The sequence below is a fragment of the Balaenoptera ricei genome, chromosome 17 (assembly GCF_028023285.1).
Source record: "Balaenoptera ricei isolate mBalRic1 chromosome 17, mBalRic1.hap2, whole genome shotgun sequence".
Lineage (NCBI taxonomy): Eukaryota > Metazoa > Chordata > Mammalia > Artiodactyla > Balaenopteridae > Balaenoptera > Balaenoptera ricei.
In genome coordinates, this window is record NC_082655.1 from 17,958,124 (window position 1) to 18,901,980 (window position 943,857).

The 943,857-nt window shown below is 38.6% G+C and overlaps 4 protein-coding genes and 2 non-coding genes across 7 annotated transcripts; 3 read left to right on the forward strand and 3 right to left on the reverse strand.

Moving 5' to 3' along the window:
• Window positions 1–36,042: 36,042 nt before the first annotated feature.
• On the reverse strand, window positions 36,043–572,518 carry LOC132352102 (uncharacterized). Its single transcript, XM_059902414.1, has 13 exons — window positions 572,512–572,518; window positions 571,982–572,234; window positions 570,103–570,182; window positions 569,741–569,783; window positions 525,804–525,882; window positions 437,091–437,197; window positions 382,605–382,678; window positions 134,070–134,201; window positions 64,510–64,597; window positions 58,129–58,234; window positions 46,336–46,446; window positions 43,036–43,100; window positions 36,043–36,232 (listed from the first exon to the last, which is right to left on the reverse strand). The coding sequence occupies exons 1-8, from the start codon at window positions 572,516–572,518 to the stop codon at window positions 134,191–134,193; spliced, it is 654 nt and encodes a 217-aa protein (XP_059758397.1). The 3' UTR covers window positions 36,043–36,232; window positions 43,036–43,100; window positions 46,336–46,446; window positions 58,129–58,234; window positions 64,510–64,597; window positions 134,070–134,190.
• TRNAM-CAU (transfer RNA methionine (anticodon CAU)) lies at window positions 141,750–141,822 on the reverse strand. Its single transcript has one exon. It is a non-coding gene; the product is annotated as a tRNA-Met (tRNA).
• On the forward strand, window positions 463,293–463,395 carry LOC132352139 (U6 spliceosomal RNA). Its single transcript, XR_009498606.1, has one exon. It is a non-coding gene; the product is annotated as a U6 spliceosomal RNA (small nuclear RNA).
• Window positions 572,087–821,241, forward strand: SNTB1 (syntrophin beta 1). The gene is made up of 8 exons (XM_059901564.1): window positions 572,087–572,163; window positions 572,331–573,110; window positions 669,080–669,296; window positions 711,521–711,728; window positions 777,803–777,942; window positions 808,361–808,557; window positions 815,400–815,590; window positions 818,492–821,241. The coding sequence occupies exons 2-8, from the start codon at window positions 572,537–572,539 to the stop codon at window positions 818,582–818,584; spliced, it is 1,620 nt and encodes a 539-aa protein (XP_059757547.1). The 5' UTR covers window positions 572,087–572,163; window positions 572,331–572,536; the 3' UTR covers window positions 818,585–821,241.
• A 3,608-nt stretch (window positions 821,242–824,849) lies between these two features.
• MTBP (MDM2 binding protein) lies at window positions 824,850–892,166 on the reverse strand. Of its 2 annotated transcripts, none has more exons than XM_059901511.1 (22): window positions 892,021–892,166; window positions 891,141–891,221; window positions 888,187–888,260; window positions 887,940–888,091; window positions 886,240–886,298; window positions 884,474–884,618; window positions 883,130–883,169; window positions 881,047–881,142; window positions 879,120–879,214; window positions 878,221–878,293; window positions 873,729–873,846; window positions 860,418–860,591; window positions 859,112–859,219; window positions 852,301–852,456; window positions 847,850–847,967; window positions 841,354–841,509; window positions 838,443–838,538; window positions 832,238–832,504; window positions 830,048–830,297; window positions 829,203–829,316; window positions 826,086–826,151; window positions 824,850–824,974 (listed from the first exon to the last, which is right to left on the reverse strand). In XM_059901511.1, the coding sequence occupies exons 1-22, from the start codon at window positions 892,136–892,138 to the stop codon at window positions 824,936–824,938; spliced, it is 2,595 nt and encodes an 864-aa protein (XP_059757494.1). In that variant the 5' UTR covers window positions 892,139–892,166; the 3' UTR covers window positions 824,850–824,935. The 2 variants fall into 2 exon arrangements, with proteins under 2 accessions (XP_059757494.1, XP_059757493.1); XM_059901510.1 differs by having other exon boundaries at window positions 881,047–881,181; window positions 883,052–883,169.
• Window positions 892,167–892,412: 246 nt separating this feature from the next.
• MRPL13 (mitochondrial ribosomal protein L13) lies at window positions 892,413–929,933 on the forward strand. Its single transcript, XM_059901684.1, has 7 exons — window positions 892,413–892,537; window positions 896,265–896,388; window positions 902,718–902,811; window positions 905,511–905,571; window positions 911,789–911,875; window positions 918,336–918,457; window positions 929,642–929,933. Exons 1-7 carry the CDS (start codon window positions 892,454–892,456, stop codon window positions 929,661–929,663), a joined length of 594 nt encoding a protein of 197 aa, XP_059757667.1. The 5' UTR covers window positions 892,413–892,453; the 3' UTR covers window positions 929,664–929,933.
• The last annotated feature ends 13,924 nt before the right edge of the window (window positions 929,934–943,857 follow it).

Here is a 943,857-nt window from a genome sequence, read left to right on the forward strand (position 1 = left end):
GTCATTACAAAGTCTTATGGGTAAGAAAAAGTGGAGTGGGGACTTGGAGGGGGGAAATGTCTCTGTGAGTTTAGTCCCCAGAGTTGAAGGTCCATAACCACAGGAATATCTCAGTTACAAACAGAAGACGGTTGTCATTTTATTTAGCTAACATGAAACCCAAAAATAACTGTAAACAGCTCTTTAATAGTTAAAAAAAAAATGTTTCCAGTACTTCATCCAAAGACATGTTTCCCATCCTGTTCTCTCCCCACACTCATAAGGAAAAAAAATCTATCTCTTATGATCTAGGAATTCCATGTAATTTAAATCCTGATTAAAGCCATCCATCCAATTTTCAGTCATAAACTTAGTGTAAGTCACTTAGCTGCTTCAATGGGTAAAGTGGATTACTTCAATTTGAAATTCAGATGAATAGTTGTTTGCGACCAGGCAAGCTCATCTATATTCATCTATATAATGTAACCCAAACCATTAATTTAAAAGAAAAAATATCTTATAATATAGTTTTTATCACTTTAGATACTCCCTTTATTATCACACTTTAGTTAGTGAGGTGGAGGTGAAGGGAGAAATAATCACTAAACAAAATGACACATTTCTTTATGAACAAGGAATTAGCAAACGTATTTTCAATATTGCTCTTTGCTTTTCTACAGAGCAATGGTGGGAAAGTTATAGTTCCTTTTTATTTTTTGGAATGGAATTTATATGTGATGAATCAGCCTATTACCAAGGTTTCATAGAAGTTTTGGATGGAATGCAGGGAAATTCTGATAGGATATGATTTTTTCACTTACCAGTAGTGTTATTTTATTTTTCTGGCAAACCTAACCTCACTTATATAGAGACCTGCCAAATGCTACTCTTTTATGGGACTTAAGACAGTTACATCAATGCTTCAATGACTCTAACACCCTTGCACCTGTTTCACTGCATTTTTTATTTCTTCCAGTTGTGTTTAAACCACTAACACATATAGCTTGCTTCTTGGGCACTGCTCTGCAAAGAGCCAAATGCATAATCTTTTGAATATCTTCAGTATAATTTTTTAATAATGGGAGATGATTATAACTGGGATATTTTATAGCATTTTTATGATTGATAACACCTCAAGTTCATGAGTTTATCATACCTTATTTTTGATGACTTCTTTATGGAAAATATTTTGCTGAGCTGAGAATATTCAAAGCAAAGCAGAAAAAATAAACCCATCAAATACCCTGTTACTGAAAGGATGATAACAGATGTTTCTCATCCCCAGATAACTCTGGGGAGGCAAACTGAAGGGTTTCCCATGTTTCCCAGATGCTGCGTGATGTGTCTGGGTTCCCAGGATTCATCCAAATGAAGACGCACTGAGATTTGCAAATAGGAATTCCCCAGCGGAGAGACTCAGGGTAGGGAAACAGGGCTAACCAGGGAAAAAGGGTTTGCATCTGGATTCTAAGACATCCATGGGTTGTCCTGTGTTTGAATTTAGGTCACTCTTTCTACATTTCAGAGAGTGCAGTAAAGAAGTCAGAAGAGTTCCATCAGCTGCTTGTAATTTTCTCTTTTCTGTTAAAACTTTAAAAAATTCTTAGAAATAATAGGAAAGGAAGAAAAAATAGCTGAAAGAACAAGGGGTGATATCCAAAGCCAAGGGGCTGAATTACTCAGGCCTCTTTAGTCTTTCTCACCAATATTACATCCCTACCCAATTCCAATAATATCATATTTGTGTACAAGCAGGTTGCAAACAAATACAAAAATGTTGGCTCTTCAACTCTCCATTGTGCTCATATTGTATGATTCTTCCTTGGGTGCATGCCCATATATATATGAAGAGGTAACATTATTGAGTCTTATTCTGTAGCCCTGTGATCTAAATCCTTTATATGGATTAAATTGTTTAACCCTCACAAGAGCTCTGTGAGGTAGACCCTATTAATTTTTCCATTATACAAATGAGGAATTTAGGCTATAGAGGTTAAGTTACTTAACCATTCATGCTGCTAATGAGAGAAGGCAACAAATTTTGAAACCAAGCAGTTGAATCTCAGAAGCCAGGCTCTGAAGGTCTATGGTGTCCTGCCTGATTTGGGACACCTTCATAGATTATGTTTTCTGTGGAATTGAATCAAAAGAGGAATATATCACTTGTGAATACAAGAAGCCCAAGAACGGCTTTCCCGAGACCTACGCTCTGCCACGAGCAAATTCAGTCGTCTTAGCCAAATAACAATACTTTTCTGAACCTTGGATTCATCATCTGTAGACTGGCATCAGGAGAGAGGACTAGAAAAATCTTTATGTCTCTTTTCGCTCGCTGATTTCTAAGATTCTTGGATCATGTATTGTGCAACGTGTAGATAACTCCAAATGTTGGAGTTTATGGTTATTCATAAACACCTTTTAATTACCCGTGGAGACCACAGCTGTAATTTACCAATGCAGCAGAGGAATGGCCTATGTAAGACTGGTTTTTATTTTTGGTTCAACCTTTTACATCATCTACACAAAATAAAGTAATAGAAAATGAGCATTAAAACCCATTACATCATTTCTCAAGGAAATTTGTCATTGATGTGATCTGAAAAGAACTCTCTCCGAGCATAAGGTTGTCATAGAGATTACATCCTCCAAACATCCACTTCTCAGCCACTGCTGTCAAGAGCCGCAATTCTGGATTTATCTCATTTGAGCGTCTTGGTTGAAATCCAAAGAACCACTGAGAATGATATATCCTCTTGTGAAAGCACTTAGAATTATCTTCTTTGGAATACCTGAGGATCAGGTCTGATCCTCCGTTAATCACAGTACGTCTGATAGATTCAAATTTTTCTATTAAGCTGGCCCCCAAGACCCAGTTGAAGTGGAAAGTGGTTAGAAGAAAAGCACAACACAATAGCACAATGAAATTATGGATAAGGTTATACTGACTCACAGGTAAAATAATTCACAAAACCCATGTATGCAAAAAGAAAAGTTTCTAAACTTAATTCACGAGCCCGCATTTCTGACCCTTAACAGAAAAACTAAAAGTCCTTTTGGGAGAAATTTCTTAGTTCAATCCAGGACTTTTTGTGTAAATTCCGGATTGTTATCTCAGGTTCAATCCAGTTCAAAGCTCTCTCTTGGTCATTCCTTTTCTTCACCTGATCCCAATCCTAAATTCTCAAGAATGGAACAGAAGTGGGAGAGAAGGAAGCCTCTTATGCAAGCAGGGGGCCATCGCTTCATGACTGGCCACACACTGGTATACTGATGGTGGGATTCAGTTTCCACTCTTGTCTGCTTCGTGTTATGGATGATGGTACCCAGTGGTTACTCTGCTTGGCTGCGCTGAGGGACTATTTCAGTTTCCAAGCAGCATTCTCAACATTGTTGATTCTCCTCAGACTTTTTATCTGTGAAACCAGCCAGTAATACTCTCCATGCCTGCTTTGGGAGACCTCGCTTCTCTTGACCATGTGACTTCCAGGGCCTGTGACCCAAGACTTTCTGTCAACTAATTTACACTCATCTCTTTGGCAAGCAGGCACTTCTGAATCTCCTCTGTTCCACTTGTGTGTTGTAGGTTCTGAAGGTGTTCCTGGGTAGACCTTGATACCTTCTTCTCTTTACCCTCTCTCATGTTCCAGAGCCCCAGGACACATCTGCTGGGCTCTCTCTCATCAGACTCCATCAGTCAAGAAAAATCTCCTCCTGTTCTACCCTGTGGTTTTTTCCAACTTGAAGGGGATATCATTTAGGTGCTCCTCAATTGCCTTTCCTTATTGGTAAGTCTAGGAAAAATAAAATAGGCATACTCAGCTTACCTCACCCTTTTTCTTTTCCCTGGCGGTAGCCTGCCTACAACAAACAGAGGTTATTGTTTGTTCCCTGTCTGTTCCCAGAGGGGAGGCTGTGGTTTTCCAGAACGTTCTGTATCTGGATGAGGATGCCTGCTGTAATTCTGGACACAGTATTGATGAGTCAATTTTCCCACAGATATTAGTACTTCCTCCCATATCAGCTTTGTCAGTAATAAAGGCAATCTTTTGCTGTCTCATCTGGTTTACTCTTATTTGTTAATTGGTTCAGAACTTGGTCAAAAAAGAGAGTTATTACTGGTTCTAATATCAACAAACATTTTACATATCCTCTTTTCACATGGTTAATGTGTTTCTCTCCAGTTGTGTCCCCTGTCTTCAAATCTGACCAAGAGCGTGAAGACTTGAAGTAAAATTCTGGCCATACCACATGCAAATAGGATAACCCCAGACAGCTGATTAATCTCTGGGCTTTAGTTTCATCATCTCTAAAATGAACATGTTAAGAATTCCTTCACAATGCCCAGAATAGCTAAATCCATGGAGGCAGGAAGTAGATTAGTGGTCCCTGGAACCAGGAGGAAGGGGGGATGCAGAGTGACTTCTAATGGGGATAGGGCTTCTTCATGGGGTGTTGAAAGATTCTGGATTAGATAGTGGTGACTGTTGCACAACTTTGAGAATAGCCTAAAAAACACTCATTTTTTAAATTGTACACTTTCAACGGCTGGGTTTTGCAGTGAGCAAATTATATCTCAATTTTTTTAAGAGAAAAAAATAATTCCTTCACAAAATTATTAAAGGGATTCATCGCGACCACTGATATGAATGGATCTCACTAGCTACTTCCACCCATAATTGTCAGTTTGGGGCTATGGTAAGAAACCAGATAGCTTTTACATCTCATTGTGAGGACTTAATGAACAAAATGTACCTTGACACTGAACCATTTCTGTTTTTCTAAACCATTTTCAGAAACATGAAAAAGCAGATACCCATGTACCAGTCCTTTTGGCACTCAGACTGCTTCTTTCAAAGATTATTCAGAGCTGGATAGGTTTCTAAGGGCATTCCACTCAGGGGCTTTTGTTTCTTTATTGAGGTATTTCTTCATTTTTAAAAGACTGAGATGTGGATTTATAATGTTCCAGGATTACATGTCTCAGCCAGAAACCAGGGAGAAATAAATTAATAATTTGTCTGAGGAGTCTATCCAAATTCTCGCTGCATTTTGGGAGCCTGAATATTCTTCCTTCTTCTCAGTCTGAAGCAGAGACTGTGAGGATGGAAGAGGCTTTATATGAAAATACAGCTACAGAATTTGGGTCACTGGGGACTAAAATACTATGTGTATGTTCTGAGCAATGCTATGCCCTGATTTACGCTGAGGGGGGTCCATGTCTCTTTCCTAATAGACAAGCACAAATGAATCACTAGGACAGAAAAAAAAAAGTGGTTAAAGTTTTCTGGATAAAAGGAAGCTTGGAAGAAACAAGGAAAATATGTTGTTGAGAGATTCTGTATAAGAATAACTTCAGATAACTTATCTGATACTGTATTAGCTACCTAACTTCCTAAGGTAAGTTATTCAAATAGTTTCAAGAGTTCTTCAGCAGCCACGCTAGGCTGGGCAATGAATTATATCCAGGCAGCAGCTTAGTTTCTGCTTTAAGGACATATACTCAACTGAATTAGCCTACTCTACATTCATGTTTTATTTTTATACAGTAATCCAAGTTAAGAAATTTAAACAGAAAATTCAAAAATAGAAATAAAAAGCAGTGATCATCTTTATGGCCATCATCCTACTATTGCTCTATGACTACTGTTGATACTTTGTTCCCTTTGCTACTGACTTGATGTACATACACATGCAAATCCACATGAATATTTAGGTATATGTAAATGAACCCCCACACATGCACATAAAGTTACTTCTATAGTTATCAGAGTGGAATTATAAATGCCCTGTCCTGTAACCTGCTTTTTCACTTAACAATATTTCAGACCATTTTAAACATCATTTCATTCAGGCTGATATCATTTTGAATGTGCCGTGATTTATTTGACCAATCTCTAATTAATGGGCATTTAGATTGTTTCTAATTTAAGAGGAAGTAACAGAATTGAACATCCTTTTATACATATATTTGCATAAATACTTGTCTAATTCATTATTTGAGTTAAATTCTTAGAAGTAGAATTAACGGATGGAAGTGAGTGCATATTTTTATAGCAATGTTGCCAAACTGCCCTCCAGAGAGATGTACTAATTAATACTTTTAACAGCAGGATTTGAGAGAAGCCATTTCCCCCAAGTCTTTGCCAAAACTGGATTTTCCCCTTATTTTTAATGCCTCACAGTCTGATATATCTTCTTTAAATATTCTTTAAACAAAATCCAGCAAGTAGCCACTACAATCTAAACTCCTCAATCACAGGGAACCAGCAAAGTGTCCTATAAGAATGGTTTTGGAAGAATTTAAAACTGGGTGAATAAGCAACAAATTTGTCTCCAAATCTCTTGTAGTAGTTATATCTTGTAAGAAATTCTCTTGAGCAAACTTCTCAGCAGGAAATTCTGTTTTAGACTGCAGGGAAATTCTGAATTTTGGTCATCGATCAAAATATTAGTTCTACTTGCTGAAAGAAAGCAAAGCCAATGAGTCTAAATATTTCACATGCTACATGACTACTTCTAGTAAAAGATTTATGTTTTTTTTTTTCAGAATTTCTTTATTGAATTATAGTTGATTTACAATGTTGTGTTAGCTTCTGGTGTACAGCAAAGTGATTCAGATAGATATATATGTACACACACACATATGTATATTCTTTTTCATATTCTTTTCCATTATGACTTATTACAAGATATTGAATATAATTCTCTCTGCTATATAGTTCGTCCTCATTGGTTATCTATTTTATATGTAGTAGTTTGTATCTGCTAATCCCAAACTCTTAATTTATCCCTCCCTCACACGTCTTTCCCCTTTGGTAACAATAAGTTTGTTTTCTTTTTTGATTACCACGTGTAAAATTTGTGATGGGAATTAAATTAGTCATGAATTCATTATATCAGTATTGTGGAAAGGATTTGGAATTAGGAGAACTACATCTGTATATCACTGATTCAAATGATGAAACTGCATTTGACATTCAAGAAATATAAGTAGATTTAAAGTACCATTAAGGAGCTGTAATTGTTAATCCGGGGCCAAGATACTGGCCACATAATTTGGACTCTGATCCACCCATGTATGTAACTGACTCATAGTTATGTGATATGGTTAAAGGAGGAGTGAGACATTTGAAACCTACTTTTCCTGGAAGATGAGTAGGAAAAAAAAAAGTGCAAAAACACCTGGAGATGTCTGTCTCCATTGTCTTAATCTTATGAAAACATGCATCTTGATAGTAAACATTTTAAACATCTGCAACTGTAAATTCTATGCCACAATATTCCAATATCATAAAAGAAGCCTTTTACACATTTTAATCTTTTACCAAACCACTTCATTGAAATAATATGTTTTTGCTTTCAAATCTGATGCAGCATGCTATAGACTCTTAGGAAGACAGCCATAATAAACTGTCACAGTTAATTATTTTCTACCTCTTTCCATGATGTAAATGATCTAAAAGCACCATAGCAGAAACGTACACAGGAGAGGCTGGAGGCAGACACATGCTATGCTGGGAACGCCTGCTGGACCACTTGAGCGGGCAGCTTACAATATGGAAAATAGGGACGTAGTCCCTGCTTGCAAGTCCGTGTGTGAGAACATAAATCATTAGTTTCCATTTGCAAACAGCATAAGGAACCTCCTCTCTGGCTCTCATGGTTTAAAGCAAAACACACCATGGTGATGTAGTGACCTGTCAGCTAAAGTACATTTTTTCATTTATCAAATCATTACTCATAGCAATGGAGAGAGCTTGGACTGTTCGGCCACTTAGGTCATACAGTTCCCCCTCCTGGCTCCTCCCGACTCTTACAAAGCCACCTGCTCCCTCTTCTAACTTGACTGCCCTGTTTTCTGATTGCCAGCTTGGTGGGAACCGGCTAAAGCCTATGAGTTCCCCTGCCCGGTGCATCCTTGTTCATTTGATCTCTGATGACCCTGTCCAACTTGAATGTTAGAAGAATTCTCATGTTCAGAACCATAGTTTCAGTGTAGACAGAATGATCAGAAATAGATCCACTAAGGAAAAAATAAATCACCGAAAATCACTGTTGACTTTACTTTGGGGCATTATTTTACCGTGGCTATGAAGGGAGATTCTTCATTTCTGCCCCTTTCTTCAGTAAGATTGATTACAAAAGTGGCCTCAATTGTCCACATTTCCCAGTTGTATCCAAATCCTTTGCAGTGAGATTATGGATCTCCTCCCTTCAATAGGTGGAAGTGGGATGGAATAATGGATACAAGTAAGAGTTTGTAAGTCAAACATTTACTGTAAAAAAAAATTTCAAGTGAGATGAATAAAGCTATAAAAGAGAACAAAATAATGCTAATTGCAGCAACATAGATGGACCTAGAGATTGTCATACTGAGTGAAGTAAATCAGACAGAGAAGGACAAATATCGTACAACATCCCTTATATGTGGAATCTAAAAAAATGGCACAGATGAACTTATTTGCAAAACAGAAATAGAGCCACAGATGTAGGGAATGGTCTTGTGGTTACCGGGGAGAAAGAAGGGGAGGAATGAATTGGGAGGTTGGGATTGACATATACACACTGCTGTATATAAAGTGGATAACTAATAATCACCTACGGTACAGCACAGGGAACTCTGCTCAATACTATTTACAGCACTGAAAATCAACTATACTCCAATAAAAAATAAAAAGAAATAAAGTTATAAAGGAACTGTGATAGGAAGAGAACGGGTGAATTTAAAAGCAGTTTTGACCTTGTCACTCCACTGCTTACAACTTTTCCATAGCTCTCCATTATTTCTGATGGGTTTGGAGGTCGGGGGTGGTGGTTGCTGTGGATTACAGGAGTGACAGAGGAAGAGTTTAGAACAGAAGTCTAGTGAGGAATTGAAATTTAGATTCAACTAAAATTAAATGTTTCCTTCTCTGCAGCAGAAACGTTCCCCCGCAGTAATTCTGTGACATGGTTATGACTTACTGTACAGAACGAACTAATGGGCCAAGTGATTGACTCCTTGTCATCTTGCTAGTTAGTGACTGTGCAGTTACTCGAATTTGGAAACCGGATTCCAAGGGCTTCTTTATTTTTATGACACTAGAGTTGTGTTTGTGTTGTAGTTTGGGTTTTTTTTTAATGGACTTAAAAAAAATTTATTCCAATCAGAATTGTGTTGTAGTTTTAATCAGCTACTCTGTTCTTGTTGAAAGGGTCATTGAGTCATTGAGACAGACCACACGCTGCGAAGCTCGGACAGTAGCAACTAAGAGTCTCAGGCCTGTGCTCTGCCCTCATCCGCTAAGGCCACTCTTTTTAGTGGAGAGAGACAGGGACTAGGATTGAAAACAAAAGCAAACGAAAAACACCGGAGTTTGAGTCCTGCTTCTGTCGCTTACCTCCTACTCGATCTTCTCCCCAAATAATTTCACTGGTAAAATGGAGATAATCCCTTTGTTAGAAAACTCTTGGTGTTGGGCTTCCCTGGTAGCGCAGTGGTTGAGAATCTGCCTGCCAATGCGGGGGACACGGGTTCGAGCCCTGGTCCGGGAAGATCCCACATGCCGCGGAGCAACTGGGCCCGTGAGGCACAACTACTGAACCTGCGCGTCTGGAGCCTGTGCTCCACAACAAGAGAGGCCACGATAGTGAGAGGCCCGCGCACCGCGATGAAGAGTGGCCCCTGCTTGCCGCAACTGGAGAAAGCCCTCGCACAGAAACGAAGACCCAACACAGCCATAAATAAATAAATAAATAAATAAATAAATAAATAAATAAATAAAAATATTGTAACAAATTCAAATAAAGACTTTAAAAACGGTCCACATCAAAAAAAAAAAATCTTAAAAAAAAAAAAAAAAAACAACTCTTGGTGTAGTACAAAAGCCAAATAAGATCACGTAAATTAAACAAGGTAGTAGCTAATAAAGCACTGCATGTAAATTAATTGAATTCCGCCTACTGATTTTCTTTGTCTGCTCTGTACTTTCCCATCCTATGAAGCTTTCTTGAACTCTGTCTCTCTCAGTCCCAGATTTGCCAAGCTCAGGTGGCACCAACCACTCTTTCTTTTCTGCCCTTGCTGTACCCAGTACCTGCTTCAGTCATAACACCGACAATCTTGAAATCAGTTACTTATGGGGGAGTGAACGGAGCCAGTTCATGCCTGTATCCCCAGCACTTAGTGCAAAGCTTGGAAAATAACGGGTATTCAATAAATACTGTAGAACAAATACATGAATGCGTACAATGCAAGGCATACCATTATTATTTTGTATTGCTCTATTGAAGCTTTCAAGGACAGAGCAGATATGGGTTCCTGGAAATTTGATAGTAATTTTAAAATCAGAAAACTATCTTTCACATCCATCGAGTATTTCTAATGCATACAGGTATTATATTTTAAATAGTGTTTAAGTTGCAACATAACCATTTCAAATTTTAGCATGAGAACCTCACTCTTTGTGTGTCTGGGAAGGAAACTTTCAGTGCTGATTAAGCTGAGAGACTTATCCAAAAATAATAAAGCCACCCAAAATGAGTACTTACTTAATCAAACACAGAGGTCAAGCATAATTGCTCTGTAAAATAGTTTAAAATTTGGCTAATGATATTTCCAAACCTTAGCTGATTTCTTTTTTTAAACAGGTGATATTTGAAGATTGAGATTAGAGGCTGTGAAAGAAAGTATTTCAATCATTTGAGGAATAAAAAGAGCAATCTTGATAAAACAGATGACAAATGTAAACTTCCCCGGTTCTTTAGTGCAGTAAACAAACTCAGTGTGCAGAATTCAGTGGTTCAGGACATCAACTGTAGCAAATTCCGTAAGTGTTATGATTGATAAAAATAAGAAGCTGCAACAGAGTTGCCACTCATGGGTAAAATCTGTCAACTTTCCAAGCGTGGCTGCTGGAAAACAGCCCAGGGCAGCAGCAGCCTCTGGCAACTCTTACACTCCAGCTGGGGCTGCAGCTTCAGAAGCTCGCACAGTAATTACAAATTATGATTGTGTTTTCCCCTAGAACATACTCCTGAGATACACACCTTAGGCAACTCTATCTGAGGTCCCATTGATAGTCATCTCCTTCCCACCCTTGGGAGTCCAGGAGATGCTGGACCACAGGCAGCCTCCTGCAGTGAGTGAATCTTGTTACCTCATTGGAGAGAGAACGAGAGGTTCCTTTGGTGCCTCAAATCTCTCCTGGCTGCTGGCTGAAAGGGGTTAGGGGGCGCTAGGAAACACAGGACTGACTCGTCCTGATTTTGCCTCCTTTCAGAAAGGGAGACAGCTTGCCTAGAGATAAGTGCTCAGGACTATGCAGGCAGCCAGATTTGTGTTCAAATCTCAGCTCTGCTATCCCTAGCCGGGCAAACTTCACTTAACCATTTTAAGGGTTCATGTCCTCATGTATAAAATAAGGAGCACAGATTCTGACCACTTAGAGATACCATGAGACTTAAGTGTGGTATTATTCTATGTAAACCTCTCAGCTCAGTGTCTAACATACAGAAATTGCACAGTGAAAGGGCAGAAGATGTGAGGGAGAAAAGGAAATTTAGGTGAACGAGAAGGATTTATGTCCCGGGCATGGGACATTCCCATGGTAAGCTTTGTCAGCCACAACCAACATGCTGATGACGGATGCCATCTTGCGCTTCCTTAAACATAATTAAGGCAGGTTTGTTCCTCCCAAAACTGCAAGAATATATCTTAGGGGAGACAGTAAAGGGATGATATGAGAGAAAAAAATTACAGGACTGGAAATCAAGAAATCTGATTCTAGGGCTTCCCTGGTGGCGCAGTGGTTGAGAATCTGCCTGCCAATGCAGGGGACACGGGTTCGAGCCCTGGTCTGGGAAGATCCCACATGCCACGGAGCAACTAGGCCCGTGAGCCACAACTACTGAGCCTGCGCGTCTGGAGCCTGTGCTCCGCAACAAGAGAGGCCGCGACAGTGAGAGGCCCGCGCACCGCGATGAAGAGTGGCCCCCGCTTGCCACAACTAGAGAAAGCCCTCGCACAGAAACGAAGACCCAACACAGCCAAAAATAAATAAATAAATAAATAAATATTTTTTTTTAAAAAAAAGAAGAAATCTGATTCTAATCAGGATTGGACCATGAAACCTTCTGTGAACATGGATAAGTTTCTTCACTTCTGGGCTTAGATTTCCACTTCTGTCAAATGAAGAGTTTGGCGTAGTCGATGGGGTTTTCAGCTTCTATTCCTCAGAGCCCTAGGATTGCTGATGCCCTGTGAGAGGACGGGGAGCAAGGCAACACAACCGGTGGAACCTTGCACTTTCATACACAGATCAGGAAAAAGTAGCTTTGCTTTGATTTCTTATAAGCATTGGTGATTCCCATAATGTTTCTTTTCTTTTCTTTTTTCGGCCACACCATGTGGCTTGCAGGATCTTAGTTTCCCCAACCAGGGGTTGAACCCTCAGCAGTGAAAGCGTCAAGTCCTAATGACTGGACAGCCAGGGAGTTCCCCATAATGTTTCTTTAAATATTGAGTCCTATTCCTTAAACAGTGTTTGAATAGCACTGAACTAGATAATCACTGTAAGAGGAATCTTTAATTTGAACCAATTATGTAATTTGTGCGGCCCGGTTCAAAAGTAAAATGTGGAACCCCTTGTTCCAAAGGCAGTACAAAAGTTTTTTTCATTCCTTAGGCTTGCTCTCTCTTTCTGTCATGGTGGCTTTAATTTTTTATTTAATCTTATGCTCCCTTGGGCACAGGGATATTCAAGGGTGAGTCAGACCCTCACAGGCACTCAGGGCCCCATCCCACTACTCAACACGCAGAGTATGTGCACATCACCCCAACCCTCCCTGTATCCACGCCAAGCCCCCATGGCAGGGGATGGGGGAAGGTTGTGAAGGGTGACAGTGGTTGCTGGGTGGAGGAGAGGGGCAGGTGGTTAAGAGGAGGCAGGGAGGCAGGATGGAGGGTTTGCTGAGGCCACAAGCCCCTGGTTCATGCTCACTGTCCCATCAAACTTTACCTACAAAAACCGCATCCAAAGATAAAATTGTCACGCATTTCAAGATGGTGTCCACAAAGCATTAAGCCTCAAGGACGAGCTTCCTTCTAAGTGTGGGTTCCTGTGCAAATGCACTGGTCACATGCCTATGAAAGTGACTCTGGCTTTAATAATAGTTGAATATGAAAATTAAATCTCAAAACAATTATTCTAATCTAGTGATTTGAGTCCATTTTTGCAAGAGACTAGACTACAGACACAGATATAGAGAGTATCAGTTGAATATTATCAGTTGTGAAGAGGGAAAAACGAAATGAAACTTGTTTTCAATTCAAAACAAGTAACTATTAACATAAGAACAACTACTATTGTTTGGGAAACTACTTAAGGTATTCATTAAGATTAATATGACCCCAAACATTCACACTTTGAATTCTGTAATTCTTCCTGGTTATCTCTACAAAAAATGTTATCTTTTTTCAAAATTTTCTCAGCTAACCACCTACATAATGTTTTCCTGTTCTCTCTAGGTTTTTGCTAGCTGGCTGCCTTACTACCATTCTGTTCTCTTTCTTCATTCTTCTCCCTGGACTAAACAATCTGAAACTTGGGTTCTCTCACTGTGCCCTGACCCATCCTTCCCCAGGAACACACATCAATATAACTTTCCTTTGATCTATTGTTCAGTGCCCCCTCATTAATCTCCTGGTTGATAGGCCTACCATTAGAGTCCCATTTGCCAATGTATACATTTACCTTGAACACTCAAGGAAGAAGGAAACCCCATATGCCCAAAATACAAATACAGATACAATTGCAAAGAAGGTTATTTCTCCAAACAGGTCTTGGTCCAACCAATGCACATGCAACAGCTCATAGGTAAGTACTAGTTATCTGCAAATAGGCTTATCAACCCTGTCCAAATGGGAATAGACATTTAAAGCTATTCAAAACTAGGAGACTTATTGGCTCTGACTTTAGATACATGGGATAAACAAACATTGCTCAAACCAGTTCCAACTCAATCCCAGCCTCAAGATTAAAGCCTAAATTGCTCACGTGTCCCTCTGTCTGAATCACTAACAGGCTTCTGTCAAAGTACACGCATATTTGAGTTGTTTTTGAAGGGTACTTTATATACTTTCATAATGGACCAGCATCATTTAGCCCAATTGCAGACAGATCTATTTGTTGGTAAATCGGCTGGTTTCTACATATAGACTCATGTACATGCACATAGTGTTGAAAAATTGAATGCAGTTCTTCTTTTGTCTTTTGTTTGCATATATTACATGAATTTCATTTTAAAATTTTAAATAAGGCAATGTAGATATTAATAGAGCTTCATTCTATGGGCATAATTTGAAAAAAGTGTGACCATTTATGTAATTTAAAATTGGTGGACCAAGTGATTAAGGTAAATATGCAGGGAAAATGACCATCCTTTATCAGGATTTGTTTTGTATTACTCTGAATTTTGGATATCACAATGTTTTCAGAAATACATCCCATTCATAATATGTGATGGCTCTGTGTGTGTGTGTGTATGTTTTAAAAAGAGCCTTTATTTACTATTGAAAAGCAAAATGAGAATTCCAATAAATATTTTTCACAGCACTTACTAAGCTCTTCACTGGATAGGAAAGAAAATAAAAATGAATGAGATTATGTACATGTAGCCAAAGATTCTAATAGGAATTTTCTTTTATTCCATAATAGTAATCAGGATATATTTTCATGAGAAAATACATGCTTAGTTTCCAAAACCTGAAGGTTAGCAATACCTGAACACTTGCCAAATTATGAAAAGTTAGAGGCTCTTCTCTGGTATTAAGCATCAACACTTAACAATGCCATCGGGATGTCTTCATGTGTGGGAAACATGAAGATGAGTGAAAGACTAAAGACCTTGTGAAACTCAAGCACTTTTTGCCTCCACCTAGATCAATTAGTCTGCAAAGCATTTAAGAAGATGCAAGTCTTGTGAGAAGACAGATGTAATTTTACTCTTCACCTTGAGTTTTTTACCTGTGTATGGATGGCTGAATATGTCATACTTTATATACTGCTACATCTCACACACAATTAAACAAGGAAATTGGTTTCTGCTGTGTTTAAAAAGAGATCTGTGGCTGACTAGCCCTGATTCATCAGTAGAATCTCCAAGCTGTCTATACTCTGTTTTTCCTACACGGGATGAGCATAGATTCCTCTATATTAGAATCTTAGTTTTGTTTTGTTTTGTTTTTTTAACATCTTTATTGGAGTATAATTGCTTTACAATGGTGTGTTAGTTTCTGCTTTATAACAAAGTGAATCAGCTATACATATACATATATCCCCATATATACAATGGAATATTAGCTATAGAATCTTAGATTTAAAGATTAAAAACTGGCAAGACTACTTTGATACCTACAAGGCAAAATGATGCAGTGATTCTGTGCGTGGACTTTGGTATTGCATGTTTTGTGTTCAGCCCTGATTCTGTCACTTATAGCTGTGTGGCAATGAGAATCACTTACTTCTCTGTGCTTCAGTCTCGTCATCTATGCAACGGGGATAATAATAGTACTACCTCACAGGGATCTTCTTTGTGTTAAGAGGACAGGGCTTGGCAAATAGTAAGCCTATAGCCAGTAGTAACTGTCATAATTAATGTTGGTTAACTTTTTATTTTCCTTTTTATTTGATGTTAACTGACTGAGCACACGGCAACTCTCAAAAGGAATAAAGCCACTACAGTTGCTTGTCTATTGTTTATATACTAGTTCTTAATTCTGAGAATAATCTTGAGGTGCAAATTTGTACAAGCTCCCTTCTTTTGCTTCTAAACAATTTCTCCAATTGGCAGCATGTGTGAAGAAGAATTTAATAAATATTTTATAAAGGATAGGGGTGTGGCCCTTCAGAATTGTGTTTCTAATTGCAGGTGCAGAAGTACAAACCATAACTTTTGTGTGGATTTCATGAAAATTGAGAGTTGATATTTAAAACAACGAATATATTATATTAGAAAAAAATATTTTCCCCTTATTATCCTATAGAGTACTGCATTTACTGTTTTATTGTCACCTCTTATTTCCTTAATATTTTCTGTATATTATAGGGGTTGGAGAAATATATTTTGCAAGTGTTTGAATCTAGTTAGTTGGCCATCAAAATTAGGTTCATCTTTGAGACTACGAACCTTGAACTAAAAGAAATAACTCACCCAGAGTTGCACAACTGATGATAAACTTGAATGCACTTTGTATCAGTCAGGATTTAGTTGCAAGAGACAGGAAATACTATTTTAAGCAGAAAAAAACTTTAATGATAGCAACTAAAATTTTTATTGAGTACTCCCTGTGTATTAGACTCTGCTCTATGTTATGTATACGTGGGATTTAGTCCTCACAACAGTCCTAGCAGTAAGTGATTTCCTTACTTTACAGATGAAAAGCCTGAGGTTCAGAGAATTGCTGAAAGTAACACGCTACTGATTAGCTGAGCCAGGATTTCAACCCAAATAACCTGGTCTCAGTGCGTATGTACCTAATTACTACGCTCTCCTGCCTTTAAGTACAGAGAACAAGGTACTTAAGGGCACTTTCCAAATTCCTGACAGGACTGGAAAAGCTGTGACTCCAGGATTGACTTCCAGGACAACACTGCAGAACTGACCTATGAAGGAGATGGTTAGCTCTAGCACGGACACGAGCTGGAGCATTGGAAATAATGCCTGCCTTCAGAATAATAATGTTCCATGTCAAGAGACAAGTGACCACCTCTCAAATTATTGTCTCCAGAGCTTTGCTCTGTCTACTATGTTGCACAAGCAAAACGGGTGTCTCAGATCCTGCTGCCTTTCTCCATACTTCCATTTGGAATTCAGTTTCACTGCCAACAACTGCACCCAATTGGCAGAACTGAAATCACATCTGGAGCATCTCACAGTTTTGCAGCCTGTGAGCCTGGAAAAAAACACCCGAAGAAGGGTGGAAAAGATGTCAAGAAAGCCAATTTAAAGTATCATGCAAACACTTTAATAGAATTTCTCCTTTGCTTCAGCATTTTCTCACTGTTCATATGAAGTATTATTTCTAGTAAAATAATGTGGATGCTTATAAAATAGAAAGAGGAAAACTTTATTAGAGATTAAAATAAAATGTTTTGTTTCCTGTTTCCTTTCCCTTCACATTTCAGTGGCAGATAACAGATAAAGGTTCTTCAGTCTTGCAGAAGGACATAGAAGCTGTGATAGTCGCAAAATAACAACTTGGTTTTCTGCCTTTTTGAAGCTGTTTTGACATATCAATATCAACAATTTCTAGATGTAGGAATTCTGCAAATAAGCTAAACAAAGAGGAAGGTGAGAGAGTGTTGGATGATTTAAAAATCAGACATTACCAAAGCCCTTCAAATGTATTCTTGTCAAATGAAAAGCAATGTGTTTCTGCTCTAAATCTATAGCTCTCAAAATGTGGTGTGCATTACTCCATTCTAGAAAGCTTTTAAAAATGCAGATCACTTGGCCTTACTGAAGATTTAATGAATTAGAATCTCCAAAACTTAGGGCCCAAGAATCTGCATTTAAATCACCTCAAATCTTTAATATAATACTTTCTCTGCCTGGGCACCAGTTCATCAGCTACTCCTCTGCTAAAAGCAATAGTTCATATTTTCAGGGAAGGAAATATCTGGTGGTGGTAGTGGGGAGAAGAATATCACACAAATATACTTATTTTTTCTCTTAAAATGGATGTAAGAGTAAATATGGTAAATAAAAATAGAATGTGGAAAAGTGGGAAGTAAGCTTATCTAGTAATTAAACGTTATTTAGGTTTTGTAACTTTAATCAAAAAGAGCATTTTCAAACAATGTGTTTTTTTTTTTTAACATCCTTATTGGAGTATAATTGCTTTACAATGGTGTGTTAGCTTCTGCTTTATAACAAAGTGAATCAGTTATACATATACATATGTTCCCATATCTCTTCCCTCTTGCATCTCCCTCAAACAATGCATTTAAGCTTGCCTTTTCTCCTAACCTCAGGATAAAGGCATCTCCTATATAGGGAAGAAAAAAAGACCCTTTTCTAGATTCCCTCTTCTGCACATGTTCCTTTCAACATGCTATTTTTACTTGACTTTATTCTCACCCTCAAGGAGCCATGTGTTGGATTCTGAGTTCTGAATGGCAAAAAGAAAAAGAAAACCATTTTAAATCAGAGGCATCCTTTCTGGAGCCAAGTGGAACCTTCTTCCTGGCTCTCATTGCAAACCTCCCTCTCCAGATGCCCCCAAAGACCTACAGTTCCAGGGAAAAGGTAGCTAAAATTGTGAATCTAATACTTAAGCAGAATAAGGAATAACTTAAGAAAGACATAGGATTAATGAAAAGGGGACCCAACACAGGAGAGCCATGAAGGGACATCCAAGGATATCAGTAAAGGGAACTCCTAGGACCACTACAGTGCAGCAGGGCCAAAGAGCAAGCAGTGCAAATTGAAGCAGGCATTTGAGGGGCTCTGGAAGGAAAACTACAGGAGAAAAAAAAGCAGACTGATGCATGAGATTATACATATACAGAGAGAGATAGATATACGTATAGATAGATATAGATATCACTCACAGCTTTGTATAGTAGTCATCAGACATGATAATGTAAACACTAACTTTTATTACATGTATGTGAGCATATATGTGTTAAAATATTAAATTATACATTAAATTAAAAAAATAGAATTTTGAATCTAGGAAAAAAGCAGGAGAGATGACACAAAGAGATGGAAGTGGTTGTCCCAGAAAATACCCAAATCATCCAAGTCTCTTCGTGAGGCTCAGCACTTGGCTCCTCACTGAGCCCTGGAGGTAAGGCCGGCCGGCTGGACACCGGTACCCATCTCTCATCTACCCCCCCGACACCTACCATGCTTCACCTTCTCCAATGTACTACACTTTCTCTGGTGTAGTGATCCTGGAAAAACCTTCAATTTGGCTTGGACTCTTCTCTAGGATCCTTATGAATATCTCTTCTTCAATGTCCGAAAGTCTCACTAAAGTTATATCCCAAACTTAATTTATGGTTTTCTAATACTCTTGACCCTTGCTTATCTCATGTCCTGATACCAACAAAGGACCCATGTTAGAGATAGCTGCATAAATAGGAAGCCTAAAAATCACCACTGACATCCCCCTCTCACTTATCCAATGCCCACAGTCAGTCCACACCAAGTCCAGTGGATTTTACATCCCATATGTCTCTTCCATAGTTGTGTTTTTCTTCTCTAACTCTTAAACAAAACACTCTTCTGAGCTATGATTATCCTTCACAGAAACTTCAGTAGCAGAATCTTAACTGGTTTCATTGCATCCTCTACTTGCTTCCCCCCAAAATCTATTCTTCACCTACTAGCCAGAGTGACCTTTCCAAGCATAAATCTGACCAATCATCTCCTTTGCCTTAAAGCTCTCATCAGTGTCTTCCCATTTCTCTTAGGATAATGGGAAAGATTTGGCTATTGCTAAACCTGAAACAGTCATATGTGATTTGGCCAGCCATCTCTACTTCTTGAAACTCACTGTCATCTCTCTTTCTCTCACTGAGCCTCCCTAGACACGAAGACTTTCTTTAATTCTATATACTTTCTATACTCATGGCACTGGGTCTTGACACCTCCTGTTCCATCTGCCTTGAATCCTTTTCCTTCCCATTGATTCAGTTTTCTTTTATTTTCCCCCAGATATCAATTCCATTTCCTTAGAAAAACCATTGAAAAGTCAAATCAATGTGCACTCATAGGACCATGGTTCTCTCAAGACCTTATCGTAGTTGCACTTTTATATTTGTTTATGTGATGAATTAATTAATATCTCTCTATCTACTAGACAGTTGTCCTTATAAGGTCAAGGACTATACTGGTACTATCTTTGGCATATAGCAGGAATTCAATAAATTATTTTGAATGAATGAAAGCAAAAATGGAGTTCTGGAAATGTGCAAGGTTAAATTTTATATTTCTCTTATCTCTTCAACTGTGCTAGATTCAAAACTCTGCCACAGAAAATAGAGTAGACTCAGGGTTCTTTGTCATCATTATCCTACTTGTCCCAGAGAATTTGACTGATCTCAAAGGATATGTTATGATAAAAAGCAAATATTCCAGCTGTTCTTTGATTATATCTATACAATGCCAAACATCTGCATAAAAACATTAAAATTATCTCTCCATATAATTCTAAGTTTAGCAAGTATTTGGCATTATAGAGACACAGTGCCTGGATTTTGCAAATTACATGAACCCAATATTCTCCAACATTCTTGAAAGTTTCTTCTGTCTAAAATGGTGAGTGACCTGTTAGCTATTGACTTTTCATTTGTCCAGTGATTCTGAGAATATAGATATATTACAAATTTTATGTGCTGGGTATTTGTATTAAATCTAATTTTCACAACATCCCCAGCAAAATATTGTTCCTATTTTGCAAATAGAAAACTGAGGTTCAAGATCATACAGATAGCAAGAGTCATGGCTAGTATTGCATTTAAGTATATCTGATTCCAAGACTTATGTCAGTTTCTTCTCTTTAATACCACAAATCACTTCTGACTTTTCAGGGAAGAGGAGAAAAAAATAAAGAAAAATAATCATAATTTAAGAAAATTAGATTATCTCTCTCTAAATGCATTTTCTAGCTCAGAGGATTCATGGAAATTGTAAGTTTTTGTCCACTATTTTCTTAATCCCCAGGCCATCGGTTCTATGAGGGGAGGGAATCATCACTATCTTGAGCAAAAGGAACCCTCCTCAGTGCCAAGAGTATCATCGAAGTATTGGGTTGGCGAAAAAGTTCGGCCAGATTTTTCCATAAGGTGTTATGGAAAAACCCGAACGAACTTTTTGGCCAACCCAATATTTGCTCTGAAGTTCTCTGGAGTGAGTCATGGAAATATCTTAGTTACAAGTAGGGAGTCATCTCACTTGTTTTTGGAAGCCCTCCTTTAAATTACTGATGTACAAGAACAAATCTGTGAGACACTTAGAACTGTGGACTTAATTTCTTTTCTGAGGATGATTTACTGAGGACTCCATTATCTGCCAAGAGAAGGCACCAAATGGCCAGTGGTTAGGAAGCCCAGCTTCCAGCCATGCTATTTTCAAACACTTTTGTTGAGAGGGACACCAGATATTATCTAGTTAGACTCCTTCAAATTACAAGTGAGGAAAGTGAGATTCAGAGAGGGAAGAGCCATTCCCAAGCTCACACAGCAAGTCCTATCATTTCACCATCTAAGTCCTTTTTAACACGAAAACCTTTTCTCAGCAAATAATGAGCAAGGAACATATGCTTAGCTTCGCATTTACACTGACCACCATCCCCAAGAAGCAGACCTCTGCAGTCCACAAAATGCACTCCCTTCCTTTTCAGTTCCAAAGTTCTTTCACAAAGGACCAAATTTATGATGGAGTGTGAGGAGCTAATATCAGATTTTTTTTAAAAAGTGTCCTACAGGATGTGTATATGCAACAGATTTAATTTAAAAAGGGCCAAATTGATCCATTGGCAATTTTTATGACAAATATCTCATTTTTCACCTTCCTCTAGACCCCAGAAAATATGTCTCAATAACATTTGCAAGTTCTGCTGCAAAAGAGCCAAGATAAGCTTCAATTTTGGCTCCTTTGGTGGAGAGCTCCCACTGAGATATAGAGACCTACTTCCAGCTCCTTGGAGGGCTCTTTCCCTAACTTGAATGTATTGGCCTCCTGTACACAACAGCTTGAAAATATTATGAAGGCACCCAGCCAGAAGTTTCCAGCTTTGGATGACAATGACAGAAGACCCTGAACACACCCTGGAGACAACCACCTGCAAAACACTACTTCTTAAGTGGGAGTCGAAGTTCAGGCCCTCCTGCATTATACTGGCAATTCAGATTGCAAAATTACAACTTCACAAGTTTCAAGCACAGAAATTGGAGACTGTATGAACTGTTCGGTGTGATAGAGTGCTGTGCGCTCCTATACATGAAGGCCAAAATTCTATCTACATCTAGGTGCTGACTCTCTATAGCAGTGGTTCTCAACAGGGGTGATTTTATCCCCCTGGGGACATTTGACAATGCCCAGAGGTATTTTTGGTTATACAACTGTGAGTGAGTGTGCTTCTGGCATCTAGTGGATAGAGGCCCGGGATGCTGTTAAACATTGTACAGTGCACAGGACAGCCCTCTACAACAATGAATTATCCAGCTCGATAATATCGAGAAGGACGACAGTAGTGAGTTTCAAAATGTGCTCTGAGGATCACTGAATCCGAATCCCTGGAGTGAAGGACGATAACCTGCACTTTGCAATTAGCATCCTGTGTGATTTTCTGTGCCTACTGAAGATGGAAAACTACTGTCCTAGAAGTTAGCAAGATCCATGCCAGCAAGAACATGGCTAAGGAATGAAGCTGTTCATGCCAATCATGAATGTTTAAGCCACCGTAATTTCTTCCCACCCCAAATGGTAGTCGGTAAAGGCGAGTGTAGTACATCTGTCTCTGTTTGGAAGCGCTGCCAGAACTCTACTTCAGTGCCCAGGGTAGGATGAGATAAGAAATGTGGCTAGAGCTGAAAATTTAAGGAGCTCTCTCTTAAGTTCATGCGAGCGCGGAATCAGCATATATTACAAGAACACTGCAGAAACCTAGAGTGAGTGTCTTCTTAAATGCTGTGCCCTGGGTAATACGTGCCTGTCTTTATAACCACTCTAGTTCACCTGACTCTGATTCTGATCCTTATCTTCAGTTTATGGATTCATTCATGTATTCATGTATTATGTATTTATTCAGTAAATATTTATCTATCTATCTATCCAGATAAGTAGATCTGGAATTATACACAAATTTAAAGTTGCATCATGTGTATCTTCTTTCTAGGTTCCTGTGGCTATATTTTTAATATCATTTGAAGGTAATGAGCAAACATCTTTGGAGAATCTTCTAGGTGCCATAAAGTGTCTACAGTGTGGGCGAAGGATTCAGACAAAAATACAAGTGTATAGATTAATCAAACAATTGTGAGAAGTGAGAAGTGATTGATGCTGAGATAGAAAATCAGGGATGGGATCTAGTTTAGGTAGTGTGGTTGTGAAAGACTTTTCTGAAAAGAAGTTTAAGAAGAGACACTGAAGTGGAGACCTGAAGCATGAGTAGGTAAAAACTGTATAAAGAGTATAGACAAGAATGTTCAGAAAGTCAGATGTGTATATTAGAGGCACAGAGGTGGCGAAGATCTAGACAAGTTTGATGGGCTGAAAGTGGGCCACAGTGCCTTGAAATGGCAACAGATGTGGCTGGAAAGTTTGGAGAGAGAGGCAGATCATGAGGGACTTTGAAGACCATTGCCAGGTCTTTCCATTTTATTTCAGATGTAAAGGAAAGTTGCAGACAGGCTTTAAGCCGGAGAGTGGTATGATATAATTTATTTTTCAAAGAAGAGCATTTCTCTTGCCCATGGTCTAGTTAATGACTCAGTTCCCTTAAACTTATTCCTAGGAATTTTCTAAAAACTTTGGTTCCCACACCCACATGGCTCTTTCCCCTCTTGGTTACCTCAGTTAGAGTATCTTCTGGAGCTGGGGTCCTGCATGAGCCGGTCCTGAGATTCAGACCTGTCTCTGTAAGGAGTCAGGGTCCCCCAGGTATCTATGGGTTGACTACCTGGGCAGAGAAAGCCTGAAAGGCTGTGGTGGTGAGAGTGGGTGGCTTTTTAGATAACGTTTATAGTGTTTGTCAGCTTCACTGAGTCAGTGATTCAGATGAGAGACAGACAGTGAGGTCGCACTAGGTCTGGGAGAGGTCACAATGATTCCCGTTTCCTGGCCCAATCCCAGGCACCATGTTGGAAGCTGCGCAGTGGCAGAGCGGGTGGGGCGGGAGCTGAATGAACTGTTTAACAGGAGCTCATTGTGCGACACAGAGGCACCACTGACACACAACCATTCCAGGACTGGGTGACAAAATGTGCAGAGGGGAGAGGCAGAAGCAGGTAGAGGTTTTGTGATGCTGGAAGTTTACACAATTGGGATATACTATTTGGAGAAAATGAATATAAATTATCAGGACAAAATAAGAAAAGGAATATTTATTCATGAAAAAAGGATCCACAGTAAGTTATAGCATGTAAAAAGCTGACAAACACTACAAACGTTATCTAAAAAGCCACAAAAAATGGTATTTTAATTAACTGTCACACCTTTGTGATTCTTTATTTGTTTTTCCTTCATATATATACAATTTTTAAAGCTTAAGCTCTGTTTACAGTTATTACAAAATATTGGCTATATTCCCTGTGTTGTACAATACATCCTTGTAGCCTACTTTATACCCAATAGTTTCTATAATTCTTTTTTTTTTAACGTTTATTGGCTACATACTCTTTGATCACCGCCTATTCATAGAGCAACATTTCTTGTGATATTTTTTATAGAAAGAATAGAAAGGTAGTTCAGTCTTCGCTCTGTTGTATCTGATCAATAAAACATGCAACTTCTCTTACAAACATTAATTAGCTTTTTATCGTATTTTTCAGGACTGTGCCCTTACAAACAAAGAATTTTGATAAAATTCATTTTTGTGATTTACATCAAGACAAAAGCATAGGGTAAATTTAAAATTATCTATGCTACATCATCAAGTATGTTTTTGACAGACGAGAGCTTCCATTTTCTCTAGACTTCGATGAAAACTAAATCTCCTACTTGTACTTTTATACATTTAAAAAATGGTAGAATTTTCCAAAATTAGCTCCTGGCTCATGCATTTCAAGTTTGTTTCTTCCTCCCCTCTAGCCATATAATTCTAGTTCTGGATGCCAGAGGACCCATTAATATCACATTAAGTCATCTGGCTTTGAACTTTATATCGAATGCTGTATCAGGCACCACATGGGGTAGAAATATTTCTAGAAGCCATTCCTATACTGGGTGCTTAAAATGTATTAATTATAATATAGAAGTAACTACAAACTACATACATGTATTCTACTAAATCCAAACTAAAGAGTCTTCCAATTCAACTCTCCCTTAGCTGGATCCCCAAAATACCCTTAGTCATTCCAGCACTACTAGACACAAGGATATATATGACAGAGGGGTGGAAAAAATGAGACAGCAGCCTTAACTGATTGCAGTTTAAATTTATGCTGCCAATATTATAAAACGTAGAATCACATGAACACATTGCTAGGGTCCCTTATAGTGTCCTAGAGTACGTCTGCCTCTGGGTGGGAGAGAAAGGCATTTGCCCCTTTTCTGCAGAAAACAGATCATTTTTCCAGTCCTAGGAAGACTTAAGGGAGCAGAACATCATTTTGGAATTTCCAGGATGTCGAAACTTTGGGCAAGTTGGGAAATAGTATTCTTGATACAGCTAATAGCATTTCTCAGTAGTCATAAGCAACAAACAGTATGAGGTACTACCCTAAAGCTGTAGCTTCGGTGGCAGGACCCCTCAGCATGGAAGACTGGTAGGGGTGAGGGGAAGGCGGGTGCTACCATGGAAGAGCATGAGACATGAGAAGATTATAAACAGGGATGAGACTCCCCACCAGGGCTTTCCCAGAAAGTATTGGGGAGTGAGCCTTTGTCCTGATCTATGAAATATATGTTATTTCTATTAATATCACTAAATTTACACAAGAATTTGGTTAATGCCTACTTTATTTCCAAATCCCAGAACCAATCTACACCAGGTACCAAATGGATTTAGACAATGATGAGTGCCAGGATATCTCATCCACAACATCACATTAATGATGTACTGTGAACCACATGCTGTGCTTTGGATCCAATCACCTCCTAAGAGGCAATCAGGCATCTGACCAATGTTGACCTTGGCCAAATATCAAACTAAGACCCAAACAAAGGGCATGCAGTTGTAGTCTTATATATGACCCAGTCCTCATTCCCTGACATCAAAACTACAAGAACTGCTGCTTAACCTTTTTTTTCTTTCTTTTTTTTGGGGGGGGGGGTGTAGTACCAAAAAGCAATTGCATGGTCAAATGTGTCCCATCTGAATCTCCTGGGAACATATCAGGTACAGCTCTCACCCAGAGAGACTCTTATTACCCATCTCTTACCGCCATCTTCTTATCACCCACCAATAAAACACAGTTTTGGAACACCCTCTATCCCTAAAAATTCAACTATTTCATGCGTTGAAAAGGATTCTTCAAAAATTATATTCTGCCAACCAAATTTGCATTGCCTTGTCATTATTTACCAATGCCTCTACTTCAACACTAGACATTCTGTCATAGACTAACCCCGTTGTGTTTAGCCGCTTGCCATTTCATTGGGCTAAGAATCAAGTACATGCTTGTTTATACACAGAAGGTACCCCCTAGAGGATAAGGAGGCAAATAAGAGTGGAAAAAAAAAGAAAAAGCATAGCAAGGAATTTTTTCCTTTGTACAGAATTTTGGTCTCATATTTTTCTTTCCCACCAGTCGTAGTTTAGTATACAGCATGGGTCAGTCAGTTTACCTACATGACATCTTTTGATTGTCAGGACGCCACTGCTAAATAAGCATTATTATTATACCCATTTCAAAGATGCAAAAACTAATGCTCAGTGATATTAAGAAGAAAAAAAAATTACATAGCAGATTAGTAGTTACGGAGCTGGGCTTCTAACCCAGATCTGTTGTCTCCAGGGCTTCAAACGTGCTGCAGCCTCTGGATTTTTCTTCTGAGAGAACTCAGTCATGTTCAGTGTTAGGACTGTTTGCTTTTTATGTTGCCCAAGGGCAGGAAAAACATTTTAAAAAATTTCAGCTGTAAAGCAAATATATAAATAAATAACTTTCCTGCCTCCTTCTGAGCCATATACTGCCAGAAGTTTCCCATTTCTTTAAAGAGGCCTTTCAAAAGCAGAAGAGGTATATGAAATAATAAAAGTTCTACAAAAAATATACAATTTTAAACTACCATTTATTTCTTAAGGACTTACTGAGTACTCGAGGCCCTTTAAAAATATTTCTTATAACAACCCTCTGAAATAAATATGATCCATTATACAGAAGAAAGAATTGAGGTTTAGAAAGGTTAAGTGGCTTGTGCAAGATAGCTAGAAAGAGGCTGAGAAAGTGAACTAATACCTGTCTGACCCCAAAATTCATGCTCTGCATGATTACACTAAACTTTCTCACATTTGTTAAGAGTCCTGTATGTCATGCATAGTTCCTCTTTTTATGCCAACTTAGAAATTAAAACATTTCTCCTCGTTATTCACCTCCCAAGCACTGCCTAGTGCAGTGTAGTTCAAGCATGGTCTTTGGAGCCAGATTACCTGAGTTTAACTCCCCGCTGTATCACTTAGTAAATGTGTGAACTTAGGTAACTTAACCTCTCTGTCTCAATTTTATCATCTGCAAGATGCACACAGTTCTAGTGCCTACATGATAAGTTATTGGGAGTTTTAAATGACTTAACATGTGGAAAACACTCAGAAGAATGTATGATGCATAGTAAGTACTATGTTAGTGTTTGTATGATGCACAGTTAGTATTATATTAGTGTTTATAAAAAGAATACATGATCCTAGTAAGTACTTTAGTAATGTTTGCATAGAAGAATATATGATAGATACAGAGTAAGGGCCGGCCTGTTATGTTTGTCCTCACCTCTTTCTGGTACTCCCTACTCCAGCCATGGCTTCAGCAACAAAGCTTATATTTTTTTTATAATGTATAAAAGGTATATTACCTTTAATTTATCATAAGATTTATTTCTTGTTGTTTTATATTTTTTTCAGCTTTTTATTTTATATTGGAGTATAGTTGATTAACAGTGTTGTGATAGTTTCAGGTGGACAGAAAAGTGATTCAGTTATACATATACATGTATCTATTCTTTTTCAAATTCTTTTCCCATTTAGGTTATTAGAGAATATTGAGCAGCATTTCCTGTGCTGTCCAGTAGGTCCTTGTTGGTTTTCCATTTTAAATAGAGCGGAGTGTACATGTCGATCCCAAACTCCCTAACTATCCCTCCCCACACCCGTCCCCCTGTAACCATAAGTTCGTTCTCTGCATCAGCAGCAGCTTAGTTTAGGTGTAGCCTGAGGACATTTACTACAGCTGCACCTCACGTGTCTCAATTTCTGCCCTGCCACTGTGGTGTGTCTGCTCTCTCTGCAACCACCGGGCATCATATCTGGAGCTGTGAGTGAATTATCTCCCTGAGCAGTAACCCTTGAACAATGTGGAATGGGAACCAGTAAATAAATGCCTACCTCTTCCGTCTCTCAGGAGACCATTCAGAGGATCGTTTCAAATAGGTCTTTAGGGTGTGTGTGTGTATGGGGGGGCAGTGGGACTTGGAGATGGCAGTGAATTAAGTCCTAGGAATAAGTGATCCAAGCTTCTGGGACCTCATAATGGGATATAAGTCTCCATGCCTGCCCTATAAGAGTCCCTTATTCTTGGTGTCAACATGTTTCCCACTCCACCTCGTGTATAACACGGTGCTAAGTAAAGCAGAACAGCAGAGGAATAAAACCCTTTGGATCACATATCACACAGATGGGATCTTGTTTGCCTTGGCCTAATATAACCTAGGTAATTTGCCTCCAGCAAGAAATTAACCCAATTTGACAAATAATGTGTGGTGCATGAGAAATCAGCAGAGGTGGGCTCTAATTCCACATCTATGTTTAATTAGTTCTGTGACCCTAGGAAATACACTAAACCACTTTAAGTCCCAACTATTTTATTGCAACAATGGGAGATATTACTTGATGATTTCTAGAATCTTTCTTATAAAATTAAAATTCTGATTCTCAAGGCCTTTTGACAGTTACTAACATTGTACATATTATTTGGAGCATACGATGAAAATAGATTCAAGATTATTAAACATTTTATAATCTATCTTATTTGAAACAGATCTAATAACCTCTTTATTCATGGATTTGCAAATAAAATTCAGATTTAAGATAAATTTATCATACTTAAATGTAAAAATTATCTAGCCGTTATTCACATGGTGGGCAGGCTACACTTCAAAAATACTTTTTATAATAGCATCCCTGTAATTTAATTATCACAACACTCCTACTGTATCAATACTATTAATAATTCCCGTACGAGGAACAAAGCAGTAAATTCAAATTTCCTTTCAGCTACATGGTAAATAATTGATAGATACATAGTTTTCCATTAAGAAAACTATCTTTCTAAAAACTGGGTTTCCACTAGAACCATACAAAATAAAAACAAACATTGAAGGTGAGCAATAAAAATTGTTTAACCAGATAGATAAAGACAAATATCAATATGATGGGGAAACCTCCTGGTTTTGTAGAAAGTTCCATCCTTCTTGCCTATACAGTAAAATCTTTGAGGTCACAGGTAAGTGTCTTACGTAACAGCTTGTATTCACATTCTAGACTTACACACAGTAACTGCTAAACTATTAATCACCAGATATATGAATGATTGTGTGATAAATTGGGACTGAAAATTAAAGCAAATTTATTTCCTGTAGGATTCCTTCCATAACTCCCCAGCCCCAGGCAGGGCAAGATGCTTCTCTGCTCTACGAATGCCAAAATCATTATGACATTAGGGCACAGAATACTGGAATCTCTCTATGTGGCCATGTGTTGTTAGCTTGTGAACTACATGAAAGGCAGCACTAAGTTTTAATCATCTCTTTTTCCTGTGCCTTTAGCATGTGGTAGATACAAGAAATATGTGTTGACTCAGCAAATGAATGAAAGACAGAGTTTGGAAGAGAGAGAATAATTTGGTAATTTTGGATTTATTATTACTGTGCTGTTATTTGAAGTTGGAGAGAGAGTAGTAGCATAAAAAAGGAACTAGACCCTTAGAGATGCTCACAGTTGGCAGTACAATGGAGAAAGGAGGCATAAGAGAAGAATCACTGAAGATCAACTGGGAGAACCACAAAAACGTGAGATCGGGTAAATAAAAAAGAAAGTGGCAAACCACTCTTACGGTGTTTCCATTACGATGTATTTATTGCACATCATACAAGATTTATATTTAGCTTGGATACTCAGAGTACCACCTTAAGTTGTTATTCAACTTCGGTTTGGACTTGTGTCATCAGAGCTGCAACCTCAGAGAACTTGAAACAAGCGAGGCTCTGAAAACAGTAACCTTGGGTATGGCATTTCTAATCCTTGCTGTGTGGGCTGGAGCAAATTAGCCTGAAGATGCCTCAATTTTGTTTGCATGGTGAAAATATCTCCATCTCCCTCACTGGGTTGCTATAGGCAATCACTAATAAAACATTATGATAAAGCCCTATGCAAATATGAAGTGCTATTGAAATGTACAGTAATACACTGGACATCTTTGTTTTCCATCAGACACAGCCCGAGAGACATTTCCTTCCTTCCAGAACGTGTACACTCAACGGTTAAGTGTCCATCTGGCAAGTCAGACTCCACCAAGAGTGGAAAGACAAATTATTATAAGGTAAACGGCTGAGTGTTAGTGTGCGAAGGTGGGAAAAGCCTTGTAGCCCTGCCTGAATAAGGGTTAAGAATAGGGATTAAGATGCCCCAGAACGTGCAAGGTACTTGATATTTTCCCCGGAGAGAATGAAGGCAGGGAAAATTTCTGGCTACCTGGGCCCCTTTGCCTTCCCTCCAAAAACATTACACTTGGCTAATGGAGCTGTAACTTTGTTTTGATTTCCTGAGTGGTCTTGAGTTACCTAATATCTGGCTTGCTTCCCTAGATGGCTGCTTCTTAGATCTCTCCAGTAAAATCATACTTAAACCATTTTCATTAGCAACTGAGTACTACATGATTATAAAGTACCTCATGAAATGCCTTGATTAGTAGAGATCAAAGGCAGACCTTCATTAGTTTGGCTTTCTTTCCCCTCCTACTTTGCCTTTGCATTAAACTGCATTAACCTGACTAAGCTCAGCTCTCCAAAGTTTGTACAATCTGGAAAAGATAACTTCTCCTGAGGAGTCTGACTTTTCTTTGGAGCACATGGCTGGCAGGTTTTCTGTGGCCCAAGTCATAGTCAACATGCTGTCTATTTTGTGGAGAGAAACAGTCCCTACTCCGAAAGTAGCACCACTGTGGTCACTTCTGCAACACCCCCTAGGGTTAAAATAGACTCGGATCAACTCCATAGCCAAAGGTCATGAGCCTATGAGCCTGGCTTTCCTCACCAAACTGCGTCATTTTAACCTCACTCAAGTGTCATAGTCGATAATAAAGCTGTCCGGGGTGACGTGGTGGTAAGGGCTGCTTTTCATTCAGGCAGACCCGAGTTTAAATTCTGCCTTCTTCACCTCTCTGCGCTTCAAGTTTCTCAGATGTAAATTTGGGATATTAGTGCCAACTTCACAGAACTGTTGCTAAGAATAAATGAGATAATGTTTAGGGACCATCTGACACAGTGCCTACCACATAGAAAGCATCCAATACATTTATAAAAATATATATATTTATATGAAAATATATATATATGAATATATATATATATATATATATATATATATATATATATATATATATATATAAATTCAGTGCACCCTTACAATTCTAGAAAGGAGAGGCGCTAATGCAGAACTATGACATGTTAACTGGAAAGTGTTTCCAATTGCTCAGCCACAGCAGCCTCCAATTTTCTTTTGGAGAAATATTCCAGTGAGGAATGGAAGATGTTTCCTTGGATTAGCTATTTGGAGCCAGGCAAACCTCAAACCTTCCCCCAAGCACATAGAAGAGGATGTCAACTCCTGGTCTAAGAGCAAGAGACACAGTGGAAAATCTGGCTTTCTGCATCCTGAGGTTGAAGTTGAGTGATATGGAGTAGAGACAAGGTAAACTTGAGAGAGAGAGAGAGATTAATTATAAGGAATTGGCTCATGTGATTATGAAGGCCGAGACAGCCAATGTATAGTTCAAGTCTGTTTGAAGGCCTGAAAACCAGGAGAGCCAATGGTGTAAATTCCAGTCTGAGTCTGAGTCCAAAGGTAGGAGAAAACCTATGTCCCAAGCTTGAAGATGTTCAGGCAGAGAGAGAGAATTCTTTCTTACTCAACCTTTTATTCTACTCAGGCCTTCAGTGAATTGGATAAGACCCACCCACCTTTGGGAGGGTAATCTACTTTACTCCATCTACTGATTCCAATGGTAATCTCATCCAGAAACACCCTCAAAGACACACCAGGAATAATATTTAACAAACTATCTGGGTACTCCATGGACTAAGTTGACGCCTAAGATTAACCATCACAGTAATCCCTTAGATGGCTGAGTTATACATTGCTGACATTCATTCATATATTCATTCAGTCAGTGAATCGACAAATATTTGACTGTCTCTCATGTGCTAGCCACCATACCAAGCTGAACATTCAAAGATAAATAAATACCATTGTGTCCTCACAGGTAATGTGACCTATGTGAGGATCACAAGGTCTATCGGTCACTCTGATAAACAATTATTACCTATAATATAATGTAAAAATTATCCTCAGAAAGCATTCTATGAGCCTTAATAACTGGAACCTTTAGTGTTTTAAAGGTATGTCTAAAATATACAGGTTTTATACTTTATAAACGGAAGCCAAGCTCAAGCTATATTTTTATAGGTGAAGTCTTGAAATCCAGGGATAAAAACATGAATTATCTTCCGTGAGCTTTGGTTCTCTCTGGTGGGAGTCTCCTCGAGGGGATGTCCCACAGGTGCATCTCTTCAATTATGTCCTACTGAATATGTCTCTAGATACTTTCTGGGGAAGTGGAAATTGGAGGTGTAAGGCTAAGATTTTGCTTTACTTTCTCCACAAGCATGTTTGATACAATGGGAATGAGAGGTGTCAGTAGTAGAGAAAAGTTGAGTTCTTCCTGCCAAACAGGAAAATAAAAATGCCACCTTACATACAGGGCATTAAGCCCTAGAGGAATTAAACAAATTGTATATGGGAGTGATTTAGGAATTAAAATCTAATGAAGGTGGCAGGGGGAACAGAGGCAAAGAGTGGGGTATACAACTTAATATATCTTTTTTAGAAAATCAACTTTTTTTTTAAAGAGGAGAGCTTAGACTAATAATTTGTTCTATGTGCCCATCATCCCATTCCAGCCCTCAGCATAGTGATTTTTGAAAAAAAAAAAAAAAAAAAAAAGTGAGATAATGAACAAAAACAAAAACAAACCAGAATTGCCGGGTAATAGCATGTAGCAGCTAAGAATTTGGGCTCTGGGTTCACAGAGATACGAGTTGGAACCCACTTTTGTTGTTTAATAGCTGTGACACCTTGGGGAAAATAATAACCTGAAGTTTATTTTACCTGTAATGTGGGAATGATGATCATACCTAATTCTTAGGGATGATGCAAACATACATGTGGTAATACCTGGAGGGTGACTGAACCAGAGGGAGAACTTGAGCGTTAGCCCAAATAGGTTATTTCATATAATCTTTGCAGTACTGTGAGTAGCTATTATTAGCTCCATTCTATGGATGAGGGAAATGGGCCTTGCAGATTTTAAGAATTTTCTAAGTCTACACACAAATCTTAAATTCCCTCCCAGCACTGCTTTAGTTGTAGAAGATCTGGGGTTGAAACACATATTTTCCACCTTCCTAATCTCAAGCTTTTGTACTATTCCATGTCACTTCCATTCTCTTGTAGAAGCTCTCTTATTCATGCTTGTTTTACTTCCTGATTTACATTCTAAACTCTCAGAAAATAGTCCAAGGCTGGACTTTGTTTGTATCACCCACATTGGCTAACTTAGTGGAGGGGATTCGTTCATCAGTATTTGTTTGACTGCTTTGTTCAATAAAAAAAAATCTCTTGCTATTTTCAGGATATTGATACATACTTTGTTAGATTTGTACCTAAGTATTTCATTTTCTTTAAAGAAATTTGTAAATGGTATTTTGTTTTTAATTTCAGCTTCACGTGTTCATTTTATTATATAAAAATATGATTAATTTTAGGTATTGATCTTTACCCTATGACCTTACTGAACTCAATTAGTTCTAGCTGAGATCTTATCACTTTCTCATTTGTTTAAGAGAATTCGTAATGGCTTGTTGAATCATTTTATGGTGGTTGCTTTAAAATCATTGTCAGATCATTTTAACATCTGATTTATCTCAGTGTTGGTATTACTTGATTGTGTTTTCTTATTCAAGATGTGAATTTTCTGGTATAAAGGATGATTTCCTAGACGTTTAGGCTATTATGTTAGGAGACTCTGAGTCTTGCTTAAAATTTTAATTTTAAGCATCAGTCACCCTATTTAGGTTTAGCACATAGGTCCTGCCTCCTTCTGTGAGCTGTGATTCCAATGACAATCTAATTTTCAGAGACTTTCTGGTACTGTTTTGGTCTGCTTAGCAAATTTCAAGTATACAGAACAGTCTTGTTAACTATCGTCACCATGCTGTGCATTACATCTCCAGAATTTATTTATCATGCATAACTGAAATTTTGCACCCTTTGGCCAACATCTCCACATTTCTTCTTCCTCCCAGCCTCTGTCAACCATCATTCTACTCTCTATTTTTATGAGATTGACTACTTTAGGCTGTTCTTATAAATGGTATCATGTAGTATATGTCCTTCTGTATTTGGCTTATTTCACTTAGCATTATGTCCTCCAAGTTCATCTATGTTGTGACAGATGGCAGGATCTCCATATAATCCAGCAATCCCACTTCGGGATACGTATTCAAAGGAACTGAAATCAGGATCTTGAAGAGATATCTGTACCCCCATGTTTACTGCAGCGCAATTCACAATAGCCGGGAAATGGAAACAAGCTCAGGGTCCATCTACAGGTCAATGGATAAGAAAATGTGGCATATACATACACTGGAATGTTATTTAGACTTAGAAAAGTTTCCTTTTTAAATGAAACGGTTTTTAGCAGCGTCGTTTAATGCTCGCGTAAGATAATCATGTAAATTGCTAAGCACAGTGCCCAGTGGTTAGTAAACATTCGGTAAGAATTAGACTTCATGCTGACACCAGTAGCGATTTTCTCTGGAACTGTTCCCAGCTTTTCCCCAAATGTGCTTCTGTCAGTTTGGACAGAGGCAATCATGGAACTTGTGTCAGGGCAGAGTTCAGAAACTAATCCTGGAAAGCTGCATAGGAATATATATAATGTAAATGTATTTAAGGAACCATAGTGGATGTTTGAAAGGCAGTGCAACTAAGTACACTCTAGTGTCAGATTATCTAGATCTATGTTCTAATAGCTGTTGATTTTGTACAAATTGCTTAGTATTTCTATGCCTCAGTTTCTTCACCTGTAAATACAAATAAATGTAAATAACCTTCTTATGAGGTTATTTTAAAAATTAACTTAGAAAATATACATAGGACTGTTTTAACAGTAAGAGTTAATTAGGTTCAGTACTTTAAACATTTCTTGCACATAGGACAAATTGATTATGTGTTTGTGATTATTGTAATGAATACCTTCTAGAAAAGAAGTTAAGGTTTGGAAAATTCAAGCAATTCACCCAAGACGACACAGCCAGGGAATAGAACTGGGTCTTGAACTCAGTTCTATCTGATTCCAAAGCCTGTGTTCTTTTCCATTATTTTACTTTTCTCAAAGTTGAGTAATGGACAGACTTAGAAGAAACAAAAGTTCAGTTTAATATTGATGTTGATTTAAATGATTTTTATTATAATGTTGCTAAAATGTGTGCAAATCTAAACCTAGATATAATTCTTATGCCTATAAATCATTTAATTTATAAAATTCAAACACATTTACTAATTATATGCAGACAAAAGATACAACCCAGTAAAATTTAATTTAGTAACATTTATCTAATGTGACGGATGTGTTTTTTACTTGAAACTAAAAACCACTCACAAAGGAACATGGTACTCACCGCTAAGGTTCGAGATCTTTTGCAGCCATCATGCCCATACATCTGTGTGCTGTGAGATTGGTCATTTTTTCCACCTCTCTTCTCTGTTCCAACTACTGCAAAAGCATAACATGATGTCATTTGGCCCTCACTTGGCAGAAATTCACCATTTACATAGTAATTCTGCCTCCTTTTTTTTTTTTTTTTTTTTCACTTTAGCCCACGGTAAAGTAGAACTACCGGGGTATAACAAACTCAAAACAAAAACACTATTAAGGTCTTTGAGGGACTTCCCTGGTGGTCCAGTGGTTAAGACTCCATGCTTCCAATGCAGGGGGCGCAGGTTCGATCCCTGGTTGGGGAACTAGGATCCTACATTCCGCACGGCCAAAAACTGAGAAAAAAAAAAAAAAAGTCTTTGAATATGGCTACAATGATTAGTTGTGAGGTTGCCATCAGATGGTCAAAAAATATGCTTATGTACATATTTTAGATTGCCATTGATATGAAATTGCCAAATGAAAAATTCTCATGGACTCTTGGAAATATGCTCAAGAATCTTCTAAGGAACCAAAGATCTTATTTTAGGAAATTTGGAGCTGCTCTCTGATGGTCTAACTGCTGTCTCCTCCTGTCTTGAAGGAGCTTTAATTTATACCATAAATGATTTAGAATAATGTTTGAGTCATACTAAAGTCGTGCTGGCTGGAAGGAGGTAAGATGCAACACAATTACCTTTTCAAATTTTTGTACAATGCAAAGTGATGGAAGACATTCTTTCTGAACATGTAGAATCAACGATGTTGGAGAGGGATGGTTTTCGTTTATGGCTTACTTTGGTGGTTGAGAAAAAGGGAGTCATGATGATGATTAACTATTATTTCACTCATTTTAAGGGGACAATAATGACTAAGGTTTATCTGGCATGTTATCATTGACAAAGAGCTTTGTCCAACTTGATTATCTTCCAGCTTCAACCACACCCAGATGAAGACATTTCTCCAAGTAATAATCATAAATTGAGGAGCTGATATTTAAATCAGGTGCCCTAAATTTTAACTTCTCTATGTTCTATGTTCTGCAAGGCATCTCCATGAAGAGTGGTGCTACACGCAGTCTGTCCTCGACACAAGTAGGATAATACACACTACACTGTTCCCAAGTTCCTCCCTATTAGAGACAAGGAAGCCTGAACTTTCACCAAAGTCAAAACAAAATGTTAAGAGCATGGGGCTCTAGGCTTATACTCTATCTTTATTACTTACTAACTCTGTGACTATGGAAAAGTTATGCAAACTCTCCAAGTGACAGTATTGTCATCTGAAAAATAAGGATGTCAGTGCCCTTCTTATGAGGTTATTTTAAAGGTTAACTTAGAAAATATACATGAAGAACTTGGCACAATACTTGTATGTAGCACTAATAATACAATGCTTACTCTTTGCCAGACACTCTTTTAAGAGCTTTATATATTGACTTAGTTAATCTTCATATAACAACCCTATGAGTAAGATATATTTCATCCCCATTTGACAGATGGGGAAACTAAATGAGTTATCTAAGGTCACACAGCTGGTAAGCGATGATGGTGGAATTTAAACCCACACTTCTAATCCAAACCCTGTGTTCCAGAGTCTGTGCTTATGGGAAAGTTCTATACTACTTCTCCATGCTCTAAGTAATGTAACTTGAGAAAGGGATTGTCTTTATTTAATCTCCGCATCTTGTCATCCCATCTCAGCTCTTTCCTAGAATACTACATCACTCAAATCTTTTACAGTCTTTTACCCTGATTATAGTTTTAGCTCCATCGAATCCATTTTCCTCTTTGCAGCCAACATGTTGTTTAATAGAATCACTCCTCTTCCTCATTACAATCTTTCTAAGGTTAATCATCACCTTCAGTACATGACCATGATCATAGCCTTGCTTTCCTTTCCAATCTCATCACCTTCTCTCTCCTCTCAAATTTGACATTCTAGGAATCTAGACTATTTGTAGTTTCCTGAATATACAATCCAGTTTTATTGTACTTTGAAGCATTTTTTTTACCTTATTGAAATGACCATATTTCTATGAATGGCTAAATCCTTCATATCTTTTAAAACTCATTTTAAATATCCCTTATATAGGAAGCCTTTTCTGAAATCCTTACTTGTACTTCCTGAAATCTAGATGTGATTATATTCACGTTTCCTAAGCTAAAAAGTGTTTTAATTCTGAAAAAAAAAAAAAAGGCTCTCAATGATACTTGTAGTATCAATTACTGTGCAGAACTGTGACATGGGGGGTTGTATATTAGTCACTTTGGACAAATACCACAAATAATAAATAGCAACTGAGCCAAATATTATCACTAGATTTCGTTCTGGAACAATAGCAGTGTTGAGCGAATGCAGCTCTGGTTGTGTTTATGTATCAAGAAATCTTTGTATGGTGCAAAAAAAAAAAAAAAAAACCAGAAATCTTTATATAATACTCTGTGATCAGTGAAACTCAGCACATGTTTCCCAAGACCCCGCCCTCCCACCTCTTCTTTCTTCCACCCAACCCCCATCCCCTTGTTACTAAGCTCATGTTTGTCAAGAAAAATTTGGCCTCTATGAATCTGATTTGCTTACACTTGACTCATCAAAAATGTTTTGTAAGAGAGGTTTGATGTCCAAGAAACCTCTAGAGCCTCCTCTGTGGATCTTTAAGATATTTTTTTTTCTGAGAACTGAGAGACGGTTTCTGGCCATGACATCCAAGTAAACGGGAACTTCAAATTATTTAAGACTGTTAAGGGGATCAAAATATATGCATGAACATGCTGGCATGTGCTCTCTTGTACTTCAGTTATATATCCATGTACAAGGAAGGTTTTCAATTTCTCCCTGAAGGTAAATTTCAGGAAGTGGGTAGTTGAACAACATGACCCAAGGAATCCTTAAAATATTACATAGTTCCCTGGGCCCTACTGAAATGACTTTGTCCTTGATGTCACTAACATTTCCATATCAGAAGGCACCCTCTCCCAGACAGTAGCTAATCTGAATTAAGTATTCCTTTCAGAACGGCCTTTGGCTTACTGCCAGCCAAGGTAGAGCAGGGTCCTTCCTGCCCAGCCACCTGGCTCCTTGCTTCCTCGCTATACCAGGTAGTCAGGCCCAGTCAGTGGAAGAGCAAGCAAGCCCCAGAAAAGATAATGCAATCCATGTGTTCCGGCATAAATGTCTCTGTTTTTATTGCATGGCTGTAAGTCATTTATTCAAAGATTCCAAATTATATTTTAAAAGTTCAACAAATAGTTCATTGTACAACAGACTTGAGCACTTAATTAGAAACCGCAGTACTTTGCTCGTTGCATGTAATATTATAATGGCCTTTTTCTTCCATTATCCAAATATTGTAGCTAATTTATCTTGTAAGATGTCTTGTGCAGTACACGACAAAAGTAGTGTGACTATATACAAGTTAGACAATTAGGCCTGATTTGAGAAAAGGGTTTTCAAGAACACTTCCTTAATATTTCTTCCTGGTCACTTTCTCTAATCCCTAGCAAACCACAGGATGTCCTAACCTTAAAACCTACCACAACAGCAACAAAGCCCCCTTCTGGTTACTAAACACTCTTGGAAGCTTCTTTTTGGAAACCCACTTTCAGTTTTCTGCCACTGCAAGTCACTAGAGGAAAATCATCTTATTGTTTCAAAGGCAGAGAACAGAAATTGAATCCAATCACCTCTTTGGATGTGTTGATACCCTGACATCCTGATTTATCATTTCTAAACCCTATTGTCCTCTTGCACCACTCAGTAACCTTTAGAGACAGAAGGAGATGGTCACATATTCTCTGCCTCTGAATATATGGATGAGAACTAGAAACACAGTTACTTAATGCCAAACAGCTGGATATGTGAATACATCCTGATGTTTCCTTTCTTTATTCCATTTTCAGCCAGCTGTTTGGCATTACACAGACAACACCTAATCTTTCTAAAAAGAGTTTCAAAAATATTATGACTCTTTAAATTGTGAAGACGGGAAAACAAAGACTTAGAAAGATATAATTGAAGTCTATGCAATCATGAAGGATTTAAATAAACTGAATATAAACTCATTCATAGATCAGAATGCTAGAAACATTCTTTGAAATCTGAGAAAGACTTTAAGCCACAAACAAAAGGACAACCGAGTTAAGAATAAACATATGGAACTTGTTACCCTAGAGGTAGGGAATGAAGATATACATACTAATTCAAAAATATTTTTATATGTTCACAGATGATCGACAGAGTTATTAAACGCAACGAAAATATTTTGGATACATTGTTAACTTTTTGACACTGGTGTCATGGAGGACAATTCTGACTTTTAGCACAGGAGTAAACTGTCTGTATCCATACACTGTGTTGGTTGAAATAAAGTCTGGCAATTGTTACTTGCATGGTAGCTGCTTATCATTATTTGTTGAATGAATATTAATATGTATAGTGCTTTCAAGTACATAAACTCTTGCATATGCATTCTCATTTTTTTTATCCGTATTATAATCTTTTGATATTGAAACGGTAGAAAATTCCCCAGAGAACTGAAATGGAGGTAGGTGGAGAGAGAATAATTATGGGAGAGTAATCACACTTTTGGGCTCTGCAGTCAGAACCGCCTAGAATCCTGGCTCTACAAATCACAGGCTTTATCATTTTAGACAAGATACTTAAACTCTCCAAACCTAATTTCCTTTTAGGTAAAATGAAAATAATGAAAAGTCTACTTTATAGTGTTTCTGTGAGAATTAATGAGATATCCCATATAAAGCATATTGTCCAGTATCTGGCACATAGAAAATATTCAATAAATATTAGCTATTTTAAAGATAAGAAAATTTATTTGCAAAGCTATTAAGTAGTCTATCCTCCACAACATGGCTTGTAAATTATAGTACTGAGAATCAAGCAGAATTCTTTATATTCTGGTGTGTTTGTTCCACGTGCATGGCATATGCTATTTGGCCAAAGACAAAAGACTAGACCGAGTTGCCCAAGGAGAAAGAAGCCTGGCATTTGGTATTTGAATGAGTTCTCCCATACAATGACAAATATAAACTCTTATAACTCGTTAAGTATTGTATATTTTAAGTGGACTTCTGTTGGTTTTATGATAAAAATATCCAATTTATCTCTGATCGATGATAGTCAACTGTATGTTTGGATTTGTGAGCTCACTACCATCATCTTGGCAATGTTTACCATTTACTAAATAAATTCTATCTACAGTTTTAAGTAACAACAAAGATTTGCATTTATATGAGAGGCCTTCTGTTTAAAAGAGGATTAGACAAAATGATACGGAGGAAACATTGCAGAAGTGTTTCTTAACATCTATTCCTCAAATGAGACCAACATTGCAGAACAAATTTAGCATGAAAATTAATTCATGTCCTTTCCAAGATGTCTTGAAAAATGAGCCAGCTAATGTGTTTGGATAATAGAAAAAAAAAAAAAAAAAGATCAGCTCGGTGCTTTGTGACCACCTAGAGGAGTGGGATAGGGAGGGTGGGAGGGAGACTCAAGAGGGAGGGGATATGGGGATATATGTATACAATAGCTGATTCACTTTGTTATACAGCAGAAACTAACACAACATGGTAAAGCAATTTTAGTCCTATAAAGATGTTAAAAAAAAATAGAAAAAAAGATCCTCTGTAATATTCTTTTCAATAAAATATAATCACCCCAAGTATTTCATCTACAGCATGATTATTTGCAATTAAGCCTAGCATGTGTTTAGCCGCTGTAGATTTCATATTTCCCTCTCTCTAAATACAAATAAATTACATAGTATGATTATTACGTAGTATGGGGCACCTTGATCCCAACTGCTTACTTTATCTTCACTACAACATCTCTTCCTTCACCACAACTACCACGTGGAACATTTATCTGGTGGTGCAAACAAAAGAGGGTATTATAGGTGGGAATTGTGTCAGTTGATCCTTGCTATGTAACAATCACCCCAAAACACTTTGTCTTAAACAACAAAATTTATTGTTTCTGATAATTCTGTGAGTTGGCTGGGCAGTTCTAGTCTGGGCTCATGTAGCAGCTCATCTGGGACCAGGTGGTCGGGATGGCATTACTCACAGGTCTGGTGCTTGGATCAGTGACAGCAGGGTGACAGGCCACATGTCTCCCATTATCACACAGCCTCGGCCAGACTTATTCACATGGCGATGGTTGTAGTATTCCCAAAAGCACCAGGCAGAAAAGTCCCAATAAATAAGTGATTTTCCAGCCTTTGGTGGTGTCACATTGTTTATTGTCACATTGGCCAAGCAAGTCATAAAGGCAAGAGCAAAATAGAGGGGTGGTTACATAGACTTCCACTCTTAGTGGGAGGAGTTGCAAGCTCTCATTTCAAAGAATGTGATATTAAGAGATGGGAAGAGTTTAGGTGACGTTTCCTCCCTACCATAGACTGTCCATGACTCTATTCTATTCGAATTCTCTCCCAGAAGTTGTTCTGCACTTTACAAAGAGGCTTCACAATCCTCCTTTATTTTATCCTCTCAAAAATTGTAGAAGGAAGATTAATGGAGAAGATATGCACTTAAGTTTTAACTTTTAAATAATTAGTTGTGTGACTTATGTCCAGTCACTTGATCCCTAATTATCAGATAGTATTACAACAGCTTCTGTGCCATAACATTGTTGAGAGAATTAAACTGGATGATTCTGTGTAAATTATTTAGCACAAAACTCAAATGGTTAGCTTTTAAGCTTCCATTTAAAAATACTCTCTGAGCACTTACCTCGTTCCTATGAATCAATATAGACTATTTCTTTTTTTTTTAACATCTTTATTGGAGTATAATTGCTTTACAATGGTGTGTTAGTTTCTGCTGTATAACAAACTGAATCAGCTGTACATACACATATATCCCCATATCCCCTCCCTCTTGCGTCTCCCTTCCACCCTCCCTATCCCACCTCTAGGTGGTCACAAAGCACCGAGCTGATCTCCCTGTGCTATGCGGCTGCTTCCCACTAGCTATCTATTTTACATTTGGTAGTGTATATATGTCAGTGTTACTCTCTCACTTCGTCCCAGCTTACCCTTCCCCCGCCCGTGTTCTCGAGTCCATTCTCTACGTTTGCGAGTATAGACTATTTCTAAGGATTAGTTAAGGAAATAGTATTGAGCCAAATTCTGTACCTTATTCTAGCTTTTATCCTGAGGAAAGTTACTGAACATTTTGGATCTTACATTGTTTTCCTCACCTGTAAAATAAGCATAAAAATAATTACATCTGCCTCATAGGGTTGCTGTGAAAATTACATAGAAATAATTAGAGAAATGTCTGGCACATAGAAATACACAACAAATGATAACAATTATTATAATGTCAGAGTATTGGAGTAGAGACTAGATATTTGTAGATGAAAATATTAATTAAAGATGTCCTCATGTATATTACAGCCTATTGGAAGAGTAAGACATTGAAAAAGTTCAACACATCAATAAATAAAAATTACAAATTGTGATTAGTGCCATGATAGAAAATATTATGAAAAAGGAACATAGGCAAACTTCTGATCATGTGATAGTGATAGGTCTCACTGGTGAAGGAATTTTTAAGCTAAGAATTCAAGAATCCAAAAAAGTTGAGATTCTTTACAGAAAATAAAAATTATAGTTAGAGAAGTAAAGCAACTTGTTCAAGGTTGTACAAGGCAGATATAAATAACCCAGGAAGTTTCTATGCGATAATACAACTGCTCCAAACATTATTGGCTCTGGGAGCAAATGTTGCTGAGCTCTGAGTGAGCTGGACAGCATCTCAAAATGTAAACTTCACCCCTCTGTGGGTTGCCCTCCTATTCACCTTATCCAGCTTATGAAATCTCTAACCTGAAGACTGAAAAAACCTAGAAAATGGATTTTGACATTAAAAGCTAATAATTCTGTCCTTTGTTGTGGTCCACAATCCTGCCATGTAAAAATTCAAAATATTCCTCAAACTAAAAGGCCAGGATTGTCACAACGTACAAAACTGTCAGGCCCAACTATATACTGTCTACTCCATCAGAGACACATTTAACATAAAAAGACACAGATATGAATAAAGAAAGTAAATGGAAATAAATATATTATGCAAGCAGGAAGCATAAGAAGGCAGGAGTGGCTATATTAATATTAGATAAAATAAATTTTAAGGCAAAGAGTGTTACCAGATTAAAATAGAGATATCACCTAACAATAATGATCCCAGTTCATCAGAGACCATAAATGTGTGTATTTAATACCAAAGCTGCAAACACTGACAGAAAGAAAGGGAGAATAGGCAATCTTACAATCATAGCTGGAGATTTTATTACCTTTTTTGCAACAACTGATAGAACTGGACAAAAAAAAAATCAGAAAAGACAGAGATAACATGAACAACATTAATGTGGCCCAAACTGATACTTATGCCACAAAAGAACTCAATAACTGCGTAATACACATTCTTTTGACTTGCTCGTGGTATATTCACCAAGCTCTAAAAAAAAGGTGCTTCAAAAATAGTACCATGTATATATATACAATAGAATATTACTCAGCCATAAAAAGGAATGAAATAATGCCATTTGCAGCAACATGGATGGACCTAGAGATTATCACACTAAGTGAAGTAAATCAAAGACAAATATCATATGATATTATTCATATGTGGAATCTTAAAAAACGATAGAAATAAACTTATTTACAAAACAGAAGTAGACTCACAGACATAGAAAACAAACTTACAGTTAACAAAGGAGAAAGTGGGGGGAGGGATAAATCAGGAGTTTGGGATTAAAAATACACACTACTATATATAAAATAGATAAACAACAGGGACCTACTGTATAGCACAGGGAACTATATTCAATATCTTGTAATAACATGTAAAAGAATCTGAAAAAGAATAGATTATATATAGGCATATGTATAATTGAATCACTTTGTTATACACCTGAAACTAACACAACACTGTAAGTTGACTGTACTTCAGTAAAAATATTTTTTAAAATGCTATCATGAAAGGCCATAGTTTGAAGCGCAAACTTAAAAAAAAGAACAATTAATAGCATTCTTCCTTTACACATGAAATTAAATTAGAAATTAATAATAATAACATAATCCCAAACATTTGGGTAATATACAGCACACTTGTAAAGAATCCACTACTAAAAAAAAAAAATTACATATAACTCAAGTCTAATCAAGAGAAAAACATCAGACAAATCCCAGTTGACAGACATTCTATAAAATACCTAACGAATACTCCTCCAAGCCGTCAAGGCCTTCAAAAACAAGGAAAGTCTAAGAAACTGCTACCAAAAGAGATGATGACAATATAGTTGAAATAAGGACTAGCTTAGAAATCAGGCAGACATGGTTCAAATCTCAGTTGTGAACTTTCTAGCCATATGAACCTGAGCAATGCAGTTCCTCTCTGTAACTGTTTCCTCAACTGTAAAATGAGAATGTAAATGCATATCTTGATGACCTGTTGCCCGCTATGCCTGGGCAGCCATTGGCAGAACTTTTCCCTAACCCAGAACTTTTCCCAAAATAACCCCCACTTGCTGCCAGGAAGACTCCCGTACAGGCTGTCTCCCTTTGCTTTAAGTTGCAAGGGCTGGGGGAGACTAGAAGAGTTCTGGGTTTTTTTAATACTGTGTATGAAACTAGGGAGGCTTGTTGAAAGCAGTGAGATATACTATAAACTTAGCAAGTATCATCTCAATTTGTAAACTCTAATCTTTAGGAGCTAAAAAAACTTAATTTTAAAATAAAAGGAATAAGAAATGGTAAACTGGATGTTCCTCTACTGTTTCAAAATCAAATAGAGAATTTAGTTCATAGGTGGGTTCAAGAAAAGACTCCTTCTTTGAACTATTTAAACGATTTGGCTCATATCTCCTCCTCTCCTATGCAATTTTTTGTTCTCCTATTATAGTGCTTATCTCCGTGGAAGTCCTATGGCACATCCCTCCTTGTCCCCTTCCCTCCTTGTCTCTCCTTCCTTTCTTCCCACCCTCTCTCCCTCCCTTCCTCTCCCTCACCCTCCCTCTCTTCCCTTCCCTCTCCCTCTCTCTCTCCCTCCCTCTCCTTCTCTTGCTCTCTCTCTCCCTTTCCATCTTCTTTCCTCTCTCTTCCACTGCAGCTTGAGCTTTTGAAAGGCAGACCCAGTATTTGGTTCCTTGTTTTGTGTCCTGCCACTTAGCACAGATTCTGTTGTATGATAGGTGTTCAATCACTGTTTCTCATTTGAATTGATCATTATAAACAAATTTCTTGCAGCTGGTATGGACCAGAGCCTTTTCCATTGGAAGTTCTTCCTGAAAAACACATGGATCATGGGGGAGGACAGAGTAAGTAATCTAACCTAAAAGGTTGTGAAGCTCCATGACACACCCAGAATGCAACAGTCCAAATATGAATTCAGTCCTTGGCTTACTTTTCTTTGTTGGCTTCAGAACTGACCTTGAGTCATGGAGCAGACCGTGATACAAATAGAACAATTTTTTGTTGTTGTTCTTGTGTTTTCTTTTTGTATTCTGCAATAAAATCCTGAAATGCCTTTTCAATGGATCACTGAAAAAATCATAGTAGAATATTATGGTAAAAAATTAAATATATACATACATAAATTAACAATAGTGCTTAAAAATAAAATGCCCCAGGGGCTTAGCAAACCCTTCTAAGAGCTTCAGTAAAACTCACATTCTGACATCCATACTCCTACCCTTAGATATATATAGCATAAGAGGAACATGGACATGATGGAGGTTAGACAGAAGATTTCAGCATGAATGGCCTAAGAAAGAATCAAGAAACTTAAACATTTTTAAATAGAATAAATTTTGCAAAAAATAGTTTTTTATACACATATATATGTATATATATATGATATATCCTTAACTATTCAGTAGAAGTAGTCATAGATATATGAGTAATAATTATAACAAAACTAACATATTGGACACACATTATCTGTCAGTTATTGTACTCAGGCTTGTGTATTATCTTATTTAATCATCAAATAAATTTGGGTCATATAAAATTGAATCTTAAGGACATGAAATAAATTTTCAAAGCTGTGTACATATTAAGTAGCAGGGCCAGTATTCAAACCCAGAAAATCTAACTTCATAGCCCTCAGTCTTAATCACTCTGTTTAGTATATTTAGTAGATATAATAACACTGAACCCAAAATATTGTAAAATCCAGATGCAAATTTAGGAAATTCACTGTATACAAGAATAACAGTTAATTTTTATTTTTTAACATCAAATTGGATGAATATTAAAACACAGGACCTCACCTGTTTCCTACATAAATTTGCCAGTGAATGGTAGTCAAAAACTAAATACAATCCTTTGTCAGGCAAAGAGTTGTAAGGTCCATAAAACACAAAAATACCTTTTTCAAGTTCTCTTCTCCCGTTCAAATTTACATAACTTTACAAAGTAACTTTTTCAGCAATCACAGCCCTTATAGCCAGTTTTGAAATAAATTAACTTTAGAAGCAGGTCTTTGAATTTCTGTAATATAGTGTGTTAAATCAATATTTTATAAAATATTAAGCTTATAATTTGTCTTGCCCTCTTTAATCAAATGCATTAATAATAGCAAAAATAAAGATTATGACAGAAACAATGGTAGGCTTTTACTCCATCATTTTCTTTTCCTGGACATGTATAAAGACTTCATTTCCCAGCCTCATTAGCTGTAAGATCAGGGTGATTTGACTGAATTCTGGATAATGAAATGGAAGTTGAAAAGTTGTGCACTAACTTCTGTGCCTGGACCTTAAAATATTTTGTGCAATCAGATTTTACATCCCTTTTATTAAGTGATTGTGGAGACCACATGTTGCAGCCTTACAAGATGGACTCAGCCTGGAGTTACATGAGAGAAAATCACCAACAAAAGCGTACCCACACTGTATTCTAATGTGCATAAGAAATAAACTTATTATGATAAGCCAATGAAGACTCATTGTTACTACAAGGGAGAAAGGACTACTCAGGCTAACGCAATTGCTAATAATATTTTAATGAGACAAACTGTTTTTGGAATATTATTAAATGTAATAAAATTATTAATGTAATTTTATTTTATCTTTATGTAATGATTTTTAAATTTATTTTTTTTGCATAGGTCTGATAATATACATATTTTCTCAGTAGTACAAATATACGTATGTTTGGGTTGCATGATGAAGATACTTTTTCTTGATGAAGAAGCAATCAAAAACATTTGGAATTAACTTAAAATATATGCTTCATTAACACATTTTCATCACCAGGTATTTCACTATCAATAGGACACTCTTAGACGTATTATTTTCACAAATCTGATCCATATATCTAGGTCTTAAAAGACAAGAAAATGAATGTCAGCTGTATCCTACTTCCACACACCACTCCTAATCTTCACCCACTCTTAATTGACATAGGTCACCATACCCAAACCAATGATTTAGTAAAGTAGAGAATGTCAGTGCCAAGGAATTAAACCATGGCTGAAGACAATGTCCTCTAAACACTCATATCCTTTAAGTTCTGTAATGTATAAGCATTATATTTGAGAAATAAGGACAGAAACAATAATTAAGTTTCCAAAGGAAAAAAATTAAAAACAAGTAGATGCAAATTTTCATCTTAGATATATAGGTATATCTACATACACATACGTACCTAAACACATGCACACAGACACAAATGTATGATTGTATACTTACACATATATTGGGTATTCATTTTATAGAATCAGAAAAAAAAATTTTTTTATCCTAGAGATTTTCCTACTCAAACTGAAAATAACTAGAGGTAAAATTGAAATGAATCTTAGCTGCAAGGAAAAATTGAGGGTCTTGGGTCTCATTTTCTTGAGTTAAGTCAAGAGCAATATTTGTTTCAAGAGTCTGATAGAAAATTTTTGTCCTATTCAAGTTCAAAAGCCAAAGACAGTCAATATTCTAGCTCTTAACAGCCATACATCTTTCAAGAATAACTGGTAAGCTCAAAGAGAGTGTCTGCTCAAGGGTTAGCTCCAGAATGTATTCATTTTGACAACTTTGTGGCTCTTTAAAGTCTAGGATTAAAAGCAGTAGGAAGAGTGGCCTTTGAAATCTTTGAAACCGTTGACAGCTGTGAGCTCTCTGAGACCTCTTGGTCACAATAACATCTACTGAGTACACTCTTGGACATATCTCACTAGAAGCTCTCACCCTATCATCTGATCAAAAGCTTGACCTTTTAGGTCACTTTGTGAGAGTTTCAGATGTTCTTTTAAAAAGGCAAGACCAACATTTCAACACAACTAAAGCTATTTGAAAGTGTTCAGGGTATATGATGGCTCTCTCTCAACTTCAAGGAAACATCTCCTACAGTAGTGCTTTTACCTCATTAGTTCTCAAAGCAGTGGTGCTAGGGACTGAGTAAATGTGTTCCTTCAAAATTCATATGTTAAAGCCCTAATCACCAATATGATGGTATTTGAAAGGAGAGCCTTTGGGAGGTAATTAGGTCATTAGGGTAGAGGTCTCAAGAATGGGATTAGTGCCCTTATAAGAAGAGACATGAGAGAAATGATGTCTCTTTCTGCCATGCAAGGATACAGCAAGAAGGTGGCCATCTGCAAACCAGGAAGAGGACTTTCACCAGACCCTGAATCTGTTGGCACTTTGATCTTGGACTTCCTAGCCTCCAAAAATTAATGCTTATTGTTTAAGCCATCCAGTCTATAGCATTTTGTTATAGCAGCTAACTAAGACAAATGGTGATCAAACAACCAAGCACTCTTAACATAGCAAGCTACTTTTGGATGCAAAATATATGTTATAAATGTCCTAAGTTGATTGCACAGTGTTGGGAAACCAATTTTGCAATTTTCTGCCATCTTTATTTGGTAGAAATGACTCAGTTCATATCAATAATTGTGGTGAGAGAAACTATAAATCTCTTATCTCTCTTGGTCAGTGGAGTTGCCTCTTCATTAGAGAGATGGCATTTTGGTGGGATGTCATGTATTATTAGTCAATGTAGAAATTTTTATAATTCAAAATGTAACTAAAGGCAGGGAAGGGACAAATGTCCTCTTGGCATAATAAGGTCATAGTTACTCATTCATAAGTAATAAAGTTTTCACAGTAAAGTGTGTATGAATTTTTTTGTTCTTTGGATTGTTTGGGAGGATTTATACTGTTTCAGAAGGAAGTGGTGAGATGTGTTTGATTTTAGGTACTCTATAAAATGCCAGATGTCACCCCAAGTGCATGTTCTTCTCATATCATCTTGTTTCTGTAAGAGAGCAGCAGCCTGAAAGCGCTAAAATCAGAGTCCGTCCCTGGCACTTATGGAACAGCTATCATTAGGCCAGGGAGGGATAGCGGAGAAAGCCACTGAAACCTAAGACTAGAGCATTTACAAGACACAAAAATGGGTTAGCATGAACTGAGATTTTATTATTTGAATTAAAAAGCACAGTTCCTTAGAATCTGCCCTTTTCTGGACACACACAAAAGATAAAAGAGGATGATGTGGTTAAAGGGAGAGAGAACTTCCAAATATTAGATAGAATGGTACAGGTAAATGTCCCAGAAGTATGTCATACCCACATTAATCTCTCTCTGTGAGGATAGAGAATAGACCAATATCGCTAAGGTCACAAGAAGGGATGGACACATGGCTTACATAGTGCAATTTTTCTTTCCTACCTTGAATGTTTGACTGCTAAAAAAACCAAACCAAAACAAACAAACAAAAAGATTATGGTAGGTGTATTAGTTTGTTTGAACTGCCATGACAGAATACCACAGACTGGGTGGATTGAACAACAGAAATGTATCTTCTCACAATTCTGGAGGCTGGAAGTCCAAGATCAAAGTGCTGGCAGAGTTGGTTTCTGGTGAGACATTTCTTCCTGGTTTGCAGAGGCCCACCTTCTCATTGTGTCCTCACCTGGTCTTTGTGCACAAAGAGAGAGGTCTCTGGTGTCTCTTTCTCTTTTTATAAGGACACCAGTCCTATGGGATTAGGGACCCTTACGACCTCATTTAAACTTAATTACTTCTTTAAAGGCCCCATCTCCAAATAGAATCACATTGGTGGTTGGACTTCAACATATGAATTTTGAGGAGACATAATTAAGTCCATAACAGTAGGAGATGTCATGTTTAAAAAAAAACTAAAACTTTTTCAGGATAAAAGGGTAGAATAGCAAATGAAGCCAGGGGTTAAATTATTGCAAATAAATATATTTTGTTAGGTCCTGACTAAATATATTCATTCAACTTATTCTGAATTTTCCAATGACCAAGGCAAAGATGTGAACAACATCAGTTATGGAGCCCACAATCTCAATAAACTCTTATTTGCTTTCAGGAGAAACAAAGCTTTCCGTAGAATCAAGGCCTGAAAGATACCATTTTGATAACACCTTAAGAGTTCAAGCAAAAGCCAGTTAAATAACATTGTGTCTTATTGTCTCTTTCACTGGTAACTGCTAGAATAAAGACAAATCAAACATTCAGTAAAAGTGTTTCTATGAAAGGTCCACACAATGTGGGCCAAATGCATAGCTTTTGGTGATACTTTTTATAAGCTGGGTCCAACAATTTTTATTTATATATCTAAAATAAGTAACAATGAGTAGTATAAAATTAATTTCCATATTCTGACCTTTGCTCATCAGAAAAGTATACTATTGTGCATATTTTTAACAAAAAAGAAAGATAAAAAATTCTAAATAATATGGATACAAAGAGGCTTCTTCTTCTTATGTCTGTTCTCCATCCAAATGTTCAATGTTATTTTTATTTTACAAATTTGGGAGGGCAGTTTGAGGACGTCAGAGCAATTTGTGGCTTACTTAATCTGTATCTGAAATTCTTGAGGTTGTATAAAAAAGTGAAGAAATAAACACATGGATAAAATAATTACAAAAGGACTTCAGCATGACCAGGGATGACTACATGACCCAGCAGCCCTGTTTATAAACTAAAAGTTCCTGAACTTAAGGATTGGCTTCTAAAAAGGAAATGACCATTTCTGTGTTAGTTTAATAAACCTCAAAGTAAAATGTTATATTAATTGTTGTGTGTATTTGGAACTTCAGTACCAAATAGTTACTTACTCTAGATGGTGACATTATGCACAAGGTTGGCTTCTGGATATAACCCAGGGACCCAAGGATCTCTCTTTAACCTAAATATTAAGCCACCTAAATTGCAAAATTGGTCACTTTTTCTATCTATGAATCACCAGTTGGGGGAAAAAGTAAGTGTTGGGGCCACTAGCTCCCAGAAGCATGATTAAAATATATGTTTTTATCAGTGAGTATATGCTTTCCTAGCCTTTGAAAAATTCAACATCTATTTATTCAATTAGTAACCATCCCTCTAAAATGCAGGGAAAACCTTGACCAAACACAGACAATGAAAAATACACAGTGTGTGTTCAAAGGAGAGTCTGTGTTTCCCCAGGCAGCAGAATGACCTGATCAGAAAATATTGAGCCCAGATGATGTATCAAGGCTCTCTTTGGTCCAATCCCAAATTTCTTTTCTCTTTTTTGCTCTCCCTAAGTGAAATAGCATTTAGGAGTTAACCTGCTCAACTGATCATCTCCAGAACACACATTGAGTATTTTCTACAGTTGGAAATTTCAGGGAAATTTTGATGTTAAAGACACTTCTGTGTGCAGTGTGACCTTTGGGACTATTTTAATGTTTTATTATTATTTAATCAATATGTGTTTTCATCGTGTTTCCTGAATGAGAATGAAGCTCATTCAGGGTAGTTATTTGTCTCACACTTCTTTAAATTTGCTGTAAAGACTAGAAATGATGTACTGCACACAGGGAAGAGCACGGCCAGGAGGCACAGGCTTGGGTTCTGGGATCGATTCTAATTCTCACTCTGCTAGTCCTGTCACTAGCTATGTGATTTCCGGTCACTTATTTAACCCTCCGGAGATATAATTATTATTCTCAGAACATGCTGGGGTGTGTGGGAGAGTGGAGTTAGCTGACTGGCTACTAGTGAACAAGAGGTTTAGTGCAAACGGCTGATCCCATTTACATGGGTTTGAGGTTTGAGTGCTCTTGGCTTTGTTTGCAGAAACCTTTCTTCAGAGACGTTCAGCTTTCAATACCTTTAAGAAAATGCATTGAGAAGATCAAGGGAAGGATCACTTTTAAGCTGAGTGCAAAACCCAAAGCTCACTTAGATATCCTTGGCTTATTCCACTACTGGATAGACTTATGTTCTTGGGCAAAGACAACTGTTTTTCCTGGCTCTCTTCCTCAAATATGCAGACAAATCCTCGATGGCAGCAACAGCTAGAGAAGAGTTTATAGCCAACTCTGTTAAAGGAAGTCGGTAATACAAGTCCTGTTTACTGGTGCCAAATTGCATAGTTGGTCCAATATTAGAAAAAAAGTTCAGCATCCAAGGGTTTCTATTGACCACTGTGAGTGATTTTACTTTTTCGAATCAAAGTTGTTTACTGCAGTGCTTCAGGTAAGGCTTGTCCAGAGTAATTTTGAAAAAAATAATGAATAGAGGTCTTGTTTGTTTTTGTTTGTTTGTTTAAGGCCTACTTTTACATACCTGGCATTACAGTGACCAACACACAGAAAGAGGAATTCTACTAAATGTACTGAAGGGGCTGCTGGAAAAGATGCAGGGATGTTAAAGATGAAAAAAATAGAACAGTGGAGGAAAGGGTAAAATGGTATACTTTATATTTGAACTCGTATAACTAACTGATTATTGATGGTCATTCAGTGAAAAACCTTGATTTGTGTTTTTGGGGGCCAGTCTTGCTCTTCCAGTCTTCATCTTGAAAATCCTCCCCTCCCCCACTACCATTTCAGCTGCTGTTGTCCATTGTAGCTGTCAGTGTTCTGCAACACTAGGTTAAATATTTGTATAGTAGCTTGAGATTGGATTTGTTTCTTTCTGTGACCATTATGTTGTCATGGCAAAAGTCTTGTGTAATATGAGAACCATAATTTCCGTTTCACAAAGAAAATAATGATTCTTCAAGCTGACTTAAAGGACTCAACAATTTAAATGAACAGCAAGAAACCCATACTTATGTATCTCTCGAATACACTTGATTTGTATACATCTAAGGAAGTATGGCTAACTGGTATCTTACGTTATAACATAGTCCCATCTCCCCAGCATTTGTCATGGAAGCATTTGTTCATTATTTCATAACACTAGTTCTTTTAACAACCTGGAGATAGTTCCATTAAGATATTCAGAAATTTCACCAGGATTCATGGAGAAACACATTCCTTTATGCCCTGGTTTTTAAATTACTTACCAAATCAGAGTCTTTGGAATTTCCATAGCTTAAGCAATTGTTGTAAAAGAAACTTAGTATACTCCTGATATTCAATCCACTTTGCTTTCTGGATGAATGCAAAATTAATATTTTTTGGTGACAAATTATCTTATTTGGAATTTATAGATGTTTTCGTCAAAAGTACTGACTACAGATTCAAAACAATAGTAATTTTTTAAAAAGCAGTGTTCTTCTTATGCATGGGATAACACGGTTCAAATCAAAAATTTTGCCTCTCCCTTGTTTAGGGTGTACAGGCTTCAAAAAGGTGGATCTATTTTTTGAACAACAATTTTTTTCCCCCACAATTCTGTGGTTTGCAAGGTGGTTCTACTGGGTTTGCCTGGACTCTCTCAGGCAGTTGCAACCAAATCGCAGCTGGATTGATTGGGCTGGGAGACCCAAGATGACTTCATTCACATCTCTGGTAGTTGGTGATGCCTATCAGCTGGGGTGCCTCAGTTCTCCTCATCTGGACTTCATCCGCAGGACCGCACAGATCAGTTGCTGCCCTTCTGTTTGTTCTCCCCATTTCCTTTCCTTCTCCATTATTTTGCAACTCCTTATTCCTCAGGGTGCTTGAAATATTTTTTAAGTTCTCTAATCCAATTCTCATGTGAAGGATGTGGCTATCTCTTGCCTTTTTACTCTTCTCATACTACGCTAGATCCACGTTGTTTTCTTAGCTTCCCCCCCCCCCCGCCCCCACTTATTTTGACAGCTTCTATCACCTTTGGGACCAGCTTGTATTTCTGTTCTGTGTCTATTCATGCTTTGGAGTGAAACTGCAAAATAGAAAAACATGGCAAATTTTACATGACTAAGTGTTTAATTTGCACAGTCCTGAGTTTTGTACTATGATTCTCTGCAGAGGACTACCTTACTTCTATGTCCTTTAAAGGATTTTCTTTTATTTTTTTATTTTTAAAAACTAGATGCATTTCTCTATTTTATTTTGGAATATGTACTTCTTGATGTCAACTAAAAACATCCTACAGTTTATCTGCCTTCTTTCTAGATTTTTCCTCTCTCAATAGGGAAATAAGAGCCAATGGTCCACTCCAAGAAAAGCACAACCAGATCCAAGTGAACACAGCTTCTTTAAAGGTCCTGCCAATGAACCACACTCTCTGCTGCTGTCATTTAAGCACTTTGACACCCACCTGGGGCTATTGTCACAGGTGCCTATTCTCTAATCCATTCAACTTTTAAGGGTCTACAAATGGTGTCCAGGATTCAATGTAATCAACATACTGAAAAATAAGAGAAGTGCCCAACAGAAACAAACTGAGAGTGTATTATATCTGTCATCATGAAAGCCACATTTCTAATTATTTTACTGAGGAAGAGTGAGAGCTGCAAACTTTTTTTTAAAAGACCATGTCCCTGAACAGCAAATATCATGAAAACCTCAAATCATCAAATAATAAACAGAATTGTTAAGCACTGTATGAAAGTCCTCTTATTTTAAGTAATATTGCCCCTAATCACAAGTAAAGACAATATGAATTAGATTTGCCTCTTTGAATTAACTGTGGTGAGTTGTAACTTACATGATTATCTTACCTTGAACATTTTTGCTACTATTTATTTTTAAATTGTTATTGCCTGAGCTCTGTCCATTATCTCGAGTAAAATTCATTTCTCAACTCTCAATGCAAAATTTTGTGTTAATTTAAGATTAAAATGGCATGGAGATTTAAATATAATGCCTTTTTCCTCCAAGGTCAGAATAGGTTGAGGTGTAAAAGGGAGTAATTCTCCCTCTCAGTAAAAGGGAGAAATTAAGAAACCTGACTTTATTTCAGTCTATTGCTTGGAAATAGCAAAAGGACCTCATCTGTCCTGGGAACTTTCCAAGTATTTATTGTTATTTATGTTTATTATTTCCAAGAGACTTTTCCCCGAAGAGCTCTGGGATCTTATAACAATTTTCATATTTTCTAAGCAAAAATAAATAAATAAATAAATAAATTGAAACGTGTTGAGAAAAGAATATGGATAGAAGGAGATATTAAGAGTATAGAAGAAAAAATAATTAAACCAAAATAAACAAGACAAATAAGAGAGTTTGAAACTCGGTTGGGTAGTGATTGAGGATGGACACTGTCCAGTGGGGAGAGTTGAGGTTTTAGAAGTCCAGATATTTTCTAGAAAAAGTGATTTTTATTTATTTTGAAGAGGAAAAATAAATTTTTGAGGGTAAATAGATGTAAAAGAGCTACGTTCTACATTTACAAGGGATTACAAAACAGAGCAATGATGACCTTGCAAATAATTTCTAATTTAAAATGCGTGGGGATTTCATATTTAAAAAGGTCATTATTAATATATTTTTCTTCTCAAGTATTTTAAAGTTCTTGAGGCATGATACAGTTATGTGGGGGAAATTTACCTATAACAAGCATCATTCTGTGACCTCTGCTCTGGCTTACAGAGTGTTGAGTTAAGGAGAAGACACACTACTTATCCTACAAGAAAATTGGAAGATCTGAGCTTTGAGCTGTAATATTTCCAGATGGTTGAAATCGAAAGCAGACTTCCTCTCCTTGCCTATTCAGCCAAAGTTTTATGCAGCAGTAAATAAACTCTTATTTGCTTCTGCCACATTTTATAGCAGAATACAGATGGATTGAGGTGAACAATTTCTTGGGGAATGATTCTCTTCTCATTGTACTTTGAAGGTTGGATACTACTTCTGTCTTAAACCAGGAATACATTGCTCACAATTATAACTTCAAGAATAATATAGAATTCTGTTGGTTCATTGGCTTTTACCAATAAGACTTTTCTAAAACTTGCAGAAAATGTTCTCAATTTCTCTTTCCACAGATTGAGGCAGAAAAGCATAATGATGGTTCTTCTCCTTAAACTTTAAATATTAAACTTGTTTTCATGGAAGTTAAAAACTCAGTACATTAATTTTCATTGTGCATACAACAATGAACACTTTTAGGAAATATAATATCCTTGGAAATCTAAATTAGACTTTAAAAAAAATGTGGATTTTCTCATTAATGTGAGTGTGACCATAAAGGACACAATTGACAAATGGGTTGTGGGGGGGTAGTTACTTAGTTTACAAATGTAATTTCAATTTATTTTCTGACCCATAATCTCTATCCCATTTTTGGTAGAAACTGTATTTCAGCCATGACCTTTGCTGGGTAACGCTTCTGGGCCTTCCCATTATATCGAACAAAGAGAATATGTCTTGATAACTTAGAGGAATTAATAGAATCAGCTTGTCAAACATCCACAGTGTATGTGAAATCTGGTTCTAGAATATGATAAAATATAATTGCTGTGTACTATATTATGTGTTCAACCCTTCCCAACCAATTTTCAAGATAAAAAATAGAATGTCACATTGTTACAGAATCATCTCAATGCTTTGTTTTTCCTCTATGCTTGCTAAAAGTGAATAAATTGTTTTCTGATCTTCAAATGTACAGATGATGGGTATTATCAGGACTGTGAATTTTCCCAGATCTGTAGAATTGAGGTGCCTAACCTGGGGTGAAGCTAGAACTCAGTATGTGCCTGAGAATGGTGGTTGGAAAGGATATTGATTATACTCACTAGGATGTAGCTATAAATATCCTCCTCTGGCAGGCAAGTGGGAGGAAGTACAGACTTGGGAGAGAGGACTGAACATGTTAACTTCTCTGGTTCATTTCTATAAATAAATGCTAAATGTCAGTGCTGTATTTGATACTGCCCTGGGCACTTGCTATGGGCCGAATGTCTGTGTTCCCCCTAAAATTCATACGTTGAAATCTGAACCCCAAAGGTGATGGTATTAAGAGGTGGGGCCTTTAGGAGCTGATGGGGTCATAAGGGTGGAGCCGTCATGAAGGGGATTAGGATACTTATAAAAGAAGCCCCAGAGAGATTCCTCTCCTCTTCTACCTTGTGAGAACGCAGTGAAAAGATGCCATCTGTGAACGAGGAGATGGGTCCTCATCAGATACTGGATCTGCTGGTGTCTTGATCTTGTAATTTCCAGCCTCCAGAACTGTGAGAAATAAATTTCTGTTGTTTATAATCCATCTAGTCTAAGTTATTTTCTTATAGCAGCCTGAACAGACTAAGACAGCATCTTTATTCGATAATGAAGAAGGCACAGTACTTGATCAAGGAATGAACACACACTAGTGTGGTTTGCTTTTAGACCATCTTAACTAGTGTCTGGGTACGGGTCCTAGGGGAAGTGACTCTTGAAAGTATGAGCCAGGAGATAAAGGAAGAAAAAGGGTTCGAGTGGAGAAGGCAGTCCAAACAAAGGCACAGAATTATGAAAAAGTATACGCATAGGAGACTAGAGACTAGAGGCACTTTTAATTACTGCAGCATAGAATCTAGAGGCAAAGAGTATAAGAAGTAACTGAAGAGGAAAGGAGGTCACTGTCAATAATAATCTCTTTTTCTATACACATGTGTTCGATGTTATCTTCTTGTGAGATAATAAGCACCATTATGGCAGGGAATGTGCCTTATTCACCATGATAGCCCCAGCCTTTAGCAAATGCCTGATAAAGCCTTATTAGTGAACAGTTATTCTTTGATCGATGAGTGAATTACCTGGATGAAAACAGTGGGAATAAGTTTAGAGCAAGGGATAGATTTTTTAAATATTTAACAGGTAAAATTACCAGGATTTATCAACTAAAGTTAAAAATGGCACTGGGGTGCCTGTATTAATCAGATCATGTGCAGCGCCAGGACAAGACATAGCACAGTGTTAAGAATGTAAACTCTGGATTGTTCGTAACTCAAACCCCAGCACCATGACTTCCTAGCTATGTGCCCCTGGGTAAGTGGTTTAATCCATCTGTGCTTTGGTTTGCTCAAATGCAAAATGGGAATGAATATAGCACATGCCTCATCATGTGGTTCTGAGACTTACAGGAGTTAATTCTTATAAGGCACTTAGAACAAAGCCTAGCAAGAAGCAGTCAATGAAAAGCTCAGAGTAAATTCTTATCAAGTCATTATTCAGTAGTGACTGTTTTACTGAAGGGAGGTGACTTGGCTTTTAAATCTTAGCCATACCTCTTCTTTTTTTTTCTTAATTTTTAAATTTAATTTTATTTATTTTTTTATACAGCAGGTTCTTATTAGTCATCAATTGTAAACACATCAGTGTATACATGTCAATCCCAATTGCCCAATTCAGCACACCACCATCCCCACCCCACCGCGGTTTTCCCCCCTTGGTGTCCATACGTTTGTTCTCTACATCTGTGTCTCAACTTCTGCCCTGCAAACCGGTTCATCTGTACCATTTTTCTAGGTTCCACATACATGCGTTAATATACGATATTTGTTCTTCTCTCTCTGACTTACTTCACTCTGTATGACAGTCTCTAGATCCATCCACGTCTCAACAAATGACTCAATTTTGTTCCCTTTTATGGCTGAGTAATATTCCATTGTATATATACACCACATCTTCTTTATCTATTCGTCTGTCAATGGGCATTTAGGTTGCTTCCATGACCTGGCTACTGTAAATAGTGCTGCAATGAACATTGGGGTGCATGTGTCTTTTTGAATTATGGTTTTCTCTGGGTATATGCCCAGTGGTGGGGTTGCTGGATCATATGGTAATTCTATTTTTAGTTTTTTAAGGAACCTCCATACTGTTCTCCATAGTGGCTGTATCAATTTACATTCCCACCAACAGTGCAAGAGGGTTCCCTTTTCTCCACACCCTCTACAGCATTTGTTGTTTGTAGATTTTCTGATGATGCCCATTCTAACTGGTGTGAGGTGATACCTCATTGTAGTTTTGATTTGCATTTCTCTAATAATTAGTGATGTTGAGCAGCTTTTCATGTGCTTCTTGGCCATCTGTATGTCTTCTTTGGAGAAATGTCTATTTAGGTCTTTTGCCCATTTTTGGATTGGGTTGTTTGTTTCTTTAATATTGAGCTGCATGAGCTGTTTATATATTTTGGGGATTAATCCTTTGTCCGTTGATTCGTTTGCAAATATTTTCTCCCATTCTGAGAGTTGTCTTTTCGTCTTGTTTATGGTTTCCTTTGCTGTGCCAAAGCTTTTAAGTTTCATTAGGTCCCATTTGTTTTTATTTCCATTATTCTAGGAGGTGGATCAAAAAAGATCTTGCTGTGATTTATGTCAGAGTGTTCTTCCTATGTTTTCCTCTAAGAGTTTTATAGAGTCCAGTCTTACATTTACATACCTCTTCTTTTGGTCTTCACTCTTTCTCTGAAAGATTTCACTGTCTTTATTGGACAAATAGCAAGTCGGAAGCCCTAAGTGATGTGTTAAAATTCACACAAATTGTCAACACCAGAACTGGGCTCAGAGCAGGGCTGCTTTGATCTCATACAGCTCTTCCTACTGAATCTCTTCAAGGAAGAACTCACTGCTGGCTGTAGATAGTTAAAAGTCAAAGTCAACTTTTAACTATTAATAAGAACACATATTTTGGCAAATAGTGTCACTTCAAAGTCTTACCCGATCCCAACATCAAAAGCTTTAGGAAAATTCTTCAAATACGTGATTTTTGTTTTATCCATTAAAGATCGATAATCCATAAATTTAGCTAAAATATTTTTTGTGTCTAAAATGAATTTTTTTAACCATGAGTTCCTCCTTTACTAGAGATTCTAGTATAAGCAGATTTTTCATCTGCTTCTATCTTCCTCAATTAGGAGAGTTTTGTGTTCATTGTGTACTAATTTTTACATTTCTCCTCTTGTGGAGCATTAGCAAAAGCAGAAATAAAACATTGGGGAAATAAAAATGAAAGTCAAGAGAACGGAGAGTAAGGATTTTGCAATTCAGCTTTGGGAGAAGTAAAGGAAATTGACTAAAAATAACCCTGAGACTTAGAAATGCTTTGAGGGCCTCTCTGAGGTGATGAGTAGGCATATGAGTAGACAGAGCCTTGCAGGGCTGGGGTATTGGGCTCTGTTGCCTTCTGAAATGTGCTGCTTAGCAAAGGAGCTATAACTGGTAAAAGGAATTTACCAACTCAGTTCTGCCTACTGAATTAAATTGAGGTCATCCAAAGCTTTTTCCATCAAAAGGTACGTTGAATTTCTAAGAGGAATACAGGAAGAATTTAAATAGTATGCCATGATGGGAGTCAAAACTTCATAAAATGTTTGAAATGAATTGAATATATGGACAAGAAATCAAACCCTAGAAAATAAACATGTCCCTTGGGAAAGTCTTCTACTGTGGTCTGTGGACCAGAGCTGATCCTTGAAGGTTTATTATCTGTCTGCTAGGGAAGATTAGACATTGAGAATAAGCTGAAGAAACGTGTATAGCAGTTTGGATGTAATTTTATGTCTGTTCCATTTGATGATAAAAATATGGCCATAATGTATGTCTTCTGTTTGTATGTTTTATATATTCCTTTGTTTTTTATTTTATGTTTCTAGTAATTTATTCTTTATCATATTTTATAAAAATATCAGTCAAGGATGGATTGGGATGAAAAAAATTGACCCTTTTCCATAGACAGTTTGAGAAGTACTGTCTTCAAATGAATGGTTTTTCCTACAAAGTATAGCAAATTTACAACCATTACATTAAAACAGTGGGGGAAGGAAATATAAAATTTCTACCAAGCAAGAGAAGGTAAATGGAGATTAATTTTACATTTTCCAGTATTCCTATTTTAAGATATGCAAAATGTCCTTGACAATCTTATTAGGTATCATAATAAGATCATAATGATATCATTATCATCATTATCATAATGATCAGATCATTATCAATGATCAAAATCATTGAATTTATCCTTTTTATTTTGATATATATGTAATACATATTTATAAGGGCATTGACAGCTGCATTTATATTTCTGTCTTCTAGTATTAGCTTTACCTTCATATCATGTTATTTTTTAAAACTTTTTTTTTTTTCAAAAAACTTTTTTGGGAATATGGCCTCTCAGTTAAGAGCAATATACAGTATTTTATATTTTCAATCTGTACATCTTCTCAAGGTTAGAGGTCCCATACATTAATTACCTATAATGCAGCACATTAATCCTTTTATTTTTCCTGAATATACTTGCTTCAAATAATATAGTAATGTTTACATTAAAGAACAAATTTCCTTCATCTTTTCCAATGCTCTTAATTCCTGTGGACATTCCTATTTTGCTTTTTGTTAGAAACTTTGAGGAAAGGAGACTTGCTAAATTCTTAAAAAGAAAGACAAATATATGAAAAATGCTCAACCCCACTCTTATAAGAATGCCTAAAGCACCTGTATTTTCCAATATTGGCAGTATTGAAATTAGACTTGAGAAAACAAAACCCTTGCTCCGGCATACCCAGGGTGATGTGCCTACCCAGAACACACATACACACACACACACACACACACACACACACACACATATTCATCTTTTTAGATCATGATCTGAGCAGGGGACTCTGGGGTTCCCTCTCCCAAAGGCCGATACCTGCTTCCAAGCCCATGTGGCCATCTTCCCTGTATTTGTAGTTTTGATGGTGACTGTCACTAGTGTGAGTGAGCAAGTGACACAGAGGCTAAGGGGCATCTGTGGGGGAAGTCATGAACAGTGATTTAAAGTGCAGTCTGGGGTGTCCGCACGCCTACAGGGTAAAAGATTCAGGTGTGGGGAGAGAAAAAGGGCCCTGACCTTACGATATAGGTATAGAACTGTTTATAGGATTGGAGAATATGAAAGAAAAGCCTTTTCAAATTTCTTGGTGAACTAAACATTGGTACCACTGCTCTTAAAAGACCTAGTAAATCCCTAGTAAAAGTCTTAAATTCACACCTCCACTTGAGGATTTTATTCCACAGGTATACCCCAGATACTGTGTAAGAAGAATGTCTTTCCCCACTGTTTCAAAAACTTATTGAGTATCACCTGTGTTCCAGACACTGTTTTAAGTGCCAGGGATACAGAAGTGAATAACAACAAAAAAGTCCCTTTTCTTAAGGAGATTACAGTTTAGTGGGGGAAAGCAGAGTATGAATAAGTTACAAAATAAATGTAATTAGATAATTTTATAATAATATAAAGGAGATAAAGGGGGAATTGGAAGACTATTTAAATAGGGACATTATATGTACATATACAAACATCTATATATATAAATAATCATTAAAATAATGCTATAGTAGCAAAAAATACAGGAAACAAATAAATGTCTATTGATAAGGGATTGGTTGAAAAAAGTAGGGTCTAGCTAGGTTAATAATGTTTATCATATAGCTGTTAAAAAATGAGGTAGAGTTTTCTGCATATGCTGATAAGGCAATATCTCCAACACAGAAAAAAAAATCCACAAAATACTGTACATTGTATATTTTGTATAATACACTTCATTTATTTAAAATAAATGCTTGTGTACTTATGATTGTATGAAAAATTTCTAGACAGCCAGAGCAACAGCAGTTCACAGTGGTGTCTTTGGCCAAATGTAGTTGAAAGTACATTGTTCATTAAAAACCTTTTGTCCTGTTTTAGCTTTTTACTATATGAATTTATGACTTTTTAAACAAATGTCTGTTTTAAAGTCCCAGGTTGGGTTAAGATGGAAGTGCTATAGTGTAGACTGAGTGCAATGGAATTCCAACTGGAGTATGCACCATGGTTGCAGAAAATAAAATGCTTCCTCTGGGTGAGAAAAGTGTGAACAAGGGAGAGAAACCCAGGCGGTTGATGTCGATGAAACTTCAGTGAATACATTTCCAGAGACACACTTAAAGTGGGGAGAAGCAGCTGAGCTGTTTTTAAAATATGAATATTTGCTGTAGGATCCAACTTGGAATAAATTAAAATCATCCCAGGTTTCAGGTTGGGAAGCAGGACTCCTGCAGTGAGAGGTGGAGTACGCTGGTGAGAATGTTTGGCAGCTTCAAGGGGTGTTCACACTGTCTTCTCAACAGGCTGAATGTATGAGCCTGGAACATAAGACATAACAGAAGCCTTGGTTTCAAGGTGCTGGGCTAGGCCTTCTGAGGCAGCAGCAGGGAAATGTCTTTGGAATTAAGAGGCAAGAGTCTTGCCACAGCAGCATCCAAAGACAAGGCTGCGGAGGAAGCCAAGACGCTCCCTCTGAAGAGACAAGGAGAAGGAAGTTAAGCAGAGAAAATGAGAGAAATCAGGATGGAGCACCAAGTTCAGAATGGAGGATAGAAGACAGATCTGGAGAGGATCCCTGGGGCTCTGGGAACTTGGACATTTGCTCCTGGGCCTCTGCTGATACCGACAAGAACACATTTTAGAAAGTTGTGATTTAGCACCAGCACAGGAGCTTAAGGTACCTTTTACTTCCTGCAACTCAAGGTTGTTCCACTTTCTCTGTTTGGTTCAGAATAGCCCTTGGATGCCTCTTTAGAGGATTTGGAGCACCTGTACAAGGAGAAAAGAATAAGAACTCTGAAGTCAGACTTTTAGGGGTCAACTATCATTTTCTAGTTTGAGTCCTTGAGCAAGCTATTTGACCTCTCTAAACCTCAGTTTCTTCATCTGTAACATGGGATAATAGTACTACTTACCTCATAGGGTGTTATGGTGAGCATGGAATGAGATAATGTACAAAGTGCCTGGGATGTCGAAAATGCTTAATAAATGTGATGATTGATGATGATGATGATGATGATGATGATATAACAGCATCACACAGACCAGGCAATGTGTGCATGACATTACTGCATTTGACATCAACTTCAAGGTAAAGTCTACTGATCTTTTTCCCTCAGTGATCTGGCAGGAGCAGAACATTCTGAAAGGGGGTGGGGGGCAAGAAGAGGAAGCCAGCTACAGCTCTTGCAACCTAGCCATCTAGCCAGTGGAAACGAGCCATAGAATTATTATTCTTAGCCCTTCGTACCCCACCCTACCCTCCATGGTCTTGTATCCTCAGGCTGGGCAACACCTGTTATACAGTAATTCTCATGAATGTGAGGATTTATCTGTAGTTTCATGCATTGTATCCTTATCATCCACAGTTAGAGCAGAAAACTAGCTTTGGGTTTTATCATGATTAGTCTTACTAATTAGGTTTTCTACTTCCCTGTTTCCTGTTTCCCATTTCTTCAGAACTGACACTGGGAATTCTATACCAGGAAGTTGCAGATGTGTTCATATGTCATGAAGTTACAGGAGGGGTTTCCATAGCCCCATGAGCTCAGTAATCCGACTTCCATGTATATTGATCCTTACTTTGGACTGGAGGTAATTTAAACGATTCTGCCTGTCTGAGTGTTTCATGAGTGCTCTCTTGCTTGGTGTAGTATGAAGGTACTTGGGTAGAGTATTTTCTCATGGTACTTAGTGGTTGGGATAAATTTTTTAGAGATTTTCACTTAATAGTATAATAGTTTTTATAGTATATTAATAGTATATTAGTTTTCTATCGATGCTGTAGCAAATTCCCATGCACTTAGAGGCTTAAAACAATGCAAATTTTATCTCAATTTCTGAAGGTCAAATTCTGGGCATAGCAGGGGCCAGCTGGTTCTTTCCTTGGAGTCTCACAAGACTGATAGCAAGGTATCAGCAGGTATCTGCCTTTTGGGAAGATCTGTAGATAAATCCACTTTCAAACACATTCAGGTTGTTGGAAGCATTCAGTTTCATGTGATTATAGGACTGAGGTCCCTATTTCCTTGCCGATTGTTGGCTCAGGGTCATTTCCATTTTTAGAAGCTAACTACATTCTTTGACTCATGGCCCCTTATCACTATGTTCAAAGCCAGCAGTGGTGAATCAAGTCAAGCTGCAAATCTCTCTATCTCCTCTTCTGCCACATCCCTCTGCTTGGCCTTCAGTTTCACAGCTCAAAAATTTTAATTTTGCCAGTTCTCAGTATATTCAAGGTTCAACAAACTAGCAAGAGACTAAAAAAGGGACAGAACTAGGTTTCAACTCCAACCAAAGGCTAGTAGCTGTCTTACAGGCTGTGTAGAGAAGGACAGCGAGTCTATCATGAAGTTCAGCAAGACCTAACCTGGATGGGATACTTAGTGGTGCCGTCTATGTGGACTTGGTTTGATCTAGAGGTGGTGGACGCAGGAAGAGGTCTCAGCGTGTGTGTCATGCATGTGCATTACAGCATCTAATATGCAACCTATAATACCCATAAATTTCTCTCAATGTTTGACTCAAATGTTTGTCCTCTGAATTCTCTTCTATATTGGAAATTTTTAGAAAATTAAGTCACCATAAGAAGGTTACTCCAGTGACACTGACCAGATTCTCTTGTATGTGACAAGATTCTCTTGTATCTTATTGTTAGACTATTTAGTTTGACACATTCTTCCTTTAGCATTGTTTATGCTATGGTTCTAGGATGCTAATACAAGCAGCTGACCAATACTATATTTTGACATCTTGATTGGAACTTTGGTATTCTCAGAACCCATACTCAGAGTCACACCTCCATTTTATGCTCTTATCTCCATTTCTGCCATGACTCTTCTCCAAAAGACCACTCCCTGGTTCCCATGCTTTGAGTTCTCTGGGTCTTCAAACATGTTGCTCAGTCATTTATAATGCCCACATTTCCATTTGTTATAATTCCTTTAAGAATCCGTCTCAAATGTCACCCTTTCTGGAAAACTTGATGCAAACAAGAATAACAGTTAATGTTTCTTAGGTAAAAACTAGGTGGGGCTTCCTTGGTGGTGCAGTGGTTGAGAATCTGCCTGCCAATGCAGGGGACACGGGTTCGAGCCCTGCTCTGGGAAGATCCCACATGCCACGGAGCAACTAGGCCCGTGAGCCACAACTACTGAGCCTGCGCATCTGGAGCTTGTGCTCCGCAACAAACAACAAGAGAGGCCGCGATAGTGAGAGGCCCGCGCACCGCGATGAAGAGTGGCCCCCGCTTGCTGCAACTGGAGAAAGCCCTTGCACAGAAACGAAGACCCAACAGACAAAAATAAATGAATAAATAAATAATTTAAAAAAAAATAATAATAATAAAGGAATTCCTTAAAAAAAAAAAAAACTAGGTCAGACATTAATGCTTATAATGGGCCATAGAACTTAATTCTTCTAAGTCTATAAGGTGAATGTTATTATATCCATTTTAAAGATGAAGAAACAGACTCAAAGTGACTTATTTCCTAAAGTAAGTCTAGTTACTAAGAGCAAAGCCAGGTGGCAAACCTATGCTGGTTCAAACATGAATCCCTTGTTCTTCATTGTGTTGTGATACTAAAATGCTCTGTGCCTGTGACTCCTTAAGTTTAAACTCAGTCATTCCTTCATGAACCATCTCAAGGTCACTTCCTGCACACACCTTTCTTAAGTCCCCCATATAGATCACCCCTAGATTTGAAATGTGCTCTTCTCTTATTTGCTCTACTGCTGAAAACCTTTGTCATTTCTATTCTTGTATTATATTCTCTGCATTCCCTGGTGGGCTGTTTGCGACCTCCCTGATGATTGGGGCCAGGTCTCATCGGCTCTGTCTTGTTCAAAGGACCCCACATTCTGCCCAATAAATGTCTGATAAATAAATAAGAATGATCAACACTTCTCTGAATGGATTTTTAAAGAGCCTGACATAAGAATGATTCTGCTTATATTAGGGGAGTGTAAGGAAAGATGACTTAAGTCATGCTTTAGTTACCTTTAATCCCTTATTTGAGTTCCTATCTTTGACGTTAAATTCCAAAATGATTAAGAGTGCATTACTGACCTCAGACACCATTCAGGCTCTACGTCAATGCTCACCCACTGGGAGTATCAACCTTCCGAAGGTTAAAGCTAATGTTTGAGGGAGGAGCGTCAGCAGTTGGTGATGTCAGAAGTGTTAGGCCTTGGGGACCCGCAGAAAACAACCCACCCCTTTCTTCACAGAGTGATGTTACCACTTGCTAATCATCAACAACTGGCCTCTGTGGTAGAATTTCTTCTCTGTATTTACACAGTCCATAAAGGCAGAACCATCAATGGACTTTTCCTTTACTAAGCACCATCAATTTCCATGAAAATCTTTAGCTTTGGGGACAAAATTACTGCAGCCTGAAAAATGGGGAGATGGGGTTATGCTGCAATTTCTTTTTATTTTTTTTTATTTGAGGCAAGATAGAGAAAACAACATACCTCCATACGTTATTTCAAAAACCATTTGATACTCCATTTGATATATAATATGTATATGCAATAAATCAATCATTTCTATAATTCTTTTTATGTATGCACAGTAATTTACGAGATGTTCTCAAACTGTGTCCAAATAAGAGAAGACCCAGATGAAAGTGACTCAAACATTGAAGCAATTGTGATCTCGCATAGTAACACGGTCAATATACAGGATCAGTTAATTCAGTGATTCAACAAAATCATGAAAGACCCAGGTTCCTAACATCTCTTTGCTCTGCCATTCTCAGCATGGTAGATTTGGTTCTCAGGCTTGCCCACCCCAGATCACAAAGTAAATGCTGCAACTCCCGGTTTCATCTCATCGTACAACCAAGTCAGAAAGGAAGAAGGGAAGAAGAGTGTGGTGTTGCACAGCTGATCTTAGTGGAGCAATCTGTCTAGTTAATTCCAATAACAAATAAGACTCTAGCATGCTAACTGTTACATAACCGCTGAGCAGTTGGCGTCCTCCAACTTCTTAGAGGGACAAGTGGCCTTCAGCCACCCGAGATTGAGCAATAACAGGTCTGTGATTACCTTAGATGTCTATGGCTACACGCACGCTACACTGACTGGTCCAGCATAGGCTTACCCAAGGCAGCAGGCACAGGGAAACTCCTTGAAGCTCATTTGTGTTTTTACAACATATCAGTTTAATATGACTGCTAGGGTTGGTCAAATGGGGTTACCCCCATTTCTTTCTGATGTGGCGAGCCACAAAAATTACGTAACTTAGTTTTACCCTCTAGTCCATCCCCACTTCAATTTAGACATTATTACCTTTCCTTTTAATAACTATAGTAAAAGTAATCTTATTTAAGGGGATAGTGCCAGCTAAATAGTGTGCTCTGAAGACATCAGATTCCATAAACACTTATTAAACACCTATTATGGTCCTAGGATGTCTCCATATATGTTGTTACACTTTAACTACAAAAATATCCGTGCAGAGGAAGATATTGATACTACCAGTATCACCAATATTGATATTGATTTTACCGAAGACTATAATTCATAGGTAGTTACATTAATTCTTCAAGACCACCCAGCTAGCAAATGGTAGAAATGAAACACAAATACAGGTTGTTTGGCTCTAAATCCAGTATACATTTCACAATGCTACTCTACGGGCTTAGAAAATCAATTAAATTAAATGAAAACAGATCCAAGTGATAATACTACTTTAAAAGATGTGATGAGTGAGAATAAATAATACTAAAGAGTTTAGGCAAATATGTTCAGAGCTGGAAGGTACTTACTAGTGGTACTTGAAATAAGTTTGGGTGGAATCTTGAATTGTACTTCTGCTTCTGGGAAGATGGAGTCGATGTACCTTTTCCTATTCATCTCACTAAGTACAACTACAAACCCTGTACATTATATGACAAGAAACATAAGGATATTCTGAAGTGTGGAGAGAAGATGACAACCTGAATAGGCATTTGGCACTCAAGGAATGACATGATGATGAGCTCCCTGGGTTTTCTTCTTACCTCATGTATCCCACACTTGGAGCCAAAGAAGCTGGTACTACTGACTGAATGTTCTAAAGAGAAAGAAAATAAAGAATAAACCTTGGGGGCTTCCCTGGTGGCGCAGTGGTTGAGAATCTGCCTGCCAATGCAGGGGACACGGGTTCGAGCCCTGGTCTGGGAAGATCCCACATGCCACGGAGCAACTAGGCCCGTGAGCCACAACTACTGAGCCTGCGCGTCTGGAGCCTGTGCTCCACAACAAGAGAGGCCGCGATAATGAGAGGCCCGCGCACCGCGATGAAGAGTGGCCCCCACTTGCCACAACTAGAGAAAGCCCTCGCACAGAAACGAAGACCCAACACAGCCATAAATAAATAAATAAATAAATAAAATTTAAAGAAGAAGGAAAAAAAAAAGAATAAACCTTGGAAGGAAGAAAAGACGCAGTAAGCAAAAATATGTGTAAATACAACAGACTTTGCTTTTCCTCTTGAATTCTCTAATTTGTGTTTTCTAAATTATGCCAGTTGAAGCAAACATAACACCATCTAATACGCTTCTAAATGTTATGTAGAGGAAATATTTAAGAAAATTATTTTACAAATGGGGGAGAATAAAGGGAAGTAAAGGGAGGTAAGCTATCTACACTGCACAAGAACTGGTAAAATGATGACACAAGTAGACTGTGGTTAGAAATCCATGACAATCACTAAAAAGTTACACTATTTTGAGTGTGAAATATACACCCAAAAGCACTACAGATAAATACTTTAAAAAGCACTACAGATAAATAAAAATGAAAGTTTAGAAAATGTTCAAATAACCTACAGGAAGACAGGAAAAAGAAAACAGAGACAAAAATCAGAACAAACTGAAAATAAAAATAATATTGAATTACAAAGTGAGAACATTATTCCCTTTTCAATTCCTTTCTAACTTCCTATCAAGTCAGGCAGAAATCCCAGTCTGGTGACAGAAATCTTTAGCCTTCCTGTAACATTGCTAATCTCTCCTTTTTAACCTAGGGAGAGCAGTTGCAGACTCAGAATCTTGGTTTGGTGAAACTATTTAGCCAGAACTCACTGTTTTAATTGACTTTATTTTTAAGATTACTTTTCTTTGTGGCAAATGATATAGGTTTTTATACACAGGTGTTATAAAATGTTCCTTTTTCAATAATTAGGGGAAAACGATGGATCAATCTCTGGGAAGATATTAAATACACCATAGTTCATATATCCAAAAAGAGCAAATATCAGGAGAGAGTGACTGAAGTTTGTGGATTTATTTAACTAAAGTGGCAAAGCCATTTCCTATCACATACACGTTAATAAAACATTTCTGTACCAAGTACTTATTATTTGTTTATGTACTTTTAAGCCCATTATAATGTGAGCTCCTTAAAATGAGGGAATACGTCAATTTGTTTCTTTAGCACTTAGTATTATACTTGTCCCATAATTTTCTAAATAAATGTCTAGTGAATGACTGATTGAACAGCTCTAAAGGGAAGTATAGAAAAATACGATCAAACTCAGCCTCTTTGTTACACTTTGCCTATGATGGGCCAAGAAAATAAAAGTTGTAAATAACTTATATACTTGAATTTTCTCTAGGTATGTACACTACCAAATGTAAAATAGATAGCTAGTGGGAAGCAGCCGCATAGCACAGGGAGATCAACTCAGTGCTTTGTGACCACGTAGAGGGGTGGGATAGGGAGGGTGAGAGGGAGGGAGACGCAAGAGGGAAGAGATATGGGGATATATGTATATGTATAGCTGATTCACTTTGTTATAAAGCAGAAACTAACACACCATTGTAAAGCAATTATACTCCAATAAAGATGTTTTAAAAAAAAAAAGAAAAGAAAAAAAACTAAGGGAGATCGAAACGCGTGCTACGATATCACTTCAACAACCTCAACAAGAACAAAAATATGAGTGCTCCCTGATATTTCAAATCCATATTTTAGTAAACAATGTTTAGCTTTCAGAAAGATCAAATTCTTAGCATAAGCATATGTCCATTTATATTACAATTTTAATCAGGTACTACACACCAGGTTATGAATCAGTTTTTAAATTGCTTTGGTTGTAGATATGGGATCTGTTTTTGAGAAACATGGTCATAAATTTAATGAAAATTATTAGCGAGTTTCATAAAAAGAAATCCTTCAGGTATGTGAGCGTTTTTGTACATATTTGTGTGAATGTATTGTGTCTGTGTACTTTTAAAACATTAAAGCTCTTCTTTCAATCATGTCCTTTCTAATTAACTTTAAAAAGCTAAGAGAAAATCCCTCAAAAGCTGAGCTCTCATTATTTCTGGAAATAACACCTTTTCTTTTGTAATATAAATTTATTAAAGGAGATTAACAGGCATTTTTCAAAAGAAAAAAAAAAAACCCACTTCGTGTGTATATGTGTGTGTAAATAGCAAAGTTGAATTTATGGCTTAGATTGTATGACAGGACTTTCTTACTTAAGCAATTTTGTTATTACTCTCAGACACAAGCAATAACAGAGACTAATGACTAAATTTTCCAGATGTTGGCTGAACAGATTTGTACTACAAATAGATAAGGATCATGGAAGTTACTGTATTATCTTGTGGTACAAATCGCTATTAAGTGTGTGAAATCAGTTGTTTTTCAAAACCTCCTGTTTGAAATTATCTTGACAGTATTAGATGCTTAGAAAACTCCTTCTCCATAGACAAATTCAAAGGCAAATTTTGACCTGTTCTTGTTCAAATGATCACATGTTTGGAATCTCTGGTCTCACTGACTGAAAGTTATTGTATTGTTCTAAGAATTGTGTGATGCCTTAGGGGAACAAAATCAATATTTCACTTTTGAAGACCAAGAGTTTTATTTTTGAAAAATAAAGGAAAAAGTTAACAACTTTTACATTTTACTCATTTAAACTTATAAAGAACAGTTTCAATTATTTTTAATGAGTGAAATTTTGTGACATAATATATAATAGGAAGAAAAATGTTGCACGAATGCCCTCCATAGCATATTCTGACAATTTCATATCCCCTTACTTTTAGGAACAATGGTTTGTTTTATAGTTCACTCTGATATCCATTTCAGAATGAAAGGCCATATTTATAAGAAATGGCGTTTCAAAACTGGGAAAAGGGAAGAGCATATTCACGAGGAAAGAATGATTTATTTTACAGGAGTAGTTCTGTCTAATGCTCAGTAAATCAGAGTTAAACATATAGCTTATTTCTTCATTCAATAAAAAATTATTGAGAGCTTACTATGTGCTAAGCTCCGTTTTATCATCAAAGTTACCATAGTCAGCAACGCAGAAAAAATTCCTTCTGCCACAGGACATTTTTTTAGAAAGGAGTCAGATTATAAACAGGGGAAACTGTAAGGTAATTTCAGATTATGAGAGGTCCTATACAGAAGATAAAGAGGGTGATATAATAGAAAGTTACTAGTAGAGAGAGAGGACGTTACCGTTATATTGTAAGTCAAGGAAGGTGCTGTGGTCTGAGTGTCGTCATTTAGGTCCATGCTCTGTGCTTTAAAGGTCCTGCATATCACAACACACACACACACACACACACACACATACACATATTTTACAAAAACACATACACAAATACATGGGTGCATTTGTCACTTCACTTTAAACTGAAACACCTACCTTCATGACTAATAGCATTCAGGTCCCAGGAAAAGGCTTTTTCACCTCTCTGCCTTATATCCTCAAAAAAAGATAGTGGAAGTTTGGCATTGTCCACTGTATATTTCAAAAACGGACACTGTTTTGAGTCTGTGGAGAATTTGAGTAGCTGACTTGCTTAGGTAAGAAAAAGGACAAATTTTTCTCAATTAAAACAAATGCATAGATTCTTGCACAGATACTCTAGAACATCAATGCAGAAGCAAGTAAATACTATTCAGGGTGGAAGCAACTGTCATTTTAAAACACTTAAAATATGCCAGTCGACAAATTGGATGATTAATAATGTTTGGTACACTTTTGTGTACTTATGGGGCATCCATATATCCTCTTTTAAGAAGTCCTTCTTTCAGTCTTTGCCCAGTTTGTTTTTTATTGAGGTATGATTCCTTTTACTAAAGATTGTAGGAGTTCTTTACATATTCTGAATACAATCCTTTTTTAGACATTTATCTTACATTTGCATTTTTTGCAAGTTAATAGTATGTCTTCTCACTTTGTTAAGAGTTCTTTTTATAAGCAGAAGTTTTTAATTTGGGGGAAGTCGAATTTATCATTTTCTTGGCTTGTGTGCCTTCTGTGTCCTATCTAAGGAATATTTCCCTACCCCAATTCTGCAAATATTTTCTCCCTTTTTTGTTAGAAATTTTATAGTTTTTGTTTTCACATTTAGGTCTAGGATCTATTTCAAGTTAACTTTTATATATTTTGCATAGTTGAGATAGCTTATTGTTCCATACAGATATACCTTCAATCTTTCATAAAGATAAATTAACAATATATGTTCAGGTCTATTTCTAAACTCTGCTTAGTTCCATTAAGCTAAAATTCCACATAGTCTTGATAAGTGTAGCTTTATGTGAGTTTTTAAAAATTAAGTAATGTAAGAGCTCCAATTTTGTTCTTTCTTTCCTTTCTTTCCTTTTTTTTTTTTGTCATTCTAGAACCTATCTTTTCCATATAAGTTTTGTGATTAACTTGTCAATTTCTACAAAAATTTTGTGGGATTGATTGGTACTGAATTGAATCTGAGAAGATCAATTTGAGAAAAAAAAACGGCATCTTAAAAGTATTTAGTAACTTAATCCACAATTATGGTCTACTTCTGTATTTATTTAGTCTTCTTAAATTTCTCTCGACTTCGCTCTCATCAGCACTTCACTGACATCCACTCATGTGCCTTTCTAGTCTACTGTCCACAATGCAACTGGAGTTATCTTTTCAAAATGTAAATCTGATGATGCTTAAAATGTTTCAATGGTTTCCCATTATTTGGGGGATAAAGAACACAATTCTTAAGATGGCCAACATAGCTCTGGATAATTTGGATATGATATTTGGATAATAACTTAGTTATTACCTTCCTTGGAAATCTTGTAGATCACAGTGAATAAATCAAATTACCCAATTATAAGTTTACATAGCACTCTGTACCTATTCTGATTAATGCTGTCATTTTATATTTATGTCTGCTACTTTTAGTAATATCTATCTCCCAATTAGGTTGTAGACTTTGTAAGGGCAGAAACAGTGTGATTTTGCTCCTTATTTTCAACGCTTGTCCCAGTGTCTAGAACACATGAGGCATTCAATGGATATTTCATGAATGATTACACAAATTAATCAATTAGCTTAGCAGTATATTTATTGGCAAGAAAGGTAAAATAGTTAAAGGGATATCAGCCTTGAAAAATGCCTATTTCTGAAAGAAATTTAAGAATTGCCTAGAAAAAGAATATTATAAAATACCTTAAAACTATATTTAAGTTATTTTTTCATAGGAAATCACAGCTAAGTCGTAATAATAGAACAAGAATTGTAAAATATAAAATATTTGTGCTAACAACATTTAGCATTAAAATATAATCTCATTAAAAAAATATCTACAAGGTGCTAAAGCTCTCTCCAAGAGTAAAATTCTTATTATTTCCTAGAAAATATCATGGTGACTCAGGAGACTTACACAGAAACCAAACAAAATCAACTTTTTGTGATTCAGTATTGGATGGGTTTTTAGAATCTGTGACCAAAATATATCTGTGGATACAAACACAAGCTCAGCCTTATTCTTTTCCTTGAGCCAGCCAAGCACTGCTTATAACTCACACAGAAGCAGCAATAATGGGGTATGTCTTTTCTGAGGACCCACTGTTCATAATGAATTTTCCTCGTTAGCCCTTAAAATATCTGCGAAGCAGATTGCTGTATTTTTCTACTTTAAAAATGAGGTAACTGCCATTTTAGTTATTCTGAAACAGACACACAGCCCAAACGAGGTATGTAAAGCATCACTGACCAAAATATCTTCTGCAGAACATGAGTAACAGGTAAGATGTTAACTAGTGTTCTTTATAAAAAAATACAATTAAGCTTGGATCCCTGATAAAATAAGTTAAAAAAAAAAAGCCTGAGTAAATACGTTAAGTCAGTTTATTGTGGGACTTCTCAGAGATCAGTTTAATATTTTAATATGCATTGTGCTCCATTCAAAAAGAGTTAAGCACACAAAAGTTCCTATATTTTTTTGGCCTCTTGAAATATTAATATATTTCAAGAAACTCTCATGGTTTGTGGAACAAGTTTGGGAAATTGTGATATTATAATGTATGTGGTTTTAAACCACATAAACAAATTGTCAGTATTTTCTTTCACCTCAAGTGTCACCTCCCTTTAGCATGTTTGGACAAGGCGTTGAGAGAGAGGGGCTTGTTTAAATCCTGAGTTTTAAAATTGACTCTGGATACACTGAGTTCTATAATTTTCTAAATAATTTCCCATGTCTGAAGCTCAGAGAGGTTAAAAGACTCTGAGCTCATTGATTAGTAACCAATGAGCATAAAGTTTCAGGTAAGCAAGAAGAATAAATTCTAGAGATCTACTATACAACATTTTTCCTATAGCCAACAATACTCTATTGTACACTTAGAATTTTGTCAAGATTGTAGACGTCATGTGAACTGTTCTTGCCAAAATAAAATAAAATAAAATAAAATATTTGGAGCTCAAGGTACACACAATTTGGAATCAAAACAAGGTTTATCTGACATCAAATACTGTGTTCTTTCTACTAATGTTTAGTTTTATTCATGTAACTGTCTTTCACTGGGAGGTAATTCCACCTAATTGTTAAGACCATGGATTCTGGATTGAGATTGCTCAGAAATAGAGCTTCATTCCAGCAATGATGAGGTGTGTGAACTTGATTTACATAACCTACCTAAAATTCACTATCTTCATCTATATGAAGAGAAAAATATTAGGATCACCATGAGAATTAAACAAGAGAATGAAAGTAAAAAGACACAGTGAGTGCCCCCAAATAGTTACTACCATCATGCATACTGGCTGTAGTTGGAGGAATTGTCTTATAGAGACAGTTTTTTTTTTTTAACTTTAATTAATTAATTAATTTATTTTTGGCCACGCCACATGTGGGATATTAGTTTCCCGACCAGGGCTCGAAGCTGTGCCCCCTGCAGTGGAAACATGGAGTCTTAACCAACTGGACCACCAGGGAAGTCCCTAAAGACAGTTTTTATACATAAATAAAATATGGAGAATTGAGATATTTATTCCAAAAGGTCAAGCAACACATTTTTATCTGAAATATTTAGAAAAAAAGTGTTAAAAGTATTTTATTTGCAGTTTATTTTGGTCATTGGTTTTCATTATCAGTTAGCAGGGTTTATTAACTTGGGTTAAAGAAGTTCATGACTGGATAGATTTTAGAAAATTCATGACCCCTAGATCATAAGCAAATTTTTACCTGTACATAGCTATAGGCACTTTCTCACTGAGAGAAGATTCACAACTTTTTCCATACTTTTTACCCCTGAAATTTAGTAATCTCTTATTTATCTGTCCACATTATTTGTCATGACATAGGTTATATGGCAAGATGTGTTTGTACTATATAAATGAAATTATTTCATGGTTATTTTTCATAGTGTCAAAATTCCCAGGTTTCTTTGTCTAGCCATATAAACTTCCAGGTACTACCTTTCAGTAATTATTGACGTTACAGAAAAAGTCAGGCAGCATTTTGCAACTTCTTAATTCTCAGGATAATTATCAAATAGTCTGTACACACACTCACACATGCTTGTGTACAAAAATGATAATGTCACCATCTACTTGATCTTTTGGTGAAAGAACACTGAAACCACAATCTTAAAAGGCTAAATAAAGGGAATTCCCTGGTGCTCCAGTGGTTTGGAGTCCACGCTTCCACTGCAGGGAGCACGGGTCCGATCCCTGGTCTGTGATCCTGCAAGTCGCAAGGCACAGGCAAAAAAATTTTCAAATATTAAACAAACAAACAAAAGGCTAAATAGAAGAAGGAAAAAATAATTTTTATTAAATAGTTAACAATATAATAAGGCTATTTAGTCTTATTGTCCATATTCAAGTGCATTAGTAAAGTACATTAAGAAAAAATGGGTGAAATATTAATTTCAAACTGCCATTATGCCAGCTACTGATTGTAACAGAAATATCACCACTCTCTTAAGATTTTTCTTATTCGTCCCGGGTATGAATGTAGGAAACACTATTTACCAATTCCTTGGCCAGCAGTGTCCTGTTTGGTTAGCCAAATGGGAGGCATGCATGTAAGATCTGGATGGCAAAAGAGAAGTAAGCCATTATTTCATGGCAGCAGCTCTCCGTAGCTAACTGGGCCATGGCAGATAGTGAATGTGGGGTTTGTTTCAAGGCTCCATGATTCCTTCTGCTGCTCCAGTGCTACAGGATATTGAGGGGTCCCAGAAGAAGAAGAGAAAAAGAAAGGGACTGAGAAAATATTTGAAGAGATTATAGTTAAAAACTTCCCTAATATGGGAAAGGAAATAGTCAATCAAGTCCAGGAGGTGCAGAGAGTCCCATACAGAATGAATCCAAAGAGAAACACACCAAGACACATATTAATCAAACTTTCAGAAGTTAAATACAAAGAAAAAATATTAAAAGCAGCAAGGGAAAAACAACAAATAACATACAAGGAATCCCCATAAGGTTAACAGCTGATCTTCCAGCAGAAACTCTGCAAGCCAGAAGGGAGTGGCAGGACATAGTTAAAGTGATGAAAGGGAAAAACCTACAACCAAGATTACCCTACCAAGCAAAGATCTCATTCAGATTCAACAGAGAAATTAAAACCTTTGCAGACAAGCAAAAGCTAAGAGAATTCAACACCACCAAACCAGCTTTACAACAAATGGTAAAGAAACTTCTCTACACAGGAAACACAAGAGAAGGAAAAGACTTACAATAACAAACCCAGAACAATTAAGAAAATGGTAATAGGAAGATACATATCGATAACTACCTTAAATGTAAATGGATTAAATGCTCTGACCAAAAGACAGACTGGCTGAATGGATACAAAAACAAGACCCATATATATGCTGTCTACAAGAGACCCCCTTCAGACCTAGGGACACATACAGACTGAAAGTGAGGGGATGGAAAAAGATATTCTATGCAAATGGAAATCAAAAGAAGGTTGGAATAGCGATTCTCATATCAGACAAAATAGACTTTAAACTAAAGACTATTACAAGAGACAAAGAAGGACACTACATAATGATCAAGGGATCAATCCAAGAAGAAGACAACACAATTGTAAATATTTATGCACCCAACATAGGAACACCTCAAAACATAAGGCAAATGTTAACAGCCATAAAAGGGGAAATGGACAGTAACACAATCATAGGAGGGGACTTTAACATCCCACTTTCACCAATGGACAGATCATCCGAAATGAAAATAAATAAGAAAACACAAGCTTTAAATGATACATTAAACAAGATGGACTTAATTGATATTTATAGGACATTCCATCCAAAAACAACAGAGTACACTTTCTTCTCAAGTGCTCATGGAACATTCTCCAGGATAGACCATATCTTGGGTCACAAATCAAGCCTTGGTAATTTTAAGAAAATTGAAATCATATCAAGTATCTTTTCTGACCACAATGTTATGAGACTAGATATCAATTACAGGAGAACAATCTGTAAAAAACACAAACACATGGAGGCTAAACAGTACACTACTAAATAACCAAGCGATCACTGAAGAAATCAAAGAGGAAATCAAAAAATACCTAGAAACAAATGACAATGAAAACATGACGACCCAAAACCTATGGGATGCAGCAAAAGCAGTTCTAAGAGGGAAGTTTTTAGCAATACAATCCTACTTCAAGAAACAAGAAACATCTCAAATAAACAACCTAACCTTACACCTAAAGCAATTACAGAAAGAAGAACAAAAAACCCCAACGTTAGCAGAAGGAAAGAAATCATAAAGATCAGATCAGGAATAAATGAAAAAGAAATGAAGGAAACAATAGCAAAGATCAATAAAACTAAAAGCTGGTTCTTTGAGAAGATAAACAAAATTGATGAACTATTAGTCAGACTTATCAAGAAAAAAAGGGAAAAGACTCAAATCAATAGAATTAGAAATGAAAAGGGAGATGTAACAACTGACACTGCAGAAATACAAAGGATCATGAGAAATTATTAAAGCAACTATATACCAATACAATGGAAAACCTGGAAGAAATGGACAAATTCTTAGAAAAGCACAACCTTCTGAGACTGAACCAGGAAGAAATAGAAAATATAAACAGACCAATCACAAGCACTAAAATTGCAACTGTGATTAAAAATCTTCCAACAAAATAAAGCCCAGGACCAGATGGCTTCACAGGGGAATTCTATCAAACATTTAGAGAAGAGCTAACACCTATCCTTCTCAAACTCTTCCAAAATATAGCAGAGGGAGGAACACTCCCAAACTCATTCTACGAGGCCACCATCACCCTGATACCAAAACCAGACAAAGATGTCACAAAGAAAGAAAACTGCAGGCCAGTTTCACTGATGAACATATATGCAAAAATCCTCAACAAAATACTAGCAAACAGAATCCAACAGCACATTAAAAGGATCATACACCATGATCAAGTGAGGTTTACCCCAGGAATGCAAGGATTCTTCAACATACGCAAATCAATCAATGTGATACATCATATTAACAAATTGAAGGAGAAAAACCATATGGTCATCTCAATAGATGCAGAAAAAGCTTTCAACAAAATTCAACACCCATTTATGATAAAAAGTCTCCAGAAAGTAGGCATAGAGGAAACTTACTTTCTTGAATTGGAAGAATCAATATTGTGAAAATGACTATACTACCAAAAGCAATCTACAGATTCAACGCAATCCCTATCAAACTACCAATGGCATTTTTCACAGAACTAGAACAAAAAATTTCACAATTTGTATGCAAACACAAAAGACCCTGAATAGCAAAGCAATCTTGAGAAAGAAAAACGGAGCTGGAGGAATCAGTCTCCCTGACTTCAGACTATGCTACAAAGCTACAGTAATCAGGACAGTATGGTACTGGCACAAAAACATAAATATAGATCAGTGGAACAGGATAAAAAGCCGAGAGATAAACCCACGCACATATGGTCACCTTATCTTTGATAAAGGAGGCAAGAATACACAATGGAGAAAAGACAGCCTCTTCAATAACTGGTGCTGGGAAAAGTGGACAGCTACATGTAAAAGAATGAACTTAGAACACTCCTTAGCATCGTATAGAAAAATAAACTCAAAGTGGATTAAAGACCTAAATGTAAGGCCAGACTGTAAAACTCTTAGAGGAAAACATAGACAGGACACTCTATGACATAAATCACAGCAAGATCCTTTTGACCCACCTCCTAGAGAAATGGAAATAAAAATAAAAATAAACAAATGGGACCTAATGAAACTTAAAAGCTTCTGCACAAAGGAAACCTTAAACAAGATGAAAAGACAACCCTCAGAATGGGAGAAAATATTTGCAAACAAAGCAACTGACAAAGGATTAATCTCCAAAATATACAAGCAGCTCACACAGCTCAATATCAAAAAAACAAACAACCCAATCCAAAAATGGGCAGAAGACCTAAACAGACATTTCTCCAAAGAAGATATACAGATTGCCAACAAACATATGAAAGGATGCTCAACATCACTAATCACTAGAGAAATGCAAATCGAAACTACAATGAGGTATTACCTCACACTGCTCAGAATGGCCATCATCAAAAATGCTACAAACAATAAATGCTGGAGAGGGTGTGGAGAAAAGGGAACCCTCTTGCATTGTTGGTGGGAATGTCAACTGATACAGCCACTATGGAGAACAGTATGGAGGTTCCTTAAAAAACTAAAAATAGAACTACCATACGACCCAACAATCCCACTACTGGGCATATACCCTGAGAAAACCATAATTCAAAAAGAGTCATGTACCACAATGTTCATTGCAGATCTATTTACAATAGCCAGGACATGGAAGCAACCTAAGTGTCCATCAACAGGTGAATGGATAAAGAAGATGTGGCACATATATACAATGGAATATTACTCAGCCATAAAAAAACCCGAAATTGAGTTATTTGTAGTGAGGTGGACGGACATAGAATCTGTCATACAGACTGAATTAAGTCAGGAAGAGAAAAACAAATACCGTATGCTAACACATATATATGGAATCTAAAAAAAAAAAAAAAATAGTTCTGAAGAACCTAGGGGCAGGACAGGAATAAAGACGCAGATGTAGAGAATGGACTTGAGGACACGGGAAGGGGGGAGGGTAAGCTGGGACGAAGTGAGAGAGCAGCATGGACATATCTACACTACCAAATGTAAAATAGATAGCTAGTGGGAAGCAGCTGCATAGCACAGGGAGATCAGCTCGGTGCTTTGTGACCACCTAGAGGGGTGGGATAGGGAGGATGGGAGGGAGATGCAAGAGGGAGGGGATATGGGGATATATATATACGTATAGCTGGCTCACTTTGTTATACAGCAGAAACTAACACAACATTGTAAAGCAATTATACTCCAATAAAGATGTTAAAAAAATAATAATAATATCATAAAGAAAAATAAAAAGGAGGAAACATTTCCCAGTGAATCTTAAAAGAGCATTACAAGAGATGAAAATTGCAGGCCAATCTCACTCTCACTCTCATGAACATAGGCACAAAAACACTAAACAAAATATTAGAAAATCAAATCCAGTGATATGCAAAATGGATAGTAATTTGGCTCATTGCATAAAGGCAATAGTGGTTTAACATTTGAAAATAAATCAAGGTAGTTTATTATATTACAGAATAAAGGAGAAAAATACCACCATCTCGATGAATGCAAAAAAAAAGACAAAAATTGTAACCCACTTATGATAAAAACTCTTAGAAACTCAGGATAGAAGACAACGTTCTTAGTCTGTTAAATGCTAGTCAGGAAAAAAACAGAAAACATTACATTTTATAGCAAAATTTAATGATTTCTCACTGAGCCTGTGAGCCAGAGAATTGTTAACACTATTTGCATGCAACATTGTACTGGTGTGCATAGCCAATGGAACGGCACTTAGCACAAACCCTTAGAAGTAGTCAGTGCTCAACAAGTACTGAGAAAATGCTGAGTACTGCTATTCCATATCACAAATGAGATAAATAACTGATTTAATTTAGCTGTTGGAATAAAGTATATTAAGGTTGTTAGATTGGAAAACTGCTTTTGTTGATCCCTTTTACAATTAAAAATGTAATATATTATCTTTATAGTATAAATTTAAAGTCAAAATACTCTCAATTTTACAATTTTAAATAAAAACTCTAACTTAAAAAAAAATTTTAATGATAGATATAAATCACATGAGTAAAGGCAAAAATGAAGCCCTGTGCAATAATATATAGACCATAGTCTGGAGGAAAAGCCATCTGTAAAACATTATCACTTAGATCACACTATCATTCAATTGATACTATTACTCCAGAGGAGGAGCTCAAGATGCCTTGGGAGTGGGAATTTTAGGCTGGATTGGAGATTTGATTAAGCAGAATAGGTCAAAATTCAGAAAAGAGGTAGGTAAAGGAAGCCTCAACATTTGGAAATCTATATCTAATACCTTTGCTTTAAAGAAGTGTGAATTTCAAATGACATGAATCGACCCAAGAATAATATGGTAAAAGCCTTGATAATGACACTGTTCATAAACACTGAAAATTTTTACGATGAAAATATATAAACTTTTAGTTAAAAACAAAGAATATATATTTGAAAAATATAGGAACAAACTTTTTAGTTTTAGGGAAACTTCACCTATAATTCTATTCTCACCTACAACTGTTGTTACCACTATTTCCTTCTGATATTTTTAAAAACATAGTCAGGATTACTGTGGCTTATTGTAAGTGGACAACAAAAGGAGCTGAATTTGGTTGTAATTTCCTCCTTTTACTGTAAGTTCACAGACTGAAGGAAGAGGTACTAACTGGTATAAACCAAGAAAAATCTATAGGATAGACAGCAAAGGTAAGACAAAATTAAGTATAGTAAAGGAGAGTGCATCTGTTGAACGGAAATCAATATTTTTTTGGATGAGATTAAATTTGCTTTTATTTCAGGTACTTTTAATGTTTCAATATTTCAATCTCAAATATAACCTCCTCTAGAAAGTTCCATACCTCTCTTCTTCTCCCCTGTAGAATTTATTCACCTTCCTTTGCATTCTTACAGCATCCTAAACAGACTTCTATCATGAATTCTGTGATACTTCACCGTATTTTCTTGCTCTTCATGTATCAGCTTAAATGCTATTCCTCAGGGAAACTTCTCAGACACTTACGATGAGATTAAGTCTTCAGCTCCTAGAGCTCCCTAGACCTTGCTTTCATAGCAGTTACACTGGTGTATTTATGTACTTAATTATCTATTTTATATCCCTTCCCAATCAGCCTGTAAACTAGGGACAAGACTGTGTCATTACTTTTGATGGTTTTGTTCCTTTGAACTGAGCCCAGTGCCTGTCACATAGCACACATTTTAAAAATGTTTGAAGAGTAGAAGAAGGAAGAGTAGAAGGGAAGGAGGGAGGAAGGGAAAGAGGGAGGGAGGCTCTGAATGGAGTTTTCCACCAAAAGGATAGTTTGAGTGCTCTGGGGGTTGGGGGAAGCAAAGGGGACAAAAGTCTTACAAACTATTATATCTCTAAGTGGAAAAAAACAAGCCAAATGAGTAACAAAGACAAGTACTTAGCTCATCAACAGTATAAAATAATCCTGTGCTCCTTCCCCATTCAAAAAAAACAAAGAAAGGACGAAAGAAAGAAATGCATCACAGCTGCTTCTCGAAGTCAACGACAGTACATGCATACATCCCCTGCTGACTTGAGCTGTTTTGCCCCCCACACATCTCAGTCTATCTTTGTGTAAGATGTCTGTTCTTTTCTTAGAATAGGTCATTTATGTTTACAAAAGTTGGCCATGCTTTTTATTTTATTTTATTTTTTTAATTTAAATGTCTGGGAGCTAATCTGCTTACTTGCATGTCCCCGAGGATTGGGCTGTGGGCAGACTAGACTGAACAACAGCTGCTGGGATTTCTAAGCTCCAGAGGCAAAAAGGTAAGGCAGTCTGGGGAAGGAAGAAGTGTGGATTTCATTCACCTAGAGGAGACAACAGCAATATTAGTATTTCTTCTTGCTTGTAAAATGAAGGATACGAAGGTGGTGAAAAAATGGTTTTGCCAGTCTATCTTCAAATGGGTAATTGGGAGGCTGGTAGGAATTTTCAAACGTAATATAACAAAATCAAGGAACAAAAAAGTTCCTTTTCATCTGCACAGAGGCTCTGTTGATGCTGAAATACTTGTGGGATATTAGGAATGAAAAATGTCAGCATGCACACTGCCCAGGCTTGCCTGGTTTATGGCTCCCACCTCGTGGCCGTCATGATTGCCCAGTCAAAGAGCTTCTTTGTCCCTGGAGCATTGCTTTGCAAAGACAAGAAACATCCCCAAGCATCCTCTCACTTTGACATATAGGTCATGGCATTCAGAGAATAATGCAAGGGATTGCCCAAGTGCCAGTTCCTTGAATCGTCGGGACATGAAGCTATTTAGTACGGGTTCAGCTAAGCCTTTTTGCTCCTACGAATCTCCTTCCTGAATGGAAAAGTCCCTTTTCAAGTGAAAAAGACCTGAGTTATTGAGTGGCTTGAAATGCAAGGCTTGTAAACAAATAAAAGGCCAAGAAGTGAGTGTGTGTGTTGGAGGGGGGACAGGAGAGAGATACAGGAGACAGAAAGAGAGGGAAGTGTCATTTGAAAGTCTTAACCAAAAATTTGTAATAGTGTTGTGTGTGTGTGTGTGTGTGTGTGTGTGTGTTTTGAAATCCACAAGAGGAAGGCCAATCCTTTAATTCAGAGCTGAAATGATCCAGACCTTGAAATGAGCACATTTCCTGATGTCTTGGTAGACTGAGAAACTTGGTTTAGAGAGAAAGACAAGATTGACATGGGTATTCTGCCCTCTGCCAGAAATCCCCCTGCACCTCCAGCCTCAAGTCAGATCCTAGAGAGGAAAGGTGAGTTTCTGGCACAGCTCTGGAATGCAGAGGTCTAGTTCTTAGAGGTAAGGGTACTGTAAACACAGCTTTTTCAAAGCAAATCATTTTTAAGCCCAACTCAGTGGTTTACGTTTGTTAAAATCGTGGCACTATACGAGGACAGTTGCTTCTTCCTGGCTATCTGGTATGAACTCCAGCCGAGTCATTTTGCTGAAGTCAGACCTAACCAGTCTTCCTGTGCATATTGTGCCTAAAAGCCACTGAAAATAAGAAGAGTTGATGATTTTGAATGAGATCAAGTCACGATTGAATAGCATGGCAGACCCTTAGGTACCTGGAACATGTGACATGTGAAAGAGGATATGGTCATTGTCAAACCTGAAAGCTTCAAAATAAACTAAAAGGCTAATAAAGAGACAGTTGAAGCCCAAGCAGTGAACAGCACTGGGCTTCATCTTCATCTGAGTACCTTTGAACAGAGATCTAATTTCTCTGTGACTGAGTTTTATATGCCTTCTCTGTCCAGATATCTTCTTTTCTGCTAGAAAACAGAGGCTAAGTCTTATAGTCTATCTCTCACAATATGCCAGATACTGCTTTAAAATATTTAATCCTCTCCCAGACCTTATAAGGTGTAGTACTCTTGTTATCCCTATTTAATAAGTTCACATAACTTGTCAGTGGCAGAGCAAGTAGTCCAATCTAAGCACTCTGTCTTCACAGCTTGCTCTAACAAAAAATCATCATAAAGCTTGCCTTTTTTTCTACTTTATTTTCTCTTACTTATGTCATTATAATCACTCTTGAAATTACAATGCATCTTTATATGTACAGGCAAAGGGTATAGATGTTGAAATAACGTCACCTTTTCGCCTCTTGCCCTAACTTTGAAAAGAACTCATTCATTCATTCATGCATGTGTGCATGGATTGATTGATAGATTCATTCATTCATTCATTCATTCATATACCAGATGTCTTTTTGTGAAGGAAGTATGACATATGTTTTTCAAGTTGAGGTGTTATCGACTTGGGAAGTGGGGAAAAGAATAGGAGTAAGTTTAAATAAAAGCAGTATTAAATGTATTCCGTCCTCTGAATAGAGGAGAGAACTAGGCTGGCAGGTCTAAGATGGTATAAGACATTCCGGGCTTAAATAAATACGCTGCTATCTCTAATACTGATAAGTCTTCCAGCAGTAGTTTCCATAGACCCACTGAAGTTAGGGAAAGGTAATTTCGTTGGAGAAATGATATCCTTATTTTCCTTAGTTCCGCAGGCAGGGAGAGTGTGGTATCTGGCCCTCAGAAATTCTCTTCCATCAAAGAAATCACTAAACAGAGTTACTGGTGGTGTCTGGTGTGATTCTGTGTGACTGGGAGTTCTTTCATTCCTTGGAAAATGCAGACGCTTCCATGTAAAAGGAACAGCACACTGCATGGTCAATATGCATAGATTTATATCTTGCCCACTGCTCAATTAATTTTCCCTAACCCATTACTTCACAGGTCTCATAGGTTATTTCTTTCCTGATGTCATTTCACTTCTCCATTTTCGCTTGGCTCTCTTCCTCCTAAATTCAGCAATCTTCTTAGGGCTTTCTACTTTCTTTCTCAGCTGTGTGTTTTTACCCGTGACTCCCTAGGCAGAACCTCTCCTGCTTCAGTCTGATACAGGATCTCTCCTTCTTGATTCTGTAATAACTCCATCCATACCCCTGTTTACAGGTGGCATTCAGGCAGTAAAAAACCCGGATAAGTATTTATAAATATTGAAATCTATAATTTTCTAAATTTATAATTTTCAGTATTTATAAATCTCTACATTTCTTAAAAAAATAATAAAGACAATATTCTTTTACATACTTATTCATTGAAAATATTTAACAAATATTATGCAACTCCTATGTCCCAAGTACTGTTCAAGACCTCAGGAATAAAATACAGAGAATTTAAATGTAGATCCAACAAATGGGAAGCTTAGAGACTAATGTATTTGATCACTAGCATTATCTGGTTACTAGAAATAGAATATTTTAAATGGTTTTACCAAGGATTGCTGCTGTATAAATGACAGCAAATTTAATAGACAAAACTTATGGCAGTTTTGATTTCTTCTAGTCATTGTAGAAAAATATCATGAAGCTCTTGCAAGTCTTTGGAATCTCAAACCAACACATGGCTTTCTCCTTCACCCAATGCATCAATACCTTACATTAAAATGTTTTCAAAATGCCTAATAATTTTTTTTCTATTTGCAGTTGTTTTAGTAAAGTTTAATTTTAACCAAATCTAATTCTGTAAACCAAATGGAACACTAAGTGGTTATTTTTGGCTTATAACTGTACTCCCAACATAACAACATAGCCCTGTTGTTTGCTAAGCTAACATAAAAAATAGAAACCTGCCTAGATTTGCCCTGTAAACTAATTGCCTACCTTGCATAATTTCTTGAAAAGAAACAAAATAGTCAAAATGTAGGCCATGAGATATGAAATGTTTAATTCCTTAATATTAGATGTAGTTTCCAATTTTGGAAGAATTTGTAGGTGTCATATAGGTTTAATGGGAATAGTCGAAGATTTCTTAGACATTCTCAGTGAATCCAGTTTTTCTGTTAGGGAGCAGTATGGGACACCCTTGGTTTTACTTGACTTTTTCATTACTTTATCTCCAGCATGGAACAGGGTGCCATGCATGTGGTTGGTGTGCAGTACATGCTAACTCTCTTCTTCATCTTCTGGTTAAAGCAGAAATTGGTGATGTTATATCTGCATGTATCACAATACCATATCAAACACACTGCACTAATACTGATAGTTTTTAATTTTTTATTTCTTTGATTTCCTTTATTCTGCTTCTACTGTTTCTGCTTTTGATAGCACCAAAGTGACAAAGGCATTGGTGAATATCACCAATTGGCCTGGAATAGAAAATTAGAATGAGGGCATCGTCAAGGAAGAAGAGGTCAAATAAAAGTTATGAAAGTGGGACTTCCCTGGCAGTCCAGTGGTTAAGACTCTGAGCTTCCAATGCAGGGGGTGCAGGTTCAATCCCTGGTCTGGGAAATAAGATCCCATATGCCATGTGGCGTGGCCAAAAAAAAAAAAAAAAATTATGAAAGTGATAGATCTTCAGTCACCTTCCCATACATCTCTTCCGGGTCCTGGAGGAGAAAATGGCAGACTTATTTTGACGTGAGTGAAAGAATCAATCTCCCCTTGGGATCTTCGGAGCTTTAATTATAGACTGTATTATCTATTCCTTGACCTTTCCCGATCTCTTCTTCCATATTCCAACTTTGGTCCTTCTGCTGCTTCCTGAATTTCATCCTGGAATCTGTTTCCCATTAAACTGGAAGATCTACTCATCCAATGTGATTTTATAGCTGTGCTAAAAGACCTACCATGTTCTTTGCAGAACTTGACACTCAGTAGCTATAAAACCCAACTTATCTCTCAAGAATTATGGTTCCTAGGGAAAAAATCATATTTTATGCCTCTGTATTTTCCCATTTCCACATTTTTTTGGAAAGACTATGTCCCATCAGAGAGATAAAAGAGGAACACTGAATTCAAATTTGGTTCTATCCTGAGTTAACTGAGCAAAGGTTAGGCAAGTTACCTAACAGCTTCTTCTCAGTAATGCTGGTTTCTTTGTGTCCCAAGATAAGATTATAAGAATTTATGGTAGTATATGACAGTGATATTCAAAGTGTGGTCTGGGCACACATGTATACACACTATGTATCCTTGGCACATTTTCATGGGATTTACAAGGACAAAACTATTTTTATAACATTACTAAGTCATGATTTTCCTGTTCTATTCTCATTATCCCATGAGTATATCAAGTACAAAAAATTCATTAGTCCAGTTCCACTTTGCACACTGCAACTGATCTTTAAGAAAATAACACATGTAGAGTTTTGATGTAGTATCAAAGAAGAACATACACCATTATCTGAATAGGCTATTAAAATATGTTTTCCTTTTCCAACTATATATCTGTGTAGGACCAGATTTTTTTCATATACTTTAGCCAAAACAACACATTGCAACAGATTGAAAGCAGATAGAATCCAACTGTCTTCTATTAGGCTAGGAATTAAAGAGATTTGCAAAATGTAAAAATAATGCCACTCTTTTTACTAAAACTTTAAAAATTTGTTTTGGAAAATATATTGATTATCGATAAAAATAGGGTTTTTTTGTCCACATATAATGGATTTATTATTTTAAAAAATAAATTAATAAAGAGTAGTTTAGAAATTTTTTGAATATAGTAAATATCCATAACTACAATACATGTAAATGAAAGACCTTTGGTGTCTTTAACTTTTTCTTAAGAATGTAAAAGAGCTCTGAGCAAAAACTTTGAGAACCAGTGATATATGGAATGATGACACATAATGTATATCATACTCACATACTTGTTAAACAAATATGAAAATCCTGAGCTTATATTTTGCCTTAGAGAACAAAAGGAAAGTTAATTTCTTTCTTTCTTTATCCCTTTCTTTCTTTCTTTTCCTTTCATCTTTGTCCTTTTATTACTTACCATTATCTAATATCTTTCTATTCTTTCTAATGTCTTCTTCATTGTCACTAGCATTAATTTAATTAAGAAAGTGTATTAATGCAAACAAACACATAGGATTTTGCCTTATTTATATCTTTATATGTAAAAAAAATAAATCTAGTACAGAGCATCCAAATTTAATGACAAGAATAGTTCACTCAGTTGTATTTAAAAAGAAATTTGGGACAATTCAGAATACTATATATTTATCGGTCTGATATAATGGTATATATATAATATCACTGAGACATTAATGAGATGAAATTGCAAAACATCTGGAGGAGTAGGAAGAATAACTCACCAACATTTTTAAAGGGAAACCCTCATATGGACAATTCGCTGGGAGAAATAAGACAGAAGGGATAAAATTAAGATACATTTTACTTGTTTCTCTGCTTTAAGTTCTAAGCAAGTTGGAAATAGTACCATACATTTTCAGAAGTAGAGTTCAGAAAAGAGGACCTCGGAAGAGGGAGATTTAAATGTACTGGAATTGCAATAGAGGAAACATAAAGAACTGTAAAACCAACAAATAAAATTTGCTGAAAAATCCTGTTTGTCATATAAACTCAGTGATATGTAGAGAGGACATTTCTGACATTCAGAAATTATGAGTATATTCTGGCTTCACATGCACACAAACACATCCAAAAATTCCTCCATCTTCATTTACTTACTTATTTGTATAGGATTTATATGCACTCTCTCACCTCTAAATAGATATAATGAAATCGATAATATAGTGCAAAATAAAAAACTAAAATAAAGCAGGAACCCTTCTGTGTCAAAGGACACAGAAGCTATCTGGATCCTACGATTTAGGTTATTCATCTATATTATTATAATATTGACAGCAATTGACATTGAGCAATCAGTGTGTTTCAGGTACTTTACATATCTTGTCATATTTCATTCTTATGGCTGACTTAAGCATAAGGTTCAATTATTCCCATTTCACAGATGAAGAAACTGAAGAACAGAGAGCTTTTGCAGCATGCTCAAGGTTACATAGCTAGTGAGTGGTGGTCTTGAGCTCTCAGAAACTATACAATACTGCTCTGAATGATCAAGCATCTTTAGCAGAACCAGGGGTACAGTACCAGGGCCCTGACCTCAGAAATCTTACAGTCTCATGTACTAGCCAATTAACCAAATAATTATTTCAGTTCAGACTCTGATTAGTCTTAGAATCAAATTATAAATAATGAGCTTTAGGAAGACAGAGAGTAAATCTGTAAAGCAAACACTGTTTTTATCTGTGTTGCTCTATCACTCAGCAACAATTCTGACTAGATAACAAGGATATCAGGGAATATTCACAGAAGTAGACATTCAATTTGGCTTTTAGGAATCGGTGCCAATTCCCCCGAGAGGGAACTGGAGACACCATTTCATCTGGACACTACGTGACATTGATAAAAAATGAGCATCACTACAGTTAATAACCAAAAGGTAGTATTCACTGAGTCCTTGCTCTCTGTTTAGTGGTGCACTGAGCACTCTATTTGTATTTTCTCATCTAATACTCACAGTGAAATAGATAAGTATCATCATCACCCTTCATTAATAGACATGAAAACTGAGACTGGCAACTTGGGGAATTTATCACAGCTGATAATTATTCACATCCCAGGCTGTCTAAATCTGGCATCCATGTCCTTAGCCATATTGGTATGCATTTTTTTAAGAATGGCAAATTTTTCTGTGGTTCTCTTCTTCCCTTGTCTACCTCCAAACCTCAACTCCCAGGTCTCACCACCAGGTAACTGGACTCTCCAGGCATGCAGCACCCCAAGAGGCACAAGTTCCCTCCTCTTGCTCACTGTACTTGATTTTTACATATCAGTTACATCTCCTCATGGCTCCCGTAGCCCTCCAGCTGCAGAGCTAGAATGGAAGTGAGGAGAAGGGCGGCACCCCGGTGGTGGCAGGAGCAGAACTGTCTTGTAACTGGAAGCCAAACAAGTCACTTAGCTTTGAAGGCACAAGAAAGGCTTCATTTAGATACCAGGCGACAAAGATCAAAGCTGAGGAGGACAAACATGCCTGTTGTCTGCGGCAGGCGGCAAGTCACCAGAAGGGAGCCCCACATCCTTTACTGCAAAGCAGATGCAGTACATCTGAGAGGTTACCATAAACCAAATAAATACCGCCGCAGAGTCTTCCCTTGAAGTCTCATGGAGACAAAAGAGTGGGGCTTTCACCTGAAACAGAGAGTGGCTTGCTCTCCCTGCAGCTGGCACGTGGCCTTCTGCCCCATACTAGTCATCATGTCTTAAATGAACACCGAACATCTACTAATAAGATCACCAAAAAGACACAAAACTTCTTTATATAGGTCCAAAATAATACAAAAATTGATTTAAAAAAAAAATTCTCTGGGAAGTGACATGTAATGACTTTGCAAATCACAAAGCTTTCAGGTTGCTAGCGGACAGTTAAGAGAGATACTCTGCTCTATTTAAACAAAGCCAGGGCTCGTGCAAATGAACACAGGGAACTTCCCAATTCAAGAGGGAAACATGAATGCATTGGGCAAATACTATTTAACTCAATGGCAAATACTATTTTAGTTATTTTATACACACAAAGTTGTATCTGATTGCTATCATAATCCTGTGAACTTGGAAGTATTAGATCTACAGATGGGAAAACAGATTGAGTTTTTTTCCTCAAGGTCATATAGTAAGTGGCAGAACTGGGGTATGTACTCCTTCCTTCGACAAAATACTTGATTTTAAAAGCGACTTTTTAATGAATTCTACCAGCTAGGAAACTGAAACCCCAGTTAGGGAAATTTATGAAATTGACACAAAAGCAATTAACTTTAGAAGTAAAATATTTCATCTGTTAAATTTGAAGGAAAAAAAAACCATTTAAGGTCTTAATAAGTTAAAGGTTGGTAACAAACAGCGAATTGAACAAAAGGGCTTTAATCCTTAAACTTCAGTTTTCAGTGCACTTGAGAGTGACCAACTCACCCTGACTTGCCTGCCTCTGTCCCGATCAGACCCTTTGTTTCATCCTGGAGATACACGGTAAGTAGGAATAGTCTGGTTCCTACTAATTGCTAGCCCATAATTGCTAGAGGCAAGGGAAATTAATGGAACGAAATTCAGCAGTGATTAGAGTTATTAAGTTAGTTATGTGAGTGCATTAACAAGGGGATTTGAATTGTCTTGTGTGTTTAGGGACAACTCTCTGTGGAAGTGACACATGAGTGGGAATGTAAAGGATAAATAGATATTAGCCAGATATAAAGGGAGTTGGGTGGGGATATTCCAGGCAGAGGGAGAAGAATGTGCCAAGACCGGAGAGCAGAAGGGGAGGGACCTTGGTACGTAGGAGCAATTGGAGAAAATAAGGGTTGCATGAGGACAGAGTGAGGAAAGCAAAGTGCAGGTGACACTCAAGTAGATGAGCAGACAATTCAAAGGTTTGTAAATTGAGTTAAAGGTTTTGATTTTTATCCTAAGAAGAGAGACAAGCTTCTAAAGGGCTCGAGAGGTTGCAGTTCACATAATTCCATTTCTGTTATGAAAAGATCACTTGCACTAAGGAGAACAGAGCAGATGAGAGGACACATAGAGCAGATGACTGCTGCAGACCAGACGAGAGGCGATGACGGCCAGGAGTAGGATGTCATAGCAGAGACTGAAAGAGGATGGAGCGTGGCCCTTTCCAGACAGAAAAATTGACTGCTCTTGGCAATACGTTCAACACTGAAGTGAAAGTAGAGAAAAGTGTCAAAGATGAGGTCTATTTTTCAGGCTCTTGTAAATGGATGGATGGAAGAAACTTATATAAGATTTAGTTTTACTCACTAACAATTTCTGTTAGCTATATTAATAAAGATGTTCTTGTTTTTGTAATAACATTGGGAAATGCATGGGTCTGTAGTACCCTGCTACCATTTGTCGACATTGTGCCTTGCTGGTGGAGAGACAACTTGGGAGGTGGAGAGAACTTAAACGCTCAAACATCAAGTCTATAAATTATAGCACACATCACACATGAATGATGATAAAGTATAAGAGGATAATTAACTCAAACTTCCCTCAAGTTGAGTCAAGAGGCAGATCAATATGAATGAAAAATTTTAGAACTAATTCATTTAACCCATCTTCATGACTTAATGAGGTATAAGGATTACTTAAGGGCAGGGTTTTTATAACATTATTCTTTGGAACAGTTTTCAGAAGAACGAACAAAATGATTCTGCAAATCTCTCTGCTCACTAGATTCTGCCACTGTGAGTAAAATTATTATCCTCATTCAGCTTCCAAAAGTATTTGATTATGATAACCCTCTAGGTTTTTCTCTCATCAACAGTGTGATTATCAAAAAAGTAACAGCTACTGTAAAATTATTTTTGTATGGAGACCTTCAAGATGGAGGAGGAGTAAGACGTGGAGATCACCTTCCTCCCCACAAATACAGCAGAAATACATCTACACGTGGAACCGCTCCTATAGAACACCCACTGAACGCTGGCAGAAGACCTCAGACTTCCCAAAAGGCAAGAAACTCCTACCTGGGTAGGGCAAAAGAAAAAAGAAAAAACAGAGACAAAAGAATAGGGACAGGCCCTGCACCTGCAGGAGGGAGCTGTGAAGGAGGAAAGGTTTCCACACACTAGGAAGCCCCTTCGCAGGTGGAGACTGCGGGTGGCGGAGGGGGGAAGCTTCGGAGCCGTGGAGGAGAGCGCAGCCACAGGGGTGCGGAGGGCAAAGCGGAGAGATTCCCGCACAGAGGATCGGTGCCGAGCAGCACTCACCAGTCCGAGAGAGGCTTGTCTGCTCACCCGCCGGGGCGGGTGGGGCTGGGAGCTGAGGCTCGGGCTTCAGAGGTCAGATCCCAGGGAGAGGACTGGGGTCGGCGGCGTGAACACAGCCTGAAGGGACTAGTGCGCCATGGCTAGCCGGGAGGGAGTCCGGGAAAAAGTCTGGAACCACCTAAGAGGCAAGAGACCATTGTTTCCTGGTGCGCAAGGAGAGGAGATTCAGAGCACCACCTAAAGGACCTCCAGAGACGGGCACGAGCCGCGGCTATCACCGGACCCCAGAGACGGGTGTGAAATGCTAAGGCTGCTGCTGCCGCCACCAAGAAACCTGGGTGCAAGCACAAGTCACTATCCACACCTCCCCACCTGGGAGCCTGTGCAGCCCGCCACTGCCAGGGTCCTGTGATCCAGGGACAACTTACCCAGGAGAACGCATGGCGCGCCTCAGGCTGCTGCAATGTCACGCCGGCCTCTGACGCCGCAGGCTCGCCCCGCATCCGTACCCCTCCCTCCCCCCGGCCTGAGTGAGCCAGAGCCCCCGAATCAGCTGCTCCTTTAACCCCGTCCTGTCTGAGCGAACAACAGACGCCCTCAGGGGACCTACACACAGAGGCGGGGCCAAATCCAAAGCTGAACCCCAGGAGTTGTGCGAACAAAGAAGAGAAAGGGAAATCTCTCCCAGCAGCCTCAGAAGCAGCAGATTAAATCTCCTCAATCAACTTGATGTACCCTGCATCTCTGAATAGACAATGAATCATCCCAAAATTGAGGCGGTGGACTTTGGGAGCAACTGTAGATCTGGGGTTTGCTTTCTGCATCTAATAAGTTTCTGGTTTATGCTTACACTAATTTAGTATTTAGAGTTTATTATCATTGGTAGATTGTTTATTCATTTGGTTGCTCTCTTCCTTTTTTTTTTATATATAGATATATATTTTTTTTCCTTTTTCTCTTTTTGTGAGTGTGTATGTGTATGCTTCTTTGTGTGATTTTGTCTGTATAGCTCTGCTTTTACCATTTGTCCTAGGGTTCTGTCTGTCCATTGTTTTTTGTTTGTTTGGGTTTTTTTAGTATAGTTATTAGCGCTTGTTATCATTGGTGGATTAGTTTTTTGGTTTGGTTGCTCTCTTCTTTCTTTTTTTAAATTACTTTCTAATTTATTTTATTTTTAATAAGTTTTTTATTTTTTATTTTAATAACTTTTTAATTTAATTTAATTTTATTTTATTTTTTCTTTCTTTCTTTCTTTCATTTTTTCTCCCTTTTTTTCTGAGCCATGTGGCTGACAAGGTCTTGGTGCTCCAGCCAGGTGTCAGGCCTGAGCCTCTGAGGTGGGAGAGCCGAGTTCAGGACATTGGTCCACCAGAGACCTCCCAGGTCCATGCAATATCAAACGGCAATAACTCTCCCAGAGATCTCCATCTCAAGGCTAAGACCCAGCTCCACTCAACGACCAGCAAGCTACAGTGCTGGACACCCCATGCCAAACAACTAGCAAGACAGGAACACAGCCCCACCCATTAGCACAGAGGATGCGTAAAATCATAATAAGGTCACAGACACCCCAAAACACACCACCGGACATGGTCCTGCCCACCAGAAAAACAAGATCCAGCTTCATCCACCAGAACACAGGCACCAGTCCCCTCCACCAGGAAGCCTACACAACCCACTGAACCAGCCTTAGCCACTGGGGCCAGACACCAAAAACAACGGGAACTACGAACCTGCAGGCTGCGAAAAGGAGACCCCAAACACAGTAAGTTAGGCAAAATGAGAAGACAGAGAAACACACAGCAGATGAAGGAGCAAGGTAAAAACCCACCAGACCTAACAAATGAAGAGGAAATAGGGAGTCTACCTGAAAAAGAATTCAGAGTAATGATAGTAAAGATGATCCAAAATCTTGGAAATAGAATTTAGAAAATACAAGAAACGTTAAACAAGGAACTAGAAGAATTAAAGAGCAAACAAACAATGATGAACAACACAATAAATGAAATCAAAAATTCTCTAGAAGGAATCAATAGCAGAATAACTGAGGCAGAAGAACGGATAAGTGACCTGGAAGATAAAATAGTGGAAATAACTACTGCAGAGCAGAATAAAGAAAAAAGAACGAAAAGAATTGAGGACAGTCTCAGAGACCTCTGGGACAACATTAAACGCACCAACATTCAAATTATAGGGGTCCCAGAAGAAGAAGAGAAAAAGAAAGGGACTGAGAAAATATTTGAAGAGATTATAGTTAAAAACTTCCCTAATATGGGAAAGGAAATAGTCAATCAAGTCCAGGAAGCTCAGAGAGTTCCATACAGGATAAATCCAAAAGGAAACATGCCAAGACACATATTAATCAAACTATCAGAAGTTAAATACAAAGAAAAAATATTAAAAGCAGCGAGGGAAAAACAACAAATAACATACAAGGGAATCCCCATAAGGTTAACAGCTGATCTTTCAGCAGAAGGGAGTGGCAGGACATAGTTAAAGTGATGAAAGGGAAAAACCTACAACCAAGATTACTCTATCAAGCAAGGATCTCATTCAGATTTGATGGAGAAATTAAAACCTTTACAGACAAGCAAAAGCTAAGAGAGCGCAGCACCACCAAACCAGCTTTACAACAAATGGTAAAGGAACTTCTCTAGACAGGAAACACAAGAGAAGGAAAAAACCCACAATAACAAACCCAAAACAATTAAGAAAATGGGAATAGGAACATACATATCGATAACTACCTTAAATGTAAATGGATTAAATGCTCCCACCAAATGACATAGACTGGCTGAATGGATACAAAAACAAGACCCATATATATGCGGTCTACAAGAGACCCGCTTCAGATCTACAGACACATACAGACTGAAAGTGAGGGGATGGGAAAAGATATTCTATGCAAATGGAAATCAAAAGAAAGCTGGAATAGTGATTCTCATATCAGACCAAATAGACTTTAAAGTAAAGACTATTACAAGAGACAAAGAAGGACACTACATAATGATCAAGGGATCAATCCAAGAAGAAGACATAACAATTGTAAATATTTAGGCACCCAACATAGGAGCACCTCAATACATAAGGCAAATGCTAACAGCCATAAAAGGGGAAATGGACAGTAACACAATCACAGTAGGGGACTTTAACTCCCCACTTTCACCAGTGGACAGATCAACCAAAATGAAATAAATAAGGAAACACAAGCTTTAAATGACACGTTAAACAAGATGGACTTAATTGATATTTATAGGACATTCCATCCAAAAACAACAGAATACACTTTCTTCTCAAGTGCTCATTGAACATTCTCCAGGATAGATCATATCTTGGGTCACAAATCAAGCCTTGGTAAATTTAAGAAAATTGAAATCATATCAAGTATGTTTTCTGACCACAACGTTATGAGACTAGATATCAATTACAGGAAAAAATCTGTAAAAAATACAAACACATGGAGGCCAAACAGTACACTACTAAATAACCAAGAGATCACTGAAGAAATCAAAGATACAATCAAAAAATACCTAGAAACAAATGACAGTGGAGAAAAGACAGCCTCTTCAATAAGTGGTGCTTGGAAAACGGAACAGCTACATGTAAAAGAATGAAATTAGAACACTCCCTAACACCATACACAAAAATAAACTCAAAATGGATTAACAACCTAAATGTAAGGCCAGACACTATCAAACTCTTAGGGAAAACATAGGCAGAACACTATATGACATAAATCACAGCAAGATCCTTTTTGACCCACCTCCTAGAGAAATGGAAATAAAAACAGAAATAAACAAATGGGAACTAATGAAACTTAAAAGCTTTTGCACAACAAAGGAAAACATAAACAAGACGAACAGACAGCCCTCAGAATGGGAGAAAATATTTGCAAACGAAGCAACTGACAGAGGATTAACCCGCAAAATTTACAAGCAGCTCATGCAGCTCAATATCAATAAAACAAACAACCCAATCCAAAAATGGGCAGAAGACCTAAATAGACATTTCTCCAAAGAAGATATACAGATTGCCAACAAACACATGAAAGGATGCTCAACATCACTAATCATTAGAGAAATGCAAATCAAGACTACAATAAGGGGGCTTCCCTGGTGGCACAGTGGTTACAAATCCGCCTGCCAATGCAGGGGACATGGGTTCGAGCCCTGGTCCGGGAAGATCCTACATACTGCGGAGCAACTAAGCCCATGAGCCACAACTACTGAGCCTGTGCTCTAGAGCCCGTGAGCCACAACTATCGAGCCCACATGCCCCAACTAATGAAGCCCATGCACCTAGAGCCCATGCTCCACAACAAGAGAAGCCACTGCAATGAGAAGCCCAATTACCACAATGAAGAGTAGCCCCTGCTTGCCGCAACTATAGAAAGCCCACATGCAGCAATGAAGACCCAACACAGCCAAAAAAATAACAAATAAATAAATAATAAAATTTTTAAAAAAGAAAACAATGAGGTATCACCTCACACCAGTCAGAATGGCCATCATCAAAAACTCTACAAATAATAAATGCTGGGGCTTCCCTGGTGGCGCAGTGGTTGAGAATCTGCCTGCTAATGCAGGGGACATGGGTTCGAGCCCTGGTCTGGGAAGATCCCACATGCTGCCGGGCACCTGGGCCCGTGAGCCACAACTACTGAGCCTGCGCGTCTGGAGCCTGTGCTCCGCAACAAGAGAGGCCGTGATAGTGAGAGGCCCACACACCGCGATGAAGAGTGGCCCCCCGCTCGCCGCAGCTAGAGGAAGCCCTCGCACAGAAATGAAGACCCAACACAGCCAAAAAAATAAATAAATAAACAATAATTAAAGGTGCTAATAATTTAAAAATAATAATAATAATAATAAATGCTGGAGAGGGTGTGGAGAAAAGGGAACCCTCTTGCACTGCTGGTGGGAATGTAAATTGATACAGCCACTATGGAGAACAGTATGGAGTTTCCTTAAAAAACTAAAAATAGAACTACCATAAGACCCAGCAATCCCACTACTGGGCATATACCCTGAGAAAACCATAATTCAAAAAGAGTCATGTACCACAATGTTCATTGGAGCTCTATTTACAATAGCCAGGACATTGAAGCAACCTAAGTGTCCATCAACAGATGAATGGATAAAGAAGATGTGGCACATATATACAATGGAATATTGCTCAGCCATAAAAAAAAACGAAATTGAGTTGTTTGTAGTGAGGTGGATGGACCAAGAGTCTGTCATACAGAGTGAAGTAAGTCAGAAAGAGAAAAACAAATACTGTATGCTAACACATATATATGGAATCTAAAAAAAAAAAAAAAAGTTTCTGAAGAACCTAGGGGCAGGACAGGAATAAAGATGCAGACGTAGAGATTGGACTTGAGGACATGGGGATGGGGAAGGGTAAGCTGGGACGAAGTGAGAGAGTGGCATGGACATATGTACACTACCAAATGTAAAATAGATAGCTAGTGGGAAGCAGCCACATAGCACAGGGAGATCAGCTCAGTGCTTTGTGACCACCTAGAGGGGTGGGATAGGGAGGGTGGGAGGGCGATGCAAGAGGGAGGAGATATGGGGATATATGTATATGTATAGCTGATTCACTTTGTTATAAAGCAGAAACTAACACACCATTGTAAAGCAATTAAACTCCAATAAAGATATTTTTTAAAAAAGCCCTAAATATAAGGCTAGACACTATAAAACTCTGAGAGGAAAACATAGGCAGAACACTCTATGACATAAATCACAGCAAGATCCTTTTGACCCACCTCCTAGAGAAATGGAAATAAAAACAAAAATAAACAAATGGGACCTAATGAAACTTCAAAGCTTTTGCACAGCAAAAGAAAACATAAACAAGACAAAAAGACAACCCTCAGAATGGGAGAAAATATTTGCAAATGAAGCAACTGACAAAGGATTAATCTCTGAAATTTACAAGCAGCTCATGCAGCTCAATATCAAAAAAACAAACAACCCAATCCAAAAATGGGCAGAAGATCTAGATAGTCATCTCTCCAAAGAAGACGTACAAATTGCCAACAAACACATGAAAGGATGCTCAACATGATTAATCATTAGAGAAATGAAAATCAAAACTACAATGAGGTATCACCTCACACCAGTCAGAATGGCCATCATCAAAAAATCTACAAACAATAAATGCTGGAGAGGGTGTGGAGAAAAGGGAACCCTCTTGCAGTGTTGGTGGGAATGTAACTTGATACAGCCACTATGGAGAACAGTATGGAGGTTCCTTAAAAAAGTAAAAATAGAACTACCATACGACCCAGTAATCCCACTATTGGGCATATACTCTGAGAAAACCATAATTCAAAAAGAGTCATGTACCACAACGTTCATTGCAGCTCTACTTACAATAGCCAGGACATGGAAACAACCTAAGTGTCCATCGACAGATGAATGGATAAAGAAGGTGTGGCACATATATACAATGGAATATTACTCAGCCATGAAAAGAAATGAAATTGAGCTATTTGTAGTGAGGAGGATGGACCTAGAGTCTGTCATACAGGGTGAAGTAAGTCAGGAAGAGAAAAACAAACACCGTATGCTAACACATATATATGGAATCAAAAAAAAAAAATGGTTCTGAAGAACCTAGGGTCAGGAGAATAATAAAGATGCAGACATAGAGAATGGACTTGAGGACACAGGGAGGGGGAAGGGTAAGCTGGGACGAAGTGAGAGAGTGGCATGGACATATATACACTAAAGAATGTAAAATAGTTAGCTAGTTGGAAGCAGCCACATAGCACAGGGAGATCAGTTCGGTGCTTTGTGGCCCCCTAGAGGGGTGGGATAGGGAGGGTGGGAGGGAAACGCAAGAGGTAAGGGATATGGGGATATATATATATATATATATATATATATATATATAGCTGATTCACTTTGTTATAAAGCAGAAACTAACACACCATTGTAAAGCAATTATACTCCAATAAAGATGTTAAAAAAAATTATTTTTGTATTATCCAATGATCAGATTATCTGAAATAGTTACAATAATAATAGTAATAAGTAATCAAGCATAAATAATACAACCTAGTATATAATATATAACATAGTATATGCATATTATATATTAATGTAATATAATATACAATTAAATACATTATGGGAATTCCCTTGCTGTCCAGTGGTTAGGACTCTGCAGTTCCACTGCCAGGGGCGAGGGTTTCATTTCTGGTTGGGGAGCTAAGATCCTGAAAGCTGCACAGCATGGCCAAAAAAAAAAAAAAAAAAATACATTATATGTGTTCAGAATAAATAATATTCTGGGACACATAACAAGTCTCAATACATTTAAGAGGGTTAAAATAGGATAAACATGATTTCAATCACAATGGAATTCAATTTTAAAGTAGGTTTTAAGAATTTTTAAAAGGGTAATTATAAATATATTTTGGGGATGGGTGGGAGTATCCAGAAATAAATTTGCTTCTAGTCAGAAAAAACCCCCATTATATGTGTTAATATATATTATATATAATTATAACACAGTACATAATAATATATTGTATATATTAAATAACATGAATGTATAATATATTACTATACATATTATGCTTTAATATATTAAAATGATACATAATATTCATAATATATGCCATATTTTATAGTTTACAAAGTTGTTTCACACATATTCTCTCATTGAGTCTTCACTGTGATATAAGTATTACCATGCTTCTAACAAAAGAGAGGAAATAGTGGCTGGGATTAGGTGGTCATTAGGTGAGTTTAAGAGTAGAGGATGGATGATGTAATATCTCTATAATGTACAACACACAGTCTATAATACATGATACATCACACATGACATATTACAAAATATACATTCCCATGTATACTCTCACTGTCCTGGGATGAAAGCATTACTAGGTCTTTCTAACAGAGGAGGAAACGAAGTGATTCAATAACTTGCTTAAGTTCACTCAACTGTTATTGAGAAGATTTAGGACTCACAACCAGCTTTCAAAAAATGCAATTCCAGTATTCTTTCTACCACATCACAGCTGCCCTAGATAACTGACTGACTTTTCATTTATAGTTTCTAACCAGCTCCTAATTGGCAGAATTACATATAGGAATATGCATGATACTATCTGTATAAAAATGACTCAACTAATGACATCCAGAAGCAATCAAGGAAATACTGAATGTGGCTCACATGTCAAGTTTGAACGGGGATATTAAAACGTCCAGTAAACATTTGTGTGCAGTGTTTCCTTGGCAAGAATCAGACTCTCAGGCCTGAACTGCCTCGTGTGCAAGTGGTTTTCGTCATTCTTTCCCTTTCGAGTAATGCAAGGAGCAGCCTTGCACTCCAGGCTCACAGGACCAGTACTATCTTCGCAGATGAGAAGTGAGGGGGCAAGTGTCCCGGCCTGATGGCCAGACAACGTATACTCTCTGCTGCAAGCAAAGGTCATTAGGCTCAATGACCTCCAAGAAGCCCACCCACTCAGCAGAACAAAGACTCCTCTGGGTTCCCGGGACAGATGAGAGCAGCGGGACGGTGGACGTGTGTGTGAGGGGGTTCCTGGCTGGGGCTGGGGTTGACATCATTCTCTGACTTCGTGGTTTAAGCACAGTGAACCCCAAGAAAGCTAAGAGGTAAGTCAAAACATGTAGGGAATTCATGGACCGTGTAGGAAAAAAATTAACATTTTAACCCGGTCCTTGCTTTCCCCTAGCTGGTACTCCCTCCTAATAGTAGCAAAAAAGAGAAAAACTTGCACACACACGTACATATATATATATACTTACACAGATTATATATATATATACACATATGTTTATATATATGTTTTTCCTTATGTTTCCTTTTTCCTGACCTCTAAGAATGAAGGTAATGCATTTCTTTGGGAAAAGGACTATAATCTAAAGAACTTTCACTGATGGTAAAGATTAACTTGTTTTTAAGGCTACTGAGAAGATGGAGTAAAAATTATCCATAAAAAAGAGAAATCCCACCGAATCACAGTCCTGCCTCTAGGTCGGCTGACTGCAATCTATCTTCTACTCCAGTATATGTGTACACACACACACACACACACACACACACTTTTATTTAGGTCAAGAAAAGGAAAAGAACCAATGTAGGGACTTCCCTGGTGGCGCAGTGGTTAAGAATCCGCCTGCCAATGCAAGGGACACAGGTTCGAGCCCTGGTCTGGGAAGATCCCACATGCCGCGGAGCAACTAAGCCCGCGAGCCACAACTACTGAGCCCACGTGCCACAACTACTGAAGCCCGCGCGCCTAGAGCCCGTGCTCCGCAACAAGAGAAGCCACCACAATGAGAAGCCCATGCACCGCAATGAAGAGTAGCCCCAGCTCACCGCAACTAGAGAAAGCCCGCGCGCAGCCAAAAATAAATAAGTAAGTAAGTAAATTTATAAAAAAAAAAAAAGAATCAATATAATCTGCCTGCCTAATTCACATCTGCATTTTATGTATATAATCTCACTTATTATTCGACTAAGTTTGAGAGAAAAGGGTTACTAGTCACATTTTACAGATGAGGAAACTGATGCTTAAGGATGGTAAGTGACCTGCATAGGGTTTCGTGTGGAACGGATGTTTTCATCTGGCTCCAAAACTATTGCACCACACTTCGGTCTCTCATGAAAGAGTTCAGACCTGACATTTCTCCATGACTACGAAACAGAGAGCAGAAGATGCCTCACTTGAAAAAAAAAAAACAAGTGTTTTGATCCAGCAATATGTTTTTCCTTATTTTTCCCAATTCCTAAGAATGCAGATAATGCATTTCTTTGGAAAATGGTCTACAACCTGAAAAACATTCACTGATGGGAAATAGCAAAGGTTAGCTTTTTTAAAAAGGTTACTGAGAAGTCTGAGTAAAAATTTTCTAAAAAAAAGTGACATTTTTATAGACTATTCTATCTTACCTCCCTATTCAAAATTTGTGTTTGGCTCTTCATTACTTACAAAAAAATTCTGAACTCTTTATATGGCTCATTTTCTTTCTCAACACAAAACTGTCACCATAACCCCTTTGCAGTTTCAGGACGACTTACAGGTCCCTACGTCTGTGGAAAGGCTAATCCTGTTTGGAATGCCTTTCACTCCTGGATTTGTCAGCTAGAAAACTGCTTTGAGCTCACACTGGAACATAAGCATCCCCACCTCTATGAAGACTGCTCTGAATTCACTAAGCAAACAGGGCTACTAAGTGACCTTGTTCCATACCTCTGTTATGTTTTTCATTATTTTTGTAATGTTTACAGGTCCTCCTCCTCACTACCTGAGCTCTTTTGAGGGCAGAGAGCATGGCTTTATACATGGTTATGTCACCAGAGCCTTTCATATCCTTAGCATGTATTAGGTAATCCACAAAGAGTTGTTGCATAACAGGGAGATCAGCTCAGTGCTTTGTGACCACCTAGATGGGATAGGGAGGGTGGGAGGGAGAGAGACGCAAGAGGGAAGAGATATGGGGATATATGTACATGTATAGTTGATTCACTTTGTTATAAAGCGGAAACTAACACACCATTGTAAAGCAATTATACTCCAATAAAGATGTTAAAAAAAAAAGAGCTTTTGCATATATCAGCGGATAATTGAATCAAAGCCAAGTACAACACACTAAAAATTCTACCAGGTCATTTATGGTTTTGGTGAAATTGAGTGGTATCTCATACAATTACTGAAGGCTTTATTCCCATCTAGGATTATACATTCTCTATGTTTTCTCTGACATTCTCGATCCCTTTGGATTCCTACTTTTTTTTTTTTTAATAAGTCCCCTTTTTAACCATACCTTGGCTTTGCCATTTGCATACAAACGATTTGATGGCACCCATATAAGAGAGGTTATTTCTTTAAAACAATCATATATTTTTTCAAATATCAAATCTCTATTTTTTTATGCCCCCGGGCCCTGCCCTGCTTCATTGCTTTGTTTTCTTGTAATCTTCTACCACCAAAGTGGAACAATGAGGACGATAACACTAGAGGAGAGGAGGGCAGATACTGCCTGGTTCCTTCATCAACTCTGAGTTTTAAATTCTCTAGACTCTAAGCTACATGAGAAGAATGACTTCATTTCTGTTTCCTGCTCTTTTCTCAGCAAGTAGAAAAGTACCTAACACGTAGTACGCACTTAATAAATACTTATAGAATGAACGAACGAATAAATGAGAGCTGATACTCTTGATCTCTTTAATGCAACAAAAGTAATAATTACTGGACTTGGTTGAGCAAGAAAGGATTTCCTAACATTTCTTCAAATTTCTTTTGAACTTAGCAAAAGCCAGGCTCATTCACCACGGTGCCAGTAAACAGATCGTGACAAACAGGAAATGGAGACCCCAAAGCCCACCCTTTCTGATCTCAATAAATGGTATCTAGTACAAGAGGGGAGACCAAAGGGCAGCAGGTGATTAGAAGTGTATCTCAACAGGGAAGGACAAATATCATATGATACCGCTTATATGTGGAACCTAAAAAAAATGGTATACATGAACCTATTTATAAAACAGAAACAGTTACAGATGTAGCAAACAATCTTGTGGTTACCGGGGGTGGGGGGGGAGGGATAAATTAGGAGATGGGGGTTGACATATACACACTACTATGTATAAAATAGATAACTAATAAGGACCTACTGTATAGCACAGGGAACTCTACTTAATACTCTGTAATGACCTATATGGGAAAAGACTCTAAAAAAAAAATGGATATATGTATATGTATAACTGATTAACTTTGCCGTACAGCAGAAAGTAACACAACACTGTAAATCAACTATATGCCAATAAAAATTAAAAACAAAAAAAGAAAAGAAGAAGTGTGTCTTAAGCTCCCGTGTGCAGGCCAAAATCTGGGAGAGAAGACATAAGCTGGATAGGTTGGTGGTCATGCCAGTAGTGGAAGAGCTTTTGCTGTATGTATTTTTGGACATTGGAAGACTATCTCCTGGCAAGCTATCCTCTCAGCAACCCAGAGGCAGTTTCACCAAATAGGTTGCTTTTACTGTAACTAGATAAAGAGAGAATCTGAACCTAGTTATACAGAGCTCCTCTCCAGGGTTGCCAGATTTAGCAAATAAAAATATAGGGCACCCAGTTGAATTTGAGTTTTGCATCAATAAGTGAATTTGCTTTTTGTTTGTTAGTTTGAGTTTGTTTCTTATTTTCCCATGGGTGTTTTTGTATGGGTGTGTGTGTTTTGTATAAATGTCTCATGCAATATTCGGGACAGGCTTGCACTAAAAAAATGTTCAAATTCAAATGTGACACAGCATTCTGTATTTTAAATGGCAATTCTGCTGCTGTCATTTTTTGTGTGTAATGTATTCAGAGATTCTTGTGGACCCCACAAAGCATGTGAAAGTTATTTAAGAGCTCTCCGGGGATCTTGCCAGAGGGTGTCGCAGCATACTGAAAGCCAAGGTGTGGCCAAGTTTCCAGGGAAGATCAGTAAAAGCCCTGACCAAAAGAGAGGAGAAAAGATCTCAAGCTATGCCAGCCTCATTAAGGGAAAGTGACAGACTCCCTAAGAATGGCACCAGTTGCCCCTCGGCAGTGTCATCTGTCAAGAGAAAAGACAGTTGAGACAGAGACCAATAAAAACCTAAAAATCCGAAGAACCTGTGGTAGCAGTGGAAGTATACCGCTCAGATCTCTGTTCAAGATAGAATTCTCTATTTAGGTATACATAGTGCAGTTAGCTAACAGCTTCCTTACTGCCTTCAGTGTAACTCACTTTGAGACAAGAGTACCCTCTTTCTGGGTAGCCCTTTGCAATGATTGAACAGAGCAGGGTACTAGGGTCTGGTTATTTCTGCTGAACATAGGACACCTCTAATAGTCTCTCCTCGGGAGCTTGCTTTTGGATTGGCAAAGCTTCTGTCATATCTGCGTTGTAGTCTACCTGCACAGTTCTGCTTTCTTCCATCTTTCCTTTCCCAGATACCACACCTGTGGGCTGAAGGCTTTCCCCGTTCAATCCTGCTTCCTCCCCCTTTTAGTTTGCACAGGTCTTGCACTGCAATAAATCCCTTGAACTCCTACTCTGTTTCGGCATCTGCTTCCCAAAGGTTCCAACTACCACAACTGTGTTAGTTGCTGTGATGCCATCTAAATTTACCTCCTCCCATAATCTCAACTGCCTTCTTGGAGAGGAAGAGAAGATGCTACAGAACTCTGATAGAGTGAGTAGAAGCTAAGTCACCCTAGCAGAAAAATAGTTTATGCTTTTAAATCAGAGTAAGAATACCTGGCTGGGATAAATCTACCTAGAATAAATTTATTTCTTCAAGTCACCTACTTGGGAGCTCATGAAGGAGATCAAAGTAATTTCAGAGGAAAAAAAGAAGTCACGTTTTCTTCGCAGGTTTGATTGCAATATTGAGAAATTTACAACTCTGCTCTATCTACTTAGGGTAGAATCAGACTTTTCTGATTAATGAGATAGGAAAATAGGGATTAGTGAGAGGTGGAAGAAGGAGATAGATTACAGGGAGGAGAGATAGATGAGCTTCCCAAACATTTGAAATTTCAAAGTCTTTTGGGGAGGGTGTTTTTGCATGCTACCCTCTGACCCTTCATTAACTTCGATGTTAGTTTCCTATCTTGGGAAAACACTGGCCAGGTTAATTTCAAAATCTCACCCTGTACTTTTTTTCTGGGAAAATGACCAAAAGTTATCTCTTAGCAGGTACCTAAAAAGTGGGAGAGGAGGGCTAACTTCCTGCCAGCTCTTGTAGATGTGAAGGCTCATGTTCCCATGTAGTAAATCTTATAGAAGCATAATGTCTTCTGGTAACACCTTACTGGAGCTAGGTTGTTACCCGTTCAACAAGTTTTAGGTTGCATCGCATTTAGAATGAAAGGGATCTGGTGGAGAGAAAACCCCCCTCCAAATACTTTAAAATCTGAGACCTTTAGCCTGCATTTCAATGTATTTCATTAACACAGCCTAAACCATCTTTGTTCCCAAAGGCTGGTTAGAGTGATTTCCTGCCCGTATGAAGCCCTATCTAAATCTCAAGCCTATCATGCATCTGCTTCAACATACATATCTTCTTTAGTTACCATAGTTGTTTCATTCATTTTATGCCTCCTCATATTTTATAATTTTTCTGCATAAATATCTTATCTCACCAATAAACTAATAAAGGTATTAAGGAAAGAGATCACTTTTTTTTTCTAGAGTAAATTCTTCAAAAAGTAGATTTCGTAGAAAGTTCTCCTTTACATGTGGAATCTAAAAAACATAATAAAACAAACTCATAGGAAAAAGAGATCAGACTTGTAGGTTCCAGAGGTGGAGGGTAGGGGAAAGGGGAAACTTGGAGGAAGGTGGTCAAAAGGTACAAACTTCCACTGAGCACTGCTGTGTGACGCATAGGGAAGTTAAGAGGGTAAATCCTAAAGATTCTCATCACAAGGAGAAACAGGTTTTTTTTGTTTGTTGGTTTGTTTTTTTAATTAATTTATTTATTTTTGGCTGCGTTGGGTCTTCGTTGCTGCTCTCTGGCTCTTTCTAGTTGTGGCAAGTGGGGGGCTACTCTTCGTTGTGGTGTGCGGGCATCTCATTGCGGTGGCTTCTCTTGTTGCAGAGAAGGGGCTCTAGATGCACGGGCTCAGTAGTTGTGGCGCACAGGCTTCAGTAGTTGTGGCACGTGGGCTCAGTAGTTGCAGCATGTGGGCTCAGTAGCTGTGGCTCATGGGCTCTAGAGAGCAGGCTCGGTAGTTGTGGCGCACGGGCTTAGTTGCTCCGTGGCATGTGGGATCTTCCCAGACCAGGGCTTGAACCCGTGTCCTCTGCATTGGCAGGTGGATTCTTAACCAATGCGCCACCAGGGAAACCCAGAAACAGTTTTTTTTTTTTTCTTTTCTTCTTCCTTTCTTTTTACAGTATCCATATGAGATGATAGATGTTAGCTGAACCTACTGCGGTAATCATTTCAGGATACATGTAAAACAAACCATTACGCTGTACGCCTTAAAATTATACAGTGATATATGTCAATTATTTCATAATAAAACTGGAAAAAACTCTTTAAAAAGTAGCTGTCAGCTGATTCTGGAAGTTCTCTTGACACCAAAACAAGTTATTTCAGGAAAATCATAGATGTGAATGACTAAGTTAGGGTCAAAGTTAAATACTGTCATTTTGGAGGTATATAGATATTGTGCCGACTGTCTGTCATTCTTCAAATGAAAGAAATTTCTCGTAGTAAGAGACAATGGAAAATGGATGTCAGCCAACTTGGTTATGAATAACTATTTGGTCTTTACCAGTGACCAACAATGAAATTTCAGGTGAGTCAGAATGAGCTACTCCATCTATAGCCTTGTTACCAGTTCAAATGAAGTGAGGTCTCAGTCTAAATTCTGCCATACATGCAACCAAAACACATACCAAGCAACGCTTAGAAAGCAAAAACAAAAATTGTTCATACAACCTGTTGCATTGGCTCAAGGAAGTCTTAGCTCACTGTACTTTTAGATACTATTTTCATGAATTTCAAGAAAAGTTCACTTAAGGCAGACAGCAATGTTCTAGAAGCAGACACAACATTCCAGAGCCAGGATTCTGTCACCATTACAGCTGAATCAAATAACCAGAATCCTCCAGAATCTAAGGCTGGACACAAGAATCTTTGGGGATTTAGATTAGGACATTGTTTGCAAGGGTGTAGGCGATAAACTAAAAACTCTCCCTGAATTCTTATTGTTCATGCATGTGTGGGAAGTATCTTCTAAATATTTTAGCCAATACACATACATTGAACATTTTAAATTTCCCAAACAAGGGCCTACTTTTAACATTAATCATACTTGCCAATCATTCACTGCTTTCACCAATAAATGCCCCATTTCTGACATCCAGTATATTAATTGTCAAAGTAACACTGATTGATCCAGATGCAAGTAACAAAGCAGTTGAAGTTGCAGCTTCTGGAAGATAGGCTTCCTGAGGGCCAAAATCCAGTTCTGAATTGTGCATTTCTGATTAGCACATTCATAGCTCACTCATTCATCGTGCATTCTTTATTAAGTATTAGAAGCATCTGGGTTTACAGGGTAAACTAAATAATATGCATATTGTCCCACATAGTATCAGATGAAATATTTAAAAATAATTTACAGATATCATAATCAAAACCTTAGAGAATGCCTCGGCTAGTGTTTTTTCTAGCTGGGTTCCCCTGAGCCCTACTTTCACTCCCCACTCCTACCAACTAGGGAGCTACTGTACCCTTAAAAAAAGCTACTTAAAATATTTATTTAATTCTTCTTATTGGACCTCCAGGTAAGATTTCATCTGAAGGATAGAAAGGGTTGCTGAAAAAAAGGTTGGAATGAATTACTCTGCTACTCTTGATCTGTTTTTTCTCTGTCACCCAAGTGGTGCATAGATAAACTTTGAGGTGTATTATTTAGTGGCAGAGATAGACCCAGAAGAGCATTTATAGTTGGAAAAATGGTACATAAAGACACTGTGACAAAAGCAAGATGTTTATGTGAAAGACCAGCACAATAGATGGTTTGCTGGATCCAAGTCTGTTAGCAAAGTGCCTCTAAAGAGCCAACTGTGAGGGGTCCTTGCTGTTTTGACACATCTTAAGTTATGTACAGATACAGCATCAGTCCAGTAATTGGAGCCGACCCGGATGATCATCTAAACCAAATGATATATTTACAAGGCTCGATTCTCTGTCAGAATTCTTGGTGCATACAGAAAACTATCCTGCAGAAAAACAAGGTGAAAGTTACTTGGAAAGAGTGAGATTATCTCAAGGATGTCATTGTAGTTCCAGCTGGACTGATGAGGTCGGGACCCCTAGACATTTTGATAGCCTAGGGAAGCATGACCTGCTCTGACACTGCCTTTCTCCCTTGGTCAGGGGCTCTTAAAATTCTGCTCTGGTGGCCATGTGTGAAAGAGAGCGAGTTCTCTTATAGAAACTGCTGACTCTTTCTCTACTTCTTCTGTGTCCTGGGGAGTTGCCTACAAGAAAGAGATGGGAAAACCCACAGACATGGGCAGAGAGCAGTGTAGGTGTCCTCACTACATGCTGATCTTTGCCTTCTCACTCACATTTCTCAATCAGCAGATACTTCTACCAGATATACGCTAAAGAACTTGTGGGATGAGGAGCAAAGAAGTAACTCAACATATAAAATATGGGAACCCTGAACTAGGTGGTTAAATGTCCACCTAAGTAGTTCTTAACTTTTTCTAAGTTATGTTTTTGAGGATTGGAAAAGCCCTGGGCAGTTGCCCTGGAACACGCTCACGTGTTTCAAATTTTACAAACTATTCAGGGCGATTACAACCTCTCCAAAGGTCACCTACAGATAGTTCCCCCTTCCTCAGGTGACCTCAACCTAGAAAGAAGGCAGCCTGAGGTTACATGTCCCTGAGGAGTTCACATGTTGTAGGTGTTAAATTAGTTCATTATATGGATTAAAATTAAAAGGTAATACATGAACAAAAAATTAAATAAATATGATGGTTAACCTATGAAAGAGTCTCTATTAGGAGATTCTCTCTCCCACTTTCCACAGTGTTCCTCCATAAAACCGCAGAGACTAAGAACACACCGTACTCCATTTTAGGTACTATTTCTTGAACTTAGCCCTTGGACATATTTTGGTGTAAGCAAAGCTATTCTGATCATATAAAATCAAACAAATGCAAGCAAAGTTATAGAGCTCTTTGAATCACTCCAATAACATTTGTTTCTAGATTTCATTTTGAGTTTACCTCAAATTATTTAAAAATACGTTCCTAAAAAATGATTGTAATTTTCTCCTTTACAAGGATTCTGGTACTTGTGTAGAATTGTGTGACGCTGGTAAGTCCGAGCGTCCCTTCAGCCAGCACGTTTTCATGTTGCCAATTTAAATTTACAAGAGTCTTAGATAGGTTTCTTTGAGGTCTTTAACACATAACTGACTGTATTGTTTTCCATTTCCACCTCTGTGACGAAATGAATGTACAAGAAAGGAGGTAGAAGTAGCAAAGGTCATGGGAATAATGTTGAATCCATCTCACCACCAAATTACATCTATGTCTTAAAAAGCCTTGTTCCAGCATGGATTGGGTTTCCTCTGAGCCACAGAGAAAGAAGAAACAAACAGAAATGTCTTTCAAAGAGAAGGGAAATAATTGCCAAGCTGTACACATTTAATTGTAGCACAATAACACAAGTTAATTTGCATCAAGTCAAAAAACATATTTTAGTGATTAAAAAAAAATCAAACCTGGGAAACCACCCAAAGTCTTCCTCTGAAGAAAGTATTCTACCAAAGTCTAAATTGTGCAAACAGACCCTGTGGTTATCACCAATTGGGAACCGTGGAAGATCCTTAATGCCAAAGCATGAGAAGGCATTTTAGCTTTACACACCACCTACTTGTTCCAAGCTATTTGACAAATTCAAAAAGGCCAATTTACAAAAAGCATAGTACATACAGTGCTTGTCTTAACTGCCATTTACTCCTTTAGATATTTGAACTCAAACTCACTATGCCTGTTGGAAGTAGCAAAAAACAGTTAAGGAGCAGACAAGTTACTACCCACCTTTGTCAGGGACAGATGAATCTTTTGCTTCTCAAAGCCATCATACAGTTGGTTTTACCAAACCATTGTCTCTTATAAATACAATTAACTTGAATGGCTTTACCAATTTTAAAAAATTTAATATAATTCCAGGACCACAAAAATGTGCCCTAACTTATACTCTATTTCAGTGAGAGAACGTCCTATGTATGACTTTGCCCTGTTCTGTTAAATGTTATCTCATCATTATGATGTCATATTTACCTATGGCTCAATTCCCATAGGTAAATATAGGAGCCACACACCAATGAAGACGGTCTATTGTTATAAATAATAAAAGACAACAATCTACAAAGCCCCAAACTCATCTGATTTTACCAAACTGTCCTCATAATTAAGTTCAGGTATTATTATTATTATTGTTATTGTTGTTATTATTATTATATACTAAGTTATAAAAACTATCCTACCCTTGGCTTTATTTCGTCATCCTTGGCCTGACATGAATGGAAAAAAGAAATTGTTCTGGGGATTTATATAAAACTCTGATTTGTTAAAGTTTTTAATTTGTCTAATTTTGAATTTTTTTTGACTATGTCCTTTATTTTCATTTTGTGATGAAATAAAATAATACATTTTTAGGACTTGAGAGACTTTATCTTTTGTAGAAGACTCTGAAGACCAGAAAGGTTAAATGAATTATCTGAGGTAACACTCTTAATTAGTGGAACAATCAAGGTCAGGATTTAGGTCTCCTGATTCCCAGTCTAGGATTCTTTCTACAGGTCCTGATATTAAACTACACTTCATATTCCTAATGACTTCAGTTTTCCATTACATAAAAACCTTCAAAGACTGACCACATTCAACAACAGTATTATCATATAGAGAAAAACTGTTTTCTTATATACTGAAATCCTTTTATCCCTACCAATGAAATAATTGTCAAGCTAAAAACATGATTATGGCAGAAGTAAACATCACACAAGATGGTCTAAAAGCCTGCTGCATTTGATTAGGGCTGCAAAAGTGAGGAATGAGGTATATGTACATTTACTAAAGAAGAAAAATAATTTTCTTACACACAAGTTCCAAGTTAGCATATTCTAGAGACTAGAATGTGGAAACTTGGGGTTATCTGGGAGGGAATGGAACAGTGGAGAGAAAGGGCAGCTCATTTCTTAATCATATCCTCATCTTACATGCAAATGGTGACTGCAGTCAATGAAGAATTTCTATCTAATAAGCTTCTCCCACACCCTAATGGAAATTATAGCTCTCCTCTCTCCTTTTGGCTAAACTCTCCCTCCTATGTTTACATGATTAATGAATGGAAGGCAAGGTCTCTTCCAAAGAAACATTCACAACCAGAGACATTCTAAGAGATCCTGCTGTCGACATCTTATGCTTCTGCTTTTTTTCTTTTTTTTTTTTTGCCTAACAAAAGAAAGAAGAATAAGCAGGGCCCAACTTGCTCTTTCCAGTGTGGTTTCATAAAATTGGCCTTTCTATAACAATATGAGCTGCTCATTCAACCTATAAAAATGTCTCATGTTAGACAGCTGTTTTGCTTTTGCTGAGCTTTAGAATTAGGGGCATGGTATTTACACTGTGTCCTATTATAAGCTAAATAGGCTCACACCCTGGAAACAGTTATTGCTTAATGAAAATAATATGCTATAACCAAGATAATATGAACATATGACAAGAAGACCTCCCTTGTACTAAAATGTGTCTGTTTTAATAAAAGCATATGCAGATTTAAACCTATTGCTCTGGTTTTACTCATGGGCAGTATATATAACTTTTCTTTATAAGTTTTATCTGAATTTGAGAGCAAAGCATCTGATGATCTTTGAAAACATTCCCTAGTTTGGTAAGATGCATGGTCCTGGGACTTTAGTGGCAGACAGACCTGGGTGAGGATTTGAGCTATGCCACTAAGTTGCTGTATCATCTTGTAAAAATTCCTTAATTTCTGTAAAGCTCAACGTTCTCATTTTATAAATGGAATAAATATACATACGGCATGGTGTCCTTATGAGATTTCAAGACAATTTCAAGTATCTAGTTCAATACCAGAAAAAGAGTAGATATTCAGTGTGGTATCATAGTTAACAGCATAGATTTGAGAGTCAGTCTGCCTGAGTTCAAAGCTTTGCTCCACCACTTTTGTGTCTAAGACTTTGCTCTTGTAAATTGGGCAAATAGTAATAGTCACTGGGTAAGATTTTTTAAAAGGATTAGATAACATACATATGACATGTAGAATAAAATCTGGTACATAATAAGTACTCAATTCATTCATTAATTAAACAAATACTTATTGAGTACCTACTATAAACCAAACACTGTTTGAAGAGTTGATGATTCACCAATAGAATAAATTGTCAAAAATATTCATCATCATGAGCTTAATAAATTCCCAGAAAGAAATATGATAAACAATCAAACAAGTAAAGTAACTATTATGAAAATCAGTGAAAAATGCTAGGGAAATTTTCAAAGAGCAGGGAAATGGGAGCAGGGTTGAAATTTTAGCCAAAGTACTTAGAAAGGGCTCACGAAAAAGATGTCATTTGGGTAAAGATCTAAATGTTAACAGTTATTATTATTACTATTATTTTATTTCCTTCCTTTCTTACTCAGTAATCTGTGATAGAATTCAATAAGCAGGAGGAGAAGAAAGAAAATATATAAGCCAGGGACTAGTCAAGAAAACAGAAACCACTCAAGTTGGAAGGCCTTTAATTCAGGGAGTTAGGTGCTTACAAAACTGTTGAAAATATGAAGAAGTAAAATTTAAGTGAAACTACTGTTTTCTTTTTAAAAAATTAGGGTATTACAAACATGGCTGGAAACCACTGCCAATGATCTCAGTTACCTATGACACCAAGATGGTAATTCTCAAGGGAACTCATTAAAGCCACTAGCAAAACCTCGTATTTGTCTACTACCAATGCTCATGCATCTGTCTGTCCCTGGGGAAGGAGTTATATTAATTTCTATTTCTTTTCTGCCTCCAAAATCCCATGCAAATATATCTCATTTAAGGAATCTAAATGAGAAGACTGATGGCATTGGATTCTGGCAAGCATAGTTCTTAGGTTTCCAATCTGTGATACAAAGGATGGCATAGAATGCAGTCTGGGTAGGTATCCATCAGAGAGAAAGAGAAGAAAAAAAAAAAGAGGAGGAGGAGCAAGGATATTTATTATGTCCAAAGTCACACACTGAATAAATCCCAGAGCTGTGTTTCATTCCTAGTTAGTATGATTCTAGAACCTGCCTTCTTAACCACTCTGCTTTTATTTGCCTATGCTCTTTATTCCTGGAGAAAAGATAAAGAGTGAAGTTAATTATATAGTGATATAGAGAATAACATAACTGACTTTATTTGTAACTGACTTCATTGGAAAGGAGTTAGGGAAATAGCAATTTAAAAAGAATAAGAACTAGTTTTGAGGGCTACAGGAAAAGAAGCGGAATTCAGTAAATATTGCTAAGGAGAAGAATGAAGAGACCCACAGGACCATCCTGCCTCGCTATTTCCATAAATATTTTGAACCATTCTTATTTTCAGGCAAGGCCCCCTTTCCAGAGTAAGGTCCACAGAGAATTATAATAGCAGACTGAGAAGGAATCTTAACAATCAATTCACCTCAGATGGGGAAATGAGACCACTGAGACCATCAAGGAGATTTTTTCAAGTTCACAGACAGGCAGACTTGGAGTCAAAAACTTTCTTCTAGACCATGTTTTAGTCTGTAGTTTTAATTATTTAATATCTATGAATTTTTGTGTGGGTCTGGTGGTTAAAACAGTCAAGTAGAAATGGTGTTTGCTATTTTTGGCTCATCTGCAAACTTGCTGGCAGCTATGTCATGTCTCATTCACTTCATCCAAGATTTCCAGAAACTCCATGTTACCATATGTGGAATAGAAGTCTCATTAATCCTCATTCAAAATATTAAAGGGACTGAACTGTGAGTTAATTTGTACAAAGTACTTTGAGATTTTTGGATAAAATCCACCATATAAGCAAAGAGAAGGGAACTATCTTCCTTTTCTGGATCATCAAACAATATCCTGAAGAACGACAAACTCTAAATTCAATAAGGAATGCAAATGTTCCGTTTTGAGATCTTCCAGTCAAATTGGGAACAACTTCAAGATCCATGAAATTCCAAAAGTAATCATAAAGTGAGCTTGCCTCCAGAATCTTCCTGTGTAAAAGTAGGAGCATTTTAAAATTACTTTTGGGATATTTCTATCCTGATGAAACAGCTGGCCATACTCTCCACTTAACTATGTACTCCCACGCCATCTCTGGAAAACTAAATACTGTGATTTACTTCAGCCATATTGTATTAATATTTATTTGAAGAAGAAGAACAAATAACCACTGAATTTTTTCTTCTTTGAGAAGCACTGCATTCCTCAAGATTTATGGGAATCTATTTGTTTGTATTGTCTTGTTTACTAATCTTTATCAATCTCCAGTGACTGAATATACTTATTCTGTTTAACTCCACATTGTTCATTGCACTTGATTATTAAATATTTCATTTTGTGTTAGAGAACACCACTTATCCTCAGTAGAAAGTAATAACCATTTATTTTTCTTTCTTTCCTATTCAGAGGCCAATTAAAACAAATTATTTTATACAACATGAAATTTAGCAAATGCCCACACTGAGAAGCATAGCAAAATTCTTAATTAACTAGTCTGTTACCCTCACCAGGTTGTATTATCAGAAATATTTAAAGAACTAAAATGATGTAATTTTAACAAACTGTAATTGAAAAATCAAAAAGAGAATCATTTTGCTGTCAAGTACAAATGGCATGTGCTAACCTCTTCCAAAACACTTAGAGAATTCAGTTTATTAGAATTAAATCTGTCCAAAAAATATATATGAATCAACTGATGAAGACATCTACAGTTTATTGGGCTCCTTGGTTCTCGACATCCTGCCATCTGGGTTCTACTTCTACTGTACTACTGAAACTGATTTTGACGAAGTCATTAACAGCCCCTTGGACACTAATGTCTTCTTTTTTTTTTTTTTTTTTAATTTATTTATTTATTTATTTTTGGCTGTGTTGGGTCTTCGTTTCTGTGCGAGGGCTTTCTCTAGTTGTGGCAAGTGGGGGCTACTCTTCATCGCGGTGCGCGGGCCTCTCACTATCGTGGCCTCTCTTATTGCGGAGCACAGGCTCCAGACGCACAGGCTCAGTAGTTGTGGTGCACGGGCCTAGTTGCTCCGCGGCATGTGGGATCTTCCCAGACCAGGGCTCGAACCTGTGTCCCCTGCATTGGCAGGCAGATTCTCAACCACTGCGCCACCAGGGAAGCCCCACTAATGTCTTCTTGAAATGAACTTTTTTTCCTTTGTGTTTCTTAGGATTCTCTCCCAGGCCTTCTTCTCAATTTCTATATTCTCCTTGAGTGATTTCAGATGTTCTTTTGACTTCAATCACATCTAGGTTTCTAAACATCTTTTTATAGTCCAGATCTAGTCCTGAGCATCAAACCTTTATATTCAATTTTATATTACATATCTCCACTTAGATATCTGATCAAAATCTTGTGCTCAATATTTCCAAAACTGAACTCATATTCTTATCCTCCACAAACTGCATTTTCATCTGTGCTCTGAATTTCAATGAATGCAATCCATCAATCTTTCAGTTGCTTAAGCCATAACCCTCATAGTCTTCATTACTGCCTTTTTCTCCTTTCCTCAGCACCTACAACATTGCCAAGTCCTCATGATTCTGTCTTTTAAATACTTTTAAAATCTATTCATGATTCATACTACCTCTATTGTTTAGACCACAATTATCTTTTGCTTGGATTAGTATAAAGGAATCCCAACTGGATTTTCTGTATTCAATCTTATCTTTCTCCAACTCTTTCTTTACATTGAACTAAAATTATAATATGGGCATGTCATTTCCTTCTCTCTCTTTATTCTCTGAATGGTAGGAGGCATCCTTAATGCCTCATTTCTCTTTCTCCTCCAAACCCAGGTCCCATCGATTCAACAATTTGAATGATAACAAATATGACCGCTTCTCTCCACTCCCAGGTCTGAGTTAAGTGTCCACACTAGATGCTTCCAGAGCCACTGTACTTACCTCTACTAAAGGTGGCAATGATCACAGTCTTTCGTAAATGTTTCTTTACTTTTCTGTGACCTCTAACTCACGGTAAACTCTTGCAGGCTTAGGACCTTGTCTTGTTCACTCATATTTCCAGCACGTGGCTCTTTGGTAAGGCATATAAAAGGAGCTTGTTAATAGTGATTGAAAAAAGAAAGAAAAGGAGGAAGAAAGAGAAGGAAAATGACCATTAGAAAAGTCACATTGTTTATTTTTTCAGAAAGACAAGCTATGTTCTTTCATCTTGAAAGTCCCAAGGAAATAATTATTTCTGAAATGAGTAGTTACAAAGTTGAGCAAAGATGCACTGTATGTATGAAAGAAACCCCGTAGTAGGGAGGGGGAAAAGAAGAAGGATTGTTAAGAAAAAGAAAAATCCATCCTTCATGGCTTCCATCCCACCGGACTTGCCCTTTCCCTGTGCCAACAGATACTGAGTGGTACTGGACATTTCCAGCCCAGACAGAAAATCATTTTAAATGTTGCCTAAGCCATAAGAAAAAAAAAGAGCCTATCACTCCAAAAAAAATCATGAAAATTAAAAATAAATCTAAGCCTTAACTAAGCCAATAATAACTTTTGATATAAAACTGCTGCTCTGAGCCTTCACTTTACTTCTTTATTTGTAAAGCTTAGCTGGTCTAAATTGTGGCATTTGAACTGTAAAGAAGGTACCCTACTCTTGATTTTAGCACTCAAAAAAGCAGGGGGGGAAGCTTCAAAGAAACTAAGATGAAACTGGTTAATTGAGTGAGTTCACTTTACCATGTTCATAATACCACCTCAAACTTAACGCTACCTCCTTGGCGGACTGGCTGAACAAGAATTGCAGAGTAATATGATGCCAGGCTGCATGTTAAGTTCCCATGAAAGGAGAAACATGATTTATGTGGGGTTTTTTTCTTTCAAATACAGTAAGCATAGAAAAGAAAAAGACATCTGAGATTTGATTGCAAAGCTATGTTCATTATTATTATTATTATTTTTAACATCTTCATTGGAGTATAATTGCTTTGCAATGGTGTGTTGGTTTCTGCTGTATAACAAAGTGAGTCAGCTATACGTATACATATATCCCCATATCCTCTCCCTCTTGTGTCTCCCTCCCACCCTCCCTATCCCACCCCTCTAGGTGGTCACAAAGCACCGAACTGATCTCCCTGTGCTATGCAGCTGCTTCCCACTAGCTATCTATTTTACGTTTGGTAGTGTATATATGTCCATGCCACTCTCAGGTCATCCCAGCTTACCCTTCCCCATCCCTGTGTCCTCAAGTCCATTCTCTACGTCTGCATCATTATTCCTGTCCTGCCCCTAGGTTCTTCAGAAACATTTTCCTTTTTTTTAGATTCTATATATATGTGTTAGCATATGGTATTTGTTTTTCTCTTTCTGACTTCACTCTGTATGACAGACTCTAGGTTCATCCACCTCACTACAAATAACTCAAATTCGTTTCTTTTTATGGCTGAGTAATGTTCCATTGTACATATGTGTCACATCTTCTCTACCCATTCATCTGTCGATGGACACTTAGGTTGCTTCCATGTCCTGGCTATTGTAAATAGAGCTGCAATGAACATTGTGGTACATGACTCTTTTTGAATCATGGTCTTCTCAGGGTATATGCCCAGTAGTGGGATTGCTGGGTCATATGGTAGTTCTATTTTTAGTTTTTTAAGGAACCTCAATACTGTTCTCCAGAGTGGCTGTATCAATTGACATTTCCACCAACAATACAAGAGGGTTCCCTTTTCTCCACACCCTCTCCAGTATTTATTGTTTGTAGATTTTTTGATGATAGCCATTCTGAACGGTGTGAAGTGATACTTCATTGTAGCTTTGATTTGCATTACTCTAATGCTTAGTGATGTTGAGCATCCTTTAATGTGTTTGTTGGCAATCTGTATATCTTCTTTGGAGAAATGTCTATTTAGGTCTTTGGCCCATTTTTGGATTAGGTGGTTTGTTTTTTGATATTGAGCTGCATGAGCTGCTTGTAAATTTTGGAGATTAATCCTTTGTCAGCTGCTTTGTTTGCAAATATTTTCTCCCATCCTGAGGGTTCTCTTTTCCTCTTGTTTATGGGTTCCTTTGCTGTGCAAAAGCTCTTAAGCTTCATTAGGTCCCATTTGTTTATTTTTGCTTTTATTTCCATTTCTCTAGGAGGCGGGTCAAAAAGGATCTCACTGTGATTTATGTCATAGACTGTTCTGCCTATGTTTTCCTCTAAGAGTTTTATAGTGTCTGGCCTTACATTTAGGTCTTTAATCCATTTTGAGTTTATTTTTGTATATGGTGTTAGGGAGTGTTCTAATTTCATTGTTTTGCATGTAGCTGTCCACTTTTCCCAGCACCACTTATTGAAGAGGCTGTCTTTTCTCCACTGTATATTCTTGCCTCCTTTTTCAAAGATAAGGTGACCGTATGTGTGTGGGCTTATCTTTGGGCTTTCTATCCTGTTCCATTGATCAATATTTCTGTTTTTGTGCCAGTACCATACTGTCCAGATTACTGTAGCTTTGTAGTATAGGCTGAAGGCCGGGAGCATGATTCCTCCAGCTCTGTTTTTCTTTCTCAAGATTGCATTGGTTATTCGGGGTCTTTTGTGTTTCCATACAAATTGTGAAATTTTTTGTTCTACTTCTGTGAAAAATGCCATTGGTAGTTTGATAGGGAGTACATTGAATCTGTAGATTGCTTTGGGGAGTAAAATCATTTTCACAACGTTGATTCTTCCAATCCAAGAACATGGTATATCTCTCCATCTATTTGTATCATCTTTAATTTCATCAGTGTCTTATAGTTTTCTGCATACAGGTCTTTTGTCACCTTAGGTAGGTTTATCCCTAGGTATTTTATTCTTTTTGTTGCAGTGGTAAATGGGAGTGTTTCCTTAATTTCCCTTTCAGATTTTTCATCATTAGTGTATAGGAATGCAAGAGATTTCTGTGCATTAATTTGTATCCTGCTACTTTACCAAATTCATTGATTAGCTCTAACAGTTTTCTGGTATCATCTTTAGGATTCTCTATGTATAGTACCATGTCATCTGCAAACAGTGACAGTTTTACTTCTTCTTTTCCAATTTGGATTCCTTTTGTTTCTTTTTATTCTGTTATTGCTATGGCTGAAACTTCCAAAACTATGTTGATAATAGTGGTGAGAGTGGGCAACCTTGTCTTGTTCCTGATCTTAGTGGAAATGGTTTCAGTTTTTCACCATTGAGGACAATGTTGGCTGTGGGTTTGTCATATATGGCCTTTATTATGTTGAGGTAAGTTCCCTCTATGCCTACTTTGGAGGCTTTTTATCATAACTAGGTGTTGAATTTGGCTGAAAGCTTTTTCTGCATTTATTGAGATCATCATATGGTTTTTCTCCTTCAATTTGTTACTATGGCTTATCACATTGATTGATTTGCGTATATTGAAGAATCCTTGCATTCCTGGGATAAATCCCACTTGATCATAGTGTATGATCCTTTTAATGTGCTGTTGGATTCTGTTTGCTAGTATTTTGTTGAGGATTTTTGCATATATGTTCATCAGTGAAACTGGCCTGCAGTTTTCTTTCTTTGTGACATCTTTGTCTGGTTTTGGTATCAGGGTGATGGTGGCCTCGTAGAATGAGTTTGGGAGTGTTCCTCCCTCTGTTATATTTTGGAAGAGTTTGAGAAGGATAGGTGTTAGCTCTTCTCTAAATGTTTGATAGAATTTCCCTGTGAAGCCATCTGGTCCTGGACTTTTGTTTGTTGGAAGATGTTTAATCACAGTTTCAATTTCAGTGCTTGTGATTGGTCTGTTCATATTTTCTATTTCTTCCTGGTTCAGTCTTGGAAGGTTGTGCTTTTCTAAGAATTTGTCCATTTCTTCCAGGTTTTCCATTTTATAGGCATATAGTTGCTTGTAGTAATCTCTCATGATCCTTTGTATTTCTGCAGTGTCAGTTGTTACTTCTCCCTTTTCATTTCTAATTCTATTGATTTGAGTCTTTTCCTTTTTTTTCTTGATGAGTCTGGCTAATGGTTTATCAATTTTGTTTACCTTCTCAAAGAACCAGCTTTTAGTTTTACTGATCTTTGCTATCATTTTCTTCATTTCTTTTTCATTTATTTCTGATCTGATCTTTAAAATTTCTTTCCTTCTGCTAACGTTGGGATTTTTGTTCTTTCTCTAATTGCTTTAGGTGTAAGGTTAGGTTGTTTATTTGAGATGTTTCTTATTTCTTGAGGTAGGACTGTATTTTTATAAACTTCCCTCTTAGAACTGCTTTTGCTGCATCCATAGGTTTTGGGTGGTCGTGTTTTCGTTGTCATTTGTGTCTAGGTATTTTCTTATTTCCTCTTTGATTTCTTCAGTGATCTGTTGGTTATGTAGTAGCATATTGTTTAGCCTCCATGTGTTTGTATTTTTTACTGATTTTTTCCCGTAATTGATATCTAGTCTCATAGCATTGTGGTCGGAAAAGATACTTGATACTATTTCAATTTTCTTAAATTTATCAAGGCTTGATTCGTGACCCAAGATATGATCTATCCTGGAGAATGTTCCATAAGGACTTGAGAAGTGTATTCTGTTGTTTTTGGATGGAATGTCCTATAAATATCAATTAAGTCCATCATGTTTAATGTATAATTTAAAGCTTGTATTTCCTTATTTATTTTCATTTTGGATGATCTGTCTATTGGTCAAAGTGGGAAGTTAAAGTCCCCTACTATGATTGTGTTACTGGCGATTTCCCCTTTTATGGCTGTTAGCATTTGCCTTATGTATTGAGGTGCTGCTATGTTGGGTGCATAAATATTTACAATTGTTATATCTTCTTCTTGGATTGATCCCTTGATCATTATGTAGGGTCCTTCTTTGTCTCTTGTAATAGTCTTTATTTTAAAGTCTATTTTGCCTGATATGAGAATTGCTACTCCAGCCTTCTTTTGATTTCCATTTATATGGAATATCTTTTTCCATCCCCTCACTTTCAGTCTGTATGTGTCCCTCAGTCTGAAGTGGGTCTCTTGTAGAGAGCATATATACAGGTCTTGTTTTTGTATCCATTCAGCCAGTCTATGTCATTTGGTGGGAGCATTTAATCCATTTACATTTAGGGTAAATATCGATATGTATGATCCTATTACCATTTTCTTAATTGTTTTGGGTTTGTTATTGTGGGTTTTTTCCTTCTCTTGTGTTTCCTGTCTAGAGAAGTTCCTTTACCATTTGTTGTAAAGCTGGTTTGGTGGTGCTGCGCTCTCTTAGCTTTTGCTTGTCTGTAAACGTTTTAATTTCTCCGTTGAATCTGAATAAGACCCTTGCTGGGCAGAGTAATCTTGGTTGTAGGTTTTTCCTTTTCATCACTTTAAATATGTCCTGCCACTCCCTTCTGGCTTGCAGTGTTTCTGCTGAAAAATCAGCTGTTAACCTTATGGGGATTCTCTTGTAAGTTATTTGTTGTTTTTCCTTTGTTGCTTTTAATATTTTTTCTTTGTATTTAACTTCTGATAGTTTGATTAATATGTATCTTGGTTTGTTTCTCCTTGGATTTATCCTGTATGGGACTCTCTGCACTTCCTGGACTTGATTGACTATTTCCTTTCCCATATAAGGGAAGTTTTTAACTATAATCACTTTAAATATTTTCTCAGTCCCTTTCTTTTTCTCTTCTTCTTCTGGGACCCTTATAATTCGAATGTTGGTATGTTTAATGTTGTCCCAGAGGTCTCTGAGACTGTCCTCAATTCTTTTCATTCTTTTTTCTTTATTCTGCTCTGCAGTAGTTATTTCCACCATTTTATCTTCCAGGTCACTTATCCGTTCTTCTGCCTCAGTTATTCTGCTATTGATTTCTTCTAGAGTATTTTTAATTTCATTTATTGTGTGGTTCATCATTGTTTGTTTGCTCTTTAATTCTTCTAGGTCCTTGTTAATTGTTTCTTGTATTTTCTCCATTCGATTTCCAAAATTTTGGATCATCTTTACCATCATTACTCTGAATTCTTTTGCAGGTAGACTGCCTGCCTAGTTCCTCTTCATTTTTTTGGTCTGGAGGGTTTTTACCTTGCTCCTTCATCTGCTATGTGTTTCTCTGTCTTCTCATTTTGCTTAACTTATGGTGTTTGGGGTCTCCATTTTCCAGGCTGCAGGTTCGTAGTTCCTGTTGTTTTTGGTGTCTCCCCCCAGTGGCTCCGGTTGCTTCAGTGGGTTGTGTAGGCTTCCTGGTGGAGGGAACTGGTGCCTGTGTTCTGGTGGATGAGGCTAGATCTTGTCTTTCTGGTGGGCAGAACCATGTCCTGTGGTGTGTTTTGGGGTGTCTGTGAACTTATTATGATTTTAGGCAGACTCTCTGCTAATGGGTGAGGTTGTGTTCCTGTCTTGCTAGTTGTTTGGCATGGCTTGTCCAGCACTGTAACTTGCTGGTCGTTGAGTGGAGATGGGTCTTAGTGTTGGGATGGAGATCTCTGGGAGAGCTTTGGCCGTTTGATATTACATAGGCCAGGAGATCTCTGGTGGACCAATGTCCTGAACTCGGCTGTCCCACCTCAGAGGCTCAGGCCTGGAAGCTGGCTGGAGTACCAAGACCCTGTCAGCTACACAGCTCAGAAGGAAAGGGAAAAAAAAAAAAAAAGAAAGAAAGAAAGAAAATAAATAAATAAATAAAAATAAAATGAAGTTATTAAATAAAAAATAAAAAAATATTATTAAAGGTAAAAAAATAATAAAGTAATAAAAAGAAAGAAAGAAAGAAAGAAGAGAGCAACCAAACCAAAAAACAAATCCACCAATGATAACAATCGCTAAAATCTATACTAAAAAAAAAACAAAATGGACAAACAGAACCCTAGGACAAATGGTAAAGTCAAACCTATACAGACAAAGTCACACAAAGAAGCATACACATACACACTCAGAAAAAGAGAAAAAGGAAAAAAAAATATATATATATAAATATAAAAAAAAGAAGAGAGCAACCCAATCAATAAACAAATCTACCAATGATAATAAACTCTAAATACTAAACTAAGATAAACATAAAACTAGAAACAAATTATATGCCGAAAGCAAACCCCAAGTCTATAATTGCTCCCAAAGTCCACCGCCTCAGTTTCGGGATGATTCGTTGTCTATTCAGGTATTCCACAGATGCAGGGTACATCAAGTTGATTGTGGAGATTTAATCCACTGCTCCTGAGGCTCACGGAGAAATTTCCCTTTCTCTTCTTTGTTCGCACAGCTCCTTGGGTTCAGCATTGGATTCGGCCCTGCCTCTGCACGTAGGTCGCACTCTGGTGTCTGTTCTTCACCCAGACAGGGTGGGGTTAAAAGAGCGGCTGATTCGGTGGCTCTGGCTCCCTCAGCCCAGGGGGAGGGAGGGGTACAGAATGCGGGGTGAGCCTGCGGTAGCAGAGGCCGGAGTGATGTAGCAACAACCTGAGGCGTGCCATTTGTTCTCCTGGGGAAGTTGTCCCTGGATCATGGGACCGTGGCAGTGGTGGGCTGCACAGGCTCCCGGGAGGGGAGGTGTGGATAGTGTCCTGTGCTTGCACACAGGCTTCTTGGTGGCTGCAGCAGCCTTAGCATTTCATGCCCGTCTCTGGTGTCTGCACTGATAGCCGTGGCTTGCACCCATCTCTGGAGCTCATTTATGCGGTGCTCTGAATCCCCTCTCCTCGCACACCCCGAAACAGTGGTCTCTTGACTCTTAGGCAGGTCCAGACTTTTTCCCAGACTCCCTCCTGTGGTGCACTACCCCCTTCAGGCTGTGTTCATGCAGCCAACCCCAGTCCTCTCCCTGGGATCTGACCTCTGAAGCCCGAGTGTCAGCTCCCAGCCCCCACCCGCCCGGCAGGTGAGCAGACAAGCCTCTCGGGCTGGTGAGTGCTGGTCAGCAGCGATCCTCTGTGCAGGAATCTCTCCGCTTTGCCCTCTGCACCCCTGTGGCTGTGCTCTCCTCCGTGGCCCCGAAGCTCCCCCCCTCCACCACCTGCAGTCTCCGCCTGCAAAGGGGCTTCCTAGTGTGTGGAAACTTTTCCTCCTTCACAGCTCCCTCCCAGAGGTGTAGGTCCCATCCCTGTTCTTTTGTCTCTGTTTTTTCTTTTTTCTTTTGCCCTACCCAGGTATGTGGGGATATTCTTGCCTCTTGGGAAGTCTGAGGTCTTCTTTCAGCGTTCAGTAGGTGTTCTGTATGAGTTGTTCAACATGTAGATGTATTTTTGATGTATCTGTGGAGAGGAAGGTGATCTCCACGTCTTACTCCTCTGCCAGCATGAAAGTCCTCCCATTATTTTTTAATGTCTTCCTTTCCCTGCTACAGTCTTATCCCAGGGCAGAGGGACAGATGTGCAGTGATTCACAAGCAACATGAGGCGACAGTTCTACCTTGTCTTGAAATTCTAAACACATTTCAAAGACACATTTTCAATTGTGTCACACCCATTTGAAACTACCCTCCTTAAAAATGACATCTTTTCTTATTATTTATTTTTCCAGTTTGACTCCATGAACCTCAAACTGAGCTCTCTGGATATTTGAAAGTGAAATTATGTTTTTTTAAAAAAGGAATTTTGCAATTAATGAGAGAAAAGAGTTACTTCAATTCTGGAAAAAGTCAACTCAATTTACTCCAATATTTTATATCCCTTGATGTCCTTAGTTTTACCTATTGTGTCTCTCTTCACACATTTCATGATGGTGTTCCAAATGAGCACTCAGTACACTTTTTAAAAAATTACTTTCAGAACTTCCCTGGTGGCGCAGTGGTTGGGAGTCCGCCTGCCAATGCAGGGGACACAGGTTCAAGCCCTGGTCCAGGAAGATTCCACATGCTGAGGAGCAACTAAGCCTGTGCACCACAGCTACTGAGCCTGTGCTCTAGAGCCCACGAGCCACAACTACTGAGCCCGTGCGGCACAACTACTAAGCCGACGTGCCTAGAGCCCATGGTCCATGACAAGAGAAGCCACCACAATGAGAAGCCCACGCACGGCCACAAAGAGTAGCCCCCGCTCGCTGCAACTAAAGGAAGCCCGCCCACAGCAATGTAGACCCAATGCAGCCATAAATAAATAAATAAATAATTTTTAAAAAATTACTTTCATTTTTCTAACTATATAGTTTATGGAGAACATTAAAGAAATACTCAAAAATGACTCATAATGCCATTGGCAAGAAGTAACTTCATTCTTGGATATTTTCTTCATGTTTTAATGCAGCTAAGGTCATGAAGTTCTCTGTACAATTTTCACTTTTATTTTTTTACCCAGAGTAATTCACATATCAAAAATGTCATCACAAACATTATTTTTATTGCTAACTAATGTTGGATTTTTAGGTAGTTTTCATTTTTTTAATACTATAAATTTTGCAGTCACAATTATCTTTGTATTTTCCAAGCTCGATGTCAAAGATAAATGACTATATCAGAGAATATATATTATCTATATTTTGAGGCCTATTTTATTCTTGTTTGATTTCCATTTCTAAATAGCATTTAAAAAGATGGTACAAGTTGACTTTCTCATATGCACTATTTAAGAACAATCCTTTCACTACAATTTTAAGAATATCGGCATTATTTACTTTACCTTTCAAATTTGATGAGCAAAATGGAATGTCCTTATTATTCTAATTGGCATTTTTGATTACCAGGATTGCTGAAATTTGATCTGTGTGTTCTGCACACCCACACACAGACACACACATATTCATATTCCTCAGTGTCCACCTACTTGCATATGCACACAGGTGTGTCCCTTATATGGTAATTTTATTTATCTTTCAGGGCCTTCCTCTAGCAGTTATATTTCTATGAATGTAATCACAGTGTCTGACTTGGTTGAGAACTCCACCCTGTGTTTGAACTCAGGCTCAGATAGTCCAGAAAAATGTTTCACCAAAAATCAGTTTTCTGGACACCATTCAATAGAACCACATCAATTAATCTTCTCTGTTCTCAGGTATGAGCAGCATGAATGCTGAATTTGTTCTGAAAAGCTAGCCCTGTGTTTTCTGGAGCCATTGAAGGGGGAAGCCTGAGTTTATCAGGTAATTATTCCCCAAGGAGGGGGCAGCCGATGCCAAGAGAGAGAATGAGATCACTTTTATTTCCTATCTGGCCTTGGATCAGCTCACTCCGTTCCTTTGAGGGGCAGTAGAATAAGGGACTGGAGCATCCTGAAATACTTTATTTTTTAACCACATGTCTCCATGTTTATTACTGCGTATGAGATCAGAAGGCCATATGGACTGACTTGAGGATGATATTTTGAGAAATTATTAAAATGATTCATTGTAAATGCAATGGATAAACACAAAGACACGAAAAATGGGATCATTAATAATTTAATAATGTTTTGGACACAGCTACAGTTAACAGTATACATTGATGTCTCGCAGAAGAAGCAAAATGTGCTTTAAGATAGCAAGAGACATGGTATCGGCAAATAAACAAATGACAACAACAAAACCCCACAGCTTTCAGCAGATTCCCCTGAAGACCCAGTTGTCCCAATGCAATTCCATTAGACTAGACAGAATAATTATTAGCATTGCCATCTCACGCCAGTGCTAGTCTAACACCTCTTTCTTATAATAGTAACACCTCATAACCTAGTGTTTGCGATGTCTAACCCATTCCAGCTGCAGGAACCCTGCCAGATCTCCGCCTCAAGAAAAGATTTTCGCCTTCCACCTCCTCTCCCACAAGGAGCTAGAGATGAAAACACAATAGCAGTTCTTTCCAAAAAACACTTTTGAGCTCTGTATTCTCAATTGTTCTCTGATCTCCACCCTGACCTACCAAACCATTCTCAACGGTAAATTGATAGTAAATATTAATGGTAAATGCCTATCACCTATTTTTATTATATAACAATAATATATAGCATATATAGCTTAATTAGCTTAATTAGCATATGTAATGCACTAAGCAATATGGTAAGACGTTTCAAAAAGTATATATTCTCACAACCTATAGACTACATTCTATTATTATTACAATTATTATTACTAGCTACCATTTATCGCATGCCTACTTTGTTACAGGCACCATGTTGAATGTGTTATAATATTTATAATCTTCTCAACAACTTTATGTGATAGGTATTAAAGTCACTTTATAAATAATAAAACTGAGATTCAAAGAGGTTCATTAAATTATATGTGAACCACTTACTACAACGGTTGACACCTAGAAAATGCCCAAATATTACCTATCTTATTATTAACAGTATATATTTTATTATTAATATTAATTTTGAGAAGTCATAGAACATGTCCCTTGGATGAAGATTTGGTTTGGGAGGGCATAACATATACAAAAAAAATTAGCATTTGTACATTTGTACTCTATTTTCTTAATAATATTAACGTTAATAATATTAAAAAATATTACTAAGTAATAATAATAATACCAATACTACTACAATATATATGCAATATATAAAATATATAGTACAGTAATATTATACATTATAATAATGCTACATGGTATACTAAAAGTACTACTACTATTATTATTTTATATGCTATAACAATACTAATATCATTAATTAAAAAGCTTAGCTTTATAAATTACCTACTGTGTGCCGAACACTGGGTTAAGACCTTGTTTTAACTTAAAAAAATTCTGTGCAACAAATTCTTGCGTTACTTTCTGACTTCCAGATGAATAAGGCAAGGATAGGAGAAATGAATTAATTTGTCCAAAGCTTCACAACTTGTATGAAGAGATCCAGGATCTGCATCTAGGCCATCTGACTTAAAAGCTCTAGGTCTTAATCACTGTGCGTTTGAGAACTAGGAGGAAGATTATACATCATTTTGTATTTAACCCCTTATCTACCATGAAGAAATACTAAGGGAAATAAATTGTACATAATTACATAGCATTTATGGCCTAGATGAAATTTGGTAATAATAATCTTGTTTGCTTACTATACAGAGTCACTGTGCAAAGATTATCTTATTTAAAGTCCCAATATTCTTGTAGGTTACGTTCTTGTATAATTCCCTTTTTACCTTAAAGGAAACTAAAATTCAGAGTGGTTAAGCAACATGTCCAAGGTCACCAGAGAAACTGGGCTTTGGACTCAGGCAGTCTGGCTCCTGAACCTTTGCCCTTAACTGCTATTCACTTCCTAGGTCAACCACCATCCAACCCAATGCCCTTTCCACGTCCATTTCTTCATCTCACACCAATTTACAAAAGCCAACTGTTAAATTTTCAGGAAATTTTTAAGTTGGTGGTCAAACATAGTCATTATTAAGAATTAAATTTTAAGAGGCGGATGGACCTAAAGTCTGTCATACAGAGTGAAGTAAGTCAGAAAGAGAAAAACAAATACCGTATGCTAACACATACGGAATCTAAAAAAAAAACAAACCAGTTCTGATGAACCTAGGGGCAGGACAGGAATAAAGACGGAGATGTAGAGAATGGACTTGAGGACACGGGGAGGGGGAAAGGTAAGCTGGGACAAAGTGAGAGAGTAGCATTGACATATATACACTACCAAATGTAAAATAGATAGTTAGTGGGAAGCAGCTGCATAGCACAGGGAGATCAACTCTGCACTTTGTGGCCACCTAGAGGGGTGGGAGATGGAGAGTGGGAGGGAGATGCAAGAGGGAGGGGATATGGGGATATATGTATACATACAGCTGATTCACTTTGCTATACAGCAGAAACTAACACAACATTGTAAAGCAGTTACACTCCAATAAAGATGTTTAAAAAAAAAGAATTAAATTTTATAAACCTATAATCAAATAAATATATTAAAAATAAAGGTAAATCCTTTTGTTCCTTTGTGACTCATTTTATTTTTAATACTAATACTATTAGTATTATTAATATTAATACTAATAATATTAATGATAGGAACATTAATAATAAATTAATAAATTACACTAATAATACAAATACCATTACCACTGTTAATACTATATACTTTACTACACATATATTATTTTACTACACTTCCAAATCCTAATTATTTTACTACATTTTACTGTTATCAAGGCTCTTGAGACTATGTGTCCATTGTATCTGTATGGTGGGAATACTACATAATGTTTCTCTACTGCACACCTTTTCCCAACTCTGATTTTAGTGATGTCATATTGATAGCCTGAAATTGGCCACCTTAGGACTATTTGAACCACAGAAATAGGTGAATGCTACAAATCAGTGCATTTATTGCCCCACATAGTTGGTTGCTAAACACTTACCCGTAGCACTGCCAAGGGTCATGAGTATTCGAACAGAAGTCACTGGAAAATTGTTCCTAAATAATTTAGGTTATATGAGGAAACCCCTAGTTTATGTTACACTCATTCAAATGATATAATATGGATTCACTGAATACAAAAAATTAACTGTCCTGGTGATACTAGTGACATTTTGTGAGTATAAACACTTCAAAGTAAGTTCCTAGAGAATTTTAGCTGATATTCAAACTAAAAGGCTTTTAAACATCTCCACGAAATCTGTCTCTCCCTCTCTTTCTTATGTAAGCAACTTAGTATAAGACAAAGGGTGGAAAAAAGATAATAGATTCTAAATTCATATAATATAATACAGTGTGGACCATCTAATGAACCATTATAGTTTCTAGTGGCAGATCCCACTTAAGAAGGACAAAACAGTGAAAGGTGATACTAAGCCCACAGGCCAGAGGAAAAATCCAGTCCAGTGTGAGAGGTGTCATTAGTGGGGCACAGCCTGAGAGATGTAAACCATTCCATGTGATCCCAGACTGCCTGGCTTGGTAATGTGATGCTTGGTAATTCTGCCTTGTGGGTCACTGGTTCAACCTGGCTTAAGTTGAGAGTAGATGAAAGCTGCTGGCAGCAGCAGGTGATTTAACGCTTTCAGTGAAACGAAGCAGTTATCTCAGCTCAATTCTGCATGGACTCCTGTTTTTTCCCATAACAGTTGGCAGTCGTTAGCACCCTTGTTGACAGTTCACGCAGAAAGGCCAAGATCACAGTGGGCCCAGAGATTAAAATCACATCTCACCTTGGTGGTCCTTCCAGGACAGACTGGAAAGGTAAGAAATCCTGTTCTACCACTTGGTCCCATTAGAGAACTTTAATTTCCACCATTATGCTTCTTTCTCAAAGAGCCTGGAGTCAGGAGTTCAAAGGAGCACTAGAAGGAAACAAAAAATATTTGTAAAGCCTCTTTGCCCATCATTTCCCTTTCGATTTTAGATAGGAAAATGCAACATTTGTAAGGTCACCGTCTTAAATCAAATTCTTCGGGGGACATTTTCAGTAGAGGAAAATTCTGAACAGCTGAATTCTGTTTGAATTTGTAGGACTTATTTTGAAATCGTTAAAGTTGGAAAGATAATAAATTATAGTGTGGAATTTTAAAAGACCTCATAATGGTACAAAAGCGTAGTTGAGCAAAGTGACCTCTCCCAGCTATTTTAAATATTTAGATCTCTGGAAAAAAGACCAGGTGGTGTCATAGCATCAGAGACTGGGGATTTAAAAGGACAATAGTGCAAGGGGTTAACAGGCATGCACCTTAGTCCTAACTCTACCATTTGAGAGCATTATGAGCTTCAGAAAAATAGGCATGTTGAACTAGATAGACTTCCATCTTTGACATCCAGCAGTACAGGTTTTTTTTTTTTTTTTTTAGGCAGATAAAATATTTCTAAATATCTAAATGTGTTAATATATGTAAAGCACTTGGCACAAAGTCTGGAATATAAGCACTATATAATATTTTGTTCTCATGTTATTGTTATTACTATTACTGTAATTATTATTTAAAATGCTAAATTACCCAAAGCAAATTATAAATGAGTTTTAGGAAACTAACACTACAGCCCGGGCCTGGACATTTTTTTTTCATCAAAATATAGAAGACTGAAATGTCATATCTAATAGATGATCCTTTCCCAAACTTCTGTTCCTAGGAACGATAATTCTTCAAAACGCTCCTTTGTAAAATTATTCCTTGGATGAAAAGAAAATTGAGGAGGTGCTACCTACTACCCACCTTCTTAGAAAGTAACAGTGCGTATTAGCTTATTAATACTCAGAGCAGTTTTGAGGAAAGGAGTGTATTTAATTTGGCATAATTTAGTATTCCCAAAGTTATTTGGTGATAAAACCTCGTTAGTGCATATCTACATGGGTCTCCAGTTCAACTACATAGACCTCCTTTCCCAGTTGTATAGGAATTAAGTCTTGGTCTCAGCATTTGACTATTCCTGCCCCTCTGGATAAGCACTTACTATGTGCCAGATCCTGTGCTAAGCTGTTTACAGTAATTATCCCACTTAATCCTGGCGATCAGTAGCTTCATGATATCCTTGCGGATGAGCAAGGGGAAGCTTATAGTTGTTTAGTAACTTGTATAAAATTACAGAACCAGGATTGAATTGTAGGGTTGTCAGTTTCCAGGACCCAGGCTTTTAACCTCTAGGCTACTCTGAATAACTATGAATAAATGAATGAATGGGCAAATGTTTCTTTTCTTTTTTTTTTATTTGCAGTTTATTTAGAAATTATGGAGGAAAGCATCACATATAAAAATTATTTCTGTTTTAATGCTTCTTAGTTCTTTTTTTTTTTTGAATTTTAGAATTTTAGTTTTTATACAGCAAGTTCTTATTAGTTATCCACTTTATACATATTAGTGTATATATGTTTCTTGAGTTGGGCTGGAGCGAGGGCGGAGCTTGGACACAGTGCCCCTGCCCCACCCCCAGGAACCTTGAGCAGATGCCTCCTAAGAGACCCCAGCGGGGGAACTAAGAAATTGAGACGGGATGGGGAGCCAGGATTCCAAGTTCCTGTGTCACAGTCAAAACCAGTTAGGGAGGGAAAGGGCTGCCCTGAGAGGTAGTGAGCTCTCCACTGGGGGAGTTTGTATTGAATATAAACAGGAGCTCCACTTTCCTACATGCTTCCCTAGCTCTCCACATATGTGTTCTATGTATGTTTGCCCAAAGTAAAAGAATAGATTCCCCTAGTTCTTAACCAAAAGGCACTATACTATTTTAGCTAAGGGGACACTTGCTATAACAGGGATACTCCTCATTTCAGTAAAGTCTCAGTCCCACCCTTGTGTGGTCTCCAAGGTCAGGTCTTGCTGATATGGCTTGCTTCCTGATAAATCAGCACATGACTCCTGGTTTGCATCCAAGAACAGAAACTTCTGAGAGGATCATGTTAGGCAATGTGGGGGACTTCAGCACTTAAGTCACCGACAACTTAACTTTCAATTTCTTAGCTTGGGGTCAGGTTTATATTTTGTATAGAATTGGAGGCTGTTGTTTATAATGACCAAAGGCCGCTTATTTATGGTGAATCCAATCACAGGATATAATTGATTTTCCAGCTGTTAACAACCAAGGAGGAAGTGGTAAGTTTAATTGCTAGATTTCATTAGCAGATAACGCTTGAGATTTCCAAATAATCCTCCCACAAGACCATTAGTTACTGTACCAAAAAGTAAATCCAGTTTCCTCAGATATTCTGATTTTTCAAGAGTAATAAGAAAAATATCATGATTTCCAAATATATTTTCAATTACTTTAAATTTTATAAAAATTTCTTTCAGGGGAACAAAGCCACCTGTGGGCTTCATCCAGCTTATTGGTTACTTGATAGCAAATTTGACTGTATGTGGTTTTCTTTATTTCTACGTGGAGTTCAGTCATCCATAAAGAATTCTTTGTGGTCATTATAAGATCTTAAGTAAAAGAACTCCATAGGTATTTAAATGTTGAAATTGCGAATCCTAGAAACTTGTAATATCAAGAGGTGAGCAGAACCAGTCAAGGTATACCACCTGAAGTTTTATTCATAAAGCTGATTTATTTCTGTCTGGGCACATTACATGTTACACTTGGCCAAAGTATTTAACATTTTACATACTTCATCTATGCATTGGGAAACTTGGTCTATAAGATATCTGAAGATACTTTGATCTGGATTTATATGCTATTTGAGATTTGTACATAAATTGAGAGAAAAACATTGTGTCTTGCATGCTACAGGAGACAGCTGGATAAATTACCTCATGATGAGAGGCTTACTACCGAATACAGATTCTGCAGTGTATAACAATATAAAAGGGTCAATGGAGGTTTAACTCTTTTTTTCTTGCTGTTGTTTGCTTTCTTGCATATAGCAAGAATACTAATTTTAATTTCAGACATTTGAATGTTTTAATTATATAAGTAATACATGAATGAGGGAATCTAAAGCATCTAAAGTAAGATTATTAGTTCACACAGAAATAAGCCCACATCCCTGAAAGTCATTACCAAAAATATTGTATCACTCCATATTTTTTTAATTTGCTTATTCAAATATACATGCACGTGTAGGAGGAGGGATTGTTGTTTTTCTTACAAATATGGAATTGCATTAAATATTTTATCTTATAATTTCCTATATTTATTATACTTGACACCTTTGCTGCACATATATGTGTTGACTTCTGTTAACACTTGGTCTACCTCATTCTCTTTGATAGCTATATAGTATTCCATAATTTGGATGATCTAAATTTATTCCATAATTTGGAAGCAGTGAATTATTCAACTATTTTCCTACTTATAGACACTTATATTGTTTCCAGCCTCTTAAAATAACAAAAAAAAGTGCTGCAATTATTTTTAGAATTTGATAAACTGATTGTGAAGTCCATGTGGAAGAAAAATATACAAGAATTGTTTAAAAGTCTTAAAACAATAATGGTAATATGGTGAAATGATTTACTGTTTATTGAAACAACGTAAAGCTACTATATTCAAAATAATAAAGCACTTGCTTAGGCATAGACACTTAAATCAAGGAACTGAATTCAAAAGCCAGAAAAAAATTCCCATGTGTAGGAGAACTCAATAAATGAAACAACTAGTCTACAAGTCAGTGGGGAAATTATGAATTTACTAGCAATTGGTATTGAGGTAATCATTATTTATTGGAAGAAAATAAATGTAACTCAAACTGTGTGCCCATAGGTGAATATAAATTTAAGACAAAAGTTCCCACCATAAAAATAAAAGAATTAAAAGAAAAAAAAATTAAGTTAGGGGTGTATATATCCTTAGGGGTAAAGGGAAGCTTAGTAAGGAAGATGGAAACAAAAAGCTATAATGGAAAAATAAAATACCAGATGAAATTAGAAAACAATGAAACAAAAAAACCTTTGAATGGAAAAAGGCAACTTAATCAAATTAAAAGAACAATCACCAACTGGGAAAAACATTTGCTACACGTACACAAAAAAGTGACTAATACTCTTAAGATATAAGTAGTTTCTTCAAGTTAGTATGAACAATGTACAGCACAAGGAAAATTGATATTCAGGAAAATGAAAATAAAAGCAACAATAAAATACAACTTTTATCCCTTCAGATTGATAAAAATGTAAGATTTTGTTAACACCCAATGCCCATGAGATTAGGGCAGCGAGGAAAGCAACATTCACACACTCTCAAGAGTAGTGATGAGTAAAAATTTCTGTAAATTTTGGAAAATAAATCTGGCTATATTCTCTTAAACTACAAGTGTGCATATCATTTGATCTAGCACCCACTTCTAGTAAATTCTGTTTCAGAAAATACCGACAAGTGTATAATGGTACTCTTTTCAAGGAACTTGGGGTTTATTGTTTCCTGAATACAATAGTCAAGCATCCAGAAAACTAGAGGGTCAATTTGGGCCAATTTGGGTTCCTGCACATAAATATGCTTTCCTTTTGATGCTTCTTTTTCTCTGTACCAGAAAACCATAGGAGGAGAAATGTCAATAAAGTTGAGTCTTTGTTCTCCTTACTCAATAGAAATGCTGGTAAGAATGGGGAATGGGGGACTAAGCTAAGAGAAACGGAAGTGTGAAGGACTCAGGCAGGAAGCTAAGGTTTTGCAGTTCAATAAGGATCTTTGACTGAGTTGGTACTGAACAAATGTGTAAAATAACCCTACCTTCTGTCATTTTGCAACTGTGTGGGGAAAGAAAGACAAGTGCACACATTAGGCAAGATGCTAACGAAACATTATAATGGGTTAGTGGAAGAGCAGTCACAGTGCAAATATAAGCAAATTTCAGGGTCAAATCATAAGCAATTTAATTTCTCAGTTAACTCTTTGAGATATACAACAAAAGTCAATCTAACTTTTGGTCCTACTATGTATATCCAGAAAAATAAAATCACAATGGTCGATCACACAGCCTATTAGGGATCCCGTGTATTAATTCAATCTATACTGAGTTAAAGGGAAAAAAGATAATTAAATACACACACATACATACACACTTCGAAAAGCCAAAATTCCTAATGATCATTGAACAAGAAGTAGCACTAGATGTATTGTAGTGTCTGTCTGAATGAAGCTGATCAAATATGAGTAACTTCTATTTTTCATGCATTTTGTTAGACATTAAGATAGAAAGATGAAGAGAGGAGGGCACCTTTTATCAGGAGAGAATCGATATCTTTTATCTTTTATGAGAGAATCACATCAAAACAGATTCGTAGGTCTCCGTTTGCCGATGTCTTACAAAGGAGCAACGGGAAGCTGGGACTCAGAGTGGTAAAGACAAGGTCTGAATATAAATCTGCCCCTTTATTCCTGTAGTATGTCTGATTCAGCACTTTTGCCCCCTAGATTTTCCTTAGAGGTGCAGACAGTGTTCCTTTCTTTGACAAAAGCCCATTTTCTTCATCTTTCCTAAGTCTTTTGTTTCTTTTACTGGTCACAAGTAATGAGAGCAAAACATCTGCTCTTTATTGAGTGTTTATTGAGTGCCAAGCATTTTATATAAGTGGCCTTCTCTAGTTTTCACAACAGCCCTGCGAGATTTGTATTTTCTGTATTTTATAGATTAAGGAAACTTAGAGACTCAAAGTTATTAATACCTTGAGATGGATCTTACCACTATGACATGGCAGAGATGGTCTTCAGACCCATGTGTATTGAACTCCAGAGCCTATGATGTGCTTAAGCAAATTGTTAACCTACTGCCTCAAGACAGAACATTTTGAAATGCAGGTCACTGTGATGTTTACTACAGTGTCACTTCTCGGCTTCATATCTTGACTGTTTTTTTTTGGTTTGTTTGCTTTTTTTTGGTCTTGTGACTAGGCAAATAGATTAGGGCTAATTTGCATGACTATTTAACTCAGGAGTTAATAAATATTAACTCTCTACTGCTCTTTGCTTTTAGAGGGTCTAACATTCAAAAATGCTATTATAGATGCAGGAAGTAAAAGTAACATGAAAATATTTAGAAGTTGTTGAATTACGGGTCCTTTGTGAAGGACAGGTTTGATTTGCCTTTGTCTCTGTTTCTGCCAAAGGAAGACTAAGGACACACAATGCCTAGACTGGTTTTGATGTCTATTAGATGGATTTCTCCTGAGAAGTTTAGATAATCTCTGATATTTATATAGTGGCAATCATATCCCTGGCACTTAGCAATAGCCAGAAAGAGATTAGATAAAAGACCCTTAAGAGATTAGTGTAATGTAACCCAGACTTTGATGCATCTGTTCTCTGCTGGCTTTCGAAGTCAGGCCCCACATGCTATTTTTCCCAGGAAATACAAGGGGCAATTTCAGGGTCCTCTACTATGATTGTTTTTTCTGTTGCATTGTTTTTTAATGTTATTGTCTTGGTGCCTCGATCTTCCTTGACATAAAATGTTTAAACACTCAATTTCCTTTTATTTTGTAAATTCACTGTCATCATATGAGGGCTCTTTAAATATACCTCAAACTATGACCACTATTGAGATGGACCTCTACCTTAATCACTTTTTTAAGAAAAAAAAATATGATTAATTAATTTCACCTCCTCATCCTCAGACTCCATTCACATTTTTTCCAGAACACTCCATTTCTCTTCAACCCATTCTGTTTCTCTTCAAACCAGAATAATTGGGGCAAAAAGGATGCTTGGTGATTGGCTGAAAGTGTTGGGATATAAAGGAAGCCTTTCCACATTTCTTTGATTATTTTTACAGATTGCCCAATGTTCCATTTTAAAGACGGCTCCATTTCTTAAAAGCCTGAGAGTGATTGCTTATACTAATCCTAATGTATATCTAAGCATACTGGCCTCTTGGCCCAGTTTCTGTGTTTGAAACTGAATGCACATTGAACCCTACCAGGTCCCTGCCTGCTCTCCCACTCCCTCAAACACCCATGAACACACATACACACAGATTTTTTTTTTTTTTTTTTTGGGGGTCAGTATATGTTCCCTAAGGTTCAAAGCATTCTGTTAAAATACCCACACACATTTCTTAACCACTAGCACCCTTTCTGGTGTCAAAAGGAGTGCACTCCGTCCATAGGCTTTTCCTACAAAGACAATTAAAAAAAAAAAAGTATGTTTATCTTAGTTTACAACCAGTTTTTCCTATACAATATATTTAGTTTTATGTCCAGTTCATATTTTATAATCTCAATCCTTGGAGCACTTCCTATCTGAAACAATGTCTTTGATGAAATATGACATGAATTTTGAAATCTAGTAATATTATAATTGTAACTTTCCATTGGCTTATTCTTTGATATTGGCCACCTCTTCATTTTCATTTTAAATGTTATTAACTAATATTAGTCAAAGAAAGTAAAGTTACTAAGAGGAATGTAAAATCACTGAAAGAAAATTATTCTGAAAATTCTCTTAGGAAGAAGAGGGAGGCAAAATAGAACTGCCTCCTCTGAGGTTCGAACTCAGGACCTTCAGATTATGAGACTGACACGCTGCCTACTGCGCTAAGGAGGCAGGTTAGAGGTGCTGTCCCCTGTGAACACTCCTCTCCTGACACAAACAGACAACGTTTTCCTTTGAAGATGGAAAACCGGTAGAATACTAGAATCAAACGTCTTTTATTGTTTTCAAAGTATATTCCATTGATTGGCTCGAATTGTCTTTCAGAATTGAAGTTGCTTTAACTGTATAGATGGAATTTTCTAGTGTAGAGATGCAATACACTAAGATAAAGTTAACTAGTGTTTTTATATGACCTTTCCCTTATATTAAGCTTCTTGCCCTTAAAGATCCAGGAAAGGACTAAGGAAATGGCAGGAACATTTTTTGGAGGAGGGTGGGTTGCAAAATGTTGCTTACTGTCCTGATATTTAATATAACTTAATTGAGAAGAATATAGCTCAATTATGTCCTTTATTTGGAAACAAACGATAGCATTTTCTTGAAGACCTGGTTGAACAGCCATGCCATTCCAGGCAGGTCACATAAGGTAATTTCTGTAACCTTCTAAAGCTCCTAATAGTTTTGGATGATTTTTCCCTGCAGATCTTCTCTGCTTTCCCTGATGACTAGTTAAGATGAAAAGAGAAACTGTTTCCAGTCCGAGTAGGTAAAAGAATGACTAGGTACAAATCTAGGAAGCCAGAACAAAGAAAAACAGGCTGGTAGATCTGGGTGGAATGAGGAAGGGAGTTTATTTATTTTTAACTTCTCTGTAGGGCCATCTGTGTGTTAGATGTAAGCACAATGTGAAGTTAACTTCATGGAAGAAGGACATTGATTTAGAGGAAACCATATATTAGTTATTTAATTTGCATATCCACACATCTTCAACATTACTGTTTCACTTTAGAAAATAGAGCATCGATTGTTTGCCTTTTAATCAGCAGCTACCCCAGCTGTCATTTTTATCAGTTCCATATTGTCAGTGATATTTACTCATAATCATCCTTTCAAGAGCTCTGAATTTAAGGTTGCCAAAGCCTATGCTGTCTAGAGGGCAGGTAAGACAATTATTTTGTTAGCTGAAAGAAAAAAAAAAAAAAAAAAAAAAATATATATATATATATATATATATACACACACATAACATTGTATAAAACTCACACCCACTTTGAATACAAAATATGAAACACCAGAAATGGATCACAGGGAAGGAGAAGAGGGTCAATAAAGGAACATGACGGAGGATGGATACCCTACCAGAAAAAATGATGACAGTGGTGCTTTTTTATTCCTGAGAATAACAGATTTAGTAAACTGTCGTGTTAAGGATAAAAATCACAACAATGACACATCAAATGTTTCTGTTGTTTGTGGAGGAAACTGGAAAAGTTGATTGGTCAAGACGCTCAAGGTTGTATCTACTGAACCAGAGTGTAAGCTCCTGTAGGTCAGGAATCATAGCAACTTTTTCTGCACGTACGTCCTTTTTAGAAGGTACTGGCAAGATGCTATCTGCCTCACCGACCTATAAAATGGCCCTGCCCGAATCCACTTCTCACTCAGGTCCCTAGACATGCTTCTGACTGGGGGCAGAGGGTACACTGGACATCAAAGGGTTGCCAAAGGCTTTTCTGCTGTGGAAGGCTGAGGAGCTCTGGATGATTCTTTGATCTCTGTCTCCCTCCCTATCCCCCACTGCCGCCACACATATGTCACAGTCAGTCTTCCCCAGGTCCCACCCCATGCCTCTGCTCTCCTCAGCTGCTCTCACAGAAGACCCCTGACATCCTGGTCCACATTAAGGAAGGAAACTAAACAAGAGTACAAACAATCAACCTTCTAATCCAGACAAGCTGCTATCATAGCCTTTGGCTCCCTTATCTGAATAGAGAAAACATTGGTGAAATCTTTCAAATCTCAGTTAAAAAAAAATCAAGAGCAGTTTTTTTTTTTCCTCTTCATTTTATATAGAACCCAGATTCTATTGCTGTCTTTGGCTCGCCTGCAAAAGAATCAAGAGGGAAAATTTCTAAGAAACCAAATCTGAAGTATATACATCTAGCTATAGAATTCTTGAAAATCAAATTTTAAAAATTAAAGTTTAAGTCTATTGTAAATGAATATGTCCTGAAAGTGCAGCATTTCATTAACTGCAGTGTAAAAGCAGAGGCTGGTTTCTTCGGAGAACAAATTGATAGGTTTGTAGTCAAAAAGTATGTAAATGTTAGAATCTCTTACATACTCGAACACACAATAAGAGTAGTTGAAAGTAAACTTCAATTTCATCAAGAGAGGCTTGCTTGGTTCAATATAAAATATTGTCTTGAGTGTATAAGGAGTTTTAGCATCCACTCTAATGAAAGAGAATAATCGCTAGCTTTGATGTTTCAGATTTCAAATGCCTAGAGGAAGAACTGAACCCCATGACCTTCCGGGGACTCTGCTCTGTGTGGGAAGGTCATTCCAGTCCTTGTATCAGCAGATGGTGTCCACACTGGATTGAGTCCCTAAGTCAAAGCCAGTATCGCATCACTCAAGTCTGTTCTGCTAAATAGTAGTAACATAGGCTTACCATCAACACTTCCCCCCTAAATCAGACATTGACTAGCTTAATTTTACTTCAACTGACATGCACTGAGAATCTTCTATGTGCCAAGTTCCATGATGGATGTATTGGTAGGTGTAAGAAATTATAGAGCAAAATTGAAAGATTCATTTCCAAATTATATTTACAACTGGTGTTTCATCCTCTGGCTTTTTCTGTTATATGAGAATTGAAAGGTTCATAGAAGGCTCATCATGTAAGACAACCAGGTGTTCCTCTTAGGCTTAAGGAGAAACTGGATTATTCTGAACAGAGCTGTAAATACTTGGGCTTAATTTCTAGGCAGGGAGATGTTTTAAATCAGATAAAATAGTATAGTATATTCATCTCTAAATGAGTATAAAGGTTTTTTTTCCTTTTGTTCCTTCATAATTATGCTGGCATTTTTCAGCCATTAAATGTAGATGTTCCCCAAAGTGCTACCCTCAGTCTTCAGATAGAAGAGAGAGATGTTCTTTTTTCTTATCCTCTCACAATCCATCTATTGTCATCTTAAAGCAAATGACTTCTAATGTCTCTCTTTCCCAGATCTCAGACATCTAGCTCATTTACCTCCCCAATTCTTTCCTCAAATATCCCCTTAACTTAATGCCTACCCTTACTACTTTGATTAAAATGACTATTCCCCGCCACGGCACCCCAAATCCCATTATCATGCTCTATTTTTTTCATAACACCTAATATACTAAATAATTCAATTACTGTTTATTTTTTATATTCTACTGTCTTCCCACCTGTTATAGAATGTAAACACAAGGAGAGCAGGGATTTCATCTGTTTTGTATCCGATGTATATCAAATGCCTTAGAAAAGTTCCTGGCACACAACAGTCCCTCAAAAATATTCTTTCAGTATACGAACAAATCAACTCCAACTCCTGAATCAACTATTTCTGTTAAGTATCTTATTTTCTCATTAGGTTCAAAGTTTGAGTTCCATGTCTAACCCCTTTTTCAGTTTTCTCCATATATCCTGTGAGTCAACACATGTTGACCATGCTTCATTAATGGTGATGCTCATGTCTTTCCTCTGAATTCTATTTCCACTGCCAGAAGCCTAGTTGAAATTCCCACATTTTCTTTCCTGATTGAAACACAACAGTTTCCCTTTCTCTAGTCTTTCCCTTTTATAACTCATTTTATACATTGCTGCCTTCCTAAAACATAGCCTTGACTATGTGATGGCAGTGCATTGATTCTTTCATCAAATATTTATTAAGAGCAAATATATGCCAGGCAAGGATTGAAAAGACAGAAAACTCTCTTCATTTGCAGACTTTATATTTCCAGCTCATTTAGTCTTCAATGACTCCCCATTGTTTACAAAGCAAAGTCTGAACTATTATGTTAACATCAAGACTCCACAATCCGATCTCATCAACTTTCCCATCTTCATTCCCATTACCACCCTGTACGTATTTGTGCACTAGTCAAATTGTTCCCTGTTTCTGAGTTCACACTGGATTACCTCCGTGTAATCCATGCCGATTGCCAATTCTCTCTATCCTGTAAGAATCCTAAGCATATCTGATTCCACCACCTCCATGAAGTCTCTGATTTGCTTCCATTACTTGGGAAAGATCTCTTCTTATTTTTCTTTTGTCTATTTTTACCTCTTCAAAGATATATATCATGTAATACTTTGTATGCTAGTTATCAGTCTCTAGGTCTCACCTACAACAAGAGATTACAACCTCTTTGAGGTCATAGACCCTGCCTCAATTTTCCTGGACTTTCACCTACTGCCCTGCCTTGTACTTAGGCACTCAATAATGTTTGCTAATTAGAAGAAACAAAGGATATCTTTTCTCTCTTCTTCTCTATATTATACTCACTTTAAACTCAATCTTAGAGATAACTCTTCATCTCTGAGTAAATATCACAACATCCCAGACCATATATCCTGACAGACAATAACATAGAGTAGTTAAGAATCCAAGTTTGTAAGTCAAAAGACTTCAGCTTCATTCTGGCTTTATCACCTACAGTGTACCTTGAACAGGTTACTTTTACCTCCGTGCCTCACTTTCTCATAGTAAAGATAGGCAAATAATACTTATTTAATACTTAAATGTTATATTGAATATATGACAACTAGTACATCATCTGACACATATTTAATGATAGCCATTATTATTACTGCACAAATGGAGTGTCAGGGTTATCTCTTTACTCACCATCCTCCTTTCTCCATTATTCTTACTCTTGATTTCATGATTGTGTCATGCTCTGTCCTATCCCTGCTTCCTGACCCCTGCCACAAACAAACAAACAACCTTCCTTTTGTTCCTGTTCAAGGCATATGCATCCAACAGAAGCCAGTTTAAACCTTACTTTCTTCGTGAAGTCATCTTCGTTTCTTCAGCCTACATTGAGTTTACTCTTCTGTGAGCTGTCATAATACTTGGGAGGATATATCATACATTCCATTCTTTCTAGATATACGCTGTTATTAGTCACTTATTTTGGCATATCCATTACATGATATTTGAGAGTAAGGAAGTATATGTAATAAATTATTACATAAATTATATTTATATTTTTTTATATACACACATATATTCTCAATGATATCTAGTACAGCACTTTATAGTCATATTAGGAAGTATACATGAGACTTAGGAGCATGAGATGTTAGTTACAAAGAGCTGGGTTTAAATCCTATCTGTCAATTTTTTTTTAACTTTTTTTTTGTTTGGCCACACCCCCGAGGCATGTGGGGACCTTAGTTCCATGGCCAGAGATCCAACTCCGGGCCCCCTGCAGTGGAAGCATGGAGTCTTAACCACTGGAACACCAGGGAAGTCTCTATCTGTCATTTTTTTTGCTGTTATTTTTTAAATAAGTGATCTTGGACAAGCTACTTAATCTTTTTGAGCCTCACATTTCTTCATATGGACAATGGAATGGCAATGCTTACATTACTGGATAGATGCTATGATTAAGGTAAATAATACATGTATATAACACAATGTCTGAAACCCAGTAGACACTTCATAGATAGAAATTGTGATCATCACTGTTATTACTATTACCAGTTAATTTATTCCTGGAAAAACTGGCATGAAGCAGAGATTAATCCATGAAACCAGGGATCTCCTTTTTACTGAAAACAACTGAATTTGTCGTATGCTATATATAAAATTTCCTTAGCCGTATATTTACATATTTCCTTTTCTTACTTTTTTCAGTAAGTCCATGAGATTTTCAATTTTCTTTGTAATGAGAATGAAAGCAAGAATTGAAGAAGAAATGAAGAAAGAAAGAAACTTGTTATCTTGTGTCTGACCTTAATTTAAAAATCATTTTGTCAAGCTGGAAATGTTTAGAAGGACAAAGCCATTTTTTCCCATCAATAGGGTGCAGTAAATCTGTCCTGAAAAATGGAACCTTTTAAATGAGTATTTCCAAAAGCTCCCTAAAGTTCTTTACTTGTTCAAAATCTTTTTTGCTATGTTGACAAGAGCCTTTGAGACAGGACTTAGAGACTTTTTAATGCCCAGATCTTATGTGGAACAATAATAACAACTTAGCCTCTAAAATGCCACACTGTTGGTTTTCCACTGTTGAACTGAATGACTGTTAAGATGATGTCTACTTGTCTTGTATATATCTGAAGCAGACCAAATAGGATATGGAAGAAAGAAACTGGTGTCTTCAATTTTCAAGGCTCATTAGAAATGCAGTAATGAATTTGCTCTTTTCAAAAATTCTGAAGCTTACACTTACATTCATGGCTGCTTCTTCACAGAAGGTACAAGAAATGCTTTGCAGGCCTGGAAAACTGGAGAGAGACCAGTTCAAATGTCCCCTAATAAGGACCGCATGATTCTCAACTTTTAGAAAAAAAGACCTAGAAAGTGTCAGCCAAACAGAGACAGAGCTTCAGGTATCTCTTGATTGGAAAGTGTGAAGTATCCGGGTTTGAGATACATTCTAAATTATGTCATATTTCCTTTCATGTTACTCCACTGGTCACAAACTTTCAAAGTCTCCCAGTGAGTGCTAATTTCCTAACTCTTCTATAACTTTCATTCAAAAAATGACTTGGATCTTTTACATATCAGATGACTAGGTAAAATGTTAACAGAATAACTCTGCAATTACAATTACGTCATGAAAAAACTTCTGATCGTGCAATTAAGAAGACCTTGGTTTGAAATCCATCTCTACTGCCTACTAGACATGTTATCATTATCCATTTCTTTGCCCTATCTGGGTTCTATTTGTCTTATCTGTTGGTGAGCCATCAGTTCAACAGCATTACAAGGCAGCATTAGGGTGAGTGCTAAATGAGAAATCTAAGGAGTTCAGGATTTGGGGGGAAAGCTGGTGCACTCTGGGAAGGTTTCAAAAAGAGGGAATAATCCGAGTTGGGCTTGGAGAGATGGATATGAATGTATTTGATCACTGGAAAGAAGGCAGGGCTTTCCAATCAGGAGAGATAGTGGAACTCAGGCAACACTGACTCAGGCTGGCTTAAGAAGCGAATTCAAGTAAGAGATTGGGAAAGGCACTTGAATCCCTGAATATAAGGCCAAAAATATTAGGGTTTTATTTATTAACAACTTTGATTTTTGAATTAGATATACCTCAGTTTGGATCCTGACTTTGCCAATTTCCAGAGACCAGAATCTATACAAATTATTTGGCCAATATGAGTCTTAGTTTCTCAAACTGTAGTCTAAAGATGATAATAACTTTCAAGAATGCTGATGGAATTAGAAAAGATAAAAATGTAATATTTTTAGCACATTACATGCTACATATTCTGGTTGTTTGACATCGACTTTCCACTAGCCTACTCTCCAGGTCCTTTAACTGCCCTTCTCTGCCTTGCTCTGTTCCCATGGAGGCTGGCTTCTGTGGTCTGCATCACCTTGGTTTCCACACTCTCTGGCTTTGGGTTGGGCTTGGTCAATGGAAGGCCCTGGCAGGAGATCTGAAAGTGGGAAAAGGTACAAGCCATGGAATATTTTTCTGCTCCTTCCTTATTTAGGAAGTGATTCTGCCCTTCCATGACAATAGCCTCTGTAGGTCAGGAGCTTCTCCATGGCTCCAGATATCATCAAGATAACATAATTTCTTGCCTTGCTCAGGCAGCTTCCCTTGATGCTAGTCTCCAGTTGCCTCAACATTCCTCATTTGTCTCCTAATCTTGTCCATATTTTAAAAGAAGTCATTTCATTAAAGTCCCTTATTCTGTTTCTTGCTGAGACCTTGAAAATGTACTGGATATGCCTTATTATTCTAATTATTGTTATTGTTTTTATTCTAATAGCATTGGAAGCCACCACAGTGTAGACACAACATAATAGGAGTCATGCTTTAGAATGTTTAAGGCTGGTATGATATATAGGATGCACTCTAAGGAAGAGAGAAGAAGGAGGTCAAAAGTAATTTTAATATAAAAACTAAAACCATGGAACCTGATGCCATCTCCAGGTAGACAGTGTCAAAATTGAGTTGAATTCTTGAACACTGCTGGTGTCTGAGAGTTGCTTGTCAGTGTATGAAAGCCTACACACACACACACACACACACACACACACACACACACGTTGGAATTGGATCCAGGAACCCAAAACAGTTGGTAACCACAAAAATGCAGACTAAGTGATGAATGACCTTACTTCTTCAAGAGAGATCATCATTACCAAATAGGGTGAGGGAAGAACAAACAATGAAGGTTGAAGAGGACCTATAGGTATATTCGCTCTTTTATCAATTGTTTGATTTTTACTCAGATATTTACCAGTTAAATCCAACCTAAAGAGCTCTTAACTACTCATCAGAATTCCAATTTGTGCTAGGAGAATGAGAAGATCATAGTTTTCATTGACTTTTATTACTTGAGTAGCTCCAAGAGAGAAAAAAAAAAAAGGAAACTAAAAAAGTACGGACAGTCTGGTAAGCTTGGAAAATATCTAGTTTTTACAAGGCTGATTAATAACCTGAGGTACAATCACAAATCATGGTATCCAAATACCTAGTAAATTCTCATTGTCATATTAGCAATTTTATGAAGCATGTTATACATTGGGTTGGCCAAAAAGTGCCTTCAGTTTTTAAGGAAAAATAAAAGAAACATTTTTCATTTTCACCAAGAACTTTATTGAACAACATATTCACCCTTTTATTCCACTACCTTCTGCCATTTTTCAGGCAACTTCATAATTTCATCTTCCCAAAACTTTTTATCTTTTTGAGCAAAGAACTGTTCCAGGTGCCTTTTACAGTCTTCCAGGGAATTGAAATTTTTTCCGTTAAAAGAGTTTTGTAAAGACCTAAATAAATGGAAATCCAAAGGTGCAATGTCTGGTGAGTACAGCAGATGAATCAGAACTTCCCAGCCAAGCTGTAAGAGTTTTTACCTGGTCATCAAAGAAACATGTGGTCTTGCGTTATCCTGATGGAAGATTATGCATTTTCTGTTGACTAATTCCGGACACTTTTCATTGAGTGCTGCTTTCATTTGGCCTAATTGGGAGCAGTACTTGTTGGAATTAATCGTTTGGTTTTCCGAAAGGAGCTCATAATAGAGGACTCCTTTCCAATCTCACCTTCACAACATCACCTTCTTCGGATGAAGACCGGCCTTTGCTGTGGTTGGTGGTGGTTCATTTTGCTTGCCCCACGATCTCTTCCATTCCACATTATTGTACAGCATCCACTTTTCATTGCCCGTCACAATTTGTTTTAAAAATGGAACGTTTTCATTACGTTTAAGTAGAGAATCGCATGCAGAAATACAGTCAAGAAGGTTTTTTTCACTTAACTTATATGGAACCCAAACATCAAAGCAATGAACATAATCAAGCTGGTGCAAATGATTTTCAACATTTGATTTGGATATTTTGAGTATGTCGGCTATCTCCCGCGTGGTATAACGTTGATTGTTCTCAATTCATCTCTCGATTTGATCGCTATCAACTTCAACTGGTCTACCCGACCGTGGAGCATCGTCTAGCGAGAAATTTCCAGCACGAAACTTCACAAACCACTTTTGACTTGTTCGATCAGTCACAGCACCTTCTCCATACACTGCACAAATGTTTTTTTGCATTTTGGTTGCATTTTTACCTTTTTTGAAATAATAAAGCATAATATGCCGAAAATATTGCTTTTTTCTTCCATCTTTGATATTAAAATGGCTACACAAAAATTCACCAATTTTGATGTCTTTTTTTAAATGCACACTGATATGACATCTGTCACATACAATCTCACAAAATTGTTTCTAATGAAGTTTAAGACAACTAAGTGCTACTAGAGCCATCTTATGGAAAAAAACGAAAGAACCTTTTGGCCAGCCCAATAAGTCATATGGAAACATCCTGGTCAACCGGCCCACAGTTCAACATACTGGAATTAAGTAAGTCTGTACCATTTTGAGGAGTGGGGATGGGGAGAATCAGACTGAAAGTTGTTGTAGCATATGAAAAAAAAATAGGATTTATGATCACAAGTATATTTCTAGTTCTTAGATCTGCCATTTGTAGACTGTGTGATTAGAGTCAAGTCAGTGACTAAATCAATGCATGGCATAGAATAAGTTGTATAGATTTTTAAAATGCTGTGGGCTATAATAAATAATAATAAAAAAGGACTACAAAATTTTTATTACACGCTTTGAGTAGAGCTTTTATAATCAGAAGAACAAAGAGAAGTGTGTGTGTGTGTGTGTGTGTGTGTGTGTGTGTGTGTATACTCTTTCATTATCCTTAGTTTCTTCACTTTAACTATGGTGGAAAAAAATTATAAATCCTAGGATCATTTTGAAGGTTTAGATACATGTACAAATATAATATAATTTGGTAATGGTTATCACCCCCCCCCAACACACACACACACACACACACACACACACACAGAGGTAACACTAAATATCTGATTATCACTAATTACAATCCTTGGAGGATTTCTATTGCCTTCCTTAGCAGCTTGCTACTATTTAGCCCTCACTTGGAGGCCCCTGCCTATGTTTATGAAACAGTTCCAAGGGCATCTGTGGTCTTTCCTCTTCTAACCATTCGCCTAGGATGGAAACTTCCAGATTTCAAATCCTAGGGCCAAGTAATCAGAGATGGCAGGGGACACTGAATATGAGATCTAGGACCAGCTTAAGCCTGCTGCCTCAAATTCAACTAATAATGTTTCTCTTCTGTGGCTTTCAGACTCTGGTTCCTCAGAGGCATTATTATAGGAATATATATGTAGTCACACAGTCAGGCTTCTTTGTGTAATTACAATTATATATTTCTAATATGCAAAGAGAGAAGTACCTTCACTGTTGGTTAAGTCTGGGTAGGAATGGGAGAACAGGGGAGAGGAGGCTTTAAGTAAATAAAGATAAGAGAACAGAAGATAAAACACTGGGAAGCTGTGTCATGTCAACACCATTCTTTCAGATGAGATAAGACATTTAAAGCACAGCACCTGGAAAGAGCCACCTATAAATTCTCTCCAACTGATAGCTATTTCTACAAATGTGAATTTGTCTTTGTTAGTATCAACTTAGCACATTAGATAAAATATAAAACATTGAAAAATAAATATTCATAGTCACACCATCTGAAATTTTAAATGATTACCATTTGTTCATATCTCTTTTTATATTATTTATTTTAAAAAATATGCATTCAGTTTTTCATAAACTAAAAAATGTCCACGTGTAATGTTCCCATTCTCTTAATACCTATTTAAGTTACAAATACTGACTATGAGGGGACAGGTGACTGGATCAGTTAATGACATATCTTAGGGTCCAAAATAAACCCTAAAGGACCACCGAGTGTGACACATCGGGCAGAGAACTGGACAGATCTGTTTTTATTTAACTTCCCCATAAGAACATCAGGTTATAGATGTGTCTCTAAGACTAAGAATATCTCCCCACATTCTAAAGCTATTCCTGCCCATTTGCCCTCCACCCCTTCTCAGAGTCAAAATAGGAGTAAAGAATCCTTTCTCCTGGGTTGCATCTTGGTCTTAGGTAAAATTATAAAGAACTATCAAGGAATGAATAAGCTCTGAAATGTAGTCCCCTAGACTTGGTGTTCAACCTTATTTTAGACAAAATCTTTACATATCTTTCTTTTTTCAGCAAATCTGCTTGGCAAACTTTGTAAGAGTATGTAAATGGAATTTGACTAAAAATAGAATGAATTTAGCTTTATTTATTAAATGACTGGAGTCTTTGGCTCTTTATATATTGTTTAAAAATAGGCAGTGGGGGAATTCCCAGGTGGTCCAGTGGTTGGGACTCCCCGTTTCCACTGCAGGGGGCACAGATTCCACCCCTGGTTGGGGAACTAAGATCCCACATGCCACACAGCATGGCCAAAAAAGAAAAATAAAATAAAACCTGGATATTATTTTTTTTTAATTAAAAAAATAAAAATAGGCATTGGCATGATTCTCAGTGGTATCATGTAGCATAATGGCCAACTGTTCTAATATAGGTGCTACTTCTTGCATGCAGTGTGACTTTGGGCCAGTTTAATCTCATTGTGCTTAGGTCTGCTGATCTGTAGAGTGGGATAATAATATTACCCAGCTCATAGGAATGGCATGGATTAACTAAAGTAACACATATATTATAAATACTACACACACACACAGAATGTATATGTGTGTATACATGTATTTTTTTGTTTGTTTTTTTCGATTTTTGGCTGCACCGTGCAGCATGTGGCATCTTAGTTCCCTGACCAGGGATCGAACCCACACTCCCTGCATTGGAAGAGTGGAGACTTAACCACTGGACTACCAGGGAAGTCCTGTGTGACCTATATAAAGCTTTAAGTGTGGCACAAGATCAGCACTATATAAATATTAGCGTATATATTTTATTGTCATTTTTATAATTATTGCCCCCTTCACTTAGCAATTCCCTTTCATTCATCCTTTTATCCTGTGAACTATATAGTAAATAAAACTCTCAAAACCGTGCAGGAGTTTCCCAGTGATTTTCAGCATCAGTACCCATTTTTACAATAGGTCATACACCTCTTTACAAGACTGTTTTACCCATATCAGAGTTTCAGTGTGACAGAACCATTGGTTACCAAATAGATTTACACCCTGTCTTCTTCCCTGCTGGCAGATAGCCAATACTGATCACATAGCTATTCTCCCTGGCACTCAGAGAGGTGAGTTGTATCACTTTCTCAGGAGTTGAATTGAATCATGATCATTCTAATTCAATCATGGGTAATCTAATTGATTAAATCAGTGATCAGTTTGGTGACTGCCATGTGGACAACCCTGGTTGATAAAAACTAAGGGGAAAGCGTGGGGCAGGGGCGAGGGGTGGGGACATGGAGGGTGGAAAGCAGATGGGGAGGAGCGGGGGCTTAAAGATTTTCCTCCATAATTAAAGGAGGTCCTGGGAGGAAATGTCTTCCTACAGTGTCTTCTGTTCTGAGGCCTTGAACACACATAATATAGTTTTCTTTTTTTGAAGTTTGTCTCCCTCACTCTATTATAAGTTTTTTAAACTCAAGAAGGGTAACTTATTAATCTTTGTGACACCATCCTGTATTTCCCCACCACAACCTCAATGCTCAGATGATCTGAACCTACTCTTTGAAGCCTTCACTGACCCCCGCAGCATGAATAACTTCCTCCTCAGTGTTCCCTCTATATTCTGTTTATATTTGATCAGTAGGACACCAAAATGGATCAAATACTGGCTCTAGAATCAAACTGTCTGGGTTTCAATATGTACTCAATTTTCTTTCCCTGTTATACTTCCGTTTCTTATTCTGCAAAATAGAGGTATCCATAGTGATGAACTTTTAGGACGACATGAGCATTAAATAAGTCAATTCTTGTAAAACATTGTAAATAATGCTTGACCCATAGTAAATACTTCTTAAATTTGAGCTATAACAATTCTATTATTATATTTAAATGATTTTAAAGCAATTAATTGTTTAAACATCTGTTTCACCTACTAGATTGTGAGGGTAACTTGGGCTGGGAGTCTACATTTCCACTTTCCCATGGCCAGCAGAACACCTAGCACATAGTAGGTGTTCTAGTCTTAAGGAAAGTTTCCTAAAGTGAAGCCTAAAAAGAAGGAAGGAAAGAATGAAGAAAAGAAAATAATGTATTTGCTTTTTTTTGTATTTTTTTTTTTCTTGGCATGGGGAAGAACTGAATGACCTGTAATCGGGTTACCTGTTTCTCCCCCATGTCTAAATTCAAAATCTGCCCTGAACCTACTGAGGAGGCTTATCTATGAAGGCCCATCATTTCTCTGCTGTACAAATGATGCTTTCAGCCGGATGGTACTATCATGATACAATGAACTCTATATTAGGGGTGAGCAGAGCCCACATGCATAGTGAGCCAACTGAGGCCTCTGACAACATCTCCACTGTGTGGTCACACAGCCCGGCTGGAGCCTCAGAGGAACTGATTATATTGTAGAGATGGGTCTTCCACAGAGCGTAGAACTCCCCCTGCCACGCCAGGCTGCACAAAATGATCATATTCATGAGGTCCACACAATCTTACTTGTTTGAGAGTCTAAGAGCTCACCCCACACCTGGGTGCTTAAGCATTTGGCTTATGGCCTCTTAGATGCTTTATAATAGAAACTTGAGATCAGCCAGACTCCCCTCTCAGGAAGTAGTTATCAGGAACGTTCCCCAACATATCAAAAGAATCAGAATGGACTGAGTTTGGTGGGTTACAGTGAGTGATCTTGCCTTTTGATATCATTCAAAATTTTCTGGAAAACCTGAAGTAAGATTCTAGAGCTGTGGCCTCATTCAAGGATGTAAGCAAGCACATACCTAGTCTATGGTGTATGTTGGACAACTTAATCCTTTGTTATTCTGATACTGGTGGAAATGGCAGCTTCCTCACTGTGCAAAGCTTAATTTCTTTGCGTATATCAGAGAGAGCAGTTATATCTTCAGAGAAGCAACCCAGATTTTTGTAGAGTATCTGCAATAATCTTATCACCCTTGGCTGTTCTGCTTACATTCTTTCCCTGATTTTGACCCCACCTGGCTAATTCCAACCCTCTCTGATGACAATCAGTTCCCTGCTCTGATCCCTGGTCTAAGTTCAATGTCTATTTTCTTCTCTTTCATATTATCTTGTTCTGTTCCTCCAATGTACTTAACACAATTTGTAATTACACATTGTAATCTGGGTTTTATTTAAAGTTTATCTCTCCCAGGATTGCTCTGAGGACCCCTCTCTGCATAAAGATCACCTGGAAGACTTATTAAAATGCACACTCCTGGACATCATGCAGACTTTCAGAATCATGATTATGCGAGGTTAGTCTCTGATATTTTTTATTGACACTAAAGTTTGAGAAGTGTTTTACTAAAATTTATGTTTGCTGAGGGCACAGGTCACATCAGTTGCACTAAGCTCTGATATTCCAGCGTTGGACTTAGTGCCTGGCACCTAACAGGCCTATAACTAATTCTTTTTAAATAAATGAAATAAAAATTTGAGTATCAAAGACACAGTTATTAGTAAGTCTAATTCTTCTTATGAAGAAACTGAAAGACAAAGTTTAAGCTTACTTCAATTCCACAATTATTGAAAGTTGAAAAGAGAGAAGTTGTGTTTGATACCCTTTATCCCATGTAAAAGGCCTTAGAACCTTCTAAGTGGGAACTCCTGAATTTCAGCCAAGAAGTTGATATATTGGGAAATAGATTTTGCAACGCTCTAGACCTGACTGGCACTCATTAGCTCTGTGACTTTTGCCAATTTACTGAACTTTCTGAATTCCAGTTTCTTCATTTATAAAGCAACAGCTGTGCTAAAATGTAATCGTGAACACACAATTAAATAAGAAGATACAAACATAGAACTTGCACTATTCTTGGCTTTAAAGGACAGTCAATGAATGATAGCCCTTGTCTGCCCGATTCCCTGGTTCAGGCAAACTGTTTTAAAAACAACCCGGGAACTTTTCGGCAAGCAGTCAGCACCCCCTGCTTTTTTTTCATCATTCTTAGTAATGTTCAGGGAGCATGGCAGTTCTTAATTGGAATTTTAAAGGATAATGAATATAGCCTTGAACTTGGCATGGCAGAGTGTGTTTTCTTGATCATCACCATTTTAGGACTATGAGTGGCTTAGGATGAATCAATGTGCAAGAGATTTGATTTGGAAACTGAGACTGGGGCTGGGAAGATTCAATCACAGAGAAAGCTTTTGAGTGGGGATTATGACCTCTGGCTAAATTGCGATGATGTATTCTCGAACACCATAAGATAATTCATTAAAAAAATAAGCAACTGACAGGTATATTTAGGACTGCTTGAAACTACAATTGTATCTGTACTTTAATAGTGCCACAGATATGGATAATATTCAGGCATGGCAAAGGAACACAGAAAAATAATACTTTTTTTTCTCCTTTACTTAGTTCCTTAGAGAAGGCATTCGAATTGTTTAGCTCTTTTACTGGAAAAAAAAAAAAGATGAGACTTGAAAGGCTTAAGAAAGCTTTGGCAACTCCATCTTTTCCAGCTGTGTTAACAAACTTCTGTGAAGCAGATGGGTGGCTGGCTAAAACACTCAGAACTGCAAGCTCTCTTAATCAATTGACACTTCCCAGTGCTATGAAATCCATAATAAAATTAACCCTCCCATTGCTGCTCTGGGAACATCTGGGGTTTGTTATGTCTTTTTCACTTTCACTTCAACTATTAAAAGGAAACTCACTTCAATAACCCTTATGTTTTTTCTTTCTGCAAAATTTTCTCTTTTCTTTGTAGATACTGATAGCAAAGTCAGTTGTACAACTTTCCTTAAACAATTGATCCCTGTCACATTGGAAACAGATGATTTTGGCATCAACATATACTTCGAATGTTAAATAACAACTGTAGTGCTATTTAGAACCAGGACAATCAGTGAACCTATAGTTCTCTATAGATACTTCCTAAATAACATAAAACTATAATGTTCACAGTGTACAAGTTCCTTTATTATTCAGTGATATTCATGATAATACAGAATGTTTATATGGGCTTGATAGTTTTCAAGGTTCTTCCACACACAGTAGTGTTTTTGAACATGTGGGCATTGTATAACAATTTTTATGAATATTCAAGAACAAATGATTGTGATAACATATAGGCTTCCTACTTTTTTTTTTTTTTTTCATTTGGTTGCATTCTCTGTCTTTCTATCTTAGTTTCGGCACCCGATGGGGGTGAGGATAGAGTGTGGACAGCAGCTCCAGACATTGTTATTAGTTCTTAATTATGGGTCTATCTGTTCTATTACATTCTATGGGAGAAGCTGTGTGCATGAACTTAAAATAAAAGCTGGGTGACAAATAGGGTGACCAACCAAGTAGGGTGTCATGATTTGTCCAAGATTGTCCTTAATTTTAAGTCTGATAAATCTAGCATCCCACGAACCTCCTTAGTCCTGAGCAACTGGGACAGCTGGTCACCAAAATCCATGGTAGGTAGCACCTTTTTTGTATAAAACACAAAAGTAAAAAGGTCAATTTAATGTGGTTATGAGTAAATATTTGTCCCCAAATAGGGCAGCACAAAGTTAAACATAGAATAAATATCCACATGAGTATCAGATTCATTTTGCTTTGAGCTCGTGACTAGAAGGTAAGTTTTCTTTGACAATTCTATTGGAAAATGCTTCTGAGTCTTCATAAACATGACTGTTTTGTTTCCCTGTTGATATTTTATTATATGCAATGAAAAACTGAGATATAAATGTCAGGGCATTAAAAAGTGACATCTCCAATATGTGTAGAGTTTCTGACCAAGTTAAAAAAAAACTCACTGAGGCTAATAGTTGTCAAAATGAATGTTGCTTTGCCCTCCTTAAGAAAGATTCTACCAGGACTTCCCTGGTGGTCCAGTGGTAAAGAATCCGTCTTCCAAAGCAGGGGACGCGGGTTCGATCCCTGGTCCGGGAACCAAGAGCACACATGCCCCCGGGGCAACTAAGCCCGAGTGCCACAAACTACAGAGCCCACGCGCCCTGGAGCCCGCACGCCACAACTAGAGAGGAGAAAAAAACCCACACTCCACAACTAGAGAGAAGCCCACGCACCACAGTGAAAGATCCTGCATGCCACTACGAAGATCCCACGTACCACAACTCAGACCCCACGCAGCCAAAAAAAAAAAAACATTCTACCACGGAAGAGGATTTCATGGGGCAGGTTTAGGTGGCTTCCTAGAACCTTACCTTCCAGACTTTTTTACCTAGTACAATGCCAACACCTAGTACCTTTTCCTAGTTCCTGGCTCTCTATGCTTGGTATTTTTACCTAGTATTAATGATAATAGGAGTAGTTATCCCCTATTGGAAACAAAACAAACTATATTCAGGACTCCTAGATGGTATTAGAGTTCTGTATTAATAGATGTTCAACAGACTTTATCTCTTATCCCTGAAGCATACCTAAAAAGTAACTATTATTAATCCTTACAGGTGAGAAAACTCAGAAATGGTATTTGAACTCTCGTCCAATTATTACATTCCTACTAAAAACTGCCTACAGCCGATTCTGAGATTGCTTATGATGAACAAAGATACTTTGAGTCACCAAAAAATCCTTTTACTATAGAACTGTCTCTCTTTTCCCAGCCATACCTTTCGCTATCAGACTTGACGAGGAGAATAGCCAGGTAATGAGGGGCCAGGAGGTCATTTTGGCTCTGTAATTTTAAATGGTTTTAAAATGGTCACACTATTTGCAGGACAGGAGTAAATGTTTTAGTGAAACCCTTCAAAAGGGACTCCGATTTTCTTATGAGTTCTTGGAAGACGATCCATACTGATGTATATCAGCTTACTCACCTCTAAGTTTTGTTTTATAATAGTGTAGGCTAACTTGTGGGGTAATTAGCCTCCCTCTGTTAGCATCTCCCCCAAGCTTCCGCATCATTCACTAAGTTCTCAGTCCTAGCTCTGCACCAGAATGATCTGTGGAGATTTAAAAATAAAACACAAACAAATTCTAAGGCCCCATCCCAAACCTACCAGACCTATTGATTTTAGAGGTGGCAGTTATATTTTTCAAAAGAATCACAGGTAGTCCTGATGCACAATTAAAGTTGAGGGCTGATGTATTCTTCATGCAACACATGGTTTCTTGTTGGTATAAGAATCTTGAAGTCCATGCTAGGTTTTAGTTGATTGTGTTGAGATGTTGATTAAAGGCCATTTGTCCCACTTTAGCAGCTGTTAACCTCAATGGATGATCCCATTCACTTAGTTTTTATCACTCTTTTATTTCCATTCCTCATCATCATCTTAGAATACTCTGATGCTCTGTCCTAATCAAAAGGTGTTGGCTCATTCTTGAAGTAGGACTCAATAGCTCTCTCTTTAGCAAAGAGAGCAGGGGGTTGGTCTTGAGTGAATGGAAGGGCAGTGGGAGGGAAGAACATGCAGGAAGCAGCGATTCTGAGTCCTTGCTCAGCTGTGCCTGGAGTTCGACCAAGAAGGCAAGTTTACCAACATTCCAGAATCAACCTAGAGGCCCTGAGTGGGCAGGCAGGGATACCCCCATTTAAATACTATGGCTTTCTGTAGATGCTGCCTTAAAACACAGTAACCAGAATCTCAGCAGAGAAAGTCCACATTAGGATTTAAATTAAGAACAGGAGGTTTAACTTAACTCTTGAGCAAAAGCAGAAATTCAGTTAAATTGTCATCATGCCCTAACCCTGGGCTAGAGAAAGTTCTTTTGATGCTATGTAGGTATCAGGCATTAAATCAGTCGAAGGGGTTCACAGATCACTAACCCAAAGGCATCACTCTGATAAGATGTTAAAGAGAAATAATGACAATAATAATGATGCTAACACCCCATATTCTGCAAGTCCTTACTGTGGTAGGCTTTCTTCCAAACAACTTACATGCATTATATCAGTTTTTCTGATTACCTTATGTAGTGACTATTACTGTCCCTATCATGTAGATGAGGCTTTTGAGCCTCAAAGAGTTCAAAGCACTTATCTAACGTTGCACAGCAAGGAAGAGTCAGAGACAGGATCAAAATACAAATCTGACTCACTTAAGAAGTTTATAGTTCTATTTCTTTTGCTTGCTTCCAGAAGACCATATTTTAATAAGCAGGGATATCAGGGAAACTTAGTTCAAAAACTTACTGCAATGCTAAGAAAGAATTTTCTGTATAAAGGGCCTCCAAGAACCCAACCAAGAAAGAATTATTGCTGAATTATCAGAAAGACCTTTCACTGATCATTCTGAAACATGTACCCAAGACTGAATATTACTCCTAGGGTCTTATATGTTATTAAACTCTCAGTTATGTAGCTATTCGTTCATTTTCTAAATGGGTTCCTATAATAAGCAACCTTCTCCCTCCTCGCCTGTATTTCTCTCCAAGTGATAGCTTCTCAATTTAAAGGAAAGTATGTTTTTTCAAGTCAGATATTTATGTCTGTGTGAGATTACTTAAATTGTCTCAGTTCTCTAATAAACAGAATTAATAGTATTGGGATGAGCTTCTAACAAATTCCAAACAGTATGCTTCTCCGCACTATAACTCTTCTCTGACAGCTCACCAAGATGGTGCATTTAACAGTTCCATCAATTTGTGTAATGGTAAACAAGTGACTAATAAATGTCTGGATGTTCAATGAAAACATTCAAATGAACATATTGCAGAAATAAATAAATGGCCATTAAAAGCTTAACAGTGACTGTCATACATGTTAACCCATAGCCTGGGAAAACATGGTGGTTTGAGAAAATAAATGTACAAATGGACAAATTATTAATGGCTGTGCTTTTAAAAATGGATGTTTATTCAGCAACATAAATAGGACCTAAGTCCAAAGAGGAAGTCTCTCAGCTTCTGGCAATAGCTATCATAATCTTATCATAATCAAATAATAGAACGACAAAGCTCCAGTAAATTTCAACAAGTGGTCTATTCTGCCCCTTTAAGTCCTCTAGACTGTAGTTTTAAAAACTGTTCTTTTTACCTCTAGGGGAGCCAATTCAAGACCTACCCTGATGATAAGTTGTACCACCCTACAAGTTTAGAGAACACTGTATATTAAATAATAAAATGTCCCTCCCGCTTGCCATCATTTAATCAGCTATCTCATCTTAATTCACTTTTTGTAGTCTCTCTTGTAACCATGCTATGTCCAATATCCCAGACTAATGTCCCATCCCTCGTTGATACTCTCCCTTCTTATATATACCCTCTTCTCGTTAACCCTTCCTCATGTTAGCCTTCCTAGGTCAAGTCTCTAATCCCATTTCTCCCTTGCTCAGAAATATTCAATGACTGAGGACAGACTAAAATCCTAAAGCCTTCATCTGAAATGAAATACCTTCAATAACCCAAATCTAAACTATTTTTATGTGGAAGTTAGGAGTCTTTAGGTTGCAAGTGATAACCTAATTTAAGTGGCTTAGGAAAAAAAAAAAAAAGGAAGGAAGGAAGGAAGGAAGGGAGGGAGGAAGGGAGGAAGGGAGGGAGGGAGAAAAAAAGGAAGAAAGGGAGGAAGGGGTTAATTTATTAACTTCAATGTTGGCCTCAGCCACTTGAGCTCCAAGTGTTTCAGTGATGTCACTGGATTCTCTCCTGCTCCTTCCTTTGGCTCAGCTTCTCCTCTGCTGGCTTTTTGGCAGGAAGACTCTCCAAAAGAGAAAAAAAGGAATGGCTGCCAGCACCTCTGGCCTCAGATCCCATCCTATCGTAACCCCAGGGGAAGTGGCGCCTCTTTTAAACTAATGCCTACCGAAGTCCAAGGCTGGTAGTCTTTTCCTTAATCCATCACTGTTGCCAAGAGGAAGAAATACATTGGCTGGTCAGGCTTAAATCACTTGCCCAATTTATGAGACTAGGATTAGATCAGCCACACTCCTTTCAGAAGGGCTGAGAGGGAGAGAGGGATGGTTCCCCAAAGAAATACTGTGGATATTATGACATAAAAGAGGTACAGATCTTGGTCAGTTAAAAACAACAGATATCCACTACCTACTCTTCTTTCCCTCAACTTTACCTCATATTTATTGTGGGGTCACGCCAAACAGAAGTGTCCATTGTTTCTCTGTCCGTGTTTCTTTCTTTATTATGTTTTCTCAGAAATCTTACCAATTCCTCAATAGTAAATTGGGTTTAAAACAAAAAAAGCAATTAAAATGCTAACTTGTGACTTTTTAATAGAGTTGCCAGACAAAACTACAAAACGCCCAGTTAAATTTGAATTTCAGTTAAAAACTAACTTTTTAGTATAAGCATGTCCCAAATATTGCACGGGCTATACTTTTACTAAAAAGTATTTGTTGTTTATCTGAAATTTAAACTTAACCAGCTGTTCTGTATTTTTATTTGCTAAATCTTAGCACCCTATTCTCTAAGAAAATACACAGATTTTTCCAAATTTATTTGACCAGAGACTTATTTTTCCTCAAACTCTTCCTACATGGGTGTTGCACACTTTGCTTCAAGAGAAGCTATGGTAACTCATATTTCAATAATTTAATGAAAATTCAGCATTCTACACCATATACAGTCATTTCATGCCATGTGTAGTTTTCTTAGTCACTGCCCTGTGGAGTGAAATTATTTTCATTGAAGAAAGAGCTGGAAGAAGAAGGAAGGAAATACTTGACATGCAAAATATATTGTCCCAAAATAGAAATTTATGTCTTATGAGCAATACAAACAGAAGTTGGGGATTATTTCATATATTTGCCCCTGACTTGTTGAGCATGACTAAGGCTGATGAAAAAATACTTCCAAGACTCAGGGACAAGTATATTCTTAAAAAAATGATACCTACTGAGTGATGAAAACATTTATATCTCTTCCTTTTACATAACACTGAAAGCAGAGATCCACCAGCCACTTCTTAGCCCATGATGTGTTATGTCAAAAAGATTCACTAGAGGCTATCTGCACTTGTAATTTAAACCATCCTATAAATTAAAAGTGTGTGTGTATGTGTGTGTGTGTGTGTGTGTGTACATATGAAAAAGACCGTGGGAGCTGTTTTTCCAAAATTATCACTAAGAAAGGTATTTGTTTAAAAGAACACTCTTACGTAAGGTTTTCCTTTCTTTATTTTTCTCTATGTTATGAAGCTACCTAATATCACATCTGGAAATGGAAATGTCTGAAAGAAATGTCATTCATTGCAGAGGGCAAGAAGCAGAAACCTGAGATAAATATGCCTCTGTCAAACGGAAGCAGACGAAATTACTGAAGGAAAGAAACCAGACATCCCCCGGTGCTCTTTCAGATAATAATTTACAAATGCCAAAATCTTCATCAAATAAAAAATAGACACTTAATCCATTATATACATAGAGTTTAAATGCAAAAGAGAAATATGAAATATTAAGATTTATAAGAAAAAACTATGTCCTTTGTCTTCACTTCCTATTTTGGTCAGTAAACTGTCCTTGATAGACAGACACTGGGGAGACCTCTATGATTCCTGCATGCTCTAGAAGTCTTTTGATTCTAAGAGAAGAATCATGTAGATGGTTGGATGCATCCACGGGATGAAGGCTTAGAAAGTGATACTGGGTAGAAATGCCTGTGATTAAAACTATAAATTACAGAAGACCCTGCTCCTTCAACTTCTCTCTTTGCCTTTCTAAGCTCTGCATTCTACTCATCACCTGCTCCTGAACTTGTCCTTCAGTTTACTGCTTTGCTTCCTCTTGACTTGATTGTTATTGTTGGAGTTCTTTCTATGTCATTACAAAAGAAGATACCTAGTAAGCAAGGGTTCCACAAGCCTTTCCTTTGGAAAGGTGTATTCTAATACTTTCATATTTTAATGTTCCACTATTATTACAGAATACTTTACTAGGTGATTCATGCTTTCATTAATTATCACACAGAAGAAGAAATAAAGTTCTTCGAAAAAACAAAATCTTGTGTAGAGGGACAACTAAATTTTTGCAAAGAGCTTTCAAAACTGGAGATATAAGGGACTACTCTTTCAGAAGTCATAGAGAAGGACGAAGTCTTCTGCCCTCCATTAATTTTGCAATTTGAGTAAATTTCTCTAACAGACACCAAGGTCCCAGAGGGCAAGGATTATGCCTGCATTAATCAACATTAGCATAGTTCTTGTTACAAAGTAGGCACCTATCAATAAAAATTTGTTACATGAATGAATGAATGAATTAATGACATGGAACTCAGAATGGTTTCTTATAACAAAATAAATTTAAATAAATTGTTTCTGTAATGGAACAGTTTTAACATATTCAAGTAGTCATTGTTGGATAGGTTATCTAGGTTACGAATCAGCAATGACTTATTTTTTACTTCATCTCTCTCATTGTTCCCAACTCTCAGTCTATCTACTTCTAACTGGCATTTCTAAGAGAGAAAACACAAAATCACACATTTTCTCAACGTGATTTTAGTATTGTCCACCAATCTTGTTGACGTGTAAACTTTTTCCTGGACTACATAAAGCAAACAATTGCTGAAAGTACCAATCCATTTTTCAAATATAACTCTGTAAGGTACCATAATCATTATCTTTATTCTTTTATGTTGTTTAAAAAGTTTTTGCTAATATGATTATTTATGGATTGATGTAAGTGCACATTTTTGTTATTTGTAGGACTATTCCAATGAATGTTACTGAGTGATGAAATCAAATTTAATGTGTATTGTTAATTAATTGTTACTTTGGCTGATCCAAGTCAAGGTTTTTCCTAGTCATTAGGCATCAGTTTTAACATTATCACTTTCCTTTCAAAAAAATCATTAAAGTAGTACTTTATTTGAGGGGTTCCACTGCATAAATACAAGTTTTAATACTGAGGTCATTATCGGAGAAAATAATGTTTTATGCCCTGTGGAAATCAGTAATCTTTATCAATGTAAGCAGACTTTATGGCTATTTCTAAGCCATTAAAAATAGCTTTTACTGTTTCAGTATACCATCTATTTTCATTTGTGGGAAAAGAACTTTAATAAACATTAATATTTATTTTGGAGAATTTGAGTGAATATCAAAGTAAAACACCGAGTTGCAGAGAAAGCAGCTTTCTAAAGTACAAATTGCATTCTGGTACATTTAGTAACAAGGTTTATGTTTTAAAAACCAGTTGGCATACATTATTTATTATATATTTGCATATATTATTAATTAGCAATTGACATATATTATTTGTCAGTTTTTTTTGACTTTTGAGAAATGTTTGCTATCTGGCATAGATGCCCAATTACATAAAGCATGGAAATGATGGACTGCCTAGACCATGACTTCACATTTCTTTTTAGTAAAAGAAACATTCCTTGAAAGTTCCAAATTCCAAAAACTCAAAATTCATCTAACGGAGGCAAATAAAAATGAGGCAGCAAAAAAAGCAAAAGTAAAACCAAAAAAAGGTTATGCAGGCAACATAATAATAGGAATATTTGGTGTCCCACAGACTTGGATTAAATTGCTGCTCTCCCATTTACAGCTGTGTGGCAATGGACAAATCATTTATCTCTCTAAGATTAAGTTTCCTCATCTGTAAAACAGAAATATGAATGTCTATCTCATAACAACTGTGAAAATGGAATTGGATAATAAATATAAAGTGTATGGCTTTGAAACACCCCACACCCTGCCACTCAAATTACTTACTGGATTTAATTTTTAGAATGCCCATTTTACCAAAATGAAAAATACTGTTAAACATAGAGTTACTATGTGACCCATGAATTCCAGTCCTAGGTATGTACTCAGGATAATAGAAAATATATTTCCACACAAAAACTTGTATGTAAATGTTCATAGATTGTTCATAGCAGGCAAAAAGTGGAAAAAAACAAATGTTCATTAACTGATGAATGGATAAATAAAATTTAATATAGCCATACAATGAAATATTATACAGTAATAAAAAAGAATGAAGTCTTAACATATGCCACAACATGGATGAACCTTAAAAATGCTATGCTAAGTGAAAGAAGCCAGGCACAAAAGACTACAATATTGCATAATTCCCTTTTTATCAAATCTCCAGAACACACAAATCAATAGATACAGAAAGTAGATTAGCACTTTCCAGTGGTGGGGGCATGGCATAGAGAATGGAGAGTGACTGATTGCTAATGGGATCAGGGTTTCCTTTCAGAGTCATGAAAATATTCTGAAATTAGACAGTGGTGATGGTTGCACAACTATATAAATATTCTAAAAACTAATGAATTATATGCTTCAAAAGAGTGAATTTTGTGGTATGTAAATTATATATCAATTTAAAAAAATAGTATGTTCAGTGTCAATCAATAATTTTTAGATCCTCATTCAAAAAAGCAAGTCAGGGGATTCAAAATTCATGCAACAACAGATATTTCTAAAAATGTACTTAAAAAAATCTTTCATTAGTAAACAAATTATTAGTTTTCTTTTTATAGATACTTTCAGCAAAGCCATAAGTCACCTCTCAAATTACACAGATGTCTAAATACAATCATGCACAGCAAAAGTAGATAAACAGAAATAGCTTATTTGGGGACCAAAAGGCTACTTCTTTCACCTCCGCATGAAAATGTTCCTAAATATGGAGATGAATAAACTTGTGTCTCCCAAAACACCTGTCCCATTCCCAAATTTCATGTATCCTTTCTTTTGCCCAAGGACCTGCCATGGGCAAACGATGGAGTGACCCTGAAAGCACTGACATGTATCCCCATCCACCTGCATCACTGGAGGTAACTTATGCTGTTTCATATAATAGCTAAAAGCTCAGAATGGGATGTTATCTGCCGCAAAACACCCAGTTAGGAACGGTCAGAGGCAGTGTTCTGACCCACAGCTACCTGTGAGGAAGAGCTTCTCCCCTCATAGTGCTGCTTTTAGGGAATTGCTTTTTAATAGCGTAACTGATGAGAGAGAATCATTAGAAAGTAATGGTCAAATGAATGGGATTGAGAGTCAGACTGCCTAGGTTTGAAGTCATCTTTGCCACTGATTGGGTGCTTCCCAGTTAGACACTTCCAGTGTCTCAGTTTCATCATGCATAAAATGGGCCTAATGATGTACTCCTCTCACAGGGTTGTTATGAGGATGAAATGGTTAATCATTTATTCAACAAATATTTACTGAGCACCTACTATATGCAGGTTGTATTTTAGATACTGGGGATAAAGTAGTAACCAAAAAATAAAAAACTGTAAGATTAGTACTCTCGTTTTTTTTGCAGTCTAAGGGTATTAAATGAAATAAATACAGTATGTAGTATATTCAATGTCAATAGTGATATTACAGAAAATTAAATCAGGAGAGGGTAAGGCATGCTGAATATGGCAGCATACATAAAAAGATGAATAGGGTGCCTGTCAGAGTAAGACTAAAATTAGCAAATATTATTGTAATTAGGAACAGAAATGTTCATTCCAAATTTGTCATAAAATGCTTTACCTATAACCTCATGAGGCCCCTGATTCCAGGAAAATAAGCAATGAACATGTAAAAACAAAAAATCCCTGTGCAGAGAGACAACTATAAAGGATGAACTTAATTTGCCTCTGCCTTTTGACTGAATTTGGAGAAAAGTCCTTTCCAGGAGTGGACACAGGGCCGTTCCTCATAAAGCTGGCCCCAGTGTGTTCTCAAATTACATGCTCTTCATCTGCAGAATTGTCCTTGGGTATCACTAGAGTAGAAGAGGAGAAGGACTGAACATTCCCAGGCAACAAAGCTGGAACCCTCCTGTAGGGAGTCTCCATTGATTCTGTCAATGTTGGGAAACTGAACAGGGAAATCTTTTTTTTTTTTAATAGATTTATTTATTTATTTATTTATTTATTTATTTATTTATTTATTTATTTATTTTTAGCCGCGTTGGGTCTTCGTTGCTGTGCATGGGCTTTCTCTAGTTGCTGCGAGCAGGGGCTACTCTTCATTGCGGTGAGCAGGACTCTCATTGCGGTGGCTTCTCTTGTTGCGGAGCACAGGCTCTAGGCATGCGGGCTCAGTAGTTGTGGCTCGTGGGCTCAGTGGTTGTGGCTCGCAGGCTCTAGAGCGCAGGCTCAGTAGTTGTGGCGCACGGGCTTAGTTGCTCCACGGCATGTTGGATCTTCCCGGACCAGGGCTCAAACCCGTGTCCCCTGCATTGGCAGGCAGATTCTTAACCACTGCGCCACCAGGGAAGTCCCTGAATAGGGAAATCTTGTTGGCATTTCTTAACTTCTTACAGCCTTGTGGGGCATGAGGGTGTTGCTAGGTTAACTCCTGACTCTGAACTTGTGATGCTGCTTTTTTGGATATTACCTGGCTGGAAAAGGATCACCACAGGATGGTTCTGCAAAGCAGGGTGTGATGCAGCTTTCTTCTTTCTTTCAGGCATTGGGAGGTAGGAAATAAGAGGAGGGCTGACGCTTGAAAGAGCAAACAGGACCTCTTGAGCAGTAGTTCTCAAACTTGGATGCACATTGACAGAATCTGAAAAGCTTTAAAAATACAATGATGCCTGGGTTTCCTCCCCAGAGATTCTGATTTGATTGGTCATGGATGTGGCCTGGACGCTGGGGTTTTTCAGAGGTCCCTAGGTGATTTTTGTGTGTAGCCAAGAACAAAACTCACTCATCTAGAATAAAGAGTAAAGTGAATGAACACCTGTGGTAAAAGACAAGTTGAACTCTGTTAAAGTGTCAAAGATTTAAGCAGCAAATAATGCCCGGTAAAGAAAGTGACTGGGGATAGGGTGAGAAGTTCCTGCAAAATGATGCAAGAAAAACGAAGATTGGTAATAAGTAACCTGAGCTGCATGGAAGTGGAGTGGTTACACTACTGTAAGTCTTGTAGTATGTATTTTTAAAAGCTGCAATGACTGTTTACGTATGTATTACTGTTTTAATAAATTAGTCCATTTTTTTTAAGAAAAAGCAATACTGAGTGCAACATTCCTTTGACACATTTAATCATGTGTAGTAGATTGAAAAGCGTGCCCCCCTCCCCCCAAGATATCCATGTCCTAATCCCTGGAACCTATGAATATGTTATTTTACATGGCAAAAGGAACTTTGCCCATGGGATTCAGTTGTGGATCTTAAAATAGGAAGATTATCCAGGATTATCTGGGTGGGTCAAATGTAATCACAAGGGTCTTTGTAAGACGAAGGCAAGAGGGTCACAGTCAGAAAAAGGAGATGTGACAGTGGAAGCAGAGGTTGGGGGGATGCTTTTTGAAGATGGAGGAAGGACCATGAACCAAAGGAATGCTGGCAGCCTCTAAATGCTGAAAAAGACAAGGAAATGGGTTCTTTGCTGGAGCCTTCAGAAGGAACACGGCGCTGACAACACCCTGAGTTGAGCCTTGTAAGTCTCATTTCAGACTCCCGACTTCCAAAAACGGTTAACGAGTTCATGCTGTTTTAAGCCGCTGAACTGGTGGTGATTTCTTACAACAGTAACAGGGAACGAATACCCCATGTTCTAAGAAAGACTAGTTCTTTTTTTTTAAATATTTTTTTTTTATTAATTTATTTATTTATTCATTTATCTTTAGCTGTGTTGGGTCTTCGTTTCTGTGCGAGGGCTTTCTCTAGTTGCGGCGAGCAGGGGCCACTCTTCATCGCGGTGCGCGGGCCTCTCACTATCGCGGCCTCTCCTCTTGCGGAGCACAGGCTCCAGACGCGCAGGCTCAGTCGTTGTGGCTCACGGGCCCAGTTGCTCCGCGGCATGTGGGATCTTCCCAGACCAGGGCTCGAACCCGTGTCCCCTGCATTGGCAGGCAGACCCTCAACCACTGCGCCACCAGGGAAGCCCCGAAAGACTAGTTCTTTAGACCACAAAGCTATGTCCCCACCCCCAAAAAGCATCCATTTACTTTGAAGTTATAACCAAACTGCAACCGTAGTGCTCAGGAGGAAATAGACAATGGAGTGCTAGCTTAGCCAGGCAACCCTAGAGAATGCTGGCTAAAGTCCAAACACCCCAGTCATTGTAGAGGAGCCCAGGACTTAGATTCAGGGCAGCTAGTAAGGATAAAATGCACCTGGAGACAAAGGGAAACAAATTCCATTACAGTTAACTCACCAGCCATGCCAAATCTCCTGCAGGTATTCAGACCTTACTAGAAGAGCTCTACTAGAGGCTTGCCAACTTGGCTGCACAGTGGAATAATCCCTAAGGAGCTTTTAAATATCCTGATGCCTAGGCCACACCCTAAACACATTAAATCTGAAACTCTGGGTGTGGACCAGCAATCTCGGTTTTAACAAATCCTCCCTAGTAGTGGTTCTCAATATTAATGGACATACGAATCACCTCAGGATCCTGATAAAAAACCCAATGTTCTGTGCTTCTAACAAGCACCCAGGTGATGCCAGTGACAATATCTCTGACTAGCAAGGTGACATAATGTCCTTTTTTTCTCTATAAGACCTTCCTCAGTTAACTGGCAATCCAGGAAGAATTTAAATGGCAGGCTTAGAGATGGCTGTATGAGAGTTGCTGGTGAAAAGGCACGTATTACTGTACTTAGCTCTGCACTTTTTTTGGTCTGTTCTGCTTACTGCCTAATGGTACAAACATTAGCTTGTAGCTACCAGCTAACCATTGCTGCTAAAAGGCAAGAAACTACCAAGAATTTTTCTTAAATCTTATAATATGTAGGAGCATATGGCATTGAAGAATCTCCAAATTAATTCTTCTGTTGGTTCTCTATCCCTCAGCATATCAGTTTTATAAGTAAAACAAAACTCCTTAATTGTATGCCAAGTGGCAATACATACTACAGGAAATTAAAAGCTTATGCAAATATTGAAAGAATTGGGGAAGCTGCTGCCTGAGTTCCTGACATCAAGAATGATCAGATCTAAGGGAAAATGATGATGATCTTGGTTGCCTATGGAACCCATGTCTGTGATTCCCAGGAGTCTGCTGAAAATCTGCTGTGAATTTCAGGAACCTCAGTAGAGCCTGCCGCTCAATATCAGCGCCTGCAGGAGCAAAGCACTGCTGTGCCACTGTGGTCTGCTCTCTGCCCACGCATCTCTTTGCAGCCAGGAACAACGGCTTCTCCTTCTCATTCACCTTCTAGATCCCATAAGCACACCTCTCAATTGGCAAAATCTATCAGAAGAAAGAGATCTGGGACACACAGCCCCAGGTTTTTCCCTTGGGATATAGAGCAGAGGAGGCAGGTGTGACAGTGCCACGTCAACAACAGCCTGCCTGCCACATTCTGCTCTGCAGTTCAATTCAGTGAAACGATTTACTTAGATCCTACTTGGGACTAGACTCTGATACTGGAGTCAGACACACACAGGCAACCATGCCAGACAGATGCAAAGTTCACTCCTGCTGCACTCAAGTTTAATTGCTTAAGAAGCTATCTATGTCAAAAGAATGCACCCGGCATTATTTAAGACGCCTGATCTCATTCAGATTTAGATCATCTGAGATCTCATGGAAGACCTTGTATTTTGTCAGTCCCTTTACTGCCATCCTCCTGTTTCTTCAGGAGTACAGGAAGGTGACTTCATCAAAAATATTGAAGCAGAAAACAAATAAAAAACATTTAGCCTTAGGCAAAGCCTTAGGTCCACAGCTTTTATCCAGAAGTTTGTCTTCTTAGTCATCATTAAACTCAGAGCACCTGCAGGTACAGCAGGGCTCATACAACTGCAGGCTAGCCTGTATGAGTTATTCTTTTACTCAATATGCATTTATTGAACACTGATGAAAATGACGGCTCTCACTGTTTAGGGTATTGCCTGTTACCTCAATAACTTACTTCGTAACTCACAAAACCTCTGAGAATTGTCTTTAGACCCATTTTACTTTATCTTCTTAAACACTGAGCTATGACACTGCCACTTTATGACAGGCCCTGGGGTACACGGTACAATTTCTGGGTGCTGGTGTACAAAGGAAACACATGATGTTCTCAGCCCTGAGTTTACAGACTAATTTCTTTAAAGTATCTGAATATTTTATTAGTATAATTTTTTCACGCATTCTCTTCAGACATGGTCGTGAGAAATGCTTTATTATCAGTCAATTGGGAAAGCCTGTAAGAGCTCCTTTGGTTTCAATAATTTGAAAAAATGCATTTGTATGCTATAAATCATAGGCAGCAACTACATTTTAAAATTATGCAGACTGCTGATAGCTCTTTAAGAACTCCTAAGTAACTCTGTAGGCAAGCCTATGACCTACATTTGGGAAGTCACAGCGAGTGAATTGGTCATGAAGTTAGCATTAACACATGGAATTTGACTGCACAGAGTGACCAGTCTTGTCAAATATCCTTGAATGCTCTAGAAGTGTTCATAGGGTGCCTGTTACCCACTTATACATATTTAATGTATCAATCCTCTAGGAAGCAACCACTGTGTCTGATCCTATAACACTCTATTATAGCTAAATCCTTGGATTATAAATTGAATTTCTCTGGATTCATCTGTAGTCATTTGGATTTGTCACCGTTTGACTTGACTGAATCTTTTGGGGAAAGGTATATGGGACAGCTATTCCCATAGCACCTATTTTCACAGCTCCCACTATGAACCTGTACTAACCTAAGAGGTGGAGATTCTTGTGTTAATACAAGAGGTCGAGGGATTGTATTTTCATAAACAGTGACAGAACTTAGGTTCATTGACATTTTCCTAGGTTTTTAAATTTTTAGTCTTTGTTTCTTTTTGCTTTATTTTAAAAGCTTTGTCTTTGGAAAGCCAAAACTGTAAATTCAGAAGCAAGAAAAAAAATCACACAAATCTGATTTGTTCTCTCAATGTGTCTTCAAAAGTTTTTGCATATAGAGATCTTTGGATTGTGTGAATGCTGCCAGTTTAATGGGTATGCTGAAGTCTTACTATGCTTCAGTCCTCTGCTACCTGCCAAGGAGGCATATACACTCTCCAGCACATAACAATATCCTACATTTGTTTTCATTTTTCACTCACATATACTATTTCATATGCTTGACATACGCTCATCCAGGTAATGTAATCTAGGCTAGACTGTGATAACTCCAAAATCTATCATTTTAATAAAACAAAAGCTTATTTCTTGTTCACCTTAAGTCTGATGCCCAATTACTAGAAGCTCTCTTACAACCAGTGACTCTGGGATCCAGTTTTGCTCAATCTGTGATGCCACTAAGAACCAAACCATCTACCCATGCACTTAGCCCAGACACTGAGAACTGAATCACACCTCACTGTTAAATTACCATGACACTGATATTTCATTCTTATCACTAGTCTTTCTTTATTCTTCCACTTCTGTCCTGGGAAAGCAAATGATTTGATTGTTCATTACAGGAACTTCCCCAAATCCCATCAACTATTCAATGGAAAGTATCAACAGACCATGACCTAAGATTTTTTGACTCCTTTGCCTCAAAATCCTTACCTTGCTGTTTTCATGAATTCTGGACTATTGAATCATGATTGTGAGGTGGTCTCTTTTATGGGAGTAAGCAATGAATTCAGCTTTACCTTATCAACAGTTATGTTGGTGATGGGTTTTTCAACAGAATCATCATAATACATTACTTCCATACTGGGAAAAGGGAAGAATCAAGAAGGCAAACTGACTGTATACATGCTTCAGACTGGAAATGGTATATCATTTCCACTCACATTGTGTTTTACAGAATTCAGTCATATGGTAATAACTTTCCTGCAGAGGAAGCTAGAAAATATCACATTCCTGGTGTCGTAGTGGTGTAGAAAGGACATAGCATTGCTTCTGCCACAATGTGATAATAATATAATAATAAAAGCTAACATTTATATAGCACTCACAATGTGCCAGGCACTAGTCCAACTCCTTTACATATTCTAATACACTGAATTCCCACAATAACTCAATGAGGTAGGTATTTTGTTATCCTCCATTTTTCAGAAGACTAAACAATACTACAGAGAGATTAAGTAACTTTCTAAATGTCAAACAGCCAGTAAGTGGTGTAGCCTCACAATTACATACAAGAAGGGACACAGATGAGTCTGGGCTTATAACCTCGAAGCTATGCTCCTAATGATCACAGAACAACAACAAACAAAAAACTCTTCATAGATTATACTAATAAGGGTATTTAATGTATCTTTCTACTCAAATTTTTATGTAAGCTGTATTGAATTCACCTCTAAACAATTTTTGAGGGCACCAAGTTAAATTAGCATACATCTCTTAACTCTGTAACTTAGACCACTTTCATTTCATAAAGAAACTAATGGGGAGAGGGCAGACAGCAGAAGAAAAAAGAACTACAATCCTGCAGCCTGTGGAACAAAAACCACATTCACAGAAAGATAGACAAGATGAAAAGGCAGAGGGCTATGTACCAGATGAAGGAACAATATAAAACCCCAGAAAAACAACTAAATGAAGTGGAGATAAGCAACCTTCCAGAAAAAGAACTTGGAATAATGATAGTGAAGATGATCCAGGACCTCGGAAAAACAATGGAGGCAAAGATCGAGAAGATGCAAGAAATGTTTAACAAAGACCTATAACAATTAAAGAACAAACAAACAGAGATGAACAATACAATAACTGAAATGAAAACTACACTAGAAGGGATCAATAGCAGAATAACTGAGGCAGAAGAACGGATAAGTGACTTGGAAGACAGAATGGTGGAATTCATTGCTGCGGAACAGAAGAAAAAAGAATGAAAAGAAATAAAGACAGCCTAAGAGACCTCTGGGACAACATTAAATGCAACAACATTCGCATTATAGGGGTCCCAGAAGGAAAAGAGAGAGAGAAAGGACCCAAGAAAATATTTGAAGAGATTATACTCGAACACTTCCCTAACATGGGAAAGGAAATAGCCACCCAAGTCCAGGAAGCGCAGAGAGTCCCATACAGGATAAACGCAAGGAGAAACACGCCGAGACACACAGTAATCAAAGTGGCAAAAATTAAAGACAAAGAAAAATTATTGAAAGCAGCAAGGGAAAAACGACAAATAATATACAAGGGAACTCCCATAAGGTTAACAGCTGATTCCTCAGGAGAAACTCTACAAGCCAGAAGGGAGTGGAATGATATACTTAAAGTGATGAAAGGGAAGAACCTACAACCAAGATTACTCTACCTGGCAAGGATCTCATTCAGATTCGATGGAGAAGTCAAAAGCTTTACAGACAAGCAAAAGCTAAGAGAATTCAGCACCACCAAACCAGCTCTACAACAAAGGCGAGAGGAACTTCTCTAAGTGGGAAACACAAGAGGAGAAAAGGACCTACAAAAACAAACCCAAAACACTTAAGAAAATGGTCATAGGATCATACATATCGATAATTACCTTAAACGTGAATGGATGAAATGCTCCAACCAACCAAAAGACACAGGCTCGCTGAATGGATACAAAAACAAGACCCATATATATGCTGTGTACAGGAGACTCACTTCAGACCTAGGGACACATACAGGCTGAAAGTGAGGGGATGGAAAAAGATATTCCAAGCAAATGGAAATCAAAAGAAAGTTGGAGTAGCAATACTCATATCAGGTAAGATAGACTTTAAAATAAAGAATGTTACAAGAGACAAGGAAGGACACTACATAATGATCAAGGGATCAATGCAAGAAGAAGATATAACAATTATAAATATATATGCACCCAACATAGGAGAACCTCAATACATAAGGCAACTGCTAACAGCTATAAAAGAGGAAATCGACAGTAACACAATAAGAGTGGGGGACTTTAACACCGCACTTACACCAATGGACAGATCATCCAAAATGAAAATAAATAAGGAAACACAAGCTTTAAATGACACAATAGACCAGATAGATTTAATTGATATTTATAGGACATTCTATCCAGAAATAGCAGATTACACTTTCTTCTCAAGTGCACACGGAACATTCTCCAGGATAGATCATATCTTGGGTCACAAATCAAGCCTCAGTAAATTTAAGAAAATTGAAATCATATCAAACATCTTTTCTGACCACAACGCTATGAGATTAGAAATGAATTACAGGGAAAAAAACGTAAAAACCACAAACACATAGAGGCTAAATAGTACATTACTAAATAACCAAGAGATCATTGAAGAAATCAAAGAGGAAATCAAAAAATACCTAGTGACAAATGACAGTGAAAACACAATGATCCAAAACCTACGGGATGTAGCAAAAGCAGTTCTAAGAGGGAAGTTTATAGCTATACAAGCCTACCTCAAGAAACAAGAAAAATCTCAAATAAACAATCTAAACTTACACCTAAAGGAACTAGAGAAAGAAGAACAAACAAAACCCAAAGTTAGCAGAAGGAAAGAAATCATAAAGATCAGAGCAGAAATAAATGAAATAGAAACAAAGAAAACAATAGCAAAGGTCAATAAAATGAAAAGCTGGTTCTTTGAGAAGATAAACAAAATTGATAAACCATTCGCCAGACTCATCAAGAAAAAAAGGGAGAGGACTCAAATCAATAAAATTAGCAATGAAAAAGGAGAAGTTACAACAGACACTGCAGAAATACAAAGCATCCTAAGAGACTACTACAAGCAACTCTATGCCAATAAAATGGACAACCTGGAAGAAATGGACAAATTCTTAGAAAGGTATAACCTTCCAAGCCTGAACCAGGAAGAAATAGAAAATATGAACAGACAAATCACAAGTAATGAAATTGAAACTGTGATTAAAAATCTTCCAACAAACAAATGTCCAGGACCAGATGGCTTCACAGGTGAATTCTATCAAACATTTAGAGAAGAGTTAACACCCATCCTTCTCAAACTCTTCCAAAAAGTTGCGGAGGAAGGAACACTCCCAAACTCATTCTATGAGGCCACCATCACCCTGATACCAAAACCAGACAAAGATACTACAAAAAAAGAAAATTACAGACCAATATCACTGATGAATATAGATGCAAAAATCCTCAACAAAATACTAGCAAACAGAATCCAACAACACATTAAAAGGATCATATACCATGATCAAGTGGGATTTACCCCAGGGATGCAAGAATTCTTCAATATACGTAAATCAATCAATGTGATACACCATATTAACAAATTGAAGAATAAAAACCATATGATCCTCTCAATAGATTCAGAAAAAACTTTTGACAAAATTCAACACCCATTTATGATAAAAACTCTCCAGAAAGTAGGCATAGAGGGAACCTACCTCAACATAATAAAGGCCATATACGACCAACCCACAGCAAACATCATTCTCAATGGTGAAAAACTGAAAGCATTTCCTCTAAGATCAGGAACAAGACAAGGATGATAATAGTCCACTCTCACCACTAGTATTCAACATAGTTTTCAAAGTCCTAGCCATGGCAATCAGAGAAGAGAAAGATATAAAAGGAATACAAATTGGAAAAGAAGAAGTAACACTGTCACTGTTTGCAGATGACATGATACTATACATAGAGAATCCTAAAGATGCCACCAGAAAACTACTAGAGCTAATCAATGAATTTGGTAAAGTAGCAGGATACAAAATTAATGCACAGAAGTCTCTTGCATTCCTATACACTAATGATGAAAAATCTGAAAGAGAAATTAAGGAAACACTCCCATTTCCCATTGCAACAAAAAGAGTAAAATACCTAGGAATAAACCTACCTAGGGAGACAAAAGACCTGTATGCAGAAAACTATAAGACACTGATGAAAGAAATTTAAGATGATACCAACAGATGGAGAGATATACTATGTTCTTGGATTGGAAGAATCAATATTGTGAAAATGACTCTACTACCCAAAGCAATCTACAAATTCAATGCAATCCCTATCAAATTACCAATGGCATTTTTTACGGAACTAGAACAAATCATCTTAAAATTTGTATGGAGACACAAAAGACCCCAAATAGCCAAAGCAATCTTGAGGGAAAAAAAAGGAGCTGGAGGAATCAGACTCCCTGACTTCAGACTATACTACAAAGCTACAGTAATCAAGACAATATGGTACTGGCACAAAAACAGAAACATAGATCAATGGAACAAGATAGAAAGCCCAGAGATAAACCCACACACCTATGGTCAACTACTCTATGACAAAGGAGGCAAGGATATACAATGGAGAAAAGACAGTCTCTTCAATAAGTGGTGATGGGAAAACTGGACAGCTACATGTACAAGAATGAAATTAGAGCACTCCCTAACACCATACACAAAAATAAACTCAAAATGGATTAGAGACCTAAATGTAAGACCGGACACTATAAAACTCTTAGAGGAAAACATAGGAAGAACACTCTTTGACATAAATCACAGCAAGATCTTTTTTGATCCACCTCCCTGAGTAATGGAAATAAAAACAAAAATAAACAAATGGGACCTAATGAGACTTCAAAGCTTTGGCACAGCAAAGGAAACCATAAACAAGACGAAAAGGCAACCCTCAGAATGGGAGAAAATATTTGCAAATGAATCAACGGACAAAGGATTAACCTCCAAAATATATAAACAGCTCATGCAGCTCAATACTAAAAAAACAAACAACCCAATCCAAAAATGGGCAGAAGACCTAAATAGACATTTCTCCAAAGAAGACATACAGATGGCCAAGAAGCACATGAAAAGCTGCTCAACATCACTAATCATTAGAGAAATGCAAATCAAAACTACAATGAGGTATTACCTCACACCAGTTAGAATGGGCATCATCAGAAAATCTAAAAACAGCAAATGCTGGAGAGGGTGTGGAGAAAAGGGAACCCTCTTGCACTGTTGGTGGGAATGTAAATTGATACAGCCACTATGGAGAACAGTATGGAGGTTCCTTAAAAAACTACAAATAGAATTACCATATGACCCAGCAATCCCACTCCTGGGCATATACCCAGAGAAAACCATAATTCAAAAAGACACATGCACCCCAATGTTCATTGCAGCACTATTTACAATAGCCAGGTCATGGAAGCAGCCTAAATGCCCATCAACAGACGAATGGATAAAGAAGATGTGGTACATATATACAATGGAATATTACTCAGCCATAAAAAGGAACGAAATTGGGTCATTTGATGAGACGTGGATGGATCTAGAGACTGTCATACAGAGTGAAGTAGGTCAGAAAGAGAAAAACAAATATCGTATATTAACACATATATGTGGAAGCTAGAAAAATGGTACAGATGAACTGGTTTGCAGGGCAGAAATAGAGACACAGAGGTAGAGAACAAAGGTATGGACACCAAGGGGGAAACTGGCAGGGGGTCGGGGCAGGGTGTGATGAATTGGGAGATTGGGATTGACATGTATACATTGATGTGTATAAAATTGATGACTAATAAGAACCTGCTTTATAAAAATAAATAAATAAATAAATAATAAATATTTAAAAAAAGAAACTAATGGGGCTATCCTTTAGTGTTTCTTAGAATATCCAGTTTGTTGCTGACACTGGGCAAATGTTAACTAACAATAACTCTGAAATAATTAACTATCATTATTCTGTTTATACATGCAATAATGAAAGCGTAGTTTCCTTTCAGCCAGTAGAACTTGAGCCACCATATCAAAGATACTTAAACAGCTTCTCCTTGAGATAAATGTGAATATCCTATCTTTTAGGAAGTCCTTCAAATGTATTAGAAGTTTAATTATTTTATTTAAAAGTCTCAAGAAAAAAAAAATACCAGCCATGGGACTGTTGTTAATTTTCTCCCTAGTAGAGGATTCCAGAATTTAGTATTTCAAGGGGATTTCCGTGACATCAACTGAGAAGCTCTTAAGATTGAAGTTATAACACAGCCTCCGTGCGGTGAGAACATTTTAATTTTCCCCAAGTGACTGGGAACCCAAGGGGAAAAATACAATCAGATATGTAGAGCTACTCGAGAGCATCTTTGGACTTAGCAGAGTTAATGCGTCTCTGTGATGAGTCTGCCTGTTGGTCCATTCAAGACCAGTTGTCCTAGAGTTAAAGCTGAAGATGTATTAAAAATGAACGCACCATAGAGGATTCATTGGAAAAATATATTGCATTTAATTAAGCATTCCTGGTTATCTAAGCCTCCCACTCACAAAATAAAAGTGGTTTTTTGAAGCTACAACAGCCCAGTCAATAACTGAGCTGTAGTTGGAAAAGTAAATGAAGTCCAAATGGTATTTGAAAAGAAGAGAGGATTAAGCCTTTGGTTGTTAAGTATGTATGCTTGAGACATTTGCTATTCCAAAGAAGGGAAGTTAGGTGAACAACACAGGTGGCATCAATACAAATGGCAAACTGGTGATCAAGATGGGATGGGAGAAGCTGAAGAGAGCTTTTGTCCCTTGGGTCTATTTTTTTCTAATAGTTCTTAGAGGCAGATACAGAAACCCAGGTTGGATAAACTAAAACAGTGTCTAAGGTTTACTCACAGCAAATCTCAGAGCTTTCTAAAACATGGGCATTCTGCATCATATTTGGAGGCAAGGATACCAGCTTTGCAATGAAGTTTGTAACTGAACTCAGAAATGAGATTTAATGAATAAGCACTTTCATCTTTAGTTTCCTCTTTTGTTCATTTTAAAAATATGTTCTGATTTTCATGGTCTATAGACAATCCACCATATCATTCACCATTTGGCAGTATTTTTTTTCCTTGGTTATTGGTGTTATCTTCATGGCCAATCAATGTTTGTATAAATTTTCTATAAGAACAGGAAAACTGTATTTGTTTTCTTCTCAAAAGCAAAATGGCAGACATTTGGTACCTATCTAAATTCATCCCAGGGCAAGTCAGAGGTTTTCACAATGCTGAACTTTCACAGTCTCATACAAGAAAGAACACAGATGATGTCTGCACCTCTGTTTGTCTTTTTCATTCACTCCTTAGCTATTTCCTTTGGTTGAGCTCCCACAGCATGACAGAGACTAGTATCCCACATTTCCCTGACATTGGGATATTGTGACAATGGGCCATCATAACCAAACTGATTGAAGCCTTAAATCAGGTCTGATTTTTCAGTCTGTAAAGTAACACAAAAAACCAGATGCAGAAATCACACCACTTTTATCAGAAAGAAAGGTCGAAACACAAAAAGAATTTATTCTGATAATGAAATTTTTTTTTTGATGCACTCTTGTTGGGTGGTTATAATAGATGTGTCACTTCTCAAACTTTAATGTACATCAGAATCACCAGGAGGGCTAGTTAAGTCATAGATTGCTCTGTTCCAGCCCCACAATATCTGATTCAGTAGATCTGGGATAGGTCTTGAGAATTTGCATTTCTAACATGTTTCTAGGTGATGCTAATGTTGCTTGCTGGGTACCTAACTCTAAGAACCACTACTCTAGTATCAATATTCGAGTGCTCCAAATCCCTTCTTCAAGGCCAATGCACCCATCCCCCACCCTCCAAGTCGTACTATTGGCTACTGACCATGCACAGTTGCTATGTTTGTTGGAAACTGCTCTCAGCCTCTTCCAATTTTTTGACCCCTCCGAGAACTTGGCATGCCAGTAACTTGGCATGAAGAAAACTACTTGCTGAAGGAGGGAAACAAAGGCTTTCCCAACTTGCCTCAATTTGAGATCATCTAAAGGGTCATCCCAGCTACAGAGCTCATCATGGGATCAGCTGAAGTCTCAGTTTCAATTGCACTGTGGGCCAGTTTTCCCCCCTGCTTATTCCCACATTATTCATTTCCTTACAGGTATGTCTCCCAAGACTACTCCTCCATAAACTTTTGCACAAAATTCCCCATCTCAGAATCTGTTTCAGTGGAATCCATTATAAGACAGCATCAAGTAATATTTTGCACCAAAATTATTTGAATTGTTGCTCTAAACATAGTCCAATTACCCCGACAGTCACACTGACCCCTATGCTTTCCTCTATTATTAACAATGAGGTCTTCCACCGTCTGGTCTGAGAAACATGTTACTCAACCCTGTTTACTCTGTTTTGTCTTATCAGTTTCTGTTCTATACCCCAGAACTCTTCTTATGCATCAAGAAAAAGACTTGTTCCATATAAAAATAAAACATGCAGAAGAATGTATACTATTTAAAGGCATAGCTTTGTCTGCTCAAACTAGTCTTCCTGTTTATGATAATTTGATGGTTAGGAAGTATTATAGCCTGACATTTTCTACTTGGCTAACATGGTTCAAGACTACTTGTTGACAAAAATGTTGAAAATACTATTCGAAGTCACAAAACCCCTATTAGTCCTCTGCTGATCTTCCTGTTTATCCTTACGTCATAAAATGTATTTTACAATAACTAAGTATTTTATGTGTGGGAATAAATATGATGATGAGAAGAGCAAGATACGGTTATACGAGAAAGATGATACAATTTTATTTCAATAAAACACTATATAAAAATACAGATAATCTATTAGGCATCACAAGTTTTCCTGGTTTACTTCGTTTAAAGCTATTTTAGTTTTGCCTCACGTATAACTCAGATTAACTGTAAACATACTGTTCCTAGATGAAATGGAAAATGAAAAAATACCCAAGTCTCTTTGAATCTGGTTAGAATAGGCAATAATTTAACCACTGATTCCCTTACTGAGTAAGTGGCAGCATGAAACTCCCCCTCTCCACAACTTGACTTTAGAGTTATGATCCAAGTTCTCTTTGGCATAGTGGGAACTTCCTGGTTGGCCAAGAGAATACATAAAGTGCTAGAAACTGCCTTCATATGCTTGTGAAACTTCCAAAAGAGACATTTTCCTATCCAAAGACATAGCAAGAAGCAGAGAATTTATTCTGAGAAGAAAAGAAATTGATAGAAGCAGTATCTGAGAAAGAAAAGTCAAAAAGCAGAGATGTAGAAAACAAGAGCATCAGCAAGCAGGGACATGAGGTCAAGTTCCTTTGGCTTATCCCGTTTTCTTTCGTGAGACCTTGTATTAACTAACTTCTGTGCAACAGGGACATGAGGTCAAGTTCCTTTGGCTTATGCCATTTTCTTTTGTGAGACCTTGTATTAACTAACTTCTGCGCAACTGGTGTCCGTTTTGAACTAAATGTAAGCAATTCACAAGATTCTGCTGTGTTGGGATGTAGAACTCTCTCCACTCATCACATCTCTGAGTGAATGTGCTTTGTCAAATGGACACACCAGGAGGGAGAAAGGTCAAGAACATGGTAGGGTTTCAGATGTGATTCTGGATGTCATTTCAGCCAAGTGAAGTGCTTTCTTTCTTACCTTCTGGCAGGCCTACATCACTGCATGCTCTTTGCCCTGACCGTATATTTTACAATAGCTGGCACTCCACGGCAAGGCTCCATCAATGTAAATGGAAACAAGGAAGATGCTCTTTATGATTCAGATGGTACCATTCACAGGAGGCAAATACTGGGCAAGGTACTGCCTGATAAGCCATGAAGACTGTCCCACTGCTGGCACCGGCAGAGTATGGGGAGGCAGCCGAGGCTAGTGTGATTCAGAACAAATGACTACTGTGATCAGAAGTTTGAGACGCATGACTCTGAGAATTGAGCCTCTCTCACTCTCCATGCCAGTCCAAGAGGTAAAGCACTTGTGACTAACAGAGAGCCATTGAAACTGAGAGCAGGCATCATGTCTCAAATAAAGAGATGATATGGTCTTAGTGGATATACCTATCGAAGGTCAAGTCATCTTAAAACTGAATACAATATTTCATAGGTTACTTCAACATGCAGCAGACATTTGTTGAGAATCAATTGTCCATTAGAACTTTTAGAATAGAGAAAGTAAGACACAGGATCTGATTTCAGAGGCTTATAACTCAGTAAGGCATATAAGACAAGAACAAAATAATCATATCACAAGGCAGAAATGGATGAGAAAATTACCAGAGTAAAGACATTAAAATGAGGGTGAAACCATGCCAAGAAAAGAACAGTTAACATCTTCTAAGCAGTGCGTGAAATCCAGTACTGATCAGTTACAGGCTACCCATGCATTCACGCATTCAACACACATTCGCTGAGCATTCAGTATGTACAGGACACTGTGCTAGGTCTGGGGATACAACGACAGAGTAAAGTGAAATGTACTGGAATTAGCGTTTGCTCCCATCTGAGCAAAGTTTAACCTCAACAGTTTGCTGAAATTGTGATATATCACCCCTGAATAATATAGCATACTAAGATGGAATGGGCTATCCTGGAAATATTTCTTAGAAATTTTTAAAAACTTCTTGGGCAGCAGGTAAATTTTCATAGATATCCATGATCTGTACTTCTTGCCTAAATAGGTCATAAATATATAAAGTGATATCTTCCCAGTTCTGCTGGTCGGAAACCAATAACAATAACAGATATCATTTTTATTCACTCTTTATGCCACATTCCATACTAGATAATGATCTCTTTTAATTTTCCCAGCAACTCTTTGTTGTCAGAATCATTGCTGGCATTCTCCATCTAAACCGAGACCCAAGGAAGTTAAATCATTTGCAAAAATTCGTATGGTTAGAAAGATAAAGTGAGATGCAAACTTAGGTCTGTCTGGTTCTTTGGTGAGCTGATGCCCACACCCCATAGTATTACATAGTTGCTACCCCAGTCCTTCTTTCATATGCTTCATCTGGGATTTGTTGAATTTTATTCCTCTGAACTCAATTCCCACACAACTACTACTGACTGAGCCCACTGTTTTTGCCTACCAATTATTCTCTTTCCTACCTGTGAGTTTTAGGTATAGAGTGGGAACCTTAGTTGCAAGGATGATATTCAAAATACTTAATATGTACTATGGCTCAACTCTTCGTTAACCAGAATGCCTGACCTCTGAAAAGACACTAGTAATACATAACCAGTGTTGTCATACTGTGTGGACACCAGCGGAATATCAGCTGCACCTGGCACACACCTGGCATTTCCATTTAGGCAAAATCTTACATAGACAGCCCATTTCGTTTAATTCATGGAACTATTATGAGCTATTATGGACCTCCTACCCTCCTACTGCACACCTCTGACTACATCTTTATCTTTTACCTTATCTTTAATGAATGGAGATGTTTTATTGATATTTTGGGGGAGAGGATATAGTACATTTATCTTTACGTGGGCTACCCTACCTATGGGTATGCACTCATTGCTCCAGAATTACAAAAATAGCCAAACTGCAAAAAACGAAAAACATAAAACAAAAAAAAACCCAGCCTGGACAAAGAGTTCACTAAACTGCAAGTAACAATGGATGCCCAACCTTTAAAACAAAGTCTCAGGTTTGAGACTATACACTGTATTACAAAGCAGCTGGGTGACAGCTTTTTCCATGCTTTAGTTTGTTCATCATGACAAAGGGAACTTATTCATAATATTGTTAGGAACTGAAATCAGCAAGAGGAAATTTGGATTAAAAAAAATTATATATTTTAAGTACTGTGTGTCAGCCTCTGTACTAAGAACTTCTTCAAACCTTACAACAGCCCCATAGCATCCATTTCTCAGACGTGGAAACTGAGGCACTGGGAGATAGCAGAACCAGGATTTAAGACCAAGGAGTTCTACTCTACAGTCCATATTCTTTACCATGACGTTTTACTGCTTTCCATCATACAGAGGCCAAGAACTCATAAGATATGTGGTTTCAAAATGGAAACTCTGGTCAAAATTCTTTTTGGCCTCCATTACAACAAGAAAACAAAACAAAACAAAACCTCGTACCTTAAATGAAAGACTCTTTAACGTTTAACCCTGGCCAGACTCATCTATGGCCAATCCCCTTCCTTGCTTTTTATTTTCCACCTATTTCAAATAAGCCATGTCTTCTTGTGCCTCAACTTTGTTGTACGTGTGTTTCCCTCTTCCTGGATTGCCCTCACCTGTCTTATTTCCAGATCTTACTCTAATAGTTATCTCCTATGCCATCTCCTCGCCAAAGCTCCCCTGACTGCCTCCGAAGGCAAATTTGGGGGGGTTCCTTCCTCCTTGTTTCTACCATACCTTGTACACATTTGCCTGAATTCAGTATTTGCCATGCTATACATTTATTTTCCATTTATATGACTGCCTTTCCGGTACACTCTGTCCTCCTGGAGGAAAAGGACTACCTCTGTCTTAATGCCTTGAACATAGCAGATAACCAGTAAGTATTTATAGAAAAAGTGACTGAATGAGCAATTAATTAATTACATCAGTAGGCAGTCTTTCTGTCAGTAGTAATAGAAAACCCAACTCAAAGTAGTTTAAGTAATTAAAGAAATATTTCCGCTTATATCAAAAAAATGCAGCAGAAGAATGGTCTTTGGTTTCATCCAGGAGCTTGTTGCTATTACCAGTTCTTTCCAGCTCCCTTTTCTTCCTGTGAGCTCATCCTAAGGCTCAGCTTCCCAGAGAGTCACAGCACAGAGCTACACACATGCTTTCCCGTATCCAGAAAATAAAAAATAGGACCTTTCCTCAACTCATGGAATACCTGCCAGCTTCACCCTGATGGGAATGACCTCGATTCCCTAGGACAAAGAAAATGCCTTGACTTGGTCAATTTAAGACTGGTTAAGCATCCATTCCTAACCTGAGCATTGCAGCAAGAGGCGTAAGATGAGCTGATGCACTTAAGGCCCACCACCAGAACTGGAGGTGGGTCCATTCTAACCGCAACTCTATAGTTACTACATAATAAAGATGGTGTGGAGCGGATGTGAGGGGCTAAGTCCCTGACATGTATGATGTACGAATGGATTTTTCCATGCTGAACAATCGCATATGCCCATTTTTAGTAGATAATAGCACAACATTCTTCTGCAATCATTTCAAAATTGTCTATGAGACAAGCCGCCTTCTGATGCCAAGGTCTGATTTCTTACCATAAGGCCACCAGCTCCTCTGCAGTTCAGTAAGCTACAGCAAGCCTCCGTTGTCTCCACTTCATTGATGAGTAACCTCAAACCAGCAGCCTTAGCAGCTGACCCAAGGATTCATCCCCAAATCAGAAGAGATCAGTTTCCCAGGGGATGTCTGGGACAGAAAGGAAGTTGTTATTAGCTGAATGACTCACATGCTGAATCACAAAACAAGAACCATTTGGGGAAAGGTCTGTAACTGCAGAGTGTGTTTCCAGTTAAACAGACACCCTCAGGCCCTTTTGGGAAGAAGCCAGCACTGGCCAACATGATCACAGCAGCATCCCCAATGTCTGGATGATAGCGGCTCACAATCTAGGGACCCCTTCAGTCATCTTAGTTTTATGTCCTTGAAGCTCCCAGGGATATGCCCTCTGGGAAATCTCAGATGGAGATGGGAATTTCCCACGTGCCAGGAACCCAAATTGTCAATGAAAGTTTCAAGGAAAGTCCAACAATTCTCTACAAGAATGGCCTTTGGAGCGCCGCTCCCAGAAATGGGACAGCTGATTATTTCCTTACCTTTCTCCTTGTTAATAATTTACACATGAATTTTTACCACCCTAAAAATGGATATTTATTTGCTATTATTTAAATATTCTGATGTTGAAAGTGATAAAAGAAATTTTAGCTCAGTGAAAGATAAAACTTGGGAGATGAAGCTAAAATGAAAGACTGAATGTTGAACGTTTTTTTATTTTTTATTCAGGTTTGGTATTCTATGATGCAGTGAGTGTTCATCATTTTTCCATTTTAAACATATCCATTTAAAACATATCCACCATGAATCCTCAAAGTGCCCCACCCATCTTATTATTCCACCCATCAATCCCTCCATCTATGTTTTCATTTGCTGAGCACAAATTTATTGAAGGGCTTTCATGTGCCACACACAGGCATATCCACAGTGGGTACTTCTGTGAACCAGCTGACTTGATTCCTGACCTCAAGGAACCAGGTCCAAAGCCCTGTTTCTCCTCCCAGTCATTCTGTGAGGGAGCTCTTCCTTTATTTAACATGAGAAGGGGGACCGGTGGAAAGGAGGGCTCTAATTGTGAGCTAGGAACCTGCGTTACTGCCATAGCAACCTTAGTTTCCCCTTGGATCCAGTCCAGTTCTCAGGGGGTAAAAGATCCCTTGACTGTAAGCATCTCAAGTGCAGGGTCATCTCTACTAATACTTACACCCGGGAGAGTGCCTAACACCTAGTAGGTACATAGTAAATGATGAGCACAGCTGTGGGAAGACAGAGATAATAACTTGCTAGGTAACTTGCTTCTGGTAATACAGCCCCGTTCTCTGCCTAGTTTACATCCCTGGCTAGCGGTCTTCCGAATGGCCTAGAGCTACTATTTCCTACAAACGGGGCTTTCCTGACACGTGCTCAGATATGGCACAGGCATCGCTATTGTTAGCCTTAATTCTACCACAGACTCCATTTAAAGGAATATCTTTTAGGAAGTCAATTTATTTGAAATATAATCTAGTCACCTCAAACATCTACCTTTGAGAACCAAAGAATAAATCGGATGCCTTTCTTCCAGTTCTTCTTTGCCCCAGATTAAATTGGCTTTCTCCATGCTTAATCACTCTGAGCATCTACTAGCCTGATACAGACAGACTCGGGAGTTGTCCACATTTGAAGATTCAGCTGCACTTGGAAGGGGGAGCAAGCTAGGGAAAAGAGGGAGGGAAAAAAGAGGTATTTTTTTTTCTCTCCATAGAGCAGGGACCTTTACAATGCACCACAGTGTGTGAACAGAGCTACGTGCTGTGATACCATTTAGCAATAATGGATGGCTTGTGCTGCCACAAGCCAAGACTTAACAGCGCAGTGAGCAACATCAGGCTGCAGAAGGAGTGCTCTAAGACGGCCATGCACTGAAAAAAGGATGAAAAATAAAATTGTCTATGGCGTTGTCGACATATTTACCCCTTGTTTAGGGATTCCCATGGCAACGAAAACCTCTGACCCTCTCTAGGAGGTGGGAAATCTGCACTGTTGAGATGAGCAGCTTGCCTAAGGAACTGAAGCCTATCTGTGTGCTACCTCCCCCTCTAGTGACCATTTGGTGAATAGCAGGGCTTTTCATAGTTTTCTTTGGCATCAAGTCTCACCACCATATGTCATGGCTCTTAACTCTAAAAGCATAATATTGTTATATTAAATTAGCATGACATATTTTTGAGGAGACTTTTAAAACTTCATTGTTTTGAGTCGTTTAATTCTTGTTTTCCAAGGTTTTGTTTTGTTTCCATATTTTAAACTAAATCTAGGAAATAGCCCAGTTGCTGGCTTTAGCCAAACTTTTCCTCATGACCTTACTTATACACCCCATGTTTGGGAAACCAGATAAAAAAGAGAAACAACTGACATGGAAGGAGTGGTTAGGGTCTCTGAGGCCACTGTACTTTCTTTTTTGGTAGAGGGGCTGGCGTATAGTTACAATCTTAGAGGTGCCTTGGGCATACTATTATTTCTCTGCCCTGTCCTTCACAACCTCCCTCTCTCCTGTCACCTATGACAGTGTTCATGCTAAGAACTCATATCTAGATCACCCAGAAGCTCACTATGCTTCAGGGGCAGAAATCTCCACCCAAAATGTGCACACTGAAAAAGCACAGTAGAGTTAAAACGATCTCAATAGATACCCTCAAACTCAATAGCCTTGCAGATTCCATGGGAAGACCCTACCCTTTCAAGAATTCACAACTCAAGTCTCACGCCCTCATGTTCTCCCTCCTCTGAAATTTTATAGCCCTTCCTTTTTATTCTTTCTCCTTCTTTGAGTATCATGAACTGCATTTTACTATTAATATTCTTTCTACGTGAATTTGTCAAGTGTTTTCAACTCTATATGAGTTCCTTGGGAAAAAAGACCTTGTTTTGAATGTCCGAATTCTTCATTTAGTTTTCATTGTCCAGTTGATTGGATTTTTTTCACACACAACTTGATAAGGTAATATTTGCAAAGATATTATCCAATGAGAAGTCCATGTTCCAGTATTGATTCAGATTCCTGTAGGATCAATCCAGCAAGACATAATGCCCTGAGACACTCAGGAGATTAAGCAAAAAAAGAGGAGAAGACAACTGCATCTTTATTGTACTGGCTGTGTCTAGATATATTAAGAAAGAATCCACTACGTCATAGATTCCTACTATACCCCTGTGTCGTAGATGTAATTTTTGCTTTACAGTTGGGAAAGCTGAGTCTCAAAAAGTAAAGTAACAAGTTGGATGTCACAATGTTACCAACCAGTGCTAACAGATTTCAAATAAAAGTCTTTCTATTGTATCTCCTTGACTTCAAAAGAGGAGTTCTCAAACTTCCACTGAAGAGAAGCTACTTTTAATATTTCTGGTCTTTTGGATCCTTGGGGAAGAAACAGGGGTTCTCAGAGAGCAAGTTGCTTATGTTTGAGAAGGGATAATGGTTGCCATGCTTCCCTCTCTAGCGGAAATCAACCCTAAAACGAGGCATAGGCGAGAGGAAGTAGCAGCTATCTAGGCAAGGTTTGAAGATCAACTGATATTTCCAGGTCCATGTATTGTGGACTTTCAATCAAGAACAGAGTTTCCATTATGTTTCCCAAAACACTGGTATCATGAGCTTTCCCTTTAAAAAAAAGAAACCAGGATCAAAAATATTTAAGTCCTGCATGTGAAAATTCAGAATGGGCTCTGAGAAGTTCCATAATTCAATAATCAAGAGGAAAAAAACTATTTCACTTTGCTAAACCTTGTATTTTCCAAGCACAAATAATCATAGCTCCTGTGTATTTGTTATAACCTACCAAACTATATTTATGAAACTAAATTTGGTAACACTTATCTTGAGGCATGTACATGAAAGTTCAAGGCAAGAAAGGAATAGCTTAAGAATCTAGACTTGGAAGCTGTGGACCAGACAATAAGGAAATGATATGAAGGAAATTAGATGTAATAACCACCATAGAATTGGATATATTTAAATCAGTCGTATAAGAATCCTGTTTTGCTTTATAAAGTGTAATGAGGAAAAGGTAGGCATTAAAGAATCAGTTGGTTTTGTTGACTACATTTTGTCATTCAATTTTAAGTGAGAGAAGCATTTTTGTTCTATTTGTTCTCAAAGTACTTTCAAAAAATTCAGCTTTGGTAATCGCCTCCATACCCGGATTCAGAAAAGTTTCCATCATGGGGCCATTCTTGTTTCTCCATCTTTCTCCTTCCTCTTCCTCTTCTTCATGTTCTCCCCACTCCCACCCCCAATCACACAACTTCGGTCTGTTTTATATCTAGAATGGGCTTAATTTTTCTTAATACTCATTTTTTTTTATTTCACTACTATTTTCCATTCTATGTTTTTCAGTGTCTTTTTTATTTCCTTCAAGAAACCCTATTTTGACAGTGGTGGCAATTTTGACATAAGTTTTGTGAGATGAAAAAAAGACTTGAATTCTCTCTCCTATAATTTCTAGATAGAAGACCTTGAGCAAGTGGCTTAACATCTTTTAGTTTCAGTTCCCTTATCTGTTAAATGGGCTTCAAAAATGCCTGCTTTATCAGTGAACTTTTTGGAATACATTATATACATTTTAACATTCTTCTTATATGTTATAAAATGTAAAGTTCCAAGCATAGTGCCTGGCACACAGTAAGTGTCTAGTACGTATTAACTGTCTCCTAAGAACGTAGGAAGATTGTTTGGCATACTACATTCTTTTGCTATTTGTTTATAACCCCTCACTCAAGGAAGTTTAAAAAAACGGAAGCTCCATCTGATGATGCAGAGGACTTCATGGAACCCAACAAGAAGTACGGCTAGACTAAATGTAAATAAAAAGTTAGTCATCAGGCAGCTACTCTTTCTGTTTCTGCATCTCACAGTTTTAGCTCAGATGACCAGCAGAAAAGGTTACATAAAGTACTCAGGCCTGTAGTTTAGTTCTCTTATTTGAAATCTACCAAGATTCACCAAGACATAAGCCTGGGTCATTATCTATATAAAATGCCATCACTTTCCCCCAGTCTACCATATAAACCAATAAACTAGGGAAATGATTTTGGTGGCTTTTTTGGGAGATTTCAGTCCAAAAATGGAGGGAAAATTTGTGGGCTATACTAAACATCTCTTTTGGCAGTGGCAAAAGGTTAATTCCAAAGAAGAATACGCTATTTCATATCATCTTTTATTCTTCAAGAAAATTTAAATCTCTCTCCACTCTTTTCAAACACTCTGGGGATTTTTTAATTTACATGGGGATTGCCAGTATTTAGAGATCTGACAGGGCATCTATGTAACAGAAATAAGCATCACAAAATCTGGGGACATGGGACTCTTGTCTATCACTAATGAAGGTTATCGGGTTGAAGAATATAAGCAGGGTAATCAGAAGAAGAGAAGCACAGTATAAGATGACTTGATTACTATCAATCAATAAATCTTCTTTCCTCCTTAACCTCTTCAACCCATGACCCCCCATGATGCTTTCTTGTCATGGTCCAGAAAGCATATTTAACAAGGACATGGAAGCAGTGATCCAGTTAACTTAACCAAAGTCCCCCTATTCTTACATTTTAATCCTTGCTCAGCCATTCAATTTCCAGGTGACCTCTGGCATTTTGGGAAAGGGGATTATAGTGCTGATGTCTTAAAGAACTGCTAATGCCTCTTTTAAAAGAACTTTGAAACTATAGAGGAAGATAAGTACTTGGCTGTAATAGGCTTGATCCTTATTTTTCTTCCACAAATTGACATTTACTAACAACCTGGATTAAGTCTATAATTAGAGAAATGTAAAAATATGTCAGCTTTTGTTTCACCTGTTCATCTACTAATTCAGCATTTATTGAACATCTACTATATGTAAAGGTGGTATCTTAAGCTTTGGTGATAAAAAAGATTTACAGTAACCAGCTGTCAAGTTACTCAGGGTCTGTGAAAAGCTTCAGGCAATAAACAAATGATTGCAATTTAATATGATAGGAGAGCATATAGGTAAAACTGCCAAGGTCAGAATATATAGAAAGGATATGAGACAAAGGAGGACAAAGACAGTATCTGGAAGAAAAACCAAGAGTTGGAGAACAAATAAGAATTTGCCAGAAAAAGGTATTGGGATCAAAGCAGTGGGTGGAGCATGGGATAACTTTGAGTCTTCTAGAGGAGAGAAGAATGCATTTGAAAAAACTGCCATGGAAGAAGGTAGGGAACAAATCCCGGGTGTACTTGGGAAGAGTGGCAGATTGTGAATGAATAGAAAGGCAGGCAGGGGAGAGATCACAAAGGGCCTTGTAAATTATGTTTTGGAGAGTGAACAAAGGCTCAGAGGCCAGTTGGAAAAAAGGAGTCAGTGTGGAGAGGATGTGTAATGGAAAAACCTCAGTCTTCCACTTTCTATATGCGGATAAATCCAGCTCTCCTCTACTATGTCATCCTTTCCTGTGAGTCTCCTTTGCTACTTCCCCCTGGTCACCAAATGCATGGAGGTTCCCCCCCCCCTCCGCACCGCCAAGCAATTCTCAGATACCAGCAGGGTGCCCAAGAATTCAACTCAATTCTGGCACCACCTACCAGGAAAATAGGCATCAGATTCCATAGGTTGAGGGTTCAGTCCCCCAAGACTGCCCCACAGCCACTTCGATCCCGGTCGCAAGCCTAGGTTGTCACCTGTGCTTCTGACCAACTAGCTATAGATTGGGGGTTCCAGCTCATTGGGTTCAATTAATTTGCTAGAGCAGCTCACAGAACTCAAAGAAATATTTTACTTACTAGATCACTGGTTTATTACAAAAGGATATAACTCAAGAACAGCCAGATGGAAGAGATGCATGAGGCAAGGTATGGGGAAAGGGTGCAGAGCTCCCGTGCCCTCTCCAGGCACCTCCGTGTGTTCACCAACCTGGGAGCTCTTGGAACCCTGTCCTCCTGGGCTTTTGTGGAGATGTCCTACACTGTCATGATTGATTAAATCACTGGCCATTGGCGACTGATTCAACCTTCAGGTCTTCTCTTCTCCCTGAAGTAAAGGGGAGGGAGACTGAAAGTTCCAACCCTTTAATCACATTGTTGGTTCTCCTGGCAACCAGTCTCCTTCCTTGGGTGGGGTCCAAAGTTACCTCATTAAAACATTAACAATAACAAGAGACACCTTCCTCATTCTCCACACTTAGGAAATGCCAAAGGTTTTGGGAGTTGTGACTGAGGAACCTTGGACAAAGGCCAAATATACATGAGAAATATATTTTGGTCATCTGAATGACCAAATTTATCTTTTTCTTATAAATCACAATACCTCAGGATGTTAACACTAAAGTTTCCCAAAGCAGTATGAGAAGAGGGGAGAGGAGCATGAGACAGAAAGAGAGCATCAATTTTTAAGGCTGGGAGATATTTTGGGAGTGAGCAGGAATTGAAGAATTTCTTGCATTCAAACCTCTAGTTTATCTGTAAAAAGCTCCTCTAGTGGGAAGATTCTCAGATGAAAGTATCCCTATACTTTTATTTCTTTCAAATGACACTTTTTTTAAATTTATACTTTGTTGCACTGATAAATAATAATTTTCCAACCCATTGTTTCCAGGGAGTCTGTCCCTTCAACAGAAATAATTATGGGTTTATTGTTGGTTGTCCTGCTCTGGAATAGTGAAGTGGATAATTATTCTACTAAATAAGATCAGTAGGTTAAAAAGTTCGGCAGTAAATCAAAGATGCTTTCTTCTGTCTCCATCACGTTCCTACTTTGACAAAAGTGAAGTTCAAATCTAAGAGTAAAGGATTTTAAATGACTATACCCAATGACCTAGTGTTGCTAAAGTAAAATGACACAGGAAGAAAAGCTTATACTGTTTAGAGTTAGTCAGCTCTTTCTTTGGGGGTTAGGAGGAGAAAAGAGATTCCCTAAAGCTCACTATTTTACCAATAAAGCTTTCTGTCTGATCTCGGATGCATTCATGATAAGGGATGCTGTTTTAAGGTGGTACAGTAGGTACATCCATTGCTGGTCAAGATCTCCTGCTGTAGAAATACCTCAGATATGTGTCAGATTCCTCATCCCCATTTCCTGTTAAAAAGAGGAAAGACTATATCTCCAGGATCATTTCAACTGATTCTATTTTTATTGCAACTATAAGTTAATTAATTATCACATTTTCTCAAAAAAAAATAGACTTTGTTATTCTGACATTGCTCCAATATGTCATACCTAGAAAAATGGATTATTAAGGACAGTGTTTAGTATGAGAGAGAAGAATTGTATAAAGATAGGATATCCATAATTAAAGCAGCACAGGAAGTCACTTAAGTTAAATAACACAATTTAGACTAAGTCCTCAGTGGTAGGTTTCTATGACTGCCCTAAAAATTTACCATGTACTTGGCAAAACAACATAAACTTATTATTATAGGGTTCTGTAGATTAGAAGTCAGACACAAGTCTCACTAGGCTAATTATCAAGGTACTGGCAGGGGCACCTTTCTTTCTGGAAGAAGTAAATCCATTTCCTTGCCTTTTCCAGCTTCTAGAGGCTACCCACATTCTTTCCGTCAGAGCCCCTTCCTCCATCTTCAAGGCCATGAACATTGTATTTTTCTGACCATTCTTCTGTATTCACATCTTCTGCCTCTCCTCTGTCTCCTTCTTCTACCTTTTAGGATCCCTCTGACTATACTGGGCCCACTGCATTACTGGGGTGATCTTCCTATCCGCTGATTAGCAACTTTACTTCAATAAGCAACCTTATTTCCCTTCTGACATGGATTCACTGGCTCCAGGGATTAAGATGCAGACATATTTGGGAGGTCATTATTCTGCCTGCCACTCCCCCACTTCTTCCAGAGTGTATAAAACCACACACAAGATTCTATAATTACCTGAAAAGTATTGGTTTTTAACTTCCTGTGTATGTAATTTTTTTTTAATATGAAGGATATTTCATACATGCTTATTCCAGTATTCAAGCTCTATATGATTCTGGTGGATTTATCAGGCGTCCCATACATTCTAGGATTTCAAGAAAAACCAAGAAAATAATGTGCTTAATAAGACCATCCCTTTCCCCAGAACAAAACGTCTTCCCAATAAGTCTATTCAGATTGTGCTGGCAGTTCAAGAATCCCTATGCCAATATTGGTATCCTGAGTTTCTGTTCCTTCCCTTCTATTTTTTTTTTTTTTAACACATGAGACTATGACAGGAACGATACAGAAAAGTGGAAGTTGTAATTTTGACTCATCTGTCTTCTAAAGAATTATTCACTTGCTTTGCTCAGCCCATTGAGATGCTGATCTTGGTCAGTGGTGGAGACATGTATTCGGAAAATCTGAGAGATACTATTTAAATTGACTTGCATCGTACAAAAACCATGGAGCTTCTAGAGAAGAAAAAATCAGTGAGAGAGAAGGTGAAGGGAACGGAATGAGACAAGCTAGAGTCTGGAGCGAAGAGAGGCAAAGAAAGAAGCAGTGGTCATGAGGCGGGGAGTTTTGGGGAGATAAATAAGCCAAAGATGTGTGAGGGGGAATCTCACTGTATACCCCCAGTTGTTGTTTTGCTTCGTTTTGTTTTAATCTGCCTTGTCCTTCAATGCTTTTGCAATTGAATCTGTTTCTATTGAGTACAATAGGTAGAGACTGTCCCCGAGGACAATCCAGATTTATTTGCATTAAATCAATATGATCCACAAACATTGCTTAGATGTTTACCAAGTAGACTAAATAGTAGGGTGTAATGAGTAGAGCCACAGTTCTACAAATGATCAGAGGAATGGGAAGTTACAAAAAACTGTCATCTTCCTTCATATCAGATGATGACAATTATAGCAGCCATTTATTAAGCATCTACTATATGCTAAGTATACTCCGAGGTACTTTATTGTATCACATTTAGTGTACCACAGTCTTGAAATGTACATATTATTAGCTCTATTTTACAGATAGGAAAATAGCTAAATATCTGCACAGAATAGGTGACTGAGCCAGTGTTTCAACTCATCCTATGGTGTTCTCTTTCTGTAACAAGCCATGTGACAGTATACCTGTCATATAACATTTTTGGTCACTGTTTTCTTACTCTGTAAAATGAGCAGGGTCTTCATTTTCTACTGCTGCTGTGGTAAGCTGGGGAAAAAAACCCCAAAACTGCCGCACAAAGATATCTATTCACTTCCTAATACCCAGAACCTATAAATATTACCTTAAATGGCAAACAATATGATTAAGTGAGGGATCTTGAGAAGAAGAGTTTATCCTGGATTATCTCAGTGGAGTCCACATACAATCCTAAATGCAATGTGAACTTCTGTTGTTTTAAGCCACCAAGGTGGTAGTCACTTCTTACTGCAGCCTTAGGAAACACATAGTGTCATAACAGATGACCACACATTTAATAGCTTAAAACAAGACACGTGTATACTCTCTCAGTTCTGCAGGTCAGAAATCTGCAATGAGTCCAGGTAGGCTCAGCCGGTTCCTCTGCTCTAAGTCTTACAAGTCTGAAATTGAGGTGCTGGCAGGCCTGGGCTTTTACCTGGAGGTTCCAGAGGAGAATTCACTTCTAAGTACGTTCAAGTTCTCGGCAGAGTTCAGTTCCTTGTGACTGCAGGACTGAGGCTCCTGTTCTAGCCTGGAGCCTCTCGCTCGCAGGTCCTGCAAGCTTGTGCTCCTTGTCACTTTGCCTCCTCTATCTTCAAACTAGCAATGGCACATTGAGTCCTTCCCACTTTGGAATCTCTCTGACTTTTTCTTTTGCTGACTTTCCTCTGCTTCCAGACAGAGTACATTCTTGGCTGGAAAGGGCTTGTGAGATTAGACTGTGCATACCCAAATAATCAAAAATCTCCCTATTTTAAGGTCCATAATTTTAATTACATCTGCAAAGTCCCTTTTTTCGTGAAACATAGCATATTCACAGATTCTAATGATTAGGGCATGGGCATCTTTGGGAGGGGAGAAGTATTTTGCCTATCACAGGGGGATTAGAATTGATCATTTCCGGTTCAGAATTCTAGGAAAACATATGTATATTTTAGGGCACAGATTTAGCTGAGAACAAAGGGACCCCAAAATATAGCACCTTAAATAAGATGGAACTTTCTCTCTATCTCACCAGAGAGTCTGAGGACAAGGCTAGAGGATAACCAAGTGCTACTTTATCTTGTTTCTCTGTTCCGTCTTGGAGACTTGTTTTTGCCTGCATGGCTGAAGATGGGTTTCCACCATAATTGTTCACATTCCTGGTCAAGGTAAGAGGCAAACAGATTTGAAGTAGACAGCAAACAATTTCCTTTTTAAGTATATGATACGGAAGTTGTAGCCACCAAGTCACTCACTGGAGAGGATGGGACATGACCACACCCAACCACGACAGGCTAAGAAATGCAGGGAGGATGTTGTGTACTCTGTTAAGATCTGTAACTATTTTGAAGAATTTGTTTGAGGGGCTCCTAGAAACCTTCCAAAACATGGACTTCAATCTACACTTCAGGAAAATAGGAAGGAAAAAAAGGAAATATCTGGAAGGATGAGATTTTGATCAAAGGTATTGCAGTGGGCTTAGATGGAAATGTTCAAGAAACAATAAGCAAAATATGTGATTAGAGCAGAGAGAGGGTGGGCAAATATTGGCAGGTAAGTTTGGAGAGGACAGGGATCATGAGTTTTGTTCATTATGTTATCCCAGGATTTAGTGATATGTCTGACACAAAAAAAGTGGATAGTCAGTACAGATTTTATTGAATCCGCCCACTGCAGGGAGATGCAGCTTCCAAAACTTCTAGGATAACTGTGCTACTAGCCACTAGGAACATATAACGGAGGTAGGACAAAGCATGCCATGCTCTTTTGAGCCTATGGTCTAGCCAAGGATGAGTGACAGTAATCAAATGACAATATAAACCAATCCATAATTACAAACTCTCAACAGTGCTATGAAGTTAAAGAAGAAGGGAATACAAGGAGTGCCAAAGACACCTCATTTAGTCTGGAGAATAGGAAAGCTTTCCTTAGAGAGGAGACTTTGAGTTGAAATATAAAACATGGGAAGGTATTGAGTGAATGATGGCTAGGTAGCTGCAGGATAAGAAAGGTGTGACCAGATTCCAAAAAAGAAGCCCAACATTTTCCACAGCTTGTGAAGTCACTGTCTGGAGATTTTTGGTTTATTTACTTATATGTTTATATTCTGCTTTTCCTACTAGAAAGTAAGTATCATGATGATGCATGGTAGACACTTTAAAATGTTAGTTTTATTGTGTTAATGAAAGATTCTAAGGACACTGTCAATTATATCACACAGTGTCTTCTTTAGGTATACTTCTAGGTGAAATTTCTTTGAGTTTTCAGTTCTCAGTGTCAATGTTAGATGTGTTTCTCTTTAGCAACTAAGGTGCTTTGTTATGTTTTATTTTTAACCTACAGACCCTATACATGGGCTTGCCTTCAGGTGACTGGTTCAGTTCCACAGGGCCCCATCCTCAAAAAGGTCTCTTGCTTGGGTTTAATGTTCTTTGTCCACTGTTTTGAAATGCTTGATACTTTTATTTTTAAATTTGTATTTTGTATGTGAAGTACCTTGGGACAATGGAGGACGCACCAGGTCTGGAGCTTCAGTTCACGTGCATCCCCACCTCCTGCCGTCTGCCCACCTCGCTGGGATGGATTCTTGGCTTCCCATGGTGTTGCCTTCACTGGCCCTAGCCCACCTGACCTCCCCTTCCCCAGCCCCACCCAGTCATTCCTGATACTCCCTGCCCCTTTGCACCCCAGGCACTGCCTATTCTCTCTCTCCAAGCCCAGTGCCTGCTTTATTCCAGGGGAGAATTTGTCCATGATCACGGGCCGTGGGGAGGGTCATAGTCTGTGGGTACAGACCCTGTGGCATCTCAGGGTGGCGCACAGCAACAGTGGTCTCTGCCCTGGGCTGCAATACCACGTGTTCAGTAGGGCAAGCCTCTAGCTCATCCCCAATCCAGGGACTGATCACATCTAGGCACAGGATTTTGAATTCTTGGGGGGGGTGCCTATTTTTAACAGGTTGGGGCAGCTAGGAAGTAGGAAGGGCAGACTGGCTTCTTGCCCCGAGAAAGGGCACAGTATGTAGGTCTGGAGGCTGCAGGAAGGAGAGCCCGGCAGCAGGCAGGCCAGTGAGCCAAGTCAGGGGCGAGGCTCCCTGTGTCTGCTGAGATCTGCTTTACCGGCCAGTATCCCCAGCCTCCGGGAGCGAGCATTAAATAACAAAAACACCACGACAGGTCTAGAGTGAGAGTGTAGAAGAAAGGAAAAAGTTTCATGTTTTATTACATTTAATGGCATTTTTCCTGCCTTTTGAATAAGGGACCCCACATTTTCATTTTGCACTGAGGCCAGCAAATTATGTAGCTGGCCCTGCCTATAAATCACATACTAAATCATATTTTACTCATTATGTTGGCTGCTAGGAAAATCAGAACAAAACTTACAACCGACTTTAGCAAAATATCAAAGAATTTATGGCATATGTTTTGAGTAGTGAAATAACCTTCCACCCATATTTTTTCTTATTTTTCTTGATTTTGTTTCCCTTTCTCTCTTTATGTACCCAAAGAGGAAAAATATTATTTTCCATTTATCCTTGAAATATTTCATCCTTTTTATCTACTCACCTAGAAATAGTCACTAACTGAACAACAAGCTAATTATATTTACTGAACACACTCTTATAGAACTCAATGAAAGATTGTTTGATAAGATCTGTGATCATTTACTTCCTATAGGAATTTACCATCATTGCAGTTGGTATTGTTTTAATACTTCCTGTCTTGTCACACTCATCAGACTTGTGAGCTATCTACCTTATTCACTGGCTAGAACATTCAATGATGACACCATAAATGGAATCTGTCATGTCCCATGCTTTATCTCAGCGTCGCAAAGTGTACATGGTTAAAGAGTGGTCACTTTATAAATAGTACCTTATTAGAATTGGATGGCTGCTCACTTGATATGAGTAAAGATGACTGCTAAAGTACTGTGTCTTTATAAAATTCACTGCTCACTATGGTGATTGGTTTCTGGCCCCATAGTCCTCCAAAGAGATACTACTCTCAACATTTGGACTGCTCACTAGAATAATCCATATATCAGTCATTTTTGTTGATTAGCTTCTATATGCCAGGTATTTCTAGGCATTGGGAAACAGTGATGTACAAGTCAGAAGATATCCTTAGCCACAAGAAATTTCAGTCCTAGCAGGAGAGAAAGACAGTTAACAAATAAATAAACAAGGTCATTGCAGAGCGTGATCTGCAATAAATGAAATAACAGGATTATATATCACAGGCAAAAGTTTGGGGGAGTATGGGGCCTTCATTTTATTGCTCTAGAAAGAGTTCTGAGAAGGTAACACTTAAACCAGAACTTTAAGGATTCTAGAAGTCAGTCATCCAACGTGCTGGGAGCAGTGACTCTAGGTAGAAGAGAGAAAAAAAAAGGCAGGAAAAGAAGGGAATGAGTGACAGCTGATGCACAGCAAGAAAAGCTGAGCCTGGCCCATGATACCCTTGGAGAGTTAGTCAGCAGTCACCCAGAATGTCTTCCTGCTCTGCCCTCAGTTATTAAATGGTCACGCATTCTCATAGGACAAAATCACAACCAATGGAATAACCCTTATGAAGACACCAAGAAAACAAGGTTAGGCAGGTGGGTAGACAGAAAGTGAGCCAGGAAGGAGTGCATGCCTAAATAGGTTGTAGTCTCCAACTGGCCGAAAAAGGAGGAGGAAAAGGACAGGGCAAAACTGATTAATGCTGACAAAGGACCAAAAGTACGGATGCTTTATCCGGCTTCTTCTTAATTACATGAATAATTACTGCAGTCAATATTAGTCTCTGACAAACAGCAGCCCGATCCTTGTCTGTGATGGGACTCAGATGACAAGTTGAATTTTCCCTTCTCTACCCTATCAGAAATTCCTAAGAAAGAAGGGAACCAGAATAGTTGGGTCTAAAGCACGCTTAGTCAAACTTATGAGACTCAAAAGGCTTCTACTGTCCAGGCTGTAGCTCCCCTACTAAGGGATCTCTCTGCCTGGCCATCCTAAATAGGTTTTAAACAATTCCATCTTTAATACTCCATGCAAGGGTCAGTTATGGCTATTAAATGTGATAATTATTTTCAAAGGTGTTCTGAAACTTCTAAAACACTGGACAAATGTTCGCTGTATGAGGATAACGATGGTGGTGATGACGACAATGACGATGATGATGGTAGTTGTATAATTCTACTTCTTTATCTAAGTGGTGGCTTCCTAGATAAAGCCAACCTGACTTTTCCTGGCAGAAGTGATTTGCAGGGCCACGTCCTATGAATAAAAATGTTCACTGCAGGAAGCAAAGGCTTCCATGGATTGTATTAGGTGGTTAGTTCTGTGACTGAACTAACATCATCACATCTTTGCCTTAATTTAAACCCATTAAATAGAAGAAAACCATGCGAGATCCTTTAGTTGGGGTCGGGGAGTGGAATAAGGCTCCCTGAATGCCCTTCTTATCTCAGTGGGGCATTTCAGGAACTCAAACCTCTCCAGGTTTCAAGGGTCTCAAGAACCCAGCCATGGTTTGACATTAACCAAAGTTTTGAATGATTCTGAGGGGAGGACAGGAGAGGGGAGGACTGTATTTTGGGGTCAGATAAATCAAAGCACATTTGGCCAGACACTGCCCCCCTTCATTTCCCAGCACATGTGATTTTTCCAGGGAAATTGAATCCATGTGTTCCTGATTCATTTACATTTAACTCTTCAAAACGCTTTGTACGCCCTCCAAGAAGCCTTCAGTGTACTGAGCCAGGAGGTCGGGCTTTGTTAGCCATGCGGGGACCTAACATGCTGAATGCATGGGACTAGGTTTTAAAGACAGAACTAAGAAAGGTCAAGTGTTTTGAAATTTTGACTCCACATATTCCCCTTAACTTCTGGGTCCCCACCACGCAACTTCTGCAAAACGTACACAGAAATAAACATTCCTCCCCACGACACCCATCGAGCCAAGAGCTGTTAGCCTCGATGTCCACTTCCACACAAACCTAAGCCTCTTTGATGGTCAGAGACAGAATAACTGACATTTGATAGGAGCCCTGTGCTTCTCAGCGTTAGTTTTCTTTTCCCGTGCTTCATCTGCTTCCTTTGCTGAAGAGGAAAGGTTGCTGCCGCCACCCCTGAATCCCTGATAAGAATTGACGAGACCCGGGGGAGTGTGGGAAGAGTCTGTGACTTCAGCCGCTTGGCAGAAGTTCTGCAGAGACTTTCTGATCTTCCTCCACATGCTGAAAATCCCTACAAGTCCTTTGACAGAGAGAAGGTTCAGAAGGGCAGTCTTCCTGTCCTCATTTCTTTTGGGGAAAAAAAAATCATAAAAAGAAAAGAAAAAAAAATGAGGAGAGCCACCACATTACATCCTCAGAGAGAGCAGACATAATAAAAAGGTTCTTTTCTTTGCAAGGGCCAGGGAACAGTTAGAAATCGCTCACTTCCCCCTTCCCACACGTCTGAAATGCAGTCATAAGTAGACACACCCCATCTTTAAACTGCACAAATGTTTTGGCAAAAACCTATGCTTTCTTTATTATGTGATAATAGCTCAGATGCCTAACTCACAAACAAGGGAAGTTTCTACAAAAGAAATTGTCAGAGCTCACGTGTGAATGCTGTGTTCAAGGTAACTCCTTCTGCCTTTCACCTGTGCTGCTTCTACATCTTCAGTATATTCTGTAGTATATGCAATACTTGAGATTATTTAAAATATTTAGCTTAATTCTAACAAGTCTTGGTTAACAGGTCAACTCCTGTAATCAGCTCTCAGAACAATTTTATATTTGCTTGTATGATTATGTCAATAATGCCGAAGGTCTCTGTGAGTATTTTGTCTTATTATTGTAAGTGCTAGGATCTGCCACCATGTAGGTGCTCAAAAATATTTAGGGAATGAATTTAATGAGGTCTTACTATATGCCATCCAGGGTGCATTAAATTCCATTTAATGCTCACAATAAACCTAGGAGTTTAGGATTCCCACTGTTACAGATGATAAAATGGAAGCTTAAAACATGAAGCAGCCTACTAAGGCCATGAATTTTATAAGAGGCAGAACTAAGGTTCAAGGGTAAGTTTGTCTCGTTCTATTAATCTCTGGTCCTATAAGGCTCACTCAGGATAGGCTTGGTGAACACAAACTTCACTTTCAATAAGAAGCATTATACTATATAAGAAGGTACTTAAATACTATCTATAAGAAGTTGCCTTACTAATTGGCAAAAAAAATTCCTCTGGGCCCTCTCTGTCCAGTACATATTCTCTGAATGCCCCTCTGGAGATAGCCTAAAACATTTACTTCTTTGAGTGTGCTAATATTTATATGTTACTTAGTGCATATACTCGTTCAGTGCATGCCCTATAGTTGTCTAAATTTTGATCTAAGATTCTAAACTCTGAAAGCTGGAAATATACAATGGCTATAAACTTTGAGACCCCTAGCTGACAGATACAACTTTCTTTTCTTTGATTTTAGCCTGCTTTCCTTTGCCTTCTGAAATAGTTCCTTGAAGTCCAGAGCCACATAAATTCCCTTCAACAGCTCATTGCCAGCAGTTTATGTAAGGGCAGTGAAGTGATTGATAAGAAAACGTTAAGACTTTGCAGATACCTGAGAGACTGTAATCCTCAGTAAATACTCCAATTTGAAGCATTTCAACCTCAAGTTAATCAAATATGTATTTTTCTCTGTGTGTGTAAAATTGTTATTGTAAACTGTAAAGCACTGTGCAAATATTTGCTATAGTTTTTTGAAGAGGAAAGGATCAAAGTGAAGCTTGCCACATGACTTCTGCTTTTGGGTCTATTGCTTTGGGACTCTGACAGTACCAGAGTGTACCAGGGTGGTTCTTGTCTTAAAACCCATTTAGGAGTACAGACAGGACCACCTTCAGGCAACACTTTAAAAATTGAGAGAAGAATGATGATTCCTAAAGGGATTTAAGAACATTGTGGCATGATGACTCTGACAAGATAAGTTTGGAAGAAGAGAATTAGACTTGAAAAGAATTTAGAGTTTTTCCAACAAAGATTGTTATCTTTCAGTAGAGACATTTTACAATTAGTACAAAATTAGTAGTGTTCTGAACTGCTCTGTAGCAGTGCTTCTCAAACTTTAATGTGACCACGAGATTGTGGTAAAGTGCAGATTCTAGTACACTAGGTCCAAGTTGGGGCCTGAGGCTCTGCATTTTATCAAGCTCTCAATTGATGGTGATGATACTGACATGGGCCACACTTTGAATAGCAAGACGCCAGAGAATGAGGTAATACAGCTTTTAGACTTAAGAACTAGGACTCAGACTCTGGATTTAGACTGTGTGGCTTGGAATTCCACCTCAGTTTCGTTCCCTTACTGTGTGATCTTGGTCAAAGTATTTTAGTTCTCTTTGTCCATTTCACATCTGAGAATGAAGAAAATGTTAGTACTAACTTCATAGGCTTGTGGACCAATTATATAACATATTTATGAAAATATGTGGTTGGCAATGTACCTTACACATAGTAAACATGTAATAAATATTAGCTATTATTATTAATTCCAAAGGTCCACAGAGAATGTTGCTTCTCCAAATGATCCCATCTTCCACATTTAAAAGAAAGATACAGTTTCTCATCTAAAATACAGAACTCATGACAATTTTTTTCCAAATAAAAATAGAATATACCAAAGTATTTTTAAAATTCCTTTTGGGCAAATATAGTCAACTGACATAAATGTGTTTAGTAGGCACATTTATGATGGGTTTTGATGCTTTAGCATTCTCCAAATTCTATTTTTACATTTGTAGCTACTTCTTTATGACTGATTTTCCTTATTTAATTCCATATTAATATTTAACTCATTGTGTTCAAAGTCTCACTGGAAATTCTCACCAAAGTTACCCACAGTTTGTAATTTTGATAGCATCACAATCTGTTAGTAGAAATAAATAACAGAGCCATGTTTGTACTTTATTGCATTCACTCCTTTTCTTAAAAAAAAATATTTATTTATTTATTTATTTGGTTGTGCCGGGTCTTAGTTGCAGCAGGTGGGCTCCTTAGTTGCGGCACTTGGGCTCCTTAGTTGTGGCATGCAAACTCTTAGTTGCGGCATGCATGTGGGATCTAGTTCCCTGACCAGGGATCGAACCCAGGCCCCCTGCATTGGGAGCATGGAGTCTTATCCACTGCACCACCAGGGAAGTCCCTGTGTTCACTCTTGACTGTGTGTTTTCTTCTGTTACTCAAACAGTGGGAGAAGCTTATCATCCTTTTTTACTGTTTATTGGTTTATCTCCAAATGGAAACAGTCCTTTGCCTGTTTCTCAGTATTTATTTCAGAGAGTTTTGCCCAGGCTCAGAAAAATCTTAATGTTGTCTGACTTCCCACAAGGGTCTACATTAAGAGGTTCTGGAATATCAGAACCATCTTACTTGTAGCATTTAACATACTTCCTCACTGGTACTCATTATCCTGTATTTCCCCTCCCTCAGTGAGATCATACAGTGGGGCTCATTCATCTTTGCATTCTCAAGGTGTAGTACAAATCCTGTTTCATTGTAGGTGCTTAATAAATGCTTGAGGACTGAAGGGAAAAAGAGAAAAAACAGTAGAAAGGGAGTGAGAAGGAGGGAGGGAGGGACCGAGGAAGGGAGGATAGTATATGTGGAGAAGATAGAGAAAAGCAACATTGAATGTGCACCTACTGTATACCACATCCTTACCCCAATATTTCTTCTTATTATCATAGAGGAAAGAGGTTCAGACTCTTTAAGCTCAAGTTCACCCAGTCAGCAAAAGGTAGAACTTGGAAAGGAGCTTCCGTCTGCCTGAGCCCCACACTTGTACCCTGTGGGATAACATGCAGCCCCTAAGGCAGTGAGTCTCAAATTAACCTGGAAGCTGACAATAAAATACTGATGCTTAGGGCTCTCCCACAAAGAGTCAAGTTAATTTCTGGGGTGCAGCCTGGGCATCAGGATTTTAAAAATCTTTCTAGATGTCTCTAATGTTCAGCCAATTTAGAAACACTGTTTTAAAGGTTCACATGGAAGTTACAAATCACAAAATCAGAAATGAAACAATGTCTTTCATAGACGTATTTGGAAGTAAGAGGAACATATGTGAGAAGAAGGTATTTGACATTTACTGATACTGAGGTACCAGGCAGACCAATACCTGATACTGAAGTACTAGGCACACTAGTACCTGATGCTGAAGTACTAGACAGAGCAGTACCTGATGCTGAGGTACTAAGCAGATCATTACCTAATACAGAGGTACTCTGCACATCTGCCTTAGGTTGGCATCAGAACAGACATAGTCTTAATCCTCAGCACTAACACTTTTTAAGTACACGCTATGTCCCAGGGACGGTTCTATTCATTCTGCATATATTCATGCATTAACCCATTCAATCCTTACAATCCCCGAAGGGACTACTAGTTTTTACTCCCATTTTATAGAGGGGAAAATTGAGAATCCAGGATTAAGTAATTTGTCCAAAGCTTGACAGCATGAATAAATAGAGCAACAACACCGAGAAGTGAGATTTAATGCAGGAAGTCTGGATCTAAAACCCTCCTGCTTACTCACTACCAGATCAGGTTACTTCCTCGCCCACATCCTGGGCTGAGCCTAGGATGAGATGAGTGAGTTACTTACCTCCTAAGCAAAATTTAAAAGGGCACAAAAAACTCAGTAATCAAGAAAAATCATATTTTAATGTAATGTTTTTTAATAAAAATTAATGCAAAAATCATGACAAACAAATATTAAATGTTTAAATAAAATGTTTCCATGCTGAGCCATATTAAAAACCTGAGACAAAAGGAAAAATGAGTACTCCTGACCCTTTCTTTATTTAAAATTTTATATTGTATTCATCATGGATTTTTTTGCATGAATTTCAATATTTTAAAACCCATCATTATAGTATTATTTATCTCAACTACTGAGACGTTATTGTGCCCCCTTAAATTTCATAACTAAGGTGGATGCCACATTCTTCCCCTAGACCTACCAGTTCCCAGATGACCTAGAGATTGACTTTGGACACACAGGTGAGCCCAGCCAAGTCCAGCAACATAGCCCAAATGCCTGACTCAAATCATGAACCAAATAAACAGTTGTCATTTTAAGTCATGAACTTTTGAGGTGGTTTTTTACCACACAGCATTAGCTAACTAATACAGAAACTGATTCACGGAAAGGTTAGCAATAACCTATTCTGCTAGAGGAAATTGAAGTGTTTTCCCAGATGTGGGAAAACCACTGGCCCCTGGCTAATCAGGAGCTGTCTCTATTGTACCCCTTCTGCTGGAAAGAGTGACAGCTTTTTCTGATACACTTCTGGGATCCACTCTAATCACTGATGACCTCCTTTCTGGAGTCTTTTCCATGTGTGTGACTTCCCTGAAATTGCTTAGTTTGATCATCAGATTTTCCTTCCAAGTTGCAAGATGTCCTGTGGGTAGTAGATATTACTTTGAGGGCTTTAGGCCCCTCCTTTTTTACAGACATCCGTAAGTAAAGTATCAACCACAATCTTTGGAAAACCACAATTTTAGAAGCTTTGATCAGTAGACTGGCAATATAGAACTCCTCCCAGTTTATCGGATTGGTGAATTGAATCCTACATTTCTACTTCTTGCTGCTCTTTCAACCTGGTTCTACCTCAACACATACCCCCTTCCCTAATCTTCTTCAAAAACACGGTGAGAGGTGAAAGACTTAATTCCAGGAAAAGAAAAGGAGAAAGAAAAACAGCACACACTGAGTTGGTTATACACTATACTCTTCCAATCTTACTTAAGTCCAAAAATGTATGGAAAGCACATGCTAAATAGGCAAGTTTTCTGAATCCTGAAGATGCTTGTGTATATTTAACTGAAACTATCTGGTGAGATCCTATGAGGTAAGTAATTTTTTCTCCATTTTACAGATGAGCACACTGAGGCAGAGATAAAGTAATTTACCCATTGCAACAAGGCAACTTATGAGGAGGAGAAAATCAGCTCTGACAGGAAATTTGAACTTTAAATTGAAAGAATATTAATGTACAATGAAAGTATTACAAAGTGGAAGAGACTGTTACCTTGAATTGGTATGTTAAAGTTATTTTTTCTAAATAAGGTTTTAAAGGGAGATCTCGAGGAGATTTATTTTGAATATAGAGAAGTGTAAGGTTACTCTTCTCCTTTTTCGTCTTTTCTTCTTCTTCATTTTGCAAATCTGTGTTGTATTAAGTGTGTACATTTCAAACTTCTACCCCACATCCCCATATCTCGCTCATGATAGAGCCAATGGGTCCTGGGTTCACTTAACAATTATGTGTGCTTTCTAAAAAGCTATTAACTTGAAACTTGGCTTTTTCTTCTTTTGTCAGACCCTTTGTTAGAGGAAGGGCAAAGAAAGTAGGTAACAACAACAACAGAAAAATGAAGCACAACAGAGATTTGGATAATCCACAAAAGACACCACTGGTTCCAGCCTAATCAAGAGCTGCTCTGCTGTTCCCTCCTGCTGGAAAAAGTGAAGACTTTTTCTCATACACCTTGGAATCAGCTCTAATCATTGTCATCCTCCTGTCTGCAGCTGGGTCCATGTGTGTGCCTCCCTGAAACTACTAACTCTCCCACTCATGCACATCCTAGCTCACGGTTCTTTAGCATCCTTTCTATTGTATAACTATGTGTTTTTGGTAAATGCTCTATCCTGTTATTTATAAGACGTGGCCAGTTTCTCAATGTTGCTAAATCCTAGTTCCTCTATTAAATCATTCTCCTTAATCCCACATTGCCTTTGTTCTCATAACTGTACTTCATCCTTGTCATAGAAACATTTCACTTTGAACTGGGTCCTGTTCTGAAGAAAAATCAAAAGGTTGCTGTTATAGGTTTCTATCTTCTCTCACTCTCTCAATGTCCTAGCTTTCATACTTTTTCTTTTTCCTTTTGAATTCGGTGTCAGGGTCATAAAGTGCTTTAGCATTTGAATCCCAGCAACACCATCTTTGTGACTGTGATCAATTTATTGAGTCTTAATTTACCTGTTCACAAAGTAGGGATATATATAATGACGAGTATGCCTTCCTTCCAGGATCACTGCGGATATCAGATACATTTCAGTTGTGTGGCCCAGTATCTGGTGTATACTAAATGCACAATAAATATTGTCACTCTTATTACCTTCATTCTAGGTTCACGAACAGGTCATTGTAGTTAATAATTCACAAGCTTGTATCGGGACCCAGAAATCCTGACTATTCAGCATCTGTTTTCCGTATGCTTCTTCTTTACCTTCAAAATTTCCCTCTGCCCACATCTATAAAATGATTCATAATAAATGAGGCTCGTAATTACTGACATATTCATATATACATCCACAACTCAAATACAGAACTTTCTGAGGTTTTGTTCATGCATCATGAGTTCAATTTTTCTTTCAAGTATTTGCATCCTAAGAGAAAGATGCTACTCCCAAGAGGTAGAGAAGATGTAAGATCTGGGATGTGAAAGAATGTGTGTGGCAGGCCAAGTGAAATTACAGCATAGTTTGTCCCAAATGGTGATCCCTAAAAGTATCCAGTCTGGCTCTTTATGGAAGGCCAGTCTCACAGATGAGGGGGATTTAATAACAGCTGGCAATGAAAACATCAATGTTATAGATGATGAGCTAACTAAGGGCTGGTTCTCTGTATTACGGTCTTTATATACCTTTTTTGTATGAGATCAGTGTAGGAGGGAGAGGAAGAAGGAAACTGTCAATGTACACACAGCCATGAGTAAAGCTTAGCTGAAAATGGCAAAGCAATTGTACAGTCCTTATCTGGTCATATTTCAGACATGACTCAATGACCTGTTTGCACAAGAGAGGGCTAAGAGCAACTTTGACAAACTCAGAGACATTTCCTCCATGCTTCTTATAATTGCTGGGAGTTTAGACTGTCTAATATAAGCAGGGCTAACATTCCTGAGTTACTTAAGTGGAAACTGAGGTTTCGTGAGGCTGAATAAATGGCTGATGAGCATCCAATGAGTGTCAGAAGCAGGATTAAGTCCACATATGTCTGAAACCAGAATCCCAGCCTTAGCAATTACAACACAAAGAAAGATGATAGAGGGTGAGTTGTTTGGTGTACGTACAATAAGAATCATTTGGAAGGACGGGCCCGTAAGGAGATGTGTTTGTCTGATCAGCTGAGCACCTTGGTATTTCACAAAGATACACCTGATTTTTGGGCTGAGAATCAATAAGTTTTCAGCAACCAAGATCACACAATAAGATATATTTTGAATAGATCCATTCTACCCTATGGTTCAAGGTGGAACATTCTATTTTCTGAGATCCTTTTCAAAGTTGAACTATTGGAGGCAGACACTTGATTCAGAATAAATACACTTAGCTTTCATCATATATATTGGCCTTATTCTACTTTTTACTATGTAGTGCTTATTACATTTATTCTGTAGAGGTTGCAGTTTTGCAGGTATTTCCAAGGTAACATATAACAAACAAATTCACCATACAATACAATAGATCATTAAAACTCAGGCTTATATGGCTAATGCCAAAGTGGAAGAAAAAAGTAGGGGCTATATATATATGCTTCTCCATTTGATTCTTACCAGCAGGAAAATGTAGTTGGTAACAACAATGAAGATCTGCTAATAATAAAGAGAGAAACAGAGAGGGAGGGAGGCAAGAAGGAGAAAGAAAAGAGGGAGAAAGGAGGGAGGAATGAGCAAAAGAAAAGGGAATTGTAGGGAATTATAGGTCAATGGGAGCTAGATATAAGCAATCACAAAATTGCCATGAAAGGCTCAGAAATATGAATGTACACACACACACACTCCCGACATCAAATGTCTACCTGACTCCAACATCTAGGTTCTTCAGCATTTTGTTCTATCGGAAGAAAGTACCTATTCATCACTTGATGGATAAGCCCAACTCTGAACCGGTCTGGAACCGCTGAAGAAAGGCCCAAAGAGGATAGAATATGGTGTCATTCAAACCTGGGTTTAGCTCACAACTGCACAACTTCACCAGCTGTGTATTCTCCTCTTTACAACATCCTCATCTTTAAAAGCCTTAGTTTTATTGTAAGTACATGAAAAATTATATATATATATATATATATATAAATAAACTTTATTCAATTAAATTAAGATTTTATAGACACACATATACATATAGATGTATGAAGTATCTAACACATCATATTGTCAATGGTTTGATCAAATAGTCCATGCATATCATATCTTGAGATAACCAACTTTACCCTCTGCATTTTGTCCAGCCATCTCTCTCATGTGATCACCCTAGTTATCAAGCTGTATTTTTTTCTGACTATTCCTTGTGTTTTCCAGCAAGTAGAAGGAAAAATTAATGTAAACTAGCCAGGTATGAACATTCCAAAACCAATTAAATGTTTAATAAATATTGTCATTTTGCTCTTCTAAACATCTAAACGGTTTTTCCTTGATTATCGTTCCACGAATTCTCAATGACATAGAATGTTCATTGAAGAACTCTGTTAATCATTTGAACAACTGCAAGCAATCTAAATGATCATCAACAGGAAAACTGTTTAGTAAAGTTATGTTGTATCCATATTACAGAGGAATATGCAGTTCTTAAGAGGAATGAGATAACGCAATATGTTACTGAAATAGAAAAAAAAATGTCCACAATAGAGTCTGAAGTTTAAAAAAAAGAAATTATGAAGCAGTGTGAAGGATTTGGTATCATCTGTGTAAGAGAATATATATGAATTTTACAACATGTGTATATGAGTGGGCCTTTCTTCAGTGTATGTATTTTCTGCATTAGTTATGCTTTCTGGGGAGTGGTAATAATGAGTCAAAATGAGAAAGGAGATTTTTTTTTTCACAAATCAGAAACCTAAACGTAAACATTACATGTATTTTAGTTTCCTATTGCTCCTGTACTACAAACTTAGTGACCTAAGACAATACATACATATTTTCTTACAGTTCTAGAGAACAGAAGTCTGAAATGCATCTTTAGGCTAGAATGAAGATGTCAGTTGAGCTGCATTCCTTCTCTAGGGAAGAATTCATTTCTTGCCTTTTCCAACTTCCAGAGGCTGCCTGCTTTCCTTGGTTCATGACCCCACATTACTCCAGTCTCTGCTTCTGTCATCACATGTCCTTTTCTCACTCAGACTCTTCTGTCTCCCTCATAAAAGTCCATGTGATTATATTGCGCTCACACAGATAACCCATGATAGTCTCTCCAGCTTAAGATCCTTAATTTAATCATGCAAAGTCTCTTTTGCCATGTAAGGTAGCATATTCATAGGTTAGGATGTCTTTGAGGAACCACTGTTCTGCTTACCATGCATATCTCTCTATTTTGATAAGATCTATCTTCTTAATATTATTAGTTGGTGACTCATTTGTTACTGCTTCTCTTCCCAAGCTCTATGTGGAAAGAAACACATGCTCTTCCATTAGCATAAGACATTAGCACAATGTGGAAGGAGAAAAGGAAGTTAGGAAGTTGGAGGGAGGGAAGGAAGGAAGGGATGGAGGAAGGGAGGAGGGAGGAGAGAGGGAGGGAGAGAGGGAGGAAGGAAAGAAGGAAGGAAGGAAGGAAGGAAGGGACTATATTTATTCACCTGAAATAATGGGTACTCAAAAATATGATACATTCATTTACTTCCAAAATAATAAGTTCTTATGATGAGTAGAACAATCTTCAAGGAATTGCTCACATCACAAAAAAAAGGAGAAAAAAAAGATAATTTTTGTGCCACTTAAGAATTTATCATTCCTTAGGGGAGACAACATTAAGCACATAAAAAGACTTACAAATAGTACAATATAACATCCCCATCAGTGAATCAAAATAGTTTAACTGAGTATTTGGAGATGGATGACAAGAGCTTGGTAGTACAGTAGCAGTCATAGAATTTGATTCAGTGATGGTTTCATGAATGGAAGATTGAATCAGGTTATATGAGGCTAATGGGCATGAAATGATGTTATATAGGTCATCTAAAACAGAAGAAATCAGAGTAAAATCACATAATCAAGGAAGAATTGATGGAAAACATAGGTAAACATTGCAACTTGTTTGGGAAAGAACAAGCAATGAACTCAGAGGGACACAGAACTTGTGTCCAGTTGTGGGGATTGATGAGTTGAATAGGCAAAGAATGAGACCAAAGAAGGCAAACTTGTGTGTGAGGGACCACTGTGCATTTTCGACAGACAAGTGAAATAATTTGATTTTTGCTCCTAATCATCTGTCTAGAGTCCTCTTCTAACATCTGAAAAAGGGTTAGAAGTACTAGGTATTCTATGATCAGTGAAGTAAATTGGCTAGTTTTTAAAATTATTTTAAAGGATATTTTACTCAAAGTTAGAGTTACACAATATTGCTTCTCTTGAGACCGATAATAATAATCAAGGGGAAATAAAAATGTTAGTGAAGAAGAGCCAGTGGGGATTAACTGATATATAGATCACTTGCACCTCCTGGTGGCTAAAATGAAAATCCATTCTCAATAGAAACAAGTGGACCATCTCTACTAAAAGTCATTAAGAAGCAATGTGAAAAACAGATTTGTACTGTGTAGGAATACTTTGTAGGTGGGGGATAAGTAAATACAGCAAGGTCTATCGTTTTAGAAAATTAGTAAAAGAGTTGACAATTGCTTACCTAAGGTGGCAGGGCTAGAGTCTCAGAAAAAGAATGGGATTCAAGATGCTTTTAAGAGTAAAACCAACAGGAATATCTCAGCTTTACAAATGAGGAAATTGAGGTTTATAGAGAAAAAAGAAAAAACCCAAAGTCACAGAGCTAGTAAAGTGAAGATACAGGATTTAATCTCTAGCCCATCTGTTTCCAAGACCCTGGTCTTACCCAGTACACAACTACAGCTCCAGCAAAAAGGACAGAAAAATCCACATCCACTCACATGCTCTGTCCAGGTCATGAATTAAGAAAGAAATAAGAAGTCTTCATTTATCACTACCTAAAGAATAAAACACAATTTTTATAAAAATATCATTTCCCTGAAGCCGTACACGGTGCCCATTTCTTTAAGATCTTTCTGTGTGAAGAGATAGATGTTTATTTTTAGTTGTTTTTGAATACAGAAAACCCCATTTATTCCTGTATGGGCGCATGCAGCCAGTTATCAGTCAAGTAACACTCACTGAGAGCCCATTCTGAACAGAAAATTATATGCGATGCCATCTGAATATACATACATATTGTGGCTAAGGTCCATGTTCCTATTTTGGAAGTTTAACATCAAAAAGAATGAGGGACCATAGGGAAGCTGCTGAAAAAATGTATGACAGAAACACAAACACATACACACACAGGAAATATCAGCCGTAGAAATCAGTCTAGAAATCTAGACTGATTATATCTATCCAAATGGTAGCCACTAGCTACATGTGGCTACTGAGTTCTTACAATGTGTAGTCCAAATTGAAATGCACCAAAAGTATAAAATATTCACCAGATTTTGAAGACTGAGTGTGATAAAAATGTAAAATATCTCATTAATAATTTTCATATTTATTGCAAGCAGAAATAATATTTTAGATATATCGGGTTAAAGTATATTATTAAAATTAATTTCACGTTTCTTTTTACTTGTGGCTACTAGAAAAATTGAAATCACCCATGTGAATTACATTTTTAGAACCACTTTATATTTCATTTGGAAAGTGCTGTCTAGACATATTTGCTAGAGGCATTTTGGAGACTGTTACATTGAGTGGAGTGACAACAGGTGGATAGGATGGGTCTGGATATGGCCAAGGTTGTATGTCTTTTACTAAACATGGTCCCCTCTAGCCACTTCCAAATTTCTGAAGTCAAACCTCACTCCCCAAAAAACTATTACAAAAGATTATTTGTCTACAAGTTTATACTTTTGCATTGTTATTAGCTATTTTTTTAGTCAAAATTTTTTTACTGAAGTATAGTTGCTGTACAATATTATATGTTACAGGTGTACAATATAGTGATGGAAAATCATAAGATCATAATTCTTGATCTCAAGAGGATCATTTGAAGAGAAAAGACAAAGATAAATATAAAAGGTGAAAATGTAGAGTATCATAACTCTGTGACAAATGAAAAATTCACAGTGTGGTACAGGAGTTAAAGATTGATGAGATGGCTGGGAGTTTATAAGGCTTAACTGGAAGGATTATGAATCAAAGAACAAGAAGGGATGCAGGAAAACATCATTGAGTTCACTTCCTTTCCACTTACTGTGAGTTCTTCAGCTGAAGATTTAACCTTCCAGGGGATGGATTTCCTTACCATCTTCTATAACCCGGAACAGTGTTTGACATTCCGTAAGCTTTCTTAAACTAACACATGAATATGCCTATAAAACGAAGGCATATTCATTTATTACCGTATGTAATAACGGTTTTATGGGCATTAAATTCAATGACTTTACACATTTTAGATCACAAAAAATGCTAGCTGTTTATTCAGTTAATAGTACTAAACACCTACTCTGTGCCAGGCACTATTCTAGGCTATGCCTATTACTTGGGTTTTGAAAAAAAAGGTAGAGATTAGGTAAACAATGAGGGGAAAGTGTTTCAGGGAGAGAGAAAAGGTTGAAAAGACACAAAGGGGTGCGTCCTTTATTACTTTCATATTCTAACTGGTCTCCTTGCTTCCAACCCTAAACACCTTAGAACATCCTTTGTACTTCTAGCAGGTGCCCTTGGTGTCTTCATGCCATAGCCCTTCAGCCACCACTGGTTTCAGTTGCAGCTCCAGTGGATACTTCCATGGGAGCTCATACTCACCTTGTGATGACACTGCTCCTTAAGCACCCTCCTCCTTTCCCCCTGCTTTCTGCTGATGTGCCTTCTCGGATGCCTTAAGAACCCAGTAGTGGGCTTCCCTGGTGGCGCAGTGGTTAAGAATCCGCCTGCCAATGCAGGGGACATGGGTTCGAGCCCTGGTCCGGGAAGATCCCACATGCTGCAGAGCAACTAAGCCCATGCACCACAAGTACTGAGCCTGCGCTCTAGAGCCCGCAAGACACAACTACTGAGCCCACGCTCTAGAGCCCACAAGCCACAACTACTGAGCCCATGTGCCACAACTACTGAAGCCCACGTGCCTAGAGCCCATGCTCCACAACAAGAGAAGCCACCACAATGAGAAGCCCGTGCACCACAGCAAAGAGTAGCCCCTGCTTGCCGCAACCAGAGAAAGCCCGTGACCAGCAACAAAGACCCAAAGCAGCCAAAAATAAATAAAAATAAAAATAAATTAAAAAAAAAAGATCCCAGTAGTTACTCCCACAAGCGCATCCAGAAATACAAAAGAGTTAAAAAAATAAAAACCCGGGGACATCTCTCAACCTGTGGGGAACTAGAACCAGTGAATAAGTTCTCCAGCTTCCCACCCTTCGAGCAGATAATTCAAGGTCAATTATGTACAATTCTCAGAAGTTTGAGTAAAATTCAGACCTTGTTACCTATAGCATCAACCTTAATAATACTCTCTCATTTTACTTTTTCTCCTTTCTTGTTGCACTTTCGCTACTGCCTTACTCCTGCTTCCTGGTATCACTCCCAAAATAAAATAGTTTTACCAAGCCTATGTCTCAGGCACTGATTTAGAAGAACCCTAAGAGAGCGCTGCTAAGGCGTCACTGTTAAGATATGAAGGGCTGCCATCTTATAGCACAGTTCTGATCTCCCTTCAAGTCCCAGCTGAAATATCACTCCTTCAATGAGGCTTTCATGATCGGCAGCCTTCTAGACTTAACAGTTCGCTATCCCTGCTCCCTCATACTTCTATCTTAACACTGCTCATAATGTGCTTTGGAGTAGAACTGCTTCATTTTAATTGTGTGCCTCTCCCAGTAGATGGTAAGCTCATGGGCAAGGACTGTGCTATATTCATATTTACAACCCCATCAACGACTAGTACAGAGCTTTGAACATTGTAGATAGATGCTCAATACCTAATGACTTTTTTGTAAATACACTCTCTCATGATACCAGCGTACACTTCATGAGATGGGCAAGTCTCAGAAATGCAGGGCGGTAGGACCCCAGAATGAATGGGTTGTAGTCATGAAAAAAAACAGCTTTAAGTATTATAATAAATTACACAAATTTAATGAGGCAGAAAAGAAATGATTTCTTTCAAGAAGAGATCGCTATATTTGGACGGAAAGAAATTGCTCGTATGGCCCCCTAGGTAATCAGAAATCCTGAGACTCTGAACAGGATCAAATGCTTCAGAAAGATCCCAGGTTCCAGAAAAAAGAGGACTTATTTAACTTCTCTGAAATAAGAGGGATGGAATAGAGGAAGATGTAGAGAAGATGAGGAGAGTTGTAGAGGAGATAAGGAGGGTTGGTGGAAGGCTGTGTGGTGCAAATGCTGTGTATCTCTATGACCGCCTAGATATTTCGGCAAACCTATTTAATATACCTAAAATCTTACAGCGATTAGATTTCTTGTGGAAATTGGTCAGAGTAAGTGTCTTTTTCTGGCATGTCTGGGGTGGAACATAGATAGCCTTTATGTTTATTAACCTCTTGCTTTATGTTCTAGGTTTTAACATATATATATCATATATACACATTGATCCTCATTATTCACGAATTCTATATTTGCTAATTCACCTACTCCCTAAAATTTGCTTAAAAGCCCAAATCAATACTTGCTGAGCTCTCATGGTCATTCACAGGCATGTGCAATCACCCAAAGTGCACATTTCCGGCTGAGGTAGAACAAGGTGATTCTGCCTTCTTGTGTCAGCTCTCATACTGTAAACAAGTATCCATTTCATGGTCTATTTAATATCACCTTTTTATTCTTTTTTGCATTTTTGTGCTTTCTGTTGGTGATTTTGCTGTTTAGAATGACCCCCAAACATAGTGCTGAAATGCTGTCTAATGTTCCTAAGTGTGAGAAGGCCTTACAAAGAAAATACAGTGTGTTAGATAAGCTTCATTCAGGCGTGAGTTAGAGTGATACTGGCCACGATTTCAGTGTTAACAAAGCAACAAACAATTAAATTGGGTGTCCTTAAACAGAAACACACATGAAACAAGGTATGTATTGATCAGTTGATGAAAGTGTTGTGATTAGAGGCTCACAGAAACCTAACTCTGTATTTTGCCTAGGAGAAATGGTTCAGTATTCACTAATCCAGGATGGATATATATATATGAATATAAATTTATATTGTGTTATATTATATTGTATTATACCTTGGTACAAGTATGAGGAGCTGAGGAGTTTCTTTCTCTTGGATTTGTACTCTAGGGTAGAATTGCCAGCTCATAAAGTGTGTGAAAATTTGACTTTATAACATAATGCCAAATTGATTTTCAAAGTGGTTGTATCAATTCATTTGCCCATAGCAATTTATCTAGCTTTAATTTTAAAATGCATTCTTCAAAATGTTGATTTTATTTTACTTTCAAGCAAACATACTTCCCCATTTACTCAAAATTTCTGGCTATGTCACCAAGAAATGTGAAGTTTATAATACTGCCTTTGTAAATTCAGAATGTTAAAGCATTTTCCTACACAATACAAAAAATAAAATTATAAGAGAGAAAGATCAGAGAACATATAGAACCTAGGGTTCCACAGAAGACTGTCAGAAATTCCTGAATTAAATGCAAAATTTGTGTTCATGTGTATATGATTCTGGGAGTATATAGCTTTGTTTATATTCTCAAACATTTCTGTGATACATAAAATGTTACGAATCATGGCTAAAGAATAAATTGAATAATTATTGTACCAGAATTCTGGAATGAGGTATTTGAAAAGAAAAAATAGCCCTAAACTTCCTAAAAATTACAGCAAAGGAAGATGCGTGATTTGTTATATAGTTCTCACAGGACAAAAGGAAACATATGAGTCTTTATCTTAAAAATTATGCTTTGCTCTGGCTATCATTTAGAAATCATAGGAGTTTTTATGACTCATACTGAAATTGAGCCTTGAGCGATAGTGTAAATTTTAAAAATTAGTTATTGGTAATGTATCAAGTAAAACTCCTGCATCAGTAAAGTGGAAAATTACCTATAAAAAGAAGAGAGAAGCTGGAGTGAGCAAGACACAGAAATTATAAAGTATTCTACCTAAGGAGTGTGAAGAAGAAAAGAATTAATATACAGCATATTTGAGAGTTTTCTCTCCCAGTGTTAGCAATAAGCAACTGGTGAATGAGGGCCTCATTCAGTAGGAACTGAATGCTTTGCTAGGAAAAACAGTTACATTTGACCACCCTGGGAGAAGCTTATAAAACTCTTCCAAGCTAGTAAAGGAAAAGACCCAGACAATTAAAACAGGAAGCACCAGCTGGGGAAGATCTCCACTGGTGTTCCTGAGTACACGGGCCACATAATGAACAACAGAAGAGTGGATGTGCGGAGCCTCCTAGGAACCCTTCTTGGGAAGGAGAAAGCAGGTGGCCCTCATCAGGAAGTGTTTGCTGGTTTGTGTTCATGAAAACCCATCAAACCACTGAGAGGCTATTTTTTCTTAAAATAAAAATAAAATTAAAACAAAAATTGGTTTTATGCCTTTACCAACAGGATAGTGGGCATTTCCTCCAAAACTCCGATAAGTTTTGACTAGGGTCTCAGATGTTTGGGATATACGGCTGTTAAAATTTTATACAGGAGCTTTTTCATCCCTTTACAGTTATGATTTCTTATCTTAAAGATATGATTCAAAAGAATCTCTCCAGTTGTGGGGGGTGTGTGTGTGTTTTAGGAGCAAACAAAGAGGGTTCATCCATGTCATGTCCATCCAAGTCAAGCTTGGTGGACATAACATGATCATTTCTTCACTGGGGAAGATAGGGGTGGAGAATTTGATTGTACCCTTTTTATATTCATAGTGATTGATGATATGATATCCAATCACAATTTTTCCTAACAGAGGCTGGTTTCTTTTATGCTCAAACACAGATATTTCAAAGAAACAAGCATGCCAGAATACTCATGACATAAAAAGACTTCAGAAAATTGCATCCTTTTTGTTCCCTTTCTTTTTTTAATAATTTATATAAATACAGTAGGAAACAAATGTTCCAAACGTTTGATGAACGATGCTCTCTAGTGATGATTTTTAAAAGATTGTCATGTGACAAATGACCAAAAGGCTGTGTTACCAGATGGGATATTCCAAGGGTCCCTGGCCCAATGAAACATATTTATTAGATAATCTTTAAGGACCCTCTGGTTCCATGAATCCAAGATTTAAAAATGGAAAAGAAGAGAAGAATATATAATTTTTAGGAGATTTATTTCATACATAAATTATGGTACAATGATTTACCACCTGTCATCAATCAACTTGATAATAATGCTACAACAGTCTCTAATATGAGTTAATATGTCAATTTACCAACTATTATTTGCTTAAACCCAAGAGTGTGGTGAAAAAGAGGTTCTGTAATATGTATCAGATCATGAGCTCATGGTAGGAAAGATTTCCAAAAATCATAGAGAAAATTTGATAAAGTAGGATAAACTAACATTAAAATCTTTTATTAATCAGGACACCATGGAAAGGACATCAGCAGGAATGCCAGAGGAAGGAAATCCAAAAATTTGCTCCTCCATAAAAGCAATGAGAACACAGGTAAAAATTGCCAAAAACAACTTTTTCAGAACTCTGGAAATAAACCAGAGACTTGCAATAATCTAGGGAGCCATTTATTAAAGAAAAATGGTTGAGTCTTGGTAAGAATAGCAAGCCCTGTGGCATTTTAACTTGCCCTATTCCAATACCCTACTCCCCAATTCCACAGAAGCCTTAAAAAAGAGTAGCCTCACAGTCATGGGGAAAACCAGTAGCTTAGCAACCACTAGAATGGGCAGAACAGACTTGAACCTTCCCAACAGCACCATTCTCAGAGAACTGTCATTACTTGATCTGTCTGGCAGTTCTCTGGGAAGCCCCACTCACAGAACCTGTCTTTATATTGATATTTCTTCATCCAGAGCTCATTGTGCAAGCAGCCTTTTCCCTGGAGGTCTTTGTCAAATTAACACTGAAGCTGTGTGCATGCCCTGTGCTCATGCCCAGAATAGGTCTAAGGAGCCTATGGCTCTCACTTCCAAAAGGCTTTACAAACGCAGGAAATAAAGACTAAGCCTGAGCACTGAAGGCATGCCCCAACATGCACATAAAGCCTCTTGGCAAAGGCTGGGCGATTTATTGTTTCTGGGCATTCAAGGAAATCTCTGCCTAGTCATTAGACCACTAAGTTAACCAAGCAGAGATTTTATTGCCCATGTGTGACAAAGTATAAAGACTTCACAATATTAGTTCAGGAAAGTTACTAAACAAATACAGCAACAACAACAACAATGATAAATAGCAATGACAGCAGGCCCCAGGGAGGAGTGGACTTATTTCCAGAACTGCAACATTATATTATATAAAATGCCCAGTTTTTAACAAAAAATCACGAGACATACAAAGAAAAAGTATGGCCTGTACACAGTAGCAACTGTCGCTGAGGAAGCCCAGACATTGAACTTACTAGACAAAGATTTTTAAATCAGCTATTTTAAATATATTCAAAGAAATAAAGGAAACCATGTCCAAAGAGATAAAGGAATACATGGGACTTGTGTCTCTCCAAATAGAGAATATCAATAAAGGAGACAGAAGTTATAAAAAAGAACCAAGCAGAAATTATGAAGTTGAAAAATACAAGTGCAATAAAAAATTCGCTACAGGATTCAACAGCAGATTTGAGCTGGCAGAATAAAGATTAGTTCATTGAGACCACCCATCCAGTCTGAGGTACAGAAAGAAAAAAGAATGAAGAAAAGTTCACAGAATCTCAGACCTATGGAACATCACCAAGCATGCCAACATATGTGTAATGTGAATCCCAGGAGGACAGAGCAAGAAAAGGGCAGAAATAATTTTTGGAGAAATAATGGTCAAGAACTTCCCAAACTTGAGAAAAAACGTGAATCTATACATCCAAGAAGCTCAACAAACTTCAAATAGGACAAACTGAAAGAAATTCAAACCTAGACACATAAGTATCAAACAGTCAAAAGACAAAGCCAAGTAGAGAATACGGAAAGCGGCTCATCACATTTACCCGGTCCTCAGTAGGATGGATGCCTCTGTCCCACAACTGCGAGGAGTTGGATTCTGCCTGCAATCACATAAGCCTGAAATGGAACCTGTACCTTTTTGGTGGATGAAAGTAATGCAGTTCAGCTGACACCTTAATTTCAGTCTCGTGAGACCCTGAGCAGAGGACACAGCTAACCCATGCTTAGATTCCTGACTCATGGAAACTGTAAGATTATGAATTTATATTGTTTTGAGCTGCTGTGTTTATGGTAATTTGCTACTAGCATTAGAAAATGAACACAGTGTGGAAGTTTGAGATGAAAGAAGAGAGCAATGTTGGAAAGAAATACCTAGGGAGGGTGTGTTGGCTTCTAGGGTATTGACACTATACTATTTCCTAACTTTGGTGATTACTGTATTGGTGTTCATTTTATAACTATGTGTTACATACATGTGTTAAGTATATTTTGTGTACTTAGTATAAGTATGTCATATCTCAATTTAAAAAAAAACAGATTTAAAACTACTTTTGAAATGCATTTAATCAAAGCTATGAAAATGGGTCAACAATTTCAGGTCAACTAACCAGAAAGCCTTTGTTTGCTAAATTAAGTAGAAATATGTAACAGGTTAAAATTGACACTTCATACAGCAGACATTTAAGGATATATACACTTTACTGCCACCAACCAAAACAAAAACAAAAAAAAAGAAAAGAAAAGAAAAAAAGACATAAAAATGGAGTTCTAAAAAAGGAGAAGGAAAAAAACATGTGACAATGTGAATGTCCAAGTAAAGCAAATCCCCTCTCAGCAACTGGCAGAGATTTTCAAACAATGATCATTTTTTTGTTGTTGTTACTGATATTTTATCACACAGTAGCGTTCATTCAAAAGAACAGAACTTTTTGAAATGCATGTTGGAGCAGAAGGTTTTTATCTCAGTAACAATAAAAGATTCTAGCCTAACATCCATGTTATGACAATGTGTTAAATCTAGAGTAGTTGAGCCACCAAAATAAAATTGAATGGCAGGTGTGAACTTCCTCCCTATTTCTGTGTTTCTACCTATGCATAGGTTCATCCCCCAGCTTCCCCCTCATCTCATTTGTGGGATAGTGATCCTTCTCCCACTCCACACTACCACTTTAAAATCGCACTTCGGTGGTTGGGTACCCAAGTTTGGGTTAACTGAACAAACATTTACTGAGCACTTACTATGTGCCAGGCACCATGCTCGGTAGGAAGTTCAATGATGAAACAGGTATAGCCCATTCTCTGAGGTATTGCTATTCCAGAAGAGAAGTGAAGCACACGGACAGATAATTTCATTATTTCTGTGAGAGACTGGAGATACTTACCGACTTCCTAACTGAATCTTTGCTTCCATTACTGACCTGACATGTGAACAGGGAGGATTTTAGAAATAAAATGAATTAACATTTACTGACACCTACTCATGCACCAGAGTGTTTTAATGATATTATATCATTCAATTCCAAGGAATAAAATAGGAAAAGTGTATCCTTATCACCTGTACTCATCTTAGTAATCTTTTGTTTTCCTTAGACAGTGCCCCTGGTCATGAATCCCCCAACTTCAACAAAGAGTCTTGTTAAAGTGTTGTTGGAAATTAAGGACTTAAGAAGTCACCTCTAAGCTAAAGATTTGTGCATATTAACAGAAAATGATTAAAGAGTAAAAGACACTTTGAGGAAATAAAATATTATTATAACAATGGTTTGACACAGAGAGAGTTAATGTTTTTGAACTCTACAATTCAACAAATTATTACATAGGAAACTATGCTGGTGACTTACATGCATTTGGAGCATTTGTTTTGCTCAATGATAAAATCAGCTAATTCTATATTTATGAACTGATACATTCCTTTCAGTCCTGACTTCTGTTTCCACCCCCCCAACATTTCCAAGAGACAGTTAACAGACACTTGGAGGCCACTTAAGGGTTACATGGGAATTGGCAGAGCATCACTGTAGTCACAGGACTGACACAGTCACTTTGCTGAAGAGCAAATGAGGGAAGAAATATTATTGCAGCCATTGTAGGAAAATCCAGTCAGCCACATAGGCATCCATACCTGAAAATCTGCCAGTCACTCTACAAAAAAGAAATGGACTCACCGGTCAGAATGGCCACCACCAAAAAGTCTACAAATAATAAATGCTGGAGAGGGTGTGGAGAAAAAGGAACCCTCCTACACTGTTGGTGGGAATGTAAATTGGTACAGCCTCTATGGAGAAAAGTATGGAGGTTCTTTAAAAAAAAACTAAAAATAGAGCTACCATATGATCCTGCAATCCCACTCCTGGGCATATATCCACAGAAAACCATAATTTGAAAAGACACATGCACCCTAAAGTTCACTGCAGCACTATTTACAATAGCCAAGACATGGAAGCAACCTAAATGTCCATCGACAGATGAATGGATAAAGAAGATGTGGTATATTTATACAATGGAATATTACTCAGCCATTAAAAAGAATGAAATAATGCCACTTGCTGCAACATGGATGGCTCTAGAGATTATCATACTAAGTGAAGTAAGCAAGACAAAGACAAATATCATATGCTATCACTTATCTGTGGAATCTAAAAAAAAATGATACTAATGAACTTATATGCAAAACAGAAATAGACGGATAGACATTAAAAACAAACTTAACGATTACCAAAGGGGAAAGGGGTGGTGATAAATTAGGAGTTTGGGATTAACACATACACATTTCTATATATAAAATAGATAACCAACAAGGACCTACTGTATTGCACAGGGACCTATACTCAATTGTTTGTAATAACCTATAAGGGAAAAGGATCTGAAAGAAAAAGATATATTTGCATGTATAATATGAATTGCTTTGCTGAATCGCTTTGCTATATATCTGAAACTAACACAACATTGTAAATCAACTCTACTTCAATAAAAAAATTTTTAATTTAAAAAATAATAAAAAAAGAAATGGACTCACAGATATAGAGAGCAAAACCAGTGGTTACCGGTGGGGGTGGGGCAATATAGGGATGGGGAGAGGGAAGTACAAACTATTGGGTGTAAGATAGGCTACAAGGATGTATTGTACAACACAGGGAATATAGCCAATATTTTGTAATAACCGTAAATGGATTGTAACCTTTAACATTGTATAAATATATATATATATATAATGGAGGAAAAGCAATTAAAAACCACATTGCATAAAATAAAAAATTAAAATAAAATAAAAAATTAAAATTAAAAAAATATTGCCAGTCACACTGATTGACATTTCAAAAGTCTGGTAGCTTTCTTGGACAGGTTTGTTTTATTGATTGATTAATGGATTTATAACTTTATCTCCATTGTTGAACCATTTCTGCCACTCCCAGAAGACCTTACCTTTATAAACATTTCTATTAAACTGTGTTTTTAATGAAAGACAATAGTCTTTCAGGAAAAATTTCTCTGGTACGTATTAAAATACTAATTTTTATCCTCGCTGTATTTGAATTTCTTACAGTACCCACAAAGGCAAAATGCAAATTTTGCATTTTTTTGTTTTTTATAATTTGTTTTTGATTAAAATGTAATATTTATGTAATATTATCTACTTTATTCTTAAAGTATAAAGAACACTGGGCTTGATTCCTGAGACTTTAAATCCAGTTCTAAATTCTTTGTTCCTTTTTCTCTTAGTCCCCAAGCCTAATTTTACTCAAAATTTCTTCATGTATAGGTAAAAACTAGATTCTGCAAGAACAGGCAGACATGAAGTTTGTGTATTTGGGGCAAAGCTGTTTGTTATCAGCTTCTGCTGCTTTCAATCTATAACACAGTTAAGAACAGGGCAATTATGCATAGTAAGTTTTCCTTTCAAAGCTAAAACACAAAAGAAGTCCTTGTCAAGAATTATTAATGTCTTAAGTAAAGTTCATCATAGCCAAAGCCATTCAAAGGAATAAATCTACCCAAAATAGGAAAGTGTATGTGTACTTGTGCAGAAATAGTGAGGGAGGTGAGGGAGAGAAGGTGAAGGATTTGTTTTTTTTTTTACAAGGTAGAGAAAAAAATGGGTATTTCATAGGATGAAAGAAAACACAATCCCAATAATAAAAAAAATCCTCTTTTAAGGAAATAAGCTTACGGAAAAAGGAAAACTGGAGGTCAAAAATGAAAACCCAAGTTTAATTCAGAGAAGAATGTCATAGAATGTTACAGAAAGAGCCCTGCGTTTGGATCAGAGCTGGGAATTTAATGGAGCGGTAGCAGGAGGGCAGAGCATAGGAAAGCTATTTGACCAGAACCGCTATTTGTAAAAGGTGTTGCAAACATCTAATTATTTGTATGTTATATGCATAAAAGGTTACACAATGACAATATCTACAAATTAATTTGTATATTATTTGATGTTAATTTTTTCTTTTTGTTTTGACATGGAAAATACCTTATGTGTTAAATGTAAACATTGAAAATGTAGCACAGTTGTCTCATGTTGACTTGGCTTTTCCCTTCTTAATGAGGCAGTGTCTAAAAATATCAAAGGGGGGCCAGATCATTTCAGGATTCTGAGATGCCAGGGTGCCACTTATTAGCTGTGTACACTTAGGAAACATACTTAGTTTCTCTGCAGCACAATTTTAGCATAAAGAAAGGAGAATAATAATACCTGCCTTATCTAAGTCCTTGGGTTGCTGTGAGATCTTATGTGTAAGTCACAAAGCACATCAAAGGGGTAAGGGACTCCTCTTACTCTTCACTGCTGTAAAATGTGATTGTTGCAGAGAACAACAGTCAACTCTGAAGGGTGATTTTCCAGTAATCCAAGTTGTTTGTTCAGGAAATTTTGAAGCTAAAGGGTCAGATCTGTGCTTTCTATCATTGTGAGAGAGACACATCTCACAGACCCTTACCCACAAATTTACCACCAGATTCAATGCTGATCATGGCTCTCCAGGTGTCTCTTTCCAACAAGCCTTTCAAGAAAGTTTTCATGGAAATTTAATTTCTACCTAATTAATCTTGTTTCCCAAGTGACATTGAAATAAAGTTAAAGATACATTCTACTAAGGGGGAGAAGTGCCCTTAGACTTAAAAAACCACACATGCATGTGTGTAAGCATAAACACATATATACAGAAATTACATAAGCATAAAACATTAATAGAAATAATAAGATTAACTGATATATCATATTAGACTTTTAAAAAAGGATATTTGAGGTTGGGTTCCCCAGGATGTAGAATTCCAGGGGCAGATTAGCTTGCAAGAGTACTTTGGGCATTAACAGCTATAGAGAAGTGAAGGAATCAGGACCGAGCAGAGGAAGGAATTGAACTGTGAGGCACTTGTAGTAGAAACTTCAGCAGATCCTATGGGGAGCTCTGCAGCTGGCTTAGCCCTTCAATGTTTTCTCCAATTAAGGCAAGGAGGCAGGCCTTTTACACCCCTGTATTGACTTGTCCCAAGCTATCCCAGTGAAGGAGGGTAACCCCGAGCAAGGTGGCTTTCTTTAGCTGAGGATAAGTCCCAGAGAGGGACTCAGCTTAGAGCTAACAGTCACAAACACTCCCAGGACCTGAAGAGTTTAGTTCTTCAGTCCCGGAATGTGATCTGGGCGAACACCACTGAGTCCACTCCAGTCCACACCTTGTGCCTTTCAATTCCACATACATCATATAATCTGTTCTGCGAGCAGTCCCATTGATCCTGGAGGAAGCTTACAAGGAGCTGGTTAATGAGATGAACTACAGGCAGCAACAGGGAAGCCAGTACTGAAGCCTGATATTCATTGTACTCCTGCTTCACCAGCCATTCAAGATTCCCTTCACCCTCAACCTACACTGCTGTTAGCCTCACCTGGTAGAGGAACCCAGACCCTCATTCCTGAATGGTTACCATGCCCTGCTCAAGCTTTAGCCATTGAACTTGTCCATTTATTATCAGAGTTGGGCAAGGGTACCAAGAGGCACCCAAGTGGATCATCTGAGTGCCAAACATATTATTTACTGCCCATATAAAAGCAGTCTTACCCGCTCTAGATGATCAGAATCATTTGCCAGGTTGATGACTCCTTTCCTTGCATGCTATTCTCACAACGCAAGAAGAGTAAAGTGACTGAACAATTGTCAAAGCTTGAGCTTTAATGGGATTCTTTCTGAGTTCCCTGGCAGAAGCTTTCTCCCTCTGGTAACCAAGGCTAAGAGTTGTCAGAATAAGAAACACAAATTCTCTAAGTGGGTCACTGGGAGTGATAATTAAATAGGCTACTTTTATCTTCACTGCTTAGTTCTAGGATCAATGTGTTCTCTCTTTGGAAGACACAGCACCGTATTTGGCTCTTAACTTAAGGTATATACAGTATTTCCCAAGGTGTCCTCTCCAAGCCTCAGATGTTTGTTCAGCAGGCGGTACCACTGCTAAAATAACTGACAGCTCCTGGGAAATGTGGTTTGTAATAGTGCCAAGAGATTCCAAGAGGATAGGCTAATACCAGATCTACTCTGCCATGAGGCCAGGTCAGTTATTCTGATGTTACCTTATATGGACTCACATGTCAATGGATCGAATACTCTGCAAGTTCTTCAGTTGTGGAGCTGGCTGAGCCCTATTGGCAGAAAAGGCAAACTCATATCCCAAAGGGTATGCATATCAGTTAATATGAATGGCAGTCTTTCCCAGGGTGGAAAGGGCGCTATTATAATCAATTTGCTATCAAGGAGCTGGTTGGTCTCCTCAAGGGATGATGCAATATTGAGGGCTCAGATTTGGACTCTGTTGTTAGCAGATTGAAATTTGGCAAAGGCAATCACTAGATTAGCCCTGGTAAATGGAATCCATAAAGTCTGGCTGATGCACAGCCTTCACACCTGCTACCTAAAAGCCTACTCTGTTCATGTGCCCAGTGTGCCAGTATTAGAATGGCTGATATCAACTGACTGAGTCACTCAGACTACTTGGTTGTTTAGTTGTCTCTTCTATGTTGGATGTTCTCTAACTGGCATTGATAAGCAGTAGAAAGTCCATCACACTTCACAACCACTCCCCATCAGCTGTCCAAATGCCTGTTCCCCAGAACTTTTCATCCCCAATCTTCTACTCTTTCTTCTTCCGGGCTTCTGATTAACTAACCAGGCTATTTTCTACTGCCCATGTGTCAGTATTATTATTATTACCTCGGGCTACTTCTCTTTCCACACAAAGTATCAATAGGTAGCTAGGTGTACTGCCCAAAGTTCTGGTCTTTGGGATGAATTTCCCTTAAAATGTCTTTCAGTGTCAGTCCTGAATGGACTATAGTATACCTCTGTCCAATTTCAGTTTGTATCTATATACTGAGCTGACCCATTCATGACCTAAGCTTGGTTTATTCCCTCCTCTGTCAGCTGGTCATAAGGAAGCTCCCCATATGTTCATAGGTGTCAGCTGAGGGAGAGGGCTTGTACAAGAGTGGTGGGTACCATGAGGGTCTAGGTGTGGGCCACCCGCTAGTGAATCCCACTTATGACTTCTAGCCCTATTCTTGTCTGATCCCAGCTATACCACTTTCTTCTCACAGTGGATTACTGCTGGCCAGGCCAACATTATGATGTGGTGAGTCTGTCTGAACTCTACTCACGATAAACATTTCTAGTTGCATAGCCGCTGGCTGTCCCATGGTCAAGCATTATCTCTTTACCAGGGCCCAGTAGCATAATGGGAGGTGTTTTTCATAAAGTTAGTAATAATTCTTTGATCTAGATGGCATGGTCTTACCATACTAGCACTTTACTGTAGGATGAAGGGTATTCTGGCACCTGGGGTATATTTTTCAGCCTTTAGGGCTTCTGTTAAGCACTCCTAAACAAAATGAAATGACAAATTTGACATCTTGTTACATGTATATTCTTGACCTCATTAAGGTGGAAGGATAGATCTTGGGGTCACTCTTCAGCATAGCTTACACTTATCAAGGCTTATAGGAGTAGAGCTGAAAGGAACAGAGGGAACTTTTATACGTTTCAATGGCCCTTTTCTTCTAATCATTCTGATAATCTAAAAGGAAACATGTACAAAGTATTATCGAGTGTCCTCTAAGATGCTCTCATATGCTGAAATTAAAGGCAATGTCTACTTCAACTAAGCCGTTAAACAAAGCTGGTACAAACACAAGAATCAATCAAGTGATTCTATTCAACATGAGGAAAGGTGAAAGGCAATGAAAATCAGGTCAAAATCAGAACTGGATCAGACTGTCCATGACTTTTCTTTCTTCTTTCTAAGGGTATAAAAGCATACAGTTTCTTCATTGTCTGTGTGAAAGGACTGTTTACTTTGCATCTAACGCAGAATAAGGAGAGCCTTTCTATTCTGTTTACTTTTAAATGAAGCATTCCTAACCCATCTGAGTGATGGCATTGTCTTCTAATAGGAGAGGTATTTTGTGTTTACCAAAGTACAGCCTATCTAGAAAAATCGTAAAATGGCAGAAGCCTAAATGAAGACTTGGAGGAAAATTAGGGCATTATTTAAACAGGAATTACACATGATATTGTACTACAGAACCTAAGACGGAGCAGGAAAACGTTTAAGGGGAAGGGATTTTCCTGTTCTTAAAGAAACATGTATGTTATTAGAGAATTCTGAGCCCTGCAGATTTGAGTTCACTGTAGCAAAAAGGTTCCGCAAAAGATGAAATCATCTGTATTATATTATGAGCAGTCAGGCCAGTTGAAAACGGACATTGAGTTTGCAATGTGGTAGATATTAGCAAACACTTAAGAGAAACCACAAAAAACCTCATGCATTGGCCTGGAGTAAGCCTTCAACATCTGCTCAGGCCCTTCAGAGTCTACACTGCTGAGAACATGTCAGTTGGTTGGTCATTCCTCTGAACTTGAAGCCAGATGAGCAAATCCAAGCCATTTTATGGTACAATCATTCAAATCATTCCAGTATGTCACAGGACTTTTTGCCTTTGCCTTGAGCTTCAAAAAGAATTAGGCAGCATTTGCAACACTTCACACATTCCAAGGAAACGATTGGATCCAATTGCAAAAGTTTTCAAGTTCAGATGAATTTTTAATGTATAATTTATGCTGAATATCAAACTTAAAATGATACTTTGCTATAGAGTCATGGTGCTGCAGTACAGCAAGGCAGTTACTGCTCTGCTTATTATTTTATCACATATGTTATTTATACTTATTATTTTTATTTAATAAATACTGATTTTGAAGTGATGCTAATCCTTTGACAGTCTCATCATAGGCTTCATCCAAATGGAGTAGATTCACCAATCAAGTTTAAGGTTTACAGAAGGGCATGTAAAGATGACCATACAATGAGAGGAATTCAATTACATCAAAATTTTTAACAAATGCTTTCAAAAAATATATTTTTTACATTTATGAGGCTGAAAACAATGGAGCAGATATTTGGGTTATTTCACTGCAGTGACATGTATTGTCTTGCTATCCATGAAATATCTCAAAATACGTCATCTTTTGTTTGAGAATCTTTATAAGTACACTGATATACGCAGGGCTGGAAGTGAATAGCATCCTTTCACTGCAGAATTAATCTCATTCTCAGAAGCAAATTATTTTATGGAAGCCCTAAAATATTTAATGTGTGCCTAACAGCCTCAGTGTTTCACAGTTAGGTTAGAGTTTCTCCAGTGTTTTTCCTGTTAAATTACTGCTGCCTGGAAGGAAGTGGGAGTAGGGGAGAGAGAGAGGATGGGGGGAAAGGACTTTGCAGAAATTTTAAGTTGATTCACAAAATGCTCTTTTATGTTTTTCCTGAAATTCTGAGATGCTGAGTCTAATTTTTCCCCTTTCAGAGTTAGGATAAAAACAACAACGTTTGGACCTGTTCCTACGTGCCAAGAGGTATGCTTAATCCCCTATTTGCATTATTTTTTAATGTTTACCCACAACAACCCCATGGAATCTGGGCTGCTATTATTATTCCTATTTCCCCTGTTAAGGAAAGTGAGAATTACAGAAATCAAATAACAATCTTGAGCTTGTACTCCAAGGTATCTGGAGGATCCAAAGCTTAAAGTCTAGTTAACACCAAATATGCTTGAATGAACAGCTAAAAGGAATCAAGTCTATATTATGATTTTGAGCATATTGAAATCCACATCCTAGGAGTCAGGACACTAGACCACAACTATATAAATCCCCTAAATGGTTAACTGGGTTAACTCTCAGATAATTGATTTTCTTTTTCTGGACAAGATTTTTTAAAAGAAAAAAAAAAAGAAAAGAAAAGGTAAAGGTAGGTCTTGCTCATTTGGAGTTTTGGAGCTGACAAACCAAAGATCCTTGAATCCTTTTCAAGCAGCTGTAACCATTAGATGATAGCTGGCTCTGTAGAAATCACAAGGGAATTGGCGTTTCCTGCTCCTGAAAAGGAGTACAGAAATTAATGCTCTGCTTCTCCACTCACATGTGAGCATCTTAGGATGCCTGAATTCTCTTCTGGGTTTTGCTAAGAAAATGTCTAACTCATATTTGCAAACTTAAGAGTATTTTGTGAAAACACACTGATATCTTGAACCTCAGCACTTGATCCACATCTGCAACACCCCAGAGATTTAGGAGCCTAGGAAGAGTCTTCCATCCCTTTTTTACCCTGCACTTTATTTTCAAGTCACTTCCTGGGACCAAATAATGCCATAGCTCTGAGGCACCTTAGAGAGCATCCAGCTCAGTGTCTCCTTACTGGAGCTACTTTGGGAATTCAAAGACTTCCTGAGGAAGACTACAGAAAGGCTAGTTTTAATGGAATCACATTCTAAGAGGTCAATTACTCTGTACTCTTTCCTAATGTTTACCTGACTTGCCCAAGGAGATACTGGAGGTCTCAGAGTTTACCTTCTCTAATTATCTTTCACAATCAGCCTTTGCTTAGCTTACACAATGAAAGCTATCTCACCTTCTTATGAAATTTTTCTTGGGTGCACTACCCAGGAATGTAAAATCCTCTGGAATGCTAAACAAAAGGGCAATTTAAGAATGGAGAGCTCCTGAAGGCAGAGCTCCAGGAGAACAAAGTATAAGAGAATTTTCTCAAGTGCCACTTATTCTCATATAAAGATGAAACAAATGAACGCCAAAGAAGTTAAATGACCTACTGATGATCAATGCACCTACAAAGTAGAGGATTTTAGGTTTGAAATAGCATATGTCTGCTGGCTGCAAAGCCTGCCACCTCCCCTCCTTACCGTATTGCCTTAAAACATGTCGAGACTGGTAAGTCTGGTACTAAATGTCTAAGTTCATTATTTTTTTCCCTTATCTTACCTTTCAGTATTCAAGTCTAAAATGGAGACGGTCACAAAAAAGTCAAAGATTCCAGTGGAATTAAAACTATAGCCACACTGCCTCAGTATAGCCAATATATGGCATTACCCTCTAGACTAATACTTCTTTTCTCCTTAGAAGTATAAAAGATAGAATTACAAAGGGTCGTATTATACACGCTCTAAACATTAACTGCAAGTGGGAGTTTAATAGCTAGTTTTTTAGCCAATTTTTGTAATGGCAATTTTCCTCCCTTTCTGTGCTCTCTGACCATTTCTCCAACCTAATTTGGTTAACAAGCAAATTGTGCCTTCAATTGCCTTCACTTAGCCTGGGCAGGTAAGTAGTTGAGAGTCATTTTACATTTATTTCCTGTTGTTTCCCTTTTGAGAGGACTTCCCAGAGCTGTGTCACACACCCTCCATCTCCCCAAATTGCATTCCTTCAGAAAAACCCTGCCAAAACTTGGTAGTGAGAGATTTCCCTTAAAAACCTGGGCATGAAGCTGAAAAAGTTTTCTGACCCAAGAGAAACTCCACCAACTCCACGTTCAGTGACATATCCCATATGTGATATGATTTAGAAATGGAAGAAAATACAAATTAACTTATTTACAAAACAGAAATAGACTCACAGAGACAGAAAATAAACTGATTGTTACCAAAGGGGAAAGGGCGGGGAGGGAGGAATAAATTAGGAGTTTGGGATTAACAGATATACACTACTATACATAAAATAGATAAACAACAAGGACCCACTGTATAGCACAGGGAACTATATTCAATATCTTATAATAACCTATAATGGGAAAGAATCAGAAAAAGGATATATATTCATATATATGTATATATAATATATATACAGCTGAATCACTTTGCTGTACACCTGAAACTAACACATTGTAAATCAACTATGCTTCAATAATTTTTTTTAATTTAAAAAAAAGAAATGGAAGACAATAAGAAGGAAGGAGGAAGGAAGGAAAGAAGGAGGGAAGGAAGGAAACTGGGAACCAAAGGTGTGAGTTCTGATTTAAGTTTTACCACTGCCTCACTCTGCATACTTGGGCATTCTCTTTACTTCTCTTGTTTTCTGTTTATATAATCTGTAAAACTGGATTAATAATTCTACCTTTATAAATTGTTTAGAGGGTGATATGGGATAAATAAGTTAGTTGCCTAGTTCAGTTCAGTTTCTTGTGCAGAATAAACTCTCAATACATTACATGTAGCATTATTATGGACTTAGAAATGAGATGTGACTGTGCAATGAAATTCTCATTTACTCAGCAGAACTTACTTAGGGAACACATTTGGCTCCTATCTGGATAGACCAGGTGAAGGGGTAGTTCTTCATCCAAAAAACAGACCAATCTTCCCTTCTCTCCAACTCATACATTATTATTTTTGGAAGAAATATTATTTAGTAGAACAAGTTCAAGCTTCCATTTCCCAACGGAGAGACACTGAGAGAATGGTGAGAACAAGAGAAACAAGGAGTGGACACGTGGATAAGTTATCATCGATTTTGTGGATGAATATTCAAATAAAAGACTACTGAACAAAATCAACCCAATCAAATGCAAAGTATATACTTTCAGATATGTTTGAGTTGTGTTTCAAGGAATTTATCAAGCCACGAAGCTTTTATTTCAAATAGATGATAATAAGTGACATCAAAAACTGTTCTTTTCTATGTTTGTTAGGTATTTTTTATAATTTTATTTAATTATTTTTTAATTTTTTAATTTAGTTTTATTTATTTTTTTTATACAGCAGGTTCTTATTAGTTATCTATTTTATACATATTAGTGTATATATGTCAATCCCAATCTCCCAATTCGTCCCACCACCACCTATTTTATTTGTATTAATTCATTTAATCTGTACAACAGAATGAGATTGATAATAATATTATTACCTGAGATTGGCCATAATATTTGAGATTGGTAACAATATTATTACCTATTTACAGAGGAGACTTTATGGTCCAGGAAGGTTATGTGGTTGGTCTATTTCACACATCTCATAAGTGGTGGAGCCAACATTTGGATTAGGCATTCTGGTTCCAGAGTAGCTGCCTTAAACAGTAGCATATACTGCCTATAATTTTCAAGATAATTAGAGGTAAGGGAAGAGGAGAGAAAAGAATGGCACATCTCTGAGTGAGCTTACTTACCTAAACAGCAATTTTCATTAAGATCTCCTTTCTCAATGAATATTATAGTGAATGTAAAATATTTCATGAAAATAAGAATTTACTGCTGTAGGAATTTTTAAAAATTAATTAACTTATTTATTTATTTATTTATTTTTGGCTGCATTGGGTCTTTGTTGCTGCGCACAGGCTTTCTCTAGTTGCGGCGAGCGGGGGCTACTCTTCATTGCCGTGCGCAGGTTTCTCATTGCGGTGGCTTCTCTTGTTGCGGAGCATGGGCTCTAGGTGCGCAGGCTTCAGTAGTTGTGGCTCGCAGGCTCAGTAGTTGTGGCGCACGGGCTTAGTTGCTCCGCGGCATGTGGGACCTTCCCGGACCAGGGCTTTAACCCGTGTCCCCTGCACTGGCAGTCAGATTCTAAACCACTGCGCCACCAGGGAAGTCCCCTGCTGTAGGAAATTTTATGATCATTCCACTGAAACAGGTCATGTTAAGGACAAAGAAGAGTCAGCCTTTAAACTTAGTACCCTACCCAGTCTGGTACAATTTCAAAGGAATTAACATACTTCAAAAGCAAATGCAGGATTCACTTGTGTGCAAATAGCAATAAGAATAACAAGGACAATAATTTACTCTGGCTGCACAGAAGTCACAGTGTTCCTATTTCATTTGCAGAGTCTCCAATATATTACTAAGTATCAAACATATGAGAAAGAGACCAGTTTGGTTAGGTCACCTTGTACTTGGCCTAGGTGGAATTGCTCTCCATAGAATATTGTTGGAAAGCATAGAAGAAAAGTTATCACAGCAGAATCTGCTACGGAAATGTACCCAGAGCCAGAGATTGGATCAGGGCCACTGTTATACAGACTGAGTCTGAGTCGATTAAAATGATAATGTCCTATCTGTGGAAGGACACAATTATAGCATCAAGCCATGTCCATAACTTGGGAAATAAACTGAACATGCACTGCAGCTGTTTTCATGGAACGGGTGCAGAGTATTATATAATTGAGCTTTCACCAAAAAATACAAGAGGAAACTGATTCAATAGTTATGAAATTAAGCCCTTACAGATCATTTTTCCGATTGTTTGAATACGTTTGCCCACCATTTTATTTATTTTTAAGAGTTTTCCAACAATGTACCCTCAGTTTGGGATGATAAATTGTTGAATTTAATTGAATGGAAAGAGAAATTCCTGTGGCTTGGAATCATTGCTTCCTTGTTTCAGAATTTCCTAATACCTTCAGGGCAAATTTGGTGATGAATTTCTAAAATAAAGCAATTTCCAGAAAGTTCCATCCAACAAGGTCCAAGTATTTCCTACCCACGGATAGAACATGAATCCCTAGGTTCAGCTGAGTTATCTGGAAAAAGATATCTAACTTCTCAGTTTCCTTGGCTGCAAAAGAGGGATAAATTAATACCTAATTCCAGGGTTCCTGAAGATTAGGTGCAGTAATGATGTAAGCCCTCAGTCAATGCCTGGCACAAACACTCAATATATATTATATTAAATCAGCTGAGTGGCTGTTCTAGTTGAGAATGCTTTTCCTCTCTGACATACAAACTATTGTGTTCTATGGACAAGATAATCCTAAATCCCTTATACTACTATTTTGCAACTTTTTTGATTTTTAGGAGGTGGTATGTTGGTGTGAAATTATTTCTGGATCAAAGTAAAATACCTGGGCTCTAGTCATAAAGCTGTCACAGGACAGGGGATTTGAATGAGCCATTTTGCTTCCCTGTGTCTCTATTTTCTCATATCTAGAATGAAAATCATGTCCTTGCAAATATCTTTTGAAAAGAAACCATTTAAATAAGAAAATCAAACCAGTGGTAAAATCTCTAACCTGTCTAATGTCCTACAAAGACTAATGGTCCTGACCCACCAATGAAAGATAATTCAGTAATCAATTTCTACAGTTTCTAAACCACTCTCTCCAGTGGTTAAGGACTCATGCTTAGGTGGGGTTAAGCATGCAATAAGTGGACATGGAACTTAGTAACACTAACTGGACCAAAAGTTAACTTAACCATGGCCCCTGAAAATGTCCTTAGAAGTTTCCTAAACCAATGGAAACATGGTTAGATGTACAGAAATGGGCATTGCAGGCAATCTTCTGGCTCTTTCATCACTCTGAAAAGGAAGCAGCATATGTGTCACCCCAACCTAATTGTTATTAAAGCTATTTCAGCATATTAGCTGCACAATATAATGAGATAAGCATGAAATATGGAATTCTAGGTTTAGAATTCAAGTACTAGCCCTGCCACTTTCAAATGAATTAAGTGCTCACTTTCCACATTCTAGAATGGGAAAGTAATACATTTCCCATGGGTAAATAATACTCTTTTAGTGTTGCTTTGAAGATTAATTGGCAAAGCACATGTAAAGGCCCTAATCTAATTACAACTCCTAAAAGATAGTCAGTTAATGCTAGTGTTTTTCCTTCTCCTCCAAGATCAGCTGACTCTCGCTGTCCAAATTTATGGAAGAGGAAAAAGAAACAAACTTTGGGATGAAAAATAATTTTCTAAATCAACTTCATCTTGTGTCAAATTTTTAGGCCTGAGAATTATACATCTTTGACCTCCACCTGGTGATTTATAATCAGGGAGAAATGCCTGGTTAGTTGTAGAAACTGTTAAATTTCTAAGGGATGTTATATATATGAGATCTAAATGTCAAATATCTATTTATTCAGAGGCTCTGTTATCTCATTTTTCTATCCTTGACTCCCACTAATAAGGAACTCCTTTTCCAACCCTGATATCCATCTCGTGTTCTAGCAACTCAAGACAAGTCAAGGTTTTACAACACCACCACAGCTAACCCACAGGTGTGTGAGTGAGAAAAAATGATTGTTGTCAAAGCTGCTGAGCTTTGGAGTGGTTTGTTACACAGCAATACTTAACTGATGATACGCTCTGCATAAAGTGTGTCTTCACCTTTACAGTCTCCAATACGTATTTCCTTTCTCAGTTGCCTACTGCCATTAAGGCAACGCCACAGACTTTTGATATGGTACACATTTAAGATACATACTCAAATTTAGTAGTACTACTAAGTGAGGGCTAGCTGCTTTAACAAGGAGACCTCAACATGTAGGATAGTTCAAACCTCTTCAACAGGACTGGGCAGGCAAGCACGTTGAAGTTGCTTGGTTTTTAAAAGTTTTGAGAGTCATCATTTCATCAAGCCCAGAAGTTGAAAAGCGCATGGAGGATGTATCAGGAGATTTTGTGATCCAAGCCTAGAAGTGGCATACTTCATTTCTGCTCATATTTTATTAGCTAGAACTTATTTGTACAGCCACACTAACTACGGAGAAGAACAGGAAATGCATTTTAGTTGAGTGCCAGGAAAAAGAGTATAACGTGCAGTTTTGGTGATCAGCTGGCAATTTCTGCCACACCCCACACAGCCCTTTTCGGAGGTGAGGAAAAGAGCTGATGAGGGCATCCTTTGCTGCTTCACTTAGGGATCTTTTAACTACTAAGATCACTATTGCTGCTGCTGCCGTACCTACTACTGCTCCATTTCCTATTTCATACGACCTTTTGTTGAGTTCTCACTGCCTTCCAGGCACTTAATATGCTTATTTTAGTTATTCCTAATATTACAGATGAAGAAAATTAGATTAAAAAAATAAGTAGAAGAGTCAGAGAAAAAACTGTTACATCACATTCCAACTCATTATATTGTATGTCTGAACATAATCAAATTTGTCTTAGATGGTCTCAAGTATTTAAGTGAATGAACTATAGTTCTTCACATACACACACACACACACACACACACACAAATGTTAAAATCCCTGACAGTGGCAATGACAAGCTTGCTTGAGCTAAGGAGACAGGTGATTTTTCATGTTTCTCCTCAAAAAATGTACTGTATGTCTAAAAATTCCTTGGAAACTGGAGGCCATATTACTTATTTCCAAGAGATCAAATTTCAGTAATTTAATCAAAGTTGGTCAATGCAGTAAGAAAAAGAATTCAGTTGAAAAGTGTCTATTGATCCCTCAAAAAGAAACAATTAATGGCTAATATTTGCATTTCTTGTATGTATATAACTATAATTTGAGATATATATTTAATGAGTAAGGCAAAATCACCCAGCTAGTTAGTGTAATCTCATTCAGAATTACATAGTGCTTTGCCTATTTCTAATGATTGGGGAAAACTACTATTCTAAAAATGATTAAAAATATCTTTTTATGGCAGTCATAAAATAGGAAGAAAACAATAACATGATGCAGTTACATGATTATAAAGCTAGAAGAGACCTAAAAACTGTCCGATTCATTCATTTTCAAATTTTAATTTTGTTCTGCTTGGAAGGAATGAGTCCAGATTTTAATCCACTCTATCCTCCTGTTCCTATCATCTCCCACTGTTACATCTAGAGAAGCATAATAGAACATCTAGAACTCACTTGAGAACTATTTGAAACCCCACTGATTTTATTTTACATGTAAGGAAATAAAAAAGTAGACAAAATAGGAGAATGATTGAAAGTCATTCAGACAATCAAAAACTCAAGTGGTATTTTGTTTCCTTTTTCCTCACCTTAAATATTTCATTGAGCTCATCAGTTACTAAGAAAGAACTAATCTTGCAATTCCAATTTCTTTCATTAATTCACTAATTTATGCAAACAGTTATTGGGCAGATATTTATTGAGCATCTACCATGTTATAGGAACTGTGCTAGTTACTGAAAATTCAAAGGTTATCAAAACAGTGCTACAGTCATGAAGGTGTCAGTCTATCGTGGGAAGAGAAATAAGAACTCACTTTAAAACATGGATTAGTTAGATAGAAGAAACTGGAGATTTATGGGGAAGAAAAACCCTTCGGAAACCCAATAAAGCACAGAAAAGACTCTCTGTGGAGAAAGGGAAAGAGACAAAGGAGAAAAATGAGAGGACAAGATGGCAGAGTAGAAGGACCTTGAGCTCACCTCCTCTCATAAGCAGACCAAAATCACAACTAACTGCTGAACAACCATGGATGAAAAAGACTGGAGCCTACCAAAAAATATATTCCACATCCAAAAACATATAGAAGAAAGCACAATGAAAAACAATGAAATGACAAATTCATTGCAAGTCCACGTAAAGAATCAGGAAGGCATCACTGACCAAGTACCATGTTTTAAAAAAAACAGATGACAACCTGGCTTTTCACCATTGACCAATGCATCTGTGGGATAGCAATTTTTCAGAATTTTATGTGTGAAGGCCTCCAAGAAGCACAATCAATTCATGATCCTACATCTGGTCCCAAGAACTGCACAGAACTCCAGCCTGGCTCTGGTTTCTCTTTTTTAGCTTGCAGTATCTTACTGCTATTTCCAAAACAGACAAAGGATCTATTTGGCCTAAGATATTCCTCCTATTTGCAAGCATAAGTTGTGGCTTTGGATTTTCAGTGTCTCCTTTCTCCAGAATTAACCGAAGTGTTATTCATAGAACCTACTTTGTACAGGATGTCTGGAAGTGGCTGGATTTCAGAACATGCTTGGGTCTCTTACTTCCCACATCAATTTGAATTTATAGAGCAGAGCTTCTTTGAAAAGGTAATTCCCTAACCCATTAGACCTACTGTAAGAGGGCAGGAAATGGAGGAGAATAGGGCGGTATGCTTGAGGAGTGGAAGATAGGAAAAAAAGAGAGAGTATACTATTACACTTCACTGTGATGATCCAGCTTCTGGAACAAGGGGTCCAATATACGCCAGACCCTCCATAATCTCACTAAATATGATAAGTCAATTTTTTTTTTAGTGTGGAAGGTTGACAAAGATGGGACGGACAGTGACCTAGAGAGGCACCAGGAGCATCAATGCTGCAGTACATCCCCATCCATGGAAACATAAGAAGCGTGGAAACAAGCACGCATGCACACGCACACACACACACACACACACATTTACCTGCCTAAACCAAGACAAAGGGTAAATAAGCAGTGTAGGATTATGCTGTGAGGGTTTCAAAACTCACATAGAATAGATATTTTTACTGTATGACGAAATTGAGTCATTTAGGCTCTTTGTCAAGGAAGTGTTTTTAAGAATATTAGTGTAAAGAATGAATTGGAATTAGAGCAAGCAGAAGGGTATGGGAATTAGTAATACGTAAATATGCAGAAGACTTCGAAGGGTGTTACATAGCTTGTCGTGTAAGTACATGGCTTGTCACTTATTCCTGCTGGCTCACTCTGGCTTCCAAATTAATCAAAATGAAATAATTTAATTTAAGAATGACATGATGGCCCTTAGCTATTGTTTGAAAATATCTTTCATTGTATTTGGATGACACTAAAGGTCAAATATGTAAGTATGTCATTTTACTTCAGCTTGAAGATTTACCCAAGAGAATGGAAGAGTGGCCTTTCTTCTCTGGCCTTCACCTCTTAAATTCAGGAATTCACAACAGCTTCCTCTATCATATGCCCTGACCGCCTCTGAGTTTCTCGTTACTCCTCTGGATCTAGTTCAAGACAATATAATTTGGAGATTTTTTGAATAAAGAAGTGGAGACACCTAAACAAAACTATCATGTAATGTCCAATAATCAATTTTATGTCCAAGACCAATTACGGAATGAAGGCAATAGTTTTATATCATTTATTTTGGGGAAATGTTTTATATACTAACTAGGAAATGAACCCAATAATGTAATCATGTTTTCATATGTAAAATTACTAGGATAATCAAAAAAGTAAGCCAAGAAAACAAAGCTTTGCTTGGAATACTATAATTTGGGGTATTTATATTTATGAGATTTGGTGTTGCTGGCCTCACTTTAAAGGTGAAGACTATTAAATAACTATTGGAGATGTAACAAAAGGACATTGAGGCAAATTCCAATCCATAGCGCAGTAAAGATAGAAGAAGGAGGGAGGCTGTAAAACAGAAGGATTAGGCCATAGCCCTTCCTCTACCGCTGCTTATCCTAATACCTTAGGGATCCACCTGCCTGGGCATCAGACAGCGTACCTTTAAGACAATGATAGTCACACCTTACCAGTCCGAAGACAGAGGGCTGAACCAGAATTTCTCTGAGGTCCCTTCCAGTTATAAAACCCAAATCTAAATGCTGGTAAAAACTTAAAGGAGGCAGGTGACTAATAACCTGGGCCTCCATGACAAGTAGAAGTTAGAGTTCTGAAGATTTTCCCATGTTTCTCCCACACTCCCTCTAGGTTGGATCATGAGATGTACTAATTACCAGTCATAGTGGATTGTACTACCCTTGGCCAAATGGTCCAGTTTTGCTGCTCCCAGTAGAATGGTTATGTTATCTCCACCTTATTGAACCCAAGAGTGTCCATGTGATATCCTTTGGCCAAGGAAATATAAGCAGAAGTGGCTATGATTCCTTCATGAAAGCAATGTTCTCCAAATAGTGAATAACGTAGGACTTAACTGTAGGTGACCAACCTTCCTTGTTTACCCACGTTCTAGAGGTTTCCTGGGATGTGGGACTTTCAGTCCCAAACTGGGATGAGTTTCCACCTTTGTTTTTAAATGATAAAAGCTCCCCAAAGTGCCTGGGTATAATGTTGTCCCATGGCTGCTTAGGATCTCCTGCCCAATACCTTTTTTATCTGCTTCCATACAAACTTAACATTTCTGTGTTCCATTTCCTCCTATTAAAGGTTACTAGAAAATAAATCTGATAAACCTATAATAATCCATATAAGGTCTCTCCTCTCTGACAGCATTGCCAATTTAATAGGCATCTTCAAGACCTTATCTCAAAGACATATGTAAGTGGAAACATGAAGGTAAGAGATTTTGGAGACTGCAAGAAGATGCTCAATGATCCTCAGTTCATACCATGCACACTGATATGGTGTAGTAAACACAATTCTGGATTTGCATATATTAGATATAGCTTCAAGTCCCCACTCTTCTACATAATAGTTCTGTGACCTTGAGATGGCCACTTAACCTCTTTGAGTTTGGGTCCTCATGTTTTAGAAATGGAGCGAAAATAACATGGAAAGAATTTTGCAAACTCTTAAAAACCTGTAACATAGTATTACTTTGGAGTGCATTTATAAAGACTGACCACATTGCTAAATCATATTCTATTCATTTCCCAAAGTATTTTTTTTAATTTAATGATCATTTCCCTTACCCAAACTCACACCCATGTATAGCAAAAGAAGAATGGGCAGGTAGTATCTACCCTACACCCACAAATACGGACATGATGTCAACTTATACCAGGGTACGGTTCCAACTTGGTCAATAAAACATGGGTAATAATGATTAGAAATGCATATTTGACAGTGTAGAGGGCAGTATGGGTGATAGGGAGGAGTTAGGGTAGTAGAAGGAAAAGCAACTTGTCATTATTCTGAATCTCTGTACTAGAAGGCAAAGAACAAAATACACCAGAACTCCTGGTAAGTGCATTTTCACTTTAAATGGGAGCTGTTAACTCCCCTGTCTGTTAACTCTGCTATCACAAAATACCACAGAATGGGTGCCTTGTAAACTACAAACATTTATTTCTCACAGTTCTAGAGGCTGGAAGTCCAAGATCAAGGTGCCAGCAGATTCAGTATCTTGTGAGAACCCACATCCTGGTTCATAGAGAGTTGTCTTCTCACTGCAACCTCACATGGTGGAAGGAGCAGGAGAACTCTCCGGGACCTCTTTTATAAGACAATTAATCCCATTCATGGGGGATCTACCCTTATTACCCAATCACCTCCCAAAGGCCCTACTTTCAAATACCATCACATTGGGCATTAGGTTTCAAAGATGATCCATCTAATTTGCCCCTCCAAACCTATACCCTATTTTCTCCTCCCTACTCTGTGCCCTTGTATGAATTACATCAATGGGTGTCTTTGCCCTCTGGCTCCAAATGGAAACATTGGCAGAGACTGGAGGAAGGGAAGTAAGATTAGAGTATTTCCCCCCTGAATGAACCATTTTCTTGAATGGTTGCTGGGGAGTTGACTGTATCCCTCACCTGAAAGTCACAATTCAGGTCAAAGTAGCCTTCTCCACATGACTCATTCCAGGTTCCCATCATCTCTAATTTAAGGCAATGACAGCACTGTGATGTTACTGTCCCAGGGACATTTTGCTATCAACTTGTGGTTTCCCTACACCCTGTTAAACCTTCTTCAAATAAGCCATTTTGAGAACACAATTTATTTCCTACCAACCCTTGAAAGGATTCAAGTACCTCCTCTGTGTCAGATCTGTCTTAACTACACTTGTTTAGATATATATGTTCTGTTTATTTTTTAGTATGTAAGAATCATTATTTTAATTTATTTATAGTAACACTTTGTATTAATTATTATGTCATTGAAAGAGAGTCTCTCTCTTGATTCTGCCTTCTTTAATCCTGAAAAGAAATAAATTAGACTTACAAGATCCAGTTGTTCTACAGAACAGAGTCTTGACCAGCCTCTCTGGACACTGGTTTCAATGAAGGCTACCGAAAAGCTTACAAACAGAGTCTCCTGTCCTGTGCTTTCCTGCAAGATAAGTGAAACTGATTGCTGGATAGCTTCCAAAGTGCTGTTTTAAAGGCCTGGATTCTCTCTCATCTTTTAGGCCATTTCCAACTAACACATGTGAACAATCTGAGCCCTGCCAGTGTATTTCCTGGCAGACACAGCATGTGTCACTTTTATTGCTCATTCAGACTTGGGAATTGAATTGAATGCAACAAATGCTTACTAAGCCACAATTTCGTGCAGAAGCACTTTGTTAGGTGCTGTTAAGAGTACAGAACTAAATTATTGTTATCAGGAATTTAGGAAACATTTTTTAAATTGAAACAGTGACTATTAGTTGTTACACAGCTTTATGTTCCAAACTTTTACCAGCTATTTATTCATTGTTTCATTTAATTTTTTCATTTAATTCATTTAAATTTCAGAAAAATCCTGCAAGGGAAGCAATTATTTTTATTTTTATGAATGAAAAACACAGAGGCTCAGAGATGTTAAGTATGTTACCCATGATTACACAGCTAGTAAGTGGAAAAATTAGGATTTGGATCCAGAATTTGGATCCACTGATCCAGGTGAGCCTGGTGCCAAAGCCCATGTTCATCACCATAAACCTAGAAAATGGCACTAGTCTTATTCTGGATTCAAAACAGCTGAGGAAAATGATCTTCCAAAATGTCAGCTGCCCATCGAATCTTACTGCCTTCTCCCTTTGAGCAGCTGACAGAACACAGGCAAATTATACCATAAATGTGTACAATCATGGTTTCTGAGGGGATGGGTTTCCAGGACCCCTGCCGGGATACCAAACTTTGCTGATGCTCAAGTCCCTTATATAAAATGTGTGCAGTACAGGAAGCTGTCTGCTTCTGCGGATTCCGCTTCTGCGGGTTGGGTTCAACTAACTGTAGATGCAAATTCAAACCTCACCTATGCGGAGGGCTGACTGTACTGACTCCTGCAAGGTGAGTCAGGAAAAAAAGGTTGGGAAAGTAGGGGAGCACGTCTCCTCCTAGGTTAAGTCTGCCCAACAATCAAAGGGTTTTTACAGACAGGCTCTCAGACATGGTGAAGTGAAGTGAAGCCTGGAGAAAATACAGGATGCTTTCATCCAAATGGAAAAGCATAGAAATCTCCCAATTATTCAGTCTTATTGTACGCATAGTTGGCTGGTAGACAGAGAATATTAGAGTCTCTTTTCAATGTACTAGGAGGACTGATGAATTAAGGGAAAGTGTAGTGATTTCTTCAGTTAGACAAAGAATCCCTTTTTTAATATGATTAATCATTCACTTCATTAATCTTATTTCAAGATGTTACAAAGAAATGTTTCTTTCTTATTACCACACATTACTAGTGTGCCTTTTCCTGGTTACATACTATACTGGTATGCAACTATGCCCCAGAAATTTCCTGTTTAAAAAATAGGAGCCTAAAATAGAAGAATTAAATAACTGACACTGTGATAAAGCTAGTGCTCTCTTTCTCTCTCTGCTCTAGTACAAAAAATTGCTCCTGGGAAAAACCAATTGCTGGTCCCTTCCTACCACAGAAGTCTTGTTGGGTCTGCATTATAATTCAAGCAATAAGTGATCTAAGTTCTTTAGAAGAAAAAACTCTCAAAGGGCCCTCTCTTCTGTTCCACTTTTAAAACAGGAAACATATTTTGCTTTTTAGCCAAAATGACCACATCATTTGCATCTTGAGAAGCAAATGAAGTTTTTTCCTAAAGCTGAATATGATTTCTTAAAGGAGCTCTCCATAATTAATGAGTAGAAACAAATGTCTTTGTACAGGCCATCCTTTTTCAAGATGAAATTTGGTTTGAATGGCAGCAGGTGGATGGTGGAGATGGTCAACTGTGCACGTGATTCAGAAACAGAAGAGAAGAGAAGTTAGCCTTTAACTTCTGTCTGCTCTTCTTTTCATTCACTTCTTTTGGAGCCGGGAACTTGTCCCAGGGCTTCAAAGTATCAAGCATGGAATAAGTACAGTGGTTGTGTATGTACTATGGAGTGCAGAATCCAGTGAGCAAGGACAGGCTGGTGACGAATGTTCCGTACAAGTCTTACCATAACACACATTCTAATCCTGCTTCCTAGATTCTGTTAGTGCTCTTTTGCCTGACATGGTGTGAAACAGAGGGTTGATTCAGGACACGAGCTAGTTATATGACTTTGGGTAAGTCCTTTCCCTATGTCATTTCCCCGAATCTCAGGTGTTTCCTTTGTAAATTGGATGAGGTGAGAGTAGACAAACCTTGCTTTTCTCAAACTCTAATATTCCATACACTAAAAAGCAATAGTTTTCATCAGATTCTTCCTCATGGCAAAACAATGTCTTCAGAGGAAGTTTTGAGCTGCCAGTGTAAACATCAGAATTTCTTAGTATGGAACGTATTTGCCATCAGTATGATGTCTGGATCACTGCTGTTCTGGCCCCTGATTTCATATCTTGTTCCATGTGTAGCAATGGCCAAAGTTCATACTTTGGAAGAACTGAGATGTTGACTACCACCCGTGGTGAAGTTTGGCCATTGCATCTGAAACAAAATAAGGTGAAGCAATGTACTTGGAAAGCAAGGGTTTACTATAAATTCATTTTGCCAAGTGTGGGGTGCCAACTAAAAATTGTCACTTGCCATTTGCTTCTACAAGGATTAGGTCACAAGCCACTGCAGTCGCTGACCTTCAACACAGCCCGAAAGGAGTTCAGGGTGGAGATCAGGAATAAGGCTCTCTGTGCTCTGGGGGAAACTGGCAGAAGAGGCCTTCAGATAGGTAGATATTTTCAGAAGATTTTATGAGCCCAAAATCTTGCATCTTCTCATATATAGAAAAGCACTAAAATCATAAACGGGGACATCTGCTCCTCTTGACTAGCAGCAACCTTCTCGGGACCAGCAGCAACCTTCTCGGGACCAGCAGCAAGCCTTGCCAAAATGTGTGCTTGATTGCACGTAACCCCCTTTACCAAAATCACATATATACTGACCTCCCTGTCACACACACCTTTTCAGAGCAGTTCCTCAGAGCTATCCTAGATGCTGTCTCCCAGGTTATGGTCCTCATTTTGCCCCAAATAAAACTTAACTCACAACTCTCACATTGTGTACTTTTTTTCAGTCAACAGGGGATAACACTGTTTGGAAAAGACTGTAACAGAATTTGGCCAGAATAAACTGTCTTCAATATTTGGACTGGCCTGGTGAGATATATTCTCCAAGACTTTGGTTACTACAGTTGGACACTACAGCTGTGATGTGTCATCACTGACAAGACAGTTAAGTCAGTTTCATGTTTCCCAAATATCAGTCATTCATATACCACCTGCAGAAATTTTGTGAATCCATATTTTTACTTAAATTGATCCATTATTTTAATATCATTAATTTATTTAAAACAACTTTTTCACTATTATAAACAGAAAGCCATAAGTAGAAGTAAATCATACAACAAAGAGTAAACAAAACATTGTTACTCAATTTTTAAAATTATAATTAACCAAAAGTTAATTTTTAAAATGAGCACTAAAAAACTCTTTAACAGAGTCTTTAAAACCTGTGTGGGCATACTCTACCAATCGACCTCTTTGGCCTTCCCAACACAGTCTCCTGGTTGTGGACACCAGCCACAGTGAACATCTTTTAATTTTTCATTATCCTGGCTCTTCTTCATCTGGGTTATCACAGGCTGTTTTCTCTACATGTAAGGCTCTTCCAGATCCCCTTCCTACATTTCTGTTCAATCCTCAGGTTTCAGACTCAGCTAAAGGTCACTTTCTCAAGAAAGATTTTCCTGTCTTTGTGACTAAGACAAATTTTCCTGTATCTGAAATCACGGCGTACCTTTCCTTTGTATGCCTTACTCTGTGGCAATTTTACATTTCTTTTGCATTTCTTTGTTTAATGCATGTCTTGCCCAATAGACTAGCAGTTCCAGGAAGGCAAGTCGGGTTTTGTTCACCCCAGCATCTAGCTTGACACCTGATAAACTGTAGAAATTGGGATTCTTATCCCAGGTCAAGCAACAGTAAAGGGTGGAACATGAGGGACAATCTTATATTTTTCTGGAAAGAGAGAGGCAATTTTCCCCCACGAGAAAGAAACTATTTCCTCAGGCAAGGGGACACAAATGGGAGTGATTCTGGGGTGGGGAGGTTGAATTTCAGTGTCCTCCACATTTCCAAAACCTCTTTGATCTAGTAATTCCAATTGTTGGGATCCCATTCTTTCTCAATTCTTTTCTTTTAATATTTAATTTAATTAATTAATTAATTAATTTTTATTTTTGGCTGCGTCGGGTCTTAGTTGTGGCACGCGTGCTCTTCGTTGCAGCACGCAGGCTTCTCTCTAGTTGAGTTGCGTGGACTCAGCAGTTGTAGCGAACGGGCTTAGTTGCCCCGCAGCATGTGGGATATTAGTCCCCCAACCAGGGATCGAACCCGCATCCCCTGCATTGGAAGGTGGGTTCTTAACCACTGGACCACCAGGGAAGTTCCTCTTTCTCAATTCTTATTTTTACATATAAATACCCTTGTAACTCTGTAAGTTTAACAATTAAAATAGATATGGATCCATTAAGGAAATCTTTATACGTGAACCACCTGATATTATCATGCATTCCACCAATGACACTTACACCACACTTTGGGAAACCCTGTTAGAGTTAGTATGGGGTTAATATTCCCGAAGTCATATCACGTTTCAATCATATCACCCTCACCTTCTCATAATATCTAAATCTATGTATCTTTCAAAGCTTATTTTCAATATATCTTCTTATTTAAAGTTTTTCCTAATTCTCTTAAATAGATTTAATCTTTCTCTCCACTGAAAGGCACAGGTCCAGAACTTTATCCAGTTTCCATTTTAAAATGTATCACTTATTATTTTCGATTGTACTACTTTATTCCCATATCATAACATCACCAATAAACAATCAAATAATTAACCTCTCCTTGTGAGGCAGGGTTTTTGTCTTATTTATATTTTAATTTCTCACAGTGCCTGGCACAATACAGACATTCAAAGTAATATATAATTGTATAAATGAATCTGGTATGTTCCATTTTTAAAAAGATGCTTAAATTTTCTGGGCCTGACCTTAAAATCTCAACCCATTCCCTGTGTGTGGGATACTTTGTTGTGGATGACATTTTTCTTCTTTCTTATATCTCAGTTTTTTATAGAGAGTTCTAAGTAGAGAGAACGGACCTCTCCCTTAGTGGTTTTCACAGTCTGGCTGGGGTAACAAGACATGGTTTGAGAGTAGAGTCTAACTGTGAAGGTACATTAAGCCAAGGGAACATGAGGAGGCAGGGATGCATCATGGGACCTTGGAGATCAAGGACATCCATGTTCTTTGATAAGCTCTTGTTTGATTAAGTTTAGGAAGGATCCCACAAAGTGGGACACCCCTGTTCTTAGTTTTTTTCTTTGCTAACGTATTCCGAAAAGTAGAATTGAATATTTGATAATAGTGATAGGTAGCTGTTGTTAGTACAAATCACAGTTATTTATGTTTCCATTCCATTCAGCTACTCTAATGAATGTAATTGCTGCCAACTTGGCCATCTTGCCTCTTCTTTCTCTCATCCACAAACCAAATTAATCCTTCTCCGGCACAGCACCCTCTATACTACTCTCCTGCTGAAAAGCCTTTAATTGCTGCTTCTCTTTGCCTAACAATTTAAAAATAGTACTTAGCTTGGCATTGGGTGACTTCTACAGTCTAGACCCAACTCACTTTTCAGTTTCTCATACTCAAGTTCAGAAAAGCAAACAGACAATCTCTAGACTGGGTTGTTTCTAAAATATTTTGACTCAGTTAGTACTATTGAAAATGACATATGAGTTGTCAACATTTAAAAATCAGAATAGAGCACACGAAAATCTGGATTTCTGTCCTTCTTGAAAAATTCAGAATCTCTAGCAATGCTGGGTCTTCATTCATGTGTGACAATATTCACAAGTACCATCAAGAAGCAGCCGTTCCCTTTTGATAGTCAGATCCTCTCCAGTTCTCCACAGACTCCATAATCCCCTATGACTCTTGCAAACAGCAGCCTTGTTCATTTTCATTGCCTGTTAAACCTCTGCAGACATCTGCATTCAAGGCCCCTACTCGAGCCATAAAGAACAGTTTGCTGTTAGTCTGATTATCCTGTCCCCACTCAGTTGTTGGAATTGTCCCCTTTACATAGGTGGACACATCTACCTTGCCACATCCCATCTCCCATCAACAGTCAATGTCTTTATCAATACTTTTTATTTTGGCTGGGGAGGAGAAGAAAACATGGAATATTTAATGGCCATGGGATAGGTAGGCAAAGAATTCTTAAACAGGACACAAAACATCACTAATCATAAAGAGCAACAATGATAAATTAGACTTCATTAAATTGAGAAATTGTCTTCATCAGAGGACATCAAAGAAAATGAAATGGCGGTTCACAGAGAAGGAAAAGAGTTTTTCAATACATATATCCAACATAGGACTTCTATCCAAAATATATAAAGAACTACTACAGTTAAATAAGGACAAGGCAAACAATCTAATTTTTAAATGAGGAAAATCTTAAACAGGCATTTCATGAAAGAAGATACCTAATAATGGAAAATAATCTGAAAAATAAGTGTATATATAGATATATACACACACACATATGAATCATTTTGCTATACACACATTTAAATTAACTAGAGTTCAATTTAAAAAATGGTTAATAAAAAAATAAAACAATGCAAAGCAAAAAAGAGCTTACCTAAATACCCAATAAGAACTTGAAAAAAAGTGCCCAATATCAATAGCCAGAAGGAGAGCGCAAGTTAAAGTCACAATGAAATATCATGATACATCTGCCAGAAAGGCTAAAAATTTTTTTAGCAATACGATAGGTCAGAGAGGGTGGGAAACAACTGGAACTCTCATACACTGCTGTTTGGAACAACTGTTTTGGAAAATTGATTGGCAATATCTACTAAAATGAAACATGCAAAATCCCTATGACTCAGCCATTCTACATATCTATCCCAGAGAAATGAGTACACATGTCTACTCTAAGACACAGATCAGAAATGTCATAGCACTATTACGTATAGTACCCCCCAACTAGAAACAACCCAAATGTCTATCAACAGATAATGGATGAATAACTTATGACATGTTTATACTATGGAATGTTTTACACCAATAATAAAGGATGAGCTACCGGTATGCAATGACAAGGATAATTTCACAGAAATAGTGCTGAACTTAAAAAGCTGGCACAAAAGAATACATTCTATATTTTTCCATTTCACAAAGTTCAAAGAAAGGCATAACTAATCTATGGTGATTGAATTTTCTTCTTAAAAAGTTCCTAAATGATTCTAAAGTATCTAGGTTCGAGAACTACTTATATACTGAAGAGGTAATTGAGGTCCCAGGAAGTTCATCAACACATTTTAACACACCCTATCAGACATGCCCTATCTATTTTTCCATGTTCATAATATCTTATAATTTATTTTATGGAATTCTCATTGTCTTTCCTGAAATAAGGTTAATTAGAAAATGGCTTTTTGATCCTTCTTGAGTTAGACATTGGACAGATGACTAAGAGCAGAGACTTCGTTTTCAAACCAACTTGGATTCAGTTCTCCACTCAGCCACCCACTGGCTTTGTACTACCAAGTTTGAGTCCTTTATGCTTTATGTCAGTTTCTACATCTGCAATGTAAAGCTAAGACTGTGACTCATTTCATAGGTTTTTGTGAGTATTAGAAGAGACAATACACGAATAGGGCTTAGTACAGCTCCTGGTACCTAATAAGTACTCTCTAAATGTTAACTATACTAACTCTTATTATTAATATGACAGCATTCCTGGCAGTTATTTTCACTGTGATTTTTTTAAAGCAAAGAAGCTTTGCAGCTGAATAATCAAAAGGACAATGATCCAGTCTTATTTGCAGCCTATGAAACAAGCAGCAACAAAAATCTTATTTCATCTCTTTTACTAGATAGTAAAACATTAATATTTGACATTTACATAGCACCTGCAGAATATAAAACAGCTGGGGTTGGTGTTTCATAAAGGAGCCCTCAAAGAGTTCTACCTTTAGGAAAGATCTCATTAAAATCAAAGCAACATAACATTATCACCCTCCTTAAAGGAATGGCTGAATTATGCATTTTAACAGAGAAACTGACCATAATAGAGCATTAGAAATTACTTCTTGTATAAAATTCTTTCACCCTATTACTCCTTCCTGAATACCATGTGTAGACCAGATCAGCTTCTCTCAAGAAAGAAATAATCAGAAATTAAATGATGAGAAACATAACGAACCTATTGTATGGGTCAAAATAAATAACTGAGGTACTTGCCATACTGGCAAGATGAATGAAGAGGAAGAAAGAGGAGAAGGAGTAGAAGATGGACTAACTATTCTCAAGCACTTCTTAGTACGTGATTTCACATAATACTAACAACACTAAGAAGTAGGCACTACTACACTCTCCAATGAACAGACACAAGAATTAAAGCTTGGAAAGGCTACATAATTGGCTTGTTGATCTAGTGAGTAGTAGAGGTGGGATGCCAACTCAATTCTTTTTGTTCCAAGAGTTCCATTCATATTCACTATGTTCTAATAGTGTGGAAGTATCTAAACAAATGAACTTAATTCAGTCTATAACCCTTTATGATCTCAAGAACTTTTGTTAAATTCCACGTAACTAGAAATAGAGAAAACTTCTGGATACTGAGAGAGGCAAGTAAACAGTATACAAATGGAATTTCTACTGAATACTCCAGTTAATGATCATTACCTGCAATATGGGACATTTCTCCTAAACTTTACTGAGGTCAAAGAATAGCAAAGTACCTATAAAGAGGTTTAAAGAGCATGAGAGGTGCACACCTTCAAGATGGCGGAGGAGTAAGATGTGGAGATCATCTTCCTCCCCACAAATACATCAAAAATACATCTACATGTGAAACAACTCCTACAGAACACCTACTGAATGCTGGCAGAAGACTGCAGACTTCCCAAAAGGCAATAAACTCCCCACGTACCTGGCCATGTGGCTGACAGGGTCTTGGTGCTCTGGCCGGGTGTCAGGCCTGAGCTTCTGAGGTGGGAAAGCCAAGTTTAGGACATTAGACCACCAGAAACCTCCCAGCCCAACATAATATCAATCAGCAAGAGCTCTCCCAGAGTTCTCGGTCTCAATGTTAAGACCCAGCTCCACTCAACGAACAGCAAACTCCGTTGCTGGACACCCCATGACAAACAACTAGCAAGACAGGAACACAAACCCATCCATTAGCAGAGAGGCTGCCTAAAATAATACTAACTTCACAGACACCCCAAAACACCCCACTGGACGCGGACCTGCCCACCAGAAAGACATGATCCAGCCTCATCCACCAGAACACAGGCACCAGTCCCCTCCACCAGGAAGCCTACACAAGCCACTGAACCAAGCTTACACACTGGGGGCAGATACCAAAAACAACACAAATGACGAGCCTGCAGCCTGTGAAAAGGAGACTCCAAACACAGTAAGTTAAGCAAAATGAGAAGACAGAGAAACACACAGCAGATGAAGGAGCAAGGTAAAAACCCACCAGACCAAACAAATGAAGAGGAAATAGGCAGTCTGCCTGAAAAAGAATTCAGAGTAATGATAGTAAAGATGATACAAAAACTTGGAAATAGAATGGAGAAAATACAAGAAACATTTAACAAGGACCTAGAAGAACTAAAGAGCAAAAAAAAAATGATGAACAACACAGTAAATGAAATTTAAAATTCTCTAGAAGGAATCAATAGCAGAATAATTGAAACAGAAGAACGGATAAGTGGCCTGGAAGATAAAACAGTGGAAATAACTACCGCAGAGCAGAATAAAGAAAAAAGAATGAAAAGAATTGAGGACAGTCTCAGAGACCTCTGGGACAACATTAAACACACCAACATTCGAATTATAGGGGCTCCAGAACAAGAAGAGAAAAAGAAAGGGTCTGAGAAAATATTTGAAGAGATTATAGTTGAAAACTTCCCTAATATGGGAAAGGAAATAGTCAATCAAGTCTAGGAAGCACAGAGAGTCCCATACAGGATAAATCCAAGGAGAAACAGGCCAAGACACATATTAATCAAACTATCAAAAATTAAATACAAAAAAAAAAAAACTATTAAAGGCAGCAAGGGAAAAGCAACAAATAACATACAAGGGAATCCCCATAAGGTTAACAGCTGATCTTTCAGCAGAAACTCTGCAAGCCAGAAGGGAGTGGCAGGACATATTTAAAGTGATGAAAGGGAAAAACCTACAACCAAGATTACTCTACTCAGCAAGGATCTCATTCAGATTCGACAGAGAAATTAAAAGCTTTACAGACAAGCAAAAGCTAAGAGAATTCAGCACCACCAAACCAGCTTTACAACAAATGCTAAAGGAACTTCTCTAGGCAGGAAACACAAGAGAAGGAAAAGACTTACAACAACAAACCCAAAACAATTAAGAAAATGGTAATAGCAACATACATATCAATAATTACCTTAAATGTAAATGGATTAAATGCTCAAACCAAAAGACATAGACTGGCTGAATGGATACAGAAACAAGACCCATATATATGCTGTCTAGAAGAGACCCACTTCAGACCTAGGGACACATACAGACTGAAAATGAGGGGATGGAAAAAGATATTCCATGCAAATGGAAATCAAAAGAAAGCTGGAGTAGCAATTCTCATATCAGATAAAATAGACTTTAAAACAAAGACTATTACAAGAGACAAAGAAGGACACTACATAATGATCAAGGGATCAATCCAAGAAGAAGCTATAACAATTGTAAATATTTATGCACCCAACATAGGAGCACCTCAATACATAAGGCAAATGCTAACAGCCATAGAAGGGGAAATCGACAGTAACACAGTAATATTAGGGGACTTTAACATCCCACTTTCACCAATGGACAGACCAACCTAAATGAAAATAAATAAGGAAAGATAAGCTTTAAATGACACATTAAACAAGATGGCCTTAATTGATATTTATAGGACATCCCATCCAAAAACAAAATAATACACTTTCTTGTCAAGTGCTCATGGAACATTCTCCAAGATAGATCATATCTTGGGTCACAGTCAAGCCTCGGTAAATTTAAGAAAATTGAAATCATCTCAAGTATCTTTTCCAACCACAATGCTATGAGACTAGATACCAATTACAGGAAAAAAAACTATAAAAAATACAAACACTTGGAAGCTAAACAATATGCTACTAAATAACAAAGAGGTCCCTGAAGAAATCAAAGAGGAAATCAAAAAATACCTAGAAACAAATGACAATGAAGACACAACGACCCAAAACCAATGGGATGCAGCAAAAGCAGTTGTAAGAGGGAAGTTTATAGCAGTACAATCCTACCTCAAGAAACAAGAAACATCTCAAATAAACAACCTAACCTTACACCTAGAGCAATTGGAGATAGAAGAACAAAAAACCCCCCAAAGTTAGCAGAAGGAAAGAAATCATAAAGATTAGATCAGAAATAAATGAAAAGGAAATGAAGAAAATGATAGCAAAGATCAATAAAACTAAAAGCTGGTTCTTTGAGAAGATAAACAAAATTGATAAACCATTAGCCAGACTCATCAAGAAAAAAAGGGACAGACTCAAATCAACAGAATTAGAAATGAAAAAGGAGAAGTAACAACTGACACTGCAGAAATACAAAGGATCATGAGAGATTACTACAAGCAACTATATGCCAATAAAATGGACAACCTGGAAGAAATGGACAAATTCTTAGAAAACCACAACCTTCTGAGACTGAACCAGGAAGAAATAGAAAATATAAACAGACCAATCACAAGCACTGAAATTGAAACTGTGATTAGAAATCTTCCAACAAACAAAAACCCAGGACCAGATGGCTTCACAGGCGAATTCTATCAAACATTTAGAAAAGAGCTAACACCTATCCTTCTCAAACTCTTCCAAAATATAGCAGAGGGAGGAACACTCCCAAACTCATTCTACGTGGCCACCATCACACTGATACCAAAACCAGAAAAAGACGTCACAAAAAAAGAAAACGACAGGCCAATATCACTGATGAACGTAGATGCAAAAATTCTCCACAAAATACTAGCAAACAGAATCCAGCAGCACATTAAAAGGATCATACACCATGATCAAGTAGGGCTTATCCCAGGAATGCAAGGATTCTTCAATATATGCAAATCAATCAATGTGATACACCATATTAACAAACTGAAGGATAAAAACCACATGATCATCTCAATAGATGCAGAAAAAGCTTTCGACAAAATTCAACACCATTTATGATAAAAACTCTCCAGAAAGCAAGCACAGAGGGAACTTACCTCAACATAATAAGGGCCATATATGATAAACCCAAAGCCAACATTGTTCTCAATGGTGAAAAACTGAAACCATTTCCACTAAGATCAGGAACAAGACAAGGTTGCCCACTCTCACCACTATTATTCAATGTAGTTTTGGAAGAATTAGCCACAGCAATCAGAGAAGAAAAAGAAATAAAAGGAATCCAAATCAGAAATGAAGAAGTAAAACTGTCACTGTTTGCAGATGACATGATACTATGCATAGAGAATCCTAAAGATCCTACCAGAAAACTACTAGAGCTGATCAATGAATTTGGTGAAGTTGCAGGATACAAAAGTAATGAACAGAAATCTCTTGCATTCCTATACACTAATGATGAAAAATTTGAAAGAGAAATTAAGGAAAACTCCCATTTACCACTGCAACAAAAACAATAAAATAACTAGGAACAAACCTACCTAAGGAGGTAAAAGAACTGTATTCAGAAAACTATAAGGCACTGATGAAAGAAATTAAAGATGATACAAACAGACAGAGAGATATACCATGTTCTTGGATTGGAAGAATCAACATTGTGAAAATGACTATACTACCCAAAGCAATCTACAGATTCAATGCAAACCTTATCAATCTACCAATGGCATTTTTCACAGAACTAGAACAAAAAATTTCACAATTTGTATGGAAACACAAAAGACCCCGAATAGCCAAAGCAATCTTGTGAAAGAAAAACGGAGCTGGAGGAATCAGGCTGCCAGACTTCAGATTATACTACAAAGCTACAGTAATCAAGACAGTATAGTACTGCCACAGAAACAGAAATATAGATCAATGAACAGGATAGAAAGCCCAGAGATAAACCCACGTGCCTATGGTCAGCTAATCTATGACAAAGGAGGCAAGGATATACAATGGAGAAAAGACAGCCTCTTCAATAAGTGGTGCTGGGAAAACTGGACAGCTACATGTAAAAGAATGAAATTAGGACACTTCCTAACACCATACACAAAACTAAACTCAAAATAGATTAAAGACCTAAATGTAGGGCCAGACAGTATAAAACTCTTAGAGGAAAACAGAGGCAGAACACTCTATGGCATAAATCACAGCAAGACCCTTTTTGACCCACCTCCTAGAGAAATGGAAATAAAAACAAAAAATAAACAAATGGGACCTAATGAAACTTAAAAGCTCTTGCACAGCAAAGGAAACCATAAACAAGACAAAAAGACAACCTTTAGAATGGGAGAAAGTATTTGCAAACGAAGTAACTGACAAAAGATTAATCTGCAAAATATACAAGCAGCTCATGCAGCTCAATATCAAAAAACAAACAACCCAATCCAAAACTGGGCAGAAGATCTGAACAGACATTTCTCCAAAGAAGATATACAGATGGCCAACAAACACATGAAAGGATACTCAACTTCACTAATCAATCATTAGAGAAATGCAAATCAAAAGTACAATGAAGTATCACCTCACACCAGTCAGAACGGCCATCATCAAAAAATCTACAAACAATAAATGCTGGAGAGGGTGTGGAGAAAAGGGAACCCTCTTGCACTGTTGGTGCGAATGTAAATTGATACAGCCACTACGGAGAACAGTATGGAGGTTCCTTAAAAAACTAAAAATAGAACTACCATATGACCGAGCAATCCCACTACTGGGCATATACCCTGAGAAAACCATAATTCAAAAGAGACATGTATCACAATGTTCATTGCAGCACTATTTACAATAGCCAGGACATGGAAGCAACCTAAGTGTCCATGGACAGATGAATGGATAAAGAATATGTGACACATATATACAATGGAATATTACTCAGCCATAAAAAGAAACGAAATTGAGCTATCTGTAGTGAGGTGGATGGACCTGGAGTCTGTCATACATAGTGAAGTAAGTCAGAAAGAGAAAAGCAAATACCATATTCTAACACATATATATGGAATCTAAAAAAAATGGTTCAGATGAAACTAGGGGCAGGACAGGAATAAGGACACAAACATAGAGAATGGACTTGAGGACATGGGGAGGGGGAAGGGTAAGCTGGGACGAAGTGAGAGTGTAGCACTGACGTATATACACTACTAAATGTAAAATAGATAGCTAGTGGGAAGCAGCTGTATAGCACAGGGAGATCAGCTCAGTGCTTTGTGACCACTTGGGGGGTGGGATACGGAGGGTGGGAGGGAGATGCAAGAGGGAGGGGATATGGGGATATACGTATGCATATAGCTGATTCACTTTGTTATATAGCAGAAACTAACACAACACTGTAAAGCAATTATACTCCAGTAAAGTTGTTAAAAAATAAAACTATTCTACCATTTCTCTCATTTATTTTTCAAGGCAACTTGTCTGACCTTGCCCAGAGAATCTCAGACCATCTGTAGCTGGTTGGGACACAAGGCAGTGCTTTCTGCCCGCAGAGGTCATCTCCCTACATTCCAAGGGAGACCAAATGAATCAGGGATATGGAAAGAAGAACACAATTACTAGAGATAACTCTGGAAAAATTAGAATGCCTGCCATCTTTGGTGTTAGTATTTGCCAACCTCTTATTCCAATCTCTTTAAGTTCTTTCTACTTCTGGCTTTTTCTTTCATTCTTATCCTCCCTATCCATATAGATAGAACCCTGAATCCCACTCTTAGTCCTGGAGTTCTGCAATCCAAGTATTGTAATGAGTTTTACAAAATCATAAGATATGTTTATCTTGCTATTAATACTCTCTTGTAAATATATATATACATACAATTGCTTCAAAGTCATATTTATAATAGTACCCTTTCTACTCACTAGCTGTGGCAGTTTTAAAACATGGCTGCAAATCTCTGACAGTTCTCCTATTGATAAGTTTACTGTCCTTGCATCTGGATGGGCTTGTGACTACATCCACCAATGGTATATGGCAGAAATATCTTTATGTGACTTCGGAAGCTAGGTCTTAAAAGGTCAAGCAACTTCCTTCTTACTTCCTGGAACACTTTCTCTGAGATCCCTGAACTGTCATGTAAGAGGTCTGACTACCCCGAAACCACCATGATGGAGAAGTCTTGCGTTCTGGCTAACAAGTCCAGCTGAGTTTATTCTTTCTGCCATACCTGCTAAGGCATGAGGGCAGAAGCCACCAAATGATTCCATGCTCCAGCCATTCAAGTCACTCCCGGACATCCGAGTCCTTATAGCTGAGGTCCCAGACATTATGGAACAGAGAAGTTATCCAGGTGCACACTAATAAAACGTTCGTTGTGTTATGATACTTGGTTTTCGGGTGGTTAGTTATGTATCAGATAACCAGAACACCAGAACTTTAATATGCTTTTAAGAATGGTAGATAAAGGGATGAAATGACAGCTACTATTATTAACCTGGAACCTACACATAGGAGTACGTATCACCAAAGGATGTAATTCATCACTTGTATCTCAACAGAGAAGAGACTGAAAACTCCTGCTTTGCAATCTATTGAAGGAGAGTTTTACCATTTCCCTCTCCTACTAACACATTTCTTAAAGTTATCTCATCTCATGATGGGAAAAATGTTCAATTTCAAGTGCCAGATACCCAATTCAAACAAGTTTAAATTTAACATGGGGGCTTATTGGCCCATATGCCTGAGAAGAATACTAGATTTGCACAGAGAATCAAAGAGATACAGGGAACAGGGCTTGGTTTCAACAGACTCAGCCCATCAGGACTTTCTCATTCTGATTGCATTTATTGTTAATCTCTGATTGTCTCTGCTTGGCTTTATATGAATATTACTGAAAATGGTAACAGTACCCAACTTCATAACCTCTAATGTAGCAATATCAGCAGAAGCAAAGTTTTTCCCAAAAGTTAATCAGCAATCCTACAAAAGAATCCTGAGTTGATTTGCTTGGGTCCCAGGGCCAATTATTGCAAACATTTTCTGTGAGTTTTATTTTGTTTTCATGAAAAGTGATTTTTGCATGTTGTGGCCAGTAGAACTGCAGAAGAGAGATTGTTCCACATATCTGAGAGGTGGCTCAAGACTGTGGACACCCCTGTAAGGTAAATAGAGACCCTTTATGGCATGAGCCTTTCAGAACTGTTTACACCTGATTCCCCCACAGCTGGATTTATGAACTGTTTAACCTATTATTACAGCAGGATTCTTCTCACATACTTCTCCTTAATCTGTTATGTTCACAGCACCTAGTTAGTCCCAGCTGATCCCAATACTTGGCCACTTCATACCCCATAAGCCTGTCCCCCTTATGTTTGAAACAGGTAGCAACTTTGGAAACACTGACTTATAAAAACTAGAATTGGCTATTTAGGAACATTCTGGGTAGGCTGAAAAAAACACATCCTTTGCCATGTATCTAACACCATCTGGAAGCATTTTATCAAGCAGGTTACTTGATTATTCTATGGTTCATTGCTCTAGAAAATGTTTCCTAAATAAAAATAACTAACAAAAAACCGCATAAATACAAGAACAGAACACTTAAATACAGTGCTTTATTAGCATGACTTCACTGACCAAGAATTTAGAGAGATCAGTTCCCAAATAAATCAACATAGAAATGATGTATTTGTGCCAGAGGGTATTTAAATACTAATTGACAATATGGCAAAGATTAAGAAGAATATGTCTAAAGAGTACATCTAAAAACATCATTGAAATAGGTTTAATTCCCCCAAGCTACTACCATACTCAAACTGATCATGTAAAAATACTTTAAAGAAAAATGCAGTAGTCATTCTTTGTCTCCTTATTTATAGCTAAATTTTCCAAAAAATGCCAAAAGGCTTTTTGCTCTTGGATTTTGGTTTATTCTACTAAAGAAAGTAGAAACCACTTCTTAGTTTTTCAATGCTTGAAAAGGATAAACACAGAGCTAGAAGAAATTTTAAAAATTGATAACCAAAGCTGCTAAAATATTGAATTAGTTACCTGAGAGGGAGGAGATGAAGTATGGAATTTCATTCTAGAACAGATCTCCAAAACTCAAAAGCCTTTGGGAGCTAGGCTTAAACATGTAAAATAGCAAGATGAACCAATGTGGAGAGGTGGAAACTGAAAGATGAAGAGTGTAATCTCCATCCGATGAAATTCAAAATCACACCGTTTAAAACACCATGGTGGAATAAGGTCAAGGTCCACTGTCTCTTGAATATCAGCAATATTTGATGAATATCAGCAATATTTGATGAATATCAGCAATATGTGATGAACATCAAGGACCTGCCATGTTTCATTGTGCTGCAGTAGATAATCATTACCAGGCACAATGTAAAGATTTCAAATACTTTACACCATTTAATCGTTTTTTTTCCCCCCAGTTTATTTATTTATTTATTTATTTATTTATGTATTTTATTTTTAGGCCAATTCTGGGTGACTTTTTTTTTTTTTCACACATACACACTGTATTTTACTTTTACAAGAGATAAATAGACTGACACCAAGCACTGTAAATGGATGACCACAACAAAAGCAACAATGATTTCAATTACCAAACACGAAACACACTCATACTATGTCATAATATTGACATTCAGTACGGTAATCCTCCACTGTAACAGCTCCTTTACTTTGCAGTGAAAATTGATTTGTATATTTTTTGCCTCTGAGTCATTGTGGGTTTTTTTTTTTTTTCCAAACAGAAAGTCACATAAATTATAATCATCCACATCAGTTCACTCAGTCCCATGTAATTAATTTTTTTTTTCATCTTGATCTTTTGTTAGCACTTTTATGAGTTCATCAGTTTTCCATTAGAGTTCTGAAAATGCTTATTCATTCAGTTCAGCAGTATAGTCAGTTACCAGAAACCTGTACTTGTCAGAGTCTTTTCTATGAATTCCTTGAAGATGAAACCCTTTTATAGGAACATATTTGCAAAAGCATCAGAGTACACCCAGAACTGTCTGTAAATGACAAAAGGCTTAAAATTGACCACAGTTAAAGATCTGATGAAAGTTCACAATAATGCAATTGACAAGGAAATTTAGTTATTTCTGAGATATACATTTTAAAGTACTAACTAGAATTATGACTTATAACATTATACCAGAACATATAAGATTTTTAGAAATTTCATGTAATGTCTGAAACATTTATATTAACATATTTCCATACAAATAACCCAAAGAAAGTTTAGTATTATTGTTTTGTTTGTTTGTTTGTTTATACTGCAGGTTCTTATTAGTCATCAATTTTATACACATCAGTGTATAAATGTCAATCCCAATCGCCCAATTCAGCACACCACCATCCCCACCCCATCACAGTTTTCCCCACTTGGTGTGCACACGTCTGTTCTCTACATCTGTGTCTCAACTTCTGCCCTGCAAACCGGCTCATCCGTACCACTTTTCTAGGTTCCACATACATGCATTAATATACGATATTTGTTCTTCTCTTTCTGACTTACTTCACTCTGTATGGTCTCTAGATCTGTCCACGTCTCAACAAATGACTCCATTTCGTTCCTTATTATGGGTGAGCAATATTCCATTGCATATATGTACCACATCTTCTTTATCCATTTGTCTGTCTATGGACATTTAGGTTGCTTCCATGACCTGGCTACTGTAAATAGTGCTGCAATTAACATTTGGGTGCATGTGTCTTTTTGAATTATGGTTTTCTCTGGGTATATGCCCAGTACTGGGATTGCTGGGTCATATGGTAATTCTATTTGTAGTTTTTTAAGGAACCTCCATACTGTTCTCCATAGTGGCTGTATCAATTTACATTCCCACCAACAGTGCAAGAGGGTTCCCTTTTCTCCACACCCTCTCCAGCATTTGTTGTTTGTAGATTTTCTGATGATGCCCATTCTAACTGCTGTGAGGTGATACCTCATTGCAGTTTTGACTTTGCATTTCTCTGATAATTAGTGATGTTGAGCAGCTTTTCATGTGCCTCTTGGCCATCTGTATGTCTTCTTTGGAGAAAAGTCTATTTAGGTCTTCTGCCCATTTTTGGATTGTGTTGTTTGTTTTTTTAATATTGAGCTGCATGAGCTGTTTATATATTTTAGAGACTAATCCTTTGTCCATTAATTCGTTTGCAAATATTTTCTCCCATTCTGAGGGTTGCCTTTTCGTCTTGTTTATGATTTCCTTTGCTGTGCAAAAGCTTTGAAGTTTCATTAGGTCCCATTTGTTTATTTTTGTTTTTATTTCCATTACTCTAGGAGGTGGATCAAAAAAGATCTTGCTGTGATTTATGTCAAAGTGTGTTCTTCCTATGTTTTCCTCTAAGAGTTTTATAGTGTCTGGTCTTACATTTAGGTCTCTAATCCATTTTGAGTTTATTTTTGTGTATGGTGTTAGGGAGTGTTCTAATTTCATTCTTTTACATGTAGCTGTCCAGTTTTCCCAGCACCACTTATTGAAGAGACTGTCTTTTCTCCGCTGTATATCTTTGCCTCCTTTGTCATAGATTAGTTGACCATAGGTGCGTGGGTTTATCTCTGGGCTTTCTATCTTGTTCCATTGATCTATGTTTCTGTTTTTGTGCCAGTACCATATTGTCTTGATTACTGTAGCTCTGTAGTATAGTCTGAAGTCAAGGAGTCTGATTTCTCCAGCTCCGTTTTTTTCCCTCAAGACTGCTTTGGCTATTTGGGGTCTTTTGTGTCTCCATACAAATTTTAAGATGATTTGTTCTAGTTCCGTAAAAAATGCCATTGTAATTTGATAGGGATTGCATTGAATTTGTAGATTGCTTTGGGTAGTATAGTCATTTTCACAATATTGATTCTTCCAATCCAAGAACATGGTATATCTCTCCATCTGTCGGTATCATCTTTAATTTCTTTCATCAGTGTCTTATAGTTTTCTGCATACAGGTCTTTTGTCTCCCTAGATAGGTTTATTTCCAGGTATTTTATTCTTTTTGTTGTGATGGTAAATGGGAGTGTTTCCATAATTTCTCTTTCAGATTTTTCATCATTAGTGTATAGGAATGCAAGAGATTTCTGTGCATTAATTTTGTATCCTGCAACTTTACCAAATTCATTGATCAGCTCTAGTAGTTTTCTGGTGGCATTTTTAGGATTCTCTATGTATAGTATCATGTCATCTGCAAACAGTGACAGTTTTACTTCTTTTCCAATTTATATTCCTTTTATTTCTTTTTCTTCTCTGATTGCCATGGCTAGGACTTCCAAAACTATGTTGAATAATAGTGGTGAGAGTGGACATCCTTGTCTCATTCCTGGTCTTAGAGGAAATGCTTTCAGTTTTTCACCATTGAGAATGATGTTTGCTGTGGGTTTGTCGTATATGGCCTTTATTATGTTGAGGTAGGTTCCCTCTAGGCCCACTTTCTGGAGAGTTTTTATCATAAATGTACACCATTTAATCTTTATCTCTCTGAGGGAGGCACAAATATCCCATTTCACAGAAGAAGAAACTGAGGTTTCAGACCTCAGAACTCAGACCTACGGTAATTCCTGGCACATAGTATGTACCCAACAAACATTTATTGAAAGTTAAGTGAATGACAAAATCTTTCCCTTCTATATTTTACACTGTGATGTGAGGCTGAGACTGAAAACTTCATTTTCCTTTGTTTGTTGGGTTTCTATTATGTTTTGTCAGTAGGGACCACTAGAGGGAACCGGAAGAGGGGAAGAGAGAAGAGGGATTTCCTCCTTGAGCTTGCCATTCCATTCAGCATCAGACCAGCCACACCCTTCTCCCAACAGCAGCAGTTGGTTCTGGTCTTCAGTTTCTTTGGTACTCCCGGAACCAGTTTACTGCATCTTCCCAGAGCTATCAGCAGCAGCCAACAGCACCCCTGCTCAGAGGTCTGAGCCTTAGCTCTACAAAGTCTCTCCTCCAAACTCTTGAGGAATCAGCATCAGCCAGCTGGCACTCCCTCCCCAAAAGCTTGAGTCCTTAGCTCGCACAGGGACGTCTTCCAGTTCCTGAGTAGGAATAGTACCCACTTCTTCTCCTCAGAGGTCTGGATTCTGGTTCTGCAAGCCCTTCATTTGCATTTCTAGATTCTGAAAACCCCAATCCCTTCCCTTTATTACTCCAGCCTAGCAATGAATGCTGCTTTTTGTGTTATCTCAGTGTTTCCTTTTTTGCTGTTTCAGACTTCAAATTTCAGATAAACCAATTCTCAATATTCTTCTCAACAAAATACCTAGTGTGATTCTGGTTTCCTGACTGGGGCATGACTGATACGGAATAGCTACCTTGTAGGACAGTTATGAAGATTAATTTATACCTGGTTCATAGTAGATTCTCATTAGCCATTATTTATTTAAAGCAAACCACAGCATTGCCTCTCTCCCAGGTTAATATCTTCTACATATTTGACAAGCATATGTTTTATCCCTTCATCCAAGACAGTGTCAATAATCTTGAACAGAACAAGGCTAAGGATAAAACCCTGTTTTGCATCATCAGAACCTATCTTCAAAATTGGCTTCACTCTTTTTGGTCAACATTCATTAAGTATATTATTATCTCTCTATGATGGAAATGTATTATTTTTGTCATCAGATAATGGTATTTTCATTTTGAGAAAACAAGAAAACATTGAGTGCTTTAGACAACTTTTGGCTATAACACAATGAACTGAAAAGAAAGCTGGTTGGAAACTTAATCCTAGTTCTTCTGCTACTTGATTAATGTGTGATTGTGGGCAGGTCACTGAACCATTCTGCTTTCCAGCTCCCTTAAAAATAAAATGAGGAGGGCTTCCCTGGTGGCGCAGTGGTTGAGAATCTGCCTGCCAATGCAGGGGACACGGGTTCGAGCCCTGGTCTGGGAAGATCCCACATGCCGCGGAGCGACTAGGCCCGTGAGCCACAATTGCTGAGCCTGCGCGTCTGGAGCCTGTGCTCCGCAACAAGAGAGGCCGCGATAGTGAGAGGCCCGCGCACCACGATGAAGAGTGGCCCCCACTTGCCACAACTGGAGAAAGCCCTCGCACAGAAACGAAGACCCAACACAGCCATAAATAAATAAATGAAACTAAAAAACAAACCAATAAACACTAGTATGTTAGCATTACTCTTAAAAAAAATAAATTAAATAAAATAAAATGAGGAACTTGAAGTAGGCAATGTTCAAGATTCCTACCAGCTTTCTTACTCTAAGTAAAAAAAGTAGTGTTATCTCTGCATATTTCAGATCACTAAGATATTTCTGACACTGAAATGATGATAAACCGACCATATTCCTAACAGCAAGAAGCTGAAATTGGGGCATGAATGCTTCTGTCTTTACGCAGATATGAAGCCAGTTATGTCAAACCTGGAAAAAAAATCCAAGTGAAATAAATTTCTCAAACATGTTAGTACTTCTATGGCTAATTCACTTTGAGCCTAAGAGGAAGGGAAGCTAGTCTAGCCAAAATTATAATTGTGAGGAAGCTACCCATTCCTTCTTACCATGAAAAAGCTCATCTATAATAACGACAGGGCTGGTGGTATGATGTGATCATAACGCTACCCAATTATCTGGGAGTAGAGTATGTGTTAAACTTGCCAACTAGAACACCAAGTTCAGCTAACAATTCTCTGTGGCTCCTAATTGCCACTGTGGCATCGAGCTGTCTCCTCACCAGGGACTTCAAACAGTGTAGCTGACACCACAGGCAGCAGCTAGCTGAAGTTTCTCCCCTATGTATTTAGAAAGAAATAACCACAACCACAGAAGCCAAAGAAGTTTTGCAGCTTCCCTACTGTCCAGATAAATATTCTCATTCCAGAGTGGTAAAGTGATGGGAGCCTAAAATATCTGCAGAAAGAAAAGCCCAGATCAGAAAAGACAGAGATGTCATTCCCATGATTAACTCTATAATAAAACATTTTTCTGATCCTTTTCTTCCCCCCTTCCTTCCTTCCTTGCTTCCTCCCTCCCTCCCTCATTCCTTTCTTCTTTTCTTTCTTTTTTCCTTCCTTCCTTCCTTCCTTTATTCTTTTCCTGTCTTCCTATCTTTCCCACTTAGAAAATATATATGGCCTCTGTATTTATTAAGCTATTACAGGAGAGAGGAGGAAGAAAGGGTCATCCAGACAAAATGAGTAGAATGTGAATAGTGAATCACATGAGAAGAAGCCCAGCAGCTCCACAGATCTATGAAGCACAGCACTGGGGCTGAAGTCGAGGGCGTGTGAAGGAACAATGACAGAGAAGATGAGAGAAACAGCAGAGGCAAAATCATGGAGCAAATTTATGTGGCACCAGTGTTTGGATCTACATTATGAAAAACCACTGAAAGGAGCTTAGCATTTTAGAAAAATTATTTGGTGGTCAGTGTAGAGAATAGATTAGAGCAGATGACACTGGAAAAAGAGGGAAAAGATGTGAGAGACCGTTGCTGTGTTTCAGGGAAGATCTAGGAGTGTTTGGGTTATGATTATAGCAACTGGAGTAGATAGGAGAGGACAGATGTGAAACTCCAAAAAAATGGAGTTGAATGACTACACATTAGAGGGTGTGAAGGCAAGGGAAAGAGAGGTCTAGGATTACTCCTAAAACTTAAATTTTTTGCTATTTATCTTTGCCAGGTCTCAATTATACATGTTCAGAGGAGGGACTGAGTCCTATGAATCCTATGTTTTGCGAGAAAAACTGACTAAAGTTTTCTCTCCTATCTGTAACTATGGTGCCTGAAATTCTTTCATCATGGAGATTTAGTCCTATTGCTTCAAAGTTGTGCTGTTCCATAGGAATCCCAAATTACCATGCACCTTACTTCAGATAGGACTAATAGCATAAGCTTATCATTCTTAATTCTTCAGAGAAGTACTCCTAAGAAAAAGAAATTAAATAAATATTTTTTCTCAGATGATTGTTGAGCCTAATATTTGCTTCCTATGTTAGTTTTAGTATAGAAACAATATTTTAATAACAACATTTTTTCACTAGTACCTGAGAATAATTTATGCTCTGTCAATATGTGTCAAAGTTATGGTATTTTTTTTGTAGCCTCCGTACTACCACAGATCCACAAGGATAAGGATTTACCATTTGATATGCACAGGCTTAAGTGCTCCTCAGGAGAGGCACTCATATTAAGGAGGATGATATTAGCTAGATAAGCTAGATATAAATTGACTGGAAGAAGGAATATTGGCTATTAGTGGTCCAGAAAATAGAAATGAAAGGGAGGGAGGTGTAGAAGGATATTTAATGCAAACCTCTCCTTAAAGATCTTTCTGTATGTTCAGCACATAAACACTGGAAAGAAGTTAAGGCTAGAGATACGTATCTGGGAGTCATTAGAAATTGCATGAAGAGAGGAAAAAGAAATAGAGCAAGAATGAAATCTCGGGAAATTCCAACACTTAAGGGGCAAATAAGAAGCCTATAAAAATAAGAAATGTCAAGAAAGTACAGACTCTTTTTAACAGTACAGTCATATCAGACCACATTGTGGAGATTACCTTTGAACAAAAACTCGAAGAATTTTGAGAGTTAGCTATGTGGGTATTTGATAGAAGATTATTCCGGGCTTAAGAAACAGCCAGTAGTTTCTTAGTAAAGCCCCTAGAAAGTGCCTGGAAAGCTTGAGCGGCAACAAAAAGGTCAGTGGTCAAAGATGTGATGATAGAGGGTCATGGAGATACTTAAAGGCCATTGTCTTGTCTCTGGCTCTTACTCTGAGTGAAAAGGAGTGCCACTGCAGGGTTTAAGCAGAGGAATGAAGCACTCTGGCCACCATGTTTGGAATAAGCTATAGGACAGGCAAAAACAGATACAGAGTTACTAAAAAGAACACTATTAGGGCAAGAGATAATGATGGCTCAGACTAAGGTAGTAAGAGTGGAGGAAGTAAGAATTGGTTGAACTGTGAATGTATTTTAAAGGTAGAACCGATAGGATCTCCTTGTAAATTCTATGTAGGAGTAACAACAGAAAGACATCAGGGATTACTCTGTTTTTGCCAGAAAAACTTTAAGGATGGAATGACCATCATCTGAGATGGGAAAGGCTATAAGTGGAGTAGAGTTTAGGTGGAAGTACAGAATTCAGTTATGGACATGTTAAGATTGAGATAAATCTTAAATATCCAAGAGGAGATTTCAAAAAGGTAGTTGTTATGTGAGTCTGGTGTTTGAGAGACAGATATAAGCTGAAGCTATAAACTTAAGTCATTGGCATATAGAGGGAACTTAAAGCTCTATAACTAGCTGAGACTAACAAGACAGCAAGAGTAGATCGGAAGAGGACCATTGACTATGGGTGTGGGGAGAAGAGGAACCAGATGAAGACAGGGAAAGAAGGGGGAAAACCAAGAAAATTTGGAAGCCTACAGGCTGAGTATATAAAGTATGTGTAGAAGGAGGGAGAGAATAGTCCAGTACATCAGATGCTACCAATAGGTCAGGATATGGGCTGAAAATTGGCAATTGGACTTAGCATAATGGAAGTGATTAGAGGACCTGACAAAAGAAGTTTCAGTGGAATGGTGATGGTAAAAACTTTATTGGAAACAATAAGAAATGTTTTTATAAATGGGTATAAAAAAATTGAGGAGACTTGCAGGAGTAGGGTAAAGAAAAGTTTGTTTGTATTTTAAGATGGGAAAAATACCATGTTTATATGCTGATGGAGATATGTGGAGGAATGAGTGGGAAGTGAAACAGAGATAGTAATGGTAGAAGACCCTCATAAGAAGCTTAAACTGGAGGAAATAGAGAGTACCAAGAGGGTTTGTAAAGAGGATGTCAGAGTCAAGGGAAGGTTTATGAACATTTTTAGGATAAGATAAGCTAGATTGTGGGAGGGAAAAGAGACAGCAGAATTAAAATGGTTCAATAAACAGAAGAAAATGAAATCATATATAGAGCTAGTCCCAAAAAAGATGAGTGGAGATACGAGTATAGATGGAGACTTGATCCATGCAAATTATCCCAATACAGGGAAAACTCCTCTTCTGATTCCCGGAAGGATGATACAGATAAGATGAAAGATTAAGTAAGAGGATAAAAGTGATGATGTGTGCATTTTCGAGGTGATGTAGAAGGTGAAGACATCTGAGGAAGGGAATATGTGTTCTGAGTTCAGGAAAGGGGTGAACTTTGGAATATTTGCTGACAGAAGGAAAAGGATCATGACCAAGGATAAGTGAAAAGATGGGGTAAGTGGCCAAGGTTAATGTCCGCACGAAGTTGAAAAAAATCATACATTTATAGTGGTGCCAATTCATATATTATAGTCATTATTTTCCTGAAATTTTCTTTATAGTCCAATTTTAGGAGGTGAGAAGGCAAATGGTCAGTTGATCTGGGGTCTTAGTTTGCGAGGCAGATGCTTTGGAAATAAAAAAGAGCAAGAGTTGATAGTGTTGGTATTCAAGTTGTGTCAATGATTAACCATGAAGTCTAGGCTAAGTAGTGAAGTAAAATGAAGCCAGGAGGGTCCACATAGAGAAACAAATAGAAAGACAAGGAATAGATGGTTCTTTGAGGTGGAAGAGCAAGTATCTGTGAAAGTTAGATGAGACTGATTTGGACTGATTCCGGATAAGTTAAGAGTGTGGATACCCAGAACGGAATGCCGTGATAGTAAAGATGCCTTGGAGTGGAGCTGGATGGGTCATTTACATTAATTCTTGAGTCACTGAGGATAGTGGCAGGATATGTGGTAGAGAGGAAAATAGTGACTCAGACGTTAAAGTTTTGCTTTTTCCTTGACTGCTCCCAAATTAACTACCAATCCATTGTAGCATTCGTGGAGTTTGCTAAATTCCAACTGAAGATCTACCACTAAAAGTTTGCTGATCACTGATATAAATGTTCCCTTGATGTGTTGTAATAAGTCAGTTACCTCCCTAAACACCTAACCTATTACTAACACAAGAGTTAGGAGCAGAAGAGAAGAGAGTTTGATAACTGTTTCCATTAGTATTGCTCCATAGCAAACTACCTCAAAACTTTTCAACATGAAACAACAATTTTATTAAATTCAACATTCTGAAGTTCAGCAATTCAGAGAGAGCTCCACAATGTTTGGGGCCTCAAGTGAAAAAAAACTCAATGGCTGGGTGTGACAGGACAGTTGGAGCTGGAATTATCAGGAGGTATCTTAATTCACCTACCCAGTGGTTGATGCTGACTATTAGCTGGGACCTCAGCTGGGGCTATCAGTTGGAGAACTTACAAGTGGCCTTTCTTGCTTGAGCTTCCTCACAGCATGGTAGCCACAGAGTGGTAGACTTCTTCCACACTGTTTCAGGACTCCAAAGGTGAGTGTTCCGACAGAACCAAGTAGAAACTGTATTCTGACTTAGCTTTGGGAGTTACATAGTGTAATTCCTACTACATTCTGCTAGTGAAAAATGAGTCTACACCACCCCAAATAAAAAGGAAGGGGACACAGACCTCACCTCTCAATTGGAGGTGTCAAAAAATTTGCAATCATATTTTAGAACTTATAAGTGGCATTAATGGGGATTGCTTAACCCTACTCCCAAGTCAAATGCTAAGTGTTTGCTGAGCCCGGTTATAAATGTTCCTTCATTCCAACTAAATGACATTCTGGAAAAGGAAAAACTATGGAAACAGTAGAACTATCAGGGGTTTCCAGGGTTTACGGAGGGAGGGATGAATAGGTGGAGCACAGAGGATTTTTAGGACAATGAAAAATGTCTGTATGATGCTGTAATAATAGATATATGTCATTATACATTTGTTCAAACCTATATAATGTACAACACCAAAAGTGAGCTGAAATGTAAACTATGAACTTTGGGTAATATGATGTGTCAAGGTAGGTTCATCAGTTGTAACAAATATACTATTCTTGGGGGAGTTGATAATGGGGAAGGTTATGCATTTGTCCAGAGCAGGAGGGAAATCCCTGTACCTTCCTCTTAATTTTGCTGTGAACCTAAAACTGTTTTTAAAAAGCCTTAAAAATTAACCTATGATAGAAACTGTATACAAATCAAATTTTAAAAGACAAATTCTTCCTCTCTTTAGTGTCTTTATTATATTTGAAAATTCCCAATTTTCTAGTCAGTGCTTTAATGTTCTCACCCTCATAAAGTGTGTTTGGGTACATATTAGTAATTCTCTTCATAACTGAAAAACCATCAATTATATGCTGCATGGATTCATAAAAAACCACCAGCAAAACCACAGTTCCTCACAGGAAAAATTGCCTATCCAGAGTTTATTTCAACAAAAGTGGCAGTAAACAATACAGACAGACTCATTTTTCCCATTCTTTTTCAATGCATGTGACCTCTTGGCATGTTGCAAGCTTATATTATTTCAGTTGCCCTAGTAATTCCTTGTGTTTGTTTAAGAATTACCTAATGTTTATCACTAAGTATAGGTTACTGTGTTGAATGAATATGCTTTATTTTTATGCTGATGTAATTTAAAAATAGAACAAGTAAGTAAAAAGATAATGGTTTAAGGCAAAAGTCTTTTAACATAGGGTACTATTTTGCAGTGGTATTTGTGTTTTATGGGAGAATTGAATCAACTACTAATTCCTTTATTTAATAAAAATATCCAATTAAAATGTAAAGTGTACACTATATTCTGAAGCTTGCAAGTGTCCAGTGAGTTCAGTGAAAACAATGGGCTAAAAGTATACTTACTGGAATTAGAGTTCTGGGTTGTAATGTTAGCTTTGTTGCTTACTAGCTGCCTCACCATAGGTAATTACTCCGAGCCTCAGTTCCCTTTTCTGCAAAATGGAGTTGTTTATCTCAAGTGCACTTTTCTACCAGAAAACAACTATAAAATATTGATAAAATACAAAATATTAACTGTAGACATCAGAGAAAAGCCAAGACAGTTAGGACCTGAAGGGTAAATATCCTGAAGCAAAGGGAAATATATTGACGTGAGCCCCACATTCTCTACTGCTTTTTTTCTTGAGGTATTTGCTCATTGGTTGGCCGTGTGGGGCTTGGAGTCTACACAGAAAATGCCAGCAAATCATCCCCATCCTCAATGACTGATGCAAAGACTGTAAAGACAATGTATGTAAACATTTAGTGCAGAGTCTAGAATGTGGTAAGTACTCGATACACGTGTAAAAGCACTAAAACAAACATGACAGAGGATCTCCTGTTTTCCCATTGCCTTCTCTTCCTGCCTCCCCACACTTTCTTCCATGTTTGCTATCTAACTCCCTCACCCTATGAACTTTGACTATCTGTTAAGCCACAAGGTTCCAACAAAACCAGTTCTTGGAAAACACTGTTCTGATAGGTATTATGGTTGTACCAAGGACATTAAGAGCATATGATGTGGAGCATCTTTTCATATGCTTACTTTACATCTGTATATCTTCTTTGGTAAGGTGTTATGGTTTAGTTTTAACAATGACTATTTGTTAAGGGACTCATACACCAGACGGTATCCCTTTTAATACCTTTAGCAATCTTCTAGTTAGGTATTGTTATAACCTAACATTAAGACAGTTATAATTCATAAATATGAGTTTGATGCCACTTACCAGCTTCTGACTCTAGACATGTTACTTAACCTCTCTAATGCTTCAGCCTCCTCCTCATTAAGATGATGACATTGATAATATCTGCTTCAATGAATTTCTTTTAAGATTAAATATGGGTGTAATGAATGCACAGTTATTGGTGCATTATAAACACTCAAAAACATTCTTATGATGATTATTACATATGAGATACTGAGGCTTTGGGAGGTCAATAACAACCCAATTTACACAGCTTGTATGTGTCAGAATTGCAAATCAAACACTCACTCCCTGATTCCAGAATTTATGAACTTAATTACTATATTGTATCTTTCTCTAAGTCTGTGGGTTGTATCTCCCCAAGGAACAAAAACAGAATTATAGGACAGAGCCAAAAAGCAAATCAAATTTTGTGTAGTGGGTTAATTGGCGGCTCCCAAAATATGTCCATTTTACAATTCCCAGAACCTATGAATGTTAACTTATTTGGAAAAGGGGTCTTTGCAGATATAATTAAATTAAGGATTTTGAGATGAGGAGATCATCCTGGATTATCTGGGTAACCCCAAAATCCAATGACGAGAGTGATTATAAGAGTGAGGCAGAGAGAGATCTGACACATACACACAAAAGGAGAAAGCCATGTAATAACAGGGGCAGAGATTTGAGTGATGGGGCCACAAGCTAAGGAATGCTGACAGATACCAGAATCTGGAAGATGCAAGGAACAGAATCTTCCCTAGAGCCTCTGGTGGAGTGTGCCCTAACATCTTGATTTCAGATTTCTGGACTCCAGAATTGTGAGAATAAATTTCTGGTCATTTGTTATGACAGCCCTCAGAAACTAATATACCTTGTTTCAAGGTTGATGTAAATTTAAATTTAAAAGTCATTTATTAATTACCTCAAGTCCTACTTCCTTTATAATATTGCCTAATAAAACTAATTTATGTCAGCCTTGTTTTCCTCCAGCTCCTTCTTTTGAAGTAATTAGTAGCTTAATATATATGTTCCTTGATTTTTACCCATATGCATCACATAATTTGGCATTCAATTTTATTTTCTCAATTCTTCATGGTTAACTTTGTCTCTCCAACTAGGACTCAGGTTCTCCTGAGCTAGAACTATCTAGTAATTTGTTTATAGTATATTCACTTTATACCATGAAGCTGGATCTCATTAGCCCTCAATAAACACCAATTTATTTGTCAGTGTGATTAATCAGATAGATGGGTGACTAAGAACTTCTGTAAATATAAAAACAATGGGACATGCAGGAAGGACTAGAGACTTCAAAGTCAAGCAGATCTGAATTTCAATCTTGTTTCAACCATTTACTAATTTTGTGACCTGGTGTGAATTACTTACACACTGAATTGAAATGTCCTCATCTGTAAATAATGATAATACTTACTATCCAACCTTGTTGAAGGGAATAGCAACAGTGTCATTGTTCTTCCCAGAATACATTCATTCTGGGGGTGATAGTACCTAATTTTGCCCCATTAGGTAAGGTCTTCAAGTCATGACAGTCAAGGGGCCATCTGCTCCTGGTCAATGGATGGTCATGTGACCCAGGCTAGGATGTCAGGCTTTCTTCTTGGAATTTGAATCTCAAAACCAGTGACAATTAAGACTGAAAATAATGTTCAAGATGACTTCCTAATGCATGAACCCTGAGATAATTCATCATGTCCTGTCACCTAGAAGACATAAACTTCCCAAAGGACAGGAGCTTCATTGGTCCCTGTCCTTTCTGACATCTGGTTCTTTAGCTTTGTCTTCAATCCTATGATTGATTTCATAGGACTGAATTTCCTATGTTTTCATTTTGCTTATGTTTGCCATAGGATTCAATTTTGTGCTTTTAACCAAATACTCCTGGACAATACATGTTTGTCCAGTGACTGGGGCATTGTAGGAACCCAATAAATTATTATCAGTTGTGTTCTTCATTTAAGACACACAGTCACACATAAAATAGACTGGCTGGTATAATTTATAATTTGTATTTTCTTCCTCTGTATCTCTACTGGGGGTGAATTTATGTTCAACGGGATATCTGGCAGCGTCTTGAGACATTTTTGGTTGTCACAGCTAGGGAGCTATTACATAGGCATCTAGTGGGTAGAAGCCAGGGATGCCGCTAAACTTTCTACAATGCAGAGGACCGGCCCCACAACAAAGAATTATCTAGTTTAAAATGTCAATAGGGCCAAGATTGAGAAACCCTGTTTTAGAGGAAGCAGGACAACACACGGTGATTTCCAAGGAGTAAGTGGCATTATTTACAGGAATTAATCCTTGTGTTTAGAATCAGTTCATTTACTCCTGGAGAGAAAAAAAAAAAAAATGAATCAAGACAGTAATTGCCACAAATGTTATGAAGATTTTAAATTCTTTCTTAGCAATGTGCCCACCAATATCTGATCAATGTGCTTAAGGGATATGTGGTCCTGGGTCTCCGATGATTTCTTTGAAACACTGTATTAATCAGCAGTGTCCTTCCTCCTTTCCTTAGTTCTCACTATGTCCTCAATTTCTTTGACTGAAGGATTGAAGAAACCCCTCATCCTTGAATGTGCTACCACATCTTTAACGAGTCTCTGGCACCAATTGTTCTCCCTTAGAGAAATGACCTAATCAACAAAATCAGTATATATAAAACCAAAAGGTGGAGGGAGAGTTCAGCAAAAATCAATTAGCGTCCTAGGCAACCAAATGTTCTGTTACATTCTGAGTAATCTGTTCCCTATTTCCCTTTCTTTGTAACTATACTACCCATCGGCAATACATGGTTTTGATAATGATGAGGATAATGAGATGAACTTCAAGATGGGTTACAAAGTGAAGAAATAATCAGAGAAAAAATAAGCCCTTCATTTTGGAAGGGATTGATTTGGTTTGTATTATAAAAAAGTGTAATTCATTCAGCTGGTGATTGGTAACAAAGGGACCTTTGATTCACTTTGTTATAAAGCAGAAACTAACACACCATTGTAAAGCAATTATACTCCAATAAAGATGTTTAAAAAAAAAGATGAGCCTCAGGCAAAAATTCCAGTTCTTGCAGTGGAGAGAAAAAGATTTTATATTTTGGGTGCTCTTGCCTGAGGAATTTTTTTTCTAAATAAGTACTGTGTTATTTGGCAAGCTATAGTGATCTCAGTTTACATAATTAAGAGGTCTTTAAAGGCTGTCCCTAGTGGGTTTCACAGAACTCTGACAGTTTCAAATGATCCATTCAATAGAGATACACCAAATGAAATGAGAGGATGAAAATAGCTTTAAATAATTTCCCAGTGCCAGGGACATCTCCCATTAAATATTTTCAATACTTGGATGTTTACTACCTGGACTCTCTCTATAAAGTACATTTTAATCCCCTCCAAAAAAGTCCAGACTTGTGAAATGTTTGGTTATTTTTTGAGATAACTATATCCAAATAAACATTAAACTAAAAAGACTTTTCCCTTCATAATGCTCTGCCAAAAATTCAAGAATCTAAGAAAAGAGTCCTACATTTCCTGTCACTGCTAATGACAACAGACAATGAGAAAAGAATATTTCTTGGGGACTGGAGTTCATCAGAGCTAATTAAGCAGCAGTAATGTGGGGATTATCGATACTATATATAGTTCTCCATCCCTGTGAAGAAGAAACAGCTAGACCAATAAAACAGTGCAAGAAAACGAGGTATGCCTGTACTCAGAATTACCTCTCATTCTATTTTCTTCAACTTCCCAGTATAGAGTTGGCCCAACTGCCATAATGCTATGAATGGACAATACTCAACAATGAATAATATTAATCACAGTCTTGTGGCTACTAAAAAGAAAGTATTAATCAATGTATAAACTTGCTTACTGAACTCTAATATTTGTCCTGATTGACTGCTTTCCATTTAAAATTCCTATCCTACATTCTGATTCTACTACCAGAACCCACAGTTAATTAAGCTTGTAATAATAGTAAGCAAGTACCCCAAGGTTATTTCTTTAGCAAGGAAAAAATGCCACAAATGCCCACCACAGCTGAATATATCCAAGCATTGTTCCTTGATATCTTGCAGAATCAGACTAAACATAACAGCTGAGGCTCAAAAAACCCACTTTCTCCATGGAAAGATCTATTTTGGTTGGGCTTGGGTTTCTACTACACAATATTCGGCTTTGTTTTACTAACCACATGCTATCTGTTGCCATCTTCTCTCTTGAGTCCACCCACAGACATCTGAATACTTCCATTAATGGTAAACCACTAGCATCGATGCAAGCACAGCAATAATTCCACAGCCAGCACTGGATCGTAAGACTACAAAGGGAAGAAATCAATGCCTTCAAAATATAACTTTTTCACACATAGTGTTTTAAGCAACAATGTTATATCTGTATAGGCCACCGAAGCAAGCTGATTGAGCAAAACTTTTTTTGCACCTTTACGTGATTGTGACCAAATTCATGTTAAAGGTAAAAAAATGTTTGTGATTTTTTATTTTGGTTACAAGATAGCAAGATGACATTGACATTTTGGGCTTAACAACAGTGGTAAGATTTGGGTGGTTTAAATTTTTCAGATGATTGCAGAACAGTCAATTCCCATAATGTAGAGCAACCTGGTCATGTTTATTCCACCTGACACTCAGACACTTGCCAAATAAGAGTGTAGATCAAAGCAAAAACTGATACTGTTATCTTTATGTGTTCCTAATAAAAACATTTTATGCTTTTAAGGGATTTTTAGGAAAATTTTAAGGTAAGAAAATGTTATATTTAGTGCCTTCTATCTGTTTTCATTCTTTCCCCAAGTGGGCATGGTTATTTAATCACCATAATGTTTCTCTCATGATTGCAAGATAAGTCACACACACACACAGACAGACACACACACTTCTCTTTCTTCTCAAAACCCAACACAAGCCTGCATTTACTCAAAGTCAATATCTCTAACATTTAGATATGGTTTACATAAAGTGAAATAAATCGGTCTTAAATGTACAGTTCCATCAGTTTTGGTAAATGCAGACATCCATATATCCCAAACCTCTATCAAGATAGGAAATGTTTCCATCATCCCAGAAGGTTTCCTCATGCCACTTCCCAATCAATTCCACTGTTCCTTCCACTCACACACAAAAGCAGCCACTGTTCTGGTTTCTATCACCATGGATTAGTTTTACCTCTTCTAAGATATCATCAAAATGTAATCATACAGTAGGTACATAAGTAAGTAAGAACTCTTTTTGCATCTTGCTTCTTTCACTCAGCCTAATGTTGTGGAGATTCATATTGTTAGGCTGAATCTTTTTTTTATTGCTAAGTAGTTTTCCATTATATGAATATTCTACAGTTTGTTTAACCATTTTTCTGATGATGAACTGATTAGGTATTATGAATAAAGCTGCTATGAACAGTCTTGTACCAAACTTAGTGGATGTATGGTTGTATTTTTCTTGGATAAATACTTAGAAGTTGTAATCCTACATCACAGAGTAACTGTGGATTTAACTGCTAAAGTTAACTGCTTCTTTTAGGAAACTGCTAAACAGTTTTCCAAAGTGGTTGTACTATTTTTCCTTTCCCTATACATGAGAGCTCCTGACAGCATTAGTGTGGGTTTTAACTTTTCTGGTGGGTATGCATCTTGTTGTAATTTTAGTTTGTCTTTCCCTGTTAAATATTGATACTGGGTATTTTTCAAGTGTTTCTTAGCCATACACACACACACACACACACACACACATGATATCTGTGACGTATCTGTTCAAGTCTTCTGCCAAGCCATACATCAATCACGGTAACAGGTGCATATAGAGGTGCAAGGTTAAAGAATCTTCCTTTTAACAAGTACAGCTGGTGTGTGCTCCCACTTTGAGAACAGTCACAAGGGGAAGCTCAAAGCATCAGAGATGCCATTTCATTCAGCAATTTATCCCCACCGAAAACTCCTCTCAATCCATCTTAAAGCAAAACCTTCTCTGATCTCTGTCAAATACAAATTAGAGTCTGCGTGGATATATAATAGGATCACCATTGGAGTAGCAAAGATTTCAAAGACAGGATTTATGCTAAGTATGAATATCATTAGTTAAACATTTGCTATTAGTTGGCACCATGCTAATCACTTCTAATGTGTAATTATTGCTATTATATTTAAGATTTACAACAATGCAATCAAGTGGCTATCATTATTCCCCAAGAAAGCTTCAAATTTTCAAATTATAACACCTTTCATTTCTGTATTGATTATCTATCACTGCATAATAAATTACTCTAAAACATAGTCGCTTAAAACAACACACATTTATTATCTCACTATTTTTATGGATCAGGAAAATGGGAGTAAACTTTGTGGAGCCTTTGCTTTAAGTCTCTCCCCAAACTATCAAGTTGGTGACTGTGGCTGTAGACATCTCAAGACTCAACTGGCTAAAGATGCTACCAGAAAACTACTAGAGCTAATCAATGAATTTGGTAAAGTAGCAGGATACAAAATTAATGCACAGAAATCTCTTGCATTCCTATTCACTGATGATGAAAAATCTGAAAGAGCAATTAAGGAAAAACTCCCATTTACCACTGCAACAAAAAGAATAAAATACCTAGGAATAAACCTACCTAAGGAGACAAAAGACCTGTATGCAGAAAACTATAAGACACTGATGAAAGAAATTAAAGATGATACAAACAGATGGAGAGATATACTATGTTCTTGAATTGGAAGAATCAACATTGTGAAAATGACTATACTACCCAAAGCAATCTACAGATTCAGTGCAATCCCTATCAAACTACCAATGGCATTTTTCACAGAACTAGAACAAAAAATTTCACAATTTGTGTGGAAACACAAAAGACCCTGAATAGCCAAAGCAATCTTGAGAAAGAAAAATGGAGCTGGAGGAATCAGGCTGCCAGACTTCAGACTATACTACAAAGCTACAGTAATCAAGACAGTATGGCACTGCCACAAAACCAGAAATATAGATCAATGGAACAGGATAGAAAGCCCAGAGATAAACCCACACATATATGGTCACCTTATTTTTGATAAAGTAGGCAAGAATATACAGTGGAGAAAAGACAGCCTCTTCAATAAGTGGTGCTGGGAAAATTGGACAGCTACATGTAAAAGAATGAAATTAGAACACTCCCTAACACCATACACAAAAATAAACTCAAAATGGATTAAAGACCTAAATGTAAGGCCAGACACTATAAAACTCTTAGAGGAAAACACAGGCAGAACACTCTATGACATAAATCACAGCAAGATCCTTTTTGACCCACCTCCTAGAGAAATGGAAATAAAAACAAAAATAAACAAATGGGACCTAATGAAACGTAAAACCTTTTGCACAGCAAAGGAAACCATAAACAAGATGAAAAGAGAACCCTTAGAATAAGAGAAAATATTTGCAAATGAAGCAACTGACAAAGGATTAATCTCCAAAATTTACAAGCAGCTCATGCAGCTCAATATCAAAAAAACAAACAACCCAATCCAAAAATGGGCAGAACAACTAAATAGACATTTCTCCAAAGAAGATATACAGCATGCCAACAAACACATGAAAGAATGCTCAACATTACTAATCATTAGAGAAGCACAAATCAAAACTACAATGAGGTATCACCTCACACCAGTCAGAATGGCCATCATCAAAAAATCTACAAACAATAAATGCTGGAGAGGGTGCGGAGAAAAGGGAACCCTCTTGCACTGTTGGTGGGAATGTAAATTGATACAGCCACTATGGAGAACAGTATGGAGTCTCCTTAGAAAACTAAAAATAGAACTACCATACGACCCAGCAATCCCACTACTGGGCATATACCCTGAGAAAACCATAATTCAAAAAGAGTCACGTACCACAATGTTCATTGCAGCTCTATTTACAATAGCTAGGACATGGAAGCAACCTAAGTGTCCATTGACAGATGAATGGATAAAGAAGATGTGGCACATATACACAATGGAATATTATTCAGCCATAAAAAGAAATGAAATTGAGTTATTTGTAGTGAAGTGGATGGACTTAGAGTCTGTCATACAGAGTGAAGTAAGTCAGAAAGAGAAAAACAAATATCGTATGCTAAGACATATATATGGAATCAAAAAAAAAAAATGGTTCTGAAGAACCTAGGGGCAGGACAGGAATAAAGACGCACACGTAGAGAATGGACTTGAGGACACGGGGAGGGGGAAGGGTAAGCTGGGACAAAGTGAGAGAGTGGCATGGACATATACATACCACCAAATGTAAAATAGATAGCTAGTGGGAGGTGGCCGCATGGCACAGGGAGATCAACCTGGTGCTTTGTGACTGCCTGGCGGGGTGGGATAGGGAGGGTGGTGGGGAGATGCAGGAGGGAGGAGATATGGGTATGTGTGTGTATGTAAAGCTGATTCACTTTGTTGTAAGGCAGAAACTAGCACACCATTGTAAAGCAATTATACTCCAATAAAGATGTTAAAAAAATTTTTTTAATTAAAAAAAAAAATAAGGTTCAACTGGGGAAAGGTCAGCCTTGAAGCTCCCTCATGTGGTTATTGGGAGGATTCAATATCTCATGGGTTGTTTGACAGATGGCCTCAGTACCTTGCTGGCTGGTGGCTGGAGGAAGCCTTCCAGTTCTTGCCACATGGGGTTCTTCATAGGGTAACTCACAACATGGCAACTTGCTTCATCAGAGCAAGTAAACAAGAAAAAGAGAGAAAAGCAGAAAAAGAGAGAGAGAGGTCACAGTCTTTTATAACTTAATTCAAATGTGATATCCTATCACTTCTGTTATATTCTATTTATTAGAAACAAGTCACTATGTCTAGATAACACACAAGAGAAGACAATTAGACAAGGGCATAAATACCAGTAGGTGAGATTTCTGGGAGCCATTTCAGAAACATCTACCACAATTTCCACAGTGTTTTACACTTTACAAAGGGTTATCAATAGCAATACTTTCTGACATTCATAATACTGTCATAAATGATATTAAATCCAAAGCCAGAAAAGATGATTCAACAATATATCCAAGGCCGTGGCAGGAGGCCTTGACCCTGGGAAGGTATACTAGTCCAGTCCCAAGGATGCTATTCATAGCTCCGTGTTGCCCCTACACCAGCACTTCTCACTTATTTTTGTTTATTTGTTTTAATAATGAGTCAAATCCAGGTAATTTTTTTCTTTAAAGCTTGAAACTTTAGTTCAGTGTTTCTGAGTATTAGCAACTCTGAATTCTGTTGCCCAAAATTATATATGAAGAAGATGTAAGAGCTTGAGTTTAGTGTGAACTGGCCCGAAGGTCCATATTTTTATTTTTTTAAATAAATCTCTGAAATTTGTTTGTTTGTTCAGATTGACCTTCTTTAGATGCTGTGGGAAAAAAAAATCTGGGCAATTAATGGCTCAGTTTGGTGGGTTTCATATGATTAATCAAGGCTTTACTATACTGAACAGATAGAGGTCAAAGGGTAACTTTTCAAGAAATGGTTCATTGACATTGCATGTGTTATAACTTGGAGGATCCTGTTTTGAATTTTAGCATGTTCAGATTCCCAGCCTTGAATTAAGTTGTTTCGAAAGCTCAGGGTAAATTTGCTCTCAACAGCAAAAACCCTCCTAAAGGCTATGCAGTAACTTTGGCTTTGAAAATCAAGCTAATTGATCTTGGATCTAAAACCTCAAGAGTTTCACTTGGACCCATCATTTATCTGAGTTCTAGGAACCTTCTGTTGATGGGTCTAAAGGCCAGGAATGAATGATACTGGTTCCTCTGTACCTGGCTGGACAGAAGGAAAATGTTCTGTGGGGATTTAATGGAAGGAATGGAGGAAGGGAGAAAGAGAGAGAGGGAAAGGAAAAGAAAAAAAAAATCATAAAGAAAAGAGAAGAAAAACTAGAAAGGAAAGAAAAAAAATGTTTAAAAGTTTTCTCTGTATAACCTTTATTACCTGAGATAACAATGGTTTCTAACATTTTCCAAGGGACTTCATAAACTAGAGCAGTTATCCTTAGTGTAATGCCAAAACCAGCAGCGTCAACTTCACCTGGAAAAGTATTAGAGATGCAGATTTTCACTTCCCATCCCAGGTCCACTGAATTAGAAACTTTAGGGTTGGAGCCCAAGAATATGTGTTTTTCCATATACATTGTAATGTATCCTAAAGTTTGAGAACCACAGGAACTAGAGAAATTTCAAATATAGTTATAAGATCATAAGGAGTGTTCTATCCTAGGTGTTAATTAGAACCACTGAAAAATCCTGGGTCTTGTGTTGAAATAACATTTTTCAGCAGAATATCTCCGTTTATTGGGGCACAAGCAAAATAAAGTGCAGTTACTTAGGTAACTATAGAAGATGCCAAGTCTGAATGGGGTTAATGTTAGAAGCACAGTGTCAGTAAGCAAAGTCTAGTTAAAATAAAACAAAAACTAGGAATCAAAGGAACAATCACTACCCTAACAAAAACAAATAACTGACAAGAAGACAAGATCAGAAGCAGAGATTTGTGCAGGGCCATCACAGGTGAATTCACCCGGGCACAGTCTCATCTCCAATGGACTTCCTATGAGGGCTTGAGTCCCACTCCACATTCTTTTCTTTGCAATGGTAGACAAGCCCCAACTGGTCTTGGGAAATAAAGCCCTGCAATCCAAGATTTGACATTGTCACAAACCTTCCTAGAAGTAGCAGTTCCAGCTGGAAAATCAGCAACCCTCCTCATAGGAGTTTATGAGCTGTCCACTGTGGTTGCAGCCAAGATGCTTTTGAGCTGCCCTGACACTGAAATCCTCCAAGAGCACTCGATTTACATATCTATAAAAATAGCAATGTGACCTGATTCTACCTAAGCTTTACCAAACTGTAGGTCCATATGAAATCATATTGTAAACAATATCCTAAATTTCTTGCCCCATTCTTCAAAGCACATACAGCCACCTAGAAATTCCCTGCTATCCCTACCCACCTCTCATCGGGTATGTCTAGAAATTCACAGGTACATCTGAAAAGTGCATACCTTTCTCCATTTTGCCACTCCCCTAACACAACCCAAATCTATTGTCACTGTGGCAGGTTATGTCTATGAAAATTCTGTTTCCCAAAGTCCCCAGACTCGTAAACCCTCCAGGTGCCTTTGGTGCAGATTTGTACTTAGGGAACATGAATCTAGATGATAACTGAAGGTCTGGAAGCACTTGAAACAAACCAGTGGGAGGAGAGAGGAGAGGAGAGGAGAAGCAATCAAGGATGGCATCATCAGAAATAAAGCTTAGGCAGCCGCATAGCATAGGGAGATCAGCTCGGTGCTTTGTGACCACCTAGAGGAGTGGGGTAGGGAGGGTGGGAGGGAGACGCAAGAGGGAGGGGATATGGAGATATATGTATAGGTGTAGCTGATTCACTTTGTTATACTGCAGAAACTAACACAGCATTGTAAAGCAATTATACTCCAGTAAAGATGTTTAAAAAAAAAAAAAAAGAAAGGTGAGGGAATGGAACAAATTAAATGAAGTGCTATAGGAACCTGAGGAGGAATTATAAAGTACACAGATTTCAAAGAACCAGGAGAAAGTCTGTTGTACAAGCTAAGAGATGAAATACCTTTAAGAAAGTTGGCATGATTGGTCAATAAAAGCATTAAACTGCAGAAAATTCAAGTGGTATTACTTTGAGAGGAAAAAAGACTACCAGATTTATTGACAGCAAGTACTTGATTACCCTTGAAAAAGCAATTTTTGAAGAGTGATGAGTTTTGAAGAAGGGGTAGCAGAAATTAGTATTTAGCATATCAAGGTAAAAGAGAAGTGAGAAAGAGAGGACAGACAGTCAAGTCTACTAATTCAAGAATTATGGTAGTGAAGGAAAGGAAAGGTAGGGAGAGATTTTTAAGGTAAGAGGTATTTAGAACGTTTCTAGGCAGAGAAGGAAAAAAAAAAACTTTATAGAGGCGGTAACTGAGGAAGCAAGAAAGAGATGAACATCTCTGAAATACCAGCGAGGAAAGAAAGGATGGGTGTGGATTATCCAAAAGTCCAGAGGAGTTGGGAGGGAAGTTGAGAGGGTTTGTGCCTGAAAGTCACAATTAATTTTCTCAGCAGAGTAAACACTCTGGATGTTCTTGGCACCAATGCACACTGGAAGCTAGTGAGTTGGCGGAAATTATTTTTCAAGACATTAGACCAAAAAAACTAACTGCCTGGCTTAATAAGGCCACAGGGATCTGACAAATATCAAAATGATTAAGAAAGGCTGGAGAGAGAGGGGAGAGAGATAAAGAGAGATAGTAGTGGCAGGGATGAGAGGAAGAGGCAGAAGAGAGAAAAAGAAGGATGAGGAAAGAGAAAGGAAGCAAGAGGAGGAGGAGAGGGAAGCAGCGTAGGGGGAGATGAGCTAAAAGGAGTGGAGGAGAGAGAAGCTGCAGAAAGAAACAGACGCCATCTCAGAACATTGAAATGTCTCATTTGTGTTCAAATTCCTAGAAAGGGGAAACAAAACAAGGACAAACTCTTAAATGTTCTTGTTGACCAGCTGGCTTTTGACCAATGATAAATTCTAGGCCAGAGGTTTGGTAAAAGCTCATGCAAACCAGGGAGAGAATTTAGATCACAGAAGTAAATATATTCCCAGGGCAGATAGTTGCAGAGTATTTCACAGGGGAAATCATGAAAAGGTTTGCTTGCAGTTGCAGTGCACATTATTTATACAGGTCAGGGAAAAAACCATGATATGGTATATATTTTTTTTGTCTTCTTACTACAAATAAACCCATACACAGTGAATACGTCATTCTGAGCAGATACGAGCCAGTTGCTGTGCTGTGATGATTTGTGTTTCCTTTTGAGCGCGTTCTAGCCTAAAGCAGATCCCGAGGTGGTCCTAGCTCATTTGACAATTGCCTTCAGTTTTACACTCTGTCCAAGGTGAAGATCGTCTTTGCAGTGGTTCCTCAGACTTGCCTGAATTTTCCTCCTCTCTCCCAGATCCCTAGTGAGAACTTCCCTGTACAGTGATCTCAGGCCTAGAGAACCCTCGGATTGGGTCTCTCCCATCTTCGTGACCTTTGGACTTTTGTCCAGTGACTTGTAAAAGTGCTATGAGGGGTTACAAGTGTTGGTTGTATTTGCAAAGTGGCACAGTTCCATGGTTTTAAATACATGGTTATTAAAATAAGAACTTTCCTAACCATCAAATATATTCTGAACATATTATTGTGGTAAGGACTGGAGTCAACATAGTATAGTCAAAGGATCAAACTAGATGGGTTGTGGAGTCAGATATATTTAGATCTGAATCCATTTTCTAGCTATATGGCCTTAGGCAATTTACCGAAGTTCTCTGGGTCTTAGTTTCTGTGTCTGTAAAATGTTGTCCATAATAGGATCTATCTCAAGGTCACCAAAAATTTAATCAATAGTCAATCTAAGAAAGAAATGGAAAATTTTATTTGAGCCAAGCTGAGGATTATAACCCAGGAGGCGGTCTCTCAGAAAGCTCTACAGGTAAGGGGGGAAGCCAGTATATATACAATATATGACTTTGGAGAAGGGGTACATGCAATCAACACACATCTTGGTAGAGGGCAACTTTCTCTATTCGAGAGGAATAGATATCTTAGTGGTTTTAGAGCTTTTCAAAGTATGGGAAGATGGAGGAAACTGGGTTCACAAAATTTTCTCCTGAAAATATCTGAGGGCCAGTTTTGCCAGTTTTCCTAGAGTACAAAGTGCCTCAACCCGATCTTTGCTCTGAATTTCTTTCAGGGTGTATTGTAGCTCAGCGACTGCAGTGACTAATGACTTGATTCTTGTAGAACTGGATCGTGGGCAATATTCTTTATTTTATAATTCCCTCCCTTTCGGTCTTAACGTTGACCAAGTTCTGGGAGGTGTTTCATGACCAGTTTGTCCCATGGCATTAGAATGAATACTCATTCCCAGGTCAGGCGAGGATTTCATTGATAGGCCACTCGATGTGCTATTACTGGACTAGGTCCTGTTAACAGTAGTCAAAACCTCTGGACCGCCTGTCTTACTATTCTGTTACGGTCCAGGACATGGATCCCTCTTGTTGCTTCTTCCCATATCTAGAGTTACACTATTACAATCACTGATCTTATAAAATTATGTATTTGGTCAATCATTTCAAGTTGCTTGATTATCATTATTTTTATCATAGTCTCAGTCACACATTTGGTAATGCAAAAAACAATAATCTTGTAAAATAGGCAGAATACAAGTAATATAGTAACATTAATAAGGTCATAAGTAAGTATTTAAGCTAAGAACTTTCATCAGGCGCAGCCAGTATCTCCCCAGGTCAGCTAACTCAGTCTGTCTTGCACCGTTCGCTATCTTTAAGGAAAATGATATATTGGAATTTTACATAAAGTTCACCAAAGATGTCTGCACATACAAGGCAAGTGGTGGGTCATTGTGATCCCTTATAGGGCTGGGAAACGAGTTACGTGGCTGGTGTCAGAAGAAGAAAAATTGATCTTTGTAGTTGAGCAGGTATTTCTGCCACTGGGGAGTTCTGGTTAATGCATAATACAGATGTACGATGCACACTAGAGGGGAGGGAGGAAGCCTAAATGGGCCGAGAAAAATTTTATGTTTCAATCTTTCTTGTCTTGCCTTAAAATATGAATTTTATTTCATCATCAAAGAGCTGTTGTGAGGATATAAACCATATAAAGGGTTTGAACATTAGAGTGACTTGAATAGTGTTCCCCCCAATGCTCACATCCATCTACAACCTCAGAATGTGACCTTATTTGGAAACAGGGTCTGTGCAGATATAATTAAGTCAAAATGAGGTCATACTAGAATAGAATGGGCTCTAAATCCAATGACTGGTGTCCTTATAAGAAGAGGAGAAAACACATGGAGACCAAGGGAAGAAGGCCATGCAAAGACAAAGATGGAAATTGGAATTCCGCTGCTATAGGTGAAGTCACACCTATAGAAGCTGGAAAAGGTAAAGGATTCTTCCCTGGAGCCTTCACAGGGAGCACTGCTCTATCAATACTATGATTTTAGACTTCTATCCTCCAGAAATGAAAGAATACATTTTTTATTGTTGTTTTAAACCACCAAGCTTGTGGTAATTTGCTATGGCAGACCTAAGAAACTAATACACGTTTATAGTAACTGTTCAGTGAAAATCAACTCAGCATCAGGCCAATTTTACGCTATACTTTTTCTGGCTACTATCTTATGGTCCTTAGATTGGTAACTTAATTTGGTCCTACTTTACCAGCTTTGACCCCTCCAGGTCTAAATTTCAGCCCTTTAGACACCTTCCTTATTCTCCAGACCTGGGCTAAGAAGCATCCTGCATATTCTCCTGGCAGCTCTGCCATTGGCTCTGTGAGTCTCCCTCCCCCAACCCAGCCAATCCAACTCATTCATCCGTTCCATACATATTAACTCACCACTTACTATGAACCTGTCAGTGTATGAAAAACTGGGTGTAAAGCAGTGAATGAAAGAGTCCCTCTTCTCATAAAAGATGTTTTCTGGTGAGAGCATAAAAAAGATTAACAAGTAGACAAGTGAATATATAATCTGACAGATGGTCTTATATGCTATGGGGAAAAAAAGGCAGGCTGGGGGAATGGAGAGCTGGGGCACGGTGTACATCAGTGTGTCACAGAAGGTCTCTCTGACGAGGTGGTATTTTAATAGTGACCTAAATTTAGTCAAAGAGGAAGGCAGTCATTCTGACACCTGGGAGGTGAGGTGAAAGAAGAAATGGGGACTCAGTAACCTACAGGATTGGAAGCCATAACTTGGATTGGGTTTTTGCACTGAATGACATAAAAAAGTCACTGGAGGATTGTGAATAGAGAAGAGCATGATCTGCCTTCTCTTTTAAAAAGATTCCTCTAGCTACTGTTTGAAGAGTAGGTTTTGAGGGTGACTTGGAAGCAAGATCAGTTAGGATGCTGACTGCAAAAAGTCCACACTAAATGTGATGCCTCATTTCTTTTTCATTCTTTCTCCAGAGCTGTTATAAAAGGCAGACAGAAGTGAAAGCATTGATAAGAAGTTACTGGAGTCTGTTTATATTTTGCAGATAAAGCCAACTGGATTTTTTTTTAAATGAATGTAGTTTCTAAGAGAAAGAGAAATTAAGGAACACTCCGAGTGTTTTACTGGGCTAGGAGAGACTAGAGAAGATGTTGGAGAGTGGAGAAAAGAGGTGGATTAAATGTGCGAAATCCAACAAGCTGTGAATATAGAACTGATGAGTTTCCTTCCCTTCCCCAGCAGTCATTAAATAGCTCTAAGCTGGTGGAATCCAAATGTCTCAAGTAATGTTAAGACATCACCTAGTTTATAAAACCTGGGAGGCCCAGTTGTGCCTTCCTAAGCACACCGTCTTAAATATATTTTTAATTTGCTAAAATTATATTACCATGTAGCCATTTATAACATCAAATACATGATTTTCCCCCCAAACTAAAGCAAAGCAGGAACTGGAGCATCTGTTCTTTCATGGTGTTTGATTCCCACCTGAGGTGCGGAGAAGGTATGTCAAGTAACACTGGCAGACCATTTTCAATGAAGGTGGACCTCCCAAAACCCACCACGCTAGACCCAGGTCTATATAGACAGCACTTGTGGAAGTGGCAGCCAAGGTGCTGAAGATGAACCAGTGTCTTGGATTGCCACCGAAGTCTTTTATCTGCTACTTTGAAATAATGAGGCTAAGAAACTCACTCTTGTCCAAAGTTGCCAATTCCTTTTTCCTGACAAAGCAGTCAATCAGAAGAGCATAAGCAACTAAAAAGGAAAACATTACCAACTTTTTTGTGCACAAGCTGGGGAGGGAAGGTGAAGGAGGGAGATTACAGAGCATGCTTTTTCACACTCAGTCTTTTGGGGATGATTTTTGAACCATAAGAATTCTTCCGGGAAGCAGGGCTACCAGTACAAGGTCCTAGGGAGTAACCTTTTATGACTCCCTCTGCCAAAAAAAGGATAGAGAACTAGGGGACTGCTTAGAAACATATGTTCTTCAGGGAGTCTTGTAAGCGTTACTCTAAACTCTGAGCCAACACAGCTGTGAGGGAGCATAGGTCAAGACTTCACAGAAAGCCAGATGCTGCAGTGAGCACATATTGTTTTAGAGACATATGTGTGTATGGATATGTGTGGTGTATAAATATATACATCGGCATGTGTATGTATACACTGGCAAACCCCCCTCCCCACTTCTCATCCTTTTAGGTAAACTGAAGGAGGAAGGGAGGATTTCCTGTGAAAACAATGTATAACCCTGCTCATCTGGTTAATGTGTTTGGCTAGATCCAATGTAACCAAATGAAAAGGAGGAGTAGGAGGAAAATTTCCTGATAAGACAAACTTTACAAAGGGTATTCAGTCTAACTTAATTCAATTCCTAATTATGATTTTTTTACACTATTCAATCTAATTCAACTCCATTCCTAAGTACTATTTATTTGCACTGTTAGGTACTATGCGGGATGTAGAAATAATTCCAACACCAGTCACTCTTATCCATTTATAAGCAGTGTGACTTTAGGAAAGGTACCTCTCTGGTGAGATAACTTTGACTGGGAGCATCCCGTATTCTACCCGCTAATACATCAGAGTCCTAATGGAGATACCCATAGTATGCTATGCTATGGTAGAGAGAGAAATGGGCTGGGACTCCAGCCCCAAATCTGCACTGTGTTACTGCGGCCAGTTCATCTCACTCCACTTCTCCTTCCCCAAAACTATCCCCAGAAAGAGATGGGTTTTTTTTTTTCATTGTGAAATGAGATGCTTGGATTAGAAAACGGGTCACAAAATAATTGCCTATAGAAGAACTGGGTGGGTTCCATGTATTGCAACAGGGACTGAGGCCCCTGCATGTGGGAGGCAGCTACTCTCCACCACTGTCCCACTGCTGCCTGTGACAACGTGGCCTCATCTAATTTTCCAAGAAAGAGTAGCCCTCTGTGTTCTTCTATATGAGACTGAAAAATTCTTAAAATACTGTACAAGATGAACAAAATACATCTGGAAGCCCAATCCTTGCCCATATGCTGCCAGTTTGCAATTTTAGGATTGGATGACATAATATTTCTTTTAATTCAGAAATGGGTGAGTGTAGGGCACAGCTGTCCCAAGGGTGTCCCAACAGATTTCCTGCTACTGGCAGAAATCATGCCTGTGAATCCTTGGTCCCTGAACTGGGGCCATCCAAAGGTCACTCACTCCCTGGTCTCAAGCTCTTCTGAAGCAGGATTGCCTAATTCCAAGTCCAGAGGAATCTCTAGGCTATCTCGTGGCATTCACAGCTCTACAGAAGGCAGCAATACAGCCTAGAATTTACAAAAGGACATCTCCTGACCCGGCCAGTGAGTCTCCTCTCAAAGTCTCAGATTCTATACCCACTTATAAGTATTGAAGGCTTTCGTTCCGGAGACTACATTTGCTTCTACAGCAAAGTCCAGGAAACTAGAAAGGATTCAGCATCACTCAGATCCCAGAAGATCTAAACTTTTTGTGTATCAGTATTGAAAAAATGAAGAAATAGAATCTGTCATTATAGACCATCCACCACTCCTTGTGATTCGAAGAGCTTTCATATAACCCAATGCAGGGAAACTACACCTAACATAAGTAAAAGTAAGCAGAACATTGTCACACAGAGAATGATTGGATATGAGTATAATTATATATATGACAGTGGAAGATACCTCCAAAAAATAGTGCTCAAATTCTTCTTTTGATTTTAATCAATGTATATTGCACTTGATTCCTTCCTATTAAATTCCATGCATTCCTGCATTTATACACTTAAAGTCTAGAGAGAGAAACAGAAATTGCAAAATGAATTATTAAAAATATTTAAGAAATAGAATACCGAACTGCTGAGGAAAGGTATAGTTTCACAGGACCACGTCATCTAGCTTGGGTGTAGGGATTTACTTTAGTACATTATTTCCCCTTCTTTTTGTTGACTATCTCCTACTCATTTTTAAACAGAGAAACTAGCTATCCAGAGAGAGGAGAAAGGAAGGCAGATTCCATTTACTGAGACATGGAGAGACAGACAGTGGATTAAGGAAGAGAGAAAGTGGATGAACTAAGAACAGAGAGGCAAGTATGGACAAGATGGAGTGCAGTCTTCTAGGGCATGTGAAGACTTCATTTGAAAGTCCATGGGAAGCCACTAAAGGTTTTCAGCAGTTTTAAGTTTATGATTTGTTCCTTTTACTCTGAGGAGGCTTTCTTCATAGTCCCAGTAGGAGAAGATAGTGGTTTGTTCTAGGATAATTACAATGAAAATGGAAAGAAGTGAATGAATTTGAGAAATATGTAAATTTGCAATTTTCATATTAGCATAGACCAACCTAAACCATAGCATGTGTTTTACAATTTGGGTTGCTTGATTTTGCATACTATCATATTCCACATTCTTCCACATTTTCAACATACAATTTCCCCCCTATGGAATATTAGACAACTTAGTGGATTCTCTCGTTATGGATATTAGCATCTGATGGCCTATTCAAACTATTCTCCTATATTTAATGACATTTTCTTCCCTTTATTTTTTTTACCTCCCCAGCTACCAATTTACCAGAACCCTGATGTGAAAAATTGAAGTGGGGAGAGTGTCCAGGAGATAAATTAGAGAAACAGACACTTCCCCCGTAATCAGAATCACCTCTCCTCTTCAGTGCCTACCTCTCTGTTACAAAGTTGTGCTTAGCTTCGTCTTTCCTTAGGATGAGTTAATTCCCAAGAAAGCTCTCACTTGTTCACAAATATAAGATTTTTGGTAAGACTGCCTCTTACCTATTCACCTCTGATCCTTAGTAGGGTTCACAAGGCAGGCTCAAGCTAAGTCCCCACTACTCAAGTGTGTGACAGTCAGAAGCTTTATCTACTTTTAACATATATACCTGAAGAAAGACATCGCATTTATGTAATCAGGCTGAGTGTTGCATTTTATATTCAGTTTTATGTTAAAGGGGAAAAACTGTGAAAAACTTTGAAATGAATCGAAAAGGTTACTAAGTATACTGTCTGAATCAGCTTTCAGATTATCTCAATCTTTCATTACTTTCAAACTATTTCGTAATCCTATAAATTTTAGAGAAATGATAATAAGGCAAAAGATTCTTATCCATCAAAATGGAAATTATGTCCAGTGGAATGCAACTGATTATCGCCCATGTATAGTGAACAATTTTACCAGTTTTTCATCTATTTGTAATTTTTTTTCAGTATTCCTGATGTTTATATATTTGTCCTTTGCATTCATCTTTGAACTGGTTGTAAAATCTTGTTAATTAATGAGTTAACTAAAATCTGTGACCATCTTCATTTTATGAGTCATTATTTTACCATTAAAAAAATTACCTTTAGCAGTGGATTCCATTTGCATCTCTCATTACTACTATATAAGATTGACTTTGATTTGAACTCTAAATATTTTATAATATCTGGCTGAAACCTAACAAAACAAAAGAGAGGGGAAGTATCATATATAGCAAAGAAGAATTCAAGGTCACTCTGTTCCAATATATTATTGAATTTAATTTGTAATAAATCTACAATATTTACCACCTCCTCTGTGCCCAAATCTCTAGAACAGGGGTTGGAAAAGCCCTTTCTGTAAAGGGCAAGTGGTAAATATTTTTGGTTTTGTTTTCCATGCAATCTATTTTATAGCTACTAACCTCTGCCATTATAGCACAAAATAAGCCATGGACAATATGTAAACAAATAAGCAGGCACTGACCCAATAAAACTTTATTTACAAAAACAAACAGTGAGCCAGGTTTGGGCTACAAATGGTCTAGGATATTTACCTCTTGAATCTCACACTTGAAAAACAAGTTACTACTTCCCTTGCAGTTGGGAAGTCTTAAATGCACTTTGGAGGAAGAGAGTGAAACATGCCCAGTTTTACAAACTCCATGAAAGAGTGGGTGTTGTAGGAAATGATTGTGAGATTTTCTTCTTTTTTTTTTTTAAACATGCTACTCATTAGTGTAACACAATGACACTCTTTTCTTTCAACCTAAAATGCCCTGTTTCGTTATGACCATGGATTAATGAGATAAAATGTAATAAGTGTTTTCTCTCTCACTTATCATAAATATAGCCATTGACCTGCACCTGGCAATTTGTGTAACTCGTGCTAGAGATAGACGATTCATTAGAGAAACGAGGAGCAAAGTGAAAGGGGTAAGAAGAAACGTATCACAACATTATACATTTCTGAATAAAGGCATCTCTGCTTTTATGCCTCAAAAAAAACATTAAATATACTGTTATATATCTCTGTAGTCCTTTTTCTGGGTATATCTTACCTTAATATGGTTGTTATGATACTGTATATATAATTTTGTGTATTTTTTTCACCAACAAGTATTTCCTATATTATAAGCTTTTCACTGTGTAATTTTAAATATTATAATGTTCTCATTAGGTGGGTTTATAGTTATTTACCATTCTGCTATTCCCAGACATTAAAGTTTTTATCCATTTTTATTTGTCATAATTTGTAATGAACATATTAGTATGCATTTTCATAGTCTTTAACAGTTAAGAGTAGTCTTAGTTATAGATTTATTTAAACTGAGAATACGAATTTTTTTTTTTTTATAGTTATCTTTTTATTTATTTATTTATTTTTGGCTGTGTTGGGTCTTCGTTTCTGTGCGAGGGCTTTCTCTAGTTGCGGCAAGTGGGGGCCACTCTTCATCGCGGTGCGCGGGCATCTCACTATCGCGGCCTCTCTTGTTGTGGAGCACAGGCTCCAGACGCGCAAGCTCAGTAGTTGTGGCTCATGGGCCTAGTTGCTCCATGGCATGTGGGATCTTCCCAGACCAGGGCTCGAACCCGTGTCCCCTGCATTAGCAGGCAGATTCTCAACCACTGCGCCACCAGGGAAGCCCCAGAATACGAATATTTTAAGGTCATATGAACCAGTAGAGATAAGTTTGTGGTATGGAAATCTGCCATAAGGAAATTTATCTTTTTTTTTTTTTTTTACATTGTAAATGATACATGGACATAGGAGAGAAAGTAAAAAAAATATATAAAATGAAAAGTAAAAGTATTCCTTACTCCTGATCACCAGTCAAAACCCAAAGATAATAAGTATTAACCATTTATTGGACAGCTTTACAATAATTTTAATGTTCATAGAAATATATACACATATCCTTTTTAACCCCCCCAAAAGATGTAATACATACACTGTCTTAACGTCTTGATTAAAGCAGTAAGAAATGTTTTAAGTAATCTTTTTTTGGAAGAAATGAAGGTGATCTCCAACTTTGTGCTATTACAACAATAGTGCAATGAAAACCTTTGTTCGCTTTTCTTAGAAGGATCAACAGAATACAGCTGGACCACAAATTCCTAGAAGTCAATTGCTTGTTCCAATTTTAAGAGCAATTGCGAAACTGCCCGCCCAGAGATGCTGTACCAAACTACAGGTATATTCTAGAGGAGAGATCTTAAATAATTTAAACAAAATAACATTTATTGAGTCTCAATGTGTGCACATTATTTTTTGCTCAAGGAACACAAGGATGACTATGACATGGTCACCAGTTTATCAGTATATCAGATTAGCAAACTATGGCCCACAGGCCAAATCCAGACTGCTTTTGTAAATAGGACTGAGACCCATTTAGGACTTCTGACCTTCAGAATGTAAAATAATAAATTTATGTGTTTTAAGCCGCTAAGTTAGTGTCAATAAGCTATAATGACCATAGGAAACTAATAGACGGAATGAAGAAAAATAGTGGAGCTGGTTACTGCTACCCCGTATTATATAGTGGAGCTGGTTACTGCTACTCCGTATTATATCTATCTAAGTTACATATGTGTTAAGGGACTATATTGTCTATGCCAATTATGCATAAGGGAAAATTCTCCTAGCAAGGGATATCACACACTGTATTTTAGCATTCAGTGAACTTGCTTTATCTTCCAAGGAAACCTCTCCAAATTCTTACAAAATGGATTGGGCTATTTGCTTTAAAATTCAAACTTCTACTAGACAAGAGGACCTCTCTGACACAGTTAACCTCATTCTGTTTTGAAGGGTCCAAAAGAGTTTCCAAAGCCAAAGGCATGACCGGGAGAAATGAGAATGCCCTCCATTACATTGTTTTTAGAATGATGTCATCCCTCTCTATGAAGTTGGCTGATTTCTTATTCGTAAAGCAAAATGATAAAACCACCCGAGTCCTGGGAACTCAGGACAAGCAAACCTCGGGGTCAGCTTTAGTGGGGAAACATTTCATTAATTTACAAATTGTCTGGTTTTCTTCTACAGAGAAAGAGCATACAAGTAATGGTTAACATCAGAATGCCTGGAATAGCTGTTTATTTGGCTGAAAACAGAAGATAATCCCCAGCTCTCTCTCTGGCAGTCTCAGCTTGAAGTTGCTACCAACAGAATAAACAGATACTTCTTACATTGTGTTCTTGGAAAAATATTTATATGAAGTAACACACTGAGTACTCTCCTGTTTGCATCCAAAGTCTCAGCCTGAGAGAGACCTTCCCTGATCCTGCCCATGTATACATCATATATATATATATGTATGTGTGTATATATATATATATATATATATATATATATATATATACACACACACACACACACACACACACACACACACACACACCCATCATTCATGTATTTGTAGGGTCCATCCACTTCACTTAGTGCTTGCCTTTTGACTTTGTCTATTTTGGGTAAGAAAAATAAGAAAAGATTACTCATTTTCTTTTTGCATTCCTCCTATAAAAATGCAAATTCTCCTTGAAGCGTACTTTTGGACAAGTCAGGAAAGTGTGGGAAAGAAAGATAAGCACAAAAAGAATACTTTAGCTCTTATCTTGCTATACATGTAGTTTTAGCACAGTTCCTTCCTAGCATATCTGACTATCAACACCAACACTTATATACCAGTTTTTTACACTACCACTCCTCTTTTGCAAATATCTGCTCCACTCCTAACATTTTTCCTCAACAGCCCAATAACCCACAACCTTCCCCCTTCAATATGGTCACACCTATCTGTTGTCTAGAGTTGAGGTATCTCAAATAAGTGTGAGTTTCCTAAGACAATGTCGCAGGATTCTGGTGGCCCAACCCTCCTAACTACTTAACTTTTATAATATTGATATATGTTACATTTGAACTGCCCCTGAGATAACTGGACACCTTCTTTGTTTAAATTCATTCACACATTCTAGTCTATTGTATTCTATTCTGTTGTAAAGGGTCCTAAACTTATTCTGTTACTGACTTGTATAACATGGCTCTATAGGTTTCATGTATGTCTCACCATGTCAAAATAGAAGATTTTTACTACTCCTCATTCATCTACCATTTGCACAGCTCAGTGTAGCAGATGACGGAAGAATCAGCTTCTCTTTCTACTACACTCTTGTAACTCATTAGACCATACCACAGGTCTGAAACATTTAACTGCTTAATATATTAGCTGTGAGCCATGCACATGGTAGATGCACAGTAAATGTTTTCTTTGATTATTTTATTCTTCTCTATAAATTCTTTACAGTGAGAATAGGCTCTTCCACATCTTCTCCATATGACTTTTTTAGTTGGTGTAAGAAATTCTTGCCCCAATTTAGTGGTATAACACAAACACAAGTGGAGGCTCTTTTTTTCATCTTGTTAATGGTATGTCAGTGTTCCTGGTGGGCAGGTAGTCTTCCACAAGATTCAAAGACCTACAGTTGTTTCATCTGGAGACAAAGGTGTCAGATAGGGGCTCAGAATCTTCTGCATTCACTGGGAAGGTGGGGAAAAGGGACCTCCACTTCTCAATTAACCTGGCCTGAGCAAATGTACTTGTGCTTTTGATTATCCCTCTTCTATTCCCTTTCATTGACAAGAACTAGTCACTTGGCACCACCTAGAAGTAAAGAAGGCTAGAAAAAATCTAGTTCCTGGGTGTGCATCCACCTCTTAGCAACAATTCTAAATTAAAGGAAAAGCATGGGGCTTTCCTGGTGGTCCTGTGGTTAAGAATCCACCTGCCAATGCAGGGGACACGGGTTCGAGCCCTGGTCCAGGAAGATCCCACATGTGGCAGAGCACCTAAGCCCATGCGGCACAACTACTGAAGCCCGTGCGCCTAGAGTCCGTGCTCTGCAACAAGAGAATCCACCGCAATGAGAAGCCCGCGCACCACAACGAAGAGCAGCCCCCGCTCGCCACAACTAGAGAAAGCCCACACAGCAACGAAGACCCAACGCAGCCAAAAATAAAGAAATAAATAAATTTATTAAAAAAAAAAAAAGGAAAAGCATGAATCTTTGATGATCAGTTAGAGTATCTGCCATAGAATTCAACTTACAATTGATATAAGCATGCGTGTGTGTATATGCACATAAGCGCACATCTCACATAGGATCTTTTATACATTTGTCAACCTCATATCACTATAGCAAAAAGCAATGTGTTTTATTTTATAAGCAACATATAAATCCTTGAAGCTCATCCAAATCTTTAATTATCTGATAAACCCTTTTCCTCAATTCAGGATACAAAATATGTTCACATCTGTTGTAGATTCAATTATTGGCCTTGATTCTTCATGCCTTTGCCATATAACTTTTAGTTCCTCTATTGGAAAGATATACTTTCATGCCCCTTCACTTTGAGCTCAGCCATGTAACTTCTTTGGCTAATGGGATGTTAGAAAGCATGACACAAGCAAGGGCTTAAAATGTACTTGTGCATTTGAATATTCTCTCTGGCACCTCTACCACACCACTGGAAGAACATGCCTCAGCTAGCCTGACAGTCCAAGAAGGATGAGAGGCATGTAGAAGAAAGCTGCTGCAGCTGACCCAGAAATTTTTTTTCATTGAATATTTTATTTATTTATTTATTTATTTATTTATTTATTTATTTATTAACATCTTTATTGGAGTATAATTGCTTTACAATGTTGTGTTAGTTTCTGCTGTATAACAAAGTGAATCAGCTATACATATACATATATCCCTACATCTCCTCCCTCTTGCGTCTCCCTCCCACCCTCCCTATCCCACTCCTCTAGTTGGACACAAAGCACCAAGCTGATCTCCCTGTGCTATGCGGTTGCTTCCCACTAGCTATCTATTTTACATTTGGTAGTGTATATATGTCCATGCCACTCTCTCACTTCGTCCCAGCTTACCCTTGCCCCTCCCCGTGTCCTCAAGTCCATTCTGTATGTCTGCGACTTTATTCCTGTCCTGCGCCTAGGTTCTTCAGAACCTTCTTTTTCCTTTTTTTTTAGATTCCACATATATTTGTTAACATACAGTATTTGTTTTTCTCTTTCTGACTTACTTCACTCTGTATGACAGACTGTAGGTCCAACCACCTCACTACAAATAACTCAATTTTGTTTCTTTATATGTATGTATGTATATATATATATATACACACACACACACACACACACACACACACACATATACATATATGTGCCACATCTTCTTTATCCATTCAGCTGTTGATGGACACTTAGGTTGCTTCCATGTCCTGGCTATTGTAAATAGTGCTGCAATGAACATTGTGGTACATGACTCTTTTTGAATTATGGTTTTCTCTGGGTATATGCCCAGTAGTGGGATTGCTGGGTCATATGGTAGTTCTATTTTTAGTTTTTTAAGGAACCTCCATACTGTTCTCCATAGTGGCTGTATCAAGTTACATTCCCACCAACAGTGCAAGAGGGTTCCCTTTTCTCCACACCCTCTCCAGCATTTATTGTTTGTAGATTTTTTGATGATGGCCATTCTGACTGGTGTGAGGTGATACCTCATTGTAGTTTTGATTTGCATTTCTCTAATGATTAGTGATGTTGAGCATCCTTTCACGTGTTTATTGGCAATCTGTATATATTCTTTGGAGAAATGTCTATGTAGGTCTTCTGCCCATTTTTGGATTGGGTTGTTTGTTTTTTTGATATTGAGCTGCATGAGCTGCTTGTATATTTTGGAGATTAATCCTTTGTCAGTTGCTTCATTTGCAAATATTTTCTCCCATTCTGAGGGTTGTCTTTTCGTCTTGTTTATGGTTTCCTTTGCCATGCAAAAGCTTTTAAGTTTCATTAGGTCCCATTTGTTTATTCTGGTTTTTTTTTTTTTTTTTAAAGGAGTTAATATTCTTTTTTTTTTTTTTTTTAATTTTATAGCTACTTTATTTATTTATTTATTATTTATTTTCGGCTGTGTTGGGTCCTCGGTCCGTGCGAGGGCTTTCTCCAGTTGCGGCAAGCGGGGGCCACTCCTCATCGCGGTGCAGAGACCGCTCTTCATCGCGGTGCGCGGGCCCCCCACCATCGCGGCCCCCCCCCCCCACCGCGGGGCACAGGCTCCAGACGCGCAGGCCCAGCAGCTGTGGCTCACGGGCCTAGTTGCTCCGCGGCATGTGGGATCCTCCCAGACCAGGGCTCGAACCCGCGTCCCCTGCATTAGCAGGCAGACTCTCAACCACTGCGCCACCAGGGAAGCCCTATTTTGGTTTTTATTTCCATTTCTCTAGGAGGTGTGACCCAGAAATTTTCAGTGAGAAGCAGGGTGGCATAGCTGAGTTCAGCCTAGATCAGTGGAACTCTAGTGAGTTCATAAATTTGTGAGAATGCTTACTACTGAATGCTACTGAAATGCCATGACTATTTGTTACACAATAATATTGTGGCAATAGCTAATTGGCACATATTTCAGTTTTAAAATTTTTGCTTATGAACCAACACTCCCAAACTATCACAAAATCTTTTTCCCCTCGCTGGAGACATTCTCCACTCTGAATTTTCCAAGAATATCTGGACTTATGTGTTTTAAATGGTGAGTGAATAGCTGTCCTTCCAAATGCAAGGTAGTGAGAGAACTGGAGAGTGAGACCAGTCTACTACTGCTACCGCTGCTTGCTGCCATTATGTGTTGCTATTGAAGACTGTCCAGCACAATCCTACAAATATTTGTGCTAATATCATTGGTGTAGATCCCTGTACTAACCATATAATTCTTGAGGTTTGGCTTTTGCGAGTACTAATCTTTATTCATACGTACCTCCTTAGCCACTGTCCACCAAGCATACCTCCATGTCAATATGGCTACAATCTCAGCATACTGTTTTATATGGTCCTCCTCCAAAACCTTTGGGCCCATGTATGGGACAAAGTGTACAGATAAGACTTCTTATGCTTCTTTTGGCCTTTTTAGCCAGGCCAGCTAAGTCCATTCCAAACCATTAGGGAGCTTCTAATAATGGGGAAGATTAAGGTATAGGAGATGCTGATATTCGTCTTCCTTGAAGTCACTGTCATCGCTGCACATTTTATCCAGCCTTCTCCAAATTCCACTCTGTATAAGCAAACAGTGTTTTGAGAATGTGTCTTTTCTCAGGCCACAAAAGTTTTGTTATACCCTTTCTGCAATGTGTTTATATATCTGGTCCTATTCTAGTGATTGCTCCATACTAATAAATCAGCTCCATGCTAAGGTGTTATCTCCATCAGTGAGCAAAGGGCTGGCTAGTATGATTTATAAAATTATATCCCATCTCCCATCACATTATATCAAATATTCTATTTTAAATATTATTTAAGGGAAAATCATTCAGGAGAAAGCACTTATAACATGGGAGTCTTAGGGTTTACAGAATGCTGGGACTCAAGGTATCATATTCACAAATTGTCAGCCAAAGTTAGTCTTCAGCCAAGGAGCTTTCAGATAGATTTAGCTAAGCCAGCAAATGTCTTTAGGCAGGGCATGTCTTCTCAGTTTTAAACTGCTGTCATGTCCAGCTGCCTTAGAGCAGACAGTTTCTCTGCTTAGCGGTTTCTGCTTTCCTTTACCTGTGTATATCTAAAGACATTTGAATTCAGGATCTCTGTTACAGATCAGTTCTCTCATTTTACAGATGGGGAAAGTGAGGTCCAACTTGATGTAGTCTATATGATGACTAGTGGAGTCAAAGGTAGAATCCCAGCCTCTGGACTCTGAGCCTTGGGCCATGTACTGGGATTCAGAACTGTTATACATTGAGAAATGAATTGACAAGAGTTGAACTCAGAAGCTCTTATTCTCATTCCAAGGTATAAATCAGTGCATCCAGGTGTCAGGCAAGCTAGAATGGAAGCACGATGGAATAGCTATGGCCAGAATAAGGGAGAACAGGCCAATAGGAAGAGAAACAAGACTCTCCTCTTCCTCCTCGAGGACTGAACAGCTGCTGAGGGATGGTAAATATTTCCCTTCTGGGGTTAAAGCTGAATGAACTAAAGGTGCCAAAACTACAGATGAAAGATAAAACATGTAGACATTAAACTGACTCTCTTTGCCCAAGTAAAACAGATGGCTGGAAAAAAGTCAAAGAATCTGGGTCGAAGACTAAATGTGTGGTCCCAGGGGAGGCTGAGATGTTGTCTTATTGATTCGTCTAAGCTTTGGATAATAATCCACAATTAAACTAAATTAATTCAGACTGCCCTTCCTGAGGAATGCTATCAGACTGGCTGAATGAGGATCCAGGGAAAGAGACTGTCGGTGGAGCCAGTGACTTGAAAGAAAGCAAGAAGAATAAAGAATGTGCCAAGAGAAATGGGAACAAGGAACCTAGAATACCTTCTATCAGTGATTCCTGTTTGATAAAAGAAAGAGGAAAAAAAATTCCTATCAGTGGCCACATACCAAGTAGGAAAGAGAGAGAAAACAACAAATAGAATTTACCCAAATTTTATAGGGTACCTATTAATACCATGCATTTTGGGATCTCAATAAGAGGTAGACTGGGAGAGAGGAGTAATCTGGGAATGGAGAGGAATATGGGTTAACTGGACTTTCCCCTCCAACAGGAAAGGAGTGGTGATGGCAAATTATATAAATCTTTATGATTAAGGGTTCATAATATATGGTCATTGATCCAAGAGGTCAGATCGGGTAGATGAGGCAAGACTATAGACATCTCCAAGGAGAAATAATTCCGGAGGCTGCTGGGTGCTATGGCTGAATTGAAGAAGAGCTAGAGTTTGTAGCTGGGAAGAGAAGGAGGATGAGGAGAATAAGGTCTGGCCTCCAGGAGAAGGTGCTAGAGAGGGATGGCTGGAGGTTCACATATCTAAACTCCACACTCCACACTCCACATGAGAACTGGATTTATCAGAAGGGACCAGGACAGAAACCTAGATACTTGTACTGACCCCAAACCACAGGGTTTAGAGTATAAATGCAAGCTGGCGGCATCTGGTGAAAATTGACCCTTAGATATACTATTTCATTGACACCCAAAATTTTAAAAAGATATGAGTTCTTTGCCAACATTTCAGAATCAGGAGTTTTTCATACCAAAAAAAAAAAAATCTGAACTTTTGAATTCTCTTTAAAAATTATACAGTCAAACAACAACAGCCTTGTGATTTGTGGGGACCCAATAAATTTCACCTCTTGTCCCTCTCACTTGAGTTTATGAATAAATTGAAAAATGAGAGAACAAAAGATTAAGGCAGGCAAGGCAAAGGTCAAAATATCTCATTAATGCTCACAAAGTCTAAGATGAAAGATGTGAGTTAGGTGAGCAGAAACAATGAGCTTCTTAATACCAAACCCCAGAAAAAGTCAGGCTTACTCACCTAGTCACAGGTAGCACTCGACTACTGCAGGCCTTCCCATGTGGACCTGACTCTTTAACACTTACCACATGTAGGAGCAGACTAAAGCCTGCACCTTCTCACACAGGCAAATGTCAGAGAGAAAAAGCGAGAAAGAGGCTGAGCTTTGAAGTCCAGGTCCTCCTCCAGATTTAACTAGCTTGATCAGTCACTCATCTCTAGGCAGCAGTGCATGAGAGCAGGGAGAGAGGCCAGAAGGTCCCTCCGTTTAGAGGAGGGAGAAATGAGGTTTTCTCTTCACCCCTGGACCTATCTATATTGCTCATGTGGCAACAATAACTCCTGGATCTGTGGTCATTGAGCAGAGGTTCTCCAGGTCACTGCAGTCCCTATTACATACTTCTTACTCTTATCATAGCCAGCTTGCTTCACTCACTTACATTACCTGCCTTACCCTTCTAGTATTTGTTTGCAACCATAAGTATTGTTGTCAATGTGGTCATCATACTACACAGTTGGTTAGTGAAGCAAAATGGTTCCAGCTTCACCTTTAAGAATCAGAGAATAGAACTTATAGCTTTTCAGTCTTCAGTAGGGCAGCTGAAATGGACCGAGTCAAGTAGGGATGTATGGTGTGGTTACATTTAAAACTCAAAATCTATCCACATAATAATTGACTTTACTGATAATGGGGGCTTGCAAGTACATTGGGGAAACACAGAACTTTAAGTAGAAAGTAGAATGCAGATGAGAAAGAGGGGAGAAATAAAATAGAAGACTCAAAGATGCATAGCCCTCTTTACTTGCCTCCTCATGGCCCTTACCTTACTACATTCTAACAGCCTCCATATATATCTCATGAATGATTGCATTCTTCATGGCCTTGATACAGTGGGCCCTCAATATATTTTTATGAAATACATGAACAACAAACTAAGAAAGATGTTTTAAGGAAGAAGCTAGTTAGGGTAAGGGATGACAAAATATTTTATCAAATAGGAGGTTACTGTTGATCTTGTACAGAGTGGGTAGACGTAGAAGTCAGATGATGACGTGTTAAACAAGCTTCAATTCCTTTGCAAAACCTTCCCTGATCTTCCCACCATATGAACCCAAGGCAAACTGACCAAACCGTCATCTGTGACACCACTGTTGCTTACACTGTATAAATATTTATCATGCTATCTAATTTACTGTAGAGAATAAATGAAATGGTGATTTGCATATTAAAAACAGACTCACTCCTCTTAAAATTCAAGAGGAGGGAGACAGACAATACACAAATAAACAGATGAGCATATAAAACATAGCAGGTTGTTATAAACGCTTTGAGGCAGACCGAAGGAAGATTTGGAACAGAGAAATAATATCCTATGACCACTCTGGATACTCTATTTAGAACAGATGCTAAGGGGAAAATATTGGAAGCTGATAGACCAGTTAGGAAATTACTACAAAAGATAATGAAGGTTTAGACCATGTTGATAGTATTGGACATAGTGAGAAGTGGTCGACTTTTTTAAAAATATATTTTGACCGAAGGACAATGGGATCTGCTGATGGTTTGGATGTGGGTTATAAGACAAAGAAAGTGGTCAAGGATCCCAAGCTAGTTAGTTTGGGCAGATGGTTGAATGGAGTACCAGATTACTGAGTAGAAGAAAAATGTGGCTGGAATAGGTTTAGGTAAGAGGAAACACCCTTTGGTAATTAACTGTTTTCTTGTCTGCTTCCTGCACTATTTTGTGGATTCCTCCATGACAGGAGTTTTGTCTTTTTTTCTCTTCATGTCCACAATACCTAGTACAGCGTTTGAGACAAAAGAGGTGCTCATTCATTTTCTTAATGTTTGATGAATAAACAAATTACTTGGAAACATACAATATTTATTTCTTAAATTCAATACTGTAAGCTCCACTGGAGGTATAGTCTTATGTTGTTACCACTGAATCCCCAGCATCTAAAATAAAAGCCAGCACAAATGTTGAATAAACAGATTCTTGTCCTGTTCTTCCTACTGATATTTCTGTTCTCTGTATCTGGTTCTGGTTAGTCTGAAGGAAATACACAAGTAAATTAATACATGTTTTTGGCATATTTTTAATCACTTAATTGGTGAAAGGTTGCTTTGGAAAACGAAATTCATATTTCTTATTACCAACTGATAGTCATTAATGCTGGCAAATCTAACAGTTTCAAATATCAAACTCTCTCCCTGAACTTTTGATCATTACATGTCCTTTTCCCATTTTACTACAATTTCATTTAGAAAGTCACTAGAATGTCAGGGAATACTTCCAAGCACTCAAACGTGTTCTTGTGGTTTAAAGGAACAGATATCTGGCTCTGTATTTAAATCTTATTAAGATGCTAAACAAATTATTGAACTGATTCTAATTTTCTATAGTTTAAAAATCACTTTTAAACATACATCTTTGTCCTGGACAGTGGCCAAAGCTAGCAAATGCATCTCAGCTGGGAAACAAACTGCCACTTCTTCCTTTAGATCCTCTTTCTACACTAGAGATTGGCTCACACATGGCGAGGAGCTAAAAGTCAGACCTGTCCTTGAATCTTCCTTTTGTTGTAGAGCAGATTTTCTAAATTGCCTTTTTCAGAACACCACAGTCTATGAAAATAAGTTTTGGAAATTGTAGTCTACTCCCTCTGAGAGATTAATAATGCATCTAAATACCCTGTGGTTAAAAGAAATCAACTTTAAATCCATTGCTTCTCAAACCCACATGACTGCAGAATGCTTTTTATAAAGAAGCGTTAATGAGTTATGAGAAACAGTGGGTTACAAAGTTCAGTTCTGTGAATGCTCATCTAAAAACTTAGGCTGACATATATATATTATATATATATATGTATATAATATATATATATAAAATATATATATATATATAAAATATATATATATATATATATATACACACACACACATATATATATATAAGACCCTCCTTTCTCATCAGCTCAAGTTTTCTGGACTCGTTCCTTCAAGTAACTCTCCCATGGAGAAAATGAGAACTCTAGATTAGGCACTGGAATCTCCACCACCTACAGAATGGGATAGGAGGAAAAAAGTGTTGGTTTGAAAGATGTTTCACGATTTTGTCTTAGCTCTGTCACTTGCTACTTATGTGATTTTGGGGGGTAGGTCTTTTACATTACTTGACCTTCAGTTTTCACATTTTAAAAACCAGGAATGATAAGCTGTACCTTACTCATCACACATGACAGTTATGAGAATTAAGTGTTTACTGGAGAAATTTATAAAGTGCAACAGATTATACAAATTTAAAGTATAATTGTAAAATTTCCAGAAGGGTTTTCTCCTTATCAATATTGTTCAACAGAGATATAATGTGAGCCACAAATGTAATTTTAATTTTCAGGTAACTACATTTTAAAAGCAAAAAAAGAAAGAGGTAAAATAATTCTAACAGTATATTTTACTTAACCCAACATATTTAAAATATTAATATAAACTAAGCAATGTAATCAATTTTAAAATAGATACTTCGCATTCTGATTTTTTGTACCAAGTCTTTGAAATCCAGTGTGTGTTTTATACTTATAGCACATCTCATTTCAGATTAGCCACATTTCACGTGCTCAATAGTAAATACATTTTGCTAGTATGGCTATTAGCACAGCTCTATATAAAAGTTTTGTCTGCAGAAAACCAGTGCATTTGTTCTAGTAGATTCCAGAGTAGTCATTTTTACATCACTATAATTCATTCTGGAGGCTTTATGGGAGAATCCATTTTCTTCCTCTTCACAACTTTTAGTTAGAAGTTGCCCGTATTCCTTGGCCCATGTTTCTCTCCATCTTCAAAGCCAGCAACGGTCTGTTGAGTCTTTCTCACATCACATCACTCCAGCACTGACTCTTCTGCCGCCCTCTTCCACATTTAAGGAGCCTTGTGATTACACAGGGTCCACTGGATAATCCAGGATAATCTCTCTATTTTAAGGTCAGTTGATTAGCAACCTTAATTCTATCTGCTACTTTAATTCACCTTTACTGTGTAATGCAACATATTTATAGGTGCCAGGATTAGAACATGGGCATTTGGGGGAGGCCGTTGTTCTGTCTACCACACTCCCCTTGTGAAATATTATGCAAATTGTTTTTCTCTGGCTCTGGTTGAAATCTCAGGCAGGTCACATGAATGTTTTCAGTTCCTTCATAATTAAAAACAAATATCCCCAATGAATATTTTCAACAGTTTTAACTGATATTCAACTTTAACTTCTCCTATCCCTCCAATTAGTCTTACCACAGGCCTGGAGTGGGTAGGGACACAGGTATATGGTTAATTTCTACATACTTCTTTACTACCACTTCCCCATGTCAATAGCTGCTATTTCCCACCTAGCCAGGCTCATGGAGGAGGAGCACTGTTTTATGGGTTGAACCTCTGGCATTGGTGCCCTTTAATGCCAGTTGCAATTACTGGCTCTTTGTTTCATTGGGTGTTTGTGTGGGCTCTTTAAGATCCTCTATGTGCAGTCCCCATGATATGGTCAGTGCTTCCCCTCAGTTGGATGCTACAACTTGTCTCACAGTCCTGGGGTTCCAGCATTCCTCCCCTCTGCTGGGGTCACCAGGGTCCTCCAGGCAGTCAAATTGGACAGTGACCCCAGGCTAGCTCCCCTCCATGGTGGAAATAGAGCTTGCTCCCCATGCTGCCCTTAGGGCAATCTAGTCATAACTCAGGACGTTTAGACTATCCAAGCCTGATTCATAACACTTAAGTTCATCAAACTCCAAGAAGTTGTGTGAATCACTCCAAGAAATCTCCTTAGATTTTTTTTCATTGGCTTAACTCAAGGCAAAGGAACACTCTCTCCTCTGAGAGATATGGAGCGACAAGAAATAAAGGATAGAAATAACACTTTTAAAAGTAACCCTTTTTGCTTGCTTCTTCATAGTCAGCCTAGAACTGGATAGTGAGTGGGTAAGACCGAGCAGAACTTGTTTCCCAATACCTTATTATGTCATGAACAGGCAGTCAAGCCCTCAGTTTTATGGGATGGCTCTTGGTACCTACTGAATTGCTCTTGGCCTTTGGTGTCTCAATGGAAATTGAGATATATCTATATCTTATAATAAAATTCTTTATATTTATGCAAGTATAATAGGGTATTTAAATAAATTGCTTGGACATAGACACTTCTAGGGTAGAGAGGCCCACCCCAAGGATCTTTTTTGAGCCCACTGAAATATACAAACCTTTTGTTTTAAAGCCAAGGAAAGAGGAAGAATTTGAGTATGGGTCAATAGAACACTGAGAGAAAAGTAGGAGAAATAAGGATAATAAAGAGGAAAAATATGGAATATTTTCTCTGCCATTCCTAACCCCTTGTTCTACTATCCTTCTTCCCTACTATTTAGAAGGGTGTTGACCAACAAATGGAGGAGATATTTTGTTGGAGACCCTGGTCACAAATAATGTTCATCTGGGGCCAAGTTGACAAAGTTGGTACAGTGTGGAAAAAAAAGGATACATTTCTCATCTCTGCTTAGAACCTAGGACCACCCTGGCATTCCAAGAACTTGTGGCCTCATAAATGGGAGATAGCACTTCGGACATGGGCATTGTTATCCCCACGTGGGCACCAGAAATAGCGGCAATGACACAAGCAGCCCATATCAAATGAGAATAAAAGAGGAAGATTAAGTAGATCCTGCCTGTTGACTACATGCTAAAGAATAAGTAAATGTCTATAGGCAAAAGTAGGAAGCTTAGAGGTACAAGCTAAGTTAAGAAACTTTGGACGATTGATGTCAATATGACTTTATGTTCAAAAACTGGAAAGGGTAGGGACATTTGGGGTACAGAGTATATTACATTATAATGGACTTATTATATAATTTGAAGTAACTAAAAAAAACAGGCAGATTTTTAAGCCAGTTGAATAAAAGACAAATTATTAAACTATCAGCCCCAGGCATAAAACTGTACCAGTCCTTTAAGACACTGAACTGACCATGCGAGATTTGTTTCTTTTGCCCAACTGGAGCTTATCCTGAGGGTTACATTTATATGACTCCAATCTTCAAATAGAAAAAATTAATTGATTCAAGTATTTTAAAACATGGAAAAACATTTCTAGACACAGGGCTGCATTTTTCAGTTTTTGTCCAAATATGCAATGCAGAACAGCAGAGATCTGTTCTGAATCATTGTGGGCAGGGATCACTACACCCAGATACACATATATCACCCACATCTTATTTTAGTCTTCCCTTTGATAATATTTAGATCATCTGCCTACCATCCAAGAACTGCAGGGCTTAGAAGAGAACTGAGGAAGCAAAGGGAGTTTATAAAGTCTTTGTGGTGTTTGAGGAATACAGAGAAAGAACATTAAAAAATGAAAGGGGAGAGACATTTTTAGCATTAAATAAACATTTTAAATAGACTACCTTTTTCTTAATGATGATTAAATGTTCCTAAAACTCTAAATGTTCACCTTTTGTTTCTTGTGAAATGCACATCTCTCTGGATTTCCATGCTGCTACACTCTCCTGCCCACTTCCTACTCTGCTTCCTCAGTGCTTGTTCCTTGACATCTCCTATTTTCTGTCCTCTCATTAAATGTAAGCACTCTTCAAATTTCCACGCTCTACATTTTTCTCTTCCTTCCTGAGCAAGATTTCTAGGCAGTGTTTCACACCAATGGTTCCAATCATTGGATGATCCATAAAGACAAACTCATCATGTCCCAACATGTGCTCACATTGTCCATCTTGGTTTCATCATCTAACCATTTTCACAAATTAGAAACCTCCAAACAGCTTTAGCTATTTCCTTTCCTTTAACCCCCACATGCAATTAGCCGTCAAATCCAATTGCTTTTACCCCTGCATTTTTTCCTGCAGCTATTTCCTCTTTTTTGTTACTGCTGTCTTGTTTATAGTACCCCACCTTCTGCAGTAACTTCCCGTATTCCCTGCTTCTCATCACCCTCCCTTTATTTAGCACCCTGTTCTAGTCATCGTTCAAAACTAGAGATACGGTCCTATGACCTGCTGATGTCACATTTTCTGGCTTTCCATCTTCTCAAATAAAAAAGCCCAAGTACTTGATAAGTCTTCGCCATCCTTCACAGTTGAAACCTAAATTTCTTTATTAGTACTTCTCATTAGTACTTCTGTTGGTGCTCTTTATTAATCTTGCACTATTTTGCAGCTCCTACATCAGCTTCATTCCTCTGTTTACCCACCACCCTCTGAACAAAATATGTGCATAATACCTTAAATCCTTCTGAGCTCATGTCATTCTCTTTATGTGAAATATCTTATTAGCACACAGACACTGAATAATAATGAGAGCAACAACAACTACATTTATTGAGCACTTACTATTAGCAGGTGCTTTTCTAAGAGCTTGTCATTTATTAAGTCATTTAATCCTAACTCAACCCTCTGAGGTAAAAAGCATGATATCCATTTTATAGATGAGAACGCTAAGGCATAGAGTGTTTCAGTAACTCAGCCAAAGTCACAGGGCTGACAAACTTCTACTGAATTCTGATATCAGCAAGGTGTTTCATTTCATTTCATTTGATTACTAAAGCAATGTCATGAGGTAGGAATTATTACATAAAGGTCACAGGAAATTGGGCTTTACAGAGGTCTGCCTCTAAAATTTTTGCTATTTCCGTAATAAAATGCTTCCTCTCTTCTGAGGGAAAAACATAAGCTTTATTGTTAGACTGAAATTTGAGGATCTCCCACTTAATGTAGTCTTGTTTTCTCCACGATGTTAGTGGGCTGGCCAGAGGACGGTGCTAAGCAGGCTTGGACTGCACACTTTGTGACGGGCCAGCTGGAGCACGATGAGCCGAGGGAAATGGGTTTGTAAGAACAACTAAGTTATGAATCTGTCTGTGACATCCAATTAGTATAGTTCTGGTAGCATCAATGGTTGAGATAAATGCTATTTAACATCCAGTCTATGGACTATACAGTTTCTAATCTTTAGGTAGTGTTTCCAGATATGCTTTGGAAATCAATACCTGAGATGTTGTTTAGAGCACCTGATTTCAGATTTTAGGTTTTCCTTTTTTTAAAATTTTCTCCTGAGTAAAACAGTATATTAAGGTACGAATAAGGTCATCTTGGCCACCATGCTAATGAGGGGCATTTTCTCCCCTAGTTGTGCGGGAGGTTGCTCTTGCCTCTTCTAATGCATCAGCAGAAGAAATCAAAGCACTCAGACATTGCAAAACCACACTCTTTTCCCAAGCTGGCTGCTTTTCTGGGTAACTAAAGATGACATTTTGCAGCTCAGTGTCAAAGACAGAAACACAAAAGTGAACTCACTGCTCAGATGTTGCTTTATGTAAAATCGAAGAGCTACAAATTCAGCAACAGTGTCCTGCCTTTTGGTCAGTGGTCAAAAATGAAATAACATATTTAGCCAAAAAAAGAGAAAAAAAGTTAATTATGAAAGTAGTCTGGGAGACTGCAGATCACTTGAAACTTTTGCTTCTTTCTAACATTATCGTTTGAGAATAATGTTACTGAGGACCAGTGGGCTGTGTGCACTTCAGTAACACCCATAGTAATTGCTGGCAGATGTATCATACGATTTCTAGTCAAAATTTCAAAGCAGAGACATTTAGTTCTGTCCTGTGGATAATGAGGAGTTGGGCAGCAGTCGTACCTCTAGTTACTTGCTTATATGGTGAAAAGTGAAAAGTCCCATCAAAACACAACATAGACTGCAACTACCTCTATACCAAGACTTGTCTTAAGAAATCCTGTTTCTGGTAAATGACATCTCTATTCTCCAGTCATTCATGCTCAAATCTTCAATCACCTTTGAACGCTTCTATTTCTCCACACACATTTACCACAATAAGCCTTATTCAATCTTCTTTTGTTGGTCTTGTTCCCTCTTCCTGCTCCAGAATTAAGACTTCATTATATTTTTCAACAGACTTTTTTTTTGCAGTTTTTTTTTTTAAGAAGATTGGATTAGAGATCCTAATGTTCACCACTGAACAAACGTCTCTAGTTATTTTCTTACTATTTTTCCAGCTTTGTAACAGCATTATAACAAGTATAAAGGAAATATCTTAAGGAGGAAAGCCCTTACTATCCAAACATCTCAGCAATTTTCCTTTTTCAAGTCCTCTACCAATTCAGTCTATATACATAACTGATTGTGTTTTCATATAATCAGTTCACACACATAAATTTATTTTCTACCTTTTAACAAAAGATTTTTAGATAAAATGATATGTAATATAAAAATTATATTAAGCATTGCCATATATGGATATAGAGTGTTTATAATTTTTTATTTTTAATGGTTGCATGATAACCATGAGGTCAATATATCCTTTCTCATTTAATCACCTTCTTATTATTGGATAATTACGTTGTTTTCAATTTTTATTTCTTAAAATGATAATTCACCATTCTTTATGTCTCTTTTCAGTACTACGTCAAAGGGCAGGATTCATTATATTGTGTGTTAGACTTGTTGCATAACATGCATTTCAAGTAATGTGAGAGTACATGAACTAAAAATTAATAAGATAAAATATTTTCAATGCCATTTTTAAGTTGCATATACTTTTTGTAAATTGTTCATAAATTTTTTTTTTAATTTAACCATCGAGGTCCTATTTTTTATTGTAATCAATTTGCATGACTGTTATGTAATGTAGAATCAAAACCTTTATCATTTTATATAAATTTTATATAGTATTATTTTAATCTTATTCTTTCCAAGTTTAAAAGTTTTCTGACTGAATCAATTGATTTTTTAAAAAATTTTACTTCATCATTTAAAATGTTGCCCCACTAGGGATCTGGTAACTACTCCAATCTACTTTCTGCTAGTTATTCCATGATTTCATTTTACTTTATACTTAACTCTTTAATCCATTTGGAGCTTTCTTGGGCTATGTTCTGTGGTCATACTTGTGGTTCACAAGTTCAGAGAATCATATGTGGAGTTTTTATTTTTTTTTGAACAAACATGGGCAGAACCAGAGATCTACATTTAGTAGGTCTGAGTTCAAAAAATATATATATATATATAATTAACATTATTTTTTGTGATTATAATATACAAATATATAAATATAATAAATACAATTATTATTTATTATAATGCATTACCCAATTTAGAAAAGTTGCAAGTTGCAAAACAGTAAATAAATAATAAATAGAGCATAAAATAAGGATTGGCTCATTTTTCCCCCAGATTTGTGGTTTGTAATTTCTTACTTCATCAATATATTACATTACTCCCCTATTCCCCATTGTTTTTGGTTACTGTTCTTTCATATACAAATATTTCCTATGTAAAAGGGAGTCATAATTCTTGCTGTCACTACCTAGAGTACGTCAACTTAGTTCCATTCATCTCCAGCCTATGTTTACCCCCCACCAAGTTCCTCAAACGCATAGACCTTGAATGTGCAATGGGCATCTATGTCTTGCTGAGGTGTGTAATGTTGCAACAACTAACCACTGGAATGTTAGCAAGCAATGTCTCCAAACACAGAAAGAGCAAGGATGAAACTGCAGAAAGCAGCTAACCAGAGAAAGCTGGGTGTTGAAACACAGTGCTGGCTTGTTCTTTATCCCTTTCCTCATTCCACACTCTAGCACAGCACCTGTTCACAGCTGTACTCTCCTTAATCCATAGGTCCTGGCTCTCTCAAACAGCATTGAACCTGGAACATGGTGTCAAGAGAGCCTCTCACTTCAAGAACCCAAAGCGCTGACCACCTTCCCTACAGTGTCAGAGAATGAGATTTCTAAATGTACATGTCTCCCAGCCAGACAGCCTATTTCCTTGTCTTTTTTTACAGTTTTGTATGACCATATGACTTCGTTCTCACCAATGGAATGTGAGCACAAGTGATACGGGCAACTTGTGCATCACTGCCTGAAAAGGAAATATTTTGTTTACTTATTTCTCTCCTTCCTGCTTCACTTCAGTTAGACAATACAAATAATGTTTGGCCAGTTTCAATCATGCGAAAGAGGACAGCATCATAGGAGATGGTATAGTAGCATGTGTGAAGAAATCTGGGCTCCTGAGTGATCCCATGGAGCAGAGATGCTTACCTGACTCAGAGAGATACCTGCTGACATCCAGATAATCATATTTTGGGGTCTCTTCATTAGAATAATTTATATATAGGCTCAAACTATTATATCTCTACTCTCTACCCTCAGTTGCCCTTAATCCTCCCTTGTATTTCTGGAATATGGCCACTTTTCCATTTAGATACTCACAGGCGTGCACGTGCATGCGGCACACACACACACACACACACACACACACACACACACACACAAAGAAATATAATCCAATACATACTAGCGAGTGATGTTACTCTGTGCCTTAGTTATGCTCCCATCAATCTTTCTGATGATGCTATTCTTGGTAGTTCCAAGGTGATTTACCACTTACCAAGGTTGATGACCCAAAGAATTGTAAGTTCACCAACTAGTTCTCTAGAATGACTACTTTCAATGATTTTCAAGGTAATTTTCTATACTCTGTCTCTCAACAAAGTTTAATATTTATCAGTATTTTCCTACATAAATAATTAAATATTTCTGGAAAATCCTTTCTGTTCTATTTATCTATACTTTGACCATGCTATAGCAACAGCCTACCTGGTAATTTCTTTCCCCTACTATTAGTTTTACTGCTAAAATCTTTCTTGCACATCTAGGTGAATTTGTTTTTCTAAAATCAATCTCTAATCATGTTAGAAACTTCAATAGCACCAACTTTACCTATAACTTAAGTTCATCCATGAGTGCAGCCTCTGTTTTTCACTTTATTGTTAACTCTATCCATTCCCTTTCAAGTATCCTATGTATCCTCTTTGCCACACTGTTCTCCATACTCAGAATGTCTGGCCACAATCCAGACCTTTAAAATGTCTGCTCATTTTCAAGGTATAGTTCCAACGTTCCTGCCTTGTCCATGATACTTTCCCTGAGGCCCTCTACTAAAAGCAATCTGTCTCCCTTTTTCACAGAATTTTGATTTTATGCATTTATCTCATACTTTTTTTCCCTCTCATGTTTGTGAGCATATGTCTGCTAGGAAAAACAAGATTCTTGAACATGGGGACTTTTTCATCTCTGTTATCTCCTATCGAGCTTACAATAATGCCTTTACAAAAGCAGAGGTATAACAATTACATAATATAAAAATGACACATTGCCTTTAGGTAAATAACAACTACAATTCTATAGCAAATCATGCTGTGATTTTTGCAATTATTTTCTTAATACAATCTCACAACAAACCTGGAGCATGGCCAACTGGTAGATGAAGAAACTGAAGCTCAGAGAGGCTAGTTGGTGTGAAACTTGGGTTTTCAACCAGAGCCAGCCTCCTAAGGTGAAGATGTTAGATTGCTTGTCCTACCCTCCACACTTCCCCTCACCCTTCTACTCCCTCCCCGACACACACACACACACACACACACACACACACACTAATTCTATTCTACTCTCTGACAGCTACACTTATACTTGATTGACATTTACTCTTTATCCTGCAACTACAACCAAGTTTTCAGCTTTATTCAGAAATTTACCCTAAATATTAAAATATCAATAAAGAGAGTATGTGAGTACTACTTATGGCTAAAGGGAATTATATGCTAGGATATTATTTCCTTCCTTGCATATTCAATGTTATAATTCTTGAACCAATTAAAAGACAATTTATCATCAATATCATTTTTTCTCCTTATACCCAACTGTTGCTTAAAATTCATGTTTGTATTTGGACAGTGACTTTTTTGAATGCCTTTTTCTTCATCCTGGAGCTTCCCATTGTTTTTTAAAACCATTGTTTGTCTTTACCATATCTTCAGCTTTTCCAAAACTTTAAATGCACTTTCTAATTTGTTGAATCACATCTTTTCTTAAAATATTTTTCTCCTTTTCCCAGAAAACCATCATCCTGCTCCTATCCAAACTATTTGATCTGACAAAAATCATCCTGATACCTATGTCCCTTCAATGTTCCCCTAAACTAGACTTGTTGTAGCTTAGATCTGCTATATATTAATAATTGTTTTTAATAACCTTGATTTTTTTAGTCCATACTCAAGTAACTTCCAAGACAAGGATGCATGAAAAGCAAATTATGTAAAACACAAATGCCTTTATTACACTCTCACACTTAATTAATAGTTTATGGACATAGAATTCCAAGACTGAAAATATTTTTTCTCATAAATTTTAATAAATTGCTCCATTGACTTCCACAGCCAGTATTGTTGATAAGGACCATAATATTAGTCTAATTAATGCTCTTTTGGAAGTGATTCATTATTTTAGTCTGGAAAATATTAGGAGCTTCTCTTAATTTTTGGTGTCCTGATAAATAATCAGAATATGCCTAGGCGTGTGTGTCTTTTTTTAATTTATTTTGTCAGGCACTGTTGCTGTCTCTTAGAAAGCCAATTAATAACACATCTCCTTACGCAGATTCTCAGTTAACAGAAACTTTTTAAAGTCTGGGTAGAGGCCACAATATTATGGCTTCATTAGAGAATACACTTGAATATCAGAATCAAATGGCTTTCTAATACGGTAGCAGAAATAAGGAGGACCTCGTCACTAGTACTGTCTGGGGACTGCCTACCCCACCACCACAATGTCAGCATCTCTTCCCGGAGGAGCCAGAAGAAAGGCTGCTTTATCTAGAGATTTTGTTCCTAAGTAAAACAACAGAGCTGAGCAGTGCAAGTTTTATCATTACAAAGTTACCAATGGTATGAATCGCTCCATGTCCTCTGCGGCAGAGGAAGAGGTGGAAAGAGGCTTGAACATTAAGAATTTTTCTTTGCCTAGAAATAAGTATCATAAATGGGGATTAAGTGTTCCCTCCTAATAGACCTGAGGTAGGTGCTTGGAAATGGAAGTGTGTCCTAGTACCCTATATTAACTTTGGGAAATTCTTCCATAATTTAATAATTTTTCCATGTTTCCATTTTTTCCATTCTTTCTTTGTGTACCTCCTATTTATAGGATATTGACTCATAGAATTATTCTTATTCATTCTAATATTTTGTATATATTTCTTATCTACTTTTTTTGCTCCATATGCTTGAAATTTTCATTGATTTTATTTTACATTCCCCTGATTAAGTTTTTTCAACCATCACAGTCTAATTCATTAAGATTTTTTTTTATTGTTCTAGTGGTTTCTTTGTCATAGCGTCATATTCATTTTTTTTTTTTTTAAGATTTTCTGTTGTGGACCATTTCTAAAGTCTTTATTGAATTTGTTACAATATTGCTTCTGTTTAATGTTTTGGTTTTTTGGCCCCGAGGCATGTGGGATCTTAGCTCCCCGACCAGGGATGGAACCAGCACCCCCCGCATTGGAAGGTGAAGCCTTAACCACTGGACTGCCAGGGAAGTCCCCCATCATGTTCTTTTTTATGATATATTTATATTTTTAAATACATCTGAGTGTTAATTTCCACCCCACACTAGTGTAGTGCAGAACCTGCCTCACATGTCTAAATTATACCAAACTTATGATTATTCCACATAGGTTGGTCTTCTAGCACTTGCTATCCTAATGAACGGCTGTCAGATTGGTTTCAATTTGTCATCTCTGGCTCATCTCTTGGATTATCACTCTTTTAGGGATGCTTTTCCTAACTTCTGCATCACTGCCTACTTCATCATTGCACCATTAAGAACATTAATTTCTTGTTTATCTGTGTGATGATTTGATTGGTTGTCTATCGGATTAGACTTAAGGGCAGAAACTACACCTATTTTTGTTCAGCAAGTACAGTGCCTGCGACATGATAGTCATTCATTATATATCTATGGAATGAATGAAAGAATGTACACATAAATATGATACCTCATTTTGGTAAAATCTAGGCGCCAGGATTATTAGTATGCCAAGGAAAGCTGTGTTGCAATCAAGAGTACTTACTATTTCTTTAGAATTTAAGTTTATTGTGCTAAGAGTCTGTATTTAAGTGCTAAATGACTTAGAAGTAATTAGTTGTAATTTTTTTTTATCTGTAACTAGATTCTGTGTTGGAAATTAGCTGTCTCTAACTTTTATTGTTACCCCAAATGCTATACTTATGTAATTACTGCCTACAGGCAGCCTCTGCCCTCACTACAGATTGCAGGAGCTGGCATTCCCAATGACACAGTACAAGGTTACTTTCCCACTGCCAATCAGGAGACCATGAGTCCACACACATATAAATGCTGCTACCAGTGTTAGAAATCAATCTACCTTCCTCAGGTCTTCTAATCCCATGTGAGTGTTTGCCACTAAGCTAACAGAAATATAGCCGTCAAATAAAGTGATGATTCATCCTTGTTTGCCAACAACTTTCCAGGTTTTAGCAGTGAAAGTCCCATGTCCCTGGAAACCTTCAGTCCCAGGCAAACTGGACCTGTTGATACTCAATTGGCATGGGAGTCTGAGAAATGTAGTTTTCAGGCATCTAGCTCATGCAGTACTAAAAGAGAAAAGTTGCTATGAGGCTGAGTACCAGTAGAAAGTTGTCTGACATAGTCCCTTAAAGAAAATTACAGATGACTCAGAACCAAAATGTCACTTCTACTTAAATGTGAGCATAACCCACTATTTGGAACTCCTGTTGCTATGCTACAATTGAACATGCTGATAGCAAAGACTTATTGATTCAGACTGAGTTATTATGATGATGAAAATCTGACCATTAATAAACCTGACTCTGAGTATAGGATTTTTGTGAGATTAGGCTAGATTATTATTATATAATGTCCATAGCACACTGCCTACACTGAATACCTGTCCAACAGAATAAATGACTAGTACTACCAGTACCACTAACAACGATAGTAACTGAGGCCATGTCTTTTTCTGATGAGCAAAAGCAAGCTGTAAAAAAATAATGAAATTGAGGCCAAGTGGAAAAGGAATAATAAAAACTAATTCACAAGTTGACTTCTCCAGTTTCATAGGATAGAGAATACATTTTGTGACTATTTCCATTCATCCTCCCAGAATGCAGATCTAGAAGACATTTTTAGCCCCTCTCAGAGAGGAAAGCAAACACATCTTCCTGGTATAATTGTGGCTATGGGCTTGGCTTATTCTAAAAGCAAAGAACTGCCCACTCTTGTTCCTGTCCCAAAGCTTGTGCTATGCAAAAAAGACAAGGAACACTCTACTGTCAAAACACTCAATAGAGCAAAGGTTGAGTATCATTTTAAACATTAAAGAATTTCATACCAGTCCTTGGTACCAATAGGAATTCACTGCATGTCCACTGGCTGTATAACCCTTGCTTGATTTTGATGGCATGGCTTTTAAAATGTCTCATAAATGTATTTAGCATCCATGCTTTCGTTTTGTGTTCTTGAGTAAACACAGGACAACTAGACTGACTGGTAATAAAGCACTCTTTATATGGCAGGATGGTGGAAGAGAAATGGGTGCCCTGACCCTGGAGAGCAGACAGCTATTCCAGGCCTCTTAGGTTGTCCACACAAAGCTGTGCAGAGAAGGGCTTTCAGAGCCCAATATCACTGACTTTCAGGATGGAGCTCAGGGCTCATCCCTTAACTAGAGCTTTCATCATGTGTTCTTGGTTTACAATCCCTTATTCTGGCTTCCAGACAGGGCACTCACAGCTTTTTAACCTGAACAGGCAGAGACCGCATGTTTATCCATCCTGGGGCTCTGACATCTGATGCCCAGCTGTGATGACGCCAGAAGAATGGACTCCAGAGGCATCGCTCCAGTGACTTCTCCCAGGGAACAGTCCCCAGGGAGGGACACAAATCCCTCCCAGATCACAGGGGAGGGAGGCTCCAGGGAAAGGCAGTCAAGGCTGCTAGGGAGCTCAGGAGGAAAAGTTTTGCTGGGTGTGCACGTATGATTTGGGGTTGTAGAAAGAACTAACGTGTTGCTAATGGACCACTTACTTCTCAGAGAAGACAATAACAGGGTTGTATATTTTAAGACTTGTTACAACTGCTCTCCATACCTTATGTGGAATGCGTATCTCCATGTGCTAGCTCTTTCACATTAACGCTCTGATTAATTCTCCTCATTCATCCATTCATTCATTCCCTCATTGATACTAAGTGCCTGGACTGTGTCAGGGAACACAAAAAGGAATGGAAACTATTTCTTCAAAAGGTTCTCTTTTATCCGTCCAGTGGAGGCAGGAAACAGCAAGCATATCACTAGAATGTATTGTCAAAAGATTGTATAGAGGTTCAATACACAAAAAGTCATTATGGGGACTTCCCTGGCGGTCCAGTGGTTAAGTCTCCGTGCTTCCACTGCAGGGGGCGGGGGTTGATCCCTGGTCGGGGAACTAAGATCCCACATGCCGAGGCGCGGCCAAAAAAAAAAAAAAAAAAACATCATGGGAAAATTTCATTCTTCCTGACACCCAGTCCAAGGGTAACATGTGTTGGTCCTTAGACTATCAGAGACTTACAGATTTGCCTTTTGATAAAGTGGTGGAGTAGAGGGTGGGAAAAGGCATAGTTAAAAGAAGGCTGTTAGACAAGAGAAGGCGTTACTTCCAGGGGCCATTTTGTTCCTATACATAAACCCAAAAACACAGCTCTTTAGTACACTGTTGGCACAGACTTAACTTGTGGTCAACTAAATCATGCCCACATCAACCACCATAAGTTTTAGGGGATATTTTAATTTATTTATTTATTTATTTATTTATTTTTGGCTGTGTTGGGTCTTCATTTCTGTGCGAGGGCTTTCTCTAGTTGCGGCAAGCAGGGGCCACTCTTCATCACGGTGCGTAGGCCTCTCACTATCGCAGCCTCTCGTGTTGTGGAGCACAGGCTCCAGACGCGCAGGCTCAGTAGTTGTGGCTCATGGGCCTAGTTGCTCCGCGGCATGTGGGATCTTCCCAGAGCAGGGCTTGAACCCGTGTCCCCTGCACTGGCAGGCAGATTCTCAACCACTGCGCCACCAGGGAAGCCCAGTTTTAGGGAATATTTTTACAAACTGTCAGAACCATTTGCCTCTCTCTTATACTTGCTCAACTGTTTGTTTTCTGTTTGTTTGTTTGTTTGTTTTAAAGCACAAATGCTGAACTTTGTCATTTTTTCCTATTTAATTTCATCCTGTTGGTTGGATTCAATCTCCAAATCTGGTGAAGTCATTGTGAATTTTGCTTTTGTCATCCATTATTGTAACTATTGCACCCAGCTTTATGTCATCTGAAAATTTCACAAATATCTCCTCTTTCTCTTTGCTTCAATTCAATCCATCTACCACATGGCAACCAAAGTGATCTTAAAGAAAATCTGATCTTGTTATTCTCTATCCATCCACAACTTAAATATGGCTCCCCATCATGACAAACAGGCTAGCAAGGAACTCAAGGACTTTAACAGTTTGCCCCTTATTTGTTTCTTCTCCAACTCCTGACACCTACACTCCCTTATCTCCAAATGTATTAAACTATTCAGAAGTTCTCAGAACTCAATATACAACCGCTGCCTGTCTGCCGAGCTCTGCTCTCCCTTCTAGGATAGTACTTTTCTACTAGATCCCCCTTGATAATTACTATTCATCCTTCAAGCCTCAGCCACACTGTAGCTCCTCTGGAAAAACCCATACCCACACTCCCCCACCCCAGGCTGCTGTTCCAATTTCTATGCTTTTATGATAATTTATATACATGCTAATATGCCACTTCCGACACCAATTAAAACTCAGAGTTTGTCAAACTCTAATGTTTATACAGATCACCTAGGAGTCTGGGTAAAATGCAGATTCTGATTCACTTGGGCTGGGATGGTGAGATCTGAAAATATGCATTTTCTCCAAGTTCCCAAGACATGTTGATTCTGCCAGTCGTGGACCACACTTTGACTAAAAAGAAAACATAATTCCCTGTATATTTCCTTTCTCAACTGTGATCTCCTTGACACTAGAGCCTGTGATTTGCTCATCTTTGAATCTCTAGAATCCAACACACATGTGAACATGCAAAACATTTTAAATGAATTCACCCTGTGTTGTTACCTAGTATTAATTTTTTTAAATGTTGAACAGAGCTACCAGAAACTAGCTTCTGTGTTGACATCAACGCAATTGCAAAACTTCATTCAAAGTAAACCTTGGCTTTTTCATTTTTGATTCAGAACCTCTGGAAAAGAATTGCTCTAGACAGCACCTTTTCTCTGATTTTAACTGAGGTACAACAAAGGAGGCAAAAACAAGTTGGCTACAAATAATATTTATTTTATGGTACTTGCATTCCCTTTTATGCAAACCACTTTCACATACTATTTCTTTTATGTTCAGTCACTCCCACCCTGTGAGACAATGTGTGTATATGTTAAAGGCACACATAAACTTCAAAACCCAACTCACTAGTTTTGATCCCTGATTCTGCCACTTACCTGCTGTGTGATCTTGGGAAAGTTTCATAACATCTTTGAGCTTCTATTTCCCATTAATAAAATTAGAGTAATAATAGTTTCTGCCTCACAGGGGTGTTTTGAGAATAAATGTGTTCATGAGGTAAATAAATGTGAGATGCTTAGACCAGTGCCTGCTCGTGTTAAGTATAAGTATGGACCATTTTAAAAAATTGAGGTATACTTGATTACAATATTATATCAGTTTCAGGTGTACAACATAGTGATTCAATATTTTTATAGATTATACTCCATTTAAAGTTATTATAAAATATGGCTATTGTTATTTATTTACACACTCAAAATTCTTGAGTGCCTGAGGTATGGCACACACTGTAGTCTGAGCTGAGATTACAGTGATACACAAGATAAAATACACATTTATTCTCAAGGAGCATAGAGCCTTGGAAAAACAGACAATATGCAAAGAAACAACAAATAAATAAATAGTTACAAATTGAAATACATGCTGAAAAGGAGCCAAACAGGGCTATCAGAGTTGGGGACGGGGAGCTGGTTTAAATACCTCGGTCAGAATCAGAAAAGGATGAAGTTGACATCCTGAAGGGTGAGAAGCCAGCTGGGGATGCACAGAAATAAGAGCATTCCAGGCAACTGAAAAAGCCTCTGCGAAGATCTGAGGTAGGAAATGTATGATTATAGCCTCACAGGGAATGAAATCGAGGCTAAGCGAGGTTAAGCGATTTGCCCATTGTTAAATGTTAAGCCTCAGCAAAGTCAAGATCACCACCTAAATTCCTAATTTATATGACTGTCATCATTATACCACACCATGATATGGATCCCTCATGGAAGGGAAGGTGAGGCAAATGACCAGCCATTTGCTCATGAGATTAGCTCAGTAGCTGCCCAGTCTCAAAGGGCCATAATATAAATCAGTCTTGTCATCTATGTGTCAGGCTGGATAGGGGATGATATGAAAGCCCAGGTCTCCTTTAAAAAGCTGTCCAGGAAAATTTGAGATATTTCTAATTTTTATTTTATTTTATGTTTCCATAGTTATTAGCCAGAGTTCACTAGGTTATGATGAAATAACAAATTACTCTAAAGTTACAGTGTTTATCAAAACAAAATTTGATTTCTTGCTTGCCCTACATTTTGGTGATGATTTGGTTGCAACTCTGTTTATCCCATGGTCTAGGCTGAGTGAGAGCAGAACTATGCAATGGTTACTAAATGTTCTGCAAAAAAGAGTGTCATATCACTTCCAGTCATACAAGAAAAAGTAGCTTGGCCAAAACAAATTTTATGGCCAAGTTCAACATCAATGAGGTAGAAATTGGTGGGATGTGTAATCTTCTCCCAGGGAGGTACAGCAAATACACAGATCAATAGTATGATCTGTCAAATGCACCAAACAAAGACATTCTCATCTGAATTTAGGATAATTTAATGGTTATTGAAATAGAGAAATTTATGAAGTGTTTATTATCAGAATTTTGAGAGGAGTTTCTTTAAATTTGATCCATATATTTATTCAACAAACAATTATTGATGTTGCTGTATCCAGGGTTCTATATCTATTTCCTCTTTTCTCTGAAACCTATATTCTTCTACCCTTAACCTCAAAATCTCCTATGTGAAAGACTTATATATGTGTTTATTCCAACCCTCCAAACAGTTAATTCATTCTGATACTATCTACCTGGAGATAGCATCAGATCTCACAAGTCAGGAGCTCAGTGCAATAAAACTGCCCCCACTTCAGTTGCCAATTACATATCCAGGTGTTACCTATGCTTCTGACCCACTGGCTATAAACTAGAGGTTCCCATGACCTCCTCCTCGGGTTGGACTAGTTTGCTAAAGCAGCTCACATATCTCAGAGAAACATTTACTTACGTTTACCAGTTTATTATAAAGAGTATTATAAAGGATACAGATGAACATCGAGAGGAAGAGGTCAAGGTATGTGGGTAGGGGCTCAGAGTTTCCATGCTCTCTCTATTCCCCCCATCTCCATGTGTTCACCCACCCAGAAGCTCACCCAACCTCATTCTTTTGGGTTTTTATGGAGGTTTCATTCTGTAGGCATGATTGATTAAATCTTTGGCCATTGCCAATTAATTCAACTCCAGCCCCTCTCTCCTCCCCGGAGGACAAGGGGATGGGACTGAAAGTTCCAACCCACTAATCACATGGCTGGTTCCCCTGGCAACCAACCCCCTTCCTAATATGCTGTCCAAAAGTCACCTCATTTACATAAACTCAGGTGTAGTGGAAAGGGGTTTGTTATGACCATCAAGACACCTTTATCACTCTTATTGTTTAGGAACTTCTAAGTGTTATAGGAGTGCTGTGCCTGGAATGGGGTCAAAGACCAAATATATATTTTTTTATTATAAGTCACAATATCACCAAAAGAAGGGACTGACAGGGGACTAAGACAAAGAAGGTCTGCTTGCAGTACATACACAGAGGAAAGAAAAGGAATCCTATCCTTTGTCTTGGGGATTACATAGAACGTATGGTTAAATTTGAACCACTTTAACACCAACATGGGTAGCCTTCTCCATTTCTCTCCTTCTGCTTCCTTCCAGAATCCCTACCCAGTACCCCCATTAATAGCAGAGCCCTATTTTGACCATAAGGTGTTCATTAGCCATCTCACATGAGCTAAGGGCTAAATGTTATAAAATTTACTATAAAACTGGAAATGATGAAAGCAGCAAATACACAAACACACATAATTCGGAGAAGTTTAAAGGCTGTTAATAACCCTCCACAAATATATTTTGCATTGAGATGTAGAGATGAGTGGATACCTACTTATAGGTTGGTGCCTTAGAGCCCCACAGGATAATAGTATTGGATGTGAATCTTATACTATGAGACAAACTTGATGCGAAAAAATAGAATCTTCTGGTTTTGTCTTATTTTCCACTTTCCAACTGAAGATGACTTTCTTGAGATTAACCCTTTGCTAGACAGAACCAGAGACTCAGAGACTGACAATGTAACTAATCTAAAATCCCTGAAGTTCTACATCACAGGAAATGGTACAAGTATTGATAGAAGTGGTATTAAGATGGCTACACTGATATTTTAACTACAGTGAAAATATTCACTGTAGTTAAATTCACTACTACTGTGAAATAACTTTCATATCTGTTAGTGAAAAGCCATACCCTGAACCTCTTCCCTGCTGATAAACCTTTTGAAATTTATACCTCGGATTGAAGCCTTGGCGTTCTCAGTCAAGTTGGAGCAGTGGCGTAGAGAGATCATCTAAGTTTAAGCCTTAGCTCTGCCACTAAGTTGGGATGCAATACTTGGCAAGCCCCTAGCTTCTACTTCTTTTTCTTTACTTAAAAAAATCAAAAGTGGCAACAATTCCTCTGCCTGTCTCATAGGACTGAAATGACAATGAAGTAAGGCTGTATGAGAGCCTTTTATGTCAAACATAATAATAAATACCATGTACGAGGTTTTTTATGCACCAGAAATTCTACAAAGCATTTTACATTCTTGCTTGATTTTTTCCTCCCACAGTGCTATTTGGGAGAAACTATTAACATTCCTACTTTACAGGTAAAGAAACTGAGATGATGAAAGAGCACTTTACCCAAGGTCATATAAATGGGGTTTGGTAGAGCTAGCGCTAAATCCAAGATCCCTCTGACTCTAGGATTCAGCTAGTTAGTAGAACATTAGAAGAGATATTAAGAAGAGCAAGATGTTCCTACAATTTTACTTTCAAGAACTAACACAAGCATTTGGGCAAAGGTAATCATGGTTATGACTTTAATTCCCAGGTAGCAATATCTTTTTAAAAATCTGATCTATATATAAAATAGATAACTATTTAATAAGAACCTGCTGTATAGCATGGGGAACTCTACTCAATACCCTGCAATGGCCTATATGGGAAAAGAATCTAAAAAAAAAAAAGAGTGGACATATATAGATGCATAACTGATTCACATTGCTGTACACCTGAAGTTAACACAACATTGTAAATCACCTATACTCCAACAAATTTTAAAATTAAAAGAAAATTTTTTAAATAAAAATCTGATCCTGACCCCCCCGAAAAGTTTCAAAATTAAAAAAAAAAAAAAAAAGTTTCATGGTCCGTGGACTATGTGCCTTATGTCAGCCTCCTAAAACACATGTGATACCAGGACAAGACCAGGACACACAGATGTTTTTGATCAAATTTTCCAATTTCTGTATTCCTCTGATGACAAAACACATTACAGCCATTTTCCAGGACTTGGTAAGAGTCTCTCTGGTCAAGGTGTACTGAAAGAAGTATACCTCATCTGGCAACATCTATGGACTTAATGGGAAGCAAAGCAGCTTTAAGCATTGAGCCCATATGTTTACTCCACTAGCTTGGCTCCCCATCTGGAAAAAGATTGAGGGCATGGAAAATCTCGGACACTGAAAAGGATGGGAGGCAATAAACCCACGGTGACCACAGATTTCAGACAACCATGTTGAAACAAACCAGGAACAATGGCAAAGAGAATTTTGGCCAAGTCTAGCTTAGTCAGTAATTTATCTTTGGGAAGAAGTTTCACCATGATGACCACTTTAAGAATGTAATGGAATCTGCCCTTAAGTTCTGTACTTGTCCCCACTCCATGATTCATTCTACCCCAGTCTTCTTCCCCTACAGATGGGCACCCAGGATCCTCAGAGTCTTTCTTCCACTTCTATCTAGACCTATTCTAAAGAAAGGATTTCAAAAACTGATTCCCTGGGAGGAAAATTATTTAAATAAGTTTCATGGTACTCTCTCTCCCTCGTAGAGAGATTTACATGTTAATGAGAAAAACAGCTGCTACTATAGAATCATCAGCTAAAGAAGTAAGTAATGTGAATAGTAGGGTTATGAATTTCTGACGAATGGATCTGAAATCACACTGATGTTACGGAGCCCTGAACTATTTTACTCCCTGCCACCTCACTGCGGGTTTCTGAAAGTAAATATCAAGCTGACACAATAAAGAATAAAGGAAGACCTGAACACATAAAACACTTCAAAATATCTGCATTGTACTCAGTGCTTGAAATTCCCTTATTCTTTTTCCCTTCTGCTTCCCCCACAGATGAACCTCACATATTGACTCATATATGAATCCTTCCCTGACCCCCACTGAAGCCTGTTTACTTTCTCCGCTCCTGTAGTGCTTTGTACACATTTACCACCTTGTAATTATTGGTTTAAGTACCTGTCCATTCATTTGTGAGGTTCTGAAGGACAGGAATCAGACTTTTTTTTTGAATCTCTGAATGCCTGTTTACTTGCTGAAGCCTCACTTGTTAACACTTAACAAACATTAGGAGGATGATAAAAGGATGTGCGTGGGAAGTAAGCACAAAGTTTTGTCTGTCTTAGTTTTGAAAATGGATTTGAATTAGTTGTCAGTATTGAACAATTGGGTACTTCATGTGAAAGTCTATATTCTCAATTTTTCTTTAAAAAGAAATCTGAAAACATTGTGCTCAATAAGCTAGAATAAACTCAGTAAGTTTATCTTGGAGTAGAGAAGTTATTCTCAGCATGACACAAAAACATAAGACATGAGAAAATATTGATAAAGTTGGCCAAAAAACCGAAACTCCTATATATAAAAATTAGCAAAAAAAAAAAAAGTCAAAAGCAAATATCACAAATTCCGAGAGGAGAAAAAGAAGCATATGCATTTGCAAGAGGTTAATTTCCCCAAAACACAGGTTTTCCAACAAGAAAAACATCAATCACTGAGCCCCGCCCTCCAAAAAGGGTCTGCTTCCTTTAGATGGAGCATGTGTTTTCTTTCCTAAATCCAGTCTGTTTTATTCATTAGTTTTAATGACTTGACCCTTGTAGGCATTTGATTTTTCTACCTTTGCTGTAAGTCTATTGTGGGAGCTTTGTATTATGTCAGTTTAGCTAAATTGGAACTACAATTCCCAGAATTCCTTTTTCTGCATGTTTCAGAGTCAGGGTTTGCCAATAGAGAAATTTGCCTGAGATTTAGAAGGCTGAAATACCCAGCATCTACGTTTACATTTGAAAGGTGTTGGATCAAGCACTGTTGCAGCTCACTAGCTGGTCTGTTGGCTCACTTTGTTGGACAGGACAGCAGCCAGAACCGCAGCTCTCCCAGATCCTACTACATCTCCTCCTGCAGCTTCTCCAAATCCTGTACGAGGTTCATGTACGGCTCTGTGGTGACTCATACTACCTCTTGAAATTGTTAGTGAGTGACCAATGTAGGTTCCAGTCTGTCCTCATGGGTTGCATCTCATCTTCTCGGGTTTCAGTTAGCTCTCCCAGACTCTCCCTGACCACCAACCCCAGTGACTTCTGGCTGCAGCCCCTGAAACTGGGCTAAGAGACATACTTATACATAAGCTATTTTTTTTCTTTAAGACAGTTTTTTTTAATGTTTTTTTTCCTTCTCTCCACCCCATCTCATTTTACTTTTTTCCTTGCACAACAATGGATTTCAGCTTTTCTTTCTTCTTTTGGCCTTGTGGTATGTGGGATCTTAGTTCCCTGACCAGGGATTGAACCCACGCCCCCTACAGTGGAAGCTCAGAGTCTTAACCACTGGACCACCAGGGAAGACCCTACATAACCTATTTAACAAGGTCCCATGATTGCATAAGGTCAGACCCCTATAATAAATCACAAGGGTTCTGCTTCTCTAATAGAGGCCTGGCTGATATGTCTCTCATGATTGTAAATCAGCATCATTGATCATGATAATCAGAGGCCTTCTCTGACTACAAATTTATCAAAAAGGTTTCCCTCTTCCTAATTCAACCATAGAATAATCATGGTAATAGTGGGAACAATAAACATTTATATATCATATTATTATTTACAAAGCAGTTTCACATTTACTATCTCATTTAATGTTCAAAACAATCCCCCATGTAATTTTTTAAAAACTTTTACTGGAGTATAGTTGCTTTACAATGTTGTGTTAGTTTCTACTGCACAGCAAAGTGAATCAGCTATACCTATACATATATCCCCTCTTTTTTGGATTTCCTTCCCATTTAGGTCACCACAGAGCACTGAGTTCCCTGTGCTATACAGTAGGTTCTCATTAGTTATCTATTTTATACATAGTATCAATAGTGTATATATGTCAATCCCAATCTCCCAATCCCCATGTAATTTTGAACTATCTTTGTTTGACAGATGAGAAAACTGCAATTTTGAAAGTCAGAATGACTTGCCAAGGTTACACAGCTAGACCAAGGCCAAACACTGAAGGCAGTTGACAAAGTTTCACAGTCTCACATTCAGATTGAGAATTTTACGTAGCCCCCTTTCCAGCCATGTAACCATGGTCATACATATTTCATACGATTGTTATAAAAAGTAACTGAAATAACACATGTAAAGGATTAAGAAAGGCATTTTTAATATAGCAAAGACTCAACAAATATTAACTATTATTATTATCGGTTGTAGTAATATTAATAATAAAAGAAGAAATTGATAATGCAAATCAATCAGTAAATATTGGATACATACAGTCAGCCCTTATCCCTGAGTTTTGCATCCATAGATTCAACCAACCAGATATCAAAAATATTTGAAAAAAAATTCCAGAATGTTCCAAAAATCAAAACTTGAATTTGCAGAACACTGGCAACTAATTTCATAACATTTACACTATATTTATAACTATTTACATAGCACTTACATTGTATTAGGTATTATAAGTAATCTAGAGATGGTTTAAAGTACTCAGGAGGATTTGGGGTTACATGCAAATACTACACCATTTTATATAAGGGACTTGAGCATCCGTGGATTTTAGTATTTGTGGGTGTCCTAGAACAAATCCCCTGCAGATACTGACGGATGACTGAATTTTAAATCGATAAAGACTAAAAGAAAGCAGAGAGAGGTCTTGTATGAGCAGGACCCACAAGATAGCTGCTCTCTTGCTCTTCGAACATCCCCTGCCCAACCAGGCTGTTTCACCTTCACCTTACTGGCATACCCTCCTAACCTTAGCATTCAATCAGTAACTACTGGTGTGATCAGCCCAACCCCCAATTAATGATAGTTCTATCTCTTGGACCGGAAGGACTCCATTATGTTCGGTTATCAATGAGAAATGTCAGCCCTCAGGACGGTCGCTAACCCAGAAAGTTGTAGGGGACACATTCCTTCAACCTCATGGTAACCAGGGAGCCCTTCTGATGTCATTCCCCCTACAACTGGTAGCCTCCTCCTCCCCTAATAATGAAGACTGCTGCCGTGTCCTGCCTGCGATCAGCCACACCATGGGGTGTCACTCCAGGAGCTTTGCCTCCCACTTGTAAGATTCCCTGTCCAATAAACCATCGATGTCTCTGTCATTGACTGCAGGTTCTTTCTTCGGTCTCGCTGCTGGCCAGTTGCAAGGATTGCAGGACTGTGGGGCACAGCCCAACAAATCTACTTACATGCTATGTCATCACGGGCAAGTTGTTAAATTTCTATAATCCTAGTTTTCATGACTTATAAATGGGAACGATGTTATCAACGAATTGCCATTTCTACCCTGGTTCTCAATGACCCATTCCCATACTTCCCGTCCTTTTCCTTAATCTTACTTTAATACCCTTTCTCATACAGTAATTCCTGGCATTCTTTTCATTTCCTTCTAGGACCCCAAGCCCTTGTTGTCAGAGTCATCTTCTAGTATCTGCCCTAGGACCTCAGTTTATCCTTCTTCCCTCTCACAAGACTGCCAGAGAATTTCTTTTCCTTTCCTTTTCTTTTTTGTAAACATATATTTAATGTATCTTCCTCCAATCATCCCAGTAACCTAAAATTTCTAGGCACCTCCACCCTGTATTGTGTTCACCGAAGTGACAATAACTCTTACTGATCCATCACACAAGACCCCAAAGATAAAGCTCAGCTTGGAGAAATAGGATGAGCATTTGGCAGCTTGCTTTGACAAATGCCTGTGGTTCTGCCCTTGGCACCATTTGCTCTTAATTTCCCCACTGATATTCAGTACTTTTGCCTTTTACTAAATTATCTCCACTTACAATTGCTGTGATTGTTAATTCTCACAACGATGCTAATAATGGGTAACATGACAAAAAGTACACCTTATCTACCTCAGAGCGTTTTAGCCCAGCCAACTTCATCCCAGCTCAGCCCATCTTCCAGAACACACCAAACCCAGCTGGAGCTAGGGCGCTCCCCAGAACTCACATCAGAGCCCCATCCAGCTCACATATCCCCCTGCTTCTAAATGCCGCACCTGTTGCATTGCACCATCTTTTATTTTGACATTTAGGGTCTTTTTTCTTTTTAAATGAATTCCATTTTTGCTTTGTGTAGTGTAAGGCCTTCTGTTTTCAATAGGTTTCCTTTTGTCAATCATTGACTTCAAAATATTCTCTTCAGCTTACACTTTATTTCCTTTCATCTTCTCATTCATAAATCTCAAAAGCTGTTTTACATTAGTTGTTTTTAAAGTATAATCCAGTTCACTTCCTTTGTCAATGTATTTGCAGTGTAGCCAGCACTGGCTCCACCCTTCCTCATGATGAAGGCTTTTCTCCTAATGCAAATATATGCATGTAGATTTCTAAGACTCTATAGTGATTTCTAAGACTCTATATAACTGAAATCTACTTAACATATTTGGGGAAATTTGGGGTAGTGTGTGAGTTGGTTTAGCAGAAACAGGTAATGTGCTTAAATTAGGTTAGATTACAGTTATTTTTATCCTTCTGTCTCCTATTAGATTTATTTCATCAACAAACATTTATTGAAAATCTGCTACATTCATGCACCACGCTGGGCACAAGTTGTTGCATGCGGAGCAAAAAAGACATAGTCCTTCTCCTGATAGTACTTATAATCCAATGTCAGAGAATGATGATAACCAAATAAGCAAATAAATGAAATATATTAGTCCCTTATAGGATAGGCTAGATTCTGTTGCAGGAAGAAGAAACAAGAACAAGAACAACAACAATATATTAGGGGTTAAAGCAACAAAGACTTGTTTGTCACTCCCATTATGGGTCTGGAGTGGATTGGCTAGAGATCTGCTCTTCAACATTCTCTCTTTGGGGACTTAGGCTAGTAGAGCAGCCATCATGATGGATGTTTCTTGTCTCTGCAGCAGAGGAAAAAGAAAATAGTGAATGGTATTCTGGTTCTAAAATGTTTCCCCTAAAATTGACTCACATCTCTTCTGCTCATATTTCACTGGTCAAGGAAAGTCATGAGGCCATGCCAAACTACAAGGTGAGATGCTGCGGGGTTAGTAAAGGAAATGCAATCCTATCACAGGCCGCAAGGAGAAGAAATGGAAAGCTTATGAAGATCTCTAACAAATACCACAAGAAGGGACTGTATCTCAAACTGTCTGTTGGAATGCTTTGACGATAAGTAACAGAAAACCAAACTAAAGCTGTCGAAATAATAAGGACATCCATTTTCCCATATAAGAAGTTTAATATCAGTGCAGACTCCAACGTGGATTGATTTAGTGGTTCAACAAACGTCATCCGGGACCCAGATTATTTTCATCCCTCTGATCTATTATCTTCTGCAAATTGGCTTTGCCCTCAAGCTGACTCCTCTCTTAGTCTCAATATAGGTTCAGTTCTTCCCAGATTACACTTTGAGGCAAGAACATGTGTAAATGAAGAAAATAACATGATCTCTTCCTATATCTCCTTCAAAGTGAGGAAATCTGTGAAGCCCCAGATTTTCCCTAAAGTGAGGAAATCTGTGAAGCCCCAGATTTTCCCTCAAGTTCCATTGGGTCTTACAGTTGTTCCTGATCTAATCCTTGTCAAGCAGAATGAGATTGCTCTGATTGGCTTAGACCAATCATCTGATGATAAACGGATGTTGGGGAATATATCACCCTTTGAATTCTCAATGCCTGTCATAACCTTTGGAACATACCAGGCCTTCATAAATGCTTGTTAAAATCATGTATAAATAAGTGACTAGATGACAATCAAACACATTTCATTTTGGACTGCTTTCTGTAATACTCTTTATAATTTCTGCTTTTTGATGTTATGTTATTAGTGTATAATTAAGGGGGTTCTGTATTAGTTTGCTATGGCTGTCATAACAAAGTACTACAAACTGGGCAGCTTGAACAACAAAAATTGTCTGAAAGCAAGGTGCCAGCAGGCTTGGTTCCTTCTGAAGACTGTGAATGAATGATCTGTTCCAGGCCTCTCTCTCTGGTTGTCTTCATGTCAAATGGCATTCCCCCATGTGTGTGCCTACATCCAGATTTTCCCCTTTAATAAGGACACTAATCATATTGGATTAAGGGCCCACCCCTATAACCTCACCTTAATTACGTCTGCAACTACCCTGTTTCCATATAAGGTCACATTCTGGGGTGCTGGGGGTTAGGACTTCAATATATAAATTTTGGAGGAGACATAATTCAATCCATAGTAAGTGCTATAACAAGCAGTCATAGGAAATTGGCGTTTAATTCCTGGGTGTATATTTTTAGCATTTTCTCTTATGATCTCTCTCAAGAAAAAACTATTTTATTCTTTAATGCCAGTATAAACTTATGTTTCCTCAGCAACTTATCTTGCTGACATTATGAACGTTATAACTGATCCCATGTCTCTTTTGCTACAAAATCTTGTTTATATATTTCTGTACATAGCACTATCCTTGCTTCAACTTTTTAATCTTTATCTTGATGTCCTTATCTATTTTTACCCTATTATCATCGTTTAAAGAACTCAAATCATTTCAATATGAGTAGAGAGGAAAGGAAGGAAGGAAGGAAGGAAGGAAGGGAGGAAGGAAGGAAGGGAGGATGGGAGGGAGGAAAGGAGGGAGGGAGGGAGGGGAAAAAAAAGGAGGGAGGGAAAAAAGGAAGGCGGCAGTAAAGAACACCAATGATCAGAATTTAGAACCTCTAGAATTATATGTATAATAGCATTTTAGAAAACATCAGCATTAATTTTTCAGGTTTAGCAATATTCTACATAACTCTACAGCTTTTCCATTTATTTGTAATAGACATATTGGGTTAAAATATAAAAATTTAAGAAAGATTTAGTAAAAATACAATAAACTATTGATTCAGATTAATGGATAAAAATGAGATGAAATGGTGACATTCTAATTGTGGTATATTCACAAAAGAAGATAGCTCTTTTCCTTTCAAGTCCCTGTAGTATCTTGAAATAGAACAGCAAAGTTTAGCAAATAGAGATTGCTTGAAGACATGTTTTAATGAATACCTAGGAATAGTTTTCAGTTAAAATATCAAATTAATTTATAAGTGAAGGTTAAAGTGTTTGGAAAGTAGATTATTTTAAATTGCAATAACAAGAACCACTAAAATTTACTGAACGCTTTCTGCATGCCAGCAAATACATACTAAGCACTGCATAGAAGCCTTAAAACAAGCCTATGATATATGTTTTACTATTATTATCATTTTACAGATAAGGATATAAGGCTCAACTAGTTAAGTTTCTTCCCAAAGTCACTGAGCTAGAAACCAGCAAAGTTGGGGATAGAACCAGGGTCTGTGTAACCCCAAAGCCCATGCTCTTAAAATCATACTTCTCTCCCAAATGAAAGGTCACTCTATGGTTTTTACTATTCTCAGTCTCCTTTCTAAATTACCATACATTTTGATTAAGTGCATATTTTAAAATATCTTTGGAAGCTCATAATTAAGTGAACTAGAGATGATTTAGGAACATCAAACTTGGTGAAAAAAATTCATATTTTCTTCATATTTTATTATTATAAGAAAAATAATACACAAAATATTAAGGAAAATATTATATATTGAAGTCATACAAAATCTTCAAATAAAATATTTTTAAATTATGAAATACAAAATGAGTTCACTTCATTAACATATTTTTATAGTAGGTTTATGTCTGATATGGCACTCTGTTTTTTGTTTGGTTTTTTTTAACCTATTGCAGCATAGCAAATTACCCCAAAATGTAACTACTTAAAACAACAAACATTTACTATCTCACAATTTCTATGGTCAGAAATCCAGGATGGGCAAAGTTGCACACTTCTGGATTAATGCCTCTCATGAGGTTGCAGTCAAGCCGTCAACCAGGGCTGCAGTCTCATCTAAAGCATCAGCTGGGGAAGGTCCATTTATAAGCTCACCTATGTGGTTGTGGTAGGATATAGTCCCTCTCAGGTTGTTGGACTGAGAGCCTCAGTTCTTCTATGGCTACTGGTGAGAAGCTTCCCTAAGCTATTTCCCAGGTGGGCCTCTCCATTGAGCAGCTCACAGTAAGGCAGCCAACTTCCCTCTGAGCAAGCAAACAAGAAAGCAAGAGAGGATGGCAAAGATGCAAACCAGTCTTTTTGCAATATAATCTCAAAAATGACATCTCATCCTGTTTGCCACATTCTATTTTTTAGTAGTGAATCAATGAGTCCAGCTCACACTCTACAAAAGGGGAGTAGACAAAGGTGTGAACACCAGGAAGTGAGGCTCACCGGGGGCCACCTTAGAGGCTGCCTAGCACAATGACTCTACCCCAGTCATAGTCCAAGGCTCGCTGATTACAATCTTCTCGGGTCACCACCGACAAAAGACCCTCATTCACCCAAGTAGTAAATAAAACATTTTAAACCAATTTTATAACTGTTCAAAAGTGTATAACAGTTGAAATTACATTTCAAGATTCTAATAGTTGTTTTGATAAATGCCATGTTGAAAAATTGGGGGATACTTCAAAGGAACTTTGGCTCCAAACTTTTCCCTCACATTTTTTTAAACAGTGAAATATCTTGAACTTGCAAAATGTGCATGAATTTTGCAAATGAGAATGGATGCTCCTAGATGGACACACCAGCTGCAAATACACAACAGGGGCCAATATATGAGAAGGCAAATATTTGTGGCTGCCTCATGGAGTGTCACCCACCTGGAGCTCCTGCCTGAATTCACGTTGCACTTCAGCCAGTCACGCAGCACATATTATCTGTGCACCATATTCCCTGGGCACCTGGGACATGAAATTCTCCAGCAGCTCCAGGATCTCTCATTTATGGTGGCAACTCTGAAGCTTGCTGCTGGAATATGGCCAAGAGGCAAAGCACTTATTTGAGCATGTTCTACACTAGTGTTTCTCTAACTTTATTGTTGATACAAATCACCCAGGCATCTTGTTGAAACCCAGATTCTGATTAAGTAAATACAGCCTGAGGCCTGAGATGCTACATTTCCGTCCAGGTTCCCAGGTGATCTGATGCTGGTGGGTAGCATGTCTCTATACAACAAAGTTGAATACTAGAGACCACATATTGCTCATCATATTTTTGGCTGCCACTGGGAACAGTGAGGGAGTACCGCCAGACCCCACTCCTCAAGACTACAACCAGAGGATATAATAGAGACTTTAGTTGTCCTACCTTGAAACCCTTAGATCTCTTTTATAGTTCTGTTCCCATCTTCCTACGTCTATGGGCTTTGCTTCTTAGGGCTCACACCCTGCACATTTATTCAGAGGATTACCCCTGAGCTACTGTGCTGTTTTACCCATACTGCCCTCACTTACCAAGAGCCAGTGGTGCTTGGTAAATTGTGTCCCTCGGGGGCAGCCTACAGCCAATGACTGACTTTTGCAGGAGTAGGAAAGCTCAGCTTTCTTACTTTAAGGTGGGACAAAATCTGAGCTGTATTTTATGCTCCAGAGTTCCCAGAAAAATCAAACTGAGTCTGGCACTTCACTAAGAAATTTCCACCTGCTTAGCTTCTGTCCCTTCTATAGCCTGCTTCCCCCACTGTTCTGCAGGTTTCTCCTTACACACAAAAAATCACTTATACACAAATTCTTGTCACAGGTATACACATTGGAGGAGGATGCTTGCTGTTTGAAACAAGCCACCCTGATTAGGCCACCTTAGGCCCTGCCTTCTTCCCCAGGGCCCAAGGACATCAATATCTACCTATAGCACATATATAACTGATACACTTTATGGAAAGCTCTGGGTTAGAGAACCAATTTTGTACATATACACTGTGTGGCAAGAATCATGGAACACATAAGATATTCACCTGTTTCTAAATTTGTAGACCTCATGTTTTTGACACGAATGTCACAGAACCACCGCATCCTCATTTGTAAATTTAGAAAAGAAAAAATGTATGACAGATGTAATACTATTTGTAGACTCTTTCAAGTCACTTTTGCCAATGATTCCTAATTTTTTTCAGGAAACAATTTTAGTTGGCATGTGTCCTCCAGCCTTTGCAGTTTGGACTGCAGTGTGTGAACAAGGATGATGAAGACATTAACAATTTTATTTAAAGTAGTTGTATTTTACTTTAAAGACAAAACAGGAAGTCCTTGATTTTGCTGGCAGACTTTTGGTGTTTGAATTCTATTTAAAGTGAATTATGAAAAAAATCTCATGTTGGGAAAGAAGCTACAAATAGCTTATGAGCCTTGTGTAATAGACCAACATCTCATTATTCTGATATGAGTTTGTTCCAACTAGTGGATAATTCAAAGCAACTGCTAGTTCCCTTAAATGCCTTGTTATTCTTTAATAAAAATAGCTAAACCTTAGTTCACTGAGACTCACTTATTTTTAATTTTTATTCCCTGCTCACCTTATTCATTATTTTTCATCATAAAGTTAAAATAGAGCTAAGGATTATGAAAACCAAAAACCAGTAATAATCTGAGAACTACAGCTTAAATGTAACTATACTTCCCCCTCTTTGAGTAAGCAGCTTTGGACCCACTCTGTTCCCTGCTGCAGGTTTTAATAATAGTAGTTAAGTTGGGTGTTTCTTTCTGCAGTTAATCAAAACTACTTCCCAACGAGACTGAACTTAGCTTTTCCATATTTAAACTGCAGCTGTTTTTCATATGTTGGTGTTCCAGGAAGGATCTGCAGTCTCCCACCCCCAGGAGAAGGTGGGCAGAGTATGAGAAAGTTCTGTCTTCCACTGTTTCCTGCCTTTTCTGTTCCTGGAACAGGCAAAACAAAATAAGTAGCTTTGTCCTTAAGAAAGTTCTTTCCTCCATCTTTTTTCTCTGTCTAAGCAGTTTAAACACTCAGCAACCAATTTTTTGGCTACTCATATCTCCTGAGGGGAATAAGTGCTAAGGAATATTTTCTGTTATATTCAAGCTTTTACTATAATAATGTGACATAGGCAGTGACAGAAAACAATCACTTCTTTCATTCAAAAGATGCTTGTCCAATGCCTATCATGCGTCTATAGGCTAGCACAGAGGGAATAGAGATGAGCAAGGCTACTTCCTTCACTTGACAAGTTCATGATTTTGTTGCAGTAACAGACAAATAAGCAAGTATTTTCAAAACAATGAGATTAACTGCTTAAAAGAAATATATGGGACTTGAGTATAGAGGTTAAGTAATTTGCCCAAGTCCCATATTTTTAAAAGTGACAAACCAAGAACTTGAACCCAGTAACACTCCCAAGCTCATGCTTTACTTTGTTCATCTCTGTATCCTCTGTGTGTCTCGGTTTCCAAATCTGGGAAATAAGGATAAGGCTAGAGTACCTTGATTTTAAAGCATCGTTGGTTTTAAAACACGTTGTTTAATAATTCGTTATGAGGAAAGGAAAAAACTACTATATTAAATGTACACATGATTGTAAAACTCCATAATTACTACAATACTAAAATGTAAAAAGTATTAATATAAATACAAAAGAAATATAAGCAGTGCCTCAGGAGATGTTGTCAAGAGCATTTATAAAGTACCTTACTTATTGTCCAGCCCATAATAGGTATCTTATAAATGGTAGATCTTACTGCCATTAGTGTTACCGAATTAAGAATAGGATAGTACTTAAATGTGAAGAAAGGACTTCACTATCTGACCCTTAACATAAAGTTTTACACTAGAGGTTAATACTTAAGCTGACTCTTGATTTACTATTCAAGAAGATAAGGAATGGAACTGAATTTGAAGCAAAGGGAACAACAGACACAAAGACACACTAGTATGTTGTTTTCTAGGAATCTAAAATAGTTTGCCAAGCTAGACTGCAAGTCATGCACGCAAAAGTGATGGCACACACGGCTGGAGCTGTAAAGCAGAGCCAGATCACGAAGGGCCTGTGATGGACCTTGGATGGCAATGACATAGAATTTGGTCTCCCAAATGAAAAATGAGCATAGGGTGAAGAATACTTGAAATGAAACTTCGCTACAAATTTCATTTGTTGCCATTGAGAAAGAAAATTCATTCTTCATTTCATTTCCCAGATGGAGACATCGTAAAAGTTCTATAGTTTCAACACCTTTAACAGTATGGTATTCCCACAGCAAACTGATGCCTTCCCCATCTAGTGGGCTTGAGAAATCACAGAGCTCTTTCTTGCCAGAAGCTCATTTGATTCTGTGGGATGGGAAGAACAGAATATATTATAACTTGTTTCTGAAGACTCCGATACTGAGCAGATGACTAAATGACTCGCTCAATATCTCATAGCTCGTGAGTGGCAAAGACTCACATCTGTGTCTTTGGACTTGAGATCAGAAGCCTATCAGGCCTCTTTGGAAAAACTCTCCTGGATCTTTTGTCAGATTAGAATTGGGCTGGCCTCTTCCCAGACACAGTTCACCCCTGGACCTTTTCTCATACAGATCCTCCTGCCTAGAACGCCCCTTAGCCCCCTCCTCATGACTTTCTATCTATCCAAAACCTTACCACCAGAAAAGAGCGAACTGAAGTCCTTCCTCATCTGAGAAGACTGCTCTGCTCCCTCCAGCCCATAGAGGACTTTCTCTGGGGCACCTTCCTGTACTTTTATATCGCAAAACCAAATTCTTATCATATTAAACTTTGAACTTTCTTTTCTTTCATTTTTGTCCCAATAATTTTATCCTGGTCATTCAGAGGCCTCAATTTTACCTTGAGTGAAAGTAGGATTCTAGAGAAAGAGTGAAGAATTTAAGAAAGACTTAATGTTTGTTCACATTTGTATACTTCAAAATAGGCTTTTGAATCTAAAGAAAGTACCAAATAAAATATAGGCTATAAAAAATAAAATTGAAAATAGAATGAAAAAGAATCAGATAATCCACTTCTTAATTCCTGCATCTGTACTCAAGGGAAACTATGGGTGGACCACATGGAGATATCAGCAGAGCCAGCATCTTGGGATTGCTACCCAGCCTGAGTGGCCAGGACCAAGGTGATATGTGAATATTTTGGGTCATTCAAGGAAGTACCATATGTCATCCTAAAGAAGAAGCTAAATTAGAGTGGCTTCATGGTAGTAGGGTATGGACCATCTGTCAACTGCCATCTTAGCTGCCAATGAATCATCGAGAAGAAGGAAATCCACCAGGCCCTGGGGTTTTCCTGCACACCACTAGAACTCATCATCGCCCTTCGTCAAGGGTCGAAGACAATATGAGGACTGTAGCCTGGAGTTGCATGATGCTATGAAATTGGCCCAGAAGGAAGGATTTCCTCCCTTCATTCAACTAAATGGAAAAAAAAAAAAAAAAAAAAAGGATTTTTTAACCTTAACTCCCAGGAGATGATGTGGAGGGTTGTGCAATGTAAAGTTCAGTTCTAGAAACTGGGTGGGATGGGAGAATGGTGAAACCCAATCGCCTTATAGTTTTTAAATGCCATATGGTTATTAAATATTTGTATATTTATGTCTTCACTCTACAACTGGAGTATGGTTAATACTAGTCATAGTTTTGTGTATCTCTAAAGCACATAGAAACTAGATGTGTAAAAGTATTGATTAATAACAAGATAACTTTTCCAAAGTCACTTATATAGTAATAGATTACAGTATCAAACTTTAAATTTGGGGACTTCTGGCCTTTTTAAAATAGTTTCTCCTAAAGCCCATATTAACTCATGAAGTAAGTTAAGCACTGGTAGCTATTACACACATTTTACACCACCAGAATTATTATAACTTTTAAAAACATCCACATGCATTTTTGTCCTTAGCATTTACTCCCTCAGGGTTAGAAGTAAATGGGAAAAACACTGGGCAATGAATTTTTGGGATAACACTTTTATGAAGTATTTCTTGACCAACTACACTCACAGGGAGAAAAAGTCTTTCTTAATGCCCCCATTTTACCCTATTGGTATTTCGACCATAGCCCCTATTATAACATAACCCTTCCCTATCTATACATTTCACTTTCTCTCTCTAGAATAGTGGTTCTCAACCAAGACACATTTAGCTATGACTGGAGAATTTTGGTTGTCACAACTGGTGTGTGTGAGTGGCAGGGTCGGGGGGAGGCAGGCGTGGGGGTGATACTGGCATCTAGTAGGTAGATACCAAGGATGCTGCTAAACTTCATACAATGCATAGGATAGGCCCCACGACAAGAAATCATCTGGCCCAAAATGTTAGTAAGTCTGAGATGAGACCTTGCTCTAGGGTATAAACCTCTTGAAGGCAGGGATCATGGCTTATTCACCTTTAATCTTAAATGCTTGTAATATCAATAGTGTATTAATAAACTAATGCAATAAACATTGTCATAAAGAGAACTTCCTTCAGGTCTCAAGAACTGTTTCTTCACTTGGGCCAGGTACCTGTTACTCTTGTCTCTCTTTTGCAGACCCCTGAGTTTTATTTATCTTCTAAAGAAGAGCAGCAATATGTGTTAAGTGCTTACTTATGTGCAAGCAGTGTTCTCAGACCAGGGATAAGGCAGGAACAGAAAAAAAAAAAAAAAAATCCCTGTGCAACTCCTCTGCTTTTTAAAACTTATCAATTTAAGGTGGTTTTCCTTCCTTCTAATGATTACAGAGAAGAGCAAGCATAGCAAGCATACTGTTTAGGATAACTTATGGTGAAAGAACTCAGACCTGCTTTCATGTAGATACCTTCCCCAACTTCCTGGGAATTTACTTGTAACTTCTTATGTTACCTATTTCTGTTTGTGGGAGAGAAGGTTATCATTTTCATGTAGGTGAGAAGGCTTCCACCAAAGAATATACTAGAGTGGACATCATGGGGCACAAAGAGACAAAGTAGACCTTGAGGATAAAAGCATAATTGGGCCCATGCTGTAAGGGACATGCTAAGGAATCTAGATGTCACTCTGCGGTCAATGGATAGTTGCTCAAGAGCTATAGCTCACTCTGGAGCTGGCAGTCTGGTCCTTGTTGGTATATTAGTACAATTCTGAAATGAATTTTCACAGTAAGAGGAGTTTCATTGACTTGAGCAGCACTCTCCAATAGAACTTTCTGCAATAATAGAAATATTCTATAATCTACTTTTTATTAAGAAAACTGAAAAATTACCTGGCAGAGGGCATGATTCAGGAAGAGGTTAAGAATAAGGGCCAACAATTCAATCTACCTTCAAGTCCTAGATTGTAGTATCCAGTAGGGCAGCCACTAGCCACATATGGCTATTGAGCACTTGAAATAGTTAGTGCTAAGGAAATGAACTTTTAGTTTTATTTTAGTTCAATTAATGTAAATGTAAACACACTTATGGCTAGTAGCTCTGGTATTAGACAATGCAAGTTTGGAAAAATCTATGTTCTAGAATAGAATTGTCCAATAGAAATATAATGAGTGCCACTTGTTTTTAAGTTTTCTAGTGGCCATATTAAAAAAATTTTTTAAGTAAAATGATTTTAATAACATTTTATTTAACCCAATTATGCAAAATATCATTTTAATATTTAATCAATATAAACAGTTATTAATGAGATAATTTACATTATTTTAATTGAATCAAGTCTTCAAAATCTGGTATATATTTTACACTTAACAGCAAATCTCAATTTGGATGTTAAATTTCCAGTGGTTAACATGGAACATAGTCCTACAAAAACAATGAAGTTGTGTTTAAGAGATAACTCTTTTATACTACTTTCATTTTTAAATTTTAAAATATATTAGTTATAATTAAATAACATTAAGTTTTTTTTCTTCCTGGGTCACACTAACCCCATTTCAAGCACTCAGTAACCACACATGGCTTGTGACTCCCATAGCGGACAATGCAGCTCCAGATAAATAAAAAACTAACAAAATTGAGATGAAATAGAAAATGAGTTGATCTTGCAGTGAGACCAAGATAATGTGTGATGAAAGGTCGGCACTAATACAGATTTTGATGCTAGGACTTCCTACCAGAACAAAAGTGGAAAATGAAACAACTTGCAGAAATGAATTTCCCCATTTCCTGTTCACTTTTCATTCTCTACCCTGTTCTTTCCGAGGCTGCAGTATTTCCAGCGTGTGAATTTGGCCCGTACCGCTTCCACATGTTCTCCCTGCCCTGGCTAAGGAAAATCTCTCTATAAGTGCAGAGCTTCAGGGATTCAGCCCAGCTTTTGTTAGATCCTCACACTTCATTCTGCTGCACCACTTTAACCTCAGGACAGCACTCCACTGCCTCCATGGAGCTATAACTATTCTGGCTCACATCACTAGCATCTCCTTCCCTCCGGGTTCAACTGGATAAGCAGCTGTTAAGAAGTACAAAAGAGTACTATACACTCCAGAGCCATCTTCCTCTTCTCTCCGTTCCCTGGCTCAGACAGATCATACGTGAGAAACGCTGCTTGTTCAAGGAGAAATAGGCTTGAAAGTGATTTCCAGGCTCCTATATCCAATTTTCTTCCCATCTTATGCTCCTGAGTATTACTGTAATGAAGAACTCCGAAATGTCAGAGAGGAAGACAGGATGTTACCTCTAAAAGGGTACCCTATCCCTCAGAGTTTGAAGAAATCCAAGAGTCTCTTAATACATGCAGTCCACATCTTGTGAAGGTCATCCACATCCAGGTGCAAAGAAGGCCCCAAAAGGATGGGGAACTTCTATTAAAGAACCATTGCCAGCTGTTCCTTGGAATAGCTTCCCTTGGAAATGACCGGCCCCCAGACACTCACTGTTAGTCAGCCAACTGGCACATTCCAAATTTCCAGTTCCATTTTTGGACAGTCTAAACTTGTCATATGTTTCAAGAGTTTTCTGTAGGGCATTCTTTTTCTTAATGGACCTCAGGTGCAGAAGGTTGAGTTAATCATTTTCCCCAGTTCATAATACTTTATTATCTTTGGTTCAGGAGAACCAAAGATAATAAAATATTACTTATTCATACATTCATTTCCTATGTATGTACTTTTTTATTGAAGTAAAGCAGCAGATAAGTTGTACATATAGCAACATGGAATACTAATATATTAAATAAATATTATTTATTCATACATTCATTCATTTGCCACATATTATGTATTTTTTTATTGAAGTAAAGTTGATTTACAATATTATATTTGTTCAGGGGTACAGCACAGTGATCCAGTATTTTTATAGATTATACTCCATTAAAAGTTATTACAAAATAATGGCTATAGTACTTTTATCTCCTTTTCTCACTTGGAAGTCTCCCTACAGAGGCAACCATTATATGCTGTTTAATATCTTCTCTCTTTTTAAAAATTTTTTATATAAGATGTGTAATTTTTGTGTGCATGTATTTTTAAACTATATAATTTATGTTGCTTATTTTATTCTATATTATTTATTTCATTTCCTAATTTTTCACTAAGGTCTATATGTTGAAGGTCCCTCCATGTTGCTATATGTACAACTTATCTGCTGCTTCCAATTGTTGTACAACATCCAGTGTGCATTCAATGAGTAGGGGATCACTCTGCCATCCCAAAAGAATCAAGAGAATCTGGGAGTTCAAATACGCTTAAGTGGCTAAAGAAAGCTATAAACAAAGAGCTAATGTAAACCAGGAGAATGATGTATGAACAAATAGAGACTATCAGTTAATGGAAATTATAAAAAGGAACCAAAGAGAAACTCAGGAGCTGAAAAGTAAAATAACTGAAATGAGAAATTAGAAGAGTTTAACACCAGCTTTGAGCAGGCAGAAGAAAAGAACTAGCAAAGCTAAAAGAAGACATTATCTAGTCTAAGGAGAAGAAATTAAAAAATGATAAAGAAAACAGAATCTAAGAAACATTGGGAAAACATCAAGCATACCAACATAAGCACAATAGGAATCCCATAAGAAGAGGAGAAAGAGAAAAGGGCAGAAAGAATATATGAAGAAATAATAGCTGAAAATCTCCAAATTTCACAAGACCCTATTCTACATATTTAAGAAAAACTACTCTACATATTTTACATATATATTCCAAGAAGTATAAATTCAAAATAGATCCACACTGAGACACGTTATAATCAAAGTGCCAAAAAGCCAAGGACAAAGAGAGAATATTGAAAACAGCCTGGAATAGGGCCTTTGTACTATGAATAGGATCTGGGTGGAGGAAAGTAATGCCGAATCTTTTAGCTTCACTCACCAGGAATTTAGTCTCTTCAATTTGGGGGTAGAGGGGATTAGAAATGTTGGCAGTTTGCGTCTCCGGTTCAGATACTATAGGCCTTGATTGGGAGCTGAGGGGAGTGGGAGGCTTCTTCTGCCAGTAGTGGAGCTTCCCTCAAGCTGAACTCAGAAGGGGGGATGGGGGGGTGGAGAGGAAGCAGGTTGTGGCTCTAATGCCACAGACTCTCATGGTTCTTACTAGGAGTTAGTAGATTTTCTTGAATAAGTCTACTACCTTAGGATAATGTACAAATACTTTAAATCGTTGTTGGGTGTTTTTTTTAAAATACTTTTTGCAAGCTTTTCTTGTTTCTCACGGAAGTGGGTCCACAGAGCTCCTCATGGTGTCATGTGGAAATGCAACTCGCCAATGTGTTACTTCTTAACCATTCCAAGATATCTAAAGAAACAGTGATCTGCCTGGAATTCTTGTGTAGTAACATCGCATCAAAAGACATAGACATAGAGAATGGACTTGAGGACATGGGGGGGAGGGGGAAGCTGGGGCGAAGTGAGAGTAGCATCGACATACATACACTACCGAATGTAAAATAGCTAGTGGGAAGCAGCAGCATAGCACAGGGAGATCAGCTCGGTGCATTGCGATGACCTAGAGGGGTGGGATAGGGAGGATGGGAGGGAGGCTCAAAAGAGAGGGGATACGGGGACATGTGTATGCATATGGCTGATTCACTTTGTTGTACAACAGAAACTAACACGGTATTGTGAAGCAATTACACTCCAGTAAAGATCTATTAAAAAAAAAAAAACATTCCCAGTTGACTCTGTAGAATGCAATAATGTAGTATATTTGTGACTTTTAAACTGTTAATTATCCTACAGCTACTTGAAGATGAGGTCTCACTTTGCCAACACAGCTGGTGCCCTCTGCAGAAACACAGATATCTGTGTAAAGACCACTGTCTCTCACTGCCCCCAAACTTGTATTTTCTGCATCCTTACTCTTCCTGACCACCCAGTGTTTATGGAAAACTGTGGAAAATCCCTCGTCCCTCACTCTAGGCCACAATTTGTCCCTAAGGTTGGCACTGATGGAAAGATACTTGTACTTCCTGTGTAACACAAAGTCCCTCGACAATATGCCTCTATAATCTGATGATGCCCCACTTTCCACATGCATAGACCTAACTCCATGGAGCTGGAGCTGGAAACCAATCACTGAGGCAAGTATCACTGGATCCTCAAAATATAAATTCCTCCCTCTTTGCCTTTGCACACACAAAACCCTAATAAAACTCTTTACAGCAATCTGCTCATGATGCCTTCCTGCTTATTAAATATACATATTTTTGCTTGTCTCCCAGTAGAAGCTCAAGCTTTTCCTAAAGTAACCGTTGGAAAACTATGGCCTGTGAAGCCAAATCTGGCCTACTACCTGTTTTGGTACAGCCCGTGTGTTAAGAATGGCTTTTACAGATGAATATTTGTAATCAATTAGATAATAGAGAATACTAATTTTGAGCCCTAAAGTGAAATGTTATCCCCCAAAATAATTCCATTTTTTCACTAATAGAGTTATATTACCAATAAATTTGTACTTAATTATTTGTATTATATTTTGAGTTTCACCGTTAAAAATTTTGTATATATGTGCTTTCTTTCTTGGCATATAGTATCAATATAATTTATACTATCTTCCACTTGTCTTACTTGTCCACAAATTCTAACATATTTACTATCTGTCTCTTTAAAGAAAAAGATCTTCCAACTGCTACCATAATAGATGCCCAAGAGAATCTAAGATTGAAGAATGTTAAAGAGTAAAAAAGTTGTGAAAATTGGCAAACTTCTATATGGGATATAGTATCCTGGATCTGCAGGAAAAGACGGTGAGAGCCAGTGACAAAGTTGCAAGGCCCACTAACACAGACACAGATTTGCAGCAGATGTGGTCAATTTATTCCTTTCCTGACCAGATGGAGACTATAAAGTCAGAAGCAAGGCAACCTTCTTTGTACCAGTTCTTTACACTGTCAACACATAAACTCCAAAAAATGCCAGGCACCTTGCTTTCTTCAGGGCAAAACACTTTCAGTGAATTTTTATTAGCCTAATTCTCACCCATATGCTTGGCTAACCCACCAGGCGATGTTTTCTGTGCTCCAGCCACCTGCACAGTAGCATGATATATTTATGTCAGAGGCAACAGGACATGGTAGAAGCTTTGCAAGATAAGAAATAGGAACTTAAGGATTTATTCTGCCAGGTAACAACTAAGTGGCCTAATCTATTATATTAAGTGACAATCTACCAAGTCCTCGGTTTCTTCTCTATGAAATGGAAATTATAATACATAGATACTCCCAAGGCTGATATTCAAAACTTTTAATGACCAATATAGTGCAGGCATTGATCAATCAGGAAGTATACTGGTCACGAAGAGCAGGCAAGCCACACAAGCCAGACTTATTCGTAAGTTGTGTGGGGACTAAATGACAAATTGCATGTCATATGCTCAGCACAGAGTGTAAAACAGTAACTGCTTCATAATTTTTGCTATCATTACAGTGACACAATTCCTTCTCTTCTTCCTAAAATAATGATTTCCTACCTTATTTGTTAAAATGCAGTGTGTTTTCCATATAGTGATGTATTCATAGTGTCAGAGCTTCCATTTCTTTATTTTTGGGTAATTTTACACAATGAAGAAATGTACTCTCTTGAAATAAATATCCGGAAAGGGATCCTTAAGGTTGGCATGATTGAGAAACACTATTCTTTTGCCCACAACACTAAGAATAATACTAAGCAGTGAGATTCTTGCTATAAGTAAATTAAGTTAAAGATTCATAGGTCTTAAAAAATAGTTAACTTATAAGAAAAGGTTGCAGTAAATTTAACAGGCATTACCCAAGCTCTGACCACATGGAGAAAACCCTCAGGCAGGAAGGCTTTCATTATTTTTCCTCAGTTTTGATCTGTATACCTTAAGTGTTTTCTTGATTGAAAACAAATATAGAACATTAGCACCAGTGATTAGGAGAAAGATCAAACAAGATAGCCAAGTTCTACATCTTCATTAGGTCCACCATGATGATATAGAGCAGAACTGATAGAAGAGAACAGATTTATTGGCTATGCATGCAACATGCTGAGCAATCTTCTGTTTTACATATATTAACTCATATAATCCTCACAACTTTATCAGATAGTACACTGGACATCTTTCAATTACCACATCACACTCCCTTGGTCTCTCCTGCCCAGTACTCCACCACAACTATAGCAACCAGCTCTGCCAAGATTCCTACTAGCTTCATGTGGTCCAACTGATAGCCTCTAGCTTCAGGCCACCTATCTTAGTCACTTCAGGCTCTATAACAAAGTACAATAGGCTGGGTGGCTTATAAACAACTGAGATTTTATTTCTTACAGTTCTAGATGCTGGTAAGTCCAATCAAGGTAATCTAGTGAGAACCTGCTTCCTGGCTCATAGGCAGCCATCTTCTAGCTGGGTCCTCACATGACAAAAAGAGCTAGGGAACTCTCTGTTGTCTCTTTTCTAAGGGCACTAATTCCATTCATGAGGGTTCCGCTCTCATGACCTAATCATCTCCCAAAGGCCCTACCTCCTAATACCATCACATTGGGGGATTAGATTTCAACATATAAATTTGAGAGGAACACAAGCATTCAGTCCATTGCACCACCCATTCCATTTGTTTTTTTTATCTCCAATCCCAAGACTTCTCTTTTGATGCCCCAGAGTAGGACACAAAGGTAACTAACTCAAAGCCTGCATATGCAATCCAGAAATAAAAAGGAGTTAACCTCTAGGCAAGTCTTTATTCAATGACAATTGGGAGCTGATGGATTAATTTTTTCCCCAAATGGACAGTTGAAAGGTTTTTCATATGGTTTCTTAGACAGTACTGCAGAATTAAGTAACCAGTAGCTTGTAGCACTGGTCAACTCAGTAATGTATCTTTGCATTGGCTCTCTCTTCTCTGCTTCACTGCTCTTTCCTTATTCCTCCTCCCTGGGACTATACTCTCCAAAAATATACTCACACCCCTCACTAATAAAACTGTGTCTCAGACTCATATTTCTGGGGAACTTGTTAATAATCCAATTAGTACCAAGAGTGGCCTAGATAATAGACTCTCAAAACGGAATTTTGAAGCCTGACCACTCACCAGTCAGATGGCAATACAATCCCTATTTCCTACTGGTAGTTGGGGTGAGGATTACCATTGGAATTCAGTAGAATTAGAATTACTAAGAATTTTACCTGTTGTTTTGGATAAAGTGCCAGTAGAAGGTACAACATCGGATTATACAGTGGCTGTGGCAGATAAATGGTATATGGAGCCAATTATAATTATAATAATCATAGAACAGACTGGTTTTATTTGTTGGAAGTCTTGAAAAAAAAGCAAATAAGAACACAATAGCCAATTTCAACTCAGGGCCAGCTATGAAAGCTATAGGTCCTCTATAAAGGAAAAAGACTCTACTCTCTTGCAACTGCAGGGCAGATTGTGCTGAAAATCAGGCCCCTGATCTAACTGTAAGGGTGGCAGACCTTGAACAGAGATTAAATGCAAACCTTAACAGATTTCTTATGTCAAAGTTGGTACCTGGTAGAAAAAAAAAGGTGTAACTGTGTGACCTGGAAGGGGGACATTTAATGAATAAGCTGAGACTTTTTTTTTTTTGTAAAATCAGATTTATTGAAGGATAACTTAAATACAATAAATTTGCCTCTTTTAAGCGTACAATGCAATAAGTTTTGACAAATTCACACACTCATGCAACCCCAAACATACTCAAGATACAAAATCATCCTTAAAAAGTTCCCTCATGTTCCTTTGCAGTCAACCCCCTCCCGAAATCCCCAGCCTCTGGCAACTACTGATATGTTTTCTATCCCTAGAGTCTCACCTTTTCTAGAATGCCACATAAGTGGAATTATATAGTATGAGGGTTTTTATGTCTATGTTCTTTCACTTAACATAATACTTTTAAGATTCATCCTTTTTGTTAGTTTCTTTTAATTGCTAAATAGCATTCCATTGTGTAGACCATAGTTTGTTTATACATTCATCTAAGCCTGAGAATCCTGAACCCCCAGATTTCCCTGGACCTTCCAGGCCAGCTAGAACATTCCCCTCCCTCTTGCCAGAGAATAGTTTTCCCTTAGTTGGAGACCCTGTACTGTTAAAGGCCACACAGATCAAGCAGGGAATTATAGCCCCTGCTTTAGGAGGAAACAGCACACATACCAAGGGAATAAAAGAATCTGTGTGTGTTAGAATAATGGCGCCCCAAAATGTTCATGCCCTAATCCCTGAGACCTATGACTATTACATGCCAAAAGAGACTTGGCAAATGTGATTAAGATTAAAACCTTAAAATGCGGAAATTTTTCTGGATTGGTCTGATTTAATCATATGAGGAAGAGAAAGGCAGAAGAGAAGGTCAGAGCACTGTGACCAGAGGAGGACTTGACTCGCTTTTGCTGGCCGTGAAGAGGGAGAAACAGGGCCACCAGCCAAGGTATGTGGCAGCCTTTAGAAGCTGGGAACAGTCCTCATCTTATAGTCAGTAAGAAAATGGGGACCTCAGTCCTATAGCTACAAGGTACTGAATTCCACCAACAACCCAAATGAGCAGAAAACATATTCTCCCCTACAGCTTCTAGAAAGGAACTTAACCTGCTGACAACTTGATTTCAGTTCAATGAGACCCACACTGACTTTTGACTTACAAAACTGTGAAAATGTTGTGGTATTTTAAGTGACTAAATTTGTGGTTATTTGTTACAGCAGCAATAAAAAACTAATATCCTGTATACTAGCAGGAATGGTATATTAGTAGGAATTGTGGGAATAGGGTGTAAAAGTGTGTCTTGGGGGTGTTAGAATAGAAGATGGGTCAGAAAATAGGCTTCTTTAGGGATATATTCAAATTGGAGCACTCCCACTTGACTTGGCATCCCTATTCTGGCAGAGATATCCTAAAACACTTCTGGGATCACTCCTTGAAATCTGACATACTGATGGCCTAGTAGATGCCAGGACCTCCTTGGCACAGTCTTGAGAAAGAGTTAGAAAGCTAAGAGGTAAGAATATCAGAAAGGATTTATTTTGTGAAACCAGAAGGGCTCAGAGGGTATTACTTCCACTATAACAATAAGAAACTCACCAATAAGGGGTACATCTTTGACAAGATTGATAGTGGTTGTCCTCTGTGGGGCAGCGTAGATGGTGAGAGATCTTGACACTGGGAATAAATGGATCCTGAAACAGCAGGGTCCAGTTAGCACACTTAAACTTCTGCAAAGGTTAACTGGATATAGTTTAACAATGTACAGTACACCAGATTGGTTTGCAGGACCTGTAGAAATCCGGCAATAGCTAATGTCTCTTGCCTAAGGGCAAGATAAAAGGACAACTGACTACTATGTTACTCAATTTTTACAATTCAGAAAAATAATCAAGTTCAAATAAATAAAGGTCTATGGCAGCGACCATAATGAAAAATTATAATTCTTTCAGATTCTTTGGACATAGAACTTTTCAGGTTTGACACAGGATTTTAACACAATGAAAAATTATGATCCTTCACCCAGTTTCCAGATTCAAGTCAATTCACAGACTGAGCCAATTACTGAAGGGGCAAAAGGACCCTGAAATGCCACAGAATAACACATGGCAAAATCCCCTTAATCCTCCTCCCAAAGTGACATATGCCTGTTAGCCTAGGTAACTGTGTGTTGGAGAAGGGCAGTACTCAGACATTTCAATAACTGTTAAGATGTAGTGTCTGAGCTGACACTGATTCCAGGTGCACCAAAACACCACCATGCTTCCCACTGCTAGAAAAGGAATGTATGGAGGCCAGGTGATAAGTGGAGTCTTGCCCAAATCTCTCTTACATTGTTCTAATGGATCTATGCAACCATCCTGTGGTTATTCCCCTGGTCAAGTGTATAGTTAGGTTAAGATATATTCAATAGGTAGAAGAACCTTCACTTCAATTCTCTGCTCTATAAATTAAAGTCGTTATCATAGGAAGGACCAAGTGGAAGCTTCCGAAAAAAAACAAAACAAAACAACTCTTTCATCCCTAATCCTGATAGACAATCAGAAAGAATACTTCATCCTGAGAGGAACTGCCCTTAATGTTACCATCAAAGACTTACACAGGGAATTACACAGGATGAAGGGGTGATAGTCTCCATTGCATCTCCATTCAGTTCACCTGTCCGGTCTCTGCAAAAGCCATATGGATCGTCATAGATGATGGCCAACTATCATAATCTTAACCAGGTGGTAGTCCCAGGCTCTGCTACAGTGCTAGATGTGGTATTTGCTATGCACCTAACGATCTGGTGAATGCATTCTTCTTGAAACCCACGAATTAGGAGGATAAAAGCAGTTTGCTTTTACATATAGAGAAAAGCTAATATTCACTGTTTGCTATGGACTGTGCTAACTCTGCCGTGCTCTACCCCAGAACAGTTCACAGTAACCTTAACTGTCTTCACGGTTCACAGAATACCACACCAGTGCACTAAGTCCTGGCTAAAATACAGCTCAGACCGTAGGTGAGGCCGGCAGCGTGGATCTTCACTCCGTGCAAATCCTCGGGTTAGGCAGCTGTTTCTGGGAAATGGCGGCAGATAGGAGTTTGGGAAAGACCCAGCTACGATTCTCTCAAAGGTCACCCTCCTCCTGGACTTTGAAATGCTTTACATGATCGGTTTGGGCCTGGGAGATGCCAAGGACATCACAGTCAAGGGCCTGGAAGTTCTAAGATGCGACAGTCGAGTGTATCTGGAAGCCTATACCTCAGTCCTGACTGTAGGGAAGGAAGTTCTGGAAGAGTTTTATGGAAGAAAATTGATTCTCGCTGATGGAGAAGAAGTGGAACAGGAAGCAGATAATATTTTAAAGGATGCTGATATTAGTGATGTTGCATTCCTTGTAGCTGGTGATCCATTTGGCTGTGTGGCTGACAGGGTCTTGGTGCTCTGGCCGGGTGTCAGGCCTGAGCCTCTGAGGTGGGAGAGCCGAGCTCAGGACATTGGACCACCAGAGACCTCCCGGCCCCATGTAATATCAAACGGCAAAGCTCTCCCAGAGATCTCCATCTCAACGCTAAGGCCCAGCTCCACTCAACGACCAGCAAGCTACAGTGCTGGACAACCCATGGCAAACAACTAGCAAGACAGGAACACAACCCCACCCATTAGCAGAGAGGCTGCCTAAAATCATAATAAGGTCACAGACACCCCAAAACACACCACCAGACGTGGACGTGCCCACCAGAAAGACAAGATCCAGCCTCATCCACCAGAACACAGGCACCAGTTCCCTCCACCAGGAAGCCTACACAACCCACTGAACCAACTGTAGCCACTGGGGGCAGACACCAGAAACAACGGGAACTACAAACCTGCAGCCTGTGAAAAGGAGACCCCAAACACAGTAAGTTAAGCAAAATGAGAAGACAGAAATACACAGCAGATGAAGGAGAAGGGCAAAGACCCATCAGACCAAATAAATGAAGAGGAAATAGGGAGTCTACCTGAAAAAGAATTCAGAGTAATGATAGTAAAGATGATTCAAAATCTTGGAAATAGAATGGAGAAAATACAAGAAATTTAACAAGGACCTAGAAGAACTAAAGAGCAAACAAACAATGATGAACAACACAATAAATGAAATTAAAAATTCTCTATAAGGAATCAATAGCAGAATAACTGAGGCAGAAGAACAGATAAGTGACCTGGAAGATAAAATAGTGGAAATAACTACCACAGAGCAGAATAAAGAAAAAAGAATGAAAAGAATTGAGGACAATCTCAGAGACCTCTGGGACAACATTAAACACACCAACATTCAAATATAGGGGTCCCAGAAGAAGAAGAGAAAAAGAAAGGGACTGAGAAAATATTTGAAGAGATTATAGTTGAAAACTTCCCTAATATGGGAAAGGAAATAGTCAGTCAAGTCCAGGAAGTGCAGAGAGTCCCATACAGGATAAATCTAAGGAGAAACACGCCAAGACACATATAATCAAACTATCAAAAATTAAATACAAAGAAAAAATATTAAAATATAGCTCAAATTGTTACATGTTACAATTTGTACCACCAAGAAAGATGGACCACTTACTATTAAGCTTAGACCCATTTATTGGGCTACCTAGAAGGCTGCCTGTTTCAACTGGGATCTGAAGCACCAAAGAGTCCTCTTCTTTTAAAAAATCTTCGCCATAAATGTACTTATGCTTCTTCTTCTATCTTCAGTACATCTGTCCTTTGTCTCTGTCTCATTCTTTCTTTCTCTCTGTTTCTCCCACACAGGCCAAATTTTTATTGTTTTACTTTATTTTTCAAAGAATGATTGTGTTTTCAAATTATTAATTTATGCTGTTATACTTAAAAATTCTTTCCATATATTTCATTTGCTTTTACTTATTATTTTATTTGCTTCTAAGATTAAAGCTTACCTCATTTAATTTGTCTTCATTAATACTAATTTTCCTGAAAATCACTTTGATTGCATCCTGTTAGTTTGCATTGTTATTCATTTCTTAATAGTCTGTGATTTCAGTTTTAACTTCCTCTTAAACTCAAAAGTTTAGAAGAGGTCGGTATGTTTTTGTTGTTAATCTCTATGTAACTGAATTTTATTTATTGACTTATTTGTTTGCTATCTTTTGTTGCTAATGCAACTTCATGTTTTTAAAATATCCTTTAATATTCTTTGTAGCCTTAGAATGGATAACTTTAAAACTATTCCATTGGTATTTAAAAACCAAGTATATTCTCTCCTTATTGAGTAGAATAAAATTAAATCAACTTTCTAGCATGATTCATCCATCTTCTCTATATCTTTACATTTTTAAAAATATGTAATTCATTGGTTTCTGAGACAGGGGTGGTATGAATTCTTTTCTATTGCTTACGTTTCTAATAGCTTTTTCTCTATGTATTTCTTATAAACTAGCATAAGTACTTAGAATGCATTATAATTTTTATCTATAAAAATCATTACTTTTTTTCTATGTGATATTTTTCACCTTGAATTCTCTTTTGCCACATATGTCTCCATTCTTTTTGTTAACATTTTCACAAAGTATCAATCACTTTTTTACTTTTTATTGTTTTATTTTTCTTTTGCATATGTGTCTCATAAGGAGAATATAACTGAATTTGATGGATTTGTTTACCTAACACAAAAATCTTGAATTCATCAGTTTTATCTTCTCTTTTGTCTTGCATGCTACTCAACTAACCTATTAAGTTTTTATTTCATCATTTATGTTTTTAATTATAAAGACTGACTATTCCTTTTGCAGGGATCCATTTTTGTTCACTTTTAAGAATGGGTTACTCTCTCAAATATTTATACAAGTATTATTTATACCTATCTTTATATTTCCTTCCATTTTCTACGCTAAATCTGTTTCATGAGGAGCTAGGGATTCTGTTAAGTTTATTGTTTCACTCTTATGCCTTAGTGCTCTGCAAAAGTCTGGTAATATTTATACATCAGAAAGTGACTGTTCACTTAGCATAATATTGTAATTTGAGTGTATTTCCATGGCATAAGTCAAAATCCCTCTTTCTTAGGCGGACAGTCCGGATTCTGACTGCAGGAGTCCTACCTCTGAGGAAAGTGCAGGGGATGAGAAAATGGCTTGTGGCAACCTGGCATGTAAAATGCAGTTTCTAGTCTCATGTTTCTGTGTGAGCTATATGTTTCCTCGTGGTACCACCCCCACTTTTGAGGTCAACAAGCCTAACTGGCAATCTCATACACTAGAACTACTACTTTCAACTCTATCCCCTCCTCTATACCTATTTCATTCTTCTCACTAAACAACTTTTTCTGCTACACACCAGACATAGCCAACAATTCCTGAATTTTCATTTATTCTACTGTAAAGAGCGGACTAAACAAGAACCTCTCATTTCCAACGTCATAAAGACTTTTAAGTCCCAATCTTGGGAAAGGTAGCTACCCATGCACCCATGTTTTGTAGGCAGGGAGCCAGGCTGTACTGATAGGATGGCTCTCAGAGTAACCATAGAGATGGAATAGTATAGGGAGAGAGTGGGAAGAGACTGTTACCAGAGGAACTCCTTAGAAACAGAGCAGGTGATAGACAAAGGGAAAAAAATACCAAGTACTTTGAGCAGGATAGACATTTAGTGATTCAGTGAAAGAGGAAAAGGAGATTAAAATTAGCTAAATAACAAAAATGTTACATAAACTAGAAGGAACAATGCCAAATGGGCTTTTGCATGGTTCAACAGCTGTATGATGTGAACCTTAGAATGCATTACCATCTAACATGTATATAATTTTTGCAGCTCCAAAATCATCATATGATGCCTGCTTTCCATCTAGGCTATGTAGTATTTATGTGTATATTTATATATATAGTTTATCCTCAACCTACTTCAAAAAGATTTTGTGTTAGCTTACCATGAAAGACAAGCACATAATCAGATTACTTAACAGTAGAAACAGAAAACAGCATAGGTTCTAAGGGAAAATAATCTGAACAGAAATATGGGTTATAGTTATCATGACTGAGCATTAAACATGGCTCTGGGCTTCTTGACACCCAAGGCAAAAGGTACTCAAAGTCTAAATAACAGAAGATGCTAGTTCATCAAGAGAAACAAAAAATTTTCCTGGGAAGGAATTTATCATATATTTACTCAAAAGATAATAAAACATATAAAAAGGCAACCTTGAAACAGATGCAGAAGTATTCTTTATATAAATACTTTCCTGTAAAAACCATAAGTTTAAAAATCAGAGTCTAACATTGAGGCCTTATTTAGATAAGGCATCTCTTTAGAAGGCTACGATATGCAGTCTTGGCCTGTATATCCTCTTGGACTTCAGTGTTATACCTACCTCCTGCACATAGTTAATTTCCACTCGTCTGTTTATATTTGTTGTGGGTGTTGTCTCCTTATCAAAGCTTGCCTTAATTAACTTTTTGTCCCTCAGGCTGAGTTAGGCATTTTTCAACATACTACATAGAACCACTGTTTACCTCCATCACAAGTATATGCCTTTATCGTTGTATCACAATTTTCCTGCTGCTAGAGTCATTGCTTGTTGAAGGCAAGGACGGTGCTTTATTCATTTTTATGTCCCAAGTCCTATGTCAGCGTAAAGATTTTTAATATTTGTTAAATAAATGAACTATAAAAAGAATTAATGTTTATCTAGCTTGATACAATTTTATTGTTTAAATTTCCCATAGCCATAGACAGAGAGCCTATCTCTATGTTTATCTTTTTCTAATTCCAATGCTCTCAATCATGATTCTGATAGAATCTTAAGATCAGACTAAATTTTTGACTTGTTACTTTGAGAAAAGCTGTACGACTTGGATGTTAAATGTGTTTCACAAGGACAGTGGGACGTGTCACCCTCTGGGGAATCATCAAACAGGGTCAACATTTTCCTCAAGAAGTAAATTTGTATTTGTCCATAACAGCTATCATTTTTTGACTGCTTACTATCATCAGTTATTCCCTAGTTGATATCACTGAACCCCGTGGTTTTAAAGGTCACCTGTATACTGATGACTCCCAAATTTATATCTCCAGGCCCAATCCTCTCCCCATAAGCATCTTTTATTCATCAAGTTGCTCACACTAATCATCTTAGTCATTCTTGACTCCTGTCTTTCTCTTATACACATACTTATTCTGTTACCAAGTACCAAGGAGTGTGATTGCTGGACTGTACGGTAAGAGTAAGTTCAGTTTTGTAAGAAACTGCCAAACCATCTTCCAAAGGGGCTGTACTATTTTGCATTACCACCAGCAGTGAAAGAGAGTTCCTTTTGGTCTACTTCATCAGTATTTGGTGTTGTCATTATTCTGGAATTCAACTATTCTGATAGGGGTTTAGTAATAGCTCACTGTTTTGTTTTGCATTTTCCTGAGGACATATAATGTGGAGCATCTTTCATATGTTTGTCACCTGTATATCTTTTTTTTAATTTTTTTATTGAAGTATAGTTGATTTACAATGTTGTGTCAATCTTTGCTGTAGAGCAAAGTGACTCAGTTACACACAAATATACATTCTTTTTTAATATTCTTTTTCATTATGGTTTATCACAGGATATTGTATATAGTTCCCTGTGCTATATATTAGGACCTTGCTGTTTATCCATTCTAAATGTAATAATTTGCATCTACCAACCCCAAATTCCCAGTCCATCCCTCTCCCCCACCCCTTCCCCCTTGGCAACCACAAGTCTGTTCTCTATGTCTATGAATATGTTTCTGTTTTGTAGATAGGTTCATTTGTGCCATATTTTAGGTTCCACATATAAGTGATATCATATAATATCTGTCTTTCTCTTTTTGACTTGCTTCACTTAGTATGATAATCTCTAGTTGCATCCATGTTGCTGCAAATGGCATTATTTCATTCTTTTTTATGGCTGAGTAGTATTCCATTGTATATATGTACCACATCTTCTTTATCCATTCATCTGTCGATGAACATTTAGGTTGTTTCCATGTTTTGTCTATTGTAAACAGTGCCACTATGAACATAGGGGTGCATGTATCTTTTTGAATTATAGTTTTGTTCAGGTATATTCTGGGAGTGGGATTGCTGGGTCATATGGTAGTTCTATTTTTAGTTTTCTGAGGAACATCCATACTGTTTTCGATAGTGGCTGTACCAACTTACATTCCCACCAACAGTGTAGGAGTGTCCCCTTTTCTCCACATCCTCTCCAGCATTTGTTATTTGTAGACTTTTAGAGATGGCCATTCTGACCAGTGTCACCTGTATATCTTCTTGACGAGGTGTCTGCTCAGGTCTTTGGCCCATTTTTAAAAATTGGGTTGTTTTATTTTTTTATGGTAGAGTTTGAGTTCTTCGTATATTTTGGATAACAGTCCTTTATCAGGTATTTCTCTTGCAAATATTTTCTTATTAATAAATATCTTTTCACTAAAAAAATGAGAATACTAAATTTATTAGTTAGGGCATTTTGTGGGGAAGAGGAAGGAAAAAACAGAACACAAATAGTTTCCTTTTAAGCTGATACTGTGAAGTTTACACATATCACTTCTGCTCACATCTCACTGGCCATAACTTACATGGCAACATCTAACTGCAATAAAGACTAGGAAATGTAGTTTATGGTCAACTAGCCTATGTGTCCAGTTAAAATTTGGTGACATGGGGAAGAACCCAATACTGAAAATAGGAAGAGAATGGATTTTAGAGGACAGTTATGAGAAAACACCACACCACACAATGTGTAGAAATAAAGAAGCAATTTTCACAAATTAAAGAACAAAAGAATTCTGGGTTCTGTAAATTTCAGTCAGTTTTAATGAGGTATGGAAATATTAAAAGTTATCAGGAGAGACATTTTATGACAACACAGTATTTCCCATATTTTTAACCCCAAAATTTGTTAAAGTATGGTTCACTCTAGGTAAAGTGAACAAGTGACAATTGTATGATGTCTTTAGATACATCTATATTTCATTTTAATAGTTATTCCTTTATTAATTGGTTACCTTATTTTTGTGGCAAGCTATTCCAGCTTTTCATCTACAGGAATGATGTAAAGTTTCTTTTAAAAATATATTTAACCAAAAGCAGGGAATCACATTTAAAGAAAAATATCAAGTAAATTATAATATAGATATGAGATTTACATGACAAAAATTACTAAGGTGGTATACAAATGACTTAATCTATACACCTTTAATAAACTTAAAAATTTTCATTCTCTCTTTGTTGATATTTCCAAATAAATTAAATACGGTTAAAAGCAAATGAATTACAGTTTTGTAAAGTATTTTCATAATTTCCAACTGTTCATATACCTCCGCATTCTGAGGTTCTAATGCACTCCCATAATGAGGTACAGCACCTTATTGAGAATCATTAAGTAGTGGAATAAACAGTGACATTTCTTAGTGTTGAGCTCCTTGCCTGAAATTAACATTTACTGGTTCATGACACTCTGAGCCTCAGTTCTGTCATCTATAAGATGGGATAGTAATACCTCGCCTAACCTCCCAGATTTAAGTAGGAAACTGTTCAGCCAAAATGAAGTATAAGTGGATCTGCAAATATAAGGGATCCATTCAGCAATAGCAATAATCCTAGACTCAGTAATGCCATTTTAGTCAAAGTTTCCAACTGTGAATTAGAGCGCTGTTAACTAGTGAAAAGCCAATCAATGAAGGGCAAGAAAGGAACAGCCATGGGAACCCATGGTCAAAGCCATTGGAATCCAGTTCACAAGAAGACCTTTCTTCTACACTAGCACCAATGGAAAATTTCACTGACTTCAAGTACAAAATCAACCCAAACAATACAAAGACATATTATTGAGTATTATCCTAATAAATGTCTCTTTAGGAAAGTAGTTTGGGAGATACAGTGTTTTCATTTCCTTTAAGATAGTTATGCTACTAGTGTGTACTTTGTAACACAGCATTTTATAAATTATTATTCTAAATAGTAACTCAATTTATTACTATACAAACACACATACACATACACACAATCTTTTAGGTATTTTCTCCATTATAGAGAAGAGAAAATTAAGTCTCAGAATTCAAATGTCTTGTCTAGGATCATATATTTACAAGGCAACACTTGAAATGTCTACCACATTTATAGACACTCAATATATGTTTATTAGATAAATGAATGAATTAACAAATAAGTTAAATATTGAGAAAACTGAGAAATTTCAGCTCCTAAAATGAAGATATCATTTACTCTACCATATTGTTCTTCTATTTTCATTGAGTCCCAATTCCATAAAATAGTAAAAATTAACAAAAAAATAGGAGCTTATATTATAAGGGCATTTGCCAATGGCCTAGGCTCTAGCTATGTCGAATTTATAGTTTCAAAATTATTTTATAGTTTCTGCTTTGTGCTCCAGAATGACTACTTTCACCACTCCAAGTTGCCCTCCAGTAGAACACTGCTTACTACAACTGCCAATATTCACATCCCATTTAACCCACAGACCCCTTATAGGATCAGAAACAGGATGTTCAAATTAAGCAACATGTATGATGTAAAGGCTGTTTTATGGATTACTTAAAAGTATTCATGACTATAAATGTTTCTACCCTTTGATCTGGGACTTTTTATTCATAGTTCTCCACTCTTAAGATCTCCAAAGTTTTCTTCCAACAAGGAGGCCCGAATCTATAGTGATGAATAATGTGGGGGAGCTCTGTTTTTATTTCAGGCTCCTCCCTGCCATGGAGCTTTCAGATCATGTACACAGAACTCGGCAGCCAATGAGATTTACTTTTCTAAGCAGAGGCAATATGTGGAAATAGCTCAGCACCAGCTCTGTTTACTCTGTCTCAACTCACCTAGGGTCATACAATTTCGGAGCTTGCTGGTATGGCCACTTGGCAAGTTGAAATTGTCAGAATGACATGGAAGATTAGATGGAGATGGCAGTGAATTTATCCTAAATTTGAGTGACTTTTGGTGTTCTTCAAATTTTATTTCTAGATCTTACGTGTGTAGATCCTTTTAGATACCTATTACCCTACTCAATTGACTCTCAAAGTAGTCAGAAGATTTTAATGCAAATATTCCTATTACTTGCTCTATGGTACCTACTATTTGGTCTCTGCTCACCTCTAGGTGCCATGGAGATGTAAATGTACTTCAACGACTTTCTGGAAGCCCCTGATTTTGGAGCTGATTGGATGATGAAATTACTTTTCATATTAGGCAACCCTATCAATAATCAACTCCACTACCACCTTTCCATTAAGACTACATCTGACTAAGAATTAGACATTTTTTTCTGAATGTCAAATATCTAGGTAAAACCACCCTTGATAGAAAACTCTATCATTAAAAGAATGTCAAGAGAATGAAGTACCAAGAGAAAGAGGTACAATGAAGTCCTGTGGCAAGGAGGGTGCTGCCTCATTTACTGCTCCCTGTAGCAGGAGTGCAGCTTTGATGGTGGATTGGGTTTCTTGAACACAGTTGGGTAAAAAAAGATGATCATGGGCAATTGGACAACAGCACCTTAGACAACTGCACTTAGTGCACCAACTATGAGCACTAAGAGTGCAGATACTTTGCCTTTTTTTTTTTAAATCACAGACAAAAAAAATCAGTCACCAAGTCAACAGTCACCCCATTCCATTTGCATCGCAAAAATCTGAGATGCTTCAGCAATTTTACCCTAACATGGAAAGTCAGCAATAGGGTTGGGGACTAAGAATACCTCCTGCCACATCAGCAAACAAAGGATGTTGCGGTCATCAAGCCATCAACCACTGCAGCCACCTCCAGTAGTGTCCCCTGAGGGGACTCAGGATGGGAAAGAACAGGATACTGGCCCTAGATAGTTTAGGTGCATATCAGAGGAATGATCTCACTGAGCCCAAACTCTTGCATCTTCCCATACATAGAAAAGCACTACATCCACTAACTTCAGATGTCTGATTTTCTTTAATAAACAGTAATATTTTGATGTTCTGACTACCTGGTTTTTGTTGCAAAAACCCTTGTATACACTGGCTCCTCCCTTACCTCTTCAAAGCAGTCCCTCAGAGCAATCTGAGAGGCTGTCTTCCAGGCTTAAGTTCTCAGAAAATCCACCAAATAAAACATAATTCTTAACCTTTAGGTTGTGCATTTTTTTCAGTCGGCAGAGTGTTTGCAAATTGCCACATACTTTCTTGGGAGAAAGCAATAAGTAGTGATTAAAAACAGTGCTCTTGACTTCACTACTGAGATTTGATCCACTTTTACCTAATTATATGTGACTATTACTCTCAGTTGACTCCTGTTTGAAATGGGGCTGGTGAAAGTTTCCATCTCAGATGGTTGTTGTGAAGATTAAGTGGAATAAGGAATGTAAAATGCATAGTATACAGAAGGCACTCACTAAATGCTGGCTATTAGTTGAGGTTCTTGGAAATATTGGAGGCTGTCCTTGCAATCAGAAGTCTTGCTTTCATGTCATAGGAAAACACTGTAGTTTGTTTACCTACAGTGCTACAGCTAAAACCATGTTTCCTAGCCAAATCTCATTTATTTGACCTCATCATTCAAAAATGCACAAACTTTTCTTACATTTCCATTCCATTGAATGCATTATTCCCATTTTACTCCTTATCAATCATTCTCAAAATGATATATCTAAATGAAATCAATCTCTGACAGTTCCAGCCTTTTTCTACATGGTACAAATGACTGGATGAAAGACTCATGTCACTATGGACAATGTTCCAACCTTTTCTAAATATTTGGTGCTCATATGAAACCCCTGCAGGTGATATCACCTCATCCTCACACCTCGCTTTTAACTTGTTAAATACTCTGCTTGCAGATTCAACCTCACACAAGGATTTTATATTTGTATTTTTTTTTCTTGGAGCTGATCTTAATTTAATGCATACTGCCATGAAGCAGTATGCACTAGATCCACAGAGGACAGTCCAAGCCTGACTGGCTGGCCTTGAAAGCACAACTCTCGTAAGTTAAACAGAGTTCATAGACCCTGCTGTGATTAGCCTCATTCCTCTTGCCCCAGACAGACAGAAAAATCTGCTCATTTTTCATGGTCCTTCCACACATACAAACATAGCCACACAGCCAGCGTTAAATCTCATTAATCAAATGGTAATTTGTTGCAAGCTATGTCTAATGCAATGCAAAAAATTGTTACTCGCCAGATGACCAGATCCACTCATTCTCTTTCTATTCAGAGTGCCTTAATATTCTGGTGCTTGGTATTTGAAGTTAATGAAGTTTTATTGTATGCGAGGCATCTACATAAAGGGTGGTCAATTTATATCAGGGCTCATTCTATGCAATGTGGTTTGCAATGAGGCTGTTTTCAATAAGTTGACTTTTATATTCCCAACCATATGTGTTCAGATGATCATGAGTATAGGATATTTGAGGAGAGCTGGAAATGTGTTTGACTTGTGAGGCCAAACTTCTAACACATCATGGTGGTCTACTCTCGAAAGCATATATATATATATATATATATATATATATATATATATATATATATATATATATATATATGAAATGCATGTATGAACTCAAATCTAGACCACATTTCCTTTTTTAAATTTTTAAATGCAAAACAGAATTTGCCAAATATTAGGAATAACAGAAAAATTACAGCACTAAACAGGAAACAGTGAAATATTGATATCAGACTTCACTATTCCTAAAGTCCACTGGGCATTTCCCACCCAGGCCCCTCTTACAGCTCATCTCCCATATGCCTGAGTCCTCTGCCATGTGCAGAAGTCAGTGTTCACGCCATCTCCAGAAACCTCTTCTTCCTTCTCGAGTCCTCAGATTCTTATAGCCAGGGCTTCCAGAGCTAATATTAATGTTCCCTTATTATTTGAAGCAATTTAACTTAGCATCTTCTCAAATTCCACCTTCAAAATTAAGCCTGAGATTTTCTGAGCATATTTCTAGAGTAAATTATTTTGTACATGATGAAGCTTGTTTTTTTTTTTCTTACCTGAATTAGGAATAAAAAGTTCTCTAGGGCTTCCCTGGTGGCGCAGTGGTTGAGAATCTGCCTGCCAATGCAGGGGACACGGGTTCAAGCCCTGGTCTGGGAAGATCCCACATGCCGCGGAGCAACTAGGCCCGTGAGCCACAATTACTGAGCCTGCGCATCTGGAGCCTGTGCTCCGCAACAAGAGAAGCCACGATAATGAGAGGCCCGTGCACCGCGATGAAGAGTGGCCCCCACTTGCCGCAACTAGAAAAAGCCCTCGCACAGAAACGAAGACCCAACACAGCCATAAATAAATAAATAATCAAAAAAAAAAAAAAGTTCTCTAGTAGCAATAATCAAAAATTGTCCTTATCAAGCATTTAGCACAGTGTTTTAATTTTCTATTGCTGTATGACCAGTTAACACAAACAAATAAAAACATCATACATTTACTATCTTGCAGTTTCAATAGGTCAGAAGCCTGGGCACAGTGTAACTGGATTCTCTGCTTAGTCTCACAAGGCTGAAATCAAGGTGTTGGCTAGGTTGAGTTTTCATTTGGGGCTCATAGTCTTCTTCCAAGCTCATTCAGGTTATTAGCAGAATCCAGTTCCTTGTGGCTGTACATTTGAGATCCCCTTTTTCTTGCTGGCTGTCAGCTGAGGGAGTCACTCTCTGCTCCTAGAGGCTGTCTTCAGTTGCTAGTTATGTGATACTATCACAACAGGGCAATTTACTTCTTCAAGGCCAGCAAGAGAATCTTTTTCACTTGGAATCTTTCTGACCTATTTTAAGAGTTCATCTGATTGAGTCAGGCCCATCTAAGATAATCTCTTTCTTAATTAACTCAAAGTCAACTGTTTAGGGATCTTAATTACATCTGCAACTCCCTTTACCTTTGCCACACAGTGTAGCACAAGAATGATATCCCATCTTATTCATAGGTCCTGCCAACAATCAAGGAAAGAGGATAGTACAGCAGAAGGTGGAATCTTTGAGGTCATCTCAGAATTCTTTCTACCACACATGGCATTCATGACAAGGTAACCTTCAGAAAGACATAGTTTATTTTTGCTATACCTATAAACGTACTTTAAGGTGCAAGCACAAAATGTTCCTTGTAATTGCAAAAATGCACTGTGCTCTCCTTTTCATTCTTCCTTTCAATATGCTGTTTTTTCTTTCTAAAACAACCTTTTTCTCAAGACCCTACTCCCTACTTAGCTGACTATTACATATGTCTCAAGATCTAAGTCACTCAGCTTAGAAAACATGAATAAAATCTACTATGGGTCAATCTCTGGAGACACAAACTCCCTCACAGAGTCACATGCTAGCAGGAGCTACAGAGAGAAATGGAGAGAGGCTTATAAGACTTCTGGTCTAAAGGTAGCAGAATAAAGACATTTCTAAACATTATATCCTTCCACCCATCAATGCAAAATAAAGAGAACAAGAAAGAAAAACACAAGCTATCTCTTTGATGAACTATTGATGGATGAGGTGATGGCGATATGGCAAACAACTTGGAAGATCAGAAAAAGGTCAAATGTAAGGGCCTAGATGGGGACACAGATGAGAAGTCAACTGCTTGCCCACATAATCCTGGAGAAATTCTGAGATGTAAGGCACCAGATATACATAACAGAAAAAAACAACTTTGAAAATCTGCAAAAATAGAAATTATATACCAAAATCCTCCAACCTCACCCCAAGGAGTTGAGTCCAACTGGAAGGATATGGGGGTTATAATATGTGGAATAATTGAACCAGATAGACCCTAAACTTGGGAACACAAGACAGAGAGGAGAGTAAAGGTGAGGACCCAGATTTTAAAAAGGAAAATAATGAAAGACTACATATTGAACAGTGAGACAACCAGCTCCCACCTAGGTATCAAACTTATCATCACTCAACCCCCATAGCTCACTGGCAAAAGATTGGAGGAAGTGTCTTTAGAAAAGCTGAACCATTCCTTAGGGATGGCCTAGAGATACTGATGTTTGCTGGAGGAGACGGGGCAGTTCCACAGAGAAATAGTCAAATTCACCACTGATACCCCTACCATTCAATCAGCCTCATTGTCACTCACATTTTAATGCCTCACTCTTGTAAGAATAGACAACTATTCTTATACCACAATACAGTGGTATTTCCAACACTTCGAACTATTCATAGTATATAGAGAACATATAATAGCTATTTGGTGAACAAATGAATGGATTTCATAACACTGTAAAATTATATCATAAAATAAAATTTACTTTAAAAAAAGAATGAATAGCCACGGGTTACCAAACTGTTGAGAAAAGCCTTTGACATGAGAAAGGCTGAAAATGAAATGTCAAAAGGAAGTTGAAGAAAACAAAGACGATGCTAGGGCAAAACATCTAAAAATGAGATAAGAAAAAGTGGATCCAAAAGTAAGAATATGATATCAAAAAATTAATAATCAGAGAATAAGAATTAGCCTGGAAAACTAAAAAACAAATGATCAAAACTTAAATTCAGAAAAAAAGATAGAAGACAATGACAAGTAAACATTCCAGAGAGTAGAATAAAATGATGAAAATATCAAAAATAGGAAAGAAAGGACAATTCAAGGATCAATCCAGAAAATCCAATATCCAACTAACAAGACCCCAAAAATGAAACATCAAATAAATTATGCAAGAACATTTCCCAAAATATAGAGTCCACCAAATTTTTAGGAAAAAAGGAATCCATACTAAAGTATATCATCTTGAAACTTCAGAACATCAGAAATTTAGAAAAAAATTATAAACATAAAGGTCACATACAAAGGTATCAGAATGGCATAAAACTTCTCAAAGAAATATTGGCTAGAAGACATTTTTCTTTAAACTTTAATATTCTAAAGCCAATGTGATTTTGAGAATTCTAAAATCAAAGTATCGTTCAATGGAGAAATCTGAATAAAGACCTTTTTAGATATGCTCCAAAAAATTGCCTCCCACAGAACTTTTCTCAGGAAGTTATTCAAAAAGTTGTTTAATAATACAAGGCAGATAAAAAGAAATGAAATTGAGTTATTTGTAGTGAGGTGGATGGACCTAGAGTCTGTCATACAGAGTGAAGTAAGTCAGAAAGAGAAAAACAAATATCGTATGCTAACACATATATATGGAATCTAAAAAAAAAAGTTTCTGATGAACCTAGGGGCAGGACAGGAATAAAGACACAGACGTAGAGAATGGACTTAAGGACACGGGGGGGTGGGTGGGGGGAAGGGTAAGCTGGGACAAAGTGAGAGAGTGGCATGGACATATATACACTACCAAACGTAAAATAGATAGCTAGTGGGAAGCAGCCGCATAGCACAGGGAGATCAGCTCGGTGCTTTGTGACCACCTAGAGGGGTGGGATAGGGAGGGTGGGAGGGAGACGCAAGAGGGAGGGGATATGGGGATATACGTACACATATAGCTGATTCACTTTGTTATACAGCAGAAACTAACACAACATTGTAAAGCAATTATACTCCAATAAAGATGTTAAAAATAATAATAATAGTAATACAAGGCAGTAAAATCAAGAAAGAGACCTACATGGGATGCCTGATTTCCAACATGGAATCCCACCAAGTTTCCTCAAAACAAAATGCTTATTTTTTCTGCCGAAGTAGTATGACAGCAAGGCATATGCCTACTGGACCTGCTTTATACCTCCTTACTCAAAAGCAGTTGCCTAACAGAACAATGGAATGGCCAATAAACTCAACCAAGACGTGGGCTCAGGTGCAGCAGCATCCAGGATGCAGGATGTACACTAAACCAAAGGCAGATATAGCCTACTGTTTCTTAGTCATTAGAATACGTGAGTCTGGAAGCCCAAGAGTGGAGGTAGGATTGGCCTCTCTCCCTATCAGCCCCAGTCACCCACCTGCAGAATTTTTGCTTCCCAGCCCCACAAACTTGGACTCCACTGGGTTAGAGGTCCTAACTCTTGTATCAAAGATGTAGGATTGGAAAACCTTACGGCTGAGACTATCACCTGGTCACTTAGGAGTAGGTATAAGGTAGCTTGTTCCTCTAACCTCCTCTGTTAAGTCTTACGGAGATTACAGCCAGATGCTACCTTGAAGTCCTGTGACAGATTGAACTTAATGAATGTACAAGGGGTGGCCTGTATTGTACGCCTCTTGTGTGCCCAGCCTTTGATTCCAGCCAATGCTGAAGTAACTAGTTTTGAACAATGTAACATGTACATACATGTACCTTGACCACACCTTACCTCAGCTGCACCACATATTTCAATTTTCTTCCCAGAGCTTGTCTGATACTCTGGTGTGAGGAATCTACCCAGCACTCACATACATATATTGAGGAAATGTGAGGAGATTAACAAGCCATGAGACAAATCCTGACCATTGAAGATCACTGAGGAATCAGTGGATACATTTTTCCTTCTCTATCCCTTTTGCAGACAATTCTGGGGCATCATGTACATGGCTCCTCAATAGCTTTGTGCAGGACTGAGTGCCATTCTCCACCATTGTGCAGCAGTCACAGGTAACAAACGGCCCAGCCTAGAGCGGAAGGACTGAGGACTGCAAGATGGATAATCGAGAGGAAAGCGGGGGACTTAGATGACAGACAGGAAAGAAAGAAGGAAGGAAGGAAAGAAAGAATGAAGGGAGGGAGGAAGAAAGGAGAGAGGGAAGGAAGGGACAGATGGACGGAAGGAGGGAGGGAGGAAGGGAGGGAGGGAAGAAAACAGAGGCAATCCCAGAAAAACAAACTTGTTCAGGAATGTAAATTTATTTATATACACTACATAATTTAGTAGTGTTTGATTTTTATTTACTCAATCATAATAATGAAAACTAAATATGAATTTAAGAAAAATTATAAAATAAGTATCATGATAGAATGGAGAGGGGCAGTGGGGTGTAAGAGCTAAAATCTTTATCCAACATTATTAGAAGTCTATAGGTGACATCTAAATTAATAAATCAAGTATGAAGAAAATGGCTCTTTAGAGATATGGAGGGGTACAGGTTTTTTAAGACTTTCAGCTTGTTAATTTTTTAAGTTGTGGTAAAACACATATAACATAAAACCTACTATCTTAACCATTTCTAAGTATACAGCTCAGTAGTGTTAAGTATATTCACATTGTTGGGTCACCAATCCGCAGAACTTCATCTTGCATAACTAAAACGAAAACTCGATACCTATTAAACATCAACTCCTCATTTCCCCTTCCTCCCAGCCCCTGGCAACCATCATTCTACTTTGTATTTCTATGAATTTGACTATTCCAGGTACCTCGTGTAAGTGGAATCATACAGTATTTGTCTTTTTGCGACTAGCTTATTTCACTTAGCATAATATCCTCAGGTTCATTCACACTGTAGCATATTTCAGAATTTCCTTGTTTTCTAAGGCTGAATACTATTCCATTGTATGTTTATATAGCAACATTTCAATGTGCATATTCTGAGACACATCAAGTCAATTTCTAAAAATTATCTTAAGACAGTCAAGTTAAACAAAATGAACATGAGATATTCATTATAGCATTGTTTAAAATATAGAAAAATTAGAGTCAGTAGAGTACATTAATAGAGCACTAGTTATATAAATTACAGTATAGTTTATAGTTCATTCAATGAAATATGCAGCTATCACAAATATTTATATGCTCCTATATTTTTTGACATTTATGATATACTAAGATATTCCTGGTATATTATGGTTTATTCTCAACATATTAACAGAAATAGTTTCAAATTGTATGCAGAGTTTAAATTTGGCAAATATAATACAGCATGATAGACAAGATGTTAACCATGGTAAGAATAATAGTTGATATTATTAAATTATTTTTTGATAAATCTGTATTATTTTTATTATAATAAAGAATTACTTTTATTTTGAAGGGGTCATTTTTTTCCTACCTCTGCTGTTTACCCAAGTGAAATAAATAAACATTTTATCTTTATGGTAAATTGTCTTTTCCATTCCTGCTCTTATCCTTTCTCTGGCTGCCTGTTGCATTCATTGTTCAGTAATACTATGACTCAATTTTGTCACAATTAGTCTTCATCACAAAGTCAGGACTATCCTGAGTTGAGGCCATAGTGACCCTAAAATAAAAATCCCTATATATAGAATCCTTTTCCTTAATCCTTTTCCTTCCTTAGTTTGTGGAAGAAAAAGAAGGTAGAGGGAAAGAAGAGAAAATTAAAATGAAAAAATACGAAGCCATTTGTATAAAAACTGATGATATGCCCTCTTATTTCATTAATCAAAATGGCCAGTAGTGTGAGAGAACAAGGTCAGTGCATGCATGTGTCCCCATGTATTATGTATTTGTATCTTAAAGAAAAGCACGTTTAGAAAATAAGACAATTTTCCAGAAATGGGACCACCCTAACAGTCACCAGTTTGGGGCCCACTTGTAGAAAGTCCTTGCTTTAGGAACATAGACAAGATTAATACATAACAACTAGCTTAAGTGGTCCATTGAGATAGACAAAAGAAAGGTGAATATTTGTCCATACACTAAACGGAGAGAGAACAAATAGTGAAAGGGGAGCGTGTGAGCTAATTCTAAATGCTTTCATTTGTGTGTTCTAGAAATCCATTTTCAGCTTTCTTCTTTTCTCCATCCACACATTCTCCCTTGAGTATTTTGCATATCCTTATTGCTTCAATTCTTAAGTAAAAAACAGGCTTATACACAATTACCAATAACAAAATGAACCCGCTTCAATACATGTAGTAAGAATAAAGGAGTTCAAAGGAGAAAGAGGCTATGTCCAATGGTGGAATCCAAGAAGGGGCACTGTTGCTGAGTACTTAGAAATAGGAAGGATTTCCTAGACTTGGTCAGAAAGAAGGAGTGTATTATATTAAATGCAGAAAGGGCAGAGCATATGGAAAGATAAGGAGAAGAAAACATTGAAAAAGTTAAAAGAGACTCAACAAATTAGTTTAAAGTAAAAAAATATGTGTTATGAAACAGCAGGGGATGACATCAGAAAAATAAATTAGGGCTGGATTTATGTGAGTCTTGAATGCCAAATTAAGAATATGAGACAATAAAAACACAAACCATTATAATCATAATATCATATTGATATTTTTCCGCCTGTTCTCTTGCATTTCTGCTTGATTTAATCATACAATTGTTTCTGATACTGTTCTTGCATAAGAAGGTGGTTATTATATTTTTTTAAAGTGAACAAATTAAAACCCATCATTAATTCAACAAGAAAAGTGCTGTCAGTTTTAATCTCCTTAATTGCACAGGGGAAAGGCATTACTAGAAGATTTGGCAACATTTGGAAAAACAACAATTCAGAGTTAGAGAAATAAGTGCAAACGATACACAATTCTCAGGGAAGTTTCCCAAATCTTTCCAATAAGAATGGACATGGCCCATTCTTCATCCAGGCATGTTGACTATTAACGTCACAATCCATTTGCAATGGGGCTAAACTTTCAGGGCTAGAACAGATTGCTAGTGAAGGCTTAATGACCAGAGGTCTCAGAAAATTTGGCAACAAAATGCTGAGTACTCTTACTGAGTCTGGAAAAGAAAAGCTTTAATTAGTGGTCATCAAAGCACAAAGCAAAGGGTCAGCACACCTACTCAGCACATGTCTCTTTGAAGTAAAACTGTTACTGGGCTGCTGATTCCCCACACATCCCTGCAAACAGGTGGCCATGCTTCCCATGCTGATCTGCACTGCTTTTTCTCCTCTGGGTGTGGGTGAATAGTCTGCCACGTGGAAGGAGACCTGCCAAGATGCTAAACTTGAACATGGACACACTCCTCAAAACTGACATGACTTAAAAGTGCCCACTACAACAGTACGTTTATTCTAAACTAACTTGACTCTGTGTTGAAATTGCCTTACGTTCTACTTTAAAATTGTTACCATTCTTTCGAGGTTCAAAGAATTTTATTTCACTTAACCTGTCTTCTGGCCCAATAAGATTTGTCTGTTCTCCCTCAGATAAATTATTCCTTGCCAGGGAGGCAACTCTGTAGGATTACTGAAATGGGTGTAGGAGCAAAAGTTTTCATATTTTTAGGAGGAATGGATCGGCTACACACTAGGCTAGTAGGGTTGGGTTGGGTAATTCTCCTAGTTCCGAATCTTCTTCTCCATTAGCTTGAAATTCCCTCCTTAGAAATTAATTTACTTGAGTCTTAAAGTTTTCCATTCTTTAGGATACCCCTACTGAAATGCAAATACCCCCGAAAGCACTCAGCTGGCCCCTCCAGGGGAATGGAATACAGGCTGCATAACTGGTTTGGAGCAGGGACATAACAGCAGAAAAGAAAGAGATAAGAAAAGGAATAGTAGAACGACAAAGGCACAATTTTCCTCCTCATCATTTTGTGTGAGAATGGGAGGAACATACCATTGTTTCTAATTTCATCTTCTCTCCCTCAATAATTCAGACTCCTAATCATTCCTTGTTTTCTAATAACCCAGCCTCACCTGAAGAGAACCCTATTCAAAGCAACAAGAACACCATAACTGTGGGAAGAAAATCATGACATATTTGAAGCACATTTAGGTTAGAGTCAAATCATTGGAAATTTGCATGTAACTTTCTTGGAGTTAAGTTGGGGCTGGGAGTACTGAGAGGCAAGAGATGCCATGTGTGATCACTATGTGCATTAGTTTTTCTGGAAACATAGGTTTTCATTTTTCTGGAATAAATGCCTAGGAGTTCAATTGCTGAGTCCTATGGTAAGTATAGGTTTAGATTTTATGAAATGGCCTTACTATTTTCCAGAATGCTTGTAGCATTTTACAATCTCACTAGCAACATATAAGAAATCCAGTTTCTCTGCATCCTAGGCAAAATTTGGTATCGTCACTATTTTTTTTTTCCTCTGTTCTAACAGGTACGTAATGATATCTCATCATCATGGTGTTAACTCCCATTTCCCTAATGGCTAATGATGATGAATGTCTTTTCAACTGCTTATTCACCATCTCTATATCCACTCTGGTGAAATATCTCTTCATATCTTTTGTTCATTTTCTACTGAGATTGTGTTGGGGATGTTTTAATGTTGAGTTTAAAGTTCTTTATATATCCTAACGATAAATCCTTTGTTGGCCATGTGGTTTGCAAATATTTTCTAGATCTATAGTTTATCTTTTTATCCTCTTAACAAGGTCTTTCTCAGAGCAAAAAATGTTTCAATTTTGATGAAGCCAGTTTATTGATTATTTTCCTTTTATGGATCATGCTTTACATGCTTCTGTCTAAAAACTCTTCACCAAATCTTAGATCCCAACGATTTTTCCTGTTATCTTCTAAAAGTTTTATAATTTAAATTTTATATTTAAATTTTATATTTAAATTTCATCCATTTTAAGTAAACTTTTGTATCAGGTGTGAGGTATAGGTTGAGGTTCATTTTTTTCCCTATGGACATCCATTTACTCCAGTGAAACCATCTGGGCCTTGAAATTTCTATCCTAGGAGGTTTTTAATTATGAATTCAATTTCCTTAATAGTTATAGTGCTATTTAAATCATCTATTTCATATTGAATTATTTGTGACAGTTTTTCATCTTGTTAGGTTATCCCTTTCTTGGTCTTTTGGCTAAAGAGAACAGGTTTCTATTAGAGTTGGGTTGTGTGTGTGTGTGTCTGTGTCCATTGGCATTTCTAGGTTGCTGGCTTCTCCGGTATCCAGAATCTGAATGTACGAAGCAAAAAGAAAACCCAGGAAACGCACCACCATGTTGTTCCTTGGATTCTGAGGTACCAAGCTAGTCAGACTTCTCTTCAACTTTCAGCCTTCTTGTGTACAGTTTATATATAATGCGCAGGAAAAGTATGTGTATTCCATCCTCACAAAATTAGAAGTCTAACTGTTATCTTTAAATGTATGAATAAATATTTTAAGTTTCTCTGTTTTAATTTCTAATATGGTAAATATCAATAGGTATAACCCACATAAATAATAGTTTTTTGAGGTTGTCAAAAAAATTTTGAAGTGTAAAGAGATCCTGATGCCAAAAAACTAAGGAAACACTATTATAAATCATTTTTTAAAGATTACTGCTGAAAAATGTCCAGTGTTTTAACCACAAATAACACATTGCAGTGCATTAAGGGAGTGGTCTCCATGGAGATGTGGAAGAAGAAGCCAAATCTAGGATTTATTTTCCCAGTACTCTGAGAACAATCTGTGATACATAGGGTGACCACATGTCCAGCTATGTCCAGAAAAGTTTAGGTTTCCACCTGTTTTCCAGGCATAATTATTAATGATAATCCCTTTCATTCTCAGAAGTATCCTGCTTTGTGTGATAAATTATATTGTCACCCAGTTTATACAGAACCATCAAGACTGTGCCACCATCCCTTTTTACTCTTTACTCTCTGTCTCAGAAAAACCCCTTAAACCTCATACTTTCAAATATCTTAGGATACAAAATATAAATACAGTATTTAATTTTACACCACATGTTGATGCCAGGCAAGCTGAGTCTGGAAATGTCCATTTGTCTCACGGTGGCGCCAAAACAGGACCAGTAATCACCCTCCCTGAGTCTCTCTCTAAGCCTTGACTGTGTGATGAGTATGCCTTCTACAAGGTTTCCACCTTGCCTTAAGATTCGAGCTAAGCATGTCCCCTTAGGCTTATCATCTAGGATCAGCCAGGAGAAACTCTTGAAGACCTTCTCAGATCCCTGGCAATGCTTTAGCCATATTTTCTCACTCCTACTGCTAGCTCATCTTCTCCACGATGGGAATCAAGAAAGAAAAAAGAAAAAATGGTACAGATGAACTAGTCTGCAAGGGAGAAATAGAGATACAGATGTAGACAACAAATGTATTGACACCAAGGGGTGAAAGGGGGGAGGGACGAATTGGGAGATTGGGATTGATATATATACACTAATTATGTATAAATTAGATAACTAATGAGAAGTTGCTGTATAGCACAGGGAACTCCACTTTGCTGTACAGTAGAAACTAACACAACATTGTAAAACAACTATACCCCAATAAAAAATAAAATAAAATAAATAAGTAAAATAAAAATAAATAAAAACTTAGTTTTTAACACTAAAAAACAAAACAAAAAACTCAGCTATGATGGAAATACTAGAAAATGTTCCAACATTTGGATGGCTAATACTAGTAAAAAGGCAATTCATTCTTTATCCATTGATTTATAAAAACATTTACTGGGAACCTACCATACACTCTTCTTTTGAATTATATAATCACAGAGACTGGCATACAAAACAAACTGAAAAATACTCATTTCCTTCAAAATATTCTTTTCAAATACAATTTTTAGAAGAAGAAACCAAACATAATTTTCCGTCTTAACATATCCTGGAAATATCTTCTATACACTAATTTTACCATGAACAAACTATATTTTAAAAGCACAAAACAAACAAAAATCTCATACATAACATTAAGAATTTTTGTGGGAATCATTTTGAAAAGTTACGTGAGAGAAAAATATTTTCCCATGGAAAATACGAATTTGAAAATTATCTCATTACTGCATAGATTCTTATCAAAAACCCAGAGCTTGAGTTATCAAATCAATTCCTAGAATTCTCAGACATAAGATTTTCTTCTCAGTCAGCAAATTTCAACTCTAAAGAGAAAATGAAAGTCTGACTTTCAGAATTTAAGGAAAGAACAATGTCACCAAGTTTATGTGGAAGAGAAATCTCCCATTTCAGAGATCTAAACTTGGGGCAAGCCCTGAAGAACAAGTTAATTTAAAATGGCTCTAAGTCTCCACCCCATAACATATGCAGAACATGCCACTGCCAGGCAGTGCTCTGCTACACAACAGGCCTGACAGACACAGAGGAGGAGGAAAATATACTCTTACCAATAGAATATTAGCCATAAGAGAAGAGCAGGGTCTGAGTGGCAAAACTGATCATACTACCAACAAATACCACCAATATTAGAAATGTATTTGCCAGTTTAGGCAAAATAGTACCATAGGGAAATTTTTTTCCCTGATATGTGGTTGACTTGTTTCCTCTTTATGAACCACCTTTTTCTTCCTCTGGACTCCGATAATTTAGTTTATCCCCAGGGAACTTGCTTACAGGTTTCAATCAATTCCTAGAAATTACTGAGAGTAATATGTGGCAAATAAGCCAAAACTCATTCCTCTAGAGCCCAAGTTTGACATCTTTTTCATAGAGCTCAGACTTCACCCCAGAATCCTTCACAACACAGTACACAAGATACTCTCTATCAGTTGTCCTGGGTTGACACAAGAACCCTATTTTCCATCTTTTCCCTAAGGCATGAGTTTAACCACATAAAATATTTAAACTTCTAGCCTATCCCTTCTTAACATAATCGTTAAATATTCTTCATTAAAGTCTATCAGTTTCTTCTGACACACTTCAAAGCTTACCACCTCCACAGAGCCTTCCCAGTATCCAATCAGAGAAATCCAGTTTCCTGGATTTATTAAACCAAAGCCCAACTTTGCAAAAATTTGCCTTTCAATGTCATATTCAAACATGTACATACTAATCAGCCAAATAAAGAGAGCAGCATGTGACCTGGTGGATAAGTACACATAAATGTACAAAAAAATATGAGTATATAACACACGCTTTTAAAAAGAAATGAAGCATTCCATACAAGTACAGTGAAACACTTGAATCATTTAACTCCTTACCTGTACAGTTCCAGAGCAGAAGAAATGGTAGACTACCGAAGTAACATACACAAAAATAGTAAAGATGACAAAACCTAAAGAAAATGAAGCAAAGATAGGACTTTTAATATGAATCAAAGCATAAAATACAAAAATATTAAGAAAATATACAGAGCCTATAATAAAGATATCTCTAAAATTTTATTGAGGTCATAAAAGAACAAAAGAATTAGAAACATTTCTTATTATTTCAAGACATGCCATGTTTCTTGATAAGAAAACTGCTATGGCTTCCCTGGTGGCGCAGTGTTTGAGAGTCTGCCCGCCAATGCAGGGGACACGGGTTCGAGCCCTGGTCTGGGAAGATCCCACATGCCGCGGAGCAGCTAGGCCCATGAGCCACAACTACTGAGCCTGCGCGTCTGGAGCCTGTGCTCCGCAACAAGAGAGGCCGCGATAGTGAGAGGCCTGCGCACCGCGATGAAGAGTGGCCCCCACTCGCCACAACTAGAGAAAGCCCTCGCACAGAAACGAAGACCCAACACAGCCAAAAATAAAAATAAATAAATAAATAAATAAATAAATAAATAATTTTTTAAAATAGTAAAAAAAAAAAAAAAAAACTACATTAAAAAAAAAAAAGAAAACTGCTATGAAGAAGTCACCTCGTCTAAAACTAGTTTGTGGTCTAAACCTAATTCTGGGCAAACAACCAATGAAAAATTTTAGAGGGGACATGTTGCTTGTTGAAATAATTTTAAAATTAAGCTAGAATAATAACTTGATGTGATTAAGAAAAATTTGAAAAAGAAGACTAATTAATATAATGTTTAATATTACAGATAGTTTACTTCTCTCTATTACTGAAAACACTGAAGTAACAATAGTAATAGTGTATAATAATAGTAACAATAGTTATTGAGGAACTATTATTTGACAGGTTTTGGAATAAACATTTTATTTAACTTCCACACAATCCTCTGTTGAAGACAATATTATGGCCGTTTTACCAATGGATAGGTTAAGTGATTGACCAAAGCTTACATGTAGAGGTAGAGCAACCTGTTAGGTAGGTGCACAGGCTCTGGAGTCAAGGAGATCTGTATTCCAATCGTAATGTATCCCTTGCCAGCTTTGGGACTTTGAGCTTGTGACTTAACTTTCTGAAGCATCAATTCCTAATCTGAAATTTGACGATAATAATAGCCATATGACTAATATATACTACCAAGTGTAAAATAGATAGTGGGAAGCAGCCGCATAGCACAGGGAAATCAGCTTGGTGCTTTGTGACCGCCTAGGGGTGGGATAGGGAGGGTGGGAGGGAGACGCAAGAGGGAGGAGATATGGGGATATATGTTATGTATAGCTGATTCATTTTGTTATAAAGCAGAAACTAACACACCATTGTAAAACAATTATACTCCAATAAAGATGTTTTAAAAAATAATAATAATAAAAAATAGAAACATTTAAAAAAAGGGCAATACATGAATGAAACAATATACATATGCTTAACAGAGTCCCTGTCACATAGTTGATGCTCATTAAATAAATTCAAGGTTAAAAATGCTGGGAAAAAAAAAAACATGGTGGGACAGGTATTGAAAAGCAATAATAACAGCTAACATACAATGAGCATTTATGACATCCTGGGTACTGTATGTATGAAGTCATGTTAATTATCCTAACAATATTGGAGGCATTCACTATTATTACCTCCATTTTAGAGATTATGAAACAGAGGCACAGAGAGATTAAATAATTTGCCAGGAGAATACAGCTGAACTGAGGCTCAAGTGATGCTCTTAGCCACTGTGATCTACAGCACTTCCTCACACACAATCACAGTGTTATGAGACATGGAGATGATGCAGTAGAAAAGCCTAAATACAGGCTGTGATTAAGATACTATCAAATAGCCTAGGATTGAGTAGATGAGGATTTAAACAAGAACAGAAACAAAGGAGTTAAAAGGGAGGGAATTAATAAGGCCCCTTTATTTAGGAAAAAAATAACAAGATTTCAAAAGCAACCAGATGTAGATGAAAGAAAAGTTCAATTTCCAACTTCGAGAAATGGGAAAAAAATGATGTTCTTGGTCAAGATATGGAAAGCAGCAAGAAAAAACAGCCTTAAAAGAAACTTTACGCAAATTGGTCAAACTGGATACTCTACAAAAAGTCAAGAGCAATATTTTATTTAACATTTACTATGGGTCATGGACAATTTAACAGCAATAAAATCCTCTCAATTAACACTTGATAAATAAAGGGAACGTTCACACAAAGACGACACAGTAAATACAAACAATGAAATAATGTATCATGGGGATTTCCTGGTTTAGCTTATCGAAGCCAAAGTCTTATTTTGCCATAACTTGATGCAGACAAGTTTTGCAAGTCTTTGGGAAACTTAGGGGAAGCCCAAATATAATTGCTTAAAATTTTGAAGCTCCAATTCTTAACAAATAACATTCAGAGTTTTATCAAATTTAGGCTATTTAAGAGACTTTAAAGTTCTCAAAAATCTGGGGTTCTTTTATTGATTAACACACCCTATAAAATGTCTGGGAAAGTTATGGGATAACAACATTCCCAGGTACATTATATTAACTATAAAATCTCCTATATAGACATCATTATCAAAGTCATTCTTAAAAGCCCAAATCACCTTTTTCTCAATCCTTCTCACCTCTTCTCCTACTCCTATGTGAATTCATGGGTACACACTGACTTAGTCTTCAAAAGACAGGGAAAGAAGTTATCTAAAATATATCGTTGCCAGGTACTGATTTATTCTGTGAAAGAAAAGGATTTCCCCTTCCTCTTCACAGAATCTCCCCTCAAAATTAGAACAGTCATTGGCCTGAAAGTCCCAACTCTTAACTTCTCCAAGAAGAAGAGGGCATGATTTATAAAGGCATTCCAGGGCTCCAGGCAGAAGAGCAACTGCCAGCTGTTGCTTAAAAGTAATCACATCACAACAGAACACAAAGTAAACTCTCATAAGCTTTAGTCCCATCACTACCACCATCATCAACAAGTCAGTGTTTCACAGAGCCCTCAGACTATCTTGAGAAGTCTTTAATTCTTCTTTCCTGCAAAATTGTCTTTAAAAGACAATGGAGACAAAACTAGAAAAATTTCATGATACGGGAACAAATGACCTATTGTACTCAACTTCTGAGCCCTGGTTTATCTGACCAAGTCACTTAAATTCTTTGAGCTTCAATTATCTTATCTATAAAATAGAGGGCTAGGTGAAAAGGCTCTAAAATCTAAGCACAGTGGTAATGTTGGGATTAGACTGCTATTCCATCTCAACATCTCAATATGGACTAAAACATTTTAGGTGGGAGAAGGCGAACCCAGGAAGAAAGCCCTCACTGGACTTGCTAAAGTTGATGTTGGACCTCATGACCTTCTCTCTTGGAATGACCCTACCTTCAGTCAAAATTATAATAAAACACTACAGCTCACCACTACTGTTGTCACTGCTGCTATTTTTCTGGTATGCTTTAGCATTCTGAGCTCTTCTCTTTAATTCCTTTCCCCTCCCCTCCCCTCCTCTCCCCCTCTTCTCTCTCTCTTTCTTTCTTTGGTTTCTTCTTTCTTTAAATATTTCTTGAGCATCCATATGTGCAATCACAAATGTTAGCCACTAGGGACAGAGTGGTACATAAAATGGACACAGAACTGGCTCACATGGAACCAAGTATCTAAGACTAGCTGTTTCCTCCAACCATAGCATAAGGTCATCACACCATAACGAAGCCAATGTTTAAGGATGCAAATTTAAGAGAAATTCTCACCAAAAGTCAGAGTCTCACATGCATAGATGCTGGAAGGGATTTTAGACTTTTGTTATTCTAATCTCATATAAAAACACTGGAGTGGACTTCCCTGGCAGTCCAGCGGTAAGACTGCGCACTTCCACTGCAAGGGGTGTAGGTTCGATCCCTGGTTGGAAAACTAAGATCCCACATGCTGCGCAGCCAAAAAATTAAAAACAAAAGCAAACAAACAAAAAATTGGAGTATCTGATACATGTTACTCAGCCTCTCTTTGAGTACTTCCAGTGTTATGGCACTCACTTCCCCACAGAAAAATCCATCCCACATCTTCAGCACCATATAATATATGACACATGACATTCCCTTTTCTCCAAGGAATACAGGAAAATCTCTTTTAAAATGGCTAGTATGCCTCTGGCAGAATATTTTGTAACACCTCCCCAAGTGATTATTTTCAGAGGTCATTTAACAATCTTGATTATTAAGAACATGTAGTTTGAGATGATTAACATCTTGTACTGACACAAGAAATATTTCAAGTCTAACAAATATCTTAAGAAAGGACTTCCTTTGTGGTTCTGCAGCAGTTCAGGTTTGAAGTTGGTTGTTTGATGAGAGATAAGGCAGACAGATTTTAATGTTTTGTTTTAGTTGTTTTGATTGAAAAAGAATACATTTAAAATATGTAAATATGATGGGTCTCTAGCAAAAAAAAAAAAAGGAAAATGAATATACTTATCTACTTTTGCTCTCTTCCATAACCCCAAGAAAGTGCCAGTAAAGGATTTTTTTAATGCATAAATACACAAGGACGAGGAGAAATAACAGAGGAGAAAATGATAATAAAATATTAGAAGATGGAAAGTAGATGTATTAGCAGTAAATGCCTTAGTGAACTCAAGAAAACTAAACGTTAGTAGACAACTGGGGAAAGTTCCACTTGACTCGCCCAGAATTCCCTAAAGGCTAGGAACTACTAACAGTTCCCAAAGGGAGAAAAAAGGGGGTGGCATAATAAAGACGGTTGATAGAAAGTCAATTTGAGGAACAGATATCCAGATCTTGTCCCTAATTTCACAAATCTGGGGACTAGCCAAACTTTGGAGGTTTATTTTCAAGAAGGGATAAAGAGTCTTTATGTGAAGAACATCAGGTACATTTTTGAACATAGGTATCTTCCTAAAAAGAGGAGGATGAAGTAAAGTATATGTTAACCCAATCAAAAAGGTCTTAGGGAGATCCAGAGATCTACCCAATAAACAAATAGGCTTTTCTAATCTTGCAGTCAGCCCTGTGAGCCTGAGAATGGGTCAGAGACACATCTGGGAGTGATCAACTTAGGGATAAAGAATCAGTTAAGATGACCACTACAGGTAAAAGATCCAACACAGGGAGGAAATGAAGGAAACCACTGAGGGACAATGAAAAATGAAGAGAGCTGTGAATCAGGCTGAGGGACAGACAACCAGTCCAGAATAGGACAGAAAGAATGCTCTGGAAGAAATTCCATTAACAGTGCAAACTGGTAGAACACCAGTGTTTAATTTGGGGTTGCACTGTGTTGGGTAGATAAAAAACTGTCAAATGCATAAACAAACAAAAAACCTTCAGAAAAAACATAAAGCTGCTCAGAGGGGGGAAAAAAGTTACCATAGACTATAATGCAGAAAATTATGCCTTGATCCCTCACTTTAGATGGTTCCTAAAATTATGTACGTATTATGGAACACACAGAGGATATCAAATCCAAGTTCAGTCTGAGTATTAATTTCACATCATAAAATGCAAATATTAACTACTGAATTGACTAAAATAAAACAAATATATTAAGAGGTAGGTAGGGGCTTCCCTGGTGGCGCAGTGGTTGAGAATCTGCCTGCCAATGCAGGGAACACGGGTTCGAGCCCTGGTCTGGGAGGATCCCACATGCCACGGAGCAACTAGGCCCGTAAGCCACAATTACTGAGCCTGCGCGTCTGGAGAGGCCACGATAATGAGAGGCCCTGCGCACCGCGATGAAGAGTGGCCCCCACTTGCCACAACTAGAGAAAGCCCTCGCACAGAAACGAAGACCCAACACAGCCATAAATAAATAAAATAGTGTTTAAAATAAAATAAAAATAAAAATAAAAAGCCAGCTTGTAAAAAAAAAAAAAAAAAAAGAGGTAGGTAGATAGGAAGGCAGAGAAAGTACATGTATAAAGAACGCAGGGGGAGGAAATAAAGCTAAATCCTTATCTTCCATGGTGGGAAAATCAGCCACTAATTCTTAAAACTAAAACTTCAAGAAGTAATATAAGCAAATTATATAGAGATACAAAGGAAAATACTAAAGAATCAGTTAAAATACTTGAAAGATGTTGTGTCTGGAGAGGACAAAATTGGGAGAGAGGCAGAAAGGAAACACTGATTTTCATACCAATGAGAACCCTTTCTCAGGACCAATCTGATTTTTTAAACTATAAGTATAATTGAGATATTAAAACAGGAAAAATGAATGGGTTCCCTACAAAGCTCCAGGGCATCTGTTAACAGTCTAAAGAACCAAAAAGGAAAGTGTTTCCCCCCAGACGGAAACTCAGAATCAGTGCAACAAAGCCTTGCATTCTAGCCCAGCTGGCAGAGCCCATACTTACCCAGCTGGAAACAGACAACCCAACATCTGGGTCCCAAACACTGAATCCATGTTTCACCTTCTTCCTACCTGCTATGTCAGATATCTAGGGGCTGTATATGCACTGTGCTGAGGGTTGAACTTGATTGCCTGTTCTTATTTCTAACACATGTAGGCAGAAATTAGAATTTAATGCAAAGAAGAAATGTGTCTCAATGTTTTGCTTTGGAAATCCCTAAAATACTACAGAGTCTATGGCTATGTCAGATTCAAGTTAAATGGCTGACAGAAGGAGTTAAGGCTACTGATGTCCAACCAAATAATCTAAGTAATCTAAGACCACCTGTCAATCTTACTATGTCTTCAAAATGTCATAGAATACTCTCTGTGTCTCAAAGACACACACACACACACACACACACACACACACACACAAAGGTAGCTGAGATGGACTACATATTTTTTTAATACAATTTAGTTGGCTTTTTGCCTGATCCCACTGACCATATGGCAGCTAATCAAAGGGAATCCCCACCTTACGAAAATAGTATGGAGGTTCCTCAAAAAATTAAAAATAGAACTACCATATGATCCAGCAATCCTACTTCTGCACATTTATCCAAAGGACACAAAATCCCTATCTTGAAGATATACTTGCTCTCCCACCGTCATTTCAGCATTATTCACAATAGCCGAGATACAGAAACAACCTAAATGTCCATTGATGGATGAATGCATTATTTTTTCAATGTAAACATACAGATAGGAAAGATAGATAGATAGATAGATAGATAGATAGATAGATAGATAGATAGATAATGGAATATTATTCAGCCTTAAAAAATAAGGAAATTCTGCTATTTGTGACAACATGGATGAAACTTGAGGGCATTATTCTAAGTGAAAAAAGACAGACATAGGCAAATACTGTATGGTATCACTTACATGTAGAATCAAAAAAGAAGTCAAACTCATAGAAGTAGAGAGTAAAACGGTGGTTACCAGGGGCTGTGGGGTAGCAAAAGTGGGGAGAGGATGGTCAAAGGGCACAAACTTTTAGTTATAAGGTGAATAAGTTATGAGAATCTAATATATAACATGCTGACTGTATTGATAATACTGTATTTTATAACTGAAATTTGCTAAGAGAGTAGATCTTAAATGTTCCCACCAAAAACAAAAACAAAAAAAAAGTAACTGTGTGAGGTGATGGATGTGTTAATTAGCTTGATCATGGGAATCATTTTATAATGTGTGTGTGTGTGTGTGTGTGTGTGTGTGTGTATATATGTATCAAATCATCACATTGTATACTTTAAATATATTACAATTCTATTTTTCAATTATATATCAATAAAGCTGGGGGTGGGGGAAGGAATCCCTACCAATTCATTCCCTCCCAGGCTCACAGGTCTGGATTAACAGGCAAATGATAAACTGTAACTGGCCTTATAAGGAAATTTCAACTTACTCGAGCAAAGCAGCCAGCTAAGACATAATAAAGAGTGCCAACAAAGCTTGTTCACAAGACCCCTTTAATGTTGTTTCCTGCCTCTTGAGTTCCTATTTTGGGTCTCAGGATCAGTTAAGGCTCAGAGGAAGCTAAGACTTTCCTGGAGGCATTTCTACCTGGCTGAGAACAGATATTATACAGAATCCCTAGGATTCCATTTTCTATTAAATCATCATAAGCCAGAGTGTCACAGATGCAAATGATTGTGCAATAGCATCTGTATGCAAAAATGACTCACTCATCTTCTGTTAACAGAAGGTTCAATTTGAACAAAGCATGAGTCCCAGACTTGAGACCATTGCCAAATGCTCCATGTGTATTTCTCTAGAGCAGCATTAGATGTGACCATGAGAATGTAGCTTTGGTTTTGAGACCATCGTATTTTCATCCTGTAGTACCTCCCAGGAGTAGGCAGAATTTTCATATTCAGTTCTTTGGATGATAATTTTTTAGGTAAGGTCTGAACACTTATTTTAATGTTTGCCTCTATTTTTAGTTCCTTCCTTACCCAGAGTATAGGAATTTCAGCTATTAGCATGGGTTCAAAAGTTTCCCACCAGATGAATTACACCCTAACCAAGCAGAATCTACTACTGATCACTTCATTTAATATCACTTTTAAATTTAGATTTGAAATGTATTATGAAATAAGGGTACATATATACAACTTGTATATCCAAACCTAATGATTAGGAACTGGTCTCTTAAGTCAGATAGGATTGACATCATATTCTTGTTCTTTGCCTTCTAGCTGTGTGACTGGGTCACACTTTAGTTTTCTCATTTAAATAAAGTTGAAATGAAATGAAAGACAGCATCTGGAGCAGTATACACTCAAGAGATACTAGCTATTATAATTACATCATTTTATTATTAATACTTCTATGTAGTTACACTTGGAGATAATTCATTTTTCAAATAACACCATATTTCTCAAAAAGTTTGACATTGCTTGTTGATTAATCCTTTCTGAATAATTTTATAAGGCTTGTGAGAATCAGATTCATATTTTTTTTATAGTATACACTGTTATCAAGTATAGGCACTTTTTTTCAGAGAGATCCTGATACATATTTACTTAAATTAACCCTTCTATCTCAATTGATTTTTTTGCAAGAAAAATTAATATGCCCAAGCAAAGAAATAAAAAGTCAGTATTAGAAAGTTGATATATGTGGTGGATTACATTATTTTTATGTATTCACTGTCTTCTCTATGAAAGGATTATCTACTTCTGCCTTATGACCATTAGACTTGATCATTTCACTTACTTTGGCAAAAGAAATGTGAAAGTAACATAAGCCGCTTCCAAGCAGAAACTTTAAGAGCCATCAGGTAATCTCATCATTGTTCTTTTTTCCACCTCCTTAAGATTAATTTAGAATTTCTCCTTCAATTCTGGAACTCTGAAGGAAACACTTGCAAAGCATCTATAATTGAGACAGACAACTATAGATGCATCTATACCCGAGATACAGACAACCCAAAGCACTTTTGGTATATGTGGGAAATAAATATTTATTGTGGTAAGCCACTGATATTTGGGGATTGTTTGTTATAGCAGCACAACCTAGAAAAAGCTGACCAATACAAAAAACTCTGAAGTAAGGTATTTCCATGACAAGAAAGTTAAAATAGAGAGTATTGGTTGCTTAAGGAATGAATGAAAAAGAAATTTACTGAAGGCTGGAAAAATGATGACCCATATTATGTAGTGATAAACTGTTTGCAATAATGGAAAATAATGTATCAAATGATCTGTGGCTTTAAGAAAAGAGATTAAGAAACAGAATGCTACTAGATTTACTTAATTGCTGTAAGTTGCATTTGACAGAGAACTACCAGAAAAAAGAAAAAAGAAAGAAGTCGATAACAACTGGCCAGTTAGAAGAGTTGTAATATGAAACTGTTTCTCATCTACTAGCATAAGAGCAATTTGAGAAATACTTTGAGAAACAAAGACTAATGAATGTCATTAGTCATGGCAATGTCCAATACAAGAGTGAGAAAAATATGCCCATATATGTAAACCCTCAATTCATTAAAATAGTTCCTGTTAAGACGTTTCAGGCAGATAAAATGACTCAGAGAAAAGAGATGAAAGTTGTGGTTCTCCCAAGGAAATGTCATAAGCTTGAGTTACCTACAAGTATGTCTAAAGAGGTATAGAGATATGTTTCAAAAAGAATTTTGTGTGTGGGTTCTTGGAATAAAATAGATAAGAAGAGTTGTAATTCTAAGAGACCAACAACTTAGATTAAAAGAGACTACCATTTGAGGCTTAAACTGACATTTGCCACTTCCACCTTCTATAAACAAATATAGAATGAGAAACCTATTAAGCCCCCAGGTAAGGCATTTTCCCCAATTCCTTCCTCAAATATGGGCAAGAAAAAGAGTGTAAAAAGAGGAATCTTCTAGTAAGTGGAGCCAGAGTCAAGCAGAACAATGGACTGATGAACTAATTTCAAGAAGCAGAATCTGGATTTTAAAAAAATGGTTTTTAAAAAATCCATTTCACAGGAAGCCTCTGATTATCTGCCCTGTACGATTTCAGAATTGTTATGGAACAGTGATTCCTGTATACTTCCCATTTGTTCCTTTCCCACATATGCCTTTATACATAGCTCACAAAGGTGGGGTCAGAAAAATACTTTTTTCTATTCATGGGTCTCAAGGAGATTCACATCAAAATCTGAGGCACAGATTATTGCAATATCCTAGATTAGGCCAGTTGCTGTGATTGGGTGCAAATTTGGTGGATATACCTGACAGACAGGGTCAATGTTTTTTAAGTAAGTCTGGGAAACAACTGTTTGAGAAGATGAAGGAGAACTGAAATAGTTTACTATTATGGCCAAGTATTCACTATCCTTTCCATAAAAATATTATATTTTCCTACCCAGATGGTATGAGGCTTAACAATTTCACTTTTTTTTTTTTTTAACCAATGAAATTAGCAGTGATGTGTGCCACATCCAAGCAGAAGCTTTTAGAGCGATTATATGGTTCTTTTTTTTTTCTCTTTTCCCCCTTCCATGGAAACATCATGTCCAAGATACTGTCATCTCCTTAGCCTGGATCAAACAATGGAGAAACACGTGGACCAGAATCACAACCATCTCCAAGTGAGCAGTAATAGAATTACAGATGACACATAAAGGTTATGTAACACGAGTGATAAAGAAAACCTGGTTGTTGTAAGACAATGAGATTTTGGAGTCATTTTTATCACAGTCTAACCTAACAAAAACGGATCAGTAACACATAGGAAAGGTATGACATTTAATATGATATGCATACAAATGCCACTTCCATTTTTTCAAAAGTGAAAAAGCGCATTGCCTAATAATGAGTAATCCTGGTGTATGTAGTAGATATATTTCACTTGTGAATTACTAATATATAATAATATTTCATTTGTGCATTATTCATATGTAATAGTATTATATATTTTGAACAGCCTCCCTATATTTTAATCATTTCCCACATTATGAATCCTGCTCTGCTGGGGAAGAATTCAGAACATATCTTTTCAGTGCAAATGCAAACAGGTGACTTATGTCCTGATAAAACTGTATGAGACTTGAATTTAGAATGAAGCAACAATCTACAGAAGCTTCATTCAGGGAAGCTGATTTTTAGCAAACTTGGAAAAGAAACATTTAGTTCTTCAGAAATGGCAGTTGATGGGATGTCCTGCATTCTGTCCGGAGTGAAAGGAGATGGACAGCAGTGACCCTGAGAAGATCCTGCCACGTTGTTCTACATCATGCCTTGTTTCACAGCTTCGGAGTCCATGTCTCTATAACTTCTAAATGGCCTTTAATGAATTCCTGTCTTTTTAATTAAACTAGCCAGAGATAACCCTGTTGTTTGCAAGTAGATATCCAATATATATCAGATATATATTTATATATGTGAACAGAAAAATACTCATTTTGTTATAATTTGTACATGACGGGAGAATGCTTCATATTCCCAGTGTAAACCAAGGTCTCCTGGAACATGACACCCTCCACCACTCTCATAGGTAGAGATTCAAGGAGAGGAACTTCATTACAGGATTGGATAATCTCAATTTCTTGACTATTTCTGGAAAACTACTTTATACACATACTTACACTCCATTGGCTCACGCATCTCTCTTGCTTTCATTCACTCTCCCCTAATTAAAGCCCTCATCACCTCTTCCAAGGACTAATACCATGGTTTTCCTGCCTCTAGTTCCTCAACAATCTAATCCAATTTTTAGGCTGCTGCCAGGGCAGATACCTTTCTTCCATATTTAAGAACTATCCACTGACTCCAGAAAAATCCATCACCATGTGGTCCCAATCTACCTTTCTAGACTCATTCCCAACTAAATCTTCTCATGCTTCCTGCCTTTCTGACACATTCGACTTCTGAAAAGGGTCATCAGTGGCACCTTACTCCTGAACACTTTTGTTCAGCCTACCACCAGAAATGCCTTTCACCTGGTCAATGCCTTCCACCTGGTCAATGCCTTCCACACCTGCACACACAGGAAATTGGAGGGAATAAAAAAGAAACTCTATCATCCTTCAAAAAAAACTCAAATACTACCTGTGTAGGGAGCTTTTCTCATTCCTGTGGGGGAATTCATCACTCTCAAAGCACTGTGTACCTCTCTTAGAGTGTCTATTTCTATTTGCTTGTATTGTTTTATTTGTTTGCAGATCTCCACATACGTATTACATTATGAACTCTAATAGAGCAGGGGTCAGATTGAATCATCTCTGTAAATCCAGAGTAGCACTATTATCTTTTGTCTCTAATAAGTACTCCAAGAGTGTCTACAGATAAAAGAAAACAGTTCTGTACGGAGTAGAACAGATGTTACGGAACAGGATATGCATTTCCTCAAAGGTTAAATGGCTCTGCCTCGGCCACAACAGTAGCCACACATTTTGTTCCAATGCGGCAGGGGAGCCTATAGAAAGTGATGAATGAGAAATTTTCTCAGGAAAGATCAGATTACCGTGATGCCTTTAGGGGAGAAAAGACGCATTTGGATGTGCATCTTTAGACTGTAGACTATTAAATGACCTTGAATGTTTGGAACCAGGAAAGGAGCAAAATCCAGCTTCCTCCTTAAGTGTAGGTCCATCAATGTTTAATTATGGATTTAACTATTGGCATCATCCTAAAATAATAAACTCTCCTACACAATGTCACCTCATATGGGCTGTCCAGCGAGAACACACTCAGGCCAGCATTTCTCTCAACAGGGAGAGAAAGGTGACATAATGGATTCTAGTTGCTCAGTGAATCTGAATTATGTGAGAACAGCCGTATGAGTCTGGATGGAGTAGAGTGGGTCACAGGGTGATTTCGTACCTAATATCTCTGTCCCAGGCGACAGAATTCCTTTGCTCTTTTCAAACAAAATCAATTTGTTTGAAACTATAAAATTCAGTCATAAATTATTTGATTTAAACATTGCTCAATTTCAGTGATTAGCAAAAGGTGTAGAATACAATAGGTATTCAATAAAAAATTGTCACATTGTATTGAATTGCAAATGAGTTAATGCCTCTTCATCTTCCTCCCCCATCCCCCACAACAAAAGAAAAAAAATTAACCAGCTGCTCTGGTTATTCCATGAATATTATCATACTGAACTGTCTTTTTATAACCTAAGTTAAACTTTATGTTTTTATGATGCAAAAAATATTTTATTTATTTTAGTCAATCAGTCAAACATCTGGCTTGACTCAAAGTATTGACTAAATTGACTATATTTTACCAACATATAGACACGTTTCATGTTCCCTTTGTTGATCTTCTCTCTATTTAAATTTCGTCAACTTTGGGTTTTCTAGTCAAGTGAGGATATGTATCCTCAACATATTTTGAAATCTATCCTTTTCAAATCAGTCAGCTTACAAGTTCTTGATTCTGCAGTACTGAAGTAGAAGGATTAAACCACCCTTAAATTAACCTGAAAAACTAACTGTCTAGAACCAAGAACAGGTTGGAGAAGCCTTCAGTCTTAGAATGCAAGCCATTATTCTTTATACTAAAATTAAATGCAACAGAGAAGAAGCAATGAATTCTTAAACAACCACAAAGGGGGAAAAGTAGGTATTTATTGATGTGTCTCAATTCTCAATCCGAAATAAATACTCTTTGGGGGCAATAAATTTTGTGTGTGTGTGAACTTCATTTGTAATTCATCAGCTTGACCACATCAAAATGCAACATAAGGAAACAGGCAAATAAGAAGGTTATATGCTTTTGGAAAATAAAAGGAGATACTGAAAAAGCCAGGATTTATACAGTAAATGATTGAGAAAAAACAATGAAACAGCTGTTCCGTCTCTCTTTTTTTTTTTTTTGCCTATTCTGGATATAAATACAAAAGTGTACACTCCTCCAAAACAGAATAATTCTTGCCTTCCTTAGAGTATAACAAAATCTATGTTTATAGTTATACAAAAAGAAAAAACAAGTAGCAATTCATGTGCTATTATTCAGTTTTAGATCATGAAAGAGATTGTCATGAAAATATTCATCCCTAGTAGTACTAGGAAAAACAGACTCAGATATAACAGAAATGGAAAAAAAGCTCCTACTATTCTTCATAAATATTTATGAATATCAATTTTTCCAGTCTGCATAAAATAGAATTCTACTTTCTACCATCAACTGAGTAGTGTTGTGACTATTCATGTGATTAAAAATAAATTTGTGATTAGGTGGAAACAACAAAATAGGTTGAAAAAAATTAGGTTTATTGTGCTCAGATTCTCACTTCTGTGCTGAAATCTTCATTGCATTCTGTTGATAATTACTAACCAACATTGCTTTTAGAAAAGACACCCATCACTATACCTGACACTATATAGCCACACACTAAATATTTTTTAAAAGACAAATCTGTTGGAAAGGTATCACTGAATCATGAGTCAGATGCCAATTCTGACTATTTTTGTAAAATAACTTTGGCCCCAAACTTCTCTTCAGTATAACAAGATACAATGCCTTTTTATTTAAGTGGGGAAGGGTGGAAGAGTGCGATGAAGGGAACTTTTATTAAATTCCTACCGTGTGCTAGATACTGTGGTTCGTGCTTCCCATATATTATTTATCGATTCCTCACAAAGCTGATATTATTATACCAAAATTATAAATGAGAAACTGAGAAGAAGAGATTGCTAGCACATCAAATGCTTTATAGATGGCATAACAGAATAACATCATGGGTATTTCAATGGAAACACCAAGATAAACAAATACAGCATTCCAAAGTGCCAGACTAAAATAGAAACTGCCAACGTTAATGTTCTAGACTGGTTTCTCTAACCTTGGTCCCTGTATGCATAATGATACCTGTCCCAAATTGAGTATGTAAAAGTTCGAGAGAGTAAAGAGAAAGGCTTGCCACCATCTCTGAATCACATGGGGGCCACCATTTCACCTTTGGACTAGCAAGAGAAGCCTCACCAGGTCTCCTTGTAGAGCTTCAGATGAGTTTGGTAGGCATAGTAGGCTGAAATCTGACTCCTGCCCAGAAGGCTAGAGGGCAGGATAGGTGGGTGGGCAAGCTACATTACCAGCTAAGCTTTGGTCAGGTGCATCTGGAAAGAAACTGCACTTCCCTTTGAGAGGTGGTCTGAAAGTACTGCATGCTTTCCGTGGACCATGGCTTTGAGGAAGAGAAAATGAGCCTACAGCCTTTTTTAAAGTTCCACCCAAGACAGTCTTCTAGAAAGAATATTTGTTTTCCAAAAGTGAAAGTACCTGTCACGAGGTCCTCTGAAGAACCAAGGACTGTAAGGATGCAACCGAAGAATGGGTATTGCCCTCAGAATGGAGGAGCTGCAGCTGGAAGATTTTAGGAAGATGAGAGAGAGACAGACAGACAGACAGAGACACAGAGAGAAAGTGAGCTTCACAGATCTGCAAGGCCAGAGAGGGCAAAGTTATATTCTGACAGCACAATTCAAGAATTAATTCAGTTTCTTTGTCTCCTCCTCCCTCCCTATATTCCTTATTTAGATGGGCAAGAGTAGTAGCTAGTTAGTGGAGTAAAGGTGAAAAAGAGAGTGACCACACCCTCACTCCCAATGCAAGCTGCCAGACACAACTGGGCTCCAGCCGGGAAGAGGGAAAACAATGAACATTAAATGAAACTCCATATTTTGAATATTTTCTGGGCTAAAAATTCATATTTAGAAGTTGAAATGCATTTAGAATTTGAAGTGATATTAGGACATGCTAGGTAACTTACAAGATGTGAAGTTTCTTTCTGCCCCGGCTGGATTCAAGAACAGAGTCATGACATCTTTCTTCTCTGTTTCCCACAATGCTGGCACCGTGTGGATTGATTGATGCCATGGTTGTAAATATCAGGATGTCCCAGAGATCTCCCCCCAACATGGGACCACCCACAAACCTTAATACAGCCCGGCTCCCATCAGCTGCCAATTATTTGGTATAATGTGGAAAGATGTGGAAGGGCTGAAAACAAAGCCAGTGCCTAAGAAGGGACGTAAAGTGATACAAGGAAGGAAACTGTTCCCTGGAAAACAAGGAAAGGAAATAAAATTGCAGGTCATCACCAGCCAAGGAAGTGCCCAGCACAAAAATGGCCCACTGAAGTCAGGACACCTCTCACCTGAGAGGAAAGAAAAAACTGTCTATATTCATGGAGGATGTTTTGGTAGCAAAATTGTTTAGGTATTGACATATTTGAAAAAGAAATACTACAGCCTTATTCTTTTAACTTGGTAAAGTCTATTACTTCGGTATTTCTCCAAACCAACAGGCTAGAGGTACTCCAAGGGGTAACTTGAGAGTCCTCACGTGTGTTCTACATGCCTGGTACATAGTAAGTATTCAATATTTGTTAAATAAATGAATATGAGTCTAAATCTGTCAATGATGATAATATTACTTTTCATCACAATATAAATAAAACCCTTGGATCTCTGAATGTTTATTATTGTTTAATTGTTCTTTTTTGTTCCTGTTATAGCTTTTCATAGCTTAAAGAACAAAAGAACATAATTACCATGGACTTAAAGTTCTAAAGCTTGAAACAAAAGAAGCAAATACAATGCCAACAATGGCTTGGGAAATAAGGAAACAGTTGGACATGGGAAAATTAAACTGCCAGGATGGTATAGGGGCTATGAGAATACCCATTTCAAATCCCTGCCAGGGTGGGCAGCTAATGAACTTCCCGCAGTTCTCTCTCCCTTTCCCCTCACGGGCTCTTGCAAGTCTGACCTGAATTAGCAACTGCAGCTCTGAGGAGCCAGATTACTTATGAAAGTGTGCCTAATGCCCAAATATTTCTGAAGAAACCGAAAATCCACTTTTTTATGTCTAATTCAGGATTTTTAAATATGGGTTCAAATTTTTCTTAAAAATCATATGCAAACCAAACAATACATCCACCATCTTGATTCACCCACAGCCAGCCAGTTTGTAGCTTCCACTCCGTGGTATAAATCCTTATCAGTGTAATTTTTTAACCACCTCTACTAGGATTTGCTTTATTTTCCTTTTCACTGTTCTCATTCCCCTACTGAGGACAGAGGATTCTAGGAGTTCAAACAAAGTCACAAGTTCTTATAAAAGCTTGAACTGAGGATGGGAGAGGAGACTTCTCGATACCAAGAGAACACTTGAGACGTGGAGATGCTTGGAGGGACCAGTTGCCTTTAAAGCAACAGAAACAGAGTGAACACCCAGTTTTTCCCCTGAGTTCAAAGACAAGGAATAAACGTTAGACAGCCCTTCCTCCATCAGGGGCTCTGTCTGACCTAGCATCTAAATGTGCTTTCAAATTGCCTTTGAAATTTGAGAAGGCTGTATAGCACCCTGCTATAAAGTCAGCTTAGCCTGGAAAGCATGTCTTTAATGGCAGCCTAATATCCTTGGGACAGCTACTGTAAGCCTTCTCAGTAAATCACTCCTACTTATGGGTTTAAATTCTATTATGGTCCAGTTAGTCTTCATCAGTATGAGAAAGTCTGATTTATTTGCTTTTCACATTCAAAGTATCTGTCTTGTTAGAAAACAAAACCAATATTTTGTTTGCCCTCTGCACAATGTTAGTAATTGGAGGTCCCTAAATATACATTTATTTTAGTTGTGCAGAGACAGTTACAGACGATAATTAAAAGGGATTTCTAGACCACATTTGTGGTGAGACTGCAATGACAGACCTGTGTGAATGAACTTCCCTCTCACTCTCCAAGATTGCAAACATCCTCTGGTTTCCCTTGTGTATGATTCAGAGAGAATTCAGCCTTAGGGAATATGAATACAGTCCATGTCACTTTAATCAGTAACAAATGAGTCTCACATTATCCAGTTCTTTCATGCTTTATTCAACAATACTATTGCACGTCATTTGGATTTGCATCTCTAAATTTCAGTTTCCTGGCCAAGATTTCTGGGACTTTCTGGTAAGAACTGGCAGACCCCAAAGTGGTTCCCTCCTCATTTCTAGCCACTTTGACAAATGCCTTTTTCTCTAAGAAATTCACACACAAGTGCTTACATGTTTTTTTCTGCACAATCTCTGTATTTATAGCAGACTTTGAGTCCTAGAGTTTAGTTCTACAATACGTTTTCTCAGCTAAAATTCTAGGTATAGATTCATATATACAAAAAACTTAAATTATTCTATCTATAAATGAATAGTGAGAGATTTGACTCACTGCCCAGGGATCTGGGTTGTTGTTAAATCCTGTCCTTAACAGGTGATTCCAAAAAGTAAGAAATTATCTCTAGGCCTGTTTTGTTGTCTATATAATAAGAGCCTTGCACCAAATAATACCTAAGTCCAGGGACAAATCTAGGTTTTATGAGGTCTGAAGTGTATACAATTTAAGGACTCTTTACAAGAAAATAAATTCAAAATTATGAACACAAAGTTAGATATAAAAAAAACATTTATTTATAGTAAGGAATAACAACAAATTACTAATTTTAAAAGGATGACAAATACCATAGACATCACAAAAAAAGAGAAAACTGAAATAGTATTTTAAATAATAATTGCCTGGTACATCCCTGTATTACTTATTTCCTTACATATTTTAGCTGCATAGTCTTGACTGACTCTTCATTTGCCTATAATTTTGTAATACTATTCTCTATAGATAGAAGAGAAAGGCAATTCAGTCTTTCCTCTAGCAGGGCTGATCAAAATTTGTGTTGTTCATAGTTTATTATTTAGAAAAGTTTCTTTCGGTTTCAGAACCCATTGTTAATAACCTTATGTAAACATTTAATATGTTGTCAAATTTGGAGGAACATCTAACCAGTGCCTTTTTTATACAAGCTATAAGATTCAGACTAATCTTCCACAGACCAGCTTCTGACTCCATATATTTGAGACTTTGCATCTTCTTTACTATCCACATACACCAAAGCCAGATGCTATAGATACATATCTAATGCAACATTATTTCTGGCACCTTTCAGTGAATCAGAAAAATGGCTGGTAGGAATATTCCTGAAAACCATTCCTATTATGAGATGGCTAGCAATAATTTAACAATAGCTGGAAGAGACTGCCAATCACATAAATATAGCTCATTAAACTCAAAACTCCAGTTAAATGTATCTTACTTTTTTCAAATTATATATATGTGTGTATATTAAATATATATTATATATATTATACAACATATATATTAAATATAGATAACCATGTGAAGATATTGCCAGGGATCCTCCCAGGAGCTTGAAAACATCCCATTAAATGAGGGGCCTAAAGTGTAAGTTTCAGTATCTTCATAGTAAATCCATTTCTGTTCTAAACCTTCCTAATTCCAAAAAAGGTTCTGAAAACTAAAGTAGCTAAAATTCAACCCTTTTCTTTGGCTTAGAAAAGAAAAAGTGGAAGAGTAAAAAGAAGTGAAGGATAAGGAATCGTAAATACACAGGCATATGGTTTAAATTATTTTGAGGTTATGAACTGATTTCAATCACTTCTAGCCCATTTCCACTTACTACAAACAAACAAGAGTTGGTTGCAAAGTTCTCTTGTCAATTAGGTATAATCTATCTTGTATTATTTAAGGACTGAGTTGACCCTGTGCTGAATATAGGGTGGACATAGCTCACATTTAGTAATTTAGATTATTCACTAAAGTTACTACCTTTAATTCTGATATAAGATTGGGTTTAAAAATAGGCACCAGTCTGGAAGAAAGGTGTCAGGGATTTTTTGTTGTTGTTATTTGTTTGTTTGGGTTCTTTTTTGTCATTATTGAAACTTAATACAAGTTTTGTAGTAATCCTTGAGTTGATCCGAGACCTAAAAACACAATCATAAACTGAAACCCTTGTCTTTAAGGAAATTTTATTAATTAATGGAAAAAGCCCTAGACTCTATACTTATCCATTCATTCAACAAACTTTTACTAATACTTAGTCATATGCGGCAAGCACTGTGCTAGGCAGAAGCATGCATGTATAATCTGTGACTCTGACAGTCTTTCCCCAGATCTCTGGGCATGTTGATTCCACTCTTGCCTGTCTTCAAGTTCTGAGTTTGTTGGTGAAAAAAAAAATAACTAAAACAAAGCTGCTTCCTACGCCATATGATCCTCCTTTCATTGAATTATAACAGATACAAAATACTGCAACCTGGAGTCAAAAATCTGACTTTAAATGCCCTTTCTGCTCCCTGCCACCTGTGTGAATTAGCCTGGTGGTCTTCAAAATGTGTTACTTACATTCTTCCCCAAAGGCACGAAATTTAAGTTAATGTCTCAATTCTTTGAAATCAAAAGTTTAAATAGGTACAATGTCTGTGATTTTTGGTATATTGTAAATATTGCTATTTAAAAATAATATGGTTATATTACCTTTTAAAATGTGTCCAGTAAATCTAATATCATAATGATAGATACTTGCTATTATATGTTTAAAACGTATATGAAAAAATCTTCCTTAACAGTTAGGAATTTTATCTCATTTCTTTTCTCTTTGATCTCCTTGAACCTATTTCCCATTCCACTTCTCACATACACACACACACACAGTACCCTAGGATAATATACTTTTATGCTTAAGAAGTTACTTTATCATACTTGTCATACTTTTCATACTCTACAACAAAATCTTTCATATAAATTTAAAACAAAGATTTTAAGCTTGAATACTAACAAATTTTGTTTGAATCCTGTCATAATTATAATTATCACTAGTCCACGATTAAACAGAAAAAATTAAAATTTTGACACTCATTAAACCAAAAGATTAATTTTTGGAAGTTTATCTCTTAAAAAGATTGTTTTTTGCAATTAGCTCATGTCTCCATGGATGTCTCCAGAGTAAGACAGTTTTCAGTACTGTGACTATTCTTATTTTTCATTTTTATAGATGTAAATTCTGAGAAAATTTGTTCTTACAATAAACTGAATGGTATGCAAGAGCTTTTCTATTACATATCACCCATTTCTTTGGATTTCCTCCAAGTTATATGCCAAAATTCATGTAGTGATCTATCATCTAAAATTATTTTTAATAGTCTCTCAACTGACAACTTAGTTATTTCCTCCTTCAGTTTTGTTGAAAGCCAAGAACTGGAAAGTACCTGACCTGTGAAATGATTTGTTATCCAGTCATGAAAGCCATTCACTTTCTCAGTTTCTGGGAAATATACCAAAAAGGCTTTACCAAGTCTTATTGAATGACTCTTGGTCTTTCACACAGCGGCACCTTGTTTAACCCAATATCCTCAGAAACGTTTGAGAAAATCAAAATATTGCCATTTTCAATACACTTTTGGCAATACTAATTTTTAATAAAATAATTTTGTCTTATCATGTGGCTTAAATATATTTTCCTCAAAACCTTGCCACTACAAATTGAACCCATTCAGTTTATGGAAACTATCCACTACATAACCTAACTGGTAAAGTCAGTCCTCATTGTCTAACCAATTTATTGATTCCATATTTACTTTCTGTAAGAAAATGTCTCACTTTAGTTATCAACTCAAAATAAATTTATTAATTTATTATTAATTTATGACCATCAGCTAACTTATAAATTGTATGTTTAAGATAAATACTTAGACAAACCATGGCACTTTGCCATGCTTTTCCTTTTTAATGACTTTCTTTTTGCTTTATGCTCATGAAACTCTCCCTTAAAAACAATGGATTTTTGACAGTAACCAAACACATAGTAGACTCACAAATATTAGAAAGCTGACTAATGGCAAGGGATGGTGGGACACAGGAGTGCCTGAACCCTGCTAGCGTAAAAGAAAGGCTAGTGCAGCTATTCTGGCTGAAAGCTGGTGCAACTTAGTCAATTGCATAGACATTTCCCCTGTGACTCAGAATTTCCATTCTCAGATCTATATCCCAAAGACACTGTCACCTAAATGGGACTGCATATGAGGATGCTCACTGTGGAACTGTGGTGGAGGCAGGGAGTTGGAGATGATCAGTTTGTCTGTCACTGGGAGAATAGATATATATAATGTGGAAAAGGTCACCATCCCATGGATGGATGTTAACATTGCTGTGCTGGTTAATGAAGGAGGAGGAGGAGGGGAAGAAGAAGAAGGAGAAGGAGGAGGAGGAGAAGAAGAGGAAGAGGAAGGTGGTGAAGGAGAAGGAGAGGAAGAGGGAGGGGAGGGGGAGAGGGAAAAAGAGAAGGAGAACAGGAAGGAGGAGGAGGAGGAAGAGGAGGGGGAAGTGGAGGGAGAAGGGCAAAGTGGAAGAGGAAGGGGAAGTTGGAGGAGAGGAAGAGGATGAAGAAGAGGAAGAAGAATAGATATATTTTATAATATTTGTGGAAATTAAAAAGACACAATTACATGACTAAAATTAGATGATACATATATTGCAGAAACACGCATGAAGTGATAAACATTAAACACATTAGAACTGTTGTTACATTGCAATTTATTGATATTTTATATATGTTATAAATATATAAGATATAGTTAACATTCACACTCTGCTTTCAGATACCACTCCACCTGAAATAGGACCAGCATCTACAGTTAAGGGTACTCTTTTGTTCCTCCTTAAGTCTTCCCAGGCAGGATGGTTGAGGAAAAAGTTCCAGGGAAAAATAAATTATCCAAGGGGAAGGAAAAGTCAGCTCTTAAAAGAATTAATTTGGTCTTAGAATAAAAAAAAAAAACAAACAGGTGAGTTGAATAGAGGAAATCTAGCCCTTGATAACTGGAAGTGATCAGACTCTAGGCGAAAGACTAAGAATTGAGCCAAGGCATCTCCCTCCCTCCTCCTCTCTCATCCTCTAACCCCCCATCACATCTTAAGATAAGCGGGGAGGGATCTAGAGCAAATATGATACAGTGTTTAGTCTGGATAGTAGGCACCAGATGGTGTCTTGTGTTACTTTTTATATGCTTATATTTTTCTGATGCTTGAATTATTTTGTAATTACTAACAATTTGCATGAAACTTGTGTTACTAATGCGGTATACAGAAAATATTTGTTTAAATATGAAGTTAAAGACCCTTTGCAACAAATCTACAGACCCATCCTGGAAAATCCCAAGGTGATCTTGGAAATTACAATAATCCTCAGAGGATTACATTTCCAACCATTATCATGTGACTTGCTCTGACCAATGGCATTTGAGCAGATGTGACCTATGCCAAGTCCGAGGGGAAACTATAAGAATGTCATAGGCTGAATTCCATCCCCTGAAAATTCATATGTTGAAGCCCTAACCCCTAGTACTTAAGAATGTAACTGTATTTGGAGATGAAGCCTTTAAAGACGTGATTAAGTTAAAATGAGGCTGTTTGGGTGGGCCCTAAACCAATCTGACTGATGTCCTTACAAGAAGAGGATATTTGGACATACAAAGAGACATTCTTTGTGGACATACTCTCACACAGAAGAAACCCCGTGAGGATACAGTGAGAAGGTGGCCGTCCACAAACAAAGGAGAATGGCCTCAGAAGAAACCAAACCTGCCAACACCTTGATGTTGAACTGTAGTCTTCAGAACTATGAGGACAAGGACAAGCACCTACACGTCCCACATCAGAACTACTCCTTTAACCTGGGGTAACATTAGACAGACCGGGAAGCTAAGTGAAGTCACATCAGTTAACTTGTTGTTGCCAACATGTACCAAGAGAAAAAATGCTTGTTGTTGCAAAACACATGCACACACATGCACACATAGAGTAGAGCTGTGTGGAATATACTTTTTGCCTGAGTGTCAAAGGGCAAAGAGTTAAAATCAATATTGCACCACAGCCTAACTAGAGCTGAATCACCATCATGGAAGGAACCTCTGGAATACAGAAATAAATCTGAAATTTGATATAAATTTTTCATTGTCATTATTACCATTTGATTATTACACATTGTAGTGGTGGCCAAGGTTATGGATTTGACATTACAGTACAGGAAAAATGATTTCTCAGCCCTGTCAGCTGCCTGACTGCACCCACGGTTACTGAAGTGCACTTTAGAAAAACAAAATAGAAGTGCAGTTTCAGTTGCCTTGGGGAGGGGAGCGATTTGGCTGGCTCTGAGGTACAGAGTGCTGCTAATGGTAAGTTGCCACAAAGTGATTAAGCTTTTCTTCCTCTCCATCATAACCGAAATAAATCCTCCATGGACTCAAAACAATAAGAAATTTTCTAAAAGCATTCTTGTGAAGCCTGTTGTTTTGAAGTTTGAGTTGAGTGAACAAAACGTGTTTTCATATGTGTTTTGTTATAACCCTTTTCCTCTAACACTTGCAGGTTTTACTTTTACAATAATGAATCTACATTTATACGTTTTACTTTTACAATAATGAATCTACATTTATATATCAATGGACTGTTAGAATTTCAAGAAATAAAGAAGGTTTTCTTCCTGCCTTTGAAATTTTTATTATTTCTGGATCAAAGATGTATATCCTAGATGTTTTACAAATGAGTTTGAGGTCTTTCCAACTCTTAAAAATTTTAGATAGCTAGGTTGATAGTCTATTTTTTTTAACATCTTTATTGGAGTATAATTGCTTTACAATGTTGTGTTAGTTTCTGCATATAACAAAGTGAATCAGCTATACGTATACATGTATCCCCATATACCCTCCCTCTTGTGTCTCCCTCCCACCCTCCCTATCCCACCCCTCTAGGTGGTCACAAAGCACCAAGCTGACCTCCCTGTGCTATGCAGCTGCTTCCCACTAGCTATCTATTTTACATTTGGTAGAGTATAAATGTCAATGCCACTCTCTCACTACATCCCAGCTTACCCTTACCCTTACCCGTGTCCTCAAGTCTATTCTCTACGTCTCTGTATTTCTGTCCTGCCCCTAGGTTCTTCAGAACCATTATTATTTTAGATTCGATATATATGTGTTAGCATACGGTATTTGTTTTTCTCTTTCTGACTTACTACACTCTGTATGACAGACTCTAGGTCCATCCACCCCTCTACAAATAACTCAATCTCATTTCTTTTTATGGCTGAGTAATATTCCATTGAATATATGTGCCACATCTTCTTTACCCATTCATCTGTCGATGGACACGTAGGTTGCTTCCATGTCCTGGCTATTGTAAATAGAGCTGCAATGAACATTGTGGTACAGGACTCTTTTTGAATTATGGTTTTCTCAGGGTATGTGCCCAGTAGTGGGATTGCTAAGTCGTATGGTAGTTCTCTTTTTAGACTTTTAAGGAACCTCCATACTGGTCTCCATAGTGGCTGTATCAATTTACATTCCCACCAACAGTGCAAGAGGGTTCCCTTTTCTCCACACCCTCTCCAGCATTTGTTGTTTGTAGATTTTTTGATGATGGCCATTTTGATTGGTGTGAGGTGATACCTCATTGCAGTTTTGATTTGCATTTCTCTAATGATTAGTGATGTTGAGCATCCTATCATGTGTTTGTTGGGCATCTGTATATCTTCTTTGGAGAAATGTCTATTTAGGTCTTCTTCCCATTTCTGGATTGGGTGGTTTGTTTTTTTTTTGATATTGAGCTGTATGTTTTGGAGATTAATCCTTTGATAGTTGCTTCACTTGCAAATATTTTCTCCCATTCTGAGGGCTGTCTTTTCATCTTGTTTATGGTTTCCTTTGCTGTGCAAAAGTCTTTACGTTTCATTAGGTCCCATTTGTTTATTTTTGTTTTTATTTCCATTACTCTAGGAGGTGGGTCAAAAAGGATCTTGCTGTGATTTATGTCCAAGAGTGTTCTTGCTATGTTTTCCTCTAAGGGTTTTATACTGTCTGGTCTTACATTTAGGTCTTTTAAATCCATTTTGAGTTTATTTTTGTGTATGGTGTTAGGAAGTGTTCTAATTTCATTCTTTTACATGTAGCTATCCAGTTTTGCCAGCACCACTTATTGAAGAGCCTGTCTTTTCTCCATTGTATATTCTTACCTCCTTTATCAAAGATAAGGTGACCATATGTGCGTGAGTTTATCTTTGGGCTTTCTATCCTGCTCCATTGATCTATATTTATGTTTTTGTGCCAGTACCATACTGTCTTGATTATTGTAGCTTTGTAGTATTGTCTGAAGTCAGGAAGGCTGATTCCTCCAGCTCCATTTTTCTTTCTCAAGATTGCTTTGGCTATTCGGGGTCTTTTGTGTGTCCATAAAAATTGTAAAATTTTTTGTTCTACTCCTGTGAAAAATGCCATTGGTAGTTTGACAGGGATTGCATTGAATCTGTAGATTGCTTTGGGTAGTATAGTCATTTTCACAATGTTGATTCTTCCAATCCAAGAACATGGTATATCTCTCCATCTGTTGGTATCATCTTTAATTTCTTTCAGCAGTGTCTTATAGTTTTCTGCATACAGGTCTTTTGTCACCTTAGGTAGGTTTATCCCTAGGTATTTTACTCTTTTTGTTGCAGTGGTAAATGGGAGTGTTTCCTTAATTTCTCTTTCAGATTTTTCATCATTAGTGTATAGGAATGCAAGAGATTTCTGTGCATTAATTTTGTATCCTGCTACTTTACCAAATTCGTTGATTAGCTCTAGGAGTTTTCTGTTAGCATCTTTAGGATTCTCTATGTTTAGTATCATGTCATCTGCAAACAGTGACAGTTTTACTTCTTCTTTTCCGATTTGGATTCTTTTCTTTCTTTTCCTTCTCTGATTGCCATGGCTAAAACTTCCAAAACTATGTTGAATAACAGTGGTGAGAGTGGGCAACCTTGTCTTGCTCCTGATCTTAGTGGAAATGGTTTCAGTTTTTCACCATTGAGAACAATGTTGGCCATGAGTTTGTCATATATGGCCTTTATTATGTTGAGGTAAGTTCCTTCTGCGTCTACTTTCTGGAGGGTTTTTATCATAAATGGGTGTTGGATTTTGTCAAAAGCTTTTTCTGCATCTATTGAGATGATCATATGGTTTTTATCCTTCAATTTGTTAATATGGTGTATCACATTGATTGATTTGCATACATTGAAGAATGCTTGCATTCCTGGGATAAACCTCACTTGATCATGGTTTATGTTTACGATATCTAGTGTCATAGCATTGTGGTCGGAAAAGATACTTGATACGATTTCAATTTTCTTAAATTTACCAAGGCTTGATTTGTGACCCAAGATATGATCTATCCTGGAGAATGTTCCATGAGCACTTGAGAAGAAATTGTATTCTGTTGTTTTTGGATGGAATGCCCTATAAATATCAATTAAGTCCATCTTATTTAATGTGTCATTTAAAGCTTGTTTTTCCTTATTTATTTTCATTTTGGATGATATGTCCATTGGTGGAAGTGGGGTGTTAAAGTCCCCTACTACTATTGTGTTACTGTTGATTTCCCCTTTTATGGCTGTTAGCATTTGCCTTATGTACTGAGATGCTCCTATGTTGGGTGCATAAATATTTACAATTGTTATATCTTCTTCTTGGACTGATCCCTTCATCATTAAGTAGGGTCCTTCTTTGTCTTTTGTAATAGTCTTTATTTTAAAGAATATTTTGTCTGATATGAGAATTGCTACTACAGCTTTTTTTGATTTCTATTTGCATGGAATATCTTTTTCCATCCCCTCACTTTCAGTCTGTATGTGTCCCTAGTTCTGAAGGGGGTCTCTTGTAGACAACATATATACGGGTCTTGTTTTTGTATCCATTCATCCAGTCTATGTCTTTTGGTGGGAGCATTTAATCCATTTACATTTGAGGTAATTATTGATATGTATGTTCCTATTACCATTTTCTTAATTGTTTTGGGTTTGTTATTGTAGGTCTTTTCCTTCTCTTGTGTTTCCTGCCTAGAGAAGTTCCTTTAGCATTTGTTGTAAAGGTGGTTTGGTGGTGCTGAGCTCTCTTAGCTTTTGCTTGTCTGTAAACATTTTAATTTCTCCATCGAATCTGAATGAGATCCTTGCTGGGTAGAGTAATCTTGGTTGTAGGTTTTTCCCTTTCATCACTTTAAATATGTCCGGCCACTCCCTTCTGGCTTGCAGAGTTTCTGCTAAAAGATCAGCTGTTAACCTTATGGGCATTCCCTTGTATGTTATTTGTTGCTTTTCCCTTGCTGCTTTCAATATTTTTTCTTTGTTATTTAATTTCTGATAGTTTGATTAATATGTGTCTTGATGTGTTTCCCCTGGGATTTATCCTGTATGGGACTCTCTGTGCTTCCTGGACTTGACTGACTATTTCCTTTTTTATATTCGGGAAGTTTTCAACTATAATCTCTTCAAATATTTTCTCGGACCCTTTCTTTTCTCTTCTTCTTCTGGGACCCCTATAATTTGAATGCTGGTGCATTTAATGTCCCAGAGGTCTCTGAGACTGTCCTCAATTCTTTTCATTCTTTTTTCTTTATTCTGCTCTGCGGTAGTTATTTCCACTATTTTATTTTTCAGGTCACTTATCCGTTCTTCTGCCTCAGTTATTCCACTATTCATTCCTTCTAGAGAATTTTAAATTTCATTTATTGTGCTGTTCATCATTGTTTGTTTGCTCTTTAGTTCTTCTAGGTCCTTGTTAAACGTTTCTTGTATTTTCTCCATTCTATTTCCAAGATTTTGAATCATCTTTACTCTCATTACTCTGAATTCTTTTTCAGGTAGACTGCCTATTTCCTCTTCATTTGTTTGGTCTGGTGGTTTTTACCTTACTCCTTCATCTGCTGTGTGTTTCTCTGTCTTCTCATTTTGCTTAATTTACTGTGTTTAGGGTCTCCTTTTTGCAGCCTGCAGGTTCGTAGTTCCCATTATTTTTGGTGTCTGCCCCCAGTGGCTAAGGTTGGTTCAGTGCGTTGTGTAGGCTTCCTGGTGGAGGGGACTAGTGCCTTTGTTCTGGTGGATGAGGTGGTATCTTGTCTTTCTGTTGGGCAGGACCACCTGCAGTGGTGTGTTTTGGGGTGTCTGTGAACTTATTATGATTTTAGGCAGCCTCTCTGCTAATGGGTGGGGTTGTGTTCCTGTCTTGCTAGTTGTTTGGCATGGGGTGCCCAGCACTGAAGCTTGCTGGTCATTGAGTGGAGCTGGGTCTTAGCATTGAGATGGAGATCTCTGGGGGAGCTCTCACCAGTTGATATTACGTGGGGCTGGGAGGTCTCTGGTGGTCCAATGTCTTGAATTCGGCTCTCCCACCTCAGAGGCTCAGGTCTGACACCCAGCCAGAGCACCAAGATCCTGTTAGCCAATGCCTGCTAGTGTTGGAGGGTCTCCTGCAGAGGCGGGGGGCAGCTGTGGCTCACCACAGGGGCAAGGACACTCGATAGTCTATTTTTATTTGTGAATTATTCCAAGATATTTTTTCATAAAATCCATACATGAAAGTAACTAAAAATTAAATGAAGTTCTCAGCAGTTCATTGTTTAACATTAAGGACACTAATACACTTGATAATTTCAGATAGTTTCAGAATATGATATCATATAATCTATTATTTGGTTTTGTATTATTTAAATATTACATACATTTTTGATTCAAAAATAGTATCCTTTCCAAGTTATCCAGCCAAAACACTCTCAATGTTCATATTAAATTCCAATATTTTACTTTTTAACTCTTTTAAAGTTCTTAATCATTTTTTTTCATAAAATTAACACACTTCAAAATCATCACAATTTACTTGCAGCATTTTAGTTTTCCAATAATGAATATGCATTTATATTTCACTGGACTTTTAAAATTTTAACAAGAAGAACACTTAAGGAGATTTTTCACTGCAAGTTATATCTAGCTTGACAATTTACTACTTGAAATAAAAACAATATATTTAGATATTAATATTTATAATATTCAGATATTGACAATAAATTCAAATGTTACTGTTGGTACCCCACCCAAATGCCATAAGCATTCATACTTCAAAAAAGGGCAACTGGAATTTTTCTAAACAGGAGCCCTGTAACTCTTCCCGTGAAGGCCTTCTCTAATCACAGGAGCCCACTCAGCCAGTGCACAAGGCAGAGCAGACCAGAAGTACTGAGGAGTTAAGGCACTCTCCTCACCCCCTAAAAGCCCTCTATCAAAAATTGATGGGATTTGGTGGATAGATACCTCAGCTACTCACCTCTCTGTTGGGCTAACTCTGAGGTAAGATCTACTCTATCCACCAGAGTTCTGCTGCAGAATTGAGACCTAATTGTCTAGTGATAACAAGTTCAATAATATGCCTGCATTGGCTTCCTTCTTTTCCTTGTACCACTTCCCACTCACCCACTAGTGCTCCCAAATAAACAACTCACACCCACATCCTTTCCTCAGGGTCGGCTTCTGGGGGAACCCAACGTAAGACATATACAATCATGAGATCACACACACATTAGAAATGCCAGAAATGACATTAAAGTGGGATCTGTTATAAGCCATTAGCTTGAGGTTTACAAAGGTGGAAAATTTTAATCTGAAAAAATTTAAACCTGTATCAGTTGTCTAATGTTACAATAAGAAATCATCCCCAACTCAGTGACTTGAAACGATGATTTATTGTTTATCACAATTCTGTTCATTGGCTATGCAGTTTTTCCTCTCCTTTTACCTGGATGACTCATGCAGTTGCCTTCAGGAAGAGTCAGCTGGGCTTGAAGGTCCAAGTTGGCCTCACTCATGTATGACAATTGATGCTCGTTGTTGGCTGGAGTGACTTGATTTTCCTGCCTGTGGTCTCTCGTTATCCAGTAGACTACATCCTTACATGGAAGTCCCAAGACAGCATTCCAAGAGAACAAAGACAGAGGCGACAAGGCCTCTGGAAAGCTAGATTCTGGAACTAGCAAACACCACTTCAACTACATTCTACTGGTAAAAGCAAGACACCAAGGTTAGCCTGGGTTGAGAGAGTAGAGTTATAGCCTTCATCTCTTAATGAAAAGAGCTGGAAAATGTTATGCCTATGCTTCCAATCTACCATAAATCCAACAGTCTTTGCAGCAGAAACCAGCTAGATATTCACTAATCCTACTTTCACATTCCGGACATGAAACAGAACTATATCGCCCAGCCTCCCTGTAGGTAGGTGGAATCTAAGGGCTTGGATTCACGGCGCTTCCAAGTGCAGCATATTACTCTGTAGTTTGTCGTCCCCTGCCCCAGCAACAGCACGTGCTGAAGATGTCAACATCACAAAACAGAAGGAGCATGGACCCCTCGGAGCTTTTTGAAGGGAAACTATTTGATTTTCATTGAACTTTGATTTGAACGAAAAATAAACCTGTAACCCATTAAGTCACTGAGATTTAAACACACTATGATATAAAATATCCTGACTAATAAAGACTTTTGAGGACCAAAAGAATGAATCTCAAATAATGAAATGTAGGACAGGTTATAGAGATTTTTTTGTTGCTGTTTTTGTTGGAGATTGAGGAGAAAATTCCCCCTCATTTCATACCATGTTAGCAGTCGTCTCCCTACTTAGGACATCTTCCTGATGATGTCTATTAGTCCCTTGGGCTCCGTTAGTCCCAAGGAAAATACAGATGACCAGACTTCCTATTGTGGCAGAGATTCAATTGCACAATATATATTTCTGACAGTTCAATTTCACAATTAAACTACTACTATTCATAGGGAAGACATGGCTGGTAGGAGCACATGCAAACATCTGGGGAGGTGAGCTTATGACTAGTTAGAAAAACACTACCTTTGATGATAATGTCCAAAATTTACTTTCATGCACTCTCACACTCTCCTTATCTCTCACCTCACCCCTTAGCTATATTCCTCTCTATTAGAACAACATTCATAGAGTTTCGCTCTGAAAGACCTTGCCAACTCCTTTAGATGTTAGTTTTTCCTTTGGTTCATAGCTGAAGTGACTTGGTCATATGATAAAAGATATCAAGTGGGTCACTAAGAAATTTTTATCCACTTTCTAGAGCAAAAACTCCTCCAAGTGTTTTAAAGATGCAAACCTGTGCCTTTTCATGTCTGGCAATGATGCTGATGATGAGAAAAACCTTCCCAGACCAGGATGATCTATCCAAGATCTATTTATTTTTCCATAATTCCTCTGTTTATGTGTTCTCAGATGACTAATGAGGCCAATCTGGAGCTGGCAGATTTTGCCACAATTTAGACAGATGGTTTCAGTATATGTGTGTAAAGAAAGTTGGAAATGTGAAAATAAAGATATGTTTTGTACCATTCTGAGTTTTTCTAAGAGAACAAAGATAAAATGACAGCGGCATGGAAAGGTTTCAGTGTTACTAAACCATACAGTGGGGTCCTCTTACCTTAGGAGCCTCTGGAATAACTACTGAGAATCACTACACTAACATATATATGGTTTCTTTAGTCCAAACACTTGGGAAAATCTAAACATATGCTCTAGTCATTGCTTTAGAAAGCCTGTATAAGCAATATTAGGCGAACTGTTGCTGATAAAAATGTGACCTCACTCCAAACCTGAGCCCTTCCTAGAACTGAAGCAAAACCAAATATTTCTGGGCAATTTGAAGTATAAACAGGGCTGCCCATTTTTCAGGTCTTCGCATGGATGACACATTTCTAAACTTTCTACTTTAATCTAGTTATCCAAATTTTAGTGTAATCTCTCTTAGATGCGAAACCCTAGAAGCCTTCATAAGTTTCCAATTTATTGCATAGAGCCAGCAATATGAAGACACATTCATTCATTCATGCATTCATTCATTCTTTCATGTATTATCAAGTAGTACTCACTGAATACTTTGTGTAAGAATAGATAGTTGATCCTGCAAAATTCTGGCATGAATACACTCATATCAGCCCTGTATTCAAGAAACTCACAGATTTCAGAGATGCGGGAATAAATTTTTGTGATGCAAAAGACGTGTAAACAAAATTTGTATGATAAATGTGCATAGCTCCTTGGAGAACAAATGCATGTTTTGCTGCTGATGGCTGTAATGGTAATAACAACAAGGAAGAAGTAGAATGGAGGAGAGAAAGAAGAAACCAAGTATAATAAGTAGCCCTGAGACATTACTCAGAAATGTGTGCCACATGAGTACCATTAATGGTAATTTGCTAAGCATTTAAGCTACCTGTGGTGGTGGAAGAGACAAGGGTTGTGTATGGATCTTGGATGCAGGCATAAGGAATAGAACATCTACATGTGCTTACAAGGCCCTCTGATGCAGGATAGAAATAAGACTGGGAAGAGTGGGGAATGTGCTGTAGTCCATGGGGTGGCTATCCATGCACTGTTGCAGTGAAGCTCCAAAGTTTCAGATTCTAAATTCTGACTTGGATATCCAGGTCATTATGAAGATATGTTTTTCAAGGTAGGAGAATAGAAAAAGCACTATTTAATATTTTTGTTAGTTAGATTTATAAATTTTAAATGGCATGCATTATAAGAACTTCTATTTCTACACTAGCCCCAATCCCACCCACAGATTACGTGTGTTTGGGAGCCTCTTCATCAAAGAATCACAGGCTTTTTCAGACCAGGCTCTGGTTTCTTTGGTAGTAATTTCCCTCATAATCTTTGTAGGCATTTGACCTATTTGTTTCCAGTTAGTTCCTGTATAAGTAACCACAGCCAGAAGCTTCCCTCCCATCCCTCTTTCCCTCAATATAATTGTTTCTACCTTGAGATGATTTGAAACAGTGGGTTTAGGTGGGTAGTCGATACTGTTTATCTAATCTTTGGCACTGGGTTGTCTGCCAGTTTCTGAATAACATGTAATGATAGGGAAGTGTTAAAGGCTTGAGGCCCACCCCTGTAAAAATGGTTTCATCAGCACAACCCCTAATAACTAGCCCAACTTCAACTCTCTCTTATAGAACTTTGCTAAATGTAGCAAAAAGGGGCTTCCCTGGTGGCGCAGTGGTTGAGAGTCTGCCTGCCAATGCAGGGGACACGGGTTCGAGCCCTGGTCTGGGAGGATCCCACATGCCGCGGAGCGGCTGGGCCCGTGAGCCACAATTGCTGAGCCTGCGCGTCTGGAGCCTGTGCTCCGCAACGGGAGAGGCCGTGATGGTGAGAGGCCCGCGCACCGCGATGAAGAGTGGCCCCCGCTTGCCACAACTGGAGAAAGCCCTCGCACAGAAACGAAGACCCAGCACAGCCATAAATAAATAAATAAATAAATAAATAAATGTAGCAAAAAGAAGCCAGCACACATCAACAGTGTAATTTTTCCGACAAATTTAGCTAGATAAAGACTCTGTTGGCATATGGTCTGCCTTCCAAGGTATTGCAGATGAGAATTTTATCAAACGTTTTACTATAGCATAACACAGATCGCCAGCTTTCTAGCTTACCATGTGTGCCCCACTCCTTAAGACCAAATGCTAAGCTAAATGTCAGGACAGTGGGCCAATTTTAAGTATCGATTTCTATATTCATTGTAGAAAACAAACTCAATTACATGAGACCCAAAATACAGTGCTTGAGCAAGAGTCAAGTTCATTTCTCTCTTACATAGCAGTCCAGTCCTTCAATCAGGCAGCTTTGACATTTTCAACATGCAACTTTCAACTCTAGGTCTAAAAGTGACCATTCCACTTCTCATCACCTCCCAAGTGACAGAAAGAAGGAAATGGGTAAAGGCAGCATAGACACATTCATATTAATGATAAGCACAGAAATATATACTTTCTATGTTCATCAGATTGTACTGGACTTACTCACATGGCCACACGGGGTTGCAAGGATAGTGGGAATATGTAGATGCTACTTGTGTAGCCATGTGTCTAGCTAAAACTGCGGTGTTCTATTACTAAAGAAGAAGAGGGATGTATAGTGATGGAGAATCAGCAGTCTCTATTACCATTACTCATTAGGTCAGAATAGGAGCCAAGAGAGGAAAAAGGAATAAAAAACTCACAGAGAGAAGCAGTGCAAATGAGGAGGTAGGAACCTTCTCCTGAGCTGATTTTTAGTTTGACACCCTGAAGCTGTCAGCTCGTTAGGAAGAGTTCCCTCTACACCAAGGCCTCCCTTTCGTCTTCCAAGAGGACACTTTCCCAAATTACAGAAAAGCCCATCTGCCACTTGGAAGTTGCAATGATTAGACTCAGTCTCCATTGTTGTTAGACACACGTACCACAAATAAAGAGGCTCTTCTGCATCTGTGCAGTAGTAGCTCAGAAGAGCTCAGAGAAGGGGGAAAAACTCACGTAATCTGGAATAGTTTTACAAAAGAAGTAGGACTTGAGGTGCATGCAAAGGAATAAAGAAGGACAGAAGGGAGTCAGGCTTCTGTGAGGATGGAGGAGAGGAGCTATCCCTGATACTCAGACTTTGCAGGTCTGCACAACCTTAGAGAGCATGACTCAGAGGCAGGTAAATCAGAAGGACTGGTTTCCACAATAAAGTTCCCAGGTTGAACTTCACCAGGTTACTTAATCTCTCTGTTCCTCAGTTTTTTCACCTGTAAAATGTGGACAACATCTACCTCATAGGGTTGTTTTGAAGATTTCAATGAAAGGATGCATTTAAAGTGCTAAGATAATGTGCCTTACACATGGTGTATGTTTAATAAATGTTACCTAAAAACATGTATCTTGGTGCTTTTATTTGAAGCATAATAGATGGACAGAAAATATATTTTTATTCATAGTAATATTTTTCACTGCCTCTAACATTGTGCCTGGAATGACACAGAAGTCATTCAATAAATAAGTGAATGAATGAGTAAATGAAAACATTTTGAAACCCATTAAAGTAAGCAACCTACACAAGGTTTCCCTGGCTTCTCAAGTTTCTTAGTGGTTCTTAAATAGTGGCTCAAAAATGAAGAATTTATGTTGAATATGTGAGCCAATATACATAATTCTATCTGAACAAAGAAAGTCAAAACTGCTTATTAATTTACAGTGAAGCCATAATATCAGTCTGGGAAAACCAAACATGCAGCAGCACTGAAATTTTCTAGAACACACACACAAAGAATCCTGAAGTTTCTTTAGGAAAATGGAGCCATCTACAGGCCATATCAATTTACCATCAAACAAAACTCATTCTTTGAATTAGTCATCACAGAACAGGAAGGCTTTTTTCTTTAATGTCTTACTATTCTTATTTTTATTTTTTTGTTATTCTCATTCTTCTTCTTCCAAATATATAGCTCCAGTTCCAAAGCATATCCAGAACACAACCAGTTTTTTCTACCTCCACCACCAGCTTGTGCCAACATCACTTCTCCTTGGATCTGTGCAGTAATCTAACTTGTCTCCTGCTTCTGCCCTTGACCCACACAAGTCCATGCACAACAGAGTCACAGCCATCCTTTCAAAGTAAATTAAGTGTCCATTACATTTAAAACTTAATGAATGTCTACCATAAGTTATACACAATTTCAAGTATTGGTGTTAAAGTGATAACAAAAACATTGTGTCTGTTTTGTGAAGAAAACAGAAAAATTTATGGAAAAATCATTATATCCACTGTAATAAAGGTAAGACCAGAATGAATGATGAAGAATTATACAACTAACTTCCTTAAAAATGACAGAGCATTTAAGCTGGTTCTTGAAGGACAAGCAGACTATACCTTCCTAGTCAAATAATAAGAATGGCAGGAACAAGGCAATAGCTGTCATTTAGCTGGGATTGACTACTACCAGACACAGTGCAAAGTGCTTAGATGCATTACCTCACTTAATCCTTACAGCTACCCAAATAAGTAGACATGTTATCTCATTCTGCAAAGGCAAAAGCTGAGAGTTACCAGGGTTAGGTAAATTTGCCTAGGTATACACAGTAGTGGATCTGAGAGCTGAATCCAGCCTGTTATGGGAGCCTGCATTCTTAAGAACTAGGCAATACTCCCTCTATGAAAGGCAGAGAGAGATCCTGCTGACAAAGCTACTGCAACAACAAGAAGACTCTCAGTATCTATTCTGCAGCCCTTTCACTGACCAGAGTCCTGGAGCTTTAAGATGACTGTGATTATTTAAATGAATGTCAATGCCAATGACATTGTCCTGCCAATTGCCAATGTCCTGCCAATCCCTGCCAAAAATATAAATTTTGACATTGCAACACACATACACACAGAGAGATACACCTGCTGCATGAGACTCTGAAAGCAAGAGGCTATAACCAGAACATTAGCCCCATATGGGCAAGCACTCTGTGTTATCACTATGTGTCCCCAGTGTACCAACTTGGCATTTAGTGAATGTTGAACAAATGAACAGATGAACTGAGACTCTGACTGCATTTTAAATATCCAGTTACAAAGTGAAAGGTAAGAAGTGCCATCACAGGACAACAGATTGCACAACAGATTGTACATGGTGCCCAACAGTTGACAGCTTTTATTTTCAAGGATTTGAGCATTAAGTAGGCAATTGAGCAAGGATTTGAAATTGGCTAAATCAAGTTATAGATTGGGTAAGTCTTGTTCATTTTAAGTCTAATTTTATAAACATGTCTCTCACCAACTTTAGTCAAGGACATGCATAATAAATACATGTTCTGCTGATAATCATTCAGGTAGAGTTTTTCCACCAATAGAGCCAGTAGTAACCATAACAGGGGGCACAGCACAGTGACATCAGTGGACAATGAGTTCCTAAATGTTATCGTAAAGAAAACAAAGACCTTGAAATGAGAAGAAATGGGACATCTCAGTGTTCACGAAGACAAGCCCACCGGTTTTAACTCATTCAGTTTCAAGTAACAGAAAGCTTTCTCAAACTGTCTGAAACAATGATTGCCTCTTGTAAGTGATATATTTAAGAGGTGTGCCCAACTTTAAGAATCACTGGACCCAATGCCTCAAAAAATATCATTAAGTTATTGCTTGTCTCTCCAGCCTTGCTTCAGCATTCCTCTGTATTTGGCTGCATTCTCAGATAGGTTCCCATTTGGAGCTAGCAAAATGGGTTTCAAGCAGCTTCAAACTTATATTCTATTAACTTAGTGAGCCTGGTGAGTAAAGAAACCTCTTTTCCAATAATTCTAGCTAATAAGTCTGTGGATTTCCTCTTATTGTCCCCGCTTGTGTCATTTGCCCATCCCTGAACCAATCACTGTGGCCAAGATCATGCAGCCATTGCTCTGACTGGTCAGGATTGAGCCATGTGCTTATGGCTGGAGTCCAAGGATAGGGTCAACTCTGCCCACATGATATAGACTGAGAGTTAAAGAGGACTAATTCTCTAAATAAAACTTATCTAAATAAAACAGAACAAGGGATGCTGGGTTTAAAAAAATACACAATAGAAAAAAGGATATGAATGGCAGAAGCTGAAAATATGGAAAAGCATGTTGAATGTGACCTGACTAGGACTGACTCCTGACTGAATCGGGGTGGGGTGGGGAGAGGTGGGAATGGAAGAGAAAAGGTGACCCTAAACCTGTTAGACCACAAACAGTCATTAAGCATTACATTAAGGAGGAGTTTGACCAAGTTGTAACTTGATGGCAATGCTGTGAAAGGACATCATTCATCCTTTCATTGTGGGTGACTGAATGAATGCATATGTGCATGAAAAAAGAAATATGAAAGAATAAACAAATGTAGAACAACTTTTTTGTTTGTTTTTACTGTACTTTAAGTAGCTTCTTCTTGAACATAGACAATTACCATCTTGATACAATTTTTTTTTTAATCAGTAGCTTTTTTTTTTTTTTAACATCTTTACTGGAGTGTAATTGCTTTACAATGGTGTGTTCGTTTCTGCTGTATAACAAAGTGAATCAGCTATATGTATACATATATCCCCATATCCACTTCCTCGTGCGTCTCCCTCCCACCCTCCCTATCCCACCCCTCTTGGTGGTCACAAAGCACCGGGCTGATCTCCCTGTGCTATGCGGCTCCTTCCCACTAGCTATGTATTTTACATTTGGTAGTATATACAAGTCCATGCCAATCTCTCACTTCGTCCCAGCTAACCATTCCCCCTCCCCATGTCCTCAAGTCCATTCTCTACATCTGCATCTTTATTCCTGTCCTGCCCCTAGGTTCTTCAGAACCTTTTTTTTTTTTTTTTTTTAGATTCCATATATATGTGTTAGGATACGGTATTTTTCTCTTCCTGACTTACTTCACTCTGTATGACAGTCTCTAGGTCGATCCACCTCATTACAAATAACTCAATTTCGTTTCTTTTTATGGCTGAGTAATATTCCATTGTATATATGTGCCACATCTTCTTTATCCATTCATCTGTCGATGGACACTTAGGTTGCTTCCATATCCTGGCTCTTGGAAACAGAGCTGCAATGAACATTGTGGTACAGGACTCTTTTTGAATTATGGTTTTCTCAGGGTATGTGCCCAGTAGTGGGATTGCTAAGTCGTATGGTAGTTCTATTCTTAGACTTTTAAGGAACCTCCATACTGTTCTCCATAGTGGCTGTATCAATTTACATTCCCACCAACAGTGCAAGAGGGTTCCCTTTTCTCCACACCCTCTCCAGCGTTTACTGTTTGTAGATTTTTTGATGACGGCCATTTTGACTGGTATGAGGTGATACCTCATTGTAGTTTTGATTTGCATTTCTCTAATGAATAGTGATGTTGAGCATCCTATCATGTGTTTGTTGGCCATCTGTATATCTTCTTTGGAGAAACGTCTATTTAGGTCTGCCCATTTTGGGATTGGGTTGTTTGTTTTTTTGATACTGAGTTGCATGAGCTGCTTGAAAATTTTGGAGATTAATCCTTTGTCAGCTGCTTCATTTGCAAATATTTTCTCCCATTCTGAGGGCTGTCTTTTCATCTTCTTTATGGTTTCCTTTGCTGTGCAAAAGCCTTTAAGTTTCATTAGGTCCCATTTGTTTATTTTTCTTTTTATTTCCCTTTCTCCAGGAGGTGGGTCAAAAAGGATCTTGCTGTGATTTATGTCCAAGAGTGTTCTTGCTATGTTTTCCTCTAAGAGTTTTATACTGTCTGGACTTACATTTAGGTCTTTTTAATCCATTTTGAGTTTATTTTTGTGTATGGTGTTAGGTACTGTTCTAATTTCGCTCTTTTACACATAGCTGTACAGTTTTCCCAGCACCACTTATTGAAGAGGCTGTCTTTTCTCCATTGTATATTCTTGCCCCCTTTATCAAAAATAAGGTGACAATATGTGTGTGAGTTTATCTTTGGGCTTTCTATCCTGCTCCACTGATCTATATTTCTGTTTTTGTGCCAGTACCATACTGACTTGATTACTGTAGCTTTGTAGTATTTTCTGATGTTACGGAGCCTGATTCCTCCAGCTCCATTTTTCTTTATCAAGATAGCTTTGGCTATTTGGGGTCTTTTGTGTTTCCATACAAATTGTGAAATTTTTGATCTAGTTCTGTGAAAAATGCCATTGGTAGTTTGATAGAGATTGCACTGAATCTGTAGATTGCTTTGGGTAGTATAGTCATTTTCACAATGTTGATTCTTCCAAACCAAGAACATGGTATATATCTCCATCTGTTTGTATCATCTTTAATTTCTTTCATAAGTGTCTTATAGTTTTCTGCATACAGGTCTTTTGTCTCCTTAGGTAGGTTTATTCCTAGGTATTTTATTCTTTTTGTTGCAATGGTAATGGGAGTGTTTCCTTAATTTCTCTTTCAGATTTTTCATCATTAGTGTATAGGAATGCAAGAGATTTCTGTGCATTAATTTTGTATCCTGCTACTTTACCAAATTCATTGATTAGCTCTAGGAGATTTCTGGTAGCATCTTTAGGATTCCCTATGTATAGTATCATGTCATCTGCAAACAGTGACAGTTTTACTTCTTCTTTCCCGATTTGGATTCCTTTTATTTCTTTTTCTTCTCTGATTGCTGTGGCTAAAATTTCCAAAACTATGTTGAATAATAGTGGTAAGAGTGGACAACCTTGTCTTGTTCCTGATCTTACAGGAAATGGTTTCAGTTTTTCACCATTGAGAACGATGTTGGCTGTGGGTTTGTCATATATGTCCTGTATTATGTTGAGGTAGGTTCCCTCTATGCCTACTTTCTGGAGGGTTTTTATCATAAATGGGTGTTGAATTTTGTCAAAAGCTTTTTCTGCATCTATTGAGATGATCATATGGTTTTTCTCCTTCAATTTGTCAATATGGTTTATCACATTGATTGATTTGCGTATATTGAAGAATCCTTGCATTCCTGGGATAAACCCCACTTGAACATGGTGTATGATCCTTTTAATGTGCTGTTGGATTCTGTTTGCTAGTATTTTGTTGAGGATTTTTGCATCTATGTTCATCAGTGATATTGGCCAGTAGTTTTCTTTCTTTGTGACATCTTTGTCTGGTTTTGGTATCAGGGTGATGGTGGCCACGTAGAATGAGTTTGGGAGTATTCCTCCCTCTGCTATTTTTTGGAAGAGTTTGAGAAGGATAGGCCTTAGCTCTTCTCTAAATGTTTGATAGAATTCACCTGTAAAGCCACCTGGTCCTGGGCTTTTGTTTGTTGGAAGATTTTTAATCACAGTCTCAATTTCAGTGCTTCTGATTGGTCTCTTAATATTTTCTATTTCTTCCTGGTTCACTCTCGGAAGGTTGTGCTTTTCTAAGAATTTGTCCATTTCCTCCAGGTTGTCCATTTTATTGGCATATAGTTGCTTGTAGTAACCTCTCACGATCCTTTGTATTTCAGCAGTGTCAGTTGTTACTTCTCCTTTTTCATTTCTAATTCTATCGATTTGAGTCTTCTCCCTTGTTTTGAGTCTGGCTAATGGTTTATCAATTGTGTTTGTCTTCTCAAAGAACCAGCTTTTAGTTTTATTGATCTTTGCTATCGTTTCCTTCATTTCTTTTTCACTTATTTCTGATCTGATCTTTATGATTCCTTTCCTTCTGCTAACGTTGGGGGGTTTTTTGTTCTTGTATCTCTAATTGCCTTAGGTACAAGGTTAGGTTGTTTATTTGAGATGTTTCTTGTTTCTTGAGGTAGGATTGTACTGCTATAAACTTCCCTCTTAGAACTGCTTTTGCTGCATCCCATAGGTTTTGGGTCTTCGTGTTTTCATTGTCATTTGTTTCTGGGTATTTTTTTGATTTCCTCTTTGATTTCTTCAGTGATCTCTTGGTTATTTAGTAGTGTGTTGTTTAGCTTCCAAGTGTTTGTATTTTTTACAGTTTTTTTCCTGTAATTGGTATCTAGTCTCATTGCGTTGTCGGAAAAGATACTTGATATAATATCAATTTTCTTGAATTTACCAAGGTTTGATTTGTGACCCAAGATATGATCTATCCTGGAGAATGTTCCATAAGCACTTGAGAAGAAAATGTATTCTGTTGCTTTTGGATGGGATGTCCTATAAATATCAATTAAGTCCATCTTGTTTAATGTGTCATTTAAAGCTTGTGTTTCCTTATTTACTTTCATTTAGGTTGATCTGCCCATTGGTGAAAGTGGGATGCTAAAGAGTCCCCTAATATTATTGTGTTACTGCGATTTCCCCTTTTATGGCTGTTAGCATTTGCCTTATGTATTGAGGTGCTCCTATGTTGGGTGCATAAATATTTACAATTGTTATATCTTCTTCTTGGATTGATCCCTTGATCACTATGTAGTGTCCTTCTTTGTCTCTTGTAATAGTCTTTGTTTTAAAGTCTATTTTGTTTGATATAAGAATTGCTACTCCAGCTTTTTTTGATTTCCATATGCATGGAATATCTTTTTTCATCCCCTCACTTTCAGTCTGTATGTGTCCCTAGGTCTGAAGTGGGTTTCCTGTAGGCAGCATATATATGGGTCTTGTTTCTGTATCCATTCATCCAGTCTATGTCTTTTGGTGGGAGCATTTAATCCATTTATATTTGAGGTAATTATCAATATGTATGTTCCTATTACCATTTTCTTAATTGTTTTGGGTTTGTTATTGTAGGTCTTTTCCTTCTCTTGTGTTTCCTGCCTAGAGAAGTTCCTTTAGCATTTGTTGTAAAGGTGGTTTGGTGGTGCTGAGCTCTCTTATCTTTTGCTTGTCTGTAAACGTTTTAATTTCTCCATCAAATCTGAATGAGATCCTTGCTGGGTAGAGTAATCTTGGTTGTAGGTTTTTCCCTTTCATCACTTTAAATATGTCCTGCCACTCCCTCTGGCTTGCAGAGTTTCTGCTGAAAGATCAGCTGTTAACCTTATGGGCATTCCCTTGTATGTTATTTGTTGTTTTTCCCTTGCTGCTTTTAATATTTTTTTCTTTGTATTTAATTTTTGATAGTTTGATTAATATGTGCCTTGGCGTGTTTCTCCTTGGATTTATCCTGTATGAGACTCTCTGCGCTTCCTGGACTTGATTGACTATTTCCTTTCCCATATTAGGGAAGTTTTCAACTATAATCTCTTCAAATATTTTCTGAGTCCCTTTCTTTTTGTCTTCTTCTGGGACCCCTGTAATTCAAATGTTAGTGCATTTAATGTTGTCCCAGAGGTCTCTGAGACTGTCCTCAATTCTTTTCATTCTTTTTTCTTTTTTCTGCTCTGTGGTAGTTATTTCCACTATTTTATCTTCCAGATCACTTATCCGTTCTTTTACCTCAGTTATTCCACTATTCATGCCTTCTAGAGAATTTTAAATTTCATTTATTGTGCTGTTCATCATTGTTTGTTTGCTCTTTAGTTCTTCTAGGTCCTTGTTAAACGTTTCTTGTATTTTCTCCATTCTATTTCCAAGATATTGTATCATCTTTACTATCATTACTCTGAATTCTTTTTCAGGTAGACTGCTCATTTCCTCTTCATTTTTTTGGTTTGGTGGGTTTTTACCTTGCTCCTTCATCTGCTGTGTGTTTCTCTGTCTTCTCATTTTGCTTAATTTACTGTGTTTGGGGTCTCCTTTTTGCAGCCTGCAGGTTCATAGTTCCTGTTGTTTTTGGTGTCTGCCCCCAGTGGCTAAGGTTGGTTCTGTGGGTTGTGTAGGCTTCCTGGTGGAGGGGACTAGTTCCTGTGTTCTGGTGGATGAGGCTGGATCTTGTCTTTCTGTTGGGCAGGACCACGCCCAGTAGTGTGTTTTGGGGTGTCTGTGACCTTATTATGATTTTAGGTAGCCTCTCTGCTGATGGGTGGAGTTGTGTTCCTGTCGCTAGTTGTTTGGCATGGGGTGTCCAGCACTGTAGCTTGCTGGTTGTTGATTGGAGCTGGGTCTTAGCATTGAGATGGAGATCTCTGCGAGAGCTTTTGTCATTTGATATTACGTGGAACTGGGAGGTCTCTTGTGGACCAATGTCCTGAACTCAGCTCTCCCACCTCAGAGGCACAGGCCTGACACCCGGCCGGAGCACCAAGACCCATCAGCCACACGGCTCAGAAGAAAAGGGAGAAAAAAAGAAAGAAAGAAATAAGAGAAAAAGAAATAAAGTTATTAAAATAAAAATTATTAAAAATTAAAAAGTAAGAGAAAAGAAAGAAGAGAGCAACCAAACCAAAAAACAAATCCACCAATGATAACAAGTGCTAAAAAACTATACTAAAAAAAAAAAAATGGACAGACAGAACCCTAGGACAAATGGTAAAAGCAAAGCTATACAGACAAAATCACACAAAGAAGCATACACATACACACTCACAAAAAGAGAAAAAGGAAAAAAAATATATATATATATCTTTTGGGAAGTCTGAGGTCTTCTGCCAGCGTTCAGTAGGTGTTCTGTAGGAGTTGTTCCACATGTAGATGTATTTTTGATGTGTTTGTGGGGAGGAAGGTGATCTCCACATTTACTCATCTGCCATCTTGAAGGTCTCCCTGTAGGACTACTTTTTAAGGTAGGCGTTATTGAATCCCATTTAACAATTAAGGAAAATGAGGTACAGAGGCTGAATAGCTTAGTTAAATCAGCATAAGTCAGCAACTGAGAATTTTAGCTGAGGACTCATCCTCTTAGTTGAGTGCTTTGAAATGCGGTGCGTTAAAATAGAGGCTTGTTCAAAATAGTGGAGATAGAGTTACTAATGCACAAGCACAAGTAGAGATGCTAGGGCCCAGGGAAATCAGAAAGCTATTGTGTTTGCCTGCAGTGTCCTTGAAGTGGAAGCTCATGGGAAAATCAGAGATGCCTCCACATCTGGCCACCAAAGAGTAAAATGGTAGCTTGCAGAGAAGTCTGAAAAGCTACCATTTCTGGTCATCCAAGCCACAAAAAAGGAGCTGAAAGAGATGTCTGAGACACCATGATGAGTACGAAGTTTCAATAATCTCCTGAGAATAACAGCCTTTCTTTCTCTGTACCTTCCAAGTATTGTTCCAATACCTATCACTGGAAAATCCTAACTCATAACTATCTTGTAAAGAAATCCTGCTCAAATATGCTCCTTGAATGCAGAGAAAACCTTAGAAGTGAGTGACAGCAGTGCAAAGTTGACAACCAAAATCCAGCACAACTACTTTTTTTAGGGAAAAGTCAGCCCTGGGACCATTGGGACTATATGTGTCCCTGTAATTATAGAACCACACTTGACCTTAATCACACTAGCGTATTACATTTCTCCCTATTGAGTTGATGTTCCACGCAAGGTATAAGAACCCTTCCAGAATTTCCCCTATTATCATGATACGTCTTCCTAAAAAGTTACCTATCCATGGATATATGGTTACCATTGAGTTCAGCATATGAAAGTTAAAAGTTTAAAAGTTAAAAGTTTAAAAGTTATTCTTGCTATATTTTATAAAGTGAAGCTCTATTTCACATTCATGCTTGTATTCTGGAGCCTATGAGATACAAAAATAATTTATTAATGGTACTAGAATATTCAAATAATTGAAAATATAAGTTGTTATTCATAAATAAAAATAAAAATAAAATAGAGGCCTATTTTAGTGAACAATTCTTTTTTTAACATCTTTATTGGAGTATAATTGCTTTACAATGTTGTGTTAGTTTCCGGTGTATAACAAAGTGAATCAGCTATATGTATACATATATCCCCATATCCTCTCCCTCTTGCGTCTCTCTCCGACCCTCCCTTAAAGTGAATAATTCTTAATCCTAAAATTCAAAACTGTGACAGGGACTTTCATTACAAAAATATAGCTTAAATCTGAATTCTTAAATATCTTACTAGCCAAGCGTTCTTGGGCAAATCATTTCATCTCTCTTAGCCTCTACTTCCCCATTTGTAAAATAGTGACAATAACACACGCTTTATTGTGGAGATTAAATGAGATAACCTTTGTGAAAGCACCTAGGTGACACATGTAAAATTAGTAATACTAATTAGTAATACTAATTAAATAAATGTGAGATTCTTTTTTAAAATAAAAGGGAAACTATGGTCCATGCTTTAAATAAAACAAATAAAAAGAACACACACACACGCACAAAACCAAAACACAAAAACCTTATTTTGGCTTTCGCCCAATCACAATACTAAATCACCCCCATGCTATTACTTAAGTTAACATAATTATGTACAAGGAAAGGAAGAGGCATTTACTAAGCATATAATGCATAAAAACATGACCTCCGCTAATTCATTGGATCCTGAAAGCAATTTAGGTTTGGTTTTACACCATCTGCAACTTCTCAGACTTCAGAAGCTTTGGATCAGCACTGTATCACCTTGCCATAGATTGGGCACAAGTATAAAAATAAAGAGAAAAATCAAACCATAACTCTGGACTCTATCCAGGGTCTTGTCTTGAAGTTAAAGTCTTACAAAATGTCTCTCTTTGGCAAAATAAAGGAGTAATCATATCCTTGCCCATGTGGAACCTCTACAGTCTCTTCAAGGTTGTCCTGCTCTACTGTATCTCCCTGACCCCAAATTGTGACCCCTCTGGTCTCTGTGATGTTCTTCCCCTCTGGCTTCAAAAGTATCTCCTCACTCCCTTCAGTTTAATCAAACATTTTCATCTCTTCCCTTTTATTCCAATCACCCATCAGCAGCCATAGCTGTTTCACAAGTGTCTAATATCCAGCATACAAAACGGGACAACTGAACACTATCACAAAGGGAAATATTGAAAATTGAACTTTAGTAAAATTAAGAACTTCTGTTCATCAAAAGATATCACTAAGACAGTGAAAAAGCTACAAAAATATATTTGCATTACATAAATCTGACAAAGAACTTAAATTCAGATTTTTTTTGAAATCTACTTTATATTAATAGGAAAGGACAACCCAAGTTTTTTAAATAGGTAAAAAACTTTGATAGTTCACAAACGAGGAAATCTAAATTCCAATAAGCACATGAAAAGATGCTCAACATCACAAGGCATTAGAGAACTGCTGATTCAAATCACAGTCAGAAAGTTCTACATACCCATTAAAATGGCTAAAATTTAACAGTGACAATGGAATGGATCAGTGTTAGAGAGTATAGGGAACTGGAACTCTCCTATCTCGCTGGTGGGAGTGAAAATTGTCACTACTTTAGAAACTATTCGATGTTATCTACTAAACCTGAATAGACACACATATTCTATGACCCAGCAATTCCTCTCCGGGGTATATTCCTAATAGAAAGAAATGTGTCCACATAAGAGAAAAGGGTATATTTAAGAATATTCAAAGCAGTCATTGTAGTAGCCAAAAATGAGAAAACAATGCAAAAGCTCATAAACATTGGAAAATAAAATCATGGTGGTAGATTCATATGATAGAATATCAAATAACAATAAAAAAGGAATAAACTACTGCTATACACAATGGCATGGATGAACTTCACAAGCATAATAGTGATCAAAAATACATGTTCCATGATTTCTTTTTTATAAAGTTCAAAGAGGGGAAAAACTAACCTAGGGCAATAGAAGCCAACAGAGTGGTTACCTTTGGTGGAGGAAGGGGCTGACCAGGAGATGCATGGGGATATTCTGTGGTACGGGCAACATTCTCTGTTTTTATCTGGAGTACCACTTGAGTATTACAAAAATACGTTCACTTTGGGTAAAAGCTAATCAAGTTGTAACTTAAGATTTGTTCAGTTTATGAAACGTAGTTTATACCTCCATAAAAAATACACACACAAAAATCCACATCCTTCTTCATACCTCTAATTAAGACTCATGAATTCCATATAACCAACTCTGTGACTTTAGAATAAACTTATAAGTATGACTGGAATTCACCCATCCACACAGAACATTTTCATACTCCATACCCACAAGACCACCTTTTTCCAAAAAAACACTTATAAATATAAGCTGAATTGTCTGCAATTCAGCTTTCTCTGGTCAATGGTTTGTGGAAATCATCATGTACAGAAATGGAAAGCAAGAGGTCAAGAGTTTCTAAAACAGTCATCATAATAGTGGCAAATATGAACAGATTATTTACTATACATTAAGCAATGTGCTAAGGCCTCTAGGTGTATTATTTCATTTAATCCTCACAATAAACATTTGAAATAAATACCATTAGTACTCCCATTACAGAGGCCAAGGAAAGTGAGATACAGAGATGTTAAGTATCTTATCTAGGTCCACACAGCTGACAAGCAGCTAGAATCAGGATTTAAACCCAAATATGTCAACTTACTCTGTCAACTCTGTGGACACTGGCCTACCCTGCCCTCCTCCTTGGGAAGCAATGAGACAGAGGATGTGGGAGATAAATTTTCTCCTCCCTCTCTGCCCAGGGAAGAACTTCACAGTTAGGAAACACAAAGAAAATAGTGTAGATATTTCAGCTTCAGAGCTCCATTCTGGCCAGGAGCACACAGTCTGGGACTGGGGGTGTCCTCCTTGTGAGAGGCATTTCTGCACAATGGAAAGAGAATACCCAGCCTTTGGAGTATGAGAGATCTCAGTGCTCTCCCTCTTGTATGCTCTTGAACAAGTCTGTTTCTTTACCCACAAAATGAAGATAATCTATCTCTTTCATAAAGTTATTAAGTGAAAGAAAACATTGGTTATCTTAAACCACTGCAAGTTGGGGAGTTCTGTTTGTCTGTTTACCACAATGGAGCAGAGCCTATGTTGTCTAGGACACTTTCCTTTCTGATGTCTCTACCAATCCTCACCACAGTCCTGGAATGTATTGCAGAGAGGTGATGAACTTAAAGACCATGCAGTTTTTAAGCTAAGGTCCTTTCCTATGCTTATCCACTGTACAAACTGCCCTAAATTCCTTTTCCCCTTCCTTGTTATGTGACCTAACCTGGGAAATTTGGAAGAACACTCAAGTATCTTTATTTCTCTCCTTTTAAATTTAGAACCAAAACTAAAATGTTAATTTCTGCTTCCTTCAATCCAGATATTATTTTGATCCTTATTCAGCAAATGAGAATCAAATAATTTTAACTACCACCTCAGCATCACCTTCTTTAGGACAGATCCAAACCTCCGATCATTTTTGCCCCAAACTCTATTGCTCTTTCCACTCCTTTTTTTTCACAGTGTGCTGCCATCATCCACACAGGTTCCCAAAATTCATATCCTCAGTTATCTTTCATCCTCTTCTCCCCTTCAACCCATAATACATTGTTTCAAGATTGACTGAGTTTAGCCCCCTGCCTCAAACCTTACCTACCACTGGTAGTTTGGGAGAGCTGGAACTTTTTACCTTTTAATTGTATGTACCATCTTCCCAACTGGTCCCTCTGTTTCTACCTCTCCTTTCTCCTTGTTTAGGGATCTCTCATCTACATTTCCTGTAGAATAAACTCCAAACTCCTTAAATGATAGGTCAGGCCTGACACTCTCTTGACCTTCTTTTCCAAGTGCATCTAGCTCACTTCTCTTATCACAGTCTATACTTCTGCCAACCTGACATTATCACCATTCCTTTCATGATCCTTTGTACAAACTGCTCTTCCGTCCTCTTCCCAATCCTACCCCATCTGTCAATCTCTTACACATTCTTCAAAATACTGCTAAATGTAACTTCCTCTACAAAAGCTCTTTTTTCCCACCCCCAGCAGCCCAGGTGGTTGATTTCTACTCTGAGTTCCCACAGCACTTGATACATTGAATTGTGATATCTATTTTTCAACTCCTGCCATTCCTCAGGAGTAAAAGTTGTGTTATCTTTATCTTTGCAACCCCAGTGCTTGGCACTCTACCTGGCATATATAGCTGTTATGAGGATTAGAAATGGTATCTGAAGGAAAGTATATATAGCATGAATGAATGAATTATACAAATGTAAAAGTTGCAAAGGAGAATAAGAATCTGATTTGGAGAAAGAGCACTGCATTAATAATCCATACAACTGAGCGTTAATCCATCTATGCCGTTCACTAGCCATGTGGCTATAAAGGTGCAATTTTACTCCTCAGGACTCTTAAACCCAAGGATCTCTGACATCACTTCCTATTCTAACATACTATAGGGCTTGAAAGAGATCAACAAGCTAACCAATGACCCAAGTCTCTGTGTGTTGCAAGAGTTAATTCCCATGCTAATGAAGTTCTAGGGTACGAATCCCTTTCCTAACTGAGGCCAGGAGGAAAGAGCCACAGCATTTCTAAGCAACAGCTTTAAAGACATAAGAAAAAGAAATATTGGCTCAGAAGCAATATAAAAGGATACTCTCTGGATGTGGGACAAACCACATGAAGTAAGAGGAAATACTTTTTTTATGAGGAGATTTGAGCCAACCCCTCAAAACAAAACAAAACAAAATTCGGACAAAGTAAAAGTCCATTCCAATGCAAAGCAGTTTCATTTAGGGGAAGGCAAATGGTGCAAGTTTCTTGCCGAGTTGGACCCAGAAGCTCCACTCTCAAAATAGACAGGAATTTTAACTTTGCATTTGTGGTTTTGCTATTGTCAATGACGATATTTGTAATTAGCCTTTGTTGTCCTTTCTGGCCTGTGTTAGAACATTTTGTGGTTTCAAGAACAGGGACATACTGGTTCATATTTTGGAAAGGGGAAGGGATGGCACTGAAAGGACGCATAGAAGGAAGACTGATGAGGATCTTATCTGTGCTGTCAGCATTAGGGGGAGCAAGGAAGAGGGGAAGTCAAGTTTCATGGGAACCCAGGAAGAACCACCATGATGGCCTCACCAAGATCAGGATATACATAGATTTCACTTAGCAACATCTCTAGTAGTCAAGTAAATTGCTTGTATTTTCAGCAGCCCAAGTTTGCTAAACCATGCTCTATTAACCACTGTTAGCATGGCTCAATTATATCTTTTGCCCCTTTTTCTGTGTGACTTTCAACTTCTGCAAACTCATTACATTATGTCCTCATGCATCTAGGTCAGATATTTTCCAGGGAGGATCTGAACACTCCAGTGGTAACATCTTCTCTGATTAGCAAAGCATTTACACAATGCCACTAAGTAGGCTGCTGGCCAGCCTGCAGATTGCTCACACTTGAGTCTCTACCTTGATTCTATCAGCTTTGGCCAGAGTAAAATGGTCAAATGAATCAACATCAGTGTTTACAAAAGAAATCCCTGGGAATGATATTTTGGGTGATGCAGGTACTCTCAAATTTGGTCTGTCCAGGACACAATAACAAGGCCCACTTAGACAGTAGGGGATAGCTTTCCTTGTTTTAAATTGGAAGAAGCTGCCAGCAGCTCCAGATACCTCTGAACATATCTTCAGTGTTCAGCAGTCACTTGAATGACCCAGTTACTCAGGCCAACAGAAGGCCACTTTTCAATGAGTTTTCTGCATCAATCAGCTGTATTGATTAAACTTCTGTTACCAGTTGGCTGAGCTGTGCTGTAATAACAATGGACCCCAAAATCTTCGTGACTTATAAAGGGCGATTTCTCTCTCATGTGCGTCCATCATGGGCTGGCTCTGGTCCTGCTCCCTGTCATTGTCACTTTCTCTCCAGAAACCAAGTTGACAAAGCAGCCTCTATCTGGACTCCACATTCCAGTTTATCCAACACAGTCCTAGCTTATGTCTATGTCCCAGAGTAATTATTAATAGCATATCTTTTCACTCTCAAGAGTTCATCTTCTCACTTTCAAAAATGCCTGGTTTGGACAATAAATTATATGTCACTTTTCCTATCTGGGTTATTGATGATTTCCTGGCAAAGGAAAAAAGAGATGTTACAAAAACACAAGCTGGCTCTTAAAAGTTTCTGTTCAGAAATGAGGCAAGTCATTTCTGCCCACCTTTCATTGGCTAAAGCAAGGTCTCATATCCACTCCTGAATTCAGTAGGGTGAGAAAGTATAATTGCCCCCAAGGAGGGGCGGCAAGTATTTTGAATAAAATACAATCTTCCACAGTGAACAATGGCAAACATAAAAGAAAAAATAAAATGATATAAATGGTTTGCCTAAGGCATGTGTGTGGAAGAGATAAAAGGGTACAGTTAGAGTTACTACGATTGGGGGCTTCTATAATTTTATCAATTCCCTAGTCTTGCTCAATGCCCTCATTTTTTGAGAGGAAAAGAACTGAAGCCTGGGGAGGAGAAGTAACTTGCTCAAGGTCCTGGAAGTCTGTGGACCAGTACATAACCTGCTAATGTGTCAGTTAAGGAGTATGGTGAAAAGAAAGGAAGTTCTGGTGATAATATAAATCGTATATGTCTAAATATAAAGCAATCCCAAGCCACTGAATTTGCATAGCGTTAAGACAGATGTAAAATCAACATCGCACAAAACACAGCAAATGAGAGAGTGCCCAATAACATGAGAAACTTTGTAAGGACTGGAACATAATCCTTCCTCTTTTATGAGGGATGATTTTGGAGAAAGTTCTCCCCTTCTATTCAGACATTTATGGCATATGAGTCTCACTTCCTTCTTGTCACTAGCTGACAAGTCACTGACTACCTCCTTCTACTCCAGAGCCCAGCTGCCCAGAGATCAGTGGTTCTCAACCTCGGCTGTAACCCTCAACCCTGGTCCCCAACCCTCTTCCAAGATTCTGATTCAGTTATTGGGAGAAGAGGTGTTGAGGATTAGTACTATATAAAAGCTCCCAGGTTATTCTAATTTACATCCAAGATTGAGAATCACTAACATAGGATTTTTTATAATATTCCATGGACCAGGATAATAGACATAATTTTTGGTCTAGCAAACCACTCTGAAAATAAGGAGATTTACATACTATTTGTTATGGACTGAATGTTTGTGCCCCCCCAAAACTCATATATTGAAGCCCAAACTCCCAACATAATGGTATTTGCAGATGGGGCCTTTGGGTGGTAATTAGGGTTGCATGAGGTCATGAGGTGGGGCCTGCAAGATGGAATTAGTACCTAATTAGATAAGGTCATTAGGGTGAGGCATCCACGATGGGATTACTACCCTTATAAGAGACATCAGAAAGCTTGCTTTCTCTCCCTCTCCACACTCCCACAAAAAAAGAGGTCATATGAGCACAGAGACGGACGATGACCATCTACAAGCCAAGAGAAGAGGCCTCAGAATGAAACTACCTTGTTTGTACCTTGATCTTGGACTTCCCAGCCTCCAGAACTGTGAGAAATAAATATCTGTTATTTAAGCTACACAATCTATGGTACTTTGTTATGGCAGCCCAAGCTGACTAATATACACCAGTTCTCTTCAAAACTTCTCAAGTCCTATTTCTCACTGCTAGTACTTCCCAAATACACACACACACACATATGCACAAACACAAGCACTTAGTATGTTTTACTTGTTTGCCTATAATGTATTTTTTAACATAAAAGTAACATATAATTTATCACCCAAACCAGACATTTTTGAAAGTGAGAAGGTATACTATTTCATTGGTGTTTTTAGCTTGAAGATTCAGTGTCTCTCTAATGAGTATAAGGCTACAGGTTAGGAGACCTTTGGTCTAGAGTTGGTTCTGCTACTTAACTGGCTTGGACTGGCTGAGTCACTTCACCTCTCTGGATGTCACTCTCCCATCATAAAGGAGAGAAACAACACAGACGCTTTTGTAAGGTCCTCTCTTCCAGGGCAGGAGTCACACAGCCATCCATAAGGCAGAAGTTCTGATCCACTTTATAAAATTTATTGAGCTTTCCAAAAATGCCAACACCCAGGACTCTCCTCTTCTCCCCAAACTGATCATTGGTCCAGGGCAGATGAAACCATTCATTGTATTGGTGGTTTTTAAAAAAACTTCTAACGAGCAGCCAGGATTAAAACTATGAGCTATTTTACAAATTTTTACCACTGAGAATACAGACTCAGGTGAAGTCATTTGCTCAAGAGCACGTATCTTTCAAGTGGCAAAACCAGAACACAAACTCTGGTTGTCTAGCTGCAAAATTCCGCTCACTGCACGTGGTACAAGAACTCCTGACACATTATCAAGTGCCTGATGCTATTTCCAGAGCTTTGGCTGCTCACATTTGAAAACTTGCTTAGCTGACTGATCAGCCACACTCACCTATCAGCTGCTGCAGGTGTCAAGCACCAAAACTTTGGTTTCATTGTGAAGTTGGGATAGGGATATTTTTCCATCTGTGCCCAGTTGGATATACTGGTCTTCCATATCTGCGGTTCAAAGGAGAATAAGATGCACAGAGATTAATTGTGAATTATAAATAGGAATGTTTATAGATATAGAAACGCTCTGGCTTGCATTTCCACGTAGAAACTTTCTGGTACACTATATGGACATTTTGATTAATGTTACATTCTTGGCTAGTTCTTCAGTTACTGCAACACACAGATTTCCGTCTACATGTACTATTAACTGTCATCTGAGCTTCCCACTCAATAGAGCTGATAATTACACATTCTGGAAGCTGAGTGTCACAACCAATTAACTTGACAGGCTTCACTGATTCGGGTAGAAATGGAGGCTGTACAGATCTGTTTTGTAGTATCTCGGTAGATATAAAGAAGTGATTAAGTGCCAGGACTACAATAAAATAATACTGGCTTAAACCCAGGCACATGAGGAGTGAGTAGAACGATTTTGAGCTTTGGAGCCAAAGAGACCAAAGTTCAAATCCCAGTTCTGCCACTTCCTAGTTAAAAAGCCTCCAAAAAGTTACAGTCAGCCCTCCGTATCCGGGGCTGCAGAACCAGCAGATAAAGAGCGCCTTCCGTACTGTGTCGTTGCATATAAGGGACTTGAGCATCCTCGGATTTTGGTACCTGTGGAGGGTCCTGAAACCAATCCCCCGCCGGCCAAGGGATGAGTGTACTTAGCCCTACTTTATCTTAAACTATATACCTACCCAAAAATGCATTTTTAAAGGTGTGTGCTTCTTCCCCACCCCCAGCGACAGGGTGGGGCAGGTGGGCGGCCAGGCCTGCTGTCAGCACTCCACTGTCCCCGTCGCCGCCACCGCTATGGCGGCCGCCGCCGCCGCCGCAACCTCCGCGGGAGAAAGGGTCGCCTCGTGGGACAAAATACAGCAGCGCTCAGCCCTTCGCGCGCCATAGCCGGGGAGGTAGAAGGGGAGGAGGAAGAGCCCTGCTTCTTAAAGGAAATAAATATATTTCTGTTCAAACCACCAGCTTAAGAAATGGAACTGACCAGTACTCTTCTTTTGGGGGGGGGGGGGTGGTCAGTAGGCGTGGCTCGCAGGCTCTAGAGCGCAGGCTCAGTAGCTGTGGCGCACGGGCTTAGCTGCCCCGCGACACGTGGGATCTTCCCGGACCAGGGCACGTCCTGCCTTGGCCCATGGATTCAAACCCGTGTTCCCTGCATTGGCAGGCGGATTCTTAACCACTGTGCCACCACGGAAGCCTGTATGATCTAAAGGTTTAAATCATTGATTTAGGAGATAGATTGAGTGATGAAGGAATGATAACACTTCAGTCTCTGATTCTGAATTCAGACTTTATGTATTAACTATTCTGTACCATGCGACTGCACTTGAACTACCTGTGTGTAAAAGGACAGTTTATCATCCTCTATCAGAAGAGTCTGAAACATGAGATTTGAAAAGGTTTGACTCTAAGACTAGAAGAAAGTCCTCTTCTTTTTTTTTTTTATTTTTTAATTTAATTTTATTTATTTTTTTACACAGCAGGTTCTTATTAGTCATCAATTTTATACACATCAGTGTATACATCTGACCAGTACTCTTGAAGCTCCTAGAACTTGACCCATTCTCATATTCCCTTCCTCCTCGGTGGTAATTCAAAGCCTCTCAATCATTCCCTTCCTTTCCTCTATAGTTTCCCCACCCCTATATGTATCCCTAAATACACTTACAGTCGGCTTACCTGCTCTGAACTGTAGAATCATGTTATGTGTGCCTTACTGAACTTGTTCCACACTGTGTCTAGAATTAGTTCACATTGATGTATGTGGCTAGAGATCACTTCTTTTCACTGCTATCTAGCATTCCACCGATTGAATATAAAACAACATATGTAACCATTCTACTGGTGATGGCCATTTGAGATCCTTGTTCTTATGAACAATATTAAAAGAAGCACTTCTGTACAGCTTCTCCCAGTGTATCACTGTCAGTTGTTCTAGAGCAGGAGTTAGCAAACTACAGCCCAAGGGCCAAATCCAGGCTGCCATCAGTTTTTGTAAATAAAGCTTTATTAGAAAATAGTCACGTTCATTCATTTACATATTGTCTATGGTTGCTTCCCACCACTGTATCACAGGATCCCATTTGCTCTCCTGAACGGTGCCTCCTTCCCCCAGACCGCAACACAAAATCTCCGTATCCCTCCAAACAATCTAGTTTTTTTCCCTTTTTTGAAAAAAATCACCATCTTTATAGTCTCTTAAAGAACCAGCCTGAATTATTAGCAATTGCTTTTAAAAGATAATTCCCTTTTCTTGAAAGCAAGAACATTAAATTTCAAACACTCTGAAAGGTAAAGGGAAATCCTTGTGTTCATCTTGGGGGTAGTAATTTAGACATGACTGAGAGGAATGTTTATGCTGTTTAGAAATAAAACGGTTGTTCTTTTTACAGATTTCTACCTCCTGCTTCCTATACTTCATACTCATTCTCACTCAGAGGCAATCCTTTCTAGGAATAATTCCATTCTATCTCCCTGAAGCAACTTGGTCTAGAAACAATCAAGAGATGATTCCTTAGGAAACCAAATGTGTGGGCTAGTTTGGCCAAATGTGGGGCTAGCTACTACAAGAAGAATGCCAAGAATCTCTCACATCATGTGAGCTTCTGGAAGGAAATTCATTGCCTCCCATCTTTACAAGTGATTCCAATCCCATGCCTCAGCGCTTCACTGGGCAGTCCCAGAGGTAGCTTCATCTTGAAGCCTGTTATTTGCTTCTGGTAGAAATATGTTGCTCCGTAATAAGTAGTAAATGTGGTTTTTGGAAAATCCTTGGAACTTAATGCCATAGAGACTAGACCTTGGGAAATCTTATTTCCCTTGATAGCCAGCCTTCTCGGATAGGTTCAAAGCCTATTTTCTGCTTTGACATGTTTTAATTAAGCAAGTTACTTGACTACTCATTTCCATGGTTTTTCCAACAAGCATTTTAGAATAGGCAGCAACTAGGAGAAAGGCATAGTGCTGGTACAGATAAAGATGAATCTGAAATAGCCCTTCTCCGTAAGGACAGCACCACTTAACAATATTTGCAGAACTCGGTGCAAAATGAAAATGCAGGACCACTTGTTGGAAAATTCTTAAGATTTTCAAGATGGTGATAACATAGCATTCAACTAAGTGTGAGGTCCTTCTAAACACGGGGCACCGTGCAACTCATGTCCATGAAAGCCAGCCCTCATAATCTAGTGGATGACATAGACACAAGTTAGCTACCTGATAAAGCAACAAAGAACTCATGTTAAACATCTGCACAAGTAACAACTTATCGTACAGACATGTAATTCTAAAGGATAATCAGGGTAAGCAACTGACAATAGGAAGTAGTTAAACTGGACTTTAAATGAGTGAAGACATTTTTATAGGGAGAGAGGGTGACCAAATGCATTCTTGGCTAGGAAACAACACAAGAAAAAATTTGTGATATGAGAATGTTGGCTTTGATAGAGGAGAGGCAGGAAAGCTACAGTGGTTAGAATGCAGAGTGCTGTAGGTGATGTGGTGGTGATGAACCCAGAAAGGTCATTTAAGGTCAATTACTGGGGTGTCCTGGGAGCCTGAATTCCTTAAATTTGGACTTTATCTTGATTTGGATATACTAAACCCTCCAAGGTTTTTAAGTAGGAGAATTATATAATCAGTTCTAGGATTCCAGAGAGAAAAATAACTCCAGTTGTAATGTGGCAAATGGATCAGAGAAGAAAGGGACCAGAGACAGGGAAAACTATCAGGAAATAGTTAATAACGTCCAAGGGTGAGAAGTGGAGGCTCCAGGCTACAGATAGAAAGGAGACAGGTGGAAGACACTGCAGCGGCCTTCCTTCTTTGAAAATGAAAAAGAATTGCCAAGAGTGCACGTATTTCTTTTTTTTTAATTTTTTAAAACCACTTTATTGAGAGGTACGATTGACATGTAAAGATCTGTACGTATTTAACTTACACAACATGATGAGTTTGGGGATAAATATATACCCGTGAAAGCATTAAGGCCATAAACATGTCCATCACTTCCTAAAGTTCCCTCCTGCCCCTCTTTAGTAGCGCATGTGTCTTGTGTGTGTGTGTGTGTGCGCGCGCACCCGTGCGCTAAGAAAACTTAACATAATATTTACCCTCTTAGGAAATTGGGTGGATGGGTTATAAATATTCATGCAGCTCTCCTGGAGAACTCAATGCCAAGATTAGAAAGATTGTTCTTGTGCCTTGCCAAGCAATGAACAAGCACAGACCCCCACTAACAAGATCCACAGGGGAGCTGTCAGCAAGGTACAATCATGGCTGTCATGGTGGAGAACAGAAGGACCTACCCTGAGCTGCCCATGTTTGTTTCAGTCAAACTGCTGGGCTGCTGAGGTGTAGACGGGTCTGAAACACCTAATCCTTGCCAAGAGCTGGGCAAACTGGGTGAACTCACCCAGAAAATCTTTTTACATAATTTCCATAAAAGACTAAGGAAAGCATCAATTTTTAAATTGATAGATGGGTAGGAAGCAGAAAAAAAAAATTTTTAATGCCCTTGCAGGATCTGTTTAAATACCCAAAGCATCATTTGTCTAGGAGGAATTTTTTTTTTAATCGTAAAATTTTTGATACAAAAATATATGACAATTATTAAAACACTGGTTTCTGGCCATAATTCAAATCAATATAACTGCAGCATTGGAACAAAGTTGTATAGAAAGATTTTGGTTCAAATCATGATTCTGCAACTTACTATTAGTCTGATCTGAGACAAGTAATTTAGCTTCTCTGAGATTTTGTTTCCTTGAAAATGAACATAATTTTATTTGTTTTGCAAACTTCCCAAAATCATTATATGGGGCAGGAGATGAACAAGTACACAGCAAGCCTTGAGGGGCTCCAAAGTGCTCTAGAAATCAAAGGTCTTATTAGCAGTGCTACAGACCTTAGTGGTCTGTAATTTTTAATCCTACAGAATTAATTTACTTCCTCATAGCAAATATACTCCCAGAAAAATGTGGGTTAGAAACCACTTGAATTGTCATCCTTGTGTGTATGTGTTTTGTTGTTGTCAGTTTTTGCACAAACGTATAACAAATATTAGCAGACATCATAACAAGGAATAAATAGGGAAACCTGCCAGAGCCTTCAGTATGTAACCAAGAAAATATATTCCATGTATGCTGTCTTCTGAGCATATGGGAAATGTTAAAATAAGTGAACCCAACAAATACTTGTAAATCACATTTGTTTTTCTTGCTTCCCTGCCCCCAACAACAAAAGAAAACACTCATAAATCATCCATTTTATGTATAAGCACAGTGGTTACCTCCTACTAGGCTGCTTCTGATGGTGCAAACTGGCCACATTAAGTCCACCTGTTCTGGCATAAGGAATTCAGCTGGCTCTGGCTCAGATACGCCTTAGGTTCACTATGTGTATATGTGTCCCTCTCCCACTAGAAAGAAAAGACCTTCAGGGCAGGGACTGACTTCTTCTTTGTTGTATCTTCAGCATCTAGTTCAGCGCCTGACACACAGTAGGTGCTCATTCAATGATGAAGGAATGAATGAGAATTTAAGAGTTCTCGTAACAGGATGCACAGCCAGTTTTCTTCTCCATATGATTATCCAATTTTCAAGGGTAGATTTTTTCCTCTGATGTGGGTATTTTTCCAAAGACCACACACACTAAGGCATCCTTTTGCATTTTTTAATAACCCAATTTCACCTAATGTACAGTTTTTGCAATGAGTATGAAATGAGTTTACACATGTAGGGAGTTTAGCATTTACATGATACATACTCAATGAGCTAAATATTACATTATTTATCTACAAGAGGCAGAAGAGTGACTCTGAAGCCAGATTACCTAGAATCATATCCCAATTCTTCCATCATTGCTATGTGACCCACATGTAACTTAACTGCTCAATGCCTTATTACTTTAGCTCTGTAATAGGAAAACAATACAGCTCACTTTACAGCATTGCTGTGAGGCTCACATGAGATGCTATGTTTGAAGATAGTGCAAGAAAATGGAACACATGCATGGTGGTGGGAACACAGTAAATACTCAATAAATACTAGAAGATAAAGAAAGCCAAAGAAACATTTGTTAATCACCTGCTTTATACCAGAAACTCAGCTAGCTGCTGTGGAGGAGAGACAAGACCCAATCCCAACCCTCATAGAATTTAGATTCTAGGCAGAAAGGATCTCAATCTGGGTAACAATGATAACAGGGATAGTTACACTTTCCCTCCATTGTTCCTTCAGAGCTCTGGACCAGCACACAATTGAGAGAAAAAGAATTTTTACAGCAGCCATGTAAATGGACAGTTAAATGGCTTCTAACACTTCAGCTCTTGGATGTAATTTGGATATAAATAATAATAGTAATAATAATAACCTGACCATGCTGAAAATTCTATATTTGATCTCATTTAATCCTTACAACAAAATTGCAAAATAAGTATAGTTACCTTCTATTTACAGATTGAAGTTCAGAAAAGATAAATAATTGCCCAAGGTCACATATCAAGTGTATCCCATAACTGCACTAACCATGCCTGGATACTTTCCCTGGCCTTTTGCTGGAACTTGGCAGCTAAGCCAATAAGCTCAGCAGGAGTATATGCTCTCATCATGAACACTTCCTGAATTAGGGACTGCCCTGCTGGCTGGCATGGTTGTTGGCGTGCTTTTGCTTTCCTTTGTGTTAGAAATCAGATGGCATGGGGCCAGCACAGCATCTTCCTCTTTGTTCTCCTCACTTTCCCAGGAATTCCACCTCCTGGCATCCCAATCAGGCTGTGTCACAAGGGCTCAGACCTTAATCCGAGCAGCTTTCGTCCTCCTAGCTTTGCAAAATGGCACGCTGAGGTCTCTGACTTATCAGCCTGTTCTCCCACCTTGTCTGCCAGCCCAAAGCTAGCAGAGCACTGGACACTGCAGGCCCTTCTCCTACCTCAGCTTTTCTTCCAACTTTCTCACAAGATCTTCAGCCTCTAGTTGGGCATCAGTGGCCACAGAACTGCCCACAGTGGAGGTCAGCCCACCGCCCAGCCAGGCCTTTCCCTTCTTTGCCTTCCTGCAAAGAACTTCTTGAAGTTCCTCAAACAAGCACATCAAACCAGCCAACATTTTTGGGACATCCCAATACCTGCTCAGTGGTCCACAAACATCTAACATACTGGCCACCCCTCCCCACATAGAGGTTGATGGCCAACTCGGGATTTCCCCTGTGGGTGCATCTATCCCAAGACCCATTTCTTGCCTCCTGGCTGAAGGAATTCAATTGCTGGTTCACAACCTCGGGAGCTTCCTGGGTAAAATCTGAAAGTGACCCCATATACGGAGGGCAAAGGGAGACCAAAGAAAGAGACAGAGCCCTCCAGATTGGTAGGTGGCAGGTGTAATAATCAAGGGAACCTACATACAAGGCTCGTCTTGGGTGGCTACAATATGTGTAGATCTCAGCACCTGCCTTCCAAAACCTTAAAAGTTTATATAGAGGCCTTAACCAGTTTCAGTCACATATACCAGGCAGATAGTCCCGATACCTAAACTCTCTCAAGGCTCAGTCCTTGAAATGGCTCCAGTTATGGGAACTATGGGTGGAATGTATATTCCAAGGACAGAGAAGGTGGTGAGGAGCTTCTGATTGCCCGGGTCCAGCTCTCTGGTCAACCAGCAGTCACATCCTCTTGATAACCTCCTCCAACTTTAAGTGTAACCAAGTTACATATCAAGTGTAACTGCTCTAACAAATAAACTCGAAATTGTGTAATGTCACAAACACAAGAGAAGTTTCATGCTTGCTTACATAATAATACTGAGTAGACGAACAGGAAGGCAGAGACACAGGTTGCCAGAAGCTCTGTCAACATGTATATTCTAATAAAACAGGGAGGAGAAAGAGGATTTAGAAGGGTACATGGGAGATTTAGTGAGCCAGACCTGAAAGTGGTGCACATCCCTTCTGCTAATTGTCCATAGTCTAGAATTTAGACACGTGGTCACTCTTAAGTCCAGGGAGAAATGGGGAACGTAGACCCGGGCTGGGAAGCCACCTCCTGCACATAATCCTGTCCTATGGAACGGAAGCACAAATGTTTGTGTCTTCAGTCTTCTCTAGACAAAAAGTAAGTACCAAAGGCATGATTCCAATCCAGGTCTGTCCGTCTCCAGAGTCCATGCTTCTAAACACTGGTAATCACAAAGCCAGCCAAGAGCTCAGTATTGCCCCTATGCTGTCCATGTTTCAAATCACTTCATCCTCAAAACAACTCTGTGAAGTGAGTCCTATTATTTTTTTTTAACATCTTTATTGGAGTATAATTGCTTTACAATGGTGTGTTAGTCTCTGCTTTATAACAAAGTGAATCAGTTTTACATATACATATGTTCCCATATCTCTTCCCTCTTGCGTCTCCCTCCCTCCCACCCTCCCTATCCCACCCCTCTGGGTGGTCATAAAGCACCGAGCTGATCTCCCTGTGCTATGCGGCTGCTTCCCACTAGCTATCTATTTTACATTTGGTAGTGTATATATGTCCGTGCCACTCTCTCACCCTGTCACATCTTACCCCTCCCCCTCCCCATATCCTCAAGTCCATTCTCTAGTAGAGTCCTATTATTTGATAGACAAAACATGACCCAGAAGGATCAAACAGCTTGTTCTGTGTGACCTTGGGCAAGTCACTGAACTTCTCCACTGCTCAACATTCTTATCTTTAAATGGGCTTTATAATAATCCCACTTTAGAGTGTGTGTTTGATCAGAACCTGCTCACCTCATTCCCTGATCCTGACGACTTCCCAGGACCCTTCCAACTCTGCGTGCAACCCTAAAGCCAAGTTCTGAGATCAGCCTCAAAGGATGTCTTCTACCAGTTATCCCAGGAGCAGAATTGAGCTGTCCCCCAGGATGCCAGCCTTTGCTGGCAAGACAACCTATGGGCTGTTATTTTGGCCTGTATGATGCTGTCTCTAGATTATCTCACTTTCTAGATAATCCTTGCTGTGGGTTATCCAGGAATTCCACAATAAAACACCCTACGGAGAGAAAAAGGTTTTGGCTTTTGACCCAAAGATTTAATGTCCTTGCAGCTTTTGGAACACAACATTTCTCCCTAAAAGTTTACCATCAAATGGTGACATCTGTCAAGAATAAAAAGCTATAATTCTATTCATATACTACTTTGAAGTTGAAAACTAAAATTACATTTACTGGACATAGATTTAAAAACCCCTATTTTCAAAGTAACCACAGACCAATTTTTTACAGTGGAGCCTCATATCAGAGTAAATTTCACAGTGGTTGCTACTTCTGAAAGGATTTCATGGCATTGTGCTTACAAGCCCAGGCATTGGAGCCAAGTTGCATATGCTTAAATTCCAGTTCTGTCACTCCTGCTAGCTGTGCAACAAGGACAAAGGGATTTACTTTCTCTAAGCCAGTATTTCCCCATCTGTAGAATGGGGACAAATCCAGTGCCTGTTTTAGAGTGTTGCTGTGGAGATTAAAGGACTGAGGGTAACTGATGTGATCACTCAGCATAATGCTTGGTAAGCACTCACTGGATTGTGTAAGGTAAGAAGGCATTTTATTTTCCCATTTATTTTCTTAGATTTAGGGCCTGCATAATGGATCAGACAGAAACTTCCTCTTTCTAATATCTTGAGCCCATCAATCACTACAGTATGATGATCAATCTGTGGGTAGAATCTGCCTCTCATCCTAGCACGAGGGTGGCCCATGGCTCCAGAAAGTATATCCCCCCAAATAGGTCTATCCTGTTCACCCAGCATGTGATTAGTGCGATGCTAATTTGTACCTCCAAAACTAAAAGAGGGAAAAAGGCTTTATAGTACAGTTGTTAAAAGCTTAGTTTCGGAGCCAGATAGACAAATATTAAGAATCCCACATTCTGTGTGGCCTTGGGCAAGTCGCTGAACTTCTCCACTGCTCAGCATTCTTATCTTTAAATGAGCTTTATAACAATACCACTTTTATAGGCTTACTATGAGGATTAAATCTGATGTGACAGACACTGTGCTAAACATTTTATAAACATAATAAGTCTTCGGTGAGTACAGAAATCCTTTAAGCCTTGTAACGGATTCTCATTTTTTCTTCAAATAAAGACATGGTCAATGTAAACGTAAAATGATGCAATCACTGTGGAAAACAGCTTGGCAGTTCCTCAAAAAGTTAACTATAGGATTGCTACGTGATCCAGAAACTCTACTGCTAGGTAAATACTCCCCCCAAAATGAAAACATATGTCCACACCAAAACATGTACACAAATGTTTGTAGGACCTTGAGTCATAATATCCAAAATGTGAAAACAACCCAAATGTCCATCAACTGATGAATGAATAAACACTATCAACTACTATTCAGCAATAAAAAGAAATGAAGTACTAATACATTCTATAACATGGATGGACCTCAAAAACTATATGCTAAGTGAAAGAAACCAGACACAAAAGACCACATATTGTATGATTCCATTTTCTTTTAACTGAAGAATAGTTGATTTACAATGTCATGTTAGTTTCAGGTGTACAGCACAGTGATTCAGTTATATATATAAAGGTTTTATATATATTCTTTTTCATATTATTTTCCCTTATAGCTTATTACAAAATATAGAATATAGTTCCCTGTGCTATACAGTAGGTCCTTGTTGGTTATCTATTTTATATGTGGCAGTATGTATATGTATCATTCCATTTGTATGGAATACCCAGAATAGGCAAGTCTACAGAGATTGGAAGTATCTATAGATTAGTGGTTGCCAAGAACTAGTGGCGGGGAGATGAGGAGTAAACTGGTGCGAGGTTTCTTTTGGACGTAATGAAAATATTCTAAAATTCTATTGTGATGATGGCTGCGTAACTCTGTAAGCACACTAAAAACCATTGAATTATACACTTAAAACAGGTGAATTGTATGGTATGTAAATTACATCTCAATAAAGCTGTCTACAAAGAATATATAGGCACACTACGGAGATATTTCAAGTTTGGTTCCAGACCACCACAATAAAGCGAATATTACAATAAAGCAAGTCACATGAATTTTTTGGTTTCCCAGTGCATATAAAAGTTACGTTTCCACTATAGTAGTCTGTTAAGTGTGCAATAGCATTGTGTCTAAAAAAAAATGTATGCACCTTAATTAAAAACAATTTATTGCTAAAGAATGTTAACCATCATCTGACAACTCAGGGTTGCCACAAACACTTAATTTGTAAAAAAACGCAATATCTGTGAAACACAATAAAACGAGGTATGTGTGTATTGAATGGTAACTACATCTACTGTAGGTTCCTGGCTGGGATGTCCAATATATCGGTTTGTGTGTTATAAACATTCAAAATGTAGCTATTGAATGAAGAGCAAAATAGAGAAGCCTAACTTTTCCCGTGAAATGTCCTGCCATTGCCAAAGAGTCTTCCTTCCCCTCCTAGTCAGAAATCAAGTTGAATCAAGTGCCAAAGCCAACCTAAAGAAGTTGAAAGTGGGGACATTTTTCTTGCAGTAGGTATTGGTGTAGGAACTAGACCCCTTGCTGGCTGGCTCTTTGGTCTAAATAAGCAATAATCTCTCACCTACAAATACACACACTCTCTTCCATACACAACCAAACAGTCTGAAGATCAGAACGTTGTTTTAACAAAGTGACCAGACTAAAAGATTTTAATGACTTATTCAGTCACACCGTTGTTTGAATGAACTTTTCCTCTGTGTTTATGGGTTGTTTGAGAAAAGAAACATAACATAACGTATTCATTCATTTAGTTAATATTTTTAGATCACCTACTCAGTGCCAAGAACTAGTCCAAGTGTTGCATATACTCAAATTATTGATCTACTTGGCCAACATCAAACAGAAGCATTTTATCTCCTCAAGATGACTCTCGTGTGCTCCTGGAGATCAAATAGGAATGCAAATTTAATTAAATTAAGGTCTGGTCAGCTATCCAGAAAAAGTAAAAAGCATACTCTAGTTGCTTAAGATTTTTAAGCAAAGAATGATGACACTTGACCGTCCACTGAGAAACCATTTCTTATTACTCTGGTCCTAAGTCTTCTGTACACACTAAAGTATTTATCCAAAGAGAATGTTGAAAGGAATTTATTCTCCAATGAATAACCTGATTCTCCAAACACGAATTTCACTACAGTTTCCAACACAAGAAAGAGGGAGAAATGGCACAGAAGGCGAGAGCAAGACACACTGAGGCCCCAAACTTGAGTCCTCCAGTCTCCCCTGTGCTCGAAGCTTTACCTTGGCTGTTCCCCTCAGCTTTCAACTGGCTTCAATTACCTCTAGATTTAGCTTCAACAAACAACCAAGTATTGAAAACTCAATTTTCCATTCTTCAAAGTGCATTACCAGAAAAAGTGAAATGCAAGGCAACAAAGAGCATTTAATCATTAGGATCTTGCCCCTTGCTGTGGTGAAACCACACGGCTTGGCCCACTTCCAAGGCTAGAATTAATGAATGAGCAGGATTCTCAGGGAAAGCCTTTAACTACAGTCTGCTTAGCCCACAGAGCCTGCCCCTTTATTGCTCTTGGCATGTCTGCCTCTGTTTCTAATGGATCACCTTCCCGGGGGAATACGCACAAGGGGAAAGGTGCAGCCTTATGAATTCCTGTTTCCATTTCTTTTCTTCTCTTTAGAAACAGACTTAAGGAGATTTAACTATGCTGAAGCAGAAAAGTCTTGAGTCTTAAGACTAAGACAGCAATCAACTGTGTTCCCTCTCTGCCATTTCTCAGATGTAGGGAATTTGACACTTGCTTGCAGCCATGGTCCTAGGCTACAGTATCCCAGTACCCAACCTTCCTTCAGCTTGGACCTCATGGGCCTCACAGCACCAGCATCACAGATCCCTCTACCTATATTCTACCTTCTTGAAGAGGCAGTGTGTTGTTGAGTCAGGGTCAAGGGCAATGCTGGCTACATCCTAGGGCTGGAACTTCCTTAGATAAGCTAGGTTAAGAGCTTTTTGGCTTCTATTCTAGGTCTCCTCTCCTGATTGCTTCTCTCTGTTGGGCCAGCCTAAAGCTAGAGCAGGAAAACAGGCCTGAGGCTGCTTTGTGACATTTATTGTATGTAGGCTACCCAATAATTATATCCTTCTTCTTATACGAATGTCACCCCAGTAGCCTTTTAAGGAGTTCCCTCTACCCTCTCTAGACACAGACTGGCAACTGGCAACGAATCACCCTGCCCATCTCTAACCAATGGGTGAGCACATGACATAAGCTGGGGCCACATACCTTCCCTCCCCCAAATTTTACTCTTCAGCAGGATGATTTAAAAAACTGAACACAGATTTCTTTCTTGAGGAAGAGGACTGTTTAGGGGAAGACACATTATCAGTTCCTGTTCTAAAGAGTCCACTTATCCACCTTCTACTGGCCCCAGCACACACAGACGCATGCTGTTGTCCTGTTCATCAGCCTCCCTTCTGTTCCATGAGTAACTCCACATCCTTCCAATAAATTCCGTCTTTGCATCAGTTAACCAGAGTCAGTTTCTGATACTTGAAACCAAGCAGCTGCATAATAGGTTTAATAAAGCCAGCTCAAGGATATAACTGGTCTCTAAAGATGGTCTATGCTTCCAATCTTCAAGGAAATCTTTGTATATGTACATTATACTTGTGTGGCACTTCCCAGCCTTTAAAGTACTCTCTCTCTCTCCACACACACACACACACACACACACACACACACACACACAATCATGTGCATATATATAAGTACACATTCATATATACACGTGCGTGTGCGTGTGTGTGTGTGTGTGTGTGTGTGGAGAGGGATAGAGAAAGAGAGAATCGTTCTCAACTGAGACTAAAATAAAACAAACAGCTCTCCAACTCTGTGACATAAATAGCTATTGAACACAGAAAAAAGTGAAATGAGGTGCTTAGAAAAAGAATGGCATTGTAAAAGTCCTCAGATTTTCTGGCTCCAGCCCAGAATGCTTTTAAGTAAACAACACAAAAAAGCATAAAACCAAATGCTTTAACACTTACTAATGAAGTATTATAGACCCCTTATCTCATTGAATCCTCTTCATAGCCATCTGGGATACTATTAGGCTTATTTAACACTATGAAGTAAATGAGAATTTCAAGTAAATTGTCTTGTGTCTCAGCTAACAAATTAGAAAAGCAAGATGATGCAAGACCAGATCGTTTGGAATGCCAAGTCTATGTTCTTTACCCCACATCATATCCATCCTCTACAATGGGGGAAGAAACATACCCTTAATGGACTTAAATCAGAAAACACTTTTAATAAATGTTACTTGATAATAAACGGTTTAACTATGGGAGGGAGGGGTAAATTTCTGCCACTGAACATATATCAACATAAATTCAAGGTAGATTAAAGAGTTCAATGTTTAAAAATGAAGCAATAAACCAAGTAGAATAAAATATAGGCAAGATTTTTCTGATCTCAGGGTGGGGAAAGCCTTTCTAAGCTAAACAAAGGAAGCATCTTAAAGGACATTATTGATATATTTGACTGCATACCAATTAAAAACATCTGTAGCACAAAAAGTACTATGAATTGAATCTAAAGACAAACAGGAAAAATATTTCCAAAATACATTATGCAAGATAAATAGTCTTAGTATATACATATTTCTTCTAAAATAAAAATTAATTAATCAACACTTCAATATAAAAATATACTCAACAGTCGTACAGTCAAATCACAGAAGTAATAGATAGGGGAAGAATACATCTAATTTAAACATACAGGTTCTCTAATAATAAAAGAAATACAAATTAAATAAACTATGAGTTTCTATTTTCACACACCACATTGACAAAAGTTTTTTAGTTGTATCAATACTATTACAACACTGAATGCACTGAGTAATTCTGTAGCAAACACTTTAATAATATGTAACAAACACCTTAAACAATGTCATTATAACTTGTCTCAGTGGGGAAGTGTTTTAAAAATACATTACATTTGTATGATAAAACACAAGGCAGTTATTAGGTGATAGGATGATTTTCATCTTCTTTGTTTATACATGTCTATATTTTCCAGATTTTTACAGTGAGTATCTACAGGACAATGTGTGTGTATGTACATGCATATAAACACATATATTGCTATACATACACACATGTATATATATATATATATATATACCTACACATAAATGATTTTTTTAATTTTGCACATTTAAGTTTGTATGTATTCGTGTGTGTGTTTATTGAGAATTTTAAACTCAATGGGGCATAAATAAGAAATCATTTCATTCTTATCTTATTTTGTCAAATCTCCCTTTTCCCTCCCATGCTGATACCCTAGGCAGAGTCCATAATTTCTGGATTCTTTCAGTGATTTGGAAACTCAGTCTTTTCATTTTAAAACAGAATTTGTTCTCTGCTTTGCGGCTCTCTCCTGCTCCAACTCCAGGCACTACCCCAGCTTAGAGGCCCTCAGATGGAGAGGGGGCCATGGTCTGCACTTGCTCTTTCTAGGCTGAGGTGGGGAAGGACATGGTGCTCCTGAGATACCCCCTGCTCTCCTTCTTATGGACCCAGCTTTTCCTCTCTGAGGGGCAAGGAGCCCAGGAGGCTCCCCTGGTGGACCCCTCAGAGCCCTCTTCACATGGCTCCCTGGTTTGCAAGATCCGCCTGTACACCCACTTCTTCTGCACCCTTTCTCCTCTCTGCCACTCTGATGTTCCCAGAGCCTTTTGTTTCTGAGGCTTCTATCCGAGCAACTAAGCCATTCAGGATTGAGGTCTCTGGGGCTTACCCGTCATGGGGAGCGGAGAAAGACTTAGAATACAGAGAAGGCAACTAAATGCCTCTGGACACATCAATTTCTCTTCATTCCTGTCCCCATGAGCTCTCACCCTCCAGCTCCCTGCCTCCCACTCCCCTCCAACTCATTCTCCACCCTGCAGCCCAAGGACTCCTTCTAAAACCCACACCCAATTGCTTAAAAACCTTTCAGTGATTTCCCGCACCCTGAGGGTAAGCTCCAAAGCTACTCACGGGGCTGTGAAATGGCATCTGGTCTCTCCTTAGTGTCTACCTTCATTTGCTCCTCCACTTCCTCTCCCATCTTAGCTGCACTGAATGTTCACCCATCTCCAACGAGCCGCACTCTCCCCATTAGGTCTCCACACACGTGTTCCCTTTTTCCAACGTACTCTTGCCATGCCCAGTCCTATCACATCTGCCTCCCCCTTCACCTAATCAGTGTCTGCCCATTCTTCAGATTGCAGTCTAATCTATTACAATCCCTCAGGGAGATCCCCCTCCTGAGACAAGGCAAGGTCCCCATGGACCCTTTCAATCACCTGTCATACACTCATTATACTATTTTGCGATCACTGATTTAATTTCTGTGCCCCCTCATAGGCCATGGTTCCGCTGAGAGTTAGAATTGCATCTGCCATTTTTACAGGGGTTTATATCCTCAAGACCTAGCACCTAGTCACTTAACCCAGAATAATAAATACATAATGAGGATTTAACTATAAACGAATTCCTGAACTTGGATTGAAGGCTGCTTAAGGGTATCTGGCATGGTTCTCTGCAGGACACAAGCTGAATAATCAAGAAGAATTGAATAAAAGGTGTATTTTTTTCCAAACTGTGGGCACAGCCTAAGGAAAGCAGCAAGGGTGGAAGAGCATCCTAAGACATGTACCTAAGGAAGTACTTACCACCCCAAGGCACAAAGGGGAACAGGAGGGAGCCTCGGTCAGGATCTACTCAGAGATAGCGCTGCACAGAGAAGGACCTGAGCAGAAGCAAAGCTGATATGAAGCTGCAATTCAGCAGGGAGTCAGGGAAGGAATACCCGAACTTCTCCCTCCTCTCCACCCCCATCTCCTCTTGGTGTTTTCCATTGCCTGAACAAATCCAAAGCCACAGGACAAGGAAGTACAGTGATGTGGTCCATCTAAACCAGGTTTCCAGGGTGCAGAGCAGGGTGGAGAAGAAGGGAGGGTAGATTTGGAGTGGTACCAGCACCAGCAGAGGTTTGCCTAGCTCTACATTTCTTTGCATCCCCCTCAGTGCCCGGCACAGAAACGGTGGGCCATAAACACCCATGAAAATGGATCCACTAAATTGAATTGAATGAAACAGAATGGAATTGAACTGCTTTGAACTGAATGGAGCGAACCAGACTGCTAAGTAGTTTCCAAGTCAAGAGTTGTCTTATCTTTAAGGTATAATCATGGATCTTGCACCCCTGAATTCCAGTACGGTCTCTCTAAGCCTCCTGGTTTAGCAGAGTTTGGAATGCACAACATCCCGTGTTCCGAGCAATTCCAGTGAATCCTGCAGTTCACTGTTACGTGACATTTTATGTAACTTCATATGTTATCTTTAATTCCTGGGTCTCCCTCCCCACTAAGTTTATAAGGCATGGTAAATTGGGCAAAGAAATATTGTTTGTCTTTGGGGTTTCAAACCCTAAGAGGTAGTAAGCTGTTAGAGGTTTATATACATGCATTTAAAAAAAAAAAAAAAAGGAAAGTGCTACTTTTACGTGGGATTTCCAACATTTTGCAGCAGCGTCTGTACGAGCCTCCAGGTGCTGGTATTGGCTTGCACAGAGCAGCACCTTGTGAACAGGAAGCTGGTAATTTACCTGGTGCAGCGTCTGGGAGCACAGAGCCATCTGAACAGCAGCTGATGCTGGGGCAGGTGGTGTGCCCAAGGCATTACTGGCATCCCATTAGGAGAGCAGTTAGAGTCCTGGAGTTAGAAGGGTCACACGGGCTGAGTCAGGCTGACTCTAAAATAACCTGTCCAAAAATCAGTCATTTTAGTGGAAAAAATTGCCAAACTCTTAAAGTAACAATCAGATGATTAGATAGTCCCCTGTTTACCCAATCATGTTATTGATATTTTACCATAGGCCCAATCTTTTAAAAAGACAATTTAAACCCAGTAATTAAACTTGAACACAATGAGGTACTTCCCTGGTGGCACAGTGACTAAGAATCTGCCTGCCAATGCAGGGGACACGGGTTCGATCCCTCGTCCGGGAAGATCCCACGTGCCGTGGAGCAACTCAGCCCGTGAGCCACAACTACTGAGCCTGCACTCCTAGAGCCTGTGCTCCACAACAAGAGAAGCCACCGCAATGAGAAGCCCACGCACCCCAACGAAGAGTAGCCCCCACTCACCACAACTTGAGAAAACCTGTGCACAGCAACGAAGACCCAACGCAGCCATAAATTAATTAATTAATTAATTAAAAAAAAAAAAAGAAAACTTGAACACAATGCAAGTCCGAAGTGTCTAGTTGGCCTAGAGGGTCTTTTATGACTCCAGTAGGGGAACAGAACCCAACCTAGCTGCTATAGGAAAATTACTCCTTGCCAGATTTTTGGTATAATAATGAAAATCATAATAATTTCACCCACAGTTAAAACAGTCGGTGTAATTAAATCATGGTATAATGGGATTATACGGCTATACAGAGGCTGAAAAATCACTGATCTTGATGTCAAGATCTGACAGAACACAAGAAAGAAACCCACAAAAACCTCACAAAAGTAGTGTTTATACAGTCAACTATAAAATAGCACAGTGATGTGATCAGATGTGTAATATGGAAACTCAAAAAAAAAGTTACATCATTCATTAAAACCTACCTAGTCTGTTCATTCCAACAGAGAAGTCATTTTGAATTAGGTTCAAATAGCATAAAGGGAGGTGGAGATTTGAAAATGATAAGGACACACTTTAAGCCAAAAGATTTTATGTCACTTTGCTGTGCAGCAGTGATTGGCACAACGTTGTAAATCAACTCTACTTAAATAAAAAAAATTTTTCTAAATAGCTATCCACTAATGATGAAAAATCTGAAAGACAAATTAAGGAAACACTCCAATTTACCGTGGCAACAAAAAGAATAAAATACCTAGGAATATACCTACCTAGGGAGACAAAAGACCTGTATGCAGAAAACTATAAGACACTGATGAAAGAAATTAAAGATGATACCAACAGATGGAGAGATATACCATGTTCTTGGATTGGAAGAATCAACATTGTGAAAATGACTATACTACCCAAAGCAATCTACAGATTCAATGCAATCCCTATCAAATTACCAGTGGCATTTTTTACAGAACTAGAACAAAAAATCTTAACATTTGTATGGAGACACAAAAGACCCTGAATAGCCAAAGCAGTCTTGAGGGAAAATAACAGAGCGGGAGGAATCAGACTCCCTGACTTCAAACTATACTACAAAGCTACAGTAATCAAGACAATATGGTACTGGCACAAAAACAGAAACATAGATCAATGGAACAAGATAGAAAGCCCAGAGATAAACCCACGCACCTATGGTCAACTAATCTATGACAAAGGAGGCAAGGATATACAGTGGAGAAAAGACAGTCTCTTCAATAAGTGGTGCTGGGAAAACTGGACAGCTACATGTAAAAGAATGAAATTAGAACACTCCCTAACACCATACACAAAAATAAACTCAAAATGGATTAGAGACCTAAATGTAAGACCGGACACTATAAAACTCTTAGAGGAAAACATAGGAAGAACACTCTTTGACATAAATCACAGCAAGATCTTTTTTGATCCACCTCCCTGAGTAATGGAAATAAAACCAAAAATAAACAAATGGGACCTAATGAAACTTCAAAGCTTTTGCATGGCAAAGGAAACCATAAAGAAGACGAAAAGACAACCCTCAGAATGGGAGAAAAGATTTGCAAATGAATCAACGGACAAAGGATTAATCTCCAAAATATATAAACAGCTCATGCAGCTCAATATTAAAGAAACAAACAACCCAATCCAAAAATGGGCAGAAGACCTAAATAGACATTTCTCCAAAGAAGACATACAGATGGCCACGAAGCACATGAAAAGATGCTCAACATCACTAATCATGAGAGAAATGCAAATCAAAACTACAATGAGGTATCACCTCACGCCAGTTAGCATGGGCATCATCAGAAAATCTACAAACAACAAATGCTGGAGAGGGTGTGGAGAAAAGAGAACCCTCTTGCATTGTTGGTGGGAATGTGGATTGATACAGCCACTACGGAGAACAGTATGGAGATTACTTAAAAACTAAAAATAGAATTACCATATGATCCAGCAACCCACTACTGGGCATATACCCAGAGAAAACCATAATTCAAAAAGACATATGCAGGGCTTCCCCGGTGGCGCAGTGGTTGAGAGTTCACCTGCCAATGCAGGGGACACGGGTCCAGGAGGATCCCACATGCCACGGAGCAGCTGGGCTCGTGTGCCACAACTGCTGAGCCTGTGCTCTAGAGCCCGTGAGCCACAACTACTGAGCCCACGTGCCGCAACTACTGAAGCACGCATGCCTGGAGCCCGTGCTCCACAATGAGAGAAGCCACTGCAATGAGAGGCCCGCACACCGCAATGAGGAGTGGCCCCCGCTCGCTGCAACTGGAGGAAGCCCGCGCACAGCAACGAAGACCCAACGCAGCCAAAAATAAATAAATAAAATAAATAAATTTAAAAAAAAATAAAATAAAATAAGACACATGCACCCCAATGTTCATTGCAGCACTATTTACAATAGCCAGGTCATGGAAGCAACCTAAATGCCCATTGACAGACGAATGGATAAAGAAGTTGTGGTACATATATACGATGGAATATTACTCAGCCATAAAAAGGAACAAAATTGGGTCATTTGTTGAGACATGGATGGATCTAGAGACTGTCATACAGAGTGAAGTTAAGTCAGAAAGAGAAAAACAAATATCGTATATTAACGCATGTATGTGGAACCTAGAAAAATGGTACAGATGAACCGGTTTGCAGGGCAGAAGTTGAGACACAGATGTAGAGAACAAACGTATGGACACCAAGGGGGGAAAGCCTCGGGGGGGTGGGGATGGTGGTGTGATGAATTGGGCGATTGGGATTGACATGTATACACTGATGTGTATAAAATTGATGACTAGTAAGAACCTGCTGTATAAAAAAACAAATAAAATTTTAAAAGAAAAAAAAATAGCTATCAAAAATCACTGACCACCCTGGGAAGTCCTGAAACATCTTGAAACCGAGAGAACAAAGGGAAGATGGAAGAAGCAATTATTAACCTGCTGAAAAGTCCAGAGACAGGGACTGGACCCCAGAGAACAAAGAACAAGATGGATGAACCCACTTCAGAGACAATCGGATCATGCGTTGCTCATGTCAAGGATCTGAAAACCCACGGGGTGTCTCTGATAAAGCCATCTTAGGAAGGTCAGGTTAAAATAGCACCAAGCATGTGACACTCTCCTGCTCTTCCCCATCTGCTCCTCCTGGACCCAACAACTGGAGAAGAAAGAAGAGAACCTGATAGGCAGCAGAGTCGAGGGTGGGGTGCATCTACCAGTCATATGACCGTGGACCACGGAGCAAGTCTGAGCTTGATGGAGGGAAAAGGGAAACAACTCTGATTAGGATATAAGATTGAAGTCTTGACTTGGACCAGACTATATTTTTCAATACCTGAAATAAGACTGTTTCTTTCTGTTAAAGTGACTTGGCAGCTACGGGATTTCTTCCAAGCTGTTATCAAGGGACAGGGAAGAGAGAGCTGACACATCAAAGAAGGCAGCAGTAAGCAGAAAAGAATGTTATTTCCTCTTTGTATTCAATTAATTCAATCAAGAAAACAGTTACTTGTGGAACTAAGTGTTTACAAACCCCAATCACACTAATATTAATGCCCTCCACCTACACACAAAGTATTTTAAGAGGCATAGAGCCCACACAGAAAAGTTTGTCTGATTAGTCAGTCTGAGTCACTTACACATTCTCAAATTGAAGGAGACCAAGCCCCAGGATTGAGGGTCCTGACGGTCCTACCATAATTATGTAAAAGTGGTAAAGAACATTTCCCCAAAGGAAGGGATGCTGGAAAAGAGAAACAAACAAAAAACAAACAGTGGATGGACATTACAGTACCAAAGTGGAGCATATCACAGCAGCTGACCTACATGTTTTGGTTTTGTCTCAGTTGTCAGTAATCATCTCCTTCTGTCTTTTTCATTAATCTACTTTTTAAACTTCTCCCTTGAATATTAGGATTGATTAAAGGAATCAGAGAGCAGGACATCTGTGAGGCAGAGGGAGTGTGGGGTAGACTTCAGGTCAGCGGGTTCTTCCTGTAGGAACTTGGGACAAACGACCTCATAACTTTAAGCCTTAACACTCCTTTAAAAACTTACAAAATTGACCTAACAAAGGAAAAAAACAAAACAAAACAGTCAACGGTCACATGAGTGACTTCAGAAGCAACTTAATTAGGTATTGGTTTTCCTTAGAGGAATAAATATATAATCTATATTATGGTGCATCCAGTGAGTGGGTTTTAAAGATAAGATCAAGAAACATAAAAGTCACCTTTTATGTTAAACAATTAAGAGATTTATACAATAAACTGCCCAGGTAATAAATAAAGGTCTAAGTAGAAGGGAAATAAAGGGGATAGAAGAGAAATAGAAACGGAGAACAAACATTTCAAGGAAAAGGCAGAGGCAGAGACAAACACAAACAAATTACAAAGAAAGAAAACCCAGGCAGGGTCCGCGAAACAAGCTGGGGGGTTGGGGAGCGGGAAATACAAGCTAATATCTGTAGGATAGGAGCGCCATCTTGTGGCTTAAAAGGATAGTGCAGCTGATGGCTTCTGACGCCTTCTTCCTCTCTCTCAACTGTACAGTAACTGCAAACAGTAACTTCACTTTCTTGGTACATTTGCAACGAACCAAGTGAAATTAAATAGCGGGAAAAGCCCAATGTATGGACTGAGGTTTCCCAATTCTTCCGAGGGGAAACAATGGCTCATAGAACATTCCAAACATTACAAAGATGAGATACACCTGAAAACATTCAGAGCAAATCTAAAAATAATGACATTTGTAAGTAAAGTTTTCTTAATATTAAGTTTCCTGTGACTTACTTCTGTTTCATTTACCTCAATTAATTCATTTATTCATTCAACAATGACTATTTATTGAACATACATGATGTGCCCCAAATAGCACTCTGGGGGTGGGAGATACAGCAGCTCCTGACTAATGAAGCTTCTGTTTCAGTGGAAGATGAACAATCCAGAAATAAACAAGTAAATATAAAGTGCCAATTGGGATTGGGTGCTACAGTGCTAACCAAAGCAGGATGTGGCAGATAGGAAGCATGGGGGTGAGAGAGGGCATTATTGTTTTATCCGGGACGGATAGAGTGAAAATGAGCAGAGACATGAAGTGAGGGGGTGAGTCATGTGGCTTTAGGGGGAAAACAGACCCAAAGGGGACTAAGGGACAGAGGTGCTCAGGCTCTGGAGTCAGACACACTTGAGCTAGAACCCCAGCGTATCATTTACCAACTCTGTTACTTGATCTCTCCAAGCTTGCATTTCTTCAACTACAAAATGAGAATTAAAATGCTTTCTTTGTTATACTCAAGAAAGATCAAAGGAAGATCAAATGGGGATTAAATGTTGCAAAGGTTATATGCATATAAAGTGCTTTGCACAGTGCCAGGCAGTGGCTTGTATACAAAAGGGGGGGGGGGAGGGATAAATTAGGAGTTTGGGATTAGCATGTACACACTACTATATATAAAATAGATAACCAACGAGGACCTACTGTGCAACACAGGGAACTCTACTCAATATTTTGTAATAACCTATAAGGGAAAAGAATCTGAAAAAGTATATATATATATTTTTTATATATATGTATATATATATATGAATCACTTTGCTGTATACCTGAAGTTGACACATCGTAAATCAACTATCTTTCAATAAAAAAAAACAATAAACATTAGTTATTACCTATGTCAGTTTTGATCGATGTGACATTATAGACAGAGATTTGAAAACATCTTGATTCTTACGTTTTTATGCGATTGTTCAATAATAATAGCTACTATCAATTGAGTTTTTACTCTATTCACCTTATGTTAAATCGTCACAATATGTCAAAAAGGGGTAATATTATTTCCATTTTACAGATGAGGAAACTGAGGCCCAAAGAAGTTAGGTAGCTCGCCCATGTTCATTCATGCAGTCTGTGTGAGCCAGAATTCAGACCCAGGCAGTGTGACTGCAGAATCTGTGTTCTTAGTCACAACAGGAAACTAGCCCTCAATTAGCTGTGCACAGAAGACAAGTGTTGGAAGCCAGAATCCGAACCCAGACTTCTCATTTCTTCCCCTCCACGTACCTCTCATTCAGAATTACTTGATTTAATCTCTGTGATTCACATTTGACCATTACACCCAAACTGCACCAATATGATGCCAAAACAATTGATCAGTGAAAAATAAGATTTCAAATCACCTACCCAGTTGTTTTTCACATTAGGGGAGATAGCAACCCATTAGGGAGTTGTGAAACCAATTTGGTCAGTGGTAACCAGCTTCTTTTAAAAAAATGAAATAGATAAAATGTAAAACACCATATAGGTACACATAGTAAGGATAAGTATTTTCAAGTAAACCTCTGTTTCAGGCGTGTGTGTGTGTGCACGCGTGTCTATATAAGTCCTCAGCACTCTCTGTATTGTGATGTAAAATGCATTTCTTACAGTGCGCCTCAATCTAAATATCTCAGAAAACACTGATTTAGGTGATACTCTTTAATCTTCTCAAAAAAATACAATGAGGTTCCTAAATCTTGTTATCAGCCCACCAGCCTTCATGTAATAATCATTTGCTTCGGGCTTCCCTGGTGGCGCAGTGGTTGAGAATCTGCCTGCCAATGCAGGGGACACGGGTTCGAGCCCTGGTCTGGGAGGATCCCACATGCCGCAGAGCAACTAAGCCCGTGAGCCACAACTACTGAGCCTGCGTGTCTGGAGCTTGTGCTCCGCAACAAGAGAGGTCGCGACAGTGAGAGGCCCGCGCACCGCGATGAAGCGTGGCCCCCACTTCCCTCGCACAGAAACGAAGACCCAACACAGCCAAAATAATTAATTAATTAATTAATTAATTAATTAATTAATTAATTTAAAAAAAATAATCATTTGCTTCCCTGTCTCTCTGTATCTCCACAATTCTATTCACCAACCACAGAACAATTGATTTCCAAGAAAAGACTTAACACTTCTATGGCCCTGATTTTCCTGATCATTTCTGGTTTCGAATACTTTGCCCTCCAATCCTCAGAAACAGGGCTGAAATTGTGCCACACCTCCACGGGTGCAGCCTCTGTGACAGGTATCATTTAGCGCTCTTTCCTGCTGAGCCCAGACACAGCTTCAGAATCCTCCTCAACCCTGCAACTGGGGCAACCACTAGCAGCTAAACAGAGTTGACATGAGGTTGAATGTATTTGACCTTCGTGTTACACACCATCATAATGTCTAAAACCAACCCTTTGACGTTCAAACTCTATATCTCAGACCGTCCCTGGCACCTGAGAGGGGAACAAAAACCAAGTCAGACAACATGTTTGATTTTAAGGTTTGGAGGAAAGGGTTGCAGAATTTTGCATAATAAGGAAACGAATAGCTTCCAGGGAACAAAATGGCCATGATTAATATGACCAAATAATGGGAAATCTAGTTCATCCCCATGTCTAGCATTTTGCCCCATTGATCAACCCAAAATCAAACCTTTTGTCAAAGAGCTGTTAGTTTTTAGATTTAAACAAAATTGACACTACAGCTATGACAATGTATTTATTCCCTTTCTCGAGGACATTTGCAGTAGAAGTCACATCTCAAAGGGGAACCAAAGGATTTCACTTTAAAAGGATTTGACTTTAAAGAATTTCAGCCAGGAGAAAACAGGAAATCTTTGGTTATGGCAAGATAATATATGTAATATATTAATTTATGTCTTCTACTAGTCTAAACTAAGGTACTTATCCCACTCTGGACTCAAAAAGGAGCCAAGCTTTCACATTTTTCCCCATGGAAAGCGGACAAGATCCCCACAAAAGACACAGAGTATCATCTGAAGAAAATATCTGATCTACCCAGACATCAGCATTAAGCTGAGAGGAAATAGTATTTGAGTTTCCTTTAGAAGGGATAGGTTTAATTGAAAGAACATATGTTGGAGGCTCGCTTTGGCAGCACATATACTGAAATTGGAACAATACAGAGAAGATTAGCATGGCCCCTGAGCAAAGATGACATGCACGTTCATGAAGTGTTCCATATTTTTAGAATCTGAAAAATAATAGATATATATACATATGTATAACTGAATCACTTTGCTGTACACCTTAAGCTGACACAACATTGTAAATGAACTAGACTTCAATAAAAGAAAAAAATTGGGTAAGTTCGGTGGGGGGAGCAATTGGATCCCCTTCCCCCAATTAATGACATTAAATGCAGGAAACTGACAGGCTCCTTTAGTAAAATAAACATAACTAAGTTAAATAACAGCTATGCAACGTAACACACTGTGTTTGTAGTCAATGCATTTAATCGGAGTTTTTGGAGTCTTCATACTAAAGTGGAATAAAAATTGTTTTGAGGATTAGAGATGGTATACACAAAGTCCTTAGCACATAGTAGGTGCCCAGGCAGCTGCAGGGGCTGATGTCTTCATGGTCACGACATCCTTTGTTTACTGATATAGCAGGCGACATTATTTGTCCAAAGTAGAGAGAGAGGAAAAATATATTGGTGACATGCGGGACTGTTGAGGTTGTTTCCTCAGGAATTGGTGGGTACTGATCCTACTCTAGCACCTGCCATGAAGGAAACTTACTGTCTTCAGCTGATAGGAGCCCCTAGGGGATATGTTGGCATCCCATTGACACAGGGTTATTCTTCCCAAAGATAATGGGCTCGAAATGCAGAGCTAGAAAATCAAAGCCCAATGTTGATCTACCTGGCACCAATCAGTAGGTACAAATGGTGTTTAGGGAGTTTGCAACTTTCCTATCACCCTTTAAATCACATCATATAATCAGTAAGTCTAAGTCTACCTGTATTCCAGGGAACAGAAAATCACCCCAGGTCTTTACTTCATCCTGCATTACTACATATCACCATTAGATGACAGCAGTTGGCAAATAACTGCGTAGTCCAGGCTGGGATTTTTTTTTTTTTTTTTTTTTTTTTTTTAAGGCAGAGCGGACCCACACTTGGGAAAGTGAAACGTGGAAGGTGAGTCACACGAAATAGTCTTTGAATAGGTTTCAATTTTCATTTTTCTCCATTGTTCCCCATCTGATAGCCCATTTGGAAAAAAATGCCCCTGGGTATTCAGTATGTGAGGATTCCAAAGTACAATAGAGCAATATCCCCTGAAGTACAGAATGCTGTCAAAGTGTTCTTCCATTGCTGTATCACAGGCCTTTGACTATTCAAGTGATACTGGAGGTATAAAGGAAGTACTGTAGCAAATATGGCCTTGCAGTAGATCATGCATCATGCATCTGATTTAAGATTAGGTTAGTAATGATTTTAGGTAACTCAAGGATACATTTGGTGAAATGTTACCTAAGTAACATTTTGACATGTATAGACTTAACAAGACTTAAGTTTGCTCCCCTTGAGTGGAGCCAAGGACGATGTTACAAGAGGAGAAGGGAGACATTTTCAAAAGTAAAGCTGGAACGAAATAAAATAAGGCCCTCTTGAAGAAGAAAAACAGCCAGTGTAAAAAGAGAAAAAGTGATTTATCCAAAAGATCAAAATTGGTAACTGCTGTTTCACTGAGTTGGGCTGAGTTTTCTTAGCCAACGTTCTGCTCTAATTGACCAATCACAATCTTCCCTCTGAGAGAGAAATGAGTATGCAAATAAAGCCTATGTAGAAGCAAGGACACAACCCCTGGCTCCTATTCTCTCTGAATGAAGAGATCCACAAGTTGTCTCTGGCCTTGGGAAAGCTCTCCAGGCATTGGATGTGCTAAACACTTGAATTCCATCAACTCACCTGATACTCCCGAGGACAGCATGTTATAAGCAGGGGTTATGGGTTGGATCCCTGGTCGCGGAGCTAAGATCCCACATGCCTCCTGGCCAAAAATCCGAAACATAAAACAGAAGCAATATTGTAACAAATTCAATAAAGACTTTAAAAAACAAGAAAAAAGAAATGCAGTGTCCAAGACCAAGACTCTTTCCTCCTCCAGGGCAAGACGTGGCAAAGTGAGAGGAGATAACACCACCGGCTGAGGGCTGTGAATTCAGCGCAGGCACCTGCCCCTCTCCTCCGATAGGTGGCTCTCCATCCAGTTCCGCTGACGGAAGGAATCAGAAGAGTGGGAGGTGGAGAAACGTGGGTGCTACCCGCTGCCAAACTCAGACCACAAGTCTGCAACTGCTCCCTACCACCACCCACGATGATTGGGCAGCTCGCGTCTGTGTTTACAGTAGAGACAGCCATTTCTGTGCTACAACCTTGTCTGTTGTAGTATTAAAACTGCCTGCTATTTGTTTTGTTTTGAGCATCACATGGCCACTTCCATCGTAAAGTTTCTCATAGGTCTTCACTTAATGGTTTTGGCAGACATTGATGACTGGAATGGAGTCATCAGAATGGAGGGGTTTTTTTTATTTCCAGCTTTATAGAGATTTAATTGACATATAACATTCTGTAAGTTTAAGGTGGATGCCTGTTGAGTTGATACATTTATACGTTGCAGAATGATTTCCACCAAGAACGGAGATTTTTTAATCCTATCATTCCTCCTGCATTTATTAGCTAGAATTATCCAATAAAGAATGTTCTCTCAACAATTGTTGGATTGCCTGAAACAAAAGAGGCGGGGTAGATGCTTCTTTCTTACCATCTATTTGTCTATTTTCAGAATAGTGAGCTGGTGCCCACGCAACCTCCAAACTAACTTGTTGATTTTACATACTTGATGTGTTTCAAAGTGTTGTAATCATTATTTGTTTTCACATTCTTCCCAAATTTGGCCAGTGGGAAATCCTTCAAGTTGGCTCATATAATCTTGCTTTGGGGCATAATAATATGCCCCTAACTCATCTCAAACACTTTCTTCCCCAGAAGTAAAATTAGGCATTTTTCTAAGGAGCCCTGTTCCCTTTAAGATGGGAGTGGTACTTAGATTTTACATTCTGGGTACCCAGAGTGATCATTTAAACTGAGTTGGTCATGCTTCTAGGCCTTTTCAGTGGACAGGACTAGGAAATTTGTAGTTTTTAGAAAGAGAAAAATAAATCATAAATACTGATATTTCTAATTCAAATCAAAGATTACAGAATTTTTACTTCAATTCTTTTATTTTAAGTTTATCTTTTTTTACTCTGAAAACCTTATCTCCTAAGGATATTAACTTAATTTTTTAGTTGCTTTATCTTGCTCTCTATATAATGGTATTTAAAATAATAATGTGAATATTACCACTAACAACTAGCTGAAAGAATTCAATCTAAAAGACCTTTTTTTTAGTTTATTTTATTGAAGTATAGTTGCTTTACAATGTTGTGTTAATTTCTACTGTACAGCAAAGTGATCAGTTATATATACATATACATTCTTCCATATTCTTTTCCATTATGGTTTATCACAAGATATTGAATATAGTTCCCTGTGCTATACAGTAGGACCTTGTTGTTTATCCATTATATATATAATAGTTTTCATCTACTAAGCCCAAACTCCCAATCCATCCCTCCCTCACCTCACCTCCCCCTTGGCAACCACAAGTCTGTTCTCTATGTCTGTGAGTCTGTATCTGTTTCGTAGAAAAGTTCATTTATGTAAGAGATCTTTATACTTTTTTTTTGTCCTTAGGATACATCTCCCTAGGAATGTAAAATCGAAATATGTCTTTTAAAATCAGTTGAAATAATTCTTGAGATGGTTATGCCACAGAATTGATATAAAGTTAAGTTCACTTTTTTCCAGTTTATTTTAAAGTTTTAGGGCTTGTTGTGTTTTGGTTGCTTTTCTCTTTGATTTAACTTTGTTTTTAATTATGTAAAATATTTACATGATTCCGAAATCAAAAAAACAAAATAAATTACACAGAGAAGTCTATGTCCCCTCCATATCCTCTAATTCCTTGTTCCCTCCATCCCATTTTTAAATTAATTTTTGGTTTATCCAGCTACTGAAATTATAAATCAGTATGTATTTACTATGTCTCCTCCTTTCTTATCTAAACTATAGCATTGTGCAAACACTGTGATGCATTTTGTTTTTGTTACTTAACAATATGTCTTGGCCGTCACTCTGTATTAGGACGTAGAGGTCTTCCTGATTCCTTTTCACAGCTACATAACATGGCATTGTGTGGATGCTCCAAAGTTTATTTAACTAGCCTCCCTTCGACAGACATTTGGGTTGTTTCTAGCCTTTTGCTAATTGGTTCTCTACATTTGTCTTATTTTGCCCTCCCAAGAGTCCAGTTGGTTTGGCTTAGCCTTATTTTATAGAAAAAGAAACTACTGCATAAGTAGTTAAGGACTTGACCAAAAGTCACAGAGTTAAGTGGGGAGGAGGGAACCAAGGATTCTCCCGCTTCCATAATTTCCGTTCTTTGCACAAATCTATATAATTCATACTTCGGTGTAAATAGCTGTTAACACCTTTGTTTTAGAGTGAGAAGGAAGGGGAGGAAGTGAAAAGCACAAGCCTTAGGGTAGATTGTGGAGGAAAATTTAGCCTTAAGTTCAAGGCTGGAATTTCAGGTCTCAGCCAGCCTGTGGGAGGAGTATCTGAGGGAACAGCTGGCCTTTCTGGCATTGTCCCCAGTCAAAGGAATGCCAGACATCCACAAGCAGGTGGGTCTATTTTTGGCAGAAGGACCTTCTCAGTGCCTGCTAGAATCACATCATGTCCCCTTCTATCGCAGGGCACTTTGCTCTCCTGGTAAATCCACTCAAGACTCCCTTTAAAGGATATAAAACAGTCCCTTCTCGACTCTTCCCTCATCAGTGACTACGCCCTTTGTCTTCTTTTGTACTCTGCAGACCAGGGGGAAAATGTTACATATACTAAGCCACACAGAGCAAGCCCAGTTCTGATAAGTAAACATCATTTTACAGTCTTCTTCCGGGAGAAATTAAGCTGATATTTACAGGAAGACTTAAAGACTTGGAACAGAATCTTTCATTAATTTTCCCTTTTTCCATCACTATTTTTTTAAGGGACAGTGTCAATTCTGAAGGAACATAAGCCCATATCATTATGCTATTTTAAAATGAGCATCTCAAGGTAGTGCCTCATCTAAAAATATGTTTAGCCCAATCTCCTCCCACCTTCTCCTCTCCAAAATGATCATATTTAGAATAAAGCACAGAGACCACTGTAAGACAGGAGGCTCAGCAGCTTTTCAACTTCAAGACACAAATCATATTCACTGCACAGTCCTTACCAAGGCGAAACAGCGGCCACTACATCTTATAGAGATTTTCCAAAAGGGTTTAAACAAAGGAGCTTTCATCTCTGCCTGAGTAGTCGGGATACGCCATTTCCTCAGTAGTCTTGTTAATAAAGGTTGTATTGTGCCATTGCTACACTTCTGAAACCAAACAGCACAAGTAAATTAGCCACATTATCATCGTACTGCAGACGAGGCAGCAGGGGTTGACCACGTGGGGATCTGATCTCATCATGGATCTGACCAGCTTTCCAAGCTAGTCTGGCTCAGGACTCTCCCCAGCTCAGCTGGGTGGACCCACTCAAGTAAAGCCAGTACCCCATAACTCTGACCTCTGTCTTGTCAACTTTGACATGTGAGTCAATGCCTGAAAGTTCACTCACTCAGCATACATGAAGTTACTTTCTGCCACGTGTCAGGGATGAGGAAGAGAGTTGTGAGCAAGACACACACACTCCCTGTTATCTGAGAGAAATGGGGAGAAATAGGGATATAGAAAGGCAAATCTATACAAGTTAAGTGTTAACAGTAGGACCTTGGGTACATTTTTAAGCTCTTCGTGCCTGTTTGTAAAGGAGGATGACAAAAGTAGCTAAATCACAAGGTTGTAATGAAGAGTAAGACACTTAGTATCAGGCACAGGGTAGGTGGTCCATAAATGTTAGATAGAGTTCATTATTAAGTGAACTTAAAGTTAATGTAAAGCTAGGTCTTCTCCCTATCCTTTCTGAAGTAGATCTTTCCCCTCCAGGGTTTCATTTAATGAACCCAACAAGCCTGTAACATAGATGCTACCCACATTTGGAGAAGTTGAGGCCACAGAGATGAATGGGCTTCTCCAGGTCTTACACCTCACATACAGTAGTGGTGGAACCCGGATCAACTCGCATCAATTCAGCCCCCAAAATTCCTTATGCTTTTAACCCATATCTTATGCTACATTCCCTGTGAGAATCAAAACTATGAATAAATACCCAGAAGAGAGAGAGATTAATTCTATCAGGAGGCGTCTAGAGAGGCTTCTTGAAGAAAGAAAGTGGGGCACACACTGCCCTGCTAATCCTCCCACGGCTCCTCACTGCTTTACAGTAAAGTACAAACCCTTTACCAAAGCCGGAGATCCTCTTTTCCTTTCAGCTGTTGTATCTGAGTCCCCAACAAGTCCTATAAGTTACATCCACGAATTTTATCCCAATACATCATTTTTCTCTATCCATCTACTGCTACCACCCTAACCCAAAGTACCACCATCTCATGTTCAGTTTGGTTTCCCTACTGATCTCCCTGCACCCCTTCCTGCCAACCTAAAATCCATTCTCTGCACAACAGCAAGGGTAAGCTTAAAATGCAAATCCGACTGTGGCACTCCCCCACTTTAAAGTCCTCCAGTAAATATCATTTGTATTTAGAATTAAATCTAAATTCCTTTCCGTGACTCTACGTATACATGATCTGGTGTCTGCTTATTTTTCCCACTTCATCTAGTCAATGTCTTCTCTCCACTCATTATCCTGCAGCCGTAAATGCCTCCTTTATTTTATCCAACAGAAAACATTTTTGATCCCATCTCATGGCTTTGCACTTGCTGTTTTCTCTGCCCATGCCATGGTCTTTTCTTCCAGACTTGTTCCTCCTTATTGTTCAGATCTCAAATATCACCTCCTTAAAGAGATATTCCCGAGACACTTCATCTGAAATAGAACCCCATTCCTCCTGCCCCTCCCACCCGCTCCATTTTTTTCTATTACTGCACACTGTTTAATTCCTTTAAGGTGCTAATCACACTCTATAATTTTTAATGACATATTTATTTGTTGACTGGATCCCCATTGAAATGTAAAACTTCAAGAGGATGGAGATTTTGCCTATATTGCTCCATATGATATCCTGGGCTTATAGTAGACATTCATGACATAGTCATTAAAAGGATGCAAGGAAGGGAGGAAAGGAAGTTTCAACAGTATTTTTTCAGAAGCATAAGACTTGAGCAGGTAAATGTATAAGGAAAGTAGGGAGGCAATTCATAGCAGAAGGAACAGCTTGAACATAAACCTTGAGTCAGATGAGTTCAAGATTTGTTTAAAGAAGGACACGTGTACTAATGTGCCCAGAAAGTAGCTGTATAAGGAAACTAGGATCTTTGATCAGTTTACAAATGCTTGTCAAACGCCTGTGATGTCACAGATACTGTGCTGGGTGTTCCCGTTACATACTGTTGCATAGCAGATTATCCTAAAACTTAGTGGCTTAAAACAATCACAGTCATTTATCTTCCTCACAAAGCTGCGATTTGAGCAGAGCTCGGCAAGGGCAGCTCTTCTCTGATCCACGTGGCATTGGCTTGGTAGACTCAACTAGGGGCTGGAAGATCGATTTCCAGGATGGTTCACTCACATGGCTAGTTAGCACTGGCTGTCACCTGGGAGCTCGGCTCCCACTGTGAGCTGGGGCCCATGCTTCCTCTCCCTGTGGGCATTTCTACAGATTGCTTGAGTCTCCCCACAGCACAGTGGTTGGATTCCAACAGCAAGGGTCTAAAGGAGAGAAGCAAATGTGCGTGGCATTTTTATGACCTACCTTTGGAAATAACATATCATCCCTTCAGCTCTACTGTTTGAGACAGTCACAGAGCTCCATCCAGGTTCAAAGGGAGAAGACAGGGAATTCACCTCTGGATGGGGAAGTGACAAGGTTCTAGAAGAATACTTGAAATAGGAGATATTGTTGCAGCCATCTTTGTGAAATAGCAATACAATCTACTACTCAGGGATACAGCAGTGAGCTCGGAATTACAGTACCTGCCCTCAGGAAGCTCAGACTATAATGAGGAAGACAAACCCATGTGGTTTTGTAAAGTGTAAGTTCAATGATGGAGGAAAAACAAAGTGTTAAGCTGAGACCGAATGATCTGTTGCTGCGCTCAAAATTTAACAGCTTAAGATAATAATCAGTTGCTTTCTCACAGTTCCAGTGGGTTAGGAATTCAGGAGTGACCTAGGCGGTTCTGGTTCAGAATCTCTCATGAGGCTGCAGTCACCACATCAGACTGGACTGCAGTCATTTAAACTCTTCCGCTTCCAAGATAGTTGTTGGCAGGAGGCCTCAGTTTTTTGGTACATGGACCCCTCCATAGTGCTGCTTGAGTGTTCTCACAAAATGATAGCTGGCTTCCCCTAGAGTGGGTCATCCAAGAGAGAGGGCAAGGAAGAAACTGCAACTCCTTTTATGACCTAGTCGTGGAAGCCACACACCATCACTTCTGTTATATTCTATTCACTGAGCCCATACTCAAAGCCAGAGAATTAAGCTCCACCTCTTAAAGGGAGAAGAATTTGTGAACATGTTGAAAACCATCACAGACCTTATCTATTATGCAATGGAAAGAAATTTAGGAAGAAGTAATAATTGGGTCAGACATACTTTAGATAGGTCACCCTGCTGGTGATACGCTGGATAGATCTGAGAAAGGTAAGACTGAAGGTCTGCAGACAAATTAGAAGAATCCTGAAATATCCCAAAGAGAGATCAAACAAGTCTAAGTGACTTGTAGCAATAGAGGATGAGATGGGTTTAAAAAATGCTAAGGAGGCAAAATTGTGTTATGAAAGAAGTAAAAGCATTCAAAAATTAAATGTCATATTTTAGACTTGAGTGTCTGATTGGAGTGATGGTTACCAATCAAGATGGAAAATCCATGAGACAAAGCAGATTGAGGAGTAAGAGAAAATTCAGCATGGTATATTTTGAGTTTGAGTTTCCAGTTTTAGTGAATGAATAGTGGTAGGTTTTTGTTTTTGTTTTTTTCTTGCCACTGCAGCGTTTATTTTTGCCTTATTTTGATAACAGCCTCATTTTTACAAGGTGATCTTATCCTCACCCCCTCTGCTTGGACAGGGCTGTACCCAGTGATGTGCTGGTAAATGATCTCTCCAAAATAAGTAAACAAATAAAGCCCTAGTTTGTAGTGTGAATACTCCCACCTTTTCCAATTTAATGTTCCCAACAGTTTAACAACCAACTCAGAAAATTACTGGAATGTTATAATCAACTGGCCCTAGCACAATGGGACTGTATCTCTGGTTTAGCAATGAATCACATGACCCAGATCTAAGCCAGTCAGCACACTGAATTTCTTCTTAACGTGGTAACTGGTTCAGAGATGGACATTTTAGCCAATCAGAGCCAATGAGATGCGAAGAGATTCTTGTTATGTATCTGGGAAAATACTTTTATTTTTCCTTGATGCTTGTAATTAAGAGATAATGCAACAGCACTATTACACCATGTGAAGTTGCAGAATGGAGCCAGCCCTGTGCAAAACAGAACTGAGAGATGGAAAGAAAGTAAATCTAAATGACATTATTTAAGCCATAAATCTAGCTGTAGCTAAAACTAACTCTATTCATAGACTTTCCAATTAAGTGAGCCAATAAGTTCTATTTTCCTTTTTCTTCTTTCTTTCTTTTTTTTCTTGTGTAAGTAAATTTTGTTTTTCCTTTCCTTTACATTCAGAGTTTCTCAGATGATATTATGTGTGACATCCAGATCCTTGGTTGTATAAATCTGAAGCTCAGCAGACAAGTTCAGGATTGACAGAATTTAGTGAAAATTTAATCCATGAGAAGAAACAAATTCACCAAGGGAGAGAACCATCCTGCTAATCATAATTTTCTTAAAATTCTATAGAATGAGAGATATGGGAGCAACGTTAGAGATCATCCAGTCAAACTCCTTCACTTGACAATTATGAAAACTGTGTCTCTAAAAGGTTCAACACTTTGTCCAAGATTACTTGGCTCTTTAGTCTTTAGAGCCAAGACGAAAACCCTGATTTCCTGACTCCTATGTATCGCTTTTCCAAATCATGGCAAATTCTGAGTTAGTAGGATCTAATTTAGCTGAGCAAGTACATATTGTATTTATATTATGAATAAGTAAATGTATCATATACTACTTTTCAGTTTAATGGATAGCACTTTACTATTTCAGAGCATCTTGTATAATTTAACCTTCTTGCCAACACTGTAAAGTATTTTAGAGATTAGAAAATCTAGGCTTGGACTATTTGAATGACTTTTCAAAGGTCAAATAGCCAGTGAATAGTAAAGCCAGTAATAGAATCCAGGACACTTGATTCCTTCCTCCAATGCTCTTCCTTCTGCCTCTCATTCAACTTAACGATGTTTCATTGCAAGTGCTTAAGGTGTAATTTAGATAGCACAACTTCCCCGGATTTGAGATGGCTTCTCATAATCGTCAGAAAAATATATTCTAAGATGTTCATTCTCTGCACTATTTCTGTAATTCTCCAGGCTGCCAAGACTCAATCTGCTTAGTAATCAAGGTGTCAGCACAGATGGTTTCACAAGAAATGTATTTGTTTCCAGGGCCACTGTAACAAATACCACAAACTTGTTGGCTTGCAAAAATGGAAATTTATTCTGTCACAATGCTGGAGGCCAGAAGTCCACAACCAGGGGTCATACTCCCTCCAAAGGTTCTAAGGAAGAATCCATTCCATGTCTCTTCGAGCTTCCAGTGATTGCTGGCTTTCTCAACTTGTGGCCATATCACACAAATCTCTTCCTCCATCTTTACATAGACTTCTCATTGTGCCTGCCCTCTGCCTATCTCTTATAAGGATACTCGGCATTGGATGTAGGGCCCACCCAGATAATCCAGAATGATCTTCTCATCTCAGTATCTTTTACCTTAATTACATTTACAAAGACCCTTTTTCCAAATAAGGTAACATGCCCGGGTTCTGAGGATTAAGACATGGATATATCTTTTGGGGGGGCCACCATTGAGCACACTATGAGAGGTAAAGGAGAAGGATTATTTATTTATTTATTTATGTGTTTACAGGAGAAGAGTTATTTACCCAAAGGTCAGAAGGCTTACAATTGGAGTGAATCAAAGATCTGCTGCACCACCAGTGATGACAAAGCACTCTTTTCCAAAGGTGACCTTCAACTCATTTACACATTTTGAGAAGATCTAAGTGGTCCATAACACATTCTCTGAAAAGATGCCTTGCCATCAGCTTTGTCAGCTAACTGTGGGTCATGGGCTAGAGGGTGAAAAAGTATCCAACAAGTAGTGACTGGCTTACATGCTTGGGCATGTGCCCTGTTTATACGATACCCTCTGCCAGAGTTAGCTTCATGACAAGAGGCAAACTTGAAAAGCCACTATTGAAACAAGAGCTCCTGTTTTTGTCTGACCAGAATAACAAATTCTTTGCATCATTCACTCTCTTGGAGAATCAACCACTAGACCATCTGTGCTTCTCCCATTGTCCTTGCAATAAAGATAACTATGTGTTTGTTTCCAACTCCAGAGCTATGTCTGTGATGTGTCATAATCTATAGAACTCACATATAAGGCACGGTCTCTCAGAGACTAGTGGCAGCTCTACTGTACGCCTATTCTTCCAAGGGAAAGATACCCTCGTGTTTACAGCCTCGGAAAGAGACAAAGAAAGGAAATACGCTACTGAGCATGCTGGGCGTGATCCACTTGCCCCCAGATCCACTCTCCATCCTTCTCTACTCTGCTCCCCAGATCACTTCCTGTGACCTTAATGGACTCTCTTACCAAATGGCTTCAAGTTGGGTTTGGCCAATAGAGAATTCTGAAGGAATTGGAGGGAGCGAAAGCAAGAGGGAGGGAGGGAAGCTACTCTGTTCATTTCCCAGTCCCCCAGTTGTTGCCAAGGTCTGGCAATATCTCTCACGGAGGTCTCAGCACCTCTCTGGCAGCTCCCTCGGCACAGCCGTCTCTGTCTCCAAGTCCCAGGAAACACTGCTTTTACCCAGACTTTCAGGCCCAGAGCTGGTATCCCTAGAGTATTGCACTATCTTTTTCTTTTATTGAAGTATAGTTGATTTATAATGTTGTGTTTGTTTCAGGTGTACAGCAAAGTGACTCAGTTACACATATACATATATATATTCTTTCTCAAATTATTTTCCATTATAGGTTATTACAAGATATTGAACATGGCTCCCCGTGCTATACAGTAGGTCCTTGTTGTTTGTCTATTTTATATACAGTAGTGTGTATCTGTTCTTCCCAAACTCCTAATTTATCCCGCCCATCCCACCCCATCCCACCTCCCGCTTTTCCCCTTTGGTAACAATAAGTTTGTTTTCTGTCTGTGTGTCTGTTTCGGTTTTGTAAAGAAGCTGATTTGTATCATTTTTTAGATTCCACATATAAGTGATATCATATGATATTTGTTTTTCTTAGTACGATAATCTCTAGGTCCATCCATGTTGCTGCAAATGGCATTATTACATTCTTTTTAAGGCTGAGTAATAGTCCATTGCGTGTATGTGTGTGTGTGTGTGTATATATACACACACACTACATCTTCAGCCATTCATCTGTAGTATATATATATATATATATATATATATATATATATATATATATATATATATATATATACTACATCTTTATCCATTCATCTGTTGATGGAAACCTGGGTTGCTTCCATGTCTTGGCTATTGTAAATGGAGTATTGCACTATCTTTTGTGGCTTTCCTACACTTTGCCTATACATTTTTAAAATAGTCCTGCTACTACACTTTCCTCAAATTTTCCTACTTTGAATGGACCACCTGTTTCCTAAAGGGACTCAGGCTGATGAAGCCCAATCCTTTCAAGGTTTTCTTCTAGATGTCCCTTTATTTCAGTGACTACAACAGTCCTACAGGGTAGGTACTCTTAACCCCGTGTTACGATGAGGAAATTGAAGCTTACTGAGGCGACATAACTTGTCCTAGGAGACAAGCTAGCAAGTGAGGAGTTAGGATTCAAACCCAGATTTGTCTAACTTCAAAGCCCTTGGATTTTAAGCTATTTCTCCTCAACACTGAAGAAATGTCTTTTTTATTATTGAGTTATAATTGACATATGATATTATATTAGTTCCAGGTGTACAACATAGTGATTTGATATTTTTACACATTGCAAAATGATCGCCATGGAAAATCTAGTTACCACCTGTCACCATATAGGGATATTACGATATCATTGAGTACATGCTCTGTGCTGTACAATACGTCTCGTTACTTATTTATTTTATAGCTGGAAGAAATGTCTTAAAGGATGCCTGGAGAAACAAAGCGTTTTAAGGCACAAAAATGCCAGAATGGCTTAAATGCTTTATCAAAGTTAAACTTTATAAAGCCATTCTGAGGGCCCATCTCTCCTTAGTATCGCATAAGGGAAAAAAAACAGACAACCCTACTCAGCAGCCACAATAATTGGAATGTAACTGACATCTTTACTGTGTTCTCCTAAAGGGCCAGGAGTAAATCACATTTTCAATGCAGAGCCAGACTTCTTAAAAGCCTCTTTCTTTCCTTCTTCAGTCTTTCTATGTATTTCATATATGGCAGCTACTCACAAAATCTTTTCCAACCCATCCCAAGCTTTCAAGATCTCTCCCAACAGGCTCTCTGCCTCCATCTTTTCTGGATTCCTTTATCCTTTCTGGATATTTTCCCTCCTACCAACAACTCTGCCTTTTCCAATGAAAATCCCTGTTGTCTCTTCCAGGCTTTTCCAGATTTCCCTTTGACACCGTGTCCAATTAACACAGTTAAAGAGCTAGATTGATTTATCAATCAGAGCAGCACAAGCATCTTCTGGGGAGAGTGGGAGTTATGTTAATATCTCAAATAATTTTTTCTCTACATAATATAGATGTACTCAGTTTTCAAGGAGAAAAGATTTTGGTATCACATATGAAATCTATACTATGGATGAAGGATAAACTATAAGTACCTGGAGCATGGGAAGGGTAATGAGAGGGGTAAAGGGAATATTCAATTCACATCTTATTCATTCCCTCAACTTCCCAATGGGCTGCCAATGTAGTACAAATATTTGTTTCAGTTCAGTTGTGTGAAACTCCAGACATATTTTATTTGAGAAACAGCATTATGACTACATATTTTATCCATCATAAATTGTGTTTGCACTTAAAATTATAATTATTAATTAATAATGATATTATTTCCCTATCAATCGATTTACCATTTGTTCTTCTGTGTCCCAATTTCTAACCAGGTTAACTACGCAGTCATCCCAACAATACCCTCAAAGCAACCTCTACCTCCTGGAGAGTGATTATAAAATCCACTACCTTTCACATCTTTCCTTAAACACCTTAACCGATGGAAATTCAGGAAAAGATAGAATGAGTCTACAGTCAAGACAAGCTATTTGCAGTAGGCGCTTTAAAAAAAAAAATCATTTATGGGTTGAAAGTAGTTCATCTGGAAGTATTCTCTTTGGCAAGGCAAAAAAAAAAAAAAAAAAGTTGATTAGCTCTGGGACTTAAAAGACAGACAGACCCTCACAGGAACATTAGACAATAACCCAATTCATCCTGAATCCACAGTTCATAAGATGACAAGGATCTTCATTTTTCTGGCCTCAAGAAAGTCATCAACCAAACTGAAAAGGAGACAGTTTGTTCTTTTTCTAGAGCCCGGTAGGGTAGGGAGTAGAGGAGGTGAGAAAGCTGTCATTTGCTGAGCCCTGCTGTGTGTGAGACACTATTGCATAAGTTAATAACTTACCCTAGGGCACAAAATAAGAAAAGAAAGCAAATACAGAGGCCAAGAGTTGAGCAGTATTTGTATGTTCATTATCTGGTCTCTCCACCTCCACTGTTCTAGAAGTTGTAACATCTAGGGGAGCAAGCAGCTTGTCAGTCTGTTGCTGAATCCCCAGAGCCTCACATGGCACTTGGCACATTAAAAGGAGCTCAATGAACATATGCTAAGTAAATGAGCAAATGAATGAGTTCTTTCTTACTTCATAGCCCAGGGTTACCCTACTCCACCTTACTTGTGGCTAGAAAAACAAAACTCAAACGGCACTTGCTCTGAGATTTTAAGATGTCTCCTCTGTGGTGTATTGATATCAGGATAGAGTTTCTTCCTTTACAAACCAAACCTCCCCGTCCAGATAAATTATCATGGAAAATGGCACAGTACCAACAAACTGAAAATGAAAACCACAATTCCTGTTTGCAAACAAACACAATACACTTAATGGTCATGGGACCACCTAACTTCGACTCCCACAGTTAACTTGAGAGCAAATTGGAAAGTTCAGCAGAAAAATTACATTATAATGAAAATTCCCATGAACTAATGTTGCTTTAGGTTTGCTTTGGCTGTATTTGCAGCCAAAACCCAGTCAATCAACCAATTGTTCACCCTACACTACACCAAAAGAGTGGTTTGTCTGATTTTTTTTTTTTTTTTTTTTTGTCATTGAATTGATGAATTGCTTTGGCATCAGGTAGCCAGCTTTTATCTTGGGAAATAATCATTTTCCACTGGGAGAGCTATTCAACTGTGTGGTAGTACTTTATCACCAGCTGTGCATAAGTGGTGCTGTTTGCAATTTGATAAACGTGCACAGAGGCTCAGAGGTCCCCAAACACAAGTCTGATATGTAAACATAATCAAATTGTACTATTAACCAGGGGATCGAGTTGTGATTGCTCATCCTTCTCTGTCTTTTTCAACTTCTCGGTAAAAAATCCTCATACCTCATTCGGCACAGGCGAAGGGAGGAATATTTTTCAGTCTTAGATGGCACTAGAATGAGAGTTAAGCATTTTCCACCTGTTCTAAACTGAATTTGTGATTGGAGAAAACCACATCAAAACAATTTCATAAGAAACTAGAGCACTTCCAAAGGCTTTTAAGCTCATTTCAAAATACTGAGCAGTACCTAAGGAATGCAGAAGAATAGCTTATCCTTTCAACTTTTCTCTACCAAAGACTTTGGAATCATAGAATTTCAGGTTAAGAGGAACTAGAAATGCCAAACACACACACACACACACACCCCTCCTTTCTAGACAACTAAGAACTAAAGTTAATTATTTAATTTAAGCCTTGCCAACAATTATGCCTTTTCTTCATTATAAAGATTATGAAACTGAAGCAGAAAAATGAAGCAACTTACTATGTGTCCTATACTTGGTAAGTGCCAAAACTGGAACTCAATTCCATCCCTAAGTCCCAACTAATACACTGCACCACTTTGTTTCTATGATATTGCTGCCAACCTATGCTTGACTTCCTTTTTTGGCCATGAACTCAGCCCATCCAATCCTCAGACATCTTTGTTTGAGTTGTCTGCTCTGTGTTAAAAGTTGCCTTTCTATAACTCCTACCTACTGAACATAGATGTGGCCTGGGGCCACATTGAATAAGTGTAATCTCTCTTCCATGTGACAGGCTTTTGAATATTTGAAGCTGACAATCGTGTCACATGGAGCTCTCTTTCTTGTGGGTTAATATTCCCAGATCCTTCAGCCATCCTTCATATAACATGGTTCACTCTCTTAATTGCTTTCTACTTTATACATGTTCCTCTTCAACTGTCATCTGGCCTCACCAAGAAGACCGGAAATCTCACCATCCTCAATCTATTAATGCAGCAAAACTCGAATTAAGATTTCTCCATTCTGCACCAATCCTATGTTTTGAAACCTCCACTTTATGGGCACCCAACCTTGCCTCAAAGTCTCGCAACCCTCACACAGAGTGCGAAATCTCTAACAATACTCGCCTGAAAACACTAAGCAAAACCTCTATGAAATTAATCAGATATCCCAATGGGACTCTGTATTATGAATCCTAATCCACTTGAATGTCCTGTCTCTCTCCTCAAAGCCTCATGGCCCAAGGACACCCTATCTCTAAGGAGTTCATAAATTCTTAAGTGCCTGCCACAAATCCAGTCACTCTTCTAGGAAAGTGGTCCCAGGTGGTCTTCCTTGCCAGAGTTGTCATTAATGTTAATAAGGTATAGTCACCTGTCACCCTTGCCATTGCTGACAAGACTGTCCCAAGAGGCTGTACAAGGTCTGGTTACCTTTGGAGCAACTATCATGAACTACAGGAAAAATGATGAGATCCTTATCAAATGGTGCCAAAACAACCTCATTATATACTCTCCTTAGAAAATATGCCAGAAAGGTCGTCTCCAAGCTCAAATGTGTGAGAAATATGTTTGTTTTAATTTCTGGACTTTATTTCTATTGCAAGTTCCCAGATTACTAGAGGTTTAATCTTAAGAAATTGAGGAGCCCCTCTCCTTTGGAAGGGGTTACCTCTAATTTGAGGGGATTTTATGGAGAGCTACTGCATCCTGCATCACTGGGATGAGGGCATCTGATTTGGTTTGTTATTTAACCTCACAGGCATCAACTGAGCTGTCTCCCTTTTTAGGTCCCCTTCCTTGTCTTCAATCATTGATTCAATCATGTTTGGAATATATGGTCTCCATTCTTTATTTTTTAATTTATTTTGGCTGCGCCGGGTCTTAGTTGCGGCACATGGGATCTCCGTTGCGGCATGCGGGATCTTTTAGTTGCTGATTGTACACTCTTAGTTGCGGCATGCAGACTTCTTAGTTGCAGCATGCACGTGGGATCTAGTTCCCCAGCCAGGGATCGAACCCAGGCCCCCTGCATTGGGATCGCAGAGTCTTACCCACTGGACCAAACAGGGAAGTCCCCATGGTCTCCATTCTTGACTCTAGGCTTTCTCCTGGCTAACTTCCTAAACACTCAGGGTCATTCTTCGTACTTATGCCAGACAGAACTACAGGAAACTCAGTAGGGCTGTTTATGACTCTTTCCTCCTTTGCATTTTCCCAAATCTCTGGGATAGTCTGTTCATACGCATCCTTTCAGATTCCCTCTGAATGCTTAGACTTTTGAAATACAAATATCAAGGAAAAACTCTTTCTTTCGCCTTCTGATGTGCCATCATATTCCTGAGACAATGAGCTCAGAACCTCTTTTCTGTTACATAATAGCAGAAAGAAACTCTAGGAATAAAAACGTTTAAAATGACATTCCAAAAAGCATTAGTCTTTTGCAAGTATAAGATGATGAGGGCACACAAAAAGATGGAAAAATCACTCAAACTCAGCAGCTGCCCCAAATGAGAATACAGGAAGTTTTCTGGTTACCATTACTATCCTTATTTCATAGGTGACCAAACTAAGATTATGAGAGGTTAAGAAACATGGGCAAAGTCACCTACCTAGTAAATAGTAGAACCAGGATTTGAGCCCAAAAATCTGACCCCAGAGTAATGCTCTTAACTACTTCTGTGACAAGGAAAAGAAGCAGGAAGGAAAACCATAATGAAGGACAATAGTGAACTAATGTTATGAAGAAACAGAAAATGTATAGTGCCACAGAAGTGTGTAATGAGGGTCAAAGGAAGAATGGGGGGATCTGATCTAATCTGAAGCTTAAGAATAGATCTCTCTGAAGAAGTGACCTTTGGGCTGAGATCTGAAAGGTTGCCTAAGAGCTAACTGGTCACCAGGAAGAAAGAATAGCACGTGCAAAGGCCCTGAGGCAGGATGACCACAGCTTTGTGTAGACCTGAAAGGAGGCCAGGACGCCTGGAGCAGAGAGAGTGTCAGGGAGACTGGTGAGTGATGAGGTTAGAAAAGAAAACAGAAGTTCCTTCTGGCTGGGCCTTTTAAACTATGTTAATGAATTTTACTAGAAATGGCCATCCCATCAGAAGAACCTCAAGTCCTGCGTTTATATTATCTCTTCAAGCATTCATCATGGATGAACTAACAAGACTTCGAACTCACAAGGTGTAAAATCTGATTGGTTCAACTTGGCTGACGTAGTCCCCACTTATCCAATCAGCAGCAGGGGCAGGATCACATGGTCTTCAGAGCTAATCATCATGAGGAAGAACGGGTGTTCTAATACAAACAAATATATGTATCAGGGCACAGGTTGCTGCATTGACCAACATCTCTGAAATTACAAGAGCCCCAGACATACTCAGGTTTACCCTGGGCAGCGGGTTTTATTGTAAAGATAAAACGGGACATTAAGTAAAACCTGATGTTCGTTCAGAAAACATTAGCTCTAGCAGTCCACTGCACACAGCAAAAGCACTAGCCACTCCATCACGTGATCAGCCCCTCAGCAGCAGGCCTCCAGTCTGAACGCCCTGCCATTAAGATTTCTTGGCATTAAGTCTCAGGGTCTGCTTCTTCTCCTCCTGTTATTGTGACGTAACTCTCTCTGTCTTCTGGTTCAGATCCACAAAAGCGAGGGTCTGACTGAGCTAAGCAGTCACCTTCCAGTATTAGGCTTCCCTGTTAAGGAGCATGCTTCCCACGGGTCATTTCTGGGAAGACCCGCCATCACCCCAGTGCCATTTCCTCCCCGGAGAGCAGAACGCGGCACAGTGGTGCTGTGGGTGGAGCCGGAAAGCTTTCCGCAGGGTGAGGATTGCAACAGGGAGGCTGGAACCAGCCACAGATAGGTTTGGTTTGATTTGCACAATTCTGGCTCACACAGTGTTGTTTTTAATTTCATGTGCAACCAACATTTTTAAATAGAAAGCTTTCATATAAAACTCCAGATTTCCAGCTGCCCTTGAAAACTTGGAATATCAGACAACACTAGCCACAGTCAACAGATACTGAGTAGTGAGTGACCCGTGGCCCCTTTAAAGGCCCATAAGCTCTCAGTTCAACATAGTCTCCAATATCCCTACTGTCAACCAGCTTCACTGATTTACTTACATGCCTGACCCTTGGAGGCATCTGAGTTGGCAAACACTAAAGTAAGTAATTACGTGCACTTTTCTCAAAAGGGAGTTCATGGTGAGGCAGGCACTTAAAGAGTCACTGACTACAGGACTGTCACAATATCAAGTTCAGAAACTCTACCCTAGTACAATTTCACTGCTGCTGGCAACCCCTCAAACAATTTTGAGATAGTCTCTGAACACAGTTAACTGGGGTCCCTGCCAATTGCTGCCTATAAGGCAAGTGAACCTTCACTCTACTATGATAGCCTAACCAGACTCGACCTGATGATTTTGAGAAAGGATAAGGATAGAGGAATGGCTCCTAGACATCGGACCAATTCCATTCCACATCTTAGGTCATCCCGCTCTGCCCTAATAATACCTGTTACAAAACACAGCAATAGGATCTCCTCGCCAATCTATGTGCTCCTTCTGGTTGTCAGATGGCCCAGAGGAATGGATATTCATGCTGGTAAAATTGGGCACTTACACCCTAAACTAGCACGTTCAGGCTAGCAAGTAGCATGTCTCAGTCTTGAGATGCTACGGCTTGTGGTAAAAACGCATCTTACAGGCCAAACTGGTGTTCACCTACCTGCCAACCACGTGAACTTGGCCAAGCCCCTTCACCTTTTTCAGCTTCAGTTTCTTCATCCACAAAATGTAGATAATAACACGGACCTCAGTGAATATTTTGAGGATTAAAGGCAGTGATGGGTGTCTTCCTTCTTTACCCAGGTAGTGTATAAAATAACTTCAAACCCAGCTATTTGAATTAAATTAAACCTCTCCAGCCTCTCCCCCACCCCCCCCGCCCCCGCCACCTTATCATCTTAAGAAGTTTCTTCTGGCCTCTTTCAGGTTACCACTCCTCCCAGGGCTTTCCCCAGTTCAAATATTTAGCCCTCGTTTTACAGAGAGAAAAGCCGCTCAGTCCCACAGGTGGCTGCGTACTTTCAATGAGGCTGCAGCTGCCACTGTTTCAGAGTAAAAGCCGCCTGGCCCCCTTGGCTAATTCACTACCAAAGCATCCCACTGTGCTGCCACATGCCCCTGACCACCAAACCCACAAGGCCAAGAAGGGGCCCAGGTCAGTGCAGCTGCTGTGGTCAGCAGGCACGCAGCATGGGTGCAGAAAGAACCTCTGTGGATGATACAGGAGGGACCTGTCTCCCCCGGAGGCATATATTGCTATGGAAGCTTCATTTGCCTATCCCATCTCTTGGGTCAGTTTTCATACCACTAACGTTTAGGCTACCTGGCTGATGTTTAGGTTATAACTGATGTCTTCTCTCCCCTATCCTTGCCTTAACCAAGAATTGGTTCAGTCAGCACTGATTCTCCTTTGCTTTACTCTAGCATAGAGACAAGAAAACTAAGTATTCAATTTTTCTAGCTGCAATCTAGCTAGCAGTGGTGATGTGACACAGTTCTGACCGATGATATGTAAGTTTAGTGACACGTACTCTCAGACACTTTCCCAAAACAGACCTCCCATCCAGCATGGCTGAGTTGGAAAGCATTTCTGACACAGCAGCACCCTGTGACAGAACCTTTCTCACGACTTCCTTAGTCTCCCAGGGCCCTGGAGGTAGAGAGAGAGACCCTCCATCTCACACTCTCAAGCCCGTCTCCTACACCGGGATGATTGTTTCATCCATGAGAAAACAACACAAACGGGTAAAAGTCCTGGTCCAGCACCAGGCACAGAGCGGATGCTCCTCTTCACCTTTTGATACTATTTGAAAATTCAACCATGAGCATATGCTATTTTCCTGACTAAAAATTGACTATCGTTAGTGTCTAACTGAGGCTTTTTCATTATGTTATTAGAAAGAAGCAACAGAGCATTTAGAGGGAAATATATAACTGTCCCAAGCATTTTGTGTCTGAAACAAATACTTCAGGATTTGGGTAAGTAGGAGGAAATCTAGATTCTATTTCCAATGAACACAGTGCTTGACTAAGCCATAGAATCAAGGATGTAAGCTGTCTGGACTTAGACTGCTTTAATCCCATTTTGGACACAATGCCCAGTATGTTTTTGGCCTTCAACCTGGGCAAGAGGCAGTGTCTGTGACCCATTTTGAGTCACGACGGCTGATTGGCTCATACCGAACAACATCTCTTCTATTCTTAAAAAGTGGATTAATGTGGAATTTGCTGTCTCTGCTATGATCCCTTAAAAGGGCTACGATTATGAAGCCAAGCAAGGCCATCCAAGGTGGAGGCTCATTCTTGCTGTTTGTGCACTTGACAGTTTTCTCTGAGTCGTTCCCCAGTCCCATGCCTCCAAGGCCACAAGTGTGCTCTCCTGCGGGGCCCAGCCAAAGAACTTCGGGGCGTGCCTTTCATCAGTACATTCAAGGCCAACACCACGCGAAATTTATTTCAGCTGTCTCCCAGCTCCGTTCTCACTTCTACAGAGAGAAGAAGCCGCTAATGGAGACCTTTGGTTTCAGTGTCAGTATGAGATTGTGCTGAAAGAAGAGACTTTTTAATGTAAAAATAGAGAGAAATTATTTAATTCATCATCAATCAGCAACTTTTCTTTCAGAGTTTGCTGAGTACCTGGAGCGGGGGCAACATGTGAGTGCAGTGATAAATAACATGGGCCCCAGAATCAGAAAGACTTGGGTCTGAGTCCTGCTTTTGTCAGATATTTAAGGTTGAGCCACACGATATTTCCAGCATTCAATCATTGTGAAATGTAACTCAAGGCAATCAGCAGGTACATTCTCTCTCAGCGTAGCAAAACCAGATGATTTGCTTATATGAAATGGGTTCTGTGTTATGGTAATAGGAAGAAAACTAATCTCTCATGAAGGATAATAAAAGTTTTTTTTCTGAATGAACCTTTCTGCCTGCCCGGTATCATTGAATATCCATTCTATGGTATTGTTGGGGACCCTGCTTTTTCTATCCTCTGGTCCCACCATCCTTATGACATGACTCTCATCCTCATGATGGCAGGAGATGTGTTGCACCTTCAGCCATCATGCCTGCTTCCCAATCAAGAAGAAGGTAGGAGGACCACAGGTCTTCTACCTAATGGAAGCCCTTCCCATCAGACTAAATTTACATACCATTGGTCAGAACTGTGTCACATCTCCACCGCTAGCTAGATTGCAGCTCGGAAAATTGAATACTTAGCTTTCTTGTCTCTGTGTTAGAGCAGAGCAAAGGAGAATCAGTGTTGAGTGAACCAATTCTTGATTAAAGCAAGGATGGGAGAGAGAAGACATCAGTTATTTAATGAGCTATTCATTTATGTTATGTTTATTTCCACAATAAGATGAGGGACTAGGTTTCAGGGAAGTTGCAACAATTACCCAAAACGTAAAGGTAGGAGTCCAGCCCAAGTCATTCCAACTCCAACATTTTTGCTCTTAAAAAGAACTTTCCTTGCTTTGGACAAGAATCTAGAGTTTCCCTTTAAGCACCTCAAGCCAGAGTAATGGTCTCCATTACAATGTAGAAGCAGCAATCATGTTTGCAATTGGCAAGATACCTCCTTTACTGGCTTTAGGATGCGGTGAGATTGGCAATTTAGTTGATTATTCAAGGTAGAGGCTTGCAAACCCTACTAGGCACTGCAGCTACTGATCTCTTAATACAATAGGCAAAAATACATCTATTTTTGGCCAATGATAAGGTCTCCAACTTGATTTAAGTACCAGTAACTTTCTCCACTTCTTGTAATGGTTTAAGTGGATGATCTAATATGACTTTTACAGTCATTTTCTTTTAAGCTGTAAGCAGAAGGATGTTTAAACCATTTCCTGAGAAAGTAAAAAGCAAAAAGATACGGTTCTTGGGGCTTCTACAAAAAGGTGATCGACAAGGCATATAAATTGTGGTTGCTAAGAGATTAGTGATAGCCAGAGTTAGAAGGATTTGAGTTGGCTTCCAAATAAACCACAAGTGCAAGAGTCTGCATATCATTCAGGGGACAAGGTCTTCTGCTTACTTCAATGCCTGATTCTTTAGATGGAAGGTTTATCTTCACAGTGTGTTGCCTAATGGTGAGGACCAGACTTCATAGAATATAGAGTTGCATCATTTCAAGATAATACCTACCTTCAGAAGGCTCTGTGTCACCACACAAAGGTGAGCCATGGACAAAAGCATAGCACTCACTAAACTGCATGGTCCATAGAATAAGGTGTGCAGCTATAGTGCTGGGTATCAGAGAAGTGACAGAATCAGAGAATCGGCTTTGGAACTTGGCCCACGGTAAATGACTCACTCACTCATTCCACAAACCTTCATTGATCACCTACTGAGCTAATCGCTGTGACCCTATTTGGAATAATCTGATCACATATGAAGGGGGACAGTGGCCTGCTTTAGTGTGAGTGTCCAGTTAAACCAGGCACCATCTCGCTTATTGAGAGCTACTTTGAGAAGAAACCTTCACCCTTCCCAGGAACAAGGGGGAAATGAGCCCACAATGACTAAGAGCATGACAAACTAATTCTTACTAGGACTCTGGAAGGTTTTGAAGCCTTAACAGGAAAGAACTTTTTGTTAAATAATCAAGCAGTTATTTCTGAGAATCACACAGGGCTTATCCCAAAGTAAGTAAGAAGCTATTAGTCACCTGCTGGGTTAGCCAATTGTTTATTCCACGTGGTCTTTAAAGTAACCAAATGTGTACAAATTGAACTTTTGGAGGTATTAATGGTCATGGGGCATGAACTGATGACCAACTCCACTTAGCAGTTTTCTGAATTGAGCTGTTGAAACAGGCACCAAATTCATGATTTCACGTACCCCAGCACTCATCACACCTAGTAGCAAATTTTGAATTATATTGAAATAGTCTTCTGCACTATATGTTCCCTAAGGGCTGAAGATGTTCCTTATTCATCTGTGTATACTCAGCAGTTAAGACAAAGCCTATATATGAATACCAAGTTCATTTTTCTCTCAAAGGTAAAATTCACAACTGGTTAGGAAAATCACTTATGTCAGAGGTATAAAAATAAATCACTTTAATAAAAAGAGAAAACAGGTGGATGAATACTTTTATTTGAAACCTTCTGTTACATTCTTCTTGGAGCAAAACAGCAACAAAATCTCTCCATGTATTTACGTGAAGATGTGAAACCACGTCTTATTGTCAGTTCATGCTGCTATAACAGAATATCATACTGGGTGGCTTAAACAGTAAACATTTGTTTCTCACAGTTCTGGAGGCTGGAAAGACCAAGATCAAGGTGCCGGCAGATCCAGTGTCTTGTGAAGGCACTTTTCCTGGTTTGCAGACAGATATCTTCTCATTGTATCCTCATGTGGCAGAAAGGAGAGAGTGGATGAAAGTTCTCTCCTGTCTCTTCTTATAAGGGCACTAATCCCATTCATGAGGGCTCCATACTCATTACCTAATTACATCCCAAAGTTCCCCCCTCCTAATACCATCACATTGCAGGTTAGGATTTCAACATATGAATTTTGTGGACACAAACATTCAGTCCACATCAAACAGTTTTCTAAGGTGAAGTTTTGAGTGGTACCTTTTTTCCTAAGAACCCTAGGCATGATTTACAACTCACACAATATATGGGAACAAGTCCACAATGCCTTGTTCTATCATTTCACTGCTTACTTGATAGATTTCTGTACAGGTTCACAGCAAGACATGCAGGCACTCTCTGTAGACAATAATTTGGTGTTATTTCAAACAAATGTTCAATAGTTACTTATTTGGGCAGGGAGAAACAGATTTTTCTCTAAATAAAATTTATACTGAAACAGATTCACTTACTAATTCAAATTCACTTACCAAAGCACTGAAATAATTTGGCAAAACCCTTTTATTTCTCTGCAATTCTTGTTTCTCTTTCATTTTCCTGTGATACTTAAGAAACAAGTCACTTTATTGGGAGGCATATTAATGTGTGCAAAACTTAGATAATGAAACAAATCCTGGGACACAGTACTATATCATGCATTATTCATTTTTAGAATTTCAACAGACTTTCAGCTATGCCTGGACATGTGAGTCACAACACTTAACAGAGATAGGTGGGTGATAACAAGGAGGGCCTTTCTCTTTTCGATTTAAGAAAGCTCTCTATTTTGTCAGGAGAAGAACTAATTAAGCCTCCCAAGTTCTGTGTGGTAGAAACTTGAGACACTATAATTCTGATTTATTCTAAAGATGCTTTACCCTCCCTGACCCCCAACCTCAGACTGGGCTCTAAGATGCTGCATTTTGGGCATGCTTCTTTAAATTCATTAAGACCCCAGAAAGATCTAAGACAATCTCATTTAGTAAAACAATAGGGCTTTGAGGGAATTTAAAGCCCACAGCAGTCTCAGCAGAAGGCTAAAGGAAAGAAGACGTTATCATAAAGATATTTGTAGAGGTGGCCTCTGTCTAATGAAGTGAACCCCAGTAAGATTCCCAGGAGATTCACACAGCTTTTAAGAAAAATGAATTGGCAGAAATAGCAGCAGCTTGGATTGAAAGGAACAGATAGAGACAAAATGAAAAGAGGTCTTTAGAACTCCTGAGAAAGCTACAAACCTGAAAACATGGCTACCTTTCATGAAAGAGAGAAAAATAACTCAGAGGGTAGAAACAATAGTCCAGAAAGTGGAGCCAAGAGTCATGAGGGATTGTTTCCAAGTTTTTAGTCCTACTCAAGCAACTACCAACCTGCCCTGCTGAATTTCAGAATTGCTATGAACTTACGACTTATATATACCTCCCATTCCTCCCTTTTGTGAACAGAAGTATTTACAGTAGCTTTAGAGTAGAGATAAACAAAATACAGAATACACAAAACCAAAATTTTGTTCTTTCAAAAAATCAACAAAATTGACAAACCTTGACCTAGACTGACCAAGACAAAAAGAGATAATACTCAAATTCCTAAAATCAAAAATGAAGGTTGGGATATTAAAACTGACCTAACAGAAATGAAAAGACAGCAACAAATTAGATAATCCAAATGATATGGACAAATCCTAGAAGTATACAAACTGCCAAAAGAGACTCAAAAAGATATAAATAGAAAATCTGAATAGATCTAAAACAAATAAAGAGATTGAATCAGTAACTGAAATCCTTCCAACAAAGAAAATCCCAGGACCAGATTGTTCTACTGATGAATTTTACCAAATATTTAAGAAAGAATTAATATCACACTTCACAAACACTTCCAAAAACAGAAGTCGAAGAAACACTTTCTTACTCATTGTATGAGGCCAGCTACTATTAATCTATTACCAAAGCCAGACAAAGACACCACGAGAAAAGAAAATAACAAACTAATACCCCCTATGAATACAGATGCAAAAATCCTCAACAAAATGCTAGCAAAGCAAATCCAGCAGCATACTAAAAGAACTGTACACCATAACCAAGTGGGAATGCAAGGTTGGTTAACATCCAAAAATCAATTAATATGTTATACCAATAGAATAAAGCTACATGATCATCTCAAAAGATGAAGAAAAAGCATTTGACAAAATCCAACATCATTTCATAACAAAAACTTTCAAGTAGATAGAAATAGAAGGAAACTTTATCAACCTAATAAAGGGCATTTATGAAAAATCCACATCAATCATACTTAATGTTAAAACTTTACATCTAAAATCAGTAACAAGACAAGTAATCAACATTTTACTAGAATTTTGAGACAAGACAGTTGTTGGGGGGTGGGGGAGAAGATGGAAGAAAAGAAGGAAGGGAGGGAGGGAGGAAGGAAATGAAAGGGTATCCAAATTGAAAAGGAAGTTGTAAAACTATCTCTAGGTGACATGATCTTACATATAGAAAAACCTAAAGAATTCACAAAGAAGCTATTAGTGTAGTAAACTCGTTCACCAAAGTTTCAGGATACAATATCAATATACAAAAATTAGTTTTATTTCTACACACTAGAAAATAAACAATGCAAAAATGAAATTAAGAAAACAATTATACTGATACTTATAATAGCATCAAACTCAGTAAAATACTAAGGAGGTGCAATACTTATACATTGAAAGCTATAAAACATTGTTGAAAGATATTAAAGAATGGCTAAATAAATAGAAAGACATCCTGTGTTCATGAATTGAAAGACAATATTGTTAAGATGTCATTACTACCAAAAATGATCTACAGAGTCAATGAAATTCCTCCTAAAATTCCAGCTGCCTTTTTGCAGAAATTGACAAACTGAACTTAAAATTTATGTGGAGTTGCAAGGGACCCTGAATGCCAAAAGAATCTTGAAGAAAAGAGAAAAGTTGAAGGACTCACACTTCCCAATTTCAAAACTTACTACAAAGATAGTCAAAACAGCATGTTACTGGCATAAGAATAGACTTACAGATCCGTGGAAAAGAACTGAGAGTCCAGGAATAAATCCATACATCTATGGTTAATTGCTTCTTGACAAGCACACCAAAGATATTCAATGGGGAAAAAATGCAAAAGATTAAAGTTGGACATCTACTGCACACCTTATACAGAAATTAATTCAAATAATGAATCAAAGACCTAAATTTAAGAGTCAAGGGGCTTCCCTGGTGGCGCAGTGGTTGAGAATCTGCCTGCCAGTGCAGGGGACATGGGTTCGAGCCCTGGTCTGGGAAGATCCCACATGCCGCAGAGCGACTGGGCCCGTGAGCCACAACTACTGAGCCTGTGCGTCTGGAGCCTGTGCTCTGCAACAAGAGAGGCCGCGATAGTGAGAGGCCCGTGCACCATGATGAAGAGTGGCCCCCACTTGCCACAACTAGAGAAAGCCCTCGCATAGAAACGAAGACCCAACACAGCCAAAAATAAACAAATAAAAAAAAAAAAGAGTCAAAATGCTGGAGATTGGTTCAAGATGGTGGAGAAGAAGGAGGTGCACTCACTCCCTCTTGCAAGAGAACCGGAATCACAACTAACTACTGAACAATCATTGACAGGGAGACACTGGAACTCACCAGAAAAGATACCCCACATCCAAAGACAAAGGAGAAGCTTCAATGAGACAGTAGGAGGGGTGCAATCACAATAAAATCAAATCCCATAACCGCTGGATGGGTGACTCACAAAATGGAGAACACTTATACCACAGAAGTCCGCCCACTGGAGTGAAGGTTCTGAGCCCCACATCAAGCTTCCCAACCTGGGGGGTCTGGCAATGGGAGGAGGAATTTCTAGAGAATCAGACTTTGAAGGCTAGCGGGATTTGATTGCAGGACTTCGACAGGACTGGGGGAAACAGAGACTCCACTCTTGGAGGGCACACACAAAGTAGTGTGTGCATCAGGACCCAGGGGAAGGAGCAGTGACCCCATAGGAGACTGAACCAGACCTACCTGCTAGTGTTGGAGTGTCTCCTGCAGAATAGGGGAGTGGCTGTGGCTCACCGCGGGAACAAGGACACTGGCAGCAGAAGTTCTGGGAATTACTCCTTGCCATGAGCCATCCCAGAGTCCGCCAATAGCCCCACCAAAGAGCCCGGTAGGCTCCAGTGCTGGGTCACCTCAGGCCAAACAACCTACAGGGAGGGAACCCAGCCCCACCCATCAGCAGACAAGCAGATTAAAGTTTTACTGAGCTCTGCCCACTAGAGCAACACCCAGCTCTACCCACCACCAGTCCCTCCCATCAGAAAGTTTGCACAAGCCTTTTAGATAGCTTCATCCACCAGAGGGCAGAGAGCAGAAGCAAGAAGAACTACAAACCTGCAGCCTGTGGAACAAAAACCACATTCACAGAAAGATACACAAAATGAAAAGCAGAGGACTATGTACCAGATGAAGAAACAAGATAAAACCCCAGAAAAACAACTAAATGAAGTGGAAATAGGCAACCTTCCAGAAAAAGAATTCAGAATAATGATAGTGAAGATGACCCAGGACCTTGGAAAAAGAATGGAGGCAAAGATCGAGAAGATGCAAGAAATGTTTAACAAAGACCTAGAAGAATTAAAGAACAAACACCTAGAATAATTAAAGAACAAACAAACAGAAATGAACAATACAATAACTGAAATGAAAAATACACTAGAAGGAATCAATAGCAGAATAACTGAGGCAGAAGAACGGATAAGTGACCTGGAAGATAAAATAGTGGAAATAACTACCTCAGAGCAGAATAAAGAAAAAAGAATGAAAAGAATTGAGGACAGTCTCAGAGACCTCTGGGACAACATTAAATGTACCAACATTCAATTTATAGGGGTCCCAGAAGAAGAAGAGGAAAAAAAAGGGACTGAGAAAGTATTTGAAGAGATTATAGTCGAAAACTTCCTTAACATGGGAAAGGAAATAGCCACCCAAGTCCAGGAAACACAGAGAGTCCCAGGCAGGATAAACCCAAGGAGAAACATGCCAAGACACATAGTAATCAAATTGACAGAAATTAAAGACACAGAAATATTATTAAAAGCAACAAGGGAAAAATGACAAATAATATACAAGGGAAATCCCATAAGGTTAACAGCTAATTTCTCAGCAGAAACTCTACAAGCTAGAAGGGAGTGGCACAATATATTTAAAGTGATGAAAGGGAAGAACCTACAACCAAGGTTACTCTACCTGGCAAGGATCTCATTCAGATTTGACAGAGAAATCAAAAGCTTTACAGACAAGCAAAAGCTAAGAGAATTCAGCACCACCAAACCAGCTCTACAACAAATGCTAAAGGAACTTCTCTAAGTGGGAAACACAAGAGAAGAAAAGGACCTACAAAAACAAACCCATAACAATTAAGAAAATGGTAATAGGAACATACATATTGATAATTATCTTAAATGTGAATGGATTAAATGCTCCAACCAAAAGACATAGACTGGCTGAATGGATACAAAAACAAGACCCATATATATGCTGTCTACAAGAGACCCATTTCAGACTTAGGAACACATACAGACTGAAAGTGAAGGGATGGAAAAAGATATTCCATGTAAGTATCTTTTAGAATTTCATGCAAAAGAAAGCTGGCGTAGCAATTCTCATATCAGACAAAATAGACTTTAAAATAAATACTATTATAAGAGACAAAGAAGGATACTACATAATGGTCAAGGGATTAATCCAAGAAGAAGATATAGCAATTATAAATATATATGCACCCAACATAGGAGCACCTCAATACATAAGGCAAATGCTAACAGCTAAAAAGAGGAAATCGACAGTAACACAATAATAGTGGGGGAATTTAACACCTCATTTACACCAATGGACAGATAATCCAGACAGAAAATTAATAAGGAAACACAAGCTTTAAATGACACAGTAGACCAGATAGATTTAATAGATATTTATAGGACATTCCGTCCAACAAAAACAGATTACACTTTCTTCTCATGTGCACACGGAACATTCTCCAGGATAGATCACATCTTGGGTCACAAATAAAGGCCATATATGACAAACCCACTGCAAACATCATTCTCAATGGTGAAAAACTGAAAGCATCTTCTCTAAGATCAGGAACAAGACAAGGATGTCCACTCTCACCACTATTATTCAACATAGTTTTGGAAGTCCTAGCTACGGCAATCAGAGAATAAAAGGAATACAAATTGGAAAAGAAGAAGTAAAACTGTCACTGTTTGCAGATGACATGATACTATACATAGCGAATCCTAAAGATGCCACCAGAAAACTACTAGAGCTAATCAATGAATTTGGTAAAGTTGCAGGATACAAAATTAATGCACAGAAATCTCTTGCGTTCCTATACACTAATGATGAAAAATCTGAAATACAAATTAAGGAAACACTCCCATTTACCATTGCAACAAAAAGAATGAAATACCTAGGAATAAACCTACCTAGGGAGATAAATGAGATGTAGGCGGAAAACTATAAGACACTGATGAAAGAAATTAAAGATGATACCAACAGATGGAGAGATATACCATGTTCTTGAATTGGAAGAATCAATATTGTGAAAATGACTATACTACCCAAAGCAATCTACAGAGTCAATGCAATCCCTATCAAATTACCAGTGGCATTTTTTACAGAACTAGAACAAAAAATCTTAAAATTTGTATGGAGACACAAAAGACCCCGAATAGCCAAAGCAATCTTGAGGGAAAAAAACGGAGCTGGAGGAATCAGACTTCCTGATTTCAGACTATACTACAAAGCTACAGTAATCAAGACAATATGGTACTGGCACAAAAACAGAAACATAGATCAGTGGAACAAGATAGAAAGCCCAGAGGTAAACCCACACACCTATGGTCAACTACTCTATGACAAAGGAGGCAAGGATATACAATGGAGAAAAGACAGTCTCTTCAATAAGTGGTGATGGGAAAACTGGACAGCTACATGTAAAAGAATGAAACTAGAACACTCCCTAACACCATACACAAAAATAAACTCAAAATGGATTAGAGACCTAAATGTAAGACCGGACACTATAAAACGCTTAGAGGAAAACATAGGAAGAACACTCTTTGACATAAATCACAGCAAGACCTTTTTTGATCCACCTCCTAGAGTAATGGAAATAAAACCAAAAATAAACAACTGGGACCTAATGAAACTTAAAGGCTTTTGCACAGCAAAGGAAACCATAAACAAGACGAAAAGACAACCCTCAGAATGGGAGAAAATATTTGCAAACGAATTAATGGACAAAGGATTAGTCTCTAAAATATATAAACAGCTCATGCAGCTCAATATTAAAAAAACAAACAACACAATCCAAAAATGGGCAGAAGACCTAAATAGACTTTTCTCCAAAGAAGACATACAGATGGCCAAGAGGCACATGAAAAGCTGCTCAACATCACTAATTGTCAGAGAAATGCAAAGTCAAAACTACAATGAGGTTTCAACTCACACCAGTTAGAATGGGCATCATCAGAAAATCTACAAACAACAAATGCTGGAGATAGTGTGGAGAAAAGGGAACCCTCTTGCACTGTTGGTGGGAATGTAAATTGATACAGCCCCTATGGAGAACAGTATGGAGGTTCCATAAAAAACTAAAACTAGAATTACCGTATGACCCAGCAATCCCACTACTGGGCATATACCAAGAGAAAACCATAATTCCAAAAGACACATGCACCCCTATGTTCATTCCAGCACTATTTACAATAGTCAGGTCATGGAAACAATGCCCATCAACAGACGAATGGATGAAGAAGATGTGGTACATATATACAATGGAATATTGCTCAGCCATAGAAAGGAATCAAATGGGGTCATTTGCAGAGATGTGGATGGACCTAGAGACTGTCATACAGAGTGAAGTAAGTTAGAAAGAGAAAAACAAATATTGTATGTTAACACATATATGTGGAATCTAGAAAAATGGTACAGATGAACTAGCTTGCAAGGCAGAAATAGAGACACAGATGTAGAGAGCAAACGTATGGACACCAAGGGGGGAAAGTGATAGAGTGTGGGGTGGTGGTGGAATGAATTGGGAGATTGGGATTGACATATATACACTAATATGTATAAAATGGATAACTAATAAGAACCTGCTGTATAAAAAATAAATTAAATTAAATTAAAAAAAGAGTCAAAATGCTAAAACTCGTAGAAGAAAATGTAAGATTAGTTATTTGTGATCTTAGATTAAGCAATATTTCTTAAATATAATACCACAAGCACAGCAACAAAAGAAAAAACAGATAAATTTGACTTCGCCCAAATTAAAAACTTATGTACATGAAAGAACACTATCAAGAAAGTGAGGGACTTCTCTGGTGGCCCAGTGGTTAAGAATCTGCCTGCCAATGCAGGGGACATAGGTTCAATCCCTGGTCCGGGAAGATCCCACATGCCGCAAGCAACTAAGCCCATGCACCACAACTACTGAGCCTGCGCTCTAGAGCCCATGAGGCACAACCACTGATCTCATGTGCCACAACTACTGAAGCCTGCCACCCTAGAGCTCATGCTCCTCAACAAGAGAAGCCACCGCAATGAGAAGCCTGCGCACCTCAACGAAGAGTAGCCCCCACTTGCCACAGCTAGAGAAAGCCCACGCGCAGCAACAAAGACCCAACGCAGCCAAAAATAAAAAAATAAAAATAAATAAAAATTTAAAAAAAGAAAGTGAGAACTCACTCAGATAATAGGAGAAAATATTTGCAAATCATTTAGCTGTTATATTGAAATCATGTATCTGATTGATAATATATAAAGAACACTTACAACTCAACAACAAAAAGACAAATAACCTAATTAAAACTTGGGCAAAGAAACTGAATAGACATTTCTTCAAAGTAGTTCTACAATTGGCCAATAAACACATAAAAAGATGCTCAATATCGTTATCACTAGGGAAATGCAAATCAAAACCATAATGATATGCACTTCACACCCACTAGAATGGTTAGAATTAAAAAAAAAAAAAACAGGAAATAATAAGTATTGGTGAGAATGTGGTGAAATTGCAAGTCTCATACATCTTTGATGGGTCTGTAAAATATTGAAGTCACTGTAAAAAACATTTTGGCAGTTCCTCAAAAAGTATTATAAAATATAGGATTACTGTATGATACAGCAATACCACTCTTAGGTATGTACCCAAGAGAACTGAAAGCATACATTTAAACAAAAACTTGCATATGAATTTTCATAGCAGCATCTTTCATAATAGCCAAAAAATGAATCAGCCCAAATGTTCATCAACTGATGTAGAAACAAAATATCCAATCAATGGAATACTATTCACCCATAAAAAGAATGAAGTATAATACTAATATATGTTACAACAACAATGAACCATGAAAATATTATGCTATGTGAAGAAAACCAGAAACAAAAGGCTACATACTATATGATTCCATTTATTTGAAATGTCCAGAATAGGCAAATCCATGGAGACCAAAAGCAGATTAGCGGTTGCCAGGGGCTGGGGGTCGGAGGGAATGGAGAGTTACTGCTTAGTGGATACGGGGTTTCTGAATGGTTGATGAAAAAATGTTCTGGAATTAAATAGTGGCAATGGTTGTACAATATTGTGTATGTACTAAAAGCCATTGAATGGTACAAGTGGTAAACTTTATGTTATGTGAATTTTACCTTAATTATTTTTTAAAGTTGACAAGTACCACAAGCGTAACAAAATCTCAAAAATAACACACTATACCTCTATTACTCTTTTCCTATATTTTTGAGTGTATACTTTTTGTATCATCTCCTCACACGACAATAATTTTGTACTATTATTTTCTATGGAGCGAAGAGAACAATTCAAATGCATTTTTAAATACCATTACATTGTTTTGAGCTGCATAATTGTTTAACCAAATCACGCTTATACTATGTACAATAACTTATGGATAAATATGTGTGGGAATTTTTTCACAGGAATATTTAGGCTGCTTGGCTGTGATTTTAGCAATTTAACATCATTTTTTTTTTCTAGAATTGCCAGGCTTAATCAGGACAAGATATATCAGATTGCTAAGACCAATTCAATACCTTGGAGGCATAAAAATGCAACTTGGGATGCATAAAAATGGTACTCCACAGATTGTAATACTGCTTTAGTTTTGTGCGCTATAAACACAGGAATTCTGATAACTTCTATTTCGCATTGTTTCTCATTTAACAAATATATTAGTGGGGAAAAAATCAATGGGGAAAGAAGGAATTATATAGACCAGCATTCCATAATGGAAAAGGCAAAAAGAGTATTGTTAATCTATTCAGTGGCTCTAAAGACAATAGGACTTAAAGATGAAAAACATAGAATGCATGCCCTCAAGATATTCCCTGTCTAATAGGAAAATAAATAAACGAATAATGTGGTTGATAAGAAGGACCATAAGAAGTACTGTTGGACTGGAGTGGGGAAAAGTTCAGTTAACCTTAGCTGGGGAGATAGTTTAGGTTAGACAGTGATTAGAGACACCTTCACAGAGGCAGTGATACCAGAATTTAGAGGGATGAGCTGGATTTCTCTGAACACAATAGAAGTTAAAGAACACGACAATCAGAATAAAGTAAATATATGGGCAACACACACAATAACATGAAACAAGATGTTAAATTCTTGAAACTGCAACAACCTCAGGGGGAATAAAGTACATATAGTAGAGTGATCAGAGATGGAAATGAAAAAACAGGCAGAGACCAAACAAAGCTCATTGCATTTCTTGGTCCATGAATAATTAGATGCATAAATTCATTAGGAAGAGGCATAAAGATGTATTTGCCCTTTAATCCAATTATCCCATTTCTGATCATTTATGCCATAAAGATAATCCAAAAGAAGAAAATACTTTATGGGTGAAAATGTTTACTTCAGCTTTAACTATAAGTGCAAAAAAAAAAACAACCCAAACCTATAATCAACTCAAAAGTCTAATGGGAGGGACTTCCCTGGCAGTCCAGTGGTTAGGACTCCACATTTCCACTGCAGGGTGCACGGGTTTGATCCCTGGTCGGGGAACTAAGATCCCGCCTGCGGTGCTGCATAGCCAGAAAAGAAAAAAAAAAAGTCTAATGGGAGACAGAGTGACTTAAAAAGTCCTCCAATGCAATTATACGCAACTATTTAAGAAGTGATAGATATAAGGCTGCAGAATATAGAAAATATGATACAATGTTAAATGGAATAAGTAGATACAACAAAATATATAGTATAATTGCAAATATGTAAAAACTTCTGTCCCAGATATGGTGGGATTGGCATAGGACAGGGGTCGATTTCTTGACACGCAGAAGAAGCCTCACGAGTAAGATGATATCTGTGCCTACTTATTAATGTGCATAATTATTCACCACACTCCCCCTTCCATTCTCAAGGGGGTCCCAGAAGGCACATGAAATTCTATGGTCATCCTCCTCATGGGAAGAAATTTTACCCCAAGTAAAGAGAGGATCAAGTCCCATAGTTTTGGCAATGATTATGGGTCATTAGAGCAGGGAAGGGGTAGTTTTGAGCACAAAATGAGGTAGATTACTCAAGTTGTCTTTTAGTCCTACACCTCACTCTGTCCCCTAAACTGTGGAGGGTATTACACAAGCACATTAAATTTAAAATTAAAGATTAAAAATTTGTGTCTCTAGTAAATTGAGATCACAAGGCAAGTTATGTTTTAGGTGTCACAGCGCATACTGCAAGAGTGTGGAAAGAATATTTCTCCCACTTCAGTGATGAATATTGGAGCAAGAAATAGAGAGGCCAAAAGTCACCTCACCTGGAATGGAAAATCAGCAGAGAGGATATCAGATACGAGATGACCATAGAGGTAGGAGAGTCAGGGCAAAAAAGAAATTGATACGTAGGGATGCACAAGTTTTTGCACTTGTGTTTTTGTTTTAATGTATACTTGTGGAAAGCATGAGAAAGTGACATACAGAAGTGAAAAGCAGTTGTTTTAAGGCAAGGGGAATTTAAGTGTCTTTTTCCCTTTCTCTAAAAATTTTTATGTAGTTATGCATTTGTGACTTTCTCATAATAATACTTTTGTCTAAGATGTTGGCAGTTCTCTTAGGGCACTATTAGAAAGAAGAACCACTAGGGTGTACACAGGTGTGTGCACATACACACATATACACATACATTTTTTCAGGAATTTGACCTTATACAATTTTAGGAGTCGGTTAAATAGTCATTCGAAGGCTGTTGTCTTTGTGTCTGACGCCGGAGCTTGAAGTCCACAGGGTAGACAATCAGGAAGAGATGATGAATATAAAGTGAGTTCCAGCAAGATCCAGCTGGAATCCACAAGCATAAGCTGGAGCCTAGGAGGAGAGGCTGAAACCCATCAGTTCTTGTCTGCATGGATATTCTGTAGGATCCAAGGCCCTTCTTCACAGTTAAATACACACAGCTGGCCTGAGAGTTGGAGTAATGAAAGGAAGTTTCAGGAGAAGCGCAAGTACTTGCAGGCTCACCCCGGCCTCACCCCAAACAGGTGAGCCAGCAGATCAGTGACAGCACTTGTGAGCTACAAAATGGCGTCTGCATCACATCACCATCTATATGTCACCCAAGAATATCTCTTTTGTTCAACCTTAACCATGAACATACAAGAAATGGGAATTTGGGGAAATGTAGGTCACTGTAGCCAAGGTGAAACCTGACAAAGCCACCACAAAGTCAAATTGTGCTTTTTGTCAAGAACACCAATAGTTTTCATAACAAGACTGTGAAAATCTGAACTTAAAGGAATCTTTCTTTTGCCAGGCTATCTTTGGTAGTATTTATTTAGAAGCATTTTATCTAACCTCATTCAATTTCTTCCTTCATTATAAAACGAGGTTAGTAGTATCATCTGTTTTAGATAAGTTTCTTAGTTATAAACCACAGAGACTAATTCGGACGCAGGGTTTCTCAACCTCAGCACTACTGACATCTTTGCCAGATCATTCTTTGTGATGCGGGACTGTCCTGAGCATTGTAGAATGTTTACCAGCATCCCTGGCCTCTACCCACCATGTGCCAGCTCCCTCCCCAAATGTGACAACCAAAAATGTCTTCAGACATTACTAAATGTCCCATGGGGGAGGAGGGCAAAGTCACCTGCAGTTGAGATCTACTGCTCTAGTGGATTTAGGCAGAAAGGAAATGACGAAGATTCTTTGCTTGGCCAAACTTTAGTCAGGCTCCTGAACCTTCTCCTAGCCCCGTCTGTGTACTTTCTTATAAAATCTAGTTTTAGTAAGAACCCTGCTAAGTCAGTTTAGCCAAAATCCCTCAACCTTAATATCTAATTGGGTTCCTCGCTCACCACCATCACCCAGGTGATATCTGATCACCCTGGTCTGTCGTCAGAAGAATCCTTTTAGGTTGGCTTAACCAGAATCTCCTTTACCCTTGATGTTTCCACTCAGTAATTTTCCATCTACTGACCCCCACCCTCGTCCTTGGTTGTAAATTCCCATGTGCTCATGCTATATTCAGAGTTAAGTCCAATCTCTCTTACTTACTGCAAAATTCCATCACAGTGGCCCCTAAACCTAACACAGCAGCCCCCCTCCTTGAATAAAGTCTTCCTTAAAGTGATTTAACAGTGTCATTGAATACATTTTTTTCCTTTAATGGGAATTCATTATAAAAAGATGTTGGATAGCTCACAGTCTTGCTGGAACAGTAGATAACCAGGTTTGCGTCTAGAAAGCAAGGAACAATGCCAGAAATTATGCCAAAGAAATTACCTAGAGAGGAAATTACTATTGCTGCTTCTAGGCTCTGCCCACTATATCTGCACTGCTGACACCACTGACCCTTGACATCGGAACCTCCCACCCCCGCCCCCGGAGTCCCACTCCCTCTGCTGTTCAGGGTTAGTCTAACCCTAACCCTAACTCTAACCCTAACGATGGCTGCTGCCCCCACTAAAAGCTTCCTTGTGGTCCCCATTTCTTCTGGTTGCTAATTCCCTTTGCTAGTCTGCAGAGCATACATATGATCAGAGAAGACTGAGTTTATACCCATCCCCCTCTTAGCTGCATGAGAGGCTGGGGAAATGATTATCCAGTATCCTTCTGAGTCTCATGAGTGGGAAATTCTTCACACACAGGATAGACTTCTAAAGCTGGGTGGACCAAATGAATGAGAATATCCACCAGACATATCAAGCCAATTGATTTGAGGATTATCTCTGATAATGAATGTGAAGAGTGTAGCAAGTTCCTGGCTTTAATTATAGAGCATCTGCTCCTTGCCTAGCACAAGGCGAAGTACTATGATGGGTCCAAAGAAGTCAGGGTTCCCGAGCTCCAAGAAATGACAGTCAACTCTGACAATGGTCCAGAGTTGACCTTCCCATAAGGTTAATCCCTTTAGCGCTGTCCTGTGTCCAGGGAGAGCAAACTCTGCCTTTTGGCTTCAGAAGACCTCATTACTGTTACTGGAAAGAACATTTTGGTCAGAGATAAACAATGTTTCCACTTTCTTGTTTGGAAAGCTATTTAGAGAAGGGGGAAGTGAGTGAGCAAGGGTTTCTGGTGATGTGATGGATGACAAAAGACTTCGCTCCATGCTGCAATGGCCCAGAAAAGGCAGCAGTTACACACGTAATGCTCGTTACTGCTAATGGGAGTTGAGTCTGGCATCCAGAGAAGAACATTCCCTTGGAGCTGTGCTTCCCTCTGTGGACAAATTGACATTGAGGGAACCTTTGTCATAAATAATGCCTGCCATTCAAGAGAACATTTAGCCCATTGCTGCGGAGGGAAGACAAAAGAGTCACTGAAGTTTCACAGACTCTGGGAGCTCTCTTTAAGAAGACGAACGAAGGCACAACAGGCCTCAGAGCTGCAGTGATGGATAAAAGAAGTAAAGAAGGGGTTCTGAGTTGCTGGGCCTTGTGATGGCTGTACGATATACACATATGTCAAACATCCAGGTACAAAATGAAAAATTCAATTCCTGTTCCCAAAAGCTACAGTCTACTGTTTTGTGTTATATATTTTGACAAAAAGTAAAACAAAAAATAAAACGCTAATTCAGGGTCTCAGTCCATTCAACCAAGAATTCTATCCCTGGAAGACTGTTTAAAGGTATTTTGGTGAAGGGCCCATGTTATATAAATTGACAAATAAGTGAATGAGTGAAGGATAAATGAAGGATAAATAAATAAATACAAGGCTTAACAACCAGCTTCCTTGAACCTCTTTGCCTGTCATCCACCTCCAAGCATCTTTCAGAGAGTTCATTTTAAACTCTTCCAAAAGAGTTGACGACCAATGGCCTAAACGCTCCTCAAACCTAACTATTCAGTTTGGATGGTAAATCTCATGAGACAAGTACTATAGAGCGTTCTTTCACAAAACCTTGTCTAAATGGAGTCCAGTTTACTGGAAACTTCAGTTTAATAATCTGTGCCAATCCCTTCAGCATCCCCTTGTCACACGCCCCACACCTGCGACCCAAGCCTCTTATGCTCTGACCGTATTGGGCTTTTTTCCATTGCCTAAATAGACCCAGCTCCTGTCTGCCTCAGGGCCTTTGAACATCCTGTTTCCCCTAGCTGTGCTCCAGCCTCACCACCGCTCAGTCAGCTCCTCCCTAATGAGACCAACTCTGGCCTCACCCTAAGTGCTACCACCGCTGACAAAACCCCTCTAATCACTCCATTCACAGTAGACCTTCCCCCTCAGTCCAGTCCTTTGTCTTCATAGCACTTCTGATCACTTGTACTGAAGGGGTTCAGAACCTGCCACCATAAAATAGGCCACTTTAGCATATGAAGTATTTTGAGGTAAAGGTAATCAGAACAAGCAGATGCAGGAAAAGCTCTTTATCTTCCCCTTAACTGCCTAAAATAAAGTATAAATTTCCCCTTTTGTAAAGGAAATTTGCATTTATAAAATAATTTTCCATTAGTAAAGGCATCTGTATGAGGAGAAAACTACTCTCAGAGACAGTTTTATTTTTTGCCCAAGAGACTCTTTACTGCATAACAAGGCGGCCTTTATTTACCAGATATTTCCTCTCCTCCCCTAATTCACTCCCCCACCTAAGTGTCAAACCCCTATTTTCCATAACTCAGGATAGTATACAAGTCTCAGCTGGACACCTCCTTGAGTCTCATATTTTTATAAAACTCTCCTGTGTATGTATGTAACTAAAATTAATCTTTTTCTCCTGTTAATCTGTCTTGTGTCAATTTAATTTTTAGACCAGCTACAGAACCTAGAAGGATAGAAAGAAATTTTTTTCCCTCCCTTATGCCATCTATTATTTGTGTATGTTCTTGCTTTTTCTTTTTTTCTCAGTACAATTCAAGCTCCATGAAGACAGATGCAGGGTCTACTTGACTCCTTATCTTATCCTCAGGGCTAGCAGAGTAGTTATCACATGATATGAGATAAACAAATAAACACTGAATAAATAAATGAATGTATTCCTACCCCTCTCATTACAATTTTAGGAAAATGAGGAAAACAAAATAAAACAAGTTTATATTAAGAGATACATTCAAAACAAAAATTTCCAGCATATATCCTGTGGGCGACAAATATTCAACCTCAGTATTACCTCTTTTACATTTATAACCAAACAAAATACCTCATTCAATAAGAAAATCTTGGAAGGCAGTAAGGAAACCAACATTTATTTCTCTCTCACATATTACAGGATCTATGTCATTTCTTGCAGTTCCTCCAATAACTCTGGGATAGATATAATTAGAAAAACAAACCGCAGCACTTTATTGTCTTTCCTTATCTGCAGATGTGAGACATGTAAATAACAACATGAAATAGCCTGTGCAGGTTTCATACCTCAGGGAAAACTGGGATTGGTACAGATTAGAATGATCAGAAGTGGCTTCATAGGAGATGTGGGGCTTACATTGAGTCTTAAAGAATGCGGGACATTCAGAAGGTAGAGAAGAAAAAGATGGTAAATCCATGCAGATAGCAGAGCTTGAACAAAGTGTAAATAGTACAGGAGTCAGTACAAAGCATTGGAAAAAAATAGTGGAGAAATCAAAATGGCTGGTGGACCATGACAGGGAAAATTTAGAAAGATGGGTTCTGTCTGCATGCTGGAATTCCTTAAATTCTGGGCTGAGGAGACTGGATTTTATACCCCACACAGGAACAAACCATGAAAAGATTGGTTATGATGAAAATTGCATTTAAGGAAATTTAAGTTGTTTGTGAATAGGTGGAACTGTCATAAAGAGAAGCTGGAAAAAGTTATGAGATAAATAAGTACTGGGGTTGTAATGTACAACATGGTGACTATAGTTGCTATATGGTATATTTGAAAGTTGCTGAGAAAGTAAATCCTAAAAATTCTTATCACAAGGAAAAAAATTTTTTTCTTTTTTCTTTGTAACTGTATGAGAGATGGATGTTAACTAAACTTATCGTGGTAATCATTTTGCAGTATATGTATGTTGAGTCCTTACAAGGTACACCTGACACTTAGACAGAGCTGTATGTCAATTGTATCTCAATAAAACTGAAAAAAATATTGTCTTCCAATACAGAAAAAAAGAGAAGCTGGAAAAGGAGAGGCTTCTTAAAGAGCTAATGTTCTTATCTAGGTGCTTGGCAGCGGAAGTAAAAGAAAAGTGTTTAATTGTATCAGTCAGGGTGTTACTGAGTCCAAGCTCACTCTGCTTGCCATGAGGCAGGCCAATAAACTGGGAGACGGGTGCTGAGGCAAAGAATATTGACTTTATTCGGAAAGCCAGCAGACCGAGGAGATGGCAGACTAGTGTCCCCCAAAACCATCTTATCGAGGTCTGGATGCCAGTTTTTTTTATAGAACAGAGAGGGGGAGGAGGTGAGGAAGTAAAGTAAAAAGGCCATTACTCTTGCAAAATATCTCCTGGCTTGGCCAGCATCAGGGGGAAGGGATGTGTTAATTTCTTCTTTTCTGCAGCTATTCACAGGTGGGCAGGGTCAGATTGTCTCCCTGTGAGCTGAACAAAGGCACTTTAGTTTAACATTCAGGCAGAGGGGCAGGGTTCCCTGAGGCAGGCAATTATGTATGATTATAATAACAAAAGCAATGAAAAGCAAAGGTTAAAATAAATGAAACGGATCCAACATGGAGTCGGATTTTGCTCTTCCCTGTTACAAGGGTCCATTCAGAAAAACAGAAACCACTCCAATCATTTTAAACAGAAGGTATTTAATGCAGAGAATTGGCTACACAGATGATATAAGAACTGAGAAGTAAAACAGGGGACAATGAGGCAAACCAGGAATTAACAAAATCAGGAAGCTGTTACCGCCACCAAGGTTGGGGCAACAATGGGAAAAAGGGTCTTACTGGAGTCTAGGTCTGGGGCTCTCTCAGAAGCTGAAGACGAAGACAGCCTGCCAGGACATAGATGTTGTTTATTCAGAACCTGGAGCCATGCAGCAGCTCTATCTGCTGCTGGAGATCCTACCCATGGAGAAAGAACACAAAAAATATCATGGTCTCTCCTTCCTTCAATCTCCCACTAGTGGTTCCTTTGGTTGAACCTGGACAGAAGGCAACTGGCCAAGATATTTTGAAAAATATAGTCTCCTACACGTCAAAGCAGAAAAGGAGGTTAGGGAATGTTTCTGAGAGTTTACAGGCAAATAGACCAGCATATCAGTTAAAGAAAAGAGAAGCTGGGACTTTAGGACAAGTAAGCCATAAAGGGTAAAAAGTGTCCAGGTATATACTTCAATCATGCCATGAAAAGAAAAGAAAGAAATTAGGAGAAAAGGTTTACAAAGAACAGCATCATTTTGCAGATTACGGAGTTGAAAACCAGAAAAGTGAAGTTATCTGGCTAACGTTATGCAGCTTTTTCTTGAATGAATCCTAGGTTGAAACTGATGTTTTCTTCCAGGTAGTGTAGTACTTTTTCCATTATACTCTATTGTTCAAATTTTGTACATGTTCCTCACATTGTAAGATTTTTTTTTTTAATGTAGAAGCAAATACAGTAGGTGATTTTCAACTGAAAAGAGAATTTATCAGGCTTCATCATTCAAAAAAATTTTTTAAATTTTATGCAGCAAGTCTTAATAGCAGTTCTCCTTTATCCACATTTTCGAATGCATAATTCTGTCACATGTGGAGAAAAAGATGGCTTCTATGAACACCAAGGTTCAAACTGTGTGCTAAATGCTTGCAAAAATATTACCATATGAAATCCAAGTGACATGCATCGTGAGGGATGCCTTTCCAACTTGGCTTCAGAAATTTTTACAAAAAAGTCTATCTCCTGCTGTGTCTTTATGCAATTATACACAGCATGATTAGATGGAAAAAAAAGATTCCTTAAATACCATGTACAGCTAGAATAAAGTTCTAATCAATTCACTGATTTTAAATTGTTTCAAAATATATCCTGGGTACTAAAACGATCATCCTTAACTTTTCTTATTTTAGTAGAAATTAAGTTCTGTTTTTTTGACGAATACATTTCTGCTCAAGATAAAATATTAAGAGGCTTAAAATTCTAATTAGAAAATACAAATTTAAGTGAGATACTACCTTTTGTCTGTCAGGTTGGTATTATACATATATATGTATGTATTATGCATATATATGTGTGTATTATACATATATATGTGTGTATATATATATACATGTGTATAATACACATACATATGTGTATTATACATATATATAATTTGTGTATTATACATATATGTGTGTATTATTTGTGTATTATACAGATATATATGTGTGTATACATATATGTGTGTGTGTGTGTGTATATATATATATATATATATATATATATATATATATATATATACACAATCTCCCTATCAGAGGGCCTGGGAAATAGTAGACCTTCAAAGAACGCCAGTTACTTTCTTGCCTTTACAATGTTTTCCTTATGTAGCACTCACCCCACTCTATTCTATGTCTAACATGATTTGGCTCCAAGAATACAATCAGGGATAGAGATATACCTCAGGAAGGGAAATAAATCAGGCAGAAAACGAATAAGCTTCTAGAACTCTTTGCAGTGTCTCTGCACATATCCTGTCAAGCCAAAGCTTTAAGCTGATGCCAGCTTCCAAATGATAGCAGGATGACAGGACTTCACCCAGTGCATGATCTTAAAGGCTACCTTACTGATGTACATAGACTAAGGATAACCTCTTTTTCAGAAAGTGTTCTCTTACTGCCTTTTAAAAGCATGAATCAGACCCTGGAAAGGCTCAGGTTCATTACTTTAAAATAACCATGTAAAGGAACTTATAGCCACATATCCAGGCCTAATGGATTCTGCCCCCTGAAAGAGGCATAATTTTGGACTCTCCTTCTAAGTGCCTGTTGGGTTTCCATGGGAACAAATGTCTGGGGGTCAACTCTACTCATCTTGGGGTTGGGGAGCTATATGAATGGGTAAGAGAAAAAAATCTGTCCCCTTTGGGAGCTGATTGGGTCTAAGTATGAGCATATATTTGGCCATTACAGAGGAATGAAAGGGCTTGATGTGATATGGGGTTTTAAGGCCAGAGCCGTGAATACCTCACAGAAGTGTGACATAATTTTTAGCCCCTCCAAATGGCCCCCTGGCAAGCTGTTGCCTGACCACCTTTAGTCTGCTTTCCCTTTTGTTCAAAGAAAGGGTAGATGCTATCTTTTCGGGCTATTCAAAACGAAGAGAGAGAGGATTCTCAGACCCCATCCTTCAATCTGATTTAATGGAAATGAAAGTCAAACTGAATGGAACAGTATCTGACATGTAGTAGCATTACAACAAATATCTATCCAAATAAATATTTACAATGTATTATTAAATGAAAAATAGAGCTTTTGAGCATTGTGTAGTATATAATATTTTAAAATATACACTTATCAACTAAAGTATAAGTTCCAGTTCTTTTGCTTACTGAGTAACTTTGATCACATCACTTAATTTCTCAGTGACTAAATGTCTTCATCCTTAAAATGGGGATAATATATAGTAACCACATAGGGCATTTTCATGAGAATGAAATGTGAAAATTCACATAAAGCATTCAGCATAATCTTTAATATTTAGTAAATGTCCAATATGTCTGAGCTTAAAAATATGCATATAACTGCTATATATTATTATCACATAAACATGGACAAAGAATACTTTAAGGGTGTAGATCAGGTTTAAAAAGAGAATTATCTGGCGGGTATATGAAGAAAGGAAAGAGGAAAAGGTAACCAAAAAGACAAAAACAACACCAGAAAAACAACAAATAGAATATGACAACATTTATGAATTATAAAATTATGTCTATACATTTTGACATATTTTCAATAAAAATAAATGTCTTATTTATACATGTATCTTCTTTACATAAGCATATTTTAAAATATTTTCTGCAATGAATATATATATGTTGGCTATAATAAGAAAAAAATTAAATTGAAAGTACATCTTATGTTTCACCTTCTGGAAATCAAAAGAGCCCTCAAGTGTCCATTTTTGTATTCAGTGATTCTGAAATTTTATTCTCTTGAAACCTAATCTAGCCATTGATGCCACCTTGTTGTCATAGGTAATTTCCCTAGATTTGAGGGCACTAAAATGTCCCCATAATTTGGTCCTTTTTTCTGCTTTAAACATTCAAGAGCTGAAATTCAAAAAGAACCTCAAATGCATGCATGTGTTCAACCATAATGAAAGTAGTACAATATTACTGAAGATGGTGGCCAAGAAAATTAACAAATAAAGAAGAGCTTTGTATCTAAGCAGTGTAAACTCAGAGTCAATGGCAGATAATAGCCCCCAAAGCTAATTTATGTAATTATATAAGAGAAACTAGTCTGTTACAAATACCCATCTTTTGAAATCAAAAGTACTCAAACACAACTTCCCAAAACACAGTGAAAGCTTGCTTTAATACTGCATTATGCAGTTAAATGGACAAGTAAAAGGAGGAGAAAATTAGGAAACATACAATATTGAACTCTTTATGTTATTTCCTAAAGCAGAGAAGTCTTAGGTTCATGAAGGCATATCTAAAGATGAAAAATGCAAGCAAGCAATCTGATTATAGAAACTCTTTGGAAGAAAGAAAGCTGAGGTTATATACTAAACTAAATGAAGATCAAGGTAGAATAGAATAAAATCAGGCTTTTGAACAAAATGATTCTTTAAATAACAGCTGTATTCTAGGTACTGTACTAAGTCATTACAAATGTTATCTCACTTGATTCTCACAAACAACACTTTCCATTTCATTATAGAGACATCCAGAGACAAAAAGGTTAAATGACATACAAATTAGTTCATCTCCTTGAACTTTCTCTTTGCTCCCATGGTATGCAGGTTGGAGAAGAGGAGTCAAATTTCAGATTTCACTTGAGAAAATCTATGCTTGAGTATAAAGACAGAATTATAAAGTGGTATTTAGAAGTATCCAACCATCCCTTAAGACTGGATGACTTTTGAATGATTTTTTTTTAAAGAAAAAGGTTTAGATATTAATGCTAGCATGATAAAGCTTGAACCCTAACTGATATTTGGCCATATCAGTTGTATCAGTCAAAGGATAGACAATATATGCAGAAAAAGCATTTGACAAAATTCAATGCCCATTCATAATCTAAAAAAATTAAAATAAACTCTCAGCTAACTAAGAATAAAGGGAAACTTCCTTCAACTAATACAAAGTGTCTACCAAAAAACCTACATAAAAATCTTAGCAACTCGGGCTTCCCTGGTGGCGCAGTGGTTGAGAGTCTGTCTGCCTGCTAATGCAGGGGACACGGGTTCGAGCCCTGGTCTGGGAGGATCCCACATGCCGCGGAGCAACTAGGCCCGTGAGCCACAACTACTGAGCCTGTGCGTCTGGAGCCTGTGCTCCCCAACAAGAGAGGCCGCTATAATGAAGAGGCCCACGCACCGCGATGAAGAGTGACCCCCGCTTGCTGCAACTAGAGAAAGCCCTCGCACAGAAACGAAGACCCAACACAGCCAAAAATAAATATAAAAATAAATAAATAAATAAATAAGATTACTATTTAAAAAAAAAAAACTTAGCAACTCTGAATTCAGCAAAGATTAAATAAATTTAATAATAGGACCAAAAAGCATGGAATAGAAAAGAAAAAATATTCACAACAAGGACCTACTGTATAGCCCATGAAACTATATTAAATACCTTGTAATAACCTAAAGTGAAAAAGAATCAGAAAAAGAATATATATATTCATTGTGTATATATATATTCTGTGTGTATGTATAACTGAATCACTTTGCTGTACACCTGAATTATTGTAAATCAACTATACTTCCACAAAAATAAATAAATAAATAAAAAATAAACACTTCCTAAATAAAGTCTTCCCCCATGTTCAAAAATAAAATTGACAAATTTGACTTCATTGAAATTTAAACTTTTGCTCTTCAAAAGACACTTTTAAGACTTAAAAAGGCAGTCACAGACTGGAATAAAATATTTACAATGCATATATCTTACAAAGTACTTTCATCCAGAATACATAAAGAATTCTTACAATACAATAATCAGAAGACAAATAACCTGACTTTAAAACATATATGTATATGCAAAAGCTTATACTTCACAAAATAAGGTGGCAAATAAGCCCATGAAAATATGCTTATCATTCATCATTAGGCAAACTATTAATAAAATCACAGTGAGATACCATTACATACCTATTAAATGGCTAAAACCAAAAAGATTGACAATACCAACTATTGACAAGTATGTGGAACAATCAGAGCTCTCCTACATCATTAGTGAAAATACACACTGGAAAACAGTGGGAATTTCACTTAAAATTATGCATAATCTTACCAAATACACAGAAATTCCATTCCTAGGTGTTTATTCAAGAGATATGGGGGCTTCCCTGGTGGCGCAGTGGTTGAGAATCTGCCTGCCAATGCAGGGGACACGGGTTCGAGCCCTGGTCTGGGAAGATCCCACATGCCGCGGAACAGCTGGGCCCGTGAGCCACAACTACTGAGCCTGCGCGTCTGGAGCCTGTGCTCCGCAACAAGAGAGGCCGTGATAGTGAGAGGCCCGCACACCACAATGAAGAGTGGCCCCCGCTTGCCACAACTGGAGAAAGCCCTTGCACAGAAACGAAGACCCAACACAGCCATAAATAAATAAATAAATAAATAAATAAATAAATAAATAAATAAATAAAAAAAAAAAAAGAGATATGGAAACATTCGTTTACACTTATACTCAAAAGCAGATTTATTCACAATAGCTCCAAATTGGAAAGAATTCAAATTTCCATCAAAATCTGAATAACTAAACAAATTGTGGTGTGTATATAGAAACAATGAAATACAATTCAGCAATAAAAAGGAATGAATTACTGATAAAAGCAATAATGTGAATAAATCTCAAGAACGCTTTTGCTAAGTAAAAGCATCCAGATACAAAAGACTACATACTGTATGATTTAATTCATGTAAAACTCCAGAAAAGCCAAAACTATAATAAAAGAAAGCAGATTTATACTTACCAAGAACCAGGCGTCAGGAAGAGAAAACTGACTTTAAAGAAACATTAAGGAACTTTATAGGATGATGAAAATAGCATGATTACTGTAGAGGTTACACAACTGTATACAATTATCAAAACTCAACAAATTTTGTACTTAAATTAGTGGATTTTTATTACGTGTGAATTACACTTCAATAATGTTTATTTTTAAAAATAGAGTGCAGGAAAAAATCGCCTATGGCCCTAGTGATTTAGTCGTCAGTGGAAATTTTTTGTTGCCGAAATTTAATTATCAATAAATACAATTGCCTGAACTATAATAATGTAGCATTTTGCTGATTAGTAAATTACATGTAATCTGACACATGCTATGGTAATGAAACAGAAGGTTCAAAATACAGATTAGTCTAAAGAGCCAAGATAACAATACCAAGTATCACTGAGGATAGAGAGCAGCTAGAACTCTTGTACACTGCTGTGGGAGCGTAAATTGGTACAACTGTTTTGGAAAATTCTTTTACGTTATTAACCTTGTTTTGTACTATTAACCCTATGACCCAGCAGTTTTATGTGTATGTATGTATCTGATAAAAATAAGGTCTTATGTCCATCAAATAAAATACACAGTAATTTCACAGATGCTTTATTCATAATACCTCCAAACGGGAAATTCATGAAATGTCCAAAAACAAAAATTATTATGGAGAAATAAATTGTGATATATTCACCAAGGAATTCTATTGAGAAATTTACAATGAACTACTGTTACCCACAACAATACAGATAAATCTCATAGGCAACGTGGAACAAAAAAAGCCAGACCCCAAATTCCATTCAAATTGTGTTAGAATAGGCAAAACAAATCTAAGTTGGTAGAAGTCAGAATGGTGCTTCTTCAGTGGGTAGTATTATTTGGGAGGGGGCATGAGGGAGACTTCTGGGGCACTGAAAACATTCTGTCTTGATCTGGGTGGTGGTAACACATACACATGTAAAAATTCATCAAATTGCACACTTAAAATCATTGCACCTTACTGTGTGTAAGTTATACCATAATTTAAAGTTTTTCAAAGTTTAAATCGTGCTTTTAAAAATTATGAAAAACATAAAATAATGATGTATCACAGCCTTAGAATACTAAATACTATTCTTGTTCTGTGGGTAAGAGACTGGGAGAACATTCTCAGTCTAAAAGACTGAGAGTCTTTTAGAACATGCTCCATATAAAAATCCTTCTGGAAGGTATTAGGGAATTCTCAGGATCAGATAAGATGAACCTTCAAGCCATATGAGAAAAATGTGAGCTCTCAGTTTATTTAAAATGTCAACACTTTCCTTACTCCTCCAGTGGTTATTTCTTTTTAGTTTCCTGTAACAGTTGAGGACAGACCTGGCTTGACTGGTAGTCATCAGGTTATACCTTAAGCCCCCGCTGCTTCTGAGTAGTAGTGTGCACTTGGACGAGTCAGGTACCCTCCCTATGATTTCAGATTCCCAAAATACTATTACTAGCAATAATGAGAACAGCTTCTGTCTATTGAATATTTGTTATGAGCTGGACACTGTGCCTTCCACTTTGCACACAGTATCTCCAACCTTGTGTGCAGGGTCTTATTATTGAGAAGCAACATAAGACTGTGTTCTCTGGAGTCAGATTCTGAGTTAAAACCCTGGCTCTGCTTCTTCCCAGCTCTGCAAATGTGGGCCTCAGTCTCTTCATCTATAAAATGAGAATTAAAAAAAAATTCCTCCCAGGATTGTTGCTAGGATTAAGCAGATTTATATATATAAAGCACTGAAAATATGCCTGGCGCATACGAAGGGCTATAAACATATTTGGTAAATAAAAATGACAAAAATAATTTTAAAGATGAGAAAACACAAGCTCACAGTGGCAATAGCATAGATGGAGGAGAGTGCCACACTCCACGTGCAGACAATGAGGGGATACATTGTATGCTGGATTTTTTTAATAAGAAAAATAAGATATTTTATTATCATAATGCCCTGGCAATTCAAAACAATATCGAAGATAAAATACTCTCCAACTGTTCTTGGACCACACCCCCCTTGGACATCCCTGCATTGAGGTTAAATAACTTGCCCAAAGTCACAGAACTGCCGATGAGGAACTGAGATTCAAACCCATATCCCTCAAATTTCAAAGTCTACACTGACTAAACCTCCTCTAAGGGCCATTCTTGTTCTTAGAATGTATCTCTTAGAATCCCTATCTGCTGTATATAGTATTGAGGTCTTCTCTTGAAACATTTTTTATTCAAGAAATAAATAGCAGTACCTACCATGTATTGAGTTCTGTTCTAGCCACTGGGCATACAGCAGTGAACCAGACAATGTCCTTTCTCTGTTAGAGCTTATATTCTAGTAGGGTGAGACAGAAAAATGAATCCGAAGTGTATTGTTTTCAGATGGCAATAAATCCAGTTGACCCATGTGCAAGGTTGGAGTTAGGGGCGCTGACTCTCTGTGCAGTTGAAAGCCTGAGGGTAACTTCACAGTCAGCCTTCTGTATCCAGTTCTGAATCCTCAGATTCAACCAACTGCAGATCCTGCAGTACTGGAGTACGGATTTATTGAAAAAAACCCACGTATAAGTGGACCCAAGCAGTTCAAACCCTGTTGTTCAAGGGTCAAATGTAACTGAGGAAATAAACGAGGCTGATAGACTAGAGCTGTGCTGCCCAATCGCGTAACCATTAGCCACATGTGGCAACTGAGTACTTAAAACGTAGCTAGTCCAATAGTTGAAATGTGATGTAGGTGTAAAACACATACGGATTTCAAAGATTTAGTACTAAAAAGAGAGTGTAAAATATCTCATTTGCCTTATATTTCCCTTTAAATCCTTGAAGGCATTTATATTAGCTGTTTTAAGATCCGCATCTGCTAATTCCATTACCTTTATCACTTTTGTTTTGTTTATAATAATGGATGCTTCTCCTGGTAGTAGGTTGCACTTTTTCTACTTCTTCACATGTCTAGTATTTTGTTTCTATTAGACCTTGGACCCTGTGCATTTTATAATGTTGAGTGCTGGATTTTCTTTTAATATACATTCCTTTAAAAGGCACTGGACTTCATTCAGGCAGGCACTTAAATTACTGTACTTGTTATTCAGCTTGAAATTTGCAAAGTTTTCTTACAAGCTTTTTAGTGCAGGTTTCAAGTGTCCTTAACTCTAGAGCTAGTTTATTCTCCTTCGTAAGGCAGGACCCTCCAGTGTCCTGAGGGCTTCAACACGAGCTCTTTACTGGGGTTGACCAAAACTCAGACATCTCCCAGCCCCGTGTGTGTTCTAGGAACCCTTCAGTTTACAATTCCTTGGTTGTTTTTTTGCCCAGCCTCACGGAGGCTCACCTTTCACATCAGTAGGTTACTATTCAACATTATATTCAAGGGGGCCTTTATACAGATTTTGGAGGGTTTTTTTCCAGGCAGCTCCCTCCTTTCTGGTACTCTGACCCTTAAATTCCAGACACGTCACTCTTCCAAAATTCCAGCCTCCGTCTCCTCCTATGCTCTGCTTGAGTTTCCCCTCCCTTCACTGCAATCTGGGAAGCGCCTCTGGACAGACAGCCCAGCTGAACATAAAGTTCACGTTATTTATTTCTCTTCTCTCATGAATCACAGTCCTGCACTGCCTGTTGTCTACTGTCCAGAAACAGTTACCTCATATATTTCACGCAGTTTTCTCATTGTTTACTGTGAATGGGTATGTCCCATCACAGTTACTCCATCACAGTCAGAAGCAGAAATAAGCCTATATGAAATTTGGCCATTTATAAAAATTAAAATATTTTATTTTTAGAAAGTAAATGCATTCCAAGGGCATCTCATCATAAGAAGCATCTAATCTAGTCCACCGATTTTCAAACTTGGTTGCACTTTGGAATAACCTGGAATATCACTCCAAGCGTTTCTGATTTAGATGGTCTGGGATGTCATTTGGGCATTAAAAAATTTTAAAGACCCCTTGTTGATTCTACTAATATGCAGTCAAGCTTGAGAACCACTGATGTGATATACTGAAGTATTTAGTGACTGACATTACACTACAAAGGAGTGGACGCAGTGTGTTTTTGTGTGTGGATGTTTGTGTGCACACACAGCTGACTGTGTACATATACATGTGGAGTATACCTTCCACCTAGCTGTCTAGATCAGTGGTTCTCAAACAATGTTGCTGGGAAAACACTGCTCAAGATAAATGCCTAGCAAAGGATATTCTTCCAGCTCAGGATGTGCCTAGCTAGCCCTAAGAGTAGAGAATGATAATGATGTTCAGGTGGGTGAAGGCCATCAGGAGCAGCTGTTTGCAAATGGGTGAGAGCCTATATTTCATGGATTAACCATTTGATCATACGCTCATCAACATGAGTTAGAGTGGCTACACAGTTGTATCCTACCAGAGAAAGCATATGTTTGGCTCGTCAGAGCTCAGAGTAGAGCTCATATTCCTCTCCTCCACTTTCCAGTTGCTGCAGTTTTTTGGACTGTTACCCAACACAGGTTCATGTGCCCAACACACAGTGAGACCAAACAATACTGAAACATCAGAGTTCAGAGCAGAAAAGGTTTATTGCAGGGCCATGCAAGGAGACGGGCTCACGCCCTCAAAATCCCCAAACTCCCCAAAGGGTTTCAGCAAAAAGCATTTTTAAAGGCAAGGTGAGGGAAGGGCATCCCAGGATATGTGATCAGCTCATGCACGATCCTCTGATTGGTTGATGGTGAGGTAACAGGGTGGTGTCACAAGGGTTAACATTATCAATCCTTAGCTTACAGTAGGTCTGGGGCTGCGTGCTCATGATCATTAAGTAGTTAATTTCTTCCCTTTGCTAGTGGTTCTTAGTGTCTGTAAAACAACTCAGGAAGTGTGCACCAATTATCTGGGTACTTCAGAGAGGAACTACAGCAGAGGATATGGGGGAGGGATCTGTCTGGGAAGGCCCCATAGGGTCCTGCTCGGATACAAGACCAAATCAATACTTAGGGAATTATTAATGGTTAAATCTATCTCTACTGAGACAGGGACTGGATTGAAAAATTTCACAGCCTAAACTGGATTTTCTTCTCGGGATATACTCAAAAAGAATGAAAATATGAAGAAAATATACATTTATTGAGAGCCAGGTATTTTATATGTGTGAACTCAATAATAGCACCAACCATCTTATGGGATAGAACAGCTTCATTTTAAAGAAGAAAACAAGGAAAGCTTTAGAACCTTCTCTCTTGTGATTTTATTTGGTGAGCACAGAGGGGGGGAAAGAAAACAATAAAACTGATTGAAGTATATCTGCTCTCAACGAAACAGACGAGCATGTCTAAGGCCAACCCACTCCTCTTGGAATCCTAGATTCTTCGGTGTGGAACTGCTAGGGCTCCACTGAGCACAGCATGAAAACTCTTTACAGGTAAGAACGATTCCAGGTCTAATGTCCTATGATCCTACAGTTATAGCATCTTGCCCTGGTTAGGCAGTCAATTAACATATATAGAACAAAATTTTTTCTTTTTCATTTCATAGTGGGATCCCACCCAGCTAGAGATACTGGTCCCCTAGATTCCCCCATAAATACTCATACAGCCTGGCATGATGCAAAGGACAGAAATATTGGACAGACCTAGCTTCAAATCCCAGAACCAACTATTTCTAGATGTGTGAGTGTGGGCATGTTACATAAGAATCTCTAAAATTCACTTATCCCATTTATAACAGAAGAATAAAAACACAGTGCCTGGGTCAGTCAAGGTAACAGCAGGATAATGATGACACCATAAAATTGGTAATTGATGAGAATTTAATACAAGGACTATTCACAAAGGTGTGGGCAGAGTTTAGAGGAAATCTGCAGCATGGAGCTATTACAACACTAGGCCTGAAGGGAGAGGGGAGATACGGGGACCATGCTGTGTAAAGAAGATTGAAGGATTCACCCAACCCGCAGTGACCCAGAGAAGTGACCCAGATTTTATTTGCTCACCAAATAAAATCACGGGAGAGAGGTTCTAAAGCTTTCCTTGGTGTCCTCTTTAAAATGAGGCTGTCCTATCCCAGAAGATGGTTGGTACTATACCCTGACCTCACTCTCTTCTTGCCTTCCAGTTACCTATCAATGTCTCCCATTGACCAAACCCAACAGGAAGTTAAAGGACAAAGGAGAAGGCAAGGGAAGGGTAAAGAGCAAATCTTTTTTGGGGGGAGGGGTTCATATACATGTCATAGCACCTACATAATGTGCTCTGAGGAGTGATGGAATAGCCAGGCTGTAGAAGATACATAATATGTGTTAGCCCATTTCCTTTTCCCTTCTGGCACTTCCCTTCCTCTCAGGCTTTGTCTCCTGTCATTTATCTCCTCTTCTGTATCTCCCCAACTCCTAGTCCCATCCTTCCCAGAGACCTAGCTCCAGCCCTGACTACCCAGCCTTTGCTTCCTCCAACTGTTCTTGCCACACTTGACTTTCGTGAAGAATTGTTACTACAGTTCTTCACATTTACTTACCTGGAGGTCAGTCTGTGTCTGGCTAAGCACCCCTTCCCCTGCTACCTTGAAAACACCCATGATTGAAGTAAATGGGAAAACAGAGTAAATAGCATCCTTATTAAAACTTGCATTTTATTCTGTGGACGCAAGACCTTGGCTATAGTTTTAACTGTTTAGTCGTCTGATTTTTAGTCCAGAAAGAGTAGCACCAGCAAAACAGAAGAAGAAACCAAGAAAGAAAAAGAGAAAGAAAGGATTCACAGACATGGCAGGAATGATGATTGGGATCCAGACTAAGTGGAAATAGAGAGAGAGAAGAAACAGACCAAAGTCCCAAGGACATTTATTAGCAAAATAATAATGTCCCAATCCTTGAAAAAAGGTAAAATTATGTTCAGTGTTGCCTGATTAAGAATGTAGAAAATAATACATTGTCCTACCATATGATTTCTCACCATAAAAAGTGATGAAAATCAAAATTTTATTGAACCTTGCAGAAGCAGTACCTCAACTACCTGGAAAATTCACTCATGTGGTATGCCTCATTCTGGTGAGGGGAGATAATTAAGGAGTTAATATACTGTCTTACATGGGTCACTATTATTTCTTATATTTGGTCCTGTCCCCTCTGTTCTTTGAATGTAGATTTCCAAAGATTTACATTTATTGGGTCCCTTATGAGGCTACTATGGAGGTGGATACGTGGCAGGTGTTGATAGCAGAAGAAAAACAAGGTATGGAATCAGGCAAACTTGAGCTCAAATCCCAGGACTAAATAATATCAAAGTCAGAATATGACTGTCTGCAGGTTGGTCCAAACTGAAGGGCAGGATGAGGAAGAAAAGAGGATAAAAACTCTTTTAAAATGTCCCTTTACAACATGCCTAAGTCACCCCCTCCACACACTGATTCATTTGAAAAACCATTATTGGAAGTCCCTAGCATTTAGAAAGGTTTCTGGCACATATAGTCACTTAACAAGCATTGGGGCACTGGAGGTTCAAAGACAAGTATGGTGGGTCACTGCTATCAATTTGGAAAGCAGTGAGAAAGTCTTTGTTTGGATTACTTCCATCCTTCTTCTCACCCAGAGTCCTGACTATCTCCCCATCTCTTCTTGTATGCAAGGCTAAGTGTGGAGCCAAGTGTTCCACAACCCCTAGTCTTTAGAAGGCTTAGTTATTTATCAGCATAATCTAAGGGTTTATATCTTCTTGTTGTTGGCCTGGTTTATCCTGCTAATACGTGATGAGCACTTTTTATCAGTCACTTCTAAGGTGTATGATCATATGCAAAATTCATGAGATAATATTATGTCCCAGGATAATATTATTCCCATTTTACTGATCAGAAAACTAAGGCTCATCAGACACACAACTAGAAATAATTTTTCAAGTCACACAACTAGAAATAATGGAACAAAGATTCCAACCAAAATATCTGCCTTTCGTATATTCTAATGTTCATATCATGGGCACAACAGAACAAACCAAGCTCCAGAACTGGGATCCAGGCATGGTCCTTAGTGTTTAGACCAGACTCCAAGACCTCCTCAACTTATTCAAGTCCAGATGCCAAACAAGATGACTAAGACAATTGTGACCAAAGAAGAGCTTACGAAAGTATTTGCATCCGATCAAATCCCCAGGGTGGGAGTCTGATGTAATGGAAAGAACACTGTCTGTGGAGTTCAGACACGTGATTCTTAGACCTGACTGTTTCAGTTAATGTTATTCTTGGTACAACTATTACTTATTGTATTTGCTAGGAAGCTCACATGAGATAATGATGAACGAATCACAATAACCGCATAATTAATTCCTTTATCTAAAAAAAGAAGAAAAGGTAAGAAGGTGCTCTTTAGCCTTTAAAAAAAAAAAGATTTGGTGGAAGAGGAATTTTGGACTATTAGTTACAATGAGAGTTTTCATCTATCTTTGGTTTTCATTTATCCTGGCTTTTTTTTCCTATCACTCATTAAAAAGAATTGTTAAGGTCTAGTTCAAGGTCCTGCACAAACCTGTATGTTCAGTATGATCACAACTATGTTAAAAAATAAATGATTCATTTTTTTTAAAAACTGGAAGGAAATACACTCAAATGCTAGCATTGATTATCACTGAGAATACAGATAATTTTTTTCTTTTTGTAAGAGCACTTTTTCATAGTGAGCACATACTATTTTCTGAGTGAAAAAATAATACCTGCTCATTTTAAGTCTTTTCAGTACTCACCCAAATGTGTACCTTGAAGCAAACAGCAATGATGTAATTAAACAAGAAAAGAGTGTCTCAAAAAGTTCTTATCCATAAATATATGATCATATATGATCTACTTAGAGATAAATCAAAAATGAAGGGGAAAAATTATTCTGCAAAGTATAGCCATAATTTTATAACAGTGACTATATTTCTGCAAGCAATATAATCTGGGAGTGGTATCGGTCCTTGATTGTGAAAGCAGAGACTTCTTCGTAGAATACTTCAACATTGTGGAATATCACAAACTGTTACCCTCAGAATTGTGACCACAGAGCAGAATGACCCATAAGAAGCACAGGCTATAAGCTACTCAGTGGAAACATCTGGATATCTACCTTAGCCTGGGTTTTCTTACAGGTGTTCGTCGAGCTGGGCAACATCAAGTTGGAAGAGCTCATGTCTGAAAGCTCCATGTATATATTTCATTTTCTTGGAATACAGGAAACTATTCACAATGCAATCATGAGGACCAAGTTCAAAATGTACCACCACCCCCCTCCCCAACACACTATTGCTTTAATACTCAACATTTATCAATGCCCATCTTGTCAAAGGCTAGCTGAAGTTTTTTATCTACTCACTGCACCTTCACCAACCTCAAATATTTGTTTAGTTGCCACCTTCCTGCTTAAGCCATTTTTCCAGAAAAAAAAAAGACAGTGCTTGGATTTAAACCTAATTGTCAAATGTTCTAGACACTACAGTGGCCTCAATAAAATAAGCTCAAAAGATGGGTAGTCACAGGTGACTGGGAACATACTTCAGTGAGGCTGCCATATTTGTAGACAATTTACTTTGCTACAAATTAGTGACGACTAGTTGGAAATTCAGTGTCAATTCATCATTATATCATGAGACATAAAGGAGTTTCATAATCACTTGTCATTTTTTCTGTTTGACAATGGTTTATTACTTTTCCTCTGACTCTTGTGTTCTTTCTGATTGAGTATATTTTCTCAGCAACTGTTTTGAACAAAGCACCGTCATCTGTTGTAATAAAAATAATTAAGGCTAATCCATTGGCACTTTTATCTTTGCTTCAGCCTCCCAAGGGAATGTGAGGCATGTGTGATTCCTCTTTTAGAAGGTTTGCTTTACTTGTTATTGCTACCATCCACTCCTATCATTTCCTAATAATGACAATTGTATAAAAAGATTTTTAAAAATACTTCCCATAATTTTGTCATGTAATACCCATAGGATTATTACTGGTTATGTTTTATGATATAGAGATATTATAGATGCCTATATTTTTCTTTCATTCTACCAACATGTAAAATGCTGATGAGTTAAAACCCTAGAGGGTGAGGCTTGACCAATGAAAGACAGGAAACAAGAAGGAACCTTGCCTAAAGGCATTCCACAAACATGAAGTGATCACCTAATATATTCCAGGCACTGTATCTGCTTAATAATATTACATGAAACTTTGACATAGACTATACTGTCTTGTTTCTTTTTATGGTAAAAGGAAGTGGTTTTTTCTTCTTTATCCTAGAAGCTACTTAAAAACTGGAATTAGTGGGAATAAAATAAAAGAGCTTGCATGCACAATGTCTTTCAAAAACAGCCATTTCTCTTAATGATAGCGAGTCTTGGAAATCTTGCTGAAAGCTACATGACTTGTTTAAAGTAAATGAGATTTCATCTTCCCATAATGATCATATCAGGGGAAGAGGAAATCCGAGAGATAAAGTGGATTACAAGGGCCAAAGACATCTCTAAAAACTATGAACGAGCACAGAGATGCAAATTTCCAATTTCTGGTCTTCAATGACAGCATTCAAAAATAAATTCAAACTATTATTACCATAATTTCATAATATAAAGAACATTTTAACCCCAGTAAGAAGGAAATTATCTCAGAATTCTAAAATTCTGCTATAAACTTAACATTATGAAAAACTCATTAAATATTTTATTTTTCTCAAAAGCTGGTGGAACTCAGGGTTCCTTCTGTCCTCCTTTAGTAGTTCATGCTTTAGTTTATTCTTCACTCATTTATTCAAAAAACCTATGTTGAGTGCCCACTATGTTCTAGGATTGCTAGCAAAAGATGGAGATCTCTAAATACTGCAAAGTATGATTTTCAAAAAGTTAAAAACATGACTCATATGATCAATTTATTTAACTAATTTAATATGGAATGATCAATTTATCTGACTAATTTAAAAGGGAATCAGCAGAATCGTAAAATAGTATCAAAGAGCATTTGAGGAACTGGGAATTTATAGGGATTAAAGACAGAATATTGGAGTAAAATTGCTAGGTTAGGTAGAAAACGAATAAACTGTCCTCTGTAGTTAAATTTTCTACGAGACAGAAATTTGCATCTCTATTAAACAAAAATCTACCAGTTAAAAGGTAACATGACAGGGGGCTTCCCTTCCCTGGTGGCACAGTGGTTGAGAATCTGCCTGCCAATGCAGGGGACACGGGTTCGAGCCCTGGTCTGGGAGGATCCCACATGCCGCGGAGCAACTGGGCCCGTGAGCCACAACTACTGAGCCTGCGCGTCTGGAGCCTGTGCTCCGCAACAAGAGAGGCCGCGATAGTGAGAGGCCCGCGCACCGTGATGAAGAGTGGCCCCCACTTGCCGCAACTAGAGAGGGCCCTCGCACAGAAACGAAGACCCAACACAGCCATAAATAAATAAATAAATAAAAAAGAACAGCAGCACAATGAGAGCTACCATCTGATTAATCTTTAAAAAAAAAAAAAGGTAACATTACAGAATTAGGGCCCTGATCCATAAAAAATACAATATCAAATACAGGCATTTTCTCCTTGATTATTAAGTAGTCGTTGGGTAGGTCTATTAGTCAATGTTCCAGAATGACGCTGAAAGGACACGCAGTCCTCTTTGCCTTATTTCTAAGTATCAGATAATTTTGAGAACAAGAAGCAGATTCTATGGGCTGGTCTATTACAACTATACTTCCCCAGCTGCTAGAAAGGAAAAAGTAAAAGGATTAAGAAGAATTAAGTCCTCAGAATAAATAAATATATATAGAACTTACATGTGGCACTTTATTTAATTCTCACCCAACTGAGCAAAGTGGTTATCACCAAGCAAATTTTAAAAATGGAAAAATCGAGGCTGAAAGCATTGCGATCACACAAGAGGAGCCACTATTCTCAAATCCATACATGTCTGTTCGAACCTTCAAGCACTTTCCAGTAGGCCATGTGGCCACTCATGAAATTCACAGGTTTGCTGAGCCATTCACTCACTGGTTAATTCGAAGGCATTTATTGATCACCTCCTACACACTCAGTATCTCAGGCCTGGCCCTGAAGCAGGGAGCTAAACAGGTTCTATCTTCATTTTATCTCTGCCTCATCAGCTTACATTCTAAGGGGCCCCAGGCCTTCATTTTAGCCAGTTGTCACACAAGCATTTCCCTCTGACATACAAAAACACAGCAAAAACTAATTTGAAGTTGTTTCCTTTTCTTTTTGGAGGCATGCCCCTCTTTCTCCCATCTCAGCCCACAGACACCTGCCCGTTTCATCCGGCAGCCTCTCCCCTTTCCTGCTACCTCTCATCTTTCCCTTCCAAAGCCATTTCATTCCCTGAGTTCAGAGCTGCCGAGCTTTCCTTGCAAGTCAGACAGACACCTCACACGTTCTATTCAAAGGTTTCAGATGCCTAAACGACCAGCAGCTGCTCTTGGGAAACCCGAGCCCAGAGCCCTTTCAAGCAGTGGCTCCAGGAACTCCCCTCCCCTCTGGGCCTGGGATGGACAGAATGTCAGCCCAGGCTAGAGCTCACTTTCACATAGGACACACGTCTGAGAAGCCAGTCTTTGTTACGAAATGTGACAGCTATGTGAACAGTGGGAGCCTAATTCAGGCCACTCTCTTGGTGGTCATTCACAATGGATTAGGTCACTGGTAAAACAGAACCCAAAGGTCCCCAGTGTAGAAGGGTTCCCTTTGGCTTTAGCAAGAATGCAAAACGGCAAGAGCGTGTGCCTTTACAGCTCATGGAGACTATTATTTACTTCCTTGGAAACTGGGGTAAAATTCATTTCCTACCTTTGAGCTACAGTGATATGACGGTGCAATGCTTAAACAGCAGGCCACAGAATCCTCATCTTTTAGACCTGTAAGGACTCTACCAAAAAAAAAAAAAAGAAAAAAGAAAATGGTAACTATTGAGGTGATGGATATGTTAATTAGCTTGATTGTATTGATTATTTCATAATGTGTACATATATCAAAGCATCAAGTTGTATACCTTAAATATTTACAATTGTCATCAGTTACACTTTAATAAAACTGGAAAAAAATTCATATGTCCCATTCCTCTGCTTTCAGAAAAGACTCCACAAGATCCATAACATTCAAATAAGAGAAATCCAGTCAGAGCCCAAGGGAAGAGGGGTGGAGCTTCCCACCTTTCCCCTCAATCAACCAGTCCAACGTTTAAGGATACTCAGCTCCCAAATACATTTTTCCTGGGGCATAAGTGAAATCCCTCACACCGGAGCCTAATCATTTCTCCTTCCTCTTGTTCTGTAATTGTAGAGGTGCCATAAGACTGGTCAGTATCCACTGAAGTATAACCCATTGCAAATACTTAAGCACAATCTTCTGTAAATATTCTCACCCCAAATGTCTGAAACTACGTGACTGGTACAGGTGAACCGTGAAGTTGAACCGTGAAGTTGAACTAGAACCCAGTGAACGTGTCTCTGTAAACTCCCTGGGTGTCTAAACAGGAAGCTCTAACTAACCCGTGGGAAAAGGCATTTTTACTTCCTCCAGAAGGACTGACAGCCAGGCTCACTCTTATCATTCCCAAACCAAAGGCCAGGAGATGAATGGAGGCCCATATACCATATAACAATATATTTTAAAGGTATAAATCAAGCTGACAAACTGTTGGTTAAAATATGTTCTATCCACCTTCCTTGAAAAGTATACCTTCATAATGACAAAACTGAAAAATATTTTAAATGATTGTCAGTATAATATCAAAGATAACTGAATTTAATTCGTTACAGTGTTCTGTTGGTAAGCTGCCAATGTCAGAATGAGTTCTAAAAACATGCCATTCATAAATTATATTTTTTCATAAAAATATGTCTTGCCTTTATATCAGCACATGACTAACTACATTGTTAAAGATTTTTCACGTAATCTGGGATCTACTGACAGCAAAGCCGAATTAGACAAACTTTCTTGAGTCATCATAGTTCTTAGTTTTTTAAATTAAATTCAGTGTAGAGAAATTTCCCGCTTCTGAGACAATAGCAATTAGCACTGTCAATGAATTCTTTAAGCAAAACAGATTCAGAAATTAACCATAATTTTACATGTCATTTAAAAATTTTTGACGTGGTCACATATAATAAATTATTATCACAAAAATGTCATAAAATAATTTTATCATATAAGGCACAAATGCACTGTAAATTTAGCATCTCTTTATGAAATATGCAAATTTATAAGACCTGCGTTTCATTTCTCTCTTCTAGTGAATCTCATATGTTATCTACATTTAATTTTGTCGCTCTAAGAATAATTTAGTCATTATTCTCAGCATGTGTCTGAGAGTAGTTATGATGTCAGACTTGATATGTGTTTCATCAACATGTTCCTCCATTGACTAGATCCAGAAAACATATGTAATCTCTGATTTGTTCCCAGTGTCATTGCTATGAACATCAAGACCATTCTCCCAGTAACAAATTCAGATGATGTACCTTACATGGCACACAAAATATTTCTGTATTTCAGCCAACATTCTACTTTGCACACTTTATTACCTTACCCACCATTTGGTGCCATTATCTTAGGCCTTTCCTGATTGATCTTTTAATTACTTAAATAAGCTGAATATTTTTTTTGAGAATTTGTTAACTTATATTAAATATTTTTATAAAGTACAACTTTTGCAATCCTAGCTTCGGTACCAATCTAATTGCCAATGTGAAAGATCAGTATCATGCTCCACATTCATTACATCTAGACCAATGCCGTCCAATAGAATTTTCTGCAATGATGAAAATGTTCTATATCTGAACTGTCCAGTATGGTAGCCATGCTCCACGTGTGGCTAACGAGCACTTGAAATGTGGTGAGTAGGACAGAGGACCTGGATTTTTTTTTTTAAAATAACCTCTCTTTTTTTACAAAACAATTTATTTATTTATTTATTTATTTGGCTACACCAGGTCTTAGTTGCAGCACACAGGATCTTTTAGTTGCGGCATGCGGTATCTAGTTCCCTGACCAGGGGTCGAATCCTGGCCCCCTGCATTGGAGGCGCACAGTCTTAACCAGTGGGCCACGAGGGAAGTCCCAGGACCTGGATTTTTAATTTCGTTTAATTTCAGTTTATTTAAATCTAAATAGCCACCATATTGGACAGCATAGATCTTGACCTACATATAAACAAATCTAAAAGTAATATGAATTTTTCACACTGCAAAATATTTCTCATTTGGCACGTTGTGCCAGTTACTGTATGCCTTCTTGTCCCTACCTGGAAACCCTATCTCCTTATGTAAAATTGGCTTCATGCTACCTGAGAGGAAGAATTTGTTAATTAATTTTTCTTTCTCTTGATTAAGAGTTCTGCCACTTAAATTATTTCCACGCCCTGATATAGTGTCTGTCTCCACTATCTTGTCCCATCCAGGAGAGGGAGTGGAAAAATGTTTTGTTGATGCCTGAGCTGTGTGTGTTATGTGAGACTTTCTAAAACAGTCTTAGGTCAAAGGCTCCTCTTGCCCAAATCTCGGATGAGGCATGTGGGTGAAAAGGAAAATCTTGAGTTGAAAAAGGAGGTGGGGAGAAGAGAAAAGAAAGTAGGGCACATAGATTGGTTTATCCTCACCCTCCTTCTTGCTTTCTCTATTCAGGATGCCCAAATGTGGAGAAAAATGGTAGTTGGCAGCTTCTGACCACAACTTTCTTTCCATGAAAATGTTCACTATTCTGAGGGAGGAGATCAGAACTTTGTATAACCAACATGCAATAAGTAATAATTGATTAAATGACTCAGGAAAGCCCACATCCATATATACCACCCCCACCAACACTAGGAGGGGCTTTGCAATCAGCCACTCTTTGGGATCCAATAATTTGACACATTTAGCTGTAGTCCTGAGAACCTCTTGACAGACTACATCACCTCCCTGGGATTCAGTTTTATCTCTAAATCAAGAAGTTTGCATATTGGAAAACAGCACCCATCTTCTTGATCTTCACTAACGTGCTATTCTGTTTACTGTCTGGACTTCTAATGGAATTGTTGAATCTGTCAAATGAGAGGACTATAAAAATGGCACATCCAGGCGGTCCTCATTAAAGGAACACCATTTCAGGGATATCATATTTGTTTGCTAGGGCTGCCATAACAAAGTGCCACAACCTGAGTGGTTTAAACAACAGAAATTTTTTGTCTCACATCTCTAGAGACTGGTAGTCCAAGATGAAGTAGTTGATGGGGACCATCATGCTCCCTCTGACGGCACTAGGGAAGGATCTGCTGCAGCCTCTCTCTTAGCTTCTGGTAGTTCCTTGGATTGGAGTTCCTTTCATTGGAGTGAAATCCTCCTGTTGCCAGAGCACGTTGCTAGGGAAAGAAGGCGCTGGTGTTGGAGGGCAAGATGATCTTCTTGGCAGGACTGCTACAGAGCTTTCAACCACTGCTGGTAAGAGTTGCTTTTACAGGGGCAGGACTAATGTACCAAAGGTCTTCAGAGAGCTGTTTAGGTCAGCAAAGAGTTACCTTGCCCAGCCCAAAACTCTGATATTCCTCATAAACTCTGGGTGTTTATAGTGTAAATATCCACACACCATATTTGCTTCTTCATATGTTTTTATTGATAAATCCCCTACAGGGCCCCTTGGCAGCTGAGCTCTGAGTGTTTATCAGTGACAATGGATAAGAAGATGACATCTGGAAACAGCTTCCTTCATTTTTATATCAAAACAACTTTCCTTCTAAAGACAACTTTTTTTTTATTGTCTTTGTCATTAACAAGTGGATTAAAACAACTTCACTTAAGTCATAAACAAGTGGATTTGAAATCATATCAGACCAATAAACAGGTCTTAGATACAATCACAGATATCTTTACGAGATAGGCAGGAGATTTCAGATACACAGAGAGGAGAAGGTAGTGTAAAGGTGGAGCAGAGAGAGATCTGGAGATGCTACACTGCTGGCCTTGAAGATGGAGAGAGACGTCAGTGGAAGGAAGGAACGCCCACAGCACCCAGAAACCAGAAAAGACAAGGAAAATGATTCTCCCCTTGAGCTTCCAGAGAGAACACGGCTCTGCCAACTCCTTCGATTTTGGCTCAGTGATACCGATTTCCCACTTCTGGCCTCCAGAGCTCTGAGAGAATACGTCTACTGTTTTAAGCCATGAAGTTTAAGCCATGATAATTTGTTAAGCAGCCATGGGAAAGTAATTCAATACATCTGAATCCAAGTTTTTCATCTGTTGAGTTGGGGATGGGAGACAGAATAGATAGGCAGTTCTCAACTCTTGCTACACGATACCATCAGCAGGAGAGCTTTCAAATTATTTTGATGTGGGTCTGGCTCCAGAGATTCTGGTTTAATAGTCTGGGGTGAAGTCTGAGTATCAGTACTTACAAAAGCTCTCCAAATGCTTATAGGATGCAGGGAAGCTTAGGAACCACTAGACTAAATGGTTCTTCCTGAATCTAACATGCTTTCATTCTATGTTCTCGTACTTTAATACCATTAACTGTTTGAATGTGGAATAAGAAATACGCAGAGAGGACAGGAGGAAAGAAACCTCCAGGAGAAACCAAGACAAAACTGAGTGATATGAAAGAGAGCCAGGGGGACATCACAGCGAATTTCAACATGTCCCTTTGGTGTTCAACAGCCTTCCTCTCCTGGAGAGAGTGAAATCACCCCTAGCAGTGAAGAAACACTGTAGAAGTAGGTGACTTTCAGAAAGGCTGCATCCAAATGGCAAGCCAATTTACTTCTGTGCTTCACCAGAGTGAAAATCAAAGGACCAGTGGGAATTCAAAGGACTCTCTTTCTTAATGATTCATTTATCACTTTATGAAATATTTATTACAGTACTTTCTTGGATGCCATCCAACCTTTAGTCATTCAACAAATACATACAGGTTGCATACTGTGTATCAAGCACTGTTCTAGGTATTGAGATCCAGACAATATCCAGAAAGATCCTATCCTTGATGAGATGCTGGGGAAAAAACATGGTGTGATGAAAAATAAATCAGGGATGGGGAACATGAAATGGGGCTGGAGGTAGTGCACATGTTTGGACAGGGAAACACTCCTGGAAGATATATTTGAGCTAAGCTCTGAAGTGGGTGAGGGAAGAGCCTTGGGCATTCACTTAAAGAGCTTACCCAACAAAGGGAGTAGCAAGAACTCATGGCTACTTTAATAAATCTAGAGAATCATCTCTCTTCGGAACTTGAATACTTGATTCAAGAATCAGTGTATTCTCTTCTGCTTTGCCCTATTTCAAAATAATTTGGAAATGGAAAATAGGAGAAACTGTTTAAGTAAAGCTTGAGTATGGGGGACACTGCATTGGTGAAGAATTGGTTCTATGAATAAGACCCTTTTATATTCTTTTTAGCAATAAAGAGAGCAAAAAGAGCCTTTTCAGGCAAATACCCCCAAAGCAAAAGTTGAGCCACTGTGGGGCTTCAGTCTCCAAAGGGCAAGTTCCTTGACAGGAAGCTCAAGGGAAGAACAGTGACCAAGGCAGTAGAAGCCCCTAAGCTCCATGCTGTTTTTCAGCACTGTGGTGTGATTTCCCTTTATCATTTTTGCACCAGTCCCCTTTCCAATTAGGGATCACAGCTGCTAAGAATAAAGTGGTGTCTGTTCTACTGGCAGAAGGCACAATGGCCCACTCATGTCATCAATGGGAGTCATTGTTTGGGAAATATTGCCATTGAGATATTTTAAAATGCTAATGAATTAATTTCTGTTTCAATGCTGATTGTCACTCAGTTCCTTTTGTTTTTAAATGCAGGAGCGTTTTTTAAAAAAACAAATTGTTGTGGATCAAAAATATTTCTCATGAATATATAAATTCAGAATTTCAGAAAGCTCTAATATTATTTATTTAACCAACTCACTTCAAGAAGAGAATGCAGCTCAGAAAAGCTGAGTACTTGGTTAAAGCAACAATGCTACTTAATGACAGACTTGGAATTAGGAACCAGTCTCTGTGCTCCATCCAGCATTCTTTTCACTATAGCAGCCTGTGCCATCAGAAATATTTTTGTTAGAGGGATCTGTAATTCACCATTAAATTTTCTTGCCAAGTAAGTATATTCTCCCAGCAATTTTTTCCTTAGTACTCAAATATGAAGTCCAGTCAAATTTCTCATAGCCTTCTCATTGAATCAATGCTATCTTTTCCACTCAAGGAAAAATAGTCCTTGTACACTGGACAGTCTCAGGGAATCAAAGGAATGTGTCGTTCTTTCAGATGCAGGCATGTTTCCTGATGCAGCCTGTTTGGTGGCTTGTGTGGACATTAGCTATAAAGCGTCTGTCCCCTTTAGGTGTCCTGGTCAATGGTTTGTTGCTGTTAAATCACTCTTTCCAGAAGCTGAGGGTACTTCAGCCATCTCAATGCAGTGCCCTGAAGACTGCATACTCAGTGAGCCTCATTGGAAAAAAAGGCGGATCCCTTTAATATTGTGGAACATATAAGTGTGATTCAGTCCACACTTACATCAAAAAAGCTCTGCTTTATCTGCATACCCATTATTCTGCTGTCATTAGAAGAAAACACGACCCTGGTTTAGATATGCAGCTTGAGCACACAAAAAAAATAGCAATGAACTTGGAGTTCAGAGAATTTTTGTTTCAGGTACTTCATTCAATCATTTATTCAACAAAAATGTTCTTAAGGCCTATGAAAAGCCAAATCCTATTCTAGGTGTTAAAGAAAAAATTATTCATGACACTTGTTAAAGATGAAAGGCAGACTTCATTCAGAGGGGGGCTACTGAGATCAGTATAGAGACCACTGTAATAGGGTCTTGTAGTGGAGAAGAGATATTGGTCTCAACTTTGAACACAACCTGGGCAAGTGGAAATTTATAGCCAAGGAGCAGGGTGGGGGTCAGTAGATAGAAAATTACTAAGAGGAAACATCTGGGGTGAGGGAAGATTCTTGCTTAACTGACCTAACAGGATTCTTGCTGAAGGCAGGTCAGGGTGATCAAACATCATGTGAGGGATGCTGGAAGGTGAGGAACCCAATTAGATATCAAGAGTGATCAGGGGGGACCTTCAAGATGGTGGAGGAGTAAGACGTGGAGATCACCTTCCTCCCCACAAATACATCAAAAATACATCTACATGTGGAACAACTCCTACAGAACTCCTACTGAACACTGACAGAAGACCGCAGACTTCCCAAAAGGCAAGAAACTCCCCACGTACCTGGGTAGGGCAAAAGAAAAAAGAAAAAACAGAGACAAAAGAATAGGGGCGGGACCTGCACCTCTGGGAGGGAGCTGTGAAGGAGGAAAATTTTCCACACACTAGGAAGCCCCTTCACTGGTGAAGACGGGGAGTGGGCAGGGGGGAAGCTTCGGAGCCACGGAGGAAAGAGCAGCAATGGGGTGCAGAGGGAAAAGTGGAGAGATTCCCATACAGAGGATCACTGCCAACCAGAACTCACCAGGCAGAAATGCTTCTCTGCTCACCCGCCAGGGCAGGTGGGGGCTGAGAGCTGAGGCTTGGGCTTTTGAGGTCAGATCCCAGGGAGAGGACTGGGGTTGGTGGCGTGAACACAGCCTGAAGGTGGCTACTGCACCACAGCTAGCCGGGAAGGAGTCCGGGAAAAGGTCTGGACCTGCCCAAGAGGCAAGAGACCATAGTTTCAGGGTGCACAAGGAGAGGGGATTCCTTTCCCGTGTGCCCACAGAAGGCAGAGTACCACCTAAGCAAGCTCCAGAGATGGGCGCAAGCAGTAGCTATCAGCTCGGACCCCAGAGACGGGCATGAAACACTAAGGCTGCTGCTCCTGCCACCAAGAATCCTGTGTGCAACCACAGGTCACTATCCACACCCACACCCCCCAGGAGCTTGTGCAGCCTGCCACTGCCAGGGTCCCGTGATCCAGGGACAACTTCCCTGGGAGAACACATGGCATGCCTCAGGCTGTTGCAATGTCATGGCAGCCTCTGCCACCGCAGGCTCGCCCCGCATTTCAATTATGACTACTGTACCCCACCCTCTCCCTGGCCTGAGTGAGCAAGAGTGCCCTAATCAGCTGCTGATTTAACCTCCTCCTGTCTGGGCGGGGAACAGATGTCTGATGGTGATCTACAAGCAGAGGTGGGGCCAAAACCAAAGCTGATCCCCTGGAGCTGTGCGAACAAAGAAGAGAAAGGGAAATTTCTCCCAGCAGCCTCAGGAGCAGAGGATTAAATCCCAACAACCAACTTGATGTACCCTGCATCTGTGGAATACCTGAATAGACAACAAATCATCCCAAAATTGAGGCAGTGGACTTTGGGAGCAACTGTAGACTTGGGGTTTGCTGTCTGTGAGTGATTTGTCTCTGATTTTTATGTTTATCTTAGTTTAGTTTTTAGCACTTGTTATCATTGGTGGATTTGTTTTTTGGTTTGGTTGCTCTCTTCTTTTTTATTATTATTTTTTTATTTTAATAATTTATTTTTTAAAATTTTTTATCTTTTTCTTTCTTTTTTTCTCCCTTTTCTTCTGAGCCGTCTGGCTGACAGGGTCTTGGTGCTCCGGCCTGGTGTCAGGCCTGAGCCTCTGAGGTGGGACAGCCAAGTTCATGACATGAGAGACCTCCCAGCCCCACGTAATATCAATGCGTGAGAGCTCTCGCAGAGATCTCCATGTCAACACTAAGACTCAGCTCCACCCAACGGGGAGAAAGCTCCATTGCTGGATGCCCCATGCCAAACAACTAGCAAGACAGGAACACAACCCCACCCATTAGCAGAGAGGCTGCCTAAAATCATAAGTTCACAGACACCCCAAAACACACCAGAGGATGTGGTCCTGCCCATCAGAAAGACAAGATCCAGCCCCACCCACCAGAACACAGGCACCAGTCCCCTCCACCAGGAAGCCTACACAACCCACTGAAACAACCTCACCCACTGGGGGTAGACACAGAAAACAAAGGGAACTATGAACCTGCAGCCTGCGAAAAGGAGACCCCAAACACAGTAAGTTAAGCAAAATGAGAAGACAGAGAAATATGCAGCAGATGAAGGAGCAAGGTAAAAACTCACCAGACCAAAATATGAAAAGGAAATAGGCAGTCTACCTGAAAAAGAATTCAGAGTAATGATAGTAAAGATGATTCAAAATCTTGGAAACAGAATGGAGAAAATACAGGAAACGTTTAACAAGGACCTAGAAGAACTAAAGAGCAAACAAACAATGGTGAACAACCAATAAATGAAATTTAAAATTCTCTAGAAGGAATCAATAGCAGAATAACTGAGGCAGAAGAACGGGTAAGTGACCTGGAAGATAAAATAGTGGAAATAACCACCGCAGAGCAGAAAAAAGAAAAGAGAATGAAAAGAATTGAAGACAGTCTGAGAGACCTCTGGGACAACATTAAACGCACCAACATTCGAATTATGGGGGTCCCAGAAGAAGAAGAGAAAAAGAAAGGGACTGAGAAAATATTTGAAGAGATTATAGTTGAAAACTTCCCTAATATGGGTAAGGAAATAGTCAATCAAGTCCAGGAAGTGCAGAGAGTCTCATACAGGATAAACCCAAGGAGAAACACGCCAAGACACATATTAATCAAACTATCAAAAATTAAATACAAAGAAAAAAATATTAAAAGCAGCAAGGGAAAAGCAACAAATAACATACAAGGGAATCCCAATAAGGTTAACAGCTGATTTCTCAGCAGAAACTCTGCAAGCCAGAAAGGTGTGGCAGGACATATTTAAAGTGATAAAAAGGAAGAAACTACAACCAAGATTAGTCTACCCAGCAAGGATCTCATTCAGATTCGATGGAGAAATTAAAACCTTTACAGACAAGCAAAAGCTAAGAGAATTCAGCACCACCAAACCAGATTTACAACAAATGCTAAAGGAACTTCTCTAGGCAGGAAACACAAGAGAAGGAAAAGACCTATAAGAACAAACCCAAACAGTTAAGAAAATGGTAATAGGAAAGAAATCATAAAGATCAGATCAGAAATAAATGAAAAAGAAATGAAGGAAATGATAGCAAAGATCAATAAAACTAAAAGCTGGTTCTTTGAGAAGATAAACAAAATTAATAAACCATTAGCCAGACTCATCAAGAAAAAAAGGGAGAAGACTCAAATCAATAGAATTAGAAATGAAAAAGGAGAAGTAGCAACTGACACTGCAGAAATACAAAGCATCATGAGAACTACTAGAAGCAACTCTATGCCAATAAAATGGAAAACCTGGAAGAAATGGACAAATTCTTAGAAAATCACAAGCTTCCGAGACTGAACCAGGAAGAAACAGAAAATATAAACAGACCCATCACAAGCACTGAAATTGAAACTGTGATTAAAAATCTTCCAACAAACAAAAGCCCAGGACCAGATGGCTTCACAGGTGAATTCTATCAAACACTTAAAGAAGAGCTAACACCTATCCTTCTCAAACTCTTCCAAAATATAGCAGAGGGAGGAACACTCCCAAACTCATTCTACGAGGCCACCATCACCCTGATACCAAAACCATACAAAGATGTCACAAAAAAAGAAAACTACAGGCCAATATCACTGACGAACATAGATGCAAAAATCCTCAACAAATTACTAGCAAACAGAATCCAGCAGCACATTAAAAGGATCATACACCATGGTCAAGTGGGGTTTATCCCAGGAATTCAAGGATTCTTCAATATACGCAAATCAATCAATGTGATAAACCATAGTAACAAATTGAAGGAGAAAAACCATATGATCATCTCAATAGATGCAGAAAAAGTTTTCCACAAAATTCAACACCCATTGATGATAAAAACCCTCCAGAAAGTAGGCATAGAGGGAACGTACCTCAACATAATACAGGACATATATGACAAACGCACAGCCAACATTGTTCTCAATGGTGAAAAACTGAAACCATTTCCTCTAAGATCAGGAACAACACAAGCTTGCCCATTCTCACCACTAATATTCAACACAGTTTTGGAAGTTTTAGCCACAGTAATCAGAGAAGAGAAATAAATAAAAAGAATCCAAATTGGAAAAGAAGAAGTAAAACTGTCACTGTTTGCAGATGACATGATACTATACATAGAGAATCCTAAAGATGCTACCAGAAAACTTCTAGAGCTAATCAGTGGATTTGCTAAAGCGACAGGATACAAAATTAATGCACAGAAATCTCTTGCATTCCTATACAGTAACAACGAAAAATCTGAAAGAGAAATTAAGGAAACAATCTCATTTACCATTGCAACAAAAAGAATAAAATATCTAGGAATAAACCTACCTAAGGAGACAAAAGACCTGTATGCAGAAAACTATAAGACACTGATGAAAGAAATTCAAGACTATACAAACAGATGGAGAGATATACCATGTTCTTGGATTGGAAGAATCAACATTGTGAAAATGACTATACTACCCAAAGCAATCTACAGAGTTAATGCAATCCCTATCAAACTACCAATGGCATTTTTCACAGAACTAGAACAAAAAATTTCACAATCTGTGTGGAAACACAAAAGACCCCGAATAGCCAAAGCAATCTTGAGAAAGAAAAATGGAGCTGGAGGAGTCAGGCTCCCTGACTTCAGACTCTACTACAAAGCTACAGTAATCAAGACAGTAATGGTACTGGCACAAAAACAGAAATATAGATCCATGGAACAGGATAGAAAGCCCAGAGATAACCTATGTGCATATGGTCACCTTTCCTTTGATAAAGAAGGCAAGAATATACAATGGAGAAAAGAGAGCCTCTTCAATAAGCGGTGCTGGGAAAACTGGACAGCTACATGTAAAAGAATGAAATTAGAACATTTCCTATCACCATACACAAAAATAAGCTCAAAGTGGATTAAAGACCTAAATGTAAGGCCAGACACTATAAAACTCTTAGAGGAAAACATAGGCAGAACACTCTATGACATAAATCACAGCAAGATCCTTTTTGACCCACCTCCAAGAGAAATGGAAATAAAAACAAAAGTAAACAAATGGGACCTAATGAAAAGTAAAAGCTTTTGCACAGCAAAGGAAACCATAAACAAGATGAAAAGACAACCCTCAGAATGGGAGAAAATACTTGCAAATGAAGCAACTGACAGAGGATTAATCTCCAAAATATACAAGCAGCTCATGCAGCTCAATATCAAAAAAACAAACAATCCAAACTAAAAATGGGCAGAAGACCTAAATAGACATTTCTCCAAAGAAGATATACAGATTTCCCACAAACACATGAAAGGATGCTCAACATCACTAATCATTAGAGAAATGCAAATCAAAATTACAATGGGGTATTGCCTCACACTGGTCAGAATGGCCATCATCAAAAAATCTACAAACAACAAATGCTGGAGAGAGAGTGGAGAAAAGGGAACCCTCCTGCACTGTTGGTGAGAATGTAAATGATACAGCCACCATGGAGAACAGTATAGAGGTTCCTTAAAAAACTAAAAATAGAACTGCCATAGAACCCAGCAATCCCACTACTGGGTATATACCTGGAGAAAACCATAACTCAAAAAAAGTCATGTACCACAATGTTCATTGCAGCTCTATTTACAATAGCCAGGACATGGAAGCAACCTAAGTGTCCATCGACAGATGAATGGATAAAGAAGATGTGGCACATATATTCAATGGAATATTACTCAGCCATAAAAAAGAAACGAAATTGAGTTATTTGTAATGAGGTGGATGGACCTAGAGTCTGTCATACAGAGTGAAGTAAGTCAGAAAGAGAAAAACAAATACTGTATGCTAACACATATATATGGAATCTAAAAGAAAAAAAAAATTGGTTCTGATGAACCTAGGGGCAGGACAGGAATAAAGACGCAGACGTATACAATGGACTTGAGGACACTGGGAGAGGGAAGGGTAAGCTGGGATGAAGTAAGAGAGTGGCATGGACATATATATACTACTAAATATAAAATAGAGAGCTAGTGCAAAGCAGCTGCATAGCACAGGGAGATCAGCTCGGTGCTTTGTGACCACTTAGGGGGGTGGGATAGGGAGGGTGGGAGGGAGACGCAAGAGGGAGGGAATATGGGGATATATGTATACGTATAGCTGATTCACTTTGTTATACAGCAGAAACTAAGACAACATTGTAAAACAATTATACTCCAATAAAGATGTTAAAAAAAAAAAAGAAGAGTGATCAGATATTGAGGTTGGGGGATTCTGGCTAAAGAGACATAGCAGGATACTTGCTAAAATTAGACAATGCAGAAATAAACATGTAAATCCAAGAGGTGAAGCCTAGTTGAAAAAGAGTTTAGGAGAGCGTGAGTAGTTTGGTCAAGAAGAGAATCTTGGTTATAGGTTATAAGGGATGATGTTGAGCTAAGGCAGGTTTCCCGCTCTGTCATGATTTGCAAAGCGAACTTTGAAAAATCCATTTTATATCTCTCGGCCTTGGTCTTCTCATTTTAAAATGGGAAGTTTTAATGCTTGTCTTGAGATTTACACAGAAGAAATATCAACACTTTATAAACAGTGAATCACGTTTCAAATGCAAACAACGATTTTAAAGACAGTCCTTGTGAGGGATGCTAGTAATAACAATAATGTGCGAATTCCTGTACTAGGACCTTTTAATCATCCCAACATCCTGCCAGGCAAGCCAGCATGATTTCCTTACAACCTGCCGTAACTGAGGCACAGTGAAGTGAAATGTTTGCCCAAGTTCCCAAGGCCAGAAGGTAGAGGATCTGGGATTCAAACCATGTCTGTGACTTGGAAAGTTCTGAAGTGAAGGCCATGCATATGTGACTTCTACAAAACAGAACTGACTTCAATTTAGCAAGAAAAAACCATAAGTGGCTATAAAACTCTTGGAGCAAAGTAACCAAACTGGTTTGTAAAATTTTATGCACATACAGTGACCTACGTCCCCCCCCCCAGCAATAGAAAATGTCTCCCAGACCCCTATGTCTTATCTCTTGATACAAATTCTAGAACCATCAAAAGCAATAATTGAAATCATATCTCCAGGTCAATCAGTCTTCAAGTTTGACAGCTTAATCAAGAGATGTGTGGTCACCACTGTCAAAAAAACCTTTTTTTTTTTTTTGTATCTAGGCCCAGGCAATTTCAGGACGATAAACTCAGATAAATAAAGTTTACCTGGAGCTCATACAAATACAAATTTCAGGAACTGACCTTTGCCAGCCTAGACACTTCTTTTTTCTTTCTTTTTTTTTTTTAATCACAGGCAAAAAAATCAATAGCAAAATCAAAACCAAACCAAACAAACGAACTGAAAAAACAAGCCTGAACAACTGACCATAAAAATTTCTAATTAGAAATTTAAACATCTAGGAAGAATTATCTAGAAATGAAATTTTCTGTGGGTTTGCTCTCATCTTTCCTTTAAGGTGTCATTTTGGTTCTATGTGCAAAAGTGGATTGAAATCAACTTCACAGGCAGCCTTGACTTAAATCAAGGAGACAGTTAGTTCCATCATTGCCTGGAAACTTTGCAGCCACAGCCCTGCTCCCATGTAATAATCCAAATCCTAACCTATGGCAAATTTGAAATGTTAGCTACATATGTTTTAGGTAGACGTGTGTTGGGGGAGAAAAATCAACTCATCAGATGTGCTCATCTGCCACCTGGCTTCCTCTGGGTGCCCGAAACATCCCTCAACTTAAGAACATACCAACTGGAAAGAAAGAACAGCAAAGACCAAAGCTGAAGGCTAAAGCCACAGAGCAATAATTGAACTCAATTCCAAACAACTGTCCAGAACCAATGTTAACATCACTCTTTCTCAACTCTAAAAATGGCTTTTAATTAATTTGTTAAAATTATGCCATTTAAAAAATTCATATTTTTAAGATTTCTTTTCTGTGCTTTGTATAGTCCATCCGCCAGTTGCAGAGAGAATGCTCACGTGAGCACAAATCTTCACTTCGCCCGCACATATGTTGCATGTGTGTTATGTTTATCGTGCCACATAGTCCAAAGTTGGATATAAATGTGTTCATTACTGTTCCATGAAATGTATAAAGACAACTGTGTTGCTTTTCACTCACAGCAAACCTCTTCCATGTCCTGTCTCTTTCTGCTTAGCCTTAAAACAATCCTGTAAAGTAACTGAAAAAGGTACCATCACTCCCATTTTACAGATTAAAAAAACAAAGCCTCCAAGAAGTTAAGTGACTCGCCTGGCAAAGGCTAATAGACTCAATGTCGTGTTGCAGGAAGAACAGGACCCTGGAGCTGAGCAGACAGACCACTAGTACTTACCACCTGCTTTCCTTCCCTTCTCCCTCCCTCAGACCCTTCCCCCTCTTGCCCCATCCTTCCCTGCCCTCCTTTCTCCTAGTGGTCAATAACTATTGAACTCTTTGAAGTCAGCCAGGCAGACATCCTGTTCAGTCACTGACTGGCAAATTCATGGGCATACTCCCATTCCAGGCATCCAAAAGCAGTAACCCCAAATCTGACCAGTGCCAAATTTGAAATTGTGGCTCCATCATGTCTTCCAAAACCTGAACTTTCCTTCCATCTTAGCTATCATAGGTATTTTTGTTGGCTAATTTGGATAAACATGTATGTTGTTTACCAGTCCACATAATTTGCACAACTGTGTCTGTAGGGATCGCATGAATATTCTTTTGTCTCCAAGTATCCTTGAGAACAATGATTTAAGCAACAAAGTTTGGGGTAATAAAAAACTGAGCAGACTTCCATATATGAGAAGGACTCACTGGAAGAATAAGGAAGAAGGAAAGAGAAGTTTCACCCCCTTGTCTCCAGCAAGACCACATTTCTTTCAAACACCCTCACAATGCAGCTGCTATTTCTTGTTTCCAGCAATAATGCAGGGTCATTACTGTTGTCTTTAATCACATGACCTCAGCTTCTGACCCCTCCATCCTTCATTCATGAAGTGAAGAAACATACCAATTGCTTCATTGTAAAGTTTGAACGAGACTCCCTGGAGGCAATCAGCAATTTCATGATTAATATCATTAGCAGAGATCAGTGAGCTATGGAAATGGGAGTTGGAGAGGGAAAGAAAAAAGAGAAAGAAGAAGCAGTTGCATGGGAGACTACAAAAATATACTTGTAAGTCAATTACAAGTTTCCACATTTAATTCTTCCTTGAAGGGAGAAAAATTAGTCTTTCCCAGAGTATGTGTAAAGACATGATGTTAATAGGCTTCACAACAACAACAACAAAAAAAAGAGGAGTGGGGTAGGAAGTCTTATAGTCATTACTGGGCTGAATAAAATTTGAAATTTTGTAGACTTTAATATGTGAATGGGAGTGGTAAGACAAGATGAGTACAGAGTACGTTGGTTTTACCAGATTTATGTGATTATGGAAACAATTTTCTTACAGTCTATGACACACAATGTTCTGTGGAACACACTTTGCTCAGTTATACCTGTAAACAAAAAAAAAAAGAAAGAAAGAAAGAAGAAGAAAGAGATAAGAACTCCAGATAAGATATAGTTGAATTTCTCACATTCACATAGTAACTTACAGTTTATCAAATACTTAACTAACATAATCTCAACATAGGATGTTTTGATCTCACTGCCCCCTTGAATTTTACCTAATTCCATATGGCCCTCGATTAAAGCAGCTCATGACCCTTGTAAACAACAGGAGAATTCTTTCTCCATCTCCCTCCAATTTCTCCCATTCTTTTCATCCAGTGTTCTCTCCTCCTTCCCCCTGGACCCTAAGGTCTAGCACTTTCTTCTCTTCCAGTAAGATCCTAAAAAGAAGGGGAGTTCTAGGAGTGCAGCTAGTTATCAGTTCAACTGGTGTTGAGTATGTACCGTATTATTAGTTATTAGTTGGTGATCCTGAGGTGGCCCCATGTTTCTGGCACATGGAAATGCTAGAGAACAATAGCAGCAAATCAGGTCGCTGTATGTATAAAGGTAAATTCCAATTAGATTGACATCCCAGCTTCACTGCTGCTGTTGGACAAAGGAAGGAGACAAAAGTATGTCTTTTTGCCACTTTATATTGTAGACATTCCTGGTGACTGGATAAAGCAGGTAAAAATAATTATCTAGTAATCTCTGTGTCATTTTTACAAATATGGAATCTATAGCAGTGAGTTGGAAACTTTTTGAACATGCCTTCTCTCAACTCTTGGTCCATGTGATATGGAAAGGATGAATTTCATCCCCCTGATCCAGGGTGTGTCACATGGCCAGACAACTCCCTCCATTGTTCAAAGGGATCAATTGAGGGATGGACACATGACGTCAGCGGGTCAATTAGCGTTGACCCTCGGCACTTCGCTGAAACTCTCAGGAAAGAGGAGCTCTTTGTTCTCTGTGATCGTTAGCTGTGAGAATGATGTAAGCCTAGAGATTTTGGTGACCACGTTAACCGCCACATTAGTTCCATGAGAATGAACCCAATACTGGGGCAGCCAGGGCCAAGATAGAGAGAGAGAACAAGGTGATTTACTGGTGGCATTATCTGAGCTACTGGATGCCCTCCTGAAGCTAGAAACGCTTCTGAATTTCTAGTTTTATGAGCCAATAAATCCTTTTTTGCCTAGAGAAGTTTGATTTGAGATTGTAACTAAATGGATTTTGATTAATGCACATTAGAAATCTTAACCCCTATAAAGAGACTGAAAAATACACCCTTTCACTCACTTTGCCAAAGATTATTAGAAGGATTTCAAAAACTAAATGTTTGCCTTCTCTAGAAACTTAATATACAAATATATTTTAAAATTTAAAAAAATTGTTAACTTGGAAAAATAATTTCATTATCATTTTTAGAATGGTCCGTTTTATTTTAAAAATGTATTAGCATAAAAATATTCATTGTAATTAATTTTTTTTAATCTCTCTGTATACTTATGTACCCCTTTTCTCCAGTCATGTATACTTGTTTATTCACTCTTTTTTTAATCAATTGACTCACGGTTTTTTCTATGTTATTATTACTCTTCACATTGAATCAATTTGGTAGTTATTGATCCTCTCTAGTTTTTGTTTTCTACTTCACTTATTTCGCTTTTAAACTTATTTTTTTTCCCTCTACTTGTTTTATGTTTAAATTGCTGGGTGTTTCCAAGGGCTACAAATTTCCCTATAGTACAGTTTTAGATTTTTGATAGGAAAAAACTCATGTATTTCAGTTCTAGGTATTTTCTGAGCTCCATAATGACTACTATTTAATCAATGGGTAAGAAGGAAGTTTAATTTTTTTATTTGCTCATTTTGCTTTCCAATCATGTCTGGTAATTATTTAGTTTTATTTTTGTTGTAGTCTTCTAATTACATTGGGGTTATAGAAAAGAGTCAATATATTACTACTGAAAATTTGGTTTTCACTAAGACATGCTTTGGAGGTAGATACATAATTGGTTCTGGCAAATGATCAATATATATTCACAGTGTAATTAGCAAATGTACATTTGCTAACTGTTAAATAGAGAGTTTGTTGTAAATCCATTAGATAAAGCTTCTTAGTTGGGTTTTTAAATTTTTCTATATTTCTCCTCATTTTTATTTTGGCTTGATTCATTCATTCACTCATTCACTTACTCAACAAATGCTCTGAGTGACTACTACCTGCCAGGCACTACTTTAGAACCTTGAGATACTGTGAAAACGATAAAAACAAAAGTTCCTGTCATCAGAATGCTTCCTATGGGGGAAAACCTGATAATTTAAGAGGGAGGGAAGAAAGAGGGAACGAAAGAAAGAATGGAGAGGTATATAGTATCTGAGGGTTCGATTCACCCAACTGCTGATGTGGAACCCACAAATACGGAGGGCTGACTGTAGTGCCATTTTTGATAAGGGACTTGAGCGTCGGTGGATTTTGGTACCCTTGGGGGTTCTGGAATCAGTCCCTCTCAGATACTGAGGGATGGCTGCAGAGAATTTCAGGTGGTGATAGGAACAATTGAAAAAATAAAGAAAAAAGATAAATAGTGTAAGGGTGGGAAAGGGAAGTGGTCTGGATTATATGTAGGATTCACAAGAAAGGGCTCACTGAGAAAGATACACTTGAGTAAAGACTCAAGAAAGTGAGGGTGTGAGCCAAGTAGATTTCTGAAGTCAGAGAAATTAGCAAGTAGAAAGGTCCTACAGTGGGAGCACGCTTGGTAGGATCAAGGAACACAATGGACCAGTGAAGCTACCACAGAATAAGTAAGGTAGAGACTAGGGCATGATGATTTCAGCAAGGAAGGATGCTGGGTTACAGTGAGGAGGGAGACCGTATGGGGACTTTTAGCTATTTTCAGGGCTTTGGCTTTTATTCTAAGTGAGATGGAAAGTCATTGGATGCATGTGGAGTCATTAATATGAGTAAAATCATAAACAGGTCATTCGGATATCTTTTGGGGGGGGCAGGAGGGAGAATGAACAGCTCTAGTAGGCAAAGGGCAGAACCAGGGAGAACAGTTAAAAGGTAATCGAAATGTACATGTAAAAAACTATTGGAGCCCAGGCCAGAATGGTATCAGTGAAGGTAGTAAGATGAATGTATTCAAATACGGCTTAAAGATATGGCTAGCAAGATTTGCAAACAGATTAAATACACTTGGAGTATGAGATAAAGAAAGGAGTAAAAAATGACTCCAAAAAAAGTTCATCCCTTCCTTCTTTCCATAACACTAAAGAGATTTTGAAAACGTTTACTCTTATCATGCCTCTCCTTTTTATATGTATTAGTTTTCCAGTATTTCACTTCCATCTTGCTTTACACCCACCAAATGAATCACTGTTATCTTTATTGTTTTATATACAGCCATTGCCAGTTAGATTTGCCCACAGTACTGTCTGTTGTTTTTTTAAAACACACCTAATTTCTTGGATCACAGTTCTTTCTTCTATACTCAACTTCCTTTTATCTAAAGTGTATTATGTCAGCTATCAATTTATTGCTTCTTAGCTGGAAATTCACCCTTCAATATTTGCTCTGCAATAGTGGAAGAAATTCCTTTCAATATTTCTTCTTTACAATGAGTTACGCTTTCTGGATAGAGGGCATGGATGGGGCACTTCAGTAGGGAGGAGAGCTCCTGCTTCATCTGGATGTACTGTCAGTGAGGGGTATAGGCATTAAGACATTCAGTGGTGCTTGCCCCTAGCCACACACCCAGAACATACATGGTTTTTTGGTCTAGCCTAGTGATCACCTGTCATGGTCTCAATAGGGACACTGGGAGTTCTGCCCACACTGGCACCCTAACTCCCTCTGCATCACTCCCTCTCCCTGGACGTTTGTCTCCTATGACCTGTGGCCCATGTACCAGACTTCTCACACACTCTGGCATCCTGACTCTCACTGCTTGCCCCTGCTCTGAGAAGTTTGTCTCCAGCAGCCCTCCTGATGATACAGCCCTCCAGACAGGAACAATATACGGTAACCCCTCACCCACGCCAATGCCCCCACCTGTCCTGCAGACCTGCATGCTTGGCCACCACCTGTAGCATGCATGTGGCTTGCCTCTGCACCCTGGAGTGTTTACAGGATGTCCTCTTATTGTCATTCTAGCTGCTTTTAAGATCATCTCTGTGCCTGTGCTATTCGGCAGTTCGACAGTGATGTATCTAGCCCCTCCCCACTTCTGTTGAAACCAAGCAGGTCCCTCTGGGACCTTCCTTGGGGACAGACTCCCTGTGTCTCCCCCTTCTTATTTGTAGAAAAACTTTAGTCTCCTAGGCCTTCCGCCAGTGCCAAAGAGCAAATTTAATCAAAGAAGTGAGAAAATGCAGAAACAAAAGAAAACAGTCAAGCAAGAAAAAATTATAATACTTTAGCCATCAAGCAAGTCAAGGACATTTAGCTCCTCCTCAAGGGCCATAGATAATATCCTTAAGTTGTTTTGCAGATACCAAAACCCCCCACCAGTGGAAGAAGTTAACTGCATGCTGATCACCAGCACATAGACCTCAGACTGGTTGAAACTAGAAGGTTGATGACTGAAATTCTCAAAACATCACCCTGTTACCTCATGATCAACCGATCAGAGAACTGTGCATAAGCTGACCACACACCCTGTGACCCTGTCCCTCACACTGTCTTTAAAATCCCTTCCCTGAAAGCCGTTGAGGAGTTCAGGTCTTTTGAACACAAGCTGCCTATTCATCTTGCTTGGCACCCTGCAATAAATACTATATTTTCCTTTATCACAACGCAGTGTCAGTAGATTGGCTTTGTTGCATGTTGGATTAGTGGGCCCAAGTTTGGTTCAGTAGCACTGTTATGTTGTTCTTGCACTTCCAAATATGAGAATCCGTGCCTTTCATCAATTCTGGAATATCCTCACCCATTTTCTCTTCAAACATTGCTTCTTTCTTACTCTCCCTATCTTTTCCTTCTGTACTCCTATTTGACATATGTTAGGCCTCTTCATTCTAACTTGCATCTCTTTAACCTCTCTTTATAGTACCTACTTACCCCTCCGTTCTGATAATCTCCTCAGCTCTACCTTCTACTTTCCCCCATTCTCTCTTTCAATGTAACTAATCTACAATTTAAGCTATCTATTGAGCTTCTAATATAAATGACTCCAGTTTACATTTCCAGAAGTTCTATTTGATTCATTTTCAAATTTGCCTGTTATTTTTTATAGTTTCTTACTTTTAGTTTTTTCTAAAGTTCTTTTGTAGTTCTTTAATTATCTTAAATGCCCTTATTTCATCATTTGAATTCCTGCTATTTGTTGTGTCTACTGATTCTCAGAATAACTATTTTCTTAAATTGATTTATGATTTATCATTGTAAGTTTTTCTTCAGAAAGAATTTCTCAGTAAAAATCCTATGCATCATAGTTGAGAGTACATCCTTCAGAAGAAAAATTTGGCCTTCTGAAAAATGCCAGAACTATTTTTGTGTTAATTTGTCATCATGGAATCCTCAAACCATGCAGGCAGTAAAAAGTACAATCTCTCATCCAAGTGCGAACATGCCAATGATTAAATTGATCAGAAGGAACTTTGTTCCCACTCAGGGTCCAGGATGACAGACAAGGTTCCTTGTCATCTTACTGTGCCAACGGTTCATTTGTGTCTAATCTACCCTTTCACTAAAATGGTAGCCCTTGAAGGGTCAGACTTAATACAGTGGTCTCAGTTATAAACTTTTTTCTCATGTAGGTCCGTTTTGTCCTGTCCCAGTACGTGCACCTAACACCCTAGGTTACTAAGACTGACAACCACCAACTTCAGGACTTCCACAGTGCTATAATATCAAGCCACTTTTTTACAGCTCCACTGGCACCTCATGTCCACCCTTACTCATTGATAACCTAAGCTATGAACTCAAAAGGATGTTGTCTATATATTTTTTTAACATCTTTAATGAGGTATAATTGCTTTACAATGTTGTGTTAGTTACTGCTGTATAACAAAGTGAATCAGCTATACGTATACATATATCCCCATATCTTCTCCCTCTTGCGTCTCCCTCCCACTATCCCTATCCCACCCCTCTAGGTGGTCACAAAGCAACGAGCTGATCTCCCTGTGCTATGCGGCTGCTTCCCACTAGCTATCTATTTTACATTTGGTAGTGTATATGTGTCCATGCCACTCTCTCACTTCAGGCTATCTGATATTCCACCATGTTTCCAGATATAAAAGTATGACTCTTATTTTAAAATATTTTTCCCATAGTAAAATGTAAGTTTTCCTCATTCTGACACAAACAGTTGTAAAAAAGTTGTATTGTAACTGGCTTTACAACTGGCAAAGGAGAAATGTAATTTTCCTATTGATCATTCTTTGCTTCCCAAAGTGCTTCTGTTGAAATAAAAGTCTCAGAGCAGAGAACATATTTTTATTTGAGTCTTCTGAGTCATATTAATTAGGCAATGTTTTCAAAGTGCTTTCTGAGATGAAACCATTATTCATCAGCAAACCCAGTTTTTTGTTAACATAATGATGGCTCCTTTTAAAGATGCTAATTGGCCCACCTGCCATGAAAGAACAATTTCACCTTTGCATTAATGACTGGAAACATCATACCTAGGCATCCTACTTATGAGTTAATACATAAAGACTTCATAGGCAGAAATATATATAATTTTACTGTTACAACAGCGATGAAAAGTCACTGCAATGAAAGTGAACATTTTGGCAATGCTGTGCATCTCCTGAAAATAGAAAGTTGCTTGTGTGGGAACCACAAGAGAAAACCCATTATTCTCATTGTTTCCATATCATTGTTTCTATATATAAGAAAAATATTTTCATATTTCTCAGCAGACTAGACCTTACTAAAGTAGTCCATTCCCAACAACTGTCCTATGAATATGGTTTTACGCTAGTTCTATTCTATGTCTATAGAGGGGAAAGAACTATTAAATGATTTTTTTCAGCATTTAAATGAAAATAACAGTAACAAGTAACTTAGCAGTAACAAGAAAGTTTCTCTCAGGTTCTTTTCTAATATGCAAAGAGAATATGATGCTCTCTAAAATGTTATCCAAAGATTCCTTGGCATTTTTTTTTCAAAATTATATTTTTATCCACTCTGTATTTCATTGGATATCAAATACTTGATATGGAATTTGAACTGACTTAATTTTTTCCCAAGGGCTAAAATGACTTTTTTATAAATCTTCCCTACAGAATCAAAACTATTTGGAAGGCAACATTAATAGCCTTCTCTTCTGAGAAAAGTGAGAGGGCTATAAAAATCTAGCATAGAGAGCCAAGTACACTACAGCTCTTACAAACCTTAAATCTAAAAATAAACCTTTTCATGACACTTGTTTGAAAAAAAAGGTTGTTCTAAGAGAATATTCTAGAAATAAATTTAATCCAAATGTCTCTTTTCAAAAGAATTAGTTTTGAAGTCGTTGTTCCATAATAAAACAGCTTAGTATATGAGCAATTTGCTAGTTGTAAGGTAGGCATTTGGGGGTGTTCGGTTAACTCTTTTGTGGATCCAGAGGCCCTTGAATGGGCTAAGTATCCATTTATGAAATGGTGCCCCAGAGTCAAAAAACTAAGAGAGCAATGAAAAACACCTAAATAATTGTCAACAATCAGATTCTATCCCAGGATAATCTATATGGTTCATATATAACATAAATCTAAATGAAAATTTTTAAAATCCGATGATATATAATGTTAAGAATCTGGTTTCTAAACAGAAGTCTTATTTCTTAATTTCAAAAATCGATCAGGTTGGTTTATGAGGTTCCATACTATAATAAATTTCACTGTGCCTAAATAAGGAATTTTAAATAGCTGGGCCAAGAAACTCTCTACCATCAAGGAAGTTAATTAGATGCATTTGAGGGGGCTGCAGGTGTGTCTGTAATTCAAAATTTGGATGTTTACCTTTATATATTGCACTAGGTGTTGGGTACATAAGAGGTCTATATAACATAATGGTCCCAAGTTCAGAGGGGAGGCAGACATGTAGATCCGCAGTTATAAAACAGTGATGGCAGGAAAAAAAAGAGTGATCAATTCTACTTGGGAAGCTCAGAGAAGATTTCTGAAGGAGGTATTTGCAGTAAGATTGAAAGCTGAGTAGGAGTAGTGTAGGTGGACAAGGGGAACAAGGGGCATCCCAGCAGAGGTATGAAACAGGATTGCAGATTTGGAGAACTGTATAAGTTCAGTATGATTGGAGCATTGAATATACCCAGGGGAACAGTGGGAACTGGGGTTCCAAAAATACACACATACATATATTTACACTTTAACATTTCAGCCTTTTTAAAAAGGTGCCTTAGGATCAAATTATAAGACGGGTGTATTATGTACCTTGATGGCTGAAAACAACACATATTTATTATTTCACAATTTACATGGGTCAGGAGTCTGGCCAAGGCTTAGCTGGGTCCTCTGCTCAAGGTCTGACAAGGATACAGTTAAGACATCTACTGCCATGTGCTCACCTGGAGGCTTAGCTGGAAAAGAACTCACTTCCAAGCACATGCAGGTTATTGGTAGAACTAATTTCCTTGTGGTTGTATGAGGAAGGGTCCCAGCTCTTTGCTGGCTGGTAGCTAGATGTCACCCTCACATCCTAGAGGCTGCCCACAGTTCCCCACCATATGGCTCTCTCCTTAGGCAGTTCACAATACAGCGATTTGCTTTTCAGAGTCAGGAAGAGGGTCTCTCTCGCTGACAAAGTCTTATATGATGCAGCCTAATCAAATGTATGATATCCCATCACCTTTACCATATTCTGTTGGTTATAAGGAAGCCACTACTTCTTCCTACACTCACGAGGAGGGAATTACACGAGTGTCATTCATTGAGGTGTCACCGTAGGGTGTGTCCACCTCAGAGGGCTTGATGGAATCTTCATGGAATCAAATAGAAACTGAGTATCTAAACTGTTTTTATGTCATTTTCAATTCCTAATTTTCCAATGACTCATGTTAGAAAATTGGAGGTGAATTCCTTTGGAAAATGATCGGCCCTAAGATATTACAACACAACACATAGAAACATAACAAACATTCTCAAAACAAAATAATAGAAAATAAAGCTTTGATGAACTAATAGTGCTCAAAATAGCTCATCAAAATTCAGATATTACAAATAATATTAATTCTGTATTTGATATAAGAAACTAAATATCTAAAGGATAGCAAAAATGGCACATTGGATTCGGTCATCACAACCCCTCTTCCCATGGTCCACAGCGAAGTAACAGGTGCTGAGAGCTATCTAGAGCTTTGTGAAAACTATTTGGCCTTGGGCTTCCCTGGTGGCGCAGTGGTTGAGAATCTGCCTGCCAATGCAGGGGACACGGGTTCGAGCCCTGGTCTGGGAAGATCTCACATGCCGCGGAGCAACTAGGCCCATGAGCCACAATTACTGAGCCTGCGCGTCTGGAGCCTGTGCTCCGCAACAAGAGAGGCCATGATAATGAGAGGCCCACGCACCGCAATTTAGAGTGGCCCCCACTTTCCGCAACTAGAGAAAGCCCTCACACAGAAACGAAGACCCAACACAGCCATAAATAAATAAATAAATAAATAAACCCAAAGTTTAAAAAAAAAAAAAAAGTATTTGGCCTCTGAGAGTGATCATGACTGAACGAGATACGAAACAAAGCAAGAGAAGTGGCAATTCCAAATGCAGCAAGTGATTACATGGAGTGACTTGTTTACTAAAACCAGAGAGGAGAAACTTGAAAGCTCCACTTATTCACTCAACAAGTATTGACACCTCCTACATGCCAGGCATTGTAAAAGGCACTGAAGACATGATGGCAAACAAGGCAGACTCAATTCATGTCCTCAAGAAGTTCTCGTGACCTTGTGACGTGTGGGTATAAAGTGAGCTCCTGTAGACCTGCCCTGCCTGGTATAGTACCCACTGACCACATGTGGCTATTGAATATGTAAAATGTGGCTAGTAATGACTGAGATCATTATATACTATACTATATAAACTATAAGCTTAAGATGTACATTGGATTTCACAAATTTACTAAAAATATATATATACATATAAACTATCTCAGTAATTTTTATATCAATTACAAGTTAAAATAATATTTATGCATTGAATTAAATATATATGTATACATAAAATATATTATTAAAATTAGTTTCATCTGTTTCCTTTCATGTGGCTCACATGTATGGCTTGCATTGTATTTTTACTGGACAGTGCTCTAGACTAGGGACTTCTCAATTCTATGTCTTTTGTGCCAAAGATGGTGCCTGTCACATAGTTTACTCCACACCCATCAGGAAGCAGTAAAAGCAGAGACAGAGGGACCACCTGGGGCTGTGTAACAAAGAGTTGTTATCAAAATTTCTCTCTAAACACTGGTGTTCTTGGAACTAGACAGTGGTGATCTACCACTAAAATATATATATATATATATAAAATAATTGTTTCTTCTCAGTTTTCAGAGGGGGAAAGTCAAATAAAAGAATTTTCTTTAACTAGTTTTTTTTTGTTTTTGTTTTTGTTTTATTTATTTATTTATTTATTTATTGGCTGTGTTGGGTCTTCATTGCTGCGTGCAAGCCTTCTCTAGTTGTGGCGAGCGGGGGCTACTCTTCCTTGTGGTGCACAGGCTTCTCATTGCAGTGGCTTCTCTTATTGTGGAGCACGGGCTCTAGGCACACAGACTTCAGTAGTTGTGGCACGTGGCCTCAGTAGTTGTGGCTCGCAGGCTCTAGAGTGCAGGCTCAGTAGTTGTGGTGCACGAGCTTAGTTGCCCTGCGGCATGTGGGATCTTCCTGGACCAGGGCTCAAACCCGTGTCCCCTGCATTGGCAGGCGGATTCCTAACCGCTGCACCACCAGGGAAGTCCCATTAGTATATTTTGTTCGTGAATTTTTCTTAAATCTTTGTTACCAGTTGTTGCTTTTGTGCTATAAAATAAATAAGTTAGTGTGATCAGTGGAAAAAACTGAAAAATAGCCTCCATCTAGCAAACACTGAGAGCTTCCCTGGAAAACAGTTTTCCAGATTCCTTTGCAATTTATTTACAAATTTCTTTCAAGTCCAGTTTACTTTTGTCTTCTGATCTTTAGTATCATGTCTTGTTTGGGATCCTCTTCTGCCCTTTGGACAGAAGTCAATATTTGCCTTTGCTAGCTTTGATGTTTGATGCTACTAAAGATATTGGTTCTGTCCTTTTCTGGCCTTGGGCAGGAGGAATCATAGCTCAGTTTTGGCCTCTTAGCCTTCCCAGCTAATTCTAAATTGACCCACAGAAACAAGGTGTTAGACTGAGAAGACATTATTGCTTTCCACAGGATGAATCATTCCTAAGGAAAAAAGCATCAGCTCCCATAGTCCACTTGATACCACAGATGACATTGTCATACTCCCTGTAAGAAGAGGAACATTTTTCTGCCCCAAAATCCATGGCGGTGGGAGCTTTGGGAAGTTATTGAGAATCTAAAAAGTTACCTGTTCTTCAGATTACTTGTCAGGAGAGTGGGATGCTGAGGAAGAAGATGTATATGATGCAGAATGCATAGAATAAGAACTGTAAGAAATATCAGTTCCCTTGTTTTTCTTAAATTCAACTTAACTTGATTCTCTACTCCAACCCACCAGGTTGGCAGACTATTCAATCTCAGGCATTATTGGGGTCTCCTCTCCGTCCCAGGTTTGCACCACAGTATGGGATCTAAAGATACAGGGAAGGTCTTCTAATCGCCAGTCTATATGAGGACCACTGAAGTCTCAGAGCTCAAGTTTACTGTAGTCTAATGTGCCACTCATGGAGTCTGGGAACTCTTTCTAAAGCTGAGAACCTTCACAATAGAGGTTCTACCTCCTTATGCACTCATCATAGTCCTAACTTCTAAGTCCTTGTCTCCTATTTAGGGACAGACACAGAGCAGTGTATGGTATACAGATGCCCACTGGTCTGGGGACACACAAATCTTTCTCCTTTTCCGCTTTCAGGGTAATCTCTTTTCATTTCCTGGCCCTCAAAAACCTTCATCATCTCACCTCTTTCTCTGGGGCACGATATTTTTAAATACCCACAGTATTTTATAAACGACAGAAAGCATTATTGACTTCAGGTTGCTTTTACTAAGGCTCTGGCTCCTACCTGGTACAGGAGGCAAGATGTGGTACAACAAGGAGAAAAAAAAAGAAAATGAAAGTTTTAACCAATTAACCTGGGACCAACACTGTGAAAACCACAGATTTAAATAATGGCGCCTTTGTTTTTTAATCTGTCTCTAGTAACCAGTATTGCACGTGGCTCAATAAATATAGATTATGTAAATGAGTTAATGAATGAAGAGTATTCAGTTAGATTTATATCGGCTGCACCTTTCCCAAGGTCTGCCAAATTTAAGTTATCTCCATCACTTTCTCAGGCTGCCCATCTAAATTTGTATATCAACATGGCTACTATCTCAACAACAAAGAAACAGACCTCGTAGTCATGGTCTGAACCTTCAATGGTACATGCATCAGACAAGCAGAATGCAGTCCAGGACATTTCAAACATCTTTTAATCAAACAAAAAGTCCGTGCACCTATTTCCTTTACCCTCCTGTATGAGGAATTTTGATGGCAAGACTGCTCAGTCCGCTGCCAATTCTAATGCGGAAAGAGTCTGCAAATTACTGCTCGTCCCACGAAGCCTGCAAAATCAGCTTCCATTTGAAGAAAAATAAATGCAAAGATAAGACAGAGTGGGGGTGAGACCCTGGTGCCCTCAACACATCCCCATGTTGACAGAACTCAATTTTTTGCTTCACCCACTAAAAAAATTATTTGTATCCATTTCTAGCCTTCTCTCCTTTGATCCTCTTCAGTTGAGAAGCCCTTCCCTATACTTCCCATACAGCTCTATGGCTTACGTGACTGCCTAAAGGGCACCGTTGGTTTTCACATGGCAAGTATGACAAATTTCTAGAGCACAGTGAAGACAACGAGGTAATGTAGAGTCCCATTCCGTCGGAGTCATTTATTTGGTTTTCATATAAGGAGCAGCCTCTTGCTAAACGGAAACATTATCCTCTACTACTTCATGTTTCCACAGAAAGGTCGTCCCACTAAAGTAACGCTCCTGGCCTCCTTCCCTACCCTTTTACTCACTCCTTCCCAGCAGAGAAATGATTTAGGCAACTGAGGAGCGTGGGAGAAGAGACAGGACAACTCCGTTTCTTAAGAACTATTGGGTTAGGCCTGCCTCTGCGATGGGGGCTGGGGAAGCTGTCTTGGGCCAAAGACTCTGTGGTTGAGTGAGTAGGTCTGTCTAATCCTAGAGTTCAGTATTAGGAAGCAACATCTTCCAGCCTGGCTGTGGGGTCCCTTAAAAGTCCGACACTACTGTGTCATGTTCACTGTGAGCTATTGGGAGTACAAATACCCATAACAAATAATCATGGTCCCTTCACTCAAGAAACTCATGGCTCATAGGAGAGACCAGGCAAATAAACAAATAATTACAATATAAAGTGGTAAGTAGTGACTGAGAAAAGCACTGGGTACTAGGGGAACACAGAAAAAGACACCTAGTCCAACTTGAGGGGTTCAAAGAAAGCTCAAGAAGCAAGCTGAGTCTTCAATGAGAATTAAAATTTAGCCATCAAGGCAATAAATAACAACAAAAACTACCATTTCTTGACAATGCGCCATGTTCTAGGCACATGCTTTACATGAATTATCTCATTTAATCCTCATGACAATCTATGAAGGAGATAATTACTCCCATCTGAACACGGAGGACACTGAGACTCGAAAAGTAATTTTTTTTTTCCAGCTCATACAACTTGTCAGTGATGAGGCATGCACTTTTTTTTTTTTTTTTTTTTGGTACTTTAAATCAGGATTCAGCAAACTTTTTCTGTAAAGGGACCGATAACAAATATTTTAGACTTTGCAAATACTCTCAACTCTGCTGGAATAGTGTGAAAACAGCCAGAGAACCTGCATAAATCAGTGAGCACGGCTGTGTTTCAATTAAACTTTATTTATGGACACGGAAATTGGAATTATATATAATTTTTCTGTGGCACTAAAATCAATTCTTCTTCTTCTTCTGAATTTTTTCAGGTATTTAAACATTTAAAAGCCATTCTTAGCCATAAAATTACAGGCCATATTCAAACATTTGCTAGGCCAGATTTGGCCCTTGGACCGTCCATTGCCAATCCCCGCTTTAAATCACTTTCTACCCAACTTCCTCTCTGATGGTTGCTTGCAGTTTTCCTTCTCCTTTGTGATGGTGGGGACCTTTGTTGGTTTTAGTTTGTTTTTATTAAAGTGTGAGTTACTGGATTTTCTTTGATGTCTTCTAAGGTAGAAAATAATTTCTCACCTTCCCAGAGTGCCATATAGCTGAAAGTAAGCATGTCATGGCTGGGACTTCCCTGGTGGTGCAGTGGATAAGACTCTGCACTCCCAATGCAGGGGGCCCAGGTTCAATCCCTGGTCAGGGAACTAGATCCCACATGCATGCCGCAACTAAGAGTTCAAGTGCCACAACCAAGGAGCCCGCCTGCCACCACTAAGACTCGGTGCAACCAAATAAATAAGCAAATAAAAATGTTTTTTTAAAAAAGTCATGACTGATGCTGGTGCCAGTTAGAACCCATCACAGTCTCTCTGCCCTGATGTGACTCTGAAACACTTGGCAGAACTTTACTTCTTGCTCTTCCAGCCCATTTTGTTTTTACCTTTTTATTCCCAGGCACATTCCTCTGAGTTAATAAGTTCATTCCTTTATAAGTCCAGATGGGGAGACTGATAATAAGCAAAGTGATGACTTCAGAAAATGGCCCTTCATGGAGGTGTTGGGTGAGCCCTAAAACATTCCTTCCATTTTCCAAAGAGGAGAAGTTAAAGGCTCTAGTAGACATGGTGGTATGGAAGCCTCCTTGTAGGAAAGGCCCAAATAAAGTAAAATTGTCAAAGTTCAAGTCTGACACATGATCATGGTGAAGGGATAGAACTTACTTCCTGAGCACTTCCATTCTTTCTTAGAGTCTGTTGTGCCTGCTCAGCACCTCTTACCTATCTGCACACTTAGGTGCCCAGTGTCCTCAAAACGCCCCTTGCTCAACTACTCAGATCAAAGCCATTGGCAGAATGGCCTCTGGTATTTCGAAACTATAATGATGAGAACTCCATTTTTTCCGACACCCAGGAATAGATCATTTTTGGCAGAACTGCTAGTCGCTTATCCTAAAATCCATTCTCCCTTTCTTTCTTAGTAGTAGAACCCAAAATTGTTACCCAGGCAAATGACTGTCTAGAAAAAAGATGAATTTTCCTAGCTTCCTTACAGCCATTTGTGAAGAAATGACTATGTTCTGAACAATGATGTACAAGGCAAACTGTATTCAGTAGCTTTCAAGAAGCATACTTAGGTATCTGGTGTGCAGCCCTGCTCTCCCTTCTTATTGTCTCTTTCTCCTTGAAATAAAGATGTTATGGCTGTTGCTCCAGTAGCCACGTTGAACATGACTATGAAGGTCACACACAAGGGATGGTGGATGGAGAGCTGGTAGGAGCGTCGGTCCCTAATTTCATTTGGCCATCAAATTAGTTCTGGACTACCTCTGGATTTTTTATACATGGGCAAAAAATAAATCTTTATCTTACTTAAGCAACCACTTTATTGGGTTACTATTATACACAGCTGACCCCCCCCCCCAGCCCTCCCCAAAGTCTAACAATCATCAGTTGTTACAATTGATACAATCATCAAGTTAGCCAAACTCATACGGGCAGAAATATTGAATCTCTGACTTTTTGAGGAAGTTTCCATTTTTTTACTATTATAAAAAACACAGTACCTTTGTGCATTTGTGTGAGTATATCTGTCAAAAAATTCCTGAAAAAAAAGAGCTGGGTCAAAGTCCACAAGCATCATAAATAGTGCTGAAAAGCTCTCCAAAAATTTTGTTTCAATGTATAGCCCACTGATAGGGAAAGCGAGTTCAATCTCCCTACACTATCTTTAAGACTGAGTATTATCAAATGTCTTAAATCTTTGCCAGCCTGAGAGATTAAAAAAAAAAAGCTCTATTGTTTTAATTTTTATTGTGAGTGGGGCTGAGAAGCTTCTGGGAAATTTATCATTCATCTGTTTTTTCTTTAAAAAATTTTTTTTAATGTGGTGTTTTTTGTTTATGTCCTTCCAGTATTTGAATCTTGCCGTTTCCTCGAGGACTCTGGCTCCGTGTGCCTTGGGTCACCATGCGTAGGGACTCCTGCTGTAATTCAATCTCTTTCTGACTTCTGACACCAGCCACTCAGTTGGCATCTTGGCCTGAGTGCCCTGGTTCCAACTGCCCTTGTAAGTAGATGGGAGAGGGGCTCTGGTGGGCAGATTTGGACACATTCATCCAAAACGGTTAAGTGACAGAATGAAAAACTATAGCCCTTCTTTCCTAAGTCATATCTCCTCTGTGAGTCAGAGGAATAGGTTGTATAACCCTAGGCCTCTCCAAGCTGGTGTGAATCCTCACCCAGAGTCCAAGATCTCCAACAGCACCACATTTCCTAGTGAGAAACCATTACTCTTAAGTGAAGACTTTGCAGAAAGCCCAACAAGCTCTACCATCCTACTGTCATGCTATGTCAGAGTTGAATTCCTTTCGGAATGGTTGAGAGGGGCAGGGTCCTCCAGACAATAAGGTTTCCCCAGCCTGGGGCCATCTTTAGCTCACAAGGTTGACTCTGGCTAATACATTTCTTAGAGCTCTTGGAAGCACCTCTCAGAAGCAACTGAAGCCTCAGAATACAAAGGCTATACTAGAGAAAGTGGAGTCTACAAAACCAAGCTCTGCCTTTGCAAAGTGCATCTGTGGGCCATAATTTTGGTAGGTATTTGAAGAACTTGTTTGTAAGAACCTATGCAATGCCCGGTGTTGTGAGGCAAGCATGTATAAAACCCTCCAGAGGCCTCTTATAGGCTCCTTCACTGTCCCCTAAGAAACAGCATGGTTCAACCCACTCTGCCTTATTCAGGGAAGCCCCTTCCCTCTTCTCCCACTGATGCTGCAAAATCTTGCTTTTCATCCACTTCAGGGAGTACCTGAACTCAGGAAGCTAGGGCACTTGGCAAAAGCAACAAACTCCCCTGTAGAACAAAGAGGCACAGCTGTAAATCCAGCTCTGAGAACACGCCGTGCGAGGTAAACAATCTGACCTCTGAGAGAGACTGTGCATCACTTAGATGGAACCAATCACCCACTTATTACTCATGCTTTTCCAACCCCCCTGTGCCCTCCTCAAACCACTGGGTCTGCACCAGTTCTGTTCTCCGTTTCTTTCAAGTTCCAACACAACACTTACTGTTCTGACCCTGTCCTTCTCTGAGGCTGCCCACCTTCCACATTTTCCTGGACACCGAAGGGTTCAGTCCCTAACGCGATGGGTTCCTTTGTGTTCACGGAGTCAGAACGGCACGGTGAAACTCTCCAGGACTTTGACATCTTGCAGAGGTGCAGCTGAATCCCAGCTCTGGCATTTGCCACCTATGACCTTGGGCAAGGTACGTAATAGTTTCCTCCGTTGTGGATAATCACCGTTGCCCTGGAAAGTTGTTCCAATGATTTAATCAGATAATTATGTAAAGTGCTTAACTCTGTGCTTGATTCGTGCTATGAGATCTATTATTCTTAGCTTGACCTCTCTTTTTTGGTAGTTTCACATAATCCTTTTCTTTCAAATCCAAATTGTCTATCCTTTGAGATCACAAACAAAGTCCTATGTTTTTTTTAACCCCATAAAAGTGTCTAGCACAGGCTGTTTATGGATTAGTCAATAACTGTTTCTGAAATTATTGGAATATTTAGATAATATTATGGTAAAAGGTGAGAAAGAGGGGAATCACGTTTAAAAGTTGATGGCCTCAACAGAACTGGTACAGTACTGTATAGAGCATGATTCTCCAGATACTGAAGAAAAATGCTCAAGTTTGACTCAGAAAAGCTGAGTTATAATAACCTTGGCAACCTTGGTAAAGTCACACAACCTTGGGTTCTCGTCAGAAAATAATGCTTCACAAAACCTGCCTACCTTTCTGGGACATTTTGAGGTTCAACTGTCATCATCTATATGAAAACATTTTCAAACAGTAATATACTATAAAAATGAAAGAGCTGAGAATGGTTGGGTAAATTAGACTTCTTAAGATTACCTAGGAAAGGAAGAAAGAGGTAGGCTGTTTCTCCTGGAAACTGCCCAATGTCTGAACATTGTTAGGATTTGTAGCCTTGAAATGTGTACATAATGTGATCCTCCCCTGGATGACAGAGGGTCAGGCTGTACTTCCCAAGACTGCTCAGAACCAGATCTGCTAGCTCCTTATGCTCTGCTCCTGTGCCCAAGTTAAGCCTGCAGTGGCTAAAGCTCATTTCTAAAACATTAGGAGACTTTATGGGGGGCAAAGTCCAGGTACTTACCCAGAAATGTTCTCTGGGTTGACTACGTTTACAAAGAATGTAAAGTGCAGAGAATTCTGAAACTCCTATAGATTCAAATCAACCCCAAATTTATCTCTATACAAGTCCCATTTTTAGCACTTTTTGGATCAGGATGGTTTCTTTTCATTTGCTTTTGCTGCAAGCTTGTGGAAGTGTTTGCTTCTTGACAAGTAGGAGCTGGGAAAGAGGTGGAAAATTACAATCTGATAGCCACACCATGCCTTTTTGGCAAGAACCTAATATAAAAACATCGAGTCTGGTGTTGAACCATACAGTAGAAAACAGAAGGTCTAGCATCCTACTTCTGTCACTAGTTTGGACAGTGGTGTAGGCTGAAGGCACCTACCATGAAGGAGAAGAAAGTCCAACTGGCTAGTTGCCATAAAACCTACCTTGTAGCATTACACTTATTGTATGAGCAGGGATGGGACCTCCTTGGAGCTCAGAGGTTTCATTCTATGCTATGAGAACATGAGATTGTAACAGATTATGTACTGAAGACTGAAGACAGACCAAACATGCAAACTTCCCAGACACTGATATAAACATCCAGAGCTCCAATTCAGTTACGTATAGTGGGAGGTACAAAGTCATGACCCAAAGTTCAAATCCAGCCTGCAGCAGTCTTTGTTTTGCTTGTCATTTATTTTATTTCTGGGGCTAAATAATATTTTATGCAAATTTGAGCCAAAGGTTTTTCCAGCTTTACTGTGATATAACTGCCATATAACACTGGGCAAGTTTAAGATGTACAACATGATAATTTGATATACATTTATATTGTGAAATGATTACCACAGTTAGGTTAGTTAGCACATCCATCACTTCACAGAGTTATCTCTTTTTTTAATGGTAAGAACTTTAAAGACCTACTCTCTTAGCAGCTTTCAAGTATGCAATACAGTATTGTTAACTATAGTCACCATACTATACATTAGATCCCCAGAACTTATTCATCTTATGTCTGAAAGTTTCTACGTTTAACCTTCTTCACCTATTCTCCCCCACCCATCTGGCATCCACCAATCTACTCTCTGTTTCTATGAGTTTGGTTTTTTTAGATTCTACATGTAAATGAAATCATAGAATATCTTTCTTTCTCTGTCTGGCTTATTTCACTTAGCATCATGCTTTCAACATCCATTCATGTTGTTGCAAATGGCAGGATTTCTTCTTTTTCATGGCTGAATAATATTCCATTACATATATAACTCACATTTTCTTTTTCCAGTCATCCATTGATGGACATTTAGGTTGCTTGTGTATCTTGGCTATTGTGAATAATGCTGCAATGAACAGGGGGGTGCAGATATCTCTTCAAGAGAGTGATTTCATTTCCTTTGGATATATATTCAGAAGTGAGATTTCTGGATCATGTGATAGTTCTGTTTTTAATTTTTTGAGGAACCTCCATACTGTTTTCCATTGTGGGTGCACCAATTTATATTCCCACCAACAGTGTACAGCGTTCCCTTTTCTCCACATCCTCGCCAGCCCCTGTTAGGTCTTGTCTTTTTGATAACAGCCATTCTAACAGGTTGAGCCAAATTTCGAAAGTCATTTAAAAGTATATTTCTTGGGCTTCCCTGGTGGCGCAGTGGTTGAGAATCTGCCTGCTAATGCAGGGGACACGGGTTCGAGCCCTGGTCTGGGAAGATCCCACATGCCACGGAGCGGCTGGGCCCGTGAGCCACAACTACTGAGCCTGCGCGTCTGGAGCCTGTGCCCCGCAACGGGAGGGGCCGCGATAGTGAAAGGCCCGCGCACCGCGATGAAGAGCGGTCCCCGCACCGCGATGAGGAGTGGCCCCCACTTGCCGTAACTAGAGAAAGCCCTCGCACGAACCGAAGACCCAACACAGCCAAAAATAAATAAATAAATAAATAATTTTAAAAAAAAAAGTATATTTCTTGATTGTTTTGGCAAATCAGAGCATCTGGCTCCTATGCTTTTCCCAAATGACAGCAATCACTGCCTGTTGCAGAGCAGCACTGGCTCTTGACAGGGGGCTTGTGCTCTCCAGGTTTGCACATCTCTCACCTCTGATTATTATCCAACACTGGGATCGTTTATCATGGTATTTGCGGAGAAATATCTCATCTATACTTATGTCTCTATCAAAATTTGGAAAATTTAATAGAAAACTAGAGGGCAGAGTATTTTAAGAAAACTGAAAGAGGACGTATTTCCTTTTGGGGGTAAAGAATAAACATCCTCATCAAATATATATATATTTATCTATCATCATCATCCTATGGTCATAAGCTTCTCTCTTCCCCAAGGTAAAATCACTTTAGCCTTGAAAAAAATCTCAGAACTCACTGATTATAATTGACTTTTTGTGACAGAATCTAAGTTCACTCTGAGTTGATTCTATTGGGGAAAACAAAATTCTCTCTTAAAAAGAAAAAAAAAAGAAGAAAGAAGAAGGAAAGAAAGAAATCCCCAACCAGCCTGAAACACATTTTTCAGTCGCTTGATTTTCTGGAAAGAAAATAAATGGCAATAAAGTGTTTTTGCATTCGTGAAAAAAATAAGATTCCCTTGCTCTGACTGTAATCTACAGCTGCCTTTACTTGGGGGCACTGGTGCTGGTGACATTGAAAGGAATAGCCATAGTTTTTTTAACTTTTCAGAAAGCCAGTGAGACAGAGTTTAAAACATAGCAGTGTTAGGGCTGCCAAAGATTCATTCTTTGGAAGAGAGGTTGATCCTCTTGTGGGTTTCCCTCTCAAAATGATTGTAAAGGCCCTCACTCAGAGGACCGCGGATGTAAAATCTGAGTTTCTATCAACTGAAGCTTAAAATATGGTGAAGGTGGCAGGGTGACCCAGTGGAAAGGGGACATGATGTGGAGTTTGTCAAGCCTCAGTCTGAATTTCAACTCTTCCACCCAAAATTGATGTGACCTAGAATGGGCTTCTTTATTTCTCTGTGTTTCAATTCCCTATTTATGAAACATGGATAACTTCTGCTTCACAGAGTTGATGTGAATATTGCATGAGAAAACATAAATTGGCCCATTGTAGGCACGTTCAAGTGTTGATTCTGATTCGTTTGTTTCCTTTATATATAATAATGTTAGCTAACATGGACTGAAATGTTTACTATCTGCCAGACAGATGCCCCTTCACCTACATTCCAGTTTTCCCCTGCTTTTAAAGTTGCTCTAGTCCCTTTCCTAAATTTGAATACGCTAGAGCAGGAGTCATTCTTTTTTTCTGTAAAGGGCCAGGTTAGAAATATTTTTGTATTTTTGACCATCTCTACTGTCAAAGGGTTCAAAGGTCAAAGGGCTCTATAGTTTGTCAGATTATTCAAACCTGCTATTGTAGTATGAAAACAGCCACAGATAATATATAAACAAATGTCTGTGGCTGTGTTCCGATAAAAGTTTATTTACAAAAAAACAAACAGCTGGACCAGGGACCGTAGTTTGCTGCATCAGAACCCCCTTGATAAAATATAAATTTCCAGACCCTACCAAAGACCAGAATCATCAGAATCCTTTGGAGTGAGGCTTAACGTTTCTGCATTATTATTCCCAACTCTATTTTGAAAAAAAAAAAAAAAAGTATTAAGCCTATCAATAATTTGAAAGAATCGTACAATGAATCCCCATTTATCTTTCACTAAATTCACTTATTATTAATTTTGCATCATAGATCTTCTCTTTCTCTTGTTCTCTGTCTCTATGTTTGAAAATCAGTTGATACTTTGCCACATTTTCTTGGTAATCCCTCCCTTTCTCCATTTGAAAGTCAGTTACAGACATCAGCATGTATCTTCTAAGAAGAAAAACTTTCTACGATTATCACCTGCAAGAAACTTAATTAACATGGATACAATTATATGATCAAATATACAGTCTGTATTTAAATGTCTTTAATTGCCACACACAAAAAATTCCTTGTAGTTTTTCTTTTGTGATTGAATCCAAGATCTTGCAATTTATTTGGGTTTCATGTCCCTTTAGCTTCCTTTCTTTAAGAAAATTCCACCCTGTTTTTTGTCTTCCATGACTTGACACTTTTGAGAAGCCCTGGCCACTTGTTTTATAGAATCCCTGCAATCTGGACCTGCCTGTTTCCCCATATTTAGATATTTAGATGGTAGATTGGATCAAGCATCTATATGGTGATCTGTGCACCTTTACTGAAATATATTCTAAGGACAAAATGAACTGCAGAGAAATTTTGAACTTACTAAGTAGGTTTGTTGTTGGTACTGCTATCAGGATAGTAATAGTAATTCTGAAACTATTTCTTTCTGTAATGTAGGACACACCAAAATGAATAACTCTATTGACATGTATGAAAACCAGATTTCTCACATATTGGGAGACACAAATATGGAATAAGGAAAAGTAAGAAAGTATCTCATGGTGTAGGATTTGAAATGATAATAGAGGAGTATGAACTCTATCGACCTATCATCATAGTTTAAATAAGCACACCTAGTCTCCAGATCTTGATTTTTAAATCACATTTCACAATAAAAGGAACCAGGGCTCCTTAAGGAATGGCTGATCCCAGGGCTAGGCAGATAAAATACAAGTTGATCCTGAAATAGCTTGTTATGCCAGAAAGCAAAAAGCAAAAAAAAAAAAAAAAAAGTGCTTGATAATGAGGACCTGTCAAAAGAACACAAGAGGCAGCTTGAAGAGGTTCATACTGGCCATATTTGATATATTTAAGCAGAAAACAGAAAAATGATAGTAATGAATTAGAGCACATTAGATAAGAATCTATATCACAGTGAAATTAAAAACCAACAACAAAAATCACTGTACATAGAAAAAAGTTCCTCGTTTCAGAAGTAATAATAAATGTGGAAGAAATTATTGAATTTGATACATGCCTTTTTAACATGTTCCCCAGGTGGTTCTAATTCCCTCCAACCACTGGGAACAACTGCTAGGTGTTTCCTTGACACTGTTCAATTTTATAATAGCCATGAATCTTAAACATAGCCCCAGGTCTGGAGAACCTAATACTTAACAGAAACATATGAAAAATAGAAATTCTAGTCAACGTGTGACAATTTGTTTTCTCCTTCAAAATACTTCTGAAAGTATTTTTCCTCGCTGTTTAATATATCAGTCATTCTGGCTACTCCTGAAACCTGCCTTTCTATTCTAGCGTGGTCCTAGGAGAAGTCCTGCTTACTTTCTCCATAATCCCCTGCCCGTGCAGTGCAAAGTCTTATCACCCATGGAGATGGGAATAGGAGGCAGCTGCCTGGGATTGCCTCCAGGCTCAGCCTCTTGCTTGCTCTATTTTTTTTTTTTTTGTCCCTTCACCAGAGGCAGACCAGAGCTTTCAGGCAGTGATTGCCAACTTCGAGTTTAGTCTAGTGGACACTGCGTGTAAATACAGTGTCTTGTGATGCCTCAGAGGGCTTGAATTTTCATTTCAGAAGTAGGGCACTAGCCCTTTGCCTTTAAATATGTCTTCCACCTCTGGGTTTCCAAGTTTTGCAATTAATTGGGGCTACTTTTGTATAGTTCTAGTTTAATTATGCAGAGAAGCAATTCAAAAGTTAGCATATAGTTATGAATTTCTCTACCCATAAACACTTTTCCTTTGCTCCCACATTCAAATCGATTGCTAGACCCTATCAATTCTGCTTTCAACATTTTTCAAGCATCATTCTTTGACTTTTCACTTCCTCGCTATCATATTTTAAAGATGTGTATGGAAGAAATTTTGATTTCTTATTCCTCTTTACCTTTGCACCGGGACATTTTCTATGCCTACTTAGGCCAACTTGCTAAAGTTTTAGTATGTGGTGGGATACACCTTGCCTCCTAGGATCTCAGAGTCATTTTATTCAACGTGTCTTCAATATGGGATCTCACCTATCCTTCTACAGTTTTAAAAAAGAATCAAATTTATATCCCTTAGGAAAAGTGACTTAAATCTACAGCATAGATATTAAAAGACTGGATATGGTTTGTTTCAGCAGAAGTAGTTATGGAAGAGAATGAGAGAGAGTGGAACTCAATAAGAAAACAGAGAAGATAAGCATCTAACTACTATACAATTCTGCCTTGAGCTAGTCCTGCTCCCCAAAGTCACCACTACAACATTCTAAACACAGTGAGCAATCAAATAACTCACCTGACCTACTGGCTGGCTGAGAGTCTGGGTGGTAGTCTATCTAGTTTACCAAGGATCCACCTAGCTAAACACCAGGTCTATGCAATAGAGTGTGTTGGCCAACTCACTTGAAGTGGACGATGTGCCCGTAGGCCTCCTGGGGCACGCCAGAGAAGAAAGGACCTGCTCAGCCTTCTGTTTAAGAGCTGCCCCCAAGTCTCAGTGCTTCACCTTTAAAATCAGAGTCACTCCTCCTGTGCCCTGAAGAAGCTTTGAGAGCCAACGTGGAGTCTTCCGTGGGTCTCCCCTTCTTGCAGCAAGTAACTAGCCTCAAGGGTCCCCTTGGGCTAAGAATTGCATCTGGGCAATTCCTCGTTTCTCAAGGTGGTCTCTGTTGCCAGTTAAGACTCCTCAGTAGGTCTCTGTGAGGCTTCAGTGGCCTCAAAGCAGAGGGTCCAGATGGCAGCCTGACTGAGTCCTCTGCTGTCAACCTCAGCTTGCTCTAGCTGCAGCCACTTACGACAATCTTGTTTCCTTACAAATTCCAGCCTGTGACTTTGGTGCCATGTTGTTACTTGTAAAAAACCTATTCTTCTGTTGTCTTTGATGTAGTCAAAAAAATTCATGGAGTTACATAAAAATATCTGATTCACAAGGAAGCCAACTATATGTCTTGTGTTGGGACAGTTCAACATGTAGTTCCTAGACGACTTTTGCAAATTGTTCTTGTCGCCAGATGTGTTCAGACATTGCTGTGCAGTTGTGGGGGAGGATGGGGGGAAGGGGAGGGGAGATACTTTTTGGTCTTTTTGTTTTTTTACCTTCCCCAAGAGGGAACAGTCTGGCCAGCTTGCTCCAGTAATGCAATAAAGACATTGCAATAAAGCAAAAAATAGTGAAACAGTAGGGAAGGGGGCAGGGCACAACCTTTAAAGGAATGACGTAGCCTGAGGACACGACATAAACTGATTACCACCAAATAGGTCCAAGATGGTGGATGAGTCAACTTCCACTAGACCTTGAGCCCCAGTATGCACTCGCTGTAACACATCAGCACTCTAAATGACACACCCACAGGCGCCATGACATGCATCCTTGGGTGTGCCTGTCTCCAGTACCTTCCTCAGTTTTTTATAAGAGCAGGTACTCAGTAAGCATTTGGTCAACACGTATGTACATAGGTAGGCCTCAACTTAGGAGTTCTGCATTTCAAGCACCCCTCCTGCTCCTCTCTCATTCTGTTCTCTAATTTCCCCCCAGATATCAAGGAGCTTTCTGCCTCCTCTTGTTCACAAGGTGAATACCTTATATCCAAACTCCATTCTGTAATTGGATAAATCCCCCTAAAGATGCTCAATCTATCTTTAGGAAACAGCGTGAAAAGTACAATGATCCTATTTTCCAAACCTAAACACTGGAGCATGTGTTCTAACCAGTAAAATTTGAATCAGTAGGTATTAGGAAGTAATACAGTCTCTCGCTATCCGAGGGGGATTGGTTTCAGAACCCTAAAGGATACCCAAATCTGAGGATGCTCAAGTCCCTTATATTAAATGGTATAGAGCAGTCGGCTTTCCATACTGCAAGTTCCGCATCCACGGATTTAACCAACTGCTGATACAGAGGGCCAACTGTAGTTGTAATTAAGACAGTTCCTGACAATCCAAAATGTATGATGGTTGAGGCTCAAAGAGGACAAGGAGAATGGACTGTGCTGTAATCCTCCAAGGCCCTCCTTTGTGGTCTGGCCCAGTATATCTCTCTGATCTCCCCTCTGGTCTCTCTCTTCCTCCCAGGGGCTGCTCCAGCCATGCTGGCATCCTTTGGTCCCTTGAACCAGGCAAGCTTAGTTCTATCTCAGGTGCTTTGCTCTGGCTCTTCCTTCTCCCTGGGACCCTCTTCCCTAGATCTTTGTAAGATTCCCCTCTTCTTACCATCCATGTCTCAGGCAAAAGTCACCTCCTCACAAAGGCTTTCCTTAACAGTGGCCACCCATAGATGTCCCTTGCCCCTAGTCACTCTAGACCCTATTGCTCTCTTTTATTTTCTTCCTGGTATTTACTTCTCCATGAAAGTATCTTATGTTTGCAGTCTTTCTCCACCTCCACCCTACTGCCCACTATGATGTAGGCCTCACAGGGCACATCCTACCATTTGTCTGCTCACATATCACAGCACCTAGAACAGTGCCTGGGACGGGACAGATGCACCACAAAACTCGGCGTAATGAGTGAGGAACACTGCTCCTTCTGCCACGTGCTGCTACTCCTGCATCACTATCCTCTGCTGTGTGCTGCTGAGGATCTCGTGACCTGTTTTTGCAAGCCTAAGTCCACCCGAACAGCTGCAGGAAAAGGCACCTCCCACAGCAAAGGGGCACCCACGGGAAGATCCCACTTTGGGCTGGGTGGAAATGGAAGTCAAAAGTTTAGGACAGAAGGAGGAAACAGAACTGGAGACAGAGCTAAGTAAAAGAAATCTGGTGAAAAAAAAAGGAGGAGGGGACTTCAGGTGTAATATCTGGAATGCTCAAGTTGATCTGGGATTCATGATAACCCAGTTGTGTCTTTGTCACAAACCCACCATGTGGCCTTGGATTTGTCATTGCTCTTCTCTGAGCTTCAAATGCCACACGCATAAAGTGAGGAAGCTAGTAGTCTTTTCAGACCTGTCTAGTGACCATTCTTCAAAAGGGGAGACCTAAGAGAACATAATCTGTCCTAATTGTAAGTATTACAGGGCTGTGGTGCAGTAGTCCCATCTAGAACCAAGAAATGAAGTAAGTAAAGTTTACCTTTGAGGGTCAGCCTTACTGCTCAGGAGCCAGATACGCAGAGCTGTGTGAGGGATAAGAAAGGGCTTTTAGGCCAGCAAGACCGAAATAATCATCAGCTTCAACTTAGTAACATGCCTAAAGAAAAGAATGTGTCAATTCTGGAAGGGCCGGGTGTGCTCTAACTTTGGAAAGCAGGAGAGGCCAGAGAGACAAGGCTGGCTGCACCTTTCTACACACATCTAGGGGAAGGGTCTTAACCCTCAAGGCCTTCCTCCCAATGGAAAGGCTGGCCTCAGTCCAAGATGAACACTGGGGCTGACAGGTTCTGAGCATTTTTAGGAGAGTGTAGGACAACGATTAAGAGTCCAAATTCTTCATACCTGGGTTTGTATCCTGACTCTGCCGTTTATTAGCTACAGGACCAGAACAAGTTTTACAATCTGTACCTCCGCTTTTCCACCTGTGAAATAAGAGAGATGATAATAGTAAGTATCCCCAAGAATTACTGGGAGGATTAAGTAAACATGTATAAAGCACTTAGAATAGGGGCTATTATTCTAATTCCACTGGTGAAGGCACCTCTGGTTGACATGCATGCCTCAGGCCTAACGATATTGAATATTTGCTCTGCTCCTTCCGATGCCGCTTTCAACAAGCAACCTACTCCTTCCCGTGTAGGGTTGCTTACCCGGAAAAAACGTGCTTATCACAGAGATTCTGAGAAATTCCCATCCCAGAGCTTGCAATTTCTTATGGCAAATTGATACATTACTTCTAGTTATGCCTGGGCCTCTGACATCGCTTGACCACAGAGGCAAGATACAGGTGTGATGTGAATGGAGGATTTCAGCCCACGGGCGATCTGTTTTGATTTCTAAATCATCACACTGGCATCCTGGTGCCTATCTCCACCTCAGTGCGTTTGGCAGCACTCAGGCTCCTGAAGAGTGATGCGTGTGAGTCCTCAGCCTCTAAAGCAGAGGGCAGCCTCAGACGGTTTTCCCACCCAACGGTGGTGCCGCCTGTGCTGTCCTGGTCGTGGGTACCTTTACATGAAAGAATAAACAGCTTTTGGAACACTGGTGGGTTAGAAATTTGAGAAATAAGGATGCTGCAAGCAGAAGTATAAATCTAAGCATTCCCCTTGACCTACCTGCAGTGACTTCTTTTCCTCAAAAAAAAAAAAAAAAAAAAAACACAAAAAACCCCAAATGTTTCCATTTCATTCTGGGACCTATCTGGAATACCAACCACCCGATCTTTGGGGATTGGTCTGGGTTTTTAAACATTCTCAATTAAAAGTGTGAGTCATTCTGGAAGGGTTAGAGAATTTTCAGTGATAATACACACCAGTGGGAATGTGTTCAATAGATTTCTTTCCTCCTGACACCTTGCTGGGTTGGGTTTACCTTTAGGAATTCTCAGATTTGTGAATTTTGTTTTGGTTTTTGGAGAGAGGGCAGAGAGAGGAGGGAAAAGGAGGGAAAGGAGAAGTGTGAAACACTTCCAGAGTTCCATGAGACCTGCTTAGGGTCGGGGAGCACTTGAGAGGTTCAAGGACCAGGAGGGTTCTGGGAGGTTCATCTAAGACATGGGTTACGTTGGCATTTCCGCATTGGCCTGGGAAGGTAACCAATGATTATAATATCATTTCCCAGGAAAAATGCAGCTTGAGCTCCACATAAGTCACTCATAAAGGAACTTTTGAGATACAGTCCATTGCAACTGAGTTCTTAAATGGTGGACTTTCTATATTGGATCTTGGGAAGAAAGAGAATGTCACAGGAAGCATTTGGGTGGCATTGGGGGGAAAAAAAAGGTCAGAAGCAGAGAGCATATAATGTGCTAGAACTGGAAGAACATCTGCCCCTGGGGTCTGGGGCAGGCAGCGACCTGCTGAAAACCCCAGCCAGCAAAGACACCTCTCCAGAGACCCGGCATAAAGATGTCCTGCATTTAAAAAGAAGTTTCCCGCACTCGGGTTATGCTGACGTTTCATTTTGGGTTCTTGGGACAGCCTTCCCTCGTGACTCTCAGGGAACCCAAGGCCTCTGCCTGAGTCTACCTGAGAGTCCCTGCGGAAAGGAGAGACAGGTAAGAACTCAGCAGGAGAAGCCGAGACTTGGTTTGAGGAAGCCAGAGGGAGGAGATTTGAATCTAGACACCCCTGAGGGTTAGGACTGAGAGGCGATTCAACAGAGGGTGTGAAAGGGGAGGGGGTTTGGGAGCGTCCAGGGAGGGGACCAACGCAGGACTTACAGACCACGCCAAGGTGCGGTGTGGGCGCCCGCGGAGAAGGGCGAGTGGAGAAGAGACGCCCGGGGCGTGGTGGAGCGGGAAGCTCTCCCTGCGGCGACGTGCGCTCGGAGGAGGGAGGCGGGGAGGGGAGGGTCGAGCGGGCGCGCGGCGTGTGAACGTCGAGGCTGCGGCGGCTGGAACAGGTGAGCGGCCGCCGGGCGCTGGGTCCCCGCCCTTCCCCGGGAGCGGCTCCCCCTACCGACCCTCCCCGGCGCTTAGCCGTTAGGCAGCTTCCCCTTGGTTTGGGGTTTTGCAACTGGCAGCTGTTTTTTTCCCCCTTTCCTGTTTCTGTCTCTCCTTCTTCTTTTAGGTTGCTCCACCCGGCCCAGGATCAGGCCAGGGGGAACCGGCCGGACCGCGGTTGCCAACTCGCGCAGGGCGCTTTGGCGAAGTCCCGGAGTGGAGTCCCGCGTCCCGCCTCCTCCCTGCGGGGCGCGCTCTCCTCGCTCCCCCCGCAACCCTTCCCCACTTTTCCCCCCTTTTGCAATCACATGGCATTTTAAGAATGCCGGAAAGATGGCGGTAGCAGCGGCGGCGGCAGCGGCGGCCGGGCCGGCCGGCGGGGGAGGCGGCCGAGCGCAGCGGAGCGGGCTGCTGGAAGTTTTGGTGCGGGATCGCTGGCACAAAGTTCTGGTGAACTTGAGCGAGGACGCCCTGGTTCTGAGCTGCGAGGAGGGCGCTGCGGCGTACAACGGCATCGGGACCGCCACCAATGGCTCGTTCTGCAGGGGCGCCGGCGCGGGGCACCCGGGCGCGGGCGGCGCGCAGCCCCCGGACTCGCCCGCCGGAGTCCGCACCGCCTTCACCGACCTGCCCGAGCAGGTGCCCGAGTCCATCTCGAACCAGAAGCGCGGCGTGAAGGTGTTGAAGCAGGAGCTGGGCGGGCTGGGCATCAGCATCAAGGGGGGCAAGGAGAACAAGATGCCCATCCTCATCAGCAAGATCTTCAAGGGGCTGGCGGCGGACCAAACTCAAGCCCTGTACGTAGGGGACGCCATCCTGTCCGTAAACGGGGCCGACCTGCGGGACGCCACCCACGACGAGGCGGTGCAGGCGCTGAAGCGCGCTGGCAAGGAAGTGCTGCTGGAAGGTGAGGGGTTAACGCCGGGCGGGCCGCTCGGGATGCGCAGCGCACGCCGCCCCCCCCCCCCCCCGCAGCCGCATCCTCACACCCACCTGCGTGCTGTCACCCACCAGGGGGCCGCAGCGCGCAGCTGGCGGAGTTTTGACAACTTTTACCCACCTGGGGGCAACTTGTTCCCGCCCTAGGGTCTTCCCAGGCGTTGACCCGTCAGGGGTGTAGGAAAAGGCTAGGCGAGCAGGGTTTCTTGAGCGCCTACTCTGTGCCGAGCACCGGGTCGGAGGCGTAGCGATGTCGTCTCATTTTTTATCCGCGCAAAATCCTTGTGTAGTGTAGGGGCTGGGAGTGAAACTGGCAATGAAGGGTACGCGCCCGCGTTCCGAAGCGAGCTCGCTGAGTAATCGCAACTCTGACAGTTTTCTGCTTTGGCACAATTTTCTTCTCAGGAGCCTGGGCAGCCCAGCTAAAAAAAGGATTGAATCTCCAAGGGGCCAGAGAGGGGCGGCAACGTGTGAATGCTAGAACTCCCACCACCCTTCCCGACTTCCCTCCTTTCAAATTGGAAACTGGACTTCTGGCTCGGGAGCTGTGCCCAGGGCTGGGAAGTGAGGTGCAGCTTTATGCAAAAGTTCACTTCTGCTGCCAGGTGTTTGGCCGGTCCGTCTGGATTCCGGGTTGCTCCGGTGGAGGGCTGGTGAAGTGTTGTTTCTGCCCAGCATCTTCCCCCGGTGTTTCCCCTCCATCCCCCCGGAGTGATGTGGAAACAACTTTGCATTTGTAAACAGTTTCCCCTGCGTGCGAGGTGTCTTAGAAACTACTCTCGTGAGATCTTATGTCCCCATTCTCCTAGGTACCGAATGTGAGCAGAATAGGTAGCACCGTGTTGTGCCCTTTTGTGACTGTGGGGCGTTACGTGGGACAGAAGGGCAGTGGTAAGGGGATAACGCATTCTCCTTTCCCGCTACAGCTGCATTTTGCACTTGATGTCTGCCACTCTGCCCCTTAGCTTGCTTTGTACATAGCTCTTTCAGTACTAATGTATGGAAATATCTATTTATCCAGCTTTTCCCCGCTGTAGATTGAGTTATCTGGGGTCTTTGATTTAGTTACGGGTCATCACCCTTGAGCTCCGTGACATGCTTGCTGAGTCAACGAATAAATGAACCCATGGCCATTGAAACAATGTTTCAACTGAGACCTTGTAAACCAGGTGGTTGATTTAAGTCCTAAATTAAGAACTTAAGTCAATTTCCTGCTCATCAGTTGTGGTGCTGGTGTGTGAAACCCAGAAAGTTCGAAGTTGGGAAACCAACTGTTCCCTGTAACAGCTGATGCAACGCTCTGGTACATGGCCCACCTCATGGCCTAGAATACACGTTCCCCCCCCCTCCCCTTATTTGTCTAGAGGATTTGTGATGTCTTCATATTTAATTGCTACCCAGGATCCAGAAAGTGGAAGGCTATTTGCTTTGGCTTTATGGTTAACATTAGTAAACAAAAAAAGTTTTCTTGATTCAAGTGTGTGTCGGCTTGTGTGACAAGGGGCAGGTGGAATTTGGAGCAAATGTAGTTTGGACTAAACGGCTGCACACCTGCTTGGCTTGTAATATTTACTGCAAAATATCAGGGGGCACAAAGGTCACTTCTATTTCAGGCACTGCCCTTCATTATCTCTCTTCTTTTCTTCTCCTCAGTTTCACGTTAATGGCTAGTGATTTATCAAAGAAGTAAAAAAACAAAACAAAACAAAAAAACTCTCTCACCCCAAAAGAGGAAGAAAATGTGACTCGCTACAGTTTAAAATAAACTTAGACAAAGAAAAAAAAGTCAAGCAGTTGTCTGACTTTATTGGTGCAGCAACTGAAAAGTTAGCTTTGTAAAAATCTCTGAAGGTAACATTCTTACAACGGATTGTTGTGTGTTCTAGGCAGGACCTCTAGGGGCGGACCTATGGGCTTCCTAGACACGACCCACCTGGGCTTTGGGCAGCAGTCTTATTCCAAGCCTGAGTTTTCAGAAATTGACTGCTATTAAGATGAGCAAGAAACCCTCTCCCCCCCAAAACAGTGTCTCTTCTTCTGAGAGTGTTGGTCCGAAATGAGGTGGGAATGATCATGTATCATCAAATCAAATAGCACACAACCTCTCTTTTGTAGCTTGGCCTAGTACAGGGATTCCCAGCTGAAGGGACTTTTCAGAACCAGGGGAAGGGCTGTTTAAAATCACCTATTGGGACTTCCCTGGTGGTCCAGTGGTTAAGACTTCGCCTTCCAGTGCAGGGGGTGCAGGTTCAATCCCTGGTCCGAGAGCTAAGATTCCACGTGCCTCACAGCCAAAAAACCAAAACATAAAACAGAAGCAATATTGTAACATTCAATAAAGACTAAAAATGGTCCACATCAAAAAAAAAAATCTTTAAAAAAATTTAATAAAATAAAATCACCTATCTACTTGCTACTGCACTGAAATGCCATCTTGATTTCAGAATTTCTACATAGGAAAGTCTTTGCTGATGTAATCTAGTTGGACCAGAGGGCTAAGGGAGATGTATTAAAGATATATTTATATGGCAAAGACACTCCTTTCTATTTAGATTGCTTTTTTTGGTTTGCTTGATTTTTGAGGGAGCGGTTGGAGACTAGTTTCATCCCTCAACCGCAGCTATTATGACCCCCCGTTACGTGACATGCGCCCCCTAGTGGAGACTGACTGCCTCTACTAATGGTACATCCTGTGAAATGAAACCCCGCCCAGCAAATTTCAATGCCAGCATTCTAGTCTTAGATTCTGCCACAGAAGGATGGTAACCTCCCTGAGCCTCAGTGTTTTCTGAAAAATGAGAATAAAGAAATGCTTACTTACTGGGCTGCTGTATGGAAGAGCACTCTGAGAATTTTAAAAGGCCGGGGGAGGGGGGGGGGCGGGGCGGAATGTATCAAATGCCTGCTGTGATTATTTTTACAATTCATATGGAGGTGAAATTGCCCCTTCTAAGGGACACACCTTTCCTATTCCTTTACTATTTTTAAATTTTTATATTTTTAAATTTTTATATTTTTAAATTTTTATATTTTTAAATTTTTATTCTGTTCTTTTGTTGTTGTTTTTGTACTATAGAACTGTAATGTTAGGAGACCTTTGCTCTGGGAAAAGAGAATCACAGCAACAGCTAACATCTCTTGAGCACTTAATATGTGCCAGGTTTTACTTACATTTGTTTGTGTACACTTCTGGTAACTCCATGAGGTTAGTGCTACTGTTGGTCATTTTACTGATGGGAAACTAAAGTTTACAGACTTTACAAGTTTAAAGTTTACAGGTTATTTGCATAAACTACCAGAGCTAGAAGGCATCCAGGTCTATCAGACTTAAAAGCTCATACTTAAAACCTCGAGGTGAAATTGATACTCTGAGCTTCTGCTTCAACTGCGTGCCTGAATCAGTTGAAGCTTCATCAGTTATTGGGCTCAAGATGTTCTTCCCCACTCCTTGAATGTGCTGACATGCTTGGGACAGCCTTGAGCAGGAAACAGCAATTGTGTGGACCACTCAAAAGGGAGAGACAGGAAAGAGGATTGAGTCTCAAAGCCCTAATCACCAGGTGTCTGGCTATCAAGAGGGAGCTGCTGCCATATGGCCCAAATTTACAATGTGACCGAGCCTCCATCTTTGAACACATGGCGGGCAAAGAGACTAAATTGCAATTCAAACTTAGAGAGTGAATAAACTATGCCAGTTAAGTCAGTGTTAAACCAAACGTGCATCAAAGTTAAGATCAGAAATCTTCACACTGTGAACTCATTTCCCATTTTAGGGAGTTGGGAACAGGGACCCTGCATTCAGCCATGCAGATATTGAACCTCATAACTCCAGGGGTGCACCCTCTGGAGTTGGGCAGGGCATACCTGCATAAACGTCTTTGGCAGCTTTGGGTACAGAAGGGGGGATGGGGGAAGAGTTTTTTGCCCTTATATTAATAGTAAAATCATAATTTGGCCTATATCAACCTTTTTGTAACTGAAGCGACAATAAAATTAGTTTCTTCAGAACTTTGTTAAGATCAAGGAGTGCAGAATGTTCCGGAAGTGGAGGTGAGGGGTGGACAGAATTATCCTTGGGTACAAAGGTCACTTATGGAACTGGACTAGAAAAAATAGAAACCGCAAAGGAGAAAGTCAGAGACAGTTGTTGGCATTAACCTTCTCCGCCAAAGTTCCTCCCTCAGTACTGCTCCCAGGAATGCTTGTCTGTTGAGATCATCTAAAATGTCACTTTCATAATCACTTTCTCCAGTGCTGGAAGTAGGGACGATGGAGCAGGGAGATGGCAGGGTGCAAGGGAAGGGCAGTGATTTTGCTGGCATACAATCTCAGGATTGGATGAGAATTTGAAGTTTAAAGAATATTAATTTATTTAGGATGTACAGATTCTTAAAGAATACCCAAGAACCCTGGAATTAGAATCTTGAAACTTGAGTTATCTTTTAACTAATAATTACACTTTTTGCAATATACTTTATTTCTTTGGACCTTAATTTTCTTCATTGGAAAGCTAGAAAGCTGGGGTAAGCCATCTCTAAACCTTATTTCACTTCATATCTTATAAATTCAGACCCAACACACTTTTATTAACAAATCTTTCTAACACCCCTTTTATTATCATGAAATGAATTTCATAAATATAACCTAACTCTAATTTAAATTTAAAATCAAAATAATGCCCTATTATTTTATTATTATTAACATTAAAAAATGGAGAAATGAAGTGAATTATAAAAAATATGTTTCAATAGATAACTACATGGTACAAGAAGGAGGTAGATGCTAGGACTTGTATGTAAAATTACCATCGATGCATAGCTACAAATGAAGATGGGTAGGGGTATGTAGTATCACTTGGGATCTGGAAAAATCTTGCACTGTGAAGGACTGGCTCAGATGTTGCAAGGTGTCTTGGATCCCTGACGGCTATCACTAAATGCTAGTCATATGCCAGCACGACCCACCTTGACCTCTGAAATGCCTCCATAAATTTATGAACTGCTATTGGGGAAGGGCAAGAACCAACCTCTTAAGAACCAGTGTTCTGTAAGAATACTAATTCTACTTTACCACTTTATAATGCCTAACCTTTTGCAAACTCTTTTTACACGTGTGATAGTAGCTAACACTTACATAATATTTACCTTGTACCAGATGCTGTTCTTAGCATTTTACGTGGACTAAATCAGTGGAATCTCACAATAACCTGATGCTATCAGTATGTCTGTTTTACAGATGAGAAAACTGAGGCACAGATCAATTAAGCCACTTGCCAAAGAAACACAGTGAATAAACGCTGAGGCTGAGATTTAAGCACAAGCCTTAAAGCTTTTGATCCTCATGAATAGCTGTATAAAATAAGCGGATTAGGAATGCTTATCCTCAACTTGTTGATTAGGAAAGTGAAGCTCCAAGAGGTGGAATGATTTGTCTTTATGAGGTCTTTCTTCTACTTTCTTGTTTGAAATATTCGTTTTCTACTGTGTCTGTAACAAATAACTAGAAACCCTGGTAAATTAAAACACAAATTTACTATCTTACAGTCTGTTAAAGTCAGAAGCCTGATGCAGATCTCACTGAGCCAGAATCAACGTATCTGCAGGGCTGCATTCCTTTCTCGAGGCTCTTTTCCAGAAGCTTCTAGAGACCACTCTCATGCCTTGGCTCATGGCTCCCTTCCATTAAGCCTGGGGTAGCAGTTTGAGTCCTTCTCACCTCTCATCACTCCAACCTCTATTATACCTCCTTCTTGCATTTTAAAGGCCCCTTGTGATTACATTGGTCACATCCAGATAATCCAGGATAATCTCCCCATTTAAAGTTAATGTTTAGCCACCCTAATTCCCCTTTGCCATGTAAGGTAACATATTCACAGGATCTGGAGACTAGGCATCTTCTTGTCGGGGGTGGGGGGTGGGGAGGGATAATTTTTCTGCTACCACATCTGGTTTGCTGAAGTCATAATGGTGCAGAGTTCCCAGGTAGGACTTCATGAATACACTGAACCACAGTAAAGAATCACTTCCTGTCTCATTGCAAAGGAGTTCTTCATTCATTATTTATTTACGCCTCTAATGAGTTATTTATTCAGTGTCTTCTATGTGCCACACGCCACTAGGGGATTGCCCTCAAGAAGCAACATTTGCGTGACAGACACAGATCAGCACCGGATCAGCTCCATGCAGGCAACTACAGGATGGAGTGAAAAGGGCAACATCCGGGGTTTTATGGGATGCCGTGGTCTCCCCCGGGAAGGGCAGCAGAGCCCCTCCAGGGCTAGGGAAGGCAGATGCCTCAGGGCAGCCTAAAAAAGAGCTGGACCGTCAGCTCTAGCTCAGTGTGGCTGAGCGGGTAGAATGTGACCTTCAGACCTTGATGAGGGGCAAGAGTGAAAAAGCCCAGAGAACTGAGCAGGGGTCAAGGCTGGTAAGCCTTGTTACAGAGTTGGAGTTCCTTCTGAGGGTGAAGTGTTTTAGGCAGGGAAATGTCACGCTCGGTTTCACGGTTCAAGAAGCTCGCTCTCTAGGGCGATGCTTCTAGCATGAGGTTGGCAAGGCTTTAGTGAAATGACTGGCTCCCTGTTTCCACCCAGCTACCCTGGGACACAGCCACTTGACCCTGAATTATACTTGGGGGCAACTCCATGAGTAAGGCTTAGGTTTGTAAAGGGGCTTCACTCACATTATGATTTTGTCACCAGGTCACCCCTTTGTGGATGCTTGGACAGGTGTTACAATCTGCCTTTTGCACGGGAGGGTTAGGTGACTGGTCCCGGGTTACCTGTCAGTGACAGAGCTGGAAATCAGATTATCTAACACCCCGTCAGCTCTTCTGCTGCGCACTACACAAACTCAAGACATCGTGTGGGGACCAAAAGAAGTCTCAGACGAATAAGCCTTGGCCTCTGATTTTGGGAGCCTTACAGTAATTAGGGAGGTAGGGTATTCGAGGCTGATTGTGAAGTACTTGAGATTAGTAAGACAAATAGGGAGATTTTGACCCCAGCATATATAGCATAGTACCTGGCAGACATCAGGCTGTTAAAATGTGTTAGAAAAGGACAAAATGGAAGGACAGATGAAAGGAAGGAAGGAAGGAAGGGAGGGAGGGAGGGAGGGAGGGAGAAAAAATTGGGGGATTTAGCAATGACCCATTTTTTATGACTCCCATCCTCCAGCACTCCTGCTGTTGGAGTATGGTGATAAACATTTGGCATCCGATAATGAAAACTATACCTTTTCCTGTAGAGAAGAGGAATAAAGAAGGCACTTCATAAACCTAGGAAGCACTTACTTAACACAGACCAGTCTTGAAAGACAGTTGACAAAAGAGGAGCCAGGCATGATTTTAAAAGTGATCCGAAAATGTAATTATCCTTTTCGTGTTATGTTTATAACCACTTTGCCTTTGCCCCGCTGTGGCACAGGGACCTACACATCTGAATAAGTAAGAACGCTTTCTACCCAAGGAGATGAAAACTCTCTGCTTAGATATTTTAATTGTTTCTTTTTTAAGCTTATGTATCAGCCTGAGAATTCAGACCATGTTCCTTAAGTGAAGCTGATCGGAATGGTCCTTCAATTCCTTCTTTCTGCCGGGGTAGGGGATGTTCTTCTTGTTCAGTGGTGCATTTTAGCCGTCACCCCATGAAGTATGTATAAAAATAACTCACTGCACACGGCTCCACACTTGTGAAAGACATCTAACCAAAGCTACCAGTGTTCTGTTTGGCGAAGGGAAATTATTCTCTGGCAGCTAGTGGCCTACTAAGAATTCGACTTCAGATGATGCATTTCAAAGCAGTTAATGTTAAAGAAAAGCCAGAATTTTTCCCCCGTATTTATAACAAGTGTTTTACGTACCAAACCTCATTACCCACTTCACTGGCTTTGATCTATAATAAGGCTTGCCTTTAGCTCTGCCCTGCAGAGTGAGACTTAAGAGAAAATATATAATGTGCACCACAAAGTAAATATCCTAACAGACCCGCACAAGTGAGCCCCATTCCCAACGCAGAATAGACAAGATGGAAAAGTTCATGATTAATAACGATTGTCATGGAACTTCAAAGCATGACCCATACTTAGCTCAGTACTTTTAAAAACTGCTCCTCCCTGTGGACTGAAGCATTGTTCTTAGCATGTTCATAAACGTGGGAGGCTCTGTCTAAAATTTAACGGGCTGCTGAGGATGACTGCAGTTGACATGTCCAGTTTGTTTGCATTGCTGTTCAAACTGCTCTTGTTTCTTCCTTTCGCAATTTTGTTTTTTTTTCAAAGTGGTAAAAGACAATGGTTCCGACGGTGGGCCTTGGATTTATTTTGTCTGGGCTTGAATTTGCACGCTACCTCTTTCTCGCTGTGTGATCTTGTGCAAGTTACTTAATTACAAGCTTCAATTTCTTAATCAGTGGGTTCATTGTAAGGAGTAGAGTGATTATGTACGTAAAGTGGTTAGCTCATTGCCTGGAACGTAGTCTGCACTAAATACTTACTAACTGTGTAATATGTCAGATCTCATGCTTATCTAAGTATTATTTTTGGATAGAGGGTTCAATCATATAAGTTAAATGAAGGGTTCAATCATATGTTCTATAAAGCCTTTTGGGGGGGCACAAAGGACAGCTTGGGATTTGCCATGTTAGGGAACCAAATGATGTAAGTGATGGCTTAGGAGAGTTCATTTGCCTTGCAGGGGTGAATTATGATCCCACAAGGGTGTATTTCACTGATGATTTTTAGTCGCATCAGATGCTTTCCATCAACCAAACCACAGCGTAGGGTGCTGTGGCTTTTAGTGGGCAAATGTGAACTGTGTCTTAAAATGCTGATGTGCAGGAACATGCAGAAGAGTGTTTTGTGAAGAAACAGTCGGCAAGTAGGGATTTAACCTACACAGCAAAATTCAAAACTCTTTAAAAAATTTTCTAGTAATTATAGGAATGTGGAGATCTTATTAACCCAAAGAAACCCAAGTGTTTCTTTTACAAAAAATGTAAAATATTTATATAATTATGACTAAGTCAGAAATATACTTTAGTTTTTTATTCTATTATTTAGTACTGTGTTTCATGGTCTCCAAGAGACCATCCAGTGGAAGATATATCGTTTATGTACCCTTAAGAAAGAAAAAACTGTCTAAGATGGGAAGTCTGATAGGTTACCTGCATAAAGTTGGGACACCAAAGGGCTATGCCTTCAATGCAGGAATAAATGAAAAACCCATCACACAAAAAGGGACAACAAAGGCACTCATTTCAAATTTGGTACTGGTAGAAGGAAGGAAAAATATATCTCCTATAATTTTGAATTGCAAGTTGGTTCTAATAAATATTTAGGTCTGAATATACAATGTCAGTGTGAGTTTTAAAAAGTACTTAGGCAGATAATCTAATCTAAAGTGTTCTCAGATAGGGAGGGCCCCCTATAAATGATAGGAGAAATTATAAACACTCTCTGCAAGAACTTGGTTTCCATCCACACCTTCAGAGATTTTAAGGCCTATCCCCCAATTCAGAGATGATAAAATATGAAAAGAAATGGGCAGTTTGAATTGATGAGGTATGGTGTAAAATTGTTACACAACTATTTATTAAAATAATTTTTCTTTTAATGTTTGTAAGGTGGGACCTTGTTGGTAGATTGAAGCAAAAATCTATAGAGGGATGAGATGAAATTCCTGTTCTAAAATAGAACAGCCCAGAGGGGAGACAGGTGTAGAGTAATAAACTACATTTATGTAAATTACAATAGGTTCTATAATAATAATAATAATAAATTATAAAGGAGTAAATGTTGTAACAGAACTTATGGAATATCTGAAAGTACTAGGGATATATGAAGTGGAAAGGAATGCTTCACAGAAAAGGTGACTTGAAAGTAGGATTACATAAGCAAAGTGAAATTTAAAATATAGGTAATTACATGGCTATCTGGGGCCTTGCATTTCAAATACTTTCATCTGAAATGTCCTTCATCTGCAATGAAAATCAAGGCTAATGATTTTTCTTTTTTGCTTGCGATATCCATATACTGTCCTCTGTTCTCTACTTCATTTTTAGAATTTGTCTAAATCAAAATACTACATGCTTATAGCATTCCTTCGCCTACCCTCCCCCATATCTTCTCTCCTGTTCCCCAGAATATTAGAATATATAGCAGTATAGGCATATTATTTAGAATATTCTAATAGCAGTATGGGCATATGATTTAGAATATTGGAATACTTCTTTTTACATACTAGAATATATATTCTAATATTCTGAATAATATGCCTATTACTGCTATTTCTTGATATATCAGATTTAGCCATTATTGACTAAATCAGTCTCTGTTTATAAAATTATGATGATGTCAGTTTGCTCCATTTTCCAGTCAAGTAATATTCTATGATCAGGTCTTTTGCAGTTACTAACAGCTTTTCTTTTTTTTCCATTTGCTTAGTTTTCTTATGCCTAGCTCAATTTTTTTTTTTCCCAAATGCAGCACTAATGTATCAAATTTCTAGCAATAATTTTTTTTCAGATTTTCACACATATCAAATAATCCACCCATTCTGTTTATTTTTCTCCTGGAGCCCTGCCACTCTGGACTGGTTCTGTCTTGGCCTGGTGTGTGGCCATCTTCCTTGGGTTGTCCTTGGCTTTTTCCTGTGTCTGTTTTCCTGGATCTACTGTCACCTTCATTTTTTGTTTACTCCCTAGTTTTGCTGGAGCACATTCTTTAGTGGCTTTCTGAGAAAGAATGTTTGGGAGGTAAATATGTCATAATATCTTTAATCTATTTTCTCACTGGGTTGGTCCTTTGATTGTGGTAGTCTGAGGTAGTAGTCATTTTCCCTCAGCAGTTTTCAGGTTTGCTAGTGAGAAGTCTTATGCCATTCTCGTTCTCTTTCTTTTATGTGTGAACTATTTCTTTTTACTGGAAACTTCTAATACTTCTTTTTATCTCTGATATTCTCAGTTGTATAGAGTGACTTGCCTTGGTGTGAGGCTTTTGGTAATCAATTTTCCAAGCACTTAATGGACAGCAGTAGGCTGAAGCCATAGTTCCCAAACTGTGTGCCAAGATATTCTAGGGTGTCCCAGTGAACTCACAAGGGTACCATGGAATATTTTAAAGTTTCAAGGAAAACAGCAACATCTGTTGGATACCAGGCAAACTATTAAAGGGAGTTTCAATATTAGATTGCTGCATTCCTTCAATAATGTGAATATCCTTGCAAAGCTGGGTTTTCTGCAATTACAATGATAAGAAATTAAATTAAATTAAAAATAACAAGTACCACATGAAATGAAGGTGGCAGTATCCAATATGATTCCAAAGTCTGAGAAATTGTATAGTGCCCAACAAATGCTAAGTTTTTAGGACATAAAGATGTACTATGTTGTTTGGACTTAACTACTTAATAAATTGAATTGGTAGGTGTTTCTCTGGGCCTATGAATGTCATGAAAAAAATAACTAAGACATTTAGGATGCCATTTACTGAGTAGATTGGGACCTGTGGTCCAAAGGCTCTTACACTTCAGTTCTGGAACATTTTTCTTGTATTATTTATTTGACAATTCTTCTCCTTTGCTGTCTTTGCTCTCTGTGTGTGGAAATCTTATAGCTGGATGTTGGACCCTCTGTATGGACACGCTAAGAAACTAATTTTTGTTGTTATTTTTTTTTCTCCAGTTGTCCTTCTCTTTCATGGTTTTTCATTTTCATGAACAATTACTAGCTTTGTATCTACAACTCTTGTATTGAATCTTTAAAAAATTTTACCTGTTCTATCTCTAAGTTCCAGAACATTCTCTTGGTCCCATTGTTCATTCTTTTTTATAGCATTCTCTTGTTTTGTGGATACAGTATCTTTGCTGCTCTCTAAGAACCCATGAACAATAGTTTCCTGAAGACTTTTTTTTGCACTAATGTTGGCTCAGATGTCTCGATGTACCTTTTTGTCCACTTAATTTTTCAGTGTGTTTAGGCATATTTGATAGTGTCACGTATTCTGAGATTTGTTCCATTTTTGTGTTCCCCGAGAGGCAGAACCTGAGATGAGTATCTCAGTGTAAGAAATTTATTTGGGATAGAATCACAGAAAACACTGGTAGTAGAGTGGGGATGTAAGACGGTGATGGGAATGAACCCATAAAGACCCCACCGTGAGCCACTTAGCCACTCTGGAATGCATCAGATCCTAACAGAGGGGTGAGGAAGGGGGTGAAACTTATTCACCAACTCGCCATCATCATTTCATTGAGGTTGACTGCTGAGGGTATTACCTCTCTGATACTCTTGCTGGCATCTCTGCAAGGGTCACAAGTACCCTCCTGCCAAAAAGATGCCCTCCAGGCAGAGAACTGCAGGTATTCACTCTAAGCAGCCTTCTCTGCATGTAACGTTGACTGCAGAGGAGACATGATGTACTAACTTGGGCTTCATCAGAACCTCATTTCCTGATTTAAAAGTGTTCAGAGGAAATCGTCATGGAAGATGTACTGTGCTCAGACCCATTTCTGTCCCAAAATCTTTTGTAAAGGCTGGTTCAAACACAATCAAGATCGAGTATATTATCCTCGGGAAGCCTTGTAAGGCAAAATTTTGCCCACCTTTACCTGATTTTTAATTTCTTTGAGTGTGTGGTTAGCAGAGAGGCTGGCAGTTGCACTTAGTTGATTGCACAGTCCCTGCAAGTAGGTTATGCACAAGTTAGATGAATTGAACCAAAGGGGAACATTGTGTTTCTCAACCTCAGTGCTATTGACATTTTGCACTAGATAATTCTTTGTTGGGGAGCAGGGTCTGTCTCCTGTGATGTAGGATGTTTCGCAGCATCCCTGGCCTCTACCCACTAGATGCAAGTAGCATCCTCTGCCCCTACTTATAATAACAAAAAATGTCTCCAGGCATTGCCAAATATCCCATGGAGGGCAGGTAGCCCCCGGTTGAGAGGCACTGGTGTACAGCCTGTAGTACCGGTTCTCAGACTTGGCCGTGCGTTAGAGACACCTAGGAAGCTTTAAAAAACCTCATGACTGGATCCCTCCCTAAGGGATCCTAATTTTAATTAGTCAGGGATTTATTCTGGGTATTAGTCTGTTTACAGGCTCCCCAGGTGATTCTAATGTACCTTCAGGGCTGAGAACCACTGGCCAAAACTATCTGCTCATTAACTGCAAAGTAGTAAAACAGAGTCTAAGACAATCAGGAGTGGTGGGGCCCATGGTACACTGGGTTAATCCAATGTCATCTTTTTTTTCTTGTTTTTTTTTTTTTTGTTTTAAAGAGCTCCTGACTTATTTATTTATTTATTTATTTATTTATTTATTTATTTATTTAGACTGTGTTGGGTCCTCGCCTCTATGCAAGGGCTTTCTCTAGCTGCGGCAAGCGGGGGCCACTCTTCATCGTGGTGCGCGGGCCTCTCACTATCGCGGCCTCTCTTGTTGCGGAGCACAGGCTCCAGACGCGCAGGCTCAGCAGTTGTGGCTCACGGGCCTAGTTGCTCCGCGGCATGTGGGATCTTCCCAGACCAGGGCTCGAACCCGTGTCCCCTGCATTGGCAGGCAGACTCTCAACCACTGCGCCACCAGGGAAGCCCCCAATGTCATCTTAAGGTGGGCAACTTAGGCTCTTATTGCCATGTGGAAGAGATCTCTTTTCTGTTTTGTCTCTGGAACTTGCGATTTTCCTTTATTGACGCTTTGGAGGGCACAAAATACATTAACAGCAAGCCCCTCTTTTGATAATACTATTCCTGTTACAGGGACAAAGGAACTATTGAGTCTCAGAGGGACAGTCAAAAGTGTAGACGAGGCATGAGCAGAGTGGACAAACTAGCTTTCTGACCTTGAACAATAGCCTCAGCTGTCTAGAACTCAGTTTTCTCATGGCTAACGTGGGGATAACAATAGTACTTTCTTTATGGGGCTGATATGAGAATGGAAAGAGTGAATACAGAACTTAGTACAGTATCTAGTACTGTGCATTGTATCAAAGTATCAAAGTGTGTTGGTTACTATTATAGTTGTCTTCCTGCATAGATTATATGATCATAAGAGAAGGGATCAGACCTTATCTACTTTAAGAACTTCAGTGAACTGACTCGTTGGTAGTTGTCTGTTGGTCATTAGCCATGGCCCTAAAACAGCAGCATTTGGGCAAAACTAAGAAACAAGCAGCTTTGTTTGGTAAGATTTACAGATGGTTAAATAATGTACGTGATGTTGGATCAACAATTATTTAACAAGGTCTCCATGTCGTAGGTCTTTATCAATACCTGGTTGAAAGAGGGGCCTAAATTAACAAAACCAGATGCTCTGTCCCAATCCTTCTAACACCTGGAAAATAGAATTTTGAAGTGGATTTGCTGGTTTTCATATATTTTGAACACTTTACAATTTTTACGTGGGTACATTTTATTTTAAATTATACCTCATGTCCCAGAATCATTATTTCTCATTCTGCCAGAAAATGTACTCTCCACAAATTTATCTTTACCTCAATAATTATGAAATGACAAGAGACTGTATTTCCAGTATGGTATGTTTATCAATCTGTATTTATCAGGGAAAAAAAATGAGTATAACTTTATAACTGTTCCAAGTACTGAATTAAGTTATCTATCCTTTGAAAACGTCCATAAGGCCTGGAAGGATGATCTGAAAGAAGAAACTTTTTAAAGAATGACTCTCAGCCACTGATTTGTAAAATTCCATTCTCAGCTGCTTAATTTTTTTATATATGTTCATAATTATATATGTGTGGGCATGTAATATAAAATATGCACATAAAATGTATTTTGGGAAAATGGAAAGTTTCCCTGATATAGTTGTAGAGAAAGAACATACCTAGAAAACACACATGACACTATATGAACAGCTTTGCTAAATGAGTGTTGTGGATAGTAAGTGCTACACACATAATGAGGGAGGAATCCTGAAAGCTGGGGACAGTAAGGGATGCTTTTACAGCGCCAAAGCCTGAAGTGGACACAGAATGGTTCATTCTTGTCTGCCGCTGCATCCTTCCACGCGGTGTAAAAGCAGGGTGCTTGCTTGCAGAGAAGCCTTCATCTGTCTCCTCATCAGCCCCCTCCCCCCAGGCTGGAATAGTTAGACTTTTGGGGGCCGGTCCCAGGTCTTGGGGGCCTCCCACCTCCCAAGTTCTCTCTGTCAGGTTTCATATCCAGACTGGTCTCCTTCATCTTTGGCTTTCCTCTCCAGTCTTTCTAACACATTTACAGATTCCACCCCTTGTTATAAGTTAAATATGTCCCCTCTAAATTCTTGTGTTGAGGTTCTAGCCCTCAATACTTCAGAATGTGACGTATGGAAATAGGCTCCTTGCAGATGCAGTTAGTTAAGATGAGGTCATACTGGAGCAAGGTGGGCCCTGACTTGTATCCTCATGCAAAGGGGAAATTTGGACATGGACACACACATACACAATACCATGTGAACATGAAGGCACAGATTGGGGTGATGTTTCTACAAGCCAAGAAACTCCAAAGATTGTTAGCATGGAACTGATTCTCCCTCATGGCCCTCAGAAGGAACCAACCTGGCCAACACCTTGATTTCAGACTTCTGGCCTCCAGAACTGTGAGAGAATAAGTTTCTGTTGTTTAAGCCACCCGTTTGTGGTGCTGTGTTATGGCAGCCCTAGCAAACAAATGCACCCCCTATAGGAGGTTTTAGAATAAATTTCATTAAACTTTGGCAAGGAGTTTAAGGAGTGGGTGCATAGTCATTGAGTTCTAGCACATTTTTTTCTCTTTGTCAAATGTCTGATGACACCATCTGTCTCTTCTAAGTGTTCAAATAAATTCCTCATCACCTCTAGGTGTGTAAGTCAGCACCAATAGGGCTGAGCAATGGTAAAGGCTGTTGCAGGTTGATCTGTGCTCCTGAAATAGGTGGGGACTAGCTCTCTGTTATGATGCATACAGCACTGCAAAATTTTGCTCTCATGCATCTTAGCCTTGCTGTGAGTACTGTTACTTGGAAGCAGTTTCTCTACTTTCTGGCTGAGTCAAAACCTGATATCCATGCTACTGGAATAAATCATTAATGTCATTCCCAAAATGTTCACATATACGGTTGCTGGATGCAATACAGTTATTTGATTTAAAAAATTTCAGTATGTCCCAAATACTGCGTGGGACATAGTTAGGCTAAAAAATTGTGCTGCTTACCTGAAAGTCAAGTTTAACTGGGCATCCTGCATTTTGATTTGCTAAAGCTGGGAACCCAATTTACATTGCTTTCAACATTGTAGCCTTAAAGCCAGCCAGTGACAAAACCATGAGTCACTGGAGTAAGCCAAACAGAGGGTGGATCATTTAGAAATGGTTTTGTAAAGATACAGGTAAACCAAGAATCTGCTCAGAAGGTGTGGCTGTGTCCTTTCTCAGGCCTTTTCCAGAAGAAGACAAGAGCAGGAGATGGAGGATGTGATTCTTTCTCTGAAACCTTTGCTCCTTATCCCCAATTTCAGAGGGACCAGAGTTTGGAGCACTGACTAAGAAATGGGGGTAAAGGGCAAGGCATAAGATAACTGTAAATCTAGAATCAGCACTGACTGAATTACTAATAAAACCTAATATTACCACTGTGACCTGAAGTAGTTCTCATCTGAAAATTGAAGAATTGGCGTCTTGATGCTGTAGTTGTAAAACTAATTAACAAGATTGTTATTAATAACAACCCCCCCTTTATATCTTTACCCTGATTTCTTTCTAGCATGTCATAGTACTTATATTCCTTAGTACAGCCGGCCTTCAGTATCCCTGGGGGATTGGTTCCAGGACCCCTGTGAATACTAAAATCCACTGATGCTCAAGTCCCTTATATAAAACGGGGTAGTCTAGTTAGCCTTTGGTATCTGCAGGTTCCACATCCGTGGATACAAGGGCCAAATGTATGTATGTATGTGTGTGTATATATATTTGTATATAGTGCATATACTGTATATTGTTTATTGGTTTCTTGTCAGATTCCTTCTGTTGGAGGCTCTATTCCCAGTGCCTAGAGGATTACTTGGAATTCAATAGACGCTCAGTAAATACTAGTTAAATGAATGAATGAATGAGTAAATGGCTTTCTTTAAGTAACCCAAGGCTTTACAGAAGACCCTTTAGTTAGTCAATTTAAAAGAAAGGCCTGACCCTCTGAGCTTTCTATGTGAAGGTCTGAAAATTTTCTGCTCTTGTAAATTAATTTGGGCTAGTGGGGGCTGAGAGCATGGTGGGTGAAATTTAGAGACGGAAAGATCCTTTTTTCAAAACTTTCTAGCATTCCGTTCCAAGCTTTTGAGTTGTGTCAGGCTGCAAGACGTTGTATGGTCTAAAGGACTTCTCGAAGTCTCTGCAGCTTCTTGCTAACTAGTAGTTAAGTTAACCTTCTTAATACTGAATTCACTAGCCATTTCCTGATTCCTCCAGTTGGTTTCATGAAGGGGAACAGAGGCATATGGGAAGAAAAGTTTCATTGCCTGGATCTTACCCTATTATTGCCATAACTAAACCAGTTGCAGGATTTTTTCTTTTCCGTGGCGTAAAAAAAACATGATCATGCTTGACCTATATTAAAAATAAGTTGAAGCATATATTTATCATTGAGAAAGACACTGTGAGCTAGTCACACTTATGAAAGTTCTTTCATGTGCTTCAAATAGCAAATATATAAAGATGAAAAAAAAACTAATAATTTTTTCGTTCCTTGGCAGCAGCATTAACATTCAGATTAAATCTTTGATTGTTAATGTGTTCTAGAATCTTGTAAATAGGATTCTTTTAAAATCACCTTAAAAAAATCTATATTTGACTAGTTAAAACAAAGTAGGGTTTGAAGTTAAACAGGCTGAGTTGCAGTTGTGCAACTCCCTGGACCCTCACTGCCTAAATCTTCATAATTCCAGTTATCAGAAGCCAAGGACTCTGGAAGAAAAAAAAAAATTTTTTTTGAACCAGAGTTGGTCCCTTGAGTGGAACACTTGATAGATTGTATGCTGAGAGGTTACCTTTGGGAACAGCATTTTTTCATGGGCACCCGGTGTCCTCTCTCTTAGATCTTGCCTTATCTTTGCAGCAGCACGATTAGAAGTGGCGACTGCAGTCGCAGTGGAAAAATCCAGCAGGAGGTTATCATATTTAATGTTTCAGAAAACTTCCTTTTGAAGGCGATAACAGTATTTCTTAATCACCGTGCTGTTGGGCAAGCACAGGTGTGTTGCATACCGTTAAATCACTCTCTCCTTAGGACATAATGTTGTTCTTTGAAAGTATTTGGCTCTCCTTCTACCTCTTTTTCCTCCCACCCCCTCTTTATGCCAAAGAAGGCACATTTCCCAGACTTAACTGTCCACACCCATCAAGGTGTTCTTTCAGAAATCCCGGATGATTTTTTTTTGTTTAACTCATTCCATTCCAGTTGCATTTTCAAGCTCGTGATGCATGTTTCTTATTTGGTTTCAGTCCTCACATTTTGACTGAGCATCTCCTGTGTAATGAGCGTTATAGCAGCTTCCAGAGGTAGAAGCAAGTCCTCAAGGGGCTTACAATCAATCCACTGGGGGAAAAGACCTACAGAGTAGCCATGTTTTTCTCTTTTCTTCCATTAGAGTTTGTCTTGCACTGAGTCAGGGAGAACCATGGTGTAAACAGATGGCTCAAGCCTAGTAATAAAAAGGGTGGGTTGGAATAGCATTTCAGTCAGTTTTGGTCACATTCAAAGTATGAGTCTTGAAAGGCAAGTGAGGGAGAAGCAGAGAACTTCTTGATGTGAGTCAGTTAAGAAACATTTTGTAAAACCATCTACCTTTTAACTGCAGGATACAACCCCCAATCTTTGGTCAGCCGTTGGAACCTGCTACAGTTTTAGCCTCAACCTACTTTCTTCTTCCTTCATGAACACTAGGCTTTAGCTAAACTCTTCTTCTTACCTCCTAAAAGCACTGTACAGTATAAGATCTGCCACAATACTTGGCTAGCAGCAGGTAATTAGTCAATATTTGGAGAATGAGGAAAAAATCAATATGAATGTAGGTATTTCCTCTTCCATTTCAATTCCAAATTTCTGAGAGAGAGAGGAAATCTGACTGGTATGGCTTGGGTCAGGCGTCTCCCCTTTGTCCAGATAGCTGTGTCTGGGAAATCGGGCCACAGGGCCAGGTGGTCAGTCAGCAGGGGTTTGGAGCATCTGCTCTGGGAAGGGTGTCATGAGTATGACCTGCGGTACTTCTGAGCTTAAGGAGCAGAATTTATTGAGAGATTGTAGAGGATCAAGTATCTGGAAGGGGCAGTAGGGAACAAGGAGTCTGTTGTTGTTCCTTCTTTGCCCTTGTAGTTGGACAGAGGTTGAAGGAATGGCCAGCATTGGAAAGAGTTACAAAGGAAGTGGTATTTTCAAGGGAAAGCCAGGCTTCCGTCAGGGCAAGTAGGAGGAGGGAGTGTTTAAGAAAAGATTAAAGATAAGGAGAAAGAACCTTTTTTCACAAGTAAACATAATTCATTTTAGTTTATGCTTAATTATGGGTATTGACTTTTTTTTCTCATTATCTCATTATGATTAGATATGCATTTACTGAATACATAAGACCAAGTCTGCATGGGTAACTTTGCTTTTATTTTAAATGATGCATTCCAGTTCCAAACAGTAGTGTTACAAATTGCAGGAAAGCAACCCACATTTAGGTTGGGATTTACCCATGATTGTTGAATGACTCAGTGAAAAGTGAGTGAGTGAACGAGTGAGTTAGTATAAAACATATAAACTGAGAGTGAGAAGTGGGTGTGTTTGGAAAACTACCAGCTTTATATAATTTACTCTTGTGAGAAATATTTGCTACTCTCTGTTAGTTTGCTGCCAGAGCTTGTTTTCAAAATTAACCCAGATTAGTTGTCTCGAGTTAGATAGACAGATTTGCAAAAGCTTTTTAGGCAAATGTACATTTGCATATTATAGGAGAACTATTGATTAGATAAACCAAATAAGAGGAAAATTCTCCCCTTGTAAACTTCCTGTGAAGTGTCCTTGCTGTAAAGACCTGTCCAAGAAGAGTTGAGTAGAAATCAAAGGGAAACTTGTCATCCTTGCTTTTCTCTGGGTGGAAAGCAAAAGGTAAACATCATGGTCGAATGGAAAAGTAAATTGGATTTTAAATTTTTATGTGTGTTTCCCCAGTTTGAGGTGTTCAGGCTTCATTCAGCTGTACAGTTAAAATTGACAAGACCCCTTAAAATGTGACATAGTCACTTGAGGGTTGAACCTTTCAGTATAGCTATCGGGTGGATGCTTTTGGATGATGACTTTGTTGTATAACATTTGTTATGTTTATATATATATAAATGTAAGCATATTTATTCATAATTTAAATTATTATTACTTCCTTTGATCCTAAATTATCCTGGAGTATGTATTCGTTTAGAGGAGGTAATGTTATGGTTAGCATTTTCCATCTTATTTAGTAGAGGATTTAACAGTGGGTAAATGTAAAGTGAATTTCTTCTTTCAAATCTTTTTTTCCAATTGGTTTTAATTTTTAAAGGGACATATTCCTAGAAAAAGAAAATATTCAGTAAATTCTGTAAATGTTTGGAGGAAGGCTTCAAGGATCTGGTCATTGCCTGGTTTTGTGGATTGAATTGTGTTCCCCCAATATTCATATGTTGAAATCCCACCCCCCAGTACCTTAAAAGGTGACCTTATTGGAAATTGAGTTGTTGCAGGTGTAATTAGTTAAGATGAGGTCATACTGGAGTAGGGTGAGCCCATCCAATGTCACTGGTGTCCTTATAAGAGGAGGAAATCTGCACACGCCGCCATGCATAGAAGGAAGACCGTGGAAGAGACACAGGGAGAGGACAGTTATCTACAAGCCAGGGAGAGAGGCCCAGAACAGATCCCTCCCTCACAGTCCTTAAAGGGAACCAACCCTGCTGACACCATAATTTTGGACTTCTGGTCTCCAGAACTGAGAGGCAATGAATTTTTGTTGCTTAAGCCACCCAGTTTTTGATACTTTGTTATGGCAGCTCTAGCAAATGAATCCACTTGGCTATGTAATCTGACGAGCAGGGGTGGCTATACAGGGTGCCGTGGGTCCCCCCTCCCTAGAAACTGACTTTCATTTTGGAAATTCCATTTCCATACCCCACCTCCTGGTATTTCCCTTCTTCTCTTTAACATCAGACATTTATAATGTCTGATGAGGCTGAGCCGTGATATAATAATTTTCCAGGGAAGTCTATCGTATAGTCTGAAACTTCCTAAATAAGAATGGATCCCTTCCCTGCGTTGCAGAATTCATAAAAAGAGGCAGCAGCTTGAGAGGGCGTTGATAAGGTACAGACCTAGTAGGGAGGCTGGATTCTTGCTTTGGCTCTAGCTGTGTGGCCTTGGACAGCTCACTTAACTTCTCTGAGTCTCAGTCTGTTGATTTGCAAAACAGAAGATCTTCTCTATCTTTTTGTGACTCTGTGAATGTAAATTCAAAAATCTAGACTACATAAGACAAAGTAAGCATACACGTAATCATAACATTTAATAGCTTTTTTCCACTTTCGTATTCTCCAAATAAAAATGCCGTTGCTTACAAAAAAGAATTGCAAAGTACAGAACATCTTATAATGAATATCACAGCCTCCTGCTTCAGCCTAGTTTTAACTAGTTTTAAAGTGAAGAATCCCCACCCTCCTTAACTTACAGCTCACTTCCCAGAGGAAACCACTTTGAACACTTGCCATATTTAGCTCTTTTAGTGGTTACCACCCGATCTTTAATGATATGTTTATGCTACATTTCCTTGATGATCAACTCCAGACATTAGCTCTTCACTCCCCAACGCTTACTAGTTTTAAAGTGAAGAATCACTGATTCAGCAGACATTCCTAATGCCTGTAGGTCAACAGGTCCCTTTAGGAGTCTCACTCTCTGTGGATCTAATTTGAGAACAGAACTCTAGCTTCAGTCAGAGGGAAACCAGGGATTAGATGATTTCCACAGGGCATAACACAAGATGTCGGGAAGGAGTTTGGTTTAATTACTCAGCCTCAAATTGGGCCTGAACTGTTATGTTTTTACTCCTTTCTATTTTTCTTTCTTTTTTAAAATATTTTTTAAATTTATTTTTTACTTTTGGCTGCGTTGGGTCTTCACTGCTGCGTGCAGGCTTTCTCTAGTTGCGGCGAGCAGGGGCTGCTCTTCGTTGCAGTGTGGGCTTCTTATTGCGGTGGCTTCTCTTGTTGCAGAGCACGGGCTTGAGGAGCGCGGGCTCAGTAGTTGTGGCTCGCGGGCTCTAGAGCGCAGGCTCAGTAGTTGTGGCGCATGGGCTTAGTTGCTCGCAGCATGTGGGATCTTTCTGGACCAGGCCTCAAACCCGTGTCCCCTGCATTGGGAGGTGGATTCTTAACCACTGTGCCACCAGGGAAGTCCTTCCTTTCTGTTTTTCTGTCTGCACATATTTATTTTAAAAGAAGTAAAATAAAACAAAATATTGTGTGTTATTTTTATAAAAAGGAAAAATATCTACCCTGATAGCTCATCACTGATTGAAAAAAAATTAAGAGATGCTTGACAGGTTAGATGTTTGATTCTTAAATACTAACCCAACTGCTCTGAAAGGGTCAATTGGTGTTCATTTGTGGCACTAGTTTGATTTGGTTTTTGCAACTTCCCTTTTCTGGAAAATTGCAATTGGCTATCCAAAGAGTAAGATATGGAGTTGAAGAAACCATTACTGTTTCTTGGAAACACAGCATTTCTGCAATACAGATTTTTCTGGAAATGCTATTAAGTAAATGACATTGGCTTATAATTTAGAAAACCTCGTTATCATCCATGATGGCAATAAAATATATTTTACAAAGGTTGTCATGTTGACAACTTGGGGTTTCTTTGAACCTGTTCAAATAATCTGACACGTCTGCTGTTCATTTCTAACTCTTGATCACGTTAGATGTCTCATCAAAGTGGGGACAGGAAACACTGATGTTAATGGAGTTTCGAATTTAACTATCATATATACCATAGCCACATAGACCATAGCCACACAGATACATATTAACTCATAGCTTAAAGGGTGATATTAAAGGATGTGTCTACAAATGAGACAAACAAATTTGGTGGTGAGGTGAAAAGAAATGTAGAAGGAAGGGTTGGATTTTCAGCACTTTTTTCTATTTACCAACCCTCTTTCTGGAAACTCTCTTAGTTCACCCACCAGGGATCAAACCTGGGCCCTCAGCAGTGAAAGCATGGAGTCCCAACCACTGGACCACCAGGGAATTTCCTGTCTTGCCTTGTTGACTTCATAATAGCACTCTTTCCTACTTCTCCTGTTCTGCCACCTATCTTTTTTTTTTGGTAGATCATCCCCTATATGTCCCTAATAGGCTTTGGCAAGGGTCCATCTGTAATCTACTTCTTTTTTTCTTCCATAGTTTTAACTGTTATTTATTTGCACGCAATTCTTAGATCCCTTTCTCTAGCTGTTGCCCCTATCCTGAACTTCCGGCATGCCAACTGGACACTCCTGCACGAGTGACCCGGAAATTTCTCAATGAGAATGCCGCAAACAAAATCGTCATTTTTCACTCTTTTGTTCAAACTTACCTCCTCCCAGTGTCCCTCAGTCGGGTTATAGACTCATGCTTTGCCCGCTTATCCAACCCAGGAAACTGAGGCTTGGGCTTTGCCCCTGCCCGTGTCTCAGAGTTCAGTTCATTCTACCCACACCGTTTGCAAATCCTGACGCTTCTTTCTATGCCCACCATTCTTGTCCTAGTCAGGTCTTCTCATCCTGTTTCTAGGCTGTAGCAACATCTTCATAGTTGAGCTGTCAGTCATCAGCTTCTGTAATTCTCCATTGTTTAATTTTATTTTTTGCCAGAACTGTTTCACTTAGTAGAAGTTGTGATCATGTCATCTCCCTGCTCAGAAATCCTTGGCTAGATCCCTAGTGACTATCAGGATACAACCGAAACTTCATAGCCTGACATCTGCCATTTCTTCATCTGTCCCCACTGGGCCTGGCACCCAGTAGACGCCTGATGAATAAATGAATAATGAATGAAAGAATGACCGAATGAATGACTCAACAGGTATTGAGCCTGCCAAAGATACACTTGTCTCATACTGCCAGGAAAGCTATTTCCCTCCTTCTAGAACGGATGAAATGGTATCCAATGTGTCATCATTGTGAACTTTTTCATGACTATCCAGACGCAATCAATTTCCTCTCAGTTTGTGACTGGGGGATGTGTTATTCACACCACAGTCATAGCAGTTAATATCCATCATGGTTATTTACGAGCGTGCTGGGTATTCACCGAGAATTGGACCTTTTAGGGCAATGAAGACTCAATCCCTAACACAAAGCCTGGCGCACACGGGAAATCATCCCGCGTTTGAATTCCCACCACCACTGATTTCTTTCAGACTCTCATTATATCTCTCCTGAAGTTCTATAATAACTTTATAAGCGTTTTCCCTGTCTTCACTCTTTCATCCTAAAATCTACTCTTCACAGCCCTGCTAGGTTAATTCTTTTGTCCTAAAAATGAAAAGTTTGCAAAAATGTGAGAACACTGATGAAATCAGAGGTCAGGACTCTTGATTTAGAGGTTGTTGCCCTATTGAAAGCATCTGAAGTTTTCCCTTTTTTGGTAACTCGGATGGTTTTAGAGATGTAGGCACCCTAGATTGCAAAATGAATAGAATGTCATTTTGTGGGGCATGGGAGATCTTTCAATAAATTTTAGCTGCCTAACCATTTAGCAGTATTTGTACTTTGGGAGTAAATATAGAGTTAAGAGGAAATGTTCCTGGGAGCAGGAAGGAGACATGTCTAAGCCTAAAGTGAGCCTAATAACTCTGTATTTTCCCTGCTAAGGAGTCTTGGAAATTACCTGAGTTGTAGCAAATAAATATGGTTATTGCAGCTTGACGAGGTTATGTTCACGTGCACATAGAGTCTGGACTGACGCAAATGACTAGACTTTGTCAATAGAGCTGAAGTTTGCAGAACAGCTAAATAAGTTGGAGACTTGAGAAAGGGAGAGTTCTGAGAAACATCCATCTCACCAAAGCGTTTCTGCTGCTACTGCAGATGCCACTGTGAATTGGAATTGCTTATTACTTCAGTTACTTTCCATAGTGCTTTGGGGGATACCATTGCCTTCGTATTATCTAAGTCTGTTCCTGCCACCAGTGACTGGAAAACCTAGGGCATTTTAACAGGCAGCCTGTTACTTGAGAGTCAGCTGGCTTCGTGTTCCCTGTACTAAAGTAGACATTTCTCCTGGGATTTAACCTCCTGTGCAAAGCCTGAACCACTTTGGTAGGAAAAATGTGGTCCTAATCATGTTTGCCAGTCACCTGTGGCTTGCAAAGTACTTAATGCTTATTAACTCATTAATCTTCTCCATGAACCCTGTGAGGAAGGTAGATGTCAACTCGTGTTTTCTTCCTTCCAAGGGTTGTGAATTCGAAACACAGATTTGCACAGGCTGTATAAGCACATGTATGGCCAATCTTGGGAAGTGACCCTACCATTTTGAGCTGTGTGAAATCAACATATTTTAGCAGCTGGTTCTTTTTTCTTTCTGGTAACTCCAAGATGGCTCTTTAAAGCTACCAAGCAAAAGTCCTCATTGAGTAAATCTAGCAAGGAGACATGGGCTGAAAAATAAAACTTTAAGCAACAGCAACTGTTTGATTGGGTGGGGAATAGATACTTATAACATCAAGACCATGATGCATGACCTTGAGGTTGTTCCAAATTCAACATGTTTATCAGTTTTTTGAGGCTCCTATTTATCCAAGGGGGTAAGGGTTAGTTTAACCAGCTGTTTTCTAATCTCCTGAAAAATATTTATGAATAAACCACGGCAGGTGCTCTTTTAAAAGACCCAGTCTCTGGCTTCTGAGAGTTCTGTTCTTCTTCATTCTAAATCTGAGCAGTAGAAATGCATCCTAGTTGAAGATGGGGATTAAATGCTTATAGCTGAAACTGGGATATTATTCCTACTTCTAGGTAAGAGTGTTATTTCTGTTCCTTAGATCTATAAATTGAAGGTGATTTCTGAGGATCTGCCCTGTCACAGGGCCTGATTTTAATCAACATGCTTCTCAGATAACCATATTGCCATCTTATTATTTTCCTAATGAAGTATGCAGAGCCCAAGGACATGCAGACTGTTGATTCATCCATGTGTGCATTTATTCATTTCGCAAGTACTTCTTTATTACCCACCATGTGACAACATGTGCTAAGTTCCTGGGGGTGCTGAAATGGCCAGGCTTAGGAGGAAGCGCAGGTGGGCTATTTAGCTCTAGGCCTCATGTTCATAAAAGGCCTCACATTGAGACTCCTGACCTTGTTCCCAAATGAAGTTTTATTTTGGCTGTCAGTAAGGGTAATTTGTGAAATCTAAGCATTTTAGACTATATGAGAGTTTTGATAATCCTGCTTTGGCAGGTCTTAATTCCATAGCATATTGGGAGTTTCGAAAGGGGAAGTGACCTGGGCCAGGTACCACCTCTGAGAGTTTTTAGGAATGGCTCTGACACCCTTCCCGTGTCTCATTGCCCCCCCCAGAAGATCAGGCATCCTTTCCCCCAAGAAAGAAAGAAGGTGGTTTGCCGGGATGAAGGAGCATCTCCTGGCAGCAGCCATGGAAAATAAATGTTAGATGGAAGGGGCAAGAGACAGCCTCTGGGGAACAGAACTGAAAAGGTGTGGGACATCATAAAGGCCCCTGGGCGGTTAATGGCACAGTGAGACTAGAATGAAGGTTTCCTAATCTGATGTGCTCTTCTCTTTCCTCCATAGAAGGGGACCTTCCACAAAAGATACTGTGCTTTACCTTGCTGCATGGTCCCCTACATCACTCCTTAGGATACAGTTTGACTTCAATTTGCTTTCCTCCCTCTCCCACCCCCTCACTCCTTCTCTCCCTCCCTCCCTCCCTTCCTTCCTCTCTTCCTTTCTTCCTTCCCTCTCATTCTTTCTTTTTGTCTCTCTCACTTTCTCTCTTTCTTGTTTAATTGAGTACATCCTGCTTTATACTTATTGCCAATGTCTTCTCACTACACTAGTCTATTGTTTCTACTAACAATAGAGGTTGGCCCACATCAAAAGCCGAAAGCTTGGTTTTTATCAGAACAATATTTGTGTTGTGTGCTTTGATCTTGACTCTCCTGCGTGGGGCCGGAGCAGGACTTTATCATAACAGTGAACTTGAGGCTGTGTGTTCTCCTCCCTGGAGCTGGGATGGCCAGGATGCAGTTAGCCTGTTGCAGAATGAGTATCACTTGGACTAAAAGCCTGCAACCAGTTTTTCTCAGTAGGTCCCAACTACGTAAGGCAGAGAGGGAGGAAAAGAAAAAAAGCCCACACAAATATTACTCAGCCATTAAAAAGAATGAAATAATGCCATTAGCACCAACATGGATGGACCTAGAGATTGTCATACTGAGTGAAGTAAGTCAGAGAAAGAGAAATATCATATGGTATCGCTTATATGTGGAATCTAAAAAAGAAATGATACAAATGAACTTATTTACAAAACAGAAGCAGACTCACAGACTTAAGAGAAGGAACTTATGGTTACCAGGGGGGAAGGGTGGGAGGAAGGGATAGTTAGGGAGTTTGAGATTGACATGTACACACTGCTACATTTAAAATGGATAACCAACAAAGACCGACTGTACAGCACAGGCAACTCTGCTCAATGTTGTGTGGCAGCCTGGATGGGAGGGGAGTCTGGGGGAGAATGGATGTGTATGCATGGCTGAGTCCCTTTCCTGTGCACCTGAAACTATCACAACATTGTTAATCGGCTATACTCCAATATAAAATAAAAAGTTAAAAAAAAAAAAAAAAACAACCCACACGAACAAGCAACTCCCTTCTCCGCCTAAAACACAGAGAAGACAAACTAGGCCAGAGTGACTTATTTACCTGCCTGTCCTGTTCTTATTATTTCTCTTTCTTTGGGTTTTAGACAAGTGCAATATGACAAAAGTTTAACTCTGTGTTTTCCCTGGAGTTCCAGAATTCTCTTTGAGCTGCCTGGTGGATAGCGCACTCAGTGTGCCAAAGGCTTTTCAAACTCAGCGTGCCAAGACTGCACGTACCATTTTCCTCTAGAAAGCTGCTCGTCCTCTTCAGTTCTCAAAATCGGCCACCAGGATCCCAAGCTAGAAACACTGGATTCAGCCTGCACTCCTTTCACTCACCGTGTTCTGTCAATTCTCCCGCCTAAACGTCTGTGGATCCAATTACTGCCGCCTCTCCACCCTGTACTCCGCACGGCTGCCAGCAAGATCTGTCCAAGATGCAGAGCCGAATGTGCCATTCTCCTTTCTAAAAAGCTCCGAGCATGCCCCAGACTCAGAACATCACGTCTGTACCCTGAAGCATGGTAGAGCCACGTGGTCCCGAGCACCAAGGCAGCCCTGTTGGGGTTACCTGTAGCCACACCGAATGTCTGACCAGGCCTTCACGGGGTGTGATCACAAATGCCCCTGTACCTTTGCTCTAGTTAATTGCATCACCTGGAATATACTTTTACAGCTAGTCACATTCTGCTCTTTCTTTCAGATTCCGCTCAACGCTGTCTTTATCAAGTCTTCTAAGGCCTCTCAATTAGTTGGTGGCTTCATCCTTTTACCTGCCTGGAGTGTGGCGTACTAGAAAGAACATGGGCTTCAGAGTTAGACCAAACAGATCTTGAGAACGCGTTTCACTCTGAATCTCAGTTGTGAGCCCTTTACAGAAGCTGCCTTAGATGAATACTTACGTGTGACTCAGCATCATAAATACAGAATTATTCTCATTCAGGGCGTAATTACAAAAGTGGGAGCTCAAGATGGCGGAGTAGAAGGACGTGGGCTTCCCCCCTTCTTATGGAAACATAAGAAGAGTGTTCCCTATCTTTCTTATTTCAGTTTAGTTGACCCCAGTGGTATTGGAAACATTTATCTGCATCCTTTGTTATACTTTATATTTTTTTAAAAAGTGTGTCCCTAACCTTATATGTGAAAGGCAATCCAGAGGGTTCTGGACAGGACAGATATAGGACAGAGATAAAATATGTATTGTAACATTGTTACCCAACGGAACTCCTGAGAGAAGCTTATTTTGGAAGATTTCTATTAGAAGGGCTAAATTCTGTTCTAAAGATGCTCAAAGAGCTTGATGTAAATTAAAGCTGTATGATTTGGGTTAAGTTTCAAAGAAGGCATGATTATATTTGTTTTAAGCATGTTTTTCCATTGTTTTCAAATCAGATCCTCGAGTTGAAAATGATTCTTGATTGGGAAGAAGACACAAACCAATCAAGGGCTTCTCCAGTTCAAACTGGTTGACTATTAAAAAGAAGCATAAGCATACAGCACTTGGATTTACATCATCTTCATTGTATTCACTTTCTTAGCAAAGAAACCTAAATGCTTGTGATCTAATGGAACAGAAATTACTTATACATTTTCCCCTGAATCTGTCCTTTTCTTTATTTTTGTACAGAAACAAAATTTTCACGTGCATTTTCCTAAAGAATAATTGTTTCTCCATTCTTCACATAACAGAAATAATAGAGACTAAAAGAGAATGCCACCCAGGGTTTCCTTTAATTCCATAAATTCTGATTTCTTTTTATCTTATTCTCTGGAGTCTGAGATTCTAATTTTTGACTGAGTCCCTGGACCTTTCTCTTTTCCCAAAACATTGTTCACCTCCCTCTGGGATGAGAAGTTTCCTTTCTTGGAGATACTGGGCGTCTGGCTCCATTCTAGTCCAGCCACAAATCCGATATCACAGCAGCTGTCAAATCTTCCTGATCTCCCCACCTAACACCTTCTCTCACCCTTCCATTGAGTGAACAATCAGGAAATAGATGGTCCAAAGTGACTCTTCCTGTTAGAATTCTGAGATCATTACTCCATACCTCTGTCTGTCTTTCCCGTAACCCAGCTTAATGTAAACATAGGTAAAGATTGGTACCAGAAATAAATTGCTTAAAAAAATAAGCATGGTTCATTTACATTAGATGAGTCTGCATTTTAAGGGGTACATCTTGCACACGGGATTTATAGTCTCCCTTTTAATACTGAAGGTTAAATTGGTTTGAGGTCCAAATTTTCAGTAAGCACTTGAAATCAGGCAAAGAAATGCCCAATTATTAGGCGTGGTTCCTATCGTGAAGGCAGGAGTGGATATAGGGAATGAGGTGAGGGAAAGTAAGGAAAAGATCCACACTGACTTTCTGCAAAGTGAATGGTGATTGTTTTTCTTGCCTTTTTGTGTCAGTCCCTTCACTGGGATCAATGTATGTTGGAAGGAAAAGCCACTTGGCAATGTAGGATTAGTAGAAGACAGCATCACAAGACTGATTACTATAGAGTCAGATGTTGCAATAGTTATAGACATAAACTGGTAGGAAGAGATGCATTTCATGATGGAAAAGACAGCTAGGATGCACAGAAATGTTTCTCACAAAATAAATGGCTGATTATAACCAACTGCCCAGTGATTAGCAAGAACAACCATGTGTAGCAGAGAGAGCCCTGGGCTAGGAGTGCAGACCTGCCTGTGTTCTAGGCCCTGCCCAACAGCAAATTTGCTATGTGAGTTTGGGTTAGTCACATCATAATAATAACATCATAGGTATACGAATATATGGAGCATTTTGTTAGGCATTTTATATGTGCTGGTTATCTGTTGTGCAACGAACCATCTAATGCTTTGTAACTTCAAAAATGTATCATGCTCTCTTACAATTCCATGGTCGTCTTTTGCAGTGGAGGAAAACTGAGGCTCAGAATAGATTTACCAACTTGCCAGGGCCACAAGCCGACAAAGAGTAGAGCATGCTGTCAGGGCGTCATACCCTCTCTTTTCAGCATCTTTTAAATGGAACATCTGGCAAACCTTACCAGCACCTCCCTCCGACGTACACTACTTCCTGCAACCCTCCCTTGCTTGTTTCTCTCCAGAACCCTTATTACCATCCTCTATAGTCCATGCATACTGGCTCATGTGAGTGTTGTCTGCCCCTCTCGCTAGAATGTGGTCAAATGTAAATGATGTGGTTGGAGTATAAAAGAGGTACGAGTACAAGCCAGTGTTATTTGCACACAGGAAGTACCACTGTGTCCCCTGTAGTATTTGGTAAATACCTCCTGACTTTAGGATGTCCCCATGATGAAGTTCTGAGGATGTGGGCTGCAGGATATCCATCACTCCTGGCTTTAGGGTGCCAGCACACAGCCGAGGGGCTAATGGTTGGTGCTGTTTTGCTAGAACTTGAGTGGCATGAGGACGATGTGTTCCATGGGACTCAGTGGTGTGATCATGTACAGGTGGGTTAGTCTCCGTCTCAGGTCAGTTGTTCCAGGCTTTGCTGCTGTTTTCTATGGTGAGTTTCACAGACAGAGACAACTGCCTCTCTTTCTAGCAGAGCTCTCAGAACATCAAAACCATTGTCCGGCTCTTGGGTAGATCAACAAAGCAATTGAATGCAGTTGCAGTGAAATAATGCAGACCCCAGAAAGGTCCAGCTGCTTGGCTGGGCTGTGACCATCTTCCCGAGTGATGCCTGCAGGTCTTTTGGGGGAAGTAGAGTAGTTGCATCTCTCTTTTCATTCATCAGAGTCATTATTTACAATTTATCAAGAATGAGAGAGGTTAGAGGTGGAAAGTGCAGAAGGATATATTAATATATATATACTATATTAATAATAATGCCACCATGCTCAAGAAACAACAAAGCCCGATAAAAGCCTAGTAATAGAAGAAGCTTTTTATTGAGGCATCTTGCAAGGGATTTCTGTGTTTTATCACATTAAAGGCTCTGAACCACACTCTGAGGAAGTAGTACCCTTGTTTAACAGATGAGAAGCCTAAGGCACAGAGATGCTAAGTGATCGGCCCAAAAGTCGCACAGTAATGTGTCAGAGCCCAGGTTTGAACCAAGATACTCTAGCTGTAGAGCCTGAGCTCTAAATAACTATATGACTAGATCTTTCTACTGCCTTTTTTGCTTTTTTGTTGATAGCATTTTCAAGGTCTAAAGAGTGTATAAGCAAGTCAATGAATGCATCTAAGATGTAAGCTGTTTGTATTCTTCAACTATATAAGCATGGTGTGTGTGCGAACAATTTATAGACATTGCTTACAGTTATCCAGTACACTGGAGTGGGAAGGGATTTTAGAAGCAGTCTATTCCAGCTTCCCACCCAATGCAGGGATCCCCAGAGACTCATCCTTCAGGGTGGCTTCAACTTTAAGGTCAGGTGAATAAAAATACTAACAACCAGCATAAGAACTGATGTTAATAATTGCTGTAACCATGGAAACAAACTAGAACACAAATGACAAAAAGGGTTCTTAAAAGAGAATAAAACACACACACACAGAGTAATGACTAGATTTGGGAACCCAAGTCAATTAATAAAGGCTGGATAATGGAGGAGAGTGGGGTTGAGAGAAGTATAGGCACTAAATGCCTGGGCATCTATAAAACACTGTCAAACCCGTTTTTGTTTGTTCATTTGTTTTGATTAGGTAAATAAGACTTTTTGTGTGTTTGTGAAAAAACTCTATGATAACCATTCATATAATTAAAAGTAAGACGCCTGTCTTTTAAGTGGATATGGGACATAAAAGAGCCTCTAAAGGAAAAAAAAAAATAATGGAAGAGAAAAAGCAAGGAAACAAAAGAACAACAACAATAAACCCCAAAATATATGTAGTATGGCAAATTCATAGGTTTAAATTCTTCTATTAAAACATAAAATATTTCAAAGTGGATTAAAAAGCAATATTCAGTAATTTGCATTCATTACCCAGTGAATAAAAATGGTCTAGTCAATTACCACATTGTACAGTATTTTATTAGTTAATAACTTCTCTAATTACCTTGAAGACAGACTTTAAGTCTTATTCACTTTGGTATTGCCAGTGTATAGCTGGTATATTGTTGTCAAATATGTGTTAAATGATTTAATAATAAAAAGATAATACATGGATAATAATATGAGGAAAATAGTATTTAATCAAAAAGTATTATACAGAAGAGTGGGTGGTTTCACATTGATAAATGGTATAATCAATGGTGAAGACTTAATAGATTCGAAAGTTTATGTGCCAAAGAGCTTCGCTATAAAACATATGGAGCAAAAACTGTTAGAAATACAAAGATAAATTGGTGGTAAGAGTATGGGCTTTGTAATCAGTCATACCTGGATTTGAATCATGGCTTCGCTGTTTATTAGCTTGGACCAATTATTTATCGTTTCTGAGCCTCATTTTTTCATCATATGCAAACATGGAAATAACCTCATTGTTGTGAGGATTAAGCGAGGGAATGTAGGTAAAATACTAACCCACAGTAGTCAGCCTTCCCTCACCACCAGGTCCCTTAATTTTTTGGAAAAAATGGAAAGGAAGGAGAAGGGGAGGGAGGGGGAAGAGGTGCCCTGTTCTGCTTAATATATCACTGCTTGGATGTACCATTATTTATTCTCTTGATGACATCTTTTTAGATGGCCATTAGAGAGTTTCTAATATTTTGCTATCAGAAACAAGACTGTAATGAATATTCTTAGAAATATGTCACTTTGCATACGTGTAAAAGTACTCCAAGAATAAGAATTTATCCTGAGTCAAAAGGTATGTGTGCTTATGACTTGGAGACTATTGCCAGATTACTCTCCAGAGCTATTGTGCCAGTCTACTCTCTACCAGCAAAGTACTGAGAATGTATTTTTCCTCATACTCTTGCCCATTACATTGTGTTATCAACTTTTTGATCTTTGCTTATCTAATCGGTGGAAAAAACAACATTGAAACTTTGATTTGCATTTCACTTATTTTGAGTGAGGTCAAGCATCATATTGTAGATTTAATATTTTTTCCTATTTCTATTCTTTGCCCATTTTTTTGTTGGTGTTCTTTATAGTTTAAGGAAATTAGCCTCTTGTTAGTTGTAAAATATGTTTCCCATTTATCTTTTGACTTTGCTTAATAGTATATTTTTCATTAAGACATTTAAAAAATGTTTATATAGTCAAATTTATTAATCTTTTAAAAATGACATTCAGGGTTTATGTCATATGTAGCAGGGCCTACCTTACCTTAGATTATTTTATAAGGTCATTTTTCTTCTAATATTTATTGGTTCCGTTGTTTAAGTTTACGTCTTGATCCTTCTGTAATTTATTTTGTTGAAGGTGTATTGTTTTAAAATGACCTCTACATTTTATGTACTAAAAACCAGTTGTACTAATAATCCCATGCCTTTTGGTGTCTAACACAAAGATAGGACCAGGCAAGCAGTGCCAGATACCAGCAAGGTGGTTGTTGAAGAGAAATATGTTAGTTCTGTTAGGACAAAGACCCGTGTATCTACTAGTTACGAGGAAACTGATTTCCGCTCCTCCAGGAAGAAAGAACATTTTAACAATTAGAGAGACCAACAATGGCATCGCCTCCTTTTTGCAGGTTTCTTTGCGGCTTAGTAAGCTAACTATTTTTCTGAGTACTCCCGGAAGCCTGCATTCCTCTGTCTGCTTTTCAAGAAGAGCTTTGCATTTTACAATGAGCGTCATTAACCAAGCAGTTCTTGGGAAATAAGCACATATAGTAATGGGATAAGTAGGACTCATACTGTCTAAATAACAAAATACATTTCCTGGGATTCACGTACCTTGTGCTGGAGGTAGACGTTTCTGAGATGGTCCATTGCAGTGATAAGAGACTGGGCTTCAGAGTCACAGGGCCTGTGTGCCTGGCTACACACCTCTGAGCCTCAGTTTCTTCATCAATAAAATAGGGATATTAATACTACCAAGGCATTGTAGTCTGGCACTCCTGAAAGTTTAAATGATTGATAAATACTAGCTATTTTTATTATTATCCTGTTTTGGTACAATTCCATTGCCTAGCATTTTTTTTTTTTTTTTTTCTTTCAGCAAGCATTTATTGAGTGCCCACTGGGTACTGAACACTGTACTGGATTCTGGGGCATAAAGAAGATTAAACAAGGTACCTGTCATCAAAGACCACAGTCTTAGGTTGTACAGAAGTATGGGGACAAAATACTAATTAGATCAATAAAGCCAAAAGCACTGTGCAAATTCTAGATTATAATCCAAACTAGAGAAGGAATGGCACATAGAGCAAAGTAACTTATGTTGGCAACAAGCCTGTGAGTGAACAACAGCTGGTAGGAAAATCAAGTAGAAGCTTCCTCTGTACCCTCCAAACCCAAACAGTCCCCTTCTTTCATGCACGTAACGAGAGATGACAGCACAGGATCAGGTCCTAATGCACAGGCTTTCATGAACCCGGTCCTTCTTTTCATCCTGATTAGAGGATAAAGGAAATGGGTTTCCTGGCTGGTCTCATCCTGGTAAACATTTTGCCTGCTTTACAGAACTGCCACCCTAGTTAAGTGCAATTTGCTGGACCTGCAGTTGGTAGAAAACAGCAGGGCCTTTGTCAGTGAATAGAGCTGTAGTGACAGGGGGGACATTTATAAAAATGCTGGTGTGTCTCATGCCGCATGCCAGCTGGTGCTATTAGTGCTCTGCTAAGTGACTCTTGAAATTCACTATAATCAATTCTGAAAGTAAAGCCAGGGCATAATGAGTAATCAAATTCAGTTCTCTGGAACCCACAGTAGCGGTGGTTTTAAACGCGGGTATTGTCTCACTGGAAGTTGAAAACTTCTGAGAAGTTGAGAAAAAAAAAGGTTGATATTTTTATAAAGAATCATATGGGTTCTTTTCCAGTGGTTTTATTTTTATTAGGAACCAGCAATCCATGAGCTGCAGGAATACCATAGACTGGGCACCTTGTAAACAACAGAAATTTATTTCTCACAGGTCTGGAGGCTAGAAGTTCAAGAACAGGGTGTCAGCATGGTGGGGTTAAGGGCCATCTTCCAGGTTGCAGACTTCTCATCGTATCGTCACATAGTGGAAGGGAGGGGCGAGGGATTTCTCTGGGGTCTCTCTTATAAGAGTGCTAATACCATTCATGAGGGCTCTATCCTCATTAGCGAAGCACCTCCCAAAGGCTCTACCTTTTAATATCATCACACTGGGCATTAGGATTTCGACATATGAAATGAGGGGCAGGGGGTGATATACTCCGACCATAACAACATGGGTAACTGGAACCCATGGATTTATGTGAATCCTGCAAATCCTGGTCTGAGTTACCATTTTGAGAAAAAGAAACACTTCTATTAAAAGTCTCTGGTTGCCTCACAGGGTGTTCTATACCAAGCATAGGGGTGGGTTAACTATGACCTGTGGGCCAATTCCAGTTCACCACGTTTTCTGGGGGGTTATCTGCCTAGGAATTAGGCTGTGTTTATTGTTTCCTGGAACTGTAGGTGTTGGAGGCTGTGTTCTTCTGATGTCCTTGTTTTTGTCTGCTCTGTTGTCTTGGGTTTCCCTAGAGACTCCTTTAGAAATATGACCTGAGCCTCGCAGTTAGCTGTAATCCCCTGTTATTATACAGTAGCCGCATTGATGTGGTGGCAGCATGTGTGCGAGGGGAAACACTCCTTTATCCTTTGATTATGATTAGGTCTCAGTCCTTAGTCTCCATCATTGCAGATTTGAGAGCCTTTTAATTTCTCTTCCTGTTTATATTCTTTGCCCATTTTTCTGTTAGGTTGATTAACTCTTGTAGGCATTCTTTATAGTTTAAGGAAATTAGCCTCACATTGGTTTCCCATTTGTCTTTTGACTTTATGCTCTTTTTTTATCCACAGAGAAAAACCAAAAAAAAAAAGTGAATACATTTGACTATATACAGTTCTTCACAAGTGGTTCTCAGAAGTTTTTTTCACCCCTTAGATGAAACAGGAAGACGAGGAAGGGCTGCAGTTGGGTATTTCCCTTCCCTTAGCTAGTTTGGGTTCTGATAAAACCCCAGTAGTTTAGGCTCCAGTAAAATAGTTTCCCTTGAAGGCAGGTCTTGTTAAGGAGAACAGAAGAGTCTGGGTATACAGTTGACCCTTAAACAGCACAGGTTTGAACTGCATGGGTCCACTTATACGTGGATTGTTTTCAATAAATACGTTCTACAGTACAACACGATCTGAAGTTCGTCGAACCTTCAGATGGTTGGTTGGTGGATGTGGAACCATGGATACGGAGGGCAGACTGTAAAGTTATATGCAGATTTTTGACGGCGGGGAGTGGGGCGGTGGGATGGGGTGGGGGGTTGGCACCCTTAACTCCTGCATTGTTCAAGGGTCAACTGTATTTCAGAGTGGTTACTTTTCCTCTCCTCCTGCTGGAGGCATGAAGGGCTCATTTTCCAGTCTTCACGTTGAGAACCTGATGGAGCTCTCGGAGATAAAACTCAGGAAAGTGTGGGAGTCCCTCAAGTCTAGGCCTCCAGGAGTTTTAATCTCTCAAGCTAGGCCAAACCCAGTCTCTAATAATTAGTAATTAAAGGCTAATCAGCCAATTGCAATTTAAGTATTCCTACCCAATGCTGGCTCCAGCAGAGTTTGTGCTCCTGGTAAGGTGTGAATCTCTATAGCTACCTGTCTGGCCACTTGTGGGAGCATGGTGATTTGCTCTGTGACCTCAACTCTCTAATGACCTAAGAAAAGTTGTTGATTTGTAGTTTTTCAGCTTTTTTTCCTGTTGTGAGGATGGGAGCGACAACTTCCTAGCTCTTTGCGTGTCAAACCAGAAAGCGAGACTCACCACCACCCTTTTTTGAACAGCCCATGAGCTAAGAATTAAGTTGTCGAAAAAAATTTAAAAGAGAATATTTTGTGACTTGTAGAAGTTATATCAAATTCAAACTTCAGCACCCAGAAATTAAATTCTGCTGGAGCATAACCACTCTTACCCATTGATATATTATCTACGGCAGAATCGAGTAGTTGCGAGAGGGACTTTATGGCCAGCAAAGCCTAGCATATTTACCCTCTGATCCTTTACAGAAAAAGCTTGCTGACCCCTGGTTTAACACATTCTGGATGCAGGTCCTGATTAAGTTCAAATCCTTTTTGACACTGTGCTGGAGTTGGAAATCACCATTGAGCACCTATCAAGTACGGGACAGGATCATAATATTCAGAGATGAGCGAAGACATAGGCCTGCCCCCAGGGAGCTTACAGCCTTGTGGGGCAGACTAAGGGTCAACCAAATAAGCATTTACTGGATTGTTTCAGAATGAAAGACACTGGAGTTAGCTTGCAAGAGAGGGTCATTAGAGCCCAGCCTACTGGGGAGAATAGGAAGTACTTGGTGATGGGCCAAGGGCTGGGTCTTCTTAGAGTGCCAAGGTCAGGAGATCGTTGGTGTGCTGTACTTTCTTACTCATTTTCGATCGCTAACAGTGATGGATGCCCCGTGACTGCTGTGGCCACCTCAGTATTGTAATGCCACTTTCGAATAGACATAACTGTGTTCAGTGTGGTTTTCAATTCTTACGTTACCAAGAAGTATACTGCTTTGTGGAGGGAGTGTGCTCATTTATCAAAAAAGTATATGAAGCAGACTACCAACCTAATGACCAATGAATCAGGAGAATTCCCTAAATGTTTATAAACAGGTAGAAATATGTGAACATTTCCAGGTTGGTCTTAACTCTGTTGGTCATATTTGCTGCTCTCTTTCTGTCCTCTGAAGCTTGCTTTGGGTTTCCTGCGGAAAAAAAGCGAAACCACTAACTGTTGAGCTCATATATATCCTATAATACAGAGTGAGTCTACTATGATCTCCATAGAGAATAGCGACTTTAGAACTCATGGCCATAACCTGTTTTAAACTCTTTCAGTTCTTATTGTTATGTGTATAACAGCTGTAAGATATCAAAAACACTTCCTGATCTTAAGTGGGTTGATGCTGAGGAAGGTCTGTGATGGGCTTATATAATAGGGTGGGTGTAGGCAACACGTAGATATACAGTCTGGATTTCCTTATTCATTGACGATAACTTCCGTGAGGTCTGGAGTCTTTAGGAAAGAGAGATGACCACACTAGCCTCTTGGGTCTTCTTTGTGTTAAGTGTTAAGGTCAGCCGAGTTCATGATTTAATAGTAGCTTTGAGTCTTTCTGGCTATGTCCCCAAAGTGCAACCTGATTGCACACTATGCTGTGGTTTGGCAGGGGAACAAAGGTATATTCCCTTACTTTCTTCTTAGATTCTTTATCTGAGTGATTGTGAAATCTCCTCAGGAAGTCTTGTAAGTGAGCCGTCAACAGATGACATTGCATGTAAATGGAGCTGGAGAAATATTGAAGCAAATGACCCATGCAGAAGTGACCTAGAGACTGTCATACAGAGTGAAGTAAGTCAGAAAGAGAAAAACAAATATATTAACGCATATATGTGGAACCTAGAAAAATGGTACAGATGAACCAGTTTGCAAGGCAGAAATAGAGACACAGACGTAGAGAACAAATGTATGGACACCAAGGAGGGAAAGGGGGCAGGTGGGACGAACTGGGAGATTGGGATTGACATATATACACTAACATGTGTAAAATAGGTAACTAGTGAGAACCTGCCGTAGAGCACAGGGAACTCTACCTCACTTTGCTGTACAGTAGAAACTAACACAACATTGTAAAACAACTATACCCCAATTTTAAAAAAAAGAAAGTGACTGAGGCACAAATAAAGAGCATATTCTTGACCGTCTTGCAGCTCTCATAGAATTTAGACTTGACAAGGACTTCCAGCTCAAAGCAGAGATCACTTTCATGAAACCTGTGTTCTGTTATCATTATCCAGGTCCTTTCTGAATGTGTCCAGAGGTGGGGAACTCATGCCCTCACCTCAACCCACATGCATTAGGGCTCACTAATGATTACGTTAGGGATCTTGTGGTTGCGAATGACTCCAAACTCAAACTCGTTTTAGGGAAAAGCAACATTTTTTAGCTCTCTTGACAAAACTTGGGAAGGGCAGGTTTCAAGGATGAGTAGAAGCTAGGTTTGAATACTGGAAATCAATCAATTTCTCCATTTCTTTCCCTGCCTCCCTCACTTTCCTCATTTCCTCTTTCCCTCTCTGATTTTCTCTATTCTTTTCCATCTTTCTAAGTAGAGATGGGCTTTCTCCACTTAGTGGAAAACACAGCCACCAGCAACTTCCCAAGCTCATATATCCATGCTTCACAGTCAGAAAGGGTTTGCTATTTGTTCTTTCTGGTTCCCATGTTCCCAGTCGGGGGGAAAGATCTGATTAGCCTACCTTCCATCTGGTGTCTATACTCACGCAGTCAAAGTAGCCAGGAAGGAAGGATACCCCCATTGGAATGTTATGGTTGGAATAAAGGAAAGTCTTTCACAGAGGAAGGGAAGAGTGTTAGGCTGATGAATCTAGGGATGCACATTAGAGACATCTTGGGTGCTTGGGAATGCTTTCCTAAATTAAAACTGAGTGCTTGTACTTCCTAGTTTTGCCTTCTCTTGAAACACAAAATGCATTAATCCTTTCTTCTTTGTGACCTTTCAAATATGTATATACAGCTTCCATGTCTGCCCATTTGGCCTATTACAACAATCTCCTGGCCTATGTCTCCTGTCTCTGAGTGACCTTCTCCTTTCACTTTCGACTCCAATAGGACCTTCTTGGATGTCTCCCTACTTACTCTTTTCTTTTAGCCTCCTTACTCACCCTGTCATTCCACCTTAGTCCCCAGAGTTCCCCTTAATCATCGCTCAGCTGGCCTTGGCAGCTGTGGGCCTGTTACCCAGTATCATGTAGGAATGCAGTTCTTTCAGTAGAAAACAGGTTTGGGAACCTGATAGATCTGTTTTGATTCCATCTCTCCCACTGAGTAAAAGTGTGACCTTGAGAAATTGATTTAGCCTTTCGCAGTGTTGCCATGAGGATTACAGACTAATACCTACACATAGTCCCTTGCCCAAGGTCTGGCATTGAGTAGGCACCCAATAAAGGATAGCTGTGGTTATTGTCATCATGATGATTACCTTAATTCCTGACATCCCATAGGTAAGGGGCATGTGGTTAGAGACCAGATCCTCTAGCCTTTGTCCGTGGAGAAAAAGATGAGACTTTTCCTAACCTGAAAAAGGAAAAAATTGGCAGGCACAAGTTGGACCTTGGGACTTCAATTTCTTTTTCCCCCCCGCAGGCTTTAGATTTCAATCTCTGTGCCTCTGGGAATGTAGCAGTTGATTTTCTTTTGTTTTCTACCTCAGGTCTTAGGCCAATTGTCTTGAGGGAAATAAAACCTCTGTTATCCCAAGCTAGGGAATTGGACAGAATTCAAATTCCATCCAGGTCAGCTATTAGAGACCCTAAAGGTAGAGATGATTCTTCTCTGGGGCTTTCTTGAAAGTGTCAGCCCAACTCGTTCAGCTCAGCTGAAGAAAGACGGTTCTCATATTATTACTCTGGGTAAATGTCTTGGCATTTGAAGCTCTCCAAATTTTGGCTCTAGTTTAATTTTCCAGCTTTAATTCCCTTTACTTTCTAATACTTACCTTCTGCCATTCAGAAAAGGTCAATTTACTGTCCCCAAAGCTTTCCCTGTGAATAGGTACCTCTGAAATTTCCCTATATCATTACCCAAGTGGGTGTCCTGCACCAAACTAAATCCATCTTTACCACCTTATCCGTTCATCCATCCATACCCATCTGTCCATCCATTGAATAAGATAATATTTGTTCTATTCTATTATTAGTGTTCTGTTCCAGGTGCTAGATGTGACCAACATCAAGTTCCTGGTCTCGTGGAGTTTACATTCTAGTGAAAGAAACAGAAAACAAATACATAAATAGATGCTTTAATGTCAGGTGTGTTAAGTGTTGTGCTGAAAACTAAAGCAAAGTGAGGAAATAGAAAATGATGTTGAGGATGGGGAGGGTAAGGGAGTGACTCTTATTAGATACACTCATTATGAATCCTAGACTCTTAATGATTTGGAGGATGGGAAGTGGAAGTTTAGGTAGTCTAGAATACCACCTCATTCTCTGAAAGATGTCTAGCCACGGAGACAATACACCATCGCTCTTAAGAGCATGGGCCTTGGAGTTGGATTAACCTGTGTTTGAATTCTAGCTCAACCACATGTCACCACTTGCTGCCATCTCAGAGAGGAGATTTTTTAAATGATATATATTTAATATTAATTAATTATATATTTTATTTATTTTAAATTATATAATACATGTGTACATGTGTGTGTGTGTGTGTGTGTGTGTATTTTTTTTTTTTTTTTGCTAACCCCTGTGTTTCTGGGAACTTTAACTTAGCCACGTTGCCTGGCCGGAGATCAAATTGGATTTTTCATTACCCTTTTGTCTAATGAACCAAGTAAACCTGCCCTTCTACTAGGCTTGGCTTTTGATTTTTTTGTTTTTAAATTTATTTAGTATTTATTTATTTATTTTTTGGCTGTGTTGGGTCTTTGTTGCTGCGAGCATGGGCTCTAGGCACGCAGGCTTCAGTAGTTGTGGCACGTGGGCTCAGTAGTTATGGCTCGCAGGCTCTAGAGCACAGGCTCAGTAGTTGTGGCGCACGGGCTTAGTTGTTCCACGGCATGTGGGATCTTCCCGGACCAGGGCTTGAACCCGTGTCCCCTGCATTGGCAGGCGGATTCTTAACCACCGAGCCACCAGGGAGGTCCCAAGGCTTGGCTTTTGTTAATTATCTCTTTAAATTGGATATTCTTCTTTTCTCACGCTGTGTGTCATTTCTAATGAGACAAATGCATGACATAGTGTTTTGGGGAGGTTTATAGGCAAGAAAAAAACAAGACCGTCACCAACAACGGGTCACAGGTTACAATGCCAAGATTCTTTGAAACACCTCAAATGACACGGTGAGCTGCGTGCTGGGCGGCACCGTTTGTGTCTGACTGCTTTAAGCTAGAACAAGGTGAAGGAAAGAGAATGGGTTGGAAAAGTTACCCGGTCATAACAGCTGACATTTATTGGGTACCCACTGTGTGTAGACACTGGACTCTCAACCCTTACACGATGTTTCTCTTTTAATCGTCATACTGTTATTATCCCCAGGTTCCAGAAAAAGAAATGGAAGCTTACAGAATTTAAGTCGGTAGCTCAAGAGGTTATAACTAATACGTGATGGAGCTGCTGGCTTAAGAAGTTTTTTTTTAAATATGAAATAATTCATTGGCCCACGAGGGAAGAAAGCTTTAATCACGAGCCAAACGCATAAGGGAAAAGAAAAACCGAGACCAGCTGTAAAGGCAGGAGTTTTCTTCCAGTGCCAACAACAATATTGCCACCACTGTAGGTAGAAGCAGGATCAGCGGGGACAGACTTCTTGCACATAAAATCTAGCCTCTGAGATTTAATTTGTGTGGATATCTGAAGGAGCTGTATGAAAAAGAAGTGGAAATAAACACATATAAGGAGTGGCATGAGGGGCTTTGTAAAACCCTTCCATCCCAAATTCTCTCTTCTACCCTGTTGTCACGTCTGAAATTCCTTCATTAGTGACTAATGTCCTTGCATGGTTTTTCTAGATGTCGTCGTCATGTGGGCAACACATTCATAGCCTATCAGATTTCATCAAAATTCAGAGTTTGTCTTTTCACATCCACTGCCTCCTATTTCCTACCCTGAGATAACTTAGTGTCCTCACTTGGCTTTTCGTTTCTACACTGAATCTCACCTCCTCATCCCCTCCATTAGCACTTCTCTACTCTGTGAATCTGTCCCTCACTCCTTTGTTCTCTAAAGCTGACAGTGGGTGATAAAGGGTCATTTATTAGGTGGAATCCCTTAGCCATAGATAATATGATTCCCCTCCTTAGCACACAGTGTGGTAATATTCAAGCAGCAGGCTAATTCTGTGAGTTTTCAATATCTGAATCATAATATTCTAGGTTGGGGGGGGATGGCTGGAGGAAGGGGACAGAGTTCTTTTAAATTCTTCAGGAGCCTTTCCACATTCTTAAATCACAATCCCCTTTGCTTGTGCATAAAGCTGGTTCTGCTTGTAAAATGGAAGCCAGCCCTTCATTTTCCACCTGACACTTCATGACAGATGGAAATGTCTCTTCCGCCTCTCCTTCTTATCTCTCAGCATCCTTCTTCTCTGAGCAAATGAGCATTCGTGACCCTTAGTGAGTCAATTCCATTTAAACAGAAGGCCAGATACACCCCAGTGTATTCAATTATTTTATAATCAATTCCCTTTTCTGCAGCATCTTTCTTCCAAGGGTCAGAGAGCACTTTACAAACTCTATTGGCAACATTATCACAAGTCGGAGCACAGTGACCAGCATCTGAGGACACTGATTTAGGAGAGAGTGAATATGAAAAGACAAATTTGATTTTGATCAATGGACGATAAGCTCTTCGTGTGTTATCTCCATGAGGCAACACCTAGAGAAATCAGCTCCACAAATGCATCCCAAATGAAGGACTTTCAGGCAAGCCAGTTGGGACTGGAAGTTAGGAACACAGCAAGTTATTTCACATTGTGGATACTTAGTAAATCTCTACTGAATGATTAACCATGTAAATGCATTAATTCAAAATGTTTGTTGAGCTCCTGCTATGTGCCAGACACTGGGCTCAGCCCTGGGAATTATAGAGGCTGGGGGATGCTGCCATAGGATGCAGCAGTGAATGAATATACCATAGTGCTGGCCTTCAGGAAACTCAGATGAAGACACATGAGACAAATCAACATAATAAAGATGATTAGAAGACACAAGAGAACAAATAATCTCAATGAAGATGAAACTTACAGAGCAGAGGTTACAAAACTGGCATATTTACAATGACCTGCTCAGAGTTTAAAAAGTAAATGTTCTTTTGAAAAATTGGGAGATCATACACACCCACCCACCCACCCACCCACATACGCACATGCACCCCTCAGATTTTGAGCTTCTTTTGAATCTCTCAAACCGGACAACATTAGCCCCTAATTCCCATTATGATATCTGGTGGATGCTGTAGTCTTTTAGAGACGGTGGTCCATCTCCGATTAGCCACAGCTTCCCCCGCTCCCACCCGTGCACAGTACAGACAAGTTCAGTTATACACAAGTGACCCTCTTTTGCATATATGCCTCCTTGCCACCCTAAGCGTTTAAGTTTGAAAATGCTGCTGTAGGGTGCAGTGGGGAACGAAGAAGGAAGGTGTCAGTCCTATTTTGAGAGGTGTCAGAGAGGAAGTGAGTCTTGAGTGCTGTTAAAAGCTGAAGTTTTAATTAGGTGGTAAATGGTGGATGGCCATTCCATGCACAGGGAACTAGAAAAGGAAAGACAAGCGAATGCACGAACTGTTAGGGGAACTGTGAGGTTTTGCCTGAAGCAAGAAGATATCTTTTCCTGGAGTGAGAGGGCAAGGCCAGATCGTGGGAGACATTGCTTGGCGAGCTAAGAAACGTGGGCACATTTACGGCCTCTTTCTCTCGGCAACACCTTCTACTCAAAGACGACAATACAATGGCTTCTAAAAATTGAGTTCAAGATAAAGCCACCTAGTTACTAAGGCCAGAATCCTGAGCTCATCCTTGATTCTTCTGTCTCTACCCCTTCATGAATTTATTATCAAGCCCTGCTAATTCCACCTTCTAAATATTCCTTGATTTCCATTCCTTTCCAGCTTCATCTCTTGTTCACTACATTCCTTCCAAGCCCTTGCACAGTTCCTAGAAGTGTTTCTTCTCACCTCAGGTCTTCCTACACGCTGTCTCTCTGCCTAGATCTTAATTTCCCTATGACAAGCTCTGGCCCACCCTTCAGGTCCCAGCTTAATTATCACTAACTCAGGGTACCTCGTTTTGACCGGGCCATGCTCCCTTTTTCTTCTTGCACAAGATATGGTCTTCCTATATATGTTCTCAAAACATCCGTATGCTTCTCCACCACAGAAAATATAACGATTTTATTGATTGTGTAATTATGTGTGCAGTGGCCCTCACCACCATTCAGCTGTAAGGTCCAAGAGAGCAGGGGTAGGTTGTGTCTGTCTTGCCCACTCCATCACCTGTCCCAACCCCAAGCAGGTAGCATAGTGACCACCACATTGTATGAGTCATATTATTGCCATGGAGTAAAACTTATAAAAATAATTATAAAAAATAATGCGTTATACAGTAATAATACTGTGGTGTATAATCACTGCCGTACTATTGCTGAGGAGTAATGACAGAGTGACAGGCTGTATGGGCAAAGGAATCTGGTTTATTCATTCATTCCAACTGTATATATTGGAGGCTCATTATGTGCCTAGTATTGTTTTAGGAGTTAGGGGTAGAGCAGTCTCTGGCTTTGTCTGCCCATCTATGAGTGCATAAATGAAGGAGACAGCAAAGGATGAGCAGAAAGGAAGGAGGGAAGGAAGGAAGGATTATTAGCCTGAGTGATGGAATAATCTGTCTTCAGTAGAGAGGCCTGGCCTTGAAAGATCAAATGAGCTTTCTTAATACTTCTTAATAATGAAAATAATCATGGTTATGATTGATTCAATTGAAAAATTGGAAGTGGAAGTTTCTATCCACATCCCATGATTGCTAGAGTTCTATAAAGTGAAAGCTTTAAAGCTCGGAAAGAATCAGGTAACGGCTTTGATGCAAAGACTTGAACAGTCTGTTTGCCCAAAGAAGAAACAGAATCTGGACTCCTAAGGAGTTAGGTAAGTTCACAGATGGGCACTTTAGCAGACAGGGATTCCAAGACCAGCACAGACTTTTCCACACTAATATTTCAATATTGCAGCTGCTGAGCACCAGCTAGCTAGGCTTTCGGTGGAAATGTAAAGGTGAGAAAAATAGCTGGTTCCTAACTTCCTATAAGTCTGTTTCGGTTTTCTTCATTGCAAACCTTTATCAGCATTTTTCACAAGACTTTCATAACAACCATAAAACTCAACAGGCAACCACAACACAGGGGCCTCTTCATAACGTACAGACAACCAACCACAAGACACTACCAGGGAAGTAGAATAAAATGCACCACGCACATACAGAGAGGGACTGTAGTGGTTTATAAAGAGTATATTGATCCAATCCCTACACATGGAAAAACCAATAAATTTAAGTAGTCTTTAAAAAAAGAGAGTTTTGGCTTCTCAGTAAGCAGTCTGGTCAACTGCTAGCATATAATGAAAGGAATTATTTAAGACTTAGCCTCCATCACAACAAGATTCTGCAAACACATAAAGAGGAAAGAGAATGCTTTTCCTTTCTCTTTTATTTTCTCCTGCAACCAGTGAACTGTTGAAGGTTTGCCTTAGCAGTTAATTTTAAAAGTTGAGGAAAACAGGTTGTTGGAAAAACTAGCTGGAAAGAGGCTCTGACCCAGACCTTCTAACTAATCCCTGGAAGGCTGTCCTCTAAATTTTTTCCAGACCTTCCTCTGATATCGAGTTTGAAAAATTTATTAGAAGATTATTATTAATATGACCAGTGTTTGAAATAATATTTTTATTTTTATTACTTATATTTAAACTATTAGTGAAATAGCTAGCCTTTATTATTTCCTTTCTGGGTGCCAGGGACTGTACTACCCATTGCACATATAATTACTAACAATAACAAAATCAGTACAGGGTTGGTAGTATTATTTCTATTATTTTTAGAAGAGGAAATTGAGGCCCAGAGGGATGCAAATGACTTAAAGTCCCACAGCTGTGAAGTCACATGGCTGAGGACTCAAAATGCTTGAGTCTGTCTTCCTCCAGAGCCTGGGCTATTTTCACTACACTGGGCTTAATGAAACCAGAACACCGCCCTTTGCAGTGAACAAGGATATGTCATTAGCACCATGCTAGTCTTTTGCTAAGCACTGAAGTATTAACAACATTACCCTGGAAGAAATTTTCATATTTTATTTTCCTTTGGAATTCTCTGCCTTGAAGTTATATAGTCAATTCAAGCACTAACATGTCTCCCCTTCTCTGGGCAGCTCCAAAGGGTTCCTGTGGCCCCCGATGCAGGAATTTGACTTTCCCAGACAGCAAATCACTTCACCCTCCTTTTTCCTCTCTAGTCTTCACAAGTCCTGCATGTGCCAGATGCTTCAGAAAACAGATCCTTTGTATTGAATTTCCAGACCACAATTCCCAGATTGCGGAAGGATGAGGCACAAATTATTTTTTTATTCCATCAGCTCAATTTTTTGTGGATAGATATATTTTTAGAGTCAGTTAAAAAGGAGGAGGGAAAAAACCCACTCCCAAACAAACAGCTCCCTGATCTAATACAGAGAATGCAGGAGTCCTTACGTTCAGTGGAATGGACAGGATGTCAACAGTTGCTACAACAGAGCTTGTTGTTTGTTGTTTTTTTTTTTAACATTTATTTATTTGTTAAACATTTGGCTGCGCCGGGTCGAGTCTTAGTTGTGGCACACGGCATCTTTAGTTGCGGCATGTGGGCTCTTAGTTGTGGCATGCATATGGGATCTCGTTCCCTGACCAGGGATTGAACCTGGGCCCCCTGCATTGGCAGCGCGGAATCTTAGCCACTGGGCCACCAGGGAAGTCCCCAGAGCTTGTTTGAAAAGAGTGAGAATGTAATTTCTCTCACCTGCTTCAGAGCAGAAAGGGGGATGAAAGGCTTGGGTTAATTAGAGAAGTCAACAGTTACTCTTCGGCAGGTATCAAACAGTTGAACACTGGCAAAGAAGTCCATTCAAGATCTCATCAAACAGACAATGCCTAGTAATGTGTAAAATGTATCTTTTGGGGGAAAAATAGAGGGAAGAAAAAGGAAAAAATAATCACTTTTTTTTTCTCTCCACTCGGAGACAAACATGTTTTAAAATCGGTGTATTATTCTGGATTAATTTGTTTGTGTACGTACATAGGTGTGCATGGGTATGCTTATATACATATATATTTTTTAAACAAAAATAGGACCGTACTACATATTCTGTATCTTCACCTGCCCTTTTTTTTACTTGAAAATACAACATGAACCTCTTTCACTGGTTGAAAAAAAAATTATTTTTCTTTCTTTCTTTTTTTTTTTTGGTCACGCTGTGAGGCTTATGGGATCTCAGTTCCCCTACCAGGGATTGAACCTGGGCCACAGCAGTGAAAGCCCAAAATCCTAACCACTAAGCCACCAATGAACTCCTGAAAAAAAAAATTTTTTTTTTACATGATTGTTTTTCATTGCTTCAGAGAATTACTTGAGTGGATGTATGAGTTGCTGGCCATATATGTTGCTTTCTACCTACCTATTATAAACTATCCATGTTGACATTCTTGTAGGCTGAATCCTTATTCAGTACAAATTTCCTTACGATGAATTAATAAAAGTGGCATTTATTGGGCTAAAAGCTCTGCATATATTCAAGATTAAACTGTCCTCAGAAAGATCTACAGTCTGAATAAAGGAAATACCATTTCTCTAATCTTCACTAACACTGAATATCCATGATCCTGAGTAATAAAAAGAAAATCATCATTTTAAAAGCCAGCGACTTATTCATTTTGGTTGGTATCCTGACAGATGGCAAAAATTGCCTTAAGACCGCAACTTTTATATAGGAGAATACCTCCTTGACCTTTTTAGGTGAGAAAGGCTAGACCAGGGGGTGGAAAACTCTCTTCTGTAAAGGGGCAGATAGTAAATATTTTAGGCTTCGTAGGCCAGAAGGTCTCTGTTGCAGCTACTCAACTCTCCAGGTAATGGGTATGGCTGTGTTCCAGCAAAACGATGTACAAACACAGGTGGATTTGACTTCTGGCGCTATGGTTTGCCAACCTTTGGGCTAGACCCTCAGCATGGTCTTTAAGGATAAGATTGAGACAAAGACTGAACAGTAGTGCCTTGCAGGATAGAGTAACTGGTACTTGGGAAACTCTTGGTAAGGAGGGGCAGCAATTAGAGGGGGCGAAAGTTTGGGGGAGGTGGGAGAGAACTCAGACAAGTCCAGTGTCAGGGCAGTTAGCAAGGCTTAAGGAGAAGCCTGCCAGAGAGCAATTCCCTCTGGTGGGGGTGGCTGAATAAATTTGGCGGAGGAATTTCGTCACGTCTAAGATTAATTTTAACTTATTTCCTGTTATGCTCCAAACAGGAGGCCGCCTCCATCTTTCTCAAGACTCTGGTAAGATTTTGCTGCATTTGCTACATTGTGGTCGTGTGCTTTGGAAGAATGAGGGCAATAGGACCAGTTCCAGGGGTGGGAAGAAGTGACATTGGCTGTGGTGAGTGAAGTGTTTGAGAATTAAGCCAGAGAAGGGATCCAAGCAGATTGTGACAGGAGAATGTGATCTTGCTTCTCCCTCAGAATCTTCAGAAGTTCTGGGGGAATGCCGGACTACTCTCCATCCGTGGGATGGGGCTGTATCAGGCAGCGTCCTGGCAGGAAACAGATGGAAAGCTGGAGCAGAGGCGTGGGCAGGGCTAAGGGAACCAGCCAAGATGGGGATGGGCCCAGGGACCAGCAAGAGTGGGGAGTCATCAGCACCCCTAGGTGTGGGGAGGTATGGGAGAGAATCATGTCACCAGGGGCTGATGAGGGCTGGAGCCATGTAAGAGGGACCTCCTTGCCTTTGCTTGTAGCTGTGTGCAGCCAAGATCAGAGTAGACATCTAGGTGGCTGGGCCTGTTAAAATAATCACTCAGACCTCTTTTTTCCCATCTTTGTTCTGCTGCCTGTGCTCCCAATGGCCAGACCAAATAAGTAAAAGTCAGAGGGCAAGGAGACTGGGCAATGGAATTCCCAGAGGTCAGTCTCCCAGGACACCAAGAGGAGCAGAATGACTTGGGGGCAAGGAGTTGTAATCGAGGATACTATTCACTTTATTTGGGTAATAATAATAATAAAAAAAAGGATATATCAGAAAACTGAAGGCCTTGGGATATCTGGGTTTTAATAAACCTGCCAAATGATTTAATGAACAGTCATATTTTATTATTTATATTTTTTGTTTTAAACATGGCAACAATACTAGGTGCTTTAGACAGAGAGAGAAAGAGGGAACAGCAGATACATCTGTGATTCGTACTGACGGCTTGCTCTTGTTCTGGTTTTAGGAGGCTAAAATATGCCCCTAATTAATCGATGTGTGCCATCTATTCAAAGTTTCTTTTGTCCTGGAAAAACTCTACCAACACTAAAAAAAAATAATAATAAAATATTAAAATAAAGGGAAAACGTTATGGCCGATTACAGCAGTTATAATTATAGCAATACGTCATATTTACCGGTAAAACATCGCACTTATGCTACATCAGACATATTAAGAGCAGCTGAAAAGGTTGGTTTTGTGTGATCTATATTCGGTGTGAATGATCCATCTTCTCCAGAAGAGTCAGCCTCCAAGGCTGGTAGAGGGGCCAAGGCAAACGTTAGGTCATAATCATCTTGTGTAGCGCTAGGAATCTGTACATTTTTCTCTTGTACGGAATTGCATTGTTAACGCTGATCTTCACTTATGTGGATCTGTTGGCTTTTAGAGGGAAGTGGAAGGTACTAGTTAATTTTTTTTTTTTTTTTTTAAAGGTTGACTTGCACATTTTATTTTATTTATTTATTTATGGCTGTGTTGGGTCTTCGTTTCTGTGCGAGGGCTTTCTCTCTAGTTGTGGCAAGTGGGGGCCACTCTTCATCGTGGTGCGCGGGCCTCTCACTGTCGCGGCCTCTCTTGTTGCGGAGCACAGGCTCCAGACGCGCAGGCTCAGTAATTGTGGCTCACGGGCCTAGTTGCTCCGCGGCATGTGGGATCTTCCCAGACCAGGGCTCGAACCCGTGTCCCCTGCATTGGCAGGCAGATTCTCAACCACTGCGCCACCAGGGAAGCCCCCGATACTAGTTAATTTTTAGTGTAAGAGATGTAGAGGCACCTTCTTCTCAAGGTTGATTGAATCAGATTCTCTTCCTAATGAAACTGGAAATAAATGGAGGTGAAGACATGTCTCCCCAGCACATTAGTTTCTTGTCGGAGGGATTCCGGGACCAAAAAAAAAAGCACAACATTTTCTTTTCTTGGCCCAGTGCTGTAACAACAGTGTGCTCTGTGCTTTAGCCTGAGACACACAGTTTAGGAACAGATGGAGGCTATTTCAGCACCATCTGCCAACATAGTAATGATGACACCCACAAAAGCCCACCCCTCCCAAAGCCCCTCAGTCGCTAGACTACCTGCTGTTAGTTGAATGTTTTATTCATAGGTTGCAAGAGGATCTTACTTTATCAGGAGATAGAGAATTACCACTTGTACCACTGCTGCAAAACAAACTCCATGAAATTTTCAACTTCCTTCACGGATGCACAGCCCCTTAAACACAGACCTTTGCATGAGCCTTCACTCAGCTTTCTGTTAATATGGTCTGATTACTCCTGCTCACATTACAGATCTCAGTTAACTACAGTGATGCTGGCCAGGTATCGGGAACATCGATCGAGAAGCCAAGGAAAGGGTGTTGAACGTGTTTTTGTAATTACCTCTGTGTTCCATGCAATTTCCGGACTCCAAGTGATAATGAAACACAGACAGTGTCATTTTAAGAACTGTATCCTTTGAAGATTAAGCTTCATTGGGCTTGTCCTCACATACTTTGTCCCTACTAATCAGAGGTCTCCTTGCAGGACTATTGAGTAGAAAGACCTATAAAGAAGAATTTTTGCTTCCATAGTACAGTCACTGACTTAGAACCCAAAGGTGCCAGAGCAAGTTGCCAACCCCAAACCCTCTTTAATACTCACAAGAGAAAAACAAGTCTATTAATTTGTATTAGGCTTATATTAATGGAATGGCCAGAAACCCAGCAAGTAAGAACATGTTCGATGTTACCTATCTTCCAAAAACAGCTAAAGTTTGGATAGTTATCCCAAAGGATGACTGGATCATATTGTCGACATCTGCTTGTAGAACTTTTGACCTTTCCTTTCGGAGTTCTGTGACTCTAAGGTTTCAACCGTGCACAGGAATTACTTTAAAAGTTGGTATACACAATACCATGTTGGGCACTTTGAGAAATTTCTCAGCAGTAATTTTGGCCCTTGAGGATTTTTGCCTTACATTTAAGAACCCAAAGCCAGTCCTCACTCTCTGCAGATGAACTGTCACCCCTGTTCGGCAGAGTAAGTCTGTAACCTGGTTGTGCGTATAGTCAAGGGTCTTCAGCCCCCTGATAAGTAACTATTGATTGTTCTCTTAGTCTATTCAAAAACATATACTACTATAACAAAGAAGCCCCCATATAAACCGGGTGGTTTATAAACAACAAACAGTTATTTCTCATAGTTCTAGAGGCTGGAAAGTCCAAGATAGAAGTGTTGACACTTTCTGTTATCTGGTGAGAGCCCACTTCCTGGTTCATAGTCGGCTGTGTCTGAACTGTGTCCTCACATGGCAAAAGGGACAAGGGAACTTTCTTGGGCCTCTTTTATGGGAACACTAATCTTATTCTTGAGGGTGGAGCACCGCCCAAAGGCCCTGCCTCCTAATATCATCACCCTGGGGGTTAGGATTTCAACATATGAATTTGGGAGGATGGGGAGGGGACACAGATATTCAGTCCATAGCAATAGTAAAAACAAACAAATAAAAAAGGCTTTTTAGTCATTTTATTTTATACCATTTTAGCTACAGGATTTTCTGATTATAACAGATAATAGATAACGTCCGTGACCGGGAACAAAAAGACCAGAACGGATTATTTGCTGTGCTGAGCCTTGTGTGGTGGCTTTAGGATGCAGCCTCCTTGCTTCCTCCATGCTTTTCTGTGACTGCGGAGGCCGGTCCAGCATCCTTTCTGTGCAGTTGTCATCTTTTCCCTAAATGCATTGTTTTGCATTTGCCTCTAGGGAAGAGGCAGTCCCTCTGGGGACCCTCTGCAGGGCCTCAAGAGTCCTGTATTTTAACCCCACCTCACTTTACCTTTCTTTGGAATGTCTTATTTTTGCCCTCTTGGAAATCTCTGTACATTCTCTCTTCCCAATTATTATTAAAAATCTGCATTGAGACTTGAGAGAGGGCTGATTGCTGGGAATCACTATTGGTTTTACTTGTCTCCCACCCACAAGATGTGAGTTGATCTGTCCTCCTCTCTCCCTTTGGCAAGAACCACAAGAGAGCCCTGGCTTAGTTTTGAGAAATTCATGCTGTGTTTGGGGCCTCTTCTGATGTTTGTGTGGGGTTCCCCGTCTAAAAAATACCCATCAGTCTGATAATCTCCCGAAAGAGAAAGGAAATTTTTTACTCTGAAAGAGAAATCCATTATTCCAGCCTGTGTGGGGATCATTTAAAGCTCCTGAAAGAGACAGCCTAATGAAATGCCACCAGTGTGGCTTGAAATAGTTAACGAATGTCGGAAAGATGGAGAACTTCTAGCCCCAGACGGAGGAGGAAGCTGGGCTGGGGGTCGCACAGCTGGGGCAGGCTGCTCAGGGGCCACCTGTCAATCAAAACCTCTGCCTTCTGTAGGAAAATAAATGGCCTCAGGCGAATGTGATGCTTTCAGTTGGAAACCTCCTCCAGAACAGGTGAGCTGGTCACCTCTCTCAATAATGTATCCCTTACTCAATAATCCTAGGTTGGTACACTTTTCCTTATATCTCGTGAAAATCCTTTTTGTTGCTTTTCAAACCAATACAATATAATGTCCAGGAGAGGCAGGAAAAGGGTTTTTAAAGGCACAGTTTTCTACCTCAAAATGCTTTCCCTTAAGCCAAGGACCGTAAATTGGCAGGCAGTGTTTTGCTTGTCTGGCAGATGGCTTGACTATTTTTTTTTTAATTAAATGTCTTTGATTTTGTTCCCTTGTTTCCGCAGACCCTGCCATTTCCTACTGTTTTTCATTCAGCCCATTCACATGTGTGTTCTACCTGCCCAACCCCTGTGGATATTTGGGTTCATGACTCTTGATTTAAACTCTTATTTTCTCAACTTTATAAAAGATAATATTAACATGGTCACCTCTGCATCTCTCCTACACATACCAAACTTCAGTCCTAACCCTAGGATGTTTCTGGAGAATGAAGAGTTAATATGATGTGTTTTCCTCCCATATAGGAGAAGGTTTTTCTCCCATTAGTAAATTGGTAGCGTTTGCCAATTTCCACGGTATAAATCCTCCCACCATGGCTGATTCCAGGCTGCCAGTACAAAACCGTCAAATGCTGATTTGGGAAAAGATGCACAAAATCAGTTGTGCAAGCCAGCTCCAGCGCACCGCTCATTGTTGCTGCAATCATACCCGTGATCTCTTTTGACTTATTTCCTCAGCTATGAGCTAATCAGATGAAGAGGACATTACTCTGATTATGGCAATGGACAGAGCAAAATGCCTAAAGAAAATATAAAATATATCTCTCTGGTAAACTTTAGAAATTATATAAAACATGAGGTCAGCAATTTTTTTTTTCCTATAAACAGCCAAATAGTAAATACTGTAGGCTTTGTAGGTCACGTACAGTCTTTATCACATACTTCTTAGCATGCCAGCCATACAAATAAGGTCAGGAGCCAGTCAGATCGGTCTGTGGGCTACAGCCTGTAGGATATAAAAGAGTAAACATGGGAAGATGGTCAGATTCATGTATTTTTTTAATTAGAAGGGGTAAAATACCCTAAATCTAACTGTATTTCTCTGAGTACCAATGCACAGAAAGAACATGAAGCAAAGTTACCTAGAGATTTTTAATACAGGGAAATAAAATTAATGAGTAGTTACCGCTGAGACTTGGTAGACTCGGTCCTATGTCTGGAATATAATCATCCTAGGATAATGCTTCATCCAAAAGGAAAAGCGATATAAGAAGTGGAGGTGGGTGCCCTGGACACCGAGAACGTGCATCCTTGGACCTAGAGGTCATCATACCAGGTGACGTCAGGCAGGCAGAGGAAGACAAATATCATGTGCTATCACTTATATGTGGAATCTAGAAAACTATACACATGAATTTATTTACAAAACAGAAACAGACTCACTGACATAGAGGACAAACTTGTGGTTACCAAGGGAGGAGGGGGAAGGATAAATTAGGAGTTTGGGATTAGCATGTACACACTGTGCATAAAATAGGTAAACAACAAGGTCCTACTGTATAGCACAGGGAACTATATTCAATATCTCATAATAACATAATGGAAAAGAATCTGAAAAAGTATATATATATATGCGCGCGCACACGCACACACACACACACACACACACACACACACACATATATATACACATATACCGAGAGAGAGAGAGAGAGAGAGCTGATTCACTTTGCCGTACACCAGAAACTAACACGGCATTGTCAGTCAACCATACTTCAGTTTTTTAAAAAAGAAGACAATGCATCCTTGTGTGCAAACTCACTGCCCAATGTTTTGTGAGGACAGAAGACTGATGTGATATTACTGTGCCTAGAGATTAAGAGCATGAGCTGTGGGTTCAAATCCTTGCTCTGCCACTGACTAACTGTGGTATCGTCAGTCTTAAACTCCCTGGGCCTCAGTTTCCACATCTGTAAAATGGCAGTCATAACTGTAACCACCTCATAGTCCTGCTGGGAAGATTGAGTCAATAGGTTTAAACTGCTTATAGTGTGTGTAGCACGTGGTAAATGCTTTATTACTATAAATCCAATAAAGGGAATGGATGATGCCTTCTTAAGAGATCATTCTATGGAAGAAAGATGTGGAAGTGATGGGAGAACCTGAACTTGGGTGCTTTTTCCTGTATAAAATATGAAATAGAGCATGTGCCAAGTTCTTGACCACGACAGCTTCGTGACTCAGAAGACAGAGAAAGTGATCAGGGCAGCAGCCTCTATCCGAATCTTGTCTTCAGCCCTATTTATAAGGGGTCCATCACTTCCCTTTCCTTCCAGCTCTCTTCGTGTCACTAGAATTAAAGAATCCAGTATCTTGTCTGTGACAAACACAGATCACAGAAATCTTTTTATGGGAAGGATGCAGACAACTGCTCTCCTATTAAATTTCTTTTAGGACCATTGGCTGATTTCCCCTCGGTCTGCATGGGTTAGTCTAGGAATATGGGTTCATGCATGACTGTGTTATTTTCGTTCATCCCAACCCCCAACTTTTCCATTAACTTTGCAATTTTGAATAAGTTGCTCTGTGTTTATGATCCTCTGCTTCTTCACCAATAAAATAGGAGTAATAGCAACACTTCCACATCTGGGCAGAAGGCAAAAATGTGAGGAAGAATTAGAAAGCACTCTATAAGCCCAAGTGCTTTGTAAATATTTAATCCTTAGTAGTTGAGGTAAATGTCAGGGGAGTATGGAACCCAACATTAATCTTTTTGTTATGACAGCTCTTTAGATGTGTTTAATTTCCCAGTCCAAACACTGAGGACCCTAAACTTTTCTGACCCGCTTTCTCCTTTTCTTATGTCTCTTCTTTCACAATGCCCAAATATTTCCCACCCAACGTCAAATCACAGTTCATTTTAATTCCTCTGCAAAGGGTAATTTTAGCTTATGAGGTGCCCCGATGTCCTGCTCTCCATCTTGAGTTCCTAAATGCTGGCACAGAAGAACTTGGGCTTCACCGGGAAATTCCCTTTTTGTTCGAACTGGACTGAATGCCTTTATCCCAGAACAGCCCCCATTGTTGGAAGTTCTGCCTTCTCGTTAGGCTAGCTTATTCCACGGACAGGCTAAAGGCATTTCCTTCCAGCTTCGCAACCCTACTGGGTCCTTGTCACTAATGAGACCCAGCACCTGCTACTGCCAGCAAGGTTTCCTGATTGAGGCTAGGAGGGGTATAGGTAAATGAAGGCGGCAGGGGAATTATTTAAAAGTTACACTTACTAATGCATGGAGATTTTTCCAGATTAACTCTGTTCTTTTGAAATGACAAGAGCTTTTCAGTAAACACTTGTCTGGATACCGTTTCACAAGGGAGATTTGCCACACCCTGAGGAGAGCTTTTGCTTCTATTGTTTGTTGCTATGCCCAGGTCACACCCACCTCAGCTGCCCAACAGAAGAGCAATTCTTATGAACAATGATTTGTTTTGCAGTTTTAGTTTATTCCTAAATTGCAGAAATGGTTGATGAGTGAAGTCTTCTGATAACTTTTTATTGGAACAGAATAGAGCATAGATTCAGGAATACTTGAGGCTGACATGTGTTTGGTGAAAAAAAGAAAAAAAAACAATAAAACCTCGTGCTTTTTTTTTTTTTTTTTTTTTTTAAATAACTTCCTGGTGATTCATGCAGTTATCTGAGGCTAGATATCTTATATTTGTTTTGCGCTTCGCAATTTGCATAGGACTCATGTACTTTCACGTACTTCTCAGCTTTAAATTACTATTATTGAGGGTTTTGGGTGATGATCTTCAGTGACAGCTTTAGAAGACAGCTATGATGAGTGATGGGGAGTTGGGGGTGGTATATTTCTTTTACATTTAAGAAGGAAGGAAGAAAGGATGCATGGAGGGAGGGAATGAGAGAAGTCAGTTACGTAACCTCGTCAAGACTTGCTTTTCTTACCTGAAAAATGAAGATAATAGTAACCCTTACCCTGTTTGTCTCACAGGGTCTTCGATCCCCTGCAGTAACCTCTATATGAAAGTCCTACTTCACCCAAAAAGTGCTTTAGAAGTTCTAGTGGGTGTTACTGCTTATATTACGATGATGCATGGAAAGTCCGCCCAGCCAAAATGGTTTCATTCACTGGCCTCCTGCACTGTGCAATTACACACTCCCAGTTTCAGGAGTAACACAGTAGCTCCATAGCACTCACCAACACATTAACTGGATGGCTTTAGCCACTTACATGTTATCTTCTAGGGAGACCTAGTAGGGATGACAAATGGGGTTGTATATTCTGATAAATGAGAAGGCGTTGAGAAGAGTTCTGAACTGGAGAACAACAAGGAGAAAATGAGGACTGTATTGCAAGGGTAGGTTGAAGCCAGACTTCACAAAGACAGACCTTGACGTCCAGGCTGGCCCTAGAACTGCCTTCAGCCTTAAAAGTCAGCAACTGCTCTGACCCCTTAAGCGACTTCAGAACTCTTATGTCTCCCAAATCTCTGGATATTCCTTGTGGTTAGGTCTTTCTGAGCTTGTTTTGGTTTTCATTTCTTCTATCAAAACTTGTCGGTTTATAGGAGATAATGTCAGGTTTGGACCCAAGTTGCCCTTCTTTCCCCTCTTAGAAAACATCAATAGAAGGAGTATATGCTATACCAGTCATGAGATTTGTTGAAACAAATTTATAGCTAACTTTTCTTTAATGCCTCATAGTTGACAAAGTATTTTTCAAATATTATGTAATTTATTTAGAGCATTGACTCTGTGGGTAGGTATCCTAAGTACTGGGGGGAAAAGGAAGGTAGTAATAACATACCTGCCACCCAAGATTGATAGGATTAAATGAGACAATGTTTATCAAGCACTCTGCTTAGCCCCCTGGCATACAGAAAACACATATTTCTAATGCCCCTTGTTTATAGATGAAGAAACAAATTCAGAGAGGTTATGTGATATGTTTAAGGTTACAGGACAAGTCAAAGGTGGATCCATAGGTCAGACTGCCTCTCCACCATGCTAACGTGGCGATGAACAGTCAAACCACGTGACATTTAAGTTTGGATTCCATGTTACAAACTGTTGAGAAAGAAAGAGAGGCAAAAAGAGGAAAAGGGAGAGAGATAAAGAGAAAGAAGAGAGGGGGAACACAAGCATGTGCTATGGTCTGAATGTTTGTGTGCCCCCCAGATTCATATATTGAAATCCTAATGCCCAATGTGATGGTACTAAGAGGTGGGCCTTTGGGAGGTGCTTAGCTAATGAGGGTGGGACCCCTTTGAATGGGATTAGCACTTTTATGAAACAGACCCCCCAGAGCTCCCTGGCCCCTTCCATCACATCACAGACACAATGAGAAGTCTGCAACCTGGAAGAGGGCCTTCACCCAACCCTGCTGACACCCTGGTCTTGGATTTCCAGACTCCAGAACTGTGAGAAATAAATTTCTGTTGTTATCATCTACCCAGTCGGTGGTATTTTGTTAGAACAGCCCGACAGGACTAAGAGAGCTTTTTTTTTTTGCCTGTGTTGGGTCTTCGTTGCTGCACACAGGCTTTCTCTAGTTGCGGCGAGCGGGGGCTACTCTTCATTGTGGTGCCCGGGCTTCTCATTGCGATGGCTTCTCATTGCGGAGCACGGGCTCTAGGTGCGTGGGCTTCAGTAGTTGTGGCTCGCAGGCTCAGTAGTTGTGGCTCGTGGGCTCTAGAGCACAGGCTCAGTAGTTGTGGCGCACGGGCTTATTTGCTCTGCGGCCTGTGGGATCTTCCTGGACCAGGGCTCGAACCTGTGTCCCCTGCATTGGCAGGCGGATTCTTAACCACTGTGCCACCAGAGAAGTCCTAAGAGAGACTTTAAAATGTTGACTTGCTAAGACATAGGTGAGAGATAATAAGTACTTCACCTAGGCACAGTTAGGGTATCGTAAAAAATTGTGTGTGTGTGGTTGTGTGGCTTCAGTGTGGTAATGTAACCAAAGGGCTTATGGGAATGAAGTGCATTTAATTTTCCTCCAGCTTCTAGTTTCTTAGGCTTCCATGTTTTACCCCTGCTGCATCAGCCCTTGCATATTAATAGATGGTTGGCAGGGCAATCCCTGGAGGGCCCCAGGGGAGGGAGAGGTCTTCTAATAAAATCCAAACTGGTTTAGCTGAAAATTTTGTGAAGCCGTTTTATATCTACTTTGTTTCTTGACCTCCCAACAAACATCATGGAAATGTCATTTCCAGCCACAGAAGTTTCGGTCCCTTGATAGAATTCTGAGGGGAAGTAGACTCACGTTCATTGGTTCCCAGCTCTTCTTTGGGGCCCCCCTACCATCATTCAGCATCTCTGACTTCCGCCTGCTGCAAAGTCTTAACTCATCTAAGGTCTCTTCAGAATCCCAACATTTGTGCTGGGGCTTAAGCTGTTATTCCCTATAATCCACCAGCCTAAGGGCTACCTTCCAGAGAGCACGGTTAACAATAAAGAGACTTGGGGGGATATTGTGACACAGCTTTGGAACTGTTTGAACCAATCTCTTCCTGCCTCCCGCACGTTCGCCCTGCATCCTTGGAGAATCCCAGGTGACTCATTTGTTGCCTCGTGTAGTAGTTTGCTGAGGGCTTCCATAACAAAATACACAGACTGGATGGCTTCCACAGCAGAAACTTGTTTTCTCACGGTGCTGGAGGCTAGAATGCTAAGATCAAGGTGGTGGCAGGTGTGGTTTCTCCTGAGGCCTCTTTCCTTTTTCTCGCAGATGCTGCCGATGGCCGCCTCCTCACGGTGTCCTCCCATATCTTTCCTCCGTGAACACAATCCTCCCAGCCACACCCCCAGTCTCCTTTTGTGTGTCCTCATCTCCTCTTCTTAGAAGGACACTAGTCGCATTGAGTTAGAGCCTACCCTAACAGCCTTATTTTAACTAAATCCACTCTTTACCGGCCCTCTGTCCAAATACAGTCACATTCTGAGGTCCTGGGGTTAGGGCTTCAACATATACATTTTGAGGGGGACCCAGTTTAGCCCATAGCACCTTGACAGCTATCAAATCTTCATGCTTTGCTGCCTCCATTGTTTGTTCCTTTTCTGGCCTCACCTCCCCCCAGGGGTTGTCTCATGGAGATCTCTTGTCTTCCTCTGCCAGCCCCTCTCCTGTGTTCTGACTCCTGTGAAGATTTGCTGACTTCCAGGTGGACTCTTGGGTTTGTGGAGACTTTGTTGCGTTGACCTCATGTTGTCAACATGGCCACGGCCGCTGCTGAGTTGGACTATGGCCCCCTTCCACCAGAGTGATGACTCTTTTTCTTAAGACATAAAATGGGCAGATGTGTGTGTTGTTTCTCAAATGCACCTAAGTATCTTGGCTGCTTTTCCTGACACCCTCTTTCTATTTTATATATCCTCCCTCTTGGAACTTCACACATCCACTCCATGGGCTGGGTTGAAAAACAATTGGCATTGTGTTTAACGCCAAAGCTTCCCTGTCAACTTGTAGCCATTCATCCTAGAATCATCTGCAAACTCTCAGAATCTCTATGCTGGGGGGGCTCTCTTTTCTCCTCCAAGACTTCCTAGACAATTCAGAGGTAGCAATTCATTGTTCCGTCTAGGGCTGGCCAGAATGTCCAAATGCTTCAGTCACATCTCATTGGAAGTTACACCAACCTGTATTAGGGCATACAGCATCGGTTTGATCCCTCTGGCCCTGGGGTAAATCCTAGCATTGCCTAGAATTAAACCCTATAATGGCCCCTCATTAAAGGAGTATTATTTCCCAAAGGTCTCAAGCTTCGTCATCTCTAAAGTGGTCATAATGAGAGTACCTATTTCTTAGTACTGCTGTCAGGCATTAAATAAATACGGTAGCTTAAAGTCTGGCACGTAATAAGCACTCAATCAATATTAGCTTTCATGACCATTATGCCAATAAGACGTCGTGACAGTCTTGACCTTTTTACGTTAGAAGTTTCCTTCTTCCTCTTTGTGCTCCTCTTTTTATTCAACAAAATATTTATTAAATAAGTGGTAAGTTTTAAGCACTGTGCTAAGGTCTTTGCATTCACTGATCTTACTTGATTCCTCACAGTAAGCCTTGAGGTGGGTATTATTAGGAACAGAACTTTACAATCCTGGGAGTATAGCCTTGAATAGGACAGATGTTGTAGCCTCTTCCCGGAGAACGCAGCGTAGTGGGAAAGTCAGATGTTCGACTACAGTTGTCATCACGTCAGCCTACTCTACTGGAGGTGGTTGGCTACTTCTTCTAGTGATCACCGGATCCTGGAGTTTAAGTAGAGTTGGCCTTACTATTGCTAAGTGCTGCATGTTGTGAAATTATATCCCCAACCTCTGGCATCCCTTAGGGCTCTTATCAATGAAAATCCCGAAAGCTTAGAGAAGGAAGAGAGTGGAAAGCATATGGTCATTTGTATTTTGTTAGATTAGAGCTGATTATTTGTTATCACCTGGTAAATAAGACACACAGACCCAAGCTCCAGTCTTTCTTTCAGGAGGCACCAAAGAGCTTGGAATTCCCAGCCAGCAACCTTACAGAAGGCAGTTACTTGGTTGGTGGAATAGGAGTTTAGAACAGACCTATTGCTTGGAGATCCAGACTCACTGAGCCTGCCTGGGCCATGCGACTCCGCGGAGCAGTATACCGAACACAGAAATAGTGTTTTAGAGAGAAAAATGATACAGGCACCTATGCATACACCACCAATTGCCAGCCACGGCTACCTTTCCTAGCCCTCAATTAAAAACCACAGCCAGATTTTCAACGTGGGTAGACAGTCTTGTCTGTACAAAGTGACCCCTCAGGTACGGTGACTCACTCCAGGAAGAAGAAGGAACAGGCCACCCAATGATTCTGAAATCAGCTACTGTACTTTTTTTTTAAACCACTTTGTGAGTACTTCTCAGAGATGATATTTATCTACCTAATACTTTGCACACATATAATTTTATTCCCAGTCAGGGCCTCTTGGATGAAATTAGTTTCCTTTGTCACCCCGGTGATGTTTGTCACATGAACTAGTATTGCTGATGTTGCCTAATAGCTGTAGTTCTAACTGTCCCTTGCAAAGACGTGTTTTACTCTAAAGTACAGTATAAACTCCTGAAGGCATAGGCAAACAAGAGTTGACTTTTGCCCATCACATAGACTTCCGTGCCCTTTCTGTTTGTCAGCCTGCAAGAGTCTCAGAGAAATAGTGTATGTGCTCTCTATTCATAAAATATTCCTATGCTCGAAATAGAAATGATCAGCTCTGCACTGAGGGAAATGACAAAATGATGTGAAAGCAAAAGGAAAACTTTTCATGCTCAAGAACCCAGAACCCACATCCCCTGAGCTAGGTTTCCGCTTTTCTGGTTAATCGTGAGGAATAACCAGAAAAGTCTACTTTAAATATAAGTTCTGCTAGAGATAACAAACATCATTTTGAATGTTCTTGCTTTTTTTTTTTTCATCATAAATTATAATGCTGTCTTCCTCTCAGTGGTTCAAAGTTGCAGAAATGAGGAGAGTTAAGGTATTTGATAACCAAAAGTTATAGGAAGCTATTTAATAACCAAGGGAGACTTCAAAAAAAAGTAGCTGATTTACCAACAAGTCATATCAGTGCTTTGAAGAAAAGAACACAGCCGTGACATCCTATGAAAAGTGTGGGTAATAAAATCTTTACAAAGGTGTTGAGCTTTCCAACTTTTAATTTTCATACCCTCGTGGAAAGATAAGCATCTTAAAAAGAGCCAAATTGCTTCATATGGCTGTCAAAGGAAGCTCCAGTTTTGAGACACTGCTCACTGCTTATACAGCCTTCCCATTTCCATGAAATAAAATTGTCATTCTAGTCGCCTTTGCAGAAATTACACAGCATTGGGGAATGTTGAGTGTTTTCCGTTGAAGTTCTTATTAGGGGAAGTTAAAAATTCAACAAGTCATAAGCATTACCCAGAATTAAACCCATGGTATCTAGTAATAGCTGGGGTGCTGAACGATAGGGAAGTTCTGCCACGGGCATCTGCGGGTTTGGCTTCTGGTTCTGGGTTTGGTCCTTACTGAGCAATTGAGGACAAGTCGCCTCTCGGTGAACCCCAGCTTCCTCCCTCGTGACATGACTTGATGTCTGCATACTCACCGATGTCCTTTTCTGCACCAATGTTCTATGACTGCTGGCAAGACCAGGGAGCTAAACTTTTCGAATGAAATATTGAGCAATCAGGATTTTAGGTCTCAGAAGTCATCTCTTCCAAGCCCCATCCATTCAGAATTTCATAAATGGCCCAGAGAGATGACATTGATCCTCCCGATACATTTCTAATGCTCTGCCATTGACCCCCTTTCACTCTCTCTGGGTCTGAAACTAAGGAGCTGCTACTGCCTCATTTTATGGAACGTGTGTGGTTCCTTAATATTGTGGTTGTATAGTTTTTTTTCAAAGAGAAAAAAAGAGCTAAGCATTCTATCTTTTTCTTCTTATTTTTTTTTCTTGAACAAACTAAAATAACAGGGTATAATTTGACCTGAATTTATAAAACTGCAATTTATTCATTGAACTGAAAACAACTGTACTTTTTCTTCTTAGCTATTATTTTCTTTAATCTTTTTTTTTTTTCCTTAGCTATTATTTATTAAGCCACCCCATGGCAGGCACTGGGCTAAGTTCTTTTTCTAGACATACTATTTAAAATCTTTAAATCGCCGTGAAAGATAGGTGTCATTATGCCCATGTTACAGAAGATGAAATTGAAGCACAAAGGTATTAAGTTGCCTAGAGTCACTGAGTTTGTGATGGAACTGAGATTCCAATTTATCCCAGTCATCCTAACCACAATGTACTGTATATATACACAGATCTATATCATATACATATATATATCAATATGTATGAAACATATTGAGGAGATGTAGGTAGTGGTAATGTTTCCACTTCCATTTCTAAAACAGTTTGTTGCAAAATGAAACTCATTTTAAACTCACCACCCGAGGATTTAGAATTCATTGCAACAGCCCCTAGCATAGGGTAGGTTCTCAGTTTGGTTGAACAGATACTTGGATTTATAAACATGGGATATATGTATGGGACATCACTGTGGGGTTGGTGATAGAATCGGCAGTACATTTGTTGATGTTGAGTTGAGATGATGGCAGTCTCCGTGTTTGCACTTTGACCTGATGCCATGGTCATTGGCACGGTGCCTGTGGGGACACTGGGACATTAACCCACACTCTGTGTTTAAAATATGTTGGTGGAAAGATTAGATCTAATAAACAGATTTCTCTCCAGACATGTTTTGCAATAGTCTCGCTCTTGTGGGAGGTTGATGATAAGTTACACGTGGTCCTCGCCCTGGTCCTTCAGCCTGTTCTGAAAGGGACATGACTTTCACTTTGGGGATCTTTGAAAGGCATAGAGCATGTAGGCAAAGTGTGGAGCTTTTAACTATAATTGGTAATGATTATAGTTGTACCTACATAGGGAAATCTTATTTTTCAAAATAATTTTCAAGAGTTAATGCATGCATGGGGTACATAATTCAACAACTACCGAAAGTCCTACCTCCAGCCCTCCCTCTCATTCACCCAATTCCCCTCCCAGAAGCAACTGGTGTCTTCCAGAATATTCCAGAGATACTCTAGACATATATAAGCACTTAGGCATTTATGTATTTTTTTTCCACCAAGAGTAGTACATTGTATACAGTCCTATACCTTGCTTGGAAAACAGGATTTTAAAAAAGTGTCTAGCATTGAAGGATCAGTTAGTAAATATTCTGTTTAACAAATTAATCCACAAAGGCAACAGCAAGAGGGAGGGGGTGGGGGAAAGAATATTTGCGTGGCTGGTAATACCATTCCCCAGTAAAGCTCAGAAAGATTTCTGTAGGAAGCTAGCTTCTAATCTCCATTCGTTCCTCTGTGCTACAGTAGGAAGCTATGAGGTGTAGCTAAAAGATCACAGGGCTTGGAATCAAACTCATACAGAATTTGTTAGCCATTGATTTTCCCAGTGATCAGCAAACTGAGAATTCTCATAGGAAACTACCCAGCCCAGTGCTCGGTACATGGTGGATTTGACGCAGGAACGGTAGAAACTCCTGGTCTTTCATGAATCTCCTCTGCAGTATTCTGGTTCTACTTCAACCTGGGTCTTGTTGCAATATTCTACATACTGTGGAAAAAATCTGGCAGTAGTTTTTCTGGTCTCTGAAAGCAGTGACCAGCATATATATGAGTATTACTCTGTGCCAGGCACCGTGCAAAGCACTTTGGGTACATGATCACATTTAAGGCTCACCGAAACCCTATAGGATTATTACCATTATTTTTCAGACCAGAAACTGAGCAGAAAAGTAAAATAATTTTCTCACAGTCACCCCTTGGGTGAGTGACAACTACAGGACTTGAACTCTGAGCTGCCTGAAACCAACGTGCATACTTCTCACACACTCGCCTGCTCCTTGTCTCGATCTGATAGTTTCACACCTGTAGACACAGCCCTTGGACATCACAGGGAAGAATGAACTTGTTACCACCTCAGCCTAGTTCTCCACACACATCCCTGAAGTTTTATGCAGCTTTATACACCTCGTTAAGTTGTTGCAAACACAAATAACAAGATGAGTCACACCTTGAGCCCACATGGCAGTGCTCTTCTTTACTTTGTTGGTCAGCAGGTAAGGGCTTGTACTGAGGTGCATTTTCTGATCTCTCCTACTCTCATCTTCCAACCCTCCATTCAGGAGCCGCTCCATCGCTTGGTCACAGCAGGAGCCGTACAACTCTTGCTGCGTAATGCAAAAAGAAAGGGAGAAAAGTGTTGACTGAGAATTCTAGCAAACACTATTTAAGCTGAAGAGGAGCGCTGCAGATTGACTGTGAGACTCTTAGTGCTAGGAATGCCCGGACGCTTTCTTGTCAGCTTTCCAGTTTCAGATTTTTATGACTGTTTAATTACCACCGCTATTCCACGTTGCCAGGATGTGCCTCTTCCAAACACTATGGAAGTTCATTGTCAATTACAACCAGCTACGTTCACACTCTACATTGTGGATCTTTAATAGCTTTCTTTACTCCACAGCACTGTCACAAGCAGTCCAGATAATGGCTCCAATTTTCCCTCTTCGAACTCATATTTTTTTCCTTATGTACCATGAAAACAAAAATCAGATGAAACTGTTATCTTTCTGCGGAAGAGTGATTTTCCTTGTAACGATTATTTAAACAGGAGTCTATTTCAAAATGTCCACCCTCATCTTACATGGTATCAGAAATCTGTTCATAAATGTATTTCACCATTTGAATAATTCTGGGAATTACATATTTGATATCAATGTTGAAAGAGGAGTTTAATCCACAGAGGGTGATTTAATCAAGAAAATAGCTTTGCTATTGGAATATATGGTTCTTTACAGAGCAACAAATCGAATCCTTCCTTATCCAATAAAGTTTATACTCAGTGGCCAACAGTGTCTCTGAGGACATCTGAGAAACTAGGGAAGAGAGCATCTAAGGGCTAAAATAATATTCAGGGTTTTAAAGTGATGATTCAGGGTTTTTAGCTGATGATTTTTAAAGAAACATAAATTTTGAGCATAATAACCTAAATGGAAAAAGAATTTGAAAAAAGATAGGTACATGTATATGTATAAGTGAATCACTTTGCTGTATGCTTGAAACTAACACAACGTTGTTAATCAACTATGCTCCAATATAAAATAAACATTTTTTAAAAAGAAATGTAGGGCTTCCCTGGTGGCGCAGTGGTTGAGAATCTGCCTGCCAATGCAGGGGACACGGGTTCGAGCCCTGGTCTGGGAGGGTCCCACATGCCGCGGAGCAACTAAGCCCGTGAGCGACAGCTACTGAGCCTGCGCGTCTGGAGCCCGTGCTCTGCAACAAGAGAGGCCGCGAGAGTGAGAGGCCCGCGCACCGCGATGAAGAGTGGCCCGCGCTCTCCGCAACTAGAGAAAGCCCTCGCACAGAAACGAAGACCCAACACAGCCAAAAATAAATAATAAATAAATAATAAAAGTTAAAAAAAAAAAAAAAAGGTAAGTGTTAAAAAATAGATTTTCAAAAGTAAATGAACACAGAGCCCTTAAGTAAGGATGAGCAAAATAGTTTTGGTTATACTGCACCAGTGAGCAGGGAAAACTTTGGTTCCAGTTAAGTATATGGTGGAAACAGAAGCCTTCTTATGGTGGGAAGGGAGAGGAGAGTAGTTTCAGTGTAATGAGATACTGACCTCCCAAAGGATCATTGATCAGGTTGATTAGATTGGTTTATAGCAAGTCAACAGTCATATCATTTGTTAGGCTTTTGGTACTAGTCTAATTCATTGTTAGTGTTAATGATAATGATTAACTTCATAGATTTTGTTAATGATATTGAAGGATTTCCACATAGCAACTGTTTTTTGTTTTTTTTTTTAATTTTTATTTATTTATTTATTTATTTATTTATTTTTGGCTGTGTTGGGTCTTCGTTTCTGTGCGAGGGCTTTCTCTAGTTGTGGCAAGCGGGGGCCACTCTTCATCGCGGTGCGCGGGCCTCTCACTGTCGCGGCCTCTCTTGTTGCGGAGCACAGGCTCCAGGCGCGCAGGCTCAGTAGTTGTGGCTCACGGGCCCAGTTGCTCCGCGGCATGTGGGATCCTCCCAGACCAGGGCTCGAACCCGTGTCCCCTGCATTAGCAGGCAGATTCTCAACCACTGCGCCACCAGGGGAGCCCCACATAGCAACTTTTAAGAAAGTCTCTCCTGCCTAGGATTGATGAAGCACCTGTCTTAAGGTAAGAAGACAGACTAGATGATGTCTTTAGAGTCCTTTCAGCGTATGTTACTATGATTAATATTGTGTATGGTTGGACCTTTTCGCAGGCATAAGAACTGTTCTTTCTCTGCTGCAGCTGCTGCCACCAACTTCCTTCCTTCAATCCTCTTTTAGTTTGGGGTCCTCTGAAAGCAGAGTCTGAGACAAGGACTTAGACACAGGTACTTTATTTGGGAGGTGATCTCAAGAAGCTGGAATGAGGGCAGAGAGACTGATACAGGGAAAAATGGAAAGTCCATGAAGAGCATAACATTGAAATATTGAGCTGGTGACCACTTTGGGCAACTGGAGCTTAATCTCATTGGGGACCCTTTAAAGAATTGTTCAGAATGCACCCAGAATAATCCCCCCTCGCCATGGGTTTGAAGGCTGCAGCATCATCCACCAACTCCTCCCCTGGCCCCTGTTCCCTCTCTTCACCTCCCCCTTCCCTGCCTTCTCATTAACTCCTCCACACTGAATGAATGGCTTCCGCAGCTCTGGAGAAAGTTCTGAGGCAGAGGAGCTGAGAAGCCTTAAGATGGGAGGCTCTCAGTGTCTAAAGACCTGTCCACCACAGCCGGAGCTAAATGAAGTCAGATGTGGTTCAAGTCACAGGAGGCCATAGGGAGGGGTCACAAAGCCCCCATTAGCAACTGCCACAATATTCTAACTCCTTTCACCCACCAGCCCTTCTTCTCTACCCCACAGCCCGCTTCACTACTGTTCATTCGCTCTCTGCCTTGTACTTTTCAACCCACTGCCTTCAGTGGTCCCTAAGTCTCCTTGCTTTTCTCCTCATCCCCATGTCTGTCTTCCTGCAGTGTTCTTCATTCAACTGTGCAATTCTGCCACCCCTGCTTTTCTCCCTCTATAGCTGATAATCATCCTTGTTTGGGGGTCTTATCTTTTTTTTAATCTGCTTTCCATTTCATCAAAACAGAAAAAGACCAAAAAAAAAAAAAAAAAGGGGTGGGGATGGGTTTCCAAAGCTCAAATCTTACATTGGGTTAGTGATCATAAAAATACTGTGAGCTAATTTGCAGCTGTCCCTACGCCGTGTTCCCTAGAAGGGAATCGCTACTGAAAATAGCTTTCAGCATTTGGAAGCTGGAATGTGGTGTGGCTTGAGGATTTTGGCTTGGTGGGGAGAGAGCTTTATTCTGAGAGCTGCAGGAGACGCACACCCTGCTTAACAGGTGGCCCAAGCTGCTGGGACTTCATGTTCTATAGCAGCAGTGAAGGAATGTACGATGGACGCCAACTAGAGCTCATTAGAGCGGACAGGCCCAGGCCCGTGGCTGTCACTTTAAGCCCGAACCTTGTCAGGGTGTCCAAGAGCTCTGACTCTCAAATTACCCATGCACATGTTGTTTGGTGCCCCTGAAACGGGGGTCTGTTTCAAGGTCTGTACAAACATGAATTAACCTTTGCAGCAGAAAGGCTCATCAATGTCCAAAGCCTTTTTTCTCTCTACTGTTGTCTGTTGGTTTCCTTTCCAACTACAGGGACCCAAAAGATCTTTGCAGAGCCTGAACTAATCTCTTTCCTTCATGGTGAATGAGCAAGAGTTTCTGACTCCCTGGCTCTAGCTCCATCAAGCATGCCTCCTTTGAGTTCCCAAAGCATGTTGTTTATGCTTCTGCAGCAGTGATGATGGCGTTGTAGTGTCATTTATCTGTTTGCATGTCTGCTGTCTTCCCACGAGACTGGAAGCACCTTGTGGCAGGAAACATATCCTAGGATGAATAACAGCTGCCATTTGTTGGACATTCAGTATGAGCTAGGCATGGTTCTACGGCTGTAAGCGTATTTCATTTTCTTTACGGTATTCCTGCTGGGAAGGTATTATTATCTTCATTTTGTAGATGGGAAAATTTGAAGTTGAGGGAAGTCAAGTTTGCCCAAGGATATACAGCTTTTGAGGGGGCAGAGTTGGAACTTGGACCCAGTAGCCTCTATGTCTAAGCCAGAGTGTATGACCAGTGAGCTGTATTGTGTCGCTTTGTCAAGCAACCAACTAGGAATGAATGAAGGAATTCACAGAGCAGGCTTAGCAAACCCCAGGCTCGTCTCACACACTTATTTACGCTCTGCATTTGGAAGTAATGCCAATCACACCCATCCTTCTACACTGAGGAAGAGCCTTTGCTTTGCTTTCTGAAAATAATTCCAATTGGCTTTCTGTATGGTTTGTAACGTTGGCATATATGCTTTAAGTCTTTTCTAAGCGTGTATAATATGTAATATATATGTGTGTGTGTATTTATATATATATATATAAAATATTGCGCTGTATATAGCTCATTTAAACCTTCTTTGTTCATTTAACAACTTAACGCTATGAATATTCTTCCATATCAAAATATCATTTCTCTGATATAGCTGGAAACAAGTGTTGTGATAAAATAATCAGATTGGAAGGGACTTTTTGAAGTCACCACCCACCTTTAGCTAAAGCGGTGGTTTCAAACTCATTTTTAACCATGACTTATTTTTTTTTTCCAAATAAATCTATATAGAATATCAACAAATGGCAGTAGGGTTATATTTGTATGAATTTATTTCATAAGTGCAGCTTTACACATTTACTTATTAAGAAGGCAACCAATTGGAGTAATAAGGCTGTTTTGGCTAGACAACCCTTTTTAGTTGGAAGTTAGGGATGGCAGTTGAAGTTTTATGTGTGCCTTGGCATCTTGTTTTGATTGTGCTGTGATGGGAAGATCATGGACCACACAGGTAAGTATCTGTGAGTGGTCATCAATATTTAACAGATGCCACCGCAATTAGCTGAGTATGTGCTGCAGGAGAAGCTTGAGTTCAAGGTCTGTACAAACATGAATTAACCTTGTAGCAGAAGTCCACACCTTGGTGTGTGCCAGTGTGTCAAAGTTTCATATAAGACACATTTAAATCTGGGAGTACCACTTTTAATTACCATTTTAAAAAATAGTCGAAGGGGGCTTCCCTGGTGGCGCAGTGGTTGAGAATCTGCCTGCTAATGCAGGGGACACGGGTTCGAGCCCTGGTCTGGGAGGATCCCACATGCCGCGGAGCAACTGAGCCCGTGAGCCACAACTGCTGAGCCTGCGCGTCTGGAGCCTGTGCTCCGCAACGGGAGAGGCCACGATAGTGAGAGGCCCGCGCACCGCGATGAAGAGTGGCCCCCACTTGCCGCAAACTACAGAAAGCCCTCGCGCAGAAACGAAGACCCAACACAGCCAAAATTAAATAAAAATAAATAAATTTAAAAAAAAAAAATAGTCGAAGGTAAATTTTCACTAAAATATGAAATCTTAAACAAATATTTGTGTGACCCCTTAAAGCATGCATTGTAGAGATCTAGGATTCCATGACACTCTAGAGTTTTCTGGAACTCAGCTGGGAAACCACTGATATAGCATCCCCCCACAAAGTCTAACAAATTTATAAAAGCTGGAAAACAGGGAGGCTACCCAAGACTGCTTCAGGAATACACCCAAGTATTTAAATCCCCTCATTATGGTCTGAAAAGTTTTCCTCATGCCTGACTCAAGTCTCTTAAGCTGCTGCCTGAATTTAGCCCAGTAGATAGAGGTTCTCGGAAAATCCTTGATGACTGGTAGCTTGAGGCTTCTGTGGAGGGGTAAAGTAGTTGGTCACCTTCCTTCTCACCAAATAAATATGTCTTCTCTCACCCACTCCTGACTTAGCATCGTGGGTACCCGTGATTCGGCAACATCATTTTCTGATTAGCCCCAAAGTCCTGCCAAAGCAGTAGTGACTTCTTTAAGTCACCTCAACAGAGAAGACATTTAACTTGATATGTTTTCAGAGTTTGGGTTTGGAAAAGATCCTGGTTGATGCCCTTCATAGCACTTCTGTGTGTCTCTCATCCGTCTTGTCATAGCTCAGTCCAGGATACAGATGGCTGCAGTGAGTCAGGCAGAAAGGGAAAGCCCGTAATTTGACCTGTCCACTCAAGCCAACTAGTTGTTTGGGAAGTTGGACTCACTTGCAGCAGATAGGAACAGGAAATGGTAGGCAGATCTGAGGAATAAGGAAAAGACCCAGTTGTCAGAATGGGGTCACGAGGTCAGAGAGTCAAGAGCACTTGATACTGATTGGCTGTGTCTTATGCTGAGGGTGCTTAAATCTATCCTTTCTGGCTTATGGCAGGCTTGTATGAGAACCAGGATGCCGGCCCCTAGGACAGAAGCCAAGTAGGGAGCTGGGAAGAAAGCAGAGCTTCAGAGTTTGGGTGCCAGGCAAGGTCTAATACACTTAGCATTGGGCAACCCCAAAGGGCATAGGGGGTTTGTCCTCACACTCTTATGGGATAACTGGGTTCTTCTGGACATGGCACACCAGGAGGTGATTGAAATTATTTAGAGAGTGCTGCCTTATCTTGCTGTCTGCCCCTTTGCCCTCGCCCATATATTCACTACATCACCTATCACCAGAAGGTGTGGTGGTAGCCCAGACTTCTAAGAGAATTTGCAGCTGTTCTAATCCTGATAGTGAGTATAAAATTTTTATTGAAATATATGGATAGTTTGAAATTGTTTTACAAACAGGAGAACAAGAGCTTTGGGTTTTCTGAGCCTTGGCCCCTATTCATGTAATTGGGTTCCTACATGAGAGAGAAAAAAAGTCAGGCACATCCCATGATAGGAGGAATGGTGTGAGCAAAGGTGAAGGCTGGGTGAATAAGTATGTTTTGACCCCAGCACACCATATTGGCTCTTCTCCCTTCTTGGTCTCTCTCTCTCTCCCCACATCCTTGTTTGTGCTTCTTGGAATTACCCTCCAAATAATCCACCTGCACCCAAGTCCTTACCTGGGGCTCTGCTCTTGGGAGGAAGCCAAAGTAAGAAAGTGAGTTTGACAATGAGACCATCTTCTTCCACTGGGTGTGCCGCAGCTTTGGGAGAACATTCTGTGGGGTGATGACCCAAGGCAGGCCCGTCGGCCGAAACAGCCATCTTGACCTGAGCAAACCAGGGAGACTTGGCCAGGCCAATTATCCATGCATCCGAGAAAGCAGGGGTGCTCCTGGAGCAGGGAACTTGCACAGGGGGTAGTGAGAGGGGTTGGGAATGGTGGCTTGGAATCCAGTTGTAGACAACTTGGACAACCAGGTTAATGAGTTGCTTCTCTGTTCAATTCCTCGTCAGTTGGACAAGTCTTTCTTATACCCCGCTGTCTGCTTCTGACACAGTGAGAGAGTTGGGGTTGGAAGCAGGTCCTGATCGATGCCCTCCATTGTACTTTCCTACTCATGGTATCATTGGAGTTCTGGAGTCACAAAAGCCCAGGCAGAAGAAAGTATTCTATTCTTCCTTTCTTGTAGAGAATTGACATTCTTTTGCCTCAATGCTTGTAATATTTGGGGTTTCTAAGGACCCACAGGGGGAAAATGTGCTCTATTTTGCTTTCTTCTTGGTGGTTTTAATTTCCCTTAACCTCTTCACCTGTTCTGGTAGCTCTATTGTGCCTCGTACTCAGCCCTCCAAAACCCTCACTTCCCACCTACCAAATAATGCTTAGTCTTTCTTTCCCTTTCCCTCCCAAGAGCAGTTAGTGAGCAAGGGACATGTCAGAAGCAGGCCTGCTCCTAATATTTTCAGAGCCCTGGGCATGAATACAAGTGGAGATCCACATGCTATTGCTCTAAATATTTTAACATTTTCAAACAGATTTTAAAAATTAAGTAAAATCTATTTGGCCATCTCCTTTGCTGGATCATATTTAAAATTCTCAGATCCCTTGGAGTTCCAGTCCAGAAACTGGTAGGGGAGAGCTGGTGGGAGAGCAGGCAGAGAAGTGGCCCTGGGGACACCTTGGTCCTCTCTGTCTCCACCCTTGGCTTCACAGACGCCACTGCATGCTTTGTGCTCTTGTGAGCGGACAGCTAAGGCCACACAAGGTCTGTCTAAGCCCTGCCTCTACAAACATGCATTGCTTTTGCTCCTCTTCGAGCCTGAGGTTGGCATACTCTGGCTCAGTCAACCTCAGAAAGAAAGACAGGGGCCAAGTAGACAGCGAATTCCAGGGAATTGAAAGGAAGGGAGTCACAAGCTCCAGCTGGGCAATTCCCTTGGCCTGCAGGATTCATCACCCCATGGGGAGGGGTGTGGCCAGAGAAGGACCAGAGCAGAGCTCTTTAAGAGTAGAGCTCAGGGCGATGTCCTGTCTTGCCTGGTTCAAAGGGCAGGACTTCTCAGAGCTGATGGGTGGATACATCTTAACACCTCTTTTCTCCCACCTTCAGCCTGTCCTCAGGCACCCTGGAAGTGTGCTCTTGTTTGAGCCACTTGAGGAAAGAGGGCTTTGTTTTTCATTTCATTTTTATTTTCTCTAAAAATACCCTGAAGATCCTGTCTCTAAAAGTGTGGGCATTGAATAAGCAGCTTCTAACCCTGACCCCATTTCTGTGTCTGGAACACACAACAGAAAGTTCATCTTGACCCTCCCTGGCTTCCTTCCACCCTGGACATTATTCTTGGCTATTTACCATCAATGCTGCGGGAAGGTCTCACCTGATGATGCAAGCCAACTGGGTAGACTCCTGTCCAGCCTCTGCAGCAAGAGGTGGAGAAGGCAAACTTCAGTGCTCTGGAGGCTTAGCGTTATTTGCTAGCTGAGAATCTCCATCAGTAAAACTGAAATCAGAGAGAGAGTGTGTCATGGCAAAGCTGGAACAAAAAGGCAGCTGATGAGCAGCAGTTTTAATCATATTCCCTGGGCCACTGGAGCCACCCAAGCATTCCTTTGGCTCGGGCCGCCTTTCGGCAAAGGCTCAATGACTTAGCTCTAAACTTGTACAGTGGGAGAACAGTCTTAATAGAGAGTGGGCCGATTGAATGGGGTTCAGTGGGCTGCATCCTGGGCTCTGTGGTAGCAGGTGATATTACATATCATCTAGGCAGGACTGAAAGGAACATTAAATTGCATTTCCATTATCAGCGAGGTCCTTGGTGGCCTGAGGATCAGAATCAGAGCATTCTCATCAGTCTGCCTGATGTCTTCCTGCACAGCCTCCTGCAGGTCTAGGATTAGTTGGCACAGGAAGGCTGAACCACCTTTCACAGGGGAAAAAGTCATCCACAAGAAAGCCTGAAGCGCGTTGAGCCAGGGAAAGGCTAGTGACAAGTTAAAGGGCCTCATATTACGAACAAAAGGGCCACTTCTGGGGAACCTAAGGATTTCTGCAGAGAAGATCGGCTCTCTTGGCTAAAATATTAAAATCTGTGAAAACTTCTGTGAGGAGATCAGTAAGAAAATTGCTTTTCAGAGAAGCCCAGGCTCTGGACCTCTTGAGCTTTTGCCCTTGCGTGAATTATTTAGCAGTCCTCAAAACTACTTCATAGGACTAGCAACAACTTCTATTTCCAGTGCAAAATCATGAAATTTTAGAATTTCAGGTGGAAGAGAAGGTAAGGGCATCTGAACAGAAGTGTGATGCAGAATTTCAGGTTGAAGAGAAGGTCAAGGACATCTAAACTGTGATGCTCAGTTCCTCTGCAAGGGGTTGCCCGGGGGACTTCCAGCCTCCGTGAGGAACCTCCCGTGACCGGGAACCCACTGCTCGTAGCTGAGGGCCTTTCTGATTGTTAAAAGTTCTTATTCCCTAAAGTCCGGAACATCAACTGTCCCAAAACAGAGACCTATATTTTAATCTCTAGCATCCTCTCTGAGTGAGGAAGCACACATATTTGCAAAGTCAGCTGCTGGAAAAGATGATTAACTATAAGTATTGACCTTCACAAAATAGAGTCGTTTGCCTAGAATGTTGGCTAAGGAATCAGTTTTGTTCTGTGTGACGGTGTGAAGAAAATAACAGAATATAATGTGAATAGCTTAAATAGGGATAAAAAAAATTAAGGTTACTGATGTGGGACAATACTTTGAAGTATATTTCGAGTGAAAATTGTCAGTAATAATAATAACAGAATTCCACACAGACTATATACTTTATCCTTGGGCAGTTAGTCTATGGCAGATATGCTTAAGGTGGGAAAATGTATTCCTTTATTCATTCATTCATTTATTTTATATTTACTTTTTTATTGAAGTATAGTTGATTTACAATGTTGTGTTAGTTTCAGGTGTACAGCAAAGTGATTTAGTTACACATATATAGTTACATATTTGTATATATACATATATATGTATATATTTATACATTCATAAAACATTTATTCAGTACCAACTCAGCCCTAAAATAGCCAGAAGAAAGACTTAAGTTTTTTCGTCTATGAAGGAGCCCAGAATCTGGTCGGAGAGAAGATGATTTAAATCACTCACTGTGACTCACTGAGAAGAGGATTCCTGGGGTTCTGCCAGGACTGAGGAAATGTACCTGGATTAAATCAGAAGGAATTTCCCAAGGTAAATGGGACCATCATATATTGATATCAGCTAGTTCTCTTCATTGCTTTCTCAGAAACCCTAGTCCCTTGATGAGTTAGAGATTTGGCTTTTTGATTAGTCCAGACTCTGGTTAGTTTCTCAAAATGTTTCCCCCACTGCCTTGCAAGCAGGACAATATCATGAATACAGGGAGTGCTTAATAAATGTGAAACGAAGAGGAGGAGAAATAAGAAAGGAGAAGAATGCCACCTCTCTTACTTGTTATTTCAACTTCTGGCAATGGGGACCCTCTGGCCTCTGCCAGTACTTGGTCTCAGTACTTGACATCACTTGAAATCTTGCATAGAAATGTGCTCAAGTCCTATCCATCTCCTTTGCTTATCGTACTTCTAGGCATCTTCTTTTGTTTATCACTTCTTTAAAGGGGACATCTTTAAATCATACAACCCAAGTCTATTCTTTTCTCTTTTTAACTACTTTTCTCCCCCAGATGTACAACTCATGTGATGCAAACTTGTTTGCTCTTGTTTTCTGGACACTGTTGAATAACTGCCAGCCTCACATTTTGATGAGAATCAAGAAACTTGAGCATTGGGTAGATATAAACTGTAAACCTCACTTAAGTATAAGCAATTTATCCTTCGTTAACAGGATAATGAACCAAATTCCCTGTTCCTCTCCTAAGGATATTGTGAGCTTAATGAGACCAAACACACGCTTTGACTTTCATGCATTTAATCTAAACTTGTTTTGGAGAAGTGAGTGGCTTAAGTTGAGAATGAATGACCTTGAATGTACTTTACTTATTAAAGGAAATGGAGCTATGCATGTCGAGGAAAAATGAAAAGAAGAGAAAATTACAAGATAAAGGTTGGATCTATTTTTTACAACTCCTAGAGTTGTGTATTGAAAGAGAATTCCACTATGATGGGGATTTGCGTCTTTTGGGTACATGAAATTCCTCCAGTTTGTGCTATTATGTAGCTCATCTTTTCACAGAAATCCCAGAGTGCTGACAGATCAAGAGGTATAACATTTCAGATCCTTTAGCATTCAGCAAATGCAATAAATATCAGAGGTGGCTTGGGTTGAATGTAAAAGCAGATTTTGTTTCTGCAGGAGAGAAACTTAAACCCACAGGCTTGCAGTAACTTTGAGGAGATTTTCTTCTACACCTCGCTCCAAATGTGACTTGATATTTTAATAAATTTTGTATATCTTGTTGCTTTCCTGTAGGGCATCATTCTTGCCCAAGTTGCCACCTGAACAAGGGGTCATTTCTAAAACTCTTCTGTTAGTTCACTTAACAGAGGCTTCTGAACTTTTTGCTTGAGGGTTTGGAATTTATACCGATACCTCATCCTCTAAGACTGATTCTTGGGAAAACTCTTTGGGAAGAGTATCTGCTTCCTATTTAGATTGAAGACCATGCTTTTAGTGAAGAATGTCTTTGCCAGAAAGGACTTAAAATATCCATCTCAGTGATTCTGTTTCTTTCTAGTGTGGATTTCTTTACTGTGGCCAAATCGCCTTCTGTGAAATGCAGTATTGGTGTCATACTTATGCGGGCCAGGCTCCAGTTCCCTTGGAAAAATTGAATTACACAGCTGGCCAGAACTGACAGCATAAGCTTTGGCTCTTGCTGAAGGCGAGCGTTGTGGATGGCTTTTCACATGCTGGTATTTCAAATGTAATCTTCTGATGTAGGTTGGCCGCTATCTCTGTGGTAGGCAAAAGGGAATGCTTCAGAAATACACTGGGAAGATACTCTTGGCATATCTGCATAGCAAAAAATTAATTTCTCATCTGGAAGGCTAAATTCAATCCAGTTCCACCCCAAACTCCAAATATATGTGTTTCTGACATGGGGCGTCCTTAAACATATGAAGGATGAGATATGAAAGATGCTAATAATGGACTCCTTTCTCCAAATATACTCCAACCTGTGATAGATTTAGATATTCTTCTCTTGGCTCTAGCACTCTCATGTTCCTGGGTTTCCTCTTTTGAATAATAATAACTATTTTTTGGTAGAGCCTTTAATAGGTAATAATGTACATTATGTTAATGCTTCTGTCAAATTGTTATTATTGGGCATGAACTATTATTACACACTACAACATGGGTGAATCTCAAGAATATTACGCTGAGTCAAAGAAGCCAGAGACACACATATACATACTGTATGATTCTATTTATAGACAATTCTAGAATAAGCAAATCAGGTTGCTTTAGGAGTGGACAGTAAGGAGGGTTGACTGAAAAAGAGCATGGGGGAAATTTCTAGGTGGATGGAAATGTTCTGTGTCTTATTATGCATTCTTCTAATCTGACTGAATGATGTGTTTAAGATCTGAGCCCTTTACTTTATGAGAATTACACCTAAATTTTAAAAATTATGATTTCTATTAGTATATATAGATGAGGAGCCTGAGTTTTAGAAAGACCAAATGAGTTGTCCATTGTCATGTAGCTGAAGGAGAGAACTGTGCCTCAACCCAGGTGATGTAACTCATAAGTCCAGGTTTTTCCACTCTTAAAACAATTTCCAAGAATGGTCATATTTACATTACTCCACTATGAGGTCAATGAGTTTTCAGATACTTTTCTTCCTAGGAATAGAGATGGGTTTCCAAAAGCACATGAGTGGTTACTGGAATGAGCAAAGAGAAGGGGGCCAGCGTCACAGATTCACAGCATGTGTAATGGTTAATGGCTAGTGCTGGAATCAAAATTCTCACTCTGCAACTGACTATGCATGTGACGTTGGGCAGGTAAACCTGTCTGAACTTCATCTTCTTCATATGTAAAATGGGTTGCTGTGGGGCATAAATATAACCATTCATAGAGAGTCCATAGGTGTCTATGAATTATCAATGAATGTTTGCTATTATTTTTCACCATTTTGGTTAAAGGAGGAATAAATGCCCTTCTGTTATTCACAGGTTTACTGTAGTATACTGTATTGTTTACCTATATGTATTATAATGTGAAATCTTTGTCTCTATTATACCTGTCCAAGTGGCTGCATAGTTAACTTATCATCATATTAAAGAAATGCATATAAAGCTAAGAGTCAGTAGTTCCAGTACTTCTCTCCTTGACTTCCTTGTTTTGGCAACAGGCATTGTCGAACAGTTTATTACCATATGTACTTCATATGCGGTGTGTATAATGTCATGTATTTTACCAAGTTCTGGGAGAAAATTCATTCCGAGTGTAATTCACTTATAAATCTATGATTCCATGAACTCTGGGAATGATTCACTGAAATGTCTTAATGTTTGTAAATGATTGTAGAACTGGAAGGGACCATCCTTTGGAAGTAATTAGTATATTATATAGTTTAATGTAGGTAGACTTTCTTAAAGCAGGATATTCCATTTAAAAAGTGTTTGAGTGTCACTCAAGGATTTAAAAAAAAGAAGAAGAAGAGTCTTTTTGAGACATGATAAACAGAATGTATGGCTTTGATGGTGAAGTTTGTTTTTCCAGTTTCGCTTCTGTTATTATAGATAGCATATTAGACTATAAATGTTTGATTATTATATATCAGAGCCCTCTTGAGCTGGCTCAGGTCACCAATCCTGCATGACTTGTAGGCTTGTCCAACAAGGTAATATATTTTAGATAAGCACTATCTGTTGAACAAAAAAGAAGAAGGAGTGAAAAGTTTGGCGCTTGATAGGAAATAAAGCACTTATGTATTTTTTTTCATGAAGAAATACTTTAAACTTTCTCGTTCAAGATTGCTGACAACATCTGCAGCTTTTGTTTCCATGGCACGTTTGCATGGAGTGAAGCCAGGATACCCAGGATGATAGACAATAAGAATGTCTAGTCTATAATTCACAGCCAGGATTTTCCATTTTGCAACCCTTCAGCTGGTGAGGGGGCGCTTGTAGGACCTTGCCTCAGAGGGATTTGGGGGAGATTTTGACTTGGGGCAACAAAATTTAGAGTATATAAAGATTTTTTTAAATGATTTGTTTAAAACTATGCAATATTTATAGATGTTATTTACATTAAGATAGTCCAGGTACTCTTTCAGTCTGTAGAAAACTGTTGAGTTTCATACGTAGAGTCAGTTAACCATATCATCATATTAGTACTGCCTATCAGTAATGTTATGAACCACAAAATTGATTTGAGATATCTTTCAGGCTGCTTGTCCCAGGCTTGTTAAAACTCTGGTTTTAGCCTCTGCCAATGAACACCTGGTTCCAGTGTTTTACCACAAGTAATGGTTTGTCCCTTGCACAAGCCAAAAGGATTTTCGGTTTGCATTCTTCTCTAAGTGCAGGAAATATGCCTTCAAGGTCGACCAGCTGTCTCTTCAGGGTGTTCTGAATATGTGCTAAACATGATCTAATTGAAGATTTATAGTAAATATATGAGTTACATGTATTAGACTCATTTAAGAGGTGCAGATACTGAGACTTAGGGAGGTCAGGAAATGTAGCCATTTGTGGAGGAATCAGTAGCATAAGCCAGATTGGACTGACTCTCGGTCTGTAATCTTTTACCTAAACTATATTGGTTCTTGAATAACCCAGTCGTCTTCCTGTTGTTTAGTTTGAGCTTTGCCTTCATAGCACCCACAACCTCCTCCTTCTTCTTTCCTGCTCCTAGATTAGATCATGGAACATAGATAGTGTTTGGAACAGGAGGAAGAGTTTAAGTCATCTGTTCATTTCAACAGCTACTTCCTTCTTAAGCTTTGATCTTTACATTTGCCCTTTGCTTGGCCCTTAGCTGTCTGCAGAGAAGATGGGGCAGGGGGCAGTGGTGGAGATGTGGATTACTTGGAATATAAGAAAATATCACTAAGGTTGGAATCCCTAAAATGACTCCTGGGTGATATACATCTGCCAGCTCCCTCTGTCCTAGTGTTCTAGTTCTCTATGTCTGTCTCTGGGAGTTTGCCTTGGTTGGAAAGGATAAAGGGAGCTACGTGTGCCTTTTAAAATAACAGACACTGTACGTATAGTATCTGTTTTAATACACACAACAGCCCCATGTGATTAGTATTATTTTCTTCATTTTGAAGAGAAGAAATCTCAGGCTTAGAGAGGCATAGCAACTTGCTCAAGATCTCAGAGCTCATTCCAGAGAGTAGATTCTACATCAGTTTGGATTCCAAAAGGCAGCTTAGCACAGCACAGTGGGGAAGAGGAGCAACTTTGCAGTTAGATCCAGGCTTGAGTGAAACACCATGACTTTGAGGCTGTGAGGCCTTAGAGTAATTTATTTGACTTCTGTGTTCTCATCAGTAAACTGTGAATAATAAGAGTACCTATCTTTCAAGGTTGTTGTGAGAATTAAAAGATGTAATCTATGTAAAATTCTGGACCTTTAGTTAGCACTCAATAAGTGTTAACCATTATGACTGTTGTATTCCCTCCTCCCCCTGGGATTGAGGTGAAGCTCTCACCACTTCCCAAAGCTTCAGACTCACAGTTCTACTGCCTTCTGATCTCTTTATCTTCATGGATGGTCTGTCTACATCTCAAACCTTACATCTTCAAAACCGAAATAGTTTACTCTCATGTCCCAAATCTGTACTTCTTCACATATTTTCTGTTCTTTTTAATGGCATCACTGTCTACCTAATTAACCAAGGTATTTGAAAGCTTGGATTTTATAGATAAGGAAGCTTAAGAACATTAGAGGTTAAATGATTTGCTAATGACCACACAGAAAATTAGGACCCCAGCCAGGATGGAAATCCAGGTATAATGAGCTCTAAGTACTTTACCTTACATCTTTTTCTTTTTTTCCTTTCTTTCTTTCTTCACTCTCTCACTTATTCATTCATTTTTTTTTAACCTTTCAATCCTATACTTTTAATTGCTTCCTGTCCTTTAACATTGCCTAGGGCCTCAAGTATTATACTGAATAGAGTGGTAATAATGGGTATCATTATTTTGGTTCTGATTTTCAAGGAGGTGCTTTCAGCATTTCCTCATTTAGAATGTTTGATGTCAAGTGTTTTTTTTTTTTTTTTCCTTTTGTTTTGTTTGTGTGTGTGTGTGTGTGTGTGTGTGTCTTGTTTTATCAAGTTAAGGAAGCTACCTTCTATTTCTGGTTTATAAAGGACTTTTTTGTTTCATTAAAACTGCTTGCTAGTTTATATTATAAAATGATTTTTCTCATTGAAGTAATCGTATGTTTTTCTCCTTTTCTTCTGTTAACATACTGAATGACATTTATATATTTTCTTATATTTAACTGATCTTGCCTCCAAATAATCCAAATTTGTACTGTGTTCTAATATACTCTTTGGCTTGGTTTGCTGATATTTTTGTTTACTATTTTTGCTTTAATTTATGAATGAAATGGGTTGGCAGTTTTCCTTTCTGAAATTGTTCTTGTCTGGTTTTGTTATATTAACTTCATAGAATAAATTGGGGAGGCTCTTTCTTTGTCTATTTTCTGAAATAATTTGACTAAGATCTGAATCATCTATTCTTTGAAAATTTGGTAGAATTCACTCATAAACTCTGGTTCTGTTTTCTTTGTGGGAAGAATATTGACCAGTGTTTCTATTCCTTTAAGAGTTATAGGACTAGCCATGCTTCCTATTTCTACTTAGTTTTAGTAAGGTTCCCCCCCACCCTGCCCCGGGAATTTGTGCATTTCATTTAAGTCTTCGAATTCATTATCCTAAATATGTCCGAAGTTTTATTTTATTATCTTCTTAGTCTCTTTTGTGTCTGTAGTTATTTCCCCTTCTATTTATAATACTGGTTTTCTGTTACCTCTTTTTATTTCATCAAACATGCCAGGAGGCTCTCTGTTTTTTTAGTCTTTCCTTTGCTACTTTTAGATCTTTCCCTTATGATGTGGAATATTTTGACAATTTGAATTCTGATATAATCATTACAGAATATGTTTATTAATTTAATCCTCCCAATATCCACAGGTTTTTCCAGCACCAATAGCAACTCATTAGTTATTAGTCACAATAATCTAGCCTGTGTCTCCATGTCACTTGGACCATTTGCATTGCTACAGCAGGGGTTATTAGATTTATTAGATTAGATATTAGATTTAGAACATAAAAGACCAGATTCCAGGTCTGCTTCTTCCTTGAGGTAAGATAGTTAAGCCCTCTGAACCCCAATTTGTCCACCTTTTTTATTGTTAAATTTTCCTATGGGTCTATTTATTACAAAAAGTTGTATCTCTTTGCTGATGCTTACCATCACTCCTTCCTTACCTCCTTAAAAAACAAACCAAACAACAAAACAAGCCCTTCTATCTTGGCTGCTCAGAGTCAAGAGAAGCTTCTGGAGGCTTAGAGGAAAAACTTGTGAGGTTTTAGTCTCCTGGATCTGGCAATCAGATCCAAGAAGCTTGCTTAGGCCTCTCCTCTGCCCTCCTGATCGGTTCTTGTAGTTCTTGGCAATTCCTCTCCCAAAAGACTTGTAAGCAAGGTCAAGCTAAGTTTGGCCTGTAGGACAAAATCCAGTGCATCAGGTGTGACCAATAGGCATTAGTTCTGTTGAGCAAGATGTGTTTGTGTGCATGTATGCATACTTGGGAGGGGGTAGAATTTGGTGGGGAAAGTTGTTAGGCTCTTACCTCCTGGGCCATGGAAATCTCAAGCAAATAAATGCACAGCCAGATTCTTACAGGACTTGGAGATCATGCATACTTCAGTGGGGAGGACAATAAGTATGAAATGAGATTGTGCCCTTAGAAGTGTTTTAAACGGTAAAGCCTGTTGAAAATGGCAGGTATTCATAACATCGTCCAGTTTAATGGACCCTAATGTTTCAAAGCCCGCACCCCCATCTCCTTTACTCTCAGATGCTTCTACAATCGCTTTAGGTCTGCAGCATATCCAGGCTAGGGTGAAAAAAAAAATCTCAGACATGGCCTGAGTCTGCCATGGGTAATGATATTTTGTTTACTTAATGCGGTTTCTTTCGGAAAAGCTTGATGACTCTGGGCTTCTGCCACTGAAAAGTAACTGCAAGTTTACTGAGCCCCAAGTCTGATTTGCAGGATGTTATTACCAAGCTACATCTGGAATAATAGAAGTTTATTTTCCAGAGATACCTGTCAGGAGGAAGTGAGAGCAGCACTTCCTGCCTTTTGACGTAAAGCCCTATTCACACATGATCTTCTGTCTAGGAAAGAGTAAAAACAATATTAGGACTTGAGCATTCAGACATCCTTTCTGCCCATTACTCATTTCCTGTCTTCAGATGTTAGGGTATAGCTGTTAAAACAGTTACTGTATTTTCCGAAGGAAGAGAAACTATGATTATTTGCCATGGTGAAGAGCTTACTGGCAAATTGTTGGAGGATCAAGTCTGTAGACATTGTTAATCCATATTCTCTCAAGTACTTATTAATACCTAATGAAAACACTTCAGTCCAATTGTGTGTGTGTATTGAATTATATGCTGTAGCAACCCCCAGATTTAATTTATGTGCAGTAAATGCATGAATGAAATGATACTTTATGCGCTAAGCACTGATGATTCTGACAGTTCCTAGAGTTAGAAAAGAGATTGGTATTCTTGCAATACATGTTCTCATTTAAATTTCCTAACAACAGTAACAGCAACATAATAGCAATAGTTATATGTGAGTGCCAAGGATGTGTCAGGCACTGTTCTAATGGCTTTGCATACATTTTAAAAATTATTTAATCCTCGTGACAGTTCTACAAGATAGGTCGTGTTATTATCAGGTGAGGTAACTGAGGTTCAGAGAGGTTACATACCTTGCTCAAAGAAGCCCAGCTTGTAAAGTAGAAGATTTGGGGTTCGAACCCAGATTCTGTGACTCTAGAGCCCATTTATTAAACTAGTTCATTTTATTGTCTCTCTAAAGAAGACACTGTTTTCCTCATTTTATAAATGAGAATTCTAAGATTTAGATATTGTAACAAACTGTCCCGTTGTCACATAACTAATATGTAGCTAATAAGCATATAATAATAAAGAAATGTACAGCATGACTTTGCATGGTATACAACCGTGACCTGCCCTCACTGTACTGGAGTCATTGGATTCCGCATCTTAATGAACCACATTCTAGGAAGAACATAGAACGTGACAGCTTGAAGGGATTTTAGAAGCAATCTGTTCTTCTGCAGAGTAAAAGAATCTTTTCTGCAACGTGGGAGAAAGCTCATCCAGTTTCTGCTTCAGTGTCACTAGCAATAGGGAACTCACTACTTCACAGTGTTTTCTTACATTGAACCCAAATATAACATCTGTAATTTGTCTTCACTGACTGTGGCTCTACCCTGCAGAGATACACAAAGTGAGTTTGGCACAGCTTTCTGTTCTTTAGGCCCCATCAATCTTCGCTTTTCTAGGTTCCCTTCTAATAATGGTAACTGACCCTTATGGTGTTTACTATGCCAAGTTCCTTAGAAGTTTTTTTACTTATATTAACTCATTTGATCCTCACAATACCTATGAGATAGGTGAAAGAAATAACACATGAAGAAACTAAGTTATTTGCTCAAGAGCTTGGTGATAGAAAAGCTAGGAGTTGGACCCCAGCAGTCAGACTCCAGAGTTTATGCTCTTCACTACTATGAGCTAATGCCTCTCATTTAACCTATGTTTTCTTTATTTCTTGAAACTTTGACAAGCCGGTTATCCTCTTTACCCTCATTTGAACATTGTCTCACCCATTAGGGCTTCAGGTATGGGCTGATCAAGGTGACAAAGAGGAGAACTATCCTCTTCTGAGCACCATACATGTATCATTGGAGCCTAATGTCCTATTACTTTATTATGCAGTCATAACCATGGCCATCCCTAGAACCTTTCTTCACACAAAACTTCTTATAATACAGTTCTCCTATCCTACATGTTACAATGATTTTTATTTTGAATACACAATGACAGAACTTTCCATCTTATCCCTATTATATTTCATTTATTTAGTTTGGGCTTGGGTGAAACTCTTAAATCCTTATTTTGTTATCTGAGGCATTAGGCCCCTCTTCCAGCAACTCTTTAGGGACCTAAAATAGTAAAAGCAACGTCTATGATGCCTGTCATACATTAGGTCATCCATTCACTCCTTTAGGCCCTGAGAGAATGTGGACCAGGAACCCGATAACAACTGGACATCAAATGAGGAAGGTACTAGTGGTTCCAGCCTCCTTTTTGCCAGGCTTGTCTTTTTCTTTCTGTAAAGCCAACTATGTATATTTTATCTGTTTATTAGGTGCTCTAAATGCTTTGTGTACTCTGCAGAGTAGAGCCACCATCAGAGAATACAAATTATAGGAGTAAGATTTGGATTCATATAAGAAAAGGAGTATAAGAAAAACATTCCAGACAAAAAAGTCTTTTTAAAAACATGGCTTCTAAAACTTTCATGGTTGGACAGACAGGATTCCTTCAGGCATAAGCACCTAGCCATGTGCAGAGGCAACGTCCAGAGTACAAGGAAAGAACACAGAAATTGATTAGTACTGGAAGCTTTGGAGCCGGACTCCCTCAGGTCAGATCCTGGCTCTGCCAATTGCTGCTGTGTGACCTTGGGCAAGTCACTTCAGCTCTCCATGCCACACTCCCTTAGCTTGCGAGGTAGGCATTATAATATTCCTACTTCATAGAATTGCTTTTAAATAAGCTAGTATACTTCAGACATTTAGAGTAGGGCCGGATGCCTAGTGAGTAGTCAATAGCTGCTAGTTAGTATTCTAAAGCCCTTTGTTCAAACAAGGCCCACTGCCTGTTTGGGTAAATAAAATGCTGTTCGAATGCAACCACACTGATTTATTTACATATTATCTGTGTGTCTTTCTTGCTACAATGGAAGGAAGTAGTTGTGACCAAGACCCTAAGGACCAACAAATTTTATATCTGGCCCTTTACAGAAAGAGCTTGCCAACCTTCATTCTTCAGAATAGAGGACAAGGATTTCTGAGCCTCATCTGTTACTCCTTTGTCTTGAAACCTTGGATCAGTGACACATACTCTTTGGCCTCTGCTACTTCTGTTATAAGCCTCCTTCTCCTGAAGAACAAATCTGTGAAAAATCATATCTTGGAGATCCTACTAACTTTGTCTTTCATTTTCTCAGAACTTGCGTGTTTTACAGCCAGACTTTTGTGTTAATTGCTGTGGATGTAGATGAGAATATCAATTTTTTATTTTTTCTAACACTAATGAACACTTAGCATGTGCTGGCCTCAGTTCTAAGCCCTTCGTATGTGTTAGTTCATTTAATCCTCACAGCAGCGCTCTGAGGCCGGCACTACTCTTTATCCCCACTTTACAGATGGAGAAATGGAGCCACCGAAAGGTTGAGAAAATTGTCCCAAGCTCACACAGTTGGCAGGTGGCAGAGGCAAGATTTGAAACTATGCAGTGTGGTTCCAGAGTGTAGAGTTTTCACTTCTACTGTAGTCACTCAACTTTGAGGACCTTATGTTTCCACCAGAGAGACCTATATGTGAACAGATAACTGCACGTGATGTGTAAGTGTTTAAATATTTGTAAAATGAACCAGCACAGTGCCTTGCATGGCATAAGCCATCATCATAACGTTTATGTCCTGTTGCTGTTAATATCAGTGGAGATCACCACAAACCATGGTTGGAGCTTAAGGGAGGCATGCCTGGAGGACTTCAAGAAGGAAATCTTACCTGAATTGAGACTTACTTGATATTAAGAGGAGTTTGCCAGAAAGCTTTCCATGCAGAGGAAAACACATGTGCAAAGAACAGAGGCATGTTCAGAGTATTAAAACAGTATTTCTCTGTGGCTGGTGTGTGGGCCAGGGGGACCAAGAGGTAGTCAACTGACAGGAAGTGGGCAGGGCCAGAATGGCTCTGTAGGAATTAGGACAGACCCAAGTCCTTTAGTGGGTGTCTCTTTCAGAGCAGAGTTCTACATCTGTCTGTTCGTTTATTGCCTCCACCACACCCCGATCCTGCTCATATACACTGGAATGTAAGCATCTCAAGGGCAGGCACCCAGTCTGTTTTGTTCACTGAAATAACTCCAGCACTAAAGGCCATGCCCATAGCAGGAGCTCATTAAATGTTTGTTCAGTTAATGGATAACTAAACCCATCAGCATCCTTCTGGGTGGTTGTAGGACTCATGGAATAGGATACTTTCCCTGGGTCCACCTGTCATCCCTGGTGACAATGAGCTTGCTTGAAGAGTCAAGGCAGGTCACCTCAAATGACTATGCTGTAGAAAATAGGGTAATTTTTGAGTTAGTTTTTAAATTAGAGGCTTAGCAAATTCATAACCAGTTTATTTTAGTCCTGTCTCCACGTATTAAAATTCAGCATCCTCACCCACAGTGTCCTTATGACCTCATGCGAACCTTTTGGTCATCCTTCAAATGTCTGAAAATCCTACCCATAAGGACCCACCTGGCAAAATATAAGTGAAAAAAATATTGGAAAGCGAATGAAAACAATGATTCTTCTAGGCCACTGTGCCAAAGCAAAGAAAAAGTAACCTCAACATAGGTTTATTTTCATTTGTCAGGTGCCCATAGGGTTTGGTAAAAAGTCAGAAAGCACATCTGCCTAAGGCCTAAGGATTTGGCACACATTTTAGCAGTGATGTTAAATGTTTAACAGTGATTTCCCAAGGAATCATCGAATGTTTGAAGGATAGGAGGCTTATTTCCCACCCCTGACATGTGAGGAGAATGAGGTCCGGAAGGTGAAATAACTTGCCCGGGGCTGGAGAGGTAGTTAGCGACAGGGCTGGAACTGGAACCAGGTCCCCGTCTCCCAGGGCCAATTCTCTTTCCAGTTCACCGCTCAGCCTCCTGAGAGATTAGCTGTAGTTTCGGAGAAGCTTATATTACCTCTTTCATCATTTCTTGGTCTTTTTGGAAATATTGATGATCTCCCTCTGCATCTTTCCTAAGATGACCCAGGAAATGGCATTAAGAGAAGTCTCTTGCGTATTACATTGAGTCAGCAAACCCCATTGTCAACAACTTGTCCCCAATTTGCAAGTTTCACTGAAGGTCCGGATACTCAGGTTTCTTGGCTCCAGCTGATCCCTTTTCCCCTTAATCACATTAGAAAATGTACATTTCATGTTCACATCCCCTAGAGTAGTGAAATATTTCTTTTCCTCCTGTAATCTGGAAATCCCTTTTCTGGTTGTTTTGTTGTTATTTTTAAGAAGAAAATTTGTACATAACAGAGGGACTTGCTGGTTCTTCAGAAACCGGCCTGGTAGGAGAGTTGATTGGATTTGCCTAAAGCATTTCCTCATTAGTAGCCTGTGTGTGCTTTTCCTTTCAAATGTCACCTGGCCTCCTCAACAAAGATTTAATTGTGGCAACTTGGGGCCTTTGCAAACGTGGGCTTTCCTGAATGTTCTTTTGAAATCTTCACAACTGTCCATCTTTCAGATGAAAAACTGGAAACATATTGAAAGTGACTTGGTGCGTTATTGGTTTGGAGACCACGTCTCATTTCTCTTCTCCCCCTTTTTTGTAAGGGAAGATTGGAATTTTAATTGCTCAACCATGGTTTTTAATTCATGATGCCCAGAAAGGGCATGGTTTATTAATTAGTCCTGATTATGAGGTGCCCTGAGCCTGGGCCTGGCTGCTTCTTGATCAGTTTCAACAGCTCTTTGCCTGAAATTACTGTCTGTAAGCACATGGCGGTCTAATTATGCAGACACTAGCTGTTCAGTTCTGCCAGGTTAAACCCTCTATTATACATATGACAGTGCCTTAAAAGGCATTTGTTGAAATGCCATAGTTTACTAGTTCAGCCTTACAAAATCCAGCTCTCTTATGTTATAGGCAAATGGCCTCTTAATTGGATGTTTTCTCCCAGTACATGAAAACGTTGGCTTAAATACACAGACACACACACACACACACACACTCATCCAATTAATTTTTTTAAAAGTGCAAGAAACAGTATTGCTTCATGGTTAAAGGTAAGGACTCTGGAGCCAGACTGCCTCGATTTGACTCATGTGTCTGCCACTTTCCTGCACTCTAACTTGAGTTTATGAGTTACTCTCTCTCTCTCTCTATTGCACAGTCTAGTAAAATGGGAATGATTGCAATGTCTGTATCCTAGGGTTGTTGTGAGGTTCAAGTGAGTTAGTACACAACAAACATTTATCAGAGTTCATGAAACCTAGTTATTGTGTTTTTTACTGATTGCTCCAATACATTTACTTGTGGTTATATCTTATAAAATCTAGTTGTGTTAAGCTGGCACGGTTAGGGATATCTCCCTGTGGCAAAAGCTAAGAATTGTCCCCTAATGTCTATTCTCTTTTTCTTCCACAGTAATAGCCTCCCCTCCCACCAACTTTTAGCCAGGTTGGCATAGAATTGTCCAGAGTTAAGAGTAAATTTCTTTTCCATGTAGAAGTGGCCATGTGACTAAATTCTGGCTGATGGGTTGTAAGTAGATAGTGTGTCAGCTTCTGAAAAGTGACCCTGAAGGAAGAAGGGTAGTGTGTCTTTGACTTTTTCCTTCTTCCTACTGATGGGAATTTGGTCATGATGGCTGGAACCCAAGCAGCCCTCTTGAGTCATTAGATGGCAGGTTAGCAATGTAGAGCAGAAAAGGAGCAGAAGCCTGAGGACCTAAAAACTTCAGGGAGCAGAGTTGCCCTAGCAGCCCTTTTCTTTCACACTAGACTTTCGGTAAAAGCAAACCTCTATGTTATTTAATACACTATAATTTGGGGCACCTATTGCTGTCAAATCTAGTCTTAGGTAACATCTTACCTTCCCTGAATTAGACCACACTCATTATTTTGATTGCAGTATATAGAAATTTCAGGACACTAGGCACAAAGAACCACGGAAAGTTTTCACACACTCTTAATTTCCTATTAGAGGCACTGCTTTACAACACCCAGACATGGCTGCAGTGCTTTCACTCTCCGAATGAGGGGACTTAGCCTTAGGCCTCAGTTGGTGATTGGAGAGGGCACTGCTTGACAGTAGAATTATGCTCATAACTGATGGCCAAATCTTGTAGAAACTACTCGGGATATCCCTCGGAAGGGATAGTCTGACAATTTTATTACTTCCCTTGGGCCAGAAATTGTGAGCCTCTGGACAAATCCAAGACAATTTTCTTTTGCTCTCGTTGCTATACCCGAGAACAAGTTTCTCCACTTCCTATAAATATCAGAAAGAAGCAGGACTCCTGAACAAAGGAACTTTAAGCAGGATTGTGGTGTTGTTGCTTGTTCTTCCTCAGGACAGATATGGAAATAGTTCAGTGATCTTAGTGTATCTTGCTTAGGAGCAATGATGATAATCTCTTAGTCTCCTTTATTTCCTTGAAATTGAATCTTATTTTCTGGTGGTGCCAGAGATCTCAAGACTCATTTAGGGATTTTGCTGAGCCGTCTTCCCAACAATGGTGAAAAGGAGAGGTGACATCTAAAGCTCTCAGAGGAAACATAGATTCTAAGGAACAGTGCCTGATTTCATACTTGGCACATCATGAAGAGTATGATAAATGTTCTTCTTTATCCCCCTTCCAAACTGAGGTCCAATTTTCCTTTCCTATGGAATTGCGATAGAAATGATAAATCAGAGTACATTATATAAATGAAGGACTGTTATTCTTACCTCTACTTTTTAAAGTCCTAGCTACCCTTTAAGGCCAAGTTCAAATGCCACCTACTCCATGAAGCATCCCTGGATTCTCACCTCCACAATGCTCACCCCCTACTCCAGCCAGAAGGATAATAATACAATCAAAGTAGAATCTTCAATCTCAGGTGATACTTGAATTTCCCATATATCAATAAGTATAATTCTACAGTATACAAAGCTAAGCAGAGTTCTGGCTTCTGCAAAAACATTTTTAGAGATGGAAATTCAGTACCTTCAAAAGAGAATTTATTTATTCCAGTTTTTAGACAGCTTAATTCTGCCCCACTAAATTTTCTGAATTTGTTTGTAGGTATGTCTGTGCTCCTCTTTAAATACACTGCCCATAAATAAACAATATTCCTTGAAATACACTGTCCATGAATCACCTTTATTCTTCTGTAACTGCAGCCTGTGCTAACAGGTTTGCAGCGACCATGGAGCTGTTTTCTCCCAGTTGCACTTATATTCAGTGAAAACCCTGAAATCTTCTTTTTAAATATGTGTTGGTGCTAAATGATATCTCCTCTGTCTTAAATTCATGTGGCTGGTTTTGATATTTAGTTTGGGTCCCCCAATATATAGTTCCATATGGCATGCATCTGGGTATGTTTGGTCTGCTTATTAAATTGTTGCAAACCTAACCTGTCACTCAAGCCCCTAGATCCATTTGTCTGATGAATTCTTCCAAGGTCCTTTATTCTTATTATAGGTCATTCTGCTTTATGCCACAGTTCATGTACTTGTTTCATGCGACTGTCTTAGGTGAGGTTCCCTAGAAGCAGAGCCTCTGTCTGGGGAATCGGGCAGCAGCTCTATAGTCTCCTAGGTTTGACGGCTTCTGATGGTCCAAGAGCAGTTTTCCAGAGCAGGAGAGCAGCTAAGAAGTGTTCTCAGCCAACGCACAGCAGCTAGGATATAGGTGCCCTGGCTGCTGAAAAGGATCTGCTGGGACACCAACAGCATCCACTACAGTCAGCCATGATTTTGTAACTCTTATGTATGGAAACCACGTATTGTTTTTTCCTGCAGTCTCCATGAACCTGAGTCCAAGTCTTACACAGGGAAGGCACTAGTTTGTGGAATTGAATCACCAGAGATCTGGAGGAAGTGCCCCCTGGTTTGCACCCATTCCAATCCCCTGCCATTTGTAACAACAAATACCCCTAAGGGACTTAGCCAAATCCCTCCCCCAGCCCCAAGCAGCAGAGAACCAGACCATGTAAGTGACAGAGAGAAGGATATGGAAGCTTATATTGCATATTCCAAGAATCCAGTTGCCCTGTCAACTTGAAAGCTGTCCAAGGACCAAATGCTTAAATTTAGAATTGGCAAATACCACCTTAAGACCAAGTAAACATATCAAAGAGCAGAATTTTAGTCTGCTCATTCAGCTTTTAAACGATTTTGTTTCTTTAAATTTTATAAAGTAATATATGCATATGGCTAAACATGAGAATGGTATAAAAGAGTAATAAATGAATAGTAAAGGTCTATTTTTCCATCGTCTTGACTTTCAGTTCCACTCCTAGAGCTAACTACCGTTAACATTTTCTTGGATTTCTATCCAGAAATAGTTGTAGCTATACGAGGGTAAATATCTATGATTTTATACACAAAATGAGTACAGTATATGCACTGTTCTCTAAAGTTTTTTTAAACTGTTAATAGATCTTACAGGTTTTTCTACATCAACGCATCTATAGCTATCTCATTTTTTTTAATGAATATATAAACGTCTTACAATTAATTTAACCTGTCCTCTTTCTTTTTAGTGGACATTTAGGTTGTTTCTAGTTTTTGGCTCATACAAGTAATATTTTTGCCATCACAGATTTTTACCATTACAAAATAAGTGTTCTTCTGTGTATTTCTTTGCATATATGTTCTTTTTAAAAAATTTTTTTAAATCTTATTTATTTATTTTTGACTGTGTTGGGTCTTCGTTGCTGTGCACAGGCTTTTCTCTAATTGCAGCGAGTGGGGGCTACTCTTCATTGCGGTGCGCGGGCTTCTGACTGCGGTGGCGGAGCATGGGCTCTAGATGCGCGGGCTTCAGTAGTTGTGTCATGCGGTCTCAGTAGTTGTAGCTCAAGGGCTCTAGAACGCAGGCTCGGTAGTCGTGGCGCACGGGCTTAGCTGCTCTGTGGCATGTGGGATCTTCCCAGACTGGGGATCGAACCTGTGTCCCCTGCATTGGCAGGCGATTCTTAACCACTGAGCCACCAGGGAAGTCCCTGCATATATGTTCTTAATACTATTAAATTGAAAAGCCTATCCTTGCTTCTCAACAGAATAATGGAGACGTGGATAGCTAATGTGGCCACCAGATTCCCTACATCTATACTGAATAACTGTGTGTCTTTTAGCCTAAGATATGCTTTCTCACTCTCTGCCCATTTGTTTTTTCAGCCTCTTTCCCAGAATGCACCTCATAATCAGAAAAGATAGAAATGTCATAATTGAAAAAAGCTGAGAGTAATTCTCAAGTTCAGGTTATCCTGATGGCAAGTTCTAAAAACCACGTTGGTACATAATTTAAAGAACAGACTAACTATTATGACAGGAATAGAAATTCTGAATCTTGTTCAGATTTTAAGAGTCTCTGTTTAAGAGCTTATCTAATACAAGTTTCAAAAATGCCATCAGACTTTCCAGAAATTCAGCCCTGATGTACTGAAAAGTGCTTACTGTTGTCTTTTTGCTTGCAGTGAAGTATATGCGGGAAGCCACACCCTACGTGAAGAAAGGCTCCCCAGTGTCCGAGATCGGGTGGGAAACGCCTCCGCCAGAATCCCCTCGGTTAGGGGGTGGCTCCTCAGATCCTCTGTCATCGCAATCCTTCTCCTTCCATAGAGACCGGAAAAGCATCCCTCTCAAGATGTGCTTCGTCACTCGGAGCATGGCCTTGGCTGACCCTGAGAACAGGTAAAGACGGCTAACGCCCTCCTCCGTATCTCAGCTGCTCTTTGGCCTCTGCGGTTGAAAGAGAGCTTTTTTTTTTTTTTTTTAATTTTTAAGTTTATTTATTCATTTATTTAATTTTTGGCTGCGTTGGGTCTTCGTTGCTGCGCGCGGGTTTTTCTCTAGTTGTGGCGAGCGGGGGCTGCTCTTCGTTGCGGTGCGTGGGCTTCTCATTGCGGTGGCTTCTCTTGTTGCAGAGCACGGGCTCTAGGCACGCGGGTTTCAGTAGTTGTGGTGCATGGTCTTCAGTAGTTGTGGCTCACGGGCTCTAGAGCACGGGCTCAGTAGTTGTGGCCCACGGACTTAGTTGCTCCATGGCATGTGGGATCTTTCCGGACCAGGGCTCGAACCCGTGTCCCCTGCAGTGGCAGGCAGACCCTTAACCACTGCACCACCAGGGAAGCCCTGAAAGAGAGCTTTTCTCAGGCTGTACTTGTGTTCTGGAAACACTCGACGGTTTCCAAAGAATAGCCTCAAAGGACCACGATGCAGGAATGTATATGTCAAGCTAGGCCTCCCTCTCTTTCTTCCTCCATCCTTCTTTTTCTTCCTTTTATCCTCATGAAGAATCTGTATACTAAGCTCTGGTTCTGGAAGAAGTTGAATCAATGGAGTCAGGATCTTATGTGTCTTCCCTGGGTCTGCCTCTGCCAGTATATGTGACTTTGGGCAAGTCTCTCGGAGCACTGAACCTCAGTTTTGTCGTATGTAAAATGGAAAGAGTTGAAATCAATACCTCGTTGAGTTGTGAAGATTAAATGAGGAAATCCATGTGAAGTGCTTAGCCCAGTAAAACCTTCCATGGATATAAGCTATAATACTATGTATTATTCCTATTGTTTTTTTTTTTTTTGGCTGCACCATGCAGCATATGGGATCTTAGTTCCCTGACCAGGGCTCGAACCCCTGCCCCCTGCATTAGAAGCACAGTCTTAACCCCTGGACCACCAGAGAAGTCCCCAATACTATATATTATTGATGTTACATAACAATAAGCAAATAGGCCTCTCTGGGCCTCGGGGTCCTCAACTGTGTACTTGGAGGGTTTGATGAGAGCATCCTTAACACTTTCGGCTCTGAAGCTCTCTTTATCATCAAGAGAGAAAAAGGAGTGGCTTCGATCCAGGCCTGGAGTGCTATTTCCCAAAGTCTATACATGACATCTTTGCCACAGGATAGATATATAACCCAATCCATGGCAATTAGAAGGAATCCAGGCAAGATGAGCAAGTATTTGGGGTCCCTCTTCCCCCAGAAGTTTTCCTTTATCTCTGCTGCACAGAAAGCATACATCTGGAAGGAAAATAAAAGACATGTAGAGAAGAGAGAGACAAATTGAGCCAGTGAAGGGGGAATCGTGGTGACCTTTGCATCCTCATTCAGATGCTAAAAAAAGAAACAGCTCTACTGGCCCTTATTTACAATACGAGTGGGACAGCTGCAACCCCACCGGAACCCCAGGAGGAAGTATTTGGCTGGGTTCCGACCTGCTGATGGGGAAAACCCAAAGGAAATAAGAGCAGGGAGAAAGTCGCCTCCTTGGCTCACAGCTCAGTGCTTTTTTTGTTCTCTTCCCAGTAAACTTATGCTAAGGAAGCCGCTAGCCCTTCTGACCCCAGTCAGCTGCAGGGTCTACCCCGCTCCCGCCCGCCTGCTACATCAGTTCTATCTGCATAGGGATCAGAGAGCAGCCATTGTATGAGCGAGCCAGGGGGTATCAGCAAAAGATGAATCTGAGAAGGCAGACTGGGAAGGAGGCAGAATTCTTAGATGGTCCATTCCCACCTGTTCTCTGTTTTGCTCCCCCTCCCCTCAATTTCTACCACTTTCCTGGGCCTACAGTTGACATCCTGGTTCCTGAGTTTCCTCTTCCCTGGGCTTTTACCCACTCAGTCAGACAAGTCCTTTCTCCCAAGAGCCTGAGGTCTAAGGTTTCAGATCTGATGAATTCATAATTTATCCAGTGGCTGTCTTGTGCTGGGCAGCATGCTAATTACTTCAGCCCAGAGACTGCAAAGTGGCAGCCTTTAGGTGTCCCCAGCCCACAGATATGTTTTTTTAGTGGTCTCTCTAGGGTTGCAAAGAAATTTGAATTAGTTGCCACATTGAATAGACAGAAAATTTCACATTAAAAAGCCAGATTTCTGGACTTCCCTGGTTGTCCAGCGGTTAAGACTCTGTGCTTCCACCGCAGGGGGCACAGTTTCAATTGCTGGTCAGGGAACTAAGATCCCGCATGCTGCATGGTGTGCCCCCCAAAAAAAAGAAAAAAAAAAGGTCTCTGCAACTTTCACATGGGCTATAAGAAATTATTAAAAAAAAAAAAGCCAGATTTCTACTTTCCTAGAAAAATTAGAAGATCTAATGATATCATTAGGCCTATATTGCCGCAGGCAGGCCTCCCATCTATAGGAGCCCAGTAGAGTCTTCTCCTTTGAAAAGGGAATGAACTCTCCTAGTCACTCCTTTTGCCTTACACTTAGGGGGTTCAGTTAATTACCAGCCTGGGTCTTCACATTTCCTGCCTTGTCCTTGAATTTGTAATCATGTTTAGTCTTCTGAGTTTCTAACATGATCCCCATTCTACAGATAAAAATAACTGAGGCTCAGGGCTTACGTAAGTTCCTATGGTCATATAGTTAATGTATGATACAACTGGTCTTTAATGTCATACCTATAGAATGGGTGACAGTGTCAGTTTACCATTCCCAGAAAAATACAGAGACTAGAAAACTTGGGATATTGTAGAAGTGGTTAATACATTAGGGAGAGAGTTTGAGTAGATGATTTCTAGGGTTCCTTTCAACTGTGGACTTAACATGCTATCATATTTCTCCCAATCATTTAATTACATTGTAAAGAATATTTGGAGAGATATCAGGCCTTAGTTCAAGTATTGGAAGCTTCATTTTGTCAAGCCAGTAGAGAGGATGCATTTTAAAAAAATTTATATTATTGAAGTATCGTTGATTTACAATGTTGTGTTAATTTCTACTACACAGAAAACTGATTCAGTTATACATATATATATATTCTTTTTCATATTCTTTTCCGTTATGGTTTATCACAAGATATTGAATATAGTTCCCATTTTTAAACTTTTATATCGGTGCTCTTCAAGTTGACCATTGATAAGTACATGTAGGGCCTCCTAGGTGGTAAGGGAAAACCTGTCCTGCTGGGGTGTGAAAACCAGTAGGGCACGACCGAAAATGAAAATCCAGCTAAGCCAGAGGGTCCAGGAGGGGATTTTGGTCCAAACAAACCCAAAACTGCTGACAGTAAATTAACCTTTCACAATGTATCCGTGTATCAAATCACCATGATGTGAACTTTAAATATCTTACAATTTTATCAGTTATACCTCATTAAAACTGAAAAAAAGAAAAAAAAACCAAAAAGACTAGGGGCTTAATTGAGTCTTGACCCTGATTGAATAAAAGAAGAAAAGAAAAAAGAAACAAATATTTTATGGAGCTCCAGTCAGTAACACGCCGGGCAGAGTATAATGTACCATTCAGAAATATGGACTCTGCAAAATTCAACTCTGTACTGAATATGAGACACACCTAACACAAAGTGATTTTAAAAGGCCAAAAATATAGGCTGGGCAGATTATATAAGGCAAATGCAAACTAACAGCAAAAACAAAAAGCATCCATTTTGATCTTGATATATGACAGGGTAAAGTGCAGACTGAAAAGCACAGAACAAGACAAAGAAGAACTGGTTTATGTTCAAGGCCAGAGTTCACAAGGAACAGAATTCAGCAGTTATGAATGCACATCAAGTAGCACAGCAGCAACCTTTACAGCAAAATATGCAGCAAATGCAAAAAGAAATAGAAGCATACTAAAATTAGGTAGTTCAATACTACTCTCAATCCAAGACAAGGCAATTGGACAAAAGATAAACAAAGATACAAAAGACCCAAATGGGGGCTTCCCTGGTGGCGCAGTGGTTGAGAATCTGCCTGCCAATGCAGGGGACACGGGTTCGAGCCCTGGTCTGGGAAGATCCCACATGCCGCGGAGCGACTAAGCCCGTGAGTCACAACTACTGAACCTGCGCATCTGGAGCCTGTGCTCCACAACAAGAGAGGCCACGATAGTGAGAGGCCCGCGCACCGCGATGAAGAGTGGCCCCCGCTTTCCGCAACTAGAGGAAGCCCTCGCACAGGAACGAAGACCCAACACAGCCAAAAATAAATAAATTAAAAAAAAAAAAAAAAAAGACCCAAATGACATAATTAAGGGATGTCTGGATACATTACAGTCTTTGTACCCTGATAATAAAGAGTACACTTTTTTTTTCTAATCCACATAGAACATTCACAAAATTAACCATAGATTGTCACAAAAAAATGCAGTAAGTTCCATAAGGTAGAAATAATACAAACAACATCCTCTGATGATTGTGGAATAAAACTAGAAAACCAATAACAAAACCAAAGCACAGAAAGCCTTTCTTTATGGAGTTTTAAAAGCTCTCTCTGAAATAAATAACTCTTGGGTCAAAAGGGAAATAGAAACTGAAAGTGTAGCATTTTTAAAAATAATGAAAATTATGCAAATATTAAGTATAAAAGGGAAAAAAGTTGAAAGGGAGAGTGTTGCCTCTGGTGTCAGCTAGATGCACGGTGGAATCCTAGCTCCACCACTTACGTGTGAATTGAAGCAAGTATCTCATTTAATCCAGATAACAACCCTAGGTCGTAAGTACTCTAATCTCTACTTTATGGACAACGAAACTTCGTTCAGAAACAAGAGTTGAAGTCAACGGGAAATCTGAGATTCAGACCCAGGCCTGGCTGACACCAAGCTCAGTTTCTTAATCGTGACACCCCATTGCTTCCGATTGTAGCGCCTGGCAGAGTAGCTCACCTGAAATGCAAGCACCATGGCCAGGAATCAGCGGGCTCCTGGATGCTAGAACCTCAGCATCTCGGGGCGAATCCCCTCGTTTGGTGACACACAGCTACTCATAGTTTGCATTAAAAGCTCTAATGTTCAGTTTCTCAAATTGAAACAACCACAGAACAGCAGGTAGCATTGCTGCTCTTGCTGTAAAAAAGGTCACCCAGCAGGCACTGGATCCACAAGGATACGTCACTGCTAGCGCTGGTTGTCAGTGATTACAATAGTTCTTTTGAATTCCACCTCGTAAGTATCTCCTGTGTTTCACGGTCAGCTCTTTGCCTTCACGGCCACTGCCCTAGTCCAGGCCCAGACTATCCCAAGTCCTCTAGACTATTGGGACATATTTTCTACTGGGGGCTTCCAAGGTTCTAGTTTGCCCCTCCCCCACCCCCTAGCATCTACCCTACTGGCAGCTAGTTAAGGGAGTGTGAAACACTCAAAATTTATCCATTTGGTCAACATGGCTTCCGTCACCTTCACTGATCATGAAACTCCTCAGTATTGCGTAAAATCCCCATGAGGTTTTGGATCTTTCCTAACTATCCAGCGCCTCTGCATCTCATCCTTTAGGCTCCAGGAACCCTTAAACAATTTCTGCACACCCTACACTTGCCTCCCTCACAGCTTCCTAGTCACCCTTTAAGCCTCAACACAGGGGTAGCACAGGTCCTGCTATACCTTGTGTATAGATCCGTTCATGATAGCATCCTTTATAATGACTTGTGATTTTTTTTTCCTAACGTCATTACCCAGTTCTTAAAGCCAGAAGACCCTTGAGGTCTGGGATTCCCCCTGCTTTTACTTCGATATCCCAGCTTTCTAAAAATTATTATGAAGAGAGATAAGCAGCAAGTGATAGAGTAAATGGAGGGAAATATTAATAGTAGGTACACCTGGGTATTCATATATTCTTGGCACAATTGCTAATTTTCCAAGTTTTCTGTAAATTTGAAATTATTTCCAAATAAAAAGTTAAAGAAAAACCCGCACACTGCCAAAAAAAGGAATCCCAGCTTTCTAGAACATTGCTTGATATAAAGCAGGCATTCAAAAATATACGATATGTTAATAAATGATAAATGGCATATTATCTGCCCATTTTTGATATTCTTACCTTTTCAAAATCTTCTTTTAAAAAAAATCTTCTACTAAATAGTCTTGCGGATAAAGGAAAAAGCACGGTTCTATCCTGCCACACTCAGCAAATTTAAACCCAGACAATTCATTAACCAAGCCCGTTGAAAGCAGATGGACCAATGCAGTGGGTGGTATACAAAGCTTTGTTCATGACTCTGTGTACTAGTAACAGACCCCACTGTAGATCTTCATGGTTAAATTATGGAGCACACAATCTTTCTTGAAAAACAGTGCACATCTCTATTTACAGCACGTAAGTGAAAAATTCACAGAAAGCGTTGTTGTGGTTTCAGGTGGAAAAGCTCCACTCATCACACCATGATTCAGAGGGATGGGATCTGGTAAATCCTATAGGACCCATGGATTTGTTCCCACGAAGTGCCCTCAGTGATATCCCCATAATCCAGTGCCCAAGCTTCAGCCACAGAGGATCAGAAACCTAATTGGAGGCACAGTGACGTTGGATCCATCTCTAAGGGGTGGACTCATATTAACCAAACAAACCAGGATTCACTTGTAACGGGCAGTGCAGTTGTCAAACAGATGTAAACACCTGCATGGGAGGATCTGTGTGTCCCCGTTAGGGGCAGGCCGTATTAGAAGACAAATGGAAATAATAAGCAGAATACCAGAACTCCAAGTAACAAAAACACCGTGGACTTTCAAGGCAGCCTAAGCAATGCATTCTCTCCGTGTAGGCCAGCTATGCGAGAAATTAGATTGTCACCAAGGTTATCAGTACAAGATATGCCAATCGACCATAAGAAGTATATTTTCCATGAGGAAGCTGGAAGCTGTCCTTTCCTAGATCAGAAGAGCTTTGCCACGGTGGCCGTTATGTTAATTTCTGCTCTACTCAGACTCCCATCTCCTTTGGTCTGTATGTAAATGGCCCGGGGTTCCCCCAAATGGCCCTCCCCTGTCCCCTTAATTTCAGACGATCTTATACCTGATGGGGACCAGAACAGTGGACTGAATTTTTGCTGATCAAATTATATCATTTTCCAGTCCTGGCTTCCTGAAGTTGCTCCAGTATCCCCTCGTTCACAGTTTTAGGTGATCCCAAATACTTCAGTTACACATTTATAAACAGATGGTCTTTTAGTGACCCCAGCGGAAGAGTAATCATTTTACTGGTTTCACCTTATTTTCTCCTTTTCGCACTGTCTGGGAACACATTATTGCCCCCCCCCCCCATATCTTATTAGAATTCTAAACTATACTCTTTAAACTTAGAATACTAGTGAAAAATCCTCTCCTGTAGTACATCCAGAATGAAGATTCATGAGGTACTTATAACCATCTTCTTTCCACCATAAGTTCTTGCTTGTGAAAAGTGTTTCTCCTGTTAAGAGGCTCACAAAACATGTATTTTCTTGGTTCGGTTTTCTTCACTCTTGGTTGGACACATCATGGTGGCCTCGTAACTGAAAATACCACCAGCAGATCATGATTGATGTTACATTTTGGAAACAAAGGAAAAATGAAAAATCAATTTATATTGGTGCTGTAGTAAGTGGACACAGTTGAAATATCTAAAGCAGAGGCCCAGATTAACTAATATCAATGAATAAAACTGTAGATTGAAGTTAGAAAATGTGAGTTTGAATCCCAATTCTGTTACTTTTATTCCCTTTAACTTTAGACAGATTATCTAATCTCTCTGATTCCCAGGTTCTTTATCTATAAAATGTGCTTTAAAATACCACATAAGATTGTTGTGATGATTAGATGACTTAATGTAGATATCCTCTAATTCCTGGCAGCATAACCATGGCATAAGTGCAGCTTTCAGTCAAAATATCCTTATTCCTGGGTGCAAGAGGGGTGGGGGGAGTTTTTTCCAGCAGAGAAGTTTCCAGGTGATCTCCCCAAGCTGTTGAGCAGAGGCTGTTTTGTAAGACATTCTTTCACAGAGGGGTTTAGCCTCCTGAGACGTCTGGCTCTCTGCAGAAACTTCAGTTCCAGTTTCCCAACTCCTGGGCTCATGAAGTCTTAGTTGTCATTTATGTATGAAGACAGTCCTCAGCCCACCCACCGCGCTACCTGATGCACTCTCTGACACCACCCCACCTCCACCCCGTTTCATCAGGGATGCCTCATGATCAGATTGTATACTCACCCTCCTGGTTTTCAATGCCCTTGTACACTTTTTTTTATACCTGGGAGTTTCCTTTTCTTTCTTGCAAGCTCAGTATTACGTTAAAACATAAACAAGCAAACTTTTCTTATTATATCTTATCCAGCATATCTAGGTGTTCATAGCAGAAGGGTTTCTGAATTTATGTAGACCACCATTGTGCTAGAACGGGAAGCCTCCTCACGTGGCTGCAGAATTGCTTGTAATTGGCCATGTGTATCATGAACAAAAGTCAATGTTCTGTTTTTTCAACTGTTATTTAGAAAAACAAGTTAAACTTTACCATCATGTTGAAAACTAAAAACAAACAAGTTGAGTATTAACCTTTGGATGATCTACCACTTTCATTTGAAAGTGTGGGCTTCCCTCTACCACCAAGAGCACGATTTTGGTCATGCTTATTCATCTGTCTATACCTGTCCGTTTACCTATCTATCTATCTATCTATCTATCTATCTATCTATCTATCCGTCCCTCTCTGTATCCATCTACTTATTTATCATGTTTATCAATCACATATCTATCTATCTATATCTGTCTTTCTATCTATCTAGCCATCTCTCTATCCATCTACTTATTTATCTTTATCAATCACATTATCTATCTATCTTTGTTTCTTTCTTTCTACCTATCTATCTTTCTACCTATCTTGCTCTCTGTTCTGTTTCTTACTCAGACAAGCCCAGTGAACTATTTTGTTACTGTAGGAAGAATATGCATAAAACAAGAGATGGCCTTGGTGTTTGTTTCAACTGTGCTCACATTCTGCATTTGGGAAATATAGGAAATGGAATATATACTATTATTTTAACAATTTGTTTAAAGATAATGGGAAGGAGAAATTCAAGGAAATTGGGCTGAATTAGTCAGAAATCTGACATAGGAAATAAAGTCCCAATCAGTTGTATTGTTTTTAAGTGTACATAGTGAGACAAAGTAAGGAGGCGTGCCTCATAGCATTCATAAAACAGACCTAAGAAAATAGGTAAGATGCTCCCTTTTTAAAGTTATTTTAAATGAAAGTTTAAATTTTATCAAAAAACAATAAAGGCAGATAGCTTAAAAATCAAATAAATCTAAAAGATTTGTTTTACAAAAAAAGCAATGGATTCTTATCATTAATCTGCAGCCCATTTGTAAACCAATCCAGAGACTTATGTCTGAGATCTGGGAAATTTCCTCATATTATTTATTTGATAAAATTCTCCTCTGTTTTCTTTGTTCTTTCTCTCTGCCTCCCCTGTTGGAAGGATATTGGACCTCCTAGATTGATTTTCTAAGTCTGTTTCTTTCTCTGCTGTTTCCACCATATTTTTTTACTTTATTTTTTGACCATTCTCATGAATATATCTTGTTTAAATTTCAGCTATTATATTTTAGCTCTTTTTGTTCTCTGAATGTTCTTTTTTAAGAGAATTTTGTTCTTGTTTTATGGATCCCATATTTTCTCTTACTTCTTGTAAACTATTAATTAGTTTTGTTTATTTTTCGTTGTGCTCTTTGTTTCTCCAGTTACCTTTTTTCTGCTTGTTTCGATTTCATATTCCTTGTTGGAGGTTTTCCTCAAATGTCTGGTGACCCATTGCTATCTGTTCATTTTTTACATGGAGAGACTAAGAAGGCTGTTGGAACCTATGTGTGTGAGGAGTGGGGCTTAATCATTGGTGAGAATTCATGCACAGTTGTTGCTTGCTGAGTCAACCATACTAAGAGACCCCTTCTGATTCGGCAAATGTTGGCGTTTGGAAGTTTGAGTTACTTAGGGGAGAGCCATCTAGTCTCTTTCCATGGGTGTGGGTGGTGGGAAAAGTGGAGAACCTCCCTCTGCCAGCTTTCTCACAGTCCCACCACTCAGCTTGCAGACCTCACACAGGACCCTTGTTTTGAGCCCTGCATCACCCCCAGTCCTCTCTCTGGAGATTCCAAGCCCCTGCAGGTTTGCAGAGCCAAGGGGCTCACACTTCACTAAAATCCTGTCTTCAGCCCTTCAAATTGTAAATTCCTTGCCTCTTAGTAAGGAATTAAGAGGAATTCCTTGCCTCTGACTCTGTAGTCAGTTACCTGGTTCCACTGCTGTCTGTCCTTCACACATGCATTGAACTCTTGCCTCTCTTATTTTCTTGTGGGTTTTATACCTATTTTACTGTCTTTTTCCTGGGATCTTTTAGGGGAGAGGAGATGAACATGGGTGGCCAAGCCACTATGTTTTTCCCAGTAAGAACCCTTACATGATTTGCATCTTTGTATACAACAGAATGCACCAAAGGTTCATTTTAATGAGCTTAAAAAACATTTTCATAGCCTTGTTATTTTTAAGAAAATCAGTTTCCTCCATAGATACACTTCAGGACTGTATTCATCCTAATTATCATACATTTTTAACCAGTGGGAGATGAATTAGTAAGGCTTCCCTGGCAATGGTAAGCAAGTTACAAAAGGGAATTAAACTATCTTTAGTTAGCCTTGAGAAAAAGAGTTGAGGAGAAGACTTGTCAAGCATGGTTCTGTGATTTCATCAATACACCAGTAAAATGAGTCCATTTTAGTCCATTCCTGTGCCTCTAAACACCATTCCAGGAAAATCTCAGTTTCCCCTCTTCTAAGAGCACTTTGGGACATTGAACTTGACCATCTGGGTGCTGAGAGATTTTTGCTAATGTTGACTCTCAGTATTTAGGTCTTGATCCTCTGCTCTTGATTCATTAATTGAACTCCATTTGGTTTGCAAAAAGCCGCCCCAGGATTTCCAGCTGAGATAATGAAGCTTCTGAAAATAACTCCAGTGCTCTCATGCAGGCGTTCTCTATTCAAGCAGGCATCACCTACCGGGCAATGGGGACAAGGGGGAGACAGGGAGGTTCACAGAGCAGTCCCTGCCCTTCGGTCCTTTGACGCACGCGTGGAATTTTATTCTCCTTAGTAGAGGATGGGTTTGGGGCACAAAGAGCTGCAGACACATTTAGAACAACACCCACTTGGATATACAGAGCCTGTGACTGTTGAGAGATACTCTGTCTGTTTCTAAATAATAGGAATTTTGACATTGCCAATCCTTTAAACCAGGTTGAGATTTCTTTCCTTCTCTTAATTTCAACTTGTGACAGAGTTCTTGCCCTGACACAGCTTACCGTCAGGTGGGAAATAAGTACAAGCACGCCGGCAATGACAAAACAATACTACGGAAGGGTGACGAGAGAAGTAAAGGATGCTATAGAAGCTGTCTCACAGGACAACTACCTAATCCAAAGTTCTGGTTTTGGAGGGGGTGGGTGCAGGCAATAAGGGGTGATTGTCGGAGGCGGTGATGTTTATGCTGAGACTTGAATCATAAAATAGAAGTCAGGCCAAGGGTCACTGCAGGGAGGCAGAGAAGGGATTCTTGGCAAAGGAAATAGTATGAGTCTAGGCACCAAGGCAAGAAAAGACATAGTTCTGTTAAAGAACTGGAAGAAATTGGTCTCTTTGGAGCAGTCGATGAGAAGACTGTGTCAAGAGTCTGGAAGGGGGCTTCCCTGGTGGCCCAGTGGTTAAGACTCCGCGCTCCCAATGCAGGGGGCCCGGGTTCGATCCCTGGTCGGGGAACTAGATCCCGCATGCATGCCACAACTAAGAGTTCACGTGCTGCAACTAAAGATCCCTCGTGCCGCAACTGAGACCCGGCGCAGCCAAAATAAAAATAAAAGAGTCTGGAAAGGTTGTCACAATCTGAGCTAAGCCATTTTATGGTTGGACTTCATCCTGGGAGGGTCTGGAGCAGTGGAACAACAGAACAGAGATCCCTCGGGCCTCACGGTGAAGCACGGGCTGGAAGCAGAAGGCAAGACAAGGCTGGGGGAGCAGTGAGAGGGTTCTCGCAGAAATGGAGGTGAGAAATAATCCCAGCTTCTACCAGGGTAGGACAGAGGCACTAAGGAGAAGTTGGACGAATTTGAGAGATTTTAAGAAAGAGAATCTGCAGGAGTTCATGATAAAGCGGGCTTGGAGGGATGAGGGAAAAGAAGGTGCCCAGAACTAATCCATGGAAGCAGAGCCACACACCTGGCCACTGTTTCCTAGATGATTACACTGGCCCTGAGTGAACGGGACTGAGGGCACGGATGTTTTGGTACAGGGTTGGGGGTAGGTAGAGGCTTAGAACAAGTTTAGGCCTTTGGAGATACTGCCTCGATTGGGAGTCTGAGTTATGACACCTTTGGACGGCTTTATGTCCCTACCTGGATTTGTAAGCATGGTGGGGACCAGCGGCGTGTCTTGGCTTTCTTTTGCATTTGCCACATTTCTTAGAAGACCACATAGAAATCACTCACTAAGTGCAGAAGGGCAATTGCAGTGATTCCAGTCAGGGTCCTGGCAGGTGTCTGTCTTGAAGGGTTAACTGAAGAGCTTTTAATGAAGGGACTGTTTATCAAAGAGCGGGCTGGGTTAAAGGAACCAACCACGGATGGAGAGGCACCCAGCATTTAGCAACAGCAGGAAGCTATTCCCACCTCCTGGGACTGAGGGGCAGAGGGAACAAGTTTCTGCCCGGTGAGGACCAGAGCCCTGGGAGATGCACAGTGGCCCAGGGAGGGTTGGGGGTAGGTCAATACCCTCAACCCTTCTTTTTTTTTTTTTTATAAATTATTTTATTTTATTTATTTTTGGCTGCTTTGGGTCTTCACTGCTGCACACGGGCTTTCTCTAGTTATGGCGAGCGGGGTCTACCCTTTGCTGCGGTGTGCGGGCGTCTCATTGTGGTCGTGTCTCCTGTTGTGGAGCACAGGCTCACGGGCTCTAGATCGCGGGCTCAGTAATTGTGGCGCATGGGCTTAGTTGCTCCGTGGCGTGTGGGATCTTCCTGGACCAGGGCTCGAACCCGTGTCCCCTGCATTGGCAGGCAGACTCTTAACCACTGTGCCACCAGGGAAGTCCAACCCTTCTCTTCTTCTGCCCTAGAATCTCCTGTCGATGCTTCCAATTGGCTGCATGCAACTGGGAGCCAGAAGCTAGGGAGCCTGAATGATTAGTTAGAGTTTGACATCTTGGCGCACAGAGCAAGGCAGAGAAGGGCAGAGAATGAATCTGGAGGCAAACAGAGAAAAAAAATCACAAAAGTGTATATACATTCTGCCTTTTTGAACATAGGTCTGATATGTATATGACAAGTTATATACAAGTTATATACTAGTTATAAGAAAAATGTGGTTGACCCCAACACTTCGTTTCCTGATCTTGTTGGATAAAAACGTCTTGGACAGTCCCAAGTCAATATCTGTAGGTTCCCGCTTAATAAATGGTGTTATGCCCCGTCTAGAGTTTTGATCAAGATTTGTTTTCACCACGGTGATGCGAGCTGGATATAGAGATGACAGTTGAGAAGCTTAGAGAAAAAGACAGTTTATTTTACTCAGGCTGGAAGCTGCCAGAAGGACAGGGAAACGGAGTGGACAGGGCAGCATAGCTAAGAAATGGCCTTGGTGATCATTGTTGTCATCTCTACGGAAAGTGGCAGAGGTCTGGAGGGGGTGTCCTCTTCCATCATGACAGAGCTGAGGGCTGGAGAAAGGGCAGGTGAGAGCACTGCTGTGACTATACCAAGCTGCTTTGGACAGTGAAATCTCCATAAAAAGGCAACAGATGGAGATGTGAGGAGAGGGGGGTACATTTGAGCAGTAACCGTTGGTCAGTGGGAGTCAAAACTGCAAAATCTTTTTAACATTCATTTGCTCTCATCTAAAATGCCACATCATTTACCCTTTATAGACACACTTTGACTTGGAATATGGTGCTTTTTTTTCCCCTAGAATAAAACCCTCTCCTCCACCTCTGTTATGAAACACACAGTAAAGGCCAAGGAGCACAATGTGCTTCATCTCCTGTATTATTAAATATTCAGGCAATTGGAAAATGTTTTCTCATGTTACTTGGAAATGAAACACTAGATCCAGAAGTTAGAATTCTTGGAGCTATTTTCTCAAGCTCTCTGGCAATAATTTTTTACTGGACGTGTTGTGTCATCTTGAAAAGATTATTGACTTTCAGGCCAGGCTAACCTGAGTTTCATTGCTAGCTTTTCTACTTATTATCTGGGTGATTTTGGTCAATTTACTTAGCTTCTTTGAATTTTTTTTTAATATATAAAATGAGGGTGATAGCATTTCTATGTATGTGCTGTTTTAGGAATTAAGTAATTTGGTATATGCCTAATTACCTGCCACATAGTAGGCACTTAATCCCTTCCCATTTACCTTTTTTTCTGGTGCAGAAATAGCCAACCCTAATAAGACTATCAAGAGAGTCTTTCAGTGTCATGAAGATATGTTAAGAATTTTTTAGATAGTTTTATTAAGTGCTGGGAAAGCCCTGGGAAAAATATTGAGTTCGAAAGTATAAAATAGCTGTTTAGGCAGATGAAAACCCCATCGTGATTTTATACACTTCTGTCTGATACCGCATCTGTAGTAGTTGACAGTCTGAAGAACTGGGTCAATCTACAAATAGTATCTTTAGATTAATTTCTCCAGGAAAGAAAGAGACAGGACTTGAATCACTAAGAAGGGGTAGACTCCTACCAAGGCCACATACAGTTTTATAGAAATATTCCAATAACTCTTGATGGAAGAATTCTCTAGCCAGCTGTCAGATAGGTAGAGAAGGAGAGTGATAGAAAAAAAAAAAAATGCATGCATGCGCCAGAGTAGGAATTAAAACCAAAATATTTCTGCGGATACCACAGTAATCCCAGGATCCTATTGACTTCAATTTGCATCAGGTTTCCAGGCTTCACAAATCTATCATCATTATGTCTATGTACAGAGTTATAATAGTGCTGTTGATGGGCGACCAGCAGTATAGAACTTGTATTTTAGTCATTTCTTTCTGGATTTGCAAATTCTTTTGTTATGTTCCATCCATCTTTTCTTTTTGAATTCTTTTTTTTTTTTAACATCTTTATTGGAGTATGATTGCTTTACAATGGTGTGTTAGTTTCTGCTTTATAACAAAGTGAATCAGTTATACATATACATATATCCCCATATCTCTTCCCTCTTGCATCTCCCTCCCTCCCACCCTCCCTATCCCATCCCTCTAGGTGGTCACAAAGCACCAAGCTGATCTCCCTGTGCTTCTATGCGGCTGCTTCCCACTAGCTATCTGTTTTACATTTGGTAGTGTATATATGTCCATGCCACTCTCTTACTTTGTCCTAGCTTACCCTTCCCCCTCCTCATGTCCTCAAGTCCATTTTCTATGTATGCGTCTTTATTCCTGTCCTGCCCCTAGGTTCCTCAGAACCATTTTTCTTTTTCTTTTTTAGATTCCATATATATGTGTTAGCATACGGTATTTGTTTTTCTCTTTCTGACTTACTTCACTCTGTTTGACAGTCTCTAGGTCCATCCACCTCACTACAAATAACTCAACTTCGTTTCTTTTCATGGCTGAGTAATATTCCATTGTATATATGTACCACATCTTCTTTATCCATTCATCTGTCAGTGGACACTTAGGTTGCTTCCACGTCCTGGCTATTGTAAATAGTGCTGCAATGAACATTGTGGTACATGCCTCTTTTTGAATTATGGTTTTCTCAGGGTATATGCCCAGTAGTGGGATTGCTGGGTCATATGGTAGTTCTATTTTTAGCTTTTTAAGGAACCTCCATACTGTTCTCCATAGTGGCTGTATCAATTTACATTCCCAAGTGCAAGAGGATTCCCTTTTCTCCACACCCTCTCCAGCATTTATTGTTTGTAGATTTTTTGATGATGGCCATTCTGACTGGTGTGAGATGATATCTCATTGTAGTTTTGATCTGCATTTCTCTAATGATTAATGATGTTGAGCATCCTTTCATGTGTTTGTTGGCAATCTGTATATCTTCTTTGGAGAAATGTCTATTTAGGTCTTCTGCCCATTTTTAGATTGGGTTGTTTGTTTTTTTGATATTGAGCTGCATGAGCTGCTTGTAAATTTTGGAGATTAATCCTTTGTCAGCTGCTTCATTTGCAAATATTTTCTCCCATTCTGAGGGTTCTCTTTTCGTCTTGTTTATGGTTTCCTTTGCTGTGCAAAAGCTTTTAAGTTTCATTAGGTCCCATTTGTTTATTTTTGTTTTTATTTCCATTTCTCTAGGAGGTGGGTCAAAAAGGATCTTGCTGTGATTTATGTCATAGAGTGCTCTGCCTGTGTTTTCCTCTAAGAGTTTGATAGTGTTTATAAGGTGAGAAATGCACCATTTTCAGGCAGATGCTTATAGTTTTTGATGTCGGTGGAGGAGAGAAGAATTAACTAAACATACCAGCATTGAGCTGAATGAACTAACCAAACCTCCATTACAAACCAATGTTCAGAGCAGCTGAGAGTTTTTGCTCCAAGTCTGTGTGTTGTAATGGAAAGAGCTTGTGCCTTTGAAAACAGAGGGACCTAGGTTTACGTCCTGGCTCTTTGGATCTTGCACACCTTATGTTATCTCTCTAAGCCTCAGTTAATCCATCTATAAAATGGGCATTATAAGACCTACTTTTCAGAGTTGTTACACAGATTAAATACCTCTCAGAATGAAGTATGCATAGCCTCTTAGATAAAGTAGGTTTTATCAGGGAATATAATATATAAGACCAGTAAATGAAGAAGTGTACTTTCCAGGGGCATGAATTCTTCTCTGAATTTTGGGAGAATAGAATTTATTATGGAGTTCATTCACATGAATTTTAAAGCCAAAACATGAGATTTCAAACAAATTTATGCTTGGAGTTATTTTAGCTCAAACCTAGATTCCCTGAAAGTACAAGTTTACTCATTTCAACAATTAAGAGTTCTTAGAAAGTTGTTAGAAGAACCTATATATATATAACAGTATTTAGCAAATGTTGTCCGTCACATCACAGTGAAGCAATAGTAACCAGTCTAGGTAACTTAAACAGAGAGGGATTTAATATAAGGAATTCACTGCTTACAAAAAATGGGAAGACTTTGGAATGGATCTCCTCAGAACTATATAATACTGATATAATCAGGAAAGTGGGGAACCAGGAGGTTGCCACTGAAACTGTTGAAATTATATAGCACCAGAGCAGTGATCCAGGAATCAGGAAATTGGAATAAAGATGCTGGAACCTTGCATCTGCCTTGTGACACATAGAAAGTTGGTGATTGGACACCGCAGCTCCAAGCCAGCTGCCATTGCCTCTTCCTTTTGATGCTGCCAGCCTTGCTTGCCAGCAGTGGCAGTTAAAACATTAGAAGTTTGTCCTCCTCTTCACTTCCACCTCCCAAAATCTCATGGGAATATATAAAACCTATATCTGGCATAACCTTATATGTCTCCAGAACCCTAGCTGCCACAGAATTGGGAAAGGTGGACAAGTTTTTCTAAGCAGTCTACATTACAGAGAGGGTATAATGAGGCTGAGTAAGCCAGTTCAGAGTATCCATCACATAAAGTGTTGGCCACGTAGTGGGAGCTCAAGAAGTGCTCATTCTCCTCTCTTTTTCTGTAAAGACTCAAAAGCAAGAGCTTAAAGGAAATTCTGTGCCTTGATATGGTTTGGGGAATTGTGGCAAAGATAATACCTCCTCTCCTAGATTAGTTTTGTAGAGTTTTGGAAATAAGTTATAGTGGCAGAGACAGTAGTGTTCACCGAGTCCCTTTGTTCCTCTGAATTTCCAGGCCTTCTTATAGTTATGCTGGCCCTTGTGACTAATTCTGTCTAATGAAATATGAGCAGAAATGATGTGCACACTTCTGGGCTGAGGCTGTGATGGGCACATGTGTTCTTGGAGATACAACTACAAAATGGGGGAAATGGGGGAGCTTCCTGAGTGACCCCATGGAGCAGATCCCCACCCTACCCACCTCAGACCCTTTATGGACCTATAGCATGTTATTTTCATAAAGTTTGGTTATGTGGGATGACTGAGATATCAGGATAATTTGATACCACATTAAACCTACCCCATCATGACTAATGTGATCATCCTGTAAATGCACTAACCATTCAGTCAAACTGATTAATATTTACTGGGAGACACCAGTGTTTCTCCTGAAGCTAGGAGTCTTCAGTAAATGAAATTTTCTCTTTCCCACTTTATACAGTTTTTAATTTAGAACGTAAAAACAACTATATTGCTTTTTTTTTTCAGTTGAGGTCATCCAAGTGAATGAGCATGACTTAGAGGTACCAGATGAAGGACCATCGGGCCTTTTCACACTCAGAACATGTGAAAAGCATCCTTTGTTGTTGCAATTATGACTGTTGCTTTTGGGGACTGTTATTACTTGTGGCCAAGGCTCTTTCCCTCAGGGGCTAGAGGACACCTTTGTTTAAAAGGTGTTTGCCTCAGCAAAACTAGATGTGTCTATAGTATAACCAAATTCTGCACAGCAGAATTTGTGTGTAATTTTGTGGCACTTTTCTGCCTTTCTAGATTATAATTAGGCACTTGCATTTGAAGACAAGACCACCAATGTTTGGTCAATGAAGAACAGACTTGAAAACACTTTACTCTCTAATTTACCCTTGCCCCTTTACCCATTCTCTCAAGTTTTCATCTATATTAGCTTCTCTACAATAATTCTTAAGCTTCTTTTTTTTTTTAATCTTGTCATTGCATAATTGATGTGAAAATAAAGTGAGATAATGTATGTTAAAGTAGTTCACAATCTATGAAGCTATAAGAATGTAAGAGAAAAACATACCTCACTGAAGATGTCTACATCTCATCACCCCTTCATTGAGGCCCAAATAAACCCAAAACTTCCCCAACTTGAGTCTCCATGTATCACCCTTTTACAGCTGTTACCATGTGATGGTTTTACATTTATTTGTGTCTTTATTTGACTAACATCTGACTCTCCCCCTAGCTCCCTGAGTTCAGTGGCCATGTTTGCTTTTGCTCATCAGTGACTGGCTCAGGGCAGGTACTGAATAAATAGTCATTGGATGTATATATGTAGGGACATATGGATGAATGGATTGATGAATGGATGAGGGAAAAAGAACACAAGAAAGACCCAGGAGGTAGGAAAGTGCTTCTCAACTTTCCTCTCCAGCAGTCCTGTAGTCTGCAGGTTACCATCGATGTGCCAAACAGATGTCTAGAATTTCTTCAACTATGACCTTTGTGCTACCTTGTAAGTTCCCCAAGGTACTCCTGGTCCCCAGATGGAAAAATTCTTCTTTACAATGATTGCCTCAGTCAGTATATTAGATTGCAAAAACCATGAGGCACCATTTATGAGAGGAAAAGTACCCTCCAATTATGACCAAAGGGCAGAGAATTCATTTTTTTCCAAGGGAACCTCGGTTGCCCTCTGTTGGCCTCTTTGTAAGAGTTGGATAGCTTTAATATTGTGAGTACCTTCCATATTTCCATGTAGCCAGTGTTGTAATTGCATGTTGTAACCCTTCAGCTTAGAATTACTTGTCCCGAAGAGCCATGAACTTGAGCCCAGAGGACTGGTGGGGAGGAGGACTGGACTAAAGATCGGCCTTGGGAAGTCAGTGTCCCTCCTCTTCCAGGAGGTCCTGGAGCTAATCAGTCCCAGTGGAGCCAGAGGACCCCAGCTCCAGGCACTTTGGGAATCAGATGGAGTTTGTGCCACTCCAGGTTGCGCAGCTGTCCCTCCATTGTCCTACGTAACCCAGGCAGAGAGGATGGCTTCCAACCACAGGAAATCAAAATCCAGCCTGCGGACAGATGTCATTCAAGGTCCAAGCAGGAAAACAGACTACTCTGGGCATTTTAAACAGTGGGAATTAAAGGCAGGAAATTGGTTAGACTGGTGAAGGAAGAGCTGAGAAGCCAACAGGGGTGATGTGACCACCCAGAGCTGAGCAAGCTCTCTTAGGCTGAAGGGACAAAGTAGGGAGGGGGTGTACCAGCATCCAGGGCGCTGGGCCACTCGTATGGGGAGGGAGAGAGTCACTGATTAAGCATACAGATTCCTGGGCCCACCCCAGACCCACAGAACTGGAACCTCCAGAAAAAGAGCATAGAAATCTGCAGTTTAAACACATTTTCTTGGTATGTCTAATCATTGGTTAAGTATAGAAAATCCTCTTTTGAAATAATCAAACAAAAGCAAAAATCCCCAAATATAAAACTTGATCCAGTAGACTTGAGATCAAATACTGGTTATGCTGGGATTCACTAGTTTATAGCCTCGGGCATATTTGGGCCTCAGGCTCCCTATCTGTAGAATGGTAGTAATGATGTCAGCTACATTGTAGGGTTGCTAAAAATGGAAAGAACATATGTACATGAACTCTAAATGTGGCAGAGCTGCTAGGAGGCAGATCTGGGACTTGAATCCAGAACTTCCTAGTCCGTGTTCACCATGAACTTTCCATTGAAATCTGTCTTCTTTTTGACTTCACAGAGGTGTCTACATCGGAATTCTTTAAAGAATTTCTTAGGTTTCTCCAAAGAATTATAAATTTGATTCTATTCACAAAGCCGTAATACATGCCTACTTAGCAGAAAGTATTCAGTGAGTAGAGCAGTGTGTTATTTGACACCTTGCTGACGTCTTCCACCTAGAACCACCTATGCCCCTCCCTACCCACTGACGCCTAACAGATCTACTTCATAAACTCCAGTCATTCTTTAGTCATCCCACCAGGGTAGATATCACCTACTCTGGGAAGTCTTTGCTGTCTCCCTCTCTCAAGACAGAATCATTGCTATTATTATTCCGAGGAACCCTGGCTATCATTTTTACAGCACTTACTGTATTAAGACCAAGGCAGTAAGTGACAGAACTGGGTTTGAGCCCAGCCCTTTTATTCCAAAGCTCATATGGCATAGAACCATCACTTCACACACTCTGTCTCTCTCTGTCTTCAACCCCCTTCTAAAGTTGCCCTACACAGACGTAGAGAATGGACTTGAGGACATGGGGAGGGGGAAGGGTAAGCTGGGACGAAGTGAGAGAGTGGCATGGACATATATACACTACCAAATGTAAAATAAATAGCTAGTGGGAAGCAGCCGCATAGCACAGGGAGATCAGCTCAGTGCTTTGTGACCACCTAGAGGGGTGGGATAAGGAAGGTGGGAGGGAGACGCAAGAGGGAGGAGATATGGGGATATATGTATATGTATAGCTGATTCACTCTGTAATAAAGCAGAAACTAACACATCATTGTAAAGCAATTATACTCCAATAAAGATGTTTAAAAAAAAAAAGAAATTAAAACTGAAAAAATAAATAAATAAAAATTACAAAATAAAATGTAAAAAAAAAAAAAAAGTTGCCCTAACCATTCTGGATGGGGTAAAGGGGGGAAAACCTATTTCCTCCACTGAGCTATGACTCCTTCTAGCCATCCATTCCAGAGCAAAACCCCACGTTCCATTCATTTTTGTGTCCTAGCACAATGCATGATTTATAATCATGAACAGAGGTCAAAGTATGGTCCCAGATCAGCAGCATTGGCATCACCTAGGAATGTATTAGAAATGCAGATTCTTGGAAGTCTGAGGGTGGGATCAAGCCAACTCTATTCTGACAAGCCCTACAGATGACTCAGATGCACAGTCAAGTCTGAGAACCACTGTAGGACGACACTCCCTCCTACCTGCTATCCAAAACACAGATTCTCAGCCCTCTGTGTACTCTTAACAACCACTGCTTAAGCAGCTTTATAGCATGTGTGGCATCTTGTTATCATTGCCTGATTCTCTCTCTGAATTGATTTCTTAGTGCAGGTGTTTGATCTAGTGCATACTTAACTAGCCAGTACCTTATTCAGTGCCTGACCCATGGTAGGTGCTCAGTACATGTCTGCCAATAGAAGGGGTGAATTCATGAAGACAGGGAAGCTAGACCTATGCTTTCAAGAACACGATACATTTTTAAGAGCTGGAAGGAACTTTAGAGAACAATTCATACTAAACTGAAGCCCAGCTGAGGATTCCCAGGTTACAACAGTGACTTAGTGGTAAAATAAGACACGAATGATGTCTTGATGTCTTCAAGCTCCTTGCTGCTCAAAGTACGATACAGAGACACCAGCAGCAGTGCATCACCTGTGGGTTTGTGAGAAATGCCAAATCTCAGGCACCCCCTCCAGACCTGTTATACCAGAATCTGCATTTTACTATGATTCATCTCACTACAATTTGAGAGGCATTTTCATTTTGACTCGATCACTGAGCTTTCACCAAATTAACCTCTCATCCTTTGGTTGACTGTCCTTTTATTTTGTTTTCTAAAGATGCAATTCAATTTCCTAGCGAATCGACATATGTGAGGAATTTATTAAGGAGGGGATGGTGGTGGTGAAATTAGTTAAATTCACTCAGTGCCTTGGAAATAAAGCTTTAACAAATGATCAGAAAAAGTTCCTTCAGTGCACATGGGACGACTGATTTCTCATTTAGAATAGCACCCAACTTGGCTCAGATCCAGGCAAAATGTCAGCTGCTCCAGCTCATGAAAGGTCAACATATTGTTTCAAACAACTTTTATGAAATGCTCATCTCGGACTTCCCTGGTGGTGCAGTGGTTAAGAATCCGCCTGCCACTCAGTGGTTCAGAATCTGCCTGCCAATGCAGGGGACACAGCTTCGAGCCCTGGTCCAGGAAGATCCCACATGCCACAGAGCAGCTAAGCCCGTGCGCCACAACTACTGAGCCAGAGTGCCACAACTACCGAAACCCTCACGCCTAGAGCCCGTGCTCCTCAACAAGAGAATCCACCGCAATGAGAAGCCCGTGCACTGCAAGGAAGAGTAGCCCCTGCTCGCCGCAACTAGAGAAAGCCTGCGTGCAGCAACGAAGGCCAAACGCAGCCAAAAATAAATAAATTAATTTTTTTAAAAAAGCCAGTTGCTGTTTAAAAAAAAAGAAAGAAATGCTCATCTCAAAATTGGAACCACTATGAAGATGGTTATATGTAAGCCAACACCTCAACGTCATCAACCTTGTACCCTTACTCCAGCCTGCTTTGTTCCCACAGGGTCTAAGGTGGAACCATTTGAGGCTTTGTTTTCTCCCATCTGAAGTAGAGCCAACTTTCTGTTATGGTTATGGCAATAGAGTAATAGTGTGAAACAGGGAAGCTCATTAGCATAAAATATTTCCCTCTAGAGTTTCAACTTCTGCCCCTAAGTCTAAGCCTAAGGGCTGCTTACAATTAGTAAAATCATGTGACTTGAGTTCTTTATTTCCTCCAGCTGTCCATGATGCAAAATGAGTGATGGTGTTGGCAGGCACAGAACAAAGGAGGGACTACTAAAAGCATGGGTCATACCCAAGTCCTGTAATTGGTTCCTTCCCAAGTTATTTGCTGTATACCATACAATACCGTACTAATCAAAATCTCAGCAGGTTTTTCTATAGAAATTGACAAACTGATTAAAAAATTCATATGGAAACGCGAAGGACCCAGAATAGCCAAGCAGTTTCAAAGAAAACAAAGTGAGAGGACTAACACCACCTCATTCAAGGATTTTTATAAAGTTACGTGATCAGAACAGTGGGGAACTAACTTCAAGATAGATGAGTTGGTCAATGGAAAATAATAGGGGTCCAAAAAAAGACTCATACATAGATGAACAACTGATTTTCAAGAGAAATGCAAAAGTGATGGAGAAAGGATAGTCTTTTTAGCGAGTGGTGCTGTAGAAATGGCATATCCAAACGCGAAAAAAAAACTTCACTCCATACCGTACACCGTATATAAAATTAGTTCAAATGTATCATCAACTTAAATGTAAAACTTAAAACTATAGAACTTCTAACAAAATAAGAGAAAACTTTTGTGAATTTGGGTTAGGCAAAGGTCCTATATATGGCACCAAGAGTGCAATCCATAAAGATTGATAAATTGGATTTCATTAAAATTAAAAACCTATTCGTAAGAGAATGAAAACACAAGTAAATATTTGCAGAGTATATACTTGATAAAGGACTTGTATCCAGAACAATGTATTAAAAACTCTCTAAATTTAATAATAAAAAAGGAATAATGCAATTTTTTAAGAGCAAAAATTTATACAGACACTTCACCATAGAAGATAGATGGATAGGAAATAAGCACATAAAAAGATGTTCTACATCATTAGTCATTACAGACATGCAAATTAAAACCACAAATGAAATAACACTACACACATTAATCTGGCTAAAATTGAAAAGACTGATCATATCAAGTGTTGACAAGGGTTTGAAAGAATTGGAACCTCCATACACTGCTGATTGGAAATGAAAAATTGTTACAAGCACTTTGATATGCAGTTTGTCAATTCCTTAAAATGTTAAACACACCTCTCTATCATATGAACCAGCAATATCACTCCTAGCTGTTTACCCAAGAGAAATGAAAGCATGTGTCCATAAAAAAACACAGTTGTTCATAGCAGCATTATTTGTAATAACCAAAAACTACAAACAACCCACATGTCCATCAAAAGGTGGTGGATAAACAAACAGTGGTACATTCATACAATGGATTACTGCTTGGCAATAAAAGGGAATGAACTATTGGCACATGCTACAACATTGTATGAATCTCAAAATAATTGTGCTGTATAGAAGAAGTCAGATAAAAAGGAATATATACTGTATGATTCCATTTATTAAAAGCCTAGATAATGCAAACTAAGCTATAGTAAGAGAAATGGAGGGAAGAAGAGTCATGGGGGGTATACATGTGTCTAAATCTTGTACACTTAAAATTATGTGCAGTTTATTGTATGTCAGTTATAACTCAATAACGCTGTTTAAAAATAAATGCAGTTATAGAAAGGGTTTCCAATGACCTGGACTATTTGCTGTTTGTGAATATCCTCAGCTTCTGTGCCTCTCTGTCCCTGGTCGTGGTCCCCCCCATCCCGCAGACTGGAATGCCCTCCATCCGTTCTCCACCTGTCAAAATCCACTTACTCCATCAGCCCCATCTCAGATGCCTTTGTCTTCCAGAAGTATTTCCTGATCCTTGCAATCTAGCAGCTTTCCTTGGATAACCTATGCTTCTTTTATGGCATACCTGTTCTGCCATATGCTCTGCCACCCCCCTCACTAGGCTGTAAATGGACTACATCCAACTTACCTTTGTATCCCACCACGCCCCACCATGCCTAGCAGACTTCTGTATCCATGTATGGGTATTTTTGAATTCAATATTTGGTGGACCCATTTCTCCAAAGATACAAGTATTAATTAATTCATAAATCAAATGGTCAGAATAGAATGCTCTTCCACTCTGCTGTAGTTTAACCTTTAGTATCTAAATTGTTCTCTCCTCTGCATTTCTACTGCTGGTACCCCCATAACTGCAGAGATGTCCTAGCAGGTCTCTCTCCCCTCCAATCCCATCTCCCCAGCATGATCTCCCTAAGATACACCTTGGTCATGTCACTTGCTGAAATGAAATTCTGTCAGTGGGTCCCCTTCAGCCTCTCTCCCCTGTTTTGTCCCTTCACGTCCTTGCCCACCTTTCCCCTACACTTCGTCTAAGCCAAGACCCACACAGAGTTTCCATAATGTGCAGTGTGGATTTCCTCTACTGTCCTTTGCTCAGGCTGCCCCTCTCCTTGGAATACTCTTCCCTGGGCTACGAATCCTTCCTCTTGGTTTAGCCAGCTTATCCTCTTCCTTCAAACGTAAGCTTTAGGATCATCACTGTATTTGTTGTAACTCAGCCCCGTCCTCTTTGTGGATGAGGAAAGTGAGCTACAGAGAGGTCTAGTTCTTTACTCCAGGCTGTTCAGCTTCATAGCCAGCACATGGACCAAGGCCAACTGACTCCATCAACGATATTCTAACCAGTGTGCTATGTGGCCCTTCCTGGAGGGCAGTCATTGAGTTCTTTTTTTTTTTTTTTTTTAATTAATTAATTTATTTATTTTGGCTGTGTTGGGTCTTTTTGCTGCGCGCGGGCTTTCTCTAGCTGCGGCCAGCAGAGGCTACTCTTTGTTGCGGTGCACGGGCTTCTCATTGCGGTGGCTTCTCTTGCTGCAGAGCACAGGCTCTAGGTGCGTGGGCTTCAGTAGTTGCAGCACGCATCCTCAGTAGTTGTGGCGCACGGGCTTAGTTGCTCCCCGGCATGTGGGATCTTCCCGGACCAGGGATTGAACCCGTGTCCCCCGCATTGGCAGGCAGGTTCTCAACCACTGTGCCACCAGGGAAGCCCAGTCACTGAGTTCTTTGTCTGCCACTACCCACTCCCCCCTCACCTTTCAGTCCCTGCAGACAATAAGCTCCTCGAAAGCCATGGCCATATTGTCACACTCAGTGTCCCGAGCACCTAGCAGACTACCTGGCAGAGAGCAGACCTTCAATAAATCTTTTTGAATGAATGATTCAAGCATGATTAAGGTTATATGTACTTGCCCCAGCCTCAGATCTGTCTTCTTTTGGTTTCTTTTTTTGGAGGAAGTATATCGAAGTCTTGGTAAAAGCAGTCTGGGCTAATTGATAAGCAGTCCTCATGCAGATTGCGCGAGGGTACAAAGCTGTATCTAAAGTTTAATCAATTGCCTTGAACATCTGGAGGGAGCAAATGTTTGGAATGCCATGAGGCAGAGGTAGGTCTCTCTGGCAGCAACCATAGAAGTCACTGCATTCTTTTCTCCCCTCCAAGGCCTGCCCCCTCCCACCGTCACCCACCCCAGTCCCCGGCACCTCCCCTACCCCATGCACTCCCGTGCCAAGAAGTAGAGAGCTTTGAGTTAATTCCTTCACGTGTAACAATTTTCCAGTTCCACTATTTTAACATATATTTTCTTTAAAAAAAAAAAAAACTAATGAAGTCAAAACAAAATCAAACAAATCTAACCCACAGCCTTGCTGCTTCACAGAGAAACTGACTCTTCTTTCCAACTTGTTTCACACCTTGGCATTTACTATAAGAACGAGGAAGATTGAATTTCATGTAGCGTGACCTTTTGAAACTCGGGATGATCATTTGCATTATTCTGATTTTCACCGTCTCTTGCAACCAGTACAGAATTGCATGACAATTTAAAACTTGCCTAGATAGTTCAGATATAGATTTTTTTAAATAGCAATTTTGTGGGTAGCTGATTTATTTGTTCATGCTTGTTTAAATCCTTCATGTAATGAAAATGATTATTGCTATCTACAAAAGAGGTGAAAGTGTCTTTGAGCAAAGGCTTCACAGAGAAAATAATTATGAAGCTGTCATTTCCATAAATACCTTGACAGTGAAATATCTGCAAAATACTATAGCGAGTGTTTCAAACACAGAAAGAGCTACTAGCCTCAAATTCAGGACCAACCCTCTGGAAAATGGTAGAGAAAGTTGTTTGGCTCCAGCACACCATGAGTTCTCCATTCTTTCCCTATTCTCTGAACTTGGAACTTAACATGGTTGTTAAGAAGTTGGATTCTAGGGACTTCCCTGGTGGCACAGTGGTTAAGTACCCACCTGCCAATGCAGGGGACACAGGTTCGAGCCCTGGTCCGGGAAGATCCCACATGCTACAGAGCAACTAAGCCCGTGCGCCACAACTACTGAAGCCCCTGTGCCTAGAGCCCGTGCTCCGCAGAAAGAGAAGCCACCGCAATGGTAAGCCCGTGCACCGCAACAGAGAGTAGCCCCCGCTCGCCGTAACTAGAGAAAGCCCGCGTGCAGCGATGAAGACCCAACGTGGCCAAAAATAAATAAATTTATTAAAAAAAAAGAAGTTGGATTTGAGGCTCAGTAATATTGATACTACTGCCTGTAAGTGTGACCTTGGCTAAATCACTTCTCCTATTCCAGAAGTTAGGGTTTTGTTGGGTTTTTTTATCTTTAAAATGAGTGGTTGGCTTAAATGACCTCTCACTTCCTTCTGGATTGCTAATTCTGTCTTTGATCACTCATTAATTCATACATTAAACTACGATAATTTTGGTTTCTGCTTTTCTTTATCTTTATCTAGTTCTCATGCTAACGAAAATCGCCAATGGTCTTTTCCACTTCCTGAATCCAAATTTCCTGGCAGCTTTAGTCCTTTCAGGTGGTAGAACTTCTTCAGATTTTTCTTGTCCCATCCAATTTATGTCTCCTCTTCGCCATTCTCTCAGGGCCCTCTTCTCTGCTGGCTGGTGGCTTTTAATAATCTTTGTTGAAGGGTTCACGTCTGTTAATGGTTTAAGGTGCTGCCTTCCGTAGCTAACACATCTTTATTTATATAGGGGCCATAGACATACAGTAGTGCTTTTGCCCTTATATTCTCCCCTTTTCTTCTCCTCCCTCCTTGAAAGACTTAGTCAGAATTAAAACTAAATGGATGAGCGATATTTTGGTGCTGGTGAAGTACTGTTCTCTATGTAAGCAGCTGCCAATTTCACATGGTTAATTATTGCTTAAGTAATTTATAGAGAATTTAACAAAAGATTCTCTGCTCCTTGAACAGATACAACTTCTTCTCTTGTGTTAGGAATTTCTCATGATATTTGAAAACTTAAGAAAGTGTGTGTGCTTGTCCAAGATTGCTAGACAGTAATCTTAGTGATTACAGGAATCATATCTGTGTTGAGTTGCCCTTCTCCTCATGTGCCTAATGCCATGTCTAGTAGGTACCAGACACTCAAAAACTAATTGATAAGGTAATAAATGAAAAAGGATCTCACAATTTTGTAAATGAGGCAGACCAATAAGTCTTACTTTTTCACATGAAACTCTGACATAGAAGAGTTAGATGACATCCACTTCTATTCTTATCTCTCAGAGGTAAGCACTTTGAATTAGTATTCCTAGTTGCTTCAATTCTGTGTCATCATTTTACCCTGTTTTACACATTTGCAAGGCTGCCTGCTTTTACATCTAATCTGGGTAAGTCTCACAAGATCACAAATTGATTATTTTAGCCCAAGAAAATCATGTATGGCAAATTGTGTGATAAACATTATAATATGAAATAAAATACAATAAATATTTCTGAGCTGAATGCTATTGCACTTCACCCATGTAAACTAGCCTTCTCTCAGGACATTAAAACATGTTTGACTTTATTTAATGTACCAAGCTTATGACTTAGAACTGAAGACACTTTGTACCATAGAATTAAATTCCATTCTTCAAGAGTAAAAAGGTTAATTTCTAGTAAGGGAAAAAATAAAAATGTCAGTGGAGGCAGTTATAGAACTTTATCTAGAAAGGGAGTTACCATAGAGATGAGACAATCTTTTACTAGTAGACAGAACCATCCATTCACTTAGCCCAGCCAATACTTATGGAATACCCTCCTCCATGTGCCAGACAGTGGGGGTGAAATGAAGATAATTTTGCTATATGTCATACCCTCAAGAAATTTATAGTCTGGTGGGGGAGATAAACTATAAAAGGATAAATCTTGAAAGAAATTATCAGGTGACTAAAAATGAGAACTCTCTCCAAGGGTAGGGCAATAAGGAGCTACATGTCAGAGCTACATGTCAAAATGCTTTCTAGATATTTCTAGAAATATCAGACAGACAGCATGAGTACTGTCAATCCTCACTGCCATGCCAATGGCAGACAGCAATATACGATTATGCTACTTTACCTCATTGAGCCTAGAATGAAACCTCAGGCTCCTTCAGAAGACATCATTTCAGGCAACCACTACTTTTTAATCAAAGTTGACCTAGAAAGTAGAACTTATATCCCACCTTAGATATTGCTCCAGCTCCACTATGAAAATTTGGTAACTTACAGTCTGGCTAGCTTTTCTGAAAGGGAGATAATATTGATAACACTTGGAGACTGAATGAGTACCAGGAAAAAAAAGACAGGAGGCATCAAGGATGATTGGGGCATCCAACCTGGATTATTGGGAGGATGCTGATACTGTGAAGACAAAATAACCACAGAATCCTCTCGGAGAGTAGCTGGCATGTGTATATTCTACAAGTAAGAAGTTATTACAAGACACCTAAACGAAGATGGAGCATTTATAATGTTTCTTGTCAAATCTGGACTTTATTTTTTTTTTGTCTTGGTGATTGGCACCGTCCTCCATTCAGTTGTGTAAGCCAGAAAACTAGGCATCCTAGACTCCTCCCTTTTCCTCACTCCTCATAGCTAATCCATCATGAAGTCCTATCAGTTTTGTTTTCTAATGTTACATTAGAAAATTCTAATGTACATTTCTTTTTTTTTTTTTTTTAATTTATTTATTTATTTATTTTTGGCTGTGTTGGGTCCTCGTTTCTGTGCGAGGGCTTTCTCCAGTTGCGGCGAGCAGGGGCCACTCTTCATCGCAGTGCGTGGGCCTCTCACTATCGCGGCCTCTCTTGTTGCGGAGCACAGGCTCCAGACGCGCAGGCTCAGCAGTTGTGGCTCACGGGCCCAGTTGCTCTGCGGTATGTGGGATCTTCCCAGACCAGGGCTCAAACCCGTGTCCCCTGCATTGGCAGGCAGATTCTCAACCACTGCGCCATCAGGGAAGCCCCCTAATGTATATTTCTAATCCATGTACTTCATATGATTTCCACCACTAGATATTGCACGGGACATACTTACAGTAAAAAATTATTCATTGTTTATCTGAAAATCAAATTTAACCGGGCATCTTATATTGTTATATGTGAAATCTGGCAACCCTAGCCCAAATAGTCTAATTCAAAAGAAGCAGAAATAGGTCTTTAGACTTCAAATGCTATGCTCTGGATTGAACCATGGGGTGGATTGTTTATTTTGTCAGTGTATGGTACTAAGATTCTAGAGACAAACGTATATTTATTTGACCTGCATTGCACCTTGTATATTTACATGGCTTTAAAAAAAGAAAAATCCAGTTGAGTAAGGTCAAACCACAGAATATTTTGTGAGGTACAGCTCAAGTGTGGAGTAGAAGAACAAAATGTTTTCTCTAGTTTGACATTAGCTGACTCCCCTTCCAGAACTTTGATAATGATATCGCTCCCATAGGAGAGGCCAAAGTGCTGAAATTCTTCACATATTTTGTAAATTTATGTATTAGTGAAACCCTGAAACCTAGCCAACGTGAGAGATATTGTCAGGTTCCCTCAGAGCTGAGCAGGATACTGTATCATGCATGACCTGTTTTTGAAATGGGGTTTTGTGAAAAAACAGCAGAACACCCTTTTCTGGCTTCTTTCCCATTAACTGCTCACACTTGACACATTCCTTAGATGATCTCATCAGCTCCCATCATGGCAACCATATTCCCAAATCTCCATTCTTAGCTGGAGAGTGTAGTTTTAAGCAACAGAATCAACTCTGGCGGAGGATATTAGGGTGCTTGCATATCTCCCGGAGTTCAGATAGCCAGGCTAGGAAGTTCAACATCCAACCACATGGTGAAGGCTGTTCTAGAAGAAATGCCACCGTTGCCATCGCTTAACAACCATCCACAGCCCACACAACTGCCTCAGCTTGCACCTGTCTCAGCTGGCACTGGCCGAGCTCTACCACTGCCACCATTAAGAGCGGGGCGGCTCCACCACTGTACGTGCCAAAGGACGGATCCTGTGCTCACCTACTTTCTCACATTGCCTCCTTCAGAATTGCCATTTTGAGTGAGTGGCTCGGTGCCCTAGCGGCGAGGAAGGCTGAGAACTGGAATTCTGGCTTCTACTTTGGGGAAGCTCAACTCAGAGTTTGGAAAACTTTCCAAATACACAGGAAGGGTGTTCAAAAGATACTGAGCAAAGCGTGAGAATTCTTCTCTACTCTTTTAAGCAACAGACCATGCTTTACAAACATCCTACTAAATGGAACATAATGACTAAGACACAAGCCTTGCAGTTAGGTGAACTTGGGCTCCAGTTCTAGCTTTGCCTCTTACTAACTGGAAGATTGGACAAGCCTAGCCCCTCTGAGGCACCATCTTCTCATCTGTGATGTAGACACATTAATACCATTCCCCTCATAGGACGGTGATAAGGATAAAAGGAGAAAAGTGAACTCGTTTGGTGGTGGAGTTTACATCCCCACAGGACAAATACTCATCCTCATTTTGAATATTATTACTGCCATATTTTACCTCTTTCTTTAGTGTTGTCTCTTTCACAGAAGACTATTTTTTTTCTAGTGGATTGTTTCACTAACGACATATTGCAGAAGGTATGCAAGCATTCATTTTCTTCAACTTTTTTTCTAGTCTTTTTTTTCTGATTACATTGCAAAAAGATTTTAGAAATTGTAGAAAAGCAGAAAAGTAGAAATAAAAATGCCTCGGAATTCCACTATCTAGGGGTAGCCACTGTTAAAGGTCTGCCATGTATTTGTCTGTCGGGAAATTTTTTATCAACCGCCAGAGTCACAGATTTGTGGAACAGTAAACAGCCACGTGGTTTGCGTTCCCCTTGATTCGCAGTGGTTCTGCAAGCCCACAGGCCACATCCTCCTCACCACCTTCATCTGTGTTTTCTCCAGCCTCACATCAGAGGGGAAAGGTCACTTGAAACCTTCGTTGCCAGGTTGCAAGTTATGTTTTATTTATTAATATTGTGTTAGGAGGCTTCAGTTTTGTGTGTCAGCCTTGTGTTTCTAAACAGGGGAAGTAGAGGATGCTGGGAAATATTATCTGGCTCCGTGAGAGCCTTTGAGAGAGTGAGAGGGGAAGAAAATGACTCTTTTAGTGTGAGGTTTGCCAAATGGTCTCTGAGAAGCTGTGATATCATTCACAGGCCTTGCCAAGCTGCATGGAAATGGCTCATCTTGGCAGACATCTAGAGTGAGCATATAATTCCTCGGGGTTGGTATGGGCCTTTATCAGAAATAGTTCCATAGGCAGTATTTACATAACTGTGGTGGAGTGTGAGAATAAACACAGCTGTGGCATTGCCCTAAATATTTCTATTCAGCAGGGAGTTAAAAGGGAACTTTATCGCTGAACTACAGATAAACACAATTCATCAAGCAGTGGTCATTTCAACTGGGGAACAAAACAGGAGTTAGAAAAGACTGGCCTGCTGAAAATAGCTCCAATCAGCCAGCCTGACTTTATTGCTCCTTCCCTCCCTCCCTCCCTCCTCCTCCCCCAGTTCCAGAAATGTAGGAATCATCAGCTCTCAAAGAAGTTGTCTAGATTTTTTTTTTTACACCAAGGAGGAAGTGGAAGGCCCTCAGTCTGTTTACTGCGTATAGACCTACTGTGAGCCAGCATGCTTCCGGGTGCTTTATCTATGCGTTTCATTTTAGAAGGCTTCCCTTTTTTTTCGGGTTATAGAATTGAATGTGAGTAGGAGTAAGATTATTTTGCCAAGGCGAAGATTTTTTAATACCAACATGTGTTGGAATGGAAGCAGGATTGCCACAGCTTTAAGTGGTCTGCATCTTACAAGTTCCTTTAAGCATTCACATATATATAGGGTGCTGGCGATATTCTATTTCTTGTTCTGGTAGTGGTTAAATGGGTGTTTGCTTTGTAATAAAACACTGAGCTATACAAAATAAAACCACGGTAAAATACCGTGTTTTAACTGAACAGAGGATAGCAGCTGATTTTTCCAAGTTTCTCTATAATAATTTCATTTTCAATTTCTTAAATTTCAAAACATAATTCGTTTACAAGGAGATGTGCATGTATGTAAATGTAAGTAACAGGTAGCAAGTAAATAACATAAACATAAATAGTAATAGAAACCCAGGAAAAATTAACTTTAAATATTTTATGAAGACCATCTTGAAGGCAGGAAGAAAAAGTAGTTAAGGACTCTTCTCTTTGAAAGTGACAGACATTCAACTCAAACTACTTAAATGAAAAAGGGAAACCAGGAAGTTCAAGGGAGTGACTCCAACTACAGGCGTGGGTGGATGTAGTGATTCACATGATGTCATGAAAAATCTGTCTTGGCTTTAAGCATCCGTATATTTTAAACATTAGTGCAGTCCCAGTTCAGCGATGCACAGGAAGATAGTTCCATGGTTTATTAGTTTTCTAGGACTGCCGTAACAAAATGAGCACAAACTGAAAGCTTAAAACAAAAGAATTTCATATATTCTCTCTCAGTTTTGGAGGCCAGAAGTGTGAAATCAAGGAACTGGCAGGGTTGGTTCCTTCCCGAGGCTGTGAGGGAGAAACCATTCCAGGCCATCCTTGGCATTCCTTGGCCTTGCGATGCTTCATTCCAACCTCTGCTTGCATCATCACCAGGCCTTCTTCTCTGTGTCTCTGTGTGTCTTTTCTGTCTCTTATACTGACACTCTCATAGGATTTAGGACCCATCCTAATCCAGTGGGTAGATTAATAAAATAAGGATCTCATTATCATCCTTACTTTCATTACTTCTGCAAAGATTCTATTTTCAAATCAGTCACATTTGAGTTTCTGGATAGGCATGAATTGGGGGAGATGCTATTCAACCATCTACACATGGTGAGCTTCTTGGGGGCAGGGACCATGCATTCTACTTGTCTCTGTAGCACCCAACACACGTGTGAGTGTCTGGAAGACTCACAAATACTCACAGCATACTTTTTGTGTGCATGTGTAAAGAAATCACTGCATGTTCTCAACTTCATTTTGTAACCCAAGAGATTTACTGGGATTTTCTGTTTTAATAGGCATGACTGTCTCTTTACTAATAGTGTAGCTAAGAGAGAGCTAACTTGCTTATATGTGCCCATGGGTCCAGATAATATAGAAGCATTGCATCCACTAATATAGTTTCTTTTTCCAGTAAGTGAGCCAACAATACAGTCTTAAAATGCCAAAAGCTTAAATGACAACTACTAACATTAGGATTTACCAGTCACGAAGCACATTCACAGTTATTATCTCATTTGGCTCCTTAGTAATAACCCCATGAAGGTTATTATTGTCACTTTCGTTATAATCATCATTATCACTTTCATCATCATCATCATCATCCCTGTTTTATAGGAATAAAGAAACTCAAGGCTCATAGAAACTGTGACCTATTTGTGATCTGCGTATGATTCAGGACTTGTAGTTGTGTTTGAAAATTACACAACTCAAACTGGCTTCTGCAAAAGGGGAACATGGAAGAAAATACAAGGATATGCTGAGTGTCAGGTACTGCTGGATCCAGGTCTCTCATCTTTCAGCTCTGCTTTCCTCGGTATTGGCTTCATCTGCAGGCAGACCACCCCTCTTGATGGCCAGATGGCCATCAGCAGATCCATGATTGTAACTGTTCCCTCTGTATATATGATGAGAGAAAAACATCATCTTAACAATGACTCCTGAAGAAATCCTGGGCCTGGATCTCCTTGGCCAAATTGCATCACACCTACAACCTTTAACCCATCAAGCCCCCAAATCACATAGACTGAGAATGGAGGTAAAGCCTGTTACCAGAAAAGGGGGGCGTAGAAACTGAGCAGACAGAACCACAGATGTCCATAAGGAAGCATAGTTTATAAATGACAGAGCTTGGGCTTTGGGACAATGTTGTTTTAACCAACAGGCCAGTCCTGCTCCTCCCCCTCCCCTCCCCTCCCCCTCCCCCCTCCTCCTCCCCCTCCTCCTCTATTCCTGTTCAAATGCAGTGAATACACAGTGGGTACACATGGAACAAAATTCAGAAAATACAGAGTTATACAGTGAAAGTTTCCCTTCTTAAGTGAGTGGGTTTGCTGATTCATTTTGGTTCTAACATTCTGCAAGGATTGATTGTGTTCTCAGTTGCTTGTCGGCATTTGTATTCAGGCAGGCCAATAAGACAATTTTTATAATGTGGCTGTGTTTTTATGTGGCTTGCAAACATATTTTGGTACTATCTCTATTGTGAAGATATGGCTTCGATTACAGAAATTGGCTTTGGGGGACTATTGTACCTCTTCTATTATTAAATGTGTGTATGTTTATCTCTCCATATGTAAAATCTAGCATAGAATTATTTTTTTTTGAAATAAAAATTTTTTTTAATTTTTAAAAAAGGAAAGTTTCCCTTCTTATCTTGTCCTGTCACTCAATTTCCCTCCTAACTGAACCTACCTGTACACCTCTCCAGGCATAGTCTCCACATTTACAAACATTTACATGGATCATTTTTACATTAATGATATGATACTGCTCTCACTGTCTGCCCTGTGCATTTTTCACTTCCATTGTAGCAGGCATTTTTTGGTTCTCTGACTCTCATGACTTCAGCCACCCAACCACAGTGCCATTTTTACACACCACTTAGTTATTTTTCCACCCCCGAGTTTTTCTTATTTTCCTTTTCTTTCTCCCCCACCCCAGCCACCTCCCCTCTTCCTACTTTATTTCCTCATCTTTATCTCTCCTTTACAAATGGATGAGGTAATTATTGGAGTTGAAAGTGCCTTTTTAAAGAATGAGTTACCTGAAATATTTGACCCTACAAAATGGTTCTTTTGGGGTAGGTTGTCAGCAAAATACTTCAGTAAGATGAAACCATTCCACATCTCTTTTCACTCCCAGAGTCACTGGTTAGCTCAGGCAGTTCAGAAAGCAAAAGGACTTCAACAGATAGTTGTAGCTCTAGTTATGGCTAAAACTCAACATAAACCTCATCAAGTCCTTTTAGGTGGAATAAATTAGGTAGATGGGATAAGGGATAATGTAGAATCAGGTTTGCCCCAAATCTTCCAGTATCTCTCAAGAAACTCATGCATCTCTCCCCAAAGTTATTTTTTTCCATCCCAAGATGTTAGAAATAGCCCTTGTATAACTTTTTAGTTTCTCCTGGGGCTTGCATTTTTCAAGTCCAAGTACTCTGAAAAAGAGTCTCAGGGCCCACCCTGGAGGACTCTCCTTGCCTCATGGGACCACTACCATCTTCTGGTACGCAAATTTGGGAAGACTCTTCATTGTAAACCAGAATACAAACCAGAATTGATCAAGATTAGCTTGGCACTGTGATATCCCATGCATACGTTATCTCATTTTTGTCTTTTCAATGATCTTGAGAGGCAAGATTGAGCCATCTTACGGATAAGAAAATTGAAGCTTAGGGAGGTTAAGGAACTTGGCTCACAGCCAACAAGTTTTAAAGTCAGCCTGAACCCCAAAATCTATATGCTTAACAACTACCTCCTGACACATGTGGTTTTCAATTGTTTTCTTTAAAAATGGGCTACTGAAAAAACTACTGCACAGACAGCCCAGGAATAGGATTTCTTTCTCTCCTTATACTCCAAGACATGCATTGCACCTGGTACATTTACATTTTGGCAAAATAAGATTAAATGACAAATTAAGCCAAAGTGTGTGTGTTTGAGATTTGTGCTAGGTAGTGTGATAAGTAACCATATATATACATAGTCACTCCATGACCTTGACCAGAATCTTGAGTTGCCTCTCGGAAGTTCTGGGGACTTTCGTGCTACCAGCTACTTATTGTTTGCTTTAGCGTGTAGAGTACATTGGTATTAAAAGGAAAGGTTGGTACTCTTCTTCCTCCTTCCCCTTTGGGTTTAGGGAGAAGTGAATGTGAATCACTGAATTCTTTCATTTATTCATTGCACAAATAATTGACATCATTTCTGTGCCAGACGAGCCAACAATTCTTCACCCACTATCATTTTTTGGTGATTTCGTGCTGCTCCCATATGCTGTTAGTGAAAGGCTCTTTCTCATCCCCCTGTTGACACTGACCCCTGTCTTGAGTCACATTCTGTCTCTTTATAGAATCTATAAAGCTGACAAAGCTGCAGCTTTGTCAGAAAGAATGGTCTTCTTCCTCTTCACTCAAATCTGTAAGCCCTTCCTAGGCTGTTGATTCACAACCCCAAACACTTGCCCTTTACATTCAGGACAGACTCTCCAGAACCTTACTTCATCCAAGGCCGCTCTGTGGTGGTTTTAAGATATGTCCCCAAATTCTTTAATTCTCTTCCCTTTAAGAAGTGAAGCCTAACTCTTCCTTGTGAGTGTGCATTGGACTTAGTGCCTTACTTCCAACACAAAGAATGAATCAGACATATATACACTAATATGTATAAAATAGATAACTAATAAGAACCTGCTGTATAAAAATAAATAAATAAAATAAAATTCAAATCAAAAATTAAAAAAAAGAATGAATGAATCAGAACTGATGGTATATGACTTTGGAGACCAGGTGATAAAAGGAATAGTAGTTTCTTCTTGCTCTCTGGGGGAAACCAGCTACCATGTCATGAAGACACTCAAGCAACTTTTGTGAGATAACAAAAGTGTGGAGTTTTTTTTTTTTAAGTTTTTTTTTTTTTGATGTGGACTATTTTTTAAAGTCTTTTATTGAATTTGTTATAGTATTGCTTCTGTTTTATGTTTTGGTTTTTTGGCCCCAAGGCATGTGGGATCTTAGCTCCCAGACCAGGGATGAAACCCACACTCCCTGCATTGGAAGGCGAAGTCTTAACCACTAGACTGCCAGGGAAGTCCCAAAAGTTTGGAGTCTTAAGCCACTTAATTCTGGGGGAATTTGTTACTCAGCAGTGGATTACTAATACACTTTCCAAGAACCCTCTGTTGTGTTGCCCTTCTGGTGACAATCCCCTATGGGCATAGCTCTTTGGGGGGTGGTTTGAGCTTGAGCTCGGAAAGGCCTGCCATGATCCTTAATCTATATAATTGTGGAACATGTAAAGCATTTACCCAGGCCTCAACCTCTAGAAATTCTTAATAGGTCTGGGATGGGGTCCAAACATCTGTATTTAATGAAATGATTAAAAAAAAAAAAAACAAAAACTACTCAGGGGTTCCTGAAGAATACTTTTGATGGAGAACTTCTGCTGCTTTCTTTTTTTGACTATAAAAAGCCACAAGCCTCTCTATTCTGTGTCCTCTCTGTTCCTTCTTTGAGACTGATGGGGTGGGGTGAGGTCAATTCACTTTTCAGCATGTTCACCTCAGCTACTGGGGACCCTGGCAAACAACCAAGCTCAATGCTTTTTTCTTATGAACCCTTCTCAAACTTAAATTGCGTCAGATTTACCTGGAGGGGGATCTCCCAGAACTCCTAATTCAGTGGGTCCAGGTACGAGTTGAGAATTTATATTTCTAATAAGTTCCCAGATGATTCTGCTGTTGCTGGTCTGTGGTCACACTTTGAGAACCACCACTAAAAAGGCATAGGACCTGGTATTTAAACTTTGCCTCAAAAACAGTCCAAAATCCTCCCTGTAGTGCAGGCAACAGCAATAGCAAATGAAAACAGACAAACAAAACCTCACCCATTTTGCCTGAAACAAGTCATCCATGGTGACAGAAATTCTGCTAGTGGTTATTTGAGGGGAAAATAACTGGAAAGGGAGTGTGAGGTGACTTCTGGGATGCTTGTAATATTCTGTTTCTTCATCTGAGTGGTGGTTACAGGAATGTGCTCCCTTTGTGAAAACACTTTTACAATCTGTGCACTTTTCTATCTATATGCTGTGCTTTAAAAGCTTACTTAAAAATTAATAGTAATGGTAAACGCTGTCAAAATCTGGGGAAAGTGGGCCTCCTCTTCACTAGCCTGGGCCTCTGTTTACAGACCAGCTTTCCTCTGGTTATGCTGGCAACCCAACAAAGAAATTATTCTTTCTTTCTTTTTTGCTGGCATCATTTTTGTATGCGTGTGTGTGTGTATGTGTGATACCTGGCTAGTGGCTGCTTCCCAAACTGTCATTAAGAAAAAAAAATCCAGGTCTTCAAAGGAAAATATTCCAAGAGAAATATTTGCATGTTTTAAATTCTTAGAATGATGGATATTGATAGGATAATTTGAAAAGCAAGTTGAGCTCTCAGTAATGTTTTTGGAGAATCCTAGTTTGTGTTTGGCTACTCAACTTTACTGAGGAGTAAGAACTTTGGAAGGGAAGGAAAACTCACCCTAGATTGACCACCCATTTCTTTGAAAAGTGCCTAAGAGGCATGAGAGTATTTTCTTCTGGGTAAGAACACACGTCACCTAAAAAATTCCCTGTTGCATCACATAAAACCTTTGAAGTCTTAGCGAGAAGACTTGTTTTGCAAATTTCTTACCGAAAAACACCCGCTAATTATTGCTAAAACTCCCCTAGAGATATTCTCCTTTTTAAATCATTCTTTTTCTATCATTTAAGTTTATGGGTAGAAAAGGTTTACTCACTCTAAAATGTTGGTTTCAAATGTAAATCAGGCCAGGTTACATTGGGACTTCTAATTTTCTGGTGATCTGCAAAATTGTTATTTTAAATTGAGGAGCTAAGTAGGACACTATTGGGCATATTTGTTGGTGATGATGCCTTGAGACAGCTGTAGAAGACAATGGATGCTCCCGTATTGGATGCCATCCAGCCTGAAGGAGAGGCATTGTAATTCAATATTTAAATTCATGGTCTTTGAGCCTCAGCATCATGGGTTGAATCCCAGTATCACCAACTTTGTGGCCTTGAGTCAGTTCTTTCTCTGTCCCTCCAAACTTTAGTTTTGTTTTTTTTTTTATCCTGTTAAATGAGGTAAATAATATCAGTCATAGGGATATTACAAAAATTATAAAAAATAATATAAAAGGGTTTAAATTTTTGCCTGACACATAGTAAATAATTAATGTTAGCATAATTATTGAGGGATGAAGGGAAATTGATACATGGATCATTTCATTTAGTTTTGAATTTCCCAATCCCTGTATCTTTCTAATGCAAACACGAGTGAAGAAATGTTATTTATTTGCATGTATACATACATGAATGAATAAATAAAATGTATGCTTTTCTCTCTGCAATAAAAATTATCTGTCTAAAAATTATAGATGTGGAGAACAGGTTAATGGTTGCCAGGGACTTGGGATGGTGGAGGGGAGGGCAGCGCTTGTGACTGTAAGGGGTGACTGGGGGAAGAGCTTTGTGGTGATGGAGTGGTTCTGTACCTTGGTTGCAGTGGTGGTTACATGAATCTACACATGCTAAAATGGCAGAGAACTATACGCTTGTGTTTTACCAACGTCAGTTTTCTGATTTTGATATCGTATTATAGTTATGTAAAATAGAAACATCGGAGTAAACTGGGTAAAGGGTATACTGAACCTCTCTGTCCTGATTTTGCAATAAAATGTAAATCTGTAAGTATTTCAAAACAAAAAGTTAAAAACTAAAAGGATCTGTCTAGAATTTCTGCCTTTTACCATAATTACAGTATGTAGATCTCACTCTGAATCTCAGGTGATCCCGTTGGAGTTCTGGCATAAACTTTGGTATTTGACTTTAAATATAACACTTTGGGGAATTCCCTGGTGGTCCAGTGGTTAGGACTCCGTGCTTCTACTGCCGGGGACCCAGGTTCGATCCGTGGTCGGAGAACTAAGATCCTGCAAGCTGAATAATGCAGCCAAAAAATAAATAAATAAACAACACTTTTAGTGCATCTCTCTCCCCACTGTTACCCCTTCCTCAGCCAACTCACTCCTGCACTACACTTGTCCAAGTATTAAGTGGTAGGGAAATGAGCCACAGACAGGATTCTTAAAGAATGCAGTTTGGTCGTCTTTGATGCTAATTCACAATTAACCCTAAGCAGTAGGATTAAGCAAGTGGGTAGATATTTCAATCTACTTCCCACCAGCAGCAGCTAGGTTGTGAGTATATTGTTAAAATCCTCTGTGGATTGAGAGGTAAGGTAAATTAATATCAGCTCACAGTTTGGAAGTCTTAATATGATACTACTAAAAAGCCACACAGCTGAGTAACAGTAAAACCAGACATCCTTAATTCAGGTGATTGGATGGTTGGATAGCTAGGCCCCCAGTACCTCGACCAATGCCTGCGCACAGTCAATGTTTGTAGATGAATGAATGAGTGAGTGAATGAATGAAGGATGGGGGCATTAAGGTAAACCATGGGAAACAAGTTAAAAGTAAGAGTAAAGAATTAGTTCAACTTAGCGGGGAGAGACAATATAGAGTTAGGAGGTGGGGAAAAAGGTTATTACGGAATTATATGAACTCTCATCTGTGTGAAACTTTTGAAAATTGTAAAGCACTATAAAGAATCTTTTATTCAATTGAAAAATAAATTCAAAAATCTTAATTGAAAAGCTAAAAATTAAAATAAAATGTATAAAAGGAAAAGAAAACAAAGAATTAGTTCACCTTTGAGGCCCAGCCAGGACTTAGGAAGCATGATCTGCCGGGGAACCTTCCAACTCTTCTCTCTTTGCTTCTCTAGGCAACTTGAAATCCACTCCCCAGATGCTAAGCACACAGTGATCCTGAGGAGCAAGGACTCAGCCACTGCCCAGGCCTGGTTCAGTGCCATCCATTCCAACGTCAGTGACCTGCTGACCCGGGTGATCACCGAGGTCCGAGAGCAGCTGGGGAAGACGGGCATTGCTGGGAGCCGGGAGATCAGGCATCTTGGCTGGCTTGCAGAAAAGGTAAGGAAAACGTTCCCCGCCATCGTAGGCATTTTCCCCAGGCTTTCCCAGCACTTGCTGCAACCACTGAAGTCAGGTACCTCATTCCACAGGCTGATTCTCTCATTGGGATTTCTCGTCTGTCTCCAGCAGATTTTCTGTTGCATTATGCAGGGGCTGTGTCTTCAGCAACCTTGATTCCCCACAGACGGTCCAATATGTGGCAAAATGCAGGTGGTCACTAATTGTCTGTTGCATGGATGAATGAGCAAGTGACCGGACAGTTTGATTCTCATATGTACACAGGAAGGGCAGGGGAAATAACTCAGACTCACAGCACAGCTGTCTCCTTGGGAGGTAAGGAAGTTGAAATTGTTGCTTAAAAGAGGGTTCGTGTGGGTTTTGATGGACCTGCTTGTTAACATAGATGCATTTACAAATAATAACAATGATAATAACAGCAAGGATTTCTTAAGCAACTACTCCATGCTGACTCTTATATATTATCTTTAAGTTGTATTCTTAAGCCAGCAGGCTCTGAATGTGTCATCATTTATGAGCACCTATTTTGTGCTAGGCAGGAGTGGGGAGGGGTGTATAAAGATGAAAAAATGCCTACTGTCTTTCCCCAGGGAGGACAGCTGCTAGGAAAGGACCTAGGGTCATGGTAACACTGTCACTCTGACTTCTTTTCCCAAGTGATGTGATACGTTGAAGATAGTAAAACTCACTGCAGCAATCTCCTAGGAGTTAACCCTCCTCTTGATTTCAAAGGATTGAGCCTTTGCCATTGTCCTTACCTCTGATTGCTGTCCCTTGAACTTGACCTTGAGTGCTCAGGAACACTGGGCTTTGGTGACAGTCTGACCTCCCAGTGACTCACATTCTAATAGGCGGTAAATGGGAATAATGATTGTTGCAATAACAGCTTTCCTGCCAGTGAACCATGTCATCTGAGAAGACCCAGTCCAATGGCACTTGAAAATAATACTTGAACACAGCATTCGGCAGTTTTCCACCATTGTTCTTTGTTCGCATCAGTTCATGCGTGGGTCTCAGCCACAAAGTTCAACACAAGGTGGGCTGTTTGGTTTGGTATTGTCCCATCTCTCACAGATTTCAAAGGACTAAAGGGACAGTGCAGGTGGTGGTGGCACCAAGATCATAATAAACAAAAACCGCAGGTAGTCTCTCATGACACCATGCGTGGGGATTCCTGCTGAAAACAACACTGCAAATCTGGATGATAGCATTTTAGAAGTTGTTCTCTAACCCTCTCCACCTTTTACCCTCTCCAAATGTATGTGTTTTTATTAGGAGAAGTCTCATTAGTCAGGGATCTTTCAGTTGCAAGTGACAGAAAGCTCAACTCAGTTTGAACATAAAAGGGGACCTACCACCTCTGATAACTACAGTGTCCAAGGGTAAGCTTCAGGCATGGTGGGATCCAGGGACTCAAATAATAATAATAGACCTGCCTCTCCATCTTTTTGTACCCTGTCCACTTTGTTGGTTTATACCCTAGCAAGCCCCCTTTTCCTTGGCCTAAGAGTTCCAGGCTTGGGGGGGGGGAATGTTTTGATTTGTTTTTGTAGCTGGCTATTTCAGTGAATAGAAACCTCTTTGCTCTCATAGTTGCCACAGAAGTCCTAAGATCAGCCTGATCCAAACCATGTGCCCCGTTTGTTGAAGGGAGGTGGTTCTCCAATGGAAAATTAGGCTGCTGTGCAAGGAAAAGGCTGAATGGGTTCTGGGAAAGCAAAAACAACAGACATTCACTATAGAAGGAAAAGGGGAGGAGTTGATTGGGATGAAAAATGTCCTCACTTGGTTAGGGTCTGGAGTGGACGTGGAAGTGTACTGCATACTTTAGGATCCAGCAGGAGGTGGATGGCAAACTCAAAAGGGATGATTGGAAGGGATTTAACATAGCAATAATTTATAAGGTGTGGCCGAGGCAAGGGAAACCAGTAAGGGATGGAGAAGCACTCCAGAGATCAACAGTTAGAGGTCACTACCATCCTTTAACCTGAAATGGCCAGGAACAGGAGCAGTTACCTGAAACTAGCAAGACTTGTAGCTATAGAAAAAAGCATCCACTAAGAGCTATGGTCTTTGGGAGAGAAACACAACCCCTGCCAATCCCTGCCTGCCGATCTCCTGCTGGTGTCTCCCATTGGCTGAGGCTGATTGGAAGCCAGAGGCAAGAGAGCCCACTGATGCTCTGTTAGGGTCAGACTCCCAGGGCTCTGACCAGGGCAGAAAAGGATGGAGCGTGGATCTAGAGGCAAAATGAGGCTGTCCAACACACACATCCCTCTACCTTGCAAGTAACTGAGATGGTCGCAACTCTAGAAGGTACTTTTCTCTCATCTCTTTTAACACCAACTACATTTAAAACCATTACTATCTGGATAGTTGAAAAATGATATTGTGTCATTAGCAGTGATATTGACATTTTTTCCAAAGGTTCCATTTTCTCACTTATAAATTGTCTGCTTATGCATTTTGCTTATCCCAAATTATCAGTAGACACATTAAGCATTCCTGTGGAGCAGTCATAAAGGTGCATAAAAAGCTTTCTGCTTTTAGAATATTGTTATTCTTTTGATATAATTCCAGATCATCATTACAGATGTTTCTTTAAATTGTATCATGCATTATATCCATAAGAGCAATCAATAATGACTTATCATGGATAATTATCAGAAGCAAGGATGTCTTTTATTGCCTTCATCTTCAGAACTTCTTAAAAGATTACCATAGATCAAGTCCAAGGGAGCAAATGCAAACTGGAATTTTTTTGAATAAATATTTAATACTGAATCCTAGTGTGTAGACATATGAATGGTTTTTAGCAAAATGTTAGAATGAATGGCAAATCCTTAATACTGTGGCTTTCTTATATTATCACAAATATCAGATAATTCACTTGGTATTTGTAAAGATATAAAGTATGATCCTACATATATTCAGCTGTAATTTACCTTAAATTGATATCCTTTGTCTTTTCCTATACTGTCGATCTTTGATTTTTTTGGATTAATAACAGTAGCTCTAGGACAAAGTTTGTACATATTATATTCAATTTCAAGTTTTTAAAACTGGCATTTACATGAACTAAAACAATATGAAGCAACGTTTTCCTTTCTAAAATTCTGTTCAGTGCAAACCCTAAAACTTCCTCTACACTACACAGAGGGAAAACTTTATATTTAACGTTATTCTTCATTGTGAGATGGTCCAGGGACTAGAAGAATGTCTCCCAAGAAATGATTAGGTCTTGAGTCAATGGGGAGAGTTCAGTACACTCCAAAAGAGGAGAATGAGCATGAGAAAAAAGTGGAGGTGACGGCTTACAGTTTGTAGGGAGAGCAGACCAGAGACTGGTCTAAAGGGAAGTGGGGTCATCCTGAAGGAAGGTGATAAGCAAATCTGGTACCTTGGATGGCACCCAATTATGGAAGATCTTGAAAGCTGGACAGGTGGTTTGAATTTGATTTGGTGGCAATAGGAAATCTTCATATACAAAATCAGAGAGAAGGGAACTTAGAGGTGACCTCTATGGACTGAACGTGTGCCCCCCAGAATCCGTAAGTTGAAACCCTAATCCCTAATGTAATGGAATTTGGGGGTGGAGGCTTTGGGAGGTAATGAGGTTTAGATGAAGTCATGAGGATGGAGAGAGAGCTCCATGATGGGATTGGCGCCCTTATAAGGGATGAAGACACCAGAGCGCTCTCTCTCTACCATGTGAAGATACAGCAAGCAGGTAGACTTCTCCAAGCCAGGAAGAGGGCCCTCACTAGAACCCCAGGCTGACACTCTGATCTTGGGCTTCCAGGCTCCAGAACCGTGAGAAATAAATGTTTGTTCTTTAAGCCACCCAGTCTGTGGTAATGTGTTACAGTAGCCTGAACTCTGGGACCTAGAAAATGGAAGGTGTTTTATTTATGGTCACACTTTAAGTCAAGATACAGGAATAATTAGTGAATGGGACAGTGCTGTGATATCATTTTCTCTTTAATTTTTAAAAGAATCCAGTGCAGCTCATTCATGGCAATCAATTTAATTCTTTCCTTGAATTCTGGCAGCCATTCCCTGAACTCTCTACAGAATCAAGGTCAACTCTGCAATCGCCTTTGAGTGGGGCTGTTTTCCTTGTCTCCTTGGTGTCCTTGGTCCTGTGAATGACACCACAGTGACAGGTCCTGTACTGCTTTCCCCTGTGAGTGCCCTCACCTGTAGATGGGCCAGGTGCACCAATATAAAGTCTTTCCCGTGATCATATTAGTCTCAAGCCTTTTAACTCTTTGCAAGCCCCAGTTGCCCCAAAAGGTCCATAACTGCTCATCCCTACCCTGAACAATAAAATGCATTATGCCTCAAACAAATTTTTTCAATCATCTTTCTTCAGTTAATCTTTTTACAGTTATTATTGAGGTGTTTTCAATGGTCCGATTTCAGACAAGAGAAAAAGAAAGAGAGAATAAAATAAAGAATAATAAAGAAAAAATAAATAGAAAAAAATAAAGTTGTGACTCTCTCACTACTTAAGAAAACAATAATAAACAGGGATATGGCAGAATTGTTAAATTCTGTTTTGTGCTCAGTTTGTAGGGTATTGTCTTTGCTTTACCTTGTTATCTCAGTTTGCAAACATTTCTTGTCAGATTAAAAACACAAAAACACAACACAATTTAAAAAAAAAAAAAACCCCGTTGGTAGCTCTGAGATGCAAGTTCAATTCTCAGCTTTCCTCATTTCCACTAGTTTCCTTCAAATGGGAAGGTTTATAGAGCTGTGCCTCCCCAGGGTGTTGTTGGAAGAGACGAAGCTGGTAATTAGTATTTATTCTGTGCCTAGTCTGTCTCAGGCAATGTGCTTGAAATAATCCCTATCCTAGGAGGCAAGCTTGGAGAAGTTAAGAAACTTTTCTAAGATCACTCCTCTAGAAAGTGGCAGAGCCAGAGTTTGAACCCCTCTTTCTAACTCCACAGCCCAGAACTCTCCACTAAGCTGAACTAACAAGGGACCCAGGGAACAAGTGTCCATATGAGTGAGACCCCCCCAGAACCCCGTGTCAGAGCACCACTACATACCAAAAGCACAGTTTCAGAACTAAGAGACATATCAAAATAACTCAAATCCTTCGTTTGCCTTTATGAAAATAAAGGGTGTCTTTGTCAGTTCGGGCTATCACAAAGTACCACAGACTGGGTGGTTGATAAACAACAGATATTTATTTCTCACAGTTCTGGAGGCTGGAAGTCCAAGATCAGGGTACCAGCATGGTTGAGTTCTAGTGAAGGCCCTCTTTGTGATTTATAGACAGTCCTCTTCTGTATCCTCAAGTGGCAGAGAGAGAGAAAGGGCTAACTGTCTTCTTATAAGGACACTAATCCTATCTTGGGGGCTCCATCCTCATGACCTAATCACTTCACAAAGGCCCCACCTCCTGATACCATCACATTAGGGCTTCAAGATATAAATTTGAGGGGGACAGAAACATTCAGTCCACAGCAGAGGGAATTTACATACCACGACACAGCAACACTTACTAAAATCTTTTCTCTCCTGTCCTACAAAGACTGAAATTATCTTTGATAGGATAGGTTAGAGGAACACTAGAATACACACACACACACACACACAAATATAATTTGTGTACACACACACACACAGCATCGGCCTTGCTTTGCATGTTTCCAACATCTATGAATTTCAATGATCATGGTTTAATTAAATAATCCCAGTGTCTCAACAACATGGTTCAGATTTCAGTTACCATGGCGTATTAACTGTAAGTAATTTTATAAAGCACAAATTTTGCTGCGAGGTTTTTATTCCACAGATCACTGTGTACATAGCTGATGTGATCACGATTGCAACCAATCACATCACTTATTTCCCAGGCTGTCATGATTGGTCACAGAGTACCTGTTAATTCACACACAGACAGCCAGGTGAGTAGTTGTGTTTCCTCTTTGTCTCCTAAGGATAAATCTATATGACATTTACAGGAATGGAAAATAGAAAGGGGGAGTGAAGGTAAACTTATGAACATAGATGAAGAGAGTAGCTGTGAAGAAAGGATGAAGATGGCCCAGAAGAAGTGACGCCAGTGAGAAACTTCACATTAATGGAGCTCTCAGAGATGTTTCACATCATTGCAGGTTCCAAGTATAAAAAAGTTGCTAGCTGATCCAGACTTAGAAAGGAGATGGAAAAGGAGAAATTATAATAAATTAGCTGCCTTCTGGCCCCACCCCCCAAAAAATAAAGGAGAATGATGACTTGTCAAGACATAGAAAGGATGCTCACACATCTCATACATTATGTGATGAGAAGACAGCAAGCACTGTTCAAACTACTCTTAGTAAGTTTTCGACAAAGAAAGAAAGCACTTTAATCCCCAATCTTTCCAATGTTTTAAATTATAGATTACTTAGTTAATATTAGTTTTACTATTTTTTCATTTCCTTATGCATTTATAACTGACAGTAAGACAATTTTAATGTTTTAATAACATTTTTGAATGTCCTTAGAACAATGCCAGTTTTTCCAACTGATTATGAGATCACTTAGTATGATTTCAGCTTGCAGTCATTTTTATTGACCAGCACTACTGTGCAAAGGCAGCTCTCTGTCTCTGTCTCTCTGTCTCTCTCTCCATTTATCCATCTCTCTATATATCTATCTATCCATTCATTCATCTACCTAGCTTATCAATCCCTACCTATCTATCTATCTGTCCATCCATCCATCTCTATCTATCCTTATTCATCTCTATTTATCCTTATCTATTTCTACTGATACTTCTCTATATACTCATCCAGCTCTCTCTCTATCGCTCTTTATCTCTCTGTCTCTATCTATCTATCAACATATTTTTCTATATTATTACTTAATTCATTAGACCATCATTAATTTTCAATTCCAACAATGGCAATCTATTCACCCCCCAAAATTCCAGATGAAATATAACCGAGTAATTTGATTCTCTAGCCGCGTTACCCAGCTATATTAGAAGAATCTCAAGTGTAAGTGTAAACTAGCCCTGGCCTCAGTAAAACAGGCTGCTGGTAATCAAGGTCTTGACAATGTCATTAATAGAATGATATTTCTGGAGACTCTAAATATATCAGCTCCACCATCTGCCTAAAAATCACCTAAGTAGGAATTTCCTACCACTTCTTCCAGGAAGAAAATAGTCTCTGACCTGAGGGAACTCCCATCTGATAAATGGAAGTAGAACTACTGCCCAGGCTACCCCTGACTTGCATCATCCCTAAATCAAGACTGTTTGTTATGCTAGGAAACACAGTTAATGCAATTAAGTGCTAATAGGCCTGACATGTTGCTTTAAAAGGCAGTCATCAAGATTCCGCGTGAATCACCTCTGAGACGGAGCAAGACAGGAAAACCTGGCAACAGCTTGGTTATCTTTCTGTTAGTCTTTTACTGGAAGTGTTTAAAGTGAATGTAATTCGAATTGCCCCATCTTACATTTACTCAAATAAAAATCAAAGACTTAAAATTAGGATGGAACTTGGGGTGGAAGCAGAGGCAGCCATAATGAAAGCATGAAAATAAGCCCACTTTTATACGTGACTTCACAGTGCGATTTAGTCATGAGTCATTCTCCCCGAGGTGGAAACATCAGAGCTGCCCGTGTAAGAGAGATGGGGACATGTACGTTTAGTTCCTGTAGGCTGATTCGCACAAATTCAAAGGGACCTGATTCCTTCTCTTTGCAGAGGCTCATGAGACTCGAGATAGAGAGCTCCCTGTGCCTGGTTGTATGGCTAGCAGACTCTGCTAAACTTCGTTTTATCTCATTAGGCGTTGCAGATTGCTCTTCCTTTATGAAATAGATAATACATTGATGAATGTCTTAGGTAGAATTCTTTGGAAGCTGAGTCTGAGATGGAGCTTCTCGAGGAGTGATTACAGAGGAAGGACTCCATTATACAATAAAGTGAGGCATGTTAAACATTTTCAGAGTTTGAGCAAAAATCAGTTTGAACCGGAAGTGGTTAGGAGCTTGGGGAAAGGCTTATATAAAGTGTGGAAGCAGAGTAAAGAAATGATTGATCAGCTATAGCTTAAAGCCTCGTCGGCTGTGATTGGTTGTCCTTAGGTTTCAGTTTCGTAACCTCGAGGCATTTCAGGCTTAGATTTTGGTTTGCTCATATAGGCCTCCTAAGCATTAGATCCATCTCAGTCTAATGGCCTCCTTGTTTAATTAATTTAACAACTCTTAGGAGGGGCCTGTAAGGAAGTGAGTGAAGCAGCATAAGCAGGGGAGGAAGCTAAGTGTGGATGTGGTGATGTTGCAGGTCTCAGGCGAGTCCCTGGGACGAGCCACCAAGTGAGGGTCCTTGGCTTCTTGCATGAAGGAATTCAAGAGTGAGCCAAAGTAGAGCGAAAGCAGATTTACTCAGGGAGATACACACTCCATAGACAGAGTGCGGGCCATCTCAGAAGGCAAGAGGCCCTAGGCTATGGGGTTGTTTTTATGGGCTGGGTAATTTCATAGGCTAATGAGTGAGAGGATTATTCCAACTATTTTGGGGAAGGGGTGGGGATTTCCAGGAACTGGGTCACCACCCCTTTTTGGCCTTTTATGGTTGCTTCCAAACTGTCATGGCGCCTGTGGGTATGTCATTTAGCATATGCTAATGTATTACAATGAGCGTATAATGAGGCTCATGGTCTACTGGAAGTCAAGTAGTCCACCATCTTGGATTTAGTTGGTTCTAACCAGTGGCACGTCCTCAGTGGCTGTGTCATTCTTTTAAAGGTGGTGCCCTGCCCCCTTCCTGTCTCAGTATCAGCTAAAATCTAGCCTCAGCGCATCCCGTAGGGAGCTCTGGAGCATGAATGGCAGCACAGAACTGTCCCACCTTGAGCCAAGGGAGCTGGGAATTTATCCCCCCGTATAAGTCAGTCATGGGCTGTGGGCTACTCTGGAGGTCACAGGAGGCCATTCCTGTCAGCCAAGGGCAAAATTCTCTAGAGAAGGCGAAGGGTCACATTGTGGGCAGTCAGTGTTCACATCAGGGGAGTGTTAGATGCACCAACCTAGTAAAGGGAATTTGGGCAGAGGACCAGCAATATCCGCTATAATCACCAGCAATATCCACTATAATTTTCCTCCATGTGGTGTGTCCACATAGAGGAAAAAAATTCCAACGGATGTACATGGCAACGTTAAGTAGCAGAGAGAGAAAGATAGGAGCCAGTTCTGGGACATGCTGAAGGTTGTCGCCACTACCTAGAAGTTTACTTCTGTTTATAACTGTATTCAAATTCTAGTAACTCACCCTGGCATTTACTCACTCCTTCCTCCTTCACACCATGGAATAATTATGTTTTAATGCTTTGAAATTCCCAAATGTCATTTTCAGAGTCCCTTTACATCCTTACATTTTTGGTTTGGGCTTTTTATTACTTCTAATAGGACCAGGCTGCGATTTTGCAAATGTAGTGCAAATTAACACATTTCATTTTCCATCTTGAAACTCCTTCAAGTTGGTATTCTCAGGTTTTAAAAGCTGAATCAGTTCCCGGGTTTATCAAGTGGGTAAACTGGAAGTTCTTTGTATTGATTTTATTTAGAATTAGAGCTAGAAATATAGGTGTATCTAGAGTTCTAGAATCTGATTTAGGAACATCCCTATCTGCACATGGTCTGCATCAAAATAAAAGTGAGGGTCTAAAGAATTGCCCCCACTCACTTCCCTTTCTTCATGATTCAGGGAGAGGCCCTAAAATATTCCTTGATCTGTTTATGCCCTGCAGGTTGTAACCTTGCAGAGAAAAGAGGTGATTTCTTATTTAGGTCTGTAACTCCAGCACCTAGCCAGTGTCTGGGAAATAGTAGGTGGTCAATCTATGTTTGTCAAATGTATGAGTCAGTGGACCCGTGGTACCAGCCAGAACATGTATTCCTGGTTGCCAGTAGACACTGCTACACATTTTCTCTGGGAATAAAGTACAGTTTCACATGATGTGTTCAGAGTGGTCAGGTCCAGGCACCTGACCCTCATTTCTGTGTTCTAAACAATCATCCTTTCACGTGAGAACTCTCAGACCATAAACTTGGTATAACTTCGGGATTTCCTTACTTGAAAATGTCAGGCTTCTCAATTTTGAGTGAGGTGCAGGTGTGATGGTCTTTGAGTGGCTGTACTTTATTTTTGTGAATTTATCATCCTTCTTAATGAAAAGAACACTAGATTGGAAATCAGAAATTGAGAGCTCTAAACTCAGGTTGCTAGGTGCTCTCTTGCCCCCAGTGAATAATGCAACTCAGACACATACCTTACTTATCCCATGAGCTTTTAAGAACCATAGAATCTTATAGAGATTTAGAGCTAGGAGGTACAAAAAAATAATGGAGTACGAATTTGCAATTTTATGTTACTTGACCATAATGGTGCTGCTAGTTTGCATTAGGTGTGAGTCTAAAATTCAGTCTGATTTTCAGTCTAGGGCATAATTCACTCCACCTTGGTGCACCTCACTGTCATATAAAGCACTGTAAGAGCTATTCAGAATCACGCAAATATATGATCCTTTCATAGCTATTTCTCCATTGGGGAGTATGGGGGCTGCTGGTCTAGAACTTTGGTGAGATCAAAAGTAGGGATAGCGCTGGTGGCTACCTTCTAGAGTGCAAGAGTCAAAGAGTGGAAAAGAGCTCTGAGGAAATGAGAAGAGAGAATGAAAGTGAAACCTTGGGGAGCATCAGGAGGAGGAAGAAGATGGGATGAGAGTTGGCTTCTGGTCACGATGACACACTGGCCACAGCCTCTCTTGCCCTAAGTAGCATTGACTCATTCCTCTTGTCCTGGAAGACTTCTAAAATAGCGCTGGCAATGCTTATCATTGCCAAACGATGATTTGTCCAACAACTTTATCTTGGCTCACAAAACATCTGTTTGTCTAGTTCATCTACCTCTCTGCCTCCTCATCCCTGACTCTTTGTTCTTGATTCGCTGCTTTGCGTGCAGATGGACTGAGTCTTGTGCGAACTGTAATCTGTCTGATTCTTCTCAGTTGCAGGTTTCCTAGATTCTTTACTGTACATCCTTTTCCCTAGTTAGTTGTCTACCTGTAGGGCTGCTTTCTGCTCATTAGCACCTCCAGTAATGGGTGTGAAAGAGGGAGAAATGCAAATCAACTCAATTGGATTCTTGCCAGAAGCCTTGGGAAAAAATGTGTTGGGGGGTGGAGTAGAGAGATTCCATCCGTGAAGATGGGGCATGTAAGCACGGTTGTTTCACTAAGACTTCAGACAAACATTTATCTTCACGTACCCAGATCTCCCAACACAAACACACAAGATACACCAAAACAACCTGAAGTCAATAGTGTCAGTGCTCAAAACACAAAACGATTGCATGTGTGTGTGTGTGTGTGTGTGTATGTGTGTGTGTGTGTACGCAATGCACAATTTAATTGCATGTATCTTATGCAGTTAAAATGCTTCAGGTAGCAAGCATTTTGGCTAAGGTGAATTTGGGAAACCTAGAAATGAGGTTGGAGTCAAATAAATCCAATAAGAACCAATTGAATGAATATGTAGGAAGCAGGGAAGGGTATGGGGGTTGGGATACAACATAATACAGAAGAAGGAGCATGGGCTTTGGACGGAGACCTACCTGGATTTTAATCCTTACTTTGTTACCTATTTTTTTTTTTTTTTTTCCACTGTAACAGCTCCTTTACTTTGCAGTGAAAATTGATTTGTATATTCTTTGCCTCTGAGTCCTTGTGGAATTTTTTTTTTTTTTTTTTTAAATTCAGACAGAAAGTCACAAAAATTATACTCATCCTCATCAGTTCACTCAGTCCCATGTAATTAATTTTTTTTTTCATCTTGATCTTTTGTTAGCACTTTTATGAGTTCATCAGTTTTTCATTAGAGTTCTGAAAATGCTTATTCATTCAGTTCAGCAGTACAGTCTGTTACCAGAAACCTGTACTTGTCAGAGTCTTTTCCATGTATTTCTTGAAGATGAAACCCTTTTATAGGAACATATTTGCAAAATCATCAGAGTACACCCAGAACTGTCTGTAAATGACAAAAGACTTAAAAATGACCACGGTTAAAGATTTGATGACAGTTCATAATAATGCAGTTGACAAGAAAATTAGTTATTTCTGAGATATACATTTTAAAGTAATAACTAGGATTATTACTTATAACATTATACCATAACATATAAGATTTTTAGAAATTTCATGTAATGTCTGAAACATTTATATTGACATATTTCCATACATATTTCCATACAAGTACAAATATAAGATTTTTAGAAATTTCATGTAATGTCTGAAACATTTATATTAACATATTTCCATACATATTTCCATACAAATACAAATATAAGATTTTTAGAAATTTCATGTAATGTCTGAAACATTTATATTAACATGTTTCCATACAAATAACCCAATGAAAGTTTAGTATTAGTTGTTTTGTTTGTTTTTTTATACTGCAGGTTCTTATTAGGCATCAATTTTATACACATCAGTGTATACATGTCAGTCCCAATCGCCCAATTCAGCACAGCACCATCCCCACCCCACCGCAGTTTTCCCCCCTTGGTATCCATATGTCCATTCTCTACATCTGTGTCTCAACTTCTGCCCTGCAAACTGGCTCATCTGTACCATTTTTCTAGGTTCCACATACATGCATTAATATACGATATTTGTTTTTCTCTTTCTGACTTACTTCACTCTGTATGACAGTCTCTAGATCCATCCACGTCTCAACAAATGACTCAATTTCGTTCCTTTTTATGGCTGAGTAATATTCCATTGTATATATGTACCACATCTTCTTTATCCATTCGTCTGTTGATGGGCATTTAGGTTGCTTCCATGACCTGGCTATTGTAAATAGTGCTGCAATGAACATTCGGGTGCATGTGTCTTTTTGAATTACGGTTTTCTCTGGGTATATGCCCAGTAGTGGGATTGCTGGGTCATATGGTAATTCTATTTTTAGTTTTTTAAGGAACCTCCATATTGTTCTCCATAGTGGCTGTATCAATTTACATTCCCACCAACAGTGCAAGAGGGTTCCCTTTTCACCACACCCTCTCCAGCATTTGTTGTTTGTAGATTTTCTGATGATGCCCATTCTAACAGGAGTGAGGTGATACCTCATTGTAGTTTTGATTTGCATTTCTCTGATAATTAGTGATGTTGAGCATCTTTTCATGTGCTTCGTGGCCATCTGTATGTCTTCTTTGGAGAAATGTCTATTTAGGTCTTCTGCCCATTTTTGGATTGGGGTGTTTGTTTCTTTGATATTGAGCTGAATGAGCTGTTTATATATTTTGGAGATTAATCCTTTGTCCGTTGATTCATTTGCAAATATTTTCTCCCATTCTGAGGGTTGTCTTTTCGTCTTGTTTATGGTTTCCTTTGCTGTGCAAAAGCTTTGAAGTTTCATTAGGTCCCACTTGTTTATTTTTGTTTTTATTTCCATTACTCTAGGAGGTGGATCAAAAAAGATCTTGCTGTGATTTATGTCAAAGAGTGTTCTTCCTATGTTTTCCTCTAAGAGTTTTATAGTGTCCAGTCTTATATTTAGGTCTCTAATCCATTTTGAGTTTATTTTTGTGTATGGTGTTAGGGAGTATTCTAATTTCATTCTTTTACATGTAGCTGTCCAGTTTTCCCAGCACCACTTATTGAAGAGACTGTCTTTTCTCCATTGTATATCTTTGCCTCCTTTGTCATAGATTAGTTGACCATAGGTGCGTGGGTTAATGTCTGGGCTTTCTATCTTGTTCCATTGATCTATGTTTCTGTTTTTGTGCCAGTACCATATTGTCTTGATTACTGTAGCTTTGTAGTATAGTCTGAAGTCAGGGAGTCTGATTCCTCCAGCTCCATTTTTTTGCCTCAAGACTGCTTTGGCTATTCGGGGTCTTTTGTGTCTCCATACAAATTTTAAGATGATTTGTTCTAGCTCCGTAAAAAATGCCATTGGTAATTTGATAGGGATTGCATTGAATCTGTAGATTGCTTTGGGTAGTATAGTCATTTTCACAATGTTGATTCTTCCAATCCAAGAACATGGTATATCTCTCCATCTGTTGGTATCATCTTTAATTTCTTTCATCAGTGTCTTATAGTTTTCTGCATACAGGTCTTTTGTCTCCCTAGGTAGGTTTATTCCTAGGTATTTTATTCTTTTTGTTGCAATGGTAAATGGGAGTGTTTCCATAATTTCTCTTTCAGATTTTTCATCATTAGTGTATAGGAATGCAAGAGATTTCTGTGCATTAATTTTGTATCCTGCAACTTTACCATATTCATTAATTAGCTCTAGCAGTTTTCTGGTGGCAGTTTTAGGATTCTCTATGTATAGTATCATGTCATCCGCAAACAGTGACAGTTTTACTTCTTCTTTTCCAATTTGTATTCCTTTTATTTCTTTTTCTTCTCTGATTGCCGTGGCTAGGACTTCCAAAACTATGTTGAATAATAGTGGTGAGAGTGGACATCCTTGTCTCGTTCCTGATCTTAGAGGAAATGCTTTCAGTTTTTCACCATTGAGAATGATGTTTGCTGTGGGTTTGTCATATATGGCCTTTATTATGTTGAGGTAGGTTCCCTCTATGCCCACTTTCTGGAGAGTTTTTATCAGAAATGGGTGTTGAATTTTGTCAAAAGCTTTTTCTGCATCTATTGAGATGATCATATGGTTTTTATTCTTCAATTTGTTAATATGGTGTATCACATTGATTGATTTGCGTATATTGAAGAATCCTTGCATCCCTGGGATAAATCCCACTTGATCGTGGTGTATGATCCTTTTAATGTGTTGTTGGATTCTGTTTGCTAGTATTTTGTTGAGGATTTTTGCATCTATATTCATCAGTGATATTGGTCTGTAATTTTCTTTTTTTGTAGTGTCTTTGTCTGGTTTTGGTATCAGGGTGATGGTGGCCTCATAGAATGAGTTTGGGAGTGTTCCTTCCTCTGCAATTTTTTGGAAGAGTTTGAGAAGGATGGGTGTTAGCTCTTCTCTAAATGTTTGATAGAATTCACCTGTGAAGCCATCTGGTCCTGGACTTTTGTTTGTTGGAAGATTTTTAATCACAGTTTCAATTTCATTACTTGTGATTGGTCTGTTCATATTTTCTATTTCTTCCTGGTTCAGTCTTGGAAGGTTATACCTTTCTAAGAATTTGTCCATTTCTTCCAGGTTGTCCATTTTATTGGCATAAAGTTGCTTGTAGTAGTCTCTTAGGATGCTTTGTATTTCTGCGGTGTCTGTTGTAACTTCTCCTTTTTCATTTCTGATTTTATTGATTTGAGTCCTCTCCCTCTTTTTCTTGATGAGTCTGGCTAATGGCTTATCAATTTTGTTTATCTTCTCAAAGAACCAACTTTTAGTTTTATTGATCTTTGCTATTGTTTTCTTTGTTTCTATTTCATTTATTTCTGCTCTGATCTTTATGATTTCTTTCCTTCTGCTAACTTTGGGTTTTGTTTGTTCTTCTTTCTCTAGTTCCTTTAGGTGTAAGGTTAGATTGTTTACTTGAGCTTTTTCTTGTTTCTTTAGGTAGGCTTGTATAGCTATAAACTTCCCTCTTAGAACTGCTTTTGCTGCATCCCATAGGTTTTGGGTCGTCGTGTTTTCATTGTCATTTGTCTCTAGGTATTTTTTGATTTCCTCTTTGATTTCTTCAGTGATCTCTTGGTTATTTAGTAACGTATTGTTTAGCCTCCATGTGTTTGTCCTTTTTACGTTTTTTTCCCTGTAATTCATTTCTAATCTCATAGCGTTGTGGTCAGAAAAGATGCTTGATATGATTTCAATTTTCTTAAATTTACTGAGGCTTGATTTGTGACCCAAGATGTGATCTATCTTGGAGAATGTTCCGTGCGCACTTGAGAAGAACGTGTAATCTGCTGTTTTTGGATGGAATGTCCGATATATATCAATTAAATCTATCTGGTCTATTGTGTCATTTAAAGCTTCTGTTTCCTGATTTATTTTCATTTTGGATGATCTGTCCATTGGTGTAAGTGAGGTGTTAAAGTCCCCCACTATTATTGTGTTACTGTCGATTTCCTCTTTTATAGCTGTTAGCAGTTGCCTTATGTATTGAGGTGCTCCTATGTTGGGTGCATATATATTTATAATTGTTATATCTTCTTCTTGGATTGATCCCTGGATCATTATGTAGTGTCCTTCCTTGTCTCTTGTAACATTCTTTATTTTAAAGTCTATTTTATCTGATATGAGTATAGCTACTCCAGCTTTCTTTTGATTTCCATTTGCATGGAATATCTTTTTCCATCCCCTCACTTTCAGTCTGTATGTGTCCCTAGGTCTAAAGTGGGTCTCTTGTAGACAGCATATAGATGGGTCTTGTTTTTGTATCCATTCAGCCAGTCTATGTCTTTTGGTTGGGGCATTTAATCCATTCACGTTTAAGGTAATAATCGATATGTATGTTCCTATGACCATTTTCTTAATTGTTTTGGGTTTGTTTTTGTAGGTCCTTTTCTTCTCTTGTGTTTCCCACTTAGAGAAGTTCCTTTAGCATTTGTTGTAGAGCTGGTTTGGTGGTGCTGAATTCTCTTAGCTTTTGCTTGTCTGTAAAGCTTTTGATTTCTTCATCAAATCTAAATGAGATCCTTGCCGGGTAGAGTAATCTTGGTTGTAGGTTCTTCCCTTTCATCACTTTAAGTATATCATGCCACTCCCTTCTGGCTTGCAGAGTTTCTGCTGAGAAATCAGCTGTTAACCTTATGGGAGTTCCCTTGTATGTTATTTGTCGTTTTTCCCTTGCTGCTTTCAATAATTTTTCTTTGTCTTTAATTTTTGCCACTTTGATTACTATGTGTCTCGGCGTGTTTCTCCTTGGGTTTATCCTGTATGGGACTCTCTGCGCTTCCTGGACTTGGGTGGCTATTTCCTTTCCCATGTTAGGGAAGTTTTCGACTATAATCTCTTCAAATATTTTCTCTGGTCCTTTCTCTCTCTCTTCTCCTTCTGGGACCCCTATAATGCGAATGTTGTTGCGTTTAATGTTGTCCCAGAGGTCTCTTAGGCTGTCTTCATTTCTTTTCATTCTTTTTTCTTTAGTCTGTTCCGCAGCAGTGAATTCCATCATTCTGTCTTCCAGGTCACTTATCCGTTCTTCTGCCTCCGTTATTCTGCTATTGATTCCTTCTAGTGTAGTTTTCATTTCAGTTATTGTATTGGTCATCTCTGTTTGTTTGTTCTTTAATTCTTCTAGGTCTTTGTTAATCATTTCTTGCATCTTCTCAATCTTTGCCTCCATTCTTATTCCAAGGTCCTGGATCATCTTCACTATCATTATTCTGAATTCTTTTTCTGGAAGGCTGCCTATCTCCACTTCATTTAGTTGTTTTTCTGGGGTTTTTTCTTGTTCCTTCATCTGGTACATAGCCCTCTGCCTTTTCATCTTCTCTATCTTTCTGTAACTGTGGTTTTTGGTCCACAGGCTGCAGGATTATAGTTTTTCTTGCTTCTGTTGTCTGCCCTCTGGTGGTTGAGGCTATCTAAGAGGCTTGATGGGAGGCTCTGGTGGTGGGTAGAGCTGACTGTTGCTGTGGCGGTCAGAGCTCAGTAAAACCTTAATCCACTTGACTGTTGATGGGTGGGGCTGGGTTCCCTCCCTGTTGCTGTGGCGGTCAGAGCTCAGTAAAACCTTAATCCACTTGACTGTTGATGGGTGGGGCTGGGTTCCCTCCCTGTTGGCTGTTTTGCCTGAGGCAACCCAACACTGGAGCCTACCCGTGCTCTTTGGTGGGGTTAATGGCAGACTCTGGGAGGGCTCACGCCAAGGAGAACTTCCCAGAACCTCTGCTGCCAGTGTCCTTATCCCCACGGTGAAACAGAGCCACCACTCGCCTCTGCAGGAGACCCCCCAACACCAGCAGGTAGGTCTGGTTCAGTCTCCCCCAGGCTCACTGCTCCTTCCCCTGGGTCCTGATGCACACATTACTTTGTGTGTGCCCTCCAAGAGTGGGGTCTCTGTTTCCCCCAGTCCCGTCAAAGTCCTGCAATCCAATTCCCACTAGGCTTCAAAGTCTGATTCTCTAGGAATTCCTCCTCCCGTTGCCTGACCCCCAGGTTGGGAAGCCTGACGTGGGGCTCAGAACCTTTACTCCAGTGGGTGGACTTCTGTGGTATAAGTGTTCGCCAGTCTGTGAGTCACCCACCCAGCAGTTATGGGGTTTGATTTTACTCTGATTGTGCCCCTCCTACCGTCTCACTGTGGCTTCTCCTCTGTCCTTGGACGTGGGGTATCCTCCTTGGTGAAGTCCAGGGTCTTCCTGTCAATGATTGTCCAGCAGCCAGTTGTGATTCTGGTGCTCTCGCAAGAGGGAGTGAGAGCACGTCCTTCTACTCCGCCATCTTGGTTAATCTCGACTTTGTTACCTATTAATTGGGTGACCTTAGGCAAGTTTCTTAAAGTCTTTGAACCTCAGTTTTTGTGTCTCTAAAAAAAGAGGCATTAATACCTATCTCAAAAGAGAATGTATATGGTTTAAATGAAGAAATTTATGTACAATGTCTGGCACAGGGCCTGGCACATAGCATTCGCTAAATTTAATGCAACGAATGAAGGCAGCCACTCTCTAGCTGCACATCTTATTGGAAAGGTAGCACTCTCTTCTAAGAAATTTTTTTTTTTTTTTTATTTATCTATTTATTTATTTATTTTTGGCTGAGTTGGGTCTTTTGTTGCTGCGCGCTGGCTTTCTCTAGTTGCGGTGAGCGGGGGCTACTCTTCGTTGTGTTGCGCGGGCTTCTCATTGCGGTGGCTTCTCTTGTTGTGGAGCACGGGCTCTAGGCGCGTGGGCTTCAGTAGTTGTGGCACGTGGGCTCAGTAGTTGTGGCTCATGGGCTCTAGAGCGCAGGCTCAGTAGTTGTGGCGCACGGGCTTAGTTGCTCCGCGGCATGTGGGATCTTCCCAGAGCAGGGCTCGAACCCGTGTCCCCTGCATTAGCAGGCGGATTCTTAACCACTGCGCCACCAGGGAAGCCCTCTAAGAAATATTTTTAAAGTGGACTTTGTATAGAGACCTTTATAAATCCCCAAATTTGTGAATGCTACTAAAATATGTGTACATACTTTTGTCTGTTAAATGCAGTAAAAAGGATTTGCACTCGTCCTTTCAGCAAAATATTGACTTACTGTATGGCTCAGAGGTACCAAATGAATATTCTATTCTTTCACTTATCCCAAACTTCTATTTTCTGGCAAAGAACTATCGCTTTCATAGAGCTTCCATCGTCAATAGTGAGTTTGGTTTTTAGGCCATTTTCCAGGAAGAAACTGAGTAGGGTGTACATGTGTGGTGTGTGTGTGTCTCTAATGGCTTCATGTGAGGGGAGAGAGGCATAGCCACAAGCCACGTGGACCTGTCCGTGGAAGGCAGTCAGCTGGCTTCCTCTGGGACTGTGTCAGCCCACACTTTCAGAACTGGCCCTCAGCAAAATTACAAGTGATTACAAGTCATCGGCATTTAGGGTCATGCACAGTAACAACTGTATTAAATCCATGAAAGGCAAAGATCTACTACATGTGGTAGAGGAAAAGCTGAATCCAAATGTATATCCAGCAAGAATGCTGCCAAAATTAGGGAGGGGGAAGGAACAGTGTGAATTGGTGTTTCTAGGGAAAGCTTGAAGGGAAAAATCAGGCTTCAGTTGGTCCTCAGAAAGTAGAAAGATTTGAAAGATTTGAATAGGTCATGTTTGGTCCATTGCTTAATTTCACAGAGAGTACTTAAGTAAAGGAGCGTGTTATGTGATGCCTGGAAAAGATGTCATAAGTCAAAGTTAGGTACATCAATCTCAATTTCCATGTAAACAGAATGTGAAATTCATATATATATGAGTGTAATTTTAACTAAAACCCTGTTATCAAGCATGTAGAAGTAATTCCATATTTAATCAACTATTAATTATAAAAACACTCTTCTAAAGTTTGTATAAACTCGATTAAATAAAGCAATGGTATCTAAATGTATAAAAATGAATTTCAAGCAAAGGCATAAAATACAATGTATTTATAATTCCTGTGTTTCTTTTTACCGAAAGAGATCAGAAGTTAAAGAACAAATATTTGTAGGAAGCTTAGGGTTCTTGATGATTTTCATAGAAACTAACCCATAGATTTGTATTTTGTTGTTTTCTCCATTTCATATTTCTGGTAGCAAACAAGGACCTTAAAAATAATTGCTAGTCATTCAGGTTTCTGGAAGGTTCACCCTGTACCCTTATATTATTCTGAGAAAGTGGGCTTTAGGATGGTAGGAGCCAACCTCTCCTGACACTTGGTGTTCCACCATTGGACCATTTGCCACACTGTTTTTCCTTCAAGTTTTTTCTTTAGCTTGAATAATAACCAGGCTGAAAGATAATTTTATCCAGAATCCAACACCACAAGTCTAAAACGGAGCTATCCCAGGAATGTTTTTTACTTCTCCATCATCTTCTAGGAGTTGAATATCTTTTTGATTATAAATAATCAAGTGATTATTTTAAAACAAATGTACTATTAGTTATTTACATATCTATTTGGTAAACATTATTAAGCACCTATAATTCATGCGTTCTGGGAAATAACTGTTGAGTACATACACTATGCCAGTCATGTTGAAGTACTGGCAATATGATGGTGAACACATCAGAAAAGTTCCTTGCTGCATTAGAGCTTACATTTTAGCAGGGAAGATGGATAATATACAAGAAAACAAGCAATTCAGATAGCCATAAGCGCTGTAAAGGGAATGAGCTGTGTGAATGTAAGGGACTAAGGAAGTAATATTAGATAATTGTTCATGGTGGACAAGGCAGTGGGTTGGAAATTCAGAGATGTTCTCTAGGAACTCACTAAAAAATGGGGAAGATAGACATGGAAACTAAGAATTTCATATATAGAACCGTGTGTGCATTAAATTAATTTTGTATTAAATCCTGTGAGGGCTCATAGGAAGGAATCAGCTAACTTAGCCTAGGAGGGTAAGAAAGGTATGAAGCTGAATCTTAAAGATCAGGTAGAGAAAGACTTTTTCAATTGCAAGAAAAGCACGTACAGAGGCTTACTAATGCAAAATGCATGGCTATTCATTTAAGAAGTCATTAATCTTGGGTGGCTGGAGCATTGACTATATACAGTCAGGTGATCCTGCCTTTCTTAGGGACACCCTTAGGCAGTTGTATTGTACCTTTACTCTTATGCTGATGTATTGCATTTTTAGAATTCTTCTTTGGAATTGCCTTGGAAGACAATTTCTTACCAATATATGAAAATCTACTTTAGAGTCACATAGGCATCCCCTCTTGGTCCAAATATGTGCTTGCTTGGTCTCTCTCTTTCACTTTCACCCTGTTTGGCTCAACTCAGCACCCTCCACCCCTTTAGACAGTAGCTCCTGCCTCTCAGAGCTAGGGACCTGGAGGTGAGTTTTGACCAGGGAATACGGTGGGGCATGCTGTTGTTCCAACTAGGCCTGACCACGAGGGAGCGCCACATCCAAAATGCCTGAGGAAGCTTAATGCTGTAAATTCTTCCGAAAATAATTCAACAGCATTGCTTGAGTGCCTGCCATCACCTACCACTGGGCCAGGTGCTCTATTCTACTTTACTACTAGTTCTAGTGAGTTTTACATATTAATGCCATCTTCACCAGGTATATATAAATCTGTAAGCTCAGGACTTTTTTTTTTTTTAATAGATCTTTATTGGCGTATAATTGCTTCACAGTACTGTGTTAGTTTCTGTTGCACAACAAAGCGAATCAGCCATATGCATACACATGTCCCCATATCCCCTCCCTCTTGAGCCTCCCTCCCATCCTCCCTATCCCACCCCTCTAGGTCATTGCAAAGCACTGATCTGATCTCCCTGTGCTATGCTGCTGCTTCCCACCAGCCAACGACTTTACATTCGGTAGTGCATATATGTCGATGCTACTCTCACTTTGTCCCAGATTCGCCCTCCCACCCCATGTCCTCAGGTCCATTTTCTATGTCTACCTCTTTATTCCTGCCCTGCAACTAGGTTCATCAGTACCATTTTTTTTTAATTCCATATATATACGTTAGCATACGGTATTTGTTTTTCTCTTTCTGACTTACTTCACTCTGTATGACAGACTCTAGGTCCATCCACCTCACTACAAATAACTCAATTTCATTTCTTTTTATGGCTGAGTAATATTCCATTGTATATATGTGCCACATCTTCTTTATCCATTTATCTGTCGATGGACATTTAGGTTGGTTCCATGTCCTGGCAATTGTAAATAGTGCTGCAGTCAACATTGTGGTACATGTCTCTTTTTGAATTATGGTTTTCTCAGGGTATATGCCCAGTAGTGGGATTGCTGGGTCATACGGTAGTTCTATTTTTAGTTTGTTAAGGAACCTCCATACTGTTTTCCATAGTGGTTGTTTCAATTTACATTCCCACCAACAGTGTAGGAGGGTTCCCTTTTCACCACATCCTTTCCAGCATTTATTGTTTCTAGATTTTTTGATAATGGCCATTCTGACCGGCATGAGGTGATACCTCATTGTAGTTTTGATTTGCATTTCTCTAATAATTAGTGATATTGAGCATCTTTTCATGTGCCTCTTGGCCATCTGTATGTCTTCCTTGATGAAATGTCTATTTAGGTCTTCCGCCCATTTTTTAACTGGATTGTTTGTTTTTTTGATATTGAGCTCCATGAGCTGTTTGTATATTTTGGACATTAATCCTTTGTCAGTTGCTTTGTTTGCAAATATTTTCTCCCACTCTGAGGGTTGTCTTTTTGTCTTGTTTATGGTTTCCTTTGCTGTGAAAAAGCTTTTAAGTTTCATTAAGTCCCATTTGTTTATTTTTGTTTTTATTTCCATTACTCTAGGAGGTAAGTCAAAAAAGATCTTGCTGTGGTTTATGTCAAAGTGTGTTTTTCCTATGTTTTCCTCTAAGACTTTTATAGTGTCTGGTCTTACATTTAAGTCCTTAATCCATTTGGAGTTTATTTTTGTGTATGGTGTTAGGTAGTGTTCTAATTTCATTCTTTACATGTAGCTGTCCAGTTTTCCCAGCACCACTTATTGAAGAGACTGTCTTTTCTCCATTGTATTTTCTTGCCTCCTTTGTCGTAAATAAGGTGCCCATACGTGCGTGGGTTTATCTCTGGGAATTCTGTCTTGTACCATTGATATATATTTCTGTTTTTGTGTCAGTACCATACTGTCTTGATTACTGTAGCTTTGTGGTATAGTGTGAAGTCAGGGAGCCTGATTCCTCCAACTCCATTTTTCTTTCTCAAGATTGCTTTGGCTATTCAGGGTCTTTTGTGTTTCCATACAAATTGTAAAATTTTTTGATCTTCACAGATACCAATGGCATTTGTGAAGAATGCCATTGGTAGTTTGATAGGGATTGCATTGAATCTGTAGATTGCTTTGGGTAGTATAGTCATTTTCACAATATTGATTCTTCCAATCCAGGAACATGGTATATTTCTCCATCTGTTTATGTCATCTTTGATTTCTTTCATCAGTGTCTTATAGTTTTCTGAGTACCAGTTTTTCTCCTCCTTAGGCAGGTTTATTCCTAGGTATTTTATTCTTTTTGTTGCAGTGGTAAATGGGAGTGTTTCCTTAATTTCTCTTTCTGATTTTTCATTGTTGGTGTATAGGAATGCCAGAGATTTCTGTGCATTAATTTTGTATTCTGCAACCTTACCAAATTCATTGATTAGTTCTAGTAGTTTTCTGGTGGCATCTTTAGGATTTTCTATGGATAGTATCATGTCATCGGCAAACGGTGACAGTTTTACTTCTTCTTTTCCAGTTTGTATTCCTTTTATTTCTTTTTTCTTCTCTGATTGCTGGGCTAGGACTTCCAAAACTGTGTTGAATAAGAGTGGTGAGAGTGGACATCCTTGTCTTGTTCCTGATTTTAGTGGAAATGCTTTCAGTTTTTCACCATCGAGTATGATGCTTGCTGTGGGTTTGTCATATATGGCCTTTATTATGTTGAGGTAGGTTCCCTCTATGCCCATTTTCTGGAGACTTTTTATCATAAATGGGTGTTGAATTTTGTCAAAAGCTTTTTCTGCATCTATTGAGATGATCGTATGGTTTTTATTCCTTAATTTGTTAATGTGGTGTATCACATTGATTGATTTGCGTATATTGAAGAATCCTTTGCATCACTGGGATAAATCCCACTTGATCATGGTATATGATCCTTTTAATGTGCTGTTGGATTCTGTTTGTTAGTATTTTGTTCAGGATTTTTGCATCTATATTCATCAGTGATATTGGTCTATAATTTTCATTTTTGTGATATCTTTTTCTGGTTTTGGTATCAAGGTGATGGTGGCTTCATAGAATGAGTTTGAGAGTGTTTCTCCCACTGCAATTTTTTGGAAGAGTTTGAGAAGGATCAGTGTTAGCTCTTCTCTAAATGTTTGATAGGATTCACCTGTGAAGCCATCTGGTCCTGGACTTTTGTTTGTTGCAAGATTTTAAATTATGGTTTCAATTTCATTACTTGTGATAGGTCTGTTTATATTTTCTAATTTTTCCTGGTTCAGTCTTGGAAATTGTACCTTTCTAAGAATTTGTCCATTTCTTCATGGTTGTCCATTTTATTGGCATATAGTTGTTTGTAGTAGTTTCTTATAATCCTTTGTATTTCTGCAGTGTCAGTTGTGATTTCTCTTTTTTCATTTCTAATTTTATTGATTTGCGTCCTCTCCCTTTTTTCCTTGATGAGTCTGGCTAAGGGTTTATCAATTTTGTTTATCTTCTCAAAGAATCAGCTTTTAGTTTTATTGATCTTTGCTATTGTTTTCTTCGTTTCTATTTCATTTATTTCTGCTCTGATCTTTATGATTTCTTTCCTTCTATTGACTTTGGTTTTCCTTGTTCTTCTTTCTCTAGCTGTTTTAAGTGTAGGGTTAGATTATTTATTTGAGATTTTTCTTGTTTCTTGAGGTGAGATTGTATTGCTATAAACTTCCCTCTTAGAACTGCTTTTGCTGTGTCCCATAGGTTTTGGGTCATCATGTTTTCATTGTCATTTGTTTCCATGTATTTTTTTTATTTCTTCAGTGATCTCTTGGTTATTTAGAAGTGCACTCTTTAGCCCCCATGTATTTGTGTTTTTTACAGTTTTTTTCCTGTAATTGATTTCCAATTTCATAGCGTTGTGGTCAGAAAAGATGCTTGATACGATTTCAGTTTTCTTAAATTTACTGAGACTTGATTTGTGACCCAAGATGTGATCTATCCTGGAGAATGTTCCATGTGCACTTGAGAAGAAAGTGTATTCTGCCACTTTTGAGTGGAATGTTCTATAAATATCAATTAGATCTATCTGGTCTATTGTGTCATTTAAAGTTTGTGTTTCCTTATTTATTTTCTGTTTGTATGATCTATCCATTGGTGTAAGTGGGGTGTTAAAGTCCCCTATTATTATTGTGTTACTGTCAATTTCTCCTTTCATGGTTGTTAGCATTTGTCTTATGTATTGAGGTGCTCCTATGTTGGGGGCATAAACATTTATAATTGTTATATCTCCTTCTTGGATTGATCCTTTGATCATTATGTAATGTCCCTCCTTATCTCTTGTAACAGTCTTTATTTTAAAGTCTATTTTATCTGATACGAGTTTTGCTACTCCAGCTTTCTTTTGAGTTCCATTTGCATGGAATATCTTTTTCCATCTCTTCACTTTCAGTCTGTATGTGTCCCTAGGTCTGAAGTGGGTCTCTTGTAGACAGCATATATATGGGTCTTGTTTTTGTATCCATTCAGCCAGTCTGTGTCTTTTGGTTGGGGCATTTAATACATTTACATTCAAGGTTATTATCGATATGTATGCTCCTATTACCATTTTCTTAATTGTTTTGGGTTTGTTTTTGTGGGTCTTTTTCTTCTCTTGTGTTTCCCGCTTAGAGAAGTTTCTTTAGCATTTGTTGCAAAGCTAGTTTGGTGGTGCTGAAGTCTCTTAGCTTTTGCTTGTCTGAAAAGCTTTTGACTTCTCCATCAAATCTGAATGAGATCCTTGCTGGGTAGAGTAATCTTGGCTGTAGGTTTTTCTCTTTCATCACTTTAAGTATATCCTGCCACTCCCTTCTGGCCTGCAGAGCTTCCTCTGAAAAATCGGCTGATAACCTTATGGGGATTCCTTTGTATATTATTTTTTGTTTTTCTCTTGCTGCTTTTAATACTTTTTCTTTTAATTTAATTTTTGTTATTTTGATTAATATGTGTCTTGGTGTGTTTTTCCTAGGGTTTATCCTGTTTGGGAATGTCTGTGCTTCCTGGACTTGAGTGACTATTTCCTTTCCCATGTTAGGGAAGGTTTCAACTATAATCTCTTCAAATATTTTCTCAGACCCTTTCTTTTTCTCTTCTTCTTCCGGGACCCCTATAATTCAAATGTTGGTGTGTTTAGTGTTGTCCCAGAGGTCTCCGAGATTGTCTTCAGTTCTTTTCATTCTTTTTTCTTTATTCTTCTCCTTGGCAGTTATTTCCACCATTTTGTCTTCCAGCTCACTTATTCGTTCTTCTGCCTCAGTTATTCTGTTATTGATTCCTTCTAGTGTATTTTTCATTTCAGTTATTGTGTTGTTCATCTCTGTTTTTCTGTTCTTTAGTTCTTCTAGATCTTTGTTAAACATTTTTTAATTTTTTTTAAGAAATTCACGTTCTTTTATTTATTTATTTATGACTGTGTTGAGTCTTCGTTTCTGTGCGAGGGCTTTCTCTAGTTGCGGCAAGTGGGGACCACTCTTCATCGCGGTGCGCGGGCCTCTCACCATCGCGGCCTCTCTTGTTCTGGAGCACAGGCTCCAGACGCGCAGGCTCAGCAATTGTGGCTCATGGGCCCAGTTGCTCCGTGGCATGTGGGATCTTCCCAGACCAGGGCTCGAACCCGTGTCCCCTGCATTGGCAGGCAGATTCTCAACCACTGTGCCACCAGGGAAGCCCTAAACATTTCTTGTATTTTCTCAATCGTGTCTCCATTCTATTTCCGAGATTCTGGATCATCTCTACTATCATTACTCTAATTCTTTTTCAGGTAGATTGCCTATTTCCTCTTCATTTATTTGGTCTTATATGTTTTTACCTTTCTCCTTCATCTGTGACATATTTTTTTGCCATCTCATTTTTCTTTTTTATGAGTGGGATTGTGTTCCTGTCTTACTGGTTGGCCTGAGGCTTCCAACACTGGGGTTTGTAGGCTATTGAGTAGAGCTGGGTCTTGGTGCTGAGATGAGGGACTCCATGAGACCTCACTCTGATGAATATTCCCTGGAGTCTGAGGTTCTCTGTCAGTCCAATGGTTCGGACTGAGAGCCCCCACCACAGGAGTTTTGGCCAGACCCCAGGCTCGTGAACCAAGATCCCGCAAGCTGCCTGAGGTCACAAAAACAAACAAACAAACAAAAATAACAAAGTAAAAAACAGAATTAGACTAGGAAACTAACAGATATGTTAGGAAGAATATAAAAATAAAAATATAGATGAATCAACAACTGGAAGGTACATCAGTACCACAACAGTAAAAAAGAGGAGGAGGGAAAAGAAAAGAAAAGGGGGGGGGGGAGGCCTTGGCTGTGGAGGGCGGACCCTAAGCAAGGACGAGGTTTGGGCAGTGGGTGGGGCCAATGCTCAGGACCCACAGGGCTGGAAAGGCCCTGGGGCCTGTGGGGAGTGGGGCTTAGGCTGAAGGAACAGAAGGGGCCCAGCCGTGCCCCCCACCCTGGTGTCAGAGGACAGGGGACCTCACCTGGGAGCCCAGCAGGCTTCCTGGGCTCTAGTGGGCAGGGCAAATGCCCTCCTCTCTTCTCCTGCTCCTCCTGTCTGGGAGGGCCCCTCCTGGCTGCCCTCTCCTGAGCTCCTAGGCCTCCCTTCTATGCCCCAAAGGACCCACGAGGCCTGGAGGGGGCTTTGGAGGGCAGGGGACTGTCCTGGGAGCTCACCAGGCTCCCCAGCCCGAGTGGGCCAGGCGATCGCCCTCTGCTTCTCTCCCGCTCTTCCCGGAGAGTCCCTCCCGCCTGCCTCTCCTGATCTCCCCCGCCTCAGGGGCGCCAAGCCTGTCTGGCCTCCACTTCTCCCCCCTCAGTCCCCCTACATCCTACCGGTTCACTTTGGGGTTCCTTCCATCTCCTTGGGTGTCAGAGTTCTCCACCAGCGGCCGGCAGGCGCCCTAGTTGTAGGGAGACACTAACTCTGCATCTTCCCACACCGCCATCTTCTCTGTTTTGTTTCAGGACTATCTTTTTTTAAAAAAAAGTTTGAGTACTGTAGCATATTGCTTTTTATGAAATATAGTCTAGGGCTTTATGTATTGTACCAAAATAGATTTAGGAGTGAACACTCCACTGTCTCTCTCATAGAAGTGTTCTTCCTTGGTGTCCCAACTCCAGGAAGCACACAAGTTATAATAAACAATTGTCTTGGACTTCTCTGGTGGTGCAGTGGTTAAGAATCCACCTGCCAATGCAGGGGGTACGGGTTCGAGCCCTGGCCTGGGAAGATCCCACATGCTGAGGAGCAGCTAAGCCCGTGCACCACAACTACTGAGCCTGTGCTCTAGAGACTGTGAGCCACAACTACTGAAGCCGACGTGCCTAGAGTCCATGCTCCACAACAAGAGAAGCCACTGCAATGAGAAGCTCGCGCACCGCAACGAAGAAATAGCCCCCGCTCGCCACAGTTAGAGAAAGCCTGAGCGCAGCAACAAAGACCCAATACAGACAAAAATAAATAAATAAATAAAAGGAAAAAAATTTTTAATAAATAAACAATTGTCTTGTTTTGTTTGGGCTGCTATAACAAAACACTATAGACTAAGTAGCTTATAAACAACAGAAATTTATTTCTCACAGCTCTGGATGCTGGAAGTCCAAGATCAAGGTGCCAGCATAGTCAGGTGAGGGCTGTTCTTCTGGACTGCAGACTTCTTGTTGTGTGTTCAGATGGGGGAAAGGGCAAGGGGTCAGGGACCTCTCTGGAATATCTTTTGTAAGGCACGGATTCCATTCATGTGGATTCCATGTCCTTACGACCTAATCACTTCCCCCAAAGCCCAACCCCATAATACCATCACCTTGTCCGTTAGTTTTCAACATATGAATTTTGGGGAGACAGAAGCATTCAGACCATAAGTAGAATTAAATATTTGCTCCGTGCTTCATAGTGATTTCATCTTCATTTCCTTTGACGTTCCTGAGAACTCACTGATTCTACTCCATCTAGCTACCAGAGCAGAGTTGAGTTCTCTTCTCTCAATGAGTGAGCACGAGGTTGTGTGCCCAGTTGAGAGGCGGGGACATCCTTGCTCTGCAGGAAACACATTCCCTTTCAGGAAGAACACAGGCACAATCGGAGATGTTGTGCATGCCTCATGGTTGTCATGGTGAAAAGTGCTTATTGGGATTCTGCCCAAAAAAGGTGTGATCGTTGAAAATAAAGGCTACTCTTTGAACTGTGCTGACAAGAAAGCCGATTCTCGGTGTTGGAATGATTAGTTTGACCTTTCATTTTTAAGTGGTTTTATGAAAATATGAGCACTGCATGCACCGTAATTTTAGACATGGAGTGTTGGGGTTTTTTTTCTTCTTCAAACCAGACCTACAAAAATCAAGCTAATTTTAAATATCCATGTAGGGTCAGGTGATCACCTCTAAAACACCAACTGCTGGGAGTCTTTACCTCCTTGTTCTACTCTTAAAGAAAGGGAAACTGTTAGTAATAGCGAGACAGTCCTACCCAAAAATGTCCTATTAAATAATTACTTTGAAACATGACGGGTTTGGGGATCTGAGGAAGCCTTTCTTTTCTGATATAATTTTTCTGGTTCTGCTAGGGTTTGTTGTCCTCCAGGAAAAGGTGATAGGAAGGGTGTCAGCAGTGTTTGTGTGCCAGATGATGCATTACGGGGGATGACTTGAGAGGCCCCAGTCTGGGAAGAACAGGTTTTAAAGGGCTATTTATTACTATATCCATTTAAGGAGGAAGTTGGTAGGAAGTAAAGAAGGAAACAGGAAGGAAGGAAGGAAGGAGGGAGGGAGGGAAGGAAGGAAGGAAGGAGGGAGGGAAGGAAGGAGGGAGGGAGGGAAGGAGGGAGGGAAGGAAGGAAGGAAAGAAGGAAGGAGGGAATGGGCGAGAAACACATGCTTTAATAATTTTACTCTGTTAGATTGAAACCAGCTTATGTTATTCAGAGGATAAAAATAACATTTGGATTTAAAGAGACATGCTTAAAACTTTCACTTGGATCCCTGATGCATGGCATTTGATTCCTGGAACTATGATAATAGCACTTGACTGTTCGGCACTCTCTTATTTAGGTGATAATCCTAATAAATTCTTCATGTGAGTGGAAGGGCAAATCAATAACCATGAAGTCTCGTGGGTCCTGCAAAGGGATGTTTTTCCTCCCCTCAATTTTTAATGAGGTCCCATATTTGTCGTCCTCCCCACTGGCTCCTGGGAGCATGACGTGCTCGGTGTGGGCTGTGGAACCGCCGCCAGGCTGCTGGCCTCTGCATCCGAGGAGTCCTCAGCTGAGACTCTGACCCAAGTTCCAACACATTGTTGGCTCCATCATATTGATTCCTGGCTCTGATACTAATGTGCGACTAATGAGTTTCACGGGGTACGTTTTAACCCGGGCTCTGGCAGTGCTAATGCCAGACGAGCCATGAGATGGAGTTGGGAGGAGGGCAGCGAGACACCCAGTGCACTGACATCTTAACAGACATGAGCGATTAGCAAAGCTGTGTTGCAGAATCACCATTTCTTAGCTTATAGGAAATAATAAGCCATCAAGAGGTGGAAAAACATGTCTTATATCTCCTCTTAAATAAAAAAATCCTTCTGCATCAGAGGGGTGCTCTGTGAACTGTGAAGTAGGGAGGAAAGTTGAAATGTTTAAAGTCAGGTAATAGCTTTTATTGCCAAAGGGAAGCTGACTGACTTCCAGCCTTGCTGTTGAGTAACAGTAGATTTAAGACCTTCAGGCATGGCCATGTGGCACTGACCGCAAGGACATTGGTGACATTTCAAGGCAGTGCTGTGTTGTCTGTTTTTTTTTGTTTGTTTTTTCAGGAGATGGCAGGTTGGAGGTACAAAAGGGCATGCCACTCTGGCCTTAGAAGACAGTTGTGCACAAAAATTTCTACCAGCACATTCTGGGAGACATAATATGTCAAAGAAGGAATCGTGCCTAATTTTGTATGGCACCCAGAGTGCCTAGCACTGTTGCTGGCTTGTAGTTCAGGGCAAATGGATTGAACTGGTTAAGGAGTTGAGAAAATTGATGACAAACTCAGCCATGCTACAGAAGATAGTTATTTGACTTTGGGCAAGGCACCTCTCTTAAGTTTGTTCCAACTGCCTTATTTTACAGATCAGGAAACTGAAGCAAAGAAAGGTAAATGGTTTTTCACTTTACTACACTGCTTCCACTAAGCATTAAGTTTATATAAGAAAGTACCTGCTATGATGGCATGGATAAACAGTGGACACCAAGCCCAAAAGACCCAGTTCCGACCCTCACTCTGCTCACACAGGCTCCTTCGTCTTGGGCAAACCACTGATAGTTTCTCTGAATTCTTGCATGCAACCCTGAAAAAGGCAATAATGGTGCATGTGAAAGCTCTTTGTAAACTGTAGAGCTCCATACAAATGCAAGCTATTATCATTAATTTATTTTCCAAGACACTGCTTTCCAAACTGTTAATACAGTTTAAAAGAGGCAATGTAAGAGAAAAAGAAGAAGTGATGGGATCCATGACCAAATAACTTTGAAAAAAGGCTATATTTTGCCTTTAATATTTTGCCTATATTAAAAGCTCTGAGAGGTCCTGATATAAAGAAACCCATTTAACTGTGTTTGACGTAGAGGTCCCTAAATCTGTCTCACCATTGTAATTCTTCATCTTTACCCTTGTAGAAACAGATACAAAAATGTCACATGCCGTAGAGAACAGACTTGTGGTTGCAAAGGGTTGGGGGGGAGAGGGAGAGGGATGGACTGGGAATTTGGGGTTGGTAGATGCAAATTATTACATTTAGAATGGATGAACAACAAGGTCCTAATGTATAGCACAGGGAACTATATACAATATCCTGTGATAAACCATAATGGAAAAGAATATAAAAAAAGAATGTATATATGTGTATAACTGAGTCACTTTACTGTACAGCAGAGATAGGCACAACATTGTAAATCAACTATACTTCAATTAAAAAAAAGAATGTCACGTGCTTATCTTGTATAAATGTCTATAAATGTTATATACACTTATTGACCATCACTGAGTGTCTGGTGCGCCAACAACAGTACTGTATTGTTTCTCGAGAATTTTGTAAGAAACTTCATCAGAATTGCCTAGAGAGAGGATGCTGATGGTTAAAAATGCAGATTCTGGGGCCCTAGCCCAAACCTACTGAATCAGAATCACCCCAGGAGGCGGGGCCTGGAAATCTGCATTCTCAGTGAGCTCCCCGGAGATTCTGATGCACATTGGAGTTTAATAACCATCTACCATCGTGGAAAAGAGCAAGGACTATGGGGTTAGTCCACCTGGTGCCATGACCTTCCAGCTGTGTGGCCCGGACAAGCCCACTTTGATGTTTCTAAGCCCCAGTTTTCTTATCTGTAAAAGGGGTATAATAACTACTTGGCAAAGGTTTTGTGAAGATGAACTGATGTAAAGAATGCGAAGCGCTTATCACAACGTCTGCCCTAGTCCCTTCGGGCTGCTCTAACCAGAGCCCGCAGACGGGCTGGCCTATGAACAGCAGAAATGTATTTCTCACAGTTCTGGAGGCTGGAAGTCCAAGGTAAGGGTGCAAGTTTGAGGCCCTCTTCCAGGTCCAAACTTCTTCCTTGTATTTTCACATGACAGAAGTGGAGAGGGATCTCTGTGGGGTTGCTCTCATAGGAGGGAAAAATCCCGTTCAGGAGGCCTCTGCCCTTACCATGGAATCACCTGCCAGAGTCTCGACCTCCTAATTCCATCACCTTGGGGATTAGTATTTCAACATATGATTTTTTAGGGGGACACAAACATTCACACCATAGCAACCTGTGATATAATGAGATCTCATTAATAGTAAAAGTTGCTCTTATTATTAGAACCACTATACAGGGTGCAGATATAAACATCATCACTTTCCTCGAGTGTGCTCTGTCCAGGGCTGGAGTTAAATTTTAGCAGTTGACTACGGACACCACGATACGTGCTGCAGGGATATGAATGAAGTCAAATGGAAACAGGGATTCACTGTTTGGAGGGACACCTGGAAGGCTCTGCAAAGACAATATTTGAGCTAGCCTTGAAGTAGATGTCTTCTAGATAAGAGCCAAACAAGCCCACTAATAAACAGAGAAAAACAAACAAAAAACCAATCCTAATAGGACTTCCAGCAAACTCAAAGGACATTCACCACATGTCTGACACTGCCTTCTTGGTAGTTATGTGAGTTGGCTTCCTATCACCTCATGTCTAAAGGTAACTGTTCTTTCTCTGATTCAACTTTCTGCAGAGACTGCCATAGGAAGCACTAAAAAAAACCCTGTAAATATTCAAAAGTAATTTAAAATAATAATTCCCGTTTCTTTATTGACTCCCCCCTGCCCCCGCTGCTTCCAATTGCTATTTAATAACTTTTGATTTTGCTGCTTCTCTCCCATCCCCACTCTTTGGTCACTGGCCAACAAGTGTCTAAGAGCGACCATGAAGCAAGGTCTAATTACTTCCAAGCTTAGTGGTGGATAAAACTAATAACAGGGCTTCCCTGGTGGTGCAGTGGTTGAGAATCTGCCTGCCAGTGCAGGGGACACGGGTTCAAGCCCTGGTCTGGGAAGATCCCACATGCCGCGGAGCAACTAGGCCCGTGAGCCACAATTACAGAGCCTATACGTCTGGAGCCTGTGCTCCGCAACAAGAGAGGCCACGATAGTGAGAGGCCCGCGCACCGCGATGAGGAGTGGCCCCCGCTTGCTGCAACTAGAGAAAGCCCTCACACAGAAACGAAGACCCAACACTGCCATAAATAAAAAATAATTTTAAAAAAAATTGTATAAAAATTTGTTAAAAAAAAAACTAATAACAACCAGCATTAATTTCTTAAGTGCTCTGTTTAGCATTATCAAGAAAATTCAGCAAAGTTAGCTTAATTGCCTGCGGGCGGGTCAGCCCTGCTCAAGGGTGTACGTGGGCTACAAATGCAAAACAATGTCCCTGTCCTCAAGTAGTTTATAAGCTGATCAAGGAAGGAAACAACAAAGTGAGAAGTTTCAAAATCAAATCATGATCCACAGAGAAAATGTGCAAGGCAAAAACCAATCCTGTTGGATTAAATAACAATATAAGTCTTCCTGTGATTAATTAGATACATCTGAGATCAGGTGGGCTAGGAACATTGGTCCAGCCTCATGGAGAAGCCCTAAGGAAAGATTTAGGTGGAAAATATGAATTCAGTAAATCTCATCTCCGATACCCTTAGGGATTACATATTTTCACGAGAGGCATCAGGTCTGTGCTATGATTCCAGAGTATATCAAGCCAATTTGTCAAGTATTTCCTGCAAAGCCTGGAAAACATCAGGCAGAACTGTGGCCCAGCACTGCTGGAATATCTGTGCGCAGAGACATGTTGAATATCAGATAAAGTGACACACGTTTCTCTTCTCTCCCTTCCAAGCAGAAAAAGAGGAAGAATGAGAGAGAGGGTGACATGATTCGTTTTCACTCGTTTCCGAGATTTTTTTTAACATATTTTTCTCTTTGAAAATTACCGGGTGCTTGTTGTAAAAAGTATTGTCCGTTCGTCTTTGAATTTGATTATGGATTTTGCAAGGGTGACTCTGCAGTGTGGGCAGCTCTCCCCAGAGACACTCCCTTGATGATGGGGAGGCAGGTTGGGTTGGAACTTCGCATCGTAGCAGCAAGAGTCCCCTCTGATGACCCAGGGCGTCCTGCTCCTGTCTGATGCCTGCTGGCTGGACTGTTGCTGGTAGGTGGTCATTGGATCACCCATAGACGTCACTGGTGGGAGAAATGCTCCAGCATAGAGCTGTACACATGGTCTACCCCATTATTTCCCGAGGGTTAAGGAACACCGGGTCATGAACTACACGAGAGGGAAGCAGGTAATTCTACACTGAGTTCTTCCTATGTTAGGATCTTCGCTTTTTCTGTTTCTTGTTTATTATTATTTTTTTCTTGCCTGCTAGTGGATTTATTGCTTATATTTTGTTCTTTCTTTTATTTTCCCTCTCTACTTATTTTGGAAATTATGTAGTCTTTATCTGTTCTTTTAGTAGGTTCCCTTTAATTTTTAATATGTGTATATGACTTCACAAAATCCAAACAAAATTAATATCTCTAACTCATTCCCCCAAATGTAAGGATCTTAGGAAGCTTTTGCTCCACTCCTGTCTTACATGTTATTTTGTTCAATGTCTTATTTGCCATCTTGTTTTACATTCCCCAAATTAGTGGTCGCTTTTTTAATCCAACAACAGACACTTGCTTAGATTTGCACACAAGCTGACTGTTTTCTTTGTTCATCATTGCTTTCTACACCCCACTTCTTCCTTTGGAATTCAGTTTCCTTCTTGATGAAGTACTTCTTTAGTGCTTTTCACTTCTGTTTTTGTTTTTTTTCAGCAGGAGTTCTTTTCTTATTTTCAGCATCTTATTCCATGTTTATGGTTTCTAATATTTTTAACAGACTTCTATGTTAGTGTCTGTCCTTTTATTGTATGTAGTTAGTTGTGTTAGTTTGCTAGGGCTGCCATAACAAAGTACCACAGACTAAGTGGCTTAAACAACAGAAAATATATTTCCTCACACTTCTAGAGGCTACAAGTTTAAGATCAAGGTGTTGACAGTGTTAGTTTCTTTCTTCTGAAGCCTCTCTCCTTGGCTTGTAGATGGCCGTCTTCTCCCTGTGTCTTCACGGACCGTCTTCTTCTGTGTCTTCACATGGTCTTCCCTCTGTTTGTGTCTGTCTCCTAATCTCCTCTTTCTAAAACAACAACAGTCATGTTGGATTAAGCGCCCCCCTTATGATCTCATTTAACTTAACTACTTCTCCAAAGACTGCATCTCCAAATACAGTCACATTCTTAGGTACTAGGGGTTAGGACTTCGACTATGAATTTGGGGACTGGAGGAGACACAATTAAGCTTATAGCATAAGTTCTTAGTGTTCTAATAACCCTATATGATGTGTCTATTAACTCATTCTCATGGAGGATTTTTATCACGTGTTGTGAAATTTTGGACTGTAAACTTATCTCCATTGGGGGCTTAATTGTGGGAATACTATGTGCCTGGGTCAAAGTTGTGTCCCTACAGAACAGCTTTATCTTGAAGGATCTGCCAGGTGCAGCCAGAGTTTCAGTGACTCAGGTCAACATTTTTGATAATTGCTCAGCTTGCGGTTTCCTGGACCATGTGGGCAGTGTAAATGCTGACCCCAGACCTTCATGAGCCATAGCCTCTGGTTGTAAATGATCAAAGGAGGCCTTTTATCCTATTCAAATCACAGGGTGTTGTCAAGAAAATTTTTTTCTGTCTATTCTTTCACTAACTGTGAAGCCCTTCAAGGGTTCAGATTTATGCGTGGACAGCAATTACAACTTCCCACCTTGCAGGCATGACCTGCCATGGCATTGGGCAGCACCCGCTATTCCCAAGCAGTGCTGAAACCTGGTTTTGGTTATGGAAACCAATAACCTCTCCTTCAGTCTACCCCAGCCTCTCTACGCCAGCTTGGCCATAGCATCAACCCATTGCTTTGCAGTTCCCTCCTTTTTTCTTGCACCTGAGATTTTGAGGTATTCATTTAAAAGGATATGTGTTGGATTTTATCCAGCATTTTTAAGTGTTTTAAGTGTTTCAAGATATCTAGTCTCCCACTGCCAGAATGAAAATGTAAATGATGGGTTCACTGAGATTGCTTTAAACTTACAGATTAATATAGGGAAGAGTAACATCTTTATAATGATGAATAGTCCCTTTCAAGAACTGAGTATTGGTTTAGATTTTCTTTGAATCCCTCCATTCTATTCTTTTTCATTTTCTTTACATGGATTTGTACTTATTTTTATTTACTTTTAGCTATTATATGTAGGATCTGTTCAATTTTCACTTTTACAGACTGTATGTATGAAGTCTATGATTTCTATATATTAATGTTGTACCTAGCCAACTTGTTGTATTCTTCTGTTACTTATAAGTTTCCCCATTGCTTCTCCTGGGTTTTCCAGTTATACAGTCATCTCAACCCCCAAATATGATCATTTTACCTCTGTCTTCCAATTTTTTTTATGACCCTATTTTATTTCTTTTGCTGGATTGATAGTACTTTCTTAGCAGTGTTATATAATAGTGAGGATAGAAAGCATTCTGATATTTCTTTTCCCTAACTTGAACAGGAATGCTACTCATGGTTTCTTGTTAAGCTTGATACTGGCTAGTTCGCAGATTAAAGTAACTGACATTTCTGTAGGCCTTTAGAATTTAAAGGCACTTTTCTGTACATTGTCATCTTGAATTCTCACCACCACCTGGTTTTGTGAGACACAGAAAAATGCCCAATTTGCTTAATTTTCTTTTAAAGACAACGTATTGAAAATTGGACCTGAGTGGGCAGTGACCTTCAACTGTACATTCCAGGGGAAGTTTTATCCACTTTTGGTTACCAGATGTAATAATAAGACCTTCCTGTTCAGACTTCCTATTGTTTATTTCTTATTGAAAACCCAAATTGGGTCTTCTTCTCTTTAACTAAAAAGCAAGTGAGAAAAATCCAAAAGCAGTGTAATGTTTTGAACTGGAATATATATGTCTCAGTGTAAACTTTTAGGGAAATAATAGCTGTTGCTTTGAGATGCTTGTATAAAGTGCTGAAAAACCCTCATCTGTTCTGTTTGTATTTACACAGTTGATGACATTCACTAAGCCTGCTCTGTAAGTTTGTACAGTTCCTGCACTCCACAAAGGTGCCCAGCAGTGGGGAGTAATAGGGCAAAGTCCAACTGACATTCCACTTGCCAAGCCTCCTGCGTTGCGGGGTAGCAGGAACCTGACCCCACCAGAAGAAAGGGCCCTTTATTTTCAACATAATGACAGTCTGTAGCTAAATGGTGTACCTGCAGGGCTGCTTCTTCCCAGAAGAGGGCGCCTTTTCCTAATTCTCTTAAAGAGTACATAGGCTGATACCACAAGCCATGGATTAAACCCTCTCCCCTAAAGCATAAGTCCATACACAACTCATGGGGGTTACGGTACAAATTCATGCTAGTGTTTTACAGGGGTTTTGCCTAATCTGGACTTTTTATTTATTTATTTATTTGTTTATTTATTTTAGCATCTTTATTGGAGTATAATTGCTTTACAATGGTGTGCTAGTCTCTGCTTTATAACAAAGTGAATCAGTTATACATATACATATGTTCCCATATCTCTTTCCTCTTGCATCTCCCTCCCTCCCGCCCTCCCTATCCCACCCCGCTAGGTGGTCACAAAGCGGCGAGCTGATCTCCCTGTGCTATGCAGCTGCTTCCCACTAGCTATCTATTTTACATTTGGTAGTGTATATATGTCCATGCCACTCTCTCACTTCGTCCCAGCTTCCCCTTCCCGTTCCCCATGTCCTCAAGTCCATTCTGTATGTCTGCTTCTTTAGTCCTGTCCTAATCTGGACTTTGTTTTAACAAATGCGAGATAATTTTTGCAGAAGGTTCCCTTTTATAACTCTCAGTTTTGAAACATTATACCATCTTCATCACTGTCAACAACACGCATCTACTGGGTGTTTACTAAGCAGGGATCACTAATACGCACTAGGTAGAAAAGAGTTGAACTCAGCATGTCTGCTTAACAAGCACTAGCCAAAGGTGTGTGCCATGGATTGTCTTGTAAATGTATATTACTTTTGTGTGAAGCGACATTTCTAAAGAAGCAGAAGCAGACATGGTAAGGTCACTGGAAGCCGCATATTTCCATCAGTTAGTCTTGCGGCTATTTCCTGGGAGGTTGGCAGTCTTTGTGGGAGCTGGAGGAAGTAACATCTTTTTCCAGAGTGAGTTATGAAGGACGGGAGGAGCACATAAGGCTCCTGAGAGCAGGCGGAAGGCTTTGCGCTCTTCTGCAGCAGAGGACTCCGCCCATCTCTCGCTGCTCCTCCAAGCTTCGGAGAAAGGGAACTGCTGAGTCAGCACTGATGATTCAAATGAATACAGAGGGGCAGGGAATTGTGTACATCGCCCGCTCCGCATTCCTCACACATGAAGGAACGTAAGTGTGGGAAGGTTCTTTACCAATCCAAGATCACATGCTTGTCATGGGAAAGTAGAGACTAAAATGCGGCACGGACCTCTACTCTGGGATTCAAGAGGCCCCTCCTTGTGAGATTTCAAGCACTTTCATTCCTTCAGTAACAACTTATGATGTACCCACTACATGCATTCATAGTCTCTGGAATGGCAATGGCTTGAATAAGGAAGCACATCTTACTGGAGACAGTTGCCTGGCTTTGAATCCTGATTTCTATCTGTCTTACCTGGGAATGGTTACTATAGTTCAGTCTTTAGATCTGACGTTTCTGTTGGTGGAATAGTTGGATGTATGAATATGGGACACAGAAGTCACAGGCTCCCTATCCTTAGGCTAATCAGTGGCTGATGACATGACCACACGAGAAAAGAAGAACTGATACTTTGGGAGACTGTGAGAGTGAGCTGCTAGGTGTGGAAGCCTAACTGACAGGTGATTGAGACTCAGGACCTGAGAGCACCTGAGCCATGAGAAAGCAGAGGATGCCCATCTGCAAGGACAGCTGAACACACAGATGAAGAAGCAGAGGTGATACCTGAAGAGGAAGAAACTGCTTCCACTTCATCTGCCTTTCCATTTCTCAGGGGGCCTGGCTCGCCTTCCCTGCTGGTCTTTGGGTTCTCTGAGACCTCTGCAGCCTCCCTTTCTACACCCCCTCTTTATTTGGTCCCATATTTGTCATTTTTCCTTTTTTGTAATCAGAGTGTCTGGACCAAAGCCAGCTGTCACTCTCAGACAATTGGACATGGAACCTTCGGGGGAGCAGGGGTTCTTTCGCCCGAAGTCTTGACCTGATGACTCTCTTCATCCTGCTGAGAAGGGCTGCAACCGCCTCTTCACCATCCGTGTTACAATCCACACTGGGGAGATGAGGACTTGACTCAAACTTTCTATTCTGTGAGAAAGAGCTCTAACGATTCACTAAGAGCTCAATCAATCCACTAATCCCCCAAGTGATTAGTGAATGGATTATTGAACGGAATTTTAGGTCTGACATTCTGAGGTGATCCCTGAAGGAAACTTGAATCCCACAGAACTTCTGGGAGACTCAGCCGTTGCCCTGTCTCATCCTGGGAGCACAGAGAACACTCGAGAGCACATGGTCTTCCTGTCCTGTCCTCCAGGACTGTGGTTCTCAAATGTTTATTTGCATGAGAATCATCTGGAATGTTTGCTGAGACACAGGTGGCTGGGCCCCACCCCAAGAGTTTCTGATTCAGTAGGTCTGGATTGGGGTCCGAGAATTTGCACTGTTGACAAGTTCACAGATAATACTGATGATGCTGGCTCCAAATCACGCTTTGAGAAACACGGCTTTAGGACAAAAAACAAGTGATAACTAGAGAATGACTACTAAAGAGTCCAGGGCTTCTTTTGGAGATGATGAACATATTCTAAAATTAGGTTATGGTGATGGCTGGCCACGGAACTCTAAAAATACATTAAGAATCATCGAATTGTATACTCTCAATGGGAGAATGTTGTGGTATGTAAATCACATAATAAAGCTCTTTTCAAAAAGTCATGACTGGGCTTCCCTGGTGGTGCAGTGGTTGAGAATCTGCCTGCCAATGCAGGGGACACGGGTTCGAGCCCTGGTCTGGGAAGATCCCGCATGCCGCGGAGCAACTAAGCCCGTGAGCCACAACTACTGAGCCTGCGTGTCTGGAGCCTGTGCTCCGCAAAAAGAGAGGCCGCGATAGTGAGAGGCCCGCGCACCGCGATGAAGAGTGGCCCCCGCTTGCCGCAGCTAGAGAAAGCCCTCGCACAGAAACGAAGACCCAACACAGCCATAAATAAATCAATTAAAAAAAAAACAACAAAAAAAACACAACTTGACCTTTAAAAAAAAAAAAGTCATGACTTTAATTAGAGTGGGTTGCAAGCAATATTTTTCTTTTAATTAATTGGAATGAAATAGAAAATATCAGCATGTGTTTTATATGTTGTATTAGTCAGGGTTCTCCAAAGAAACAGAAGGAATAGGATATATACAGAGACAGACAGACAGACAGAGAGACAGACTGGCCAAAATCTGCAGGGCAGGCTGGCAGTTGTGGCAGGATTTGCAGTTGCAATCTTGAGTCCAAAGGAAGTCTGGAGACAGAACTCTTTCCCCTCTGGGGGACCTCAGTGTTTTCTCCTAAGGTCTTCAACTCATTGGATGAGCCCTACCCACATTATGGAGGATAATCTGCTTTATTCAAACTTACTCTGATTTAAATATCGACCACATCTAAAAAATACTTTCATGGCAACACCTAGATTGTTTCATCAAACAACTTCACTCCATAGCCTAGCCAGACTTATAAAACTGACATAAACAATTTACCATCCACACAGTAAAAATATCACTTCGTGAAACTGTTGTTTCCATTTGCACACAGGTGAACTGGCTTGAGATTTAAAATGTCTTCTTGACTGTGATTCGCAGATTTAAAAGTGCGAAAGCCTCTGCTTTAGAAAACTTCATAAAGTCAACAAAACAAACAAAAAACCTGCTTTCATACTTTTGGTGAAAGCACACTAAATGGAATGCAAGGAAATCTTTATTTGCCTCCAATTTAAAGACCCAGTGGGGAGAACACAGTCTCCAGACCCCAGGAGCCTCATCTGGCTGTCACCTTTATTACTCTAGACAGCCATATGTTTGTGACTGTCTGAGGGATTGTAATGCCAAGCCTGGGATGATTGAACCGAGTGGAAAACACGTGTAGGCTGGCAGGCACATCTCACAGACATATCAAGATGATTAAGCAGAGGCTCCCTGTATCATTAACATGCAGCCAAAGCAGTTCTTGTTGAGAAGGCTGTTTTGACGTGGCAGCTTCAAAACGTAAAAACACTGTGATTTCATATAGGTTATCACAGAATATCGAGTAGAGTTCCCTGTGCTATACAGTAGGTCCTTGTTGGTTATAAAACCTATATGAGAAAAGAATCTAAAAAAGAATGAATATTTGTACATTTATGACTGAGTCACTTTGCTGTACATCTGAAACTAACATAATATCGTAAATCAACTATACTCCAGTAAAATTTAAAAATAAAGATAAATAAATAAAAATCAAAAACGCTGTGGTTTCTTAACCAGTTACGTGCTTAGCTGATGTTCCTGAGCTCCCACTGCGTCCCCAGGCAGGGCTCACAGTATGAGTCGTGGATGGGGTGAGACACAGCAAGTGGACGAAGTTGTCTGTGATACACATTACTGTGTATTTTTCATTTTGTAAAGGGCTTTAAAATTAAGGATCATTTTTTTTAGCACGAAGGATGTGGTGAGGCTCTCAGTGGGATTAGAGATGGAGTCAGGCTCGGTATGAGGTGCAGAATGTCTGAGCGGTATTTTTGGTAACACGTTTACAATTTAAAGTTTTGTTAAAGGTAATTTCACATTGTCTCGTCCAAGTAAGCTGTCTCAGGATCTCAGATACTTTCATCCTCAGGAGACTAGTGAAATCTAAATTCTAACATCGACATTCACCGTCCTTAGGTAGGTAATGAACCCCCTCCCCCGATGTGGCCACCCCCTACCCCTTGAGACCAGTCTGATGGTGACAGCCGGAGCTGGCCCCGTTCTTTGCTGCGATTTGGAATGATTCCGCAGAGTGAGAGTGCCCAGTGGGCCTGACCCAGCTGTGTTCCCAGCAGTGCTAGGAGACAGCCGGTCCTGATGTAACCCCACAGGGAAGCAGCTTGACTGCCATGCCTCTTCCCCTTTGTCTGGGTCCCTTGGGCATCAGGCTCTTTTACCCACTTGAGTGTGTGGATGTGCTGGTGTGATTTTCCTTCTCTCTGTACTGTTGGCTTTTCCTCCCAGCTTTAGTCTAACCAGTCCCCTTTTCTCAGGCTGTGCATAGCTGTGTCGGGCTCTTGTTCTGTCCACCAGTCAGATTAACCTTGACAGCCCTGCTCTGTGACTTATGCCTCTGCTTCCTTCACTCCCCATCTTGCAGCGATGGCCCATCCATTTCCCCATGACCAAGCCCAGTTTTCCCAGTTTTCCCCCATTTCATGGCCAGCCTGAAACTGGACTACAAAACCATGCAATCTGGCTGTAGAGACACTACACCATGCTGACCAAGGCAGTTTGTAGGTCAATTAAATAATAAATTGATAGATACAATAATAGACAAGTAGAGAATTTCAGCTGTCTATTGCTAAGTAATATCTACAATAGTTAAATGCTTTTTTAATTGGGGTAGTGGCTTCAAAACAACAACCATTTTATTATCTCTCGCAATTCTGTGGGCTGACTGGATTTATCTGGAAAGTACTTCTGCCCATGTGCTATTGGCTGGGGCTGCAGTCTGGGGGCTTGACTGAGCTGCCCCATCCACAATGGCACACACATATGGCTGTCCATTGATACTGGTTGTCAGCTGGGAGCTTGGCTGGGATTGTCCACTGGAGCACCTTGGTCCTCTGTGTGCCTTCTTTGTAGGGCTTGGACTTCTTGAAGCATGGCAGTTGGATCCCGGAGTTCCAAGTGTACAGAAGCAGAAATTGCAGATCTTTCAAAACCCAATCTCAGAAGTTACAATAGCATCACTTGTGCTGCATCCTGTTAGTCAAAATTAGTCACAGGGCCAGCCTAGGAAAGGGAAATAGACTCCATTTCTTGATGGATTTGTATCCATCTTTAATCTACCACATCAAGACAGATCAACAGATGAATAAAGAATAGGTGAATTGAAACATTCCAATTAAGATTTTGAGGGGGTAGTGGTGGGTTTTATGTACTTCATTATAGTTGCTTCACTATATTTTCTGAAATACATAAATTGCTATTTTTTAACTTTAATAAGTATAATACATGCATGTATGTGCATATGTTATTAGTACAACTTGATGAATTTTAACAAACTGAACATACCCATGCAACTTGCATCCAGATCAAGAAAGAGAACATTATCAGCACCCGAGAGATCTTCTTCAATAGCTATTGCTTTTTACTATGACAAAAAAAGTGTTGAAAAAGGATCTATTATAAAAAACAACAATTCTTACCAATCTTCTATCCTTTACAAGTAAAACCACATCTTTGACATTTGCAAAATAACCACCAACCCTTCATGATTATTTAAATTATAGATTTCAGGGCCCAATTGACTAATATCCATCAATTTGTAACAAATGAATGGAAGTGCATTTTCCTGATAGTTGAGTGGCCAGTCTGAATGTTTAGTGAATTGACCAATGGCCTATATTCTTAGCAAAGCTTTTATCATTGTCAAAACGGTATTTAATTCTTCAAATGTGCTTTGAAATGAGGCATAAATAAATATAAAATTAGGGTTTTTAGCAAAAGCATCATCCAGCAATTAGCTTCAGAAACATACAAAAAAAAATCTGCATGTGCACATAGTGTCATTTTGTCCACTTTACTATTTTCAGAGGTAGTAGCTAGATTCTCATGAGCTAGAAATCACACAATTACACAACTGACTATTACATAGAATTTTGATTAACTTTTAATGTGCATTTATATTTCGAAATGGGCACTGATAAAGGATCAAGAACCAAGGCTTGTTCTTATTCTTTAAGTCTTGACTTAAAATCTCCTCATGGCATGCACCTTCCCTGGCTACCTTATTTAGAGGAAGGACCTTTTCTTCCCACCTTGTTTGTTATCTACCTAACCCCTGTGATAGCTTCAGCAATAGGCTCAAAATATAACCAGGGCATAAGCCCTGGAACCAGTGAATGTTATCTTCTATGGAAAAAGGGTCTTTGATTATGTAATCAAGTTAAGGATCATGTGATGAGGAGGTAATCCTGGATTATCCTGGTGGACCCTACCAGTAAACACAAATGTCTTTATAAGAGGGAGGTAGGGGGAGGCTTCATACAGAAGAGGGAAAGTGATGCAATGAAGTGGAGAGAAGAAATCAAAGAGAGAAGATGCTATGCCTTGGGCTTTGAAGATGCAGGAAGGGGCCCCTGAGCCAAGAAATGCAAAGAATGCAGCTCTAGATGCTAGAAAAGCAAAGAAAGAATTCTCTAGAGCCTCTGAAGCGATTGCTGATCTGTGGACACTCTTGACTTTAGCCTCATATCACTAATTTCGGACTTCTAGCCTCCAGAACTGTAAGAGAATGCATTTCTGTTGTATTAAGTCACCCAGTTTGTGGTAATTTGTTACAGCAGACATAGGATACTAATACGTACCTATCACAATTTGATTTACTTGTTGGCTTATCTTTTTTTTTATTCTTTCCTCCCTCACTGAACACTAAGCTCCTGGGGGTAGGGACTTTGTTCGTCTTTACTTCTGTATCCACGGTACACAGTTGGATGCTTGGCATAGCGTAAATGTATACAAAGTGTTACTGAAGCTAATGACAACTTGGAGAAGGTTTTTGGAGGAACGCATGGACATTAGACAGTGGGTAAAGTAGGGGAGAGCGTTACAGACAGGGGGCGCTGTTATGAGCAAACGTGCAAAGGTGAGAATAAATTAACATGGGGTTTGGGGATATGAATGAAGAAAGAAATGGCCAGATAAACCCTGAGTTCCCATTGAGAATCGGGAACACTCTCCCCTGGAGGGATGACATGAGACCAGATTAAACAGGACTTTGAAAACCCAGTAAAGCTGATAGGAGTAGAAAGGGATGCAGTGGAAGCCAGATAGCTTTGGACTGGTGGGCAAATGGTTTACCCAGTGGGCAGTTACAAGCATCAACAAAGTAGCCTCCCTTAACCAAAGAGAAAGATGTATCTTTGAGGAATTAATGAAGAATTTTGCAACTGGAAAATCTACCGAGATACTCTTTTAATTTAGCATACAATGTGTGTTCTGTTTTAAAATTAAATCTTGGTTTTATTTTGAATTACATGTAAATAAGTAAATCCACAGCCTTTTTAGGACATTAAGCCTCTGCAGATCTTAAGCCTTTGAAGCTGCAAGATGGGCTAGAAAGCACGGGTTCATCCCTGGCCAGGGCTGTGTCCTGCCGCTGCTCCATGTGGCTCAGAACAGTGGATCGTTTCCAGTCTGCAGAGATCAGCAAATGGTGATCACCGATGGTGGCGCTCCTAAACTCTTGCTTTGTATAATGATGACTTACATCCTCAGTAAGAGCTTACCAGTCAAACTGGTGATTAATTAGCAAACTCACTAATTGGGATCCTTCCTTGTGGTGCCGTTGTGAAGGATACTCATTTTTCCACTGGTACTTCCGAAAACTGCCATCCTTGTAAAAATGCCAATTTAGCAAGAACCCTGGCTATGAAACAGGCATGTGCAAATCACACATGCTTATAAAAATCCATCACACCCCTTGTGGGGGGCAGATTAATGCCCTTCACCCACACCAGATGTTGTATTACTTTTCTACAGCTGCTATAACAAATTACCATAAACTTCAAAGTTTGAAATGATTCAGAAATATCAAAATCATTTGAGGTTTATACATGAAGGCATGAGCTTTTTAGAAGAGACAACCCCCCCACTTTGTAATTGACAAAAGTAATAAAGGCTCATCAAAAACTCAAACAATAGAGAATTGGGTAAAGTAAACAGTGAAAGTCCTTCCTCTCTTCCTGCCTGATCTTATCCTTGAGCAGTTCAGTATTTCCCTTCTTCAAGACAAGGACTTTTTGTATTTGTGAATTTGAGCCAGCTTTAAAAATAGACTCCCCAGATGCCTTCCTAGATGAGGTGATTTATGGGATTAGGAAAAAGCCCTGTCCAATGTGCCATCTCCCCAAATAATGTTCTCATTATGCCATTTTATGGCTGAAACTCCATCATTAGCAATTCATTTCTTTGGCTTAATGATTTGGTTTCTTAAGATGCAGATACCTCATACAAGACTAACCCTTTAAGCCCTAATGATCTTTATAAGAATGAGTTTACTTAAGTCTTTCTCTCTCCCCGCTCCCTTATCTCATCACCTGCTTTGTTTATTATCACAGTTTGGAATCATTTGTGTGTTTCCGTGCTTTTTTGTCTGTCACCACCACAGACTCTTAAGTTTCATGAGGGCAGGGACTACTTATGCCTTAGTCACTATCCAGTTACTGGGATACAATGATACCAGATGTGCTCAATAAAGATGTGATTGGATGGAAGACCTTGAAATAATGGAATCAGACATGAGACGGAAGGGTGCTGGAAAATTATGGAAGGCACGGGCAACATGGCGTGAGAGGGTGGGGCTGCCTCCCAGACCTGCTCTTCCGCTGATGTGCACCCGTCAGCATCTAGGGCTTCCTTCCTCTTGGCTCCCACTTCCATTGGTGGGGCTGTGCTTGTTGTTAAATAGCTTGAATATCACACCTGATGCCATAATTAAACTTTACTGACCTCACAGTTTTCTTAATTACCCACCTTGTGAATCAAAACTCTCTGGAACTGATTTTTTGAAGTCTGAGACAATAGAAAATCAAAGCAAGAGAAGAGTATCTGTTTTGGTTGGGTTTTTTTTTTTTTTTCCTCTGAGTCCGCAAAGCTGTTTTTCCCCCCTTTTTCTTTTTAACAGCTGTATAAACATTTGCAAAAACAAAAACAAAAAACCATGAGAACAGGGTGTGGGTGTAGGATCATTTGTAAAGGAATCCGCTGTTTGCAGAAATATTTACAGAAAGGTAGCAACCTCCACGCACCTGTTATTCCAGGTGTGCACATCGAATTCACTGACCGTGTTAGCACTTGCCTTGAATGGCATTCAATGCACAGGGAATTTCGGAATTAAGAATAGCAAAGCTTCCGGAATAGGAGAAAGTAGACTTGACTCGATGGAACTCTAAGCCTCATGATGAGTGGCAGGAGCCACCACAGTTTAAAATTGGATATTTATTGTTCGTTTGATGATTTCTGTAACATCTGTCTCCTCTTCCAGCCTATAAGCTCCATCTGGGGAGTCTGGTTCTGCCTCTCGCAACATGCCCAGCTCCTGGCCCAGTGCTTGCATATAGCATGTGCTCAAAAATATTTGTCCCGTGAATGAATACTTGTTACCTCATTCAGTTAGGATGGACAGTACTAATGGTGTGAATGGATTTTTAAAAACTGTTCAGCTTCTTAGTTTGACATAGGACTGTTCATTTATCATTTTTGTCTGAGTAGCTTTCTAGCAAAGCTTTCAGACTTTTTTTACACTTAAAAAAAAAATTTATGCTGATAGATGACTTAGCTTTTCTCACGAATGGGGTTAACTGTGGATCATTAGTGACTGTTACAATAGAAACAGTTGGAAGAGATTGACCCCGAATATTCTCGTAATGAGAGAGTAGTAAAATTAAACTCAAGTAGTCTATGTTCTTCTTTTTATATGTTTCATCATCATCATCTTCAACTGAATGATCTCATGTTTAATTTAATGAGAATGGCTCTTTGCATCCACTGAGACCAAACGCTTGCATATTACAGAAATCACTTCCTTTAACCTAACTCACACCCCTTTGCACACAATGAAGATGAAAGAGCTTTTACAGGGGTGGGAGAGAAAAGGGTGCAGACTGGACTGTGTAGGACACTCAGGGGGATGAGGCTGGAAAGGACCCCAAAATTTGTTGGAGGCGAGGTGAGTATGAGGCAAGGGAAGAGACCAGAATGAGTGCCTTTACAGACTCATAGAACAGGGCCACTGTTGATACCAGCTGCAATGCATCTATAACCCATTGCGTTGTCATGGTTAATATGTTTTCAATCCCAAACCTTACACTCCCCACACTGTGAGTTTAAAGCCAGAGTTATTCTTAGACATTCCTTCCTGACAGAGAGTGAGGAGGTCCCAGAGTTACGCGTCTCTGGCAAATCTTATCTAGAATAGCATGTAAGCCTTTGATCCTCAGTTCTTAAGATGGATGGAAGAAAAAAGTGACTCTAATGAAAAAGGTCACCAATTCTCTAGGGGTCAAAGATGAAGTGGACTAAATCTAACATTGTTTGGTAAATGAAAAGCACATAAGAAGATGCTATAGGAAGATGTAAATTTTGGAAACGAAAGAGGAAAAGACAAGAAGTATGTTCTTGTGGAGTTGGGGATGGCTAATTTTCAGAACTTACTGATGATCCAAGGGCCAAGGAAAATCCAGGAGACAAGTGTCTGAGAATCCATGATGCTGAATGTTGGATGTGTTACGGTGTATGTTTTGTGTGTTAACCACTTCTGCAGATGCTTTCTTTAGGGAAGTACAATCAGTGTGTTCTGCATCAATGGATATGGAGGGCTGACTGTATTGCCACTTTATATAAGAGACTTGGTATAAGGATCCTTTTATATAAGGATCTTGGTATCCACAGGGTTAAGGAACCAATCCCCAACAGATACCTAGGGATGACTGTATAACACCTCAAAGACAGTTCATTCCAGAGAATCAAAAGTGTTGTTGTCCTGTTCAGTTGAGACCTATGATTAGCACAGGGGTAGCCAGGATCAGACTTGTTAAGGATGTGCTGATATGACCGTGGGCATCACTTCATATGTGATGAGCCCTGTAAGGCCAACAAAAACTGTGGAGATTCCAGGAAGCATCATTATTAACAGTGTGCACTTGTACAACACATACTCCTATTGACACTCTATATAATGCTTCTAATACTTCCCACTTTTCATATGTTACCTTATTTGATTCTCAGCTATCCTGTGAAGTAGATACTGTTATTTCCTTAAATTAGACCAGCGTGAGACACTGGTTAGAAACCAGAGGAAAAGAGCAGGGAGAAGCCAAGTTGCACTAAGGGATGACTAATAATGTGAAGGCAAAAATTTCGATTTCAAAACTCTTTGCAGAGTTGGCACATTGAACTGTCACTGGATAGCAATTAAAACTATTCCTAAATGAAAATTTCAGCTGTAGTTTGTAGCGTATTGAAACCATATTAGCCTATTTTGTCTGTTTACAACACTGGCCAAGTTAACTTTTTTATATTTGTTGCTGATTTACTCTCCTTGCTGCCTCGTCTAACTTCCATTAAGTAGCCTGAGACAGGGAGCAGAGTATCTAGCACATAATTTGTGGTAAATAAATACTTCTTGAATGAATGAATGAGTTCTGAAAGCAGAAAAAAATGACAAGAATGACATTTCTTTTCAGAAAACAACATTCTTTTTAGGTTCTTAATAGTTAGTGTACTACATTAGCAGTTTTATAAATTTGAAGTTAGATCTCAGATTTAATTAGTATGAGGGTAATTTTATATGAAACTTGCCATTAAAAGCCCTCCCAGGAGATTCAAGTTCATCCAGAAAATGTCCACCTTTGGAGAGATTTCAGCTCTGACGTGGTACTGCATTTGAAACTGTGCCTTCCTAACAGTGTCTCATTTAATTCTGCTGAGCTTTCGTAGAATGTTCAAATGTCCTTGGAATTTTCCTCATGATTCTTTTACTCCTGAAAGGAGCGTGTTGACCACAAAGAGACTGTTCGTTGCATAAGGGAAAGCTGAAGGAGGAAACGTTATTAGAGAGAGAAGGAAAAGCACGTGTCACCCTATGTTTTCACAGTTACTTTTCTATCTGGAAATGACATTTATGTTGTTTCCTGTTTGATACCTACAAAGAGTGCACCCGCAGACATGAAAGAGACCTCTTTTCAGAGTAGGAGGTGCCTGGATGTGTGATCAACCAAATGCCTATGAACTTGGATATTTAGACAATCCTAATAGGGTAGAGATGGAGGACATGCCTGTGTTGGAATTGTCAGAAGGGGATGAATATGAAGGAATGTGAAAGCTGAAGCTAGGAAGTAGAGTGTTTTAGCTGGACATATTGTCACTCCTAATGATTTTGATAATTCTAATTCTCTTAATAAAAAGAAGGAGAAAACAGATTTTGGGTGGGCAGCTAGCATTTATTCCCATATTAAGTAAATACAAAAAAATCATGAAAGTGGTACATTAATGACTAGAGTTTGGAAAAACTACTGTGCAGGAATCAAATGTCCATGGATGTCACATTAGGAAGAAATGAAGAGGGAAAATCCCTGAGCAGAGCCTTTCATAGATTAGAGGTTTACTTGGGCCAACACACCTTTACTCCGGTCAACTCATTTCAGCAACATTTATCATACTATCGTAGACACTGATGAAATCGTTAAAAAATAAAAGCCTAAGGGACTTCTCTGGTGGTCCAGTGGCTAAGACTCCACACTCCCAGTGCAGGGGGCCCGGGTTCGATCCCTGGTCAGGGAACTAGATCTCGCATGCCGCAACTAAAAGATCCCAAGTGCCACAACTAAGACCCGGCACAGCCAAATAAATAAAGAAATATTTTAAAAATAAAATTTAAAAAAAGACGGCTATGATCCAGTGTCAGAATGAGTTATGTGGACCAGGGAATCCCAAAGCAAGCTGTGCATCAGAATCTCCAGACGAATTTGCAAAAAATAGAGATGTGTAGTGTCAACCCCTAGATATTACGATTCAATGGATTTGGGATTCTAGAATCTGTAATTTTAAGGAGTCCCCTCGTGATACTGAGGCAGAGAATCCAAGGGCACTGGTCTTTGGAAATCACGGGTAGAAAATGAGTGCTCTGTACATTATTGTGCACATGGTAATTGACACATTGATGTTTTCAAACAATAGTGGGCACAAAAATTCCCGAGCCTAGTGCCACCCCCAGTGCTTTTGAAGAACTGGATCTTAGAAGGGGCAGACATCTGAATTTGTAACTAGCAGCCCAGCTGATTCAAAAGCAGGTGATCTGCACAACAAATGTTGAGAAACACTGATTTTTGAGAACTTAATATTTTCTGGGCACTGTGCTATAAACCATGTATACACAGTATCTGATTCCATCCTTCAAATAATCATATGGGAGAGGGACTTTTATTACCCCCATTTTACAGATGTGGAAACTGAAGCATGGAGAAAACTGGGTCAAGATCATACTGTAAATAGCTGAGTTGACTTGCAGACTAGAACTGATTGACAACAAGATTTATGATCTTAATACTAGATTGCCTCCTTGCTTTCAGGAGGTCAGAGAAAAAAAAAAAAAAAGAATCTTCCCAGTTGAGGCAGGCTTTATGAAGGCATTTAAACAAAAGTAGGATAAGGGGACTTTGGAATTTGTTGCTTGGTCCTTGGACACGTAAAGTTTGAGCTGTCTCTAAAATGAATCCTTTTTTGCTTTTGTTTGTTAGTTATAAAACTTTGAGAGGTCCAACTGAAAGCAAGCGTGTTGATATTTTTTTCATACAGTAAATAGTGGAATGGTGTCTGACATTATTGAATAGCTGTTGGACTAGGCCATGACTTTGGAAAATGCTGATGTATTTTTGAGGCCGACACTCCCTACATTTTTTTGCCTTTGATAGTCTTTTTCAAAATTGAAATATAGTTGATGTACAATATAATCTTTTTTTTTTAAATTTATTTTATTTATTTATTTTTGGCTGTGTTGGGTCTTCGTTGCTGCACGCATGCTTTCTGTAGTTGTGACGAGCAGGGGCTACTCTTCGTTGCGGTGCGCGGGCTTCTCATTGTGGTGGCTTCTCTTGGTGCGGAGCACGGGCTCTAGGCACATGGGCTTCAGTAGCTGTGGCACGTGGGCTTCAGTAGTTGTGGCTCACGGGCTTAGTTGTTCCGCGGCATGTGGGATCTTCCTGGACCAGGGCTCAAACCCGTGTCCCCTGCATTGGCAGGTGGATTCTTAACCACTGTGCCACCAGGGAAGCCCCTACAATATAATCTTAATTTCAGGTTTATTACATAATGATTTCACATTTGCATATAGTATGAAATTATCACCACGATAAATCTAGTAACCATCAGTCACTAGGCACAGTTATTACAATATTATTGACCATCTTCCTTATGCTGTATGTTACATCCTCGAGACTTATTCCTTCAACGAACTGTTGGTTTTCTCCTTTAAAGGATAAATACAGTAAGAAAATAGATAAGGAAGCCCACAGATACAGTGAATGCAAAACAAAGTTTGCTGAAGCATAGATTATTTTTTTAATAACTTGCTCTTTTAGATTTAGTGATAATGTCAGCTGTCTTTCAAAAGATAACTTTTTAAAAAATTATAAATTTCTGCTGCCTATTAGCAGCCCTTTAGAGGGCAAATTTCCTGGGCATTAGAGAAGTAAAGGCTGTATGTCAAAGATAACTTGTTTACCAGACAGGGACTGTAATTGAAATAGCCCTTTGGAATTAATGAAAGTATAAAATAGCTTTTCCCCAGCAGACTGAGAGGAGTCTAATTTAATTATCTGTAAACGTCACAGATTAGAAGCAGCCTTTCATTCACTTCTAGAAGCTGAGTATGGACAGATCATACCTAGCGAAGGGAACAAGGAATTGGAGCCATGGGTATGTGAAGAATGCCCATGGGAGAGTACAGTGACCACAGGCCTCTGGGCTCCAATGGCAGTAATGGTTAGGTCCTATTTACAGCGTTTATCGGGGGCCTGAGACACCTAGGTATGACTTCAGTCCTTCGGCATTCAGCCAGAATCTACTGAACACCCCCTGTATCCTAGGCATTGTGTAGGTACCATGCTCACCTAGATACAGTATGGAACCATGAGTATTTTGTCCAACTGGTTTCCTTTTGGGGGACAGGGGGCAGGAGGTTTCAAAACAAACGCCAAACTTCATATCACTTCATCCCATACGTTCTTTTTCTAACTTGAACTAGTTGCCACCTGAGGTAGGCAGAGTAATGGTCTCCCAAAGATGTCCACAGCCTAATCCTCAGAGTCTGTGGATGTGCTGCCTTAGGTGGGAAAAGGAACTTTGCAGATGTAATTGAGTTAAAGCTCTTGAGGTGGTCAGATTTTCCTGGATTATCTGGGTGGCCCCAATTTCATCACATGGGTTCTTACAAGGCGGGGCAGGAGGGTCAGAATCAAGACAAAGGATGTGGTGACAGAAACAGAAGGAGCAATGGGATGTGGGGTCATGAGCCAAGGGATGTAGGCAGCAGCCTTTAGAAAGCAAGGAAATGGATTTTCCCTTCTAGCCTCCGGAAGGAAGCAGCCCTGCCAACACCTTGATTTTAGAACTTCTGACCTCCAGAACTGTAAGATAATAAATACCACTATGTTTGCAGTAATTTCTTAGAGCAGCAATAGGAAACTAATACACAAACTTTTAAAAATAGGGAGAACTCACATAATAATACAGATTTAGGGCTTCTTTTGAAAAATCAGAGACTGGGCAATGCTGAGCCCATAGTCTTTCCTGGCAATGACAGGCTAAAGCTGAAAAGAAGCTACCTTATAAGTGGGATGTGGTTAGCTTGTTTTTTTCTTATATCTGGTCCTCTGTGGTCTCTGAATTTGTGACTGCTTGTCTAGAAGATTCTGTAGTTCATATAGCCTCCATAACATTGCTGAAAGCATGTGTTTTGAATCGACCATTATTTTAAGCCATGAGCTGGAAGGGTCAGAAGCCACTTAACTTCCTAGTGGTTCCAATATCTAGAAAGGTTTGGTAGTTACAAATATTCAAACACTATTTCATAGCCTACTGTACTCATCTGTTGTATGTCCCTAAACATATGATATGTGGATGATTTAAAACGACACAGCACGTTAACTTGGACCTCACCCTCTTAGAACTTGCAAACATTTGTACTGGGGTGAGCACCACCCACGAGGAAATGGGTTTTTACCAAAATAACAAAAACACGCAAATTAAATTTAGAGTGTAATGGAATGTTTCATCACCTTTAGAAAACAAACTATGTTTCATTTACTAGCCCCTCAATTGTTCAATGAAGAGTAAACATGAGAAACTAATTTTCGTTATAAATAGAAATATCCCTTTAGTGGAACAACCTATTATGGGTTATGAGACATTTACACTTTAGTCTTGAAATACTTTAATCAGATATGAGACTGGGGGAGTCAAGAGCTTTGATAATTAGGAAGGGAAGTTAGGAGCTTGGATTAGACTGATGTCTGGCCTGAGTGAAGCCCTACGTGCCAGGAGGTGGGAAAGAGGGGCAAAGGGAAGGACCCGTGGGAAACAGCCTGCTGCACGGGTGCACAGAACAGGATCCCGGGCTCTCCAGCCTGCAGGAAGCATCATGGCTGAGTTCCCAGCCATCTTCCCTCCTACCTTTTACCTCATTTTCCCACATCATCTCCCTTTTCTTATAGGAGACAGCTTTGTGATATGAAAGTATCACAGCTTTGAAGACAAGAACTAATGTAACCTTGGCTGTACGTGACCTCTCTGAACCACAGTTTCTTCTTCTATAAAATAGGGATAATAATAAATGCCTCATCGTGTTGGAAGGATTGAAAGAAGTGAAACATATCACAGTGCTTGTCTTATTTCCTAGAGCTGCCATAACAAACTGCCACAAACTGGGTGGGTTAAACAACAGAAATGTATTGCCTCACAGTTCCAGAAGCTAGAAACCCAAGATTCAGGCATTGGCAAGGTTGGTTCCTTCTGAGGGCTGTGAGGGAGAATCTGTTCCTTGTTTCTCTCCTAGCTTCTGGTGGGTTGCTGGCAATCTTAGGCATTTTGTGAGTTCTAGATGCATCACCCTGATCTCTGCCTTCGTGTTCATGTGATGTGCTCCTTGTATGTGTGTCTGTGTCCAAATGTCCCCTTGTATAAGCACACCAATCATATCACATTAGGCACCCCTGTATTCTGGTATAACCTCATCTTAATTAATTACATCTGCAATGACCATATTTCCAAAAATGGTCACATATTGTGGTATTGGAGTTAAGACTTCCAACATATGAATTTGGGGGAGGGGGCAACACAGTACAACCCATAACGGTGCTCATCACAGAGTAGGCTCTTAATACATGCTTACTCTCTCAGCCGTATCCTCCCTTGATAAAGAGAATTCTTCCTTGTCATATAGATTTTTAAATCGTAGATTTAAATGACTCAAAATCTAATAACCCTCACTCTTGTCAGAATGGCTATCATCAAAAAGCAACAAATAACAAGTGTTCACGAGGATGTGGAGAAAAGGAAACCCTCACGCACAGTTGGTGGGAATGTAAATTGATGCAGCCACTGTGGAAAACAGTATGGAGGTTCCTCAAAAAACTGAAAATAGAACTACCTTACGATCCAGCAATTCCACTTCTGGGTATTTACCTGAAGAAAAGAAAAACACTAGTTCAAAATGATACATGCACTCCAATGTTCATAGCAGCATTATTTACAATTGCCAAGATGTGGAAGCAAGCTAAATGTCCATCAGTGGATGAATGGGTAAAGATGTGGCATATATATATATATATATATATATATATATATATATATATATATACACACACATACACACACAATGGGATATTAGCCATAAAAAAAATGAAATCTTGCCATTTGCAATAACATGGAACTAGAGGGTATTATGCTAAGTGAAATTAGTCAGAGAAAGACAAATACTGTATGATTTCATTTACATGTGGATTCTAAAAAACAACAAACAAACAAAACAAAACAGAAACAGATTCATTAATATAGAAAAAAAACAGGTGGTTGCCAGAGGGGAAGGGAAGGAGGAGATGGGCAAAACAGGTGAAGGGGATTTAGAGGTATAAAATAAATAAGTCACAGAGATGTAATACACAGCATAAGGAATATAGTCAATAATACTGTAATAATTTTGTATGGCGACAGAGAGTTATTATGGTAATCATTTCATAATACATTTAAATGTTGAATCACTATATTGTACACTTAAACTAACATAACATTGTACATCAACTGCACTTCAATAAAACCCAAATTTAATATGCCACGTTCTCTAAACCTTTCTCTCCCAATTGCCTCTTCTAACTTACTACTATTTTTAAAAGACTCAAAGACATAGCAAAGCCCAAACAATTCTGACCTTACTCAATTATAATATTGTATAATTCAGGCAGGGCACGGAGTTGAAATTTACTTTTGGACTTTTCTCAGAAAAGGTTGAGCCGAGCAAACAAGAAAACAAGATGAAAAGGGAATGTTTACAGGTTTAAAAGAATAAACAACTCTGAAGCACTCTAAGGAATTCATTTTCATACAAACAGCAGGTCTCCATTCCAGACAGCTGGTGTTTTGAAGTGGTCCACAGGAAGTGGCCGTGTCCTGGGGAGAAACCCAGGATGTTCCCAGTTGAGCCAAGGCGCTGAGGGAGGATACAAACAAATCTTTTGACTCTAAATGGAATGGTTGATGAGACAGCCTTCCAGGAGTCAAGGCTCACTAGTGAGGGAAGGGCTACAGAATGGGCAGGTCTAGATCCAGAAATCTGGGTGAGGGAGGTGAAACAGCTTAATGGTCATGGAACCAGGGTTTCTCTGCAGGGAAGGAGAGAAGAAGCTGTCTAGTAGTAAAAACTAATATAGGCAGGAAAAAAAGCAGGCAAACTTTTTCAAAGTGGGCATGACAGGGGGCATACACAGCAGAATCTAGATTGGGGCTCAAGTTCATGGTGAGGATTTCTCCCAGAATGCTGAGTGGTGAGGGGTTCAGGGTAGGATTTGGGTAATGTTACTACTCACCCTTTTCCTTTCTGAAGTCCCCAACAGGGAGCAAGAGAGAATGATGTACTAATGGGAAACAACAAAAAAAAAACACATTTATTAATAGCTGAGCAAGTGCCCAATAAACCCTAATGCCAAACTCTGATGAATGTTGGGTTATATAAAACATGGCTGAAGTAATGTACCTTGCTTGCCTCCTATGGCCTCTCCTGAAGCTAGGATGCTTGAATATGGAAATAAGTCCGTGGTGTGGACCAAAATGGACAGTCTACCCCTAGCATCAGTCCAGCATGTATGTTCTCACCATGTAGACACAGGGATTGGGAGTGATTGGGTAGTGACCACAGATACCCACCTTTGACAAACATGACAATGCCTGCTATTTAAAGAGTCCCGATGACAGTTCCTAGATTTGGACAATTAGAGTAATAGCACCTCTTACCTTGGAGGGAGAGTTAATTAGATTGAGGTGGAGAAAAGGGCAGAAAGAGGGGTGGTTCTCCTCCTCCCTGTAGTAGGGGCTTCAGCAAGGCTGTCATTCTGCTTTTCAAAAGGCAAAAGCAGGGGCTTCCCTGGTGGCACAGTAGTTAAGAATCCACCTGCCAATGCAGGGGACACAGGTTTGATCCCTGGTCCAGGAAGATCCCACATGTTGTGGAGCAACTAAGCCTGTGCACCACAACTACAGAAGCCCATGCACCTAGAGCCTGTGCTCCGCAACAAAGACAATTTACCACAATGAGAAGCCCGTGCACCGCAACGAAGAGTAGCCCCCGCTCGCCACAACTAGAGAAAGCCCGCATGCAGCAACAAAGACCCAATGCAGACAAAAATAAATTAAAAAAAAAAAAAAATCTGAAAAAAAAAAAAAAGGCAAAAGCAGGCGTAGGGTGGGAAATCATCCCAAACTTAACGAGGCTCAGGCTCAAGTGGATGGATCTGGTTCTTTCAAGTCATTAGTCCGAGTTGATTATGTTTAGCCTGAACTCACTGTAAAACAGAGATAGTCATCCATGTAGAATCCAACAATCTTTTTAAAGCAGGAAGAGACCCTGGTATCACTTCATGGGATGTGTCTTAGAATGTGGTCATTTTGAAGAGCTGTCTCATTAGTAGTAAGCAAATGAAGCAAAGCAATTGAAAGGTCAGGTTCATGTGATTGAAATGCTCTCTCCTGAGAGCATTTCAGGAGAGAGCACGGCCCCATCCTGTGCCATGATGGGGACTAGACCTTCACATGCCTCTACCTCCTCTTTGCGTGTTGCTCTATGATGAGAGGAGATTTAAAACCCTGGCTGTGCACTTATCTCCGTGGATATGTGTGATCTGCCCTAAGGTTGGCTTCATTATGAAATCCTGGGGACCAAGGCATTATTTTTAATAGAACCATCAAGGCCTCTATGAGAGTCCGTTAGCATCTGACCTTCTGCATACTCAGTAAATAAGATAACTTTCAAAAAAATCTACTCTGCATCTGCAAGTGTTCAAAGGGAAAAAAAGACAAAACTGGAAAACTGACTGAAAATATAGTGGCTTCAGACCATTTTCTTATGATAAATTTCTTGTCTTAACCTTGCACCCCAAATTCAGAACGTGACCTGGTTTGGAAATAGGGTCTTTGCAGATGTAATTAGTTGAGTTCATATTGGAATACAGTAGGCTCTAAATCCAATGATGTGTGTGCTTATAAGAAGGCCATAAGAAGACACACAGAAAGCAGTCCATGTGACAACGGAAGCAGAGGTTGGACACATGTAGCATGAAGCCACAAAACACCAAGGAACACTGGTAGCTACCACATGCTAGGAAGAGGCAGGGGAGAATTCTTCCCTGAAATCTCCAGAGGGGACATCGTCCTGCCGACACCTGAGGTGATTGATTTATCTATCACCCAAGCGCCAGAGTCTCACCTCACTTACTTGTATGTTGACTCTGGTGAGCATTCCAACCATAGTAAGTCCAGAATCTGGGGCTTTACTATATATGGCTTATAGGAGTCCAGACCCAGTTTCACAATTTGGCAGAAGAGAGCAAGCGTGAACTTGAAGACTGCTGCTGTTGCTTGTTGGGAGAGTTGGCGTATAAAAATGATGTCCTCTGTAATTGCCCCACAGCCAGACTATATTTTTCATCCCATATTTTTCACTCTGCTTTCTCCAACATTTTTCATCACTGTCTTGACATCCATCAGACAAAGGGGATCACTCAGTCTGCTCCTCACTGTAAGCCACCCTTGAATTCACCGTGTAATCCAGGTGCCAAACAATTTGGGAATTGTGTGAGAGGCGAGAAATTAGTCCTGTGAAGCTGAGGCTCCCCCAGAACCCCGTCCTGAACCTTCTTTTTCTAGCCTTCTTTATCCTTTGCTTTCTCTTTCTTTCCATTCTCCTCTGTGTCAAGCTGTGGATGACCCACCTGGCTCCTGAATGCTGGGTCTCGGGGTGGTTCAGGACCACCTGGAAGAGAGTTACAGGTTGAGTGGAACTCGCTTAGCGCTTCCCTGGGCTCCCTTTGGCCTCATTTAAACTCCTTCCTCTTCTTTTGGTAAAGTGGAGATGATCTTTATCTGCCTCTCGGAGAGCTGGTGCAGGGATTGATTATCTAATGTTTGTAACGCATTTGGAAGTTGATAACCGCTAATTATTTTACCCTGATATCTTGTCCTTTGTTCTAAATACTTTGCAACCGGAGGTGAAAAGATATAAATTTAAAAGTGGTCCAGATAACCATGATCTCCAAAACAAAGGTTGTGATTGACCTTCTTCTTTTATGAACTGCTTTCACTCTACTATTAGTCACTCCGTCTGTTCTAGACCTTCCTTCCTGAGCAGGATGGCTGGAAGGAGAGTGCACTCGAGGTATGCAGTGGAGAGAGTTAAGCTGCCAGTACCTGCCGTATGGGAAGAGCTTTATATACACTGTCTCATTCAATCCTCATATAATATGCATAGGAGGTCATTATTAGCATCTTACACATCAGTGAACAAGTGCTTATGGCAGTTCTGCTGAGAACTGGTAAAGCCAGATTTTGAAGATGTTGTTTGGCTCCAAAGACTCTGAGCTCTTCCTCACCTTGTGCTCAAGTAGAAGGAGAAAATAAGTATGTTATTTGTAATGAGGTGGATGGACCTAGAGTCTGTCATACAGAGTGAAGTAAGTCAGAAAGAGAAAAACAAATACCGTATGCTAACACATATGTATGGAATCTAAAAAGAATGATACTGATGAACCTAGGGACAGGACAGGCATAAAGACATAGACGTAGAGAATGGACTTGAGGACACGGGGAGGGGGAAGGGTAAGCTGGGACAAGGTGAGAGAGTGGCATGGACATATATACACTACCAAATGTAAAATAGATAGCTAGTGGGAAGCAGCTGCATAGCACAGGGAGATCAGCTTGGTGCTTTGTGACCACCTAGAGGGGTGGGATAGGGAGGGTGGGAGGGAGACGCAAGAGGGAGGAGATATGGGGATATATTTATACATATAGCTGATTCACTTTGTTTTACAGCAGAAACTAACACACCATTGTAAAGCAACTATACTCCAATAAAGATGTTAAAAAAAAGAAAATAGGTATGTTGGGAAGAGTGAGTTGGTATGAGGAGAGAAAAAGAGACCCACACATTGTTTTTTGCCCTGTGAGCAAAGTCCACCAAACACAGAAGAGGTATAAAGCAAGAGTCTAGAAACTAAAGCAGCCCCAGCCTATATAGCAGGGAATTTTAAACTAAAAAAAAAAAAAAAGATCTGATTTTGAATTTGGAGAGGCTGTTAGCATAATTTAGTCTTACCCTATCCTTTGGCAGATGAGGACATTAGAGCTCCAAAGGCAAATAATTCTTGCCCAAGGTCACTCAGATCTTTAATTCGATATTCTTAGTAGAAAGGGCTAATATTTTTTTAATTCCATAGACCTCTTTACTTGTTGTTTGTTAATTTTTATCTATTTTAAATTTTATTTATTTATTTATTTATTTATTTTATTGAGCTATAACTGACATACAGCAGTGTATAAGTTTAAGATGTGCAGCATAATGATTTGACTTACCATACATCATGGACTGATGACCACAATAAGTTTAGTGAACATCCACCATCTCATAAAGATACAAAATAAAAGAAAAAGAAAAAATATGTATATTTTCCTTGTGATGAGAACCCAAGATTTGCTCTCTTAACAGCTTTCATATATAGCACACAGCAGTGTTAATTATGTTAATCATATTGTACATCATTAGTACTTATTTATCTTATAACTGCAAGTTTGTACCTTTTGACCATCTTCCTCCTATTCCCCCTCCCCCATCCCTGCCTCTGAACCGCAAATCTGATCTCTTTTTCTGTGAGTTTGTTTGTTTGAAGTATAATTGACCTACAACACTATATTAGTTCCAGGTGCACAACATAGTGATTCGATATTTCTACGCATTGCAAAATGATCACCACGAGAAAAGCTAATATGTTTAAGACTTGCCTGTTTACTGTACGCAAGACACTTTTCTAAGTTCTTTATGTGTATTTATTCATTTAACCTTTACAACTCTAAGAGGCAACAGTATCATTCTTTTGTTTGCAAGTACCTACAGAAAGGGCACGGAAAAGGTCTTGTTTTGTTTTTTTTTTTCTATTTTTCATTATCTTATAACTTTAATTTTTTTTTTTAACATCTTTATTGGTGTATAATTGCTTTACAGTGGTGTGTTAGTTTCTGCTTTGGTAAAACCATCTCTTTGAAAGTAATCTGCAGATTCCAGGTATTTTAGAGGAAACGAGTTCAGCAGTTTTCAAACTGTATTTCAGTGTTTGTTAGGAACCCCGCTCAGAGGTGTGAGTTGTTGGAGGATAAAGCCATAAAGTCTGGGACCCCAACCCAGCTGCAACCCTATACAAACTCTCTTTCAGTTGTTTCACATTTTGTTTTATGACTAGATGACTGTTGAGACCTGCCTCAAATTGAGGATTCAATGACTACTTCCCTCAATTCTTTTTTAAATTGAGATAAAATTGACATAGAACATTGTGTAAGTTTAAGGTATACAACGTGTTGATTTCATACATTTATATCTACTTCCCTCAGTTTTCAACCTTGACTTCTTACCACTCTGTTAGATTCTGCTTGCCTTTCGTAAACCTTTTCTCTCATGCTCTGCAGAGGTGACTGTGCGATATCCCCCTATGGGATTTAGCTCACTTCAGTTGCGCATCAGAATAATTTCAAAATTGAATGTCTATTCCCCTGCTTTTTCCCTTCACCTTCTACATTAGAAACATGATCAGTTCCTGAGTCTCTGTCCGATGCAGCATCTGATGGCGGGAAGCTGGAGTGGAGATGAAAGTTGTCACATCCATTTCAGGAGTCACGTTTCAATAAAATGCAGACACATCCCCAGAACTGGTGCATAGACACTGGAGAATCTTTGGGTGCCAGGAAATTTGGACTTGTAACAGAAGTTGTCACCAAACAACAACCTAAATATTCAAGCCTGAAGAAAAGTGTCCTTGAAAGGCTTTACAATGTGAAGGTCACGTGGCCCAAAGTATAGTTTTAAAAACCTGTTCTTCAACATGAATTTTTTCTCCTTGGAAAGTCGGTGGTCCTCATGAGCGGACTTCTACCTTTGAGCATCCACACAGTATCAAAACAAACATTCTGCACACAAGGATGGTGGGGATTGCCCACTCTGAGTCTTCTCGCAGCAGAGTTAACTTATCCACACAGAAGTCTTTAATAAGCCACAAAATGTTTTAGGGCTTTGGGATTATTCATACCTATATATGCCACTTAACATGTGGGTGAGTTTATGATTCCACCATTAGAAAGGTCTGCACTTTACTGATGGTATTTACTGTTGACATTTATTTTACAAACTTAATATTGTTTTTGAAGAATGATGCTTAGTTGTGTTCACATTTAAATGACTGGTTCCAGTCAAAGTTAATGGATCAGATCTGACTAGGTAAGTAAGACAGGCGCTTTGGGAGGAGCGTTTGTAGCTTCTCCAGTCCTATTTAATGAGCTGGAAAAGTAATTTACTAGGTTTAATGTAGAGGCTGGAAAAAAATTTATTCTAAACCCCCCAAACACTTTATGCCTTGAGACCATAGCTTATTCACCTTGTAGGGTCTGGTACATTGCCTTCTCTAACAATTCATTTTGATCTCTTGAGGATACTCTTGTTCTGTTGGAAAAAGCAATAAGCTAAAACTCAATTTTTTTGTATGCATAAAATGCATAAAGGGGGAAGTAAGCCAGGCAGTCATTCACATTCTAGTATAAATAGCTTTACAGGGGATTTCTTCATTCTAAAAAGTAAATGTTTATTTGGAATTGTTGGAAGGTGGGCATTAAAAAGTAAAGGTGATCATTGTGTAATGAATTCTTCCCGGGAGGAGAATGAGTTGAAATTGTCAGCACCAAAGATAATCTTGTCTTGCCTTATAGTTTTTCCCAGGGAAAGTAGGTAGTCATATTGTTGCCATTTCCAAAGAATACCTTTTTTTGATAAGTTTAAAAATTGGTGAGTCTGCCACAATTTTCCTACCCTGAGTTTCACCATCTGCCAGGTACCAGACTCAGCACATAACATGCACTGTCTCATTTAATCTCCTCTCCAGCATTATGGGGTCCATGCTACTAAACAGGCTCTAAATGATGTTTAATCTGCATTTTAGACATTTTAACTCAATCTTCACAACAACCCTCTGATACAGGTACTATTATTTCCCCATTTCACAGATATAAAAACTGAGATACAGAGAGAGTAGTTGACTTGCCCAAGATCCCACGGTCTTGTGGGGATATTGTAGCAAATTGTGGAGCTATGATTTATGTTCAGGCATTCTAGCTCCAGAATATACTGTTGTATATGATGTTATCATTATCAGTGAGGAAACAGAAGGACAGAGAATAACAACTTGCTCCAAGTTATACAGGTCAGGCAGCCTATAAGCTACATAAACCTACAAAAGTTCAACCCTCATATCATCCTGCACACCTTCTCTTTGATCAGTCATTTGTAAAGCCACACACACTTGCTTCCACCTCAGTACAGATCTCACTGTGGTGCTAAGAAAAGATAATGATAAGCATAGAAAGGGAAGAAATTAGCTTTATCATTTATTTAGCCTATTGTTTATTTATTTAGTTTACTGTTTCTTTTATTTCTGAATAAATTGGAGATGGTGGTTCATTGTGAGAGAGTCGAATCATCACTGGATTAATTGCCAGTGTCAAAGACAATCTTAACCTCGTCTAGAGCAGTGTTTGTTATCTTTAATGAAAATAAGAATCACCTGAAGATCTGGTACAAGGCAGATTCTGATTCAATAGGTCTGGGATGGGCCTGAGATTCTGCATTTCTAGCAAGCTTCCAGGTGGTGCTGATGCTGCTGGAACATGGTCTGTGCTTGGAGTACCACGGCTAGAGCATTGAGCTTTTCCAAACTGATCAGAAAGATTTATCCCAGGGCCCAGAGTCCAAGTGGGAAGGAGGGCATTTTCATAGATGGAAGAACACTTAGGGAGTCTGGTCGAGTCAACACTGGGCAGAGGAGGGATGGCTCATGAGATAAGATCTGAGCTACACACTCTCAGGATTGAAAGGAACTTTAAAGGTCGTCTGGTCCAAACATCCAGCTGATGTTTGAATCCCCTTGTATCCCTGCCAGGTCATCTCAGCCCTTGAGTTAAAGAAGTATTCTCCATGAAAGGAAATAAACATTCAATGGAACAAAAGAATTTTAAGATGGTGCCTGAATCACAGAAACAATCTAAGAGTGAGAGACTGGGGGAAGAGCTGTGACGTCTCATGCCTGTGCAGACAGACGTTTGCCTCCGTAGTATATTTTTGGAGGCTTTGGATATGTATTCAAAAGCTTTCAGACCTTACCGTTTCATAATAAAAGCAATGCGCTCTACCAGAGAACCAGCTGGGAGTGCTTATTCCCCTATGCATCTGCGTCCCACTATGGAATAGAGATTTCAGTGCTGACTGGCAGGTGAGAAACAGTGACAGATGTTTGGCTGCTGGGCTACTTCTTGGCTGCGCTGACTGTATATACCAGGGCCCTTGAGAAAACATATTTTCAAGGATCAAGAATCATGCAACCATGAATAGTTTCTTCTCATTCTGATTTTTACAACCTGAACCAAAAGGCACTTGTATTGTTGGGTCTTCTGACTGGGGGGGATGCCAACTTCTTTTCAGTTACTCTCTTCTCAGGCTGTTGCTTGATGGGTCTCTGCTTTCTGTTTCAGGTGCCCGGGGACAGTGAGAAACAGTGGAAGCCAGCCCTGGTTGTGCTGACTGAGAAGGACCTTCTAATTTATGACAACATGCCACGGAGGAAGGAAGCCTGGTTCAGCCCAGTTTACACGTACCCTCTTCTTGCCACCAGGTAGCCATGGTTTTGTGTCCGGGTATGATGTGTGGTCTGTTTGAAACTATTTTAATCAATTACAATTATTTCAACATATGATATTATGATATTACTGCTTCCTCTTGCAATAAGAGCTGAGAGTTCCTCCAGAATATAGCCACACGTTTTTAGCCATTTATTGATAGATTATTATTTATGACCAAACACAGGGCAGCACAAAGCCAGAGAACAAACTGCTTCTCCATGAGGAAGGAACGGTGCCATCTGTGATATGGTCCCAGCCTAGTTACCTTCCTGGGTCTCCATCCCATTCCCTTTGAGATGAACTATACCAGTGTGTTTACAGTCTTGACGTTCAGGTAGAATCAAGAAAGGGACTTCACTTGGTGCCACAAAAAATGTCATGTGGGAATGTCCCATTGTGCTTTTTAAAGCTCACTCAGCGGGAGACCCCATGACAAGTTCTTCTGCAGTTGTATGATGCTTCCCATGGAAGTGGGGCTGCCAGGGTCCGTCTGTTTCTCAGCACCTTCAATGCACATTTATTGTTCACATGACATTATCCTAATACATCATATGCTTACCCCCCTTCTTTAAAGCCCTATATCCTGAGCATGAAAGCACATCAAACCAGAGTCTTGCCTTCAGACCTGGCTTCTGTTGCGAGCTCTTTCTGTATGTGCCTTATGATAATGCGTGCAGTTTTCATTAGTCCTGTTACCTCCGTTTCTCTACCTAGAAGCTATGTGTGTTAACGTAACGTTTGTGGCCCCCACTGGCATAGTGCCTGGTAATCTTGGGCCCTTAAATGTCTGTTGAATGAATTATTGAACAATGTGGGGCAAACTCTGGAAGGAGTTTGGTCCAATGGATGCAGCATAGTGGATTGAGGTTTGGGGGCATCTGTTCGGAGCAAGAGGTAGAATCAAGATGGGTTCTCCGTTCTGAAGGGATTGAGATGCCTAACAGGTTATAGTCAAGGCTCAGGTGCAGGGAAGAGGATGAGACTCAGTAGCAGAGCAAAAGTACCACAAACTCAAAATGGCAACAGTGAACAGAGCTGAAACTCCCTAAAATCTCTCTTACTTCCACTCATGGTTGGTTATGGAGAACAGCAGGAGTAACCTGAAAATGTCAATTATTGGCCCCAGAGGTGAATAGAGGAAGCCTTCAGGGGCTAGGAACCAGGCCTAGATCACTTAGATATTAATCAAATAAATAAAATGAAATAAAACAGTAATTTAATTTGAGTCTCCTAAGCCTCAAAAATTTCGGCAGGCTAGCTATTCAAGTACTACTTATGTTTACAATAAAACCTCAATGATCAGAATCCAAGCATCCTAAAAATGTTCCTGCGAAGATTCAGACTATGTCTTGGGATTCATTCAAATTCAGCCCAATCCCCATCACTTTCTGCAGTTAATATCCATTTTCCTCATCCATGGGTACTGATGTTCAGTTTGTGAGACATTCCTGTAATTGAAACCAAAGAAAAGATTAGACCACAATCGCGGTCTTCCAGTTGCTGAGAAGATAAACTGGACTCATGCCTCTTGGAACGGTTTTCAGGAAAAAAAGTTTAAAGAAGGTAATGTTTCTGGGTAATTTTCAGGCAACTTGAAAATAAAACTTACCCTAACATGTAGCTTTTGCCTCGCAGTTTCTCAGCATTCTGACCTAGTGGAGGCTGCTGTTTCATTCCTGCGTGCGTGCACTTATTCATTCAGGATTTGAAATGTTTAGCTCCTCAATCACACTGGCCACATTTCTAGGACTCAGTAGTTGGGGCTAATGGCTACCATTTTGGACAGCACAGATCTACAACGTTTCCATCAGCACAGGAAGTTCTGTTGCACAGCACTGCCCTAGAGCATACATGACTTCCTCAGAATTTGTCCCAATTCGGTCAAGTGACTGGACTTGCCCATTCCTACAGCAGTCCGTCAAAAGCTCAGGCTGCCTGACGGGATTTCATCCTACAGGCTTTTCAGGCTGTCGGCGCAAGCAGGGCACCTGTGGCTCAGGGCACTCATTGAAGAAAATCATAGATATGAACCCATAAAAAAGCAAAGCCCCCAGAAGGAGAGATGGGTGCACAGACACAGTAAAGGGTATCTGAGTAGGTTTGGGTAGGGCGCCTGTCATAGGCTCATGAGCCATAGGGATGTCAGGTCTGGATTATGAGCAAAACACGTGAATAGCCTAAAACCATAAGCCTGCATCCAATATGGAAATAGAAAATGGAAACCCCACTCAGTGCAAACTGCTCATTTAGAACAGAAGATGCAGCATTTTAAAAAATCAGTGTCTACCACCTAAATATAAAGGAGATGTAGTGGGGATACTTGACTTCTCATCTCACTACCCCTCTCCCAAATTACTGACCTCTGCACTGCAAAGTAATTCATTATGATGTGCGTATATTAGCCATAGGAGCAATGATAAAATTAGGCCCATAATCATGACCCTGATCTTAAGCTGGAAGCCTGTGAGGCAGAGGTAAGATGTTAACGCAGCGCTGGCAGTCCATTCTTACTTCAGCCCCTTGAGCTAGTAGGTAAGGAGCTGTCTGTCCAAGGAGCCTGGAGATGCAGGAGCTGAACCTCCCATCCTAGTTTTGCTCCGGCGAAAACATTCTCACCCCGCCTGATCACTCCACCTCCCTCTTCTGAGTCCTCATCTGTGAGTGCACTAGGCAGGATGCTGCCCTCTGCCAAACCCAGGGAGAGATGCGCTTTGGGGAAATGGGTTTTTCACTGAGCTTTCGGCTTGTTCATCAGCTACCGTGGTTTGCACACATTGGTCATGGTCAGCTTCCCTCCTCGACCCTGTGGATGTGTCTAGAAAAAGACTTTTGGCAAACAAACAAACAGCGAGGAAAATGATGACCCCTCCCTTCCCTTGTGTAATCACGCTGGGGAGATGCAGCCCCTTTGTAGCTCCAGGCTGTGAAGCAGCGTTCAGCCCAGCTGAGGACTGAAACTCTTGTGTCCTTGCAGGTAAAGCTGGTTCTCTGAGGTGGGAGGCACCTCCCAAAGCTGAGGATGGTTGAGAAAAACCACCATTAGAAGTGGTAGAAGCCCAAGGAAACTCTGGATCATTGCATTATAGAAGCCACCCCAGTACTTCCACTGGCTTCTTCCCCGACCGCATATTGAAGTTCATCAAGTGACTCTTTCATTTACTTTCCATGTGTTCCAGGCAATCACATGTGGCACTGTGCCCTTGATATATGAGCATTTGGGCACATAGCCTGTCTAGTAGCATTATTTGTCTTTGAGGGTATTTCTCTAAGGAAGGGGAGTCACGTCTTTTTAATATTTCTTTTGAAAACCTTTTATTGAGGTATAATTTATAAACAGTACTGTACATGAATCTTAAATGTATGGTTCAATTAATTTTTATTTGTGGATGCAGAGCCACGTCTTCTAAAATTTTATTATAAGTTAGGGTGTCTACTAATTAATCATCCCGGGTAACATTATCACAAAGGCCATGGTAGTACCATTTGCAAATAGCTAGACCCAGCTGGTAATAAGCCAGTGGCTGACCTTTGCAGAGGGAGCATAGATCAACGCCAAGGGCTTTACATGGATTCTATCTGAGTTTGCAAAACTTATCCAATTTAAGAATCACATGGCTGTTTATTAAGGATTCTGGTCCCAAGGCCCTGCCCTGGAGATTCTGGCTCAGCAGGCCAGGGTTAGGAGTCAGGAGTCTGTTTTGTTGTTGTTTTTTAAGAAAGCAGCTCCTTTTTTAAAAAATTTATTTATTTTATTTTTGGCTGCGTTGGGTCTTCACTGTTGCTTGCAGGCTTTCTCTAGTTGCGGCGAGCAGGGGCTACTCTTCGTTGCAGTGCGCGGACTTCTCATTGCGGTGGCTTCTCTTGTTGAGGAGCACGGGTTGTAGGAGCACGGGCTTCAGCAGTTGTGGCTCTCGGGCCCTAGAGCATAGGCTCAGTAGTTGTGGCGCACGGGCTTAGTTGCTCCGCGGCATGTGGGATCTTCCCGGACCAGGGCTCGAACCCGTGTCTCCTGCGTTGGCAGGCAGATTCTTAACCACTGCACCACCAGGGAAGCCCAGGAGTCTGTGTTTTTAACAAGCATCAAGCAAATGTAGTCCTCAGGGATACCACATTTAACCCTCACAACCCTACAAGGTTTAAGTTTTATTCCGATTTCACAAAGAAGTAAACTGAGGAACTAAGAGGTTAAGTAGCTTACGCACAGTCATACAGCTGGTGAGAAACAGACCTGAGATTCTGCTTCTGAAGCCACCTTCTTTACCACCATTCTCTGCAGCGTCCCAGGAGCATGTTTCTTATTCCCTGAAGTTTTGGTGGCTCTTTGAATTTGCTGTGTGGATCACGCAAATCTTTCCTTAGCTCTCCTGACAACTTAATCATGAATAGGTGGCCACTCAGATCCCCCAACAGAGTGAGGACGGAGCTGGGGATGCTCTCAGAGACCTGGAGTTTCTACCCAGGACTTAGACCAAGGGTTCTCAAAGTAGGGTCCCGGACCGCAAATTCTCCATCCCACTTCAGACCAATTAAATCAGAAACTTCGGAAGTGGAGCCCAGCCCATCTGTGAGTAAACAAGCCCTCCAGGTGTTTCTGATGCAGGCTGATAAGAACCACTGGTTTAGAAGATTCCGCTCTGCTGCCTTCCAGGGTTCATGGTAGGAAGGAAATGCCATAGCAAGGACTGGGTTCTTTCTCCTCTGTGGTTCTTCAGAAGCACTGTTTTGCCTCAAGCTGTGATGACCAGTGATGAATTAGTTCAAAGGGTGTCCTGGATCCAGGTGCTCCCAGAGTCATCAGCAGCTCCTAGAATGTACAGTATGGCTTTTTCATCTTAGAGGCATTTTCCATGGGTCCTTTGCCCTCTACCTCAGCCTCCTTTGAATGACTGTGCAGTGCCCCACTGCATGGATCCTCCAGTGCACGGGATGTCACTGCATAGCGGTGACTTAAGTACAGCCTTATTTAGCGTGATGCCTGGCACATAGCAGCACTGGGCGGCTGTCGGTCCTCCTCTCTTTACCTTAGCGGTGCTGGGAAGCATTGTTCGGAATGTCAGAGACAGTCTTTTCCCTTGCACAAGAGAAACTGGCTGGGAGTGTCACCAGTAGGAAACAGGTTTCTTCTATGATTGAATTATCCCTCAGACAGTACAACATGGCTCCAAATCCCAGCTGCTTACCAGCTTTGGAACCTTGGGCAAATCATACCATCCCTTTTTGCCTCATATCCCATATTTGTAATATGTGGATAATATTTGTACCTGCCTGACAAGGTTGTTATAAGGATTACATTAGGGGCTTCCCTGGTGGCACCGTGGTTAAGAATCCGCCTGCCAATGCAGGGGACACGGGTTCGAGCCCTGGTCCGGGAAGAGCCCACATGCCGTGGAGCAACGAAGCCCATGCGCCACAGCTACTGAGCCTGCACTCTAGAGCCTGCGAGCCACAACTAATGAGCCCGCGTGCCACAACTACTGAGCCCGCGTGCCACAACTACTGAAGCCCCCGTGCCTAGAGCCTGTGCTCCGCAACAAGAGAAGCCACCGCAATGAGAAGCCCGCTCACCGCAACAAAGAGTAGCCCCCACTCACTGCAACTAGAGAAAGCCCGTGTGCAGCAACAAAGACCCAACGCAGCCAAAAATAAATAAATTAATTAAATAATTTTTTTTAAAAAGGAGGATCACATTAGACAGTGTAAAGTGCATATGATATGATGGTAAATGCTAAATAAATTTAGTTATTTTTACTCTTATCTCTTTAAAAAATAAAAGAACAACAACTTTATTTAATGGTAGAGAGGAAAGATCACAGTATTGGATTTGACAGACTTGGGTTCACACTCCAGTTTTGCCCAGTTAGCCCAAGTTTACAGGCTGTATGACCTTGAGCAAATCACTTCTCCTCTCTGATCCTCAGTTTCCTTGTCTGAAAACCAGGATCAGAATGTCTACTGCAGAGTGATTATGAAAGTTAAAATATGATGACTGTATTAGCTTGTGCTGCCACAACAAAATACCATAGACTGGGTGGCTTAAACAACAGATAATTATTTTCTTACAATTCTGGTGGCTGGAAGTCTAAGATCAGGGTCCAAGCATGGTTGGTTTCTGGTGAGAGCTCTCTTCTTGATTTTGTAGACGGCTGCCATCTTTCTACATGCTCACATGACTTCTTTGCATGCATGAGGAGAGAGAGAGAACTTGAGCTCTCCAGGGTCTCTTCTTACAAGGACACTAATCCCATCAGAGCATGGCCCCATCATTAAAATCTCATTTAGGGGCTTCCCTGGTGGCGCAGTGGTTGAGAGTCTGCCTGCTAATGCAGGGGACACGGGTTCGAGCCCTGGTCTGGGAAGATCCCACATGCCTCGGAGCAACTAGGCCCGTGAGCCACAACTGCTGAGCCTGCGCGTCTGGAGCCTGTGCCCCACAACGGGAGGGGCCGCGATAGTGAAAGGCCCGCGCACCGCGATGAAGAGCGGCCGCCGCACCGCAGTGAAGAGTGGCCCCCGCTTGCTGCAACTCGAGAAAGCCCTCGCACGAAACCAAGACCCAACACAGCCAAAAATAAATAAATTAATAAATAAAGTAGCTATTAATTTAAAAAAAAAAATCTCATTTAACCTTAATGACCTTGGTTCTATTTCTAAATATAGTCACATTGAAGATTAGGGCTTCATCGTATGAATTGATAGGGTAGGGGTGGAGCAGAATTCAATCCATTGCACTGACTTAACTACAGCCTTATTTAGCATGATGCCTGGCACATAGCAGGACTGAGCAGCTGTCAGTCCTCTTCCCTTCATCTTAGCAGTTCTGGAAAGCATTGTTCAGAATGTCAGAGATAGTCTTTTCTCTTGCACAGGAAGAACTGTCTGGGACTGTAGCCAGTAGGAAACAGTTTTCTTCTAAAATCAAGTTATCCCTCGGCTCAGACAGTTCATAGTTGATTTGCTGATTTGTTTTGAGGTTTTTTGGGGGGGCCCAGGCACATGTAATTTATATTTTTCTGGAAGATGAAAGTTTGACTGTATTTCAAGGCAGAGGCCCTAGAAATGCTCACAATATGTTCTTGGTGTCAGCTCCATGCAGAGAAGTTTACAGGCAGTCACTTTTTCCACTGACAAAATTCCATGGTGCCTCTGTACATTGATGGCGCAGTTCATAGCAGTGTGCTCAGGAAGTTGGCAAACATGTTGTACTTTTAGTTGTTCTCATCCTTCAGCTTTTTATGCGTCCCTGGGAGAACATTTTTTGCTTAGCTAAAAGCTTATTTGATGTTGCTGAACATTAAAAAAAAGAAAGGTATTCTTGCCCATAAGGAGTAAGTGTGTTGGTTTTTTGTCACTGTCGTCACAAATGGCAAGTGAGATAGGTCTATAGAGAGCGAGGAGTAACATTGCAATTTTTCTGGAATTCTAGAAGAAGTTTAACCCAGAAATTCTGCCCACCCAGTCCCAGTGGTTGGTGAAAAGTTCGGAAGCACAGAGCTTGTAAGAAGAATGACGCTGCTCTGAGCCCAGTTCCCTGACCTGTGGGTTTGAAGTAGCTCAAAAAAAGGAACAGACGAATATGCACTCCTCTCCTTTGATATCACTTGGGAGCCAGAGACATGGAACGTTTGGGGGAATCTTTGGTGCCTCAGGAACTAACCTGTTTCTAAGTGCTAAAAGTAGCTGCTGCCTCAGGCCAGCCTCAGACATTTTAGAGTGCTTTCCACTGGGAAAGGCTGGCCAATTGCATTTGTCAAACATTAAATTATAATCAGCCCATGGTTTTCACACTAAGCCTGGGAGCCGCCCTCACTCTTAGAGAATGTGGGCATATTCCATGGGCATTCCCTAGGGTAGCAGAAAAGGATCTACATGCCCAAGAATCTGCACTCTATCAAACTGAAAAGTGTGGGGTTTGCCTACGCACCCGTCCATTCCATTTGTTCCCATATACCTAGTACACATATTAACTGTCAGCCTCCTGCCCTCCTTCTCACCAATCCAGGAGTTCTTCAGAGGTGGTGAATGGGAGATTAGCAGAGTGAGGAGATTCATGGACTTTGGGATCAGACAAACCAGGAGTCAAATTCTGAGACCTCTACTTGCAAAGTGATTTGGGGCAAAATACCAATCTCTCTGAATACAAGCCTCCTCATCTGTATGAAAGGGGTAATGGTATCTTCTGCTTCATATAGTTATTAATAGGGCCGATTGAGACAGTGTATGTAAACGTTTAGCAGATTACTGAGATATAATAAGTGATTGATAAATGCTAGCAACTGTTATTATTGGGGAAACTATTAATAATTGGCATTAATGTATGAATGACTGAGAAGTAATTGGACCTATTTGATCCTACCTGTGATACTGTATTTATCAGGGACTTGTAGTGTCTTAAACCAAAGTCATTGTGATGTAAGGATGGGGTTAATTAACAGTTGTGGGTTTGTTTATAGGGAGAGGGAAGCGTGAGATGGAAATAGAGAGCCTGGAACCCCTTACCTCACATCACAAAGTTAGTTCTGAATGCTGCCTGTAACAGCATCGCAGGTAGGTGGCTTAACTGATGGTTTCCTCCTTGGAGAAGGAATTTCAGTTCAATTTAAGAAACTTTTAACAGGCTCCTGTTAGGAGCCAAGATGGTACTAGAGGCTGTTAGTAAGGGAATTAAAAAAAAAATGCGAGAGATAAAAGCCAAATGTTGTAAGAGCTAATTGTTCAGCTTATGCACTCATGGCTTTATTTTCTCAGTAAACCAGGGCCGATTTTAATTGTCATTACCTTACATGGAGAAGTTCCTGAAGGTGTTTTAATAATATGTATTCTATACCCATTGTGATATATGTTGAAGTAATTAAAGCATAGATGGGATAGAAGAATATGTAAAGATAATCAGACAATTCAAAGAATATATCTAAAAATTAGAGTTCTAAAATTGCTAAATAATTAAAAGGCTATTAACTTGAAAGGAAAAACTTACCAAGACATTGGATGATCATGATGTGACAGTATCCATCAGATTGTGAGTCTTGTTTATCCCTGGAGAAGGAAAGTACATGGATGAGTTAAGCCCATGGATGACCTGAAGTCTTCATTATACTCTCTCACTTTAATTTCCTTCCCACCTAAAGTTGACCAGCTGGAGTTTGGCCCCTTTTCCTGGTATGATGGAAAGAGTCTTGTGGACCTGGGCTCAAATGCTGGACACTCACTATGTGGTCCTGGGCAGCTACTTTACCACAGAGAACCATGGATTCCTTGTTTGGAAAATGGAGTTCATAATGCACTGTCAAGAGTCATTGTGGAGGCTAGACAAGATAGTTTATCCGTGCAACTTTTCACGTAGTAGGCATCTACTTTCCTCCCTCTTTATAACTGCTGGAAGCTGGCCATGAATGATTGTGAGGCCATGGGGAATGTGTGGAGGATGACCACGTGTCTCTGGAAATGCACCTGGGTGATACCATTAACTAGTCAAAACTGGGCTCCAATCTGTTTTGCTGCTCATTCTCCTATGTTCAATGGGTCTTTGCTTACACTCAGTATCCCTCAATGATATCAACTTTCTGAGAGATGGGACCTTGCCTAACTCTTTCACCACCATATTCAGATGAAAGAAGTTTAGAAGGTAGAAATGAGGCAAGTGTTCAGTTATTCTTGGCCGAGGGACAGCACGCTTGTTCTTGGGCAGCCCTTCCTGTCTGATAGTTTGGGGTTTATTAGAGATTATTTCCCCTCACTTCTTTCCTGGAGAGTTTGTTGACTGCTGAGCCCCATTAGGGGTGACCAGTTGATGAAAGTATTCAAGAGGAGCACCAGAACCATTGAAGGGATCTAACCAGCTGCTTTTCCTTTGTCCCTCCCTCCCTCCCTTCCTTCCTTCCATCCTCCCTTTCTTTCTCTCTCTGTTTCTTTCTTTCTTTCTTTTCTTTTCTTTACTTATTTTTGTGTGGCTTGCATTGTGGCGTATGCAGGGAGATGCTAATTACACCAATTAAGTAAAATGAGAATGTAATATTGCTTAGCAACCCAGTTACCTAATCTGTAATTTTACTAATTTGGCTGAATCTGTGTGCTGCAACTGTTTTTGTTTTAATTAAGGATATTAATAATAATGTTTTTTATGGAACATTTTATGCGAACACCTATCCAGAATTAAATTAGTGCATAAGCATCCCTTGTGAGATAGATTTTTTTGTTTCTGTTTATCTCAAAACCACTCAGACAAAAGGGGCGTATCTGGAGGATCAAGAAACAATATGCAGTCTCATGTCATATCTCAGTTATTGATAGAGAAACATGTGGCCTGGCCTCCCGCAGGAATGAGTATTTCTACTGCCTTGTTCCTCCAAATCTTGGACAAAGAATTTGACTTGAAAGTGGGCTTATCGCACAGCCCTTCTGAGCCTCATGGAATCCACCACTTTGGGAATCGGAAGTAATTTTAAAACATTTCGCCCTTTCTTTTTATCTTATAAAAAGGTAAATGGGTTAGGGACCCAATTATATATAATTCTTTAAATGTACACTGGATCCATGCTAGCCATGAATGTAAAATCTTAATGACTTTCATTTTTTGATAAGATGATTACCTTCTACTCCCAGACCAAAAAAACCCCAAACACTCAGACTCCCTAAGAAACCAAGCTACTACTGAAAACACCAGTTGCTAAAGATGGATTTGAAAGAAGAAACAGGAAATGGATGTTAGACTAATCTCATAGAACATCCAATCCCAGATACCTTTCAAGATCACTTTTTTTTCAGGACTGAATTAATCTGGAAATCAGCATTTAGTGGATGCCAACCAAATTCTTTGGATTTAGCTGTAACTACTGTTTGGTGTGGTTGAGGGATGGACGGTGGGAGAGAAGTCAATATCTCATAGCAGTAATTAATCACAAACTTCTTGGAAAAGAGTCCTCTTTGTAGTCTAGCTGTTCATTTAGTCATTCATTTAAAAAATATTTACTGAGTGCCTGCCATGTGCTTGGAGTTGTTCTAGGTGCTAAGTGTACAGCAGGGGATAATCAAACAAAAAGTCCTGCCCAGATCAAATTAATTATAATAATGACTATTGCTATATATTCTGTGCCAGGTACTGTTCCATACAGTATTCCTGTAACTCATTTCATCCTGACATATTGCTAACCCCAGTTTGCATTTGATGAACCCAAGGCATGAAGAGTTTAAGAAACTTGTCAAGGTCATACCATTGGCAAAGAGCCATTGGGGTATCTGCCTCTCTGCTCTGTCCCCTCCTACCTATGGTTTTATTCTCTTGCCCCATTCTCTCATGTTATATGGTCCTATTTATTTGTTCACTTATCTACACTCCTTGCTAACAGGGAGTGTAAAATCTTGCTAGAGTTTGTGGCTTTGTTTCCAACCATGGAAATGTGTATCTGAATTTTGTACCCAGGGAACACAACATGTCCTTGGGCTTCTCAAGCAGTTTCAGATAAAACTTAGAAATTGGGTGTGAGACCAGAGGGCAGACAGTAAAAGCAAGAAGAACTACAATCCTGCAGCCTGTGGAACAAAAACAACATTCACAGAAAGATAGACAAGATGAAAAGGCAGAGGGCTATGTACCAGATGAAGAAACAAGGTAAAACCCCAGAAAAACAACTAAATGAAATGGAGATAGGCAATCTTCCAGAAAAAGAATTCAGAATAATGATAGTGAAGATGATCCAGGACCTCGGAAAAACAATGGAGGCAAAGATCAAGAAGATGCAAGAAATGTTTAACAAAGACCTAGAAAAATTAAAGAACAAACAAACAGAGATGAACAATACAATAACTGAAATGAAAAATACACTAGAAGGAATCAATAGTAGAATAACTGAGGCAGAAGAACGGATAAGTGACCTGGAAGACAGAATGGTGGAATTCACTGCTGCAGAACAGAATAAAGAAAAAAGAATGAAAAGAAATGAAGACAGCCTAAGAGACCTCTGGGACAACATTAAACGCAACAACATGCGCATTATAGGAGTCCCAGAAGGAGAAGAGAGAGAGGGAAAGGACCCGAGAAAATATTTGAAGAGATTATAGTTGAAAACTTCCCTAACATGGGAAAGGAAATAGCCACCCAAGTCCAGGAAGCACATAAAGTCCCATACAGAATAAACCCAAGGAGAAACACACCAAGACACATACTAATCAAATTGGCAAAAATTAAAGACAAAGATAAATTATTGAAAGCAGAAAGGGAAAAACGACAAATAACATACAAGGGAACTCCCATAAGGTTAACAGCTCATTTCTCAGCAGAAACTCTACAAGCCAGAAGGGAGTGACATGACATATTTAAAGTGATGAAAGGGAAAAACCTACAACCAAGATTACTCTACCCGGCAAGGATCTCATTCAGATTTGATGGAGAAATCAAAAGCTTTACAGACAAGCAAAAGCTAAGAGAATTCAACACCACCAAACCAGCTCTACAACAAGTGCTAAAGGAACTTCTCTAAGTGTGAAACACAAGAGAAGGAAAGGACCTACAAAAACAAACCCCCCAAAATCAAGAAAATGGTAATAGGAACATACATATCGATAATTACCTTAAATGTGAATGGATTAAATGCTCAAACCAAAAGACACAGGCTTGCTGAATGGATACAAAAACAAGATCCATATATATGCTGCCTACAAGAGACCCACTTCAGGCCTAGGGACATATACAGACTGAAAGTGAGGGGGTGGAAAAAGATATTCCATGCAAATGGAAATCAAAAGAAAGCTGGAATAGCAATACTCATATCAGATAAAATAGACTTTAAAATAAAGAATGTTATAAGAGACAAGGAAGGACACTACATAATGGTCAAGGGATCAATCCAAGAAGAAGATATAACAATTACAAATATATATGCTCCCAACATAGGAGCACCTCAATACATAAGGCAACTGCTAACAGCTATAAAGGTGGAGATCAACAATAACAAAATAATAGTGGGGGACTTTAACACCTCACTTACACCAAAGGACAGATCATCCAAACAGAAAATTAATAAGGAAACACAAGCTTTAAATGACATAATAGACCAGATAGATTTAATTGACAGTTATAGGACATTCCATCCAAAAACAGCAGATTACACTTTCTTCTCAAGTGCGCACGGAACATTCTCCAGGATAGATCACGTCTTGGGTCACATATCAAGCCTCAGTAAATTTAAGAAAATTGAAATCATATCAAGCATCTTTTCTGACCACACTGCTATGAGATTAGAAATCAATTACAGGGAAAAAAACGTAAAAAACGCAGACACATGGAGGCTAAACAATACATTACTAAATAACCAAGATACCACTAAAGAAATCAAAAAATACCTAGAGACAAATGACAATGAAAACACGATGATCCAAAACCTATGGGATGCAGCAAAAGCAGTTCTAAGAGAGAATTTTATAGCTATACATGCCTACCTCAAGAAACAAGAAAAATCTCAAGTAAACAATCTAACGTTACACCTAACGGAACTAGAGATAGAAGAACAAACAAAACCCAAAGTTAGCAGAAGGAAAGAAATCATAAAGATCAGAGCAGAAATAAATGAAATAGAAACAAAACAATAGCAAAGATCAATAAAACTGAAAGCTGGTTCTTTGAGAAGATAAACAAAATTGATAAACCATTAGCCAGACTCATCAAGAAAAAGAGGGAGGGCTTCCCTGGTGGCGCAGTGGTTGAGAATCTGCCTGCCAATGCAGGGGACACGGGTTCGAGCCCTGGTCTGGGAAGATCCCACATGCCACGGAGCAACTAAGCCCGTGAGCCACAACTACTGAGCCTGCGCGTCTGAAGCCTGTGCTCCGCAACAAGAGAGGCCGTGACAGTGAGAGGCCCGCGCACAGCGATGAAGAGTGGCCCCCGCTTGCCACAACTAGAGAAAGCCCTTGCACAGAAACGAAGATCCAATACAGCCAAAAATAAATAAATAAATAAATAAATAAATAAATTTATAAAAAAAAAAAAAAAAAAAGAAAAAGAGGGAGAGGACTCAAATCAATAAAATTAGAAATGAAAACGGAGAAGTTACAACAGACACCGCAGAAATACAAAGCATCCTAAGAGACTACTACAAGCAAGTCTATGCCAATAAAATGGACAACCTGGAAGAAATGGACAAATTCTTAGAAATGTATAACCTTCCAAGCCTGAACCAGAAAGATATACAAAATATGAACAGACAAATCACAAGTAATGAAATTGAAACTGTGATTAAAAATCTTCCAATAAACAAAAGCCCAGGACCAGATGGCTTCACAGGTGAATTCTATCAAACATTTAGAGAAGAGCTAACACCCATCTTTCTCAAACTCTTCCAAAAAATTGCAGAGGAAGGAACACTCCCAAACTCATTCTATGAGGCCACCATCACCCTGATACCAAAACCAGACAAATATACTACAAAAAAAGAAAATTACAGACCAATATCACTGATGAATATAGATGTAAAACTCTTCAACAAAATACTAGCAAGCAGAATCCAACAACACATTAAAAGGATCATACACCATGATGAAGTGGGATTTATCCCAGAGATGCAAGGATTTTTCAATATATGCAAATCAATCAATGTGATAAACCATATTAACAAATTGAAGAATAAAAACCATATGATCATCTCAATAGATGCAGAAAAAGCTTTTGACAAAATTCAACACCGATTTATGATGAAAACTCTCCAGAAAGTGGACATAGAGGGAACCTACTTCAACATAATAAAGGCCATATACGACAAACCCACAGCAAACATCATTCTCAATGGTGAAAAACTGAAAGCATTTCCTCTAAGATCAGGAACGAGACAAGGATGTCCACTCTTACTACTATTATTCAACATAGTTTTGGAAGTCCTCGCCATGGCAATCAGAGAAGAAAAAGAAATAAAAGGAATAGAAATTGGAAAAGAAGAATTAAAACTGTTACTGGTTTGCAGATGACATGATAATATACATAGAGAATCCTAAAGACACCACCAGAAAACTACTAGAGCTAATCAATGAATTTGGTAAAGTTGCAGGATACAAAATTAATGCACAGAAATCTCTTGCATTCCTATACACTAATGATGAAAAATCTGTAAGAGAAACTAAGGAAACACTCCCATTTACCATTGCAACAAAAAGAATAAAATACCTAGGAATAAACCTACCTAGTGAGACAAAAGACCTGTATGCAGAAAACTATAAGACACTGATGAAAGAAATTAAAGATGATACCAACAGATGGAGAGATATACCATGTTCTTGGATTGGAAGAATCAATATTGTGAAAATGACTATACTACTCAAAGCAATCTACAGATTCAGTGCAATCCCTATCAAATTACCAGTGACATTTTTTACAGAACTAGAACAAAAAATCTTAAAATTTGTATGTTGACACAAAAGACCCCTAATAGCCAAAGCAGTCTTGAGGGAAAAAGATGGAGCTGGAGGAATCAGACTCCCTGACCTTAGACTCTACTACAAAGCTACAGTAATCAAGACAGTATGGTACTGGCACAAAAACAGAAATATAGATCTGTGGAACATGATAGAAAGCCCAGAGATAAACCCACACACCTGGGGTCAACTAATCTATGACAAAGGAGGCAAGGGTATACAATGGAGAAAAGAGAACCTCTTCAGTAAGTGGTGCTTGGAAAACTGGACAGCTACATGTAAAAGAATGAAATTAGAACCCTCCCTAACACCATACACAAAGATAAACTCAAAATGGATTATAGAGCTAAATGTAAGACCGGGCACTATAAAACTCTTAGAGGAAAACACAGGAAGAACACTCTTTGACATAAATCACAGCAAGATCTTTTTTGATCCACCTCCTAGAGTAATGAAAATAAAAACAAAAATAAACAAATGGGACCTAATGAAACTTAAAAGCTTTTGCACAGCAAAGGAAACCATAAACAAGACAAAAAGACAACCCTCAGAATGGGAGAAAATATTTGCAAATGAATCATCAAAGGATTAATCTCCAAACTATATAAACAGGTCATGCAGCTCAATATTAAAAAAAGACACAACCCAATCCAAAAATGGGCAGAAGACCTAAATAGACATTTCTCCAAGGAAGACATATAGATAGCCAAGAAGCACATGAAAAGCTGCTCAACAGAAATGCAAATCAAAACTACAATGAGGTATCACCTCACACCAGTTAGAATGGGTATCATCAGAACATCTACAAACAACAAATGCTGGAGAGGGTGTGGAGAAAAGGGAACCCTCTTGCACTTTTGGCGGGAATGTAAATTGATACAGCCACTATGGAGAACAGTATGGAGGTTCCTTAAAAAACTAACAATAGAACTACCATATGACCCAGCAATCACACTACTGGGCATATACCCAGAGAAAACCATAATTCAAAAAGACACGTGCACCCCAGTGTTCATTGCAGCACTATTTACAATAGCCAGGTCATGGAAGCAACCTAAATGCCCATCGACAGATGAATGGCTAAAGAAGATGTGGTACATATATACAATGGAATATTACTCAGCCATAAAAAGGAACAAAATTGGGTCATTTGTAGAGACGTGGATGGATCTAGAGACTGTCATACAGAGTGAAGTAAGTCAGAAAGAGAAAAATAAATATCGTATATTAACGCATATATGTGGAACCTAGAAAAATGGTACAGATTATTCAGTTTGCAGAGCAGAAATTGAGGCACAGATGTAGAGAACAAATGTATGGACACCAAGGGGGGAAAGCCTCGAGGGGGTGGGGGTGGTGGTGTGATGAATTGCGTGATTGGGATTGACATGTATACACTGATGTGTATAAAATGGATGACTAATAAGAAAATAAATAAATAAATAAACATTAAAAAAAAAAAAAAAGAAACTGGGTGTAAATTGCAGCTTGAAACCCTGTCCCAGGGCGCCGGTATTTTTTCTAGCTGGGTAAGAAAGTTATCTTCTCCAGGTAGACAGCATTTCCTTGGTTTCTGTAGTGTAGTCCCCACCGCAGATAAGAGACAGATGGTCATATTTTTAAGGATACACTTGCTTAAAAATGTAAACTAATTGAAAGATAAATAATAGCTGTTTCAGGGTCCCCTTCCCCTCACCCCACCAAGACTGCAGATCAGGAAATATCTTTGGGAAGAATCTTGAGAGGAATGTAAAAAGGCTGTTCCTGGCAGGATGGGAAATACTCAGGCAGACAGATTCTGTCCTTAGCCCTACCCTTTCAGAAGTCCAAATGATGACTTTTAAAATCTTACTGTCCAGCTGACATTTACTTGGTACATTGTATCCAGAATCTGACTACTGTAATGTGTTCTCAAATGCAGTGTGCAATGAAGAGCCCATTAGGAGCTTTTCACTGGCCCCAAATTTCAAAGGATTTCAAAATAGGTCAGTTGTGTATGAGTGTGTGTGTTTGTGTGTGTGTGTACTTCTCTTTGTAAAATTGAACTCACATTTCAAAAACTTTTGAAAAACTTGCATTCATGTAGTTACTCAGCCAACATGTATTGAACACCGACTATGAATCAGGTAAGATTCTACACACTGCGGAGTCAATGAGAGATGGGACAAGGCTCCTACCTTGAAGGACATCAGGGGAGATGACGTGGTGATCTTAAGCAGTGGGGTAAATGAATTGATAATGATGTGTGACGTCCAGAGGAGGGACACCTACCTTGAGGAGATCCATGCTATGCTTGGTCTTGAGCACCAGCAGATCACTGCGCTGTCAACAGCAAGTTTGCTTCCCCCAACATCTTCCTACCCAGGAGCTCTCAACTTTGACACACGAGCAACAAACCTTACATACAGAGAGGGCACCCAAGAACTCCTCCTGGCTGCCAGCCTAGGCAGTCTGAGCCTTGCTGGAAATGTCGCCACCTCACCTTAGATCCCAAGAAGCAAATCATCTACTCCAAGTGTGGTTCTCCCAAGAGGGCCCAAAGTCTAGAGACGGCTTTGATCCAACCATAGACTCTCAAGGTGAGAACTCTACCATCCCTGGGGAGTCACTGACCAGCCCATGCTTGAACACGTCCACAGATACTGCAGACATGTATGCTTGCCCCCTTCCTCCTTCCCATTCCTCACACAGTCTCTCATCGCCAAATTATGTTCTGAGTGATTTCTGGTGCTCAGTTGAAAGGAAGGAAGAAGAGGCTTGAACAGAGCAGGAAGCTCCTCGAAGGCTCCCCGGTGCACCCCTGAATCCAAAAGGATCGTGTAACTTCAACTGGCAGGTCTCAGCAGCTCTCGTGACTCATTTGCTGGAGGCCAGTAGGTTCATGTAAGGCATTAATGAGGCCATGAGTGTAGGTTTCATCCCACATGGATCGGTTAACTTCATTCTGAGAAGGGCTATTCCGCAGCCACAGGCTGCAGGTGTCAGGTAATAGGAGCTAGACATGGACAGTTTAGACTAACGCAGACACAAACCAATGCAAGAGGACACAGATGAGTTCATCTAGTATTCCAGCCCTGAATTGCCGCTAACATTAAACAAACAAAACATGTATTCCACACTGAGTCAGAATGCATATATTTTTCAGTGCAATGGAAGTCCTGATTCTAAAAATTAAGGTGAAATATTTGGGTTCATTTTAGTCCCGTAGCCTTGTAAAGCTAATCTTTACCTTGTGCGGTATATGTTGCTTAGAGAAAAATTTAAGAATTAAAAAAATAAAGTAGAAATAAAATCACCTATGAAATTGCTTGACATTTTAATGGATTTGTTACTAAGCTTTTATTTTATTTTTTTTAATTTTTATTTATTATTTATTTATTATGTTTATTTTTGGCTGTGTTGGGTCTTCGTTTCTGTGTGAGGGCTTTCTCCAGTTGCGGCGAGTGGGGGCCACTCTTCATCGCGGTGCACGGGCCTGTCACTATCGCGGCCTCTCTTGTTGCGGAGCAGAGGCTCCAGACGCTCAGGCTCAGTAGTTGTGGCTCACGGGCCCAGCCGCTCCGCGGCATGTGGGATCTTCCCAGACCAGGGCTCGAACCCGTGTCCCCTGCACTGGCAGGCAGATTCTCAACCACTGCGCCACCAGGGAAGCCCCTAAGCTTTTATTTTACATAGTTGAATTGCATATTTAGAGCCTTTCAATGAATACAGGTGCACTTCTCCACATTCACATATGTGTTTCTAAAATTATTTGTTAGGACTGTGTAGTACCCCATCCAGAAGATGTGTACCCAAGTGCATTGTGTGGATATCTGATGCAGGTCACTTGATTTTCATCTGGAAAAAGTATCCTTTTGTTACCAGTATGCACACTAGGTAGCAGAAAAGACAATTTGCTCTGTCTCACAGTTTACATACCATACTGTACGTTTCATTAACCAATATTGGTATATTCAAAAGAACACATAATTCATCATGTCTGCAGTTGTTCAGATTGCAAATCAACTTGTTCTTTGACACAAATGTTAGATAATTCACACTTGGTTAGTTGAAAAATCCATTTTTCCTCTTCCCTTTTCTTCTTCAATGAGAATTTGGTGACGAAACAAATAACAAAGTACACCAATAGTCCTCCCCTCAAAGGGCTTTTTTTTAAAATCATTATTTCCTGTAGCACGGTGAATTTCCCCATCAAGGACTCCCTGTGCCTGCCTGGTATTGGTCAGCTAGATACAGGGCTTGCTCATACCTTGTTACACTCTGTTAGTAATTTCATTCCTTTATATCCAGACTTACCAAATGCAAAATTCCTAACAAATTGCATTTTCCAGTTATTATTGGCTTTAATTTTATAGTCTCTCTAGAGAAAAAGAAATATTGGTAAGAAATTCACAAACATGTGACATTCTTCAGAGGGTGGTGTAACTTCTTTTTTGCTTCACTCGTGCCTCTGTGTTACATTTACACTATCCCTGGACTGTGACAAAGTTGATGTCTTCTGGGTGGAAATTTAGTGGATAGAAAGTGAGAACGTGAACAGGGAAGGCATCAGGAAAATAATTTTTATTGAATGCTTACTATGATGCACTAAATACTGGATTAAGTCCTTTATATATTTTCTTTTCGTGTGTGTGTATAAACATGACTTTTAATGCATTTAACATTTATGTACCCTTAGGAACATAAACAATCAGGTTTTTTTTTTTTTCTTTCCTTAAAAAAAAGTAATTTTAACTAAAAAAAAAAGTACCCAGTTAAAAGCAAATAAGAGTAGAAAAAGATATATAATGAGAAGTCAAATTTTCTACTTCAGATCTGTTTCCAAGGGCAACCACTATTAGCATTTTCTTATATGTTCTTACATAAATATTTTATAAACACACAAAAGCATATATAAATATGTAAGTGTATTACTCCTTCCCCACCTTCTTTTCTTAAACAAATGGGAGCCTGGTCTATTCACTTTTGTTTTTTACTATAGATGTTTCATTTCTGTAAACATCAATTCAGCCCATTCTTTCCACAAGCATATATATTATAACTGAGTATATATACTATGAGTATATATATAGGATGACTTATTTAACCAGGTATTCCTAGTCTTTTGCTTTTATAAACAACGTGGCATTGAAAATCCTTGAATATACATACATTCCTTCACATACTTTCTAATTTATGTAGAAGCTGCCCCAATGTATACCCCAAATCTGTTACCGAACTTTTTGACCTCTTCATTTCTCTTTGGTTAACATTAGCATCTCATTGTTATTTTGATTAGCCGTCTTCTGTTTAGTTCCACTGAGCTTCCCATTTCTACCTGAATGAGTACTAACCTGTTTTGATTAACACAGCCTTAAAATATATTTTTATGTCTGGTAGGTTCAGTCTCCTTATATTTCTCTATAAAAGGAGCATTTAAAAAATATTTTAAGGACAACATTTCAGATTGCCTTAATGACAGACTCATACAAATCCATCACAGGCTGACCTTGGAGATATTGCGGGTTTGGTTCCAGATCATCACAACATATTTTCTTTATATATTTTCTTATATTTATTCCTAATCATATGAGGCAAGAATTGTATTTTTAAAGTAAGGAAACAGAGGGTAGGGGCAAGGGATGGAATAATACTTATTGATTACAAACCATATCTAGGTTCTGTACAAGTACGGTACACAGATCGTTTCATTGGATCTTTATAACACTACTTTATTGAGGTGGTGACTCTTAGAACATTTCACTAATGGTAGAAGAGGGTTCTAATGCAGTTTGTTATGCCTCCCAAACCTATGTCCCTTTTCGGTTTACCATGCAGTCTGCCAGCTGTGCCCAACTGACACAGATTTTAAGATTTTAAAAAGGAAGAGCTAGATATATTTCTTTTTTTTTTTTTTTTTAAATTTATAGAGAGAATGTTTTGCTTATCTCTTTTAAATTTTTGTTTATTTATTTATTTATTTATGGCTGTGTTGGGTCTTCATTTCTGTGCGAGGGCTTTCTCCAGGTGTGGCAAGTGGGGGCCACTCCTCATCGCAGTGCGCGGGCCTCTCACCATCGCGGCCTCTCTTGTTGCGGAAGACAGGCTCCAGACGCACAGGCTCAGTAATTGTGGCCCACGGGCCCAGTTGCTCCACGGCATGTGGGATCCTCCGGGACCAGGGCTCGAACCCGCGTCCCCTGCATTGGCAGGCGGACTCTCAACCACTGCGCCACCAGGGAAGCCCCTAGATATATTTCTTGAAGCAACTAAAACGTAAACACCTTTGAGGAGAAGAACACTTTTGAGCAACTAAGAAAACACAATAGGAATTTGTGCTTTCTGTACATACTTCTTTAAAAAAAAAAAAAAATTATTTATTTATTTATGGTTGTGTTGGGTCTTCGTTTCTGTGCGAGGGCTTTCTCCAGTTGCGGCGAGCGGGGACCACTCTTCATCGCAGTGCGCGGGCCTCTCACTGTCGCGGCCTCTCCTGTTGCGGAACACAGGCTCCAGACACGCAGGCTCAGTAGTTGTGGCTCACGGGCTTAGTTGCTCCGAGGCATGTGGGATCTTCCCAGACCAGGGTTCGAACCCTTGTCCCCTGCATTGGCAGGCAGACTCTCAACCGCTGCGCCACGAGGAAAGCCCCCATACTTCTTCTTAATGAAGTTTTATCTGACCCTCTTTCCCTTTAAATTCTTAGGCTTTTGAGAAGTGCTTTCCATTTTCTCTACTCTCACCCAGATTTTGAAACCTCCCAGCAGCTTCTCAGTTACTCTTGTTCCCTTCTTATTACAAAACCCCCTCCTCCCTCCCGACGAACTGGACTCAGTCTCTACATGTTAAATCCCTGGGTGGCGGCACCCATGTCACTGGACATTTTCCTTCACGCTGTCCTGGACTCTCCTCTCCATGAGATTCATGGAACTTCTGTCTTGTATTATCTTTTTACTGGAGTATAATTGACAAATAAAAGTATACACGTGATGATTTCATGTCCATGTATATTGTGAAATGGTTACCACAATCAAGTTAATATATCCATCATCTCACATAGTTACCTCTTTTTTCGCAAATTTTAATTTTTAGCAGATTTCAAGTCTACAATACAATATTATTAACTATATCACCAGGCTGTTCATTAGATCCTCAGAACATATTCATCTTACAACTAAAAATTTGTACCCTTTGACCAACATCACCCCATTTCCCCCAGCCTCAGCAATCATCATTCTACACTCTGCTTCTATAAGTTTGACTTTTTTTTTTTAAAGATTTCACATATAAGTGATGTCATACAGAATCTCTCTTTCTCTGTCTGGCTTATTTCACTTAGCATAATGCTTCCAGGTTCATCCATGTTGTTGCAAATGGCAGGATTTCCTTCTTTTTTTAAGGCTGAATAATATTACATTATGTATATATGCACCACATCGTCTTTATCCATGTGTCCATCGATGGACTCTTAGGTTGTTTCCATATCTTGGCTATTGTGAATGATGCTGCAGCGAACTTGGGAGTGTAGGATATTCCTTCGGATATATCCTTAGAAGTGGCATTGCTGAATCATATGGTAGTGCTAATATTAATATTTTGAGGAACCTCTATACTGTGTTCCATAGTGGCTGCATCAAGTTACATAACCACCAACCATGTACAAGGATTCCCTTTTCTCCACATTCTTGCCAACATTTGTTATCATTTGTAATGTCTCTATCTTCAAAGAATTGTACAGCCAAAAGCCTTTTTCAATTAACCTTTTGCTTCAAGTCAGCATTGCAGACCACATCTCCCACTGAATTTCAACTTTGTAAGTAAAAGAAAGCTCCTCAGAGTCATATGAGCCTGTCGCTAGAAATTCAGTGGGCTACAGTATGTTTTATTTCACTGATAATTTTGGTCTACAATATTTAAGCTTGCAAGAGAAAATAAGCTTTTGGATTTCCTCTGTACAATTTTTAATCTAGAGGTAACAAGCCCTTTGCCTAAGAAAATAACTCTCTCATCCACCAAGTGAATAGACACCTGGAATTTCTCTAGTCAATGGTGAAGTGTTTCTTTCCGTATTAAAAGATAAGGCTGAAAATGCAAATACCCTGGAGAGAAGTAATATTTACTGAATTATACTCATTCTCTCCTGCAAATTATTGATATGAGAGTCTCTCCCAGAAGGAGGTTGGGCTATGGAGGAGAAGGAGAGAGCATAAGAGATTTGAGTGTTTAGAGGGGGCATGAGAGAAGTAGGAGCCAGTGCCTGCTCAGAAGGCAGCACTCAGAGCCTTTGATTCCTCATGTTTCCTGTGGCTTTTTAGAAAATATTTACCATGAGAGTCACATTTTATGCTGTGAATGTATGTTCTAAAGTCAGTGTGAAATCATGTACAGTAAAAATCACCCTTGGAGGTGCACCAGACCCGGGTGACAGGCAGAGCCACGACGACGTTGCAACAGGCCTGGGGCTGCGTGGAGGTGAGAAACAGGCTCACGGAGATTTGGGCTGTGCCTGGGTTCCACAACCAGCAAGTGACTGAGGCATCACTTCATCCAGTTCGTCCGAATTTAAACCCTTCTGTCTCTCAAGTGTCGGGTGCCTGCCACAGTTCCCTGACTAGGGATCGAACTCATGCCCCCTGCAGTGGAAGCGCAGAGTCTTAACCACTGGACTGCCAGGGAATTCCCCAGAATCTGCTTTTTACCAAGACTCTTCCTGCCAACCAGCTGTGTGGCTGACAGGGTCTTGGTACTCTGGCCGGGTGTCAGGCCTGAGCCTCTAAGGTGGGAGAGCCGAGTTCAGGACATTGGTCCACAAGAGACCTCCCAGCCCCTTGTAATAACAATCGATGAGAGCTCTCCCAGAGATCTCCGTCTCAACGCTAAGACACAGCTCCACTCAACGACCAGCAAGCTACAGTGCTGGACAGCCCATGCCAAACAACTAACAAAACAGGAACACAACTCCACCCATTAGCAGAGAGGCTGCCTAAAATCATAATACGTTCACAGACACCCCCAAAACATGCCACCAGATGCAGTCCTGCCCATCAGAAAGACAAGATCCAGCCTCATTCACCAAAACACAGGCACCGGTAACTTACACCAGGAAGCCTACAAAACCCACTGAACCAACCTTGCCCACTGGGGGCAGACACCAAAAACAACAAGAACTACGAACCTGCAGCCTGTGAAAAGGAGACCCCAAACACAGTAAGTTAAGCAAAATGAGAAGACAGAGAAATACACAGCAGATGAAGGAGCAAGGTAAAAACCCATCAGACCAAACAAATGAAGAGGAAATAGGCAGTCTACCTGAAAAAGAATTCAGAGTAATGAGAGTAAAGAAGATCCAAAATCTTGGAAATAGAATGGAGAAAATACAAGAAATGTTTAACAAAGACCTAGAAGAACTAAAGAGCAAAGAAACACTGATGAACAACACAATAAATGAAATTAAAAATTCTCTAGAAGTAATCAATAGCAGAATAACTGAGGCTGAAGAACGGATAAGTGACTGAGAAGATAAAATAGTGGAAATAACTACCACAGAGCAGAATAAAGAGAAAAGAATGAAAAGAATTGAGGACAGTCTCAGAGACCTCTCGGACAACATTAAACACACCAACATTCGAATTATAGGGGTCCCAGAAGAAGAAGAGAAAAAGAAAGGGACTGAGAAAATATTTGAAGAGACTATGGTTGAAAACTTCCCTAATATGGGAAAGAAAATAGTCAATCAAGTCCAGGAAGTGCAGAGTTCCATACAGGATAAATCCAAGGAGAAACACGCCAAGACACATATTAATCAAATTATCAAAAATTAAATGCAAAGAAAAAATATTAAAAGCAGCAAGTGAAAAGCAACAAATAACATACAAGGGAATCCTGATAAGGTTAACAGCTGATCTTTCAGCAGAAACTGCAAGCCAGAAGGGAGTGGCAGGACATATTTAAAGTGATGAAATGGAAAAACCTACAACCAAGATTACTCTACCCAGCAAGGATCTCATTCAGATTCGATGGAGAAATTAAAACCTTTACAGACAAGCAAAAGCTAAGAGAATTCAGCACCACCAAACCAGCTTTACAACAAATGCTAAAGGAACTTCTCTAGGCAGGACACACAAGAGAAGGAAAAGACCTACAATAACAAACCCCAAACAATTAAGAAAATGGTAATAAGAATGTACATATTGATAATTACCTTAAATGTAAATGGATTAAATGCTCCAACCAAAAGACATAGACTGGCTGAATGGATACAAAAACAAGACCTATATATATGCTGTCTACAAGAGACCCACTTCTGACCTAGGGACACCTACAGACTGAAAGTGAGGGGATGGAAAAAGATATTCCATGAAAACGGAAATCAAAAGAAAGTTGGAGTAGCAATTCTCATATCAGACAAAATAGACTTTAAAATAAAGACTATTACAAGAGAAAAAGAAGGACACTACATAATGATCAAGGGATCAATCCAAGAAGAAGATACAACAATTCTAAATATTTATGCACCCAACATAGGAGCACCTCAATACATAAGGCAAATGCTAACAACCATAAAAGGGGAAATCGACAGTAACGCAATCATAGTAGGGGACTTTAACACCCCACTTTCACCAATGGACATATCATCCAAAATGAAAAGAAATAAGGAAACAAGCTTTAAATGATAACATTAAACAAGATGGACTTAATTGATATTGACAGGACATTCCATCCAAAAACAACAGAATACACTTTCTTCTCAAGTGCTCATGGAACATTCTCCAGGATAGATCACATCTTGGGTCACAAATCAAGCCTCAGTAAATTTAAGAAAATTGAAATCATATCAAGCATCTTTTCTCACCACAATGCTATGAGATTAGAAATCAATTACAGGGAAAAAAACGTAAGAAACACAAACACATGGAGGCTAAACAATATGTTACTAAATAACCAAGAGCTCACTGAAGAAATCAAAGAGGAAATAAAAAAATACCTAGAGACAAATGACAATGAAAACACGACGATCCAAAACCTATGGGATGCAGCAAAAGCAGTTCTAAGAGGGAAGTTTATAGCTATACAAGCCTACCTCAAGGAACAAGAAAAATCTCAAGTAAACAATCTAACCTTACACCTAAAGGAACTAGAGAAAGAAGAACAAACAAAACCCAAAGTTAGCAGAAGGAAAGAAATCATAAAGATCAGAGCAGAAATAAATGAAATAGAAACAAAGAAAACAATAGCAAATATCAATAAAACTAAAAGCTGGTTCTTTGAGAAGATAAACAAAATTGATAAACCATTAGCCAGACTCATCAAGAAAAAGAGGGAGAGGACTCAAATCAATAAAATTAGAAATGAAAACGGAGAAGTTACAACAGACACCGCAGAAATACAAAGCATCCTAAGAGACTACTACAAGCAAGTCTATGCCAATAAAATGGACAACCTGGAAGAAATGGACAAATTCTTAGAAAGGTGTAACCTTCCAAGACTGAACCAGGAAGAAACAGAAAATATGAACAGACCAATCACAAGTAATGAAATTGAGATTGTGATTAAAAATCTTCCAACTAACAGAAGTCCAGTACCAGATGGCTTCACAGGTGTATTCTATCAAGCATTTAGAGAAAAGCCAGCACCAATTCTTCTCAACTCTTCAAAAATATAGCAGAGGGAGGAACACTCCCAAACTCATTCTACGAGGCCACCATCACCCTGATACCAAAACCAGACAAAGATGTCACACAAAAAGAAAACTACAGGCCAATATCACTGATGAACATAGATGCAAAAATCCTCCACAAAATACTAGCAAACAGAATCCAACAGCACATTAAAAGGGTCATACACCAATGATCAAGTAGGATTTATCCCAGGAATTCAAGGATTCTTCAATATATGCAAATCAATCAATGTGATACACCATATTAACAAATTAAAGGATAAAACCCATATGATAATCTCAATGGATGCAGAAAAAGCTTTTGACAAAACTCAACACCGATTTATGATAAAAACCCTCCAGAAAGTAGGCATAGAGGGAACTTACCTCAACATAATAAAGGCTATATATGAAAAACCCATAGCCAACATCGTTCTCAATGGTGAAAAACTGAAAGCATTTCCACTAAGATCAGGAACAAGACAAGGTTGCCCACTCTCACCACTATTATTCAACATAGTTTTGGAAGTTTTAGCCACAGCAGTCAGAGAAGAAAAAGAAATAAAAGGAATCCAAATCAGGAAAGAAGAAGTAAAGCTGTCACTGTTTGCAGATGACATGATACTATACATAGAGAATCCTAAAGATGCTACCAGAAAACTACTAGAGCTAATCAATGAATTTGGTAAAGTAGCAGGATACAAAACTAATGTGCAGAAATCTCTTGCACTCCTATACACTAATGATGGAAAATCTGAAAGAGAAATTAAGGAAACACTCCCATTTACCACTGCAACAAAAATAATAAAATACCAAGGAATAAATTTACCTAAGGAGACAAAAGACCTGTATGCAGAAAACTGTAAGACACTGATGACACAAATTAAAGATGATACAAACAGATTGAGAGATATACCATGTTATTGGACTGGAAGAATCAACATTGTGAAAATGACTATACTACCCAAAGCAATCTACAGATTCAATGCAATCCCTATCAAACTACCAATGGCATTTTTCACAGAGCTAGAACAAAAAATTTCACAATCTATATGGAAACACAAAAGACCCTGAATAGCCAAAGCAATCTTGAGAAAGAAAAACGGAGCTGGAGGAATCAGACTCCCTGACTTCAGACTCCACTACAAAGCTACAGTAATCAAGACAGTATGGTACTGGCACAAAAACAGAAATCTCAGCGAATGGAACAGGATAGAAAGCCCAGAGATAAACCCACACACATATGGTCACCTTATCTTTGATAAAGGAGTCAAGAATATGCAATGGAGAAAAGACAGCCACGTCAACAAGTGGTGCTGGGACAACTGGACAGCTACATGTAAAAGAATGAAATTAGAACACTCCCTAACCCCATACACAAAAATAAACTTGAAATGGGTTAAAGACCTAAATGTAAGGCCAGACACTATAAAACTCTTAGAGAAAAACGTAGGCAGAACACTGTATGACATAAATCACAGCAAGATCCTTTTTGACCCACCTCCTAGAGAAAGAGAAATAAAAACAAAAATAAACAAATGGGACCTGATGAAACTTAAAAGCTTTTGCACAGCGAAGGAAACCATAAACAAGACGAAAAGACAGCCCTCAGAATGGGAGAAAATATTTTTAAACAAAGCAACTGACAAAGGATTAATGTCCAAAATTTACAAGCAGCTCATGCAGCTCAATATCAGAAAACCCAAACAACCCAATCCAAAAATGGGCAGAGGACCTAAATAGACATTTCTCCAAAGAAGACATACAGATTTCCAACAAACACATGAAAGTATGCTCAACATAAATAATCATTAGAGAAATGAAAATCAAAACTACAATGAGGTATCACCTCACACCAGTCAGAATGGCCATCATCAAAAAGTCTACAAACAATAAATGCTGGAGAGGGTGTGGAGAAAAGGGAACCCTCTTGCACTGTTGGTGGAAATGTAAATTGATACAGCCACTATGGAGAACAGTATGGAGGTTCCTTAAAAAACTAAAAATAGAACTACCATACGACCCAGTAATACCACTACTGGGCATATACCCTGAGAAAACCATAATTCAAAAAGAGACATGTACCACAATGTTCATTGCAGCACTATTTACAATAGCCAGAACATGGAAGCAACCTAAGTGTCCATCGACAGATGAATGGATAAAGAAGATGTGGCACATATATACAATGGAATATTACTCAGCCATAAAAAGAAACAAAATTGAGTTATTTATAATGAGGTGGGTGGACCTAGAGTCTGTCATACAGAGTGAAGTATGTCAGAAAGAGAAAGACAAATACCGTATGCTAACACATACATATGCAATTTAAAAAAAAAAAAGGTTCTGAAGGGCCTAGGCACAGGACAGGAATAAAGACGCAGACGTAGGGAATGGACTTGAGGACACAGGGAGGGGGAAGGGTAAGCTGGGATGAAGTGAGAGAGTGGCATGGACATATATACACTACCAAGTGTAAAATACGTAGGTAGTGGGAAGCAGCCACATAGCACAGGGAGATCAGCTTGGTTCTTTGTGACCACCTAGAGGGGTGGGATAGGGAGGGTGGGAGGGAGACCCAAGAGGCAGGGGATATGGGGATATATGTATACGTATAGCTGATTCACTTTGTTATACAGCAGACACTAACACACCACTGTAAAGCAATTATACTCCAATAAAGATGTTAAAAAAAAACACTCTTGAAAATCTCTTTAATCTCCCATAAAATGCAGTTCTCTTCCATGTCTCAAGAAGTCCAGCATTACTGTTCTTTTTCAAGCTTTAACACCGACACACAGATTGCTACTTTTTCAGCTGAGTCCCCTGGTTGTCTGCTTGAATTTGGAGACTGTGTGCATGAGAAATGTATGCCCAGAAGTGCATTCAGTGCAGCCAGATGATCCAAAGTTCAAGAAACACAGGGGGTAACTAAGTCTAACCCAGGAAACAATAGATATCCTTTCTTGTCTCATGCTCTCACTGGGTCATACATATGCCCAGGAATGGAATGGGGGAGACGGGATTTTCCACATTATTTAAATTGTTCTCTCAATCATTTACTTAATTATCTTCCTTTTCGGTTGAGTGAGTATAGCTGAATTTGTCTAAATAAAGTTAAAGTCACAATATTCAATTCCTCTGCATAGTCAACTGGATGCACAGTTCTTGGCCACTATGCTAATCTCACTCTACCATTGGCCAGGCACTGGGTGAGGAGATGGCAGAAAACCATGGTGAACATTAGGGTATAGTGGACCTTTTGGTTCCGGATCAGAAAATTGAGAGCAAATCACCAGTTTGGGGCTTTTCACAGGTGTAGCAGGTGAATACAGTAGTTTCCATTTTGATAATTTCTCTCTCTCTGTTTTTCTCAACAGGCTGGTCCATTCAGGTCCAGGGAAAGGATCACCCCAGGCTGGTGTAGATCTGTCCTTTGCAACACGAACTGGTACCAGGCAGGGTATTGAAACGCATCTCTTCAGGGCTGAGATCAGCAGGGACCTCTCACATTGGACAAGGAGCATAGTACAGGGGTGCCATAACTCAGCTGAACTCACTACTGAAGTCACCACAGGTGAGCACTGCTGGCTTTGGTTTTGTAATGTCACATCCTTATGGAAAGAATGCACCCTCTACTCCACCACAGCCTCAAAATTGTTTCCATTACTGGCCATTTGGGGTACTTAAAATTCCAGAGACAAACTTAAATTCCAGAGGTAAATTTAAAATTCTTCTAAATTAAGGCACTGAATGCCCTACTAAAATGGAACCTAGGGGTTTGATTGTGAAAAGCCTTATCTCATCTTCATTCAGGAAAAGTGGGTAACTTAGATAGTCAGATGTCATTTCTACCATGGTAGACAGTGCAAATCTAGAACATTTCCATCATGGTAGAAAGCCCTGATGGTATCTGCTCTGGATGAACAGGATTTTCCCACAAGACCTCTAAGGTTGTAAAATAAATGAAATAGAAAACAATACCAAAGATCAATGAAATTAAAAGCTGGTTCTTTGAAAAGATAAACAAAATTGATCAACCTTTAGCCAGACTCATCAAGAAAAAAAGGGAGAGGACTCAAATCGATAAAATTAGAAATGAAAAAGGAGAAATTACAACTTACACTGCAGAAATACAAAGAATCATAAGAGACTACTACAAACAACTATATGCTAATAAAATGGACAACCTGAAAGAAATGGACAAATTCTTAGAAAGGTACAACCTTCCAGGACTGAACCAAGAAGAAATAGAAAATATGAACAGACCAATCACAAGTAATGAAATTGAAACTGTGATTAAAAATCTTCCAACAAACAAAAGTCCAGGACCAGATGACTTCACGGTTAAATTCTATCAAACATTTAGAGAAGAGCTAACACCTATCCTTCTCAAATTGAACACTCCCAAGCTCATTCTACAAGGCCACCATCACCCTGATACCAAAACCAGACAAAGATACTACAATAAAAGAAAATTACAGACCAATATCACTGTTGAACATAGACACAAATATCCTCAACAAAATACTAGCAAACAGAATCCAGCAACACATTAAAAGGATCATACACCATGATCAAATGGGATTTATCCCAGGGACGCAAGGATTCTTCAATATACACAAATCAATCAATGCGATACACCATATTAATAAAATGAAGAATAAAAACCATATGATCATCTCAATAGATGGAGAAAAACTTCTGACAAAATTCAACACCCATTGATGATAAAAACTCTCCAGAAAGTGGGCATAGGGAGAACCTACCTCAACATATGGCCTCAAAGGCCATATATGACAAACCCATAGCAAACATCATTCTCAATGGTGGAGAACTGAAAGCATTTCGTCTAAGATCAGGAACAAGACAAGGATATCCATTCTCACCACTTTTATTCAACATAGCTTTGGAAGTCCTAGCCACAGCAATCAGAGAAGAAAAAGAAATAAAAGGAATACAAATTGGAAAAGAAGAAGTAAAACTGTCACTGTTTGCAGATGACATGATACTATACATAGAGAATCCTAAAGATGCCACCAGAAAACTACTAGAGCTAATCAATGAATTTGGAAAAGTTGCAGGATACAAGATTAATGCACAGAAATCTCTTGCATTCCTATACACTAGCAAAGAAAGATCAGAAAGAGAAATTAAGGAAACACTCCCATTTACCATTGCAACAAAAAGAATAAAATACCTAGGAATAAACCTACCTAGGGAGACAAAAGACTTGTACTCAGAAAACTATAAGATATTAATGAAAGAAATCAAAGACAACACAAACAGATGGACAGATATACCATGTTCTTGGACTGGAAGAATCAACATTGTGAAAATGACTGTACTACCCAAAGCAATCTACAGATTCAGTGCAACCCCTATCAAACTACCAATGGCATTTTTCACAGAACTAGAACAAAAAATTTCACAGTCTGTATGGAAACACAAAAGACCCCGAATAGCCAAAGCAATCTTGAGAAAGAAAAATGGAGCTGGAGGAATCAGACTCCCTGACTCCAGACTCTACTACAAAGCTACAGTAATCAAGACAGTGTGGTACTGGCACAAAAACAGAAATATAGATCAATGTAACAGGATAGAAAGCCAAGAGATAAACCCACACACCTATGGTCACCTAATGTATGACAAAGAAGTCAAGAATATGCAATGGAGAAAAGACAGCCACTTCAACAAGTGGTGCTGGGACAGCTGGACAGCTACATGTAAAAGAATGAAATTAGAACACTCCCTAACACCATACACAAAAATGAACTTGAAATGGTTTAAAGACCTAAATGTAAGTCCAGACACTATAAAACTCTTAGAGGAAAACATAGGCAGAACACTCTTTGACATAAATCGCAGCAAGATCTTTTTTGATCCACCTAGAGTAATGAAAATAAAAACAAAAACAAATAAATGAGACCTAATTAAACTTAAAAGCTTTTGCACAGCAAAGGAAACCATAACAAGATGAGACGACAACCCTCAGAATGGGAGAAAATATTTGCAAATGAAGCAACTGACAAGGGATTAATCTCCAATATATACAAACAGCACATGCAGCTCAATATCAAAAAAACAAAGAACCCAATCAAAAAATGGGTGGCAGACCTAAATAGACTTTTCTCCAAAGAAAACATACAGATGGCCAAGAGGCACATGAAAAGATGCTCAACATCACTAATTATTAGAGAAATGCAAATCAAAACTACAGTGAGGTATCACCTCACACCAGTCAGAATGGCCATCATCAAAAAATCTACAAACAGTAAATGCTGGAGAGGGTGTGGAGAAAAGGGAACCCTCTTGCACTGTTGGTAGGAATGCAAATTGATACAGCCACTATGGAGAACAGCATGGAGGTTCCTTAAAAAACTAATAATAGAACTACCACATGACCCAGCAATCCCATTCCTGGGCATATACCCTGAGAAAACTGTAATTCCAAAAGATACATGCACCCCAATGTTCATAGCAGCACTATTCACAATAGCCAGGACATAGACGCAACCTAAATGTCCATCAACAGAGGAATGGATAAAGAAGATGTGACACATATATACAATGGACTATTACTCAGCCATAAAAGGGAACGAAATTGTGCCATTTACAGAGACATGGATGGACCTAGAAACTGTCATACAGAGTGAAGTAAATCAGAAAGAGAAAAACAAATATCGTATATTAATGCATGTATGTGAAATTTAGAAAAATGGTTCAGATGAACCTATTTGCAAAGCAGAAATAGAGACACAGACATAGAGAACAAACGTATGGACACCAAGTTCGGGGGTGGGATGGATTGGGAAATTGCGATTGACGTATGTACACCAGTGTGTATGAAATAGATGGCTGGTGAGGGCCTACAGTATAGCACAGGGCAGGGAGAAAGATGGTACAATCTGTTTGAAGGACGTATATTAAGTTAACCTTAAAAATGCACTCCAATATACATTAGATGCAGACAAATACTGTTTGAGTCCACTTACACGAGGTACGTAGAATAGCCAAATTCATAGTCAGAAAGTACATCGGTAGATGCCAGGGGCTGGGAGGTGGGCGGGGGAGGGGGAATGGGGAGTTAGTGTTTAATGGGGACAGAGTTTCCATTTAGGAAGGTGAAAAATTTGGGAGATGGATGATAGTGAGAGTTGCACAACAATGTGAATGTACTTAGTGCCACTGAACTGGTTAAATAGTTAAATATGGTTTAAATAGTATAAGGTTAAATATGATTAAAATAGTATGTTTTATATTATGTAACTTTTACCACAATAAAAAAAATTCTTTTAAAAAGAATTAATTAAGTGGAATATAAATCTTTTCTCCATCTCTGCTCTGAAGCAGAACTATTCCTCTATCCTCAACGAATATCTGTCTCTTGAGGTGCCTGAATTAGGTGTTTCACCCACGGAGGGATGCCATATAAAAACAAGACATTTTGTGTTTACTTTAGGTTAAAATAAATTAAGTTGGCCTTAAAAAAAAAAAAAAAAAAAGACCTCTTAGGTACAGTGTTTCCAAACTTTCGTCACACTGAAAACAACAATAACAAAAAGAAGGTTTTTTAGTTGTACCCTCAGAAGCCTCCGATTGCTGATGCCCATCCCTAGAGACAGTGACGCAGCAGTTCTGGGGCGGGGCCTGGGAATTTGCATCTAGGACGATACCAGGCGGTGCTGAGGCTGCTGGTCCGTGGACCACTCTGTGTGCAGTACTGCACTAGGGTGCAACTTCCTACAGCGCCCAGGAGGATTCTAAAAGGTGGGACCCACGTCAACATGTAGTAGGGCTTCTCCACATTTCCTTTACTGGTGCGAACATGAGAAACCAGATGTTTTGTAGAATTTCTGCTGCAGCATCTCTGAGATAATCACTGCCTTTTAAAAATTATCCTGAAACAAGTTAGTACCCCCCAATAGTTTCCAACATTGTTGAAAATGTCTCTCGGAGTGTCACTGAAGTTTTTATTTTTGACGCCTACTCTGTATGGCACAAAAAACTAGAGTTTCAAACCTGAGAGTTGGAAAAGGCTCAAGTCACCTGAAAACTAAATTTAATGAAGTTATACGTGTAATTGCAGAGAAGTCGAGACTCCTTGCAACAACTTCTGGGGTGTTCTAGAAAAGAATGAAGATGGCCAAGGGGGTTTGGTTTAGTTTACATTCCACAAATTTCATAAAATCCTCCTCTCAGTAAGCTGAACTCTACTTTGACAGGAAAACAATGAGGCTGTTGATAGACCAGCCAAAGGAGAATAACAAAGAATTGTGTGGACTGAGCTAGCTGGGTGGTGGGAGAGAAGCAATTATGGAAATGGCCAAAGGTGCAGCCCAGTTTCAAATGGAAAGATGCCTGCAGAGAGTTGGGGGAAGGGGCTTATGTTTTAATCAGAGCTTCAATTAACGTGATAATGGGTTCAATCTATCCTGTGTAGATTAAGAATGTCTTCAGATAACTGATTACATTATATAAAGGCCATGAATACCACTTTAGGTCAATTAAAATTAAAAGTAACCACAGTCAATTAATTCAAACCATCCAGTGGCACAGCTTTCAAATTCAAACATAGAGGAAAGGGGAAAAAACATGTTTAGAGCTCAGGGGCCCACATATTCTGCAGATGTTAGAAGTGAAAAGTTTCAAAAACGAGGATTCGAGATGGGAAGTCGTAACTACATCTGTGCCGTGTCTATGTTATGTTTTGGTCATCCTTGAACTGGACGTGTGGCAGAGGTCTAGGGCCCTTCTGAGAGGATAACTTAAGACTTGCCAAGGGGTTCCTCCCAGGACTCATAGACCTATCAGAGAATGCACCTTTGGAAAATATCAACCCTTTGTTACAAGTTGAAAGATGGCTGCGGTCAGTCGAAGGAAGGGGTATATGTTTTAACCAATTCAAAGCCACCTCATTCTGTGAGCAGGTAGACACTCTGTTTCTTCCCCCAAACTCTGAGGGGCTCCCCCCACCCCAGTTATTACTCTGAGAGCCTCTTTGCCAAGATCCCTCCCCACATGCCTCCGTATCCTGAGCACCAGAGTGTGAGAAGGCTGTACAAGACAGACTGGAAGGAAAGAACTTGAATTTTGAAATCTAAACCACTGGGTTGTGACATGTTCACCTCTCTGAGCTTTGCTTTTATCACCTATAATATTAAGCTAAGGTCCTGCTTCCAAAGTGTACTGAGGTGAAATTCGGTTTGGTTTATAAAGCTGAGCTGAGCTAAAGGTGGTAGAGAGTAATCAATACTGCCTATGTCCTCGTATCCCCAAAGAGCTTTCAGATGTATATGAAGGCCAGAGCCAATTGACTTGCCAGGGCCTGTTAAATGTGGTGTTGTGTGAGGCAGAAAAATCCAATCTGATACTTTTGCTTTTTTTTTTGGCCAAGCGGCTTGCGAGATCTTACTTCCCCGACCAGGGATCGAACTGGGGGCCAGCAGTGAAAGTGCCAAGTCCTAACCACTGGACTGCCAGGGAATTCCCTCCAGAACTTTTTGATTAAGGGTTTTAAACACTCACAAGTCTTCCTAATGGGAACTTGGAATCAGGTGGCAGTCCCCCTGTCCAGCTCATAACCTGAGAGCACTGGTCTCTTTTCCTAAACGCAAGGCGGACCACAGATAAATGCTGGCACCTAACCTGATCAAAAGGTTTTACTTTTGTTCCACTGGATCAGCGGGCACCTTGTGGACAGCAGCTGAGGTTCCTGAATACCACACTGGACAGAGGGAGGAAACAGCATCCTTCACCGAAGGTGCCACGTCTGACACCGATCTGCAACAGCAGCTTTTCCAGGACCCAAGACCATCAGATCATCAGGGAAACGCAAAAAGCACCTCTTTCTGTTTATAACATGAGCTTTATTCAACTTTTTTAAAATTAAAAATCAGGTTATTTTTTCACTACTCACTCCCGACTTCTTACATGTGTTTTTGTTAACTTGGGTAATGTCACTGGGGGATTGCTTGCTTCTTTCACCAGGTGGTAGACATGGCATTGATTGATCGATCGATCGATTGATTGATTGTGTGTGTGTTGACGATGATCAGAGGTAGCTTACTCTAAATCAAATGTCAGTTTTTTCCAGCTTGATACAAGGCCATTGGAACACCCATCTCCCTACATACATGTTGTCAGATGGTCATATAAGGGCTAGAGCCCAGACAAAATTCAGTAAATCCCAGCAAAAGGAATTTCTTTCAGTTTATTTCCCTTAGTTTCACAGGGCAAGTTAAATTACAATATCACAATCAATCTAAGGAGAATATTTTCATGCATGATTATTAATTTTTAACCTTAGAAAGAAGTTGGTGGCTGGGCCCTGGGTTTGGGGAGACTAGAAGCTTAAGTGCCTGGGAAAATGTATAGACTTCCATTGTTCATACTTCTGTCTCCATCTGTCTCTCTCAGCTTGCACCTATAAAAACCAGGAGTGCCGGTTGACCATACATTATGAGAATGGATTTTCTATTACCACTGAACCACAGGAGGGTGTCTTTCCCAAGACAATCATACAGGCTCCTTATGAAAAGCTGAAAATGTCTTCAGATGATGGAATCAGGATGCTGTATTTAGATTTTGGAGGCAAAGATGGAGAGCTTGTAAGTGCACTTTTCTTTAGACAGTGTGGTTTCGTATATTTTGTCTTGCAGTACATCCATTATGGCCTGCAAACATAATGCTGCCTGTATTTATTTAGCATTTGACTATTTACAAAGTACTTATAGGTTCATGTCTTAATTGAACCTTGAAAAACAGTGAGGGGATCCAATTTTTTCACAGTTCTTTACTTTGGTCTCATTTTCCATGGGAATATTACAGAAATACTTGAATCAAAGGAAAGGATCCTTTACAAAGTCAGCATTAAATTCTTTTCAAAGAGGGTCCCACCAGCTTGAAGATATACCATTCATTGTTTAAAAGTATCAAGCATCTGATCTAACCTGGGCATTGTGCTAGGTGTCAGGGATGTAGGGATGTAAAACACCAGTCCTGGCAATCTGGGAGGTCTCAAAGGAGCAGAGAGCATGGAGAGCACAGATGGGGTGGGGTGGGAAGGGCCAGAGTGGAGGGGGCCGTGAGGAAACCCGGCAAAACTGGTCAACTCTACCTGAGTGGAGAGACGGCCAGACAAGGACCCAGAAGTTTTGAGCTCATATCAAAAAGTGTCCAACAAAATCAGCAAGTTTGTCAGTTAACATAACATTTATTCTTCTCATATCATTGCAAATTGCCCATGTATTTAAAATCATGATTTCCTGTGATCGTTACTGCCTACCATAGTGAAAAAATATGTTACTCTAGTTCCACTGAAGGGTGAAAGTTGCACATTCTTCTACTTTCTAGCAAGTATAGTTCTCTAGAAGACATAGCATCTCATTTAAGCTGTGGAATGTAGAACTTCAAACAGGACCTTGATTTGGAACAACTAGTTTCTGTCTAGGTCCTTCCTAGTCAACAAATATCTATTGACTCACACTTGATAACGGGGACAGGGGATATATAAAATGCAGAGATAAACCTCAATTTTAAAGATCTAGTCATTTTAACTCAGCTACTAGCCTTGCACAATTCTCCCTCTCCCTACTCCCGTCTCTCTGAAGGAAAGGGCCAGGGCCACACTTGAAAGAGCATAGGAGCCTGAAATCTCAAAGTTTCAGCACCACTGTCCTAGATCATGCAGTACTACTAGCCCCAGTGCAGTACCAGGTTTCTTCCTACGGGTGTCACAGGAGTCATGATGAAGTCAGTGCCCCGTGGCTGACAGGTGATCTGAACTCACTTTCTGAGAACAATTTCCAGCCAGTCATTTTTCTAACCTTTAAAATGGATCCGCAGAATTTTATAGAATTTTGTTGTTTATTTGTGTGTTCAATCAGTAAGTTCAGCCTGAAGCACCAGTTTGGAAAGAAGAAAGTTTTGCTGAGGACCCTTCTGGTTCAGTTGCTGCTCTATCCATCACCCAGCTGCGCACTTTTTCCTAAGGGTGACTACTCCCTAGCAGCAGGGAAAAAGAACAAGAAGCAGTCTCCTGTTTTATCCATGGCTTGAAAATTCAAGGCTATTTTTGCCCATGAGGAAAAAATCACTTATGTCTAAATTTCAGCCTTTCTGCCTGTAATTACGACCTGACTTGAAAGACTTAGGAAGGACTGATTTTTTGCTGCCAATATATTAGGCTGATAAGCTCAAGTTCAGACACAGGTCCCCCAGGGTCTAGCTACGCAACCCCAAGAGACAGGTGCCAGGGAGGAGGAAAGGAGCAGAGGTGAGTTGTACAAAATGCAATAAATTGAGGGTCAGGAGACCCTTGCTCTCTTTCTGAGTGTGGAACTAACTCACCAGTTGTCTTGCGCAAGTCCTTTTATTTCTTTGGATCTAAGTCTTTATCCATAAAATACAGTGACTGAAGTAGATGATAATCTTTAAGGTTACTTCTAAAAGTTGCATTCTGTGTTCGTGAAATAGAATATGGTGATTAAGCCCAGACTCTGGCATCAGATAGACCTGCGTTTGAGTCCATGCTTTCTCTTTACTGCAAGATCTATGATCTCAGAAAGTTTTATAACTTCTCCAAATCTTAGTTTCCCATATAAAACATAGAGATAGTAACGATAGCTACCTCATAGGGATTTTGTGAAAATTAAATAAGATAGTATGTAGAAAATATTTAACACAGCACCTGGTTCATGCTAAGTACAACTTAACTTTGCTGGGTGTTATTTTATGATCAGGTTGTTATTTCCCAGCAGTGTCATCATCAGAACAGAACTGGGGACAGTGGATGAGAATTGGGAGCAACACACTCAATGCTCCTGAATTAGGTCAGGTGATAAAAATTCAGCCTATTAGGCTCTGACCACGTGCCAGCCCAGTAGGAACACACGGAGAAAGAGAAAACTTTAGAGGGGGTCTTAACAGACAAGTGATGTACGTGATTACAACAGTCCAAGAGTGTAGGACAGTGAGGACACAGCTGCTTCAAAACCTGGGTTCTGCATTTTATGGTTTATAAGGAATTTTCACATACAGTATCTCATTTTAATACTCTACCCGCTGTGAGTTAGATAGGCCTGGGAAAAATTTTCAGTGACTTGTCCAAGATTATGTACACATCTAAAAAGTGTTAGAACCAGGACTCAAACCTATGATGTGAAATTTAGTGCTGCTTCATACTGTACCTAATCCAACATAAATAATATCACTATCGTGATACCCAAAATAAATGGTTTAGACAGTCAAGAAGGACAACACTGATATTTATGCTACGGGTATGTATAAATTTCACAGAACTTATTTTGGAAAAAAAGATATATGAGATGTAAGGAATAAGTTCAAAGAGTTATTTTTTTATCTCACTGGGGGGCAAGGATTTAAAAACACAATTGCTCCAGTTAACACTTGCAAGCAGGAAGTGCACAGATCTGTTTGATGTGTAAATCACTATTTTGTATCAAGCGTTAGTTTAAAATCTTTCATGTTCTCTTCTTTTTGAATTTCAGCAACTGGACCTTCATTCCTGCCCCAAGCCGATTGTTTTCATCATTCATTCCTTCCTGTCAGCTAAGATTACAAGGCTGGGGTTGGTGGCCTGAACAGAGGAGCGAATTGCCTTTGAGAAAAGGAGGGCTGCAATGCCACAGAAAAGTGTCCTTTCAGACACCATTTGCAGTGATGCACCAGATGTCGCATGCCACTGTCAGCTTTAGATCCCAAGAGTCCTGTGTAATAGTCCCAGACTCCTCTGTCAATTTCAGCAACTATAAAGGGTACCTTCAGAAAAATTCCACAAGGACTATCAGAATAAAACTGTCTTTTTAGAACAGTAAAAGGGTAAAGAGGTGAGGCTGATTGGAAGTACACAGCATAGCTTTTAAATAATGACAGTCAAGGACATGAACATTAGAACAGCATGTGCAGATCTTAATCATACCAGTTTCTAGGCAACTGGTTCACCCAGGTAAGCAAGGGCTGTATAGATGAGAAATGGACATTTTTCACCTCTCCCCTCCCCACCCCAGTAATAAGGACCCCTTGTTTTATTGTGCTTTATTTCCTATTTCTAATTGAGTTGACTTTCGCTGGTAAGGAAAGAAAAGTACTTCAAATGGAAACCCACCTTTTATTTAAGTGTGAAACAGCTGTTACTTTTTCTTAATGAATTATCTTTCAATGATGTAGAATGATTCTGAAGTGTTCTTATTAGCTTATGATGAGTGGGAATTAAATAAAGCATCAGATACTGATCTGAGCTGTAAGCTGGTGGATTCTGAGCCAAAGTAGACTGATTAAATTGCAAAGCTTTGCTGAAGAGTGGTGTGCGTGAAAGATGATTAATTCTGGGACTACACTCATACCCAAGGTCTGCCATGACTTATAGCTTTATTTATAAAAGCAAATTATGGATTTTTTTAAAAGATCGCCATATATATATATATATATATATAAAATAATTCATGTGGGGTTAACTAATTTTCCCCATTTTGTGGTTTTCAGTGGAAGTACTGAGCAATTTATTGGCCCTTGTTTCTGCCTGTGCGTCTATGCATGCATTTTCAAGCAAGTAATAGAGCAGCCTTATATGATTCTGGTTAATGCTGGGTTTTACATAGAGAGCCGATGTTATAATCAAACCCATCAATAGCATCCACAGCTCTTTTGGAATTCCAGGGAAATAATATAATGACCTGATATTTTTCTACAAGAATATTTTCAGACATCGTATAGCATATAACTGATTTAACACTTTTGCTTTTATCTTTCAAAACAAGTTCACTGAAAACACACCTATTATTTGATTTTAAAGTCACTTTCCTCAAATCTTGAAAATTAGCTCTAGAATTTCTGTATTTGTGACCGTTCTCTCCCCTATAGTTTTACATAGACAGATGTTCCAGGTTAGGTTTGTGTGTTATTTTTCAGAACTGTATTTTAGCAAATACCTATGCAAAGAGCTTTAAAAAGTAAAACTGTTTTAAAAGAATGTGATTTTGTTCACGCAGATACATGTGTTTCTTGAGTTTTACTTTAGATCAGCATTTTATTTTAGATCAGTGTTTCCCCAAAGTAATACGAGTAACATGTAATACAAGTTCCAAGGGGCATTGATTGACTGGTGTTTTGTCGGGGGGGGGGGAATTAAAGGGGTTGGTCATCAAAAATGTTTGTTCAATACTGAGTTAAAAAATGTTAAAGAGATTTCATGATTGCAGGCCTCCTCAAAGACTTTATTGCACATTGCGATTCTACAAGGGGGGCATCCTGTGTGCCATTACTAACACTTACCTACAGAACTCCTCTCTAAAGGAGCATCTTGTGAAGCTAGTGTTAAAACACACACACACACAAAACAAAACAAAACAAAACAAAACAAAACATTTTGGAAAACACAGCTTTAGGACACTGATTTTGTTTTGTTTTGTTTTGTTTCCTATTATTTTAAAATGCTAAAGAGTGAAGTCCCAGCCTGAATATTGTAGGAAAGCTTTGACGAATTGTAAATTGTAACGTACTCTTTCATTATATATTTTCAAAATCACTGGAATGTTGTTATACAAGAGAATTATACTTGTGTATTGTAAATAACATATTAAAATACATAGATTAATGCCAATAGCTTAATTCAACAATGTGTAATCTAAGGTGCTCAGTACTACATGAAGTGTGAGTTAATTACTCATAATTTAGTTGCAGAGATCCTATTATATATTTATAGACAAAATGATCATAATTACAAATATTATTTCTTCATCACTTGAGTTTTGGACTGATTAATATCTGGATGCGGGTCAACAGAAACTACATTCTCTGTGTTTATAAAAGTTTAATTTATTTATATTTTAGAAAAATATATTTGAATAAAATTAATGCATTTTCTGAATTAAAATGTGTTATTAGCAAGAAATAGAAAATTTACTAAGAGAATTGTGTATATAAATCATTTTTTTTCCTCAAAGTTAAATTGTATCATATCAGAGTGGCTATGATGAATCAATTTAAATACTCATTTTTTTCTCATTCTGAATTCAACAGGTTATAGCTTTACACTGCAGATTTAATCTTGTTGATTTGTGTTATGAATGTTGTGAATAACACAAACTCATACATCTGGATTGTGCGTGGGTACGGTTAGCAAATCAACTGAGTGATTTTGGGGGGGTTGTTTTTGTCCAGTTCCCTCTGTGCTCAATCTGTTTATTTGAATCGATGAATTATTAAACTCACAATGTCTGTCCTTTTAGGGACAAACCAACACCAGTGAATGATGTCTTTATATTTTGTGGGAAGCTGCCCATTTGTTAGATGTGATTAGGTGAGCCCTTCGGTGTGGTGACATATCTTTAAACCATCCCATTGGAATTTAAAGAAAGCCAACAGGAAGATAGATTGATATCAATTTTTTTTTCTGACTTGAATTACGTAGGAGGAACAAAACTATAAACCTATTTAAAAAAACACTCAGGCAGAGACATTTAATTAATTCTATCAATTGATGCATTAAAATGCTGAAAAATGCATGTTTCTTTATCCAAATGCTTGTTGACCCTGCTTGGTTGAAGTCAGAAGGAGGTCTTAATGGGCAGAAGGATTCTTCTAAAATTAATGAGCAGGGCCTTTCTGGCCCCTGTTACAAATACTGGATACTCTGTCTTGAGGGGACTGGAGTAGACTGGGGTAAGGGAGTAATTTTTGAATGTACCATTTAAAAAAAAAAGTTTAAAAAAATGTGCCTATGTTTATAGCACTATGGATATCATGTAAAATTGATATATGAATTAAATAAATATTCATCTCTGAATATGGTGGGCTGGCTGGTGGTTTCCTAATAGCCACAGAGGGATATGGGAGTGTAAAGACACATCCTGTTAGTCTCTTCCTCCAAGACTGGCCTTGAAAGGTGCTAGTGGATGGAGGTGGGGGGATGATGCCACTAGCAATTTTTTGGTGTGTTTTTGTGTGTATAGTTCCAGGATGGGTCTTCCCCTGGGGCTTAGGGCTTTCAACTCTCATTTTAACTAAATTTTCATGGGATTTTACCTGTACACCAAGCTCCAAATACTCAAATTGTCTGTAGAACTTGGTTCGTGTCTAAGTTACTTGTAATAAATGTAACAGGCTGGGGTTGAGAAGTCTTTTACTATTTGAAAATTTAGTAGTATTGAGATTTAGAACTGTAGAACCTGTTTTGAAGAGACATTAGAGGTCATCAAGCACATTATTGCTCAAAGTTTACCTATAATTTTAGCAATACTACCTTAGTATTGATATTTTAGGATATGGAATTTGCTAGTAATATAGCAACATGGTGTATACATATAAAAACGAATGTACACCAATTATAATTTTTGGAAAAATCTGTACCACCACCACATACACTATAATCCAAGTACTACGTTTTGAGAAACATTGACCTTGTAGCATATGCCACTAAATTCAGGAATCTTTTCCTGAACATCCCTTGCACTTGTTCATTCCACCTGAAATTGAAAATTTTCAGCTATGGGGAGAGGGCTCCTTATCTCCTGAGGCCGGCCATCCCCTTGCCGGATGGCTAGAGTTGTTAGAAAGTTCTTACACTCGTAGAGCCAAAACTTAACGTCTGTGTCAATTTTAGTCATCACCCTGTTCTACTCTAGAAAACACTGAAAGTCCAATCTCTTTTCCATGTGAGTGTCCTGTATAAAAGACAAATCAAGGCTGGGGGCTCCTAGGTAATATAAAATGATCTGAAAATGGCTTTAAATAGGATATTTAAACTTCCTCGTTTTTATCTTTAAGGAACCACTTGGCCAAGATTAAAGCTTCCACAATACTTAGTGGTGGGAAGTGATGGGAAAACAGGCATTTATACACCCATTAGTAGGTATACATTTGGCAATAATTTGGAGGGCAATTTTGCAATATCTATGAAAATTTACAAATACATGTACCTTTTGACTTATGGGAATTTGTCCTACAGATATATTACAGAAGTGCACAAAGACTAATGTATAAATGGTCTGGAAATAACCTTAACTAGATCCATGAGTTCATTTGGTACAAATTCTCGTTTCCAGGTTATGTAGGCAACAATTTTGCCAAATGTACCATCACTATATAACGGAGCTGAGCTAGTCCAGCCCTGTGGCTCCCTCTTTCTCCAAAAAAGAGTCCTTATAAAGAGTGGGCGCTTTAGGCATTATTCCCAGCACTGGGAAATAACTCCTCAGAACAGCTGATATCTAAGCGCAGCCTATATTCTCCCTCCCACATGCTTTTCAAGGTCCCCCTCATACTTATCGTATATATAGACTGAACAACTGGTCAGCAGGGCTCCTCTCCTGGAACATAGCCCAAAGGATGTACAGCTGAACCTCAGTTCAGCCTGCCTTTTCTTCCATGACTTTTAGTCTATTCCAAAAATTGACCTGAAGTCTTTGGGCCTTTTAGATCTCTCCTTTGTACCTGCTTTCAAATTTATCGGAAATATCTTGTCACTTTTTACTTTGAAATATTTTTTATGGGAAGTTCACAAAAGGTATGAAGTATGAGCACAGCATGGAAGTTAAGTTAAAGTAGTATCCGAGTACGGAAAGCGTGCAGGGATAGGGAAGGCTTGTAACTCGCCTTCTCCGGAAGCCCAAATAAGGGAGGCTGCAGCCCAAACCTCTGACCCTGTGGGAGTCTAGGCCCTGACGTGGATAATGTGGAGATCAGCTTTGGAATTCCAGGAAGGCATCTAGAAATTTAGGAATTAATTTCTTTGACCAATTAAATTGACTGAAAAAGCGGCCAACATATTTTTTAAAATGTTCACCCTCACTATTTTCAGCCATCAGAAAAGGAAACGGGGACTCTGCTGGTGGGTGTACGAACTGATCTCTCAGAAAGGCAATTTGGAAAAATTTACCAAAAATCACAAATTCCACTCCGAAAAACTTATACTAAGGAATAATCAGTGATGTACCAGGAATATTCATTAAAGTTTTATTTTTAATGAGGAAAAATTGAACTCATATGTCCAACAATGAGGGATTGATTTAACAAATTGTGGTTCATTTGTATCATGCAGTTATTAAAATGATGATATATGATATAAAAATCATTTTATATCATATATCATCAAGTTATATCACATTGTTAAGTGAAAAGCAGGCTATAAATTAATATACATATATACACACATCACACATATAAACACACATACACAAACACACACATGTATGACACCAATTTTGAAAATATTTTAAACATAATGTTTAAAAATATTAACAGTGGTTACCTATAGACAGAAACAATGCTAGAATTTTTTTCCACTCTTTTTTGTATTTTCCACATTTTCCAGATTTTCTGCCATGGGAAAAGATTTTTTTTTTCTGGGAGTCTATACTTAGTCATTTTCACTGTGTTTTATTTTCATAAGTTTTGCTCTTTCTTCATTTTTGATCCCAAATAAACATGAATAGCTAAAACAGTGGTGGCTCTAGGGCAGGGGTAAGGGAACATGGCTAGCTGTGTGAATTTTCTTGCCAATATTTTCTAAATCAGGGGCCGTCCAATAAATCATGCTACTGGAACACATGAGAAAAACCACTGGCAATGTCTTACTTAAGACTCATTAATTTAAATATGCCCAACAACAAAGACATTTACCAAGAAGTAAAGAAATATCTTTTTCTATTTATTGGAATAATTAAATAACCAAGAGTAAAATTTGTAAACATATATAAAAATATTAACTTCAAAAATTAAAATATAGTAAAACTATAAAATAAGTATATAATTAAAAATACATTAACTGAGCAACCTCAAAACTATATAAATATAGGAATTTATGAAATTCTTTAGAGATGTAAATCTATTCTTTGAACAAAGTTTGAAATTTGTTTGTAATTTTCAAACTATGGAAGGAAAAAGTAAATAATAGCTCTGCCAATTTATAATTATCCAAAAAGAATGATTCTGTGTTATTTCTTGCTTGTCTTTTCTAATACCCATTCAATCACCTAGGGAGAGAAAATAATATGATTATGGTACATTTCTATTGGAAACACAAGTGATAGAAAAAGATATTATTAAAACTTCAAAAGAGTATGGTAGAAAATTTAAAGCAAGAAATAACCTGTCAAAATCTTAAAATATATATTATCTTGAAAATACATTTTACTAGTGGTTACCAGTGGGGACAGGGAAAGGGGAAGGGGCAATATAGGAGTATGAGATTAAGAAGTACAAATTATTATGTATAAAATAAGCTACAAGGATATATTGTACAACACAGGGAATAGAGCCAAGATTTTATAATAATTATAAATGGAGTATAACCTTTAAAAATTGTGAATCACTATGTTGTACACCTGTAACTTACATAATATTATACATCAACTATACTTCAATCAAAAAAAACCTAAGGAAATGATTATCACAGACACAAAAAATCAGTATAGCGGTTACCTCCAGAGGTGATGCAGTGGGATATGGTGGGGAAGGGATTCTTTGGGGGTTTCCAAGGTCCCCACAATATTTTATTTCCCAGGTTGAACAGTGAGTGATCCCAAGGATATTCTCTTTTAAAATTATTTTTTTAAATTGTATGTGTTTCTTTGCATATGTGTATACATATTACACATTAGATCATGAATTTTTAAATGGAAAAAAACCCCCACATTTTATTTTCTTGCTGAAGAACACTTTTTGCTGAACTTCCACTGCAGAATACAATAGTGTTCTCACTGGACAAAATGAAGGTTCTATTCTATTTTCTCACCTTTATTTGAAAATATACTTTCAAAGCATCACTAAAAAGAAATTAAACTAAACTTTGAAAATAGCTAATCGAAATGGATTAATTTTTCCAGCTCTTTGGATTTTTTTTTTTTCTGTTTCTTTCTTAACATCAGTTTAGAAGCTCTTTTGTTAACAGAAAAATCTCTGAAATACTACTAAAGATTCTGCTTGCATAAGTCTATTATTAACTATTTTAAAGAGTGGTCATAGGGACAAAGTTGAAAAGACCACTCACTAATTCTTAATGCATATACTACAGCATCATAGCTACTAACCTGCAATAAAATAGCAATTTAATTGAATGTAGTTTCTTGGGAATAATTTATTTACCTGTACAACATTGTTGCTTGCTGTTTTCTTCATTTCTTCAAATAGACCCCTTGAAGTTTTAAGATCCTAAACATAACAAAATACAGCAGTTTAAATCTGCACATTAAATTACAGAGAACAAGTCATTATTAAATAAACTTGAGATGATCCTAAATCATTCTGTAAGTATCAATGTGAAGAGGGAGATACTACAAAAAAATCAAAGTAACATTATAATTTAGTTCCATCCTGAAAGGTCAAAGTACTCTAACCAAAATACATCCATATATACATAAATCCATGCCACTCTAATCTCAAATACTCAATGGCACTGACCAAACCTAAGCCCCATCCTCAACTATGAGTAGCCACATTAACTTCATTACTCAGGAAATGAATATACAGTTTATATTTATTTTTCAGATAAAATAACTTTTTTTCTCTCTTCTTTTTGGCTATTTCATTCCACCACAAAGAGGGAATGACATAGGAAATAAAACTGAAATCTCTGACTTGTAAAAAAGTAATGACTATATCAAATTATATTATAAAAATTTTAAAATCCAATTGTATTAAAAAAAAAAAAAAGTAATCCTCTGCTGTACTTCCAAGTTATGTTCCATTGACGGAGTCACTTTGAATTCTTTCAGCTCTTTCTCTTATTTATACCTTCATGTTTCTAAATAATAAGCTTATACTGCTATTTCGTGATTTAACAGTTCTAGACAGTGATTGCTGTTATCCCGGATTCAGGTCTCTGAATCCTCCCACCTCCCTTCTCCTCCTCTCAGTAACAGCTGCACCACAATTTTTTGATTAGTAAATAGTCAATGTTTGCATTTTATACCTAAGCAAATATAGTTCAATCCTGAGCTAAGTAATGTATAACGGTTATAATTTCTCTTTCATCTGTTTTGTTTATCCTGTTTATCCTGTAGTTGAACTACGTTTGCTTAGTTTTCCATGTGTATAATCCTACCGCCACCCCACAATGCTGTAAAACATTGATTAAATGTACAGCAAAGTGCTTCAAACACTCAAGGATACTGGATAATCTCTCACTTCAGCTTTTCGTTTTTGCTTTTGTTTTCTTAATTGTATTTTTTTAAACTGGAGATCCTTCTCCCATAGCCTGCACCAATTTGGTCCAATTGCTCCCTCAGCCTGGTCCCATTGGGACTTATCTTCTCCAGTCTAGGTTAGTTTTTCTTTTATTTCTTGATTCAGTCCCTTGTTCTATTGAATTTCATCTTCTCACAGATTCGTCAAAAGGGTACATGAATGACAAAATTTTTCAGACCTTCCATGACTGAAAATATCTGTACTGAATCTTCACACCTGACTGACTTCTAGACCAGGTATAAAATACTAGGTAAATCACTTTCCTTCAGAATTTGAAGATACTGTTCTACCGTCTTCTGGCACACAATGTTACTGTAGAAAAATCCAATGCCACTCTTATTGATTCTTTATATGTAAACTACTTTCTCTTCTGGGAAGCTTTTAGGAAATATTCTCTCTGTCCCAGGAGATGTGACATTCCACAGTGATGTGGCTTGTAGAACTGTCATCCACTAGGCTGGACAAGCTGTGTGCCCTTTCCAGCAGGAGTGCATCCTTCAGGTCTAGAAAACTTTCTGTTACATTTTTGACAGTTTTCTCTCCTCTAGTCTCTATTTTTGAAACTCCTATTATTAGCATATTGGATCTTTTGGATTAATTCCCCCATTTTCTTATCCTGTGTTTAATGTTTTTAATCCTGAATTTTGTCATTAATACTAATTTCTGGTGAATTTCTTAATCTCAACTGTTCAGCCTTTCTATTATACTGATTTTATCGTATTTCTAATTTTAAGGAGCTTTCATGTTCTGTAGTTTTTGGAAACAGCATCCCATTCTGGTTTTGTGCACCCAGTTATCTTTCTCTCTGAGACAATATAGTTTTTTATGAAGTTTTCTTTGGCTTTCTGCTCCTTCATAGTTCCCTTTGTTCCTTCATGTTTTGGCATCTGCTGTATTGGAAGCTTTCCTCAAAAGTATGCTAACTCTTCACTGTCCAGTCATATTTTAAAATGAGATAATAAAAATCTTACTGGAAGCTCTGTCTGTACAGAGCTTGTTCATTGGTAGCTTTACAAGGTAGGGGAATAAGGGGCCAGTTGGACTTTTTACCGTGGCCTCCAATTCTTTTTTCTCCAGAGACTATTTCCTGCATTGTCGCAGGGGTGGGGCGGCGGGGGCGGGGAAAAACTATGTATAATATACTTATCTGTAGTTAACATTGTGGGGGAAAAGCGTGCAGAGCAAACTGAAGGCTCCCCAGTTCACCCTGTAGATCTTTATTTAACTCCTCTTTTTTTTCACCCGGCACCTTGCCCCTGCTTTCCGTGATACTTGGTGTCTCCAAGACCTGAGCAGGTCAGAGACCGTGTCTGTTAAACTGGCTTGACTCTCACAGGTGTCCCCAGGCAGACATTTAGACTGTCACTCCTTCTACTCTGTTATACCACGCTTCCATGTGTTTTTTTTGGTTCAACAATGTATGAAAACACTTCTACATTTTTCCTTTCCTCTTCTCTTAGTTTTTATACTTTCAATACTGTCTTTCTTGAGAGATTTTAGAAGGGAAGGGAATCGAATGCATGCGGTCCATCTGCAGTTTTAATCAGGAACCCACATAAAACTGTGATTCAAGTCAGAAACTCTGAAAACTGGAACTAATCTAACACCATCTAAGTTTTACAAAACTGTCATCTGAATGGCCGATCTGTCCAATGTCTTACAACAAGCTGATAATGGATCCAAAATTAGAAGCTGGGTGCTTTGATACTCCCTCCGGTAGTTTCACTATATACTAAAATTACTTGAATAAGTTGAATAAAGTAAGTGGAAGCTTATTATCAACTTAAGTCAAAGGTTTGCTAGGGAAACACTGAGGATACCAGTTAAGGTGTAGTTTTCTATATCTGAGAACTAAAATCAAATACAAAATTTTTGACTCCAATTTTTCTACCTCCATTAAAAAAAATTTGGCAATAAGCTATCAGTGTAAAAAATACTCAGTCAATATTATCTTGTGTCAAATAGGAACATTAGAACTTGACCTCGATTTTGCCCTCAGTAGAGAAGACACTGTACCTTTAGATAGAACTTCGAGATCTCAAAGAGACGTTGGCTGCAGGCCGTGAAACATTCGTGAGCCTCAGTAATCCTGTGTTTCTTCAGGGTTTCAGTAACTACTTCTTTCAAAACCTTGAACAGAACATAGTATACGACTAATATGTTGTGGAAAAGGCACACACATATTATTTCAGCTTTAGAGTTGAGTTCTGTGAATCACAGAACCATGTAGCTATGCTAAAGATAGATAAGCTCATTAAGACAAAAGCATCGAGAAGAAAGGAGATCTGAAACAGTGACACGATCACATGTGTCACAGGCTATCGGTCAGGAAGAGAGGACTAGAGTATCTGAAGAGAGGAATTCATATCCTGAGTTCTGAATCAAAATCTGAGTGTAAAAGGTACACACAGCAGGAATATATAGGTGTGTACTTAGTTTTTATTATGGAACATTTCAAACATTGTAAAGAGAATATTTGTAACAAATCCTCATCTCGATATATCTACTACCAGTTTCAAGAAGGATCAATTTGTGGCTCTTTCTGTTTCACTTATACCCCCCGCCCACTTTCCCATTATCCTTCTTGCACTGAATTTTTTTTTTTTCCTCCATTTTTTTTGGCCACACCACACAGCTTGCAGGATCTCAGTTCCCGGACCAGGGATTGAATCCGGGCAAGGCAGTGAAAGCCCAGAATCCTAACCACTAGGCCACCAGGGAACTCCCCTGAATTATTTTAAAGTAAATTACAGATACCATTTCATTTCATTCATAAAATTTTTAGACAAACATTTAAAACGAATCAAATAAAGAAATTTCTTCCCTTGCAGAACTAAGGGAGTCCGGAAATAAATCTTTACCCGTGTGTGTTTCTGTGATCTTGATTCCTTAGTGGGCCTTGATGCTTTTGATTCATGCACACTTTTTTGACCTGAACTGGCATTTGTCGTGACTTTGGGAGCTTCATTGCTAAGAACTGGAACAGACGGACAAGTCACAGATAATGATCTCTCTGCCTGTGGCTTTCTGGATGTCACTGCATGATGACGATGATTAGTACTGCCACTTCTCTGAGAAAGAAGAGAATCTGAACTTTCAGATTTCACAAGTCTAATGGGGGGGGAAAATATAAAAATGCAGATTAAGTGAATCAACAATGAAGTCCATTTTCTGTCTTAATTGTTACAACCATAACCATTGACATATAAACCCAAGAAAAGCAAACACAATTTCTTGCTACTACTGCCGTAAATAAGCAGTCAACATCATATTATACAGTTGCTCCCTTAGTTCTTCAAATGAGTGACTAGAACACGGAAGGCAATGAATAACATTCTAGGATTTCAGCTAATATTAAAAGCTAATAGGAAAAGCAACTAGCAACATTACTGTCACCCTCCCCGTTACTTTACAATTTCTCACATAAATCAGGGATGGCACTCCAGGCAATGCTATTTATAGATCCAGTACTCATCTGTCAAGCACTTATACTTTTCTATTAAGATAATTTTGATGAAGAAACCATAATAATCATGCTTGTTGTAGCTATGCAACTACCTGTGCAAAATAAATAACAGCGTTAAAACAAACAGAAATATGGGGCTTCCCTGGTGGCGCAGTGGCTGAGAATCTGCCTGCTAATGCAGGGGACACGGGTTCGAGCCCTGGTCCGGGAAGATCCCACATGCCGCGGAGCAACTGGGCCCGTGAGCCACAACTGCTGAGCCTGCGTGTCTGGAGCCTGTGCTCCGCAACAAGAGAGGCCGCGACAGTGAGAGGCCCGCGCACCGCGATGAAGAGTGGTCCCCATTTGCCGCAACTGGAGAAAGCCGTCGCACAGAAACGAAGACCCAACACAGCCAAAAATAAATAAATAAATTAATTAATTAATTAAAGTTAATGGGTTATTTTAAAAAAATGTAAAATTATATTAAAAAAACCAAACAGAAATAAAACTATAAAAGTAGCCCTTGTTTCAATCTTTCGAAAATGTTTAAATTTCCTGTTACAAGAAAGGGTCTCATATTTTTCAAGTCTGTTAACCTAGAGGCCACAGTGTACCTTCTTGTCTGGAACACATATCTATCAGTCACAGTCAGAAATAAAAAATATTATTACAAAATACAGTATCCTAAATGTTAATGGATTTGCTTTTTAGCTTTATCGCGTGTAAAAAGTACCATGAACTTGTAAAGTCCTCATGAAAATAATTTAGTTATTCCCCATCAGGGAAAAAGTATTCTAATAATTTTCACTGTTTAAAAGAAGATTTGAAAGTTTCACTTTAAGATATTTGATACTTTTTGAAAGGTTTACATATAATAAGAATTTAAGGTTTGTTTTAGGTGTCAAAGACCTAAATTTGACAAAGGTTCTAAAGATATATAAATTCAATAGAAATTAGAGTGTTTATTTCATAAGCTTCTAATTTCTGTTCAGGTATTTGGATATTTTATTTAGCTAGCAAACAGAGTAGCTAGAAAGATCTCATTTTTAATATATTATTATGTAGGCTTTAAAGCTATATTTTATATAAAACAAGTTGTTTTAAAACGGTACCTCATGGGAATTTCCTGGTGGTCCAGTGGTTAGGACTCCTCGCTTTCACTGCCATAGCCCAGGTTCAATCAAAAATGGTACCTCATGAAACCCCTTGTTCAAGGGGCCAATGTCGGTGGGAAACAGTGAGAAGAGAGCTAACAGAAACACTGCATCCCTAAACATCCTCTTCAACAGACCAGCTCAGCTGCTCAATCTAGTGGATAAGATCGCCAGTGTTCCATGGCTTAAAAACTTTACAACCCATTGTGCTGATGGGCTGTATATTAGCATATAAAGCAAGAAACAATGTGTTTTTTCCAAGTCATTTCTTTGTATAACTTATAAGCATGATCATCAACTGCTCACAATACAAACACAATTCCTGGTATGAACGAATTACGTTAAAATCTGCACAGAAAGCAACTTAAAAATCTGAAAGATTAATTCAATTACCCTCGGACTAAAATACTTTCTGTCAAGATACGATCTTTATGTACTTAATATACCACCTTTTGGGGGGATAAAGGCAGTTCAGATCTTTTGATCTCCTTTTGACTCGGGAGACTTCAGTCCGGAGTTCACTTTGTAAAACCTCTCCATCAGGGACACTTCCAGGCTCTGACAAAACTGCTGGAGACGGAAGAGGGCTCAGTACGGTAGGTACTGGAAAACTTTCTCTGGTGCATGTAGTTTGAGTTTCATAACGAATAAGACGAGACTGAAGTTCTGAAAATCCCCCGTCTCTTTCTAATGCTTTTCGGTCATCCAAGCAATATCTAAACAAGAGAAAGATCTTTAAAATCACACACTCCACGGCAGCCATGGGCTTTTCCCTGCCAATTAGGGAAAAGCAAAACATGTTCTTAAAAAGTTCTTACTAAACTTCCTAATAATTGTTGGAAGGTTGAGTGAATGGCCAACTTGCCTCACAAGTTCAGTTTTTTCCAGCCTGCTACACGACATGGCAAAAGATTAAAAAAATCTGAAGTACAATCTGATTCCTCTTTGACTGCTTCTGGGCAACAGATTAAGTTAATCCTCTCGCTTATTTTCAAAATAATACAGTTGCTGTTTTGATACTTTTTAAATCTCTACCAACCTCTGATTCCTCAGCATGGCTGATATGTAATGATGTGAAATGCTGACTTCTGTTAGAAAGAACAAGTTTATTTTCAACACAAAGATTAACAGGGTATAAAGGCATTCTAAACTGGCTCACCAAACACAGCTCAGAACACTTTGAAATTTCCCTTTGAAACTCATTTCCACCTTATTGACTGATTGACAAATTCTCCTTCAAACACTCTGGCTGTGTGTGCATTTGGTTTCTAGCTAAATCTGATTTAAGACATCAATGAGATGTTTGCTCAGTGAATGCTTCTGGACTTACAGAAATCCCATCTTAGGGACTTCCCTGGTGGGCCAGTGGTAAAGAATCCGCCTTACAATGCAGGGGATGAGGGTTCTATCCCTGGTGAGGGAACTAAGATCCCACATGCTGCAGGGCAACTAAGCCCGCGAGCCACAACTATGGAGCTCGCACCTCAACTAGAGAGCCCGCGTGTCGCAAACGACAGAGCCCACGCACCCTAGAGCCTGCACGCAACAACTAGGGAGAAGCCCGTGTGCCGCAACAAAGAGCCTGCGCTGCAACGAAAGATCCCGCATGCCTCAATGGAGATCCCGCGTGCCGCAACTAAGACCTAACGCAGCCAAAAAATAAATAAAAATAATAAATAAATAAATGCTTTGATAAGGCTTAAAAAAAAAAAAGAAATCCCATGTTGTTAAGTACAACAAATAAGCGTATCAAGAAAATCACCAATGAGACGTGTGACCTTGGAATACCCTTCACATTCTCCCCTTCTACATCAAGGAAACAGTTTCACATATATGATGATAGGACTTTAAACATTAAAACCTTTTTCTGTTATCTGTCCTCTTTACTTGTAAAATTCTAAGAAGTTCCTTAGAGTCAGAACTTTGGGTCTATAAGCTTTTAGTTCAACACTCAAGGAGTGTATCATTACCCCAACCTGATTGCCTGACGGAGGTTTTCTCTTTCCCTTGTGACACATATTTGATTTCTAAGAGTATAGACTAGAGAGCCAGACTCCCTGGGTTTAAATCCAGCTCTACCACTGTGTGAACATGGCCAAACTACTTAATGTTATCTATGCTACTGCTGCCTCTTCTGCAAGATGAGATTCATAGCAGTTATCTCAAAGAGCTATGGTGAGGATGGTGAATGGGTACACGTGAGCACTCAGAAACAGTGCCTGGAACATGCAAGCAAAGCAGTCAATCAATGTATGTTGCTGCTATTATCATCACCACCATCATCAGCAGCAGTGGTTTTATTTTCTACCACAGCAAATCTTATGGTATACTGATGATATGTAGCGCAGCCAGGATTCAGACCCAGGTTGGTGACTTCAGAGTCTGACCTTAACCAATTTAGTATGCTATCTCTCACGTAAAGTGTAAGGGTCATCTTACTCAGGGGTCAACCCACGGCTGAACGTTAGAATCATCTGAAAGAGTTTTTATGAAATACTGATGCCGAGTTTCTGATTTAATTGGTCTGGGGTTGGACTCAGTCTTGGACATTTTTTTAAAAAGCTACCTAGGTGATTCTGAAGTGCAGCTAGGACTGAAAAATCTCTGATATAAACCAACAGTTTAATTTAACAGGAGGGAAAACTGAGCTCCTAAGTTATACTGTTAACTGGTGGCAGAAGAGTGACTAGAACCTAGGTCTCTCAATTCTCTAACATTCTTTCTCTAGTCTGTTGTTTAATAAAACACATTTCATTAAAAATCAGCCCCAACCCTAAGGATTACTGATGAGTCCTATTTCTATTCTGGGCGATTGACAGAATCTAGAATACAACTAAGAACCATGAATGTTAAGGAAAAGTTCTAGGCGAGAGGAAATGTAATCCCTGATTGGCTTACAGGAAATTTTTCAGAGAAAAATAATGCATAGTTTGACTCCACATGCACTTTTTTTTCTACTCTAAGATTTTGATTCTAAGATGCAGATTTTTTCCTTCCAGTTTAACATCTCTTAATCACAGCTGTTCATAATGTCATGCCTCCAGCTGAATTATGTGCACTGTGCATATTGACTTCAATTGTCATTTAAAATGTCTTCAGAGTGATTTTACTGTGATTTGGCATCAAAACAAAAAGTGACTTTGTAAATAAGAAAGGAACAGAAACAGAGTAGCAGGGTGCGTATTTGATAACAGTGAAGTAAATATTCACTGTTGGATAAATGAGTACACTTCCACATTTTCTTGCAAAACAATAACCGAATGCTTTATGTGTCCAAAGAAAGAAAAATACCTGTCAGAAGATAAAGCTATCATTGTCCTATAACTACAAAATAGGCAAGATACTGCCTAGCACACACCAAGGAATGCCGATGAAAGCCGGAAAAACTGCCAAATCTCTTGGAATACATGAAAGAAAGTTCAAAGCAACAAGAGGCTGGTGTGGCCAACTGACTCTCACAGTTTGACAGTGGAATTCAATTTGTTGTTAAAGAAAATGGTGCATCTTACAAGCAATGGTATCTTACACTCCAGGATAGGAGAGAGAAGTGAAAAACAAGTCAACTGTGGATAGATTTCATTTTGCCTTAAGTAAACATTGATTTGTACTTGAGCAGTTTATATATTTCTTCCAAATATTAGTTATGTCTGAGTAAAGGAAAAGCTCAAGGATTCCAAAGGCTCACGGCAATGTAAGAAGAGAGAACCTTCTTTGCAGTGTCATATTTACTTTGAAATTTCACTTGAACTTTGCTTCGAGTAGAAACATAATCTACGTTTAACGTGAATAGGCCCTCACACTATAAACCCAAATCCTGAAAAAAAGCATATTTCTGGATTCACTGTGCTCACCTCCTGCAACTTTCTTAGTTTGATCTCAATGGCCCCAGATTAAATTTACAGTAAGGAAAATGGAGTCACGGCTAAATTTGTTTATTTGCTTAGAAGGGCAGGCAATTTCACTTTTTAAAGTCCTCAAATTCTTATTTCAACTGTTTTTTTCATAGTCAGACAGACAGAAGTTCAATGTTGTTGCATGTATACATACGTTGTTCCCTGTTATTATTGAGTAGTACTGCTTTGTATATACATACCAGTTAATTTATCTATTCTCCCATTGATGTACACCTAAGGCTATTTCCAGGTTGCGGGTATTATGAATAAAACTGTTCTGTGGGTTCTTTTACCAGTCTTTTTGTGGTGTTAGGTTTTCATTTCTCTTAGGAAAATGACTATTAGAAATGCTGAGCCAGGGAGTCGAGTATGTTCAGTTTTATCAGAACCTGCCAGATCCTTTTCTGAAGTAGATAAATCATGTTATACTTCCACCAAAAATGTTCAAGCGTTCTGATTGTTCCATACACTTGTCAACACTTATCGGTCTTTTATTTTAACCATTCTGGTGGTTGCACAGAATTTTATTTTATGGATGCACTATAATTTATTTAACCAACCTCCTACAGTTAGACATTATTTCCAATGTTTCTTATTTTAAATAACACTGTGAAAAATACCCTTGCCTAATAACTTTCAGTGTAAACGCTGACTTTATCATTAAGTTAATCAATCTGATATTATAAACAACTGCATGGCTTTTGGTAAATTACCAAGCAGCCCCCCAGACAGGTTGTAACAATTCATACTCCAAGCTGGCTTATTCATGTCCCTTTACCACCACCGTGATTTTATGAGTGAAAAGGATTCTCACTGTTGTTTCAATTTACACTCTTAATGTAAATTTAAAAAGCTGACTGGTGAAGAAAACAATTCTTCATGTGTATTGGCCATATTTATTTCCTGTTTCAAAAACAAATGGTTTAAGATGTTGCAAACTCTTCCACAGGGGCATTTATCTCATTTTCTTATTGATTTGTAAGCATTCTTTAATTACAAAGAAAATTTACCTTCTCATTTATGTTAAAAAAATATTTTCCTCAGCTTAATCCATACTTTTAATCTTGTTTCTGTTGATAACTGACATTGCTGTTTTAAAAATTAGGACAAATCTATCACTCTTTTTGGATTTCTTCCTCTGCTAGAACAGATTTTCCCCTACATTTTATGCTAGTTCTTTACTTTCACAGTTTTCCCACTTTTAATTCTTAATACATCTGCAATTTATTTTGATATTTGGCGTGAACAAAGAATCATTTCAAACGGGTTTATTTTTATTGGAATACTTAATCAACATTCTCACTACTATCTACGGAACATTTTTCTTTTGCCCTCTGATTTGAAATTCTTTTTCTATCAGATCAAATTCTCATGTATTCTTGCTTTTTCCTTGGAATTTCTACTTAGGTCCAGCCCCACACTGTAATTACAATAGATTTATAATAAAATTTTCTAGTAATATGATACAATTTATCTTATTCTTTAAACAAAAGAGAGGAGACTTCTTACCAGATAAATTATAGAATTATTTCATCAAAAGGTTCAAAGTTGACAAGAACTGTATTAAATGTTTACATTGATTGCAGGAGAATTAACACCTTTATAACACAGAATCTTCCCACAGAGAAACAAGGCATGTTTCCCCTAAGTAATCAACATTGCTTTTATGTCCCCTAATACATATTATTTGTAAATTTTCCCATTCTACATTTCTTACAAGAATACTTCTGATATTTATGATTTTATCTGCTATCTTGAATGGGATCATTTTCATCCTGTTAAAAACTGGACATGGCTAGTTTAGAGGAAAACTAGTGTCTTTTATATGTATTTTATAACTGGCCACCTTACAAATTCTACTATTCTAAGTCTTTCAGGTCTCTTCTCTGCAAAACAAAAAGCAAATACAAAAAAAACTCCTTTTGGTATCCGTTTTACTACATGTAACTCTTTTAAACTCTTTAGTTTTCCTTATTTTAACTGATTGGCTAGAACATACAGAAAAATGATTAAAAAGAAAAAATTGGTCAGAGCAGGTATCTTTTTCTTGCACCTGACTTTAACGAGCAGTTTAACTTTGATGCTCAAAAATAAAGTAACCAAAAATTTTTGCTTCTAGTATCAAATTTGACATTACATATTCTTTAAATAAAATAAATCTTATTTAAGCATAACAAGGAACCTAAACATTCCTAGAATGACCTGTTGTCACTAAGGTCTTGCAAATTTAACCTAAAATACATTATCTCCATCATTCCATTTCTTGTCCTGGTGAAAATGGTAGATGTGCACATGACCTCCTGAACTCCTAATACCTCTAAGCAAGAGAATCCTTTGAAATTTCATTCATCTGGTCAATTAAAATTCCATAAAAATGTACACATAATTAACATGTTGCAAATGAGAATGCATTTTATCTAACAGTTTCTGAGCAATTACAATGACCAGGGAATATTAATGTGACCAGTAGTATAAATACACATTTACAACGTAGGGACTAAAATAATTTTGACTAAAATATCTAGTAACTAATAATAGGATGTTTAAATGTAAAACTGATTAATCATCAAATAACTTTTTTCCAACAGAAGACAAATTATTTGTGTATATACTGCTTAGTTTTTTGAGGTTTTTTTGACATACTTTCTCTTTGCTTCTCTATCTCAATTTATATCATTTTATTACAGTCACTCTTCACACTCACATAAGATAAGCTACATCAACAACACACAGAAGAGTAAAGTGAAAATAAAAAACTCACTCAATTCCATGATAATGACATACTGAGGCTTTTTCAAAAGGTAAACCCCGAAGTTTCCGAGGACTAAGTTCTGGTGTCAGGACAAAAGTCTTTTCCCTGAAACAAAAAGTTTTTCATTTGTATTTAAAGTTTATTTAGTGACAAAGAGAAAGGTCAAGAAACTGTCTAAAGAAGGAAATCTGACTTCCTTCTCTATAACTGGATCTCATATGGGACAAAGAAGGAAATGAAGTGAGGTTAAGCCTATGGGTTTCGTCACTTACATTTTCTGTGTCCCAAGTTTCGGAAGTTATCGTACTACTTACTTCACAAAACTATTCTGAGAAATGGTTAAATCAAGAATAGAAAATGATTTCTAGTGGAAGTTCAAGAAACAGCATTATTCCTGAAGAATATTTTTTTCTTGGTGTAGGAAAATGTTTATGAATTTAGCTAAATTCTTTTTTCCAGGGGAATAAAGTCAAACTCCAATCTTTAGTGACAAAAGAAGTATTTACTTCCTCCTATAACCACATGGGCAATCCAGATATTTCTTTGCCTGGGAATGTAGTCATTTTGACACCTACTTTAAGAATCAGTGACCTTTTAAATATCAGAGGATAAAAAGACTAACTGCTGATTTCAGTTCTTCTTCTGAAGTAAGTTTCCAATCAGCAGGTATGTTGGAACTAATCATGTGGTGAGCTTACATAAAATATTCATGCTCTACCCCTCCACACCCAGACCTGCAGGGGTACATCAAAATCTCAGGAAGAAGGCTGCTGCAATTAGGTTAAGCTCTCCGAGTTGTTCTAATAAGTGCTCTCCTTCTCTGCCTGAGTTGGGAGGTACTGTTCTAATGAACTGAATCATGTTCCTAAAGCTCAGAACAGGTTAGATGGGAATGGGAGAATTATACAAGTGGTCTTTACACAGTTAATAGGCAGAATGAAATACTAGGGGCTTGAATTCAGAAGACTTAGAAATGGTATACATAAAAACGAGTAGATAGTAGAGTACCATGAATAAATTGGCTATCACATTTCCCCCCCCTTGGCTTTAGTAATGAAAACTGCCCACATGCCACCGAAAATTAAAAATTATCTTGAGTACTAAGATAAGCATTTGAAATTATTACATTAAAATGTAAGCTATATGCAAGTTAATGAATCCCCAAAACAAGAATTTATATTCAATGCATCCATTTAAACAGTTCTGCATAAAGTAACATGAATAAATTGCAATGATCCCAGTATTTTGATGACTAATTATTAAAGTGAATAATTTTGTAATATAGAACTCTTTAGGTACCTAGAATTTCACTTCTTTCCTTTGCCATGTTGTCTTCCATTTCTTATTTTAATCTCTCTCAGCAGCTCTATCTATTTTTGTTTAATTTTACTCACACCTTGTTCTTTCTAAAGGAAACACTGTAATACATATGTATTTTGTCAATGTTTAATATTCCTCTGGTGTATATATAGGAGTCACTCCTGTACTTTGTTTAACTTAATATTGCATTTCGGGTGGTTCCTTGCATGGGTAGACATTTAATAAAAGTTTGCAGGTCCTTGATTCATTACCATGAAAGCTCATCCTTCAACTTTAATTTTAATAGAAGATATATTTGATAATGACACAGTTCTTTACCAGCATCAAGGAATTATAGCATACCAGCAAATAAATCACTGGTAAACTACAGAAAGAATTAATAGCATCTCCCCTAGACATTGCAGCTAGGAAGACGTTCTGGTCACAAAGAGTACAACCTACATAATCAGTTTTGGCAAACCCATCTGACTCTGCCAGTTGACGCTTAATGATTTGGAAGGACAGTAATCCAATAACTAAACAGATGAAAATGTGTACATAGTTCTTCCTTTTCTTGACTCCCACAAAAAAGATTATCAATCTCTCAAAGCTATGAGAAAAAGAACATTACTCTAAAATCACCCTATTTTTATGTCATTGAGATCATTAAGTCATTAAGACTCCAAATTATTAAGATCCTCATGTTTTCAAAGTTGCTCCCCATCTCTCTCTCTTTAGTGAACACACACATGAAGGCAATATGCTCTAACATTAGTTTTGAGAAATAACTATCTTCAAATAAATCCTTTCCAAAATTAACCCTTAAATTCAATATTTGCCAAAACAAGCTTCAAAAAAGTAATCAAAATGTTCTATAATTTTTAAGGTCCTTTGGAAGGTTCTCAGAATAATGGATTAGCAAAAAGAAATTGGGGTAGTGAACAAATTATTCAAATCTCACAAGTATATGATGCCATAATTTTATCTGTAATTAAGTAAACTTCAGTAACATCCAGAATTTATTAACTAGTAACTTAGTGGAAGTTGTCTTGGAAGTCAAATTAGTTATAAATTATTCATGTAGACACTGCATTCTTCCTTGGTAATGGCATAGTTTTGAAAGCATTTTTTTTTCTTTTTTTCACACACACACACTGTATTTTATTTTTAAGCATTTTTATTACACTTCCCCATTCTCTTCAGTTGAAAGGCTGTCCTTTTTGCTATTAGACATAACTGACAGTGTCACGGTAAGTAGTGGCAAAATCAAAACTAGAGAGTGATACAGAAAGGAGAATTTTTTAAAATTTTTGCAAGTCAAATTACAATTTTTTCTTAAAAAGTATTGCCATCTGTATACAAAGTAGAAGCTGATTTCTAAGAGAAATATGCTGAGGTTGCTTTTATTATTCCTGTTTCCCTTATATTCAATACTACAAAACAGTAGGACATTTGGCTAAGGTAAAATGTGAGGATTAAGGCCAATTGATAAATGCTGGGCTCAAACCTGTAGATTTTTGTCAAAGTGTCACAGAGCATCAATTAACTGGAGAAATGAGATGCAATGTGTTTTTTAAATGATTCCTTAAAAATTAGTTGAAATTGTAAGTTTATAACTTACCCTTTTTGAATCTGTAAAGGTTGAAGATCTCCAATTGGTAATCCATCTGAGGTAAAGAATTTCAGCAATTCTTTAGCATCCAATAATGTGACTGAATCCCGTGGACCCTCTTTGTGGCCCAGTAACTGTTCAGATGAACGAGGTAATGAACCAGTTCTGAGAAAAAAATGTTATGTAGATTTATTCAAAGTGGATTAGAATTCACCATGGTCAGGAAAAGCTGCTACGAGCAGAAACCAGAAAAATACACACAAAAAATTTGAAGATCTACACATTTAAGAAAGAAAATAAAGTCATTGCAAATCACTTAGTATCAAAGTATATTTTTAAAACTCTGTAGGTCACAGTAAAACTTGCAGTTACCATGTCAACAATGCTACTACTTAACTAAAATAAACATAATTATATTCTTTATAAATGATGATTATTTAGTAGCGCAAAGTCATCAATTCTATAAAATTTAAATCTAAACTCTCTTGTATGTTCCAAAACCTCACAATATTGTAAATTTTGAGGGCAGAGACTGAATGTTGCAATTATCTATGAACTTGAAAGATTAACTTGAAGCACAACCATGAAATGAGATGGTAATCAGAATTTCTCCAAGGTCTCTTCTAGCCATGATTATGGCATTATGAATAAGCACTGAATCATTATTATACCTGAAATATATGCAGGACTTTATACTTTTCAAATTACTTTACATACAATATATTCTTAATACAAATTTCCTTGAAAAAAAGATAGGTCTTATCTCAAAATGAAATTAACACCTGAAAATAAGAACTTTGTAAAATTCTTATCATACTAAGCCTAAAAAACAATCATTGTTCCTACTTTTCATATAAAGACACTAACACACAATAGTGCCTTACAGACCCAGGGTGACAAGCTATTTAAAATGACAGAGTCAGAACTAGACTGACTCTGAATTAGGTACTAGTTCTACTCTATAACTCTATGAACCCAAAAAGTTCCAGAAAGTTTTAAAAACTGGAAAGAGGAAAATAGTTTCAGAGAATGCTAAAGGTTTTATCAAGCACTGAGTCACAGATCATGACATTACTCTGTCACCAAAGCAAAAATAAAATCTTTCAATACCTACACAGAATATTAATTTCCTGACTTTATATTAATTCAGCTATTTCCTGATTATTTAATCACTCAAATCAAGCATTTTTACTGATAATTTTATGATTAAAATGTTGACATTATGGCTTTAGACTTATATATATATATATATATATATTATTTATTTATTTATTTATTTATTTATTTTTGGCTGTGTTGGGTCTTCATTGCTGCGCACAGGCTTTCTCTAGTTGCGGTGAGCGAGGGCTACTCTTCGTTGCGGTGCACGGGCTTCTCATTATGGTGGCTTCTCTTGTTGCAGAGCATGGGCTCCAGGCACGCAGGCTTCAGTTGTTGTGGCACACGGGCTCAGTAGTTATGGCTCGCGGGCTCTAGAGCTCAGGCTCAGTAGTTGTTGCGTACGGGCTTAGTTGCTCCGTGGCATGTGGGATCTTCCCAGACCAGGGCTCGAACCTGTGTCCCCTGCATTGGCAGGTGGACTCTTAACCACTGCGCCACCAGGGAAGCCCTAGACTTATATTTCTAAACATGATGACAGTGCCTCTTTCCTCTTCCTATTCCCTTTATTTTTATTTATTTATTTATTATTCATTCTTGGCTGCACTGGGTCTTTGTTGCTGTGCGTGGGTTTTCTCCAGTTGCGGCGAGCGGGGGCTACTCTTCGTTGCAGTGCGCGGGCTTCTCATTGCAGTAGCTTCTCTTGTTGAGGAGCACGGGCTCTAGGCGTGTGGGCTTCAGTAGTTGTGGCACACAGGCTCAGTAGTTGTGGCTTGCGGGCTTTAGAGCACAGGCTCAGTAGTTGTGGCGCACAGGCTTAGTTGCTCCGCGGCATGTGGGATCTTCCCGGACCAGGGCTCGAACCTGTGTCCCTTGCATTGGCAAGCGGACTCTCAACCACTGTGCCACCACGGAAGCCCTCCCTTTATTTTTAAATTGAAAATATAAATCTAATAAAAATAGTCAAACAGAAAAACACTCAAATATTTTCTCTGAGCTTTATACTCCAGGAGGGCAGGAACTACATTATGAGTTTAATTTAATTTCTGTATGGCCATTCTCTAATAGTGACTCACAAAATCTTAATGAATATTACTCTCAATCATTTTATAAGCCAGTAGCAATGGGGAAATGTATACTTTGCATTTACATAGAACCCAGGACACAAGAATATCAGAGCAATTTAAAAGCCCAGTTTGTGATGAAATATACTATCAAGATATGTCTTAGGTTAAAAACAAAACAAAAAATACTGACAACTTTGTTTAGTGCTTTCAAGCTTACAAAGTATTTTTTCATACATTATCTCATTAAATTTTCACAACTTAGGAGTAGAACTGGGATTGTTATCCCCACCTTAAAGATGAGGCAACAAAGTCACACAACAGGTGACTGAGTTTGTCTAAAACCAAATTCTTATGACTTTTAAATTTCACTATGTAATGGTCCTGTATTCTCCAGCTGAACCTGCTTTAACACAAAACAAATTATGAAAATATATAACATAACTTTTGTCCCCAGCCAAGAATTTGATGGTATCTTCCCATATTTTGAAGTGTCCACAAATATTGATTGAGCATTTACTCTGCAATTATCATTGTAAGGTACTAAAAAAGGAGTTCACTGATGATAATTTACAGACTCACAATCACTGCTCTCAATTGTGTATGACTTGAAATAGGAGAAAGAAGGTGAGGAGAGTGAAAAGAGATAAATACACCAGTGTAGAATGAGATAGAGAAGGTACAATAAAATAAGTTTCATGAAAGAAGTAATAACACAGCTTTTTAACTGCATCATTTATAAAAGTCTTAAGAGAAAGGTGCTATTTGAGCTAGACTTAAACGACAAGCAAGCTTCTTCTAGTTCAAGATGGTGGATTAAACATACACATTAACCTTTCCACTAAAACAAATAAAAATCACAGTGTTGAAGCACTGGGCACTAAGTTTATAATAGGGTTGAAAAAAGGAAGAAGGAAAAACAGTGGACCAAAGAGTTCAATGAATTTCAGGAATAAACTAGAACAAGAGCCTCAACAAGAATTAGAGAGAAACCTACAAAAAAGGTAGAACATGTCTTCTTTTTTCCATCCTACAAAGCCACAGAGGGACTCTAAACTTGAGCTCGGAGCAGCAATGGGCAGAAATCAGGTGACATATTTTCAGAACTCTTCTAGAACTCTTGTTCTAGTATGACCCTCCCACACCACATCTTAACCCCATGCTTTTACCTCCAAGTTAAAAACCGAGGCTATGAAATCCAGAACTATGTGCCTGTCCTACTGTTAGTGGTGGAGCCCCCAGAATAAAGTCCCCTTATTTTAGTTATGGGTAAAGGACCAAGGTTACCTGCCTTTTGATACCCCCGGGTGCCCTATATCTCTCCTCCCCCAGCATTAATTCAGGTGTGAGCAGGTAGGGAACAGGACTACACATATAGAGAGAAAATGTATGCAACTACCAATATAACACAGCCTAGTATTAAATTCTTAGCTATGAACAATCAAGAGCCACCAGACACTAAAGAACTACACCTAAGAGAAAAACACCAGAGGAGCAAATAAAACAGACTGAAAGGATCATTTAAGGAACAGATAAAACAAGTTAAAAGAAAATTCCAATTAATATCCTTAGAGTATCTTCTCAATTCTCATTATTAAAAGAACAGGTAGCTATGAAAAAATAGGGTAGATAACAAAAAAAGAATTATTAGGAATTTAAAAAGTGGCTGCCAAAAATTTAATAGAAAAGATGAAAGTAAAGGTCAAGGAAATATCCTAGAATGTAGAGCAGAAAAGATGAAGAGATGGATTATTGAGAGAAGAATCAAATTTGAATGAAAAATCAATCCAGGACATCTAAAATTAGTTAAAACAGATATTACAGAGAAGAAAGAAAGAAAAAAAAAAAACTGAAGGAAGAATACTATTAAAGAAATAATAGAAGAATATTTCCCAGAGCCGTAAGGCATTGGTGGTTCAATGGTAGAATTCTCGCTTCTCCCAGAGCTGAAAAAAAGACAAAAGGCTTGAGACCAAAATAGTTCACACCATGATGGCCTCATGTAATTTCAGAACATTATGGAAAATAGAAAATTCTAAAAGTTCCAGACAGGGTAAAATACCTATTAAGGAACAAAAATCCATGTCACATCAGACTTCTCATTAAGATACAAGATCCAAGAAAATGCAGTTCTAATCTAGAATTGTATTCAAAAGAAATACCAGGATAACAGTTGTGCAGGTAGAAAGGGTCAGTCCAAATCAGAGTAGCAAGTCAGAGAGGCGCAAGAAAAATGACTTCAAGAAAAAAAAAAAATTGTCTATTGCAAATAACATAAGGTGCCAGAGGAAGAAGAAGGATAAAAGGTGAAGAGAAGTAGGGATGTTAATTTCCTCCCCTTTCACAATGGAAAGTTAAAACACACAATCTAAAACTCACGGGTGGGCTTTCCTGGTGGCGCAGTGGTTAAGAATCCGCCTGCCAATGCAGGGGACATGGGTTCGAGCCCTGGTCCGGGAGGATCCCACATGCTGCGGAGCAAATAAGCCCGTGCGCCACAGCTACTGAGCCTGCGCTCTAGAGTCTGCGTGCCGCTACTACTGAAGCCCCTGTGCCCAGAGCGCGTGCTCTGCAACAAGAGAAGCCACGACAATGAGAAGCCCGTGCACCGCAGCGAAGAGTAGCCCCTGCTCACCACAACTAGAGAAAGCCTGCGCACAGCAACAAAGACCCAATACAAACAAAAATAAAAACAAATAAATAGATATTTAGAAAAAAATAAAGAAATTCAAGTTCTTTTACGGGTAACCTGTCCTTTTCTCAATCTTCTTTCTAGATTGTCATTTTCCTCCTGACCTATAAACGTTAGAGACCTTTAGGGAATGGTCTTAAGCCCTCTTTCCTTTTTCTACATGGTCTCACCAAGTGATCTCATCCACTAGCATGTATTTAAAAAAAACCCCTTTTAATGATAACCCCAAACTGACTCCCAGATTTCTCCTCCGATCCACCTCACATGTCCACTTGCATAAGCCATAGAGCAAACTTAGCATCCTTAAAGCAGAACTCTCGATTTTTCTCCCCAAATCTGTCCTTACTCCAACTTCTCACCAATCTTCCCCAAACCATAAGTGAGAACACCACTCACATGCTGTTCAAGCCAGAAATCTAAACTGTCTTAGACGCCTCTCTTTCCCTCTCCTCCACATCCAGTCCATCACAGGAAGGGTTTTTTCCCTGCTAAGCACCAAAATATATCCCAAACTTGTTCTCCACTACTACTCTAGTTAGAAATCAAAGTTATCTCTCAGCCTACAGAAAAAGCCACCCAACTGATCTGTCTGTTCCTAGTATCCTCCTCCTACAATCTATTCGCCATGGAAGAGTAAAAGTTATTTTGCAAAATCAGATCACGTCACTCTTTGGTATAAAATCCATCAAAAGCTTACCAATGCACTTACAATATAATCCAGAGTCTGTATGAAAACCTATAAGATCCTGTGTGACTGAATGTGCTTCACCCATTTAACCATTAGGTCTCAGCTCCAGTGTAACCTCCTCAGGGAGCCGTCCCTGACCATCCACCTCATCTCCCCACGCCCACAGCAAGTAAAATTACTCTCCTTCAGTCCCTTTGTTTCATTCATTACACATAGAGTAATTTATAAGTATTACATTTACTTGTCTGGTTACTCCTCTAAGAGGAGAGCCTGACACGTAGTTGGTACTCAATAAATCTGTTGACATCTATGAACAAAATGTGGTTATAGTAAGTCACAAAAGTTATAGCAAGTCATAAATGTTATCAGCAGAGGATCTAAAGATAAAAATGTGATTTGGGGGAAGTGAGTTGGAGGAGGGCGATGCAAGAGAGCCAAATTCCTTCTCTTTATTCCATTATTCTACCACTCAACAATGATGTACTGAGTGCCGACTATGTACTGAACCAAAAACAAAATAAAAATAAACTCTGCCTCTTAGAGATAGTTAATAGATACTATACAAACATAAAAATGTAAAACAGGAAGAGTTTAAAATAGCTCAAAGAAGATGAGTACTTTTACTTCATTTTACATGTTCCTGTATTGTTTAAATTTTTATTACATATTCATATACCCGTGTATATCTATGGAAGATGGTCTGGAAAGCCATCCACTAAAATGTTAACTGTGATTATGTACACCTAGAAAGTACAAGTAGAAGGTAGAAGAAAAAGAGCATTTCCTGGACACACTACTCTGTAGTGCTCTATCTATCTACCTATCTGTCTATCTATCTATGGATTTATAGTAAGCATATATTTCTTTTATATTAAAACCATAAACTACTAATATCTCATAAATACAATGTAAGGATTAAGATTTAAAAAGTCATTAAAAAATACTGAGCTATTTAAATATTACCTCATTTTTTGTTTAGCTTTTTCAAAAGTTTCCAAATTTTGAAGAACATGCCTTTCTGGCCACTCCAGAGGATTGGTTTCCAGTAGACTTGAAGAAATAGGTTCCACTGGATTGGAATCTGAAGAGAAATATGCAAGTACTGAAAGGTATTAACATACTGAATTTTGCTATATAAAAATGTATGTAGATACATACATACATCATGTGTGTGTGTGCACATGTGCATGTGTATAAAGGCGAATTGGATTAATTGCACAATACTTACCTCAGGCATTTATTAAGGATATCTCTGATGGCCTGAACTGTGCAAAATACCATAGAAAAGTTTTTTGGAAATGAAAAAAAAAATCAGTATTAAGCTTTATTTTACTATCTCCTCATAATAAAAGTTACGAGCTTGAATTCAGAAGATGAATTAGCACTGCAAAAACTCATATGGAATGAAAGCATAACTTTGTTATTTTTGTGAAATTAGTTCTAAATGAAAAGGAGACAACTCTGTGGAGAATATACTGGATATATTATGTGATTTCCATACTACAAAGAGGAATTATCACCAGTATCCTGAGAAATTCATATCTTTAAAAGAGATTACCGGACTTCCCTTGTGGCGCAGTGGTTAAGAATCCGCCTGCCAATGCAGGGAACACAGGTTCAAGCCCTGGTCCAGGAAGATCCCACATGCTGCAGAGCAACTAAGCCCGTGCGCCACAACTACTGAGCCTGCGCTCTAGAGCCCGTGCGCCACAACTACTGAGCCTGTGCTCTTGAGCCCGCGAGCCACAACTACTGAGCCCACGTGCCACAACTACTGAAGCCCGTGTGCCTAGAGACTGTGCTCCGCAACAAGAGAAGCCGCCGCAATGAGAAGCCCACGCACCGCAATGAAGAGTAGCCCCACTCGCTGCAACTAGAGAAAGCCTGTGCGCAGCAACGAAAATCAAACGCAGCCAAAAAATAAATAATTAAATAAATAAATTTATATTAAAAAAAAGTGAGAATCTTTAAAAAAAAAAAGAGAGATTACCTCATTCTCAAAAATACAGTAATACCATACATAACTTATGATGTTTGCAGGTAAAGGTTACTTCAAAAATAATTCTCACTTATGTATTAGTGTAAGATGCCTTAACATACACATTTTCAAGTAAATTGCTAACGTTAAATGTTATTTTACTACTAATAAAATATTATATGTAAGGGTGTGCTTATCTTTCCAGCCAGTATGCTGCAATGAACTAACACTGAGATTGTTGATAACACTGCAATTCTCATCAAAAACATACAGGGACACCTTCCAATCTCATTATAAATTATGAGTACATCCCATCTGTTTTAACACTGGCAAAATTACTAACTGGACTACTTTTTGGATTCCAAAACTATCTGGTGTTTTAAATTGTTTGAACTATTACACACTAATAAATTGACTGAAAATTACTGGACATTAGCTATTTGACTAAACATCAACCCTGACAAAAATACCCATTTTATACTTTGGGGTCTTACAAAGTGATAATGATTTGGTAAGAAATTTTTGAACAAAAAAGAAAAAAATAATCATAAATGAAAACAGAAGCCAACTGCATACTATTTTTCCTTTACTTATTAAACTATTTAGTCACATAGCTTAAAATATTTTTAATGCCTATACTGGACTGCCCCAACCAAACACCATCCAAATATAGCACTTCCCATTTCTTAATAAGGGTGGTGAAATACTATTTTATAGAATAATGAGCTTTATGATGAAATAATCCACTTTATAATGTTGGCATGGCTTTTCAAAAAAAGTATAAAGAAAAAAATCATTAGCAGTTCTGAACAGTTACAGGCTGTGTTCACAAAAGAATACAAGCCATGTTAAATAAAAGTTAACATTAATTATTCCTAAATATTACAATATAATTAATTATTAACTTTGACTATACAATCTACATAAATATAAGTGACACAGGCTAAATACTAAGGAATGGATAGGCAAACATTCATATGTATCATGTCTTTTGGGGAATAACTTAATAGAATTCTTACAATAAAATGAAATACAATATTTTATTTATGTGACAAGCAGGACACTGGGCCATGCTGACAACCAAAAAGCACAAAAGGAGCCTCTGAGAAACCAAATACACTGCTTCATTTTATTTATTTATTTTTATTTATTTTTTAAAAATATTTATTTATTTGGCTGCCCTGGGTCTTAGTTGCAGCATGCGGGATCTTTATTTGCTGCATGCAAACTCTTAGTTGTGGCATGTGGGATCTAGTTCCCTGACCTGGGATCGAACCCAGGCCCCCTGCATTGGGAGCACAGAGTCTTAGCCACTGGACCACTGGGGAAGTCCTACCGCTTCATTTTTAAAACAGTGTTTTACTTTACAGGAGAAACAAAGAAACGGAAGTGATACAAAAGGGAAGTAAGGACTCAAAACTGCCCTACAAAATCACAAATCACAGCAAACAAAAAGGAAAGTAACATTTCAGAAAATAATATGTGGCTAATGAATACAGGCCATGATAGCCTTGCATGTCAACATATGAATGAATCACCAAAAAAAGGTTTTAACTGGTAGATTGTGTTTATTAATAAGGCAAGAATTATAAACAGATACTAGAAGATTCTTATTAAAGTGTTTGAAATAAGAAAATTGTGATCTTATAGCATTATCTAGAAAAGTCATTTACGCAGTGTTTATGTGCCCCAACAGCCTCAGGTAAAGGACACTGTTTTTTGAGTTCAGATACCACATTTGGCATTATGAAAGTCTTCAGCAAGTTATGGCAATGAGTAAATAAAATGGTATGCTGACTCTCATTTGTTACACGTGCTAGAGTTTTCACAAAAAAGAAAAAAAAGAAAAAAGAAAAAAAAAAAAAACAGGTCAATAACCCTAACAATTGCTAATAACTCCTAGCGTGCATGGTTGAGAATAATGGGTCAGAATATGAAATATAATTGGCCTTGCTGCTTCTTTTGCTGTAATTTGCATGTAGGTGTACAGTTGACCCTCTGTATCCACGAGTTCCGCATCCACAGATTCAAGCAACCGTGGATAAAAAATATTTGGGTGAAAAAAAATTCCAGAAAGTTCCAAAAAGCAAAACTTGAATTTGGTGTGTGCTGGCAACTATTTACATGGCATTTACATTGTATTTATAACTATTTACATTGTATTAGGTATTATAAGTGATCTAGAGATGATTTAAAGGACAGGAGTAAGGTACAGAGCTGGGATTCAGCCTCGTTAGTATTGCTCCAGAGCCCATGCTGTAACCAAGAAGCCATGCTCTCTCACTTACTGAACATATCTTGCACTTACAAGTAACCTTATATGTCTCCGACATCTTTCCGATTACTACGTACTATTTAACTTTGGTACTGATATTAACAATAGTGATAATGAAAATACAAACAACAGGTAACAATTTTTTGGCACTGATTGTGTTCTAAGTGTTTTACATGTATCAACTCAGTTAATCCTCATAATAACCCTAGTAACTGGGTAATATTATCATCCCCATTTGAAACATGAGGAAACAGAGATATGGAGAGGTTAAATAACCTGCCCAAAGACATACAGCTAACAAGTGACAAGGCTGAGATTTAAACGCTGGCAGTGTATCTCCAGAAGCCTGGGCCCTTAAACACGGCACTAGATGCTGTATTTATATTTTGTTTTCCAAACAGATCATAAGCCTGTAGAAAGCCAAAGACCCAAATTTTTACTTCTTTGTGTGCCTTCATGGCATCAAACAGAAAAGGCAGTCAACAAACATTATTATTAACTTGATTCTTTGGCCATTTTCTTATTAATGTACAAATAAAAATGATTCTCACAGAATAAAAACAAAAAAATTATCCTGTACTTTTAAAATGCCAGGCAATCTTCAAATGCTTCTTTGATAGATCTTGAAAAGCTTCACTCTATTCAAATTCATCACAAGAATGGAAACCAGGAAAATAGAAAGAAATGCAAGTTAATATAGAAATTATTTCCTGCTCCCTCAGTAGAAGTTTGGTACTGTTCCTGCTATAATAAATGGCAAATGTGGAGCATCTTATTATATGTAGTTTTAACTATATTAAATTTACTGAGTAGGTTCTACTTTTTTTATCTTATGAAAACATAGCTTAATAGAAATCCATCCATTCTAGTAGCTTAGTAACAGCTGTAAGAGGAATCACCTTAAAGTGTTTCTCCCTCTGCTCAGAAACAATTATACTGAACATGCTTAAGGAAAGAAATTATCAGAGAATTTCTAATGTTTAAATGATGAAAAACACAGCTTATTATATATACATACATACCTGTATATACAAATATATAGCACTATTAAAATTTATGATTTTTATTTGATTGATATATTTTATTAGTTTTAATAATAAATAACCATCATAAATGTCACACACAAAAAAGAACTCATGTTTAAAGTAACAGAAAACTTACCATTTAACATATTGGAGGTGTTGTCTGTCTTTATTAGACTTGTTTTAGGGATAATAGCATCAAAATGATCGAAAAAGCATTCCCTTGTGAGTATTAATAGACTTTTGAGTTCATCCTCAGAAAGTACTTCCGGCTGCTTTGCTAACTTCCTCCTTTCTGTAAGATAACAAATCAATATGATTAACAATATAACTGTCATTTTAAAGCCTCTCGAGCTCATCTACTAGTCTTTTATGGGAAATATTTTCAAAAGTAAACAAATGAATCTCTCCAGCAAATCAACATTCCCAGGTAGGCCTGTTTTCAGTTTAGTCCCACTTGAAGGTAACAGTAGAATTTCCAGTTATGTGAGATAAACAGAAATAGAGTAACTTGTTAACACTAAAAGGTGACCAACGGTAAAGGCAGGTTTACGGAAGTTTTCAGGAATAACACTGCAGAGCATGAAGAACAGCCTTATGTTGGTGTTTCTGTGAAAATAAAACCTGTAAGACTTTCAGTTAAATGTGGTGGTTTGGCCATTTCCATCTATTTCTTCTCCCACCCAAAACTTAAAATCACAACAGAGGAATAAAAACTTAAAATCACAACAGCAAAAGAAGAAACAATAAATAGTGACAGTTTTCAACAAATTTTGGAAGATAAGATAATGGTGGAGTGGTAACTGAGAGTATGCAGAGCAGAGGAAGGGTTCACTTGGGTGCCTGCAGAGGTATCAGGAAGGTCCTGAGCTAAAACAAGACTAGACACACATGGACGTATCTAGCCTCCAGCCCTCAAGCCAGATGACTCTGCTCTCATTTTTTGGGTAGAAACAGAAAAGGAGGAGTCTCAGACTGCAGAATGTCAGGAACATTAAAAGGTGGTACTGATGCTGGAGTTACAACTACGAGATTTAAATAAGAGTCTATGTCCTGAAAGGTCAGACTCCAACCCTGGGGCCAGAAAGCTAGCAGCTACAAATGCCCCACTGAAAAGATGAAAGGATTCTCCTTTTCAAAAACTGAATGCCCCCAGAGAAAAGAGCTTGATACTGACATTACAGTGGAATTAAGGATAGGAGCTCACAACCAAAATGTTGAATAGCTACTCCACCACTCTTGAAGCTTGCCAGATATTACACTAGAGTGAGACATATAAAATTTCCCACTTAGGACAGACAGAAAAAAAATCACTAGACATCTAAAGAAAGGTACTGAGGGGAGAAGGGACTCTGCATTTCCATGGTCTTATGTTTAGACGTGTAAGGACTTTGATTCAGTAATGCTTCCGGCTCCCCTTTTCCTCCCATCACTCACTGAGCTAGTCTGGAGAAGAAACTAGGCACGTTCTGATTAAACCTTTCCTCTCCAACTTTCATCTGAGCTAGCAAGTTCTTAGGATACATACTCTCTGCAATGCAGAGAGGGCCCTGCCCAGTCAGGGTTGATCTGCAGGAGCCCCGCTCTGGCTGTCATTCAGGGGCTAAATTCAATTCAGGGTATATGTAGCAGAAAACCCACCATAGATCTAAAAAGTCATAGCCTTCAATTCAGTAATTTATCTGTAATTTATCTCCATCAGTGTGTTTCTTAAGTTTATTTCTCAATTGGTTCCAAATTTGCGAGAGGAAACAGGTATTATTTACTAGGCCCCTCCAAGCTAAAAAAAAAGTCCAGGATGAAAAGGAGAGGCTAAAGCAAGCAAAAAGAGAGGGAAGGAAAGAAAGAAAGAAAGGAAGGAAGGGAAGGAGGGAGGAAGGAAGGAAGGAAGGAAGAGGGAGGGACGGAGGGAGGAAGAAATGTTAAAACTAACCATTAGTTTAACCCCAATTCATGATTTCACTGTAAAGGATGGAAAGGGAAAGGGAAGTTGATGTGGGAAAGCTAAGTATTTAGTTCCATAGTTAGGCATTAAGATAATGTCTAAAACTGGTAAATCAAGAAATAACAGCGTACATATGTTATTCATAAAGCTGGAGGAAAGGTCAAGGTAAACCAGCTGTAAGAGCTGAGGGCAGCTGCCTGTGGACAGAGCCAGAAAGAAGGGGAGAAGGCAGGGCACTGCTGTTTTCCATTTTAGGTTTTTCAATAGCATTTGAAATTTTTAACTATACCCATGTACTACCTTTATAAAAATATTTCATTTTTAAAACACTTCTGAACTAATAACATTTTCTTCTGTAATAAAATAGTGAACTATAAATTCATAGAGAATTCAATTCAACAAATATTTATTGAGTATGTACTGTCTGCAAAGCACTGTGCTGTGCCCTTAGATACAGAGGATTGAAGCATATTCCATCACACTGTGTGAGGCTGGCACATAAATAATACAAGGGAATAGCTGGACGCCTCTGTAAAATCCCACCTCACCAACCTGGATGTTGCCAGGCTCAATCCAGTTCTGATCCAAAATAAGTAACACATGATTTCTGCAGTCAAGAACATTAGTAATGGTAAAGTAAGAGTTGTAATATATGCTGCTTTTATTACATTTTCTTAGTGAAGATGAAGCTTCAATTGAAGCTTTTTATTTTCTTACCATCTTCTGGGAGCCGTCTAAAATGAAAAGTTGTCAATGATTTGCTTTCATCTGAAAGATGCACGATAAGTAATGTGCTACAGAAATTAGCCCCACATTTTTATTAATGCTAAAAATATACTTAAATAATGAACCTGACCTATGCTTATTAAAACTGTCAATTATATTACAATAACGGGCAATCTGAAGAGCAGGATATGACTTCCTATTGACCTTGATGACTGAGCAATAGAGAGAGAAAACAGATAAGGTTTAATAGGGTTAGGAGCAGGATAATTTACCTAGGTGAAAAATAATCTCTACACAAGTGAGTTTGCAACACAAGTGGCAGATAAAGATTTGGGAGAAAAATACTGGACTAAAGTCTAAAAATGAATTAGCAAAAGAATGCTGTTCCTAAGAATGCTAGTAATAACTCAGGACTTACCTAAGAAAAATAGAGTGTAAAATATCTAAAAGTATCAGCAAATTGACCACCAATCAGGGCTGCACTGGGTTCTATAAATTTAAAAAAGATGTGGGGAACTCAGAGTAGTGACCAAAATCCTGGAGCAAAATGACGATACTGCTATTTTGGTATTTGTTTTGTATCACACTGAACCGTTTTTTATTTAAAAATTGTTCAGCATTCTTAAACCTTTTCTTTAAAAATCAGTGAAACAAGATACTTAATATTTCTAAATACAAAATTTATAAATTACAAAGATCAGGTAAAACATAAACTATAAAATTTATATATCATTCTAAATGTTCATATCTAAATATCTATACATCTATATCTAGATATAGTATGGAGGTTCCTTAGAAAACTAAAAATAGAGTTATCATATGATCTAGCAATCCCACTCCTGGGCACATATTCAGAGGAAAACAATTTGAAAAGACACATAGACCCCAATGTTCATTGCAGCACTATTACAATAGCCAGGACATGGAATCAACCTGAATGTCCATCAACAGAGGAATGGATAAAGAAGATGTGGTACATATACAATGGAATATTACTCAGCCATAAAAAGGAACGAAATTGGGTTATCTGTAGAGACACGGATGGACCTAGAGACTGTCATACAGAATGAAGTAAGTCAGAAAGAGAAAAACAAATATCATATTTTAATGCATACATGTGGAATCTGAAAAAATTGGTATAGACGATCTTATTTACAAAGCAGAAATAGTGACACAGACGAAGAGAACAAACGTATGGATACCAAGGGGGAAGTGTGGGGGGATGAATTGGGAGATTGGGATTGACATATATACACTATTGATACTATGTATAAAACAGATAACTAATGAGAACCTACTGTACAGCACAGGGAACTCTACTCAATGTTCTGTGGTGACCTAAATGAGAAAGAAATCCAAAAAAGAGGGTATATATGTATACATATAGCTGATTCACTTTGCTGTACAGTATAAACTAACACAACATTGTAAAGCAACTATACTACAATAAAAAATATAAACAAATAAATAAATAAAAATTAGATACAAGTTTTAAGAATAAAATTAATAAAAATAAATTATTCTAAAAAATTAAACCCTAACAGAAATTTTATTTGATTTTTGTGTTATTTTAAAAAACAGAGTACCTCATTAATGTGAGTAAATTTTCATGCAAATCTTTCCAGTTGCTTGTTCTGATTCAGTATACTCAGATAAATATTGGGGGAGATAAGAATAAGTTTACTCCATGTCTTATTGATAATTTTGAAAAAAATTTTGAACAACTTTTTGTTTTCTAGCAAAGACTACAATCTGTATTGATACTGAAATGTTAATTTTTTTCCCAAAGAAAACTGTTCCTATTATATCAGTTTTCATCATGTATAAATTAACTGTATCGATTTAAGTACTTTTATATTTATATTCACTTCTTTGAAAATCACTGAAATAGACACTAAGATAGTCTTACATTGGAAACTTCATTTTGTTGTCATTCTCCTCTGTCTTTAGAGATACATGAAATCTGAACTGTGAAGGGTAAGGAAGAGAGGTGAAGATGAAAGAGAGGGGAGATGTTGAAGGAACTTAGTTTAAAGAGCTGCCAGATGCTTATGGCAAAGAATCAAAGCCTAAAGAGGGGTTTAGCAGGGCTAGAACAAAGTCAAGAAGTAAATAACACTAAGCTAGCAGATGTTAGAAATAAATAAAGGAGTTTTATCCACAAAAATACTAGTATTTCAGCATTTTTTTTCTTTTTTTTCTTTTTAATTGAAGTATAATTGATTTACACTGTTGTGTTAGTTTCAGGTGTACAGCAAAGTGATTCAGATATATATATATATATATTCTTTTTCAGATTCTTTTCCATTATAGGTTATTACAAGGTACTGAATATAGTTCCCTGTGCTCTACAGCAGGGCCTTGTTGTTTACCTGTTTTATGTAGCGTAGTCTATATTTGCTAACCCACGCTCCTAACTTATCCACCCCCCACTGCCTCCACCTCCCGCCCCACGGTCTTCTTTGGTAACCAACCGTAAGTTTGTCTTTCTGTTTTGGAAATAAGTTCAGTTGTATCATTCTTTTAGATTCCACATGTAAGTGATATCATAAGGTATTTATCTTTCCCTGTCTGACTTACTTCACTTAGTGTGATAATCTCTAGGTCCATCCATATTGCTGCAAATGGCGTTATTTCATTCTTTTTTATTGTTGAGTAATATTCCACATTCTCTTTATCCATTCATCTGCTGATGGACATTTAGGTTGCTTCCATGTCTTGGCTATTGCATATAGTGCTGCTATGAACGTTAGGGTACATGTATCTTTTTTTTTTTTCTTATTCTAGTAAAATAGCTTTACAGTGTTGTGTTAGTTTCTGCTGTACAACAAAGTGAATCAGTTATATGTATACCTATATCCCCTCCCTCTTGGACCTCCCTCCCGCCCTTCAGTTTCCACCTTTTCCAGATATATGCTCAAGAGTCAGATTGCTGGATCATATGGTAACTTTATTTTTACTTTTTTTCCCTTGGGTTAATATGTAGTACCTTTCATTGAAACTAATTTGCCTTTCCTAATTATATTTTCCTTGAGCTAATATTATTTTCATAGTTAAAAAAAAGTGGTTCAAGGAGTTTAAGACTACACAATTACCTTTGTACAACTGAAAAAGTAGATAATTCTTACATGAATAATCAAGACCAAGTATTCTAAAATTATTTTCCATTGAATAAAACAAAATACTGAATCCAAGGTATTTTTTAAATGCTTTTAAAGAAAAGAGTGATATTCCTCATTTTATAATGTATCTACTTAATAATCATTTTTTCTATATGCAACTAATGAGGCCTCACAATTTGAATTAGTTTCTTAGAAATTCTGTATCAATTAGCTTAAAATAAGTCCATATTAGGTACTAATGAACGATTATTTATAAAAACAATGTTAAGACTGATAACCAAGTTAACATATAGTAATAGAGGAAAAACCTTAAATAACGACCCTTAAAAAAGTGTCAGTTTCTTGAATAAAGAAAAATCCATAATGCCAGCTTCACTCAGTATGTGAAATGTGCTTAGTTATGATTAAAGTCTAAGAATCAATGCTCACATTAACATACTAATTTCTCTAGATTTGTATTTTCTTCTACTTGCAGTCTCTATCCTCCTGTATAGCCAAAAAGATATAAAGAGAAATTTTGTAAAAATGACCAAATTAACCAGAATAATAAAACTTAGGTATCTTTTCTAGCATACAGTTAAAAATAATGAGAAACAAAATTTTCCTGGACAAATATTATAAATGTTAAAAGCAAGGTACAATAGCAATATACTGAATCTGGTGGGAAAAAAGTTACAGACCTTTTCTACCCTACATCACCTCTATCAAGAATAGCTTTCCAGGGACTTCCCTGGTGGTGCAGTGGTTACGACTCCACACTCCCAATGCAGGGGGCCCAGGTTCGATCCCTGGCCGGGCAACTAGATTCCCGCATGCATGCCGCAACTAAGAGTCCGCATGCCACAACTAAGGAGCCTGCATGCTGCAACTAAGGAGCCTACGTGCTGCAACTAAGGAACCCACGTGCCACAACTAAGGAGCCGGCAAGCCGCAACTAAGGAGCCCGCCTGCTGCAACTAAGACCCAGTGTAACCAAAATAAATAAATAAATTTTTTTTTAAAGTGAATCTTTTTTTTTTAAAAAAAGAATAGTTCTACAAATGAATATCACATCTAAAAGACAAAGTGTATAAGAAAAAGTGACAAAATAACAATGCCTTAGGTCTAAGCAAGTCAATATTCCTATACCAGAATCAAATGCACAAATCATTACTTACTCAGACATTCTTTCAAAGCCAAAGCCTGAACATTAGCTAACTGTTTCTCTCTCTGTATAAGTTGCTCCCCAGAGAAATTTGGAAGTGACAAGAGGTCAAGAGGAAAGCCTGAAAAACAGAAAAAAGTCAGTATTAAAGATGATTTGTAACAAAAATTAATAGTCAGTTCTCAAGAAATGTGTTATAACATAATTAAAAGTCAATTACTCATCTTTCTTGACCTTGCATATTTCAAAGTAAATAATAATAATTGAGCAGCAGAAAATAAGTGTACTAAATTATTTTGCATTTTAAACTTTGACCTGCTTCTTAAATTGAGAGAATTTAGGTAGCACAATAGAATTCCTTCCACCACCTTTTCTTCTACCTGCTTGGCTATTGAAACTCTTACACAAAACACAGACAGAGTATGGGAGCTGGTCTCCAAAGATGGCCTCCCAGTGAATCACACTTCCTGCCACTCATTCGCCGCGCAGTCCTTCCACAGTGAATCTAGGTTGGCCTCACGTAACTAATAAGGTGTGGCAAAAGTGACAATGAATGGCTAGGTCACAGGAAGCCTTATAGCTTCTTAGAACAACTGCTCTAAGAGCAGTTGGCAACCATAGAAGAAATCAGACTCCTCAGAGACCACGATGCTGTGAGGAAGCCCATGCTGGCCAGGAGGGCAGGACACGTGAAGAGGAAGTCAGCTCGCATCTGTTCCAGCCATCCTAACCCAGGCACCACGCATGTGGGTAAAGAGCCATCTTACACACCGAGCCCTGTTAAGTCTTCAAAATGATTGAAGCCCCAGCTGTGTGTGACTGCAGTCATATGTGGGTCTTCAAAACAGAAACATCCAGCTGAGCCCAGTCAACCTACAGGACTATGAGACATTATAGTAAATCGTCATCATTAACCTGCATTTGGGGTAGTTTGTCATACAGTGATAGGTAACCGAAGCGTGGAGCTTGGAGAGAAAAAAAAAAAAAAGAATAGCAATAAAATAGAACGAGACGCTTGAGAGAAAGTAAGCGAAAATAAGAAATAAATTCTAGAAAAATAATACGTGTTTAAAGTGGAAAACACTAAAAATTTTCCTATTTGGAATTGAAGTCTGACCTACTAAATTTTACTAAGTATAATGTATAAGGGATTAATTCTCTGCACTCTAAACTGTCCAAATATGTTATAAAATATTTAAAATAAAAGTAAATTTACTGAAAGTGAAATGGAGTTTGGAGACAATGAGTTCATTAAAAGTTAAGCATGTACACAAAGAAATGTAAAAATGTTTTGTTTTCCACCTAAAGTTAACACTTACTCAGTTTGGTTTCTTCTGTCTTTGCTTTCATCTTTCCATGAATTAAACTGAGTGCAAATGAGCCATTGATCTGGTTGGCTGAGTGAATCAATGTGGCTTTACACTTTCTGTTGCCATTACCTTGTAACAAGAGATAATAGCTAGAACTCTCTCCTTTCACTTCAACATCTGGAACTAAACAAAAACAATTATTTTGTTAAGTATGTGAAAATTCAGCAGGCAACATGGCAGAATCATACATTTGATCCATAGGATATAATGACATGTCGATGTTATTTCAAAACAAGGTGTTACCCAATACATTTGGGGCAGTAGTTGTTCATTTAACTGAGGAAGCTGTTAAAGCAGAGAATCAAAACAAAAATGATACTCACAAAGCATATACACTTTACTTTAAATTAAAACTACGTGTACTCATTCATTAACTTTTGATGTGGCTCATTAGCATTCCATTATGACTTTCCTATATATCCACACCTGTAACGTATCAACTACTATTTCCAGCTTCTCTTTCTTTAAAGTGGAATAAACTGACCGCTGCAAGCACACACAGCTCAACTGGTGGGAGCAGAAGTGTACAGATATACTTAAGGGTAGCTTTTTGGTCCCTGCAGTATGCATCCATAATGTATTTTACAGAAGGATTGGAGAGCATTCATTAATCTGGCTTGCCAGTAACGTGAAGGTCAGTTAAGACAGTCTAGTGCATTTTAAAAACAAATCAAGTGAGGGTTATAGTGAAGGTTGAGGAAAAACTGTGAAGCCTTTGAGACTAAAAATACAAGTAGAATCCCTTTTGTTGAAGATGGTGAATTGGACATAAGCATTTATTTTCATTATCTCCTGAAATTCCATGAAATGAGAATAAATTTAAAAACAGCATAAAACTACAAGAAACAATATCTGAGAGAAGAGACAATAGCAACTAAACCTTGAAAGCAGGAAAGCAGATGAACAATTGGTAACAGACCTCAGACTCTCAATTGTTAAGGAAGATGAGAAAAACAATAGGGAAAGCTTGGAAGCAACAAAATTTATACTATAACCCCTGACAAGAGACTCTGGGATGGCCCTGCAAACAAAATGAAGGTGAAACAGGAAAATAGGTTGAAAGTCTGTCTGAGAAGCAGTTTGGCTCCTGACCCCTTCTTATTCTATTCAGGCAAATGATTGTCCTCTCCCCAGCCCAGAAGACTAGTGGTTATTCTCTGGAGAAAGTAAAACAAAATGCCTCTGGCCTGGGAGATATAAGACAGAGCTTAGGGTTGGAGTTGAATATCACTGCATTAAGTGAATGCTTGTATAGTGAATATTGAGGTCCTTTACCTTTCTTCACCTACATAACTTCCACCATTTTGGAAGCCAGATAGCAGAATTGAGCCTTCTTTTAGAAATATGGTCAGTACTAGGGGAAGGACCAAAGAATTCCAACCTTGGGATTGCCTAATGTCTCAGTGAGATCACCCTAAAATGAAGATCAAAGTCAACAAGCTCCAAACATGCACTCAAATTTTCCAATCAGCTTTCTCATACCCCCTCTTAAATATGAACAGGCAGCCAAACATTATGGGACATCAGGGAAAGTCTCTAGTATGAAAACCATATGACAAAGTAAGCAAACAGAAACAAAGTGACTTGTAGGGAAACAAAGAATATACAGTAAAAAGACATCACAAAACAAAAGCAAACAACAAACAAATCAGGTCACTAAAATCCTCAGAGAAGAGACTATATTGCATCCATTAAATAAGAACAGGAAATTGTAAGAAAAAAACATTAAATAAGAAAGAGCTCATGGAAACTAAGAAAGCAGAAATATATATTTCAACTAAAAGTTTAGCATATGAAGTTCAGTGAATCTATCAGAAAGTAGAGTAAAAAGTCAAAGAAATGGAAAATAGGAAGAGAGACACACACACAAACCAGGAGGAACAACATTCAAACAGAAATATTAGAAGAGAGAACATAAAAAAATGGAGGGAAGGAAATTATCAATAAAATAATTATAAGAACATTTTTCCTGGGAATTCCCTGGCAGTCCAGTGGTTAGGACTCAGCACTTTCACTGCTAGGGGCCAGGGTTCAATCCCTGGTCGGGGAACTAAGATTCTGCAAGCTGTGCAGCACAGCCAAAAATAATAATAATAATAATAATTTTTTTTCCCAATAAAAAGACAAGCTTCCAGGCATGCTAGAATAAAACAGACACACCAAAAATAAAAACAGACCCACCAAGGTGCATCATCATGAAAATTCAGAAGACTAAGAACAACAAGTATATTCTACAAAATACCAGAGAAAACTTAGGTTTCTTATTTAAAAAATGAAAAAGGAGAATGGCACAAGACTTCTAAGTAACCACACTAAAAGCTGGAAAACAATGGGACAATGCCTTCAAAATTCCACTGGAAAAATATTCTCCAACCTAGATGCTATATTAAAATGAGACGGTAGAATAAAAACTTTTCTAGGCATAGAGGGTCTCAAAAATTTCCCTCCTATGCACCTTTTCTCAGGATGATTTTAGAGAATGTGCTCCACCAAAATGGGAAAATGAAAAAAAACAGGAAGATTAAAGGATCCCAGGAACCAACAAAGAAAGGCAAACAAAATTTCTATGATGAAAAGAGTCTTAGATCCAAAAGCTATGGAACAAATCTGGAAAGTAAAACCAACCAGTCTATATTAGGCAGGTCATAAAGATCCGGAAGAGATTTCTTACATATACATGATTGATAGGATAGTTAATATGCTTTAATGTACTGAAAGGAGTTTCACAACTAGGGGAAGGCTTTGTGATTGAATTAAAAAAAAAAAATCATTACCTCTAGGTAAAACAAAATATTGTAAAGAAAAATAAAATATAGTACATGGCTCAACTGTGAATAGTGATTACACCATCATCATAATTAAAACAATGAACATTAATCTAAAATTACTATATGATCATTCTGGGAGGACTGAGAGGAAAATGAGAAATGAGGAAGAATGTAAAGGAAATGAGAAGAATGTCAGTGTGTAGTAAGGGCAAAGAGTGAAAAAGGATTCATACTTCTCAGTGTGGGAACTTACTATGAAGCTACAGTAATCAAGACAGGGAGGCACTGGTATAAGGACAGACATACAGATTAATAGAATAGAACTGAGAGTCCAGAAATATGCCCTCACATTTACAGTCAAATGGTTTTCAATAAAGGATCCAAGACAATTTGATGGAGAAAGAAAAGTCTTTTCAAAAATGGTCTTGGAATAACTGGACATCCAGATGCAAAAGAATGAAGTTGGACCCTTACCCCCTACCTCCCAATATATAAAAACAATAATTCAAAATGGATCATAGATGTAAATGTAAGAGGTAAAAACTTTAAAATTCTTGGAAGAAAACAGACAAAGGCATAGGTCTTCATGACCCTAGATTAGGCAATCATCTATTAAATATGAGACCCAAAGTACAAGCAACAACAACAACAAAAAGAAATAGAAAATTGGATTTCATGAAAATTAAGCATCTTTGTGCTTCAAAGCACATCATCAAGAGAATGAAAAGTCAATCCACCATGGACTTTGGGTGATAAATGTGTCAATGTAGGCTCATCAGTTGTAACAAAGGTACCACTCTGATGTGTGATGTTGATAAGGGGGGAGGTTATATGTGTGGGGGGACATGGGCTATATGGAAATTCTCTGTACTTCCCACTCAGTTTTGCTGTGCACCTAAAACTGCTCTAAAAAAATAAAGTTTATTAATTTTAAAAAAAGTTTCCATATGACAAGGCTGCTGTTAGGATTAAATGTGAGACGCTGCATGGAGAGTGCTTAGATCACTGCCTACAGTATTCTAATTGCTCAATAGTACCAATTAAAATAAAAGTCAACCCATGAAATAAGGGGAAATTTTTGTAAATCACGTATTTTATAAGGGATTTGTATCTAGAATATATAAATAACTCCTACAACTCATAACAAAGAGACAAATAACTCAAAAAGTGGGTAAAGAATCTGAATAGACATTCCTCCATAGAATACACAAATGGCCAATAAGCATGTGGAAAGAGTGGAAAGATTCTTAACATCATTGGCCAATATGGTCACGTAAATCCAGACCACGAAGAGATACCACTTCACATCCCTTGGATGACTATAATCAAAAATACAGACAATAACAGGTGTTGATGAGGAGGTACAGAAACTGGAACCCTCATAAATCGCTGCTGGGAATATAAAATGGTACTGCCACTTTAGAAAACATTTAGGCAATTCTTCAAAAAGTTTAACATATAGTTAATATACAACCCCAAAATCCCATTCCTAGGTTTATATCCAAAATAAATTTAAGCATATGTTCACACAAAAGTATATACACAAGTATTTATAGCAGCATTATTTATAATAGCCCCAAACTGTCAAACACTTCAACTGATGTGTGAATAAATAAAATGTGATATATCCAAATGACTGAAATATTATTCAGCAATAGAAAGGCATGAAGTACTATACTACAACATGGATGAACCTTGAAAACATTATGCTCTCCTTGAAAGACGGCAGTCATTAAAGATGACATACCGTATGATTACACTCAGATGAAGTGTCCAGGCAATCTACACAGACAGATTAGTGTTGCCTTTGGGCTAGGAAGAGGAGCAGGTGATGGGATTGAGGAGTAACTGCTAGTGGGCGTGGGGCTGCTTTTTGGTGAGAGGAAAATGTCCTAAAACTGATTGTGGTGATGGTTGCACACTCGTAATCCAACCTGTAATAGACTAAAAACCATGGAATTGTATTTTAAATGGTTCAATTGTATGGTGTGTGCATTATAACTCAATAAAGCCGAGGTTTTAAAATTTATAATTATTTTAGGAATGTAAGGTTCTGCTCACAAAAAAAGTTCTTAGCGTTTTGAGATATATACATAATATATATGTGTGTGTTTATATACAGTATATATATATATAGTATGTGTGTGTACATATATATATACATATATATGCTAAGAAAAAATCTACTGTAACTTTATTACAACAGTTTATTTCACAGATATGAACATACTGTGGGTTAAAGATTATCCCCCCAAAAAACCATGAAGTACAAAAAATTTTTTTGCAATTAGCTAGCAATAGAGACAGTAATCCTGTTCTTAAACATCAGTCTTAGAAAAGGAATTTAAATAAAAGTTATCAGAAAGGAACAACACTGTTACCAGTTGTATTTGAAACTAAGGTTTGCCAAGAGTTCTAGGGACCTTAATTCATTTACCAATTTAGCACCTTGCCAAATCAAGTCACATGCCTCTTCAATCCATGACACTCTTTCCACATTTATTTTAAATCCTGTCACCCAGTGAAGGTACTATAAAGCACTTTAATCACTGAAGCCTGCAATTACAACAATCTTATTTTCCTCAAGAGAAAAACGTTTATTTTAAAGAACTCCCCTAACCATAATGACCATGCAGTCATTTAAAAAACTTTGCTCCAGATTTGGCAGGTGTTAACTGAAGACTTATCAGATAACTTTTATGTAAATACCACAGAGACTAACAGATTTACAATTAGCATGGTTATTCAATTCCCAGAGCTCTTCCTAAAGAAATAAGGGAAAATGATTACAACAAAACATTTCTATTTTCATCTGTTATTTGTACACTATCAACTTATAAGAGATTGATTGGCTGGCATGCCCCCTCTCCCACTAAGAAAACATCCATTTCGGATCTACTAGAGAGGTAAGACGGGAGGAGCAGAAATTCCAAGTGTCCTTTAGCTGTATCAAAGTTTACGAATAACATATAAACTACAATGAAGAGATGTACCACTATTAGTTTCACTAGCAAACAAAATTCTAGTATAATAAAAATCAAGTCATATTTTATATCAGTAAGTTTCTCAGTGGTTCTTAAAAGCCAGTAACACCCTTTCTTTTCTTGCACTGTTGGTGGGAATGTAAATTAATACAGCCACTATGGAGAACAGTATGGAGGTTCCTTAAAAAACTACAAATAGAACTACCATACGACCCAGAAAATACCACTACTGGGCATATACCCTGAGAAAACCATAATTCAAAGAGACATGTACCACAGTGTTCATTGCAGCACTATTTACAATAGCCAGGACATGGAAGCAACCTAAGTGTCCACCGACAGATGAATGGATAAAGAAGATGTGGCACATACATACAATGGAATATTACTCAGCCATAAAAAGAAACGAAATTGAGTTATTTGTAGTGAGGTGGATGGACCTAGAGTCTGTCATACAGAGTGAAGTAAGTCAGAAAGAGAAAAACAAATACTATATGCTAACGCATATATATGGAATTAAAAAAAAATTGGTTCTGATGAACCTAGGGGCAGGACAGGAATAAAGACGCAGATGCAGAGAATGGACTTGAGGACATGGGGAGGGAGAGGGGTAAGCTGGGACAACGTGAGAGAGTAGCATTGACGCATATACACTACCAAATGTAAAATAGATAGCTAGTGGGAAGAAGCCACATAGCACAGGGATATCAGCTCGGTGCTTTGTGACCACCCAGAGGGGTGGGATAGGGAGGGTGGGAGGGAGGAGCAAGAGGGAGGGGATACAGGGATATATGTATATGTATAGCTGATTCACTTTGTTATACAGCAGAAACTAACACAACATTGTAAAGCAATTATACACCAATAAAGATGTTAAAAAAATAAAAAATAAACATTTCAACAATATAAAAATAAAATCATATTAATGTACAGAGGAAATTAATATTCCATATTATAAAATGAAAAATATCCCAGGATGATTAGGGGAACAGGATATTCTGGTTAAGTGAATAGTCTAAATTATTGATGAGTATTATATATATTTCTTAAGAAGCGACTAAATAATATACCAAATTATTTTGATAATTATGCCAAAAATTAAACAATAAAATAAAATCTAGTCTTCAATGTAGGCATTTTAGGAAGCTATACACTTTCCAACAGTTACATCACTGTAAATTCTAGACTCAACTTTTGAAATGGTCCTTAGGTCAGCTAGGGAATCACAAGAAAAAAATGTTAATTACTTTACATTAATAAAGCAATTCCAAAAAATGTATTGCCTAGCTTGATCCCCCACCTTATTCATCAGACTAAGCTTTGAACAATTTATCGTAAATTTAAAAATAAATCGTAAACTGCCACTGAGACTCTCCAAGAAAATGCCCTGGGGCTCAATTTTAGAAAGAATCTAACATGGTTTGAGAAATAATAGTATTGTGGAATAGGTGTTAGAAGCCTCCTACTGAGAAGATTCCAAAAATGTAGAAGGATTTATAGATTCCACTATTACTATTTCAACCAACTAAATAACATTAGGATCATAAACTGTATACATTTCCTCTTAGTTGTAACACAGTAAAATACACAATATGAAAGCTACAGTGAATAGAGAAGTTATTTAGAAGATATTTCAAGATCTTACTCACCATCATGAACAACAGTGATCCTTTATTGTTCCACAGACATAGAAAGGATTTAAGATAGGACAGAATAACAAAAAGCCACTGCAGAGTTTACAAAGTGTTTACCTTCATTACCAATAGTGTCTAACAAGTTTGCGAGATATACTAAACAGTATATTATCCTCATTTTCTAGCCAAGGAATTAAAGGCCTAAAGCAGTTATTCTTAAACCTTTTTCTGCCTCAAAGCATCTGAAGGACTTTCAGAAACAGTGGCTCTCTAGCCTAGAGTTGAAGAGAGCACGCCTAGTGCAGAGGGTCTCAATACTGGATGCACATTTGAAACACTTGGGTGCTTTTACAAACTACTGATGCCCTGATCCTCCCCAGAGATTTGCATTTAATTGTTTTCAGGTAGGGCCCAGCTTGACTTTTTCTTTTTTGATAACTGCCAAGGTTATTCTAGTGTGAGCTGGTATTAAGAATTACTGAACTAGGGTAGAAACAAAACTCTGCATTTAGGTCTAAGAGCCTTCATGTGGTTCTTGCCAAAAAAAAAAAAAAAAGTTTTAATGAGGTATAATTTACATACCCATGTCAGAGTCTAAGTTTGATTAGTTTAAGGAAATTATACAATTGTTTATCCATGATTATAATTCAGGCTTGAAAGCTTCCATTATCTCTTTGTAGTCAATCTCCTTTCCTGCTCACGGCCTCAGGCATCTATTGATCTGCTTTCTGGTCCTTCTGCCTTTTTTAGAAATTTCATATAAGTAAAATTATGTACTAGTCTTTTAAGCCTGACTTTATAAACTTAGTAATATTTAGGTATACTCAAAACTTTTCATGTCTTTTTACTGCTGAGAAGGATTCCATTATATGGACAAAACAAACCATGTTCATCTGTTCACCAGTTGATGGATATGTGCATAGTTTCCAATTCTTAGTTATTATGAATATTGCTTTTATAAACAGCTGCTTGCAAGCATGTGTGAACATATGCTCTAATTTCTCCTGGATAAATACCTAGGAATGGAAGAACTGAGTTGCAGAGTTAAGTGTAAGTTTAATGGCCCGACTGTTTTCCATAGTAGCTGTACTGTTTTACATCCCCACCAACGTGTGAGATTTGCAGTTTCTCCGCATCCTCATCAACATATGATAGTCACTGTTTTTAATAATATCCATTCTAGACAGTTATTATAGAATCACATTGTGGTTTTAATTTTCATTTCCCAAAAGATTAATGATGTTGAGTATCTTTCACGTGCCTTTTTAGCTCTTCATGTATCTTTAGAGAAATGTGTATTCAAGTCTCTTACCCACTTATTAATTGCAATTTCTCCTTACTACTGAGTTGTAAGAATTTTTTTTATATACCTGTCCATTGTAAGACATATGATTGAAACTATTTTCTCTTAGTAGCCTTTAAAAATTTTTTCTTAACAGAGTTCTTCAAAAAGGAGATTTTTTTTTTTAACATCTTTATTGGAGGATAATTGCTTTACAATGGTGTGTTAGTTTCTGCTGTATAACAAAGTGAACCAGCTATACGTATACATATATTCCCATATCCCCTCCCTCTTGCGTCTCCCTCCCACCCTCCCTATCCCACCCCTCTAGGTGGTCACAAAGCACCAAGCTGATCTCCCTGTGCTATGCGGCTGCTTCCCACTAGCTATCTCTTTTACATTTGGTAGTGTATGTATGTCAGTGCAACTCTCTCACTTCATCCCATCTTACACTTCCCCCTCCCCATGTCCTCAAGTCCATTTTCTACGTCTGCGTCTTTACTCCTGTCCTGCCCCTAGGTTCATCAAAACCATTTTTTTCTTTAGATTTCAAAATGGAGGTATTTTTAAATTTTGGTGAATTTATAGATTTTTTTTTCTTTTTACAGATCATCCTTTTGGTATATATGTTTTTTTATAGAAGTTTTGTAGTTTTAGTGCTTACATTTGGGTATATGACTCATTTTGAGTTAATTTTTATGTAAGATAAAAGTCTAAAAATTACATATTTTATATACATATATATGTAATTTTTGAGTTTTTACATATGGACATCCAATTATTCCAGTACTGTGTTAAAAGGACTATCCTTTTCCCATTGGCATCTTTGTCTCTATTCTGTTCCACTGATATATGTGTATTCTCCAACACCACACTGTCTTGATTACTACGGCTTCATAGCAAGTTGTGAATCAGGCAGTGTAAGTTCTCAAAAGTTGTTCTTCCTTTTCAAAATTGTTTTGGCCATTCTAGATCCTTTGCAATTTCACGTAAATCTAGTATCCGTTTGTCAATTTCTATGAAAAGTCCTCCTGAATTTTGTTAGAGATTAGATTGAATCTATAGGTCAGTTTGGAGAGAAGGACCATCTTAATAATACTGAGTTTTCTAATCTATGAACACGGTATGTTTCTCCATTTACTTATATCTTCTTTAACTACTCTCAGTAATGTTTTGTAGTTTTCAGTGTACAGGTCTTGCACTTCTTGTTAGATATAGTCCTCAGTATTTTATTCATTGGTTTCTGGTCTAATTTCCTTCCTTCTACTTCACTTGGATTTAGTCTTCTAGCTTCTTGAGGTTGATGTTTAAATTACTGATTTTAGATCTTTCTTCCATTCTAAGATAAGCATTTAGAATCCTCTTAGTACTGTATTAGCTGCTTTCCATAAATTTGATATGTTTCTATTTTCATTCAGTTAAAACTATTTTTTTAATTTCACCTATGTGCTATTTAGAAGTGTGTTTAAAATTTAGTTTCCAAGTATTTAAAGTAGTTCTCAGATTTCTTTCTGTTGTTGATTTCTAATTTAATTCCACTGTAACTGGAGAACATACTGTGTATTATATCTATTCTTTTAAATTTATTTAGCCTCGTTTAATGGCCTGACAGATATATGGTCTATCCTGATGAATGTTCCATATGTGCTTGAAGAGAACCAGTATGTTGTTGAGTGGTGTGTTTCATAAAAGTTAATACAGTAAAGTTGGCTGATTGTTTTCACTACTGAATTCCTAGCACCTAGAATAATGCCCTGAACACAACGGGCACACAATAAATATAAATATTTGCTGACTGAAAGAATACTTTGACTCTGCCACTGAAATCTCTTTCAAAATCTTTATCTAAGTCCTTTACCTTTTCTCAAAAGAAGTTCTGTCAATGGGATAAATAATTTCCCCTACAGAAAGGGTTATGGGTAAAATAGAACTTAATAATCAACTGTTCAATTTGATTGTTTCTACTTCTGAGATAAAAAAAAAAAAAGATTGTAAAGTGTCAGCTTAATCAGCCCTTAATGATATAGCCTAATCAACAACTTTGCTTCAAAGATGGTCATGTGATATATGTCTAATTATTATTCAGAAGTTACCAATACTAATCCCCAAATTTTAAGAGGTGATAATTTAAAAAAATCAAATCAAGCCTCATGATAACGTATTTTCTTAAAGTTGCAATGAAAGTCATGAAAAAAAAAACTAAGAGTAAATTCTAAATCAATAAATTATCTTAGAAAAAGTTACAAGAGGAAAAATAAATAAAAAGGTTGTCCAAAATACACTGAAGTTTAGTTAAGAGATGTTACTATTCATGTTAATAAGTCGTAAACCTATGTAATATTGAGAAATGGATATTATCTCGTGATTTCACGTAGTATAGTGAAACTGACTCTACTGTCACCCAGTAAGTCTACTTCTGATTTTGTTTTAGCATCTGCCAAAATCACCAGGTATACACTTATTCCCTGTGAGCTGAGAAGGGTTAAAGCCACATTTCTTCATGAATTAGTACGGTGCAATAAACTACATTAACTATGTCTCTTCCTCCAGGAAGCCTTCCTGAATTCTTAAGGCTACGTTAGGTCATACACTCTGAAATTATCCTCCACTTCACTTTCACCATGCTGGCTAAAGAGATTTATAATGATTTTTCAAAGTGCCTTCTTCACTTGACTATAAACTTTACAAAGAAAAGGACCATGACTCTACTTCCTCAAGTGTAAGAACCCAGTTTGACTTCCCTTTATTTCCCACACTTTGCACCATACTCTATATTATGCAATAAATGGTATTTTGATATTGATGTTAATGATTATAACTCTTTAGGGTCTTCCAACTACCATTTACTAAACCATTTTCTAACTTTTCCTCCACTTTACCTTAAATTCAGGTATTTCTAAAGGTCCTATCCTTGGCTCTCTTCTTTAGCCATGTTGTCTATGTGTTTTTTCCCAACCACTCCTGTTTCCACTATCACCTTTATACACCCGCAGTGGACTTTTACATTGGGGGCTTCCCAGTATTCAGACCCTTGTATAGTCACCTCCCTCTTGAATCTGGCCCATTCTTGTGAGTAGCTTTAAATAAGAATAAAGCAGAAGTGACACTTGGCCAGTTTTGGGAATAAGCCTTAAAAAGTCCTTGTCACCTCAATTTTTCTACATTTTGGAATCTTGAGTAGCCACGCAAAAAATTCCAGCTAACCTGCTCCAGAGATTACAAGAAAAAAGCATGCGGCAAGGAAAAGGCGTTGAGACTACATAGAGAGAGAAAGACAGCTGTCCCTGCATCCCATCTGAGCCCATCCTCCAAACAATCCACAAGTTCAGCGCAGCCGCATATCAGTGACCACTGGTAAGACTGGCAGAAGAACTGCCCAGCTGAACGTAGCTCAAATACAGAAGTAAGAGCAAATAAAGTGTTTGTTCTTTTAAGCCACTTAGTTTTAGGGTGATTTGTTGTAAAATAGATAAACAAAAGAGCTGGTAAACTAAAAATCTAAATCTCCTGCCCTGACCACTCTCTAGAGATATACATCTAAACTTCAAACAATAACTTTAAATTTCCTCATAGATATTATCTACATTTCAAATTCAACACTTGCTAAAATGGATTTTAGTATCTCACCTATTTCCTATAAAGTACTGTGTAAGCCGCTGATTTTAAAATTGTATTCCTCAGAATTCTAAGGTTCTGGAGTATTTCTAGAGATTACAATCTGGGTAGATATGTTTCAATTCCAGTCCTTAGTCCCATCATATCATGGGTCACAAAAACTAAGTATAAGCTCAGAATTAAACTAAACGAATTACTGTCCAATTAAAACAGAAAACACTGAAACAAAGTACGAAGGAACACACTTTAGCTATGTGACTTTGGACAAGTAACTAACATTTTGCCCTGCAATTACTTAATGAAGTATTAGTTTGGATTTAAATAATCTGATTTTATAATAGAAATTAATGACATCTTGAATGTAATAGATTATTAGAGAGGCAACACAGGGCAGGGGTTAAGAGCAGAGTGCCTGGGTTCAAATCCTTGGAGATGTTAGAGCTGTGAATTGGCAGAATCTTGGTTCACATCCTGCTTCTGCTAGTTAATAGCTCTGTAACTTCTCCAAGGCCCAATTTCCTCATCTGTTAAATGTTTATAAGGTTATTATAAAAATTAAATGAATCAAGATTTCTAAAGTACTTAGAATACTGCATAGCATATAAAAAGCTGTTAAATAAATTCTACAGAAAATTGTAATCACAAGTTTTTTTAATATACCATATAATAAATTAATCTATTTCCATAAATTTTATTCCTGAAATGTCTCTAAGAAACCCATGTTTAATATAATTAACTATCTAATTAACCAAAATTTCTGCCTTTAGAACACTGATATTTTATGAATGAATAACGTTGTATATACTTTCTGTTGCAGTAGGTTGTTAGATAGAAAAAACATCTTAAAATGATACAGGTCCTCTTAATCAGTAGTAATAAATAATATATTTTCTCATAAAGAAATGTTATCTCCATTTCAAAGTTGATAAATACATTATTTATGTTGCACCATTAAAACTTAAAAATTTACTACTTACCACTGATTGTCTTAGGCTTTCTAGCTATATATTCCTTCCATTTTCTTGAACTGAGTTGGCTGGGAGGAGGAATAAGTATGCTACTAATGGTACACGGCAATACAAAAAGAGCACCAACCTGGATAAAACAGAACATATTTTTAGTGACTGCACAATGAAATCAACTCTAAAATAGCGTCATCTGACAATTTTCCACTCATATTTCACCTACATAACACGTATTTAGTCACATTCTTTCCCAAGAATTCCACTATAAAAACTAAAAAAAAAAAAAGAAAACAAGAACACTGCCCTACCTCCACCAAAAAAAAAAAAGCCAGAAAACAGAGAAAGGATTCAAAGTTACAGGTATCCCTTTTCCTTCCACTGAGTCATATATCTCTGAAAACCTTATTCACAATGTTTAAGTTTAGGTTGTGGGTATAATTTCTTCGTGTATCTGCAAATCAATGAGAGGTCACGAATTCTATCCTCAAAAGATTTTGTCATACCAAGCCATACTTTTATAAACTTTTGACTGGATGGATTATTGGTCTGGCTTCAAAATTAGAATCTAAAGGTTTCAAAACTTTTGTTGCTAGATATCAGAGATTTAATGCTAATAGGTATAAAATTCAGAGAAACCATGAATCATATGCCAGAAAACATACAACAGCTTCTAACTGATTTATGAGCAAACTCAACTTATTCATCTCTGTATTCCCAGGGCTGGGCACACAGATGTTTATTAAGTATTTGTCCCCCAAAACCCACCATAATATATTTAGGTAAATTCTCAGTTTGACTAAGCACTGAATAAAACAAACTGCAACCTTGAAAGCTGTATTTTGCCTGTTATTTTAGATATGTAAGCTACAAAACCAGCACATCCCAATAAATACATTTTTTGGTTTTTTTTTTTTTACTTTTGGGGAAATTTAGGCAAGGCATTTGCTATCAATATCAAATCTAATGCAAAATCACTTTTAACTGTCCTATGTAGATAGAAGGGTTACATGAGATATGTGACACAAAGATAATTAATACTTTTAGTTGCTATTTATTATTTTTACTTACGTATTCTTAACTAACAAATATGAAAATAAGTCTATTGGGAGTAAAATAAGGAAGGTAAAATTAAATATGCTTATTTTTCTTTATTATTATAGCCATAACCTTTTTATTTTAAGTCAAATGTACTTTACATAGTCAAGCATTAGACATTAAAAATAAAAATATTTAGGAATGGAAAATAATCATTAACTATAAAAGATATATATTTAATTTCCTAAACACTAAGTCCTAGTTCTTCCTTCTTGCATAAGTAAGACTTCTTAGACTAAAATGCATAACAAAACTGTCTGGCCCAAAGGGTGACAAAGCTGTAATGTGAGTATGCCAGATCAGGGCCCAATTATAGCTTAACAATTATAAAACTGTTACAATTATAGTTACAGCTTAACAATGTAATGATGCTAAATGCAGTTCATTGTATAATTTATAGCCTGACATAAATGTGTCCTGACCCAGCAGCAAAGGAAGTGACCACATTTCTGAGACAGCCTATTTTTGATTAAACATTTGCTACAAATATGAAAATAAACTTTTCTAAATCCCATAAGCTATAATTCCCTACAAAATAAATTTATGTCAATAGTTTACATTACATTCACTACAAACTTGGATTCTGATAACTTGTTCTCACTCATACACTAATCATTAGATATACTTTGAGAGACTTGAGGATGATCCTTTTATGTTAACATTCTATTCCAAAATTTAACAGCCAAATAACATTTCAAACCCAAGTTTCAAAACTTTGATTCAATCTTTTCAGTAGGCAAACCCTCACACAAGCAGGCAATCATGTTTTTAGCCTTATAAACTCTCCTCTTTAATAAAAATGTTCCCCGTCCATATGATTAATAGACATCATGATTCCCTAACAACCCTATCTTGCCTTTTTCTAATCTAATAAAATAAGTTTTTCTCTAAAAGGCTTTTATTTTTATTCTGAGGCTAATCAAACATCTTTTTTAAGCTCAAAAGTTGACTTAGGATCACATAAAGCTCTAGAATTTAAGCACTTTGACAGCTTCCCAAGGAGGGATTTTGCCCACTTTATTCTCTCCAGTACCTGCAACAAGCAACTGGCAGGCAGTCCAAAAAAAAAAAAAAGAAAAGTTGAATAAATAAATGAAAACCATGTTATAAAGCACTGGGATTATTTCAAGGAATGACCATGCAATTCAATTTTTTTTTTCAAAAATGTAAAAGACTAACTATGACACAGTGTAAAAGGACAGTGAACTGCTTCACATTTAGAGATTTAGCCAAATTACATAATGTATGTTTCTAAAAATTATCCCTTTGCTGAATTAAAGTAGGAACATATATTTAAAGTTCCATTTATTTGTCCCCGACTGCTAAAGTGTAGTCCAATATTTCAAAGTCATTGTCCAAGAAGCAATAAAAATGACAATCTAATACAACAAATTTAAAATAAAACAATTAAAAATACTATATTAATAGATATCAATAGTTTAGCTTTCTTCTAGGATTAGAGTTGCTTATCTTCAATATCTAGATAGATTAAGAATTATTTTATACCCGAGTTAAATTATAGGTATATGTCTGATTTTGACTTGAAACATTACCTATAAAACTAATTCTTAAAAATTTCATCATAACTTCAAAATATCTAGAGGATATCTAGCGCTTTATAAATTTCAGGAAAATGTTTCACTTAAGTGTGTCTATCATTTGGGCCACATAAACTTCAAAGACAAGAATTAGCGAGTAACCATCATTTATATCATATTGTACAGTTTATAAAATATATTCCAATTTGGTTTTCATTACAACTTTTTGAAATAGGCAAAACAGGAATTATTATTTCCAGTTCACAATTTAAAAAGCTATAAACCAGTGAGTGGCAGAGCTAGGACAAAGTTTTCTAAAGTACATGTTCTTTTACTTGAGACTTTCTACTATATCATAATCCCTCCCTCCCTTATTTGATAATATAGGTGAGATGATTAATGATAAATGACATTCTCATTTCCTGGATAGGGTTACATAGTGAACTATTTAGCTACTTGGGTTAAAATATGAACAGAGTTGTTTGTTTGTTTTTATTCTTAGTGCTTTTTCTTTTTCGCCTTTTGTTTTTTAAACTATACCACTTCACAAGACTTCTGTGTGCAAATTTCTGTAGAGATGTACGATCTTATTAACCTGTTTAAAGTACTCCCTCCACCCTACTACCCTATCTCAGCCTGCTTATTTTCTTCATAGCTCTTATTTTCTATTTTTCCTACCAAAATGTAAGTTCCATGAGGGCAGAGTTTTCATCTGTACAATCCATCATTGGAGCCCTAATATTTAATACAATGCATAAAGTAGAACTAATGTTGAATAAACGAAAAAAGAAATTTTAAATTTCAAAATGTAGCACATTGGGTTCTTTAGAGGTGAAAAAACAGGCTAACATTATCTTCAGACTGTTCCTTTAAAGGCCATTTCATCAAATAAATACTTTGATGCACTGTTTAAAAACTATTAATTTCATGGAAGAATGAGGCTGGAAGTCAAAATTTTAAGTTACTATATAGCCAAGTACCTTAAGGGCAAAATCATATTTCCTTTACTACATCAATTTTCTAAGGGAACTATAACCAAGATTTGATTAATAGTGCCAAGGGGAAACCATAATTATAACAATCATTTTTCTCCCTGCAGGACTATTTGATAATAGAGTACTTGTTGTTAAAATAATAAGAAAATGTTATGTAAATATTGCCAATGAACATTTTGTGCATTAAAAATTGTTTTCATAGAAACAAGGTAGTTGAGCAAATAATCAGAAAGAAAATTTTAGTTTTTCCTATTGAAAACTGTACTTGACTTTAGATGATTCCACTTAAAATTCTTTATGTTATAGTTAAAAATGTTTATAAATATACCAATTCTACCGTATCATTATATATGTTTTTATATATATATATATAAAAACTAATGAAATAGCTAAAAATCTTCTAAACATCACCAAAATTAAAAAAGAAGAACTGAAAACTTACAAATGATAATTTAGTGAAGCTCTAGACATTTTTCTCACCTCCACCTACCCATCCTACCATGAAAAAGATAATGCAAGCATATACATATCTTGCCGCAGAATTGAAATCAGATGTGAAAGGGGTAGGTTAACAATAATCTAATGTGTTCTAAAATTTTAAAGCTGTAAAGCAATTATCAGTCATGAAGCTTATTTTTGAAAATCTCTTCTAAAAAAAAAAAACCCATCATTTCATGTCTGCAGAAGACTTTGGGGTTATTATGAAAAGTCCAAAGTATCTTAACATGAATTAGGACCAAAACCTTATGTTAAGTTAAAGAAACCAAATCATCACACAGAAACAGATTTTAAAAAATACATTCCCTTTTCTCACACATCTGTAAATGTTAAGTTAAAAACACAACAAAAACAAAAACAAAAAAACACCCTCTATACCTTGCCACACAGGGAAGAAATCTGCTCCAACAGCAACTTGGAATTCTGTTTGGTATTGTTTTTTGTCAATCCTCTGTACTAAGGAGTTAAAGAAATGATGAAATGGTAATTGTCAAATAATTCAACTCCCTAAAATAAGTTTGATTCTCCAATTCACAAGGTGCTTAAATTCACTGATCAATTGTGAGGGGGAACTCACAATTACCCCTTTCCAAGGACAATTATTTTTCTGATTCTGAAAATACATCAAGAAATAGTGATACTATAAATAGCATTACTCTAAACTATTAGAACCAGAGATTTGTACAAACTGGAGCTTCTGAATAAAAATTCAAGAACACTGTACTAGTGTTTCATTTCTGGCCAACAACAAATTCTTTTTATATAAAATATTGTTCTTAGGTCTGTTCCTAAAACTTCTTAGATATATTTTCTTAAAAAAGAGTGTAAAATATGTTGAATATTTGCAGACATATGTGATAGCATTCATATTTACTTAAGTATTTAAAAAGATACAGTGGACTGGCACTTGTATCTATCCTGCCAATGGCAAGAGAAACATCTGAACATTCCAATAGTATATAAATTATTTTGTTTTTCTTCACAGATCCCTAACATTTCTCCGTCTTACCTACCCCATAAGCAATGAGTCATAATTTCAGGAAGTCTTCTGCCTATTTATTCTAGAGGCATAAATATCGTGCCTGAAGGAGTATTCTTTTTTGCAAGTTGTAGAATTTCTCTTAAAGCAATGGCAATGAAAAGTATACTGATATTATAAAAAAGAAAAACAACAACAAAAGTATGGGAAAATATTTAAATGTGGTGGTACCAAGAAACAGTCTTACCTGACACAGAAAAATTGTGATCTATAATGAACATGTAAATGAAAAGGATACAACTCAAATTCAATGTCTGACATATAGCAGGAAGGTAGGTCTGATAATTTTATCATCTGCACAAATTCTAAAGCAGGGCCATAATAATGAAAAACCTAAAAAAGAAATTAAAATTATGTAAGACTTTAAATACTATAAATAAAATGAAAGTGAACAAATTAGTGATCAGGGTTTAAATCTTTAAAATGGGTCTTAAAAAGCACGTATTTACATATTATGCAAGGCAAACACTTAATCCTCTATCTCAGATAAGAATTTCTTCCATATCAATTCTACCTTTCCGAGTGGAGAGATATGGAGATTTCTTACTAACTGGAAAGAGTTTTAACAGGAGGAAAATGAGTATAGAAAGAGGCAAGCAACAGAGGACAAGAGTTCTCAACTTTTCCTGTTTATCTCTAGGAAGACAGACAGATAAGCCAGGAGGCTAGGATGTTGAAGAGGGTCTGCGAAACTGAGAAAGAAAAAGAAAAGACATTCCAGGATGAACTTTGGTATGCTGAGATAAAAAAAAAAAACAAAAAACCAAAAACAAAACAACATCCTTGGAGGAAATACTGAAGTAATTAAAGAGAGAACTAGTAAAACAAGAATACTAATTAACAAAGAAAGCTCCACTCAGAGAAATAAAATTCAGTATTTCTTTGGATAGAGTCTAAAACTAAACTAAGAGTGAGCTAGTGAAGAAGGTAATCCAAGAGTTGGGGCTAGAGTGCTTCACAAGAAGGGCAAAGAAAAGCAAACACATCTTCAAACACACCAAGTTTTAAACTTGCAGAAAGCTGAGTAATTTCATCATATATGATTATGTATGTGTATGTGTATATACACATAAATACACAACACACCTAGTGTGTATTTATATATATGTATGTATGTATGCATTTGTTTATGCGTAGAGAGAGAGGCTTACATTTATTTAAGACGTTGAACCCTAAATTTCTCTCAATAGCAGCAAAAATCAGACACATTATTCATACTTGAATGGTGTACTACCAAAGAAGAAAAGTTGAGGTCATCAATCTTATGATTATAATCTTTAGAAAAGAATTTAATATTCCTGTGAAAGATGGTCATGGTAAGTTACTTAAAGTAAGTAATTCTGAACAACTATTAGGAAATGTGTCAACATCAGAAATATGTCTTTTGTACCACCCTTTGATCAGAAAATATTACCCATCAATCTGACATCCTTGTAAATTCATGACCACTATGTTTTGCACATTCTTGAAATGCATCCTTCAAAGTGAATTTCTAAAGTGCTTCTATATAAATACTTCTTCTTATATTATTTTTCCAATGTGAAAAAAAAAAGCCAACCAAATCCCTTTTAATTATTGTACTTTATAATTACTTGCATTTTAAGAATAAATCTATGGAGACATGGGACAAGAATCAATACCTCTTAAACTGTAAATGAAGCAAATGTCAGGTACTATGTCAGATGCTAATCTCTTACTCCATTTAACCCTCATAACTTTGTAAGAAAAGTGTTTATTACTATCTCCATTTCATAAATGAGTTAATCAATCTACCCAAGGTGACAGTACCTCATAGGTGACAAAGTCAGGTTTCAAACCCAGGTCTACCTAACATCAAAGCCTGTTCTCTTTCCAATGTATCATACTCCCTTCAAACTGAGTCTTAGAAAGGTCACATGGTAAAGTTCAAATCAAAAGTGGTTTCAGGCCTATACTGATCTAAAGTTAGGATCGTTCCATTTTGAAAACAATTTAAAACAATGATAGTTTTGCCAACATTCAATACTGATAATACAGTATAATTTAAGCACTTAATTATAATTATAGTAAAAGTTATACAAGTGAGCACACTTAAGCACATATATTAGTAATGTTAATTGAAGATTCAAACATATCTTATAAAAATAAAATATTCATGAATAGATGATTGCAAAAACATAGATTACCTTTGGCAAAATACTCTTATCCTTTGATGGTATTATCTTTTTGTCAAGAAAGCAAGTTTTTAAATTAGATGTACTAAAATTCTTAGGTGTGACTCCCTTTAAACAAAATTCAGGAAAACTAATTTCACATCCAAACTGAAAAGAAACAAGAGAACACAGTTACAGGCATCATGAATTAAGTTACGAAGATTAATACATCTTATTGCAATGTAAAAGTTGAGAGGAAAACCATATGTAAATTTATTTTTGATCCTCAGTTCAAAATGCAGTTCTTCCATTTATGTACATATCATTCGTATTTCAACTTTCACATGAATTTTTCATGAAAAGCTCTCCTTGGCCTTTCACTAGCCCACAAGAGGATACCAAGCCCATTCTCTGCAACCAGAGAACAAAGCAACCCCCTTTACATATAGTTGTTCAGTACCTGCTTCCTACTAGTCTTAAGTTCTGCAAAAATAGAACTTGCTTGTCTCATTCACCACTAGATCCTTAGTGCCTCACACATAGTTTGCTTTCAATATAAGTTGTTGATAAAGAGATCAATTCCTGCAGAAGTAGTAATAATAGGGGTACTAACAGTAATGGTAACGACAATGATAAGTAACACTTACTGAATGGTTACTTTGTGCTTTAAATAATTTAAACCTCATAAAAATCTGAGTTAGGAACTACTATTACACCTATCTTACAGATAAAGATAACTGTGGCACCAAGAGGCTAAATATTACCTAACATTTCACACAAAACTAGCAAGAAACAGAGTTAGGATTTGAATGCAGGCAATCTAACTCTAGAATCTATGTCCTTAATCACTATAATGCCCCTAGGCTAAAAGCTATTCTCCACCAAAATAAGTGATTTCAAGTTTTAAATGCAGCCTGGGGAGATATGGACATTTAATTTCTTATCCATAAAAGAATAAAAGAATCACAGAACCCTGCCATTATCTGTCTGTATGTAGACATGAAGTTTCAAAAAATGTATACAAAAGTAATTCTCCTAGCTAATTGTATCCTGCATTCTTCTAGTAGGCTATATGACTTGTTTACACTAAAACCACTTGCAAAGAAGATTTATCTGCAGATTTAACTTCCCTGAGATAAAGAAGAGTGGGGCGTGCAAATCAACAAGAAGGGCCCAGCCACGTTAATTCCTGTTGTCTTATTAGAAGTTTTATTAAACTATAATTGAGTGAATTGAAAAGGAAAAAAAAGTCTAGTAATTAATACAATAAATCCTCATAGGAACACAACGGTCTACTCGTGCTCCCATACTAAACAAACATTAAGAAACTTTCTTTTAGTTTTGCCTATAGACAGAAACACATAAAATACCAGGAACACTGATTTCAACATGGACACAACTTATAAAAACCACCAAACATATTCATTCACAGTAAGGGATCGCAAAATAGAATTGGAGCTCATAGAAATTTAACATTAGCGGGGTTCCACTAATCTAACATTCTCATCTTATAGTTGAGAAATCTGGGGTCTAGTAAGGTTAAAAAAGAAATTGTTCAAAATCACCTGGTTAGCAGAAAGCACTGATCACTTAAGGTGGTATCATAGGTAAGAAAACATGTTCTAAGCAGTTTTCCAGGAGTTTACATATGCGATGAACTAAAGCAGCTTGGATAAACATGAACTCAACTAATGTTAAATTCTGGTTTAAAAGAATGTTACATTCTAGAATTGCAGTGCCCAAAACAAACACAGTCACTATTTAAATTTAAATTAATTAAAGTAAAATATAGTAAAAGATTCAGTTCTGTGTTTGAAGTAGTCAAGTATAAAGTGCTAGTAGTAACATGAAGCCAGTGGACTATTGTATAAGGATAAATTCGGAACATTTCCATTAATGAAGAAAGTTCTATTAAGATAGTGCTTTTCTAGAACATCTTTATATGGTGCATTTTCATTAGGATTCATTTAAACTATCTGTGTTGTAAATAAGGTCCAAAGGCCTGCTTGGGAAACTGTGATAACAGAAATCCACTTACCTTCCTTTCCCATATCTGAATCTTTCCCCTCCATAACTCCTTTGAATCAATAGCATTTCTGAGATCTTGTAAAGATACAATATTAGCAGAAAGGTATTCGGCAATTTTCTGACAACTTCTATAAATAAAAGTTTATGATAATTAAATATAGGGTTTTAAATTTGACTTAGATTTAATGGTTATAGTTAGCTACAAGCCAAACAGGCAAAAATGCAAAGTTTATATTGCTGCTTTTATCCACTAATATTATAGAACATTCATTAAGTCAGTCTCTGAAGAAGTTGCTATCATGTGTTCATTTAATCTCAACATCCTCTTGAATTATGAGTAATTACCCTTAATACTACAGATGAACAGATTTTCCTATTATTATTTATTGGTCTTAACATGTCAGATATACACATACACAGATTGAATGAATTCTTATCTTCAAAAGGAGAACTGCTCTCCTAAATTGTTCCCACACAGTTTTGTATGGAATTTCATAATAGCACTTAAAACAGACTATCATGACTATTTGCATTCCTGTTCCTCCCTGTATTTCAATGAAAAAGATCAAATCTCACTTTCTTATTATCAGTATATATTGCTGTGCTTGGCATAAAGATAGTGCTCAATAAACAATTGCTGAGTGAAGAAAATTATGAAGTTAACAAATCCAATACTCATTTAAGGATCAAAACTGTAATACACAGTTGATCCTTACTAAAATGTCATAAAACACAACAGTATATATTTATTTCTACATTGCACATAAAACAAAAAACAAATATGACATTATAAATCTGGTGTATCCATGTATCCATGGTATTTATCACGGTGTTCATTGGACAATACAAACCTATTTAAAAACACACAATGTGGGCTTCCCTGGTGGCGCAGTGGTTGAGAGTCCGCCTGCCAGTGCAGGGAACACGGGTTCGAGCCCTGGTCTGGGAAGATCCCACGTGCCGCGGAGCAACTGGGCCCGTGAGCCACAACTACTGAGCCTGAGCGTCTGGAGCCTCTGCTCCGCAACAGGAGAGGCCGCGATAGTGAGAGGCCCGCGCACCGCAATGAAGAGTGGCCCCCACTCGCCGCAACTGGAGAAAGCGAAAGGAAGACCCAACACAGCCAAAAATAAAAATAATAAATAAAAAAAAAAACACACAATGTGTTTGGAGAATTAATGCTCAATAATAGTTATAAGAAAGCATCAATAATATTTACTAAAAACTTAAAACTTCTCAGAAATATAAAGTATGAAATAAGAAAAATGTAGGTTCTTCTTAACAGATAAATCTCTAATCACAGTATGACATAGAACTACCTTGTCACATTTAAAAAAGTCTTCAAAGGCTGGGTCTATTAAAAACAGGGTAGCAAGTTAATTGTAAAAGCGGACAACACAGATAGTAGTCAAATATGAACAAAGAAGCTTACGTTTCACACTGATTTCCTGCTATGGTAATTTTTGCTGAATACCATTCCTTCAAATGTTTTAATGCTCCTACAGTAGGCAAACAGTCTCTCAATTTAGGGGGATCTTTGTCAGAAGGCAACAGTATTATATCTATCATTGCTCTACCTAGAAAGAGATAAAGGCATTTTTGTAATTTTTTAAAAAAATTTTTATTTTATATTGGAGCATAGTTGATTAACTATAATTTTTTAAAGATGTTAGATCTGAAATGTCTCAAAACAGTACCTTGAACAACTGAATTTTATGTTTATTTAGAAGATGAAGAAGGATTTTAACTTTAATTTCTGAAATTCTTCAAAACAATATACATCTTTAGGAGTTCAAAATTTTTAAATGTTCACATTTGATTTAAAGCCATGTTATCTTGGAATAGCTAGCATATGCCAGAAAAACAATGAACTATATCATAATTACTTGCCAATTATGTGCCAGTGGTTAATTATACATTGCTCTTGAGATCATCAATGCTATTGTTCTACTGACAGAGGGAAAAAAACCTGTGCAATTCATTATGTTCTTCTATACTTAATTTTGTTATACAAAAGGGAATGAATTAGTATAAAACTGTAATGTTCAAATAAATTATTTCTCTTTGTAAAGAACAATAAAACACTCAGAAAACTCAATTATACTGACAACATCATTGGTTCCTGAGAAAGAAGGTTAACTTCATGAAACTTTAAATTTTATAAAATGATAAATTTTACTGAAGGACCAGAAAAATCAAAATGAAACAGAAACCAAATAAAAGTTTGACAATGAAAATATTCCAATTTGCCAAAATAGCAACTGTACATTCCATATTTTGAACTTCATATAAAAATTTGACATGTTTGTTTATCAATGTATTCAGTTATCTTCCATATAGGATCTTTTATACTAAAATATAATCCTGAATATAAGGATTAGACTGTGAGCTATAAAGTCCTTTATGATAATCACATATGCTTTACTCATCATTGTATACTCAGTTCCTAGTACAACGCCTGACATATAATAGATACAACAACTATCTGCAACTATCTCCAACAACTATTGGAGGTCAATAAATGACCTCCAATAATGAAAATATTCAGAAAAGTATTCAAAAGTATTTGTGGATGCCAAAGTGTACCAAGCTTTAGATGAATCAGCTACTTGATTCACACAAAGAAAGATTAATTTAAGACAAAATACAGTTTTAAGAAGAGTATGATGCAGTATTTCATAAAATATGCTTTCTATTCTATTATAGGAAAAAAACTGGATTGTGTAAAAAAATGCTGAGTCAAGGGCTTCTTTTACTGCAAGACTTTCTATTTGATAATATGTACAGTGACTTCACACCATAAAAGTATGTTATCCAAATGATCTAGGTTAAAGAACTTCTTTTTCCAGGAGTTGCTCATGGGAGTAGAGTTCTATAGAACATTGTGGAAAACAATGGTATATACAGTGCAAAGCTGCTTCTTCAGTAATAACTGAAGAAGGAAACGGATGAGTAATTTCCTAAGTTCTAATTTTTGTCTAAGTAAATGAAAACAATTAAGAAAATTGTGATGTCTCAACAAGGTACTTTACTAAAGTAGTAGAGTATGTTTTTTAACAAATTCATATAGAAAATTATTTTTAATTTTTAATTTCAAAATTAGAAGTGAGAACATGAGCATAAAGAATGAATTTATCACTCATTCACAGAAAGTGTAAGATAAGGTACAAATTATTGAAAGTAGTCATAAAATATTACCAGGAGCAGGAAGTTTGTCTGATAACTGATGCAAATTTTCCGCAGATTCTTCATATAGGCTAAAATAAAACAGTAGGTTAGGAAAATATATATATACACACATTACATATAATCATAATAAGTAATATTAATTAAATGGATCTATGTGCCAGACACTATTAAATACTTAGCATTCAGCATTATCTCATTTGATCCTCATGACAATCCCATGAGGCACTACTATAATACTATTTTTATCCTCACTTTAAATAATTCACCTAAAGTCCACATACGCTGTAGGTGTGGAAGTTAGGATTCAAACCCCGAGTCCAAGTTCTTAGCCACACCCCCAAAACAAACAAACAACATTAACAAAAAAGGGGAAAAAAGCCCTCCTTAAATTATATCTAGTATATTAAATATAAATCATAACTAATAGACCATTTTTCTAAACCCTAAAAGTAAAGTATTACTAAGTATTTAATAAAGAAGGCTACTGCTTTTCTCTGAATGGCACATAACAGCCCTGACAGGAAAATATGATACTCTCCTCCAATTCTTTAAAATCTATTCGTTTTACCCCTATGATTTTTTTTTTCTCAAGATAGTTTATTATATAACATAAAGGTATTTAAATCCTTTATTATAAACTCACCATTGTCTAAAAAACTTAAGGTGCCTTACGGTAAAGTATAGTTTTCAAGCTCCCTCTTGTGGAAATAATTATTAGGTCACTTACTAGAAATAATCACTTTTATACTTGCCATCTTCTAATAGTGGTGAGAAAACGTACGGAATGGTAAGAGCCCTAAGGCTAGAAGGCATCTTAGAAATCATCTAAAAGGATCTCAATGCTTTAAAGATGAGAAAATAAAGCACCAGAGAAGTTAAGTGACTGGCCCAAGATTATATAATTAGAGACCACTTCTACTAGCCTCTGTTACAATGCCCTTTCTATGGTTCTACAATGTCTCCCCTCATTAATCAGTATAAACAAATATGATTTGAAAACAGGAAAACACAATTTGAAAATCTGCAGCAATTTATAGAAGTATAATATTTGAATATTAAAATAAACAAAGGAGTTTTTTGTAATGACGTATTACAGAAGACTGAAATGACAAGAATGAATTATGGTTCAGAGATGGTATATTTCATGAAGAAAAAAAAATTATCAAAACTCACATCACCTGGATCATCTTATATATTGTACCACAATTCAAAAAACCTAAAAGTGAATTCAATCATCTACATACACCTCAGAAACTATGGATTTTAAAGGTGCCTGAAATGCTGAAGATACACATGAATTGAAGAAATCATATATTTCAGTCTCAAACAGCAAAATGAAAATGATACTGTGGTTTGAATGCCAGTTATTAACCTTAAATAAAGTTTCTATTCAAGCCCTTGAAATATAACATCAGGCAGAAGTTTGCTTCAAGAAAGTGACATATTAATAAAAATATCACTTTTTATGATTCCTGCAATTATGCAAGCTTAAGAAGCTAAACATTTTCAGATACCAATTTGTGCATTTTAAAGAATTTTATTCAAATAAAAGGCCCAAATAGCCTGTCTTCCAAAACAAAGAGTTGAAAATTTGAATTATGTAAATCCCCTCACTATAGCTGCTAACATATCAAATCTTCACTCTCACGGCTAAAATACTATCTAATGTCAAATATTTTAAAGACATGATAGAAAGTACATAAGCATACTCAGCCAAGGATAATGATTCCCTGCTATTACTATCTTCTTCTTCAAAACACTCAACAGCACTCAAACATTCTTTGATATTTCTTTGAAGAACATCTTCAATTTCATCTTTTTCCACACCAAAATGTATCTCTTCCCAGTCAGAACTACAAAACTAATATATCAAAAGATTGCATTAAATAATGCATACATGGAATTATTTATATTAACAAAGACATTCACTAGTGACTATTTTCTTATTTATATTACCTGATAAAATCCACATATTGCCTGCACTGCAAAGAACCACTTCCTGGAACCTGGTATATCGCCTACCAAACAGCCTTGAAAACAAAATCATACTTATTAGAAGAAAGGCATACCACAAATAAGCAGATGTTATAGCATATATACTTAGAGAGTTATATATATATATATATAATATGGATCTTTAAAAATCTCTGCTAAAAATTCAAACAGGAGAATCTGCCTAAAGAGCAAAATTATTCACTTGCTATGAATACTCTGCTTTAGTTCATCACAATTCAAAATCTACATCATTATATTAATCATCATGTCAAACACTAAAATCTACTATAAAGATGTTGAAAAATACACCCACTCGATTACTCTTGAGTAATACAAAACCGTGTAAGTCATTTTAAGGAAAATGGTTCCCTCCTCAAAGACCATGAAGGTTTGGTTCAGCCTTGCCAAAGAGAGAGGAGTTAAAGAGTAACTTCAGCCTAGAGACAAAGAAGATGCTCTTCTTGGAGACTGGAATATTACATGAAGATACAAAATTATGGGTCACCCCAGGGTGCAAATCAGAAGAGCAATGAAGAATTTAGAGCTATGTACAGAAATTGTATTCAAAGGAGGGAGAAGGAGAAACGTGATAACCGAGTTGAACTCATGGAAGCTAAGAATGAAGCTAAGTGCCTATTACCAATTTCTGCCAAAATCTCAGAAGACTTTACCTCCTACTTCCTTAAGAAAATAGAAGCCGGGCTTCCCTGCTGGTACAGTGGTTAAGAATACGCCTGTCAATGCAGGGGACACGGGTTCGAGCCCTGGTCCGGGAAGATCCCACATGCCACGGAGCAACTAAGCCCGTGCACCACAACTACTGAGCCTGTGCTCTAGAGCCCACGAGCCACAGCTACTGAGCACACGTGCCATAACTCCTGAAGCCCACGAACTCTAGGGCCCCTGTGCCGCAACTACTGAGCCCACGTGCTGCAACTACTGAAGCCTATGCGCCTAGAGCCCGTGCTCCGCAACAAGAGAAGCCACCGCAATGAGAAGCCCGTGCACCACAACGAAGAGTAGCCCTGCTCACCGCGACTAGAGAAAGAGCATGCACAGCAACGAAGACCCAACATAGCCAAAAATAAATAAATAAATTTATTTAAAAAATTAAAAATAAAAAAATAAAGAAAATAGAAGCCATTGTAACTCCCATAACATCCTGTCAGCAAACATATTGCCCTTCCTGCATTCCCATTAGGTCTTTCCTCATTCTTCCCTGTTAACATGTAAGAGGCACTAGCCTTCCGATCAAGGTTATCCCTCAGACTTCTGCCGGGACCCCAGGCCACTGACTTGCTTTCATCTTCAATCTCTCCTTCTCTGTCATTTCCTTCCCATTAGCATTTAAATATGCACAAGTATTTTTCAAATTATCTTTTTTAATCACTTTTAAATTCACCTCCCTTTTCCAGTTACTACTATATCTCTTTCTTTACTCTTCAGGAAGATAAACTTTCTAAAAGCACTATCTACACTTGACTGTCTCTACTTCCTGTTTACCTTTTCTATTCCCCTCCTAATCCAATTTAATCTGTTCTTTTGTCTCCAACATGCCACTGAAACTACACTCACCAAAGTCACCAATGACTAACCTATTTCTAAATCTAACAGTTTTTAGTCCTGTTGGTACTTGACCTCTCAACGTAAGACTAAGAAAGGAATCGAAAATGACACATTTGACTACTTTCTCCTGAAAACACTTGCTTTCTGTGGAACCTATCTTTCCCACTCCTCCTTCTCATTCCTTTAAAAACTGGTGTTCAGCTCCTTTACATACTGGGATTCATTTCAAGATTTTCTGCTATTCTCACTATCCAAAACCCATCCTTTCTCATGGCTTGAACTGACATCTATATGTTGATGATTCTATAATCTGTTTCTCCAGCTTCACTCTCCTTTGGAGTTCCAGACACATGTATCTAACTTTTACAAAATATTTTCACTTTGCAATCTTACAGGCAACTAATCACATGTTCTTAATTGAACATGTCATATTCCATCAAAATCTTTCTTGCAATACTAGTAGTACTGACTTAAATTATACCAACTTGAAAAATTAATGAGTATTACCAGGACTTGGCAAACTGGCTAAGGTAGCATATAGATATTAGAAATAATTTCCCAAAGGTGACAGTTGAAACCCAAGAGACAGGTTCTCTGATGAAAGAGAAAGGAACAGATTGTACAGTCATGAGAACTATAAAGGTATCAAAACAAGCACACTCTCCCTGACATCTCCAGAAACTTCCTTCATCTTTTAGACCTGTTTTGATATCTCCTTTTTTCTGAGCCTCTGAAAGACACTCTCAGATAGAGGCCAAGAAAAGGAAGAAAAAAAGAGGATAACTAACAAAGATGTAAATACATGGATCTGTATAATGCCAATAGAAACCAAAGGAGAAAAGATTTTTACAAAGTAAAGAGTGTTCAAAAAAGTCAAATACTTTGAAAAAGTTAAAGCGATAAGAATGGAGAAAAGATTACTGAGTTTAACAATTATGAAGTGCTTTTAAGAGAATCAGTAAGAGGTAAGGATGGAAAAATAAAAGGTAAGGAAATGGGTATAAGCATTAATAATGTATTTGTACTCACGACAAAATCACAGATACTCCTTATAATGCCACATTACTCTATCTTATATGGAGCTAAAGATGGGCAAGAAAATCTCATAAAGGGAACAAAACTCAAGCTGAGACCCTAAAATAATTTTCATAACAACTTTATGACATCCAAGCATCAGGAAGAGAGGGATAGCATCTTTTCCGTTTTGTATTTCTTTCATTGTTTTCCTATCCCAGTGACTTGTACACAGTCAACAAGTGTTTCTTGGACTCCCATGTGACCAGATTAATTAAATTTATTTCCAGTACAAATGCTGTGCCAGTGAAAAGAGGGGTTTATGTTTTACTTACCAGGGAAGGTACTATCTTCCGGATTAATTGAAGCATTAATGCTTCTTTTCAGGAGCTGATAAACATTTGCTGCTCTTAAGTCTGAAAAAGAAAAAAACAAACTAACTCAACTGGGTTCAAGAGTTACATAATGTAGACCTATTCCAGTTTCACCATCAGAGATTCTCAAGTACACTATATTGTACATAAAAGAACTACACTCTGTTCAAGTTTTGATATAATAAATCTAAAGCAAGCACAGAAAATAGGTAAAGCTCCCGGTTTGCACATGCCTGCCAGTTAACACAAATCCAAACTTCCCCCAAAAGAATAATTTTAAACGGAGAAGGAAAATCCTGTTACAATACTCTGTACACAACCACATACATTTCCTCCTCAAAATGCCGATCTATCAAAACAAGCTAAATAAAATGCAATACAGATTCTAGACAGGAGCACCAAAAAGCAGTGCATTCTCAAACGGTCGTAATTGTCTTAAATTTATAATTTGTTTTTTAACTTAGTTTATGTGTGGAATGTGTCCTCCCGTTAGGATGTAAACTCTAGGAGAGTAAGACCCTTTTCCAGCTTGTTCCTTTCTGTATTACCTGCATTTGGAACACAGGAGGCAGAACTACCTATTGAATGCATATATGTCCAAAGAACAGAAATTCCACTTCCAAGGCGTAGGGAATTTATTCAGTTAAATATTTACTGTGTCGGAAACTTCTGAGCGCTGGAATCTTGCATCCACAATTTTGTCCCTATTTTTCTACGGAGATAATATTTTTTTCAACCCTTACCAGGTCGATCCCAGATACAGTCACAGCAGCAGAACTTGATCACAATTTTTTTCTCCTCCCTGCAAGCCGTTCCCGCTCTTTCTCAGCCCAGCGCTTACCTGGCTGTTTCTCGGTACCCTCAGCGGACGAAGCCCCTGGCCCATGCTCCGCCACCGCACCCGCCGCCGACGGGACTTTTTCTTCCTCCCAGATCACTAGGAGTAGGTACCGATCCATCTCTCAGGGCTGAGACCCCGTTTCAGCTCTCGGCTTCCACATCCAAACAGCCCCGCGCTACTGACGCACTTCCGGTTCCTTCTACTTAGGTCGGCTGGAAACTGTGTGTCCTCCATTGGTTTTCCGCAGCTTTTCCAGCAAGCGAGTTATTTTCGGGGGCTATTCTCTCAATAACTAGATCATTTCCTCGCTTCATGACGAAACTGCTACGGTGGGAAGATTGGAGGAGATGCAGGAAAAGCAGAGAAGCAGACGAGTGCTGGCTTGTCTAGGATCTGTTATACTCGGCTACATGCGTTTCCCGCCGGGCCCGTGATGCTGCGGGACAGGTCTTGGATCCTGGAAAAAGGACTGTCCTGCTACTGGGGAAACATGTCGAGTTTTTCTAGGGCGCCCCAGGTGAGCTCGCACTCTTGTAGCTCGATGGCATTCATTACGCTGGCAGAAGGAGGTCGGATTTAGTGAAGCTGAGTAGGATGGGAAGCCGGGTCCTTGGGCCCGGAAATGCTTCGGTGAAGCACAAACGGTGGTGATTCTGACCGCCACTTGCTGTCGTTTTCTTGGTACTCCTACCCTCCCCTTTTCAGTCAACCCTTTTCGTGTTTCTTTTTACCCACCTCGGGAAGAAGGAGGGAAGGTCAGAGAGGTAATAAGCTGGATCATATAGGGCATTGTAGACTATTGTAAGAGTTTGATTTACTGAACAAAATAAGGGGAGTAACACGATCTCGCTTAAGTGTTAAAAGGAGCACTACGACTGCTGAGTTGAGAATAGACTGTGTAGAGATGGGGATTGGTGGAGAAGAGAAGCAAAGAATCTGTTTGGAGGCTATTGAAAATAATCCAGGCTAGACATGATGGTGGCACAAACTAGACTTAGTAACTGTGTAGAGTTGAAAAGTGGTCACGTTCCGTTTGAAGGTGGATCCAACAGGATTTCCTGAAGGACTGTATGTGCGCCGACAGCAAAAGAAAAAACAAGAATTATTCCAAGGTTTTTTGTTTCAGCAACCAGAAGAACGTTCCATCAACTGAGATAGGCAAGGCTGAGATTGAAGCAGGTTTCAGGAGGAAGAGCAGGAGTTGGTCTAAGCTGCCTCTTAGTCTAGTCCTGCTCCAAGTGTGATTCCTTCCTTGGACTGTTTGTTACCTGTCCCTAATGAGGAAAATACAGAAAGTAAAATTAAACATTAAAAAACTGTAGCAATTTGACATTGTGGCAGTATTTTAATTGTTTTATCAAAGGTTTTTTTTTTTTTTTTCCCCTATCAGGTATTGGTCTGCAATGGACTGGGGGAAAACTAGTCTTCTGCTACATATGGTTTAAGAAGCACTGTAGTGTATATGCCAGGTGGGCAATTGAATGCAAGTGTAGAGTTCAGGAAAGAGGTCCAGGCTGGAGATGTAAATTAGGGAATCATAAACATACAGATGGCATTTAAAGTTATGGGTCTGGATGAAGTCTGTGTGGAAATGTGTAAAGAGAAGATAGGATTTAAAGTCCAAATCAGGATATTAGGAGAGGGAAAGGAGGGGCTACTGATCATTTTGCTGGGGCAATGGCATAAAATGGGGTTGTCTTAGACAAAGTGGTCAATATGGTTTTCCTATGAAGAAGCCAAATTCATTTTAGTGCCCCAACAGGTTTTTTTTGTTTTTACTTTGTAAAAATCTTTTCTCGTTTGGTTTCTATTGGCATTATACAGATCCATGTATTTACATCTTTGTTAGTTATCCTCTTTTTTTCTTCCTTTTCTTGGCCTCTGAGAGTGTCTTTTTTGTTTGTTTGTTTTTAAAATTTATTTATTTATTTTTGGCTGCATTGGGTCTTCTTGACTAGCTTGCCAAGAACAGTTCTGGAACATTTCAACATTTCAGAGGCAAGAGAAAGAGAGAACTAGCATGATAGGAAAACAAAACAAAACAAAGCAATAGAGGGTGGTGTCCTGGAAATCAAGTGAAGAAGGAATACCCAGGAGAGGGGAATGATCAACTGTGTCAAAGACAGAATTGACCAATGGATTTAGTAATGTGAAGGTCATGGTAAACTTGGCAGGCAGTAGTGTGCTGGTGATGGTGTGGGAAGATAAAAGCCAGGGTGGAGTAGGCTGAAGAGAGAATGAGGAGAGACAAATTAAAGACAACTCTTTGCAAGAGTTTGCTACAAAGAAGAGGAAAGAAATGAGGCAGTTGCTGGTAGGGAAGGGAGGTCAGGAGTTTGTTTGTTTTTATGGATAATTTTAATCATACACAAAAGTAGATATCACCCAATTTCAAAAGTCTCACAGCCAATATCATTTAATCTGTACCCCCATTCATTTCCTTTTCTTACTTATGAATTTGAGGTAAACCTCAGACTCATATTATTTCATCAGTAAATATTTCAATATGTTCTTTACAAGATAAGGATTTTTAAAAAAATTCCATTACCATTTATCAAAGCTAAATGGAAATTTAACAGCAATTCCTTAGTATCATCAGATATCCAGTATGTGTTCAAGTTTCCAATTTTCTCACACATATCATGTATATTATATAAATACATAATATTTTTAGTTTCTTCCTTTGGATTAGGATCCAAAGTAGCAATAAGTTGCTATTTTTTTAATGTCTCTCTCAATAATAGTTTCCTTTTCCTGTCTTTTTTTCTTACAGTTTATTGAAGAAACAAGTTGTCCTGTAGACAATTGAATTGAATTTTTTTTTTTTTTTTTTTTAGTTCATAAACTGAGAGAGGTATGGAAAGTATATGGGCTAGAAGCTCTTTATTTGCAAAGGACATGATCATCTGTATAAAAAATGGAATTTACAAAAAGTTACTAGAACTGATAAATGAGTTTAGCAAGGTTGCAGGATACAAGACCAAAATACAAAAAGGTAGTGTATTTCTATATACTAGCAACAATCAGAAATTTAAATTAAAAATACAATACCATTTACAATGGCATCAAAATATATGAAATAAACTTGACAAAAGATGTAAAAGGGGAATGGGGTAGAGACTAGAAAAATGAGAACAGGAAAACAGCAGATTGGTAAGCAGTTTTTTTTTTTTTTAATGTGTGTTTTAATTAATTAATTTATTTATGGCTGTGTTGGGTCTTCGTTTCTGTGCAAGGGCTTTCTCTAGTTGCAGCAAGCGGGGGCCACTCCTCATCGCGGTGCGCGGGCCTCTCACCATCCCGGCCTCTCTTGCTGCGGAGCACAAGCTCCAGACGCGCAGGCTCAGTAATTGTGGCTCACGGGCCTAGTTGCTCCGCGGCATGTGGGATCCTCCCAGACCAGGGCTCGAACCCGTGTCCCCTGCATTGGCAGGCAGACTCTCAACCACTGCACCACCAGGGAAGCCCAGTAAGCAGTTTTATAAGCTGATTTGAGATTTGTGATAATTAAATTTAAGATAAAACCAGCGAGCCTAATTGTACTTTTTCCAGCATGTTTGGCTGCTTGTGTATATCCATAGAGAAAGCATATGATCAAGATCTTTCTGGCCTGTAATTTTCTTAGAGTTTGAAGACAGTGATGGATACTGCAAAGACAGCGGTTTAGTCCTGAGGCAGCCTAAGATGTCTATCTAAGGCAGTTTTTTAAAATTTAAGTTTATTCAACATCATCCATCTATGCTTTTCCAGCTACATTCTGCTATTTAACTCTCCCTTGGAATTAAACTCCTGAATAGTCTTCAGTTCGTAATTGGCCACTCATCTTTCAATGTTAATGTACCTTCCAATCTCAAAATATTTTTGAAGACCTTCATAAACAACTTCTACTTTCATAAGAGCTTTTCATGACCCCTCCAGATACTATTCTATATGGCACAAAAAATAATAAGTCATAATGTAAAGGGAAATAATATCTTTGGAATGTTTTTAAAAGAGCATAATCCATATTGTTAATAGAAAAGCAGGCAGGAAAGATTACTGTGTTAATCTTTGCAGAATAATGAGAAAAGATCTCCCTTTTCCAGAAATAGAAATGAGAACAAAACAAAAAAATTAGTGATAGGATCTTTTTTCATAATAATTATTGATGCTAACTGTAGATTACGTGTGATGGTATATAATAGCAAACTCAGTTGTTTCCATTTAATTAGAATTTTCTTTGTCTCCTCTTCTGTCTTTTCAAGCAATGGGCCACTTTTGCTCGAGTTTGGTATCTCTTAGATGGGAAAATGCAGCCCCCTGGCAAACTTGCTGCCCTGGCATCAGTTAAACTTCAAGGATTGCATAAACCTATGTACCATCAACTGAGTGAGTATCATTTTAGACCTGTTATTGGTAATCACAGTTTTCATGTCAGGATAGAATTTTGAAGATGTTTGACTGGGCTGTTTTTTGTTGTTTTTTTAAATATTTAAATATTTATTTATTTTTGGCTGCGTTGGGTCTTTGTTGCTGCGCGCAGGCTTTCTCTAGCTGTGGCGAGCGGGGGCTTCTCTTCCTTGCGGTGTGCGAGCTTCTCATTGCGGTGGCTTCTCTTGTTGTGGAGCACGGGCTCTAGGCACGTGGGCTTCAGTAGTTGTGGCACATGGGCTCAGTAGTTGTGGCTTGCGGGCTCTAGAGCACAGGCTCAGTAGTTGTGGCGCCTGGGCTTAGTTGCTCCGCGGCATGTGGGATCTTCCCGGACCAGGGCTCGAACCGGTGTAACCTACCTTGGCCGGCAGATTCTTAACCACTGTGCCACCAGGGAAGCCCTGGGCTGTTTTAAGGATCTCTTTTTTCCTGAGGATCCCTTATTCCATTCTTGACAAAAACCTGTTGGGGGCGGGACATCCCTGGTGAAGCAGTGGTTAAGAATCCGCCTGCCAATGCAGGGGACGTGAGTTCGAGCCCTGGTCTGGGAAGATCCCACATGCCGCGGAGCAACTAAGCCCGTGAGTCACAACTACTGAAGCCAACGTGCCACAACTATGGAGCCCACGCACCTAGAGCCCGTGCTCCGCAACAAGAGAAGCCACTGCAATGGGAAGCCCGCGCACCGCAACGAAGAGCAGGCCCCGCTCACGGCAACTAGAGAAAGCCCGCGCACAGCAACAAAGACCCAACGCAAGCAAAAATAAATAAATAAATAAATATATTTTAAAAACAAACAAACAAAAAAAACCTGTTGGGGCACTAAAATGAATTTGGCTTCTTCATAGGAAAACCATATTGACCACTTTGTCTAAGACAACCCCATTTTATGCCATTGCCCCAGCAAAATGATCAGTAGCCCCTCCTTTCCCTCTCCTAATATCCTGATTTGGACTTTAAATTAAATGTTCACTCTTAAACATGTTTCTTCATGTGGCAACATGCATTTCAATAGAGTTTTTGAAAATGAGCAAATAAGCTTGCCCTCTCTTTGAAAAAACCCTTTCCTCCAGAAAGATATGTAGGGCTAGCTAGCTAGGCATGGAAAGTTACTTTTCCCTGTTTTGAATTAATAGATTTGCTCTTCTGTGTCCTTTTTCCAAAACAAAACAAAACAGTTGCTTTCATGCTAAAAGCCTTCTGCTTATCACAGGTAGTTGTGATTGACTTCACTTTCCTAGGCACTTCCTGTCCCCCTGTAAGATCCAAGTATCACTTCTTACTCTTCATCTTGCTTGACCTGTCAACAGCATTTTTTGCAGTTGATCACAGTTTTAACTTTATTTTGAAACATGAAATATACAAAGATATATTTAGATGGATAGAGATGCATTCCTCTACCTATATATAAATATAGATAATATTTTAAAGAAAATTAATAATAATGGTGGTGAAATGAATACCCATACACTCAGCATTTGGGTTGTTTTCCTCTTTTTTGCTGTTACAAACAACATTGCTATCAGTATTCTTGTACCTTTTTCCCAGGGCACATGTGGAAGAGTTTCTCTGAGGTCTGTCTGTAGGACAGGAATTACTGGGTTTAAAATGGGAACCTAGTTAGTCTTTATATGCAGGTGTTTTCATTATTCCTCATCTCAGTAACATTGATATTGTCGTTCTTTTTAATGTTGACTACTCTGGTAAATGGGATATGCTCTTTCTTGCTGGTTTTAATTTGCATTTTCCTGATTGCACATGAAGCTGAGAATCTTTTCATTTGTTTATTGGCCTTTTATCATTTCCCATTTTGTGAAAGGTCTATGCATTTCTTTTTCCCATTTTTCCATGGAATTGTTTGTCCTTTACTTCTTTCTAACTTCTATTATAAAAATTTTCACATTTTCAGAAAAGTTCAAAGAGTAGTACAGTGAATTTCTCTATACCAGCCACCTAGATTACACAATTATTAATATTTTATCATATTTTTTTACTTGATCATTTGAAAATAAATTACAGATATCATTATACCTCCCCCTAAATATTTCAGCATATGTCGCCCAAGAACAAAGATATTCTCCTGTGTAACCCAAATGCCATTATCACACCTAAATATTAATTTTTATAGCCCTTCCTGTATATATGGCCATCGTTTGTCATATTGTTTTTCTGGGAAATTGTATGTCAGTTTTCAAATAAACATGTTTACAGTGATTATGAACACATGAAACATACTTAATAAATGCTGATTAAACCAGTATATGTTAGAAAAAACTTAAAACAACATATTTGTAAATTGAAAATTGCGTGCAGTTTGTTTTGATTTTAGTGACATCTTATGGACATGAAAAGTCCAAAGTTTTGCTGATAAAAGCCAGATATTAAATATAGTGAAACAAAAATGCAATTCAGTCTTTAAGAAGTAAATTTCTAATTTCATAGAAAAGCTATTCTCCATTACCAGGGAAGGGTGGCCGGACAGGCAGCCACAAAAGCTCCTCTGGTGTTCTAGCAGCACGCTTGCTCATCAGTACTTAAGGAATACTTTTGCAGTAATGACGTGCTTGTAAGGAAGCAGAACTTTAATTCAGTGGACAGATAAGTGCTACACTTTAAGAAGAATTAGGTGGCTACTACTGATTCCACCTTCTCTCAAATTTTGTGAAAGGAAGGCATTCTTCTCCTAACTCCAGATCATCTTGATCTTGACCCAGACCACCGTTTCCATAAAAAAATAACCTAATAAATGGAACGTTGGTTTGCCACAGCATCTCACAAAGTCCATGGACCTGTATGTATGTTCAGATACATAACATATACAATATTTGAACCATTTTATAGGCACTCCCTTCTCCTTCTGATTAGAGCTGCCCTCCTGAATGGGAGACTTGGGAGCTCTCTGAACATGTTTGCTTTTCACTGATACAGGAAAAGGAAGGCCACTTGGTGATTTTTGGATTGTGCCTTATTCTTCACGAGGACTCCATTCTTTTCACTGCCTACAAATTAATCAGTTGAGGAGAACCATATGAGCATTTAAAAGAAGCAAAGGGAAACCTTTCTTAAGCATTATCTAAAGTTATTAGATCATCTTAAAATACTTCTGGTGCACATGGAATGAAATCAAACGAAAGTTTCACACAGTTCTTAAAGGTTAATGTTATGAATGTTAGCACACCAAACAATTCTAACAATTCACTAGTCTAATCTCTGGTATTCTGCCTTGCGTTATTTATTTAAATCTTTTAAGGATTTGTTAGAAAAAAAAGTTTAGAATGCTCTTCTTAAAGTTACGCAGCTAATGTATTTTTCTCTCTTACTATTCAGTTGTGTCAGTCTATTTCAAATGTTAACTATGCATTGTTTAAATTTTACAGTCTTCTTTTAAAAAAATTTTTATTCATTTATTTATGGCTGTGTTGGGTCTTCGTTTCTGCGCAAGGGCTTTCTCTAGTTGCAGCGAGCGGGGGCCACTCCTCATCGCGGTGCGCGGGCCTCTCACTAGCGTGGCCTCTCTTGTTGCGGAGCACAGGCTCCAGACACGCAGGCTCAGTAATTGTGGCTCACGGGCCCAGTTGCTCCGCGGCATGTGGGGTCTTCTCAGACCAGGTCTCGAACCCGTGTCCCCTGCATTGGCAGGCAGATTCTCAACCACTGCGCCACCAGGGAAGCCCCGGGAAGCCCCCGAAATTTTACAGTCTTAATCACACATTTATTCTTCATCTCACTCCTAGAATATCATTGTACAAAGCACTGAAGCTTTTTGCTCCAGGTTATATCTAGAATGCATGCCTCTTTTAGAAGGAATATTTACACATTATCATAAATTTGAACAACACACCTTGTTCCTATCACAACGTCTTTACACTCAGTAGATTTTGTGGTAACTTACATGATCATCGGTCACATTAGCCCTGCAGAAGTTCAGGGATGCTAAAAAAAATGTTGAAGTAGGCATTTGGACATTTGTCCTTCAAGGCTGGAAACAAACAAGACATTTGTCCTTCAAGGCTGGAAACAAACATAAAGGCCAAAGCCAAACTTTGTTGCTTATCACTAAATTGGCACAGCTATTTTTCAAACGTTTCTCAAACCAAATCTTGTAAGGAGACCCAATATGTAAAAGCAGTGTTGCACTGGATGAAGGAGACCTTAGATTCCCTGACATAAACCTTTGAGTTTTCCCTTTGATTGAATTAGTTTGAATTTTATTTGGCCATTTAATTTAGCACCTAATATTATAAAAAGAAATCAAATAAGGTCAGAAATCTAAGTTGATAAATTTTTGTAAATAAACTCAATTCCTTTTTCTAAAAATTGCTTATTACTAAACTTTAACTTTTAAAAAAAAAGTTTCTGAGTTTGAAAGATATTAATTAACTTCCACCATCTCTTGATCAGGCAGTAGAGTTCCAATTTATATGTATTTGGTGCATATTGTAAAACGTAAAATGTTTCAATTAAAATTTTAAAATGACATATATCTATTTATTTGGATTAACAGAAATTTAGGTAGAAATGATTGCACTATATCCAGGATTTTAGGCTTTAATCATAATATTGGCTTCTGTTTTAATAAGTAGTGCACTTAAAAAAGATTTAATTGCTGGTTGGTTTTAATTAGAGACAGTGGAGAAGTGCTTCTAAGAATTATTAAATACAGTAGAGATTTGGCATAAGTTATTAAGGGAGAATAATTTTTCCCAGATTAGATGTTCATAGCTTAGAGCTGAAAGAACACAATTTTCACCTGATTTGTGGTATTCTTTCTAATGTCCCTTGAAAGATCCTTTTTGAAGTAAAAATGTGTTTTGAATGGCACAAAATGCTTTTTGCATATTTGAAGCTTAAACAACATTTAAAAAATAAATTCAGGTTTATTAGAAAGTTAAAGATTCCATTTTTCCTCCAAATAGGTGTCACAGAAAGAGCCTGAACAGGGAGTTACATACCTTGGTGTGAGCTTTGACAAATCACTTAATCTTAACAAGCCTTAGCTTCTTCAACTCTAAGTGTCCGGTTGAAAGCTAACATAATTTCGGCATTATTTGGGACTGTGTAGGTATCTTCTCACCCTCTTCATTTGTTCTTCAGGTTCATTTGCCCAGCTGCCTTAGTAGCCCACCATGGGTCACTTTTGGGAACTTTAGTCACTTAATTTGCCAAATAGTCAAACTTTCCTTTTCAACCAGCTAACAGCAAGCTTCCCATTCCCAGATCTTTCCTTCACACCCCTGGATTCCCTTACACTCTAGTGAAGAAAACTCACCTGCTTTATCCTCTTTCCTTTACCCTTGTCTTATATAAACTATGAACTTCTCACTGAAAATTCTGTCATTCAAATTCAAGCTCTGCATAGACTCTTATAATGTAATCTTCATTTTTGAGATACTGTACTTACTTATACTTACTTTTTCAGTGGTGATTTTTTTCAAATAAATAACCTTCAAGAATCTTTTGAAGTTTGTTTTTCTATTAGTAGAATAGGCATTTAATAAATGTTTCTGACTACTTGATTTTGTCATGTACAGTGACTTGTGAAAACTTACATGTTGACTTTTTAGGGTGTTTTTTAGATGAACAGCCAGGCCTAGGGGTACTTTTCACTGGAAAATTAATCCAAAACATATATTTTGATTTTCAGATCATCTGTTGCATCAAGTATATGTGTACTCATAGTTGCTAGTGGCAGTTTAAATTTAACTAGTTAAATGTGTTTGGAAAAAACCTTGGGTTAGTAATTAAGCATAAGATCCTAGTATTCTTTTCTCTGAATTTGAAAAGAATAATCAATTGTGATGTTTTACATTTGTTTCCAATTTACCTGTTGGTAAAACAAACCGTTTTTCATCTATATGCATATTGTTTTCATTTTCTCTTTTATTTTTAAGGGAAAATTTGTATGAGATATTTAAAAGTGGTGAAGTGTAATTATTAATAGTACATTTTAATGAAGTGTAATTGTTAATCGGCAGAGAAAATAGGAGTAACAGTAGTTTGCCTTTAAAAGATGTGTCATTGTTATTGGCATCTTTATTGAATTCTCTTTTACCTTCCAGTGTTGAGATTTTCCAACTGTCTAGCCAACTCTTTCTGTGCTTAGATGTTACGTGAAAGAGAAACATAAATCTATTCAATGATTTTGATGTTGCACTGTGACTTGCTTTATATTTTTTGATGTGTTTTTTGGACTTTGATAAGCTTTATAAAAAACCAAGCTCACTTTTTCTTAAAGTCAAGAATTTTCATATAAAATCTTTTTTTTTCTTTGTTCTTTTTAAATCTAGGTGACTGTGGAGATCATGTTGTCATAATGAACACAAGGCACATTGCATTTTCTGGAAACAAATGGGAACAAAAAGTGTACTCCTCACATACTGGGTAAGATAATGCTTTTGTCAGGGAAGATAGGCAGTTGAATATATATTACTTTAAGAATATTATTGGTCTTATTTAAAAAAAAAAGTTTTTTCAAAATTTAAGAAAATACCAATTTTGTTCATGCCACATGTATGATCTACTCAATCAAAAAAACCGCAATACTGTACCAAATACTCATGATTACCTGAGAGTATTTGTTTTTCCTGGAAGCTTTTCATTTAACCTCTCTGATCTAGATTCTTCTCATTTTTTAGTCAGTCTTCTCACTTCTTTCTTTCTGTTTCCTATAATTCATCTTACTGCTGTTTCCAGAACCATCTTGAACTTCTAAAAGTACATGAGATGTTGAAAGAATGGTGAGTGAAATCCCAAGTTTGGAAGATACCTAAAATCTCCACAACATGCCTTTGAAGTTATTTATAGGTCTGCCTCTCTGAATAATAGCAATCTCCTAGCTCATGAGGCAGCCCATTCATTCTGCCTTTGATGTGGTCTAAATTTTAGAAAAATCTCAATGCGATTGAGTCATCATCTGTTTTTCTCTAGCTTTCAGAATGGTCTTAGTCCTTTTTTGGACAGTGTAAAATTATATCTTCCACATGACATCCTTCAGATAGTTTTGAGACAATGATCAGCAAGTACCCACTGATCTGTCTTTTCTCTAGACTAAACACCTGTAGTTCCTTCAAAGTTCTTTTTATGGCTTCCCTTCAGATGTCTTATCTCCATTATATCTTGGTCACTGTTCTCTGAGTGCAATCACTGCTTATCAGTATCTTTCTTAACTAAATACACTCACCTGGCTGTGTTTTAATGGTTTTCTGGTATAATGTGACTCCACCATCTTTCAGTTATGCAATCTTCTATTGTAGTAGAACTTTCCTTCAAGGCCATATCACTATGTGCTACACCGAGTTTCTCCATCAGCTAAAACTCATAAGTCTTTTTCAAACATGCTGCTGTTCAACCATGTATCCTCCTTGCTGTGTATTTTAGTTGCATTCTAATCAACTGCAGTAACTTAAGTTAACTCCATGTAAATTCTATCTCTGGCCTTTTAAGATCTTTTGAGATGTTGATTATGTCATGTAATGTGTTAGTTAACCCCTCAGTTACAGGTCATGTACAAATTTAATTAAGCATACCTTCTTCAGTATCATGCAAGATATGATTAAAAATGTTGGCTTTTCATTCTTGATCAAAATTATTTTTTTTTTATTTCCAAGTGCACCTTCATCTTAGACAGGCAGACTTTGATATTCCCATCTGTTTCTTTTCCTCTTGCCCAAGTAGGTCTTAAATGCTTGGAATAACTTTTTTGCTTCCATTAGCCAGCCTTTGCCCATTCCTACACTTAAACACTTTCGTGAACTCTTTATTTAATGTAACAAAAATGAATTCACATCCATCTTTAGTAATTTTTACTGTTGGTAAATCTCTATATATAAACCAAGTTTTATAAAATTTACAGGTAATTGGGAAAGAAATATGAAAATGCAAGATAACAATATGATAAAACATAAAGTATTTTTTTCCCGGAGAGAAAGAATACAGGAATAGAAGTCTAGACAGGTATTTCTTTTTCTGAGGCTGAAATTCCATGAAGCAAATGAAAGAGCATCAGTCTGAAAATTATCCATCTTTCTCAGCAAATTTCTAAATTTGCTTTCTTAAGTTTTATTCCTAAAACGTGGTTCTCTAAATCATCTTTAAAATGTTTTCAAGTCTTGTTGAAAAAAACTTATAAAAGGAATCATATTTAGGTAATCTGACATTTTTCTTGCAGAGTCTACTGCCTTTACATTTTATTTTTCCCTTCCTCAAAAATCATTAAGGCTTTATCCATCCATTCAGTGTAATAAAACCTTGCATCTGTATGTTGTTTTTGTTTTAAATTTCTTAAGCACTGTCACTTGACTCTCATAAAAATCTTGAGAGGTAGATGGGGCAGATATTATCATTTTTCTTATATGAGCAAACTCATATATAAAGAGATGAAATGAATTGCCTAATATTATACTGGTAGCCACAGGCAAAACCTAGATTCCAGACCTGGATCTGGGGTATTCAAGTTACCAAGATGCCTCCAGTATTATCCCAAATATTTTTTTTAATCTACATTTTATATATAATTTTGATCGGAACACAATGAAATATTTTATTACTTAGAACCAACATATGACTTCCTGTTAATAGGAGACAGGAGCACGACTTGTTTAGAGTATTAACTTGCCTTCAGAACCAGGTAGTCTACCACTATTGTCTCCAAACCTGACCCCTAGCTTATTCACTTTGTCTGATTTGTCAGGGAATGTGAAACATTTTGGCACTTTGCTTTTTTTTTTAAATTCAAGCAGTGATAAACTAAGCAGTGATAAAAATGTTTGACTGAATGAGTGAATGAATGAATGATGAATAACTTTAAATTCCAGTAGAAATATAAATAGTTCGCCAAGAAATTTTCTAAGATGTGGAACTTTTTATGAAATAATGATTGCTAATTTGACCACTTAAGAGAATAGCATTTCAAATAACATAGGTTACTGCTTAATTTTTAAGACATTGATGAACAGCATAGTTTCGAGAAACAAGTATAATTTCATAATAAAAATAGTTTTCATATTATAAAAGAATGTTCATTTCAAGAATACTGTACCATAGCCTAATCCCAATTTTAATGTCTTTGTTTCTTTTAATAGCTACCCAGGTGGATTTAGACAAGTAACAGCTGCTCAGCTTCACCAGAAGGATCCAGTGGCAGTAAGTTTATAGTATTTTTTATTATATCACACAAGTTTTGATAGGTATTATTTCGTTATCATTCAATTCTATATGTTTTCTAATTATTATTTAGTAGGTTTTACATTTAGTCAAAGAATTTTGATGCTTTTCTTTTTAATTTCTTAACATCTGCATGATCACCTAGAATATGATATGATCGCTGAAAATGTTTGGGGGAGACAGATGTATGTATGTATGTGTGTATATATGTTTATATTTCCCTTATATCAAATATGCTAAGTGTGTTGTTCCAATCTGATATTCTCGTTGACTTTTTTGTTGTTGTTGTTCACTTGATTTACTGATTACCTGAGAGAGTTATGTTAAAACCTCAATTGTGGATTTATTAATTTTTCCTTGTAGTTCTGTCAGTTTTTTGCTCTGTATGTTTTGAAGATTTAGTGTTAGATGAATTAATTTGTTTGGGATTATAATCTTCTTAAGGAGTTGATCAGGGTATATACTGACTCTCTTTATCTCCAGTAATGCTTTTCAACTTGAGGTCTGTTCTTTTTATATATTAATATAGCTATATCAACCAATTTTTAAATTTTGTTTGCCTCATATATCATTTTACAGTTTAATTTTAAACTTTACTGAGCTAGATTTTATCTTCTTTTTTATCCCCTTCTTTCTTGCCTTCTTTTGGATTGACTGAGTTTGCTTATTAGAAGTCTAGGATTAATCAATATCTTTACTTTCCTCAAAATCAAATCAAGGCCCCTAGAAGATTATCAATACCTATTCTCCCTTTCAATCTGTATATTTTCTCTGTTCAAGATTTTTAAAAACCCTTAAAATTCAGCATTCTTGTTATTGTCTTATACTGTTACTGATTCTTTATGGGCTTCTTTGCTTACGATCGCTTCTTGTAACTGGGATCAATGTCCTTCTCCTCGAAGTACTTCTTGTTGACATTCCTATCATAACATTCTGAATAGTGAACTCTCCTCTTCTGTCTGAAGCTATATTTTTGCCTTCATTCTTGAAAGATAGTTTTGTTTATATATGCAATTCTAGGATAACAGATTTTTTTCTCTCAGCTTTTTGAAACTGTTATTCACATAGATTTTAGAGTCCACTATTACTGCTGATATCAGATGTCACTTTAATTGTTTCTTTGTGTGTATTCTGTCTTTTCTTTCTGAATACTTTTAAGATCTTTTCTTTGGCTTTGGTTTTTATGTTTCTTTTTGAGCTTTGTTATTTGTTTTGCTTGAGGATTGGTGTCTTCCGAAAACTCGTCAGCTCTTCTATGTATCTTCTAATATCAGCTCCCTTTATTCTCTGTCCTTTCCCTTTGGAAATCAGATTATACATACATATACAAATAATTTCAATTATCGTATTTTTTTCCTTTTCTTGAAGCTTTTACTGTTTGTTTCTTTTTCAAATTTGCTGGTCGGTTTTGACAGTCTTCTGTTCCCTTTGTCATACTTTGGTTCCCTTTTATATTTCTTTAAACATATTAAACGTAATTCTTAGCATTTATGTCTGATTCTGATATTTATGATCTTTGTGGGTTTGCAATTTATTGTTTCTGTTCAGGATACTTGGAAAGTATATGTACCTTGGAACTTCATCTCTGGGAATTTTTGAGACCTACGTTAAAAATGAATTTCTTCAAAAAAGATTTACTTAGCTTCTGGCAGGTACATGGGGCCATATATCTATGTATACACATACATATATATATATATATGTATATATATGGCATCCTGAGACCTCTTTAAGCTATACTTTCGACCTCTGGATTTTGATCCCCATAAAAAGGGTGAATTTGGGGCCTCAAAGCCTTATAAGGTCAGGTTCATAGTTTAGCAGTTATCTATCAGGAAAGACTTTTGTTTTTTCATTTCCCCACTCAACACCCTGAGTATTGCCTTTCTGTTGAGAAGCTAGGTTTATGAGGTCATCTTGATCCTCCCTCCTAACCCCAAAGTCATAGTCCTCTAAAACCCAAGCCCTGCACTAAACTGATGCCCTCAAGGCCAATGCCAGCCCTAGGGCTCTTTTGTTCTTTCTTTTACTTTTGGCCTCTAGTCAGTTCCATGCTTTTAAAAAGATTTCAAAAGCAATACTGTTAACGTCACTAATGTTTATTATTTTATCATTAGAGTTATATACTGGGAGAAGTTTCTAATCCAAATGCTTGTCCTCAGTATTGCTAAAAGCAGATCCTCCTTTTGCCATTTCACAGTTTTATTTTTTCTTCCTTAACTCTTGATAACCTAGTCTTTAAACCGTACTCCTAGATTTGGTAGCATTTTCCCCACTGGGACCTGTTTTAGCTTTTTACTTAAATGAGCAAAGTGTTAGACTGTGAAGACACTCCTTTTTTACTTCCCTAAAATGGTAAATAAAAATAAACGTCTAGGGGCTTCCCTGGTGGCGCAGTGGTTGAGAATCCGCCTGCCAATGCAGGGGACACGGGTTCGAGCCCTGGTCTGGGAGGATCCCACATGCCGCGGAGCAACTGGGCCCGTGAACCACAACTGCTGAGCCTGCGCGTCTGGAGCCCGTGCTCCGCAACAAGAGAGGCCGCGATGGTGAGAGGCCCGCGCACCGCGATGAGGAGTGGCCCCCGCTTGCCACAACTAGAGAAAGCCCTTGCACAGAAACGAAGACCCAACGCGGCCAAAAATAAATAAATAAATAAATAAAAAATAAAGGAATTCCTTTTAAATAAATAAATAAATGTCTATTGTCAGGATGCAACCATTTGTTTGGTGTTGTACTGCCTATAATTTTCTTGGCAAAGGTGGGGGGGGGGAAGGGCATGTTTATTACTATAAGGTCTGACATGACATTTAGACGTTCCATGCTTTACTGTTTATTTTTACCTTTTTTTTTAAAAATTTATTTATTTATTTATTTTTGGCTGCGTTGGGTCTTCGTTTCTGTGCGAGGGCTTTCTCCAGTTGCGGCAAGCGGGGGCCACTCTTCATCGCGGTGCGCGGGCCTCTCACTATCGCAGCCTCTCTTGTTGCGGAGCACAGGCTCCAGACGCGCAGGCTCAATTACTTTTTATAATTATAAAAACATACTCAGAAATTGCTTCTTAAGAAATATTTAACGTTCTGCTTTATAATTCATGTGTCTTTAGATTATCACGGGTCAAAATAAAGTATCCTATTTTGACTATTAATATGGATTGCATATAATAGTAGTAAAAAGTTGTTAGGGCTACTGGTAATATATACCACAACTTTTACAACAAATTATAGTTTTAATACTTATAAATGTTTCAATGTTTTTAAAATTAGCTTCTAGTTTATTCAGGTATGCTAACTATACACTAGGAGGCAGTATAGTCCAACTTTTGATGTTAAGAATTTGGCTTTGGATAACATTTGTAGAAATAGTTTCAAATTATTTTTTATGAACAAAGATTGAAATGCATTGCAAAATGTTTGATGACGGCTTGGAAAATATTTAGAGTTAAATCCATTTGAATTTTTACCTCATTAAAAGATCTTAATTTTTTTTAAGTCTTAATTTTGATTGTGTTTCTAAAAAGAATGACATGTTAAGGAAGAGGTCAGTTATTTTACTTCCAATTGAAACACTCAGTGTTTTTCTGGAACAGTAGGTCTTCTGCCAGCAGACATAATTTGCTTATCAGTACTTGGTATATATGGCTTTTAGGAGAATTTGTTTCATGAAGCATCTTTCTGATTAGTAGTACGATCTTGGAATATTACTTGTAAAGTACATTGATTAACATATTTAAATAGTTGGCTTTTAAATATTTCAATATATTTTTATAATTACATAGAAGATCACTAATTCTAAACTCAAATAAGTATATTGATTCAGCCCTTTCCTTACATCCTTTCTCCCTCTGTCATACATTTTAGTTTCCTTAAGAGTTTCTGTGTTCTTGTATTTTTCTTCTAATATGGTTCCTTTCTTATGTTTATTCCCTCTCCTATAGTTTATAAAGATACTTTGTGCGAAACAAATGTCATGTGCCCTGGGTTACAGATTAGATGAGGAAAGTATTTAATACTTATTAACTTTACCTTGTTCTATCTTTATCACTTTCTGAATTCCTTAGAGTTTATGCTTAAGTCTATGCAGCTAGAATTACTTCATTGCATATGCAAGTTGTGTCACATTTATTTTTGGGGTATGTATATTTGTATGTCTATCATCCCCTTTTTCTCTCACCTGGCAGCTTGTAACCCTTTCATACTTTCCAGCTTTCTCTAATTTGAGTGTTATGTTTGCATTTTTTAACAGGGCATATTTTAAAAATACCAACTTGTTAATTCAAGTAAATACAACTAAATGTTTTTAAGAACATGAAAACCAAATGCCAAGTAACCCTACTAATGCAACAAAATTGCTGTTAGGATGATATTCAGAAGATATAATGACTTGCTTATCCAGACAAGATGCTGAGTAGTCTTAACATTGTCACTTTCTACTAAAGACTTTTAAAACATTAAAAATTTTAAAGACTAATATCAGTGCTGCCCAAGAGAAATTTCTGCTATGATGGAAATATTCTTTGTCTGACCACTTGAAATGTGGCTTATGTGATTCAGGAACTGAATTTCTAATTGCTTTTAATTTTAACAGTGTAAGTCTGTATTTAAATAAAGTCTCCAGAACATAAAGTCTCAACAGCACTAACACAGAAAATAGATGGGAAATATATATGGGATGCCATTAGCTTTAGTACATAGTGAGGTAGTCTGATGTGATGAGAAAATAAAAGGATCAGGAAATCCTCTTATAGTGCAATCCTATTCCAACGTGTATTGTTTTAATGGGTTTCGTTTCATACATGCCAAATGATATCCTTGAAATATGAGTAGAGATGAAAAAAATCAATTTGACTCTCCAAATGTCTATTAGTTTTATGAAGCTTTTGCAGTGTATTTGTATACACTGTATACCGGGAGGCCCCCAGGAAATTATGGAGCACAAGGTGACACTGTGTGCCTTTCTCTTGACAAAACATACAAAAAATCACATTCAGACCAACAATGAGGATAACCTTAACAAGGGGAAAAGTAAATCCTGAAAAGGTTAGTTTGCCGTCTTGGGAGTGGGTATGACAGGGAGAAGGGACTTTGTCTTCTTGATAAGTTACAGAGAGAAATACATTATAGGTGTGTTTGCATGTCCTGTATTTCTGTTCTGGGAGTAAACCAACCTGGATTGAATCTAGCACCACCACTTAATAGATACATGAAATTGAGGGGGGGGGGGCTGTTCTGTAACCTCTCTAAATTTGTTTCCTCCTCTGTGAAGTGGGACTTAGTATCGTAAACAAGGTAACAAATGTAATGCAGTGTCCACAGTACACACAGTAAGTTTTCAGCGAATGCTAGCTGGCCATTACCATTGTTATGGATTGGTGACTTACAGAGTCAGTCTCATGACTGTATGGTCAGGCACAGTTTATGAATTGGAAACCTCCTGATCTCCCACCTGGAGGAAACGGGATTAAGCCTCCCTAGGATCTGCTGTAAGCTGTATGTAACAGATTATTATTTTTTTAATAAATTTTTTAAAAATTTATTTATTTAAATAATAAATAATATTTATTATTTTAATAAATAATAAATAATATTTATTATTTAGCCAAATAATGTTGGCTGCGTTGGGTGTTCGTTGCAGTGCAGTGGCTTCTCTTGTTGCGGAGCACGGGCTCTAGGCATGCAGGCTTCAGTAGTTGCAGCACGTGGGCTTCAATAGTTGTGGCTCGCAGGTTCTAGAGAGCAGGCTCAATAGTTGTGGCGCACGGGATTAGTTGCTCCACAACATGTGGGACCTTCCCGGACCAGGGATGGAACCTGTGTCCCCTGCATTGGCAGGTGGATTCTTAACCACTGCGCCACCAGGGAAGCCCTGTAATAGATTATTTGAGCCACAGGTTCTTGTATAAGCTTAAAGAATTTTTTCTTATTCTATCTAAAATTGACACATACACAAGTTATCTGTTATCTCTTCCTTTTGTCTCTTTTCTAAATAAAAATAAACAGATTCGAAAGAAAATAGTAATGAACAAAATAATAAAAGTTACTTTTCTGTTACTGCCACATATCTGCTTAGGTCTCAGTTTCATTTCTTTCATATTCACATTGAATCTTAGCCCACTCGTTTTCATAACTATCTCTTATTGTGTTTATATCCCCAGTCACATTTTTCTTATTGAGTCCCCCATGTATCTGTTTTTCAGATTGTTAAACTAGCTATTTATGGCATGCTGCCAAAAAACCTTCACAGAAGAACTCTGATGCAGAGGTTGCATCTTTTCCCAGATGAAGTAAGTCACTGATGATACTTTCTTAAATTTTTTTTAACATCTTTATTGGAGTATAATTGCTTTACATTGGTGTGTTAGTTTCTGCTTTATAACAAAGTGAATCCGTTATACATATACATATATCCCCATATCTCTTCCCTATTGCATCTCTGTCCCTCCCACCCTCCCTATCCCGCCCCTCTAGGTGGTCACAAAGCACCAAGCTGATCTCCCTGTGCTATGCAGCTGCTTCCCACTAGCTATCTGTTTTACATTTGGTAGTGTATATATGTCCATGCCACTCTCTCACTTTGTCCCAGCTTACCCTTCCCCCTCCCCGTATCCTCAAGTCCAATCTCTAGTAGGTCTGCGTCTTTATTCCCGTCTTGCCCCTAGGTTCTTCATGACCATTTCTTTTTTTTTTTTAGATTCCGTATATATGTGTTAGCATACAGTATTTGTTTTTCTCTTTCTGACTTGCTTCACTCTGTATGACAGACTCTAGATCCATCCACCTCACTACAAATAACTCCATTTTGTTTCTTTTTATGGCTGAGTAATATTCCATTGTATATATGTGCCACATCTTCTTTATCCATTCATCTGTTGATGGACACTTAGGTTGCCTCCATGTCCTGGCTATTGTAAATAGAGCTGCAGTGAACATTGTGGTACATGACTCTTTTTGAATTATGGTTTTCTCAGGATATATGCCCAGTAGTGGGATTGCTGGGTCATATGGTAGTTCTATTTTTACTTTTTTAAGGAACCTCCATACTGTTCTCCACAGTGGCTGTATCAATTTACATTCCCACCAACAGTGCAAGAGGGTTCCCTTTTCTCCACACCCTCTCCAGCATTTATTGTTTGTAGATTTTTTGATGATGGCCATTCTGCCTGGTGTGAGGTGATACCTCATTGTAGTTTTGATTTGCATTTCTCTAATGATTAGTGATGTTGAGCATTCTTTCATGTGTTTGTTGGCAACCTGTATATCTTCTTTGGAGAAATGTCTGTTTAGGTCTGCCCATTTTTGGATTGGGTTGTTTGTTTTTTTGATATTGAGCTGCTTTCTTAAATTTTTAATTAAATATTTTCTCATTTTAAAAGTTGTTGTATTTTCAGTAATTTTATGTCAACTTCTGAAAAATTTTTGCATTTTATAGTGAATGCACTATAATAACCATTGCTTCTATTTTAAATCATAAAGTGAGCCATTATTGGACTAAAAACCAAAAATCTGTAAATTCTATATTTTCATTTTAATAACTGCTTTCTTTGGAAAAAGGAACTATAGTCTGCTTTCTTTGGAACAAGAGACTATAATTAGAGCCCCTGTTAAATTGAGGGTACTCATAGATAATTTCATGAACTACAAAAAAGTATGAATTTAGTTTACTATTTTTGTGACCTGTAGCTTCTATGAATCATAGATTAATAACTCGGCTTTGGGTGCTAATTATTTCCCATGATTTAACTTGAGAATACTTATTCCTACTCAGAATTTGTTCAGCTAAAAAGTACTTGAAAATAAAAATAGACATTTTTATCCATAACTATTATACTGGTATAAGTACTTGGTTTTTCTCTTTGGTATAATATAATGAAACACTAGAGTTTCTATAATAAAATAGTTGAGTCCAGGCCATGGAATCAGACTGCCTGAGTTTGAATACATGCCCCACCATCTACTGACTTCATGGCCATTATTATCTCTGTTTTCTCATCTGTGAAATGGGCATAATAATAGTACCTACTTCATAAGATTGCTGTAAGGGTTAGATGAGATAACATTTGTAGAGTACTTAGACCAGGCCCTGGAACAGTAAGTTCTAGTTGCTATCAATATTATGGGTTATAATTGTTTTCTTTATAGTTCCTACTAGAGGAATAAGGTAGAATTCATTCCAGAATATAAAGTTATACAACTGTTCAAGACACTTGTATGTTCTGTTGTTAGTTTAAATAATGCATGAGTAAATTATTCAGGCTTTTATCAAAGTGGCTAATTTATTACCTTTGCTTTGCATGAATTAGTAGAATAATTTCCCACTATTCACTTTACCTCTGAGGTAACGAGTATGGGAGCAGTATCATCATATAAGGATAAATGACCTTGCACATGAAATCACAAGAATTTTAAAACTCCTGTTTCTGATTGTACTTTCACATGCTTTTAGGAACCATAATTTCTACAAGGAACAAAAAAATAGTAATGTTATTTTTACCAGTTATAAGGTAGATACGTTTCAGCATAAATTACTTAAATAATTTCAGGCTATAAAATAAATGAGCCCATTTACCCAAAAATGGATTGCTAAATTTTTTATTGTCATGGCCATGGGGAAACAGGCACTCAGACATTGCTGGTAGCAGTACAAAATGGTGCAACCCACAAGGAATCTGGGGAATTAGGTTACATTTAACAAAAATACATACATAAGGAGATTCATGCTTGATCCAGCTATCTTATATATAGCAATTTACCCTGAAGATACACATACACAAGATTATTGTTTCCACATTATCTACAATAGTAAAGTAATAGAAATAAATAAATGCTTATTCATAGGAAATTGGCTAAATTATGCTATATCTATTCAATTGAGTACTGTGCAATTATAAAAAGGAATGACAAATATCATTATGATGATAAGTAATGCTTTCCAGGATGTATTGCTAAGTTAAAAAAAGCAAGGTGGAAAAGAATATAGACAGCATACTACCTATTATATGCATTTATACATATGTATGTTTATATACACACACATATATATTTATCTATCTTCTTTTTGCATAAAGAAACACAGGAAGAATAAATGAGAAAATGAAGTTGGTTACTTACTAGATCATGGGCACAAAAAGATGGAAGGAGTAGGGAAGAGGATGAGATTTTTGGAGAATACCTTTTAGATTATTATTTTTTTTTACTTTAACTTTTTTATCATGTTGAGATTTTATATATTCAAAAAATAAAAGGACAATACCAATAGAAGTAAGCAGAACTAGCGCCCAGATTGTGTTTTCTAAGTGCTATTCCCTATTAAAAGGATTATGCTTCTTCTTAGAAATGTTGTTTCTAGGTCTGGAACAAAGAAAGAAGAAGGTTATTTTGGAGTACACACATGCACAAGATTATTATTTCTGCATTGTTTATAATAGTAAAATAATAAGTAACAGAAAGTAAGATAGTGATCAAAACCCGATGGAGAAATATCAAGAGAACACAGGAGGCAGCTTGAAGTGGTGCCCACTGACCAAATATGGACTGCGTGAGCCTTGAATGATCATAATGATGGGTTACCTTGAATAGAAAACAAAAATCTATGAGCCCACAATGATAGTCCAAAAATTATTTTTAACTGATTATAATTTCCCTTCTTTCTGGAGAAGGAAAAGCTCTTCTTTAGAGAAGAATGTCATCTAAAAAATGTAGAAATAATACTGAATTAGAAAAGCCACCATTATCAGCATATTCTGTATCTATTGAGTAAAACATTATAGAACAGGATATTCACACAGTTTCAAAACATCATGTCACCGAGTACTTACTATTTAAAAAGGGAAAAGATACTTTTACGTTAAAGCCATCTGGTGAACCACCACTCATAACCAAGATATTAAATATATCATCAATATGGGACAAACTGACATCATGTGCCTCCTGCTATGAATGAAGCACTGAAGACCCAGCATAAACTATATAGTGTCCTGTCAGAAATGTTTAACCTAAATCTAATGATGAGAGTCCTACAAATCCAAAAAAAGGACATTCTGCAGCATAATTGGCCTGACCTCTTCAAAAATGTTAATTTCATAGAAGAGATAAAACAAGGAAACTCTTCAGATTAAAGGAAACTAGACCAAAGAATATATTATGTATGTTAACCAACATAATAACATAATAGCTGTAGCATGTGACCCTTGACCTTGGATAGGAAAAATTCAATTTGGGAAATTTGAATATACACTGTATATTAGAGTAAAAGGTGTTTCATCAATGTTAGTTTTCCTGAACATGAATTTGTAATGTGGTTACGTCAGAGACAATTCTTATATTTAGGAAATATACATGCTGAAATACTTAGGGATGAAATATTTGCAGACTACGCTCAAATGGTGCAGTCAAAAAGAATGTTTTTGGTGTATGTGTTTATGAATAGATAAAAAGAGAGAAAGCAATCATGTCCTATTTGAATAGTTCGTGAATTTAGGTGAAGGTTAGATGAGTGTTCACTCATTTTGGCAACTTTTCGGTAGATTTGAAATTCCTTTAAAAATTGCAAAAAAGTGGGAGTTCCCTGGCGGTCCAGTGGTTAGGCCTCCACGCTTCCACTGCCTAGGGCCCAGGTTTGATCCCTTGTCAGGGAACTAAGATCCTGCAAGCTGCGTGGCACGGTCAAAAAAAAAAAGTATAAAGAGGAAAAATTGCAAAAATGTAAATGATCACCTCGCCCCTGTGTTTCTTTTTTCTACTTTTATTCTTTTCCTTATTTCCCTCTTAGGTTCACCACCTGCTCTGTGCAGAGGACATAAACGCATAATAGAAAGTTTTTCCGGTTTCATGTGTAATGCCTAATCAGCATCTTTAATTCCTAACTTTGCATTGATTTTGTCCATTCTTTCAGTGGATTCCTTTAATAGCGGTGAAATTTGGTAAGCTCATTTCAGTCAAAATTCTATTCAATTCAGCAAACATTTACCAGGAACCCACTATGTCCCAAACTCTCTATGCTGAGTGAGCAGTTGGGAACTTTTAAAATTGTCTTTGCAAATACAAGCTAAGGATTTTTTTTAGTGGCTTCCCAAAGAAGTGTGAAATAGTCATAAATTTTCGTGAATACCAAACTGGCAGATAGACTTCTTCAGTAAGTAAAAAATAAGGACCCCTTAACAGTATTTCATGTGTCCAGGCTTCCTCTGCTTGTTCTGATTCCGTGTGCTTACACTTGCATATTTGAATATGCTGGGGAAGGGAATTTAAATATTTTTCAAATACTTTTCAGTGAAGAAACACTTCTCAATAGTATTTATTGTGTTTTGTGTATGTTGATAGTGACCCAGCCTATCCAAACCATAATTTTAAAGTCATTTTAAAAAATATTTTTTAATTTTTGCCATATTAGGTTTTAGAATGAGTTTATAGTGCAGTAGAACTCTGCGATTCTCTAAAATTATTTTTAAATTGTAGTTTGATTCTTGACATCTTGAATAACTTATTTGATGCCATGTTTTTGCCCAGATATTTGATTCCCAATTATACTATTGCTCTCTGCAGACAACCGTAATTTACTGTGTAATCATCCTTTGTTTGGAAAATGTTTAGGAACACACTAAAATGAAAAGAGGGAATTATATCTATGATCCCTGGGGAAATGCCCATAGGACACTTCCATATTGATATCTTACTATTTTTTTGATAGACTCTCCAAAATTAACTGATCATTCAGATCCACAATATAATTCTCTTTCCCTTATTTTTGTTCCATGAGCACAATATAAATGTTAATTCTTTTGGTTATTCATGCTCTTCATTTTATCATTCCCTTTATTTAGTCCAATTCCTGTTCTTTTAAGATACCTCTCAAATGTATGCTTTACTCTTTAGCTTGCTTTTCGTTACCCAAGTTCAGACTTTTTCATATTTTACCTTTCCTTTTATTTTTTGGAACATTTGGATATATGTCCAGGGGAAGGGAGTTCTGGGCAAGTGCCATTAATAAAGGCACCAGGATTTGAGTGTAGACCAACGCCTGAAAGCTGGGGAGGTTGTTTACTCAGAAGCCATGGGCATTTGTGGAGGAGTGAAGTTGGAGAGGAGGGCTTCCTGGTCTAGCCAAGGAGTTAGAACTCCATCCTGAGAGGTTTTTAGCTAAGGAGTGACTTCTTTAAAACTGCAAGCCTTTAGAAGCCATGATCTTTTTATTTTCCTTTTTATACTCAGCACCTAGCACAATTTCTAGTTCATAGAAGGAGTTCAGTAAATGCTTGTTGGCTAAATGACTCAAAGATCCAGCAGATTTTCATTTTCGAAAGTTTTTTTTGGCAACAACATGGAGCATTAATTGAAAAAGGTTGTGGCACTGGAAGCAACAGACCTTGTGCATACGCTCATCAGATGAAACACCGTGACAATGAGCCGAAGCAGTGCCTTTCTGCAGTTGAGAGGAGGGGGAAAATTTAACAATATTCAGAAAAAGTAGAACTTATTGACCAGATACTTGTCAAAATTGAAGACATCTAATGTTTCATTAGGAATAGGTTTGTCAAGATTAAAATATAGAATGTATTACTGTAATGAGATTACTTCTGTCACTGAATTAATGTATTTTTCAGGGATTTCTACAAAGTTTTAATTTGAAGATTGTGTTGTTCTCATTTTATAAACATTCTTTTATTATTTTTTAATACTAAGAATTACTAATTTATTCCTAGGGAATATATTTTAAGAAAATTAAGCCTAAATTTTTATTTACTCTAGGATATACCAGAAGATATTCTTAAGAATTTAGTGGAAGAGCTTCCTCAACCACGAAAAGTGCCCAGACGTTTAGATGAGTACACACAAGAAGAAATAGAGGCTTTCCCAAGAGTTTGGTCTCCGTAAGTCTTTCTTTTCCTTCCTATTTTTGTCTTTTAACCTGAGTTTAATATCTCCTGTTTTCTTATCCAAATGATAAGATCCTTGAGGGTAGGAAGAATGAACTTCTTTTCACTTTCGTGGACACTCTTTGCAGCTTCTACCTACAAATAAACTCTAGATGTAGATGGTAGAACCAAAAGTCTCGGAGTCTTAAGACCTTGCTAGGTAAGTGCAAGGATGTTCATAGATGCCTGTAAATTATCAGATGTTTTGTTTGGGATGACATAACTTGGATGGATTGTAGTCTCTTGGGATAATAAATGAATTGTTCTTACCTAAAACAAAGTGATTCTCTGTTTTTTTCAGATTGCTTCACTAAGCCAAAAATATGATCTAATGAAAGTCATTAATTCTGGATACTTACAGTCAATCCAAATAGAAAAACAAAATAAAAAAACACTTTTGCTCTCCTCTATTACAATTTCCTCTACCTATGAGCCAGAAAGCTGCTTAGATTTGACAGACTGTCCTACCTAATTGTTTCCAGGCTGTTTTGCCTGGCCTACCAGGCTCTTTGTAACCTCATCAGCTTAAATTCTTCTCACTCCACTGTGCTGGTCTAGCATAGCAGACTGTGTAAGCTTGGCACCCTTTTTATGCAATTTAACTTTTCCATGACTTTGTTCTGCTGTTACCTCTGCCTAAAACAACACGTCCCTCACCTCCTCCTCTGGGATAACTCTTACTCATTCTTTAGGCCTTAGTTCAGAGGTCAGTCTCCTTTAAGAAGCCTCACCTGAACATCAAGAGCAGACCAAGGGCTCAACCATCTTCTGCTGTAGCACCTGCCGTGCAGCTCTGTCATTACCACATTCACCTCCTCAAAAGCAAGGGCTGCATTTTGTTCATTGTTACACCCCCAGTGCATAGAACCGTACCTCACCTGATAGGGCCTCAGAAATGTTTACAGAATTTACCCAGTAGGTTTAGAGAGAGCCGCGCATCCTCGTTGCTTGATCTACAAAAGACAGCTAATCTTCCCACAGGATACTTACCCACTGTACTCTGAAAATCCGTATCTCTTGATGGGCTGTTTGGCCAGATAGGTTTGTGAAAACCTAAGTTTTCCCAGGATTACCAGTATGTCCAGGAATCTAATCCTTGACTCTCATTGCGTGTGTATATAACTTCACCCTTTGCACACAGAGGTCTTTAGGGTATTCTGTTTAAATCTTTTTGACTTTGCTGACTTGTATCAAGGTTCACCTTTAATTAAATCTGCATATAATGAGCAAAATAATATTATTATTAGTGATCATTTACACTTTCCAGTTGCCCCGCACTGTGCTAGGTGGTTTGCATAGATTGTATCTAATTCTCTTACCAATAAGATAAAATACATTATTCCTGTTTTTAAGACTAAGCCAAAGGTTGGCTGGTTTGTAGTACAGCCTGAATTTGAAACTAATTGTAGCTGATTCCAAAACCTGTGTTCTTTCCACAAAAGTAAACTGCTTCATTAACTTATTTATTTATTCAACAAATATGTATTATGTGCAAGACACTCTTATGTGCAAGACACTATAATAAGCACTAGGACACACATTTGAAAAATTACCATTAAAGCAATTATTTAATTCCATTTTACAAACTTTTATGGAGTTTATACTACGTGCTACACCTTTTGACAGATGCCAAGGAAATGCAGATGATGAAGCATTTAAATGAAACTTCCTCCAAAAGTCCCTCCTATAATCCTTGAGCTGGGTTAGGCCCCCTTTATAGGGTCTCACTGTACATGTTCCTTTTCTTTTACTGTATTTATTCTAATGTAATTAAATATATGCGTGATTACCTGTTTAATGTCATTCCCTTACGAGACTCCATGAGGGACGTGTATGTTGTCTTGCTTAGCACTGAGCACAGAGTGACTGGCTCATTAAGTAGGCACTCAGCAAATATTTATTGAATGAATAAATGAAGAAATAGAGTATCCTTTTAATCAGCTTTTATAAATGAGGTTGGAAGTAATCCTTAGAACATATGAAGGTAGTAAAATGCTCCAATTTAATACTAATTCTTCATGTCAGAATCAGTGAAATTGACCAACTTAAAAAACGCTTTGTTTTATTGTTTTTGTTCCTGTTCACTGTATCATCTGAATTATCCGGCTGCTTTTCAGTTGATATCAAACAAGTGATTAACAAACTCTATGTGAAAAATTGAAAACATTGGCTTTATGATATTTTTATCAGCTAGTTATTAGGATACATTCTCATGTTAAGTATTTCTCTCTAAAATAAGGAAGTGCGTTTTCTATTATTCCCTTATGTTCTGGTTTTGATTGCTTGACACTGACATACTTGTGGACGAGAAACTATACATTATGTGACCTGATTTGATTCTAACAACTGAATTAAGTGTGGAGTGCTTTTCTCTTTTTCTTGGCTACTTTTTAGATACCTGTTTAATAGTTTGCCTTCTTGTCAAAACCTAAGATTCTGTTTTTAATTCTTTTTATTTAAATTCATTTTTTTCCTCCAGATCATGTAGTGGTTTATTTAGATAAATCAGTAAATAAAAGGTTTTAAAGTTTGTTCCACATGCTATGATAGTTACAATTATTCCCTCCCTTTGGCATCTGAGAAATGAAGCTTCTGAACTACTTGGATGATGTTTAAACTTTAGGAAAAATAATTTTAATTTAACTTGTTCTTAGAGATTTACATGGTCATTTAGTCAAGACGTATCCAATGTACCTTTTCCTACTTAAACTACATAGAACTTACATTTATCCTTAAAACTCAGTCCATATAAACATAGAACATTTTTCTAGGAAGATGTTAACATTTTTAAAAGTTCCTTAAAAGAGATGTGGAATTTGCCACAAATTGAAATTAATCCCTAACTTATAGAAATCATTTATTAGCTTAAATTTACCACCCGGGAACCTTTTCTTTACTAAAAATTTACAATAATATAGACTGCACATAAAATAGACAACATTTACTTGAAACATAATACTCTTTGGAAAGTAAACTCAGGCATTCAGTTGAAAAATATTTTAATTTGGGGGGTTTTAAAAACTACTAAATGTTCATTGTAGAAAATAAGAATAAGATATATACATAAGTAAATAATTTCACCATACTTAACATTTTGGTGTGCTAACTTCCTATTTCTTTGTGTTAGTTTTTATGTTGTGTGTTTATGTTTGTGTGTTTTACAAATTTGGGAAATTATGATTTTTCTCTATATATGGTATCACTGCACATTTTCCCAATTTACAAGATTTTTTTCCCCACAAGCATGATCTTCAGTGGCTGCAGGATATGACATCAGTTTTATTCTGTAAATCTAAGTATGTCATATCTGATTTTCTTATAGAAACTCTGTCGTAATTGAACTTATATTCCTAACCAAGATGGATGTGGTACTTTTTTTTTTTTTTAAACTGGAAATACTACCAAAGGTGCTATTTAGTTAGTTATGTGACCAAACACATATTATTCATGTGGAGTTATATATCATGAATATTCTAAAGTGTATTCTAAATCAGTTAATCCAGGCAGTATAATAATGAAATAACCATTCACAACAAATTATATTTAATGTTATTATAGTCAAAGAGTACTGATCAAACTGTTCATTTTACTAAGGGATTACTGGTTCATTTAAAACAAATTAGAAGGTGACTGAATGCCTTCATTATATTAATGGAATTAGAAAGGGCTTTTCTATAATTATTTTTAAGGAGACTTTTAGTGAAACTTAGAGCCACATGATGCATTATTGAGTTACTGTTTTGAAATGGATTTTCCTGCCCCTTCTTTTCATTCCAAATTTCCCTCTGGCAGGAATATACATTAGACACAGGCTTTCCTTTGTGCTTTATTAAAGTTGTGATCCTTCCTCACTAGTAGCCACACAATATCTGTTAACTTATGTTAACTTATATCTGTTAATATTATGTGTTAATAAAGTTCAAGTGTAAAATAGTATATACATTAGAAGTACAATTAAAATATTTGATACACCATGCAGTGCAATCCCTTGAAAGTGAGATTCCTCATTACTGATAGATTTGCTTTTATGAGAAAAAAATTTTTTTTCTCCTTTTGGAGAAGGAACCTACTTAAAATATACTTTTTGTTCCACTCCAAATAGCTAAGCCAAGAATATAACCTTCCTTTGGAATGTAGTAATTGGAAATTATTCAAGATAGATCTGATGGTGAACCTGCAGAGACTTGACTGAAACAGATGTACCTGGATTGCACCATAAATAAATACACACAAAAATAGCTTGCTTTGGTTTTTGTTTCCCTAGCAATAAAACCTAACATGTTTATAGTATAAAAATGTACATTTTTTAATTGCAACTATTACTAGCTTTTGGTTCAGTGTAAGCTCTTTACCATTTCTGTTAGAGACAAAAAGCTTCTAAGCAACAGTAACAATTGTCAAACTAAGCTTTGAACCCAGTAGGTGATTAACAAAATTATTTTAATCTTAGTTAACAGCTACCATTGTTGGGATTTCATTTAAGTTATTTTCAATCACTTAAAAAGTTGTATTCCCTCAGGGCTGACTTCAGCATACTCTAGATTTTGTTATGCTAGTTGTTTATTTATTTTTAAAACAATGGTAGACCAGAAGGAAAGAAACTGATATTTATGAGGAAACTATAAATATTGTTTTATAACTAAAAGCCACTTTCTCATATGAGAAGTATTGCCTATATACCTCACTTCTTAAATTAGTGTGTATACTTGGTTTATTAGTAGTTTTTACGTCTCATGGATATGTAAATTGTGTCAGAATATGTTATAAAGTTTTATCTTGTGTTTCTTGATGGTACAGAGTAAATGTGCATTTGCCATGGGCAAGTGGTGATTGTAGGGTACACACTTAGAATTTGTTTCTCAAAGATAAAACAATAGCACTATCTCTTTTTCACAGTTCAGTTGCCTGAGATTGTAGCTTTCAAATGGTCAACTTATTTTAATTCTGTCAATAATTATTTCCATGGTCATTGCAGTTTTGCCGACACATTACAAAACCACAGTAACCATGGAAATTATAATGCTGTCACTGTAATGGAAATTTTTCATTATGTAGGGTAAAAATAAAACAGTTCATTTGAAACTTTTAATTTTCATTTCTACAAAACTCTGTAGGAGAGCTTTTCTTAGGAAAAACTAGGTATGTAGAAAATTTCAACTTGAGTTGCTTCACATTATCCACAGAGTGATGAAACAAAATCAAAAAAGAAATATGTTTTTTACTCCTCGCTCATTAAATCAGTAATGCTTTATTTTAAGCATAACCCTCACCTTTGTAGAGAAACTAAGTGGAAAGTTTCAGCATCAGTAAACGCTTGAAAACAGATGTTTATGATGAAAACCTATGTTCCTGGTCTAACTCTCTTTACAGAGTGTGCTGTTAGAAGTGTGCCTGCAAAAGAGAGAGGCTATGAGGATGAAAGTGAGGCGGCTTGAGGACAACCGTGATTGGCCCTGGAATTGTCTTTGCTGAAAGTAGGATTCGATTTAGGGAGTTTAATAGGCAATCCATGCAGCTCTGTAAAAGAAAACGGGTGCCAGGAACGACAGCACTGCAGAAGGGACTTGGTGAGCATCCTGTGCAGTCTGTAGCTCTGGAAGACAGCAAGGATCTCAGCTTTCTGCTTGCCCTTCGATATAAAAGCCACTCATCCCAAAAATGTACAGATTTGCGGTTTTAGTTAAATGAATGCCCAGAGAAAAATAATTTTACCTATGGCTTTATAAAAATGTGCTTCAGATCAGAGACTTAGTTAAAGACGGTGGAGAAGGATTTTTACCTTTTCAAAACCCATAAAGATCTGGGACCTGGACATCTTCAAGATTTTCCATAATTGTGTGCCAGTCTAGTCATGTGGCATTTTTGTACAAGATTTAACTTAATTTGCTACTCTTCACGGTCAGAAGTTATTAGCTGGACTTGGGGAGAAAGCTTACGTTCCAGCTTTTCCATCATTTCAACGAGCACAGCATTGGCTTAAACCATAGACCTCAGTATTTCCAGTCCTGGATTTTGCTCATATTAAGCCTTCTAAACTATACTGTTCTTTTGGATATGAACACATTAGGACTGGTTGTTAAAATAAAAAGCAATCTTTATATAAACAACCAAAATCAAATCATTTACATTTCCTAGCCAATAGAGCTTATGACTTAAAAGTGGTAATTGAATGTAACAATAATTCCTATTAATTTTAATTGGAAAAAATTTTTGATTTTTAAAAAATTTTAACAATCTTATGAGTTTATTTTTTAATTTTTATTTTATATTGGAGTATAGTTGATTTACAATGTTGTGTTAGTTTCAGGTGTACAGCAAAGTGATTCAGTTATACATATACATGTATCTATTCTTTTTCAGATTCTTTTCCCATATTGGTTATTACAGAGTACTAATAGAGTTCCCTATGCTATATACAGTAGGTCCTTGTTGATTATCTGTTTTATATATAGTAATGTGTCTATGTTAATCCTGACCTCCTCATTTATCCCTCCCCCCGCCAACTTTACCCTTTGGTAACCATTAGTTTGTTTTCTATGTCTGTGAGTCTATTTCTGTTTTGTAAATAAGTTCATTTGTATCATTATTTTAGATTCCACATATAAGTGATATTGTATGATATTTGTCTTTCTCTGTCTGCTTTATTTCACTTAGTATGATAATCTCTATATCCATCCATGTTGCTGCAAATGGCATTATTTCATTCTTTTTTATGGCTGAGTAATATTCCATTGTACCTAGAAGTGAGTTTAGTTTTTAAAAAATCACTGTTGAACTTTTTCTGATCAGGCTAGTGGTACAGTGTCTGGGGAAATGAGTGTAGCAGCACCATTGCTCTGTCTATTACCTGTACAGCTAACATCTTTAGTTCAAGGAGTATGTGATGTGACCAGATTTCCTGGAATGGTTTATTCTAAATAATTCCATTCTTACAGTGGAAGTGACTTAAAACTCAGTCAGACTGACCTTTTGTATTTCTTTCTTTTTTTTTTTAATATACAATACAGTGTTGTTAACTATAGTCTCCATTCTGTACATTACATCCCCAGGACTTTCTATTTTTATTTTTTAATTTTTAAATTTTTTTTCGCCACGCCACATGTGGGATCTTAGTTCCTCAACCAGGGACTGAACCTGCACCCCCTGCCTTGGAAGCATGGAGTCTTAACCACTGGACCGCCAGGGAAGTCCCTGAGAATTCAATTCTGATTAATGTAATACTGTTGTACATAGACTAGCAGCTTTTTAAGAACCTAAATACAATGACATTTACTCAGTTACTAAAGATACAGTTAATCTTTTTTTTTTTTTTAATATTTATTTATTTGGTTGCTCCAGGTCTTAGTTGCGGCAGGTGGGCTCCTTAGTTGTGGCATGCAAACTCTTAGTTGCGGTATGCATGTGGCATCTAGTTCTCTGACCAGGGATCGAAGCTGGGCCTCCTGCATTAGGAGCGTGGAGTCTTAACCACTGCACCACCAGGGAAGTCCAAGTTAATCTTTCTTTCATGATAGATGCTAAAGAAATTTTAGTATCCAGCCTCTATTGATGTTATCATAATTTACAATTAGTTATTGTTGTATCAGAAAAGCATAAAACTGCCTGTTAATAAAGTCCTCTGGTGGGTAAAGAGCCAGAAGGATACTATATATCGATTGGAATCATGTCTAGCTAATGAGGAAGTGTGTTACCTTCTGTTAGGCACAGCACAGCTTTAGAAACTTCCTACCGAAAGTGCTTCTTTTGCTTCTTCAGCATCTTCAAATAGTCGCCCCCTCCATCTCATGAACAGCTCTGTCGGAGGTCTGAGGTGAACCCTTGCTTGTCAGTGTGCGGTCCACGGACCAGCATTGCATTGCATGGGAGTTTGTTAGAAATGCAGAATCATGAGACCCTCTACAGACTAACTGAGTCAAAATCTGCATTTTTACAAGAGCCCAAGCAATTTGTATGCCCACTGAAGTTTGAGACCCACTCAGCTAAATAGCCCTCCCCTCCCCTTTCTTATATTATCTTGGGTTGCCTTCTTTTAGTGGGAGTAAGCAATACAAATGTGTTGTGTGTGTACCTGCTTTCATTTGTGTAGGTGGAGAGAGAAATAGAACCATATTTAGTGTAGAAAGCTCACTTTTCCCCACAGGGGTACTTCCTGTAGCCAGGTAATATGTTTGATTGTCTTGCACATGAGTTGATATTTCTAGCTCTGCGAACATCTAATGTATCTAGTCTCTTGGCTATGATACTGTTTCCCCCCACTTAGAAGCAAATTAACCATCTGCAAAAGATTCCAAAAGCGGAAAGGATGAGTCTGCAAACAAAGTGGCATTTTCAAGGCGGTCACTATAATTACAAGTATCTTACAAGCCTCCACTACATGCAAGATACTGTGCTAATTGCTGGTAGTATAAGATCAATTATATTGGGACTGTGCCTTCAAAGGATAGGAGTTGTGTAGAATAAAATGGTGCTTGCAAACACTGGAGTCAGAAGGTCTGCACTAGATCACTACCATCCACTTCCTAGCTGTGTATCCTTAGACAAGTTACTCAGCCCCTCTGAGCATCAGTTTTGTCAACTGTAAACTGGGGTTGATCACAGTGTCTTTCTCACTATATAGTTAGGAGGGTAAAAGGAGATAGTGCATGTGAGGTAGTTAGTATATTTCATGGCATCTAATAAGCACACAGCACTGTTATTTACATACATAACAACATTGATTCACTTAACTTAGGGCAAGTGTCATTTGAGAAACACTGTAATAGAAGTATGCATGAAGTTCTCTGGCAATCTCAGGGAAAAGAGCCGTGCCTAAGTTAGGAAGGAAGAGTTGTGTAGGGTTTCCCAGAACATGTGATTTGGGGGGTGGATTTTGAAGGATTAGTCAAGTCCACCAGGCAGAGAAGAGATAGGAGATACTCCAAGTGCAGAAAATATCAAGTACCCAAGTCCAGAGGTCTGAAAGTTTCTATCTGGGCAATAGCAAGTAGTATAATGGGACCAGAACGGACAGGGTGTGGAAAGAATGACTCAGAAAGGTTAACTGGGACCATGTCCTGGAGGGTTATGTGTTGAATTCTGTGTTTGAATTTGACAAAGCAGTGGAGAGCTAGTGAAAGTTCTTCCACTCTGTGGAAGTGGGATAAGAAAGAATCTATGTTAGAGACTCTCAGATGTCTTTCCCTTTGCCCCATTTCTCCTAACGTCCAAATCCTACTTACTAGCTGCCTGCCATGGCCAGATTTCATCATATTCAAAACAAAATCCTTCCCTTCAGAATCTGTTCTCCTGCCTGTATACCCTCTCCTGAACAAATAGATAGCATTGCCATTTCCTGAGTTCTTCAAGCTGAAAATTAATAGTCACCCTTGAGTTGTCATTTTCCAGTAGCTCCTTCCTCTGTCACGTCCCTGGTCTCTTCCCTCTTCCCCCTCCCTGCCCTGGACAAGTTAATTTTCTGCTTCTTGAATCCTGAACCCATCCTTTCTTCTTACTTATCACTGCCCCAGCCCTAACAGAGCCCTCATCTTAACCCTCCTCACTTCCTCCAAAATGTCTTGAAACAAAACTGGGCTTTATTAGCCCCTGATTGCCTTCAGGTCACTGTCAACATTTTTTACATGACAGATTACACCCTTCAAACATGCTTCCTATTTTACTTGTAAATTCCACTAAAGGGTACTTTCCTCATCTCATTGTTACTAAATTAACATTTGGTGTGGAAACAACCAGGCTGTGACTAAGCACATTTAATTTTGAGTTGAATTGCACAGACTTCTTGTTAGCACTACTTGTTAGAAATCTTAGAAGATTTCTTTCCAATGGCATCACCACCACCCTTTTGTAATTATATGAACCAGCTGGATGGGAGAATAAATTGTTTCTTAAAATGCTCTGGTGTCTCTTGACTAGGAACTTTGATTGTACTGAGTCACATACCCAAGATTAAAAGGGTACACTTTGGAGCCCCTTCCAGCTATTGTATCAAACTGTCATTTCCCAGACTTTGGATTCAGGTTTTACATTTGAAAAGAGATTTCAGAAACAGTGACAAAATGCTGCAGTTTCTCTTCTTGTTGTTACAGAATGACGATATGGTGAAGCATATTTGGTTAGTTTCCCAGATCAGTGCCTGTGTTCCTCATAGTTAAACAATAATTTTAAATTGTAATATAGTTCATTTACTTAGTTACCAGACTGTTGGCCTTCCTATCTGGGCTATCTGGTCTCTTTGTCTTTTTTTTTTTTTTTTTTTTTAAGAAAAACATGATTTAAATGTAGAAAGGGATGAGATAAGTTGTTTCAGGGCAAACAGAGTTCACCTGTTTTCTTTTTTTTAAAGGAATTCAAACTGTTGAATATTTTTACAGCTGTTTCAAAAATATCTATTTAATTTACTAATCACTTAATTCCTTCTGAAAATTCCGTAGGAGCTCAGTACCTACAAATACACTACTCTGTAAAAGATAACAGGACACTAACAGTTTTCGCATTTCATAATTTACTATTCCTCATTTTCTCCATTGTTAAAATTTAACATTTCTCTGAAAATGTTCTTTGTTTTAATTTACTACTAGAAGGAACTTTCAGGTGTGATTAATCCTATAAATATATAAATGAAGAAAAGAGTATATATGTATATAGTAAATTAAAAGACCATATATGTATATAATAAATGTGTGTGTAATTAAAATATCAAAGGGCTGGTGTTTATACATGTATTTTTTATGCTACTGTAATGAAAATTAAATTTAGCATATGACAAAATAATACAAATAGGGAAACTGCTCATTCAGAATTTGCCATTATTAGGCAAATCCATATCTTTATATATAATCCTTTCTATTAAAAGGGCTTTTGGGAAATTGAATTCAAGCTTTTAAGTCACTACATACATTCATGCATAGGCACACGGGGGGCCTATATTTATACTCTGCAAAGAACTTGGGAATTGTCACTTAGCTGTTCCACTTTGCAATGATTTGGCCTTAATGCTTTTCACCAAAAATTTAGAATAATATTTGTAGATATTTCTTGATGAACAGTTACTTTCATTTTAAATTGGAAAATAATCTTCTTGCATCACGCGGGAGAAAATGAAACTGATTTGTGAAAAAATAAATGTTGATTTTTGTCTTTCAGACCTGAAGATTATCGGCTGTAGGAGAAAGAAAATTTCAGAAAATAACAGTGCGGTGATTGAAACTTCTTCCTGATGAGTTTCTCCTTCCTACAGGGCAGGGTGAAACAATTGCTGCCTTTTGACAAGAAACCTGTTATGGGTACTGAAGGTTTGTGGGGAAAGGTCAGGAAGGGATATTCCTTCAATAGGAAATTGCAATAAAATACATTATTTTATAGAATTGTTTTATTATGTAATCTGATTTGAATGTTATAATGATGATAAGAATAAAACTGCTTACTTGGTTAACTATTCAATTTCTCACTTAATGAAAAAACCAAACCCTAGGTAGCACTGCAGTTAAAATTGCCAAGTGCCCATTCATGCAGATTTCCTCACGTTCCAGCTCCCTGTTTTTGACACCTGGGAAAACAAGGCCCACCTTCACTTTTCTTTTCAGTGACTATTTTATCTAACCTCGCATCACCTGAGTTCATCCCTCCAGCTCAGTAGGGTAAGGTTTGTCCTGAGGTATTTTCAAACTGCTTCACTTTTTTCTATGTCCCATAGAGCCTCTTGGTTTCCATGACACCAAAATAACAAAGTAATGCCTATCTGCTCCCTAGAAATCTCACTGCCCCACCTGTGACGCTGTTTGCAGACCCCACACTGTGTGTCCATATCTCTCCTGTTGGCTCCTATTCACCTCTGTGCTGGGCACTGAGATTGGGCTGCTGGGATCAATGTGTCCAGCAAAATCTCCTCCCTGGAAATTAAAATGCCGAGACACTGCATTTGGGCATTTTTATGGTAGTTTTCTTCTCTCGCCCTAGCCAATCAAGGAGTGTCTCTGACCCCTTCTCCCGTTCATGCAGCAAACATGTACTAAGTGCCTGTTATATGCCAGGTGTTGGGGAAACAGAAATCACACATGTCTTCCCCAACACCTCCATGCCCCACTAAAGAGCAGACTGTCTATCGCAGGGCGGAAAGGAGCTGTAGATAGATTTGTAAATAAGTGCACCTGGGTGTCAGAGGTGCTGATAAAACTATGAGCTGTGATAGAAGTACATTTAGGGGAAAACAGTATAAACATTAAATATAAAGTACTGATAGTAAGCACCTGCTAATACGCCAAACACAACTGCTTTATATAAACTAAAATTCATTTAATCCCTGTATCACCCTATAATGTACATCGTGTTACCTCCCCATTTAAAAATGGGCATGCTGAGGCAGCAATAAGTAACCTGGCCAAGGTCACAGAACTGCTAAGTGGCACGATCAGGTTTGGATCCAGGCAGTCTGCCTCAGAAGTCCGTGGACTTAGCCGCCACTAGATGAGGAAAAGGGAGTATTTATGTATCACAAATTCTGTAATAAAGCAAGCATGACCTGGTACAGGTCAACAGCTACCATTCAAGGAAGTGGCAGTTACAGTTTAAACTATTGGACCAAAAAGAAGCTCCATCCCTTTTGATGTGGTGATCTTGGGTGTGAGCCAGTGTGAAATAAGCCTCCAGCTCCCGGTGCAGCAGCTTTCGTAGGGAGGAATTTTTGTCTGGTGTATCCCAAGCACCTAGAACGATGCCTGGCACATATTTCTTGATTGAGAAGGGCTCACTGAAGGAAGCCCTTGTTTCTAACACAGCTGCAGGATTTGAGAAGGTGAGATCATAGCGACGTGCCTTATAATACTATTGAGCCCGGTCATCATACCGTCAGCCCTCCACACCCATGGATGCAGGGGGCCTAGTGTATCACACCATTGTACGGATGGGACTTGAGCATCCTTGGATTTTCGTATCTGCAGGGAGTCCTGGGAACCACTTCCCCATACATACTGAGGGACGACCGTATTAAATATTCAGTGAGAATACTGAGACTGATCACCATAAACCTCATTCTCACTTGCTGTGTGAGAGTCCTTTTGTAGGGGGAGGGCTCGCCTGAGCTACAGACCCACGTAGACCTAAACGGGCTTATATTGCTGGACTGAACTGCTCCTCCTGCTGTTGGGAGTTAACTCCACTTTGCATTCGGAGAGAACCAGAGCAAAGAGGCTTTTGCACCAAGTGGCCTCGAGAAGCAGAAACTGTCAGACTTCCCAATCCTGCCCATGTGCCATTGCTTGAGAGTTGAACAGCCAGACCTGTGCATTTCCTAGGAGAACACAGACACAGGTAGACAAATAAAAATCAAAACTCGCTGTATGGGACCCAGGAACTTGAGGCGGGGAAGACAAGCTGAACCGCCAGAATTGTAGCTCCAATTAAAGTAGAATGAACAGAAGAAACAGAAGAGAACTTTAAAAAATACGAATATATGAATACTTACAGAAAAAGAAGGAAACCCTAATTATTCCAACATCACATGGGAAGGAAAAGAAAGCTGATATATATATATATATATATATATATATATTCTGTTGTGATGTGTGCCTGTAATGTGCAAATTAGTGCAGATAAGGAATCAAGTCACTAAAACCAAAATTATATTTGTCCATATGCAGTTTTTCACCAGGTGCTATGTGTTATGCTATTAACACCAGGTAAATGTGAAAAACACCATCCAATTGAGCATAATGACCTGTGAAAGAATAATACACAACACCTTGTCTCTCCATTTTACCTATATGCATTGCCTGCTGTGTCTCCTCAGTAAAAACATTAAGTGTCCTGATTCTAACAGCAAAGGAAAAAGGAAAAGCCTTAAGTATTGCGGAGTTTTGAAACATAGAAAATGTGATTTTGCAGTAGCCGGGGGGCATAAAGTAATCACATTAATGAACACAGAAACAACACTAAAAAAAAAAAAAAAGAAAAGAGCTTACTTAATCTTAACCTCCCAGTAATCACCTGCTTTCTGGGGCACTGAATGAATACCGAAAAGCACTCATCTGCAGTTGGTAAGGTTAACTGCAAACCTCCTGCAGCAGGAGAGCAGTTTGTGTCATCTGATCTCAGTTGGGTTCCCACAAATAGCTTCTTTTTGAGAGGGGGCAATTAACAAAACAATAAAAGAACTATTGTTTCTTTAAAACAGCAACCCAATTATTTTCTCTCCTGAAGGAGAGATAAAAAACATATTCAGGCCAATGAGGAATAAGAGGAACCAAGCAGGCTCAGTTGGGGATGGTGCCACCTGGGGCTTCCTGGATCCAACGCACCATACGCAGAGTTTGGGGTAGGGAAGGGTGGGCCCTTCTATGACGCTTTAGTCCCCTCTCAAGTTTCTGAATTGCCATTTTCCAGGTCCCCTTTCTGTCTTAAGCCCATTCAGAGGAACGGAAAGCAACAATAAGCCACAGCCATCTACCTCTGGTTTCCTGTTTCATTTGAAAAAATATAATCTTCCTCCCAGCTATTCTCCGTGGTTCAAAAACCACAACTCTTCACTATCAACACCTCTGCCGAGCAAACCGTGTCTTGTCAAAATAGCGTTCTATATTTAATATAATGTTTCCTTATTAGGAACCTGTGATATTTAAAACTGTGATAGTTTTCTTGTATCACTTACAAGATGGTATAAGGCTTGAGCTTTTCTGCCTCAACTCCATTTTTCCCATAAACCCATAATCCATCACGCAGGGATTATTTTTTAGGAATGCATATGCCGCGTTATAGGACAGACGGGTGTACTCACCGGAAATCCTGGTTTAGCTCACTCTTCCATCAGGTGGACTCTTCATCCAGGGTCCTACGAGGTCACACTGGCTCAACCCCAGCAGAAGTCACCACCTAGGATATACTGTACAAAAGTCTGGTGCCATCCCTTTATCATGCCTGGGTTGGGATAGGGCCCACCTACTAGTGACATCATTGCCACAGCCTGCCCTCATCTCCAGGCCTGGGGTATCCCCAGGGTTCCATTAGGACCTAGCAGGTGGGCCAAGATAGAGCTAAATTCTAAAGCAGGTCTTTAAAGCCATCCTTTACCCAGAATGCAATCCTTTCTTTTCTCATCCTACTTCCTACTCTAAATTTACAAAGCAAATACTAAGAACTATGGGCAATGAGATTGATAAATAATGTCTCTTTGTTTAGATAAACTGGGCCACAAGCTGGCCCAGAGGCTAGGGTCGTAGTGATGAAGCAATGCTGTCATCTTTAAAAGTGACTGAAGAGCAGAATTTTGTTTTACTTGTCAGGTTTAACCCAAACGAAGGAAGTTTTTTAAAAAAAATGCATGTAAATTGCAATTATCAGATTCTTACTAGAGTCCCTTCCTCTCCTTTCTTGCTAATTCCCTCCTTGCCAGATCCAGGCACCGTCACTATGCCTGTGCCCCATCTTTTTACTATGCTGCATGATTTGTTTTCCTACCTTCTCCTGGAAAAAAGGTTTAGTACCACAGTCGGCCAAGAACAGCATTAAATGTCCAGGTGTCTCCTGGCTGAAAATTCTCCCATAGACCGGGTAGCAAGTTCTGAGTCTGCAAAGCCTAAAAGCCCCAGGAGGGATTTTGCTGCCTATCTCTACACTGCTAAGTTTGAATTGGATAGAACCCTATTTAAGAAGGTATGATCTTTCCAAGACAGACATTAAGACTCCATATCAACTTAAATATAGGTTCTTGCAGAGAAATAGCCTCTCTCCCTCCCCCTCTCTCTCTCTGCTTCTCCCCAAAAACTTAAAATAAGAGAGTTGAGTAGTTTCGCAGCATCACTACTGCTCAGGGCTTCTTCGCCTTAGATGAATGTTAACCTGAGATCAGCTACCAGTAAAACAGCCAATCACCCCACCTGAGGCCAACTGTTATTAGGCTGGCTGCCGGGAAGGTTTAGGATACATTTTCCACAGGAAGATGGCATAAACAGGACCACTGAAGGAGACACACATTTTTGCCAGTGCCATTTGGTCCATGAGAAGCTCTTTGATTTTCAACAAATCTTTATTTCAAGTCTGGACTTTGTTTTCACTGCCTTCACTTTTCAATTCCAAAGTTAATACCTATTAAAGTCTTGCAAACAGTGGCTACCAGAAGAGCATCTGTTGCTCATGGCACACCTGTGCTTTATGTGTTGGGGTTATGGAGCTCCAACTTGTCAACCTGTATTAAACCATTGAGAGTCAACACTTTAAAATGGTGATGCCATCTGGCATCTTCTTTACCAATCGTGAAACTAAAAAGGGTTTTTATTTTACTTGTTTTGAATTTTATTTTATTTATTTTTTATACAGCAGGTTCTTATTAGTTATCTATTTTATACATATTAGGGTTTTTAATATTTAGAGGAAATTCTGAGCATAAAGCCTATCTGTCTTTTACTTTTTGGCAAATTCACAAAGTCCAAATAAAATATTTTTATAAGTTGTTAGAAAAATATTATCAGTTACTTTATTATTATGCACTGTTACCGGCACAGTGGATATGCAGAGCCAATGAATCATGGAGAAATATGCATATGTGTGTCCTTCAGAAAATCTAATCCGGAAGTCTAAACCATGGAAGCAGTGATTAATTAGCCAGCTCTCTAGTCTATATTAACAAGGAATCAGCTGCTCTGTTGCACAGTCATTCAACCAATATTTATGTTCCAGAAACTGTTCTAGGTGTTTGAGATGCATACGTGAATAAAAGTTTCCTGCTATCATGGTGTCCCACTGTGATTTATAATAAAAAAATATATATATATGTACGTTCTATAATTTGATATATATACTTGATATATACATATACTTAATATATATACTTGATATGTATATATATCTGATATATGTACATATACTTGATATATACACATATTTGATATATATACTTGATATATATATACTTGATGTATATATATACTTGATGTATATATATATATATATATATATATATATGTATATATATACCTGATATATGTCTATATATAGATAGATATTTGGTCTTCATCCCTGTTTCTGGCACAGAGCTCTTAAAAACCTCGGCATTGTGAGATGTGACAGGGTAAGAGAGTGTCATGGACATATATACACTACCAAATGTAAAATAGATAGCTAGTGGGAAGCAGCCGCATAGCACAGGGAGATCAGCTCAGTGCTTTGTGACCACCTAGAGGGGTGGGATGGGGAGGGTGGGAGGGAGGGAGATGCAAGAGGGAAGAGAAATGGGAACATATTGTATATGTATAACTGATTCACTTTGTTATAAAGCAGAAGCTAACACACCATTGTAAGGCAATTATACTTCAATAAAGATGTTTAAAAAAAAAATAAAAATAAAAAAAAAAATAAATGCAGGAGGAATGTTGGAATTGATGTATCACCACTTTTCAATTTCTAATGAAATAATGGCTCTACGCAGTGAACATCAATAGCCAGCTGCTAAAACCATTTGATCAAAAACTGATGGGAATTTTGTAATAGATGGATGGATCAGGCTGAGAACAGCTGAAACCACTGACCAGTCTTGATATCATACAAAGAAAAACAACCAGTATTGGCGTAGTTGCAATGTCATCACCAGTGAGGTTTATCAGAGGAGTGATTATTGCTAATAGAAAAACAACCAGACTTTCAGTTTCTCCTGCTGACTTGCAGTTGGAAACGCATACCACCTATGAAGACTTCTGGCCAAAAAAACTGAACCTGGGTCTTATTAACCTTATAGTCTAACAACCAGTTTTGAAGTTTTATAGATTAAATGAAGTCTGAGATTTGCTTCAAAGTGGGCCGGGGTGGGGAGACAGTAGGTGAGGAGTAGATGAACCAAGATAGGACATGTTGATAAGATATGTCCATGTTGAAGCTGGACCATGAGTGGATGGGAATTCATCACACTATCTCTTATGTGTATGCTTTGAAATTTCCAAAATAAAAAAAATTTTAAGTAAAAAAAAAAAAAAAAAAAAAAAAAAAACCTCAGCATTTCCTAAGTGAGGAGAGCCATAAAGGTGTCGTTTGTTATGTTAATGAGGTGCTTTTGGACCACATCTAAGGATGACAGGGAGGGGAGAGGAGCTGGAGTTTGAAATAATCAACGACAGCCAATGATTTAGTCAGTCATGCCTATGTAATGACGCCTCCATAAAAACCCAAAGGTCAGGATTTTGAGAGCTTCCAGGCTGGGGAACCAAAACACATCCACATGTCAACGTGCTGAGCCCCAAACTCCATGGGAACAGAGGCTCCTTTGCTCAGGCCTCGCCCTCTGTATCTCTTCATCTGGCTGTTGATGCGTATCCTTTCCTATTCTTTGTAATACACCAATAATCAAGTAAGTAAACTGAAGTTCACTGCGTTCTGTGAGCCGCTCTTGCAAAGTAATCGAAGCCAAGGAGGGGGTCATGAAAACCTCTGATCTACAGCAGTCAGTCAGAAGCACAGGTGATAACTTGGCCCTGTGACTGGCATCCGAAATGAGGGCCTTCTTGTGGGACTGAGCCTTTAACCTGTGGCATCTTATGCTAATCCAGGTAGATAGTGTCAGAGCCTGTGGGACACCTGGACAGCTTCCATGGAGAGGGAGAGATCCACGAGGTTATATCTGGACGAAGAGCATTCCAGGCAGTGGGAATGGCAAGATGTGACAGGACATTACCTGGCATATTCCAGGAACAGCAAGGAGTTAGCATGGCCTCCCACAAAGTCATTCTGGAACCCAAACACCCTCCGTCTTATAACTCCAGCCACCTAGAAGACCTTGGAGTCCCCTGCATTCGGGTGGCAAATGGAAAAGAAACAGGTAGACAATACACACATACTTCTTAACTCCCTTGACTCGGAAGACACAAACATATTTCATAGGTTGAGAACATGTCACGTGGCCATACTGAGGGAGTCTGGAAATGAGAAAATAATTTGTGCTCAAGAAGAAGAGAATATAATTTTAGCTGAAGCTAGCCTGTCTCTAACACAGCAGCCAATATGAATTATCTGGTGCTGGTGTTGGGCTGCACCCTGCAGGCCTGCAAGGCCTCTACTCACCCAGCTTCAAGACAGAAGAGCCCAGAGTCAGCGACAGAGACATCAGTGGTTTAATGGATGGGGGAGCCTACCTCTCTGAAGCGAGGTCCTGGAGCGACACCCCGCCACGTGCGGCAGACCACGGGCAGGACAGGGCGCCAGTCTTCACTCCCAGGGGGAATGCGGAGATTGCCAGTTACAGGGGGAACTGACCTCGGGTTGGCTCATCGGTTACCAGGGAAATTTGCAGAGGGGCACGCCCCTCACCACCCCTTGGATAAGAACAATCACGAGCTGGGGCCCGGCGCAAGCATATAGGAAGGTCAGTCATGTGAGTGGGGTGTGGGGGAAGCAGGCACCGGTCGATCAGGGGACGTACAGAGAGCAAGAGAACAGTCACCTTGAGTGGCCTGACCATACAGAGTGTCTCTTTAGCGATACCAGATTTAGGGAGATGAGAAGGCCAGTCTTTAATCAGTTAAGGGAAGAATGTATGGTCAACAACTCCAGGCTAATATAGGTCCCTAATGAGTGACAAAGCAAGTGATTGATTCCAAACACACCTGATACTGCTGCAGTCAGTGCCTGCTTTGATAGGCGCAAAAATTCAAAACACACAAAAAAAACAAGTAAATGTTAGGGTCCAGAAATGGTGTCCCAGCCATAATCTTTCTGGTGACCACAAATGTCATCGTTCAGCTGTCTAGAAGTATGACAGCAGAAACCATCAGCCTATTGGCACACTGCCAAGCTGCTGGGTAGATGGGTGACCGGGTTCATGGTCTTTTAAATCACTCTCCATTCTTGAAAGCTATCTTTAAGCCATGCAGGTATAGATCCAGTTCCTTCAGAAAGCACTCCAGATGTGGACTGTAGATATTTCAGGAGAAGAAAAGTAAACTTTCCCAATGCTGTAGACAGAGTGTTATTGCTACCTGTACAATCAGCTTTTGAATTGTATCCAGTTTTCTGGCTTTTCTGTGGCCTGTGGTCCTTCAAGTTGTGGCTCACTCCTGATTTGATAAAACATGCTCACACTGGAGAGTGGAATCAGAGATAGAACTTGTTGGCAACACTCCAAGAACAAGAGCAGGTGGTGACCAGTGACAATGGAGATTTAGTTAGCAAGGCTTCTACTCGAGGTGTCCAAATCTGATAACTGGAATGTTTGTAAAAAGAACTCTATTTGTGAAGTTCGATCCTTTCAGCCTGCAAACTTGTCAGCTCAGAAGCATAATATAACCATATACATGAGAAAGGACAGGTAAAGTGAAAGCACATGAGTTTTCTAATAACCAAATCCTCTTCAATACATCTATTCAATAACTGAGCACATTCAAATAACAATGATTTCTCAGAGTGAAAGCTGAGCTGGTTAACAACTTTGTGACATGAGTTTTAGGGCATAACAGGGATACAGTTTTACCGGGAGTCATTGAATCTGGGCCAGATGACAGGACAGTGAAAAATGGAGATGAATGTCTTTGGTAATTATACATATCTTTTCTATCTGACTCAGTTTTGTTTTGTTACCATACAAAATTCATTTTAGAGCTGAAGAAAAGATATTTTTACTTCTTTGGATTCCATTATAAAACTTCTTTAAAAAAAAAAACAAAAAACTTCTTTTAAGTTAGGTTAGAAAAGTTGAATTTCACTACATTGGTCATGGTAATGTTTTTAATCAATACGATAAAATGCAATTAAACATTCTAGAGACAAACAATGAAATATGGTTATTTATGCCAGTGTATGTTTTTTATTACTTAGCAAGATACAGAGAAAAAAGTAAATCATTACTAACATTTGTGCATTTAGAAATGCTACCAAAACAAGCAAATCATCCCAGCCCTCCTACTGCCCCTTTTATTCTGCTTTTAAAAGTATCCCTGCCTCCATTTTCCTAAACATCAGTGACTCATATTTCTTCATTCATTCACATCATTCATTAGGATGAGACTATTAAAAAGTAATAGATTATTTTTGTAAAGTAGAATTTTACTCTGAAATTTCCTGTGATTTTCCTGTAAAGTAAAAGCTTCTGAGAGCACACGCTTGTTGCAAAATATTTTTCAAACAATACAGAAATGTTAAACATGAACAGTTAAGTGAAATGAACACTTTGCACAATCCCATAACCAGGAAGTAAGCCTGTTTAAGTGTCTGGAGTCTATTCATCCCAATTTTTCAATACAGATAGATGAACAGAATAATAGATAGATATTGTATATATTGTTCTGCAACTTGCTTTTTTCATTTATCAATAGATTTAAGCACCTCCTGTCAGCCAAATTTCTAATCAAATTATTCAGTCTGATAAATAATGTAAAACTGTTGCAAGTATATTCACGTAGTTAATTTTTGTTAAGGATAGAGTTATTCTAGAGAGTATAGAATAACCAGGACTTTGTGGCAAAGGAATTCTCTGAACTCTGAGCTTGTCTAGCACAAATGGACCGTTTACATCAGTGTTTCCAATGCCACAGCAAATCAGAACAAAAAGTTATGATTTTTTTAAACCAAATAGTTTGGTTCATACCTTGGAAACCTCCATTCTGCATTTGAACAGCCCTTCTTTTGGGGGACAGGCCCAAAGGGATTAAGTCCTGATGGTTGTCACAGACTAAATTAGTCATCCAAAATCATTCTTCACCGTCTCAACCTTCTTGAGTTGTTATCTGCCGTTAATATTGTACTTTTACTCTGAAAAAAGCAGAAAAACCTCAAAACCAGCATGCCATTCTAAAATCATTCTCTCTTCCTCCTCAAGTTTCTAACTCAGTGAAATTCCCACTCACTCAATCTCCCAAACTTGCAATCTTGAAACCATTCTTACCTTCTGCCTGTCATTTCCCAACCTTATCCCATCAGTCAAGTTCTGCCCATAGTACATACTTCCTCATCAGCTCTCAAATCTCTCTCCTCCTCTTATTCCTCACTGCACCACTGTGGTCCAGGCCCTCGTCATCTGAACTACTGCCCCAGGCAGCATGGTATATACAGGGACGGGGTCATGAGCTACGAGAGAAAACCAATTAGAGTTAGAATCCCTTCTTTGCCTCTTCTGTGGATGTGTGTCATGTTACTTACCTTACATGTTTGATCGTTTGTAAAAAGGGAATACTTACCTAACTTGTGGAAATCAACTTAATATAAGGAATCCAGAATAGAGGCTAATACGTGGGAGGTCTTCATTAAATGTCTTTTTCTTTTCTTGATCTTTCCCCACACCAGTCTATCTTAAATTTACACTATATAAAAATTGTGCCTTCAAATAATAAGCCCAATCAGGTCACTTACCTACTTAAAGACCCCTACTGACTTCCTATTGCTTTCAGGCAGAAATCTGAACATTTTGTCACGGGATAGATCTTCCACAATCTTGTCCAAATTACCTTACCTGCTTCAACTTAGAGCAAGAAGTTAGGAAGCTCCTACACCATCATATTCACCTTTTCTTTCCCTACACCCTAATACGTGGCTGAACCCATGGCAGATACTAATTAAAAGTTTGATAGATGGATGGATGCATGCACAAAAAGAAGGATGAATACATGAACACATGAATGAATACATGTATAGGAAGACAAGATTTAAATACCTCTTCCTCACATTCTGAAATACTTAATAGATCTGAATTTTCAAGCTTCAAAGAAGCTGATCATTCATTCCTAGGCATTATTGCTGTCTCCCAAATGTTCTGGCTTATAGCTAGAGGTAACTCTTCCCACTGTAGACTGAGTATATGATTTGACTCAGATTATAAATCAAACTGTGCTAGGGTGAGATGATTCTACAAACATTTATTGAGCAGCTGTTAAGTGCTAAGCACACTGTGGACAGTCTGAGACTGCTTAAAGTATGCACACAAGTAAAATGGGAGCTCAGAGGTTAAAGAACTCACTAGAAAAGGGGACTATGGTGTCATGGTTATGGAGGTTGTCCAGGTGGTGATGGTGGGGTTCAGAGAAGGCTTCACACAGGAAGAGGAGTCTGGCTTAGTTTCAAATGGTGAATATGAATAAAAGTAGGTCCTTTACTTCTTTGGGACAACTGAGGGAAGTTGGAAATTAAATGTTATTATGGAATAACTGTTACTTTCATAAGGTGTGATAATGAAATTGTGGATTTGAGGAAAATATCCTAGTTTTTCAGGGATGCATGTTGAAGCATTTAAGGGTGATGTGTCATGATGTCCATGTATCAAAATACTTTAAATTTATGAAACAAATATGCCCAAATGGTAAAAATTATTTTTTAAAGGTGATGGTATATGTTTATTTGCTAGTCTCTCTACTTTTCAATATGTTTAACATTTTTCATAATAAAAGTGAAAACAAACAAACAAACAAAAATAAATAGGTCCTTTAAACTGGGGTGGGACAAAGATGGTTTCCCAACTGGAAGAAAAAGCATGCCAAAGATAGAGAAATAAGAGAGAGCATGCATCAAGGGTTTTTGCAACTAGTTCACTGTGGCTGTAGTCTGGAGAATATTTAGCTGAGAGATACATTTCAAAATAAAATAAGAAAAACCAGGTTGGAGACTTGTGGAAACAAAAATGAAAAAGGGATAGTAGAAGGTAGGGAAATGTTCCAGGTGATCTCATCCATTTCCATAGCCTTTAAATACTACCTACATGCACCTGACTCCTAAATTTATATCTCTAGCCCTGGTTACTCTCCCAAACTCCGACTTATGCTCAGTTATCTCCTAAACTAAACTTTTCAACCACTCTGCCCTGAGTCTGTAATTCTAGAAATCAAGAGTTTCTAACCAAAGTGATGAAAATTCTGAGGAGTAATGTCCTTTTATGAAATGATACTTTATTACTTTCAGAAATGATATAAACTATAAATTAAAATATAAGTATAGTCCTGCCAAAATAGGTAAGTCAATAAAAATGTACTTCAAAATAAGCTTTTATTACAAGGCAATGTATTGTAAACATAAAAATCTTGAATTTGAATTACACCTTTTATTATGAACATTTCACTCAATAAAAATCTCATGAACTGGGTCCAAGTGATGACAAATTCCAAACTAATGAAATGTTCCCATAGCTTAAATAAACAAATTTAGATCACCAAGTAAAATCAAAGCCAAGTGTATCTGCACAACTCAAGAATGATATGGGGACTTCACTGGTGGCGCAGTGGTTAAGAATCTGCCTGCCAATGCAGGGGACATGGGTTCCATCCCTGGTCTGGGAAGATTCCACATGCCACAGAGCAATTAAGCCCATGCACCACAACTACTGAGCCTGCACTCTAGAGCCTGTGAGCCACAACTACTGAGCCCGTGTGCCACAACTACTGAATCCCATGCACGTAAAGCCTGTGCTCCGCAACAAGAGAAGCCACCACAATGAGAAGCCCGCGCACCGCAACAAAGAGTAGACCCCCGCTCGCCGCAACTAAAGAAAGCCAGTGCGCAGCAATGAAGACCCAACGCAGCCAAAAATAAATAAATAAATAAATATATTTTAAAAAAAAAGAATGATATGAATGGTTTATACATATCAATGGTATAAACCATTCTAGTGGTTTATACTTCACCATTTATATCAAACTTTGAAGGTCTTCTGAGTGACATAAGTAGTCTTTGCATTTCCAAGGGCCAAACACTAACGCATACAGAATATCCTCTCTACTCACTTGTTGAAGACCAAGAAATCTCAGATACAAGGGAATGCTATGACTAGTGACACACCCCAGTCATTTAAAGAGTTCTCTCAGGTGATTCTGGGTCACATCATTCAATCTTGTGCAAGCTTTCCTCCTCATTAGTCCTGCTTTCTACATGTGGAAGCATGTGCCATAACTAAAAGGGAACCACTGTTGGTTATCTGCTCTCTGTCTTCTTTCATTTCTTGCAAAGGCAGCAAAAAAAATATATATGTTTACCTGGATCCCCAAAGGCACACATAGACCCTTTTGTCTGAATACTTTGGATGAGAAGGTCTTAAACCAATCTGTGTGGTGAGGGGACCCAAAGAAGTTCAAGAGACCTTCCTGATCCAGGAAGAATCCAGCTTCTGGTGATAAATGACCCCATCCCTACTTCTGACAATTACCTGTTATTAGGGAGATGCTACAGAGGAAAAGGAATATACGTTCAGTTTATGGTTCTCTTTCATTTCTATTTTCAACAAACAATTAATAGAACCCAAATCTTTTTCAAACACCTAGTGTTTTCCTTTATGAGCAAAAGACAAATTATAGTTTAGAAATTAGAATCTATTAGATTCAACCTCATTTCTTCTTTGTCTTCTAGAGTTTTTCAGGCTTTTCTTAAAACCAAAAGGTAAGTTCTTTAGGCAAACATTTATTTAGCATCAGTCT

What these genes read in the sequence shown, in the direction of transcription:
- MRPL13 (XM_059901684.1), top strand. Translation starts at nt 892,454, where the DNA reads ATGCTGCGGGACAGGTCTTGGATCCTGGAAAAAGGACTGTCCTGCTAC. An exon ending in ACCAGAAGGATCCAGTGGCA is followed by an intron (nt 905,572 to 911,788) that starts GTAAGTTTATAG and finishes TCTGTTTTTCAG; the next exon opens with ATTGTTAAACTAGCTATTTA. An exon ending in TTCCCAAGAGTTTGGTCTCC is followed by an intron (nt 918,458 to 929,641) that starts GTAAGTCTTTCT and finishes TTTGTCTTTCAG; the next exon opens with ACCTGAAGATTATCGGCTGT.
- LOC132352102 (XM_059902414.1), bottom strand. An exon ending in ACCGCACCTTGGCGTGGTCT is followed by an intron (nt 570,183 to 571,981) that starts GTAAGTCCTGCG and finishes CTTATTTCACAG; the next exon opens with GTGGAAAAGCGGAGGTACAG. An exon ending in CATATCACTGTAGCTCAAAG is followed by an intron (nt 437,198 to 525,803) that starts GTAGGAAATGAA and finishes TTTGAACCGCAG; the next exon opens with ATATGGAAGACCAGTATATC.
- SNTB1 (XM_059901564.1), top strand. Translation starts at nt 572,537, where the DNA reads ATGGCGGTAGCAGCGGCGGCGGCAGCGGCGGCCGGGCCGGCCGGCGGG. An exon ending in CAAGGAAGTGCTGCTGGAAG is followed by an intron (nt 573,111 to 669,079) that starts GTGAGGGGTTAA and finishes TTTTGCTTGCAG; the next exon opens with TGAAGTATATGCGGGAAGCC. An exon ending in TTGGCTGGCTTGCAGAAAAG is followed by an intron (nt 711,729 to 777,802) that starts GTAAGGAAAACG and finishes TTTCTGTTTCAG; the next exon opens with GTGCCCGGGGACAGTGAGAA.
- MTBP (XM_059901510.1), bottom strand. Translation starts at nt 892,138, where the DNA reads ATGGATCGGTACCTACTCCTAGTGATCTGGGAGGAAGAAAAAGTCCCG. An exon ending in AAAGCCTAAGACAATCAGTG is followed by an intron (nt 860,592 to 873,728) that starts GTAAGTAGTAAA and finishes GTTTTTGTTTAG; the next exon opens with TTCCAGATGTTGAAGTGAAA. An exon ending in TGTCATTATCATGGAATTGA is followed by an intron (nt 832,505 to 838,442) that starts GTGAGTTTTTTA and finishes TCTCTTGTTTAG; the next exon opens with ATATTGCTTGGATGACCGAA.